This window comes from Ornithorhynchus anatinus, chromosome 2 (genome assembly GCF_004115215.2).
Source record: "Ornithorhynchus anatinus isolate Pmale09 chromosome 2, mOrnAna1.pri.v4, whole genome shotgun sequence".
NCBI classification, from domain to species: Eukaryota; Metazoa; Chordata; class Mammalia; order Monotremata; family Ornithorhynchidae; genus Ornithorhynchus; species Ornithorhynchus anatinus.
In genome coordinates, this window is record NC_041729.1 from 12,230,817 (window position 1) to 13,220,051 (window position 989,235).

The 989,235-nt window shown below is 45.2% G+C and overlaps 3 protein-coding genes, 1 long non-coding RNA gene and 5 other non-coding genes across 10 annotated transcripts; 5 read left to right on the top strand and 4 right to left on the bottom strand.

Annotated features, from left to right (window-relative positions):
- Window positions 1-137,751: 137,751 nt before the first annotated feature.
- Window positions 137,752-140,493, bottom strand: LOC114809159. The gene is made up of 2 exons (XR_003756920.1): window positions 140,389-140,493; window positions 137,752-138,021 (listed from the first exon to the last, which is right to left on the bottom strand). It is a non-coding gene; the product is annotated as an uncharacterized LOC114809159 (long non-coding RNA).
- Window positions 140,494-140,852: 359 nt separating this feature from the next.
- Window positions 140,853-686,379, top strand: TMEM132D (transmembrane protein 132D). Its single transcript, XM_007655786.3, has 9 exons — window positions 140,853-141,017; window positions 270,832-271,720; window positions 385,088-385,237; window positions 509,039-509,222; window positions 591,847-591,990; window positions 672,114-672,319; window positions 675,575-675,848; window positions 678,904-679,095; window positions 683,374-686,379. Exons 1-9 carry the CDS (start codon window positions 140,927-140,929, stop codon window positions 684,556-684,558), a joined length of 3,315 nt encoding a protein of 1,104 aa, XP_007653976.2. The 5' UTR covers window positions 140,853-140,926; the 3' UTR covers window positions 684,559-686,379.
- LOC114809933 lies at window positions 198,945-199,077 on the bottom strand. Its single transcript, XR_003757704.1, has one exon. It is a non-coding gene; the product is annotated as a small nucleolar RNA SNORA7 (small nucleolar RNA).
- Window positions 441,066-441,203, top strand: LOC114809288. Its single transcript, XR_003757075.1, has one exon. It is a non-coding gene; the product is annotated as a small nucleolar RNA SNORA7 (small nucleolar RNA).
- LOC114809855 lies at window positions 479,922-480,059 on the top strand. Its single transcript, XR_003757628.1, has one exon. It is a non-coding gene; the product is annotated as a small nucleolar RNA SNORA7 (small nucleolar RNA).
- On the bottom strand, window positions 606,996-607,106 carry LOC114809368. Its single transcript, XR_003757155.1, has one exon. It is a non-coding gene; the product is annotated as a U6 spliceosomal RNA (small nuclear RNA).
- Window positions 653,949-654,085, top strand: LOC114809841. Its single transcript, XR_003757615.1, has one exon. It is a non-coding gene; the product is annotated as a small nucleolar RNA SNORA7 (small nucleolar RNA).
- Window positions 686,380-740,510: 54,131 nt separating the features above from the next.
- GLT1D1 (glycosyltransferase 1 domain containing 1) lies at window positions 740,511-828,494 on the bottom strand. The gene is made up of 12 exons (XM_029058200.2): window positions 828,412-828,494; window positions 816,103-816,251; window positions 810,990-811,095; window positions 803,269-803,320; window positions 800,474-800,510; window positions 797,847-797,903; window positions 780,605-780,700; window positions 777,919-777,968; window positions 766,579-766,622; window positions 765,669-765,789; window positions 755,525-755,623; window positions 740,511-742,822 (listed from the first exon to the last, which is right to left on the bottom strand). Exons 1-12 carry the CDS (start codon window positions 828,477-828,479, stop codon window positions 742,676-742,678), a joined length of 1,026 nt encoding a protein of 341 aa, XP_028914033.1. The 5' UTR covers window positions 828,480-828,494; the 3' UTR covers window positions 740,511-742,675.
- Window positions 828,495-852,123: 23,629 nt separating this feature from the next.
- Window positions 852,124-897,313, top strand: SLC15A4 (solute carrier family 15 member 4). 2 transcript variants are annotated; one of them, XM_029057129.1, is made up of 8 exons: window positions 852,128-852,833; window positions 862,022-862,317; window positions 866,315-866,480; window positions 867,119-867,196; window positions 867,871-868,039; window positions 873,909-874,064; window positions 880,293-880,451; window positions 895,775-897,313. In XM_029057129.1, the coding sequence occupies exons 1-8, from the start codon at window positions 852,183-852,185 to the stop codon at window positions 895,921-895,923; spliced, it is 1,824 nt and encodes a 607-aa protein (XP_028912962.1). In that variant the 5' UTR covers window positions 852,128-852,182; the 3' UTR covers window positions 895,924-897,313. The 2 variants fall into 2 exon arrangements, with proteins under 2 accessions (XP_028912966.1, XP_028912962.1); XM_029057133.2 differs by lacking the exon at window positions 873,909-874,064 and having other exon boundaries at window positions 852,124-852,833.
- The last annotated feature ends 91,922 nt before the right edge of the window (window positions 897,314-989,235 follow it).

Here is a 989,235-nt window from a genome sequence, read left to right on the forward strand (position 1 = left end):
TCTTTCCACTAGGCCCCACTGCTTCTAGTGTCTGTCATTCATGCCTGTGTCAGTGGCCCTTGGCGTGGGCTTTATTATAGATGTATTAAAATTCTATTTAAGAAAACCCAAGCGTATGGGAATTTGTATTCAAGATAGAATTCTCTCTCAGTATTTTCTTAACTTTCTTTTGATTTTAACTTTTCAGAACCAAAGATTAAACAGACACAATACACGTGATACAATTCAGCTAGAAAAGTGCTTAATCAATCAGTGAGCTAAAGGGAACCGTCTCTTTCTCTTTCTCCCTTCCTATCACCCCAGGAAGGGGACATTTAAGTCCCATTTCTGATCCCTAAACTATTCCATCAATCAATCAGTCATGTTTCTTAAGCGATTCCTGGGTGCAGAGCACTGGGTGCAGAGCAATTGGGAGACTACAATAGAGGCAGCAGGTACGTTCCCTGCCCACAACGATTCCTTTTTTCAAAAATTAATAGTGTGTAAAATGGAATATTCTTTAGTAAAATTGGAGTAAAGTAAATTACTACTTTTCCCCATTTCCTTCAGCCTATGTTTGAGTTGTTATCCTTAAAATAAAGCACTCTAGACCGTAAGCTCACTGTAAGCAGGAAGTGTGACTGCTATGTTGTACTCTCCGAAGCACTTAATACAGTTCCCTTCACACAGTAAGAACTCAATAAATATGTTTGAATGATTGCAATAGCTTAGCTATAGTTAAAAAAGAAAAAATAACATCCTTGAACAACCAGTCCTCTTTTTGGAAATGATTTAAACTTAAGCACCGCTGACGTGAAAATTAATTTTTCCGAGTAGTGCTTTCCGGCTTAGCCGTATTAAACAAAATGAACGATATTAAAAATATTGTAGTATGCATTAATTTCCCAACCCAAACTTTAAGGTGGGGGCATTTTAGAACTCTAGGAAAGTTGCCTCACTGAAGAAGGTCATTTTTGTGTGTGGTCAAAGTAAAGGTATTACTGTATAAAGTCTTCAAAACCACATAGAAAGTTTCTTTTAATTCTTTTCCAATTCAGGAACGTGGTTCCCTCTGACAACTGACTGTTCAAGGAAATGAAAGGTAAAGCCACAAGCTTTTGAGAATAAAACTTTTATTAAATAGAAGCACTTTTAATCAGGGTGACTGACATAATTTACATTTAATATCCATCTTTACAGATGGTGCTAAAAAATGAGCAATGCATTTTTTATCTGTTTTTAAATATAGTATTTGAAAAGCAGCATGGCACAGTGGAAAGAGCACGGGCTTGGGAGTCGGAGGTCATGGGTTCTAATCCCGGCCCCACCGTTTGTCAGTTGTGTGACTTTGGGCAAGTCACTTCACTTCTCTGTGCCTCAGTTACCTCATCTGTAAAATGGGGACTAAGACTGTGAGCCCCACGTGGGACAACCTGATCACCTTGTATCCCCCCCCGAGCGCTTAGAACAGTGCTTTTGCTCATAGTAAGCGCTTAACCAATACCATCATTATTATTAAGCGGTTACTGTGCGCCGGCGCACTGTACTACATGCTGGGGTAGATGAAACTTTATGACCAACCTGTCTACTTTGTTTAGAGTTTAGAACAGTACCTGGGACATAGGTTTAACAAAGATCATTAAAAAAAAAAGATCAGGTTGTACACGGTCCTTATCCCAAATGGGGCTCACACTTTTTTTCTTCATTTTACAGATGAAGTAACTGAGGCACGGATAGGTTACGTGACTTCCGTAAAGTCACATAGCAGACAAGTGGTGGAACTAGGATTAGATTAAGGACTAGGTCCTTCTGACTCTCAGGCCTTTGCTCTTTCCACTAGGCCATGCTGCTTTTCAATTAAAAGGCAAGTTGTCTACATGAACTAGAAGAAACTGGGACTCTCTTAATGGAAAAATTGCTTCTTTTTATAAAAGGGATGCTGCAAAGTCGTTTATTTTTCCATCTGTTAAACACACGTGGTTGTCGATTACATTTGATAATCCATTTGGTTCCTAAAGATTAAACCAGTGAAATTTCTCTATGATTGTGATATTATGGAGAAATCAATCAGTGAATGATATTAATTGAGCGCTTACCGTGTGCAGAACACTGCATTAAGGGCTTGGGAGGGTACAGTACAACAGAATGAATAGATGTGATCCCTACCCTCAAGGAATTGTCTGTCTAGTGGAGAAATTCCATTATCTTAATCTGCTAGAAAATGGGATACAATTAGCGAGCTCATTTATATAGTTTTTAAATAGACTTTGCTGAATAGCAGCAACCTGGGACACAGTTTAAGTGGTCTATTAGTTTGCTTTAGATAAAGTTAAATATTTTATAAATTGAGTGAGAGCAGAACAGATTAGATTAATGGATTGAACATATTCTGTTTAATGCAGTTTATTATGCATTCTTAGTCGTCTATCTCCTCTGCCTTCGGGACATCTCTGCTCGGATGTCTGGCCGACACCTCAAACTTAACATGTCCAAAACAGAACTCATCGCCCGGTCCAAACCCCACCCTTCCCGTGTCTTTCCCATCACTGTAGACAGTACTACTATCCCCTGTCTCCCAAGCCCATAACCTTGGCATTTTCCTCAACTCCTCTCTCTCATTCAGCCCACGTATTTAATGTCATCAGATCCTGTCAGTTCTATCTTCACACCATCCTCCCCATCCAAACTGCCACTACACTGATCATATCCCACCTGAACTACTGCATCAGCCTCCTTGCTGATCTCCCTGCCCCTTATCTCTCCCCACTCCAGTCCTGACTTCACTCTGTGTCCCAGTTTATTTTTCTAAAAGAAGTTAAGTCCATGTTCCCCGATTCTTCAAGAACTTCCAGGGATTGCGCATCCACCTCGTCACATTCCTTGCTATTGGCTTTGAAGCGCTCGATTGCCTCACCCTCTCCTTTTTTTACTTTGCTGATTTTCCTATATCACACACTTAGCTCCTTTAACACAAACGTACTCTCTGTACCTCGTTCTTGTCCATCTCTCAACCGACCCCTCGCCCGAAACTCCCTCCCCCTTCATATCTGACAGGCCGTCACTCTCCCCACCTTTAAAGCCTTATTAAAATCTCATCTCCAAGAGGCCCTAACTGACTAAGCCCTAATTTCCTCTACTTCCTCTCCTTTCTGCATTGTCTTCACACGTGGATCTGTACCCTATAAGTACTTGATACGCATCCTATGCTTAATGCACAAATCTTTAATTAATTTAATGTCTGCCTTCCCTTGTAGACTGTAAGGTCCTCGTGGGCAGGGAACATGTCTATCGTTAGACAATTAGTCTATTAGAGAAGCAGCGTGGCTCAGTGGAGAGAGCGCGGGCTTGGGAGTCAGAGGTCATGGGTTCTAATCCCGGCTCCGCCGCTTGTCAGCTGTGTGACTTTGGGCAAGTCACTTCACTTCTCTGTCCCTCAGTTCCCTCATCTGTAAAATGGGGATGAAGACTGTGACCCCCACATGGGACAACCTGATTACCCTGTATCTCCCCCACCGATTAGAACAGTGCTCTGCACATAGCACGCGCTTAACAAATACCAACATTATTATTGTTATCTCGGTTACATCGTAATCTCTCAATCAACTGAACAGTGTAAACTCGTTTTGGGCAGGGAACATGTCTGTTAATTCTGTTGTAATGTACTCTCCCAAACATAATAGTAATGTTGGTATTTGTTAAGCACTTACTACGTGCAGAGCACTGTTCTAAGCGCTGGGGGAGATACAGGGTAATCAGGTTGTCCCACGTGAGGCTCACAGTCTTAATCCCCATTTGACAGATGAGGTAACTGAGGCCCAGAGAAGTGAAGTGACTTGCCCACAGTCACACAGCTGACAAGTGGCAGAGCTGGGATTCAAACTCATGACCTCTGACTCCCAAACCCATGCTCTTTCCACTGAGCCACTGTAGTACAGTGCTCTGCACATAATAATACCAGTGACTGATTGAGCCCTTACTGTGCACAGAGCACTCTACTAAGCACTTGGGCAAGTTCAACAGAAACACAAGATACATTCTAGGGGAGGACAGACGTGTGTATATAGCTACGATTCTACTTGTCTTGATGATATTTACGCCAGACTACTTGTTTTGTTCAGTTCTGTTTTGTTGTCTGTCTCCCCCGTTTAGACTGTGATCCCACTGTTGGGCAGGGATGGTATCTATCTGCTGCCGAACTGTACATTCCAAGCGCTTAGTACAGTGCTCTGCACATAGTAAGCGCTCAATAAATATGATTGAATGAATGAATGAAAGACATGAAAATTGTGAAATAATGAATAATTGAATACACAATTTGAATGTATATAGGGAGCCAAGTGCTGAGGATGGGTACAATAGGTAAAAGAAACACGAGTGATTTTGAGGTTGATTTAATCCAGGAGGTTGAGAATTAACTGGGAAAGACTTGTCTGTCTCCCCTGTAGACCATAAACTCCTTGTGGGCGGGGATTCCATCTATTAACTCTGTTGAATGTACTTTCCCAAGTGTTTAGTAACAGAGCTCTGCACACAGTAAACACTCAATAAATATGATTAATTGATTGTTTGATTGATTGATCGAAAGGCGTCCTGAAAGAGCAGAGATACTAGGATGGTTATGAAGGTGGCAAAGGTTGTGGTCTGCGGATTTGTAGAGGAAAGGGAATTCCAACTTTGGGGAACAGTGTATCAGAGGGACTGAGAATTGGGAATGAGGTACAGAAATAAGGTGAGTGGGACCTGGGACCCCTGGGAGCAGGACCTGGGATTGGGACCCCTGAAAATGGGAATGACGCGAGGTTAGAAGGGGAGAGTTGGCACAGAATTTTAAAACCAATTATGAAGAGTTTTTGCTTGAGGCAAAGGGAAAAGGCAAACGGTGATAGGTTTCTGAGGAGAGGCCAAGCAACAGTGTTAGCAGAGTGATGCACAGATTGAAGAGGGGAGAGCCTGGAGGCAGGGAGACCAGTGAAGTGGCTGATACAGTCAAAATGTGTCGGACCGGAGCTCGGACGTTGGTATTTGGGTGGAGAGCAAAGAGCCAGCCCGGGAATTATCGTGTAGAAAGAGCCAGCAGGATTTAGTGGAAGATTGGATGTGGAAACTGAAAGGAAGTCTGTGGATTTATGATGCAATTGATTCTTTAAAAGTGCAACATAAAGTCAGCGTAAATCAGAATCAATTTTGCCTTAGGAATGATATTGTACTTTGGAGATAGTCCACATACCCTATTTTTAACCAAATTACTCATAATGATGTTCTCAATCAATTACAGATGAGTAATATAGCTACACGAATGTATTTATATTGGCACTGACAATCATATTGACATCAAAATAAAATAAAAAGTCTAAAAAGAGCACGTAACATGACAGAGTATCGAACTGTCCACTGTGCATTACCTTAGCTAAAATTGCCTTAAAAAAATGGACACATTTTAAAGATATGTAGTTCAAAGATGTGACTGACAGTTCCTGCTCCACGAAACCTCTGTTGTAGCTGCTAGAAATGATCCAATGTGCCGGGAAATAAGGTACAGCGATAGTTGAGTCTGGTTGTAATACAAATCACTTCACTTCTCTGGGCCTCAGTGACCTCATCTGTATAATGGGGATTGAGACTGTGAGCCCCATGTGGAACAGGGACTGTGTCCAACCTGATAACCTTGTATCTACCCCTGTGCTTAGTACAGTGCCCGGTACATAGAAATGCTTAACCAATACCACAATTATTATTATTATTATTATTAGGCTACTGTGTGCAAAGCACTGTTTTAATGCTGGGATAGAATACACAGGTGAGAATTAGACACGGTTCCTGGCCCTTAAGGGGCTCATAATCTAAGAATAAAAGAGGGAAAGGAACTGGTAACACATGTGGAAAGAAAAAACATTGAAAGCACTCAAGCAATAAAAAAGACATGGATAAATAATAATAATGTTGGTATTTGTTAAGCGCTTACTATGTGCAGAGCACTGTTCTAAACGCTTGGGTAGACACAGGGGAATCAGGTTGTCCCACGTGGGGCTCACAGTCTTCATCCCCATTTTACAGATGAGGTAACTGAAGCACAGAGAAGTTAAGTGATTTGTCCACAATCACGCAGCTGCCAAGTGGCAGAGCTGGGATTCGAACTCATGACCTCTGACTGCAAAGCCCGTGCTCTTTCCACTGAGCCATGCTGCTTCTCGTTAAATTCATTAAAAAACAACAAAACCGCCCCCATAAATCAGAAAGGACTATCCCTTTGTGGTACATTGTGATCCATCTTTGGTAATAATAAAGACGGCGTGTAGATAGAAGAAAGTGAGTTTTCAAAACATCCAATCAGAAGTCGTTTTGACAGATGGCTATGGAATTGCAGAAAAGGAAAGGAGAAACTGTTTCCCGGAAAGTAAAGGGGCTGACTCATTATCTTTCATAATAGTAGGTAGGAGAAGGCCCTGTTCAAAGCCTAGTTCCCGCAGATTACTAGGTGGTGGTTATGGGGAAGAAGGGCAGGAGCGGAGGCAAAAATCTTTCTCTTCTCTCCTGGGCCTGGTATGGGAAGATGGCTTTGTCCAGCTCTGAGCGGGTCTACATGGATAAGAAGTCTGTCTCCCCAAATTAAGGTGATGGGAAATATCCAAGGAAGTAGGAGTTGGTGATTTATCTTGGCGTTTTCTGGTTTCAGTTTTAATGCCGTGTGGTCCTAAATCTCCATTTGGTTTTCGTTTCTGCATTCTTTTCAATCGTACCTCTGATGAATATATTATTCCTTAACAGACATGCGTAGGAAGAGCTTACAATTCTTCCAAGGGCTCAGGCAGAATTTTATTTCAGATTCTGGCCACCTTTGGCATGCCCTTTATTCCTTTTGAATGCCTGGATTGGAGAAGGGCACTTTTCGCTTCACGTCCTAAGGACTTAAGGAAGGTGGTTCCGTTTCACAGAATGAGTGAGTCTAATACCTTTTAAGCAGACCGAGGGAGCAGGTAAAAGGTAGAAACACCTGTTGAGGATAGTATGTTTTCATGTGAAATCCCTTTGGATCCAGGCCACTGAAGGCAGAAGAAGAAAATAGGGGAAGGCCCAGGAAAGCAGCAAGGGACCCGGTGTAGAGGAGTAGGAGGGAAGAAAAAGAGAGAGAGAGAGAGATGGAAAGAGATGGAGAGAGCTGGAAAGGGAGAGAGAGGTCTAACACCAGTGTGGGGTGGGAGGCTGCCCCAAGCAGTTCCAGTCTGGTCCTGGTTTCCCACTGGAGACCAGGTGAGTGTAGACCCTTGGACGGACTAGGTCATTCATTCGATTCATTCAATAGTATTTATTGAGCGCTTACTATGTGCAGAGCACGGTACTAAGCGCTTGGAATGAGCAAGTCGGCAACAGATAGAGACGGTCCCTGCCGTTTGACGGGCTTACGGTCTGATCGGGGGAGACGGTCAGACGAGAACGATGGCGATAAATATAATTGTGCGATAAATATAAATTGTGGGCAGCACTAACCTGGGACCGAAGGAGGCACTGAGAAGCTTCTGCAGCAGCAATTATTTCCTGCCTCCTCCCAGCCTCTGGAATGGAACATTCGTTCCCGGGTCAGATAAGTTTCCTGAGGCCACTTCTTATAGCACCTCTGTTTCAGCTCTGTGACTGTGGGCAAGTCACTTCTCTGTGCCTCAGTTCCCTCATCTGTAACATGGGGGTGAAGACTGTGAGCCTCGCGTGGGACAACTTCATTCCCCTGTATCTACCCCAGCGCTTAGAACAGTGCTCTGCACGTAGTAAGCGCTTAACGGATACCAACGTTATTATTATCTTCCCTCTTTGGCCTCCTTTTCCCCCTTTGGCCTCTGGCTCGTCCCGATTCCCAAAGCTGGGGGGGGGGGGGGGACCGGGGGCATCACCAAAGGGGTGGTGAGGGGAGAGGATGAGATGGAGGTTGCGTGGTTTCCCCTCAGTGGCTGCTGCTAAGACAACTGCTTCTGTCACTAGCACCAGAGCACCAACCCGGGGTAGGTTGGGTAGGATCAGGATCCGAGTTAGGCCCTGACTCGTTCCCTGGCTTCACAGGGCAGGCAAGGGAGGGGATGAGGAGGGAGCCTACGCCACCCATGAAGAGGCAGCGGGGAAGGACGGGAAGAGGCGTTGCCACCCTGCCCCTTCCCAACTCCAACCCGCTCTGCCCCTGGCCCCCCAGCCCCTCAGGTCTGTGACCCCAGGGGGTGGATCCATAACCCGCGGAGGTTGTCATCGGTAGCACCGGGACTGGCATTAAGGGGAAGCAGCGTGGCTCAGTGGAAAGAACCTGGGCTTCGGAGTCAGAGGTCACGAGTTGGACTCGCGGCTCTGCCACTCGTCAGCCGTGTGACTGTGGGCGAGTCACTTCACTTCTCTGAGCCTCAGTTACCTCATCTGTAAAATGGGGATTAACCGTGAGCCTCACGTGGGACCACCCGATTACCCCGTGTCTACCCCAGCGCTTAGAACAGCGCTCTGCACATAGCAAGCGCTTAATAAATCCCAACATTATTATTAAGGGAGGTGAGGGCCGGCTTATCCCCCTCTCAAGGTCGCCCCTGGAGATTTCCCAGGACTCTAGCAGTCTCCGCTAAAGGAGGGAGAGTGGAGCAGAGGCCTACCCATTCCGGCTAGGGGCCGGACATGCCTCGACAGCATGAGACAAGAGAAGTCAGGGACTCGCTTATGTAGTGCCGGACTTCCTCCAGGAGTCTGGGTCGTGAAGTCGTTCATACACCTGAAACAGAAAAGGAATGAGGGAGGTATTGATCTTCTAATCGAGGTCAACAACCTCGATTCAACAGCCTCTCTAACCTTTGTCTGATACTTTCTCCGTTGTTTAACGACCGACCTGTAGAGTTCTAACAATGCCTACAGAATTATCTCTTAAGTACTCATCACCCCGGGAGATGCCCGTGAACTTCTCATTTTCACCCTCTCCTAGTATAATTCAATCCCAAGAAAAATATCAACGGCCTCTGTGAAAGAAAACATCTTTTCATATTTACTCCTGCCCTTCCTCATTTTAGGTGTGTTGTGACTGGGGATTCTCAGCTGGAATCCCTATTGGAAAGAGCTCCTGGAGTCACTTTAGGAATGCCCAGAACCTGGTCAGCCTCCAGTAGGTCCTAAAGCCCATCTCCCCACCCCGCCCCCCCCAAACTCTCCCATTATTTACAGATTTGGAGACCTTTTCTGCTCAGTGCACCCCAAATTTCTGAATCCTTATCACTGACACCAACCTTCGACTGAAGTCCAGGTGCCTCCCTGAAGGTGAAGGGGTCATTTGGACATAGACTACCACCCCTTCGTGGGGCTGACTAGAGGAAGCTCACAGAGAAAGTGCTCCCTCCCCCTCTCATGGATCCCCAGTTCCTCACGTCTCCCCAGGATTTGAAGCTTCCCCTCCAGTCCCCACTGCAGGCAGGCAACAAGATCTGAGTTCTCAACAGTTTAATCATTTCTTAATACCCTAACAATGAAAGAAATTCTCGTTCAAACCACCTACAACTAATACTCTTCCCCAACAGGATGCCCTGTACATCCCCGTAGGTGTCCTCTGGCTGTTTTCCCCTCTTCCCTTCTGGGTGATCCCAGTTTCCAATCTCACCTCATTAGAAGTAGAGGCTCTCCATGTCCTCTTTTCCTCTCGGCGAGGGGCTTTCTCTGGAGTCCTGATTCTGGACCCCAAACCTCCAGATTGTCCTAACCCAAATTCAGGATCCTCTCCAATCCTTTCTTATTCTCTGTGTCATTCCAAAGTCCACAGCACGAGCCCTCCCTGTGTCCAGCTCTCCCAGACCCACGGCTTGTTACCTCCTCCCCTCCAAGATGGCCAAGGGTCTCCTTTTCCAACTCCCTGCCCTCCCTACTTCCTCCCCAAACCTTCTGTCTGATTGACTTGGTCAAGTAGTTGGACTTCTCTCAGGGAAGGGCACCACAGAATGATTTCTGGATTCCTCCTCCCTATCCTAAGTGGAGGGACCAGCCAGAACAGCCATCACATTGAGTGAGATTGGTGTCCATACAGTTCTCTTAACCACTCACCTCTTGTAGGACATTTGATCGTGAGGATTTTGTTTCCCATTAGGGGGAGGCTAGAGACCTCGGCAAAATGAAAATGTCCCCGCAAAATGATTAAAACCTAGTTAAGCAGCTTAAGAAGGTTTATTTTTACAACCACTTTAGATTTATTTAGAACTTCTCTTGCTCAGAGGACTTTAACGTCAATGATCTCATTTGATTTCCACCAGAATCCCAGGAGGCAAGGAGGACAGAGATTATTTACTTCCTTCTTCAAAAGGGGAACCAAACCAGAGAGGCTGGGAAATGCTTTGCCCACACTGAGCATATCCTCGGGGACTCTGACCGTATGAGACACTTTGCAAAAGAGGGATAGAGCAAACAGATCCTGCTTAATATTCCCATTATATTAGTAACATTATATCTGGAACTCCCTCCTCCTTCCCAAAGAGCCAGCGTGGCCTAATGGAAAGAGCACAGGCCTAGGAGACAGAGGACCTGGGTTCTAATACTGGCTCTGCCAACTGTCTGCTGGGTGACTTTAGGTCAGTCACTTAATTTCTCTGTGCCTCAGTTAACTCAGGGGAAAGAGCCTGGGCTTGGGAGTCAGAGGTCACGGGTTCGACTCCCGGCTCTGCCACTTGTCAGCTGTGTGACTGTGGGCAAGTCACTTCACTTCTCTGTGCCTCAGTTACCTCATCTGGAAAATGGGGATTAACTGTGAGCCCCACGTGGGACAACCCGATTACCCTGTATCTCCCCCAGCGCTTAGAACAGCGCTCTGCACATAGTAAGCGCTTAACAAATACCAACATTAATTAACTCATCTGTAAAATGGCTATTTAATACCTGCTCTCCCTCTTTTTTAGACTGCTTAGGCTGTGAGCCCTGTGCGAGACAAGGATTGTATCCTACCTAACCTATAGTGCTTGATACAGAGTAAGTGCTTAAATTGCTTAAGAGTAAATTACGCTATTTATTTTGTTAACGAGATGTACATCACCTTGATTCTATTTATTTGCTATTGTTTTAATGAGATGTTCATCTCCTTGATTCTATTTATTGCTATTGTTCTTGTCCGTCCGTCTCCCCCGATCAGACTGTAAGCCCATCAAAGGGCAGGGACTGTATCTGTTACCGATTTGAACAGTCCAAGCGCTTAGTACAGTGCTCTGCACATAGTGAGCGCTCAATAAATACTATTGAATGAATGAACGAAAAGGGCAGGGACTGTCTCTGTTACCGATTTGTACATTCCAAGCGCTTAGTACAGTGCTCTGCACATAGTAAGCGCTCACTAAATACTATTGAATGAAAAGCGTTTTACATATGGGACAGTTACAACCGGCATCAAGAAGCCGCGGGGCCTAGTGGAACGAGCCCCCAGTTCGTACCAACCAGGATCTTCCTGGACCAGGGGAGCCTCGGTGACACGCAGTAGAAGTCAAACCACACTTCTGATCACCAAGGTTACTGTGGAAAGTGTTTTTACTTAGTTCTGTGAGCGTGCAAGGGAATGACACGTACACACCCTCACTCCACACTACTCCACCAAGAGCCCGATACCAGTCTGTAGTCAAAGGAGCCCTTTCTGCCAATGCTTCTTCTTTCTGCTTTCCAGTGCTGCTGCCTTCGAGTGCTGCTCTCCTGCTGCTCTCGGAGTGTTTCCTTCTTGCTTCTCTGCCTACTGCTGCTGCGTACCTTGCGTGCTTCTTGCTCTTCCTCCTGCAAGCTGCGGCGTGCCTCCTCCCTACTAAAGCGACGACGGCCTTTTATCTGCCTCAGGGGATCACAGCCGTGGCTCTACGCCGCGGTCGTCGATTAGTCCAGGCCCATTACTGGGTGGAACAGGGAGAGAAAGCTCCGTCTCCCTCCATGCTCCGCCCCCACCGGCCAGCACTCACCTGTCTCGGGTAGAGTCTCTCAGTGCCTTCGCAAATTCTCTCCCTTGTCGTTGTTTGTGGGTTCGCAGACGGTCGCACATAAGGCAGCTTGTTGTGGGCTCCCCACGGCCTCGGAGTCAGAGGACCTGAGTGCTCATTCTAGCTCCCTCACTTATCCTCTCTGTGATCTTGGGCAAGTCACTTCACTTCTTTGTGCCTCAGTAGCCTCATCTGTAAAATGGGGATTAAGACGTGAACCTCACGTGGGACATGGACTGATTATCGGGTATCTAACCCAACGTTTAGTACAGTGCCCAGCACATGATAAGCACTTGATAAAAGCCATAAAAAGCTACTCTCCCCACCTTCAAAGTCCTACTAAAATCATCTCTTTTCCATGAAGTCTTCCCTGACTAATCTGCCATCTCTCTACCCTAATTGCCCTACTACAGTGTAACCTATGCACTTAAGTACTTACCCCATGTGGGCGGGGAATGTGTCTTTTTATTGTTGTATTGTACTCTCCCAAGTGCTTAATACAGGGCTCTGCACACAGTAAGCGCTCAAAAAATATGATTGAATGAATGAATGAATACCTGTAATAATAATAATAATAATAATAATAATAATGTTGGTATTTGTGAAGGACTTACTATGTGCACAGCACCGTTCTAAACGCCGGGGAAGATACAGGGTGATCAGGTTGTCCCACGTGGGGCTCACAGTTTTAATCTTCATTTTACAGATGAGGTAACTGAGGCACAGAGAAGTGAAGTAACTTGCCCACGGTCACACAGCTAACAAGTGGCAGATCCGGGATTCGAACCCATGACCTCTGACTCCCAAGTCCGGGCTCTTTCCACTGAACCACGCTGCTTCTCTTTTATGTACGTATCTTTGTATTTGGTTGCTTCCCCCACCTAAAGTTTATTTTAATCTCTTGTTTCTCCCTGTCCCGAGGTGAACCCACCACCTCAAGGTCAAATGGTATCCCGTGACGGCCCGAGCCGGCGAGGCGGAACTCGGAAGTGCAGGTGGGATACCGCCCCTGCAATCAGAACCGCTAGGTTGGTGACAGCCCAAGCTGGGAATGCGGGTGTCCCTCGCCCCCGTGACAAGCAAATCAGGTACGGAGGGGGTGGGCGGAGAGGCCGAAGATCGGATAAACTGAGGCCGGAAGCTGGAATGGCCTAGGAGCACAGGTAATAAAACCCTGTGGCCTCTGACCTTCTGGGCAGCGGATGGAGACTTGCAGCGGCCGGCTGAGGGTCACCTCTGCCCAGAGCCTGGAACGCCTGCTCTGCTTGCACCAAGTGAGGAGCCATGGGATAGGTGAGTGGCCCGCTGAACGCTTGTAGGACTGGAAGCTAGGCCACTCCGCCACCGGTGTATGACGCAAAAATGGATTCCTCGCAAATAGAAAGCTAGCCGCCTCACCACGAGCAGACAAAGCATAAGAGAATTCCATGTGGGTGGGACATACGTGTTTTGCCGTGCTCAGTAATAATAATAATGTTGGTATTTGTTAAGCGCTTGCTCTGTGCTGAGCACTGTTCTAAGTGCTGGGGTAGATACAGGGTAATCAGACTGTCCCACATGAGGGTCACGGTTTATCCCCATTTTACAGTTACGGATGAGGTAACTGAGGCACAGAGAAGTGAAATGACTTGCCCACAGTCACACAGCTGACAAGAGGCAGAGCCGGGAGTCGAACCCATGACCTCTGACTCTGAAGCCAAGGCTCTTTCCACTGAACCATGCTGCTTCTCAAGTAACACATAAGTATACTCCTCTCAATAGGGAAGCTCTAATATCATTAAATAATCATATTCCTCTCGAAGGAGACCTCCCAAAAGGGAGGTTCAATTCTCCGCATCCAAAACAATCAAATAATTCAATGTGCCTCGCAGAATAAATTTTTTATAAAACTCAGCCTTCCTGTCCCCTGCCTCTCTCTTTCTTGCCGCGTCGTTTAGCGAACGAACCCATCTCTTGGGAGACGGGTGACACGTCCCCACTAAGTGGTAAATTATTTGAGGGCATAGATAATAATAATAATAAAATAATGTTTGTTAAATGCTTAATCTATTCCAAATACTGTACTATGTCCTGGGCTAGATACAGGACAGTCAGGTTGGACGTGGTCTAATTCGGAAGGTGTCCCGTCTATTAACTTTGTATTTTCCCAAGCACTTAGGAGCGCGTTTCACGTGGAGAAACTGCTCAATAAACACCAGTGACTGATTGCCGAACGTTCGCCTCAAGAATGTACGCTCCTCTTCTAGACAGTAAGTTCTTTGTGGGCAGAGAACTCGTCAACCAACTCCGTTGTATTATACCCTTCCGAGAGCTTAATACGATGCTCTGCGTACAATAAGCTTTCAATAAAACCATTCATTGATCAATCTTCACCCTAATATAAGGGGTCTTGGCAATTAGTGGTTCAGGATAGCTTTCTTCCATTATATATACGGTATATAATGTATGAATATGCATGTATATTAATGTTAACTATCTCACAAATACATGTTGCCAGCAGCAGGAATACTACCATGTGTCTCCCTAATGGGTATTTTGTCAGCCAGGCTTTGAGACTGTTGTCATTAGATTGGGCCTGAAGGTTGGACTTACTTTTCAGAGAAATATGGCAGGAACAGTATTTTCAGTGGAAAAAACATTTCCCACCAAAGGAGCTTTCCCCGTTCCATTTATCGATGGCAGACATGGGCCTGTAACCCAGGTTCCCGACCCCGAGTCATCTTTCTCGTTACCCAAATGAGGTCGGCTGGGGCTCCGCGAGTCCCTGGGGATGCTTTAAGGAGCTGTAAGAGGCACGGCCATCCTGACGGACGGAGTGGGGAGAGAAAGAGAGACAGAGAGACACACATAAAGAGAAGAATAAAAGAAAAAAAAGCGTGGGGCCCTCTGAGAAGATGTGGCGATGCAGAGGCAGGTGATGAGCGAACCCACCAGCTCTCGAGCTTCCCGAACCGGGAGGAACCAGTTACTCACTGGGAGACGGCTGGAGAGGCCTGGCCTGCCCAGGGCATGGATTAAGCACCGATGGCACCCTTCCTATTATTATCTGCCCCTGGCAATCACCTGGCACTCCTGCCCCTTGCCGTGGCCCCGCCGAAACACTTCTGCCGTGACTCATGCTTTTCGCATGTGGAGTGGAGAGCTAGGTAGAGAAAGAAATGCTACGTCCAAGGTTGAGGAAGTAAATTTCCACAAGGGCAACGTCGTCTCACACCTCAGCGCCCTTCCGACGTGCTGAATTGCTCTTCAGCCCTTGAGTTGTAGGATTGAGGGCTGGAGTTCCTGGGGCAAGACATCCCACGAGGCCCTGCCCTGGAGCAGATTGGGTGAACACTCAGCTCCGCTTTACCCTCTTAAATTTAATCGGCTTGGATATCCCAGTCATTAGCTCTGTGCCATCTGATTGTGTCTGTCTTTTCTTTAGGTTTCAGGAAAACAAAGGAAATCCATCTCACGAGGAGAAGAGAAATCCTTCTGATTGCCAGTCAGTCATAAGCCCCATTGTTCCGGGTGCCCGGCCCTTAAAGAGCTTTTGTTGTAATGGAAGGGACGGAGACAACTGGCAAAAACACTTTCTGATGGGTAGGGTCACTTCCTCATGGTGAGGTAAAGGTAATTGAACCAAAGTGCGGTATTAGGGGTGAAGTGAGGATAGTAGACAGCCATGAGGCAGCTTGTTGCCTATCTGAGAGCTGTTTTGGAGCAGTGTGGACAGAAAAAATCAACAACAACAAAAAACCTTTCATGTGGTTTGGTCACTGCTCAGAATTCCAAAAAACCATACTAGTTTTGTATTGATCACCAGTGGTTGTGGCCAAAAGCCACAATAGGGAAGCTTTATAATCAATCAGTGGAATTTATTAAGGACTTGCTCTGTGCAGAACGCTGGACTAAGAGCTTGGGAGAGTACATTAACTAAGTAGATACAATTCTGGACCTCCGGGAGCTTACCATCTAACGAGAGAGACTGAATTTACAGATAGGAGAGGTAATTTAATATAATCATTATTATTATTGTTTTTATGGTATTTAAGCACTCAGAACGTGCCAAGCACTGTACTAAATGCTGGCAATGAGACAGTAGAATCGGATCGGACAGACTCTCTGTCCCACAGTCGAAAAGGAAGGGAGAACAGGTATTTTAACCCCATTTTACAGATGTGTTAGCTGAGGCACAAAGAAGTTAAGCGACTTGTCCAAGGTCATTCAGCAGGCAAGTGGTGGAGCTCGAATTAGAACCCAGGTGTTCTTCCTCCCAGGCCTGTGATCTTTCCACTGGGCCACGCCAAGTATAAGGATAGGTACGGAAGTGCAGAGGATGCAAGCCTAGATCACACACCAAGCAGCTTTCCTCTCAGGACAGAGTTCCCGGCCTTCTCTCCCGACAGGCAGTGGAAAGAGGTTTCCACATTTCCACATTTAGTTTTCCGCATTTAGTACTTTCCTAAGGTCGGTGGCTACTTGCGAGGCTCCCGAAGAGGCCCCAGACACTATGATGATTTGCAAAAATACATGACCCGCAATGGAATTCCCCTAGGATTGGTCGGGAGTTGGGTGGGAATTCTGCCAGAGATAATTAAGCCTTCGGCCCTACTCACTCAATACCAGGCTCTTCCTCAACTGCTCTATAATTACCTGCCTACCCGCAGTACTTTGCCAATCCCCACCGTGGTTAAGACACTTCTAACTCACCATTTAATGTATCTAATTACTTTTATTATCAGCCACAGCCTGTTTGATGTCTGGTTCTCTTGTGTCATGCGGCCTCCTCTGCCCGAGCTGACTTGGAGATTCTCTCTACCCCGTCAGACAGGATCTGTCAGGGCCGGGTACTCGGTGGCCCATTCTGTGGATTTGGGTTTTTTGGGTAGAAAAGCTAACGCGGTGTCTGCCAAGATCATTTCAGCTGCAGACTCCCGCAGCAAACACACATACACACGTCCCAGTTCTGGTGCTCGAGGAGAAATGAGGCATGACACCTACATAAAAATCCCTCCAGCGGGATGTAAGTGCCCTTATTAAGTTCCTGTATTATTTTAAAAACCATATTCATTGAGTCATGATTCCAGTGGTTAGTCTAATTCCCTCGCCTTTTATGGCAGGATTGAACCTGATCTAAAATAGATCGGCAGATCCAAGGAAAACAAACTTCTCTATTTTACAAGAGAGCGACATTATTTCACATCGCTTCGACATCAAGGAGCTGATTAATGACCCTGGCGTTTCTGAATTTAGCAATTCCACGCGACTCCAAATGTGAAGCATTGCGGAAGCTATGATAAGTGTCCCGAGCCCTTCCCATTTAATCCCCCTAAATTACTCCCCATTCATTTATCTTTCAGCTGCATTATTTAATGAAGGCTGTATTTTCTCCGCAGAAGGCTGAGCAATGACATCTAGAGGCTGGAAGGCTCTGAATAAGTTACGAAAGGTCTCTTACCACGTGTAATTCCAGAGAGAAAGTCACGTCAAGATCCAAAATACAGGCTGGATGTGTCTCTGCTCTGTCAGGCTCTGGCGCTCAAGACCGTGAAGCCGATAGAACTCGTCTGTCGATCTCGTCTAGTTCTCCTTTCCTGATGGCGTTCGTTTAGCACTTTCCGTGTGCCGGGGTAGATCCAAGTGAATCAGGGGTTGGACGCAGACCATGTCCCTCATGGGGCTCGCGGTATTAATCCCCATTTTAGAGATGAGGTAACTGAGTCACAGAGAAGTGAAGTGACTTGCCCAAGGTCACCCAGCAGCTAAGTGGTGGAGCTGGGATTGGAACCCAGGTCCTTCTGACACACGGGGCCGTGATCTATAGATTAGACCAGGCTGCGTCGCACGCCGCCAGCCCCTCGCCCATGTCCTACCTCTGCCCTGGAACTTCCTCCATCTTCGTGTCTGACAGACAGTCACTCTCCCCACCTTCAAAATCTTATTAAAAGCGTATCTCCTCCAAGAGGCCTTCCCCGACTGAGCCCTCGTTTTCCTCTTCTCCCACTTCCTTCTGTGTCGATCTTGCACTGGAATTTGCACCCTTTATTGATTTAATCCTCAGCTCCACAGCACTTATATACCTGTAACTTTATTTATTTATATTGTCTGCCTTCCCCTCTAGGCTGTAAGCTCTTGGGGGACAGGGAACATGTCTATCGACTCTATTATGTCTCAAGCGCACTCAGTAAGCACTCAATAAATTTGAGTGATCGAGAGAAGAAATTTTGGTTGCAAGCCCAGCCTGTTTCCCAGCTGACCAAGGTGTTTTTAATCTCAGAGGTGTCAAGCGGCGTGACGGCCGTTGTCTCAGTAGGCCCCGTTTGGTTCCGTAGGAGACCAGGCCCTGCGTAATGATGGTTTAGCTAGGAAGGGCTAAAATGACTTCATTTCTGCAGAGCATCTGCAGTGCTCACTACGGCTTTCTTGATTTCACTGGAATTTTCATTTCCAGGATTTCCAGTTCCTCTGGACAGAACCAAAGGGGTTAATCCCTTGGGGACGTCTTCGTGGTCAGGAGTCCCTCTTCTTTTTTAATGATATCTTTTCAGCGCTCACTGTGTGTCCGGCACTGTACTAAGCACAGCGTGGCCTGGTGGAAAGAGCACGGGCTTGGGCGTCAGAGGACGTGGGTTCGAATCCCGGCTCCGCCACTTGCCTGCTGGGTGACCTTGGACAAGCCACTTAACTTCTCTGAGCCTCAGTTACCTCATCTGTAAAACGGGGATTCAGACCGCGAGCCCCACGCGGGACAATCTGATTGCCTCGTATCTACCCCAGTGCTTAGAACAGTGCTCGGCACACGGGAAGCGCTTAATAAATACCACGATTATTAGAGCCAATCATATCGGACACAGTCTCTTTCCCACTCTGGGCTCACAGTTTTAATCCCCATGTCACAAGTCAGGCAACCGAGGCACAGAAGAGTGAAGTGACTTGCTCCAAGTCACACAGCAGACAAGTGGCAGAGGTGGGATAAGAATCCAGATGGTTCCGATTCCCGGGACCACGCTCTATCCTCCAGGCCTTGATTGACAGCTGCTGTCTGGGGACGCTGATGACTCTGCAATCCTTCTTTCGGCTTACGGCCTGGGCTCTAGGCTCTGCTCCGAGGCTCTCTCAGGTGACAGCGGAGGACAGGTGAGTGGAGGGAAGAATCCACCATATACCCTGTGAGTCGGGTGGATGTGTTGACAAGTGGGTGCCTGCGACTCCAAAATGTCAGCCCCTTCTGCCCTGCATAATGCCGCCAACCTCCGGTCACATAAATCATCACTAAATGTTTTGTTTACTCATGTAGACTCGTGGAACTTTCACCATGACTCCTCTGGTCTGTAAACTCACTGTGGGCGGGGAATGTGTCGACCAAGTCTATCGTGTGGTATTCTCCCAAGTGCTTAGAACAGTGTTCTGCACTCAGTAAAAACTTAATGAATAGAATTGATTGATTGACTGATTGACTTGACGCCTCCCCCCGGTCTCGGCCTTCGGTTATTCGATCTTTTTCAAGCGAGTGGCCAGGAGTGACTCTCTCTAAACACTCTATAAACCAACTTGCAACTTCCCATTAAAGCAGGCGGCAGAAAATGTTATGGGTGAGTGAGCGCCCTCCTGAAAGCTCACCTCCTCCAGGAGGGCTTCCCAGATCGAGCCCCCCTTTTCCTCCGCTTCTCCTCCCCTCCCCGTCACCCCTACTTCCTTCCTCTGCTCTACCCCCCCTCCCTGCCCCACAGGACTTGTGTCTATATATGTACATATTTATTATTCTATTTATTCTGTTAATGATGTGTAATGTGATCTATAATTCTATTGATTTATTTTGATGCTACTGATGCCCGTCTACTCATTTTGTTTCGTCGTCTGTCTCCCCGCTTCTAGACTGTGCACCCGTTGCTGGGTGGGGATTGTCTCTGTTACCGAATTGTACTTCCCAAGCGCTTAGTGCAGTGCTCTGCACATAGTAAGCGCTCAATAAATACCACTGAATGAGTGAATCAACGAGTCCCAGGCTGGCCCGGTGCCGGTTTCCTGTCCTTTTTCCTCCTCGAATGTCTTGGTTCAGTGGGAATCTTCCGTGATGCAAACACTTATATACCTTTAAATGTATTCCAGGGTCTGGTGGGAAACTCATATTCTAGCTCCCTCTTCTTCTGCTCTGCATTCATAATGCATTTGCATAATAACCGCAGAAAAGTTGAATTCCAAAAGCCGGAACAAAAAGGTCTCTTGACCGAGACACTGTTAGGCGGGGACATTTTTTGGAGTTTTAATAAAACCAGCCGACTGAACGATAATTTGAGAGGAACAGAATGGCTTTTCAAATGTTAAAAGGATGTTTCCATCACGGGAAAATATTGTAAGCGTACCCTCCGCCCCAGAAAGCGATAACATTCGGTTTCGTCCGTGTTCCGCGACTTCTGTCAAATACACCGTCTCCGTGGTGAATGATTCTTGAAAATATTCCGTGCTGTGAACTGGGAGGAGGAGCCGCACTCTGGGGAGCGTGGCTGCTGATGCCACCCCATGTCTTCCCTCTCGTACTTACTTTCTTCTCTTCTTTTCCCTGTACTCTGTTGCCCTCTATTCAATTAATCGGGAAATCAATCAATGGTATTTATAGAGCACTCATTATGTGCAGAGCACCGTACTAAGCCTTTGGGAGAGTACAATATAACAGAATCAGCAGACACGTTCCCTGCTCATAATGACCTTCTAGTCTAGAGGGAATAATTAAAGACGTTCAAACTTCCGTCTGCTAGTGTTTTAACGTAGGTTAATTTTTAGCAGGTTCAAGATCAGGGGAGTATATTTTAGATTTTTACCAGTAACGTGGGGAAATGCTCAGTTTTACCCTGAATCTTCAAGGTGCAATATTTACTATGGCTCAGTGGAAAGAGCCCGGGCTTCGGAGTCAGAGGTCATGGGTTCGACTCCCGGCTCTGCCACTTGTCAGCTGTGTGACTGTGGGCGAGTCACTTCACTTCTCTGTGCCTCAGTTCCCTCATCTGTAAAATGGAGATTAACTGTGAGCCCCACGTGGGACAGCCTGATTCCCTTGTGTCTACCCCAGCGCTTAGAACAGTGCTCTGCACAGAGTAAGCGCTTAACAAATACCAACGTTATTATTATTATTATTACTAGCTACCAAACTAATATGAGCGGAAAATTATTCCTTCCTCCCACATACTGAAAGTCCAGAGTGCAGACAGCTGATGACTCGACCCTAGTCTCCCTCAGCTTAGCTGGGCGCTCAGGTCCAAACCCTGTCAGCATTTTGATATTCACACCCCTCCTACACAGTACGTAATGTAATATTGGTCTTTGTTAAGCGCTTACTATGTGCCGAGCACCGTTCTAAGCGCTGGGGGAGATACAGGGTAATCAGGTCGTCCCACGTGAGGTTCACAGTTAATCCCCATTTTACGGATGAGGTAACCGAGGCACAGAGAAGTGAAGTGACCTGCCCCCAGTCACACAGCTGACGAGTGGCAGAGCCGGGAGTCGAACTCATGACCTCCGCCTCCGAAGCCCGGGCTCTTCCCACTGAGCCACGGATGGCCTTCTGTTGCTTCCCCCGATTCTAATTTACTCGGCTGTCTCTCCCCAACTGTAAACCTGTGGTGTTGTTTCCGTCAACTGTTTAGAACAGCGCTCTGCCCGCAACCAGTGCTTAATATTGGGGTACCTGAGGAAAGCACAGTAATAATAATGTTGGTATTTGTTAAGCACTTACTATGGGCCAAGCACTGTTCTAAGCCCTGGGATAGATACAAAGTTATTCGTCTTGATCCCCATTTTATAGATGAGGTAACTGAGGCACAGAGAAGTTAAGTGACTTGTCCAAAGTCACACAGCCGGCAGGTGGCAGAGCCGGCATTAGAACCCAGGACCGCTGACTCCCAAGCCCGGGTTCGTTCCACTAAGCCACGCTCCTTTATAGTTCGCCCTCAGTGCACGGCCATTTTTTATATGACAATCCAGTTCCAACCGGCTGGATGTTCACTGTCGAAAGAACAGTCCCCGTATTGGAGAAGCAGCGTGGCTCAGTGGAAAGAGCACGGGCTTAGGAGTCAGCGGTCCTCGGTTCTAATGCCGGCTCTGCCGCCTGCCGGCTGTGTGACTCTGGGCAGGTCACTTAACTTCTCTGTGCCTCAGTTCCCTCATCTGTAGAATGGCCATGAAGACTGTGAACCCCACGTGGGACAACCTGGTCACCTTGTATCCTTCCCAGCGCTTAGAACAATGCTTTGCACATAGGAAGCGCTTAACAAATACCGTCATTATTATTATTCTACCTAAAATATGTGCTATGGGAGGACAGGACACACATAATCACCCTCCACACCCAGTAACCATCCCAGAGAAAAAAAAAAGTAGGTGGGTCTAATCCAAATTAAATCTTTTACTTTTTAATAACATCAAAACCCACGTTAAAATGTAGAACTGAACAGATCCAGCCTCTTTCCCTTTTTTTAATTTGGATGTTCTCCATGGAAAACCAGTGTCTACCAACTCTATTATACTGTTCTCTCCAAAGTGCTTAGTATATTGTTCTGCACACAGTAAACATTCAAGACAAACCCTTCACTGATTGAGAACAGCTTGGTCCCTGCTCTAATTTAGAGGACTTTAGCAGTTATGGCTGGGAAGATCCTCAGATCCTGCATTGGCCCTCCCGGTCTCTTTGGAAACAACATCCCGTTCCTTGCTTAGCCTAGATTCCTCTCCTGAATATCCATGGGATCGCTTACTGCCTTAAGAGAGGGCCAAGCTCCCTAATGAAACCTCGGAGCACTAGCTAATTGGAGCTCTGATTACCCTCACCTTAAATGAGGGGATTTGAGGGTTATGCCTCAAATGCCACCCGGAAGAGTTACTCTTGAAGGTGTAACCGTTGAGCACTTGAAAGCACGCGTGAGAAAAGAAGACACTGGTTTAAGGGGAGGAGGCTTGCTTGTTGGCGCTGTTTTTTGAAATCTCTCTGCTGGCTACAATCTTGTTAATGGTAATGGAGTCAGCTTGAAATCCCTGCCTTTCATTTTTCGTCTAAAGCTGTCCATCATCATGGCACGAGCCCTGTAATCTATGGATAGCGCTCGGTAGTATTTCCTGGAAAACAATGGCCTTTGCAGGCCGTAATATTGTACTCTCCCAAGTGCCCAGGACAGTGCTCTGCACACAGTATGTGCTCAGTAAATATGATTGATTCTGAACTGGGGCTATGCCCATTTCTCTCTCCGAAACGCACCAGTTCAATGTCAGAAATTCACGTCGGTCCTTAGTTTGGTAGATTTTATTCCCAAACAGTGACTGTTTGTGTCGCAAGAGTTAATGCAGTCCTGCAAAGAGCATTCCTCCTTCCAGTAGCCATTGCTGTGTTAGGAAACCCAAGCAGGAAAACACCGGGGCCGTTTCCACGGAAGCGGATTCTTTTGAATGGTGTAGTGGCAGACCTAAATGGCAGCTGGGGTCAATATATCTGATTGATTGATTATTTGAATGGCCTTCTCTCCTCCTGCCCCACTGCCAGGGAGAAATTACCGCGAGTACATTTTTCCCTTAGTTGGGGCTGAAGGGATCTCCGGATACCGGCTGGTCGGGATCCTTCCCCAACACTGGACTTCCCTTCTGTAGGATCAGACCACAATAACCAAAAAAAAAAAAGGAACCAGAGTTGATCTTTCCATGGTGAATTTCCTGAGGTGGAAGAGGCAAACCCAATCCTAGAGGCTAGCAGACAACATCAAGGAAAAGGCCTGGACCATGCAGATGCTGTAAGGAATAATAATGTTGGTATTTGTAAAGCGCTTACTATGTGCAGAGCGCTGTTCTAAGCGCTGGGGGAGATACAGGGTAATCCGGTTGTCCCACGTGAGGCTCCCAGTCTTCATCCCCATTTTCCAGATGAGGTAACTGAGGCCCAGAGAAGTGAAGTGACTTGCCCCCAGTCACACAGCTGACAAGGGGCAGGGTCGGTATTCGAACCCACTGCCTCCGACTCCCACGCCCGGGCTCTTTCCACTGAGCCACGCTGCTTCCCTAAGGAAGGCAAAGAAGATGAACCGTCAACAAACCCCCTTGCTGAGAATGCCGATGTTCAGAGTGCTTACTCTGTGCAGAGCACTGTGCTAAACGGTGGGGAGAGTTGGTAGACATCTTCACAGTGCTCTCTGTCTTCCGGATCCAACTTGGCTGAGAGGAGGGAACTGGGGTACGAAGATTCCTCAATAATGTTGTCCTGAGACCAACTGGGTGGGGAAAGGGAACTCCGAATAGCTTTGGGGACTGAGGTAGAAGAGATCTCTGAGAGACCTTTTCCCAACGCTTCTCTACTAGGGTAGAGAAGCAGCGTGGCTGAGTGGAAAGAGCTCGGGCGTCGGAGGTCATGGGTTCGAATCCCGGCTCGGCCACTTGTCGGCTGTGTGACTGTGGGCAAGTCATTTAACTTCTCGTTGCCTCGGTTACCTCATCTATAAAACGGGGATAAAGACTGTGAGCCCCACGTGGGACAACCTGATTCCCCTGTGTCTACCCCAGCGCTTAGAACAGTGCTCGGCACAGAGTAAGCGCTTAACAAATACCAACCTTTCCTAAACCTAGGCGTTTATTCTTTTTTCATGGTATTTATTAAGTATTTACTATGTGTCAAGTACTGTTCTATGTGCTGGGGTCGATATAAGTTCATCGGGTTGTAAACAGTTCCTGTCCCACATGGGACTCACAGTTCAAGTAAGAGGGACTAGGATTTGATCCCCATTTTACAGCTGAGGAAACTGAGGCAGAGAGAAGTTAAGTGACGTGCCCAAGATTGCACAGCAAGCAATTGACAGAGTCGGTATCAGAACTCAGGTCCTCTGACTCTCAGGCCCCCACTTTTTCCACTGAGCCACACGCATTGCTGCTCATTTCCCATGTGTTATAATCATGTTGGTATTTGTTAAGCGCTTACTATGTGCGGAGCACTGTTCTAAGCGCCGGGGTAGATACAGGGTCATCAGGTTGTCCCACGTGAGGCTCACCGTCTTAATCCCCATTTGACAGATGAGGTAACTGAGGCACAGAGAAGTGAAGTGACTCGCCCCCGGTCACACAGCTGACAAGTGGCAGAGCCGGGAGTCGAACCCATGACCTCTGACTCCGAAGCCCGGGCTCTTTCCGCTGAGCCGCGCTGCTTCCCCGGGGAACCTTACCCATGGGTTCTGACAGCAAAAAACTTTTTCCAAGTATCGCTTATCTATTAAACAATTTCCTTTCACTTTCTCCACAGCCATCTACTCCCCAAACTAACCCCCTCCTGTAACTCAGAACCAAGTCATTTCCTGGGGCGTCTTTATGAACAAAGGACGCTTTGTGTGAGATTCATTTCAGGCCTCCCCGTTATTCGAGGGTTTGATTTCCTCCCTAAATTAATGAGATGAAGTGTTACATTTTAATAGGAAGCTGATGAATATTCCTTCTAATAAAGGGGCTGTAAGAGAGTTCTGCCAAATGGTTCAATATCCCATTGTTTCCCAAGGAGAGGGGCAAAGGAAAACGAAAGGCTTACGAGGTTGCGGTGGTGAGGAAATGTAGCTAGGACCCCACTTTTTGAGCACGTGGTTAATCGTTAAGGTTGAAGCGGTTCTGAGTTTGCTCTTCCTTCCTTCACCCCCTACGTCCCCATTTCTTCCTTCCCCTTCCTTCCGTCCCGGGCAATGTGGGTCTGTGACAAAGCTTTTGGAGAAACCAATGGAGAGGATCCATTTACAGCCTTTAAGATCAAACTAAAAAGGGTTAAGAAAAATCCACGCAGAGTCAGGAATATCCTAATTATAATAATTGTGATATTTGTTCAACACTCAGTATATGCCAAGCACCGTTTCAGGCGCTCGGGTGGACACGAGGTAGTCAGGTTGTCTCAACTCAACCCGCAGGTTAGATGCGTCTCTTGACCCGGACAGTGTCGGGTATTGGAATAAAAGCCCAGGGGAAGCTATGGAAGCTCCTTCTTCTGATCGGTCAATCAGTCAGTCCTATTTATTGAGTGCTTACTCTGTGCAGAGCACTATACCGTGCACTTAGGAGATGGAGAGCCGCCCGGGAGGTGAGGGAGAAGAGGCTAGCGGCTCTCAAGGGAGTCACGGAAGCTTTGCTTTCTCCGAAGCGGTTTCCATTCCGTTGTTGAAAGATGGAAGCACCGTGCTTCGGAATTCATAGATCCCCTAAGAGGTTGGTGGCGAGGAAGGGCAGTGAAGGTCTGAGAAGAGGTTACTATCAGTCAGTGGAGGTGGCAGAGAAACGGAAAGAGTTATAGATAGCACGCGTCCTCCGTCTTCATCCTTTACTCTCTTATTTGCTGCTCTTTCACCTTTAAATTCAAGGTTTGAAACTTAAAAGTTGATCGATCAATCAGTAGTAGTTATTGAGCACTTATTGTATACAGAGCACTGAACTGAACACTTAGGGGAGTACAATAAAACAGAGTTGGTAGATGCATACCCCGCCCGCAAGGAGTTTGCAGTCAAGAGGGAGAAGGTTTGAAGGGGTGAGATGTCAAACCTTACTCCCCCAAGGGTGTTCGATCCTAGTTTCATCCTAATGTTTGGAGCCTTATGTCAAAGATCTTGGAGAAGGAAAAAAAAAAGTACCAAAAATATAACTGGTTCATCTGAAGTAATTTATTGACGCGTCTTTGTTGGTCAGCACTTTGTGACAGGATTAATCTTCGGGCTTCCATGGGGATTCTGTACTTAGAGGAGTCATGAGATTCAGAGTCACCAACTTAAAAACTCATTTTGCTTCTTAATTGACATGTTCTAAATATGATTCAGTGGTGTCGCTTTAGATTATCATTTCTATTTTTTAACTAAGTTGGATTATAATGAACCACACATTTTATAATGGCGAAGAAAGACTGCCTAGACTGAGTATGGGTTTAAGAATATTAATAATAAATAATAATGTCATTTACTAAGTGCTTATTATGTACTTCGTTCTGGAGTAGGTACGAGGTTAATAGATCAGGCACACTTCCCATCCCACACCGTTTTCGCAACCTATCTTATCCCCATTTTACAGATAAAGAAACTGAGATCCAGCAAGGTTAAGTGACTTACTCAGAGACACACAGTAGTTCAGGGGCAGAGCTCGAACTCAGATCAGGTTTCCCGCCTCTCAGCCGGTGTTCTTTCTACTAAGCCATACTGCCTCCCCGTACATAATAATCACCGTGGTATTTGTTAAAGACTAATAAATGCCAATAACTCTACTAAGCACTGGACTAGGTACAACATAAGTAAATCAGTCACAGTCCCTGTCCCACATGGGGGTCACAGTCTAAGCCAGTGGTTGAAGAAATAATCGAATCCCCATTTTTACAGGTGAGGAAACCGAGGCACAGAGAAGTTAAGCGACTTGTCCAAAGTCACACAGCGGGCAAGTAGCAAAGACAGGATTACACCCCAGGTCCCTTGACGTCTAGGCCATACCCTTTCCTTTAGGCCGCAAGAACCTTTTCAAGGTGCCCGCGTAAAAGTGGGTGGGCCTAGGGAACGTCTCTGGGCTGAGTGGAACCGTCACATATAAAGATTTCCCTCGACTTTCCCGGGCTGCCTCGAGGGTTCCAGAGGCTTTAGGTTCTCATTAGACCCTAGGGTCTTTTTATGTCGTTTGCATAATACGTGTTTCATCTGGGTGATATTTCTGCCTATCAAAACTCCAAAGGCAAGTGCAGGGTAAAATCCTAAAGTGAAAATCATCCAGATGTTCAAACCAAGTGTTCCGGGGAATCTCCTGCAATAAAGCACCGCCACCCGTCCTACTTCGCTCCGGCTGATGCTGAGTGAATTATCTGTGAGGAAGTAGAACAGGTTCTAATAATAATGTTCATAATGAACACAGGAGGCCAGCAAATGATCGGCTCTTGGAAAACCTCTCAATTCCCTTTTTTCTATCTGGAATAACTTCCACTGCCCGGGGGAGTCTGAATAAGCAGCTCTGATCCTGTCGCTTGAAATACATCACGAAACGGCAAGACATCTTTTTAGAAACTAGTGTCTTGACAGGGGTCTGGGGGAATAGGAAGGTCCCGAAGACAATACTCTTTCCAAACTGGTGCTTTCCATTTCCAAACTGGTGCTTGCCGCGGTCGGGGCCTTTTAAGGGCGTGGCCTCCTGATCACCTCTATTCCCCACGCACACGCCTTACAAATTAGATTGGGGGTAGGCAGTCCTATTAGCAGTTCAAAAGTTCACCCACAAAGTAGCCAAAAGACACCGAAGGTCCGCGCGTACCGTGTCCATCTCTCTTTTCATGTCACTTAAAAGAGTGACGTACCTTTCTCGTTGGAGATATTTTTCCAACACAATAGTTCCCGCATCATTCGGGTTTCCAGGCCTAGTATAATGTCATTAAACACGACAATAATTCATAATTGTGGTATTTGTTAAGGGTTACGATGTGCCAAGCATTGGAGTAGATACAAGATAGGATGGATACAGTCCCTTTCCCACATGGGGCTCAAAGTCTAAGTGGGGGGCAAAATAGGTGTTGAATCCCCATTTTATAGACGAGGAAACTGAGGTCCAGAGAAGTTGATTGACTTGCCCAAGGTCACACAGCAAGCACGTGGCAGAATTGGAATAAGAACCTATGACCTCTGACTCCCTGGTTCACGCTCTTTCCACTAGGCCATCTTCTCAGCATCTACTTTATGAAAAACGCAACTGCTTAGCTTGCCTCGCTGAGCATTCTAGTACAGGAGTAATTTATTTTCCAGGGCTTGATTGCCACATCAACAATCAGGAATCCAGGTTTTGTGCTCCGGTGTAAGTCCAACTTATTAATGAACTACCCCCCAGAAGGATTCTCCCCTATCCGCTGATTGATTCATTCATTCCTCAGAAATCACTAGGCATCTACTACGTGTTGAGTATGGCCTAGGTGCTTGGAAGCGTACAATAAAAGCAGCAGCACGGTCCTTGCCTTCAAGGAGCTTACACTCTAATGGGACAGACAGGTAGAGATAGATAATATACTTATAATAAAAACAAGAAGAAAAGAAAGCAAAAAATCTTTAGCGTTCAGTCCTGCGGATTGTTTCTTCCCAAGCACTCAGTAGTCGGTCACTCATATTGTGCATTTACCGTGTGCAGAGCACTGTAGTAAGCGCTTGGGAGAGTACAGTACAACAATAAACAGTCACATGCCCTGTCCACAATGAGTCTAGATGGGGAGACAGACATTAATATGAATAAATAAATAACAGATTATGTAAATAATAATCATGTTGGTATTTGTTAGGCGCTTACTATGTGCAGAGCACTGTTCTAAGCGCTGGGGGAGATACAGGGGAATCAGGTTGTCCCACGTGGGGCTCACAGTCTTAATCCCCATTTTACAGATGAGGGAACTGAGGCGCAGAGAAGTTCAGTGACTTGCCCACAGTCACACAGCTGACAAGTGGCAGAGCAGGGATTCGAACCCGTGACCTCTGACTCCAAAGCCCGTGCTCTTTCCACTGAGCCACGCTGCTTCTCCAGCCACGCTGTAAATAAGGGCTGAGGGGCCGGGAGGGGGGACGGATAAAAGTAGCAAGTCGGGGAGACACGGAATGGAGTGGGAGAAGAGGAAAGGAGAGCTCAGTCAGGGAAGGCCTCCTTGAGAGGTGCTTTCACAGTGCTCTGCATGCAGTAAGCACTCAGTAAGTACCACTGATTGGTTAACTGGGAATAGAAAGCCACAGTTCTGGTTGGTGGACGTATGTTCGAACTAGCATTCAATGGAGTAGGATGAAAACGATCCAGTTGACCGAAGACAGGGATATAGTTGTCCTTCATATCGATCAATCAGTGGTATGTAGTGAACGCTTACTGTGTACGGAGCACTGTACTAAGCAGTTGGGAGAATACATACAACAGAGTTAGCAGATAGGTTGATAATACTAACTGCGGTATTTTTTGTGTTCCCCTTCATATTCGAAAAAGAGGTCACTGATGGGGAAGTTCACTTATGAGTACGCGTGTGGCTGAAATGGTCAATGGAGGACCCACAGTTCCAGTCAATTTTGCTCACAGAAGTTGTCCCTCGTGTCCTTAATGTTTGTAGCTCTTGGCATTGTTGTCTCTTTTGCCTCCTTGTCTCTCTTTCCTCCTTACGAACCTCGGTCTCAAAGAGAGTCGCTTTCTTCTTGATGGCAGTGCGTCAAGCAGGTCTATCATCAGCAACTGACCCTCAGTTTTCAGCGGGGATGCAGCATCGTCTGAACCTTCGCTTTTCCGTGTCCTTAAAGTGCTTCCTCTGGCCTCCTTGCTAGCTGCTGGTTTCTCCATTTCAGCTCTCCGTTCTGATATCCCGCTGTCACTCAATCTGAAGACAAGTAGGCCGGAGTACCATTTACTCAGAAGAATCCCAACTCAGCGCAGGCCACTTTAGGTAACGACCTCTGTGTCCGGGAGTTTTTCTTGTTGGAATCACCTTTTCCTCTTGAAGTCCCTGGCCAACGGAAGGACCGTATTCCATGTCCACTTTATTGTACTCGTCCAAGCACTTAGCACAGTGCTCTACACGCAGTAAGCGTTCAGTAAATATCGTTGATTGAGTCTCATCATTTTTTCACAAAGGAAGGCTGGGGCACTGAGTTTCAAGAAACCTGCCCCTTGTTTCTCAGCCCGCTGGGGTCAGAGTCTTTTTCTCTGTGACCTTCTGCCCAATGCTGGTTGGATCACTGGGTCTTGTCATCTCTCCCCCTACTTTGACCTCAATAACCTGGGCCCCATTTGACACTGACCCCCTTTTAAAAATCTCAGTGGCTTTAAATGGAAACTATTTTCAGTGAATAGAGGTGAATCTTTCTTTAGGAAAGTTTCTTTTGCTTTCTTCTGAAGTTCTCTAAGGTTTGAACAAGTATTTGTCTAGAAGGAAAATTCAGCCATTCAACTCTACCCACATTCTGCCTCTAGCGCATGCTGCTCTAAGGCTCTGATTGATAATTCAGTTGCTAAAAAGCCATTTGAATGTATTGTTGGAGAGGGGATGACAGCACCTAGCACAATGCTTTTGTAATTCTTCTCTATAATCTGGCATCCTCACATAACTGCCGCAAAAAAAAAAAATCTCTTTAGGACGGGTAGAAATTGAGGAGGATTCAGCTTTCATTATGGCGATGGAAGTCAGGTCTGAAAGCCTGAAAGAAATGTAAAACCAGAAGGAGGCTCGGAAAACTGGAGCATTCTGTCAGGTTATATCGGACTCGATCCTTACCACTGGCTTTGGGGAATCTGTTAAGTAGAAGCCCAATCCGGCAGTATTTACAGACTCGTTTTGTTTCTCTCTAATGGTTTCCAGAAAAAGATCTTAATTTTCTTTAGTGTAATCGCCAGCCGATTTACTTTCAAGTCCCATCATTTTCTCTTCACTCTCGTTCCTTTGGCTGCCAGTGACACAGAGCGGCAACCAGTGTTTTTTATTAAGTTCAGTCAGAATGTTCAGTTAAGCTTGTTTTACTTCCATTTTCCCCACTTTTTTTTTCTTTGGAGGGGAGGGCTGGAAGAAACCTCCATTGGCTGGCCTGAAAAGTCTTCATAGGGAGGGTGGTGAATATTGGTTTTGAGCCCATTTCTGCAAAGCCCTAATTAGCCCACACAGATGCAGGAAGTTAAATTTTGATGATGCTCTTATATTCAAAGGGAACGTGTTAAGAACTGATCTCCACTCCAGAGAATGAGGGAAAATGATGCGTTATTACCTCAAGAAAGGGATTTGATTGGGTTGCCTGTTGAAGTCAAGTGCTGAAGCCAAGTGATCCGCAGCCCAGTGTGAATGAATGTTAGAACATTTGCACTGGGAATCTGAGAGCGGGTGGGGCCATTTGGGGCCATCTGCATTTCACTCCCCATATCATCTTTCAACTCATTTTAGTGTCGAAGAATCAAGGGCAAATTCTTGAGAATCTGAATACTTGCTCGAGTACGTATTTTCGTCCTCGTCTCTCCCACTAGATTGTAAAGTCCTCTTTGGGAGGCATCAAATCTACTAACTCTATTGTACTTGGCTCCTGGGTATGCCGCTTTTCTGCTGTGTGGCCTCGGGCAAGTCACTTCACTACTCTGTGCCTCAGTTACCTCATCTGTAAAATTGGGTTTGAGACTGTGAGCCCCATGTGGGACAGACTTCAGTCCTCTAGTGTTAACCTTCTCACTGTGCCTCAACCTCACCTGTCCATTCATTCATTCATTCAATAGTATTTACTGAGCACTTTCTATGTGCAGAGCACTGTACCAAGCGCTTGGAATGAACAAGCCGGCAACAGATAGAGACGGTCCCTGCCCTTTGACGGGCTTACGGTCTAATCGGGGGAGACGGACAGATGAGAACAGTGGCAATAAATATAGTCGAGGGGAAAGAACATCTCGTAAAAACAGTGACACCTAAATAGAATCGAGGCGATGTACATTTCATTAACAAAATAAATAGGGTAATGAAAATATAATAATGTTGGTATTTGTTAAGCGCTTACTATGTGCCGAGCACTGTTCTAAGCGCTGGGGTAGACATAGGGGAATCAGGTTGTCCCACGTGGGGCTCACAGTCTTAATCCCCATTTTACAGATGAGGGAACTGAGGCACAGAGAAGTTAAGTGACTTGCCCACAGTCACACAGCCGACAAGTGGCAGAGCTGGGATTCGAACTCATGAGTCCTGATTCCAGGGCCCCTGCTCTTTCCACTGAGAAAATATATACTGTTGAGCAGACGAGTACAGTGCCGAGGGGATGGGAAGGGAGAGGGGGAGGAGCAGAGGGAGATGGGGGGAAAAGAGGGTTAAGCTGCGGAAAGGTGAAGGGGGGGCGGTAGAGGGAGTAGAGGGAGAGGGGAGCTCAGTCTGGGAAGGCCTCTCGGAGGAGGTGAGTTTTAAGTAGGGTTGAGTAGAGGGAGAGGGGAGCTCAGTCTGGGAAGGCCTCTCGGAGGAGGTGAGTTTTAAGTAGGGTTTTGAAGAGGGGAAGAGAATCAGTTCGGCAGAGGTGAGGAGGGAGGGCGTTCCGGGACCGCGGGAGGACGCGGCCCGGGGTCGACGGCGGGACGGGCGAGACCGAGGGACGGCGAGGAGGTGGGCGGCGGAGGAGCGGAGCGTGCGGGGTGGGCGGTAGAAAGAGAGAAGGGAGGAGAGTTAGGAAGGGGCAAGGGGATGGAGAGCCTCGAAGCCTAGAGTGAGGAGTTTCTGTTTGGAGCGGAGGTCGATAGGCAACCACTGGAGGTGTTTAAGAAGGGGAGTGACACGCCCAGATCGCTTCTGCAAGAAGATGAGCCGGGCAGCGGAGTGAAGAATAGACTGGAGCGGGGCGAGAGAGGAGGAAGGGAGATCGGAGAGCAGGCTGACACGGTAGTCTAGCCGAGATATAACGAGAGCCCGTAGAGGTAAGGTAGCCGTCTGGGTGGAGAGGAGAGGGCGGATCTTGGCGATATCGTAGAGGTGAGACCGGCAGGTCTCGGTGACGGATAGGATGCGTGGGGTGAACGAGAGAGAAGAGTCAAGGATGACACCGAGATCGCGGGGCCGAGAGACGGGAAGGACGTTCGCGCCATCCACGGTGATAGGGAAGTCTGGGAGAGGACCGGGCTCGGGAGGGAAGATGAGGAGCTCGGTCTCGCTCATGTTGAGTTTTAGGTGGCGGGCCGACATCCAGGTGGAGACGTTCTGGAGGCGGGAGGAGATGCGAGCTTGAAGGGAGGGGGAGAGGACAGGGGCAGAGATGTCTCTTCAACGACCCCTAGCCCACAGCCTGCCTCTGGCCTGAAATGCCCTCCCTCCTCATATCCTACAGATAATTGCTCTCCTTCAAAATCTTATTGAAGGCACATCTCTTCCCAGAGGCCTTCCAAGACTAAATCCCACTTTTCCTCATCTCCCACTCCTTTCTGTATCATTATGGCTTGCTCCCTTTGCTCTTCCCCCCTTCCAGCCCCACAGCACTTATGTACATATCTGTAACTTTATTAATTTGTCTCGAAGTCTGTCTCCCCCATTCTAGACTGTTAGCTCGTTGTGGCCAGGGGATTTGATTGTTTATTGTTGTATTGCGCTCTCCCAAATGCGTAGTACAGTGCTCTGCACACAGTGAGTGCTCAATAAAGGTGATTGAATGAATGACAGGGACTGTGTCCAACTTTATTTGCTTATATCCACCCCAGTGCTTAGTACGGTTCCAGGCACGTAGTAAGTGCTTAACAAATACCACAATCATTATTAGTATTACTCCACCAAGGACGTAATATAGAACTCTGCACAGGGTAGGCTCTAAATAAATGTGTTTGACTGAGACATGGAGGGAGGTAGAGGAGATGGTAGTGCTAAGGAATGTGTGCGTGTGTGCACGTGTTAAGAAATGTGTCTGTGTGTACATGTGTATGTGTGTATGCCTACACAAATGCTTAGGTGATGCAAAAGTGCCAAAGGGGCAGTTGTGAGGGATGTAAGGTGAGGAGGTGAGACATAAATCAGGGAAGGCCTCCTGGAGATGTGATTTCAGAAGGGCTTTAAAGATGGGGAGAGCAACGGTTTGCCGGTTGTGCATGGGGAGGGAGTTCCAGGAGGGATGGAGGGTGTGACGAGGGGACAGTGGTGAGAAAGACAAAAAGGAGGCTCAGTGAGTAGGTTGCCTTCAAGGGAATGAAGTGTGCGAGCTGAGGGATAGTGGGAGAAGCGTGGATAAATAACGGGAAGAGAGCTGATCGAGTGCCTCGAAGCCAGCGGTCAGGAGTTTCTGCTTGATTCCGAGACGAATGGGCGACCGTTAGAGGTTTCTGAGACATAGGAAGAGGTGCACTTAATGACATTTATTAAAAAATGATCCCGAGGACAGAGGGAAATACGGCCTGGAGAGAGGAGGCAAGGAACGCAGCCAGGAGACAGATGTAGGAGCCGAATCGGAGATGAAATACCTCCTCTGCCTCCCCCATAGACCGAGCCCCCTGTCGGGGCGGGACTGTGTCTATCTTTCATTCCTTCATTCAACTGTGTCGATTGTGCCCTACTGTGTGCGGAGCACGGTACTGAGCACTTGGGAGAGAATCATGTAACAATCAACAGAAACATTCCCCGCCCACAACGAGGTCTGTTTATTGTGTCTCTACCACAACATTTAGTAGAGTGCTTGGCACCTGGTAAGATATTTAACGAATACCGTAGCTCTGCATTATTATTGACACTTATTGTCAAGAATAACCCACCTCAGTGTTCTTCAAACAAGGATTCATGCAGTGCTAGGCACCTGGTAAGACATTTAACAAATACCATAGCTCTGCATTATTATTGACCCTTACTGTCAATAATAATCCACCTCAGTGTTCTTCAAATTTTCAGTTTTTCTCCAAACAAAAACTCCTCACTCTAGGCTTCAAGGCTCTCCATCACCTTGCCCCTTCCTACCTCTCCTCCCTTCTCTCTTTCTACCGCCCACCCCGCACGTTCCGCTCCTCCGCCGCCCACCTCCTCGCCGTCCCTCGGTCTCGCCTATCCCGCCGTCGACCCCCGGGTCACGTCCTCCCGCGGTCCCGGAACGCCCTCCCTCCTCACCTCCGCCAAACTGATTCTCTTTCCCTCTTCAAAACCTTACTTAAAAATCACCTCCTCCAAGAGGCCTTCCCAGACTGAGCTCCTCTTCCCCCTCTACTCCCTCTGCCAATCCCCCCTTTACCTCTCCGCAGCTAAAGCCTCATTTTCCCCTTTTCCCTCTGCTCCTCCACCTCTCCCTTCCCATCCCCACAGCACTGTACTCGTCCGCTCAACTGTATATATTTTCGTTACCCTATTTATTTTGTTAATGAATTGTACATCGCCTTGATTCTATTTAGTTGCCATTGTTTTTACGAGATGTTCTTCCCCTTGACGCTGTTTAGCGCCATTGTTCTTGTCTGTCCGTCTCCCCCGATTAGACTGTAAGCCCGTCAAATGGCAGGGACCGTCTCTATCTGTTGCCGACTTGTTCATCCCAAGCGCTTAGTACGGTGCTCTGCACATAGTAAGCGCTCAATAAATACTATTGAATGAATGAATGAATCAAATAGAGATTCGTGCAATGCTAGGCAATCGCATCATTACATTCCTTTAGCGTCTGGTGGGCGTATGCTAAATTCTAAGACTAGGAGCCATTTTTCCTTTTCTTCTGGGGATTTCGTCCACTCTGTCAGATCCAAATTTCAAGGGGCTCTCCGACAGCCCTCATGAGAAATCCCATCGTCCTCCTGTATCCCCCTAGCAGTGATGGCATTCTCAGTCTTCATGCTTCCTGCTCAGTGCCATCTCGCCACAGGCATATTGCTGTCTCTGACTTGGTTTGGCATTTTCTGTGCCTTCATTTGCTATCATGTTCCCAGAAAACTTGCCAGCAAAATATCTATATGTGTATATATGAGCCATTTATTTTAAAAGTGGATTCATTTAAAGTGAAATTGGTCAATTTCAGGTGATGAAGAGTCCTTGTAACAAGCCCCTTTTTCCCTGCAGATCTGTTAATTAATATTCTTGCTCTCTAAGCTATAGACAAGAGGATGCAAAAATCGCCATATCACATCGGTCCAATGGTCCAAACAGCCCACGATTCTATTTTCGCAGAGGCGGCCACAAAGGAGCAACGCGGCCTCGTGGAAAGAGCACAGACCTTGAAGTCAGAGGACCTGACTTCTAAACTCAGCTCCTCCATTTGCCTGCTGTAGGCCCTTGGACAAGTCATTTAATTTCTCTGTGCCTCAGTTTCCTCCGCTGTAAAATGGGTATTCAATATCTGTTCTCCCTTCTTCTTAGAGAACAGATAGGTCCTGGAGCACTTAGCACTTAGTACAGCAGTTAGTAAAACACTCAGTACAATCCTTAGCACATAGTAAGTGCTTGACAAATACCGTGATAATAATTATTACTATTATTATGATTCTCAACCAAGCAACGTGGCCTAGTGGGTAGGCATGGGCCTGGGAGTGAGAAGGACCTGGGTTCTAATCCCAGCTCCGCCACTAGTCTGCTGTGTGACCTTGGGCAAGTCACTTCACTACTCTGTGCCTCAGTTACCCCTTCTGTAACATAGGGATTGATACTGTGAGACCCATGTAGGACAGGGACTGTGTCCAACCTGATTTATCTGCTTAATACAGTGCCGGGCATATAATAAGACTTCAATAAATACCATTAAAAAGCCAACCAAACAAAAAAAAAAAATACTTGGAGGGATAGTGCAAAGGAGGACCCTTCTGAAATTACCTTTTTCTATCAGTCTTTAGATCTACTGTGCGTGAATCTTTTGAACTCTTTTCAGTTCTTTTAACAAGGCTTTTTCTCCTCTAGAGGCTAACTGTAAAACTCTCACACATTCATTCATTCAATTGTACTTACTGAGTGCTTACTGGGTGCTAAGCACTCTACTAAGCTCTAGAGAGTACAATAAAACAATAAACAGACACATTCCTTGCCTGCTATGAGCAAATGTACCCAAAACTTTCTAAGATCTGTTGGCTCATTCTGCCACCATAATTTCCCGTGGTAGTGAATTCCTTGTTTATCACCTGCATCCTTTCATTTGTTCTGATCCTACCTCCCAAGTCCCTTTGCCTATGGGTGTGAATTCCCTGTACAACTGAATATGTGCATATGCAAGTACTGAGGTTTGGTAGAATACATGCACGGTTGGTTTTATCAAGAAAGGAGTGGCTCTCTTCAAGCATTTACTTCATAGAGAAGCAGCGTGGCTCAGTGGAAAGAGCCCGGGTTTTGGAGTCAGAGATCATGGGTTCGAATTCCGGCTCTGTCACCTGTCAGTTGTGTGACTGTGGACAAGTCACTTAACTTCTCTGTGCCTCAGTTCCCTCATCTGTAAAATGGGGATGAAGACTGCGAGCCCCGTGTGGGACAACCTGATTCCCCTGTGTCTACCCCAGCGCTTAGAACAGTGCTCGGCACATAGTAAGCGCTTAACAAATACCAACATTATTATTATTAAGGAAGTAGAGTCAAGAAGGTAAAAGAGAAAACTGGGCCAGGCACTGCTAAGTTGAAGCGTGACAGCCCAAGGGGCTGCCTTTCTGTGGACACGATGTGGCCCGGACTGGGGACCCCCATATTGGCTTTTTCAGCCACATGCGCACTCAGAGGTGAACTTCACCATCAGTGGGGTCTTCTTTAAATATGAAAGACAGTTCTATTGAAATTAATGTTTGACCAACAAGGAGGTGTGCACATGAGTGTTGATGGGTTGACATTGCCAGGAAAGTGGAGGAATCATCAGGGAATGATTCAAGGAAGCCCGGTCTGTCTTCCTGTTCATTTCAGCTGCCCTTTTTGGTATCTTCCCCGGCTTTATGATGTTCTACCAGAGATTAATGAAGCCTATTCATCTTTGTCATCTCATTAAAATTCAAGGGGCTGCCAACCGAACCCGCGTAAAATGTCAGCACTGGGTGGAGATCATCCTTCCGAGGGAGAGGGTCAAAGGGAAGTTGACCGTGGTTGTCGGAGTATCCCCCTGGGCTGCATTTGGAGATATCATTCATAACTAGCGAAGTCAAAGGAAAAATTGCAGCTGAAATTATCAGCTCCATCTGGGTGTGTACTTGTTAGGAGGTTATCCAGCCAGGTGTCTTTTTCAGAGCAGAGGTTAAGGCGCACAGTATTAAGGGCCTTGGGGAAATTAACTGGGTTGTTCCGGGTCCCTAAAGTATGTGGCTATCAAGAAGGCTAATGATGACGGGGTGGGATGAGGGGGTGATATAATCATGCCCCAGAGCAAGGCACATATTCTTTTTTATTATCATCAGGAGCTACCTATGGATTGCATCGGGGATGGATGAAAAATAACTCATCCTGCTTGTCTATAACTTTGTATGTGAATCTCTGCCGTTTGTGTTCTTCGGTCACCTCGAGGCTGAGGCCTGTGAAAAATTCATGGGGCTTGCAGAAGATTCCCCTCCTTGTTTTTTATTTTTCTTGGCGCCTTCTCCCCGAGCCCCCACTTCTTTCTTTTTCCCTTTGTCCCATTCTTAGAATTTCTCCCTCTTTTCTCTTGTCAAGTGTGTGTGTGTGCGTGACAAGACCAATGTGGGACTCACAGTCCCAGCCGCATCTTGGCTTTGGTAAACGTTCTCTATGTGCCAAGCACTGTACTAAGCACTAGGGTAGACACAACATAAGTAGATAGAACGCATTTCCTCTCTCACATGGGGTTCACAGTTTAAGAGGGGGTGGGAAATAGGTATCACCCCATTTTTACAGATGAGGAAGCTAAGGTTCAGAGAACAATAATAATGGTGGTATTTGTTAAGCGCTTACTATGGACAAAGCACTTTTCTAAGCGCTGGGGGGGATACAAGGTGATCAAGTCGTCCCACGTGGGGCTCACGGTTTTAATCCCCGTTTTACAGATGAGGTAACTGAGGCACAGAGAAGTTAAGTGGCATACCCTAGGTCACCCAGCAGACCAGCAGACAAGTGACAGAGCAGCTGCGATGAGTATCTAGGTTTCCTGACTCCCAGGCCCGACCTCTTTCCACTAGACCACACTGGTTCCCATGAATACAAAAGACACCGTCAATCAGTAGTACTTATTGAACACTTTACAGAGTTCAAAGTACTGTACTCGGTGTTTGGGAGAGTTCAACAGAAGTAAGATACCTGTTCTCGGCCTTCAGAGAACTCACAGGGAGAGATCGATAAAAACGATTTGCAAACAGTAAGCCCGTAGGAGGGTATAACAGGAAGTGGTTCAGGATGAAGCCATTGACTATACAAATGAAAGTCTAAATAAAATGTATATACACAAATGACCAGAATATACATATATATTTATACACGTATTATATCTCTATATACGTATTTGTTAAGCACTTACTATGTGCCAACCACTGTACTAAGTGCTGGGGTAGATACAAGATAATCAGGTCTCCCTGACCCTCATCAGGTCCACAGTCTAAGAGGGAGAGAAGGTATTTAATCCCCATTTTACAGATGAGGAAACTGAGGCACAGAGAAATTAAGTGATTTACGCAAGATCGCACAATAGACAAGTAGTAGAGCCAGGCTTAGAACCCTGGTCCTTTGACCCTCAGGCCTGCGTTCTTCCTCGTAGGCAATCTAAATGTGGGGGCTAGGATTAAATGAACTATTCCAGGAAGGCTTCCTGAAGGAGATGGGATTTTAGGAGAGCTTTGAAGATGGGAAGAGCCTGGGGAATTCGGTGACCCAGGCCGGGGAAGAGGAGCGGACGAGGGAAGGAGCACCGAGTGCAAGGTACGGTTATAAGACAAGCCTGGGAGGTGAGTGAGTTGTCCCGCGACTCCCTCCCCTGCCTCTCTCCCTCTCCGTCATCAGTAGTTCCCCTTTCCACTGGCCAATTTCCCCATTCCCACCAGTTCGATTAGTCCCAGCCTATCCTGATGCCCCCGATGGAGCAGGCTGATCTAGAAGTCGCTGATCTACCCCTTCTCCTCTTCCTCGTAACTCCACTCCTGTGGCCCTGTTCAGCCGCCTTTTATATCCTTTTCCCGATCCACTGCCTTCACGGTCCACTTTGAGAAAGAAGCCTCCCAGAAGAAATCTGATAGAAAGGTCAACTGTGCAGGAACCTGGAGGGCTAAGGGCCGGCTCACCGTGTGAAACCGGGTAATTGCTTCATTGTTCTTGGCCTCCGTTTTCCTAACTGTCAAATGGGAATAATAACCCCACTCCTCCTCACCGTGCAGGAGCACCGCGTGGATAAAAGGAACGATCACGTACGGAGGTGCTTTGGAGTCTTCCCGAGGAATGCACTGTGGAAATATATCCCTTGTTCTTTAAAATGACTTGCTACCGGGATCAGCTTAAAGTAGGCCGATCTGAGATCGGAACCTCCGAGTTGTCTTTTGTTAACGTGGCAGATGTACCTGTAAAAATCTGTGCGCAATTTGAAAGTATGAGCACCTCTTTCAGGGCGTTAAGTTTTGAAAAGTAAATTGAAGTGTGGAAATTGAAGCCCTTCAAAACCGAGAAGGCCTCCACAACCTGAAATCACTGTGGGCTGCACGGACTGAGCAAAAGCCCTGACTCAAACCCTCAAATTCAGAAATTCCTGCTTGAAAAATAATCAGCACGATACAAGTGAAAATGACTGGAGCCGTTCCAACCCTTCTGTGAAAAAGACCAAATAAGTATTAAGCAACTCAAGAAAATGTTCTCCGGCAGATGTTTAAGCCCTGTAGGATACTTTGCTTTAATGGTTCAGTGCTTGCAAAGAGGCAGTAGTGAGCTTACAGAACGAGAATTTTAAGAACTTTAAAGATTTTTGAAAAAGCAATTATGTTCCAAAGACGGGGTCGAGACAAGTACTATATTCATCTCCCTATTTTACAGATGAGAACGCAGAGGCAGAAAGACGTTACGTGAAGTTAAGCTTGGTGATTTCCTAGTAAGTGCTTCGAATACCACGAGGATAATGATGATGATGGTATTTGTTAGGTACTTACTTGTGTGTCGAGCACTGTTCTAAGCGCTGGGGTAGATACAAGGGAATCAGGTTGGATTAGTATTCTTTTTATCCCACACCCTATCGGGAGGCCTTCGCACCTCAAATGCGTGACGGCAGGCATGTTAAGAAACGCTTTCTTATTTCGATGATCTTTCAGGCTTGGGGTCACATTTCCAAGCTGACCTCTGTTATTTCCGCTGTATTTTACCTTTTAGTTCTGGAAGGTAAAGCCCCGGCCCGGCACTGGTCCCCTATTTGGGTGGGCACCATCGGTCTATGGGGTCTTTGAGTACAGCTGTTGAGTTAGCACTGGATGAAAATAAACCCTAACCCTAAAGAGACGTGCTGGAATTGGAGCCACTCATTTTTGTCGCATGGCTGGTGGTTTGACTTTCCCCGCTACTCATTCATTCAATAGTATTTATTTATTTATTTACTCCAAGGGTGCAATCTCTCTCCTCATTCCCCTTCCCTCCACTCTCCACTTCTACTTTCTTTTCACCTTCCTCTCCTATTCACCCATCCCCTGTAGGCTCTTCTCATCCCTCCACCCGACTTATATTGCCAGGCAGCAAGCCAAATCACTACCGCGGTCCATTTGCTATTATTTCACATCACGCTGGCTTCCAGCTGCCTATTAGAACTCTGACCTCCTCGTCTCTCTTTCTGTCGAACCCTTGCTCGTCCTCCGGCCTGCCTGAAACTCTCTCTCCCTTCACACCTGGCAGATCACCGCTCCCTCCTATCTTCAAAATCCTTCTGAAATCCCTTCTCCTCCATGACGCTTCCCTGATTAATCTCTCATCTCCTTTACACTGGGAGCCCCGTGCGGGACAGAGATTGTGCCTAATCTCTGAGCATTGGTGGTTCAGTGGTAGAATTCTCGCCGGCCACGCGGGAGGCCCGGGTTCGATCTGCAGCCGACGCAAGCGTGTTTTGGCCGCGGAACCACCATCTATCCCGTCGCAGCCCGTGGGGATCGTTCACTCAATCACCCAACGAGCCCCCGAGTGCTACTGGAATCCAAATTTTGGCTGTGGGTTCGAATCCCAGCTCTGCCCCTTATCAGCTGTGTGACTTTGGGCAAGTCACTTAACTTCTTTGTGCCTCCTTTACCTCATCTGTAAAATGGGGATTAAGACTGTGAGCCCCATGTAGGACAACCTGATAGCCTTGTATCTATCTCAGCGCTTAGAACCATGCTTGGCACATAGAAAGTGCTTAACAAATGCCATTACTATTATTATTATTATCTTGTATCTACCCCAGCATTTTGCACAATGCTTGGCACGTAGCAAGTCCTTAAAATACCACTTTTATTATTAGTTAATAGTAGGATTACTACTGAGAGAAGCAGAACTAGTAGAATTATTAGTACTAAAAGAAATACTACCACGGAGAAGCGGTATGGCCTAGTGGATAGAGCACGAGCCCGGCAATCAGAAGACCCGGGTCCTATTTCCGGCTCCACCATTAGTCTGCTGAGTGACCTTGGACAAGTCACCTCACTTCTCTGCGCCTCAGACTGTGTCCAACCTGATTACCTTGTACCGACCCCAGCGCTTACTACAGTGTGTGGCAAACAGTAAGGGCTTGGCAAATACCATCAAAATAGGTTTAGGAATAATAATAACAATAATAATAATAATTCTGGATTTGTTAAGCACTTCATATGGGCCAGGCACTCTACTAAGCGCTGGGGTGGAGACCGACATACGGGGTTGGACGCAGTCCCTGTCGCAGATGGGTTAACACAATCCCCCTTTTACAGATGAGGTAACTGAGGCCCAGAAAAGTGAAGTGACTTGCCCTAGGTCACACAGCAGACAACTGGCAGAGCGGGGATTAGAACCCGTGACCTTCTGACTCCCAGGCCCGTGCTCTATTCAATGCACCATGCTGCTTCCATTATGTAGGAGTCCAGGAACAGGTCCACCAAAACAGATGGAAGGCCTTGAAACACCATCCAGCGTGGCTCAGTGGAAAGAGCACGGGCTTGGGAGTCAGAGGTCATGGGTTCGAATCCCGGCTCTGCCGCTTGTCAGCTGTGTGACTGTGGGCAAGTCACTTCACTTCTCTGTGCCTCAGTTACCTCATCTGTATAATGGGGATTAACACTGTGACCCTCATGTGGGACAACCCGATTACCCTGTAACTATCTCAGCGCTTAGTACAGTGCTCTGAACATAGAAAGCGCTTAACAAATACCAACATTATTAATATCATGACCATCCACGTTTGGTTGCCCTACATGCATCATGCAGGCGTAAATAATGGGCGGTCTTCAATAGATTTCAGGAAAGAACAGTGTTTAGCTCCAAGATGAAACCATAAGGTGACCTTGGTGTGATCCAACTTTTGACTAATGATCTCCAGCGTCCTCGAGAGAGCGCAAAATGCCCTTTGGCCATGGGTAGGAGTGGGGCATCACCATGGCCCCTTAATAGGGTTAACTTTTCATCACCCAGTGCTTCCTCTTTCTTCTTTTGAACAGCAATCAATCAATTTATTTATTAAATGCTTCATTAAATGCTTACTTCGTGCAGAGCACTGTAGCAAGCACTTGGGAGAGTTCAGTACGATAGGCAGATACAATCCCCGTCCTCAAGGATTTTACAATCTAGTGGAGGGAGGCAGATGAGTAAGAGAAGGAAGTGGGCATAAAGACATGTACATAAGTGTTGTGGGGTGATTCCAAAATGCTTAACGGGCTGGGACTCAGTGCCTGGTTGAGACAGTAGGAAGGGAAAGTAGCGTGACGGGGAGGGGGAGCGTTTAGGGAAGGCTTCCTGGAGGAGATATGATTTTGGTAAGGCTTTAATAAAAACAACTGTGATATTTGTTAAGAGCTTACTATGTAGCAGGAACTGTACTAAGCACTGGGGTGGATAAAGCAAATTGGATCGGACACAGTCCCTGCCCCATGTGAGGCTCACACTCTCCACCCCCATTTTACAGATGAGGTAACTGAGGCACGGAGAAGCGAAGTGACTTGTCCGAGGCCACACGGCAGACAAGTGGCAGAGCTGGCCTTAGAATCCGTGGCCTAGACTGTGCTCTGACCACTACGCCGTGCTAGAGATGGGGAGAGTGGTGGTCTGTTGTATCCGCTGAGGGAGGGAGAGCCGGGTAGGAGGGAGGGCGTGAGCAAGAGGTCTAGGGTAGGAGAGGTGAGAATAATGCACGGTTTGTAGATTGGGATTGGAGGAGCCGAGAGTGCAGATTTGGTCGTGAAGGGAGAGGCGGAAGGATAAGAAAGGGGGAGAAAGCTGAGAGAATATTCTGAGTCAGATACTGAGGAAGGAAATCCTAAATCCCCACAAAGACTCTGTTCTCATAAAATCACAGGCCGGTCTACAACTGGCTACTTTAAAGTAGCTGTAAATTGCCTTCTGATGGCTCATTGTTTTTCCTCTAGTGGAGGTTAAAGAGTATTCTCGGAGCCTGCAGTTATTTGTTCCAGTCAATCGCTTCGAATGAAGGTAGACTCTCCAGAACTCACTCTCCTTGTTCAATGGACCCCAGGCCCAGCCCTTAAGCTCAGCAGAAAGGAGAAAAGAGAACAGCTCAGCCCTCCCCTTGGAGACTGATGATGATCAAAGAAGCAGAAAGGTAAAACCTGGGAAGAAGGTCAATGAGAAGGAAACAGCGGGGGCTGATCTGAATCCCCTTCCCAAACACTGAATGAATTTGGCTTTTATCTGTCACAAATTCACCGCGTAGATTCTCCCCCCTCAGTGGTCTCACCCCCCCACCTCCAGGCAAGCCTTCTACTTCTGGAAAGCTGAGCCCTAATAAGATTAGAGAGAAGGAAGGTAGACCTCAGCCATTTTTATGTGCTTGCCACCGGAGCCCTGTGGAGACTGGGGGGAAAAGGAGGGGTGACAATCTAGCCTCTCTCCAATGGGAGGAAAAAAAAAATTATGATTCCAGCTTCTAGAGTGTCTGTATCCATCTAATAGCTCCTAAGAAAGCCAGAAACCTTTCTTTTTATTTGGAATCTATACAGCTTGGAGCAGAGCACGGTGGAGCATGAATTAAGGACCATTTTGCTTCTGATTATTGTTATTAATAATAATAATGATATTGGGATTTGTTAAATGTTTACTCTATGTCGAGCACTGTTCTAAAGCACTGGGGTAGATCCGAGCTAATCAAGTTAGACACAGTCCCTGTCCCACACGGGGCTCACGATCTTAATCCCCTTTTTAGAGATGGGGTAACTGAGGCACAGAGAAATCAAGTAACTTGATTATCGTAGCTGTCAACGCTTGGGCTTCATTTGTCCGTAAGCACAAGCAGGAGACACTTATACATAAGGTGGAATGAAAATTGCTCAAAGAAGCCACTGTCCCTCTAGCTTGCAGATTTTTCCTTCTATCGTTCCCTCTTCTGGTTGTCAGTTTTTTCAAGGTCGCGGGCACAAGGACCAGGGGACTGTGTGCCTTCCGCTGACCACAGAGGAAGGGTTGAGCTGACACCCCTTTTCTTTCTTCTAAACTTGGAAATCTGAGGGACATGCCAAAACCACTGAAAACTGGAACTCCGACAGAATCATCGAGATTCAAAAACAGTGGAAGGAAAAGGAGGAAACAATTTTTCTTCTGGGAATGTTCGCAGACTGAAAACATCACAGTGTTATTCTTTTCTTTGAGGAGATGAAGCACTGAATCAAAGAGAAACCTCTCAGGTCCCAGCCAAATATGCAGAGCAGACAGCAAGGTATGCTTGAAATGATTTGCTGCCTTAAATTTTCACAGACAGTCAGCTTACCCCAGATGATTAACCTCTCCCAAGGTTTAAAGAAACATGTTCTTCAGCTGGGGTGTGATCGCAGCTTGGCTGGACGTTTAAGGAAAGCAGGCATCGATTCTGAAATTCTCAGAAGCTATAGCTGTCTCAGGCCTATGGGAAACTGGAAATAGGAATGAACACGGAATCCTTTTGGAAAATTCAGTTTAAGAGAGTTTGGCAGCGAAAGCCGGAGTTCCGTCGAAGAAAGTGGCCAAGGACAGAAGAGGATTCCGAGGTAAGACGGCAGGCACGTAAGGTGGCCAGTGTGGATGAGCATTGAGAAGCGTTCAACAGACACTGATCTAGCAGAGATTTCCAGTACCTTTTTACCGCTATAAGTGGACAAAGCGTCTTCTCCCTCTCAGCCGTACAACTCCGGGAAAGAAATTTGGGTCACCTATAAATATAGAGAAGAGTAAAAAAAAAAAAAATGACAACCACTAGCGGTTGCAGTGATTTCATTTCGACTTGAAATTTTCCGGCGAGTAGGCCGCACGGACTTGCACGCAGACACGGATTATATCTCAACCAAATACAGCTATAGGCAAACCCACACTTGCTCCAAATAGTCAGAAAATTCAGGTGGAGGGCCTGTTTTAGGGGAACTGCCTAGCGTGAGGGAACAAAGAGCAAATTCTGGAAATTTAGTTGTTTCTGTGACTCATTCACAAGGTGCCTCTACCTCAGCGGGTCACAATCCCCTGAGTTCATCTCCCGCTTGGCCAGCCCAGTTCAACCTGCCATTACAGCTCATCGCCCCTCTCCATTCAGTTCAAGATCTCCTCCCTCACGCCTGCCTGTCTGTCCAGCCAGACTCCTCCCCAAGGTCAAGACATCAAGTATCTGCTGGGTGACCTCGACGATAATGGTATTTGTTAAGTACTTACTCCGTGTCAAGCGCTGGTCTGAGCACCGGAAGATACAAGGTCATCAGGTTGTCCCATCTGGCTGCTCCTGAAGATTCTGTCGCGTGACCTTCTGGACAGAGCCCGGACCCGGGAGTCGGAGGGCCTGGGTTCTAATCTTGGCTCCACCAAGTATCTGTTGGGTGACCTCGATGATGATGGTATTTGTTAAGTACTTACTCTGTGTCAAGCGCTGGTCTAAGCACTGGAAGATACAAGGTTATCAGGTTGTCCCGCCTGGAGCTCACAGTCTTAATCCCCATTTTACAGAGGAAATGACTGAGGCACAGACAAGTTAAATGACTTGCTCAAAGTCACACAGCTGACAAGTGGCGGAGGCAGGATTAGAGCTCATTACCTCTGACTCCCAGGCCCAGGCTCTTTCCACTAAGCCACTTCAATTCTCTGTGCCTCAGTTCCCTCATCTGTAAAATGGGGATTGAGACTGTGGGGCTCCATGTCGGACTGTGACCAGGCTGATTACCTTTTATTCATTCAATAGTATTTATTGAGTGCTTACTATGTGCAGAGCACTGTACTAAGCGCTTGCAGTGTACAAATCGGTAACAGAGACTGTCTCCCCCGATTAGACTGTGAGCCCGTCAAAGGGCAGGGACTGACGGACAAGAACAGTGGCAATAAATAGATGAGAACAGTGCATGGCACATAGTAGGCACTTAACAAATGCCCCAGTTATTATTATCATCATTATTTACCTTCTCCCCTCTCATTCCCTCATACTTATTGGCAACGAAAGCATTTCCCCACTATGTCTTTGAAAATAGCGACGTTAATTAAGAGTGGGAGGCATTTTCATAGACAGTGAGAAGCAGCATGACCTAGTGGGAAGAACATGGGTCTAGGAGCCAGAGGACCTGGGTCTTAATCCTGACTCTGCCACTTGCTTGCTGTGTGACCTTGGGTAAGTCCCTTAACTTCTCGGTGCCTAAATCTCATGTGTAAAACAGGGATTCGGTACCTTTTTTTAAATAACTGATTTTTACCCAATTGTTTACTGGGTGCCCAGCACTGTCCTCCCTCCCCCCCCACCCTCTGCTCTTCCCCCTTCCCCTCCCTTCAGCACTGTGCTCATTTGTATATATTATTTATTACCCTATTTATTTTGTTAATAAGTTGTTTATCTCCTTGATTCTATTTATCTTGATGATGTTGTCTTGTTTTTGTTTGGTTCTGTTTTGTTTTGCTGTCTCCCCCATTTAGACTGTGAGCCCGTCACTGGGCAGGGATTGTGTCTATCTGTAGCTGAATTGTATTCATTCATTCAATAGAATTTATTGAGCGCTTCCTTTGTGCAGAGCACTGTACTAAGCGCTTGGAATGAACAAGTCGGCAACAGATTAGAGACGGTCCCTGCCGTTTGACGGGCTTACGGTCTAATCGGACTGTACAGTCTAATGGGCCTGGAATTGTACATTCCAAGCGCTTAGTATAGTGCTCTGCACATAGTCAGCGCTCAATAAATGCTATCAAATGAATGAAAGAATGAATGAAAGAGTAGGCAGGTGGAATTTAGACACTATTCCTTTCTCTTGAGAGTCTCCCAGTTTCCCTCCTCAGACTGTGAGTCCCATGTGGGTAGGGACTGTGTCCAAACTACCTCAGTGCTTTCAATAGGTTTTGGCCCATATAAAGCACTTACTATATGCTAAAATCTATACAATTCACTGAGGTATGTGCATTTATATATGTATAAATATTTCCACACACGTCTATATGCATGTTTCCATCTCCTTACACATAAAATATAAATAATATTATTATTATTGTTCAGTTAAACGAAACAAGACGGGAACGTACTTAGCTGCTCTTTTCACCTACTGTCCCCCAACTGGTTCTCTTCATTCATTACTGCAGGGAGAAACAAATCACCGATGTGCATGCAGGGGTCTAAAGGGTAAATGCAGCTTCTGTACAGTAAAAGGAAAAATTCCTCAGATGGGCTTCTCGACTCTCCACCAACTTTCCCCATCTTTCATTTCTGGCTCCTTTACCTGTAACTCCCCAGCTCACTCTCTTTACTCCTCCCAAGCTGCCCTTCTAACTGTACCTCACTCCTGACTCTCCCACAACCATCCTCTCCCTCTCATGGTTCCCTTGGCTCGGAACACCCTCCCTCCCTAAATCTGTCACGCTACAACTTTCCTTATCGACAGAGTCCTCCTAAAATCCCACCTCCTCCAGTGAATCTTCCTCTTTCAATCCCCAGCACTCCAAGCCGTTCAAAAATCACCTGCCATTTCCAAGACCGACATGGTAATCGTACTCATCCTCAGCACTTTTAGATTTATCTATTCAGTTGTACATCGAATGATTTATTTTGATCACTTCATTTCTATCTCTATGTTTGTCTCTCCCATTTAAGTGTAAGCTCTTTGTGGGCGAGGAAAGTGTCACTTCATTGTTTGGAAGTTCCCAAGGACTCAGTGAAGTGCACTGCATCCAGCGATCAAATACTATTAGAGTTGCTTCTACTATTATTATTCATTCATTCATTCAATAGTATTTATTGAGCGCTTACTATGTGCAGAGCACTGTACCAAGCGCTTGGAATGGACAATTCGGCAACAGATAGAGACAATCCCTGCCCATCGAAGGGCTTACAGTCGAATCGGGAGAGGTAGACAGGCAAAACCAATAGCAATAAATAGAATCAAGGGGACGTACATCTCATTGAAACAGTAGCAGTAAGTAGAATCAAGGGGATGTACAGCTCATTAACAAAATAAATAGGGTAATAAAAATATATACAAATGAGCGGATGAGCACAGTGCTGAGGGGAGGGGAAGAGGGGGAGGAGCAGAGGGAAAGAGGGGGAAAGGGGGCTTAGCTGAGGAGAGGTGAAGGGGGGGTCAGAGAGGCAGCAGAGGGAAAAGGGGACGTTCAGTCTGGGAAGGCCTCTTGGAGGAGGTGAGCTCTCAGTAGGGCTTTGAAGAGGGGAATTGATCTATTCGTTCATTCAGTAGTATTTATTGAGCACTTACTATGTGCAGAGCACTGTACTGAGCGCTTGGAATGGACAATTTGGCAACTGATAGAGACAATCCCTGCCCAATAATGGGCTCACAGTCTAAAAGGGGGAGACAGACAGCAAAGCAAAACAGAACAAAACAAAACAAGTAACGTCTAGCACAGACATCATCAAGATGAATGGAATCATAGAGATGGACGCATTATTAGAGGGAAGCACCTAAAGAAAGGAGTCAGTGGAACCACAAAATAACTTTTCAGGACAAAGGGCCTGAGGTCATGATCTGAGGAGGTAAAACCACCTTAAGGGCTCAACTACAGACTAGAGGGAATGGACTTGTGTAGTTTGGTTAGGATTTTAACTAAATCAATTCTAGATCTCACCACTTCTAGACTCCCTGATACTCTTCGAGTCAGATGGTCACTCTCCCGCACTGATTCATTTGTTTTTAGAGTTTATGGTTACCACATGGAATACGAACTGAATGATTCCTTCTTTTGTGCCAGGAGATCCAAATGATTAAAGGCCCATGTTAAAAGAACACTACTATGTCATCTTATGAGCAGCATAATGGCAAACAGATTCACTAAAGCGTTAGGTTACTCAGAAACAGTTACAAGATGAAGCTAAGTCGCTAAGATGAACTGTTGCCAGATTTATATATACAGATGGATGCCCTCTTCAAATCACCTTTCTTTCCTAGAACTCTTTCTTGGATACGTTTAGAGAAGCAGCATGGCCTAGTGGCAAGAACACGGGTTTGGGAGTCAGAGGACACGGGTTCAAATCCCCGCTCTGCCACTTGTCTGCTGTGTGACCTTGGACACGCCACTTAACTTCTCTGTGCCTCAGTTACCTCATCTGTTAAATGGGGATTAAGACTGTGAGCCCCAAGTGGGACAACCTGATTACCTTGTATCTACCAGTGCTTAGAACAGTGCTTGGCCCGTAGTCAGCGCTTAACAAATATCATTATCGTTATTATTATAGGGTGATCCGTAACGCCATTCACGGATCCCAAGTGTTACAGATTTTGCTAAGAGGTAACGTTCAATATGAAAACTTCATTCTTTAGTTAACATATTAAAGAGTGTTTAGAATGCACTTCTAAATGGAAGGGCAGATATCTGCTGCGGAGTGGGGTAGGTTGGTGGTTTACAATTACTTAAAACCCAGGAAACTTGATTAGCGCTTTTATGCCAAATAAATGCAAGTTGGGCTGGATTTCCAAGTTTAAAAACAGTGTTCGACTAATTTGGTCCCCGGCTGGCATTTGGTAACCACAACAGAGCAAGTTCCACGTGAGTCCAGGCATAAAGAAGTAGGAATTATACTGAGAGAGTTATTCAGAAACTATGCAGGCTAAATAAATAAAAACTCCTAAAGTTGAATGGAATGTGTAGATTTCTAAGATGTCTGATTGACTATGACTTACTAGAAAAATTTTCATGAAGAGTTGTGAGGAATTCTTTTTACTAGGGTCATATCTTTTTTTTCAAATATCTGCTTCACCAGCTCCTTTAAGATTTCATGCCTTGAACTTAATTCAATTCTGCAAAATCTTTATAGGGTACTATCAGCTCTCACAGGGATAGTACTAATAATAATAATAATAATAACAATTAATAGTTGAATTTGTTAAGCGCTTCCCAAGTGGCAAATACTATACTAAGCACTGGGGCAGATACAAGATAATCAGGTCCCACATGGGGCTCACAGTCTAAGTAGGTGGGAAAACAGGTAGTGAATCCCCCTTTTGCAGATGAGGAAACTGAGGCACAGAGAAGTGAAATGACTTGCCCAAGGTCACGCAGAAGATAAGAGGCAGAGTGGGAAGTAGAACCCAAAACTCTGACTCCCAGGCCCATGCTTTTTCCACTAGGCCATACTCTTTCTAGTATATTATGGTATTTATAAAGTAACTAGCCGGAAAAAACACAAAGGTTTAATTGAAACAAAAACCCACGAAGAATATTATAGATCGATTATGCTAAGAAGATCCATTTTTTTCTTTCTTCTCCCAAGTTTGCTTTTTTTTTTCCTTTAGCGGGGAAAAAAAAGAAATATATTTTCAAAGATGTTCTGAGGTCAAAAAAATGCAGTGCTTCATACAGAGCTGTCAGGAACAGGCAGCGTAGGTCAGCTTGGATGGAGGGATCATTTGGCGACGCAAGACCATGTTGGAAATGATATCTGCTGCAACAAAATCCAGTTTCCCAGCTAAGAGCTGTTCATTCATCAGCTTCCAGATTGAAGATTGCAGTCATTTCAACAGATGTCTACCGATCCGTACATTCCAAGCGCTTAGTACAGTGCCCTGCACATAGTAAGCGCTCAATAAATACTATTGAATGAACTCTTGTTTCCTTTATTGGGTTCTCCTCTCACACCTCTGTTAACTACATCTGCAAGGGAAATCTTGGAAATGGTGGTTTAGCGGCAAGAGCCCAGGCGTGGGAGTCAGAGGTGGTGAGTTCTAATCCCGCCTCGGCCACTCGTCAGCCTTGTGACTTTGGGCAAGTCGCTTAACTTCTCTGGGCCTCTGTCACCTCATCTGTCAAATGGGGATTAAGACCGTGAGCCCCTTGGTGATAACCTTGTATCTACCCCAGTGCTTAGAACAGTGCTTGGCATATGGTAAGCGCTTAATAAATACCATCATCATCGTCACCGTCATCACGTGGGATCTTGACTTTATGAAGACTTTAAAGTCTAATAAGAAGGGAGAATGAGCGAAGAGTTGGTCAGGATTGATTCAGTCCACCCAATCAGATTGCCTTCATGGATCTGGGGCTGTCCATTAAAACAGTAGTAGGAACGGGGTTGTGATATAATAATAATGTATCTATTAATCTATTTATTTCAGACAGCCTGGTTTTTCAGCTGACCTATCCATTTTTTTTTTGGTGGTATTTGTTATGTGCATACTCTTAAGCACATATGAGTATGTGCTTGATACTGTGCTTGAGAAGCAGCGTGGCTCAATTGAAAGAGCCCGGGCTTGGGAGTCAGAGGTCGTGGGTTCTCATCCCGGCTCTGCCACTTATCGGCTGTGTGACTTTGGGCAAGTCACTTAACTTCTCTGTGCCTCAGTTACTCCGTCGGTAAAATGGGGTTGAAGACTGTGAGCCCCACGAGGGACAACCTAATGACTTTGTATCTACCCAGCGCTTAGAAGGGTGCTTGGCACATAGGAAGCGCTTAACGGATACCAACATTATTATTATTATTATACTCTGGGTCAAACCGTGTTCTAAAAGCGGGAGTAGGTACATGTTGATGAGTTCAGGCACAGTCCCCGCCCCTCATGGGGCTCAGTCTTAAGTAGCAGGGAGAACAGGTATTGAATCCCCATTTTACAGTTGAGGAATCTGAGGCACAGAGAAGTGAAGTGACTTGCCCAAGGTCATGCTCTGCCACTTGTCCGCTGTGGGACCTCGGACAGGTCACTTTACTTCTCTGCGCCTCGGTTTCCACATCTGTAAAATGGGGATTGAGACTGTGAGCCCCACATGGGACGGGGACCATGTCCTACCTCATTTGCCAGCACTTAGTACAGTGTCTGGTACATGGTAAGTGCTTAACAGGTACCATAATTATGATTATTGTTATTAAGTGATGGAGCCAAATTAGAATGTAGGTCTTCTGACTACCAGGCCCGTATCTCTTTCCACTGGGCCACGCCGCTTTCCCTCTCCATTGCGTGGTACTGATTTGGCACTGGACGCCTTTTTATGTCTAGCGTTTCTAGGCGCTGTTCTAAGCGCTGGGGTAGATACAAGCTAACGAGGTTGGACCCAGTCCCTGATCCCATGGGGCTCGCAGTCTTAATGCCCATTTTCCAGATGAGGGAACAGAGGCACAGAGTAGCGAAGTGAATTGCCCGAGGTCACACAGCAGACAGGTGGTGGAGTCAGGATTAAAATCCAGATCCTACTGGCTCCCAGGCCCATCCTCTATCCACTAGACAACGTTGCTTCAATATACCATATAACAACATAACGGAGTTGGTAGATATGTTCCCTGCCCACAAGGAGCTTACATTCTAGAGCGGGAGACCGACACTAATATCAATAAATAAATTACAGATAAGTTCGTAAGTGCTGTGGGGCCGAGGGAGGGGTGAAAAATCTAAATGCAAGAACGATGCAGAAAAGAATGGGAGAAGAGGAAAGTAATACAATGCCTGCCACATAGTAAGCACTTAACAAATACCTAAATGATTAGCATGATTATTATATGTATCATTATTATTATATGAAATTTAATACCCTGAATCTTTTGCTCCGAATTACCAACAATAGCGGAAGATGGTGTGCAGAGAATACAGATGATGGTACAAAACAAACAGGAGATTTGACTGAGCCCTAGTTAGAGGGCTTTCTGGGGGTTGCTGCGGTTCTGGTTAATACATTCATTCATTCAGCAGTATTTATTGAGCGCTTACTATGTGCGGAGCGCTGTACTAAGCGCTTGGAAGGTACAAATCGGTAACAGATAGAGACAGTCCCTGCCCTTTGACGGGCTCACGGTCTAATCGGGGGAGACGGACGGACCAGAACAATAGCAATAAACAGAGGGCAGCCGTCAGTAGACCGTGGGTGTCACAGTGTGTGAAATATTGAGAATTAGGTGCTTTTAAAATTACGGAACATGCTAAGTGTTTGCTATGTGCCGAGTGTTATTCTAAGCACGGGGGTAGATACGAATTAGAGTCCCTGTCTCCGAGGCTCAGGGGAAAGAGGACGGGCTTTGCAGTCAGAGATCATGGGTTCGAATCCCAGCTCTGCCACCTGTCAGCTGTGTGACTGTGGGCAAGTCACTTAACTTCCCTGTGCCTCAGTTACCTCATCTGGAAAATGGGGATTAAGACTGTGAGCCCCACTTGGGACAACTTGATTGCCCTGTGTCTACCCCAGCGCTTAGAACAGTGCTCTGCACCTAATAAGCGCTTAACAGATACCAACTTTATTATTATTATTATTACCTGGGCTTATAGTTTAAGCAGGAGAGTGGAGAAAGGCTCAGAGATGGTGAGAACTGAGGACTCAATCTTGGATAATCCACTTATGAATATTTGAAGGTTGATTGTCTTCCTCTGATAAGTTCCACGGAGCCTGGAGTGATTGTCGATGTTCTCACTATGTCACCGACCGGGGAGTCCCTCTCTGCTGACTCGGCTTGGGTCAACTCAGGGGGCTTCGCCGAGATGGAAACCCCCTGGGCACAGGGTGAACCGAACTGATCCCTGTGGGCACAGAATGTGTCTTGTTTATTATGTCGTGCTCTCTCAAGTGCTTAGTACAGTGCTCTGCACACAGTAAGCACGCGCTAAATACGACTGAATGAATGAATGAAACCCCGGATGTCCTTTGGAGTGACTGACCCTCCCACACTTTGTCCTTGAAAAGTCCTCCCGAGGTCAGCACTAAAGCTTCTCGCATCTCTGGAACGTTCCCTCTGCTATACCTCGAGAAATTCAGCTCCCGGAACGTTAATATTCTCACCTAAGGGGAAAAACCCCTTTAAGATTTCGACACGTCTTTTCAACTCTAAAAATAGGTTCAACGTGACGCTCGAACCTCGAAGCTTAATGTAATTTTAGTGTGAGTATGTTTGTTTACTGCCCCAAACTTCAGTATGTCTGAGAACTCTAGGATAATCAGCTCTCGACATCTGAACGTAGTGAATAGAAAGTGTCAGAGAGAAAGGCCAACATCTTAAGGGGAAAAAATAGAAAGCTTTGGGTCAATATAAGAATCACATTTTTTTCTGATTCAGCACGACCTTCTTTATCCATTTTATGAGTGTTGTTTATCAACTCAGATGCAGTTTTATGAGGCTAGATACAATATGAAAGTACTGGATGTATTTTACGAAACAAGCCATTATTGACATTCCCGTATATTAGATGCCGAGGGAGAAATGCATATTGATGATGGTGGAGCTGTTCGAAGAGAAAGGAGGGATAAGAATCCATTTAAGATTTTATTAGATATTTTCTACATGTCGGATTACCCGACTGGAAAGACGCTACCAGGAAAACATGTAACAGAAACGCACGATGAGGTGCTGAATAAAATATATGCGTAGCTTTGCCACGCTCTTCCTTGGTGCCTGACTCTTTCTCTTTCCCCATATAGAGACGCACGCACACGAACGAAGGACGCCGATCTCTGATATACCCACCGCGTGTCTGTATATAATAACTGTGGTATTGTTAAGCTCCTACTACGTGCCAGACACTTTGCTAAGCGCTGGATAGGAGCGAATCGGGTTGGACACAGTCCCTGTGCCACATGGGGCTCGCGGTCTCAATCCCCATTTTACAGATGAGGTAACCGGCTCAGAGAAGTGAAGTGACTTGCCCAGGGTCACCCAGCGGGCAAGTCGTGGAACCAGGATTAGAACCCGTGATCTTCTGACTCCCAGGCCCGTGCTCTTTCCACGATGCCATGTGCATATCTAGATGAAGTTTTATTTGAATCTGTTAGTCCCACTGCACTTTCTTGAGTTGGTTGATGTGGCCAGGGAGGTGTACTTAGTAACGCGGACACGTGCCCGCACACCCAAATACATGCGTGTACACACGCAAACATACACGCGTAGGTAGTTTTCCATTAATCCCCAATTGTTGCTTAACTCCCACAAAAAACACCTACCCGGTAGAGGGTTAGTCGACACCCTAAAGAGCGTGATTTAAGTAATCAATTCTATAAATATTTTTTAGACTACCCAGGGGATGCCTGACGCCCTTTTTTTTAGGTATCTGTTAAGCACTTTTTCTACACCAGGCACGGCTCTACGTCCCGGCGTAGTTACCAGCTACTCAGGTTGGACACAATCCGTGATCCACAGGGAGCTCCAAGTCTTAATCCCCATTTTACAGATGAGGGAACTGAGGCACAGAGAAGTGAAGTGACACGCCCAAGGTCACGTAGCAGACGGTCTACGCTTAGGGTCCATGTTGGCGAATATGTATGATCTTGGCGCCAGGGCATGCCAGGGGTCAGCCCCAAGACCTGGGAGGATCCTAGGACCCCGGGAACCCTCAGCCCTTGTTTGGCCAAACTCTAAGGTCCAGAAGGAGCATGGTCTAGTGGATAGAGCCCGGTCCTGGGAGTCTGAAGGTCATGGATTCTAATCCTGGCTCTGCCACCTGTCTGCTGGGAGACCTTGGGCAAATCACTTCACTTCTCTGTGCCTCAGTTACCTCATCTGTAAAATGGGGATTAATGCTGTGAACCCCAAGTGGGACATGGACTGTGTCCAACATAATTAGCTTGAGTCTACCCCAGCTCTCAGTACAGTGCCTGGCACATAGTAAGCGCTTAATACATACCATCATCATCATGTTAGGAGACAAGTGGGCCGCTGACAGCAATTCATGTTTCGCTCCTACCTGGGATTTTCATCTGCCTCCCCTTTCGAAAGATCAGAAGCTCCTTGAGGTCAGATGTTGTATCTGTCAACTCTATTTTACTCTTCCAAGCTTAGCACGGTGCTCTTCACACAGTAAGCACTCAATAAATACAGGTGATCGATTGATCGGTGATGGGGGAAGAAGCCATGAGCTGGATCGCGGAGTTGCTAGGAGGAATTGGGTGGGTGTGATGGTCTCCCGGTCCAGAAGAGAGGAGTTTCTGCTCCTAAACTTCCCCTTCCACTTTTTCCTCCCTCCTTCCCTTCCTCTCACCCACTGCTTTGAGCATTTGGTTCAACTTCTCTTCGCCTCAGTGACCCTATCTGTAAAATGGACATGGAGGTCTTGCCTCTTCAAATGCCTACTAAAAATGCTGAGGGACTAATGAAGCAATCAGTCATCAATCAATCATATTTACTGAGCACTTGGCATGGGCAGAGAACTGTACTAAGCATTTGGGAGAGTACGATATAATGGAGGTGGTGGACACATTCCCTGCCCACATGGAGCTCACAGTCTAGTGGGGGAGACAGGCATTAAAATAAATTCCAGATTAGTACTGAGAGATAAATGAGATAAATGAGGGTGGGATAAATGAGAGGTACAAATCCAAAGGGCCATCCACAAGGCACGGGGAATAGAAGCAAGCCTGGAAGGACTTTGAGTAGCATAAGAACTTATTGAGCTTTGAATATTGTCATGAAGGCCCTATTGATCATTTTTAAAGGACTGGCCAAATTGAACGAAAGCGCAGGGAAAACGTCAAATGTGGAAATCTTCCTAAGGGAGCAGTTGTGAAGCTGCATGGGGAAAGTTAGGTTTACCAAGGAAATCAACGGGAATACACTGTTAGAGAAGTCCTGAAGCTTAATCACACTGTCCTGCATTCGTTCATTCAGTCGTATTTATTGAGCGTTTAGCGTGCGCAAAGCACGTCCTAAGCACTTCGCGTGCCACCAACTTCAGGGCACCTCTTAGTTCAGCTTGGAGCCAGAGCTCACGTAGCCCTCCCGACTTCCTTCCGGCCAAGGAACGGACGCTGACGTCCGCGTCGGCTGGAAACCGACCCTCGATCTCTTCCTGCACTTGGCCACGCCCTAGGCCGGGATCCCAGATGTGTTCTCTGGAGCCCCTGGCCGGTGACCGATTGCAGGCCAGACAGGAGAGCCCGAGTGCCATCATTCAGTTAATTGTCCAAAATGCCAACAGGAAATAAAAACTGAAATTAAACCCATCTGATGGGAAAGCGATACTTCGGCTAACATATATGCCATGTAATTTCCTGTAAAGTCACCCAGTGGAGTTGGATATATATATATAATAGAAACCCATAAATTTCTTGGATATCTGTTCTTCTTGGAGCGGAGGGTTTTTATTTTATTATTTTTAATCGGGAGCAAAGTGTTTGGGTCCAACAGGGTCCAGGGACCGTGACAATCTAAATCCAACAGTGACAAATATCCCTGTAGTTCTATGGTCTAGAGCAGCTGTCAGGATGCCGTTAAATTTATTTCACGGCTGTGAGTATTAATCTTTCAGAGGAACAGCGATAATTCTAGGTTACGAATGATCAAAAGCGACGATTTTCTCCTCTGAATTGCCGTTTTATGACATGACAAACAAGGGCGCATGGCTGACTAATTTTTAAAAATAAACAAAACACAGAAGCTGCACCCGCAGCCTCTTCCATACTAGGCTTCAGTAGCAAAACGACTAACTTTCAGCCACTTAAGAGTCGCTCTGCTTTATCCCGGTTAAGGAAACCCAGATGGAAGAGCAGCTGGGAAGCCTGTGGTATGGAAACTTGTTCGGAGCGCAGCTGGACAAGGAGATGCAAATCTCCTAGGCTCGGTGGGCAGCTACGCCTCGTCCCTGGAAAAACTCTGGAATGCCACGACTGGGAGGGAGGAGACCTGGGTTCTATTCATTCATTCATTCAATAGTATTTATTGAGCGCTTACTATGTGCAGAGCACCGTACTAGGCGCTTGGGATGAACAAGTCGGCAACAGATAGAGACGGTCCCCGCCGTTTGACGGGCTCACGGTCCGATCGGGGGAGACGGACAGACGAGAACGATGGCGATAAATAGAGTCGAGGGGAAGAACATCTCGTAAAAACCGATGGCTACTAAATAGAATCGAGGCGATGTACGATTCATTAACAAAATAAATAGGGTAACGGAAATATATACAATCGAGCGGACGAGTACGGTGCTGCGGGGAGGGGAAGGGAGAGGTGGAGGAGCAGAGGGAAAAGGGGAAAAAGAGGGTTTAGCTGCGGAGAGGTAAAGGGGGGGTGGCAGAGGGAGTAGAGGGAGAAGAGGAGCTCAGTCTGGGAAGGCCTCTCGGAGGAGGTGAGTTTTAAGTAGGGTTTTGAAGAGGGGAAGAGAATCAGTCTGGCGGAGGTGAGGAGGGAGGGCGTTCCGGGACCGCGGGAGGACGCGGCCCGGGGGTCGACGGCGGGACGGGCGAGACCGAGGGACGGCGAGGAGGTGGGCGGCGGAGGAGCGGAGCGTGCGGGGTGGGCGGTAGAAAGAGAGAAGGGAGGAGAGGTAGGAAGGGGCGAGGTGACGGAGAGCCTCGAAGCCTAGAGTGAGGAGTTTTTGTTTGGAGCGGAGGTCGATAGGCAACCACTGGAGTTGTTTAAGAAGGGGAGTGACAGGCCCAGATCGTCTCTGCGGGAAGATGAGCCGGGCAGCGGAGTGAAGAATAGACCGGAGCGGGGCGAGAGAGGAGGAAGGGAGGTCAGAGAGAAGGCCGACACGGTAGTCTAGCCGGGATATGACGAGAGCCCGTAGCGGTAAGGTAGCCATTTGGGTGGAGAGGAAAGGGCGGATCTTGGCGATATCGTAGAGGTGAAACCGGCAGGTCTCGGTAACGGATAGGATGCGTGGGGTGAACGAGAGAGACGAGTCAAGGATGACACCGAGATTGCGGGCCTAATCCCAGCTGCACCACTTACCAGTGGTGGGGCCTTGGGCAGGTCATTGAACTTTTCTGTTCTCCAGCTTCCCCATCTGTAAAATGGACGTTAAACCTCTTCTCCTTCCCCATAAACTGGGAACCCCTTCTGGGTCAGAGACGGTGTCTGATCCGATTGTTTTGCATCTGCCCCACTGCTTGGCACATAGTAAGTGATTAACAATTATTATTATTACTTAAGGCCTGTGATAGGGAGGGGGAAGAAGAGGACAAAGTGTTAAGAGAGCATAACATTTTCTCTTTAGGAAAATCGATAACTGATAATCAACATTCCTCAATTTTCCTAATTATTCCTCATTATTTTCCTCACTCAATGCACCGTTATCAACGTAATCATTAGTAAAGGCCGCTCCAGATATTTTGCCTACCTCATCCTTGCTGTCTTTCACAAGGGCTGGAACTCTGCTGCGTCTGCCTTGATGCCTGACCAACTCCAAATGTTCAGAGTCCAGAATTCCAAAACTTTTAAAGGTTAGAATGTAAGTTCCCCGTAGGCAGGGATCATACCTCGTTGCGCTATTGTACTTTCTCAAAAGCTTAGAACAGTGCAATCCACTCATCGGGCCTTCAACAATTTCCATTCCTACTACTTCCATACATTCTCTAATATAGAACTGTCCCCAAATGTAAAATGAGTTAGATTTTTTGCTGCATCCATCCCCTCGTTCAGAGGAGAGATGGGGGGGGGGGGGGATAAACAATGAATTGTTACATTGAGTAGATTATTTATACTTCTCAATATCATTAACCCCACCATGGAAAATGCATCTAAGAAGTGGTGCTGAACAGGAAGGGCGACACGTAGGCCCATTGTTGGGCAGGGATTGTCTCTATCTGTTGTCGAATTGTACATTCCAAGTGCTTAGTACAGTAAGGGCTCAATAAATACGATTGAATGAATGTTAATGGAAATTGTGGTATTTGTAAGCATTTACTATGTGCCTGGCACTGTACTATGCGCTGAGGTGGATACAAGAAAACCGAGTTGGACACAGTCCCTGTTCCACATCGGGCTCACAGTCCTAACCCCCATTTTGTCGGTGAGGTCACTGAGGCATAGAGAATTTTAGTGACTTGCCCAAGGTCACCCAGCAGACAGGTGGTGGAGCCGGGATTAGGCTCCCCAGGGGAAGAGACGCTTTTCTCTCTCAGATACCTCCAGGTACACCTTTGCGCAGCTTGGTGGTGAGGGTCCCGCTCCCAAGAGCCCCACCCCTCAGTTTGGTACCTCTGGTCTAGTTTGTTGGCACGAACTTCCTTCTTAAATTCAAGCAGCTTTCCCTCGTCAGCCTCGGGGCAGAGTATTTCCAGAGTGTTGTCTTCACTAGAATAATCGTACGAAAGACCCCCCCCCCCCCCCCCCGCCTCCGATTTCAGTGAATTTGGCTCAGAGCTCCATCTTTGAAGGATCTGGGCTCGTTTTCGTGTTGCTTCTGCGGAAAGTGGGAGACACTTTGCAAATCCACAGGCAAGAGTTCAGGCAGTGCCCAGCCCCGAGGTTAACAGCCCCTCATTCAGCTGCATTCTCTACCTGCCATTACAAATCCCCAAACCTCTAGTTCATCCCCCCAACAAATATACTAGGTGGACGAGTCCGCAGCCTATCATTTATCTGTCCGATTCGGTCCTTCCCGGGGGAGCCGGCTGTTCCATTTGTTCTCACCGTGATAGATGCTCTAGAGGTCTAGCTGATTACCGTAGGGTTTCGATCTACCACTCTCTCCAATCTGTGAAGGTCGCACGGTGAGCTATCCTCTTAATATTCATTCTCCAGAAGATGCTTGGAACAAAGCTGGGTAAACAGAATTCATCCCAACTCTTACTGGGCCCCAGCAACAGAGCTCTCATCCTTGAGGGGGCAAATGGAGAGAGAAAAGAGGAGAACGAAGGGCTGGAAGTCGCAAGCCAACATGACTGCTGTCGGTGGCCGGGGCCAGTGGAAACCTCCTCCGAGTCTTTGCTTTTTCTGAACGCTGGTTGAGCAGCAACCGTAACGTGATGATGATGGTATTTGATAAAAGTTTACTACTGCCAGCGTCTGAGAGAGAAGCAATAAGGTAAGGCAGAGTCCCTGCCCCCCATAGGGCTCACAGCCTCAGAAATAGAGCAGAAGCTCAACTCCCCATTTTACAGATGAGGAAACTGAAGCACCCAGAAGTTATGTGACTTGACCAAGGTCATCAGGTAAGTGGGGAAGCAGGGTGGCGTAGGGGCTAAGAGCACAGAACTGGGAGCCAGAGGATCATGGGTTCTAAACCCAGATCTGCCACTTTTCTGCTGTACGACCTTGGGTACGTCACTTCCCTTCTCCGTGCCTCAGTGCCCTCATCTGTAAAATGGGGATTGAGACTGGGAGCCCAGTGCGGGACGGGGACTGTGTCCAACCCGATTTGCTTGTATCCAACCCGGTGCGCAGTACAGTGCCTGGCACACAGTAAGCGCTTAACGCACGCCATAATTATTATTATGATTATGTGAAGGAGCCAGGATTAGAACATGGCTCTCCCGACCCCCAGGCACGTGCTCTTTCCACTAGGCCACGCCGATAATTCAGACATGTCATACTGAGTTACTCGGCACGGGGAACTGTGGAAGGCCAGTGGTGAAGAGCGGGCATTTGTCCACCTTTCTCTGTGACCTTTCCCCCTGCCCGGGGCTGCTTGACCTCTTTGGATATGCCTGATGGGTTAATTGACTCCAGACCTGGTTATTTAATTAACCCAAACTAGCTGGCTACTTGACTTACTCAAAGTCAAGCCCAGTCATTCGATTGACTCAACTTAGCTATGCGATTGACTCGGTCACTTGGTTTGATGATCCACTCAGTCTGAGTAGCCAAGCTCCATCTCAGTCAAGCACATTATAATGTGGTAAAACCTCGCCCTTGAACCAATCAAGCGCCCTCACTTGTCACAGGCGGTCCAAGACTAAAACGAAAGCACCCCAGGGACTCACTGCTTTCTATCCTAAAGAATTTCTCCTATTATATTGTTCTGATCATTATGGATGCTGTATAAAGCAGTGTGGCTCAGTGGAAAGAGCCCGGGCTTGGGAGTCAGAGGTCACGGGTTCAAATCCCGGCTCTGCCACCTGTCAGCTGGGTGACTGTGGGCAAGTCACTTCACTTCTCTGTGCCTCAGTTCCCTCATCTGTAAAATGGGGATGAAGACTGTGAGCCTCACTTAACCCGATTACCCTGTATCTACCCCAGTGCTTAGAACAGTGCACATAGTAAGCGCTTAACAAATACCAACGTTATTATTATTATTATTATAAAAAGAATCTCTGTATTGCTTGAGGTGGAGCTGGCCTGGACTAGCAGGGGAATCTCTGCCGCTCAACGCCTCTTTCTACTAATGCCGGATGAAATGCTAGTAGTAGTGAAACTTGTCTTTGACGTACCTTTTTCTGAACATAATACAGAGTCTGTAAAGTTTTTCTTCCACAGAACGAAATGACAAGATAAATGAAGCGGATCCGGGAATAGAACCTACGACTTCTGATTCCCAAATACATGCTCTTTCCACTAAAAATGGTACGTAGTAAGTGCTTAACGAGTACAATAATATTCTACCTTTTACACTACGAACCTCATGTAGGACAAGGTCTGGGTCCGACATGGTTATCTTGTATCTACCTTAGTACCTAAGCGCTGTGCTTGGCACAGAGTTAGCACTTAATAAATGCTTGTCGTTATTATTATCATTGTTCTCATCATTAACATTCTCATCATCATTATTATTATCACATTATCTACACATGATGAAGTATCCAGGACAGTCATTGGCAAATTTCTTCTTGAGTTTTCTTCAATCTTTCTATTCCAGAATCCTCTTGTTTGTGAGCTCCTTGTGGGTAGGGAACGTATCTACCGACTCTGCTGTATTGCTCTTTCTCAAACTCTCAGTACCCTGCTCTGCACGTAGTAAGCACTCGATTAAAGCCCCGTTGATCGACGGATTGATTGAGGGACGAGAGATACAGAGACCATCGATAACGGCAGAGTCAAAAGTCCAGGTTTTCCTCCACGGGGACTCTATGGGATGCTTCAGCGGCTCAGGCCACACAAATGCTCACTCCGAGCAAGGTCGCTCCAACTTTCTCCCTCTCTCCTCCCCTCTCTTCAGGCAGTCGATCTACACTTACGGCCAAGCGCGTGGAGATCTGGAAGCCCACTGCAACTGAGAGCGCCCAAAGGCCCATCCCAAAAGGCAGGGTTAGAAAAATGACATAAAGCCATCCCCCAGAGGCTCATGAGCCCCGTGGGCTCATTAAAGTTCCTCACAGCCCTGTCCCGCTCGATTCTTTTGTTGCCCTTTTTCTATATCCCATTCCCTCGTCCCTCTGAAGAATGACGCGCTCCTTCCCACGATCCCCCTTTGCTGCCTTCACACCCTCTCTGATGCACACAGGCACTTTATATCTATAAAGCACCTGCAGCTTCTGAACAGGGAGACTTCATTGATTTTACAGCGTTGATGAAACAGGGATGAAAGAATCACTGGGACTCACTGGTGAGCACTGGACCCATCATGTCCCCATCTGACTCCCGCCCCAGAAGCGACTGCTAACTCCCCCACGCATCCAGGGTGACATCTATCACCGTTGACCTACAGAAGATGGATGGGAACACGTCTTTCGGCTCTGTTTCCTCCGCGAAGTTTTACAACGGGATATCTGAGAGCACCACACGCCACCGTCGGGTTGAGACGAAGTCGATCCGACGTTGTCAGTCAGCAAGTTTTTCTCTAGGCAGTTCTCTTAATGGGTTTGAGGACTTTCAAAGTAAATGCATTAACAAAGAGCATTCACTATTCGGAAAGCTCTTTTCCCACTGGTGATCAATAAAGTATTCCCGTTTGTTACTTCTCCAAAGAATTACCGTACTGGAATAGACAAGTGAGGCATAATTAAAGGTGGGAGCATCCAATCCACTAATACTCTGAAGTGTCTGCAAGCCCACTCTTCGTTATTCATAATTGAGTATGCAGTTAACGTTTTTTAGTCAATTTGTCTGACAGTACTTCAGCTCATTGACTTTATGGAGTCCCTTGGTTCAGTCATTAAATTACATAGGCCGTATACTTTTTTTTTATTCGCTCCATCGCGATTACTTGAAACGCAGAAGAAGCGTGGGGTGTTCTCTAGGTTTTTTTTATTTTGTCCGAAACAATGCAACGTGGCCTAGTGGAAATAGCAGGGGCCTGGGAATGGTAGGAGCCGGGTTTTAATCCCGGCTTCGGCCACCTGGCTGCCGTGTGACCTGGGGCCTCGGTTTCCTCAACTTTAAAATCCCAATCTTCGATACCCGCTCTCTCTCCTCGCTAGACTTTGAGCCCCCTGTGGGACGGGGACTGTGTCCGACCTATCTTTTATAGGCTACAGTGCTTGGCGCACAATAAACATTAAAAAATACCATTTAAAAATACCTCTTCTCCCTCCCGCTTAGACTGCCAACTCAATGTGGGACAGGGACGGTGTCCGTCCTGATTATCTCGTATCTACCCCAGCGTTTAATACTGTATTCGCTACATAGTCAACTCTTAGCAAATACTGCAATTGTCATTTATTAATCTTTCGTGGGGGATTCGGCCTGAGTCTGAAGGTTTCCATACCTTGTTGGAAGCTGGCGAGGTTCCAAGCAGAAATGGCCCTTTGCTTGGTGAGGGTATGCTTTCATTCATTCATTCAATAGTATTTATTGAGCGCTTACTATGTGCAGAGCACTGTACTTAGCGCTTGGAATGTACAAGTCGGTAACAGATAGAGACGGTCCCTGCCCTTTGACGGGCTCACGGTCTAATCGGGGGGGAGACGGACAGAGGAGAACGATGGCGATAAATAGAATCGAGGGGAAGAACATCTCATTAGAACAATAGCGAATAAATAGAATCAGGAGCAAACAAATAGAATCAGGAGCAAATAAATAGAATCAGGAATAGTATGCTCTCCCCTTCCCCCGACTCCTGTGAGCAGGAAAATAGTTGGTGGGGGATGGACTAAAATATGTGGATTTTAAAGGCAATTTATGAATGCTGACTTGGAGGGAGGCAGTTCGTTCCTTTCTACTAGACATAAGGCTACGCGCTTCTCAAGATTTTCAGATCTTCGTGTTTGTTTTCTCCCCTTCTCCTCTTCCCTATAGTGGCTAGAGCACGGGTCTGGGAGTCAGAAGGACCTGGGTTCTAATCCCGGCTCTACCCGTTGTCTGCCGTGTGATCTTGGGCAAGTCACTTCACTTCTCTGAGCCTTAGTTCCTTCATCTGTAAAATGAGATTAAAACTGTGAGCCCCAGGAGAAATGGAGGCTGTGTCCAAGTGAGTTATCTTGTATCTACCCCAGCGCTTAGAACAGTGCCTGGCACACAGTAAGTGCTTAACAAATGCCATATATTATTATTATTATTGCTTTATTAAATTTTTGTAGATAATTTTTGTTTTGGATAAACAAGCTAACGTAATAAACCCTGGATCTTATCTCTTTGGTAAATAGTCAGGGTCTTTTTGGTCAGACAATAATGACGGTTTTTGTTAAGTGCTCATTATGTGCAAAGCACTGTTCTCAATGCAGGGGGGGGGGGGATACAAGGTAATCAGGTTGTCCCACCTGGGGCTCACAGTCTTAATCTCCATTTTAATAACGTTGGTATTTGTTAAGCGCTTACTACGTGCGGAGCACTGTTCTAAGCGCTGGGGTAGACACAGGGGAATCAGGTTGTCTCACGTGGGGCTCACGGTCTTAATCCCCATTTTACAGATGAGGTCACTGAGGCACCGAGAAGTGAAGTGACTTGCCCTCAGTCACCCAGCTGACAAGTGGCCGAGCGGGGATTCGAACCCATGACCTCTGACTCCCAAGCCTGGGCTCTTTCCACTGAGCCACGCTGTGGATGTGAAGCAGTATTCTCTTCTGCTACAGGGCATGCCCAGAGATATGCCATCTCATGGGCAAAGACTGCACCCCTAACGCGAACGGGGCTCAGTGGAAAGAGCAGGGGCTTTGGAGTCAGAGGTCATGGGTTCGAATCGCCGCTCGGCCACTTGTCAGCCGGGTGACTGTGGGCAAGTCACTTCACTTCTCTGGGCCTCAGTGACCTCATCTGTAAAATGGGGATGAAGACTGTGAGCCCCACGTGGGACAACCTGATTCCCCTGTGTCTACCCCAGCGCTTAGAACAGTGCTCCGCACATAGTAAGCGCTTAACAAATACCAACATTGTTATTGAAATGCCCACTACTGGTGGTCAAAAGAGGTTTGACCAAGTGTGGTTGGCTTGGTGTAAACTGTAAGAAAAGCCCTGAGCTCATGTCGAACTTCTCTCTCCTTTATACAGGTCTTATGCAAACGGGTGATCCAGGATAATAATAATAATGGCATTTGCTAAGCGCTTCCTTTGTGTCAACCACTGTTCTAAGCAGTGTGCCTCAGTGGCAAGAGCCCGGCCTTGGGAGTCAGAGGTCATGGGTTCGAATCCCGGCTCTGCCACTTGGCAGCTGTGAGACTGTGGGCAAGTCACTTCTCTGGGCCTCAGTTCCCTCATCTGGAAAATGGGGATGAAGACTGTGAGCCTCATGGGGGACAATCCGATTACCCTGTATCTGCCCCTTGCTCTGCACCTGGTAAGCGCTTAACCAATACCAACATCTAAGTGCTGGGGTAGATACAAGCTGGTGGGACCCGCTCCCTGTGCCACATGGGGCTCACAGTCCTCCTTCCCACTTTATAGATGAGGTAACCGAGGCACAGGGAAGTAAAGTGACTTGCGCAAAGTCACACAGCGGACAAGTGGCAGAGCCAGGATTAGAACCCAAGCCCTTCTGACTCCCGGATCCGGGCTCTACCGACTAGGCCGCGCTGTGATTATACTGGATGCTCGATCGTTGATGAAGCGGCAGTGGGGTTCAGGGACATCTTAGCTGTGGAGGCAGCCCGAACTTAGGCGCGCTCTCCTCGTGTTCGGTGTAGGAGGTGCTTGAGGTGCCCTTGTTTTTTTTAAACGGTATTTGTTAAGTGCTTCCCACGTATCACTGGACTAAGCCCAAGATAAAAAAACGTTTTTAAAAGCAAGGAAGGGGGGGGGTGTCCCTGTCACACATAGAGCTCACAGTCTTAATCCCCAATTTACAGATGAGATAGCTGAGGCACAGGGAAGTTAATTGATTTACTCAAGGTAGCTCAGCAGACGAGGGACGGCTCTGCTTGAGAACCCAGGTCCTCTGACTCCCAGACCTGGGCTCTTTCCACTGAGCCACGCTGCCAAAGTTTGCTAAGCTCACGATGTGCAAAACTGAATAAGCGGATACATTCCCTGCCCACAACGAGCTTAAGGTCTAGAATCTAGGTCCTGATTCTATTTATTTGCTATTGTTTTATTGAGATGTTCATCCCCTTGATTCTATTTATTGCTATTGTTTTTGTCCGTCTCCCCCCGATTAGACCGTGAGCCCGTCAGAGGGCGGGGACTGTCTCTATCTGTTACCGATTTGTCCATTCCGAGCGCTTAGTACAGTGCTCTGCACATAGTAAGCGCTCAGTAAATACTATTGAATGAATGAAAACGGACTCAGAAGCCTGCAAGGAGAAAACTTTAAAACTGTCATCTCTACTCGCCTACATAGTTCGGCTCTCCCTATCAGTGACATCGTCTTCCAACGAAAAGGGAAGTGTATTATTATTATTATTATTATGCTATTTGTTAAGGGCTTCCTATGTGCCAAGCATTGTTTTAAGTGTCTGTACACATGCATCTTCAGTTACCTATACATGCATTTATATATATATATATATGTGTGCATATATATATATATATATATACACACACACACATACACATATATATATATGTATATATATGTTCTTATCCTTGCTCTCCCAAATTGCCCCGGGTAGCCTACATGCCATGTGTACCCAAAACAAGAATATACAACCTCCCGTTCCATCATTAGAGCTTTTCTGAAAGCCCCCCTCTTCTAGGAGGCATTTTCCGACTAATCTCCACCTTTGCAGTCATTTCGACCCCTCCGCCAACCTGAACGCTCTTGTGTTTATCATTTTAAAAATATCATTTCTTGGTTGTCTTTCTTTTTTTACAAATGATATTACATTTTCCCGCTTGTTCTCACTGCTTGGGTACAATTTGTGTCTGCCTGCATCTCCCAATAGGTTGCAAGATTTCCATGTGTCTTCTACTTTCACTGCGTGTTCTCAAGCTTTGCACGCAATGTCTGGATAATACTGAAGATACCATTATGGATAAAATTTGATCCTCTGCACAGAGGGGCAGTTCTTCCTTACTCACACTGAGAAGCAACGTGGTCTAGTGGTTAGAGCTTAGGCCCGGGAATCAGAAGGATCTGATTGTATATATTTTTATATATTGTCTATATTTTGATTGTATATATTGCACATTTTATTTATTTTAATTTATTTATTTTATTCTTTTATTCATTTTATTTTATAAATAGTTATTTTATAAATGTATTTATTTATGTTTTATTATATATAATATAATAGCATGTATTTTTATTACCCTATTTATTTTGTTAAGGAGATGTACATCACCTTGCTTCTATTTGTTGCTACTGTTTTAATGAGATGTACATCCCCTCGATTCTATTTATTGTTACTGTTTTTGTCTGTCCGTCTCCCCCGATGAGACCGTGAGCCCGTCAATGGACAGGGACCGTCTCTATCTGTTGCCGACTTGTACATTCCAAGCGCTCAGTACAGCGCTCTGCACATGGTAAGCGCTCAATAAATACTACTGAATCTGGGTTCTGATTCCGGCTCCGCCGTGTGTATGTTGTGTGACTTTGGGCAAGTGACTTAACTTCTCTGTGCCTCAGTTACCTTATCAGTAAAATGGGGATTGAGATTGTGAGCCCCATGTGGGGCAGGGACTGTGTCCAACCCAATTTGCTTATACCCACCCCAGTGCTTAGAACAGCGCCTGGCACACAGTAAGCGGCTTAAAAAACCCCACAGTCGCCAATATCACTCACGCGGCTCAAATCTGCCTCGTCACCCCTTTTCGGATTTTAGGTAGGGTGCCTACCCCTTCTTAGAGGACAGAATCGAGATCAGATAAGTGAAAATCAAATGAAATTATTTTAATACCCGAGAGTCAAATAGCCTATGTAGTAGAATTCACCCTTCCACCACTCAGGTACGTCTTTGAATTCCAGATGATCCCTCTATGAGAAAAGGACGTAGTCACCTGTTTAGTCATATCAGGTCTTATAGAAAAGGAATAATTTTACGCCTCAGTGTTTTCGCTGATACGCTCACCGAATCAATCCCCAAGCACTTTTCTATTCCTTTTAGATTTTCATAAATCCCCTTTGCAAAAAGGAAATGAATCAAGCTTAAGCCACGGAAAACTCAGTTCCCTCCAAGGCTTTAGAGGTTTTATACAACGGCTCTCATCCTGGATCTTTTTCCTCTCCCTCACACCGGTCCAGTCCAGCCGCTCTCCCTCTCGGCCTCCCAACTCTCCTCCTCCGTCGAACGATGACGACGACCCCGGGTCCCATTTAAGGTTTAGTGAAATCCTGCCCGATTTAAAGTTTTTTGACCAGGAATAAATATTACACTATTCTCTCCAGATCGGTAAGGGACTCGGGTTCATAGCTGAGATGGAACAACAGGCAAATTATTCCCCTTTTTTTGAATGGTATTTGTCAAGTGCCCCTGCGTGCCAGGCCCCGTACTGAGCACTGGGGTAGATATAAGATAAACAGGCTGGACGCACGGGATTCACAATCAAATCCCCATTTTACGATGAGGTAACTGAGGCCTAGAGAAGTGAAGTGACTTGTCACCCAGCAGACGAGCGGTGGATCCAGGATCAGAACCCACATCCTTCTGTCTGCCCGGCCTGTGTTCCATCCCTTGGACCCTATTACTTCTTCCTTTATGACTGTGAAAGCATTTTAAGCCACACAGAGCTAGATGGATCGACCCTTCTGAAGATTCAGGGGTGGGGTGTGGAAAGGGAGAGAAATTCCACACTGATCTAGGACAAGGAAGGTTTTCCCCAGACCCAGCAACTGGAGTACGTTGCCAAGACGGCTATTTCTCTTCCAACCTCTTCTGTAGAGGGCACTCGCTCCCTTTCGAATCTGGTCTGGAAGAGGTCTTTAATAGGAAAGAGACAAATCAGGCAGGACATGGAGGGCAGAACTTCTTTTTTGAAACTTTCACAACAATCTCTCGCCTTCATTTAACTAGAAACTCACTGAACTGTTCCAGGATATTTCCCGCCATTAAGCGTTTGAGATGTTGTTCTGATTCAGATTATTGGTTCAGGAGAGCTGCCCTTAATGCTTTCTGCCTCACTGCACACCTGTGAAAGATATATTTTTGCAAATTGCAGGAGAGTCGAGAAGCAGGGCCTCTACGGGGAGTTTTCCCATTGTCCGTGCTCTCACCACTTGGCTCATTTTTCCCCCTCCCTTCCTTGCTTTTAAAAACGTCTTTTTAGGGCGTCAGATCAGAGGACTTGGAGGCAGCTGAGGCCTATTTTACATTAGGAAGGCACACGAGTCAACCGAACAAAATGACTGTGACAGGAATATAGTCCTCCTTTGTAGAAACAAAGCGGAGATAGATCGTGGAGATCCGGGAGTATTGGCTTGGGGGGTGGGTTGGGAGGTGTGAGGGCGGGGAGGGGGTCCCATATTGTAGCAGGTGGAGGAAATAAGCCTCACCCACTGTGGGGGACTTCTCCAGACCCAGGAGTCATTTTTTCTCAGCAGCTGGGAGTCACTGTAATTAGCTGGACCGTGTTCAGGGGTGACCTCAATTTCACCTACCTGAGAAGATGAATCCTTTGCCAGCCCTGAGCTGATAGCTCACCACCCCTGAACCCTGTGCTTGCGATGCGGAGGGAGAGGCCAACTAATAGAGCCAAGAAGACCCAACCAGGCCCCGGATCCACTTTAATCACCGGAAAGGGATGCAAAACATTTTCCACTTTGTCCCTATCCCCCTGGCCGATTGAAGTAAGTACAAATTAAGGACCGAAACCCCGCTGCTGGTGATTAAAGAGTCTGATTTAAGAATGATAGGGGGTTTCTCTAGTGTCGGGAGTTGGGAGCAGGCGAAATTCACTTTTCCGGGTTGCCGGTGGAGACAACGCTTTTCTGAATCAGTCAAATCCCGGCAGAGATGTAGTTACAGGGAGTTAAAATACCCCTCCAATTAAAGACCGTATTGTGTAGCTGGAAGTTTACGTGGGAATGAGGGAAGCATTAAAGTAACCAGGGAGAAGATCGCTAAGAACTAATGATGAAGCAAATAAAGAAATGTATCAATTGGATAGGGTTAAACCCCGATATAAGGCTGGAAACTCTGACGGGTGCCCAATGGCGGAGCTGACTTCCGCTTTCCCGTTGGCCTGAAGCAGAGCCAACAAGAGTAGGCCCATCGGTCTCCCTGATTATCGTCACATCGTGCCGAATGCCCACCTCCGTGCGACGTTAACCTAGCGACGTCATATGCAACGTTTTTCAGGAATGCATTTCCTTGCCGTGACATCACTGCAATCCCTGCAGTGCCTGAGCAGCGTGGCTCAGTGGAAAGAGCACGGGCTTGGGAGTCAGAGGCCGTGGGTTCTAATCCCGGCTCCGGCACTTGTCTGCTGTGTGACCTCGGGCAAGTCACTTAACTTCTCTGGGCCTCAGTTACCGGGGGAAGCAGCCTGGCTGGGGGAAGCAGCGAGGCTCAGTGGAAAGAGCACGGGCTTTGGAGTCAGAGGTCATCGGGTCGAATCCCGGCTCTGCCACTTGTCAGCTGTGTGACTGTGGGCGAGTCACTTCACTTCTCCCTGCCTCAGTTACCTCATCTGTAAAATGGGGATTAAGACTGCGAGCCCCACGTGGGACAACCCGATTCCCCTGTGTCTACCCCAGCGCTTAGAACAGTGCTCTGCACGTAGTAAGCGCTCAACAAATACCAACATTAATTAATTAATTAAAAATCGGGATTAAAAAAATGTGAGCCCCACGGGGGACAATCTGATTACCTTGTATCTACTCCAGCGCTTAGAACAGTGCTCTGCGCATAGTAAGCGCTTAACAAATACCATAATAATAATAATAATAATATCCTCCTAGCTGTCTGGAAGCTCCCTTCTGCATCACCTCTGAACTCTCATTCAATTGTATTTAGTGAGCGCTTACTATGTGCCGAGCACTATACTAATTTGTGCCCTTTTTTCACCTCTCCCTCAGCCCCACTTACGTACATACCTGTAATTTATTTATTTATAGTAATGTCTGTTTCCGTCTCTAGACTGTGAGGTTGTTATGGGCAGGGGGAATGCTTACCAACTCTGTTATATTGTACTCTCCCAAGTGCTTAGCACAGTGCTCTCCACATACTAAGTGCTCGATAAATACGATTGACGATGAAGAATTGTTGTTGTTGTCCTATGCCGTCGAGTCGTTCCTGACCCATGGTGACGCCGTGGATACATCTCTCCCAGAAGGCCCCACCTCCCCCTGTAATTGTTCTGGTAGTGGATTCATAGAGTTTTCTTGGTACTGTGCTCCTTTGTATATATTATTTATTACCCTATTTATTTTGTTAATGAGGTGTATATCTCCTTAATTCTATTGATCTCGAGGATGTGGTCTTGTTTTGGTTTGTTCTGTTTTGCTTTGCTGCCCGTCTCCCCCGTTTAGACTGCGAGCCCATCACGGGGCAGGGATTGTCTCCATCTGTTGCCAAATTGTCCATTCCAAGCACTTACCACAGTGCTCTGCACATAGTAAGCGCTCAATAAATACCACTGAATGACGGAATAAAAATACAGCAGCGGTTTACCGTTGCCTCCTTCCACGCAGTAAACTTAAGTCTCTGCCCTCGACTCTCCCACGCTGCTGCTGCCCCGCCCAGGTGAGTTTTGACTTGTAGGAGATTGCCTTCCACTCGGTAGTCACTGCCCAAGCTAGGAAGGGAACGGGTAAGGCCTCTGTTTGACTCTCCCTCCCTTAGTCGAGACTGGTAGAGGACTGGAAACTCTCCAGGTGTGACCCTGAGAGGGGCATTCGTAACTACAGTGTGCAAACGATTTCACCTTAGGGGTCCACGCACAAGCAAACATGCTACACGAATGTCCTTTCCAGCTACATAATTCATAGAATCCTAGAGATGAGAGGGCTTATGCTCAGTTTCCTGCAATCGGGAAGGTGCTTGCACTTGGGGGATAATCCCTAATAGAATTTCTTTCAAATTGTTTTTTATTAATTGCTCTTAACGTATGTCTCCCCTGCTATCTTTTAAGATCCTTGAGGGCAGGGATTATTTCTACCAAGTCTCTTGTAATTTCCCAAACCCTTAGAATGGTGTTAGGCATCGGGTAGACACTTATCAAATACCCTCAGTTGATTGACTGAGAGAAGCAGCGTGGCTCAGTGGAAAGAGCACGGGCTTTGGAGTCAGGGCTCATGAGTTCGAATCCCAGCTCTGCCACTTGTCGGCTGTGTGACTGTGGGCAAGTCACTTAACTTCTCTGTGCCTCAGTTCCCTCATCTGTAAAATGGGGATTAAGACTGTGAGCCCCACGTGGGACAACCTGATTCCCCTATGTCTACCCCAGCGCTTAGAACAGTGCTCGGCACATAGTAAGCGCTTAACAAATACCAACATTATTATTATTATTATTATTATTGACTGAGTAGCTCAGAATAGAGAGCCGACACCTAAATCCCATTTGTTAACCCACCTTATTCGTTCACTCAATCTTATTTATTGAGCGCTTTCTGTGTGCAGGGCATGTACTAAGCACTTATCTTCCACGTGTTTATTCAATCAATCAATTGTAAGCATTGAGCACTTCCTGGGTACAGAACACCGAACCGAGGGCTTGCCGTGTTCAGAGCTTGGAAACACTTAGTCCTAATAATAATGATGATATTTTTAAGCACTTACTATGTGTCAAACACTGCTTTGAGCACTGGGGTAGATGCGAGCTTATCAGGTTGGACAAGGTCCGTCTCGTGTTCCTTGGTAGGTAGGAGCACAGGGCCAGTGGAGAAGTGAAACCTTCCGAGCCCGTCAGTGGTCAGGGACTGTCTCTATCCGTTGCCGATTTGTACATTCCAAGCGCTTAGTACAGTGCTCTGCACATAGTAAACGCTCGATAAATACTATCGAATGAATGAAATTCCAGCATGCTTTTTTGGGTTAGTTTTTTCTAATTTTTTATGCTATTTGTTAAATGCGTACTACGGTGCCAGGCATTGTACTAAATATTGGGGTGGATACAAGTCAATCAGTTTGAGGTCAGTCCGTGTCCCACATAATTATGGTATTTGTTAAGCGCTTACTATGTGCCGAGCACTGTTCTAGGTGCTGGGGTAGCTACAGGGTAATCGGATCGTCCCACGTGGGGCTCACATTTTTTAATCCCCATTTTTACAGATGAGGTCACTGAGGCCCAGAGAAGCGAAGTGACTTGCCCAAGGTCACGCAGCAGACAAGTGGGGGAGCCGGGTTTAGAACCCACGACCTCTGACTGCCCAGCCCGGGCTCTTTCCCCTGAGCCACGCGGTCTTAATCCTCATGTTACAGGTGTGGTAACTGAGGTCCCAAGAATTTAAGTGACTTGCCCAAGGTCATACACAGCAGACCAGTTGTCAATTCTCTTCATTTTTATGATTAATTGACTGAAGGGGGAGAGACGGAAGGGGATGATCATACTGCTTCGAGCCATCTTGACAAGTGACCTTTTAAAAATGAAAGTCTCATCGTTAACGATAAATTGGTTGTCGTTGCCCCAGATTATGAGTTCTTTAAAGGAAGAGGCTGTCTTTCACACCACTTTTCTGCGCATATCCCCGAGCACTTAGTACAGCATAGCGAACACCATAAGAGTGCAATGTAAATTATTGATAATGATAGAAATCCACCCAAAAAAGGGTGGATAGGAATTTAAAGGAAAATAGTAATGGAAGTAATCCCACACTCACTTTCTAAAGACAGTTTCCTTTTCAAGACCACCATCTAATTTTGATCAACACAGGCACCGTGACTCCACTAGAGTCAACTCCACTAGATTGTAAAAGCTCCTTGAGGGCAGAAGTCTGCCCTTTCTCAGCTGTGTGACTGTGGGCAAGTCACTTCACTTCTCTGTGCCTCAGTTCCCTCATCTGTAAAGTGGGGATGAAGACTGTGAGCCTCACGTGGGACAACCTCATTCCCCTCTATCTCCCCCAGCGCTTAGAACAGTGCTCTGCACGTAGTACGCGCTTAACAAATACCAACGTTAAGTCATGTCTACCAAGTCTGTCGTACTGTTGTACTTTCCAAAGCGCTTATTACAGGGCTCTGTACACAGTAAGTGCTCAATAAATACCACCGATTGGATGAGTGATTGGAATCTAAAAGTTAGTTTCATCAACAAAAGCAGAACAACAATATTAGGTATAATTTCACCCCCAAAACTCGTTATTTCATATTTTCGGGAAAACCTAGACATCATTTGCCGAAGATCTTGCAATCCCAAGTATGTCCAATTCACCTATTATTGACGCCATCTACATTTCAAACGGCAATTTATTGTTCTTCTGAGAGAAGGCCGATATTTGAGATTCAGTCATCCTGCCTTGAATAAAAATCAAGGTTTGGAAGCTCGTTTAACCTTTCAAATTATCTGTCATCCAGCCAGAACGATTAAGATGCGACATTCGAAGTTGAGTTTTGGCTAATCGAATTACTTTCCTTCCAGATTCCCCCGACGCGACGTCACCTCAGCGTCTCAGCTCCAATTCCGGGGACCCAGCTCCACTCTCGCTAGACCCGGAAGAGCAGTGGCAGGTTCCAGCGAGCGGCAGTGAGTTCTTTGGCGGGGTCCGGGGGGAGGCGGCGGGGTGCAATCGTGCCGGAGCCCCGGAACTGGTTGAATCTGGCCCCGCTCGCTGAACCCTCCCACCCCACAGGGACCCCGTCATCCCAGATCTGGAGCGCTCTCCTCATTGCGGGTTTACGCTGGGGCCAAGGGTGGGGGCGGCTGAGGCGGAAGCCCCGGTTTGGGTCAGAGGGGGCTAAGTGGTTGTTCAGAATCTCTCCCCTGGCACCTAGGCAGAACTGGTAGTCAATCAATGGATCAGCGGTCTTTACTGAGCACTTACTAGGTGCTGAGCGCTGTGCTAAGCGCTTCTTCTTCCAATGCCGTCGGGTCGATTCCGACCCATAGCGACTCCGTCCGAGCGTTCCGTCTTCTGTCACAAAGTCGTTGCGCTGTGTGTATCCAGAGGGTTTTCTTCGTAGAAAGCCGCGTGGCCTAATGGAGAGAGCGCTGGCTTGGGAGTCAGAGGTCGTGTGTTCTAATCTCGCTTCTGCCACTTGTCTGCTGGGTGACCTTGGGCAAGTCACTTCACTTCTCTGTGCCTCAGTGACCTCATCTGGAAAATGGGGATTAAAAGCGTGAGCCCCATGTGGGACAACCTGATTACCCAGTATTCTACCCCAGTGCTCGGCACACAGTAAGCGCTTAACGAATACCATCATCATCATCATCATTATCATTATTAGAGATATGGAAGTGGTTTACTATCGCCTTCTTCTGTGCTGTAAAAACTTGAGTCCCTGCCCTTGTCTTTGATCATCGTTTGGATCGTTCATCATTCAGTTCATTCAATCATATTTATTGAGCGCCTAATGCGTGCAGAGCACCGTACTAAGCGATTGGAAAGTACAATTCAGAGACAAAGAGAGGCAGTCCCTACCCTGCAACGGGCTCACAGTCTAGACGGGAGGGCGACAGACGTCAAAACGAGTGAGCAGGCATCAGTAGCATCGGTGTAAGTAAATACAATTATAGACATACACGCATCATTGATAAAATAAAGAGAATAATAAATATGTACAGATAGACACAAGTTCCGTGGGTAGAGCGGAGGGAGGGAGTCGGGGCGATGGAGAGGGGAGGGGGACCAGAGGAAAAGGGGGGCTTAATCTGGGAATCACTTGATCGTTCGCCTTTAACTCTTTTCGCTGCCACTGCCGCCCGGCACCGGTGAATTGACTTTGCCCGACCCTGTGGCTTAGACCTTTCCATTCTGGGCAACCCTATGTGGCAGAGCTTCTCCGCTTCATCAGCGGACACAAACTCACCTGCCGCCGTAAGGCATTGATTCATAGGAGGGGCTGAGTGCTTGGAAGACTACAGTGCAACAGAATTAGCCAATAATCAGCCCCTAATGAGCTCACAGTCTACGGGGGGGAGACGGACATTAATATGAATAAATAATCTATTATATGTGATTTAAAGACAGGTCCGCAAGTGCCGGGGGGCTGGGCGTAGGGCAGATTTCAAAAGTCCACAGATGATGCCGAAGGGTGAGCGAGCCCAGTGAAAGAGGGCTTAACTGAGAAAGACCTCTTGGGAAAAATGTGACCTTAATAATGCTGCCTTCCACAGATATATGATGTCGGTATTTGTTAAGCGCTGACTGTGTGCCGAGCACTGTTCTAAGCGCCGGGGGAGATACGGGATAATCGGGTTGTCCCACGTGGGGCTCACAGTCTTAATCCCCGTTTTACGGATGAGGTGACTGAGGCACCGAGAAGTCAAGTGACTTGCCCAAAGTCACACAGCTGACAGGTGGCGGAGCCGGGATTCGAACCCATGACCTCTGACTCCAAAGCCCGTGCGCTTTCCACTGAGCCACGCTGCTTCTCTAATATATATATACACACCCCCACACCAGAGCTCTGGCTCACTGGGGTGTCTTCTCCTACCGAGGTGCCCAGTAAGTCAATCGATAGTATTTCCCGACTACTCGCTGACTCGCAAGAGCCCGGGCTTGGGAGTCAGAGGTCGTGGATTCTAATCCCGGCTCCGCCGCTTAGCAGCAGTGCGACTTGGGGCAAATCACTTAACTTCTCTGTACCTCGGTTCCCTCATCTGTAAAATGAGGATTAAGACGGTGAGCCCCATGATGGACCACCTGATTGTCTTTTATCTCCCCCAGTGCTTAGAACAGTGCTTCGCACATAGTAAGCGCTTAACAGATGCCATTATTATTTATTTATTATCATTATACTAAGCACGTGGCAATCTACACTATAATAGGGTTGGAAGAAATGATCTCTGCCCACAGACAGCTTCAGAGAAGTGGCACGACTCAGTGGCAAGAGCACGGGCTTGGGAGTCAGAGGTCATGGGTTCAAATCCCGGCTCAGCCACTTGTCAGCTGTGTGACTTTGGGCAAGTCACTTCACTTCTCTGTGCCTCAGTTATCCCATCTGTAAAATGGGGATGAAGACTGTGAGCCCCATATGGGACAACCTGATCACCTTGTATCCTCCCCAGCGCTTAGAACAGTGCTTTGCACATAGTAAGCGCTTAACAAACGCCATCGTTATGATTACTCTTACAGTCTTGCCCCCGTTGGTCACTCAGATAACCCATTTAAACATTCTCCGTTGCCCTTCCGTACCCGCTCACCCCATCTAGCACTTTACTGTGTGCCAGACACTTTACTAAGCTCTGGGGTGGGTACAAGCAAATAAGGTTGGATGCAATCCCTGTCCCACGTGGGGCTCACGCTCTCAATTCCTATTTTACAGATGAGGTAACTGAGGCTCAGACAAGTGAAGTGACTTGCCCAAGGTCACACAGCTGACAAGTGGCAGAGTCGGAATTAGAGCCCATGACCTTCTGACTCCCAGGCCCGTGCCGGGCTGCTTCTCATAAACCTAAACTGTTTAAACTTAAACTGTTCCCACTGCCCCGGGTTGCGGAGCACAAGAAAACCCCAAAGTAGGACAAATTATGGGGTTGAGAGGGGAAGATGGGAGGAGGACAAAGTTGTTTTTTTTTAAAAAAGGCACTTGGACCAAGTTCCAGAGGAGGGGCTGACAGGGCTCAGAGACTACAGGGCACTGAGGAGCCTTTGAGAGCAATGATGATGATGAAAATAATAATAATATATGTGTTAAGTGCTTACTATGTATCAAGCACTCTTCTAAGCACTGGGATAAACACCAGTTAATCTGGCTGGACACGTTCCACATGGGGTGCACTCTCTATGTAGGAGAGAAGGTAAGGATTAAAAGGCATTTTTTCCTTCCCCCGTCCCTCATTCCACTCCCGCATGGTATGAGAGAAATCCAATCATAGGACTGATATTATTTGCCTTTATGAAAATTCGACCGTTCTTGAGGCAGTTTCCATGGAGTGAAGGGGGTGGAAGGCAGATTGGAAGTGGTCAAGGACAGAGCTGGAGGGGAGGAAGTCGAGGCAGTGGGTATAGACGACTCGCTCGAGAGTTTGGCTATACCAACGGGATATCTCTCGAGATACTCCTGGGAAAATTGGAAGGGTCAAAGAAGGCAGGAGGCAGGAGGGACTGGAGAGGAGCAGGGAGATTTTAGGAAAATCACACCTGATGCTTTCAATTTTATCTATCAAGTAAATGACCGAGTCGTGAGGTGCAAGAGATAGGGCAAGTGGGGGGACAGTGGGTTTGAGGAAGCAGTTGAAAGCCTACAATCAGTCAATCATCCCCATTTTTGAGCACTCGCTGTGTGCACCAAGCGCTCTAGAGACTACGAGGAGTACAGAAGGACCTGGGTTCTAATTCTGCCTCTGCCACTTGTCTGCTGTGGGACCTTTGGCAGGGCACTTAACTTCTCTGTGCCTCAGGTACCTCACCTGGAAAATGGGGATTAAGACTGTGAGCCTCATGTAGGACCTGGGCTCTGTCCAACCTGATCAGTTTGTTTCTACCCTAGTGTTTAGTACAGTGCCTGACACATATTAAGCCTTTAAGAAATACCATTAATAAAAAAAATATGGCAGAGTTGGTAGACTCATTCCCAGCCCACAAGGCGTTTTCAGTCTAGTGAGGACCTTGCACTCGAAAGGCAGTGGGCATAGAGGTCCATAAGGACATTGAAATAATGTTGCCAAGTGGTAGAGAAGACGAAGTTAATAATAATAATGTTAATAATAATGTTGGTATTTGTTAAGCGCTTACTATGTGCAGAGCACTGTTCTAAGCGCTGGGGGAGATACAGGGTCATCAGGTTGTCCCACGTGAGGCTCACAGGTAGTCCCCATTTTACAGATGAGGTCACTGAGGCCCAGAGAAGTGAAGTGACTTGCCCACAGTCACACAGCTGACAAGTGGCAGGGCCGGGAGTCGAACCCATGACCTCTGACTCCCAAGCCCAGGCTCTTTCCACTGAGCCGCGAAGTTAACGTAGGTGAGGATTAGTACAGTCCTCTGCACACGGGAAGCGCTCAATAAACGCTACTGATTGAGTGAGGAATCTGAGGTGGATGAGAAGGTAGCTGGATTTTCCTTCCAACAGTAATTTGCAACTCAGGTACAGGTGTTGGTGGAGGTGATCCAGGGCTGTGGATTAGTGGTATGAGAGTTGAGTTGAATTCAGTGGAAGTGGCCATTCTGAGAGCATCAGTTTGCGCATGGAGACCCAATGCGGCGATGACTTTAGAAAATCGGAGTGGGTCTAAAGATTGGAAGTCTCCGTGGGGAACAGGACAGCTTTTCAGGGAGGGAGTGTTCGGGAGAGAAGGCAGGTGAGAAGGTTGTGGACAGAGAGAGGAGTTTCAGAGTGGGTGGGGAGAGAGACTGAAGAATGACTAGAGGTGATGAGACTGAGTGTGTGTCAGATTTGGCGAATGGGTGAGGAGGGGTGGAGGAGGGAGTCAGTGGAGTTGAGGAGTGAGAGGAAGCAGGTAGGTGAACCTTAGTTCCTTACCTGCCCTCTAGGCTGCAAGCTCATTATGGGCAGGGAACGTCTGCTGATTTCGTCGTATTTACTCTCTCAAGCATTTAGTACCATGCTCTGCACATAATAATGACAATAATGTTGGTATTTAAGTGCTTACTATGTGCCGAGCACTGTTCTAAGCGCTGGGGTAGATAGAGGGTCATCAGGTGGTCCCACGTGAGGCTCACAGTTAATCCCCATTTTACAGATGAGGTAACTGAGGTACAGAGAAGTGAAGTGACTTGCCCACAGTCACCCAGCTGACAGGTGGCAGAGCCGGGATTCGAACCCATGGCCTCTGACTCTCAACCCCGGACTCTTTCCGCTGAGCCACGCTGCTTCTCTAATAATAAGCACTTGGTAAATACACTTGATTCCTCTAGTTGCACATGTGCAGAAGCTTTAATGATTCCTTTGAAATGTGCTAAATTTCAAATTGAATAAGACTGTAAGCTCATTGTGGACAGGGAATGGGTCTGTAGTCTCCCAAGTGCTTATTACAGTGCTCTGCACACAGTAAGCGCTCAAAAAATAGAATTGAATGAAGTGAGGATAGTCCTGACCAGGAAGTGCCTTAATTTCTCCTCAGATCTCAATACTGCATCCGAGCCATCTGTCTCTGACCTCAGCCTTCTTTTTTCTGGTATCTGTTAAGTGCTTACCATGCGATTAGCACTGGGGTAGTGACGAGTTAATCAGTTTGGACACAGTCCCGTCCTACACAGGGTTCACAGTCTTAATCCCCATTTTACAGATGAGGTAACGGACGCTCGGAGAAGTTCAGTGACTTGTCCAAGGTCTCACAAAAGACTAGTGGAGGAGCTGGGAACAGAACCCAGGTCGTTCTGATTCACGGGCCTTTATCTACTAGACACCACTGCTTCTCAGTGTTCATGCTGCTTCTCTCCTTTCCCCCCCCATCCCGCAACTTCCCACTCCGGGTCTTCACTGTAAAAATGGTCGATTCCCGCCTCAATTCCTGCCTCTTTCTCCCTGCCCTTTCCTCCTCCTTAGTCCTAATCCCGCAGCTCTCCCTTGAGGCCCCCTAAACAGGCAAGAGAAAACCCTCCATTCCATTCATTTCAGTGAATGAAGTGGAGGCTTTTCAGTGCTGGTCCTTTCCTAATGATTCCAAAACGCCGCTCCAGAGCACGGGAGTTCAGCTATTAAACTAGATTAGAGTTGATAGATCTGTTTGAATTGGGCTCATGTACGGCATGAGATATTAAATGGAAAAAAAAACCCCACACAAGCAGTGAAAGGAAGATGAATGTAAGCAACTAGCGAGGCAGATATTTTACATACTGGATGTCCATTCTGGGTGGGGAAATTATTTTCATCTAAGGGAAATGGAAACTCCTTTTGGTAGCAATTTGCTCGGCAACTGCTTTCAGTTCTAAAGTCGACTAATGACAGTGTGTCCCCTCTAAACCCCTTGATAAGTGAGATTTCACTCTCTTACTTTCTCGCAGAGGCTCAGGCGTCCAGAAATAGCAACCCCCTCTTTGAATTATTTTTCTCAAATCTTCTTCTGAGATGTTTCTCTTTCTACATTTTTCTTATGAAAATAACCATTTCAGCCTCTCGCCTTTATCTTCAGGACTGCCTTTGCCTCCCCGCCTCCCCACGGTCTCTGTGTAGAAAAGAGGAGCCGGAGATGCATTTTAAATTCCCTGAGCACTGCCACAAGGATACTAAAACGAAGCTTCAAACCAATTTGCCTCTTCCTTCTCTCCCCTTCCCTGCCCCAGTCTTCCTTGGCTCAGGTTTGATTAAGGTCTGGGTGGACTAAAAGAGATGTAAACACGGGTATGTTTAATCAGGGATTAATATGCAGGAGACTTTCTGCTGACGCTGCATTCCCGCTAAAGCATTTATTAGAATTGAAATCTCTGGGTTGTTCGCAGGTTGTCTTTGCTCGAAAGAGCATTTCGAACAGCTCCTGTCATCTGTGAAATAAGTTTGGGTTTTATAAATGAAGCGATGTATAAATCAATGACCCTAACTCTTAAACACAATAAGATAATTTATGGACTTACTATAAGGAAGCAAAATTCTTCCCCAAGCTTATCAATATATATGTAATTCTAGCTCTGAATTGAAAACAGGCACTCCATGATGGAGAGAAGCCCCATCAGATAGCATTTGGTTCAAAATCGCTTCCAGGGCCTTTCTTCAGGGTTAACTATTCTAAAGAAAGTCAGAGTGGAGGCAGTAATAGATGTCACAGAAGTGATTTTATCTAAGTAGAAAGATGTTGATCCATCTCATTTTTCTCGCCAGGGGGAAAAACCCTGCAACTTGAGCTCATAAACAATATAAAGGGGCTGAAATAGCTACTGCAGAGAAAAGGAAAATGGAAAAGTACCTTGGATGGGCCATTGTAGGTCAGGCCTGAGGCTCTGGATGAAAATCTGAAAATCTGCTATCTTCCTGGGTGGGACCAAGGTCACTGGATAAAACTTCAAAAAACTTGCATGCCATACTAACCAGGGCTGGGCCAGACTTGGTGTTACTATAATGGGGAATTGGCAGGGATTGTCTCTATCAGTTGTCAAATTGTACATTCCAGGCGCTTAGTACAGGGCTCTGCACACAGTAAGTGCTCAACAAATATGATTTATTTATTTATCAAGGTACCCGGATGGCTTCAGAGCTCTCCGTCACCTTGCCCCTTCCTACCTCACCTCCCTTCTCTCCTCCTACAGCCCACCCCGCCCACTCCGCTCCTCTGCCCCTAACCTCCTCACTGGGCCTCGTTCCCACCTGTCCCGAAATCGACCCCTGGCCCACGTCTTACCTCTGACCTGGAACGCCCTCCCTCCTCACCTCCGCCAAACTAACTCTCCCCCTCTTCAAAGCCCTACTGAGAGCTCACCTCCTCCAGGAGGCCTTCCCAGACTGAGCCCTCCCTTTCCCTCTACCCCTCCTTCCCTCCCCATCACCCCTACTCCCTCCCTCTGCTCTATTCCCTCCCCCTCCCCACAGCACTTGTTTATATCTGTACAGAATTATTTTTCTATTTATTTTATTAATGGTGTGCATTCATCTACATTTCTATTCATCTATTTTGATGGTAGTGATGCCTGTCTGGTTGTTTTTTTTGTTGTCTGTCTCCACCTTCTAGACTGTGAGCCCATTGTTGGGTAGGGATTGTCTCTATCTGTTGCCAAATTGTACTTTCCAAGCGCTTAGTACAGTGCTCTGCACACAGTAAGTGCTCAGTAAATACAATTGAATGAATGAATGAATGGAAACTGGGTTTTACCAACCTTCTATATGTCACAGATTCAGCTGAGAGTCTGTTGGTGCCCCTTGAACTTCACTTGTGTCCGTTAATGTTGAAGACAATATCTGCTGTGTTGTGTTGTGGTCTGAAGTCGTATTGTAATTCAGGGAAGGATACGGGGTGGCTCACAGTATTCACTCCTCTCTCAAATTCACCTAAATGTAGCATATTCTTCACTCTCCCACTTCTGACCCCAAGCTCACTGTATTTCCCCTCCCTGGATCAATGAGTGTTTATTTTTGAGTGCTTCAAATCCACCATGCCCCAGATTGTCCCTTTCTGCCCCCCACCCCGCCCATCTTCAAAGCGCTGATCAGATTAAATCTCACCTCCACCAGTCAGCCATTCCCGATTAACTCCCAACATCCCAAATACGCCAGTTCAAAAGTCAGCCTTTATCACTTAAATATTTACGCTATGCTCAGCACTTCCATGTTTACATATAGATTTATTCATGTAATTCACCTTGACATATTTGTGCCATTACCGTGTTGTTCCCTTTGTCTTTTATCTGCTCCCATTATTTGTAAATAATTTATGTGTGACTGACTCTTCCATTAGATCGATTGATTCCCCGGTAATTTTTCAGTAATTTGTCTAAAATGGACTCTGCCTTAGATCCTGTCCTCAATTGTTTTCCCAGCTGGCTCTCTCACCTTTCTTTATGGAAGCAATGATTTCAGTGCCATCTTTAAAATCTTGTGGCATTTTTTCGATGTCGAATGATAGCCCACGCAGATGTCTGAACATTAATCACCTTCCAAACTTACAGATTTCAGTAAGAAATGCCATCAGATGCCATCGGATCCAGTTATCTTACCATGTTTCATAAATAGTTCCATAGACACATACTTTTAGATACCTGTTCACATATAATAATAATGTTGGTATTCGTTAAGCGCTTACTACGTGCAGAGCACTGTTCTAAGCGCTGGGGTAGACACAGGGGAATCAGCTTGTCCCACGTGGGGCTCCCAGTCTTCATCCCCATTTTACAGATGAGGTAACTGAGGCACGGAGAAGTTAAGTGACTTGCCCACAGTCACAAGACTGTAAGCCCGGTGATTAGACCGTGAGCCCATCAGACGGCAGGGACCGTCTCTATCTGTTGCCGACTTGTTCATTCCAAGCGCTTAGTACGGTGCTCTGCACATAGTAAGCGCTCAATAAATACTATTGAATGAATGAACAAGTGGCAGAGCTGGGATTCGAACTCATGCCCTCTGACTCCAAAGCCCGTGCTCTTTCCACTGAGCCACGCTGCTTCTATATACTTCTCTACATGCATATACTCCTCTAGGTATATATGAGTACATATACTCCCACAGAAGCAGCAAGGGGGAGCGGACAGAGCACGGGCCTGGGAGTCAGAAGGGCTTGTGTTCTAATTCTGGCTTCGCCACTTGTCTGCTGTGTGACCTTGGGCAAGTCATTTCACTTCTCTGGGCCTCAGTTACCTCATCTGTCAAATGGGGATGGAAATTGTGAGCCCCATGTGGGACAGGGACGGTGTCCAACCCGATTTACTTGTACCCACCCCCAGCTCATAGTATGCTGCATGGCACATAGTAAGCGCTTAACGAATGCCATTATTATCATTATTATTACTTATATACATAGAGAAACTCTAACTGTGGGAGTCCCCCAAGGCTCAGTTCTGGGTCCCCTTCTATTCTCCATCTACACCTATTCCCTTGGAGAACTCATTTGTTTCCATGGTTTCCACAAACATCTTAATATGTGGACGATTCCTAAATTGACAATCACCAGCCCTGATCTCTCCCCTTTTCCGTAGTCTCGCATTTCTCCTGCCTTCAGGACATTTCTATTTGGTTGTCCTGCTGACACCTCAAACTTAACATTTCCAAAACAGAACTCTTCATCTTCCCAACTCCAACCCTATCCTCTCCCTGACTTCCCCTTCACGGTAGACTGAACCACCATCTTCCCTATAATAATCATAATAATAATGTTGGTATTTGTTAAGCACTTACTATGTGCAGAGCACTGTTCTAAGCGCGAGGGTGGATACAGGGTTATGAGGGTGGCCCACAAGAGCCTCACACTCTTAATCCCCATTTTACAGAGGAGGGAACTGAGGCACTGAGAAGTGAAGCGACTTGCCCACAGTCACCCAGCTGACAAGTGGCAGAGCGGGGATTCGAACCCATGACCTCTGGCTCCCAAGCCCGCGCTCTTTCCACTGAGCCACGCTGCTTCTCTCTCACATGCCCATAACTTTGACATTATACTTGAGATCTCTCTCATTCAACCCACATATTCAAACTGTCACCAAATCCTGTCAGTTCTACTTTCAGAGCATCTCTAAAATCTGCTCTTTCCTCTCCGTCTAAACCTCTGCTGTGCTGATCCGAGGACTTATCCGATCCCGCCTTGACGGCTACATCAGTCTCCTTGTGGACCTTCCTCCCTCCTGCCTCTTCCCACTCCAGTCTATACTTCATTTTTCTGCCTGGATCATTTTTCTAAAAAAAAAAAGTTTCGTTCATGTTTCCCCACTCCTCAGAAACCTCCATTGGTTGCCCATCTACTTGTATAACATGCAGAAACTTCTTATATTGGCTTTAAAGTTCTCAGTCACAGTGCCTTCTCCTACCTTACCTCACTGATCTCCTACTAGCGTGGCTCAGTGGAAAGAGCATGGGCTTTGGAGTCAGAGGTCATGGGTTCGAATCCCAGCTCGACCACCTGTCAGCTGTGTGACTTCGGGCAAGTCACTTAACTTCTCGGTACCTCATCTGTAAAATGGGGATGAAGACTGTGAGCCCCACATGGGACAACCTGATTCCCTCGTGTCTACCCCAGCGCTTAGAACAGTGCTTGGCACATAGTAAGCGCTTAACAAATACCAACGTTATCATTATTATTATTATCACTACAACCCAGCATGCTCATTTCACTCCTCTAAATAATAATAATAATAATGTTCATTCATTCAATAGTATTTATTGAGCGCTTACTATGTGCAGAGCACTGTACTAAGCGCTTGGAATGTACAAGTCGGCAACAGATAGAGACGGTCCCTGCCCTTGGACGGGCTTACGGTCTAATCGGGGGAGACGGACAGACGAGAACGATGGCAGTAAATAGAGTCGAGGGGAAGAACATCTCGTAAAAACAATGGCAACTAAATAGAATCAGGGTGATGTACATCCCATTAAACAAAATAAACAAAAGAAATAGGGTGATGAAGATATATACAGTCGAGCGGACGAGTACAGTGCTGAGGGGGTGGGCGGGGAGAGGGGGAGGAGGAGAGGGAAAGGGGGGAGAAGAGGATTTAGCTGCGGAGAGGTGAAGGGGGGTAGAGGGAGCAGAGGGAAAAAAGGGGGGAGCTCAGTCTGGGAAGGCCTCTTGGAGGAGGTGTTTTAAATAATGTTGGTATTTGTTAAGCGCTTACTAGGTGCCGAGCACTGTTCCAAGCGCTGGGGGAGATACAGGGTAATCAGGTTGTCCCACGTGGGGCTCACACACTTTTAATCCCCATTTTACAGATGAGGGAACTGAGGCACAGGAAAGTTAAGTGACTTGCCCACAGTCACACAGCTGACAAGTGGCAGAGCCGGGGAGTCGAACCCATGACCTCTGACGCCGAAGCCCAGGCTCTTTCCACTGAGCAAACCTACCCACCGTACCTCGATCTTATCTACCCTGCCAAGGAGTCCTCACCCACGTCCTGCCTCTGACCTGGATCTTCCTCCCCCTTCATATCTGACAGACCATCACCAGCCCCACCTTGAAAGCCTTATTAAACTGCATCTCCTACTAGAGGCCTCCCCCCCAAAAGCCTTCGTTTCCCCTTCTTGCTCTCCCTCCTGCATTCATCCTTGTAATTATTGGATTTGTACTCTAAACACTTGATATTCAACCTTCCTTCGGCCTCACATCACTTAAGTACATAGTTGTAATTTATTTTAATATCTGTCTCCTGCTCTAGACTGTAAACTCTCCATGAGCGGGGACCATATTTACCAACTCTTGTATTCTCCCGAACATTTAGTACAGGGCTCAGCACACAGTAAATGCCCAATAAATACAATTAATTGATTGGTTGATTCATGTAAGAGGCAGGGGACCCTGGAATCATGCATACTCACGCAGGGAAACAGAGAGAGGGGGAGGTCTAAACAAAAGTGGAATGAAAACACACAGATTCAGAAATATACTCAGCCACGAAGCTTCCACGAATACACGGTTAAGAGAGAAGCAGAGAAAAAGACTCAGGAAGCAGTGGCTAATAGAAGAGAGCAACTCAGAGAAAAACAGAGAGAGGAAAGCATAACACAAAACAAACAGAACGTGAAAATTGTGGCTTATCTAACTCGGGCAAAGACTGGACATTTCTTCTAGTCTTTGCCTGGTGACAACCGTACGACAGTATGTGTTAGATAGATGGTAATTCCAGAGTCGTTAGGCTCGGCTGCCTTTTTGAAAACCGAGACGCCAAAAAGTGCGTGAGACTGGGCTTTAAAATCCACCACTAGCTTCTGGAACTTTTACTTTCTAGGTGGGCTTTGACACATTTCTTTTCCAAACTAAAATAGACTGCCTGGAGGCTTTCATAAAATTTTCACTCAACCTAAACTGCCAAAATTCCCTATTGTAGATTGCACACTTAATGTCTGAGGCTGTGTATCGAACTTATTCCCTTGGAAAATCGCCCCAAGCGAAACGCAGGTTGCAGTCTGCCACGACGTTTGAGGATTCCGAAGCTGAGACAAGGTGCGATGGAGTTATGGTTTTCGTAGCCGGCTCGAACAGTGACGACCCTTACGATCCGAACGGCCGATCAGAAGGCGATCTGGTGACTGGATGAGGAGGACAACCCAGCGAGGAAATCATTCCGCCGCATCATTTACTCCTGTCGCTGGAATCTAGTCGAGCCGGGAAAAGATAGTCACCAGAGGTCTTGGATAATTCAGGCCTTTCTGGCAGTAGGCCACGTGAGTGATGCCAGCTAGCTACTTTAACCCAGCCACAATTATTGCAGCTTCAACTGAGCACTAAAAAATATTTAATATTTATGAAATATTTATCGACTTATGCATTATACAGAGCGAGGCTTGAAATAGTTGCCGGCGGATAAAGGCCGTTAGCTAAAAACAAAGTGCTCACGTTGGCTCCGCACAGGGGAATCGAAGGAATCGGTTATGTTTAATTTGTCTGCGATAATAAAATCAGAAAAGCGACGAGGGTGAGCCAGCCTCGGCTGGGAGCGTACCGCATCGTGGCGGACGCGCTTGAGAATTCAGTCCTTGCTTTAATCAATCAATAAATCAGTGATACTTATTGAGCACTCACTCTGTGCAGAACAGTGCGCTAAGCACTTGGAGGAGTAGAATAGTGTTGGTAGACGTGATTCCTGCCCTCAAGGAATTTACGATATGCTCATCATCTGTTCTCCAAAGTTTGGGGAAGTAGATAGTATTTTCTGGCTTCTGCTCAAAGGACTTTATCCCGCAAGAGCCGGAACATAGATTGGCATTTTTATTTTGTGAGAAGAGTGAGAGAAGGTAGTCTAAGAACTGAACTGAGCATTTGTGGGCCGGCGAGGTAGGAGCGGGTTCTGTCGTTGAACAGAAATGGAGACAATTATAATCACTGCTCTGTGAGGTAAATTGAAACAGTAACAGGTACATCTGTTGCTGTTGTCTCTGAAATGCAGGTGACGTGTTCGTAACGGTGACAAAAAAAAAAAGGACAGGTAGTAGGGAATCTATTTTGTAGCACAGAACAAATTATAAATAGAGTGTATCAAGAACACCGAGTGATTTTCTGCCTTTGAAATCCGAGCCTTTATTACATTTGAATGTGATTGAAATGAAAGCGCGAGGTGGTGAGTTGAGGAAATGAAAAATAGTCGTTCTTCTTTTATAAGCAAGGGCGGAACGGGGAGGTGAGATGCTCTGCCCTTAAGGGGAAAAGTGAAATGAGGTTAGATTGTGAGTGGGCCGAACCTGTTTCCTTAGTCGAGGAAAGTGAATCGGCATTTCTTTCCCAACTTCAAAATGTCTCTTTGTTAGAGAAGTAGAAAGGATAGAGCACGGGCCTGGGAGTCAGAAGGTCATGGGTTCTAATTCGGCTTTACCTCTAGTCTGCTGTGTGAATCGGGGCGAACCACTTCACTTCTCTAGGGCTCAGTTACCTCATCTGTAAAATGGGGATTAAGACTGGGAGCCCCATGTGGGACAGGGACTGTAGCCAACCCAATTTACTCGCGTCCACCCTAGTGTTTAGTAAAGTGCCTGGCACATAGTAAGTGCTTAACAAATACCACAGTTATTATTATTATTATTATTATTATTAACGAGCCCTCTGTAAGGCAGGGACCATGTCTCGTCTAATCGGCTTCTACCCACCCCAGTTTAGTTAGCACCTGATGAATACCATAACACACTATTTAAGGCTGTCCCTGAGAAAGAAACTGCAGAGAAAAATAATGATAATATCGACAATATTAAACAGGTACTACGTGCTGAGCGCTGCACTAAACACTGAGATAGATATAAGATAATCAGGTCATATACAGTCCCTATCCACATGGGGCTCACAGTTTAAGTGGGGGGGGGAGACTAGGTATTGAATACCTATTCTATAGCTGTGGAAACTGAGGCCCAGAGAAGTCGGGCCGCACGGACCAATGGCAAAAGCTTGGGAGTCAGGGGACATGGGTTCTAATCCCGGCTCTGCCACTTGTCTGCTATGTGTTCTTGGGCAAGTCACTTCACTTCTCTGGGCCTCAGTTACCCCATCTGTCAAACGGGGATTAAGACTGTGAGCCTCGCGTGGGACAACCTGATTACCTTGTATCTACTCCAGTGTTTAAAGCAGTGCTTGGCACATAGTGCTTAACAAATGCCATTATGATCATTATTATTATTATCATTATTATATGACTTGTCCAAGGTCACCCAACGGGAAAGCAGTAGAACCGGAATTAAGGCCCAGATCCTCTGACTCCCAGAATGTCTTTCCATTGTCATGTTGCTTCTAAGAAAGTCAACTTGGATGACATCCTTTTTTGGATGGTATGAAGAAAATATAATTTATGCTTCTCGCTTATTCCTGCGCAGTTACCTTCTGAGTTAGGCCCTAAAGTACTTTATTCATTAACATATAAATTGCCACTGAGTGCTACATTCCCAGAGAAAAAGTGAAATGGTGTCAAAAGAAAAGGGAAGCTACCCAAGAGCCAGTAGGCCTGCTCTTCCCAGTCCTTTGGGGAGATAATCAGCTGGGACTTACACCAACGCGCTTCCCTTTGGATCTGGAGCCCACTACTCATCTACTTGCTTTTTGTTGCAACTGTAATAATGTTTAACCTCAGAAAGTCAGCCCTGAAAAGCAAAGGCTAATTACTCAGGAGACCTGCAGTTGTGGGATTGGCTAACTGAAGATCAGACGAAGAGCAGTTAGGGTTTACCGGCTGTTCCCCATTTTGATGAAAGCTGAATGACCCAGAATGCGTGAGTATTCTGGATAACTGAGTTTCTTCTGACCTTTATGACAATAAAATTACATTTATAGTATCAACCCATCAATAAAAAATGGGGTAGACATTTCAATGAATGGAAATGGTTAGAGAGAATATTTATTTCCTTGCAAATTTTATTTGGAATTGAAGAAACCAAAGATTACGGCAAAGGGGAAGGCTTCTTGCTGACCCTCCCCCCATTGCCAGAAGTCACGTTTAATTTTAGTTAACTTCTTTCACTTGGGTACACTCCAGGATTCAATAAGAGACTTCCAAATTGGTATTTCTGGGAGACTCTTTAACTCAAAAAGCCACAGAGATCATGAAAAAGCCTCGAAACAGTCTCATGAACAGGAATTTCTACAGGCTGATGATGGAGCCCTGAAAGGACACACGTAAGAAATCCCATAATAGACTGGGTCATTATGCAGAATTACCTAAGGGCTACGGATTAACAAATCTCAAATGGCTTAACATTGTTGTAGACACAGTTGGGAGGCAGCAACCATTCATTCGTTCATTCAATCATATTTATTGAACACTTACTGTGTGCAGAGCACTGTACTAAGCGCTTGGGAGAGTACAATACAACAAGAAACAGACACATTCCCTGCCCCGAAGGAGCTTACGGTCTAGATGGGGGAATCACACCAGCCTGGGATGCAGCATTAGAAATGAACGACTCTCTTGGTGCCCTGGGCAGCCAGATCGCTTCACCATCCAGCAGAAATGAAGACAGCATCAGGCACTGTGGGTAGTAAATGCAACAGCTGAATTGTTGGCAAATTGTACATTCCAAGCGCTCGGTAGAGTGCTCTGCACATAGTAAGCACTCAATAAATACTACTGAATGAATGAATGAATGAATGAATGAATGAACAGCCCAGCAAGGCCAATCTTTACATGAATATCATGAGGAAGAGTGTTGGCTATATATAAGGCACTGATAAAATGCTCAATGGTTCCAAAACAGGAGAGCCTTGAATGAGCTGCAGTTAGGAGGTAACTTGGGAGGAGCGAGATCGCAAGCTGTGAAAGCGCAGCTGAAGGGAGTCAATACATAAATGGGCGAGACGGGTTAGAACCTTGAAGCCAATTAAACATGGCAAGAAAAGACGTTTCTTCCTCTTCCTCAAAATGCTATCACGGAAGAAACCAATGTGTTCTCAAACCACAGCTTACCTTATCAATCAACCAGTCATATTTATTGAGCACTTATCGTGTGCAGAGCACTCTGCTACGTGCTTGGGCGAGTACATTGTAACAGGGATGGTACATATTTTCCCTGCCCACAGATAGAGCAGAGCACATGTCAATTTGAAAAGAGAATCTTAACTAAAGTGACAGAAAACCAACAAAGGTCACAGGAAAAGCCAGTGGTAAAGCTGGGACTTGAACCAAAGTCCTGACTTCCAGGCTCTTGCTCTTTCCCTTAGGCTGCATTGGCTCCAAATTCTGGGGAGATTTCTTATGTTCTTTTTTTCTGTGTGTGTATTTTTGGTATTAAGCGCTAACTATGTGTCAGAAACTCAGTTAAGTGCTCCGGGAAATACAAGCTATTCAGGTTGGACACCATCCAAGTTCATCCATTCATTCTTTCAATCGGATTTATTGAGCACTTGCAGTGTGCAAAACACAATTCTAAGTGATTGGGAGAGTACATTACAATAACAAACAGATATGTTCCCTGCCCACAACAAACTCACAGTCTAGAGGGGAAAATAGATATTAATATAGAAAAAGAAATAAATGAATAATACATGTGTGTGAGTGCTGTGGGGATGGGAGAGAGGATGAGTGAAGAGAGCAAGTCAGGGCGACACAGAAGGGAGTGGGAAAAGAGAAGAGGAGGGTTTAGGGAAGGCATCTGGGAGGAGAGGTGCCTTCAAGAAGGTTTTGAAGTGGGGGAGAGTCATTGTCTGTCTGATTCCGGCCCAGAGGTAGGTTGTGGGCGAGAGGTCGGCAGCGAGGTAGATGAAATCGAGGTACGGTGAGAAGATTGGCATTAGAGGAACAAAATGCCCTGGCTGGATTATAGTAGAAGGGTAGCAAGGGGAGGTAGGAGGGGGCAAGGCGATTGAGTGCTTTAAAGTCAATGGTGAGGAGTTTTAGTTTGATGCGAAGGTAGATGGGCAACCCCTGGAGTTTCTTGAAGAGTGAGGGAACATGGTTTGAACGTTCTTTAAGGAAAATAAAATGATTGGGGCAACAGAATGGAGAACGGACTGGAGAGGGGAGAGACAGGAGGCGGGGAGGTGAGGAGGGAGGCTGATCCAATAATCAAGACAAGATAAAATAAGTGCTTATATTAATCTGGTAGTAGTTGGGATGGAGGGGAAGGGGTGGATTTTAGCAATGTCGTGAAGGTAGAACTGACAGTATTAATCCCCATTTTACAGATGAGATAAATGAGGCACAAAGAAGTGAAGTGACTTGCCCAAGATCACACTCACTGTTTACAATTTATTCCTATTTCTGTGTGTTTGACATTTAGGCCGTGAACTGTCTGAGGGACCAGGACTACGTCTGAACTGTTCATCTGTATCTTTCCCAATGTATAGCAAAGTGCTTAGCACATAATACATTCTTCTTCTTTGTGCCTCAATTACATCATCTGTAAAATGGGGACTAAGACTCTGAGACCCATATTCATTCATTCAATAGTATTTATTGAGCGCTTACTATGTGCAGAGCACTGTACTAAGCGCTTGGGATGAACAAGTCGGCAACAGATAGAGACGGTCCCTGCCGTTTGACGGGCTTACAGTCTAATCGGGGGAGACGGACAGACAAGAACGATGGCACTAAACAGCGTCAAGGGGAAGAACATCTCGTAAAAACAATGGCGACTAAATAGAATCAAGGCGATGTACAATTCATTAACAAAATAAATAGGGTAACGAAAATATATACAGTTGAGCGGACGGGTACAGTGCTGTGGGGATGGGAAGGGAGAGGTGGAGGAGCAGAGGGAAAAGGGGAAAATGAGGCTTTAGCTGCGGAGAGGTAAAGGGGGGATGGCAGAGGGAGTAGAGGGGGAAGAGGAGCTCAGTCTGGGAAGGCCTCTTGGAGGAGGTGATTTTTAAGTAAGGTTTTGAAGACGGAAAGAGAATCAGTTTGGCGGAGGTGAGGAGGGAGGGCGTTCCGGGACCGCGGGAGGACGTGACCCGGGGGTCGACGGCGGGATGGGCGAGACCGAGGGACGGCGAGGAGGTGGGCGGCGGAGGAGCGGAGCGTGCGGGGTGGGCGGTAGAAAGAGAGAAGGGAGGAGAGGTAGGAAGGGGCAAGGTGATGGAGAGCCTCGAAGCCTAGAGTGAGGAGTTTTTGTTTGGGGCGGAGGTCGATAGGCAACCACTGGAGTTGTTTAAGAAGGGGAGTGACATGCCCAGATCGTTTCTGCGGGAAGATGAGCCGGGCAGCGGAGTGAAGAATAGACCGGAGCGGGACACAGACTCTACCCCAGGATTTATATCTACCCCAGCACTTACTACAGTGCTTGGCACATAGTAAGCATTTAACAAATAGCATAAAAAAAGTGGGAGGGAGAACAAATATTGAACCCCCATTTTACAGGTGAAGAAACTGGGGTACAGAGAAGTGAAGTGATGTGTCCGAGGTCACCCAACAGGCGGGTGCCAGAGTTTGGATTAGAACCCAATTTCTCTGACTCCCAGGCCTGTGCTCTTTCCACTAGGCCAAACATTTTTCAATCTTACTATCTTTGATATTCCTCTAGCCACTGGCAAATATTTATAAATAAATAAATAAATAAATAAATAAATAAATAAATAAATAAATAAATATATGTGCTGTGGGGATGGGAGGGAGGATGAATGATGGTAGAAAGTCAGGGTGATGCAGAGCTGTTCCATCTGCCACTAGACAGTAAGCTCCTTGAGGGAAGAGATCATGTCTTCCAACCGTATGGCATTATACTCTCCCAAGCATTTAGTACAGTGCCCCGCACACAGAAGCACTCAATAAATCCTGTTGCTTGATTAACAATTAAAGCAGCCCTCTCTGTCTGGGATTCCCAAACAATCTCCAGAAACAGGGTGTCTCGGATCAGCCTAGAGTCCGCGATTGAGAGAAGGCATGACGTGTCTGCTTCCCGTTCTGTTTTCACCATTTGAAGGAATTTCTCCTTGGATACTTGGAGGTCGGATACCTTATGATAGATCCAGTTTAGCTACTGCTGAAATCCTCGGGAATGAAGGGGCCTTAGGAGGTTATTTAGTGTATTAACTGTCTCAGAAGAAGACCCTACTGAAAGTCTCCTTGTGGGATACCTTGCATTTCCTTAAAACCCCTGTTTTCTTTCACCCCTCCACAAAACAGAAACGATGACTAAAAAAACCAGTCAGCTTCAAAAGCAATCAGGCAATTGTTGTCTCCAGGAAATAGCCTGCAGGAAAACCTCCACCTGTGTGGAAATGTGTTGAATTCCAAGAAGATGTGACAGGGATCGTGCCCTTCCTCAAGCATTTCTCTTTCTCAAGCATTTAGTACAGTGCTCTGTACACCCTCAATAAATATCTGTGGAAGTGAAAAAAGAGAACATTTTCTGTATGAATGTGAGGGGCGATAAATACATACTACTAGACATTTGGAGTTTGTCATTCATTCATTCATTCAATCGTATTTATTGAGCTTTTACTGTGTGCAGAGCACTGTACTAAGCGCTTGGAAAGTACAGTTCAGCAACAGATAGAAACCAACCCTGCCCACAGTGAATTCACAGTCTAGAAGGGGGGAGGGAGACATCAAAGCAAGTAAACAGACATCAGTAGCATCATTATAAATATAAAGAATTATAGATATATGCACATCGCTGATAAAACTAATAGAATCATAATTATAACTATGTACATATATAATAATAATAATGATGGTATTTGTTAAGTGTTTACTATGTGCAAAGCACTATTCTAAGCATGAGGCGGCGGATACAAGGTGATCAGGTTGTCCCACGTAGGGCTCCCAGTCTTCATCCCCATTTTACAGACGAGGGAACCGAGGCACAGAGAAGTGAAGTGACTTGCCCAAAGTCACACAGCTGACAAGCGGAGGAGCCGGGATTAGAACCCATGACCTCTGACTCCCAAGCCCGGGCTCTTTCCACTGACCACGCTGCTTCTCTAATATACAAGTGCTGTAGGGCTGGGGGAGGAGTAGAGCAAAGGGAAGCGGCATGGCAAATCGGATACAGCCCGGGCATGGGAGTCAGAAGAACCTGGGTTCCAATCCTGGCTCCACCGCTTGTCTGCTGTGTGACTTTGGGCAAGTGACTTCATTTCTCTCTGCCTCAGTTACCTCATCTGCAAAATGGGCATTAAAACTATGAGCCCCACGTAGGACAGGAACTGTGTTCGACCTGATTAGTTTGTATTTACCCCAGTGCTTAGAAAAGTGCTTGACACATAGTAAACGCGTTACAAATAGTATCGGTTTCATCATTAATCGTATTTATTGAGCACTTACTATGTGCAGAGCACTGTACTAAGCTCTCGGGAGAGTACAGTGCGACAATAAACAGACACATTCCCTGTCCGCAACAAGTATGAGAGTCCTCACACGCCCACATACAAATACGTGCCATCCTGTGAGCACGAACGGGACACGGGCAGACAGGCTCACACATAATTCTCTCGTGCCCTCTAGAAAGAAGCGTTTCGTTGGGCACGAGAGGCTCTGAAGAGGTTTGGGAAGTTCCTTTTCTGGAGGTCAGGAAATGGTCACTTTTCCAAACAGTTTCCAAGGGACGGGGGCAGGAGGCGAGATCCGTGTTTCCGATTTTGGTTGAGGTTCGATGAGCAGAGAGTCAAGGACGGTTGTCTCTCCCATCATCTCACTTTAATGTGCTGCCCGCTCGACTGGGCACAAATACAGGCACCTGCCCCTCCTCCCGCCGAAGTGTTGAATTTATACGTTGGTAAATAGTGGAAGCAAAACATGGGGTGTCAAATGTTTTTTTGGCACACGATGGGACGGGCATGTGCCGTTCACTGGAACTGCTCCCATCTGGCTGAGAGATAGAGTTATCGATTTCTCTCCAGATGGTGCCGAGGCTTTCGGCTGATTGCTCTCTTTTGTCCTAATAAACAGCAAACCTATTCCACCTAAATGACGGAACCCTGTAAAGTTAACATCTGGATAAGCTCAAGGTGTCTTGTTAAGGGGTTGGTGAGCCCCACAGGTGGGAGGGACTCTGATGAACCGAGGGCTGGGTAATAGATGCTTCGGGAGCAGAATTAATTACCCGGCTCCGCTCGGAGGCACTTGGGCTCTGACGGGTCATTCTTAAACAATGACAACAACAGAAATTAGTCAAGACTCTCATTCTTCTTCACCACAATAAAGGAACGCTCCTTTCAAAGAGCAGAGAGGTTGAACCACTCACGCTCCCTGGGTAATTTGGAATTTATTCTCTTCCCCTCTTCAAAGCCCTACTGAGAGCTCACCTCCTCCAAGAGGCCTTCCCAGACTGAGCTTCCCCTTTTACCTCTGCTGCCTCTCTACCCCCCGCTTCACCTCCCCTCAACTAAGCCCCCTTGCCCCCCTCTTTCCCTCTGCCCCTCTCCCCTCTCCCTTCCCCTCCCCTCAGCACTGTGCTCGTCCGCTCATTTGTATATATTTTCATTACCCTATTTATTTTGTTAATGAGAGGTACATCCCCTTGATTCTATTTACTGCTATTGTTTTTGTCTGTCCGTCTCCCCCGATTAGACCGTAAGCCCGTCAATGGGCAGGGACTGTCTCTATCTGTTGCCGATTTGTACATTCCAAGCGCTTAGTACAGTGCTCTGCACATAGTAAGCGCTCAATAAATACTATTGAATTTATTCAATCCAATCAATCCTTCTATGCAATTTCAGAATCGATCGGTAGAATTTATTGAGCACCTCCTGTGAGCAGAGCACCGAGCTAGGTGCTTGGGAGAGTACAACTAAGAGAGAGAGGAACCAAGCCATTCACAAAAAAAATGAAGGAGAAATAAATTGCTCTATAATGCCGATAGCAGTAATATGGAAATCTACATAGGTTGTAATATCTATCATAATAATTATGATAATCTAACGCTTACTATGCATCAAACTCTATGCTAAGAACTATGGTAGATACAATACAATCAGATCAGGCACAGTCCCTGTCCCTCTGTTGATTTGACAACAAAGCACAGTAAGTTTTGAAGGAATAATAATAATAATAATGTTGGTATTTGTTAAGCGCTTATTCGGTGCCTAGCACTCTTCTAAGTGCTGGGGGAGATACAGGGTAATCAGGTTGTCCCACCTGGGGCTCACACACTTTTAATCCCCATTTTACAGATGAGGGAACTGAGGCACAGAGAAGTTAAGTGACTTGCCCACACTCACACAGCTGACAAGTGGCAGAGCCCGGGTTGAACTCATGACCTCTGACTCCGAAGCCCAGGCTCTTTCCACTGAGCCACGCTGCTTCTTCAGAGGGACAGAGTGTGAGCTGGGATGTGATGAGAGAAGAGAACTGAAAAGTGAGAAGGAAAAAGTTAATGGAGTGATTTGAAGTTAATAGTCAAGTGTTTCTCCTTGATGGGGAGAGAAACATATGATTCATCAGAGGCTTTTGAGTGGAGAGATGATGTGTTTAATAGATTTAGATGAGTGATCTGGGCAGCAGAGTGAAGTGTGGACTGGAGAGGGGAGAGTCTGGAGGCAGAGATACCAGAGAGGAGGTTGATACGGTAGTGGAGTCGGGATCTGACGAGAGCCAGGGGTCCACAGCCTGTTGGACAACATAAACAACAAAAAGAGTGAATTGGTGGGTTTCAATGCCCCTTGTTCTTAATTCCCTTTTGAGTTTGGTCAGATTAGATATTATCGAAACTCTATTCTTTACAGATCTATCTGAACACGTGTCCTCGGTGTCTGACATCTAAAACACTAGGGAGCTTTCTAGTTTGTGTCTTCTCACCTGGCAGCGAGTCTCGTAGACCCAAGTCTACCCTGCCTCCTGGACGTGTGTTTGTAAGGCTATATCTGTCCCATACAATGCGGCCTCTGTTCTCCGGCATCTACTCAAGTGCACAGGATTCAGTAGCTCGGAGTGTTTCTAACCCAAGGCTCTCGATCTTCATCGGGTTATTTTTTATATATACATGGCTACATATTTAAGCACAGAAGGACATCAGAAAGTATGATTTTAATCAGGCCACCTTCTACCACCCTTTTGTTTTACAAGTTAGTCCCCAGGCTCTTTAGTTCTAGGAATACTGCTCTGGCAAATAAAAGATCATGGTTATTTTCCCCTCTTAATAGAGAGACAAATCCATTTTACACTTTAATCATTTGGCATATTAAATGACCGCAGCCTTACTCATTCGGCTGTCTCCAGCGGAAATCCTCCTGTGTGTGCATGTGTGTATATGTGTGCATGTTTCTTCTTTCCTCCCTCTGGCACTCCCTCTCTCTCTCTCTTTCTCTCACTCAGAAATAGAAAGAAGAGAGTCCTCTGGATTTAAAGATGTCGTGGGCCCCCGGTGCGTACCAACCAGGACCTGCCCGACCCGGGGGAGCCTCAGTGACACAGAGTAGAAGTCAAACCACACCTCTTATCACTAAGTTTACTTTGCAAAGTTTTTTACTTAGTTTTACCAATGTGCAAGGAACATACACACACTCATTCACTCCACTCCATCAAGGGTCCAATAATAATAATAATATTGGTGTTGGTTAAGTGCTTACTATGTGCCAAGCACTGTTCTAAGCACTGAGGGAGATACAAGGTCATCAGGTTGTCCCACGTGGGACTCACAGTCTTAATCCCCATTTTGCAGATGAAGTAACAGGGGCACAGAGAAGTTAAGTGACTTGCCCAAAGTCACACAGCTGACAAGTGACAGATCTGGGATTAGAACTCAACACCTCTGACTCCCAAGCCCGTGCTCTTTCCACTAAGCCACGCTGCTTCTCAATACCAGTCTGCGGTCAAAGGGGCCCGTTCTGCCAGTCTCTTCCTGCTTCCAAGTGCTGCTGCCTTCTGGGGCTGTCGAGTGCCGCTCTCCTGTGCTCGCAGCGTCCTTCCTTCTTACTTCTCCGCGTGCTTCTGCCCCCACTCTGTGCTGCCTCCCGGGTGCCCCCGTGCTGCCTCCCGTGTGCCCGACTTGCGAAGCGACTGCCTTATATCTGCTACAGCTCTAAGTGCAGCCGTCGACTCGTTCGGTCCCGTTACCGGGTAGAACAGGGAGAAAAAGCCACGTCTCCCTCCACGCTCCACCCCCCCCCCCCCCCGACGGGCCAGCAATCCCCTGTCTCAGGTAGAGCCCAATGCCTTCTCAAGTCTCTTCCTTGTTGTTGTTCGCGGGATCGCAAACAGTCACTAAAGGCAGCAAGCTGTGGGCTCGCCGCAAAAGACAGTCCTACTTTTAGTAAGGTCCTAACTGCAAAGATGACGGGCTGAAAAGCGAAATGCACAACAGAGAATACCATCGTCCTGTCCACTCTCTTTGCAAGTGAAAATAGCCCCTGGTGACACTGTTACCTTTGCTATCTACAGCTCCTGTTACTTTCGGGTTTGACCCTATTGAGTTGTATGTCCTGTTGACCGGGCCTCGTCTGATGTGTTGCACGGTTTCATCAGGGTCACCAATAGCTATATTCGATATCAGATGACAAGACAAGATGATGATCATCGTCATCGTCATAACCATGGTACACCTGTGGGATTGGTTTAGTGATTACTATGTGCAAAGTACTGTACTAATCCCTGGGGTAGATACAAATTCATCAGATTGGGTGTAATCCAATATGGAACTCACAGTGTATGTGGGTGGGAGAACTGAATCCTCGTATGATAGATGAGGAAAGTGAGGCACAGAGAAATGATTTGCCAAGATCGGCCAGCAGGCAAGTGGCGGAGCCCAGATTAGAACCTGGGTCTTCAGACTCCCAGGTCTGTGGTCTTTAATGGGGTATTGCTACCCAGTCAACTGACGAGCATAGAGGGAATGGCCATTCCAACATAGCTTCCCTGGGCCAGGGTTAGCAAGGAGGCAGGCGGGGAAATCACCCAGAATCCCCACTCTGCAGCTGCGGGGGCCACCAGTTACCAGTGACTGCCGAATGGTTGATGGGGAGGAAGTATGGAGAACTCCTGGGAGGTGACTGATCTGGTTGGAATTGTTTAGAGAGCAGAATGGTTCACTCATTCAATTCATTCAGTAGTATTTATTGAGCGCTTACTATGTGCAGGGCACCGTACTAAGCGCTGGGAAGGTACAATTCGGCAACAGATAGAGACGATCCCTGTCCATCGACGGGCTTACAGTCTAATCGGGGGATACAGAAGGACAAAAACAAGACAACTTAATCACAATAACCCTACCAGTGCCATGTTGGAATGAGGCAGCCAGTACAGAGTCCAGCTGCCCTTGCTGGTAACTCGCGCCAGGCTCTCTCCCTCCCCCACTCCCACCACCGCGTCATCCTGGGGCCTCCAACTCCACCTACCTCGGTCCATCTCGGCAGGAAGAACAGAAGCTCGAGCACCATGCTGCCCCCAATCAATCAATCATATAGAGTGAGCACTTACTGGGTGCAGAGCACTATACTAAACACATAATAATGATAATAATAATAATTTCTGTCCCATACGGGCTCACTCACAGTCTACGTAGGAGGGAGTTCTACTGAATCCCCATTTTGCAGATGAGGTAACTGAGGCACAGACAAATGAAGTGACTTGTCCAAAGTCACACAGCAGATATATGGCAGATCCGGGATTAAAAAAATAAAATAATCGCATTTGTTAAGCGCTTACTATGTGCAAAGCACGGTTCTAAGCGCTGGGGGGATACAAGGTGATCCGGTCGCCCCACACAGGGCTCACAGTCTTCATCCCCATTTTACAGATGAGGGAACTGGGGCACAGAGAAGTTAAGTGACTTTCCCAAAATCACACAGCTGACAAGTGGCAGAGCTGGGATTAAAACCAATGAGCTCTGACTCCCAAGCCCGGGCTCTTTCCACTGAGCCACGCTGCTTCTCGACCCACGTTCTCTGACTCCCAGGCCTGTAGTCTTCCCACTAGGCAATGCTGTTTCTCGTTGAAGCTCCCAGTACTGCTAGCCAAGTGGCAACTTGCCAGTGAAATTGTTTGTATTTGACTGTCCTTACTCACTGCCATCAGGAAGCTCAACTGCCGGATTATCGAAGGACAATAAAGGATGGCAGGCGGCCTTGCCCCAGTGGATCTGAATGAGCGGACCACTGCTTCTTCCTTCCCTGGGCTTCCTCCCCTACTGTTTGCTCATGGGAACATTTTGTAGGGGTTGTCCAAACCCTGAGGATGGCATATTAATTAACTGATAATAATAGTATTTGTCAAGCACTGTTCTAAGTGCCGGGGTTGATAAAAGCTAATCAGGTTGGACACAATCTCTGTCATTCATTCGTTCATTCAATCATATTTATGGAGCACACAGAGCACTGTACTAAGCGCTTGGAATGTACAGTTTGGCAACAGATAGAGACAATCCCTGCCCATCAACGGGCTCACAATCTAAAAGAAGGAGACAGCAAAACTAAACAAGTAGACAGGCATCAATACCATCAAAATAGATGAATAGAATCATAGATATCTACGTATCATAAATAAGATCAATAGAGTAATAAGTAATAAATACAGATATACACAAGTGCTGTGGGGAGGGGAAGGGGGTAGAGCAGAGGAAGGGAGAAGGTGCAATGGGGAGGAAAGAGGGGCAGAGGGGAATGGAGAGCTCAGTCTGGGAAGGCCTTCTGGAGGAGTTGAGCTCTCAGTAGGGCTTTGAAGAGGGGAAGAGAGTTAGTTTGGCAGATGTGAGGAGGGAGGGCGTTCCGGGACAGCGGTAGGATGTGGGCGAGGGGTTGACGGCAGGACAGGAGGGAAGGAGGCACCGTGAGGAGGTTAGCGACAGAGGAGCGGAGTGCACGGTATAGGCTGTAGGAGGAGACAAGGGAGGTGAGGTAGGAGGGGGCAAGGTGATGGAGAGCTTTATAGTGAGGAGTTTTTGCCTCATGCGAAGGTTGATAGGCAATCACTGGAGGATTTTGAAGAGGGGAGTGACATGCCCAGAGCGTTTCTGTAGAAAGATAATCCAGGCAGCGGAATGAAGTAAAGATTGAAGCGGGGAGAGACGGGAGGATGGGAGATCAGAGAGGAGGCTGACGCAATAATCCGGTCGGGATATTATGAGAGCTTGTACCAGTACGATAGCCGTTTGGATGGAGAGGAAAGGGCGGATCTTGGCGATATTGTAAAAGCGGGACCGGCAGGCCTTGGTGACGGATTGGATGTGTGGGATGAATGAGAGAGCCAGAGTCAAGGATGACACCAAGGTTGTGGGCTCGTGAGACGGGAAGGATGGTAGTGCTGTTCACAGTGATGGGAAAGTCAAAGAGAGAACAGGGTTTGGGAGGGAAGATAAGGAGCTCGGTCTTGGACACGTTGAGTTTTGGGTGGCGGGTGGACATCCAGGTGGAGATGGGGCTCAAAGTCTTAATCCCCATTTTATAGATGAGGCACAGAGAAGTGAAGTGACTTGCCCAAGATCACACAGCAAACAAGTGACAGAGCCAGAATCAGCCTGTGTGCTCTCTTGTCCAGCAGGACAACATGCTGAACTCAGGACAGGCTCTCGACTGAAGTCCGTGATCTGTGTCTCTCTGAGGGTTGCTGCCTCTGACAAACCAGATCTCCTGATTGTTGGTTAGTGAAGGCCACCAGGTTCATTTTGTACACGATTATATTTAAAATGTATCTCCACAGAACAATTTGGCCACCCAAAATGCTCGTTTTTAATGCAAAGGCATTCCTTGGGTTGACTACAGCTATGCAACACACTGGTTTGAAGCAAGGATTTCTCAGTAATGGAGAGATTCATGCCAGGAATATTTGTTACCGTGACCCTGTTTTATCCCCTCAACGTCAAGATTTCCCCAACTGTTTGCTTCATTAAGCAGCCACTTTCTTAAATCAAATCAAGTTTTCACTTCCTTTTTTTTTGCAGGAGAATAAGATTTTCTCTTCTTTTGTCTTAGGACCCAATTGCCAAGTTGGCTGGAGCCCCGTTCAATCAGGCAGAATCTCTTCAGGAATGTTTCAAGTTAGATTCATGGACTGGCTAAGGAACTTCAGAATGCATTTTTTCCCACTCCTCCCTAGACATTTTCTGCAACCAGGATCAAACTTCTTTAACTCTCTGGGTGTCAGATTTCCATTAAAATGGGCACTATAATGCAGAGAGAACACACTGCTGTGGTAATCTGCAAAATCTGGACTCTTCTCCTGAATTGAAGGTGAAGTCAGTGGTTGTGGAAAAGCAGCCAATTCCATAGTATTATGAGCCCCTTATGGCGAGCTTTCAATTAGCTCTATCTGCACTTTGGAAGTTGAGAAAATTCAATTCAGCATCATGAAGAATGAATATAAAACATTCATTAGGTCATGAAATTGTGAAATTTCCTCATGCTCTTATTTCTTGTTCTTGTTACAAGTATTTCTTGTGATTTTTTAATAGGCTCTTCTTTAAATTTAAACAGCTGATTTGTCTAAGCCTTATCACTGAGATCCGTTCATTCAGTCGTATTTATTGAGTGCTTACTTTGTGCAGAGCACTGTACTAAGTGCTTGGGAGAGTACATTACAACAATAAACGGACACATTCCCTGCCTAGAGGGAGCTTACATTCTAGAGGAGTGGAGACAGGCATTAATAAAAAATGAATTACGGGTATGGACATAGGCGCTGTGGGGCTGGGAGGTGGGAGAACAGAAGGGGTAAGTCAGGGAGCGGGAGAAAAGGAAAATAAGTCAGGGAAGGCCTCTTGGAGGAGATGTGCTTTAAATAAGGCTTCGAAGGCGGGGAGAACGAATGTCTGTCAGATTTGAAGAGGGAAGCTGTTGCAGGCCAGAGGCAGGACGTGAGCGAGGGGTTTGTGGTGAGATAAGTGAGATCGAAGTCCAGTGAGAATGTTAGCAATAGAGGAGCAGAGTGTAGAGGCTGGATTTTAGTAGGAGAGAAGTGAAGTGAGGTAGGAGGGGGCAAGGTGATGGAGTGCTTTAAAGCCAAAGGTGAGGAGTTTCTGTTTGATGTGGAGGTTGATGGGCAACTACTGAAGTTTTTTGAGGAGTGGAGTGGCATGTCCTGAATGGTGTTATAATAATGTTGGTATTTGTTAAGCGCTTACTATGTGCCGAGCACTGTTCTAAGCGCTGGGGTAGATACAGGGTCATCGGGTTGTCCCACGTGAGGCTCACAGTTAATCCCCACTTTCCAGATGAGGTAACTGAGGCACAGAGAAGTGAAGTGACTTGCCCACAGTCACACAGCTGCCAAGTGGCCGAGCCAGGATTCAAACTCATGACCTCTGACTCCCAAGCCCGGGCTCTTTCCACAGAAAAATGATCCTTGCAGTAAAGCTAAGTTTGGACTGGAGTGGGGAGAGATAGGAGGCTGGAAAGTTAGCAAGGAGGCTAAAGCAATAATCCAGGTGGGATATAATGTTGGTATCTGTTAAGCGCTTACTACGTGCAGAGCACTGTTCTAAGCGCTGGGGTAGATACAGGGGAATGAACTTGTCCCACGTGAGGCTCACAGTCTTCATCCTCATTTCATAGATGAGAGAACTGAGGCACAGAGAAGTGAAGTGACTTGCCCACAGTCACACAGCTGACAAGGGGCAGAGTCGGGATAGGATGAGTGATTCTATTAACATGGTAACAGTTTGGATGGAGAGGAAAGGGTGGATTTTAGCGATGTCGTGAAGGTGGAACTGACAGGATTCAGTGATGAATTGAGTATGTGGGTTGAATGAGAGAGAGGAGTCAAGGATAACGCCAAGGTTACAGGCTTGAGAGACAGGAAGGTTGCTGGTGTCATCTACGGTGACGGGAAAATCAGGGGGAGGATAGGGTTTGGGTGGAAACATAAGGAGTTCTGTTTTGGGCATGTTAAGCTTAAGGTGACAGGAGGACAAAGGACATCCAAGTAGAGATGTCGAAGTCAAGAGGAAATGTGAGACCGCAGATGATAAGATCTTTGAGGAAAAGAACTCATTTTAATTGATTTTTCCATAACTTCTAAATCAACACAAGGTCCTGCTTGGAACAGGAGCTCAGTAAACAATTAAGGATGGACCACGCCTCCTACCTTAATATATTCACCTCCTTTCATTCATTCAATAGTATTTATTGAGCGCTGACTATGTGCAGAGCACTGTACTAAGCGCTTGGAATGTACAAGTCGGCAACAGATAGAGACGGTCCCTGCCCTTGGACGGGCTTACGGTCTAATCGGGAGAGACAGACGAGAACAATGGCAGTAAATAGAGTCAAGGGGAAGAACATCTCGTAAAAACAATGGCAACTAAATAGAATCAGGGTGATGTACATCCCATTAAACAAAATAAACAAAATAAATAGGGTGATGAAGATATATACAAGTCGGCAACAGATAGAGACAGTCCCTGCCCTTTGACGGGCTCACGGTCTAATCGGGGGAGACGGGCAGACGAGAACAATGGCAATAAATAGAGTCGAGGGGAAGAACATCTCATAGAAACAATGGCAACTAAATAGAATCAGGGTGATGTACATCTCATTAAACAAAATAAACAAAAATGAGCTATCTTCTAACATTCATTCATTCAATAGTATTTATTGAGCGCTTACTATGTGCAGAGCAGTGTACTAAGCACTTGGAATGTACAAGTCGGCAACAGCTAGAGACAGTCCCTGCCCTTTGATGGGCTTACAGTCTAATCGGGGAAGACAGACAGACAAGAGCAATAGCAATAAATAGAATCAAGGGGATGAACATCTCATTAAAACAACGGCAAATAAATAGAATCAAGGTGATGTACATCTCATTAACAAAATAAATAGGGTAATGAAAATTTGTACAGTTGAGCGGACGAGTACAGTGCTGGGGGGGGGGGGAAGGAGAGGGGGAGGAGCAGAGGGAAAGGGGGGAAAAGAGGGCTTAGCTGAGGAGAGGTGAAGTGGGGGTAGAGGGGGAGCAGAGGGAGCAGAGGGAAGAGGGGAGCTCAATCTGGGAAGGCCTCTTGGAGGAGGTGAGCTTTAAGTAGGGTTTTGAAGAGGGGAAGAGAATCAGTTTGGCAGAGGTGAGGAGGGAGGGAGTTCCGGGACCGCGGGAGGACGTGGCCCGGGGGTCGACGGCGGCATGGGCGAGAACGGGGGACGGCGAGGAGGTGGGCGGCGGAGGAGCGGAGGGTGCGGGGTGGGCGGTGGAAAGAGAGAAGGGAGGAGAGGTAAGAGGGGGCAAGGTGATGGAGAGCCTCAAAGCCTAGGGTGAGAAGTTTTTGTTTCGTGCGGAGGTCGATGGGCAACCACTGGAGGTTTTTAAGAAGGGGAGTGACGTGCCCAGAGCGTTTCTGCAGGAAGATGAGCCGGGCAGCGGAGTGAAGAATAGACCGGAGCGGGGAGAGAGAGGAGGAAGGGAGATCGGAGAGAAGGTTGACACAATAATGCAGCCGGGATATTATGAGAGCCTGTAACAGTAAGATGGCTGTTTGGGTGCTAACAGTGGTGACTAGTGTAAATTGTATGTAGTGACTAATCCAGTCCCATAAAAAGGTGGACATTGAAACAGCGTGGCTCAGTGGAAAGAGCACGGGCTTTGGAGTCAGAGGTCATGGGTTTAAATCCCGGCTCTGCCACTTGTCAGCTGTGTGACCGTGGGCAAGTCACTTCACTTCTCCGTGCCTCAGTTCCCGCCTCTGTAAAATGGGGATTAAGACTGTGAGCCCCACGTGGGACGACCCGATTCCCCAGCGCTTAGAACAGTGCTCTGCACATAGTAAGCGCTTAACAAATACCAACATTAGATTCCTAATGCTACATTGACATTTAATGACAATTAACCTATGGATTCTTCTGCCAATCTTTAGACACCGTGAAAGAGTTGACACCATCCGGCTGATATCATCTCTCAATAAGCAAGGGCTGTCAACCAGAATTCTATGACAATGAAAATTATTGCTTTTCGTGTTTCTCATCCTGTAGATCCGAACCCAGTCGTGACCTCTGGCTTTCTTTTCCTCCCGCTACGTGTTGCAGGTGCTAATCCTGCACTTTGTTTTCTCCTTGACAGGTGAGTTAGGAGAAGATGGTGAGGGCTTTTCTAACACAGCGGCTACAAAGCTAGTCTAGAGAATCCCGTTATGGATGTTTAGCCGGACGCTGGATTGCTCGAATTCTCGCCGCGTGCCACTCGGTACCTAAGGAACACTCTCACCTATGGACTGAAGTCATCACTTCCGAACATGCCTTGCAGAGAAATGCACACACCAGGCATCCACTAACGTCATTCAAATGTAATTTAAAAGCAGCTCTCAAACATAATGGGATGTTACAGCCAATATTTATTTTCTCCTTTTATTAGATAAATAGTATTAAATTGCAATCCTTGAGAAAATTGTACTGACAGGATTACATTTGAATGGGTCTGAGCTCGAGACTCACTCGGGCAAATTCTCATCATATGCAAATCACCATCATTATGCAAATAAGAACATCCTCGTTGCCGTGCAAGTTTAAAATGGATGTTTGTTTTTATGATGATGAATGCTCTTCCCCCGTAACAGTCTGCTACGTGCAGTTCAGAGAACCTCATGGGTCCTCTGTTTGCTTTTCATACTTTTTTGGTTCATTCCAACATAAATCTATCGCTAGCTTGGGCATTATGGGATTTCTTTCTTTCTTCTGCCCCGTAATCCAAGTTTACCCGTTGAAGCGTCATCGCGCTTCTTTGCTGCACTTTGAGCTCATTAGCGCTAGCAAACCGGGTCTGAACTAACCCTTTTCCTCCCCGGTGCTTTACAACAGCAACTCTAGAGTGGGACATTAAGTTGCACTGCTTAACTGGGGATTTACTGGCTAAGTGTTTGTGCAGAGCATCACCTGCCTGAGGCAGATAATCATTTCTAGCAAATAAATTCCTACGAATAGTGGCAGAGAGGGTTAGAAGGCATATTTTGCCTGGATTGGAGTTGGGAGACGAGACCCTTAAAGCTCGAGGGAGCTCTCTGGCAGAGTTGCGGGTGAGGCTTAGACCTAGATTCTTAGTCCCCCCCCCAAACTGTAAAGTTCTTGTACCACCTTGGCCTAGTGGATAGAGGCCAGGCCTGGGAGTCAGGAGGACCTGGATTCTAATCCTGGCGCCGCCACATGTCTCCTGTGTGACCTGGGGCAAGTCACAACTTCTCTGTGCCTCAGTTACCTCATCTGTAAAATGGAGATTAAGACTGTGAGGGCCCATGAGGGCTGTGTCCATCCTAATTATCACGCTTCTATCTCAGTGCTTGGTACGGTGCGCAGCACATAGTAGGTGCTTAACAAATGCCATAAAAAATGAACGAGGAAGGCAGAGAGGTCTGTCGCTGGGGGTTTCAGAAAGGGAAATAGCTGATATTGAGGCAAAGGAGGGCAAAAGACGTCGCCAAGGTCTCTTGACTCTAGACTGCGGGCTTTTTGAGGGTGGGGAACATGTTTACCAACTCTCTTTTACTGTACTCTCCCAACTGCTCTGTATCGTGCTCTCCACTCAGTAAAGGCTCAATAAATACCACTAATTGATTGATAATGCAGCTATGCAAATAAACAGAAGCCCACAGGTCTGAATCCTGAAAGACACCGGGTCAGACCTAAGAGAAATCAATCTCTAGGGGAAATGAGAATTTTCATCTGAATAAGAATGAAAAATAAATCTACCCCGCCACTAGAATTGTTTCTGTTTTGGTAACTTCTAAGGAGGGAAGTGGTGTGGCCTAGTGAAAAGAGCCTGTGGCTGGGATTCGGGAGACCTGGGTTCCGGTCCTAACTGCCCTATGCCTACTGTGTGACCTTGGTCAATTCACTTCTCTATGCCTCAGTTTCCTCATCTGTTAAATGGGGATAAAATGCCCAAGAAAGTCAGTGTGGTCAATTGGAAAGAGGATGGAACTGTGAGTTAGGAGACCCAGGTTCTAGGCCCAGCTCTGCCTCTTGCCCATTGTGTGACTTTGGGCAAGTCATTTAACTTCTTGGTGCCTTGGTTTCCTGTAAAATAGGGATAAAATACCCGGCCTCCTTCCTTCTCAGAATGCAAGTCCTATGTGGGACAGGGACTGTGTCTCATCTAATTATCTTGTATCTAACCCCTGTATTTAGCAAGTGCCTAACGCATATTAAGTTCTTAGTAAGTTCTGTCATTGCTATCGATAATGCCACTATTATTAATAACTGTGGGTGATGAGTATTATTGATAATAATGACAATTATGAGTGAGCAAACATTTAATAACCTGAATGGCTTTTAGCGAACTGTTAGTAGCAGTAATGGTTTTTACCGAGCACCTTCTTAGCACAGAACGCTGTCTCGAGCACTTGGGAAAGTACAACATACATAAAAAAAATAGCATTCCCTGCCCATGTGGAGCTTTCGGCCTAATCAGGGAAAGACAGACATGCAAGTTATTTACAAACTGTCAGAGCCCAAAGAAGAATGAGGAGCACAATGAAATATAAGAATAAATAATTGACTTTAGAGTTAAATATGCAAACACAGATATGTGCTGAAGAAGGGTATAAAAATATAATTGCTAGGGGTGATTTTTTGAGTTGATTTTTGAATGTAACTTTGAGAGTAACTATTGCGAAAATTGCGTGAGGAATTTCCCTAAGCCTGCATAGGCTAGAAAGAAACAGAAGATAACATTTACAGAGTCTAGTTTCCTAGGTGTGTTTCATATTTTGCGTTGGTGCGTCACAAATCTAAAATATTTGTAGATTAACGCTACAGACACATAGAATATGATAATTCAATAATTTTGGTGTTTGTTAAGCGCTTACTATGCGCAGAGCACTGTTCTAAGCGCTGGGGTAGACACGGGGTAATCAGGTTGTCCCACGTGAGGTTCACAGTTAATCCCCATTTTACAGATGAGGGAACTGAGGCACAGAGCAGTGAAGTGACTTGCCCACAGTCACACAGCTGACAAGTGGCAGAGCCGGGATTCGAACTCATGACCTCTGACTCCCAAGCCCAGGCTCTTTCCACTGAGCCACGCAATATGAAACCTGATTCCCCCAACATAACTGCAGCCAAGGGGCAGGCCACTGGGTTTGTGGCAAAGTTATCAATTTTCACCAAAATATTCTGCTTCCACTTACTGATGCCTTATAAGCTTTATAGTGAGGAAGCAAAAGATGCAATTTCCAATATTCTGTCTTTGAGGACAAAAGTTAAATTCAATCTTTACAGATATGGACCCCTTCTCTATTTTTTGATTCTGCCTTTTGTCTAAATAAGAAGATGTGGAACTAAGGAAAATGTGGGTATGTTTAAAAGATTTTTAAAAATGGCATTTTGTAAGCGCTAATTATGTGTCTCTGGATTGTACGCTGATCGTGAACAGGGAACGGGTTTACCAACTCTGGTGTATGGTACTCTCCCAAGAGCTTAGTACAGTGTTCTGCACTCAATAAGCACTCAATTAATACCACTGATTGATTGATTGATTGCCAAGCACCGTCCTAGGTGCTGGGTTAGATACAAGATAATCTTAAATCAAATAAAGTCCTTATCCTTCTTTGGGCTCGCAGACTAAGAGGGAGATTGTAAGTAATCTTTCATAGTGGAATGTTATATATGTAAGTAAAAACTGTATTCTCTTCAAGTTTACAGCCTCCACCAACAGCAGAACTCTCCAGTGGCTTGATTTATTTCTTTAAGAAGTGAGCATCATGGAGTTAAAAGTCGTGATTTACACACTTTGAAAGCTTGGCTAAAATCTAAAGTGTGCCGCATTTTTATGAAATAGAATTTTGAGGCCATTTCTGGGTAATTCCAGCAGAAGAAAAAACAACAACAGTGATTGGAAAATAAAAGTTGTCTTTTTCTTTAAAAAAAAATCAATGAATTAACCAGATTTGCTTATCTTTGAGCCCCAAATTAACTGGAAAATACTTCCTTCATTTTAAGTGACTTAGGATCACATAGCTATTGCCTTAATCAGTAGTATATAATGATCACCTACTTTGTGTGGAGCACTAATCTAAGCACTTGGGAAGAAACAACGGAATTAGTAGACATGATCGTACCCTCTAGTGTTTTCAGGTGAGGCAGACTTTAAAATAAATTGCAGATAGGAGAAAACAATGGAAAACATAGGAGTATGACTATAGATGCAGAAGTCTGTAGGGTCGGGATGGGGAGTGGCATACATAAATGCTTACTTGACAAGAAAGTGCTAAAGTAGCAGTAAGGAGAAAATAGGGTGGAGAGGCGAAGGATTAATGAGGATAGAGGAGATGCCATTGCAGATAGGCCTTAAAGATAATAGTGTAACTTCAAATATAATTTTAAATCTATAAGCAATAAATAAAATGTAATTACATGAAAACCGTGGGATTTCTCCAGTGAATTCTGATGGGTTCCAGCTATTCTCCCACTGAGGGATTTTATGCTCCTGGAAACTTGGCAGGAAAAACCTATTTTGGCTCCCAGAAAGGTCCTCTTTAGAAAAGATTGAGAAGAGCAGTCCAAAGATGGATCAAGGTGAATGCTCCAGCTAAAAAGTTCATATTTGCCATTATTTATCCCTTTTGTCTCTACCGTGGTGTAGTGCTTAATAAAGTGCTTACTATTCGTCAAGAACTGTACTGAATAATAAATACCAGATAATCAGATTGGATACAATTTTTACCCAACTGGAGGCTCACAGTCTAAAAGGAAGGAAGGAGAGGGATTTTTATCACTGAGAAACAGCATGGTCCAGTGGCAAGAGCACAGACCTTGGAGTCAGAGGACCTGGGTTCTAATCCTGACTCTGCCAACTGCTTGTTGGGTGTCCTTGGGCAAGTCACTTCACCGCTCTGTGCTTCAGTTTCTTCATCCGTAAAATGGGGATTAACCGTGAGCCCAGTCCCACACAGGGCCTGTGTCCAACCCGATTAAGTTTTATCCACCTCAGTGCTTAGAACAGTGCTTGATATGTAGTAAGTGCTTAACTAATACCATAATGATTATTTTATAGATGAGAAAACTGAACGACAACGAGGCTGTGCCTCGCCAGCGGTAAATCTGGAATTAGAATCGGATTCTCCTGACTCCCAGGCCTATGCTCTCTCTCCTAGGCTAAACTGCTTTCCCTCTTCTGATTGATGGATTGATTAATTGATTTCTCTCCCTCCAGTTCTGTATTCACACCCGGAGGCTTTTCTATCTGGGTAGAGTGGATAACTTCGTATAGTCAGTCTCGGGAGCCTAATAACTTCGGGAAACAGGTTACATCCTGGGAAATGTGACCCTGGTTGCCAACCCACCCTGAAGACACTCTACGTGGAAGGGTAAGGAATAATTAAAATTCTTTGGTTTCTAAACATTTTGACTAGATAATTATAAGCCAGAAGATAAACTGTCGTATTTTGTGGTCATACATTATTGAGAGGTAAAATGTGCTCCACGCAATCTGGGTTACTTTGTCTCTTGCTCTCAGTGGAGGGTTCTTACACTTGAGATGCAAATGTTGTTTATTCAATGCATTAGGCAAGGCAATTCAAATTATTTATTAATGACATATATTTAACTTGCTCTCATGGTGCTTTCTATACGTCTGCTGTCATTTGGACCTTTCTTAAATGACAAACCGTTCTTTATTTTCAATTTTGCAGCTAGTCAGATCAGAATTGCGGGTTAATTATTTATGTAATACTTTATTTTTAGGTAGGCTAACTATAACACTACTATGGCACTCTTCCTGCTTTCCTTTAGATTCTGGAAGTTCATCTTTTCCACACTAAACAAACTGATGGACTAAGACTGTGTGACTAAATATGGAATTGTTTATCCTCTGATTTCTATGTATATAAATCTGTGTTTTATATTCAAACCTGACTTTAATATGGGCATGGGGGCGCGAGTGATTCTCACTTCTTAGAGGTGAGAAGGGTTTCATCCCATGGAATTTATACTGTTGGCTCCTCTCGTCCCAATATCTTTTTGGGTAAAGCGGTAATCATACCCCACCCTTTGGAGTTAGAAGGAGCTGACGGGAGTAGAGCTAGCAAGATGGCGGTTCCAGTTCTCTAGCTGTTTGCGGAGTGTGGCACCTTATCAGCCTTGTTATCTCCTGCTCCAACCCCGTGCCCCACTTCATCACTTCCTCCCTTTTGCCGTTTCTCCATATCTCCCATGCAATCCTCCCAGACCCAACAAAATCCAGTCTTCAATCTCTGCGATTCACCCAGTGCTCCCCAGTCAATCGGTCAATCGTATTTATTGAGCGCTTACTGTGTGCAGACCACTGTACGAAGCGCTTGGGAGAGTACAATATAACAATAAGCAGACACATTCCCTGCCTACAATGAGCTCCAGTCTAGAGGGGGAGACAGACATTAATATAAATAAATAAAATATGTTCATATGTACTGTGGGCTGGGAGCGGGGGGTGAATAAAGGGAGTAAGTGAAGGTGACACAGAAGGGAGTAGGAGAAGAGGAAAGCAGGGTTTAGAAGCCCTGTTGGAGGAGATGTGCCTTCGCTAAGCCTTTGAAGGAGGGAAGACTAATTGTCTGTTAGGTAGGAGAAGGGGGTTAACTGAGGCACAGAGAAGTGATGTGAGTTGCTCAAGGCCGCACAGCAAACAAGAGGAGGAGGCAGAACTAGAACCCAGTTCCTTCTAACTCCCGGATTCACGCTCTGTCCACCAGGCCACGCTGCTTCCCACTAGACCACGCTACTTAGAAGCTTCTAAGAAGTTCAGGAGCTGCGGGAAAATGTGGAAACAATTATAAAAGATGGGAGGTGAGAGTGGAAGAAGGGCAGTTTGAAGACAGCAGAAGAGGTCAGTAAGTGGAGAGCAGGGGGATGACCTAACCACCAGAAAGAGTCATCAGGGAAGGTTGTCAGGTCCATTTTACTTCTGATGAAAGAACCTCTCTGGCAGAATTATAGCTATATAGTTCATCTACAACTAATCAAGCAACCAATCATGTTCCTTGAGTGCTTAATAATAATGTTGGTATTTGTTAAGCGCTTACTCTGTGCAGAGCACTGTTTTAAGCACTGGGGTAGATACAGGGTAATCAGGTTGTCCCATGGGAGGCTCACGGTTAATCCCCATTTTACGGACGAGGGAACTGAGGCACAGAGAAGTTAAGTGACTTGCCCACAGTCACACAGTTGACAAGAGGCAGAGCCGGGATTCGAACCCATGAACTCTGACTCCCAAGCCCGTGCTCTTTCCACTGAGCCACGCTGCTTCATAATGTTGGTATTTGTTAAGCACTTACTATGTGCAGAGCACTGTTCTAAACGCTGGGGCAGATACAGGGTAATCAGATCGTCCCACATGAGGCTCACAGTCTTAATCCCCATCTTACAGATGAGGGAACTCAGGCCCAGAGAAGTGAAGTGACTTGCCCACAGTCACACAGCTGACAAGTGCAGAGCGGGGATTTGAACCCGTGACCTCTGACTCCCAAGCCCGTCCAGGGCACTGTTCTAAGCGCTTGGGAGAGTACAATATAGTAACATAATTGACACATTCCCTGGCCTCAGCAAAGCAACTGCGAGTATGATTCCAATCCCCCCTTTATAATATTTTTCCTATAAGAAATTTGGTTCTGTCTTCCAATCTTCCTACTTTTAAGGTGCAGTTTTCAGGAGCCAGTTGTGTGGTCCAAGTCTGAGTAGTCATAATAGCACTTACTGAATGCCCACTGGATGTAATGTTCCTACACACTTAGGAATCAACCGGTGGCTTATTGAGTGTCCACCATATGCAGAGAACACTGGACCAACCACTTTGGTAGTCGTGATTCCTAACCCCAAGGAGCTCAGAGACCAGAAGGGGAGACAGAAATTAAAATAAATTAAGATGGTCACATACATTAGTGCTGTGAGGGTAGGGTGAACATCAAAGTGCTCAAGGGGTAGAGATCCAAGGGCGTAGGTAGAGCCGAAGGGAAGGTAATTAGGAGAAGTGTGGGCTTGGTCAGGGCAGGCCTCTTGGAGAAGATGTGATCTTAGTAAGGTTTCGAGGATGGGGAGAATGCTGGTCGGTCGGATATGAATGGAGAGGGAATTCCGGGCCGGGGGAGAATGTAGGCAAGAGGTTAATGGGGCAAGGGTTCATTCATTCACTCATTCAATAGTATTTATTGAGCGCTTACTATGTGCAGAGCACTGTACTAAGCCCTTGGAACGGACAAATCGGTAACAGGTCCCTGCCCTCTGACGGGCTCACGGTCTAATCGGGGGAGACGGACAGACGAGAACAATGGCCATAAGTAGAATCGAGGGGATGAACATCTCATTAAAACAATAGCAACTAAATAGAATCGAGGCGACGTACATTTCATTAACAAAATAAATAGGGTAACGCAACTATAGACAGTTGAGCGGACGAGTACGGTGCCGAGGGGATGGGAAGGGAGAGGGGGAGGAGCAGAGGGAGATGGGGGGGAGAAGAGGGTTCAGCTGCGGAGAGGTGAAGGGAGGGCTGTAGAGGGAGTAGAGGGAGAAGGGGAGCTCAGTCCGGGAAGGCCTCTTGGAGGAGGTGAGATGTAAGTAAGGTTAGAGAAGCAGCGTGGCTTAGGGGAAAGAGTAGTCAGAATTAACAAGATTGTAATAATATAACGTATAAGAGCATAGCAATGTGGTTATTTTTATCAGCTGTAATAATATTGATAGTGACATTTGTAAAGCACTTGACTATGTGTCAGGCACTGAATTAAACACTGAGGTGAGCAGTAGAAGCAGATTGGACATAGTTCCTGTCCCACGGAGTCCTCACAACTTGTGCAGGAGGGAGAACAGGTATCTTATTTCCATTGTACAGAAGAGGAACCAGGCACAGAGACATTAAGTAAGTTGTCCGAGGTCACACAGCAGGCAAGTGACAGAGCCAGGGTTAGAACCTAGTACTGAAGACGTCCAGCCAGCTCTCCTGACTTCCGAATAACCAGCAAATACCCTATTTCCATCAGTGGACATTCAGAGTATAGAAGAGGAAAAAAAAAGGAAACTAGGCCAAATTTTTCATCTCATACAGAAACCAGCCGGGTGGCTCAGTGGAAAGAGCCCGGGCTTGGGAGTTAGAAGTCATGGGTCCGAATCCCGGCTCTGCCGCTTGTCAGCTGTGTGACTGGGGGCAAGTGACTTCACTTCTCTGTGCCTCAGTTACCTCATCTGTTAAATGGGGATGAACTGTCAGCTTCACGTGGGACAACCTGATTGCCTTGTATCTGCACAGAGTAAGCGCTTAATACCAACATTATTCTTTTTATCAGATCAGGTGTTAGAGAAGTGGCCAACTCAGAGCAGCAGTGGAGAGACAAAATAAAACAAAAGCAAGTCCAAGTTATTCCTGTGCCCATGTTGGACATCCTATACATACATAGGATTTCATTAACTACTATCTCCAAAAAATCATTTCCCTTAGAAGATAATGATGATCTTGATAATAATAATGATTGTGGTTATGCACTTACTTTGTGCCAAGCACTGTACAAAACATTAGGATGGATACAAGATAAATTAGGTTGGGCACAGTTCATGTCCACCTGGGACTCACAGTTTAAGCAGGAGGGAGGAGAATTTAATCCCCATTTTACAGGTAGGAGATTGAGGGACAGAGTAACTTGCCCAAATGCACCCAACGGGCAAATGGCCGAGCTGGGATTAAAACCCAGGTCCTCTGACTCCCGGGGCAGTGTTCTTTCCCCTAGTCTGTGCAACCATGAGCTAACGTTACATTTTTCCAAAGGAAACGTTACACAGATCTCATTCAGTGAAGAAAATGGAATAAATACATGCTTTTGGAATCATAAATGTTCAATAAATAAAATAAAAATGGCAATAGGACATAGTTTACCTCATGAGTTACCTCCTTATTTTAATGAGATATTTTATTATACCACTTACAAGCCACGTGATCAATCAATATAAAAACCTTAATAATGCAACAAGATCCCACAGTGCTGCCTGATGACTAGTACTAAATTTTTTTGGATTACTACTTGTTAAACTAAGATTAAGTGTGGCTATTAAAATTCTGCAATGAGAATCTAGGAAAAACTTTATTTCTGCCCCTACACATGAAATGTCTCAATGAAAGCTTCGTGTAGTACAAAAAAGACTCTATGATTCATTGCCGAATCTCGGGTCACGTCCCTCCAAAATAGGGGAGGTATTCTGAGAAGTTATTTCTTGGTACAAACATCCCTATAAACCATCATCTCCTGGCTGATTTTTACCTGGCTGCCAGATATAAAAATCCTTTTCCTTTACGTGAGTGTAATTTCCAAAGAAACTCATACACATTTTGCATTAATCACAGCCTAATTGATATCTCATGAATAAATCCATATAAACCCCCAAAGCCGATTGTAACTTATAGTATAATAATAGCGCTAATCTAACAGATACAACTTTCAGCTTTCTGAATGTAAGGTGATTTAATGTGATCTGAAACATTTACACTCTGAGTTTGGGGTAGCAGAAAGGTGGAGAAAATAAATAAAAACAGAGATAGGAAAGAACAAGGAGACTTGAAATATAATTATAAAAATCAGCTAATAATGCAGGTTTTCTACCCTTTGTACTCCAAAAAGTCGGAATCCAATAAACACTGGGGACTAAATGAAAAAGCTTCCGATCCAAAAAAACTCGGTACTTTTCCGTCATGAAAGATTGGAGTTCTCCTGCTACTTTTCTATCTTATGAATTTTAAGAAACCTGTTAGCAGAACTGTAAATATTCTTCCTAGATTGTAGGGAAGAAAAATTAGATAGCAACCTTCTGGGGGACAGGGATGGTTTCTATAAAATTTGCTTTAAAAAGGGCGCACAGGGAGGTGATAATAATAATAATAATGTTGGCATTTGTTAAGTGCCTACTATGTGCACTGTTCTAAGCGCTGGGGTAGATACAGGATAATCAGGTTGTCCCACCTGAGGCTCACACTCTTACTCCCCATTTTACAGATGAGGTAACTGAGGCACAGAGGATCAAGAGACTTGCCCACAGTCACACCGCTGACAAGGGGCAGAGCTGGGATTCGAACCCACGACCTCCGACTCCCAAGCCCGGGCTCTTTCCACTGAGCCACGCTGCTGAAGAATATATACATCTTGAGGAGGAGGAAGAGGAAATGGATGCTACTGCAGAGGGGTGGCATCTAGACTGTCAGCTCGTTGTGGGCAGGGAACGTGTCTGTTTATTGTTTTGTTGTAGCCCTCCAAGTGCTTAATACAGTGCTCGGCACTGTAAATCTGTAATTAGGATTGACTGATTGAAGGGGTAATACACATTCTCACTAAGCGCTCAGTGCACAGCGTGGCTTAGTGGAAAGAGCCCGGGCTTGGGAGTCAGAGGACATGGGTTCGAATCCCAGCTCTGCCACTTGTCTGCTGTGTGACCTTGGGCAAGTTCTCTGAGCCTCGGTTACCTCATCTGTAAAATGGGGATTGAAACCGTGAGCCCCAAGTGGGACAACCTGATTACCATGTATCCACCCCAGACCTTAGAACATGGCTCGGCACGTAGTAAGCACTTAACAGAGATCATCATTATTATCTTTATAATTACTATTATTACAGTGCTCTGCACACAGTAAGTGCTCAATAAATACGATTGAATAAATGAATTCTCACCAAGGCCAGAAACGTGACTAGGTCATGAGAAGCAGCGCGGCTCAGTGGAAAGAGCACGGGCTTTGGAGTCAGGGGTCATGAGTTCAAATCCCAGCTCTGCCACTTGTCAGCTGGGTGACTGTGGGCAAGTCACTTCACTTCTCTGGGCCTCAGCTACCTCATCTGGAAAATGGGGATTAAGACTGGGAGCCCCACGTGGGACAACCTGATTCCCCTGCGTCTACCCCCGCGCTTAGAACAGTGCTCTGCACATAGTAAGCGCTTAACGAATACCAACATTATATCTTGACCGTCTATAAGGCTTGGCTTTCTTCGGTCATTTCCCCTACACCCTTTTCTTTCTGCATTTTCTAGACACTTGGATCTGTGTCCGTTAAGCATTTGATTTCCCCCCCCCCCCCCGGCCCCAGCCCCACAGCATTTACATACGTAGCCGTAATTTATTTTAACGTCTGTCTCCCACTCTAGATTGTAAATTCCTTGTGGGCGGGGAACGCGTCTACCTGATATACTGTACTCAACCAAACTCAGTACTGTGCTCTGCACATAGTAAGTGCTCAATAAATACCATTGATTGATCAACTGATTGAATGATCTCTCTCCATGAAGGTATCTTGCAGCTACCTTGACAATCGATAAAGGTCTCGGAGTAAACGAGTAAAAGATCTCTTTCCTTCTCAAAATGCCACCACTGATCTGAACGTCAATCAATAAATATTTACTGAGCACTGTACTGAGCACTTGAGAGAGCACAGTGGAGAAGGTTAGGGAAAGTCTTTACGATGACGATCTCTTGATAACTGTGTGCCGAGCACTGAGACAGCTGCAAAATATTCAGCTCAGACACAGTCCTTGTCCGTCATATACTTCACAGACTAAGATGGAGACAGAACAGTTACGTTATCCCCATTTTACAGTTGAAGAAGTTGAGGCATGGAGAATTTAAATGACATAATAATACTAATAATGTTGGTATCTGTTAAGCCCTTACTATGTGCAGAGCACTGTTCTAAGCGCTGGGGGAGATACAGGGGAATCAGGTTGTCCCACGTGAGGCTCACAGTCAATCCCCATTTTACAGATGAGGTAACTGAGGCACAGAGAAGTGAAGTGACTCGCCCACAGTCACACAGCTGACGAGCGCCGGAGCCGGGAGTCAAACCCATGACCCCTGACTCCGAAGCCCAGGCTCTTTCCACTTAGCCACGCTGCTTCATGCCCAAGGCCATGTAGTTTACAAGCGTTGGAGGTGGGATCGGAATTCAGGTCTCCTGACTTTGGATTCTGTGTTCTTTTCATGTTGCATCTCCAACTTCAGGGAATATTTACCGAACGATTAAGGTGGGTGGTACACTAAATAATCAAAATGCCCACTGCCCCCCAGGGATTTGCAATCAAATAGTGAAGGCAAGACAAACAAATATATATAATCTACATTAATAATAATTGAGGTATTTGTAAAGCACGTGCTATGTGCTAAGCACTGTACTAAGCGCTAGAATAGAAATAAGAATCAGATCAAGCACAGCCCTGTCCCCCACAGGGCTCACAGTCTAAGCAGGGAGAACAGGTGTTAGATCCACTTCTCTGTGCCTCGGTTACCTCATCTGTAAAATGGGGATTAAGACTGTTAGCCCCACGTGGGACAACCTGATTACCCTGTATCTACCCCAGCGCTTAGAACAGTGCTCTGCACATAGTAAGCACTTAACAGATACCAACATTATTATCCCTTTTTTTCAGATGAGGCAACTGAGGGCCAGAGAGGTTGAGTGATTTATATAAGGTCACACAGAAGGCAAGTGGGGGAGGCAGGATTAGAACCCAGGTCCTCTGACTCACAGGCATGTGGTGTTTCCCGACGCTTCCCGACGCGCACAGTAATTACAAGCATGAGTAAAGATAGTGCAATGAGCCATGAATGGTGCTACCAGGAGGGGCAATGTGTGGTTTTTATTGAGGAGATTTTCCTGAAAGAGCTCAGTTTGATTTCCTTAGGTCGGGGTGTTTCTTCCCAAAAGTGTGTCTTAAGGAGTCCAGGACTCTTTGGGGTAGAAGAGGCCGATCGGGTGGGAAAGGAGAATGTGAGCCCCATGTGGCACATTGGACTTGGTCCAATCTTGTATCCACCCCAGCACTTACTACAGTGCCTGGCACATAGTAAGCACTTAACAGATACCATAAAAAAAAGAAAAGAAAAAAACAGGGTCAATATAATTGCAAATAAATTGCAAAAAAGGCAATTTAAGCAAGGTTTAGTGGATAGACCAGAGGCCTGGGAGTCAGAAGGACCTGGTCTCTACTCCCGACTCCCCCACTTGTCTGCTGGGTGACCATGGGCAAGTCACTTTACTTCCCTGTGCCTCAGTTATCTCATCTGTAAAATGGGGATTAAGAGTGTGAGGGGGAGTGTGAGCCCCACATGGGATGGGTACTCTGTCCAACTTGATTACCTTGTATCTACCCCAGAGCTTAGAACAGTGCTTGACACATAGTAAGCACTTAACAAATACCATTATTATCATTATCATTATTATTATTATTGCCATCTTTTTGCGTTCATTGATCAGAAACAGGCCCAAAGGGGTGTCCTTGGGCGATGGAGCCACCTAGGTCACGCCAGACTGAAGAAAAATTTCTGTCACTTGGCAGTCTTTGCCATAATCGAGTGGATTCCTGAGGGAGTGAGGAGAGATTGAAAAAACCTCCTGTATGGAAGGATTGGGGATTTGCCGGGGAGTCAACAGCAGAGGGAAGTGATAGATCCTGGAGTCTGCAAGAAGGGAAAGTAATTCTGGCCATGCCGTACGTGGAGAAGGAAACTGTGGGCTAAAAATGAAAAAGGAGTTGGTGAAATTTGGCCAGCCAGTTAGACAGTCAGTTAATGGTATTTATTGAGTGTTTACCGTGTGCAGAGCACTGTATTAAGCTCTTGAGAGAGTACAGTACAACTATAAACAGACCCATTCCCTCCCCACGACAAGCTTACAGTATAGAGATTCCAGGTTCTCCTTCTATCACCCTCCAAATAGTTTTGAATATTTCCCTCCCTAATAAGGAATTCTAGAGCTGGTGTGTCACCCCAATTTGAAAACCAATCTTCTTTCCATTGTCTTATAGTGGAAAAGACGCTCTAGAATGACTTTTCTCCCTGTTCCTCCCCTCCATGTGGTGAGCCTCTGCTTTTAAGGGGATGTGGACACGGAAAGCTCAAAGTGCTAAATAACTTATTATCTTCCCCTCCTACACAAACACCTATCAAGTCAAGCCACGGGCAAGGAGTGCATTTAGTGGAAAGGAATGGCAAGATAGAGAAGTAGTTGAGTCTCAAAGCTGAAACCTACTGGGTATCTTATCTTACCTGCAGATTTACAATCTCTTCAGATATTTTAAAAATACAAACGGGAATCCACCCTTCCGAGTCCGTAAATTTGCCAGTTAACTAAGCAAATAAGTCCTCAACAGTATCTTAGCCTTCAGATACAGTTTGGCTAGAAGGGACTGGGCACTCGGGAATAATCACTTCCTTATGGGAGGGAAGGAGGATGTTTGCAGGTTCTTGGCCAGGCTCCTGGTATCCCACGGCTATCTACCTCCAGAAGCTTTAATTCCCCCCAAAGATTCTGGGATTTATGGGCCCTAACAAGGGACTGCCCAACTTGAGTTAGAGGGGATTAGGGAAATAAAAGACCTCCATGAAAGGGGCTTCCTGACCCGCACAATAATTGCAAGCATGAGTTGAGATAATGGAGTAGGCCACGAATGGTGCTAACACTAAGGTGAATGTGTTGTTTTTATTGAGATTTTCCTGGAGGAGCAGAATTCGATTTCCTCTGGCCAGGCTTTCTTTCCCCAGAATGCCGCCTTATGGAGTGCTTTTGGGTTAGAAGGGGCTGATTGTGTGGGAAAAGAGAATGTGAGCCCCATGTGGAAAACTGTCTGTGTCCAACCTTTTGTCTGTCCCAGAGCTTAGTACAGTGCCTAGCACACGGTAAAGAAACTTAACAGTTTTCAGTTACATTCTAATCTCAATAACTTTTCCCAGATTTTGAAGTCAGACAGGTGCACTTTTTATAGAGTTACCAGTATCGTAACAGAATGATCAGGACTGATTTTCTACAGTACACTTGAGTTTGTATTTGATCAACAGAGAGCACTGAATATTTCCTTCCTCCAGGGCTCTCTTTCATGACAACGCTGCCGCTCAAAACGTGGTTTTCATAAAATGCCTTCTAGACAAGGATCAGTGATGAGCATTGAAGACTTTCGGGTCTCCCGGAGTAAGAACTTCCACCTTCTTTCCATGAGATTACCTACCGCTACGTCATTAATCAGTGATATTTACTGAGCATCTTCTGTGTGCGGAATAAAGTACCATACATTTGGGGGAGTACCTAAGAAGTACGGACTCTGCACTCGAGGGGCAAATGAGAGAGACAGGCAGATGTACATCATTTACTAATAGACTGTAAGCTCATTTTGGGCGGGTAAAGTGTTCGCTAATTGTGGTGTATTGGATAACCTCTCCCAATCACTTAGTACAATGCTCTGCACATAGTAAGTGCTCAATAAACACCATTGCTTGGTTGATAGTGAAAGAAGGAGGAAGGACATCTATGCAATTATCCTGTAAATTTGAGGAAGACAGTGAAGTTCACCTAATGAATTTATGTGTGGCCGAAAAGGCAGGATCCAAAGTCCCAGGCACTGTGGATTTATAATTGAGAATTCAATATATTTGCATAACACTTAGATAACGATATATACTGATGCCTATAAGTATATGTAAGTAAAAGCTGAGAGTGGATATAAATACGTAAGTACTGTCGATGGCTGTAAGTTGACGTCCCAGTGAATACTGGAAATGATCGGGGAAGGCTTCCTGGAAGTGGTGGTATTTTAAAAGAGGATTTTGGAATCAGGGAGACCTGTGGCCTAGAATACTTGAAGGAGGAGGGAATTTAAGGTAGGGGGACTGGCGTAAGTAAGTAGTCAGATGCTAAGTGATGGGGGAACCTATTAGGGAGGCTTGAAAAGTATCACCCTGAATTGCTTTCTGGTTTCTGTTCCGATGCCATCAATCCTAACCACAGTAATGATAATTTTTAGAATATCTATCCATTAATAATTATGCTGTAGCAACAAATAGTCCAAAAGCACACAGAGGCAGTATGACTTAGTGGAAAGCGCATGGGCCTGGAAATCAGGGAACTTGGGTTCTAAACCTGGGTCTGCAACTTACCAGCTGTGTGACTTTGGGAAAGTCACTTAACTTCTCTGTGCCTCATTTTCCTCATCTGTAAAATGGGGGATTCAATACCAGTTTACCCTCCCCTTAGACGGTGAGCTCCGTATGGGACAAGGACTGCATCCAACCTGATCATCTTGTATCTAGAACAGTGCTTTGAAACACGGTAAGCACTTAACAAATACCATAGTTATCATTATCATTATCATTATTACTGCTATTTCTCCTCACGACCCAGTTAACATGTTGGACAAAGCATACGTAGGGTGGATTGTCCTGGTCTTAAAGGTCCTTGAAACTTCTATTGACACCGATAATGGCAAAGTGAAATTTGAAAAGTAGAAACATTTAATTTGGAACATTAGCTCATTCCATTCAAGCATAAGGCAGGTACTCCTTTCGCTTAAACTATTCAGGACGTCACCGAATCAGAATTAATGACTCCTTGACTTGTGAACCCTCCAGCCCCATTCAATCCTGCTCGGCACTTGATCTATACTCCTCAACATTTCATTTTTCATACTTGCAGCTCCTCCATTTTGCCCCCCAGTTTGGTGTCTACCTAACCCGGCATTATTTTTACGAGTTTTTCTCTCCCCTCTTGTTTACTGAGCTAATACAGTGCCTCTAACCACAACTGTGAGCGCATTCGAAGACAACATTTACAGCAAGCAGTCTATAACATAAAATGCCTTTGGTCCCTTTCCCCTCTGTGTCTAATTCCAGAATTTTGACGGGTTATCTGTTGCAGTGAGAAAGCTGTCCCGGGCAAGCGCTAAAGACTTTCTGCCATATGGGCATCCATCTGCCATAAGAAGTGAGGGTGACTGCATATATCTGGGTACATATATCCACGCTACCTGAAATGAAATATCTGTATTTGAATCCGGCTAGTTTGATTGACTGCGAATTTACCATGTCCAATATTTGTCTCGAAAACTGTTTTCTAGCCTGAAGTTGGTTCAAATCCCCCTGTGGCCAATTAAAATATACCAGACCCTACTATCAGTAATTTTCTAGGTGAAATAGATGTCAAACAATTGCGATTTGAAAGTCTACCCGTACCCGGTGTTTTCGCAAAATGTCATATACCCTCAGATTCCAACCACAGTCTCTCCCTTGTGGAATGGTTTATTTTACCATCCTTTGAAAGGGAGTTTGAACCTTGGGGATGGATACGGCTTGAAGCAGTTGCCCAAAATGAATCTGCTGGAATATCTCATGTTTGTGCAGAGCTGACAGCTGGCATCATAAAGAGGACCTCAGGAGTAGAAAACCGGGCAGCGGTAATTATGTCCGTACTGTACTAAGCACCTGGGGACCACAAAACGACAAAGGGGCGGATATCCTGCCCTCAAGGAGCTTACACGCTAATAAGGGAGACGAACATGAAAATACAATTTCAAAATCGAGGCTTTCACCCCCTGCCTCCCTAAAATGCTGTTCTATGTCTGCCAGCATTCACCTCGCTTTAGGCTTTCAAACACCCTGGCTAGATATAGTTGCTTTTGTCACAGCTGTGGTGTCTGCATGACAATCGGATTGCCTGCTTGGCAGAAGATCGTGAAACAGTACCATAGTCTGCCATCCCTATGTGCCAATAGGTTGCAGATCGGCATCTGACTCCAAAGGAAGGTGTCACCTCCCTCGTATCTTACTGCGCATTGCTAAAGCTATATAAACAGCTCAGCAACACTGTTTTAAAATGGGAAATCTGACACAGACCCACGCTAGCACGCAAGTGTTACACTCAAGTCAAAAACTCTGAAACTGTTAGGCAACAGAATGGTTTCCATCTCGGCATTTTCCTCCAGCAACATACGTTAAATGAAAAATCAACAAACAGTATTTCCTCCTGCAGGTGGGATGGCAAGTTGCCAGTGAAACAAGGTACTTATTTTCAAGCCACAGCCTATTTATGTAGATTGTCTGATTGCTTTATAGAGAAGCTCCTTATATTGAAACTAAAGGATTTGCTAGGTTGCTCATCTGGATGAACTTCATTTGCATTTTTAGTGCATATTTTCCATGTAAAAAAGGAAGATTAAGGGACTCCAGGATAAGTTGAATTTCTGCTTTGTAGGGTTAACTTTGGTTCAGTCACGATAGTGGTTTATGTCAGACACTTTACTAAATTCTCCGGACTTTGATAGATACAAGATAATCAGATTCATCAATGGTACTAAACGCTTACTTTGTGAACTTCGCTGTGCTAAGCACTTGGGAGAGGATGGCGCAACAGAGTAGGCTGACACATTCCCCACCCGCAGTGAGCTTACAGTCTAGAGGAGGAAACGGACATTCACATACATAAATCTATAGATTATAGATATATATATATATATATATATATATATTTGTAAGTGCTGTGGGGATGAGGGCAGGGTGAATACCAAAAGCTCAGAGGGTACTGAGCCAAGCGTATAGACAACTCAGAAGGGAGAGGGAGCTGGGGGAAAGGGGGTTAATTAGGAAAGGCACCTGGAAGAACTTGTGATCTTTAATAAGGATTTGAAGGTGGGGAGAATCACGGTCTGGAGTATATGGAGGGGGAGGGAATCCAGGCAGGGGAAGAGGAAGGAATCGGGGAAGTTCTCTTGGAGAAGATGTGACCTTAGTAATGCTTTGAAGGTGGAGAGAGTTGTGGTCTGGCGTATATGCAGGGTGGGGTTGGAGTTCTAAACTAGAGGGAGGATGTGGGAAAAGGGTCGGCAGCAACGCAGAGAAGATCACGGAACAGTGAGTCAAGGATGACACCAAGGTTGCGGGCCTGTGAGACGGGAAGGATGGTCCGGTCACCCACAGTGATGGGGAAGTCAAGGAGAGGACAGGGTTTGGGAGGGAAGATAAGGAGCTCAGTTTTAGACATGTTGAGTTTTAGGTGGCGGGCAGACATCCAGGTGGAGACGTCCTGGAGGCAGGAGAAGACACCAGCCTGGAGGGAGAAGGAGAGGACTGGAGCGGAGACGTAGGTTTGGGTGTCATCTGCATAGAGATGATAGTTGAAGCCGTGGGAGTGAATGAGTTCACCAAGGGAGTGAATGTAGATGGAGAACAGAAGAGGGCCAAGAACCTTGACCCTTGAGGAACCCCCACAGTTAATGGATTTCATTCACTCATTCAATAGTATTATTGAGCGCTTACTATGTGCAGAGTACTGTACTAAGCGCTTAGAATGTACATATCGGCAACAGATAGAGACAATCCCTGCCCACTGATGGGCTTACAGTCTAATCGGGGGAGACAGACAAAAACAATAGCGATTAATAGAATCAAGGGGATGTACATCTCATTAACAAAATAAATAGGGTAATAAAAAATATATACAAATGAGCGGACGAGCACAGTGCTGAGGGGAGGGGAAGGGAGAGGGGGAGGAGCAGAGGGAAGGTGGGGGGGAGGGGGTTTAGCTGAGGGGAGGTGAAGAGCGGGGCAGAGAGGCAGCAGAGGGAGCAGAGGGAAAAGGGGAAGTTCAGTCTGGGAAGGCCTCTTGGAGGAGGTGAGTTCTCAGTAGGGCTTTGCAGAGGGGAAGAGAATGACTTTGGCGGAGGTGAGGAGGGAGGGCGTTCCAGGGCAGCGGGAGGACGTGGCCCAGGGGTCGACGGCGGAATAGGCGAGAACGGGGGGCGGTGAGGAGGTGGACGGCAGAGGAGCGGAGCGAGAGGGGTGGGCGGTAGAAAGAGAGAAGGGAGGGGGAGGTGAAGCCCGCGAAGGAGACCGAGAGTGAACGGCCAGAAAGCTAAGAGACTGATTAGACTGTAAGCCCGTCAAACGGCAGGGACTGTCTCTGTCTGTTGCCGACTTGTTCATCCCAAGCGCTTAGTACAGTGCTCTGCACATAGTAAGCGCTCAATAAATACTATTGAATAAGAGGAGAGCCAGGAGAGGACGGAGTCCGTGAAGTCAAGGTGTGAGATAAGATGTGGAGACGGGGATGGTCGACAGTGTCAAAGGCAGCTGAGAGGTCGAGGAGGATTAGGATAGAGTAGGAGCCGTTGGATTTGGCAAGAAGGAGGTCATGGGTGACCTTCGAGAGAGGAGTCTCGGTGGAGTGGAGGGGCTGGAAGCCAGATTGGAGGGGGTCCGGGAAAGTCTCCTGATTTGAAGAACAATCACTGGGTTGTTTTCATTTAAAACTTCATTTTAGCTCTTTCTAAATGAATCCTATTTGTTGAGCGGTTTTCTAGGCATTTGGGAGATTACAATAAAACACAGTGGATAGACATGTTCTCCAAGCCAGGAATGCTTTTCCGGTTCAGGAACTCCCTCCAAAGGAATCCCGGGGAAGGGAATCTCACCTATCTGAGAAGGGGAGTGATGAGGGAGAAGTTGGTAGGGGGAGAATTGCGATGGTGTTGATGTGGAGTTGGCAGAAGGAGGTGCAGTAGCCGGGACGACCCCACAGATGAGCTGTGGTGTGTCAGGGAGGGAGGAAGGGGGGACAGGGGAAGATTAAGGGGCCCCGCCCTCCATAACAGACCCAGCATGTCTTTTTTTTCTCCTTCTTGCTTTCTTGTAACCCCCTACCATCCCTTTCAAGGCCAATCCTATTGCTTCAGCCTAAGATGGGAGGGGTGGCAGGGAAGCCACTAGGGAAAGGTGAGAAAAGGAGAGGGCAAGAGCTGTGCCACATGGAGGTTAAAGGGAGAAGGACCAGGGAGCGAGGAACTGAGAGCAGCAGGAAGAAACAGAAGCAGTCCAGTTGGAGTAGAGCTGTAGAGAACTCTGTGGCCCGAGATATAATTGAGTTTTCACAGTTTTAACCCGAATTTTTTTAAAAAAAGATAGAGTAGAAAAATCTGGGTAAAATCAGGCAAAAAGGAAAAATCCACTCCCAAACTCTAAGTCTTCAGAAAATGACTGTAAGTTCCATGGGGACAGGGGACTTAGATTTCCACTCTTTATTCAGCACTTATGCACATCTCCATAATTTATTTTAATGTCCGCCTCCCCCTCTAGACTGTATGCTCCTTTCGGCCAGGGAACCCGCCTACCAACTCTGTTATACGGTGGAAAGAGACCCGGCCTGGCAATCAATCCCAGCTCCGCCACTTTGCTGTGTGACCTTGGGCAAATCATTTAACTTCTCTGTGCCTCAGTTTCCTCATCCATAAAATACGGATTAAGATTGTGAACCCTCTGTGGGACAGGGGCTCTGTCCAACCTGATTATCTTGTATCTACCCTAGAGCTTAATACAGTGTCTGGCACATAGTAAGCGCTTAACGAATACCACAATTATTATTATTATTATTATGTTTTATTCTCCCAAATGCTTAATACAGTGTTCCGCAAGCAGTAAGTGCTCAATCAATATGATTGATCGATTGGCTGATTGATACCGACGATATTGTAACGAATTCTCCCAAGTGCTTAGAAAGGTGCTCTGCACACATTAAGCCTTCAGTAAATACCACTGCCTGAATGGTTGATTTTCAAACTCATTTGAGATGGGACACGCACAGATCCAGATTGAATAGGATTCCATGGGCATTCCCTTTTCTTAATGGAAGGCTGCACAAAAAGCAAGCGATGCCCAGAACGTTTGAAAACGGAGCCCGAGCGAGAGGCACTGACAGTTTGAATGCTCTTGAAACAGCTCTGAGTGCTGTGTTAAACTGCTGAAATGGATGTGGTGGATCAGTACTGCTCAAGTTAGAGGTCAGAAACCACAAGTACAGGGACCAAAATTGCGGGGGATCTGGGGAGAGAGAGAAATCAGCCTGGAGGAATTCCAAAGGGACTTGGAGGCTGGAGCGGCAGAATTCCATATGGCCGGTTGTCGGTGACAGCGAGCAAGTTATGAGCTATATGAACAGGAAGAATCGGCTTCCTCCACCGCTCTAGCTTTTCCCCTTCCTCCACGCCTCCTCACCATACTCCCTTCTTAGATCTACTGTGATGCCAAGAAAGAAATGACTAGTGCATTCACTTTGGGGTGGAGGGAAATGGGGCCTTTAATCCCTGCCACGGCCCACGGAAGCCAGGAGGGGATGGTCTCTGGGGAGCCCGAGGTTCCAAAAAGAGGGGTGAGAAATGGGCAGGGTGTCCCCTCTAGTACATTTGAAAGAGCATGCATTTGCTGAACACTCTCCCAAAATGGGCAATCCGCCCAAACGGGAGGGACCTCGATTTGCTTCTCTCTACCCCAGCGCAAATGCCAACATTTTTATTCTTATTATTACCTGAGGGATTTCCAGAGTTTCTCTTCTCCCCAGGAATTTGACAGTGGGCCCCAGAGAGGCAAGGAACCTCCCTTTCCTCCACCAGAGCCACCAACGGATGCCATTTGGGCTGATCTGGGGATGTGGGGAGCAAGAAGGGAATTGGGTGGAGAGGTTTCTGCTGTCCATTTACTGCTCTTAATATTAAACCCAGGGTAATCCTGATGTTCATTGATTCATTAGTTCAATAGTATTTACTGAGCACTTACTATGTACAGAGCACTGTACTAAGCGCTTGGAATGGACAACTCGGCAACAGATAGAGACAATCCCTGCCCATTGACGGGCTTACAGTCTAATCGGGGGAGACAGACAAACACAATAGCAATAAATAGAATCAAGGGGATCTACATCTCATTAACAAAATAAATAGGGTAATAAAAATATATACAAATGAGCGGACGAGCACAGTGCTGAGGGGAGGGGAAGGGAGAGGGGGAGGACCAGAGGGAAAGGGAGGAAAGGGGGCTTAGCTGAGGAGAGATGAAGAGCGGGGCAGAGAGGCAGCAGAGGGAGCAGAGGGAAAAGGGGAAGTTCAGTCTGGGAAGGCCTCTTGGAGGAGGTGAGCTCTCAGTAGGGCTTTGAAGAGGGGAAGAGAGTTGTGATAAGACACTAGGAAGGGAACAGTAGATTTAATTAAAAATGCCAAACAAAAAACCCTACTAAAACACAGCCAAAATATTCTTAAATGTCCATATGAATGAATGTTTAGGAGTTCAAATGGTAAACAAAAAAAACTCCGTCATTTACATTTGCCTTTCCCTCCTGGATTTCTAATAAGATTATAAAACCCTTCTCTTCCTTTTCCTTCTCTTGTTTCAGTTAAATGGTATCACTTTCTGCCTTAAAATGAAGAACTTTCACTAATTAATTTTTTTTCCGCATGTTCCCCTCAAGTACGGGTGAGTGGTTAGAGTGGGAGAAGCCAGTTCAGATTTATTCTTGGACTGAAAAAATGACTTCGGACGGCAAGGAGTAGGCTTTCACATACTGCGGAACCGAGTTTCTGCAAATCACCATAGCACTAGGGGTCACTACAACTCTATAGTTTCCTAAACTCATCTCCACCACTGTGGATTTCAATCCCACAACAGTCTATTGTATTACGATTTAAGGATATCTGCCCTGTAAGACAAACAACTGTTTATAACGGCTTCTAAAATGAGGATGGCTTCTAAAATGAGGATGTTTGTGAGACTCCTTCCTCCTGCAGGGTGGTGTCACTTTTTCGCTTCTGTTCCGTGGCTTCTTCTTGCCCAAACATCGCGACCGTTTTTCACGTTGTGTTCCTGTTGCCTCCTTTGTTTTTTAAAGATATTATCATAATGCTGTGTGACAATTTTAAATTATTTTTCCATCTTATCTCTCCAAATGTGAGGGAGGGAAAAAAAAAAGCTATCACCATCTGTCAGACCAACTAAACCTTGGGTAAAGTTTGAACTTAAAGTGTTCTTAACTTCAGTTATGAAATATCACTTTTTCTTTCGTGGAGTTAACTTTATCTCAGTGTTCAGCATAGAAGTAGGTTAGAAATTAATTAGGCCCAAGTCAATCAGTCAGTCGATAGAATTTATTGAGTGTTTTCGGTGTGCAGAGCGCAGTGCTAAGAGCTTGGAAGAGTACGGAGGGACAGAGTTGGTAGGCACGTTCCCCGCCCACGGTGAGCTTACAGCCTAAAGACGAGCCTAAAGGTGGTTTATTTATACTGAAATCAAGCAATAGCTGACTAGAAGGATGAAGAGCTAATAAACACCCATGGGAAATTTCTATTAATGACCTTTATCAGTTTGGGGGGATTTTGACAATCATTTCTAGCCTGGATATGGTTCAGCAGTATTGGGGCCTAAGTCCTCTTTCTAATGCTCTCCCAAAAATATGTCACACCATATTCAGTTGTTCAACAACGCTTATGCTCATGGATACGGTCTCGCTGTAAGCAACATCATCGTGAATATGGAGGGCAGCTTCCCGCGTGGAAGGTGAGAGGTTGCGATGGAGGAGGGCAGGTAGTGTACAGAGAAGGAAAAAGCATGTATCTTAACTTCTGTTTTACAAAAGACTCTAGCAAAGGACATTAAGAGCAGCAATAAGACAGTGTTTGTGGAAGAAATGGGAGCATGGCCCTTCTCTTGACAGAGTAGGAGGAAGAACAGGTATTCAATTTCCATTTTACGGATGAGAAAAATGAGACCCAGAGAAGTTAAGTGACTTGCACAAGGTCACACAACAAGTACGTGGCAGAGAGGGACCTCTGACTCTCATGGTGGTGCTCTTTCCACTAGACCGTGAAGCTTCTCTCCAATTCTATTATTCCATTTTGGTCACCCCCCAAGCCACTCTTATAATGGCCTCTAAATTAGACGGTTGAAAATAAACTCAAATTTTAGCTTTGAAGTTGTGATTTGTTGACAGGCCAAAACAACTAGCAACTCTTACATGTCTTTGATGTTGGATTAATGAAAAATCCCAGTTTATCGCATTTTCTCCCCATAGAGGTTAAGAGTCCCTAGGAGGACTGCTTTCCCATGAATCTGGAGAAAATAAACCCATTTCTTCTCTATTTCTGATGTTTTTTATAAAAGAGATGTACAATGCTCAACCTCATCCTAGAGCCAATAGTCCATTGCTTAAAATTCTGCCTTCTTGGTCCTGTGAGAAGCGGATCAATATCAAATCAAAGAAAGAAATCAAATCAAATGTTTGGGTGTATGATTCAAAGAGAAAGGGCTTTATGACATCTCTTGCTCATTACAGGGGTTGCTCTGTGCTCAAGATGAGTGCCAGGGCTTTTTTTTTTTTTGGTAAGTACAAGTTCTCCTGAAAAATTAGTACTCCTAAAATCATTCACGAAAAACAATGGTAAGATCTACGGACTGACATCCTCGTCTTTCCCAGCCATTGCGAACCGACAGAGAGCCTAGCCATATAAAGCAGACTGAGAGGGCTCCTCTTCAGCAGTAGAGGGTTAGCTTTTGATCATTACAGAGATAGGTGCTCCAGGGGGTATTACTACTGTCAGGAAAACTATGAGCTGTCAGATTTTTATTCCGGTCAGGACTACAATTCGAACTAACCCTACTCCCGGCTCCACCCCTTAACCGTCGAACAAAAAAAAAGGTGTCCTCTAACAAAAGAGAAAAAGTTGCAGTAAAAAAATAAATCATTTTTTGCAAGGGACCGTTAGCCAGGTAACATCCTTTGTTAGTGCTATCTACCTCTCCACAGCTCCTTCAATCAATCAATGGTATTTATGGAGTGGTCACGGTGTGCAGAACACTATTCTAAGCGCTTGGGAGAGTAGGGTACTACGGAGTTGGTAGTGATCCCGCCGACGATGAGTTTACAGACTAGAGGGGAAGACAGACATAAATATAAATAAATAATAACTGTGGTATCTGTTAAGCACCTCCTATGTGTCAAGCACTGTTCTAAGCGCTAGGGTAGATGCAAGATCATCAGGTCCCATGTGGGGCTCACAGTGTAAGTAGGAGGAGTATTGAATACCCATTTTATAGATTAGGGAACTGAGGCACAGAGAAGTGAACGAACTCAGCCAAGGTCACACCAGCAGGCAAGTGGCAGAGTCGGGATTAGAACCCAGGTGCTCCGACTCCCAGCCCGGGCTCTTTCCACTCGGCCACGTCGCTTCTCTGTCATTCATAATATTCTCATTTTCTGCCTATGCCGACTGGCTTGGAATTCTCTGCAGGATCACCAGAAAGCGCTTAGGAGAGCCACAACATCTCTGCCTAGCACCACGGCAGGGACAGAGACGAATACAGGTGGTGGAGAAAGAATAACGGTGTAGAAAAACAAAGCCTCAGATCGCTTACTCCAAGGCCCCGCTGGAGATCAATCTGTAAGAATTCAGAGGTTGTGTCCAGCGCTTAGTACGGTGCCTGGCACAGAATAAGCGCTTAAGAAACACCATTAAAAACAATCCCAGTGGAGAAAATTTGAGAAATTTCCTACTGTGACTCTCACAGAAAACCAGCACTTCGGAAAGCACAAGTGAGGCCTGACTGAATAAGTCCTGTATGGGTAAACCCTCCTTTCTCAGGCAGACTGAAAAGTCCTTCTGAAATTTTGGCTTCTGCACAAGATCCTACTTGTGGAATTTCCTTAGGGCCAGGGGTTTCTGAAATGCGCTGCCCGATTGATTAATAATCAACAGGGGAACCCTGACATCGAAAGGGGGAGGGCTCTGTTGGGGAAGGATGGAGCGTGATGGAGCTGGAGGGACGTGGAAGTGTGAAGGAGCTGGAGGGCCAAAAGTACAGGCAATAATAATTCCTCAAACTCGATCCCTTTTGTCTTTGTTTCTTGAAGGTATAGGGAGAAGAGAGTTGGCAGCCAAGAGGATGGGAAGGAACGAGCCCCTGTCTCTTTAACCCACTAAAATCCCAGCAGAATCAAAAGTCGTCTTTTCACCGCGGACTCGAGAACTTTCTGAAAGGAATCACGGGGAGAATTTTAAACTATGAAGAATGCTTCCACCTTTCAGGGAAAAAAAAAATCAAATCAGCACAGAGAGAACAATTAGTAGTGTTAATTATCTAAAGAAGATTAGACTTACACATTGATAAATGGCCCTGAAGATGAAACAAGAACTCTCAGATTAAGGCAGATTTCCATTTATTAATTTTGTCAGAGGGAGACGCTTCTGTCTCTGGAGCTCCCCGCGGACGAGGGCAGCGGCTGGCACTCGGGCAGACTTCAGCATCCTCCCCTGCGTTTTCCCCAGAAGCAGCCTCCTCCGCAATTAGTCGTGCTAATTATCCAAAGAAGATTAGGTGCATTAGCCAAAACAGCCTATCGGAGAGAAAGAGAAACTGTATCCTTCTTCTTCCGAGGGTCATCTGGGTGCCTTCAGAGGCCGTCTTCCACACTGGGAGCAGGAAAAAACTGTTCAGAAAGCAACTTGGATGACACGTCTCAGAGCGAGTCGAGGGCAGGCTGGGCTTAGGGAGTTAGATAGGGAAGCAGCAATCAATCAATCGATCAATATTCATTCATTCAATCGTATCGATTGAGCTCTTACCGTGTGCAGAGCACTGTACTAAGCGCTTGACTTTATCGAGTACTTCTTCTAGGAAGCACTTGAGAGAGAATAATAGATTCAGAAGAAACGATCCCTGCCCTCAGTGAGTTTGCAGTATAATCGTCTTCCTACAGGTCGACAGGGAGGTGCGGAGCCATGGATATTCGGCCCGCAGTTTTCCCAAAGGGTCAAGCCGGGTCACCCGGGTTTTCCTTCTCCATCTCTCCCGTTCTTCCTTCCCTGACCTCCCTCGGGCCATTCCTGGTGTCCCGGCCTCAGCGAGGGCCCGCACGCTTCCCGAAACAGTGAAACTGTGGGGAATCGGTGAGTTTTTACGGCTAAGAACTCAGGAAGGTTGGAAAGGAACCGTGGAGCCCCGAGATTACAGATGCTTTGGAACGTGAGCCCCAAGCGGGACGGTGATGATCCTGCACATACTCCAGTGCTTAGTACAATGTTTGGCACATACTATTACTAATAAGAATATAATAAGGGGACCCTTCCCTAACCCAAGATTCCCGCCATCCCGCGTCTCCTCATGAAATTTCCCAAGTCTTTGGGTGAACCCTGGAGGTCGGGCATTGACACCCGCTATTTAAAGAGGATCTATCTGTCTTTTAACAAGGCGGGCGGGAGGCTCTTCGACCCAATCACCACCTCAGGTCAAACAAAATCAGGTCAGCTTAATGCAGAACGTATTGAGGATTTAGTATCAAGCGCTGAACAAATACTATCATTATTATTATTCTCGGGGAATCTTGACCCCAGACTTTTCGCTGCAGGGCAAGCAGCGGGAGGAAGATTGGGTCGGACCTAATTAACACGTCATCCCGGTTCGACCGCTTGTCAGCCGCGTGACTTTGGGCAAGTCACTTAACATCCCTGGGCCTCAGTTCCCTCATCTGTAACATGGGGATTAAGACCGTGAGGCCCACGCGGGCCAACCTGATTATTCTGCATCCACACCAGAGTTTAGAACAGTGCTTTGTCCAGCGTAAACCCTTAACAGATGCCATAATCAACATGCACCTAACCCCAGCGTTTGGGACGGCGTTTGACCCAGAGGAAGCGCTTAACCAATACCATAAAAAGAATCTTTTTTTTTTTCTTAAAAAAGCAGTCGGCAGGTCTGCTCCTGGCTTGGTGGCCCTGTCCCTCTTGGTCCACTTAGCGCAGGGAAGGAGGATGGGGAAGCTTGACCCAGAGGACCCCTCATCCCCTCACACACATATGTATATATATGTACACATACATATACACCTATACCCACACACACAGATATAGATAGGTAGATGGATAGATAAATGGATAGATGGATGGATAGATAGATGATAGATAGATAGAGATAGATAGATAGATAGATAGATAGATAGATAGATAGATAGATAGATAGATAGATAGATAGATAGATAGATAGATAGATAGATAGATAGATTCTCCCCCGCCCCGCCTCGGCCAGGTCTGGAGGAGGGAAAGGGCGATGTCCCTCGTCCGGGGCAGGGGCAGGGGCAGGGGCAGGGGCAGGGGCAGGGGCAGGGGCAGGGGCAGGAGCAGGGGCAGGAGCGGCCAGTCACCTGTGGAGTGGGAGGGTCCCCGGGCGGGAGGGGTCCCGGCCGTTGGCTCCGGGAGGCAGGCGGGGGGCGGTCTGTCCGCCCCCATTGGACAACCACCACGTCGCTCGGGGGGAGGAGGGGGGCATTAAAAAAAAAAAGAATCACAGACCCCTCGCTCTTTTTAAAAGGGGGGAAAAAAAGGTCAGGCCACTGTCCATCGGGCTCTGTGAGGCCGCGGCCGCCGTCTGCTCCCGGAGCCGGGGAAGGAGGGGAGCAGAGGGAGGGGGGAGGAGGAGCGGGAGGCGGGGGGGGAGCAGAAAGAAGAAGCAGAGGAAGAAGAGGGGGGAGGAGGAAGAAGAAGAGGGGGGAGAAGGAAGAAGAGGAGGGGGAGGAGAAAGGAGAAGGGGGAGGAGGAAGAAGAAGGGGGAGGAGGAAGAAGAAGGTGGAGGAGGAAGAAGGGGAGGAGGAAGAAGAAGAAGAAGGGGAGGAGGAGGAGGAGGAAGAAGAAGGGGAGAAGAAGGAGGAGGGGGAGGAGGAGGAAGGAGAAGGGGAGGAGGAAGAAGAGGAGGAGGAAGAAGAAGAAGAAGGGGAGGAGGAAGAAGAAGAGGAGGCGGGGGAGGGCGGTCCGCATTGTGGTCCAGCAGTTCCCCCCGGGCCGCACATCTGTTCTTCATCAGGACCGGCCCCTTCTCCCGCCGGGGAGGCTGCTTCGCTCGGCTCCGCTCGGCTGGGCTCGGCTCCGCGCCCCGCTCTCCGCTCTCCGCTCTCCGCTTTGGGCTCCGCTGCTCCGTGCTGCGCTGCGCGCTGCGGTCCGCCGGGTGGGAGCATCCATCCCCCGCCCCCCCTCCCCTTCAGCTTTGGGCGGGGGCCGAGGGGGCTGACACAAAGTTTTGGGGCGGCCTCGGATCCCCCCGGAGCTCCCCCCGGGCCCGGGCATGTGCGGGCTGCCCCCGGCCGCCCGGGGCCCCTCCCCGGCCCCGCTCCCGCCCCCGAGGCTGCCCGGAGGAGGAGGAGGAGGAAGGGGAGGAGGAGGAGGAGGAGGAAGAGGCGGCGGGGGCCGCCTGTAGACGCCGCCGCTTGGTGGGCCCGGGCCGGAGCGGGGCGGGGGGTCCGGTCCTCCCGGGGCGCGGGCCATGGGGCCCGGCCGGGCGGCCTGAGCCCCCCGAGGCCCGGAGGGCTTCCGGGAGGAGGCGCCGAGGATGTGCCCCGGGATGGGCCCGGCCGGGACGCGGCCGCTTTGGCCGCGCTGGTCCCCGCTGCTCTTCGGCCTGACGGCCCTCTTCTCCAAAGGTGAGGGCGCGGGCACCGACTTTCGTGTGCATGGGCGCGCGTGGGCATCGTCGTGTACACTCCCACGCACCCCCCCCCCCCACCCGGGAAGAGGGGGATGCTCCAAAGTCCCGCCCCCCCCCCCCAAAGCAGAAAACCTCCGTTGGGAATAATCGTGACGGCGGTGTGTCTTAAGCGCTTACTGTGTGCCAAGCGCTGTTCTGAGCGCTGGGGTAGGTACACGGTCATCAGGTGGTCCCACGTGGGGCTCGCCGTCTTCACCCCCGTTTTCCAGACGGGGGGAACCGAGGCCCAGCGAAGTGAAGTGGCGGCGTCGGGATTAGAACCCACGACCTCCGACTCCCGAGCCCGGGTTCTTGCCACTGAGCCACGCTGCTTTTTGGAAGGACTCTCGGGGAGGCGGGAAAGGAAAAACCAATCCCCCCCCCCCCCAATTAAAAAAAAATCTCCCCCTCCCAACTAATCCTTTAGAGAAATAAGGGGGGAAACACTCCAGCCTTTCCCGGGGTGAAGCGCCTCTCTGCTGACGGGCTTGTGCGAGTCGGCTCGAGGGGAGGAGGGTTGAAACTGCCTTCCCCTAGAAGGTATGAAAGGTTTAATATCACGTCGGTTCATTATTAATTAACACTAATATAAGGCTGGAGAGGTTTAAGCTACCTTCCGGTGGAAGCCGGCCCGCCAGTGCTGCCGCTCGACCCTCGTGGGAGGATTGAAGGACCCTCGGATGGCAGGTTAGGGTTTTCCCGCTCACATGGCCAGGGCGTTGCCGTGCTCGTTGGAATGGGGATTAGGGAACTCCAGCAAAAGGGTCCTGGAAGAAGTGGTCCCGCAACCACTTCAGAAAAAGAAGATGATCCATCCATCGGTCCATAGATCGATCCCGCGATCTTCCGATTTGGAATCCGCCTTAGCTTCTTGGGGGGTCTGGGTTAGGATCCACCTCCCCACCCACGTCGGGGGGTGAAAAGCAGAGTTTGAGCTTTTCGCGCCCTATTCCCTGCCTCTAGTGACGCCCCAAAGGATGCTGAAATGGACATCCGGAGGGCTTCTCTTCCTTTCTTCGGTTTTTCAGTTTTCCCGTCTCCCTCTCCTCTCTTCCCTCTTGATTTCCCAGGCGATTTAGGAGGCGACCGACACTCTTGAAGGGGAAGCGGCACCTTATTCGTTCCGAATGCGGTACTGACGGATCGATGATAGCCGGGCAGTGAGATCCGAGTACCTACGCTGATATCCTGTAGTAGCGCCCCGTTTTTCCCTTGGGGATGTAGAGCCGGGAAAATGAGAGGGAGATTCGAAGACGGCGTGACTCGATTGGTGTTAACAGATGTTGTGTCGACAGTTCCTTGCAAACCGAGCTTTCTTGGAAAGGGAAAAGTCCACTCCCGGGTGGAGGGTTTTGGATTTACATGAATGTGATTCTGTTGACCGGCTATTCTAGAGTCTCCGGGGTTGCTTATTTTACCTTTAAACTGATAGGTTGTTGCTGTACCTTGATTGGGTCTTTATGTTCTTTTGTAGTTGAAGGCAGAGAAGGTGAGAATTCAGGCACGTTGTCTTTCGAAGTGCAACTGTGATAGACGCCCGGCTCGTATTTCTGAGTTAGACGCTAGGACGCACTAAGAGCCGAGAGCCTCCAGAGATTTACGATGTAAACCGGACGCGGTATGGATGGTTGATCGTTCCCACCCAAGGAACTCTAAAACACCAACCGGACTCACCGCAGACCTAGTCGATCTTCGCTATAGGGTGTAATTCTGTTTTCGTTATCTCGGTTGTAAATAGAAATAGGGTGTTTCCGTTTCATGCCGCAACAGCAGAGTTTTATTATGAAAGGACTAGAATATCTAATCGCACGGGACCAAAAAGTGCACTCTGATGTATCTCCCGTTCTGCTCCTGATTATTTTGTATGCGGCTTTGAAATACCGGAATGTATTTATCCCCACTGCCACTTTCTGACTCCTTCCACGTGGAAACACTGAAGATTCTTATAAAAAAATAAAAAGAGACCAAAAAACAAAAACCCGATCCTATTAGGAACCTTTTTGGAAGAATCAAAGTCTGCCTGTGAGAAAGCTGTGAAGGAATCTAGGCCAGGAGATAAGGCAACTGGGCAATCAATCCTATTTATTAAGCGCTTACTATATGCAGAACACTCTACTAAATGCTTGGAAGAGTATATTATCACCGTATAACGGAGTTGGAAGACACATTCCCTGCCCACAGTGAGCTTACAGTCTAGAGGGTATAGGTTTAGATTTTCCAGTGAACCCCCCAGAAGCGTTTTATGTGCGGGTTCTCATGCCAGACACGAAATAATTCAATGTGATTAGGTATAATGCATCAATGCCATGTCATCTGGTGCATATGCCAATGAATCGGAAAAAAAAAATCCACAGCTTGAGCCCCCTCATTCTAATTTTCCTTTGGTAGAATGTCTGCGATTTAAAATAGGACTTTTATAAAGTGACGTTCCGAGAATTTTCAAATATGTTCATTCATTTGGATATCTGAATACTCCAGAGACTCATAAAACACATACTTTGTACTCTAAGAGACTTTTCAGATGAATCTAAAGCAGCAGTCCAGAATATAGGGTAGTTATGTGAGTTTAGAGTTTTCGGCCAAACACCTCATTCATACACATTCCAAATGAGTTCCAAGTGTGGACTGACCCGTAAGTCTTTAACGTTGTAGTTAAAAAAAAAAAGCGAAAGTAGAGTTTGACCCAGATTCCCCGAGGGTTAAGTAAAACATCAGGTGTTTGGTCCGTCGCATGCAAATTTCTAGAGCATTAAATACCTGCTCTCTCCTGAGATGCATATTTTCAAAACAGGCTGAGTAGATAACTTTTCGAAAGTTTTTAGACATGCTGCAAATGGCAAATCAGTCATACTTATTCAGTGCTTAGCTGTGTGCAGAGAACTGTACCAAGTGCTTGGGAGAGAATAGTATAACAGAGTTGGCGGGCATGCTCCCTACCCAAAAGAAGTTAACAGTCTAGAGGAGTCTCTCAACCACATAATCTGCCATTATCCCTTTCTCCTCTCCCACTCCCCTTCATTAGGCTTTGCTCAGAAATATTCGCAGGAACCCGAAAGCAGTGTCATAAACAGTTTTTCTCACATCGCCTGAACCTTGTTCTTTAGATGTGTGACCTTGTGCTGATTTTCAGAGATACCAGAAAATGTCTTCAGTTCCTCTGAGGGGGCTGACTGTTAAAACTAGATTGAGTTTTACCTGGTCAGGAGTTCTTTACGTGCTGAATAAACAGCTAGAGTTTTATTTACACATACACACACATATATATTTGTACCGTCACTCTCGGTTTCATTAAAATAAGGAAAACAAAAGAGAAAGATGGGGATTAATGTGCAAGAACTGCTTTATTGAGATTTATCCCTGTCACCTTCTTCTTTCAAAGATCAGATGTAATTTCCCTACTCTGTCAGAAGGGAAGGGAATCGCAAGAACAGGAAACCTGCACAACCGAGGCAGCGGGTAACATACCACTGTAACTTTGTGATTTTTTTAGGCCGAGAGGTCTCTAGTCCTGAACTCTGCCATCCCAGCTGGGCATAGAGAGATTCCTGAAGAGAGATTTCCCAGGTCACCTTTCCCAGTGGGAGAGAGAGAGGGTTTCCCTCCCAATTTATGAACATGACCTCTTTTCCAGTCAGATTGGCCTTGGTGTGAAAGACCGTGACCTCGTATTTGGAGGAGCTCATTCCCTACTGGCCCCAGCTGGAAGGAACTTGGAGGTCTCCAGTGACTTCCATTTGTAGTCCTCAGAAGTAGAAAGAGATTCTCACGAAAAAGAAGTATTTCAAGGTGAATGTAGCAGAGTCTTTTGTATGTTTGACTGTATGTGTTTTGTGCCAACTCCAGAAAGCAAAGTCTCTTGAATGGAGGAAATAGGAAACGTTCTATAAATTGAACTCTCTCTCTTGATTAAAGAGATAAATGAACATAATGAAAAAGGCCTTCGATGATACTCCCGGAACGAGAAGGCAAGTTCTGGGCTTGAGGTCTTTACAGGGCCGAGAAAAAGATTCTTACTTTCTGGGCTCCGGTATTGCTTTAATAAGTTGTGGGCTGCGGATTGTAACTTCTGTCGTCGTAATTGAAACAAAAGAAAAGGCTTGCCTCACTAGCCTAAGCCCCAGAACCAGGTCTGTGCTTGGCATTTGTCTCCCCAAATGCTTTTTTAATGTCATCTGGCTTTTATTCTTCTTTCCAGTGTTTTTGCTCTACCTTTGCCTTTTTTTCATTCATTTATTTCATAGTGCTGCTCAGCTCAGTGACACCAGTCAGTGTTTTAGTCATTAATAAAAGCAGTTATAGTCAATAAAGATCAGTTTCATCTAATGAAAGAAGGTATCAGAAGGTAACCATTTTATATTTTTTTTTCTTTTGCATCCTGGATTCACATTAATTCAACTTCTCAAGGCAGTTGGGGAATCCAGATCTGGTTACAGGCTGGTCTTTGGGAACACATAACACAGGTAGCAGGTTGCATGCAGACTTGGGGGACAGGTGAGGCTCAGGCCAACTTAAGTTTGAAAAGTGGGGTCTTTATTTTTATCCTCTTGAGACGTTACTGGCGGTGATTCATAATAAGGGAGATTTTAAATAGTTTCATTGTGCTGAAATCACTAAGAATATCATACTGACTGGATTTGATGCCAAAATTGTGCTACTCCGTTTTAAGCAAAACAAATGGTGGGTGCCAGGGCAAAAATGTTTTTTGACGCAGGGGGTGAAAAGTGGCGTGAAGAAACCCGAAATGCTGGGCAGAGGCCTGGTTTCTGATTTCCGTTTCACCCCGGATTCAACAAGTGATCTCGGACGAATTACTTAAACGGTCTCAGCCTCCTTTCCCTTGAGAAGCAAGAGGGCCTAGTGTGAAGACCACAGGCCTGGGTTCTGATCCCAGCTCTGCCACTTGTCTGCTCTGTGACCTTGGGAAGGTCATTTCATTTCTCTGTGTCTGAGTTTCCTCGTCTGTAACACGGGGATTCAATACTTGTTCTCCTTCTAAGTAACACCGTGAGCTCTATATGGAACAGGTACTATATTTTGTTAATGAGATGTACATCACCTTGATTCTATTTATTTGCTGTTGTTTTAAGGAGATGTTCATCCCCTTGATCCTATTTATTGCCACTGTTCTCGTCTGTCCGTCTCCCTCGATTAGACTGTGAGCCCGTCAGAGGGCAGGGACTGTATCTGTTACCGATTTGTATATTCCAAGCGCTTAGTACAGTGCTCTGCACATAATAGGCACTCAATAAATACTATTGAATGAATGAATATATCTGACCTCATTGTCTTGTATCTCCCCCAGTGCTTAGTACAGTGTTGGCTCACAGTAAGTGCTTATCAAATTCCACAGTTGCCGTTCTTCTTCTTCACATTCTTCTTTCTTCTTCTTCACAGCCACAACACAGGAACACTATTTTCCCCAAGCTGAGGCCTAAGCTTGCTGATGCCAACTTAGAAGTTGGGTATAAGAAACAGTAAAAATGTGGAGCCTTTTGGCCCCGAAGAGCTGCAACAACAACATTAGTTAGGTTAAGAACACACAGGGCAAAGAGGGATTGAAATAGAATAATAAGCAACGAATACAGAGACTTGTGAAATTTGTTCTGTTGGAGGATCAAATATCTTCAGTGATTTATGTGATTAAAAAGGGGAAATGATCAGAAAGTCGCAGAGATTCCCCTGCTCTCTTTCTTTCTTTTGTTCGGGAGGGGCCGGCAAATCATTTGGGGCATTTGCTGAGCCAATGTCTAAGACCCTTTGGTTCATTGGTAAACAGCAAGTGGAGCATCTGCTCAACCCAAACGGCTGGGAATTGGAGAATGGGACATCGAAATCCTTGTTTCATTTCTCTGTGCTGCAGGGAGGATTTTCACTGGGCTCCTTTCATTCATTCATTCAATAGTATTTATTGAGCGCTTACTATGTGCAGAGCACCGTACTAAGCGCTTGGAATGAACAAGTCGGCAACAGAGAGAGACAGTCCCTGCCGTTTGACGGGCTTACGGTCTGATCGGGGGAGACGGACAGACGAGAACGATGGCGATAAATAGAGTCGAGGGGAAGAACATCTCGTAAAAACGATGGCAACTAAATAGAGTCGAGGCGATGTACATTTCATTAACAAAATAAATAGGGTAATGAAAATATATACAGTTGAGCGGACGAGTACGGTGCCGAGGGGATGGGAAGGGAGAGGGGGAGGAGCAGAGGGAGATGGGGGGAGAAGAGGGTTAAGCTGCGGAGAGGTGAAGGGGGGGGGCGGAAGAGGGAGTAGAGGGAGAAGGGGAGCTCAGTCTGGGAAGGCCTCTTGGAGGAGGTGAGTTTTAAGGCTCCTGATGATGTGTTAATAATAATGTTGGTATTTGTTAAGCGCTTACTATGTGCAGAGCACTGTTCTAAGCGCTGGGGTAGATACAGGGGAATCAGGTTGTCCCATGTGGGGTTCACGGTCTCAATCCCCATTTTACAGATGAGGTAACTGAGGCACAGAGAAGTGAAGTGACTTGCCCACAGTCACACAGCAGACAAGTAATAATAATAATGTTGGTATTTGTTAAGCGCTTACTATGTGCCGAGCACTGTTCTAAGCGCTGGGGTAGACACAAGGGAATCAGGTTGTCCCACGTGGGGCTCACGGTCTTAATCCCCATTTTACAGATGAGGTAACTGAGACACCGAGAAGTTAAGTGACTTGCCCAAAGTCACACAGCTGACAAGTGGCAGAGCTGGGATTCGAACTCATGACCTCTGACTCCAAAGCCCGTGCTCTTTCCACTGAGCCACATTGCTTCTTCTCTAATGGGTAGCCATGAAAGGCCCAATTCACATCTGGTCTGGCCGTTCCAGAATATAAGCATGTAAGACATAAAATAATATATATGTGGGCTTTGATTTTAGGTTGGTTTTTTTTGTCTGTAGCAAATGTTCAGGATTCTTTCCTAAATGTTGAAGAGAAGCATAACATTTTTTCTCTTTCATTTGTGTTCTGGAGATGATTACTTCTAACAACCTGTTCTGCAGATATTTACTCGTAACAATGGTGTCCAGTGTTTCTAGTTTTTACTTATAGAAATATGGAGTTTGAAACTTAACAAGCCTCTGCATTATTTTCAAAAAGTGATGAGGGGAATTACCGTGAATCCTATGGAAGGGAAAGGCCCATCAAAAATATTTGCTTACACTCTCAAGGGGAATGATGTCAACAGAAAGAAGTAAAACACAGTATTCTTGATGTATTACAGCAAAGAAACAAACAGTCTACAGATGCTCCCTGCATTATCTTCCGTAAGTTCTGCTTCTCTAAGTCCCAATGTAATAAGCGTCTTGCTTGATTTACTTTAATTAGGCAGTAAACATTAGTTTGTTTTTGTCGACAGCTTTGATAAATATGACCTTAAAACAACTTGGGGAGAATACCCCAAAGTATTTTGATTATACAGGGCACATCCTGATAAAAGCATTTGAGTTTGGGGAGGACTCTTATTTTGATCCAACGCGACAATTTCATGATCATAAAAAAAATGATCTGTGTTCTATGGAGAGATAGCTAAGCTCAGACAACCCTTGCCTCCCTGTAGCTGAAGATATAAAACAAACCGGGCAAGCAAACCTGAAAACACTAACAGGTAAAGTATTGAACAAGTACAACACTCGGAATAGAGAGAGGCTGACAGTCGAAAGAGGATTATGAGTAAATCTTCCAAAGACGGTGAGGAGGGGGAGTTCTCTCTTTTGAAAAATTCGGTATTTGCTTTCAGTCGTCAAGACCAATTTTGTTGTGTGAGACGATCCTATAAAAGGTGGATTCTCCTTTCAGTGTCAGTACTTTAGTCAAGGAAAACAACAAAGAAAGACAATCTCCTGATATTTAGGAGCGTTAGCTCGACATCCAGTCCTGCTTAGGGGTTTGTCGAGGTGAGGGGAGGGTGATCCCTGTTCAGCACCGACTTTGGACTTTTTTCATCCCTTATAGGTTTGGGCAAAAATTTCTGTCTCAGAGGCTCACATTTCGCAGGTGGCTAATAAGAAGGCATTACAGTAAGGGAACCAACAGAGCTCAGAGGCCAATAACAAACTGACACTCGCACCCAGCGGGCAAAGCCGAGAAACCGATTGAAGCTCCACTATAGCCGATCCATCGAATGCCCCAGCCCAGCCCACGGGGCACCGGCTTATAGCTGCCTGGGTCTTGTTAACAGGTCGGTCGAGGCTGCAGTTCTTAAAAAGCTGTATAGCCTGCTGGGTTGATCCGTGTCTCTTTGCAGTCTGACTGCGGGGACTAGGCAGGCGATCTGCTTTATGTGACCTTATCTTCCACTCGATGTCCTACAAATTTAAGGCTGTTTCTCAGACGAGTGAAGAAGATGCGTGCCTTCCTCTGCTTCAGCTTTTCTTGAAACTCGTCTCAAATTTAAGCTGCCAGACTCTTCAACAACAGTGTGTGTGTGAGAGAGAGACTTAGGAAAGGAAACTTGCCTCTGGAGTTCAATAAATGTGTCTGGCTGTGCGATCGTTACGTACTGAGCGCAAGTGAGGATTGCGAGACGGCTTCCTTCTGCTGACTTCAAACCCATCCGGACTAAAATATAATTTTAATGGGTTTCCACTGTGCTCACTACACCAGAGCCTGAAGGAGTCGATTTCTTTATAGCCGAAGGACTGCTGGGAGGCAGTATTAGCAAGCAGGCAAGCCTGGAATGCAATAGCGCTTTTCAAGGAGAAGCTCCGGAACCGTCACGTTAGCGGTCGGTAGAGTTGAAAACAGCATCAGGCACTACAGATAGCTGTTGCGGCCTCACGGCAACAAAGTAGATTTATGCAGGAATTAGAGGTCTTTTGGTTATGCCCCGGTCTTGTCAGCCTCTCTGACGCTTTTATTATTGTGGTGCTCCTAAGCACTTACTATGTGCCAAGCACTGCTCTTAACGCTGGGATAGATACAAGTTAACGAGTCTCCGTCCCACATGGGGCTCATAGTCTAAGTGGGAGGGAGGACAGGTATTTAACTTTCATTTTGCAGTTGAGGAAGCTGAGGCACAGAGAAGTTGTGATTTGCCCAAGGTCACCCAGCAGGCCAGGAGCAGAGCTGGGATTGGAACCCAGGTTCTCTGACTTCCAGGCCTGTGATCTTTCCAGGAGGCCATGAATAGCCTCTCTCAAGAATATTTCTAGGTAAAATGTGAAGTAGAAGAATGCATTCTCAAAACTCAAAAAAATTGCTCAAATATGGGTTGGTTTTTTTTTTAACATCTATTGAGTGAAGTGCAATATAGTAAGGGCTTGGGAGGTTACAGTGGAGTCAGGGGACATTATTCCTGCCTTCAAGGCACTTTTACCTTTTCAGGACAAACAGTGCTAACCAATCTATCAAAGAGAATTAAACCCTAATCCAAAACCTAAAAACATTCGTATGTCTATGTAAAGTACTTGATTTTCAGTGTTATCCTTTCCATTCAATGCATCAGAAGGCATATTGTTCTAGCATACTAGAAATCTGCCATTATGCTACATACATCTATCATCATCAATTTTTAAATTAAAATTGGCTTTAATAGTAATAATACTAGTAAGGGGATTTAAGTACTCCACTACCTCTTTGAGGGCAAGGATTGTTGTCTATCGGCTCTCTTGTACTCTCCAACGCTTCGACTACAGTGTTCTGCATACAGTGAGTACTCGATAAAAATATGACTGTCCCTTCCCCTCCCCTCAGCACTGTATATATTTTTATTACCCTATTTATTTTGTTAATGAGGTGTCCATCCCCTTGATTCTATTTATCGTGATGTTGTCGTTTTTGTCCGTCTGTCTCTCCCGATTAGACTGTGAGCCCGTCATTGGGCGGGGATTATCTCTATCTGTTGCCGAATCGTATAATCCAAGCGCTTAGTAAAGTGCTCTGCACATAGTAAGCGCTCAATAAATACTATTGAATATGACTATGTCCAAATCAATAAAAATACTATAATAACTGTGGTATTCGTAAAGCGCTCATCATGTGCCAAGCATAGTATAGAGCTGTGGGGTAGATACAAGGTTATTAATCCCACATGGGGCTCACAGTTTAAGGAGAGAAAACAGGTCTTGAACCCCCATTTTGCAGAGGAAGGAACTGAGGCCCAGAGAAGTGACTGTAAACTTCTTATGGGCAGGGAACATGCCCGCTAATTAGGTTGTATTGGACTCTTCCAAGCACTTAGTACAGTTCTCTGCACCTAGGAAGTGCTCAATAAATACTATTGATTGACTCGCTTAAGGTCACTCAGCAGGTAAATGGCAGAACTGAGATTATTATCCAGTCTGCTAACTCCCAGGCCCATATTCTTTTTACTAGACCACACTGCTTCTTTAATGTATTCCTTTGAAGGGAATACTTTAAACCAAGGTGAATTTCTTACCACAACCATACTAGAATTTATGTACATATTTTGTATACTCTTAGTCCAGCTCTCTGTAATTTAACTGCCTGTCTCGCGGCATAAGGCTGTAAACTCCTTGAGGGAAGGGATTGTGTCTTAATGTGCTCTGGGCATATACACACACAAACACATAACGCTCATTCATTCATTCATTCATTAGTATTTATTGAGCGCTTACTATGTGCAGAGCACTGTACTAAACGCTTGGAATGTACACATCGGCAACAGATAGAGACAGTCCCTGCCCTTTGACGGGCTTACAGTCTAATCGGGGGAGACGGACAGACAAGGACAATAGCAATAAATAGAGTCGAGGGGAAGAACATCTCATTAAAACGATGGCAAATAAATAGAATCAGGGTGATGTACATCTCATTAAACAAAATAAATAGGGTGATGAAGATATATACAGTTGAGCGGACGAGTACGGTGCTGAGGGGATGGGACGGGAGGGGGAGGAGCAGAGGGAAAGCGGGGACAAGAGGGTTTAGCTGCGGAGAGGTGAAGGGGGGGTAGAGGGAGCAGAGGGAAAAGGGGGGAGCTCAATCTGGGAAGGCCTCTTGGAGGAGGTGAGCTTTAAGTAGGGATTTGAAGAGGGGAAGAGAATTAGATTGTCGGAGGTGAGGAGGAAAGGCGTTCCGGGACCGCGGGAGGACGTGGCCCGGGGGTCGACGGCGGGACGGGCGAGACCGAGGGACGGTGAGGAGGTGGGCGGCCGAGGAGCGAAGCCTGCGGGGTGGCGGTAGAGAGAGAGAAGGGAGGAGAGGTAGGAAGGGGCAAGGGGATGGAGACCCTCGAAGCCTAGAGTGAGAAGTTTTTGTTTTGTGCGGAGGTTGATAGGCAACCACTGGAGGTTTTTAAGAAGGGGAGTGACATGCCCAGAGCGTTTCTGCAGGAAGATGAGTCATAGTAATGCTCAATAAATGCTACCACTGATCGACTGATTTATTGCTCACGGAAACATGACATCCTCAAAGTCCATGATGACACAACCCAACCTCCGTAAACAAAACATTCAAAGAGAATGGATCTTAGGAGAAATTTCATACAGCTGCCCCGAAGGGAGCTGAAATGGGAAGGAAGCCAGAAGGAGACTGAAATATAATACAACTACAGGTGCTGCTATTCGAAGCCCGATCTCAGTGATGAGGCACAGGTATGGACTTGGAGGACAGAAAGTCATTGGGAACATAGGGTAGAATGGACTCTGCCAGAGGTGAACGTAGAACACGAGGAACTGTGAATTGCACCTACCGAATGTAGTAGAGGATGATTATTACATCAGTGGATCAGTGGTATTTATTGAGTGCCTACTGTGCGCAGAGCACTGTTCTAAGCACTTGGGAGAGTACAGTACAACAGAGTTGGTAAACCCATTCCCTCATTCACAGGACCTTTAAGTCTAGTCTACATGTGCACAGTATGAAAGAGGAAAGGAAAGTTCCTTTCAGTCTGCTCCTCCTCCCCCCATCCATCCTCACTTCTTTGATCTTTCCCCTGCTGTAGTCCCACTCTGCTCTTTGTTCCTCCCAAGTTAACTGTCCCTTGCTCACCACACTCTTGCTTCAATCCATCAATAAATGACTGATTACCTCAATTAGTACAATTATATTGTACTCTCCCAAGCGCTTAGTACAGTGAGAAGCAGCGTGGCCAAAGTGGCAAGAGCCCGGGCTTGGGAGTCGGAGGTCGAGGGTTCTAATCCTGATTCCACCACTTGTCTGCTTTGTGACCTTGGACAAGGCACTTAACTTCTCTGCGCCTCAGTTACCTCATCTGTAAAATGGGAATTGAGACTGCGAGCTCCACGCGTCCAACTCGACTACCTTGTATCTATCCCAGCACTTAGAACAGTGCTTGACATATAGTAAGTGCTTAAAAATACCGTAATTATTACGGTGTTTTGCACGCAGTAAGCACTCAGTAAATACGATTGAATAATTGAATGAATCAATCAGTGGTTGTTATTAGCACTCACTTTATGAAGAGCATTGGGGAGAGTATAATGCAGGAGAGTTGGTAGATACCTTTTCTGCCTACAAGGAGTTTATAAACTAGTTTCCAATCCATTGTTCAAGTCTTTCCCACTCCCCAGAATTCCATCCCTCCTCAGCCTCACCAAACTACATAGCTCCCCTCTTTTAAAGCTTCCATAACATGTACCTCTTCTGGGAGCTTTTTCTGATTAATCCAGCTGGTTTTGTCATCCCATCCTCTGCCTCACTACTCATGCGTTTATATGTAGAGAAGCAGTATGGAGTAGTGGATAGTGCACGGGCCTGGGAGTCAGAAGGTCATGGGTTCTAATCTCAGCTCTGCCACTTGTCTGCTGGGTGACCTGGGGCAAGTCACTTCTCTGGGCCTCAGTTACCTCATCTGTAAAATGGAGTCGGTGAGCCCCACGTGGGACAGGGTCTGTGCCCAAACAAATTTACTTGTACCCACTCCAGCAATTAGTACAGTGCCTGGAACATAGTAATCACTTAACAAATATCATTATTATATGTTTATTCCTTTGTTTCTATAATCTGTATTATCTCAATCTCAGCTGCGTTATTTCTGTCAATACAGCTGCTGTCTTCCATGCTTCTTGAGGGCAGAGATCCTAGGTTTTTCTTGGTAAATTCCCTAAATGTCTGTTACCGTGCAATGGATGCTCCCTAAATATTGCTGAATGTGTTAACAAATAAGTAGCAAGATACCCAGACTTCAAAGTCAGGCACCTGCCTTCACTCGATATTGCAAAATAGATTGAAAAGATGGCCTTTTCAATCAATCAAATGGTCATATGACCCAAAATTTTCAAATGCCAATTATGGCGCACAGGTGGAAGAAATGTGTACACACTGAAGACATTTCTCAAAAATGAAGTCTCTAAATATCCAGCTACTTTGGATAGACTAGACTGTAAGTTCCTCCTCTAGAGAAGCAACGTGGCTCAGTGGAAAGAGCCCGGGCTTGGGAGTCAGAGGCCATGGGTTCGAATCCCGGCTCTGCCACTTGTCAGCTGCGTGACTGTGGGCAAGTCACTTCACTTCTCTGTGCCTCAGTTACCTCATCTGTAAAATGGGGATTAACTGTGAGCCTCCCGTGGGACAACCCGATTAACCTTTATCTACCCCAACGCTTAGAACAGTGCTCGGCACATAGTAAGCGCTAAACAAATACCACCATTATTATTATAGACTGTAAAGTCTTTGCGGGCAGAGAGTGTGTCTGTTTATTGTTACATTGTGCTCTCCCAAACACTTAGTACAGTGCTCTGACACAGTGAGTGCTCAATGAATACCACTGACTGGCTGATTAGACAAAGCAATGTCCTCGTGAAAGCTTCCAGTACTTCTCTTCAGGAGGGAACTGTAGGGTTTTTTAAATTTTTTTAACTCATAGGTGAGAGAACTCACCACACCTTCAATTTTGGGGTAGGAAGTGAGAACCTCCTGGGTTTGGCAGCTTTTGGATTGTGGCTCAGTGGAAAGAGCCCGGGCTTGGGAGTCAGAGGTCATGAGTTTGAATCCCGGCTCTGCCACTTGTCCGCTGTGTGACTATGGGCAAGTCACTTAACATCTCTGTGCCTCAGTTACCTCATCTGTAAAATGGGGATTAACTGCGAGCCTCACGTGGGACAACCTCGTTATCCTGCATCTCCCCCAGCGCTTAGAACAGTGCTCTGCACATAGTAAGCGCTTAACAAATACCAACACTATTTATTTATTTTTATTTTAAAGCCTATACACCACCTCTTTGAATTTCTTTCCCTCAGTTTTTAATGGAACGGGGAGTGAACGACGCCTGTGTTTGGGCATGTACTGGATAGAACCAAGGTGGCTGAAAGTTTCCCATCCAGAATTTGCATCTTAAAATTCAAAAAATCAGCTGAAATTCCCACTATTTGTTTTAAAATAATATAGGAGGCAGTGTCTCCCTCTCTTTTAATTGTCTTCATTTCTCCCAGTCAATCAATCAGTCATATTTATTGAATGCTTACTGTGTGCACGGCACCATTATTTGAATTACAGTAAATCGGGGTAATGATGTGATAATGATATCTAAACAGCTTTTTTTTTTTCCTTTTGGCATGTAGTTCTACTTTTCCATTCTGTTAATCATAATCAGAATAATGCTATTGCTTTGAAGCTCTCTTATATCAAGTGCTGGAATGTGAGACAAAGGAACTGGAGAACGCCATACAGTTTAGTGCATATGTTTTATGCTTTCCTTTACGGGATGGGATCCTGTAAATGAAAGAAGGAAAAAAACACGCCGGGTACCGTGGGTGGCCAGCTGTTCTTCATTTTGTAGGTGGGGAATATGAGGGTTAGGTGAGGAAAATGGTAACTGAGCCAACCTGAGAGAAAGGTTAACCGGGATGCTGTTGTAACCGATTAAAATGTATTTACTACTCTCCGCATCTTCGGAGTTTTCCTGAAATGACCTCTCCTCCAGGAAGCAGTGTGGTCTAGTGACTTGGGAGTCAGAGGTCATGGGTTGGAATCCCGGCTCTGCCTCTTATCAGCTGTGTGACTGTGGGCAAGTCACTTCACCTCTCTGTGCCTCGGTTCCCTCATCTGTAAAATGGGGATTAACTGCGAGCCTCATGTGGGACGACCTGATGACCCCGTATCTCCCCCAGCGCTTAGAACAGTGCTCGGCACGTGGTAAGCGCTTAACAAATACGACCATTATTATTATTAGTGGAAAAAGCCGGATCTGGGAGGACCTGGATTCTAATCCCGGCTCCGGCACTGGTCTGCTGTGTGACCTTCAGCCAGTCCCTTCACTCTGTGCCTCAGTTGCCTCATCTGTAAAATGGGGATTAGGACTGTGAGCTCCATGTGGGACAGGGACTGTGTCCAACCCTGTATTTATCCCAGTGATTAGTACAGTGCCTGGCACATAGTAAGTGCTCATATAAATATAGTTATTATCAAATGCTGTCGAGTCATTTCCGACTCATAGCGACTCTATGGATATATTTTCTCTAGAACGTCCTGTCTTCTGCCATGATCCATTACCTTGCTAACGGTTCTTCCGTTATCGTTGTTATGGTTTCTATCCATCTGGCTGCCGGGCTGCCTCTTCCATGTTTTCCCTGGACTTTTCCTAGCATTAGTGTCTTCTCCACAAAATGAGTCCTCCTGATTGTGTGTCCAAAACACGCTAATCTAAGTCGAGTCATTTGGCCTTCCAAAGACCACTTTGGCTTAATTTGCTCCAAAATCCTTTCATTTGCTTTTCAGTCAAATACCATTAAAAAAGAAAAAAGCTTCCTTTCATCCCCTTTCACTTCTATCTCCTTCTCATCTACTGAGAAGAAGAATGGCTTCGCGGAAAGAGCACGGGCTTGGGAGTCAGAAGTCACGGGTTCTAATCCCCGCTCGGCCACTTGTCAGCTTGGTGACTTTGGGCAAGTCACTTACTTTCCCTCTGCCTCAGTTACCTCATCTGTAAAATAGGGATTAAGAGTGTGATCCCCATGAGGGACAACCTGATTACCTTTATCTACCCCAGCGCTTAGAACAGTGCTTGACACATAGTAAGCGCTTAGCAAATACCATCATTATTATTATCTGTGCAACTGAGTCTTCTACCCTAAGTGCTTAGTTGCTAACCCAACCCAGGCTCCCCACAGCACCTAAGAACAAATATTTATATTCGACTGCTTCCCCTGACCTATAACTTGATTTAGGGTCCACTCCCCATTAGATTTTCTGCTTCTCAAGGGCTGGAATTTTTCTCCTAACTCCATTGTACACTTCTACATGTTTAATACAATGTTCAGCACAGTCATACTATTGATCGATTGTGATTAGAAAAGCAGGGTGGCCTAGTGGAAAGAGTTTGGACCTGGGTTCTAATCCTGGCTCTGCTTTTACCCGCTGTGGGACTGTGGGCAAGTCACTTAATTTCTCTGTGCCTCAGTTTCCTGATCTGCAAATAAGAACTCAATACCTTATCTCCCTCTTATTGAGACTGTAAGCCCCATGTGAGATCTGATTATCTTACATCTACTCCAGCACTTAAGACAGTGCTTGGACCGTAGTAAGTGCTTAACACACACCACGATTATTACTTTATAATTTATTATCCTCAGTGGAATGGAATTTTTGTTCATAGGATAAAATTGTCTTGACCGTCCTTTAAAACAGGGGAGTGCAGTTATTTCAACTAAGGGGGAGGATTGCTTAAATTATGACCCAGATCTGACCTGTGTGCTATGTTTCATTCCATAAGCCAGTGATATTTTGTTAAGCACTTATTGAGGGAAAAGCACTGTGCTAGGCACTTACCCTTGCTCTTAGTGAAGCAGCACGGTGTAGTGGATAGAGCTCGGGCCTGTGAGTCAGGAGGTCATGGGTTCTAATCCTGGCTCTGCCACTTGTCTACTGTGTGACCCCGGGCAAGTCATTCGCCTCACTTACCTCATTAGTAAAATGAGGAATGAGACTGTCAGCCCTACATGGGACAGGGACTCTGCCCAACCCAATTTGCTTGTGTCCACCTCAGCACTTAGTACAGTGCCTGGCACGTAGTAAGCGCTTAATAAATACCCCAATTACTCTTATTATTAGTGCTGTCTTCTCGCTCAATCAGTGCTATTTGGTGAGCACTGTAGAAATGGAGGACATGCTACTGGCAAAGCAACAGCGTGATACAAAAATCTTATTAAAAAAATGGAAAAGACCTAAAAACCTTATCCAGTAAGCCCTTTTGGGATTCCTGCATTTTACTTTTAGCCCGTTGCATATCCTCCTTTTGTCTTCTGGAAGATAAAAGCCACTAGTTATGTTTCAAAATGCAAAAATGCATTCACCATTTATTCCTTGGGAGGAACATATTTGACCTCTTAAACCTCTACCCTGGTGGGTGGAGTCTTTAGGTAGTTCGATGAAAAGTCATTTGAAAGAGCTCATGGGAGGCGGTGTAGATAATGCCACAGCCAGGGGGAGAGCAGCAGAAAGAAGTGCTAAAGGATATGATGAACCTACTGAAAAAAGTAAATTCAAGAAAGGTCTTTCTGTTTACCGGTTTTTAACCCTGATGTTAAACGACCTTCTGTTTCTCTACTGTTCAGGAAAATTCAGCATGCCCCTCTGAACTCACAGCTTTTACTTCTATGGAAGGGGATTTTGTAACCCAAATGGACAATCTATGGGAAAATGTTCCCTCGCATTGTGTCTTCTCCAGTTTATGAACTCTAAGCTTGCTGGGTTTCGCTGCTATGGCAACAGCATGGGAGCTCTGCTCCAATCCCTTTGGCTGTCAATGGGTCCTGCATATAAAAACCCAACAAAAACCAATTCTGGTGCACCCCTGCCCACCTCCACCCTCCTGCACCCCATGCCCCAGTGGGAATGTAACTGGTAGGGACGAGAGAGTGGTAGATTGCCACTATAATCAATTTCAAGCGCAAATTCTTGGACCTCAAGTCCCAGAACCAAGGCTCATCCTGGGCTCTCAAAGAGAAACTTCCACTGTCATCACCCTAGACCACCTCCGAATGGCTATAATCAAGTGGCACTTGAATCTGTGACCTTTGGACATCTGATACTCCTCCCAACCTCACAGCGTTAATGCACATATCTTTAAATTCTATACTATAAACTACTTATTCATATTAATGTCGGTCTCCCTCTCTAGACTGTAAACTCGTTATTGGCATGGAGAGTGACTGCTGATTCTGTTGTACGCCTCCCAAGGACTTAGGATAGTGCTCTGAACGTAGTTAGTGCTCAGTAAATACCACTGATTAATCCTGGGTGAGGCAGACATTGTTAGGATGCTGCTGAGTTGTGTTGATCTGGCTATTTTGGGGATGTTGTTAGAAAATGGGAGCTGCAGAACAGGTTGGGTTGTAGGCTTTGTTAGTGGTGGAGAACTGGATGTTCTAGAATGCTAATGGATGGTTTACTGGGATCCTCTGTGCCATGTGTGACAGTAACAGGAAGTCTGATGGTACCATTAACGATGCAGACGCCATTATTATGTTGAAGAGGAAGAGCATTTATTTTATTTCCATTATACAGATGAGGATACTGAGGCACAGACAAGTTCAGTGACTTGCCCACCCAGGCAGGTGATAGCCAGGCCTAGAACCTAATTCCCTTGCCCCCCCCCCCCCCCAGGCCCCTACTCTTTCCTTTAGGCCACACTGCCTCTGCTGTGGAACAGAACCCCAGAGAGCAGCTTAGGTGAAAGATTCCTCATCGGCTCAGTACCAGATCGAGGTTCGTGGAAGTCGACGGGATCTGGACCAGACCCAGAAGGCGGGGAGTGTTCCCAGAGTAAACCTACTCCACAGCTCTCTGGGTTACCGGGGTTCCCCTGGTTTAGAAATGAGCCCAGGCTACCCCAGGCCGCGCAAGATCATTCCAGAATGGAGCGGATCTCCCTGCCGTCTTAAAACCTACACTCATGTTTCCAATTTGGATTCTCCTCCGGGGATAATATTGTTTAATATGGGGAGTCAGAAACAGAGAGTCCCTTAATTTCCCTTTTGCAGCTACCCACGGTTTATTTTCGGTATCCTAGCATTCCATGGACAACTCCACGGATTCATAAATCAGCCAATTAAAACTTCTGGCTCAGACCGTTGTCGGATATTGTTCATCATTCTTTAGAAAATCCCAGGAAATGCTCTTAAAGCAGAGTAAAACCAGCATCTGCATGGACATTTCCTTTTTTTGATTTTTACTGTACTTAAACGGGCAGATGAAATTCGGATGAAAGAACCAGATCACTGCATCGGTGCTCAATTTCACCACTCATTTATTTATCATGAGTACAACTGTTCTCTGTGATGTCGATGGTACCTTGCAAAATGGCTAAATCCAGATAAAAGCATCTAGACGCGAGTGGTTGCTAGCGAGCCCCCGTATTTACGGCGATCGTTTTCCTCTTACGCCGCCTCCCCCGTTCTGCTCCTTGGCCTTTCTGATCGCAGCTCGGGGCGCTTCCGAACATCCCCTCCTGCTGAATGGCAGCCGCAACGTTGGGAGTGAGATCTCTGTCATTCCTTGACCAGCTGTCTAGAGGTGTTCTAGAAAGGATGGCAGTTTTCACCCATGGAAAGCAGACTCTGCAGGCCACACCGCAAAAGTTGCACCCCTCAACTGACCTGACTGACATAGGCAGGCTCTTGGAATCCCCAGGAGGAAGAGGAGAAGACTATTAATTACATCTGACACTGTGAATGACATTCAGCACATGCAGTATGGGGATGAATTGAACAACAATTAAAGAAAACCAAAAATGTAGCCCAAATCTTCTCATAGATTAAGGTTGGGGGGTTTTGCCTTCTTGAATTTGCTTTGATGACTCCCATTTGATTCTGGAAGCTTTTTATTGGGGCTTACATTGTCTTCATCCACTGAACAGGAGCGCGTGAGATATTGCATTTGTTTTGAGATGGGGTGATGTCAGTGAAAGCAGACATGAATCTTTATGGAGGGGGCAGCGATTTTGAACCCAGGCAATCCTGAGTAAACCATAAAGAGATCTAACTGTTGGACAATCCACTTCAGTGCGACACCCGCTAGCACTGGGAGAAGGCCTGATGATGAAATTGGGGGCTTGAAATACGCAGAGAGGTGACATGAGCGTCACTCTGCCTTGCTGATTAAAACTGTGGACCGTAAGTGCCTTTCGGGCAGGGAATGTGTTTACTACCTCTGTACTCTCCCAAGCACAGTGCTCTGCACTCAGTAAGTGCTCAATAAATACTACTGATTTGAAATATTTTAAGACCCACAGAATTAGCTTTGCTACTATTATTAACATCATCAATGATTGAAAAACAGCATGGACCTGGGAGTCAGAGGACCAGGGTTCTAATCCTGACTCCTCCACTTGTCTTGTTTGTGGCCCTGGGCGGGTCACTTTTCTGTGCCTCAGTTGCCTCATCTATTAAATGGGGAATCTCCCTCCTACTTAGACTCTGAGCCCCATGTGAGAACCAATTATCTACCCCAGCATACCTAAAGTGCTTGACACATAGCAAGCACCTATCAAATACATTATTACTATTACTATAGTTATTAATTTCCATTTGAAGAGCACTGTAATAAGCACTTGGGAGAGAACAAGACATTTGAATTGGGAGATACATTCCCTACCCTCAAGGGAACTTACCTCTTCCTTTGTCTCTCTCCTCCTTCCCACCTCTCCATAGCTATGTTTACCTTCTGCCTCCCTATCGCCAGACCAAGAGTGCACAAAATTCTGCCCTAAATTTGAGCCCCGTATGTAATGGAAGCAGAGAAGCGGCGTGGCTTAGTGGAAAGACCGCGGGCTTGGGAGTCAGAGGATGCGGGTTCTAAACCCGGCTCTGTCACTTGTCTGTAGTGTGACCTTGGGCAAGCCACTTAACTTCTCTATGCCTCAGTTACCTCATCTGTAAAATGGGAATTAGGACTGTAAGCCCCAAGTGGGGCAACCTGATTACCTTGTATCTACCCCAGTTCTTAGAACGGTGCCTGGCACCATAATTATTAAGACAAGCAGCATGGCTTAGTGGAAGGAGTCTGGGCTTGGGAGTCAGAGGTCACGGGTTCTAAACCTATCTCTGCCACTTATCAGCTGTGTGACCTTGGGCAAGTCACTTCACTTCCTCTGGACCTCAGTTACCTCATCTGTAAAATGGGGATTAAGACTGTGAGCCCCACGTGGGACAACCTGATTACCTTGTATCAACCCCCAGGGCTTAGAATAGTGCTTTGCACATAATAAGCGCTTAACAAATACCATCATTATTATCATTATCATTGGAAGTTCTGACTAGCTCAGGCCAGTCCCAGACCACCCATTAACCAGAGTCTGCCATGGAAATGAGTCCGAGTGGAAATGAGTTTGGCATAGCCCAAGGGGTGCTGTAATGCTCAAGGTCTTTCTTGTCTGGGAGCCCTCCAGATACGATGGCATGTTCTGGCCCTGGACTAGGTTCATCTTTGTGACTAGTGATCTGGCCACGTGGGAAGGGCTCGACCCCTGACGAACCCTCCCACAGGTGCTTATCCCAACTTGAATTTTCTTCTGTCCAGTCTGATTTCTTTTTGGCTTCGTACACATGCCATTCCGCCACGAATGGCTGGCTTAATCTGACCTGCTCTGCCTGAAGTAGTCCAAAAGCAAGCCCTCCTGCTTGGCTGCATTGCACGAGATGGAACGGAAGACTCAACAAGTCACCGGCGTGCCGTTTACCTCCCTTTGATTTGTGGGTCCAGAGTCTGCCCACGCCCCTTGGTATGTAATTGGGCAGACCGGATCAGAGCTCCCGTGGGGTGTTTGCTTTCGGGTCCAGAATGGGACCCAGAGATCCTAGCTGCGGAATCTCTGGGTGGGTTCGAACCTTTCAACTGGCCTCTCTGGGCTCTTGATCTGAAGACTGGTTCCCTAGGAGGGTGTCAGGGGCTACAGCCCCTCTTGATAGTAAGCTCGTTGTGGGCAGGGAATATGTCTGTTACACTCTACTGGCCCAGTACTTAGTATAGTCCTATGCACTAGGTAAGCGCTTAATTAATACCGTCGACTGACTGACTACTTTTCATTCCTTCGGTAGTATTTATTGAGCGCTTACTGTGCGCAAAGCACTCGGGAGAGTACAATATACCAACAAATAGACCCATTGCTGCCCACGGTGAGCTCACAGTCTAGAGGGGGAGACAGACATTAATATAAATAAATAGATAAGTAAATGATCTCAGAACCATTTTTCAGATTCACCAAGAATCCCAGTGATGTCCTAGATCCTTTTTTCCTCCTCCATTGGATGAGAGTTGTCCAATTTTTTTTTAAAAAAACAACAACTGGTAATGGCAGTGTAGCTGCGCTGCTGGGCTTACCGCGGTGTAGAGAGGACCACAGATTGCTTTAGCATCATACTTCCCTGCGGTGTTCGGGTCTGCCACAACAATTCCAAGGAAACAGAACAAAAGGCGGCATGGTCTTGGCAGGTGGGACCAAGGATGCGTGGAGGCTTTGAGAATTCCTTACCCAAAGCGTCTGTCTGAAACCGTGGAAGACGTATCATCGGTCACGTCGGTTTGAGGCCACACCTGCGTAAAAAATTTACCATCTCCACAAAGTTAAGCACCCCCTTTTAAATTCCGGTTGCTTCCTTAGCCGCAAGGACCCTGGGTGCAACTGTTTGCAATAACTCATACTTTTTGCCCTGGGGCGGTGGGGTGGGGAAATTACCAAGGCGTTGATTTGACACATCCCATCTTTGTCTGCCACCCAGACCATTTCCTATTCAAAGTTCGCACTACTTGTAATTTTCAGTGCATCGGTACCTTGAGTGAATTGATGAATGGCTTTAATTTCTCATTTAAGTCCGTCTTGGATTTCCTCACCTGCATCCGTTGTCAGGGAAGATGTAACCGCCTCAGTCTTAGCATCGGCTGGCTTGTGTACATCAAGATGCAAAGCAGGTGGAGAAGGTTCTGTTCTGTTTCCTGGCTACCGTGGTGTTTTATTTTTTTCCTCAGCTCATTTCACTGCTGCTTAAAGTATCAAGCTTTTAGCCTAGGCTGTGTCAACCTGCAATCGTGTTTTTATTTTATTAGGACAGTGAGATGGGTGATATCCAGCATAGGGGCACAAATAGCTTGCTAAGTGCTTTTGAGTCACAGGCCCATTCCTTGATTATACTTGTGTTCTCCCTTGATGGAATTCAAATAAACAATTTTGTTGTGGGAAAGGCGCACTATTAGATTTATTTCTAAATTCTTTTAAGGATGTCAGCGTGTAGCCCCCGGGATGTGAAAGAAAAGGTACAGCTCGTCAACCTCAGTGGTTGCTGTGAATTAGTCCAAACCTCTTGGAAATGAAAGGTTCAGAGAGCACAGATGGAATAGATTGAAGTAGCTGCTTCAAGTGAATTGAAAGGGCAGGTTTGCTGGGCTGTCTTTGGGTAGAAAGATACCTAATTGCATTGAAAGTGTCAGCAAATTTTGAGCCCTCTAAAGAATTGCCCACGGTCCTTAGCTTCCCAGCTCATGTCTTGGGTCCTGGAGCATTTTCCAGTGGGCAAAATCATTTGCAGTTGCCAAGCAAAATGAAACAACAAAATATCCCCCACACTAGAAATTGCCACTTTTTTTTTTTTAAATTCTGGTTCAGATAGTTTCCACAGTCTCATTAAGTCTGGACAGTTCTCCAATATCAGTGATGAAAGGTGGCACATTTCCTAATTTCATCCCATTAAGAATCTCTTAGCTGCTTTAAAGAGTGTTTTTACACAGTCATGGAGAAATAGTTGGTTCTGAATCATTGACGGCAAAACCCCTAGTGTGGTTTTCCATCATATGACCGGGGGCAGTTTTAATAATTTACTGCCCACAGGGATTAGGTTTATGGCTGTCTTTGGGGTTTTAATTATACTTTTGAAATTAATTATAAAAATGTTATTTCTTATAAAAATGCTTATTACTTTATGAACTTTGAAATTTGCATAGCCTTTTTTGCTTTCCTTTCTGCAAAAGAATTGATTTTGCTCTTGGTGATCCAGGGCCATACTTCCATGCAACACATATTTCTATATTACTTTTTACTCCAATATTTTACACTGAGCTTCATTCACTCCTTTCTATAGACAACCGATACAGGGGAGTGAGAAAAGTGCTGTGATCTGCATAGGTGGGCGTTTCTCCCCTGAGCAAATGCACTTCTGGATCACCGTGTTCTTATAGGAAGTCTGACTTAGTGTTTATTTTGCCACAGTGTGCTCATGTAGTTTGTGTGGCACAAATTGTCAGGGAAAAAAATTGCATCGGCGCCTTGTTGGGAAAGTCATTTAACTCTTCTGTGCCTCAGTTTCCTCATCTGTAAAATGGGGTTAAAATGTTTTCCCTCCATTATGGATTGTGAGGCTGTGTCTGATGAAGCAGTAATGGTATTTATGGAGCACTTACTATATGCAGAGCTCTGTACTAAGCCCTCGGGAGAGAATATGTTCCCTGTCCATAATAAGCTTACGGTCTAGAGGGGGAGACAGACATTAATATAAATAAATAAGCATCATTTATTATATACAGTTTAAAGATATGTGTACGTAAGTGCTCTGGGGTTGAGGGTGGGGTGAATATCAAATGTCCCAAGGTCACAGATCCAAGTGCATAGACGAAACGGAAGGAGAGCAAGCTGGAGCTGGGAAAAAGACGGCTTAATTGGAGAAGGCCTCTTGGAGATGTGACCTTATCAGATGTCTGTTCTGTTTTTTTTGTATCTTCCCCAACACTTAGCTTAGTGCTCATCACCACTAAGGACTTTGGAATAATCAATATTTTTATATTTAATAATAGTAAAAATGACAATGTAAAAGGTTTCGTGGCTCGTTTTATTTTCTGAACACTTGCTGCCTCCTTCCTCTTTTCTCCTTCTTCCCCAATTTTCCTACTCAGCTTGGGGCTCCAGGTGAAAAAAATCCACTGCTGAACAGAAGAGATGGCAGGAGATTTTGCTCCAAGTTGTTGAGATCACTATGCTACAAAAAACAGCAAGATGGGGTGGGATGTCCCAGGGGTAGACCTGAAAAGGTCAGTGGGCAGTGAGCTAGAGCTTTATAGAACACTCAGTGGCTTTCTCTAGGAAAAGATTCACTCGAGGCCCTAGAGATACCCCATGGTACTACTACTAATAATAATTATAGTATTTGTTAAGCGCTTACTATGTGCCAGGCACTGTACTAAGCGCTGGGATGGATACAAGCAAATCGGGTTGGACATAGTCCCTGCCCTGCATAGGGCTCACAGTCTGAATATCCATTTTTCAGATGAGGTAAAGGAGGCCCAGAGAGGTGAAGTGACTTGCCCAAGGCCATCCAGCAGACAAGTGGCGGAGCCGGGATTAGAACCCATGACTTTCTGGCTCCCAGGCCCGTGCTCAATCCACCATGCCATGCCACTTCTATGGTATTAATAATCGTGGCATTTATTGAACACCTTCTATGTGCTAAGGGCTGGGACGGATACAGAGTTATCGGATCGGACACAGTCCCTGCCCGACACGGGGTTTCCGCCATATCTCGTCCTCACTTTACAGATGAGGAAACCGAGACCCAGAGAGGTTCAGTAACTTGGGCAAGGCACACAGTGGGCCAGTGGTAGAGCTGGGATTAGAAACTGGATCTATCAATATCCGGTCCCCTGCTCTTTGCGATACGTTGTGGTGTGGAAAACCACACAGTAACTCAGGGTGGGCATGTTTGGTGGCCATTTGCCAGAAAAACCCCAAACCTCTGCTGGGGTTAAGTCACGGTGTTGTTTGTCATAACTGCATAAATGCACAGAGTGTCCCTTTTTTATTTTATGGAAGTATCAAGAGCTTTCCAAAGAGGACAGAAAAGTTAGGACCAATTTTTCAGCTACTCCTTTGAATGTCATAGCGTATATGAAGTTTAACTCAAGAATAGTGCAGACTGGCATATTTACTATTTGTAGGGAGGTAATAATTTCTCACTTAAACACCTAAAATTGCTGCCTTTGTGAAGAGAATTTTCATTGTAACTGGATGTAAAAGCCCTTGAGTCAGTAACTTTCTTTTGATTATCTTCTTAAATGCAAACATCACTCTCACATGGAAAAAAATTTATCACAGAGAGAATATAGCTATTCTTGCTATAGGCGTGAGTACATCATCTGCTACTTTATACCAATTTCTTCTGGAGTCAGTTTTCCTGATTGGCCCCCTCTTTCTCTTGAGAAAGTTTTAACAGAAACAGTCCAATGTTGGAAAAAATTGTAAATCCTCCTGATCAGAGCGTCAGGTATGTTGGGGGAAAAAAAGCAGTTAGGACGTTTGAAATCAAACATAAATTTAACTAGTAGCTCTGTGAAGTAAGACTTATTTTCCCTTTAATCAGTCAGTGGCATTTATCGAGCACTGTACTACGTGCCTGGGAGAATACAACGGAGTTGGTAGGCGTATTTATTGTCCACCAGGACCTGACAGTCTAGAAGGGAAGACAGGCGTGATTGTGAGGTACAGTGAATAGGTTGATTTTGAAGGAGTCGAGTGTGCAGGCCAGACTACAGTAGGACACTAGGTAGGTAAGAGAGGAGGGGTGAGCTAATTGAGGGTTTTAAAACCTCAGATAAGCAATTTCTCTCTGATGTGAACGTGGATGGGCAATGACTGGAGATATTTGAGGAGTGGGAAGATGAGCTGAACTTTTTTTTAGAAAACTGATATGGACAGAAATGTGGAGAGAGTCAGCAGTCAGGGAGGACAGCATGGAGGCTGATGCAAAAAATAAATTGTGGTATTTGTTAAGCGCTTACTATGTGCAAAGCACTGTTCTAAGCGCTGGGGGATACAAGGTGATCAGGATGTCCCATGTGGGGCTCACGGTTTTAACCCCCATTTTACGGATGAGGTAACTGAGGCACAGAGAAGTTAAGTGACTGGCCCAAAGTCACACAGCTGCTTTTTAGTGGTGTTGTGAAGGTAGAATTTGGAGATGGATGTGTGGTTTGACAGAGATGAGTCAAGGATAATGTAAAGTTTATGGGCTTGTGAGACAGGGAGGATGGTAGTGTTGTTTACAGTGATCAATCAATTCTATTTATTGAGCTCTTATTGTGTGCAGACCACTGTACTAAGCACTTGGGAGAGTACTCACCACTATATAACAGACACATTCCCTGCCCATAGTGAGCTTACAGTCTAGAGGGGGAGATGGACATTAATATAAATTAGTTATTAGATATGTACAGTGCAGTGCTGTGGAGCTGGAGGTGGGTGTGAATAAAGTGAGCAAATCAGGGCAACGCAGAAGGGAGTGGGAAAAGAGGAAATGGTATCTTCAGCCTCTCGGAGGAGATGTGCCTTAAATAAGGCTTTGAAGGTGGGGAGACTAATGCCCAGGCTAGAGCCAGGACATGGACGAGAGGTCAGTGGCGAGCTAGACAAGATTGAGATATATGAGAAGGTTTGCATTAGAGGAGTGATGTCTGCGGCTGAGTTGCAGTAGGAGAGTAGTGAGGTGAGGTAGGAAAGGGCAAAGGGATCGATTGCTTTGAAGCCGACTGTAAGGAGCTTTTGTTTAATGTGGAGGTGGATGCACAACCACTGGAGAGTCTTGAGGAGTGGGGAAACTTGGACTGAACGTTTTTGTAGAACAGTGATCTGGGCAGAAGAGTGAAGCATGGACTGGAGTGTGGTGGCTGAGAGGGCAGCAAGGAGGCCGATAGAGTAATCAAGGCGGGAGAGGACAAATCCTCGGAATAATGCCTGTAGCAACTTGGATGGAGAGGGAAGATGGGTGGGAAAGACAGAGGGGGACGAGGTTGGGGTGCAGATGAGGAGTTCTGCTGTGGATATGTAAAGTTTGAGGTGTTGGCGAGACATCCAATTCCCTCATCTGTAAAATGGGGATGAAGACTGTGAGCCCCACGTGGGACAACCTGATTCCCCTCTGTCTACCCCAGCGCTTAGAACAGTGCTCTGCACATAGTAAGCGCTTAACATATACCAACATTATTATTATCCAAGTAGAGATGTCCTGAAGGCAAGAAGAAATGCAAGACTGCAGAGAAGAGGTCAGGGCAGGAGAGGTAGATTTAGGAATCATCTGTGTAGAGAATGGACTTCAAATTCATCTTTTTTTCTCATCAGTGCCAGTGTTCGCATCAGTGCAAGTCAAACTGCTTATTAGGCTATAGTGGAATAGCAGACAATTTTGCTGCTTTAGTAGATTCTTCCTTGAAGGTTGTGCTTTTGGACATTGTAATTTGTTGCTTCAATCTCAAATACATTCTCTAGATGTCTGGCTCATTGAGAGCTCATTGTAAGTATCATTTGGTGTTGACAGCCCACATGATTTTTTTTTTTAAACTCATAGCTTCAAAAATATATGTGGCAAGAAAAAATCACATTTCTCTGTCTTCCCCTTCCTTTAAATTGGAACTCAAAGCTCGGTGAATCTAGGAGGCATTCTCTGATTAACGGTTGGCCTTTTCCATAATCTGATAGTTGAATCTGAGGACTATTCCCGCCCTTCGATATTTCACGTGCAGAAATTTGTGTTGATTATTTCCCTGCCTTCTCCCTGCTTTTAGGATGCAAGATTTCTGAGGGCAGAAAGTGTAATCTTTGTCAGGTTTTCCCCTTTCCCAGACTCTGCCCAACTCTCCTTTCACAGTGGAATCTGTGTAAATTTGTAGATTTTTCTGACTGTTGGGACTTCACCTCCAAACCCTTCAGATTACTTTTTGGCAGTTTAAGAAGCATCCCGGGCCCTCGAATTTATGAACTGCCTCTGGGTTGAAGCCCAGTTCCGTGTTTTGTATCTCACAAATGTTGTTACTTTGACTGCACTTACAGAGATTCCTCCACTGCAGCTCTAAATTGGCTGAGTCCTCTTATAAACCAGATGGTCTCAAGCCTTTGAGATAGTCAACTTCCTTTCCCTGGCAAAGGCAGAACTGTGCATGTTAGAAGGAAATTTACTAGAGCCTGGAAAGTTTAGCATGTTACTCAACTACCTTGTCATTTCTGGGCTGAGGAGTGTTTTTCCAAAATAAAGATATGGTAATGTTCTTTATCCTGAGACCATCTCCTCTACGTATCTTCTTCCCCAGTCCTCTTCGTCGGTATTTGAACTGAGTTTCTCTTCAGCGCATGTGGGACCTGTATGATCGATGGATGAAATAGAAGAGTTTTGTTCAGGAAATAGAACTGGATTTTCTAACTCTCTTTCAGTGGCAAGCAAAAGTAAGGGCCTTTGTTACAGGTCAGGGAGAATAATTAAAAAAAAATCCAAACCTTCTGACAAATGGACCCTTAATTATCCCATTGTTTATAGTCATTTGGTCAGTGAAGCTTGAAAGAACTTGGCTGTCTGAAGATCCTTTCCTATTATTCCTCTCTAACAATTTGTCCTGTAGATAAATCATGCGTTTTGCTGACACAAATTGTTCCATATAGCCTTCTTTCCATTAAGCCTGATACCTTAGCTTGGGTTTGTAATAAGGGCTCACAACATTCTTGTTTGCTTTTGGGGTAAAGATTTAATTCACTGTGCAAGATTACCATTTTGAAGTGAGAATTGGGAGTCCATAAATTTCTCATTACATTGTGAGCTCCTGTAGGGCGTTTGCTGCTTTCCTAAATTCCTGAGTAGAGTGATTGGCACGGTATGCAATTTAGAAATATTCTTGATTCATGGATCAAGATGGAAAATGAGGGAGTGTTCCTCTCTTTCCTACGCAACACTGCAGTTCTCAGCCTATCTCTTGTTCGCCATACTTTCTTTACATTTTCTGTTGGACTTTTAAAATCTAGAGTTTAGATGGAAAACTACTACTGACCTTTTAGAGCAGTGGGGTGGCCTAATCAATGATATTTATTGAGCACTTGCCATGTGCAGAACATTGTTTGGGAGAGTACAAGACAAACTTGGTAGATTCGATCGCTTTCCACAAGGATCTTACAGTGTAAAGGTCTAGTGGAAAGATCACAGGGCTGGGAGTCAGGACTAATCCTGGCTCTGCTGCTTTCCTGTTGTGTGTCCTTGAGCAAGTCACGGAATTGCTCTGTGCCTCAGTTTCCTCATCTGTAAAACATGTATTCAATACCTGTTCTCCCTGCCCCTTAAACTGGTGAGCCTCATATGAAGCAGGGACGATGCCCAATCTGATAATCTCCTATCTACCCCAGAGTTTATCACAGAGAGAGTTTGTCACTAAATCGAACCACTTACAATTGAACGTCTTACCAAAAAAAAAAAAAGAAAAAAACACTAGAAAGACAGTATCCATTGCAGAATCTCGAGCATGAGGCTGCAAAAAGCCTCCAGCAGAGTGAAAGTGGGCAGATGCAGCAGCTGTACTGAAGTAGAGAAGAGTGCTTAGTGTCATGATTTTCTCAGCTGGAGGGATCATAGGGGCAGGGCCAGTAAGCAAGAGATGCAGCCATCTCAGAGCACCTGGTCCAGGGGGCAGCAGCAAATAGCAACCTTCAACCTTTTGTTTTACGGCATTTGTTAAATGCTTACTAAGTGCCAGGCACTGCATTAATTACTGGTTACAAGATACAAGATAATCAAATTGGTCGCCGTCTACATGCCACGTGGGGCTCACAGCCTTCATCCCCACTTTACAGATGAGGTAACTGAAGCACAGAATAGTGAAGTGACTTCCTCAAGGTCACACAGCAGACAAGTGGTGGAGCTGGGATCAGAATTCAGGTCCTTCTGACTCCCAGGCCCATGGTCTATCCACCGGGCCATGACACCTCTCTCTGCTGCAACTTCCCTCTGCTGTGGCTTCTGCCACCGAGTTCTGTGGCCCAGAAGAAGCGATTGTGTCAACAGAAACCTCAGAGGGAAAGACAAGGACTCTTTGTAGTAAGGGGGCTGGGTCCAGGGATTCCTCAGGAAAAACACCCTAGGTTTGGGCGGACTCAGACAGACTTCTCTAATACATCTTTACTTCGCACTGCAGGAGTGGCATAATGTACCTAGCATTATGTGTGTCCCTTATGTATCAGCACTCATAATCATGATAGGGGAGATGAGGCAATGGTAATTTGCGTGGCTCAGTGGAAAGAGCACGGGCTTTGGAGTCAGAGGTCATGGGCTCGAATCCCGGCTCGGCCACTTGTCAGCCGTGTGACTGTGGGCAAGTCACTTGACTTCTCGGTGCCTCAGTCACCTCATCTGTAAAATGGGGATTAAGACCGTGAGCCCCACGTGGGACAACCTGATTCCCCTGTGTCTACCCCAGCGCTTAGAACAGTGCTCGGCACATAGTAAGTGCTTAACAAATACCAACATTGCTATTATTATTATAAGACAATCGTGGATCCTCTCTGGCGTCTCTGGGCCATAATAATCTCTTACTGGCATTGGCAAGAGGAATCAATCAATCAGTGGTATTGATTGATATTAGTGAAGCAGTAATAATAATAATAATAATAATAATGTTGCTATTTGTTAAGCGCTTACTATGTGCAGAGCACTGTTCTAAGCTCTGGGGGAGATACAAGGTGATCAGGCTGTCCCTCATGGGGCTCACAGTCTTCATCCCCATTTTACAGATGGATAGGGTAACTGAGGCCCAGAGAAGTGAAGTGACTTGCCCACAGTCACACAGCTGACAAGTGGCAGAGCTGGGATTCGAACTCATGACCTCTGACTCCAAAGCCGTGCTCTTTCCACTGAGCCATGCTGCTTCTCTAGTAGGGTCTAGTGGAAAGAACATAGGCCTAGGATACAGGGGACAGGTGATCTAATAGCGACTTTGCCACTTGCCTGCTGGGTGATCTTGGACGAGTCACTTACCTTACCTGTGTTTCAGTTTCCTCAACTAGAAAATGGGGATTCAACCCTGTTCTCCCTTCTACTTAGACTGTGAGCCTCATGTGGGACAGGCACTGAATCTGACCAGGTTATCTTGCATCTACCCCAGTGCTTAGAGCAATTTTTGGTTCACAGTAAGTGCCTAGTAAATCCCACTACTCTGGTGAGCCCACAGGAAGCTACTTTTTTAGTAACTGTTTGGGATCCCATGAGCAACAAGAAGTAAGAGACTGGCTAAGGTATTGATGTGCTCTACCTGAGACAGGTGATTCCTGGCCTGTGTGGGTGGAGCATGGAGGCAGACGTGGCCTTCTCTCCCTGTCCTACCCGGTGATGGACCTAGACCAATCAAAGACTGCCATGTAGAGCCCCAACCGTGATGCCTAAGGCAGGTAAAAAGGTGGTTGGTGGGAATCATGAAGAGACAAGCAAAGGGTATAGAAGAAGCAGCACAGAGGCACATAGGGGGTGTGTAGCAGAAGGCAGACCTACTTGGAAGTGGAAAGAAGAAGCATTGGCAGAATGGGCTCCCTAGGCCAGAGACCAGTATTGGACCCTTGATGGAGTGAGTAAATGTGTCACTCCCTTGCATGTTGGTAAAACTAAGTAAAAAAAAAAATTCCACAGTAATGTTGGTGATCAGAGGTGTGGCTTGATTGTACTAGATGTCACCAAGGCTTGCCTGGTCCAGGAAGGTCTTGGTTGTCATGAGCTGGGGGCTCGTGGCTACTACCAGTATTATTATTACTGAGTGCTTATTGTGTGCAGAGCATTGCACTTGGGAGAGTTCGGTAGAGGAGTCAGATGTGATACCTGTCTTCAAGGAGCTTACAGTCTTAAGAACCCAGTTTCTCCTATGAAACTGTACTAAAGTATCAGCAATCACTTTTCCTTTTGTGAGACTTACTTAAACCTGTGCTGATTAAGCATCTCCATTTCTATATGAAGCCACAAATCAGGGCATTGAGGTTTCCCAGGCAGTTCTCACTTGAGTGTGTTTTAAGGGGGTTGAAATTGAACCAATCAAAGCTCCTGGAATATAGCACGAAGAGCTTCCTCATCTTAAAAAAGTTTGCTTTGGGGGGTCACTTGAACTCTGAACTACTGGAACCAGACAGGCCCACTAGCAGCAAGAAAATCAAGCTCACAGACAACCAAAAAAAATTCTACAAAGTTCTGTCTTGTTTTAGGGGAAATGTCTACCAACGGCTTGAATCTCTGTTTCAACAACCCAGTAGGGAACACAGGTGGCTTGGTTATTAGCTACTGCAAGGATATTGTCCCCTAAGCAGCGTGATGGTGGTAGTTTTCTTAATTGGAGTAATTTCATGTTTTATTTCCCCTGTGTTGTTTTTTTTTTTTAATTCTCCTCTTTTATACCACAAATGAATATGCCAGTCTGCTCACCTCATATATACAATAGTGAATTTAGGGGGGTGAAGAAGGGAGTGTGAGAAGGATTCAGAGGTTTTTGTGCTTTGGGGTTTTTTTTAAATTTCTAAATTTAAAGTATCATCTTGAAAATATTCTCCATAGAACTGCTGACCCACAAGAACAAACCCCCGAAAGAAACCCTACATTTAGAATCAAATTGGAAAGACCCTACCAATCCTCCCACTGAATTTGGCATCTTTCTTGGAACCTAAAGAGTAGGTTCCTGCTCCCAGGGTGGTGATTTGTCAGGAATTCTTTGTGATGATATCAAAGCCAACCTTTTACTTGGGGAGAGTGGAGAAGGAGGCAACTCAGTCATTTGCTGAGTCGTTTGCCTGAGAGCTTTTATATACGAATGGATAAAGGAGGTAGAAAAAGTGTAAATTGTTTGGCTGTGAAGATTTTCTGGGAAGGAGGCTGAACGTATTGCTTCCCAATAACACTACGATCCCATTGACCTGATTGCCCCTTCTCTAGCCTAGATGGCCACCACTGAGAGTCTTCCAAATGAAATGTATTTAGCGGCCTCCACGCATTACTAATCTCCAAGTTCACAGGAAATTGCAATAGAACTTAAAGACCTATTGTTAGTAGAGCTGCAGTAAATAGTGGCTTAAGCCTGTATCAGCGGAAAGGATGAATACTGAAGTTAAGAAATGAAAAATGTAGTTTATAGATAGCATTCACAGCTTGAACCGACTCATTGTGCCTCGCTCTCATTTCTCTTGCTGTCGATCTCTTACTCCCTCTGTCCGGCCTCGATTCCTTCCCGCATTCACATCCACCAGACCTCCACTTTTCCCATCTTCAAAGTCCTTCTAAAACTATTTTATCATTACTGTTATTATGATATTTAAGTGCTTACTATGTTTCAAGTACTGTTCTAAGAGTTAGGGTAGATACAAGTTAATCTGGAGGGACACGGTCCCTGTCACAATGAAGCTCACAGTCTAAGAAAGAGGGAGACCAGGTGTTGTATCATCATTTAGCACATGATAAAGCTGAGACACAGTGAAGTAAGGTGATGTAGCAGACAAGTGACAGAGCCAGGATTATCCCTGCCATCAAGGAGCTTATAATTGAGAGGAGGAGCCAGACTCTAAAAATAAATTATAGTAGGGAGTTAAGCAGCGGGCTTAGTGAAAGGAATACTTGTTTGGGAATCAGAGGACCTGGGTTTTAATCATGGCTTTCCCACTTACCTTCTTTGTGACTTGGGCAAGTCATGTAACTGCTCTGTGCAGTTTCCTCATCTGTAAAGTGGGGATTCAACGTGTGTTCTTTCTCCTTCTTAGACATGAGGCCCATGTGGAACAGGGAGTGTGCCCATCTTAACTATCTTGAATCCACCCCAGTGCTTAGTACTTAATGAAAACTATTTTTTAATGATGGTCATTATTATTAAGTACTGATGTGGCAGTAAGAGGGGTAATAGGGTGAATGTACGAGAGATGGTTAGGTTAACCAGATAACCTAACCTGGGTCAGTGAGAATGCACGCAAGAGAATGCGTTGTCTCGGGTTTACTGTGCTTAATGGCTCAAAGTTTAGAAGCAAATCCTCTTACTGTTACATCAAGTACTATTGAAACTACGAGGACACCTGAGGATTCTGTTGGTACATTTCCTTTCGGTCCACCTGATGATTCTACCATTTTCTACTACAATCAAAGTGTGGAGACAATCTTCTCTTAAACCTCTTGCAAGCATTGAGCGCTTTGTGAGCAAGGAATATGTCTGTTAACTCTGTTGTACTCTCCCAAGCGTTTAATCCAGTGCTCTGCATATGGGAAGCGCTCAATAAATACTATTGATTGATGTTTTCTCAAGTGTGGCCCCTCTTTCTGCCTCAAATACATTTGGGGACTTATCTTGGAGTGGAAAAGTTGGAGTGAATGTTCTAGAAATATTTTTATGAAAATTACAAATGGCATAATATCAGTGCACTTTATTATTGCCAAAAAAAGAGAAAGAATAGAATGTAAAATTAAGGCAATCTTGGCTGAAGTTCACAGCTTTGGAGAAAAAAAGTTTTCTCTAAGGAGCTGAGGGACTTAGGCTTGATTAGATTGGGATTTCAGAAACTCTCAGTCCTGAATGAATGAAATAAAAAGGCATTTGATCTAATTAGACACAATTGCAGGGGGCTTGAAGCCCCTTGGTGATTGAAACTGTATCTGACAAAAGAATTATATAGCTTTTTAATATATCGGTGTCTATTATAAGGGAATGATCTTAAACTAAAGATGTTAACATTATTATTGTTATTACTGCTATTGACGAGTTAACCTCTTGGGAACTACTGATGACTGTTGGCTGGACTGTTTGGTGGTGGAATGGTACTGATAGAACTCAGAAATACTTTCCACTCCCTATTCTTCCTTTGGGATTCTCTGGAGAGTAATGAAAATTTGACAAATTCAACAAAATTTCCCTAAAATTTGGGGTCCCAAATCTAAACTGAATATGTGTTTGACTTTGTAGGTTTTATGCCATACTAGGCTTTAAGGAATCTCCTGTCAAGAAGATTAATATAAGTGGTCTTGTGGATTGGACTGAGAGTTCCACCTTATGTGCTTAGGTTTGTGGACCTAATAAGTCCATATAAGATTTATTTTGATGTTTTCGCTCTTTGCCGGATCCAGGGAATTCATTCATTCATCTATTTATTGAACACTTAGTATGTGCAAAGCACTGTACCAAGCGCATGGGAGAGTACAAGATAACATAACAGTGGAGGTGCTCTGCCTTGTGCAATGACTTGTTTTCATGTTTTCATTCCCTGCAGGATTTTTTGGGTCTGATATATCAAGAATGGCATGTTTAGACTCTTCCCACATTCCTCTCCGGGAAATGTTGAGGAGGAAACTTCCCGAACTCTGCGGCTCGAGAATGGATCGATTTTACTTTCTGTCAGGGGTCCTGGCAGAAGTGAGGAGTGGCGCTGACTAGTGGAAAGGAGCGTAGGAGGTGAAGTAGAGTTTTGGAGTAGAGAGATGGTTTCCCGGAAGCTCTTGAAGGAGTCCTTAGGGCAGAACAAAGAATTTAAAAAAAAGGACTCCAGTTTAGTTCTTCTTATTTACTTATTTCTACCCTGACTGATGACTGTGATTTAGAGGAGAAGGTATTGGCATTCCTGAGTTAATGGCAGTCCACCCATTGCTTTTAATGCTGATTTATGCTAGGGGTCTAAGCCCAGGAATCCACTGTAGCAATTTCTGTAATGGAGAAAGCAACTGTTCCTGAGAAGTGCATTGAATGATCAAATTTTATTGGTTCATAAAAACGTCAGAGGTTAATATCTTTGTTTTGTAGGACAGCTGTTTAATTCTAAGCCTGGTCAATTGCCTTATTTTTATCTAAAGAGAGGAAAAAAATAGATGTTTTGGATTACATTTTAGTGCGTAGTTGCAGATGACAGATGTATTAAATTAGCCTTACCAGGGTTTTTGGAGTTCTGCCTCCAAACTGTAAATTTCAGTTGACTTTCTCATTTGGAGGTGGCATGAGACCATTTCATGTATATTTCATAGGCTTCAAAGAGGCGAAGCAGTCCAAGAACTAATATGGTGTTGCAACCCATTCATTAGAGACTGGATGGGAACACGTGGTTGAGGATAAATTGTCTGCAATTATATTTTCAGTTAAATATATTAATGAAGGAACACAATTCCTGCAAGGTTTTGATTAGTTGGAAAATCACCATCAATAGGGTGTAAGTAGATTCTGCAAAGGATTTAATTTTCCTTCGCTCAACTTTTAGTAGAACCGGATCTTAACTTATCTTCTTCTCAATCGTCTCCCATCAATCAATAGTATTTATTGATTCTTATGGTAATACCCATTGTGGGGCCCAAGTAAATCCACCAGAGGCTGTTGGTTCAATTTTCTCTTCATTTACTGCATCTTCTGCTAAGCGGCCATCTTGTCTGTAGTGTAGATATGGTGTTCTATTTAGCATTACCCCTGTGGACATTCACTCAGTTGTATTTATTGAGCTCTTACTGTGTGCAGAGCACTGTATTAAGGGCTTGGAATACACAATTCGACAACAGAGACAATCCCTGCCCAACAACAACGGGCTCCCACTCTAAAAATCATACCTTCCTCACTGTGCTGCAGCTCTCTCCTTCTCATACCTCTTGGCATCTTGTCCTCCCTTTGCATCTTCTGCAGATGTTGACAATTTTGCTCCCTTTCCCCCCCCCACCACTGAATCAGCTCCCGCCTCCTCATTCTGGTCTCAACACCCGGGTAGTGATGGTGACAAGTGAAGGAATAAATATTGACAGGAGAGGCTGATCACCCAAAAGAAGTGCAGCGAGTGAAAGGCTAGGGACCCTGGATGTGTATTGCAGGATACCAAAACACAAACACTTGTCGTCTCCTCACCGGCAGCTGTGAACAGTGATCTAGGCCGAGCTGAGACTATAAAGTTTTCTAAGATTGCCGAAGCAAAACGTTTCAGATGATGGTATTGTTTTCCTTTCATTTCCTTCTGGCTACCTCCCATCCATCATCCATTCAGCCCCATCAAACCACCTCCTCATCAGCTTGTACTGCAGCTCCGTCTCGGTATCGTCTGTTCATTCTGCCGAACTCCTCTGATGAACCATCACGCATCAGTAGTATAATCAGCCTTATTTAAAGCACGTCTCCAAGAGGGCTTCCCCAAGTAAGCCCTCATTTCCTCTTCTCCCCACTCCCTTCTACCTCACCCCTGCATTTGGCTCACACCTTTTATTCATCCTTCCCCCAGCCCCAAAGCACGTATGTACCTATCTGTAATTTATTTATATTAATGTCTGTCTTCCACTCTACACTGCAAGCTCGTTATGGGCAAGGAACATGTTTGCCAACTGGACTCTCCCAAGCATTTACTTGACGAGAAGCAGCGTGGCTTAATAGAAAGAGCCCGGCCTTGGGAGTCAATGGACTTGGGTTCTAATCCTGGCTCCACCACTTGTCTGCTTTGTGGCCTTGGGCGAGCCACTTCAGTTCTCTGTGACTGTTACCTCGTCTGTGAAATGTGGATTAAGACTGTGAGCCCCACGTGGGACAACCTGATTGCTTTGTATCTACCCCAGCGCTTAGAACAGTGCTTGGCACATAGTAAGTGCTTAACAAATACCATAATTATTATAGTGCTCTGCACAAAGTAAGCACTCAATAAGGATGAATGATTGCCTACAAATCATGGCTTCCTCCTGACTTTTGGGCCCACTTGATGCAGATTGTCCTGGCTATTCTTTGACCCCATTCTCCATTCACAGCCACTGAGATTTTTTCATTCACCGATCTTCCGCAGTTTCTTGGTCTTATCACCTCTCCACCTAGGTATCCACCCATATCTGTTATGGCTTAGTGACCGGGCAGCAGGATCTCAGGGAAAGAACCTGGATTGAAACAGCGTGGGCATGGTGGAAAAAGTCAAGAGTCCTGGATTCTAAACCTGACTCTGCCACTTGCCTACTGTGTGAATCATGAGCAATTCACTTCTGTGCCTAGCTTCCTCATATGTAAAAATGGGGAGTCAGTTGTACTTGTTCTCCCTCTCCTCCTTAGACTCAGAGACCAGTGTGGGACTGAGAATGTGTCTGACCTGGCATATGTTAGAGGCTTAAGAAATACCATTTTTATTATTAATAAAATAGATGCACTCAAGGTGAGGATAGCCCTGACAAGGAAGTGCCTTGATGTCTCTTAAGATTACTGTACTGTATATGAGCCATTGGTCACTGACCTTGTCCTCCTACAATTATTATCCTGATTAATTTTATTCCCTACTGATATTTGTACAGGGAAATAGGAAAGACTTCAGGTGTAAGAAGGACATGATTTAGGGAACTAAATTTCTGGTGTAAAATCCTTTGTACACCATCACATTTGTTTTAAAATGACACTGATTTCTTTGTCCTTTAAACAGTGATTCTATTGGGATCCCACCTATATTTTCTGTCACAGAATTAAAACACAGACATTTTAATTTAGAGGACATTTTTCTTTTAGGAGAATGGAGTAAGACTGTTGCTTGTATGTACCTGAGATCATTTGTGAAGTCTCAGCTGAAAGTCTAGAATAGGTTTGACTTGGTGTGGAAATTTTGAGCTTAATATTCATAGGGTAGAAATCTCAAGCCTGTTGGTAACTCTTGGGAGCCTTAGTTTGCTTGTGTTTCTAACATTAGTAATTGTGCCCTTAAGGGCATTATATTAAGTGACCCCACATGGGGATCATAGTCTAAGTAGGAGGGAGAACAGGTATTAAATCCTCATTTTACAGATGAGGAAGGAAACTGAGGCCAAGTGAAGTGACTTGCCCAAGATCACCTAATAGGCAAGCAGCAGAGCCAGGAATAGAACGCAAGTCCTCTGACTCCCAGACCTTTTCTCTAGGCCATGCTGCTTTTCCGAAGAAACTCTGCAGAAGAAAACCCAGAGAGACTGGCTCTTCCTAAATGCAAAATCCAATAAGCAATTCTTAAAATTTTATGGGAGTGGCAGGGAACTTCAAATTGTTAGGGAAAGATTAATTCTTTCGTCAAGATGGCCCTTTGGTGGGTAAATTGCTTGTTTGCCCCTTGGAGACACTTCTTGAAGTTGAAGTGGTTAAACATTGTTGATTGCTGCCAATTAACAACAGGTGAAATCATACTTTCCTATTCCTCACTGAGGGCCTTTCAACCCAATTCCACTCTCTTCTGAGGTGAGAATAGATTTTTCTTTCTTCTGTTTTTGTTCTTTTTCTTGGCAAAAGTTGAATCAGTCAGATGAATAGATTTATTAATGGTTGCCTTAATTAGTCTGTTAATAGCTAGAGCTACAAGGTAATCTTGAGAAGCAGCTCAAATCTTGAAGTTTGTAGAATTAAGTGTAATAATGGTTGTCTTAAGGTTCTCTGTGTTTGGAAAAAACTGCAAAAATCAATAATCAGCAAAAGGAAAACTTCACAACAGCAGCTCAGCCTTTTGGGTCACTTTCACAGGGGATTTTTTGGACCTGGAATTTTGGGGACCTGTGTGGGTTATGCATAAAGGCTCTACAACAAAATCAGCTCATAAAATCACAGCTCATTTAAACAGAAATTAGGTTTTGGGTTTGTTTTTAATTTCAAATTTCTAAGACATACCAGTCAACCTATTATGCCCACATCGCCTCCATGAAAGAACCTTTTCTCCCACCCTCTGTTTTGAAAATTGTGGAAGCTCCTCTCCAAAAGCCATTCAGTTACTTGGGTCCCTATTTGCAGATGGTCATAAGTCCCAAAGAAATAAAATGATGATGACAGTGGAGCAGGAAGGGAAAGACAGGTAGATATCTGCCTTGAGAAATAGATAGAGCCCGGGCCTGGGAGTCAAGAAGGATCTGGGTTCTAATTCCATCTCAGCAACTTGTCTGCGGTGTGATCACACTTCGTTTCCCTGTACCTCAGTTACCTCATCTATAAAATGGGATGAAGGCCACGAGCCCCATGTGGGACATGGACTGTGTCCAGCCTGATTATCTTAGTACACTGCTTAATACAGTGCCTGGCACATAGTAAGCGCTCAAATACCATAAGTCTCACGGGTTGCCCTTCCCTAACCGAAACCTGCCTTTCACCAAGGAATCTCAACTGTTTTTCCCCTCACAAAAGGAAGTAGCTTTCCTCAATACATTACTTTTTCAGAGAGAATGGGTGGGCAAAGTGAACTGAAGAGGATGCAGAACCTGGAAACCTTCTCCTTCATCAATCAGTGGCAATTATTGAGTGTCTACTGTTGCAAAACACTGTACTAAGTGCTTGAGAGAGTATACTACAATGGAGGTGGTAGACAGGATCCCTGCCTTCAGGGAATTTATTAACTAGTGAAGAGCTGGTAGAGTATGAGGGGAAGGGATTAGGAAATGTCCTTTGGTGGCTCGGTGATGGGTGTGAAGATGAGGTATTTTGAAGAGCTGTGGAACTACCTTTGAGTTTAAAGGATGAGATCCACCTTTAGGAGCAATCAGTGATTTCCTGAGTGCTTGTTGTGTGCAGAGCACTATACTAAGCACTTGGGAGAGTACAGTAGAGTTAGCAGTCATGAGCTCTGCCCTCAGAGGCTTTACAGTCTAGTGCAAATCCTATCTTCAATTGCTACTGATGCTGGCTCCTAAGTGCCTTCATATCTGACAATTACTCTCCCCACCTTTAAAGCCTTAAGGAAGGCACATCTTCTCCAAGAGACCCAAGTCCTTATTTCCTTTTCTCCTACTCCCTTCTAGATAGCCCTTTTTTGCTCCCTTTATTCACGCTCAAACCCCAGCACTGAAGTGTATTTCTGTAATTTATTTATATCTATTAATAGCCACCTCCCCACCTAGACTGTAAGCTTGTTTGGGGCAGGGAATGTGTCTTCCAACTCTGTTGTATTCTCCCAAGTGCTTAGTATAGTGCTCTGTACATAGTAAACACTAAATAAATACGATTGATTCCTTTCGTACTGCCCCGAATGGAGTCACTGAAGAGTCCCGAGGCAGCTGCCGGTAAGTTTATTTACTCCCTCTTTGGGCGAACCTAGCATTTAGAGCCAGTGGACAGTTGTCGACTTCCCTTCCAAGGTAGTTTTGCCTTGCTGTGAAGATGCATTTTTATGAAATGAAGGAAGTTTAAAAAAAAAATACATGGAAAGACTTTAGGGCATTTTCAGTAAAGTTGGAGAGGATCCTGAAGGTGCTGAGCATAAATATAAAAATGATGGGAGCAAAGAGTCAAACCTGAGTTTTTAAGATTAAAGCTCTGAAAGCTGTATAAAAGAGCAGTCTTGCAGTTTCTAAGGGATATGTCACTGTAAAGGGCTTAACGTATCAGGGTGAATTATCGCTAATGCTCTGAAAGGAGGGAAAGTGGAACCAAAGCACTACAAAGTGCTGAATGCTTTTCACTAGCTCTCCTTAGGAGATCAAAGAGAGCTACCGATGCACACAAGTGGGAGTTGTATCATGGCTATTGCTGTGTTTGCTAGACTGGCAGCAATGTGGCAACCCAACAAGGAATGATAAAAAGGAGTTAAGTGTAGGTTGTCTTGGAGAGAGATGGTTAAGATCAGAACGATCTCCAACACAAGTGAAAGGCGGAAAGCAAAGTTAACAGTCGCTCACCTAATTATTAATGCATGGAAGATTCCCTGGGACTCCTTAGGAAAGGCTTTGGAGTCTTGAAAGACAAAATGCCAATACGAGGAAAGGAAGAAGAAAGGAGCCATGGGCAAAAGTTACAGATTCATTCATTCAATTCTATTTATTGAGCACTTACTATGTGCAGAGCACTGAACTAAGTGCTTGGGAGAGTACAATATAACACAGATAACTTTGGGCAGGGAATGTATCTTATACTTTATAGGGGACGACAGACATTAAATAAATGAATTACATATCTGTACGTAAGTGCTGTGGGGCTGGCTGGGAGGTGGACTGAATGAGAATAATAATAATGATGGCATTTGTTAAGCACTATGTGCAAAGCACTGTTCTAAGCGCTGGGGGGATACAAGGTGATCAAGTTGTCCCACGTGGGGCTCACAGTCTTCATCCCCATTTTACAGATGAGGTAACTGAGGCCCAGTGAAGTGACCTGCCCTAAATCACACAGCTGACTAGTGGCGGAGCTGGGATTTGAACCCATGACCTCTGACTCCCCAGCTTGTGCTCTTTCCACTGAGCCACGCTGAGAAGTAAGTCAGGAAGGGAGAAGAGAAGAGGGGTTAGGGAAAGCCTGGAGGAGATGTAACTTCAATGAGGCCCTGAAGGGGAAGAGAGTAATTGTCTGATTCCAGGAGGGAGGGCATTCTAGATGATAGGTAGGATGTGGGCAAGAGGTAGGTGGTGAGATAGATGAGATCAAGGTGCAGTGAGAAGGTTAGCATTAGAGGAGCAAAGTGTGCGGGCTGGATTATAGAAAAGTAGCAAGGCGAGGTAAGATGGAGCAAGGTGATAGAGTGCTTTAAAGCCAAAGGTGTGGAGTTTTTATTTGATGTCAAGGTGAATTGGCAACAGTTGGAGTTTTTTGAGGAGTGGGTAAACATGACCTGAATGATTTGGTAGCAGAACGATCCGGGCAGCAGAGTGAAATAATGACTGGAATGGGGAGAGATGGGCAGGAAGGTCAGCAAAGAGGCCGATTCAGTAATCAAGGTGGTATAATAATAATTGTGGTATTTGATATTGCTTACTATGTGCCTGGCACTGTACTAAGACCTGGGGTGGATGCGATCAAATCAGTTGGACACAGTCCCTGTCCCACGTGGGGCTGACAGTCTCAATCCCCATCTTCCAGATGAAGGAATTGAAGCACAGAGAAGTGAAGTGATTTGCCCAAGGTCACACAGCAGACAAGTGGTGGAGCTGGGATTAGAACTAATGACCCCCTGACTCACAGGCCCAGGCTCTTTCTGTTAACGCCATGGATGAGAACAAAGATAGGTGGGGATTGGATGTTTCAGGTACTCACCCGTTTGGAGTTGGCCAGATCCAGGTCTGTGGATTCCCTGCTGTTCTTCCAAGGATTCTGAGCCCTCTTGTCACACAATGTCACTTAAACCTGCGTTCACGGCGAGGCCAATTTTAACAGAAAACAGAAAATCAATTAATCAACTCAGCACTGTTAACTTTTTCAGGCTGAGCAGAGCTCTGGTTAGTAAGTTACTGCTGGGTACTTTTCTGGTTGGAAATGTAGTTTGGCTTTACCAATTACGACTCAAATATGGCTTTGCCAACCAGATTTGGGCTTTAGCAAAAGTTGGGGCTCAGGTTCTACCTGTAGGTGGAGAGTTCAGGGGCAAGATATTCAGATGGGATCCCCTAGCTCAGGCAGAACCTTCAGGTGAATTGGAATATGAAAGGAGGCACATTAAATTAACACTAGGGCTTTGCAATTGAAGGTGTTTGAAATGCAAAATATGCAGCCTTCCAGATCAGCTTCATCAGGTGTTTCTGCTCTGCCTGCCAGCTGAGCTTGGCACTTCTCAATTTTGTTTTTAAAAAGCGCTAGTTTAGAGGATTCGTTAGCAATCTGTATTAACATCTGAAGATTTGAATTGGCCGGAGGAGTGAGTCGGGGCTGTGAGAATGGTGTGGCGAGCTCATTTATTAATAATGATGGTATTTATTGAGTGGTTACTCTGTGCCAAACACCAGGGCAGACGGGAAGTAATCAGACTGGACACAGTTTGAATTTTGTTTGTTTGTTTTAGTGGTTTTGTTTTTAATGGTATTTGTGAAGTGCTTATTCTGTGCCAGGCACTGTTCCAAGCACTGGGGTATATACAAGCTAATTAGGTTGGACACAGTCCCTGTCCCACATGGGACTCACAATCAGTTCCAATTTTGCAGAAGAGGTCAACTGAGGCACGGAAGTGAAGTGACTTGTCCAAGGTCATGCAGCAGACAAGTGGCAGGCCTGGGATTAGAACCCAGGTCCTTTTGACACCCAGGCCTGTGCTCTATCCTCTAGGCCCCACAGTCCCTGCCCTCCAAAGGATTCATAGTTTAATAAATTCATAGTTTAATTATTAATCAATGAATGAATTATGAATTAATAATTCATAGTTTAAGATTCATAGTTTGAGAAGCAGCGTGGCTCAGTGGGAAGAGCCCAGGCCTGGGAGTCAGAAGTCATGGGTTCGAATCCCAGGTCGGCCACTTGTCAGCTGTGAGACTGTGGGCAAGTCACTTCACTTTTCTGTGCCTCAGTTACCTCATCTGTAAAATGAGGATTAACTGTGAGCCTCACGTGGGATAACCTGATCACCCTGTATCTCCCCCAGCGCTTAGAACAGTGCTTTGCACATAGTAAGCGCTTAACAAATACCAACATTATTATTATTAAGGGTGAGGCAGACGAAGTATCTTATTCCCATTTTACAGAGGAGGAAATAGGCATAGAGAGGTTAAGTGACTTGCCCAAGGTCACATAGCAGATAAAGGGCAGAACTGGGAAAAGAACCAGAGTGTCATTATTCCTAGTCCTGTCCTATTTCCTTTCACTGTAGAAATGGCAATACTTTTTGGGCCTACATGAACTATGGCAGATGGGCCACTCACAGTTTAATTGTGGAACTTGTGAAGTGCTTACTGTGTGCCATGAACTGTACTAAGCACAGGAGTACAAATGAGATAATTAGGTTAGATGTAATCCCTGTCCCAGTTGGGGCTCACAGTCTCAATGGGAGGGAGTAGGATTTAATCCCTGCTTTGCAGATGAGAAAGCTGAAGTATAGTAAAGTTAAGTGACTTGGCCAAGGTGATATAATAGTTGAGTAGGGAAGCCATGGCTAACGGTGGCACAGTGGAAAGAGCCCGGACTTGGGAGTCAGAGTTCGTGGGTTCGAATCCCGGCTCTGCCGCTTGCCAGCTGTGTGACTTTGGGAAAGTCACTTCACTTCTCTGTGCCTCAGTTACCTCATCTGTAAAATGGGGATTACAACTGTGAGCCCCACGTGGGACCACCTGATCTCCTTATATCCACCGGCTCTTAGAACAGTGCTTTGCATATAGTAAGCACTTAACAAATACCACCATTTTTTTTTTTAAACCAGGGCCTCTGACTCTCGGGCTTGTCCTCTTTCCAGTAGGCCACACTGCTTCTCTCTGACACACTGTGGTGCCCCAAACTTCTGATTCTCCCCTGACTCCCTGTGTCTTCTAGTTTACATAATAATAATAATGTTATTTGTTAAGCGCTTACTATGTGCAGAGCACTGTTCTAAGTGGGGTTGATGCAGGGTAATCAGGTAGTCCCACCTGGGCCTCAGAGTCTTCATCCCCATTTTACAGATGAGGGAACTGAGGCACACAAGTGAAGTGACTTGCCCACAGTCAGCTGACAAGTGGCAGATCCAGGATTCAAACCCGTGACCTCTGACTCCCAAGCCCGGGCTCGTTCCACTGAGCCCCGCTGCTTCTCTATTCCTAGCAGTGCTTGAAGGCAATGGAAGCAAGCCATTTCCATGCTTTCTTTTTTTAGGTTCTCTCCAACTGCTTCTTCAAATACCACATGGGAGAAATATCCACAGGTTTGGAAACAACCTGGAGCTGGGTACCGATCCTCTGGACCTGAGATTGAGCTCTAAATTTAAGCAATATGTTGGTTTGTGATTGTGGTATAGCCAAACCAACGTGGTAGGGTCTCCGAAATCCTGAAACACGGCCATGAGGCGGAGCTTCTTTGCAGACTTGCTGGTCATTTCGGCAACAGGAAGGGCAGGAAAAAGACTTCAGAGTTTTAAAGATCTCCAAGCACTTAAAGAATTGAGTGGGTTTTTTTGGTTTTAAGAGTAATAGCATGGCGTACTGGGTAGAGCACAGGCCTCGGACTCAGAAGGTCACGGGTTCTAATTTGGGCTTCACCAGTCTGCATTGTGACCTTGGGCAAACCACTTCACTTCCCTGTGCCTCAGTTACAGTCTCAATCACCATTTTACAGATGAAGAGAGGCCCACGTGGGACAGGGATGGTAACCAACCCGATTTGCTTGTATCCACTCCAGCGCTTAACAAATATTTATTCGTTCATTCAATAGTATTTTTTGAGCACTTACTATGTGCAGAGCACTGTACGACGCACTTGGAATGGACAAATCAGCAACAGATAGAGACAGTCCCTGCCCTTTGACGGGCTTACGGTCTAATCGGGAGAGACAGACGAGAACAATGGCAATAAATAGAGTCAAGGGGAAGAACATCTCATTAAAACAAAGCAATTAAATAGAATCAGGATGATGGACATCTCATTAAACAAAATAAATAGGGTGATGAAGATATACACAGTTGAGTGGACGAGTACAGTGCTGAGGGGATGGGACGGGAGAAGGGTAAGAGCAGAGGGAAAGAGGGGAGAAGAGGGTTTAGCTGCGTAGAGGTGAAGGGGGTTACAGGGAACAGAGGGAAAAGGGGAGCTCAGTCTGGGAAGGCCTCTTGGAGGAGGTGAGCTTTAAGTAGGGATTTGAAGAGGGGAAGAGAATCAGTTTGGCGGAGGTGAGGAGGGAGGGCGTTCCAGGACGGCGGGAGGATGTGGCCCGGGGGTCGACGGCGGGATGGGCGAGACCGAGGGACGGTGAGGAGGTGGGCGGCGGAGGAGCGGAGCGTGCGGGCTGGGCGGTAGAAAGAGAGAAGGGAGGAGAGGTAGGAAGGGGCAAGGTGATGGACAGTCTTGAAGCCTAGAGTGAGAAGATCTTGTTTTGTGTGGAGGTCGATAGACAACCACTGGAGATTTTTAAGAAGGGGAGTGACAGGCCCAGAACGTTTCTGCAGGAAGAAGAGCCGGGCAGCGGAGTGAAGAATAGACTGGAGAGGGGAGAGAGAGGAGGAAGGGAGATCAGAGAGCAGGCTGACAGTAATCTAGCCGGGATATTACGAGAGCCTGTAGCAGTAAGATAGCCGTTTGGATGGAGAAGAAAGGGCAGATCTTGGCGATATTATAAAGGTGAGATTGCAGGTCTCGGTAACGGATCGGATGCGTGGGGTGAACGAAAGAGACGAGTCAAAGATGACACCGAGGTTGCGGGCCCTAGAGACGGGAAGGACGGTCGTGCCATCCACGGTGATAGGGAAGTCTGGGAGAGGACTGGGCTTGGCAGGGAAGATGAGGAGCTCAGTTTTGGTCATGTTGAGTTTTAGGTGGCGGGCAGACATCCAGGTGGAGACGTCCCGGAGGCAGGAGGAGTTACGAGCCTGAAGGGAGGGGGAGAGGACGGGGCAGAGATGTAGATGTGTGTCATCTGTGTAGAGATGGTAGTCGAAGCCATGCGAGCGGATGATTTCACCAAGGGAGTGAGTGTAAATGGAGAACAGAAGAGGGCCGAGAACTGACCCTCGAGGAACTCCAACAGTTAGAGGATGGGAGAGGGAGGAGAAGCCTGCGAAGGAGACCGAGAATGACCGGCCGGAGAGAGAAGAGGACAACCGGGAGAGGACGGAGTCCGTGAAGCCGAGGTGAGAAAAGGTGTGGAGGAGAAGGGGATGGTCGACAGTGTCAAAGGCAGCTGAGAGATCAAGGAGGATTAGAATAGAGTAGGAGCCATTGGATTTGGCAAGAAGGAGGTCACGGGTGACCTTAGAGAGAGCAGTCTCGGTAGAGTGGAGGGGACGGAAGCCAGATCGGAGGGGGTCCAGGAGAGAATGAGAGTTAAGGAATTCTAAGCAGCGAGTGTAGACGACTCGTTCTAGGATTTTGGAAGGGAAGGGTAGTAGGGAGATAGGGCGATAACTGGAAGGGGAAGTGGGGTCGAGAGGGTTTTTTTTTTTTTTTTTTTTTAGGATGGGGGAGACGTGGGCATGTTTGAAGGCAGAGGGGAAGGAGTCATAGGAGAGTGAGTGGTTTAAAGACGGAAGTTAAGGAGGGGAGGAGGGCAGGGAGCCAAATACCACAGCTGTTATTATTTAGGACCTGAAAAATGGGACTGAGACTTGCTTTGTGATATCTCCTCCTATAAGCTCTGGTTCTATCAAAGGTTGGCTTTTGCTTCAGTCACCTTGGTGGTCTTCTGCCTCCAGCCTCTGCCGTCTACACACACCTCTCTCTCCATTGCGCAAAACCTCATTTGGCTCCTCATCCAGCATAAACTCCCAACCGGCTTCAAGTCTTTCTACCCACTTTCCTCATCTGCTCTCTTCACCCAGCTCAGCCTCTTTATTTACTCCAAGCAAACTTGTAACTGTACTTTACTCTTGACTCTCCTGCCTCCCTCTCCACATTCATGTTGTTCCTGGGCCTGGAAAGAATCTCCCCCAACCCTGGCCCCAAGTCGGTTAGATTGGAACCCTCCCTGTGTTTGAAGCCCTCCTAAAAGCTCATCTCCTTTTCCGATTAATTGCAAATCGGGATTACCCCTACGTCTAAGTCATCAGTCACCTGTAAGAGTTTTATCCTTCCTTAGTCCCACCTTTAACACTTTTACTGTATATCTTTATTTGTACACTCAATTATTTGCTTTTATTAGTTGTAAATATTTTTATGTCTGGATCTCCCATTACAGTGTAAGATTCTTGGGGCAGGGGCTGAGTCTCCTTATTCTGTTACGCTTTCCCTAGCACTCAGTAATAATCATAATGGTAATTATTGTGCAGTGGGTGGTCAATAAATACCACCACAATTGACTAGTACAGTGCTTTGCACACAGAAAGCACTCAATAAATACAACTGGGTAAACTATTACTCTAAAGCTGCAGAGCAAGTTCTCCTAACTCTGCCTTGCCTTTAAAGTTGTGAAATTTTCAGAGGTTAAAAAAAAAAGTCAGAATTCTTGCTAGAAGACACTGGTGGCACCCTTCTTTAACTTGATTTGGTTTCTGTGGGTACCTTGGCATATAATTTATATGCAATCATTTTCTCTGCAGTAAAGAAATACAGTTATTAATGTGTGTACTCAAAACCTGCATGAGCATAAGCTTTCATTTATATAGTCTGTCTTTAGGGCACACTTGGTTTCACTTAGAATAAATTATCATACATTTATCATTAGTTAGCAAGTTATTAACATTAATATAAACAAATATGTGGCACGTTCCTTCAAGAAGATTACCTTTTTAATCACTTAGTGAATGTAGCAGACAGTCTTTACATATTTTATATTTTAATAGATGTGCTTTCTCAGTTTCCACACACGTTAAAAAATTGCCAGGGACTTTGCATCACTTAGCTTGGATTCTAGTTTAATTGAGGTGAGAGGGGTTAAAAACAATTCTTCTCTTCCGATGTCCAGCATGAGGAGTTTCAACTTGTTAAACTTTTCATGCGTCAGTTGAGACTTGTTGCTAATCAATCCTTTGATATCTTAGGCAAAACTAAAAACCTGCTGGAGAACATCTGCCGTTGCATCTGATGAAGAAGAAACAACAAAAAAATCCCCAAAACAAGACATAAAATACAGGATGCAGGTGTGATATGGATGATCTGAAAAGTTAATGCCCCAAAGTGAACAACTAGCAGATCACAGGGAATCTTTAGATGTATGGGATACAATTCAGGCTCAATAATTGTTTTAGTTTTAGTATGGGTATGTGAAGAGAGCTCAAAGGCAAAGGTGGGTCTAACTCTTCCCTATCTTAATGCTTATCTATAACTAAGGTTTAAAAAGTCAGTAATAGCAATATCAGGTGTGAAAGGAATCAACACATTCTCTCCTTGTGTTGTTGACACAGCCCCTGTGTGTATTTGCTTGCTTAAGGACTTTGAGTGCACATATCTATATATGTATTTTATTCTCTCTGTTCTTTGGTTGTTTGCTGCCTTCTTTGTATATTTGCCTTCTTAGGTTTTCAAATAGCTTGAAGTGGTCAGAAAAAGAAATTCAGAAGATTTAACTTTAGGGTCTTGGGATATGAGATGAGCTATTGCAGTGTGAAGTTCAGGATCTTTTTTTCCATTTTATAGTTTATCCTTTTGTCTATAAACTTTTTTAAAGTAGAAAATAGGTATGCAAATACACTCTTGTTAAATCTTCCAGTTTGATGCATCCTGCAGGTTGTTTTTATATAGGATCGAGTTATATCGATTTGGTAATAAACTAACGAGCATGCTGGCTCTTCTTCCATGCCTATGGGACTGACATAGCCTCCTATGGTGGGAGAGAATCAAAATTGCAATCTTGGACATAAAATGTGACCAGTTTAAGGGACGTGGGGCTGGACATCAGGGGTCCTGGGTTCTAGTCTCGCCTCTGTCTTGGCTCTCAGTGTGATCTTGGACAAGTTACTTAATCTTTCCAGACTTCAGGAGGCTCATCTGTAAAACAGGAATAATAATATATGCCTTTTTCTAGTTTTCAGGGATGCTGTGAGGATTAAAGGAAATAAAGTACTATGGAAAATACAAGAGTATATGAGAACAAAATACTGATATTTGAAAATTCAAACTTTTGGTTAGGTTGCTGTACAAATGATTCTTCTAGGTCTTTTAAACATTTTAATAATAATTATAAAAATTATGGTATTGAAGCCCTTACTATGTGCTAAGCACTATTCTAAGTGCTGGGGTAGATACAATAGTAATAATGATGGTATTTAAGTGCTTGCTATGTGCCACGCACTGTTCTAAACTCAAGGTAATCAGCCTGTCTCTCATGGGGCTCACAGTCTTAATCCCCATTTTACAGATGTGGTAACCCGTTGTTGGGTAGGGATTGGTCTCTATCTGTGGCTGAATTGTACTTTCCAAGTGCCTAGTACAGTGCTCTGCACACAGTAAGCGCTCAATAAATACGATTGAATGAACAGAGAAGTTAAGTGACTTGGCCAAAACTGTGACTCCCAAGCCCATGCTCTTTCCACTGAGCCATGCTGATACAAGGTAACCAAGTTGTCCCACTTGGGGCTCACAGTCTTAATCCCCAGTAAGATGAGGTAACTGAGACTCAGAGAAGTTAAGTGACTTGCCTGGGGTCACACTGCAGACAAGTGGCAGAGCTGGGTTTAGAACCCATGACCTTGAGACTCCCTGGTCTGCACTCTATCCACTACACCATGCTGCTCCGTGGGAGCAGTTGTGAATTTAAATGTGAACCTGCATTTGTTTCAATTGAATAACAAATGGTACCATTTAAAATTATTCTCCTGCAATAATAGAGTTTTTCAAATAATCTGTTCCTATTCTCATTAAGGTGTGCTAGTTATTAAACTGACTCTCAACTAATTAAGCCAAGCCCTATTCTTAGATGAGATTTGAAAATTGTTGTATGAGCTGACTCATTCAAAGAGGAGGAAAACATGATATCTATTTTGGTGAATTTTGTGTCTGTTCCAGATTTTTAGTCTTAGATAAATCATCCCCGAGGCCAGAAAAAAATCATTCATGGATAAGAAGATAATATGATTTAGTTGTAACATATGTTATAATCAAAGACCTAATATCAGAGGATGAAAATATGTTAGGGAAAAATCTCTGTGCATAAGCTTGAAATTTTGTCTGCCAAATGAACCTTTGGAACAAAACTTGGGAAAAAAACACCATATTATGAAGTGTTTTTTCTGTTCTCACTTTGAATTGTTGTTTCATGATCTCTAGTTTCCATAGAGTGAGGCTAGCAGTGTTTACTTTCCAATTTGGTCTTTTCAATTGAGTTACATCTTAATTTTACTCCAGTTTTCCTGTAATTAAAATGTTGCTCTTCAGTGTCTTGCTTGTTTGTTTTCAAGCAGGAATGATAATGTTAGCACAGCAATGGGATTTTATTTGTTCATTACCTGGTACTGAAGATACTGTAGCTAGAGATCTCTCTCTTTCGCTCTCCCTTTTTCTCTCTTACTCTTTCTCGATCTGTGACTCTGAAAGGGATATAAGGTCTTTTTTGTTATTGCCTTTTGCTTTTGTCAAGTTTGGGAGAAAGATCTTAACTATGTTCACCGCTGGATTGCAAAAACTTTAGTGCCATTCATAGATACCTAAATGTGGAATACTGATAACAATTTTTTTCTCGGCCGAAATTTGTATTTAGTCCCTATATCGTATCAAAGTAGTCATTAGGGCCTTTAAGTGCTGGGGGAGGTACGAGGTTGGATCTAGTTCATGCATCCCATGGGTCTCATAGTCTTAATCCCAATTATTATTTTTTCTGTACATGAGGTAACTGAGGCATAGTGAAGTGATTTGCCCAAGGTCACACAGCATACAAGGAGAGGAGCTGGGATTAGAACCCAGGTCCTTTGGACTCCCAGGCCAGTGCTGTATTCACTAGGCCTCACTGTTTCTCTTGGTTAGTTCCTCTAATCTCCCAAATTGCCTTTTCAAACATCTCCATAAATGTGTGGTCCCTTCTAAGCTTCCAGAATCTGAGATCACCTTCCTTTTCCTTGAGTAAGTAGATGATATGAGGCAAAAATAATAGGTTAATGAGGTTTGGAAGTGAAATTATGCTGTGCGTAGTATTTATTTTTAAATCTATTGCATCATTAACGATAATAGTAAATAGTGGGAAGCAGCATGACATGGTGGATAGAGCATGGGCCCGGGAGTCAGAAGGTCATGGCCTCTAATCCCGGCTCCAACACTTGTCTACTATGTGGCCTTGTGCAAGTCACTTCACTTCTCTGGGCCTCATTTACCTCATCTGTAAAATGGGGATTAAGACTGTGAGCCCCATGCAGGACAGGGACTGTGTCCAACCCAATTTGCTTGTCCCCACCCCAGCGCTTAGTAATAATGTTGGTATTTGTTAAGCGCTTACTATGTGCAGAGCACTGTTCTAAGCGCTGGGGTAGACACAGGCGAATCAGGTTGTCCCACGTGGGGCTCACAGTCTTCATCCCCATTTTCCACATGAGGTCACTGAGACCCAGAGAAGTGAAGTGACTTGCCCACAGTCACACAGCTGACAAGTGGCAGAGCTGGGATTCGAACTCATGACCCCTGACTCCAAAGCCCGTGCTCTTTCCACTGAGCCACGCTGCCTGGCACACAGTAAATGTTTCACAAATGACACTATTATTATAATACATGTGTAGCTTCTTTGAACTGAGACTACAGAAATCATTGTTTCCCAGAGTCTTATGTTTTATAATGAAATCGTATTGAGAAGCAATTTAGGATTTGTCAAAGAATGTACATTCTTTAGATTTTTCTCACATTAATTCTCAAGGCTTGCTGTTCTAGCGCGTTGGTGATCTTTGAAGCTATTTAATACACAGCCCTTACGTAAACCAGGGTCCTACCTAAGAGATTATGGATGGCTTTTAAAATGCAATGATAATGGAATAAATGTAAGTTAAATATAAGCAGACCAGCCCGCTATTCACCTCCTTGTGCAGGATCCCAATCGGCTGCGACTATTCCTTTCATTTGGAAAATCCTAATCAGAAAAGAAACAGTCCTGTCTTTCTAACAGTGTAATTGCTTTTCAGTGAAAGGCAGAGTTAAGGATGTCAGCCCGAGTTCCATTACAGAAGCCTTCTCACATCTAACTTCTTTTTAAATTGTTACACTGCCTGAATGCCTACTGTTAGCCAATTATGTGAGTGATGGGTAATTGAGAGGAACTGCACGATACTGCGAGAGAGAGAGAGAGAGAAAATGTGGTTCAAATATTAAGTTGAGAATTAAGAAAAAGTCCGAGAGCGTCAGCACTGAGAGGCGTATTCAGTGGAAAAAGATTGCCGTGTTCAGATGTAAAGTGTTTCGACTTGGGAAATAAGTGTTTGTTTTGTAAGCTTAACGACACTATACTCTCCCAAGCGCTTAGTACAGTGGTCTGCGCAGAGTAAGCACTCGGTTAATACTAGTGATCGATTGGTTGACCTTATGCCGACCACTGATCTAAACACTGTGGTAGATATGAGGTAATCAGATCACACACAATCCTTGTCCCGTGTGGGGCTCAGAGTCTAAGGTGGAGAGAACAGAGAAGAAAACTGAGGCCGAGAGAAGACTAGTGACTTTCCTAAGTGGTGGACCTGGGATTAGAACCCAGGTCCTCTGACTCCCAGGCCAGTAGTCTTTCCACTAGGCAGTGCTACTTCTCTCTGTCATGGGGGAGAACGGTTGGTTATTCCAAATCAGATTCGAGGATGAACGTGGATGAACATTCTAGAAGAAATGCTGGAGCTCATTCATTGGTCTTCACACCGTGCAATGAAATGTTTTGTTAAAGAAAAAGAGTCAGGGAAACACTTCACAGTTCTGATGTGTCAATCCACTCTTGTGAAAGTAGAACTGAGAAGCAAAGAGAAACAGGATGACGTAGTGGAAAGAGTGTGGGCCTGAGAGTCGGAGGACCTAGGTTCTAATCCCAGTGTGTTGTGTGATCTTGGACAAGTCATTTTACTTTTCTGCCTCTGTTTCTTTATCTGTATAATGAGGAGTCAATAGGTGTTGACCTTCCCTCTTAGACTGAGAGCCCCATGTGCGACAGGGTCTATGTCCAACCTGATTATCTTTTATCTAATAATAATAATTAGCTCCTCCTTTCCTCTTCTCCCTCTCCCTTCTGCATTGCCCTGATTTGCTCCCTTTGTTCTCCTCTCCCAGCTCCACAGCTCTTATGTACCTGTCTGTCACTTATTTGTATTGATGTCTGTCTCCCTTCATCTAGACTGTAAACTCATTGTGGGCAGGAAACGTCTGTTTATCGTTGTATTGTACTCTCCCAAATGCTTAGAGCAATGCTCTGCACACAGTAAGTGCTCAGTAAATACAATCGAATGAATGAATATTTGTTAAGCACTTACTATGTGCCAGGCGCTGTAATAAGCGCTGGGTTGGAGACCGGCTTATCGGGTTGGACACAGTCCCTGTCGCAGATGGGTTAACAGTCTCAATCCCCATTTTACAGATGAGGTAACTGAGGCCCAGAGAAAAAGTGAAGTGATTTGCCCAAGGTCTCACAGCAGGCAAGCGGCAGAGCCGGGATGAGAAGCCATGACCTTCTGACTCCCAGGCCCGTGCTCAATCAACTACAGTGCGCGGCATGTAAAGCTTAACAAATATTATCGTTATCCTTTTCTTGAGGGCACAAAAGGGACAAGCCCTGATGTCTGATAGACTTCCATTAGCGTCTTGGACGTGATGAAATTTCAAGAAATTATAAAGCCCAGCTGCCACCTCAATTACGCTGATGGTATCCAAGGTAGATGAGAATCTGTCCTCTTTTAAAAGATTTCCACAAGAGATCCTCCACCTTACCTCTGTTGAGAGTCCCTTTTGACATTTAATAATGACATTTAATGTGCCTTTAAAAGCTGATTCTCCAATTTCCCACGATGTTTGATGGTTATGTAAGAAGGTTTGTTTCCTAAAATTGATTTTTTCATCATATCACATGCAGAGTCCTTGAAGCTTCTGTTGGAACTCAGAAATATGATTGGTTATTTTGCTTTGAAAAATCAGGACCATTGGTCTTGCTGAAGTCGAGACAAAATGAATATTGGATTGTTTAATTTGGTAGTTAATTCGGGCCATTGATTTCTATGGAGACTGTTAGGGGAGGATACTAAAAAAAAAATAAACTGTAAATATCTTGGCCTACCTAGTGGTACTGAGGATAATTTAGGATATCGTATCCTCCCAGGCATTTAATACAGTGCTCTGCACACAGTCAGTGCTCAATAAATACCCCTGTTTGATCACTAAATCAGGAGATTTGGGTCCTAGTCCTGGCTACGAGAACTGTTCTGTATCCGTGGACAAGTTACTTCCCTCCTGTGCCTTTTTTCCTCATCTAAAAAATGAGGATATAATACAAACACCTGCCTCCTTTTTAGAAGGCAAGCACCATGGGGGAAAAGGGCTGTGTGTGATCAATAGATCAGTTAATTAATGGTATTAATTGAGGGCTCACTGTGTGCAAAACACTACTCGGTGCTTGTGAAAGTACAGTATAATAGAGTTGGTAGGCGTGATCCCTGTCGACAAATCTACAGGGAGAGATCTTGTATCTGCTGTGCTAAGGCACAGTGCTTGGAACCTATTAAGTGCTAAAGAAGTACAATTATTCTTATTATTTTTATTTAGCTGCTCTTGTTGTTTGTTGCTAATCCTCTGGGAGATAGCATGACCTAGAGGAAAGAGTCTAGAAGTGGAGAGACCACATCCTAGTCCCACCTCTACATTTAGCCCACTAACGGACAATGGAAAAATCGTATTACCTGGGCCCCCGTTTCCTCATCTGTATAATGGGGATAAAGTTTCTTTTCTCCCTGATTCTTAGATTGAGGCTGCCATGTGGGAAAGGGTGTATCTGATTTTATATCTAGCCTGGTGCAAATGCAAAGGACTGTGGTATTTGTTAAGCACCTACTATGTGCCAGGCACTGTACGAAGCGCTGGGGTGGAGTAAAAGCAAATCGGGTTGGTCACAGTCCCTGTTCCACGCGGGGCTCACAGTCTTAATCCCCATTTTACAGATGAGGGAACTGAGGCCCAGAAAAGTGAATAATAATGATGATGGTATTTGTTAAGCGCTTACTATGTGCAAAGCACTGTTTAAAGCGCTGGGGGTGGATACAAGGTGATCAGGCTGTCCCACGTGGGGTTCACAGTCTTAATCCCCATTTTACAGATGAGGTAACTGAGGCACAGAGAAGTGAAGTGACTTGCCCCAAGTTACACAGCTGACAAGTGGCAGAGTTGGGATTAGAACCCATGGCCTCTGACTCCCAAGCCCCGGCTCTTTCCACTGGGCCACGCTGCTTCACGCAAGTGGAGTGACTTGCCCGAGGCCAGACAGCAGACAGGTGATGGAGCTGGGATTAGACCCATGGCCTTCCGACCCCCAGGCCCGTGCTCTAGCCACTAGGCCGTGCTGCTTCCAGATACTAGTAGTAAAAGATGGTAATCCTGCAGGCAGGTCCCCCGATTAGACCGTGCGCCCGTCAAAGGGCAGGGACTGTCTCTATCTGTTGCCGACTTGTTCATTCCAAGCACTTAGCACAGTGCTCTGCACATAGTAAGCGCTCAATAAATACTACTGAATGAATGAATGAACCCAAAAGGCCAGTGAAGAACTAACCACTTGTCCCATGCTCTTTGTGCACAAAGTAGTCCTTGTGCATGCTGATGAATTTCCTACTTATCTTACGCCGAGTCATCTGTGCCCCATAGCGAAACCGTGGACACATCTATCTCGGAACACCCCACCTCCATCTGCCATCATTCTGGTAGTGGATCCGTAGAGTTTTTTCTTGGTAAAAATAAGGAAGTGGTTTACCATCGCCTCCTTCCGCGCAGCAAATCCGAGTCTCCGCCCTCGGCTCCGTCCCATGCCGCCGCTGCCCAGCATCGGTGAGTTTTGACTTGTAGCAGACGGCCTTCCACTCACTAGCCGCTGCCCAAGCTAGGAATGGGAAGGTCTCTGCTTGACTCTCCCTCCCATAGTCGAGACTGGGAGAGTACTGGAAACTCTCCAGGTGCAACCTTGAGAGGTAATTTCCTATTTAGAGTTCCTCAGTCTTTTCAACTCAGCCTATTGGTGTCCTGGTCTTCTTGAAGTCTCTGCTCATGGAAAGCAAACCCTCTCTTGATTACTGCACATGAGATTGTTCTGTCTCTTGCTCTTGTCTTCCCAACAGTAGGTTATGTCCACCTCACTGAGAGATTGGCCTGCTTATTTCTAATAGACGCACAAATATCACCATGCCTACTGTTGGAAAGCAAAGAATGACTAGCTATATTTCCCCACTTATTTTTTTCTCCCTTCGCTGTCTTGCTTTGGAACCAGCTTTCGGGATATACGGAAATAACAACAAAATATAACTCTGTTCTGCAATCAAGATATTTAAAGGCTTCAAATAATTGTCAGATGCCAATATCTGAGTTGTCTTCAGCTCGTAAGGGTTATGCCAAGAGGTTTATTTTTGATCATTACTTCCTGAAGCAGAGTATACTGAAATTTTTGCTTTTATGATTCTAATGTGATTGTACCTGCTGATTACGCCACGTGGTTTGCAGCATCTCTTTTTAATAGACTCAGGTAATTTGATTATATCTTGCTGGGCCGAATTAAGTAGTCTATTGAAATTAAGGAAAAGTATAGGATGTATACTAAAGGAACAACACCTCCAATGGAGAGTGAAATAGGAATATGTTACCAGAATATAAACATTGGGAATTTAGTGGCAGAACAGGAAATCTAAAAGAGAATACACTTGGGAGTTCTTTATTTTTGAAAATGGACACTTTGGCAAGTTGTAGCAACTTTATCCTGCAAATTTGAAAAAGACCAGTCACACCTTGGCCCTATGAAGGACTGAGAGGTGGAAGGCAGGAGGGGGGTAAGATGGCATTTAAGTTTTATTTATGCTCATCTTCCTGAACAGTCCAAATGATCCAGGCAAAAGCCAGTGAGTTTTAGCTTTTGGCACTTTCTCAGTCTTTGGGTAATTAGGAGCCTTTGGCTTTGACTAGGGAGGCCCAACCAGGGCCATCTTAAGACATCTCGGTGCCTTAGACAAAGGAGGGACACGGGAGGCAGTTCATGCATTGTCATCTTTATTGAGTGCTTTCTCTGTGCAGAACACTGCACTAAGTGCTTGGGAGAATACAATGCAGAAATTGTCACATTCCCTGCCCACAGTGAGCGAGAAGTGGAAGTTGGACTGAGAAAGGAGTCACTCATAGTCTAACAGCTTTCCAGGCCACTGAATGAATTGTCTCTTCAGTAGAATCTTGTTTTTCCTCAAAAAGTCTAAAAGGGCGTTTCCTTTCTTTAGCTCTTCTTGTTGGCCTAAACAATCTAAGCGCTTACAGTGGACATATTGACTTCCTTTATATTCAAACTAGTGATCTGTCTCTTGCTGAAGGATATCGACTATTGAGCATTTTGGCACCTTCCCTGGGTGATGGAATGTTCAACATCATTGATTCCTTTTGGTGTGCATTATAATAGGATTAATTAGATGTATATAATCCAGATTGACGGAACGTATTTCCAAAAGGAATGTGATCTGTTTGACTGTCATGGGCATGGACGTGCATGAGTGTGCCAGGGTAGGAGGAAAGAACCCATAGTCTTAACGTCAATCAATTGTGATCTAGAACCATGTGTTCCTGGTAGATTCTTTAATTTTAATAACTACTTATTATTTACCTGGGAAGTATTCCAGTTCCCGGTCCAGTGTTTTAAAGCAGAGGCAGAACATACCAGTTTTGTGCCTGGAGGGGCTTGGTTTGTTCTCCCTTCTGCTTCTACGCTAATCCCGACCTGACTTTCTTTGTTTAAAAGAGGGTGTGGGGAGGCCAGGGTTCTGACTCTCTTCCTCTTCTCTTTTGCCACAGAAGGGAACTAAGGAGAGAATGGCTTCCACTCCCTTTTCCCCTGCCATCTCTGGGCTTGGGAAAAGGGTCCCAGAGAAGGATCTCGGGAGTCAAAAGTCAAGAGGCCTGTTCCTCGCTTAGTCTTCCGGACACTCTCCTAGGCGGTGGGAGCAGCAAGTGTCCCACCCCTTGGCAGCAGGCCTGGAGAGTGGTGAGGTGGGGATGAGCTACATGGCACTGGCTCAGTCATCCAGGTTCAGGAATTTGACTTTTTGTAGGGGATAGGGAATGTCCATTGGATCACTGACAGAGCTCATAGGTGAGGTAAGAAAATCAAGTGGAAACACAACGGCTGAACTTTTTTGCGATACTGCCAAACAGTTTGGAGGAAAGCAACTTTATGGTTTCTGCTCAGTTGGACCTCTCCCTGTCTCTCCCTTTCCATACATACGTGTACGCACACTCGTATAATAGGTAGTCCTTGCTGGTCTATGATTTTTGAGGAATCTGGCTGAAAAGGGAGACCAATGTTCATATTTGTGAAGCTTGGAGTTTCTGGTGGAAAATGTACACGAGGGAGAGAAGACGGATCCGTTCTAAAGGCACTCTGACCTCCGTCAGTCAATCAGTCATTCTTATTGAGCACTTACTGTGTGCATAGCACTGTATTAAGCACTTGGGAGAGTAAATAAATATAACAAAGTTGGTAGATATGTTCCCTGCCCAGAATGAGCTTACAGTCTTGAGTGGGAGACAGGCATTAATATAAATAAATGAATTACAGATAGGTACGTAAGTGCTGTGGAGCTGAGGGAGAGGTGAATAAAGGGTGCAAATCAACTACAAGGATGAAGGAGAAAGGAGTGGGAGAAGAGGAAATGGGAGAAAAGATTGGTATTAGAGAAGACTTCTTGGAGGAGATGTGTCTTCAATAAGGCTTTGAAAGTGGGAAGAGTGATAGTCTGTCAAATATGAAGAAGGAGGGTGTTCCAGGCCAGAGGCAGGATGTAGAAAAGAGGTCAGTGGTGAGAAAAAAGACTTTGGCTCTTGGGTCAACCAGAATTCTAAAAGCCACAGAGATTTCAATACTTTGACATCCCTTTTGAAATGTTGTTCCACCTGCTTTTCCATCATTCTGTCACCTGAAGCTGAAGCCTGCTTTGTCTTATTGTACCATAATTCATCTGTCTGACGCAAGTAGACCTTGACACTCATCCCTGATTTTCATTTTTCTCTTATGGTTTTTTTGTTTATTTTGTGACGAGGCAAACAAGTTTACACCAAGGTAAACTTGTTGTATGATCTGAATGAAATTCATCTTGTGCTTCCTCATTATAAGGTGCTGTTAAGTCCCCTTTGAGATTCACAAGGTTTCCTTCTGTTTGAAAGAAAATATCCAGATTTCTTAGAACCAGAAATTTCCATGCCTCAAGTTGAGTTGGTTTATTGCCTGCAGCTCTCTAACTTGAAAAGGTGCACGTGAATGGTAGAATGGGGTACACCGGCTTCTGATGTGAAGTTCTTTGTGTGCTGAGAATGCGTTTGTCAACTCTGTCGTGTTATACTTTTCCAAGTACCTAGTACAGTGCTCTGCCCAGAGTAAGGGCTCAATAAATACCATTAATGGATCGATTATCAAGACCTCGTGATAAACACAGTCTGTATAAATGTAGGTGAGCTGTCACTGGGCGTAGTGGAAATTAGTCTCATTTCTGATGGCAGAAGAGTCAAGACGACGCAAAATTGGATGGATTGGAATTAGACGAGGAATTGGTTTTTTTCCAACTTTGGAGGGACCCTGCACTGTTGATGTAAGGATTAATCCTGATTCCTTTGATTTTAGTCAATCAATCAGTGGTATTTGAGTGCTTACTATGTGGAGAACACTGTACTAAGCACTTTGGAAAGTACAGTACAACAGAATTAGCAGACATGTTTCCTGCTCATAATGAGGCTACAGTCTAGAGAGGGAGACAATATACAAGAAAATAAGTAACTTATGTAATTTAAAGATATAATAATGTTGGTATTTAAGCACTTACTATGTGCAGAGCACTGTTCTAAGCGCTGGGGTAGATACAGGGTAATCAGGTTATCCCAGATGAGGCTCACAGTCTTCATCCCCATTTTACAGATGAGGGAACTGAGGCCCAGAGAAGTGAAGTGACTTGCCCACAGTCACACAGCTGACAAGTGGCAGAGCCGGGATTTGAACCATCTACAAAGGTGTTGTGGGGTTGAGGATGGGGTAAAGATTAAATGCCCTAAGGTCACAGATCCGAGTGCATAGATGGGATAGCAAGCTGGGCAAAAAAGAAAAAGGCTTAACTCGGGAAGGCCTCTTTAGAGGAGATGGCATCTTAATGCTTTGAAGGAGGGGAGAGTGGTGATCTGGCATATAAAGTGGGGAAAGGAGTTGCAGGCTAAGGAAAAGGATGTGGGAAAGGGACGGGGATGAGGTAGACAAGATAAAGGCACAGTGAGCAATCTGGTGCTAGAGAAGCGGAGTTTGTTGGCTGGGCCGTAGTAGGAGATCAGTGAGGTGGGGTAGAACGGAACGTGCTGATTGAGTGCTTTAAAGCCAATGGTAAGAAGTTTCTGTTCGTTGAGGAGGTGGATGGGGAGCCATTGGAGGTTCTTAAGGAGTGGAGAGAGGTGAGCTGAATGGGTTTTTTTGGTGGTGGTTTGTTTTTTTGTTTGCTTTTAGAAAAATGATCCACGCAGCAGAGTGAAGTATGGACTGGAGTGGCGAGAGACAGGAGGCTTGGAGGCCAGCGAGGAGACAGATGCAGTAGTCAAAGCAGGATGGCATAAGTGCTGGGGTCAGCATGGTAGCAGTTTGAATGAAGAAGAGAGGGAAAATTTTGGTCATGTTGAGAGGGTAGAACCATTAGAATTTGGTGACAGATCAAATGTGTGGGTGGAATTAGAGATACCAACATTATTATTATTATGTCGAGGATGCCAAGGTTATGGGTTCATTCATCCAGTCGTATTCATTGAGCAGGTACTGTGTGCAGAGCACTGTGCTGAGCACTTGGAAAGTACAATGCAGCAATAGAAGAAACAATCCCTCCCCACAACAGGCTCACAGTCTGGGGGATAATGTTGGGATTTGTTAAGTGCTTACTAGGTGCAGAGCACTGTTCCAAGCGCTGGGGTAGATACAGGGTAATCGGGTTGTCCCACATGGGGCTCACAGTTAATCCCCATTTTACAGATGAGGTAACTGAGGCACAGAGAAGTTGAGTGACTCGCCCACAGTCACACAGCTGACAAGTGACAGAGCCGGGAGTCGAACCCATGACCTCTGACTCCGAAGCCCAGGCTCTTTCCACTGAGCCACGCTGCTTCCCAGCAGTGATGGGGGAGACAGACATCAACATAAGGAAACAGGCATCAATATAAATAAATAAAGGTATAGCTATATACATATATAAATAAGTTCTGTGGGGCAGGGAGGTGGGGGGGAGAGGAAAGGGAGCCAGCCAGGGTGACGTGGAAGGGAGTGGGAGATGAGGAAAAATGAGGCTTAGTCTGGGAAGGCCTCTTGGAGGAGGTGCGCCTTCAGTAGGACTTTGAAGAGGGGAAGATTGGTGGATTTGAGGATGGAGGGTGTTCCAGGCCAGAGGTAGGACGTGGGCCGGGGGTCTGCGGTGAGACAGGTGAGATTGAGGCACAGTGAGAAGTTTAGCACTAGAGGAGCAGAGTGTTTTGGGCTGGGATGTAGAAAGAGAGAAGGGAGGTGAGGTAAGAGGGTCAAGGTGATGGAGAGCTTTAAAGCCAAGAGTGAGGAGTTTTTCTTGATATGGATAGGCAGCCCCTGGAGATTTGAGGAGGGGGGTAGACATGCCCTGAATGTTTCTGTAGAAAGATAACCTGGGCAGCAGAGTGAGGTATGGACTGGAGTGGGGAGAGGCAGGAGGTTGGGAGGTCAGAAAGGAGGCTGCTGAAGCAATTTAGGCAGGATAGGATGAGTGATTTTACTAACGGGGTAGCGATTTGGATGGAGAGGAAAGGGCGGATTTTGATGTTGTGAAGGTGACACCGCCGGGATTTGGATATGTGGGTTGAATGAGAGAGCAGAGTCAAGGATGACACCAAGGTTACGGGCTTGTGAGACGGGAAGGATGGTAGTGCTGTCTACAGTGATGAGAAAGTTAAGGAGAGGGTTGGGTTTGGGAGGGGAGATGAGGCGCTCTGTTTTGGAGATGTTGAGTTTGAGGTGGAGGAAGGCCATCCAAGTAGGGATGTCCCGGAGGCGGGAGGGAGATGCAAACGTGGAGAAAGGGAGAGAAGAGGGGAGGATGTGTAGATTTGGGTATCATCCACATAGAGTTGATAGTTGAAGCCCTGGGATTGAATGAGTTTTCCAAGCGAGTGAGAGTAGGTGGAGAATAGAAGGGGATGAAGAACTGAATCTTGAAGGCGTTTGTAAGACAGAGAGGATAGAAGTATTGTCTGCAGTTATGTGAAGGACAGAGGAGGGCAGGATATGTGTGGGAAGATAAGGAGATCAGTTTGGGCACGTTTAGTTTGAGGTGTTGGGGGGATATACAGGGCGAGATGTTCTAAAGGCATCTAAAGGAAAGGAGAGATTGCAGGGAAGGAGAGAGGTTGGGGCTGGAGATGATGATTTGGGAATCACATTAATAGAGATGATAGTTCATTCAATCGTATTGAGCGCTTAATGTGTGCAGAGCACTGTACTAAGTCCTTGGAAAGTACAATTCAGCAACACGTTGAGACAATCCCTGCACAACAATGGGTTCACGGTGTAGAAGGGGGAGACACAACGAAACAAAACAAGTGGACAGGCATAGTTGAAGCCGTGGGAGTGAATGAGTTCTCCAAGGGAGTTATTGTAGATGGAGAATAGAAGGGGACCTAAAACTGAGCCTTGAGGAACCCCCCACTGTCAGTCGGTGGTATTTATTGAACACTTACTATGTTCACAGCACCGTACTAAGCACTTGGGGGTATATTTTTTATTCTTGTTAGAGGCTGATCTAAGGGGAAGGGAGACTAAGTATCTTAAGAGAAGCAGCGTGACTCAGTGGAAAGAGCTCGGGCTTGGGATTCAGAGGTCATGGGTTCGAATCCCGGATCTGCCACTTGTCAGCTGTGTGACTGTGGGCCAGTCACTTAACTTCTCTGTGTCTCAGTTCCCTCCTCTGCAAAATGGGGATTAAGACTGTGAGCCTCATGTGGGACAACCTGATGACCCTGTATCTCCTTCAGGTCTTAGAACAGTGCTCTGCACATAGTTAACACTTAACAAATACCACTATGACTATTATCCCCCCTTTATGATGAGGAAACTGAGGCACAGAGAGGTAAATGACTAGCCTACTGTCATATAACAGGCAGAACTACATTATTTATGGTAATGTCAAGGACTGTTCTAAACACTGGGGCAGAAACAAGGTAATCAGTTCAGACACAGTCCCCGTTCCATATAGGACTCATAATCTGTCAGAAAGAGGATGATTTAATCTCCATTTTAGAGATGAGGTAACTGAGACACAGACAAGCTCAACATGAGCAACATGCTCAACATGAGCAAGACTGAGCTCTTCATCTTCCCCCCCCAAACCCGGTCCTCTCCCAGACTACCCCATCACCGTGGATGGCACGACCGTCCTTCCCGTCTCTCGGGCCCGCGATCTCGGTGTCATCCTTGACTCGTCTCTCTCGTTCACCCCGCGCATCCTATCCGTCACCGAGACCTGCCGGTCTCACCTTTACGATATCGCCAAGATCCGCCCTCTCCTCTCCACCCAGACGGCTACCTTACCGCTACGGGCTCTCGTTATAGCCCGGCTAGACTACCGTGTCGGCCTTCTCTCCGATCTCCCTTCCTCCTCTCTCGCCCCGCTCCGGTCTATTCTTCACTCCGCTGCCCGGCTCATCTTCCCGCAGAAACGCTCTGGGCACGTCACTCCCCTTCTTAAACACCTCCAGTGGTTGCCTATCGACCTCCGCTCCAAACAGAAACTCCTCACTCTAGGCTTCGAGGCTCTCCATCACCTTGTCCCTTCCTACCTCTCCTCCCTTCTCTCTTTCTACCGCCCGCCCCGCACGCTCCGCTCCTCCGCCGCCCACCTCCTCGCCGTCCCTCGGTCTCGCCCATCCCGCGGTCGACCCCCGGGCCACGTCCTCCCACGGTCCCGGAACGCCCTCCCTCCTCACCTCCGCCAGGCTAATTCTCTTCCCCTCTTCAAATCCCTACTTAAAACTCACCTCCTCCAAGCGGCCTTCCCAGACTGAGCTCCCCTTCTCCCTCTACTCCCTCTACCGCCCCCCTTCACCTCTCCGCAGCTTAACCCTCTTTTCCCCCCATCTCCCTCTGCTCCTCCCCCTCTCCCTTCCCATCCCCTCGGCACTGTACTCGTCTGCTCATCTGTATATATTTTCATTACCCTATTTATTTTGTTAATGAAATGTACATCGCCTCGATTCTATTTAGTTGCCGTTGTTTTTACGAGATGTTCTTCCCCTCGACTCTATTTATCGCCATTTTTCTCGTCTGTCCGTCTCCCCCGATCAGACCTTAAACCCGTCAAATGGCAGGGACTGTCTCTATCTGTTGCCAACTTGTTCATTCCAAGCGCTTAGTTCATTCATTCTTTCATTCAATAGTATTTATTGAGCACTTACTATGTGCAGAGCACTGTACTAAGCGCTTGGGATGAACCAGTCGGCAACAGATAGAGACGGTCCCTGCCGTTTGACGGGCTTATGGCCTGATCGGGGGAGACGGACAGACGAGAACGATGGCGATAAATAGAGTCGAGGGGAAGAACATCTCGTAAAAACCGATGGCGACTAAATAGAATCGAGGCGATGTACGATTCATTAACAAAATAAATAGGGTAATGGAAATATATACAGTTGAGCGGACGAGTACGGTGCTGTGGGGAGGGGAAGGGAGAGGGGGAGGAGCAGAGGGAAAGGGGGAAAAGAGGGTTTAGCTGCGGAAAGGTGAAGGGGGGGTGGTAGAGGGAGTAGAGGGAGAAGGGAGCTCAGTCTGGGAAGGCCTCTCGGAGAAGGTGAGTTTTAAGTAGGGTTTTGAAGAGGGGAAGAGAATCAGTTTGGCGGAGGTGAGGAGGGAGGGCGTTCCGGGACCGCGGGAGGACGCGGCCCGGGGGTCGACGGCGGGACGGGCGAGACCGAGGGACGGCGAGGAGGTGGGCGGCGGAGGAGCGGAGCGTGCGGGGTGGGCGGTGGAAAGAGAGAAGGGAGGAGAGGTAGGAAGGGACGAGGTGATGTAGAGCCTCGAAGCCTAGAGTGAGGAGTTTTTGTTTGGAGCGGAGGTTGATAGGCAACCACTGGAGTTGTTTAAGAAGGGGAGTGACATGCCCAGATCGTTTCTGCAGTACGTTTCGTTTCGTTTCGATCGTTTCGTTAGTATGGTGCTCTGCACATACTAAGCACTCAATAAATACTATTGAATGAAATACTATGGAATGAACAAGCTAAGTGACTTGGTCAAGGTCCTAGAGCAGACAGCTGGCAGAGCTGGGATTAGAATCCAGGTCCTCTGACTCCCAAGTGCGTTCTCTTTCCACTAGGCTACACCGCTTCCCCCAAGTGTCCCCTAGAAGTGTTCCTTTTCAGGGATGGAAAGTTACAGAAATTGAAGAAATGCTGAAATAAAGTGAGGGGTATCTTACCTTGCTGCATTTCTGTCATCGTGATCTGTGCCTAGCTCAGGATAACTTAATCAAATTGTAGAGCCTTGGCAGGATGTGGGTGGAGAGGAAAAGGCAACGGAGGGAAGCAAGCATCAGTTCTCTGAGATCAGCGATTTGGTGCTGATCGTCGCAATTAATCCAAAGGATTTTTTTGTCTCTGACATTCACAGTGGTGTCCAGGAAAAGCAGCTCATTGGAATGTAAGAGAAGGATCTTGGAAATTAGAAATGGAAACATTCTGACAGGTTACTCCAGTGATCCTTGGGCAAGTGCCAGCATTCCTTAGAATACACCAAAAGTAGACCGAGTGCTTTTTAAAAAGAAACACATGTGTAAATATGAAATGAAATAAAGCCATAATGAATGGCAGAGATTTTCTGCTGTCCCTAATGGCTCACTTATTAGTGTGTGTGTGTGAGTGGGAGAGAGATGGGGTTGGGATTAAGTGCTAACTGAAGTCGGAAAGAAGATCGAACGAAGATTTTTGCTTTGAAATTGAGTATATGCTTCATGAATAAATTGTTTATTAAACCCAATTTTCACAAGGCTAAGATGCATGGAAAGAAACCAACTTGAAATTAAAAAAGAACTGCTGAGCGGTGTAGTATTTGAATGCAGTAAACTTTAAGAATTTAAGAAATTTGCCAACTGGAGTGCCCTTGTTTCCAAGGCTAAATAACCAATATGTGGAGTTAGAGTGTCTGAACAGCCCGACCACAAAGAACTTGAGTAGATTTGGGTATATTTGGTGTGCTCACCATCCATTTGTGTCCATAAATGGCTCCTCCCAGAGAGGGAAGACATCTTCTTCCTATATTCTGCTCTACCAAGTGCCTAGTGTAGACACTGCCCACAGTTGGTGTTCAATAAATCGTAAAGAATGAATAAATGTGGAGTTTAGAAAGTGTCCCCTAAAACTCTCCTATTCCTAGCACCACTTCACTTCTCTGTGCCTCAGTTACCTCATGTGTAAAATGAGGATTAACTGTGAGCCTCACGTGGGACAACCTGATTACCCTGTATCTCCCCCAGCGCTTAGAACAGTGCTCTGCACACAGTAAGCGCTTAACAAGTACCAACATTAGTGAAGCAGCATGGCCTAATGTCAAGAGCAGAGGCCTGGGAGTCAGAGGATTTGGGTTTTAAACCTGGCTCTGCTTCTTGTGTGTTGCGACCTTGGTCAAGTCACTCAACTTCTCTGTGCCTCAGTCCTCTATGGCAAAATGGGGATTCAATACCTGTTCTCCCTCCTACTCAGAATGAGAGCCCCATCTGGGATATGATTATCTTCATATTATTAATATTATTATGGTGTCACGCGCTTACTATGTGCCAAGGAATGTTCTAAGCCCTGGGGTAGATACCAGCTAAGTAGGTTGGACACGGTCCCTGTGCCACATGAGGCTCACACTCTTAATCCCCATTTTACAGATGAGTTAACTGAGTCACAGAGAAGTTAAGTGACTTGTCTAAGGTCACACAGCAGACAAGTAGTGTAGTTGGAATTAGAACCCATGACCTCCGACTCCCAAGCCCAGACTCTTGCTACTAGATCATGCTGCTCTCATTATCATGTATCTGCCCCAAAACTTAATAGGGTGTCTAACACATAGCAAGCAATTAACAAACATCACAATTTATTTTATTTATTTTTTATTTATCTCCTCTGGTGCAAATCAGCATGTCCTAATGAATAGAACCAGGCCTGGGAATCAGAAGATCTGGGTTCTAATCCCGGGTCCGCTGTTTTTCTGCTGCATCATTCACAGCAAATCAATTTTTCTGTGCCTCAGTCTCCTCATGTGTAAAATGGGAATTAAATATCTATTCTCCCTCCTAATTAGACTTTGAGTCCTACGTGGGACAGGGCCTATAGGCAACCTGGTTACCTTCTTATGTGCCCTCCTGCTTAGTACAGTACTTGGCACATAGTAAGTACCTAACGGATAACATTATTATTTATGGGTGCCATAAATTGGAGAAAACTTTAGAGGGCCCGAGATAAATCAACCCAAATGCATGGGAGCAAACCTACCCCCTGAACCTTGACTCACCTTGGCCTTCTTTTCCCATCTTCCCCCAACTCTCAGGATCTAGTGATGGATAGTGCTCCACACTGATGCAACTCCATCATTCTCCGGACCATGGGGATGGGAGTTCAGGCACCCCTCCATCCTCACCCCCAGCCCCCCACAATTAGCCCTTGTTCCCCTAGAACCTCCCTCTCCCATCACCCCCAGCCTGGCCCTCCCCATTCAACCAAGTCGGGTGGGACAGATGGCAGAGACAGCTTAAGAAACTCCTTGAGGGCAGGGATTGTGTAGACCAACTCTCTTGAATCGTATAGTCTCGAGCGTTGGGTACAGGGCTCTGATGAGACAAGCACTCAGTAAATACCACTGGTTGAGGCCATGATCAGAAGTCCACCCCTGGGGTGAGTTTGGAGAACAGAACTGGGTAAGGGGGGCAAGGAGGGCAAAACTGCCAGAGAGGCACATTCCTTCTACTTACACCCCCAGGATGCTCGCTCTGAACCCTAAAGTGCTCCCCCTGACCCGCTGCCTCACCCCCATGCCTCCTTACTTGTCTGATTCTCGGCTTGCCTTGTTGGCTTGCAAGGATTGGGGACAGGCACTTGGGGCACGTAATAAAGTATAAAAAGACAATCGACAAGTAACCGTAATGCAGATCTGATTGAGGTGGACAGCAGCCACTGTGTGAAGCGGTATGGCCTAGTGGAAAGAGCACTGGCCTGGGAGTCAGAGGACCTGGGTTCTATTTTGTTAATGAGGTGTCCATCCCCTCGATTCTATTTATCGTGATTGTTGTTTTGTTTTTGTCCATCTCCCCAGATTAGACTGTGAGCCCATCATTGGGCGGAGATTGTCTCTATCTGTATATTTCAAGTGCTCAGTACAGTGCTCTGCACATTCATTCATTCATTCAATAGTATTTATTGAGCACTTACTATGTGCAGAGCCCTGTACTAAGCGCTTGGAATGTACAAATCGGTAACAGAAAGAGACAGTCCCTGCCCTTTGACGGGCTCACAGTCTAATCGGGGGAGACAGACAAGAACATAAGCAATAAACATAGTAAGTGCTCAATAAATACTATTTAATGAATGAATAATCCCAATTCTGCCAATTCTAGGCCGTGTGACGTTTGGCAAGCTACTTAACTTCCCTGCGTCTCGGTTGCCTCAGCTGTTCAAATGGGGATTAAGACTGTGAGCCCCTTGTGTGCCACAGACTGTATGTATACCCCAGTGCTCAGTATAGTGCTTGGCACATAGTAAACCCTTAATAAATATCTTAAAAAATTAAGGGGTCCGATCTCCGGCATGTCCCCTTTTGAAAGGGAAGTGAGCAAAGGAAATGCACAGAGTTACTGAGGTCTTGCTCCACCAAGTAGCTCTGCCCTGGAAATTGTCCCATCACTCGGGACTAGACTTTATCGCTGATCCCCTGCCCTGTATAACGGGAGGCCTTCGGGGGCAGGAACTCTCCGGCCGCCATGTTTCGTTTGCCGCAAGCTCCACTGCCAGCAGGCCGATGTCAGAGGCCCCGAGGTTGAGCCGTTTAGAAGCTTTGAAAAAAGACGCTTGAATCTGATCTCCTCTCACAGCCCCTGTAAGGACTGAAAATCCAGTACTTCAAGGGTGCTTGAAATTGGGGTTGCTGAGTTGGAGGAGCAACATATCGTGTGATCTTCAAGACGTTGATTATATCAATTTAACTATAGTACTTGAAAAACTCCGGAAAACGCCTTGGCTGACAGGCAAGGAGAAAGGAGCTCTGCCCCCGAGCTAGTGTTTCACTGGGAATAGGAGAAGGATATGAGGGGAAGTGGAGATTTCTGGCCTTCCTTGGCTGCTCTGACATATTGGAAGATGCCTAGAAATTTGGCAGACATGAAAAGAGATTGGAAAGGGAGTATTCGGTGATTTCAACCTTTGGCAGATCCGTTGGGCAAGTTTGGGAAAATCCTTTTTCCTTATTTCTTTGCCTTTCCAGCTTGGGGGTGACTCCAGTTTCATACTTCCAGTCTCTTCTGTATGTTCGGATTTTCATTCCTTTGTTCTTTCACCCTACCGTTTCATCTTCAAAAATTATAGATTCTAGCTTCCTGCTAGTCTTCTTTTTTATGAGTTTCTTTTTTTTTTTCTTTTCTAAATCATTGTAACTCAAAAAGCTGCTCTACCAGACGGTACTGGAAAAATACTTTAAGAAGCAGGTGAAATCACTTCTATGCTACTCTATTTTCCCATCTGATAACAGCTGTGGTATTCGAGGGCTTACCAAGTGCCAAACAATGTACTAAGCGCTGGGATAAAATACCAGAAAATCAAGTTGGACCCAGTCCCTGTCCCACTTGGGACGCACAGCCTAAGCAGGCTGTAGTACAGGTACTAAGCCTTCGTTTTACTGATGAAGAAATTGAGGCCCAGAGAAGTCAAGTGACTTAAGGCCACACAGCAGGCAAGTGGTGGAGCCGATTAGAACCACGTCCTCCGATTCCCAGGCCTATGCTATTTCCACTAGGGCCCGGTGCTTCAGAGAGGGACCGTAACTTGTCAATACCGTATCCGATTCTCTTCCTTATGTCGCGGGAGAGTAGGTTGCCTAGGTCCACGTATGGAGCATTCTAGGGATCTGAATTGTGCTGCTGATCGGGCTTGGGCTCAAGAGCCCCTTCTCCAGCAAATATTTACTGCCATTTGGAGACGGGCCTGGGGCTGAGATGGTGGATATGCTTGGCAGCCAATTTGGCCATCGGCCTAGCTGATGTTTCTCCACTCGCTCCCAGAGCTGTGTGGGGAGCAAGCAGAACGGAAAGCAATGATTCTCTATTTGCAGCATGTGTATGCCTGTTTCAGCTGGAAGAATAAGGGAGGGAAATGATCTCACTTCTGCAGTTCACAAAGTTGTCTCGTTGTGCCTTTGAGTCCTGGGTGGGTGTATTGGACTTCCTGTTTTCTGGAAGGATCTTTTGTGTTGTTTGACCCCCACCATCGGTGTCCTAAGGTGTTTGGCGGAAATCAATGAGTGCGCCGTGCCGGAAGAGTCTGGTTTTTTCACTGGGGAGGTGGGATGGAGAGTTGAAGTCAGGAGAGAAAAATAGAGAAGTGGCCATTGGCATTGTATTATGGAGGGTGACATTTCTCTGTGGTGCTAAATCCTAAAGACCCCTCAGCACTGGTAGAGTCAAAGGGAAGGTTGTAAACTCCTTGAGAGCAGGATTGGATCTACTCAACGGTACTCTCCCCAGTGCTTAGTCCAGTGCTCTGCCCAAACTAAGCACCCAATAAATACCACTGATTGATTCTGCTTCCTTTCAGGATGATCGTTTCACATTTCAGGTTTTACGATTCCCTTCCAGGCGAAGCTGGAGATCCTGGGAGATTCTGGGGAGCGGCTAGGGAACGCCTTTGATATTCTTAGGTGTGGGAACGTGAATGCCGTGCATGCTGATTTCTGGTCTCTCAGCCTGTAAGGGCCTTTGGGGAATTCCTCCCTCATCTGTTAAAGGCAGATTTAGCTTAGACTATGGCTCTATTAAATGTTTGTCTTCTGGTTTGCACTCTGGAACCCGTGCGTGAATTCATGGAAAAATTTAATACTGGTATCCATCAGAATGGAAAGACAACCGAAGCCGCTCTCCAAATTCTGTATGCGCCAGTTCCTTGGAAATTCATTTAAGCTGAGCATATATGACAATGGCTATTAAATTAGGGCCAGAAAATTCCCCATTAATCAGCTGTCTCTACAGAAACATGGTTATTAACAACCCTTTGCTATAGATCAAAGGATATTCCAAGCACAGTTTCACTTTTCTCTTTAATTTAATGCTGATAAAAAGCTTAGAATTAACAGCCCCGGAGTCCTTTTTGACTATTTATTCACAGCGAGTGGCAGCACTGATTTTGTAACATCACGCTTCCTGAGAGATTGGGGAATCAGAGGGCGGAGAGAGCCCTGGGTCTGTGCCTGCTTTGCTAATTGGATGTCCACCTCGTGAAGGATTGGATAGAAGAGCGGAGATTGGGCCAACATGGTATTGACGGCTGCTTTGGGAAGTCTGAGCATTGCTCTGGGGACTCGAAGCGAGCCTGGAGAAATCCTGGGACGAGATATAATCTTGGGAGGTCGAGGCTGTATGTCATAGGAGAAGGAAACTGGGAGAAGACAGGCATCTGGCTTATTGTGGTTTGGGTTATTATTAATCACCAATGTTCTTGGTGCTCCTAAACAGATCTGTACATCTGAGTCCAGCCCTTATCTTCCATCACTGAGATGAAACGACCTAGCAATAAAAAATGTGTGTTTGGGTTTTTGTCTATTGTAGCCTCCTAAATCAATCGATCATATTTGGTGAGAACTTAACGTGCATTCGTTCGATCGTATTTATGGAGCGCTTACTATGTGCAGAGCACTGTACTAAGCACCTGGGAGAATACAATATAACAGAATTGGCAGACATAATAATGATGGTGGTATTTGTTAAGCGCTTACCACGTGCCAAGCAGTGTTCTAAGTGCTCTATATCCTCTGATCACAGTGACTAAATACTTAGTACGGTGTTTAGCTCACAGTAAGTGATCAATAAATGGCATCGATTGATTAAACGATACACTCAAATCATAATCGAGAGTGTGGTCTAGCGGATAGAATACAGGCCTAGGAGTCAGAAGGACCTGGATTCTAGTCCCGGCTCTGCAACTTGTCTGCTGTGTGACCTTGGGCAGGTCACTTCTCTGTGCCTTTTACCTCGTCTGTAAAATGGGGATTGAGACTGTGAGCCCCATGTGGGACAGGGACTCTGTCCAACCCAATTTACTTTAATCCACTCCAACACATAGTACAGTTCCCGCCACATAGCATTCATTCATTCAATAGTATTTATTGAGCGCTTACTATGTGCAGAGCACTGTACTAAGCGCTTGGGATGAACAAGTCGGCAACAGATAGAGACGGTCCCTGCCGTTTGACGGGCTTACAGTCTAATCCGGGGAGACGGACAGACGAGAACGATGGCGATAAATAGAGTCGAGGGGAAGAACATCTCGTAAAAACCGATGGCGACTAAATAGAATCAAGACGATGTACAATTCATTAACAAAATAAACAGGGTAACGGAAATATATACAGTTGAGCGGACGAGTACAGTGCTGTGGGGAGGGGAAGGGAGAGGTGGAGGAGCAGAGGGAAGGGTGCAGCGTGCCTTAGTGGAAAGAACATGGGCTTGGGAGTCAAAGGACGTGGGTTCCAATCCCAGCCCTGCCACTTACCTGCTGTGTGACCTTGGGCAAGCCACTTCTCTGTGCCTGTTACCTCGTCTGTAAAATGGGGATTGAGACTGTGAGCCCCATGTGGGACAGGGACTCTGTCCAACCCAATTTACTTTAATCCACTCCAACACTTAGTACAGTTCCCGCCACATAGCACTTACCGGTATGGGTGCAGCGTGGCTTAGTGGAAAGAACATGGGCTTGGGAGTCAAAGGACGTGGGTTCCAATCCCAGCCCTGCCACTTACCTGCTGTGTGACCTTGGGCAAGCCACTTCACTTCTCTGGGCCTCAGTTACCTCATCTGTAAAGTGGGGATTAAGATGGTGAGCCCCATGTGGGACAGCGACTGCATCCAAACTGATTACCATGTACGTAGCTCAATGCTTAGAGTGCCTGGTATGTAGTAATTGCTTAACAAATACCATAAAAAAAAGATAGTTTAAGGTCTTTTTATGGCATTGTTTTTTCCCCCCTAAAAATACTAGTATGCCTGGGGATGACTTACAGAGCTCAAGTGACTTAATAATAATAATGTTGGTATTTGTTAAGCGCTTACTACGTGCAGAGCACTGTTCTAAGCGCTGGGGTAGACATGGGGGAATCAGGTTGTCCCACGTGGGGCTCACAGTTAATCCCCATTTTCCAGATGAGGTAACTGAGGCCCAGAGAAGTGAAGTGACTCGCCCACAGTCACACAGCTGACAAGTGGCAGAGCAGGGAGTCGAACCCATGACCTCTGACTCCGAAGCCCAGGCTCTTTTCCACTGAGCCACGCTGCTTCCCAGCGTGCCGGCGGGCTGACCTCTCTCTCAGCCCGCCGGTTTCAAGTGTTTATTCAGCCCAGAGCCTCGAGTTGCATGAAATCATCCCAGTGCAACAGCAACCTGTAAACGATCTTCTAAAGCATCTTTTACGGACAACGTTACCACACTCGGCGGTGTCAGGGAGCGGTATTAATTCAAGCATGATGGTTCTGAGTGTTCTTATGAGTCCTCCAGGAATAATAAACAGCGCGAAGTAACAACCAACAAATTCTCCAGATGCTTTTTATCTATGTGTCGACGACCGTGTTGATTCCAGATCAATGTAGGGCATTAAGTGATTGAACTAAGCGGCTTAGCAGACTGGATGAGCGTCAGGTTTGAACAAAATAGGAGACCCAAGTAATGCCAAATGTGTTCTTGTCATAATTTCTTGAAATGTAAAAATGCCAGTCAACTAGAAATGGGTAGTTTCTGACTTAAGAAAGCGCAAGAAAGGAAATGAGCACAGGATGTAGAGCTGTTGTGCGGGTTTAGTCCAGCCTTCTTTAGGAATGTCCCTGATGTTTGTAAATAAATTTTGCTGCTGTGCTCTTAGTGAAAAGGGACCATGTGGGCTTAACTTGTGTTGACCCGTGTCTACCCTAAGTGTCATCCGTTAGTGGATCTTAAGTATTATTCGATGACAATGAGCTCATGAATAAGAGGAGTGCTGCTGTTGGCATCTTCTTCACCTTATATTTATTATAGCTTCATACTTTTTGTACTTTTTGTTGAAAGCGTTTTTGAAGGTAAGAATCACTTGAAAAAACAAGTGTACATAGTTTTCCCAAGCTTTTGGGACAGTGCTCTGCGCATAGCAGTAGGTGCTCAGTAAATAATAATGTTGGTATTTGTTAAGCGCTTACTATGTGCAAAGCACTGTTCTAAGCGCTGGGGGAGACACAGGGGAATCAGGTTGTCCCACGTGGGGCTCACAGTCTTAATCCCCATTTTACAAATGAGGTAACTGAGGCACCGAGAAGTCAAGTGACTTGCCCAAAGTCACACAGCTGACAAATGGCCGAGCAGGGATTCGAACCCGTGACCTCTGACTCCAAAGCCCGTGCTCTTTCCATTGAGCCACGCTATGTAATGCTGCCAGGGACTACCAAGGATAAAATGGTTGATAACGGTATGAATTCCAATCCCATTTTTGACCCTAAAGTGCTCTCCCGCTTTGGACAGGTTTTGGACGAGCCGTAGCCGCGTGCTATGGCTGCTAATGCGCGAGGTTAGGTTCTCACCGACAAAGGCTCAAATCCGGACTCCCTGAAAGCCGATCAAGTGATGATATGCATTTTTAAGAGGGCACCTAGTAGGTTGTCAAGCTATTCCACAGTGTGAACGTATAAAGACTATCAACTGCTCCCGGTCAGACGGTCATATTTATTGAGCACTGACTGTGTGCAGAGCCCATTACTAAGTTCTTAGGAGAGCACGGTAGAGGTAGAACACACGAGACCACCCGTCAAAGAGCTTATAAACTAGTGACAGAGATGAACACAAATTAGGAATAGGAGGAAGAGACTGGAAAGTGCTGTGGGACATTTGCTATTTGCCCCATAGCACTAATGTACTATTTATATCTTATATATCACACATGATTTATATCAATGTCTCTCCCTCTAGACTGTAAGCTCACCGTGGGCAGGGAATGTGTCCACCAACTCTGTTGTACTCTCCATAATAATAATAATAATTGGGGCGTTGGTTAAGCGTTTACTGTGTGCCAGGTACTGTACTAAGCGCTGGGGTGGATTCAAGCAAATCGGATTGGACACGATTCCTGTCCTACCTGGGGCTCATGGGCTCATTCTTCATTTTACAGATGAGGGAACTGAGTCACAGAGAAGTGAAATGACTTGCCCGTGGTCACACACAAGACGTGGTGGAGCTGACCCCACCCACCCCTCTTTGCCCCACAGCACTTGTGTATATATGTACATATTTATTGTTCTATTTTTATTAATGATGTGCATAACTAGAATTCTATTTATTTATATTGATGGTATTGATGCCTGTCTACCTGTTTTGTAATCTGTGAGCCTGTTGTTGGGTAGGAATCGTCTCTATTGTCGAATTGTACTTTCCAAGTGCTTAGTACAGTGCTTTGCACGCAGTAAACGCTCAATTAATACAATTGAATGAGTGAATGAATGAATGACCCAAGCCCTTCTGACTCCCAGGCCTTTGCTCTATCCACTAGGCCACGCTGCTTCTCGCCTGCTTAGTGCAGTGCTCTCCACACAGGAAGCACTCAAATACAACTGATGATGATGATAAATATTGGATTTATTGAGTGCTTCCTGTGTGTAGTGCACTGTACTAAGCAGGCGAGAAGCAGTGTGGCTTCAACTGCTTACTATGTGCCAGACCCTGAATTAAGCACCGAGGCAGATTCAAGATAATCAGGATGGACAAAGTCCATGACCCACGTGGGGCTCACAGTCTTAATTTCCAATTTACAGATGAGGCAACTGAGGCACAGAGAAGTGAAATGACTTGTCTAAGGACACACAGCAGGCAAATTGCACAGTTGGGATTAGAACCCAGGTTCTGTGACTCCCAGGCCCATGCTCTTTCCACTAGGCCATTCTTACTTCTCTGCTTGTCACGATCCTCCTTAGACCTCTGCTCAAAAGGCAAGTAAAGATTTGGAAGGGTAAAATACTGCTGCACGTGTCTTTCAATGACAAGAAGAGAATAATTCTCTCCAGCGAGTCACTTAAAAACATAGTTGCAGACCTTTGTGATTTTTTTTTTTCTTTTTCTGCTCAGGAGCAAACACTGTATGATAGATCATTAACTACGTACCCTTTTGTTTTCATTTGCTGAGGAACCGATTTGGACGCTGCTATCTCCAATCCATTCTATTTGGTAAAATAGATTGAGAAAGTTTAAAAAGCAAGAAACCATCCATGTTAATATGGACTGGAAGAAATTAGGTGTAAGCTGTCCTTTGTGATTCCCGATAGGAGCAAAAAGCCGCCAAGTGTTCAGAGTCTCCCTGATGTCATCAGCGACAAGGGTGCTCAGAGAAAGAAGTTAAATGAGGTCTGATAACTCTAGCTCCACTGGAAATGCAGTATGGACAGAGGCGGAGGGGAGAAAATCAATACTTGTCAAATGATCAAAGTACAAAAATTTTCAGTAGGGCAACGGGGACATTTGATGCCGAAGCTTCTGAAAAAGCCTCGGAAACAGTGGGGAGCAAAAGGATATGGGAAAGTGTTTTCTAAGAGTTGTCGTAGAACTATCCCCTCTTTTCTGTCAGAGTTTTTGTTCCAAGTTACATTGCTTGGTTTGGGAATGCGTTGAAAGCCAGAGAAATTCTCGTTTGACAACTCTTCTTGGGCTGTACCAGTCAAATCCCGGAGCATTGACGTAGACTTCATTACAACTCAATTATAAGGCTCATTAACTAGATGTTGGCATTTTGGTTATCTTACCAAGATGCATAACATTTTGATTTCTTATCTTCGGCATCACAGAAAGCAGGGCGGTAGAGCAGACGGACTCGACAGAGAACGCAAGCCTCTCTGAGCCCAAGAGTGTGGATATTTATATTGTGTTTTTATTTCTCTGGGTACTGCGTGATGAGGCATTAATGAAACGAGTGCCACGACACTGTCACTAGATGTCGTCTGCTTGCGGTTTTATCCTTTTTGGATTCTTGCTCTCTTGAATTTAACTCATTGTATTTAATCTGCGAATTCCCCCATCTGCATATGCCCCTTCTCTCGGGTCCCTTGTTTAATTGGCCTCAGTTTTCTGCACAGAATTGCTGGCAGCAGCAGAAATGTGACAGCTCCTCAAAGTCCATAGCAACGATAACAGCTACCAGGAAATTTGTCCCTTTCCAAGCAGCCTGACAGAGAAACCCTCCTATAAATTTTTCTTCCCAACAGACAGATTTTCCAGCTTATCGTTAACACGACAGTGGAACTTTGGGTTCATTGGGTTTGGCCAAAGTGGCTCAGGCAGAGGGTCATACACTTGCAGAGGTGAAATTTATGGAATCACATTTCATCAATAATACTGAATGAACTGAGCTTCCAAAAATTGTACCTCATCTATTATTCAGAGGTCAGTTTAAGCCTTTTCCTTTTTTTTTTTTTTTGGTAAAATCCAGGGTTATCTTTACTAGCAAGAAGGATGAAATCAGCAATTGTTTTTCAGTGCCTCCGTCTGTCTGAGACAGGGTGCTGCAGAGAACGCCACAATCCTTTCCCTGTTGCTGTTTTCTTCAGTTCTTTCTGTGGGTCTGGGGAAACCAAAGCCAAACTGGAATAAGAGATTTGGATTTCCAGCTAGGTAGGCAGGCCGGCGTATATGGTCAGAGCCCCCAAGGAAAAGCAGCCAGTGTATCTTCCCAGGGTTTCTCTGCCACCCTCTTACTCTTCTCCCCGTCTTTTTACTGAGGCGCGATGAAAAGAGTTTTGTTTTCTCCTGGGCCCTTCCTCAATGGTCCTAGCAATGAATCTTTTGCGCCCTGTCAGTGTTTGTGTCCTCTCCATTACTAAAAGACATTAAGCAAGATAAATGTGGCGGAGAGGACTCCAAGTCATGCTTTGCCTAAAAAGTAGAGGAGCTCCTGTAGTTTTTACACTGAGAAGGTTTTAGACATCATCCTCCAAGTGGTCTCTGAATTTGGCTTTTGAGGCATAAGCAGGAGACTTGCTCACACAAATCATGGGCTAAAGGCAGCCGTTAATGACCTTCTTTCACATTCAGACATTTCTTTTGGTTTCCTTTTATTGGGCTAAAAGGAAGAGGATACAAACGGAGAGCGCTATTAGATTCCCTCTTTCAGAAACGGAGGATCGCAGATTTCTAAAATGGAATCTTTCTGCAGCATAAGGCTGTATGGATGCTAACATTCAACTTTTCACTGTGCTTTTAACAGCGTTAAATTTTTTATAAATTTTTGTAGTACTGAGGCTGTTCTTTGCAAATGAATGTATTTCATAATATGACATTTTGTATGACATGCTTATGACATTTCATGCTTATGACTATGCATCGAATTGGATACATTAAAAAACCATTTGCATTCTGCATCATAGATTTTTGACACATACCAAGATCTGGCCATATATAGCAGTGTCCTTGAAATTGAGCATATATACATATATAATTCTAAATCAATACACATATATAATATGCATTATGCAAATATATATATATCTACATAGACTATGCTCATAGTCAACGAGCAACATAGACTAGAGGAAAGATTATGGGCCCAGGAGCTAGAGGACCTTGTTTTAATCCTGGCTCTTTCACTTGCTTTCTGTGTGACCTTAACTAAGTCACAATTTCTCTGGGCCTTAGTTCCCTCATCTGTAAAATGGGGATTCAGTACCCATTCTCTCTGCTCTGCCACTTGTCAGCTGTGTGACTGTGGGCAAGTCACTTTTCTGTGTCTGTTACCTCATCTGTAAAATGGGGATGAAGACTGTGAGCCCCACGTGGGACATCCTGATTCCCCTGTGTCTACCCCAGCGCTTAGAACAGTGCTCGGCACATAGTAAGCGCTTAACAAATACCAGCATTATTACATTATTATTACTGAGACTGTGAACCCCGTGTGGGACAGGGACTGCCTGACTAGATTATCTTGTTTATAACTGAGTGCTTAGAAAAGCTCCTGACACACAGTAACACCACAACAGTTCCATTGTGTTGGAGAGTTTGTGTAAATGTTGTCCAGTGGGGCTAGAAGATACTACTTGTTTGGATTTAGTATGTGGGCTGGTGTAGCTGATGATGATGGTATTTTTTAAGTGCTTACTATGTGCCAAGCAATGTACTACGCACTGGTGTAATTACAATCATATATCTGTGGTATTTGTTAAGTGCTTACTATGTACCAGGTACTGTACTAAGCGCTGGACTGGATACAAGCAAATAAGGTTGGATACAGTCCCTGTCCCATGTGGGGATCACAGTCTCAATACCCATTTTACAGATGAAGTAACTGAGGCACAGAGAAGTGAAGTGACTTGCCCTAGGTCACCGAGCAGACAAGTGGCAGAGCAGGGATTAGAACCCACGACCTTCTGACTGCCAGATCTGTCCTCTATCTACCACGCCATGCTGCTTCTCCCCCGAGAAGATAGAAGGTAATCAGATTGGACACAATTTCTGTCCCACTTGGGGCTCCCAATCTAATCGAAGGGAAATCAGATAGTTCCACTTTGCAGATGAGGAACCTGAAGCACAGAGAAGTTAAGTGACTTGCCCAAGGTGACATAGCAGGCAAATGGCAGATGCAGAATTAGAACCCAGGTCCTTTGACTCCTGGGCTCTTGCTCTTTCCTCTTTCCATAGAAAGACTGCTATGTGACTGACCTTTCCCCCTAAAGCAGGACCAAAGTTAGCCTTTCCTGGGCTGTAACATTTGAAATTCCTGAGCCTATTTCTTGGTGCTTCCACTTGTTTCCACATCTGGGTGTCTCTGTCCCAGAGCTATAACCTGAGTTTGCTGAAGGTTAATGCTTATTAGGATAATAAAATCCATCTTTGATTCTGAAAAGTAGTTCATTATCATTATCATTGGCTTTGATTGGCTGACATGTGTCCGGGGCACAATCCTGCCTGTTTTCCCGAACTTTCAGTAATTCACTTAGCCTGTAGAGACGGAAGAGTTTATGGTGGAATTGTATTCCTGTTGCCTCACATTTGAGACTAATGTGGGCTAGGTTGAACAAGACAGGACCGAATATACAATCCTGCTTGGCTTCAATGGTGAACAGAAGATCAGCAACGACCTTTCAATTCTGAGCAGTCAGCTAAATCATCCCGGGGTGATCTTAGGATTGTTCCGGAGTTTTCAGGAATGACTAATATTTGTAGAGGTTTTCAGAACTGGATCTGCCAATGATGTTAAATGCTTTTTTAGGGTGTGTGAATACCACGTATATGTACTGATGTTGTTCCCTGAGCTTCTCTCATGTCTCATGAGCAGCCTTGATCACGTCTGCTGTCTCCCGCTGTGGTCAGAAGCTTCACTGCGATTCTAAGTCAACAAAGTGATCTATGTTCTTCAAGAGCTGGTCTTTGGGAACTCTGGTCAGGATTTTTCCAGGAATGGAAACCAGAGAGACTTCATATCAGATTTTTTTTTTATGGTATTTAAGTGCTTACTATGTGCCTGGTACTGTACGAAGTGTAAGGGTAGATACAAGCTGATCAGGATGGACACAGTCCATATCCCACTTGGCACTCACCATCTTAATCCCTATTTTCCAGATGTGGTAACTGAGGCTTAGAGGAGTTAAGTGACTTGCCCAAGGTCAGACAGCAGACAAGTGGCAGAGCTGGGATTAGAACCCAGGTCCACTGACTTCCAGACTTGTCCTCTGTCTACTAGGTTATGCTTTTTTTCCCTGTTTATGCAGTCAGATTTCTTCTCCGTTTCCTTTAACACACCTAATTCTTCTGTAACATAAATTTACGTTACGTGATTTGATATAATGGAAGAATAAGGGAGCATTTTCCCCAAATGAAGATCTGTTCTGGGCACAACTTGATCCAGAAGGTGATACCAACTGATCAATCACTCAACTAATGGCATTTATTGAGTGCTTATTGTGTGCAGAGCCCTGTACTATGCATCTGGAAGAGTACAATATAGCAATATTACAGACATATTCCCTGCCCACAGGAGCATATAGTCTAGATGGAGAGACACATTAATATAAACAAATGAATTACAGATATGTACATAAATGATATGGGTGTGAGTGTAGAGTGAATATCCTGTGCATAAAGGGTATAGATCCAAGCACCTAGGCAGCACGATAAAGAGAGGGAGTAGGGGAAAGAGGGCTTAGCTGGGGGAGGCCTCTTTGAGAAGATGTGATTTTTAATAAATCTCTGAAGGTGGGGAGAGTGGTGGTCTGGCGTATGTGGAGGGAGAAGGAGGTCCAGGCCAGAGAGGGAAGACAGGGGAAAAGAGTTGGCCATGGGATAGACAAAATTATGGCACAGTGAGCCAGCTGCTTCTAGAGGAGTGAAGTATGTGAGCTGGGTGGTTGTAGGAAAGTAACACGGTAAAACAGGTGGAGGTGAAATGATTGAGTGCTTTAAAACTGATGCTAAGGCATTTCTGTTTGACGTGGAGGTGGGTGGGCAACCACTGGAGGTTCTTGAGGAATGGGGAAAAATGGATAGAATGTGTTTTTAGAGAAATGATACAGCCAGCAGAGTGAAAAGTGGACTGGAATGGGGAGAGCAGAAGGCAGGGAAGTTGAGGAGGCTGATATAGGAAAGGCAGGATAGAATAAGTGCTTGGATCAGCACAGTAGTAGTTTGGATGGAGGGATAAAGGTGCATTTTAGCAGTATTTTAAAGGTAGAACCAACAGGATTTGGTAACGGATTGACTACGTCAGTTGAATGAAACATGATTCTAGAATAATTTCAAGGTTATGGGCCTGTGAAATAGAAAACTGGTATTATCTACCGATTTGGTGTAGGAAGAAATGTTTGTATGCGGACCCATGATATGACTTTCCCATCAACCAGGGGTCTTCAAAACCTCCATTATAAGAGAACTCTCAGCAGTAATAATAATGACTTTTGAAGTCGCTACAGAGAGAAACATATCACTTGGTTTTGATGTATATACATTTTTAAACTAGGTTTTTAAAGCTTTTTGGCAGATTTATCTCTGTCTCATTTTAGTGAGAATCTTGTTTCAGCAATACTTCAGTTCTGAAGATAGAGACAATTTGGATAAAGGGAATTGCCTAAGAGGACACTGTTAGCAAAATGACAGTGTTAGGAAAATTGTAGCCTACTTAAGGCTTATAATTCCATTAGCAAATTAGTCTTGTTGGTTCCTGACAAAAGAATAAACATCCAGAGGAGCTGAAAGAACTTTACAAACGACTGGCTCAATCCTACCCTATGTTAAATGGTGTAGAAGTTCAAATACATGGCCTGTCATGGTGACTTGCCCATGTTCGAAACCACCTTTCTCATAAAACCCTGCTGGTCTGTACTGACACCATTCAAAATGAGTTTAGCTGGTCAGTTCTCGTCATTCTCCAACATGGATCTGAAACTAAATAAGGTATTTGTGTCACCATCTTGTGACAAGTGAGGACAAGGAGTGTCTGTTTAGTGTCATTCAGAGATCTGGTAAAGCTTGCATAAGGTCCTACTTCTACTCCTGAATCTGTGCGGGGGGCGGGGGCGGGTGGTGGAAAATCTGTTTATTGAAGTCTCACCATCAGGGACCTGCAGAAATATCATTAGAAAACATTTCTAATCTGATGAATATTGCTGGTGAAGTGCTGGAATTCATTATAGTTTGCTAGTGGAGACCTCTGAAACATTAATGAGATTTTTAATGATTTTATTTCTTCCCATATGTCCTTTCTTTCCTCCTCTGCATCCCCTAGTTTTCCCTGGTATTCTTGTGTATTGCTCTCTGGGTCTTTCCATCTTCCTGGTTACTTTTTCTTTCATCTTGGATCTTCTGGAAGTCATACACGTACCTGACTTCTTTGCCCTAGTGCACTCCAGCCTGTCTAGTTCTGCTGCCTCCTTTGAAATTTCTCCCTTCTTTCCAGGGTTTGTCAGTTTTGGTGGGGTCACTTGCCTTCTCTCTGCCTTGCGTCCTGACCCCATTTTATGGACTCTGATCAGCACACCTTAGTCTTCGTCAACTTTACTCCTACTCTAGTCCGGACACGGGCCATTCATCTCCTCTTCAGCTGGTCTGGGCCCTGTCCAGTACAGATGTGGTACCAGATGCCTTTATGCCTCAAATTTGTATTTTAAGAGTCCAGCTTCCTACTTCTTCGGCTCCTACCTCTGAGTCAAGGCTCAAGGGGGGAGGGTGGGGGGAGGGGTGTGTTTAGAAGCAACTGGGAACAAGAATAGGGCGTCGGGGCCTAACCTGAGAAAAACATTCCAAGTTCTGTGACCTTTCCATACGATGTCATTATTTTGGGAGGGAACGAGTCTAACAAATCTGGTGTACTGTACTCTCCCAAGTGCGTAGTGCAGTGTTCTGCACACAGTAAGTGCTCAAAATACGTCTGATTGACTGATTACCCTGGGGAATGCAACTTGGGCCTGTTAATTCCCAGTTGCAGAGGGGCATCAGGCTTAGCGACTCTGCGGCTCCCTCTCAGAGTTTTCTCCCTATTCGTCCTGCTCCTCTCGGCCGGCTCTGTTTTGGCCTTCTTCCTTCTAGTTCTAGAATTCGCTCGGCGCATTTGCGGAACATTTGGAAACAGATCCTCTAGGCCATTATTAGTTCAGACAGAGGCCTTTTTCTCATTCTTCATTTTCTTGTTATGGTTAAGGGGCGTTATTTTTCAATTTTCATTTTTCTTTGCCTCACCTCCATTATTTGGTAGATTTTTGCCCCATGGAGAGACCAGGGGGAAGGGCAAAGAGAACTATCATTTGTCTATTCTGCTTTCCAGTCCCGGGAGGTGTTAAGGGATTAATATGAGAGATCTTTAATTTTGGGGTATCCAAAAGAAGGGAACGATTGCCATTTTTCCCCATACAATTGAAGTTCCTATTTTGAGCCCAGCCAAAGAGGTGTAATGATTTAGAAACAACAACAAAAAATCCCAGCAACCCATAATTTAGAGACCAGGAGGCATGCTCCCCATTTTAAATGTAAATTGACTAAAAATGTTCCTTGGGAGATGAGCTCTTGGGCTGCAAATCACATCTACATAAAATATATCCCTTTGCAAGTATCAAGCAGGTGATAGATAAAATCCAACCCCGGGGGTTCTTCGGGAGATGAATTTCACATGTGTGGCACTGAACACATTGTGATGCTGAGCCAGCTACCTGATGCAGAGAGAGAGAGAAAGAGCAGTTACACAAGCAGAACAATAACCCCCATTCTGTCTCCCCAAACAGTGATAAACCAGTTGGTTTGCACAATAAATGACTAAGGGCTGCAAGAAGTGACGGCTTTGCTGTCCCGGGTGGGTCAGGGTTGTATGTCATAAGAAGTTATGCATGACATAAAGCTTCTAGAGTTTGTAACTTGGTTGACATATCCCCAGTCATTAGTTTTGTCTACTTCATCTGCTTTTCTCGAAGACGGAATGCTAATGCTGAACTTAGAATTCATTTTTCGGCCTACGACTTGTAAGGATTATAGAACATAGGCATTTAGAGGTTGTTTTCGACGTCTCTGGTCTCTGAATAGCGCCTGCAAGAATACCAAGACACCTGCAGGATCTAGGTCCGTATCTTTAAACTCTGTTGCTTGTCCCATCTGTAACTTTAGGGTCTCTCTCTCATTAAACTGTAAAGTCCTTAAGGGGAGGGATCATGTGCACTCTCCCAAGTGCTCTGCACAGAGTAAAGCGCTCAAATATTTTAAATCGAACTAATGATTCAGTATAATCTCCTCTTTGAGGCTCCAATGTTGCTTCCCCCTCAGCCCCCCCGACGAATTTAGCAGTTAAAACTCTGTTTTCTTGTGCTAACGCCCTCAATCCGACAAAAAAAGATAGGTTGATAAGTTTAGTGGCATGACTCATGGTGTCTGGACATATTTTTAAGCAATTGAAGATTACCAGTCCAATCCCTAAATGTTAAGAGCTAATTGCTTTTGAATAATGGCCAAAATGTTCACCAAACATTAATTTTATGCATATAGATAGATGTTACTAATGTATAATTCCCCTTTTTTTTGCAGGAGATGTAGGAGGCTGTAGAAGATAAGGCAAACTGCAGTCTTTGGGACCAAAGGATATATGGATTTTGAAATTTTGCAAATGTTTAACTTTTATGGACTCTAGATTGTGCATGAACATACAGTATAATAATCTTTGACTATTTTGAAAACTCAATGTAGGTTTTGAATCTCTTCTGTTTGGAATATATGTAAAGACTGAATATCCTGTATAGAATAAAGGAAAGTAGCCTCCAGTAAGATGCTAAAATTTCTGCCATCGAGTAGATTCAGCTTCCCAGTGCCCTTATCTTTAGAAAGCATGTTAAAAGTGAATACATATTTACCCTCTCCATCACCTTTCAACTCCCTTCTCATAGGCTCCCCCTTAACATTCCCATAGCAATATTTATTGAGCATACTGTGCACAAAGCACTGTACTGTACAACACAGAAGGATTTAGGAGATTTCAATACAATAAAGTTGGTAGACCTAATCCCTGCCCACAGGGTTCTTATACTCTAGAGGGGGAGATAATGATGGTAATTAAGTGTTTGCTATATGGCAAGGACAGTTCTTAGCACTGGTGTAGATACAAGTTAATCAGCTTGGACACGATCCCTGTCCCACAAGGGGCTCACAATCTATGTAGTGGGGAGTAGGATTTAATTGCTATTCTACAGATGAGGTAACTGAGGCACAGAGAAGTTAAGTGACTTGCTCAAGGTCAAACAGCAGACACATGATAGAGCCAGGATTAGAACCCAGGTCCTCTGACCCCCCAGGCCCACATTCTTTCCACTAGGGCATGCTGCTTCTCAGGGCATGCTGCTTTTAATATGCATTAAAATAAATTACAGATAGGTGAATGCATTACAGATGATTGCAGAACCATCTGTTTGAGGTCACCATTTTCAAGATAGATGCCTTTTGTAAGTTTTAGCGAAGTTGATTTCATGTTCCTCAAATAGGAGGCAGTGTGACCTAATGGAAAGGGCAAGGTACTTGCAGTCCCCAAGTCTGGGTTCTAATCCAGCCATATTGCTAACCTGCTGTATTCTCTTAGGCAAGCCACTATTCTGTGCCCCCCCGTTTCATTTTTCAAATGGAAATAAGATGCCTGTCTGTAGACACATCTTTTTGAGGCAACCCTCTAGACTGTAAACTCCTTGTGGGCAGGGAATGTGTTTATGAACTCTCTTAAATTTCACTCTCCCAAGCACTTAGTACAGGGTTCTGGACCCAGTAAATGCAGTAAATACCTTTTATTGATTGCTTGCCCATCCCTATCTCTTATATTGTGGGACAAAGACTGTGAGTAACCTGCTTATCTTCTACCTATTCCAGAATTTGGCACTGGGTTTTGGGCACTTGAAAAATATACCATTAGTGTTGTTTTCATAGATTGAGAAACCTTCACATTTGGCCCTTCTGATGGGCAGATGTTTGCCATTTTTGTTAGTAATTTGTTTAGAAAACTGGGCAATGTGGTCTTGTCATACCTTAAGTGGAATCAGGCTTGTTCTAATTCAAAGAGTATTAAAATAAGCCTTTTCTTTTCAAGTGCTAATTGTTTTATTTAGATTTTAGTCATTCTCATTTCCCATGATAGGTCATTCACATTCCTTCCTTTATTTAGGTTTGTCAAATGACCTCCATTTGGATAGAGCTCAAGGCTGGGAGTCAAAAAGACCCGGGTTCTAATTCCAGCTCTGCAATTTGTCTTCTGGGCAAGTCGAGTGCTCGGCAAGTCATTTAACTTCTCTGTGCCTCAATTACCTTACCTGTTAAATGGGGATTAAGAGCGTGAACCGCATGTGGGACAGGGGCTGTGTCTTATTCAATTATCTTTTAGCTACCCCAGCGCTTAGTACAGTGCCTGGCACATAGTAAATGATTAACAAATACCATTAAAAAACCTGAAATGAGCAAATACTCTTATTCCAACTTTTTGCCACCATAGTTATCCAAACCATTTAATTTGAATTATAGTTTCGGCCTGAATTCTTTACATAATCGAGAAATGCCCAGAAATAATTGTAGAATGGCTAATATACACAACTCAGATTAAATGTCTAAATGTTAATTCTTCATTTAACTGTTGTATAGACTTGCCTTTACCCACATCTGAGACACTTGGCATTCGTTGCACTGGCTATTTGCAATTATCAGTAGTACTTGAGGACCTTCTGAATGCAGAACACTGTACTAAGCTCTTAGGAGAGTAGAATAGAGTTAGTGATCATGATCCCTGCACTCAAAGACCTTACAATGTGGGGGAGGAGGGGAGTTGCAGAAACTAAAGAAAATTACAGAGAGGAAGAAGTAATAGAAATTATACACATAAGTGCTATGGAGGAGGGGGTGGAGAGTTGGAAAGCTTAAATGCACAAGAACCATTTCTAATTACTACCTGGGTATCATCTCCTAGAATCCAATACAGCTCAGTAAATGTTTAATAAATGCTATTACTACAACTACTAATAGTAATAATAATACTAGTTTTGGTTAAGTGCTTCCTCTGTACCAAGCAGTGTTCTAAACGCTGGGGGGGGGGGGGGCGGGGGGGAATACAAGGTAATCAGGTTGCCCCATGTGGGGCTTACAGTCTTTATTATTATTAATCCCCATTTTATAGATGAGGTAATGGAGGCACAGAGAAGTTAAGTGACTTGCCCAAAGTCACACAGCTGATAAGTGGCAGAGTGGGGATTAGAACCCATGACCTCTGACTCCCAAACCCGTGCTCTTTCCACTGAGCCATGCTGTTACTACCACCAATTGGGTGACTGGAAGTACTGTAATGGCAGTCGTGGGTTTATAAAAGGAGGGGATTAGAAAATAATCAGGAAAAGATTCTTGAAGATAGATTTACAGAAGGGATTTGAAGATGGGGAGACCTGTAGTCTATCCATTATGAAGGGAAAGGGATTTCAAGTCAAGAAAAAGAGAATGAATATGAGGTTGATGACATGATAGCAGGAGAGGTGAGAACGAGACTGAGGGAATAGGTTGTAAGGCTCTTGAGAGACCCTGTATGTGTGTTTGTTTTTTTCTGAAGGGCTTAATATAGGTCTTAGTACACACTAAATGGTCAATACACACTATTCTCGGATTGATTCCTCAGAGACTGGGTTGTAATTGCCTCCCCAAGATGGCGAGTTATTCCCGATCACCTCCCATAGATATCTGCCTTTCACAGCCCTCCCTTGTGGAAAAAACAGAGACGGGTCAGAAGCAGCTGAGGGGGAAATGTAGCATCATGACTGAAGACTAATACTATGATGAAGGCCTGTGAACTGTAATTCTGATTGCTCAGTCAATTGTGCAAATTCTATTTACTGATTGCATACTGTGTGCAGAGCACTGTACTAAATGCTTGGGCGAGCTCAACACAATATAATAGGCACATTCCCAAGTTTACAGTCTAGCTGGACGAGACATCCTTTTTGTCCTTTTTGTGCCTGTTTTGCTTGCCTATTAAATAGGAAGAATGATATTAAAAAATGAAGTAATATTTCATCTGACTGCCAAGTCCTGTGATAAAGGAAGAGGAGTTGCCTGACCAGAAAAACACCTGTGGATTTCCTCTCTTTTCCTGGTCCTATAGGTGCCTGAGAGATAATATTGTTACTACTATCTAAAGATCCAAGCCACTTAGAGGGTGTGAAGAATTTGAATGTGCTAGATAATGATTTGGTTCTGTAGGGCCAGGGAAATCCTTCACAAATGTAATTGACAGTAAATGTTCTGAAAACTGACACAGGGAATGCCAAGCACTGCAGAAAATTCCTCATCTGGGAGGCTTTTAGTCTTGTATTAACACAGCCAAAATTTTTAATAATGTTTAATGAAGCTGGTCCCATCCTTGATTCAGGTTTTTGATCAATTAGACTAATTGGCACCAGGCTTATTATGCATCACAATCATTTGTGTCTGCAAATTTTTTTTTGTCAGAATAAACAAACCAGAAAATCTTTTAATGACCCTCTGTAGTTCAGTAGTATGCATGTAGGTAGCTGCAAAACAAATTGTTAAATATATATAAATGTATATATGTGTGTATATTAAATGTGTATATATATATATATATACACATATATATATATATATATAAATAAACATATATTAATCCCTGTGGAAGCTCAGACTTCCAACTCAAAGAACAGATGGTCTAAATCTCAAAGTATGGCAGGGTAGCCCAGTTGATAGCGCAAAGATGTAGGTTTCTGCTCTTCTGTGACTTTCACATACTTTTATTTTTTATTTTTTGGTTTGGGGTAAGAAATGACAAGCTGGCTAATGAGGTGGTCACCCTCTTCAGCCCTTCTCTGTCGATCTTGTCTCCTCTCAGCTGAATCACTTTCTTGGGTTTATTTTTAATCAGCCGCTCATTGCAGTGAAGGGAGCTAATCTTGTTATAAAGGAGTCATTTGTTGCCTTTTGGCCAGGTGGCTGACAAGAAATGATGTTGAGGAAGAAGAGTAGGAAAAGGGTGGCGTATGGAGGAGATGGATGTGGGAGGGAAAGAAGAGGAAACAAAACAGTGACTTCCGGCACAGGAAAATATCAGAATTTGATCATTCCTCAGAAGGAAACAAGACAGAGGGCATTCATGACCCTTACAGAATGGATCTGAATGGGCAATGGTGAGGTGGAAAGAAAAAGGTGAAGAAACTCGGTTTTAATGATCTAAGTAAATTAAATGATCTTTGAAGAGCCAATTTGTGATCACTCCAAAACCCTGCAGTTATTTCAACTGTGCTCTATCCTCATAGATGATAATCTTCTGGCTTGCAGACTTATCCAGGGTTTACTCCTATGTCTCTAGGGATTCACTGGTGAGGGGGGTAATAATAATAATGTTGGTATTTGTTAGGCGCTTACTATGTGCCGAGCACTGTTCTAAGCGCTGGGGTAGACACAGGGGAATCAGGTTGTCCTCACAGTCTTAATCCCCATTTTACAGATGAGGTAACTGAGGCACCGAGAAGTTAAGTGACTTGCCCAAAGTCACACAGCTGACAAGTGGCCAAGCCGGGATTCGAACATGACCTCTGACTCCAAAGCCCGTGCTCTTTCCACTGAGCCACGGATACTAAAGTGGATGAGTTCTCTAACAAATGAGCAGATCACGAGCCACTATCAGAGGAGCTGCAAGATTTTCCTGGTATAAAACAGGATGTGAAGGGGATATCCAGGGTTCTCTAGTAATAATGGTAGTAATATAATTATTAGCATTTATTGAAGGCCCAGCTGGGTGCAATACACTCCAGTCATTGTGCAGAGCACTGTAGTAAGCGCTAGGAAGGTACAATTTGGCAACATAGACAATCCCTGCCCAATGATGGGCTCTGAATATGTGCACCTGTTCGGAATGGATCTGAATTAATGTCCAAGTACTTGAAATGGCTGCTGGATCGAAGAGACTGGAGATATTGGAAACTGATCAGGGGTGGCTGGGAGAGGTGGGGTTTTAAGAGGTCTGAGGGCTGGTGGCTTTGGGTGTGGCGCTGCGGGGAGGAGAAATGGATTTTTGATCTGAAACATCTTGTCATTTTCTGGCACCTATTCGTGTGTTCAAAGAGCCGGAACCTGGATCCTCGTCTAGTGTGAGAAGGAAGGGAATCCAGTATTTATGGAACTAGAACAGAAGCCTTGTCTAGAGTGAGCCTAGATTTTGTTCTCCATGTTCCCTCTTTCCATGGTGTCGCTATGGATCGGAAACAACTCGACAGTATAAGACAAGAAGGAAGATTTAACTTGAGAGGAACTACCTAAATCAACTCTGATGTGGTTACTGATGGAGAAATTAGGCTTCCCATGACCAGTCAGTCGATCAGTAGTATTAAGTTCAATCGTATTAAGCGCTTACTGTGTGCAGAGCACTATACTAAGCACTTGGGAAAGTACAATACAGCAGTAAAGAGGGGCAATCCCTGCTCAAGGTCTAGAGGGAGGAACTTAGGGTCTAGAGGGCTTTGTGAAGTACTTTGTGAAGCATGTTCTTAGCTACTCCGTGAGAGCACTTGAGGAGTAGTCCATCTAAGTTGTGGAATTAATGGTGTCCTTTCCAGCTTTTCACAAAAACCCCTTGTTTTCTGATTGCATTTTAAAGCTGGCATACTTTCCATTTTACACGTGGCCCTTCCATGAGGCTTATATAATTAGGGGAGGTGAAAAAAACGCACTTTCAGAAGTATGCTTCCTCTTGTTCTTCAGGGCTTCGTCTCAGGTGTTGTGTTCCCAGATACTTGCTGAAAATGGTGCAAATGGATTGTGTACATGTGCTTGTTAAAATGAACTTGGCAAACCTTTGTTGGGTAAAAAGTAGCACTTTTAATTATTTGCAAGTACTCGAAGAAGTTTGCAAATGAGTTTTTCTTAATAATTAGCGAAACCAAAGATCTCAGCTTTGAGCCTGTTTCCTAGAAGGATTTGCCATCATTTTATTATATTTGAGATGAGAAGACAGACTTGTGTGGTCTAATGAAGAAAAAATGGTTGAGAACACAATTTTGAATAAACATTCCTTTTGGAGGAATTGGATTTTATAAGTCCCCAGAAAAGTCAAAATAATTCAGGAGCTATAATTTGCAGTTTTGATCAGTCAGGTTGTAATGAAATTTCCAATGAGTATGGACTTAATGATACAATCACTAGTCAGCAAACATGTAGAATTCCACTTAGAATGATTTTGTGATTGCTTATGTCTTCTACTTTCCTTAAGTGGGATCATTACCTTTCTGTTTTGATAGGGTAGACCTAGGCAAAGAGAACACACAGATTTTATATGTTAAGCCAATATTCATACTTCCTAGTCCTGAATTTTTTTTTATTTCACATGTTGGAAAATGGCTACTAAAACACCCATGTTGTTCATCTTCAGGGAAAAAAGAGAAAACAAATCTATTTACAATTGAAAAATTGAGGGTTTTTTGTTCTATAAATTGATCTGTGGGAGCTGAAGGCACTTTATGGATTGTAAGCTTGATGTGGGCAGGGAATGTTTACCAACTCTGTTGTACTCTCCTAAGCACTTAGTACAGTGCTCAATAAATAATAATGTTGGTATTTGTTAAGCGCTTACGATGTGCAGACCACTGTTCTAAGCACTGGGGTAGATACAGGGTAATCAGGTTGTCCCACGTGAGGCTCACAGTTAATCCCCATTTTACAGATAAGGGAACTGAGGCACAGAGAAGTGAAGCGACTTTCCCACAGTCACACAGCTGACAAGTGGCAGAGCCGGGAGTCGAACTCATGACCTCTGACTCCGAAGCCCAGGCTCTTTCCACTGAGCCACGCTGCCCATTGCTTGACTGATGATCATTGCTCAAGCCTGAGGTTGATAAAATCCCTGTTGAATTTATAAGGAAGACCGTTATAAAGAGGAGAATTTCAAGGAGCAGGACAGCACAGGGAAGTGGGAGACTATCTACCAACTTTCTCTTATTGTACTTTCCCAAATGCTTAGTACACTCAGTAACACTTAACACTTAATAAGTACCGTTACTTGATTGATTGAAAGGATTGAGGCGGAAGAGCTTTCTGATTTTTTTTTTTTTTTTCTGGGGAAATCTTATTCTGTTCTACTTCCGTGGTAAATTCAGTGCCTCTAGATTTACTAGGAAGGACTTTTAATTCAGAGTGATCGGTAACTAATAAGAGGAGTTAAATCAAGTGGTGATGTGTATAGACACCAAAGTGACAGACAATGCAATTTTAGCATGCAAAAACAGAAACAGGATTAATTTTGGTATTCAAACCACAACAGTTTACAAAACAGAGATGTGTTACCCATGAAAAGCTTACTAAGACACGCTATTGCCTGTGAACAATCTTTTAAGTTTTCTTCTTCTTTTGACACACTTTCATGTCACATCTTCCACCCCCATCACTGACGTCTTAGAAGGTTAAGCTGCATTCTCCCCGGGCCCAGTTTTATTGCTATTCTCCTTGGATGAGAGGGATTTTATTCCTGCAAACATGTGGATTCTGTTATTTTCATTGTCATTCATTCAATTATAGTTGAGTGCCTACTATGTGTTCAGTGCACTATAAGCACTTGGGAGAGAACAATACAACATATAAACAGAAAGATTCCTTGCCCACAATGAGCTTTCAGTCTGAGAGGGAGACAGTCATTAATATAAACTACAGATACGTGCAGAAGTGCTGTGGGGAGGGATGAATAAAAGGAGCAAGTCAGGGTGACACAGAAGGGAGTGGGAGAAGAGGAAAGGAGGGCTTAGTCAGGGAAGGCCTATTAGAGGAGATGTGGCTTCAATAAGGCTTGGAAGAGGGGAGAATAATTACTGCTTTGTTCTTCCACATACCTGAACATACTGATAGACCTAGTTGTTCCTACGTGCTTTGTGGAACCACTTACACTAGCAGACTCCACTGACAATTGCATATGACCTTGCATAACCCTTTCTCATGAAAATAAGCTTGGAATGGATTATATTTGGCCCCCACACAGGGAGGTAAGCTTGGAAAGCGGCATGGTACAGTGGAAAGAGTAAGACCTGGGAGTCACGAGAACCAGGTTTTGATCCCAGCTCTGCCACTTGCCCGCTGTAGGACCTTGGACAAATCACTTATCTGTGCCTCAGGTTCCTCATCTGTAAAATGGGGATAAAATAACTGTCCTTCCTCCCTTTTAAACTGTGAATTCTGGGTGGAAAAGTGACTGTGCATGATTATCTGATCATCAGCTTGGCACATAATACATATTTAATTCACCTCATCATTTTTGTTGGGTTAGACCCCAGCTGATGCAAGTCTTGTTGCCCAAGAAATAATATACGATATAGTCTGCCATGTCCCTGAATAGTAGTAATAGCAACGTAGCGGCCCTAGACAGAAAAGATTACTCACTGGGAAAAACTAGCACTGCAATTGGGAAGTAATAATATAACAATAATAATCACGGTACTTCTTAAGTATTTACTATCTACCGATCACTGTGCTTAGTAAGATGGTAGATAATCAGATGAGACACCGTCGCTGATCCAAACAAGGCTCACAGTCGAAGAGGGAGGGAGAACAGTTATTTAATCCCCTATTCACAGTTGAGGAATCTCTGGCCCACAGAGGTAAAATTACTTATTCAAGGTCACCGAGTATACAAGTACAGAACTAGAACTTGAAGACCTGTGCTCTTTCCACTAGGTCATGCAGCTTTCATCTGCTTAGTAACTAAAATAAAGGATTAGTAAGAATCTTTGAATGTAGGATATGGTACATTAAACTTATGTACATTAAATTATTACTCCCTGCCTTCAAGGAAACTGCAGTTTGTGACAGCATAAACACAGAAAAAGAGCATATATTTGATTGGATTAGAAAGTACAATCCTGGCACATAAAAATCTAGGAATTCAAATAATAAATAGCATACAATTTCAAGGATATGTGCAAAAGTTCAAACCACTGAAATGCTCGCCCTCTAGACTGTCAGCTCAGTCTGGGCAGGGAATGTCTGTTGATTGTTAAATTGTACTCACCCAAATGCTTGGTATGGTGCTTTGCACACAGTAAGTGCTCAAAAATATGAATGAGTAAATGAATGATATGATCAGGTTAGCCCCTTGGCAGCTGTGTGACTGTGGGCAAGTCACTTAACTTCTCTGTGCCTCAGTTACCTCATCTATAAAATGGGGATTAAGACTGTGAGCCTCACGTGGGACAACCTGATTACCCTGTGACTACCCCAGTGCTTAGCACAGTGCTCTGCACATGGGAAGTGCTTAACAAATACCAACATTACTATTATTATCCCAGGGCTTAGAACAATGCTTTGCACATAGTAGGCGCTTAACAAATACCAACATTATTATTAGGGTACAAGGGTAAAATCTGGGTTGAATTTATGCTGGAGGTGGGTTAGAACAGAATTTCAAAGGAGGGGTTGGAGAAGGACAGGAATTCTGTCCTATCTGATTTTATATCTGCCCCAGTACTTATAGTGCTTGGCACATTGTAAGCACTTAACAAATTTAATTATTACTTTTCTAAGAGTTGGGAATGGATTGGGCACAAAGGAAAAGGTTGAATGTGATAGTCCATGGGTAGGTTTGCGAGTGGAGTAGAGAGTTTGAGGTGGATGTGATGGAACACAATTATAATACACTCAATTTGTAGCATATTCTTATTAAAAACGTTTTCACATTCCTTTTCTCATTTTATGCTCAAAAAAGGCCTGTGAGAAAGGGAGAGGTAGGAATTATTTCTGTTTTTCATATGAGGTAACTGGCTCGAAGAGCTTAAATGACTAAGGTCACATTCAGGCCAATGGTGAGGCTAGAATTAGAACCTCAGCTCCATCATCTTTCTACTAAACCACTTTAACCGGAGGTGCAGTTGCTGGAGAGATAGTAAACATTCTTTGCAGCCACAGAATTGTACTACAAGAATGCAAGATGAACTAGAAATTTGATTCTAGTGACACATCATTCTGAAAACATCAATTTAGCCAGTGGTTCTGCAGATTCAGGCCACAGAAACTCCAGACATTTTTGAACATTTTTAACTTTTAGCAGTCATTCTTCTGCAGCCTCTTTATTTTCTCTCTTCCTCTTCAGGATCTCCATTACTCATTTTTCTTCTTTACCTTCATGATCGGTTGGCTCTAGCCTGTTCCGAAGTGGGATTTATGCCACATAATTCAAATGATAATGATTTCTTCTCTCTGCGCTTAACTATAGAAAGGAGCTCTGGACTCAAGGTATTACCTCTAGAAATCTGTAAAACTTTGGTGGCCGAGGATAATGGTGTCTTCATTTTCCCCACTGGCAAGTCTTCTGAGTATGTAGCATCTTCTTACATCAGAAATAGAGCACTTGGCGTTCAGTACTATTGGAATTTTTATACAATACAAATAGAATAGCAAAGTTCCTTGAATTCATGTGCCTAGATACCCCTTCCCAGCTATAGAAAATTCATGCTATTAGAATATATTGCTAAAAGTGAAGGCATTACCCAACAATAGTGGGTGTATATGTATTTAAGAGTTTGGAATCAAAATCCTTGCTACTTTCTTTTTAATAATGAACCATTTTGCAGTCATTTCTTGAAACATTTTGGTACAGCATGGTATGTGATTTTCTAATTCCAGTTTGTGAACATTAGGTCAGACCATTTAGAGTGTATCTTAAACTCTCTGTCTGTAAATCTGAATAATTCCCTTATTCCTTTAGTATCAACCGGTGGGAAGGTGTTGGTGGTATACTAAAATCATATCTCCTCAAGAGGCCTTTCCCCAACTGATCTCATCTCTTCTCTTCCTTCTGCATTGCCTATGCAGATCACTTTAGCACTTCATATTCACCCCACTCTCAGCCCCACATTAGCTGCAATTTATTTTATAGGCTTTTTTAATGGTAATAATAATAACTGTGGCATTTGCTGAGTGCTTATTCTCTTCCAGGAACTATACTGAACACTGGGGTGGATACACGCGAATCGGGTTGGACACCGTCCCTGTCCACGTGGGGTTCAGAATCTCAATCTGCATTTTAAGGATGAGGTGACTGAGGGGAAGTGAAGTGACTTGCCCAAGGTCTCACAGCAGACAAAGTGGTGGAGCTGAGATTAGAGCCCATGGCCTCCTGGCTTCCAGTCTCGTGCTCTATCCACTATGCCATATGATTAAGAGTTTACGTGCTTCTACTGAGTACTGGGGATCTCCCAACCTCCTGTGTCTCCCCGCTTCAGTCTCTACTTCACTCTGCTGCCCGGATTATCTTTTTACAGAAACACTCTGTGCGTGTCACTCCTCTCCTCAAAAATCTCCAGCCGTTGCCTTTCAACCTTTGTAGGAAGCAAAAACTCCTCACTCTTGGCTTCAAAGCTCTCCATCACCTTGCCCCCTCCTACCTCACCTCCCTTCTCTCATTCTCCAGCTCAGTCTGCACACCCTACTCCTCTGCCACTAACTTCCTCACTGTGTCTCGTTCTCACCTGTCCTGCCGTCACCCCCTGACCCTCATCCTACCTCTGACCTGGAACGCCCTCCCTCCTCACATCCGCCAAATTAGCTCTTCCCCCCCTTCAAAACCCTACTGAAAGTTCACCTCCTCCAGGAGGCCTTCCCAGACTAAGCCCCCCTTTTCCTCTGCTCCCCTTCCCTCCCCATCGCCCCAATCCTTCCCTTTGCTCTGTCCCCCTCCCCGCCCCACAGCACTTGTGTATATTTGTACATATTTATGATTCTATTTCATTAATGATGTGTGAATATCTAGAATTCCATTTATCTATTTTGATGCTATCGATGCCTGTCTACTTGTTTTGATGTCTGTCTCTCCCTTTCAAGACCGTGAGCCCGTTGTTGGGTAGGGATTGTCTCTGTTGCCGGATTGTACTTTTCAAGCGCTTAGTGCAGTGCTCTGCACACGGCGCTCAATAAATACAATTGAATGATTAGAAGATAATGAAGGTGGACTCAGTCTGTGTCCCTTGTTGGAATCATAATCTATACCTCCAATGACCCCTTGCCCACATTTTCCTTAGGACCAGAAACTCTCTCCCCCTTCGTATCCGACTTTCCACCACTCTCCCCACCTTCGACCCTCCTAAAATTACATCTCCTCCAAGAGGTCTTCCCAAACTAACCCCTTCATTTTCTCTCCCTGACTTCTCCTCTGCTTTGACTGTGAACGTGGCTGCAAACCCCTTAATCATTTTGATAATCACCCCAGCCCCATAGTACTTATGTAAATATTCTTCCACTTTCCCATTTCCCTTACCCTTTGCTTTTTAATTCTCTGGGTCCCCCGAAGACTGTAATCCTCTTGTGGACAGAGATCACGTGTACTGACTCTGTTGTACTTTCTCAAGCACTTAGTATAATTCTCTGCACACGGTAAGCGCTCATTACTATTGACTGACTGATTATTACTAACTCCATAATTAGCTCAATCAATTGGTCATATTTTTCGAGTGCTTACTTTGTGCGGAGCACTGGCCTAAACACTTGGGGGAATACAGTGTAACAGAGTTGGTGGACACATTCCCTGCCCACGATGAGCTTACAGACTGGAGTTCACCTCACTTCAGCAGTCTTTAAAGCCCAGGACTATTCACGAGCAATATGGCCTGGTGGAAAGAGCACGGGCCTGGGAATCAGAGGACTTGAGTTGTTATCCCAGCTCTGCCACTTGTCTGCTGTGTGACCTTGGGCAAGTCTCATATCTTCCCTGCGCTTCAGTTACCGCGTCTGTAAAATGGGGATTAAGCCTGTGAGCCCCATGTGGGACATGGACTCTGTCAATCAATCATTTCTTGAGTAGTTATTGTGTGCAGAGCCCTGGATTAAGTCCTTGTGAGAATTCAGTATAGTAATGATATTTAAGTGCTTATTAAGAGTTTAGTATAATAATGATATTTAAGTGCTTACTGTGTGCAAAGCACTGTACTAGCACTGGAGTTGATAGACACTTTCCCTGCTATTAACGAGCAATCTGACTGCAGTAGGATTATTTTTACCCCAGTGTATAGTAGTACAGTGCCTGGCATATAGTAAGCCCTTAACAAATACCATAAATATATATATTATCTTTATAGTATAATATAATATAGTATATAATTATCTTTTTAATTATCTGGGTCCCCCTGAAGACTTTAGTCTTCTTGTGGGCAGAGATCACGTGTACCAACTCTGTTGAATTGTACTTTCTCAAGCACTTAGTGTAATTCTCTGCACACAGTAAGCGCTCATTACTATTACTAATATATATATGGATATTGAAAGAGAAGGCAGCAAAAGAAATTTATATGACGTTTGATAAGCTTATGTCAAAGGAGGTTGGACACAGTCCCTGTCCCACATGAATATCTGTTGCCGAATGGTACACTCCAAGCGCTTAGTACAGTGCTCTGCACACAGCGAGCGCTCAATAAATATGATTGAATGAATGAACATGAGGCCCACAGTCTTAAAAAGGAGAAAGAAAGGGTATTGTATCTCCGTTTTACAGAAGAGGAAACCAAAGCGTGGAGAAGGTAAGGATGCACAGTTAAACAAGTAGCATAAGTGGAAAATGTTCCAGTGCTTTGAGCGAACCTGACTTGAGTTAGATTTTCGCCTAACTTCTCTTCTGACTTGCAGGGAAGGGTAAATTTCAAACAGGTGCAGCTGTGTGTTCCTTTGTCAATATGTTTTCCTCTAGTAGTTGCAAAATTGCTTGGTTCAAGGCATCTCTGTAAAATCAGAAAGCAAGCACTTTTGAATCTGCTGCAGAGTGGAAAAGCTTTAAGTAGCCGGGATAATTGCCGCTATATCCTCAGTCCTGCCATTAAAGCTCACCAAGAGGATACATTTATCATTGGTTGAATTTCATCCTGTCTGATCTTGCCAGGAGTGAACAAGGCGGACAATAGAGGATTTTATTTGTATAGTTAAATAGCAGAGCTCCCTCAACCGTATGAGGTTCTTGATTAGGAACCCCGAAACACAAATGGTATTTTCTTTACCTGTTTCACGAAAGGAAGTGACATGGATGAAGATCGTCCTGACCTTTGAAAATCTGCAGTGGGAAAGTAAACACTCCTGATGCTTAAGTGACCTCCCTAAAGAGCAGTTGGGTGGGTTTTTTTGTTTTCTTTTTTCTAATAAAGGGGAAGAGTGTTTTGGGAGACTCTGTCTTGCATTTCTCTTGTTTTTTCTTCAACGGTGTAGTAAAGAGGTCATATCCCGGATCGGCCGCTCGTCGGCTGTGTGACTTTGGGCAAGTCACTTCACTTCTCGGTGCCTGTTACCTCATCTATAAAATGGGGATGAAGACTGTGAGCCCCACGTGGGACAACCCGATTCCCCTGTGTCTACCCCAGCGCTTAGAACAGTGCTCGGCACATAGTAAGCGCTTAACAAATACCAACGTTATATTTACCAAGTCTATTGTACTATACTCTCTCAAGCACTGAAGTACGGTGTTCTGCATACAGTAAGCACTCAGTACCATTCATTGAGAGTACAGGGTTCTATACACATTAGATCCTCAGTAAATGGTGATTATAATGTTGGTATTTATTAAGCGCTTACTATGTGCAGAGCTCTGTTCTAAGCACTGGGGTAGATACGGGGCAATCAGGTTGTCCCACGTGAGGCTCACAGTCTTAACCCCCATTTTACAGATGAGGTAACTGAGGCACAGAGAAGTGAAGTGACTTGCCCACAGTCACACAGCTGACAAGTGGCAGAGCCGGGATTCAAACCCATGACCTCCGACTCCCAAGCCCCGACTCTTTCCACTGAGCCACGATTATGACGATGACTGAGAGTTTGTACTTCAGAAGTGCTGGAAGCACAGAGGGTCCAGACTAATTTGTAGTAGTCAAGTTTGACCCCACATCCATCTCTTATGTAGCCATAGATCCTTCGTCATCCTCACTGCCCTATTCGTTCATCTCCTAGAGCACTCATCCCCGCTCTCCCAGAGCTGACTGGTCATGAATCCCACCCTCTCCTGGCCTCTAGAGAAGGATTTATAATCTTGAGTCCTGGAAAGAAATGTGCTGATAAAATGAAATTAGATCATCTGCCCTCCTTTCTATGCATCTGTTTGGCTTTCCACCTATCTGTCAATCAATCAGTACCGATTGTGTGCCTACTGTGTGCAAGACCACTCCCTCTGGGCAGGGAATGTGACTATTGCTGTATCGTGCTCTCCCGAGCGCATAGCACAGTGTTCTGCACACCCTAAGCACTCAGTAAATATGACTGACTGAATGAATAAATGTACTAAGTAAAGTGTACTTAGTACAATGGAATTAGTTGGCAGGATTCCTGCCTTCAAGGAGTTTACAGTCCAGTGGTTGAGGCAGACACTAAAAGGAACAAAAATGGGAGGAAGAAAAAGATAATATAAAGATTTGAATATAGAGAAGCAGCGGGGCCTAGTGGATAGAATATGGTCCGCGGAAGTCAGAAGGGCCTGCATTCTAAGTCTGGCTCCATCACGTCAGCTGTGTGACCTTGGGCAAGTCACTTAATTTCTCTGTGCCTTAATTCCCTCATCTGTAAAATGGGGATTAAGACGGTGAGCCCCGTGTGGGATACGGACCGCGTCCAATCTGATTATCTGTATCTTCCCCAGTGCTTAATATGGTATCTGGCACACAGTATACACTTAACAAATACCACAATTATTTGTAACTGCTACCAAGAGTTGGGGGTACTGGTGTGTTCAGGTGGTGTGGAAGTGTGGAAATGGCAGTTGTGGGGAACAAAATGGGGAAATGGAGATTAGAAATTAATCTGGGCGAGCCTTCCGGAGGAGATGTAATTTTAGAAGGGCCATGAAGATGGGGAGAGCAGTGGTCTGCCAGACCTGTCCCTACCCCAGAAAATCTGTTTGGCCATGAGATGTTGGATAAACTATCCAGAGTATCAGCTACTTTGGGCAAAGATGATACTGTGGTTTCAACTCATTTGTGGTGAATTTCTCTCACCAATCGCCCATGGATCCTGAGAAACTACTTTATATAATTAAACTGTATTTACTGAGTACTCACTGTATGCAGGGCACTATACTGAGCACTTAGGAGAGTAGAATAGAGAAAATGCACTCACTATCCTTGACCTCAGGGAGCTTACAGTCTGCTGAATAAGCAAGATATTTCAATATAGAATGCCAATTATCCCAGCACCGTTGGAAGCAACTTTAGAATTATTCACAGGCATTTGAGAACCTTATTTCTATCAGTTTTAAGTGGTTTGTGGTGAGTAAATTTCAGTAAACTCTCTTCAGAGGCTGTTCTCTGGTCTGGTCATCTCAAGGGACTCTTCTATTTTATTTACTATTAAGCCTACATTTTCCTTTTCTTAATTTATTGGGCTTGGAAGATCGGGCATTCTCATTTGGTTTTTTCCAGGAATTTCCAGTCCTCTGCACCAGCAGACAGTTGAAATGGATGAAAGTCCTGCATTCCAGTGCTTCAGAGAGAGGGACTTTCTCAACTCTATCAATCAGGATTGGAGCTGGTAGAGAGAGCAGCAGATATATATGAAGTGGTTCCCAGGTTTGCTCTTAAGACAGCCTGCACATTTTTCAATTATACTTGGCATAGTGCTATTACCGATGATAATATCTGTAGCATTTAAGTGCTTATTATGTTCTAAGGACAGGATAGATACAGTCCAATCAGAGCAGATCCCGACACTGTCCCTTATGGAGCGTACACACTAAGGTGGAAGGAGGAGAGGTATTTAATCCCATTTTTACAGATGAGGAAACTGAGGTACAGAGAAATTACTTGTTTGTTGCATGCTCACAGCATGCAGATGGCAGAGCTGGCTTAGAACCCGAAGTTCTCAATTCTCTTAGTTCTGGGCACTTTTTTCTTCAGGCCAGACTGCTTCTATAAACAAGTTTTAGGTCCACACACATTATTTTCACCGTGAAAAATTCGTGGCCCAATAATGCTTAGAGGTATCTCCTTTCTTCTGCCTACTTCCATGTTCGTCCATCACCTACAAATAAGTGGGTCACGTAAGCATTCTGGCTCCAGCATGGTGTCAAGGGGGATTTTGGTTTGGAGGATTGTGTTTGGGGTTGGGTCACCTCCCACAGCCCAGAGTAGAGGAGCCAAAATGACTCATAGTGTCTGATGACTTTCCCTCTTCCTCCCCCTAGCTTATAAACTCCTTGGGAGAAAAGATTGTGTCTATCAACTCTAATTCTATTGTACTTTTCCAAATGCCCATTAGGAAGCGGCACGGCATAGTGGATAGATCACAGGCCTGGGAGTTAAAAGCATCCTGGATCCACCTCTTGTCTGCTGTGTGGCCATGGGCAAGTTACCTCACTTCTCTGGGTCTGCTACCTCATCTGTAAAATGGGGATTAAGGCTGTGAGCCCCAAGAGGGACAGGGACAGTGTCCAACCCAATTTGCTTGCATTCACCCTAACACTTCCTACAGTGCTTGGCAAATAATAAGTGCTTAAAAAACCCACGATTATTATTATTGTGATTACAATGCCCTATAAACAATAGCACAAAAACTACCACTGATTGATCAATCTGCGCATGAAAATTTGTTAAATGGACGTAGGATTCATTTTTCTCACCGGTTATGATCTAGAAGCGTCCAGCCTAATTAGAATTCACTTTCAGTTTACTTTTTCTGACCAGAGAACTCTTTAATTTCTGTCTAAAGGCCGAGTGAAAAGGATTGGAGCATTTTGGGGGGTGATGGACACCTTTCCAAAAAACACAGACTGGTGTCAAATTTCAGAGGTTCGGAACATTTTTTTCCACAGCCTCAGTGTACCATGTACATCTCTGCTCGATAATAATAATGTTGGTATTTGTTAAGCGCTTACTATGTGCAGAGCACTGTTCTAAGCGCTGGGGTAGACACAAGGGAATCAGGTTGTCCCACGTGGGGCTCACAGTCTTCATCCCCATTTTCCAGATGAGGTAACTGAGGCCCAGAGAAGTGAAGTGACTTGCCCTCAGTCAAACAGCTGACAAGTGGCAGAGCCGGGATTCGAACCCATGACCTCTGGCTCCAAAGCCCGGGCTCTTTCCACTGAGCCACTACAGCTTTCTATAGCTGGAGATCTGTCAAGTCCCTTGGTTAATGCTTGGTAGAAATAGGAGGTGCTTTCATTGGGACAACCTAACAGTTGATCTGGAGAGGGTGGAGGAAATCATGATTTCAACCTTCTTAAGCCACACCAACAACATCAGATTTATCAGAAGGCAATGATAAGGTCATTTGCTTCCATTTTCCTAACGCTCGATAGTTGATTCAGCACTGTAGTGCAGAAAAGAAACATTTGATTGTATTTTGTCAATCATTGGTGTTTATTAAGCACTTACTGTGTGCAGAGCACTGTACTTAGCGCTTGGGAGAGTACAATACAACAGAGTTAGTAGGGGTGTGGCAGGATCATAAAGAGCTTACAGTCATGAGGGGGAACTTGGCCTAGTGATTAAAGCTTGGGCCTGGTAGTCAGAAGGACCTAGGTTCCAATCCCACCTCCCTCACTCGTCTACTGTGTGACCTTGGCAGTCAGGGCAGTCAGGGGGCCCTGGGGTCCCATCTGACTCCATTCCTGACCTCCAGACTGTGGGCAGGGATCCTATCACTTCTGTTGTACTGTTACTTTCTGTAATCCACAGTTCAGTGCTTTGCATACAGTAAATGGTCAGTAAAGGCCATTGACTGATGAACTCTCTAGAGTTAGGAGTCTTCTCAGCCACCCAAAAGAGCAGTGGGATGGAGGGATCAGAAGGCAGGAGGATAATCATGATACTGATGGTATTTGTAAAGGTTTACTATGTGTCAGGCACTGTTCTAAATTCTGGCGTAGATAGAAGCTAATGAGGTTGGACACCGTCCCTGTCCCACGTGAGGCTCACAGTCTTAATACCCATTTTACAGATGAGGTAACAGACACTGAGAAGTGAAGTGACTTGCCCACGGTCCCACAGCAGACAAGTGGCGGAGCCGGGATTAGAACCCGGGTCCTCCTGACTCCCAGGGCACGCTCTATCCGCTAAACCATTCTGCTTCCCCCAAGGAAAGGATTGAACTCCTTTTCTGTCAGTCAGTGGCATTTATTGAGAGCTTACTGTATGTGGAGCACTCGACTAAGCACTTGGGAGAGTACAATAGAGTTGATAGGCACGATCTGATCCCTTTTTCTCCTAGGAATTTTCAATCTAGTTGGATTAAATTAGATAAATTAGGTAAATAATTCTGACAAATGAGATTAGCTATTAAAATGAGTTACATGTAGTGGAAGCAGAAGCGTATAAGGATATGTACATAAGTGCTGTGGGTCTGGAGGTGGGGTGAGTTTTAAAATGCTTAAGGGGATATAGACCCTGGTGCATAAGTGATGAGAAGCAGGGTGGCCTGGTGGATGGAGCATGGGCCTGGGAGTCACAAAGACCTGGATGCTAATTCCAGCTCGGCCACTTGTCTCTGTGTGACCTTGGGGAAGTCGCTTAAATCCTCTGTGCGGCAGTTCTTTCATCTGTAAAATGGGGATTAAGACTGTGAGCCCGTGTGGGACATGGACTGTGTCCAACCGGATGATCTTGTACCTCCCCCAGTACTTAATACAGTGCCTGGCACACATTAAGAGCTTGGCAAATACCATAAACAAAGGGATAGGCGCTTGCCCACTGTATCTTGATCTCATCTATCTTGCTTCCTACCCCTTTCCCATGTCCTATCTCTGGCCTGGAACTTCTTTCCCTCCATATATGCCAGACCAAGTTTTTCCCCACCTTCCTAGGCTGATCTGATTGTCACAACTCCTCAAAGAGGCCTTCCCCATTTAGCTCTCTCTTCCCCTACTCCCTCTCCCTTCTGCGTCGTCTTTGCGCGTGGATCTGTGATATTTGGGCATTTGGTATTTGTTCTACTCTCTGCCCCACTCTATACAGCACTTTTGTACATTAGAGAAGGAGATGGCTTAGTGGAAACAGCATGGGCTTGGGAATCAGAGGATGTGGGTTCTAATCCCTGCTCCGCCATATGTCTGCTGTGTGACCTTGGGCAAGCTACTTAACTTCTATGTGCCTCAGTTACCTTATCTGTAAAATGGGGATTAAGACTGTGAGCCCTATGTGGGACAATCTGATTAATTTGTATCTACCCCAGCATTTAGAACTGTGCGTGGCATGTACTAAGTGCTTAACAAATACCATCATAATCATTATTATTTATAAATTTTATAGTATAAATAATTTATATTAATGTCTGTCTCCCCTTCTAAGCTATAGGCATCTTATGGGCAGAAACCGTGTTTGCCAACCCTGTCATATTGTACTCTCCCAAGCACTTAATACGGTACTCAGCAAACAATAACCACTCAGTAAATACCATTGATTGGAAGGTAAATAGGGCGGGGAGATGAGAGGTTAGGGGACACCTCTTGGAAGAAATATGATTTTAGGAGGGTTTGAAGATGGGGATCTATTGGAGGTGAAGGGGGAGGGAGTTACTGGCCAGAAGGAGGACATTTGGGTCGGTACACTGAGGTCAAGATTATGCCTCTGGACAGGCTTGGTGGCTCCACAAACGTATCTTTCCTGCAAAGACCAATTACTGTTAACTCTAGATCTTTGGCCCCTAGCCATTAGTTTTGTCCCATCTAGTTTAGGGCTCTAAATAGTTCAATTTCTTTTGAAAAATCCATTAATTCTTTTGTATTGCTCACCTGTTGTGTGCGAAGTCTTGTTCCAAGGGGCTGGGGAAGTATAGGAGAGTGATAATTTATACTCCTAGCCCACAGGAGCTTCACTGTTGAGGAATAAGCGGAATTAAGAGGACTGGCAAGAGACCATGAGGACAGAGAAGTGAAAAACACTGTATAGAAAACCATTTCTAAAGTAATAAAAAAAAACCAAACATAGGAGCTAGAGGATATTATGGCTAAAGAGTGGAATTTAACCCCCAAGATGGAGTGGGAAGAGGGTCTTCCCTGCTTCATGGACCCCAGGGCCCTGATAGATAATAATGATGAATAATTATGGTATTTAAGCGCTTACTATGTGCCAGGAACTTAAGCCATAGGAGTGAAGCTCTTGCTTCAGGGACTGCCAGTCCCATCCCAGTAAATCAGATTCCATCTCCAGGGTGGGGTGGGTGGAAAGGTACCATCTCAATCACACCAAATTCTCTTCTAACCATCTGCCTGGCCCGTGTTGCTCCCCTTCTGTGAAATTTAATTGTCTCTCTCCCCAACTGAATCGTAAGTGCCTTGAGAGGGAGAATCATGTCTACCAACTCTTGTCCTCTCCCAAGTGTTTAGTAGAGTGCTGTGCACACTGTAGGTGTTCAATAACTGCTATTAATTAATTGAGCGACATCACTGAATCTTTTCCATGAACCAAGTGGTAAAGTGTCCTTGTTGTGTATTCTCTTGGCTCAATTAGCAGCGGATGCTTCCAGAAGTGGACACAACCTGGTTTTGGCCAAAAGTTAATAATGCCTGAGGTGGTGATAGGCAGGATGGTTGGGCAGTGGAAGCTGTTGCTCGGATTGCAGGAAGAAGGTGGGCAGAGGGCGGGCGGGAGGGCAGGAGAGCAGTATGTTGGGGGAGGGGTCACCATCATACAAGGTTGGGGTGGTAAAACAGATATTTAGTTCACCTTGTAGCAATGATTCTTACTCTTCTCCTCAAGAAATTAAAGTTTCTGTTATTATAATCAACTCATTCTCATTCTCCATTCATTCATTCAATCGTGTCCTTATCTCCAGTCATTTTTTCCTTAACATCTGTGTCTTTTTTTTTTTCCTGACTTCCTGTGTCTGCAAAACTCTAGGGAGGAAAAAGGGTGGGCCTAGGCCCTGTGTTCTCTGGCTTAGCTGAAGATGGCTAATTTCATTTTTTTTTTCCCCCGGGAATTCAGTCAAATATAACTGCCAAGGCAATTTGAATAAAAAATATATTTTTTTAATGTGACTGAGAATGTTCTTTCTTTTTGTTAGCAGGTAGGGCCATAGCAGATCAATATTCCTTAGTAATAGCTGCGGGAGTGATGTAGACCTGTTGCAAGATGGTGGCCCATTAGAGATTAGCAACAGTTATTTACAAAACACTATTAGTTTCCTGTCGGTTACATTTTTTCAGAATGTTTCTTTATGAGATTGTTTTCTGGTTGCTGTCCACCATTCTAACAATAATAATAACTTTAAGATATTGTATTTTCTAGGCACTTACTATGTGCCAAGCCCTGTTCTGAGTACTGGGGTTGGGACGAGATAGAACACAATCCATGACCCACAAGGATCACAGTCTAAGAGGAAGAGATAGCAGGTATTTTATCCTCATTTTATCTGTGGAGAATCTCTGACGCAGAAAGCTCAAGTGACTTCTTCGAGGTCGTACAGCGGGTTAGTAGTGGAGCCCAGATGAGAACCCAAGTCTCCTAACTCCCAGCCCCGTTATTTCCCCTAAAACACACTATATCCCAATGTAACCAAGTATGCCTATATCCTGAACTTTTGTTCAAAAGTATTAAGTTATTATCGTAGTGATCTGCTCTCCTTATCTTCAAAACCCATCTAGGATCATATCTCTTCCAGGAAGTCTTCCCTGATTTTCTCATCTCCCCACCCCATTTCATTATTTCTTTGGCACCTTACCGCTGGGGTGCTCCAGCTTCATCCATCGCCCCGGCCTCCCCCGGACCCCACTAATATTCATTCATTAGTATTTATTGAGCGCTTACTATGTACGGAGCACTGTACTAAGCGCTTGGAATGTACAAATCGGTAACAGATAGAGACAGTCCCTGCCCTTTGAAGGGCTTACAGTCTAATATGCATTTCTTTAAACTGTTCCTTCCCATTCTTGGAATTTATTTCAGTAACGTCTCCTCTGCTAAAATGTAAGCTCCTTAAGGGTAAGACTCATGTCTGTTAACTCTGTTGAATGCTCCCAAGTGCTTAGTACAGAGCTCTGCACTATAAAAGTGTTCAGTATATCACCCTGATTGATCGTTCTTCCTCAAAGGTCTGATTCTGTACATGGCTTCTGTGAGATACATTGGCGACTAGCCAATGACAAGCAGCATGGCTCAGTGGAAAGAGCCTGGGCTTCGGAGTCAGAGGTCATGTGTTCGGCTCCCGGCTCTGCCACTTGTCAGCTGTGTAACTGTGGGCAAGTCACTTCACTTCTCTGTGCCTCAGTTACCTCATCTGTCAAATGGGGATTGACTGTGAGCATCACGTGGGACAACCTGATGACCCTGTATCTACCCCAGCGCTTAGAACAGTGCTCGGCACATAGTAAGCGCTCAACAAATACCAACATTATTATTATTATAGTGCATTCCAAGAACGGAATGGAGTTTCATTTTTTTTACTGTAATGATTTTACCCTGTAAGTCCAGTTATGGAAACCATTGCGCTCAGTTATCATACTCTGTTGTAGGTTATCCTACTGTTGTATTCTTTCAAGCTCTCTGCACACAGTAAGCACTCGATAAATACCACTGATCGACTGATTATTCATTCATTCAATAGTATTTATTGAGCGCTTACTATGTGCAGAGCACTGTACTAAGCGCTTGGAATGAACAAGTCGGCAACAGATACAGTCCCTGCCGTTTGACGGGCTTACGGTCTAATCGGGGGAGACGGACAGACGAGAACAATGGCAATAAATAGAGTCAAGGGGAAGAACGTCTCGTAAAAACAATGGCAACTAAATAGAATCGAGGCGATGTACATTTCATTAACAAAATAAATAGGGTAATGAAAATATATACAGTTGAGCGGACGAGTACAGTGTCGAGGGGATGGGAAGGGAGAGGGGGAGGAGCAGAGGGAAAGGGGGAGAAGAGGGTTTAGCTGCAGAGAGGTGAAGGGGGAGGGAGGGAGAAGAGGGAGCTCAGTCTGGGAGGGCCTCTTGGAGGAGGTGAGTTTTAAGTAGGGTTTTGAAGAGGGGAAGAGAATCAGTTTGGCGGACGTGAGGAGGGAGGGCGTTCCGGGACCGCGGGAGGACGTGGCCCGGGGGTCGACGGCGGGATGGGCGAGACCGAGGGGCGGTGAGGAGGTGGGCGGTAGAAGGAGAGAAGGGAGGAGAGGTAGGAAGGGGCATGCTAAGTACATTTCCGGTCACCTAAGTACTTTTTAAATACTGTTGACACTGATGGTTTTTTCTCACACTGACTCCAAGTAAGAAGAAATAAGCATAAGCATCAAAGATCGAAGACTTGGTTGTATATTTAGGGTGTGAAATATTTCTCATTTTCTTTTAATATTTTCAAAAAACCCACATTTTTCTATAGCTGTTTATATCATGCCTTATCAATGTTAGTATTTGTAATCCTTTTCAGCCATTCTATGGCCTTGAGATTTGTCTGAATTAAATTGTATTTTAGAGGGGAAGATTCATTTTATATTATGGTTGTTATTTAATCTTGAGGTACTCATCGTCTCGGATGCCACAGAATAGATTTTTAATGTTTATTCTGTCATCAGATTGCATGTGAAATATGTAATGTCCTTTTATTATCATAATACTTTTTCCTATAATTATTACATTGCTAGCTTTTCAGATGAAACTTTCCTTTGTTATGTGATCTTCTCTGATCACTGTTGAATCAGTTGGAAATACAAAGGGGTGTATGCTTACAGCTGCAAGCTTTTCTTATAGATGATGTTTCTGATCTATTTTTACCTCCCTATGAATAAAGTTACTAACTTCTGGGTCTTTCAAGTAACCTTCATTTATAAATGACAAACTTGTTTAAGTTCTTTAAAGTGGTCTTAAGTTAGATCTAATGAAAGGAAAACACTGATGATGAAAAATCTACAGTTCTGGAGACAAAGAAATGTAACAATTTTAGATTTTAGCCTATTTTTAGATTATGTTGGGAGCAGAATTTGGTCTGAACACATCAGAACAGGATGTTTTGAAGTTAATGGAGGCTCTGAACATTAGGTCTTAATATATGGAAATATAAATATACCGTTTTCAGGAAAACCAAGTTTCTCAGACACAGGCTCATAAAACTTGCTGAAGACGAAGTCCTCTTTCCCCTTACTCCCTCTCACTTTGTAATCTATGCACTTGGGTCTGTACTCTTTACACTTACAATTTGCACTTGATATTCACCTTACTCTTAGCTCCATAGCATTTATGTACATATCCATAATTTTCTTTTTTTTTTAATATTCTCTTCTCTCCCCCCACCCCAAATAGGCTCTAGGTGGTCAGGGGATGTGTCCACCAACTCTGTAGTATTGTACTCTCTGAATCACTTAATACAGTGCTCTGCACACAAGACTGTGAACCCCAGGTGAGGCAGGGACTGTGTCGACCTGACTTGCTTGTATCCACCCCAGGGCTTCGTACAGTGCCTGGCACAAAGTAAGTGCTTAACAAATACCGCAGTTATTATTATTATCATCATTATGGACTCAATAGATACCAATGATTGACTGAAGATACCAAAGTCTGTACACTAGTCAATCAATTTGTCCTGCCAGCTCAATTCTCCCTTCCTCTTTTGGGTGTAGGGAGGAATGGAGCAAACAAATGAGAACCACCGTTGACCAGTTAAAAATCTAAAAGAACTAGCCCTTTGGGGCACGCACAGTAGCTTGAATTTTGATTAAACTTCTCAGTCTGTGGTCACCATTTTTAGATTTCCCTATTTAGAAGAGATCCTCCAAGTCCTACATGAGTCGTCCAAATTTTCAAACACTGAAACCAATTTATTAACCCTATAAAGAGGAATTTTCCTAGCAAATCTCAAGAGTTTAAGAAGTATTTATCTTCAAGGTGAAATGTATTATTGTTGCAAGAACAAAATTAATTCAGAAGTTGTTAGAAAGCCAGGGAATCAAATCATTTCTCTGGATATGTCTTCCTATTATACAATGATATTTATTTGAACTCTATTTCTGAACAAACTCGAGTGCATTTTTTCTCAAGTGGTGGGTACTTTGCTATGCTGTCGTATAGCTCTGCACTATGTTATGAGGAAAGGAAGAAGCAGTTCATTTTTGAAAGGTGTCTCATCTTTCTCCTGTCTCTCTTCCCTTTTTGCTACCCTACCCCTCTTCTCTCTCCCCTTCTGCCCTCCTATCTCTTTTTCCTTTTCTTTCCTTTCCCTTCTTCCCATCTTTTTCTGCCTTCCCTCTCCTTCTTCCTCTCTCCCCACCTTCTTACCTATCTTCCTCTTTGACTTTTCCCTTCCTCCCTTTTTCCCCATCTCCTCTTCCTTCCTCTTTTTTTTTTCCATTCCCCTCTTCTTCCTCCCCTCCCTTCTTCCCTTTTTCTCTGTTTTCTCCCCCATCCTAGTGGGGAATGTCATTGTCCCCATTCTTTCCTTGAATGTAAACTTGTTACAGGGAGGCAATGTGTCCACCATTCTCTTATAGCGTACTCTTCCAAGAGCTTAGTACAGGACTCTGCACAGAGTAAGTGCTCAATAAATACCATTAATTGATTAAATTTGCTGCACAAAAGAGATGCCAAAATGGAGGCAAGATTATGGCCTAGGAAATATGATTCTGGCAATCTGGATGTGGAACAGCAAAGACTGAGAAGCAGCATGCAGAGTGGGTAGAGCACGGGCCTGGGAGTCAGAAGGTCGTGGTTTCTCATCCCGGCTCCATCACTTGTCTGCTGGGTGACCTTGGGCAAGCCACTTCACTTCTCTGGCCCTCAGTTACTTGATCTGTAAAATGAGGATTGAGACTGTTAGCCCCACTGGGACAAGGACTGTGTCCAACCCGATTTGCTTGTATTAATAATAATAATAATAATGTTATTTGTTAAGCGCTTACTATGTGCAGAGCACTGTTCTAAGTGCTGAGGCAGATACAGGATAATCAGGTTGTGCCACGTGAGGCTCACAGTTAATCCCCATTTTACAGATGAGGTAACTGAGGCACAGAGAAGTGAAGTGCTTGCCCACAGTCACACAGCTGACAAGTGGCAGAGCCGGGAGTCGAACCCATGACCTCTGACTCCGAAGCCCAGGCTCTTTCCACTGAGCCACGCTGCTTCATTGTATTCATTCCAGCGCTTAGTACAGTGCCTGGCACATAGTAAGCACTTAATAAATACCATAATTAATATTATTCTTATTAGAATAATTTATTTGGTTAAAAACTTAGAAAAAATATTATAAACTTAAAGAAAGTTAGCTTTTTGAAATATTAACAGTGTTTCTTTTTTTCCTTCCCTGGAAGCTGAAATTTATTTTCAGCAATACAAACTATATGTAAGGCTTTTAGGGTTTTGGGTTGCAAACTACTCTTTCAATGGAATTTCCACTTCTGTTCCATGTTAATTCTTCAATTTAATATGAGTGACATCATTTTTACATTTTATTGAAATGGTATTACTTTCTGGAAAGAGCACAGGCCTGGGAGTTAGAAACCCTTGGTTTTAATGCTGGCTCTGCTACTTGCGTGACCTTGGACGAGCTGCTTAACTTCTCTGTACCTAGGTTTCCTCATATGTAAAATTGGCTTTCAATACCTGTTTTTCTTCCTATTCAGATTGTGAGCCCCGTGTGGGAGAGGGGTTGTGTCTGACCTGATTATCTTGTAACTAACCCAGCGCGTAGTACAGCGCTTGTAAGATAGTTTGTGCTTAACAAATAACACAGTTGTTATTTAAAAATGTATCACTCTAGATAGCTGTACTTTTCTGATATATGAGTGGAAGCAGTACTCAGTGGCCCAGCAGGGTTAGGATCAGCCTGACTCTCAGTCCTATTATTGATCCATTGCGTAACATGCCAAATCTTTTCATTTTTCAAGGCCTCTGTTTATATCAGAAGGACCTGGGTCCTAATCCCAACTCTACCACTTGTCTGCTGAGTGACTTTGGGCAGAAGCAGCGTGGCCTAGTGGATAGAACGTGGGCCTGGGAGTCAGAAGGACCTGGGTTCTAATCCTGCCTCTGCCACTTGTGTGCTCTGTGACCTTGGGCAAGTCATTCCATTTCTTTGTGCCTCAGTGACCTCATCTGTAAAATAGGAATTAAGACTGTGTGGGCCCCATCTGGGACAGGGACTCTGTCCAACCTGATTAACTTCTATCTACCCGGGCACTCAGAACAGTGCCTGGCACATAGTAAGCGCTTAACAAATACCATAAAGCTTTTGGGGATCCCCCCACAATGCAATGTGTATGGTAAGGTGTATCCTCTGCATCAATCAGACAGGGGTAGTTATCGATCGCCTACCGTGTGAGCAGCACTTTCCGAAATTCTTGGGACAGTTCAATACAGTAGATTTGAGAGAGACAATCCCTGCTCTCAAGTAGCTTACAGTCTAGTTGTGGTCTCTTTTTGTTCGCTTTACTGTTTTGTCAGTGAGATTCTACAGTCTTTTCCCCAAGTTGTCTGTTATTTTATATTCCATAACGGCATGAAGTCCCTAATCCAAGCCATCCAGGGCTTCCGAATGGCTAAGTATGTTGAGGATTGGATATACGAGAACATAATGCAATCCATCAGCATATAAATCTGTGGCCCTAGATGGGTTTCTTGGCTGAGAGTTGTGGTATACAATTTATAGGACTAATACTTTTTATGGGGTGGATGTGTGAGTTACCGGGCACTTTGCTGAGTCATTTCAAATATTTTCCTTGCTCTTAGATCATCGTACAGATCGAACTGTTGTGTGAAAGGCAAGTGTGCAAATGCTTTTTCTCAAACCCTCCTTGGTGTTCTTTGACCGTACCGGGACCGGCAGCTGTGGGTTTCATTCATTGTCCCTTTGAAAACTCCAACCGTTTACTCTATGCCTCATGTATCTCCCACTGAGTGACTCGGTAAACTCTACACCCTCAACCATTAATTCCCTTTCTTCTCTGTTGGCATGCAGAACCCAAACCACTGGCTTAGGAGCAGTAACCGTAAATCGCATCTAGGAAACAGCTTTGATGCCTGGTGAAAAATAAGTCACACTGCCTTTGTAGTTCAGCTCCAAACACCTCGTTTGTCAGGGTGAAATAAACTTGTCATCAGTGGAATATAACATTTAATCAAAGTTTAAAGTACAGTGGTTACTGTTTTAAGCAAATGTCAAATAGTAGAATACCACACTATAAAATAAGCACTTTGGAGAAGAATGAGTTATTTACTGAGTCGTCTTCAAAGTGTTCCAGCTACCTGATGTTTACGGATTTCAGTGCTTAAACAAATAGGGACCACATGACACAGAACCGGGTATTTCTTGTGAAGTTTGAAGGCCTCTTCCTTATCCATTTCCCTCCAGCAGGACGGCCCCTCTCCCCCAGGGATTACCTCAATTTTTCAGAAGCCCTGAAGGAAGAGTCAAGCAGACTGCATTTTAACAAGTTTCTTTTTTAATAGTTTACTTTTTTATGATATTTGTTAAGCACTTACTAAGGCACAGTACTAAGCGCTGGAGTAGATACAAGCTATTTGGGTTGGACAGAGTCCATGTCCCCATAGGGGTCACGATTTTAATCCCCATTTTACAGATGAGATAACCGAAGCAGAGAGGAGTTAAGTGACTTGCTCAAAGTCACAAAGCAGATGGGTGGCGGAGCTGAAATTATAACCCAGCTCCTTCTGACTACCAGGCCTGTATTCTATCTACTAGGCCACACTGCATGTTAAGGGTGGCTGGTTTGAGACTCCTGGTCATTTCTTTCTTAATGAGAAGTCAGGTAGTGACAGCATATTAAAAAAAAAATATCCAAACCACTTTAAAGTAATGTCATGGTGGACCAGGAGAGGGAAAATACCTAGTACAGTGCTCTGCAAACAGTAAGGGCTCAAGAAATAAAATTGAATGAAAATGAAACACCCCCATCCTCCTCGAGAAGCTTCCTGCTGATTCATTACAACTCCCACTCCCTTAAAGCCCCCGTACAAAAAGCACCTGTCACCCAGAAGGCATGGAGAAGCAAGAGGAAATAAAAGCAATATAATGGTTCTCATGAGTGTCCTACATTTATAGTTCTATTAGCGTTCCAGTCTGAGCTCCTTGAAAGAAATGCCTGAGAGGAAAAATGCCTCACCTTCAAGCTAAACTCAACATCTCATGACGCTTTTCTTTTAAACCCACTGGAAATTGTCATTCCAAATCGTGATAACCAAATCAAATACTTAGTCAAATAGTCATCAAGAGTGAAGTAACCAGGGGTGAAATTGCCTTGGAATCAAAATTTGGGGAGTTGAATGACTTAGAGCCTCATAAAAGATCCCAAACGTTTACTATATTTCTTGGAAAATGTCAGCAGGACCTTGAGGAAAGACCATGTGAATTCCCCACAAGTTGTTTTCTTGATCTAGTGGTTTTGAAGGTCAAGGACGTTTTTATGATGAGGCTTCCCTTCCCTATTGCCACTAGAGCTAAGAGAGATGGATTGTCCAGTTTAGTTGGAACTGCAAAACCCGAGACATCCGCTGACCTCCATGCACCGGAGATATGAGAAGATGCCATCGTATGAGCCCCATGTGGGACAGGGACCGTGCCCAACCTGATTAGATAACCTTGTATCTTCCCCAGCGTTCGATACATTGTAAGTGCTTGACAAATATAATAATATGGATTGCAGGTTGGACCATTTTTCCTCCCAAATCCTTCAATACCCAGTGAGACAATGAAAACTTCATTCACTTTTGAGATAATGGAGTCAGAACATTGGTTTGGAGTTTGCTCATATCATCAGGTATTTCTTTATAATGGAGAATGAGGTAAGTTTGTCAGCTGCCTCATTTTTCCTATTCGTCCAGGTTCTGTATTGCTAATTAAATTTAAGTCACACATTTGACGGATGTCATGAGGCTGTCTTATCTAAAGAAGCTCTGCCATAGACTGGACTAGTGATCCACAAATCAGCCCTGCAGGGCCAATTTGCAAGGTTATTTTCTTGTTCCTTTTTCAGGAAATGTTTCTGACGGGGGCCAGGTCAAGTGACGGGGCGTATGACAGTGGTGCTGGTGAAGAGAGGATATGTACCAGTAGAGGAAGTGGGAGAAAGCTAGTTCAGGGCTGCTAACTCTGGCTCTCTTCCCCTCGGGCTGGATTCCCTGCTCTCCTCCCATTCTTTCCTCATGCCCCCGGACTGGATTTCTCCCTTTTTGCTATTCCTCAGAGAGAGCGACAGGTTTAATCTGGTTGGTCGGAAACTCCTGATGGATGTCACTTTCGGTGTGCAGATCATTGTACTCAGCACTGGGAAAGTATACAGAGGTGAGAATTAGACATGGTCCTTTGACTCATTGATTTGACTGGGCTCCCAATCTAGGAATATAAGAGAGAGAAGCAGGGTGGCCTAGTTGAAAGAGCACGGGCCTAGGAGTCAGAGGAACTGGATTCTATACCTGGCTCCACCACTTGTCTGCTGGGTGACCTTGGACAAGTCTCTTAACTTCTCTGTGCCTCAGTTGCCTCATCTGTAAAATAGGGATTAAGATTGTAAGTATCCTCTGGAACAAGGATTGCATCCACTCTGATTATCGTGGAGAAGCAGCGTGGCTCAGTGGAAAGAGCACGGGCTTTGGAGTCAGAGATCATGGGTTCGAATCCCGGCTCTGCCGCTTGGCAGCTGTGTGACTGTGGGCGAGTCACTTCACTTCTCTGGGCCTCAGTTACCTCATCTGTAAAATGGAGATGAAGACTGTGAGCCGCACGTGGGACGACCTGATTCCCCTGTGTCTACCCCAGCGCTTAGTACAGTGCTCTGCACATAGTAAGCGCTTAGCAAATACCGACCAACATTATCGTGTATTTACTCCAGCATTTAGTACAGTGCCTGGCACATAGGAAGCACTTAACAAATACCCTTCGGGAAAAAGAGGAGGACTGGTGACAGGCATATAATAAATCAATCATATTTATCAAGTGCTTTCTGTGTGCAGAGTAGACTGTAAAATGTAGCAAATGAATGCAGAGCACCGTACTAAGTGCTTGGGAGAGTACAATACCGGGAGGAATGAAACATTAAAACACTAAAGCAGCATACAAAAGGCCAATGGACAGAATAAAAAGAAATAAGTAGGGTGTTGGGGCCAGAGGAGTAGAAATTCAGTCTCTTGTGATTCCTCTAAGCCACACCACACCCAAAAACCACAGCAGTCACCATTCTTCCCAAGGTTTTGTGGAGGCCTCATTCTGTACCTGCTTTTCTCTTTCCTGCTAGGGTAATAATAATAACAATAATACTAATAATTATGGTTCTTGTTAAGCACTTACTACGTGCCAAACACTTCTAAACTCTTGGGTAGATAAATGTTAATCAGATTGGACACAATCCCTGTCCCACAAGGAGCTCACACTCTTAATCCCCATTGTAGAGGTGAGGTAACTGAGGCCCACAGAAGTGAAGTGACTTGCCCAAGGTCACACAACAGATATGTGGTGGAGCTGGGATTAGAACCCAGGTCCTTCTGACTCCCAGGTCCATGCTCTATCTGGAGGCTTCTCGATGGTGTGGAGGAGAGCTGGTGCTGGTTCTCAGGGAGGCAGTGTGGTTGTCCCGTTGGGGGTGGACAGTGGGAGGGTTTAGCTGCCGCTAAAATCGCCGTGGCCCATTGTGCAGGGAGCAATTCAGGAGCAGAGGCCTTGGCTGGTACAGAGAAAGGGCGGCCGTGTTCCCGATGGATTTGCATTATATAGATAATAGATATAGATAATAGAGCAGGACTGGAGGCAATAAATGGGGAAGAATCCAAGAGGAATAAACTCGATCCTATCCATTTATGCATATAGTTGCTATAGATATGTTCAAGGGCTTTCACTTTCTGAGTGAGTGTGTGTGTGTGTGGGGGGGAGTTTTCCCATTTGTGCCATCTCTTCCATGCATCTAATGTGGTTCAATAGCCCCTGGCCTGGGGCAGCTCTTCAGCGTAGGTCCACATAACTGGGTCTAATTCCGGGAATTCTGGTTTGGTTTTTTAAAAGCTGCCATTGTCTCTCAGTGTTGGAATCCAGATTGTGTTGTACAGGTCAGTTTTGTTGGGTATGTGTTTTTGTCTCTGCTGAATACAAGTCTTCCCCAGATAAAGTATAAAACTATTGGAGTTTTTGGCCTTTGGCTGTTTGTAAAGCTGTCTCTGGCTTGCAGCATCTGTTCATTCAAATTCAATACACAGTTACAGCTCACTGGTAGAGAGAAGCACTGAGGTCTACTGCTCTCTAACAACTTGAAAAAACAGCGGCCCTAATGCTCATACATGTTTGTTTTCTTTTTTATAACCTTGCTTCCATTCTTTCTCTCTCTCCCCGTAGCCTCTTTCCACCAACATAACCTTCGATTGCAAGAACCTTTTGAATTGGCTTTGCCCACTCATGGAGGGGAAGAAAGAAAGGGGGTGGGGGGGAAAAAAAGTAATTTCATTCATGGGTTAGTTAAATATTAATGTAAACAATTAAAAAAAATTACAAGGTGTGACCCACTGCTAGTTTGAATATAAAATAACTTATGAAGTTCTCTGGCTGCATCGTGAGGGGTGGTTGTGATGAGTGAGAAATAGCAACTGAACGTTGCATCCCGTGTACTCGGTTGTGCACTGACAACCCGGGGCAGAGAGTAAGCTCTTAACAAATACCATTTCAAAAACAAAACTGTTCTGGGGTTGCCTCAGGAAAATACAGATGAGGATGGGATTTCCAAATGGAAGCTAAGTGGAAAATCCAATATGACTGTCTAAGCCCTGGGAGGTTGTCCTGCTCACGGGTTTGCCCGTGAACAGTGAACCTTGGATTAAGAAATAAATACAAACCAGATACATCCCACCCCTCCCCACCCCAGATCATCTGCACAGTGTATCCTATTTACCCACTTAGTTTACTTCCTTTGACACTTAAAGAAAAATTTTCCATGTAGCATTATGAATCACTTCATGTAATTTGCAGGGGGAGCAAGAGGAAAAGGAAATTATATTAATAAAAATGAATACTTCTCCTCTGCTAGACTGTAAGGTTGTTGTGGGTGGGAATGTCTGTATATTGCTATATTGTTCTCTCCCAAGCACTTAGTACAGTGCTCTGCACATAGTAAGTGCTCAATAAATACGACTGACTGGAAGGAACTCCCTGAAGTAAGATATTTTTACACTGAGGCACATATACCTTGAAAAATTTTGTCATTTAACTGTAGTTTTTCATTTCTTTCTGGTATTTGCTAAGCTCTTATTATGTGCCAGCTACTGTTCTAAGCACTGGAGTAGATACAACCTAATCAGGTTGGACATAGTCCATGTCCCACATGCGACTCACAATCTTTATCCCTGTTTTGCAGATGAGGTAACTGAGGAAACAGAGAAGTTAAGTTGCCTTGTCCAAAGTCACACAGCAGACCAGTGGCAGAACTGGGATTAGAACCCAGGTCCTTCGGACACCTAGACCCATGCTCCATCCACTAGGCCGGCCTCTTCCCGTTTGAAAATAGTACATGTTTTCCCTGTCTCTATATGCATTATATTATTGTGTAAAGTCTCATACACACACACACACACGAAATGTAACTGACCTACCATTTAAATTTCCCAAATACTTTTCTTATAATTAAATGAGCTTTAAAAACTTAAATGTCTTTCGCATTTTAATCGTTAAAGAGACACCTCTCCTATGCCCCAGACTCAGTTAAATTGTCATGACCCTGCTGAGAAACTACAGAATGAAGTCAGCTCCCTGTGAAATGCCTCATACTGTTCACAGTTGTGAAAATCTGCTTGAGAACCAAATGCAAATTTTCCTCTGAAATATAGCCACTTAATGGTGAGGAATACTGACTGGATGTTGTAGAAGCAAAAATTAAGAAACAGGATTTTTTCTGCAATTGTTCTCATAGAAATCTGCCTGTATTTAAAACATCCTTGTTGCTGAAGAGGAGACTCTTAAAACAGACTTTTTAAAGGGCTGAGGAAATGTTCACTTATGAATTTAGTTTCTTCATAACTAAGTTCATAAATGGAAATTCTCTTAGGGGTCAAATTATTTTGCTCTCATTCTGGTCGATGTTTAAAAATTAAACCAAATTTAATCAGAAGCTATTGGCAAGCATAAGTTTTTTTTTTTTAGCAAAACTATCATTTTCCTTAAAACCAAAGTGCAAAGAAAAGGTTCCCACATCAAATGTGTATTTTTTTTCCAAATAGTTTACTCGCTAAGATTTTCTAGCAATTGCTTCTCTTTCCTTTGACACCATGCGCCTTTCTGTGTCAAATTTTTATTCTTAGGTTAGCCCTTTCTCCTGGGGGGCCTAAAAATAATGATCTTGCTTTTTAGCGTCACGGTGAATTGTGGGACACAAATGGCATTTTTTTGTGTTTGGTAGTAAGATAAATGAATTTTAAAGCAACGCAGAGCTCTTCTAGACAATAATCATTTAGGTCAGTTACCAGACAAAAAGACTAATACATCATTTGTAAAATAAAGCTTCGGAAATTAGTTGCCTTAGAATGACGTCCACAGTGACCTCTTGCTGCTTTCCTTAAAGAGGCAAAGGATCTGAGGTGTTTGCTACCGAATATGCAATTTATCACACAATTAGGGTTTGTGTCCTGGAGTACAGAGGTCCCGTGTTCAAACAGAAAAGGTCATACAGTATGGGCCACTGGTATTAATGTTTAACAATGTGTCTCTTGGTTGCTCAGTTCCTACAGTTCCTAATAAGAATGAAAAGCTTGTCTGCTAATGGGCCCAAAGCAATTAATTCATTCATTCTTTCAATAGTATTTACTGAGCGCTTACTATGTGCAGAGCACTGTACTAAGCGCTTGGAATGTACAAATCGGCAACAGAGACAGTCCCTGCCCTTTGATGGGCGTACAGTCTAATCAGGGGAGACAGGCAGACAAGAATAATGGCAATAAATAGAGTCAAGGGGAAGAACATCTCATAAAAACATTGGCAAATAGAATCAGGGTGATGTACATCTCATTAAACAAAATAAATAGGATGATGAAGATATATACAGTCGAGCGGACGAGAACAGTGCTGAGGGGGTGAGACGGGAGAGGGGGAGGAGGAGAGGGAAAGGGGGGAGAAGAGGGTTTAGCTGCGGAGAGGTGAAGGGGGGTAGAGGGAGCAGAGGGAAAAAGGGGGGAGCTCAGTCTGGAAGGCCTCTTGGAGGAGGTGAGCTTTAAGTAGGGATTTGAAGAGGGGAAGAGAATTAGATTGACGAAGGTGAGGAGGGAGGGCGTTCCGGGACGGCGGGAGGACGTGGTCCAGGGGTCGACGGTGGGGTAGGGGAGACCGAGGGACGGCGAGGAGGTGGGCGGCAGAGGAGCGGAGTGTGTGGGATGGGCGGTAGAAAGAGAGAAGGGAGGAGAGGTAGGAAGGGGCAAGGTGATGGACAGCCTCGAAGCCTAGAGTGAGGAGTTTCTGTTTGGAGCGGAGGTCGATAGGCAACCACTGGAGGTGTTTAAGAAGGGGCGTGACTTGCCCAGAACGTTTCTGCAGGAAGATGAGCCGGGCAGCGGAGTGAAGAATAGACTGGAGCGGGGCGAGAGAGGAGGAAGGGAGATCGGAGAGAAGGCTGACGCGGTAGTCTAGCCGGGATATAACGAGAGTCATTGCTCAACAGCTCATCTGAGAGAGAGATCGGGCAATAAGGGAAGCCCAGTGTCTCTGGAATTGGTCTTTCAGTACCTCTGCTATATTCCTAGTTGGGTGGAGCAGTAACTCTGAAGTGGTTTTTATGAGAGAAAGGGGTAAAATGGTGTGATCATAAAAACATTCCCCAGCCAACCTTCTAGCAGTACCTCCCCCTCAACTCTCCCTCTCCACCCTTCGACTCGCATTGTTCCACCGACTTGGAACTCCCTTTCCTCCACTTCTAATCTCACAGAACCCCTCTTTTGCCTCCTTCGAAAGCTTTCCTAAAATCCTTCTTCCTCCAACAAGTCCTCCATGATTAATCCCAACCCCTCAATTTATAAGCTACCTCTAGCCCTTACATATTTACTTTTACCCTCCCTCGGTACCCTGTATGTACCCCAGCACTTAGAACAGTGCTCTGCACATAGTAAGCGCTTAACAAATACCGACATCATTATTGTGGGAAGCAGCATGGCTCAGTGGAAAGAGCCCGGGCTTCAGAGTCAGAGGTCATGGGTTCGACTCCCGGCTCTGCCACTCGTCAGCTGTGACTGTGGGCAAGTCACGTAACCTCTCTGTGCCTCAGTTACCCCATCTGTAAAATGGGGATGAAGACCGTGAGCCTCACGTGGGACAACCTAATTACCCTGTATCTACCCCAGTGCTTAGAACAGTGCTCTGCACATAGTAAACGCTTAACAAATACCAATATTGTTATTATTATTACTTATTTGCACAACTGTCTTGTCAGTTTATTGATTCTGATTATCCATTAAAAAATATTTTTATATCAGTCTTCCCAATTACAATATGTTGTGGGCAGGAAATGTGTCTTGTGCTTGTATTGTACTTTCCTAAGTATCTGGCATAGTGCGACGAATTCAAAGGATAATCAATAAATACCTGTATTACTTTACTACATCATTCTACCTTGTCTCTTCCAGAGAACATTTATCGGGCACATACTGTGCGTATAAGAGTATGAGGTATTTGCTGGAAAACATACTGCTCTGGGAATAAGGAGACCTGGGTTTTAGTCCTGTTTCTGCTGCCAGCTGATGTACTGGGGTGAAGACTGTACATTTACCTTGGAATCTGCTGCATCCCTTCCCAACTGTTCACTCACTGCATCACATTCCCTAGCGGAAATGAAAATGGCAAGGATGAGCGAGTGGGATTAGCACTGTACAAGTCACTAGCACTGTAATCAATTCCCCTGTGTGAGTCTTAGTGAGCAGGGATTGTGAATGTGTCTGTTTATCATTATCTCGTCCTCTCCCAACCTCTTAGTACAATATGCTGCACCCAGTAAATACAGTTGAATGAATGAAGTATGAGGAATGAGACTGGTCTCTTGTTCCATTCCCAAACTTTTCACATTTCTCCCCTCATCAGTCGTCATTGCTTAAGTGGCAATTTCTGTTTCATTATTTGTTTGAAATGGAAAGATCACTTTTCCTATTTTGCATATTAAGGAATTTAAAAAAAATGCATGTTATTGCATACGGGTAACAAAATTGTCCATGTGGATGAAGCTTAAATGAAGGTAAACTGAAAAAGTCATCAGAAAGTGCCAAAGCTTGACGCAACAAAATAGAAATGTACCCCTCTCTATACCTTATTAAGAACTCAAAAATTTACTCTCTATGTGAAGGGACGTCTACAGATTCTGTTCCCCTAACGGAGGTCGGCTAACTAAGTATTTTAATTGCTCGCCATCATCCTTAACCTCATTCCCTTTGTCCCTTTTGTAATGCAACTGATTAGGGACAAGTTTTTAATGAAGGGGGAGAATTTCTACTTCTTCCAGATGTTCAGCACATTATCACATTATAGATAACAGTTATCAAAGGGAAGCAGAGTGGCTTAGTGGAAAAAGCACTGGCTTGGGAGTCAGAAGGTCATGGGTTCTAATCCCAGCTCCGCCACTTGTCTGCTGTGGGACCTTGGGCAAGCCATTTAACTTCTCTGTTCCCTCATCTGTAAAATGGGGATTGAGACCATGAGCCCCACATGGGACAACCTGATTACCTTGTATCTACTTCAGCACTTAGAAAAGTGCTTGGCACATAGTAAGTGCTTAACAAATACCATTTTTATTATCATTATTATTATCAGTGAGTCTTTAATCTGCAAACGAATGGATTAATTTGTGCATTAGGGTTGCCACTGGGCATTTAATTGTGTGGGTTTTGGAAAAAAAAATAAACATTGCTCAAATGATGTTTGACAGTAGATCAAGAATAGACGGAACAGTCTAAAGAACTTAACAGAAAGGTTTCAGTACAGTTGTTGAATTTTTTTTTAATTAGGAAAACTTTATTCATTGTGCAAGATTTTCTTGTTTCATTAAGCAGTTAGTCCATGCATTCTCTCTACAATTTGTGATTCTAAACTCTATAGGTCTCAATTCTAATAACAAATCAACCAGAAAGTCTTAACAAGACTAATATAAGACTAGAACATTTTGAAGAAAAGCAATAGAGTGAAATCCTGCCTTGTGCTTGAGAAGTCTATCAATCAATCAATAATATGTGTTGGGTGCCGACTGAATGCAGACCATTATACTAAATCCTTGGAAGAGTACAATAGAGTGATAAGACTGGATCTCTCTTCTCAATGAGCTTACAATTTAACTGGGGAGACAGGCACCAGAGTAAAACCTAGCATATGGATTTTGTCCCCTACTAGTTTAGTATCATTACTTCCCTGCCGATCTCACGGTCTTAAGAGTGGATTCGAGAAGGATCACTCAACTACTGGAGAAGCAGCATGGCTTAGTGGAAACGTCGTGGGTTTGGGAGTCAGAGGACATGGGTCCTAATTCTGGCGCCGCCACTTGTCTGCTGTGTGACCTTGGGCTCTGTGTCCCAGTTACCTCATCTGTAAAATAGGGATTAAGACTGTGAGACCCTCACGGGACAACCTGATTACCTTGTGCCTATCCCAGCACTTAGAACAGTGCTTGGCGTATAAGTACTTAAATACCGTTATTATTATTTTTATTACTTTAGAAAATGTAGACGGCTGGCTAGAAATAAAGTTAATTTTATATTGCATATTGGGTAATAGCATAACATCTAATTATTTTTTGCCCCCTGGGGATGGATGCCTAAGAGAGGTTACTTTATGTCCAATTTATTTCTTTATAAAAGTCATAGCTATGAGTTAGATCAGGTAATCTCATATATTTGATTCTTGAAGTCGAAAAAAGTTGCAAGCACAATGAATCTACCAACAGATAATTGCTAAGTACTCACTGAGTCCCCTTAAAATAATAGGTTGGCTTTACTCAATAAATCAATCATATTTACTGAGTGCTTACTGTGTGCAGAGGACTATACTAAACGCATGGGAGAACATAATACAACTGAGTTGGTAGACACATTCCCTTCCCATAGTGAGCTCACAGTCTGGAGAGGGAAACTGACATTAATATAAATTAATAAATTAGAGATATATAGATAAGTGCTGTGGGGCTGAGAGAGGGGTGAATAAAGGGAGAAAATGAAGGTGATGCAGAAGGGAGAGAGAAAAGATTCATTCATTCAATAGTATTTATTGAGCGCTTACTATGTGCAGAGCACTGTACTAAGCGCTTGGGATGAACAAGTCGGCAACAGATAGAGACAGTCCCTGCCGTTTGACGGGCTTACAGTCTAATCGGGGGAGACGGACAGACAAGAACGATGGCACCAAACAGCGTCAAGGGGAAGAACGTCTCGTAAAAACAGTGGCAACTAAATAGAATCAAGGCGATGTACAATTCAGATTGTACATGTACAAAAGAGGAAATGAAGGCTTAGTCAGAGAAGGCCTCTTGGAGGAAATGTGGCTTCGCTAAGGATTTGAAGTGAGGGGAGAGTAATTATCTGTCGGATATGAAGAGGGAGGGTTTTCCAGGCCAGAGACAGGTCGTGAGCGAGAGGTCGGTGGCGAGATAGACGAGATCAAGGTACAGTGAGTAGGTTGGCAATAGAGAAGTGAAGTGTTCAGGCTGAGTTGTAATAGCAGTGCAGCAAGATGAGGTAGGAGGAGGCAAGGTGATGGAGAGCTCACATGGCATTTCAAATTTTCTAAACCCCACTCGTGTTATTTCCTTGGTCATCACAATATTTTTGTAAGCGAGGGACAGATGTTATTCCCATTCCCACCTGAAGTTCAAAATGGCCAGGTGATTTCTCCATGGAAGCTAAGTGGAAGTAATAATGTTGGTATTTGTTAAGCGCTTACTATGTGCAGAGCACTGTTCTAAGCGCTGGGGTAGACACAGGGGAATCGGGTTGTCCCACGTGGGGCTCACAGTCTTAATCCCCATTTTACAGATGAGGTAACTGAGGCACAGAGAAGTGAAGTGACTTGCCCACAGTCACACAGCTGACAAGTGGCAGAGCTGGGATTCGAACTCAGGACCTCTGACTCCAAAGCCCGGGCTCTTTGCACTGAGCCACGCTGCTTCTCTAAGTCATAAGAACCTAGGCATCCTGGTTCCCAGGCTTTCACGCTTGCCTTACAATCAGTTAGTAGTATTTATTTGGTACAGAGCAAAGCACTTAGGAGGGTACACTAGAGATAATATACATGATCTCTGACCTCAAGGAATTTATAATCTACATTGAGCCACAACTCTTATAATTTTTATTAGTATTATGATATGCTTCCTATGTGCCAAGCACTGTACTAAGTGCTGGGGTAGGTACAAGTAAATCAGATCGGACACAGCTCCTGCCCCACATGGGGCTCAGACTCTGTATTGGGCGCAACAGATTTTTAATTCTTATTTTACAGTTGAGGGAACTGAGGCTCAGAGAAGTTGTGGCCTGCCCAAAGTTACACAGAAAGCACTTGGCAGAGTGGGAATTAGAACTCAGGTCCTCTGTCTCTCAGGCCTGGATTCTTTCAATTAGGTCACGCTGCTTCTTCCAGTAATAGAAGTATATATCTCTCAAAGTTCCAGTTGTATGGCTTGGGGAGACTTTTCACAGTATGTTTAGCCTTCCCTGGAATGATTTCTCCAGAAAGGCTTTAGAGTCCTTTTCATTCCCCTCCTTCGCTTTCCTTCTTCACGCTCAGCATAGTCCCGAGAAATGGCACAAGCTCCAATCAATCTATCCGTAATATTCACTGAGAACTTAGTGTTCAGAGCACTGTACTAAGCACTTGGGAGAGTACAATACTCCAGAGTTGGTAGATAAGTTCCCTGCCCAAAAGGACTTATGGTCTAAAGGGGGAGACAGTAAAATAAATTATGGATATGTACATAAGTGCTGCGAGGCTAAGGGTAGGGAGAATATCAAGGGCTTGACAGGTACAGACCCAAATGCATAGGCGACGCGGAAGGGGTCTGCCGCAAATTACAAGGGAACTGGGTAAATTCACCACATTAAATGCTTGATTATTTTCCAAGTGATTCTCGGTGTCTAAACTGTCATTTCCTTTCAACAGCAACAGAGAGCCGAGGCATTCTGGAGAGCATTCAGAGGTTTTCTCTGCTGCCCACCTATCTACCAGTGAGTTATCATATCAACAATGCAGACGTTTCCTTTTTTCTTAAAGAAGCCAACCAGGACATCATGAGGAACTCCAGTTTGCAGTCCAGGGTGGAGTCTTTCCTCATCTACAAAGCCAAGAGGCCCCCCATGTTGAACGCTAGCTATGGACCTTTTTCTATTGAACAGGTAATACCCCAGGACCTAATGTTGCCTTCAAATCCATTTGGATCCACCAATAAGTTTCCCCTCAACTGGAAGCTGAAGGCATACATCCTGAGTGAGAAGATTTACCCGAACAGGCCCAAAGTCCAGATCTTGTTCTACATCGCGGGCAGGGATTGGGACGACTACAGCACGGCGGAAAGACTGCCTTGCCTGAGGGTGTTCGCTTTTCGGGAGACCCGGGAGGTGAGAGGCAGCTGCAGGCTGGCCGGGGACCTCGGCCTGTGCGTCGCGGAGCTGGAGCTCCTGTCCGGCTGGTTCAGCCCCCCGACGGTCGTCGCCGGGCGGAAGAAGGCCCCGGGCCAATCGGAAGGGAGTCCTGTGGAACTTTACTACACCATCCAACCGGGGGACGAGAAGGGAGAGTGCATCAAGGAGGATACAAGGAAAAGCAATGGAATCCGATCGGGCCACAATGACGTTGATGAATCAGGTCCACCTTTACGGAGGATTGGGAGCGTTTTTCTTTACCAGACGCACAGTCGCCCTTCTCTAAGTGAAATCCGATTAGATAACAATGTTGCCATCCATTACGTACCAAAGACGGTCAAGCAAGGGGATACGCTGACTTTTCCCGTTTCGGTTTCCAAAAATTCAACGGAGGATCACTTCACACTCAGGTAAGTTTGTTGTCAATGACTACGGTACCCTGCAAGTTTGGACATTCTTTTAACCCTGTGCTGTGCCAGCAGAGTAATTGGTTCCGGAGAGAGCTCAGCCGGTTTTCTTATCTCTAAAAGATTTCCATTTCTCGATGGTCTACTCAAATAGTTTGCTTATATACCTAGTCTTTTATAGATTAGTTTAGGAAAGACTGACCACTATGAGGAATGAATGGGATTCTTGGCCACAACTTCAGTTATTTGTAGCAGGTTTTTGGAATACCTCAGTGATTCTGAATAGCACCACTTGCATACTAGTCTTAAACACCATAGAGGACAAATTAGCTTTCCAGTTGGGCTTTCAGAACGCAGGGGTAAAATAGAGAAATTGGTTTAGCAAAATTGAAGATCATTTCTAGCTTTAAAAGTATGAACATGGCACTTCACACTAGAATTTCGTTTGCCCCTGGGTTTAACTTCAAAAAAGGGTTTTAGGAGGGTTTTGATTTTATATCAGTATAAAATCATTTTACTAAGTCGTGTCATTCTGAAAGGACTGGGGTGGATTGCCCTTGAACTACTCTGTCGTGATAAAATAATTTTCAGGGCCATCATCCATGCCTCACGTTGGCATTATCCTCCACTCATCTCCCTTATTCAACGCACACATTCAATCTGTTACAAAATTCCACTGGGTCTACTTCCACAACATCTCTACAATCCACCCTTTCCTCTCCATCCAAAATGCTAACATGTCGAGCCAAGTACTCATCGCTTCCCACCTTGACTTTTGCATCAGCCTCCTCGCTGACCGCCTTGCATTCTGTCCTTCCTCAATCCAGTCCATACTTCATTCTGATGCTCAGATCATTTTTCTGAAAAACTGTATCTCGAAAACCTCCAATAGTTGCTCCTCTAATTTCCCATTGAACAGAAACTCTTTGCCATTGGCTCTAAGCACTTAATCAGCTCTCTCCCTCAATCAATGGTATTTATTGAGCACTTACTTACAGAACCCTGTACTAAGCGCTTGGGAGAATGCAACAGAATTGGCACACGTGTTCCCTACCCATAATAAGCTTACAATCTCCCTCCTATCCAACCTCGCTGATCTCCTAGTACAACCCAACATGCATACTTTTCTCCTCTAAATACCAACCTACTTCTCCGTACCTTGATCTCATCTACTCCACCACTGTCTCCTTACCCTTGATCTCCCTTGGGCCTGGAATGCCCTCCACCTTCATATCTAACGGTCCACCATTCATTCATTCATCCTTTCAATCGTATTTATTGAGCGCTTACTGTGTGCAGAGCACTGAACTAAGCACTTGGAAAGTACAGTTTGGCAGCAGAGACAGTCCCTATCCACCAATGTGCTCACAGTCTAGAAGGGGGAAGAGACAGCAGAGCAAAAATACAAAACTCTCCCCACCTTCAAAACCCACCTAAAATCACATCTCCTCTAGTCTAATCCCATTATTTCCTCTATCCCCTCTCCCCTCTCTGTCAACTATGAACTTGACGGTGTTCCCCTTAAACACTCTGATGCTTATTCAGCCCCACAATACTTAGATAAATATGCACTACTGTACTACTTTCCCTATCCCTAATCTATTGTAATGTCTTTCTCCCCATATAGACTGAAAGCTTCTTGTGGGCAGGGATCACATCTACCAACTCTGTTGTATTGTACTTTCCCAACCACTTAATACAGTGTTCTGCATACAGTAACCTTTCCTTAAATAACATTAATCGATTGAAGACCCTGTATGATTACCGGTCTCGGCTAAGGGGCGGAGGGTCAAACGGAGGCCTACCCATTCCATTCCTAGCTTGGGTGGTGGCTAGGGAGTGAAAGGCAATCTGCTACAAGTCAAAACTCCCCCATACTGGGCAGCAGCGGCATGGGAGAGAGTTGAGGGAGGAGACTCTAGTTTACTGCGTGGAAGATGGCAATGGTAAACTGCATCCATATTTTTACCAAGAAAACTCGTTGGATACACTACCAGAATGATTGCAAATGGAGAGCGGAGCATTCCGGGAGAGATGTCTGTGGTGTCACTGTGGTCGGAAACGACTCGACGGCATAGGGCAAGAATGATTTTTGAAGAACCTGAAGTGTTTCAAAAATGGTTGACTGTTTTATGAGCTTTCCAAACACTCATTTTTTCTCATCTTCATCATATAAGTTAAATTTGTTCTTTCAAAGCAAATCCTGCCTTATTACTGGCTCTTCCTCAATGACAATGGCTTTTTATTACACAGGTGAGAGACACAGTCCCTAGTTCTCCAGGGGTTCATTTCCACCATTCATACCTGAAATTTAAAATCATAATCTTTAATTTGATGTAAACCTATAGTATGTCTGGTACTTGGCATCCTACGCGTATACATTGTAGAAAGCATATCGCTGATATTGCATCTGGGGACGTTAGTCACATGGACCCTATGGATATAAATATGTCCACTGGACACCCTCATTAGCGTTCCCTTCCTTTGGAAATCAGTCCTAGATTTAAACAGATCAGTCTCTCCGCTTGGACTGCTTGCTATCTTTGACTTTATGTTCCCATTGCTTCACCAAGTTAATTTAAAACTTCTCACAGGAGAACTCGCTTTCCAGATGGTGAAGTTGCTCTAACTCAGCAAATAAATCCTGGGAGTAAGCCAGAAACTCTAGCTTGACGATACTACGTTTAGCACATTATGCTTCCTGTTTCCTTCTAGAACTACCAACTTTTGATACTGTGTTCCAAGAAACCTTCCGGAGGCCATGGTTAAAGGAGCTAATCAAATATACTGAACACTTACTGTGTGCAGAGCGCTCTGCTAAGCACTTGGGAGAGTACAATATAACTAGAAAGTAGCATGGTGTAGTGGATATAAGCACAGGTCTGGAAGTCAAAGGGTCATGGGTTCTAATTCTGGCTCTGCCACTTGTCTGCTTTTGTGACATTGGGCAAGCCATTTACCTTTTCTTTGCCTAACCTGTAACATGGGGATTGAGACTATGAACCTCACCTGGAATAGGGACTGTGTCCAACCCGATTTGCTTGTATTCCACCCCAGTGATTAGTACAGTGCCAGGCAATAGTAAATTCTCAACAGATATCACAATTCTATTATTAGTATTGTAACAGAGTTGGTAGACACTGTAATGCAGGGTCATTCCCCTTTGTGATGGCAGAACCTGGTTCCTGAAACGATTTTTGATCTCCATGTGACTGCCATATTGCCCCCAAGGGCCCACAAAGAGAATCCCCAGAAAGCTATATTTATTGTACTCTCCCAAGTACTTAGTACAGTATGCTGCACAGAGTAAGAACTCAATAAATACTATTATATGAATTAGAGGATGAAAGAAAATCCAGACTCAAGTCTACTTGGCTTTCTACATAGATCCAAATGCACCATCAAAATTCTTGAAGACCCATTTGTAAAACAAATGGAGGAAACTTTCTGGAACTAGTACCAAACGATCCTGATTTTTGTGGGGCATAGAACCAAGTAAAATATACCCAAATAATTTCCTTTTTTTTTTTTTTTTAAGGAATTGGACTCTAATAGATCACTTCAAATTGGCCCTAAGAATGAAGCCTGCACATGAGCTGGTGCTTAGGAGCACCTGAGGGCAAAGAATATGTCTGTTAATTCTGTGTATTGCACTCTCCTTACCACCTAATACATTGCTCTGCATATAATAAGTGCTCAACAAATATAAATGATTGACTGATCACAAGAGAGAGCTAGTCCTCACTAGACTGTGAGCCTGTTGTTGAGTAGGGATTGTCAGTATCTGTTGCTGAATTGTACTTTCCATGTGCTTAGTACAGTGCTCTGCACACAAGTGCTCAATAAATGCGATTGAATGAATGAACATAAGAGCTTGCTAAATTCTATGTTGGGCTAACCAATAGTCTATGCATTTCAATATTCTGTGTCAATAAAGAATGCTTAGAGGAGTAATATGATTACCCTCTTTGACATCCATCCTTATGGCTAAGTAATGTACCTAAACCTTTTCTCTTTCCCCAGTAACCCTCCCCCCGCCCCCGGTAATCTTACATTTGTTGTTTAATATGGTCACTGGTCTGACTAAATATACAGTTCAGGCTTAAGAAAATGAATCTGAATGGGGTCTGTTTTGCCACATACCGTGAGGAAGATTTTTATTTATCAGCTTGAGGTATTACTAGGAAACCTGAACATTTATGAGATTTCTTTTTTTAGTGACAACTTCAAATCTACTCTAAGTAGAATTTTATATAGACCTTGTCCTTCTGAAGAGATTTTCTGTTCTCTCCCTCGTTGTTTCCTTCACAGATGAGAGTACACAGTGGCCTGAGGAGGGGTTAGTTGTCTGGGTGGTCTTTGCTGGGCTGGGTAACCCGCTGTTGGCTGCATTTGCACTGATGGGTCTTTTATGGTTCCAGTAAAGGGAGAGTACTCTCTACCCCCTAAGGGCAATGATTATGGAAAGGAGATAAACAATTTATTTGAGCAGAAAGGATGAAAGTGAATTTTTGAGTGTGTTTTAGCTGATGTGATGGCCTATACCACAAAATCATTTGAATTCTTTGCAGATAGTAATTCATCACCTACTATACACCTCTCTGGTTATTTGTGTACTTGTGATCTTAGGATGTTACGATTTCAAACCCACACAGGGAAATTGCTTCTGTACTGGAAACTAGGTTATGCAGTGCATACTACAAAAGGCTCTAGCTTAAAGGGAGAAAACAGCCTCCACTTCTTTGCAGAGAGTTGCAAATGATCGTTGTCATTTTCTGAATTCAGAAATGTCCTGCTGGCATCATTGTAAAGGAGAATTTCACCAATAAAAATGTTCATAAGCTTTCATCTCCCTCACATCTGAGAATCTCTTTTAATTTTTGTTAAAAAAAAAAAAAATCATTCAAGTGAGCAACCAACACCCCCTGGGCAGATAGGCCCACTAGTCTTTTCTCTTTGCCATTGAGGTGAACCCAATTCAGATAAAGTACTGTGCTCAGTGAATGCTATAAAAGTTCTGGAGGAATTTGAGATCCTGACTCTAGCTTTGCTTGCTAATATAATAAATAGATGGAGGGCGCTAGGAGGGAGTGAATATTTAGAGACCTGAATTATGTGAGCTAATTGATATGGAATGGATGACCTTTTTTCTCCCTCTTAATTAGATTATGAGCCCCATGTGGACTCCTCTATCTACTCCACTACCTAGGATAGTGCTTGGCACAGAGTAAGCCCTTAACAAATGCCACAAGTATTATTATTATTATTATTATTAGTGAGGTGGACACTAGTTTGATAACCTTTCCCCCCGACAGTGAATCCTAACAGATTCCTGATTAGAGCTCCCTGCCAGAGGGAAAAGGTTATTAAACAGAGTCCTGATTGGTGTTCACCGGTACAGAAAATGTATCCTTTCCTCTTACCAATCATCTTCAGGCATATTTTGCTAAGCAAGAAGTAGAACAAAATAAAAAAACAACAAAACCAAAAACCTATGTTCTCTACTTCTGTAGGTTTCTGTCTAATATATTCTTGAAGGCAGAGATCGGGTCTTCTGCTTCCTTTGGTCTGTCCCAAGTGCTTATTTCAGTGCTTTGGGCAGAATAATAATTACGCTATTTGTGAAGCACTTCCTGGAACTGCCCTCTCTCGATGATCTTCCTGTCTCATTCTCAGTTTCTTTCGTGGCTCCAATTCTGTCTCCCAGCCCTTCACTGTGGGTTTCCCTCAATGTTCGGCTCTGGGTCACCTTCTATTCTCCAGCTACACCCACTGCCTTGGAGAACTTATTCACTCACCTGGCTTCAAGTACCACCTCAATATGGATGATTCCCAAATCTACATCTACATGTTATACTCTCCCAGCTGCTTTGTTCAGTGCTCTGCACACAGCAAGCACTCAATAAATATGACTGATCCTGTGTGTTAAGCACTGTACTAAGTGTTGGGTAGGTACAAGATGATCAGATTCCACATAAGGGTCACAGTCGAAGTAAGTACAGGGGAGAATAGATATTGAATTCTCATTTTGCAGATGTGGGAACAGAGAGGGAGAAGTTAAATGACTTCCCCAAGGTCATTCAGCAGACAAGAGGCAGAGCTAGAATTGGAACCCAGGTCCTCTGACTCCCAGGTCCATGCTTTTTGGGCTGGTCCACATTGCTTCTCACATTAAGTCCTTAATAAATACTATTTAAAAAATGGTATTTGTCAAGTGCTTACTATGTGCCAAACACTGTTCCAAGTGCTGAGATCGATGCAAGGTAATCAGGTTGTCCCAGGTGGGGCTCACAGTCTTAACCCCCCTTTTACAAATGAGATAACAGACACAGACAAATGAAGCGACTTGCCCAAGGTCACTCACCAGACAAGTGGCAGAGACAGAATTAGAACCCATGACCACCTGACTTCCAGGCCCATGCTCTATCCACTGGGCTATGCTGGTCCAGGGTGACTAGTTGCAATTGGTTGAGGGGTAGGCTGAACTTTCCAGTCACTTTGTACAGTGCTCTGCACACAGTGAGCGCTCAATAAATACGATTGAATGGAATGAATTAAAATTTTGTGGTGTGGGGTGAAATATATTTCCGTCTGCCTCACTGAAGAGCCATGAAGACTAAAGCAAATTTGTGTTACCCTGAGAAAAAGGGGCCATCTAGTGACAAGGCCAGTAGCATGATTTCTTTGAAAACCAGCCTCTTACCCTTATAACAGAGTAGTGTCATAGGGGTTAAAACTATTACTGTAATGAATTGCCTTGCTTTCCGAGAAAACACAAAAAGCTTCCCCTTCTAAATTAGGATTAGCACTACCAGTCTGCAGCTTTCATTCTCCTGCACGGACTTTGGCTGCCATCTCAAAAGAAACTGTCCGCAGTTTCCTGTCTCACAGTGCAGTTGAGCCCTGGAACTCAGTACAGTGAGAATCCTAGAAAGACAGGCTCTCCCTGGGGAAGTAAAAAAAAAAAGACATGGTAAAGTCTTCTTGAAATTGGGCATTTTTCCTTCCTGGCTGGCAGGGAATAAAACACCTGGAACTCAAGGCATTTTTGCTCCATCATCTAGGCACTTAGTAAAATCTGGCAGTAAAAATCTCCATATCTGGGAGAAAAGGGAGTTTCAGAGAAATGGATTCTTCATCCTTTTTTATTTCCTGATGTGGTTAAACAGGGAAAGGGGACAGGAGGAGGGAACCTCATGACACCCAATGCTTCCAAATACTTGGCTCCAGATACTTTCTGGAATGACAGCAGGAGTAAAAAATCCAATAATGGAAATAGCGTGTTTGCCAACTCTGTTATAGTGAATTCTCTATGTGTACTCTGCCACATTAATTGCTCAATAAATACAAATGATTAATTGAAATAAAAAAATACTTTCTCCTACAACAAACTTCAATGAAACCTCTTGGGTTAGAGTGGGATGAAGGGTGAGTTTCTAATGTTTCCCATTAAATGATGGTTAATATCCTTCAGTTTGACTGGATCGTGGGATCTGGCTTGATGCTAGGAGTTTGTCAATGTGGGAGGAAGAGTTTCGACCCTAAATTGCTCCTTTTACAACCTGTGGAGTCGGGTACTAGGATCTGCGGCTTCCACTCTGTAACCTTGAACTAACACACATAATCCTAGATGATATAATTTCTCTGATATCATTCTTCCAAGGATCACAAGGTGCTTCTAAGTGGATATTTATTCACTGCTTCACAAGTGTTCATTTATCCTCTTTAAGGTTTCATAGGAACACACCAGGTTAGAATTATCTTCTCATTACAGCCAGTCATCAGCAAATCATAGCTAAGGGCTGGAAATATGCCCACAGTTCTCAAAATCCCAAATCCCAAATCCTCTTCTTCAATAAGACTTTGATTGTGGAAGGGTGATCGCCTTTCAGATATGAAGAAGGAGGTGTATTTCAGGCCAAAGTAGGCATGTGGGTGAGAGTTCAAGTGGTGAGGTAGACTTGATCGAGGCACGGTGACAGACTGTGTTAAAGGGAGTGAAGTGTCAGGGCTAGGCTGCAGTAGGAAAACAGCGAGGTAACGAGGGGTAAGTGATTGAGTGTTTGAAAGCTGATGGTGAGGAGTTTCAGTTTGATGTGGAAGTGGATGAGCAACCGCTGAAGGTTCCTGAGGGTGGAGGAAACATGGCCTGAACATTCTTTAGAAAAATGATCCTGGCAACAGAGTTGAAGTATGGACTCAAGTGGGGAGAAGTAGGAGACAGAGAGGTCAGTAAGAACGATGATCCAGTCCTCCAGACAGGGATAGGACCAGTACATGGACTAACGTGATAGCAGTTTGGATGGAGAGGAATGGGTGGATTTTAATGACATTTTCTATCTTGAATCGACAGGATTTAGTGACCGATCGGATATGTGGGTTGAATGAGAGACGAATCGAAGATAACACCAAGATTGTGGGCTTGTGAGACAAGGACGGTGGTGCTTTCTATAGTGATGACAAAGTCAGAGCTTCCCCTCTAGACTGTGAGCTCATTGCAGGCAAGAATGTGTCTGTTTTTGTGTTGTACTCTCCCAAGCGCTTAGTACAGTGCTTTGCACACAGTAAGTGCTCAATAAATACATTTGGATGAAGGACAGGATTCAGGTGGGTAGGTAAAGAGTTCTGATTTGGACATGTTAGGTTTGAAGTGTCGACAGAATACCCAGGCAGAGGTGTCCTGAAGGCAACAGAAAATGTGAGACTGTAAAGGAGGAGCAAAATCAGGGCTGAAGAAATAGATTTGGGAAGGATCTGCCGAGGGATGGCAGTTGAAGCCATGGGAGTAAATGAGTTCTACAAGAGAGTGAGTGTGAGTGAAGAATAGAAGGGGACCCAGGACTGCTCACAACAAGCTTACAGTCTAGAAATGCTAAAAAGTGGAAGGATTGAAGTTTACCTGATACAACATGCCTAGATGGTATTTTGTTGATGGATTGGTTGATTTTGCACAACGCTGTCTACACGACAAGAAAACGACTGGGGTTATTCCATACTTTCTTCCCCAAGAGAAAGAAACTCTGTTGGTTAGCTGGGTGTCTTTTACTTTTGCCTCTGAAAATCTCCTTAACCTCTAAAGGCAACTGGGCTCAATAAGTAATAATAATTATGGTATTTATTAGGTATTGACTATGTGCCAAGCACTCTTCTAAGCACTGGGGTGAGATGCAAGGTAATCAGGTTGTCCCCCATCGGGCTCACAGCTTTAATCCCCATTTTACAGATGAGGTAACTGAGGGCACAGAGACGTTAAGTGGCCTGTCCAAGGTCACACAGCAGAGAAGTGGCGGAAACTAGAGATTAGAACCCATGTCCTCTGACTCCCAAGCCTGTGCGCTTGCCACGGCTGCTTCTCTAGTGAGTTATTGACTTAGTGAAGGTTCAACTTATGGAGAATAGATACATTCAATAGTATTTATTGAGCGCTTACTATGTGCAGAGCACTGTACTAAGCGCTTGGGATGAACAAGTCGGCAACAGATAGAGACAGTCCCTGCCGTTTGACGGGCTTACAGTCTAATCGGGGGGAGACAGACAGACAAGAACCAATGGCACTAAACAGCGTCAAGGGGAAGAAACATCTCGTAAAAAACAATGGCAACTAAATAGAATCAAGGCGATGTACAATTCATTAACAAAATAAATAGGGTAACGAAAAATATATACAGTTGAGCGGACGGGTACAGTGCTGTGGGATGGGAGGAGAGGTGGAGGAGCAGAGGGAAAAGGGGAAAATGAGGCTTTAGCTGCGGAGAGGTAAAGGGGGATGGCAGAGGGAGTAGAGGGGAAGAGGAGCTCAGTCTGGGGAAGGCCTCTTGGAGGAGCGTGATTTTTAAGTAAGGTTTTGAAGAGGAAAGAGAATCAGTTTGGGCAGAGGTGAGGAGGGAGGGCGTTCCGGGACCCGGCTGGGAGCGGAACGTGACCAGGGTCGACGCGGGATAGGCGAGACCGAGGGACGGCGAGGAGGGGGCGGCGGAGGAGCGGAGCGTGCGGGGTGGGCGGTAGAAAGAGAGAAGGGAGGAGAAGGTAGGAAGGGGCGAGGTGATGGAGAGCCTCGAAGCCTAGAGTGAGGAGTTTTTGTTTGGAGCGGAGGTCGATAGGCAACCCACTGGAGTTGTTAAGAAGGGCGAGTGACATGCCCAGATCGTTTCTGCAGGAAGATGAAGCCGGGCAGCGGAGTGAAAATAGACCGGAGCGGGGCGAGAGAGGAAGGAAAGCGGAGGTCAGAAGAAGGCTGACACAGTAGTCTAGCCGGGATATAACGAGAGCCGTATAGTAAGGTGCGTTTGGGTGGAGGAGGAAAGGGCGGATCTTGGCGATATTGTAGAGGTGAAACCGGCAGGTCTCGGTAACGGATAGGATGTGTGGGGTGAACGAGAGGGACGAGTCAAGGATGACCACCAGATTGCGGGCCTGGGGACGGGGAAGGGATGGTCGTGCCATCCACGGTGATTGGAGAAGTCTGGGGAGCGGACCGGCTTGGAGGGAAGATGAGGAGCTCCCCAGTTCGCTCATGTTGAGTTTTAGGTGGCGGGGCAGACATCCCAGGTGGAGACGGTCCGGAGGCAGGAGGAGATGCGAGCCTGAAGGGAGGGGGAGAGGACAGGTGGCGGAGATGTAGATTCTGCGTGTCATCTGCGTAGAGATGGTAGTCAAAGCCGTGAGAGCGAATGAATTCACCGAGGGAGTGAGTGTAAATGGAGAACAGAAGAGGGCCAAGAACTGACCCTTGAGGAACTCCAACAGTTAAAGGATGGGAGGGGAGGAGGCTCCAGCGTAGGAGACCGAGAATGATCGGCCAGAGAGGTAAGAGGAGAACCAGGGAGAGGACAGAGTCCGTGAAGCCAAGGTGGCGATAAGGTACGGAGGAGGAGGGATGGTCGACAGTGTCAAAGGCAGCCAGAGAGGTCAAGGAGGATCAGAATGGAGTAGGAGCCATTGGATTTGCAAGAGGAGGTCATGGGTGACCTTAGAGAGAGCAGTCTCGGTAGAGTGGAGGGGACGAAGCCAATGGAGGGGGTCTAGGAGAGAATGGGAGTTAAGGAATTCTAGGCATACATTCAAGCCTTTCTAGTTTGGGCACTGAGCTATAAGCGTGAAGTAGAGTTATCACAAGAAATGAAGTTGTCACTTTCTCTAAGCAATGAAATGTGAGAGCTTGGAAAGCCAGGGTTTTCTGAGTGTGTATTTAAGCCCCACCCACTATAGAGGAGGGTTACTGTGCAGTATTGTACTTTTTCCAGTTAGCTGCACCGAAAATGTATTCTTTTCAGATCTCATTTTACCCTTCAGTGCACAAAAACTAGCAGTTGATGCTCTTTAACCTGTTTGAGAAAGATTTACTTTAATTTTGCTATCCGAGCTAGAGTTTGGCCCTGGAGAAGAAGCAATAGGAGACCTTGGAGTCTAGGGGAAGTCAGTGAGAGGTGACCGTAGGTGAGCAATTCTAACCTATGGGTGACCGCTGCCGTCAGCAAGAGTCACGACTCTGTGTAGATTGGGAACGTAATTAGAGAAGCCACATGCTCTAGGGGAAAGCGCACGGGCCTGGAAATTAGGAAACCTGGGTTCTAATCCCGGCTCTGCCATTTGCCTGTTGTATGACTTTGAGCAAGCCATTTAACTTCTCTGTGCCTCACTTTCCTTCTTAGTTAAGAGGGGATTATTCCTGTCCTTCCTCCCACTTAGATTGGGAGTCCCAGTGGAACAGGGACTGTGTCTGAATCTGATGATCCTGTCTCAGCCAGCATATAGCACAGTACTGGGCCCATAGTAAGCACTTAACAAATATTATTATTGCTACTATCATTTTTAAGAAGATAGTCTATACTATCAGTCAGGAGAAGTATACGCTATTGTCCCAAGTTTAGAAGAGGTTAGCTGGCATCAAAGGTCACATCTAATTCCTAGTTTATTTCAGAAACTTGGTAAAATTAAGAGGGTTCATTATTCCAGCTTTCTCTCTGGTTAACATCATCTGTTGTTTTCTAAGTGCAAACTGTTCAAATCATAAATTTTGTTTCTATACCTTCCTAGCCCGCAGGACTGACTTTTTACATGATTGTCTTGATTCCGGTAAATTGTTTCCTCATCATTAGTTCTGTTTTCTTTAAAAAAAAAATTCCCTGCTTTCTACTTATAAACAATTAACAGTCACCCAAAGAGATGAAAAAATGGGAAATGTGGGCAATCCTTCTTAATTACAGAATCCAAATAGATTTTTTTCCTTATCTCCACTGAAGAGAAAAAATGTATAAGGAGCTAAAGGCCATATCTGAATATTCATCCGTGTCTTTGCATCAGACCTTTATCTTTTCACCTTTCACCACACCTGCCAGTTTATGCAGCCTGACCCTAGGTTCAGGCTTTTTGGAGTTTTCCGTGTATCTTTGGGGTCAGGTTTTCAGAGCAAGGCCCTAGCTTTGCACATGGTTTTCTCTTTTGAAGAGCTGACTGTATAACCTAGAAAGCTTTGCACATATTTTTCTCTTTTTATTACCTAGAAAGGTAGAGGGATTGACAGTTCCAGGAAGGTCTTCAGGCTAGGCACCAGGAACTGGCTCAATTTCTACCTCCTCTTCTCTATCCCCTCCATCAGATTGGGGAGCCCTGGAGAGTTTGGCTACTATTTTTTACAGTCAACGGTACTATTTTGTGAAGATTTTCCAGTTTACAGATTATCTGTGCTGTCTGCCCACCTTTTGGATGTGTCACCCTCATTAGTATGAGAAGTCCATGGGAGCGCAGAGAAAAGGTGAAACTCAAATCAGTCCATTAATCTATTTCTTGCGATACTGGTAAGCATTCCGGTGGTTAAAACCAGTAAGTGACATTTCTAGATTAGCTCTAAATTTCTTTTGTCCAGAATAGCCTGGTTCCTCCTTTCTGAAGTCACAAGGAGTTGATAGTAACCAAAAATAGTCAGCTGTTGGCTCCTGGATTCCAATCAACTAACTGCCTTTTATGTGACTTTAGGCAAATAACTTTATTTGTCTGTGCTTCAGTTTCCTCAGTTCTAAAATGGGATGCAGTACATGTTGTCCCTCCTCCTTTTCTTCAAGGTCCATGTGAGACAGGAACTGCATCCTCCTTGATTAACCAGTACATATCCCAGCACTGAATCAATCAATCAATCTTAGCCTAGTGGGTAGAGCATGGGGCTGGGAGTCAGAAGGACCTGGGTTCTAATACCCGCTCTGCCACTTGTCTTCTGTGTGACCTTGGCCAAGTCACTTTGCTTTTCATGTCCCAGTTACTTCATCTGTAAAATGGGAATTAAGACCGTGAGCCTCATTTGGGACATGGCTGGTGTCCAACTTGATTAGCTTGTATCTACCCCAGCACTTAGTACAATGCCTGACACATAGTAAGCACTCAGCAAATACCATTAAAAAAATGAGTGGTATTTACTGAGCACTTACTGTCTGAAGGGCACTTAGCAAGTGCTTGGGGAGAGTACAACACAACAGAATTGGTAGATATGTTCCCTGCTCACAACAAATTTAGAATAGTGCTGGACACTCCACAGCTCCCTCCAGTTATCACCCAACCTCCTTCCTACCTTTCCTCTCCAGATGCCTTGAGTGAATTGTCTACACCTGCTGCCTCCACTTTATCTCCTCCAATTCCCTTCCTAGATCCCCTCCAATCTGGTTTCCGGCCCCCGCGCTCCACGGAAAACTATCCTCTCAAAGGTCACCAATGATCACCTTCTTGCCAAATCCAAAGCCCCTTACTCCACCCTAAATCCTTCTTAACCTCTCAGTTGCCTTTGACAATGTCCACCACTCCGTACTCCTTGAAACTTTATCTAACCTTGACTTTGCTGACTACTGTCCTCTCCCGGTTCGCCTCCTATCTCTCTGGCTGCTTCATCTCAGTCTTGTTCTCAGGCGTGTCCTCTATCCTCCACCCACTAACTATGGGAATCCCTTAAGGCTTAATTCTGGATCCTCTTCTTCTCTCTGTCTATACCCATCCCTTGAAGAACTTATACACTCCTATGGTTTTAACTATCATTTCTATATTTATGATTTCCAAATCTACCTCTCCAGCCTGACCTTTCTTCTTTTCATCAATCTCATTCATTCATTCATTCAATAGTATTTATTGAGCGCTTACTATGTGCAGAGCACTGTACTAAGCGCTTGGGATGAACAAGTCGGCAACAGATAGAGACAGTCCCTGCCGTTTGACGGGCTTACAGTCTAATCGGGGGAGACGGACAGACAAGAACAATGGCACTAAACAGCGTCAAGGGGAAGAACGTCTCGTAAAAACAATGGCAACTAAATAGAATCAAGGCGATGTACAATTCATTAACAAAATAAATAGGGTAACGAAAATATATACAGTTGAGCGGACGGGTACAGTGCTGTGGGGATGGGAAGGGAGAGGTGGAGGAGCAGAGGGAAAAGGGGAAAAATGAGGCTTTAGCTGCGGAGAGGTAAAGGGGGGATGGCAGAGGGAGTAGAGGGGGAAGAGGAGCTCAGTCTGGGAAGGCCTCTTGGAGGAGGTGATTTTTAAGTAAGGTTTTGAAGAGGGAAAGAGAATCAGTTTGGCGGAGGTGAGGAGGGAGGGCGTTCCAGGACCGCGGGAGGACGTGACCCGGGGGTCGACGGCGGGATAGGCGAGACCTGAGGGACGGCGAGGAGGTGGGCAGCAGAGGAGCGGAGCGTGCGGGGTGGGCGTAGAAAGAGAGAAGGGAGGAGAGGTAGGAAGGGGCGAGGTGATGGAGAGCCTTGAAGCCTAGAGTGAGGAGTTTTTGTTTGGAGCGGAGGTCGATAGGCAACCACTGGAGTTGTTTAAGAAGGGGAGTGACATGCCCAGATCGTTTCTGCAGGAAGATGAGCCGGGCAGCGGAGTGAAGAATAGACCGGAGCGGGGCGAGAGAGGAGGAAGGGGGTCAGAGAGAAGGCTGACACAGTAGTCTAGCCGGGATATAAACGAGAGCCCGTAATAGTAAGGTAGCCGTTTGGGTGGAGAGGAAAGGGCGGATCTTGGGCGATATTGTAGAGGTGAAACCGGCAGGTCTTGGTAACGGATAGGATGTGTGGGGTGAACGAGAGGGACGAGTCAAGGATGACACCGAGATTGCGGGCCTGCGGGACGGGAAGGATGGTCGTGCCATCCACGGTGATGGAGAAGTCTGGGAGCGGACCGGGCTTGGGAGGGAAGATGAGGAGCTCAGTCTCGCTCATGTTGAGTTTTAGGTGGCGGGCAGACATCCAGGTGGAGACGTCCCGGAGGCAGGAGGAGATGCGAGCCTGAAGGGAGGGGGAGAGGACAGGGGCGGAGATGTAGATCTGCGTGTCATCTGCGTAGAGATGGTAGTCAAAGCCGTGAGAGCGAATTTCCTCTCGTATTCCCTCCTGCTCTCAGGACATCTCTACTTGAATGTCCCACCAACAACTCAAACTGAACATGTCCAAAACAGCTCCTCAATCCATATATATCTGTAATTTATTTTAATGTCTCTCTCGTGCGGGGAACATGTCTACCAACTGTGTGTATTGTACTCTCCCAAGCATTTAGTACTGTGCTCCGCACGTAGTAATTGCCCAATAAATGCCACTGATTCTTTAGACACCCCTGCAATCATTCATCTTTTATTCTCTATTTTTGCCGTCTTTGACCTCAGCGACTACTTTATTACAAAGCTATGTATCTATTCCACTGACTTGAGCTTCTTGAACCACATCCAGAATTCTTCAGATTTTGAAAGATGCTAAGGAGTCCCTGACCCAGATAGAACATTCCATTTTAGGTGCCTATTCAGAGACTGTCAGCCCCACTAGAGTTTTTTTACTGGCCTTCAAAGGTAAGTTAAGGTAACGTGACCTAATGGAAAGAATATAGAGCTGGGAGCCAGAAGATGTGGGTTCTAATCCTGGCTCGGCCATTTACTTGCTATCTTGGGAAAGTCACTAAACTGCTCTGTGTCTGTTTCCTCATCTGGAAAATAGGGATTAAGTACATACACTCCCTCCGCCATAGTCTGTGGGCGCCACGTAGGACAAATAATCTCTGATATGTTTGTAATAATAATGACAGTAATAATAATTGTAACATTTATGAAGTACTTACTATGTGCTAAGCACTGAACTCAGCACTGGGCTAGATACAAGATAATCAGGTCCCACAGAGGACTCACAGTCTGAGTTGGAGGGAGAACAGGTACTGAATCTCCATTTTGCTGTTGAGCGAACTGAGGTCCAGAGAAGTTAAGTGACTTGCTCAAGGTCACATAACAGGCAAGTGGCAGAGTCAGGATTAGAACCCAGGTCTGCTGACTTCCAGGCCTGTGCTCTTTCCATTAGGCCACATCTCTACCCCAGAGGAACTACATCTATCCCACTACCTAGCATGTAATACTTAACAAATACCACAATTAGCATTTCTATCATTGAGGGAATTGCTGATTTCTCCGGTAAGAATTCAGCTAAAGGTGCACTGAGGATTTGTGGCAGGGAATGGCTGGGTGAAGGAATTGAAAGATGTTCCCAGATTTTTTTATTCTTTTGCTCTGTTGTAGCTCCATGACCCTGGCCATCAGCTTTTAACTAGCAAGTGTGTATGGCCATTCCACTCAGTATTTGTGTAAAAGGTTGTTTAATAAGGCATGTAGCAAATTGTGTTCACACACTGTGTCTGAGATAAGTGTCAGAACCTTGGAGCTGCTTTTCACAAGGTTTAAGTGAAGATAACATTTCTGGAGTTACTATAAAGTGCCAATATCTAATAGAATAGAGTGAAGGTCAGTTCTCCTGTCTGCTAGGAATTGTTTCTGATGGGAATGAATGGACCAACGGTTCAGCATATTAGTGAAACATTGTATTTTGAGAAAACTCAAATGACCTTCTTGGTGTTTCTCCATCTTGAAATGTCTTCTACAATCTGTGGAAATTAGGTTTTCAATAACTCCTTTTCTGTTCTAGAAGAGGCTGGGGAGAAAGTGGTAACAGTGATAGCTTTATTTCCATTCAAACGCGGTGGGGCCAAAATAGCTGCCGGGGTACATTCATTGATGTGGTTATGAAAATACCAAATGGGAAATTAAGAGCTATTCTATACTCAGCAACTGGGAGGGTTGGTTCCAAGCCACTATAGATTGAAAACACTCTGTAAGATACTTGAAATGCATTATTTCAGTTGGGTGCTGCTCATTTACTTTCCCCAATGTTGATTTTCAATTCAGTAATCAAAGGAGGGCTGGAAAGGATGTCTCAGCAGCCTGCGGGGAAACAATGGAATGGGTAAAGGTGATGTGCAAAAGGTGGGATAGGTGAACCCTCGAGGGCAAAGGATTCCTCTTCAATCAATCTGTCTATAAGAGTTGCTCAGTTACTTTCTCACTCGTGTCCCAGTGGGGGAAAAAAAGGCAAACTTATTAGCAAGTCTTGATAAAGAGGAAGTTCATGTGAATATTCAAGAGAGAAGCTGCATTTGTTGACTGCCATTTCCTCAAATTTCCCAAAACTCTGCTTCATTTTTCCTATATTAAACTAGGGAACAATAGGTCTGGGCATAATTAGAGGCTCTCTCTTGCCCTCCTAGTGAAAACAGTTTAAATTCTCAAGTCTGAATGAGACTGATATTATTTAAGAATTACTTGAGCCAGATCTGTGGAATTGTTTAATAATGTTAGTATTTGTTAAGCACTTACTATGTGCAGAGCACTGTTCTAAGCACTGGGGTAGATACAGGGTAATCAGGTTGTCCCACATGAGGCTCACAGTCTTAATCCCCATTTTACAGATGAGGGAACTGAGGCACAGAGAAGTGAAGTGACCTGCCCACAGTCACACAGCTGACAAGTGGCAGAGCCAGGATTCAAACCCATGACCTCTGACTCCCAAGCCCAAGTTTTTTCCACTGAGCCACGCTACTTCTCCATTGGCACTGTACACCCTTCAGAGTGCTCCAAATATGAAAACTGAAAAGTTGTTTTGCACCCTCGTTTATAATGAACAGCAGCAGTTTGCTACAAACAGAACTCAGAATAGGGAATTATAAAAGAGTTGCCCAAAATCTCATCAGTTTCACCATCAACTTCTCACCCAAGTCCTGTCTCGGGCCTTGAAGGCCCTCCTTCCTCATATCCCACAGATGATTACTCTCCCCCTTTCTTCAAAGCCGTAGTGTAGGCACACCTCCTCCAAGAGACCTTCCCTGACTAAGCCCTCCTTTCCTCGTGTCCCGCTCCCTTCTGTACCACCCTGATTTGCTCCCCTTATTCCACCACCCTCTCAGTCCGACGGCACTTAAGCACATATCTTCAGTTTGTATTAATATCTGTCTCCCCCTCTAGCCTGTAAGCTTGTTGTAGGCAGGGAATCTCTCTGTTATATGTTATATCGTATCCTCCCAAGTACTTAGTACAGTGCTCTGCACCCAGTAAGAGCTTAATAAATATGATTGACTTCTGACAGATTCACACTAAATGTATCGATGCCGAACATATCTGTTTCTGGGAAGAAAATGTACTCTTCAGTTAGCAGAATGACAAGTTATCTTTAAGTCTGTCAACTGCTTCACATCTGAAGGAAGACGTGAGAAACACCGGCTTGTTTTTCTGAAGTTGAAAACACTTGAAATACGAAGCAATGACCTTTCTTATCTTTTCCCCACTTGTTTTTGTGTTTTGAGAAATCTCCTTTTGAATGACAAGGGAGAGTTGGCATGGATCTTTGCAATACAAGAGAAAGAATTGTTGGTAACCTTGCATATGCTGTAAAGGAGTGTAAATCACTGTTTGAACATATACAATATATAGGACACACAGGTCAGACAGGTGAAAAACGATTAAGGAATAAAGGCAAGAAAATTAAGGATCAATGCTGATTAAGAATAAACGATGGGTACGTGACTGAGGATGACAACCACGGGAGCTTGGTCGAAGATGAAGGTTTTTCAGAGGGAGTCTCTGCACTGGGTCTATGTGACCATCAGAGGATATTAGTAGTATTTAGTAATAATTAGAATTAGTAGTAGTAGTTAATTCAGTCTAATATGATTGCAGTGTCTATTCCCCAGCTTTTACAGGACTTGTTAATGCATAACAATTATTGTAATAGTTACTCGATATTTGAATGACTCCTCTGAACTGTAAGCTCATTTTGAGTGTCTCTTGATTCTGTTGTATTCACCCAAGCACTTAGTTCAGTGTTCTGCACATAGTATGTACTCATGAAGCAGCATGGCCCAGTAGATAAGAGCATGGGCCTGGAAATCAGAAGGATGCGGGTTCTAATCCTGACTCTGCCACTTGTCTATTGTGTGACCATGGGCAAGTTACTTAACTTCTCTGTGCCTCAGTTACTTCATTTGGAAAATGGGGATTAATTCTGTGAGCCCCACGAGGGGGCAACATGATTGCCTCGTAACTACCCCAGAGCTTAGAATAGTGTTTGGCACATTTCTATGTGCTTAACAAGTACCATAATTATTATTTTTATTATTAATAAATACTATTGATATTGTGTGCAGAGCACTGTAGTAAACACTTGGGAGAGTGGAGTAGAGTTGGTATAGTATTCTCCTCTGCTCTTTTTTCTCGGGAGAGGTGTGTTCGTTGTGTCTATGTGTAGACATCCTGCTAAAGAGTCATTCAGTCATATCAATCAGATCATATTTATTGAGCGTAAAGATGTTTTATCATAAATCCAGGGTGGCCAGTGGCTAGCAATCCCTTCCACAGCATATGCATTTAAAGACTGTCCTCGAAGGAGAGTAACGTTTGCTCCTCTCAACGAATGATACTATTTTCCCTTCTCAAAATCTCTGCCCTGAGAGACTCCCCTATTCTCATTCTGACTTCCAGACTTGTTTGTTGGGGCTGGGCTCAGATGGACCTCATAATCTGAGGTTTTGTTTCACTGGCTCCTTAAATTAGGCTTTATTAATGGTCCCCTCAGTTACTGTAGCTGTTGGGGTGTCCAGCTATTATCCATTCTACTTGCTTGCCCCACCCAATGGAGGTGTGGTGTATTTTGCCTTGCCTCAGATCCAAGTGAACTGAATGCGCTCCAGGATCTCTTGGCTATTGAGTCCATCTTAACTGTGGTATTTGTTAAGCACTTACTATGCGCCAAGCACTCTTCTAAGTGCTGGGGTATGTACAAGTTAATCAGGCTGAATACCGTCCCTGTACGACATGGAGCTCACACTCTTAATCGCCATTATACAGATGCGGTAACTGAGGCCCAGAGAAGTTAAGTGACTTGCCCAAGGTCACACAGCAGACATGTGGCAGATCTGGGATTAGGACCCACGTCCTCTGACTCTCGGGCCCTTGTTCTTTCCTCTAGAGCATTTGACATTTAAGTAGGGCATGTAGGTAACACTGATGAAATAGCTGAAGAAGCTGGATTATTTATGCCTGTTATTCCTCTAGGCCGCACAACCATGTAATAGGTTAGACCCTTCAATTGCTTTGTTAACCTTCAATTTGTTCTGAAATGTGATGCCATGTCGGCACCACATTCTGTCTGTCATTGTCCCAGTGGACATGCTGTTCCTCTTAATTCAGTTTTCTTTAGCCTTGCATCACTGGACTTCCTCTTTAATAGAATTTACTGTCAGCAGTCACTTATGTCAGTGGGGCTTCTTTGTCCCAAGCTTTGCTGGTCTTTAGGTTCATTTTGGTCCCCGGGGTTTTGCCAATTTTACAAGTACCCCTATTTTGGATTGAGTGTGTGCTTGTAAAAGATAATGACCAACATGCCACTACTTCTGTGGGATTCTAAAACCTTTCAGGATATTCCCTTCTGCATCACCCTAGCCCTTGGATTTGCACCGTTTATTCACCCGTCGCTAACCTCCACAGCATTTATGTAGAACAGTGCGTGACACATAGTAAGTAGCGTGGCTTAGTGGATAGAGCACGGGCTTGGGAGTCAGAAGGTTCTGGATTCTAATCCCAGATCTGCCCATGTCAGCTGTGTGACCTTGGGTAAGTCACTTGACTTCTCTGGGCCTCAGTTACCTCATCTGTAAAATGGGGATTAAGAGTGTGAGCCCTTTGTGGGACAGGGACTGCGTCCGAGCTGTCTTGTATCTACCCCAATGCTAAGAATAGTGCTTCGCACATAGTAACAAGTGCTTAACAATGACCATAGTGACAATTATTATAGTTATTACTATGATCATATTTGTAATTTATGTATTTATATTAATGGCTATCTCCCCCTCTAGACGGTAAATTCACTGTGGGCAGGGAACGTGCCTACCAACTCTACTATATACTCTCCCAAGTGCCCAATGCAGTGCTCTGTACATGGTAAGCACTCAATAAATATTACTGATTGTTACTTTTAGGCTGTTTAATTGGAGGAGTTTCCTCAGAGGACTATACTTAACCAGCAGGCTTACAAAAGGAGAGTATTTCCTTGCCACCTAATGACCACAATTAGGCATCACCTCATTTGTAGGTTTTAGAGATTTTTCAGACGCACTAATTGCATAGCAGCCTTGAGGTAACAGAGTTGAAGCTAATGTACTTCACTGAGAGGTTAGGAGGGGCACACAGTGTGAGGTCTTGCCCAGAGATCACTCCTGCCCAGAAGGAAAAGGAAGGCTTCTGGAAAAGGAAGACCCAGGGAACTTTATAGTAGGAAGAACAAAAGACAAGAAGGCAAAAGAGAGAAGAGCACCAGGACTTGCAAACATTAAGCCTTACAGCACAAGGGATAGCCTTAGTATAGTGTCCTGTACACAGTAAGTGCTCAATAAATACGATTGACTCCCTGTCTGACTTTTTGTGTGTTCAGTGTGGTGGAGACTGTCTCTCCCGCGTTGTCCTTTTCAGCTGTTGTGCACTTAAGTGAACGTCACCATCAGCAATTTCGATGAATTTAAAGGATAACAATGTAAAGGTAGAAGGAGGGAAAGAAAGTCAACCCAAGTGCGCTGGAACACGTTGGGAAGAACTCACTGGAAAAGACGTGGGATAAGGTTGGGCTGGGAATGTTGAAACAGTGGTCAGCATGACCATTATGAAGGGGATCACATTCAAACAATTTAGAGAGTTACTCTTGCCTGGGGAGTCAAGTAGGCTGGTCCCCAAGGACTGCCTTGGTATTTAGGATCCACATCAGTTGCTGGAGTGTTTTTGCATCTCCAATCAGACAATCGTATTTATCACGCCAAGCACTGTACTAAAGACTTGGGAGGAGAGTACGCTAGACTTCACAGGCAAATCTCCAGCCTTGAACCTACATCGCCTGGGGAAGAGATCCTGCACCTGTGATCTTGAACCCAAATCACTCAGAGAGAAGTTGCAGCTCTGACTGAATCTGCACCATCCAGCAGAGGCCCTCTTCATCTACAACCTAAACCCGGTCGGTTAGTCGGGCAGTGAGTTATATTTATTGAGTGCTTACCGGGAGAAAAACACTGTACTAAGCAATTGAGAGAGTACGATATAACAGACACATCACCTAGCCACACAGATCTTACGGTCTAGAGGGGGAGATGGACGTTAATATAAATAAATGAACTACAGATATGTGCATAAATTCTGTGGGGTTGGGAGGGGGGATGAATAAAAGGAGCAAGTCAGGGTGACTCAGAGGGGAGAGGGAGAAGAGGAAAGGAGGGTTTAGTCAGGGAAAGCCTCTGGGAGGAGATGTGCCTTCAGTAAGGCTTTGAACGAGGGAAGAGGAACTGTCGGATGGGGTCCACGTCAGGGTGCCCGGAGTCTCCTGCAGGGTCTGGAGATAGAATTAAGATCTGTTCCACCAGCACAGGGTTACAGTTTCCAGTCTCGGCCTCTCCGGGGCCTCTTTCCTCTGAGGTTTCAGCTGCTGGACCGTGAACTCCCAGGGTATCCAACCCCTAATCTGGGACCCCCTTGATGCCCTCTGGTCTTGGGTCTGTCCAGGGTCACAACATAAGCTCTTCCTGTATCCTGCTGTCTAAGGCACACAGCTCTCTATACCTTTCACGTCAAGATGGCTGAGGGTGGTCATCTCCAACTACCTGGCCCCTCGGCTTCTTCCCCAATCCTTCTCTCTGATCGGCTTGGTAAGATATTTCCGCTTGCCTTCTGGGGAGAGGGGGTGGAGGTTGACTCTCCTGGTTTCTCCCTCTCCTAATTGTGGGGACCTGTGGAAGTGGTCATCCCTGTCACCATAACTCTGTCTCCCCACTCAGGGCAGTGCTTTCCACACAGTAAACGCTCAATAAATACGAATAAATGGGTGAACGAATGCTTCATTCCACTGTTGACAGGGGTCTGGGACTATAATAGCTGTCCGCTGAGAGTGATTTATTAAAGCCGAACTTCCCCAAAACTAGGCTCTTGATTTGGTTTTCCCCAGGAAATCACAGTACACCTCCAATCGTCCAGTGCAGGAGTTAATGCCATTTAGGCTCCCCGATGGTCTGTTTGGGTTAAAGTTTTATGAGAGGCGGGGTTTGTTGTAACTATTTTCCTACAAGCAAATTTTCTTGCAAATGATTTCAGAAAGAAAGACAAATGGTTTACCCAATTTGCATGTATTTGTCCATGCAACCTTGTAGAAGGGTAAAGTTGCCTGCTCCAAAGAGTTGCTGCCCTTTAAATCTGTGACCTTCGGTATTTATTTAAATTGCAAAATAAGTTGGTGTGTTGGTGATTAGCTTTGGAGATTCTATTATTTCCCTGTTGGTTGAGGAAGTGAAAAATCAACTCAAGTTGTATCCCTTGGTTACCTTCAAGTAATCAGTCAAGGCTCTCTTTTCTTCCACCTGGATCAGGCAGAGCCCCTTCCTTTGGGAGATACCAGATGCTCAGTGTAATGGGATTCCATTTTAGTTAGGAAAGAAATACCTACTCTCTCCCTCTGGAACATTCACTCGGTAAAAAAAAAAAGCCATCCTGATCTAGTCCAGGGTGAGTCTTTATTGCCATTGTTCTCGTCTGTCCGTCTCCCCCGATTAGACCGTAAGCCCGTCAAACGGCAGGGACTGTCTCTGTCTGTTGCCGACTTGTTCATTCCAAGCGCTTAGTACACTGCTCTGCACATAGTAAGCGCTCAATAAACACTATTGAATGAATGAATGAATGCAGTGCATCACTACATCTTGAAAATCCGAGGTGCAAATCGGAGTATCACAGAACCCCGAGATGGATCTTTCTGCTCACGCAATTCCTGGGTGTGCAGTTACGGAATATGAAATTGTATTACGAAGTGATTATGCTATGGCTTCCAGAACAACTGTAGGTGTCCTAACTTTGACACCTGGCAGTAGTGATGAGAGCCAAGCCATGAAGGCGTGGTAGTTAAAAATGCAATTTTTGCAGGGTTTGTTGGGAAAGGCCCAGAAAACAAAAGGGTAAAAAACCCCCAAAAAACAGAAAAGACAATGTTACACAGGAAAATCCCCTGGCTTAGCAGTTGCTCTTTTAAGATGATGCTGTTTAGATGATGCTGTTTTCCTTTTCTGTTCACCAAAGATGGTTTATTGGTGTTGTGAGAGCCCTGAAATATCATTTGCATTATGATAAAACAAACGATGCATTTTCCTCACTGAATGAATGAAAAAGCTCCGTCCTAGCTATCTCTGAATGTTTTGACCTGAAAAAAGAAAGCATGAGTGAGAGAAAGGTGACCTAGTAAGGAGCCTGGGAAATAGGAAGGAATTGAAAGGGAGTAAAAAAGAGAAGCACACTTCTGAAGGAAAAGAATATAAAAGCTCTTTGGAAGATTGCTTGAAGATCCAAAAGGGAATTAGATTTATTTCTCTATTGTTTCCTAACTTTAAGATGGTCCTTTTTTAAGATTACATGAAATTTAAGTAATTTAAAGAAGTGCTTTAAATGTTCAGCCATGTGTATGAGTTAATTTGGATTTGTCCAAGCCATTCTGTGCTTTGGCCAGAATCAGAGAGATGTCGGAATTCCATCCTTGACCTGCCATTTTGTTCTCTCTCACCTGGAGCGGAGCATGCCACTTCTTGGTATTCTCACTGATTCCCCATTCACAGCACAGAAAGCACAGTATTTAATGGTCCACACTGCTGGATGAAGGAGGGGTGGGGAGGAGGAACAGTTGATTCCCATATCCTTTGTGGTATTTTCGTCCTCTTTGTGTCTCAGTTCTATTTTTATGTAATTCTGCTCAAGAATGGTATGGGATCATGCGAGGCTGATAAGACTGCGTTTTTTTCCCCGTAACTGCCACCTCCCCTCCCTTCACTGAGCGGCTCTGCTCCCTGTTTACTCCTACACTTCCAATCATTCAAACATGTTATCGAGCGCTGACTGTGTGCAGAGCACTGTATTAAGCATGCTCTCGGACTCCTCCATCGCCACTGAGACTTTGAGTCTATTTGGTCTAATTGCGTATGAATGTTTCATCATTCCTGATCCATGTGACTCCAATCCCTCTCCCCTAAAACTTTTATTCATAATGAGGATAATAATAATAAAGGCATTTGTTAAGCACTTACTATGTGCCAAGCACTGTTCTAAGCACTGGGGTAGATACAAGGTAATGAGGTTGTTCCACCTGGGGCTCACAGTCTTAATCCCCATTTTACAGATGAGGTAACTGAGGCACGGAGAAGTTAAGTGACTTGTCCAAAATCACACAGCTGATAAGCGCCAGATTAGAACTCATGACCTCTGACTCCCAAGCCCATGTTCTCTCCACTAAGCCACGCTGCTTCTCTAAGATGGTAAACCCCATGAAGGACATAGACTGGGTTTAATTCCCACCTTTGTATTCTCTCCCGGCATCTAGTACAGTGCTCTGCGAGCAGTAAGCTCTCTATAAATAATATTATCGCTACTATTACTCCTATCGCTACTATTACACATGGAGAAAGGACTATTTACTTAAGTCCAGGGCGATGGAAGGGCAGGTAAACCCAATTGCCACCCTCGCTCTGTGTCGACAAGCATCACTAGACAATCACAGCTTGTGTAGACCCCGTGCCAGTTCCAGCAATCATTCTGTGGGGGGAAATTTCAAGAAATTCTAGGTGTGTCTGGTCCTGCAATATTTAGGTACTCAGTGATCGAGGTTAAAGCTACCCCAGTGAATTAGTGGTAGGCTTTGGGAATCATTAAAACGCTTCTCTTAAATCCCCACGGGCTTTAGGAAATGCTGACTGCTTTTATTTTCCATGTCACCACCCAGCCGATCAATAGTCGGGAAAAGCCGAAAGAAGTAGGAAAAATATGAAAGAGTAGCAGCATTAAAATCATTAGCAGTTGATTTATGATGCAAGAAAATGTCAACATAAGTGACACTTTTGTAAGAGTGATGGTCTGTGCTGTTTTTCTAGTAAATGGGAAATAAACAGTTTAGGTAACTTAGCACTAAATCTGATTCCTTGGTAAAGACTATTTAGTAATGGAATGAAAGAGGGTCCCCGGTCTGGTAATTGGGAGGTCGTCTATTTGGGTCTTAAGTTATGCAGTTATTTTCTCTTTTGTCTGCTTTCAGTTCTTCTTGGATTTCTCTCGAAGTCAACTGGGACTTTCACTCTTGGGATGCTCTTTGATTTTGACAAGCAATTGCTTAATGACTTTATTGTTGAATGTCCCATCATCGGTTAACCTAAGTTGGGCTGCTCCTAATTTTCTCCCCATCTCTCACCTTCCCCACTGCTTTGGCCTGGATGAGCAAATTTAAAACGTGACTGCCTGCTGATTCCAGAATTCAAACTATCTTGACTTCAACATCTGTTACGGCTGTGATGATAAGCAGAATGACCTGGGAGTTAAGGACCTAACTTCTCTGTGCCTCAATTACCTCATCTGCACAATGGGTATTAAGACCGTGTGCGCCATGTGGGACAAACTGAATACCTGGTATCTACCCCATCGCTTAGAACAGTGCTTTACATATAGTAAGTGCTTAACAAATACCCTAATAATAATCATTATTATTATCGTTCTAACCCTGGCCCTGCCACTTACCTGCTGTGTGGCTTCAGTCAAGTCATTCAAGTTCTCTGTGCCTCAGTTCCCTCATCTGTAATATGGGGATTCAATACTTGTTCTCCCTCATACTTAGACTGTAAGTCCCATATGGGACAGGAACAATATTCTCACTTGATTATCTTGTATCTACCCCAGCTATTAGCATAGGTCTTGGCGCATAGTAAGTGCTTAACCAATATACAATTATTATTTTTAGCTGCAAAACATTTACCATTCAGTACCCCTAATGCATCTGCCCACTTTGTTGTTTTGAAATGGTTGTTGTCTGTATTGAAAAGACCTTAGGAAAATTGAAACAGTCTAATAACAGCATTTCGAGCAATAGTTGTAGTTTCATAACAAACATAATTGCAGCCTGAGACCTGGCTTCAGATGTCAGAATTTTGCTTCTGCTAGTCTGAGAAATGTTTCCTTTTCAGTACACTGGGAACATCATCCAGGGTCCTAGAGGAATTGTTCTATGCAGAAGATTGTGCTCTAGAGGCACTACCTCAACAAGACATGCAAATGTCTGTAAATTACTTCACCAAATCAGTCAAGTATTATTGGTTTACAACAAGTCTAAAGAATATTTTAGAAGAAGCAGAAGAGAGGCAGAGTGGTTTAAGTGGAAAGCGTGGGGCTTGGGAGTCAGAGTTAGTGGGTTCTACAAGGTAATGAGGTTGTCCCACGTGGGGCTCACAGTCTTAATCCCCATTTTACAGATGATGTTTACTGATTACCTTGTATCTATCCCAGCCCTTAGAACAATGCTTGGCACATAGAAAATGCTTAACAAATGCCATCATCAGTACTGAAGGGCTGTGTTAGTCTGCCCAGGGAAGCCATGTATACAACCAAAAGTCCGTAACAACAATATGGAACTAAACACGTTCCCAGAATTCTGTTATCTAGGCAGCACACTGACCAGCTAGGACGTACTGTAGTATTAGTATTTGTTGAGCACTCAACTGATGCAGTACAATATATGAGATTTTGGAAAGGGCAGAATAAAGAAGTGACATGTTCCCTGCTAACAAGGAGCTCACGTTATAAGTGGGGACTACTGCAGAGAAGCCAACCAGATAGAAACCATTCTTGAGCACAGACTGCACTTATACCAACCATTTCCCGCACTGATCATTCATTCAATAGTATTTGTTGAGCGCTTACTATGTGCAGACCACTGTACTAAGTGCTTGGAATGTACAAATCGGTAACAGATAGAGACACTCCCTGCCCTTTGATGGGCTTACAGTCTAATTTGGGGAGAGAGACAGACAAGAACAATAGCAATAAATAGAATCAGGGGATGAACATCTCATTAAAACAATAGCAAATAAATGGAACCAAGGTGATGTTCATGTCATTAACAAAATAAATAGGGTAATGACAAAATAAATAGGGTAATGGGGTAAATAATAGGTTAAATAATTCATCGTCATGCCAACGACACTTATAGTCTGTTCCTGCCCCTATCTATAATATATTTAATTGTCTGTCTTCCCCAGGAAACTGTAAGTTTCTTGTGGACAGGGATCCTGTCTACCAACTCAATTGTACTGACCTCTTCCAAGACCTTAGTACAGTGCTCTGCACCCGGGAAGTGCTCAATAAATGCCATTGGTCGATTCAACTTGATGTTGACCACAAGAGGAGTGGGCCAGGGAATGTAGATGACTCAGGACAAACCATCACCACTGTGGAAAAACAAATCAAGCCCATGTCCTACGGTTGGTGGGGTATGACATAGTTGGCCCTTGAAGTCCAGTGCAAGTAGGTGTCACAATATGGAGACTAGAAAGAATGTCCTTAAAAATTTCCCACTCCAATTCTAAACTGGGCTCACTGGGAGAGTGCGGCTGGTGACTTTTTTTCACTTTTAGTGCAATTCCTTCTGTGCCTTGTTCATGCAAAAGTATTCCCTGTGGGACTTTTGCTTTTGAAACCTGCACTGCATTTGTAGTAGAGGTGATGGATGGTGTTGACTTTTCAGGCCGCCAGAATACAGAGACAGATCGCGTGCATTACAGCACACGGTGAGTAGCCTCGGCCTTAAATCCGAAAGACCTTTATATATGATCCGGTATGAAACTTGCACAACTCCATGGCCTACCGACCTTTATGACTCTGGGTGACGTCAGCATTCAGTTCTAGGATCTCAGTACTACTTGCCCTTCTCCTTGATGGAATGTAGGTAGTAATGAGAGCCATCCCCTTGAAGACAAATTCAGTTTGGAACTGGAGAGCTCCCATGATAAAACAAAGTTCAGCAAGCTGCAAAATAAGCAGCAGTGAGAAGTTTACAGCATTAAAAAATATGGCAGTGGTATGAGAAGGTATTTAAATGAAACACCTGTTCTTCTAAAAAAGGTTCTAGAAGCTAGAAAAACTCAGAAGGCAGATAAAAAATGTAACTTCTGGTATAAGTCCATTTCCACCTTTACGATTTGGAAACCGCAGCCTCTGCTCAGCAGTTTCGGTGATGCGTCTCGTTTTATATCTCTTGCGCCATGATGAAGTAGATGCTGTTTTACATTGGGTATTTGAATATAATGGAAGATATTACTTTGGCTTTTACTCTGCCCTTGGGCAAGACTGCAATCTTGGGCAAAATTGGCGTGTGACATTGTTTAATATTGGTACCAATGGTTTTAAAGTCATTTGGCAACCTAAGAGGAAATACTTGTGAGGATGAGAGGGGAGGGAGAAAATGAGAGAGGGGGAGAATACTCTTGGGATATCATGCTCTTCCTGACACTTTTCATGCTTATATTTACAGGAAATCCCTTTTCAAGACTCTCTAGGGGTCAGAATAGAGAATGCCTTATCGGTGTCATATTTAGCCGTTACATAAATGTGCCTTCCTTCATAGTTTATTTCCCCTCAGGTGTTTCAAAAATAATATCTCCTAGACTGAGATACTGTTATAGTTTTTCAATAATTTGAGCGTTGTAAGGAAGTCTTTCTTGAGCACAGTCACAGCCAGAAACACAAGGCTTAAAGTATATTAATATACGTTTCTACAATTTCCAATACATTCCCATTCTTTCCACATGATAATGGAAAAAGCGTGGACACCTTTGGAGCTAATTATCTTTCGTTCATTAAATTGGAGAGGCTGTTCATCACGTAAGGCTTCTTTGTGTGTTGTGTTCAAAAGTACTGCACCTGTGCAGTGTCAATGGATTCTCAACCACGGCAGAGCAAATATTATAGGAAAGACTACAAATGATATCCACAACCAGTTAAGTAGTTTAATAGCTCCCTAGTTACATTTCATTTTTCATGTGTCCTCAATTAAAATAAAAGTACCATTTGGCTTCAATTCCCCAGGTACCAACTGGCACTAGATTGTTGTATTCTCAGTTACTTATAGGAGCCCCCAAATAAATGCAACCTAACTATCTGACATGAATCAATCAATGGTATTTATTGATCACAATATGGAAGACACGATTCTTGCTATCTAGGAGCTTACACTCTGGTTGCGGAGAGAAATACTGGAATGAATTATAGGGGATGTGGCAGAGTATAAAGAAAAGTGTAAAGTATAAAGCCGTGAGTTAGGTATCAAAGTGCTTAAGGGTAATGGGCTGGTGTGGGGTGAGAAGTAAAGTGTTTGATGGGTACAGACCCAAGTGCATGGATGATGCAGAAGGGAGAGTGAGTAGTTTGTGAAAGCAGTGGTTAGGGAAGGCCAACATGTGATTTTGGAAAGAGTTCGAAGATGAGGAGAGTAGTGGTTTTGGGATATGATGTCAGAGGAGTTTCCAGGCCAGTGGAAGGAAATGGGCAAGGGGTCTTTGGAGAGACCACTGAGAATGAGGTACAGTGAGCAAGCTGACCCTGGAGAGGCAAAATGTGTGGGCTGGGTTGGAGTGGGAGATTAGCAAGAAGAGATGATTGCATGCCTAAAGTCAATCAACTAATCAATCCATTGTATTGAGGATTTACTATGTGCTGAGTACCGTACTAAGTGCTTGGGAGAGTACAATGCAGCAGAGTTAGTGAATAGGAGAAGAGGAAATGAGGGCTTAGGGAAGGCCTCTTGAAGGAGATTTGCTTTTAATAAGGCTTTGAAGGTGGGGACAATGATCGTCTGTCAGATGTGAAGGGGGAGGGAGTTCCAGGACAGAGGCAAGACTTGGGTGAGAGATCAGTGTCGAATAGATGAGATGGAGGAACAGTGAGCAGACTGGTACTAGAGGATTGAAGTATGTGGGCTGGGCTGCAGTAGGAAAACAGCGAGGTGAGGTAGGAGGGGGCAAGGTGATTGATGGCTTTAATGCCTATGGTAAGGAGATTCTCTTTGATGCAGAGGTGGATGGTCAATCATTAGAGGTTCTTGAGGAATGGGGAATCATGGACTAAACAGTTTTATATATATAAAAAAAAAAATGATCCAGACAGCAGAGTGAAGTATGGCCTCAAGGAGTTTCTGTTTGATGTGGAGACAGATGGGTTACCATAGTCGGTTTTTGGGGAGTGGGGAGACTTTGACTGAAAGGTGGAAGAATGATCCAGGCAGAAGAGTGAAGTATGGTTTATAGGTGGGAGGCAAGTAAGGAGGCTGGTGTTGTAGTCGAGGTAGGATAGGATAAGTACCTGAATCAGCATGGTAACAGCTTGGATGGATAGGAAAGGGAGGATTCTAGATATATTACGAAGGGAGAAGGAACAGAATTTGGTGACAGAATGACCAACTTTCAGCTCCGGAGAGCAGGATGTATCTGAGATGCAAAAGAGGAAATAATTAGGTTGCATTTATTGGCAGTCTTATGCATTACCACAAAGCAAACCTTGCCGAGTAGAAGTGTGTCTAACAATCAGTCAGTCATATTTATTGTGTGCTTACTGTGTGGAGGGCACCATACTAAGCATTTAGGAGAGTGCAAACAATGATAAAACGGACACATTCCCTGCCCAGCCAGTAAAATAAGCCAGAAAGAAAGTCATTGCAAACGGCATCAGATTTCATGAACTACCTCTTTTGCCAACTGCCGTGTCTCTCCCTGTCACATGGTCATAATTTGTAAAGAATGGTGAGAATGAACCACCCCACTGCCATGGATGCAATTATTTTGAGAGATCTTCTGAGAAAATTTCCTCTAGGACAGTATTTAGACTTTTATAGGGTTATAGGGTTCGTGGATTATTTTCCAGGTAGCCTTTCAAGTACAAATTATGGTGAGAAATGAATCCGTCACCTTGATTTTTTAGAAAGGGCTATGCCTTGTGACTGGACAATCGAGTTGAAAAGGAAGGACTTCTGCGTGAACTGGTAGCCTAATGAACTAGAGTGGAAGTGAGCAAAATACTGTATGATTTGACAAGAGGTGTTCTCCGGGCCCAAGGGCAGATCAGTGTGGGTTCCTGTGTGTCTTCAAGTCAGCTGTGGAGGCATGTAGGAATTGTTTCACCCGCCAGCCCCGAGAAGAGCTGTGGATGGGGCAGGGGTGGTGGTCATTCATTTTTTCCTTGCTCTCTGGGAAGACAGGTAGGAGCTATTGCAGAAGAAAGGGCCTCCACGTCCACCAAATTAACCCTTTCCCTTTGCTTTTCAGTCAATCAGTCATCTATATTGAGCACTTACTGCATGTGGATCACTACGCGAAGAACGTGGGAGAGTACAACGTAACAATATGACAGAATAGATAAGTTCCCTGCCCACAATGAATTTATACAGTCTACAGTATAAGCTTCCTGTCTAGAGCTTACAGTTTTTTGGGGGGTTTTTTGCCATCAGTACTTAGAAGGTTAATCAAAGTCAGTTATATTTATTCATTCATTCATTCAATAGTATTTATTGAGCGCTTACTATGTGCAGAGCACTGTGCTAAGCGCTTGGAATGTACAAATCGGTAACAGATAGAGACAGTCCCTGCCCTCTGACGGGCTTATATTTATAATAATGATTGTATTTACTAACCACTGGGAAAGAGACAGGATAATCTGCTCTAGACGCAGGCCCAGTCCCACAGTGGACTCATCATTTCTAGACTGTGAACCTGGTGTGGGCAGCGGTTGTCTCTCTTTGTTGCTGAATTGTACTTTCCAAGTGTTTGGTGCAGTGCTTTGCACACACTAAGCACTCAATAAATACAATTGAATGAATGAATGAATCTGCGAGGAAGGGTGAGCAAATATTTGATGCCCATTTTAGAGGTAAGAAAATGGAGGCCCAAGGAAATTAAGTGACCTGCCCAGGATCGCACAGAAGACAAGTGATGGAACCAGTACTAAAATGCAGGTGTCCTGCCTCATAGTTTTATGCTGGGGGAAGTCTATGAGAAGTGGCATAGTATAATGGACAGAGCACGGACCTGGTAGTCAGGAGGTCGTGGGTTCTAATCCCGGCTCCACCACTTGTCTGCTGTGTGATCCTGGGCAGGTCACGTAATTTCTTTGGGCCTCGGTTGCCTGCTCTGTAAAATGGGGATTAAGACTGTGATTTGTTTGTATCAACCCTAGTGCTTAGTACAGTACCTGGCAAATATTAAGCGCTTAACAAATACCACAGTTATTATTACTGCTTTCTTTCCAGCAAACCACACTGCTCCACACTAAATGGCCAGTGAGCAAAAATGATTACCCACCCTTGAAAAGAATGTTTAAGGAGATGGTAGAGTTTTAAGAGAAGTGGGTTACCCATACTCTCTGTCTCGTGAACTAAAAAGTTTGAGATATTGTTATAATTTCATCCTGTTAGTGCTGCCAAAAACTGCATGGAGCTGTGATTGAAAATCCCACTAATGAATGGTTTGGTTGTGTACAGAATGTAACACTGATTTTTTATTGTTCTGTTCTCTGCTGAAGTGACTTTCTGTTGTCTGATGTCATTTTCTTTATCCTGTCGGTTGTTCTGAAAGGGAAATTAGGTTGGGAAATGGCTGGCTACTTTGTGTTGGATCACTTTTGGGATCTGGAGAGCTTCACCTTGTACTTTTATAGGTAACAATGCATTGTAATCACCGAATCACCTAAATGGCATCTCCAGCCTTTTGCCTTTACAGTGAGGGCATCCCATTCAGAAAGCTATCAAAGCAGAAAGAGAAATATAATTTGAGATATTATTTATATATATATATATCCATTTTTGCAACAAACAAAAACTCCTCGCCATTAATTTTAAAGGATTCAATCACCTTGCCCCCTCCTACCTTATCTCGCTACAACCCAGGCCGCACACTTCAGTCCTCTAACGCTAACGTTCTCACTGCACCTTGATCTCGTCTATCTCAACACCAACCTCACTTGTCCTTTCCCCTTAGAGTGTGAGACCAATATAAGACAGTGACTTGGTCCAATCTGATTATCCTGTATCTACCCCATCACATGGCATGGTGCTTGGCCCTTAGTAAGTCCTTGCCAACCACCATAGTTATTTATTACTATTAATTGGGTCTGTTGGCCAACTTATAGGAAAGAACTCTTTCTGCAAGACTTCACTTTATCACATTTCGTTCCATTCGTATTGAATTGTAACAGAAATACGCAAATTCATATCCTCGTAACTTTATCTGTCAGTTATCGCGAGGGCCATTAAAAATCAGAGCATCTTCTACAGAATGTTTTTCACTGGGCCTTGATGTCACAAGGATTTCGTCTAAGTCAGAGAGAAGCAGGGCCCACCACTCTTTTCTTGACTTCTACCCCTCAGCTATTTCCACCACAGATATAACTCCTTCTGGCTACTGGGGGTGATTTTCCCCTAGCTCCAGAGTTTGAGAGGATCAATTTACCCTATCTTCCTACCTTGTCTTCGTGTTCTTTTGCATGCCAAAACTTACCTTTCAGTCAATCAAGCAATCAAGAGTGTTGACTATATGCTCTGTGCAGAGTACTTAGCTAAGTAAGTGATTGGGTAGGTACAATTGAATAAGTAGATATTGCTCCCTCCCCTGAAGGAGTTTAATAATAATAATAATAATGTTGGTATTTGTTAAGCGCTTACTATGTGCAGAGCACTGTTCTAAGCGCTGGGGTAGATACAGGGTCATCAGGTTGTCCCACGTGAGGCTCACAGTTAATCCCCATTTTACAGATGAGGGAACTGAGGCACAGAGAAGTGAAGTGACTTGCCCACAGTCACACAGCTGACAAGTGGCAGAGCCGGGAGTCGAACTCATGACCTCTGACTCCGAAGCCCAGGCTCTTTTCCACAGAGCCACACTGCTTCCCATAGTTTACAGTCTCATGGAGATTAGTAGTAATTTTGGAATGTTAGCTGCTTTCTCAAAGACTATAAACCCTTTGGGGAACAGATACGTGTCTAATTCTCACCTGTATAATCTTTCCCAGAACTTATAACAGTGCTCTGTCCCTAGTAATTGCATAATAAATGCTATTACTATCACTACCCTACCCTGGTACCCAGCAGTATTTTAAAGTGTTAACTAGTTGTAATCCAGAAAAGAACATATTATGCTACTGATGAAGAGACTGTATTTTGGCATGTCCATAGACTTACTTAGTACAAGGTTGAGGAAGGAGGCGGTAATGGGGATGAATCACTGGGGTCCATCCCTTCCTCTCTGTTTCCTTTCCTCACTCCCTACTCCTCTTCCTCCTTTCCCCTTAACCCTTCCCTGCTTCCTCCTTTTCTCTTCTTCCTTACCCCCTTTCCCTTCCCCTTTTCCTCCTCACCCCTTCTCCTCCTTTCCCCTTTGCTCTTCTTCCTTACCCCCTTTCTCTTCCCCTTTTTCTCCTCATCCCTTCCCCTCCTTTCCCCTTGCTCTCTTCCTCCTTTCCCTCTGCCCTCTTCCTCTTTCCCTTTGTCCTCCTCCTCCTTTCCCTCTCCCTCTTCCGTTTTGCCCTCTTTCTCCTTTCCCCTTTTCCCTTGCCCTCTTCCTCCTTTCCTTCTCCCTCTTTCCCCTTGCCCTCTTTTCCCTTTCCCTCTTCCTCCTTTCCTCTTTTCTCCCTTGCCCTCTTCCTCCTTTCCCCTTTTCCCCTTGCCCTCTTCCTCCTTTCCTCTTTTCTCCCTTGCCCTCTTCCTCCTTTTCCCTTTCCCCCCTGCCCTCTTCCTCCTTTTCCCTTTCCCCCTTGCCCTCTTCCTCCTTTTCCCTTTCCTCTCTTCCTCCTCTCCTCTTTCTCCCTTTTTTCTTCCCTCTTCCTCCTGCTCTTCCTCCCTCCTCTTGCCTCTTCCTCTAAGCAGCAGGGGAGAAGGTGCCCTCAGCTGTTTCAGCTTCATCAGGAGCCAAAGAAGCAGAACTGTCCTGGGAGCAGCACAGAAGCTGTGCTTTCTTGGTTGAGGAAGAATTTAAGGCAAAGGATGACTGTAAAAGTAGCTGCAGCTGTCAGTAGCCATGGAACTTCTTTACTGCCTGATATTCACTGAAGAAATGGAGCCCAAGAAAGATAACATTTAGGATTTCTACATGTAGATTTTTCTAGGCTCAGAATGGTAGTGAAGTTGTGAGACAAGCACAGGGATTTGAAATTGGAGCCGGTACTCATTGAGGATTGAATTTTGGTTGAATTGGTAATTTGCATGAGGAAATTCTTTTTCTTCAGTGATTTGTCTCACTCTCTAAGAGCAGAACCTGCAATGCAATTTTACTTCTAAGAAGAAGTTGCTTGGGTCGTGGAAATGAAGTCAATGATTCAGGGATTCCTCCCCCTCCCATCCTTTAACTGTTGGAGTTCCTCAAGGGTCAGTTCTTTGCCCTCTTCTGTTCTCCATTTACACTCACTCCCTCGGTGAACGCATTCGCTCTCACGGTTTCGACTACCATCTCTACGCAGATGACACGCAGATCTACATCTCCGCCCCTGTCCTCTCCCCCTCCCTTCAGGCTCGCATCTCCTCTTGCCTCCGGGACGTCTCCACCTGGATGTCGGCCCGCCACCTAAAACTCAACATGAGCGAGACTGAGCTCCTCATCTTCCCTCCCAAACCCGGTCCTCTCCCAGACTTCTCTATCACCGTCGATGGCACGACCGTCCTTCCCGTCTCTCGGGCCCGCGATCTCGGTGTCATCCTTGACTCGTCTCTCTCGTTCACCCCACACATCCTATCCGTTACCGAGACCTGCCGGTTTCACCTCTACGATATCGCCAAGATCCGCCCTTTCCTCTCCACCCAAACGGCTACCTTACTGTTACGGGCTCTCGTTATATCCCGGCTAGACTACTGTGTCAGCCTTCTCTCCGACCTCCCTTCCTCCTCTCTCGCCCCGCTCCGGTCTATTCTTCACTCCGCTGCCCGGCTCATCTTCCTGCAGAAACGATCTGGGCATGTCACTCCCCTTCTTAAACAACTCCAGTGGTTGCCTATCGACCTCTGCTCCAAACAAAAACTCCTCACTCTAGACTTCGAGGCTCTCCACCACCTCGCCCCTTCCTACCTCTCCTCCCTTCTCTCTTTCTACCGCCCACCCCGCACGCTCCGCTCCTCCGCCGCCCACCTCCTCGCCGTCCCTCGGTCTCGCCCATCCCGCTGTCGACCCCTGGGTCACGTCCTCCCGCGGTCCTGGAACGCCCTCCCTCCTCACCTCCGCCAAACTGATTCTCTTTCCCTCTTCAAAACCCTACTTAAAAATCACCTCCTCCAAGAGGCGTTCCCAGACTGAGCTCCTCTTCTCCCTCTACTCCCTCTGCCATCCCCCCTTCACCTCTCCGCAGCTAAACCCTCATTTTCCCCTTTTCCCTCTGCTCCTCCACCTCTCCCTTCCCATCCCCACAGCACCGTACTCATCCGCTCGACTGTATATATTTTCGTTACCCTATTTATTTTGTTAATGAATTGTACATCGCCTTGATTCTATTTAGTTGCCATTGTTTTTACGAGATGTTCTTCCCCTTGACGCTGTTTATTGCCATTGTTCTTGTCTGTCCATCTCCCCCGATCAGACTGTAAGCCCGTCAAATGGCAGGGACCGTCTCTATCTGTTGCCGACTTGTTCATCCCAAGCGCTTAGTACAGTGCTCTGCACATAGTAAACGCTCAATAAATACTATTGAAAGGGATCCTTGCTGAGAAGAATATATAGGGCTATTCCATGATCTGATCCAGCTGTTACCCTACATTCCAGACATGATCAGTATTCAGCAGGAGGGGAAGTGATGTCATTTGTATGATTTGTGGAAAGACCGGATCATTCTTCACTAAGAGTATTCTAGAAATGTACATTTTTAATGATGTGATTCTTCTGTTGCCCTCTACTTTGACATGGTCTTCTATTTTACTACAAAAGTGGTTTTCAGTTTTGAGCAAAGCACAACGTGAATCATATTCCCAGGAATTTGAACAGTGAAGAATACAACTTGCCATAGGCCCAGGCCTGTCACTAAAGGCAGGGATGATCAGGGAAGAAGAGAAACATGGGAAAATGACCCATCAATTTGGACACATTATTTTCCCCAGCGATCTCATCTCTGTTGTCTGCAATTGCTCTGGGTGATGGTGTAATGGCAGCGAGGTCTCTGGCCAGTGAACTCACAGCATTAAGAATGAAATCATGCCTGGATGGAATTTCCCAGATTCTAAATATGGGAATTTCTTTCCTTCCTTCTCTGTTGTCCCAGCCCTTCTTATCTGTCCCTGATATTCCATATATCTCTGTCGGGTTTTATTCAGAGGAAGAGAGTGACAGTGGAAAAATTAAACTTCTTCTCAAGAATCTCCAAAGTGGTGGGAAGTCACAAATCTTACCAATAACATTACTTCCTCTCCTGCTTAATACTGATCACATCTGGAATGTAGCGTAACAGCTGGATCAGATGATGGAGTAGCCCTGTGCATTCTTCTCGGCTAGGATCCCAGAATCATTGATCTTATTTCCACACCCCAAGCAACTTCTTTGTAGAAGTCAAATCGCACCGTGGGTTCTGCCCTCAGAGAGTGGGAAAAATAGGAAAAATAAAATGAATCTTAACCACCAGTAAGTATAACTCAAATTATATTACCTAAAACTTTGGAAAAAATGCTATTTTCATGAATAAATGAATGTATTAGTGTTTTTCTGCCTACAGGCAGAGAGAGGTCTTTGTGGTCTAGTAGGAAGAGCGTGGGCCTGGGAGACAGAAAGCCAGAGTTCTAAACCCAGCTCCACCACTTGTCCCCTGTGTGTCATTGGATAAGTCACTAAACTTCTCTATGTCTTAGTTACCTCATTTGTAAAATAAGGATTAAAGCTGAGAGTCTCATGTGGGACATGGACTATATCCCACCAGATCATCTTTTTTTTTTTTTTTGATATTTTTTGAAGTAGATCCAAGCTAATCAGACTGGATGCATTCCATGTTCCACATTCATTCATTCAATCATATGAGATGTACATCATCCTGATTCTATTTAGTTGCCATTGTTTCTATGAGATGTTCTTCCCCTTGACTCTATTTATTGCCCTTGTTCTCGTCTGCCTGTCTCCCCCGATTAGACTGTAAGCCTCTCAAACGGCAGGGACTGTCTCTATCTGTTGCCGACTTGTTCATTCCAAGCACTTAGTACAGTGCTCTGCACATAGTAAGCGCTCAATAAATACTATTGAATGAATGAATTGAGCGTTTACTGTTTGCAGAGCACTGTCCTAAGTGCTTGGAATGTACAATTCGGCAACAGATAGAGACAATGCCTGCCCAACAACGGGCTCACAGACTAAAAGGGGGAGACCAGCAGCAAAACAAAACCAGTAGTCAGGTATCAATACCACAATCTTAATCACAATTTTAAGATGCAGAAACTGAAGCACAGAAATGCTAAGTGACTTACACAAGGCAAAGCAGCAGAGAAGTGGCGGAGCCGGAATTAGAACCCAAGTCCTTAGAACTGGGTCCCGTGACCCAGTAGGTCATGCTGCTTCCCTAAGTGCTTAGTTACAGTGCCTGGAACATAGTAAACACTTGAAAAAATCCTTAAAAAAAGACAACAACAGGCGTCCTGTCAAGACAAATGGAGAGATGAACTCAAGTTAATGAAACAGCATTAGAGTGGAATAAGAAAACTAGAAAGTAAAGGTGCTATGAGGCAAAAGAAATGAAGAAGTCTAGTTTTAGCGGGCAAGCATAGAAGTAGAAGCAACATTTTAAACTTACTTTATTTTTCATGACCTCTCTGATGCCAATTAGACACAAGTGAAAAACATTCTTTTTAATTTGGCTTTAAAATGATTGGACAGGAAAAAAACATAGGCTAAAAGGTACCGATGCATAATTTAGAAATTCCCTTGACACAGTAAAGATGTAAAGCATTTAAACTCTGACATGAGCAACAGGAACATATTTTCCTTGTCTCCTGGGCATGTTATTTCAGCCTTGAGATGATGGATGACAGGAATTCCTTAGTATATCCCAGGTAATATATGTAAAAGCTGAAGATTTACTCTTGATTTTTAGATTGCATTGACTAAAAGGGCTTTAAAACTAATCCAGTAAACCGGGAATTATTTTTCAGTGTTTCATCTACGACCCAGAGACACTTAGAGTGTAAAAAAAAAAATGTTTTTCAAGATTACTGTCATTACCTTAGATGGAAGGAAAGTTTCAGCAGGTAGTGACTTAACTGGTTTTCTCCTGACAGAAGCTTTTTAGGGGATTTTGGAATTTAAAAAAAAACCCTCTAAAATCAACATATTTGGTTTTCTATTGTTCCTGACTTCTCTGTGGAGAAAATATTAGAAGTTCCTCAGTGATAAGAAAATGAAACAATATGAGAGAAGGCCATCAGATCTGGGCTGGATAAATACAAGATGGATGGTAAGTATGATCGACACTGACAACCTGGGAGAAGCCTTGTTTGCAGGTGGTGCTCGTATCATCCATCAAGCTTTCACCTAATAGTGAGGAATGTAGCTCTGATCTACTGAAATTGCCCATGAACCATTAAAGTGGAGCCAAAAGGATGTGTTAAGGCCCTGGGAAGAGGGAACGAGCTAGTGGTCTCCTGTCTGCAAGGTGAAGAAATGTCAGTGGGGCAAAATACTCAATATTAACTATCGTTGGGTTTTTTTAGGGCACTTATTTTCCATCTTTGATTGTCCAGATAATAAGGATAATAATGGTGATACTTAATAAGCAGTTATAATGTGCCAAGCACTGCATTAGCGACTGCTGTTGATAGAAAATAAAATTACAACTTGGCCCCTTTCCACAAAGGGTCATCGTCTGAGAGGGAGGTTGAACATGTATTACATCCCCAGAGTACATATGAGACTAAGGCCCAGAGAGGTTAAGTGTCTTGCCCAAGGTCACACAGCAGGCAGGAGTAGAACTCCCGATTTCCATTGCCGTATATATTCTACTAAGCCATAAAATGCAGCTACATCATTTCCTTTAGTAAGAGGGGGATTTTTGTATTATTCCTGCCAGAAACCACTCTTGAGCTGATCTTTTATTCACTGGCTTGCCTGTCCCCCATCTTGCATCCAGTGTTCAAAAATACATGGATCAGCATGACACCATTTAGTTTCATATAGATTTTTTTGAAGGCTCGCAAACCAAGTACTATGTCGAACGAAGCAAATTTGTATCTCCTCTTCTGTATGAGTGACCTCCCAACACCCTAGAGCATTGACAGTTTGTTTGCCCAATGGGCAAAGACCAGGAAAAAGCAGCAAGTTGCAAAAGCTCACTGGGGAAATCATTCTTCTTAATAAACATTTTGGAAAAGGAGCTCTTTGAAAACAGTGGGACCTAGAGGCCAGATTGTGGATCTGAGAGTCACAAGACCTAGGTTCTAGGTCTGCCATATGGCCTTGGACAAGTCATATAACTTCCATGTGCCTCAGTTTCCTCATCTGCAAAATGATTCAATACCTGTTCTCCCTCCCACTTATACTCAGTCTCGTATGAAATAGAGACTGCATCTGACTTGATTATCTTGTTACTACCTCAGTGTTTAGTATGGTGCTTGTCACGTAGTAAGCACTTAAACAACATTATTATTATTATTATTAACATGAGCATTAGTATTTGAAGTACCAAGAGGAAAGTGAGTCATCCATCTTAGTTTGGTGATTCATGGTGATTCTACTTCTCTATAGTTAGAATCAAATGGAAAACAGAGTAATTCAGCTCAACTGCATCTTTGGGGGCATGTCTAAATCTGCAGATTCCCATACGTTTGATTCAGCCCCTGAATTTTCAATTGCCCATCCAATTCGGATGTCTTCTTAAATAGATTGGCAGAAAACGAAAATGAATAGTCCCAATTGCTTAATGGGCACTCTAGTATCTTTCTGCCCATGAGACATCATTTTTTACTGAAGCCTAACATTTTTGTCTTCCAAATGGCCTTTTCCCAGATGAGGATCTCTCAGAAGCGTTAGAAGATGGGATGGAGGGAGGAAAGCAGGGAGCTCAGGTGTGCTCACTTCTCCTTGACTTGTTGCAGCTCAAGCAGTGTGCAAGCGACTCCTGTAGGTCTTAGTTGCCAGGTCTACTTACTGGAATTCTTGCCTGGGTCTCCAGAAAGCCTCCAATTGGTTCCTGTTGAGGCTCTTATATGTGAGGCCCAGCAACTAGGTAAAATGGCCTCTGGTTGGGGAGTATTAGGCTTTGAAGTTCCCCTGCTTTATGAAGAATGTGTTATCCAATCAATTAAAACTAAAGCCCTTCACAGCTGATTCCCACGCTTAGCAGTTAATAATTTTGCTCATTAAATTTTCTGTTAGGTTCTTTCCCCTAAACGCCCAAACATCTCCTGAAAGCACCCGTGGCAAACAAACACACACACACACACTTTACTTTTGATCTGTCTCTTCGTCTTCCTCCGGCATTACTCCCCCAACTTCCATCTGTCCTTTGCTAACTAAGCCAGTTTTCCGATGAGTTCTTGTTGGCGTCTCTTCTGCGCACTCTTTCTCCCTCCCCTCTGCCCCACCCCTCCCTTCCCCCTTCCCAATTCCCTCTTATATTTGAAAGCTTTTCATACAGACTGTTCATAAAAATTTCTTTATAATGTCTGTTGTCTTCTTGGGTAGTATGGGAAACAGTTTACCTGTTCCTATGGGGGTTGGTTTCTTACTTTTCTCCTTTTCTTTTTTGGAAAGGAATTCTCTTTCTACCTTGAGTTGCTGCTCATACTCTGTGTTGTGGTCTCCTTTTCAACAGTGGGATCAAAAGACAAAGCTAAACAATGGGGAAATGTATATGTCAATAAATTAGTCAATTGCATTTACTGAGCAGCGTGGCTCAGTGGAAAGAGCCCGGGCTTGGGAGTCAGAGGTCATGGGTTCTAATCCCGGTCCTGCCACTTGTCACTTTGGGCAAGTCACTTCACTTCTCTGTGCCTCAGTTACCTCATCTGTAAAATGGAGATTAAGACTGTGAGCCCCATGTGGGACAACCTGATCACCTTGTATCTCTCCCCTCCGCCCCAGTGATTCGAACAGTACTTCGCACATAGTAAGCGCTTAACAAATGCCATCATTATTATTAGGGTACTGAGAGCTTGGGAGAATACAACAGTATCAGGGTACGTGTTTGCTGCCCTCACATTTCCAATCTACTCGGGGGAAACAAACAAACAAAAATATAGCTGGAGGAAGAATAAGCCTAGAGCAGGAGAGTAGAAGAAACACAGCAGGACTAAAGTAGTCGAATGAAAGAGATAAATACATCATATATAAATTAGTGGAAAATGTACAAAACTGCTGAGGATTAAAGTCCACAGGTCCCAAAGTTACTACTGGTTTACCATGACTAGGTGAAAGGGCCCCTGGAACAGATGGACTTTTAGGAGGTTTTTAAAGATGGAGAGAGCTGTGATCTGGAAGACTTGGTGAGGGAGAGAATTCCAGATACATAACCTGAGTTATACCTACTGGTGTTTAAGACTCTAGTCTAGGAATAGTCTAGTCTTGCCCTACTGAGAGCTCACCTCCTTCAAGAGGCCTTCCCAGACTGAGCTTCCCCTTTTCCCTCTGCTCCCTCTGCTCCCTCTCTGTTCCCCCTTCACCTCCCCTCACCTCAGCCCCCTTTCTCCCCTTTCCCTCTGCTCCTCCTCCTCTTCCTTCCCCTCCCCTCAGCACTGTGCTCATTTGTCTAGATTTTTATTACCCTATTTATTTTGTTAATGAGGTGTCCATCCCCTTTAATTCTATTTATCGTGATTAAGTAGTCTTGTTTTTTGTCCGTCTGTCTCCCCCGATTAGACTGTAAGCCCGTCAATGGGCAGGGATGTCTCTATCTGTTGCCCAATTGTACATTCCAAGTGCTTAGTACAGTGCTCTGCACATAGTAAGCGCTCAATAAATATTATTGAATGAATGAATGGTCTAAGGAAATGTACCCTAAAACAGACAGCACATTCTTGCCACCTTAACCCACCCAGAGTGATAGAGACCGTGTCTGATACCTGTGTATTCTCTCCCGATATTTAGTACAATGCTCTGCCCACAGTAAGCACTGAATGAATGTTATTACTACTTCTACGACCCTAATAATATAATAATAATGATGGTATTTGTTAAGGGCTTGCTATGTGCCAAGCAGTGTTCTAAGCACTGGGTAGATATAAGGTAATCAGATTGTCCCACGTGGGGCTCCCAGTCTTAACCCCCATTTTACAGATGAGGTAACTGAGCCCTAGAGAAGTGAGGTGACTTGCCCAAAGTCACACGGCTGATAAATGGCGGAGCCGGGTTTAGAACCCATGACCTCTGGCTCCCAACCCCGTGCTCTTTCCATTAAGCCACACCCTAACAAAGAAGGGAATTAATGCAATGACAGTCTCTCAAATGAAGCCTAAACAGGTGCTGCTGTTCTGCTTCCCATATGGAATATTTCCCAAGAGAATTATAGCAACTAGACATTAGGCAACTTTTGAGACAAATTTTTAGGTTTTTCTAGTAAAATGATCCTGGAAAACAAATTAGAGCATTGAATTCCTGAAATCTAAGCCTATGCATTAGGTAAGTAACACTACATGTATATTTATTGCCACCATTAATCATAAAAACCTCAACCAAGATTTGAGCAGCCCGTTGAAAAATATTTCCAGGTCTGGGACTCTAAATGTCGATTTCCCCCTCTGTTATTTACTGCTATTGTTATCAATTCCATAAACTTCGAATCTCAAGAATAAGCTTTGAAGTCTTCTCTCGTGAATGAGTATTTTGGAAACGAAGAAGCGCTGGTGATGGAAACCCAGACTACTTCCAGTAAATGGAAGCTAACTGAATTATTCATAATAAATCCTGCTGTGAAATTATAATAATGATGGTATTTGTTAAGCGCTTACTGTGTGCCAGGCACTGTACTATGCGTGGGGTGGACACAAACAAATCGGGTTGGACACAGTCCCTGTCCCACATGGGGCTCGCAATCTCGATCCCCATTTTACAGATGAGGTAACTGAGGCACAGAGTAGTGAAGTGACGTGCCCAAGGTCACACAACAGAGAAGTGGCAGAGCTGGAATTAGCACCCGTGACCTTCTGAATCCCAGTCCCATGCTCTATCCTCTACACCATGCTGTTCATACTCATCAGTGGTATTCACTGAGTGCTCACCGTGTGCAGAGCACTGTGCTAAGTGTTTGGGAGAGTACAATACAACAGAGTTGATAGTCACATTTCCTGCCCACTGCAAGCTTAGAGTCTAGAGGGAGAGGCAGACATTAATATAAATAAATTAGAATTAATATGAGCACTCAAAATGTTCCTTTATTAGACTAGGCTGTGAAAAGCGTTGTTGATTTTGTTCATTTCTCTGGCTACTGGAGACATTAAAATGACTTGCCAGTCTGTGAGCTGAAACAATCAGAAAGACTCATGAGAATATTGTCAATCTCTAAGCACTAAGGTGTCATCTGTGGGCCCACTCAAAGCCGCAAAAATAGTGCTGGTTCTGAGAAGCCACATGGCTGGCTGTGGATACGTTTTTTTAACCAGCCTCTCCGAGTGCTTAAATGAAAAGATAAATCTTCGGTTTCAATTGTTTCACGGCTCTAAGAGGAGCAGTAAGGCGGGAAGCCAAAGTGAAAGCAGGTTAAAGGATAAATATCACTTTCTAACCACATTTGGACAAAACATAGTGTGTTTTCCCTTTTTCTCATATGTTCCCAGCATGCTTTCCCCTCACAACTTTGCCTCCGTAAGAAATCTCTCTCTGCTGCTGCTCATATCGAGGCTGCTGATTGATATTGGTGGCCAGCTTTTCTTTTGAAAGGAGATGCATGCAAGGTTCATTTCAGTCCTTAGTTATGTGCCTAAACTTTTAAAGACTGACTATGCACCGTGTACAAAAGCAGAAATAGTAGTAGAACTCACTGTTCCTCACGGTTTCTTACAGTGCCTTGTTCTAATTCTCTGTACCTCATTCTTATGCCGTCAACTTCTTATTCAAGACTTCCCTCCTTTCCAGAACTTTCTCCCGCTTCACATTCAGCAGACCACCCCTCTCCCTATCAGACTACCTGTGGATATGTGTTAAATGCTTACTCTGTGCCAAGCACCATACTGAGCACTGGGATAGATACGACATTATCAGGTCCCATATGGGACTCACAGTCTGAGTAGGAGGGAGAACAGGTTCTGAATCCCCGTTTTGCGGATGAGGGAACTGAGGCACAGAGAGGTTAAGTGACTTGCCCAAGGACATGCAGCAGACAAATGGCGGAGCCAAGATTAGAACCCAGTTCCTCTGATTCCCAAGCCTGTGCTCTCTCCATTAGGCCACCCTGCTTCCCTCTAGGCATTTCCTGATTAATTCAGAAGGTATTCACTGATTAATCTCTCATGTCCCCAACCTATTTCCCCACTAACTGCCACTTCTGGACTTGGGCAACAACTAAACATTCATTCATTCATTCAATAGTATTTATTGAGCGCTTACTATGTGCAGAGCACTGCACTAAGCGCTTGGAATGAACAAGTCGGCAACAGATAGAGACAGTCCCTGCCGTTTGACGGGCTTACGGTCTAATCGGGGGAGACGGACAGACGAGAACGATAGCGATAAATAGAGTCAAGGGGAAGAACATCTCGTAAAACTAAACACTCGGAGACTCTCCATTCCCTCCTATGGAATACACAAACGCCCGGGCTTGGGAGTCAGAGGTCACGGGTTCTAATCCCGGCTCCGCTGCCAGTCAGCTGTGTGACCTTGAGCAAGTCACTTAACTTCTCTGTGCCTCAGTTACCTCATCTGTCAAATGGGGATTAGAAAACTGTGAGCCCCATGTGGGCCAACCTGATCGCCATGTATCCCCCAGCGCTTAGAACAGTGATTTGCACATAGTAAGCACTTAACAAATACCACAATTTATTATATCCTTTAAATCGGTAGCTGCCTGTAATTTCTTTTAGTGTCTTCATTCAATCATATTTATTGAGTGCTTACTGTGTGCAGAACACTGTAGTAAGCGCTTGGAAACTACAGTATGGGAACTAGACAATCCCTGCCCACAACGGGCTCACAGTAGTGTCTGCCTCACCCACTGCCCCACAATTAGATTGTAAACTCCTTGAGGGCGAGGATTGTGTCTAACTCGTACTTTCCCAAATGCTTAGTATAATGCTGTGTCTGGGGAGAATGCTCAACAGATGCTATCGATTAATTCATTAGTAATATTAACTGAGTCTCCACTGAGTGCAACACATTATATTAAGGTCTTAGGAAGTATAAAATAAGCGAGGGACAGACACATTCCTGCCAATTAAGAACCTACCCCTTTATGGGAGAAATAGGCATAAGAGGTTTTTTTGCAGATCAAATTAATCAAACTAATCAGCTGTACAGTTTAATAAACAAATACACACAAATGCAAATTATAATTAGCAGGTACATAAGAGCTGAGACTGGCTGATGGTTTTATATGACTTGGAATGGAAGGAATTAACTGGAGAAATCATATTGGAGGGGTTTTTAATGAGGGTTGTGAATTCGGAGAAAACTGTGGTCTGTCAGATTTCTATGAGAAATAGTGCGGTCTGGTGGAAGGAGTACCTGCCTGGGAATCAAAGGACCTGCATTCTAATCACAGCTCCTCCATCGGTCTTTTGCGTGACCTTCTCCAGGTTCCCCTGCGCCATTTAATTTCACCCCTGGGAGATCTCTGTCCCCACAAGCTTCATCCATAGAGAATGCATTGGTCCAACTTTGGTCTTAGGGGAAATTAAGGAGTGCTCATTTTACCTAAGAGAATCAATCAAGCAATCCTATTTATGTGTGCCAAGCACAGTTCTAAGCACCTTGGCTGAGTACAATATAAAAGAGTTGGTATCACAGTCCCTGCCCAGTCACTGAATCTTGCTTATTGAGCATTTACTGTGTGCAGAGGACTGTGCTAAGCAATTGGGAGAGTTGGTGGACACATTCTACCAAGCAGCATGGCGCAGTGGATAGACCATACCCCTGGGAGTCAGAAGGTCATGGGTTCTAATGCCGACTCTTCCACTTATTCAAGAGTATTTATTGAGCGCTTACTAAGGGCAGAGCACTGAACTAAGTGCTTGGAATGTACAAATCGGCAACAGATAGAGACAGTCCCTGCCCTCTGATGGGCTTACAGTCTAATGGGGGGAGTCAGGCAGACAAGAACAAGGGCAATAAATAGAGTCAAGGGGAAGAACATCTCATAAAAACAATGGCAAATAAATAGAATCAGGGTGATGTACATCTCATTAAACAAACTTATCTTCAGTGTGACCTTGGACAAGTCACTTCACTTCTCCTTGCCTCAGTTACCTCATCTGTATAATGGGGATTGATTCTGTGAATCCCACATGGGACAGGGACGGTTTCCAAGTAGATTTGCTTTTGTCCACCCCAGGGCTAAGTACAGTGCTTGGCACATAGTAAGTGCTTAACAAATACCATCATTATTATTCCCTGTCCTAAATGAGCTCACACCCTAGAGTGGGAGACTGACATTGATATGAATAAATAAATTAGGTATAGGGGAGCAAATCAGGGCAATGCAGAAGGTAATGGGAAAAGAGGAAATGAGGGCTTACTTAGGGAAGGCGTCTTGGAGGAGACGTGACTTCCATAAGGCTTTGAAGATGGGGAGAGTAATTGTCAGATACGAAGAGGGAGGGTGTTCCAGGTCAAAGGTAGAATGTGGGCTAGAGGTCAGTGATGAGATAGACAAGATCGAAGTACAAGTGAGTAGTTTGGCATTTGAACAGTGAAGTGTGTGGGCTGGACTGCAGCGAGGTGAGGTAGGAGGGGGCAAAGGGATTGAGTGCTTTAAAGCCAATTGTAAGGAGTTTTTGTTTGATGTGGACGTGAATGGATGACCACTGGAGGTTCATGAGGAGTGGGGAAATGTGGGCTGAATGTTTTTGTAGAAAAATCATCCCACTAGGAGTTTACACTCCATAGAGAATGTCCCTTTATAGATGGCAGACCCTCATTTTAAAAGAATTGGACCACTTTTGAAGTCTGAATTTTGACCCCTAGCCATGATTTTTGGGTGATTGAAGTTATTTTTATTGTGATTGTAGTTCTGTAAATTCGGTTGAAAATATCTTTGTAAAGAGAAACTCTACTGTTTGCATAGAGAAAGCTTCCATGTGGCTAGAAAAATTGCCTTCAATTTTTAAATGCCGTGTCCTTCAGAAATAAAACCAAGCACAAATAGAGATTTAAAATGAGAAACAAAAGTTAACTCTTAGTCAGAATACTTGTTTAACAGGTTTCATTAACACTGTCGGTTGAGACCCTTAATCTATATGTCAGATTATAATCATATTTTAACCCCAGCAAACAGGGATTTTACTGGAAACATTAAAAGAGCCTCAGCGTCAGTTCAGCAAATGACACTGTGGTGATACCTTTTCTTTCAAAAGTTAATTGAGTTTAAATGAAGGCAATTTGGCTGCAGTTTAAAGAGAAAAAAAACCGGTGGGGAGATCTGCCCAAGACAAATGAATGCTTTAGGAATAGGAACACATTTAAATATAGTGAAATTGGCTAAATGTTTCCATATTTAATTAAGCAATAAATCCTGCATTGGCAGGAATATCCCCAAACATTCATTTTGTTAAGGGTGAGTCCATTTCCAAAGCAGAAGCTTGTAATAATCTGAGGACATTATGATTAGTTGTTTCACCTGTGAAGAAGTTACCTGTTCATAAGCAATTTTAACAGGAATTTAATTATTGCCAAACTCATTTCTCCTATATAATAATTATGAAAATACAAGCCAAGAATTTCTAAGAAACAGAAACCCGTGACAAAGATGTATGTCCTCTGGGAATATGACACAATGGGCTACCAGTGGCCCACTCGTGGCTAAAACTTTACATTTGCACCTGTACTGAATGTTGGATTGATTCTTAACCTGTTTTTTTATGTGATCTTTTTCTGACACTAATATGAAACTATGTATTGCATTTAGAATTCCCCTCAACCTGTCCCTTTTGCAAACTTTTGCAAACACAGAGGCAAACTGGAGTCTCTCTCTTCCTGGGTCCAATCTCTTGAACTGGGACCTAGATAGTGAGTCCCGTGTGGGACAGGGACTATGTCCGACCTGATTGTTTTGTATCTATCCCAGTATTTGGTACAATGCTTAGCACAACAGTATGTGCTGAAGAAATATTATTATTTCTACTATTATTTGGCTCAGGAACAGAATAATCCCGATGTCAACCTTAAGGGGTTTTCTTATGTGGAATCCCAAAGGGATCAGTTCTAGCCTTAACTCTAATTAGTATTCAGTTTTTTTTTCCCAAGGCTAATTAGGGTCTGCTCCTTTATCGATGGTCCAAATGAAGGCATTGAACCCATTCTCAACAAATAAGCAGATGGTGCTAAATCAGATGGGTGGGAATGACATCCCCTTCAGATTGCAAGCTCTTTCTGAGCAGTGATTGCGTTTATCACCTCTGTTTTATTGTACTATCTGAGTGACATTTGGGGAGACAGACATACAATGCAGAAGGACCTGGACCCTACTAAAACGAAGTGGAAAACAAAAAGGACAAGGGAAAGATCCAGCACTCAGTGACATGTGAATGTTAATTGTTGTATTGTACTCTCCCAAGCGCTTAGTACAGTTCTGGGCACATAGTAAGTTCTCAATAAATAAAATTGAATGAATAAATGAAAAATTACTAAGAACACTAATGCATGATGGGGAAAACCCTGGCTCAGCCCTGGTTCATCAAAAAAAGACCCAGAGGATGTGGTCAACATCAATTAGTGTTGCCTAGTGGAAAGAGGAGAGGCCTTGGAGTCAGAGGAGCTGGGTTCTAATTCCAGGTCTGCCGCTTGTCTGCTGTGCAAGGTTTGGGCATTTTTAAAAAAGATACGGAAGTTGTAGAAGTAATGATAATAATTATGGTACTTGTTAAGTGCTTACTTTGTGTCAAAAACTATTCAAAGGGCTAGGGTAGATGCAAGTTAATCAGGTTGGACTTAGTCCCTGTCCCACATGGGGCACACACTCTTGATCCCCATTTTACAAATGAGGGAACTGAAGCCTAGAGAAGTTAAGTGACTTGTCCAAAGTCACACAGCAGACACGTGGCACAGCTGGGATTAAAACCCAGGTCCTTCTGATTCCCAAGCCTGTGCTTCATCCACTCCTTCTCACTATCACTAGTAGTAATGATAGTAGTAATATAGTTGTCTTTCATATTTGAAGTCCTCTCATTCTGGACAGATTTGTCCAGAAGTCCTATGGGGCTGAGAGTGGGGTGAATATCAAGCGTCCAAATGGTGCAGATCCAAGGGCATAGAAGATGCAGAAGGGAGCGGGAGTTGGGAGGTGAGAGAGCTTAATCAGGGAAGACCTCTTGGAAGAGGTCTTGGCCTTCTGAGGAAGCTGCCTTTGGATGGAAATGTATGCAACAGCTAAGCATCCCTTCTTAGGGAGATTCTAGTCTTTTGGCCAACAGTTCTAGAGACCGAAAAGCTTGTTTATTGAAACCTCCTCCTCAAAGTGATAGTCTGGAGCTAGGGGCTTCACTATCTCTTCAGTAGTAGTTAGCAGTATTAATAGTAGAGAAGCAGCGTGGCTCAGTGGAAGGAGGTTGGGCTTCGGAGTCAGAGGTCATGGGTTCGAATCCCGGCTCCGCCACTTGTCAGCTGTGTGACTGTGGGCAAGTCACTTAACTTCTCTGTGCCTCAGTTCCCTCATCTGGAAAATGGGGATTAACTGTGAGCCTCACGTGGGACAACCTGATTACCCTGTATCTACCCCAGCGCTTAGAACAGTGCTCTGCACATAGTAAGCGCTTAACAAATACCAACATTATTAATAACATTTATTGAGCACCCCCCTGGTACAGCTTACTATAGTAGGTGCTTGGGAAGTGATACATTCCCTGCCCACAAACAGCATTTCTCAGCGTCATCTTTTCACCTCCTAGCTGCCTCCTGTTCAGTATGAAGACTGATTTAGAGCAATCTACAAGCACCGCTCTCTCAACCCATAGGGAGTTGTTGTTAGAAATGTAAGAAACAATTTTAATGGGACCAATTGATTTTCATGTCTACTGAAGAATGAATGAGGAAATAGGTTTTAAAATGAAGCAGAAGAGGTTTTGGTGGGTCACAGGAGGTAGTCCTTGACTAGCTGAGTGATGGGTCACTTGTCCGGTTAGGACCAGGAAGAGCGCGGCTATTACCATCGTCACCCTCTTCATTATCCAAGCGTTTCAAGCCTTCTTTGTGCAGAACCCTATTCCCAGTGCCTGAAAACATAAAATACCGTAGAAAGCCCAGGCCCTGCTGATTGAGTTTACAATCTAATAGGGGAACAAGCAAACACAAATTGTAAATGTACGGCAGGAATACGAATGGAAACATACATGTTACTGATTTTTTTTAAAGTAGGCAAAAATGAATAAATGGAATCAACAGAAGTATATAAAAGTGCTAACGGGGGCTCTGGGGTCACATGGCAGTGAGGTGGGATTAGTCGGGGAATGAATAGGCAGTTTTTTAGGTGGGCTTTTCTCAAAGTATTTAAGTGCTTACTATGTTCCAGACACTATATTAAGTACAGTGGGATAGATACAAGCTAATCAGGTTGGACACAGTCCTTGACCCACATAATAATAATGATAATAATAATGATGGTATTTTTTAGGTGCTTACTGTGTGCCAAGCATTGTTCTAAAAGCTGGGGTGGGACTCAGTCTTAATCCCCATTTAACAGATGAGGTAACTGAGACACAGAGAAGTGAAGAGACTTGCCCAACATCACACAATAGGTGGGGCGATCAGGCATTGGAACCCATGTCCTCTTACTTCCAGGCCTGTGGTCTATCCACTAAACCACTCAGCTTCTCATTTTGATGATGGTGATGATGGCATTTGGTAAGCGCTTACTATGTGCAGAGCACTGCTTTGGAGGTGATGGAGGAGGGAGTTTTATTAGCGACGAAGGGACTTTAAAATGCATACCCTTCACATTAAGCAAAAACTCTTTACATTTGGCTTCAAGACTCTCCATCAGCTCTCCCATTTTAAAAATCATCTCTCTTTAGCCATACCTCACCCTCTTAACTCCTCCCAATTTCAACTCCAACTCCATTGGCTCTTGACCTTTATATCACCAACCTCTTTTTCTGACATCAATCAGTAGTATTTGTTGAGCTCTTTCTGCAGAGTATTGTACTAAATAATAATGATAATAATCATGGCACTTGTTAAGCTTTTACTATGTGCCAGTCAAAATACTAAGCGATTGGGTGGATACAAGCAAATCGGGTTGGACAAAGTCCCATTCAACATGGGTTCACAGTCTCAATCCCTGTTCTGCATATGAGGGAACTGAGGTCCAGAGAAGTGAAGTAACTTGCACAAGGTCACACAGCAGACGAGTGGCGGAGCTGGAATTAGAACTCGTGACCTTCTGACTCCCAGGCCTGTTCTCTATCTGCTAAACCATGCTGCTTCCCAAGCATTTGGGAAAGTACAGTAGCATTAATAGACGTGATCTCTACCCTCAAGATATTTACAGTCTAGCAGGTGTGATGCGAAGAGTTTTACGGTCATCTCCCAAGAATATAGTAAGAAGGTAGTTTATAAATACCACCATTTGATTAGTATTCCATGTTAAATGACAGGTTCCCCATCTCTCCGCCATCTCATCTGGAATGAAAGCATGTTCTCTGCTTGTCTTTCTATCCCTCAGTCCTACAAAGAGATATCTGAAAATTGCTCTCAATTTGACAATTCTTTTTACTTTGTGTTTTATTTTTTTGTCGCAGCAACATTTCCTAATAGCCTTGTCAATGTATTTAAACCTAAACAGCTGTTCAGATTGCTTTTTCTGTAGCTTAGCAGTCATTCTCCACTCTGGATCCTTTCTGTTGAAGCTCGGAAGAACCAGCCTTAAATATAGCATGTGTGTATTAGTGAGTCATCACGAAGCTATTGGGGGGATGATAGGCACCTCATGGGCTTGTAAGAGCTTTCAGTCATTCACAAAAGAGCCCAAATGCCCTATAGGGTGTGGTGAGAGAACAGTGCAGACAGACCAAAACATGCCACAATTCTATTACTGGGTAGCAAGTCTTCAAACCACCTCAATCAATCAGTCAAGAAATGGTATTTATTCATTTAATTGTATTTATTGAGTGCTTACTGTATGCAGAGCACTGTACCATTTGTTGAGCACTTTCTCTGTGCAGAGCACTGTACTAAGCACTTGATGATGATGATGGTATTTGCTAAGCCCTTACTATGTGCCAGGCACTCTTCTAATCACTGGGGTAGATACAAGATAATTGGGTTGGACACAATTCCTGTCCCACATGGGGCTCACCGTCTTAATACCATTTTACAGATGAGGAAACTGAGACACAGAGAAGTTAAGTGACTCACCCAGAGTTACACACCAGAGAAGTGGCAGAGCCAAGATCAATAATAATGATGGTATTTAAATGCTTACTGTGTGCAACACACTGTTCTAAGCACCGGGGTAGATACAAGGTCATCAGGTTGTCCCACATGGGGCTCACAGTTCTTAATCCCCATTTTACAGATGAGGTAACTGAGGCACAGCCAAGTTAAGTGACTTGCCCAAGGTCACACAGCAGACAGGTGGCGGAGCCGGGATTAGATCCCACGTCCTCTGACTCCCAGCCCCGGCCTCTTGCCACTAGGCCACACTGATCAGAACCCAAAGCCTTCTGACTCCCAGGAAGATAGAATAATTCTATTTATCGTGATTAAGTTGTCTTGTTTTTTGTCCATCTGTCTCCCCCGATTAGACTGTAAGCCCGTCAATGGGCAGGGACGGTCTCTATCTGATGCCGAATTGTACATTCCAAGCGCTCTGCACATAGTAAGCGCTCAGTAAATATTAATGAATGAATACACTAGAACAGAGTTGGTAGACATGTTCCCTGCCCCCCGTGAGCTTACAGTCTAGAGCAGGAGACAATATGATGAGTAAATACATTATGGGTATATACACAGGTGCCTTGGAACTAAGGAAGGGTGATGCAGAAGGGAGTAGGGAAAGAGGGCATAATAAAGGAAGGTACCTTGGAAGAGATATGCCTTTAATAAGGCATGGATGATGGGGAGAGTGATCTGTCGGATATGAAGAGGGAGAGAGTTCCAGGACAGAAGTAAGGCAACATAAGCGAGAGGAGATTGAGGTACAGTGAGTAGGTTGGCATTAATAATAATAATAATAATAATAACCTTGATATTTGTAAAGTGCTTACTATGTCCTGAGCACTGTTCTGAGCTCTGGGGTAGATACAGGATAATCAGGTTGTCCCACGTGAGGCTCACAGTCTTGATCCCCATTTTCCCGATGAGGTAACTGAGGCACCGAGAAGTTAAGTGACTTGCCCAAAGTCACCCAGCTGACAGGTGGCGGAGCCGGGATTAGAACGCATGACCTCTGACTCCTAAGCCCGGGCTCTTTCCACTGAGCCACGCATTAGAAGAGAGAGGTGTGTGGGCTGGATTGAAGTAGGAATCAGGGAGATAAGGTAGGAGGGGGCAGGGTCAGTGAGTGCTTTAAAGCCTATAGTAAGGAGTTTCTGTCTGATGTGGAGACCCATTTCCAGTACCGCTCGTGTCTCCTCTAAGAGGCCTTGTTGACTAACCCCTCATTTCCTCTTCTCCCACTCCCTTCTGCATCACCCTTACACTTTAGATTTGCACCTTTTATTCACCTCGTCCTCAGCCCCGCAGTATTTATGTGCATATCCATAATTTATTTATATTAAAAGTCCTGTCTCACCTTCTAAACTGTAAACTTATGGCCAGGGAACCTGTCTACCACAACTCTGTTATGCCGTACTCTCCCAAATGTTTAGTACAGTGCTCAGCACACAGTAAGCACTTAATAAGTACAATTGATTGACTGACTTGGAGGTGTATGGACAACCCCTGGAGGTTCTGGAGGAGTGAGGAAACATGGACGGAATGGTTCTGTAGAAAAAAGATCCAGGCAGCAGAATGAAGTATGGTCTGATGTGGGGAGAGACAGTAGGTTGGGAGGTCAGCAAGGAGGCTAATACAGTAATCAAGGCAGGATAGGATGAGGGCTTGGATTAAGGCGGAGGCAGTTTGGTTGGAGAGGAAAGGGTGGATTTTAGCAATTTTATGAAGGCAGAATGGACAAGATTTGTGACAGATTGAATATGTGAGTTAAATGAGATGAGAAGCACCACGATCTAGTTGATAGAGCACGGACCTGAGAATCAGGAGGACCTGTGTTCTCATTCTGGCTTGGCCATATGTCTGCTGTGTGATCTTGGGCAAGTCATTTAATTTCTCTGTACCTCAGTTACCTCAACTGTAAAATGAAGATTGACGGTGAGCGCCGTGTGGGACAAGAGCTGGGACCCCCCTGATTAGCTTGTAACTACCCCAGAGCTCAGTACTCTGCCTGGCCCACAGAAAGCACTTAACAGACACCATAAAAAAGAGATAAGTCAAGAATAATGCCAAGGATGAAGGTTTTTGATACAGGTAGGGTGTGGTATTGTCTACAGTGAAGGGAAAATGGAGGAGAAGATAGGGTTTTGGTGGAAATCTGAGGAATTCTGTTTTGGGCATGTTAAATTTGAGGTGTCAGTGCAACACACCTCAAGAAAGTCGGGTTTAGACGGATGTCGGAAAACATTTATTCTAATATGTTATCAGGGATCAGAGAGAGGGGAGATTTCCCTTTGAAGCCTGGTAAGTCCGGTTGAGGTTCGAGCTTTGGGGATGGAACCATGTCGTTCATGATGCTAATGCTGGCTTCTGATCCCTGCTGAGGATCATGCTCACACCACTTAGTGTTTCTTCAGTGGCTGTGGAGGTTTGCATCGCAGCTCAGTAGGGTATGGCCGAGATGAGCAGGGTGGTGGAATAATGGACCCGGTGTGTCTGATTGGATCCTAGTATCTGTCATGGTCGCCCTAGGTAGTAATTGGAATCAACATCCAGTCCTGTTCTGCTATAGGAACACCAGAGCGATGCCAAAATAGTGTACTGTTGTGATTATTAAACCAATTGGCCTGTGACTGCTTCTGTTTATGAGTTGTCTCCCAGGTCTTCACGGTAACAACTGTATATTTTGGCTCCAACGCATTATGAAGGCTTCGTAGGTTTCGATGGAACATCGCAATCCCTTAGGATGCTTGTCTGTCTTAAGGATGGATTTTGCTGCAATTCCGGAATTCAGAAGAGTTTATGATCCCATGAACGCTTACAAGCGCTCGGATCGTAAGCCTTGCATTTGACCCACTCACCTGATGAGACCACAGTTTTCAGAGCATGAACCTCTTCAGCTTCTAGCTAAGATTTGAATGCATTTGGAGATTTTGTCAGAGTTTCCCAGAGCCTCAATGAGCAAGGCAGCGTCACAAAACCAGAAACATAGCTTTCCAAAGTTGATTTAATGCCACACTTGACAACAACGATAAAGAGAAAACGAGAAGTTAAGAAAGAGCAATGGAGCATGTGGTTGCTCCAAATAGTATTAGTATGTTATCTAAAGCCTTTTAGAGAGATTACATTGCAAGGTTGGCAATGGTCCTAGCAAATGGATATATCATCGTAATAATACTAACATTGTTTGATTTTTTTTTCCCTTCCTAGCTTTCTTTCTCAGTTCTCAAAGTCATTCCCAGGCAAGGGACTAGTATGGTTTGCAGTCAAGACCTGGAATGAATTACATTGTCTCAAGAATTAAACCCCAAGTCCCATCCATAGGCTACACATAACCCAGATGGTGGTACCTACCCCCTGCCCTCTGCAGCTATGAAATACACAGGTCCTGCAAACAAGAAGCCTGTCAACACAATAATAGATAGTTCATATGTACACAATTCATTCATTTCATTCATTCAATCTTATTTGAGAGCTTACTGTGTGCAGAGCCCTGTACTAACCATGTTGGAAAATACAGTGCAACAATAAACAGACATATTCCCTGTCCACAATAAGCTTACAATCTAGAGAGGGGGAATGTGGCCAGGACTGAGGGTTCTGTATTGATCTTTTAACCTCCACACAAGCACCCCTGAGGGTCATCGGTGGCACGTGGTTTACGTTCTCCCTCGTACTTAGATTGAGAGTCCGTGTGGGTCAGGGCCTGTGTCCGACCCGATTATCTTGTATCTGCTCCAGCTCTTAGTACAAGGCTCGGTGCAGAATAAGTGCTTGGCAAATACCACAATTATTATGTGAAGTCAGGCACTCCACAGGCCAATTTTCTGAACTTAAGTTGATTGTTAAAATGGGTGGTCCTTTTCAACAGTAGATGTGAAACTATTTTTGTGTTGGACGGACTATAATGAGAATAATAACACTTCTCAAACTTAGGCAAATATATCTATACATACCAACATGCATATTTATGTATATACATGGGTGGATCTATGTGTATGTATATTTTCATTTTTTAAGGTGGCAGATCTCGATCATGCGTGTATGTTTTTGAAAAGATTGATGCATGACAAAGTCCATTTTTTACCGTTTGCACATAAAATTAGATCACTGTTGAAGTAAGGCATTTGTCCCATATTTAGGGCTTGTATTTGTTTTTAAGCCTTTCTCTCAGTATCAGTCAATCAGTCAATCATATTTATTGAACACTTAGTTTATGCAGAGCACTCTGCTACAACTTACAGTCTAGAGGGGGAGACAGATATGAATTTAAATAAATAAATTACAGGTTTGTATGTAAGAGCTGTAGGGGAGCTGAATAAAGGGAGTATCCCAAACATCCCTTAGCTATTGCTCAAGGAGAACAAACCTTCTCCCTACTGCCGCCCACCTGGCTGATCTGCCAGCTGCACTGGTATCCCGGAAGTTGATTCATTCAGTCATTCATTCATATTTATTGAGCGCTTACTGCGTGCAGCACACTGTACCAAGCGTTTGGAAAGTACAATTTGGCAACAGAGACAATCCCTACCCACTGATATATGTCCTTTGAGACTTTGCTTCACTATATCTTTGCCTCTGTCATCTATCCAGCCCTCCTAGCTTGCATGAGTCCCCTTTCAGCTCACTAAGCTATCGATCAATCATATTTATTGCGCTCCTACTGAGAGCCTTCAGATTCCAGCTTCCACCTCCTTCTTTGCAACCTCAACTATAGGAGCAAAGAAGAGGCTTAACCAGACTGATCAAAGATTTGAGATGAGAAGGAATTTGGAAAGGAAGTGACAGGGTTGATCGAGAACATGTGAGAAAGAAAGAATTCCAAACCTTCTAGGTCACTAGAGTTAGGGGAATACTTCTCCAGGGCAGTGGGAGTAGGAATGGGAGTGACCGAAAAAAGCAATGTGGGTCAACTGTACATTGACCCTGTTTTGGGGCAGATTCCTAGTGGACAAAGCACAGGTCTGATAGAGAATCTGGGTTCTAATCTAAGTTCCCACATGACTATGTGACCTTGGTCCAGTCATTTAACTTCTCTGTGCCTCAGTTACTTCATTTGTAAAATTATTATCATCATTATGGAATTTGTTAGGTGTTCAATGTGTCAAGCACTGTTCTAAGTGCTGGTGAGATAGGTACAAGTTAATCAGATTGGACACAGCCCCTTTTGCACATGGGGTTCACAGTCTAAGTAGGCGGGAGAATGGATTTTTAATCCTCATTTTACAGATGAGGAAACTGAGGCCCAAAAAAGTTGAGTGACTTGCCCAAAGTCACACAGCAGGCGATAGGGAAGGCCAGGATTAGAACCCACGTCCTCTGAATCCCAGGCTCATACTCTTTCCATTAAGTTATGCTTCTTGTAATGGGGATAAAATACCTGTTCTCTATCCTTAGACTGTGGATCCCATATGAGACAGGGATGATTCCTTGTCTGCCGATATTTTACCTTTCCCAGTGTCTAGTGAGTGATCTGCACATAGTAAGTGCTTAACAAATCCTATTATTGTTATTAGTAATAATGGTAGTAATAATTAGCAAAGTCTTCTCCATCGTTTTCTCTTCCACATCCCTTTTCTACATCCATCTTTGTCAGTTTTTCCTCTTGACCTTTACATCCATCCCCTCATCATCCACTTCCCTTTTTTGTACATTCCCAAAGCCGGGAAAAGGGACTTTTGGACAAAGCATACTGAAAGGCAGGGACAGAAGTGGAAGAGACACATCAACGTGACAAGGAAATGGAGTGTAATCTTGGCATTGTGCCTGGAATCCTGAAAGACCAAAATATGAAGGAAATATGGAAGAGGGAAGAAAAATACTGGTGCTCACCGGACCCAGGATATTTTTAAGATTCTTTGCTTATATCTTAGATCCCTTCCAGGTGACAGAAAATTAATTTTTTAGGTAGTGTGATCCGAGTGGATTTACAGTTTTGAGATACCGCACAGAAAGACATGTTCTATCAGAGAAAATGGAGCACGTCTGCTTACTCTATTGTACATTCCTAATTGCTTGATACGGTGATCCGCACCGAGTAAGAACTCAGTAAATACATTGATTTGATTGCCGGTAGATCATTGACCATTTCTGCATCATTCCATTTAGATAAATACACCTGCCAGTCTCTGTCTGGTATCATTGCATTTGAACCATGTATGTGTGTAGGGCGGGAGGAATGTGTTTGTGTTTGTGTGTGTTTCCAATCATGGAGTCAAATTTCACACATATACATGGAAATGACACCAGGCTAGGTCCCATATGAATCCTTCTCTTCCCTTTTCAACATTTAGGTTAGTGTAAGTGTGACCTAAAGCAGTATGACTTTAGGTTGACATAGATGAGAAGCCATGTGGCTCAGTGGAAAGAGCACAGACTTGGAAGTCAGAGGTCATGGGTTCCAATCCCGGCTCCGCTGCTTGTCAGCTGTGTGACTGCGGGAAAGTCACTTAACTTCTCTGTGCCTCAGGTCCCTCATCTGTAAAATGGGGATGAAGACTGTGAGCCTCACATGGGACAGCCTGATTACCCTGTATCTACCCCAGTGCTTAGAACAGTGCTCTGCACATAGTAAGTGCTTAACAAATACCAACATTATTATATTCCTGTTACTCTCCTTGATACCACTTGCAGTTATATTCAGGCCCCTCAGACGGAACTGGTTAATTTCGGTGAGATTTGTGACTGGGTGTTGGAGGGCAGACTGTTACCTGTTAACGTAGAAGATCAGCATATTCTAGAATGCATAACTTCCAGGAAAAAATATAATTCTCACTACAGCCTGTCAACCTCTATCACTATCCTTTGTCACATGTCTGCCCTTCATTGCTTTGCCAAGGTGCCTCTCAAACGTCTGGCTCTCAGTTGATGACAAGTCTTATGCCATAGTCCCCTGAAAGAGAAAATGGGGATATGGGAGAAAAGGAGAAGATCCCGGCATGGTGACAAGGTGGCTCAATGGATCTTTAATTTTACCTTTCAGTCAATAGTGTTTTAGTGAATGTTTACTCTCTGCAGAATGCTGTACTAAATGTTTGGGAGAATACAGTAGAGTTAATAGAGACTATCCCTCCTCTCAAGGAGCTTACCAAAATAAAAATAGCAGGAATTCTTGCAAAATCATGTTGAAATGTAGAATTTTCACTAGCTTTTCTTAATTCGATTTTACTTTTTTTTTTTTTGACAATACCCTCCCTCCTTTTAGCATAGCAGCATTTTAAAAGGTGCTGTAAACTCAAAAGTTCTTTCAGCTTATAAAATCATTATGCGGAAATAAACAAACTTCTTCCAACCTCTTTGAAAAGACTCAAGTGTGAAATCTCCACCCATTCTCAAATTGATCTGTTATTAGTTTCCAAGGAGAGAAGCCAGAAAATGCCAGATCCCGATTTTAGTAATCCAGGATCAACCAAGATATAGCATTTTCTTCTATTTTCAAGCGACCCTACCTTTATCCGTCACGTCTGCAATTCCATAAGCTATTTTCCAGAGAAATCATAATTTATAGTTTATACTGTTGAAGATTAGTACCGTGGCTTTTATAGTGGAGTGTCTATTCCCACTTTGCAGGATATTCCAGCCTACACAATGTCTGAAAGTTAGTGCTTTATTACTCTTGGTCATCTCACTTGAACTGGTAAGTGAAAATCCAGTGGATTTCAGGAGAATAACTGTTCAGGTTCTTATCTGACTGGTTAAAGGGTGAAGAAGGCTGAATTCAAACCCCGTAAGGAGCACTTTACTGTTCCTTTTCAGTGATTATAGTTTAAAAGCATGGGATTTGCAGGCGATTGTTCTGCTCTCCTTTCAGTGAGATATCTATTTTTTTTTTTCAGGAATCAATATTTCACAGGGAAATGCAGAAACAAGCTGTTCAGCTGCTGGACTGCTCTTTCAGCACAGTCAGCATATAAACTGGGGGCTGGGTAGAGCAATCCAGCGCAACACTCTTGGGAAGTAATGATTTAATCTTTGAAGAGCAAGTTAAAAGTTGATTGGTGGAATTAAACACTGGCCTAGTGCCAAGCAAAAGCCAGCAAGCGACATCTTAATCTTTGAGGATTGTAGGGAAAGAGCTGGCATGAATTCAGGGACTGCTGATAAACAGTGAGGATTGACATTAGCGGTGTATATTGCATTTCTTGTAAAATGGCCTGGATTGCAGATGCTTGTCATGAGCGTGGTGTTTTTCTTTCAGGCTGTAAACCTAAGCTATTAAACCAAAAAGGAGTGATTTCTTCCTACTTTAGTCTTGCCATAAAAAGAGGGAAAATCATTTTGTGCCAGAATAGAAGTAGATACAACACTCTCTTCCCGGCTGCACGAAGTAAACTCACTGGAGCCAAATGCCGGTGAGAAGGGGAAAGAGATGTGACAAGTGTTTGGCTCTGGAATCTATTTTGTTTACTCTGCCTTAAAATAATTCAGAGACCTTAGCTAGGCAATCTGTATGTATACCTGCTGCACTTTAATGTCCCAGGCAAACATTTCTATCAGAGAGAGGCCGTCTTTATAGGCGGTGCCTTTATAGACTTTGTCCAGTATGCTTTATGTGGTCAGATCCATTCTCAAGGTTGCATTTTAGATTATTTTTATTGACTACCTAGAAACAGAGTTGGCATATCTGAGTGTTCGATGTTTGGATCTTCCTAACTCAAGCAGAATTGCTAAGCAGAATCAATGGATCTAATAAGTACTTCCAACTTGGAAGCCCCATCTAATCCTCCAGCTTCTGGAAAGTTAAGGCCCTGTCTCATAATTCCTCTTGCTTCCAGATCTGTTCCTCATGGATGTCCCATCAGAACCTCAAACTCAAACATGGCTTAAACAACCTCTCTCTTGGCTCACAAACCAACTCCTCCTAAGTCTCCCCACGCTGAGGATAACACCGCCATCACTACTGTCTAAGAAACCCAAAGACTTGGCCTCCTCTTCAACTCTTCAATAGTTTTTAGCTCTTATCTCCAGTCATTCACTAATTGTTACTGTCTTTCTCCACAACCTTTCCCCTCTGGACCGTAAGCTCCTTGTGGGCGGGGAACGTATCTAACATCTCTCTTGTACTGTCCCAAGTGCTTAGTAGAGTGCTCTGCACCCAGGAAATGCTGAATAAATACCACTGAGTGACTGATTGATTTCCTACATCCATCCTTTTCTCTTCACCCAAATGGCATTCACACTACTTCAGCCTCTCATCATCTCACAGATAAACTACTAAATCAGCCTCAATCATATTTATCAAGCATTAATTATGTGCAGAGCACCATAATAATGGCTTGGGAGAGTACAATACCTTCTCTCTGGTCTTCCAACATACATCCTACAGGCTAGATCAACTATATAGTTCTTCCATCGGCACTTGCCTGTGCACTCCTCAAAATCCTTCAGTGGCTACCTATTTCTCTCTGCATCAAGCAGTGACCTATTATTAGATTCAAGACTCCCCACCAGTTTTACTTTTCCGGTCTAAATCGTACCTCAGTCATGTCTCTCTTGCCTCTGCCCTTTTTTGTTTTTCCATTATCCCTGGGTGGAACTCTTTTTCCAGGATAAAACTCTCCCTACTTTCAGAGCCCTTTTAAAAGTCCAACTCATCCAGGCCTCCTTTTCTGATTAATCAATCAATCAGTGATACTTATTGAGAAACAGCATTATGTAGTGGATAGAGCATGAGCCTGGGAGTCAGAAGTCATGGGTTCTAATCCTAGCTCCTCCACATGTCTGCTCTGTGGCCTCACTTCTCTGTACCTTCTCTGTAAAATGGGGATTAAGACTGTGAGCCTTATGTGGGACAGAGACTATGTCCAACTCAGTTTGCTAATATCCACCCCAGCGCTTAGTAGAGTGCCTGGCACATAGTAAGTGCTTAACAAATACTATAATTATTATTATTATCGAGGCCTCCCCTCCCCATCACTCCCTTCCCCATCGCCCCGACTCACTCCCTTTGCTCTACCAGCTCCCCGCCCACAGCACTTGTGTATATTTGTACGTATTTATAATTCTATATATTTTTATTAATGTTGTGAATATATCTATAATTCTTTTTATTTATAATGATGCTACTGATGCCTGTTTACTTGTTTTAATGTCTGTCTCCCCCATTCTAGACTGTGAGCCCACTGTGGGCAGGGATTGTCTCGATCTGTTGCTAAATTGTACTTCCCAAGTGCTTAGTACAGCGCTCTGAGCACAGTAAGCGCTCAATAAATATGATTGAATGAATGAGTAAATGTCTGTAGAGACCTGTACTAAGTGCTTGGGAGAGTCCAGAATAGTGGAGTTGGTAGACACAGTCTCTTCCCAGTATGAGTTTAAAATCTAGAGGGGGAGGCAGACATTGAAATCAATTAGAGAATAGGGAAATGAGAGAGAATGAGGATATGTACATAACTGCTGATTGAGCATGAGGTGAATATCAAATATTTAAAGAGCACAGTTTCAAGTACTTACGTGATGCAGAAGGGAGGGTGATTAGGGGAAATGAGGGTCTGGTCACAGAAGGCGGCTTGGAGGGGATAGGTTTTCAGTAGCTGGGGACGGTGGTGGTCTGTCCAATTTGAGGGGGAAAAAGTTCCAGCTGAGAGGGTAGAAGTGGGCAAAGAGTGGGAGCTGAGACAGATGAGATAATGATGCAGCGAGTAGGTTGGTGTTAAAGGAAAGAAATGTGCAGGTTGGGCTGTGGTAGCAGACGAGCAAGGTAAGGTAGGAGGGGAAGATCTGATTGAGTGCCTTAAAGCCAACGGTAAGGCGTTTCTCTTTGATGTGGAGTTGGATGGGAATCCATTGGTGGATTTTGGGGGAAACTTGGATTGGGTGGGGCATTTTGGAAAAATGATCCAGACAGCAGAGTGAAGAGTGACAGAAGCCAGGAACCAGGGAGGTCAATGAGGAGGCTGATGCAGTACTCAAGGTGGGGTATAACAAGTGTTTGGACCAGCACAATAGTTTGGATGGAGAGGAAAGAGGGGATTCTAGAGATGTGAAAGTAGAAATGGCAGGATTTGGAGACAGATAACTTCCTACTACACTAAATTAGGCCATTCAAACAACCACCTTTCGCAGTTATATATTTACATCCATCCCAATAACATATATTTATATAGATAGGTGTAGATTATCTATTTATGCTCTTTATTTATTCACTTATTCCCCTATTTTATGCTGCACATTCCTGCTACTCCCAGTTTTATCCTCGCTTTTCTCCTGCTCCCCATACTTGAGCATAATTTGACTCCACCCATCTCATTCATTAGATTGAAAATTCCTTAGAGGAAGGGATCATGTCCTTTGGATTCTATCTTGCTTCCCTAATTGTTGTCCAGTTCCCAGCCCCGGGTAGGTGCTCAATAAATAATATTGATTGGTTGACTGATTGCTTATGAATCTTCTAGTAGCTTGAGAGGTTAAATATACTCCCTAAAAGTGATTGATTTCCTCATTATCTTTTGGGATAGGGCCCACGATCTTTAAAAATCTTTGATTAATGATAAAGATGATGTCCAAATTGAACATCAGAAATCTGTTACTATGTGCTAAACATGTACAGTAACATAAGATCAATTGATTGTGACATTATTCAAATGTTCCTTCTTTCAGAGAAGCATCGTTTTGTAGGTGATCACTGAATGTTTAAAGAACTATCGCATCCAGTAAAGCCAGTCCTCATTTTAATCATTTTCCAGTAATGCCTTAGAAGAGATTTAATGAAGATTTTTAAGATGTAGTCCCGTTAACACTTAAACCAAGATCTACATCATTACCTCCACTATTCTAACCAAAAAGCTAACTGAAAAGGTCTTGAAGATAATGAAGCGTCAAGATGGGCACTGTCAGTCACTTAGCCAGATTAAAAATTTGGATTTGGTGCTTTTTATAGTCAAGGGAAAGGTTTTGGAATTTTACATCCCAGTGCCTATGCTGTCCTTTCAGAACTGGCTTTTGTGGAAATATTTCTGGCAGGGTTGTATACAAAGGAGTCTCCCAGAAGGGTCACACCCATTTGGGCTTTACCCAGTGGGCACCAGGAATTGCAGGATTTCTTGGACTTTTGGAAAGCCTTTTTCCGGGAAGCTGTGTCTCCCATCATTAGCGATGCATTCGTGGCTCAGAGAATCCAGCCATCAGCTTAAATTCCACCGTTGTTTAGAACAAATTGAAATAACGTGAGAAAAGATTCTATTCTGCATCTACCCCAGCATTTAGTATAGTGCTTGACACATAGTGAACACTTTACAAATACCACTCTCATTATTATTAATTTTATAAAGTGCTCCCAAGACCATAGGAATACTAATCTTTTACCATTCTGACAAACTGCGGCCTAAAGATTGACAGAGTAAATGGCTCAATTTTCTGTCCCAGTGTGGGTCTCGCTCCATATCCATGATGATAACGGCGTCCCTTGACGGGAACGACAGATTAGTTTTGGTCCTGAAACATGAGGATCGAAGACTCTGCATGAAGGAATTCATTAGAGTGCAAGTGGTTTGCCCAACCCTAGGTGCACTCTCTCATCCCTGCCAAGATATTAGGATCATTACAGCATTCACATGAGAAGCTATTTGTTAAGGATTCTTTGTAGCGGAGTCTTAATTTTGTTCCTTGACAGGATATTTGGAACTTTGAATTCATTCGTAGCTATTCAAGCTAAGATAATAATAATTAAATCTCCTGTTTCAGTATCTAAGCATGTTAATGCTTTCCAGCATGTGGAGGGATTATATTTTTTCCTCGTATGTCATTTCGATTGGCTAGGTGCGTTTTGTTGATTTGAATCCTTGCATTTCTTTCTGAAGACCCTGTAGTAAGCTTTTGCCAGAGGGGAAATAGCCAACTTAATAATAAAATGCGATGCAAACTGTGTTACTATTCGTTGTGTAAAATCTGCCCCGATCTCTATGTCAGTGAACTAAAATAAATGGGATAAATTCTAATTTATTGTCAGTTGCCTGAACCAACTTCATAAAGCATGGCTCAGTGGAAAGAGCCCAGGCTTGGGAGTCAGAGGTCGTGGGTTCTAATCCCGGCTCTGCCGCTTGCCAGCTCTGTGACTTTGGGCAAGTCACTTAATTTATCTGTGCCTTAATTCCCTCATCTGTAAAATGGGGATTAAAAGTGTGAACTCCACATGGGACAACCTGATCACCTTGTATCTCCCAGTGCTTAGAACAGTGTTTTGCACATAGCAAGCGCTTAACAAATACCACCATTATTATTATTATAAACACATACTCTGCTCCATTTTAAGCTCCTTGAGGACAGGGATCATTTCTAACTTAGTCTATTATTAGTACAATGTGTGCACCCAATGAGGTCTTAATAAATATCATTGTTGATTTTTTGATGTGACTAGTGAACAATAAATAGTGTGTGTATCTGCCCATAGGCTAATAATAATAATGATAATAATGGTATTTATTAAATGCATACTATGTGCCAAGCACTGTTCTAAGCACTGGGGTAGATATAAGATATTCAGGTTCTCCCACGTAGGGCTCACAGTCTCAATCCCCATTTTACAGAGGAGGTAACTAGGGCACTGAGAAGTTAAATGGCTTGCCCAAGGACACACAGCAGATGAGTGGCACGGCCGAGATTAGAACCCACGTCCTCTGACCCCCCCAAGCCCGTGCTCTTTCCACTAAGCTACGCTGTTTCTACAATTGGCATGAGCTACTTCTCATGTTTTCTTGAATACTAGAGGGAGTAGGTGCAAGACAAGGACCTGGCCAGGAAAGGACCTTGAAAGGTGATGTAGACTAGAATGGGCAAGTGAAAATTTTGACAGGGCCAAAGATTTCTTTTAACATTTCTGGAGGACGGCTCAATTTCTGGAAATCACTTCTTGAATATATACATTCAGGGTTTGATGTTTGTGTTATTCCTCAGAATTTTCAGGACCCCAGAAAAACAAATTGTGGACTATGTTAACAAGATTTGGAATGCACTTAAAACAATGTTCTACAGCAGCAGCACCAAGGAGATAAACTAAGGACTCTTTCTTGGCCCCATGATTCCCACAGTCACTAGTTATCCTTAAACTTCTACAAGTCTAGAAACCTCTCCTAAGATTAAAATAAACTAATTCAACAGTTCCAAAAGAGCCCAAAACTGTATCCATAAAATTGTGTCTGTAAGCTTTGTGGATACCTAATTTCTTCTATAGTCGCTTAAAAGTTGAGAAAAGAATCTGTTGAGACATTACTTTCTCACCATTTGGAAGAATATCGGCATAAGCTTAGGTGAATAGTAAGAGGACGTTCTGAGCTTTGAAGTGATTGTTTTTTGAAGATTCTCTTCTCAACATTTCAGTCCCAAATGCATTGGATGATCAGAAAGCAATCCAACGAGACCTTCCGTGGTCGATTGGATCTGTGACAAAATCTAGCATTGCCCTCTTCCCATCGCCACTAACATGGTGATGATAGATTTAATTGCATGAACAGCTTGAAGACAAACAAGATCACTGTAATGAAAAAAGCCAATTTACGTGAATGCCTTTTTTGGGCGCACGACTTTGCTTACAAGATGAACAGTCCCTTCTACAACACCGTAGATGCTTTCTTGAAGAACCCTGGTTAAGGAAAACTAGCAATTAAATAAAAACTAGCATTTGAATACTCCGCCTACATCCGATGCCCCATGCATTCAACTAACCATTTTTCCAACTCCCCAGTATATTCCGTCCGTGCTCAAAAAATGTTCTTGCACTCAAAGCCAATATATGATAATTGAAATGATGCTGAAAGTGAAATGTGAATTCAGACATGTTGAAATGCTGCCAGAGCTTCAAGCTTGTAACAAAATCACTGACCCGCATCATTTTCATTAGGTTATTCATGATAATTTTGCAGGGTGATTTCATAATGCCCCTCAGTTTTTTCCATTGTCTGAAGAATGTTCCCTGATCCTGTTGTGTTCCATTTACTTCATGTTGTAAAGACACATGCTCTGCGAGAACTGGTTATATTTGCAACCTCACTCATTAGTCCCCAGCAAACGTCAGTCAATCATATTTATTGAGTGTTAACTGTGTGCAGAGCACTGTACTAAGCGCTTAGAAATAGACACGTTCCATGCCCACAGTGAGCAGTATTTTCCTGGATATATTTTAGAATGGTCATTAATTTTGACTTAAATGATTGCTGCAAATCGTTATTGTATATGAATGTTTTTCATTTTCTGGGTCTAAAGGAGGAATGTATTCATCTACTTTTTTATGAGATGTAATCATTGAATTCTCTTTATCATCGCAAAGCAGTGCCTGTTTGGTGTATGCTCTATCTCATTATCTCCTTGCCCAGGTTCAGAAGAGAGGCAACTTTCTACAGTTAGAGATATTTTTAGACACTTCTCTGCCAGATAGTTATGGAATCAGCAAATTAATTCCCAAATCCCTTTATGTAACATGATTAATGTTCATTTAGCATGGATTCTATTTGACAACTGTCAAGAAAATCGCTTATCGAGTCTTATGGGTACCAACCCGGCCCTTCCATTGGGGATTCATATCGGCAAATGTTTTTAGTAAGTAGTACCATGTGAACTATGCATAGCTAAAATGGGCTCTGCACCTTACCAGTTGTCTACATTGTTAGGAAGCTATTAAATATAATTTACATTTAGCCACTTTAATAGCTAAGATGTGTCATATTGCTATTTTCAGTATATTTTTTTCTCAAATCCCCTTGTTTTACTTAGATTTTTAATTTGAACATGCCCGTATGGTCGGGATTTTGAGGAGATCAGGCAGTGAACCTGACAAATTGAATTGTGAGCTTCACTTTTATATTATCCTTTTGTGGATATGCATGATTTGGGGTAAACCTGAGTGATTGCTGTATGTGGGTTCGGAGTTGGTTTGCCCTAGTGGTTTGGTAAACAGAATCGGCATATTTGAAGATATAAGGCTAAAGAAAGTTATATATGAATATAGTATGCCTTGTATGTATGAGACAGGAAATGGGTGGGGTGATGGCAGGGGTAAATAGGTTCTGGGACAAATGCACATTTTTTGTGGACCAGTAAATGGTTATGAGTCAAATGAGTTTCGAACCTGTTTGAGTTTGGGTTAACTGCTCTTAAATTAGTTTGTAAGTCCTCATTAAATAAAATAAATAAATGGTGGTATTTGTTAAGCACTTACTATGTGCAAAGCACTGTTCTAAACGCTGGGGGATACAAGGTGATCAGGTTGACCCATGTGGGGCTCACAGTTTTAATCGCTATTTTACAGATGAGGTAACTGAGGCACAGAGAAGTGAAGTGACTTGCCCAAAGTCACCTAGCTGGCAAGCGGCGTAGCCGGGATTCGAACCCATGAACTCTGACTCCCAAACCCGCGCTCTTTCCACTGTACCACGCTGCTTATTATCATTTGCTAGAATTAAGGCTATGCTGTTTTTCACCTCTGAGGTTTTAAAAATTCTTTGATTGCCATGTATACTGTAATTACTTTTTAATTAGGAGTATTGTTTAATGGGGAACCAGAGGATAGGAAAATACCATTTTTTCCCCTGAAGTCTTCTTTTATAACTGTGAAAAATGTTTTCTCACTCTTTCTCTCTCTCTCTCTATTTGTGTGTGTGTGTGTGTGTATATATGTATGTATGTGTGTATACATATATAGATAGACACATAATAATAATCATAGCATTTGCTAAACACTTACTATGTGCCAAGCACTGTTCTAAGCACAGGGATAGATACAAAGTGAGGAGGTGTCCTACGTGGGGCTCACAGTCTCAATCCCCATTTTACAGATTAGGTAACTGAGGCCCAGAGAAGCTAAATGATTTGCCCAAGGTCACACAGCAGACAAGTGGCGGAGGCAGGATTAGAACCCACGACCTCTGTCTTCCAAGCCCATGCTCCTGCCACTAGGCCATGACATATGTGTGTATGCATATACACACTTATTTCTCTGGAGTTAGGTGGGATTATTCTCTGGCTTGGCATCTGATGGAGTCCCAAAGTATTTTACTGGTGTTTTAAAGTACTTCTGGTCTCCACTGGTATATGGTGACCAACTTTGCATTTTCCTCTCCCATGCCAGTATCAGGATTTTATGGCATCATAAAATATGAGGGATCTCATAGTTCTCTTTTTCCTCATCTTTTGTTCCCATATGGGAGAAATGCTTTTCCAGATTTCCATTACAGAAAGCTTACTCCACCATGACTCTGCAGTAAAGGGGTTTCAGGATAATTGCCCACTTCCACACATGCAATTATACGAGGCTCTACCTATCCATTTAATTTCCCTAACCTTTTATATACCCGTGGTTGTAGACTGTTAACCTTTCTTCATAGTGATTGGTCTAATGAAACCTGCATTTTGACTTTTGGAAGAAAGTTCAGAAGTACTGCATCTTAACTGGGCTCCTGGTTTCCTTGCTGTAGTACTTCAATTTGGAAATGCCTGAATGTACCAGAATGTGGGAATTATTCTCTTGAGTCTAGTAGAATGCCCATTGAATGGGAGAGTTTTAAGAGTAAAAATAACTTCCTATTACTTGGGATTGTTGAGCATATGATTTCAACCGTCTTATGTGGATTCCATCCTACTCCTCTGATCGCATCTTGTTGTACCTCTTGAACTGGTCAGTAAGGATTTAGGCAGAACGTTTTCCACGAGACATAGCAAAATGGAAATAGGATCCCTTCATCTCTGTACTATAACCAGTTCAAAAGTATTGTGCTTTAAAATTGTTGTTAAGAAACTACTACTATCCTCACTTTTCATACCTGCTATTCAGAAGGATTGCAAGCCTTCTGAAGTACAACTTCTCCAAAGTAGTGTTTTGTGGGAATAGTGGGAAAATGCGGCACCTATTAGAAGGAGCGTGGGCCTGGAAGTCGGGAGACCTGAGTTCAAATCCTATCTTTGTCACGTACCTCTGTGTGACTTCGGGCAAGTAGCAACTTGCTTCAGTTTCCTCGTCTATAAAATGAAGAAAACATACCTGTTCTCCATCCCACTTAGACTGTGAGCCCCGTGAGACACTGGGACTAGGCCCAACCCGATAATCTTGCCTCTACCTACCCCAGGGCTTAGCACAATGCTTTACGCATAGTAAGTGCTCAAAAAATACCACACTCATTACTGTTATCATTATTATGATGGTTAGTGTTTGGGGTTTCCAAAAATGTGGTATCTTTGCTCCCAGGACTTTGCTGTGAATTTACCTGCAATATAATGTCATGGCTTACTTTACTGCATTTAATTGTCCATTGGTTTTAATTAACAGCACATAATGTTGCACCACAAAAGCACATGACATTTATTTTTCATTTTACTCAAATTTCGCTCACTGAATACGCATCTGAAAGCCAAATTATAATGAGGCTTAAGAAGATGACTAAAGGGAGGCCTCAGGGACTATTTGGCCTGTTCTTATCACACATCTTCATTAGTGATTTGGAAGTGGGGATAAGGAGTAGATAAATTAAATTAGCATTTGAGAGCTGTTGCAAACGTTAGTGAGGGCTAAATATCTAGGCGTGTGAAAAATATGGGCAGAAAATGGGATTCAGCTTTGCAAATGCTGAAAGTTAATATATTTGGGAGAAAATGATCTGTAATGTGGATTTTCAGTGGAGCCCAGAAAGATTTAAAGGCTGACAGTAAATGGAAAATTAGATGAAAAACCAGATCAAATTTATTTTGGACAAGGACACATTAGTACCCGTAGGGCAAAAAAGTGAGCAGTACAACTCCCAGGAGACAAGTCAGGACAAGAACAGCAGAAGACAACCAAAGGTTTCAAGTACTTGAAAGATGAATACCAACGAATCAATTTTAATTTATTGAGCAGTTACTATACGCAGAGCACTGTACTAACTGCTTTGGAGAATAAAATATATCAGAGTTAGCAGACCTGTTCCCTGCCCACAGCAAATTTATAGTCTAGAAGGGGAAACAGACATTACTATAAGAAATATATAATTTAAAGATATGTACCTAAGTGCTGTGGGGTTGAGGGTGGGGAGTATAACAAATGCCCAGAGCTCACAGATAATAATAATAATGATACTAATAATCGTATTTGGTAAGTACTTACTATGTGCCAAGCACTGTTCTAAGCGCTGGGGGGTATGCAAGGTAATCAGGTTGTCCTACATGGGGCTCACAGTCTTAATCCCCATTTTTCATATGAGGTAACTGAGGCATAGAGAAGTAAAGTGACTTCCCCAAAGTCACACACCTGACAAGTGGCAGAGGTGGGATTAGAACTCATGACCTCTGACTCCCAAGCCCGCGCTCTTTCCACTGAGTCATGCTGCTTCTCAAGATCCAAGTGTATAGAAGACACAGAAGGGAGGAGATGAGGAAAAGAGGGCTTAATTGAGGAAAGCATCTTAGAGGAGATTAGACTGTAAGCCTGTCGATGGGCAGGGATTGTCTCTACCTGTTGCCGAATTGAACATTCCAAGCACTTAGTACAGTGTTCTGCACATAGTAAGCGCTCAATAAATACTATTGAATGAATGAATGAGATACATCCTTAATAATACTTTGAAGCTGGGGATAGCGGTGGTCTGGCATAGATGCAGGGGGAGGGAGTTTCAGGTTACGGGGAGGATGTGGGAAAGGGGTCAGTGGTGAGATAGGCAAGATCGGGGCACAGTAAGTAAGCTGATAGAGGAGCAGAATGTGTGGTCTGGGCTGTAGTAGATCAGTGAGGCAAATAGGATGGGGAAAGCTGATTGAGTGCTCTAAAACCAATGGTCAGAAGTTTTTCTTTGATGTGGAGGTAGGTGGGCAGCCATTTCAGGTTATTGAGGAGTGGGGAGATGGAATGGAATAGACTGATTTTTTTTTTTATGAAAAATCATCAATGCATCTGAGTGAAGCATGGACTGGAGCAGAGGCAGATGAGGAGTCAAGATAGACTAAGTGCTTGGATCAGCAGCGTACTAGTTTCGATGTAGAGGAACGGGTGGAGTTTAGCAATGTTTAGAAGGTAAAGCCTATAGAATTTGGTGACATGGAAATTGAGGGTGGATTGAGAGAGGTGAGTCGAGGACAATGCCAAGGTCATGGGCTTGTGAGAGAGGAAGGGTAGTGGTGTTGTCTACAGTGAGGGGAAAGACAGTGGGAAGACAGGGTTTGAGTGGGAAGATATGGAGTTCAGTTTGGGATATATTTAGTTTGAGGAGTTGGCGGGATATCCACGTAGAGGTGTCCTTAAATCAGGAGGAAATGCGAGATTACAGGGAAGGTAGTCAGGGCTAGAGATGTAGATTAAGGAATCGTCTGCATAGAGACTGCAGCTGAAGCTGTTTTTTTAAAAGTTATTTATTAAGAACTTAGTATGTACCAGGCATTTTACAAAGTTCTGAGGGTAGAGGACCAGCATGGCGCTGTGGATTTTTCATTCATTCATTCATTCATTGTATTTACTGAGTGCTTACTCTGTGCAGAGCTCTGTACTAAGTACTTGGAAAGTACAATTCGGCAAGAGATAGAGACAATCCCTACCCAACAATGGGCTCACGGCCTAGAAGGGGGAGACAGGCAACAAAGCAAGTAGATAGGCATTAGTAGCATCAAAATAGATAAATGAAGTTATAGATATATGCACATCATTAATAAAATAAGTAAAACAATAAATATGTACAAATATGCACAAGTGCTGTGGGGCAGGGAAGGGGATAGAGTAGAGGGAGGAAGAAGGGGCGATGGGGAGGGGAGGAGGAGCAGAGGAAAAGGAGGGTTCAGTCTGGGAAGGCCTCCTGGAGGAGGTGAGCTCTCAGGAGGGCTTCGAAGCGAGGAAGAGATCTAGTTTGGCAGATGTGAGGAGGGAGGGCATTCCAGGCCAGAGGTAGGACGTGGGCCAGGGGTCGACGGCGGGACATAGAACGTGGGCCTGGAAGTCAGGTCATGGGCTAGAATCTCAGCTCTGCCACTTGTCTGCTGTGTGGCCTTGGGCAAGTCACTTCACTTCTCTGTGCCTCAGTTACTTCATCTGTAAAGTGGGGCTGAAAACTGTGAGTCCTATGCGGGACAGGGACTGTGTCCAACTCGATTTGCTTGTATCCACCCCAGCTCTTAGTACAGTGCCAGACACATAGTAAGCACTTAAATACCATAATCATTACTAATTGTTATTATACAAGGTGTACAGGTTGGATACAGTCCATGTCCCATGTAGGACTCACAAGCTTAATTTGCATTTTACAAATGAGGTAACTGAGGTACAGAGAATTTACATGACAATAATAATAATGATAATGGTGGTATTTAAGTGCTTACTAAGTTGTACTAGTGCATTGTACTAGGCACTCGGGTATATACAAGCAAATCAAGTTGTACACTGTCCCTGTCCCTCATGGGGCTCACAATCTCAATCCCCATTTTACAGATAAGGTAACTGAGGCCCAGAGAAATGAAGTGATTGCCCAAGGTCAACAAGCAGACAAGCAGCAGAGCTGGGGTCAGAGCCCACAATCTTCTTATTCCCAGGCCTGTGCTTTATCCACTATGCTACGCTACCCCCTTCTAACTCCCAAACACGGTAGCAAATAAGTTCGCCAAGGGAGTGGGTGTAGATGGTTAATAGAAGGTTTCCCAGAATGGAGTCTTGAGGGATGTGAGGCATTGACAGGGGATGTGAGGCAGAAGAGGAGCCAGTAAAAGAAACTGAGAAGGAGCAGTCAGAAAGCTCGGAGGATAACCGAGAGAGGTCAGTGTCAACGAGGCTAAGGTTAGATAAAGTTTTAAGGAGAAAGGGGTGGTCTTCAGTGTTGAAGGCCTCTGAGAGGTCTAGCAGGATAGGATAGAGTAGAGGCTCTCATATCTGGTGAGAAGAAGGTCATTGGTTACCTTAGAGAGGGTTGTTTCTGTGGAGTGAAGGAGCAGAAGCCAGACTGGAGGGGGTCAAGGAAAGGAAGTGGAGACATCGGGTGTAAACATTTCTCTCAAAAAATTTGAAGAGGCGTCTTTCCATCCAAACCCTGTAAATCCATCTGTAAAATAGGGATTGAGATCGTGAGCCCCACGTGGGACGGGGATTGTGTCCAGCCCGATTTGCTTATATACACCCCAGCACTTAGTACAGTGCATAACACGTAGTAAGCACTTAACAAATGGCATAATAATCATTATTATTGTTAAGTGATCAGGGTTGTGGATTAGTGGTACAAGATCAGCAGAGAATCAGAAGAACAAGTGAGTTAAATTCAGTGGAAAGGGTGGGGTTGAGGACATCTATTTGTGGACCAAGAGACGGTAGTCTGGAGACAAAATGAGGAAGATGGCTGTAAAATATTGGAGGGGGGTAAAAAGAACAGAGATCTCTGTGGGGAAACAGTACGGATTTTCTAGGGGGGTATATGATAAAGATAGCAGGTGAGGAGGTTGTGGTCGGAGAGAGGAGTTTCAGAATTGGTGAAGGCAGAGATTTTACAGTGTCTAGAGCAGAAGGTCATAGGAGTAGGGGAGTCAGTGGAAGTGGATAGTGGAAGGATGGTCAGGGACATCCACATGGGATATTGAAGTCCCCAAGGATTAAGGTGGGGATGGAGAATGAGAGAAGGAATGTGAGAAAGGGATCAAAATGGTTAAAAAAGTTGGAGGAGGGCCCTGGGGTTGAGGGTTGAGGGATGGTAGATGACATCAACTAATAATTGGAGAGGAAGGGAGAGGAATGGGGTAGGTGGAATGGTGTCAAAGCAGCACTGGGAAGCGAGAAGGCAGCCGACTCCTCCCCCTTTCTCAGTGAGTCTGGGAGAGTGGATGAAGATTCTATTTTATTTTATTTACTCCTGATTCTATTTATTTGTTGTTGTTTTAATGAGATGTTCTTCCCCTTGACTCTATTCATTGCCATTGTTCTCGTCTGTCCGTCTCCCCCGATTAGACTGTAAGCCCGTCAAAGGGCAGGGACTGTCTCTATCTGTTGCCGATTTGTACATTCCAAGCGTTTAGTACAGTGCTCTGCACATAGTAAGCGCTCAATAAATACTATTGAATGAAAGGTGAGGCCCCTTCTAGAGAGAGTGGCAGGGGAGATGGTGTAACTGGGGAGAGCCAAGTTTCAGTGATGGCGAGGAGCAGTGATTGGGTCTAGAACAGGTCAGTTATGAAGGGAGGCTTCCCCAAGATGGAGCAGGGGTTCCACAGGCTGCACTTGGCAGAGGGTGCAGGGCGTGGGGATGGCGTGAGGGGTAGGAAGGGGTTGATTGGGGGTGAGCTGGTAGCAGCCAGTGCTGAGGGAGGGGGTTGATACAGAGATGGGGTTGGGGAGGAGAAAGGGGTGAGCTGGGGGTGAATGGAAGTAAACGGAGGAGAGCCAGCCAGTGGAAAGGGGAATGGGGAGGTCTGCTGGGCTTGGGGTGCAAGGGTGGAAGAACTGAGTGCTTAGTGAGGTGCTCAAGCACATAGTACAGTGCTCTGCAAACAGTAAGTGCTTCACAGATACGATTGAATGAATGCGTGGTGGTGGGGTTAGGGAGCAAGAGAACAAAGTCCAAAGCTGCAGAAGTTGATTTGTATGACCCAGTGGCCAATGCGGGTTCCTCTAGTAGGTGGAGGCTTGGGGGGCGTGACTTGACAGGTCCCAGCTGGGGACAATCTACAAGTTGTGAGCTGTGTTTAGGTGACATTTAAGCGTCTGCTCGGAGTGTCTGGGCGAGAGCTAGCAAGTCCTTAGTTGTTGTGCATGATTTTTGACACTTATGACCTTGGTGAGTGGCCCTCTGACTTGTTGGATCCCGGTGTGCCCGTGGTGGGGCGGGAATTGGCCCTTTCTTTCATTCATTCGATAATATTTATTGAGAGCTTACTGTGTGCAGAGCATTGCACTGAAAGCTTGGGAGAGTGCAATATAACAATAAACAAACACATTCCCGGCCCACAACCAGCTGAAGTCCCAAGCCTCTGGTGCAGTGATGGAAGGGAGGGGGGGATGAGGGTGCCAGTGTCCTCTCCAGGGGTGCACGGCCCGGCCCCCCCAGCAATTATGTATATATTCTAATTTTATTTATTTGCACTGATGTTTGTTTATTTGTATTGATGTCTGCCTCTCCCCAGCCAGACTGTGAACTCATTGTGGGCAGGGATTGTCACTACTGTTGCATTGCACTTTCCCAAGTGCTTAGTACAGTGCTCTGCACACAGCAAGCACTTAATAAATACGATTAAATTGAATTGAATTCTAGCCCCGGAGTGATCCTAGGTACCCTATGGTGCAGGGTGGGGGCGTGGGTTGGGGAGGCAGAGACCCTCCTCTTGGCTCAATTTTTGGCCCCTGGCTTGCCGAGGAATAGAATCTTCTAAATTTATTAAGAGCAACAAAAAGTCAATATTCTAGGATTAACCAGAGTTCTAAATTGGGTGCACTTTTGCTTCCCACTTTCTTACAAGGATGTAGAAAAACTGTTGCTTCCACGATTGAAATAAATAATTAAAGGGATGGCAAACAGGTTCTCTGAGGAAAAGAAATGGGGTTGTTTAGTAGAAGAGTAAGGTAGGTACTGAGTTAATAATGAAAAACTAATCAGTATTATATATTGAGCACCTACAGTGTTTAGAGCCCTAATACTAACCATTTCGAAGAGTACAGTGGAAGTGATAGATGATTCCTCTTAAAAGAGCTTAGAGTCAGTCAGTTGATCAGAGGTATTTATTGAGCACTTAATGTGTGCAGAGCACACTATATTAGGCATTTAGGAAAGTACTTGGTAGATTGGATCCCTTCCCACAAGGAGTTTATAGTCTGTAAGGGGAGATAAACATTGAAATAAATATTTACAGGGGAAATGCCAGGGTATAAGGATAGTAGCCAGGTGTGGTGAGATATTCACTAAAATAAAAAGAAGGAAATATATAGAAAGAAGTACAGAAATATTTAGGCAGAAGTGCACTGCAGTGGTGGAATAAATGTTCAGGTGTTTAGATGGCATGGAAATGCTGAGGTCAGAGTTGGGGGAGGTAAGATGGAGAGATGATAGGTTTTTCAGGAAGGTTTCTTGGAGGAGATATGATTTCAAAAAGCCTTTAAGGATGGAGAGAACAGTGGTATGTCAGAGGTTAAATGCGAGGAGCTCTGGGAAGGAGTAAGGCTGTGAGCAGGTGGCCAACAGCAGGGAAGATTCATTCATGAGAACGAGGCATGGTGTAATGTACAGGCCAACAGGCCTGGGAGTCAGAAGGCCATGGGTTCTAATCCCGGCTCCACCACTTTTTTGCTGTGTGACCTTGGGAAAGTCACTTCACTTGCTGGGCTTCAGTTACCTCATCTGTAAAATAGGGATCGAGACTGTGAGCTCCTCGTGGGAAAGGGACTGTGTCCAAACCAATTTGCTTGTTCCATTCCAGTGTTTAGAGTACCTGGCACAGAGGAAGCACTTAAATGCCACAGTTATTATTATTCTTAGAGGACTGGAGAGTGCAAGCTGGGACACAGTGGGAAAAGACAGTGGATAGGTAGGAGGGAGAGAACTGAACGAATGTCTTAAGGCCATTGGGGAGGAGTTTCTGCTTGATATGGAGAGGAACTGGACACCCAGTGGAGGATTTTGAGAAATAGGGAGATATTTTAAGAAAGTGATCTGGGCTGTATTGTATATACATTTGCAATGGCGATTTTGAGGAGGAAGCTGACTGGTTATCCTACATGTCCACAGAAGAACAAGAAGAAATATGTTTAAATTGAAGCAGTAGGCGAAAATTCAGATCCTGCCTATAAGAGTAATAAAAGACTAGGACAGCCCAAATTATAGAACAAGCAACCCAGGAAATACATTTTTTTTTTTTTTTAATCTATCTTAGTGGGCTTAAGCAGGAATCTGACTTAGAAGCAGACATCCCAACCAAATGACCTCTTGGCACCCTTTCAGTTCTGTATTTCCATAAGCCTATCCTGGACATGGCTACAAAAAAATCTCATCTAAATCATCAAGGTGGTCAGTAGTATTAATTGAGCATTCAGAGGATACACAACATTGTGGAGTATGAAGAAGTTGGGGCATGTGTTAAAGAATGAATACAATTTTGTTCTCAAGTTGGTGATAGTCTAATAGGGGATTCAAGACAAAAAAATAAAGGTTTATGTATTTAAGCATTCTGAAAATACGATTGATTGATTGATTGATCAATCAAGAAGCAGCGTGGCTCAGTGGAAAAAGCACGGGCTTTGGAGTCAGAGGTCATGGGTTCGAATCCCGGCTCGGCCACTTGTCAGCTGTGTGACTCTGGGCAAGTCACTTAACTTCTCGGTGCCTCAGTTACCTCATCTGTAAAATGGGGATTAAGACTGTGAGCCCCACGTGGGACAGCCTGATTCCCCTGTGTCTACCCCAGTGCTTAGAACAGTGCTCGGCACATAGTAAGCGCTTAACAAATACCAACATTATTATTATTAATGAAACGGGAGGAAGCGGAAAGGAGGAGATTGGTGCTTCCATATATGTGGGCCTGTTTGGTTGAAAGATTTAGAATCAGAAGAGGGAGAACTGAGTGCAAGACACTCTTGGCTAAATGGAATACAGCCTGGAACATAAGCTAAATGGAATACAGATTGGAGTATAGCGGGCGAGATGAGGGCATGGGAAAGGAGGAATGTGAAGGCTACTGTCAGACACTGATGCAAGGTCGTACTTTACTGGTTGTTTGCATTATAGATAGCCATTTCTGGTCAAACTACACAAATGAGGTTGTTCTCGAGTACTGCGTTTTATTCCGGACAGTTTATTATCAGGAAGATGTAGACAAATTAGAGGGAGTTGAGGAAAAAAACCCTCAACAACGCATTAGCTAAGAGGTTGACGGAATTGATTTATGAGGAAAGATTAAAAGAACTAAATGTGTAAACCTTAGCTAAATGATAACTAAAAGAGAACATAATAGAGCATAACGAAGACAAAGGAATTATTCAGTGATGGCATTAGGAGGGTACCCCTGAGAAAGGTAAAACTTTAAAAGGGGAAAACTGTTTCTATTCAACAGGAAAAGATCATAGTCATGGAATCCATTTGATCTCACTAGTCTTTCAGCAGAAGATACATTGTTTAATGGGCCTGATGTTATGGGTGAGATAGGATTAAATGACTCTTGTTTTGAACAGGAAGTAATTTTTTCTGCCCACTTGGATTCCATTAGGAGTCATTTTCAGTCCAACCATGAAAATAAGTGTGAGCCCATGTGAATGAATTAGAGATCTAATGAAAATTCATTAAGAAATATTTATTGAATCCCTACTATGTGCACTCTACTAGATGCCTGGGAGAGTACAATAAAAGTCAAAGACAAGGTCCCTGCCCTGGATGGCTTACAGTCTAATAGATCTTTCACTGGGCCTCATCAAAATCAGAACACTGGTCTCGTCTCAAACCGGATCAGATGTTCCTCTTTTTTTGCCACTGCTGATGAATGGCTTATGTTCTACTATTACTCTTTTCAAGGAAATGCCCCATTTAGAAGATCTCCTGATGGAAGATGTAAAAGTCCAGAGGGACTACTACTTGCCACGGCCCGAGGCCTTCCCCGACTAAGCACTCAATTCCTTTTTTCCCCTCTCCCTTCTGTGTTACCCTTGAACTTTCCTCAACCCCTCAGAACTTATATACACATCCATAATTCATTCATTTATAATATCGGTCTCCCCCTCTATACTTTAGGCTCTTTGTGGGCAGGGGACATGTCTACCAACTCTGTTACATTGAGCTCTCCCAATTGCTTAGTACAATAGTCTGCACACACTAAGCACTCAATAAGCATGATTGATTGATCATCTGAATGAATTTATTATTTGGATGAATCCAGATCCTAAATTTACACACATTAGAAAAGCAGCGTGGCTCAGTGGAAAGAGCACGGGCTTTGGAGTCGGAGGTCATGAGTTCGAATCCTGGCTCGGCCACTTGTCAGCTGTGTGTCTGTGGGCGAGTCACTTCACTTCTCTGTGCCCCAGTTACCTCATCTGTAAAATGGGGGTGAAGACTGTGAGCCCCACGTGGGACCACCTGATTCCCCTGTGTCTACCCCAGCGCTTAGAACGGTGCTCTGCACATAGTAAGCGCTTAACAAATACCAACATTATTAGTTGGTATTAGATATTAGATACCTGCTTAGATGGGTAAACTATGCCACCATTTGACACTTAGTGGTACTTTTTAGTACAATTCTAGATTGTGGAGTTAGGGAAATTAATGAGTATATGGATTTGTGTATTCAAGTACATTTAGGATTATGGGTCAGGCAGAATGGTCAAAAATCCTTTATTTCTCAAAGTGAAGTTTCATAAATAAACTTCCAGTAATGATCTGACAGTAGATTGGGTTAGGTTTTTGTTTTTTACCCGTTTTTACCCTTGATTACAATTTAGTTCCGCCAGTGACAATTACCCACTGATTTGAATGTCTTCAGGGATTATGGAAAGTTTTTGGGGAAAAAATCATTTGTTTCTCAGAATCAATGAATCAATCATATTTATTGAGCACTTACACTGTAGAACACTGTACTACTGTACTAAGCCCTTGGGAGAGTATAGTACAACAGTGTTGGTAGACGAGTTCCTTGCCCACAAGGAGTTTGCAGTTGAGGTGTTTATCTAAAGGATGTTGCTTCATAATTTTTAGCCCAGCGTTTCTGGCAAAATTTCCACTCAAAATTGCAAAATTTTCATTTCGAGTGTTTTTCAACCTTTTGGAACCATGTTCATGATGGTGCAAAGCAATATCTCACAACTTTGAGCTCCTCCCATTGAAATTAGCTTGATGGATTCAGTCATTTGCACAGATGTTACATGAGTCTAGATAATAAAATGGTCTGAGTGAGCTTACTGTGGCATTTGCTCAAATGTGATACCATTGAATTGCAGGGCTTCACACAAATTGAATAAACTCTTGCTGAATGATAAATCCTTATATTAAGTTGGAATTGCTTCAACATTTATTCCTAGACCTCATTTCTTATCCATTTACTTTATGTATGAGATGGGAAAGCAGTGGCAGCCCCCAAAAGAAAGATATCTTTCATCTATTTACAATGAGCAACCAACTTCTCATCTAATAGCAAAGCTTTTCACAATAACCTGAATTCTGTTCCCGCTACCTTCATTTTGTCTTCTCTCCTACCTCTAGGATGACATTCTCCACACCACATAGCAGAGATTGTTACTTGGCAAAGAGTCAAATAAGAGAGAGAATCTTTAGAAATGCCTAGGTAGGGCAAAATAGTGATTTATTTTCATTTCATAATTTTTTAAAGGGAGATCATTATCATTTTGCATTAAGGAAAGCTTTGAATTAAAGATTGAGTTTACCAACTGGAGAAGCAGTGGCTTTTTGGAGTATCCAAAACAGGGGCAATCTAAGTTTCCCAAACATTCAGACTTAATACCCTTGGTTGTTTTTTTTGCAGGGGGGAGGCACACAGTCTGGGCATCCAAGGAAGTCTCATTTGGTTTCAAATTTTCCATTTTGTGGATGTTGTGCGAGGAAAGTTGCTTTAAGGCTAAGGGTTGGGAAGTCCATATTTCACTTCTCGACTGAGTCTCAGAAAACTTGTCTCGGTACATGGATTTTTTCCCTAGCAACTGAACTCTGATGCTGTTCCCATTGTTAGCATTCCATCCTTTCCTTAAAGAGAGAGAATCTGCATTTAGATCAATCAGGATCCATCCTCTGTCTATTGAGGTCCAAGAGTATCCTTGGGAAGGACATAACACTAAGCCCAGAAGAGGACCGACCCACTGCAGCATTGTGAATCAGCTAAATCTTTTCGTTTTAAAAATAAGAAACAAATTGGAGGACCTTCTCTTACATAATATTAGAATTCTATGGGAATCCTTAAAAGGTAATAAATTACACAGTTTGTTGGACCCCAGGATTCCTGACAAAAGTTTTGTTTTATATGAAGGTTTTATTTTAGAGTAATTTTATTCTCTCTCCCCCTCCAGTTTTACCTCACCAATCTCCTACTACAACCCGATCCACATACTTCATTCCTTTAATGCCCAACTACTCTTTGTACCTTAATCTCATCTCTGCTGCTGCTTACCCTTTGCCCATGTCCTCCCTCTGGCCTGGAACTCCCTCCCCCTTCATATCTGGTAGTCCAATACTCTCTCCACTATCAAAGCCCTTGTAAAATCACATATTCTCCAAGAGACTTTCCCAACAAAACTGTCCTTCCCCCATACACCCTCCCTCTGGATTTCCTATACACTTGGTTGTGTACCCATTAAGCACTTTGAGACTGAAATCTCCTTGAAGGCAAGGGATTGTCTCTACCAATTCCGCTGCATTGTACTTTCCCGAGTGCTCAGTACAATACTCTGAACTCACTAAGCATTTAATAAATGCCATTGATTCATTGAAAATTTATATTGTATTCATGAAGGAATCAGAAACCTGGAACCCAACACCATCTAGGCTACATTCTTTATTTTCTGTATTACATTTACTTTTCTAAACCAGTCCTCTAGCCATTAGAAGAAAAACATTTCCAGGGCAGGACCTGGGGTTCATTCATACTTTGTGGCACTCTATAAAACTGAACTCTGGACTGCCCAATATTGCATTCCAGGCATTCCATAATATTGTTGCCTGACTCTAGCTGTTCTAAAACAAGCTTGCAGGTAAATATAAGACATGTTCCAGCCCACACTTTTTTTTTAACTAGCCTGTACTCTCTGCAGGAAGAACTCAATTAAAATAAATGAAATTAGATTCCTTATGTACTCACCAAACATCAAATTTCACCCTGTGAGCTGAGGTTTGATTTAAAGATTGTGGATTTAGACTTGGCAGTTCCACATATTTGAACAACTGAAATAGAACCAGCAATTATTTCATCTTAAAATACAATCGAAACCCACTGAATATAGAAATGCCAGATGTTAAAAATGAAGTGATTTTTTCCCCCCTAAATTTGGATTCTAATCCCTCTGGTTCCTTATATGATACAAACAACATTTAGATTATTAACTTGGATTTCCTATCCATAGTTATCTCACAGTAGAGTCAAAGCGGTCAGGTCGGGCACTTGATTATTACAGAGCCCCAAGTTGTATGGCTTGATGGGTGCTATAAAAATCGGTATGTGGTACTCTGCAACTTATATGACCACTTTCCCTTCCTAATAGGAATTATTCTCTGTTGAATCAAAAGCCAGAGAAGGCCGACCAGAACATCACTGGTACTGATGAGGAGATAAATTAAGTCCAAAGTGGAAAATACTACAAATGCCCTGGGCTTCAGTAGTGGTCATGGCTGAGACTATTACGAATAGACGTTTGAGACCCGTTCAAAATCAGTTCTGATCTTACGGTTTTCTGCAGCCTTTGCACTTTTCATGTCTCAGGCATGTCTGCTGCCACTGCCTATTAAATCGCGAAGTTCTAAATCTTTCATTCGACAAAGTAACTCTCTTCAGATGCATTTCACCAAGTTGTAGAATTGAGACGACTTTGTGATTTCAATTTTCACATCTCATTAGAGTGCCCAAGTGTGACAGGCTTGATCAGACCATCAGGGGTCTATTGTGATGGACAAGAACGTGGAAGTCTGTAATAGAACTTTATCCAGATTGGGCTCAGCTCCCTGGGACACAGACATTTAGAACTTGATCCAGTTGACATTAAATTGAATGCTCTCAGGTTTGAATAGGACTTGACTTCTCCTGTTTTTAATGCACTAGGCAGTGGGAGTTGTAGAGGAATAATTTCATATTTAAATGTTGCCCATTGTTGCCCAGTGTTTGTCAGTGTGAAGTAAAATCCATCTAAAAAAGGAACCTTCTGTGCTGAGATGGAATTGAGCTGAGAGTAGCCAGGCCTCCTTGTTTTTTTTATGGTATTTGTCAAATGCTTCTGTGTTCCAGGAATTGAACTAAGCACTGGAGTAGATACAAGCTAGTTAGGTTGGACACGGTCAGTGTCCCACATGGGGCTCATAGTCTTTGTCTCCATTTTACAGATGAGGTAACTGAGGCGCAGAGAAGTTAAGTGACTTGCTCAAGATCACAGAGCAGATAAGTGGCAGAGCTGAGACTGGAACCCAGTCCTTCTAACTATAATTGCGGGAAGGCTGTTATATTTTTATGTTACCGGGTAAACTGCGCTATTTAAGTGCTTTCTGTGTGGCAATTATTTTAGTAAACACTGTGAGAGATACAGGATAATCAGATTGGATACAATCTCTGACTTAATAGGGCTCAGAGTCCAGGTAGGAGAGAGTACAGGTATTTACACCCAATTTTACAAATGAGAAAACTGAGGCACCAAGAAGTTAAGTGACTTGCACTGTGTCACAGCAGGAAAGTCAGAGAGCTGGAATTGAAACTCGGGTCTACTGACACCCAGCCCTCTGCTCTACCCACTAGGCCATGCTGGTTCTGTAATGCCTCCCCGCCTTACTTCCCCAAACCCTGCTTTGTCCACTGGACTCTGATTTTACACATAGAGTTGGTATTTGTTAAGCACTTACTATGTGCAGAGCACTGTTCTAAGCGCTGGGGGAGATACAGGGTCATCAGGTGGACCCACGTGAGGCTCACAGTCTTCATCCCCATTTTGCAGATGAGGGAACTGAAGCCCAGAGAAGTTAAGTGACTTGCTCACAGTCACACAGCTGACAAGTGGCAGAGCTGGGATTTGAACCCATGACCTCTGGCTCCCAAGCCCGGGCTCTTTCCAATGAGCCACGTTGCTTCTCTATCATAGACATGATGAACCCTCCTGGAGAGGAAACTTCTGTCATTCAATGAGGTCATCAGTACCTCTTCCCTTCTGATTATTTAAATTCCGCTGAATTGAATTTAAAGGAGATGAAACTTCACATAAAATGGCCACAAGAGGCAAATAAAAAAAACCCCACCAAAAACAAAACAAATGAAGTGTCTACTGGAGGTTGTTTGCTCTCGATGAGTCTTCGACTACTGCATCTGCCTTCTCACTGACCTTACTGCCTCTTATTTCTCTCCAATCCAATCCATATGAGAAGCAGTGAGGCTTAGTGGAAAGAGTACAGGCTTGGGAGTCAGAGGTTGTGGGTTCTAATCCTGCCTCTGCCAGTTATCAGTTATGTGACTTTGGGTAAGTCAGTTCACTTCTCTGTGCCTCAGTTACCTCATCTGTAAAATGGGGATTAAGACTGTGAGCCCCACGTAGGACAATCTGATTACCTAGTATCAGTCCCAGTGCTTGAAGAATGCTTTGCACATAGTACGCTCTTAACAAATACCATCATTATTAGAGAAGCAGCATGGATCAGTGGATAGAACCCAGGCTTGGGAGTCAGAAGTCATGGGTTCTAATCCCGGCTCCGCTACTTTTGTGCTGCGTGACTCTGGGCAAGTCACTTAAGTTCTCTGTGCCTCAGTTACCTCATCTGTAAAATGGGGACTAAGACTGTGAGCCCCACTGGGACAACCTGATCAACTTGTATCCTCCTCAGTGCTTAGAACAGTCCTTGGCATATAGTAAGCGCTTAAGAAATACCATCAGTATTATCATTATTATTCTGCTGACCAGATCATTTTTGTAAAAAAAAAATATAAATAAAACTGTTCAGTCCACATCTCCCCACTTTCAAGAACCTCCAGTGGTTGCCTATCCACCTCTGCATCAAACAGACATTCCTTGGCATTGGCTTTAAAGCACTCAATCAGATGGTCCCCTCCTATTTTACCTCGCAGATTTGGAGGTAGGACAAATATCAACTGTCCAAAGGTCACAGATAGAAGTGCACAGACGATGCAGAAAGGAGAACAAGCTGGGGAATAGAGGGATTAATGGGGGGAGGCCTCATGCAGAAGATTTGACCTTAATAATGATTTGAAGGTGGAGAGAGTGGTGGTCTGGCATATGTGGAGGAGGAGGGTGTAGGGAAGGGGTTGGCAGCCAGGTGAATATTCGATAGTAGTATTTATTGAGCGCTTACTATGTGCAGAGCACTGTACTAAGCGCTTGGGATGAACAAGTCGGCAACAGATAGAGACAGTCCCTGCCGTTTGACGGGCTTACGGTCTAATCGGGGGAGACGGACAGACAAGAGCAATGGCAATAAACAGCGTCAAGGGGAAGAACATCTCGTAAAAACCGATGGCAACTAAATAGAATCGAGGCGATGTACGATTCATTAACAAAATAAATAGGGTAACGAAAATATATACAGTTGAGCGGACGAGTACAGTGCTGTGGGGATGGGAAGGGAGAGGTGGAGGAGCAGAGGGAAAAGGGGAAAATGAGGGTTTAGCTGCGGAGAGGTGAAGGGGGGATGGCAGAGGGAGTAGAGGGGGAAGAGGAGCTCAGTCTGGGAAGGACTCTCGGAGGAGGTGATTTTTAAGTAGGGTTTTGAAGAGGGAAAGAGAATCGGTTTGGTGGAGGTGAGGAGGGAGGGCGTTCCAGGACCGCGGGAGGACGTGACCCGGGGGTCGACGGCGGGACGGGCGAGACCGAGGGACGGCGAGGAGGTGGGCGGCGGAGGAGCGGAGCGTGCGGGGTGGGCGGTAGAAAGAGAGAAGGGAGGAGAGGTAGGAAGGGGCAAGGTGATGGAGAGCCTCGAAGCCTAGAGTGAGGAGTTTTTGTTTGGGGCGGAGGTCGATAGGCAACCACCGGAGTTGTTTAAGAAGGGGAGTGACATGCCCAGATCGTTTCTGCGGGAAGATGAGCCGGGCAGCGGAGTGAAGAATAGACCGGAGCGGGGCGAGAGAGGAGGAAGGGAGGTCAGAGAGAAGGCTGACACAGTAGTCTAGCCGGGATATAACGAGAGCCCGTAACAGTAAGGTAGCCGTTTGGGTGGAGAGGAAAGGGCGGATCTTGGCGATATTGTAGAGGTGAAACCGGCAGGTCTCGGTAACGGATAGGATGTGTGGGGTGAACGAGAGGGACGAGTCAAGGATGACACCGAGATTGCGGGCCTGAGAGACGGGAAGGATGGTCGTGCCATCCACGGTGATAGAGAAGTCTGGGAGAGGACCGGGTTTGGGAGAGAAGATGAGGAGCTCAGTCTCGCTCATGTCGAGTTTTAGGTGGCGGGCCGACATCCAGGTGGAGACGTCCCGGAGGCGGGAGGAGATGCGAGCCCGAAGGGAGGGGGAGAGGACAGGGGCGGAGATGTAGATCTGCGTGTCATCTGCGTAGAGATGGTAGTCAAAGCCGTGAGAGCGGATGAGTTCACCGAGGGAGTGAGTGTAAATGGAGAACAGAAGAGGGCCAAGAACTGACCCTTGAGGAACTCCAACAGTTAAAGGATACCACCTCTGTAGTAGTATACTCTCCCAAGTACTTAGTACAGTGCTCCGCATATGGTAAGCACTCTCTAAATACCACTGCACATAGTAAGCGCTCAATAAATACGATTGAATGATTGACTGATTTCTGAGAAAGAAATACTTTGGAGTATTTGGACCTGCGTTCTGTACTTCAGTGTTTTGTAATAGTGTGGGATTTGAAAAGTAGATAAATTAATCAAAAAAACAAAAGGCCAAGACCAAACTCAGCAAAACAACATTTCCCCTCATTCACTCACTCAATCACATTTATTGAGCACTTACTGTGTGCAGACTACTAGACTAAGCACTTGGGAGAGGACAGTATAAAAGAGTTGGTAGACATGTTCCCTTTCCACAATGAGCTTACAGTCTCGGAGGGGTGGGGTGACAGATATTAATATAAATAAAAATACTGATATGTACTTAAGTGCAGTGGGGCTGAGGGAGGAGTGAATATGGAGCAAATTCACGTTCAAGGACCCTCTTCTGTCACCTCTGTGCAATATTTTTGTTATTAGATATTAGTTAATGGCATAGCATAGCTCCAGTCCAAAAGAATCTTTGCCTGTTAAGGCTTAAGCTACTCATTCATTTGTCCTCAGGACTTGTGGTTTCCTACGGTCAGAAATTGTGTCAAACACTGAATGAGTGAACTTTGCTATTTGGATAAGAATTATCTAACCCTTTTATCTCTGTATTTCTCTCTGAGTCATTCTGAAAGAAAATTCAGTTCCATGATTGGACACAGGCACTGATATGTGACACATCTCTCTCCTTCCTAGAACATGGATACTATGTAAAACTCAAGTTGTATAAGAAATGTAGTCACGTTGCCATCCGTGTACCACGTTAGTATAATCACTCATCCTATCCTAACTGGATTACTGCATCAGCTTCCTTTCTGACCTCCCAACCTTCTGTCTCTCCCCACTTGGGTCCATACTTCACTCTGTTGCCCGGATTATCTTTCTACAGAAACCTTCTGGGCATGTCACCCCCCTCCTCAAAAATCTCCAGTGCTTGACTGTCAACTTCCGTATCAAACAAAAACTCCTCACTCTCCTGCCTTGCCCGTCTTACCTCACCTCCCTTCTCTCCTTCTACATTCCATCCCTCATACTCTGCTCCTCTGGTGCTAACCTTCTCACTGTGTCTTGTTCTCACCTGTTTTGCTGTCCTACCTCTGGCCTGGATTGCTCTCCCTCCTAAAATCCACCAATCACTCTTCCCCGCTTCAAAGCCGTACTGAAGGCTCACCTCCTCCAAGAGGCCTTCCCAGGCTAAGTCCCCTTTCCTCAGCTCCCCCTCCCCTCCACATCGCTCTGATTCGCTCCCTTCACTCTACCCTTCTCTCTCTGCCCCACAGCACTTGTTTGTATATAAATATATATATATATGTATATAAAACATATCTATAGTTCTATTCATTCATTCATTCAATGGCATTTATTGAGCATTTACTGTGTGCAGAGCACTGTACTAAGCACTTGGAATGTACAGTTTGGCAACGGATGGAGACAATCCCTGCCCAACAACGGGCTCACAGTCTAAAAGGGGAAGACAGACAGTAAAACAAAACAAGTAGTCAGACATCAATACCATCCAAGTAGATAAATAGAATCATAGATATATACACATTATTAATAAAATAGAGTATTAATAATGTATATATTATTTATATTGCTGCCTGTTTAGTTGTTTTGATGTGCATACATCTATAGTTCTATTCATTTATATTGATGCCTGATTACTTGTTTTGATGTCTATCTTCCCCCTTCTAGACTGTAAGCCCGGAGTGGGCAGAGATTGTCTCTATTGCTGAATTGTATTTTCTAAGAGCTTAGTACAGTGCTCGGCACACAGTAAGCACTCAATAAATACCATTGAATGAATGAGTGAATGAATGAATGAGTGGTTTTCTTGAGAAGTCAGGAAAACCTAATGCAGAATTCATTCTTGCTGTTTGGGATAAGAATCCCCACTACTGGGAGCAGAAAAAAGAATTTTCACTGCAGATGAGAAGTTGGATACTATTAAAGGGAGATTACATGCATTATGAGATACATATTTATATAGATCACATAAACATGGAACGGTAATCTAAGATGCAGGTCATTTAGCAAATGGAAAACTTGTTGCAATCAAACCCTTATAAAGAAGTTTATCAAGTGCTGGGAGCCCTGGCTTGATGATAAGCACTTTCATTTACTTTTCCACCCAAGAATTAATTCTCAAGGTATGTCACGTTTTCTCAAGAGGTGCTTGCTGTTTGGTATGTAGTAAGGATTTCTTCTGCCTCTGGGCAGTGGAGCCTTTGAAGCTTTTGGCATGTGAGGAAAGTAAAGCGCTAAACCCAGGATCAGGAACTTGTTAGAATCCTGGAAAAGGAAAATTGGAATAAACTTCAGGTTCACTGAGTCCTGATCCAGTGTTGGAGCAGCTTAAACTCTCCAAACCAATCAACGGGAGGTAGGAAGAGTCATATTCCACCATACTTTCTCTTAGAAGGATGTTTGCTTCTTTTTCATCTTTGCACGTTTCCTTCTTTTTCAGCTTTTTCCTTCATCCAAGTTTGTTTACTGAATGTTTTCTTTGACCCTTCCCAAACCATCTCAGAACAACATCATCAACCCCATTTGATGAATGAGGCCAACTGAAATTACTTTCTTTAGGGGAGACAGACCTCTTGGGTCATGCCCTCTCTACCTTATCCTGCAGCTTGGCTCACTAATTTTACTGCATATCCCCTAATTATCTTGTTAGCAAAGACTTGCTTAATCAGTGGCTCACCATCACAGCCACCCTCATAATCCCACTATTTACTAGGAAGGCTTGGCAGCCAGGAATCACAGGAACAGCCCTCGCACTTAGGATTGCAAACTGATTCAGGGAAGCATCTTGGCTTAGTGGATAAAGTGGGAGTCAGAAGGACCTGGGTTCTAATTCTGGCTGTGGTGGAGCCACATGCCGTCTGTGTGACCTTGGACAAATCACTTAATTTTGCAGAGCCTCAGTTACCTCATCTATAAAAAGTGAGGATAAGAGGAAAGAGTCGCTGTCCCACATGATTAACTTGTAAAAATCCCAGTCTTAGAGCAGTGCTTGGCACATAGTAAGTGTTTTACAAGTGCCGTAATTATTATTACTATTATTATTCAGACTATAAGATCTTGTGGGCAGAGAGTGTATCTACCAACTCTGTTGAATTGTACTCTTCCAAACACTTCACTTGGAAGTGCTCTCCCTTCTGTGTCATCTGTGTATTTCAATGCATGACCTTTGGCCATTTGATATTCACCCCACCCCCAACCCCACAGGGCTTGCACACATATCTTTAAATTATATATTATAAATTATTTATTCTATGTCGGTCTCCCCCTCTAGACAATGAACTTGTTGCAAGCAGGGAACATTTCTGCTAATTCTGTTGTATTGTTTTCTCCCAAGCACTTAGTACTGTGGTCTGTTCACAGTAAGGACTCAGGAAATACAACGGATTGAGGAGATGCTCAATAAATATCACGAACTGATTTTTGATTCAGCTTTCACGCTTCCAAGTTTGGTACTGGGGAGCTCTCAGAAATTATTTCATGCACAACCTTCCCGGGAATCCGAAGTTTGCCCATGCTGCTTTGATGATAAATGTTCCTCAGCATAAAGGACTTGTGTAAGACCCAATTTGGATTCTGGCTTCTCTTTAGTAGACATTTGTATACTGTATTTGGCTCCATGAATATCTACCGCTCAGGCAGTATGTGAATGCAATGCCACCACATTTTTAATTATAAAATATTTCACGAGGGTTTTCTTTGCCTGCCTGACCAGAGAAGTAATACAATCACTTTTCCCTTCCTAAAGCAGAACCAGTCATACCACCATTGAGCGTAAATAGTAATTTTCAGCTTTGCCTAACATAAGAGCATCCGAAAGCCTCAACATCCACTTCATTTAACTGTTAGGACACACAGCTCATATTCTGAATTCTGTATTGGTCCTCTGGCCTTTCGGCTAATTAAATTTACTTCTGAAACCTCTTGAGACTTATATTTTTAATATCTCCATTTGAATGAGGATGTCCTAGTGTCTGAATGGAATAGTTTTCCTCCTGAAATGTTAATTAGAGAGAGAACCCAGAGATAAACAGATTGATTTAATTTTAATCTGCTTTCATGGTGATGCATAATGATAACTGGTTTCTGTCTCATAGGGCTGAAAAACCACAGACCTTAATAAGAGTTTGTGGGTATATTATACAGCTTTAAATAGCTTATGTTGTGCTAGACCGCTCTCCATAAATTATTCTAACTCCAGCAGTATCTCAGGGACTCCTGGTTCTCATCTGCTGTGGATTTTCAATCAGTGAAACTATTAGTGGAACACGAAGAAACTTGGAGACGTCTTTCCTTTAAAAGCGGTTTACATCACTGATGTCTGCACCCAGTGTTCCAGAAGACTTTAGCTTAAGATACACGAGCTTTGCCCTTTGATTCTCAAAATTCAAATTCACTTTCTAGAAGATCCAGGGCTAATCTGAAATGGAGGTGGCTTCATGCATCTTTGGATAGGGTGGGACTTCCTCTGAGATTTATTCCTCTCGTTATTAATCAACAATCATTCATCACTGCAGCAGTTTGTCAGGCACAGAACTTGTTCAGCTACTATTACCTGTACTACGTTTCTTTATCACGTTCTCAAATTTGTTTGCGATTGCAAGGAATAATCCAACAAAGAAGAGTAGGCAGACCTTGAGTAAGAATTGTACTCCACCCCAGATGTCATGCCGGTTGGATTTGTACTGTGCTTACCTTAGAGATTTCAGTCAATCGATTAATTGCATTTATTGAGCACTTACTATGTGCAGAGCACTGTACTATGCACTTTGGAGAGTACAACAATAGAGCAGACACATTCCTTGCCTACAGCGAGCTTACTGTCTAGAGGGGGCTTACACTTAGGAGTTTTGTGGGGCAGTGTACCCCTAAGAAAGCTCTGATTCGATTAGTGGGGACGTTACGATTTCATCAAGTAATGGACGTATCATGATGCTTAAATAATGACTAAAAACAATATGTTAATTCCCATGTACCTAGTTACTATGGAAATATTGTGAAAATGATAGTCTACTTTTTCCTCTAACTCAGATTTGGAAAGGTTTATTTTTCAGTGCCCAAGGTTGACCCTAACCTTCCCTGACTAACGGCTCATTTCACTGTGGGTGGGGAATGTGTTTGTTTATTGTTATATTGTACTCTCCCAAGGGCTTAGTACAATGCTCTGCACACGATAAGCACTATGGTTGAATCAATGAGTGAATATTCACCCTCCTGTCTGTGTGTTTGGCCTTTTGTGTCTCTACCCCTTAAGCATTCTGGTCTTTCCCCCATGCCCCCCCTCCCAAGTTGTTCTACAGCACTTCTATATAAATCTTTATATTATAGCTGCTGCTTGTCCTGTCTATAATTTATTTCAATGTCAGTCTCTTTCAATAGATTGCCAATTCTTTGAGGACAGGGATCCCATCTATCAACTCTATTGCATTCTACTTTCCCAAGCGCTTACTACAGTGCTCTGCACAGAGTACACCCTGAATAAATGCCATTATTTGAGTGACCGATACCTCTTTTTTATCCCCCTGAAGGCACATGTTAGGTTTTGCTGTATAAAACTGATTTGAGATATTACGTCACACGTGTAGAAAAGGCCCAAATCAAACAGCTGAATCTTCTCAAACCAATTAGGATTTTGCAGAGGGTCTGGGGAAGGAGAAGCGGGAAGGGGAGACGAGGAATGTTTCCGCTCACACTCGACTTGGATTAAACTCGCTGTTAATTCCCCAGGGGCAGATCCAGTCCTAAACCAAACTGCAGAAGCTTGTCACTGATGCAGAGCGAGAGTGATGTAGAACTACATTTTCTTTACGAGTGTTCTCAAAAAAAACAGCCTTGTTCACTAGCAGGTTAAATGTATTTTAATGCATTTTAATACAGCTAATATACAGTCCGTTCTGTGTAAATGTCCCCAGGCAGTTACACATCAAGTACAAGATAAGAAATAGCTTAGTGCCATGTAATCAACTCCAACCTCCCTAGGGGCTAGAGGGAAAGTGAAAAAAGCTGTTTTGATGTCATCTCTTTCCTGGAGATTTAATGAGGCAGAATTGTTTCTATGATTGTTACTGTTTTCTGTTTATGAGTTCTGGTGTGATTTTGGTCCATCAGACAGGACAGGGACATGGCCCAAGAAACATAGTAAGAATTTGTTGCATATCCCTTTTGCGTCACCCTTATACTTGGATCTTTATCCTTTAAGTACTTGGTATTCACCCCACTCTCAGCCCCACAGCAGATATGTACACGTCCAAAATATATTTTAATGTCTGTCTCTCCCTCTAGACCATAAGGGCCTTCATTCAGTAGTATTTATTGAGTGCTTACTATGTGCAGAGCACTGTACTAAGCACTTGGAATGTACAATTTGGCAACAGATAGAGACAATCCTGACCACTGACAGGCGTACAGTCTAATCGGGGGAATAATAATAATGTTGGTATTTGTTAAGTGCTTACTATATGCACCGCACTGTTCTAAGCGCTGGGGGAGATTTACAGGTAATCAGGTTGTCCCACGTGAGGCCTTGTGGGCAGAGAACTTGTCTACCAACTTGGATGTTTTGTACTCTCCCCAGTGCTTAGTACAGGGCTCTGCACACAGAAAATGCTCAATAAATACCACTGAAGGTTTTTTGAAGCAAACTCTGAGCTGAGGTTATCTGCCAAGATGAGAGCTGGAATCCCGGGGGGGACTACGAGTGGAGGAGAAAGACCAATTCAGACTCCATTGATCAGCCTGAATTGGAAAAGTAGTAGCCTTGGCCTGGATTCTATAAAGCATCTGTTCTAGTTCTGATTTTGGTGATTTTTATGAGGAGCAGGAGATCTTAGCATAGGACTATCCCTGCTTGGCCTATACACTGTATCCATTCTTACAATTCTAGTTTTGAGGAAGATTCCACTGGTGTCATGTGAAGATGACTTTATTCATCCAATCATTATTCAGTAGTATTTATTGAGCGCTCACTATGTACAGAGCACTGTACTAAGTGCTTGGAATGGACAATTCAGCAACAGATAGAGACATTCCCTGCCCAGTGACGGGCTCACAGTCTAGCTCCTACTAAGTGCTGAGAGTTGGTATTAAGCCCTTGGGAGAAGACAAGAGAAATAGTAGACCTGATCCTTTCCCTTAAGAGCACACGGTCTAATAAGAGAGACAGACATATAGTTGTCCAATAGATAGAGCGATGGAGAATGCAACACATGCACACAAGTGCTAGGGGGTTGTGGTAACTTAAGGGTTTAGGTGATGTGGAAGGGTTAAAGTAGCAGCTGAGTCACAAGGTGCCGATAATAGCGATTATTCAGAGGAGGCCTCCTGGAGGAGATGTGATCCTGGAGGAAGTGATGAAAGCCAACTGCTGGTTAAGCAGTCAGGTTGATTTATTCTTTTTCACTTCTGTTTCTTCTCTTTCACCTCAGTTCCCACTACACTGTAAGCTTTTTGAGGTCTGCAGTCTTGTCTGCTAACTCTACTGGCTTGTGCTTGCCCAAGCACTTAGTACAGGAAGTAAGTACACACAGTAAGAGCACAATAAATAATAATGTTGGTATTTGTTAAGCGCTTACTATGTGCCGAGCACTGTTCTAAATAAATACCATCGATTGATTGATTGTAACAGAATCCCTGGGATATAGCCACAGACTTCCATTTTACTTTCTCCGCCATCACCCTTTCATTCAAAATATCATCTCGTTGACTGACTGTGATCTCAGCTCTGTTCTCTCCCTGCTGCCCAGGGGATCCATCACTACTGGTGATTAAGTTGTCTTTATCGTGATTGTTGTCTTGTTTTTGTCCATCTGCCTCCCCCGATTAGACTGTAAGCCCATCAGTGGGCAGGGATTGTCTCTATCTGTTGCCGAATTGTACATTCCAAGCGCTTAGTACAGTGCTCTGCACATAATAAGCACTCAGTAAATACTATCGAATGAATACTGGTGGGATTTCAAATTCTGCAGGTTAGAGGCAGTCAGTCAGGGGTCTCTGGCTCTGAAACAGTAACCAACAGGAGGCATGAAGTCTGGGGGTGTTTAATCACTACATTTGATTTCTCAAAGCTGCATCCTGGCCCATATCGAACCATTGACTGGTTAGGCTGACCCCTCTGGGCATAAAAATCAGTCGCTATGCTGAATTATTGAGGTTCAGATTTGTCCATCCCTTCCAACAAGTCTCCTAAAGAAGCAAAGAACCGCATTCCCCTTCTTTTCCTTCCCTCCATGCTCCCTCCCCCCACCCAACCATTACCCAACCTCTCCCCCTCAAACCTATTTCTCTTCTAAGGGAGTCTGGGACTGACATGCATGTAAAGCACAGGACCCTTTTTTCATGTCTTTGCCTTGAGCAAAGTTGCTGATGGAAAACTAGAATTGATTTCATGGATCAGAAGCCTCTTTATCTTTAAAGATTTTCTGGAATGGCTGGGGGCTTGGGCAGTGGCATCTGAGTCAGATGCAAGGAATTCAGCGGTCAGGTCTGGGCAGATGAGACGGCTCTCGACAGGCTGGGCTGTGTATCCGGCCAAGAAGCGTCACTTGCCTTTGATCATCTTCAAATGTTCCTCTGATTAGAATTTTCTTTCCCACTCTTTATCTCCACCCGACCCTCACGGTGTCACTGACCAGACACCCTTTGACACTTTGCCCCGGCACTTAGCAGAACTCATACTGTAATGCTGTTATTTTTCAGAAGCCAGCTGTTCCACTTTATACAACACTTAAGTAACAATTTCACAGACATTACCAGCCTGCAGCAGTGACATTGGCTGAAAGCTAAGTGCTAACTGGTGGTAAACTACAAAGAAAACTGGGCGATTCTAAAGCAGATTCTTCGATAAATGAAAAGGGACAACTCTTGCATTTGAATCGGTTGTTTTAAACCCCTGTCCAACATTTCTTTTCACACTGGAGGAAACATGGTGTTTAGTGAGTCATGAGTTGGAAATTGGGAAATCACGATCTTTATGTTCTTGGGAAATACATGTGGTGGATTTGTAGGAGTGATCTATAGATTTGGAGAAATTGGCTTCTCCCTCCCTTGCCTCAAGAAGAACTTTAGAAAGTAAGAAAAACTTCAGGATTCACGCCGTGTGATTCATTTATCAAATTCCCCCAGAAAGAGCCACCACCGAGACTGCTCCAACCTGAGGATCAAGAGGAAGGACGTGAGAATGTAGACTGGGGAAAGAAAGAATGAAGGAAGCAGAGCGGGAGTGGAGAAGGCCACACTGATTCCAAGTCGTTAGTGAGTGCTGAAAAATAGGGAGTAGAAGATCAGTGAGGTAGACATAATCCATCCATCATATTTACTGGGTGCTTACACAATCACACCTTCACGTCTTTAGTGGTGCGAAGTCTATCCTATGAGCCTCTCTTGGGAGAGTGTTCACCGACTCTGCTATAATGTACTCTCCTGAGTGCTTAGTACAGTGCTCTGCACACAGCAAGTGCTCAATAAATGCCATCGATTGATCGTGAGGAAAATTTTTGCAGAAGGCTACAAGCAGAGAATTCTGCAAGTATCAACATCACAACTTGAGCTTTTCTGTGGTACTTGGGAGAGTACAATACAATGCTGTTGATAGGCGTGCTCCCAGCCCACCAGAAGCTAGTGGGATTTGCGGAAAAGATGTGGATGGGAGGACTATAAGACCGACTTACCTCTGAGTCGCGGCTTGTGTGAGTAATGCCCAAGCAGAATTGCTGAATCAGTCAATGAATCAGTGGTATTAACTGAGCGCTTACAGTGTGCAAAGCTCTGTACTATCTGCTTGTGAAAGTACAGTACAACAGAATTGATAGAATTGGTGGTCTCTGCCCACAAGAAGCTAAGTGTCTGCAGGTTCTACTGAAGAAGAAGAAATAATTTATTGGCAGGGTAGCAGGCTCTGTGATGAATCTGAACCACGGGATTCGTGCGACCATAAAGACGTTCTCAGTGTGAGCCTAAAAGTCTTCTGGATCTGCCATGAAATAAAAGAGACTTAGCCAACCCTATACACTCTGGAAAGATTTTGATTTATCAAATCAAGCAGATAAACTAATTCACTGGAACTGCAATCTGAACTGCATTAGCCTGAATAGAAAAATCATTAATATATAGTCTTTTTTATGGTACTCGTTAAGCGTTTACTCTGTGCCAGGCACTGTACTACGCCCTGGAATAGATTCAAGCTAATTGGGATGGACACAGTCCACGTATTGGACACGGTCCATGTCCTACATTGAGCTCACAGTCTTAATCCCCATTTTACAGATGAGGTAACAGCCTCAGAGAAGTGGAGTGACTTGACCAAGGTCATACAGCAGGCAAGTGGCAGAGTCGGGATTAGAGCTCAGGTCCTTCTGAATCCTAGGCCCTTGCTCTCTCCACTAAACCATGCTGCTTCTCATGAGTAACATGTTACTTAAGCCGAAATCATGAACCAAAGCACTGACCTCTAAGGCACCAGGTGACTGGTCTTCACACCCACCTTCTTCCCCAGTGAAATGAAATAAGGGTGGGAAAGAAGAGTAAAATTTCCTAGGCTGCTAAATGTTTTTGCAGGATGTGGAATGATTTTAAGACCTACGCAAGACGGATACATTTTAATTGGTATTTGTGTATGTGTGTATTCACACACATATGTATGTATATATGCACACACAAATAGATGTATACACATATATATATATTTGAATTATAAACTCAATATGTGCACTGTGCATTCACTTACACCTCTGGACCTGCTACTCTAGCAGAATTCATCCAGATTCATGAGGAATTCATTCTCTCCTTTTACCTGTCAGGTGCCTTTCAGTACAGCTGACTTGGGCTTCAGTTTTGTTTGTTAACGGGCCATCCAAGAGTACCCATCACCGCTCTTCCAGATCATCCTTTGATTATTCTGAGGGATTATCTTCCTAAGTGGTGAAACATCTTCATTTCCAAATAAGACATTCGGAAAGTACCTGAAAAACTGAATTTATGAAAGCCAGACACTGCCCTCCATTTGAATTTTAAAAGATACTGTTATTAGAAAAGTATGTGTAATCAATTCTGTAAAATACCCATTACCTCAGATGTGGGGGGAAATGGCAATCTGGTTTTATTATCATTTTCAGCATAATTAGAGGGTCAGGCCTTTTAATAGTTGATTAAATCAAAAAGCTATCAAAAACCTAGAAAAACTAACAAATCCCAATCTTGATGCCTAGAGAACTCCAGAAGAACATCAGCATCTCTGTCCATTTTCAAATGAAAGCCAAAGGCCTCCTATGAGAAGGGAAGGAGCATGGCATAGTGGAAAGAGCCCGGGCTTGGGAGTCAGAGGTCATGGGTTCTAATCCTGCCTCTGCCACTTATCAGCTGTGTGACTTTGAGCAAGTCACTTAAGTTCTCTGTGCCTCAGTTGCCTCATCTGGAAAATGGGGATTAAGACCGTGAGCCCCACGTGGAGCAACCTGATAACCTTGTATCTACCCCAGCACTTAGAATAGTGCTTTGCACATAGTAAGTGCTTAACAAATGCCATCGCTACTACTATTATTGAGAAGTAGCATGGCTTAGTGGAAAGAGCACGGGCTTGGGAGTCAGAGACTGTGGGTTCTAATCCCAGCTCCGCCACTTGTCAGTTGTGTGACTTTGGGACATAGGTGGGATAACCTGATGCATAATGTTGATATTTGTTGAGAGCTTACTACGTGCAGAGCACTGTTCTAAGCACTGGGGGAGATACAGGGTAATTAGGTTGTTCCACGTGAGGCTCACAATCTCAATCCCCATTTTCCAGATGAGGTAACTGAGGCACAGAGAAGTGAAGTCACTTGTAACAGTCACACGGCTGACAAGTGGCAGGGACAGAATTCAAACCCATGACCTCTGACTCCCAAGCCCGTGATCTTTCCACTGAGCCACGCTGCTTCATGACATCTTAACTTCATTTTACAGTGGAGGAAACTGGACCACAGAGAAGTTTTGCGTTTTGCCCCAGGTCACTTGTGACTTGGTTTGAAGTCCCATGTCATGTTGAAGCCACACTGGTCATTTCCCCAATTATACGGTTCCCTTCTTGATTCAGTTTTCTACATTTTAATTGCTCAGTACGTCTAGACCATGTCCTGACTATGACTAGAAATCACAATTCAGTGAAAGCATATAATCTGGGGCGATCATTCAACTGAGTAGGGGGCTTGCCAAGTATTAGTAGCTGCAAATTCTGCCCTCCCACTGGCCTCTACAGAAGCTAAGCCTGCCCACTTGCCCTCTCCCCTAATGATAATAATGTTGGTCTTTGTTAAGTGCTTACTATGTACAGAGCACTGTTCTAAGAGCTCGGGTAGATACAGGGTAATCAGGTTGTCCCACGTGAGGCTCACAGTCTTAATCCCCATTTTCCAGATGAGGTAACTGAGGCCCAGAGAAGTTAAGTGACTTGCCCACAGTCACACAGCTGGCAGGTGGAGGAGCCGGGATTCGAGCCCATGACCTCTGACTCCCAAGCCCGTGCTCTTTCCACTGAGCCACGTTGCTTCTCATCTTATAGTAAGTCTAGATCTTGGGTGATGCTCAGTTGAGTGGAAGAGATTCCAGAGGCTTTAATAATAATAGTAATAATGATGATGGTATTTGTTAAGTGCTTACTATGTGCCAAGCACTGTTCTAAGCACTGGAGTAGATATAGGGTAATGAGGTTGTCCACATGGGGCTCAGTCTTCCCCATTTTACACATTGAGTAACTGAGGCACAGAGAAGTTAAATCACCTGCTTAGGCCTCCTGTTCAGGCCTCAATCATTCAATCATCTTGATTGAGTGCTTACTTTGTGCAGAGCACTGTACTAAGCACTTGGGAGAGTACAATATAAGAGAGTTGGTAGACACGTCCCCGCCCACCACGAATTTACAGTCTAGAGTGAAAGCATAGAACCTGGCTGCAAAAATCTGATAGTCTTATGAATTCCATTAGTGATGAATGGGGAAAGGATCAGATACATCATTTTCCAGTCCATCCTGACTAGTTATTAAGTAGTGTAGTAACCCTAGGATCTTGATCAACTTTTCGAGGTCAAACTTAGGCCCTTACAAAATCTCTCCAAGCATCACAAGACCATGTTCTGTTTAGAAAACCGAATTGAGGGGCAGGGTTTCGTCAGTGGGGTACATCCAGTTGAATGAATGGCTTGCCGAGTATTACTGACCGTAATTTTTAATATTTCCTGCCACCTCCACCCTTCTGTAGGATCCTGGCAACAGCCGGGCTTTGTACCTACCAGGAGAGATGGTGAGTTGAAGTCTGCCTAACTATTGAAAGGACTTTGGACACTGCTGAAAAAGTCAGCATGTTGTTTCCTTCCTTTCTCCTTTATGAACCTGTAGCGGATATCTTGTTTATGGTGCCACATTGTGGCCCTAGATGTGATTCTGCAAGTTCAAAGCATACAGACCATAATAGTAATTAATAATGATGGTATTTAAGTGCTTACTTTGTGTCAGGCTCTGTACTAAGGGCTGGGGGGAGATACAAGCAAATTGAGTTGGACATAGTCCTTATCCCATGTGGGACTCACAGTGTCGCTCCCCATTTTAGAGATGAGGTAACTGAGTCACGGAGACGTGAAGTGACTTGCCCAAGGTCACACAGCAGAAACAGTGGTAGAGCTGGGCCTGGATCCCATGACCGTCCAACTCCCAGGCCCGTGCTCTATCCATCATGCTATGTTGCTTCTCTAACGCTCAGTAAATACCAATGATTGAATGGTTGGTGAATGAAATTCTTGGAACTTGGTTTTTGACCTCATATGTTGTATTAGATAAATGAGAGCAAAAAGGCAGTAAATTCCTTACTGAACCACTCAGAGTTAAAATTTTTGATATGGTCCCTGTCCTCAAGGTGCCATCTGGCAGAGACTGACTGAACATCACAGAAGTGAGTAGGTCTTTGGAGGTTAGGAATAAACCTGAGTGTTAATCTTTGGTTCCCTTTGCTCCATACAATGTTATTCTTATGCTGCCCAGTTTTATCCCCATTTTAGGTATGTTTTCCCTTGCCTCACCTCACTTATGCAATGTGATGTCATCACAGGAAACCCAGCAGTCAGCCAGGGTGGGCTTAATAACTGAATGTGATACTACCATTGGGCCTAAAATATTGAAACGTTAAGATACCGACGACCGAGGGAGGAAAGGGACGGGGGAGAGGCACATGAACTAGAAATCTTTTAGGACTTATTTTTAGCCAAAATCATGTTCAACTGACAGAAAGTGGGTCTCTTTTATGCAGGTGTGATCACTAATGGAATTACAGCTGTTACAATTTTTGAAATAATTAGTCTACCCTAAAGGACATGGGTGGATTGGGTGAGTTGTCTGGGTCATCTCACCTTGGTGGCCCTGAGAGGGCTAATAATGATAATTAGCAATATTTACAGTATTTGTTAAACACTTACTATGTACCAGTCACTGTACTAAGCACTATGGTAGGTATGGGATTATCAGATTGGACACAGTCCCTGTCCCGCATGGGGCTCACAGTGTAAATAGGAGGGAGAAGAGGCACTGAATCCCTATTGGACAGATTCATTCAATAGTATTTATTGAGCGCTTACTATGTGCAGAGCACTGTACTAAGCGCTTGGGATGAACAAGTCGGCAACAGATAGAGACAGTCCCTGCCGTTTGACGGGCTTACGGTCTAATCGGGGGAGACGGACAGACGAGAGCAATGGCACTAAACAGCGTCAAGGGGAAGAACATCTCGTAAAAACAATGGCAACTAAATAGAATCGAGGCGATGTACAATTCATTAACAAAATAAATAGGGTAACGAAAATATATACAGTTGAGCGGACGAGTACAGTGCTGTGGGGATGGGAAGGGAGAGGTGGAGGAGCAGAGGGAAAAGGGGAAAATGAGGCTTTAGCTGCGGAGAGGTAAAGGGGGGATGGCAGAGGGAGTAGAGGGGGAAGAGGAGCTCAGTCTGGGAACGCCTCTTGGAGGAGGTGATTTTTAAGTAGGGTTTTGAAGAGGGAAAGAGAATCAGTTTGGCGGAGGTGAGGAGGGAGGGCGTTCCAGGACCGTGGGAGGACGTGACCCGGGGGTCGACGGCGGGATAGGCGAGACCGAGGGACGGCGAGGAGGTGGGCGGCAGAGGAGCGGAGCGTGCGGGGTGGGCGGTGGAAAGAGAGAAGGGAGGAGAGGTAGGAAGGGGCAAGGTGATGGAGAGCCTTGAAGCCTAGAGTGAGGAGTTTTTGTTTGGAGCGGAGGTCGATAGGCAACCACTGGAGTTGTTTAAGAAGGGGAGTGACATGCCCAGATCGTTCCTGCGGGAAGATGAGCCGGGCAGCGGAGTGAAGAATAGACCGGAGCGGGGCGAGAGAGGAGGAAGGGAGGTCAGAGAGAAGGCTGACACAGTAGTCTAGCCGGGATATAACGAGAACTGTAGCACAGAGAAGTTAGGTGTCTTGCCCTAGGTCACACAGTAGGCAAGTGGGAGATTGATTGATTGAAATGGCAGAACCAAATTAAACCCCAAGTCCTCTGAATCCCCGGGCTATGCTGTTTCCACTAGGCTAAGCTGCTGATTTACAACCACTCAATCAGTGATATTTATTGAGCACTCGGTATGTAAACTTATGGAATGTTTGAAAAATGGAATTCTGACAAGTAGAGAGGATGTTCCTACAAAAACATTCAGGCCATGTTTCCCCAGTCTTCAAGGACCACCGGGGTTACCCACCAACCTACACATCAAAAAAAACCTCCTCACCATTGGCTTTAAAGCAGTCAATCACCTTCCCCCTCCTACCCATCTGTATAATGGGGAGTAAGACTGTGAGCCTCACGTGGGACAACCCGTTGACCTTGTATCCCCCAGTACTTAGAACAGTGCTTTGCACATAGTAAGCGCTTAACAAATGCCATCATTATTATTCATTTATTATCCCACCTCTCTTCTCTCCTACTACAACCCAGCCCGCACACTTCGTTCCTCTACTACTAACCTTCTCACTGTACCTCAATCTCGTTTATCTCACTGCCGACCTCCTGCCCACATCCTGCCTTTGGCCTGGAACTCCCTCCTCATATCTGAAAAAACAATTACTCTCCCTGTCTTCAAAGCCTTATTGAAGGCACATCTCCTCCAAGAGGCCTTCCCTAAGTCCCTTTCATCTTCTCCCACTCCATTTCTGCGTCACCCTGACTTGCTCCCTTTATTCATGCCCCCTCCCAGCCCCACAGCACTTATGTATGTATTTGTAATTTATTTATGTTACTGTCTCCCCCTCGAGACTGTAAGCTCATTGTAGGCAGGGAATGTGTCTGTTTATTGCTATACTTTACTCTCCCAAGCACTTAATACAGTACTTTGCACACAGTAAGTCACCAATAAATACGAATGAATGAATGTTACTGGTGCCTCCCTGAAAGGCCCTGTGTCCATGAAATGTTCTATATGTTTATTTTGGTTTCAAATTGTTAGCTCTTTGAGGACAGGATTTGTTTAAAGCCATTCCACTGTAACTCTATCCAGGTACCCAGAACAAGCACTCTTCACAAAGTGGACGCTTAAGAAAGTAATTGATGATGGAGTATTGACTAGGTCCTCCAAAATATTGAATTTATAATTGCCTGTCTCTCTTCTCGTTGAACAGTACACGTGTCTCTAGGACATTTATTGCCTCTCCCTCTTCAGCCAGATGGTTAATCAGTGCAAGACTTCACTATTAGCAGTGTGTACTTCTGGAAGTTGAAGACTTGACAGTGCAGATTTCTAACACCAGTTCCCAAAACATTTTACTTTCTTCTAGTATTATAGGAAAACTGATATTTAAGCTAGTGCTCTAGTCTCTCCTTAAAATAAAACAAACCCTCAAAGTGGTCAGGTTTGATATAAATGAATTCATTGTGGATAGACAACTATAGGGAAATTACTGTTAAGGTGTTTTTTTTCCCCCACCACGGAGGATACATTATTAAGTATAAATATACGGTAAAATATCTTCAGGTTTCAAGTGCTATGTTTATCTCTGAGTAATGAAGCTGTCAGTATAAACTGTATTTATTATACCACAAGTAGGTTATAAAGCTACCCTTAATGAATGGAAGTAACTCACTTGTCATAAACAGAAAGAAATTAGCATTTGCTTTATTCCCAAACTGCTCGTGTTATAGGATGTACCCAAACAGTTCACAGTTACTGCCACCTTCAGATTGCCGTTCATTAGTGCATGAGTATTAATGTCTGTCAACAATTAATTTTGTTTTTCATTAAACCGTAGTGTGCCTGAGTGGAAAGGATCCTTCGGTGTGAGATAATAATGTTGGTATTTGTTAAGCGCTTACTATGTGCCCAGCACTGTTCTAAGCGCTGGGGTAGATAGAGGGTAATCAGGTTGTCCCACATGAGGCTCACAGTCTTAATTCCCCATTTTACAGCTGACGTAACTGAGGCACCGAGAAGTTAAGTGACTTGCCCAAAGTCACACAGCTGACAGGTGGCGGAGACGGGATTAGAACCTATGACCCCTGACTTCTAAGCCCAGGCTCTTTCCACTGAGCCATGCTGCTTAGTGGCATCCCTTCCTTTCCCTCCCTCAAGACTTTACCTAACCCGCCTCACAGACCTGCAGAGAGATATCTCCGGTTTTTGCCACTATCCTGTCTAGGGGTACCGTGGCCTTTTCACTTATTAACTTTTGTTGACCACCCAAGAATGGCTTTTCTTTCTCAGTAGCCATTCGTCTTTATGGTCAGAGAGTGTTTCTCTTAAACAGAGGAGCAAGGATCCTCACTTTTATATCTGTTGATCTCTAGTGCTCTTTCTCTCTCTCTCTCTACACAAACAGAGAGAGAGAGAGCTGTAGATATATAGATATATCTACTTACTTTCATTAGCTCTTCCTACCAACAGGGAGAAGAGAGAATAAATGAGTGACATATGATTTTGATTTACCAGAGTATTTCCTTCAATTGGTTTTCCAACATATGTTGCCTTGGTAATTGTATTTAGAGAAGATCTCTTTACATTTTCCCCAAAAGCATTTTTCCTGCACACTTGAGCCAAGCCCTTGAAAAGATAAACTGAAGTGGATTGGAAACCAGACCACCATAAGCAACTCAATTAATTGTATTAATTAATAATACAATTAATTGTATTCTTTTACCACAGTATCAACAATTGAGTTGGCGAGGCTAAGAGATGGGGAGGAATAAACTATGATTTAAGGGTTTTTTTAATTGGTATTTAAGCACTTTCTATGTGCCACGCACTACACTAAATGCTTGGGAAGGTACAAGATAATCAGGTCAGACACAGCCTCTATCACACATGGGGCTCACAGTCTTAATCCCTATTTTACAGATAAGATAACTGAGGCACAGAGAAGTAAAGTGTCTTGCCCAAGGTCACACAGCAAACAAGTGTAGAGCTGGGATTAGAACCCAGGTCCTCTGGCTTCCGGGCCTGTGATCTTTCCACTAGTTCATGCTGCTTCTTGATTTTTACAATGAAGGTAGCCCAGTTGTATTGCTGTGACCCAAAGAGGGTCTTTATGCAACTAAATATCCAGCTGGGCTCTTGACATAAAACAAAATAGCTAGTATTTATTGAGAGCTTACTGTGTGCAAAGCACTAGCCTGAGTGCTGTGCAAAGCACTATCCTGAGTGCTTGGAAGAGTAAATACGACAGAATTGGTAGACACAATCCCTGCTCACAGAGGGTTTACAGTCTAGATGGGGAGGCAGACATTCAAAAAAATTTTGGATGGGGGAAATAGGAGATAATAAGAATATGCACTTAGGTATGATGGGGCTGAGACTGGAGTGAATTCATTCATTTATTCAATAGTATTCATTGAGCGCTTACTATGTGCAGAGCACCGTACTAAGCACTTGGAATGTACAGTTCGGCAACAGATAGAGACAATCCCTGCCCATTGATGGGCTTACTGTCTAATCGGGGGAGACAGACAGACAAAAACAATAGCCATAAATAGAATCAAGGGGATATACATCTCATTAACAAAATAAATAGGGTAATAAAAATATATACAAATGAACAGATGAGCACAATGCGGATGGGAGGGGAAGGGAAAGGGGGGGAAAGAGGGCTTAGCTGAGGGGAGGTGAAGGGGGAGTAGAGAGGCAGCAGAGGGAGCAGAGGGAAAAGGGGAAGCTCAGTCTGGGAAGGCCTCTTGGAGGAGGTGAATATCAAATGAGTATCAGATGGGGTGAATAACAAGTACACATTCTCAGAAGGAAGGGCAAATAATAGGGGAAATGAGGGCTTAGTCGAGAAGGCCTCAGGAAGGAGATGGGATTTTAGTAGGACTTTAAATGTGGGAAGAGCAGTGGTCTGTCAGATATGAAGGGGGAGGGAGCTTCCAACCAGAGAGACGTTGTGGGCCAGGGGTTGGCATTGATAGACATGATCAAGGAACAAGAAGTAGGGTGGTGTTAGAGGGGGAGATTGAGTGAGCTGAGTTGCAGTAGAGCAGTAAGGTAAAGTGGGGTGGGGAGAGTGCCTTCAAGCCATTGGTAGGGAAGGAATTTCTGTTTGAGGTGGAGATGAATGGACAACCACCGGAGGTTTTTGAGGACTGGGCAGGTAAGGACTCGATGTTAATTTAGAAAAATGGTCTGGGCAGCAGAGTGAAGTATGGGCTGGAGAAGGGAGAGACAGGATGTAGGGAGGTCAGCGAGGAGTCTGAAGTCAGGGTGAGTGACGACAAGTGTTTGGATCAGCATAGTAGCAATTTGGATGGAGAGGATTACGCTGTCCTCATCTATATTTTAACTAGGCAGACCTAGCAGAAGCAGCGTGGCGCAGAGAAGCAGCGTGGCGCAGTGGAAAGAGCACGGGCTTTGGAGTCAGGGCTCATGAGTTCGAATCCCAGCTCTGCCACTTGTCAGCTGTGTGACTGTGGGCAAGTCACTTAACTTCTCTGTGCCTCAGTTCCCTCATCTGTAAAATGGGGATTAAGACGGTGAGCCCCACGTGGGACAACCTGATTCCCCTGTGTTTACCCCAGCGCTTAGAGCAGTGCTCTGCACATAGTAAGCGCTTAACAAATACCAACATTATTATTAACATTATTAGCCAGTGTTTCTAGCTCATAATTAGAATGCCAAATAGATAATTAGCCAATGACACTTGAATGAAGACCCTCTGTTTGTGGAAGATGATTCCAGGCATCCTGAGAAGTTGCAAAAAGTAGAATACACTTTTCGTGTATTTCCACTCCCCTCTTTTTAGTGGGAACAAATGCAGAATTAAATATAAACCTTTATTTTGTCCACTGACTTTGTTTTGCTTGATTTCTAACCAAAAGAATTCTTAATCCATTCACCTCCAAAACGCAGAACCTCTGTGAATAAAGGACACTGAGGTTTGAAAACTAAACTGGGACTTGTTTTCTGACTTTCCTGATTTTTCTGTCACTGTAGACAGAACCACCAGCCTTTCTAACAAGCCCATAACCTCGGCGCTATCCTCAACTCATCTCTCGCGTTCAATCCACATATTCAGTCTGTCCCTAAATCCTGTCATTCAACCTTCACAGCATCACTAAAATCTGCCCTTTCCTCTCTACCCAAACTATCTTGATTATTACATCAGCCTCCTTGCTGACCTTTCTTCTTCCTGTCTCTCCCCACTCCGGTCCATACTTCATTCTGCTGCCTACATCATTTTTCAACATAAATGTCCAGTCAATGTGTCTCTTCTCAAGAACCACCAGTGGTTGCCCATCTACTTCTGCATCAAACAGAAACTCCTTACCTTTGACTTTAAAGCACTCAGTCACCTTTCCCACTTCTACTTTTTCTCCCCGCTTTCCTACTACAACCTAATGCACACACTTTAGTCTTCTAGTGCCAACTACTGACTCCAACTCCTCTTCCCCTCTTCAAAGCCCTACTGAGAGCTCACCTCCTCCAAGAGGCCTTCCCAGACTGAGCCCCCCTTTTCCCTCTGCTCCCCCTCCACCTTCTGCTCCTCCCTCTTCCCCTTTCCCCTCCCCCATCACTGTGCTCATTTGAATATATTATTTATTACCCTATTTATTTTGCTAATGAGATTTTCATCCCCTTGACTCTATCTGTCATGATAATGTTGTCTTGTTTTTGTTTTATTCTGTTTTGCTTTGCTGTCTGTCTCCCCCGATTAGACTGTGAGCCTGTCACTGGCAGGGATTGTCTCTATTTTTTGCCGAATTGTCCATTCCAAGCACTTAGTACAGTGCTCTGCACATAGTAAGCGCTCAATAAATACTATTGAATGAATACTAACTGTACAGTGATCTCTTCTGTCTCACTGCCACCTCTTGCCCACGTCCTGCCTCTGGCCTGGAGCGCCCTCCCCCTTCTTATCTGATCCCCCTTCCCACCTTCAAAGTCCTATTGAAGACACAATTCCTACAAGAGGCCTTTCCCAACTAAACTGTCATTTCCTCTTCTCCCACTCCCTTCTGTGTCACCCGTGCCTTTGGATTTTCCCCCTTTATTCATCCCTCCTTCAGGCCCATAGCAGTTATGTAAATAAACACAATTTATTTATATTAATGTCCGTCTCCCCTTCATTTGGGGCAGGGAATATGTCTACCAACTCTGTTTTATTGTGGTATCCCAAGGGCTTAGTACTGTTCCCTACGCACAGTAAGCACTCAATAAATGAGATTGGTTTGGGGCATAAACAGATCCCCATGCTCAGATTAGAAATTCATTCAGTAAACTACAGTAGTATAGTCAACTCATGGTATTTATTGAGCACTTATTCTTTGGAGAGTACTGTACTAATTTCTTAAGAGAGTACAATTCAACAGAGTTGGTATAGTCCCTTCTTCCAGTGAGCTTACAGTCTATGACTATCAGTTTGCATGGCCAATTTTTTAAATAGACCAATTTGAATCCAAACATCTCCGAGACATCTGAACTTTAATGTCATCTGGTTTTGAAAGGACTCCCTAAGGAAATGTCTTTGGAGGTGGATTTCTAGCTGGTGTTGACATTCCTGCCTAATTTAGGGCTGTTTGTGTTTTTAAAATGGCACATAGATTTTCATGGTTTTCATGATTAAGGATTTTATCTGAAGGATGATTATGCCTGAGACTTCGGTAACATAAACAGACTGTCACAATCTTCCAGGCTTCATATGTGATATTTGGTCGTTTGGTAAAAAGAACAAATTTATAGCTTAAGAGAATGGGAAGCCCTAAATTCTTTAGCCCTCAAAAAGCCACAAGAAAGTTTCTTTATGTAGGGCTTTACCTAATTCTGTCCTACCCCCAATGAATGTCCCATATGATCTTGGAAACAATCACTAGCCAACATGAGTGAAGTGGGAAGACGAAACCAATACTCTTTCAATTGAAAAAGGTTTTGATTTTGATTAAATCATTGGTATTAACGATTTACAGCAGCAACCTAGGAGACTTTTGCTTTGTGGAATTCAACTGAGATGTGCTTTAATTAGTCATGTAAATTATCCAGAGTCCATGGGACCAGGAACTGAAAGAAATGTCAATGAGTGAGTAATATTTTTAACAAAATCGAGACATGGGAACCACTATCCTAGTTCTGAATTTCTCTGGGCTACTATTGATGTTCGCTGGCCTTGAGTCCATCATTATTCAGGCACAGCTTAGCTGGGAAATAATGAACAGAAGTATGGCGTAGTGAGAAGCAATATGGTGCCGTGGAAAGCAATAGGGTTCTTATCCCAGCTCCACCATATGTCTTCTGTGTGACCTTGAGCAAGTCACTTAACTTCTCGGTGCCTCACCTCATCTGTAAAATGGGGATTTAAGCGTGTGAGCCCCATGTGGGACAGAGACTGTGTCCAACCTGCTTAACCTGTATCTGCCCCAGAGTTTAGAACAAGGCTTGGCACATGGCAAGTGCTAAAGAAGTACAATAATAATAATAATGATGTGGTGTAATGGATAGGGCACAGGCCTAGGAGTCAGAAAATCATAGGTCCCAAGATCGGCTCGGCTACTTGTCTGCTGTGTGTCCTTGGGCAAGTTACTTCAGTTCTCTGGGCCTCATTTACCTCATCTATAAAAGGGGGAGCGAGACTGTGAACTCCACGTGGGACAGGGATTGTGTCCAACCCGATTTTCTTGTATCCACCCCAGTGTTTAAAACAGGGCCAGGGACCTAGTAAGCGCTTAGAAAACCCCCCATAATTATTATTATTAAAATACGTGGTTCTTGTCCTCCAGGATCTTTCTTGGGTTTAAAACAAAACTGCCTCTTATTTTGAATCTAATTAATGTTGCTTTAAATATGTGGCACACCTCTAATGAGTTTCAACCTTAATGTCATGATTAAACAGCTGCTACCTGCTCAAGATGCGTAATCTCAGAAAAATTCAATTTTGTTTCCTACAGAGCAAAAGTGAAGAAAGGAGTTAATATTATTGGTGTAAGAGCCACCAACCCATACTTATGGGATGTTAAAGAGAGCATGGATTATCCTGGGAAATATGCACCAGCAGTTATCATCTGCCAGAGGAAAGCTGCTACGGCTCCTGAAAATAGGTAGGTTCTGATTAGCTTTCCGAACTAAAATTAGACACATCGTGGTTCACTTTCCTCTGAACTTTGCTCATTAACCTGCATATAGTCATGGTTTGAACCTACCGAAAGCAGGTAGCGTAAAAACATTTTCACCGAGTTGGTGGGTATTTTTTGTCCAGAAGTTAAACAATTGAAAATAGGTCTCTTTAAAACCATATGCATCTTTGAGTCTAGGGAAGTGGACTGTGTATCTCCTGAAGAATGCACAGTTGGACTTTATACGCTCAGGAGGTTTCTCTTCATTGTAAACATATTTAAAACCACATTACGGGAAGTTTTAAAGATTTGAAATAGCCTACCCTGTACCCAGCAATCAAAGCATGACCATCTGAACTGCCCAATGCGAAATCAGAAAGATGTGAAATGTTTATTTTACCACAGGCTACAAAGGGAAAAGTAGGATCCTTGAGCTCCCCCTTGTCCTTTTTTATGCCAACCCTCTTCATTCTTTACACTGACTGATAACATAAAATGAATTTCCAAACAAGTCAAACCTTGGCTTCTCAAGTAATGCGTGGTTGAGTGTGAAGTAAGTAGCCGGTCCATGGAATCAATCAGTCAATTAATTGTATTTATTGAGGACTTACTGTGTGCAGAGCCCTGTACTGAGCACTTGGGAGAGTACAGTATAACAAAGTTGGTAGACACGTTCCCTGCCCACGATAAGCAGCGTAGCTCAGTGGAAAGAGCCCGGGCTTGGGAGTCGGAGGTCATGAGTTTGAATCCCAGCTCTGCCACTTGTCAGCTGTGTGACTGTGGGCAAGTCACTTAACTTCTCTGTGCCTCAGTTACCTCATCTGTAAAATGGGGATTAACTGCGAGCCTCACGTGGGGCAACCTGATTACCCTGTATCTACCCCAACGCTTAGAACAGTGCTCGGCACATAGTAAGCGCTTAACAAATACCAACATTATTATTATTATTAGAGGAACTGAAACCTTTTTTGTGTGCGTACAGTTTCTTTATACATGTTTAATTTACATTTGGAGGATAGTTTTCTATCCCAGTGCCCCTCATGTGACTCTCTGGGTAAAACGCTGCTTCAACCAGTGACTGTTAATTATTGTAGTTCCCCATCACTGAGAGGTGTTTAAGGCTAAGTAGGAGATGATGTGTGGATTCAACTTCATTTGGAGCCTTCATGAAGGCTCATTCATTCCAAACTGCTTTCAAGAGACTTCCTCTTCTGAACTACTTTTTAACAAACACACAGATTATGAAGACAGACTGTTGGAAATATCCTTATCATTGAATGCTAAAAATGCAGAGCGGAGACAAGGTAATAATGAATAATCGTGGTATTTGTTTAATGCTTACTGTGAGGTAGGCCCTATTCTGCTGTTTTCCCCAACTCCCCCTTCTTTCTGCATCACCTCTGTACTTGGATCTGTACTCTTGGAGCTCCTGATATTCCCCCAACCTTCCGCCCCACATCACCAATGTGAATATCCATAACTTATTTAGATCTGTCTTTCCCTCTATAATTATAATAACAATGTTGGTATTTGTTAAGCGCTTACTATGTGCAGAGCACTGTTCTAAGATCTGGGGTAGATACAGGGTCATCAGGTTGTCCCACGTGAGGCTCGCAGTTAATCCCCATTTTCCAGATGAGGGAACTGAGGCCCAGAGAAGTGAAGTGACTTGCCCACAGTCACACAGCTGCCAAGTGGCAGAGCCGGGATTCGAACCCATGACTTCTGACTCCCAAGCCCGGGCTCTTGCCACTGAGCCATGCTGCTTCTCTAGACAGTAAGCTCCTTGTGGGCAGGGAACTTGTCTACCAATTCTGGTGCATTGCACTCTTCCAGTTACTTAGAGAAGCGGCATGGTGTAGCAGATGGAGCACCGGCCTGGGAGTCAGAAGGTTATGATTCTAATCCCAGCCCCCCCACTTGTCTGCTGTGTGACCTCGGGCAACTCACTTCACTTCTCTGAGCCTCAGTTACCTCATCTGTAAAATGGGGACTGAGACTGAGAGCCCCACTTGGGACAAAGACCATGTCCAACCTAATTTGCTTGTATCCACCCCAGAGGATGGATGTGTATATATGTACGTATTCAGTACTTTATTTTATTAATGATGGGTATATATCTATAATTCTGTTTATACTGATGCTATTGATGCCTGTTTACTTGTTTTGCTGTCTGTCTCCCCCCTTCTAGACTGTGAGCCCGTTGTTGGGCAGGGATTGTCTCTATTTGTTGCTGAATTGTACTTTCCAAGTGCTTAGTACAGTGCCTGGCACATAGTAAGCACTTAACAAATATCACAATTAGTATTAATATTTTTATTTAGTATTCATTCATTCAATCATATTCATTCAGTTGTATTTATTGAGCACCTACTGTGTGCAGAGCACTGTACTAAGCGCTTGGAAGGTACAATCCAGCAACAAATATAGACAATCTCTGCCCAACAATGGGCTTACAGTCTAGAAGGGAGGAGACAGCAAAAGAAGTAAACGGGCATCAATAGCATCAATATAGATAAATAGAATTATAGATATATACTCATCATTAATATAATAAATAGAATGATAAATACGTACACATATACACAGGTGCTATGGGGTGGGGAGGGGAGTAGAGCAAAGGAAGGGTGTCGGGACGATGGGGAGGGGAAGAGGAGCAGAGGAAAAGGGGGGCTTAATCTGGGAAGGCCTCCTGGAGGAGGTGAGCTTTCAGAAGGGCTTTGAAGGGGGGAAGTGTGCTAGTTTGGAGGATGTGAGGAGGGAGGGCATTCTAGGCCAGAGGTAGGACGTGGGCCAGGGGTCGACAGCTGGACAGGTGAGAACGAGGCACTTTGAGAAGATTAGCCCCAGAGGAGTGGAGTGTGTGGGCTGGGCTGTAGAAGGTGAGAAAGGAGGTGAGGTAGGAGGGAGCAAGGGGATGGAGGTTTTAGAAGCCAATAGTGAAGAGTTTTTGCTTGATACAGAGGTTGATAACCACTGCAGATTTTTGAGGAAGGGGGTGACGTGCCCACAGCGTTTTTGTAGAAAGATAATCCGGGCAGCAGAGTCAAGTATAGACTGAAGTAGGAAGAGACAGGAGTTTGGGAGATCAGAAAGGATGATGATGCAGTCATCTAGTCAGGATACGACGAGTGACTGTAGTAACAAGGTGGCGGTTTGGATGGAGTGAAAAGGGTGGATCTTGGCAAAGTTGTGAAGGTGAGACCGGCAGGTTTTGGTGATGGATTGGATATGCGGGGTGAACAGGAGAGCGGAGACAAGGTTGACACCAAGGTTGCGGGCTTGTTAGATGAGAAGGATGGTAGTGCCGTCCACCGTGACGGGAAAGTCGGGGGAATGATAGGATTTGGTTAGTACTGTGCTCTGCCTACAGTAAGTACTCAATAAATCGCGATTGATTCTAAGCACTGCTCAGGAAAGTACAAGATAAGCAGGTCAGACTCGCTGTCCCATATGGCGTTCACAATTTAAAGGGGAGGGAGAACAGGTATTTAAACCCTATTTTTCAGATGAGGAAGCTGCGACACAGAAAAATTAAGTGATTTTTACCAGGTCACACAGCAGGGATTAGTACCCAGGACGTCTGACTCTCAGGCCTGTGTTCTTTTCACTAGGCCACAGTCGCAAAATATTTCATGTCAATGACCTCTACAGGAGTTTAATTGAGGCAACCCTCCAGTCACAAATATTCATTTAGTTTTGCTATGAGGTGATTAAATACTTTCTTAGAAATGGTTGAATGTGATGCACTACATTTTCAAACAGACACACGCACATTTACAGGCATTCACATACAAGCATCAGTAAAATGTTTCCAAATTTAGGCTTCTTTTTACGAGTATGAGGCATTTTTGATACAGATGGCAAAGAAGGGGTAGGTCCATTTTGTTTCTCACTAGAATATTAGTACCCAATTCAGGGAAATTTAGAATGCTATTGAGCTCCTTTCATTCATTCTTCAATCATATTTATTGAGTGCTTACTATGTGCAGAGCACATCCCCTTGATTCTATTACATCCCCTTGATTCTATTACATCCCCTTGATTCTATTTATCGTGACTAAGTTATCTTGTTTTTGTCCATCTGTCTCCCCCGATTAGACTGTGAGCCCGTCAGTGGGCAGGGATTGTCTCTATCTGTTGCCGAATTATACATTCCAAGCTCTTAGTCCAGGGCTCTGCACATAGTAAGCGCTCAATAAATACTATTGAATGAATGAATGAAAGTACAACTCAGCAACAAATAGATACAGTCCCCACCCAACAACAGGTGCCCCTGACTTTTCACAGTTGAACAAAATGTGTGTAAAGGTAAGGCTTTTGCGATATCCAGTGACATTTGTGTTAGATTTTTTTTCTACAGTGAATTCCTGTCCAAGAACATTTTCCCTCTATTTCTGGCAGGGAAGGGAAGTGAAAAAGGTAGCATGTCTCCATTAAGGTAACAGTTGCTTTTACAGGCTCGAGAGGTTTGGGTGTTTCCCATGAGCTTTGACACGTATTTGAATTTAACTTTAGCTCTATATCTTTGGAACTTTCCCAGACCTACATTTTTTCTGTTGCTAAGATGTGTCTCTTACCACTTGGTTCATTTCACTTCTTGTCAGAATTTCCCTTTAATGGAGTAAAATCCTGTATGGACAATCATGTTATTGCTTTAAAAGCCCTAATCTCATAATACTTTGCTCACTTTTGAAAATTAAAAAAAAAAAAAAGGAAAGCTTCCCTGTTCTCAGTAAGCTGGAGAAGTCTGACCTCGATTTCCTACTGCCCTTTCAGAAGATTTGTGTTTCTTTTTCTCTTGAAAAATTATTTTCACTCTCTGGACCTAATTCCTACATTAACACGACAAAAGTTTTTCTTTGGGAAAAAGGCTTAGAATTATGCCGTAGTAATGTCAAAATGGAAATACGATACTTAAAAATAGAAAGGCATTTGGCTCTGTTTGCTGGCATCATTCATTCCATTCCACTCTGATTCGGGGTGATTTCTTCTTCAGCCTATTTTCATTAGGGAATAAGATCAAGCGCTTCAACGCTAACTTCTTTGGAGGAAATTATTCCTCTGTATCTTTGTTTTCTTAATGGCAGTAATTGTCTATGCCAGATATGACATCTGTTCATAAATTTTAGGCTTCAGAAGTGCAATCCTGGTGTAAAAATTCTCCCTGTTCTATTTGCATAATGTTTAATTATTTTAAAAATTAGAATTTGATCATATGAACGTAAAGGTGGCAACGTTAATTAACTTGAGATTCATTGCTTTTCTATTTCTAATAGTTTAACATGGATCAGGAAGTAGAGTTAATAAAGTTAAGTTACTGTGACAGGTGTAATTTCATGGATTAAGGAGGCATTTGTAACAGCAACAAATTAAACTGCAATGTCTATAAGATTACTTTATCTAAATTTGAAATATATCACTCAGTTTTGTGAGGTTTGGGTGCTAAAAGCTTATCATAACAGGATTAACATATCAATATTATCACAGCCAGCAGAGTGTTTTCGAATGAATATTACCAGCAACTATTATAAAACAGAAATAATGAATGTGTTGCCGTTACCATCCTCCCTCGAACTTCTGTGGTAATTTAATGTACTTAAAACTGGCATCTGGATAACCCTCACACCACATGGCCCCAGGAACCCCTTCTGGAATTTATCCTAGAATCTTTCTCCCCAAGAGCTTCAGTAAAATTTTATAGAAATGAGATGTTCTTCCATTAGCCAAGATTGATTTAGAAACCCTTAAACTGAAGAAGCACTAAAATAAGCAAACATATCGGCTCCAAATTGTCTGCAGTTCGGATTTCTGTTTGCTTGTTAAATGATGTCTTCTTCTCTGGCCAAAGGGGAAAACAAAACAGATGTCAGAGGTTTTTTAGATGTTTACGTCTCCAGAAGCCCATCTTCTTTCCTTGGTCCCCTGTGACGGCAGTCTTTGCATCCTGGCACTCTAAAGACCCTTGAGGCAATACAGCTGATTTCTCAAGAAAAGTGATGGGGATGACACGCGCATGTGAGAATCTCGAAGAGAAAATAAAGTAGAAATTTTAAAAAGATGTTTTAGAAAGCTCCACTGAGGTAGGAGGGAAAAAAAAGGTTTTAAAATGATCAAAAATTTCATCCATTAGCTATTGCTGGAGCCTAAATGAGCAGATAGAATATTAGGGATGCCACGTCTCATGCCCTCACTGAATCCACCTTCCAAAATGTTGGGCTCATAACTCCAGGTTTGGTTGGACCCAGCAGCTTCTAAGTGTGAATGCAGCCGTGAACTGGGGTGAAGAAAAAATATTCCCACCTATATTTAGTCTAAGTTGAAATTTGAAGGTTTGTTTGGAATCCATGGCAGAAATATGGATGGAAAAAGTGGTAGAGATACCTCAGGAAGGCATAACTGCTAAAGGAGAATTATAAGCCCAATTTTCTGCAAAATGGTACCCCAGATTGACTCGGTTAGTTTTCCCTGACACTCATCCAAGCCCATTATGAAATAGTCTCTTCAGAGTGGAGAAAAAATACAACTTTTGCTTATATTTACCCTCATGTTACTTAAGTTTTATTATATCCATATATTTAGTATTGAATATTTCCTCTTTTCAGAATGGTATAAAGTTTTGAATTAAATTATTTAACATCTACTTTTGGTGTACAACTTCAGTGATTTACTGCCTTAGTCCCGTACTTGTTGCAGCTGCCATTATTTTTGATGGGATCTCCAGAGTACTATAATCCTAAAATAGAGGGCTGCTTTCTCTGCTAGAGCCAGGAAAGTAACAAATGACGTATAAATAACAATCTAATAGCAACAATAATTATATCACGCTGCTTGCTGGTGTTCATCAAAATGCTTCATAAATGCAGTGCCGTGCTGTAGATCATCGCTAATGCCAGTTGTTGTGGCTTGTGATTTCACCGAGCCCTACTAACCGACTATATATATTACCTCGAGGAAAGATAAAAACGCTTCATTCAGTGGAATTACCAAAAATGCGTGCAGCAGCAGAAATTCCTAATGGGATGCGTAATATCGCATCTTGAATAACATGTGCTACCCTTTATCTTAATGTAAATGGCTAAACGTGAAATTGCAAGAAAGAAAGAGGTGTGTAGTCTGTACATATATACCGCTTCATCACTGCAGTAGTTCTTCAGGCGATGTGTTTGTTCTTTTCCTGGAACACGGTTTTATGAAAGCCAAAGATCGCTTTGTCATTTACAAAGGGTAATATATTCACATACTTTTGTTAGGGTTGATTTAGTTTTATGTTCTTCAGAAAGAAACTCAAGCCTTTTGAAATTTTTCCTCCAAAATTTCTAATAATCATTAGGTATTTGCCCTGTCCTGGTCTCCAGTGACTTTTCTTTCCCCTTGGGCTCTCTTTGAGCCAGGCCTTGGTCTCTGTTCCATTACCTCTCCTCTTTTTCAGAGAAGAGTGCTCCTTGACTGTTCTGGAGATTATTTTTGCTTAAGAACTAGATTAGCCAGGTATCCATTTTTATGCCAGGGAGTTTGGTTTCCATCTGACTTGCCCCAGTCCAGAATAGATTCAGCACTGGGCACCTTTATGTCCAGTTTAATATTTTCATCTCTGAGCTTCTTGCCCCCATGTTCAGTCATGTTCTGTGGCCCAGAAGTGTCAGTCACGGTCAGGGAAACCCAGGAGGCAAATGCAGTAATGCTTGAGTAATGGAGCAGAATCTAATTCATTCAATTGTATTTATTGAGCTCAGAGCACTCTATTAAGCACTTGGAAAGTATAATTCAGTAACAGATAGAGACAATCCCTGCCCACAATGGGCTCACTATCTAGAAGGGGAAAGGCAGACATCAAAACAAGTAAACAGCCATCAATAATCTTCCACAAAATGATAACCATCCGGCATCTTGTTAGGCTATGACTTGGTGAAATACTTGTGAGGTCAAATGTGTCACAGGGTCTGTTTTTGTGGAGGGCCAGTGTTGGCCACTGTTAGGAAATTCAAATTAATCTCTTTTATTACATTCATTCATATAATCTGTTTTTTTTGTTGTTTTGTTGTGTTTTGCTTTGGATTTTAAGACTGCCTCTGTTTCTCCAGTGCAATTCTATAATTTGTTTTGGAGTTTATGAAAGAATGGATCACTCTTCCTGTATCTAGTGGACTTAGTAATGCAATATTGAGAAAGACTATACTTACAAATTCACCATCTTTTTAGAGGGGCTGAGTTCTTTCTTGCCTGAGTTTTCCATGATTTGTATTTGAGTTCATTTCCTCTAACCAGTATGGATAAGTATTTATAATAATAATAATAATGTTCGTATTTGTCAAGCGCTTACTATGTGCAGAGCACTGTTCTAAGCCCTGGGGAAGACACAGGGTAATCAGATTGTCCCACGTGGGACTCCCAGTCTTAATCCCCATTTTACAGATGAGGGAACTGAGGCACAGAGAAGTTAAGTGACTTGCCCACAGTCACACAGCTGTGTGACTGACAAGTGGCAGAGCTGGGATTCGAACTCATGAGCCCGGACTCCAAAGCCCATGCTCTTTCCACTGAGCCACGCTGCTTCTCCTTATCACAAAAGTGCCCACGAGTGCTTAGAAGTACTCACCCAAACCAGAAAATCATCAATGTAAGCGATTTTGAGTCGTTTCATCTATCCATCATTCCTTAGGTAACTTAGATGCAAACTTTGATTTTTCTTAAATGCATCAATATTTTCAACTGGGTGGTAACAACAGAATTTCTGCACTTTTAATCTGCACCTTCCCCCCCCAATTTTTCTTTGTTACTACATTCTTCAAGGCAGCCCTTAGCTAGAAGAGATGTTGTAGCTGAATGTATTTGTCTCTTTACGTCCCTATAGAGCAGCAGTTAAGAAAAATAAATGATTCTTAGTGTAGTATAGAGGCATCACCCCAAGTAACTTCATTTACAATCCTGCTGTGCAGAGCGTCTTACTGCTTTTGTTCTGAAAATACAGTTTTGTTCTATTTGTTCTAAAGAAACTGTGTTAAAAAGTATACGTTTTGACTTTTTCATGCATTCTAATAGTGACTTCCTCTGATGATGTAGGATTTCCATACTGCTTGTCAATTAAGTTTAAAAACTTCTCCCAGGGTATTTCAGAATTTTTGACCTTTTTGATTAGATGCTGTGCCACCCAATAAGCCTGGGGTACATTCTCTAGTCAAAACTAACCTTTTTTTGTGGTATTTAGGTCCTGACAATGTGCCAGGCACTCTACTAAGCTGGGGACACAAACCATGAACCACATGGTACTCACAGTATTAAGCCCCAATTTACAGATGAGATAAATGAAGCCCAGAGATGTTGAATGACTTTTCCAAGGTCATTTATTCATTCAGTCGTATTTATTGAATGCTTGCTGCGTGCAGAGACCTGTACTAAGCGCTCCGAAGAGTACAATACAGCAATAAACAGACATATTCCCTGCCCACAACGAGTTTACAGTCAGCAGAAAAGTGGTGGAGTGAAGATTAGAACTCAGGTCCTTCTGACTCCCAAACCTACGTTCTAATAATAATGTTGGTATTTGTTAAGCGCTTACTATGTGCCGAGCACTGTTCTAAGCGCTGGGGTAGACATAGGGGAATCAGGTTGTCCCACGTGGGGCTCACAGTCTTAATCCCCATTTTACAGATGAGGGAACTGAGGCACAGAGAAGTTAAGTGACTTGCCCACAGTCACACAGCCGACAAGCGGCAGAGCTGGGATTTGAACTCATGAGCCCTGACTCCAAAGCCCGTGCTCTTTCCACTGAGCCACGCTGCTTCTCATGGCCTAATGACTAGGCCATGCTGTATCTCAAATGAAACATAATTATTGGAAGATAAACTAGTAGTGAGAAACAAAGCTCTTATGTCCACTTTAAGCCTCCTTTTTGAATTTCAAACTATCAACAATCAGCTTTTCAGTGAAGTCCATTAAGATGTTAAACAACTTCAATTCTATGCTTTAGGGCACTTTACTCCCTTTAATTTGTCTGTCCAAAGACTTCTCTGTTTTCCAACAAAAAATCATGACTTTTTCCTCAGGTCACCCAAGTCTAGGCTTAACCTTCTGGGAAATGGTCGTCATTCACTTTCCAAACAATCAAGAGGAGATAAATGAAATATTAACTAACAGCTGCTAAATAAAAACATTATTAAGGACCCGTTCACTTGATTTTTCAAGGCAGCTTATTCATTTAAACAAAAGATTCCAGTCAAAAACTTCAAAGGTGTGTAGATCCTCCCTCGGCTTCTTAAAGGTGGATCCAATTTCTATGCCATGACATTTAGCTAGAGAAGGCACCACAGGGCCTCTGAGCTATTATTACAGAGACGAAGCTTTCTTTTAATCTGAGTTGAACTTTAAGGTATTCCAGAGTTTTAAAAAAGAGTTTCTCCACTCATGAACAGAGTATTATTTTGAGCATGAAACCAACGGGTATGCATTTTGAAATGGAGTCCTGAAAACATACCGGAACATTTACTTTTTAAATTTTGAAATCCTCAAGTGAAAATTCAAACTCTGCTAGGGATTATGGAAGACACTGGAAAATTGAAATACCCTAAGATGGTGTGGAGGTCTGCAATGAGAGTGCCAGCCTTGAGGAGAGTTGGATTTGTAATTGTTGACAGTGACCGCTGCCTGGATTATAAAGATTTGTACCAGAAAGAGGGAGTAGACTAAGTATTTTTTCCCTAACTGGGAATACAAAGAAGCAGCTTGGCCTAGTGGAAAGAGCATAGAACTGGGACTCAAGAGACCTGGGTTCTATTTTCAACTCTGCCACTTGCCTGTTGTGAGACCTTAGGCAAGTCGTTTAATCTTTCTGTGCCTCAGTTTCCTCTTCTGTCAAATGGAGATTAACCACCTGAGGCTCATGTGGGATTGGTTCTGTATCTGATCTGATCGTATCTTCCCCAGCCCTTAGCACAGTGCTTTGCACATTGTAAGCATTAAGCAAATAATGTTATTATCATTATTATCATCAGTGAGTCACAAACTATTGAGAAGCATAATATTTTACAACTGAGTTTGGAGAGTAGACTGCCGAAACTCCTGAAGCCTTAAGGCACAAAGGTTGCCACGTATGGCAACGTAGGTATTTTCGTATTATTCAATACTTCACAAGAATTGATTCTGTATGTAGTTTGTGCTTTTCCAGGATCTGATTAGAGGGAAAAGGGATACATTTGAGAGAAACTAAGTTGGAGAAGAGTGCTGATTTCATCAGTTGTCTCTGGTGGTATCTACTGAGGACTCCAGAGTTCTCTAATTCAAGTTTAATAAAGTGTTTTGGTGGGAGATGACGTTTTATGTAATGGGGAAAATTGCATATATTGGTATATTTCACAGATGCTCTTTTGTTTGCTTTTTCCCTTTTTAAAACGTGTATTGTATTTGATTAAAAATGATGGGCAGAGCAATACCGCATGAATTTCAGGAAGAATTTTAAAGGCAAGTTTTTCTTTGCAAGTTTAGACAGTTTTCTGTCCTTTATGTAAGAGTCTAATGTTATCAAAACGGAGAAATTTTTATCTAAATGTTGACAGCCGGGTGACAGAGGTAACTATTTTCACTGAATATATATTATGTATCTGTTAAAGAACCCAGTCTTTAGTTGGTTAATCCAATTCTGTCTGAAGTGGAAGGCCAGTGTGTACTTTCGCTGTGGGACGCAAAAAAAGAAATCAATTAAGACATCCAAGGATATGTAGATATAAAGTATGTCAACCATATTGACCCTGGCTGGGGATTATAGGACTATAGATTTAACTCATCTTTCTTAATTGGTGGTGAATCTGAAGCATAAACCTCATCAGAATACAGACACAGTTTTTTTTTTCTTATTCCATATTCAACTATGTTAGCGCCAGAGAGATTTCCTTCAATTTCATTTCACAGTGACCTTGTGATGGGGTTGTGAGCCTTTGGAATTGGGGCAGAAGCTTCAGACAGGACTTATGAAAAGATGTGAATTGAATTTTTCATGGAGAAAGAAAATTTCATTTTATGTTTACGGTAGAACGGTCTTTTAACTTCGGGTTATGAAATAGCTTGGCATGTGGGAAGATATCCTGCCCTGTTACTCTCTCCCCTTGGTATGACAGTTATGCTGTCTGTCGGGGAACAAGCTTTGCCTTTTTCACTTTTTGTTAAGAATGTTTAAATATGGGAGATTAGCTTTTTCAGGGGACTTTAAAGACCTTGACTGGTTACAACTTCTCCCTGCCCATTGTCCTTAAGTCATCCGGCAAAAAACATTTACCCAAAGAATTGGCTCCTTCTCAATCACTTAGTATTCCACATCTGTGTTTAATTAAAATGCGTATCTGACAATTTCGATTCCTCTTCAGGAATCTCCAAGTCTCACTAGAATTAGTTACCTCCTAATGAGCCAGCCTCCTGTACTAAAGTTTCTCTTGGGCGCTGTCAAGCACGAGGGTGTCAATTAGTAAATTCCTGTTACAGAATCCCAAATTTGCTCTGTATTGTCTTTTGTCTCTTATTTAAAAACCTATCCCTATCCTTTTAATTAGCGCGTAAGTATGAAGAACAAAAATCTTTCATTACTGTTTTTGCCCATGATACCGTCAACATTAGTGGTATTCATCGAGAGCCAACTGGGAGCTGAGTCGAGGGCTGTATCCTGAGAGATATTATACCATAAACTAAAAAGATGTGATCCTTGACTTGGAGTAGTCAATCAGTCCATCAGTGGTATTTATTGAACTTTTATTGAGGACAGAGCATTATTTCAAATGTTAGGGAGAGTAAAATCCAAAAGGGTTGGTAGACACAAGTATGCCCTCAATGAGTTTACCATCTAGTGGGGGAAAGAGACATTAGGAGTAGACCTAGGAGAAGACCGTGTCAATGAAGCCAAAGTCGGATAACGTATCCAGGAGAAGGAGATTGTCCACGGTGCCGAAGGCAGCCGAGAGGTCGAGGAGGATTAGGATGGAGTAGAGGCCGTTGGCTTTGACTAGAAGGAAGTAATCGATGACCTTACCTGCCTTAGAGAGGACAGTTTCTGAGAAGTGAAGGGGCAGAAGCCAGATTGCAAGGCATCAAGGAGAGAAGTGGAGGTAAAGGGTGTAAACAATTTGCTGGAGGAGTTCGAAATGGTAGGAGGAGGGTAGGAAGGTGGCGGTGCGATAACTGGAGGGTGCCATGGAGTCGAAGGAGGAATATCTTTAGGCCAGTGGCAGCACTGAACAATACTGGACTCTGAGATGCATGTGACTGCACGCGGTAGGCTGGATTTACAGCATAGCACAGTGACATCTTATGCAACATTTTGTGAAAATTCAGCTGAACCCAAATTTCTCTCTAGGCTTTGAAGAAGTGGAGGATGGAGTTTGAAGAAGCTATAAGGAGAGGCCTTTTCAGGCAGAGAACAAGTATATTTTGGAAATAAGCATATTATTGGGAACTGATTTCTAGAAACCTTTAGGTGCTTCTCCATGAGAGGACAGTCAATAGCATTTCTTGAGCTCACACTGTGTACAGAACATTGCATGAAGCATTTGGGAGAGCTCAGTAAAATTAGTAGATATGATTCCTGCCCTCGAGTACTCTAAGTTCCAGTATGACAGATAGATAGACGCTACAGTATATTAGAGAGAGGAGAAAGTGACACAGTATATGATATGTACATAAATGCTTCCACTCTTTGTGAGTACTGAAGTGATTAGGTGGTACGAAAGTGCTGATGTGGGAGTTAGGACAGAAATTAATCAAAGAAAGCCTCCTGGAGGAAATGTGCTTTCAGAAGGATTTTGAAGAGGGTCTGTTGCATATGAAAGGAGAGGGAATTCCAGGAGAGGTGGACAGCATGGCAGTTGGAGAGATGGGAACAAAGGACAATAAATGGTTTAGCTGGAGAGGAATGAAGTGTGAACTGGGTGTAGTGGGAGAATAGTGAGGATAAATATGAGAGGTGAGGAGTTTCCGATCTACGCACGGAGGAATGGACAAATTGGGTGTTTTTTAAGGAGTGGGAAGATGTGCACAGGACCTTTCAGAAAGTGATCTAGGTCTCAGAGAGAAGTATCGATGGGAGAGGGGAGAGATGGATCCAGGGGATCGGTGAGGGAGAGTCAAATATCAGTGGAGTGAAGAGGAGTCACTGAGAGAGCTGTCCTTGATTGCATTAGGAATATGGAAGGCTGAACTGTCAGCCTGTAAGGAAACTCCTGAGAAAAAAAATCGTTCCATAGAGAAAATCCACCCAAATAAAGCATGGAATGACGTGATGTCCTGCCCAAACCTCATAAGATCTGGGTTTTCCATTCCTTGGGAATGGCAGTATGTGACCCATCAATCCTTATAGGGACTATTCCCTCCCTCTGCTCTACTCCCCTCCCCACCCCTCAGCACTTGTGAATATAGGTACATGTTTATTATTCTATTTATTAATGATGTCTATATATCTATAATTCTATTTATATTGATGCTATTGATGCCGGTCTATTTGTTTTGCTTTGTTTTGTTGTCTGTCTCCCCCCGTCTAGACTGTGAGCCCGTTGTTGGGTAGGGATTGTCTCTATTTTTTGCCAAATTGTACTTTCCAAGCACTTAGTACAGGGCTCTGCACATAGTAAGTGCTTAATAAATACGATTGAATGAATGAATGAATGAATGAATGAATGGGTGAAGAGCAAAGGAGGGGGCCATTATTGCTCTGGAGAAAAAGAGGAAGATCAGGAGTCCCCCTGAACAAAAAAGCATTTAGGTGTGAGGGTTCAAATTGACTTCCACAAGCAGCGTGGCTCAGTGGAAAAAGCATGGGCCTGAGTGTCAGAAGTCATGGGTTCTAATCCTGGCTGCACCACTTGTCAGCTGTGTGATTTGGGGCTAGTCACTTCCCTTCTCTGTGCCTCAGTTACCTCATCTGTAAAATGGGGATTAAGACTGTGAGCCCCATGTGGGACAACCTGATTACCTTGTATCCCTCCCAGTGTTTAGAACAGTGCTTGGAACATAGTAAGCACTTAACAAATGCCATCATTATTATTATTATCATTGTCATTACTGTGTGTAATTACAGTAATTGTAATTACAGTGTAATGAAATGAGTGTTCAATCGATAGTATTTATTGTGCACCTACTGTGTGCAGAGAGTGGCCTAACGTGGTTGGCAGAGTACAACAGAGTTATTAGGCATGACAACTCTCAGTTTAGTGAGGAGACAGACATTACAACAATTGACTGAAAGGAGGAAGACAGAAAGATTTTAGTAGTAGATTTTAGTGCTAAATAGTTGGGTATGCAGGTTGTAAGCAGGTGCTTCAGATGGTTCCAAGTCAAAGCTAAAGTGGTAACTGAAGCGATATAACCTGCGGGGAAGTGAAATTCATCACCGCAGGCTTCCTGGAGATGTCATTTAAACAACAACAAAAAAGTTTTGAAGATGAGAGGGAGCTCTGGACTGCAGGGAGGTCAGTGGAGGGAGAGTTGAGAACGAGGCACAGCGAGTGGGTTAGCTTGAGAGGAACAAAGAGGATGGCCTAGAGTGTAGAGTGATTGAATCCGAAAGAGGAAGAGAGCTGATGGAGTGCCTCAAAGCCAAATGATGTATGCGAAATGCTGCCTTCGCACACAGCATGCCATCATGATGTCATAAGGGAGTGGCAGATTTTTCCATCTCCAGGAGCCGAAATGTCCGAAGTGTGCCCTGTCCAAAAAACATCAGGATATGGACAATAAATGTGGTTAATATCGCACCATGAAGTAAAGGTTTGCTTGAGTAGAAACAAATAGTAATTATGGAGTGCTTACAGTTTGCAGAGCACTGTGCTAAGGGTTTGGGATAGTACAATACAACAGAATTGATAGACACGTTCCTTGCCCACAAAGTGTTTAGAATCTAGAGTTTAATATGCAATCTGCTAGCTTGTGTGCTCTTTAAGTGGGTGGAATCATGCCCATTTACACCTATGTACGCTACCAAGCCTTTAGTACAGTGCTCTGCGCAGAGTAAAAGCTCAATAAATACAATACATTGATTGTTTGAATTCCTTTAGGGGTTTTTTTCGGTTTGGAGATTTAAAAATTGGGCACAGAAGTTACTAGATGAACTTTAAAACACAGAAATTTAGACAAACTAATAAGCTTTCCCGAAAACATCAACATTTCTGCCCGAGGCACATTGCTCTAGTCCCTGCCCAAGCTTGTACTTTTAAGCAACCTCTTAGCCTTTAGGGAATTTTGAATTTAGATTAGACAACACAGAGTCCTCTTCTTCCCTCTTGTTTAATTTTCTACTCATCCTGGCAGACTTTGGTCATCCCCTTCTCTCTGTGAATGAATTTCAACTTTCAATGTTATTTTAAATATATATTTTCCCCTGCTCCATGAGGGCTTTTTTCAATTTGCACCTTTCCTCATGCCTGGACCTTTATATTGAGTTTTTTCTCCAGTGAATTCTGTTATTTATATATGCTGTGGAGATGTGGAATATATTGAAATCGTATTTTCATTTCTACATTAGTATATTTACTAAATAAAAGGAACAAAAAATAAAAGGATGGGAATGGAAAAACATTGAAAACAGGCCTTTTCTCCTAATCCTGTTGAGATCGCCTTTAATATCCAGGCGGTGAACCGTGTAACCAAGCAATAAAATCAAAGATATGGTGGGAGCAGGTGACAAGAGTCTACTATAACCAAGTACCTAAATATACTAAAACTGGCATTAAGTCATTTGAACTATTCAAAACCAGCTCAAAAGTCATCCTGAGAACGCAAGATTAGTTTTTAATACAGCCATTTCTGCTGTAATCTGGTATCTATGCTCTCAAAGATCCTCCTGTTATCAGAAAATTGCCTTGCAATAACCAGTGGTTTGATGGGATTCACTGGGTTAGGAGATAATTGGTTTGAAGGGCCCACCATGACATGTTTTCGAGTACAAATTCCAATATTCGTGTTAAGTCTACCATTAGCAGCATGTTAACGTCCTTGCTGCTCATTGTTATTTTAATGTATTAAACACTGTAAAGTCGCAGATCAATTAATCGATCGATAGCAGTTATTTAATGCTTGAGTGCTTAGTTTATTTAATGCTTGAGTGCTTAGTTTGGGGAAGAGTAGAACAGTAGCAAGATACAATAGCTGTGTCCTCAAAGAACTTACAATCTAATGCAGGTGGAAATTCAAAAACATTAAAAAACGCACAAAGAACTGTATAGTTCAGTACAGTAAGGATGAAGCAGAGGCTGGGAAATGTAACAGCATTACGCTGCTAACAACTCAACGTTCAGGACCTTAATCGTTTGATCCATCACTGAATCCACTTGCACGAATTTATGGATCATGGACTACCCGGAAGAGATATGCGTTTAGGGAAAACTGCTTCCTGATGGTTCCATCAGAGAAGCAGTGTGGCTCAGTGGCGAGAGCCCGTGCTTGGGAGTCAGAGGTCATGGGTTCGAATCCCGGCTCTGCCACTTGTCAGCTGTGTGACTGTGGGCAAGTCGCTTCACTTCTCTGGTCCTCAGTTACCTCATCTGGAAAATGGGGATTAAGATTGGAGTCTCATGTGATTACCTGATTACCCTGTGCCTACCCCAGCGCTTAGAACAGTGCTCTGCACCTAGTAAGCACTTTACAAATACCAACATTATTATTATTATTACCCCTTGTGTAAGGTAAACATATAACATAGCTGAAATTATTGTACAGAGTTGGGGCAGATTCTCAAAGGAAACTCTACTGTCAGTGAAATAATAATTATGGTGTTTGTTAAGCACTTACTATATGCCAAACATTATGCTAGGCATACCGGGATAGATACAATCATGTTGGATTCAATCCCTGTCTCACCTGCTGCTCACATTCTAAGTGGAAGGGAGTAGGATTTAATCCCCATTTTACAGATGAGATAACTGAGGGACAGATGTTGCGATGCCCAAGGTCATATGGAAGCAAGTGACAGAGTCAGGATTAGAACCCAGGTCCTCTGACTCCCAAGTCTGTGCTCTTTCCATTAAGGCACTCTGCCAAAAATCCTTGGCTGGACCCACATCTTGTAAACACAAAGGTTGCCTTTCATCGTGCTACCGTGTTTCTCGATTCCAATCCCTGGGGCTTGGTTGCGGGTTACCTCCTTGTCTCATCAATCAATTAATCATATTTATTACATGCTTGCTGTGTGCCGAGCACTGTACTAAGTACCTGGGAGAGTACAATGTAACAGAATTAGTAGATATGTTCTCTACCCACCGTGATTCTCATGAACCTTTCAAAGTGTCTGCTCATACAGAGCGGTTCCTTTCTTATTTAATATTCTTTATTCTTATCGACAGTAGGTTGAGAAACAGAATCTAAAAATAAGTTATATGGTAATACATTAAAGCTAGTACTTGGGTCATCTTGCTTATTTACTGAAAGTTGCCAGCACATTTTTTTTAATGGTATTTGATAGAGCTTTAAATGTGCCAGGCATTGTTCTACTTACTGGAGAAGATACAGGGTAGGTTGGACACAATCCGGAACCCACATAGGACTCACAGTTTTAATCCCCATTTTACAGATGAGGTAACTGAAACCCCGAGAAGGTAAATGACTAGCCCAAGGTCACGCAGCAAACATGTGGCAGGCTTGAGGCAGAGCTGGGATTAGAATCCAGGTCCTCTGGCTCCCAAACCTGTGGTCTTCCCACTAGGCCGGGTGCTTCCCATGCTTGGAACGTCACTCCCACAAACAATACTTAAAGGATGGATTTTAGCGATGTTGTGAAGACTGAACCGACAAAATCTAGTGATAGATTGACTACGTGAGTCGAATGAGAGAGCGGAGTCAAGGATAATGCCAAGGTTATGGGCCTGTGCCACAGGAAGAATGATGGCGTTGTCTGTAGTGATGGAAAAGTCAGGGAGAGGACAGGGTTTGGGTGGGAAGATAAGGAGTTCTGTTTTAGACATGTTAAATTTGGGATGGCGGCGGGACATCCAAGTAGAGATGTCTCGAAGGCAGGAGGAAATGCAAGACTGCAGAGAAGGAGAGAGACCGGGGCTGGAGATGTAGCTTTGGGAATCATTCACATACAGATGGTAGTTAAAGTCATTTGAGCGAATGAGTCCCTCAAGGGAGGGGGTGGAGATGGAGAATAGAAGTTAGGGGATGGGAAGCAGAGGAAGAGCTCATGAAAGACCTCGAGAACGAGCGGCCAGAGAGGCAAGAGGAGAACCAGGAGAGGACAGTGTCAGTGAGGCTGAGGTTGGATAATATTTCCAAGAGGTGGTGGTGATCGGCAGTGTCGAAGGCAGTTGGGAGGTCGAGGAGGATTAGGATGGAGTAGAGGCCATTGGATTGGGCAAGAAGGACATCATTTGTGACTTTTGAGAGGGAAGTTTCTGTAGAAGGAAGGGGATAGAAACCAAATCGGAGAGGGTCAAGGAGAGAATTGGAGGAGAGGAACTTGAGACTGCAGGTGTAGACAACTGGCTCAAGGAATTTAGAGCTCCATGTGGGACATGAACTATGCCCAATTTGAATAGTTTTTATCTATCCCAGTGCTTAGTACACTGCCTAGCACATATTAGGCACTTAACAAATCTCATAAAAAACAAAACCAAAAAAACCTCTCCTCTCCATGCATTCTCACTGATTGGCAAAATCTTCAACCTATTTTAATTTTCCTTCCTATTTTATTGTCTTTCCCCTTGTGGTCAGGGATCAGGTTTACCAACTCTACTGCATTCCTCCAAGCACTTACTACAGTGCTCTGCATCCAGTAAGCATGCAATAAATACCAGTAATTGATTAATAAGGATTGGAAAAGCGATTGAATGACATGACTAATCAAGAGAGATCTTTAAAATGAGATGCTTTCCTTTGTACTTGTAATCTCCAAAAGCTGGCTAATAAGTTTGTGTAACTGATAATTTCAGGGTGGTTTTTAAACCCTGAATGACCACCGATGACCTAACTGTGAATCAATAGGGTGCCCTAGAAGGAGACAGGAGATGTGGGTTCCAGTCCTGGTGCTGCCTCTTGCCTGCTGTATGACCTTGGACAAGCCTTTTAACTTCTCTGTGTGTCCGTTTCTTCATAGAAAATGGACGCTAAATACCTGCTCTCCCTGTCCCTTAGGCTTTGAACCTACAGAGACTGTATCCAATCTGATAATCTTGTAATTGCCCAATTCCTTAATGCAGTGCTTGCTACATAGTAAGTGCTTAACAAATACTATAATTATTATTGTTATTATTATTGTTGTTGTTGTTGTTAGGATTCTTGCACACCCAGACCTAATGATTTTGGTAGACATTTTCCTCTCCTGTAGAATTATCTCAGTATTTTTCCACATAGCAAGTCAAATTTCCACATTCACCTCTCATACCTCTTCTTCCAGTGTTTGAGCACATCAAGTGATCAATCAATAGCCTTTATTTATGGAGTGACTACTATGTACAGACTAGTGTATTCAGTTCGGAAGAATATAAAGTAATTAGAACATACAGTCGTTACCCTTGATAACGCTTTCAGTCTAGCATAGGCAACGGATACTTAAATTACAAATAGGGGAAGTAATAAAATATATGTCTTGTATATAAGTGCCGAGAGGATTTGGGAATTTAAATGTTTGGTTGGGGTGGAAGGGGTGAAGTGGTAAGTGGGGACAAGGTAATCTTTGAAATCCTTTAAAGATAAGGATATCTGTGGTCTTTCATACTTGAAAAGAGAAGGAGTACCAGGCAGGGGGAGGGTGTGAACAAGAGGTCAGCAGTAGCACAGACAGGAATGAAGGACTGTAAGTGACTTTGAGAGGAATGGAGAGTGGATAAGTAGGAGCTAGAGAGCTGATTGCTTTTAAGCAGGAATTTCTGCTGGGTGTGCAGTTGAATGGGCACCTACTGAAGGAATGGGGAGATGTAAAGTACAATAATTTAGAAAATTGATCTAGGCAGCAGAGTAAAGTAAGGACTAGTGAAGGGAAAAATTAGAGGCAGAGAGATCAGTGAGGAGGCCGGTGCAGTAGTCCAGCCAGAATATGACAAGTTGCTGAACTGATGTGGGTGGCTTTTGGGTTGGAGAGGAATGGATTGATTTCTGATATGTTGTGGAGAAAAATCCAACAGGGTTTGATGACCGGAGAACTACGTGGGTGGTAAAAGAGCTGAAGAGTAGAGAATAAAGTTGGAGTTGGGGCTTGAGAGTCGAGGAGCAAGGGGGGTTGTCAGTTGTTGTGGCAAAGTTGGGCAGAGCAGAAGATTTGGATGGGCAGTCGAGGAGTCCATTTTAGATATGGAATTTGAGGTGCCAATGAGATATCTGCCTAGAGATGCCCTGGTGGTGGAAGGAAATGTGTGATTGCAGAAAATGAGAGGGGTCAGGGTTAGCGGGATAGATTCGGGAGTCAGCACAGAGAGAGGGCAACACATTGATTTTTCAACAAACTAGGGTAAGAAAATATATAGTAATACTGTTAATCCTAAATCCCATATTTTTCTTTCCTTCCATATGAATATTTCTTGTTCATGAGTTGCCCATTTCCATCTCTGGAGCATTTCCAGAATTTATCCATTCGTTGGTCATTATTCATGCTTGAGTCACTTTCCGCCTCAACTACTGTAATTTCTGCTTTTATAGTCTTCTTAAATCCTTGCTCTTTAAACTTGAGGAGATCTAGATTGCAGGAGCTAAAGCCATCTCCTGTGACATTCCGCACTTCCCTGAATCCAGTGCAGAATTGTCCTCTTGACTGTTAGTATGGTCAGTCTTCTAAAAATGATAAGAATAACAATGATAATAATAATAAAAATGGTACTTCTTAGGCCTCGGCACATAGTAAGTGCCTAAGAAGTACTATTTTTATTATTATTATCATTATTATTACTATGTGTCAAGCACCGTACCAAACACTGGGGTAGATGCAAGGTAATCAGGTTGAACACAGCCCCTCTCCCTCATGTAACTCACTGTCTAAGTAGTAGAGAGTAAGATTTAATCCGCTTTATAAAGATGGGAACACTGAGGCACAGAGAAATTAAGCGACTTGCCCGAGGTCACACAGTTGGCAAGTGGTAAAGTGAGAATTAGAACCCAGGTCCTCTGATTCTTCCCACTAGACCACAGTCTTCTAATGTGTGTTTTCATTGCACATTTTGCATAGAACATGGTTGGGAAAATTGGGAATGTTCTTCTAACTTACCTCTGTCTGGAGAGAACGTAATGCAGTGACAAAAAGAAACAATTGCTTTTGATGTCTGTCTTGCTACCGATGCCTGCCTCTTTTGTTTTGTTGTCTGTCTCCCCCCTTCTAGACTGTGAGCCGGTTGGTGGGTAAGGATTGTCTCTGCACACAGTAAGCGCTCAATAAATACGATTGAATGAATATGTGTTCTGCATGGTAAAAGTGTGCTTATGTTAACGTGACTTTTCCATAAAAGGGGATTCTTCAATAATGTGACTCCCGAGTGGTGGAAGAAATAACTATCGTCCATGAATGCTTTTCACTCTGCATCACAAATTCATTCAGTAGTACTTACTGAGCACTTCCTATGTGCGGAGCACTGTACTGAGCGCTTGGAATGTACAATTTAGCACCAGACAGAGACAATCCCCGCCCATTGACGGCTTCCAGTCTAATCTCAAATCCTCTCGCCACCCAGTCTTCTCACTCTCAACCAGCTCCCATGGCTGTTTGTGCCTCTATAGCAAGTGATGGTGGGGGAGGGCGAGGGGGTGGTAAGTGATGGGAATTTGGAGCCTTTATAATGTCGATTATAAGTTGAACTTTTTTCTCTGTCGTGAGCAAATATTAATCATTGCGTGACAAACTTTATATTTAGCATTGGTGATTAAATATTAAGAACCTGTATTGCAAATGCGTAGTCTGTGTATTTCTAAACACTTCTTCTTAAATGGAAATGTGTCGGGAGTGTAAGAGGCATAAAATATGCATGGCTCATAATGTTGAGTACCTAGAAGCAGAAATCAGGGAGCAAAAAGTATTTATACGAGTGTGTATGTGTTTTGTGCTCCACCAAATTTATTATAATGTATTGGATCATATAATATATAGTGATATGTTCTTTATTATACATTTATGGAATTTTTTTCCTACTGCTTTTCCAGACCCTTTTCCCCTTGGTGTCTTTGCTCTGCCCAGTAAAGCTCTGAAGATTTCTTAAAATAAAAAATGAATTTATTTTTAGAGAAATCTATGAAAGAGATGATGCTTCTCACTGAAAGCATTTCCTGTCAGTCTCCATGTACAGTGTTCCTTATGAAACCATTCTTCAATTGGCTAGAATGAACACTTGTAAAAAGTTTTTGTATTTCCCCCTCAAAAAAAGAATACAAGTGCTAGAAAGTTTCTAGCTCTCGTCATTCTTTTGCTTATAGGTAGCATACTTTGGGACCCACTTATTATGTAATTGAGTGTCGTGAGTCAGTATGTTAGGTTGGGAGTCATTTTGGTGTCTACTAAGAAAGCATAAAAAACAGTGTTTCGTTTGATTAATCTCACTCTCTCCCCTCTATTTTTCCTTACTCCTCTTCCACTCTAGCTGAGCCTGCGTGCTCTGCTACTCCAGCCTAATGTCGACCTATTCAGAGGGCATTGCTTTCTCCTCTCACCATCAGTTCCCTGCTCAAGCCTTCCCTCTCGCCTGGAACTCCTTCCCCCATCGCATCCAGCTGAACTCTCTCCCTGTCTTCGAAGCCCTACTGAAATCATGTCTCTATCTAATCACTCATCTCTCTATCCTTTTTCCCCTGCTACTGCATCATTTATGCAACTGAGTTCTTACCCTCTAAGTACTTATGTACTCCCTCCCCTTTCATCCATTCATTCAATAGTATTTATTGAGCGCTTACTATGTGCAGAGCACTGTACTAAACGCTTGGAATGAACAAGTCGGCAACAGATAGAGACAGTCCCGGCCGTTTGACGGGCTTACGGTCTAATCGGCGGAGACGGACAGACGAGAACAATGGCAATAAATAGAGTCGAGGGGTAGAACATTTCGTAAAAACAATGGCAACTAAATAGAATCGAGGCGATGTACATTTCATTAACAAAATAAATAGGGTAATGTAAATATATACAGTTGAGCAGACGAGTACAGTGCTGAGGGGATGGGAAGGGAGAGGGGGAGGAGCAGAGGGAGATGGGGGGAATAATAATAATTATGGTATTTGTTTAGCATTTACTATGTGCCAAGAGCTGTTCTAAGCGCTGGGATAGGTACAAGATAATCAGGTTGTCCCACGTGGGGCTCACAGTCTTAATCCCCATTTTACAGATGAGGCACAGAGAAGTGAAGGGGCTTGCCCAAGTTCACACAGCAGACAGGTGTCGGGGACCGGATCAGAACCGACATCCTTTGACTCCCAAACCCGCAGTCTTGCCACTAAGCCACGCTGCTTTTCTCCAGAATATGTACAGGACTTAGGTACATATTCTTGAAACGTGTTACTTCTCGTTGGGCAGGGATTGTCTCTCTCTGTTGCTGAATTGTATATTCCAAGCGCTTAGTACAGTGCTCTGCACACAGTAAGCGCTCAATAAATACGAATGAATGAATGAATAAATCTGTCTTCCCAGCTAGATTGTAAATTTCTTGAGAGCAGGGATCTGGTCTGATAACTCTATTGTACCTCCTCAAGCACCTAGCACCATGCTCTGCCCGGAGTAAACATTCAGTAGACACAAACGATTGATTCGGGAAGAAAGTCTGCCTCATATATGTTTGGTTTTCAAGGAATCCAAGGGAGGGACCTAGAGAGCTATTTATATTAGTCTGTTTTTCCTTATTCTTTCTCTGTTTCTCCATCCTTTCTTTTATAGTGTTTCCCCATCTTATATAAAATTGTGTTTTCCTTCTATGTTTTCGTCAGGAGGACCACATTAAGGATGCTGTTGTCATGGAAAGGTGATACACACGTTGCTATTTCAGCTCGGCACCCATCTCTGGATATGTATGAGGCTCATTTCCTCGGGTCCTGAGTCTGTTCACTGTATGGCTTTTGATTTGTTATCACGGATGATGCATGTGCATCTTTCACTTTTAAATTTCTCTGGCCCTCGGGCTGTCATCTATCAACCTGCACTTTTTAATCAAATCTCCGGTTCCCCCCTCCCCAAAATGCCATTCTGAAAATAGAGAGGCATGACTACGCTGAGCAACATTAAACAGGAGGGCAGAACAGCATGAGAACGTTAGGGCGTTTGTAGCAGAAGATGAGCATTTAAATCAGATTGATGTCAATACGGCACGTGGCGTTGCCCGTGCACGGGCTCTGATTGAGAGATGCAGTCGCTGGCCAGAGGAGACGAGCACGGATCTGGTTTGTCTGTCAGTCTGTAGAATGTGAAATTAGAGGGGAACGTGACGGCCAAGAAATAGAAACTTCTCCTAGCATCAGCGTAAAGGCGGAACTGAGTGACTGACAGCTCTCAGGAAAACGGCTGTTGGTCTAGCACTGATAGAAATCACTTGGAGTACAGGGTGGGGGTTAAAAATAATAATAATAATTGTGGTATTTGTTAAGCAGTTACTGTATGCCCGACACTGGACTGAACTCCACGGTAGATGCAAGCAAATGAGGTTGGACACAGTCCCTGTCCCACTTGGGGCTCACAGTCTCCCTCCCCATTTTACAGATGAGGTCATGGAGGCGCAGGGAGTGAAATGACCTGCCCAAGGTCACACAGCAGACAAGCGGGGGAGCCGGGATTAGAAAGCGTGACCTTCTGACTCCCGGCCCCAAGCTCTGTCCACTAAGAAATCACATGACCCTCTTGTCATCTGGTTCATCCCAGAGTGACCTTCTAGGAAAGTAGAAAAATAGTTTCCGGTGAATTCAGTGGAATTAAGAATGAATCCCTTGATTTTTAGCTTTGAAAAAGATATCATGGGAAAGTGAGGAGGATCCTACAACTCAAACGTGTGGAGGCGTGTGGGGGGGGGGGGGGCGGGTTGTGTGAAGGCAATTGCGGGACCCAGAATCCCAACTGCACCGTGTCACCACAAAGATCTTCCTTTGTATTCTTGCAATTCTTCGTACTCTTTTTGCTTTTGCCTCCAACTCATAAACCTCTTGGAATGTCTGTCTGAACATCTGTCCTTTGCAGTATTCCCCCCTGTTCCGTGACCTGTGGTTCTGACCTCTGGTGCCATTTAATCAATCAGTGGTATTTATTGAGCGCTTACTAAGGTCAGAGCACTGTACTAAGCAATCTTAGCTTGAGGCTATAGAGCCTGTGTAAAGCTTGAGGTTTCCTTTATTGCATCTTAAATGCATTCAGAGACGCAGCGTGGCTCAATGGAAAGAGCCCCGGCTTGGGAGTCGGAGGTCATGGGTTCGAATCTCCGCTCCGCCACTTGTCAGCTGTGCGACTGTGGGCGAGTCACTTCACTTCTCTGTGCCTCAGTTCCCTCATCTGTGAAATGGGGGTTAAAACTGTGAGCCCCACGTGGAACAACCTGATCAGCCTGTATCTACCCCAGCGCTTAGAACAGTGCTCGGCACATAGTAAGCACTTAACAAATACCAACATTATTATTATTATCTTTGAAGCATTTTCTCTGGCCCCCTTGTTTTGGGTTACAGTTCGAGTAAGTGGTAAGAACATGGGCCTGGCAGTCAGAGGAACTGGTCTAATTCTGACTCAATCAGTTGTCTGCTGTGTGACCTCAGATAAGTCACTTGGAGAAGCACCATGGCCTAGTAGATAAAACGCAGGCCCGAGAGTCAGAAGGACTTGGGTTCTAACCCAGCTCCACCATTGACTTCTGGGTGACCTTAGTCAAGTCACTTAACTTCTCTGTGCCTCAGTTACCTCATCAGTAAAATGGGAATTAAGACTGAGAGCCCCATGTGGGACAAGAACCGTGTCCAACCTGATCAGCTTGTATCTACCCCAACGCTTAATGCAGATCCTGGTGCACAGTAAGTGCTTGACAAATACCATAATAATAATAATGTTGGTATCTGTTAATCGCTTACTATGTGCAGAGCACTGTTCTAAGCCCTAGGGTAGATACAGGGTAATCAGGTTGTCCCACGTGAGGCTCACAGTCTTAATCCCCATTTTCCAGATGAGGTAACTGAGGCACAGAGAAGTGAAGTGACTTGCCCACAGTCACACAGCTGACAAACGGCAGAGCCAGGATTCAAACCTATGCCCTCTGAGTCCCAAGCCCGTGCTCTTTCCACTGAGCCACGCTGCTTCCTCTGTGCCTCACTTCCCTCATCTGAAAATTGGGCATTCAGTACCTGTTCTCCCTCCTAATTAGACTGTGAGCCCCATGTGTGACCTGATTATCTTGTATCTACCCCAGCACTTAGTACATGATATGTGTGCTTGGCACAAAGTAAGTGCTTAACAAATACCGTATTATTATTATTGTTACATCCTACTGCCATCCGATCATTTCTTTTCTTTAAAGCAATGATAAAGAGAGAGATGAAGAAACAAGGTAAGGAGAAACTGTATCTCCTGTACCTTTCTTACCCAAAAAGCGTACCGAGAAGCCTAAGACCGTTTTACATCGAGCCAGCAAAGGAAACGGAAGGAAATTCTGTGAAATACGATTCTTTTTCCTCCAAATGAAAGAATATTTTTAAAACTTCCAAATAATGTGCTGGTGATTCTCCAGCTGATCCATGTACCTTCAGGGGAGAGTCCCACATGCTCCAGATTTTTGTAAATATTAAAACACACTATATCTTGCCTGCGTAAAGACAGATATAAAGATGAATGAACTGCTGTAAATTGATCCCAGTGTGATATCTGAACATAGAATTTCACTGTCTTATTTGATGGGTCGCTTTAGAGCAAAAGAAAACTATCGCCAAATTACATCTAGCTGGAACACCCTCCCTTTTTGTATCTGACAGATAATTATTCTCCCCATCTTCAAAGCCTTATTAAAAGCACATTTCCTCCAAGAGGCCTTTTCCAACTAAACGCTCACTTCCTCTCATCCCACTTGCGTCACCTTTCCACTTGGATTTATATCCTTTATTCATCCCTACTTCTGCCCCACAGCACTTGAGTACATACTCGTAATTCATTTATATTCTTGTTTGTCTCCCCCTCTAGACTGTAAACTCCGTATGGACAAGGAATGTGTCTACCAACTCTGTTATATTGTACTCTCCTAAGTGCTTAGTACAGGGCTCTGCACACAGCAAGTGCTCAATGAAGCAGCGTGGCTCAGTGGAAAGAGCCCGGGCTTGAGAGTCAGAGATCATGGGTTCAAATCCCGGCTCGGCCGCTTGTCAGCTGTGTGACTTTGGGCAAGTCACTTTACTTCTCTGGGCCTCAGTTACCTCATCTGTAAAATGGGGATGAAGACTGTGAGCCCCTCGTGGGGCAACCTGATCACGTTGTATCCTCCCCAGCGCTTAGAACAGTGCTTTGCACATAGTAAGCGCTTAACAAATGCCAATGTCGTTATTATAAATATGATCGATTTAATTTATTTATTGTAAATAAAGATCACTTGACAAGGGACGTGCATCTTGCTTTTATTGTATTTCCTTTTGATCCAAAAAGAGAACACACGGAAAGATTCTATTCTAGAATTAAAACCCTTTATGACTGTTAAATGAGGAGGATGAGAACACTCCCTGCTCTTGGAAATTAACAAGATGAAGCGTGATCTAGTGGGAAGAGCACAGGAGCAAATCCCAGAGGATTTGGGTTCTAATCCCAACTCTACCATTTCCCTGCTGTCTGACCTTGAGCAAGTGACTTAATTTCTCTGTCCCTCAGTTTCCTCAACCTGTAAAATGTGGATTCAATACCTGTTCCCCCTCCTACTTAGACTGTGTCCCATGGAGGTCAGGGGAATGGGTCTGACTTGATTAAGTTATATCTAGTAATATAATAATAATGTTGATATTTGTTAAGCGCTTACTATGCGCAGAGCACTGTTATACAGGGTAATCAGGTTGTCCCATGTGAGGTTCACAGTTAATCCCCATTTTACAGATGAGGTAACAGGCACGGAGAAGTGAAGTGACTTGCCCACGGTCACACAGCTGACAAGTGGCAGAGCCGGGATTCGAACCCATGACCCCTGACTCCCAGGCCCGGGCTCTTTCTACTGGGCCACGCTGTTTCTCCATCTACTCCGGCATTTAGAACGGCGCTTGACATATGATAAGCTTTTAAAAAATACCATTAAAAATACCATTAAACAAGGCATGCTGAACACATCTTCTGTTTCCATCTCCAGACAGTGGCTGGAACTAAGAAAATATTCCTTTAACCTGCCAGGATTTACTCAGAAAGAGAGGACGAGAAGAAACACATTTAGGCCTGATTCTTAAATGAAATAACTGGCTGCACTTTTTAAACTGTCCAGAAGATTAAAGACTACTTCAAACAGCCAAGCTTGGCAGTTTTTAATTTATTCTCCTGAACACTTTGCCCAATTTTCTCCCTATCAAGACATTAAAGCGAAATCAGCAAACTAGGAGATGTTAAGAGTTGAGGTTGTTGAAAAGGGGATTCCTTTTGGAAAAAACAAAGAGTGGGAAAGTGGAAAGTTGCAGGTGGAAAATGCAAGATGAACTCAGTGGTAATTTTAATGTACAGCTCTATCCGTTGGGCAATGTTCAAATTTGGTGTTGGCATGCTGAAGAAAGCAACACAGTATTATAGTGTATGATCTGTGAGTGAAAGTGAAGCAGCGTGGCTCAGTGGAAAGAGCACGGGCTTGGGAGTCAGGGGTCCTGGGTTCGAATCCCAGCTCTGCCACTTGTCAGCTGGGTGACTGGGGGCAAGTCACTTGACTTCTCTGGGCCTCAGTTACCTCATCTGTAAAATGGGGATTAACTGTGAGCCTCACATAGAACAACCTGATTACCCTCTATCTACCCCAGCTCTTAGAACAGTGCTCTGCACATAGTAAGCGCTTAGCAGCGTGGCTTGGTGGAAGGAGCACGGGCTTTGAAGTCAGAGGTCATGGGTTCGAATGCCGGCTCTGCCCCTTGTCAGCTGTGTGACTGTGGGCAACTCACTTCACCTCTCTGGGCCTCAGTTACCTCATCTGTCAAATGGGGATTAAGACTGTGAGCCCCACGTGGGACAACCTGATTCCCCTGTGTCTACCCCAGCGCTTAGAACAGTGCTCTGCACATAGTAAGCGCTTAACAAATACCAACATTATTATTATAATCCTCTAGGCAGTAAGCTTATTGTAGGCAGGGAATGTGTCCATCTCTGTTGTATTGTACTCTCCCAAGCACTTAATACAGTGGTCTTGCACACAGTAAGTGCTCAATAAATACGACTGAATGAATGAATAATAATCCCAGCTCCATCACTCGTGTGTAAAATGGGAATTAAATCCTACTCCCTTCTACTTAAGACAGGGAATGGGCCCATCTTGAATATCTTATATTTACCTCAGTGCTTGGAACAGTTCTTGACATACAGTAAGCACTTTACAGATATCATAATTGTTTATTATTATTTAATTATTTTAAATTGCCCCTTTTAGGAGTGCAGAACACTTTGTAGTCCACTGGCTAACTAGAGATATAATAGAAAACCACTGCATTTAGTGTATTACTTCTTGAGGCCTAGTAATCAGTCATATTTATTGGGCACTTACTTTGTACAGAGCACTGTACTGAGTGCTTGGGACAGAAGAATATAACGATATAATAGAGTTGATAGCCACATTCCCAGCCCACAGTGAGCTTACAGTCTAGAGGGGGAAGCAGACATTAATATAAATGAATAAATTACAGATGCATACAATAAGTGCTGTAGGCAGAGGAAGGTATGTTTAAAGGGAGCAAATCAGGGTGACGCAGAAGTGGGAGAAGACCTTAGCAAAGACCATATTCCTAAAATCATTGATTACTGTAGTATTTATCTCTCGAGATACAAAATAATGCGACACTGCTTTGGGAGCTCTTCAAAGAAACCACTCTTCAAGGGTAAAATTGCACCTATTAACTAATTACCCAGAAGAGTTCTCTTTGAAGTTAGTAACCTCTTACGGTCATTTTCTCCATTTCTTCCCCCAAAAACAAGTGACTCTATAATAAAAACTACAAATTTAGGCCGATGATCAATACTACCATTTTATGAGCTGTCTATAAAGTGACCTGAAGATGCTGCATTGCTTGATTGCCTAGAAATAAAGATTGATCAGTCCGATGTCTTTCCCTCTATAGATTCCTGGTGAATTCACACACCATATGGAAGCTGAGCATCTACGATCTATCGCTCTTCAAATTATTATATTTTCCTCTCAGCATTTCTGTGAAAGCTGAAGAGGATGATAATAACCCCAATTTCAGGATTAGGAGGGGATAGGGAATACCAAGAATTTGACTTCGTAGCAGAGAGAAAATTGAATATTTTACTTTCAAGCATCTTGCATCCCTTTGGAAAGCAGGTGCTCTTTAAATGTTTCCACTTTGAAGACGTTTCCACCTATTTGTTATTTTCGGGGACAGTGGAGGCAAAAGAAGCAGCGTGGCTTAGTGTAAAGAGCACAGGCTTGGGTGTCAGAGGTCGTGGGTTCTAATCCCGGCTCCTCCATCTGTCAGTTGTGTGACTTTGGGCAAGTCACTTAAGTTCTCTGTGCCTCAGTTACCTCATCTGTAAAATGGGGATTAAGACTGTGAGCTCCTTGTGGGACAACCTGATTACCTTATATCTACCCCAGCACTTAGAACAGGGCCTGGCACACAGTAAGCGTTTAGCAGATATCATCATCATCATTATTATTATTATAAGAGCAAGCAATAGAGAAAAGAAATTGCTGATGTTTGAGCTGTTTGGAAAGTGTCCAGTACAATAAAGGCAGAAACCAAGTGCTGCAGATGCATTTGGGGACTTTCCCCAAAGATCCATGGGAAAATCTATACTTTTTCATCAAGGACAGAAGCCCTAAGTAGCTGGTTCCTGAGGGTGGAGTCTCATTCATTCATTCAATAGTATTTATTGAGCGCTTACTATGTGCAGAGCACTGTACTAAGCACTTGGAATGAACAAGTCGGCAACAGATAGAGACGGTCCCTGCCGTTTGACGGGCTTACGGTCTAATCGGGGGAGACGGACAGACGAGAACGATGGCAATAAATAGAGTCGAGGGGAAGAACATCTCGTAAAAACCGATGGCAACTAAACAGAATCAAGGCGATGTACATCTCATTAACAAAATAAATAGGGTAATGAAAATATATGCAGTTGAGCAGACGAGTACGGTGCCGAGGGGATGGGAAGGGAGGGGGGAGGAGCAGAGGGAGATGGGGGGAAAAGAGGTTAAGCTGCGGAGAGGTGAAGCGGGGGCGGTAGAGGGAGTAGAGGGAGAAGGGGAGCTCAGTCTGGGAAGGCCTCTTGGAGGAGGTGAGTTTTAAGTAGGGTTTTGAAGAGGGGAAGAGAATCAGTTTGGCGGAGATGAGGAGGGAGGGCATTCCGGGACCGCGGGAGGACGCGGCCCGGGGGTCGACGGCGGGACGGGCGAGACCGAGGGACGGCGAGGAGGTGGGCGGCGGAGGAGCGGAGCGTGCGGGGTGGGCGGTGGAAAGAGAGAAGGGAGGAGAGGTAGGAAGGGGCGAGGTGATGGACAGCCTCGAAGCCTAGAGTGAGAGTTTTTGTTTGGAGCAGAGGTTGATAGGCAACCACTGGAGGTGTTTAAGAAGGGGAGTGACAGGCCCAGAGCGTTTCTGCAGGAAGATGAGCCGGGCAGCGGAGTGAAGAATAGACAGGAGCGGGGCGAGAGAAGAGGAAGGGAGATCAGAGAGAAGGCTGACACGGTAGTCTAGCCGGGATATAACAAGAGCCTGTAGCAGTCTCATTTTCTCTCTCCTGCCCTTTGCCTCGTCCCTCTTCCCAATAAAGTGCTTCTGGACCAAAGATTTTCTCCTTAATTCCCTTTGACCTACTCAAGGGGACCAACGTATCTGGGGAAGAAGGGGATAGCTCCTTTCTAAGACTGGCTCCAGCGTGGAAGCCCGAAGCCTACAAAGCAGGATTGAGCTGGCAATGAGTCAGTCATCTGGGTCCGGGTGACTCTTGGCTCCATTAAACCTCCACTGCCTCCAGTTTTAGAGAGTCTGGTCTAGAGGAATGGGTCTGGTAGTGGGTGGGGGTGGTCTCCTACCACCCTTGTGTTGGGGAACAGGAAGCTCTCACTCAGGTGGATTTTTGGCCACTCAGTGACCAAAATGACCAAAGTGAGCTGGTGGTTACAAAAAGACCACATTTGGACAATCTTCGTTACACCCTTAGAGAAGCAGCGTGGCTCGGTGGAAAGAGCCCGGGCTTGGGAGTCAGAGGTCATGGGTTTGAATCCCGGCTCTGCCGCTTGTCAGCTGTGTGACTGTGGGCAAGTCACTTAACTTCTCTGTGCCTCAGTGACCTCATTTGGAAAATGGGGATTAAGACTGTGCGCCTCACGTGGGACAACCTCATTACCCTGTAAGTCTACCCCAGCACTTAGAACAGAGCTCTACACATAGTAAGCGCTTAACAGATACCAACATCATCATCATTATTATTATTATTAAGACTCTACAGGAAAGAGGGCTCCCTGGTCATAAAGGATGATCTGCTGAGGTGAAGGGGAATCATCTAACCCCAGATCATGGCCTCATAAATGTGAGAGGGGATGCTTTTATCTGGGTTCTAATCCCGACTCTGCCAATTGCTTGCCGTGAAGCCTGGAGCAACTCACTTAATGCCTCTGTGCCTCCGGTCTCCTGTTCTCCCAACTACCTGGACTGTGAGCCTCGTGTGAGACAGGAACTGTCTCAAACCTAATTAACTTATATCTGCCCCTGAGGTGAGAACAGTGTTTGTCTTATAGTAAGAGCTTACCAAATACCATAAAGGAAGGAAACAAAAGGTCACTGGAAGTGAACAAAGAGATAACTAAGAGGGGCCAATAAGAACACCAACAACGAGAATAGAATAGAGAACTGGATAATGCAGCTCCATGAGATTTCACAAAGAAGGGTATTATGAAGCTCAGGCCAAAGTTCTGATCGGGCTTGACATCTAGGCTCAGCTCTCTGGGGACCCAAAGAGCAACGGCACACCTCTTGATTTCAGGAAGAGAGTTGAGCTTTGAGGGATTCCCTTACGGACCCCGAATAAACTACAGCTGGAACACAGCCTATCCCTTTCCGGGAAAAAGAACCTGTCGGCACCTTCTTTATGGATGCCGCTGGCACCCATCATCAAAGCTCTCGATAAACTCAGGACCAGTGTCACCTTCAGGAGAACTGCTGCTATTTCTCAGGGTCAGCATTCAGCCCTTAAGTGAACCGCAGTGTTCCATCTTGCTGGATACTTGGAGTATCCAGGGAATGGAACTGTCTCTTGTGTGGTATTATCTGCGGAATGGGGGCGTACGGGCTAACGTATTTGCTAAGCCAGAATACATTATATTTAATGCTTGAAAATCAGTTTGTCTATTTGTGGCTTCAACAATTATCCTGGGTTTCTAGGGGAAGATTTGACTAGCCCTTCCTGCTAGAGGGGGGAAGCGTTAAGGTTACCTGTGTTAGGTCTTCAGGGACTCTGTTGACTCCAGTGTTGGGCAGCTTTGGAAGTAGCTTTGGCCCAGTTCCAGTGTGACCTGGGGAATATCAAATACATGCTTTTATTCGTTATCAAGCAAAAACTTGTTACAATTGGCTTTAAGGTTCTAAATCAACTTCCCCATCTGGCCTTACCTCAATAAGCTCCTACTACACCCCAACCTGCATGCTTCACTCCTCTAGTGCTAACTTATTCATTGTCCCTCAATCTCATATTTCTTGCTTCCGACCCTTCACCCACATCCTGCCTCTGCCCTAGAACTGCCTTCCCCTTCATATCTGGCAAACAATTACTCTCCCCATCTTCAACATCCTCTGAGGGGACTTTTCCAACTAACCTCTTAATTCCCTACTCCATCTGTTGCTCCTCTGTCTTAAGCATGTTCTTGAGGTGTACTTCTTAAACATTTTGATACTCACCCCCTCTCCATCCCCAAAGCACTTCTGTACATATTCTTACATTCTATCATTTCCTATCTCGAATTTATTTTGAAATCTGGCTCTCCCTCTAGGCTGTAAACTCCTTGTGGGTGGGGATCGTGTCTAGCAATTCTATTGAACTGTACTTCCGAACACTTGGTACAGTGCTCTGCAAACAGTAACAATAAATTAGCTTGATTGATTGAAAATAGGAGAGGGGAGGGGAATTGAGAAGGTGGGGGTTGGCAAAGAGGTGTCCCAAATTATTTAGTACCATCATTACTATCCTCACCCGGGTCAGGGAAGTTTGGAAACACAGAGCATCTCTCCTGGGTGTCTTTGGCAATCTCTAGGAATAGTTGGCTCAACTTTTCCTAGAAGCTCCGACACCCACAGAGTCCCATACCTTGAACCTGTGCTCAATCAATTAATCGTATTTATGGAGCACTTACTGTGTGAAAAACATTATACTAAGTGCTTGGGAAAGTACAGTACAGGCACTTTCCCAACCCACAGAGAGTTTATAATCTACTTGGGGAGATAAACATTTATGTAAATAAATAAATTATGGGTGTGTACATAAATGCTGTGGGGCTGGGAGGGAGGATGAATAAAGGGAGCAAGTCAGGGTGACATTGAAGGGAGTGGAAGAGAAGGGAAAAGAGAGCTTAGTCAGGGAAGACCATTTGGGGGAGATTTGCCTTCCATAAGGCTTTGAAGCAGGGGAGAGTAATTTTCTGTCAGATATGAAGAGGGAGGGATGTCCAGGCTAGAGGCAGGAAGTGGGTGAGAGGTTGGTGGTGAGATGGAAGCGATAGAGATACTGCGAGTATGTTGGCACTTGAGGAGTGAAGTGTAAGGGCTGGGTTGTAGTAGGAGTGTAGTGAGGTGAGGTAGGAGGAGGCAAGATGATTGAGTGCTTTAAAACCTACTGTAAGGCATTTCTATTTGATACGGAGGTGGATGGGCAACGACTGGAGGTTCTTGAAGAGTGGGGAAAGATGGACTGAATGTTTTTGGACAAAAACTATCTGGATAGCAGTGGGAAGTATGGACTGGAGTGGGGAGAGACAGGAGGCGGGGAGGTCAGCAAGAAGGTTGATGCAGTCATCCAGGTGAGAGAGGATAAATGATTGGATTAATTGGGTACAGTTTAGATGGAGAGGAAAGGCCAGATTTTAATGATGTTGTGGAGGTTGAAAAGACAAGATTAAGTGATAGATGGAGCACGCGGATTGAACGAGGGAGAGGAGTCAAGGATAACACCAAGTTTACGGGCTTGTGAGACAGGAAGGATGGTAGTGGAGTCAGTGAGGGAAAGTCAGGGGAAGGACAGAGTTTGGGTGGGAATATGACACATCAAAACCAGAACTCCTTACCTTTGAGGTTACGGGAGGACATCCAAGGAGAGATGTCAAGCTCAGTGTCCTAGCATGATGGGAATTTTGCCGGATGCTGAATAAAGGGCTTTTGCCCTGTTGATTTGTTTTCAGGGGAATCAGCAAATATCATCCCTGTGTGCATTACTTTCAAAGCAAAGAGATGCATTAATATGCCCAATTTAAATAAAGGGATAGAAGAGTCAATCAATCAATGGTATTTATTGAGCACTCACTGTGTGTAAACAACTGTACTAAGCGCTTGGGTGAGTACAATAAATCAGAGTTGGTAGACCCATGCCCTGGCCACAACAGGAAGAAAATTCCCAAAGCATTAAAACTGGAAAATAAGATGTGGCTGAGGCCTCTTTGGGACCTCTTCACTTGTTCATAAGATTAAGCGACCTCATTATCTCTAGAAAATCCTGTATAACACAATCAGTTTCCTCACAAATAATCTTATGACTTTGGTAGTCCAAAGAGGGACCGAAGGAGAAAAGACTTTATCGCTACTCTCTTTAGCTTTATATTAAGTGGCTGAGAAATAGTGTTGCTCTTTATTAGAGCAACTTGAGCGCCTTCAGGAAATTAAAGGAGGCAGGAAGGGCAGTCTTGAGGTGCCGTCACTTGTCACTCACTTCAGTAGAGACACACGAGGGTAAATACTTTCCTCTGTGTCCCAGCAAAACAGAGCTGGCGGGAACAAGAGAGTGAAAGTCGGATCCTTGATCCTTTAGCGTTATGACCGAGGCTCCTCTTCAGCCATTTCTGATGGGGGGGGGGGGGGGGCTCCATCATTACCTGCCATTCAGCTGCTGCTGCCTACCCCCATGCCGTCTGTATCTGGTAATGCAGTGCATTATAGCACTGTCTTCTATCTCTAGGCACTGTTAGTAGTTGTGGCCTGGATCTGTATCTTATCCCTTGGATAGATTTCTACCCGAGAGCAGTGTTTTGTGTCTGGTCATGCCGGACTAGGAATAAATCAGTGATATTTATAATAATGTTGGTATTTGTTAAGCGCTTACTATGTGCCGAGCACTGTTCTAAGCCCTGGGGTAGATACAGGGTAATCAGGTTGTCCCACATGAGGCTCACAGTCTTAATCCCCATTTTACAGATGAGGTAACTGAGGCACAGAGAAGTAATAATAATAATAATGTTGGTATTTGTTAAGCGCTTACTATGTGCAGAGCACTGTTCTAAGCGCTGGGGTATACAGGGTAATCAGGTTGTCCCACATGAGGCTCACAGTTAATCCCCATTTTACAGATGAGGTAACTGAGGCACAGAGAAGTGAAGTGACTTGCCCACAGTCACACAGCTGACAAGTGGCAGAGCCGGGATTTGAATCCATGACCTCTGACTCCCAAGCCCGGGCTCTTTCCACTGAGCCACGCTGCTTCTCTATTGAGTGCTCGCTCCGTGCAGACCACAGTAGTTAGGGCTTTAAAGAGTACAGTATAAGAAAGTTGATAGATTTGTTCCCTGCTCACAAGAAGCCTTCAGTCTAGAGGAAATGAGGCCTTCCGGATCTCGTCCTGTCCGTTACGTGCTAGCGGATGGAGGAATAGTCAGGACGTCACTTCTGTGAAAACTTAGCCAACTCACTTCATCACATTGGGTCTCCTCCAACTCTTAGGTAAAATCATAACAATTACCAACTACTCCCCTCCTCTCTTCCCTGAAAGAAAAGATCTGAGGATATGAGAGAGGCTCGTTCAAGCAATATTAAAACTTGGCATTACAGAATATTCCCTGTTCCCCTAGGCCCTTAATCTACCTAGGTTTAAATAGGTAAACCTAACTCTGAGGGACAGTTGGGTTTTTAATTAGCAGTTGTAAAGTGTTCTGACACTGTTAGAAAATATATTCTGGAAGGGGAAATTTAGTATTCATTAATATGATATGCTAGCAGAAATACCCAAGTTAATTTACCGATTCATTCATTTTTTTCATTCATTTTTTTCATTCGGTCATCGCCTAGATTGGGGAGATACATTTCTCCTCCTCCAAAACCCTGAATGGCAATTCATTTTCCCTCCCCCTGGATCTGCCTTACTTGTAGTGTCTTTTTCCCTGTTGCTCTTCTCTTCCCTTAAGTCCTTTGTTTTCTCTCCTGATCTCTCAGTGTATCCCTTCCTTTCCCCCCGTTCCCTGTGTTTCTACTCTTTGGTACAACGTGATAAGTACAGGAAAGGTGAATTCATTATTACTGAGACATACCCTGCTAATAGGCTGCCAGTAGGGTGAACTATGTGATGCTAACATTGATATGTTATTTTTCAAAAGAGTAAACTATCATGTATCTTAGATCATGCTTAGACTGTAAACCAACCCGGACAGGGATTGGGTCCAACCTGATGAACTTGTACTTATTCCAGCTCTTAGAACAGTGTTTGATGCATAGTGAGTATATAACAAAGGCCATAATAATAATATTGTAACATGTTATAAAATAATAGCTTGCATTTCTCCAGGAGACATTTAAATTTAAGTGACTGGGAAGTAAAAATCTAAAACTTCCCAGCTTGCATTAAAAGTGAGAGGAAAGAGTTTTAAGCTCTTGCTTTGAAGCGTTGAATGAACGGTTGTGGTGTTAATTGAAGATAAAAAGTAACAGTCCTCTCATCTCCTCTGTGACTAAGTGTGTTGAAGAGTGGCTAGGACATAAATCTGTTTGATCTAAAGGACTCCAATCCAACTTCTAATATTGCTTATTAGACAAGGGGGGATATTTTTCAAGCGAAGAGGACCATCTAGAAAGTTCTGGTGGTTTTTCAGAGAGTTGCCCAATTTGGAAAACTAGGAGGAGAGGACCCTGTATTTAGTGTGGGCAAGTCACTTAACTTCTCTGTGCTTCAGTTCCCTCATCTGTAAAATAGGAATTAAGACTGTGAGCCCCACGTGGGACAACCTGATACCCTGTGTCTACCCCAGCGCTTAGAACAGTGCTCTGCACATAGTAAGCGCTTAACAAATGCCAACATTACTATTATTAGTAGTAACTTGCTATTTACAACTGAACTTTTCTTAAAGAATATCCATTGAAAACTAACACAGTCTAAAAGGCAAATCATCTGTTTCCATCCTGAGGAAGCCAGATTTTAAAGGCATAACATTAACATTGATTTATCTAATCATAAAGATTAAGCAAAATAAAATGCAGCCAGGGACCCTTACTTTGGAGTGATTAGGATATGTGACTGTCAGTGAGATAGCAGTTTGCAAAGCATCTGATATAAAATGTTGATTTATAAAGTGTAAAAAGAATGAGAAGTGCCAAAGGAGGTTTGGGAAAAAAACTGTAATCACCAGTTTAATATTGTTGAAATGTCTATAGTTCTGAGTGAATTTCTGATTAATGTTTTTCAATAATTTTCACTTAAGAAGGAAAACAAAAAGTAAACCAAAAAACAAAACCCTCTAGCTGCTGAAGATCTCTGGGGAATATAACTGGTCCACCTAGCATCTCTGAGGGCAGAGGAAAGGAAGGCCTCTATTTTACAATTGTTCTCTGATGAATGCAGAAATGATATATGGTTGACATTTGAATCAGCATCTTTTGCATCTCTTTTGCAAGAATGAATTCTAATGTGAGTATCAGGATAGAAAATCATTAAATGTGATTTTCTGTCGTCTTCTATCTCCAAGCATCTCAGGGTGCAGAGGTGTGAAGTTGTGGGGCTGTCTTGGGGTCAGAGGGTGAAAGATCGATGGCATTTTCTTTCTTTGGTTTTTAATATTTTTCCTCAATAAAAAGGACAACAAAAAATAGACTGAAAAGAAATCCGAAGAACTAGGAAGCTTCACCCTCTGTATTGTGCACGTGTATTGTCTATTGGCTTCTGATGGGAAGCCTGGATAATGATACTTTTTGAACTTGCTATGGTTATGTGGGCCAGATTAAGTGAAGTCTAGGGAAAGAGGCGGGAGGAGTGAATAGTAAATTAGCCAGCCTTTTCCCCAGGAAGAAGGGAAGTTTCTATGGGAAATTTAAATTCCCAGTCTTCCCAGACTTGTATGTCAATGGCTGCTCAGATGATTGAACAACCATAGCAGATGAACAACTAGGTGCTTCAAAGATAGTTTGGGGAGGCAGAGTAAAGGACAGTATAAATACGATTGATAGGATGAATGAATATAAAAACAATAAAGGAAGGGGAATAGAACAATAAATGTGATCATTGTTAAGCTCTTACTAGGCACCAAATCATTATGTTGGACACAGTCCCTGTCCCTCATGGAGCTCACGGTTCAAGGGGGAGGGAGAATAAGTATTGAATCCCCGTTATACAACTGAGGGAAAGGAGACAGTGAGCAGATGAATGACTTGCCCTAGGTCCCATAGAGTTAGTAGGCATGATTCCAATCCTCAAGAAATTTGCAATTTGGTGGGGAGACAGTCACTAAAATAATTTACAGATAAGAGGAAGAAAGAGAAGTGGATATGTACATGAATTAGTGCTTAAATAGTAGGGTATGCAGGCTGTACACAAGTGGTTCAGATGGTTATGAGTAGAAGCTGAAGTGGTAGTTAAGGAGATATAACCTGAGAGAAAGAGAAATTAATCACGACAGGCTTCCTGGAGATGTGATTTCAAAAGGGCTTTGAAGATAAGAGAGTCCTCTAGGGTGTGGAGAGCTTGGTAGTAGGACAGTTGAGGACAAGGCAAAATCAGTCAATTGCATTTATTGAGCACTTACTACGTGCAGGACACTGTATTAAGTGCTTGGGAGAGTACAATAGTGCCCAGAGTAAAAGCTCAATGAGTGGCTCAGTGGAAAGAGCCCGGGCTTGGGAGTCAGAGGACCTGGGTTCGAATCCCGGCTCTGCCACTTGTCATCTGTGTGACTGTGGGCGAGTCACTTAACTTCTCTGTGCCTCTGTTCCCTCATCTGGAAAATGGGGATTAACTGTGAGCCTCACGTGGGATAACCTAATTGCCCTGTATCTACCTCAGCGCTTAGAACAGTGCTCTGCACATAGTAAGCGCTTAACAAATAGCAACATCATTGTTATTATTATTATTACAATTGATTGATTGAATTCCTTTTGCTTAGTTTGGAGAAGATTGAAAAGTGAGCCACAGGCATTACTAGATGAAATTTAAAATGTGTAAAATTTGCTTTGCAAATTCCCTTTGCAGGGAGCTTCCTAGATTGATAGACCTCTAAATTGACTCTAATTCTAAAAATGAAGGGTTCATTTTCAACTCTTTAACCTTTTAATTATTAAGCCTGCCAATAAGGTACATGGCACCTGTGCTATTTAAAGATACAATAGTTCTCTGCCCTTCAGTACTTGACAAGAGCGGGAAATAGGTGGACAATCTGGGGCCACTGTTTCCATCTTTCTGGGGTTGAGAATGGGTGGAGAGAAGGTTTGGTCTAATCTGACCCTAAGGACCCACAGTCGGCCCTTGGTCATAGTCTTTTATGATCAGGGTGACCAAGGAAGTCCTAGACTGTGAGCCTGTTGTTGGGCAAGGATAATCTCTATCTGTTGGCGAATTGTACATGCCAAGTGCTTAGTACAATGCTCTGCACATAGTAAACACTCAAGAAATACGATTGAATGAATGAATGAATGGTAGAATCAGATCTTTAGGTCAACACAATTGTGAAATGCACCCCTGAGCAAGAGCCCAGAATGTCTCCTAGACCTGTGAGTTTCAGTGGCCTTGGGCAGGTAATGACCCGAGTCATATAGGGCTCATAGCCTCCTTAACTGTGGTAACTCTTTACCACAGTCTACCTGCCCCCCGTAGAATGTAAGCTCACTGTGGGCAGGGATTGTATCTGTTTATTGTTGTGTTGCACTCTCGCAAGTGCTTAGTACAATTCCCGGCACACAGTAAGCACTCAGTACATTGAATTGAATGGAACTGAGGCATTTGTTAAGTGCTTACTATGTACCAGACACTGTTCTAAGCACTGGGGTAGATGCAAGATAATCCAATTGGACAGAGTCCCTGTCCCACATAGGGCTCACAGTTAACCCCATTTCAGGGTTAAGTCACTTGTCCAAGGTCACATAGACAAGTGGCGGAGCGGTGATTAGAACCCAGGTCCTCTTGACTCCCAGGCCCTTGTCCTACCCATTAGGCCATGCTGCTCCCAAGGCCCGGGATCCGCCGCTGTTCCAAGCCTGAAGCAGTGTCCATCAGTACCACTTGACTCAGTGCACCGGAAGACTTCCTGAACAGTCTTCACCGCTAGAACTAAATCTACCACCCATCTGTAAAAGCAAGTGAAGATTGGTCACGTTCATGAAGCCTATAAAAAATATTTTGATGCTCCTAAATATGGGTGGCTGCCATACGAGGGTAGTGACAGGAGGAAACCCATGGAGGTCAGAGCCACCGCCTCTTAATTTAAGCCAGAGATGCTTGGATGTGGAGTTTGTCCTGAGTCCAACCTGCTGCTTCCACATGAACAGCCGATACCCCTTCCCTTGGACCACCTGCTCTCCTCCCCTTTTGATCAGCCCATAACAAAGTTTATTCTTCCTGTTGGCAAAAAACCCCATAAACAAACAAAAAAAACAAACAAACGTTTTCAGCGGTGGTCCATCCTGCTTAGAATGTTGGGAAATCGGAAGCAATTTGCAATAAAGGACAGTTTGTCTGGGAAGTGAAGAGCTTGAGGTTTGCTTCCTTCAAGAACTATTTCTTTAGTTCTCTTAAAATTGTAATCTGGGTTTTCTGACTCTGCCAGTTATGGTTGTTTGCAATTGATCCTTGTTTTTCTTGGTGTTAGCCTGACCCTAAATGGATTCTGAGCCCGGAATTTGAAATCTTTATCGTCTCTACCTCAATGCTTAGCCCATTGCAAAGGCACCTCATAGGCATTTAAAAAGTATCCAACCATTTACCTCTTGTATAATCCTTTCTTTCTCCACTTTATCTGAGCACTGGGAGGGAAGCAGCTGACGTGGACCAGTGAGGTAATTATATTCTCACTGTAACACAGCCAACTTTAAGAAAACACAATACTTTTACACTGGAGAACTGGCAGCTAATGTAGACCATGGAGACCCTCCCCCTACCATAGCTGTTTGAAATTCTTCAGAATATGTCTGCTAATTCTGTTTTACTGTAGTCTCCCACATGCTCAGTACACTGTTCTACACTTAGTAAGCATTCAGTAATAAATATGATTGATTGATTCCTACTCACGGGAACAGCTGACTGTTCCATCTCTTTCTCTCCCCTCCTTTCATTCCTGGGTAGTGGTTAACATGGTGGAGAACATGGTTTTTCCACGTTATTTTTGTAAACAAAAGGTTGGTTCTTGGAAATCTCTCCCTCGGATTTCCCACTTCTATGACAAAAATCCCCCAAAAGGAGCTTTAACTTTATTAATAAGACCACTGTGGCAAGCCATATCCCATCTCTAATTCTGTCACCATTCAAGGACCAAAGGGAGCAAGTTGTTGCTTTCGGGGAGAAATTGTCTGTGAGTCACGTGATAGCGCAGAACAAATTAATTCTTTTCTATCTCGACCCCTCACCTCACTAAGTTCCTGTTTTGTAATCAATTTGAAATCATTAAATCACACAAAAGAATTTTTTATTACTGCTTCCTGGGGGTAGCAAAAATGTAATTGCCAGAGACTTGTTTACGCAGGCAATTTCTGTTTAACAAAGAGGAATATTTAGTGCCGTTGTAAAATTAATTGGCTGTGTTATGCTTCGACCTCTACAGTAGTTTGAGGGCTGTGAGAATGGTAACAAGACTGTTTTTTATTAACTATATAGTCTTAATAATAATGTCTTTCCCAAGGACTGTGGTGTTTCCATTTTCCAATATGGAAATTAAGCAATAATAATCTTGAGTGATTGTTCTCCTTTCTCTAACTATTGGACTAGGCTCTCCTGTTTCAGATGTGTTATTTAGTTTTGTAGCACAGGAGAACTGAGGATTGAAGAGTGACACTTGGAAGATATTCTGTGCTAATTTTTAAGAAAAAATATCCTTCTTACACAGTCAAATCAATCATTTCTTCTCTCTTAGACTCTTTTTTATCTATGATGGTATTTCTTAAGCCCCTAATCTGAGTCAAAGTGCTGTTCTAAATGCTATACTTGATGTATACTTGATGTACACCTCCTCCAAGAGGCGTTCCCAGACTGAGCTCCTCTTCTCCCTCTACTCCCTCTGCCAGCCCCCCTTTACCTCTCCGCAGCTTAACCCTCTTTTTCCCCTTTTCCCTCTGCTCCTCCACCTCTCCCTTCCCATCCCCACAGCACTGTACTCGTCCGCTCAACTGTATATATTTTCGTTACCCTATTTATTTTGTTAATGAATTGTACATCGCCTCGATTCTATTTAGTTGCCATTGTTTTTACGAGATGTCCTTCCCCTCGACTCTATTTATTGCCGTTGTTCTTGTCTGTCCGTCTCCCCCGATTAGACTGTAAGCCCGTCAAACGGCAGGAACTGTCCCTATCTGTTGCCGACTTGTTCATCCCAAGCGCTTAGTACAGTGCTCTGCACATAGTAAGCGCTCAATAAATACTATTGAATGAATGAATGAATGAATGTAAGACTATCGGATCGGTCACAAATTCCCATTATTCATTACATATGCATTCACTCTCTAAACCCTCTTCCCAAGCAGAACTAAACAGTCAATTCTTTCCCAGCACAATAAACAATGCTTTGCACATAGTAAGTGCTTAATAATAAATAATTGATATTAAATAATATTAAATAATATTGAGTAATGAGTCAGGTGTATTTATTGGGCATCCAATGGGACCAGAACAGTGTTGAGATACTGCTTCCAGCCATAAAAGCCCTTGGTAGTTTCTTGCTGCCTCTCGAAGGAAATTAAATTTGATAATGGACTTCCAGGCTTTTCAACCAACTGATTCTCTGTTTCTCCTATTACCCACCAGCTCTTTTTGTGTGTTTTTTAAGCGCTTACTATATGCCAGGCACTGTACTGAACCCTGGGGTATGTATAAGATAATCAGGTTGGACATGGTCCATGTCCCACATGGGGCTCAAAATCTTAGTCTCCATTTTACAGATGAGACAGAGTGAAGTGAAGTGACTTGCCCAGGGTCACATGGCAGACAAGTGGCGAAGTTGAATTAGCAATCAGGTCTTTCTGACTCCAAAATCCATTGCTGCCCATGACTTTTGCATACTCCAGTTCCCGCCTAACATCTCCACCAAGAGGTCTCCCCTGACTACATCCCCCTTCCTCTTCTCCCACTCCCTTCTACGTCGCCCTGACTTGCTCTCCTTTTTCATCACCCGCTCCAAGCCCCACAACACTTTTATATATATCTGTAATTTATTTAATTTATTTATGTATATTAATGTCTGTCTCCCCCTCTCCCCCTTACCCTGTTCATTATGGGCAGAGAATATGTCTGTTTGTTGTTATATTGTACTCTCCCAAGTGCTTAGTACAGTGCTCTGCACACAGTAAGCACTCAATAAATGCGAATGAATGAATGGATGAACAAACAATGAATGCCTGGAATTGCGTCACATCATTTTTCCCGTCCTCTAGGTCCCCAAACCACGTTCTTTTCCTCCTTCAGGAGACTCTTCCATTCCAGGTTAATTCCACCTTGGCCTTGGCCTTGGTCACACATTCAAATCAACCTATGTCAGGTCTTGTGTATGTTTTTGTAAACCTTGCAAACACATTTCTATTTTTTTTTTGACTGTTGTGTTATATGGCACTTTACTTTTTAATCCAACTGTGTGGTTGTGTTTTGTATTTGTCCTTTCTTCCTCATTAGATTGAAAATTCTTCAAGGACAAGGGCAATTTCTTATTCTTCTTTTGAAATTCCTTCTAGCGTACTAAGTGTAAAGTGGGTGCTCAAAATTATTGTTGATGCCGCTTGATGCTGGAAACCGATTGAGCAAAATGGACTTCAACTCTCAAGCAAAAAAACATCATCACTGGTGCAAATGTTTAGATACAGAGAATGCCTTGCCCACTTCCTGTTTGCGTGATGTTGTTGAAGCAAGGTCATGTCAATCAAGGGTATTTATTGAGCGTGTACTGTGTGAAAAGAACTGTACTAAGCACTGGAGAAAGTACAGTACATTTAGAGTTAGGAGACACTACTGTGACCCATAAGGAGCTTACAGTGTAGAGGGGGAGACACTGAGGTAAATTACAGACAGGGGTTTTGTTGATACACCTTAAAAGCAGTTCTTATGTTCAGGATTTCCATCCTTGTACCAAATGACTCGACTTAGACTAGCATATTTTGGACACATAATCTGGAGGACTAATTCTCTGGAGAAGACACTAAAGCTAGGAAAGGTCCAGGGAAAACGTGGAAGAGGCAGACCGGCAGCCAGATGGAGAGAGACTATAACGACGGGAACGGAAGAACCCTTAGAAAGTTTGCGGATTATGGCAGAGAACAGGACATTCTGGAGAAAGCGTAATCCATGGAGTTGCTTTGAATTGGAAATGACTCGATGGCACTTAATAATAACACTAATGATATCTCCCCTAAAAACCGCAAATCTCCATCATCAGAACTTCAGAAGAGTTCCTTCCCCTGACTTACAAGCTTTGCTATGTTATTTGTGACAATTGCCAATGGGTTGCCAGTCCAGCACAGTGCTTGGCACATAGTAAGTGCTTAACAAATACCATCATTATTATTATGATAAGTAATTAACATTTCCTTGCTTCGTACCAGTGAATGAAACCTGGCTCTAGACAAGTTTGTCACAGTAAACAGAGAAACACTGCCTGTTGGTGTTTTAATGCACATTTTTTGAAAATGGTCTAAGTGCACCATTTTAACCGTATACGGATCCAATCAATCAATGGTATTTACTGACTGCCTACTATGTGCAGAACACTTTTCTAAGAGAATTAACAGACATGTTCCCCTGCCCATCCTGAGCTTACGGTCTAGAGGGGGAGACAGGCACGAATATGAATAAATAAGTTATTTACAATAATTTAAAGCTATATGCATAAGTGCTGTGGGGTTGGAAGTGGGAACAAATATCAATTGTCTAAAGGTCACAGATCCAAATATAACACACACAACTCCTGGTTCTTGTTGAAGACTGCAGGATACAAATGACCCAAATTGAGTTCCTGAACTAAGGTACTGATTCGTTCCTTCATTACATTTCTCTGAGAGGCTTTTTGAGAGGCTTCTTGTGACTTTCAGGGGTGAGATAGGTTTTCTTATAGGAAATTTGGCACCTCCCAGGGAACATTCCTATTCAATTGCAAAATCACTAGTCTCTTGACTCTGATGCTTGATATCCTTGGAAATTTATGGGTTCAAATTCTTTGGGAACCAAATTTCTCCTGCGTTTTTCCTCAATTTATTTCTCTCACTCTGGAGGATGTCTGAAATCTCACCATGTAATTATCTTTATCAGATGTATCCGATTAACGCACTTCACTGACTTTTTTTGGTTGAAGAAGCAAACGGCAGTGAATTCATTCTAAGTCAGATTACATCATCTTAGCTTTCACTCCATGCCCTTTCTTTCCTCCATCCCAAATCACAGGCATCCAGGCCACTGCACCTGAAACACTAACACAGATGTTCTTTGTGTCACAGGCCTCTGTATGTGGGAGATCTATTACTAACAGACCAGCTTGTACAGCCTGAAGTTGTCCTCATTTTCCTTCCTTTGGCAAGGAAGGCAGATGATACAAATTCAGTTACAATATAATGTCCATACATACAGCTTGAAGAGAACGTTGCTCTGTTTGGATGCATCTGTCAGTTCAGCTTTCAGGAGATCACACTCGGATAATTGTAGCTGCATGAGTCAATAGCTCTTCTTTTGCACCTTAGCAACAAGAACAGATGTGCAGTAGGGAGACAGAGCAACCTTGCTACTGTAGGTGAATAACGGCCTTTATGAAGGGCTAATAACTCAGTGATTGCCCTGGATGTTTGGGAGACTCGATATTTGGAGCTGAGAGCCATTTTGTGTTTTTCTAGAAGCAGAAATCCTAGAGATGTAATTATCCTTCTCAGGATCTGGAAAACCTGATTCAGATGCTTGGCCATTCCAAACACTGAGAAGCAGCTTGGCCTAGCGGATGGCGCACGGGCCTGGGTTCTATTCCCAGCTCCGCTACTTGTCTGCTCTGTATCCTTGAACAAGTCACTTAACCTCTCTGTGCTCAGTTACCTCACCGGTAAAATGGGGATTAATCCTGGGAGCCTCCTGTGGGACATGGTGCTTAGTACAGTTCTTGGCACTTTGAAAGCACTTAAATATCATTGCGAAAATAGTTCAGATTTTACAAGACTCTGTGGGTTGCATGTCCACAGAAGTAGTGTGGCACTGTGGAAAGAGCACAGCCCAGGAGTCAGAGGACCTGGGTTCTAATCCCAGTTCTACCACTTGTCTGCAGTGTGACTTCGGGGAAGTCACGTAACTTCTCTGTGCCTCAGATACCCCATCTGTAAAATGGGGATTAAGACTGCGAGACCGATGTCGGGATTAATTCATCTATCCCAGTACTTAGCAGAGTTCCTGGCACATAGTGAGTGCTTAAAAAAAATAATAGTAACCATGGTATTGTTTAAGCGCTTGTGAGTGCCCACCAATGTCCTGAGTACTGGAATAGGTACTAGATCATCAGAAATCCAATACAGAGTCCCTGTCCCTCTTGGACTCACATAGAGGATTATTCATATTTATTCATTCATCCATTCAATCATATTTACTGAGCGCTTATTGTGTGCAGAACACTGTGTTAAGCACTTGGAAAGTACAGTTGGGCAACAGATATAGACAATCCCTGCCCAACAACGGGCTCGCAGTCATTCAGGTGCAACTAGGGCTCCAGATATGGAAGTGATATGCCTGGGTAGCCCTGCTACATGCTGGGTTCTTTCCAATCAGCAGTCGTCTTTTTTATGGTATTTGTTAACTGCTCACTATGTGCCAGACACTGTACTAAGCACTGAATAAACTGGAGTAGATACAAGCTACAAGTTGGACACAGTCGCTGTCCTGCATAATACTGGTTATTAATCAGTTGCTTTTAAGCTACTGGTTTTCTCACACCGGTACTAATGCCGTGATCAACTGGAGATAATATTTTCTGTCACCTATAAAGCAGTTTCTCCAAATTATTTCACAAGTAGTGATATTTGCAGACACACACAGTTCTGTTTGGAAAACAGGGAAGCACAGACAGGGCGGAGCTGACTTCTCGGTGGCTTTAATTTTATGAGGAATTGCAGAAGGCAACTTAGGGGTGCGTGGGAAGCAGTGGGGCAGAGAGAGCCTCTGGAAGCCAACACGGTAAGATTGCACCTGCACAGCTCTTGCCAGATGGATCCTGATGCCCCAATTTAGCATGTTTTCCAGTCCTGGGGTCTGGAAGAGACCTTTAAGGAACCTTAAAGAGTCATTTGGGTTTTGCCTATTTGCCAAAGAATGGCCCTGATGATCTTGAGCTCCAAGTTGAAGCTCCTTTAACCCCTATCCCAAATCAAAAGAAAAAGGAAATAACTTTTTTAGCGTTCTGTAAGCTCTTTTTGGACTAGTGGAATGAGTTCGTACCTGCCCCGACCCCACCTCTAATGATTGTGGTATTTGTTAAGGTTTACTATATGCCAAGCACTATATAATGCAGTCAGGTCAGATGCAGACACATCCCCAATGAGGCTTACAGACTAAGTGGTTGGGAGAGCAGACACTTGATCCCCATTCTAATGACAGTACCTGTGGTACTGAAGTGCTTACTATTTGCCAAATGCTGTACTAAGCGCTGGGCTTAATGTAGAATGATCAGTGTGTACACAGTCCGTGTTCCACATGACACTCACAGTCTAAATAGGAAGACCGGGTTTTTGATGTCCATTTGTCACACGAGGGATTTGAGACACAGGGAAGTTAAGTGACTTGCCCAAGGTCACAGAACAGGCAAGAGGCAGAGATGGTATTAGAAACCAGGTCCCGTGTTTACCGGGTCTATCCTCTTTCCAGTAGGCCTCATTTTTCCTCTTTCATTGACCTGTTGTGTGACCTTAGGCAAGTCACTTAACTTTTCTGGGCCTCAGAAAACAATATTATAAGATAATACAGATAGATTGGGAATCCTCATGATGGATGGGAACTATTTCCAGCGTTATAAACTCATATCTAACCAAACTCTTAGCACATAGTAAGGGCTTAATAATTAGATGTTAGAGTGAGTCAGTGGACTGAGGGGAAGAAGAATTTGGAATTCTCCCCCCAAATATGGAATTTCTCACAAAATCAGTCAAATTTATTGAATGCTTACTGCCTACAGAGCACTGTACTAAGCTCTTGGGGAGTACAATATTCCAGAATGTGAAGGGTGTTTCCTGCTTCTAAAGAGGAACCAGAAATAGTAAAACCTTCTTGGATCAATCAATCAGTGATATTTATTGAGTGCTTACTGGGCACAGAGCATGGTACTCAGCACTTCAGAAAGTAGACCTTCCAGAAGACGCTTCCTTATACTCCCTGCCTACTCAAGTATCTTGGGAATGGAATTATTAAAAGGTAAATGAGAGTCGTTGGCTTTCCGACTCCCTCTAGTTGGTGGAGGGTGGTGAGCCATCCCATTTGTCACCTGATTCGATTTAGACAAGAAGACTGGAAACTTGGACATTTATGTTTGTTTTCCCCTTTTCTGTTCATTTTCTGTGTGTGTATATATACGGATGTGTGGGTGTGTGAATATTGACCCCTTATAATAATGTTGGTGTTTGTTAAGCCCTTACTATGTGCTGAGCACTGTTCTAAGCACTGGGGTAGATACAGGGTCATCAGGTTGTCCCACGTGAGGCTCACAGTCTGAATCCCCATTTTACAGATGAGGTAACTGAGGCACAGAGAAGTGAAGTGATTTGCCCACAGTCACACAGCTGACAAGCGGCGGAGCCGGGATTTGAACCCATGACCTCTGACTCCCAAGTCCGGGCTCTTTCCACTGAGCCACGCTGCTTCTCTTTATGTATACCGATGTCCTCATTGTCTCTACAAAGCTGTTGAGGTACCTCTCAGTGGCCAGCTATTGCTTCAGTTCGTCTACTGCTATACCCCCGACCTTTCTCCTTCTCTGCAATCTCCCATTTCCTCTTGCCTTCAGTACATTCCTCTAGTCTGTAAGCTCCTTGTGGACGGGGATCATATCTGTCTATTCTCTCATATCATACTCCCCAACGCATTTAGTACCTTGCTCTGCACACAGAAAGCCCTCAATAAATACCTTTGACTAACCTGTGCTGGGCAGCAGCGGCCCAGGATGAGCATCGAGGGTGGAGACTCAAATTTACTGCGTGGAAGGAGGCAGTGGTAAACTGCTTCCATATTTTTTACCAAAAAACTCAATGGATACACTACCAGGATGAATGCAGATGGAGGTGGAGCATTCTGAGAGAGATATGTCTGTGGCGACACTATGGGTCGGACACGACTCGACAACATAAGGAAACCACAATTGATTTGAATCTATCTTTTGGAAGAGTGGGATCTTCTTGGCTCATCCAGTGTAGCATTACAAATATATCAGCTAATACATATCTCACCAGAGAGAGTGTGTTTGATACCCCCTCATTGGAGGTGTTAACAAGGCCAGGACCGGATGTTACTATACTTTAGAGAAACAGCATGGCGTAGTGGATAGAGCACGGACCTGGGAGTCAGCATATCATGGTTTCTAATCCCGGTTCTGCCACTTGTCTGCTGTGTGACCTTGGGTAAGTCACTTCACTTCTCTGGACCTCAGTTATCTCATCTGTGAGCCCCATGGGGGACATGGACTGTGTCCACCTTGATTTGCTTGTATCCAACCCAGTACTTAGTACAGTGCCTGGCACATGTTAAGTGTTTTAAGACGTACCATATTTTTTTTTTTTATGTTGGACTCACTCCTACTGGGGTAGAAACTTGAAGTCTTAAAAAGTCTTATGGTAAATGGCCTTATTTAAGCATCTTCTTAAGGATGAAAAGAGATCTCACTGAGTCACAGGCAGAAATTTACCATGAAAATAGTGAAAATGTGCGGCAGTCATGATATCGAAATAATTTGGATCTCAACACGCTAAGGACAGAGACCCTAAATGTACAGTTAAGTCTCAGGATTACTGAGAGGTTTTGAGCACCACTATCAGAGCATTGCAGAATTCCTACCATCTGGGAAAGCCTATAAGAGTCCCTAGATGGTAACTAGAAATCTATAAAACAAAACCTTCAGATCTCCTTGTCTCCTGGTCAGGGGAGAAGTTGGGTTGGATCCCCAAAAATGAGATTTAGAGGTAATTGAGAGTAATGTACCTCATAAAAATTAAGCCATCGAGCTCTAAAAACAGGAGGAAGCGGGTGGATCCAGAACGATGAGGTAAACATGGAAAATGAAAATAACCTTTACCTCTTTGGAGCTGCTCATCAGGGATTTATCGATTACTGGGGAAGCAAGCTTGAAACATTTTTTTCATCAACCCGTCAAATGCATGTCACCTTAGCAGTTTTCCTCACAATTAACAGATAGGTGCTTTTCTTCCCCTCCTCAGCATGTTATTTATTTTTTCTAAAATGAGGGTTATTACATGCTGTGTCTTTTTCAGGCAAAATCCAATAAATTCTCCTAGCCGTTCAGGAAAAAAACGGGCCAAATGGATGGTGCCAGAGGTATCATCTATCATGATTCCTGCTTAGTGTCTCAGAGGAAATGAGTAGCTGAGGAGAATTTACTAAGGCTAAAAGGTAGCGCTTCATCTTTTTAAATTGACCTCAAGGAACCCCAACTCGAACGGCCCTGTTTATCCCAGTCTGTCCGCCATCTTTGGCGAAAGTTTAGTCTCCCTCTTTCCCTTTATATCCTCCTTTTCACTGGTCGTAATCTCTCTTTTCCACGGGTTAATGTTTTCTTGGCATTTAAAGAGGAAATCTGTATTATTGCCCTCAGCCCCAGTGTGGCATTTCCAGCATTTATTTATCATGTTTCATTAAGATTTACATAATTAATCTCCCCATGGTTTGCCTCGCCACCTACAGCCCTGAAAAAAGAAGCAGCAAGTGTAACTAATGTTCACTTTGTAGGCAGAAGATAAAGTGGAAGAGGGCAGAGAAAAAGTCACAATAAGTCAACCAGTAGAAATGGTACAGCTGGCCGACAATGGAGATCTGATTTTTATGGGAACTTTGGAAGTGTTTACTGAATGTTCGTCAGAGTTTCCAAGTGACTTACTGCATAAGACGTAGTATTTCGAATGCATATTTATGGAAGCTACTTCATGTGGTTCTTTGGAAGTTTATTCACATATCTTTGCACTGTGTTGAAACTTTAGTTCCCTTGAAACCTCTTGACCCATGAAGAAAGTATTCATTTAGAATCATTTTTGTGCTGCATTTTTAATGGAACATTTTGGCACATCAATAAAAGTCAGGTAATCCTGCCGGAACCCGGGAGAATATGGAAAGCGGTGGCAGAGAGAATCGTCCGATTTTGAAAAGACTCTCCGATCTCCCCAGCTCTCTTTCCTCGAAACATACTTCCAGGCACTTCCAGCTGTCTTGGCCAGGTTTGGGTCTGCCAGTTGCTGAGGTTTTTGATGGTTTTACATTAATGTAAATACATTTTCTTATGATTCCTTTCCCTTCATGCAAACACTGGACTTGCTGACCGAAGCAGCATGGCTAGCGGGCAGGGCGTGCAACACGGGGAAAGCCGACCTCAGTTTTTGGGCTAGTCACTTAATTCACTGTGACTCAGTTCCCTCACCTATAAAATGGGAGTAAATACAATAATTATAATAATAATAATGGCATTTGGTAAGCCCTGTACTAAGCACTGGTGGTTACAAGTAAATCGGGTTACATACATTCCACGGGGCTCCCGGTTTTAATCCCCATTTTACAGATGAGGTAACTGAGGCACAGAGAAGTTAAGTGACTTGCCCAAGATCACACAGCAGACCAGAAGCAGAGGTGGGATTAGAACGCAGGTCCTTCTGACTCCCAGGCCCATGCTCTCTCCCCTAGGCCATTCTGCTTCTAAGTCTCCCTACCTACCTTGGTAGAACAGGGACTATGCCTGGTCAGATTGCCTTATACCTAATAATTACCATAATTATGATTGGTAAATTGGTAAATCATAATTTACCGATCCCTAAATAGTCAGTGTTTGAGGGTTGCCATTCATAAACCTTCAGGGAACCACTCCCCTTCAAAACGTGGTTTTCTCAGAGGGGAATATATCTGAATTTCAGAAGAAAGAGATTATACCAGCTTTATTTCTGAATGTGAGTACAGTAGGTAAAAGGAAAACCACATAGGAGAAATGATAGAACCTTATCAACAGAAGGGAAAAACAAGAAGGAGGAGCTGGGTCATCCATGAGGTTAACATACTCCTAGAAGTGAACCTGCTGGAGCGCAAAGATAAAGTCTTGCCTCTTAGGCTGATCCAACAAGAGTTGGTCTTTAAAATTTATTTTCTGCCTTCTTTTGGGGTGTTCCTGAATGTGCAGCTTAATCTGTGGCAATATAAACCGGTCAATCAATCACTGGTAATTACCGAGTTCTTGACTATATGCAGACACTGTTCTGAGCACTTGGGAAATATAAATCACCTCTGACTAAAAATTGGTGCCTTGGGGGTGAGGGAATGTACTGAGCACCTGGGAAATATAAATGAACTCTGACATAAGAAATGGTGCTTTGGGGGTGAAGGAATGAAACAGAAAATTGAATTGCACATGGTAAGCTCTCAATAAATACTACTTAACGAATGAATGAATTGAACACTGAGGATCGACAGGCTTCTTAGATTCTAACAGTTGAAGTTTTTTTATTAATAAGTGATGAAGCTCTGACTGTACAAATCTAAAGAATTCTCTTCCATTGTAAGATGTACCTTTTATTTTGTGTTTTTAAAAGGAAACGAGAGGAAAGAGTTTTCTCTGTGAAGGTCATGCCTAGAGACTAGAATGCCTGTCAGCAAAAGTTTTCCATCACCATGGATTAGCATATTTTAGATTCAGAGTGATAGTTAAATAATGTTGTATTCAAGCCACCGGAGGAATTTGCAGGGTTTTAATGGTAAGCTCAATAACTGAGACATTTGTTTCATAAAGGAAGATGATGCCAGTCTGGTCTAGCAGTCAGGGAGGTTGATTAAAGCTTGGCAGACGCGATTGCAATTTTTAATAAAGAAATCAGCACCGTAGCATTTTTCTGGCTTTAAGTAACATAAATAGAGTTGGTGAAAAACAGAAGCCTAAACTATATGTTTGATAGTAGCTTTTAATTTCCTATATTTAATCGGGCACAACATTTGCTGCTGCTGGAGCAGTGATGCAATCGTGTTGCTCATATTTTCATTGTTCATCATTTATTTGAATTTCAGGGGAGATCTTAAAAGAAGAGGGATGTACAAATTGTTACCATGGGAAGAGGACAATTGTAAAACTGAATTTTATGCTGTGGGAGAATTTTATTCCCTGAGTAGAGGGGTCTTCCCCTCTCAGAATGGCACCCGGAGAGTTTCCGGTACTCTACCAGTTTCGGCAATGAGAGGGAGAGACAAGCAGAGGTATATCCATTCCATTCCTAGCTTGGGCAGTTCCTAGCCAGTGGAAGGCAATCTGCTACAAACTCACCTGTGCTGGGCCGCAACGACATTCATTCAATAATATTTATTGAGCGCTTACTATGTGCAGAGCGCTGTACTAAGCGCTTGGAATGGACAAGTCGGCAACAGATAGAGACAGTCCCTGCCCTTTGACGGGCTTACGGTCTAATCGCTATGGGTCGGACAGCAAAACAAGACAAGAAGGATCTGAAGCCATAATCAGGGCAGGAATTAGAGATGGTAAGCACCAGGCTGGGTGTCTTTGAGGATTTTTTCGTAGTCCCATACTATCCAGTTTTAAATGAATGCTAAACAGAGGCAGCTGTAGGGATATATATATAATGCATATGTATGTATATATATATTTTTTTCCCTTGGTATTTGAAGCAGACACCACTGATGATTAAATTCATCTCTAAGTGTCCATGTGGAAGCTGTATGGCCTAATGTAAAGAACTCGGGCCTGCGAGTCAGAGACCGTGGGTTCTAATCCCAGCTCTGCCAATTGCTTGCTGTGTGACCTTGGGCAAGTCACTTAACTTCCTTGTGCCTCAGTTTCCTCAACTGTGAAATGAGGATCAAATACCCACCACAGCAAGTAGGTGCTCAATAAATGTTTCTACCTTGCTGGACTGTTGTGCTTGTCATTTACAGGTTTTAAGCTTCGTTTTGGCTTCTTCTATTCATAATCCTTAAGAAGCTTCAGCTCCAAAGAGGGGCTTGATTTTGATTCTTGATTTCAGTGCTCCTTACTGATCTCTGCCATGACTGAGTCTCCACTTTCAGCTGGGGTTTGGCATTGCCTGAGGCTTTATTTTATCATATCCTTAAAAAAATTTCCTCCATCCTCCCAATTTGACTTCCCAATTACAGTTCTCTACAGAGCAGCTGCAAAATTATCCTGCTGCTGTCCATTTTTTTTTTTCCATTTTTTTCACCCAGGGAAGTTTTTTTGAGTTTAGCCCCTCAACCCATCCTCTCACAATGATTTCTGGAAATGCACCAAGCTGTTGGCTGTCGTGTTGTGGCGGCTCTAGGTCCCAAAACTACCAAGAAGATCGAGCTGATATGCTAGTCTTTTGGAGTCATTTTTCTACCTCCTTGTCTATCCTATCAAAAGGTAGCATATTGCCTAAGATAAGAGAATTCCGTCAGCATGTAGTTCCATGTTGCCAATTAAGGCATGTGGTTATAGTTGGGAGCTCCTCGATGCAGACAGCTACATTATTTTGGTTGGCTTTCAGTGTTCTCATCGGTCCCTAGTGCCTGGTTGACTCGACATGGTGATTTGTAGTCTGTTGTGAGCATCTTCATTTAGCAACACTTTAATAGCTGAGAAAGACTGTGGCCTAGAGGAAGAAGAATGGGCCTGGGATTCAGGGGCTCTGTGCTATAAACCCACCTCTGCCACTCTCTGTGACCTCGGGCACGTCACTCAACTTCTCTATGCCTCAGTTTCCTCATCTGTAAAATGAGGATTCAATACCTCTTCTCCCACCCACTTAGACTGTGAATCCCAAGTGGGATGGGGACGTGTCCAACCTCATTATCTTGAATCTGTCTCAGTGCTTTTACGGTGCTTGGCATGTGGTCAGCGCCTAACAAACACCATCCATTAATAACTTCCTTTAGTGATGCACATAGTCTATCGAGTTGGAAGAATTTCCAGGAAAATCAAAAGCACGCTATGAAGCTAATTTCCAGGTCTCCCATTGTATTCCCCGGCACGAAGCTTAAAATAAATGGAACAGCCGTTTTAGGGCTGCTGACTCTTGTCAAATCAAAGATGGCAGTGCATCAAGCAAGGAGCTGTTTATGAACTCACAGAATACTCCTCGTCATGTTGGTGTCACTCCCACTCAAATATCAGAAGGCACCAGAGTAGCAATTTTAACCTAGTTGGTGGTTGCCAATAACCAATCATCGATCATATTTACTGATCTCTTACCGTGTGCAGAACACTGTACCACTTGCTTGGGAGAGTAAAATACAACCCCACAGTGAGCTTACAGTCAAGAGGTCACCAGCATTCACTGCCCTTTAGCCCACCTAGGAGGCTTATGAATGCCATTGGCCTGAGTCCAGTATCAGTAAATCAATCAGTCGTGTTTATTGAGCCCTTACAGTGTGCAGAGCACTCTACCTTGGGAGTCTACAACAGAGTTGGCAGACATGTTCTCTGCTGACAAGGAGAGTACATTATGTGGGGGAGGCAGATATTAAAATAAAATATGGATCTGTACAATATGTACGTAAGTGCCGTGGTTGCCTAGGGGCCATATGGTAGGATGGTGTGGACCGAGCCAACATAGGCTAACTGTGAGTCATAAAATAACTTAAAGCGCCCCATGAGTCCTTTAGTGTTTCCGTTGGTTATGAATAATGGCAGAACTGAAGTCTTCATAGGTCTGTTCCTCTTTCTACCAGCTGGAACCAATTTTTTAGATACTTTGGAATTGACAGCTGTAAATATAAATGGTCTTTTGATTATAATACATAGGATGATCTCTTTATTTCTTCTCCCATCCCCTTATTCACATGAAAGAAAAATCTTCATGTATGGAAGGTCCTGGTGGTTCAGAGCCAAACATGAAACAGGATTTTCTTCTTTGTTCCTGGGGAGAGGGCTAGTTCAGAAGAAGCTCTTCCGTATTAACTCTTTTTTCCTGGAGTTGGTTTGTAGCCATTTTTGAGGAGAGAAAGGAAAGATGTGGTGCAAAAGCATGCTGAAAAAAACGGGTATCCTGGCACTGGACATCACTCTACACATTTAGCCGTTCTTTTCCTTCATATTTATGATCGGTTCAGGTAATAGTATATGCTCAGGAATCTTTTTATGACACCATAATGTTGGGGGTGGGGAGAAGAAGAGGGAAGGCAACCAAATCCTGTGGATTTATGACCACTCTCAGGAATGTACAGGAACTAGAGTGGAAAATAACTTTTAGAATGCGAGAATTAAAATATGTAACGCCTGGCCAACATCTTTGGCTTTGAAAATTGTGGAGCCGGCGGCTTTGGTTTAGCATCAGGCTCTGCTTCCCCCCTAGGTTTCTAGCCAATATCTATTACCCAGTGGCAGCGTAACCAAGGCCATTCTTCTGGGAAGAGTTGGCAGTCATTGCCAAGGATGAATAATGGATGGGAAGGCGTGTCTCAGAAGAAGGGGCACTGGTACTGAGTAATATAAAAATGATTGGGATATTTGTTAACAATTTATTCTGTGCCAGATGTGCTTCGGAGCACTGGGGTAAATTCAGGATAATCAGGCTGGACACGGTTCTAGACCCACAAAAATCTCACAGGCTAAATTGGAGGGAGAATAATTATTTCCCCCACTTTACATATGAGGGAGCTAAGGCACAAAACGGGGAAGTGACTTGTCCCAGTTCATACAGCAGGCAAATGCCAGAGCTGGGATTAAAACCCAGGGCTTCTCACTCCAAGGCCCGTCATCTTTTCCCTAGGTCATGCTGCTTCTCTACTGAACCGAGAATATAGAGCATGTATGTGTGTGTATATGCACGCTGGCCTGCTTGCACGTGATTGCTCAGGTAAACAAAATACATTGAGCCAGTTTCCTGTTGAAGATTAGACAATCAAAGCTCAAGCTACCATATGTCAATGTAGACAGGTACTCTTGATTGGACTGACAGCTGGTGAAGCATTGTTCTTTCTCTAAGAAAGAATGATCTGTGGATAGCTCTCTTGGATAAATGCGGAATTGACAGATACCTTCAGCAGCAGGAATTACCAGTCTAGGAAAAAATATGTGATGCCTAAGCAGTAGTTGGGGTAAAAAGAGCTTTCTAGAAGTCACCTAGTACCTCCAGTCTGGTTGTATGCCAAAGAGCTCAGACAAGATTATCTTAGAGAGAAACTCCTTCAAGCCTGTCACTCAGGCTTCAATTAGTTTAGCCTGTTTTACACACCGAATATTTGCAGTGCAAGGTGGGTTTTCAGCCATAATTAAGACTAAATGAAGTGGTCACTTAGAACGGAATGGGTTGTCTACATATGCACTGGACCAGCCTATATCTGTTTTTTTGCATTGGAATGCAACTTAGAATGTGAACTTCAGACCCCACGATATCCCTAAAATAGATAAGCTAATTTGAAAATGTGCTAGGGCTCAAACAAATCAATCAATCACTGGTATTTATTAAGTGTTATGCTTGATAATGGGCCTTGGGTTGACTCTCAAATTATGTCAATCAATTAATGGTATTTTTAAATGATATTTGTTAAATACTAGGTACCAGGCACTGTATTAAGGGTGGAGTAGATACCAGTTTATCAGGTTAGATACAGTCCTTGTCCCATATGGGGCTCACAGTCAGATGAGGTAACGAGTCACAGAGAAGTGAAGTGATTTGTCCAAGATCACACAGCAGACAAGTGACAGAACCCTTGGATTAGAACCCAGATCCTTCTGACTCCCAGGCCCGTGATCTATCAGCGTGGCTTAGTGGAAAGAGCACAGCCTGGGGAGTCAGAGGACCTGGGTTCTAACCCCACCTCCGCCACTTGTCTGCCATGTAATGCTGGGCAAGCCACTTAACTTCAGTGTGCCTCAGTCACCTCATTTGTAAATCAGCTGGGACAACCCTATTACCTTGAAACTACCCCAGTGCTTAGAACAGTGCTTGACACATAGTAAGTGCTTATCAAATGCCATCATCACCATTATTATAGTAAGCACTTAAAAATACCATAATTATTATTAGTATCATCTGCTAGGCAGTGTTGCTTCTGCCATGCTGGTACTGAGTGCTTCCTCTGTGCAGAGCACTGTACTAAATGCTTGGGTGAATACTAAAATTAGTAGACAATCCTTACCTTCAAAGAGATTACAGTCTTCCATTCCAAATTCCAGAATGATTGCTCTGCCTTGTTCCCAGAACAGGTTTAACCATAAAGTGAAAGCTTCAGACAGATTGGGAGCCCTTGGATTCTGAGCAGGTGATCCCTGGCTGGATCCTTGCCCATCCCCAAACTCAAAGCAAAAATAGGGCAATGGATCATCCTGAAAAAGGATGTTGAACTGGGTTGATTTGGGGCTGTTGCAGGACAGGTGATTTGGGATTGATCTCCATTCATTCAGCAATTTCAAAGCCAAGAATCCTGCTGTGGTATTCCCCGCCCTCAACCTAACCTACACCACTGCATGTGGTAGGAAGGGAAAGGACTTTATTCTATGAGTCCTGACTTCCACTAGTTTTTATTTCTTTTGACTTTTGAGGATAGTCACCTGCAGGAGGGGGAAGTTGCAGATTAACAGCTATCGAAAAGGAAGATTCACCGAGCCTCAGATCCTCAAACCGGATGCTGACACTCATGCTCCAAAATTTTAGATTTCTCATAACCCTATCACCATATAACCAGTTTCAATAATAGAAATATAAAAATGCTCAAGCTCAAGTTTTTCTCAGGGCCAGGCAACTTCACTGCTGTTCAGGTACAAACCTTGTGTGACATCTACCACATAATGCAGAGGGAAAATGGATGGGATGGTTTTCTTACCCGGTTTAGTTCTCTAAATTGTTAGAATAAGTCAAATAATTGCTCAAATTCAACTCCTCTTCATGCCGAGTAGTCAAAGACAGAGTTCCCAAAAGCAGATCTACAGTAAAATTTAAGGGCCAAGTTAGCATCTCTGTCTTGGATGACAGAGATGTTGCCATTTTAAACTTTTCTATTGTATTGCAAACTTCTTTTCAGAACAGCATCCTTGGTAATGGCTGCCAATCTATATAATGTGGATCTGCAAGTTTTACACAAAATAATCTAGCGCCTCAGGAGCCCCTTTTAGGAGACTCAAATAAAAAAGTAGATTTCTTTTTAAAAGTTTAAAAAAATGAATTGGGACTTATGTCAATACTTGAATTTGGTCTAACACATAAGGGCATGTGGGTCTCTCAGCTGCCACTTAATCACGAAGTGAAAAATGGCTATAAAGAGCAGGAAATGAATTATATTTCCAGACTCATTTCCAGACTCATTCCAGACTCATACATCCTCCATCCCATCCATTTTCCCTCTGCGTTATGTGGTAGACGTCACATAAGGTTTGTTCCTCAATGGCGGTGACGTTGCCTGGCCCTGAGAAAAACTTGAGCTTGAGTATTTTTATATTTTTATTATTGAAATTGGTTATTTGGTGATAGGGTTATAAGAAGTCTCAAATTTTGGAACATAAGAGTGTCAGCATGAAAGCATTTCCAATTGTTATGAGCAGATTTCACAATGTCTGCACTTCGATTGTACCTAGGCACAAGTCCAGGTGTAAAATTTGGAGGTAAATTAGTCTATTCCACCTTGATTACTATCTCAGACTCCTTGCTGTCCTTCCTGCCTCCCGTCTTCACTTTGCTGCCTGGATAATTTTTCGACAAAAGCGATCACTCCATGTTTCCCTACTCCTCACGAACCTCCGGTGGCTCCCCCTTCACCTCCATATCAAACAGAAATTCCTTAACAACAGCTTTAAAGCACTCGATCCCCTTGCCCCCTCCTATCTTACCTCACTGCTCTTCTACGACAACCCAAACCGGACGTTTCGCTCCTCTAAAGCCAACCTAGTCACTATACCTTAATCTCATCTTTCTCACTGCCAGTATCTTACTCACTTTCTGTCTCTAGCCTGGAACACCCTCCCTTTTCATATCCATCAGATAATTAGGCTGTAAGCCCCCTCTAGAGTGTAAATTCACTGTGTGAAGGAAATGTTTTGTTATATTGTTATATTGTTCTCTCCCAAGCAGTTAGTACAGTGTTCTGCACATAGAAAGAGCTCACTACGTTTAATTGACTATTAGTCTCTCCACTTTCAGAGCTTTACTGAAGGCACATCTTCTCCACGAGCCCTTTAATAATAATGTTGGCATTTGTTAAGTGCTTACTATGTGCAGGGCACTGTTCTAAGTGCTGGGGGAGATACAGGGTAATCAGGTTGTCCCGCGTGAGGCTCACGGTCTTAATCCCCATTTTACAGCTGAGGTCACTGAGGCACAGAGAAGTTAAGTGACTTGCACACAGCTGACAAGTGGCAGAGCCGGAATTTGAACCCATGACCTCTGACTCCCAAGCCCGGGCTCTTTCCACTGAACCACGCTGCTTCTAATTTACTTTACTGCTTTACTGATTAAGCCCTCGTTTCCTCTTCTCCCCTCCCTTCTGCCGTAGCCCTTTCACTTGGATTTGCTCCCTTTATTCAGCAGTCCCTCAGCCCTAAGCCCTTTTGTATATATCCACAATTTATTTATTTATATTGTCTGCCTTCCCTTCTAGACTGTTTGCTCGTGGTGGGCGGGGTACATGTCTACCAACTCTATGCTGCTATATTGTACTCTCCCAAGTGCTTAGTACAATGCTCTGCACACTGTAGGCACTCAATGAATATGATCAATTGATCGCAACAAACTGCATTTGTGGGGGAGGGGTTGGAGGGAGAAAGAGAAGAAAGGGCATCTATCTCTCCTTCACATATATTCGGAAATAATCCCACGTCTGAAATAAATTGGAGGCATCTAGAACACTATCTATTTTTTCTCCAAGAGAACCACAGAGACTGAAATAACCCACAGTCACCACAAAAATGACACATCAGGAAATGCAATCAGGAATTCAGTAGTGAAGACTTTGATTTTCTTTTCAACCTCCATTGTGTGAATGTCATATCTGTGAGCTACAGATTTGTTTTTGGAAAAGTCAAGCTGTTTAGAAATATTTTATTAATGTGACTCAATTTTTATTTTGATACTTTTCTAATGCACACCTTGGTGCTGAATCATGGAATTTAAACAGAAATTAATCGACCCAGAAAAAGTTTCCATATGACGATGAATTCAAATTAGGACCATCCATCTCATTTTCTCAATCTTTCTCCACTATTTTCTTCAAGGTTATTGCCTTAATTTTTATTTCATCAGTCTATTTCCAGATCCTTATTAGAAACAACATTTTTCTGAAAGGTAATAACCTACCAGTATATCTTTATTAATCTTAGAGCAGATTGAAATCGGTGAGAAAGCTGTTAAGGAGCAGCTCAGAAGACCAGGTACTCACTACCATTGAAATCGGTTAGGACAGCCAATTAAAATTAAAAATACCCCTTCAGGTTCAATTATCAACCACCACCTGCTGGCTTTTCTAATCAGATTTCTTGTTCTTTGTACTTTTCTCTTTGGTCTTTCAATAAATCTGCAAAAAAAAAAAAAAGAATTAAGGAAAGGAATCTTAAAATAGATATTTGAATGGGAAAGTTGAGAAGATAAAGGTATGGTTCCTTCCTTCTGTATCATCTTGGGATCTTTGCCTCTAGGTTGGGCCTTCTACTCCTAAATGAGAGAGGCCCAAAGTCGACTGACTTCATACCTTCCAGGGGGCTTTGCCTTCTCCTTTTCTCTTCCTTTCCCCCACTCTCCCACCCGGTTTAACATCACATGTCCATTTCCTTGCTGACTGTTGTGCAAAATACTGATCCAAGTGTATGGGAGGGTAGAGTAGAAGTAAAACATTCATTAGTCTTCTCCACCCACTGTCTCCACTTGATCTCCGCCAAGTCTCTCCTTGACCCCCTCCGATAAGACTTTCCCTGCCTTCCCGCCACAAAACCTGTCCCCTCAGAGGTCACGAATGATCTCCTTCTCGCTAAATTCAACAGCTTCTACTCCATATTAATCGTCCTTAACCTCTCATCTGCCTTCAACACTGTCAACCACCCCCTTCTCCTGGAAACACTGTCCAACCTTGGCTTCACTGACGCTGTCCTCTCCTGGTTCTCCTCCTAGCTTTCTGGCCACTCAGTATCCGTCTCTTTCGTGGGCTCCTCCTCTGCCTCTCATCCCTTAACTGTACGAGTCCCTCAGAGCTCAGTTTTGGGTCCCCTTCCATTCTCCATCTACACCCTCTCCCTTGGAGAACTCATTCACTCCCATGGCTCTAACTACCATCGGTAAGTGACCTTTCGCCTTCTCTGCAGCCTCACATTTCTTCCAGCCTTCAAAACATCTCTACTTGGATGTCCTGCTAACCCCTCAAACTTAAGATTTCCAGAAGAGAACTCATCTTCCCACCCAAAACCTGTCCTCCCCATCACTTTCCCATCACTGTAGACAGCACCACTATTAGCCATCACACAAGCCTGTAACTTTGGCGTTACTCTTGACTCATCTCTCTCATTCAACCCACATTTTCAAACTGTCATCAGATCCTGTAGATTCACCCATTTCAACATTGCTAAAATCCACCATCCGAACTGCTACCATGTTAGAGAAGCAGCGTGGCTCAATGGAAAGAGCCCGGGCTTGGGAGTCAGAGGTCATGGGTTCTAATCCCGGCTCCGCCGCTTGCCAGCTGTGTGACTTTGGGAAAGTCACTGAACGTCTCTGTGCCTCAGTTACCTCATCTGGAAAATGGGGATTAAAACTGTGAGCCCCACGTGGGGCAACCTGATCACCTTATATCCCCCAGCGCTTAGAACAGTGCTTTGCACGTAATAAGCACTTAACAAATACCACCATTTTAATGGGTTCGAATCCCGGCTCTGCCACTTGTCAGCTGTGTGACTGTGGGTAAGTCACTTAACTTCTCTGTGCCTCAGTGACCTCATCTGGAAAATGGGGATTAACTGTGAGCTTCACGTGGGACAACCTGATTACCCTGTACCTACCCCAGTGCTTAGAACGGTGCTCTGCACATAGGAAGCGTTTAACAAATACCAACATTATTATTATTATTATTATTATTAATCCAAGCACTCATTTTATCTCACCGTGATTACTGTATCAGCCTCCTTGCTGACCTGCTTGCCTTTTGTCTTCCCCCTCCACAGTCCATATTTCATTCTGTTGCCTGGAACATTTTGCTACGCAACCATTCAGTCCATGTTTCTCCACTCCTCAAGGACCTCCAGGAGTTCTCCATCCACCTCCACATCAAACTGAAACTCCTTGCGATCAACTTTAAAGCACTCAATCACCTTGCCCTCTTATACCTTACTTCCCTGATTTCCCACTACAGATCAGCCTGTACACTTCGTTCCTCTAATGCCAACCTACTCACTATTCCTTGATCTCTGTTTTGCTGCCCACCTCTCTCCCACATCCTGCCTCTGACCTGGAATGCCCTCTCTCTTCCTACCCGACAGACGATCCCTCTCCCCACTTTCAAAGTCTTGTTGAAGGCATACCTCCTCCAAGAGGCCGTCCCCAACTAGGCCCTCCTTTCCTCTTCTCCCACTCCCTTCTGAGTCACCCTTCCATTTGGATCTGCTGCCTTTATTCATTCCTCTCTCAGCCCCACAACACTTACGTACGTATTGAAAATTTATTTACGCTGTCTAGCTCTCCTTCTCTAGACTGTAAGCTCATTGTGGGCCGAGAACGTGCCTAACCACTCTGCTATATTGCACCCCCCTAGGTGCTTAGTACACTGCTCTGCACATAGAAAGCACTCAATAAATATGATTGACTTATTGATTGATTACTCTTCTTACTGTGTGCAAAGTGCCGTTCTAGACACTGGGGTAAAAATGAAAATATGAAAATTAGACACAGTCCTTGGCCCACAAGGAGCTATCTGCCTTCAGATGGCTTTCAAGATAAAACTACCACCTTTCTTAGCCTCTAAATTAAATTGTAACTCCTTATTGGTCCAGATTTTGCCATTGTGTTAGGCATTCTATCCAGGAGTCTGTGCACACGGGATGAATCACTGTATTTGCTCACGTAATTTCTCCACCCCAAATTTTGTGGAGGAACTAAAGAATGTGTTTTTGCACCACATAACTGTGGGCAATGAGAGTGGAGGGCACAGGGTTGGAAGAGGAAAAGGGATAGAAAGTGACCATGATTCAGCATGAACAAGCATTGGGGGATTGAAGTCTAAAATGAGCCGTGATCCGGAGGAGGAGTGCGGGGGTAATTCATGAAATGCCTATTGGATGCAGGACGTGGTAAAGTTCAGTGGAGGGTAGAGATACTGTCTCAAGTGTCCCCTTACCTTTCTCTTCCATCTCCAATCTGTTCCTCCTCCTTCTAATCTTCTCTTTGTACTCCTGTTCTGTCCCATGCCTGCTTTGTGACCTTGGGCAAGTCACCTAACTTCTCTGCACCTCAATTTCCTCATCTGTAAAACGGGGATAAAATACCTGCTCTTTCTCTTAAACTCTGATCCCCATGGGGAAAAAGGGCTTTATGGAGTAGAGAATAGAGCGTGGGCCTGGGAGTCAGACGGTCGTGGGTTCTAATGCCGCTTCCGCCATTTGTCTCCTATGTGACCTTGTGCGAGTCACTTCACTTGTCTAGGCCTCAGTTTCCTCATGGGACTCTGTCCAATCCGATTTGCCTAAATCTACCCCAAGCCTTAGTACAGAGTCTGCCACACAGTGAGTGCTTAACAAATACCAGAATTATTATTATTGTCTTTATTATTATTGTTATTATTATTATCTGACCTGACTAACTTGTATCTACACTTCAGTTCTCAGTACAATTTTTGGCATATAGTCAATTCTTAACAAATATGAGTTATCATTATTAGGCAGCACGATGAGAATGTAATTTAGGTCTATGTGATTTCCCAAATTGCTGTCAGTGATTTTCATTGGTAACACTCTGATAGCAGGATTAACAATGTGTACTTTCTAGTCTCCACATTCTGCTTTTCTCCCATATAAAGGTATTGAGAAATCCTGCTCATGAAGGGGAAAACTGGCCTGAAAATTCAGAAAAAGAAAAATATATCCATTTTAATCATTTTTGTGTTGTCATTACGTTTTGTTCTTTCCTGGTTTTTCTCATCCATCTGATGTTTTCTTAGATGGATGTGTTCTTTTGGGTGATTGCTTTTTGTGAATTCAGTTTACAGGGATTATCTAGGTTGTTGAAAGTTCACCAAAATGGTCTTTCAAAGGCATGTACAATTTGCCTTGTGGGAGAGAGAAAAAGAAAACAAATAATCCACTGTGTAAAACTTGCCCTCTAGAGTTATTTGTTTCCAGGAGGCACTGGGTAATGGAATTCCCCCTGCACCCTTAGTCAGGAGCAAATACTTTCCAAAAAAATTAGAAATGAACCATGGAGTCATTTGTACTTTGAACACCCAAACCTCCTTGTGGGAACTAATTGTCCCTTGGGATTTCAGCTGCTGTTTCTCCCTTTGTATTAAAATTGTTCCTGAAGGTCGTCTAACAGAAAATGTCTGGCCCAAGATGTCAGATTGCTCCATCAGGTCAGAGGCAACAGAATACCTGTTGTTCTAGTGGGAGTCAGGGTCCCTGACTTCTAATCCTGGCTCCCGCATTTATGTGCTGTGTGATCTCAGGCAAGTCACTTAAAGTTTCTGTGCTTCAGTTTCCTCATCTACACAATGGGGATTCAATACCTGTTCTCCCTCCTACTTATTCTGTAAGCTCCATGTGGGACCTGATTATCCTTTACTACAGCGCTGGGTAGAGTGTTTGGCATATAGTAAGTGCTTAACGAATGCCACAATTATTATTATTATTATTATTACTGCCAAAAAGAAAGGAGAGAGCAAGTGACGGGCTGCATGTTGAATCCTCAGAATGAGGAAAGAGTTTGCACTTTGAAGGAGCTTCACCAGATAACCTGGAGAGGATTCAGTCGGTGGGTCACCTGATATTATCCTTTAGTTAAGAAGTGGCTTTGCTTTTTGACAGAACATTCTTTGATACCCATCTCGCCACTCATCTTTGTTCCATCTACTGGACAGCTTTCAAACTGGAGGGATAAAGCACTTTTACCTTGATTTCTCCCTATTGAAGCCTGTTAAAAACATTCCTGGTGTCAAATCAGACATTTCTATAGCAGAGAGAGTGAGTGACTTCTGAGCAGAACTCTGTAAATAGAGAACATCACAGGCAGGAATCAGAAGATTTTACTTTGGCTCTCAGTGAGTAAAAAAATCTCCTGCATTTTTTTCGTTCAATTCCAGCATCTTAAAATTCTTGTCACCTATAAGCCATTTAAAGGTGCTTTTTGACTGACAGCACAGACAGATAACACCTGTACAGCAGACAAGGGCATTTTTCACTGAGGTATTCTAGGAACAATGAATCTGGGGAGGATCTGGAAGAAATGCTTTATTCACAGCTAACTACAGAGTTATGGATATGTCCTCAGTTCTTCTGATAATAATTCTCCTCCTCCTCCTTCTTCTAATAAGAGTGGTATTAAGCAGATGGCTATAATTCTATTTATTTATATTGATACCTGGTAATTCATTTTGATGTCTGTCTCCCCCACTCTAGTCTGTAAGCCCACTGTGGGCAGGGATTGTCTCTCTTTATTGCTGTATTGTACTTTCCAAGTTCTTAGCACAGTGCTCTGCACACAGTAAGCGCTCAAAAAAATGCTCATAAAATGTAAGCATTATATAAATAATGATTAAATATGATTGAATGAAAGTTCTGTACTAAGATCTGGGGTAGATGCAAGATAACTAGGTTGGACACATCCTCTATCTCACATGGGGAGGGAAAACAGATATTTAATTCCCATTTTACGGATGAGGTAAGTGGGGCACAAGGAATTTAAGTGACTTGTCCAAGGGTACACAGCAGACAAGTGGTGAAGCTGGGTTTTGAATCCAGCTTCCTTGATTCCCAAGCCTGTATTCTCTTTCCACCAGAACATATTGCTTTTACCCCACTGTAGAGAATATTTCCACCATCATCATTATATCTAAATAATGTTTACTGGAACTCTTCCACAAGCAAGGTTCTGGACTGGGAACTTTATTAAAAAATTCAGTAAAACACTGCCTCTGGATTCTTATAAGGTAAAAGTAAACGTAGTTGAACCAACAAGTTGAAGGAAATACAGAAAATGAGACCCATCCATCAAAATGAGAGAAAAGGATCAGTGACCACCAGGAATGTGGAAAAAAGAACTTATACCATATTCAGAGCCCTCCAAGTGGTTTTATAGAAGGATGAACTGGGATTACTGCATTAGTAATGATGGAGTGGATGACGATAGAAGTCCAAGGTTTCTGAGAATTACCGTATTGAACTGAGTCTACCGTACTGAGCTGACACTACCCAACAGAATCGAAAAGAAATGATGGTCCAAGTATGTGATGAAATTAAAACCAGTGCAGGCAATGTAAAAAAAAAGAAAAATCCCTCCCAGCCTAACTCCTGGCAGTAACATGGCCTAGTGGAAAGAACACAGGCCTGGGAGTCAGAGGACCTGGGTTCTAAGCCCAGCTCTGCCAACTACTTAGTGTGTGAATTTGGACAAGTCTCTTAAGTTCTCTGTGCTTCACTTCTCCTGTTCTCCTTCCTACATAGACCGTGAACCCAATGTGGGGAAAGGGACTATGTCCAACCTAATTGACTGGTATCTATCCCAGCACTTAGAATAGTGTTTGACACATAGTAAGCGCTCAACAAGTACCATTAAAAAAATCCTAAATTGACCTGAATCATCAGAGTAATCAGTCATCATTGCAATGTACAATCATTAACATAATAAACTAATTATTATTGTGCATCTAAACACACAGAGTCCTGTGCTAGGGGACTCTGAGAGCATATAAAAATAGTCAAAATATGTGCATCCTACTCTAGAGAAGCTTACAGTCGAAAGGGAAATAAAAGTAATAATTATCAAATACATAAGAATGAGACAATAGATTTAAATAATGCGCAAATATCAATAAACCAATCAATAGCAAATCATCATTTAAATGCGTGAGCACTGGAGTGGTTGATGGGATGTACCTGAGGAAAAAGAGGGTTCTCTGTGTCAGCAGACTGTAGCTGGGAAAGTCAAGACTCAGGGTCATTACCCTCATCACCCTGCCAAAAAAGCACCAGGCTTTACTTAGGCTTACCAGGGAAGCAGCGTGGCTAAGTGGAAAGAGCCTGGGCTTCGGAGTCAGGGGTCATGGGTTCGACTCCCGGCTCTGCCACTTGTCAGCTGTGTGACTGTGGGCAAGTCACTTCACTTCCCTGTGCCTCAGTTACCTCATCTGTAAAATGGGGATTAACTGTGAGCCTCACGTGGGACAACCTGATTACCCTGTATCTACCCCAGCGCTTAGAACAGTGCTCTGCACATAGTAAGCGCTTAACAAATACCAACTTATGCCTTTGTCTGTCTCTCTCAATTTCTTGTTCTCTTTCCCTCTTTGACTCTCTCTGACACTCTCTTCTCCCTCTGTTTCTTTCTCTCTCTCACACCCATACACAATCTTTGTGCTAAATCTCATCCATAAATTTTTCCAGGGCTTACTACAATGTTTTGCAAACAGCACACACTTAAATAATATTACTAATATCCAACACACGCATCTATATATATATATGTACACGTGTGTGAGAGAGATACAGACATAATATCTGTGCTATATCACACCCATATAATTATCCAGTGAAGCTTTGCATACAATATTCACTTAAATACTATTAATACTACCCAGAACACACACAAAATTATTACACTCATCATTATTCATTGTTGATGGATCCCAAAGATATACCAGGCCCTCTGCAGAATATAAAGTAAAGCCAGATCCTGATAGACACTTTTCTATTATCCTTAGATTCACACTGAATATAGCATGTGTTTCTACACTGTAAGTATAAAGGAATACATTTGTTTACCTTATAAAAGTAGAACATTACAGAATGGTCTCATGATGTTAGTGATAATTTAGCTTTCCAGATTACTGAAAGTGATAATTCATACGATGATTCATCTGGTCTACACTCTGCATTCTGAGAATGAAAATGTCTCCCTTATGATATTTTACTGCTGGCACAAAATGACTAACAATTGTCAAAAGGAATTTGTTTCACTCTCGGTGTATCTCCTCCACGAGATACATATACAGTTCCTGAAAATTCGAAGGACATTACTTCTCCTTGTGCCTTATGGTCTGTCTGGTGCTTCTTCTCTTTCTAATTTTCAAGAAACACAGAGAACATACAAGTCAGAATACCAGTGCATGATTCAAGTAAGTGAGCCTTATTGCCTATAGGTGACCACCCTCTGTTTGAAAAGAGGTTAGATCAATCGATTAATCGTAGTTACTGAATACTTACTGTGCGTAGGAAACCGTACTAAGCGACTGGGAGAGTGCGACAAAGCAGTATGACAGACACATTCCCTACCCACAACGAGCTTACAGTCCAGAGGGGGAGACCGAGGTTCATATAAATGAATAAATTACAGATCTCTATATAAATACTGTGGGGCTGGGTTGAGGAGCTTGTGCAAAAAGGGAGTGCAATGCGAAAGGGAGTGGAAAAGCAGGAATGAGGACTTAGATGGAACTGTTGTCATTTTCACTTTATGGAACTGTCAATCAATCAGTGTTGTAGATGAGGATCTATTTAGACCGTACTCAACAATTAGGAAAATATAACGATAGTAATTACATATGTTTCCTGCTCTCAAGGAGACTACAAATTCGTAAAAACAGACAGACCAGAAAATTCCTCCCGTCATTAAACCTACTCTTTGTCCAGGGAGTCCAAGTGATGGGCCAATGTTAAAACTGCTTGGGTCAAGTATTTTCTTCACGCATGAGAGCTGTCCCTCCTGCTTCTGAGCCCAGCCTACAAGCTGTTGGACCTGTAATATCCTCTTCACCCGACCGCCACCGTGATATGGCCTGCATGGACGCTATATCACCCTTGTACCTGAATGTTTCTTTTTTCTGGTATTTGTTTAAACACTTATTATTGTGCCAGGCACTATACTAGGTACTAGGGAAGTGACAAACTAAGAAGGTTGGGCGCAGTTTGTGTCCCACACTGGGCTCACAGTCTTAATCCCCGTTTTGCAGATGAGGTAACTGAAAGACAGAGAGGTGAAGCGACTTGCCCAGGGTCACACAGCAGACAAGTGGCAGAGCCAGGATCTGAACCTCAGACTTATGCTATTACTATGCTATTAATAATAATAATAATAATAATGTTGGTATTTGTTAAGCGCTTACTATGTGCCGAGCACTGTTCTAAGCGCTGGGGTAGATACAGGGGAATCAGGTTGTCCCACGAGGGGCTCACAGTCTTAATCCCCATTTTACAGATGAGGTAACTGAGGCACCGAGAAGTTAAGTGACTTGCCCAGAGTCACACAGCTGACAAGTGGCCGAGCCGGGATTCGAACCCATGACCTCTGACTCCAAAGCCCGTGCTCTTTCCACTGAGCCACGCTGCTTCTCTAAGTATGCCTGTCTCCTTGTTTTGTTTCGTTGTCTGTCTCTCCTTGTTTTGTTTTCTGTCTCCCCCTTCTAGACTGCGAGCCTGTTGTTGGGTAGGGATTGTGTTGCCAACTTGAACTTTCCAAGTGCTTAGTAGAGAGCTGTGCACACAGTAAGCGCTCAATAAATACGATTGAATGAATGAATGACTTCTGACTCCCAGGCCAGTGCCCCATCCACTATGTCACGCTGCTTAATTTGAGTGCTTACTGTCTCTAAGCTCTTGCGAGAGGACAATAGACTTCATAGACAAGGAGCTTAAACTCTCCCAAGGAGCTTAAACTCTCCCAAGCACTTAGCACAGTGCTGTGCGCAGAGTAAGCCCTCAATAACCACTGTTCCCTAAAGTATCGATAAACAGGCCCTGAGCCGCATAACACCATCCGCGGTGCTGCATAACACCGTCCTCGGTGTCTGCGGGTAGGTTTTACCTGTGCCTGCAAGACCAGAAGGTGATTTTCCTTTGGGAAATTCCTTTTAACGAAATCTTCGCATGGTGTAGACAGCCCATGCTTTATTTAGGAACATAGTTCTTCGTCGTGTGACATGTATACCGCTTTTCATTTCTTTTCCTTTTCAAACGTCTTGACAGATTTGCCACCACCTCCATTAGAAACAATGTGGCCAGGTTAAACAATTCAATTCTTATGCCAGCGAATGCTAAGCCTCAAATCATAGCTACCAGTCTATTTTCTCACTGGTAGTTTCTGGGGGGGAGTATAAAAATAATAATAGGATGGAATGAGAGGAGTTCTCTGTTGAGGCTGTAGCCAAGGAGCCGTGTGAAACCCGCTGCCGTCAAGATATAACCCGAGACTTCCTCTCTTCCCCTCTTCCCCTCTGTGATTTTGTTTGCTGGTTGTTTTTCCAAGTAGTCTAGGGAAATTTTAAAGAACTATTCCAAAGTCTCAGAAATTAAGCTGCCTTAAATTGGTTAAGCCAATCTGGCTTTAAATTCTAGAACATCCATATCCGGAATAAGGCTTGCTCAGTGCATACTCAGTGAAAGTCCCACTGAATTCCAGAGCTTGGAGCACAGGTATCCTAGCATCTTGGGGAGTTTTAACCTTACATTTCTCCCCCATACCACTCTTAAGGTCACTTACAGGGAAATAGATGGCACAGCAACTCGTCCCTGTGTTCTAGTTAGGAGAATCAGCGTGGCTTAGTGGAGGGAGCACGGGCTTGGTAGTCAGAGGTCGTGAGTTCTAATTCCGGCTCCTCCACTTATCAGCTGTGTGACTTTGGACAGTCACCTAATTTCTCTGTGCCTCAGTTACCTCTTCTACAAAATGGGGATTATAACTGTGAGCCCCACGTGGGACACCCTGATTACCTTGTATCTAGCCCAGCGCTTAGAACAGTGCTTGGCACATAGTAAGCGCTTAACAAATACCACCATTATCATTATTATTATTAGTTCTCCACAAAAATGTTAGGATTGTGCTTTTCTCTAGCCCTGTGTGACTTCGTAGAAGGTCACAACATTCTCATTAGAGTCTAAGCTCCTCGTTGGCAAAGACTGTGTCATTTGCTTATTTTAGACTTCCTAGGTCCTTAGTACAGATCATTGTCTGTTGTGGGTGCTCAATAAATATTATTAGCACTATTGCAATTTTTACCAATACCCAAAGAATTCATATATTGCTCTGCACAGAGTAAGTGATCAGTAAATACCATTGACGGGCTAATACCCATTGGTCGTGTTTGCAAGGGACAAACCCAAGGGGCGGATTTCACCAATTTTATCACCCTCTGACATTTCACCTTGAAGGCTGGAAATTTTCAATCTGTAATGGTAATATAATAATTGTACTTCTTAAATTCCCCCCTGCTAGACTGTGAGCCCGCTGTGGGCGGGGACTGTCTCTATTTGTTGCCGAACCGTGCTTCCCAAGCGGTTAGTACAGTGCTCTGCGCACAGGAAGCACTCACTAAATACAATTGAATGAATGAATAAATGCTTCCTATGTGCCAAACACTGTTCTAAGCACTGGGGTAGATACAAGTTCATCACACTGGACACAATCCTTGTCCCGTAATCATGGTTAAGTATCAGGGAGTAGGATTTAATCCCCATTTTACAGATGGGTTAAGTGAGGCACAGAGAAGACAAGTGACTTTCCCGAGATCACACAACAGAAAAGTGGCAGAGCCAGGATTAGAACCCAGATTCTCTGACTCTCTGGCTAATGGTCCTTCCACTAGGTCACACTGTGGCCAATATAAAGGGCTGGGTGGCACCTTGCTACCCCCACCGTATTCCTGGTCTATCCCGGGGCTAGGAACAGCGGGATGGAAGGGCCAAATGTGTGGGGAAAGGGAAGGCAAAGTCTGAAAGGAATCTGTCAGTCAGGAGGATGAGGAAATATCACAGTTCCTAGGACAGTCTCAGAGGTGAAATTGGTGTTATCTGGTTCCAAAACCTTTGATATCCGTGTGCCTGGTGCATCCCTACTTATATTAAAATGGAGCTAAACAGGTTTCCCTCTATGGAAACCTAACCTCTGGGAGTTAAGACCTGATACAGTTTATTTTTTTTTTTACTGTGAAATTATTTTCCCAAAATGTTCTTGTCCTGGTGGACTCAGCTCTATTCTGCTAATTGGTGATGTGCAGGTTACACTGAAAGCACTCATCAGTTTACTGAGATTTTGCCTTCCAAGAATCGATGTGGCCAAGTTATTTGCTTTGCTTTTGGAAAGCAGGAAGAGTGGCCAACCTAGCTGCTTAGCATGACTTTTTAAGTCTGAAAACTTTGTTGTTGTTTTTTAATGGTGCTTTTTAAGCACTCACTAGGTGTCAGACACAATATTAAGCACTGGGGAAGATACAAGATAATCGGGTTGGATACGGTTCCTTTCCTACATGTGGCTCACAATCCAAGAAAGGGAATAATATTCGATTCCCATTTTTCAGATGAGGTAACAGGAATGCTATGCGATTTGCCCGAAGTCACGTAGCAGACAAGTGATGGAGTTGGGATTAGAATCCAGTTTCTCTGACTCCCAGGCTCATGTCCTTTCCACTAGGCCAGACTGCTTCATTTACCTTGAGCTGTTATTTTGTATCCTTTTTTCAGGCTACCTCTAGTGTAAATACCTCATCCACAAAATCCTATTCTGGAAAACTCTCAGCTGTAATTATATTCTGAGCTGACTTTGGAATTAATACATTTATATTAATGTCCATCTCCCTCTCTAGACCCCAAGCTCCTGGTGGGCAGGAAATGAGTCGATCAGCTCTGTGTATTGTGCTCTCCCAAGCGCTTAGTACAGAGCTCCGCACAAAGTAAGCAGTCAATAAATAGCATTGATGATCATGATGGAATGGTCATCGTCGAGGCGGTTCTCCTGCAAGGCAAAAAGAAGACGACTCATGTTCTCCACTGGCCTGGACGCTGAAGTGAGGATGGTAATTCATGGAAACTGCTCCAAAATATTCAGTTGGTGTTCCTTGCGAAATGGTATCTGGAAGTTTTAAAACTGTGCTCAGAAAACTGACTCTGTGGTAGGATAAATGTTGAGGAAAAAGCTCAAAGAGAGTAGATTTAATAATAAAATAATAATAATAATGACAATTATTAAGTGCTCACTGTGTGCCAAACAGAGTGCTGTGGAAAATATCAGATAATCAGATCAGATGCAGTCCCTGCCCTACATGGGACACTCAGAACATGTTATATATACTGCTTTCGAGCAGGAGTTAAATTATAAAAGGTCCTGAAAGACAAGTGAAGATGAAGGGGAAGTACTCAAGAAACTGTCTGGATTGTGGATGAAGAAATAAGGTTGTCTCACTCAAAAGTCGGCTCCTCCTCACATTTGCTTGAAGATGCCTTTTCTATCCTCTGCTGAGATATTTGATGCATTTGAATTTGATAGCTCAACTCCCTGGACCCATCTCTAAATCTCAGGGCAGTCCCAAATCAGCTCCAGCCCTCTGGACTACTTCTGTGTTCCCTAGTTATTAGAAGTAGGGTTGACTGATGGGTTTCTTAAAATTCATCCATCAGCCACAGAGCTAGGGTTGAGCTGATGTTACAAAAAGGAGCTGTCTTTAAGACAGTGACTGTCTGTGAAGTACCCAGAAGTATTTTTGACATGAATTTTCTAGTGGAAAATTCATTTATTAACTCCAATCTTCAAGGGGAAAACCCGATTTTACATGAGCAGGGAATGCGGCAAGCACTCAAGGACAAGATTTTTTGAGGTTTTACCGACAAATAATAATAATAATGATAACAACACATATCGTCATCATAATAGGTATAAAACACTGTGCTAACAGATTAGATATATAGAAACAAGATAATCAGATGGAAAGCAGTATCACCCCACATGGAGCTTACAGTCTAAGGAGGAAGGAGAACAGGTATTTTTCCCCGTTTTAAAATGTGGAAACTGAGGACAGGGAAGTTGTGACTTCCCAAGGTCACACAACGGGCAAGCAATGGAGCCACTGTGACTCTTTAGAGCTCTTCCTGGGCACTCTGAAACCAATTAGTTCTACCAGATGGGCCATTTTCCAGCCTTGCTTCGCCCTTTCCTCTCCTCATCCCCTTCAAACTCTCCCCCCGCCTCAGGAGGCCTTCGGGATATTTCCATAGCTTTTGACCAGACCAGTCAGAAAGATCGTATAAAGACGTACTCTTACTCCAATTCCCAGAATGTTAAAGCGTTAACCTCAGTTCTGTGGTTTTCGGCCCTTTAGTGCTGAATTAGGCTAAAAAGAGTCAGTAGCAGACGCCCGTGATAGCTGGCTATCAACGTGACTTCAGATGGGATTGATAGGAAATGTGCTATACTTTCCTATAGTGGCTGCTCTCATTATGCATCTGGAACAGGATGCCGTTGGGGTGTTAGGGAATGTTTTTGCCACATCGTGCAGCTGTTTGGATAGAATACAGCTTCATGAGGAAGCAGTGGGTCCTATCAGATGGAGCAAGGGTCTGGCAGTCAGAAGGACCTGGGTTCTAGTCCCAGTTCTGCCATTTGTCTTCAGTGGCACCTTGGGCAAGTCACTTCACTGTGTCTCAGTTACCTCATCTGCAAAATGGAGATTAAGACCGTGAGCACATGTGGACATGTACTGTGTCCAACCTAATTACCTCATATCTGCTCTAATGCTTAGTATCGTGCCTGGCACATAGTAAGCACTTAATAATAATAATAATAATGTTGCTGTTTGTTAAGCACTTACTATGTGCAGAGCACTCTTCTAAGCACTGGGGTAGATAGAGGGTAATCAGGTTGTCCCACGTGAGGCTCACAGTTAATCCCCATTTTACAGATGAGGTAACTGAGGCACAGAGAAGTGACTTGCCCACAGTCACACAGCTGACAAGTGGCAGAGCCGGGAGTCGAACCCATGACCTCTGACTCCGAAGCCCAGGCTCTTTCCACTGAGCCACGCTGCTTCCCTTAACAAATCCCCCACAAAAAAAACGTCGGAAGAAAGTTGTGCTCGTGACACACAGCCAAGAACACAACTATGTCATCAGAGAACTGACTACGTCTGACTACATTAGGGAAGCAGCGTGGCTCAGTGGAAAGAGCACGGGCTTTGGAGTCAGAGGTCATGAGTTCGAATCCCAGCTCTGCCACTTGGCAGCTGGGTGACTGTGGGCAAGTCACTTCACTTCTCTGTGCCTCAGTTACCTCATCTGTAAAATGGGGATTAAGACTGTGAGCCCTACGTGGGACAACCTGATTCCCCTGTGTCTACTCCAGCACTTAGAACAGTGCTCTGCACATAGTAAGCGCTTAACAAATACCAACATTATACATGTCAATTCTACCAAAAATTGCAGAAGAAAATATATGGTTTGCAAACTAATGAAACATCTGATCTCCGAAACCATCCCACTACTTTTTAGGGTAAAACCTGAATCTGTGGACATAACAATAACAATAATAATAATAACAATAATTATGATACTTAGACATCACTTCTTGTTTCTACATTTTTCCACTTTAAACTACCTAAACCAACCCTCTTGGTTTTTACCCCCTTCCTCCAAACAATGACAGTGATACTAGGTGTAGCACAGTCAGATTCTGCAATGAGTCTGACACACTTTTTCTTAGACAGGGTAGTTTAGTGTTTCAAACTCTGATCTGGGACTCAGAAGACCAGATCTGAGCTGATGGGAATTGCTTCCTATTCAAACTTCATTCGGGTGTACCAGTAGCTTAGATTTCAAGGCTTTTTAAAACTTGCTTGAAGAGTGGTCTTTCTTTCTTTCCAAATCACTCTCAGTGGAAGAACTAGGAACAGCGTAGACAGTACCATGGATTGAAAACACCTACGTAGAGTGAAAATGCTTCGTAATAACTGGCCTTCCGGGGCCACTGATGATGTACCCGCACTGCGTAACCTGGAAAAAGAACAGGACCTGACCGTCTAATACCTGAAATGTGGGGATTTGGCGAGTGGTGATAGTAATGGCCAAGCCTATCTTAAAACATACAGTTTCCTCTTTTCATGTCTGTACACTTTTCCACGGAACTAGCAAATGAACTTTTTGAAAGGGAGTTTTATTTTAGAAATCAGTTCAGCTAAGCTAACCACCGACAAATGAATGAATCCATTTGGAGTGTCCTCACCTTCAGGCCAAAATTGCTCCGAGATTAATGAGGAGAAATGTGTGTCCTTTCTGTGAAATTGCTTTTTAAGGAAAAGGATGGTCCAAAGACCAGCTGGAAACAAACACACAAAAAAGGATAAGTGTTGTGTGCCCCTGTTTGAGGGAAAAAGAAAAAGCTGGAGGTAGGGGAGGTGGGAAAGGTGGAAAATGGCAGTTGCTTCTCTCAGGATGAAATCTAGATCTCTTTCAAGATCAGCAAAATGTTCAGAAGAGATGCTTGATAGTGTCAGCCTTTCCTATTAGTTTTAATTTTGCTTGTGCATTTAATGCACAATGAAACAGAGATGGGCCAAAAGCATCTTCTAGAGCCAGGCACTGCCCATGCTTCTGTGTCTAACCTTGCTCAGTACTGCTTACCCTGGGACTTGGAGGTCTTTAAGTCTTTTCTCTGTATTACCAAACAATAGAAAATAACATCACAATGGAACTTGATTCTCCTGTGCCTCTACAAAGGGCTGAATGAATTTCAGTGGCTGTACTTTTCTGCTTGTGAGGGTTAACGTCCCACGTCTGTTGTTCCTAATCAATACTAATCTATTGTGGGCTTTGCATTTTCAAGTTGCGGAACGAACGGGGCCTTGTTAGGTTGAATAATAGAGTTCTTCCCCATTTTGGGGTAAGGCCAGCCTCAGAGAGATTGGTCATTCGATCAGTCAATCAGTGATATTTACTTAGCACTCACTGGGGGCAGAACACCATACTAAGCACTGGAGGATAAGCACGTAATACAGGTCTGCACACAGTAAGCGCTCAATGAGTACGATGGATTGATTGATTGGGGGAGCACAGTAGAGTTAGCAGACACAAGCCCTGACCTCCAATAGTTTACTCTCTAGCAAGCTGTGCCAGGATCTCTGGGAAGACGGGCCTGGGGCAAGATTCCGTGAATCCTGGAGTTAAGGGGCTTCAGGTTCAGGACTTGAGCAAGCAAGCAGCTTCCACTTAGTCCCTGTCCCCTGCAGGAGATTTTCTGTTAGACGGCAAGTACCCACTCCTCCAGCTATCCTGAGGGCATACCTTCTGCTCACTCCTCCCAATCATTTTTGTGCCATAGAAAAAGGTTCTTGGTATTAGTATTCAAGAGCTCAATCTTCCTGTGAAACAGGAACTTATTTACATCTTCCTCAGCACTCACATATGCTCAGTTATGTACTTTGATCCTTCTAGTTGAAGATATTTTTATATTTGTGTCACCTGTTAGAGTGTCAGCTCTTTGTGGGCAGGGAATGTGTCACTTCGTTATTCTTCCCCAATGCCTAGTTCAGTGTACCAGCCAAAATGGTCCTTAAAAAATGCTATTACTACTTCGACTGCTTCTGGCCATGATAAACTGAAAGGTATTTAATAATAATAATGATGATGGCATTTGTTAAGCACTTATTATGTACCAAGTACTGTTCTAAGCACTGGGGGGGGGGGATACCAGGTGATCAGGTTGTCCCACGTGGAGCTCACAGTCTTCATTCCCATTTTACAGATGAGGTAACAGGATCAGAGAAGTTAAGTGACTTGCCCAAAGTCACACAGCTGACAAGTGGTGGAGCCCGCATCAGAACCCATGACCTCTGACTCCCAAGCCCATGCTCTTTCCACTGAGCCACGCTGCTTCTCTATTTGACCCTGGGAATTTGACTATTTGACTTATTCCTCCGTAAATTCAATATGATATTTGAATTCCTTTTTTGAGAGAAAGGTTAGTGCCAAAAGGCTCCTCACCTCTTGAAGCTTTTTTGAGTACTTATAATTTCCCTCCAAGAGGTTTTTGGCATTTTTACCAGTGCATTTTTTGTGGCATTTTCATCTGTGGCAACTGCTTACAGGAATTCCCTGATTGGCGCTCTTAACGCTTCCTTAGCACTCTATTTTCTATAAAGAGTCAAGTGAAAGAATGGTAGGCAAAATATAGTTCCTCCTTAGGAAGGAATATGAAGTGCATTGATTCATTCCCCAAGGCCCGAAAACCTGACTAAAGAAATTGAAATATATTCGGGAACAGTGATAAGAGCAATAAATGTAATTATATAATCAAATAGTCACATCAACCTTTACCAATAGTAAAATACTCTGAATCAGATTTTAAAGTTTACATATGCTTACGTTTGAAAGAGGCATTTACTTTACAAAGGGTTAGCGTTCAGATCCTTCACAGCAAAAATGAATTCAAGATAAGCAGGTTGCACACAGTCCCTGTTCCACATGGGGCTCACAGTCTTAATCCCCCTCATACAGATGAGGTAAATGAGGCACAGAGAAGTGAAATGACTTGCCCAAGGCCACACAGCAGACAAGCCACGGAGCCGGGATTAGAACCCATGATCGTCTGACTTCCAGACCCATGTTTTATCCACAACGCCATGCTTACCGTGTGCAGAGCATGTACTAAGCCCCTGGGAGAAAAGTATAGCACAGTTGGTGAACACTTTCCCTGCCCACAGTGAATTTACATTCTAGAGGCTAAATATAATAAAAAAGTATAATAATAGTACTTTCTATCTGATAAACATGATTTGTACATTCCAAGCGCTTAGTACAGTGCTCTGCACATAGTAAGCGCTCAATAAATACTATTGAATGAATGAATACTAAGCACTGAGGTAGACCTAAGCTAATGGAGTTGGACCTAGTCCTCGTCCCCCATGGGACTCACAGTCTTAACCCCCATTTTACAGATGAGGTACCTGAGCCACAGGGAAGTGAAGTGACTTGTCCAAGGTCATCCAGCAGTCAGGTGGCACAGCTGGGATTAAAACCCAGGTCCTCTAACTCTCAGATCCATGCTCTTTCCACTAGCTCACGCTGCTCCTCAATTGAATTTGGTGAGTGCTTCCTGCTTTGCAGAGTGAGTTTGTCCAGGGGCCATTAGTTAAGGTTGCAGACAAAAATTTTACAGGGATTGCCCCCACCCCGCCCCCATGTCTCACACTAAGCGCTCAATAAATAAATCGAATGAATGACTGTAACACTTTTCTCTTAGCACTCTCTCACGGTAATGCTACTGAATATTAAAGTTGGTATTTTTTAACACCTTCTCCCCAACAAGTTAACAGCTCATACAAAGCTTAAACTTGGCTCAAACACTTCCTTCCCCACCTCTGTAGCATCTACAGCATGGCCTAGTGGAAGAGTCAGAGGCCGTGGGTTCCTGTCCCAGCTCTGCCACATGTCTGCTGTGTGACCTCGGGCAAGTCGCTTAACTTCTCTGTGGCTCAGTTACCTCATGTGTAAAATGGGGATCGAGACTGTGAGACCCATGAGGGACAGGGAATCTGTCCAACACGATTTGCCCCTATCCTCCCTAATAGTGCAGTGCCAGGCACATAGTAAGCACTAAATAAAACAATTATTAGTAGCAGTAGTAGAATTAATAAGTGCTCAATAAATCTGATCAACTGATTAACAAATATTATAAAAAGATTGATTGAAAAGAGATGACAGGCTGTTACTACAATGAGTTTTCAATCAGATGGGAAAGATAGGCATAGAAGTAGCCTGGCTCAGTGGAAAGAGCCCGGGCCTGGGAGTCAGAGGTCATGGGTTCGAATCCCGGCTCGGCCACTTGTCAGCTGTGTGACTGTGGGCAAGTCATTTCACTTCTCTGTGCCTCAGTTACCTCATCTGTAAAATGGGGATGAAGACTGTGAGCCTCACGTGGGACAACCTGATTACCCTGTATCTACCCCAGCGTTTAGAGCCGTGCTCGGCACGTAGTAAGCACTTAACAAATACCAATGTTATTATTATTATAATAATCAATCAGTGGTATTTTTTGAGTGTTCACTGTGTTCAGAGCATTGTAAAATGATTTCATCAGGAAGAAAAAGAGATGCACTTGACTACATCAATGGAGGGAAAGATGAATAAGTGAATGAATGGATAAAAATTAGAGTGCACAAGTCAACCTACGCGCCGCCAGCGGCTGTGAATTCATACGGGCTGAGATGACTCTTGGTATGGTAAGAGCTAGGGAGGAGGACCTTAATCAGGGAATACATCCTGGAGCAAGTGAGGTTTCAAGGGGACTTTGACATTGAGGAGAGTTTTGGTCGGGAGGTCTGCTGTCTGACCTTGGGTGAGTCACTTCACTTCTCTGGGCCTCAGTTCCCTCCTCTGTAAAATGAGAATTGAGATTGTGAGCTCCAAGTGGGACAGGGACTGTGTCCAATCCATTTTGCCTGTTAAACACACACAGAGCATTTAGTACAGTGCCTGACACATAGTATGTGCTTAATAAATACCATTATTATTATTATTATGAAGGGAAGAGGCATCCCAGTAAAGGGGAGAACAAGGGGCAAGGGGATCGGCCGAGAAGTAGGTGGGAACGGAGAGCAATTATGTAAGGAGAGAGCTGGTAGAGAACTTTGCAACCTGTGGCCGTACGTTTTTGGGTGAGGCAATGGGAAACCTCTGGAGGTTTGTGAAGAGGGAAAGCACATGTCCTGAATGACAGTTTAGAACGACGTGGAGTATGGAGAGTGTATTATGCACCCAAGAGGGTGGAGACAGGGACATCAGCAAGGAGGCTGCTACAGTAGTCTAGTCAGGAGATGAGGAGCCCGGAAACAAGACCGGTGATCATTTGTAAGGAAAGGAAGGGGCAGATCTGAAAATTATTGTGGAGAAAAACTGTGAGGAGTAGGCAACGCACAAAATATGTGGGTCAAAAGATGTCAAGAGACCGTGAGAACATCAAGGTTGTGAGCTTCAAGGCTATGAAGATGGTAAAAAGTAAGCTCAGTCAATCATATTCATTGAGTACTTACTGTGTGCAGAGCACTGTTACCAAGCAATTGGGAGAGTACATGATCATGGCGTTGGTAGACATGTTTCCTGTCCACGGGGAGCATGCGGTCTATAAGAAAGCTTTTAGTCTAAAGAGAGTCTACAGTCTAGCTCTTTGAGGGAAAGGATGGCGTCACCAAACTAACTCTCTTCCCCTCTTCAAAGCCCTACTGAGAGCTCACCTCCTCCAGGAGGCCTTCTCGGGCTGAACCCCCCTTTCCCTCTGCTCCCTCTCCCCTTCCCGCCCCCCCCCCCACCCCACCATCTGCTCTTCCCCCTTCCCCTCCCCTCAGCACTGTGCTCATCTGTATATAATATTACCCTATTTATTTCAATAAGATGTATATCTCCCTGATTCTATTTATCTTGATGCTGTCTTGTTTTTGTTTTGTTCTGTTTTGCTTTGCTCTCTGTCTCCCCTGTTTGGACTGCGAGCCCGTCATTGGGCAGGGATTGTCTCTATCTGTTGCCGAATTGTGCATTCCAAGCGGTTAGTACAGTGCTCTGCACATAGGAAGTGCTCAGTAAATACTATTGAATCAATGAATGAATACCACCTCCATTGTACTTGCCTAAGCGCTTAGTAGTGCTCTGCACACAGTAAGTGCTCAATAAATAACACTGGTTGAAAGGAGGACGGTAGGACTATTGTCGACTGGGACGGGAAAGTTAAGAGGAGAAAGAAGAGGAGTTCAGATTAAACCACGATGAGAATAAGGTCTCAGGAGGGCATCGATGGGGAGGTGTCCTTGGAGGTGAAAGGAAGTGTGACATTGTAAAACAGGTGAGAGGTTGGGCTCTTTTATCCACAGCGGGGAAACACCATCATCTCAACTGAAATTTACTAAAGAGCAAACATGGACAGTTAGATACACTGATCCAAAGTCTTCCTTGGAGTCAGTTTCTTACATTAGTTCAAGATACTGTTTCTAGTTGTTGCTTTTTTCAGGCTCTTTTCATGTGCAACCCCAGTTCTTAAAGAAACAGAGAAAGGGCCAAATCATTTTGTTTCTATTAATAATAATAATAATATTAATTAACTTCTCTATGCTTCAGTTACCTCATCTGTAAAACTGGGATTAAGACTGTGAGCCCCACGGGGCCAAGCTGACTACCTTGTATCTACCTCAGTACTTAGAGCAGTGCTTGGCACATAGTAAGCGTTTAGCAAATACCATAATTATTATTTTTAATTGTGGTACTTGCTAAGCACATACTATGTGCCAGGCACTGTATTAAGCACTGGGGTGGATACAAGCAAATTGGGTTGGGCACAGTCCCTGTCCCATGTGGGGTTCACAGCCTCAATCCCCATTTTACAGGTGAGGTAATTAAGGCAAAGAGAAGTGAAGTGACTTTCCCGTAGTCTCACAGCAGACAAGCCGCAGAGCCAGGATTAGAACCCAGATCCCCCCGACTCCCAGGCCCTGCTTACACACTATGCCGACGTAAACAGTGTCACCACCTTATTTTACTCCGGCTTCAGCCTAGGGAGGATGTGTTCTCTCTCACCTTCGTATAATTATGGTTCCCTAAATGAGAAGAAGCACAAATTCAGCAGGTCATCCTTAGAGCTAATGTACTTCCAGTCGGCAGAGAAGCAGCGTGGCTCAGTGGCAAGACCCCGGGCTTGGGAGTCAGAGGTCGTGGGTTCGAATCCCAGTTCTGCCACTTGTCAGCTGGGTGACTGTGGGCGAGTCACTTCACTTCTCTATGCCTCAGTTACCTCATTTGTAAAATGGGGATTAAGCCCGTGAGCCTCACGTGGGACAACCTGATTACCCTGTATCTACCCCAGAGCTTAGAACAGTGCTCTGCACATAGTAAGTGCTTAACAAATACCAACATTATCATTATTATCATCTCCTCACGATCACTTCTTAGCGCTGACTTGCGCCTTTACGGTCAGTGAGCCAGTTGAACACATCCAGCCTCTGCGCTTTCGGTTAGGAAATGGGACCTTGCCCCTCGACTAGACCTCCGTCATTTCCAAAGACAGTCCAGGGACTGACCCGCTTGTTTCTTTCGTTCATTGAATTTATTGAATGCTTACAGAGTGCAGAGCACCGTACTAAGCGCGTGGGAAAGTACAACACAACAGTAAACAGTGATATCCCCTGCCCACAACGAGTTTACAGTCTCGGAAGCAGCTCGCCCGCAGCATCGTTGGGAAATTCTCTTGGGAGCGGGACAGACCAGGTGGAATTCAAGAGCAGTTTCCTTTAAGGAAATCTATTCCGTCATTCCACGTCATTCCATTTATCTCCCCTCATAAAAATATTTTCCATCAATCGGATTTGATCATCTGTTTCTACCTGAGAGCGTAGTAGACTGTATGGGCACATAGGAAAAACTTATGAATAAATAACATAATTGATAATAATGTTATCATCGTGATATTTATTAAACACCTTATGCTAAGCACTCTTCTAAATTCTGGGTTACATGCAAGGTAAACAACTGAGGCATAAGTCCTGTCCCACAAAATGCTCACGCTCTTAAGGGAGATGGCTGAGAATAAGAAAATGAGAATAAATTAAATTAAAAGCAAGAGCAAATGAAAAAATTCAACCATCTGAAATTAAAAAGGGAGAAGGTTAAGCCTCCTCACCAGACCGGACAAGAAGCAACGTGTTCTAATGGAAAAAGTACAGGCTGGGAGTCAGGAGACCTGGGTTCTGATTCTGGCCCCACCATTTGCCTGTCCTGTGACCTTGAAAGAGTCACCTAACTTCTCTGTGCCTCAGTTTTCTCATCTGTAAATGGGGATTAAATACCTGTCCTCCCTCCCGATTAGACTGTGAGCCCCATGTGGGACAGGGACTATGATAGTATTTGTTAAGTGATAATAATAATAATGTTGGTATTTGTTAAGCGCTTACTATGTGCCGAGCACTGTTCTAAGCGCTGGGGTAGACATAGGGGAATCAGGTTGTCCCACGTGGGGCTCACGGTCTTAATCCCCATTTTACAGATGAGGTAACTGAGGCACCGAGAAGTGAAGTGACTCGCCCACAGTCACACAGCTGACAAGTGGCCCAGCCAGGATTCGAACCCATGACCTCTGACTCCAAAGCCCGGGCTCTTTCCACTGAGCCACGCTGCTTCTCGTAATCACTGGGGCTCAGTACAGTGTCTAACAAGATCATCGGATTGGACGCAGACCCCGTTCCATATGTAGCTCACAGTCTAGGCCCACAGACTCACTATGCCTAGTCTGATTATCCTGTGTCTACCCCAGTGCTTAGCACAGTGCTTGTCCCATTGTCAGCATTTAATCATTTTAGTAGGCTTGCATTAGTTCTGTGAGCTATACCACAACTATTATTATTATTGAGGTAAGCAGTTCTGAGTTACAGTTAAGACAGCGGATCTCGCTACATTTTGCATTTTGTACATTGGTGCATGGGCAGAGGGCTATAGCAGATTGTTCTCACCTTTGGAAATCCCGTGATTTGGGGTGAAATGGAAATTGTCAGGATGATTGTCAGAGAAGCAGCAAGATCTCGTGTGCAGAACATGGGCCTGGGAGTCATAGGACCTGGGTTCTAATCGCGGCTCTGCCATGTGTCCACTGTGTGACCTGAGGGCAAGTTACTTAACTTCTCTATGCCCCTCTCGTCTCATCAGTGAAATGGGGATTAAGTCCTACTCCCTCCTATTCAGACCGTGACCCTCATATGGGACAGGGACTGTGTCCAGATTGATTATCTTACTTCTTTCCCAGTACTTAGAACAATTTTTGGCATAGAGAAAGCACTGAAATATTATTATCATCATTATTATTATTATTATTATTTCAGTGGGATATGTTTCCTATGACCACCCTGACACGGAAATTGAAATATTTCAGTTAGTTGATTGGGCCGTACAGTTGAGTCTTAAACACGGGGTAACTTTGCAAACAAGGGAAGCGATATTGCCTAGTCGATAGAGCCTGGGCCTGGGAGTCAGAATAATAATGTTGGTATTTGTTAAGCGCTTACTCTGTGCAGAGCACTGTTCTAAGCGCTGGGTAGATACAGGGTAATCAGGTTGTCCCACGTGAGGCTCACGGTTAATCCCCATTTTACAGATGAGGTAACTGAGGCACAGAGAAGTGAAGTGACTTGCCCACAGTCACACAGCTGACAAGGGGCAGAGCCGGAAGTCGAACCCATGACCTCTGACTCCGAAGCCCGGGCTCTTTCCACTGAGCCATGCTGCTTCAGAAGGATCTGTGTTCTAATCCTTACTCTACCATTTGTCTACTACGTGATCTTGGGCAAACTACTTATCTTCTTTGTGCCTCAGTTACCTCATCTGTAAAATAGGGAATAAAGCCTGTATGGGACGGGGATTGTACCCAACCAGGTAAACTTTTAATTACCCCAGGGCTTAGTACAGTGCCTGGAACATAGTAAGTGCTTAACAAATATCGTAAAAAAAGACAATTTGAGCAAATCTCCCAATGTGACCTGATGCGTTCACGATGACCTTTTGTGAAGTTTGAGGCCACTAGCTACCATATTTTATCCAGTTTCCAATTGAACCTATCTTTTTTCATTGCATGAATGACCTAGATGACACTACTAAGATCCCTTTTACTCTGTTACCTGACAATTTTACCATCCATGTAGAAGCTGATGCTATGTAATTCTTAAGATGTGAAAAATAAATAAAAACAGAGGAACCTGACATAAGAAGCCCTGGTTGCTGCCTGTGAATTTTTCAGCAGTGGAGTGCAAATTGGTTAGACACCTTTGCATCACATTACTTAACACTGATGCTTTTGAATCAAATTGGATGCTGAGGTCTTCTTCGATCTGCCCTGTGGAGAATGGGTAATTCTTCCTCGTAAAGCCTCCAAGTATAGCTGTTGGCAGAAATTGAGAGTTTGGAATGAGTGAGCACAAAGCCAGGGCATAATAAGAACGATGCTCAGTCGAGGCCTCAGAGTTGAGACTTCAGTGTTTAAATTGTTGGGACCTGTTTTTAACTAAGTTTTTCGGTATCAGTAGCAAATTGAAAAGCCTATTCCGAGTGCAAGACATAGAATCAAGAAGGTTGGGAAGTTCTAAAAATCTACCAATCCCAAGGCACTGATAGAACACAAATAATTTCTCCAAGGCATTTTGAAAAATAGTGCTTCTTCATAGATTCCTCTCATAAGGGTAGTTTTATGAAGAATAAATATATTCCTAATGCCCATTTCAGTGAAGGTAGCTTTTGGAGATTAAGAAAAAGAGAACTCCCTCTGAGGCAAAATGACTGAACCATCAGATTTCTCCTTTTGGAGGGATTGTAGGCAGCAGGGATGCCTAAAGCACAGTAAATATGTAATAGGAAAGTCTTTGATTTGTAATAGAGGGTTGTTCTGTGAGAACCCAGGGTGAGCGAAGAGAGAAGAAGATGAAATGAGAGATTAAGTTGAAGAGTGCTGGAGGAAACCAAAAAGAAGGAGTTTCTGTTTGATGCAGATGTATTAGCACGGGAGGTTCATAAAGGCCGGAATGATGTGTGCAAAACAACTCTTCAACAGGATGATCTGTGGAGACTGAATCAGGGAGATGAAAGGAGGTCAGTGAGGACCCAGATGGAATAGTTGGACCATGATTTGACTAGAGCATGGGTCAGTTTTTATTCCGGTCACTGGTTTGGTTGAATGGGTGTTAGTTCCATAAAAATTGTCTCTCTGTCTCTGACTCAGTCCTCTGATTCCCTTTTCTTTCCCCTTTCCTGCCTGCCCCCCCCCCTCCCCTCTTCTTCTCTCCCTTCTCCTTCTTCCCTTCCCTTTCCCTTTCCCCCCCCACTCCCTCCCCTGTTTTTTCTCTCTCCTCCATCTTGTCCTAGCTCTCCCCTTAGTCCACCTCCCCATTTCTGCCTGGTCGCGCCCCTCCTCCCCCTTGCCCTCTTCCCCTTGCTAGCATTCTTATCCCAGCATTACAGTCTGGGGAGAGGATTACGGAATGCGGAAAGAGTAAGTAGGAAGCTTTTAACAATTAGAAGGAAGATGTGGAATAAGAAAGGAAAGTTATCTAAAATGCAAATTAGCGATTAGCCAGCTTTTCCAAATCAGAAGGCCCCTACCTTTTTCCCTCCCTCCGCCCCCCCGCCCGCAAGCAGTGCTTGACTTGAAACTTAATACCTTAATTTTTAATTGCTTTATTCTCATTGATCTTTGGATAAAGAGGCTTAGAGCAACAAAATAGTTACATACCGAAATAAAACTCAAGCAGTCACATTTTAAATCTGGCAACATTAATTTCCTAAAGAGGGAAGGAAGGCTGGAAAGGAGAGTTGTGAAGTGGTGACCAGATGCCATCTTTGAGGGTACCATCATCCCGCTTCAAAGGAGCCTCAAACAAATGGCTTGTCATCAATCCCAGGAATTAGTTGGCAGCTGGATTGAAAACAGAGCGGACCCTTAAGAAATGAAGACTGGGAATTTTGTTCTCCTATGAACACTAGTTTTGCTGTGTGCTGACTTTGGGGCACTACTTCTTAATCTTTCCTTTGTAGTTTCCCACCATGGCTCCCACAGTGCTCCGCACTCACGGACAGCCCTCAAGGGCACTCAACAAATCTTATGAGCCGACTTGAAAGCTGTTCAGTTCTCCCAGAGGTCCTCTAACTGTGGGAGCCCTTTGGGGCTCAGTTTAGGTCCCCTTCTATTCTCCATATAACCCACTCCCTTGAAGAACTCATTTGGTCCCATGGCTTCAGCTGCCATCCCTTTGGGGATGGTTCTCAAGTCTATCTCTCAGTCCTGCAGGCTCCCATTTCCTCCTACCTTTAGAGCATCTCCACTTGGATGTCCCACTTCACACTCAACATGTCTGAAACAGAACTTCTCATCTTCCCAGCCGAGCCCTGTCTTCCTCCTGTCTTCCTCATCACTGTACACATCACCGCTCTCCCCCACTGTCTCACAAGTCCATCACCTTGACATTTTTCTTGACTCATCTCTTCCTTTCAACCCAATATTCAATCTCTTACCAAATCCTGTTGGTGCTACCTTCACATCACTAAAATCCAGCCTGTACTCTCCATTAAAACCGTTCATGTGCTGATCCAAGAACTTATCATCCATCAGCCTCCTCACTGACCTTCCTGCCTCCAGTTTCTCCCTACTAAAGTCCATACTTCACTCTGCTGCCCAGATCATTTTTTTGAAAAAAGAAAAAAAAATCAGTCCATTTTTCCCCACCCCTCAAGAAACTGCAATGAATGCCCATCCTCCTCCATATTTAACAATAAACCCTTGCCATCATCTTTAAAGCACTTAATCACATTTCTCCCTCTTACCTTACCCCTCTGATTTCCTATTACAAACCAGTCCTCAATACTCCGTTCCTCACTGTACCTCAATCTTGTCTGTCTCACTGCCGACCCTTGTGCAGGTCCTTCCCCTGGCCTGAAACTCCCCCTCTCCTGCTCGATATATGACAGATTAATACTCTCACCACTTTCAAAGCCTTGTTAAACATCACGTTTCCTCCAAGATGCCTTCCTTGACTAAGCCCTCATTTCCCCTATTTCCTCTCTCTACTGTGTCACTCTTACACTTGGATCTCTACCCTTTAAGCACTTGATGTTCACCCCACCTTCAGCTCCACAACAATTATGTACATATCTACAGTTTATTTTAATGTCTGTCTCCTTTTCTGTATTTCGAGCTCCTGCGGGCAGGCAGCGAGTCTATAACTCTGTTGTGATCTATGCTCCCATGTTTTCTGCATATAATAAGCACTCAATAAATACCACCGGTTGAAGTATAGAATAAGATCTCCAGTCCTGACTCCTAAACCCTCTTCCTAATTATGTAGTGATCATTCTAAAAGAAAGAACTTCACATGAGGAAGCAGCGTGGCTCAGTGGAAAGAGCCTGGGCTTCGGAGTTAGAGGTCATGGGTGTGACTCCCGGCTCTGCCACTTGTCAGCTGTGTGACTGTGGGCAAGTCACTTAACTTCTCTGTACCTCAGTTACCTCATCTGTAAAATGGGGATTAACTGTGAGCCTCACATGGGACAACCTGATGACCCTGTGTCTACCCCAGCGCTTAGAACAGTGCTCTGCACATAGTAAGCACTTAACAAATACCAACATTATTATGACCCCTATTTAAATGACTGCTGATTCAGTCATTGACTTGATATGGTACCAAATTCTGGCACCAGTGTTTCACCCGGTTCAGGGGGATAGTCTTTAGTTAGAGTGACCATTCATAGTAATAATAATAATTGTGGTATTTGTAAAATACTATTTGCCAATCAATTTGATTTTATAATAGCGAGATCATCATCTGTCCCCTGTCTGTTTCATCAACGCAATCGACAAATGAACAACCCAGCTTCCAGTGATTCTGTGCTGGATGTCTTTATATCCAGTATTTCAATTTTAGGTGTCAAACATCTCCCTACTCTAGCTCCTTCCACTGAGTCCTCCTGCTCAAAAATGGCCCCTCTGTTTACAGTCCCCTGGGAGGTGAACGCATTGGCTCAGGAGTCATGCTGGGGTTCAGGTGACCCCTAGAGAAATGTTCTACATTCTAGAGACTTTTTCAGAAAGTCCCATGTAACATAATTACTTATGTGTGACTAGCATAATGCCCAGAACATGCGTCTGTCAGTAGTGGTTTTAAGTGTTTACCTGCTTACTATGAGCCAGGCATGTGCTAAGCACTGGGGTGGATACGAGACCATCAGGTTGGATGCAATCCCTCTCCCTTATAGGTCTCACAGCCTAAGAGAGAAGGAGGACAGGTATTTTCAGGCCATTTGACCCAAAATGAAGCTGGGGCACAAAGAAGTTTATTGACTTCCCCAAGGTCACAGCACATAAGTGACAGGGCCAGGACTAGAACCTGGTTTCTTATAGCCAGGTCTGGGTGAACAAAGGGGAATCAGTATTATCCAGGGGCATTATTGATCACTCTAGTCATTATGGAAATTCCAGGAAGCATTAAATGGATTTAGCCACCCACCTAGCCATTTCTTACTATAACTTCTCCTTCTTCACCCTGCAGAGAGGGACAAAATGTAATCAGAATGAAGGAAAATGAAAACCTTAAGAGTCAGAAGTTTTTGTCGATTCCCTTCTGGTTGGCTGCCAGAACTATATGTCATTTAGTTTTATGGGGTTGGTTAAAAAGGTTAAACTATAGCAACACACAGCATGATTAAGGATAGGTTTGACTGGAAAGACCATCGTTCCTCAAGACCACAAATAAATTTGAATGCTGCCCCTGAGTGACAACTGCACAGCCATAATGAGTGATTGAGAGAACTCTTATCAGGCAGATAAGTGAGTCCTTCTTCTAGATGTCAATGAGGAAAATAGGAATTTAAAAATGGGAAGATCCGAGTGTTTTTTCCTCATTTTTGAAGTTTTCTGGGAGACAGGAGGAGGCAAGGTTGGAGGAGGAAAAATTGAATGGGAATAATTGAAGTATTTGTTAAGTACTTACTATGAGCCTGTCACTGGGCAGGGATTGTGTCTATTTGTTGCCAAATTGTACATTCCAAAAGCTTAGTACTGTGTTCTGCACATAGTAAGCACACAATAAATACTGTTGAATGAATGTGCCAAGCACTGAAATAATGCTGGGGTAATATTAATAATAATGATGATGGTATTTGTTAAGTGCTTACTATGTGCCAAATACTGTTCTAAGCGCTGGGGTTGATACGGGATTATCAGGTTGTCCCTCATGGAGCTCACGGTCTTAATTGTCATTTTACAGATGAAGTAACTGAGGTCCAGAGAAGTGAAGTGGCTTCCCCAAGGTCACACAGCAGACAAGTGGTGGAGCTGGGATTAGAGCCCATGACCTCTGACTCCCAAGCCCGGGCTCGTGCCACTATTCATTCATCCAGTAGTATTTATTGAGCGCTTACAATGCGCAGAGCACTGTACTAAGCGCTTGGAATGAACGAGTCGGCAACAGATAGAGACAGTCCCTGCCGTTTGACGGGCTTACACTAAGCCACACTGCTTGCAGAGCAATCTTATATATCCTGCTCTTCTTCATTAAATTGTAAGAGCTTGAGAGCAGGGTCTATTTTATGTTCCTGTGTAACCCCAACCCCTCTCATGGTCGCTTCTGGAGAGTTTCCAGTACTCTACCAGTCTTGACTATGGAAGGAAGAGCGAAGCAGAGGCCTATCCATTCCATTCCTAGCTTGGGCAGCGGCTGGAGAATGGAAGGCAATCTACTACAAATCAAAACTCACCTGGGTTGGGCAGCAGCGACATGGGAGAGAGTCGAGGGTGGAGACTCAAATTTACTGTGCAGAAGGAGGCAGTGGTAAACCACTGCCATATTTTTACCAAGAAAACTCTTTGGATACACTACAAGAACGATTGCAGATGGAGGTGGGGCATTCTGGGAGAGACGTGTCCATGGTGTTGCCATGAGTTGGAGATGACGCGACACCATAAGACATGATATGATACAATTAGGTTGGACGTAGTCTCTGTCCCACATGGGGCTCACAGTCTCAGTGGGAAGAATAGCAGGTTTTTGAACCTCATTTTACAGATGAGGGAACCGAGGCACAGAGAGGTGAAGCGACTTACCCTTGACGTAGTGGAAAGAGCCTGGGCTTGGGAGTCAGAGGTCGTGGGTTCTAATCACCGCTCCATCACTCGTCTGCTGTGTGACCTTGGGTAAGTCACTTAGCTTCTAAGTGCCTCAGTTCCCTCCTCTGTAAAATGGGAATTAAGACTGTGAGCCCCATGTGGGACAGCCTGATTACCTTGTATCTACCGAAGTGCTTAGAAAAGTGCTTGGCACATAGTAAGTGCTCAATAAATGCCATCATCAAATACCTCCACCCCCTAGGCCCTGGTCTTTTCTACCAGGCCACGTGGGAACCTTTAAAGAATTGGCAGAATTTTCTAAGACCTCTTATTTCGGGATGGGATCTTTCATCAGAAACTTTGACTCATCAGTCTTGCAATTGTAGTTTAAGATTGCTGCTCTGATTTGCTCGTGTTGAAATCTGTAGTTATTTTAGAAACGAGGAAGAGTGTAAACCAACTCTGCTCACCCTCTTCTTCATCATCCCCTGCATGAAGAATAAAGATTTGATAAATGGAAGCATCCCCGAACATATTACCATGAAGGCCAAAGTGATTGATGGGACAATGAAGTAAATTTCTTTAGGGCCCAATGTTGAGTATATGAATTAGAGAATTTAGGAGGGCAGGAGAGGTTGGGGGGAAGAATTCAAGTACTTAGTAGATCGCACCGAACGTAGTAAGTGCTCGGTAATTACTATTGATCTATTTACTGAGCGAGAGGACCGATGTGGATTTGAGGCGTACAGATTCAGCGAAAGCATAATGGTTTGTTCCTTATGAGCCTCCCTACCTCTTCCCTGATTTCCTGCCTTCTTCCTAGTTGCACCTTTCCCAAGCTGGATAGTTAGTTTCAGTACTAAAGTCTGTATAACACTAGAAATGATTTGAAGTCCCAAATGTGAAACTGATCTATCCAATCGTGGTAGAAGTTATGAAATTCGACTCATTCTGTTCGTTTTTCTATTCCTATCGTAGATGGTAAGTTCCTTGAGGACAGGGGTTGCATCTTTTACTTCTTTTTTACATTCCCCACATGCTCTGCCATGACTGACAGGAAGAAAGAGTGTGAGTAGTGCTGCATATATCACAACCATTATAATCAATTCCTAAGGGTAGATCCTCCATCTGGAAGTCTCAGGACCCAATCTGGAATGTTCTTACCCAGTAGAAAAGTCCACCACCATCATCATCATCATCATCAACAGTTCCCCAAGTGCTAGTTGGCACTCAGTGCTGTTCATTAAGATACTGGTTCTAATGGGGATCCCAGGAAATTCATTCCTCTCCACCACCTAAACAACCCGTCAAAGGATCCTATCTGGTTTTCCAGGACTTAAAATGAAAATATTAATTTGTCCATCTGAGCTAACTAATTTTAACCCTTTTAAAGCCTGACCAAGTCAGTCACTTCAACTCTAGGGTAATGATAATAATGACAATAATAAAGCATTTACTATGCGCCTTAGAGAAAGTTACAAGGTGGCCCGATCCTCTGCACTGTAAACTCACTGTGGTCAGGGAATGTGTCTGTTTATTGTTATACTGTACTCTCTCAAGTGCTGATACTGTGATCTGCATACAGTAAGTACTCAATAAATACAATTGAGTGACTGACAGATGGGTTGGACACTCTCATTGTTTCTCAAAGGGCTCACCATCAAAGAGGGAGGGAAATATACATATATATTATACAAATATACTGTCCTCTATTTTACAGATGAGAAAACTGAAGTATAGAGCAGTTAAGTGAGTTGCCCAAGGTCACCCAGCTGGCAAGTAGCAGACCGGGGACCTAGGACCCAGGTCTCTTGACACCCAGCCCCACCCTCTGTCTTTTTTTCATGTTCAGGTTTCCAACCCCCACTTTTTCAGATGTCTTGCAAGAGGAAGTGAGGCGAGCATGGATGAAACTTTCCAGGACCTTGCAGTGAGCAATAAAAAAGTAATGGATGCCAAATCTTCCGTTCAGTAGGCAGCCATCACTCTGGAGATTGCACAGCTTGATTGATGGTTTAGTACTTCCGGCTTCTTATTAATAAGGGCACAGTTCTAAAGATCCACTTTTGAGGAGGCAGCCATTTAATTCCTTAGTGTTAAACAATGATAATAAAAGCAAATTGCCCCCAATTTAAATATTAATCTTAAATGGTAAACTCCTCCCAAATAAATATTTCCATTTGGGGCCATGGGATGATTTTACTGAAATATCTGTCAGAGCAGTGGCAACTCCCAGTTTGGGATTTGTTTTCCAGGGAGGAACTAAAATACTTTCGGGCAGCATTTCCTTTCTCCTTCTCCTCTATATGTGTCACTGCACATTACAATATGTGGCTGTGAGTGATGTATGCTAAAGGAAGCAACATCAATTTGCCATGGGCTGCTTATTGGAGTGTTTGAGTGGGGTTGAGATGATATATCTTTATGAAGGGAAGGTACTTATGAAAGTTTTCATAGAGGGGGTTTGAAAATTTGATATGGCAAAGTGAAGCTAAGTGGCTCTATATTTAGCTAGGTCCCATAAAGAGTCACCCTGAGATAGTGGGGTATATGGTCCACTCACCTTAAAAAAGAAAATTACTCTATGATAGTGCCCTTGATATTAAGCACTCGAGTTGGTCTGAAAATAATACATTTTCCCAAACTCTCTTCCAGGCTGAAAACAAATCTCTCTAAACTATAAGCTCAGTGTGGGCAGGGAATGGGCCTGGTGGTCGTTATATTGTACCCTCCCAAGGGCTTAGTACGGTGCTCTGCACACCATAAGCATTCAATAAATACAATTGACTGAATGAATGAAATCTGCATTGACATCCAAACGTATACAGTTTGGGCTCATTCCTCTAAACACATACAAGGTTAAAAAGGCTAGGATAGTAGAGAAAGTGCTTGAATGTATCCAAATACTATCATCTTCCCGTTGGGAGTGACAAGCTGGGGACCCTTTTTGCAATCAGCCTACTGCTCTTCTCAGTTTCTGTTTCTGATCTCACTAATGAGAAGTTTTCTTTCTGTAAAGCTTATTGATTGCATGAAGTACCAGGCCTTTCTTGTCCAATGCTCTATTCTTGTGAAAAGTGTTAATAATCTGTTTAGTTGCACAAACTGTGAAGGGTTTATGTATTAGCAGCATTTATTGAGCACCCATTTGGTTCAGTGCACTGAGTTCAGGGCTTCGGAAGTACAGAAAAACAAAGTGATATACTTCCTGACCACAAGAGACTTAGTCATTTGGGAGAGACACATAAAAATATTTACAGGAGTTGTCAAAATGCGTAATTGAATATTCATATGTACAAAGGTGCGGAGATTGGATATAAATATGTTCATGAGTGCTAGAGGTAGCTAATGGGTTTACATGGCATAAGGATGCTGGAAAACCAGTCATAGAAGGCTTGTTGGAAGAGGTAAGATGTGGAAAAGGTGGAAAAGGTTGGAAAAGGTGAGGGCTTTGAACATAGGAGAAGCTGTGGTCTGTTGAGTTTGTTTCGGTGTGGGAACACAGTGAGCTAGGGGATGGAGGTGGAAAAGTCAAAAGCAAGGATGCTGATGATGGTATTTGTTAAGCGCTTACTATTTATGGGGTGCTGTCTAAGTGCTGGGGTAGAGCCAAGGTAATCATGTTGGGCACAGTCCCTGTCCCATATGGGGCTCACAATCTTAATCTCCATTTTATAGAAGAGGGAACTGAGGCTCAAAGAGGTGAAGTGACGTGACCTAGCTCGCACAGCAAAGTGGCAGATTTGGGATTAGAACCCAGGTCCTTCTAACCCCCAGGACCATGCTTCATCTATTAGGAGCCACTTGAAGGTTGGCTTGGGAGGAGCAAAGAGAGCGAGATGAAGAGAGAGCAGATAGCTAAAATGAAATGAGTTGGTGGAACAAATTGTGAGGACTTTTTGTTTGACACAGAGAGACAAAGAAAGACAATAGATAGTTTTGAGAAATTGAGTTATGGACTAAGTGACTCTTGGGTCATGTGTTTATATGGGACAAAAGGTCATAAATTAGTACCTAGTGAGTTTTGAAATCTGCATATAATTCCTTTGCCCATTGAAGTCCCACAGATACATTTTTAAAATGCTTCAAAATTTAGGAACATTGATTTCAATATGAATAAATGTTCTGTAGGAATTTTATGTGTCTATATATTCCATTCATTGTTAATATTACACCCGGGTGTTTCCATCTTGTCAACCCACTAAATTTAGAGTATGGACTGCAAAGAGCTATCGCTATATAAATCTGACTGTGCTTTGAGAAACTGTAAAGGTTAAGATTCTTCTGCCAGAAACAGTGAAGACTAAGGGGAGGCATGATTGAAGTTTACAAATCTAGGAAATGGGAGGACAGAGTGAACATAAAATTGTTGTTCACCAAACCTGCATCATGGAGGTGGGGCGTTCTGGGAGAAATGCGTTCATGGCTTCGCTGTGGGTTGGAGAAGACTCGACGCCATAAGACAAGATGAACCTGAAACATAAGGACCAGAGTAGAACTGCTGAGGCTTAGAGAAGGCCTGCGTCTGATCCAATTATCTTGTATCTACCTCAGCAAATAGCACAGTGTGTGCACATAGTAAACCCTTGATAAATATCATCATTATTGAAGGCAGGAGATTCAAAGCAAACAAAACTTTTTTGTTTTTTCACACGGGGGATAATAAGCTATCACAAAAAAGTTTTTAAGAAAGAAATTATCAATATATTCAAGAAGGGTATGGAGGAATTAACAGAGGGGAAGGTGAGGTGGGTTAGAATATCTTACAAGGGTTTACATGGATTAAAGAACTAGAGGGGGAAAAGGAGGAGAATATGGGGCAATAAGAAGAGTGATGAAGGTAAGGAATTGTCCACAAAGCTTTTATTTCGTTTAACTTGGTGTTGACAGTTTCCACATAATTTCTAAATATAGTATAGATCTCTCCATTAACTAGAAATCAGCTTTTATATTTGCATAATGCTGTATGAAGCAATTTGCACATGCTCCCCAATTTCAAGAATCTTATACTCCCATTTTCAGGCACATTTCATTATTATTATAATGATTATTATGTTATGCAATGAATGGAAATGATTAACCGTGAACACATTTGAATGTAACAGTCAAATTACATTTATCCCATTAAACTGCGAAAACTGGACAAAGCTCTGCAGTTTCCGATCTTCCTTCTGTCCAATGTTGGGTGAGTCGCATTTTTTAAATAAGCAAGAAATACGGGAAGAATTTTCTCTAGCTGTATTTCCGGGTGTCAAAAGGCCTGACATGAATAGGGAGATGTAATGGCTTTATTTGCCTTAAAACTATCTGTGACACATAATTGTGTAAGAGCCAACAGTTGCAATCCCTGGTTTGAGTGAGAAAAGATTGTCAGAGGTAAATGGAATAATCTGGACTTCTTGGAGCCAGCTTGACTTCACTAGTGAAAGTCAGCTGAGCTTTTCTTTACGTTGTGTTTGGTGTATCCTGTTTGAGTCCACTATGTAAAGCTGTCAGTATCAATCCTCGGTCTTCTTCATAATCATGTACTTTCACTCAGGAGAATTGGTTAAGTATGTGCTAGTGATTTGGATGTTAGTTTGTTGCTCTTTGCATTCCGCACCCATAAAATATGCAGTAGAAGATATTGTTTGCCTTCTGAACAAATAATCAAGCTCTAAATTATTAACTCAGAGGTAAGATGTAGAGACATTTTTAGCAGTTAATCTTGTCATCCTTCCCCGTTGTGAGAACACAGTAGGTCTGAATTGTATGTTTTCTTTTACTGGTTCTCTCTGTGCTTTCAAAGGAAGGGGGAAAAACAGGCTTGTATTATGATTTGAGATGTGCAGCTAGCAGTTGCTGATCCAGCGTAGTGAGCGGTGTGTGGGCTAGAGAAAAATAACAGCTCTTCCATTTTAGGTCATTAGGAAAAAACACGTTGTAAGGCTGCTTAATCCAAAATGTTGCCGTGATAGTAATAGCATTTTTGAAGGCCTACGCAGTGACTTGCCCTCTATTTCTGAGCATTTGGGAAGTACAATCAGATGACACACTCCCTGCCCACGAGGAGCTTACATTCCACTGGGTAAAACAGACATGGGTGTATTTAATACATTTTCATTACCTATTTATTTTGTTAATGAGGTATACATCACCTTGATTCTATTTGTCATGTTTATGTTGTTTTGTTTTTGTCTGTCTTTCTCCCCCGATTAGACTGTGAGACCATCATTGGGCAGGGATTGTCTCTATCTGTTGCCGAATTGTATATTTCAAGAGCTTAGTACAGTGTTCTGCACATAGTAAGCGCTCAGTAAATTTTTATAAATAGAATAATCGGAATGAATAATAGAGAATGCCTACATCAATGTATAAATGTGCATAAATAAATAGATAAATAAATAAATAAATAAATGTGCATAGAAGCAGCATGGCTCAGTGGAAAGAGCACGGGCTTGGAAGTCAGAGGTAATGGGTTCGAATCCCTGCTCTGCCACTTGTCAGCTGTGTGACTGTGGGCAAGTCACTGAACTTCTCTGTGCTGAGGCTCTGTAAAATGGGGATTAAGACGGTGAGCCTCACGTAGGACAACCTGATGACCCTCTATCTCCCCCAGTGCTTAGAACAGTGCTCTGCACATAGTAAGCGCTTAACAAATACCAACATTATAAATGCCAAGGATATGTGCATGCTAAAGATGACTCAGGAGTTTCTGTGACTTGGAATGCTGGGACCTAATCAGGGAAGGCAGGTTGGAGAAAATGGGCTTTCAGGTCTTTGAATATGGTGGGTGAGGTGCTGTGTGGTCTGACTGACTCGGACAGGTAAACGGGAAGTTCCAAGCCGAGGAAACCATGTGTCCAAGTGGACGGAAGCTGGAGAGTCATATCTGACAGACCACCAAGCTCCCACCTTCAAAGATTTAAAAAAATCTCCTCCAAAACGCCTTCCCTGACTAAGCCCTCATTTCTCATACTCCTCCCTTCTGTGCACTTGATCTCTTCCCAGATTTACTCTGACAGATATCTATCTTCCATGGCATGGTTAAAGGGATTCAACATCTGAAAGAAATTAGGAGGAGGTTAAAGAGAATCAAATTCCACTCTGGTAACAGTTGTTCTATAACTTGGAAATATAATCCACATTATGGGTTGAAAATTTTAAGGCTAAAGATAGATACTTAGTGCCATCCAAAGCACCATCACGGTAAGGTTGGAAAATGGAGGAAAGCCTTATCCTTATCTTTGCACTTTCCCATTTTCTTGGTGTGTTGCCACATGTATTTGTTTTGTACCTCTCTTTCTTTTGAATCCTTGTACTAGAGTTGACTGAAAGGTGCTCTTGCTCGGTGTGGTAGGAAATTAATCAGTCGAAACGTATTAGAGGAAGTAGAATTTGAATGTGGAGAATGCTATGTGGGGAGGGCGGGAGTTTCAAGCGAGGGGAATAGCGTGAGTAAGGGAACGGGAGAGACTGAGGTACAGCTACAACATTGGCATGGAAGGAACAGAGACAGGGAGTCAGGGAGTAGTGGATGGAGGGCAGGGGTGGGAGTGGATGTGAAGACCTGGCACCCCCTTGCTCCTCCCACTGCCCCTTGATACAGAAATATTCATTCATCCATTCAATCGTATTTATTGAGCACTTACCATGTGCAAAGAAATGTACTAAACATTCAGGAGAGTACAATATAATAACAAACAGACACGTTCCCTAGCCACAGTGAGCTCACAATATAGAGGGGGAGACAGAAATTAAAATGAAAAAATAGATAAATTACAGATATATACAGATGTCTAGTTATGTTCTGTGGGGATGGGAGGGAGGATGAATGAAGGACAAGTAAGTGCGGCGCGGAAGGGAGTGGGAGAAGAGGAGAGGAGGGCTTCATCAGGGAAGGCTTCTTGGAGGAGATGTGTTTTTAAAAAGGTTTTGAAGTGCGGGAGAGCAATTATCCATTTGATATGAGGAGGGAGGGCGCTCCAGGCCAGAGGTAGGATGAGGGCAAGAGGTCGGTGGCCAGATAGACGAGATCAAGGTACAGTGAGGTACCTTGAGGTTAGCAACAGCAAATTCCCATTCATTGGAAGATAGAAGAATGTGCATACATACTTTTCCATAGTTTATTTTGTCTTTCTCCCCCTCTAGACTGTAAGCACCTAGTGGGCAGGGAACTTGTCTACCAACTCTGTTGTATAGTTTTGCACTTAATAAATACCATTGCTTGACAGGCTGCTTTCTCTCTTCCCTTCCCTCCCCACGTAAAGTTAAAACTCTGCACCAAGGATAGACATCCCATGATTGACACGCCATTAATGATAGTACAGAGAAGCAGGCTTTGAGGGTTGCCTGGGACTTTGAGGAGTTATTCTGAAGTGATAACATAGATATTTATATCTCTATTCCTCTTCTTACAAAGAAAGAAATTACAGATTCTATGAACACTCTATGCAGCGGTGGAAAGTGAAGACACAGACACATAGGCATCAAACAAAAACAAGTCATCTGTCCCCCGTCTTCTAACACTTGGCAGTCAGGAGAACTGCTTGTGATTTGAAACAGCATTTCACCCCAAGTCTAGCTGTTGGTGTCATTTCAAGAAAGGAGTTGAAGTTTTAAAATTCCAGGCAGGAAAAGTTTGAGATGGCTTGGAGTAAAAAAGTGACTTTGGTTAGGACTTTTTCTAAGTAAATTATTGATAAACCCGGTGAAAATAGCAGTGATTTCTAGCATTACTACTAATAAACAGGGTCTCCCGCATGCATCTCCTTCCCAATTAAATGGAATCAATCATTCATTTAGCATTTATGTTTTCAGACGTCTTTATGTTACTTGTTAAGCATTTAATATGTGCCAAGAACCATTCTAAGCAATGGAGTAGATACAAGATAATCAATTTGGACACAGTCCCTGCCCCGTAAGGGGCTAACAGCCTTAGTAAGCAGGAGGAGGATTTAATCCCCATTGTACAGTTAAGGAAACTGAGGCACAGAGAAGTTAAATGACATGCCCAAGGTCACACAGCAGACAAGTAGCAGAGCCAGGATTAAAACCCAGGTCCTCTTACTCGGCCTGTGCTCTCTCCACTAGGCTAACCTGCTTCTCTTAGAGAAGCAGCGTGACTCAGTGGAAAGAGACCGGACTTGGGAGTCAGAGGTAATGGGTTCAAATGCCGGCCCTGCCACTTGTCAGCTGTGTGACCGTGGGCAAGTCACTTCACTTCACTGTGCCTCGGTTACCTCACCTGTAAAATGGGGATTAGACTGTGAGCCCCATGTGGGACAACCTGATTACCCTGTATCTCCCCCAGCGCTTAGAACAGTGCTCTGCACATAGTAAGCACTTAACAAATACCAACATCATTATTATTGTTATTATTCTCTTCTTACTGTCTACTGTCAAATAGGCAGACTGAAACAGCCTGTTTTTAATCAGTGTCTGGACTTAATAATTATTATAGTTTGTGTTAAGCACTTACTATGTGCCAAGCACTGTTCTGAGGTTCACTAGAACTGGATTACCCTGTATCTACCGCAGAGTTTAAAACAGGGCTTGGCACATAGTAATAAGCGCTTAACACGTATCATAATTATTGTTATGAAGTGCAAACATTGATTAAAATAAGCTGCTTCAATACGCTTATTTGACAGTAGACAGATACAGGGTAATCACGTTGCCCCACTTGGGGCTCACACTTTTCATCCCCAGTTTACAGATGAGGTAACTGAGGCACAGAGAAGTTAAGTGACTTGCCCAAGGTCACACAGCAGACAAGGGGCAGAGCTGGGATTAGAACCCACATCCTCTGACCCCCAAGCTCGGTCTCTATCCACTAAGCCACGCTGCTTCTTTGTATCATTGATTTTTCTGGGAACTCAGGCTAATACTGCCAAAGGGAAAGAAGGAATTATTGATGAGAGAGTATTATAAGAAAGCCTCTGGATAGACAGAAACAGACCATGCAAGCAAGGTTGGGAATTTGAGGTTTCCTGAACTCTCAGACTTCCTTTGTGCTTCATGGAGATCTTCATTAACCCTGATGGAAGACATGTGTTAGTGACCACATTGTAGAAAAGAGCAAATCTGCTTTGGTCAGGAACCAGTGAAATGAATACACATTTCTAAGAAATTGGGACTGAAGCCTGCCATTTCTCACTCTTTTTTTTTTCTCTTTTCTCCTTTGAGAGAGTGGAGAATCCTGAGGGTCTGAGACTGATAATCAAAGACAGAATCTTGTGTGGAGAATAATAATAATAATTATGGTAGTTGTTAAGCACCTATGTGCCAGACACTGAACTAATCACTGGGCTGGATACAAGCAAATCCAGTGGGACACAGTCTCTGTCCTTCATGAGGCTCAATCCCCATTTTACAGATGAGGAAACTGAGGCCCAGAGAAGTGATATGATATGTCCAGGGTCACACAGCAGACAAGTGGTGAAGCCAGGATTATAACCCTTGACCTTCAGACTCCCAGGCCCGTGCTGTATCCACTACCCCATGCTGTGGGTGGATGGAGAGGAGGAAATTTGGATCCTAGAGATTGTGTTTGTAAAAGGCAAAAAATGGAATTATTATCTCAGTAGTATTTCTGATGGTTATACAGATGCTCGGCATTTACTGGGTTTTCCACCATCTTTGTCCCTACTCTATCCCATTTTCTCTACATCATCTCCCTCGTCTTCTCTTTCCCCAGCCATATCGTTCGTCGTTCTCATGGAACAGAAAGGGATGATGATGGGATATTTATCGTGGTACACTTAGAATCCCTACTACCTGTGAAAACTTGAATTCAGGATTGCCTCTGGATATGATATACCATCAAAATGTACTTAGTGGTTTCCCTGGAGCAAGTATCCAAATACCAAAACCAAATCCAATGCAGTCTTTTTGATAATAGTCATTCTTTGTCATTATTTGACTTTTTCAATAAAGAATTTCAAACTACCTTAGGAACTCAAAAACCCTATTAACAAATGCCCCAGTCTTGATGAAAAACAGTCCTGTTACAATGTGGTAAGGTCAAAATGAGAAATCTGTGAACCATCTTCTAACTAGATATTTCATAATTGGAAAGGAACACTAGTGGTTAATATTTAAGTAGCGTATTGAATTTTTAAAACTTAAAACTCTTTTTGTGAATTTTAAACAAAGATCCCAGCAGAATGGAGATTTTGCAGACTCGTAAATTCCCATAAGGCTGGTGTCACAAGCGATAGCTTTCTTTCACAAAATAACTGCTACTAGCCCGGCTTCTTTGTAATTAAAAGCTTTATTTTCAAATATGTTGGATAGTCTAAAAGTCTCTTCTATTAACTGAGATTAACAAATGAGTTAAGCTCACTTTCAAATTTTGTACTTGTACTCATCATTTTGTTAGGGGAAAGAGAGGCTTTGATCTTAATCTTTATAACATTTTCAATATTAAAAACCAAATATGCATTTTATAAAGTAGGTAGGTTGGTCGCTATTTCCAACCATTTTTTTAGAGTTGATTTCCTTGTAGGGATAGATTTGGGGATGATAAGGAAGGCAGCATGTGGGAAGGTAACATGTCTACTAACTGTTGTATTGTACTTTTCCAAGCACTTAATACAGTGCTCTGTACTCAGTAAGCACTCAATACATACCACTGATAGAATGATTGGATATGCAGGAGGACAACTGTCATATCCTACTGACAGGATTATTTGGTGTCCTTATCGGAGACAGAACATTGGGTCGGAAAGACATCAGAGCATAATTAATCAACTGCTTTTATTGAGCACTGACTTCAGAAATGACATTAGAGTTTCCCTGCCACTACTCTGCTTCCGATAATGCAAACCGGAGGCCAGCATAACATCACTCATCTTCTTCCATTTTTATGACTTGAAAAATAAACATGATATTCTGGCAGTGGGGCAGAAGCTTTAAGCTTTCAAGGGATAAGTGCAGATCTTTTGATGGTATTCCAATTTATAGCCTTGGGCATTTCATAGAAATTGGGATTTTAGGGTGTATGTGGTCAGATGTCCAGGATGCCTTTGCTCCTGTTATATCTGACAAAAATTGTGACAAATAAGGAAATGCAATAATTTTATGTCTGTTTCCTCCATGAGATTATAAACTCTTTGAGGGCAGGGATCGAGACATTCATTACTATAGTGCATTTAAAAATACTCAATACAATATTTTTACACACAGTAAGCAGTCAAATTCTCATAAATGTTCAATCCCCTGATACAAATCAAGGCCCAGTCAAATCTTGATTTTGGTGGGGGATGGGGATTGATGATCATTGTTCAAGCATCTAATGATTTTTCCAGGCTCCTGATGACTTCTTTTCCTTGACTATCACCTAGGTTTTCAAAAATTTGCTTCACAAATCTGACTATATCAATATTGTTATTATTATCAATGTTATTATTGTTATCGCTATTACATTTGTTAAACACAGTGTGCAAAACACTGTTCTAAATGCTTTGATAGATGCTAGCTAATCAGGGCTGGCCTAGACCCTGGTCCCCATGGAGCTCTCAGTCTAACTAGGAAGGAGATCTGCATTAAATCCCCATTTTATAGATGAGGAAACTGAGGCCCAGAGAAGTCAAGTGTCTTACACAAACTCACACAGCAGGCTGCCGGCAGAGCTGGGGTAAGTATCCATTTCCTCGGACTTTCAGGCCCATACTCTTTCCAGTTAGACCACACGGCTTTGGTGTGGATCTTACAGACTAGGGAGGGAAACAGGCTATAAATCAAACATTATCATATATAATATAATATAAAATATTATAGCCTTTGTGGGTAGTAGGGAGAGGAGGGTGGGTTCTAATCCCCTTTCTTCTCTCTTCCCTCCTTCCTAGCTTTCTTACAAGAGCAAGTCTACCACTACTTGGGAACATTCCTCTTCCTTGTCTTTCCTGAAAACCGGTGCCTAGTAATATTTTTCCAAATAACCAAAAGGAAGCACCAAACATTGTGCTGGCCACATGCTAAGCTTTTTGAAATATTTTAACCTTAAGGTCCAAGACAAAGGAGGAGGGGGAGTAGCATGGGGGCGCTTTCAGGAGTTGAGGTATTTTTTTTTGTGAGCTTCTATCCAGGCGATGGGAGGTGCCTCATTTAGGTAGGTACAGCTACTAGAAAGTTTGCAGGTGTGACCTGTAACATATGTTCATCTGGTTTAAATAGAGAAAAATAAAAATAGCTGCTGAATTTGAATGATCCTGTCGGCTTGGACGCAAACGTACCGTGTTCCGATTGAAATTGAGAAATTACTTTTTGCATTTTTCTGGTCAGCTAAGAACCAGATCACAACTTTTGGTTTTCACATGTTGAGAATTTCCTTTCTTGAGCAGGATATCAGTTTCATTCAACAACAACCAAAGTGTGGCCTTTGACTTTATGTAAAATCATTTTTAAGTTGAAATATTTGTGTGAGCTTTTAGAGTTTGAGAAAGTAATTTGTTTCTATTTCTGACCTTGTAATCCAGAAGATTATCAACTGTACCTAGATTTAGTCACACATTGAAATAAGAATTTAGAATCTTGGCATTACTCATTCATGTAAGTGTGTTAATGTGGGCGGGGTAGAGCGGGGTGTAGGGAAGAAGGCCCTGGGACTGTCTTATATTAGGAAAACTTGAACCTTCAAAGTGACTAGGATTCCCAAGAAAACAAAGAGGTGAATTGCTTCAAAACACTTCCTAAAATAAGGCTATTTAAACTGACCTTTCACCATAAACAGATTCTGTAAATGTAGCCAGTCATTGACTATAAAACATGACATCGCTTACGCTCTTTCTGACTGACTGAAATACCCTTTAGTGCTTTCCTCCCGCCAGCGTTTTACAAAACCTCACAATTGAAATGGTCTTGTGATAGTACCCGCTGTATCCCTCTTGGAAGAGATGTAAGGAATTTCTTTCGGGATATACTCTGTCAAGCTCTGTCATTTGGGTTGTCTGGATTTTCCGTCAGCATCGAACTTCCTTTAGAAAAAATACAGCATGAGCTAATGGCACTGATGGCTACATTTTCAAGTACACCGTTACGCCACATTTCACTGAGTCTGTACAGCAAGTAAATGGAATTCAGCAAGTAGCTGAATGGAAAATGAGTGGCAGTTTTCCATTTAGAACTAACACTAAGCCGCTATTGGTTTCGCCAAAGGGCAGACTGTCCTGAGGACGAGATGGTAAAGCATGCCGAGACCCCGGTTATTTAATTTTCAATTTTCGGTAACATCTCGTCAGTATTCTACTACCTTTGAAATAATCTTTCTCAGTTTTACCCCGAACTACTGAGGAATCAACTTCAAGGTTCTGAGAACTCTAAAAGTTTCTGCTCTCAGAACACAGCTGAACCACAGGTTTCAATTAGTCTGGGCTGTGATGGGTGACAGAACTGCTCCTGGGAAGTGCATTCCCTTAAAATGACTTTGCTTGGATCAAGTTTATAGTCTCCTATGTATAAATGAGAAATAGGCTCAAAGCCTAAGCGTAGTTTGGATCCAGAGTTTCTGAGTCTTTGTTTGCATGGGGTCGCCCCTGAAATAATTATAAGGGGTTTAAATTATATGTTCAATTTCCTCTAAGATGCATTGCACCTTATGCTTCCATAAAAGATTTTCCGAGTTTCTCTATAAGATGACTAGAGCAACAGGCAGCCCTTAGACTAGGAATTCTGGGGACTAAGATTCTTCTAAAGAAAGGACTGATGCTTCAGAAGCTTTTGCAAAATGTCTTAGACTTAATGCATTTTTGCAAAATGTCTTAGAAGGTCTGAGACTCCTAGCCCTTATTAAATGATGGTATTTATTAAGCACTGATTATGTACTGGTGTAGAAATAAGATGACTACCTTGGGCTCGCAGTCTAAGGGGGAGAGGGGAAAGAACAAGAAGGATCAACTAGCGAAGAGAGCAAAGGCCTGGAATCTGGGGACCTGGATCCTAAACCTGGTTCCACAGCTTGCCTGCAGTGTGTCCTTGGACAAGTCACTTAACTGTGAGTCCTGTGTGGAACAATGTTTGTGTCTCATTCGAATATCTTGTATCTACCCTAATGTGCTACCTGTGCTTGGCACATGGTAAGCGCTTTACAAAAAACAAGATTACCATTAATCATTTTATCCACATTCTACAAATCAGGAAACTGAGACACAGAGGGATTAAGTAATATGCCCAAGGTCACAGCTGATAAATGGCAGAACCAGGACTAGAACCCAGGTTCCCTGACTCCCATTCTGATGTTCTTTCTATTAATGAAATGTTAGATATCAGTGGGATTCTCTTTGAGAATCTATGGATAATGATCCAAATAATCGAGACTTACCCACCCCCTTTCTTTTTCACATCCTCTCCACAGCCCCTTTGACTATTTCTGGCCCTGGTCGTTCTTGGGATCTTTAATACTGGCCACTCCTACAGAGAAGCCTCAGGCCACGAGGAAATATTTCTTCCTCCACTCTTGTTTAACAGATGGGGACAGTGAGAGCCAAGGAGTCTTAGTCCAAGCTAAGGAGCTGTTTACTTAAGGCTGGATCCTTCCATCCTCCTGAAATTTTGCTATGTTAAAAAGTGACCCTTTCAGTCTATTTTTCCCTGTGACTGAAACATCCCGATTCTCTTAACTGTTTTTCTTTCTCTTTATTTCTGGATCTGGCCGTTCTCTAGGCCTGTTTTGTAGTATGGCACCGAATCTGGCTAATCAGTCCATCAGTTGTATGTACTGAATGCTTACGGTGTGCAGAGCACTGTACTAAGAAATTGGGAAAGTACAGTATAACAAGAGTTGGTTGACAATCCCTTGCCCACAGTGAGCTTACAGCCTAAAGGAGTAGACAGTAATATGAATAAATGATGGATATAGCAAATTCTGGATATAATAATGGCTAATCACTTAGTAAATCCTCAGGAAGATGAGAATCCTGAAAGATAAGAGTCCAGCCTCCTAGCCCAATCCTCCTTATGGACTGGATCTCCATCCCCATTCATATCTGACAAACACTCTCCACCCCTTTGAAGCCCTACCTACTAAAATCTTATCTCCTCCCAGAGGTCTTCCCTGACTAACCCCTCAATTCCCCATTTGTCCTACTTTCTACATCACCTATATACTTGGGTTTGTACCCCTTAAGTATTTTTATTTCCACCTACCCCCGTAGCGCATTTACCTATCCATCTGTACTTTATTTTAATGTACAGACTGTATTCTGGTCTGTAATCTCCTTGTGGACAAGGATCAAGTCTACCAACTCTACTGTAGTGTATTCATTCATTCGAAGATATTTATCAGGTGCTTACTGTGCGCAGAGCACAGTATTAAGTGCTTTGGAAAGTACAATACAACAGTAAAGAGTGACAATCCCTGCCCACAACGAGCTCACAGTCTGGGAGCGGGGTGACATACATCAATACAAATTGTATTCTTCCAAGTGCTCAGAATTCTGTGCACAGTAAACACTCATTAAATACCATTGATTGATTGAAAAAGACAAAGTAAAAACATATTCATGGGCTGTTAATCAGAAAAACTCTGAAAACATAATATATGAAAGTCAGTTCTGAAAATGAGTCATCCTTTGGCTCAAGGAAGTCATGCTTTGGCAAATCAGGTATCATTTCTACAATTCATTCTACAATACCAGAACTGGGATTCTCAAGAGGGCTTCTGGTATATGTGAATCAAGCTGCAGCACATTTGTGCCAAGGATTTATTTTTTTCTGGAAAGGTGTTAGACTGCTTTCCTGATTACTCCATGACTTAAAGTGGGAAATGTCCAACCTTGCCGTGGGATCCCCTAGCTTCCAGCTCTCTTTCTCACGGTCCCCAAACTCTACCCACTTCATCTCCAAGCTGCTCAGCCAACAATGGAAAAATCCCATAATGGTTCTATAGTGGAGGATTTGGGGCATTGGGTGCAATTAATCGGCTTCATTTAGCTGAGCAGTTTGTTGCTCTAAAATTGGGCTTCGGTTTGTGAAGTTGATTTTCCACTGGAGTGTGAATCACTGCATTTCATGATTGGGCTATTTCTAAATTGCTCACTGTTTACTGACTGTTGTACTGAATAATTTACTGAATTATTATTAGGTTGGGCATAATAAATGGGATGTTGATTTATCACTTCCTTTACATAATGTGGCGAATGACTACTGAATTTGTGGTGTCGGAGATGTTCTGAAGAATAGCAGACTTGACTGTCTCTACTGATGCTGCTCTTTAACTTGGAGCTGGTAACTCAGATTTATGCAGCCTTAAGTGCTTTCTTAATTTGGCTTGATTTGGGGTGACAAATCTGAATGACATGGTTTGTGGATCGGGAAAAGCTGACAGAGAATTCCAGTAATGAATAGGGTCTGGGTTTGAAAGGTGCCTCAGTCCACATATTGCCTGTTTTACACTGCTATTTTTTGCAGGTTTTTGTTTCTTGCTACTTGGCTCATATTTTACACCCTGTGTTTTCTAAAGAGAAATGATCCTTTGTTTGTCTGATGCTATATACCTGTTGCCCTGCTGACATTAGTTGAAATTAAGACGTAACTGCTGCTCAGTGCATTTTTTCATTGGCCTGGAATCTTGCCTGACCCTTTCAAAACTGTAGCAGCCATAGCAAAACGCTGGGCTCTGCAGTGGGTATTCGTGTGACCCAGTGTTAAATCACTGGAGCCCTTGGAAACATGAAATGAACCAAATATGAGTTTGTTTCAGGGAAGGAAATGGAAAAGTCTTACTCTGGAAACCCAATGAGATTAGCGACACTGGTGACACAGGGTGAAAACTGATATTCCATCTTCTTGTGCATAATTATGGGATTGGGAAGACCAAGATTTCTTTCCTTTCCCTACTGGCTTATGAAGAGTAGATATTAGCAGTTATGCAAGTGACTGGATCTCAACTGATCCCTGTCCCCTGTCTGTTTGTGTAATTTGATAATGGTTCAAGCCTTAAGCTCACTTCACTGCCTGCAGGAAAGATTAAATTTTAATGTCTCTAGTTGCTCTCATACTAATGCATTCTGTACACATTAACCCCGTGGCAGTTATACTCCAATCTTTTTAGACTCTCCCCACTGGAGAAACTGGTCAACAGATGGGTGAGAAGTTTAAATAATAGAAGGCACAGAGACACTTCTAGAGGTAGGGATGGGCTTTACTCTGTTCTCTAACAGCCTTCTCTCATTCCTGGCCCAACTTTAGATTTCCATGCTTGGTTAGCTAAAGTTGCTGGCTCCAGTGAAATATTTCATGATCTGAAGTCGGTCATTTTCCTGCCTAATCCACCAGACTCAGACAGCTAACTGTTAACATGGCAGGGATGAATTTTGAATCAAATAAAGCCGTAGGGGGAACAAGTCCATTTTATCCAACTTCATTTTGTAGTGGTAGGTTATTGATTAGTGACGTAGTTCCTTCCACCCAACTTACCAAATGTGTTTCTTTGCAGATCTGCTTACCTCTGCCTGGTGAATGAGATGTGCCCTCTCATTATTTCATCTCATTTTCCGTGAAATGCACATGAGTGTATCAGTTTGGCCTCACAGTCTTCAGAGCCAGCAAACACAGAGACATGTACACAATACACAATAATCATGCTGCAAATGCACACACACAAATAGACACACACATCTAGTCATACCGTACGATTGCATATTTGTTCCATTTCTTTATGACAACTTGTTGTCCCCCTAAGCCTCACTGCTCTTCCAACTTCATTCATTTCTATCCTGCCCCAACAGCTTCTTGTCTGAACAGATGATGACTCAACAACTGACCTAAGCTCAACTTCACAATCAGATGTTTGGAGGATGGGGAGTTGAAGTGAAGGGCCAAGGAGAGAGAGAGGATTTTTCTTTTTTAATTTTTTGGGCCTAGGTGCAATCTGGATGGAGTTGCCCATCAGAATAGACGGTTGTGCATCAGTTCAGACACTTCAGGACCGAGAATCGGCACGGAGAATTAATTATAGGGCTGGTGGCTGGTACAGTACCATTCACCCACTAGCCTCAACCCCTGTTGCTTCTGCAGTGGCTTGGAGTGTAGAGAGCAAATAGGCAGAAGTCCAACACGCTGTGAATGCCATTTGTGCTCCAACTCTTTTCCCCTCACCTCCTCCAAGAGGTCTTCCCAGACTGCGCTTGCCCCTTCTCCCTCTGCTCCCCCTCCACCCTCTGCTCCTCACCCTTCCACTCCCCTCAGCTGAGCCCCCTTCCCCTCTGCTCCCCCTCCCCACACCACTGTCTTTTCTTCCCCCTCCCCCCCTCCCCTCCCCTCAGCACTGTCCTCATTTGTATATATTGTTTATTACCTTATTTATTCTATTAATGAGATGTATGGCCCCTTGATTCTATTTATCATGAAAATGTTGTCTCCTTTTTTTGTTCTGTTTTGCTTTGCTGTCTCTGCCGATTAGACTGTGAGCCCGTCAGTGGGCAGGGATTGTCTCTATCTGTTGCCAAATTGTACATTCCAGGCGCTTAGTACAGTGCTCTGCACATAGTAAGCGCTCAATAAATACTATTGAACGAATGAAAGTGGGACTAGAATCCAAGTCTTCGGATACCCAGAGCAGCGTTCTTTCTGCTGGTCGTTCTTTGCCAACAGTTAGTAGCTTTCTCCTCTAGTAACTCCCAGAGGGCTTAGCAAATAGTCATCACAACCAAAATGACAAAGGCAAAATTGACTTGAAGTTTATCTTTAATTATATTTAAATCAGAAGGCTTAACTGAATGTATTGACATTTACACGAAGAAATTAATTGACATTCTATTAACCTCAGCCAACAAATTAATTCTTCAACATTGGACTTTCAACATTGGGTGGCTGCAACACAATTATGTATTGATCACAAGAGGCATCACGCCTTTATGTATGTGACTTTCAGAGCAGAGGACAAAAGACAGAAAATCTTAATATTAGGAATAGACCAGATACTCACCTGGAGATTTTGTTGTAATCACTGAGAGAAACCATTTGCATATCATCACTGTCTTCGTTATTATTATCACACTAAAGTGCCTACTCTGTGTCAAGCACCATTCTAAGCGTTGGAGTAGATGCAAGTTAATCAGTTTGGATACAGTCCCTGTCCCACATGAGAGTCATAGTCTAAGTAGGAGAGAAAATAGGCATTGAATTCCCATTTTACAGATGAGGAAACTGAGGCACAGAGAAGTTAAGTGACTGGCCTAAAGCCCCACAACAGGCAACGGGCAGAGCTGGGATTAGAACCCAGCTTCTCTGACTCCCAGGTCCGTGCTCTTTCCACTAGGCCACACTGCTCTTTGAGTCCGCCAGCAGTTTTCATTCATTAAATTAGGTAAGATCTAGGAAATCATTGTCTTCTCTGTTAATTGTCATTACTACCCATTAATAGTTTTGTTCGTACATCCGGTTCTGCCACGACTTGTGTTTCCCGACTGCATTTTGTCTAAAACACTGTTAGGGAATTAGGGGGTGTTCTTCCAACAGTATGAGCCAGTTGGGATACTGCTTAATGCAATGTTAAAAGTGACAAGTTTCGCATGAACATAACCCCTGCGTTGTAGGATATTTCCAAATGGTTGTATTGTCGGGCAATTCTTGCGGTTCCAGAAATCTAATTAAATATTTAAAAGTAGAATGTCAGCTGTGCTAGAGTTAAAATGATTAGATCATATTTTGGATTTTTAAAATTTATTTTAATCATGTTATTTGTTAAGGGCTTATTATGTGCCAAGCACTGTACTAAGTGTTGTGGCCCTTAAGTCCCTGACTAGTTATTTGGAATCCCAACCAACTCCAAGCCTGACTGACTTGAAAGATGTAACTCATTTCTCCATCATCTGAGTGCGAAACCATGCAATTCACTGCTTCTTCTAATGTTCTCTGTTTCAGACTTCGCTATATCAGCTGATTTTCTAAAATCTATTCCTGCTTGAAAAATGGCCTTCTGGTATAGACAGCAACTCAGAAGCATCCCAAAATGCCAGGGAAAGTAAAAGAGTTCTCAAATGCCAAAGACTTTTTTCAGATCCTCACGCGAAGTGTCACAAAGTCAACTACTGTTCGGGAATGTGGAATTGGTCTATCTTAAGAGGGCCTTTGAAGGACAGCCCCTTTTATTGGAAAATGGCGATTTGGATATTGCTAGGTGTATTTGCAAATATTCGTTGCACCCATTTCCCCATCAAACACCACTCTGATTCAATTTTGCACTCATAACTAAGACAGTAACTCAAGTACTGCTGAAGGAATTTATTACCTTACAAATACCTGTTGTGTAGAAAAGGAGACAAAGTACCTGTTCTGTTATTTGATTTCTCGGTGAGGATGCTAGTATGGCTCTGTGGAAAATTTTGTTTTTAGGAAAATTTTGTTTTTAGGAAAATAGTTCCAAGACAAAGGAACTGTTTCTTTATCTGAAATTTTAAATTTTTCTGTAAATGCCGTTAACTAAAAGATAAGGAGTTTGCATTTTTGGTTTCCCTTTGTTCAGGGGATATATCACAAACACACACACGCACACGCACGTTCATTCATTCCATTGTATTTATTGAGCACTTACTTTGTGCAGAGCACTGTACTAAGCACTTGAAAAGTACAATTTGACAACAGATAGAGACAATCCCTGCCCAACAAAGGCACATGCGCACAATGTTTTTAAAGGGAGCGTTCCAAGATTTTGAGTGTTTTGGAGTTCATAATTTTGGTTTTCCATCCTTAGCAGCAGCACTTTTCAGGGGTACCTTGACTCTCACATTCCATTTTTGTGAACTCCTCTCCCCAGTTGCTATTCCCACGTATTTACCCTGATCCCGTATTTCTCCAATTTCTTCATTCCATTATGGAGTTCCTTATCACTTCTGTTGCATCTCCTGGGCTATCTGTATTTAGGCATCTGTAAGAATCTCAAGATGCTTTGTGTTTGAGATTCCACATCAAGCAGAAACTTCTGATCATCAGCTTGAGGGCACTCGGTCAGCTTTCTCCTCATATCCATCTTTGTTATTCCCCATCACTTCAGTTCACACTCTTTGTTCCTCTCAAGAGTATCTACTCATTGTACCTCCTTCTCAGATCTCCCTTCCCTCCACCAAACTCTTGTTCACCCCCTCCTTCCTGCTTGGAACTCCCTCCTCGTTCACATCCGCAGACCCCATCTCCCCATCTTCAAATCTTTGGAAGAAGCTTGGCACCGTAGAAAGACCATGAGCCTGGGAGTCCTTCTGAAATCACTTCTACTCTAAGAGACCTTCCTGTGCAAATTTCTCTTGTCTCCACCATATGTCCCTCCAACTTCAGCACTTTTACGTTGTCTAAGCATTTGGATACTCGTACACCCTCCGAACACTTACCTACTTATCATTAAACCCGATTGCCTCCCCCTTCTTGTAATTTATTTTAAATTGTGAGCTCCTTGGGGGCACAGATCACATCAACTAATTCCACTGTACTCCCCCAAATGCTAGTTCGTTATCGTGCACACAGTAACTCTTCAGCAAATACTATCGATTGATTCTGATCTCTCAGGCTGCCAATCCCTAGGTTCCTCTCTGATTCCCCCTCTGCCGGTCCTCGTTGGTGGGAGATGGAATTTTCAAGCGATATTGCGTGGGAAAGTTCTTGAACCAGTGCGCCCAGGTTTCTCCCCTTCATCTCTTTATCTAAGTGTTAGGAGTAGAGTTTACTCTTGCCTTTTTGTGCCCTTTTTTATGACAGATTTTCCATACCTAAACTTAGTCATCTGATCCCAGCATAACCCTTCAGAAGTGCTCAACTGTTTAGAACATGCCTCAAGCTGCTTACAAAGATGAGTTCTACTGCAAACGCCGCTGTGGTTGACTCCAGGACTTTTGTTCCTCTCTTTCCCTCAGTGACTTTCACCACTTACATTTTGAGTTACAATTTGGAGCACTTCTTTTCCAAATGTATTCCCCTGGCAGATTCAAGAACTTTAAAGCTCCCCATCCCATTTAGGGGATTGGCCATATGACTCTTGTACAACGGCTTTGGAATCCGTAGGTTCATTCAGTCGTATTTATTGAGCGCTTATTATGTGCAGAGCACTGTACTAAGTGCTTGGAATGTACAGTTTGGCAACAGATAGAGACAATCCCTGCCCAACGGCGGGCTCACAGAATAAACGGGGGAGACAGACGACAAAACGAAACAAGTAGTCTGGCATCAATATCATCGAGATAAATAGAATCATAGATATATACACATCATTAACAAATTAGAGTAACTAATAATATATACAAATGTGTACAGTGCCGTGGCGAGGGGAAGGGGAAAGAGCAGAGGGAGGGAGGAGGGGGAATGGGGAGGGGAGGAGGAACAGAGGGAAAGGGATGCTTAGTCTGGGAAGGCCTCCTGGAGGAGGTGAGCTCTCAGTAGGGCTTTGAAGAGAGGAAGAGGCTTAGTTTGGCAGATGTGAGGAAGGAGGGCATTCCAGGTCAGTGGTAGGCCGTGGGCCAGGGGTCGATGGCGGGACAGGCACGAACGAGAGACCGTGAAGAGGTTAGCGGTAGAGGAGTGGAGTGTACGGGGTGGGCTGTAGAAGGAGAGAAGGGAGGTGAGGTAGGAGGGGGTGGTCTTATGGGGTGAGCAAAACTGGCTTCTGACAGTCTCCAGGCCAAATAACTTGGCTGATTTTTAGGCTTCTATCCTAGACTCTTCTACTCCAAGTTCACAGGATTTTTTTTTTCCTCTTTGGAAATGTAGATTAGGTTTCTGTGTCCCATGGGCCTAAGGATTTTCTCTGTCTGGCAACCAGACTTGCCTAGTCCCAAAATAAAGAGGTTAAATAATAATTTATTCAAGGCATCTAATTAAAGAAATGTTTATCCCTTGGCAGAGCCCACTAGTGTGGCATTCATTTTAAAGCTTTTAGCCCCTCTGGGTTTTTGGATTTTCTGGTTTCATTATTGATTGCTTGATAGGTAGACTGTGAGGTCCATGTGTCTGACCTGATTGATTTGTGTATGTCCTGGCACTTAGAACACATTAGCACTTACAGGTTATGTCAACTAATGTGTGAGAATAGGAAACACTTTGAGTGAAGCCAATTCAAAATGGGTCTGGACACCATTTCATTTTAATCGTATAGACACTGTGACCGATTCCCAGCCAGGTCTGGTGCAGTGGGAAAGGCAAGTGAATTCCAAAATGGGAAATGCTGCCAACTTGAAGTCATTTTGCTCCCCTTTCAGAGTGAAGACCATTTTTTTATTCATTTGCCTCTGCTACCTTTTATGTCTAATGCATCTGTCACTTTTATTTTGATTCTCGTGTATTTGTGTTGGTCCTGTCTCCGTTAATTGAGGGCAAGATCATGTCTTTGTCTTGTTTATGCGTTCTTCTGCCTAGCTAGAGTTGATTGACATACTAGTGTAACCATATTCATTCAATAGTATTTATTGAGCGTTTACTATGTGCAGAGCACTGTACTAAGTGCTTGGAATGTACAATTCGGCAACAGATCGAGACAATCCCTGCCCAATGACGGGTTTAGAGTCTAACTGGGGGAGACGGACAAGAACAATAGCAATAAATAGAATCAAGGGGATGGACATCTCATTAACAAAATAAATAGGGTAATAAAAATATATACAATGTTTGGACATGATCACCTAGGGAGTGGAACATGTTCCCTAAATTTTTTTTCTGTACCCCACATAAAGCACCCTAAACCATGTAAAGATGATATTGTTGTTATTATGGTATCTGTTAAGCACTTATTATGTGCCAAGCACTGTTCTAAGCACTGGGATAGATACAAGGTAATCAGGTTGTCCCACGGGGGGTTCACAGTCTTAATCCCCATTTTACAGATGAGGTAACTGAGGCCCAGAGAAGTGAAGTGACTTCCCCGAGGTCACACGGCAGACAAGTGGCGGAGCTGGGATTAGAACCCACGATCTTTGACTCCCAAGCCTGTGTTCTTGCCACTGGCCCACGCTGCTTCTCCGTTGCCCAGTGCCAGTCAGCGGACAAGTGGTGGAGTTGGGATGAGAATCCATGACGTTCCGAGTCCCGGGCCCGTGCTCTGTGTACTTTGCCAAATCACTTGGAGGAGGGGACGTATCATTCATTCAATAGTGCGCTTACTATGTGCAGCGCACTGTACTAAGCGCTTGGAATGTACCAGTCCCGGGCCCCCTGACCTTTGAGGAAAACTGACCTCTGAATTTGTCTGAAGGGCAAAGTTCAGGCTCCCAGAGGGAGTAAGCAAAGATGAGTCTGAGATGTGTGTACATGGAAACTGTAAAGGCCGGTGAGAGTACAGAGCAGTAGATGGGGCGCACAGAGGGTAGGTACAAACACCAGAAGGGTAAATTGGCTATGGGAGAGAAAAAGAATAAGGGCAAAGACCTTAAAAAGAAATGGAGATCAAAATGGGGTGTTTCAAAGCAAACTACTGTTCACAAGCTGTGGTTGAAATTAATCAAAGATCTCAGCATGGAGCACAGTATTAGTGCAGACAAGAGTAAATGTGAATTAACCTTTGGGAGCCGTCCAGACACCAACGCTATTTCTCTGAAATAGCAAAATTCCCAGATAAGGCTGTAAAAAATGTCTTCCTGGTCCAATTATTGTGAAAATGAGCTCTAAATGTGCTTTTTCCCCCTAGTTTCAAAAAAGAGCAACAAATGAGAAACAGCGGGACCTAGTAGAAAAAGCAAAAAACAGGGAGTCCAAATACCTGGGTTCTAATCCCGGCTTTGCCATTCACCAATGTGTGACCTTGGGAAAGTTACTTAACCTCTCTGTGCCTCAGTTTCCTCATCTGTTATAATGGGGTTGAAATACCTGTTTTCTTCCCCTGTAGATAGCGAGCCCCGTGTGGGATAGGGACTGTGTCCTGTCTGATTGTGTCTATTCCCTGGTGCTTAACGCAGAGTTTGGACTATAGTAAGCACTTAAAAAAGTACCACAATTTTCTATTATTATTATTATTACTATTATTATAGCAGGGTAATGGCCCAGGATAACAGCATCACCACAGCCTAGTCCAATCCCCTAAACCTACTTCACGATGGTCTCAGACATGGGTGGGGAGGAAGAAGAGGTGGGCTTCAGCTCTATGACGTGCTCCACCCCTTAGGCAAGCCCCCAAATTATAACAAACCTTCCAGGCACCACTTTTATCTTTTTTCCAAAAAGACTAAATTACACGGTTTCAAGAACAGTAAACGTTGCAAGGAACCACACGGGAACTCCAAGGTCAAGAATAATGTAGCATTCAATGCTGCTTTGCAAATTTTCCCTTTTATGTGTTTGACGTGAGGCAGTGAAGAGCGAATGCAAGGTGAATCATCCGGTGACATTAATTCAATGAATGGGAAGCGGAGGCAAAAAAAGCTTTTTTTTTCCATTCTAAACAGGCTAGAGTCCACTCGCTATAATTAGTCCAAATGTTCCTCAAGCTTCAGACCAAGATCTCCAAGCTCTTGAGAGCTATTTGCCCGTATGCAAAATGATAAAAAAAAAATTCCTGGGTATCCAGGGAGTGGTTTTGAAGCAGGCTCCTGTCACAATCTCTGCTAATCAAAGAATTGAGCGGTCCAACTCCTTTTCTTCAAGAGCCAAGAAAGAGTCCTGCAAGGTTTCAGAATGTTTTTTGTCATCTCCTCTCAACAGATGCAGGCTATTATTTCTATCTCTCCCAATTCATCTGAGATAGCAGTCCTTATGCGGGTTGTGATCCCCTGTAATTGTGACTTTCATCTCTGGCCGTCAGAACTTAGAGACTCACGTGTATCTCCCTTGCGTGGGCTTCTTTCAGTCAAATACCCAAACTCCTCCATCTCATCACCCCCACCCCTGTAATAGAGATTATGGAAAATCTTTCCATTGGCCCTGAGAGGGCCTCCATGGGAAATCAGTGAGATGTGCTGGGGTTGGCTTTTGCTTGTGATAGAGAGACTGTTCAGTATTTCTGCCACATAACACAAAGCCTGCTTATCACTCTATAAATGCTGGGCCCTTGCGCTCCTTTCCCAAGATGTGAAATTAGAATTTTTATAGAAAGATTTCAGAAGCTGTTACTGCTTTTGCTCTGTGCTATACCAAGATCCTCCCTGAGCCACGTCTTCTATTTATTTCCACATCCTTTAGCTTCCTCCCCACAGTTTCAGGATCAAGAATGGTCGACTTCAAGGAGCTTGTCTCACTGACCACGTAAGGTCGATTTCTTTCTACTATCATTATGTTGATGACTAAAGGATCGCCAGCTGTTTAGCCTAAAGCCATAGCTGGAATATTCTCCCTAGGTTCACCAAAACTGAATTTTTCCTGAAGTTTTAATCGGCCCAAGTTTATTTTTTAAGCATCAGGTTTCCACTCTGTGGGAAGGGGTAAATGGCGTTCTCACTTGCCTATCTGAAAGCTCTGCTTCCATCTTTCCTCTCATTGAAACCCACATCCATCCTATAATGCTTTACTTTTTCATTGTGGTATTTGTTAAGCATTTACTATTTGCCATCTACTATACTATAAGAACTGGGGTAGATGCAAGATGATTCATTCATTCATTCAATCGTATTTATTGAGCGTGTACTATGTGCAGAACACTGTACTAAGTGCTTGGAAAGTACAATTCAGCAATAGAGACGATCCCTGACCATATTGGGTTTACAGATTAGAACACCGGATAATCAGATCAGAAACAGTCCCCATAATAATAGTAATAATAGTAACGATGGTATTTGTTAAGCACTTACTATGTGCCAAGCACTTGTCTAAACACTGGAGGGGATACAAGGTGATCAGGTTGTCCCTCGTGGGGGCTTACAGTCTTATTCCCCATTTTAAAGATGAGGTAACTGAGGCACAAAGAAGTAAAGTGACTTGCCCAAAGTCACCCAGCTGACAAGCGGCGGAACCGGGATTAGAACCCATGACCTCTGACTCCCAAGCCCATTCTCTTTTCACTGAGCAACGCTGCTTCTCCCCATCCCCCATAAGCCCCTCAATCTAAGGAAAAGGGAGAAGAGATACTTCATTATCATTTTAAAGATGAGGAAACTAAAATACAAAATTAAATAACATGCTCAAAGGTCACAGAGCAAGTAAGCACCTTAGCTGGAATTAGAACCCAGATCTCCTGACTTTCAGGCCTGGGCTGATTACTCTTGACCATGCTGCTTACCCAAATGAGTGGACACCATCTGATCCTTATTTCACTTCATGATTTCTTACAACCCGTTTTCCTCAATTTTGGTTGTATTAGCTTATATGCTTCAGAGTAATCTCTTTACATGATTTGATATTTCTTTGCAGGAATTTTTGAGGGAGGGAGATAAGGAGAAATTTTCATTTGCCGATGTGGGGAGGCAAAGTTTCGATTAATTCGAACAAGTATGTTTTCCTAAAAATGGTAGGGGCAGGGCTCTGCACACAGCAGGCGCTCAATAAATACGATTGAATGAATTGGAACGACCTGGAGATGCCTAGGAGTCCAGCATAGTCTAGGCTTGTTGGAGGGTACATATTGTTGCCATATCCGATTCCTAATGATGCTTTATTTCTTCAATAATTGTCTGGGCTTCCTTCTCCTCAGCTAATGGCCATCCATGTACACATGTGGTCGTGTGGTGGCAAAATGGCTCCCTGCCCTGTCACACTGAGCGTGTCCATCCACTTACTCAGTTTTTCCTTCCCCTCCAGCGCAAATGGTCCTTCCTATGAAGTTATGCAGATTGACATAGAAATCGAAGATGTGAGTGACCTGCCGGCAACCCAGCTGATCACGTGGCAGGTCGAATATCCCGGAGAGATTTCCTCTGACCTGGGGGTGTCAAAGATATACGTGAGCCAGAAGGATTTGGTTGGAATCATCCCGTTGGCCATGGTGAGATTATCTCCATTGCTTTGACAACAGCGGGGGTGGATTTAAGACTGTGGGTAGCTTCCTTTGATATTGGGAAAGGGGAGAGGAAGGGAGGCCACTGAGGTGGGAAGGACAGAGGTATTTCCAGAGCCCAAGCGAAGTGGACATTGAGTCATAAACTTCTGGTGGCAGGAGTGTCAATCGGTGTTGGGAGATGAGTGGGAGATTGCCAAGATGATGCAATTAAGCGCAGTCTAGGAAGACCAAGACATTTTTTAATTTGTGAAAGAAATTCTCACCTGTGATCAGAGAGTTGGGCAGGGAAGACCAGCTGTGTAACTCTCTACCTCCATTTTCCTCTTTGTAAAAGGTCTTTTGCAGCGCTTATCGGAAGATTGCACTGAAAACTTCCGTAGCTCTGTGATTCCCCTTGCCAGAGCAAGACTCAGCCCCTTTCGGCCTACAGAGACTAGAATGGAAAAAGAAAACTTGAATTTCTTCTGAACAGACTGGATATGGCCAGATTTTGACTGGAGACAATATCTTGAGTTTTCTCCCCTTTCTAAATTACCTTACTGTCAGAAGTGAAGTATGAGTTGACCTATCAGTTGACTGCCTAGTGCCTACTCCATGCCCATCCATTAGAAAATATTGACAGCTGCTATTATGTAGTGGTGAAAGAAAACCAAAAATCAATCTTCCAATAAAAAAGTAACATGGACAGTTGCCTAGTGACAGCGAGTTAGTTATTATGCCATTATCAGAGGTGGGGGTGTTACTGTGGGATTCAAAAGAACAGTGAAGCGATTAAGACCTTTGTATCTATTTGCCTCGTAAAAAACTTTAAATTTCCGTTGGTACATTACTACTGTACTACTACTACATTACTTCTCCTTTTAGGGTTATGGCTGCTTCCAATGCTGAGAAAGGCAGCACATTTTGTCTTGTTAAGTAATCCTTTGAATTGGGTCTTTTCCACGAGAAGCAGTGTGGCTTAGTGGAAAAAGCCCGGGCTTGGGTGTCAGAGGTCATGGGTTCTAATCCTGCCTCTGCCAGTTATCAACTATGTGACTTTGGGAGAGTCACTTCACTTCTCTGTGCCTCAGTTACCAAATCTGTACAATGGGGATTAAGACTGCGAGCCCCACGTGGGCCAACCTGATTACCTAGTATCAATCCCAGTGCTTGAAGAGTGCTTGGCACATAGTACGCGCTCAACAAATGCCATCATCATTATTATTATTATCATAGCTTGGTTGACCTTTGAGCAGATTACCAAATGGGTCTGTGAACACAGAGAGAAAGGAAAAGCTGCCGACCACTCAGATCTGCCTTGGGAAACAAGGACCTGCAAGTTTTAACGCCCAGTTTCCCCATCCACTGTGGAATCATTCTCAGCCCCTTTACCTTTAGAGTTGTCTGTTGAAATCCAGGTTTGAAGCTGCCTTCTACCACTTTTGAATATTTAAGGGAGGGGCTTTGAAGAAGTATTTATCATATCATTCCATGATAAACTTTGCTCCTGTAATAACAACCTATTCACTGTGCTTCGCTCTCATCTGTCTCAAAATCAGCTTTTTCCTCACGAGTGACCTCCCCCTTCACATCTGATGTTTCTCTCCCTATCTTTAAAATCCTACTGAGAGGATATCTCCTCCAGGAAGTGCTCCCTGACTAATCTCTCCCCACTGTAATTTCCTCCTGTCTTCATCACCAAGGCACTCTAGTCTTCACCTACTAAGCAGGTAAGAACTCACCCCTCATTTGTTCACTCATTGTATTTATTGAGTCCTTACTGTGTGCAAAGCACCGTCCCCAAATGCAGCACCTATGTTCTTATCCTTTAAAACTCTGCTGCTTTACCGATCTTAATATATCTTAATGTCGGTCTCACCCACTGTATTGTAAACACCTTGAGGGCAGGGGTCATGGCTATTCACTCTGCTACATTCTCCCAAGCATTTAGCATAGCGCTCTGCAGACTGGAAAAGCTCAATAAATGGCATTGATTGATTGACTGTAAGCTCTTAAAGGATCAGTGAACAAACTGGAGTTATTTGCTTGGAAATTTCTGAGTTTTGCCAGGAGTTTCCAACCAACGTTCCTCAATGTGTATCATTTATTAGGGCAACAAAATCCCTCTGGGTCTTTAATAAATGGAGTCAGGCCCCATAGATTTATTTTACCAACTGAAATCATTGTCGGTAAATTCAGAGCTGCAAAATCAGAGGTCATTATGTGAAGTCCACTTCTGCCGTTGGTAATGTTGCAAAGTTTCTTTTTTTCTTTGTGGCATTTAAGTGCTAACTATGTGCCGGGCACTATACCAAGCACTTAGATACAAGCAAATCAGGTTGGACACAGTTCCTGTCCTACGTAGGGCTCACAGTCTTAATCCCCATTTTACAGATGAGGTAACTGAGGCACAGAGAAGTTAAGTGACTTGCCCAAGGTCACACAAGTGATAAGTGGTAGAGCGGGATTAGAACCCAGGTCCTTCTGACTCCCAGTTCTGTGCTCTGTCGATCAAGCCGCAGTGTTTCTCCACAGGAAAAGAATGAGAGTAATCATAATAGAGAAGCAGCTCATAGAGAAGCAGTGTGGCTCAGTGGAAAGAACCCGGGCTTGGGAGTCAGAGTTGTGAGTTCTAATCCCGCCTCCGCCGCTTGCCAGCTATGAGACTTTGGGCAAGTCACTTAACTTCTCTGTGCCTCAGGGACCTCATCTGTAAAATGGGGATTAAAGCTGTGAGCCCCACGTGGGACAACCTGATCACCTTATATCCCCCAGCGCTTGGAACAGTGCTTTGCACATAGTAAGCGCTTAACAAATACCACCATTTATTTGTTTTTATTTTAATTTCCGATGAATCTGGAGTGACTGTGACCTCTGCAAACTGACTAGGATAGCAACAAAGAGAAACACCAAAGCATCAGGCATTTCAAAATCTCTGCAACATTTTACCTTACAGTTTTGGTCCTCCAGGTGAAGACTCTTCAGTCCCTCCAAGTTCTTTGCTGTCAAGGATTAGAGGTCTCACTTTCTCAGCTTTAAAGAAATGAAAACATTTACAGAAATGTTTGAAAACAAACACCTCCCCCAGATGAACAGTAGTTATCACCCAGAAAAACAGAAGTGAAAAACAGAACTCTTTACTGATTTTGCTTCCTGAAGAATTGAGTTTGTTTTATATTAGACACTGTTGATCCTCGTTGGTTGTAGAACACATTATTTCATGTAAGAAAAAGCTCTGCCTCATAGTTAATTTTCACAAGGATTTTTTCTCTCTTCTAATGTACTGTAGATTTTTCCCAGGATAAAACATAACAAAGCATTCTGTCCCATCCTTTCCAACCCAATAATGTAATATCAAAGGTTTTATTGCATACTGTGTTCAGGAATAATGATTTACTCATTCCACCATACAGGTAAACTTGGTTGAATGGAATTGGTAGAGTCAGAAAACACCCCAAGAGAAAAAAAGATCGTTAAATTCTGATTAACACTCATCTAATCGTTTCATATTCAGAGCCATACATTATATCCGGATGCAGAGAAATGTTCTTGCTTCCATTAAGGGTGGAAGTAATTAGGATTTGTGTTATAATGATTACATTTTCCTGGTGGTCGGTACAGATTTCCTGTAGCAGCCCTATGTCTTTCTTTCTCCTTCTCCGGCCCCTGCTGAGCCCAGTCTGAGCGATGATACCCGAGCTAACTCAGGAACCTGGAGGAGTGGGACGATGTTCCACATGTTATGAATGTGAATGCCATTCTCAGTGGCCCCTTGTGATGCCTGGATACACATAGGTTTTCTTAATATTCAAATGGATCCCTCTCCAATTGGTTTAATCACCTCCTGAGACTCAAATGTGTTTTTGGCAGGGAAATCAATGCAGGGTGGCCACTGTTTTGCTAACTTGTTTCATCTGGCATCTCTCTCTCAAGCTTGGCTTGCCATGGAATACCCATTTAGTCGGAGCCCGGTTAACCAAAGTGATTGTGATTTTGTCGTTTAAATGAACTTGGGGCTGGAGAAAAGGGATGAAGTGTGTCTGTTCATGTACAGCAGAGTTATGGCAGCATCTGTGATCAAAACTGCCCCTTTTTTTGCCTATACTAAGGGCTTACTATATCAGAGCACTGTGGTAGATACCTGATAATCAAATGAGTCATGGAGGGCTCATGATCTAAGAAGGGATACATAACAGGGGTGAGATTTGCGTAAGAGGCATTTGATTGTAGTACAAATGTGCCTGGGCAGCCTGTCAGATTTACCAATCCCTAGTAGAAAGGGTTGAATTACCACCCAACAGGGAGCCACGTCCTGGTGATTGACGTTTGCCAGGAGCCTGGCCTGACCTGCTCTGCTCCCTGACTCCACGATCCACATTCGGGAAGCAGCGTGGCTTAGTAAACAGAGCATGGACCTGGGAGTTGGGAGGACCTGTGTTCTAATCCCAAATCTGCCCCTAGTCTCCTGTGAAACCTTGGGTAAGCTCCTTCCCCTCTCTGTGCCTCAGTTACCTCATCTGTAAAAGGGGGATTGAGAGTGTAAGCCCCATGTGGGACAGGGACTGTGTCCAACCTGATTAGCTTGTATCTTCCCCAGTGCTTAGAATATGGCACATGGTAAGCCCTTAACAAGTGCCATAATTATTATGATTTTTTTTACATGCATCCCAATGGAGGAAACCGTTCATTCAGTCGTACCTGTAGAGCGCTTTCTGTGTGCAGATCACTGTACTAAGCGCTTGGAGAGAACAATTCAGGAATAGAGACAATCCCCTCCCACATCATCCTTATAGTCCACACATCGGAGACTCTGTCCGCCAGCCTCTCTCATGGATCCTTTCCCCTAAACCTCCACCTCGGGTGTCAGCTCCAGAGGAAGGGCCTGGCTAGCCTCTGCACCCTGCTGTCGCCGAGGGGGTCACCTCAGGTTTGCTGGGGAGAATGATGAGCACTAGCTAGTATTTCGCTGTAGAAAAAAACTGCAGATAAAAGGGAAAGAAATAATAGAGAGCTTTGAGGACAATAGGCGTTTTTATTTCAAGCAATGAGGAAAGGATATTCATTCATTCATTCAATAGTATTTATTGAGCGCTTACTATGTGCAGAGCACTGTACTAAGCGCTTGGGATGAACAAGTCGGCAACAGATAGAGACAGTCCCTGCCGTTTGACGGGCTTACAGTCTAATCGGGGGAGACGGATAGACAAGAACAATGGCACTAAACAGCGTCAAGGGGAAGAACATCTCGTAAAAACAATGGCAACTAAATAGAATCAAGGCGATGTACAATTCATTAACAAAATAAATAGGGTAACGAAAATATATACAGTTGAGCGGACGAGTACGGTGCTGTGGGGATGGGAAGGGAGAGGTGGAGGAGCAGAGGGAAAAGGGGAAAATGAGGCTTTAGCTGCGGAGAGGTGAAGGGGGGATGGCAGAGGGAGTAGAGGGGGAAGAGGAGCTCAGTCTGGGAAGGCCTCTTGGAGGAGGTGATTTTTAAGTAAGGTTTTGAAGAGGGAAAGAGAATCAGTTTGGCGGAGGTGAGGAGGGAGGGCGTTCCAGGACCGCGGGAGGACGTGACCCAGGGGTCGACGGCGGGATAGGCGAGACCGAGGGACGGCGAGGAGGTGGGCGGCAGAGGAGCGGAGCGTGCGGGGTGGGCGGTAGAAAGAGAGAAGGGAGGAGAGGTAGGAAGGGGCAAGGTGATGGAGAGCCTTGAAGCCTAGAGTGAGGAGTTTTTGTTTGGAGTGGAGGTCGATAGGCAACCACTGGAGTTGTTTAAGAAGGGGAGTGACATGCCCAGATCGTTTCTGCAGGAAGATGAGCCGGGCAGCGGAGTGAAGAATAGACCGGAGCGGGGCGAGAGAGGAGGAAGGGAGGTCAGAGAGAAGGCTGACACGGTAGTCTAGCCGGGATATGACGAGAGCCCGTAATAGTAAGGTAGCCGTTTGGGTGGAGAGGAAAGGGCGGATCTTGGCGATATTGTAGAGGTGAAACCGGCAGGTCTTGGTAACGGATAGGATGTGTGGGGTGAACGAGAGGGACGAGTCAAGGATGACACCGAGATTGCGGGCCTGCGGGACGGGAAGGATGGTCGTGCCATCCACGGTGATGGAGAAGTCTGGGAGCGGACCGGGCTTGGGAGGGAAGATGAGGAGCTCAGTCTTGCTCATGTTGAGTTTTAGGTGGCGGGCAGACATCCAGGTGGAGACGTCCCGGAGGCAGGAGGAGATGCGAGCCTGAAGGGAGGGGGAGAGGACAGGGGCGGAGATGTAGATCTGCGTGTCATCTGCGTAGAGATGGTAGTCAAAGCCATCTCTACGCAGGATAGCCACTGGTGGTTTCTGAGGGGAGTCGTGTATTCTATTATCAGTCTGCCTAGAACAGGGACCCGATGGAGAAAAAAACAGCCTCGTAGACTTGGAATCAGGTTTTATGTTCCCACTCTAGTAGTGGGGAGGGCTCCTGTAAGAATGATACGTATTCCTTTTACGCGATTCCTCGTCCCGACTCACGCTCCGTGTCCAGTTCCTCCCTCCGTACTCATCCTTTCCCCTGTACCTGCCTCTCTGACTGTAAGCTTGTTGCGGGCAGGGTGTGTGTCTGTATTTTCCCAAGTGCTTAGTACGGTGCTCTGCACCCAGTTTGCCCACGATTAACTGACCGACTGATTCCGAATGGCTATCTTTGCTTAGTTATCCATTATTCATTGGTATTTATCGAGCACCTGCTGTGTGCCGAGGACTGTACTAAGGGCTCGGGAGAATATAAAGAGATAGAGCTGCTAGGCACAGTTCCTTCCCCCAAGGAGCTTACGGTCTAAAGGGGAGTATAATTCTGGCAACACCTTTCGACCAGTTTTGTTGGGTTGATCACAATTCAATATATAGACAGCCCCATCTAGCACTGACTGAAGGGGAGGGAAGTTTCTTTGTCCTTTTTTTTCCCCTTGCAAATGAAAATGTAAGTGGTTTCCAGAGAGCCACTTATTTCTCAGAATGTTTTCCTGGGATGGAGATTTTACAGGAAAAAAATGCCAAGAATTAGTTTGCATTTAGAAGTGAACTGCAAGTTACCCCTTCAGCCGTCCTCCTGGGGAGGACGGAGTGTAGTGATTTCCCCGGACAAGAGTTTACTAGAGATTTGAACACAAGCTAATATCTCTGAGGTTTGAACACTAACTAACGTCTCTTGAGTTCATAACTCAGTTCAGTTCTTGCCTGAGGCAGACTTGATAATTAAGCTCACTAGCAAACAATGCAGTGAGACCTACACTAGACTGAAATGAGCAATTTTCACCTTTTCAGAGGCGGTGCAGAACACCCATTCTTCTGTTGTTTATTCATCTCCAATGCCAACTTGGAAAAAATGAATATCACCCACGTCTGTAATTAACATTTTTTTTCTTGCCTTTCACTGAGTCCACTGGACAGTGTCAGAGTTTGTTTGTGGTAAAGGCAGCAATAACCTTTAAATTAACCTCGCTCTAGCTGAATTGAAATTAGGACAGGCAAGGGACCTAGAAACTAATTTAGCAGAGAGCTTTCCTTTACCTTCCAGCCTCCTGCTTTGGCCCAGAAAGGAGATGCCGGGGAGATTCCCCCATCTCCAAGCCTCCCAGATAAGGAGGTGGAAAAGTGGAGCAAGAGCGGAAAGGGAATTGAGGACTAGAAACTGGAGGATGGGGACATTATGAGGGCTTTATGGGCACAAGACCTGAGTGACACAGAGTCAACAAATTCCTTGCTGCTTCCCACAGTCCCCAGTCCTCTTTGCTTTGCAGAAAGGACCACTTATCCACTCTTCTAGCCGGTTTCGGGATTTCTGCCTCCTCACACCACTCCTTTTCTGGGCTATGATGTAGACAACTAAAGAAACTAAAGGGAGAAATATCAGAGACGTCAAAAAGCCATTTTTTCAGTGGTACCTGTTAAGCATTTACTGTGTGCCAGACATTGTACTAAATGCTGGGGAAAATACAAATCTCTGTCCCACATGGGCTCAAAGTCTAAATTGAAGGGAGGAGGATTTTATCCCTATTTCACAGGTGAATTATCTGAGGCACAGAGAGGTTAAGTGACTTGCCCGAGGTCACAGAGCCGACAAGTGATAGAGCCAGGATTAGAACCCAGGACCTCCAACTCCCAGGCTCATGCTCCTCCCGAAGGCCACATTGCTTCCCTTATCTTGGCCCTTCTGCCTGTCCATTTGCCTGTGCAATCAAGTCTTTAGGTATATGGCATTTTGTAAAGATCCATAGGTAGTCAAATATATAGCTATAAGCACAAAGATATTACAATCAGTAACTCTTTGGAGAGTTGAGGGTTTGCGGGGGGAAAAAGCATGGTGTAGTGGATTGAGCACAGGCCTGGGAGTCAGAAGGTCATGGATTCAAATTCTGATTCTGCCACTTGTCTGTTGTGTGGCCTAATTATATTGATTGATATATGTATATATATATATATATATATATATACACTTTTAGACTAATACAATATTTTGTATGTATTTGAACCATTTGTAGGTCACCTTGATCTAAAAGTATCTATGAAGAGTTTCCCTCAGGAAGAGGGAGTTTAAATTAGTAACTTTTAAAAAGGTTTGAAATTTCCTGTGCTTTCGAGATTCCCCCATTAAGACAGGCAGGATTGCTGCATTTTTCGCTCCTTTTTCCTTGTAGTAATTAGGTCATGAAATGCAATACATACCTAATTAACATAAAATCAGTGGTGATTATTCTCACTGCTTGTTGCTCTTATCTAGACTATAAAAGGAGATGAGGAAAAGGAGAACTTAGAATTTTCCACCTGAGGAAAAGCGCATCCTTAAAATTTTTCAGAAAGTAAGTATTAAGTGAGAGCGACTCCTCTGCTGACCTGTGTTTTGGACAATGAAATGGCAAGCCGAACAAGTGGGAGACAGTGGAGCCTCGTGGAAGAGCATGGGCCGGAGTCCAGAGATCTGGGTTCCAATCCTAACTTTACCACTTGCCCGTTGTGTCTCCTTGGATAAGTCACCTAACTTTTCTAGGCTTCAGTCTCCTTATCTGTAAAATGTGGACTAAATACCTATTCTCCCTCACCCTAAGAATCTGAGTTTCCAGTCTGATTCATTCACTGATTCATTGAGTAGTATTTATTGAGCGCTTACTATGTGCAGAGCACTGTATTAAGCGCTTGGAATGAACAAGTCTGAATGAAAGATCTGATTATCCTTCATCTACCCCAGGTCTAGCACAGTGCTTAACACATAATAAGTTCTTAACAAATATCACTATTATTATCATTATTTGCATTATTTTTATTATGGCCATCACTTTTATTGTTGTTCTTATGCCACTTCTTACCAGCAAGCATTTAGAACATTAGATCCCAGATAGGAAAAAAGCAAGGCATTTGTTATCTTACCAATTCAATAACATTCCTTTTGTCTCTGTTTTCGATAATATCGTGGAAGGGTTTTCCATATTTAGGGTGGAACGTCTGAGTTTACTTAATTTTGAGAGGGTTTCTTTTTCCTTGAAATCTTCAGCTGCCATCTGACTAATCCCATAATAACTAGTAAGGATACAAGGCAGCAGACAGGACACCTAGTTTGTGTTTGAATTGGAGACTGAGTGACAGGAACGCACACTGGCTCCTGGCAAAACGGCTGTCAGCAGAGCAACTTGTTTGGAGCTCCAGAAAGCCAGTCCCCTTGGAACAGGAAGCAAGAATGCACTTAGCTTGCTTATAAATTAAAGTCGAAGAAAAATGTATTTTCGGGACGACTGTGATATTTTTTCCAAAGTGAAAATTACATTGAGTTTGCCCCATAAAAATGTGCATTTGAACAGTGTTGAAACAGACTTTTTCCTTCAAATCTTGGACCTACCATGTACTTTCTAGGATGAAAGTGATTAGGCAAGCTAGAAGATTAAAAGATGCTGGCCTAGCAGAGTGTAGAGAAACTCCACAGAGATGGTCTCTTAATCAGTCAATCATCTGAATTGAGTGTCCTATGAGCTGACTCTTGGGTTCAGAGTGAGGTTTACCCTGAGTATAAGTGGGTGGCTGGAAAAGACTGGTGTGTGATTAATTATCTTACCACAATGGATGCATTTCAAGATGATCCCTTAATGCGGTACTGGGGATCCCCCGGGCCCCATTTTCATTTCTACCGCAATGTGTCACATATCTTTCCAAATCCTCTGCCTAAGACCTCAATCCAATCCTCTGCCCACCAGATCACTCTGTCTGCTCTTGTAGGCTTCCAGCTGCCCACAGCTCTGCCAGATTTTTCCGAGGTTTTATTCATCATCTCTTTAAAATGTTTCTTCTGTCCTACTTAATATTTTATGGTCCCCAATCCCCACTTCAGTTTATCATACAGCAGCTGTTCTCCTCACATAGCCAGCAAGCCTTGCTCTAATGATGATGGCATGATTTGAGCCAAGATCTTGCTTTTGGAGATCTGCAAGTCAGATGGTATGTAGGTGACTCTTAGGTACATGTCCGTACTTGATTTAAGTGACTCCTCATCTAGATTGTAAGCTTCCTGTGGGCAGGGAATACATCTACCAACTCCGCTGCATTGTACTCTCCCGTGTGTTTAATACAGTGCTTTGCACACAATAAATGCTCAGTAATTACCACGGATTGATTGATTATTATTGCGGTATTTATTAAGCGCTTACTGTTTGCCAGGAACTGTGTTAAACACTGGGGTGGAAACAAGCAAATTAGGTTGAACACAGTCCCTGTCTCGCATGGGGCTCACAGTCTTAAGCCCCATTTTACAGATCAAGTAACTGAGGCCCAGAGAAGTGAAGTGATTTGCCCAAGGTCACGGAGCAGACAAGTGGCAGAGCCGGGATTAGAACCCGTGACCTTCTGACTCCCAGGCCCACGCTCCATCCACTATGCCGTACTGCTTCTCTTGATTGATTGATGGAGGATAGACTGGCATGGCATATTGCAATCAAGAAAGAAGTCGCTCGTGTTGAGCCCAAAGCCTTGCAAAGATTTGGAGACAAGGAGGTAAAAGTGAAAACAGGCATTTACAAAAAAAAATCAAACATCATAATACAGCAAGGGATAGGCAGCATTTTGGTGTGCACAGTGCTCCAGATCCGTAGGATCCACGGTGGTCTTTTCTACAACAGCTTGACTCAGAGATAAATTTCTCCATCAGCGGCATCTTCAAGGACAAAGGACAACTTACATATACAAGGTCCTCACTAAATGACATCACTACTCGTAGTAGTTTTTCTCGCTGGTAGTGAAGAGCAGAGTCTCATCCTTCTTCTAGAAGCTTTTTTCACAGTTTATTACTTACGTGTACTTCCTATAGGTCTTCTAGTAATATGTAACAAAGGCTGCCATTTGTATGTGATTACCTTGTAAGCTTTTCCTTTGCTGGAAAGCTTTATTGCAGGCTTATTATTCAATAACAATAATAATAATAATAATATTCAATTTCCTTATTCAATAAGGAAAGCCTTATTGAAGGCATCTCCTCCACGACTCCTTTCCTGACTGTCCTGATCTCTTCTTCTCCCTCTCCCTTCTGTGTTGCCCTAATTTGCTCCCTTTTATCACCCCTCCCTCAGCCCCATGGCACTTACATAAATCTCCATAATGTATTTATCATATTAACGTCCATCTCCCCATCTAGACTCCCTTGCTGTGGGTAGGGAATGTGTCTACCAACTTGGTTATATTGTACTCTTCCAAGTGCTTAGTCCAGTTCTCTACACACATTAAGTGCCCAAAAGATATGATTGATTGATCCAAATTCTCAAATTTTGGGGAAAGATGACTTTTTTTTTTGATAATCCTTAAGAAACAGGTGAGGTGTGAACACCCACAATCAAGAGAGCAAGCATCATTTTAGGTGAAAGAGCTTCCGTTTCTACTTGGACACGCAACTGATATATTCAGAATGTTTTCCAGTCGAGACTCTGTTGGAAAACATCATTAAGTGTAGACAGAATTTATAAGGAGGGATCTAGGCATGATCCTTCATTATCTGAAATTGTTTCCCACCTGGGCTACCACCACTTGCACTGAGATCTTAGCTTGTTCTGGGCAGGAGACATGTCTACAAATGTTGTTATGTTGTACTCTCCCAAGTTCTTAGCACAGTGCTCTGCGCAGAGTAAGCACTCAATAAATATGACATTGATTGATAGATTAAGGAAGTACACTGACTGATCCATTGCGGCATATCTGAATTTAAATTTGGAGTTGGTGATTTGTATGTTTGGAATAGGCTTTTGAAAACTTCCAAGTGTGCTCATTTGCAAGCTGTGAAATTATTATCGAAATAAATTGTAGTGAGTGTAAAATCAGGTAATTTGACAACTTGTATACCAGAGCCCAAGAGATCTTGAATTTCATTTCTCCGTAGAATAGTCATTCTTCGGATGGAATTAATTGGATTTTTCCTAAATTACGGAAGTGTGGTGTGATGCTTTGAAGTCTGTATATGAATTGGAGGAAACCCCTCAGCTGAGAGCTATCCCTGTCAAATTACTTTTTTTTTTGCATTTAATCTCTTTCTGAGTAAATGAACTAAATTATCTAAAAGACAGGGGAGCCCGTTCTTTCTCATGGGTGGATGAAAGGCAAGCTGGTCAATAGGGGAGTGTTTGGGGCAAATGTATTGGAGTGATATTAATTATTTTTAGCAATTATCTGAAGTAACCAATTGCACATGTGAAACTCACTTCTTCCCTGCCCTTGTAAGTCAATCAATTAGAGTTTATCAAGTGCCTATTAGAGGGAGAACACTGTACCACCAACTTTATAACTACTAGAGAAGAACCTACCCTCCAGGAGATTCCCTCCTACCTGTCACACAAAACAAATATATCATATTAATAACATACAAATACATGAAGCATAATTGAGGGGTGCAATGTGGAAGTTTAAAATTGGGGCCCCACTGGCATGCATATGAGGGGTAGGGGACGGTGATGATTATCATTCTCTCCTGATCCTGCCTCCCATAATGCTCCCACTGATAGCCTAAAACATATTAGACTGTAAGCCCCCCGTTTAGACTGTAAGCCCATCAACCGGCAGGGATTGTCTCTATCTGTTGCTGAATTGTACATTGCAAGTGCTTAGTTCAGTGCTCTGCACATAGTAAGCGCTCAATAAATACTATTGAACGAATGAATGAGTATTAAAAACATGGAAGGTGAAAAGGGAGGAAAATTTGGCCCTCTTCTTTTTTGGATTCCTCCGCTCACTTCAGAAGCTGCCTGGGTAGAACGTCTGTTCTTGGACCAAGGCACAGACAGCAGAGGAACAGTGGAACTCAAGCTGGAGAAACATATTCACATCATTTGCAGAGGTATACGACTGGGAATAGCCTGGGTGATTGGACTAATAAATCAGATGGGATTCATGTGGCTCATTTTGCAGCTGCTATTTCCTGGGAAAGAAAGAATAGAATTCACTATTGAGAGAAGTCGCATGACCTAGTGGAAGAAATATGGGCCTGGGAGTCAGAGGACCTGGGTTCTAATCCCAGCTCTGCCAGTTGCCTAGAGAGTGACCTTGGGTGAGTCATTCTCTGTTCCTCAGTCATTCTCAGTTTCCTCATCTGTAAAATGGGGATTCAATGCCAGTTGTCCTTCCTTCTTCTGAAAGCTCCATGCGGGATGGGGACTGTGTCTGATATGCATATACTGTCTTTACCCCAGGGCTTAGTACAGTCTTTGACACGTAGTAAGTAATTAACAAATGCCATGATTATTATCATTAGCTTCCTATGATTGCCTTACATTTCCATATATCTATATAACGTTTTAAAATGGCTATGAGGCTAGGAGGACTAAGGCAAGAAAATAGCCTGGTTTAGTGGATAGAGCCTATACTTGGGACTCAGAAGGACCTGAGTTCTAGTCTCGGCTCTGCCATTTGTCTGTTGTATGACCTTGGGTAAGTCACTTCACTTCTCTGGGCCTCAGTTACCTCATCTATAAAATGAAGATTGAGACTGTGAGCCCCATATGGGATTCATTTATTCACTCAATAATATTTATTGAGCACTTACTATGTGCAGAGCACTGTACTAAGCGCTTGGAATGTACAATTCGGCAACAGATAGAGACAATCCCTGCCCAATGACGGGCTCACGGTCTAATCGGGGGATGTGGACTGTGTCCAACCTGATGAATTTGTGTCTACCTCAGTACTTAGAAATGGTACCTGGCTCATAGCAAGTGCTTAACAAAATGCCATAATAAAAAAAAAATTATCTGGTTTGGTCTTGGTGGAGCCAGAAAACCTCTAACTCTTGCTACAGTTGAGTAATGTAATAATAATTGTGGTATTTGTGCCAAGCACTGAGGGGAAAATTGAAGATAATCAAGCCAGACTTTGTCCTTGTCCCACACGGCGTTTTCGTGGGGAAGGGAAGTTGACTAGGAATTTTCCACGTACTACTTTTTAAACAACGGATCTCCTAGCCAACAGGAAGTGCTCTGTACTTAGTAGGAGAAGATGACCAGGACAACGGTCCTGCTCCTTGAAGATAAGAGAGTACAAAATCCATCATTCAGTGTGTGGAAGCCTACCTCATTGTAAAGGGGGATTTCAGGGCTTAAGGCATAGAGAGCCCGTGAGTAAAGGCTTTAAAGGAAGGAGTGTTCTCAAAGGTGAAGCCAAGAACTGAAGAAGAGAGTGAAAATTTCAATATGATAACCTCTTTGATATTGGCTATATTCATGTGCCACCCCTACTGTGTTGGGCTTTGAAAAATTACAGGTACTACAGACGCTGTGAAGATGGCAAGAATAAGGAGACTGAAAAAATTGGGTGTAAGCATTCTAAATGGTTAGACATGTAAGATATGTAAATGGGAAAAACACACTCCGGATCCTTTTCGTACCTCATACAAATAGCTGTATCATAAAAAATCAGGATGACTGCCCTGAAGGAGAATTATTCAAAATTGCTACCCTGGAGATAGACTAGTTACAGTTCAAAGCGACTTTTTACGGAACTTATTTTTCCTAAACCTGTCAGCCAAAAAACCCTGTGAAAGGAAGTATTTAAACCACTCTGTATGTTAGATGCAAATCCGTTTTCCTGACAATTTGAAAATGGAAATGTTAGACTGTCAAATGATACAAATTTGCAATGAAATACAAGTGGCATAAAAAAGCAACATATGGAAAAGCAATGGAATGATTAAGGAAGAGATTCTGCTGTGCAAGTTACAAGAGTTGAGAACCTTAATTCTACACATAAATCCTCCATTTCCATTAAGAATATGTGTATGAATAGCTGTTTTATTTGCCCAAGTAATGCTCCATATACACTGCATAACATGTGCAGTCTTTGAAATTCATGATTGTGAGACATGATTGAATACACTTCAGACGTATAAAAGCAGGTGGTGAATTTAACCTTGCAATAGACTATGTGGGATAAAGATACTGAAACACAGACACTGGGAGAATCCTCGATTGGAGAAAGCCTTTGACAATCCATAAACGCCATTCTTCTTATCCGGCTAAGCAAATTCAAGGAGCAAAACTACATTTAAAACACATGCCTGGTAGCGGAGATTGGGAGAGCGATCTGAAATGGAGAATGCGACCAGGAAATCCACTGATTCAGCATTTGAACTGAGAGACGGGATTCCCGGTCCCAGCTGTCACTGGCTACGTGTTCTTAACTTCTCTGGGCCTCAGCATCTCCATGGTATCTCCCAGGATGGACCTGGGTGACGGAGAACCTGGGATATAATTCCAGCCTTGACACTTTCAAGGCCCTTAACTTCTGTGTGCCTCAGTTTCCAATCTGTAATGTGGGGATTAAATGCACTGTTCCCGTCTCCTACCTAGACTGTGGGACAGACTGCCAGGGCTGATTATCTCGTATCTAACCCAGTGCTTAGTAAAGTGATGACAAATACTAAACGCTTAAATACCATCATTATTATGCATCTTTGAAAAAGATCCACAAGTGCTCTTCTCACTACCTTTTTAAGGGATCATTTAGATGCTTCAAAACACATTCAATCAATCAATAGAATTTATTTAGCACCTGCGTAGTGTAAATGGATGGAGGGAGGTCACTTGCAGCCAGATATATGTTCCCGGCCCTCAAGAAATATACTATCTGACTGCACTTTCGTGCTGATGAAATCTTCCCGGTGCAGAGAATGTTTGTTCCTGTGCTAACTCCCGGCTTTTTCCTCTTAGTCTTCTGAGATTTTCGGGTTGCTTTCTTGATTATCTGATTTGACTGCCTATTAAACTTCGATGAGTCTGTAATGATCTGTACTTCTGTTTTTTCAAAAGGAACTTAATTGCTCAATCTTTAAGACTCCTTGCGACCTGATTTTTTCAGACAAATTAGTAAATACGAATTTTACAAAAAGGAAGATCAAAGACTAATCGCACTCGGGGTGGAATTCGTTTCCTCTCCAGCTGGCCAGAGCAGTGAAGCGTGCTATTTTGCATTTGGATACATTAGAGCATTACACCTTGAGGAAAAGACTGAGATGTCCTTACTCAACCCCAAACTCTTTTTTTTTAATGTTTTTCTTAAGCGCTTACTATGTTCCAAGCCCTGAACTGAGCCCTGGGGTAGATACAAGATGACCAAGTTGGAAACAGTCCCTGTCCCACATAAGGCTCACAGTTTTAAGCCCCACTTTACTGATGAGGTCACTTGGGGATAGAGAAGTGAGGTGACTTGCCAAAAGTCACTCAGCAGACAAGTAATAATAATAATAATAATAATGTTGGTATTTGTTAAGCGCTTACTATGTGCCGAGCACTGTTCTAAGCGCTGGGGTAGACATAGGGGAATCAGGTTGTCCCACGTGGGGCTCACAGTCTTAATCCCCATTTTACAGATGAGGGATCTGAGGCACAGAGAAGTTAAGTGACTTGCCCACAGTCACACAGCCGACAAGTGGCAGAGCTGGGATTCGAACTCATGAGCCCTGACTCCAAAGCCCATGCTCTTTCCACTGAGCCACGCTGCTTCTCAGTGAAACAAGGATTAGAACTCAGGGCTTCTGACTCTTTTATAGATGGCATATTTTAAGCATGTATGTGATAAGCACTGAGATAGAGTCAAGACTATCAGATTGGACACAGTCCCTTCCATATAAAATGTTATTCTTAGAAGCATAATTAGTGCTCTAGAGAAATTAATTTATTGCCAGATGAAGACTGTTGAGTACCTACTTATACTCATCCTCGGCACTTATGTATGTTTTTAACTGTACATTTAATTATTCATTTTGATTAGTCTGTAAATATTTTGTTTGTCTTTTCCATTAGCATGAAAGCCCCCTATATGCACGGGATGTATCGCTTCCTCATTTTATTCTTTCCAAGTGCTAGGTAGAGTACATTGCAAACAGAAGGCCTTCCATAAATGCTGCTAATTCATCCCATAAGGTCGGGGAATCCGAACTGTCCTACATGGCCGCCTCATCCTAGCCTAAGTGTCCCCAAGAAGTAGTATTTATTGAGTGCTTCCTGTGTCCAGAGCACTGCATTAAACCCTTGGAAGTCAGAGGACGTGGGTTCTAATCCCAGCTCTGCCCCTTGTCAGCTTTGTGACTTTGGACAAGTCACCTAACTTCTCTACGCCTCAGTTACCCTATCCGTAAAATGGGGATTAAGACTGTGAGCCCCACATGGGACAACCTGATTACCTTCTGCCTACCCCAGCGCTTAGAACAGTGCTTGGCACAAAGTAAGTCCTTAACCATTACGATTATTATTCTAATACCCCTGTCCATAAGAGGCTTACCGGTCTAGAGGGGGAGACTTATTAAAATAAATCATGGATCTGTACAGAAGTGCTGTGGGGCTGAAGATTGGGGGGAATATCAAGTGCATAAAGAGTACAAGTCCTAGTGCATAGGTAACCCAGAAGGGGGTGGGGCGGGGATAGGGGTAATGAGGACCCTCATTGGAGGAGAGAAAGCGCTTAGGAGAGTACAGTGAAGTTAGTAGTCGTGGTCCCTTGCCCTCAAGGAGTTTACAGTGTAACTAGGGAGACACACTAAAATAAAACGCACTAGATAAGTTACAGTGTGAGGATGGGTACATAAGTCCTATTGAGAGCTCACCTCCTCCAGGAGGCCTTCCCAGGCTGAACCCCTCTTTCCCTCTGCTCCTCCTCCCCTCCTCCCACCCTCTGCTCTTCCCCCTTCCCCTCCTGTCAGCACTGTGCTCATTTGTATATATTATTTATTACCCAATTTACTTTGATAATTAGGTGTATAGCTCCTTGATTCTATTTATCAAGATCGTGTTGTCTCGTCTCGTTTCGTTCTATTTTGCTCTGCTGTCTGTCTCCCCCGTTTAGACTGTGAGCCCATCATTGGGCAGGGATTGTCTCTATCTGTTGCCAAATCGTACCTTCCAAGCACTTAGTACAGTGCCCTGCACGTAGTGAGCGCTCAATAAATACTATTGAATGAATGAATAAGTACCCGGGCGGTGGAGTGGGTACTGAAGTGCTTAGGTAGTGTGGATTCAGTCCATCAGTGGCATTTACTGAGTGCTTGCTTTGTGCAGAGCTCTGTACTTGGGAAAGTACAGTACAACAAAGTTGGTAAACACGATCCTTGCCCACGAGCAACTACAGGGAGAGACATACTTTAAAATAAATTAAGGTTAGGGGAAATAGTAAAGTATAAAGATATTTGACTAAGGATTGTGGGGCTGGGGTAAGCCCTTAAAGGGTACACAGCCAAGTGTGTAGTTAACACAGAAAGGAGGGAAACACTGTGGGGGAGATGAGAGATTAGTCATAGTTGGCTTCCTGGGTAATATCCCTGCTGGATTATTGTGTCAACCTTCTCTCTGATCTCCCTTTCTCCTGTCTCTCCCCGCTCCGGTCTATTCTTCATTCCACTGCCTGGATCATCTTCCTGAAGAAACGCTCTGGGCCTGTCACTCCCCTCCTTAAAAACCTCCAGTGGTTGCCTATCGACCTCCACACGAAACAAAAACTTCTCACTCTAGGCTTCGAGGCTGTCCATCACCTTGCCCCCTCTTACCTCTCCGCCCTTCTCTCTTTTTACTGCCCACCCCATAGGCTCCGCTCCTCTGCCGCCCACCTCCTCACCGTCCCCCATTCTCGCCTATGCTGCCGTCAACCCCTGGCCCACGTCCTCCCGCTGTCCTGGAATGCCCTCCCTCCTCACCTCTGCCAAACTCACTCTCTTCCCCTCTTCAAAGCCCTACTGAGAGCTCACCTCCTTCAAGAGGCCTTCCCAGACTGAGCTTTCCCTTTTCCCTCTGCTCCCTCTGCTCCCTCTCTGCCTCCCCTTCACCTCCCTTCAGCTAAGCCCCCTTTCCCCTCATTCCCTCTTTCCCTCTGCTCCTCCCCTTCTCCCTTCCCCTCCCCTCAGCACTGTGCTCATTTGCTTATCTGTATATATTTTTATTACCCTATTTATTTTGTTAATGAGGTCTCCATCCCCTTGATTCTATTTATTGCTATTGTTTTTGCCTCTCTCCCCCGATTAGACTGTAAGCCCGTCAATTGGCAGGGATTGTCTCTATCCACTGCCCAATTGTACATTCCAAGCACTTAGTACAGTGCTCTGCACATAGTAAGCACTCAATAAGTACTATTGAATGAATGAATGAATGTGATTTTATTTGAATTTGGCTTGGACCCGCTTTCATATGAGTATTAAATTGTCACTTCTTTGGGTGCCCATAATGCTTCCCACCCCCTAACTGTGGGAGTCCCTCAAAGCTCATCTCTGGGTCCCCTTTTATTCTCCATCTACACCCACTCCCTTAGAGAAGCCCTTTGCTCACATGGCTTCAAACACCACCTCTGTGTGGATGAGTCACATCTCCAGCCCTGATCTCACTGTCTCTGCAGTCTCGCATTTCCTCCTGCCTTCAAGACATTTCTACTTGGATGTCCTACTGACACCTCAAACTTGATGTGTCCAAAACATAACTCCTTAGCTTCCCACTCAAAACCTGTCCTCCCCCCTGATTTTCCCATCATGATAGATAGCACCACCATCCTTCCTGTCTCACAAGCTAGTAACTTTGGTGATATTCTTGACTCATCTCTCATTCAACCCACATATTCAATCTAGCACTAAATCCTGTCGGTTCGACCGTCACGACTCCGCTAAAATCAGCCCTTGACTCTCCATCCAAACTGCTGCAACCTTGATCCGAGTCCTTATCCTATCCCATCTTGATTAATGATAATGATTATTATTAGTATTATTATTGTGGCATTTAAGTGCTTACTGTGTGCCTGGTTCTGTACTAAACACTGGGGTGGATACAAGCAAATTGGGCTGGACAAGTGTCCCTGTCCCACATGGAGCTCACAGTCTCATCCCCATTTTACAGATTAGACAACTGAGGCCCAGAGAAGTGAGGTGATTTGCCCAAGGTCACACAGCAGTAAAGTGGTGAAGCTGGAATCGGAACCCATGTCCTTCTGACTCCAAGCCCACTTTGCCGGGCTGATTACTTTATCAGCCTCTTTGCTGGACACCCTACCTCCTGTCTCACACCACTCCAGTCCATACTTCACTCTGCTGCCTCGATCATCATTCCATGAAAACTTTCCATTAATGTTTCCCCTGCCCTCAAGACCCTTCAGTGGTTGTTCATCCACCTCTGCATCAAAGAGAAACTCCTTACCATCAGTTGTAAAGCACTCAATCACCTTGCCTCCTCCTACCTCACCCTGGTACTCTCCTACGGCAATGCAACCGGCACATTTTGCTTCTCTGATGCCAACGCACTCGCTCTCCCTCGATCTTTTCTACTTCACTGCCAGTGTCTCGCCCACATCCTGCCTCTGGCCTGGAATGCCCTCCCTCTTTATATCCAAGAAAGTCTTCCTATCTTCAAAGCCTCATTGAAGGCATCTCCTCCATGAGTCCTTTCCTGACTGTCCTGATTTCCTCTTCTCCCACTCCCTCTGTATTGCCCTAATTTGCTCCCTTTTATCACCCCTCTCTCAGCCCCATGGCACTTACATAAATATCCATAATGTATTGATCATATTAATGTAAGAGAAGCAGCGTGGCGCAGTGGAAAGAGCACGGGCTTTGGAGTCAGGGCTCATGAGTTCGAATCCCAGCTCTGCCACTTGTCAGCTGTGTGACTGTGGGCAAGTCACTTAACTTCTCTGTGCCTCAGTTCCCTCATCTGTAAAATGGGGATTAAGACTGTGAGCCCCACGTGGGACAACCTGATTCCCCTGTGTTTACCCCAGCGCTTAGAACAGTGCTCTGCACATAGTAAGCGCTTAACAAATACCAACATTATTATTATTATCTCCCCATCTAGACTCCCTTGCTGTGGGTAGGGAATGTGTCTACCAACTTGGTTATATTGTACTCTTCCAAGTGCTTAGTCCACTTCTCTACACACAAAAAGTGCCCAATAAATACGATTGATTGATAATCCTTTAAAATGCAAATGAGTCCTTGATTTGCCAGGGGATTTTCAAGCTGAGAGCAGCTGACCTAGAAGGAAACACGTAAGTGAATGAGGCTCCCAGCAAAACTCTGTGGAAAGCCAGAGAAGGAGCCACATTTTTCAAAAGTCAAAATTTTTAAAAAATAAGTAAAAAGGACACTGAGAACAAATCCAGGAGATATGAGCTGAAAAATCCCCTGGCAAAAGCTATTTGGGTAATTTGGTACTTAACTAGTGATTAGGTAATTACCTGACTTAATTAGGCAAACTGATAAAGAGGTAATTGGACAACTTATTTTCTGCAATATACAAACAAAAATGTCAAAAACACTGAATATCAACTAACTTTCCATTTCCATTCCAATCTATGAGTAGCTGAAGAAAAGAGCTAGACTATAAAATAATTATAGTTTTATTTTTTTTCCTACAAAGACTGTACCATTTTCACAACCAGTATGAAGTGGAGGACTGAGCAATTATGCAGTCAGCTTGCTCAAGGTAAAATCCCCAAATGAATCAGTTATTCGGGGCAAAAAAGGTTTCCCTCTGGGATCTGAGTTATACAGTCGAGCTGCTTACGTGAAGTAAATCAATTGGATAATTCTTCAATCTTCCTCTGTGCTTGGGTTGTGCTGATATGACTGCATTCTGATTTTTAAATCTATTTTCCAACAAAACCTCAACTTTCTATCTCGTACTTGTCATTTTTTGATGGTAAACTAAGTAGCATTTTTAACACAATTCTCTTTCTAAGGGAATATTTTACAACCCAAAGAAATGGAATTGGTCATGATTTCTGAACAATTGATTGTGGCAGGTCATATGTTTAGAGGACAGATGCTGAGAGACTGAGAGCTTTATATACCAACAGAATGGCCCAGGTGAATTTATCGTGGAGTAAGACTGCAAGATAATTTGTGATTCAGAGATTCTTTGCTGTTCAAAACACTGTCACAGCTCTCCGTAGATTCGAGTCTCATCTCCTCTTGCAAAATGACTTCTATGGAGAAATTTCATTTCATTTTCAAAAACAGGTATGCAGAGCTGAATAGCAAAGCATTGAATCATATATGTTATTTGGGTCATGGAGAGAGCAAGACAATATGCATAATTCAGCAACCGAGCTCTTTATTCCACTTGCATAAGTAATGCATGCGTAAGCAAATAAAATGCTAACTCCAAATGCACATTTTACTGCATAATTTCCAGCATATTTACCAGACCTACTGTGAGCGTTCCCCTAAGTTCTGTTGCTGCCATCTCTATAATGGCTGACATTGTCACTAGCCAAATGTTGGACTTTTTAGAGTAGTTTAAAATACAACTGCAGCATCAGATTTGGAGGCATTGAGTATGTCACTACAACCTCTAGAAATGTCAGCAAAATCAGCTAGGCCGTTAATGAGACCTTATTGATTTTATTAAAGCAAGAATATATCCCAGAGTAACCCGTGGATGTGTTTATTATTTCACCATATCACCGTGCTTCAACAATATGAGACAGAGTCTTTTAAAGATCTTATAAAAAGTATTTTATTTAATAAGCACTTACGATGCAGCAGACGCTGTACTGAGCGGATAAGACACAGTCCCTATCCCACGTGGAATTCACAGTTCAAGAAGGAGGTATTTTATCCCTAGTTTACAGATGAGGTAACTGAGACACAGAGAAGTGACGGTCCCTAGAGCACAGAGCAAGAAAGGGGTAGAGCCAGGATTAGAACCCAGGTCCTCTCCTAGGCCTGTGCGCATTCTACTAAGTCCACACGGTTCCTTATTTTGCATTAATTGCTGAAATAGGTATAGATCAGTTGCAAAGTTTCATTTTCCAAGCAGCGATCTATCTATTTTTTTAATATATCAGCTCAACTCACATCACCATTTTGGAGGAGGGGTTTTAAAAAAAAAACTCATTACAAAATTTTCTAGACCATTTCCACTTCACTGACCCAACAGTTTATAGTTGGAGAAAAGGAATCAAACATCTTGCGTTTGGTGCCTTGATCTGTCCTCCACTGGTTTATCAACTGGGACTTAAACCTATGGGCCTGCCGCACTATGTAATAAGGATAACATGCTTCAGTTCTCCCCCTTGTGTGTAGATTCCTCAAGGAAGCTTAGTTGGGTTTAAAAATGAGAAGGGGAAGGAAAAATGTGTCTGTACCATCTTTTCCCATTCTCCCTCTCTCCTCAGATGCACCAAGTGCAAAGAAACTATACTATTTTCTGGTGAGGGGACTTTAGAAACAGGATTTATTACCATTTTGGGGCCAGAATTGAGGAGATGGTGGATTGACGTCCCAGTGATTTGGGTGTCAGCAAAGTTACTGTCACTCACTCTCCAACAACTTAGCCCAAGAGAAGCACAATGGGATGCAATTGTCAGGCAGATGTTGCCTGCTTCCAGGGGTGTCTAAGGGAGGCAGATTGCGGTTGTTTCTCCCCCGTACCTTCCTAAATGTCCTTCGGAACTTCATGTGGAAGAATCCAACACATTACCACCATTAAATTCGTGGATACTCTTGAATCTAATAAGTTTGGTAAGAGGTGCGTTGTATCCACCCCAGCGCTTGGTACAGAACCTGGCACATAGTAAGTGCTTAACAAATGCTTAACAAGTGCTTTTCGTTAATGATAATGAAAAGGAAGGATTATCCCTACAGTTGTTACTAGGCACTTTCAGGTAGCTCTTTTCATTAATGATAATGAAAAGGAAGGATTATCCCTACAGTTGTTACTAGGCACTTTCAGGTAGCTCATCACCAATCTTTTCTACTGGAAACTGGAGTCAGTATACTTGAATACGAGATGTTTGCGATTCCGGTAGAGGTTCAGATCTCAGCATGATGAAGGGACTTAGTCTAGGCAACTGTGGTTATCATTATTATTATTATTACTATTATTAAGTGCCATCGAGTCATTTCCGATTCACAGCGACTCCATACCTATACTTTCTGCAAAATGTCCCATCCTCTGCCATAATCCGCAAATTTATCCAGCTGCTGGTCTGCCTCTTCCATGTTTTCCCTGGACTTTTCCTAGCATTACTGTCTTCTCCAGATTATTCCTAGCATTAGTGTCTTCTCCAGAGAATTAGTCCTCTTGATTATGTGTCCAAAATATGCTGATCCAAGTCAAGTCATTTGGCCTTCCAAAGGCCACCTTGGTTTAATTTGCTCTAAAATCCATTGTAGTAACTGTGGTTACTACACAGAAAAGCCATACTAGAACTTGAGGGCTCCTGACTCTCTCCCCAATTTTCTATCAGTTCAACTGCACCGTTTTAGTTCCTAGGAAAGTGTGCCCAGAGGCAGATAGAGCGAGAGAAATCTTCTTTGATCAAGGGAGCCAACCTGGCCTGACATTAGGGACCAGCAACACTGCCACCATAGAGGCTTCCAGCCCAACAGCACCAACTTCAGGGTGGGAGGAGGTATTTCTCTTGAGACTAATATCAAAAGTTCCTTCCAGCCCCAGTGACCATGGGGCATATTGCGGTGAGAACAGTTGCCTAGGAAGTGACGCTTCCCACCCTCTTCTCCAATTTTCATAGGCCAGCGAACAGCCCTCGACGATGCTTTTTCATGCCTGCAGATCATTGACTCTTCTATTTTTACGACTATCCGAATTCTCTCCTTTTATAGGGTGACCGTTTGGCATGGTGCCTTGTTCTGGAGGTTAATGGCTTCTGTGTGAGTTCGCTGGCCTTGGGAGTATTGGATATAGGCTGTTCACTCCTGCATCTTTATTGAGTTGCTGGTTATAAGACTCATCATCTCCTATAAGGTTACTTGGCTTCCAACTTCATTTTAAAAGGCTCATTATAATCGCCATTGTCCTGTGAATCTTTATGAAGCTGTTCCAGATCTGCGCAGGTTTCCAGGGAAAGTGAGGGGCGGGGGAGTATTTTTTAGTTTATGCAGCAATTGAGAACCCTGCAAAAAATTAGATTTGGGTTTGTGTGTTTGCCATCGAACTTTTAAAGCACAAGGAAAATCCTGAAGGTTTGGAATTGTCTGAAGAAATTATAAGAGTCAGAATTGTATCTGGCCAGAGCATTTCAATCAGTCACTTGTGTTTACTGAATGCTTACTGTGTGTATAGCACTGTTCTAAGGGCTTGGGAGAGTACAATATAACGATAGACACATTTCAACAAGCATTTGCATGAATTATCATTTTGAGAGGTCTGGGTAACTTCCCTGTACATCCATCTTGTAGATTTTTGACTATTCATCATTAATCAACACTGCAGAAAGTAATTTTGAAGGACACCTGGACAAGGTGTAATGACCAACTGCTCTTTGTCCAAGTTTCTTACCAGTTCGTAAGATGTGTTTCAGTTGCCTGAACACTGGTTTAAATTGATTTGAGCTAGGAGCGCATCTCAAGAAGAGTGAGATTCATTCATGACCTTCCAAAAACCTCTGGAGAAAAAGGGTGTTTTCAGGTGGCAGCTGAATCTGAAGCATAACAGGAGGCTCCAGTCCTTGGCTGAGAGCATTCCTCATCTCATAGCTGTGTGCCTTGCTTAGCCGCTAAACCGGCCATTGCGGACTATAACAGCGCTCTCTCAGTCCATAGGAAGACGGCCGAGGTGGAACCTTTTAGTGTATTCTTTGAAGAGGACTCTCACATTCACTTGTGATTTCTTCTGAATAGTCTGGCAACTCTTATATCCATCACTGGACTCACCCTTTCAACGCTCTATATGGAGCAGGTTTCATGGAGTGCATTTTGACAATGAAATGGTCTATTCTGGACCAGAATCTGTCCAGAGCAAAACAAATTGCCAGAGCCAAGCAAACAAAATGCCTGCAAGATATTGCTCTGGAGGACCAAAGCTAGGATCATCTCTGAGTCTTTTCCTCAGGAGCCCCGGAGACAGAATGCCTGTGAGGTGTTCCTACCCTTCTCCAGCCCTAACCTTATGCCCATCAGAAGCAACAAATTATGGATAAGGAACAATTAGTCCTTTAATAGAAGCACCTGACCAAAGGGCAAAAGAACACAGAAGAAAAGACAAATCAGACTTGTCAATTTCACCACTGAGAGGGGATGAACTCTGCCTCCCTTCTATCTTGCCCTTGGATCTGTGCCCTTTATTTACCCAACTCTCAGCACTACAGTACTTATGTACATATCCATAATTTATTTGAGTGTCTGTCTCCCCCTCTAGACTGTAAACCCCTTGTGGGCAGGGAACAAGCCTACCAACTCGGTTATATTGTACTCCCCCAAGGGCTTACTTAATACAGTGCTCTGTACACAGTAACCACTTAATCAATACAATTTATTGATTAATTGATGACATTAGTAACAGAGGCCTTAATTCGAATCATGTAGATTACAGGAAAAAGAAATAGTAACAAGTCCCTTTTACAACTGAAGGACAATGCGGCTGATTTCTTTTGTGCCATTAAGAAATATGGAGTCAGGAGTACTTTATTCCTCAAATAAGCAGGAATATTTGGGCGATACATCACAGAAGTTGAGAGGAGAGGATCCACTCCCCATTTGGTTCAAGCTCAGTAGTTCATCCAAAGACATACACTGTCCAGTGGTGAAGGCAGGCTGGCATCCCGAATGCATTCACATTTGTCTCCAGGCCAGGCGATCTGTCACCGAGAAGAGCAAGGGGAAGAGGTAACTCTGAATATGTTCACTATTTCTAACTAAACCTGAAAAATACTTGGACACTGGTCCCCTTCCAGGTTCTTCTCCTTATCTGTTCCATAATGTCCTTCAATCAATCAATCACATTTATAAGCGCTTTCTTTCTGCAGAGCACTGTACTGAATGGGAGAGTACCATATAACAGAGTCTGTAGACACGTTCCCTGCCCACACAGAGTTTAGAGTTCAAAGGGAGAGCCAGACATTAAAATGAATTCCAGATATGGACATAAGTGCTGTGGGGATGATGGTTGGGTGAATGAAGAGAACAAATCTAAGTGTAAGATTTGTTACCCGGTCCTTTGTATTCTTCCAGCCTTTAGCTTGTATGGTGAAGTCTGATGTTAATGGTTTGATCTCAGCTCTTCCTTTCTTCATTTTCTTGTCATCATTCATTCAGTCAATCAATCCTATCTATTGAGCTCTTACTGTGTGCAGAGCACTGTACTAAGCGCTTGGAAAGTACAGAGGGACGATCCCTACCCAAAATGGGTTTGCAGTCTAGAAGACTCATCACACCTCCACTCCAGAAAAAAAAACAAAAAAAAAACCAACCCCCAAAAACCATCAGTGGCTGAATATAGAGAACAACGGTGTCATTTTGCACATATTCCTAGAATCAGTCTGCCTTCCATTTTTAGAATCGCTTCACCCCTCTTCTGATATCTCGCTCTGTCTTTTAGCCGTACTTTGCACACTCAATTAGGTAGTCTAATTTAGTGAAGTTTAAACTGAAGTCACCATGCAGAAACCAGTGTTCCACTTTCTTTCAAAAGAATAAAGGTAAAGATGGAACAGGATGGTAATAATTGAATGGAAAACAGCCTGGAGGAACCTATATCTTGTATCAGTCAGTCAATTGTATTTATTAATCACTTTGTTCATGTAGAACACTGTATGAAGTGCTTGAGAAATAAAAAGTAACAGAGTTGGTAGACATTCCCTGCCGGTAACAAGCTTAAAGTTTAGAGGGGGAGATGGGTGGTAATGTAAATAAATTAAGAATAAGGGATGCAGTAAACAGAAGATGAGTTGGTAGAGTCCATGGCATATAAACTCCTTGTGGTCAGGGATCATGTCTACCAACTCTTTTTTGTTGTACTCTCCTGAGCACTCAGTACAGTGCTCTGCACATCATAAGCACTCACTAAAGATTGTTTGAGTGAACTAGCCTTTTCTTCTGTGCCCAAGCTTTCCTTCCTGTTTATGCCAAGGCTATTTTAGCCCCAACAAGTGCTAAAGTGATGGTAAACAATACTAATAACTGTGGGATTTTTAAGTGCTCAGTATGTGCCGGGCACATGCTAAGCCTTGGGGTAGTTACAATCAGATAAAACACAGTTCCTGTCCCATGTGGGGCCCAAGGTCTAAGAGGGAAGGAAAATAAGACTTAACAGATTCAATGCCTATTTTATCGATGAGGAAACTGAGGCATAGAGCAGGTAAGTAACTTATCCGAGATTACACATCCCACAAGTGGCAGAGCTAGGATTAGAACTTGACTCTCCATTCTGTGCTCTTTCTACTAGGCCAGGAAGTTTCTACTAGGTGAAGGGAGGTTGTAGGACTTTCCTGTTAGGACAACTGTGCAGGATGCCGGTCCCTGTATCAGCCAAACTCTGCTTTCATCCAAGCCATCCATGCCCCTGTGGAGAGCAAGCCTGCTTCCCTCATCTTCAGCAGTTGACAAGAAATCATGGCTACTCTGAAATACTCAGCTCAGTTTCCTGGACTTCCTGTCTGAGTCCCTCGAAACCACTTCCCCTGTCTAATGGCTGAGCTTTCAGGTAGGCAGCGAAGGGAATTTGAGAATTTTTTTTTCCCCTCATTTTGATTTCTGATATTTGCCCATCATTGTTCTAACTTCTTCCCTTAGTGGCACAAAAATAGGAAGGAACCTTTTTTTTTCAGAATTGCACTTTCAGGAGCTTGGTTGTTATTGCAGCTTATAAACTGTTCAATTAAAGTATCCCTATTCCTGGCAAGAGAAAAACCACACATTTTAAAGAACCCAATTTTGAAAAACATCTTCACTGAATATCCGGAGTAAAACATGCATTAAGCAATTGCTGCAACTTCATCACTTATTCACCAAGATCAAATGTTGGCGACTATGTGATCTTTAAATTGCTTTAAAAATACTGATTCAGGACTCATTGCCGAAATATGTCCTCTGAGAATTTGAAAAAAAAAGGATCCTGCTTGATTCTCTAATGAAGTAGAAAGAAGAACCCAGGTGAAGCTACAGGAGAAAGACAGAAAAATAAATTTCCATACTTTACCAGAAGTGGGATATAGAAAGGGAGAGAGACAGAGAGGTTACCTTCAACACCTGAATTTAATTACAAATGTCCACTGACCTGTGTCAAAACAGAAATCATTTCTGGGAAAATAAGATGTGAGTAGATTTTATAATGTGATCTGTTTCAACAGTCAAAAAGTCCAGTGACAAAATTTGCCATCGTTTGTTCATTTGGTTCTCAGGGAGATGAGCAGCCTTTTCTGCATGGGAGTTCTTCTAAGAGAGTCTGAATCAAACCATTAGACAGCAGAGTTCCCTCTTAGTTAAACTACCATACTAGTGGAAATAGTTACAAATCAATGACTCGAAAAGAAACTGTTTTGAATTTCGGCAGAAACACCTCTGGGACACCTTAGTTTCATGTCATAAAAGAGTCAAGATTATTTGCTGGCAGCTAATGAGAAATTCCTTCAAATCGGTTTTCGTATAGGCTAGAGCAGTATCACCCACGCCTTCTCTCATATCACATCATATTCCAAGCATCCGTAAAGACTGGAACGGCGTGGTGGCGCCCAAGAAGTTGGCAGTAAAGAAATTTGAATTTCTGAAACTCCACCAGAAGCGTTGCCCGCTACCTCAGTTCTTTGTTGTGAGAAATGAGGCCAAGGTCGCCCACTTGCCAGGTGTGATGCCCCTCTCTCATCCCCATAGTTTTCTGAGCCGGACTACCAGATTTGCTTATCCCAGTTCTCTGACAAGACCTGAGAGTTTCCAGTCTGGGCCAAAAAGATGCCAAGTGATGGCTAATTGGAGCCTCCGATCAATCAATCACTGATATTTATTGAGCACTTACTGTGTACAGATCACTGTACTAAGTGGTTGGGAGAATCCAATACAACAGAATTAGTGGACATGTTCCCTGCCCTTAAGGAATTTACAGTCTAGAGGGGGAGGCAGATGTTAACATAAATAAATAATTTATACAGTAGAATTTAAAGATAGGTACATAAGTACCGAGGGGTTGGGGATGGGGCGAACATCAAATGCACCCTCCGAATCCTCACTCCCTAAGATCCCTGCTCCCTTTTCTTCCCCCTTGGTCAAAATGAAAGGCTGGCAGCCCTAAATGAGAAGCAGCACGGCCCAGTGGATAGAGCACAGGCCTGGGAGTCAGAAGAACCTGGGTTCTAATCCCGGCTCTGCCACATGTCTGCTGTGTGGCCTTGAGCAAATCACCTCACTTCTCTGGGCCCCAGTTACCTCCTCTGTAAAATGGGGATTTAGATTGGGAGCCCCAGGTGGGACGGGGACTGTGTCCAACCCAGTTAACTTGTGCCTCAATGCTTAGAACAGTGCCTGGCACATAGTAAGTGCTTAAGAAGCACCATTATTATTATTATTACTAGTGTTATCATTGAATGAGCTCAATAAAATCTGCAAAGTGCCACTTTCTGGGGATTATGCTGTATTCCAATTAAAAGTATTTTGTTTTAAGAATAAATCAAACATCTGGTCAGAGAAACAATTTGAAGGACAAGCTAATATGAACTACATTCCATAGTTTTCCAATAGATGAACCCCATATCCACTCATTCAATCGTATTCATTGAGCACTTACTATGTGCAGAGCACTGTACTAAGATGGAACACTCATGCGAGATGAAGAAAATCAAGAGCCAACTGCTTCAGTTGACAGAGCATTCCTTAAGCCGTTGGCTGAGAAATCACAGGGCAAATAAAACCTTCTTCTGCCAAAAAAAAAAAAGAGAGCTAAGGATTTTAGCCTCTTTTTCAATACAGTGAAGTGGGCATTTTCACTGGTTGCTTCTACTGTAAGTTGACCTTTGCCTAGTCGCAGCATGGCTCAGTGGAAAGAGCCCGGGCTTGGGAGTCAGAGGTCATGGGTTCGAATTCTGGCTCTGCCACTTGTCTGCTGTGTGACTGTGGGCAAGTCACTTCACTTCTCTGGGCCTCACTTACCTCATCTGTAAAATGGGGATTAACCGTGAGCCTCACGTGGGACGACCTGATTACCCTGTATCTACCCCAGCGCTTAGAACAGTGCTCTGCACAGAGTCAGCGCTTAACAAATTCCAAGATAATTATGGAGATAATTATCAACATTAATGGAGATATTAATATCATCCAGATTCTTTTGCTGGGAAATTGCTCCCAATCTTGGTCAACTCACCATGATTCTATGTGCCATCCCAAATGCCCCCTCCTTCCAGGGGTGCAGAGTACTCGCTCACCTCGCCCAGATGGCACTCCTCCTGCCTGATAGTCCTCAGGGCAGCAGTTGGGTGAGGCACAGGTCAGGATTGGAGAATCTGGAATTGCTTATGACGGCCATTTGGCTCCGGCCTAAGGTATCCAGGAAGTGGGTGACAGATCTGATGGTTCATTTGTCTCCTTTTCTGTGTAATGCAATCCCTCTAAACCGAAAACACCCTCTAGACTGTAAACTCCCCGTGGGCAGGGACTATGTCTACCAATTCTGTTGTACTCACCCAAGTGCTTAATACAGTACTCTGCACACAGTAAATGCTCAATAAGTGCCATTGATTGATTGCAAAATGTTTATAGGGTCTGTGGTTTGCCATGCCTCGTGCAAATTCATTTCAGAAGTAGATTTTAACAGTAAAAATATCTGTTCCCAAAAGGCACTTTTCCTCTGCAGAAGTAATTATTGCATGTGGGTCTTCCAGCAAAAGTGAAATGGGATTGGACAACTGTCCGATAGATTTTCAATCATTCATTCATCTATTCGATCATATTTATTGAGCACCTACTGTGTGAAAAGCACTGTACTAAGCATTTGAGAAAGTACAGTACAACAACAAACTGACACATTTCCTGCCCACAGTGAGCTCACAGTCAAGAGGGGTTGATTTGATTCATATAGGCAGTCTGAATGCGTCATTCAATTTCCAATCCGGGAGACAGACATTAAGATAAATTACAGCAACCGGGTGTATGAAATAACAGCTCCTAACTGTGCTGAAGGGATGATCAGCCCAATCCTGGACTCCCCAATGCTCCAAGAAGGGCCATCCTTGTTCCCAATCACCATAACCTGCTTCCATTCTACCTTCTGTGACACTGGGGGCTTCTGTCTGCCCTATTCTCCTGCTAAAGTTGTGGAGGAGGAATTTATTTCCCATTAAATCCCATGAGAGGATGGATGGAGCCTGTCAGCCCTGCGTTATGGGGAAAGTTTAGAGCTTCCCCATAGACAAAACATGTACCACAAAACTGAAGCACGCATTTCTTTTTGTACCATGTTCACAAACAAACAACTGTACAGTGAAAGGGTGGGAATTTGCTCCAGTAGGTTGAGGCTGGGAATAGAGTAAAATGGTCATTTATTGGTCTAGGGAAAGTGCCTTCAATCTATAAAGAGATTTGTGGAAAAACTATAGTGGGGTTGTAAAAAAAAAATTGTGTGGAATCTAGAATTTGGCAACCTGGGTGGTAATTATATTTGTTTAAATGGTGTCTGCAATTAGAGTCAGTTTTACGGCGTCCCATGGAGAATATGTGTGATAAGCAAAGGGCCTTTATTATACCGGGGGTTTCGATCTTCATTTCAAGGAGAATCATTCTCCTCTCTAATTTTTTATAAAATACGAAGACCTCTTTTTCAAATTGGGATAATAAAACATTCTACCAGATGACTATCTGAATGTGTGTCTATAATACATTCAAAGCATTTTTGTTTCTTCCTCTTGTATATAGAGTAAGCTGTTCCAAGTTTAATTAGAACATTAAATACAATAGTTTCCCTTTATGAAGCCAGCAGGGTTTGCTTTGCAGTGAAAATGAGTGGTTCAATTACCCTCCTACTAATGGATAAAGTGTAATTAACATTGTCTTGAGGCTAATTTTCATTTATGCTGCCATTCCTCATAAGCTGAACATCATTCTTTGGAAAAAGTCAATGTGTCACTTTTATTAGCCCAGTTTGCACTTTAACTCCAAGAAAATTAATTCAGGCTACATTAACGTACTTAGCTTCAAATACAGTCAAATTACCTGATGACTGAAGTTATCTTTGCTCTGTCCTTTAGAAGTGGTTTGCACTGGTCGTTTTGCAAATTATGAGCATTGTTAGATGCTGGTGCTGGATACTAATCTTTGAATGGCCCCTGAACACTGAAAGTAGAGGTGGGCAGAACATTTGGTAAGATTGACAATGTTCACTTTAGAAAACAAAGTCAAAGATCAACGTGTTGCTTGATTTCATCTTTTCAGGGTGCGTTCCCCTAGAATTTAATCTGCCCCATTATTTTTCTGATCTTACAGGCTTCAGTTGTGTCTGGTTCTTGCTGTAAAATGATGAAAGCCAGGTAGAGGACATCTGCAGTTGGGGTGTTCTTGGGTGATTCACGTGGCCGTCGAGTGCCGGTCACTCAGCCAGTTCTGGGGGTACTTCAACCTGCTAAGTTCCCGTTTCAGGGGAACTTACTCCTGTTGCTTCATTTTAGCACTAAGGCTCCATCCCTTTCCTCTGGGGAATTTTTCACGGTCTGGTAGAACAATTCTTTTCTCTCCTCAGTGAGTTACAAATCCCTGCTTGCAAACAATCCCTCCATCAGCGAGAGAAGGTAAAAGAATGATCTCTGTTGCAAAACAGTCTCTTGTCTTTATATTGATTTGACATTTTATCCACCTGCAGCATCTTGGCAGCATCTCAGGTACCGTATTTAATTACAAAAGACCCAAGCCAATCACCTATTGTACCTCATTCTTGACTCTCCCCACTCTGCCCTCTTGCTCACGCTCTTCCCCTGTTCGAAGCACCTTCCCCCCACCCCACCCGACTGTCCACAGCTCTTCCCTCATTCAAATGTGCCCCCAAACTCCACTTCCTCCAGAAAGCTTCCAGTCAATTTCCCAGCCTGTTGAGTCCTATCGTCCCCATATTTTCATCCTCTGGCACTCACATCTGTATTTCTGCTCATTTCCTTTATTTTGACCACTATTATTGTAATTATTTTTATGTTTGTCTTCCTCAATCAACCCATCAGTGGAATCGCTAAGCACCTTTTGGACAGGAACCAGGTGACTCAGTCTATACTCCCCAAATGTCTCGAACAGTGCGCTGTAGAACTGGACACTCAAAAAATGTTAATTCTACTGCCTCAGTACCACTTCCTTTTGGCTGAGCTGCTTTGAGATTTGGGTGGGTAGCGTGCTGTGCCTGTCCCTACTATATACTCCCTCCCTCCTCCTCCTTTCTCCCCTTCTCTCGTCACTCACTCCCTCGCCACACTGACATGCACGTGACATCTTCGGCATTAAGCCAGTCTCGCAGCATCTAATGTGATTATAGTAACAATGACAAGTGTGGAATTTATTCAGTGCTTACTATATGCCAAGCACTATAGAAGATACAAGATAAACAGATTGGATCCCTGAGCTCACAAGTTAAGCAGGAGAGTGAACAGGTATTTAATCCTCTTTTTACAGCTGAGGTAACTGAGGCAGAGAGGGTTAAGTGACTTGCCCAAAGAAGTCACACCACAAACGAGTGCCATGGCCACTGAGCTTGCCTAATCAACCAGTCGGTTGTATTTATTGAGCTTCTACTGGGTGCAGATCACTGTACAGAGCATTTGGGAGAGTAAGCTCGTTGTGGGCCGGGATTCTGTCTGTTTATCGTTGTATTGTACTCTCCCAAGCGTTTAGTGCAGGGCTGCGCATACAATACATGCTCATTAAATACGATCGAATGAATACAATATAACAGAGTTGGTAGGCATATTTTCTGCCCACAGTTTTGTTCTGCTAAAGTGGAACTCATTTTTTAAAAGGCAGGTGGGGCTTGGGCTTCATTCCCAGGAAAGGCACGAAGTATATCGATGGGTGGAGTCTCCTAAAGTCATGAGTTAATAAAGGAAAAAAAAAATAGCTAAATGACTTTTGGTATCTTCTCAGGGAGCGTGAGCGAGTATGCCCAAGTGACACTTGAGTCACTCGTGCCCTCCTCCTTCTGGCCCTGCTCGTTAGAGTTTCCTTCTCACTGCTTTGGTTATAGACCAACAACTTCCCAGGGGCAGAAGGAGGCATGTGACACCACATGAAATGACCACAACGAATGGCACTTTTCCAGTTTCTCAAGCAATTTGCCGTGTATTTCCTTGAACTCTCTCAACATGTTTCCTCACATTTTGCAGAGTTAGGGCACATAGTTGATTTGAGTAAAAATCAATTATCTTCGGCACTTTGGCTTCTGGAAGTACCCAGATTGCAGTTTCTTTGTCCCTCCGGAAGGCAAGATGCAGAACGCTACAGGGAAGGCCCCTTTTGGAAACCCTCTGAGGCTCAGAGAATCACCTGACTTTATAAATCACAGTAGCCCACTGTGTTCCAGAAGTTTACCTGAAGTACAGTAGCTCACACATTGTTCGAACCTCGGAGCTCTGACTTGTGCTCCAGGATGCCGGACGATTTAGAGCACAATCAAAGGGTAGGTTCCGAAGGAGGGAGCCTGGGATCTCCCAAATACGTAGAAATTTCCGTTGGACTACACAAGCCTAGTAATACCTAATGGCAGATGTTTGTGGGGGAACAGTTTGGGGGGAGCCCACTCTGAAGCAGCTGGCCTTGCGTGACATCCTCGGGGAGGGAAAATCTTCAAAATTGGACCCCCTGCCCCAAGGTCAGGGAACATGATTAAAGCTTCTATTCCCTTCTCTCCATGCACTGACTTCACTACCAAACTACAATTCCCCATTTTTGTCTTTCTCAGTTGCCTTTCATTTTAGAAGCATTATCTTTTCATATGTTTTCCTGGCTTTTGGTAGCCAGCCCTGCAGCACAGACTGTGAGAGCTTTAGGAGAGGTTAACTTTCGTCCACTGAGAGAGGTCTTTGCTGTGGTCCAGGTGATGACTGGCTCCAATCAGGAAATCTGAACTGTGGCCCTGCTTTCTCCAGCAGTGAGCTATGGGGCATCAGAAATTAATCAGCACTGACAGTGATTTGTAGCTGAATTCAATGGGAAAAAAGCCAGGCAAGAACCCCTGGAAGTGCCCGGGAGGAATTTTCTTTATTTATCATTCATTCATTCAATAGTATTTATTGAGTGCTTACTATGGGCAGAGCACTGTACTAAGCGCTTGAAATGTACATATTGGCAACAGGTATCAGGTTTCCTTAGGTTATTGGGATATGTTGGAACAGTAGAGTGTCTCTTAAGTAGGGGCAGAGACTGTGAATACTAATTCTGTTGTATTGTCCTTTCCCAGTCACTAGGTACAGTGCTCTGCACTTAGTAAGCACTCAATAAATATCATTTATTGAGTGATTAGGATGGGTCTCTGGGCCCGCTGAGTTGAACTTTTTTCTGTAGCTTAGCTGCAGCATGAGACAAAATTAGGGGCCTATTTCTGCAACCATCCCCCATTCCAAAATGTGACCTTAAGGAAACTAAGTTGAGTTGTTCACTGAAAGTCTTGGACTTGTTGAAAGAGTTTGGTCCAGCCTAAATATTTTGGATAGGCCTGGTTTAAAGAACCCATAACATTTCACAGTTTTCTGTTAACGCACTCAGTAAGAAGCACTCAAACTTGTCGGCGGAAAGAAGTCGGAAAAGAACATTTTCGGGGGAGTTATGTGGCCACTAGAAGAAGCAGGAGATTGTGGTGGGGCAACCCCATTTCTCACTGGGCCACTCCCTGGGACAGATGGTCCAAGCAGACACAGCTGCCCCCCTCACACGTACCCCAACACCCGCTTGAATGTGTTCTACATCACCTGGAAGCCGCACGGCCTATTTGTAAGTCAGAAGACCCACGTTCTAGTTCCAGCTTCAAACATCTGACTGCTGCATTACCTTGGACAAGTCCCTTAACCTTTCTGTGCCTCCATTTCTTCATCTGTCAAATGGGGATAAAATACCTGCTCTCCCTACTTTCCTCTTAGACTGTGAGTCCCATATAGAGGTAGCGGCTAAATGCAAACTAATCCTGTATCTACCCCTGCAGTTAGCACAGTGTTTAGCATGTAACAAGAGATTAATAAATGGCATCATTTGCAAAGGAGTGGGGCATAATTATAATAATGTTGGTGTTTGTTAAGCGCTTACTATGTGCAGCGCACTGTTCTAAGCACTGGGGGAGATACAGGGTGATCAGGTTGTCCCGCATGGGGCTCACAGTTTTTTAATCCCCATTTTAGAGATGAGGTAACTGAGGGACAGAGAAGTTAAGTGACTTGCCCACAGTCACACAGCTGCCGAGTGGCAGAGCCGGGATTCGAACCCATGACCTCTGACTCCCAAGCCCGGGCTCTTTCCACTGAGCCACGCTGCTTCTCTTCTGCATCATTTGTGTAGTACCCTGGAGGGAGGCGAATGTGGTTTGGGTTTTTTTTTTTTAATTAAAAACTTTTTTTAAAAAAGAAATTTCCACTTGGAGCACCTGATGCCTTCTGGTGATAACATATTTTGCCTCCAGTGAGATGGATGAATTTCAGCAGAGATAGGAGTCCTCGCCCCCGTTTGGACCTACACTGCTCTGAGGAGCAATTAGGAGCTGGAGCTTGTATAACAGAAACCCATACACTTGCTGAATAAAGGAGCAGCAATTTCTAGACCACCTCTGCACTAAAATCCACTCAGAGACTTGAAATCTGCCCAGCAGGAGCATACCGTGGAAATGTTTCTTTCTTAGAATTCCGGGAGGAAAGGCAAGAAGGCAAAGCAAGTTTCCCCGTGTAGAAGTTTAATACCCATCTTTCTCCTCCTCCTCCTCATTCCCCTTACAGCAGAAACACCTGCATGGCACCGGAGTTCACGGAGCTCTGGTCACTGAAGCTTCCTGCCTCTAACCTATCCAGTTTCATTCAGCTGAATAGTAATGGAATAGATTGTGTATAATGAGGCATGATCTATCCAGAGTATTTTGCATAATGGAAGAACAATAAATCATTCCGGCCCTGTCAGTATAATTCTCAGTGCTTTGCATTAGGTAAATAAATTGTGTGTCATTAAGTTATAAAGTGTGCCAGAAATCAGGAGGCAGGGATTGTGTTATTGTATTTTCAAACAATAAGCAGTTGGTAATTATTTTAAACTATTGGTGTAAATGGATTGTAATTCATTTGTATCCCCCTCTCTTTGTCTGATGCCGAAAGAAGACTTGAAAAATAACCACACTTGTAAGCGTTGCTGTGTGCCGGTCACTGATAAATGTATCAAACTCCTGCATGACTTTATCGGAGAAGCAGGTTTTGATAGCTTGCTAGGATTTAGGTCAGTGGATAATTCAGTGCAAACTGCAAATCTTAATGCTATTGACAAAAGACAGAACACAAATAGGCAGCACATTCTATAAATCCCCGGCCTCTAAGTAGCTGTCTTTTCACAGATTTATAGTAAGTGTCCTTGAAAGCTAACAGAGAAAAAATAATTACCATACTGGGTACAGACTGATGGGGAAACCTTAAATTCTTGGGTCCAGCCATGCCCCGTAAGGACTGTAGTGAAAGGGATAATGCCTCCGTTGTCATGTAATTTAATGATGCCTGAAATATCTAGCAATCATCTCTTGGGGAAAAATCCCAGGAAGGATTGAATGTGAGCGAATGATCTCCGGGCCAGGATGTGCTGTGCTTATGTCTGTGTGGATGTGTCTTTTCGGCTGCCTTAGATGGACTGAGGTAGGTGGGATCTCCGGGGTGGAGATTTTGGGGAGAAAAGTGGAAGCGATGAGGAAGAGGAAGACAGGAATGGGTTGTGCTTCCTCAGAATGGCACACAGAATGGAATGCCGGTACCTAGCCCAGGTTTCAACAATTTTTCAAGGAAGAGCAATCCTCTAGATCGTAAACTCATTATGGGCAGGGAACGTTTCTACCAACCCTCTTCTATTATGCTCTCCCAAGCGCTTAGGACACTGCTCTGCACTCGGGAAGCGCTCAATAAATGCGATTCATTGATCAATAAGGGAGAGCCAGCCACTCTTTTGAAGAAAGAAAATGTCTGGGAGTCAACAGTTAACAACCCTTTCGATTTGGACATATGGAGTTCCTTGAAATCTCCTGGTAGAGACAGCTGCTTCTCTCCAAAGAGACTGGCAGTATCCTAAGTCTCCAGTCTTTCAGGAAAGTTTGCTAACCTTAATTAAAAGCTGAGGATTTCCAAGAATTTCTTTCTACTGAGGAGCACGTTTGAAGGAATACATTTTCTGTAATTCCGGTCAAGTGTAAATGCAGATTGAGTCTAAATGACTACTGATATTAGCAAGACGGGCCTCCTAATTGGCTAAATGGGAATATTCTGCCTCTTGAATTTAGAAGAGGGGCTTATGCAAATGCTCTTAATGACAGCATTGTGTCCAAACAATAAAAACACCAATTAGCAGAAGGCCATAAGGAACCTGCTTTTAAAGCATCTCGGAATTCTCCATCCAGAGAACCTAATAACTAGTCATGATTATACTTTATTAATATAATGGTCTTGAAAAAATGGCCCTGTCAATCACATTGTCCTGGGAAATTAATATCTGTTCACATATTTGCAAGATCGTTTGGATAGCCCATTTTTTTCTGTTCCTTATTTTGCTCCTAAGAAGTTCTTGCAATTCATATAATGTTACTGAGAGAGTCTCCATGACTTTCTCAACTCTAGAATGTAGTCTCCCATGCTCATAATGAGGACATTCTATGTAAGGGCTTTTTCTGCTTTGGAGTTCAGAAATGAGAATCAAAGCGCTGGGTGGAAATGTCCTAAATGAAATAAATATCTAAAATTTCTCTGTGACTCTGGTAGCCAGCTGCTTGCTAATTCCTGCTATTTTTCTCCAAAAGAATCAGTCAACAAGCCCAAGAAAGCATGGCTTGCTCTCTTATGTCTGTTTCTCAAAACAACATTTAAAAGCTGATGCTTTGGGGTAAATGTGTTCCAAGAATTCCCTTTTTTTTTTTTGACATTCAATAACACCAACATTTTTCCACTTTTACAAAGAAGGCTGTCAGCGAATTGCCAAAGCTCAGAAGCATCCGTTTCCTATCAGCTAATGAACTCAGTGGTGTGTGTGTATTCAATCCTGACTATAATTATCTGGCTAATGCTCAAAACGTGTTCTAATATTTTCACACATGATGACATTTGTGATTTAAGCATTGGCATTAAGCAGCTCAACCCTTTTTAAGTGGAACACTGTAGAATCCCACTTGAACAGTGCTCTAAAAATGTGACTTGCTTGGAGATGTTATCAGGCCTATTCAGTTGACCGAAAAGAAACCCCCGCTGCCCCAGGAAGCCATTAACAATTTAATGGGCATATTGTCTGTATTACCAGAATTCGGAGAGATCACAGGCAGAACTATGAATATGCAGTTTCATTTAATGATGTCACCGTGGTGGACAGTTGGCTGGAATCCAGTGCAGCTTAATTAGGGAAAACAATCATCATGTCTTGAGATTTTTGCGAGGCTATTAGGTTTTGGGTTGTTTTCATTCACAACAGTATGCTCTGATTTATCCATTGGTCACTCATTCCCTCCAATATCTCAGAAGTTGAATACAGGTGTTCCCCTTTGTTCCCAATGTTTCTATGGTAACAAGCTTAGAATTGGGGGCTGTGGTCTTGCAGCTGGTATCTTGACTAAGGTTAATAATGAACTTGCTCTTGACAGCACTTACTCTCCAGCGCAATCTCTGATGATAAATCATCACTGAAAATGAGAAAAGCAGGAGAGTGAAGAAGCTGCATCTCCCAATGGGACACGGGGAACCGTGTCAGCAGTAGCGCCCTACCAATCGCTCTCGTGTTAACTCTTATTAGTCCGAAGGATACTCGCTCACCTAACCAACAATGAGCAGTTGTGGTTTCATGTTTCTTTTTCGTAAAAATCTAAGTTAATGTCAAAAGATTATGGTGTTGGAAGGGATCTCAGTAGGTCGTCATCATGCATCCTGTCTCTAGGCAAGCCAGTGCTATAAGACCATACAAAATGACAGATTATGGTATTTAGTCCATTCCTCTCATTTGCCAAAAGCACTCTGCTAGATTGTAAGCTCGACGTGGGCAGGGAATGTGTCTCTTTAGTGATATATTGTACTCTCCCAAGTGCTTAATACAATGCTCTGCCCACAGTAAGTTCCCAATAAATGCGATTGAGTGAATGATACTATACAAAGTAATCACACCAGACTCAGGCCCCATCCCACATAGGGCCCGCAATCTAAGAGGTAGGGAAAAATAGATATTCATTCATTCAATAGTATTTATTGAGCGCTTACTATGTGCAGAGCACCGTACTAAGCACTTGGAATGTACAAATCGGTAACAGATAGACAGTCCCTGCCCTTTGACAGGCGCCCAGTCTAATCGGGGGAGACAGACAGACAAGAACAATGGCAATAAATAGAATCAAGGGGAAGAACATCTCATTAAAACAATAGCAAATAAATAGAATCAGGGTGATGTACATCTCATTAACAAAATAAATGGGGTAATCTTATCCCCATTTTACAGATAAGGAAACTGAGGCATAATGACATGTCTAAAGTCACACAGCAACTCAGTGGTAGAACTGGAACCAGAAGCTGGGTATCCCGACTCGGTCATAAACATGATTGAGCCTGATCTCGAGGGTTTCATTCCGTCTCAACCTTATGTAATTTCACTTACATTTTCTCTTGGCTTTTTCTGCTTTCAGCAGAGGACAGTGCCACCGCAGTGATTATTCGGATGCACTGAACGATCGGTGCTGCTCAGGGCATAAAATTAAATTTAGTCCCTAAAACTCTGAGCTCCATGTGGGACATGGACTGATTTTCTTGTATCTACCCCAGTGTTTAGAATAATGCCTGGTACAGAGTAAGTGCTTAACAAATACCATTATATAGGTACATGTATTGAGTGCCTACTAGTGCAGAACACTGGACTGGGTTTAAGGGTTATGAACTATAAATTTGGCAGACGAACAAGAGACGGAAGGTACACGGGGAAGGGCAAGAAGGGGAAGGAGACTGCTTTCAAGGCTGAAGGGTTGCAAATCGGTAGGATTTGCAGGGCAGGAACTAAGGGGACTTTCTGTGGAGATTAAACCCCTCTGGACTCAGTTCCGTCATCTGAAAATGGAGAGAACAATATGCAACCCTCTACTATTCAAACTATGGTACAGATCAAAGGAAATAGGGATTTGGAAATAATAAGCATTTGAGAGGTACAACCAGTTACTAGGAATGTGGAGGATTTCTAAGTGGTTTTATCTCTGTGGGTTGAGTTTCTCTACAATGTACTGTTCAAGGATTCCCATCCAGAGAAGCATATTTAAAATGTCACAGCTTTAATTATGGTATTTAAGGACTGGGGTAGATACAAGTCAATCAGGTTGGACATAGCCCCTGTCCCATATGGGCCTCAGAGGCTAAGTAGGAGGGAGGAGGATTTAATCCCCATTTTACAGTTGAGGTAACTGAGGCACCTGGAAGTTAACTGACTTTCCCAAAGTCACACAGCAGACATGTTGTACAGTGTCTGACTCCCAAGCCTGCCTCTTTCCACTAGCTTACACTATTTCCCTTCTTGGACTCTGGCTGCTTCTTCAGCTCGGTTTTAGCCCTGACAATAATAATAGTCCATTTGTGGTAAAGGATCGTCTCTCTTCATTGCTGTATTGTACTTTCCAAGCACTTAGGACAGTGCTCTGCACATAGTAAGCGCTCAGTAAATGTTCGAATGAATGAATAACAACCCCATCTTTGCCTCACTTTATTCCCCAAGGTGAAGTCTTCCCCCATCCACCTTGACCATCGCTGGTAGGATTGGCCAGTGGGCATCCTGAGCTCAGGTAGACTAAGAAGGGAAGAGGCTAAAATTGACGGAGAAAATCCAGGTACCTGGAGAGGCTCAATAGTAAAATGAAAATGGACATAGCAGTAGTGGAAGCTACTCTACTTTTAGGCTATTTCTCATGCCCTCTTGCCTCTTCCACTCTGAGGCACTTCTTTCCGCTTGTGGTACACCTCTCTTTGAGCATGAATTCTAAACCTGGTAATATCTACCAGTCCTCAGCTCTCCCCACTTCTAAAGCTCTTCTGAAATCACAACTCAACCAGGAGGCTTGATCTGATTCATTTTTCTTCTCTCAATTATCTTCTCTGCCCCTTTGTACGCGCAACCCGTCCTCTCACTTTTGTACAGATTGATTTACTCTATTTAGGCACTTCCTCCGTAGATTATTGTCCGTCTGTCTCCCCCATTAGAATAGAAACTCCTTGGGAGCGGGGATCGTGTCTGCCTCCGTGGAATTCTCCCAAGAACTCTGTTTAGTGGGAGTTCGATTGATACTACTGATTGATCCATTGATTGACCACCTCATTCGGGAGACTTATAGTCATTAGTCTTCGACCCAACTTTAGGCAGGAAAAAAATCTAAACCATCTGAGCCTTGGCATTCAAACACAAACCAGAAGCTACTGGGGGATAGAAACTTCAATGACATTTCACTTCTCTGACTAAGCAGTTGTTCAGTGAATTCTAGGTACAGTCCAAGGCTGGAATGCTTTGGAGCATTGCCTAGTTCCATAGCAGCCAGGCAGAAATCACTTCCAAATGGCTTTTCCTGTGCATGAATTTGCCCATACCCCTCTTCCACTGTATTGATTTACCTACCTACACTCCAAACTCGCCTCTGACCCTCCCCCCATCCCGCACCCCAGTTTCCCTGTTCTCCCTTCTCATGTGGCTTCTCCCTTTTTTTTTTTTACTTAACACAGCCTCCACAATCCCTAAGTTAAACATTGTTTTTAAGCTTTATTTTAAGCTGGGCTGGACAAGAGTGCTAAGGTGGTCTAGTTGGGGACCACCAGAAGCTTTGCTGAGTTTTTAAAAGATAAAAAGAAATAAAAGAAAAAAGAAGAAAGAAAAGCCACTGGGGCTGGGGGATTGGAGAAGGGGGATAGGAGGGGGAATGGGAAGAAGAGTAAGGGGGTGGCTGGACAGCCGGGCCGGGAACCACTGAAGGGGAGAGAAGCCATGATGGATAGAGGGGCGGAGGGTAAGTGACAGTGCTTACATCCTTAGGAAATGCCACAAATGCGGGTGTCACCCAGCAGAGCAACAAAAGTTGCCGTGTCGGGGACTGACCATTTGTCCCTAGGAATTAATCGATCAAAGGTATTTATTGAGACTTGCTGTGCGCAAAGCATTGTACAGAGCATTTGGGAAAGTACAATAGAAAAGAGTTGTAGACATCCTCTGGCCATAGAAGAACCTCGTGTCCATTATAGGTCATAGGTTATGACTGGCTATCCTGCAGGAAGGAAAGCGTATTTAAATTACAAAAGGATCACTGGGTGGCTGTGTGCGGGTGTTCAGGGGTGACGATGGCAGTCTCCTCTGTGACCCCGACCCATCATATCCGGGTGAGCTGTGGTCTGCCGGAGGCGAAATGGACCCCAGTTTTCTCTTTCCCAGAAACATCCATTCCCACCAAATGGCTCCCTTCTCGTGCACATTAAGAGCAAATTGACTGTCACTCTGCTCTGGTTCAGGGGGCCTGTCAGGATGACACAGGCACTGCTGGGCCGTAAATACCGTGACCTGCTGACTCAATTATAGGAGATTACATCAGGGGCTAGCTTATTGTAAATGCACTCATGACACTGACCGTCGCTGCCGTCGGTTTGGTTTGGGGCCCCTCTGGGTTCTGACTAGCCTTGTTCTTGTAACTAATATAATTTGCAGAGCCGTTTGTCATTATTTCCTTCTTAGAGATTCAGTGAGAAAAATGCAGGTTTTGAACTTGACTCTTTAATATTTCATTCTCACTGGGAATTTGGACCCCAAAATAGAACCAGAAAATGAAGCTTTCAGAAATGAAGCGCAGTGGGACCTGAGTTCTAATCTTCACTCTACCACATGTCTGCTGTTTGATTTTGGGCAAGTCATTTTACTTCCTCTATGCCTCAGTTTCCTCATCTGTAAAATGGGGATTAAGACTGTGACTCCCACGTGGGACATTCATTCATTCAATAGTATTTATTGAATGCTTACTATGTGCAGAGCACTGGACTAAGCGCTTGGAATGTACAAATCGGTAACAGATAGGGACAGTCCCTGCCCTTTGACGGGCTTACGGTCTAATCGGGGGAGACAGGCAGACAAGAACAGTAGCGATAAATAGAATCAAGGGGAAGAACATCTCATAAAAACAATAGCAAATGAGTAGAATCAAGGTGATGTACATCTCATTAACAAAAATAAATAGGGTAATGAAGATATATACAGTTGAGCGGACAGGTACAGTGCTGAGGGGATGGGATGGCAGAGGAGGAGGAGCAGAGGGAAAGGGAGGAGAAGAGGGTTTAGCTGCGGAGAGGTGAAGGGAGGGTAGAGGGAGCAGAGGGAAAAGGGGAGCTCAGTCTGGGAAGGCCTCTTGGAGGAGGTGAGCTGTAATAGGGTTTTGAAGAGGGGAAGAGAATTAGTTTGGCGGAGGTGAAGAGGGAGGACGTTCCGGGACCGCGGGAGGACGTGCCCCGGGGGTCGACGGCGGGATAGGCGAGAACGGTGGATGGTGAGGAGGTGGGCGGCAGAGGAGTGGAGCGTGCGGGGTGGGCGGTAGAAAGAGAGAAGGGAGGAGAGGTAGGAGGGGCAAGATGATGAAGAGCCTTGAAGCCTAGAGTGACACATGGACATGGATTGTGTCCACCTGATTATCTTTTATCTACCCCAGCTCTTAGAATCGTGCCTGGCGCAGAGTAAGCGCTTAACAAATATCATAAAAAAGTGAGTGAGAGAGTGGCACCATAACTAAGAAGTGTCCCTTCAACTGTGATTTCCTTAAAGCTTGCCTGAAAGAGCATATTTGATTTCATTTCTTCCCAATCTGTCCAAATAGTATTGGGTTTAATAATGATAATTATGATCAATCAATAGTATTTACTGAGGGCTTCTGTGTACAGAGCACTATACTAAGCACTTGGTATTTGTGATATTTATTAAGCACTTGCTATGTTCCAGGAACTAGGATAGATACAATACAATCAGGTTAGACATAGTCCCTGTCCCACATGGATCTCACATTGTAAAAGGGAGGCAGAGCAGGTGTTTTGTCCTTATTTTTACAAGAGGAATCAGATATAGAGAAGTAAAGTGACTCACCCAAGGTCACACAGAAGGCAGGTGGGAGAGTTGGGGTTCCAAATTTGACCTCCTCACCCTCATTCCTATATTCTTCCCACCCTAGGCCTAGGCACGTGCAAGACTCTACCTCCGAAAAGGACAGCTTGGTAGAGCCAGAGTGCCTAGGCGCAAAGTCAGACGCTAGGCCCATGGCATGCGTTTGATCAAACAGATCAATGAGGGGAAAGACATGGGTGACAGGATCAGTGGCTCCTTTTTCCGTCTAATACAGAGGGGCAGAACCAATCTGGGCATTCTTCAGTGTAAGAAGAGGTAAAAAGAGGGGTGGGAATGCAGCAGCTGTTTACTAAAATGGAAGCTGAGGAGGTACTCGCTTTGCTAGTTGAACCCAATTCTCCCAGACATCAAGTCCTTCAGCCCCAGTGGTTCAATTTAATGTCGGAAGGATGACCGAAGAAAGTCATTGAGGCTCCCATATTGTCAAGCATATCAGTCAGTCCATCGGTGGTATTTATTGAGTGCTTACCATCCTCAGAGCACTGTATAAAGCATTTGGGAAAGTACAAAACAATAGTGATAGACATGGTCCCTGCCCACCACAGAACTTAGAGTTTTGAGGGGGACTAACAACCAGAGCGTGAGCTGTGTTTACTGTTTTTTCCTTGGTTCTCACCGGTTGTCCCCTTGAGACTTTGGATGTTCCCTTTCTATCATTTAATCAACTGATCAGTTCTATTTATTGAGCATATATTGTGTGGCAAATTAAGTGCTTGGGAAAGTACATGATTGAGTTGGTGGATTAAATCCCTGCCTACAAGGAGCTTACAGTCTAGGGAGGAGACAGAAAGAAAGGAAGGAAAGGAAAGAAAGGAAAGGAAAGAAAAGAAAGGGAAGAAAGTAAAGAAAGGAAGGAAAGAAAGGAAAGAAGGAAAGAAATGTATAGAAGTGCTCTGTGTTTGAGGGTCCAGCCCCAGAAAGTGAGCATGGACTTGTGAGCCTGAATGGCAGGATCTTATGAGAACTTCTTAACCCAACACCCTGAAGTCAAATACCAAAGTTTCAAAGTTCCTCCCCACCCCCTAACTCCTCGTCTCCCCCCGTCCCCCCCACCCATTTGTTTGGAAGATGGAAGTTATGTCACCTCATTTATCATTTTAATATCAACCTCTGGACATCAACAGGAGGAAGATGCTTGCACCTGAGCATTGTAAGGTCCCCAAATAGTCTGTTGGATGCACCCTTGGTTACAATGCCTTGTTCTGTTAACATCATGATTTTTCCTAATTATGCCTGACGCTTGATTTTGTATTCCTGGCAGTTTCATTTGAGCAATTTACATACATAATACAGTGCCTCTGTGGAAACAGAATGTGAAATCACAATTTCTTGGGGGTGAAGTATTATACTCTGGAGAAGGGGGAAAGTCAAAATTGAGGCCATTCAGATATTTGAAAACAGTACTCTGACGCCATCCCCCAGAGCAATCTATTTTAGTCATATTGTTCTATGCTTGGAAAGCATCGCGTGCTGAGAATTCTAAGGCAAGAGCAAAGGGAAGGTGCTGACATTTGGTCTAGACGTATTTAAACAAATGCTGTCATGCTCTTTAAAGTCTATTCTGACACCTGCCATCTGCAAACATGAGCTGTGCCCATTCTTGTCTGGTGCAGGTGGAAACCAGAAAGTTTTCTCCTCACACTAAAAAAGAAATCAGCTAATGCACGTCAGTAGTCTCAAACATAGTCTGCTTCTGAAGTGAATCCAGCCTCCTACACCTAGCAATTAGCTGAAACATTTTAAAGATTCTCAAGCAAGTTCTTCAAAAAGCTTTGGAAAAAAATCCTTCTAAAGAAAGCCGGATCAAAGAGAACACCCCTAACAGTGATGCCACTTCACGCTGAGCTAGTGATTTAAAAAATAAAATTAGTAAGAATAATTGTGGTATTTACTAAGCACTCACTCTGGGCCCAACATCGTGCCAAGTTCAGGGAGTAGGTACAGGTAGTAAACTATGAGGCCAAGATCTCTTTCCTGAGTCGTTTCTAGGAGCTGTAAGCCTATCGTTCTGGAGTTGTAATTTCTGTTCTTTGTGTCTAACTGTACTACCGTGCACTTGTTCGCTGTAAAACCTATTTGCCATTATTTAATCCACTTAGCTTCATGAGTACTTCTTGGAGTTTACTCCCAACTTTGTGGCTTTTTCCATGCAGAAAAATTAAATATCACCAGTGAATGCGAATATGATTCCTTTTCTAATCTCTTTTCTAGATCATTTACAAGGATGCCAAGCAAAGCCAGTCCTAGCTCAGTTCTTTGGGATCAACACTGTTTAAACTTCTCCACTGAGGAAAGAAGTTGTTTGTTCCCTCTCTTTTGTTTTCTCCAACCAGTTTTCTATCTATGACCAAACATTCTCTGCAACACCATGTTTACCAGTTTTATAAAAAGCCATTACTGGGGCACCTTGACAAAGGCCTTAGAAAATCTAAATACATTATGTCTACTGATTCTTATCTCCATGCCTATTAATCATTTCCAAGGATACACCCGGATTAGAAGAAGCAGTATGAAAGTGGAAAGAGTCTAGAACAGGTTCAGGAGACCTGGGTTCTAGTCCTGGCTCTGCCGCTTGCCTGCCGGGAGACTTGGAGGATGTCATTTAGCCTCTCTGAACCTCGGTTTCATCCTCTGTGAATTGGGGATAAAATGCCTGCCATAATCATGGCTACTTACCCTGCTGTGGTCTCCCAATAAATACTGTGATCTCACAGTAAGTGCCCAATAAATACCGTACCATTGATTAGCCTGTGAGCCTAGTGTGGCTCAGGGAAAATGTCCAATTTGATTATTTTGTATTTACCACAGATATTAGCACACGGTAAGCACTTAGTAAATACCATCGTCATTATTATTGATAAACACCAGTCCTCTCATACAGTAGCTGACTGGTAAAGATTTGTTGCAAATTCTCACTAAGAGTTCTGCAAATTCCCCTCCAACTTCCTCCAGAGGTGAGGTGCCATCTGATTCTGATCATTTTCTTTCAATCTAGTCTATCGATTTGATCGAAAATACCCTGTGTGGCCACTACAGTGTCTTCCGGTTCCTCCTTTAAAAACCAATTCTGTTGCGCGAATCTCTCTAGCCTTTTTCTCCGTAATGACCAAAGTAAAGAAAGTGCCTGTTACAATCTGAATAATGCAGTTTTCTTCCCTTCGCATTTCAGCTTTAATGAGCAGATAAAATTGGAAGGACGAGGCTATAGTGAAACATCTATTTGAAAATTATGTTCTGTTTTTTAAAAGAGTCCTTATTAAGGTCTGAAACAGCGAAATTAACTCAAATCTTTTCTCAGTAATAATTTACATAGTAAATGTTGTTATATGAAACTGGAGATGTCAACAATTAATAGAGAATGCTCTAGAGCAAAGACTTTCAGTCAGATTCTTTCCATTTTTGACAAGCCCTTTTCTACCTCAAACTGCCTTCTGTGACTTGCCTGTCAAAGGTAAATATACTCCAAATTATCAACCTATACGATAGTGGCTTTATGCAGAGATTCACGCTGTATTTCCTTCTCCCTCTCAACAGAAGAAGTAGCATGGCCTAGTGAAAAGAACATGAGCCTGCGAGTCAGAGGACCTGGACTCTAATCCTGGCTCTGCCCATTGTTTGCTGTGTGACCTTTTCAAATCACTTAAACTTCTCTGTGCCTCAGTTACCTCATCTGTAAAATGGGGTTAAATCCTTTCTCTCTTTCTCAGATTTTGAGTCCCATGTGGGATATGGACTCTGTCCAACCTGATAAACTTTTATCTACCCCAGCGCTTAGAAAAGTGCTTGACGTATTAAGTACTTAACAAATACCATTGAAAATAGAAAATAAAATAGTCCTATTTAGTGTCCCAAGGACCTGACTGTACCCATAAATTGGCCCTCAGAGATCATCCAGGACCATGTATTAAAAGTGACCCAGTGAGCAAAACTCCAAGAGGAAACTTAAAACCAGACTCCCACTGTGTTTAAGCAAGGGAAAAAGTAAGTCAGGTTGAAGAATTTCAAACTACCGATTAAGAATCAAAGACGGGGTAATAATAGAAGTAATTATCTAAAAGGTAGCCAATATTGTAAGAATAACCCATAAAATAGTTAAGGCTAATTTGCTATTGGGTATTAGCGTTTTGACATTTCTCAGTTCCACCAGATGCCAGCTCATTAAAGTATAAATAATTTTGCATTAAATTCACCTATAAAAGAATTAATTTTCAATGGCCCTGCCAAGAGAACATTTAGAAAAGAATCTTAGTTTTACGAACCAAATAAAATAAAAGGCAAAGCAATTTCCACCACTGTAATCGTGTGAATTAAAAAGGTTTTGTCAAATGACCGACACTGTTCAGATGGTAGGCCCGGGGTATGATCTCTGTCCTCTAGAATTTTGCAGCCAAAAACAAATAAAATCTATGGAAGATATCATATCTATGCCTATGTCACGCAGATGAAAAGGAACTTTGGTAATAGTCTGGTTTACTAATCAATGTATAAGATAACCTTGATCATTCCGAGCCCATAGTTGTGTTTTTGAATTATCTGGTGTCTAATAATAATAGCAATAATAATAATTTGTAAGAGGTTGCTCTGTGCCAAGCACTGTCTTAAGCACTGGGGTCGATACACTTTGATCAGAGCAAGCAGTTGTTTGTCGCACAAGGGAATAATAGTCTAAATTGGGAAGGAGAACTGGTTTTTAATCCCAATTTTGCAGGTGAGAAACCTGAGACCCAGAGAAGTGAAGTGATTTGCTCACAGTCACAAAGCAGACAAGTGGTAGAGTCAGGACTAAACTCCAATCTGTATTGACTGAGTTGATTGTCTGTATTGACCAAATTAGCCAGATAACTACTAAATCTCAACTTTACTTCATCCCAAACATATATGACCACAGACATGCTTTTAGATTTCTGAGGGTGATTATGAATTACATTGTGGGCCGTACATTTTGAATCTAGTATGCTTGTAAAAGAGGTGCAATTCCTCAGGTAAAACTTGGACACTTCATTGCTCTCTCTCTTCAGCCTCTCCTTTATCTTCCCCAAACTCTTCACGCTTTCAAATCCTACCAAATTTCTGTGCATCGAGGTGAGGTCAGAGCCAAAGAACCAGTAAAGTGGAAATATCAACTCTAAGCTGAAGACTAAGGAAGCAGTTTGACAAGAGAGGAGGAAAATGAGCGGGAAGGGTGTTCATTAGCCGGGGAGAAACCGAACGGTGCCATGACAGACTAAACAGTGGTGGATTTCTGTGAGGTTATGAAACGTTGCTTTCAATGCCATCATCTGTTTGACCTTTTTTCCCAGCCCCACTCATCCCAGGTCTCTCACAAGACCTGAGGTTCCAACCCATCCCCTGAGTCTTTCTGATCATTTAGCTCTAAAATCAATGGTATATAGTGAATATACTGAGAGCAGAGCACTGTACTAAACAGTTGCAAAATAGAGAAAATAGGCAACAATACCTGTCTTCAAAGAGTTTGTTATAATCCAGTGAACTCTTCCTGACACTCCCAAGCTCTTTCAACCCTGCTCTCGGTCTTTTCCTCAAAATACCTCTTGCTCCTTTCACCCCCACACTGAAAATGAAAGGTGGACCCTTTGTGAGTGCTACACTACTCGTTTGAAACCAACAAACAAGATTCTGTATCTTTTCAAGATCCAGGCTGTCAAGGTCTTAAAGGATTCTAGGAAGAGTAGTGCATTTGCATCAGGAGAAAACTGCAGCTCTTAATAGGATTTAAGGAAAAATCCCATAAATGTCTTATGAATCCCAAATTCAAGGCTGACCAATCCATGGTCATCGTCAAGGAGAACAAAGCCTTTTATTGCCAGCGAATACATTTCTTTTAATGCAATAAATAAGCTTGTCACATATCTCCAATATCATGCCCAGTACGATCATCTGTCACCCTGACTGCAGAATGAGGAAATGTCTAAGGGCAGTCGCTATCACCAGTAACGAGAAGATAGATGGCCGAATGGGGGCCGCTATCGAGGTTGCCATGGCAACCTTATTTATTGGGTTAGCATCATCACAAAGATTTTGTGTTCCCCCAAAGATGGCATGGATTTACCTTTAGTTAGTGATGCTAAAAATCCTTATAATTTTAAACTTTTCAGTAGTACTATTCAATCTGTGCATCATTTTACTTTAGTCAACTTTTCTCATTGGCAACCATTGACTCATGTGCCTCTCTTTTGTCCAATAAATAAGATCTTGTAGAGAACCTATCAAACCTAGAGTTTGTCCAATCTTTGCTTACTTTACAATAACTTTGTGACTTTTCTCATCCCCTGATTTCTTTCAAGCCTTGGACCTATGAGCCTCAACCAACACGCATAATAAATAAACACAACTAGCATTTGTCAGAAAGTATTCATTTCGAGCCGATCGATCTAAATTGAATCTGTGGGTTAGGCCCTCTGTGATGGCCATATTCATGAAAACACTGATGAATGAAAAAGCTAAAAGCTTGTAGAATCTGCGCATCATATTCAAGTGATGTCAATTCTGGATCATTCCATTAGAAAGAGAGATCTAAGTAATCATCAACTAAATGTAAATGGCAGAGCACCAGAGTGTTTTTATCGAATGGTAAAAGCTAAATATATAAGTTCCATTTTAGAAGGCTTGCCGCAAGCCGACAAAAATCAATGCCTTGTTCACCTGGTCTCCGGGTTATCTCAGATTTTCTTGGTGTTTTGACTCTAGGACCTTTCTAAAATGCCCATTTGATGGCAAACTCTTCGAGAACGAAGACCATGTCATTTTTGTTGAATGCTTCCAAGTATTTAGGTTAGTGCTCTGCATGCAGTAGGTGTTCAGTAAATTTTACTGCTGCTGACAAAGTGAAGGAGATAGTTGAGAAATTGCCAACAGCTTAAAGCTATTATTTTACTTTCTTCTTAAGTATCAGCAAGTATTCCAATTGTTCTATGAGGATCCACTGTTCAAATATCCTATGCCAATAACGTAGCTCTTAAAAAATGTGACATGAAATTTTAATTACAGTGTTCTTTTCAAACTCAGGGTCCTATTGTCTTAGCTTATTTTCATGAGAACAATATTCATCAAGGTTCTACCAGATCGGAGAGACTATTGTTCTGGCCCGATAATAGCATTGTTGATATTCTTATGCTCATTCAATCCTGAAAATGTCCATATTTATTTTTAGATATTTTCTTAACTCTTTCTGCCCCCATTTTAAGTTTGTCTTGGATCAGATATTTTAAGTAGGATTTATTCTGATCTTCGTACACAATTGATTAGTTTTAGAAAGACGCTAATTTTTTTTTTTGAATGCAGTTTTTTCACATTATCTGTTATTAAGCTTTCTTTTCTATCCACCAAGGGGATGATATCTGCTTTGGTCGCCTTCTATCTAGTATAACTCAATAGTGATTTTTGTTGTCCTTTATGACTCATGCCAATGTATCTCCTTTTCAAATTAAACTTTTCTAAACTTGTCCCTTCAGAGCCATGCTGTTTCTTCTACCCTTTTTAATGCTCTCACCTAATTTCCCCTTGTTTCGTAATATTTTCATTTCCGTTTTAGATGTCAGTTTTCAGAGACCTAAAAAGGTCTGAATATCACCAATTGGACCTCATGTGTACCACTTTTGCTTTTCCCTCTAGAACGTTCCGGAACCTGTTTAACTCATTTTTTGGCCGCATTTGCTTTTTTCCACTGGCTCCTTCCCACCAGCATTATTAAACACTGTAACAGTCTACCAAGCAAAACTGTGGAATCCCCTTTACTAGAAATACTAAAAAATAGGAGTACAAATACTCTAGACTTCATGAAGCCAAGAGCTAGACCGGAAAATCCTACTTGCACTTCATTTTAGGATCTTTCTCACGATACAGCGATAGAAACTCCTTGAGGGTGGGAATTGTATCTACCAATTATGGGGTATTTTCTATGGGAGTGCTCTCCCAAGGTTCTTCGGCACACAGGTACTCAATAAATAGCAATGTTTGGTATCCCTTCCAGCTTTGGGGTTTTTTTCAAACATGAAAACATTCAGGGACCAATCGATCAGATTGATGGAGCACTTACTGTGTGCGGAACACTCTACCGAGCACTTGGGAGAGTACAATAAAACAGACACATTCTCTGCCCACAGTGAGCTTACAGTCTGTCATACAAAGGCCTTCACCATATTCTAGTTTACTGGCATGCAGCTTTAGTGAATTAGTCTTTCTCTCTGGAGTCCCTTCAGAGTTCTGATATTGCTGATGGAAAATTCTAATACATTTCATCAAGCTCCTCTGATTTCTTTACTGATTAAATTGAATTTATATAGCTAAAACACATTGCAAAGGATGACTTTGAAAGTTGAAAGGTGGAGATTATTCAGCAAGAAGTTGAGAGATTATTCAATAGGTTGATCCAAATAACATGCTTTATTCTTGGGTTTCATATTATTAAGCCTTGGGAAAAATGTTATTTTTTTTTCTCTTTGGACCATTGTAGTTGGTCATTCTGATGCAAAAATTCTTTAATACTATGTCCACTTATGCACATATAAAGAAATGAAAAATGTACTCAAAAAAGTGCCGCACAAAAAACAAATATACCAATTCTCTGCATACAAAAAAAGAAAGAGGAAACCTATGTAGAGAGAAATGATCTGACGAGGCAATCAGGATTACATTTACAATCAAATAACCACATAGGAATAAACCTGCTAGTTCATATTATTTTTGTTGAAATCAGAGCATTGGAACATCAAGCTAGCTCACGTTATTATTATTATTATTATTGTTATGAAGTTACTATGTGTCAAGCACAGTTCTAAGTGCTAGGGTAGATACAAGTTAATCAGGTAGAACATAGTCCATCCCACAAGGTGCACTAAGTGAAGGGAGAACAATAATAATAATAATTACGGTATTTAAGTGCTGACTATGTGCCGAACACTGTTATAAGTGCTGGGTTAGTTACAGGGCCATCAGGTTGTCCCACATGGGGCTCAGACTTTAAATTCCCATTTTACAGATGCGGTAACTGAGGCAGAGAGAAGTTAAATGACTTGCCCAAGGTCACACAGCAGAGACGTGGCGGAGGTGGGATTAGAACCCACGTCCTCTGACTCCACTAAGCCACGCTGTTTCTCAAGCACTGAATCCCCATTTTGCAGATGAGGAAACTGAGGTAGAGAGAAGGAACAAGGTCGTACAGCAGGGAACTGGCAGATCTGGGATTAGAAGTTTCTCTGACTCTCAGGCCCATGATCTTTCCCATAGGCCACACTGCTCCTCTTTATAATTATGGCATTTATTAAGTGCTTACTATGTGCCAAGCACTGTACGAAACCATGGGAGTTATGCTAGATACCAGGTGATTGGATTGGACAAAGTCCCTGACCCTCAAAGAGCTCACAGTCCAAGTATCCTTTTCCTTTAGAGGACAACAAGAGGGAAGATGGTGATGTGTTGAGTGAAATTTCCTCAATATTCTGGGACGCCTAGAGGGTATAACCCAGAAAGCTGCCGGTCCTAGACTGAAAGTATATTTAGTGCAAACATAAGTTTAGTTGTGGAAGTGCAAGGATTTACAGAAAGCAAGAACAACTGGAAGCTGGTGCAAAATAAGGTGTCCAGGTGAGTTAGGGCAGCCCCAATTCCAGGACAGTGTTTGATTTAAATTGCCGAGGGAAGTCTCTGGAAGCCCATGACTATCCCAGATCGATATGGACACATGGTCAGACTAACTAAATCTTATTAATGAAGATCTCCATTATTTTTAAAAGAGCCACCTGCCTGGCTAGTTTATAAACAATTCAGCTCGGTATTATGGGGATGAATCTCATAATCTCTACAGGACCCTTCTTGGCCTAAGGATTGTTTGATGCTATGAATCTTCAGCTGCTAAGAAAGTGAAAACTTAAAAGGCACTCAAATTTCAATCCGAGTGGAATTTGGAATAAAGCTATACAGTAAAAATGGCTCTATAGACTTAATGAAATGCCTCAATTATGCCTAAATACACATCTAATGGGATTTCTTGGCCAACTAATTATTAAGCGTGTTTAATGAGGTTTAACAACTACATAAGAAATACATGACCCTTGTACCTATAGATTTATCTTTATCAAAATACACTTTAATAAAATCAGTGGAGTTCACATAAAGAAAGTGATTTTTTAAAAACCTTGAGTGTATATAACATTTACAGTTCTAGCCACTAGCAATCAATTGTATTTATGGATTTATTGTATTTATTTAACGAATGAAATTAATAACTTTTTCTTGAACTTTAGTTATATAATAATGAAAAATCAGTGGAGTTCACATCAAGAAAGTGATTTTTTAAAAACCTTGAGTGTATATATCGTTTACATTTCTAGCCACTGGCAATCAATTGAATTTATTGATTATTATTAAAAACTTATTTAAAGAATGAAATTAATAGCTTCTTCTTGAACTTTAGTTATACAATAATGAAAAATCAGTGGAGTTCACATAAAGAAAGTGATTTTTTAAAAACCTTGAGTGTATATATCGTTTACATTTCTAGCCACTGGCAATCAATTGTATTTATTGATTATTATTAAAAACTTATTTAAAGAATGAAATTAATAGCTTCTTCTTGAACTTTAGTTATACAATAATGAAAAATCAGTGGAGTTCACATAAAGAAAGTGATTTTTTAAAAACCTTGAGTGTATATATCGTTTACATTTCTAGCCACTGGCAATCAATTGAATTTATTGATTATTATTAAAAACTTATTTATAGAATGAAATTAATAGCTTTTTCTTGAACTTTAGCTATATAATAATGAAAAATCAGTGGAATTCACACAAAGTAAGTGATTTTTTTAAAAACCTTGAGTGTATATAACGTTTACGGTTCTAGCCTCTGGCAATCAATTGTATATATTGATTATTATTAAAAACTTATTTAAAGAATGAAATTAATAGCTTTTTCTTGAACTTTAGTTATATAATAATGAAACACTTGTAGCAAGCGTATACCCCGTGATACTTCCTGTAAAATGTTTTATTATGGAGAAGGGAAAGAGTAGAGAAAAGACCAATAAAAAAAAGTCACTAGTTCAGTTCTGTTATTAGGTAGGACAAAATTGATAGTGACCTTTAAATCAGATTATGGAAATGTGTAGGATGATCAAGTTATTCAATCCAAATCAATCCAAGCACACGAAATTGACGTTAACATAACTTCTATTGTAATCAATTCAGGAGGAGTAGATAGTAACCAGTTGTTGAGGAATACACACTTTAGTCTGAAGGGTGTTGAATCTGTTGTTTGAATGTTCAAAAATTCCTTAATGGATTCAGTATGTTCAAATCTCAGTTTTGCAAGCATCCAATAAGTCTTGCTTTATTAGATGTATTGTTTTAGTGAACTTTTCTCCATTCAGCTTCTCTTTTTAGTGTGCTTGTTTCAGAGATGGTACTAAGATGTATGCCTTATGTAATATGTCCTATGGGCAGTGTAGTGAAAGCATGATTTGCTATTTTTTCTTGAGTTCTTGTGTTTCAAAAAGTTTCTGGGAAATCGTGTCTAAGACTGTTAGTGCACCTGAACGCACCAGATGACAAGGGATAAATTGATCTGTGTAGTAAACCGGAATGAACTATTTTCCCCAATTCTCTGTTTTGATATTTATAGTAAAACGGTGATTGTAACGTGTGATTCTAAAGGTTTTTTTTGCTCTTCTACTGCTACTGGAGACACCATTAGCCTTGACTCCCACTATTGTGGCTTTCCTCCACAATATGGCTCAGCACACGAGCCCTTCGTTGCATGTCAATTAAAATAGTGTGGAAACCCACATTCATTCATTCAGTCATATTTAATGAGCACTTACTGTGTGCAGAGCACTGTACTAGCCACTTGGAAAGTACGATTTGGCAACAAATAGAGACAATCCCTACCCAACGGGCTCAATGATATCTAAAAACTAAAAAACAAAAACATTTTACACCAACACTAGACTTGAGTTCTCATATGAGCCTATTGGGATAGAGTAGAGCCCTGTTAATGCAGTTTGCATCCCCTTGATTCGATTTATCATGTTTATTTTGTTTTGTTTTTGTTCATCTGTCTCCCCCGATTAGACTGTGAGCCCATTATTGGGCAGGGATTGTCTCTGTTGCCGAATTGCATATTCCAAGCGCTTAGTACAGTGCTCTGCACATAGTAAACACTTAATAAATAGAGAAGCAGCATAGCTCAGTGGAAAGAGCCCGGGCTTGGGTCATGGTTCATATCCCAACTTTGCCACTTGTCAGCTCTGTGACTGTGGGCAAGTCACTTAACATCTCTGTGCCTCAGTTACCTCATCTGTAAAATGGGGATTAAGACTGTGAGCCCCACGTGGGACAACCTGATTACCCTGTATCTACTCCAGCGCTTAGAACAGTGCTCTGCACATAGTAAGTGCTTAAAAAATACCAACATTATTATTATTATTATGAATTAATACTATTGAATGAATGAATCAATCAATTAGTCATATTTATTGAGTGGTTACTACATAGAGAGCCCTTGGGAAAGTACAATGCAACAGAGTTGGTAGTCGCTATCCCTACCCACAAAGGAGATTACAATATGCAGGGATATGCAGACATTAACGTGGATTAAAAATCAGGGGAATAGTTGAGTCTACAGAGTTATACAAGGAGAATGCCGATTCAGAGTAGGGAAGAGGGAGGCAAAGAGACTACAGCGGGTCAAGAAGGGAATTGGAGGAGAGGAAATGGAGTCAGTGGAGGGACGTAACTCTTTGAGGAGTTTAGACAGAAATGAAAACTGGGAGATGGAGCGATAGCTAGAGGTTGCAGTGGATTGTACAGATAAAAAGCAGGGAAACCTGCACCGATCCCAGAAAGCCTATCTAGCTTGTTGATCATTTTCATCAGCATCATCCACAAGCCGTATTAAACGCCCAGTGATGGGGCCGAAATGATAACAAACAACCTTATTTATGGAACATCTCCCATTAGTAAATGCTCTCCTAAGTCTTGGAAACTGCACAGTCTCTAATAGTGCGGTCTTCCACTCTGCACACGGTAGGCGCTCAATAAATCTGATTGATTGACTAATCTACCTGTTGACATTGAAGTGCCGCCCTATAGCTCCTCAGGACAAGATATGTGAAAAGAAGAGATGAAAGCAGGATTCTCAAGCAGCTGCTAAATAGTGAGGCGAAAGAAAGCTGTAAGAAAGATAGAAGATTAATTTATAGAATGCAGAGAAGCAGCAGTGTAGCTCAGTGGATTTTTAATTATGATTTAGTCGTGATTTCTTATCCCTCCCCCGCCACTTGTCAGCTGTGTAACTTTGGGCAGCTCACTTAACTTCTCTGTGCCTCAGTTACCTCATCTGTAAAATGGGGATTAAGACTGTGAGCCCCACGTGGGACAACCTTGTATCTACCCCAGTGCATAGAACAGTGCTTGGCACGTAGTAATCGCTTAAATACCGTAAGCTGCTCTTAGTAGGGTTCTTAGTAAAAGAGTTCACTAAAATGAGAATTTGCTCTTCTTAAAATCTCACTTCCAGCAGTTATTTTTCAGTGTAGTTTTCAGATAGCCAGAAGTAGACTGAAAGCTACTTGCTTAAACAGAATAACATTTTACCCCAGATGAGTGCAGGTGTTCTCCAAGTTGCAACCAACATAAAATGTGTCCGCCCTAGGGATAATATCCTACACTGATTACTGATTTACCCCGGGATAAGTAATTCACTTCCTCAATGAAACATCCAGTCTCCGCAGGTAAATCAGTTCCCTCTCCATTCCCTCCATGTCCTCCCCCATTTCCGGCTGCTTTCTTGCCCACCATAAATGCGAACCACTCCAACCCCCCATTTTAGTCTCTCCAGATAGTACTTGCTATAATATTTTATTCTTAAACTGATCAGTGATGCTAATGGCCACTGTCTCAGTATGTTTTCTCCACTTAATTCCATCTCCCCTAATTAGTCTGCAAGATCCTTGGCGGTTACCACCATGCCCGGTCCTCCAAAAGCACTTGACCTGCCCAATACGGCTCATCTGGGCTTTCAATAAATGCAAAAATCGGTCTATGTAATTTCTGGTGGATTAGAAATTTGTTTGGCACTGATTTGCAAGGTTTGTGCAATCTCCCATCACTAAACACTATGGTACTCCTTCTGGTCTTGGCTCCTTCAGGGGTTTTTATGCCCTCTTTCCAGGTCCCTTAGCAGCCACAGTATATTCTGTGTTCCATTCCATCCTCCGCTCCATCATCCCTGAGAAGAAAGTGGTGTATATGGTGGGAAGAGATCTAAAAGCTGCAGTATCTGACCTCTTACACTCTTTCCAACTCCCCGCCCTCAACCAAGTGTGTTGTTATACCAGAAAAGAGGGTGGAAGTGGCCACTCCCTAGACCACAGTATGTCACGATCACATCGAGCACTTCTGTCAGTGTACTTTCCCAAGCGTTTAGTACTCTGCACACAGTGAGCACTCAGTAAATATCATTGATTGAGCTACTTTTGGAATATGTAAGATCTACCCCGGACCTCCTCAAACCAGAAAGTGGGGCTCACCAGCCTTAGTTAAAAAAAAATTGCATCTAGGGTTTTTTTGGGAGTTTATGCAGGCTGCACTATTTAATGAAGTCAGTAGCACCGGATGATAGTGAGGAAATTACTTTGTTTTAGCCTACATAAAAGTGTGCTGCCTCTTACTCTTGGGCATTTTTGGTAATGGTATATAGGTTAGCAACTTGTTTAGTTAAAGGCTAAAAGGAAAACCTCCCCCCACTTTTAAAGAGCGAATACTCTTGGTTATCAGTAAAAAGTATACTACCAAGGGACATAAATATTCATGCAGCGTTTCATGGAATTACAGTTTTGAGGCTGTAAATTAATTAGGGATTTCTCAGAAGAGCCATTGCCTGACAGCGCCCAGACTTCTAAAGTTGCCTAGTTGTCAATCGATAAGCATACAGTGCACTTCACAAGATCTTAATAGTATCATCATAGTTTCATTATCACTAACAACCACAACTCCTTGCTTTAACATTCCAGATAAGAAGACTTGCATGTTGGTGGGGTTTAAAGTTAACCCCTGTCTTAAAGTCTTTGGTGAGATCTACCTTTAACCTTTGGATTATTTTATCTTCAGCTACCCAACTTTTTTAAGACTGACAACGTTGAGATTCGGTCAGTCTATATGTACCTTTTACCTATTACAAGCTAAGGAATCAGTCATAATGATTGCCCTGAATAATAATAATCATATTATTAATATTCTGGTAAGCGCTTGCTATGTGCCAGGCACTGTTCTAAGCGCTGGGGTGGTTACAAGCAGAATGGGTTGGACACAGTCCCTGTCCCAAGTAGGGTTCACAGTCTTGATCCCCATTTTACAGATGAGGTAACTGAGGCACTGAGAGGTTGAGTGTCTTGCCCACGGTCACACAGCCAAGTGCTGAAGCCGGGATTAGAACCCACGACCTTTTGCTTCCCAGACCCAAGCTCTGTCCACTATGCCGTGCTGTTGAATTCTTTAAGGAGGTTAGGAGAGGGTTGGAGGTCATTTTTGCTCCACCAGTCCTGAATGCAACCCACAGCTGGAAACAAGCGTTTCTTTTTAGCCTTGAGAAATTGTCACCAAAGTGCTTTCCTAAACCAGAGTATAAAAGAATAATTTTTTTAAATTTTTTTTAAAAAAAGAGATTTACCCCACAAGTCCAGTCTCTGAGCAATATTAAGGAACTGACTCTTCCAGCGATTTTCCTGCAGTTGCTTTCTAGCTCATTGTTGTATTGTATTCTCCCAAGTGCTGAGTACAGTGCTCTGCACACAAGTAGTGCTCAATAAATACCATTGATTGATTGATTCCCTGGACTGGAAGCTCCTTCTGGGTAGGGAACATATCTGCCTACAAACTCTATTGTAGTGTACTCTCCCAAGTGTAACAGTGTTAGGCACACAGTAAGCACTCAGTAAATGCCACCCATTGTGTGATCCCCTTCAGTTCAGTCCACCTATTGCTAACCTTCTGTTTTAAATGGAATATTAGATGGTAGATATTGAATATTGCCCACTGTATTGAACATTCAGGCAGCTGCCAACTTCCGATTCCACTTCCCAAAAGTTCCCTTCAAGTCAGGGGGGCGGGTGGTGTATGTGTGTGAGAGATGTATATTGAAAGGGGAGATGTTGTCTATTTTGTGATTGATTTATTGATTGCTTATAATTTGTGATTTTGTTGGGTTAATCTTAGAACTGGTTTTGCCTTTAATTTTTAATGCCGATGAATACATCTTTGTCTTGCCAACAAGATCTGGGTTGTGGCAAGATGACATAGCCCTTTTAGGTGTTTACTAAAGTTTAACCTAAGATACTCTCTTGAGGCATTATAATGAAATACATGAGATTTATGGAATTAACAACTAGGCCTTTCAGAGGAAATTTCCATTTGATTTGATTTCCCCCTCTCCACTTTCTGCTAAGTTGGTTCTAGATTCAAACTCAACAAAACTCACAGAAGCACCATTCACTCAATAGCCTGGTTGATTTGTGTCTGGCCTATCCTAAAACTCTTCAGGAAATCTGTTATAATTATCATTGCTATTACTGTAATGATTTTGTAGCACTCTGGATGTAAAGAAATAAAAATCCCAATATTGCCGCATCCTTGAGGCTGTTGAGCATTTCTAATTTATTGACTTAGAAGTTTACCAACCTCATCAAGCAGAAGCATTGACGTGGCTTAAGTTCTCTCAACATTTTTTTAAAGTTCTCCTTAGTGGGATTTTGGTAATGCCATCTAATTATCTTAAGGAGTTAAACAGCTGACATTTAGCTTCTTAATTCTAAAACTTGATGCTAAATAAGACTTGGAATCAGTTCTGCTTCCAGGGAGTAGTTTTCAAGATGTAATTAAGATGGCTGCTAGCTGGACCTAAAGAGAGAGTCCACACATCCATCATCACCTTGGGTGATGTCTTAGTGAACAATCGATTAACCGATGGTATTTATTAAGCTTTTTTATATCCAGAGCGGTTAAGTGCTAGGGAAAGTACAATTCAAGTCACATTCCCTGCCCGTAAGGAGGTTGCAATCTAGAAGATTGTGATTGCTCTGGAGGGTCTGATTAAGATCTTTGTTGAAACAAAAGTTGATCATTCCTTCCTGTGTGATGGGTAGGAGGAGAATGGTCACATCATAACTAGGAACATAATTTATGTCGAATTATATTGCTTTACACCCTTTGACCTACTAACAAACCAGCAGTTTTTCCTCTCTAACCTTGAAATCCCTGGCTGAGTCACCTAAACATCTTTCTCTTCCTCAGTTTTTTCTGTTTGTTAAATGGAGTTCCACTTATATGTCTCATAAGTGACCTACTAATCAAATGTGTTTCTTCTGACATTGTTCTCCTCTTCCATCTACGGCCAAGCTTTCCCAGTCTTTTTCACCAACTCTTCCTTTTCTTTCTACCTCCTAATTGTTGGTGTCCCTCAGAGCTCTGTCCTGAGATTCCATCTCTTCTCAGTTTACACTCACTCCCTTTAGGGAGCTTCAGCTACTCACCTGGATGCAGATGACTTTTTTAAAATGGTACTTTTTAAGCATTTACTATGTGTACTAAATGCTGGGGTAGATACAAGATAATAAAGTTGGACACGGTCCCTGTCCCACATGAGGCTCACAGTCTAAAGATTTAATCTCCATTTTACAGGCGAGATACCTGAAGTTCAGAGAAGTGAAATAACTTGCCTGAAGTCACCCAGCAGACAGGTGGTGGACCCAGGATTAGAACGCTGGTCCTCTGACTCCAAAGCAGATGTTCTTCCCATTAGGTCTTGGTGCTTCAAATCCACTCAGCTAGCTTTGACCTTTCTGCAATCTCTACAATTTCACATTTCCTCCTGACTCCAAGATATCAATACATGGGTGTCCTATCAGCCCATTAAACTTTATACATCCAAAACTGCAATCCCCATCTTCCCTCCCAAATTCTTCTGTCTTCCTAACTTTCCCCTCACGATAAACAAAATCACCCATCAGTCATTTAGTCATATGTATTGAGCTCTTACTGTATGCAGAACACTGGATTAAGCATTTGGGAGAATACAATATAATGATAAAGCAGACATAATCCATGCCCATAACAAGTTTACAGTCCAGAAGGGCAGACAGACAATAATACAGGTAAATAATGATGTTATGGGTTTTTCATTTATCTTACTGTCACAAGTCCCCCGTTCATATCAACCAAGACCTTCCTGGATCAGGGGAGCCTCAGTGACACATAGTAGAAGTCAAACCACACCTCAGATCACCAAGTTTAATGTGTAAAGTTTTTTACTTAGTTTTACCAATATGCAAGAGAGTGACACCTGCACACACTCACTCACTCCACCACCCAAGGGTCCAATACCAGTCTATGGTGTAAGGAGCCCTTTCTATCAACGCTTCTTCTTTCTGCTTCAGCTCTTAGTGTGCTTCCTTCTTGCTCTTCCGTATGTTACCTTCAGGTACACCTAGGTGGGCCTCAAAGCAACCACTTTTCATCTGCCTTAGACGTGGAATCTGTGGCTCTACATTGCAGTCATTGATTGGCCCAGGCCCATAACTAGGTAGAACAGGGAGAGAAAGCCACGCCTCCTTCCATGCTCCACCCTCACAGGCCAGCAATCCCCTGTCCTCAAGTAAAGCCCATCAGTGTCTCTGCAAAGTCTCTTCCTGTTGTCCACCGGTTCACAGTCGGTCACTAAAAAGGCTCACCACGATTACATTAACCAGAAGAGCTATTAGCTGGCCATAGAAACGCTATATATCATCTCACCGTCTCTCAAGTCTGTAACCTTGGCATTACCCTTGACTCTTTCCCTCGTAACCCCATATCCATATGGGTTCTTCCTCCCCAACAATCAACCCCCTTCTTCTCCATCCAAAAGCCCACCAAGCTAGTCCAGATACTCGTCATATTCCTGCTTGACTATTGAATCACCCTCCTTATTGGCATCCCTGTTTTCTGTCTCTTCCCATTCTAACCCATGCTTCATACTGCTGTCCGGCTCAATCTTTTTAAACGTCACTTTGCCCGTGTCTTCCCAGTCCTCCAAAAGGCTCCAAGTGTGTTGTCTGCTCCTTTCCAGAAGAAACTTCTGATCATTGGCTTTCAGTCATCGTCGACTCTCTCCCTCCTACTTATCCACCCTCTTATCCCGCTATACCCCAGCTCCCGCACTTCGTTATTCTCAAACTCACCTACTCACTGTGTCCCTCTCTCACTTCTCCCACTGCTGGCCACTTTCTCACTTTCCCGACATGACACTCTTGAGTAGCTTTTTGCAGTTGGTGATAGATGTAGAGGCTTCAGAGATTCCATGTATACCGCATATGAAGTGCTCCTTCTTGAGGATACATAATGAACCATGGGCCCCATAAAATGAATATCTGGAGAGTCATGGTTGCTTGGTCAGAATCCCCTGCCCATCAATTTACATTCTTGCCGCGTGGATAATGTTTGCGTGAGTGGGTGGGTGTCTGTGGGTATAATTAGCTGTATCTACACAAAGTCTGTTATACCCAGAGGCTAAGGTCCTTTAAAAATGGATGATATATAAATCTAGCTGTAACACCAGTGCCAAAGTGACTGATACTCTCCACTCCTTAAATGAAGCACATACCTTATTTCACAGACGTTCAGCATTATTGCTAATGAGATATAGTATTTCTATGGTCAGCTAATAGCTCTTCTGGTTAATGTAGTATAAATGAAAAACCCGCAACCAATCATTATTATTCAGTATTTATTATTAAAGGTTATAATAATGAAGCTTTGCAAAACAAGCAAAAGACAAGGACAAGATGATTTGACATTCCTCTGTGTATTTGTTCATTGATTTTCTTTGTCAAATCAACGGGGAAGTTTCTTGAAATGACCCACTGTTAAGGAAGGGCAGGCAAAGGGAGCTTTATTGCAGACAGATTTAAGGAAATCTGATCCAATGGAACTGTCATTATATTTTGACTTTGCTGCTTGTTTTGTGCTTCCCAAACACACTTACTACTGTGCCTTGTTCTCGTCTCTCTTGCCATTGACCTTTTGCTCATGTTCTCCCTCCTGCCTGGAACTCCCTACCACTTCATCATCCAACAGATCACTATTCTCCCCATCTTCAGAACTGTACTAAAACTGTACCTTCTCCAGGAAGCCTTTCCTGACTGAACTCTCGTCTCCCCTCCCTAATCTCCCAAATCTCTACGCAGTTGAGTCTATATCCCTTAAAATACTTTGATGCTCATGCCACCTCTAGCCCGACAGAACACTAATGTACATAATCAATCAATGCTATTTATTAAGCACTTTCTGTGGGAGACTTTAACCCAGTTGGTCAACCCATTCCTTGCCCACAGTGAGCTTAGATTCTAAAGGGGGACATTTATATGACTAAATAAATTAGAGTTTTATAAGGTAAATGTTGTGGGGCTGAGGGTGGAGTGAATATCAAAGGCTTGAACGGTACAGATCCAAGCACGTAGGCGACAGAGAAGGAGTTGGGGAAATGAGGACTTAATCGGAGGAGGCCTCTTGGAGGAGATGTGATGCTAATGAGGATTTAAAGGTGGGGAGAGTGGTGATCTGGCATTCATGGAGGGAGAAGGAGGTCCAAACCAGAGGGAGGAAATGGAAAAGGGGTTGGCAACGAGACTGACAAGACTAAGGTACAGTAAGCAGGCTGGCACTATAGGAGTGAAGTGTGCAGTCTAGGCTCTAGTAGGAAGTCAGTCAGGTGAAGTAGGGGGATGTGAGTTGATTGAGTACTTTAAAGTCTACGGTAAGGAGTTTCTCTTTGATGTGGAATTGGTTGGGCAACCACTGGAGGATTTTGAGGAGTGGGGACATGTGGACTGAACTTTTTTTTTTTTACAAACATATTCTTATATTCTGTCTCTTCCTCTATAATTTATTTTCACATCTGTCTTCCCCACTAGACTGTAAACTCCAAGAGCTCAGGGATAGTGTCCGTCACTTCGATCGTACTCTCCCAGGCGCTTAATACCATGCTCTGTTCACAGGAAATGCTCCGTAAATATCATTGATTGATAGTGCATCGCACCCTTTGAAGACTTAATAAATACTATTATTGCCACTGGTATTACTGACTAGTCTGTGTCTTTATTATCCTAGCAAAAAAATGGAGATGCTTGATGAGTGGATGAAATCCCTATGATCTCAAGTTGAAGTTCAGGTCAAGAAAATCCCAGTCATCTTAGATGATCCATATGAACTTTGTGGATGGAAGACAATGACTAAATAACTGTGCCAACCTTGATCCCTAACATCATCTTCGAAAATAAAGGATACCTCACACACTCTCTCACATGTTCTCTCGCTCTCTATGTATGTGTGTGTGTGAGAGAGAGGGAGAGACAGACGGGAGAGGGAGTCGGGGAAAGGAGAGCTATATTGATGAAGGCCTCTTGAAGGAGATGTGTTGTGTGTGTGTGCTATACATAGGTGCCACAGCCTTTTTATGTGACTTTTTTGTGTCTTCACTTTCCACTATGTCTCTTTCTGTGATTTAGGAGGAGTTTCCACTTGCCTTATGAAGTGCTGAGAGATCCCCATATGAAAAGCATCAGCCTGTTTCAAGGAACAGTAGACCCTCCTGTCATTATCACAATTATTTAGAGAACCTCGGCCTTTTTGTGTGTCAGTTTTAAGCTTTCTCCTCTTTATCTACTTGTTCCTGTCTTTGCTGATGGCAATGAACGGTGAATCACTTCAAGTTATTTTGAAGGAAAATGCCTCTGGGTCCCCTTTGAATACAAAGCAGAGCCTTGTTCTCTCTTACTTATTGGTGCTGTGTGGTTTCCAAGGACAGGGGTCGGCAGCGCTAAAATGCATCTTTAATCCGACTGAAGTACTTTTTGAAGGAAATACTGAGGATCTTCAATAAACTTCCCTTTGTCCTATCGAATCAGTTCCCCTTTATGATAAAACAAACTGGCCCTGTGGGAAATATACCGCATTATGCAAAAGCCTCAGTTGTTGAACACAACTCGGTGGACTCTGTGTTTTTGGTAAAAACTGCTTGGGAGGAAGATGGCGAAGATGAGGAAATAACTATAGAGAAAGTGTAATTTCAAAAAAAAAGATCCTGAAGATGCACCAAAGAGATGATTAAGTTCCTTTCTTTCACACCGGGAATTACAGGCCAGAGGCTCCTCAGGGAAATTAAAATTGTGGAGGTCCTACCAATTAAAGTTGGGAAACTAAAAGGGGCTCAGCTCTGCCTCTCTAGTTTTTTTAAAAAAAAAAACCCACTTGCTGTGGAAATCTTCAGAATTTGGTCTGTGGGAAAACTACATCATGTCCAGTGTTTCAAAGTGATTTTTTTTTTGGTCTGAAGGATTCAGACCCTTGAGGCTACATGTGGATTTTTTTTTAAGTATCTGAGAAGGAGAATGGATGGAAATGGATCTTTTTCTGTAACTGGGAGCAGTTTTTAAGCACAGGCCTTAGCATTGTCTGCAGGGAGCAAACCTAATGGTGACTGAAAAAAATATCTTGGAATCCTCTAGGATCTTAACTACCCTAATGATATTTCTCCCATCAGCCAGCATGCCAGGTGGACATACTAATGAGAGAATTACCAGCACCTGTTTGGAGGCAGTTCAACGTTCCAAATACATTTGAGTTGTCTGAATGTTATAAACCCTGTTAACAGTAGGTTGGTGCTTATTGTTGTTCTTGGCATCACCATCATCATCTCCTTAATCAATCAGTTGCATTTCTTTGCGGCAGAACACTGCCCCAAATTCTTGGGAGGGTAAGAGATACTCTCCCACTAGATTGTATCTCTTAGTAAAATATTGATATTGAGAGTATCTCTAACTCTCTCTGACCTTAATTTACATAGATTTACTCACATATTTATCTGTCCATAGTCCTGCTATCATCTGCCATAGCTTTTCGTCAATGGTTTTGGTGATTGTCAGTTTCCCCCATTAAATCGGTGGGGGTTGATCAGGGAAATGCTCCTGGATGAGGATGAATTTCAGGAGGGTTTTAAAAATGGGAATTTCTGTGGTCTGATGAGACAGGAACAAGACAAAATGAATGGGAAGGTAAACTCGGAAGCTGTGACGGGAACAAGTTGGGGTGTAATGAGAGAAGAGACGTGATAAATAAGAGGGATAGAGAACTGATGGAGTGCCTGAAAACCAAGGAAGGGCCAGAAGTTTAATGCTGAGTTGAATGGGTGACTATTAGTGATTTTGGGATTTTGGATGAGTGAAGAGGTTTGTAACAAGCACTATGGACCCAAAAGTGTTAGGTGGAGCCAGTGCTATCTGTATTTTTTTCCTTAGAATTGGGGTCTTGGTCAACTTTCTATGTTTCCTTGTGGACTGGTGGTTCTCGAATGACCCACCTCCCCATTTCTCAGATGCATCTTCGTTGCCCAGAGGGTATTATTCTTGACTTCTGAGTAAGAGGGACGGCTGTGTCGCCTAATAGCATGAGCACAGAACTAGAAATTAGGAGGCCCAGGTTCTAGTTCTGGTTCCACCACCAGCTCCCTGGGTGACCTTGTGCAAGTCACCTAACCTATAATTCTATAGTCCTATTTATCTATTTCGATGCAGTTGATGCCTACTTGTTTTGTTTTGTTGTCTGTCTCTCCCTTCTAGAAAATGAGCCCGTTGTTGGGTAGGGATTGTCTCTATGTTGCCGAATTGTACTTTCCAAGCACTTAGTACAGTGCCCTGAACAAAGTAAACGCTCAACAAATATGAATGAATGAACCTAACCTCTCTGTTCCTCAATTTCTCATCTGTAAACTGGAGATAAAATGCCGGTGAGCCCCATGTGGGTCAGGGGCTGTCCTATTTGATTATCTTGTACCTGTCCCTCTCGACTCTAAGCTTGTTGGGGACAGGAAAGGTGTCTCTTTTATGGTTATATTGTACTCTCCCAAGTGCTTAGCACCGTGCTCTACACACAGGAAGTACTCAACAAATGCAGTTGATTGATTGATTGTCCCAGTACTCGATACAGTGGTCAATACATAGTGAGAGTCCAATAAATACGATTGATGGATTGATTGTTCCATCTTCATGCCATGTGTTATTTCAGCTGCCCAAGTAATTGGTTTCCCCACCAGAGGAATACTCCAGCTAGGCTGTAGAAAGTCGCCTGGCTCAGTGGAAAGAGCACGGGCTTTGGAGTCAGAGGACATGGGTTCGAATGCCGACTCTGCCACTTGTCATCTGTGTGACTGTGGGCAAGTCACTTCACTTGTCTGGGCCTCAGTTACCTCATCTGTAAAATGGGGACAACCTGATGACCCTGTATCTACCCCAGCGCTTAGAACAGTGCTCTGCACATAGTAAGCGCTTAACAAATACCAACATTATTATTAAAGTCCTTCGTGAGCTAAGCCTTCCCAATTATGTGGGTAGTAATAATATTAATACTTGTGGTTTTTTAGCTCTAAGTACATATCCGATACTGTACTAAGTGCCAGGGCAGACCCAAGATACTCAGTTTGGCCTCAGTCCTTGTCCTATATAGGGCTCTTAGTCTGAGGAGTGGGGGGGAACAGGAATTGAATCCCCATTTTACGGATGAGATAACTGTGGCCTAGAGAGGTTCTGACTTGTCCCAGGTCATAGAGCAGGCGAGTGGCAGAGTCTGGATTAGAACTCATGTCCCTTGACTCCCATCCTATGCCCTTTCTAGCGGGCTACTTCCTCTACCTTCACCAGATTGAGGAGACCACTTTAGAGGCAATTTTATTCTCTGATCCTGCCATTAAGACAGAAGTCTTCCTACATGATTATGCCTTCTGGTCTTGATTTATAGCAATTGCTATTAGGGTGGAATATATTATCGTTGTAAAAGATCAGCACTTTTTAATAACTGGTTTGGGAGTTGACTTTAACTACACAGAATATTTAGTTAGGATATATCATAAATTCTTCCCCTTTCCCTCTGGCCACTGAGTTCCCATAAACCAGATTAGGTTCAGTCCGAGAACCAAAGTCTTCTTCACGAGCCCAGGGTTGTCAGTACATCCTGCTTCACAGTGACTGGTGTTCTCAGCATCGGTTGAGCTTGTACTCTACATTCTCCTGCCTCTTCGGCCCAACAGGTTCTGTATGCGTGATTCTACTTGTCCTGATGAAACCGGTGACTTTTCAGTGATAGCATGGCCAATTTGGGCTAGAATACTAATACTAATAATGTTGCTATTTGTTAAGCGCTTTCTATGTGCAGAGCACTCTTCTAAGAGCTGGGGTAGATACAGGATGATCAGGTTGTCCCACGGGAGGCTCGCAGTTAATCCCCATTTTACAGATGAGGTAACTGAGGCACAGAGAAGTGAAGTGACTTGCCCACAGCTGCCGGGATTCGAACCCATGATCTCTGACTCTCAAGCCTGGTCTCTTTCCCCTGAGCCAGGCTGCTTCTCTGCACATAATTGAGCATAAGAGTAAGAGCAGGGTGGACTCCTTATTTATTCTTCATTTCCATGCCAAGTAGGACATTCAATTAGGCCTTAGTTCAACATACATAGAAAGGTGCTCTTTGTTCCACAAGTTTCAGTATAACCCCTCACTGCTCAAGTGTCTTAGGAAGAGCATCAGCGTGGCTGAGTGGAAAGAGCACGGGCTTGGGAGTCAGAGGTCGTGGGTTCTAATCCTGGCTCTGTCACTTGTTTGTTGTGAGACCTTGGGCAAGCCACTTAACTTCTCTGTGCTTCAGTTATCTCATCTGGAAAATGGGGATTAAGACTGTGAGCCCCACGTGGAACAACCTGATTAGCTTGCATCTACTCCAGAGCTTAGAATGGTGTTGGGCTCATAGTAAGTGCTTAAAACATACCATGATTATTATTATTATTACAGTTTTCTTCTACTTCCTGATCGTTAGCCAGCGGGAAGCCTTTCGTCGCCTGCTTTTGTCCTGTGAGGGACCATCTCACTTTGTCCCTTCTCCTTCTGTTCCCGCTCAGAGTTCAGGTGATATCTCCCTACCTGCCTTCTATCTGACCACAACCTCCTCAGCTGCCTTCTCTCCCACAGATCTGTTGTGGTCCCAGAAACCTCTGATCTTTTGACCACGCTAATTTTCTCAAGTCATCATGTCCCATTTAGTTTCCATACCCAAACCTCCTCCCCTTGATGACCAAAATGATGCCCTCAACACCACCTTCTCCACTGAAACTCACTGCCTTATCCCTTATCCTGATCTGGTACCACTAACCCATGGCCTTGGATCATCTCCACAGTGTCCTTTGCTCCTGTGCACGAGCCACAGAGCACTGCTGTTGAAATCCAGATCTCAGTCCTTCTTCATCCATCTCATATTATCATTGCCTAAGTGTTTCCCTCTCCTCTGCCCTACAACTTTATTTCTCTATCCTCATTGACGCCCATGCCCATTGCCTTAACCAGTTGCTTCAGACATTTAGCTCCCTCCTCAAACCCCCTGTCCCCATCTCTTGCCCCTAATGACCTGGCCACATAGTATACTGATAAAAATGGAACCATCAGGCGTATTCTCTGTAAAATCTCCCCTACTGGTCTCCATTTCCTCTTTTCTCCTGCCCCTTCAACTCTCATATCTTTCCCAGCAGCATCTCAAGAGGAGATCTCCTGCCTCTTCTCAAAATCCACCCCCTCCATCTGCACCTATGACCCCATCACTTTGCACCTTATCCAAATTCTTGCCCCCTCCCTTCTTACCTCCCTGACCAACATCTTCAAATATTCACTCTACAATGGCTTCTTCTTCTCCATTACTTTCAAACCTGCTCATTACTTTCAAACATGCTCATGTCCCATATTCTCTTGATCCTGTGCCTCCTTCCAGTTATCATCCCATCCCTCTCCTAAAATTCCTTTCCATTCTCTTTGGGTAAGTTATCTACTTCTGCTGCCTTCCCTTTGTCTCATTCAAATCTCTCCTTGCCCCCCTCCAATCTGGCTTCCACCACCTTCACTACTCTGAAACTGCCCTTTCAAAGTTCATCGGTGATCTCCTTCGTGGAAATTCTTACAGCCTCTACTCCAACCTAAGCCTCCTCAACCTATCAGCTGCCTTATACACTTTGATCACCTCCTTCTCCTGGAGATCTTATCCAACATTGGCTCGACTGACCCTGTTCTCTCCTAGTTCTCCTCCTATCTCTCTGGCCACGCAGTTGCAGTCTCTTTCACAGCTCCTCCTCTGCCTCCCACCCCTTAATTGTGGGTGTCCCTCAAGCCTTAATCCCCTTCTATTCTTCATTTACACCCCCTCCCTTGGAAAACTCATAAGCTCTAATAGCTTCAACTGTCATCTCTTTGTGGATGACTCCCAAATCTAGATCTCCAGCCCTGATCTCTTCTTCCCTTCCCTGCTAACTTGTATTTCCTCCTCCTTCAGGACATCTCTACTTGGATGACCCGCCGACTCCTCAAACTTACCATGTCCAAAACGCCTTATCTTACCACCCAGACCTTATCCTCTCCATGACTTTCCCATCACCATAGACACGACTACCATCCTCTCTGTCTCACAAGCCTGCAGCCTTGGTGTTATCCTCAACTCATCTCTCTCATTTAACTCTGTCACTAAATCCTGTCGTTTCAACCTTCACAGCATCACTCAAATCCACCCTTTCCTTCCCAGCCAAACTGCTATCACATTAATCCAAAGACTTATCCTATCCCACTGTAATTACTGCGTCAGCCTCCTTGCTAACGTCCCTGCCTCCTGCCACTCCTTACTCCACTCCACTCCTTACTCCACTCCCTACTTCACATGGCTACCTAGATCATTTTTCTACAAAAATATTCAGTCCATATTTCCCAACTATGTTGGAGGTTCGAGAACCTCCAACGGTTGCCCATCCACTTCTGCATCAAACAGAAACACCTTACCATACCTTACCATAAGCTTTAGAGCACTCAATCAACTTACCCCCTCCTACCCTACCTCCATGATTTTCTCCCTGATTTCCCACTACAGCCCAACCCACACACTTCACTGCTCTAATGCCACCCTATTCACTATATTGCGTTCTTGTCTATCTTGATGTCAACCTCTTGCCCACTTCCTGCCTCTGCCCTGGAACACCCTCCCTCTTCATATCTGAGAGGCGATTACACTCCCCACCTTCAAAGCTTTATTGACGGCACATCTCCTCCAAGAGGCTTTCCCTAAATAAGTCCTCATTTCTTCTTCCATTCCCATCTGCTTCACCCTTGCACTTAGATTTGCACATTTTCTCCTACCCTCAGCCCTCCAGCATTTAGGTACATGTCCAAAATGTATTCATTTATATTAGTGTCTCTCTCCCCATCTAGACTGTAAATTCAATGAAGGCAGGAAATGTATCTACCAACTCTTTTATAGTGTATTCACCAAGCGCCTAGTATGGTGCTCTGCCCACAGTAAGGGCTCAATAAATATGATTGATTGATTAAGCTGCTTGTAGGCAGGGAACATGTCTATTATCTCTGTTATATCGTACTCTCCCAAGTGCTTAGTATAGTTTTCTGCAAACAGTAAACAATAAATACAACTGATTGATTGATTAATCTCTCCCTATTGCCACCCTTACAGGGTTAGGTGTTTGGTGATATTTACTGCGAGAACTCACTAAACATCTATCAGTGATGACACTGCAGCCATATATATCTTATTTCAACTAGGAACTATTTCCATGAAGAATCTTTATGGGAGTCATCAGGTCTCTAAGGTCCTGAGACTATCATTGCTTACCTGTCCTTAGAGCAGTAACATACTCTCAGCAATGGAATATTCACTTTTCTTGAGCATTAACCACATGCTTAGAGAGTCCATCCATGGTAATTATTGAGCACTTACTGTGTGCTGAGAACTGTACTAAGCATTTGAGAAAACACTATATAACAGAGTTGGTAGACATGTTCCCTGCCTACGACGAGCTTACAGTCTAGAAGAAAGCAACACCATATCTCTCCGGCGTGCCCGTAATTTCCAGTGTGTAAATGTTCATTGTCTCTATACAAATGAGAAATGCTGTCCAGGTGAATATGTCTAAAAGCTAAATGAAATAAAAATATCACTGCATGCGCAGGTGCTATTAGCTGAAAATTTTGCTTCAAGGTGAATTTGGGGTCCCTAGGCAGATGTCCTTTAAAATATATGATATTTCATGGAAATCAAATCATTTAGTCATCAAAAGCGAAATGGGTGTTATTCGCCTTTAGCAGATAAATTAGTGAAGGCCAGAGGAATGATCCTGAGTGGGAAGCCCTGAGGTGATTCAGATGATCAGGAGCGGAACTCAGCATAAAATGTCCAGTCTTCACTCCATTTTCTCAACATGCCTTCTTTAAACTTTAATCACTGTGTCAAGATCTATTTTACTCTCCTTTGAAATGAGCAGGATGAGTGACTGATAGATTCAAGAGATGAAGAGAAGGCAATAGATATGACCTATTTTAACTTGAGCAAATTACATTTAATTATGTCCTGCAGGGCATCCTTAACAACCAAGACTTGAAAATAGAAATCGAGGTCTTTGTTTTTCCTTGTTTTTAAAATCCTACTCAAATGGTGCCCGACTCTCAGTTCTGCATCACTAGGGGAAAGTACTTAGACTATGAGCCCTGTGTGGGGCGGGGACTGTGTCTGACCTGATTATCTCCTTTCCGCCTTAGTACTTAGTACAGTGCTTGGTACATAGAAAGCACTTGACTGATGCTACAGTCATTATTGTTATTATTACAGTTATTATTATTCATTATTACCGCAGTCTCCAACTCTCTCCCTCTTAGCCTTGAGGAGTCTGAAGTAGGATGAGGAACAGCTGATTGATCCAGCATGAAATTACTAGAACATAACAATAAACAGGCCCTTTTAGCGCAAACAAAGAAATAAACAAATGCTAAGTATTCCTCTTTCTCCTTTGTATATTAAAGCATAAAAAAAGATAGTATTTGTCAAGCGCTTAATATGTGCCAAGCACTGTTCTAAGCGCTGGGGTAGATACAAGGTAATCAGGTTGTCCCAAATGGGGCTCATAGTCTTAATCCCCATTTTATAGATGAAGTAGCTGAGGCACAGAGAAGTTAAGTAAGTTGACCAAAGTCACACAGCTGACAAGTGGCGGAGCGGGATTAGAACCCATGACCCTGACTCCCAAGCCCGTGCTCTTTCTACTAAGCCACACTAATACAGAGAATGAATAAAAACCCCAGGTCTAGACCATTCAATCAATCAGTCGTATTTATTGAGCGCTCACTGTACTAACTACTTGGGGGAGTTCAATATAGCAGAGTTGGTTCCCTGCCCACAAGGAGCTTACAGTCTAGAGGGGGAGTTATTCAGCAGAAAGTTACCCAACGAGTTGTAAACAATGGATCGCTATCTACACGCTGCATTTTCATTACTGACCTTGTTGTTGGAAGAGTCGGTTTTTAGATGACACCAAGTTGGGAGAAGCATAACTAATAGTTTGGAGAGATCTGAGAATATCTTCAGTGTTTTAAAGCCTCCAGGGAAAAGTCTTTAAACCATCCTGGAGCAAACATTCCAGTATTTAGCAAGCCTCACGGTCAGGAAATTCCTTTCAATGTCTAACCTAAGTCTCTCGTGCTGTTATTTAATCCTCTTTCCCTTTGTTCTGGTCGGGAGGGCCCCCCCTTGCTGCTTAGAGCTGATTTCCTACAAATTCCCCAGATCAAAACAAGCTGAGGATGCCAGTTAATTTTGATCTCTCACTTTCCCCAAATGGCCATTTCTCACATCTCACTCACAGAGAATTAAATGATGTGAAACAGCTTATTTGCGAGCAAGTTGAGATGATGGGCCCTGGTCCTGCCAAAAAAACCCTCCTCTTGGCCTAGAGCTAGTGCCAAAAGCATTCATATCACTTTAGCTCACCGCAGAGAGGATGAATACTTAATTGGGTGCTCGGTTGTATTTGTTTTATATTATGTTTATCCTCCACTCATTGGCCAGAAGGAAATTCCAGATTTTTAATTCTGTGGCTTTTAGTTGGGAAAAGCAGCTGATTCAGGTGAAGTTAAAAGCTTTTTCATTCTCTTTTTATTATTGTCTCGTGCGATGGTTCATTTATCAGAATGGTTCTTAGAGTATTTATAGATTATTTCGGAAAAGTATATGAAAATTGTGAGGAAGTAGAAGATGGATACATGCCAGCAAAACAACCTCGTAAGAAAAAGAAAAGTGGAATTCCCTCTGTGACCGTCATTTTCCCAATAGGATACTGGGGAGAGCTTTCCAAATTCTAGGTACAGAGCTGAGCAGTTCCTGGAAGGTATTTAGTGAGCACTTACTCTGTGCAGAGTGCTGTGTGCACTCTTCTGCAAAGACTAAATAATAATAATAATGACGTTGGTGTTTGTTAAGAACTTACTATGTGCCAAGCACTGGGGTAGATACAAGAGAATCAGGCTGTCCCATGTGGGGGGTCACAGTCTTCATCCCCATTTTACAGATGAGGTAACTGAGGCCCAGAGACGTTAAGTGACTTGCCCAACGTCACACAGTTGACAAGTGGCGAGCTGGGATTAGAACCCACGACCTCTGACTCCCAAGCCCGGGATCTTTCCTCTAAGCCTCACTAATGCTCAATAAATCCCGTTTATTGCTTGTGCAATGATTTAGTTATTGAGGCGTCCTTGTAATGCCTTTATTATAACTATTATATTATAATAACAATATATGTGCCAAGCACTGTACTCAGCATTAGGGTGATACGGTATTATCCGGTCAGACACTGTCCCAGTCCCTCATTCATTCATCCAATCGCATTTATTGAGCGTTTACTGTGTGCAGAGCACTGTACTAAGCACTCGGAAAGTACAATACAGCAAGGGAGACATTCCCCGCCCTCAACAGGTTCACGGTCTAGGAGGGCGGGAGAATGGGTATTTTATCCTCATTTTACAGGTGAGGAAACTGAGGCACAGAGAAGTGAAGTGACTTGCCCAGGGCCCTGCAGCAGGCAGGCGGTGAAGGCCAGATTAGAACATAGGTCCTCTGATCCCTGGTCTGTGCCCTTTCCACTGGACTACACTGCTTCAACTTTGATCCTCACCCATGACCCTTGGCAGAAGAATGACTGCCGTTACTTCAGCCGTACAAGGTCGCACCTGGAGAGTGTCCAGTCCTCTACCAGTCTCGACTACAGGAGGGAGAATCAAGCAGAGGCCTGTCCATTCCATTCCTAGCTTGGATAGTGGGAAGGCCATCTGCTACAAGTCAAAACTCACCCGTGCCGGGCAGCAGCGGCACGGGAGAGAGTCGAGGGCAGGAACTCGAGTTTACGGCATGGAAGGAGGCATCGGTCAGCAACTTCTGTATTTTTACCAAGAAGACTCTACGGATAGACTCCACTGCGGATCGATTGCATATGGAGGGGGACGTTCTGGGAGAAGCTCGTGGTGTTGCTTTGGGTCGGAGACGACTCGACGGCGTAAGACAAGACAGTGGGAGCAGAATAATGGACCATCTGCTGGTCGCACGAGGATGTGGTGAGGAGCGAATGAGGAGAGAGGGCCAGGGGTAACACCTGAGGTCCATTTAGCCCTCAGCGCTTCAAGCATGCTTCTCCCCGATGGGGTAACTTACCTGACGGAACTGAGGGTGGAGCCTGGCTGCAGATGACAAGTGTAACACTGGGATTCTCAGAAGCCCGTACACCTGGAGAAATGTGCTGCTGCCATACCTGAATTAATGATAATAATCACTATGTTCCAAGCACTGTGCCAAACTCTGGGGTAGATAAAATTTAATAAGATCTGACACTGTCTCTGGCCCACCAGAGGCTCACTGCCTAAGGGAGAGGGAGAACAGAGCGTTAATCTTCATTTTACAGGTGAGGAAACTGAGGCACAGAGGGATCAAGAGAAGAGCCTGGTTTAGTGGAAAGTGTACGGTCTTGGGAGTCAGAGTTCGTGGGTTCTAATCCCTGTTCCACCATTTTGCTGTGTGAACTTGAGCAAGCCACTTTACTTCTCTGTGGCTCAATTACCTCATCTGGAAAATGGGGATGAAGACTGTGAGCCCCATGTGGGACAACCTGATGACCCTGTATCTACCCCAGTGCTTAGAGCAGTGCTTGGCACATGTTAAGCGCTTAACAAATGCCATCATTATCAAGAAACTTGCCCAAGGTCACATAGCGAAGCATAGAGAAGCAGCGTGGCTCAGTGGAAAGAGCACGGGCTTTGGAGTCAGGGCTCATGAGTTCGAATCCCAGCTCTGCCACTTGTCGGCTGTGTGACTGTGGGCAAGTCACTTAACTTCTCTGTGCCTCAGTTCCCTCATCTGTAAAATGGGGATGAAGACTGTGAGCCCCACGTGGGACGACCTGATTCCCCTATGTCTACCCCAGCGCTTAGAACAGTGCTCGGCACATAGTAAGCGCTTAACAAATACCAACATTAGTGGCTCAGTGGAAAGAGCACGGGCTTTGGAGTCAAGGCTCATGAGTTCGAATCCCAGCTCTGCCACTTGTCGGCTGTGTGACTGTGGGCAAGTCACTTAACTTCTCTGTGCCTCAGTTCCCTCATCTGTAAAATGGGGATGAAGACTGTGAGCCCCACGTGGGACGACCTGATTCCCCTATGTCTACCCCAGCGCTTAGAACAGTGCTCGGCACATAGTAAGCGCTTAACAAATACCAACATTATTATTATTATTATTATTATAGCGGGGAAGAGACAGAGCTGGGATTAGAACCCAGACATCTGAAACCCAGTCCTGAGTTCTTTCCACCAGATTACCATGTCTGAGTTTTACTCTGTATAACAGAAAGAAAGGAACTAAATGAAAGGAAGGGGTGGTTGTTCTGTGAAGTCACCTTGGGAAGTGTCTCCGGAGGAGTTTAAAAGCACCTTCAGCCTGTAGAATAGCAGAACTATTTTCCAGACCAACAACTGCGTTTCCAATGTTTCAGCCGGGACAAATCTTTGAGGCCCCGCAGATCAAGGCCCAATAGCCGAAGGCCAAAAGGGATATTCCCATTTAAATGGTATTCCTCATGGGCTTTTCTAGTGTCACGCTGCATCTGTCTCCTCGCTCTGACTCCCACCTGGACCTCGTAGAATGAGTCTGGTGGAGAGAGAGAACCCAGCCAGCTTTGATGGAATCATTGTGGATCGCTCAAGGATGCCTCAAATCCGTCAGTTAAACCTAAAAACTCACTTACAAACACCTCAAGTGCCCTGGTTTGCCAGAACAATGCATTCTGTTTTGAAAACTAGAATTTACCCAAGGCAGATGGGCTTTCTGTTGCCGCTTTCTGCCCATTCCAAAGCCATTTATTTCCCTCCGTGTTAGCTGTAATTCAGAATATTTAAAACGACCATTTTTTTATTTTATTCCGGAAGAGAAAAAAGTCTCTATCCATCCAGTGGTCTAAAAAGTGATTTCACTTCTTTCCCTCAGAAACTGTAGGGGAAAAGTAACAACTCTGCTGTCAGGATTCTAACTTTACACTGCAAAGGCAAAAAAAGAGTGTCTCTTTCTTTAAAGGATGTGTCCATTTTCTAGCAGTAGGGCATAAAGGATAGAGCCTGGGCTTGGGATTCAGAGAGTCATGGGTTCTAATCCTGGATCCGCCACTTATCTGCTGTGTGATCTTGGGCAAGTCACTGAACTTCTCTGTGCCTCAGTTACCTCATTGTAAAATGGGGATGGAGACTCTGAGCCCCACATGAGACAGGGACTGTGTTTATCTCAATTTGCTTGCATCCACCCCAGTACTTAGTACAGTGGCTGGCATGTAGTAAGCGCTTAACCAATACCATTATTATTATCATTTTTATCCCCGTTCTTGAGATTATAGAAATCTGTGTCTCTCCCATCTCCTACCCAAAAGGCAGCAGAAAGCACCATCTCCTTCTGGCTAGGCCAATTTAATCTCTTATGTTTCCTTTCCCAACTGGGAACCATTTAGAAAATGAGATGTTAGTATGTTGAGGGACCATTGGAACCTTGAAGATAATTCCTCTAGTCAAGGAATGTGTTTCTGTTTTGGGGATCTTTTTTTAGTTTAAAGAGACTATATGTTCTGAAGCTACTATTATACTCTAGTGATTTCACTCATTCCATTCATCTTCCAAAATGATTCGTTTACCGGCTGAATTATGACCACCACTGGGGAACTAACATCAACTTTCAAGGCATAATCAATTAATGATATTTATTTTCTGTACACTTTGTGAAGAGCACTATACTAAGCTTGTGGGGAGGTACATTCCATTCAACATGCATTCATTCAGTCAGTCAGATTTATTGAGTGCTTACTGTGTGCAGAACATTGTACTAACTGCTTGGGAGAGCACAATATAACTATAAACAGATGCCCTGTGCACAATTCAGTTATTAGACATGATTCCTGCCCTTAAAGAGTTTATGGTCTAGTGGGAGGATCTTCCTGTCTAAGCAGCACTGAAAAGTCTAACCATGGTTCCAGGTTGGGTTCCACGTTATTCAAAAAAAATATAATAGTATCTTCAGAATTTATATTCTCTCATATCCGCTGAATGTATTATGCATCTACCTTTTGCCAACCACTGTGTGAAGCACTGGGGTAGAAACCGCCAGGCTCATACAATCAGATCAAAGGCAGTCCCCGTCCCACCTGCAATTCGCAACTGAGGTGAAGCAGCAAGGGAGAGCAGTTGTGAGGCGAGAGGGAGGTAGGAGAAGTTTGGGTAGAAATGAGACGCAATTCGTTCGCAGAGACACTTTTACTGGCCTGGAGAATTTTCGAGTCTGTCGGCCTGGCTGAGAGTGACATTACGCATGCTGGATCTCTGCATCTCTGTCTTACGTCTGACTCTGTCTTGTGTCACGTTGGACTAATTTGGTGCCTTCACTTCTCGGCTCTTCTGCAACGGCACCTCTTTCCTCCTCATGTTCTATCTCCTGATAAGCTCCGGTGGGAGCGCTGAATAATTACCAGTAATGATAGCTGTGCTTGTCACATTAATCCCACTGCTGCTGAGGGTCAGGATTTCCCCAAGTTGATGTGAATTTAACTTTCTACAGAGGGAAGGCTGGGAAGAGAGAAATGGGCACAAGTCAGAAGCAAAATAGTAAACATGAAGTTTTGTTTGGCCTTTCAGGAAGCAGAAATCTTGAATACGGCCATCCTCACGGGGAAGACAGTGGCGGTGCCTGTGAAGGTGGTCTCTGTGGAGGAGGATGGAACAGTGACAGATCTGGTGGAGTCCGTGGAGTGCAGATCGTCTGATGAGGACGTAATTAAGGCGAGTCCATATCTTTCCTGTCCCCGTGGAAAAAGGTCCTGTCATGTCAGCTTCATTGATCCTCTACCCGATGGGGCATTCATTCCGTCCCTTGGGCTTAGTTTCATTCCATTCTGCTGCCTAGCTGTTTAAAATCGAGATACCATATCTCCAGACCGTAGAGTAGAAATGGAAGAACTGGCTGTGTTTCCTTTGTTCTTTCTCTTTAAAGTGCTTTCTCATGGAATTTTCTACTTGGTAAGTGTTTGCCAATCATCTTTACTCCCCATTACAGCCCTGAGTGGTTGAGCTTTCTGATCTGTGGTTGAAGGGATCGACACGCACACACAGAAATGTCCTTTCGCATTAACTCTCTAGCTAAGTGCATCCTCTAGTTTGGTTCAGGGTTGCGGGGAGGTTGCGGTCCTGAAGTTCAATCTGGTAGCCTGATTGTAATGGATTTTTTGTAGCCTCTCTCTGGAATGGTTTTCTAGCACAAACTATTCTTAAAAGATCAATTGCAGCCGAGAGTGTACAATTATTTATAGCTTTGATTTATGGTGTGTGCCAACTTAGCGAGCGGAAGAGAAATCCTATCCTGTTTCTTGCCGGGGATGTGTGTGTGGGGGTGGAGGGGGATTCAGCCACTGCCTCTCATCTCTCATTTAAATATGGTCGACTCCTTCGTTCCTCCTGTCTCCTTCTTACTCATCTTAAAGTGAATGAAAAACTGATTCAAAGCAAAGAGGCAATGGGAAACGGGTTGGGTGATGGCACTGAGAATCTCACTCTGCCAGGAACCACATAATAAACTTCATGCCACAGGAGGAAAATTGGTTTGTGATTCCAAGTGGCACCCACTCAGGCCTGGTGGAATCCCGATGACAAATCAAACCCAGGACCTACATTCATCCTTTTTTTAAAAAAAACAAAAAACTGTTACATGTTTGCAAAACAACCTTGACAAAGAAATTCTATTTCTTCCGCTGCTGCTATCTCTGGAGCTTTCAAGAATCTAGTCTCTGTCTTCATTCTGAATGTGATTAGCTTCAGAAACACCAGACCTATTTGCATCATAAACAGTAAAACCTCACTAGAATGTGCACAGTCATTAGCCAAGAGATTAGACAGTGGGTAAGCAGTTCTGAGGAAGCGGATGGTGTCTCACTCCGTAGACGCTAAGCTTCTCGTGGAAAGGGACTGTGTCTACCAACTCTATTGTATTTTCCCAAATGCTTAGTGGAATGCTCTGCACACAGTAAGTGCTCAATAAATACCCCTGATTGGTTGATCGATCGAATGACTTGAAAATCTGGACGGTAAAATGGTAGGTGTTCTTATAAGACGTATTACTTGGAAAAGTTTATTTGATGCGGCAAACTCTGACCACAGTCCTTAAAGCCCAGGCAGCTCTGACTCTGCTTTGGTAAATTTGTAAATCACAGTTTGGAAGATGGCATTTCACCTCTGTCATGATTTCTGCTGCATTTATTCCGAAAGGAAAATTGGCATGATCAATCCATTTTAAGAAGAATGACAAGACAATGTTCCCTTGCTGTTTGATTTTACTCATTGGAAAATAGCAGGGATTCCTCCTCCTCCATCCAAATGCCAGGTACATTTAATGCACGGAATCCCCTGAATCCTAACTACTTAATCATTGGAAGGCAGAAGAACTGCCTTACCATTTTAGATGAAGCTGAAAAAAACCTAGGGCATTAAAAAGCGTGGTGCATCAGCTTTAAGTGATGTGAGTGAATTTTGCTTACTGTGATAGCTAATAATAGTTGTGCTATTTGTTAAGTTCTTACACTGTGCCAAGCACTGTGTTTATGGCCTAGTGGCAAGAGCAGAGGCTGAGGAGTCAGAGGACATGGGTTCTAATCCTGGCTCCACCACTTCACTTGTGTGCTGTGTGACCTTGGGCAGTTAACTTCTCTAGGCTTCAGTTACTTCATCTTTAAAATGGGGATTAAGACTGTGAGCCCCTGCGGGATGGGGACTGTGTCCAACACGATTACTTTGTATCTACCCCAGGGCTTAGTGGAGTTCTTGGTACAGAGTAAAAGTGCTTAACAAATACCACAATTATTATCATTGTTGGATACAACACAATTACACATTGTGTAACACATTCCCTTTTCACCTGAAGCCCACAGTTCAAGGGCGAGGGAAAACAGGTATTGATGCCCATTCTGCAAATGAGGAAACTGAACCACAGAGTAGTTAATAATAATAATAATAATAATAATAATAATGGTATTTGTTAAGCACTTACTATGTGCCAAGCACTGTTCTAAGTGCTGGGATAGATACAGGGTAATCAGGTTGTCCCACGTGAGGTTCATAGTCTTCATCCCCATTTTACAGATGAGGTAGCTGAGGCACAGAGAAGTGACATGCCCAAGGTTAGCCAGCAGACAAGTGGCGGAGCCGGGATTAGAACCCAAGTCCTCTGACTGGCCCAAGATCACCCAGCAGACAAGTTCATTCATTCATTCAATAGTATTTATTGAGCGCTTACTATGTGCAGAGCACTGTATTAAGTAAGAGCTTGGAATGGACAATTCGGCAACAGATAGAGACAATCCCTGCCCAATGACGGGCTCACGGTCTAAACGGGGGAAACCGACAGCAAAGCAAAAGAGAACAAAACAAAAACAAGACGACATCATCAAGATAAATAGAATCAAGGGGATGTGCACATCATTAACAGAATAAATAGGGTAATAAATAATATATACAAATGAGCACAGTGCTGAGGGGAGGGGAAGGAGGAGGAGCAGAGGGTGGAGGGGGAGCAGAGGGAAAAGGGGGGGCTCAGTCTCGGAAGGCCTCCTGGAGGAGGTGAGTTCTCAGTAGGGCTTTAAAGAGGGGAAGAGAGTTAGTTTGTGTTAGCAAACTAGTTAATTTGCTAACACAAACTAGAGTTAGTTTGTTTTAGAGAGTTAGAGTTAGCAAGTGACAGAGCTTTGATTAGAACCCAGTTTACCACCTCCCAGTTCTGTGATCTCTCCACAAGGCCAGGCTGCTCCGTACACGATTATCATTAGCGGTATGGAAGGCTTTTGTTGCTGGTTTTCAGCTGTCGTATGTAAAGAAGAGTATCAAAGCAACTTCCTTAATGTGGAAGTAAAGCAAATTAGGATCCTTTGAAAATACCATAAATACACAATGTTATAAAAATGAGTGACAGGCAGTAGAACAATCTTGTTCATTTTGTCAATTTACTGACTGTGTAGTCAGTGCTTTAGAGGTTCTTAAAGATCTCTAAGAGTGTGTGTGTGTGTGTTGTTGATTTATCCCTCTGGCGATTAGCCCGAAAGATCCCGGCGTTTGGATATAGAGTCCTGAGGCTTTTCTAAACCTAAATGATTCGTAGGGCTAGATTTACCTAGCTTATTGTAAATTTAAATAAAATAGTAATAGCAATAGAAATGGCAGCAGTGGGAAGCAATGTAGCCCAGCGAACAGAACGCGGGCTCGAGAGGCAGGATATCTGGATTTCAATCCCGGCTCCACGGCTTGCCTTCTGTGTGACCCTGGGGAAGTCACTTAATTTCTCTGTCCCTCAGTTTCCTCATAAATACTAAATACCTGCTCACCCTCTCTGTTTGACTGTGAAACCAAATGGGGGACAGGGAAAACAGAGGACCTTGCATTGTCCTCGGTGCTTAGTATGGAGTTTGTCACACAGGAAGTGCTGAACAGATACAACTATCAATAGTAGTGGTAATAGAACTGAAGATTAAATTTGCCCTCGCCGGCCTTGCGGACTTTACGGACAATTCTTCTAATATCACAGGTACTTCTAGGGAGGTGAGATTCCCCAAGATACCAGCTCCTTAGGAGTAGAACTCACAGGGCATTGTGGGGAAAATGACCCCAAATTACCAACCCTGGTAAAATGCAGTAGTCCAGCTGATGAAATGATTTTAGTTGCTCCCAAATTTTGCCGAGTAAATTTTTGCCACTTCTATATTCTCTGAGGCCACCCCAAAAACTTATAATGGGCAGATCTCTGGACCCCTCAACACCCACCTCAGCCCCTTTCGCCAACAAAGAAGAAAGAACTTACCTCACCAATGATCTCTGCACGGCCTTGTCGCTCTTGTGTCAGCCTCCCGGACCCCTTTTAATAGTCCCGAGGGCTTGGGGGTTGTCCTGACCTTGCAGTCAGAGCTGCTCACCATCTGCAGATTTGGCTTTACAGACCTGCACGGAGTCTCTTAAGGCCAATACAGTCACGGAGATTTACAGTCAGAGCGGCAAACTGGCGCCCAGTGGAAGTTTACCTCTGAGTTAGGGGATGCAGTTCTGTGGAGAGAAATAAGAAACCGTAGCGAGTAAATAAACAACTGGAAATGCCTAGAACTGAGGAAAATGAAAGCAACCCCTTTGGAACTGTTTGTAAGAGCACGCATTGGTGGAGGTGTGGACGGCTTTGTATCCATTCAACTTTGTCCTTATCATATTTGTCTTGTGTGAAGTGGAGGAAAGCAGCCAGATATTCCAGCATGCCCCAGGTTTTCTTTCAGGAATCCATGCAGGTTTCCATTTATCGGAACAATGGCGGGTGCAACCTTGAGGTAGGATGTTTCTAATGGATTCTTTTTCTTCAGTATGACTCTCCTTTACTCTTGATCAACTCTTTGTTCCCGCCCCTTGGGTTAGGCAAATTGTTCGTTCAGAAGGAGGATCCGAGGCTCCAAATGTCTCACAGTGCCAAGTTCATGGCTGAACTTCACCATCAATGTTGCGATGTTTCCCAAGCTAAGTGTAACAAACTTGTTGACTGTTATGAAGAGGGTATGAGCCATATAATGAAATAGTGAGTTGCTTCTTAAGAGGGCTAAGGAAACAAGGAAAGCGAATAATGCTCCTGTCCCTAGAGTTACATAAAAATTGAGTTTTGAGGAAGCACCAGATGCTTTTAATCTCATTTTTCCTAGGGTACTGTTTCATTCCTCCTACCACCAGCAGTGGGATTTCCTTTGCTGGGCTTGCTATTGCCGGAAGGAGCTTTTTTCTGAATAGGGTTAAGTGTGGGCCTCTGTCTCCAGGGAGTTTAGACTCTAACAGGAGAGACAGACACAAAATAATTTATAGATAGCAGGAAGAAGGCCCTAAAGAGAATGTAATGATAATGATAATAATGATGGTATTTGTTCAGCGCTTACTATGTGCCAGGCACTGAATTAAGCACTGGGGTGGATATAAGCAAATCGAGTTAGGCACAGTCCCTGTCCCACGTGGGACTCACAGTCTCAATCCCCCTCTTACAGATGAGGTAACTGAGGCACAGAGAAGTGATTTGCCCGAGGTCACAGAGCAGACGAGTGGTGGAGCCAGGATTAGAATGGGGGGTAAATTAACAAGGAGGCCGAAAATGTAGAGGGAGTGGAAGATTGCAGAGATGATAGTTGAGACGCTGAAACTTAGGAAGAAGAAAAGTTAATTGGGAAATCTTCCTGGAGGAAGTAGAATTTTAAAAGGGCTTTAAAGATGGGGAGAGCTGGAATCCATTGAATTTGAAGGGGCTGGGGAGTTCCAGGAAGAAAGAAGGGCATTATCCTGGAGCTATAGTTAGGAAGTGAGAGGGTTGAAAATGAGTCTTGGTGAGAAGGTAAACTTGAAAGGAAGAGAGAGTGCAAACTGGGATGTAATGGGATAAGAGAGAGGAGTAAGGGGCAGAGAACTGATGGAGTGCCTTAAGGCCAATGGGCAGGAGTTTCTAACTGATTCTGAGAGAAATAGGTAACATTGAAGGTTTTTTGAGGAGGGGCGATACATCTGCAGAATGAGATTTTAGTGAGATGATCTGAACGGCAGTGCATCGAGCTGGAGATAGGGAGGGAGTTGAGGAGACTGATAAAGAAGCTTAACCCAGAATACGATGAGCGTCTGTCCCTAAGTGGTGACTGTTTAGGTGGAAAGGAAGGAGCAGGTAGGAAAAATGTTGGGGTTGGAGAGGAAGGGGCAGATACGAGAAATATTGTGGAGGAAGCCACCAGGATTTAGCAACAGACAGAACATCACTGCTGAAAGAGAGCCAAGAGTAATGGGTAATACCAAGATTGTGGACTCTGGAGACAGCGATGATGGTGGTGTTATAAACTGTGATGGGAAAGTTAAGCAGAAGAGAGAATTGGAGAGGAAAGGAGAGGTGTTCAATTTTCCACATAGTAAACTTAATTCCTTTTCCCATCTCCCAGGCCAGACCAAACATAGCACTCTGAAGACTGTAACTTTCTCTCTTCTTGGCAATGGGGAAAGTTACAGGGATGAGCACACACTCCCAACCCTCTTTTTAAATTGCTTTCCATGCCAGGAGTCAAAAAATGGGGACAGGCTCCAGGATTTGGATAAAAGAGTAGGGAGTTGGGCACAGAAATCCAAGTAAAGAAACACCAAATGGCATGGCAAGTTGTGGTAAGGATGGTTAATTCCACATCAACCTTTTCAGCTAAACTGGCATACAGGACTAAATTTACTTAGAACCAGTATAACTGATGGTGATTATAACCCCCACTATTCCACTATGCTCATCCAAATAAAATGTCCTGAGTTAAAACGATTTCCCTTTGGTACTCTTCCTCGTATTCCTCTACAAAGTTCGTATTCACTGTCCTTTGCAAATCAAGAGCCAAAAGTCATCCAGATAAACTGGACATCTATGACAGATGGGCATCAGCAAAGCAATGTTGTACCGAACTGAAGTCTGCTAAGTCTATACAGGGATTACATGTTTCATGTACTTCTGCTTTTTTAAAAAAAAAAATTTAACAGCAGCTAAATCCTAACCCACTGAAATGTTTTGTGGAATGTATTGGATTCGTGTTCTGCGCAGAAAGTTAAAGGTTTTTTTTCCATTCAAAGTTAAAATGTTAGCGTTCTCCCTGATGATTTACGGAAGAAGAACTTCCTTCCATTGGCTCTAATGTGTCATGGAGCTCTGTACTCACACAACACATTGTAAATATATCCGAGACCTTCATGTACCTACCGCATGTGCTTCAAGCATAACTTTGTATCTGGAAATATTGTTAATGAAGATAGAGGTAGATAATTAGTACCCAGCCTGCAGCATGATCATATCATTAGAGACCTTGCCCCCGATACTGTAGACTGAAATAATTAAGGAAAAAGAATTTGCAAAAATGTTCCTGTATATCACAAAGCTAAAGGTTAGGCTAATCTAGGGAAAATGTTTTTCATTTTATCTCTACTTTTTACTGTTTCCTAGAGATTTTCTGTATTTCTGAAGTACTTTCTACCTGAGGATGTTTATTTGAATTACAGAGGTTAGTCAGGAAAGTTTCCCCCAAGCCTTCCTCTGGGAAATGGGATTCACTCAGGAGGAAACAGAAGTTCAGAAAGAGAAAATGGCTTACCCAGGGAATCAGAGAGCTCAGAGTGAAGCAAACTGCCCTGGTGAAAAGAGTACAGACTGGGTTTCTAATCCCAGCTCTGTCCTTTGGCCGTTATGGTCTTGGGCGAGTCACTTAAATCCTCTGTGCCTCAATTCCCTCATCTGTAAATTAGGGATACAATACTCGTTCTCCCTCCCTCAGACTGTGAACCCCATGTGAATCAGGGTCTGTGTCCAATATGATTGCCTACCCCAGTGCTTAGCATATAGTGAGCACTTCAATACCACAGTTGTTGTTATCATACCAAAGTGCTTAGTACAGCACTTTGCACACAGTAAGTGTTCAATAAATACAATTGAATGAAAGTAGAGCCTTAGGCTCATGACCTCTTGCTTCTGCAGTGTCATCGTTGAGTCCAAGTTCCTTGCTAAGAAACAATGATCGTATAGGAGAGGTCTTGAAACGGTCACGCACATAATTGGTGTGATCTTCAAATTCCTTGATTGTGCAAAAAGCAACCTGACCCATGAAAAACAGCCACCAATTAAATGGGACCCATACCCACCTGCAGTCATAAACCCATCAACTCGGGCTGAAACAGCTCAAGCAGCATGAAGAACGGCAAGGACGGCCTGGCCCCTTTGCTCATTCCTCAATAATAACCTATGCGCCGAGCATTTCATCCCCAAAAAAGCAGCAGGCGGATATGGATTATTGGCCACGGAGAGAGGATTTCTGGTCGAGACTGCGCTGCGTGGAGCAGAGGAGAGCTAATGGATCTGACATTTTGGAAAATTTCTGTGCCCAGAAATAAATCAAACCCTGAGCATTTGTGGTGCTTTGGGTGCTGAGAGATCCAGCTTAGCGCAACGAAGCAGTTAACCTATTGACGAATAGCCTAGTGGCCTGTAAGAGTAAATGCTGCTTCCAGCAGTGCCACCCTAGAAGTAGGTCATTATTTAAGTTTGCAGAAAAACTGGTTCCCAGAACGCAAAGCAATTATATCTTTTGCTGAATTTTGCTGCAATTCCTCCGTAAACATCTCACTATGTAAAATTCCCACTTAGAGCTTTCGAGTTTCAAAATTGACAAACCTCACTAAGCAAAACAATGTAAAACTCCCCCAGTGTTTCCTGTAGAGGACTGAAGAGACGGAGGGAGTCAGGGCTGGAGAGGTGGGTTTGAGAATCATCCATGTCAAGATGGTAGTTGAAGGCATGGGAGCGAATGAGTTCTCCGAGGGAGAGGGTGAAGATGGAGAATAGAAGGGGACTCAGAACTGAGCCTTGTTGGGCTCCTCCAGTTAGAGGATGGGAGGAAGAGGAGGAGCCAGTGAAAGAGACTGAGAAAGAGTAGCCATGATTCAGGCGACAAAACGATGGCCCCGGATTTGAATTTCAGAAGCAGCTCTGTGGAAGTACTCCTCCAAGGTGCGTGCGGTAAAATTCCCCAGTGGGACTTCAAGGAACTAGGTTGCCCAGGCAACAGGTGAAGGACTTTCTAAGGGAACACCACGGCCCAATAACGAAGTGCTCCCCTGTAGAGGAGCATCGTGGCTTAGTGGATAAACCACGGGCCTGGGAGCCAGAAAATAATGGGTCCCAATCCCGGCTCTATCACTCGTCTGCTGGGTGGCCTTGGGCAAGCCACTTTACTTCTCTGTGCCTCGGTTACCTCATCTGTAAAACGGGGATGAAGAACGTGAGCTCTGTGTGGGACATGGACTGTGTCCAACTTGGTTTGCTGGTATCCACCCCAGCACGTAGTACAGTCCCTGGCACATAGTAAGTGCTTAACAAATACCATTATTAGTATTATTATTATTAGAAATGGCCTAAGGAAATGCTGCTGGAAGGACTCTAAGGCAGAGGCCATCTGTCTCGTGGACTGAAAGGAAAGAAAAAAAGATTCTCGCACTTTAAGCAAATGGAACGGATACCTGAAAAACCCGAGCTGCTGTTTAATCTCTACTCACTTCTCAGTTGAAGTGACTTAGAAAGGAAGTGCCTGGCACCCTTCCCTGATCAGGGTGTACTCGAGGGAGTTAAAGCAGCCTCAAAGCTCTCCTACCAAAGGACTCAGAAAGCTTAGTGCTGTGTTATTACTCTTCAGCAAAGTGCTACAATATGTCAGATGAATTACTGTCATCTCAACCCAATTCGGAGTTTTTCTGGACTCTTCTCAGGGCAAAATAACTTCATTATGGGTGAGGTTTTTCTCTGCCTTCTCGATTATTTCAGGTACTTTATGCACTAAATTGCACAGCAAGATTTCTTAAAATCATTGACGGGGTACTTCATTTTAAATAAGGTGTATGGCTATGCATGCTAGTAGGGAACAGTTGAATTCATTTGTAAAAAAACAGAAGAATTTGGCCACCTAAAGCTGCCTAGGGTGGATGGGTTTTGAAACTAGAAAAGGATTTCTCTTTGAATAGTCAAATTAAACAAGATCTGTCCCGATCTAACTTGGTTTCTGCTTTCTCTGTTTTCACAAAACAATTCAATCTAAAAGGCAGTTGTTTTTTACCTGACTTTGTGTGACATTTTCTTACTTGCTGCTTTTGACACCTCTGCTTCAGGTGTGGAAATATTTCCTCAGGCCTGAAACACACCCTGTTTATTTCCGTCAGATTTTTATTTACTTTCTCAGAGATTATGTAATCAGATTCAGGCCCTCTTTATCCCTGGCAGCCAATTTGCGTTTAGCCCTTGCTTTGATATTAGCATCTCTTTCCAAGCTAATCTGTGAGTTAGAAATCTGGACAACTGTACATCCGTTCTCTCTTCCCCCACGTTCAGCTAATCACATTTCCTAATGATCACACCACAGATGATTTTACAAAGCAAGGTGGTGAAAGGAACTGCGTGAAGCAGGAACTATGAGATCATAGAAACAGATAGATTTATGACCCAACAAAGAATGAGAAAGTCACCATGGAACTGCAAAACCCTTAGACCTAAGGCCCAGGTGGTTTATACTTTTTGACACTGTGCATGCAGACTGACGGGGAATGACTTGCACTTCTGTTCACCCAGATCATTAAATTCTGTTTAATCAACGCTTTCCAACCAAAAGACTTTTTTATGATATTTGTTTAAACGCTTACTATGTTCCAGGCACTGTACTAAGTTCTGGAATAGATACAAGCTAATCAGGTTGGACACAGTCCCTGTCCCACATAGGGCTCACAGTCTTAATCCCTGTTTTACAGATGAGGTAACTGAGGTGCAGGGAAGTTAAGTGACTTCCCCAAGGTCACACAGCAGACAAGTGATAGAGCCAGGATTAGAACCCATTACTTTCTGACTCCCAGGCCCATGCTCTTTCCACTTAGCCATGTTGCTTCACATTCTTCCAGACATTCTTCCAGGACCATGCCTACCCCATCGTCAGTGGTATTTATTGAGGGATTATTGTGTGTAGGGCACTGTACTAAATGTGTGAAAGAGTACAAGTATTTAATTTGTGTGCCAAATCTCCAGATTGCTTGGTGCTACCCAATTCCCAGCAGTGGCCATTTTGAAAGCGTTTGGATCAGGATTAGGATATTCCAGTAGAAGTCCTCTTGAAAGGAATTGGGGAGGGTAGGACAATGCCAATAGGCAGATTTGCGTATTGAGAGTAAAATGTTGACAGTCACATCTGGGTTTTCATTGTGGTCATTGCTGCTTGAAAGGATGTGGATCAGAATTGTTCCACCTGATTTTTTTGTTGTTGTTGTTGGTATTTGTTAAGTGCTTACTATGTGCAGAGCGCTGTTCTAAGCGCTGGGGTAGGCACAGGGTAATCGGGTTGTCCCACGTGGGGCTCACATTCTTCATCCCCATTTTACAGAGGAGGTAACTGAGGCACAGAGAAGTGAAATGACTTGCCCACAGTCACACAGCTGACAAGTGGCAGAGCCGGGATTTGAACCCATGACCTCTGACTCCCAAGCCTGGGCTCTTTCCACTGAGCTATGCTGCTTCTCTATTTACCTCTTGAATCCCGGCTTCCAGGGAGAGCAGCCACTGACCCCTGGCCCATGGCTAGCACTTGTGATGAACCAGAGTCGCTCTCCACGGGAATCCAATGGGCTAGGAACAATCTGACTGCCCAGCAAGTGTTTATTCATTCAATAGTATTTATTGAGCGCTTACTATGTGCAGAGCACTGTACTAAGCGCTTGGAATGAACAAGTCGGCAACAGATAGAGACGGTCCCTGCCGTTTGACGGGCTTACGGTCTAATCGGGGGAGACGGACAGACGAGAACAATGGCAATAACCTTCATACGCTAGAAAAGCAGGCCCAGCCGATCTCTGAAGACCAGAGGCAGGGAAATATTTCAGGAAAGCGTAAAAGACACTGCAATGAGTAGCTCATGCTGAGTGTATAATTCATGTCTTTAAACCTCATATCCAGTTGCCTTTGGACAAATGAACCGCTAACCAGTTCAATGGGGGTAATTATTAAATCCCATCCTGTGTAGCAATCAGGATAGTACAGGCAGCCTTACAATCAGGTGGGGATGGGAAATACAATTCTGTCCAATTTAGTAGAGTGTGCTGCACAAAGTGATTAATAAATTCTACTGATCTATTACTTGATTTATTGATGAAAAGTCCTTTTACCTAAGAATCTGAACAAAGCCTAGGAAGAGCTCACTAGACCGTAAGCTCCTTTAGGGCATAGGGACAGGGATTGTGTCCACATTGTACCTTACTAAGCGCTTAGTATAGTGCTCTGCAAACTATAAGTGCTTAATAAATGCCACCGATGACTGATTGATTTGTCATGTTGTTTTTTCAGTAGGAAAACTGAGGCACGGAACTCCAAAGGCATTTCCTCGGGGAATTCTGTGCTTTTGACCAAGTTAGCGATGGATAGAAAGCACTGACCTCACTCCACTGGAGTGTCGACTCAGGGTAAACAGGGAACGTGTCACTTCTCTGATTTGGACATTCAGTCAATCCCATTTAAAGAGTATTTATGGTGTACAGAGCACTGTACTGAATGCTTGGGAAAGTATAACAGAGTTGGTAGGCATTTAACGAACGCTTACGGTGTGCAGAGCACTGTACTGAACGCTTGGGAAGTATCACAGAGTTGATAGGCGTGTTCCCTGCCCGCAATGAGCTTACAGTCTAGAGGAGGGGATAGACATCGATATGAATAAATAAATTATGGAGAAGTACATAAGTGCTATGGGATAAGATCTAGACCTAATGGGGTAGCAGATTGGATGGAGAGGAAAGAGCAGATTTTCGTGACGTTTTGGAGGTTGAATTGACAGGATTTGGTGACAGATGAAAAATGTGGGTTTAATGAGTCGAAGATAATGCCATGATTACGGACTTGTGAGACCGGAAGGATGGTAGTGCTATCTACAGTGATGGGAAAGTGATGGGGAGGACAGGGTTTGGAATGGAAGGTAAGTTTGAGGGGTCAGTGAGACATCCAAGCAGAGATGTAATAAAGGCAGGAGGAAATGCAAGGCTGCGGAGAGGGAGAGAGATCAGGGCTGGAGATTTAGATCTGGGAATGGTAGTTGAAGGCTTGGGAGTAAATGAGTTCTCCAAGGGAGTGGATGGAGATGGAGAATATAGAAGGGAACCATAACTGAATAATAATTATGGTATTTGTAAAGCGCTTACAATGTGCAGAGCACTGTTCTAAGCGCTGGGGTAGACACAGGGTAATCAGATTGTCCCACGAGGGGCTCACATTCTTTTTTAATCCCCATTTTTACAGATGAGGTAACTGAGGCACAGAGAAGTTAAGTGACTTGCCCAAGGTCACACAGCAGACAAGCGGCAGAGCCGGGATTAGAACCCATGACCTCTGACTCCCAAGCCCGAGCTCTTTCCACTGAGCCACGCTGCTTCTCAGCTGAATCAACTGACTCTTGAGGGACCCCCAAGGTCAGAGGATATGAGGCAGAGGAGGTGCCCCTGAAGGAGCCTGAGGATGGGCAGCCGGAGAGAATAGTGTCAATGTCAGTGAAGTAATAATATTTCCAGGAGAAGGGGGCGGTCGATAGTGTCAGAGGCAGCTGAGAGATCAAGGAGGATTAGGATGGAGTAGTGGCTGGTGGATTTAGCCTGAAGGAGATCATCCGTGACCTTTTTTCCAAGCACTTAGTACGGTCCATTGCAGCCAGTGGGTGGTCAATAAATACTATTACTACTTATCATCCTCCTACTATTACTATTGCCCCTGTTGATGAGGAGGAGTTGGAGGTCTTGGGCAGGGAACGAAATATCCAAGTTTGATGAGTATTTCTTACTTTCTGAATATAATAACGTTGGTATTTGTTAAGCGCTTACTATGTACAGAGCAATGTTCTAAGCGCTGGGGTAGATACAAGGTAATCAGATTGCCCCACGTGAGGCTCACAGTCTTAATCCCCAGTGAATATGGCGATGGAGCAGCCAGTCTTCGATGCAGGATGCCGTCGATCAGTCAGTGGGATTTACAGAGCGCTCACTGTGTGCCGCACACTATTCCAATGCCTTGGGAGAGTGCGGCGCCCCCCCAAGACCACACGTACCTCGTCCTGTCAAACACCACTCTTTGTAAAATGAACGATTTCTCGCATCCCTTTCTTACGCATCATCACTGGCCATGTTTTCTGCCACTGAGGTTGGTTACACTGATGTTCCAGCTGCAGGTCCATTACTGAACAGGAGAGTTAATTGTCCCCGAACCTGCTTGCCAATAGCATTAGCATGTCACCTCTCATTAGTAGCAGACGGTTTAGGCCGGATCTAAGCTCTTTATTAATAGGTGTCTTTCTGTAGCAGCTGGTAGTTTAATTATACTACTTATTCATACCGCTCTACGGGAAGTCACTGGTTCCTTCAGTTTGGGAAGTTTGTTGTGGCCTAACAAAGCTCAGGGCCCTTGGCATGACCTAGTGGATAGAGCATGAACCTGGGAGTCAGAAGGTCATAGGTTCTACTCCTGCCTCTGCCACCTGCCCGCTGTGTGACCTTGGGCAAGTCACTTTACTTCTCTGTGCCCAATTACCTCATCTGTAAATGGACTGTGTCCAACCTGATTCGCTTGTATCCACCCCAGTGCTCAGTACAGTGCCTGGCATATACTAAGTGCTTAACGAATACCTTCATTAATATTATCATTTACTGGCCGGTGACTAGAGGCAGCCACTTCTACAGTGTAGGCAGTTTCTAATTAATCAATATTTTTATAAATGGATTCCTTTATAAATATGATCCTGAAAAAGCTACTGGCCAGATTGAATTTGGATATTTTTATAGGTGGCTTTGACCACTGAGCCCCACTTTGATAAAGAAGCAGCCTGCCTTAACAAATACCATTATCATTATTATTATTATTATCATCATCATCATCATTATTATTATAAAACCAGATTCTCTGTCAAGGGTTAGAGTTCTTAGTGTCCTACTCCCATCCTCCTCATCCTCTTTATTTTCAATCAATTAATTAGAGATTGTCTGTGGTGTGACCTTGGACGAGTCACTTGACTTCTTTATTCTTCGGTAACCTCATCTGTAAAATGAGAACTAAAACTGTGAGATCCATGAGGGACATGGACTATGCCTGACCTGATTACTTTGTATAATAATAATGATGGCATTTGTTAAGTGCTTACAATGTGCAAAACACTGTTCCAAGTGATGGAAAAAAAATTATGGAACGCTTGACGAATTTGTATGTCATCCTTGCGCGGAGGCCGTGCTCATCTTCTCTGTATCGTTCCAATTTTAGTATATGTGCTACGTATCTACTCCAGCTCTTAGAATTGGCACGTAGTAAGAGCTTAAAGAAAAACCTCTAAAACAAAGTTCTAGCGCACTTATTGTGTGCAGAGCACGGTACTAAACGCCTGGGAGAGTACAGGACAACAAAGTTGGTAGATACGTACCCTGCTCACAGCGATCTTACGTTCTAGACGGGAGCTTACAGTCTAGAGTTTGCCACACATGGGTTCGGTGGAGCTGGGCTGTCCGGCAGTGGTCCCGCATTTCTCGTGTTGTGTGCCGACCGTCACTAGGGGCCACAGATGGTTAGCCATTTTGCCATCCTTAGCCTCCTTGAGAGACATAATGTTGGTATTTGGTATTTGTTAAGCGCTTACTACATACTTCCAAACACTTCCAAACACATATGTGCCCTAACTGAGAAGCCATGGTATTCTCCATGGAAGAATTTTGAAGTGGGGCGGTGGGGATTATCTTCTTCGTTCTGTACCCCAAGGGATGTAATGATAATAATAATAATGTTGGTATTTGTTAAGCGCTTACTATGTGCAGAGCACTGTTCTAAGCGCTGGGGTAGATACAGGATCATCAGGTTGTCCCACATGAGGCTCACAGTCTTCATCCCCATTTTCCAGATGAGGTCACTGAGGCACAGAGAAGTGAAGTGACTTGCCCACAGTCATACAGCTGACGAGTGGGGGAGCTGGGATTCGAACCCATGACCTCCGGCTCCCAAGCCCGGGCTCTTTCCACTGAGCCACGCTGCTTCTCTAAAAGCCTACAGCACCCGGTGTTCCCAGGCGGTCTCTCATCCGAGTACTAAGCAGGCCCGACCCTGCTTGGTTTCCGAGATCAGACGAGATCGGGCGCGTTCAGGATGTGGCTGGTGACTTCTGTGGCCGGCTCTGCAAGACCATGGGTATTTTAGGGGGAAATGTATTCACTTGCACTATCCCTTTCTCATCCAAATCTCCCTGGAACAATCCAAGTGCTTAGCATAGTGCCCAAGTGCTTAGTACAGTGCTCTGCACACAGTAAATGCTCAACAAATAGGACTGAATGAAATCTAATAGGGAAAAGTGCCAATTTAAGAGAGTTCAAGTTAAAACAGACCACACTTACAATATTTTAAAATTTTAAACTCTGTTTTAGTTTTATAAAATGCCGCTTTCAACTTTGCCACGCTAGACTCCTTTATAACACTTGCTCCAGGGCCAGGACAGAGGAGGTAGGGGGTGGGATAGGGGATGTTGATGGTGGTCCTTGGAAGCCACAAACAAATAGAGAAGCAGCTTTAAATGGTGGGAAGTTGAAAGGGGACAGAAGTGACAGAGTGGGAGAAGTGGGGGGACAAGGTTTGAGTAGGGTGGGAAATGTGACTTAAACACCAGATGGAGTCATCAGGATGGATGGAGTATGTAGTTCTAGGTTATTTTGGTTAAATTAAGGTATACAATCTTTCCCATTTGCAGCATCGTTCCTGTGAGAAAACTGGTTTTCTGTTAGCTGTTTTCAGGAACCGACTGGGTCGCAGTCACGGAGACTACCTGTGCTCAGGTTTAGTTCACTAATGAGGTGCTTTAACCAACATTTAATGTTGGTATTTGTTAAGCCCTTACTACGTGCAGAGCACTGTTCTAAGTGCTGGGGAAGACGCGGGATAATCAGGTTGTCCCATGCGAGGCTCACAGTCTTCATCCCCATTTTACAGATGAGGTAACTGAGGCACAGAGAAGTTAAGTGACTTGCCCACAGTCACCCAGCTGACAAGCGGCAGAGCCGGGATTCGAACCCATGACCTCTGACTCCCAAGCCCAAGCTCTTTCCACTGAGCCACGCTACATTTGAGGAGAGAGGGCTAGGCTGATAGCTGTGGCAGCCAGGAAAGGCTCTCGTTATATCCCGGCTAGACTACTTTGTCAGCCTTCTCTCTGACCTCCCTTCCTCCTGTCTCGCCCCGCTCCAGTCTATTCTTCACTCCGCTGCCCGGCTCATCTTCCTGCAGAAACGCTCTGGGCACGTCACTCCCCTTCTTAAACACCTCCAGTGGTTGCCTATCGACCTCCGCTCCAAACAAAAACTCCTCACTCTAGGCTTCAAGACTGTCCATCACTTGCCCCTTCCTACCTCTCCTCCCTTCTCTCTTTCTACTGCCCACCCCGCACGGTCCACTCCTCTGCCGCCCAGCTCCTCACTGTCCCTCGGTCTCACCTATCCCGCCGCCGACCCCCGGGCCACGTCCTCCCGCGGTCCTGGAACGCCCTCCCTCCTCACCTGAGACAATCTAATTCTCTTCCCCTCTTCAAATCCCTACTTAAAACTCACCTCCTCCAAGAGGCCTTCCCAGACTGAGCTGCCCTCTTTCTCCCTCTGCTCCCTCTACCCCCCCTTCACCTCTCCACAGCTAAACCCTCTTCTCCCTCCTTTCCCTCTCCTCCTCCCTCTCTCCCATCCCCACCCCTCAGCACTGTATTCGTCCGCTGGACTGTATATATCTTCATCACCCTATTTATTTTGTTTATTTTGTTTAATGAGATGTACATCACCCTGATTCTATTTAGTTGCCATTGTTTTTATGAGATGATCTTCCCCTCGACTCTATTTATCGCCATTGTTCTCGTCTGCCCGTCTCCCCCGATTAGACCGTAAGCCCGTCGGAGGGCAGGGAATGTCTCTATCTGTTGCCGATTTGTACATTCCAAGCGCTTAGTACGGTGCTCTACACATAGTAAGCACTCAATAAATACTATTGAATGAATGAATGAATGAAGGGTGTCAGCTCTGAGGCAAGGACCCAGAAAGCCTCCCCCATCGTCACCAGCTGACATCACGCGCCAAGCACCATGTGACTTAATCCCAAGGGTCACCCATGTGCTCAAGCGGGGCTCAGTCTTTGAGACCACTGATAGTTCACTCTGGCCACTCAATCATATTTTTTGAGCACTTACTATGTATGGAGCACTGTACTAAGCACTTGGGAGAGTACGATATAACCGAACTATCAGCCACGGTCCACTCATTCCCATCCTGGGCAGCCCTGGGGTTTCCACTGGGTCCTGGGAGGATGGGGTAGATAAGCCAACCTATCTCCCATGTCCTGCCTCTGGCCTAGATGCCCTCCCTCCCCGAACCCATCAGACAATTACTCTCCCCCCGCTTCAGACACTTACTGAAGACACATCTCCTCCAAGAGGCCTTCCCTGACTAAGCCCTCCTTTCCTCTTCTCCCACTCCCTTCTCTGTCAACCTAACTCGCCCCTTTATTTATCTCCCTTCCCGGCCCCACAACACTTCTGTACGTGTCGATAATGTATTTATTTATATTAATGCCTGTCTCCCCAGTCTAGACTGTAAGCTCGCTGTGACTGCTGAAGCAGCATGGCGAAGTGAATAGAGAATGGGCCCGGGCGTCAGAAGGTCATGGGTTCTAATCCGGGTTCTGAAACCTGTCCGCTGTGTGACTCTGGGCAAGTCATTTCACTTCTCTGTGCCTCAGTTACCTCATCTGTAAAATGAGGTTTAAGACTGTGAGCCCCATGTGAACCAGGGGCTGGGTCCAACCTAATTTGCTTGTATCCACCCCAGCAGTTAGTACAGTGCTTGGCACATAGCAAGCGCTTAACAAATACCATAATTATCATTATTATCATTATTATGGGTAGTGAATGTGTCAGTTTATTGCTATATTGCACTCTCCCAAGCGCTTAGTACAGTGCTCTGCACACAGTAAGTGCTCAGTAAATATAATTGCCCGACTGTACTGAGCACTTCATTTTACCCTCTGATCCTGGGCCGGGGAACACCCCAGCGTCTATCCAGCCCCCAAGCTCGTCACGTCGGGCAATCCTGCAGCCATAAGCAGGTTGCTGGCAGAGGGGCAAGGGGAACACAGACCCCGACACTCCCAGGGAGACCTCGCTGATCACCTGGCTCAGCACCCCATGGAAAACCACTGCCAAAAACACGTCTACCCGGGCTCAGAACGGATGGAGTTTCGCCAATCTGGAAAGATTACAATAACAAGATCTGGTTGCCAATCCCCTTTTCACTGGATTGAAAGCATTTGTGCACTTAAGTAATGTGTAGGTTTTGCTGTAGACTCAGGCTTCAGATTCAGAACGAGGAGCACATCCAAAATTATTTTTACCCTGCGGAGACAAAGGCTACAGCAGTTAAGCCGTTAGCCCTTGGAAAGGAGAGGAGATAGGACACAGATAATACAAGCCGAGGTGACATTTCGATGCCCATTCACATGGAGGGTAGAGTCTAGAGAGCCGTTTTCGGGGGGGATGTGGTGACCACAGTGTAAAGGAAGTTCCAGGGCTCCTCAGGAGCAGAGCGCAGACCTTCTACTCTTATTCAGATTTACCAAGACCCTCGGAAGGCTCTAGATGTTCAGTCAGTGCTACTGAGTGAAAGCGAGACAGGGAGGCTCAGGATCGATGAGCACTTAGAAAGCAAACGCAGCCGGTTTACTGACGGTTACCCAGGATTTGACCAGAGTTGTTATTATTATATTTGTCAAGCACTGTTTTAAATTCTGGGGTAGATACAAGTTAATCAGGTTAGACATGGTCCCTGTCCCGCACGAAGCTCCCATTGTAAGTAATAATAATAATAACAATTATGGTACTTGTTAAGCGCTTACTATATAAAATAATAATAATGCCATTTGTTAAGCGCTTACTATGTGCCAAGCACTGTTCTAAGCACTGCGGTCTACTTATTGCCATTGTTCTTGTCTGTCCGTCTCCCCCGATTAGACCGTAAACCCGTCAAACGGCAGGGACCGTCTCTGTCTGTTGCCGACTTGTTCATTCCAAGCGCTTAGTACAGTGCTCTGCACGTAGTAAGCGCTCAATAAATACTATTGAATGAATGAATGAATGAATACAAAGTAATCAGGTTGTCCCACGTGGAGCTCACAGTCTTCATCCCCCTATTACTGATGAGGTAACTGAGGCCCAGAGAAGTTAAGTGACTTGCCCAAAGTCACACAACTGACAAGTGGCTCTTTTCACTGAGCCACGCTGCTTCTGCCAAGCACTGTTCTAAACGCTGGGGTAGAAACAAGTTAATCGGGTTGGACGTAGTCCCTGTCCCACTTGGGGCTCACACTCTTACTCCCCCTTTTACAGATGAGGGAACTGAGGGACAGAGAGTGAAGTGACTTGCCCAAGGTCACCGGGCAGATAAGTGGCGGGGCTGGGATTAGAATCCAGGTCCTTCTGACTCCCGTGCATAGGCTCTATCCAATAAGTCAAGCTTTGCGGCTGACCAGTGCTAAAGAGGGACTTCTTGGGAGAATCCAGCGCTGTTCAGAAGTCGTAATCAGTGGACCCTTCCTCACATCTGGCTTGTGTAGTGCCAGTCTGTCAGTTATTTGTTGCCCGTAAACAAAGCTAATTACCACCTTGGGGATGAGGCGAAAAGAAACTCAAAGGCTCAAAATGCAAAATGGAATGCCATAAACTGTGACTTGCACAAACATGAAAAAAACAGACCCACAGGATTAAAAAAAAAAAAAATGCTCAAATTTTAATAGAGACCAAACATGAATCTCAGAGTTGAGGTGGCTTAGTCAGAAAGAGGATTTCCGTTCTTTACAGGAAGGGAAAAGAGAAAAGACAAAGGGGAAGAAAGTGATAAGGCAGTATTAGGTGCTCTGCTTCCAGGACGATTCTCCTGAGTCGGAAATTCATTAAATCAGTTAATAAATCGTATTTATTCAGTGCTCGCTGCGTGCAGGGCACTGTACTAAGCGTTTGGGAGAGTACAATATAACAGAGTTGGCAGACACACTCCTTGCCCACAATGAGCTTTACAGTCATTGATATAAATAAATGAATTATAGATACGCATTTAAGTGTTGTGCTGCTGAGGGAGGGGTGAATAAAGTGTGCAAATCAAGTGCAAGGGCTACTCAGAAGGGAATGGGAGAAGAGGAAATGAGGGCCCAACTGGGGAAGATTTCTTGGAGGACATGCGCTTTCAGTCGGGCTTTGAAGGTGAGGAGAGTGATCATCTATCACATATGAAGAGGGAGGACATTCCAGACCAGAGGCAGTGACTGGGTTGGCATTAGAGGAGCGAAGTGTGCGGGCCGGTTTGTAGTAGGAAATCAGAGAGGTGAGGTAGGAGGCGGCTAGATGATTGAGTGCTTTAGAGTCAGTGGTAAGAAGATTGTCTTTGATATGGAGGTGGATGGGGATTCTTGAGGAATGGTGAAACGTAGACTGAACGTTTTTGTAGAAAAGTGATCCAGGCAGCAGAGTTAAATACGGACTGGAGTGGGGGAAGAAAGGAGGCGGGGAGGACAGCAAGGAGGCTGATACAATAATCAAGGCTAGATGGGATAAGTCCTTGGATTTATATTGTAGCAGTTTGGATGGAGAGAAAAGGGTGTCTTTAGCAACTTTGTGGGTGTTCAACTGACAGAATTTGGTGACAGGTGTAATATTCATTCATTCATTCAATAGTATTTATTGAGCACTTAGTATGTGCAGAGCACTGTACTAAGTGCTTGGAAAGGACAGTTTGGCAACAGATAGAGACAATCCCTGCCGAGTGACGGGCTCACAGTCTAATCGGGGGAGACAGACGGACAAAAACAAGACAACATAATCCCGATAAATAAAATCAAAGGGATGTACACCTTATTAGCAAAATTAATAGGGTAATAAAATATATACAATGAACACAGTGCTGGGGGGGGGGAGGAGCAGAGGGAAAGGGGGCTTAGCTGAGGGGAGGTGAAGGGGGAAGGGGGAGGAGCAGAGGGCAGAGGGGGAGCAGAGAGGGAGCAGGGAGCAGAGGGAGCAGAGGAAAAAGGAGTAGCTCAGTCTGGGAAGGCCTCTCGGAGGAGGTGAGCTCTCAGTAGGGCTTTGAAGAGGAGAATATGTGGCTCATTCAGTGGGGAGAGAGATGAGGCGAGGATAAAGCCACGGTATGGGCCTGTGGGACGGGGAGGATGGTGGTGCTGTCTACAGTGATGGGAAACTCAGGGGAAGGACAGGGTTTGGGTGGGAAGATAAGGAGTTCTGTTTTAGACATGTTAAGTTTGTGGTGCTGTCCAGACATTCACTCAGTTGTATTTATTGAACACTAACTGTGTGCAAAGCATGTACTAAGCGCTTGACATCCAAGTAGAGATGTCCCAAAGGCAGGAGGAAATGTGCGACTGCAGAGAAGGGGAGAGTTCAGACCTGGAGATGTGGATTTGGGGATCATCTGCATAGAGATGGTAGTTGAAGCCATGGGAGCAAATGAGTTCTCCAAGGGAGTTGATGTAGATGGGGAACAGGAAGGGACCCCAAATTGAGCCTTGAGGAACTCCCACAGATAGGGGATGGGAGGCAGAAAAAGGAGCTCTCAAAAGAGACTGGGAAGGAGCAGCCTGAGAGATTGGAGGAGAACGAGGAGAGGGCATAGTTAGTGAAGCCAAAGTTGGATAAGCCTTCCAGAAAGGCGGTCAACTATGTTGAAAGCAGCTGAGAGGTCAAGGAGAATTAGGATGGAGCAGATAGAGGCCACCGTATTTGGCAAGAAGATCATTGTGACCTGTGAGAGGACAGTTTTGGTGGAGCGAAGCGAGCGGAAGCCAGATTGAGGGCAGTCAAGGAGATAATTGGAAGAGGGGAAGTGGAGGCAGCTGGTGTAGAAAACTAGGCCAAAGAGTTTGGGGAGGAATGATAGGAAGGAGATGGGACAATAACTGGAGGGAGCCATGGGGTCAAGGGAGGGGTTTTTTTAGGTTAGGTGAGGCATGGACATGTTTGAAATCAGTGGGGAAGAAGTCACTGGAGAGTGAATAGTTGAAAACAGCATTCAGGGAGGAAAGAAGGGAGGGGACAAGAGTTTTTGATAAGGTGTGAAGTGATGGGATCATAGGCATAGGTGGAGTGGGTGAATTTTGAGAGGAGGGAGATCCCCTCGAGGTATTTCTGGGAAAGATGGGGAAGTTGAAGAAGGGGCCTAGAGGAGGGAGGAGCTTTAGAGAGCTCTCACCTGATGGTTTCAATTTTCTCAATAAAGTATGTTGCCAAGTCATTAGGGGCGAGCGATGGGAGTGGCAGGGGTTTGAGGAGAGAGTTAAACATCTGAAACAACTGGCAAGGACAATTTGTTAAACGCTTACTATATCCCAGGTACCGTACTGGGATAATCAAGATAATCAGGTTGGATAGGCCGTGTCCCACATGGGGCTCACAACTTTAGTCCCCATTTTACAGATGAGTTAACAGAGTCTCAGCGAAGTTGCCATGTGCCCAAGAGCGCACAGCAGACAAGTAGAGAAGTAGCATGGCTTAGTGGAAAGAGCATGGGCCCGGGAGGCAGAGGACCTGGCTTCTAATCCTGGCTCTGCCCATTGCTTGCTATGTGACGTTGGGCAAGTTACTTAACTTCTCTGTGCCTCACTTCTACTCTTCTCAGGGCACACTTAGTATACTAAACTCCCCTCTAGATTCTTAGCGCGTTGCGCACGTGGAGGTTGTACTGTTATGTTCGACTCTCCCGAGCCCTTACCTAGTACAGTGCTCTGCACCTAATAAGTGCTCAATAAATACGATTGACGGACTGACTCCCTCCTACTTAGACTGTGAGCGCCCTATGATTCGGGGACTATGTCTAACCCAATTCATTTTTATCTACCACAGCACTTAAAACAGTGTTTGTCGCATAGTAAGCACTTACAAATACCATAAAAAAAGAGAGTGGTGGAGGTCTTCTGACTCCCAGGCCCATGCGCCATGATGTTAGATTGTCTAGCACCAGGTCCCCATCAGCAGGATGGACATACTCATTCAGTCGTACTTATTGAGCGCTGACTGTGTGCAGAGCACTGTACAATTCGGCAAGAAATAGAGACAATCCCTACCCCCCAACGGGCTCGCAGTCTAGATCTCTGTACTTACATCCATCTTAGTGGAGGTCACCTTGTGATGATAGTGTAAGCGTCGTGGCCTAGTGGAAGGAACACCAGCCTGGAAGCCCCAGGACCTGGATTCTAATTCTCTCTCTGCAAAATGTATGCTGTGTGACCTTGGGCAAGTCACTTAGCTTCTCTGTGCCTCAGCACCCTCATCTACAAAATGCGGACTGTCCTCCCTCCTACTTAGACTGTGAGCCCCATTATTTGGTATCTACCCCAGTGCTTAGTACTCAGCGCATAGTAAACCCTTTACAAATGCCACAATTACTATTATTAGTGAAAGCTGGTTATGAAACTACTGCTCTTCCCGCGGGTGTAAGAGTAATTGAGGTGGAATTCATGTGAACTTTGCACTTCTCTAGAGGAATGGGTCAAATAAAAGGAATTATTATTGTTTCCTTACTTGATTATCATTTTTGTAGAAATCACAGAGCCGGTCTGCAACTCTTTCCATTTTTGATTAATATTGATCCGTGTTTTTCCCCTTTTCCCCTGAACTGGAGATTAAAACAACAAGGAAGTATTAAGCCATCTGAAATTACCATCTGGCCCTGCCTCATAATCATGTTTAAAATTCCTGAAAAAGAATTAAGAATGATCAAAACCTCTTTGACACATAAAGGTGGTTTAAAAAAAGAAAGAAAAAGCCATGAAGTTGAAGTTAAAGCTTCTTCCTAGATATTCAATCCCTGCATTAGTAATTATGGACTTTCATAAAAATGAAGTAATAGTCCACATTTATGTTTCAGTTCATAAATGTGAAGTGACAGCCTATGACTTAGCTACTGAAATGGGATTATTGAGCCAAAAAGAATAATAGAGGAAATTGAGAAAGCAGGAGGGAGAGTTGTAATAGAATTGAACATTGGCATAAATATAAATCATAGAGGGAGATTGGTTTAATGCGAGATATGAGTGTCAGAAACTGAAGGTGTTAAAAAGATCATCTGCTCATCTGGTAGAGAATCCCTTGGGCTAAGCCACTTAGAATGGGAAGAGCCAATTTTCCTCAAACTGGATAAACGCTGTTTAAAATTGTATGAGAAATAACCTATCGTTGGGGCTCACCCTATTTTTGAAACTTTTTAGTTCACTGTATAAAAATGTCCAAGAGCTAAAGAATTCATGTTCTTCATCTGAAGAATAACCTCAGTGAAAATGCAGTGTGGCGATTTTAGGGGGTGAGAGTGGAGATCCAGCAAGTATCCTGCAAGGGGGGGGGAAAATCCAATCTGGATAGTTGCATTTGTTTCTTTCCTAATTTTAACTGAATGAGTTGTCTAATCAAAGCCACTTAGCTACCAGAATGAAACCCCTGGTTTATAACGTAGCCACGGATTGCGTACGTCCCAAGAGGAAGAATATGTTTCCCCATCTTCGCTTTACCACTGTCCTGGAGGCAGCATCTCTTATTGGGTTTGGAGTTGCTATAATGATTTACCCCTGGACCTGCCCCATCCAGGGCCCAATTAGCACGAGTCGTACTGGAGGGTTCAGTGATGGGAGCTTCTCTCTGCCCACTGGGTCCTGAATTGGAACTATTAATTTACTTCAATTATTTGACAACCTTTGGGCTGTGCTGGCCAAATCTAAATGTGAACTTGGAACCTGTTGGTGAAGGATTTACAAAAAGCTCCCTGTGGGCAAGAAATGTGTCTTCCAACTCTGTTTTATTGATCTCTCCAAAGCTCCTAGCACAGTGCTCCGCACACACAGTAAGTGCTCTGTAATACCATTGATGGATTGATTGATTGAAATGAGTTTCCGGGCAAGGATGCTTGAAAGTGGAGAGGCAGTAAATTTGACAGATAAGAAGGGACCAGGTTTTCCTGACATATACCGTGGCTCAGTGGAAAGAGCCCGGGCTTGGGAGTCAGAGGTCATGGGTTCTAATCCCGGCTCTGCCGCTTGTCAGCTGTGTGACCTCGGCCAAGTCACTTAACTTCTCTGTGCCTCAGTTACCTCATCTGTAAAATGGGGATGAAGACTGTGAGCCCTACACGGGACAACCTGATTACCTTGTATCTACCCCAGCGCTTCGAACAGTGCTGGACACATAGTAAGCGCTTAACAAATACCAACATTATTATATACCTGACATACATATATGCCTCAGATGAGAAAGAATGGGAAGAGCCGATGGAGGAAAAGAGTAAATGAAAGTATGTTCAGGATGCAAATCAAAGAACTTAAGATGTTTCATGCTGGACTTCTCCAATAGTAACTCTTCTGACCACCCCGTCTCCTTGTTATCTATGAAAAAATTGGGAAAAAATAATCAAAACCCTTAAATTGGTCTTTCTTAGGAGCAGCCATAGAAAGATGGAAAAAGCCTAAGGGGTTGAGCTTTCCATCTTTTTTTTTTTTTAATGATATCTGTTTAGCGCTCACTATGAGCAAGACAATGAACTAAACAATGGAGTAAACACAAGATAATCGAATTGGACATGGTTCCTGTACGACGTGGGGCTCACAATCTTAATCCCCATTTTACAGATGAGGTAACCGAGATACAGAGCTGTGAAGTGACTTGCCTGAGGTCACACAGTAGACAAGTGACAGAGGCGAGATTAAAACCCAGATCCTCTGATTCCCAAGCCCATGCTCTTTCCACTAGGCCACTCTGCTTCTCTGGCTAGAATCATCCAGACATTCGATCGTAGTTTTTGAGCGCGGACTGTGTGCGGAGCACTGTATCAAGCACTTGGGAGAGTACAATATGACAATAAACAGACACATTCCCTGCCCACAGCATGAGTTACCCAGTGCAGTGGATCCTTAATAATCCATCGGCAGGGTGTGGTGACTGGGATTCCTGAAGTTTGGAGGAAGGAAGGAATGAGGGTTTTATTGTACTTTAAAGTTGCTTCCCAGGGAATTGCTAATCACTCAACCACTTTGCCCCCTCCTATTTTACCTTCCTGATTTCCTTCTACAACCCAGCAGGCTCACTTCACTCCTCTCACCTGCTCACTGTACCTCAATCTTGTCTTATCTCACCACTCATCCCTTTTCCACATCCTTCCTGCCTCTGGCCTGGAACTCCCTCCTCCTTCATTTTCCACAGGCCTTCACACTCTTCACCTTCAAAGTTTTATTAAAATCACACCTCCTCCAAGAGGCCTTCCCTAAATCCTAATTTCCCCTCTTCCCCTTTCCCTCTGTGTCACCCTTGCACTTAATAATAATAATAATAATAGTATTTGTTAAGCACTTACTATGTGCCAAGCACTGTTCTACGCACTAAGATACAAGGTTATCAGGTTGTCCCACTTGGGGCTCACAGTCTTAATCCCCATTTTACAGATGAGGTAACTGAGGCACAGAGACGTTAAGCGACTTGCCCAGGGTCACACAGCAGACAAGTTGTGGAGCCGGGATTAGAACCCACGACCTCTGACTCCCAAGCCCGGGCTCTTTCTATTGAGCCATGCTGCTTCTCTAGGATTTCCCCCCTTAATTCACCCCACTCTCAGCCCCACAGCACTTATGTATATATCTTTATTTTAATGTCATCTCCCCCTCTAGACCATTAGCTCCTTGTGGATAGGGAATATGTCTACCAACTTGGTCATAGTCTCCCAAGCACTTAGTACAGTGCTCTTCATATAGTAAGTGCTCAATAAATACCACTGATTAATTGATTCATTCGTAGCAGTGGCTCAGTCGGGGGAGTAAGTGAAGGACAAATTTACCACCTTTGCTCCATAAACCGCACAAAATCTCTTCCACCTTCTCTCCACCCTCCCCTCCCTCCCCGCCCTGGATCATTCGCATTCCAGGTCTGCCACTTGTCAGCTGTGTGATTGTGGGCAAGTCACTTCTCTGTGCCTCAGTTACCTCATCTGTAAAAATGGGGATTAAGACTGTGAGCCTCACGCGGGACAACCTGATTACCCTGTATCTACCCCAGCACCGCACATAGTAAGCGTTTAACGAACACCAACATTATTATACCCTACAATTGGCCCTGACTGCCCCATTTTTTTTTTTCTTCTGGAACCTCCAAAGTCATCAGAAGGTGGGCATTTCTCTCAGGCAGCAGAGGCCAGAGCCAAAGGATGTGCCCAGCTTCCATCCTGGTTCCATCTCCTTGAGGACAGGGATCATGTTGATTATCCCTAATGTACTCACCCAAATCCTTAGTACAGTGCTCTGCCCAGGCCAACCGCTCAATAAATACTATCGATCTGCTCCTCTTTAGAACATCTTTTAATATGTCCTTTGGGATTGCCCATGGAGGCTTGAGGCGGGCCGTTCTCCATACAGGGATTATTCTACTTTAAATCGGGCAATGTTTTACAGATGTCTTGTTCCAGAATTCACGTTTCCCTGAAATGAGAACAGAAAATTAATCCACTTTCCTGCAGCAGGTCGGGTAGATGAAGGAGTCGTGTCTGGTGAAGTGGTGGGGGGAAAACTGTTTTGAAGGGAAACAGAGGAACTTCTTGTGATAGAATTTGAGGTATTTGGTGAATGTTAAGGGGACAGGGCTCTGCCCGCCACTTCCCTGTGAGTGCCAGGCTCCCCCTGAGGCTTTGGAACATATTTTTTTCTCCAAGAAACGAGGCCCCTATAATGCATCGCTACATGTCCCAGCAGTTTTTCAATATCCCCTATTCATCAAATCAGAGGCAACTTGGAGTAACGGGGAAATGCATTTTAGGGAATAGATTCCAAGTTCCCTGGGGTTCTGCTTTAGGGCAGCATTATCGGATCAGCCACTGGTTACAGATTGCAAGATTTAGTACGCATCGTCTCAGTGGGAAAAGGCACCCGGAATGGAGATTGATTTCAGAATATTGACCCCTTCCCGTGATCATGGGCTTGCCATGTGACACCTATATGCCTAAGCCTCCTTAGCGGGTGTCAGGGTTTGGGGAAGTTAGGAGGATCTTTGAGGGAGGGCTCAGGGAGGGAAGGTCTATTTACCATAGACGAGGGCAGTGTTGTGGACCCAGGAACATTAATACTTGCCTGAGCTCAGGGTAAATGCAGTCATATTCAGCCCTTGTCAGCAGCTGTCTGGGGAGTTTGCTGATGATGAGCGTGAAGCCTAGAGCTGTTGTGAGCTCTTGCCAGCTTCCCTGGGCTGAGGACTTGGCATATCTATGTGCATCCCTTCCCGGGAACTTTGCCTATAAATAGAGCTGTCCAGTGGACGGCTTATTAAAAATGCTAAAGGAGATCACGTGAGCCAGAGACCCAGTTCTAGAGGGGGATGGCTGAAGGAATCTACTCGGTAGCTCAGAGGTCTCAGGCATGAGCGGAACAAAAATGGTGAAAGAAGGAATAATGACACCTTGACTAGAAATCACACCGGAGGAACTGACGCTCACTTAATATACTCCAATCCGTGGTTAGGCAGGAGCTGGGTTAGTAAATGGTGCTTAGAAAAAAGTGCCTGGAACAGAGTGAGTGCCCGGGCTTGGGAGTCAGAGGTCATGGGTTCAAATCCCCGCTCAGACACTTGTCAGCTGTGTGACTTTGGGCAAGTCACTTAACTTCTCTGGGCCTCAGTTACCCCATCTGTAATATGGGGATTAAGACTGTGAGTCCCACATGGGAACAACCTGATCACCTTGTATCTACCCAGCGCTTAGGACAGTGCTTTGCACCTAGTAAGCGCTTAACAAATGCCATCATTATTACTATTATTATTAATAAATATTGTTTAAAAAAATTACACCAAAATACTAAGGAAATGGTCATTGCTGTGTTGACCGCTGCAGCAGTTCAATAGTATTTATTTTATTTATTGAGCGCTTACTATGTGCAGAGCATTGTACTAAGCGCTTGGAATGAACAAGTCGGCAACAGATAGAGACGGTCCCTGCCGTTTGACGGGCTTACGGTCTGATCGGGGGAGACGGACAGACGAGAACGATGGCGATAAATAGAGTCGAGGGGAAGAACGTCTCGTAAGAACAAAGGCAACTAAATAGAATCGAGGCGATGTACAATTCATTAACAAAATAAATAGGGTAATGGAAATATATACAGTTGAGCAGACGAGTACGGTGCTGAGGGGATGGGAAGGGAGAGGGAAAGGAGCAGAGGGAGATGGGGGGAAAGAGGGTTAAGCTGCGGAGAGGTGAAGGGGGGCGGTAGAGGGAGTAGAGGGAGAAGGGGGGCTCAGTCTGGGAAGGCCTCTTGGAGGAGGTGAGTTTTAAGCAGTTAGTATTAGTCCACAATAAACTAGGCCCTTTAATAATAAGAGAAGCAGCATGGCCTAGTGGATAGAGCACAGGTCTAGGAGTCATAAGTACCTGAGTTCTAATCCACCATTCGTCTCCTGTGTGGCCTTGGGTAAGTCACTTAACTTCTCTTTGCCTCAGTTACCTCATCTGTGAAAAGGGGATTAACTTTGAGCCCCACGTGGAACATGAACTATGTCCAACCTGGTTAGCTTGTATCTACCACAGTACTGATTACAGTGCCTGGCACCTAGCGAACATTTAACAAAAACCATAAAAAATTAGCCATAATAATGTTAAAGGCTCACAATGTGCCAAGCACTGTGCTAAGCTCCCGCTTATACACAAGATAATTAGTCAGAAAAGGAGCTCACGGTCTGAAAGAGTGAGAACACGTAATGTAGCCCCATTTTACAGATGACGAAAGTTAAGTAGGAAAGTTAAGTAAGAAAAAAGGAAAGTACCCATGGTCACACAGCCCTCGAGTAATCGAATGGGACTAGAAACTTATATTGTACGCTCCCAACCACTTAGTACAGTGCTCGGCAAACCGTAAGCGCTGAATAAATATAATTTATTCATCTCCTGACTCATAGTTTGTTTCTGTTTCCACTTGGGCACACTGCCTTCCATTTCCAATTTCCGTAAAGTTATGCTCTTCACAATAGATCGCATGAAATTCTCTCATATTTTACATTTTTAATATTTTCCCGTAAATCAGATAATTGTAGAGAAGTTTTTTATTCCTATTTTGATGAAATCAGAATAGGCTTCTTGGAGGAGGTTGTTTTTATCAAAAACGTTAATAAAGGGAAGAAACCTTGGAGAAGAGCAAGTACCTTCGTTAGAGGAGTTAAAACGCAAATTGGGAATGATGAATTGCACCATTTGGGAGTTAACTTCACATCACAAACGGTTGCAGGGGCCACTGTTTCAACTTCAACTTGACTATTCTCAAAGGAGACACACAAGTCTACCCAGAGATAGGACCCATTTAAGGGCAGAGGATGGGCAAGGGAAGGGAAAAAGGGAGGACTTGTTTCTACAGTCCAAACCTGGCAGGAACGCAGACCGATGCCTCCATAATAATGGGGCTCAGAAGCGTCAAGTTGAGCAGTGTATTATCAATCAAGGGTAATTTTTGAGCACTCACTATGGGCAGAACCCTGAACTAAGCCCTTGGGAAAGTGCAGAACATCAGAATTAGCGGACACGTTCCCTGTCTATAGAGAGCCGGGAGGCCATGAGGGGTATTCCTGTCTTTAAAAATTCACCTGTCACCAGGTTGTAACTCAGGTCAAAACAAGAATTTCCAACAGGTTTCTAGCCTTCGTGAACTGTCATGACTCTCTCCTTCTCCCTGGATTTCCCAGTTTACAGTGGTACGATGTTTAAATATTGCGGCACATTGTATTATTTCACCTCTGATCCTCCTGCTGGACTTTTTTTTAATGGTACTTGCTAAATGCTTACTATGTATCAGGCACTGTGCTAAGCACTGGAGTGGGTAAAAGATAATCAGGTTGGACACAGCCCCTGTCCCACATAGGGCTCACAGTCCCTATTTTACAGATGAGGTAACTGAGGCACAGCGCAACTGTAACTGCCCCAAAACCCACAGAGGACAAGTGGCAAAGCCAGGATTCGAATCCAGGTCCTCTGACTCCAAGACCCATGCTCTTTCCATTAGGCCATGCTGCTTTATATCTGATGAAATAGCTCTGAAGCCATCTGCTTTTCACATGGGCAGAGTTGTATTCTACTCTCCCTAGTTCTTAGGACAGTGTTCTGCACACAGTGAGCACTCAACAAATACGATTGATTAACTGCTCTGTACCCTGTAAGGGCTCAATAGATAGGATAGATTGATTGATTGATTGACAGGATCAGGTGGCTTTGGGGTCATAGAAGAAGAAATGTGTAACCGTGTACCTCGTAAGGACTGGATGACTATGCAGTAATAGTTTACTGAAAGATGAAATGGAGGCATAGTTTATTGTAGGAAGTTTTATTGTAGGAAAATATATTGCCTTGAGGCATTGTAAAAACTTCACAAATTCATATTACCCTTTGATGTGTTTGCTGCTTTGAGGAGAGCACTTGTATTTCAGAAGCAGATTGGTGCCAACCGATGTAGGAGTCGCAATAGCAATTACTCTTTTTTAGTAAGTAGGATAGATTTGAAATTTGCATAAGCGGTTTGGAAGCCAGGCATCTCTACTTCCTATCGACTCTCAATTATACGCTCACTCTGCAGGGGCGTTTTCTAGAAGTTTGTGGGTCTTGACCAGGTTATCTTGCTTTGAATGATAAAGACTGGTTTTTCAGGCCTTCCTGTAAATTGGTTCAAATCAAGACAGACCCCAAGCCTAGCCACTTGAATTTCCCTTTCGTTAATTGTAAAATAAGAGGTTTGGATGTTTTTGCATTTTTTTCTGGCATCTGATTTAGTCTCCATAAAAATATAGCTGCCATGGAAAATTCAAGGGCGCTATCATAAATTCAACAATAACAATCTGCTGTTTGTAATTTGTAGTTCCTTTTATCTGAGGATTTCTGAGTGCTTTGCTGTTCGTAATTACACCTGACAATTCCCTAGGAAGCCGAGAAATATAATTATTGCCATTGTATATAGGGGTAAACTGAGATGTAGAAGGATGAAATGTATTTCTCAAGGTTAAAGAAAGTCAGACTCTAATAAGTCCAGTAATAAAAAAGAGGACTACTGACCTCTACAACACTCTGTACTGCCCAGGTTACAATCACCCCGTGATACGCCTTGTTTTGCTTAACGCCTCGTCTCATGCGTATTTCCCTAGGGCTCCGATATTTCATACCGATTGCTATCATCCTAATCAGATCCCCCCTGCCCCCTCCCCAGACGTAGGCTAAATTAAGCAATCAGTGCTGAATGGATCTTGGAGGTAAATGTCCCAAGAGCGTAGATGTCATGTTCTCGGGACATAGACAAGACTGCAGAAGAGATTCATTCATTCCTTCAGTCGTATTTATTGAGCGCTTACTGTGTGCAGAGCACCGTACTGAGCACTTGACGCCCGAAGAAGTTGAACTGAAGAGCCAGCTTCATTTAGCGATGGATGATGCAGTCGTCCAGGAAGTTGCTTTAGTTCAGGGGAATTGTTGCCCAACAAGGACCTCATCAAACTTCAACAATGCAAAGCCTCATCGTAGGCTCCCCTAAACCTGGGGAAGATGATGTAGATTTGATCTTCCCACCACCGTCGCCTAAAACCGTGGGATTGAAAAGTCTTCCATCGGTTTTCAAAAAGCAGATAATAATAATAATGTTGATATTTGTTAAGCGCTTATTATGTGGAGAGCACTGTTCTAAGCGCTGGGGTAGACACAGGGTAATCAGGTTATCCCACGTGAGGCTCGCAGTTAATCCCCATTTTCCAGATGAGGTAACGGAGGCACAGAGAAGTTAAGTGACTGGCCCACAGTCCCACAGCCGACAAGTGGCAGAGCCGGGAGTCGAACCCATGACCTCTGACTCCGAAGCCCAGGCTCTTTCTACTGAGCCACGCTGCAAACAACTGAAGAAGCTGCTCGTGGAGAGATGAGTTCAAAGCAACGCGGAGGTGATCAGGAGTTTTCCTGCTTCAAGAGGCTTTATGTAAAGAAGGAGGCTGCTGTTCAGCCTAAATTGGACAGATTTTTCACTGAAGTTGAAAAGTCACTACCTCAGTCAGCAGAAGGAGCTGCTTCTCTGGCAGTCTCTGGCAAAGACTCAATCTTATTACAACACCTCATTTATTTAAAATGTTATACTGTGTTATGCTGTGAAGATATACCTTGAATTGCCTCAATAAAGATTAAACGGTAGTTTAGAGATGTGTATAATTACAATATAATTGCACATAAAGGAATTTCATACTGCTTTTCCAGAAGTTCTGGAATGAATCCTAATTTATAATAACGTAAGCCTAAGAGGAAATATACCTCACAATATAACTGTTCACAATACAATCTCATTTACTAGGCAAATAACCCAGTCGTATCATGAATTATACATACGGACTAGTCTTTTCTTCTTATATTGTGATATTTATCTAAGAGGGTGTGAGAGGGTAGGAAGTGCTGATACAGTACTGGCAAATTACCGCCGCAATAACTACCATTTATTACAAAATACTCTCTACAATAAAATATTTCCGTAGTCCCCGCTGACTTCCCTTAACTCCAGTACATTTTTGATCCAATTAAAATGAACCGTGAAACTAGTATAATAAAATATTTTATCGAGTTCCATGGTTCAGTACGCTGAGCCGTCCTGGCGTCTGAAATGTATTGTTCGAGGTTGTCAAGAGCAGTGGGCACTTCAAAGAGTTTCCCCTGAAGTCACTGAGGGCATATAGAATAAGGCGATAGGGCATCCTTAGGATCGTCACTGCATTTCTAGCGCTTCTGTTAGAGTGTCAGCTCCTCGTGAGCAGGGTAAAGGCCTTCAACCAGTCAATCAGTGGTACTTATTGAGTGTTTACATTATAAGCAGAACAGTCTACTAACTGCTTGGGAAAGGACAATGCAACCTAGTCGGTAATAATAATAGTAATCGTTGTATCTGTTTAGTACTTACTGTGTGTCAAGCACTGTACTAAGCCCTGGGGTAGATACAAGCTAATCAGGTCGACGCGGTCCCTGTCCTACACAGGGCTCATTGTCTTAATCCCCGTTTGACAGATGAGGTAACCGAGGCACCGAGAAGTTAAGGGACTTGAACATGGGCCTAAAGTCACACGGCAGACAAGTGGTGGGGCCAGGATTAGAACCCAGGTCCTCTTGACTCCAGGCCCATACTCTATCCACTAGGCCACGCTCCTTGCCCACAACGACCTTCGTAAGGGCATTGGACCCATTGGGAAATCAATAATACATTTCCCTCAACTGTTACTTTCACTTGACCTTAGCTTCTTTTCCTGTGTGGATGAGAAAATCAGTGTTTACCCACCCCTGCCAGGGTCAGCCTGGTCTGGCACTTGCCTAAACATGGGAGTGGGGACTCTGTTAAGCCAGGAGCATGTGAAATCAAACAGGAATTGTCCTAAAAACAGGCTCTAGGCACGTTTTAGGTGTCCTGTCTCATCCCACCCATTCCTTGGTTCAGCTGCCCGCTCACTGCAGTTCCAAACTGGGAGGTCTTGGGCCTAAGATGGCCAGATTGGAGGGACAGTAGGAGGGTCCTCAAAGAGGAGAGTCTGAAATGGCAGGAAAGGCAGAGCCAGAGGTCTAGGGAGGGGTTAAGCAAGGGAGGAAGGGACAGTCGAGTAACAAGCATTAGGGCTGGCGGGAACAGAGGACAGGCTGGAAATACACATACACAAAAGGACATAGACATTCACCTACACAGTCAGCCTCACACACACACACGGACACAGATACATAAGCCTGATTGTAGTGTAAGGTCCGAGCGTGTTTTACCTCTATTATATTTTCCCGAGATCCTGCTGTGCACACAGCAGGTGCTCAATAAATACTACCGATTTATGATGATGACCGGGTCTCCCACAGGTAAAATTCAGAGAGCGGGGAAAGTCAGTGGCAGTAATAATAATGCTGGTATTTGTTAAGCGATTTCTATGTGCGAAGCACTGTTCTCAGCCCTGGGGTAGATGCAGCTAATCAGGTTGGATGCAGTCCCTGTCCCACATGGGGCTCACAGTCTTAATCCCCATTTAACAGATGAGGTAACTGAGGCATGGAGAAGTGAAATGACTTTCCCAAGGTCACACAGTAGAGAAGGGGCAGTGATGGGAGGCGAACCTTCTGGCTTTGCCACAACTATGGACGGTTTCAAGAGGAAGCCAGGTGATGTGTTTCTGCCCTCCCAGAGAGTTCCATCCGTGGCCTAAAAAAGCCAGTTTAGACCCAGTAGTGATGAGAATGGCAATAGTGACTATCCCACCATCGTTGACCATAGGTCTTGTGAGCCATAGGACAGGTAAATGGTGGTATTTGTTAAGCGCTTACTATGTGCAAAGCACTGTTCTAAGCGCTGGGAGATACAAGGTGATCAGGTTGTCCCACGTGGGGCTCACAGTTTTTTAATCCCCATTTTACAGATGAGGTAACTGAGGCACAGAGAAGTTAAGCGACTTGCCCAAAGTCACACAACTGGCAAGCGGCGGAGCCGGGATTCAAACCCATGAACTCTGACTCCCAGGTCCGGGCTCTTTCCACTGTACCACGCTGACGGGTAGTGTACAGGGGACCACCCCCCCCCCCCCCCCGATTACATCCTCAGTCCAGCCAAGGATATTTTGGTCAATAATAATCATAATTGTGGCATTAGTTAATTGCTTACTATGTGGCCGGCCCTGTTTTAAGTGTTGGGGTGGATACAAACAAATCGGTTTGGACACAGTTCCTGTCCCACGTAGGGCTCACAGTCTTAATCCCCATTTTACTGCTGAGGTAACTGAGGAACAGAGAAGTTAGGTGACTCACCCAAGGTCACACAGCAGACACGTGGCAGATCTGGGATTAGAACCCAGGTCCTTCTAACTCCCAGACCCGTGCTCTAGCCACTAGTCCACACTGCTTCCCGTCAATCAGTCAATCGCATTTATTGGGCATTTACTGTGTGTAGAGCACTGTACGAGCGCTTGAGAAAGTACAGTACAAGAGGGTTGGTAGACCTGTCCCTGCCCACAGTGAACTTACTGTCTAGAAAGGCAGACAAACATTAATATAAATAAATAACAGATGTGGACGTAAATGTTGTGAGCCTGAGGGAGGGGTGATTAAAGGGTGCAAATCCGAGTGCGAAGGTGACCAGAAGGGAGAGGGAGAAAAGGAAATGAGGGCTAAGTTGGGGAAGGCCTCTTGGAAGAGATGTACTTTCAATAAGGCTTTGAAGATGGCTTTGCAAAGAGCCCGGGCTTGGGAGTCAGAGGTCATGGGTTCGAATCCTGCCTCTGCCGCTTGTCAGCTGGGTGACCGTGGGCAAATCACTTCTCTGTGCCTCAGTTACCTCATCTGTAAAATGGGGATTAACTGTGAGCCTCCCGTGGGACAACCCGGTGACCCTGTATCTACCCCAGCGCTTAGAACAGCGCTCTGCACATAGTAAGCGCTTAACACATGCCAACATTATTAAGATGGGGAGAGACCGTGTGTTGGCTGTGAAGAGGGAGGGCATTCCAGACCAGAGGCAGGTGACGGCGGCAAGATAGACGAGGTCAAGATCCGATGAGTACCTTGGCTTTAGAGGAGTGGAGTGGGCAGGCCGGGTCGTAGTAGGAAATCAGGGAGGTAAGGTAAGAGGGGGCAAGGTGGCTGAGTGCTTTAAAATATACGGTAAGGAGTTTTTGTTTGATACAGAGGTGAATGGTCAACAATTAGAGGTTCTTGAGGAGTGGGGAAATGTGGATTGAATGTTTCTGAAGAAAAATCATCCAGGCAGCAGAGTGAAATGGGGAAAAACAGGAGGCAGGGAGGTCAACTAGAAAGCTAGCAAGTTGGTGCGGTAATCAAAGTGGAATAGGATGAGTGGTAAGCATTTTGGATGGAGAGGAAAGGATGGATTTTTGCAATATTGTGGAGGTTAAGCCCGCAGGATTTTAGTGTTGTAGGACTGAAAATGTGGGTTGAATGAGAGGGATGAGTTGAGGATATCACCAAGGTTCATTCATTCATTCACTCCATCATTTATTGAGCGCTTACTGTGTGCAAAGCACTGTGCTGAGCACTTGGGAGGGCACAGTACAACAATGAACAGGCACATTCCCGGCCCACCACACCCTCACAGACCAGAGGGGGAGACAGACGTTAGTATACATCCATCCATACATAAATAAATAAATAACAGATCTATTCAGACATATACATACGCGCGTGCTGTGGGGATGGGAGGGAGGTTGCATGAAGGAAGCAAATCAGGTTGGGACCGAAGGGAGCGGGAAGAGAGGACAGATTAAGGTTTTTGAGACAGGGAGGGAGGTCGCATCAGTTTTGGTACCCGTTCAACCCAGGTCTACCAGGTCTACACGCGGCTCTATCGAGTGGCCTCCGGAGTTCAGTGAAATAGGAGGCAACAGCAATGAACGGTTGTGTGGACGCCGGTGGTCAATTATTTTGTTGCTCTAATGAATTTAGTTGTAAATCGTGTTCGTGAAGAGATGACTTTTTAGGCAATGAAGCATTTAAAGTTGATGAATCATTCTGATGTGCAAGTGAACAAGAAAAATTAAGTATTATTATTCATGCTTCTGTGATGTTGATTTAAGATATGCCGACCGAGCTACCCAAATGATCAGTCTTGGGTATTTCGAGTCCGCGAGGATACTGCTTCATACTCGAGAGGGCAGACTGCTTAATTATTTACAAAGTGAAATGAATCTTACGCATCGATTCAGTTCAAAGATTGTGCATTTTTCAGGACATCTACAAAATCAGATCTTTGTTTCTGGGTTTTTTAAGCAGAACTTCCTAAATATGTGTTTTCCATCTCCATCCTCAGAGCAACAAAGGGAGGGATTATCGATGGGAGGGAGCATCTGTGGGAAGAAGCATCCGTTGGAGGAAACGTTGCACCCTTCCGAGCGTGCCAGGTTGAATTGCAAGAGCAATCTGGTTTAATGAAAAGGGCACAGGACTGGGCGTCGGAGATCTGGGTATTTGCCCTGGCCTGTTGTGTGACCTCGGGCAAGTCACTTCATCTGTCTGTGCCTCAGTTTCCTCAGCTATCAAATGGGGATGAAGCGACCGTTCTCCCTCCCCTTTAGAATGTGAGCTCTGTGAAGGACGCAGCGTGGCTCAGCGGAAGGAGCCCGGGCTTTGGAGCCAGAGGTCATGGGTTCGAATTCCAGCTCGGCCACTTGTCAGCTGTGTGACTTTGGGCAAGTCACTTTACTTCTCGGTGCCTCAGTTCCCTCATCTGTAAAATGGGGATTAAGACTGTGAGCCCCACGTGGGACAACCTGATTCCCCTGTGCCTACCCCAGCGCTTAGAACAGTGCTCGGCACATAGTAAGCGCTTAACAAATACCAACGTTATTATTATTATCTGATTTGATTCTACTGAAGGAACCCCAGTGTTTGGCATAGAATAAGTGCTTAACAACATAGTAAGCGCTTAACAAATACCAACATTATTAAATACCCCAATTGTTATGATTAGTATTCTTTTTGAGGAAGCTGGGACGGCCCAGCTCAACCCACTAGGTCTTCAGGCTCGATCTTGATTTCCCACCGCTTCTCTGTAATTTCCAGACTGAAATGAGCAGGTGATGGATCAGCCAGGATTGCTTAATCAGCTGTGCCTAGCTGCAAGTAGCATTTCTGAATTGCTGGAGTGTCAGGTTTTTGAAGGGCTGCCTTTAAATCTTAGCCTCGAGTTTTTAAAGAGCAAATTGATCCATACTTATTTGTCAAGCAGATGGTTTTTTTTTTTTTTTCCTGAATCATGACAGCATTGCACAGAACTTTAATTCAGGTTCACTCTCGGAACTGTTCATTTAGGGAGCTAGTTGAAATGAGTGTGCTGTGGAACTCTCATTCATTTCCCAGCTGTACAGGATGCAATCTCATGACGTATCACGGTGAACTAACTGCATCAGACCCCAAACTAACTTGTTCCCATCTCTCCCTCTCGCTCAGAAGCAGTGAGGCCTATTAAAAAGAGCACAGGTCTGGGAATTAGAGGACTTGGGTTCTGATCCCAGCTTTGCCACATACCTGTTGTTTGACCTTGGTCAAGTCACTTCATTTTTCCGTGCTTCTGTTGTTTTCTATCTCTGGAAAATGAGAATTAAATACGTGTTCTTCCTCCCCCTAGGACAGGGAGCCCCCTGTGGGGACAGGACTGACTCTGATCTGATTATCTTGCATCTACCCCAGTGCTGAATATAGTGCTTGACACATAGTAAACATTTAACAAATACCACAAATATCATTATTTTTATTAGTATTACTCCTGTTCATCTCTTGCTGGAACTCCTCCCCTCATATCTGGCAGATCACAGCTCCTCTCATCTTCAAAGCCCCTCTAAGATTGCATGTCCTCCAGGAGGCCTTCTTTGACGAATCGCTAATTTCCCCGCTTTATAGCTCCCAAATGTCCCTTCAATCAGTAGTGTTTGTTAAGTGCTTCATCTTGGCAGATGCTGTAGTAAGTGCTTGGGAAGGTGAAATAAACTTAATAGTCATGATCCCTGCTTTCAGGAAGCTTACCATCAGTCTCTTTAGCCTTTCTGCATGACCCAAGCATTTGGGTACATATATATCCTCAGCACCCTAATACTCCGTGATGTGTGATTTAAATTTCTCCCCTGCTGGATTGTAAGTTCTTTATGGAAGGGATCATGTCTTCTCTTTGGGAACGCTCTCGAGTGCTTGGTTCAACAGCGGGCACACAGTAGACACTGGGTTAATGCTATTGATTGACTGACTGATTGATCCAGTGTGAACATTAGAGAACAGTGAAAGAGATGAAAAAAAACCGTGAAATCCCGAAGGTTCCTTCACAATTGTAGAAAAGACCTTGACCCTCACAATATTGAAGGTTGGTTTGGTTATCCTCTTTTGGTCCTCCCCTGTACCAGTTAGGAGGTGAGTGGAGATGAGGCTTGAGTCCATGGCCTGGGGTTTGCTAAATCTTGGGATCGTGGAATTCTTTAGTTATAAGAGGCCTTAAATGGGTCAACATACCCAGCCTCCTGCCTCGGAGAAGGAGAATTTCAGGATGGGGAAGAACGTGCAAAAGAGCACACAGGCTGGCCCACTGAGTATAAAATATAGATCCAGGTTAATGTTTAAATGTTAATCTTCTATTGCCCAAGGATTTTAATAATATTGGTGGCATTTGTTAAGCGCTTACTATGTGCAAAGCACTGTTCTGAGCTCTGGGGGTAGATACAGGGTAATCAGGTTGTCCCCCGTGAGGCTCACAGTCTTAATCCCCATTTTACAGATGAGGGAACTGAGGCACAGAGAATAATAATAATAATGTTGGTATTTGTTAAGCGCTTACTATGTGCAGAGCACTGTTCTAAGCGCTGGGGTAGATACAGGGTAATCAGGCTGTCCCACGTGAGGCTCACAGTTAATCCCCATTTTACAGATGAGGTCACTGAGGCACAGAGAAGTGAAGTGACTTGCCCACAGTCACACAGGTGACAAGTGGCAGAGCCGGGATTCAAACCCATGACCTCTGACTCCCAAGCCCAGGCTCTTTCCACTGAGCCAAACTGCTTAAAGCCCAAATAGCCAGCAGTGATAGCATGTTTCACATGAGGGATTTGATTCATTGAGCGGACACAATTGTGGTTCAGTGGAAAGAGCCCGGGCTTGGGAGCCGGTGGTCATGGGTTCTAATCCCGGCTCTGCCACTTGTCAGCTGTGTGATTTTGGTCAAGTCACTTCACTTCTCTGAGCCTCAGTTACCTCATCTGTAAAATGGGGACTGAGACTATGAGCCCCACATGAGGCAACCTGATCACCTTGTTTCACCCCCAGCATTTAGAACAGTGCTTTGCACGTAGTAAGCACTTAACAAATGCCGTCATTATTATGATTTTATTAAATAAATATAGTCTCTTAAAATCTAGTAGGTGCTAGCGACTTATAGGAAGCTGTGTACAGGAGTGAGGAGAAGAGGCTCACTTTCTGTAGCTTTTATATGGGCTGGTGCCTACGTCAGTCAGTCGTATTTACTGAGTGCTTACTGTATACAGAGCACTGTACTAAATGCTTGCCAGAGTACAATACAACATAGAAACAGACACATTACCTGCCCACAGTGAGCTTAAATTCTAGAGGGGGAGACGGACATTAATATTAATAAATAAAATTACAGATATGTACATGAGTGTTGTGGGACTGGGAGGGGGGTTGAATAAAGGGCACAGGTCAGGGCAACACAAGTTACCTATGCTAATCAAGCTACCCAAGTTAGTAAATCAAGGCTATAGCTGGCTTATCGAAAGCATATGGTCAGGGACTGGTTTTAACTGGTTTTAACTGGTTTTACTATAAGTGTGGACCTACTTGTCCTGTCTTATCCATTAGTGAGTGAGCAATGCTTAGACCATGGGCTACTGGCTTCCGGGTAATTCACCGTGTCGTCTTCGAATAGCAGTTAATCAGTGGAATTTATTGAATGCCTACTATGTGCAGAGCACTGTACCAAGCACTTGGGAGAGTGCAATACAGGAAAATATGAAGGACAACACTCTCTCTCGCTCAGTATATATGTGTGTGTGTGTGTGTGTACCGAGAAAGAGAGGGATGGTGTGTTATTTATTTACATATGTTATAGATAGATAGATGTCACTCAGAAGTCTTTGAATCAAAGACTCTCTAGACTGTAAGCTCCTTGTGGGCAGGGAACGTGTCTACGAACTTTGTTGTATTGTCTTATGCCGTCGAGTCTTTTCCGACCCAGAACCACTCCACGGACACACCTCTCCCAGAACACCCCACCTCCATCTGCAATCGTTCTGGTAGTGGATCCATAGAGTTTTCTTGGGAAAAATATGGAAGTAGCTTACCATTGCCTTTTTCCGTGAAGGAAACTAGAGTCTCTGCCCTCAACTCTCTCCCATGCTGCTGCTGCCCAGCACAGGTGAATTTTGGCGGGTTGCAGATGATTTTCCACTCGCTAGCCATTGGCCGAGCTAGGAATGGAATGGATATGCCTGTGCTTGACTCTCCCTCCCATAGCTGAGACTGGTAGAGTACCGGAAACTCTCCCGGTGGGATCCTGAGGGGCTGTTCTACTCTCCCAAGTTTTTAGTACAGTGTTCTTTCCACAGTAAATGACCAATAAATATCATCGATGATGTGATGAATATATTACAGTATTGGGTGTCTTCAAATAGTACGGTGGTCTGCGTAAAGTAAGCGCTCGATAAATGCCATTGGTTGATTGATTCCAATAAAATTTCTGAAAAATCTATCTCCTCTCCCACCCAGGGGAGCGAGCTGTAAATCCATTCCCTGCTAATATGGAATGCTTGTTTTTTCCCAACTCTCCTCATCCTCAAAATACTCTCCCTCACTCTCCTATGCCAAAGAAGCTCTTGATAACCTGTAAGGAGGATGCTTTGGTTCCAGAACGCTGCCTACACATTTTTGTCACCTCTCCTTTACTGACTGCCCAGCTACGGTGACCTATTTTATGGGAAATAATCCAGCAGATTTCAGTGATGTTCCTTAGGTGATCAGCAATAGAAATAGAAACTGTGCAGATTTCTTTAATGGGTAGTAATGAAATCACCCTCAAATATAAATGTTGCCTCTCAGGCTCCTCCTTGGAACAGGGGACTGATGGATTCTTAATAATTCAGGGTTGCTGTTGCAGAACAAGTTAGATTTTGCTAATTTGTCAAAATAATGACCTTTATTCTCGAATTAGGACAAATGGCTTTCAATTTTTTTTTCCTCTCCTGGGAACTGATGAAGCAGTCTCGGCTCAGCTAAGCATTACCTTCAGGTGCTTGTTTTGGAATTTAAAAATGAGGTATGGGCAGTTTCCACTCTGGAAACACATTTGCTACAGTGCATGTAAATGGAACCAACCGTGTTGATGGATTATTGATGCCTTTCTCTCTTTAGGACATAGTCATCCTTACGATGATCAGAAGGGCATTAGGGGACCTTAATGTAGTCAACAGGAGGATATAAAGAGCTGTCCTGTGGCTACCACAGGTCTCGGAGCCCAGACCTCAGAGTGGGCTAAAAATCATAAGGGAAGGCAGGAGTGATGGGGTTGGGAGAGGGAAAGCTGTGAGGAGAAAGGCAGGGCTCAGTCGTCAGAAATCTGGACATAGCAAATGAGACAGGTGAAGCCAGAAAGGGCCAAGGCTTGGGCTGGGGAAACCCGAAAGTAGAGAAAGGGAATAAGGGGAGGGAGCCAATGGAGAGAGAGGGAAATAAAGACGAGTGAGGGGAAATGGGAGGGGCCAGGAAACGAAGAAGAGATGAAATGGAAAAGAGATGCAATTGGAGAAAGAGAGAGAGACCTTGTTGACATACACCTCCAAGAAGCCTTCCCAGCCAAATTCCCAACACCCCATATTGTGTCAACCCAATACCCACCAATCACTGTCATTTATTTCCTTCCTCGACATGCGTTTGTATTTGATGTTGATAATTGAACAAGTATATGTACAATTGAACAGATATTTATCTAGATCTTGAGGGAAGACACATATATATTTGCCCAATCATTTATTTAGCTACTTCATTTTCAGATATTTAACCTTATCCTTGTTCCTTCTCCTGTTCCCATTATTTATATAGAATTTGTCAGTCTCCCCTACTAGATCATACGCCCCCTAGCGGGACAGGACTGTGTCTTCGGGAAAGCAGCATGGCGTAGTGGATAGAATGCAGGCCTGGGGTCAGGAGGTCATGGGTTCTAATCCTGCCTCGGCCACTTGTCCGCTGTGTGACCTTGGGCAAATCACTTAACTTCTCTGGGCCTCAGTTACCTTATCTGGAAAAGTGAGATTGAGACTCTGAGCCCTATGTGGGACGGGAACTGGGTCCCACCCGATTTGCTTGTATCCACCCCCGTGCTTAGTACAGTGCCCAGCACATAGTAAGGGCTTAACAAATACCATAATTATTATTAGTATTATTCTGCTGCTGACGTGATTTCCTAAGTGCTTAATAAAGTATTCTGCTCATGAAAAACACCCAATACAACTGAAAGAGAACGAAGGAAAGGAAGTAGGAAATGAGAGGGGACAAGAAAGAAGCAAGACAGCATCCATCTCCTCCCTGTGTCACTGCCTCCTCCTCTCCTCTTCCTGGTATTCCCAGCAGAGATCCCATTCAGAGCAGGCTAATTATCTGGGGCCAGTACTCTACTTGTATTGCAGGCTTAGGCCTGGGGTGGATTATCCCATTCTGGGCTTTGCATTCTCCTGATCCAGGCCACTGGAGTCTAAAACCACCCTGCAAGCTTACAACTGCTCACTCTTAAGACAATCAGTCAATCAGTGACATTCATTTATTGAACCCTTACCATGTGCAGAGCACCATGCTAAGCACTTGGGAATGTTACAGTGAAATAAAGTAGGTAGATATGATACTTGCCCACAAGGAACTTCATTCTTCGGTAGGCTACAGAGAGTAAAATCAATTGCAAATAGGGGGAAAAAAGTAGAGTTAAGGATATGGACATAAATTCTATGGGGCCCGGGTTGAATACCAAAGTGCTTAAGGGCTATTAAGCCAAGGTGATGCAGAAGGCGGGGAAGGTAGGGGAAATGAGAGCTTAATCCTTTTGGAGAAGATGTAATTTTAGGAGGGTTTTGAAGATGGGGAGAGTCGTGGAATTTCAGATACGAAATGGGAGGGAGTTCCAGGCCCGAGAGAGGACGTGGGCAAAGGGTCAGCAGTGAAATGAATGAGATTGAGGTTCAGTGAGTAAGTGGATATTAAAGGAGTGGAGTGTGTGGACTGGATTGTAGTAGGAGATCAGTGAGGTAAGAAAGGAAGGGGAGAGTTGATGGAGTAGAAAATGGAGCATCTCCATGTCGGGAGCACAAGTTTGTAGCTTTTCCATCTGCGAGAACTCTTTAAAGTAGACACAAGAAACTTGTAGGATAGGCCGGCCCACCATGAAGGAGTCTGCCAACTGCTGAGCTACTCAGCAGTGCCACCAATTTGGTCAGACTCACGGGCACAAGGAGTGTGACCTCTTGCCTGTCAAGGGATTGGAAACTGGTCTCATCCCCTCAATATGTTCATTCATTCAATTGTACTTATTGAGCATTTGCTGTGCGCAGAGCACTATATTAAGTGCTTGTGAAAGTACAGTACAACAATAAACAGACACATTTCCTGCCCACAATGAGTTTATAATCTAGAGGATGGGATACAGACATTAATATAAAAAAATAGATTACAGATACGTATATAAATGCTGTAGGGCTGGGTCGGGGGGAAGATCAGAGGGAGCAAGTCAGGGTGACTCAGAGAGCGTGGGAGAAGAGGAAAGGAGGGGCTTAGTCAGGGAAGGCCTCCTGGAGGAGATGGGCCTTCAATAAGGCTTTAAAGTAGGGGAGAATTGCTGTCTGTGGGATTTGAGGAGGGAGGAGGTTCCAAGCCAGGGGCAGGACAGGGGCGAGGGCTTGGTGGCAAGATAGGCCAGATCGTGGCATAGTGAAAAGGTTAACGTTAGAGGAGTGAAGTGTGGGGGCTGGGTTGTAGTAGGAGAGTAGCGAAGGTGAGGAAGCAGGAGGCACGGTGATGGCAGCAAGACCATCAGCCTCCCAATTCCCACAATATTCCTGCCTCCCCAACCCTCCCTCCCCCACCTACCCCCAGCAACACATACCCATTCGTAATAGACTGTGAGCTCTTTGTGGACAGGGATCTCGTCTGCCAACTCAGTTGAACTGTACTTGCCCAAAGTCTTAGTACAGTGCTCGGCACACTGTAAGCCCTCGATAAATACCACTGATACTCATTGACTGACCCAGAACTGAGCCTTGATGGACTCCCAGAGTCAGGGGGTAGAAGTCAGAGAAAGAGCCTGTCAAATAGATTGAGAAACAGCATGGCCAAGTGGGCAGAGCATGGGCCTAGGAGTCAGGAGGATCTGGGTTCTAATCCCAGCTGAGCTACATATCTGCTGGGTGACTTTGGGCAAGTCACTAAACTTCTCTGTGCTTCAGTTACCTTTTCTGTAAAATAGGGATTAAGACTGTAAACCCCATGTGGAAAATGGGCTGTGTCCTACCAGATTAGCTTGTCTCTACCTTGTCTGTACCTTAGTATAGTGCCTGACACATAGTAAGCACTTCACAAATGTAAAAAAAGTCTACCAACTCCGTGGTATTCTCCCAAGTGCTTAGTACAGTGCTCTGCACCCAGTAAGTGCTCAATAAATGCCACTGATTGATTGATGAAGCTATTACTACTCGACTGAGAAGCTGCTACTCCCCAGGGGACTTCTCTTCCTGTGGGTTTACCACGTACACTTTCCGCCAGATGAAAAATCAGAGTGTGACCCCCAGCATTTTTTCCCTAGTGTAGCTGGAGATGCGTTTGGTCTAAGAACGAAGAAATAGGTTTCGCCCACGAAAGAAGACGCCAACCTCGGGTGTCGTAAATCATAGGGAAAGTAATGAAATACAAAGCTAACTTTCAAAATTATGGCTAGCGATCATGATCCTGGCCTCATTTCCTTGCTTATTAGTGCAATCTACCATCTCACCATTAGCGCGACTTACTGAAATAGTCTTATCAACCCCCTTTCCATTCATTGCTTCTCCTACTCCTGGGTGGCACAGTGCATTATTTCTGATTTGGTTGACGTGGAGCCTGAAAATGGCGAGCAATTCTAAATGGAGCTACAGGGCCAAGTTCGACTTGTGTTTGTACCCCTGTTTTGCTAGGATGGCTCACTAAGGGATCCATTAATTTTGATCATTTGATGATTAGAAAGCTAGCTGAAGAAGAGAATAAAATGCAAATGGCCTTTTCTACTACCTCTCCACTATTTGGGTTTTCTTCAAACCTAAGATTTTCCCGAAATCTTGAGGCAGCATCTCGCCACTTTGGCCTCAAGTCACTTAAAGAGCTACACTGGCTTCCAGCTGTAGAGACTCATCGATCGGTGGTTTTTATTGAGTGTCTTACTGTGTGCAGAGGGCTGTACTAAGCACTTGGGAAAGTAATAATAATAATTATGGTATTTGTTAAGCATTTACTATATGCAGAACACTATTCTAAGTGCTGGGGTAGAAACAGGGTCGTCAGATTGTCCCACGTGGGGCTCACATTTTTTAATCCCCATTTTTACAGGTGGGGGAACTGAGGCACAGAGAAGTTGAGTGGCTTGCCCAAGGTCACACAGCAGACAAGTGGTGGGGTCGGGATTGGAACCCACGACCTCTGACTCCTAAGCCCGGGCTCTTTCCACTAAGCCACGCTGCTTCCCAAAACAAGTACAAAGTACACTCTCTCTGCTCACAAAGAACTTACATTCTACAAGACTTTTTTCTTTTAATGGTATTTTTTAAGCGCTAACTCTGTGCCAGCCACTGTTCTAAGCACTGGGGTAGATACAAGGTAATCAGGTTGGTCACAGCCCGTTGTGGGCGGGGATTGTCTCTATTGGTACAGTTCTCTGCCCACAGTAAGCACTCAATAAATATGATTGAATGAATAAATGAATAATAAACTCCTTCCCTGCCCACAGCAAGTTTACCGTCTATCACAACTTATTCTTTCACACTGAGAAGCAGCATGGCCTTAGGGAAGGAGCTTGAGTCTGGAAGTCAGAGGAGCTGGGTTCTAATTCCGGCTCTGCCACTTACCTGCTGCGTGAATTTGGGCAAATGACTTAATTTCTCTGTGCCTCAATTTCCTCATCTGACAAAGAGGTTTAAATACCTGTTCTCTTTCTCCGCTAAACTGTGAGCCCCAAGTTGGACGGGGACTGTGTCCGACCTGATTAACTTATATCTACCTCTGTTCTCAATCCAGGGCTTGGCTCTTAGCAAGAGAAGCAGCGTGGCTCAGTGGAAAGAGCACGGGCTTTGGAGTCAGAGGTCATGGGTTCGAACCCCGGCTCGGCCACATGTCAGCTGTGTGACTTTGGGCAAGTCACTTAAGTTCTCGGTGCCTCAGTTACCTCATCTGTAAAATGAGGATTAAGACTGTGAGGCCCACGTGGGACAACCTGATTCCCCTGTGTCTACCCCAGCGCTTAGAACAGTGCTCGGCACATAGTAAGCGCTTAACAAATACCAACATTATTATTAAATGCCATAATTATAATAATAATGCAAGATAATAGTCATATAGTAAGGCTCAAGCTCTGAGCCTGGTTCTTGAGGCTGTTTTAGTTTTCTCAGAGTGTCTATAGTTCCTTCCGTGAAGGGAAAATGCTTAAAACTGACCACCTCGTGGCCCAGGGCGATCTCCCTTGTTGTCCAAACCAGAGAACCTCAAGATTTAGAAGAAAGGTGCCCTGGGGCTCCTGTTTTCACTTTCTGACACTGGGGAGAATCAATACAGCTTCTGAGCTGGGATTTGTTGACTATTTTCTGTTTGGACAACTTCCTGGCTTCACCCTGAAATAATCCTCTCTGTGTGAAGGATCCCAGATTAAAACCTGGATAAAATGTAAGATCATTCACAGTTCAAGATGAAAGTTACTTAATAAGCTTAGAAAATTCTGTTTTCTAGAAGTACAAACAGCCATAGGCAGGAAATCCTTGACCTCAGGTGGTTCAACTTATAACAAACAGCATTTATAGCATTTTGGAATTTATACTCTATTTTGATTTTACAACTAAACCTCCCTTAAGGCACTGTTGGGTTGGAGAGGATAGGAACCACAGGAAATGAGGAAACAATTTCTTAAAGTTATAGTGGAAAGGGAACAGGGTGTGGGGAGGTGTTTAAAGACAGGTGGTGGCGGAATGAGAGGACAGAAGTGGGAAGATTGTCGAATAGGGGAGATTATATCAAAAATCTGAAGGTTATCTGTATTTACGTTGTCTTTTACTGGTCTTAATGGAAAAAGAAATCAGACACTTGAAATCAAAATTATAGGAAGAACCTGAGTTTGCAAAAAAGGAAATATTAGCAGTATCAACTGATGAATTTTTTAGGAGTCCCAATTTTTTCTAATACAAGCATCATCTGGTCTGTACTACTTAGTAGTAAATGACTAGCTTTCCACTTGGTCTGGGTTTTTTTTTTTTCTTTCCCCACTAGAGCCTAATAAATCAATATTGACTTAAAAAGCATGAATAATGATTTGGGTGGAAGGTGCATCCCTCATGTTGGAGCATGTGAGGATATATTTCCAAACATATTGGAAGAGGCCTTCTTTCTACACACTGTGGGTATACACTGGTGACCCTATCTTCCAGCAGTATCGTCCCTTGCAAGGAATCAGTCTCTCAGTGGACTTTGAAAGATCCTACAGATGATGCCATTCATGATTCTGCGATACTCTTTTGTCTCGTAATTTTCTGTAAAGACATTGCTTTGCTAACTCACGGTTCCTTTTCCGTAATTTCTCTTTTGGGTAGAAGTATATTTTTATATAAACCTATTTCGATATTTTGGGATCTGTCAGAATTTAGGTTTATTGTTATGTTGTATTGTCCCAAGCATTTAGTACAGCGCTCTGCACACAGTAAGCACTCGATAAATACGATTGAATTTAGGTTGTATTGTACTATAGGGAAGGAACTGCTGATGTGTTGTCAGTACTCTTTAAGGCTCTCCTGAAATCAGATCTTGAGGAAGCCTCCCCTCTGCGGCGTGGCTCAGTGGAAAGAGCCTGGGCTTCGGAGTCAGAGGTCACGAGTTCGACTCCCGGCTCTGCCTACTTGTCAGCTGTGGGACTGTGGGCAAGTCACTTCACTTCTCTGTGCCTCAGTTCCCTCATCTGTAAAATGGGGTTTAAAAGTGTGTGAGCCCCACGTGGGACAACCTGATTACCCTGTATCTCCCCCAGCGCTTACAACAGTGCTCGGCACGTAGTAAGCGCTTAACAAATACCAACATTATTATTATTTATGCTCTCATTGCTCCATCCTGTATCCCCGACTGCTACATCAGAATTTTTGCATCACCCGAGCATTGGATATTCACCTCCCCGACCCACTGTAACATTTAACGTACATATCCTTCGACTCTATTGCTTCACCTACCTATAATTTACTTTAGTGCTTGCCGCCCGAACTAAATTGTAAGACCTTTGAGAGGAGAGACCCTGTCTGCTAACTCTATTGTACTCTACCCAAGCACTAAATAAGTACTGATTGATTGATTAATCCCCAGTTTTGTTACTTCAGGTGGATGGAAATGCCTGCTAGCTGAAGCGGCTGAAGGAGTAGGCATGACCACCTTAAATTTGTCCCAGTTGAACTCAGAAGCTAGATGATGAATAAAATGGGGAGTGGTCCATTAGACTATAAACTCTCCGAGAGCAGAGATTGTTCCCAAGAACCCAGTACAGTGTTCTGTTAAAAGTAGGCACTCAATAAATACTGATGATGCTACAATATTATAGAATGGCCATAAGGGAGAGCAGATAAAACCAGGAATTCTCTTCATCTTCTGTACACTGATTCCATTTTCTTAAAATGGTACTTGACAAGCGCTTATTATGTGCCAGGCACCTTATTTAGTGCTGTAATAGGTTCAAGCTAATCAGGTTGAACACAGTACATGTCCCACACCGGACTCACAGTCTTAATCCCCATTTTACAGATGAGGTAACTGAGGCAAAGAGAAATTACGTGACTTGCAATTAGTCTATTCTCTCTGTATTCCATGTGGAAAGTTCCCTCTAGAGAACAGAACCCTAGAAGGACAGTTGAGAGTTCAAGATGGGGGACCTTACATAGTACAAAATGGCTATGTGCCTCAGTTTTCCCTTTTGTGAAATGAAGAGGAGGAAGCAGGGGGACATGAAAGAGGTGAGGAAAAGTACCTGTTTCTTTACACCTTCCAAGAATGTTGAGAAGAGATGGGAGTTGTGAAATAGCTTTGAACACTTGGGAGTGATTAGTATGGTGATAGTGATGATGATGCTTTTCTGCCAAATAGGTTTTTTTGTTGTTTTTTTTTCCCTCAAATTAAATAGCTTCTTATTCTGTCTCTGGAAATTAAAACATCACTTATGAGTCTCAAGTAGCCACCTGTCAGTAGAATGAGGGTGGGATAATTAGAGCTGACACTCCAAGTCTAGAGATTTCTTGGAAGCTGAAGAAATAAGCAACCTGTCACAATATTGTAGAGCTTCCAGGATTTGGCACGGTCACAGAGCCGAAAAGACGAGTGAGACCAACGTGAAGAGACATGCTCTATCAGCTGGTTTTTTGTTGCCTGTTTCTAAAATTGCCCGTTCAGAAAACAGAAAAAAACAACTAAAAATCCAACCTACTTTGCAACATCCCTCCTCCCTGCGAACCCTGAGATAAATTAATTTTACGGCAAATTTCTCTGCTTATTTTCGGCTGTCATTCATCAAGCGGCACTAACGCACGCGTGTATGTGTGTTTGTGAGTGTGTGGCCCAAGGTTGATTTTGCATTGGGCCACACGGAATGCTGTGGCTTTCTTACTTCATCGTCATATGGGCTATTTTAAACATGGTGAGATTGAAAAGAGTTCTGAAGAGAAAGAAATCCTAGTGCTACATTTCTGGGGTCTTTAGTACAGAATGGAAAGCCTGTGGTGTTACCACTGCCCCTTTAGTGTCCTGTTGAAATTGCTTTCCAGATGAAAGTCAGAAAGATCTCTCCGTGTCTCTCGGGATAAGGAAATGAATAAGCAAAATTTTAAAAGGTGTTTCTGTTGACCTTGCGGTATAAAAATAGTCTAGTTTCAAAGCCAGAGTGTGAAATCGTGTACACAAACTCAGGTGTAGGCATTTACCACACAGTTTTCTACCCAGGCTAACCAGTCAGTGAAAAAAAAAAGGGAGTTTAATTAATAAAATGTGCCGTCAATCAATCAATATATTATTGAGGGCTTACTGCATGCAGAACACTGTGCTAAGCACTTGGGAGAGTACAACAGGGTTGTACAGACACGTTCTCTGCCACAATGAGCTTACCGTCTAGAGGGGGAGACAAAAATAAATATAAATAAATCACAGATATCCCATCTTTATTCCTGGCCACGAGCATACAGAAAACTGGTTTATTAACAAGAATAATGATAATAATATTTAAGTGCCAAGCACTGTGGTAGGTACAATGTAATGGGGTTGGATAGAATTCCTGTCCCACATGGGGCTCGCAGTCTAAATAGGAGGGAGAACATGTGTTGAATCCTCATTTTACAGATAATGAAACTGAGGCCGAGCAAAGTTATTTAATGATCTACCCGGGGACACACAGAGCAGGGAAGTGGCAGAGCTGAGCTGAGAATTCAGATTCTCTGACGGCCGGGCCCATTTTCTTTCCACTAAGCCCCACTGCGTCCTACCAAGCTGGACACCCTGAAGTCAGTTACCCATTGTGACATCTTTAGAAACTACCCCACCTTTGGCGTGTATGTCGGGGGGATTGTGGGGGTGTGTAGTCTTCCCCACAGCATTCTGTTTCTATTGTCGCAGAGCTTCCTCCACTTCCATTTCCAAGAACTTCCGGTTGTTCCAAGAAATTTCTCCCGGGATGGTCCTGTGTGTCTGTGTGTGTGTGTTTGTGAAGTTGTGTGTGTTCGATGATGCCAGTTGGTGAAGCATTCCATATTTTTTATGCCTGTTTACTTGCTTTGATGCGTACATATCTACGTGCTTGAATTAGAGACGCAGCGTGGCTCAGTGGAAAGAGTGCCGGCTTGAGCGTCCGAGGTCAAGGGTTCGCATCCCGGCTCTGCCACTTGTCAGCTGTGTGACCTGGGGCAAGTCACTTCACTTCTCTGTTCCCTCCTCTGTAAAATGGGGATTAAGACTGTGAGCCTCACGTGGGACAACCTGATTACCCTGTAACTACCCCAGCGCCTAGAACAGTGCTCTGCACATAATAAGCGCTTCACAAATACCGACATTATTATTATTAATTCTATTTATTTATACTGATGCCTGTTTACTTGTTTTGCTGTCTGTCTCCCCCTTCTAGACAGTAGGCCCGGCGTGGGCGGGGATTGTCTCTCTTTATTGCTGAATTGTACATTGTACTTTCCAAGCACTTAAAACAGTGCTCTGCACACAGTAAGCGCTCAATAAATACGAGTGTACGAATAGATGAATGAACGTATACATGCACTTGCTGACTAACTACCACTCTCAGAACTCAATACCCAAGCCCGCCCTTGGAGCCGTCCAGCACGGGGAGTAGGAGTAGGGGGCAGTGGAAACCTGGAGAGTTAAGAAGTGGGAGAAAAAGAAGAAAAGGAAGAAGCCCTCCATTAGGGGAGAGGCAGGAGAAGGAAGGAATAATTAGCAGGGAGAGGTCAAATAACCGCTGAGAACAATGGCTCTTCAGCGAAATAAACCTCTCTGCATAAGACTGCAACAAGGAGAGAAGCAGCGTGGCTCAGTGGAAAGAGCCCGGGCTTGGGAGTCAGAAGTCATGGGTCCGAATCCCGGCTCTGCCACTTGTCAGCTGTGTGCAAGTCACTTAACTTCTCTGTGACTCAGTGACCTCATCTGTAAAATGGGGGATTAACCATGAGCCTCGCAGGGGACAACCTGATTACCCTGTATCTACCCCAGCGATTAGAACAGTGCTCTGCACATAGTAAGCGCTTAACGGATACCAACATTATTATTCTTAACAACCCTCCAGAATCACCTCATCCAGTCCTCCCCCTGAATCCGTTTATGGTATTTATGGAGCTCTTACTGTGTGCGGAGCACTGGACTGAGGTTGGAAGAGTACAACACAATAGAATTGGTAGATTCGTTCCCTGCCCACGATGAGTTTACAGTCTGGAGGGCCACCGGTTCTTCCTCTGGCAATCATGTAAAACACCTTAGAGAAGCAGCGTGGCTCAGTGGAAAAGAGCCTGGGCTTCGGAGTCAGAGGTCATGAGTTCGAATCCCAGCTCTGCCACTTGTCAGCTGTGTGACTGTGGGCGAGTCACTTCATCTGTAAAATGGGGATTAACTGTGAACCTCCCGTGGGACAACCCGATTACCCTGGATCTACCCCAGCGCTTAGAACAGTGCTCTGCACGTAGTAAGCGCTTAACAAATACCAACATTATTATTATCACCTTTGATAGGCTGATTCTTTCAGTCCTTTGTATTCTACCCTCCCTGGTGTCAGAATAGGCCTCTTTCTACAACCACACCAACAAACGGCAACGATGGATAATTCGACCCCTCGCTTTTTCTGCAGACAGCTGACTTTTTCAAGATAGCGATTATTATAGCGGTGTGGAATTTCCTAGCATTCCCTAAATGTTGAGGATGGTAAACTTTTCCATTCCTGGTTATTGACAGTGATGATGACTCGCTCCAAAGCTGATGGCAAGTTCTCCGTTCTCTTCCTTAAGTTTTCATCCTCAGAAGGTATGTGAAGACGAACCCTGAAATATTGTTGCGTCGCTTAAAGATTCAACCCTTGCCCAGATGAAGGTGGAATGTCCCATACTGAACTATGCAAATAGTCAAATATGAGGCACGTTGAAGTCAGAATATCTGTAAGAAGAGCCTAACCAGATTTGATCTTCTTTTAAGATTCTGTCAGATATGGTTTAAAATATCATTTTGAGACGGAATAGATCTGAATTTTAGAGTGGTAGTTTGAATTATGAATCGTAATAATTAGCCATTCTTCATGGAAACTCTAAGCTTATGCAGTCCTGACCTTGAGGTGGCAATATTAAATGAATTCAAGTGAAATCTCGCTAGCAGCTTGTCATTTTGCTTCCTAGATTAGTTTTTTAATATAACAAAGTTCATTTTTAATTTTGCTTATTGCACTTAATAAAGACTACCTACCATGCCCTTGGAAAAAAAAAAGATCAGCTAAAATGAACTAAGTTGGTTCAACAAACATATTTTCTAAATGAATTTTAGGTAAGTATTGCTTCAGCCTATACTTTGGAAACAAGATACTAATACTAGCGTTTAAGACTGTCTTTCAGCTTCCACATTAGCTCCTTTTTCCACGAGTTTTCTCTTTACACTCAGACCTTGGCGTGCTTTTTTAGTCCTGGAGGGTCAAAAATAGTCATGGAAGGCTTGAGTTTCGATTGGACCGAATACCTTTTCCAAAAGGAAACACATCTACTGATAAAGTGCTCGTGCTTTTGATTCTAATTTCAGAAATTAATATCTTGTTTCCTTTTGCTGCATATTCACTTCAGAACACTAGCATTCTCTTAGTTTAATATTCCTTGAGGTCATTTCTTCAGCACTGAAACACTGTAGCAGTCAGTTACCGTGACCCTGGTGTAATTCTGATGGTGGGCTTGGAATTGTGTAATATTTCTCGGCTGGCCAAGCGTTGATCTCCAGACAATAATAATAATGTTGGTATTTGTTAAGCGCTTACTATGTGCAGAGCACTGTTCTAAGCGCTGGGGGAGATACAGGGTAATCAGGTCGTCCCACGTGAGGCTCACAGTCTTCATCCCCATTTTACAGATGAGGGAACTGAGGCACAGAGAAGTTAGTGACTTGCTTACAGTCACACAGCTGACAAGTGGCCGAGCCGTTCGAACCCATGACCTCTGACTCCCAGGTCCAGGCTCTTTCCACTGAGCCACGCTGCTTCTCCTGTGTGTTAGCTCTTCTTCACATGCTGTGTGACTCACGGTGCAAAACTAGGTGACGTGTGCTTTATTGTTTATTTTTGTGCAGCCATGGGGCGTTGCAGTGGGCCACTTTTCTATGCCTTTCAGCAGCAACGGTGCCCCCCGGCCCCCGCCCAAGTAGACCCAGGCTGAGAAGGGTTGCAGTGCCAGTTTTTGCCCCAGTCCCTCCAACTGCCCCAGCCCCTTTTTTAAAAAAACTGGTATTTGTTTAGCACTTACTATGTACAAGGCACTGTACTGAGAGTGGGCATAGATATAAGATAATCAGGTTAGCCACAGTTCCTGTCCCACATGGGGCTCTCACAGCATGGCTCAGGGAGAAGCGCATGGGCATAGGAGTCAGCGGTCATGGGTTCTAATCCCGCTTCCACCCCTTGTCTGCTCTGTGACTTTGGGCAAGTCACTTAACGTCTCTGTGCCTCAGTGGCCTCATCTGTCAAATGGGGATTAAGACTGTGAGCCTCATGAAGGACAACCTGATTAGCCTGTATCTACCCCCAGCGCTTAGAACAGTGCTCGGTGCCTAGTAAGCACTTAACAAATACCGACATTATAATTATTAATAATCTCCATTTTAATAATTATAGTAATTATGGTATTTGTTAAGCACTTACTGTGTGCCAGGCACTGTACTAAGCCCTGGGTGGTTACAAGCAAACTGGGTTGGACAGTCTTTGGCCCGCACAGAGCTCACAGTCTTTGCTATTGTTTTAATGAGACGTTCTTCCCCTTGATTCTATTTATTGCCATTGTTCTTGTCTGTCTGTCTCCCCCCGATCAGACCGTGCGCCCGTCAAAGGGCAGGGACTGTCTCTATCTGTTACCGATTTGTCCATTCCAAGCGCTTAGTACAGTGTTCTGCACATAGTAAACGCTCAGTAAATACTAGTGAATGAATGAATGAATTCCCCATTTTACAGATGAGGTAACTGAGGCACAGAGAAGTGAAGTGACTTGTCCAAGGTCACAGAGCAGACAAGTGGTGGAGCCAGGATTAGAAGCCAGGTCCTCTGGGTCCCAGGCCTGTGTTCTTTCCACTTGGCCACACTGCCCCTGCTCCAGCCCTTCCTGCTGCCACGGCCCCTGCTTCAGCTTCCTACCACAGCCCCTATCCTGGCTGTCTCTTCCTCACAGTGCCGTCCCTCTCACCGGAGCGCCTGCTCACCCTCCGTTTGAAGGAATTCTTTTTATCCGCAGCTCTCAGCCATATTATTCATTCATTCATTCAATAGTATTTATTGAGCGCTTACTATGTGCAGAGCACCGTACTAAGCGCTTGGAATGTACAGATCGGTAACAGATAGAGACAGTCCCTGCCCTTTGACGGGCTCACGGTCTAATCGGGGGAGACGGTCAGACGAGAACAATAGCAATAAATAGAATCAAAGGGTTTTGGTTTGCAGCTCTTCAGTTATTGAGGCTTGGCCACCCCTGTAATATTATCACAACAAAGACCAAGAATGTCCAAGCTGTAGGCCGGAGGGACATGGAGCCTCTGAGAGCTATATCACTATAAGAACTATAAAATTCAAGTATTCCCAAATGATTTCAGGAAGAACTATTTGTCATGTTACTGATCAATACTCACTTATTCTTCTTTTAAAAAGCCTAGGGCGTATAAACCCTAAGTCAGTCAGTCAGTCACCACTGTGTTGGAAAACAAGTCATCTTTAATTCTTTTGCTAAATAACTGCCTACTTGGGTAGATCATAATTCCCTTCCTCTCAGTTAAATTTTTTTTGCAAATTTGCAAAGTCTGTAAAATGTACAAACTGTACAAAAGTGTTATATAATAATAATAATGTTGGTATTTGTTAAGCGCTTACTATGTGCAGAGCACTGTTCTAAGCGCTGGGGGAGATACAGGGTAATCGGGTTGTCCCACGTGAGGCTCACAGTTAATCCCCATTTTACAGATGAGGGAATTGAGGCACAGAGAAGTTAAGTGACTTGCCCACAGTCACACAGCTGAAAAGTGGCAGAGCCGGGAGTCGAACTCATGACCTCTGACTCCGAAGCCCAGGCTCTTTTCCACTGAGCCACGCTGCTTCCAAGCCACGCTGCTTTGTGAGTGCTTTTGGAATTCTCTATACATAACAGTTTTTCCTTAGGGCTTTTCTGTTTCTTTTTTTTAATATTTGTTGGCCAAAAGGGAAAACCCAAAAAATGATTCTTGGAAGATATTCTTAAAATGCCAGAATATATCATGTTGTTGCTGTGCCATTTGCTAAATAATTATGAAATGATTTATAAAATCATCAAACTAATCTGTCATTTGGATTGTCTTTCTTTATATTTGAATACTTGGCCAGGAAGAAATTTGGTATGAATATGTTTGGGATTTTAGGGAGCTGAACATTTTCATATTCAATTCTGTAGTTTTGAGCTATTGAGGTGCATGGAAAAGTTTCTGCTGTGATTTAATTGAGTGGAAAGACAGAATCAGGAAAATGTGTGTACTTTGGTAGATTTAATATGACTATGAGGGTGACTTCCTTGAGAAAAAATGTGTTCATCCATTTTATGACTGTCTCTCTTCATGATTTTTGTTCTTTTCAAGCTCTTAGTATGGTGCTCTGCACACAGTAAGTGCTCAATAAATATGATTGAATGAATGAATGAACAATTTCATTGATCCATGGATTAAATTATTTTTCAGAGGCTTCTATGAAACAAACAACTTAGTTTGGTTTTCAGATTGTCCCCAAACACACTACATACTTACTATATCAAAAGAAATGTGACATTGTTTCCCCCACTCCTGCTCTACTTCCAACTGATGGATTTGTGAATATTACTGGTAAATCCCTTCATATAAGAAATGATGGTTTTATTTGTAATCGTGAAGCTTTCGTAATAAAGATAGAAAGCCTTTAATTCTTGATTTTAAAGTCTGAGGTCTTATTTGGATGAATGGAAGCATCGTTTTGTAAAATGTGATTTATTTAAGGTATTATGAAGTGGGATGATATGAAAGATATGTCAAAGATGTATACCCGAGAGGATTCTGAATCATTACCTAATATAAGATAAACTTCTGCCAAATGGATTTTTAATACAGTATGATTATTTCAAAAGCATCCCCCACCATCCTGACAATTTGTGCCTATTTTTATACTGTAATTAGCCATACCCCCCGGTCCAGATGGAATGCTTCTAGCCTGAGAGTGTTCAGGAACTGTAGTTTGCGTTAATTAAATCAAGATTGGGGAAACCTAAAGTGACAGTTGTCTCTGACAAACCAATGCATATCCACATTTCTAATATACACAGATTTAATACAATTGTCATTACCACGTACATGACGATACACGTTACCATTTCTTTGTGCATATGTATTGGGGCACACTGTGTCCTTTTTCCAGATTTGCTCGTTGGTACGTTCTCGAACTGTACATTTCCTTTTGGCAGTTAGTCCTTATAACTTACCACTGCATTCATTTCTTTTTCTCTTGGAAATTAGGATATGCTTTTTTTCATTGTTTGGCAGAAGCACAGCCAGATATGTGCCTACTTTTCCTTTTCACTCATAGAAACCTGGTTGAGGATTTTTTTTAGTAATTTACAGTGATATCCTTCTTTTTATACTGCACGTGGGACCGAAGGTTGAGACAGGGAGGGGAAAAGATCTTATTTTAGGATTAAAAGTTTCAGGTGCTGAAGGAAACGATTGTCGTCAATAACTTTTAACTCCTCCCTAATCCTCCCAAGGAATTTAATAGTACAAGACAGAAACCAAAACATCCTGCTAGCCGAGTCACAGAGCAGGAGGAAGCTGTTTAATATTCATGGAGTGTATCATTAACACAACTAGAAATTGCAATTTTCAAAGCCGTTCCATAGTAGGTTTAATCGATCAATTAATGTTACTTATTGTGCGCTTACTGTGTGCGTAGTAAGCATTTGGGAGAGTACAATACAACAACAGAACTGGTAGGAACATTTCCTGTACCCAGTGAGCTTACAGTCTAGAGGGGGAGACAGATATCAATATTGCTAAAGTATTTGTAGATTTATATCCTCTTGACTGTAACTCGTTGTGGGCAGGGAATGTGTCTGTTTATTGCTGTACTGGAGTCTTCCAAGCGCTTAGTACAGTGCTGTGCACACAGTAAGTGCTCAATGAAAGCAATTGAATATGTGGGTGGGTGGGTGTGCGCGGGCGCAGTGTGCGGCTGAAGTTGGGGTAAATTCCCAATGTCCGAAGTCACAAATCCAAGAGCGAGGTTTAAGCATAAGGATGCAATTCCCTGATTCCTCTTTTGGAAGTGCTTGACTCCCAACAGCCCAGTTAATAGAGAGACTCTGGATGCTAATAATAATAATGATAATTATGTTGGTATTTGTTAAGCGCTTACTATGTGCAGAGCACTGTTCTAAGCGCTGGGGTAGACACAGGGGAATCAGGTTGTCCCTCGTGGGGCTCACAGTCTTAATCCCCATTTTACAGATGAGGTAACTGAGGCACAGAGAAGTGAAGTGACTTGCCCACAGTCACCCAGCTGCCAAGTGGCAGAGCTGGGATTCGAACTCATGACTTCTGACTCCAAAGCCCGTGCTCTTTCCACTGTCTTCCCAGTTTGAAGGAACTGAATTCCCAAACAGGTCTATTGTTCTGCTCTGTTGTACTGGCAGAATGCCCTTCTCATATGGCACTGGGAACGCAGTCAACCTGAGAGAAGCTTGGACATCTCTGCATGGCAAACGCAGGCACCAGAATGTTTCCTGCTGCTTTGGAGAGGGGGAGGCTAAGTAAGACGTTTATGGTTAATTCCAGGTCATGTCTTTCGGGAATACAATATCCTCTCACACCTCATTCATAGAACATTAGTAGTGATAGTATTTAGTGATCACCCACTATGAACGATACACTGTGAGAAGCCCTTGGGGAGGGCGGAGAGGGGGTGCAAAGCTTTCCAAGTATACAAAACAAAGAAGTCCTGCATTTTCTGCTCACAGGAGCTTATATTCTTATTGGGTAGACAGAGGAGCACATAAATAAGTTCTAAGTGCTAGTGATGGTTAGCACTTGTGTGTATTTTTATAGTGTCGTAAATACTTCTGTGGCGCTCTTCCCCATTAGAAGGTAAACTCCTTGTGGGCGGGGACCATTTCACCTCATTCATCCTTTGTGCTATTTACTGAGCCCTTACTGTGTGCAGAGCACTCTACTAAGCGCTTGGGAGACTACAATATGGCAATAAACAGTCACTTTCCCTCCCCATAACGAGCTTACAGTCTAGAGTGGGGGAGACAGACGTCGATACAAATAAATAAAATTACAGGTGTGTACATTATTCTCTACCTCCAAAAGTCCCTGTATGGTACACCCCATCAATGGGCCCTAGATAAATTTATATATAATAATAATATGTTCGTTAAGCACTTACTATGTGCCAGGCACTGTACTAAATGCTGGGGTGGGCACGGTCCCTGCCCCACGTGAGGCTCGAGGTCTCAATCCCCATTTTATAGATGAGGTAATTGAGGACTACTTCTCTGATTAACATTACTACTTATGAGTTTCCCCTCTCAGGGTCGCACCTGGAGAGTTTCCAGTCTTCTACCAGTCATGGCTACTGGGGGAGAGTCAAGCAGAGGCCTACCTATTCCATTCCTAGCTTGGCCAGTGGCTAGTGAGTGGAAGGCCATCTGCTACAAGTCAAAACTCACCCATGCCGGGCAGCAGCGGCATGGGAGAGAGTCGAGGGAGGAGGCTCGAGTTTACCGTGGGGAAGAAGGCAATGGTACACCACTGCTATATTTTTACAAGAAAACTCTATGGATCCACTACCAGAACGATTGCAGATGGAGAGCGGGGCGTTCTGGGAGAGATGTGTCCGGGGTGTCGCTGTGGGTCAGAAACGACTCGGTGGTATAAGGCAAGACTTAGGACTTGAAGTTCTAGAAATCATCTACCTTATCTTCAAAGGGGACTGCAGAGAGGATTCAGAGAAGGACTTAGTGCCTACAAGTGAATAGGAAAGAGTCATCGAACAGAGGAGAGATATCAACAATAATAATGGCATTCGTTAAGCGCTTGCTCTGTGCAAAGCACTGTTCTAAGCGGCTGGGGAGGATACAAGGTGATCATTTTGTCCCACGTGGGGCTCCCGGTCTTAGTGCCCATTTTACAGATGAGGTAACTGAGGCCCAGAGAAGTGAAGTGACTTGCCCAAAGTCACACAGCTGACAAGCGGCAGAGCCGGGATTTGAACTCATGATTTCTGACTCCCCAGCCCGTGCTCTTTCCACTGAGCCACGCTGATACCTTGCAGAGGATATTTTCTGCCAATCAGTTACAAGAGCTAAACAGGAGCTAAGGGATACCTTGTCCCCTGCATCCTTAAATAAGGTCCAGGTTTGACACACGTGCTTTTCATCTGAATGCGCAGTTTCTAATCATCTCAAAACTCAAAAAACAGCTTCTGAAACTGGAGCCGCAAGGTGGTAAAACGTGATGAATGCCTTCACAATTTTCAAACCCGTCCATATGATCTGAAGTTCTTGAAATGATTTCTGAATGCACTCTGGAGAGTTGAATGGATTATATTCCCATTAAAATTTAACAAAGAGGATTTGGGGGTTTGGTTAAGTTTACATCATTTTGCTTTCTAAAAATGTGAACGGTACCATTTAGGGAGAGGGTGAGGCTTATTTTATATTATGCTATAGGCAGTTCCTCAAAAATGTATATTCACTAACCATCCTATTTCTTCCTCTCTACTGAATACAATTATTTTAGAACGATGCCTCACTCAGGTCTTTTTTTAAGCTTGACTATATTTCATGGCCCGTGGGAAATACAGTTGCTTAATATCTAGGCTGGGTATTTATTGGCATTAATGAGTTTCCAACCTGCTTATCTAGTGTCTACTCCGGTGCTTGGCATATATAAGCATTTAGCAAGTACCATAATTATTACCAGTTATTAAAAGCACATCTCCTGCAATAGGCCTTCCTTGACTAAGCCCTCATTTCCTCTTCTCCCACTCTCTTCCGGGTCACCCTTGCACTTGAATTTGCCCCTTCTATTCACACCTCCCTCAGTCCCAGAGCAGTTACTATAGTTTTAAAATTTAAGATATAATTTAAGATATAATTCAAGACTGTAAGCTCACTGGGGGGCTTGTCTACAAACTCTGTTATATTGTGCTCTCCCAAGCACTTGGTATAATGCTCTGCTCGTTAGCTCTCAATAAACAGGACTGATTAATTAATTGTGAGCTCTGAATGGAACAGGGACAATGTCAAACACCTGGATTCTAACCTGCCTGCTCTGTGACGCGGGCAAGTCCCCTGACTTTTTTGTGTCCTCATCTGTAAAATGGGGATGTTACCTATTCTCCCACCCCTCAGACTGTGAGCCCTGGATGGGACAGGATTTGTGTTTGGTCTGATTGTGTTTGATCCCCACTCCTAGTCCCACAACACTTAGATCTGTATCTGTAATTTTTTCTTTATATTAATGTCAGTCTCCCCCTCTAGACCGTGAGCTCATTGTGGACAGGGAATGTGTCTGTTTATCGTCATATTGTACTCTCCGAAGCTCTAAATACAATTGACGGACTGACTGAAGTCAAGGCTTGGCCTATAGTAAACACTTAGCAGATATTATCATTAATATCTGATACATCATTAGCATTACTAAGTGGAGAGTAGAGAATACAATGACTTCACCCCCTTAATTCACACCCAGAGGTAGAAGTGCCTTCTCAAACTCTTTAAAACCCAACCGTGTCCCTTAAATCTCAGTTGCATCTGTCTGTGTTCCTCTGCCAGTGTGGAGATGCGTGAAAGGCCTGTGCTCTACCTCCGACAGTATCGATTTGGGCAGCCCTTATTAATATAATTTCCCTTCCTAAATAATACACTTTTGCTTGTGGCAAAGAAATGCATTTAACGCATATTGCTAAATCGGCAAATACCTTGTAAGCCTGCCAAGACCGTGGGGCTGTATTTGAAATATGCATTATGATTGGAGAAAGTTTATGCCAAGCCAAGGCAGGATTACTGTCCTTCATCGCTATGTATTAAACTCAGAATCCCCAAGCTTAGAACCTGCCTATAATACAGAAAAAGTGGCGGTTATTAATCCTCAAGCTTCTGAACTGTTCTATGTGCTTTTTGTTTCCAAATTTTCCTTCCATTCCAGCCTGTCTCTTAGGGATTGGGGGTAAGTAAAGCATCGCGTTGCCTCTCCGAACCCAAACTCCATGAAACAGAAGTAGCGGGAGAGGCCGGGTCAGGACGTCTCCGCAGGAAAAGAGTCTCAAGGATCTCGGTTTCAGAGGGACATTTGCATCATCATCAAAATGCCTTCTTGACAGGCCAAAATAATCAGTTAATTCTGATTATTCAAGCTCCCTGTCTCTGCACACGTGCAGGCATGACCAATGGTTGGAATAGAAATCTCCATACTCTTTTCCTGGATCTCTGGTGAAGTTTGGATGGGAAAAGAGAGATGCCTCTGGAACTTTCTTCAGGAACCTAAACCAGGTCAATATTAGCAGAGCCAAGTTAGCCCGGTGCCCAGGACTGAGCATCCTCTCTTTGCTGGGAGGCACAACAGCCGTCTGAAACTGGCTGAGATTATGGCAACACAGAGAAGCAGCACGGCCAAGTGGATAGAGCATGGACCTGGGAGTCAGTAGGATCTGGGTTCTAATCCCGACTCTGACATTTGTCTGCTGTGTGACCTTGGGCAAGTCACTTAGTTTCTCTGTGCCTCACTTACCTCATTGGTAAAATGGGGATTAAGACTGTGAATCCCACTTGGGACTGGGGCTGTGTCCAACCTGATAAGCTTGTATCTACTCCAGTGCTTAATACAGTGCCTGGCATGTAGTAAGCACTTAGCAAATACCATATTTTTAAAAAAAGTATCCAAAGACTTGGTGCTACAATTTATTCGGATGACTCTGCTTGTAAATATGTCTACATCTGCTTCCCCCATTCAAGTGTAAATTTCTTGTGGGCAGGGACTGCATTTCATTTAGCCACCATTCTTTCCAAGAGTTTAGCGCAGTGCACTGTACCCACTGAATACTCAATGAATGCCATTATTATTATTCATTCCGAAGGCTGGGTCAGCCTTGTGAAATCACCAATATGAATCTAACAAAATCAGTAAAGAAACACTTCTTCCCCCAGAAGAAAATAGGCAAGGAATTTGATACCACAGGAATTGTGAGGAAAGCTATTCTCAGGCAACGTGGGGCAACGATAAACTGCTTTTTATGAAGGAGCCGTTTCTGAATGCGTCGGCCCGATTCGTGAAGGTGCAATAATAATCATTGTAGCATCCGTTAAGCGCTTACTATGTGCCAAACACTGTACAAAGCGCTAGGGTAGGTACAAGATAATCGTGTTGAACACGGTCCCTGCCCCACATAGGGCTCATAGTCTTATCCCCATGTTACTGGTGAGATAACTGAGACACAGAAAAGTGAAGTGACTTGCCAAAGTCACACGGCAGCCAAGTGGCAGAGCCGGGATTAGAACCCAGGGCCTTTGGACTCCCAGGCCCGGGCTCTTTCCATTAGGCCACGCTGCCTTTAGCAGCCCCACTAGTGGGAGTGAACAGTACCCCCTCTCATTCCGGGTACCCCTTGCTCCTCTGACTTTTCCCTCCCAGTCTCATTGGGAACCTTACTGAAGGCAGGACCCGTGAGCCATTTTTTCTTTTTCCTGGAAGGAAAACATTATGGACTTCAGTGTCACTTTCTGATGGCCCATTGCAATCCGTCGGATTATGAATAATTGCCCCAAGAAGCCTGGCTCAGAACATTCTTTTTATCGTCGCATTCTTTTTTAACTCAAATTAATCTTCAGAAACTTGCTAGAGAACTGTATTTCCTGGCCTGAACAGTAATAATAGTGACAGTCTCTGAGGGGGGCGATGATCTCAGAGCACTCTGAGGGAGAGCAACTTTGACAGCAGGAACCAACCATAAACCCCTTTCGGGCAGAAGAGAAATCAACTCCATTAAGTTTCCCTTATTAATTTCCCTCAAGTTTTACCTCCATTAATTTTCCAATACTCTGAGCCATAGGGATCCCTCAGGCCACTCAGTCAATCAGTGGCATTTACTGAGTGCTTACTATGTGCAGAACACTATACTAAGCGCATGGGAGAGTAGAGAAGCAGTGTGGCTCAGTGGAAAGAGCACGGTCTTCGGAGTCAGAGGTCATGGGTTTGAATCCCAGCTCTGCCACTTGTCAGCTGTGTGACTGTGGGCAAGTCACTTCACTTCTCTGGGCCTCACTTCCCTCATCTGTAAAATGGGGATGAAGACTGTGAGCCTCACGTAGGACAACCTGATTCCCCTGTATCTACCCCAGCGCTTAGAACAGTGCTCTGCACATAGTAAGCGCTTAACAAATGCCAACATTATTATTATTATTACAATAGAGCAGAGTTGGGAAACACCCCCTGCCACAAGGAGCGGAGACTAGAGCTTACACGCTAGCGCTTGTGAATTTATTCATTCATTCATTCAATTGTATTTACTGAGCGCTTACCGTGTGCAGGGCACTGTTCTAAGCACTTGGGAAAGTACAATACAGCAATAAAGAGTGACCTTCCCTGCCCACAACCAGCTCACAGTCTGGGGGTGGAGGGGCGGAAGACAGACATCAATCCACATAAACAGATATAAATAAATAAAATTACAGATATATACATAAGGGCTGTGGGGTGGGGAGAAGGGGAAAGAGCAAAGGGAGAAAGTCGGGGTGATGCAGAGAGAGTGGAAGATGGGGAAAAGTGGGGCTTAGTCTCGGAAGGCCTCTTGGAGGAGATGTGCCTTCAGTAACGCTTTGAACGACGAGGGGGGAGGGAGGGGGAGTAATTGTCTGTTACATCCTCCTTAGCATTCAGATTTACAAGTCTACTCTATTTATTTGAACCACTCCCATTGTAAATATCTTTATCTTCAACTCCCAAGACTGTAAGCTCTGTGTAAAAGCAGTATTATTATTTATTAAGTGCTTACAAAGTGCTGGAAAGGAGTATGCAGGTGGGAATTAGACCTTATGAGCAGGGGGTGGTGTCATTTCATTATTCAATACTTCCCAAGGGCCTTGGTCGGTGCACTGCACCAAGCAGCCCTGCCCAGTGGGTAGAACACATGCATGGGAGTCAAAAGGATCTGCGTTCTAATCCCAGCTCCGTCACTCGTCCTGTGTGACCTTGGACAAGTCACTTCACTTCTCTGTGCTCCAGTCACCTCATCTGTTAAATGGGGATTAAGACTGGAGCTCCATGAGGGACAGGGACTGGGACCAAACTGACAACCTTGGATCTCCCTTGTATCTACCCCAGTAAGCACTTAAACAGATACTATAAAAGAGTAGATGCTCAGTAAATGCCACTATTACAAAGACAACTATTTTGTATTCTCCCAAGGGTTTAGTATAGTGCTCTGCCCACAGAAGAAGAATAATAGCATTTATTACTACGTGCCAGGCACTGTTGGGGTAGATACAGAAGTGCCTCAGTAAATCAATCATGTTGAGTGCTTACTCTGTGCAGATCAATAAATGCTATTTTTTTTTTGTACTTAAGCACTTACTATGTGCCAGGCACTGTCCTCCTAGAGTAGATACAAGCTAATGAGGTTTGACATCGTTCCATGTCCTACTTGAGACTTACAGTCTTAATCCCCATTTTATAGATGAGAAAACTGAGGCATGAAGAAGTGAAGTGTCTCACCCAAGTTCACACAGCAGACAAGTGGCGGAGCTGGGATTAGAACCCAGGTCCTTCTGACTCCCAGGCTAGTTCTCTAAGCTGCTTCTCTAGGTCGATGGCAGAGCTGTCACTAAATCCAGGTCTCCTGACCTCCGATCTGACGTCCCCCATCTCCAGTTCCCCATGACCTCGTCAACAAATAGACATCAGCACTGTTACTATCAATAATATTAGTTCTTTCCAAAATAATCTTGAGAACTCAGCTCCAGTTTGATTTTTCCCTTTTCTACCATCCACTGCCGTGTTCAGTTTAATAGAAATTTCTGTAGTGAAAGTCCTCCGGAGGTAAGGTGGGAGTGAAGTCAGCCAAGTGGAAGCACATACAATTGTTAAGGCATAGCAGGGAGAGGGCTTTTGCAAAGGGCAAAAAGTTGTAAGTACAAGCTATTGTATTTCCAAAACACTTGGTCCGCGATCTTTATAGAGCCAAAGGAATGTGCCCAAAAACCTGTGCTGATCCAGGTGTTCCAGCATAGCCAGAATGGGTCCAAGGTGATGGAAGGGCCTTAAGCTCGAGACGGAACAATGTCCTGGGCTCGGAAATCTTGTGTTTTGCAAACAGCGGCAACTCCGTCTGCCCCACACCGAGCTGAGTAGCCTCCTCCAAGAACCCGGCAGCAAGCTTCCTCTGTTCGGGCTACAATCTGCCTTCAATCACGTTTACTCTAACGCCCCTCGCCTTGAACTTTAAAAGGGTACATTTGAGTAAAAGAACAAAGGCTTGGGGCTTTTCCTTCTCTCTAACCTCAATTTCTTTTCTTTTATTAAAGAGAGATTTAAAGTAGCTTTCACCCACATGTTTGGTGTGCACGCACGCACACACAGATACTGGAGGGTAGATTAATCCAGTGGCCCTAAACCCAGCAGGGCTGCTGTATTTTCCTACAAAATTGCCCCACTTTTTTACATAGAGGTGAGGCTATTACACAGGTCATGTAAGAACTAACTCTTAACAATTAGGGGAGAGCAAAGAGGAAATAAAGGAGGAGGAAAGGAGGGGAGGATGAAGGTGAGAAGGTTCCTGGAAATTGTGTCTCTTCATTCTATCTCAGTGAATTAACTCCAACTCTGTGATGTTGTGGCCTCACCACCCCCTCTGCACCCCCCCTCCCTTGGCTTTTGTGGGGAAGGGTAATAAAGAATCAGTGAACTTCTTTCCCCTTCCATCACCTTGCCCCCTCCTACCTCTCCTCCCTTCTCTCTTTCTACTGCCCACCCCGCACGCTCTGCTCCTCTGCCACCCAGCTCCTCACCGTCCCCCGTTCTCGCCTATCCCGCCGTCGAACCCCGACCCACGTCCTCGACCCCCTGGCCCACGTCCTCCCGCTGTCCTGGAATGCCCTCCCTCCTCACCTCTACCAAACTCTCTTCCGCTCTTCAAAGCCCTACTGAGAGCTCACCTCCTCCAAGAGGCCTTCCCAGACTGAGCTTCCCCTTTTTCCTCTGCTCCCTCTGCTGCCTCTCTGCCCCCCCCAACCTCCCCTCAGCTAAGCCCCCTTTCCCCTCTTTTCCCTCTGCTCCTCCCCCTCTCCCTTCCCCTCCTCTCAGCACTGTGCTCATCTGCTCATTTGTATATATTTTTATTACCCTATATATTTTGTAAATGAGGTGTACATCCCCTTGATTCTATTTATGGCTATTGTTTTTGTCTGTCTGTCTCCCCCGATTAGACTGTAAGCCCGTCAATGGGCAGGGATTGTCTCTATCTGTTGCCGAATTGTACATTCCGAGCGCTTAATACAGTGCTCTGCACATAGGAAGCGCTCAATAAATACTATTCAATGAATGAATGAATTTTGTCACCCACCAGAATCGCCTCTACCAACTCTTTTATACTGTACTCTCCCAAGTACTTAGTACAATGCTCTGCACACAGTAACTCAGCACATACTAACCTTCTCACTGCACCTCATCTCATCTATCTCACCCCCGACCTCTCACCCACATGCTACCTCTGGCCTGGAATGCCCCCGGTCCTCATAGCAGACAGATAATTGCTCTCCCCAACTTCAAAGCCTTATTGAAGGCACATCACCTCCAAGAAGCCTTCCCTGACTGAAGCCCTCCTCTCCTCTTCTCCAACTTGCTTTAGCATCGCCTGACTCGCTCCCTTCATTCATCCTATCTCCCATCCCCACGGCACACATGTATATATCTGTCATTTATTTATAATAATAATGGTGGTATTTGTTGAGTGCTTACTATGTGCAAAGCACCGTTCTAAGCGCTGGGGGGATACTTGTAGAAGTGCCTGGAGCTAATCCCGTCCCAACTCCACCTAGTCCCAGCATTCTGCTCTTACCATAGCCGCCCCCGCGGAATCCCTCCTTGCATTCAATAAACTCCCCACCCCAGACCCCCAAACGGCCTAGGAAGGGGAAGAGACAACGACTTCTCTGTCAAATGGTTGAAGTGGAGATCCAAACTTCAGAAGAAACAACTCCTGCCTTCCCTAACTTAAAATAAAACCATCATGAAACGAGGACAGTGATGGGGGAAAATAAGTCATTTCCACTGGAAGTTTAATAGAGATAAAAGGGAAGAGAGAGAAATCTCTGCTTAGATTATTGTATTATCTTGATCTGCCCACCATCCAAAAAAAAAAATGAGAGGGCTTTAAACGTATTTTCTTTATTTACATAAGAGTTCCCTAGTAAGCTGGTAATCGTAACTGGCAAGGGAAAAAGGAGTATACCACAACCATAGTCATAATATTATTAAGTGCTTACGGTGTGCAGAGCATTGTACCCAGGGTGGTATTTTCCATGACACAGTTAGAACATGTATTAAAAGGTCCCTTTAGCAAGTATTCTGACCTTCAGAAAACTACTAATAACAGTAATCATTTTCTAAGCACTTAGCACAGGCCAGGCATGGGTAAACAAACACAAGACAGACACAGTCCCTGTCCCACATGGAATTCACAGTCTGAAGGAGGAAGGATGGATATTTTATTCCCATTTTACAGATAAGGAAACTGAGGCACAGAGAAATCAAGTGGCTTGGTCAAAAATCACTCAGCTGTCAAATGCCAGAAGCAAGATTAGAACCCGATTCTCCTGGCTCCAAATCCTGGGCTGTTTTCACTAGGCCACAAAAACCAGCTCTCACTGAGTTCCAGGGTCATGTACAAGGGTAGAATTTAGGCTTGAATTTGAGAATTCCTTTAACACAAATTTAGAATGTTGTTCTTTATGGGGGTTAAGCCCCATTGACTTTCAGAGGGTCTGCACAAGGGCTCCAAGTTCACGGATCACTTTGTCTTTATGAGTGAGTTTAATTGGTCTCCAGGTAGGGATATTTCCTCTTTCCTTCCTTCCTTCCCTCCCTCCCCATCCATCCTCAAATCCTTTTTTTCCAGAAGCTTGGTCCAGAATTCAGTTCTTTCTTTTCAAGGTGTTCCATGCGTCACCTAGATTCAGTATACAGAGTCAAAACTATTATTGTTATTCATAATAAATAGAATTTATATCGTCTGTCTCCCCCCCCCAGACTATAAACTCCTGATGGGCAGGGAGCGTGTCAACCAATTTCATTCTACTGTACTCTCCCAAGCACTTAGGACAGTGCTGTGCATGCAATAAGGGCTCAATAAAAAAATTAAAAAGAAAGAAAACCCTCTTCCAAGAGAATCAATTCATGGTGTTTCTCATTTGTTACCAGAGTGGACTGATTCCTAAGGAGGTTTTGCCCCAGCACGGGGTAATATATGCCTAGAGTCTGGGGCTGGAGATCTGGGTTGATATAATTGTTCACTTCTGCCAAGTCTGAGCAAAGAGTCAAGACAGCTTCTCAACCTTCTCAGATCTGTCTTTCCTAAAAGAAAATACCAGGAACATAAATCGTACCACAAAAGCCAGTGATATTTAAATAAGATTTAAATTCATTCGGCTTTTAAAAAGAAAAGTAGGAAATGGTATTAAATTCAAATAAGTGCAGGATTATGCATACCGGAGTCAGAAATATTAAATATATCCACATAATGGAATAGAGGGGCTGGCTGGTAATGGATTGTGAAAAGGTTCAGAGTTTTAATAGATCATTCCAATCACCAGCCCTGTAAAGTAGTAGTGAATAAATTATTTGACACGTGCATTACCCATGGATTTCAACTAACGGTCGTGAACGGGTCTCGTCAACTCACCCAGACACTTACATTATTCCCCAATACATCTCTCAAGGAACCAGAGTCAAGGTTGGTATGTTCATTCCATCGTATTTATTGAGCATTCACTGTGTGCAGAGCACTGTACTTCAGGAGAGGACTATGGGCTGGCAATGCAGGAATGTCAAAATAATTAAAAGGGCCTCGGCACCCCTGTGGATTCGCACACCAGTGGTCGAGGCGTGCTTTTACCGATGAATAGCATTTGATGAGAGTTTTTTCTGAACACTGAACTAAGCCCTTGGAGACTCCCAATCCCTACCTTACGGTCCAATAGTAGAGACAGACACCAAAATACGTTACAGGTAGGAAGGGGCAACGGAGTTTAAAGAGCTCTACAGAAGTTGCACCGGAGGGAGTACTTGAGTCCTTAGAGGGTGACTGCATGATGCAGAAATGCTGAAGTGGCAATAGGAGGTGGGAATTGAGAGTTAAACAGGGAAGGCCTGATTGCAAGTGATATCGGTTGCTCTTTTTCAGTCCGCCCTGCCTTCCTTAAGGCGTAGGCACGCAGACTTCCTTCTCAGGCCTCTGAGCCTCAGCCCAAGTAAGCCCAGAGCCATGGGTCCCCTTGTTCCTGCCCCTGTTCATCACACCAGCTTTTCCCACGCCGTCTTTCAAAATGAGCATTTAAGACCCACCTCCTCCAGGAAGCATCTCTGATTTACAGTGGCGATTTAGTCCGGCTAAATCCCGTAGGAACTAAGAGCCCGCCCTAGTTTGAGGACACTCATGGACTACTCACTCTAGATAGCCCATCCTCCAAGCAGCCAGCACAATCCTTGACTGAGTGTTCTCCTTTCAGTGCATATTGCTAATTTTTGTATTAATTTCCATATGTATTTCATTCATTCATTCAGCCGTGTTTATTATTAATAATAATAATAATGTTGGTATTTGTTAAGCGCTTACTATGTGCCGAGCACTGTTCTAAGCACTGGGGTAGACACAGGGGAATCAGGTCGTCCCACGTGGGGCTCACAGTCTTAATCCCCATTTTGCAGATGAGGTCACTGAGGCACCGAGAAGTGAAGTGACTTGCCCAAAGTCACCCAGCTGACAAGTGGCCGAGCCGGGATTCGAACCCATGACCTCTGACTCCAAAGCCCGTACTCTTTCCACTGAGCCACGCAGGGCACTGTACTAAGTGCTTGGAAAGTACAATTTGGCAACACATAGAGACAATCCCTATCCAACAACGGGCTCACAGTCTAGAAGGGGGAGACAGCAAAACAAAACAAGTAGACAGGCAGCAATACCATCAAAATAAATAGCATTATAGATATATACACATCATTAATAAAATACATTAATAAATATGTTCATAGATACACAAGTACTGTGGGGCGGGGAGGGGGGTAGAGCAGAGGGAGGGAGTAGGGGCGAAGGGGAGGGGAGGAGGACAGGAAAAGGGAGGCTCACTTTGGGAAGGCCTCCTGGAGGAGGTGAGATTTCAGTAGGTCTTTGAAAGGGGGAAGTGAGCTAGTTTGGCGGATGTGAGGAAGGAGGGCACTCCAGGATAGAGGTACGAAGTGGGCCAGGGGTCGATGACGAGACAGGCCAGAGCTAGGCCCGGTGAGGGGGAGAGCGGTAGAAGAGCGGAGTGTGCGGGCTGAGCTGCAGGAGGAGAGAAGGGAGGTGAGGTAGGAGGGGGCAAGGGGTTGGAGAGCTTTGAAACCAGTAGTGAGGAGTTTTCGCTTCACTTCAGCGGAGGCTGATGCAATGATCTAGTCAGGATATGATGAGTGACTGTACTAACAAGGTAGCTGTTTGGTTGGAGAGGAAAGGGCGGATCTTGGTGATGTTGTGAAGGTAAGACCAGCAGGTTTGGGTAACGGATTGGATTGTGGGGTGAATGAGAGAGCAGAATTAAGGATGACACCGAGATCAGCGAAGGAGATTGAGAATGAACAGCCAGAGAGATAAGAGGAGAACCGGGAGAGGACGGAGTCCGTGAAGCCAAGGTTGGATGGCGTGTTGAGGAGAAGGGGATGGTCGAAAGTGTCAAGTGAGACACAGTCCCTGTCCCACATGGGGATCACAGTTTAAGAATAAGGGAGAACAGGCATTGAATCCCCATTTTACAGAAGAGGAAACAGAGGCAAAGAGAAGTTTGTGGCTTGCCCAAAGTCACACAGCAGACAACTGGCAGAACTGGGGTTAGAACCCAGATCCTCTGACTCCCAGGCTCCTGGTCTTTCCACTAGACCAAGCCGATTCTCAGTTTTGCCCCATCTACGTATTACAGAAGCAGCATGGTCTAGTGGAAAGAGCATAGGATTGGAAGTCAGGAGAACTGGGTTCTAATCTCTACTTAAGCCCCTTGCCTGCTGTGTGACCTTGAGCAATTCACTTCACTTCGCAGTGCCTCAGCTTCCTCGTCTGTAAATTGGAAATAAAATACTCAGTTCTCTCTCTCACTTAGACGATGAAACCTGTATGGGATAAGCACCAAGTTTGACCTGATTATCTTGTATCTCCCCCAGTGTTTAGTACAGTGTTTGGCACATAATGAGCACTTAAGAAATATCACAGTGATTATTATTACTGTTATATTGTTACATCAGAGCTTTAGCATGGATAAGTGTAGAAAGAACTGGAATGGGGAAGCAGTGTGGCTCAGTGGAAAGAGCCTGGGCTTCGGAGTCAGAGGTCATGGGTTCGACTCCCGGTCTGCCACTTGGCAGCTGTGTGACTGTGGGCAAGTCACTTAACTTCTCTGGGCCTCAGTTACCTCATCTGTAAAATGGGGATTAACTGTGAGCCTCACGTGGGACAACCTGATGACCCTGTATCTCCCCCAGCGCTTAGAACAGTGCTCGGCGCATAGTAAGCGCTTAACAAATACCAACATTATTATTATTATGAAAAAGTACACGTGAATTGTTCGATCCTAATACTCAGACTTTCAAAAAATGTAATTACAGTAAATCTTTCCAGGAGGAGGAGTTCTCTTCAGCCTTCCAGCTCTAGGATGAGCTTTTAGTTACCAGGACTTTTAGCCAGATTATAACTTAGCTACATTTGTCAGAAATCAGGTGATCAGGATCAAAATCCTTGACTCTATTTATCTTGACTCTATTTATCTTGACTCTATTTATTGCCATTGTTCTCGTCTGTCCGTCTCCCCCGATTAGACTGTAAACCCGTCAAACGGCAGGGACCGTCTCTATCTGTTGCCGACTTGTTCATTCCAAGCGCTTAGTACAGTGCTCTTCACATAGTAAGCGCTCAATAAATACTATTGAAAAAATCAACCATACTTACTGAAGAACTAGAGAAGCAGCCTGGCATAATGGTTAGACAACGGGCCTGGGAGTCAGTAAGTCATGGGTTCTAATCCCAGCTCCACCACTGGTCTGCTCTGTGACCTTGGGCAAGTCACTTTACTTCTCTGTACCTCCATTACCTCATCTGTAAAATGGTGATTGAGACTGTGAGCCCCTCGTGGGACGGGGCTTTGTCCGATCTGATTTGCTTGAATCCACCCCAGTGCTTAGTACAGTGCCTGGCACAGAGTTAGCGCTTAATACCATAAAAAAAAAAAGAACACTCTACCGTAGCACTCACCTGGGCATTTGAGAAGTATGCAAAAGTCTAAAATGTGATCCCTGACCTCGAGGAAATTTCACTCAGTGACAGGGATGAGTAAGTAGAAAAGTCTTTCCCTGGGGGAAAAAAAAATCTGAATTAATCAGTGGTATTGAGTGCTCACTGTGTGCAAAGCACTGTACTTTAGGAGACTACAACACTACAGAAATGGTAGACACTCTCCCTGCCCACAGCGAGCTTACAGTCTCGAGGAATGCAAGTTATGTACTGCTAAGAGGAGGCTGAATAGTCTGTCCTGATTTCAAGATGGTTTCAAAACTTCCTTACATGTCACCCAAAGCAGAGCAACCATGTGAAATGAAATCATTTTTTCCCATGACAGAAGTACTTCGGAGTCCACGTGGTAGGTCACTCGTCTACGCCGGGCAGTTTCGGCTCATTCTGTCCGGCCGCTTGAAAACCACTTAGTTTAGAAAGCTGGATATGACACTTGGATGGAATGATAATAGTTACAATCAACCGTATTCACTGGGCGCTGTCTTGAGTGCTAGGGAGAGTACAATATTCTGGGTTGATAGAAATGTTCCCTACCCTCAGTGAGCTTGCATTCTCAAGGATAAGGATGCTACCTGACTGTGCCAAGCATTGTTCTAAGCACTGGGGCCTTGTCTTATGCTGTGGAGTCATCTCCGACCCATAGCGATGCCAAGGACACATCTCTCCCAGAATGCCCCACCTCCATCTGCCATAGTTCTGGTAGTGTACCCAGAGAGTTTTCTTTGGAAAAATCCAGAAGGGTTTTACCATTGCCTCCTTCCATGCAGTAAACTTCAGTCTTCCCCCTCAACTCTCTCCCATGCCGCTGCTGTCCAGCACAGGTGAGTTTCCACTTGCAGCCGATTGCCTTTCGCTCGCTAACCACTGCCCTAGTTAGGAATGGAACGAGTGTGCTTCTGCTTGACTCTCCCTCTCATAGTCAGGATTGATAAAGTACTGGAAACTCTCCAGGTGTGACCGTGAGAGATTAGTACTGGGGTAGATACAAGATAATGAGATTGGGGCATAGTCACTGTCCCACCTGGTTCACAGTCTTAGTAGGAGAGAGTAGGATTTAGTCCCCATTTTCCAGATGAGGAGACCGAGGCACAGAGACAGAAGTGACTTACTCAAGGTTACTCAGCAGGTAAGGGGCAGAGCCAGGATTAGAACCAGATCCTGTTACTCCCAGCTCTGTGTTCTTTCCACTAGACTATGTTGTGTCTCTTCCTGCTGTATTTGTGAAGTGCCTTCTGTGGGCCACCTCTAATGCAATTTAATCAGATCAGACTCAATCTGTTCCACTTGAGCCTCACAGCTTGAGTTGGAGGGAGAGCAAGTAATTTATCCCCATTTTACAGATGGGAAACCTGAGGTCCACACAAGTCAAGTGGCTTGCTGAAGGTCACACAAGTCACACAAGGCAGCCGAGCCAAGATTAGAACCCACGTCACCCGACTTCCAGCCCCGAGCTTTTTCTACTAGATCATACTGCCAACTCCACCTCAGGGATTTCATTCCCGACCACCCACTCTCTGATTACATCAATGGAGTGATTTTGCAGAAGCTTCCCATAAGGAAAGATCAAATATTCCCGGTCAGAAAAGGGTAGATTAACCCCCGGGGCTGCTTGGACTGGGCAGTGAGGAACGATCTGGCCATGCGATAAATTATTATAGAGGTGTCCAAGCTTGTTTCATTAAAACTTTTTCAATCAGGTTTGAGTACTTTTTCTATTGATAGATATGGAAGACCACAAACATCTCAAATTGATAAATGGATCTGTGTCTAGAATATTATTACATTTCTCTTAAAAAATGTATATTGATTTTTCTCCCGGTATGTTAAGCTACATAGTCCCTCCTGTGCATTTGTATTGTGCGGCGCTGCCCTAATTTTGAAAAAGGAGGCTTCTATTAAATTGCTTTTTATAATGTTTGAACCCAGCCATTTTTGCCTTGTGATTCTTCCAAGTCTTCCAAGGGCTGAATAGCCATTTTGATCACTGATACAGTGCAAAGAGCAGGGACCTAGAGGATGGACAAGCTAGTCATTTATGGGATTCGTGCCATCGTGGGATTTCTCCCACAGCCATCCACCTCGAAGAGGAGAGTAAAATGTCTGCTTTCCCTCACTCAGGGAATGGGGAGGGTGGGTGCTTTACTTTTTCCTGATTTCAGGTTCTTGCCCCAAGTGCACAGGATGAATAGAATTCGACCCAAGTCTGAACAATATCAGGAAGGGAGACCAAAAAACAATGTGCTGTATTCTACGTTCAGTTCTGCATTTTAGAAGCATTTTTCTCCAGTGGATAGAACACGAGCCTTGGAGTCAGGACTTGGGTTCTAATGTCACCTTGACCACTTGTCTGCAGTGTGATCTTGGGCAAGTCACTTAACTTCTCTGTGCCTCACTTATCTCAACTCTGAAATGGGATTAAGACTGTGAGCCCCATGTGGGAAAGGGACTGTGTCCATCCCAATTTGCTTGTATCCACCATAGCGCTTAGTAGAGTACCTGGCACAAAGTAAGTGCTTTGCAAATACCACAATTATTATTTTTATTATTATTAAGGTTTCTTAAGACTCCGTTAGTGCAGTGGGAAATCTCTGAACGCAGGCTCCGGCCAAGCATTTCTCAACATTTTTGTCATATCAACTCACCAGTGACCCTTAGCATTTAAATATTTTATTCCTATTCTCATCACTTAGGTACATACATTCATTTTGATTTTGATTCTCATTTGTATATTCAATTGTTCTGCTGTTTCTTCCTGTTATAGTTGAGCTCTTTCTAGTTTTAGCTTCCTACACTCCCTAAGCGTAAATCTTTTTTTGCCTGTCTCCCCCCATTAGATTGTGTGCTCTTGGAAGGCAGGGAATGAATGCCTTGCTCCTGTGTTATGCTCTTCTAGGTGTTCAGTGTTTGGCACTCAGGGGGTGTTCAATAAAAACCACCAATCGAATGATTGCAGATACACCTTCACTGGGAGCAGAAAGTGGTCTGAGAACAGTGGAAACTTGGGGCACTGGATAGAACTTAAAGATCAATCAGTGGTATTTATTGAGCACTTTGTGTGTGCAGAGCACTGTACTGAGCTTTTGAGAGAGTTCAATATGACAAAATTAGTGGACCCATCGCCTGCCCAAAAGGAGTTTACAGTCTAGAGGGGAGCTAACTGAAACACTTCAGCTTTGAGAAAGTCTAAAACCCTGCTGCTGAAGTCAAAGATTGTTAATTGATCTTTTGAGGAGCACCAGGTTCTCCCTTAGGCTTCACAGGGTCCCTGGCAGGTCCCTGATCCTTGGGATTCCCCTTTTTTCCCTCTCCCCACAGGGAAGCTCCATTTCACTGACTCCTGGTGCTCCTGTCTTCAAATGGATCACAACCTCACGTCAACGATCCCCCTTAGGTCCCCTAGGTCAGATTAGGAGCTGTTACTTTCAGAGGGAAGCAGCTCAGCCTAATGGATAAAGCATGGTCCTGGAAGCCAGAGAAGCTGGGTTCTAATCCTGCCTCTGCCACTTGCCTCCTGTGTGAACTTGGGCAAGTCACTTAATTTCTCTTTGTCTCAGTTTCCTCAGCTGAAAATGGGGATTCAATACCACTTCTCCCTCCTATTTTTGAATGTGAGCCGCTTGTGGCCTGATTAACTTGCATCTACCGCACAGCTTAGAACTGGGCTTGACGCATAGTGAGCACTTAACAATTAACCTTTTTTTAAAAAAAAGAGAGGAGGGGGAAATGTCCTTCTGAGGTCCAAAGCCCAGGGGGAAGGGCGAGAAGGCAGCAGGATGATGGATTAAGTATGATGCTTCGTGCTTTAACTGAACCCCCGGATGCAATGCCAGGGGTCCAATGAGCCCTTGTCAATCAATCAATCGGTGGTATTTACCGAGAGTTTACTGTGCAGAGCACTGTTCTAAGTGCTTGGAAGTGTACAGTATAATAGAGTAGGTAGATAGGATCCCCAACCACGAGGAACTTCCAGATTAGCAAAGAAAGAGTTATTAGCGAAAGCAACGGTTTCTTTTTCAACTTCAGTGGTTCTCCATTACAGGGACAGTTTCAACCAGCGTCCACTGCTTTTTCCCTCCTCCCACTCCCTCAGCGTGAGGTGCTCTTTCTTCTTTGGAGAAGATTCATTGGTTCTGTTTTTTTTCTTCTTCCCCCTCCTTTGCAGGTTTCCGACAGGTGTGACTATGTCTTTGTCAATGGGAAGGAAATGAAAGGCAAAGTGAACGTCATTGTTCATTTTACCTACCAGCATCTGAGCGCCCCGCTGGAGGTGACAGTCTGGGTTCCTCGGCTCCCTCTGCAGATAGAGGTGTCTGACACGGAGCTAAATCAGATCAAGGGATGGAGAGTCCCCATCATCTCTAATAAGAGGTAGGTTTCCGTAGGAGAGAGTGTTTGCTCGGGCTGGGAAGTTTCCAAACAGAACGGAACACCAAAATACAGTTGCTCTTCCTTATTGGACTTCAAGTGTATGCGGGACGGTCTTCAGATGCGTAACTCTGACTATCTAGATAGTGCTTGCGTGGGACCTCAGATGGGATGAATTCCTCCCTATCAATCGATCGGTGGTATCTATCGATAGTGGTAGCTATCTGTGTTCAGAACGTCGTATTAAGTGCTTGAGAGAGAGCAATGCCGTCGATAAAGCTGCTGCCTATCCACAAGGAGCTTAACCACCAAGTGGGGAGACAGACAGTAAAGTTGATTACCACTAAGGGAAGCAACAGGGTGTTAGGATGCAATACTTTTGGGATTTGTTAAGCGCTTACTATGTGCCGAGCCCCGTTCTAGGTGCCGGAGTAGATAAAAGGTGATCAGGTTGGACACGGTCCCTGTCCCAAATGGGGCTCACAATCTTAATCCCCATTTTACGGATAAGGAAACTGAGGCACAGAGAAGTAACGTGACTTGCCCAAGGCCACCCATGCACCTAAGTGTTCTAGGAATGGGAGGTGGGATGAATATCAAGAGTACTGGGGGGGTTGAATGCAAGAAGATTTCCATTTACAACTAATAATTCTGGTATTTGTTAAGCACTCACTCTGCACTAAGTACCGTACTAAGTTCTGGGGTAGAAATAATAATTATGGTATTTGTTAAGCACTTACTATGTGCCAAGCACTCTTCTAAGCGCTGGGGTAGATACAAGGTAGTCAGGTTGTCCCATGTGGGGCTCACAGTCTTAATCCCCATTTCACAGATGAGATAACTGAGGCCCAGAGAAATGAAGGGACTTGCCCAAGGTCACAGATCAGACAAGTGGCAGAGCCCGGATTAGAACCCGTGACCTTCTGACTCTCAGGCCCATGCTCTATCCACTACGCCATGCTGCTTCTCTTGAAGACACAAGATAATCAGGTCCGACCCAATCCTTGTCTCACTCGGGGCTCTCGGTCTAAGTAGGAGGGAGAACAGGTATGGAGTCCCCATTTTACAGATGATCAAACTGAGGCCAAGAGAAGTTTAGTGATTTACCCAAGGTCCCACAGCAGGCAAGTGGCAGAGCCGGGATCGGAACCCCCCTCCTCCTGGCTCTCAGGCCAGCGCTCTTTCCACTGGGACACACTGCCTCTCCTTTGGTAATTCAGGGACCTCCGCAGTTAGGGCTTGTTGGCCCTGTCATCCGGACCGGTGTTCTCCCTTGGGATTGGGACAGGTAAATCATCCGTGGGCCGTCTGGCTTGGATCTGGGCTCGAGGCACGTGGCAGCACATCACGGAGCAGGCTGCCGAATGAACAAAACAAGGTCAGCGGGAGCAGATTGGAAAAAGCAGCAGCCGTGTAGCAGGGCAGGTTCCGGTGGCTTGACCATTGGTAGTGTTGAATCAAGGTCCGGAGGATTGGTGATGTGGAAAAAACAAATTTTGAAATCCCCCCAAAACACCAAGAACCATATGAGCACAAAAATCCTAGCAGGGTAAAGGAGACAGACTAGGGGAGGAAGGATGTTCGGAGCAGCCTCAAAGCTCTAACTAATCCAAAGCAGCTCAAGCAATGCCCGCAGCGGTTGCGTGTACAGCTGGGGTCGTTTAGTCATGACTTTGATGTGGTTCACTGGCCTGGGGACTGTGAGCCTGTTGTTGAGTAGGGATTGTCTCTATCCATTGCCGAATTGTACTTTCTAAACGCTTAGTACAGGGCTCTGCACACAGTAATCGCTCAATAAATATGAATGAATGAATAAGGAGCCTCTCCAAGCAGCAGCTCCCAGAGTTGTTTGTGGACAAATGGGCAGGCTTGCGGGAAAGTTTAGGTTGTGTCATTGATTCCTGATTAAAGGAGAAAGGAGCCCATTACTGTCCACTGAACTGTGGAGCCCGAGGGCACAAGGAACTGTGGAATATGTTCTTTAATTGAGAAGAAGGAAACAGTCTCGGGACAAAGGAGAACCAGACCGTTGAGCTGACCTGGGTGGCCTTACTTTTAGAGCTTTCTACTATCCAACCTTAAATAAGGCATCGATCCCCGACTAAAATGGGGAGCGAACGGTCTGGAAGTGTAAAGGGTTAGTCTGTGCTTTGCTTCCCATTCCCAGAAAGCATCTGTATACAATCTGCATCTGCCTGTCTTCCCCATTAGATTGTAAACTACTCAAGGGCAAGTGATTTCTATTTTAAGCTCCCAAGAGGTGAGAACAAGGCTCTGAACACAGTAGGGCTCAAAAAATACCGATGATTGATTGGGAGCCATTCCTCACAGTGATTCTTTTATGTCTTTTCCTTTGGGCCTCCTGTTAAGGTTTGTGCTTGAGTAGAACCCTGCCCACCACTGCAGGAGCGGGAAGCGACAGGTCGAAAGATTCCTGAGAAAACTCACGCTGGCCCAGTATGTTCCTCCTGTCGATTCCCTGTAGAGGTTGAGGCTTATAAGAGAGCCCACTGATGGGTAGGGATTGTCTCTCTCTGTTGCCGAATTGTACTTTCCAAGCGCTCAGTACAGTTGTCTGCACAGAGTAAGCGCTCAATAAATACGATCGAATGAAGGAAGGAAGGAGAGTTGGCATTATAGGCATGGATTGTCCTGGCTCCTGCTGTTGTTAGTGGACAGGTGACAGATTATACTTTGATCTAAGGGAACTGGCCAGTGTAGAACGGAGATCTCCCCACTAATGATGGTATTTGTTAAGCGCTTATTAGGTGCAAAGCACTGTTCTAAGCGCCGGGGGGATACAAGGTGATCAGGTTGTCCCACGTGGGGCTCACAGTCTTCATCCCTATTTGACAGATGAGGTAACTGAGGCACAGAGAAGTGAAGTGACTTGCCCAAAGTCACACAACTCCTCGAGGGCAGGGATCATGTCTACCAACTTTACTGTATTTCCTCCCCAGGCACTTCGTACAGCGCTCTGCACCCAGTAAGCACTCAATAAATCCCACCGATTGACGGATCGATTGTCAGTCCACTAGGCCGTAAGGTCGTTGAGGGCAGGGTGTGTATCTGTTATATCGTTATGTTGAACTCTCCCAAGCACTTAGCATTGTGCCCTGCACCCAGTAAGTGCTCGATAAATCCCTTGAAGTTACGGATTGACCGTGATTCGTTCAACCTTTCGCCACGTTTAGACTCACGTGGCCTCGGGTGATTGGGAAAATCTACACAAGGGTTTCCATTCCTCTCCGTTGCCAGGCCTGCCCGAGACAGCGATGACGAAGAAGAGGATGAGAGGAGAGGCAGGGGCTGTGCTCTCCAGTACCAGCGTGCGATGGTGAGGGTGCTGACCCAGTTCGTGGCTGAACCTCTGGACCCCGGGGGACAGCTGGCCCACTTGCTGGGCTCCGACTGGCAGGTGGACATCACGGACCTGGTGAATGACTTCATGCAAGTGGAAGAGCCAAGAATAGCACAGCTGCAAGGAGGACAGGTTTTGATTGGGCAGGAGCTTGGAATGACAACCATCCAGGTAGGAATCCACTGCACCTCGTATCGACTCGGCCTCTTCGTTCATTCAGTAGTATTTATTGAGCGCTTACTGTGTGCAGAGCACTGTACTAAGCGCTTGGAATGGACAATTCGGCAACAGATAGAGACAGTCCCTGCCCAGTGACGGGCTTACAGTCTAATCGGGGGAGACGGACGGACAAAAACAAGACAACTTAATCACGATAAATAGAATCAAGGGGATGGACACCTCATTAACAAAATAAATAGGGTAATAAAATATAGACAAATGAGCACCGTGCTGAGGGGAGGGGAAGGGAGAGGGCGAGGAGCAGAGGGAAAGGGGGGGAAGGGGGCTTAGCTGAGGGGAGATGAAGCGGGGGAAGGGGGAGGGAGCAGAGGGTGGAGAGGGAGCAGAGAGGGAGCAGAGGGAAAAGGGGAAGCTCAGTGTGGGAAGGCCTCTTGGAGGAAGTGAGCTCTCAGTAGGGCTTTGAAGAGGGGAAGAGAGTTAGTTTGGTGGAGGAGAGGAGGGAGGGCATTTCAGAACAGCGGGAGGACCCGGGCCAGAGGTCGACGGCAGGATAGGCGTGAACGGGGGATGGTTAGGAGGTGAGTGGCAGAGAGGAGCGTGTGCGGTGGGCAGTAGAAAGAGAGAAGGGAGGAGAGGTAGGAGGGGGCAAGGTGATGGACAGCCTTGAAGCCGAGAGTGAGAAGTTTTTGTTTCATGCGGAGGTTGATAGACAACCACTGGAGGTTTTTAAGGAGGGGAATTATATGCCCAGAGCGTTTCTGCAGGAAGATAATCCGGGCAGCGGAATGAAGAATAGACTGGAGCAGGGAGAGACGGAAGGGAGATCAGAGAGAAGGCTGATACAGTAATCCAGCCAGGATATTATGAGAGCCTGTACCAGTAAGATAGCCGTTTGGGTGGAGAGGAAAAGGTGGATCTTGGCGATATTGTAAAGGTGAGACAGGCAGGCATTGGTGATGGATTGGATGTGTGGGGTGAATGAGAGAGCTGAGTCAAAGATGACACCAAGGTTGTGGGCTTGAGAGACGGGAAGGATGGTCGTACCATTGACAGTGACAGGAAAGTCAGGAAGAGGACAGGGCTTGGGAGGAAAGATAAAGAGCTCAGTTTTGGACTCTGTGGGACATTTTTCCCAAGTGGGAACTTGGCGCATAACTAGGAATCACGGTCTAGTGGATAGAGCCCGGGCCTGGGAGTCAGAAGGTCATGGGTTCTAATCCCAACTCTGCCACTGTGTCTGCTGTGTGACCTTGAGCAAGTCACTTCACTTCTTTGTGCCTCAGTTACCTCATCTTTAAAATGGGGATTGAGACTGTGAGCCCCATGTGGGACAAGGACTGCGTCCAAACCAATTTGCTTGTATCCACCCCAGTGCTTGGCACAGTGCCTGGTCCATAGTAAGTGCTTAACAAATACCATAATGATAATAATAATTATTATTATTACTTTGTAATAAAGCCACCTCGCCAAATGGGGAAATTTGTCATCTCTAGTTAGGTAAAGAAAGCTCTGATTATCCTTTCTACAGAGAGATCTTTTAAGTTATAATAATTGTGGCATTTGTAAAGCACTTACTGTGTGCCAAGCACTCTTCTAAGTGCTAGGGTAGATCCAACGTAATCAGGTTGGACGCATTCCCTGTCCCTCATGGGACTCACAGTCTTCACCCCCATTTTACAGATGAGGTAACAGAGTGCAAAGAATTAGAGTGACTTGCCCAAGGTCACACAGCAGACATCCAACAAAGCAGGGATCAGAACCCACATCCTGTGACTCCCAGACCCGCTTTTTCCACTAAGCCACTGTATTCAGTAACATCGCATAGTTCTCTACTCACATGGTGAGCTGAGATCATCAGCTGGAAGTTAGAATGGGAACTCCCCAGTTTTCAGTGATTATTAAAGGGAGATGATGCGGCTATCCAGGCTTTAAGATTCCAAGCCTAGGGAAATAGCCCCCCCTTCCTTTGTATTTCACTGTAAGGCCTTTGAGGACGAAGAGCGTATCTACCACCTCTGTTTTAAGGAAGTCTCCCAAGCAGTTGGTACGTGCTCTGCACAAAGTAAGCACTCAGTAAATACCATTGATTGATTGATTGACTGCCAGCACACCGTAAGAGATCAAGAAATACTACTGATTGATTATACTAGTCTTTCACTGAATGAGTCCCTTGTGCCACTGTGATTTTGTCCTTAACGACCATGTGTATTTACAATTTATTAGTCTTCGGATCATCCATATCCTTGGAACTCTGTCGGGCCCAAACTAGAAGGAGGATCTTTTACTGTAATAATAATAATGACTATTTTCACATGTGTAGGAGTCGTTTGAATTTCAGCCCATCAGTATCTTCAGCAATTCCAAAATGGGAATTATTCAAAGAAGAGTGAGATAGGTTGGCTTTTCAATAAACTTGGTTATGACACATATAGACCATTACCACCTATTTCCTCCAGAAGATGTCTTCAGAGATCAGTATTTCATTCTGCTGACCTTTCTTTTTCATTTTATGGAACTGTTCTTCATCACAGACAACCTTCTTTTCAAATTTCTTCCTTCACAGTGATATCTGTTTCCTTTGGCACTTATTTTACTTGTCTTCTAGAGACCCAGATTAATATGACTCCATGATAAGAATCCAGCAGGTAATAACAAGTGGGATCATTATAGGCTCTTTAGGGAGATGAGGAAGGCAATTTTATTCCAAGTTTTCTAAGGAACAATGGAAAACACTCCAAGATTTATGAGACCGTCCTCATTCATCTTAAAAGTAAAATGCACACAACGTTAAAGACAGGTTGATGCCAGTTGATTCCTCGTCTCTAAAGCTTGTTGTGGGCAGGGAATGAGTCTGTTATATTGATTTTTTGTACCCCCCCAAGCCCTCAATACAGTGCTCTGCACACAGTAAGCGCTCAATAAATATGATGGATTGATTCCAAAGAGGACAGACGGGTTGATTGAAGTAACTCTGACTCATTGACTTTTCTCTTAGTTGCATTTCATGTGGAACTAAAAGTCTTTGATTTCTGCTTGTCTCGTTCAGATCCTGTCTCCCTTGTCGGACGCCATCCTGGCCGAGAAGACCGTGACCGTGTTAGATGAGAAGGTGACAATTACAGACCTCGGGGTCCAGTTGGTCACGGGGCTGTCCCTCTCTTTGCAGCTGAGCACAGGAAGCAATAAGGCTATCTTCGCCACTGCAGTAGCACAGGAGCTTCTCCAAACTCCCAAACAGGTATGAAATGTGTTCCACCGTTGCTATCACTGTGCTGTCTCCGGTACCGTAGACGAGACCTCGGATAACAATCTTCACTGCAGACGCGGCAATTTGCTCCGCCACTAAAAATAATAATGGCATTTGTTAAGTGCTTATTAAGTGCTGGGGTGGATGCAAGGTAATCAGGTTGCACGCAGTCCCTGTCCCACATAGGGCTTACAGTCTTAATCCCCATTTTACAGATGAGGAAACTGAGGCACAGAGAAGTGAAGTGACTTGCCCAAGGTCACACAGCAGACCGCCGGAGGAGCCGGGATTAAAATGCATGTCCTCTGACTCCCAGGCCTGTGCTCTTTCTATTAGATTCTCTGGGATTCTCTAGGGAAGAGCCAGTTCTCTCAGAATGTGTCTTTTCAGTACGTATTTTGGATTTATCCCATCAGGAGAATTAGGGAACTTTCTTCCGATAGTGGGCATCTCTCTGGATTAAACCCGATGTGGTGTCAGAAGAAACGGATCCTCCTTGACCTCTCTGCTGCCTTTGACACTGTCGACCATCCCCTCCTCCTCCATACCTTATCTCACCTCGGCTTCACGGACTCCGTCCTCTCCCGGTTCTCCTCTCACCTCTCTGGCCGGTCATTCTCGGTCTCCTTCGCTGGAGCCTCCTCCCCCTCCCATCCTTTAACTGTCGGAGTTCCTCGAGGGTCAGTTCTCGGCCCTCTCCTGTTCTCCATTTACACTCACTCCCTCGGTGAACTCATCCGCTCTCACGGCTTCGACTACCACCTCTACGCAGATGACACGCAGATCTACATCTCCGCCCCCGTCCTCTACCCCTCCCTTCGGGCTCGCGTCTCCTCCCGCCTCCGGGACGTCTCCGCCTGGATGTCGGCCCGCCACCTAAAACTCAACGTGAGCGAGACCGAGCTCCTCGTCTTCCCTCCCAAACCCGGTCCTCTCCCAGACTTCTCTATCACCGTCGATGGCACGACCATCCTTCCCGTCTCTCGGGCCCGAGATCTCGGTGTCATCCTCGACTCGTCTCTCTCGTTCACCCCACGCATCCTATCCGTCACCGAGACCTGCCGGTTTCACCTCTACGATATCGCCAAGATCCGCCCTCTCCTCTCCACCCAGACGGCTACCTTACTGTTACGGGCTCTCGTTATATCCCGGCTAGACTACTGTGTCAGCCTTCTCTCTGACCTCCCTTCCTCCTCTCTCGCCCCGCTCCGGTCTATTCTTCACTCCGCCGCCCGGCTCATCTTCCCGCAGAAACGATCTGGGCCTGTCACTCCCCTTCTTAAACAACTCCGGTGGTTGCCTATCGACCTCCGCTCCAAACAGAAACTCCTCACTCTAGGCTTCGAGGCTCTCCGTCACCTCGCCCCTTCCTACCTCTCCTCCCTTCTCTCTTTCTACCGCCCACCCCGCACGCTCCGCTCCTCCGCCGCCCACCTCCTCGCCGTCCCTCGGTCTCGCCCATCCCGCCGTCGACCGCCGGGTCGCGTCCTCCCGCGGTCCCGGAACGCCCTCCCTCCTCACCTCCGCCAAACTGATTCTCTTCCCCTCTTCAAAACCCTACTTAAAACTCACCTCCTCCATGAGGCCTTTCCAGACTGAGCTCCTCTTCTCCCTCTACTCCCTCTGCCACCCCCCCCTTACCTCTCCGCAGCTTAACCCTCATTTTCCCCTTTTCCCTCTGCTCCTCCACCTCTCCCTCCCCATCCCCACAGCACTGTACTCGTCCGCTCAACTGTATATATTTTCATTACCCTATTTATTTTGTTAATGAATTGTACATCGCCTTGATTCTATTTAGTTCTATTTAGTTGCCATTGTTTTTACGAGATGTTCTTCCCCTCGACTCTATTTACTGCCATTGTTCTCGTCTGTCCGTCTCCCCCGATCAGACTGTAAGCCCATCAAACGGCAGGGACTGTCTCTATCTGTTGCCGACTTGTTCATCCCAAGCGCTTAGTACAGTGCTCTGCACATAGTAAGCGCTCAATAAATACTATTGAATGAATGAATGAATGTTGGTTGAGCAAGGTGCATTTCCTAATTATTTGGGGTATAAATTAAGTGCTTAACAGTTGCTAAGCGCTGTGGTAGATATAAAGTGATCAGATCAAACACTGTCCTCGTCCCACCCAGGGCTCGCAGTGTAAAGAGGTAGAGAGAGCAGATGCCCTAAGCCCCATTTTACAGATGAGGCAAGTGAGGCTAAAAGAGCTGAAGCGACCTGCAACAGTTTCACAACAGTCAAGTGGCTGAACTGGGATTAGAACCCCGGTTTCCTGACTACCGGTCCGAAGCTCTTACCTCGAGTAAGCGCTCGATCGATACGAGTGAATAAATGAACGAATGAGACCACGCCGCCTCCCTACTAAGGGAAGAAACGTGCTTTCTCCTAAACGTGGGTGGGTCCAGAATGCAACCCTGGGTTATAAAGAGCTGATGTAGCTTCATCAGAGATGGCAGCCCAGGTTGGTAGCAGACAAAATGCAGACAGTTGTCGCCACCTTTCCACAAACCCTTCCTAGCCAACAGGCAGCAGATCGGATGCCTGACTCGTATGGGCTCCAAGCTCCTGCGTCCGCGTGATGGCTCCGGCCATCCCTAGAGCACGTCACAATTGGTGACTTTAGGGCCGTCTGGGAGCCCTCTCACAGCTTGCCGATTCTGCCAATATCCGCTCATTTAGCGAGGAGTTGGCCAATCCCATTTTGTTGCAGCTGTGTGCTGTGGTCGTGGGGTGCGATTGGTTTGAATTGGCAAACTCTTGAAGGTAAATGATCTCGGGACACAGATCTGAATTCCGGCCGAGGGCAAACCTCATTCATCATCGGTTACGAGTAACGCACGCTGGCTGAGAAATAACACTGAGGCTGTTGTCCTCGAAGGCGATAAAAATCAAGTACACCGTGTCCGTTAAGAGTTAAGAAATCGATGAGGCACGGCTAGAAATAAGGCCGGTGAGCTAATCCATTTCTGACATGGGGAGCTAAACGCACTCCCTGGAAGTTGGCTCCCGAGCCAGTTTTGATGGCATTCAGTCCCAGCATGCTGAACGGCTATGACATTTTGGCTCTCGAGAATCAAGAGTGCCGTTGAATTCCTTTCCTGATTTTTTTGCATTTTACTCAGATTTCTGACATAACGTGGAAAAATCCTGGGAGAAAAGGCACATTTGTCCCAGGAAGCCTGTGCCATTTCCAGAGTCTATCTAATCGTTCTCCCAGGTTAAAGAAATACCTATCACATCTGATACAAACATACAGCATCTATATAGGTATGTGCTACACATTTGAAATTTCAGAGCAAATCTCTTGCACAGCAATGCTTAATTACTATGCTTCAGCCAGTAGCTGAGGCCAGAGGTTGAGGACTTCTGTGTATATTTGGTGTGGCCTCTTCCAAACTTCTAGAGACTAATAAACACCCACAGAGAGGATTTATGTCAGACTCAGCAGACTCTTAGTTAAAACTGTAGAATCCCATTAAATCGTAGACTCTTATCTTCCCTAACTGACCTGACGGAGTGAACTCCAGCTAGCTGAGGGAGATTTTCAAAGACAAAGGAAAAAGATTGCTGCTCCAGACGGGGTTTGAGTGAGAATTCAGATCGGCAGAATTCTGCTGCGATACTAGAGCAAGGATGGCAGCTTTTCAGATGAGATCAAGTCGTTATCTCACCATTTAATTGTGGGCTTTTGTGAAAATTCCCTTTGGCGGTCCCGCTCAGACCTGGCAGGTACCAAACCTATTTTTGCAAACATAAAGCAACAGAAATACAAAAAAAACCAACAAACCCACCCCAAATGTGCTGGTACCAGGGCGGTTTTCTTTGCTAGATTAGAGGCTTTAAGTTTGTTATCAGTAATAAGTGGATACTCCGTATTAGAGCAGCTTAAAAATAATGTAATACATTTTTTTTTCATTTAAATATATAACATTGCTAAATGATCCCAGTAACCTGTAATGTCTTTTGACATGCAATTTATTAATTGTGCTAAAGTAGACTCTGCCTAGCCCAGGGGATGCATCTTTCTTTTCGCAGCTTCAGGAAAAACAAATCTTATTACCAAGTGTTTAAAACTGGTAGGGCTTTTTTTATGACTCCACGAGGAAATAATTTTCTGTCTTAACCATAATAGCACCTGCTTTTTATTTCTTTCCCATTCGAAAGATTTTCCTTCATTAAGAGCTGTCTTTCAGTGGGGAGCTGATCTTCCAGGCACCAGCTTCTCGATGAGTGTATTTTGACCAATTTTTTTTCCTTTAAAACAGGAAGCGGCCATCAGCTGCTGGATCCAGTTCAGTGATGGTTCAGTCATGCCCTTGGATATTTATGATGGGAACGACTTCTTCCTGATGGTGACATCCCTGGATGAGAAAGTGGTCTCCACCCGCCCGGATCCCAAGTTCAAGTGGCCTGGGGTTGTTGCTGAAACAGAAGGACAAGGGGCACTGGTGAAGGTGGAAATGGTGATCAGTGAGTCGTGCCAGAAGTCGAAGAGGAAGAGTGTCTTAGCTGTAGGGACGGGCAACATCAAGGTGAAATTTGGCCAAAATGAGGCCAACCCCAACGTCAGTGAGAGCGGTCACGGCGGGGCCGGGGTTCACTTGGAAAATCACGCCAGCGACAGGAAGCAAAAAACCTTCCATGAGAGAGTAAGGCAAGACGGGCAGTACTACAGCAGCAGTTCCATGGACCGCGTGGAAGGCAGTCAGATCTACCCGACAGACAGATCCACCCTGCAGAAGAAGGAAGACCAGGAGAGCCTTCTAGATGATGACAGCCATCTGCAGACCATCCCCATCGACTTCACCAGCTTCCCGGCCCAGGTTGATCTGCCGAGGAGCAATGGGGACATGGAGGAGAACGACCTCGGGCAGGCATCCAGGGGGCTGAGCGACTTAGAGATCGGGATGTACGCTTTGTTGGGGGTGTTCTGCTTGGCCATCTTGGTCTTCCTGATTAACTGTGTGACCTTCGCTTTGAAATATAGGCACAAGCAGGTTCCCTTGGAAGAGCAAGAGGGCATGAATCACTCGCATGACTGGGTTGGGTTGAGTAATCGGACGGAACTCTTGGAGAATCACATCAGTCTCTCGTCCCCTCAAGACGAACAGATTACCGCCATTGACAGGGGGGTGGACTTCGAGGAGAGTAAATTTCTCCTCAGTACAGCCTCTCAGAAGAACGTCAACGGCCAGGTTTTCAGGTCCTCGGAGTCCACCGTCGCCGAAGGGGAGGACCAGAAAAGCGTGCCCACCGCCTCCCCGACCTCGAAACGGAAACGAGTTAAGTTCACCACCTTCACCACCATTTCATCAGACGACGGGTGCCCCACTGTTAACTCCATCCTAATGAGTAGCGAGGATGATATTAAATGGGTTTGCCAAGACATGGATCTAGGGGAATGCAAAGAACTCAGAAACTACATGGAAAGGTTACATGAAAATGTGTAACTGTACTCTCCAGAACAATTTTTTTCCACTCACCTTTCTGCCTTTAATTTTGGGTAGTGGGGCCAAAAAGTATCCCGATGGAAAGTGAGGTGACAGTAAAAAAGGAGGGCTGGTGTCTTCTTCAGAGCCCCAGAAAACCACCCAAAATCAGTTGGGAACGCCAAGAGCCTTGGCCGGTACATGCATTCCAATGTGCAAACTCTTGCTCAAAGTTAAGTGCATGTAAAGGCTTAGCGGGCAAGGCGCGATTTTGAAAACTTGGGATAAAGAAGAATTCTCTTTCATGGAGCTTTTCCAGAAAAGAAAGCTGTTCTCCTGATTTTCTTTTTAAATCAAAACAATTTGGATATCATCCAATCCACCTGCCTCCAGTGTTCGACACTGCAGTCGGTGGAGAAAAGTTAAAACAAGGTGCAGAATTAAGGGTTCCCTGCGAGTAAGTGTATCATTTCAAAAAGGAGCAGAGGATCTGCCTGCAACCGTTACTAGGAGCTGTGGAGGCCGGTCCCTCACCAACAGCCAAGAAGTGACTTTGCACTGATAGGATTTCCCCAAGAACCAAGCGAAAACGGCCCGGGGGTGGGGGTGAGCCGCCGATGAGAACTGAAAGGGACCAACTGTACAAATCAGGGGAAACTATCTTTTTAACTAAATGCTGAACAATAAATGTGGCTGGATGATCTTGAATGTTCCTGAATTTGTAAACTTAGGAGGAGATCTACTCCCGACATCCGTATACTGGACCTGGAATTTCCAGAAGGCTCAAAGAACATAGCTCTTTTTAGCGAGTTCCTCTGGTCTGACTCTCAAGTTGGAATTTGTACCCCCCGATAGCATCCCTGACACTCTGTAAGCGTCTTGCCATTGTCACTGTGGGTATTTTTAAATGTTCATCGGGTTTGCTGGGTGCTTGGCATTCCCTGCTCCCTTTCTTCCCTCCCCACCCCCCACCAAAACCTCTCAGCTCCGCTTTGGCTCACAGGTCTGTCCAACCGAACAGAGGCCTCTGGGCTCATTTGGAACTACCGCTTCTTGTGTTGTAATTTTCCTAAAGTAGCCGGTCTTTTGGGGGTAAGTGATATTCAAGCTGAACTCAACACCAACTGGTTGTCTTGTTCCCCTCCCCTTCCACAAAAAGAATTGCCATATTTTTGATGGTGCTTCTTGGCCCCGTGCCCGAGGGCTTCCATTAGAGGGTGGGAAGAGGCAGGAAGTGAGGTCCCTTCGTGCCCAAGGTCGAATGAAACCCCAAGAGCAAACCATCTGGGAAACGTTTCTTCCTAGGGGGCAGGGGAATCCCCACTAGATTGTAAGCTCCTTGAGGACGGGTATCGTGTCTACCAGCCCTATTGTACTCTCCCAAGCTCTTAGTACAGTGCTCTGCACACGGTAAGTGCTCTATAAATGTAATTGATTGATTGATTGGGGCCTAGCATTTCTCATTCACTGAAGGTAGTGGATATCCCGTGCGTGTCGATGATATTTTTCTCTGAACGTAAGTGTCCTCCACCCTCCAATCGTGACGATGTCGGTTTGGACCCATGTAAGTGCGCCAAGTCGTGGAGCCGTGTGCTAGGACTTTGGGGTTGACTTCAGGGGCTTTTCCTCTTTTGTTTTGAATAATTAGATATTTTCCATGATGATGTGTTGCATCCCGATGCTCCCTTTCGGTCACTCTCTCTGGGTCTTTCCACTCCAACACCCCGAACCACTGCCTCAATCAAAATCCATCTCTATTTAGAATGTATTGTAGATTATAAGAATGTAATATATATTTATAAACATGCCAAGTGTAAATAAAATTTGCATTCAGTGGCTTCATTTCTTTCCTCTGCGTTTCTCCACTTTGGCCCCGAGGAACTCGGCATCCAATGCAAGTGGTTAGACAACTGCCTCGGCTATTGCTAAATGAAAATACAGATCGACGATCTCATTACCCACTCTAACATCGTATAATGCCGCTCTTCCTATTGAGGAGTGCGCTGACATACGGTGACGAAGTGCATTTTGCTCCAAGTCTCTCTTTCAGGTCCTGAAAGTATTTGCAAAATAAATCGCACAGGTGTTTCTCCACTAAAAGCCTGCTGAGTAGGTCTGGGAAATCAGAAATGGAATGGAGTGGAAATAGTAATACCCAGTTTCCTGGTCTGGACTGGTGAAACTGAGAATGTGGTTCTTCGGCCTTGAGCTTTCCCATCTGTTATATTCTTTGTTGTTCACTGTACTATGAATAGCCAGGGATTTGTCCATTCCAAGCACTTAGTACAGTGCTCTGCACATGGTAAGTGCTCAATAAATACTAATGAATGAATGAATTTGATGCAGGGCCTATTATTATTGTTATCACTGCATTTAATGATAATAATTAATGATAATTTTAGTACTTAAGTGTTTACTATGTGCCAAACACTGTTCCACGCACTAGATACTAGTTAATCAGGTTGACACGGTCCCCATCCCACATTCGTTCATTCATTCAATAGTATTCATTGAGCGCTGACTATGTGCAGAGCACTGTACTAAGCGCTTGGAATGTTCAGTTCGGCAACAGATAGAGACAATCCTTGCTCAGTGACGGGCACATGGGGCTCACACTCTTAATCCCCATTATACAGATGAGGTAACTGAGGCCCAGAGAACTAAAGTGACTTGCCCAAGGTCACACAGCAGACACGTGGCAGAGCCGGGATTAGAACCCAAGTCCTTCTGACTCCCAGGTCCTTGCTCTATCCTCTAAGCCATGCTGTTTCCATTTACTCTTACAGTTGCCTCTGCTGAATAGTTTCAGAGCCCCTGCCCCGATTTTTGAGGAAGAAAAGAAAGACTATTTTTCTAAGCAGCGATTGCACCAGGGTAGAAAGAAGAGTCAGAATGGACAAATGCCATGGATCCAGGCTCAAGAGGGCAAGGTTCTTCATTGGAAAGGGTGGCCTCCAGGTAGAAAGAGGAGAGGGACTAAGAGGAGAGGGAGAAATTTGTTGAGAGCCTTTTGCGTGCGGCATTTGGAAGAGTGCAACAGAAAGAGAGACAATCTCTCCCCTCCTACCTTTTTTCCTCTCCCCTCCCTCTTTTTTCCTATTCTCTTTTCTCTTACTTCCCTTATTGCTAGACTTAATTCCCTGTGTAATAGTCTTCTTTCCTCTCCCCTCCCTTTTCTTTCCTTTTCTCTTTTCTCTTACTTATTGCTAGACTTAATTCCCTGCGTAATAGTCACCCTTCCTACTTTACGGTTACAAAAATGATGCAAAAAGTTGGGGGAATTATGCAAGTAAACAAGGCAATTACCATTGTAATAAAATGACTGTTTAAGGACTGTGCTAATAGATGGAAGATTAACAAATCATACATAAGTGGGCCTCACAACCTAAGAGGTAGGGAGCCAAGCATCCTATCCCCATTTTACAGATGAGGAATCAGAGGCCCAGAGAGGCTGTATGACTTGCCCAAGATCACACAGGGGGCCAGTGGAAGATCTGGAATTAGAAGATGTTTCTTTTGACTTCCAGTCCTCAGCCCCAGAAGCATTTACGTATATATCTTAATTTTTTAATGGTATTTGTTAAGCACCTACAATGTGTCAGGGACTGTCCTAAGAGCTAGGGTAGAGGCAAAGGAAATCAGGTTGGACACAGTCCATGTCCCCTATGGGGTTCACAGTGTTAATCCCCATTTTACAGATGAGGTAAGGAGAAGTAAATTGACTTGCCCTGAGGTCACTCAGCAGACAAGGGGCAGAGCCCGGATCAGGATTCAAGTCCTTCTGACTCTCAGGGCCATGCTCTACCCACTAGACCATGCTGCTTCTCTACTCTATTACTCCACTTAAGTGAAATTTATTCAAGTGACTGTTTGCCCCACTAGATCAAAAGCCCGTAAAGGCCAAGATTATGACCTCTAACTCTTCTGTACTCCCCAAAGTGCTTACTTCAGTACTCTACCCACATCAGGTGCTCAATAAATGCTGTTGATCTTGACGATGATGTGTGCAACTGAAAATGCGAAGTCTGTAAAACATTAAGGCTGTAAAATCTTCTTTCACATTATAACACTGTAGAGGTTACACTGATGTTACAGTAACCTGATATACTAGATGTCGTTGCCTCCCCGCTGATTTCCGGTGCTGAAATGTTATGAAAATTGGGGTTCAGCAAAAGCCCCCCTCTCCGGTGTAAACTCCTTGAGGACAGGAATGGTGTCTACCAACATTAACAACAATGTTGGTATTTGTTAAGCGCTTACTACGTGCCGAGCACTGTTCTAAGCGCTGGGGTAGATACGGGGTAATCAGGTTGTCCCCCGTGAGGCTCGCAGTTAATCCCCATTTTACAGATGAGGTAACTGAGGCACAGAGAAGTTAAGTGACTCGCCCACAGTCGCACAGCTGACAAGTGGCAGAGCCGGGAGTCGAACCCATGGCCTCTGACTCTGAAGCCCAGGCTCTTTCCACTGAGCCACGCTGCTTCTCTACATTATTATACTGTACTTTCCCAAGTGCTGTACACGCAGAAGGTGCTCAATAATTACCATCAATGCATTGAATGATTCCCGTTTCAGATCCTAATTAGCAAATGGGAGATAATTGCACACACTGTGTCCTTAGCATGGATTGAAAGCGGAATCACTGAGTACTTCAAGTGTGTACCAAGTGGAACATTTGGCTGAAGAGGCGTGGCAAGAAGGACTTGCTCATTCCCACACAATCCTTCCAGAAAGTGCTTTTTGTTTTGTTACGTTTTTTACTTCCTACCCTTTCCCAGCACTCCCACCTTGCATTTTCAGAAAAAACAGCAGTGGAAAACTGGGGGGGGGCAAGAACAAGGCTCTTTGGACTATTTGTCATTTTGTTCCTTTCCTAATTATCATAGTTGTTAATTAATTAGGCTGTTAGCTCTTCACTAGATAGTCATTATCGCCTCATCTCTTTACAGTGTCCACCTTTATTAAAGTGACAGCAACGTGATGCTTTGGCAGAAGCATTCTGCCCGAAAGTAAAGCTTGTCTAGATGAGAACTTTAAATAGCTGTAGAAAGGCAAAGCTGTTCTAGCCAGGGATAGAACTGGCCAAGATGAGCATCCCGGATGAGATCTCATATTCGCAGCGCAGGATTGAACTGCTTCCTTCTGGCAAGCTGGAAAATTCTTAAAATGTTACATCCGCTGGGTGTGTGTTCCAAGGCTCATGGCTCCAGGGAGTAATGACATCCATGGCCAGTAGAGAGAAAGGGGGCCTGGTAGTCCAGGGACCTGGGTTCTAACCTCCATTCGAATTGGTTTGCTCGGTGACCTGAGACAAACCACTCAACTTCTCCGGACCTCAGTATCCTCATCTGTAAAATGGGGATTCAGTACTTTTTCTCCCTCCCCCTTATCATCTGACCTTCACGTGGGACAGTCTGCAACTAACTTAATTTTCTTGAATCTACCCCAAAGCTTAGAATGAGAAGCAACATGGTCTAGTGGAAAGAGCATGGGTCTGGGAATCGGAGGACCTGGGTACTGATCGGCCTCTGCCAATTGATTGCTATGTGACCTTGGGCAAGTCACTTAACCTCTCTGGGCCTCAGTTCTCCGGGTGTCCCTCCCACCTAGACTGTGAGCCCCATATGGGACAGGGACTGCGTCCTACCAAATTAGCTTGTATCTCTCTCAGGACCTAAGGCAGTGTTTGAAACACAGTAAGTGCTTAACAAATGCCATTCAAAAACTAGCGCTTGGCACATAGTAAGCACCTGATGAATTCCCGTGGCGATGAGATTAGGAGCAAGGCCTGGACACTGTTTCTATTTCTCCCCATGCCTTTTTGGAAAAGTGCAAAACATGCTTGGATGCCCCTTGGGGATCATATAACCCTGAGAAAAGGAACAGGGAATGTTTCTCACCAACCCTGGGGAAAGAGAAAAGGGGCTCACTACATCAGAAAAAAATTAGATATTTAGTATCAATATCAACAGTCTTTATTGAGTTCCTACTGAGCAGAGAGCACTGGGCTAGGTCTTTGGGGAATATACAAATGAATTTAAAGATGATCCTTGTCTTAAAATTGAGTAGGGGAGGCAGTAGACATAATAAGAAATCCAAGATTTCCAGGCAAACAGTACCCTGAGGAGAAGCAGCGTGGCTCAGTGGAAAGAGCACGGGCTTTGGAGTCAGGGCTCATGAGTTCGAATCCCAGCTCTGCCACTTGTCGGCTGTGTGACTGTGGGCAAGTCACTTAACTTCTCTGTGCCTCAGTTCCCTCATCTGTAAAAATGGGGATTAAGACTGTGAGCCCCACGTGGGACGACCTGATTCCCCTATGTCTACCCCAGCGCTTAGAACAGTGCTCGGCACATAGTAAGCGCTTAACAAATACCAACATTATTATTAAAAGCCCAAGAGCATGTAGGCGCCAGTCGCGTCAATAGGTGACTGATTGTCTTATCTACCACCCTAGGGGTGATCTCCAATTCCTCCCCTCTATTTTGCCCCCACTTCTAACACACACTCAAATCCACCATCCACAGTCTGCTGAATTCTTCGCCGGTCCTGTTATAACTTTCTCCTGCCTCTGCTGTCAATCCGTGTGGCGTGAGCCCAGCCATTTTGCTCCCCCCCTCCACCTTGCTGCCCTCCTCTTCCTCCACATGAGTCCCTTTGTCTCTAAATGAGTCTCTGTATCCCCAGTTTCAAATCTGACGAGCTCCTAATTTCTTTTGTCTTCCCCTCCTTGCCACTCCTGATCTCTCATCTCCTTCATTTCTTCCCATTCCTCCCACTTGCCATTACTGTCATCCCCGCCACTCCTTTGGCTCATCTCACCCCCTCCCAACATCATTCAGTCACAGGCTGCCGACCACATCCCTCTCACTTTCTCCCTAAGCTATATTTTCCAACTAAATGCAATTGAAGCCTGAGTATCCTGCTCAGGTTAGGCTTTGGTAAGCACTTTCTAGGTGCTAAGCACTGTACTAATAATCGCTGGGGTAATTATACGATATGCAGCTGGGACACAGTCCCTGTCCCACATGGGACTCCCAGTCTAAAAGGGAAAAGAAGCAGGTATTTAACCCCCATCTTAATAATGATAATAATTATGGCATTTGTTAAACGCTTACTATGTGCCAGACACTGTACTAAAACCTGGGGTGGATACCGGCAAATCAGGGTGGACCCATACGGGGCTCACAGTCTTAATCCCCATTTTAGAGATGAGGTAACTGAGGCGCAGGGAAGTTAAGTTCACTCATTCGTTCATTCAATAGTATTTATTGAGCGCTTACTATGTGCAGAGCACTGTACTAAGCGCTTGGAATGAACAAGTCGGCAACAGATAGAGACGGTCCCTGCCCTTTGACGGGCTTACGGTCCAATCGGGGGAGACGGACAGACAAGAACAGTGACTTGCCCAGGGCCACACAGCAGACAAGTGGCAGAGCCAGGATTAGAACCCACGACTACGCCGTGCTGCTTCAGGAGGGACAGAGAAGTTCAGAGAATTACCCAAGGGCGCAGAGCAGGTAAGTAGCAGACTAGGGATGAAAACCCAATTCTCCAGACTCCCAGGTCTGTATTCTTTCCATTTAGACCACCCGGCTCCATCACTGCTATCAAAATTAAATCCAGTGTATGCCGGAAAGTATTCCCGTTTCAGTCCCTGCATTTTCTGCATATAGTGTTTACTGAACGTTCCTATTTGTTTATTGTTTATTGTTCTTTTTCCAAGTCGTTTAGTGTGTCAGTTCCCAGGGGACGCGTCTAATTACTTTGTAATAGAGCACAGAACCGCGTGTGGGCGTTTCTCAGTACATGCTATTTGATTATGACTTTCCCAAAGCCATGGGATGATTGAGAAAAGGAAGCCTGGGGCAGAGTAAAAAGTCTCACTCCCTTCTACGCCCACCTCCCACCCCCAGCCACAAAAGGATGAGACAAGGAAGGGTGGTGCCCAGGATGAGGTGCAGTTAATCGTGGCTCAGTGGAAAGAGCCCGGGCTTGGGAGTCGGAGGACATGGGTTCGAATCCCGGCTCTGCCCCTTGTCAGCTGTCTGACTGTGGGCAAGTCACTTCACTTCTCTGTGCCTCAGTTACCTCATCTGCAAAATGGGGATTAAGACTGTGAGCCTCACGTGGGACGATCCGATTACCCTGTTTCTACCCCAGCGCTTAGAACAGTGCTCTGCACATAGTAAGTGCTTAACAAATACCACCGTTATTATTAGACTGTGCGCCCGTCAAAGGGCAGGGACCGTCTCTATCTGTTGCCGCTTCGTACATTCCAAGGGCTTAGTACAGTGCTCTGCACGTAGTAAGCGCTCAATAAATACTACCGAATGAATGAATGAACGGAATAAGGTGATCAAGCAACCCCTCCTGCCCGATCTGACGGCCTGGGGAGTAAGTTTCTTTGGAGTCCCGTTATGCGGTGACTGGGTTTGAATTCTTGAACTGGGGAAATATAATAATAATAATGGTGGTATTTGTTAAGCACTTACTATGTCCAAAGCACTGATCTAAGTGCTAGGGGGATACGAGGTGATCAGGTTGTCCTACGTGGGGCTCACAGGTGGTTTTTTTTTAATCCCCATTTTACAGGTGAGGTCACTGAGGCACAGAGAAGTGAAGAGACTTGCCCAAAGTCACACGGCTGGCAAGTGGCAGAGCCAAGATTCAAACCCATGACCTCTGACTCCCAAGCCCAGGCTCTTTTCACCGAGCCACGCCGCTTCTCTCCGAGTTCTGCATTTCAAAGCTGGGTAGGGAAGAGAGAGAAGGGTCAAGGACTCTGTTTCTAAGGCCTCCTGAATGTAATTACTCCTCCAGAAATTGCAGTTTCGAGGATTAATTGCGTTTTTTTCCAGGTTCCCCGTCCTGCCGCCTGTTCATTCATTCCTCCAGGGATCTAGCCGACCCTATTTGCCGATCGGTGACCCCTTGTGCCTCACGGACCAAGTCTCAGCAGCAGAGACGGGCAAGCGGGCGGGAGGAGGTAGATCCCGGCATTCCCGATATTGACGTATACTTCGATTTGGGGCCTGAAATTGGGCGGTTTCAGCAACTACGCTTATATGCGGTTCATAAAATCGGAAGATTTAATAAGAAGAAGACAGCAACGGAAGATGCCTATCTCCTCCCAGTCGTTCCCTCATACGGACCTCTCCGGGACAACGGGACAAGACAAGGCTACGAAATACGTTTCTGCCCGGACGGCTGGCAACTGTAGCGTAGGATGCCGGTGGAGGCTGCTGCCCGAGTATAGAAACCTTTGTTGCCCTGTTGTAGGTAACAGGGAGAGGTAAATTAAAGGCTGAGGGAACGAACTCCGCGGAGGCACTTCCGTTTAGCACAGTGGGTGCGATGATTTCCTCCGTCTCTGCGTCGATTCTCTTGTGCTCTCCACAGGGTTTTGCTTCTCAAAGCAACCTAGTAGTCGGCCTGTTCTTTAAAGAGTCCTAATGAAATCAAAGGACTAAAAAGGTGTTTAGGCAGAAGCGTCGGGGTAAAATGGCTCAAGAAGTCCGGTCTCAGTGCTAAGCACCCAGTGGGAGCACCTGCCTGGCCACGTTTCTGGGAGGGGATCTATGTTGATGTGGGCTTATCGTGGGCTTGCTTGTGACCAGGGTGAACCCTGGACTGAGCCCCAGGGTCAGGTTAGTCAGAAAGGCAATGGTATTTATTGAGCGCTTAATAATGATGTTGGTATTTGTTAGGCGCTTCCTATGTGCAGAGCACTGTTCTAAGCGCTGGGGTTGTCCCCCATGAGGCTCACAGTCTTAATCCCCATTTTACAGATGAGGGGACTGAGGCCCAGAGAAGCGAAGTGACTTGCCCACAGTCGCACAGCTGCCAAGGGGCAGAGCTGGGATTTGAACCCATGAGCTCTGATCCTAAGCCCGGGCTCTTTCCACTGAGCCATGCTGCTTAATGTGTGCAGAGCGCTGTACTAAGCTCTTGGGAGAGTACAACATAACAATCTAACACACACATTCCCTGCCCACAGCGAGCTTACAGTTTAGAGGCTAGACTGCCCGGGCTAGCTCAATCCCCTCTTGGGTAGGTTTCCGTCAGCTGCAGTAGAGCTTGGGAGTCAGGAGGACCTGGATTCTAATCCCGGCTCCGCCACACGTCTGCTGTGTGACCTTGGGCAAGTCACTTCACTTCTCTGGGCCTCAGTTACCTCATCTGTAAAATGGGGGTGAAGAGCGTGAGCCCCATGTGAGACCCGCACTATGTCCAACCTGATTAACTCGTAACTACCCCAGCGCTTAGAGCGGTGCTTGGCACATGGTAAGCCCTTAACAAGTACCATCATTATTAATTATTATTATTAGAATAGTGATGCTATTTATTCAGCTCCTTCTGTGTGCAATGCACTGCGCCAAGCGTTCGGGAAAGAGCCCGCTCCTGGCCTGCAAAGAGCTTACATTCTGGCTCCTTTGATGACAGTCAATTAAAACTACTCCCTCTGCCATCCCCCCTTTACCTCTCCGCAGCTAAAGCCTCATTTTCCCCTTTTCCCTCTGCTCCTCCACCTCTCCCTTCCCATCCCCACAGCACTGTACCCGTCCGCTCAACTGTATATATTTTTGTTACCCTATTTATTTTGTTAATGAATTGTACATCGCCTCGATTCTATTTAGTTGCCATCGGTTTTTATGAGATGTTCTTCCCCTTGACGCTGTTTAGTGCCATTGTTCTTGTCTGTCCGTCTCCCCCGATTAGACTGTAAGCCCGTCAAACGGCAGGGACTGTCTCTATCTGTTGCCGACTTGTTCATCCCAAGCGCTTAGTACAGTGCTCTGCACATAGTAAGCGCTCAATAAATACTATTGAATGAATAAAAGTATTACCTGAGGAAGGAAGGTGTGTCGAGCACGCGCTTGGGAGAGCGCGACAGAATTAACAAACGTGATCCCTGCCCTCAAGGGAGCTTACGATTTAGTGGGGAAGGCAGATATTGAAATAAATTCCGGATAGACCGCAGGCATCTCACTGGATATAACTGCATATTAGTGGTGACCATACAAAGTGCTAGCAATATAGGGAGTAAGTATAAGTCAGGGACCTTGGCTTCCCACTAGGCTCCAGAAAAAGTCCTCTGGGATGTCTTGGCATTAGTGAACTCTAAGGAGCCAACATCATCAGTGTTCAGTGAGCACTGTCCTACATGCTCGTAAGCGTACCCTGGCTCCGAGAATGTGCATAGCCTGTTCCTCCAGATACCGTCAGGTCAAGCCTACATTTTAATACTCAATTCGACGAGAAGAAAAAAGTGCATTCTGTCATTTTAAAATCATTCATTCATTCAATAGTATTTATTGAGCGCTTACCACGTGCAGAGCACTGTACTGAGCCCTTGGGATGTACAAATCGGTAACAGATAGAGACGGTCCCTGCCCTTTGACGGGCGCACGGTCTAATCAGGGTCTGTGCTTCTAAGGGGGTTGCCTAGAGGCCACTTCGGGGTCAAAACTATGACCGAGGCCAAAGATCAGGGTGGTTTCTGAGCCCTTTTTCCAAATCTGGGATTAGCTCAGGGCCTTTAGTTTGCAAAACCAAAATTTAACAAAACACTGTGGGGCGGGGGGGGGGGGGGAATGGCGAAATCAATGTGAACTACATAGAGGAAGCATTTTAATGACCTGATCAAACAAAGCTTCAAACAATGTCGTGTCTCAGCTGAAAACTGGAAGTCAGCTGCCAAAGATAGGTCAGGGACAAGGAGACAGAAGAAAAACCATTAAATAAAACACGAGAGAACCTCTATAGATTAACAGTGAGAACTGCATGGGCATGCATACAATCCTTCAGGGTTCAAAGATGACACCCCTCTCTAGACTGTAAGCTTGATGAGGGTAGGGAATGTGTCCGTTTAATGTCATATTTTACTCTCCCAAATGCTTAGGACAGTGCTATGCATATAGCAGTCACCACGGAAAGTGAAATTTTATAATAATAATAATGTTGGTATTTGTTAAGCGCTTACTATGTGCAGAGCACTGTCCTAAGCGCTGGGGTAGATACAGGGTAATCAGGTTGTCCCACGTGAGGCTCACAGTTAATCCGCATTTTACCGATGAGGTAACAGGCACAGAGAAGTGAAGTGACTCGCCCACGGTCACACAGCTGACAAGTGGCAGAGCCGGGAGTCGAACCCATGACCATGACCTCTGAGTCCAAAGCCCAGGCTCTTTCCACTGAGCCACGCTTTATCTGTGGTGACAAATATTCTAGAAAATACTAGGTTGTGCTCGTTCCTTTCTGCCTGTCTGACTGTTTCTCCACCATTCCCAGAGCCATATAGTAACAGCACGGCTCAGTGGAAAAAAGAGCACGGGTTTGGGAATGGGAGGTCATGGGTTCTAATCCCGGCTGTGCCACTTGTCAGCTGTGTGACTTTGGGCGAGTCACTTAACTTCTCTGTGCCTCCATTACCTCATATGTAAAATGGGGATTAAGATTGTGAGCCCCACGTGGGACAACCTGATTACCTTGTATTCGCCCCCCCCCCCCCACCAGCGCTTAGAACAGTGCTTGGTACATAGTAAGCGATTAACAAATACCATTATGAGAAGTGGCATGGCTCAGTGGAAAAAGCCTGGGTTTAGGAGCCAGAGAACATGGGTTCTAATCCTGGCTCCCGCCATTTGTCTGCTGTATGAGCTTGGGCAAGTCACTTCACTTCACTTCTCTGTGTCTCAGTTACCTCTGTAAAATGGGGATTAAGGCTGTGAGCCCCCATGTGGGGCAACCTGATCACCTTGTATCTACCTTGGACCAAGCTAAAGTCGTTGGCAAACTATGGATGTCATATTTGGCTTGACATCAAAATTTTTTAATTGGCATTTAAGCGCTTACTATGTTCCAGGGACTGTACTGAGCTCTGGGGTAAATACAAGCTAATCAGGTTGGACACAGTTCTTATCCTGCATTCATTCATTCATTCGTATTTATTGAGCACTTTCTGTGTACAGAGCACTGTACTAAGCGCTTTGGAGAGTACAATATAACAATAAAGAGATGCATACCCTGCCCACAGTGAGCTTACAGTCTAGAGGGGGAGACAGGCATTACTATGGATCAATAAATTAGAGATATGTACCTAAGTGCTGTCGGGTCTTGGATTTTACACATGGATCTTAGAATCTTAACCCCCTTTTACAAATGAGGTAACTGTAGCACAGAGAAGTGAAGTGACTTGGCCCACGTCACACAGCAGACCAGTAGCAGAGCTGGGATTAAAACCCAGGCCCTTTTGACTCCCAGACCCATGTTCTTCTGTCCGCTAGGAAACACTGCTTCTCTTAAGAACACCTGATGCTTTAGTGCCAATTCTTGCCAAAAGTCCCAGAAAGCCTGTGCCCCCCCCCACCCCCATCCTATTCTGCTCATGGGGCAGACCAGATCTCCCTAGCCTTTTTCCCAGCCCTGAAGCACTCACTGATCTGTTATTCTATGCAGGAAGTCAAACCAAGACTATTTCCCTTGAGCAAGATCCTGCTGTTTTTCCCAATCTCTGCAGACTACCCGTCCCATCTTCATCAGGCTTGCGGAATTGGCGGAGATGCGTTGAGAGGGGAAAGAAGCAGTTAGGTTTTCCTGCACTGGCTAGACTCTGCCCAAGGTATAGGATTAGCCTCGTATGGGGCTTGGCACCATTTGACTCTTGAGTTAATTATGCTTCTGCAAGCTTCTTCTTTTTGATCTCTGACAAAAATCCAGCCTGGTTTGACCCCTTTAGACATGACTGGAAGGAGTACAAAGGGTAATAGTGTTTATTGAGCACTCAGTAGTTACAGCACACTATATTGCTCTCTCATTCAACCCGCACATAATAATGTTGGTATTTGTTAAGCGCTTACTATGTGCAGAGCACTGTTCTAAGCGCTGGGGTAGGTACAGGGTCATCAGGTTGTCCCCCATGGGGCTCACAGTTCATCCCCATTTTACAGATGAGGTAACTGAAGCACAGAGAAGTTAAGTGACTTGCCCACAGTCACACAGCTGACAAGTGGCAGAGTCGGGAGTCAAACTCATGACCTGTGACTCCGAAGCCCGGGATCTTTCCACTGAGCCACGCTGCTCCAACACCCGCCGGTCTCACCTTCACAATATCGCCAAGATCTGCCCCTTTTGCTCCATCCAAACAGCTACCTTGCTGGTACAAGCTCTCATAATATCCCGACTGGATTATTGCATCAGCTTCCTCTCTGATCTCCCTTCCTCCTGTCTCTCCCCGCTCCAGTCTAGTCTTCATTCCGCTGCCCGGATCATCTTCCTACCGAAATGCTCTGGGCATGTCACTCCTCTCCTCAACAAGGTCCAGTGGTTACCTATCAACCTTTGCATGAAACAAAAACTCCTCACTATTGGCTTCAAAGCTCTCCATCCCCTTTCCCCCCTCCTACCTCACCTCCCTTCTCTCCTTCTTCTGCCCACCCCGTACACTCCGCTCCTCTGCCGCTCACCTCCTCGTGGTCCTTCATTCGTGGCCTGACCCGCCGTCGACCCCTGGCCCATGTCCTACCGCTCCCTCCTCATGTCTGCCAAACTCTTCCCCTCTTCAAAGCCCTACTGAGCGCTCACCTCCTCCAGGAGGCCTTCCCAGACTGGGCCCCCCTTTCCCTCTGCTCCTCCTCCCCAAGCCCCCTTCTCCCACCCTCTGCTCTTCCCCTTCCCACAGCACTTTCACATATTTGTATATATCATTTATTACTCTATTTTGTTAATGATGTGTATATATCTATGATTCTATTTATCTCGATGATATTTACTCCAGACTACTTGTTTAGTTTTGCTGTCTCCCCCATTTAGACTGTGAGCCCGTTGTTGAGCAGGGATTGTCTCTGTTGCCGAATTGTCCATTTCAAGTGCTTAGTACAGTGCTCTGCACATAGTAAACACTCAATAAATACGATTGAATGAATGGATGAATGAATGAATGAACATTAAGCACTTGGGAAGGCCGAACGAGAAAAGTGACACTCCTGCACCCACGAGGAGAGTGGTGCTCTCTAATGGGAGAGTTAGATATAAAAATATGTATAAGTAGAGGAATCAAAATAAGTAACTGATAAATTTTGTGACATACATAGAAAAGGGCCGTGAGTGGATATAAACACTGGGCAGGGAACATGTCTACCATCTCTGTTATTTGTACTCTTCTAAGTGTTTTGTACAGTGTGGTACACACAGCAAGTGCTCAATAAATACAGTGGACTGATTGATTAATTCTGGAGATTGCTGATGGGTTTGTTGGATTTGGGGAGTCAGGATTTTAGAAGAGCACTGAATGGGGGGAGCATTATGATCTGTCAGATTTGGAGAGACAGGGTGCTCCAGGTGGTCTGTACTTTTCCAACAAACCAACCATGTTCCATCTGACTAAGGTTTAACAGAGCCTTTAAGCTGAGAGAAGAATTTGAATGTAATCCTGAGAACCTCCAGTACATTCAAACTGCAAATCCTAGACCTTTAATGGAGCAGCAGAACAACCAGCTGTGACTTGTTGGCAATTACACCCCGTGGTTAATTGGCTGCAGGAGGGAGACCTAGAGAAATGGTGCTAATTGGAGAGGGGATAGAAATCTGCCCTGACTCCAGGAAGCTGATTGGTTGATGATTCCATTTAAGGTACTTGAGTTAGCCCCACCCCCCACCTGGGAAGGTAGTTTCAAGGAGCCTGAACAGGGTCTCTTTAGAAGTGTGGTGAAAGGATGTTGAATTTTGTTTTGTGGGATGACATAGGACAGAAAAGGCCTAGCAGAGTGGAAAAGAAGAAGCCGTTGTGTGCTTGGTGGCAGAGACAGTTTTAGGCAGTATGTGAGATGGTTGTTACTTCAGTGATCTTCTCCAAGATGGCGGCCATGCACCTTCTCTCAAAGATTGTAGGAGGAGCCTTTCTTGAGTTCCCACTTGTGTCTGTGCTCTACTAGGGCACTTGGGAAGTATAGAATAATGAAATGTAGTGCTCCCAATTTATACTCTAATGTTGGAAACCCGTAGGAAAATATTTATTCAAGGGATTAAAATAAGTGACAGCTAAGGAGGGTGTAATTAAGTTCATAAGTGAGAAGCATCATGGCCTAGTGGAAAGAGCGTGGGCCTGGGAAGCGAAAGAACCGGGGTTCTAATTCTCGTTCTGCTGTGGGACCTTGAGTAAGTCACTTAACTTGTTTTTTTAATAGTCCTTAAGCACTTACTGTACTAGGCCCACCACAAAGAGCCAGGGTAGCTGTGAGATAATCCAAACAACTGTTACTACTTAATTAGAAATGTAAATAGGTTAGAAAGTTTGAATCTTTTCAGTTATATTTGAGTTCTACCAGTTGCATATGCGAGACTATTTTAGGTCTCCTAGAGTTATATTTATTTTAAGTATAAGATTCGACGGAGTGCCTTGCAGATATTTGGCTTTAAGCCCGTGATCAGACTGTAAGCCCGTCAAAAGGCAGGGTGTACATTCCAAGTGCTTAGTACAGTGCTCTGTACATAGTAAGCGCTCAATAAATACTATTGAATGAATAATCCAGTTGGATCCACTCCATGTCCCACATAGGACTCACGGTCTTAATCCCCATTTCTCAGATGTGATAACAGAGGCACCGAAAAGTCAGGTGAGGCTGGGAGGACACAAAGACACCAGTTTATTAGCTGGAAACTGGGAGTCACAGAGACAAGCTGTCCAAGGTCCTCGACGGAAGGGCAATCACGGGGGGCGGGGAGCGGTGCCGAAACGTTCTTCCACATACAGTTACTTCTCCACATTTGTTTCCCCTATTGGGCCGTGACCTTTTTGAGAGTGTGCGGTGTGTCTATCAACTGTATTCTACCAATCGCTTAATACAGTGCTCTATACCAAGTACTAAAATATGACTGTCTCGATGTTCGTGTGTTATACCATGATATTGCAGTGCTTTTTTTCCTGCCTCAGGGCGGTGGAGCGTCTCAAGTCAAGCTGGTCGGACACGGACTCAACCTCCCCAATCCCTACTCGGACAGCGTGACCAGATGCTCAGCGGATTGGCCAGCTGTCCCCGGCAGTCACCTTGTCACCTCTGTGAGGGCCCCGGTGCCCAGCCAGAGCCAGTCGTCGAAATCAACAGGTCCCGACATCACAAAGCCAAGACCGGGTCACTGCGGCCTGGAGAGGTGAGGAAACGAGCACTGAGCCCCGGGGGCCGATGATCGCTAAATGATATTTCCTTTTGGGTGGCGCCCTTCTATCAGGATGCGTTATTAATTATAAGTAAAGTTCATGATATTTTCTAAATGCTTACTATGTGCCAACTCCCATCTTAAACAAGGGGGTGGCCAAGTAGTGTGGCCTAGTGGACAGAGCACAGGCCCAGGAGTCATAAGGACCTGAGTGCTAATCCCGGCTCTGCCACTTGTCTGCTGTGTGACTTTGGGCAAGCCTCTTAACTTCTCTTCCTCAGTTGACTCATCTGTAGAGTGAGGAGTAAGATGGCGATCTCCATGCGGGACAGGGACTGCATCCAAACCCAATTTGCTTATATCCATCCCAACGCTTAGTACAGTGCCTGGCACATAGTAAACGCTTAAGAAATACCACGTTTATTATTAATATGAGCAGCTTAGTCACGGTCTCTGTCCCAAATGGGGCTCACAGACCAAGGGCAAGGAAGGGCAGGTATCATCCCCAGATTAAAAGATGAGGAAACTGAGGCTCAGAGAAGTTAAAAAAAAAAAAAAACACTTGATCTCTACCTCCCTCCCCACCCAATCCCCCAACATTTTCCTTTCTATCTCCCTTCTCTCATCCAAATATCACCTTCCAAATTGTTGAGTCAGTGACTGGCATTCTCACTCAGTATCCAAAATCTTCTGCTCCATCTGGGTGTTTATAAATGTTGCAACATTCAATTACGCTCTTTCCAGTTCGCTGGATGCCATCTATCCACAGGGAGCTCTCTGGAATGCTCATCTTGTAGCTGTTTTCCATGGTACCTCAGATTGTGATGTGACCCACTCATTGGAAAGCGCTTGCTGGAAGCAGCCGTGCCAGCCCACGGCTTCTGAGATTGGGCAAAGCCTCAGGAAGAAACAGCGGGGCCTAGTGGAAAGAGCACGGACCTGGGAGTCGGAGGACCTGGGTTCTAATCCCGGCTCTGCCGCTTCTTTGCTACGTGACGTCGAGCAAATCATTTGACTTCCCTGTGCCTCACGTCCCCTCCCCATCTGTAAAATGGGGATTCAATACCTATTTTCCCTCTTACTTGGACTGTGAGCCCCGTGTGGGGCAGGGACTGTCCGATTAGCTTGTATCTACCCCAGTGCTTATTGTGGTGGCTGGCACATAGTAAGCACTTAATAAATTCCATAAAAATAAAAGAAATCAGGGTTTAGGAAGTGAGGAATTAAACTCTCACCCACATACTTTACTTCTATAGGCTCCTGTTGTCCCTGCACATCAGATCAAACAGTGCTTGAGGTACTGAGTCAGGATGGGGAGGATTAGGAAAGCTAGCAGCTTCAAAGGATTTTAAAAAACAAACACACAGACCTCTATGGGACCCGGGGAGACTCTGACCCCCGAAGTCCAAATCCTCTGTGGCGAACATTCAGCTCTTGGGTCTCTGGAATTTGGATATTCTGGTTCTGGCAAGAAGAACCAGAATCTCTTAGGATTCTACACGGACTGTAATAGAAACAGCATGGCCTAGCAGAAGGAGCCTGGGAGCGGGAGTCAGAGGTTGTGGGTTCTAACCCTGGCTCTGCCACGTGTCTGCTGTGTGACCTTGGGCAAGCCACTTAACTTCTCTGTGCCCGTTACGCAAACTGTAAAATGGGGATTAAGACTGAGCCCCTCGTGGGACAACCTGATTACCTCGTACCTACTCCAGCGCTTCGAACAGTACTTGGCGCATAGTACGCACTTAAATACCATAATAATTATGATTAGCTCATATAATAATAGGGTTGGTATTTGTTAAGCGCTTACTATTTGCAGAGCACTGTTCTAAGCACTAGGGTAGATACTGGGTAATCAGATTGTCCCTCGTGGGGCTCACGGTCTTAATCCCCATTTTACAGATGAGGTAACTGAGGCACAGAGATGTTAAGTGACTTGCCCACAGTCACACAGCTGACAAATGGCGGAGCTGGGATTCGAACCCATGACCACATCTACCCCCAGCACAGAGTACGGTATCTGGCATATAATAAGTGCTTAAAAAATACCATTTTTTAACAAAAGTAGGTAGAACACAGGGTGGGCTGAAGACCTCCGTGCCCCAGTGCAGTTGACAGCTCTGCAGCTGACTCTGCCTCACCCTCCTACTTCTATTACTTTTTCAACAAGCTGCCCAGGGCAGAGCTCACCCTCTTCTGTTTTTCAATCAAATTATTCTTTTGATTAATTCAACTCTACAGAGGGGACTGAAAACAAGGCCAAGTTCTGATTTTAGGCTCTTGCATAAATAAGCAATGATCACTGGTGAGAAATTAAAATTTTTTCTCTTCATGCACTGAATTATTTTTAAACCCTGAGCAATCCACTCCTGGGAACTCAGTGTATCAATATAGAGCTCTTCACAATCAATCAATGGTACTTATTGAGCACTTGCTGTGTGCAGAGCACTGTACTAAGTGATTGGGAGAGTACAATAGAGCTGGATGACCCAAGCCCTGCCCTCAGGGAGCTTAAAATATAGTGGGGTTGACATTAAAATGAATGACAGGTGGGGGAAGAAGCAGAGTACTAGGCTATGTACAGAAGTGCGGTGGGTGGGGGATGAGAATCAAAGTACATAAGAGGTGCGGCCGGAAGGGCTTAGGTGACACAGATGGAAAGAATAGCATGGGGAAAAGGGAGATTAGTCCCGGAAGACTTCCTGGATCAGGTATGATTTTAGAGGTAAGTTTGTTGTGGGTAGGGATCATGTCCCCTAACTCTATTTTATTATGCTCCGCATACTGTAAGAGCTCAATAAATGGATTGATTTGAAGATGCGGAGAGTGGCAGTGTGTAGGGTAAGGAGGAGGGGTGAGGGAAGAGAATGAGTTAGCTGGTTTGCATTAGAGAAGTCAGAGTCAGAAGGACCTGCTGTGTGACCTTGAGCAAGTCACTTCACTTCTCTGAGCCGATTACCTCATTTGTAAAATGGGGATTAAAAGTGCGAGCCCCATGTTGGACAGGGACTAGGTCCAATATGATTAACTTTTATCTACCCCGGCACTTAGAAAAGTGCTTGGCACATAGTAAGGGCTTAATAAGTACCATAATTATTATTAGTATAATGTTGTTATTAACACAGATAAGTATGAGCCGACTGAGGGCCTTAGAGCCGATAGCGAGGCTTACAGGCTCGCTAGCCAATTGGTGACATATTGACTGTGACCCACCTGTTGCCCTCTCCGTAACTGTGCATCTCTCTGGTGGGGTCAATTATTCTATTCCCAAAATGACTTTTCCAGCTGGCGCTCATCTTCTGGGACATCAAGATTCAGGGCACAGTGAAGATGACCCCCCTCTCTCTTTGTCCTCCTTTCTTTTTTGCCTCAATCCAGGACACTAAGTACTTCTACAGTCTGTCCCCACAGCGTGCCAGAGCCCCTACCCGCTGGCCTCCTTAACCTCACTAATTAAAGTTAACACCTCTCCGGTACCATGTATCTCCCCTAAAGCTAATCAATAGCCTTCCTCTTAGCATTTGGCATTCCCTCCCATCTGCCGATCAGGCAGCCGGGGTCAGAACCCTCTCGTCCTATCCCCTCTTTAAGCAACGGTATTGGCCGCCGCAGCCTGCCTTGAAATATTTGGAGATGTAGAAAGGTCCTGGATGTCGACCTGATTTAGGGAAGAGGTCTAGTGGCGAGACCGTGGGCCTGAAAGTCAGAGAGACCTGGGTTCTAACCCCGGCTCTGCCAGTTGTCGGCTGAGTGACTTTGGACAAGTCACTTAACTTCTCTGTGCCTCAGTTACCTCATCTGTAAAATGAGGATTAAGGCTGTGAGCCCCCTGTGGGACAGGGACTGTGACAACCTGATTAACTTGTACTGAGAACAGTGCTTGACACATAGTAAATGCTTAACAAATTCCATTATTATTTCCTCACACTGGGTTTTGTTTTCTGCACACTGTGTAATAAACCTTTGGAGAGGTACTTGATCATCTGGCATTTGTAAGACTGATGTCCAGGAGTTGCTGAGTCCATTTGGTCTCCGCTCGGATGGATCTTGCACAGACTGTGGCTGCCCTGCCTAGGACCCCCCACCCCCCGACCCCCAAGGCCTTCTGAAGGAACGAGCCTGAAATTGCTGGCTTTACCTGAACAGCCTGGTCTTTGGGCTCCTGAAGAGGAGGACGCTCTGCTGCGGAGTCGAAAAGGCCAAGGAATGGGAGAGTCAGAGTCTCAGGCGAGGTCCAGGAGTCCAAAGGTGGGAGGTGGGACTCGAAGACCCTAAATTATTGGCTTGACCCCCTGATAAGGACAAAGAATGTGAAAAGATACTGAAAGCAGATGTTTAAACCCCGCAGTGAAAGTTTCCTTGAAAAACCCATTTCTTTCTTGTTTGGTTTTTCCCTTTGATTTTGAGGCTATTACAGGGGAGGTAATTTTCTGGAATCTTTCCTATCTCCTTGGGACAAAAGTAGAAACCTCTCTTGGAAGCAGAACTCACCTGCAGAATCTGAGCCAGCTGTCTGGGCAGCAGCTCAAGAGGAGGTCTCTACGAGGAGTAATTTTGGAGCAGGGGTTGGCTTTGGTTTTTCAACTGGAACCCTGGGTTTTTTGTTCTGACAAGGCATGCTTTGGAGGGGAAACATTGTGACACCACCCCCACCCCCCTGCCAGAGAGGGAAAGGTATAATGGTGTGTCCTTAAATCAGCTTTCTACTCAATCGATGGAATTTGAGTACGTACTGTGTGCAGCTCATCTTATGAAACCCTTGGGGGAATGCAGTACAACAGAGCTGGTAGAAATGATTCCTGCCCTCTAGGAGCTTACAATGTAGCAGAGAAGCAGGTTTGTCTAGTGAAAAGAGCACAGGCCTGGGAGTCAGAGGCCCTAAGTTCTAAACCCAACTTGGCCAATGGTGTGTATGACCTTGGGTGAGTCATTTAACTTCTCTGTGCCTCATTTGTAAAATGAGGATTAAATACCTGTACTCCCTCCTGTTTTTGACTGTCAGCATTGTGTGAGACAGAACGTGAGCCCAACCTAATGGGCTTGAAACTACCCCAGCACTTGGAACAGTCCTTGACACACAGTAAATACTTAACGTATACCATATTTATATTACAAATAGGGGAAGAAGCAAAGTAGGAGGATATGTACGTAAGGGCTGTGGGGGTGGGGTGAGTATCAAATTGCTTAGTGGGAAGAGACCCAAGCAAAGAGACGATAGGGTGGGGAGAAAGGAAATGAGTGAGAGAAGGCTTTCTGGATGAGTTATGAATTTAATAGAGCTTTGAAGATGGGGAGAGAGGTAGTCAAGTCTACCTACTTTGTTCTATTGTACTCTCCCAAGTGTTTAGTGCTCCGCCCAAAGTCAGCACTCAGTAAATATCATGGATTGATGTGGAGGGGGAGAGTTCCAGGCAGGAAGGAGGATGCTGGTAGATGTTCACAGTGAGAGAGAAGATAGTGATGCACAACAAGTAGGTTGGTGTTCCAGGAACAATCCGTGGGGGTTAGATTGTCCTGGGAGAGGGAAGTACATTAGAAGCGGGGAAAAGCCAATCGAGTGCCTTGAAGCTGATGGTGAAGAGTTTCTGATTGATCTGGGGGTGGGTGAGGCAACCACCCCATTTCCCTCTGCTCCTCCTCCTCCTCTCCCTTCCCATCCCCTCAGCACTGTACTCGTCTGCTCAACTGTATATATTTATTACCCTATTTATTTTGTTAATGAAATGTACATCGCCTCGATTCTATTTAGTTGCCATTGTTTTTCCGAGATGTTCTTCCCCTCGACTCGATTTATCGCCATCGTTCTCGTCTGCCCGTCTCCCCCGATCAGACCGTAAGCCCGTCAAACGGCAGGGACCGTCTCTATCTGTTGCCGACTTGTTCATTCCAAGCGCTTAGTACAGTGCTCTGCACATAGTAAGCGCTCAATAAATAAATACTATTGAATGAACCACTGGAGGTTTGTAGGGAATAGTCATCTAGAAGGGGATTTTCAGGTGATGCTGGGTATCCTTCTCCGGATTAGAAATATGTTATCATTCGGCTGAAGTACCCAACAGTAACTGAGGGTGCACTTTGTGGTGGGAAGACTTTTATTAGTCTTAATCCCTCATCTCTTCTGACCGAAACTCCTGCTTAGGGGCTGAGGATATATGTGGCTTCTGTATGTATTTCTGTTTGATGCCAAGCATTCTACTATGTGCTGCAGTAAATACAAGATAAACCCGTCTAATTCAGCGTGGCTCAGTGGAAAGAGCCCGGGCTTTGGAGTCAGAGGTCATGGGTTCGAATCCCAGCTCTGCCACTTGTCAGCTGGGTGACCGTGGGCAAGTCGCTTCACTTCTCTGTGCCTCGGTTCCCTCATCTGGAAAATGGGGATTAAGACTGTGAGCCCCACGTGGGACAACCTGATTCCCCTGTGTCTACCCCAGCGCTTAGAACAGTGCTCTGCACATAGTAAGCGCTTAACAAATACCAACATTATTAATGCAGTCCCTGGCCCACGCGGTGCTCCCAGTCTGTCGGAGAGAGAACAGATATAGAATCCCCATTTTGAGGTAACTGGGGCTTAGAGAGGTTATGTGATGTGCTCAAGGTAACCCGGCAGGCAGGCGGGGTGTCCGAAGTGGAACTCAGCTCTTACTCCTAGGTCCTTGGTCTTTTCCACTAGGCCGTGTTGCTTCTCTTTCAGGTTTAGTTGTGTATGTGACCCACCCAAGAATTCAAGCTTTGACCGTGCTGTTGACCAACAGTGGCAGGGTTTTGTTGTTTATTTATTTATCTTTTCATTCCATGAAGCCTAAGGGATCTAAGGGTCTCACCTGGCCGGGGAATAACACTGCCAGGGAAACCCAAAGCCGACCACTGGATGGCAGTGACTGTCTGCTACATTGCAATGTAGCGTCCTTGGTAGCCATTCTGCCTGGCATCCAGGTCTCCAAAAAATCCAGATTAGAACGAGGCAATTTAGCGCTCGTTAGCTGGGGGCCCAATCTACATCGTCGCCCGCACTTCTCACGAGGAACATGGAACACTACAGTTCTGCTGCCGGAGTGTTAAGAGGCCTTGGCCCTGGGGTCTGTCAAAGCCAGTGACTAATAGAACCAAGTCTTGATTATTCAGGCACAGATTGACTCTTTCTCCTCCTTTTCCTCTTCCTTCCTTTGGGTGCTTTCTTAGCATCTTCCACCAGACGGTGGGTACGTGCAGTGGCGGGGGGGGGGGGGGGTAAATTCGGATCAATCGATTTGATTCATCTGATTGATTGCTAGTAGCTCAGCATTATCCCCACTTTCCAAGATTATTGAAAGCAGACTGTACCCACAGGAGCAATAACAGTAGTCACTGGGTGCCTCCTAGGGCAGAGAACTGGACTAGACACTTGATGAAAACTCCAAAAGAACCACTGGCTTATGGTTCAATGAAGCAAGTGGACATGGAATTCCAAATAACCAATCCGTGGTATTCATGCAGCACTTACTGTGTGCAGAGCACTGTTCTAAGCACTTGGTAAAGTGCAACAGAATTGGGAGATGCCCTTCCCACTAAGAGCTTACAGTCTACAGCGGGAGAAAGACGATAAAATAGGTTAGGATTAGGGGAAATAAGCATAAGAGAAGGGCATATGTGAATAACTAAATAACAAATAATGAATCCGGGTATTCATAAGTGCTAAAATGCCTGCCGGAGTGTTATGATGAAGGTGGAGGAGTCCTGGAATGCTTCCTGGAGGTGTTGACGTGTTAGAAGGTCTTGGAAGAGAACCTGGGCAAAGCTGAGTGGGTGGGGGTTGGAATTCCAGACAGAAAAAATGAGTGAATGATGGTTTGAAAGTCAGGTTCTGTTTAGTTAGGGTTGCTTGCCCAGGGCAGACCATATTAGACCAAATCTGGAGAAAGATAAGATACATGAGAGGGAGTGATTTAAAACCAGTGGCGGAGAACTTTGATTCTTTTTGAGTAGAAATAGGTGATGCGGGTGATGTTTGAGGAGGGGGATGAAGTGATCCATTCAGCATTTTATAAAGATTGGAGGAGGAGGATTCCAAAGGCAGGGAGAATTATAATAATAATTTTTAAAAAGCTGCTGCACTTGTCCTGGATCCCATTTTCTCCAGGGTTCCTTCACAGAATCCACTTCAGGCTAATGAGAGGGTCATATCTTGAAGAAATGGTACAATCTGGGATTTAGAAAAAGGAATCGAATCATATGATAATTCCGAAATTCAGCACCATACACCCGGTACCAAAGTAACAAGTACAAGAAAGCAAGTTTCATTCAACGTGGTGATTGGGAGATTTTTATAAGTGCATGTAAATGTGACCAATTAAACCAAAGGGAGATCTATGACCTTTTCCACATGGTGTTCACGTAAATATTGCTTCCCATGTCCCACTAGATTGTGAGAACCCCCTTCTAGACTGTGAGCTTGTTGTGGGCAGGAAACGTCACTGCTTATTGTTATACTTTTCCAAGCACTTAGTACAGTGTTCTGCACACAGTAAGTGCTTAATAAATACGATTGAACGAATGAATGAAGATATAATAAGGTGAACATCGTTTCAAAAGTGTTCTAGGTCCTTACTGTGTGTGATTCTGCCTTGCCGTTTGTTGTTAAGAATGCTACTGGTAAAACAGCCTTAGTTGTTGGACGTGGTCGTTGTTGGGCAGGGATTGTCTCTATCTGTTGCCGAATTGTGCATTCCAAGCGCTTAATACTGTGCTTTCCACATAGTAAGCGTTCTATAAATACGATTGATTGAATGAATGAATGAGGTCTTGTACCACAAAGAGAACTGGATACTAGAGTTTCCCAGAATGTTTTGGTCTGAATCTTGATGTACTGTTGTTGCCCTCTTGGAGCAGATAGAGAACCAGAATGGTATTGAGTTTTTCTCAGAGCACCAGAATTGTTCTCTGACATCAGCTTCTAGATTCCTTGACATATTCTAAAATTTGTCTGCCTATTCTAGGATAAACAACGCTGGATGCAGCGTACAGTCCTGTATTACTCTGTTGGCAATGGGCAGAGAATAACCCAATCTGCTCCAGTTCCGATGCCACCGGACACTACGTGACGGAGTTACTTTTGGATCTAGTTAACCCATTTAGGATTTGCTCACTATGGCCAACTCAAAGGTTCTTCACCTCCCAGCCTAGGAAAGTGAAAAATGAGCGTATAAAGCATTGTTGTTCCCTCTCTAGTTGTGGTTTAAAATGCACACCCCCAAATGACCTCCATCGTATCACCACCTTTCTAGCTAATGCAACCCTGGTCCCAAACAGTTTGGTTTGCGTTTGTTCGTTTTATATTTTACTCTGAAACAATGCTACTGTTGCAATAGGTTTTTGCCCCCTGGCTGGGTCTACTGAGTTTATGTCTGCATGGAACAATGACTTCTCCTGGTGATTTATATTTAAAATACCAATGTCCTGTGTAAGAAGTAACTGCCTCAATCATGCCTCACAATCTGTTGTTTTGGCGATCTTGCGTCATAACACTGAGGTGAAGCAGCGTGGCTCAGTGGATAAAGCACAGGCCTGGGAGTCAGAAGGTCATGGGTTCTGATCCTAGCTCTACCACACGTCTGCTGTGTGACCTTGGGCAAGTCATTTCACTTTTCTGGGCCTCAGTTACCTCATCTGTAAAATGGGGGTCAAGAGTGTGAGCCCTACATGGGACAGGGACTATGTCCAACCTGACCAACTTGCAGCCACCCCAGCTCTTAGAACAGTGCTTGGCACATAGTAAGCGCTTAATAAGTAAGCTAAACAAGTAAGCTTTGCAGACTGAGCCCCCCCCCCCTTTTCCCTCTGCTCCTCCTCCCCTCCCCTTCCCCACCTCTCCCAATCTCTGCAGACAATCCTGCCTCTAAACTGAAAGCGGGGAGTCAATTCGTTGAGGCTAGACCACCATGATTTTGAGTTCTTTGGCTCAGTGGAAAGAGCACGGGCTTTGGAGTCAGAGATCGTGGGTTCGAATCCCGGCTCGGCCACTTGTCAGCTGTGTGACTTTGGGCGAGTCACTTCACTTCTCGGTGCCTCAGTTACCTCATCTGTAAAATGAGGATTAAGACTGTGAGCCCCACGTGGGACAACCTGATTCCCCCTGTGTCTTCCCCAGCGCTTAGAACGGTGCTCGGCACATAGTAAGCGCTTAACAAATACCAACATTATTATTATTATTAGTTCTTGCTTTTTTGTGAGGGAAGACATTAAATGGTATTTAAGTGCTTACTATGTTCCAGGCACTGTACTAAGCACTGGGATAGACACAAGTGAATCAGGATGGAGACCGCCCCTGTCCCACATGGGGCTCCTAGTCCAACTAGAAGGAAGAACAGCTACTGAAGCTCAATTTTTACAGCTGAGGAAACAGCCAGAAAAGTGAAGTGACTGACCCAAGGAAATCACTTGCCAAGGGCTAGAGCTGAGATTAGAATCCAAGTCCTCTGATTCCCAGGCCCAAGCCCTTTCCACTAGACCACACCGCTTCCTCTTCCTTTGGGAGGCTAGCAGTGGCTTTGGGGGTTGAGAGATTTGGAGCCACATATTTATCCTAATATAGTTTAGAAACCTCCATCCAAACTTACAGGAAAGGTAAGTTCCTTAACAGGGTCTGAAGAGAGGAGAGGAATTTGTTAGCAAGGCAGCAGGGCGAAATGCAGTTAGATTAGGTTGTGTTTGACCGGAGGAGGAATAGGGGAGATAAACTGGGCTCGTGATCCCAAAACCTCCTGCTGCTCATATTTTGCTTTCTTGTTCCTCTCAGCTGTTGATGGTAGATACAGGTGGTTGGTGGTAGCCTAGTGGGAGATAATCACATAAAAAAAAACTTAATGCCTGGTGGAAATAAAATCCAATATCTTTCTGAATCCCGTATTTCACTAAATTTCGCAACAATCCTAGATGAGCTGCACGCCTCTGCCTCTAGGTCTGCTGCCTGCTCTCATGTACGGAAAGTCCGTATTCAGGTGCTCGGAACGCACTGGAAAGAGCAAGGGCCTGGGAGGCAGAGGACCTGGCTTCTAATTCCCAGATCCACCATTTTTCTCCTGTGTGACCTTGGGCAAGTCACTTAACTTCTCAGGGCCTCAGCTCCCTCTTCTGCAAAATGCAGATTCAGGACCTGTCTCCCCTCTTATTCAGACTGTGAGCCCCATGTGGAACCTGATTATCTTATATCTACCCCAGCGCCAAGTACAGTGTTTGGCAACAGTCTGCACTTAAACGATAATGATGGAATTTGTTAAGCGTTTACTATGTGCCAAGTACTGTTCTAAGCGCTGGGATAGATACAAGGTTATCAAGTTGTCCCACTTGGGGCTCACAGTCTTGATCCCCATTTTACAGATGAGGTAACTGAGGCACAGAGAAGTTAAGCGACTTGCCCAAAGTCACACAGTTGACAAGTGGCGGAGTCGGGATTAGAACCCCTGACTCCCGAGCCCGGGCTCTTTCCACTAAACTACGCCGCTTCTCTGCACAATAATTATTGGGATCTGAGCTGATGGAAGCTGGTGGTAAAACATTTGTGCAGAGTTGGTTCTAATAATATCTGTGGTATTCAGTGCTCGATATGTCCCAAGCACTGTGCTAAGAATAGATGCAATATAAGGATAGATATAGATAGGTGCAATATAAGCAGATCAATCAATGGTATTTATTAAGCACTTGCTGTGTGTAGAGCACTGTACTAAGCCCTTGGGAGAATAGAGAGGCACAGCTCAAGGAGTTTACATCACATAACATAGTCTCTGTCCCACATGGGACTCTCAGTGTAAGGGAGAGGGAGAAGAGGTATTCAATCCCCATTTTACAGATGAGGAAACTGAGGCCCAGAGAACTTAAAGTGAGTGGTGGAACTAAGATTGGGATTTGAAGTCTCCTACCTCCCAGTCGTCATGCTCTTTCCACCAGGCCACGCTAACCCAAGCGGATTTCTTAGCAGAACTCGAAGAACACCCGACACTCTGATTTTTCCCTATTCCAAAATGGAAAAACCATGTCAGGTAGCTATCCAAAGGAGCCAATGACTCCCTTCCCAGCAGCAACATTAAGAACTCCATTTCGAGCCACTCTTCAGACTGCAGGATGGCACGTTTATGAGAGAGTTAAAAGCCAATAGCAGACACCGTGCTAATCCCACTCCTCTCCGATGAAGTCACAAGCAAAGCAGGCCGTTTAGATTGGAAAGGATCGTCACTTTTGTCCCCCCCACCCTTTCACTCCCCAGTTTCTCCCCACCCCTGGACTTTGGATAATTACCAAAATGAAATAGAGCAATTGCCTCTCCATTGTTTCCATCCCTTTAATGCGTTGAAGTGTTACCTCCATATTCACCCATCCATCTCCATCGCCTCCGGTGTGGGCTAACACAATGGTTATTGTTGTAGCAAAGAGCAGGAATGTGCTTCTACTTTATTCACTTCATTTATTTTGATACAATATTTGGAGCCACTTCATTAAATTCTTTCAGAATGTTCTGTCACATCCCCTTTCTCTGCCTGGGCCTGGCTCGCACAGATAATCTACCACTTGGTGGAAAAACTCTGGTTCCTAGAAGAAGGGACAAGAATTGCTTTGCTTGGTTTGTCCACGGATGCAGTGTCTCTTGTCCTCTTTGAAGGGCTTACTGTAGTCAGCACTTGGGAGAATAAAGAATAACCGAGTCGGTAAACGCATTCCCTGCCCACAAGGAAGTCACATTCTATTTCTATGCATTAATACACTAAACAGCTAAGCCGTGAAGTTGTTGCGTGGATGTGGGGGTTTGTTCTGGAATTTTCCCTGCGGCTAAAGCAAAACCTGAGGCAAGAATGCAAAACAGCAACCACGTTGGGGTTCTTTTCTGCTCATCAGTGTGCAAGGTTACCAGAATAAAAAAGGGCATAAATTCTAGTGCTGGCAGAGATTGGTTCTTCCAACCAAGGAATAAGAAGAAGAATTGAGGTATTTAAGTGCTTACTATGTACCAGGCACCGTTCTAAACACTGGGGTAGGTACAAGATAATCGGGTTGGACACAGTCCCTGTCCCACAGGAGGCTCGTAGTCTTAATTCCGATTTTACAGATGAGGTAGGTAACTGAGGCCCAGGGAAGCTAAGCGACTTACCTGAGATCACACAGCAGACAAGTGGCAGAGATGGGATTAGAACCCAGGTCCTGTGGACTCCCAGGCCCATGCTTTTACCACTAGGTCACGCCGGAGCTGAATGGCCAAGGTAAAGCCAATCCAAAGCACGAGGCTTGTTTAGCCTTTCTTCTCTGTTGAATCTGTCTGTTCTCCTTGTAACAGGTGTTCCCCACCTCCAAGGGAATGAGAGTTAATCACCGTGGCCCTCTGATTAGAGAGGGCAACATCGGGGCTTTTTGGTGCTACTGGGGCAAAAACCCTGTTAAATATTCTGAGCTCCAACAGGTAAACGTTTTGAGCTCTTATTCGCTTCCTCCATCTGGGGCCTCATTTCTTGCTAGAACGTAACGCTCTTCTACGGCAGAGAACGGGTCTTTTAACTCTACTATACTCTCCCAAACACTTAGAACAGTGTTCTGCACAGAAGACAAAATCAGTACCATTGATTTCACCGGAGAAGACTTCTCTGATGACTCTTATTCTGAGATCCTTTTGGAGAGGGTAACGGGACTGGCTTTATCTCCACCGTTCTTGGGGCTCAAATGTGATGAAGGAGCAAGGCTCCGGTCCTCTCCCTGCTGTCCAGGACCACATCTCCCTGGCAGTGAATCAGAAATTGGTCAATATTATTAAAAGCTTGCTCTTTGCAGAGCACTGTATTACATATGCGAGTGTAGACAGAGATACTAAATGTACAGTAGAGATAGGAGACGTGATCTCTGTCCTCAAGGAGCTTATAATGACTCTTTTCACCCCGTGCAAAAGTGTATATACCTTATACGGAAGACAGATTCAAGGTAAGGTTTCCGAAGCACAGAAACGTATCTGGATCAGTCCACACTTGATTTTCTTTCTCCCCCTTCCCACCCCATCTGCCTGATTACTCCACAAACCTCCAGACCAAAAAGGGACCGGAAAGAGAGACCGAATCAATTTCCTTATTAGCTCACCCTGGTTTCTTTCAGGCCCTGGGCCCATCAGCCAGCTTATTTTCTTGGTTGGATGAAAATGCTTATTTTTCAAATGATAGCAAAGTGCCTTCATGCATATGGTGCTGTGGGAGATTAATCCTCATGAATGCAGCCCCACAGTCAGGATTAATTCCAGAAAGGTCAAAGTCCCTACTCTCTCCAAGTTTACACTCTGAGAGAGTTAGTATAATCAGGATAGGGTAAAACATTTGATCAAAAGCAATGCCCAAAGCAGACATTTACATTTTTGATATCCGTTAAGGTCATTTAAAATAATTAATGATAATTATAGTATTTAAGCCATTTCTATACGTCAGGCACTGGGACAGAAACGAGGTCATCAGGTCAGACCCAGCCCCTGTCCTACATGACACTCACAATTTAAGTAGGAGGAAAAACTGGTTTTGAATCCTCATTTAACAGTTGAGGAAACAGACCCAGAGAAGTCAAGTGAAGAAGCAGAGTGGCTTAGTGGATAGAGAGCAGGCCTGGGTGGCAGAAGGACCTGGGTTCTGATCCCAGTTTTGCCACTTGTCTGATGTGTGACTTTGGGCAAGTCACTTCACTTCCCTGTGCCTCAGTTACCTTATCTGTAAAATGAGGATTAAGACTGTGAGCTCCATGTGGGACAGGGAGTATATCTAACCGAAGCTTGTATCTACCCCAGCACTTAGTACGGAGCCTGGCACAGACTAAGTGCTTAATGCCATATAAAAAAGAATTTTCCCAAGGTCCCATAATAGACAATGGTAGGAGTAGAACCCAGGTCCTCTGACGGCCAGGACACTGCTCTGTCCATTAGGCCACGCTGCTTCCCACTTTCACACTTCTTTTTAGTTTTTCATTCATTTTCCCGATGTGGTGAGCATTCCCTCAGCTCCCCATTTGCCCATTTGTCCTCATTAAGCACTCTTCCCTGCACCTGACGATTCTATGCCCACTAAGCACTTTGGTACCAACCCCTGTGGAAGCAAAAGATCCACCATCTTGAGGCTGAGTGGTGACTGAACTCTAACCCAGATTTATTGACTCCGTAACTGCACCCACTGATTTCAAATTCCTTAGCAGAGATCCTTTGGTGCTAAAGACTCCCTACCTTATTTGGAAATGTGTAACGCTCTTCCTACTCCCTGCCTTATAGGGAAATATATACCCATTTTCCTTGTTTCTGCCTTGGCTAGGAATGCAGGAGCCAACTGTATATATTATCTCTGTAACTCCTGTAGGGAGGGCTCCTTGGTCTAGGAGGAGAAACTCCTAGACCAACAAGTCCTCCAGGCAAACTGCTAGTACATTAAGCGATTTAAATTAAAGTAGCTATCTGGGCAAACCCTGAAACAAGCGAGCCGAGTGCTGATTCGTTATTTCCGTGACACCCCACACAGCACTAAAGTATACATCCGGCTCCGCCACTTGTCTGCTGTGTGACCTCGGGCAGGTTACGCGACGTCTCTGTGCCTCATTTACCACATCTGTAAAATGGGGGCTGAGACTGTGAGCCCCGCGTGGGACAGGGACTGTGTCCAACCCGATTTGCTTGTATCCACCCCAGCGCTCAGTACAGTGCCTGGCACATAGTAAGTGCTTAACAAATACCAAAATTATCATTATTATTATTATTATATCCTTCTACTCAGTTGCTTTTCCTACTTGTCACTTATTTTACTATCTCCTGCAAGGCATAAGCTTCTTGAGGGCAGGGATCCCGTCTACCAGCTCTGTTGTTACGCTTTTAAGTGCACAGCATAGTGACCCAATAAGTGACGAATAAATACTATTAAGTGCCTGGGCTAGAGGAATAGAAGTTGCACTGCGATGGGGAGGAGGGAGAGGAGAAGTATATGGGAGAAAACCCTTCTCCACCTCCACTTCTTTCCAAACACTGGGAGGGAAGCAGGCCTGGGCCAGTGTCCCTATTGGTTTTTGATTATTAAAACTCTGCAACCCAAAGGACCAGAATTTGTGTGGGTTGAGTTAAAATTCATCCTGGTGCCCCTTAATACAATCAGTTTTTCATATATGACGTATTTATTGTGGGTCCTGTGCAAGAGAAATGCAAGGTTGCCCACCCATAGGTAAAACCCAGCCTCCTTTCTCCCCTGACCCCCATTTGCCGCATAGAATCGCTGGCTAGGGGAATGGTTCTGGGAAAGATGAGTTCTGTAGACTGACGGTGGAAGGGAAAAAGCCTGCTTTCCAAGGCTCTATGACCATTCCAGAAGTGATTCATAACAATTAGCCGTTAATAAAAGAACTGGTAACAGGAATGCCTGTTTATGTTCTCCCCTTGCCTAAGCGAAGTAGAAGCGCGGAAAAAAAAACCCCTCTCGTTTGACCACTGCACCATCCAGAGAGCTCTAGGGCAAACTCCCTTGTTCCAGCCCTTTTAATGCAGCCTTCTGCAGCATTATAAATTTTCCTATGTGACAGATTAGAGAGCGGCTGAGCCAAAGGCAGCCAAAACGCTTTTTCATTCTAATTGCTCTGCGGATCGTTCCTCCTTCAAAAAGTGCCTTGGCTGAAATATTGCAATGACCATAAATTTTATGTGCATTGAAAGGCCAGCGTGATTATTTGACTGTTTAGGCTACATTTGCCCCTAAGTGCCCAGAACTGTTGTTTCTAGAGCCCTGCGTGTTGATTCATCAGTTTCATTTAGTCTGCAGCCTGGTTTGCATCTGATCCCGAAGAGCATCTCCCTTTAAAAGCAGGTTATTAGCGATGATCCCAAGCCGTTGCGGCATTTCGCTTTGCGGGTCGGCGAGAATCTTTTGGTTGCCACCCTCGCCCATAATCACTTAGAGCTAGATGACACTGTAGGGTTTTGTCTCCGCCACCGCTGGCGATGTGACTTCCAGGTGTTGGGAGAGCTGGAAGTGGATCCCGTTTCACAGGAAAAATGAAATCACTCTCACAGATCATCAGTCGATGGTATTTAATGAGCGCTTCTAACGTGCAGAGCAGTGCACTGTGGGAAGCAGCGTGGCTCAGTGGAAAAGAGCCTGGGCTTAGGAGTCAGAGGTCATGAGTTCGACTCCCGGCTCTGCCACTCGTCAGCTGTGTGACTGTGGGCGAGTCACTTCACTTCTCTGTGCCTCAGTTACCTCATCTGTAACATGGGGATTAACTGTGAGCCTCACGTGGGACCACCTGATTACCCTGTATCTACCCCAGGGCTTACAACAGTGTTCTGCACATAGTAAGCGCTTAACAAATACCAACATCATTAAGCACTCGGGAGAGTACGATACAACGGAGTTGGTAGCTATGTTCCCTGCCCACCAGAAATTACAGTCTAGAAGGGAAGACAGACATTAAATTATGGATAGGTATATAAGTGCTGGGAGGATGAGGGTTGGGAGAATATTAAGTGCTTACGGTGTAGAGCCAAGTACATAAGTGGTGCAGAAGGGAGAGGGAGTAGAGAAACTGAGTCAGGGAAGGCCTCTTGGGAAGGTGTTGTCATTTTTTATTAAGGCTGGGAGACAGATGGGGCCTTTTGAACCCAATCAGTTACTTAATCATTGGTATTTATGGAGCATTTACTGTGTGGGAAATCGAATGGAAAATACTTGCAGTAGGGAAACGTAGAACCAGAAGATTGTCCTCTGACCGGTGGCTGTCTGGATTCAAGTCCAGCAGGTCCTCCCATCCAGAACATGGATTGGCTTGATTTGCGGAGTGAGAGGAAATCTGATTCTGGGTTGGCAGGGATATCTGCCTTCTCTAGAGACTTGGATTCCCCATGAGGAATCACATAGTCATATGGAGATAAAAAGACAATGTGTAGGGAATTGAGTTTCTGTGTGTTTGATGCTCACGACTTCAGCACCTTGATGTACAGGTATTCTTATAACTAGAACTTTCCAAGGCAGACTGTGAAAAGATAGTTCCCGATAGCTATATGCTTTTGATTTGGGATAGAATTATTGCACCCTATCTTAACAGAGGAGTCTATGTAATCCCTTGAGTTTGATTAGTCAACTGCGTAGTATTCACTGTGGGGAGAATCGACGGTTCAAGCAGGAGAACTTGTGGCTTTGCGGTGAAAGTTAAATAACTCAGATACCACATGGGGCATGCCAACTATATCCTCAGGGCTTCCTTCCAAAACTAGATGTTTCTCTAGAAGTCTCACGGACAATCTCGTTCAAGGACACGGTTTTTGTATTTGCTTAATTTTGTATGTTTTGAAGACAGTTTCTTTCTTGAGGATAATGCCATGCTGGGATTTAAAGAATGGAATTCAGAGGGTATAAGCTCTGATAATAAGACAGTATCTTTGGGTTTGGGACTCATTCTCTTTTGAGAACAACGGTTTTTGATATATGTACTTATACATATGCACGCTTCTCTATATATTCTATAGCAAGAAAGACCATTATTACCAAATCTGCCTTAATAATAAATACCCAAAATTTACTGCTTGCTCTCCCACTGGGAGCACAGAAATAAATGAAATCTGCATCCTATACTACTTGCCTGGATAAGTAGCAATTTGCAAGACAGAATTCTAAAAGAATACCATGAATATGAAATATAATGGAAATGGCGACATTGCTCTGGGCTCGTAATCTGAGGACAAGCATCCAGATGGGGGCAGCTCTCGATTCCCTAAATTAGTTTCAAGTGAGCAGTAGTTTTCGTCACAGAAGTCCTTGATTTCAAAATCCCATCGATCCACCTTATGCCCCAGCTCTCCAGGGAGCTTTCCACAATCATCCCTGACTCCCAGCACGCTCCGAGTGACTGCAACACTTACCCATCAGAATGTAGCTCTGAAGTTCCAGCTTCCTTCCCCCGCCCCTCCAACCCTTTTTGCCTCTCTCACACCTCACTATTTTTTTCTTCTTCCCAGAACGTATTTAAATCGGAATATCAGTCCAGGAGATGAGTGATCAGTCACTGGTATTAATTGAATCCTTACTGTGTAAAAAGAACTAGTCTAGGCACTTGGGAACATACTGTACGACAGAGGCGACAGACATGTTCCCTGCCCACTAGGAGCTCACAATATAGATGGACCTTAGAATAAATCGTGGATATGTACGTAAGTGCTGAGAGGACGAGGGTAGGGTGAATATCAAGTGTATAGGTGCGGCAGAAGGGAGAGGGAGTAAGGGAAATGAAGGCTTAGTCAGAAAAGGCCTTTTCGTGATGTGATTTTTAGTAAGGCGTTGAAGGTAGAGTGGTGATTTGTGGTATGTTAAGAGTGAGAGATCTCCAGGTCGGAAGGAAGAAACAGGCGAGGGATCAGCAGCAAAATAGACAAAATCAAGTGAGTAGGTTGGCATTGGAAGCGTGAAATGTGCGGGCTGGGTTGTACCAGTAAATCAGAGGGGGTAAGATTTGGGGGGAGGGGGGGAGTTGATTGAGTGCCTTAAAGGCAATGGTAAGGAGTCTCTGATGCAGAAGTGGATTCATTCAGTAGTAAACCACTGGAGAATCTTGAGGAGTGGAGGGACTTGGACTGAATGGCTTTTTAGAAAAATTATCTGGGCGGCAGAGTGAAGTTTGGACCGGAGTGGAGAGAGGCAGGGAGGTCAGCAAGGAGATGATGTGGTACTCAAGGTGGAGTATAAGTGCTTAGATCAGCAGAGTAGCGGTTGGATCATTTGGATGGCAAACAAAGAAGTCTTCACCCCATCCTGCTTTTCACTGTAGGTGCAGTAGACGATCTTGATTGGCCATGCCATTTTCTATAAATAGGTAAGCATTGCACTGTCGAGATGACCGGAAGATTAGAGCTGGTTTCTTTTTTTTTTAGTTCAGGGAGAAATTGCTTGCCGTTAGCTGGTACCAAGAAAATTTAGGGTCTTCTCAGTATAATGAGTCCCGTTATTCCTTCCTTCATGTCTCAAAGTCCTTTTTGGATCAGTGTGGCCTAGTGGAAAGAGCCCAGGCCTGGAAGTCAGAAGATTTGGCTCCTAATCCCAGATGTCTCGCTTGCTTGCTGCATAACCTCGGGGAAGTCACTAAACCTCTCTACCTCAGTTACCTCATCTGTAAAATGGGGATTCAATACCTTATCTCCTTTTACTTAAACTGTGAGCCCCATGTGGGACGGGGATTATGCCCCATTAATTTTTATCTGCCCTAGCTCTTACAGTAGTGCTTGGCACATGCTTAACAAATAAGCGGTTAGTACAGTGCTCTGCACCTAGAAAGTGCTCAATAAATACGATTGAATGAAATACAATCATCACTCTTACCATTATCATTATACTGCTCAATGATATTAAACAAAGCATTCTACATGGTGTAGGTCTCCTTGTTTGCTTATTGCTCTAGTGACTTTATTCCACTGGCAGGTGGCTTTTTAACTCTCTCCCTGTAAGTTTCGGCTGCTTAGCATTTATATAGAGCTTTATATTTCCAGACTATAACAGGCATTCACCAGACAGGGTGAGGGGACGGAGTAGAGGAGATTCTCATAAAAGGTTCGGCCTCGTTCCCTGACTAAAGGGAACCTATCAGAGAATGGAAGAAAGAGGCTAATTTGGGGTCTGGCTCCATAGCATCTTCAAACTGACTCTTTAGACTGAAGTCTCTTTGAGGGCAGAGATTGTATCTAGCCCCTAATATAAACCTCAAGCTCCCTGAATAGCGTATAAGCCCCACGGGAGTTCAGAGAACCTGCTGAATGCCTGGCCTACTGGTTCTCAGAATTATAATAATAATATTCAATAGTATTTATTGAGCGCTTACTAATGATAGACAATAATAGACTGTAAGCTCGTTGTGGGCAGGGAATATGTCCGTTTACTGTCATATCGTACTCTCCTAAGCACTCAGTGTGTAGTTAGTAGACCACTATACTAAGTGCTCAATAAATACAACTGACTGACTAATATCTGTTAAGCACTTACTATGTGCCAACCGCTATACTAAGCATCGAGGTAGATACAAAACAATCAGGTCAGAAAAAAGTCTCTATATGGAGCTCAGAGTCTAAGGGGGAGGGAGAACAGGTTTCCCCATTTTCCAGATAAGGGAACTGAGACACAGAAGTTAAGTGACTTGCTCAAGGTCACACAACAGGTAAGTGGTGAAGCGGGGATTAAAACCCAGGTCCTCTGATTCCTACTAGTTGACACTGCTTCTCCGAGAGTGCCCCGGGTTTATCCAATACCCACGCACCCGTTAGGTCTACGTCCAGACACATCATTCATCCCTGTGACCCCCATCATGTCTATCAGGTGAGGAAGCTGAGGAATAGGAAAAACAAAGTGAAAATGCCCTCTCTCAATGAATTGTGATGGATGTCGAGTTGTGAGGAAGTTTTGGGTGGAGAATATGCAGATGAATGCCTCTGACTGAGAGTGCGGATAGCCAGGGATCGTGTTGGGAATGGCCTTTTGAGTGCCCAGCGTGGTCTGTGCGGGCACATGACCAATAGCGAATAGCAACTTAATTTTCCAATTGGTTTCCCTGCAAGAGCCCAAATCCCAGTAAAAAGAGTGTTCAATATCCTGAGGTAATCTGATCATTTTTTTACAGCTGTTTGCATTACATGAGCACTCAGGGGGCCTCAGCCTCATCAGCACCCAGGTGCTAATGAGTGGTGATTTCAGCAAAATGCTGACTTATTTGGTACCCTCCTAAGATGTGAATCGTGTGGGGCAGAATAACTTACTCTGTTCTGCAGTAGAGAAATTATCCATATGGTTCCCAGTAGGACAATAGAATCTCCCAATCCATATGTAAAAGCAGCACGCAGTTACTTTCTGTTCAGCAACAATAAAATGTACCTTATTAGCATGTTTGCGACAGGCAGGATCCTTCTTTAACTATAAGCTCTCTTGACGTCTCCAGCTGAGATAATTATGGCGCTTCAGGGAACTTTTGGCCTCGCTAAAACTACTTAGCAACAGTTTGCTGTGCTGAGGAATGTGCATTTAACAGGTGATGCTATAAAAGGCCAGCTCCGGCACTTCACATGACACTCAGCGGAGCGCTCCCCATCGTCTCTTTCTCCGATGTGTGCCTTCCGTTTCCCCAAGTCACCTCTGTCCTCTTTCTTGCCACACTTTCTTCAGGGGTCTGGAAGTGTCCGGCAAATACAAGCGACGGCCTTATGTCCCTTTCTCTGGGGTACAAAGGAATTCCCAGAAAAGAACATCCGCTTAAACGGCATCGACCTCTCGTAGCAGCCATTATAGCGGCCTTTCGATACTGGGACAAGAGTCTCTTCAGTCTCTGCCCCGGGTCAGCTTTGGCAGCCGTTCCTCTTACCTTCTTAGATTGTGATTCCCATGACGGGCAGGACCGTATCTAATTCCCGCCTGTGTATTCTCTCCCAATGCTTAGTACATTGAACTGCAGATAGGAACTGTGTGATCCTGACAACCCCGTTCTCTTCAGGAGCTGCATAGCTTCCAATCTTGTCATTTTTTAACTACTCTCGTGTCCAGTGCTTTTCCTTCTGAGAGGAATCTGCCATCCCAGGAAATGCTTGGAAAACATCTTTGGATAGCACCTTTTTATGGTATTGGGGCTCTTTGGTTTGTTTGTTTTTCTAAATGGTATCTGGAAAGGCCTTACTGTGTGCCAGGCACTACACTAAGCACTGGGGAAGATACAAGCTAAAGAGACTGGACGTAGCCCATGCCCCATGTGGGGCTCGCAGTCTTAACCCCATTTTACAGATGAGGTAACTGAGGCTCAGAGAAGTTAAGCCTCTTGCCCAAGGTCACCCAGCAGACAAGTGATGAAACCAGGACTCAACTCAGGCCCGTGCTCTATTCACGAGGCCACACTGTTTCTCATCTCTTCCATCGTCCCCCACCCAGTTTGGCTCCTGAAGTTTGGTCAGGCATGCCGGCAGTTGGCTTTATTACCACTGTCTCCAGGTAGAGTTGACTTCATCCCAGTTATCTGTTGTCTGTTCCCAAACGCTCTCTGCAATGCTTGACTTCTTCAGCCTTGCAAATAATGATAATTGTCCTATTTTTAAATGCTTACTGTGAACCAAGCTTGTGCTAAGCACTGATTCAGTCACAATCCCTGTCCCATATGGGGCTCATAGACACTGTGGGGATGGAAGATGTGAAAACAGGGAGGGGGTGCAGGAAGCCACATGATATTCTTCATCTCTTTACTAGGGCCAGCTGTGACTGAGGAGCATTTATCCAGCAAGGCCCTGGTGAAAATGGATATGCCCTATCTTCATCTTTCAGGAAATGATGAAGCTATGGGTGCACTGTCTTCCCTGTTAGTTGAGAGCGGCATGGCCTAGTGAATAGACCACAGTCCTAGGAGTCGCAAGGACCTGGGTTCTAATCCTGATTCTGCCCCCTGTTTGTTGTGTGACCTGGGACAAGGCACTACACTTCTCTGTGCTTGTTACCTCATCTGTAAAATAATAATAATAATAATGTCGGTATCTGTTAAGCACTTACTATGTGCAGAGCACTGTTCTAAGCGCTGGGGTAGGCACAGGGTAATCAGGTTGTCCCACCTGAGGCTCACAGTCTTCATCCCCATTTTACAGATGAGGTAACTGAGGCACAGAGAAGTGAAGTGACTTGCCCACAGTCACACAGCTGCCAAGTGGCAGAGCCAGGATTCGAACCCAAATGGGGATTAAGACTGTGAGCCCCATGGGGGACAGGGACTGGGTCCAACCTGATTAGCTTTTCTCTACCCCAGCGCTTAGAACAGTGCTTGACCCAGAGTAAACAAATATCATTATTTTTTTTATTATTATTTTAGAGGTTCTAGGACGGGGATCCAGTCTGCTAATTCTATTCTTTTCTCCCAGGTGCTCATTACCCTGCTCTGTACACAGACTCACACTACTGATTGATCTATTGATTACCCAGAGACCATGCTTCTCTTTTCCGCTTGCTGTCCAACTTTTTTGAGCAGTCCCTGTTCACTCCACCTCCCCCAGAGGAAAAGCAGGGAGTTTTCAAGAAGGAGATCAAATTAAACCATTCAATGTAGGTTCTCATTAGCAATTTCATTAAAGGTTTTTGATGAAAGATTGAGATTTGGATCTGCAATTGGGCTTTTGCTAATGAGGAATGAGTGGTAGAAGACCCCATATGTCTCCAGGCCTGGGCCACCAATGAAGACGTTCGCATCCTTTGGAAAACACCGGGGTAACCACTGGAGAAATAGAAATTTCACTGAGGCGTAGGAAATGGACGGCTGCCATGAATCTCTTGATAAATCCCAATCGGCCTATCACTGCTTATTTCACAGTCATACCAGAAAATCCCCTGCTTGGAACGTGTCTTTACACCTTTATTGATTTCAATAACAGCAGACGCATTGAGATTAACAATCACACTTTAGGAATGTTGAAGAGTTCCTGGGTGAACACTTCTATTAGCACCAAATATTGTCTCCCTGCCACAGGGCCCTTCCGTTGCTGACATTCTCCAACTGTTAAATTTGGTCTGCATTACTACGGGAACCAGACTGAGCTTCAGTCGGATGCCAGATGAGATGGGGATTACCATTTTACGTGTCTTGCCTCAGAAGCAGCGTGGCCTACTAGAAAGAGCACGAGCCTGGGAGTCAGAGGACCTGGGTTCTAATTCTTGCTCCTCCACTTGTCCGCTGTGTGACGTTGGGCAAATCATTTAACTTCTCCGTACCTCAGTGACCTCATCTGTAAATTCGACTCTGAATCCTCCCTCTTAGACTGTGAGCTCCATGTGGGACAGGGACCGGGTCTAACCTGATTAATTTGCATCTACCCTAGTGTTTAGAAAAGGGCTGGGCATATAGTAAGTGCTTAACAAGTAATACCGTAATTACTGAAGTGTGAGTACTCACATGGCACAGATTGAACCCAAAGAGTCAAATGATTCCAGTAAAATAAAAATGCAGCAATTCGTAGATAAAGTAGCAATCTTATTTACTGAGTGTTCACTGGATACTAAGCACTTAATACAACAGACAAATAGTAATAACTGTAGTATTTGAGAAATGCTTAGTATGTACAAAGAACTGTCAGATACAAGATAATCAGGTCTCATGTGGGACTCACAGTCTCAGTAGAGGGGAGAGCAGATATCGAATCCCCATTCTGTACCTGAGGGAACTGAGGCACGGAAAACTAAAGTGACTTGTCCAAGGTCACACAGTGCGTACGTGGTGGAGCTGGGGTTGTAACCCAGGTCCTCTGACTCTCAAGTCCATGCAGCTAGGCCCTGCTGCTTCTTCATGAAACACCTTCCCTTCTATGTGATAGAAATGACATGCTCCCTACCAGTAAGAAATACTCTGAAGGGGACCCAGACCAAAAAAAAAAGTACAAATAGAGTAATCAGAATAAATAGAATGTATAATTGAATAAGTATGTAGCCACAAATTATATAATCCCCAGAAAATGCAAAAGAGAACGAGGGAGGTCCTGAATGCTGTCTCCCTTTTTCAAAAAATGGTATTTAAGGGCTTACCATGTACCAGGCACAGGACTAAGAGCTGGGATACACACAAGCTAATGAGGGTGGACACAGTCCATGTCCCAGATGGGGCTCACGGTCTTAATCCCCATTTTACAGACGAGGTAACTGAAACACACAGAAGTTAAGTGACTTGCCCAAGGTTACACAGCAGGCAAGAGGTGGAGCAGTGATTAGAACCCAGGTCCTTCTGACTCCCGGGCCCGTGCTCTATCCATTCAGTCATGCTGCCCAGAACGCCTCAGCATGCTAATCGATCAACAGAATTTATTGAGTACCTACTGTTTACCAAGTGCTGTACTGCAACTGTGAAAGGACAATATAATTAGTATTTATATTCCTTTTCTTTGAGGAGTTAACCACCTAATGGGGAAAAAGACACTAAAATATATTACAAATGTGAGGAAGTAATGCAAGATATGACATATACATAAATATTATGGGGCACTGTGAATATTTAAGTGCTCAGGTGGTAAGAAAATGCTTACGTGAGAATCGCCAGGGTGGGGAATATTTTCGGAAATGGCCTCCTGGAGGAGATGTGATCTCAGAACTGCTTTGAAAATGGAGAGAGAAGTGTGGTCTGTTGAAAAGGAAGGGGAAGGGCGTTCCAGGAAGCGGGGAGAGTGTGCAAGGATTGGCAGTGAAAGATAAGAGCACAGGGCACAGTGAATAGACTTGTTTGTGAGAAAAGGAGAGTGGGTGCCGGCTGGGGGCATAGAGGGAGAAGAATGAATCTGTGTAAGTTCCTGGACGGCAAGGGTGATATCTATCAAGTCTATCGTATTGCACTTTCCCAAGATCTCAGTATTGTGCTCGGCACAGTATGTGCTCTATATATCTCGTCCATCGGCTATCTTAAAGCCGATGGTCAGGACTTCCCGATGTGGGGCGGAATGGGCGACCCCTGCAGCGACTGCAGCATTTGAAGACTGGATAGAGCCGGAGCGACTGATGACACTCCTGTCACATGGCAGCTCCTCTGATTCATTTCTGGGATGTACTGGGCTCAGAGGGCCAGAGCTACAGGGGGGCTCAATTCAGTGGTGGTCCTTGGGTTGGCATGGGGATTCTGGTTCCCCCCCAAAATGATGAATCCTATGCCTGCAAGCTCCACAGGCTCCTCCCCCTGCCCAAGGAGGTCTAATAATAATAATGATGGTATTTTTCAAGTACTTACTATGTTCCAAACAGTGTTCTAAACATTGGCGTAGATACAAGTTAATCGGGCCCCACAGGCGGATCACAGTCTAAGTGGAAGGGAGAATAGGTATCGAACCCCCATTTTACAGAAGAGGGAACTGAGGCAGAAGGAGGTTAAATGACTTGCTTAAGGTCCCACAGCAGGTAAATAGCAGAGCATGCAGTAGAAGCCAGGTCCTCCAACTCCTTCTCTTCTCATTTCTTCTCATTATTGACAAGCACGTGCAATTGTGAAACCAGCTAGTCTGTCTTACAAGGAAGCTGAGTGTCACTGGGAGCTCATTAATGCTCCTGGAAGATCTGAGACCAGCAGTATTGTGAAAGATATGCCGAAGATGTCTCCAGAAAAAATGGAAAGTGACCTCATTGGGAAGTCTTGGGTCCACCCAGTACTGTGATATTGACTCTGTACCTGGTGAGTTCATAAGCAACATTTATGAGCAGGGAACATCTCCACCAACTCGGTGATATTATGTCCTCCCAAGCACTTAATACACCATTCTGCACAAAGTAAGCACTCAATGAAAATGATTGATTGAAAAATTGCCATTCTCTGCAAATGAAAGGTTTTTGATTCATTCATTCCGTCGTATTTATTGAGCGCTTACTGTGTGCAGAGCACTGTACTAAGCGCTTGGAAAGTACAATTTGGCAACAGATAGAGACAATAATAATGTTGGTATTTGTTAAGCGCTTACTATGTGCGGAGCACTGTTCTAAGCGCTGGGGTAGATACAGGGTAGTCAGGTTGCCCCACGTGAGGCTCACAGTTAATCCCCATTTTACAGATGAGGTAACTGAGGCACAGAGAAGTGAAGTGACTCGCCCACAGTCACACAGCTGACAAGTGGCAGAGCCTGGAGTGGAACTCACGACCTCTGACTCCAAAGCCCAGGCTCTTTCCACTGAGCCACGAGACAATCCCTGTCCAACAACAGGCTCACAGTCTAGGAGGGGGGAAACAGACAACAAAACATAACAAGTAGACAGGCATCAATAGCATCAATATAAATAAATTGAATTATTGATATAATTAATCATTAATAACATAAATGGAATAATAAATATGTACATGTATGCACCAGTGCTGTGGGGCGGGGAGGGAGTAGAGCAGAGGGAGGGAGTCGGGGGCTCAATCTGGGAAGACCTCCTGAAGGAGGTGAGCTTTCAGTCGGGCTTTGAAGGGGGAAGTGTGCTAGTAACTCAGTCTGCAACTGGAGGGATTTCTTAGAGGATCAGAAGCATATTCTACAATAGCTTCAGGACCCTTATTTTCATGGTTGAAAAAAGGCTATTTGTTACCCGGCCATACTTCATGCTAATGGTGCTGGAGAAAGGGTCCAGAAAGAACCATCAATTCATTGGCTAATGGCCACCATGACATTGGATCCCGATAAATTTATCAGTTAATAACAACTTGGTATTTGTGAAGTGCTTACTATGTGCCGAGCACTGGGCTGAGCTCTGGGGTAGATTCAAGATCATCAGATTGGTTTTGATTCCCGTTCTACATGGGCTTTAGAGGGAGGAAGGACATGTATTTAATCACCATTTTACAGATAAGGAGACCGAGTCACAGAGAGGTTCATGCATTCATTCAATAGTATTTATTGAGCGCTTACTATGTGCAGAGCACTGTTCTAAGCACTTGGAATGTACAAATCGGTAACAGATAGAGACGGTCCCTGCCCTTTGATGGGCTTACAGTCTAATCGGGGGAGATGGACAGAGAAGAACAGTAGCAATAAATAGCAATAAATGAAGAGATTAAATGGCTTCCCCAAGATCATGCAACAGAAAACTTGAAGAGCCTGGATTAGAACCCAGGATCCCATATACCCAGTCCTATGCCCTTTTCACTAGACCACATTGATTCACAAATTAATCAGTGGTGTTTATTGATCACTTAGCACTGTAGTAAGTGGTGGGGAGATACAGTCCTGTCAAATGTCCTTTAGAAACTGCTAGAATCTCCACCTGTTTTATGGTACTAAATGCTTTTGAGTGGACAAAAAGCACCTGTGGAGGATTTTCACTAGCTTTCCACATTTTTCCCACAATTGTCATACAGAGAAAACCTTGCCTTCTGTGCCACGTTGCCATCTAAACTCCCATTGCAATCCTAAGGGCACTCGATTTAAGGTATTTTTCACTCGCTGGTCTAGGAGGACTCTGGCTAGGATTATGCCAGTAACGGAGTGCGGTAATATTGCAGTGAAATACCCTCCAACTCTTCTTTCATTTTGAAGATGGTGATAGTGGTAGTCTTGGGGAAATATCCTTGGGGTCCTAGAGGAAAAGCAATACATTCCGCCCTGGCTCGTTGATCTCAGTATGTATACCACCTGATCCAAGATCTTACCGGTATTCCAAGTTCGGGCTGTGGTGATGACTTCAAAAGTTGACATGGTCCTTTGTGTTGGCAAGTCCTCTAGTATTTGAAAGGTCTTACCGTGAGGCTGGAAGTTTTGTGAAGATGACTGAAAGTTATCAATTCTACTCGATTTTTTATCTTGTCTGATTGGGATGGAGCCCATTCTACCTCTTTAGCTGAATTGCAGGAGTGTGGTCCTTTATAGTACTCTTTGAAGTTCTTGCTTTGCTTTCAATCCCTAGAGTTTTGAATTTCTTTAGCTGCCATTTTATCACTTAGACCTGTTCCTTAAATGGATATGTAGGTCAGAGTCAAAGTTTAAAGATAAACTGAATCCCCCTGCTTGGAATTACGAGGAGCTGCAAGCCACACATATCCCTTTGACCACAGATACCATCAAAACAGCATCCGGTGTTTTCATGGCTGTCCGAATCATCGTACCTCTGAAGAATACCCGTTGGCTCTTCATTTGGTAGCAGCAGAAGTCGTTCTAGACTCTTATAGGGTTTCTTTCCAGAAGATATAAAACCTAGTCTCCCATCTCTTGCAGCATGCATGTGGAGAAAAAGAAAACAAAAGCCTCTGTGAGGGGAATAGAAAATGGACACTGTTCCCCTCCATTCCATGGTGCTTCTAAACCACCTATCATAGGAGGCGTGACGCGAAGATACGGCTTGCTCTCTAGGAAAGGAAGATTACTGTCAGTGTAGAAGTGAGACTAAGTTGGAGGGAGAAGGTGACTCCCCGGAAGTCTATTGAAGAGCTAAGAGCAGAGTTGTAGGTTAGGAATCGTTAAGAACCGAAAACGGCTGGTTGTGGGCAGGGAATGTGTCTGTTTATTGTTATACTGTACTCTCCCCCAAACTTGCTCTGCACACAGTAAGAGCTCAATAAATATGACTGAGTGAATTGAATGAATAGAAGCAGCAGGCCTTAATGGAAAGAGCCCGGGCTTGGAAGTCAGAGGTCGTGGGTTTGAATCCCAGCTCTGCCACTTGTCAGCTGTGTGACTTTGGGCAAGTCACTTCACTTCTCCGGGCCTCAGTTACCTCATCTGTCAAATGGGGATTAAGACTGTGAGCCCCTTGGTGATAACCTTGCATCTACCCCGGGGCTTACAGAAGTGCTTGGCACATAGCAAGTGCTTAACGGATACCATCGTTATTATTGAGGGCAGTAAACAACCCGACTAAACACAGCCTGGGTTAGGGATTGGTACTCATGATCTGATTTAGCTGTTGGCTCTCTAGCAAATGGGCTCTCACCAACCACAGAGAGCAGCAGACAGACAAGGAATACATTCCAGGATGATGAAATTAGTCTGGACAACTTAATGAAAAATAAAATACTCAGTTCCTACTGACGCAGTAGATGATTGATTCCCACATGGAAGCACTCATCACTCTTGATGAGCGTTCGACAAAGAGATTTTTAATTTTTCCGAGTAACTCTTCTTGACTAACAGAGCAGCCGAAGACCCACCCAGGGCACAAAAACTGGCTCTACGCTTTGCTGCATAAGAAGGAAGCGACAGTGGGATGATATCTGAACAAGAAAAAGGGTTAACATAGATTTATCTTTCACACTCAATTACCAGAAAATGCTGGCAACCTTAATCAGTCATATTAAGCGCTTACCTCATGCAGAGTATTGTACTGAGTTCTTGGGGGAGTACAATTTAACGGAAGGGGTAGATGTTTTTCTTGCCCACAGAGCGCTTACAGTCTCTTGGGTTCATCCGATGTACAGATTAAGGGGATCGTCTAGCAACCCATCGATGACGTTTATTGTGCAGTGCAACAGAGTTGGTGGATCTGTTCCCTGCCCAGAATGAGTTGACATTCTACAGGACTGGAAAATGTAATTTTAACTGTACGATTACATTTAAAATATAATTTAAATGTAAGTTGCCACCAACGGCATCCCGTCCCACTCAGAGTCATCTATCTCCCTGATGACCTTTTGCAAGCTCTGGTGTTAAAACTCATTACACAACGAAGGAAAAGCTCATCTTCCTGAGCTCAGAAAGTAACTGCCTTTGGCTAATTTGGTCCCACTGATATGTCCACTAACGCTTTAAATCATTCTGATCAATTTGGGATTGAAGCCGGCATACCAAAGTGCTTTGATTAATCCACTAAGCCATCTAGCCTTCTATAAACTGTCAGGATTTAACATGTTGGACTCATAGAATCACTTGACATGCCCGAAAAACTGACAACCACCCAGTAAAGCAACTAACTTCCAATGTTAGGAAGCTAAATCTTCCGTATTGACTCTTTAAGCGCTAGCTTGGCTTGGAAACCGATAGAACTCTGTTTAAACCCTTAAGATTACAGTGACATGGATGAATCTTCCAACTTTTAATACTGAGGGTCTTCTATTCATATGCCTAAACTCATTTTCCCGCTCCATTGTAATTTTAGTAAAAATAATAATAATTTGGTTGTGTGCTTTCTATTGTGTCAAATACTGTTTTAACCTCTGGGGTACATACAAGGTTATCAGACTGGACTGTCACTGTCCTTTCATTCATTCATTCATTCAATAGTATTTATTGAGCGCTTACTATGTGCAGAGCACTGTACTAAGCGCTTGGGATGAACAAGTCGGCAACAGATAGAGACAGTCCCTGCCGTTTGACGGGCTTACGGTCTAATCGGGGGAGACGGACAGACAAGAACAATGGCAATAAACAGCGTCAAGGGGAAGAACAAATGGAGGAAGAACTGTCCTAAATGGGGCTTTCAGTCTAGAAAGGAGGGAGTAGGATTTAATCCCCCATTTACAGGTGAGGAAACTGAGGCAAGGATAAGTTAAGTGACTTGCCAAAGACCACACAGCGGACAAGTAGTGGAGCTGGGATTAGAACCCAAGTCCTCTGACTCCCAGGCCGGTTGTTCTTTCCACTAGACCACACTGCTTCTCTGACTGCTTCCTGCATGACAGCAGAATTAAGGCTCATAAACCAAAAACTCACTAACCTCTGAAAAATACTTCATGTTAGCTCAGAGCCAATCCGCCAAAATGTTTCCAAGCTCAAATTTATTTGCAGATGTCACTTTAGATGAGACTCCGATTCTCAGGGGCAAATAACCCTATCAAGCCACCAAACTTGGGACCACTGCCTGATCAAATCTGCTCTCTAATGCCTACTATTTGTTCAGCTCATTACAGGGCCCAGAAGAGTGCCAGGTTCTAGGGGATTTGAGAAATATGCAGGATGGCCTCTTGGAAAGAGCACAGGCCTGGGAGTCAGAGGACCTGGGTTCTAATCCAGGCTCTGCCAATTGCTGGCTGTGTCACCTTGGGCAAGTCACTGAACTTCTCTATGCCTCAGTTTCCTGATCTATAAAATGGGGATTCGATGCCTGCTCTCCCTCCTAGTTAAACTGTGAGCTCCTATGTGGGGCAAGGACTGTGTTTGACCTAATTAACTTGTATCTACCCCATAACTTAGAACAGTGCTTGAAATATAGTAAGAACATAACCAATTGCAAAATTAGTATTATTACTGTAATTGTTAATTGAGAGGGTGGAAAAGGAAAAATGAGGTTGCTAACCCACAGATCTGAAACCTCTCACTTCTGCCTAAATGGTTATCTCTGGGGTTATCTGGCCACGATATATTTGAAAAGATAAAATTTTAACTCTTTGTTAAAAGTTGGCCAGGATTTCCTATACCAAACAAATCAGTGGAGAATATCAATGTTCTTTACAATGGAAGAGAAGCATATTCTGAAATATTGAACTAGAACTGGCCTATCATAACTTGCCATTAATACTGATCATTAATAGTTGTCATTAATAGCCTACATCTTCCTGAAGTATATTTGAGCTACATTAACCAACAAGCTCTGAGCTTGTTTTGTGTATTTTTAAACCCATTCACAACTCATCTCTCTACCCTAGTTCCCCGCCCTTCTGTCACTTCAGCACTTTGTCCTCACCTAAGCACTTGTCCTCACCCATCCCCTCCTTATAGCACTTACATACTCATATTTAAACTTTGTTGCTTCCCACTACCTGTAACTTATTTTAATGTCTGGCCCCTGCTAGACTGTAAACTCCTTGAAGACAAGGAGCATGTACTGTACTCTTTGCATAGAATAAGCACTCAATATAATTAGCTGATGACTGAATAAAGGTACCGCTATTAAATAGATACTTGTGTTTCATGGAGGTGGGAAGATTTCCCTTGCTAACACTTAATACTACAACTGACTACTAGATTTCACATTCCTGCCAGGAGTAAAATAATTCTCTTTGGATTCAGCTTAGAGAAAAGCACCTTGGCTGATTTAAACAGGTCACAGTGAAACTGGTTTTCATGTTAGGAAACCAGAAGCTTTCCTGACAGCGTAGTCAAACTATGGTTTGTTTAAATGGCCGGTTATTTTGTGGGAGGGTTCTGCTCAAGGGACGAAGTGGTGTGGAGAGATGTTTGTCAGATAATCGATCAGTGGCTCCCTGGAGAGGAAAGCTGTCTTCTCAAGTCATTCTGAACCTGTTGGGTTGCCACTAATATAGGTCATCGAACAGGTTGTCTTATACCCATTCCTCTTGTTTCCTTTTTTTTTTTTCCTTTCCTAACACTGGAATTACCTGACCTGGTTTAAGAGCATACTTATCAGGTGTCATTTCCAGATGGAAAAGGAAGAAAAAAAAGTGCAGCTAGACAACGTGGAAGGCAGTTAAAAGTTAAAATAATTTAAACAACAGGCTGGTTATCCTTACGGCTCTCTCTGAGACCTGAGTTGCTGAGAAGATACAGCTGATTTTGTTTTGTATTTGTTTTTTGAAAGATTTTTCTAAAGAAAGCTGTGTGACTGAAGAGGATTAGTTTGAGCCTTGCCAGAAGAGGCATTTGAAGGGGCATTACTTTCAAGTGTGAGGTTGTTGGAATAGACGGACTTGCTTTATCAACCCGACTGCAGTGATAGATATGGTTAAGGCCCTCCCATGAGCACATCTATGTTATAATGGTTCCCTCCGTTGCCTTTATGGCACTCCATCTAGAATAGGTGCCCTGGGAAGAAGGATAGTTGGAGCCCCTCTAGGAGATGAAGAATCCACCCAGACAAGCCTTACAGCTTTTGCCAGGGCTCAGGGAGCCAGCCCACATGAGATACGAGAGTTGTCAGCAGCGATGAGACAGCTGGCATAAAATATTAAAGGCCTGTTTTCCAGTTGACTGCACGTTCTATTTCAGCTCAACCAATTCACTCAATCCCGATTCCGAAATAATCCACGTGCGGAAAAATTATACTTTCGATGTTTCCTATATGCTTTGTCAAGAGCATCCAATAATGTGCATATTGCTTTTGTACTGTTCATAAAGTCCCCGTTATTACCAAAGCTGTCTAAAATAGAACCATTAATAAAAGTTCAATTTGACAGTGTTTTTCCATGTTATGAGTCACTTACTCGATGAAATGTTCTGGAAAAATCAGGTAGAAACCACATATTCTTTGGGTCTGTGCCTTTGATTCGGGAGAATCAAATCTTGAGGAACTGAGTGGAAAACCGCAACGGATGAGAGCTTCTATTGCGGTAGAGGACCCTGGGGCGGGCAGGGTGAGTGAGGGCACTTAAAAGCTAAATTAAAATCTTGAGAAAATGCATTCAGCATTGTAAACCATTCAGTGTCTTTTGGGAGAAAGGCATTTGTCTTTGACAAAGAAGAAAGGCAGAGGAGATTGCATTAAAAAAAAAATCAGATTTTAAAAAGTTTAAAAACCGTTGAAATAAACATATTTTTTTTGTAAGAAAAGAACTGAAAGCACAATAGTAAATGTGCAAAGAATTTGGAATGAAAAGCACCTCATAAATGCGCGTAATATTGTTCTCCTTGCCTATTTTCATGGCTTAGGACCAGAAGGAAGGGTAGTTTGGTAAGGTATGGGGAGAGAGCCTGGGAGGAAGGTGGGGGCATGCAATATATTTCCAGATCCTCCACCAACTTCCCAGGGAAGTTCTCAGTGGAAATGAAAAGCGGAAGACTGGAGGAATGTATTTTCCAAGGGTCTTTCCTGCCTACCTCTAAAACTAGGTCAATCTAGCTACTCACCACCAATTTCTGCAATTAAGAAAGATGATAGTGGCTTAGTGTGTCAATTTCATTGCAGAAAAGGCAGAACACACAGGCACGCATGCACGTGCATATCTAAAATGCTAATATTACTATTTATTATTCCTGGGATTGCGCTGGGGAGGGAATTCAGTGAATGGATAAACAGAAAAATGCAAAACCAAGTTGGAATGCAGGTCTTCCCTGTGTGTAAAATGACTTGTTTTTCACACCAACCAGGTAGCTGTATGCAAAAGCCCTCCCTTTCCACTGGGTTCATTAGATACACCGACAGATGGACACCCAAGTCCGTATTCATAATGAGGCCCTCTTTGTTTTATCTTTTTTTAAAGGGGTCATTACCATATTTTCAGAGAGCTAACTTATGCCTCATTTGAACTGAAGGAGTCTAGAGTCTTATTGAAGCACCTTCCTCAACTCACCAAAGTAATCTCGTTTGAAGGACACTGCGAAAACAAAGTGGTAAGCTTGGCCTCTTATCATGGAGGCTGATTCTGCTGCCCTGGTTTTACTGGGAGCTGTGGAATAGGAAACAGTCTCCCTTATGCAGGAGGCAAACATACGGCCACTGCGATTGGAAAATTTCCTCCTGGCTAGCTGCTGATGGTGGGTGGTCCTGGTCCACTATTCCCAAAGATCTCTCTACGCGGCCTTTAGGAGATCTTGCAGAGATACCTTTGCTGGGGGGCAATATTGCCCAAAGCAAAACCCCTCATCCCACCCTGGCTGATTTCCCAACAGTGCCATGTTCTACCTGCAGGACTTAGGGTACGTGCAACGTGCAGAGGGGATGCATTCTTCCTTCCACCCAGCTTCAGTCCATGGAGGGCAGAGTTGGGATTTCTGGCCTTAAGACACGGTAAGGATTACTAGGCAACCCAGTGGCTCTGACGATCACGAGCATCGAGTATCTACCTACTGGGAACTGAGCACTGCACTCAACGTTTGGGAGAGTACAACGGATTTAGTAGATGGGGTCCCTGCCCTCGAGAAATTTGCAGTCTAGCAGGGGAGACATTACTAAAATAAGTTACAGGTAGGGGACTGTGGGAGTATAAAGACCATGAGCATGGGTGCTCTGGGTCAGAGGAGCTAGTGCCTGAGTGCTTAGGTGGAATGGAAATGGCATTTGCGGCGGGGCCACGGATCGGCGAGGGATGAGACTGGAAACGGTAGTCAAGTTGGGATATGACAAGTGCCTGGATGAGAGTGGTGGAAGGTTTGAAAGGGTGGACCCTGTAAAATTGATACGGAATAAGAACCGACAGGATTTTCAACAGACTCGAACGGGGGCACTGAAGGAATCAAAGATATTACGAAGTTTACGAGGCAGAGACATGGGGAGGAGGGTAGTCTTCATCGTCAACTGTGATGGGAAAGCTAGATGGATGAGGGGAAATTGGAGGGAAGATAAGAACTTCAGCTTTGGATATGTTAAGCTTGAAGTGCTAGCAGGACATCAAAGTAGAGGTGACCTAGAGGCAGGAAGAAATGAGACTGCAGAGATGGAGACTGAAAACTCCTTGTGGGCAGGAATCGTGTCTACCAACTCTGCTGTACCTTCCCTAGCACTTAGTACAGGGCTTTGCACACAGTAAGAGCTCAATACCATTGATCGGTTGGCCAGAAAGATAGGAGAGTCAAGAATGGACTGTCAGAAAAATCAGGGTTAGGTAGACTTCAGGGAGAAGGGAGTGAACCAGTGTCAAGGGCAGCTGAGAGGTCGTGGAAGATTAGATTTACAAAGTTAGTCATTGACTTTGAAGAGAATGCTTTCAGTTGAGTGAAGTTGGAGAAAGCTTGCTTATAGAGGGTTGAGACATAGCTGGAGGAGAGGAAGTGGATAATAATAATGGTGGTATTTGTTAAGCGCTTGCTATGTGCTAAGCACTGTTCTAAGCGCTGGGGTAGATACAAGGTAATCAGGGTGTCCCTTGTGGGGCTCACAGTCATAATCCCCATTTTACAGATGAGGTAACTGAGGCCCAGAGAAGTTAAGTGACTTGCCCAAAGTCACACAGCTAAGTGGGGGAGCTGGGAGTAGAACCCATGACCTCTGACTCCCAAGCCCGGGCTCTTTCCACTAAGCCACGCTGCTTCTCTTACAACCCATTTGAGTTTGGCAGAAATGGAAGGAGGGGGATTGGGGTACTAGCTGCATGGTACAGTAGGGTCAGAAGGTTTTTCTTAGGATTGGAGAGATGTGGGCATCTTTGAAGAACCATCAGGGCATGAGTAATTGAAGATGGTGGTCAGGGGAGGATGAAGAGGAGGCACGAGAGGTTTTTATAAGGCAGAATGCGTGGAGTTGGAGTCATAGGTGGAGGGGGTAGATTCTTGAAAGCAGGAGGAATATTTTCTCCTGAGAGATGGCCAGGGAGGATGGGAGAGTGGATAAATGAGTAAGAGGAATCTGGGAGGTGAGAGTGGGGATTTGAGGAGTCCATGCTTGACGGTATAAATTTTTGTGAGCAAAGTAGTTATCAAGGTCTTCAGGGATGAGAGACATGGGGTGTGGGGGCACTGGGGTTTAAAGGAGGGAGTTAAAGGTATTTCGGAAGTGTCAGTGAGGGCAATGGACAGTCAGGTTGGAAAAGAAGTAACACTTCTGAGCGGGGAAGAGGGCACGGATTTACCAGAGAGGGCAAATTTAATGGCTTAAGTAGGCCTCGTGCTTGGATCATCACCAACAACTGTTCTTATCCCGGAGACTGAGCCCTTTATGGGACACGGACAATATCCAACCTGCTTAACCTCTATCAACCCCAGATCTTAGAACTGTGCTTTGCACATAGAAAGCATTATTTAACACAATAGTAATAAAAGCATTCCACAGCATGAGTGTAGGAAGAGTACAATAAAGGTGACTCAGGTTGATGGGGAGAGATCAATAGAGAAACAGGGGACAAGGGAGTTGATTTTGAGGGAGTTGAGGGTCAGGATGTGTGCATCAAGCAGGAAGGATGGATAGGGAGTCCAGGTGGGGTAAGATGGCCTGGGATAAGTGGAGGGAGTTGAGAACAGAGGTGTCTGAGGGGAGAGGACTGTTTTGTGGGGAGGGTGTGTGTGGGAAAGAAGGCAGGTTAGGAGGTTGTCGTTCGAGGATGTGATTTCAGAGGTGGTGAGGTGAAAGAAATTTTTTTTTCCAGTTACTTGACTTACGTATCCCCGTTTAATCTGGAAATATTGCAATCAGATCAAGAGTTAAAGATCTGTTTAGCCTAGCGTGTATATTAGTCTATTGAAAGCTATAAATGGAATATTTAAACAGAAACTTCACTTAGTGAAACTATACTACATAGTTTAATGCAAGGTGAAATTCATTTTATATAGATAAATATCTACAATATATAAAATTGTATTTTGCATAATCAGTATTGGCCCAAGTATAAACTTCATAAGCAAAAATCTTTCCTAGTTTTGTGCCCAATTTATTGTTAGTTTTTTGCCGAATTTATTGCTGAATTGTACTTTCCAAACGCTTAGTACAGTGTTCTGCACACAGTAAGCACTCAATAATTACGAGCGAATGAATGAATGCTGATTTGCAGGAAATTTAACTAGGGTCAGCACCAGTGACATCAAGTCATATCACTCGGCGGGAAAAATTCACAGTGAAGAAACAAGCCTTTTTTCTGAGCAACTGATGGTGAAATTCTTTATTTTTTTTTTTAAAAGACTCCCAATTTCTCAAGAGAGTCTAAACATACACACGAATTAAATAGACATAAATTAGTGATGCGAAGGTACAATGGAGACCAGCCATCTACAGTACAATTCAGTGAGAAAAGAGAATCAACTCTCCAAACAATCAGCATTTGAAACTTAGCAGCAATGTTTGACAGTAGACTTCTTATTCTTAGATACAGTAGTCCCCTATTAAATCAGTGTCGCTAAAATCAGAATCGGATAAATTGCAGATCAATGTGACCTTGATTCTCTACATCCTTTAACGCTACCATGATTGCATGACGAGCTGGCTGGTAAGCCCCGGCGCGCAGATCACAAGGGACCACTGAAATAGCATTCCCTCGATTTCTGAAGTCAGGGCCTTCGTTAGTCCTACCTACTCTTTCATAATCACCTCTCTGGAATGTGGACGCGATAACTTATTCGATAAAAACTCCTGAGAGTCAGACGGCGGGACGCTGAACCTTTAAGAAAAATCCATGTAAACTTGTTTCTCCCTCTTCTGCAACTAAAAAGGTTGCACTGAGGTATATTTTAAGAAGAAACTAACATCCAAGAATTTTAAAAATAGAGAATGCTGGAAACCCGGAGGGTCCCAGATTTTTCTCATCTACATCTTAAAACGGCCCTGATCCTCCAGAGTGTCGGCACCCCTGGATGAGCCCATCTTGTCAAAGCGCTTCCTTAAATGTGCTTTTGGGTCGTCCATGTTACTAGATAAAAAAGCGTTTTATCTGCCCATAACAACACTGCTGCAAAGTACTTGGAAGATGACCTCACAAAATCCAAAAGTGTGACTTTCTCCCGACTCTCCGTGAGATGTTCAGTGAAACGAGCCAGTTGGACAGTCAGCTCCCAAGTACCGCCTTAGTGGAGGGCAGCGGGGAGGGGGGTCAGGGCAGTGGAGGGAGGCTACCCCAGCTTAGTGGAGTCTGATGGCTGGAGGGTGCGAGCCATGAAAATTATTGAGTAAAATCTGCGGAGTACCTAAACTTGCAAAACCGTTGAAAGCAGGACGTAGGAGGAATGGGGGTTTTCCCAAGCACGCTTGCCTCTGCTTGAAAAGTGCCTTTCTCTCTAGTTTAGCCCCCACTTGCCGGGCCATCAAACCACGGAGATTGGAAGAGGGACGGGGATGGGCAGTGGCCATCCTCTCCGCAGCTCCTCTTCCACCGGGTCTCATCCCCACAGTTTAGGCAGGTGCAGGAGACGGGGCTCATAGGGCAGCAACGAGAGCAGCATCTTAACTCTGTGCAGTGGTGGCTGAGATTTAGCTTCCGCCACTGCCCTCTTTCCCCGCTGACAGCCAGCACCTCTCCCGGACCAACGGAGCCACGGGCGTTAACGAACTATTTTAGAGCGCTACGGAGACAGGTCACAGGGAGGGCTGTGGATCTGGGGTGCAGGAGAATGGGAATTTAAGAGTTTGAGGTGGAGGACGTGAGGCTTACCCGTTAGCCGGTAGGGATTGGGGATGGGTCGCAGAAGGGGGTGCCATAATAATGTGTTTGTGAAAAAGGTTAATGCTCCAAGCTGTCATCAAACCCAATTACTTTCTATTGAAACAGGAGTCTTGAATTTTGATGCTAGGATAAAAATAGATAATGGAACATGATCTTCCTGACTAAAATACTCTGTTGGGGTAAGTTCTCTTCCCCTGGCCCTCTAATGCCACTGGGTCACTAATCAGTCAGGAGGTAAGGGGGTGATCTTTTTTACGCATTGGTAGTCGGGCTGACATCTAGCCGAGAATGTATTTTTTTTTTTTTTTACCAACACCAACAGGCATATTTTCTGTTTTCACCCTCCTAAAATTAGCCAATCCCCTTGGTTAGTTTACGGGCCGCTCTCTATATTTGCGGTGCCCAAAATCTAGGATATTCCGGGTCAGCACGATTGGATACGTGGATGAATTCATTGCCACATGGGGTTTGGATGAGCACACGACGGCTGAGCACTAGACCAAAATGAAATCTGTTTGATTTTACTGACATGGACACAACCGACTGGAACCGTGTCTTGTACCGCATCCCTCTTTTGGGTAGAGTTAATAGAAAGTGACATACGATGAAGCCCATGCACATTTTCCTTATAGTCAATGATTCACTGAAGTTTCCGCACGAGGTTCTGATAGGCCTGTCGTTCCAATTTCCACGAGTGATGTGTCCTCACGTACTCCCTTCCTTTGGCCACCATTTTTTTCTCTAATGCAGGGTCATTCACCAGCCTTTTGGCCAGCTGCACAAACCCCTAAGGAAAAGTCAGAAAGAAAAGAAGGGAAGCAATCAGAAATAACTCTAAATTCATTGCCATTTATTTTATAAATAACTATTCCTTTGCCCAAGACAGATTAGAGCCGTAAAACCGCATAATAATGATGGTATTTGAAATCCATCCTTTACCGTTGTTTATTTAAATGGTATTTGTTATTATGTGCCAAACACTGTACTAAGTACTGGGGCAGACAGAAGAGAATCAGGTTAGATCTAACTCTGTTCCACATGGGGTTCACAGTCTAAATAGGAGGGAATAGGATTTAATCTCTATTTTATAGGTGAGGTAACTGAGGCACAGAAGTTAAGTGATTCCCTAAGGACCCAAAGAAGACAAGTGGCAGAGCCGGGGTTAGAACCCAGGACCTCCGGCTCCCGGGCCCTTGTTCTTTCCACTAGGTCATGCTGGTTTAAAAAGTCTGACTGTTCTTTTATTTGTTTCTGTTTTGGCAATGAAAAGTGAAGTCAACTGTACTGTAAGCAAGTAGTTATCCTCAAAGAAGTTTGGGGCGACCTCACAGCAGCCCCGTAGGAATCAGGAAGCTTAGTTTTAGGGGGACAAAAACCAACAGCGGACGGCTGCTGCTCAGAGAAAAAGACCAGCAGGCAATCACCAATACCCTTCCCTCGGTCTTTTCAGTCGTATCCATGTGCCAAACGTCAATGGTATATGTGTGTTTACTGTGTGGAGAGCACTGTGACAGGCACTTGGGAGAGTTCTGTCCACTGGAGTTGGTGTACATGATCCCTGCCCCGAAGGAGCTTACAGTCTAGAAGAGGAGATAAGCGTTAAAATAAATAACATATAAGGGAAATGGTAGGGTAATAAGGGTGTGTGCCTGAGTTTGTGGGGCTAGGGATGGGGTGAATATCAAATGTTTAGAGTATACAGAGGCTCTTGATGTCAGTTGCAACATCCTTGAGCTCTAGATTTCCATATATATCTCATCAAAGATGCTATTAATTGGTGGATATATCCACATATATAGAGACTCAAATTTATAGATATACAGGGAGCAGCGGCGTGGTTTAGTGGCAAGAGCACGGGTTTGGGAGGCGGTGGTTGTGGGTTCTAATTCTGACTCTGCCACCTATCAGCAGTGTGACTTTGGGCAAGGAACTTCACTTCTCTGTGTCTCAGTTACCTCATCTGTAAAATGGGGATTAAGACTGTGAGCCCCCCCGTGGGACAACCTGATTACCCTATATCTACCGCAGTGCTTAGAACAGTGCGTGGCACATAGTAAGCGCTTAACAAACACTATCGTTATTATCATTATTACATATCTGCAGAGGCAGGTACTGAATTCAGTGGTAAGACTCATCAAATTGAATGATCTTTCAAGGAAAACTTAGATGTTCCCTCACTTACCCTCTCAAACTGCTAGAAAGAAATCAAATGATTAGCATACTGGCAGGAGTAATTCGGAAATGAAAAGTGAGGGTCAAAATCATCACCTCTCCTATCTCATGCATTTGAATCTGAAATGGAAACAAAACTTGAGCTAACATTGCAACTTTCAAGGTTAAAAAAACAACACAACAAACACAACAAAACTCAGGAAATCATAGCATTTTTTTTGAGAGAGTTGGAAACTTCTGTCCAGCCTCCATCAATCACATCTTAAATTTTAAAGACTGCCTCTAAAATGCTACAGTCGCTCAAAACATGGAAAACTAATTAATACTAACAGTATTTAAGCACTGAGGTAGATATAAGATAATCACGTCGGCTACAGTCTCTGTCCCACGGTCTAAGCAGGAGGGAGAACGGGGTGGCAAATCCCCATTTTACAGATGAGGCAACTGAGGCCCAGAGAAGTTAAGTGACTTGCCCAACTGGAGGAGCCAGGATTAGAACTTAGGTCCTGTGACTCCCAGGCCCATCCTCTGTCCACTAGGCCGGGCTGCTTTCGACGATGAGGATAAAAGTGATAGTCCGGCAATTTTCGGTCATTTGTGATTGTGGTTGTGATGGGTGGATCCGTGATGGCGGGGGGATTTGAAGGCTGGTACCCGACACTTTGATCCCGGTGTGCAACCGGCATATGTCACCTGGCTAATGGAGCATCTGAAGCGAATTGCTTATGTCTAACAAGGCTGATGAATGTACGTTCATGAAATAAAGGAGACATATGAGTTTGTCATCCAAGTGTGTCAGGAGCTACAGAGCAAAAAGCAGTCACGCTCCTGTGGCGGAAGTGCCCCGACCGCTCCTGCAGTTTCGGTTGGCTCGAGCAACGGGCCAACCGGTATGTTTGACCACGGGTTTAAAAAGGGCCGTTCCTAACATTTCTTGCTGCACCGACTGCCCAAAACCAGCACTCCTCCCTTGCCATTTCCGTAGGGAAATAGCTTCCACTGATGCAGTTAAGATACAAATAACTCACAGAATTGTCGTAATAGGCAGAGCCAAAGAGGTTCAAGAGGGAAATGGAGGGGTAGATGGAGGAATTGCAGCCCCTGGGAGAATTCACAAAAGAGCATTAGCCTGGGAAAGAAGTGTAACCAACCGAGTTCCTATTGAAAGAGGGATGAACCATTCTCAATCAAATAATCAATGACATTTTGGAAGAGTCGCTTCAGGCCCGAATGCTGTATGTCAGGCTGTCGGCTCCCAGTTGCCACTCATTCAGGGATATCACCTGAACTTACGCTTCCTTATACCTTTAAAGCTTCTTCCTTTCTTTTTCTTGGCAATCCTCCCCTCTGCGGTCAACCCTCAGCAGTTGACGATTCCCCCGCTTTTATAATAGTAATAATTGTTTCATTACGTGCTTAAGCACTGTTCTACTCTTCACCTGTTCTCGCAACGAAGCACTGCCGTTATGCTGGCCGACTGTTTCTAAGGACCTCGTGATCTGTGCTTCTGCCATCCGAAGTTAGGTATGGTATCGAGATGGCTGTGACCTCTGAGACAGAAGGTAGGACACTATAAATCATCTGTAGTGCCGCATCTCTTTCCGCTATACTTGGCAGTGGTGTCACCCAAAGGACGGCTATATCTCTGTCCATAATGGGGCTACATTGCTTTTCCCGGTCATAAACATATTCAGAGGCTTCATATTTTCCGGGAATGCCGCATGAGGGTTGCTCTTTATTGAGCCCTTCTGGTTGAAGTTTCATCTAAGTTTAATGCATTTAGATGGTCCTCTGTTCATCCTGAAGATGTTAAGTGTGAAACCTGGACCAAATTTGATAAAAATCAAGGCACCTCGAACAAAAGTGTATGATCTGAAGCACAGCCTCTCTCAGGCTCCTGCCATTTTCATGTCCTTGGCTCTGATTTTCGCTGCCATTTTAGGTTTTTACCATCCTTCTCCCTATCGCCTACCGCTTGAACACACTAAAGGAGTCTGTAAAAAAAAAATATATATTCTTGAAGCTGGCATGATGATACTGCCAGGTGTGAGGTGCAGGAAGTTATAGCATCTTAATTTTGGGGGAACCTCATGCTTTTTCAGCTTCCCACTTTGGGAAGAGTTAACTTATGAGCTGCTTTTAAACCCTTGCTGCTGAAGTCTGCTTTGGCAACCGAGTCTAGGCGAGGAGGCCTCAGAAGCCAGGGAGTGGGGTCATAGCCAGGGAGTGGGGTCATCCAAAAGAAAGCACCTCCCTCCAATGTCTACGTGAGCGGCCTCTGCAGAGTCATCAAGGAGATGGATAGAATGAAAACAGCACGTGCACTTTAAAAATAGGAAAGTCAATCTGCAATTTCATCACTTCAAATTTGCCTCTGGGAGTTAAAAAATAAACATGAAGCTAAATGGCAGAGTGCCACCTAAGGGAAGACAAACTCTAGTTAGACAATTAAATGAACAATTAAGGACAGCAACACCTCCCTGTCTCCGCAGAGGACGGCGGCTGCAGGCAACATACATGCATTTTTGTAGAGCACTGGGGGATGGCATTTATTTTCCTGCCATTTACACCAACCCCGCTGGCACAACTCTACCTCCTACACAGAGGCCGGTCTCACTGTACAATAAATGCAAAACGAGGGTGGGGAAAGCCAGATACGTTACAACTTCAACTGCAGCTTGCTCTTCTCTTCTGGCATTTTTTTTTTTTTTGTCTTCCCTGTTTATGGCCTGGAGCAAGACGGCTGCTACTTCACTTCTTAGCCATCCATTTTCCCTTGAGGTCACATTAACTCAGTGTCACACATTCCATAAACTTGCAAATCCAAGTAATGGCCGAAATAAAACATTACCTTTTAAACAGTAAACAACCCGGCTGCTATCAAGGTCAATGGGGATTGTTTGCTCTTCTAGATTAACAGCTGTGTCTTGCTGGGCCCATCCTTTCTTTGGACAAGTAAATGTCAAGTAACAAGTTACAAGGTCTCAGTCTGCACAGGAAATGGAAGGTGTGGGGAAAAAGGGGACCAAGAGGGTTTGGTTCCAGGTCAAAAATGAATGGTTAATTTACATCTCAGCTACTACGAATGGGATCCTAAGGGCTAGGGAGGCAATTTAGATAAATGATCGGGCAGGGAATGTCTGCTTATTTTTATAGTGTATTCTCCTAAGCTCTTAGTACAGTGTTTTGCACACTGTAAGTGCTCAAATACGATTGATCAGGGTCCAAAAGCACATGCGCATGCGTGTTTTGTCTGCCTCTCTCTCTCTCTGTTCTCCTTCCCTCACTCCTCCCTCTCATTTCATGTGGGCAAGGGCAACACATTTTCCTGAAGAAAACTCCAGTGTAGGTCCAAATCTGCCTTGGTGAACCCTCTTGCTTAGCTCAAGGGTGTTAAGCGTGCTAAAAGCAGTCCCAGTCTTATTAATAATATTTGTTATTATTATTTTGCATTTGTTAAGCACTTACTTTGTGGCAAGCACGTACTAAGCACTGGAGTAATAATAACAATAATAATAATAGTGGTATTTGTTAAGTGCTTACTATGTGCAAAGTACTGTCCTAAGCGCTGGGGGGGATACAAGGTGATCAGGTTGTCCCACGTGGGGCTCACAGTCTTAATCCCCATTTTACAGATGAGGTAGCCGAGGTCCAGAGAAGCTAAGTGACTTGCCCAAAGTCACACAGCTGACAAGCGGCGGAGCCGGGATTAGAACCCATGACCTCTGACTCCCAAGCCCGGGGCTCTTTCCACTGAGCCACGCAGCTTCTGAGTACAGACAAGATCATCAGGATTCACATGGGGCTCGCATGATAAGTAGGAGAGTGGACAGGGATTGAACCCCCATTTTACAGATGAGAAAACTGAGGCCCACAGGAGTTAAGTGACTTGCTCAAGGTCACACAGCAGACAAGGGGCAGAAGTGGGATCAGAACCTAGATCTTGACTCCCAGGCCTGTGCTCTTTCCCCTAGGCCACGGTGCCTCTCAGTCTTTTGGCGGGGCATCCCGGAGATATGCTTCTGGCTTTCCTTCTTTCCCTACGTCTGTGGTTAGCCACAGTCGGTTATACAAGAGAGCTAAGGTGCAGGGGGAGTAAGTAACAGTAAACGTTACCGTTACCTCACCAGCTCCAGCCCGTCAACCTTCCCCCTCCTCCCAGGGACACGCGGTCAAAGATACCACATCCTCGTCCCTTGCTCTGAGTTCAGAAACTCCACGTTCCCCTATCTTCTTTTTAGATTTAAATTTCACGGACCGGACATTCATGGAGCAGGCTGACTCTTGTCTAGTGACGCTGTAAGCTCCTACCCAGCAGGGATTGTATCTTTGGTATATATCGTACGACGACTAGTAGACCGAGAATCTCAAATAGCAAGTCATTCAACCGCTGCTCTCTTCTCCCGTCCATTCATTCATTCAATAGTATTTCTTGAGCGCTTACTATGTGCACAGCACTGTACTAAGCACTTGGAGTGTACAATTTGGCAACAGATAGAGACAATCCCTGCCCAATGACAGTCTAAATGGGGGAGACAGCAAAGCCAAACAGAACGAAACAAAACAAAAACAAGACAACATCATCAAGATAAATAGAATCAAGGAGATATACACCTTATTAACAAAATAAATAGGGTGATAAATAATATATACAAATGAGCACAGTGCTGAGGGGAGGGGAAGGGGGAAGAGCAGAAGGTGGGGGGGAGATGTGTCACAGGAAATGTGACACACATTCTCTGTATTGGACCAACACCACTGTACCGCTCTGAAACAAAATGGCAGCTGCGTTTTGTGTTCAAGTGTGTTATCCAGCCAAAGGAATAATGTTTCTTTACGAGTTAAACAATAATCTCTTCTAGAAAGGACCTGCTAAGTGACTGCATTCCCTCTGAGGTGGGTCCAGTCTCCGTGCCTAAGGCCAAGGGTCCCCAAACTAAAACCGGAGCCTGCATACTGTGGAATGACCTGAGCTGACCCCTAGCCAATGGTCGGATGGAGAGCCGGCATCTGGAGCGAAAATACAGACTGGGAGGCTTTAGAGACTAGTTGGCCAAGTCAAAGGAGAAAGAGGGGTTCGCTTCCCCCCCCCCCCAAATCGAAGTGGGGATTGAGTTCACTAAGGAGAGAAAATGATGACAGGAAAAGAACTTTCACCTCTTCCCCATATTTTAAGGAGACATCAGATACGGGCAGGGGAAAGAGAATTTTCATTGCTCTGCAGGGAGTGACACACACACACAAAAAAAAGAACTGCTGTTGCTGGGAACAGTGGTTGCATTATAACTCCCTAATGAAATCTTGGCAGGGACACAGAACCCAATTTGTCTCCTCCCAGGCCGTTGCTTTTTCCAAGGAGTGAGCCCCATCTTGTGGCTTCAGCCACACAACAACCCTTACCTTGAACCAGACCCCCATTCCTCCCCCACATCCCAGCACAAAGCCCGATCCCGGGTGCTGGAGGATTCAAGCTCACAACACACGCTCCGTCGGGATCCCTCCACTAGTAACTGGCTTGAATTCCTAAGCCGAAGGAATCGGGCCACTCAGACCCAGAGAGAGAAGCCGTGCGATCTCGTGGACAGGGCACCGGCCTGGGAGTTGGAAGATCCCGGGTTCTGATCCCGGCTCTGCCACTTGTCTGCTGTGTGACCTTGGGCGGATCACTTAACTTCTCTATGCTTCAGGTACCTCATCTGTAAAATGGGGATTAAGACTGGGAGCCCCGTGTGGGACAGGGGCCATGTCCAACCTGATTATCTTGCATCTACCCCAGCGCTTAGAACAGTGCTTCGCATATAGGAAGCGCTTAACAAATGTCGTCATTATTCATTCATTCATTCAATAGTATTTATTGAGCGCTTACTATGTGCAGAGCACTGTACTAGGCGCTTGGAATGTACAAGTCGGCAACAGATAGAGACAGTCCCTGCCCTTTGACGGGCGCACGGTCTAATCGGGGGAGACGGGCGGACATGAACGATGGCAATGAACAGCGTCAAGGGGAAGAACGTCTCATAAAAACAAGGGCAAATAAATAGAATCAGGGTGATGTACATCTCATTAAACAAAATAAACAAAATAAATAGGGTGATGAAGATATATACAGTTGAGCGGACGAGTACAGTGCTGAGTACGGTATTATCTACCTCACTGTTTAGTACAGTGCCTGACAGGTAGTAAGCACTTAATAGATACCATTAAAAAAATAGAGGAACGAGAGTGGCCTTGAAGAAGGATTCTCTGCCCATCATCCAGAAAATACCGTTCCACTAGAGAGCAGTGAATAAAAGGGGGAGAACAATCTCTCGATCTAATTTCTAAAGGAAATTATCTGTATGGTTTTAGACTGGGTAGAGAGATCGGAAAGAGAGTGAAAAAGATAATAGCAATAACTCTGAGTCATTCAAGCTACTAAGGCAGATAGAGTCTCTTTGAGTGCTTGTGAGATTTCCATTTGGGTTTAAAATTGAAACTTGGTGGTACTTTGAGCTCTCCTAACATTACAATTTTAACTATGCTCAAATCTGAAATAGACTACAAGAAGAAATGACTATTAATAACCAAAATTAATTGGAATCTGGAGCTGAAGAAATTCCAAATGGACAAAGTAAAGCTACTGTTGAAAAGTCTAATTTTGCCAGAGACATATTCTCTCTTTAAGGGCTGTCAAGTGAATTTTATTTTTGATATGATTAAATCTTTCTCTAAAACCCATGTATTACTGATCTAAGAGAAGGACTAGGATTGTCTCTGGTTAGGAAAAGCAGTGTGGCCTAGCGGATAGAGCATGGGCCTGGGAGTCGGAGGGAACTGGATTCTAATCCTGGCTTCGCCCTCTGTCTGCTGTGTTACTTTGGGCAAGTCACTTGACTTCTCTGTGCCTCAGTTACTTCATCTGTAAAATGGGAGATTAATACTGTAAGCCCCATGTGGGACAGGAATTGTGTCTAACCTGATTTGCTTGTGTCCACCCATCGCTTAGTACAGTGCCTGGCACACAGTAAGTGCTTAACAAATAACCCAATTATTATTATTATTATTAATACGATAAAAAAATAAAATCAGTGTTATACAGGTGAGCAAAACTCAGCTTAGTGTAAAATTTTCCACTGATGAGAGAAATGCAGCCAAGAAACTCAGGAATCAGAGAGGAAAAGCCTAATCTGTGCTTACCCAAACCCTTAATTTTTCTGAGTTTCTTTCCACTGTTATTTTAATACTCAAATGCTTATCTCTCACTTTTACAAAGGACTCCAAATTGGCTCCGGGTTGCTTTGGGGAAAGAATGTACCTCACCTCGTCCATTTAGTCCCAATCTTCTCCATAGAACAATGTCAATTCATAACTGCTTTACCTTGAACTGTTCTTGTCCTGGTCACTTCCTGATTCATATCCCCACTTTTGTGTCTCTTGAAATATGCGCTATCAAATGTCCCTCCACAGTCCTGCTAGAGGGAGCAGATCAGTGGGCCTGAGGAATGACGGAGAAGGCTCTCCCGGACTCTCCGCTACCTTTGACACTTTAGCCACTCTATCCTCCTTGAAATACCACCAGTGGTACAATCCCGGTCGTTCTCCTACCACTCTGGCCTTTTCGTTTTTTAACGGTATATGTTAAGTGCTTACTATGTGTCAAATTATATGTTCTAAGCACTGGAAGGTACAAGTTAGTTGGGTCAGACACAGTCCCTGTCCCACATGGGGATCACAGTCTAAGCAGGAGGGAGAACAGGTAACCCCATTTTACAGTTGAGGAAACTGAGGAACAGAGAAGTTAAGTGACTTACCCAAGGTCATAGAGCAAACACTTGGCAGAGTCAGGATTAGAACCTAGATCCTTCTGACTCTCAGGCCCACGGTCTCTCCACTAAGTCATGCTGCTTCATGGTATCATTCATTGGCTCCTACTCCGCCTCTCATCCCCTAAAACTCTGATCTGGGTCCTCTAATCTTCTTACTCCACCCTCAATCTCAGAGCGTTACATTTGCTCACCGGGCTTCAGCTCTTATTCATTCAATAGTATTAGTGAGCGCTTACGATGTGCAGAGCACTGTACTAAGTGCTTTGAGTGTACAATTGGGCAACAGATAGAGACACTCCCTGCCCAATAATGGGCTCACAGTCTAAACAGTCTTATCTCTATGCGCATTCCCAAATCTATCTGGCAAAAAGAATAATTCTGGTATTTACTTTGTGCTTCGGAGGCGCTAACTGGCAGGGAAGAAGACACATGACATGGAGAGTGGACACAGCTGTGGTCCCAACCCAGGATTACAGTTTAAGAGGGAGGGAGAAGAGACGTTTTAGCTCCACTTTACCGATGAGGAAAGTGAAGCCCAGTAGGTCTCTGGCAGAGCTAGGACTGGAATCTGGATAACGATAATGTTGGTATTTGTTAAGCGCTTACTATGTTAGAGCACTGTTCTAAGCGCTCTTCGGACTCCCTCTCATGCTCCCGTAACCTTTCCACCGGGCCATGCTGCTTCTCCATCCCTGATCCCTCAACCGACCCACAACCCTGCACTTCCTCCTTTCTCCAAGGCAGCCTCATGTGGAACCTCAAAGCCAGCCTATCTAAAACTGAACCACTCCTCTTTCCTCATAACTTTCAACCAATTAGGGTTATTGAGTGCTTACTGTGTGCAGAGCACTGAGCTAAGTGGGAAAGTAGAACAGAACAGAGTTGGTAGACACATTCCCTGCCCACCACAAACCTAACTTTCCCAACTCCCCTGGTAAATCCAACATCTCCCCTGTGTCAGAACCCCAGAGATTTAATATCATCTTCGACTCCTTAACGTCTTTCAGCCCTCAAAAGTAATATCCCGCTAAATACGCTGGTTCTTCCCTACCCTTTCCTCGCCAATCGAAAAACTTCGATCCCGGTCAAGTTCATGCCATATCCATTAGACTGCTGTTTCAACCCCCTCAATGGCCTCCTCACCTCTAGTTTCTCTTCTCTCAAATCTATACCATACACTGCTGCTCTGCTCATCTCTTTGAAGCATCAGTTGGTTCCTACTTTACCAGTCCTTAACAACTTCCATTGGCTTCCCATTTCCCTCCTCATGAAGCAAAAATTCCTGATCAGCTTCGTGGTTTGCCACCACTTTCTCCCATCTTACTTAATGGCCCTCTGAGTTCCTCTCTGGCTCATTCTCCTTCTCCCCAGCTAACCTTTTGACCTTCCTATCTCCTTTCCCTCCTCGCTCAAGCTGTTTCCCCAGCCTGGAACTTCCACACCTCCAAATCCTCCAGACCACATTTCTCCTCAAGTTCAAAGCCCTCCTCAATTCTCATGGAATGGACTCTCTGTCAGGAAGCTCTCTCCTGTATGTTGAGAGAAGAATTCTCTAGCAAAGGGAAAACAGCTCCAGCTGAACACACACCAAAGATTTGCCTGGATTCATCCAGCTTGGGTAAGGGAAAGTTGAAAATATCTAGTTATCAAAAAGATTTAATTATTCACCCAACACTGCCTATATTCTCCAGAGGAAGAAGTTCATTCCTTATCTGATTAAAAAGGCTCACGAACTAAAGAAGAGCACTTTCTAGCTTTCTTCTGCTCTCATCATTATACCGCAGGATGGAGATGTAAATAATACACGGGGACATGTGGCAAATCAAAAAGAACGCATTCCGTTATATAACTGATATTTAATACTTTATAAATTTGGCTTCTTGAATAAATTAGATGATAGGAGCAGAACTACCATAACTGATGGAATAACAAAATGTATCATCTGAAACAGAAAAACAGCACAGCCTAGAGCATAAGCCTGGGAGTCGGAAGGACCTGGGTTCTAATCCTGCCTCCGGCACTTGTCTGCTGTGTGACGTGCGGCAAGTCACTTCACTTCTCTGTATCTCAGAAACTACATCTGTAAAATGGGGATTAAGACTGTGAGCCCCCCGTAGGACAGGAACTGGGCCCAGTCAGATTTACCTGAATCCACCCCATTGTTTACTTCAGTGCCTGGCACACTGTAAGTACTTAAATACCATAAAAAAAATTTCAAAAAGTTTTCAATGGGAATAAAACTAATCATAAAGGTAAATCTCCCAGAATTTCCACTTCCTCACTGGTTTAAAGCAATCTAAACACATTTTGAAGGCTTGAGGAGCAAAAAGCAAGTATATTTCTTTATTCATTACCTGAGTTTCTTATTTTAGTTTTAATACATCCTTAGCCACTGACTTCATTAAAAGGCTTATTTGCTTTTAAAGTAACAGATGCGACCTTGCAAGAGACAAAGTAGATTCTTGTCTACTGCACAAAAAAGGTGTTGTTAGACACCCACCGTCTAGCACGGCCTTTTTCAAAAGTATGTTAAAAATGCAAAAAGGGCATCAGTGAGATACTCAAGTTGATGCTTGATCTGCTTTGCAAAAGTCACATTATCCTTTAGAAACCAGAATCTGCTTTGAACTCTTGACAAGGCAAGACCTCAGACGCACACCTCAACACCATCCCAGAAACTTGCGAGCCTCAAACCTCTAACAATGACCACCGATTCTGATAAGGTCATTCCCAGAAAACTCCCAGCAAATCAGGGGAATTAATCTTAATTCCCGGGTCCCATACAACCTGCTTTATGGCTTCTCTTTGTGAGAGTGAAATGGGATGGGAACCTCAAATAAAATGGGGGAAATGAGGTGACAGCTTTGCCGGGATGGGTTCTGTTGGCTGGCTTAGAAAGATGATCGCCTGCATACAATTTACCATATTTGGTAAGATGCAGACATGCTAATTTTATGGGGTAAAAAATGACAATATTTCACTGAGAGCATCCGAACTAGCTAAGTGAAATGGCTATAACCCCTGATTGTTAAATATCAATTTTCATTCTGTATTTCTTGTATATGAGGGCCCTTGCAACAGGATTGAGTAAGCAAAAACTCTACTAAAGCTGATTAAAAAACAAACAGAAAACGAATCTGGAATACCAATTTAAGATCTGGGACACGAGAGATGTTTGAGGGAGAGAGGAAGAGAGAGTGGGAGGAGAGAGAAACAAAAACCGAAGAACAGGCATATTACTTCATTTAATGATTAATAGACTAGGTCCACTGACAGGAAAGAGAAAAATAATCAAATTAGGAATTTCCTTTCCTAACCTCATGGCTTTAATTAGATAAGGGGACTTATTGAGTACCTACTGGGTGCAGACTATTGCAGGAAGTGTTTGGAAGCATACAATAAAATAAGAAGAACCATTTAGGAAAAACCAAGTTGAGGGAATTTTTTTTCAGTCAAAGAGAAATATGATTTGTACATTTGAGGTGAATTTGGAGTAGGGATATACTTATTACCTGGGGATCTGAAAACAATAATCCTGTAACTTCGTGTTGGATGACAGCAGCATTTCCAGGAATATTCCTTGCTAACACAGGGACTTCCAAATCCATTGCCTACATTGGTGGAGAAGGAAAAAAAACAGGTAGCATTGCAGTAATTGAAATAGGATTGGCCTGAAGTGACCACATCATGCTCACCTGGCTTTAGAACCTCCCCCCAAATAGTCTGAGCAATGTGAATATGACATTTCCAAATATTTGAGCATTTACTACAGTTTTTGGATTTGGAAATGTGAAACCCATATACTATAATACCCCAAATGGTATAATTACTTTAGTCACTGTGAAAATCCCCCATTTGCAGGATTCACTTTATACTTACTGACAGTTTGGAGAGTACATTTCTGATCATTCTCATTATTTTCACAGAGCCATGATTCTCCTCTGGCATAAATGGTATGAATGCTATGAGAATAAAAAATTGGAGGGGCGGGGAGGGGAATTCAGACAAAACCTGATCATTCTGATCACCCAGTGAAGAAGCATTCCATTTCTGACCTTTAAGGATGTTCGTGTATATAAACTCCACTCTATTATGGGCAGGAGGGGCATGATGTGAAAGATGGGAGTTTTAATTTGAAAACCATCAAACTCAGAGGCCGGGACAGGCCCAGGAAGCCAGGAGGAATTTCCTCCATGAGTTATTTTGAGTGGGAGAGGAGGGGATGGGGGTACAGGGACGTCCCTCTGTACCTTGGGGGTCTCTGCTTGACGGGGATGCCTACATCTCACGGACAGACTTTCTCCAGGTCTCTCTCTTCACTCCCACCCCCAGCTCCTTTGTTTCAACACTAATCGCAGGGGACAGCCACTTGAATAATAATAATCGTAGCATTTGTTAATTGCTTCCTAGCATGTCAAGTGTTGGGGAAGATGCAAGATAAACAGGGCAGACACAGTCTCAGCACCACATGGAGCTCTAATGTCTATTTTTCGGTACGACCGGCCACCTTTCGGCAAATCTTTCCAGATGTGGTGAACACTTTTCCGATTCTTAAGTTTCCACTGGCGGATGATTGACATGACTAAAATTTGCCTTTCGAACCACTGAACAATAAGTGAATTCATGGTACTTTTGTGGGCTGAAATCATGACTACCATTTCTAGAGGGTCCAAGTGAAACACCGGGGGAGGGGGTCCGTACCCCCTGGAAGAATCCCGTTGATCGTTCCGTAAATTTACGTACAACAACAGTCTCCAAACTGGGAATGCTCTGTGGCTCTGAGATTCCCTCGCCTCTGTGAACAAATCTAGTTTACGGGATTGAAGATCAGGGACCATTCCTGCTCTTTGCCAGGTCGATATGGATCTATAACTATTTGAAAAGCTGAAACACTGACAAGACCGTTAATCGCGGTGGTCCAAAAATGAAACTAGCAATAATGGCAGAAAATGAGGAACAGAAAGCCAGGCTAATGATTAACAAAAGGTTCTTAATTATGAGGTCTATTGAGCTGCAGTATATTTTAGCAGTGAGAGTGGGAAAAACTGAATTACTTACTTTAAAGGAAGAATCAACCCGGTGTTGGAAAATCTCTCTTTAGGGGCTCTGCTCGCTCAGAAGGATACAGTGTCCCCTCCCTAGGGACAGGGACCGTGTCTAATTTCCACTCCAAGGGCTTAGTAGAGTTCTCGGCACACAGTGGCCAATTTATAAATACCACTTCTACTTTTCCGCATCTAACTGCTACAGTTTACGATGACTTCACGTTAATCAATCAGTGGTATTTATTGAGCGCTTACTAGGTGCACAGCACCGTACTACACACTTGGGAGAGTACAGTGCAAGTGAATTAGCAGGCGCGTTCCCTGTCCATAATGAACTTACGTTTGTCCCAATAACACTATGGGCGCCCAATATCCCAACAACTCAATATGAGGAACTTTGCAGAAGAGCAACCTGCTAAAGGTCGATTTACGGATTCTACATCGCAAATCGAGGCTTACTACTGAGATGAGGGGTGCCGATTTAGCATCCTCTTGCTCCTCCTCTCGGTTTCTTGTCTTTCTCTCTGCCTTTCCCTAAAAGTGATCTCTTCTAAATCCCTCTGTTGCCTACATGCTTCGTTTCAGACTCTTCTGCTGAAGCGGGAAGTGGGACCAGAAAGCTGCTCCCAAGAATCACGGTGGTTTCATTGGTTGGCCTCAGGATGGTTCTCTGGGGACGCAAAGGACAACTTAACGGAGAGGTTGACATCCAAGCGGTCCCCATACCCCTCTCAGAGCCCCAAGGCTCACCGCAGGAGCTGAATGTACTGCTGGATGCCGCAGCTCAGAGCCACGCGGCGGCCTCGGGCAGGAGCTGGCGGGTGCTTCCTTCCTGGTACAACTGCCAGGGAGGGGCAGTCCACGTCCCACAACGCAAACCCCGATCCAGGGTGTTTGGCTTGGCATCGAAAAAGTAAAATAAAAAGTATCTGCTTTGAAACAATTCCAAGAGGAACAGACATCTAGCACATAATCTTTTATCGGTGCTCTGTTCCGGATCACTCTGCCTTACTTCCACGCCGGCTATTAAACCTGCGCATGAGAAGCAGCGTGGCTCAGTGGAAAGAGCCTGGGCGTGGGAGTCAGAGGTCGTGGGTTCTAATCCTGGCTCCGCCGCTTGTCAGCTGTGTGACTTTGGGCAAGTCACTTAACTTCTCTGGGCCTCAGTTACCTCATCAGGAAAATGGGGATGAAGACTGTAAGCCCCACGTGGGACAACCTGATCACCTTGTATCCCCCCAGGATTTAGAACAGTGCTTTGCATATAGTAAGCGCTTAACAAATACCATCATTTTTATTATTATTAGAGAAGCAGAATGGCAGAACGATCGAGCACGGGCCTGAGAGTCAGAAGGTCATGGGTCCTAAGCCCGGCTCTGCCACAGCACAGGCCTGGGAGTCAGAAGGTCGTGGGTTCTAAGCCCAGCTCTGCCACTTGTCTGCCGTGGGGTGACCTTGGGCAAGTCACTTTACTTCTCTGTGCCTCTGTTACCTCATCTGTTAAATGGGAATCGAGACTGTGAGCCCCACATCGGACAGGGACTGTGTCCAACCCGATTTGCTTGTATCCACCCCAACACTTAGTATAGTGCCTAGCACATAGTAAGCACTTAACAAATAGCATTATTATTATTATTATTATTATTACTACGTCCTAGACTATTTCAGAAGGAACACTATTTTTTTTTTTTTTTTACAAGCTATGGTCAATGTCCTCGTCTCCAACTAGTGATCCATCTTGGAAATCCAGATAACATGGAGGAAGCGTACAAGTTTTAAGGCCAAACAGGTGGCCATTATTTCTTGATTAACCACTTTTGTTTTTTGAGCCTTGAATTTCAACAAAATATCCCCTAGAGTGTGTTCTAGAACCAATTTCATTTAAAGCTTTAGTCTGAAGCCATTTTTAAAGCTTTAAAAAATGTATAAGATTTTACAGCTTCAAGATTTTTAAGTCAGAATCGATAGTGTCCACCTCTCCCTTCAAATAAATGAGATTTGACAGTTAATGCTTCTCCACTAAAATGACAGAAACTAGATGGCCATGTGCTGATGAAATCTCTCAATGGATTCCTCCTTGCTTTGCTTAACACAGCTATTTTTTTTTAAAAAAGGAAACATGTTTACATATAAAAGATCCATCGACTAAAAGCCCAGCAAGAAACCAATTTTCAGTCTAGTGTGAGGATTAATAGGTTTTACTTAGTCATCTAGAGAAGGGAATTTCAAAACAAAGTGTGGACTAATAAATGGCAGAGTAGGGATTTTGAAATATTTGGATTCTTAACATCTGAATGCGCCTGAAAACAATAAAGGTCCTATTCTGAGCTTTGAAATTATCCCATCATCGCCGTGATGGAAGGGGGAGGACTGGTTCTACCACTTTCTGTTTTGTGAAATGGCATCGCAAACAAAGAAAGTATCCGGCAGACAATATAGGTCAATTCTTGCACTTAGGCAAGGAGAGCGGTGTTATTTCCGCTTCAACTAATTTACCGTTTTTCAGAACACTGCGCTACAACAAAATAAGAACAGGTCTTTTGGGTTACAACGGTAAATATCAAGGCTAGACAACAGAATAAATCAAGGGGTGTTACAACTACCTGTGAAAAAATGATAACCTATTAAGGTTAGATATAGGGGCAATGGGAAGATTTAAGAAAATTGGCGATTCAAGTCGAGGTAAATCTATCTGGTGAAACTAGAGTGAAAACCTAACATTTAAAATAGAGAGGGAAAGAGAGAGATGAGAGAGACATTTCACATCTCTGTTAAGTTGTTCTTTGTGTCCGCAGAGGGCCATCCTGAGGACATCCAGTGAAATCTGGATGAAACAATCCGAGTGGTCCACCAAAGAGCTGTCTCCCAACAGACACTCTAATATGAATCCATTTATTGCAAAACCTACAAATATATATATTTGTATATATATACATATACACAAGATGTAAGAGCAGTGAGTAGGTAATCTATTTTTGGAAGTCATCTGTTAGTGTGACCAAATAATTATGTAATTTTTTGTTTATCTATTTATTACTTTGTATATACTGATGTGGAACATTCTGAAGAATGAAATTGGTACTGAGAACTACATTTGATTGCTTTAGGAGGATGCTGAGATGATTCTAAGGTGGTTATTTAGCTAAGAACTAGAAGAAAGAGGTTGGTGATTTGGTAGAGTTGATTAAATGGGTTATCGCCTAAGGAGATTTCCCCTCCTGGAATTCCCAATTCTCTGTGTTAAGTAAAGGCTGTTATTCATGTCGGGCAATTGGGAGCAGAGTAACTGACTGGATTCTAGTTGAAAGTGCATGCCCGGGTGAATTCCCAATGAGAACAAGAAACTTTGACATTCTAAGATCCCAAGCTAGAAATGAAGCTGAATATCTTCTCCCAGATAAAGGACTATTTCACTGAAGTCACATCTGGAGAATGGTGCAATGCATGTGATCTTTTTTCAGAAATCCTGGTGGGTGAATTGTATACAACACAGTAATTCCAAACATCAATAATAGGAATCAATCAATCAATGATGTTTACTGAGCACTTACTATGTGCAGAGCACTGTACTAGGCACTTGGAAGAGTATAATACCACAGAGTGGGCAGACAAGTTCCCTGCCCACAATGAATTTACAGTTGAGAGGGGCAGAAGGTATTAAAATATAAATCTATATGAATATAGATATATAGACATTGTTTATATATGTTACATATATATGTACACACACAAAACTCCCTCTCCCTCCATGCTCGCATCTCCTCCTGCCTTCAGGACATCTTTACGTGGATGTCCTCTCACCACTTCAAGCTCAACATGTCCAAGACAGAGCTCCTTATCTTCCCTCCCATACCCTGTCCTCTCCCAGAGTTTCCCATCACTGTAGACAGCACTACCATCCTTCCCGTCTCATGAGCCCGTAACCTTGGTGACATCTTTGACCCTTTATCATTCAACCCACATAACCAATCCGTCACCGGAATCCGCCGCTCTCCCCTTCACAGAAGTTCAGCCCTTTCCTCTCCATCCAAACCTCGACCACGTTAGTACGACGACTCGTCCTATCCCGACTGGATGACTGCATCAGCCTCCTTTCTGAACTCCCAACCTCCTGCCTCTGCCCACTTCAGTCCATACTTCACTCCGCTGCCTGGATTATCGTTCTACGGAAACATTCGTGACATGTCACCACCTCCGTCAAAAAACTTTAGCGGTTGCCTATCCATCTCTGTATCGAACAAAAACTCTTAACTCTTGGCTTTAAAGCTCTCCATCACCTAGACCCCTCCCGCCTCACCTCCCTTCTCTCCTTCTGCAGCCCAGCCCACACACTCCACTCTTCTGGTGCTTTCTTACTGGGCCTCGATCTCGCCTCCAACCCCTGGTCTCCATCCTACCTCTGACCTGTGGAACGCCCTTCCTCCTCCAATCCCCCAGACACTCTTCCCCCTTCAAAGTCCTACTGAAGGCACACCTCCTCCAAGAGGCCCTCCCAGAATAAACTCCACTTTTCCTCAGCTCCCCCTCTCTTTCGTGTCACCACGACTCGCTCCCTTTGCACTCCCCCCCCCCCCCGCCCCACAGCACTTATGCATTCATTCATTCAATAGTATTTATTCAGCGCTTACTATGTGCAGAGCACTGTACTAAGCGCTTGGAATGAACAAGTCGGCAACAGACTGTGCATTCGTGTATAGATCTATAATTCTATTTATTTATATTGAAGCCTGTTTATCTGTATTGATGTCCTTCTCCCCCACTCTACACCGTGAGCCTGTTGTGGGCAGGGAGTATCTCTTTATTGCTGTATTGTACTTTCAAGCGCTTAGTACAGTGCTCTGCACACAGTAAGTGCTCAATAAATACGACTGAATGAATGAATGTGGGTGTATAAATAATTGATATGTAATTTAAGTACATAAGAGCTGCGGGGTTAAGAGTGGGATAAGTATCAAATACCGAAAGGTCCCAGATCCAACTGCCCTAGATGGTGCAAAGGGACTAGGAGCCAGGGGAAAGAGATTAATCACGGGAGGCCTCTTGGAAGAAAAGCAGTGTGGCTTACTGGAAAGACCAAGGGTCTGGGAGAATTTTAATCCCAGCTTGGCCACTTGTCAGCTGTGGGACCTTGGGCAAGTCACTTCACTTCTCTGCGTCTCAGTTACCTCATCTGTAATATGGAGATGAAGACTGTGAGCCCCATGTGGGTTACTTTGTCCAACCTGATTAGCTTGTATCTACCCCAGCACTTAGTACAGGGCCTGGCACATAGTAAGCACTTAAGTACCATAAAAATAGATGTGATCTTCATAATGCTTTGAAGGTGAGGAAAGTGGTGGGTGGGCACACCTGAAGAAAGAGGGGAAGATGTGGGAAAGGAATTGGAGATGAGATAAATGAGATTGGGGGACAGTGAGGAAACTGGCACTAGAGTAGAGGAGTGCGTGGGCTGGGCTGTAGTTGGAGAGTAGTAAGGTGGGGCGGGATGGGGTGAGCTCACTGACTGCTTTAAAGCTGATGGTAATGAGTTTCTCTTTGATGCGGAAATGGACGGGCAACCATTAGAGGTTCTTGAGGAGTGGGGAAACATGGACTGAACGTTTTTTTAGAAAGAATTATCCGTGCAGTAGAGTGAAGTATGGGCTGGAATGGGGAGAGACGGGAAGGCAGATGCAGTAGTCAGGACGGGATGGAACAAGTGCTTGGATCACGTGGTAGCCGTTTAGGTGGACAGAAATGGGCGGATTTTAGCAATGTTGTGAAGGTAGAACTGACGGGTTTTGGTGACAGATTGAATACGTCCGTGGAACGAGAGAGATGAGTCAAGGACAACATCAAGGATATGGGCTCGTCAGATAGAGGATATTGGTATCGTCTGCGGTAATTGGAAAGTCAGGGGGAGGACAAGGTTTGGGTGCGAATATAAATTCAGTTTTGGACATGTTTAGATGAGGTCTTGGTGGTGCATTTGACAATCTGGGGAAAGGTATGGCTAAAACAGATGCACCCTACGAATCAAACTATATTTGACACCTACTATTTACTCAAGAGGACTGTGTATGTCCTCTAAACTGTAAGCTCCATCTGGGCAAGGAATTTGCCTACCAACTCTGTAGTCATCCTAGCACCAGCCTCCTTGTTGACCTCCCTGCCTCCTGTCTCTCCCCATTCCAGTCCATACTTCATGCCTCTGACCAGATCATCCTTCTAAACAAATGTTCAGCACATGTCACCCCGCTCCTCAAAACACTCTAATGGTTGCCCATCCACCTCCGTATCAAAGAAAAGCTCCTCACCATTGGCTTCAGAGCTCTCCATCACCTTGCCCCTTCCTAGCTCACGTCGCTTCTCTCCTTGTACAACCCAGCGCACACACTTCACTCCTCTAGTGCTAACCTTCTCACTGGGCCTCGATCTCACCTGTCTCACCGCCGACCCCTAGCTCACGCCCTGCCTCTGGTCTCAACTGCAACAGACAATTCCTGTCCCCCCCCTCTTCAAAGGCTTACTGAAGGCACATCTCCTTCAAGAAGCCTTCCAGACTAAGCCCCTCTTTTCTTCATCTCCCACTCCCTTCCATGTCACCCAGACATGCTTCCTTTGCCCTCTCCCCCTCCCAGCCCCACAGCACTTACTTAACTTTATTTGTGTTGATGTCTGTCTCCCTGCATCTAGACGGTAAGCTTGTTGTGGGCAGGGTATGTCACAGTTTATTGTTGTATCATATTTTCCCAAGTGCATAGTACAGTGCTCTGCACACAGTAAGTGTTCAATAAATATCATTGAATAATAATAATGATGTATTTGTTAAGCGCTTACAATGTGCAGAGCACTGTTCTAAGCCCTGGGGTAGATACAGGGTGATCAGGTTGTCCCACGTGAGGCTCACAGTTAATCCCCATATTACAGATGAGGTAACTGAGGCACAGAGAAGTGAAGTGACTTGCCCACAGTCACACAGTTGACAAGTGGCAGAGCCAGGATTCAAACCCATGACCTCTGACTCCCAAGCCCAGGCTCTTTCCACTGAGCCACGCTCACTGAATGAATGAAAGAATGAATTGTACTGTATTCTTCCAAGCACTTGGTACAGTGCTCTGCACACAGTAAGAACTCGATAAATACGATTGATTAACACACCTTCCCAGGGTATATTTCTGAAAAACCTTCTCTTTCCAAAACACCAATCAGGTTCCAGAAAACTCCATAAGGTGTCATGAACCTTCAGTCTAACGCACAGGGGTTGAAGTAATAGTGACAATCTGCTGTGTTTGGAGTTAATGGGTATATAAAATCTTGTCATCTAAGGTATATTTTTATTTGTCTTTTTTTATTCATTTATCCATTTGTGATGTGTTTGTACTACTCCCTGATTGAAGCTTCTTCCTCCAGTTTTTACTACCTATAACCATTTTTGGTCTGTTTCCCTCCCTCATTAAATTATAAGATTCTCAGTGGCAAGGAACAGAGGTCTTACTACTGATTTTCTCTCCAAGGTATTTAGCACAGTGCTTAGCACTCAAGAGGCACCACTGATTGATTGCCTGATTGGTTGACTGACTGATTGGACATCAATGTGACTAGTGGTCAGGTCTCTCTAAGGGGCCTGCTAGTATTCATCCATACATTCAATTATTTATTAAGCGTTTACTGTGTGCAGAGCACTGTACTAAGCACTTGGGAGAGGACAATCCAACAATAAACAGTGACACACCCAGCCCATAACGAGCTACAGGCAGGGAGAGAGACATCAATATAAATTAAATTACAGATATATACATAAGTGCCGTGGGGCTGTGGAGACCGTGGGGGTGGGGGGAGAGCAAAGGGTGCAAGTCGGGGCGAAGAAGAGGCGAGTAGGAGGTGAGGAAAAATGGAGCTTAGTCAGATCTGATCAGTATTCACAGGAAACAAAAGCAGTTTGGTTTAAGAAGTGCTGCAGTCCTTGGTTGTCCCTTCCCGCTGTGCCCTCCCATAGATACAGAGCCAATTGGGCACTTCCTTCTAGAATGCAGAGCAGGGCAGAATAAAAATGCTGCTACCAAGCAATCCTCCTCGCACCTCCCCTCTGACCCAACATGATTTACTCCTCCAAAAGGGAGAGGCAGAAAGGACCGTAGATTTCTGGTTTTAGTTGATTTCTTTGCTGAAAAGGGAAGGAGCAACAAGTTACAGAATTCCTAAGGATAGCGAGTTCAGGAGGAAAACTTCTTTAACTCTTTCTAAAGTTTAAGATGTTCAGCTTTGAAAGCTGGGAAGAGGTGTGGCCTAGGGGAAAGAGCAAAGGTCTGGGAGTCAAGAGACCAGGTTTCTAATTCCGGCTCCACCATTTGCCTACCGTGTAAGGCTGGGAAAGTCACTTTAGTTCTCATTGCCTCAGTTACCTCATCTGTAAAATGGGGGTTAAGACTGTGAGCTCTATTTGAGACAGGGACTTTGTCCAACCTGATTAGTGCTTAGTACAGTGCCCGGCACAAAGTAAATGCTTAACGAGTACCATTTGAAAAAAGAAAAAAAAAAAATCAGATAACTGCTGAAAAAGATCTCGAAATAAACCAGGGTTGAAAAACTTGTTTCCCACTTTCAGAACCTAAGTTATATATAGTCTTACCTCTAGAATTGCAGCTGACATTCCTTCAGAAACAGAACTATTCACAACGGCAAAGCAATTTTTCACAACGGCATGGAGATCTTCTCGAGGTATCTCCCCCATCAGCTGCACCCCGGCTGACCTGGAAAGAAAGTGGGTCATTCAGAACACTTTGACTCTAAAGATTCACAGAGGTAGTAACCTGGGAGAAAGAAAGACATTGTGGATTTGTAACTCTGCATGAACTAAGCGGCGTGGCCAGGAGAAGCAGCGTGGCTCAGTGGAAAGAGCCCGGGCTTGGGAGTCCGAGATTTTGGGTTCAAATCCTGGCTCTGCCACTTGGCAGCTGTGTGACTGTGGGCAAGTCACTTCACTTCTCTGTGCCTCAGTTATCTCATCTGTAAAATGGGGATTAACTGTGAGCCTCACGTCGGACAACCTGATTACCCTGTATCTACCCCGGCGCTTAGAACAGTGCTCTGCACATAGTAAGTGCTTAACAAATACCAACATTATTATTATTATTATTATTAGCTTCGTTTCCCCAGGAAAGAGTTAAAATCAGGAGTGAGATTTATTGAGTTTTCAGAGCTCCTCAAGAAGACCCTTTTTTGTGTGCCTCCCCCTTTGAAGTGGATAGGATAACATGGATATCATGGGAGAAGAGAACAGAAAAACTATAAAATAGCCAAATTGTGTCAAAAATTCCATTTCTATAACTGTAGAAACTCTGTCATACTTTACTCTCCCAAGCACTTAGTACAGTGGTCCACACACCGCAAGTGCTCCATAAGTACGATTGATAATTAGTATTCAATGATAGTGATTTCCAGAAGGGTGGCTTTTTAAAAAATCATATCTGGTCTGAGTGCTTGGAATCTATAAGAGAGGAATTCCGATTTTGTTAGTTTTCTTCTCATAAATCACTTACCTGTTCACTTTACCTTTAACTTCACTTGTAAACACCGGATCAACCTAGGAAGAATGACAGACATACAACTGAATAAGCCTTAGAGAGTTCTGAAGACTATTTTATGGCAGTTGTGTAGCCACAATAAACCCAGCCATAATGACAGCAATCGGGGCGCAAGGATTTACCATACCAAACCAAAAGAAAAAAATACTCTCTTACAGTACTGCCAGTGGAAAGGGGAGGTGAACATGAAACTACTCTAATAAAATGGTTATTTGCCAACTAAGGAATCAGTGACAAAAGCCTTTTCACCTGGAAGAGGAATTCACCGGGAACCTCTTACAGATTAAAAGAAAACATAGCTTGGGACCAAATCTGCATAGACAAGTTGAGCATTAAGGGATAATCTGATGAGAGTGAGGAAGGCACCAGGAAGGCAACCCAGATATCTTCCAAGCTCCAGAGCACTAGCCTTGTTCTGAAGTCATCTCAAGGAATCTGGACCTCTACCCATAACAGCATATTCCCGACTTTCCCGTCCACCCAGTCCGTCCACTCCCAAGCTCTTATGGAATCTCAGATCAAATCCCAGGGCAAGAAGGCTGGGAGCGATGGGAAGGGAGTGCAGGGCTCTATACCTGCCTAGCAGCTGTCAATCAAGCCAACTCTCAGGACAATTAAGACGCCATATTTGTGAGCACAACCTGTTGTTTTTCAGTTCTAAGAAGCTCAATTTTTACTATTTTTACTGTATCATTTTAATTTATTAAAATATTTTTATTTTATTTTTTACTTTATTTTTATTTTTACTATTGGTACTTTTTGTTGCCATTCAGTTTTAAGAAGCTGAATGGCACCAAAAAGTACCAAGAGTAAAAATTTCCCTATCATCAGCAGGATGCTAGACAGATTTCATTCTGTTCGTTCCGCTGAGACCCAGGAAGATCTCACTCTGTAAAATTATGTTGGTCCTAATGCGGTTCTAGCTTAAATTACAACTCTCGGGAGTTCTACACTCAGAGATCGGACAGGACTAATGTTATTTTCTAATATGGCTCAATCTTTCCGTGACCCAAGTTTAAATACAAGTTTATACACATTTGATTAACCACTCTTTGATGGCTACCGCTCCAGGTTCGGGTTCCATTTCACAGCTGGAACTAAATGCTATTGATTTTCTTAATGTTTTCAAATGGATCTACAGGCATAATGACTTTTGCTTTTCACACCAGATTAGCCAGCCACCTGGAATGAAACCCGGGAGAAATCTGTGTGCAACACACCCAGTGGCTACACGTGCTGCAGCCCAAGTGGTGCTTCACTCCTGTTGGTGTCCTAGTTCACAGCAAGAGCACAGTAGTGCTAAACTGCAAATACTTTGCAAATCTAGGGCCATGTTGGAGCTGAGTGTCAAATAAATATATTGAGGAAAGGCAACGGGGGACAGTGGAAAGAACATGGGGCCGGCAGTCAGTAAACCACGGTTCTGGCACTGGCCTGCCGTGTGAACTTGGGGAAGTTACTCAATCGCTCTGGGCTTCAGTTTCCTCATCTGTAAAATACGGATTATACACCTGCTCTTTCTTCCACTTGAACTGCAAACTCCAAGTGGAATTGATTATTTTTGTAGCTACCCCAGTGCTTAGTACAGTATTTGTCTCGTAAACAGTGCTTAGCAGATACCATAATTATAATTTAACAAGGCTCAATAACTGCAATTCACCTTTGAGAATTCTCATAAAAATACTTAATATGAAGGACAACTTTTTTTAAGTAACCATGCCATCTTTTTCATTGCCACGTAATCATAAATGGAAATGATCAATTTGAACAATTACTTCTACTCACTTGTATTCATTACATCTAATTTGTTCGAGTACAACTGGATAATCCACAGAAATTCACTCCATAGAGGCAACAGATCAGCTGTAAACCCGTTTCACTTAACATTATCCTTGCAATCTCGACTTTTATTTTTACAAGCAATGAGGTGGTAACAAAATCAGACTGAAAGATTCTCATTTACACTTTAAAAAAAGTATGTGCAACTCCGACAGTACGTGTTTTTCAAAGGAAATCACAGCACCCCAATAATGAAAAAAAAAATGCCAGACAAAACGAATCTGAGCACCTCAAACACATTAATATACAGTTTATTCGTGCAAGGATGAACTTTTCCACAGTGCTGATGTGACTAAATAAATATAGGGTTCTTTAAGTGACTGCTGCTATAAATCTTTTGTATTTACAACAGCCCAACGTGTAAGAAAATATGGTAAAATTTGGATGTGTATCGTATAAGCATCCGCTTCTTCCATAAACTGTAATATGATTAAACTTTTTCAGTAGAATAAAATGGTTTTAGGGAATTAGGGATTATTCTTCCAACAATATGCACCCATCTGGATAAATCCAATATGTTGGGATGAAACAGTTTTACACCTATGCTACGCACAGACCAAGACACACATATAATACAAGTTGACCTTAATGCAGAGTCGATTGGGAAATTGACCTGAATGTTACAGGAGAACGAAGTGTGTAGGGATGTGTTTGTATATGTAGCTAAATTCAGTCAGTCGATGGTATGACTACTTATTGTGTGCAGAGCACTGTATTAAACACTCGGGAAAATACAATGCAACAGAGTTGGAGATACAAGCCATGTCCACAGTGAGTTAACAGTCGACAGGTGAATAAACATTCATCTTTAGAGACTGTTTATTCTGCTCTTCCTGCTTGAAGTTACCTTATTTGGGCTTTTATGTAAGTAAAGTGATTCATTGGTTCAATCGCATTTATTGAGCACTTACTATGTGCAGGTCACTGTACTAAGCGCTTGAAAAGTATAAATTAAGACTCCCACATCGGGTAAGCCTGGAATACAATTTGAACCCTCTCCTCTCCCCCACAAAGGACAGGTGGTAAGATCCCCAAAAGGAAAACAGTGAGACCTAGCGGAAAGAGCTCTGGGAGTCAGCGGACCCGGCTTCTAATCCCGGCTCCGCCACTTGCCAGCTGTGTGACTTTGGGCAACTCACTTAAGGTTCCTGGGCCTCTGTTTCCTCACCTGCGAAAACGGGGAATCAATACCTGTTCTCTCTCCGACTTAGCCTGTGAGCTCTCTGTGGGGACAGGGATTGGGTCTGATGTGATTTTCTAGACCGTGAGCCGGTCCTTGGGTAGGGATTGTCTCTATTTGTTGCCAAACTGTACTTTCCAAGCGCTCAGTACAGTGTTGTGCACACAGTAAGAAGCAGCATGGCTTAGTGGAAAGAGGACGGGCTTGGGAGTCAGAGGTTGTGGGTTCTAATCCCGGCTCCGCCACTTGTCAGCTGTGCGACTTTGGACAAGTCTCTTAACTTCTCTGTGCCTCAGGTAACTCGTCTGTCAAATGGGGATTAGGACTGTTAGCCTCATGTGGGACAACCTGATTACCCTGTATCTACCCCAGCGCTTAGAACAGGGCTTGGCACATAGTAAATGCTTAACAAAAACCACAAAAAACAAAACAAAAAATCCAGTAAGCGCTCAATGAATACGATTGAATCAATTTTCTTGTATCTACCCCAGTTCCTCGTACAGGGTGGGCATATTTGCAACTGATTGCCAAATACCACAGTAATTATTATTAGATATTATTATTAAGTCCCTCTTTTCACTCCAGTGGTAACCATGGTGAGGAAGAGCTCCGAGACTGGCAGGCAGAACTGGACATGACTAAGTGCAGAAAAACTGTGGCCAACAAAGCATTCTTTTTCTTTCTGTCCGTCTCTCTCCCCACCCCGTCCTCCATCTCGCCCTGCCATCGTGCTCCTTGCAGTTGCTGGTAGATGTCGCACCCCGGGATTCCCATGTCCTTCAGACCCTTCAGGCCACCAGCAGCAGCAACGGGAGAATGAGCTCTGCTGACTGCCATTTCTCTGCTGCTAAACACGTGAGCTAATGTGGGTGAAGGTTTACGTGAGTATTTTTGAATGTTCGTTTTATATTTTGATAATCTGTCAATGTTGGTCTACTGCCCCCAGTGTGTTTCTGGCGTCCCAGTATCCCGATATCTTGACAGAGAAGCAGCGTGGCTCAGTGGAAAGAGGGCGGGCTTTGGAGTCAGAGGTCATGGGTTCGAATCCCCGCTCTGCCACTTGTCAGCTGTGTGACTTTGGGCAAGTCACTTAGCTTCTCTGGACCTCGGCTACCTCATCTGTAAAATGGGGATTAAGACTGTGAGCCCCACGTGGGACAACCTGATTCCCCTGTGTCTACCCCAGCGCTTAGAACAGTGCTCGGCACATAGTAAGCGCTTAACAGATACCAACATTATTATTATCTTTGCTGGCCTTCTTAATTCGGCTTTCTACTTCTTTTACTATCGGCTCACCCGTAGTCAGTCCTGCCCAGAAGGAGAGCTCAGCCTTCATTCCGTGTCGCACGGGAAAATCTTTGGCTGGGTAGTTTCTCTGGTTCACTTCATAATCATTTGCGTAGCATTTTGAACGTGTGTCTCCACAGCACAGTAGCTCAGAGATTTTCGTTAGTGTTCATAAAACTTTGGGTCGGAATTAAAAGTGAATTCTGACACTAACTTCCCAGGTTCCTTTTCATATCCTCAATAGGTCTGGAGCTACAACACACTCTTGCTTTACTCCAAAAGTCAATGGGAAAGAAGCCTACAAGGGCCCCCTAGATCTAGCTGTCTGAATCAAACATTTTTGATGCTGCCTTAAGCCTCAAGTTGGAAGAATGTCCCAGAGGATCCAAAGTGTTTTATAACTCTAGCTTTCAGGACATACATTTTAGCAGCTAGAAAAACAAAACTAGAATAGCCTTTTTTTCCCCTTTTGATCTTCTTACACTCTCGCGACACCAACGTTTTAGCAATGTGAATCTTTCCTTCGCTTTTATAGGTATCTTAAATGTTCTCCGAGGTTATTACGCGAGAACAAGAAATGCTACAGAATTTATGGAATTTAAAGTCTGGGCAGGGAAGTTGAAAGGATGACTTGCCACTGTCATTCCAAAGCTAAAGCTTGCCTCGCAGTTAATTTTTTATAACTCTGAAAGGCAAGGCAATGTATTTTATTAGAAAATAAATACACAGAGAATGGGGAAATATGAATTTAGTTTATAGCGTATATGCTTAGCCCTTTAAAATTTCATAACATATGTTTTCATTACATAAAAACACCTACCCTTCTTTTATCTGTGATTTTTTTTCCACTCTACTTCACAAAAAAATTTGAAAATGTACTGGTGTGGAAGATAAATTTAGACCAAGTATAATGCAGTTTGCACTTTAGATGGGAAAGATGGCATTTCTCTAAGTTTAGATGTTAGGCATTTCAGTTGTCTTTTAAAACTTAAAAAAACAACAACTATTGAATGAATGGTGATTTAAATAAATGTTCGTGAGAGTCGAAGTCCATTATGGATATCTAAAAAGAAAGGGGAAATGGACATTTCCTGAAATTTCCATGGAGAAAATTTTCATGAATAGATCAGTGAGTATAGTTCTGTGTATGAATAAGTGAGCAGTCACGTATCCTTTAAATAGATATGTCATACTTGTTACTATAACTGTGCCCTTGCAAAACAGAGGAGTAGCAAATTACTCATAAATTATGTGTAAAAAGCATCACGATATGCTTTTCTTAAATAGAGCAAAAAAGGAATGAAATGAGTGAAGAGAACGCCATTCACTTCTTTGAAGATGCTGTATTAGTGGATAGGCCCAGTGGAGCAAGATTATAGGAGAGAAGAGATTAGGAAAGGATGAGGGAGGGGACAGTAGTAATATCAATGAATCAATCGTTCTCAATTATTGAGCACTTACTGTGTGCCAAGCCCTGTACTGAGCACTTAGGAGAGTACAATATAACAGAGTTGGTATACGTGTTCCCTGCCCACCAGGAACTTACCATCTAGAGGGGGAGGCAGATATTAATATAAATGAAAACATTACGGATACGTACATAAGTACCTTGGGGCTGAGGGAGGAGTGAATAAAGGTGGAAAATCTAAGTGCAAGGGCTAAGCAGACGGGAGTAGGAGGGAAAGAAATGAGGGCTTAATCCGGGAAGGCCTTTCAGAGGAGATGTGATTTTGATAAGGCTTTGAAGGCGGGGAGAGGGATCAGATACGTCGGATATGGAGGGGGGCAGGGGGATATTTCCAGGCCAGGGGCAGGATGTGGGTGAGGGGTCGGCAGCAAGGTAGACGAGATTGAAGTTCAGTGACTAGATCGGCATTAGAGTAGTGAAGTGTGTGGGCTGGGTTGTAGTAGAAAATCAGAGAGGAAAGTTGGAGGGGGCAAGGTGACTGAGTGTTTTAAAGCAACATAGTAAGAGTGCTTAATAAGCACTGCGTACAGAGCACTGTGCAGAGCACCGGGAAAGAGTATAGGAGGGAGGGACATAAGCCCGCCTTTCCACACTCATACATTCTCATTCAGATAATAGAGAGAAGGGAGAGAGAGCTTAGGTTCATTGAACTATACTTCTGCTGGAAGGAATATACGAGGAGAAGGGATGGTAGCTGGGTATCAAAGGAAGTACTGCATTTTGTGAACAAATTTTCTGGAATTCAAAGCAGCACAAAAAATGGGGCTTTTTGAGGTGAGGCTCCTAAGGGGTGCTGCCAGTCATTCAATTATAGGGCCAGAAAAAAGGAATCAAAAGAGGGAGAGAGAGACAGAAATTGTGTGTGCCTGTGTCAGTGTGTTTATGGAGAGACTGGGAAAAAAAAATACGTGTAAAAACAGGGAAAGATGGGGAAAGACAAAAATCTGGAGGCAGAGAGACTCGTTCTGATGACTCACTGACCACTACGGAGTAAAGGGGAGAAGCCGCGTAGCCTAGTGGATAGAGCACGGGCCCGGGAGTCAGAAGGACCTGGGTTCTAATCCTGACTCCGCCATTAGTCTGCTGTGTGATCTTAGGCAAGTCACTTAACTTCTCTATGCCTCAGTTAGCTCATCTGCAAAATGGGAATTAAGACTGTGAATCCCATTCGGGACATGGACTGTGTCCAACCTGATTAGCTCGACTCTAGCCCGGCGCTTAGTACGGTGCCTGCCACGGAGTACGTGCTTAGTAAGTACCATTAAAAAAAGCTGCCTTATTTACTCTCTGCAACAGTTTTCCCTCTCATACTTCACCTTCCTGTTTTACTTCCTCCAGTCATTGGCATATTTTAATACTTTTTGAAAGTTCTCTTTATCACCCTGAACTTTCTGGCAAAGATAGTGCTCTAAAGTTCAAAATATAAATCAAATGAAAAATATTGCCAGTTAAGGCATGTAAATTCCCATTTTTCCTATCGGTAAAGTATTAAAACTACTTTTATTCATATGATTTTTAACTTGAGTATGTCTCGGTAAATTTCAGAACACTCTTAGCTATTCAATCATCATCGCGGATTACAGCTGGCAAACAACAGAGCTGTGAGAGAATGAAGAAAAGGCTAGTCCGAAAAGGCAGCTTTGCATCATCAGTATGTGAATGTCATCTAAACTTAGGTTTATCTGTAAGACACCAATTCTGTGGAAGGATTTACAACAGAGAACCGAAACTCTGGGACACCAAAGTAAAGTGATTCAATAAAGCAGTTGAAGCTGCGTGCGATCAGATAGGGGTATATACGCAAAGAACTTATTTCGGTGACTAGCAATGTCATCCAGATTTTTTTTTAAGAAGGATAAAAATAAAGCATCTTCCACCAATGACAATATCTGCTGTGCTTCATTCTGCCACCTCCCCCCTAAAATATAATTAACATCTGAAGATCCTCGAGGCGCTGATTGTTTCAGAGCAGCTTTGGTTTCCAAAAGGGGTCTTATCATTAGTCTTTTGCAGAAGGCTGACAAAGAAAATCAATGTCAGTGAAAAACTGCCGAAGTGTTGAAGCAGGCAGTTAGCAGAGAGGAATATGGGAACTGTCTAGCACCCAGCTAGGCTGGAATCCTAGAAAAATGGGAAGTTGTGACTCTCATCATTGAGAGCTTCGCTTGGAGTGCTATCTTTGAAATTGTTGTGATTTAACCAATTCTGTCATTCTTCAGACCCTGGGAGAGTTTAAGGAAAAAGTTAGAAGTCCTGGTAGCGGTAGAACAGTGGTATTTACCGGGCATTTGTGCGCACTGTACTGGATTAAGTGATTTGGAAAGGACGATACAAAAGAGCTGTCGGACACGATCCCTGCCCCAAAGATGCTTACGGTCTAGAGGGGAATTTAAATCTCGCGGTCTTGGCTAGGTGGAAAGAGCATGGGCTTTGGAGTCAGAGATCATGGGTTCGATTCCCGGCTCTGCCACTTGTCAGTTGTGTGACTTTGGGCAAGTCACTTAACTTCTCTGTGCCTCAGTTACCTCATCTGTAAAATAGAGATTACGACTGTGAGCCCCACGTGGGACAACCTGATTCTCTTGTGTCTACCCCAGCGCTTAGAACAGTGCTCTGCACATAGTAAGCGCTTAACCGATACTAACATTATTATTATTACATAAGTGCTTTAGGGCTGAGGATGAATATCAAGCACTTAGGTGATGCAAAAGGGAATGGAGTAGGAGAAATGAAGCCTTAGCAGGGAGGGCCTCTTGGAGGAGATGAGATTTTAGGAGGGGTTTGAAGATAATAATAATAATAATAATATTGGTATTTGTTAAGCGCTTACTATGTGCAGAACACTGTTCTAAGCGCTGGGGTAGATACAGGGTCATCAGGTTGTCCCACGTGAGGCTCACAGTTAATCCTCATTTTACAGATGAGGTAACTGAGGCACAGAGAAGTGAAGTGACTTGCCCACAGTCACACAGCTGCCAAGTGGCGGGGCCGGGATTGGAACCCATGACCTGACTCCCAAGCTCAGGCTCTTTCAACTGAGACACGCTGCTTCTATGGAGATTGTGGTGGTCTATCGGAAAAGAAGCGGAAGGGAGATCCAAGCTGGAGGGTGGACGCGGACAAGGGGTTGACGGAGAGATACAAGAGAATGAGGAATCGTGGGTAGTTTGGCATTAGAGGAGTGAAGCGTGTGGGCTGGGTTGCGTAGAGGGAGATTAGTAAGGTAAGATATGAGGGGGAATAGTTGAGAGTGTGCCTTATAACCAGTGGTAAGGTGTTTCTGATGGACGCAGGTGGGCAACTCATGAAGGTTTTTGAGGAGTGGGGAGACCTGAACTGAACTGAAACAAACCAAAAAAAAGATCTAGCATCAGAGAGAAGTAAGGACTTGAGTTGGGAGAGACAGACAGCAGGGAGGTCACTGAGTGGCTGAAGCCTTGGTCAAAGCAGGATATAATAATGTTGGTATTTGTTAAGCGCTTACTATGTGCGGAGCACTGTTCTAAGCGCAGGGTCATCAGGTTGTCCCACACGAGGCTCACAGTCTTCATCCCCATTTTACAGATGAGGTAACTGAGGCACAGAGAAGTCAAGTGACTTGCCCACAGTCACACAGCTGACAAGCGGCGGAGCCAGGATTCGAACCCATGAGCGGTGACTCCCAAGCCCAGGCTCTTTCCACTGAGCCACGCTGCTTCTCTATGATATGACATGATCGGATACGATAAGTACTTAGCACTGGGGCAGAGCTGCAGTTTAGAAGGAGAGGACAAGGTAGATATTCGCAGCGTTTGAAGGTGGAACCAACAGGATTTGGTGACTGGTCTAATATTTGGATCGAGTGAGAGAGAAGAATCGAGGAAAATGCCAGGGTCATATGGACCTGCGAGATCGGGAGGATGGTGGTGTTTGCTTACTGTGATGGAAAAGTTAGTTGGACGAACAGGGTTTGACTGGGAAGATGAGGAATTCTGTTTTAGAGGAGTATGCCCGAGAGCCGCTCTCGGAAACCTGGGGCATTAAAGGGATGATTGATCAATGAAAACCAAGCAGCAAAAAGAGTTATCATGTCAATACCCGATTTATATACAGGGAGTTGATTCTCCCAGCAAGATCTGACCCTGTTGCTACAAAAAATGGACTAAAAAAAGACTTTGCTTTAATTTTTCATTTGCAGTGAAAACTAACTCAATACACGTGTCAGACATAATTTCAATCTTCAAGTTCTACACTCTGTTCTAAAAGATGCAGTTAGAAACATGAATTTTAATGCGATTAGAGGAATTGACCTCTTAACCACTTTTTAAGTCCAAAACAAACTTTATGCATATTAACCCAGGAATAGTCGTAAATTTTCAAACTCAAATGTAAAACTGTTTTACTTCTTTCCTGGTCCAATAGTCAGAAGGAGTACTAAATTGAATACCTATCTCCAGAAATTAAGACATTTGGGTTTTAAGACTGCATTTACTCAACGTAAATATTGAGATATTATTAATACTCCTGGATTTGGCCGTATTCAGCTATGAAAAAATCCAAATCTGTTGGATCAGAACTGCATAGGGAATCTAGATCGAAATTAATGTTTCCCCCCAGATCAATTAATCAAGCGATGACATTTATTGAGCGCCTTCTCTGGCAAGAGCACTATACTAAACACTTGGAAAAGTACATTACAGTTTGTAGACACGCTTCCTGCCCTCTTGGAATTTACAATCTAGTGGATATAGGCAATGTTTAAAGAGGTCAAATGTTGTTGAACTTCACGTGCACCTCTTAGGTGGACCAATATTTTGCCGCTTACCAACCTAGAAGTAGGTTTAGTTAGCAAACTTGGTGGAGGAAGAAACGCAAAGCCAAGGACCGTCTCCTGGTGAGAAATGATCTGGGGAATTAAGAGTTCAAAGGTTGATTTTGGATTTTACTGAGGAGGCTGGATGGAACAAAGGGCAAGACATCCAGCTCCCCGTTCTTCCATAAGGGAAATATCCATTAATATATCTCTGGGTTGATGGAGTGATGAACGCTTCCTTGTAGCTCATCTAGGGGTTTGAGAACCTGATGTTTTAGAAAGCCCACGGCAGCGGGCTTGCAAACTGAGAAACATGAACGTATTGAAGAAATTGCATTTTTCCATGCTTTGAAATGAAATTTCACTGATCGTCTCAAGTTAGATCAAGTGGATATGTTACAGTAAAGACCCAAATCCATTACCGCCAGTTGTTACTAGCTGTGACCAGTGCATATTATAGCCTGTCTGTGAGCTAGCGGAAATCCTCTATCGCATTCAAATGTTCTTTCTGAAGAACAGGAACTATTCTCATTTTCTTTTGGTATAGTTTTCAAAACTCTGGATTTGAATGAATGGCAATTAAGACCGCTTTGCTACAAACCACATACGATTCATTTTACGATTCTTTGTGGAAGGTCAACAGTAATAAAAAGCGGTTTTACTTTAATAAAACACATTTCATTTATCCAGGCAAGAGGATGGACTTTAGGAACAAAAATACCAACTTACTTCAGGCCCGACTATGACCATGTAAACATTGGGTTCTTCTCTGTGCCATTCTAAAAAAGAAAAGGAAAATCTTTAAGACTGGTCTTAAGTTTCACATCATTGTATGCACATGCATAATGTAAGTTAAAAGTTAATAGAAGAAATCTTTTTGCATAGCGCTGTTTAAAATTCCATTGATTTTAAATTTTTTGAATTAATGATTTTTTCATCTAATGTGATAGGAATGAGATGGCATTGCTAAGTGATTAAATTTTTATAAAGGCTTTAAATAATTAAGCAATGAAATGCATTACACCATCCTGGTAAACTCTGTCACGGTGCCAAAGTTTTGAATTTCTGATTTAATAGAGAAAGTTCATCTTAACCCTCTCCTCCAAAATCTGGCATATATTTCAAGTACAGAAAAGTATATAATTTAAAAAAAAAGACATCTAGAGCATCAGAAGAACCCGTTATTCATTTTCTCAAAAAAGACAAAAGGCTCATTCGCAAAGCAGTTAATGAAACAGTTTTACAGAAACATTCAAACTCCGATAATTAAACATTAATGAGTCTCCGAAAATGAGAGAACACAGGATGCATGAAAATAGATTTTTGTTGGATCAGTCCGTCAATGGTACTTTTTGAGGGCTGACTGTGTGCACAGCACTCTGTTAGGAGCTTGGGAGCGCACAATACAATAGACCTGTTCCCTGCCTACAAGAAACTACCAGACTAGAGGGGGAGATGGACTCGAAAATAAATTACAGGTATGTTCCCAAGTGCACTGGATTGAAGGTGCAGCGTGACTCGGTGGAAAGAGCCTGGGCTTCGGAGTCAGAGGTCATGGGTTCGACTCCCAGCTCTGCCACTTGTCAGCTGTGTGACTGTGGGCGAGTCACTTCACTTCTCTGTGCCTCATCTGTAAATTGGGGATTAACTGTGAGCATCACGAGGGACAACCTGATTACCCTGCATCTACCCTGGCACTTACAACAGTGCTCTGCACATAGTAAGTGCTTAACAAACGCCAACATTATTAAGGTGGAGTGAATACCAAGTGCATAGGCAACACAGAAGGGAGAGGGAGTAGGAGAAAGGAGGGCAGAGATGTGATTTTAATGAGATTTTGGAGGTGGGGAGAGTATGGTCTGTTGTATATGAAGCAGGGAGGAGTTCCAAGCCAGAGGAAGGATACGGGCAAGGGGTCAAGCGGCAAGATAGATGAGATCGAGGAAACGTGGGTAGTGAGACATTAGCAGTGAAGTTTGCGGGCTGGGTTGTAGTAGGATATCAGTGAGGTAAGGTAGGAGGGAGAGAGAGGAAAATGACTTGACTATATCTGCACTGACAGGGCACACCTCAAAGATTTTGACAAAAATGTTCCTATCAAATACCATCTGGGGCTTGAATTTGAACTGGGCAAATAATGCATCGTTAAGGGACCGCACACCCAGGCAGGACCCATTCTGGGGGGAGCCTCCCTCGGAGGCCACCTCGAGAATCATGCCGTAAAGCGTGTCCGACTGACGAGCTGATTTTTAGGCTTTTCCGTGACCTACGCCCTCCTCTCCCCCGACCCCGCTGCTAACGGGGCACAGGATAATCCCACAGTTAGGCAGGCTGCTACTAGCTGGAGGAATGGGGAGAGTAGAGCCAGTAATTCCCACAGTAGTAGCCTTACAATTCCCTTCCACACAGTAGGACGCGCTCTCGTGATAAAAATAGCCTATCAACACAGTTTCATTCTAATGCTTTTCACGTCTGCCTGTGCGCCATTCTGACACATCGTCTTAGTAGTAAATTCCCCTAACGCTGGACGGTAGGAAGTCAGCTATGGTTTCTCTCAGGGAAATTTCATAAATATTATTAACCTATTGAGAGGTTTGATTTATGCGGCCAAGTCTAATGGAAGTCGATGCTGGTGGTTGCCTCTACTTTATTTTTTTGTTGCGGTAGGAGTCACGGAAATATAAAGTCCTTATTTTTTATTATTTTATTGGACTCTTATGATACCTAATATTTCCTGGAGCTCACTGAGTCGGCCATTCTTTAGATAAGACGAAACAACTCTACCCCCAGATGAAATTATTTGGCCAATGGTATTTAAAGGAACAGTTCCACTTACATTAATGGGCCGAAAATTTCAACCAGTAAATGAGGAGAAAGTAGGGTTGTGAAATGCCCAGATGTTTATCATCCAAACGATAGTATTTACTGAGCTTCTACTGTGTGAAGAGCCATGTACTGAGCACTTAGGGGAATAGAATTAGTAGAGACAATCCCTGCCCTCAATCAGTTTACAATCTAGTGTGGGAAATAGACATTAAGTGAAATTACAAATTGAATAAAGCTATCGAGTCCATAAAATAATACGAGTACACAGGGGCACGGGTGGCACGGAAGTGCTGAAGTGGCGGTTGGAACGGGGAGAGGAGACATTAATCGTGGAAGACCTGAACTTTTGAAGCCATCGGTGTAAACTTGGGCAAGTCACTGTGCCTCGATTGCCTCATCTGCATAATGGAGATTAAATCCCCGTTCTCTTACCTACTTAGACTGTAAGCCCCATGTAGGACAGGGACATTGTCCAACCTGATTAGCTAGAACTTACCCCAGCACTTAAAACAGTGCTTGGCACATACTAAGCGCTTAACAAATATCACACTAGTCTTTCTGTACTGCAGTTTTGTCACCGAGAACCTACCTGAAATCGCATCCACGAGGTAAAGAGGATCTTTTACTTGTCTGAGTCCACATATCAGAAGAAATATGTGCAAATTATCTGCATTTTGGTGAATACCTGCAATAGAATATGATAGTTTAAAATTCGGCTCTATTGTATCCTGCAAAAAAGAAACATCAGCACTCTTCTAGTCACTTCCTCAATACCGATAAATACTTCTGTTCAGGAACAATTATATCACAGTGGTTTGACTGAATCCCTCCCCCACAGTTTCAATGACCCTGGCCTTCATGCCAGAGGGTCGCATGCCAAGGCATTCTGACTGGCACAGCCAGGAGCGCTAATGTCCTCTTCTGGATGGCTGCAGCACTTCCAGAAATAGGAAACCATTTGCAGTTTGGCACATTTGGCGGAGAATCCCGCACCTTTGCCCAGAGGCTCTCCAACGTGCTCTCCCATCTGCCCTTTGCCTTCATCATTCCAAATGTTGGGAGTCTATGAGAGTGATGCAAGTCTTCGAAGCGGCTGCTTCGGCCACGGTAGCCCCCGGTGCCAGTGTGTGCAGCTCCCCTGCAGAGTTAAGGACGTACCGTGCCGACTGCCCCGGACCCATTTCCATAGCAACCATTTTCCATTACCAATCTCGGAGATGAGGCGCTGAAGAAATGATATACGCAGCACACTATCCTGAATCTCGCGCAATAGACGAAGGGTTGACGTGACTTTAAACGGGGAAAAAAAAGCGCTACAGAGAAATCCCACTTTTCTCGATTCGCTCCAACCTTCAAGCTCCATTTAACATTCCTAGCTTACTGCCCTTATAGATGGCAGAAATCACTTATTCCTTATAGCCAAAGCAAACTACTTGAAGTGTTACTGAACAACCGTATCTGATGAGTCGCTAGAAGCATAGATCTGGCTATTTCGAAGCTTCAGAGATTTCTTCTTATCGGTTCTGAATACTGCCTGAGAGACCAGATAACTCTGGCCTCCCACGTATAAGCATCGCAAGACCAGTGATCTTATAGGAAACAACCCAACTTTCTAACCCAAGAGTAAATCACTCACCAAATGGAGATTATTTTCCCAATATGACCATCTGGCAAAATCTAATTCATTATTTAAAACTACATTAACATTCCCTTTTCGGGGTACTGAATGGCTGGTGCCAGGACACTGACTCATATTGAACTGACTCTCCTCAGTTGTCTACATTCAGAGTTATAACGGGAAGAATTTCACAGAATCTTGGGTGCTCAACCTATTTTTATAACGAAGGCCTTTTTCATGGGACATGGGAAATGTATTCTTAGTCTGAGGGGAGGGAAATCTGAAATTCTACTTATTTTTTGACCTTACGCTTCTATTTCCGTCATTTCGTTCATTCAAGCGATCGTATTTATTGAGCGCTTACTGTGCGCAGAGCACTGTACTAGGCGCTTGGAATGTACAATTCGGCAACAGATAGAGACAATCCCTGCCCAACAAAAGGGAGGGCTCAGTCCGGGAAGGGCTCCTGGAGGAGGTGAGCTCTCAGTAGGACTTTGAAGAGGGGAGGAGAGTTAGTTTGGCGGATGTGAGGAGGATGGGCGTTCCGGGTCAGCGGGAGGACGTGGGCCAGGGGTCGACGGCGGGACAGAGGAGAACGAGGAATCGTGAGGAGGTGAGCGGCAGAGGAGCGGAGTGTACAGGGTGGGCTGTAGAAGGAGAGAAGGGAGGTGAGGAAGGAGGGGGCAAGGGGATGGAGAGCTCTGAAACCAAGAGTGAGGAGTTTTTGCCTCATGCGAAGGTTGACAGGCAACCACTGGAGACTTTTGAGGAGGGGAGTGACAGGCCCAGAGCGTTTCTGTAGAAAGATGATCCGGGCAGCGGAGTGAAGTATAGGCTGAAGCGGGGAGAGACGGGAGGATGGGAGATCGGAGAGGAGGCTGATGCAATAATCCAGTCAGGATACTATGAGAGACTGTACCAGAAAGGTAGCGGTTTGGATGGAGAGGAAAGGGCAGATCTTGGCGACGCTGTGAAGGTGAGACCGGCAGGTCTGGTGACAGATTGGATGTGTGGGGTGAAGGAGAGATTTAGTTTAAGAACTTTACCTTTCCTCAGTTGGGAAAATGAATACGCTTCCTTCCTTTTTTCAGAACACCTAACCAAAGTCGAGCAAGCCCGACTAAACTTTTGGGGGCAAAAAATGCTGAGTGTACACATAATATTACTTGTTTCATATTTTTAATCCTTTGTTCACAGATGCAGATAGCTTTATAAAACTCTAGGCTTTCAAGTTTGCCACATAAAAATATTCCTCTGAAACATTAAAACACCCAGCTAACTTTTTTTCAACATTCTTAAGAATGTTCCTTAGAAAAAAAGCACCTTCACTTTATTTTTGTAATGACTGTCTTAAAATTAATCCATCAAAGCAAGTCTTTCAAAGAGATTCTTTGGTACATTTCAATATACGTTGAACAAGAAATGCAAATGAAACAATCTCACAGTCTTAACAATGAAAATGGCAAGCTCACAAAAGAAGAGCTGGAAGCATACTAAACCAAACTACTTCCAGCTTCCAAAATCATCTGACTTGAAAATATTCAATGAAACTAAATAAAATATGAAATCATACTGCCTATTCTCCTGTACAGAAGAGTATTCTCTCAAATGGTGTCTGGCTTTAAGCATCATTTCTATGACAGATCTTATCGAATATGCTTAAAATTTAATACAATCCTTAGAAAAGTGAGCCACACAACTAATAACCTCCATCGATCTTAGGAAACTTTTTAATTCATTTATTCAATCTTTTCTTGCAAATCTGATATTTTCAGAGTGTTTTGGAACTGGGATCACTGGTGGTTTCCAAACATTTTTTTGTCCGGGCGGAACCTAAATCTAGATTCCATATTATCACAAAAGCCCTTCCTCCAGCAAATGGGGAAGATTGGTCCAAGTATTTTCCAGGGTGACATTTTGAATGCATGATTTATTTCTGATCAAAACTTTCAATTTTTTTTTTATGTTAGTGGACAGACCTGTACAAGGCAAAGCCAATGTCACTTCCAAATTTAAGGAAAAAAAATTCTAAAATCTGAATTTTTTTTTTTTTTTACAGCAAGAAGATGGCTTCTCCCCTGTTAACTAAAATGACAAGGAAAGTCACCCCAGTAATCTGTGGTAGACACATCTTTCCTGTCCACAAGGAGAGGGAAATTAATATAAATAAATTACAGATACGTACACAAATGCTGTAGCCCGGGTTTGGGAGTCAGAGGTCGTGGGTTCAAATTCCGGCTCCGCCACGTGGCAGCTGTGTGACTGTGGGCAAGTCACTTAACCTCTCTGTGCCTCAGTTCCCTCATCTGTAAAATGGGGATGATGAGCCTCACGTGGGACAACCTGATGACCCTGTATCTCCCCCAGCGCTTAGAACAGTGCTCCAACGTTATTATTATTAAAGGGGACAGATATAGAAGGCAGGCAGAAAAGAGAGGGAGTGAGGGAAAAGAGTTAATCTGAGGAATTCCCTTGGAGGAGATGTGATTTTATAAAGGTTTAAAGGTGGAGAGAGTGGTGGTCTACAACATCTGGAGGGGAGAGGAAGTTCCAGGCCGGAAGGAGGACGTGGGAGAGGAGGCAGTGGTGAGATAGAGAAGATCGGGGCATAGTGAGCAAGCTGGTCCTAGAGGAGCAAGACGTGCGAGCTGAGATGACGGGGGAAAGCACCGTGGTAAGATAGGAGGGCTGAGCTGACTGAGTAATAATAATAATATAATAATGTAAATAATAACAGCGGGATTTGTTAAGCACTTATTATGTGCCAGGAACCATACTGAGCACTGGATAATTATGGTATCTGTTAAGTGCTTACTCTGTGCCAAGCACGTTTCTCAGCACTGGGGTAGATATGGAGAAGCAGCGAGGCTCAGTGGAAAGAGGGCGGGCTTAGGAGTCAGAGGTCATCGGTTCTAATCCCGGCTCCGCCACCTGTCAGCTGTGTGACTTTGGGCAAGTCACTGAACTTCTCTGGGCCTCAGTTACCTCACCTGGAAAATGGGGATGAAGACTGTGAGCCCCACTTGGGACAACCTGATTCCCCTGTATCTACCCCAGCGCTTAGAACAGTGCTCGGCATATAGGAAGCGCTTAACAAATACCAACATTCTTATTATTATTACAGGGTAATCAGGCTGTCCCACATTACAGATGAGGTCACTGAGGCCCAGAGAAGTGAAGAGGCTTGCCCAAGGTCACACAGCGGACAAGTGGCGGAGCCGGCATTAGAACCCATGTCCTCTGACTCCCAAGCCAGGGCTCTTTTCACTAAGCCACGCTGCTTCTTTGGGTTGGATGGGTAACATGTCCCAAGGCGGGGCACAGAGTCTTCATTCCCATTTCCCAGATGGGGTAACTGAGGCCCAGAGAAGTGAAGTGACTGTTCCCAGGTCACACAGCCTATGGTACAGAGTTTGTTTGATATGGAGGTGGATGGGCAACCATTGGAAGTTCCTGAGGAGGGGGGAGAGGTGGACTCAATGGTTTTAGAAAATGGATCCGGGCAAGAAGGAGAAGTATGGACTGGAGTGGGGAGAGACGGGAGGCGGGTGGGTCACCTAGGAGGCTGATGTATTCATCAAGGTGGGATATATGGATACTTGCGAAGAAAAGGCAATGCAAACGGAATCAAGGTAAAATGAACTCGGCGAACATAGCATAGGTGGGGTTAGATTCTGGATCTACGGGGCTCGTTTAGCAGAAAGATGATCTATAAAAGAATCCATTACTTATGGTATGGGTTTAATTCCTCACTATATGCCAACCCACATAGTAGGTGCTCATAAAGAACCAAAAACGGAATTTCCTAAGATCTTTGCAGGCATGGACCACGTATTTACTCTATTTTACTCTCCCAGCACTTAGTACAGCACTCTGTATTCATTCGATCATATTTATTGAGCGCTTACCGTGTGCAAAACACTGTACTAGACGCTTGGGAGACTTCAATATAACACTGAACGGACACATTCCCTGCCCACAGTGAACTTACACGGTAGGTGCTCAATAAATACCACTGACTGACTGATTGGCCCTCAGAGGGGAGGCAGAGTGGCCTAGTGGAAAGAGGATTGGATGTGGAATCAGCGGACCAGCTGACCTTGGTCAAGTCACTTTAGTTCTCTGGGTCTCTTTCCTCATTTTAAAATGAAAATAACGCACCTGAGCTCTTTACCAGTGAGCCCCAGGTAGAACATGAACTGTGTCTGATTGATTAATTGGATAAACTCCAGTGTTTAGACATACAGTAAGCACTTACTAAATACTCTAATTATTGTTAAATGTCTAACCTTTTCCCCCCTCACGTGAAGTTGTAATGACAAAATAACACCCAGTTGAATTAATGGGCCAGAATTACATCAGGGTCCCTAATTTTACACTGCGAGTGCAGCCTGAGTAAAGGCAGAATCTGTATAGAGAATTCCGTTTTTAAAGAGGAATTGGTTAGACTGTGAGCCGTCACTGGGCAGGGATTGTCTCTCTCTGTTGCCCAACTGTCCATTCCAAGCGCTCAGTACAGTGCTCTGCACCTAGTAAGCTCTTAATAAATACTATTGAATGAATGAATGGATTAAAAAAACACATCGAAATGCAAATCTGTATAAAATACGTAGTTTGGGTTGCTACATCAGTTCATGGTGCAATATCTGTCATTTACAAAACACCACACATTTGTTACGTTCCTGAAGCGCATCATTAGCTGAGTCACTTTTAAATGCAAACCTTGGGGGGGGGGAGCCCCCAAAACATTTAGGTAAGCAAATTACAAAAGATTTGGGTACGGCAGGTCTATTCATTTGGAGAATGATCAAAAACGAAACGTTTTATTCCTTAATCTGCTATTGTCACGGTCCCGTCGTGCGTCAATACCAGGACAGACGGCAAATACATCAATCCTTTGTGTGACTGAGCAGTTGATTTCACGAACTGAAACTCAAAGGATTTGGGCCCAGGCCAGTTATCCTACATCTGCTCCCTAACTTGTTTCCAGTAAGAGGCTGATTTGGTATATTAGGAATACGTCATTCGTTCCATCATATTTATTGAGCGCTTACTGCGTTCAGAGCTCTGTACTAAATGCTTGGGAGAGAATAATACAATAAGAGACACATCCCCTGCCCACAACGAGCTTACGGTCTAGCGGGCGGTGCGGGGGGGATGACGGAGGGAGATCCAGACATTAATATAAATAAATCAATTATAGATATGTGCTGTGGGGCTGGGAGAGGGGGAGAACAGAGGGAGCGAGTCAGGGTGACGCAGAAGGGAGTGGGAGAAGAGGAAAGGGGGATTTAGTCAGGGAAGGCCTCTTGGAGGAGATGGGCCTTCAGTAAGGTTTCGTCTACAAAGTCTACATGTCTACAGTGGATGTGTGTGTCTATTGAGCGCTCACTGTGTGCAGAGGACTGTACGAAGCGCTTGGGAAAGTACAATTCAACAGAGTTGGGAGATGCGATCCCTGCCTCAAGGAGCTTATCTCTTTCATGATTTCATCCTGCCATATTAGCTCTACTATTATCGGTGACATTGAGCACTTACCGTGTCCTCGGCATCTGGGCGAGGACGCTACCTATCTGATCTTTGTTCTTCCAGTCTCTCCCCATATCTGTAGATGATTGCTTCCTCCGTTAGACTGTAGACCGGGAACGTGTGCCTTGCTACCGCTGTTCTTTCCCAAACGCTTAGGGGAATGTATTGCATACGATAAATACCATTAGTATTATTACTATTTTCTGGCCAACACTGGTTTGGGAAAAATCAGGTCTGAAAAGTGTGTTCCTCGTGCTACCTGATTGGCCCAGGGTTCCGGGTCTTAACAACTGCGGAGCAGAGACGCTAGTGATCGCGTCTCCGTAGCTCACCTCACCCAGTCTCCGGCCTACCTGAACTTCAGGTGTTCTTTAAGGTCACTCAGGACTGGAGGATTGTGAGAAGAAGAGAAATGGGAGAAGGGGAAGGAGGGGAAAAAAGCCAGAGAAGCTGTTAATTGGGTCAATTTACTGACATCAGGGATCCCGGAAGATGCTTGAACAGCTGGGGATAATGGCTCCAACATGAATTATCACGGGTGGGTTGGGGATAAACCTCCTGCCGAAGTAGCCGGCGATGCCAGTTGGAATGCTGTTTGTTTGCGGGGGTTTTTTCTTTTTAAATGGTATCTGTGAAGCACTTACTACGTGCCAGACACTACTGCTAGGGTCGATGCAGGATAAGCAGCGTGGCTCAGTGGGAAGAGCCCGGGCTTGGGAGTCAGAGTTCACGGGTTCGAATCCCGGCTCTGCCACTTGTCAGTTGGGTGACTGTGGGCGAGTCACTTCGCTTCTCTGGGCCTCAGTTACCTCATCTGGAAAATGGGGGTGGAAGGCTGGGAGCCTCACGTGGGACAACCTGATGACCCTGTATCTTCCCCAGCGCTTGGAACAGTGCTCTGCACATAGTAAGCGCTTAACAAATACCAACATTATTATTATTATAATTAGTTTGGACACAGCCAAGGTTCCACACGGAACACACAATCGCTATTTCACAGGTGACTGAGGTACAGACATGTGGCGGAGCTGGGAGAAGGACCAGGTCCACTGACTCCCAGGCCCACGCTCTTTCCACTAGGCCGCACTGCCTGTCTCGTGATGGGATCGGGCAAACTGCAAGGCAGGTGGAAAAGAAAAATAAAAAGAAAGCTAGAATTCATCTGGTGTAGCAGAGAAATGTGGCCAAAAGTAAGGATTCTTCTTTAGGTACCTTTTTAGAGCGTGAGCCTCCCAGAGGGACAGGGATTGGGCCTAATTCCAAATCGGTATTCTTTCCCAGCACTTAGTACAGTACTCTGAACACGGTGAGCTCGCGATAAATACTATTCCTATCATTACTAACTCCACCATTACTATTATTACTGTAACAACACAAGGAGAAAGGAAGGCTACACAATCAGGAAACCAGTACTAAATCAACAGCAAACGAGTGGGCCCTATTAAGCCGTTAGATCCCACAGTAAGAATAAATTGCAGATCTTACCTGAGCCGCAGAAACGTTCTGCGGCAGGAGAAGGTGCTTCGTTTTTGTGATAATGATGATGGTATTTGTTAAGCGCTTACTATGCGCCAAGCACTCTTCTAAGCGCTGGGGTAGTCACAAGGTAGATCTCCTCCCCTTCTAGACTGTGAGCCCATAGGGATTGTCTCTATCTGCCGCCCAGTTGTCCTTCCCAAGCGTTTAGTTCAGTGCTCTGCACACCGTAAGCGCCCAGTCAAGACGGTTGAATGAATGAATAGAAGGTGAGCAGGTTGTCCCAGGTGGGGCTCACGGTCTTAATCCCCAATTACAGATGAGGTAACTGAGGCACAGAGAAGTTGAGTAAATAATAAATAATAATTATTTTGGTATTTGTTAAGCGCTTACTATGTGCCAAGCACTGTTCTAAGCACTGGGTAGATACAAGGTAATTAGGTTGTCCCACGAGGGGCTCACAGTCTTAATCCCCAATTACAGATGAGGTAACCGAGGCACACAGGGAAGTGACTTGCCCAGAGTCACACGGCTGACAAGTGGCGGAGCCGGGATTAGAATCCACGACCTCTGACTCCCACGCCCGTGCTATTTCCACTAAGCCCCGCTGCTTCTCTTGGAGAATTTTGATGTGCAAGATTGGATTTGGGTTTGCGACTTTCAAGTCGATCAATGGCATTTATGGAGTGCTAACCGTGTGCGGGGCACTGTACTAGGCCCTCGGGAAAGTCCGCTACAGCAGAGTTGGCAGATGTGATCCCTGCCCACAGAGAACTTAGGGTTTACATTCCTTGCCATTTCATCCTGTAACGATGAATCAGAAACGACTAACGTACCCTTAACATCTGGGAAAATGCAGGTCTGATTTAGAAAGAAATAACCGAGAGCTGCAGTGGCCTCTTCAGAAAAGCTGGCCTGAATTGCAGATGAAAATATCGCCCTGGAGAATTAAGCCCATCGCAGTCCTTTAACTCCCTGCCCACAGAGAACTTACGGTTAACATTACTTGCCACTTCGTCCTGCAACGATGAATCAGAAACGACTAACGTACCCTTCGCATCTGGGGAAACGAAGGTTTGATTTAGAAAGAAATAAGAGAGAGCTGCAGTGGCCTCTTTAGAAAAGCTGCCCTGAATTGCAGATGAAAATATCGCCCTGGAGAATTAAGCCCATCGCAGACCTTTAACTCCCTGCCCACAGAGAACTTACGGTTCACATTACTTGCCATTTCGTCCTGTAACGAGGAATCAGAAACGACTAACGTACCCTTAACTACTGGGGAAACGAAGGTTTGATTTAGAAAGAAATAAGCGAGAGCTGCAGTGGCCTCTTTAGAAAAGCTGGCCTGAATTGCAGATGAAAATATCGCCCTGGGGAATTAAGCCCATCTCAGTCCTTTAACTCTCTGCCCACAGCTTCAGAGGGTGCCTCACTGCCAGAGACGCGGAGCTCACGACACCCTCCCCCTCTATCTCCACCCAGATTTTCCCCTTCGACCAGAATTATACTTTAATTGGAGTGGACGGTAGCTCCCCGACGCCAGTGACAAAACCGCCAAATGCCTCTGAGAGAGATACGTCCGGTCGCGCAGAATGCAGCTTCCGACGGCGCTTATATTCTTGGATGATTCACTGAGAGGGCTCCACTCCCAAACCGGCTATAGCCGGAGACGGCATCGCCATTCTCATCTAGAATGTAAGCTCCTTGTGGGCGGGGAATGGGTCAGATTATTGTTATATTAGACTGTCCCAAGTGCTTAGTGCAGTGCTCTGCACGCAGTAAGTGCTCGCTAAATATGACTGAATGAATAATCTACATCACTCTAGAAAAATGAAACGGGATGAAATCATAAGGAGATGCTTTCACCCTTAAGCAACTACTGAGAGAATCTAATAGAAACAGCATGGCCCTGGGAGTCAGAGGACCTGGGTTTTAATCCCAGTTCTGCCACGTGTCAGCTATGAGACCTTGGGTGAGTCATTTAACTTCTCTGGGCCTCAGTTCCCTCATCTGGAAAATGGAGATTAAGACTGTAAACCCCACATGGGACACAGACCGTGGCCAACCTGGTTAGCTTTTATCCACCCTGGTGCTTACTACAGTGCCCGGCACAGAGTAAGCACTTTACAAATACCGTTTGTTTGTTTGATTAGTTACTGGAGTCCTATTAGCTTATTTAAATGTCCACGAATATGCAAGACAAACTACATATATAACTGTAATATAGATGTGTATACACACATAGTTTAAAGACAATGGACTTGTAGCATTTTAACAAGTTTAGAGCATCACAAAATTGGGAATAAATGTTTAAGGTACAACCTGCACACTGTGAGTCAGTGTATAATCGACGATTAGTATCAATTAATGATTAGTATTTTATTTAGCACTCTTTGCAGGGCATTTTACTAAACGCTTGAACGGGTACAATAGGCTTAGGCAACATGATCCCTGGTTTCATGGAGTTTATAATCTAGCGGGCGAGGCAGATGCTACAGTAAATTACCCAAAGCAGCGTAAATAGATACCAAGAGATACTCGCATACCAAGTGGGATTTTTTGTTCCCTAAATTTGATTTCCGATTCGATACTGATTTTCTAGAATGAGGAGCAGTACGGCTAGTGGAAAGAGTACAGTCCTGGAAGTCAGAGGACCCAGGTTCTAACCCCCACTTCATCGGCAGTGTGGCTCATTGGAAAGAGCCCGGGCTTGGGAGTCAGAGGTCATGGGTTCTAATCCCGGCTCCGCCGCTTGCCAGCTGTGTGACTTTGGGCGAGTCACTTCACTTCTCTGGGCCTCAGTTCCCTCAACTGTAAAATGGGGATTAAGACTGTGAGTCCCACGTGGGACAACGCTGTCACCTTGTATATCTCCCCCGGCGCTTAGAACAGTGCTGCACATAGTAAGCGCTTAACAAATGCCATCAGTATTATTATTATATGCCTGTTGTGTGACCTTGGGCAAGTCACTTGACTTCTGTGTGACTCAGCAATCTCATCTGTAAAATGGGGGTTCAATACCTGTTCTTTCTCCTGCTTAGACTGCGGACCCCACGTGGGCCTAGGGACTACAGCTAACCCGACTATCCTGTATCTTCCTCAACGCTTAGAACAGTGCATGACACATAATGAGCGCTTAACAAATACCACGATTCTTACTCATATTATTATCAGAATTCTGAACGTGAGTGGTTAACATACTGCACCAAATGCATTCTCTGATCTCACCATCTGAAGCACAGAATGGAAGCACCAAATCACAACCCTAAAGGATGTGTTAGAATAAGAAAATTTCTCCAAGTTTCACAGGGTTAGTATTTTGGAGAGAACGGATGATAAGTACAGACCATCTCTGGGGTCTAAAATGAGATGAGAAGTAATGACAAGACAAATGAGATGAAACACCCAGTTACCAAAACAATAGACAGGGAGTAATTTTTTTTTTTTTTTTTACCTTTTTTCCAGCTATTATCTAACAGCCACAGTTATCACAGTCAAATTGATTGTTCTCCCTTTGTCTACAAATGTTGAATACTTTGGCAACTTCCTATTAACATATATTAAGATAAAACATCACCCAATACATCAACTGCGAAAATATTTTCTAGGGAAGCCTTTTCAATCATCTGACTGTATTTTTATTCACCCCAGATTGGAGAGCGATGAAAAAATCAACATGGAGGCTTGTGGATCTAATGACAGATCACTTTACTTTGGGAAATTATTAATCTCAGTTGTGCGGCATTTGTGAGCTATGATGTGCTGAAGATGAAATAACCTCACAATGCTCGATTTAAAATGGGGACACCAGTTCTGAGTAATGACCCACTTACTGACATGATAAAGCAATTGAATAGCGCGGGTCCATTTGTAATCCCCAAAACAACTAGAGTCTACTAAACTTGGTTTTGATGAATGTGGCAAGCAAACTTATTTCTAATAAAATGCCTGGCGATTTTTCTGGTTGAGGCAAAGTAACATTAAAGGATAGTATGTGGCGTAGATCATTTTAAGATAATATCTTAGGGATGAAACCTTTTTCATTCTGGGTGAGGTCATGGCTTTTGAAGACTTTTATTTTGGTTCTCCTCTCTGTGACTCCCAGTAGAGCCTCAAGCCTCTGCTCACACACGAAACGAAAACTTCTCACTCGTATATATTTTCATTACCCTATTTATTTTGTTAGTGAGATGTACATCACTTTGATTCTATTTATTTGCTATGGTTTTAATGAGATGTTCATCCCCTCCATTCTATTTATTGCTATTGTTTTTGTCTGTCTCCCCCGATTAGACCGTAAGCCCGTCAAAGGGCAGGGACTGTCTCTGTTACCGATTTGTCCATTCCAAGCGCTTAGTACAGTGCTCTGCACATAGTAAGCGCTCAATAAATACTATTGAATGAATGAACTGCCCATCTGGCAGTCTGGCCACCAGTCCTAGTTGACCCTCTGCGCGGAGGGGAGCTCCCAGGCATGGGGTCAGTCAGTCCGTCCCATTTATTGAGCGCTTATTGTGACAGAACACCGCACTATGAGCTTGGGAGAGTACGCTATAACAATGAACGGACGCGTTCCCTGCCGTGACTGTGGGCAAGTCACTTCACTTCTCTGTGCCTCAGTTCCCTCATCTGTAAAATGGGGATTAAGACTGTGAGCCTCACCCGGGGCAGTCTGTTTACCCTGAATCTCCCCCAGTGCTTAGAACAGTGCTCGGCACATAGTAAGCGCTTAACAAATACCAACATTATTATTATCACAATGAGCTTAGAATCTAGAAGGGAAGACAGACGTAAAGGGAGGTATCGACTGACTGAAATTGCCCGGGGTAAATCCAACGGTCTCCTGAACAAACTATCCCCGAACTCATTCCTCTTAACCATGGGGTGGCCTGTAGTCCTGTTTTCAACATAACAGAATGGGAACTTTAAAACGAGACTTCTTTCCCCGTTCAGACACGTCAACCGATAGGTGTCTAGTTTCACCTCTGAGGGGTTTTGTCGGTGTGTCTCCCACTGATGCCCTTTGATTAGTCTAAGAAATGCCAGCTTGGATACTTCCTTCTCTAAAAAAGAAAGTGTAGCAATATCAGAGACGCGTTACCTTCGTTCTTTTTTTGGATTTCAACTCTAACTACTTTGTTGGGTGCCATTTCAAAAAAAACTGGCTTAGTCCAGTCGTATGCGGTCCAATCAGTTCTGCCGTAACGTGTAGTTTGGAGTGGGTGCTTTGGCTAGAAGACAAGTGGGGCTTTAGGGAACATTTTTATGATGTGATCCTGTTTAGGCTCGATGGGTCCCGTTATCGAAGAGACGGTTTCCGTGTGGGGGTGAGCACCTACGTGTGCCTATGCGCAGATGGGTACCTGCGGTCACAGTGGGAGATTTCCGTAACGCGAGGTTTCGCAAAAATGCAAACCGCGGGGAAGTGGAGAAACCAGGCTTATTCCGTCCGCAGCCGGGCATCGTGTCTGTTTCGGCCGCCGAAAGAGGAAGGGGGCAGGGCGAGACGGGGCTACCCCGGGGCTCTACGGAACGGAACCAAGTGGGAACTTTCTTAGAGCTGATCGGGATGAACGGCAAGATGATGCTGGTATCTATTAAGTACTTGCTCCAAAACAGGAAGCTGGGACTCCTTTACTACCTGTAAACGGGAAGTAACCCGGAACAATTTCAAGACAACCCTGCAGGGAGAGTCTTCTGGAATACAAATTTCCATTTGCTGAATGCCGCCTAAATTTGGAATCGCTCGGGAAATTGGACCTTTATTGTCTTCCTGATTCCTTACGTTGGTTCGGTGCTAAATGAGGAGCAGTGTGGCCTAATGGATAAAGCACGGGCCTGGGGGCGGTCAGGAGGACCTGGGTTCTAATCCCGACTCTGCCATCTGTAGGCTGTATGCACTTGGGCAAATCACTTAACGTCTCTGTGCCTCAGTTTCCTCATCTGAAAAGTGAGGATTAAGACCGTGAGCCCCGTGTGGGACATGGACTGTGTCCAACCTGATTAGCCTGTATCTACCTCAGTGTTTAGTACATACAGTGCCTTGCGCATAGTCAGCGCTTAACAAATATCATAAAAAAATGTAAAAAGTAAGAGAAGAGTTGCTCTGAGCATGACCGTAAAAGTGTAGGGTCTTTCTGAGTGAGAAAAATGGATTCAGCTCAGCTTTGCCACCAATCACTGACAATTTAATTGGTTTTTCTGCTCTTTTTTTACCCCTGGGATTTGCATTTTGTCACTTGGGAAGAGCAGTTAAGACCTCCGATGAAATCCTGCCCTTTCCCTTGAGCTAACGGATATAAAGAAAGGAAGGAAATTGTCCACAAAAGACAATGCAGCTGGATAAGGTACATCTATTAGATCCACAATTATGGGAAGGACACTGACTGGTAGTACAGTAAGGGCTGCCCCTGGGGTTCCCTGTGGTGGGAAGCAGCGTGGCTCAGTGGAAAGAGCCCGGGATTGGGAGTCAGAGGTCGTGGGTTCTAATCCCGGCTCGCCGCTTGTCAGCTGTGTGACTTTGGGCAAGTCACTTCATTTCCCTGGGCCTCAGCAACCTCATCTGTAAAATGAGGATTAACACTGGGAGCCCCACGTGGGACAACCTGATCACCTTGTATCCTCTCCAGCGCTTAGAACAGTGCTTGGCACATAGTAAGCGCTTAACAAATACCACCATTAATTAATTAATTACTAGTAGCCAGTGCCTCCAAAACCATTCCCTCTGCCCATCCCAGGCAAAGCCTTTACACATTTATGTGGCATCAAGGTTAATCTACCCTGGCTTTTCCCTTGGCTTTTGCAAGAAAATGGCAAAGACCCTTTCGAACCCTCACGAAACCGATTTGCTTAATAACAATACTAATGTTGGCATTTGTAAAGCGCTTACTATGTGCAAAGCACCGTTCTAAGCGCTGGGGGAGATACAGGGTGATCAGGTTGTCCCACGTGGGGCTCACAGTTTTAATCCCCATTTTCCAGATGAGGGAACTGAGGCCCAGAGAAGTGAAGTGACTTGCCCACAGTCACACAGCTGACAAGGGGCAGAGCAGGGATTCGAACCCATGACCTCCGACTCCAAAGCCCGGGCTCTTTCCACTGAGGTTCAGTAATGGCTTACGGAATCGGTGAGGGCACAAGGGTGCTGCTGCTGTAGGGGGTCTCAGAGATCTATGTTCCGTGAACCCAGTCCGCACCAGAGAAGCAGCGTGGCTCAGTGGAAAGAGCACGGGCTTTGGAGTCAGAGGTCATGAGTTCGAATCCCAGCTCTGCCACTTGTCAGCTGTGTGACTGGGGGCAAGTCACTTCACTTCTCTGGGCCTCAGTTACCTCATCTGTAAAATGGGGATGAAGACTGTGAGCCCCATGTGGGACAACCTGATTCCCCTATGTCTACCCCAGCGCTTAGAACAGTGCTCTGCACATAGTAAGCGCTTAACAAATACCAACATTATTATTATTATTATTATTATTACCTCGCCTTCCAACCAGTTATTTTGCACTGCGGGCCCGTGGACACGGGGGAACTGGGTGATCGAGTGCGGACGGCTCGGTGCACACCATCACCGCTACTAAGCGACTCGAGTGCCTATCCTGGTGACAGTAGGGCCTACCTTTCCCCTCTTAAAAATGCTCCCCCCGAGTGGAAAGGGACTGGGAGAGGGGCACTACTTTATTTTCGTGCCCTCAAATGTACGGGCGTTTATCTTTCAAAGGCCTTCGCTTTGCCTCGGGGATCGATCAGTCACTGGTATTTACTGAGCGCTTACTATGTGCAGAGCCCTGTACTAAGCGCTTGGGAGACTTCAACAGAATTAGCCGACAGGTTCCCTGCCCGTAACGAGGTTACGGCCCAGAGGATACACTATTGGCAGCTTCATTTTCAAACTGAAGGACGTCTAGCGTGGCTCAGTGGAAAGAGCCTGGGCTTTTCATTCATTCAATAGTATTTATTGAGCGCTTACTATGTGCAGAGCACGGTGCTAAGCGCTTGGAATGAACAAGTCGGCGACAGATAGAGACGGTCCCTGCCGTCTGACGGGCTTACGGTCTAATCGGGGGAGACGGACGGACGAGAGCGATGGCGATAAATAGAGTCGAGGGGAAGAACATCTCGTAAAAACAATGGCAACTAAATAGAATCAAGGGCTTGGGAGTCAGAGGTCGTGGGTTCCACTCCCGGCTCTGCCACTTGTCAGCTGTGTGACTGTGGGCAAGTCACTTAACTTCCCTGTGCCTCAGTTATCTCATCTGTAAAACGGGGATTAACTGTGAGCCTCACGTGGGACAACCTGATTCCCTGATCACCCTGTATCTACCCCAGCGCTTAGAACAGTGCTCTGCACATAGTAAGCGCTTAACAAATACCAACATCTACGACTACTTCCCCCCCCCCCCAATATAGTTTTAGAATGGTAATGCATATCACCTAGAGAAACCACAAGTGCACTAACACAATCGCTCCCAGTAGCCTTGGCCGTGACAACTTACTTATTACTCTAGACAATTCAACTCAAAATCAAAGATTCCTCCGTTTCCGTAGCGTTGCAATTCCCTCGTAATCAGAATTAAAAAAACCCCTGAGGCTTTGTCAGTGGAAAGATCTACTCTGTTTGTTTCAAGCTCTGAAGCTATGTCCTTGAAAGAACAAAGAAAGTGATCTGATCATGATGAATATATTTTCTTGCATTGTGCACTGAATTACAGAGTTCAAAGTACTGTTTGAAAAGGACCGGAGAATTAAAAGGGATGAGTCAAAATGGTCCCTGTCAGAAGAACACAGGGCCACGAGAGGGCTTTTCAAAGTGGCGGGAATGTTTCCTAGAGGGTAGGATCAGAGCAAGATCTTGTCTCTTTCTCCTCTCACATCCTGATCTCCGAATGTGTCACTCCCCAGGGGCACCGAGCCACTCGCAAAATATTGAAAATAAATAAACAGAGATTGGCGGCTTCCTCGGTCCCGACCCAGCCTACTTCGACCGGCGGACAGGTCTCGATTCCAAAGAACAGCTTCCATGTCACCCGCCGGGCCGGGTACTCCATTCCCTAACCTATTATCTCCTGCATTTTTTCACTCCGCGTAGATCTCGGAGCCAGGCTCGATCACGTACCCCCGTGTTCTCTTCCGAACCAACCTGACGGGTTTGATGCACGGATAAAGGTTGATCATATCAGTTCAGATTAAAGCAAACAAAAAATCATCTTTTACCTGCCCTTTGAAGGAATGTAGTCCAGTTAAAGGTGGCATTTGGCTTCGTTGAAATCCCTAGGTTCGGAGGGGAAAAAAAGAAGGCAACGTATTTCATAAATCGGATTGCTGACACGAGTAAATAATTTCAGCTCGAGAACACAATGATAACGCTTGGCTCTTTCACGGGATCAACAAGCTCATAATGCTACAGAGAATTCTGTTAAATCTCTAACCCAGCAAGAGAAACAAGCAGCGTCTCATTTCAAACTGTAGAAATCGAAATAGCATCCTCGGCTTTTGTGTCAATCTGGGACTCAACTGTCATCTATACTATCTCCGGTGAACGCCTTAAAAATAGAGTCGCGGGGTTCACGTCTAAAGGTTAGTATTATTATTACATGCATTTCCTACTAGTTTAAAACAAGTCACCACCTACGCCACCTTACTGCTTGGATCTATAGATAGAAGTTACCCAGATAACTAAGAAGCTCATTACAGGCAGAGAATGTGTCGGCTAATTCATTCATTCACTCATTCAATAGTATTTACTGAGCGCTTAGAACGGACAATTGGGCAACAGATAGGGGCCATCCCTGCCCGATGACGGGCTCACAGTCTAAACGGGGAAGACAGACGGCAGGGCAACTCAGAACGAAACAAACACAAGACATCATCGTCAAGATGAATAGAATCAAGGGGATGGACACCTCATTAGGAAAATAAATAAGGTAATAAATAATATATACAAATGAGCACAGTGCTGAGGAAAAGGGAAGGGGGGAGAGCAGACGGTGGAGGTTGGGGGGGAGCAGAGGGAAAGGTGGGGCTCAGTCTGGGAAGGTCTCTTGGAGGAGGTGAGCTCTCCTTCTGTTGTATTGTACTCTCCCGAGTGAAGAGCCCTCTGCCTATTGTAAGCACTCAGTAAATACCACTGATCGATTAATCGATTGGAATGAATTACCAAGAAATACAGCTTTCCTTAATATTTGAAGCTGATATGGCGCACGTGGGGCTGAATTGATTCCCAATCGCACACCGCGCACCCATTTTTTTATGCCATTAGAGTGGAAGTTGTCCGGGCCAAGTGCTATCTTCACTTTTATCTCTGACTCATGATCATCTCAAAGCATCTTAGAAAAAAGCCCACTTCTTTCTTGATTGCAGTTCCCCGTGTTTTCTGTGCGCCTCGGTTGCCTCCCAGTTTTCAGGCGTGATACTGTATAATCTGAGGTTTCGCTTTACTGCATCCTAAAAACGTTTCCTCCGTCGCCCTTGTTTTTTGCAGCTCCTTCTACACTCACCTAAAGCATGTTTGGCTCTTTTACTGTCATCCAGTTCCTTCATGTGTCCCTCCCAGTGAAGTTGTGTTGAGGTGAGCGTAATTTCATTGTCAGTAGACTGAATTCTCGTATAACTTTGATGTTCAAGATCCTGTCGCACCGCCTGAATTATTTGCAGATCAGTTCAGACTTAAACCCCCTAATATGCCTGAAATGGGCAGTTGCCTCTAGACCGTGAGCTTCCTGTGGGCAGGAAACTCATCTACCACTTCTGTCGTATTCTCCCAAACGCTTAGTAGGAGTGCTGTGCGCACGGTATTTGCTCAATAAATATCACCGATCGATTAATGTACGCAAAAATACGTTAGGGAGATTTTGAATATCCACATAATTTGCACGTGCAACACAGCCTGAGTGGGAAAACTCCTTTCATAGAGGCTTGTATAGCTTCATCTGGCATTTGAGACATTTCTAAAAATGTGTAGTGTTTCAGGTTAATTTTACGCTTTCTCTACCCCTGATCTGTCTTGTGATATTTAGCCGCTGCCACTGATAGATCAAAGTTGGCTGAACTTTTTGACAGAATCGTTGTACGAGGATACACTTGTTTTCAAATTGTGAGTTAAGAATTTGAGCATCTGCCTCATCGAAACCGGTTTGAAAAAGTTAGAAAAATAATGAAAATTGAAGCAGGGTAGTAGATATGCAGCTGGGCTCGTTTCTAGAATGGGAACCCTATGAAAACTAGCAGGGATAGAGTTGGGGGCAGAAATACGTTCATTCGTTCATTCGATAGTATTTATTGAGCGCTTACTACGTGCAGAGCGCTGTACTAAGCGCTTGGCATGAACAAGTCGGCAGCAGATAGAGACGGTCCCTGCCGTTTGACGGGCTTACGGTCTGATCGGGACAGACGAGAACAATGGCCATAAATAGAGTCGAGGGGAAGAACATCTCGTAAAGACAATGGCAACTAAATAGAATCGAGGCGATGTACATTTCACTAACAAAATAAATCGGGTAATGAAGATATAGACAGCTGAGCGGACGAGTACGGTGCCGAGGGGATGGGAAGGGAGAGGGGGAGGAGCAGAGGGAGATGGGGGGGAAAGAGGGTTAAGCTGCGGAAAGGTGAAGGGGGGGTGGTAGAGGGAGTAGAGGGAGAAGGGGAGCTCAGTCTGGGAAGGCCTCTTGGAGGAGGTGAGTTTTAAGTAGGGTATGTCCCTTCTACATCTTTTCTTTACAATAGTGAAAGGTAACTGGATTTAAAGATCTCCAACGTGCAATAAACAGCAAGACAAAAAGGAGTCATAACATAGCCAAGTCACAGGAAGAACAAACTCTTGGATTCCTACAGATTCTTACCTTGATTTTGGACGTGAATCTTACCCTTGGCGTACGGCTTTTGAAAAGACAGGAAAAAGAGAAATAAATTTTGCTACTTCATTATAACCGTACCGACGAATACGTCACCCAGTGTCCTCGGCACACACTTCAAACTCCACGTCCACGCCCCCTAACCGGGAGTGGAAGTAGAATCTATCTCCGCTCGAGGAGGCGGGTGGCATCTGCCTTCCAAATGCCTAGAGTTAATCGAAGGTTGGCTCCAACCATCCAGTCCACAACTTCCCGGGGAACGGCAAGGCACCGCCGGGGATCACACGGCTAGGAGAACCTGCCGAACCTGTTCCCTCTCCTTCCTTACCTCCCTCAGCCCTGCGATAATTAAAGAACCACCAGCCGGGCGGTCGCCCGGTCCCACTCCGATCCCTCAAAATGTCGATCGGAATCACACCGCTTGGGTCCGCGGAGAAGCGCAAGCCCAGACGCTGCGCCGACGGCAAATCCTGATGCCAAGACGTGCCGGTTGCCACCCTACCGCAATGCAGGTGCAACTGGGGGCTGCCGGGATATGGCAGTTGACATCGGTACGGGACGTAGGGATCGATTAGGCCGTGCGCCCGTCGAAGGGCGGGGACCGTCTCTATCCGTTACCGATTGGTCCATTCCAAGCGCTTAGTACAGTGCTCTGCACATAGTAAGCGCTCAATAAACACTATTGAATGAATGTAGGGGAGAGATCCATTCTCCTTACTGCCACGGAAATGTGTGGACGCATCTTTGCCAACGGCTAAGAGGGGGCACCTCTCTTCCGGGAAGCGTTTCCCTCTGTGACTGAGGCAAAGGCACTGAGGTTTTAGAATATGAAAAATGGGAATGCTATTTTCCGACGGCAAGCCGCAGCACTCTCCCCCCTCCACCTTCAAAGCCCTTCTAAAATCCCAATCTCCTCCACCCGGCCTTCCCCAATTCATTCCCCGAGCCCAAATCTGATCGGCCACTTCTACCCCTTACGTGTTGATTAATACCCTCCCTGAGCATCGACTGATCAGCACGGCTCAGTGGAAAGAGCCCGGGCTTGGGAGTCAGAAGCGGTGGGTTCTAATCCCGCCACTTGTCGGCCGGGCGACTCTGGACAAGTCACTTAATTTCTCTCTGCCTCAGTTCCCTCCTCTGTAAAATGGGGATTAAGACTGTGAGCCCCACGTGGGACAACATGATTACCTTGTATCTACTCTTGCGCTTAGAACAGTGCTTGACACATAGTAAGCGCTTAACAAACGCCATCATCATCATTATTATTATCATCAAACAACCGTTATTGGCTGAGTGCAAGCTCAGCAATCTGAGCGACTGGGAGAGAGCACGTAAACACCAGCCCTGCCCACGGGGAGTTTACAATATAGTGGAGGAGCTTATAGGTATGATTATCTGTACGGTCAATTCATTCTGACTCCTCCGTCTGAAAGTATTTTCGTCTCTCACTCCCTCCTTATGGCCGGCGAACACGGCTCATGTTTCTGTTGTACGTTCCCTTGGAACGGTGCATTATGCTCAGTGGATGCGCCGTAATTCCCTTTACTACAGCTGCTACTGATGCACAGATTTTTGAAACCCACACGTGAAAAGTGCTGGAAAATGGGACTGTGGAATAATATGACATAGCGGTAACGGAGTAGGCAGGACAGACTGACAGGTAGCAATCAGGAAAAGAGTTAAGCGTGAAGAAGCTGCGGTGGAATCTGACTCCAAGTGGGAAACACGCTCGCCCCAGCTGAATCCGAGAGAAGCAGCGTGGCTCGGTGGAAAAGAGCCCGGGCTTGGGAGTCAGAGGTCATGGGTTCTGATCCCCGTTCCGCCGCTTGCCCGCTGTGTGACCTTGGGCAGGTCACTTTAACTTCTCTGGGCCTCACTTCCCTCATCTGTAAAATGAGGATTAAGACTGGGAGCCCCCCGTGGGACAGCCTGATCACCTCGTATCCCCCCAGCGCTTAGAACAGTGCTTCGCACATAGTAAGCGCTTAAATACCGTCATCATCATTGGCAGAACCTATGTAGATCCGGCCGAAGGAGAGGTGCTTCCAGAGGCAATTCCTGTTTAAAAAGCAAGAGCTCAGCAGGGGGGTTAATTCTTTTAATGATTCTCTTAGAGTGAAAACGGATATGTTTAATCCCTACCAAAGAGAAAACGGATTTAGGTGCTTGTTTGTTTTTCAACACCTATTCTATTGTGCCTTGGGCACTATTAGAAAACCTCTTAATATCTGTCCCATCCCGAATACTGTTTTCGTTCAATTATGTACCCAGTGAGGATTAAGTTAATACTACCAACTCATTTCACTTGCCACCTAGGTAATATTGAACCCAAAAGTCAATAAGCAAGTTCACTGAGAGAGGTGCCAAAGTCCCTACCCTGTTAAGATGTTAAATTCCAACTTGGAAAAGTGCATCCATCAATCGGATGGACCGTAACTTTTCAGAAAAGGCTGCCGATCTACGCACGACTGAGAATTGACTGCGTATCGTGTCTCTGCCAACTACTCTGAACGCTTCGGCAAAGCATACAAAATGTTTGCCTCTAATGTTTTGCTACTCTGCAACCTTTTCTTTTATTTACTTCCTTCTAAAACTAAGTTTTAGAGCATCTAGCGGAATGAAACACCGACAGAAAGGAAACCCAAAGCATTTCAGGGGCTCTAATGGACAGGATCAGTGGAAAATTTTCCATCTCCAAATGAGAAACTTCCCCCACCGAATGATTTCCCATTTTCCTCTAAATTGTGACTCGATTTCTATAATGGTAGAAAATAAAAACATACCCACTGTGTAAGTGCCATTTCCTTCATTGCATCTGTAAAAGCCACTGCAAACCTAATAAACGAAAATGATCGAAACCATTAGCATAAAGATAATTTACCGTCATTTGTGCGCATACGGCTCTTCGGAACAAGGTATTTAAGAACAGGGTACGAGTTGCCCAAGACGTTTCAAGTGAAGTTAGAGATATGGCGGGCTTTATTTTCTCGGTCATTCCTTCCCTCAGCAAATCTTTTATGAGGGCTGCTAAGAGCAAAATTAGCAGGCGGAGGACCCGATGAACTACGGCCTGGACGAAGGAAACAGTAAGGCAAAAATAGGAGAATGATGATGATAATAAGGATGGCATTTGTTAAGCGCTTACTATGTGTGAGGCACTGTTCTAAGCGCTGGGGGGGATTCAAGGGGGTCAGGTTGTCCCACGAGGGGCTCAGTCTTCATCCCCATTTTACAGATGAGGGAACTGAGGCACAGAGAAGTCAAGTGGCTCGCCCAAAGTCACAGAGCTGACCAGCGGCGGAGCCGGGATTAGAACCCATGACCTCTGACTCCCAGGCCCTTGCTCTCTCCACTGAGCCACGCTGTCAGTCTTCAGATGTGATAACGTAGCCCTGCATATTTGAGTCAGATACTAACGACGAAGACTCCACATATTTTACCAGTTCTCTCCTTAGTTCTCCTCCTACCTCTTTGGCAACTCCTTCTCTGTCTCTTTAAAAAAAAAATGGTATTTGTTAAGCACTTACTATATGACCGGCACTGTTCGGAGCACTGGGGTAGGTCCAGGATAAATCAGGTTGGAGATGATCTGTGTCCCACTGGGGCTCACAATCTTAATCCCCATTTTGCAGAGGAGGAAAGTAGGGCACAGAGAAGTTAAGTGATTTGCCCAAGATCACCCAGCCGGCGAGTGGCCGAGGCAGGACTAGAACCCAGTTCCTCCTGATTTCCAGGCCTGTGCTCTATCCACTAAGACATGCTGCTTCTCATCAGGTACGCTGCTCTGTCGCTGACTCTCCCTCTGCTTCTTACCACCTAAATGTGGATAATAATAATAATTACGTTGGTATTTAAGCACTTAGTATGTGCAGAACACTGTTCTAGGCACTGGGGTAGATACAGGGTCATCAGGTGGTCCCATGTGAGGCTCACAGTCTTCATCCCCATTTTCCAGATGAGGGAACTGAGGCCCAGCGAAGTGAAGTGACTTGCCCACAGTCCCACAGCTGACAAGTGGCAGAGCTAGGATTCGAACCCATGACCTCTGACTCCCAAGCCCGGGCTCTTTCCACTGAGCCAGGCTGCTTCTCTAGTGAATCTCAGGGTCCTCCTCTGGGTCCTCTGTTTTTCTGCCTTTACACTCACTTCCTCTGAGAACTCATCTGCTCCCATCACTGTTATTAATATTATGATGATTATCGTGTTCTGTTAAGCGTTTACTATCAGTCAAGCACTCTTCTAAGCAGTAAATAGCCGCTGTCCCACCTGGGGCTCCGCAATCTAAGTAGGAACAGACGTGGAATCTTCATTTTGCAACTGAGGAAACCGAGGCACAGAGAAGTTACATGATTTGCCCAACGTCAAACAGCAAGCAGTTGGCAGAGCTGGGATTAGAACCCAGATCCTTACCCGTACTCTTTCTACTAGGCCGTGCTGCTTCTCCCATGGCTTCAAGTACCACCTTGGATGATTCCCACTTTCACCTCCCTATCCTCCTCTCGACCTCCCTCCTTCTCTGCAGTATCACATTTCTTCCCGCCTCACGGATACTCCGCCGGCACCTCACGTTGACTGGGCTCAGAACGGAACTCGTCTTCCCTCCCAGATACTCTTCCACAGAACTTTCTTATTACAGTTGACGGCTTCACCATCCATTCTGTCTCTCAAGTCCATGCCCGATGGCGTTACCCTCGATTCCTCTTCTTTCCACTCCCGGATTCCGCTGCTTGTCAAATTCCGCAACGTTTCCGGGATCTGTCCTCTCCTCTCCGTCCAAACGGCCATCATTCTGGTCCAGGCGCTCGTCAAATCCTGGTTTGGATTAACGTATCGGCTTCCTCACGGGTCTCCCTGACTCCAGGCTCTTCCCTCTGCAATCCGCTCAGCTGCTCGTATCATTTTCCACGCTGCACACCTCTCGCCGGTCCTCAAAAACCTCAGACCGTTTTCCATTCCCCTCCGCATCAAGCAGAAACTCCCGACCGTGGGTTTTCAAGTACTCCGTCGGCTCTCTCCCCGTTACCTACCCACTCGCTTCTCCTACGACACGCCGGACTGCCTTGATCGCCGTGAACGTCTGCCGTCTCTCCCAAGCCTCTGAACGTTTGCTCGCGTCTTTCCTCCCGCCAGAAGCTCCCTGCCCCCTCAGAAGGGAAGATCGCTGGAGTTTGCATCCTCAAAACTTTTCTGAAATCACCTTTCTAGTTGACCTTCCCCAGTTAATTAATCCTTCCCGGCTTCAACCCCAACTGTCACTTTAGCACGTAAGTACTCTAAAACCTCCTACGGGACTTACGTTTGCATCTTACCACCCCTATTAAGGCTTAACTCATGTACCTACCCCTTTCTCTCCACCTACTGCCCATCTCTAACTCGTTTTAGGATCTTTCTCTCCTGCTGGATCGGAAGCTTTTTAAGGAAGATGATCGTGTCTTCTAATTCTACCGCATTTCTCCCAGGAGAAGTGCTTAGTACTCTTACTACTCCCAAGTGTTTAATTCATTGCTTTGCACCCAGTAGGAGCTACATGATACCTATTGCTTCATTAATTGAAAGTAAAAATGATGCTCTAGGTCAACCAGGCACACCTGGAGGGCTTCCGGTGCTTAGAAGAGTGCTTGGCACATAGGAAACGCTCAGAAATTCTGTAAAATGGGGATTCGTAATAATAACGTTGGTATTTGTTAAGCGCTTGCTGTGCGCGGAGCACTGTTCTAACCGCTGGGGGAGATACAGGGTCGTCAGGTTGTCCCACGTGAGGCTCACGGTCTTAATCCCCATTTTACAGATGAGGAAACTGCGGCACAGAGAAGTGACTTGCCCACAGTCGCCCCGCTGACGTGGCAGAGCCGGGATTCGAACCCACGGCCTCTGACTGTGAGCCCTGTCTCTACCCCAGTGCTTAGAACAGTGCTTGGCACATAGTAAGCGCTTGACAGATACCATGATTAAATTATTAACAAATGCCATCACTATTGTTTACGACCGCTACTCAAGTCTACGAAGGCATGTCGAGACAGACCTGACTCTCAGCAGGATTAATTCGCTGACTGATCTCTCCAGAAAACGGACTCAGAGGAACCACAGATGTAAACTGCAGAGTCAAGCATTTAGGGGCCACGTCGGCACGGGGCAAGATATTTTGGGAAAATTCCACTTGGGGCCCAGATCTTCACGAGTCAAATCAAATTCTGCTGCCGAGCTACGTACTGGGAAACTGGACTGTGCACCCCGGATAAATCTCTGGGGCGCTACTCTAATTTTGCCACCCAGCCCAGTCTGTTACATTAATAGCCATTTGATCGACATAGTTTCCTTTCCCTTATAATAATAATGTCGGTATTTGTTAAGCGCTTACTATGTGCAGAGCACTGTTCTAAGCGCTGGGGGAGATACAGGGTCATCAGGTTGTCCCATGTGGGGCTCACAGTCTTAATCCCCATTTTCCAGATGAGGGAACTGAGGCCCAGAGAAGTGACTTGCCCACAGTCCCACAGCTGACGAGTGGCAGAGCCGCGATTCGAACCCATGACCTCTGACTCCCAAGCCCAAGTTCTTTCCACTGAGCCACGCTGCTTCTCCTGATGATGATGATGATTGATGATGATGATGGGATCTGTTAAGCGCTTACTATTCATTCAATAGTATTTATTGAGCGCTTGCTATGTGCACAGCACTGCACTAAGCGCTCGGAATGTACAAATCGGCATCACTATGTGCGAAGCCCTGGTCTGAGCGCCGGGGGCGGGGGATACAAGGTGATCATCCGGTTGCCCCACGTGGGGGGTCACAGTCTTCATCCCCATTTTCCAGATGAGGTGACTGAGGCCCAGAGAAGCGAAGTGACTCGCCCAAGGTCACACAGCAGACCAGTGGCGGAGCCGGGATTAGAACCCGCGACCTTCTGACTCCCAAGCCCGGGCTCTTTCCACTGAGCCACGCACCTAATCTTGTTGCCAGTTTAGAGAACCCTCAGGGTAGAACCCAAGTCCACGTAGGCCGAGGTGGAATGAGGAGAATACCCCTGAGATGCGAGTATTTCCAACCAACGCCTCCAAGCGCTTAGTACAGTGCTCTGCACGCAGAAGGCGCTCAATAAATACTACCGAATGAATGAACACCTGCCAGTTGTCTGCCCTAGCTCAGGCTTACCCTCTTGAGCACGGCTTAGTGGACAGAGCACGGGCCTGGGAGTCAGAAGGTCACGGGTTCTAATCCCCGCTCTGCCACTGGTCTGCTGTGTGACCTTGGGAGAGTCACTTCCACGGCTCCAGGCACCAGTTCCCTCATCTGCAAAATGGGGATTGAGACTGTGAGCCCTACGTGGGACGGGGACTTTGTCCAACCTGATTTGTCTGGATCCACCCCAGCGCTTAGTACAGTGCCTGGGACATAGCAAGTGCTTAACAGATACCGTCACTACTACGATTAGTAAGCAGAGAAGCAGCGTGGCTCGGTGGAAAGAGCCCGGGCTGGGGAGTCAGAGGTCACGGGTTCGAATTCCGAACCGCCACTTGGCAGCTGTGTGACTGTGGGCAGGTCACTTAGCTTCTCTGTGCCGCAGTTACCTCACCTGTAAAATGGGGATTAACGGTGAGCCTCACGTGGGACAACCTGATGACCCTGTATCTCCCCCAGCGCTTAGAACAGTGCCTGGCACCGAGTAAGCGCTTAACAAATACCGACATTATTATCATCGATTGGACTGTGAGCCCGTCAGTGGGCAGGGATGGTCTCTGTTACCGAATTGTCCATTCCAAGCGCTCAGTACATTGCTCTGCACATAGTAAGCGCTCAATAAATACTACTGAATGAATGATTATTGAATGATGACAGAAGGCACTAATGTTACATCCTCTTCATGCCTGCTAGTGAACATGCAAGAAATCATTAGGGTCGTTAAGAAGCAGGAAGATTCTTGTTGGAAAGGTTTGCAATTTGCCACTGGTTTTGCAGTGAACAGAGACAACCAGTAAAAAAGGGTTGGCAGAATCATTCATTCATTCAATAGTATTTAGTGAGCGCTTACTATGTGCAGAGCACTGTACTAAGCACTTGGAATGGACAAATCGGCAACAGATAGAGACAGTCCCTGCCCACTGACGGGCTCACAGTCTAATCGGGGGGAGGGGGGGGAATCACCTTGAAAAGCTTTAAAATCGGGCCTGGGATAGTTTAGAGAGAGTGACGGGATCCTGGAATAATTAAAGAGGCTAAGAACCCATTTTTAGGAAACATAAGATGGATCTTATTTTCTTCCTGCCTCTCAAATGGAATGCGATTTCTGCCGGGCTGGGCGACAAATCAACTGAGGAGGTTTCTCCTCGTCGAAGGTATTGCAGTCCTGTGAGTTTTGCTCTCTAAAGTATTAATTTCATTTTCTACATAGCTAAATATTGCCAATTTTTCCTCGATGCACTTTTCGCACACAATCCACTCAAGCTTTTGTACTCCCAACTACTGAATTTTATGTATTATATATATATATATACCTATATATGCATATACATATATAGGTATATATATATATAATTTAGATTACATAGCACTTTGATAGTTCTAAAGAAATTACACTTGGCACCAGTTTTCCATAAATTTCATGTACTTGCCGTACAGTTTATGCAATTTACTTCAAGCACTTTACATTAATAAGAAGAAATATTGTTGCTCCAAAGTTCACCAAAAACTGGAGAGATGAAAACATGCCCCGCAGGAATACAGCCACCATTTAAGGGAATTTGATTAAAAATGAAACACTCATTATAAAGCTAGACACAGTTCGATATTTTGTTTTTATAGAATACGGTGGTATATCATGCTGGACAAGTAATCTATGATTCATGCAACTTTTCTGCCCGCTATCTCGCAATCAATAGTAAAAAAAAAATAATCAATGTTCGTTTTAATAACTATGCAATGAATAATACTAGCGATAATACTCCGGGAGGGATTCATTCGATATTGCTTTAAGAAAGCGGAATTATTTTTCTTTTATAAGATGATACATTATATGCCCACTGAATGCAACTAAAGATAACATGTTTGAGGCGTAAAATCAAAATCTATATTAGTACAGCACTTAGAGTTGTGAACTGATTATCCTAAAATTTACCTGGCCCTACCTACGTGTGACTCAAAATTACCCACACTTATAAGGGCACAATCCAAAGGTCCAGAGACTTCCCAAAATGTTATAATTAAACTGGTTGCCTAAACTGTTACCAAGTGAATGACGTTTTCCCAATTTTTCAAGATTCCCAGTAGCACTGGCATTTACTGAGTGCCCAACGTGTGCGGTTCTTTAGAGTAGGCACTTGGGAAGAAATACAGAATAAAGAAGTCACGTGTTCCCTGCCCACCGAGAGCTTACACTCTGATGGGAGAGACAAACGTAAAAATACGTGCAACTGAAGTGGGTCAAAATGAAGCATAATGAGCGAGTCCACAGAGAATAATGAACTATATCCAATGACTAGATTTACTTGCATAACTTCCCCGCTCCAATTTTCGAGGAGGAAAGAAAATACTGTTTTTGAACCATATCATTGCAATTAACGATAGCGGTGCTAGCAGGGAAAGAGGGAGTAGGAGGAGGATGAGGAGATGGGTGAGAACAGGACACTAGAGCAGGAAGGGGAAGTTAATTCACTGAGTTCCTATTTTATGAAGTAAGCTAGACTATAAACTCATTGTGGGCGGGGAACGTGCCTACCAACTCTGTTCTAATAATAATAATAATAATGGTGTTTGTTAAGCGCTTATTATGTACCAAGCACTGCTCTAAGGCTAGGGTAGACACAAGGTAATCGGGTTGTCCCACGTGGGGCTCACAGTCTTCATCCCCATTTTACAGATGAGGTCACTGAGGCACAGAGAAGTTAAGTGGTTTGCCCAAAGTCACACAGCAGACAAGTAATCATAATAATATTGGTATTTGTTAAGCGCTTACGACGAGCAGAGCACTGTTCTAAACGCTGGGATAGATGCAGGGTAATCAGGTAGTCCCACGTGAGGCTCACAGTCTTCATCCCCATTTTACGGATGAGGGAACTGAGGCACCGAGAAGTGAAGTGACTTGCCCAAAGTCACACAACTGACAGGTGGCAGAACCAGGACCCATGACCTCTGGCTCCCAAGCCCGTGCTCTTTCCACTGAGCCAGGCTGCTTCTCAAGTGGCGGACAGAAGAGTTCTATTGTACTCTCCCAAGTGCTTAGCACAGTGCTCTGCCCCGTAAGCACTCAATAAATATCACTGATTGAGTGCAAATGAAAAGACGCAGTCTCAATTGTACTCCTATTACCTTCCTTTTCCCTCACCCCTACTCTGCCCCTCCTTTTCTTCCTCCTCCCTTTATAGCTAGACTGATTCATAAATGTGACCCACAGAAATACCCCACCCATGTTTCAATATAATCAAAACTGTGAAAAGTGAAGCAATTATTAAATGTAACATTTATTGATTATAATAATACATTTGTTAGAGAATTACTTCTAGATAATTACCTGGCTTCTTCAAGAACAGACCCCATCACCTGATTCTTTTCGCCATGGTAAATATCTTCATTTATATCCGTGCCACCAAAGATGATTCCAAAAGGAATTCCGTGACCTGCAAAATAAAGATAATCACGGTCTAGGACCCAGTGTTGAATCCGAGAAGCAAGGGAACAGAGAGCTAAGCCACTGGAACTGTCTTCCCAGTGACCTGAAACATCTCTCCTCAACTCCACGAAACAAAACCTTCTCCCTCTAGACTTCAAGGCTGTCCATCCCCTCGCCCCCTCCTACCTCTCCTCCCTTCTCTCTTTCCACCGCCCACCCCGCACGCTCCGCTCCTCCGCCGCCCACCTCCTCGCCGTCCCCCGGTCTCGCCCGTCCCACCGTCGACCCCCGGGCCGCGTCCTCCCGCGGTCCCGGAACGCCCTCCCTCCTCACCTCCGCCAAACTCATTCTCTTCCCCTCTTCAAAGCCCTACTGAGAGCTCACCTCCTCCGAGAGGCCTTCCCACACTGAGCTCCCCTTTTCCCTCTGCTCCCCCTCTACCCCCCCTTCACATCCCCTCAGCTAAACCCTCTTTTCCCCCCTTTCCCTCTGCTCCTCCCCCTCTCCCTTCCCCTCCCCTCAGCACTGTGCTCGTCCGCTCGACTGTATATATTTTCATTACCCTATTTATTTTGTTAATGAGATGTACATCGCCTTGATTCTATTATTTTGTAAATGAGACGTTCATCCCCTTGATTCTATTTATTGCTATTGTTTTTGTCTGTCTCCCCCGATTAGACTGTAAGCCCGTCAAAGGGCAGGGACTGTCTCTATCTGTTAAATAATATTAATGCTGGCATTTAAGCGCTTACTATGTGCAGAGCACTGTTCTAAGCGCTGGGGTAGACACAGGGGAATCAGGTTGTCCCACGTGGGGCTCACAGTCTTCATCCCCATTTTACAGATGAGGTAACTGAGGCCCAGAGAAGTGAAGTGACTTGCCCAGAGCCACACAGCTGACAAGTGGCAGAGCCGGGATTCGAACCCATGACCTCTGACTCCAAAGCCCGTGCTCTTTCCACTGAGCCACGCTGTTTCTCGATTACCGATTTGTTACCGATTTGTCCATTCCAAGCGCTTAGTAAAGTGCTCTGCAAATAGTAAGCGCTCAATAAATACTATCGAATGAATGAACTCCAACAGACTGATCACTACAATCTGTCAGATCCTAATTTTGACATTTTTCTCGTCCTAAATTAACTTAAATGTCTCTCGACCAATAACCGCTGCCTGTCTATCCTCTGACTGCACAATTTCAGTTTGTGGATTATGGAATTTCCTCACTGAGGAATAAGAACCTAAAGGTCATATATTTCTCAAGAGGAGTAGACGTAGGTCCTCTTGTCTCGGCCTGCTGTTGTTTCAGGGGAAAGAGGGAATCAGGAAACCGGGATTCTAGTCCCAGATCTATAAGAAGAAAGATATCTACTGGGAAGAACTGCGGCCCATTGGAAATAGCACAGGATCGGGGGTCAGAGGAACTGAGTTCTAATCCCGGCTTCGCCCCTTACCTGCCGTGTGACCTCGGGAAGTTACTTTAATGTCTCCGTGCCTCGTTTTCCTCACCTGTAAAACGGGTATTAAACACCTGTTCTCCCTTCTGCTTTGTTAGTGGGCCCCATGTGGGACCAGGACTGTGTCCAATCTGATTACCTTGTCTCTACCCCAGCACTTAGCCCGGTGTTTGGCACGTAGAAAGCACTCAGCACATGTTATTATTGCTAGTATTACTGCTAATATTACTATTATCGTCATTAGTATAGTTACTGTTAGGGTTATGTCATCGATGGTGAAATTTTCTGACCAAAAAGCCACCACCCAGCCGAAGAGGATCAGCAGGAATCCTGAAAAATATCTAACAAGGGCGACAGAGACCACAGCTTTGGCCTAGGGAACCATCTGCCGGCCGATGGCACTTTGGCACAGGATCGACATTATATTGAGGTCACTGTCCGTAAATGGGATGTGCGTGTAAAAAAAAAAAAATAAAATCCGTGCACGCCCTCTGCAATGGGACATACCGCTGACCATTTATTCCTTCATTTCCTTCCATACCCTAGTGGTAACAACATCAATGTCAAGGAGGGGCTGAGTGGAATTGAGCAAAACAGAAGCAGCGTGGCTCAGTGGAAAGAGCCCGGGCTTGGGAGTCAGAGGTCGTGGGTTTGAATCCCAGCTCGGCCACTTGTCGGCTGTGTGACTGTGGGCAAGTCACTTCACTTCTCTGGGCCTCAGTTCCCTCATCTGTCAAATGGGGATGAAGACTGTGAGCCTCATGTGGCACCACCTGATTACCCTGTATCTGCCCCAGCGCTTAGAACAGTGCTCTACACATAGTAACCGCTTAACAAATACCAACATTATTATTATTATATTACCATATACATTTTTTCTTAATGCACAGGTTCTCGGTCTTGAAGTGCCAGAACCGAAGCTAATCCATCATTCCCGATTGGAAACTCCATTTTCAACATCATCTCCTCATCCTCATCATCACTTGATTTACATAAATTAATGAGTGGTTAGGCAGAGACGGTAATCCCAGGCAAAATCCCCATTGTGTAGCCTTGACCTTTAGAAGGATAAAGTTCACGACCCAAAGAGAAGACTCCAAATCAACCACCTCCACGTGACGTGTGGAGGTTCTTTGCGATGTGGAATCTCTAGCCATCTCCCTCGAGAGGAAGTCAAAAGGGAGAGCATGCAGATGAAATCAATGAATCAGACACGTTTATTGAGCGCTTACTTTGTGCAGGGCACTGTACTAAGCTCTTGGGAGAATTTAAAAAAACTCTTCGAAATTCTTCTGAAAATAAGAGTGTAGGACAGAGCATCAGCTAGGCAAATGAGAGCCTGCAGAGCAGAAATTCACACCGGCTACGTCTAAAACAACCGTGTCTTTATCAGCAGTTAATTTTCGGTTTGTTTTAGTAACCCTTCCCTTTCAGTAGCACTTGGATCGTTCTTCTGTAATGAAGATTGGCTTAGGCCATCGTTTTCCACTCCAACAGCTAGATTTGGGTATTGACTGTAAGCTCCTTTTGGGCAGTGATTGTATCAGCCAACTCTATTATACTGTAAGTGCTCAATAAATATCACTAATTGATTGAGTGAAAAAAAATGTGATGAGCACTGTACTCACTAAGGAGGTTTATTGCTTAGGAACTGCTTCTGACCACAAGGAACTTAAAGTTTAGAAGAGGATCTTACATCCCAACTACGCTCCTTATTTTTCTCACCATCACAAACAAAGCAGGGGTCTTTCCAGTAGTGAAATAATAGATGTCCGCCCCTTATTAATAACTTATTGCCAAGTCTGTGTTAGCTCTAGCAACGAGATGGATTATTTTTTCAAAAATTTCACAGAGTATTGACGAGGACTGCCGTAAGAGTTAAATCTACTGAAAGGTAAACGGGTATAAAATGACGCTTCCAGATTTTTAGTGGTTTTTCACCATTTCTCGATGGTTCCTTGGTTCCCTTTAAGTCCCATTTCCCTGGAAATTAGAGTAGAGATCACAGATAGTCTGTGTTCTCATGGTGGTGTACGTTCCTTTTCATTTATTCCAGAAAGGACCCAGGAGCTTCCTGCTTATTTTGACCACTTAGTTTATTCGCTTTCATTTCCACACCAAATCAGTATGGATATTGCTACTCCAGGTAGTCTCCAGGTTTCCATTTCTCAAGGACAAAAGCTAGACTGAGAAAAGGAAAAAGGAAGCTGAAACAGGTGTTTATGCAATCAATGGGGTGCTCAATTATGACAGAGTTACTGTTCTGTCTCGTAGTTTCAGCACGGGTATACAACATTTCATACATTTTGACATCAGACCTTTGGAGAACTCTCTGAGACTTTTGTTCCTTTCAAATTTGGGGGTGAGGCACTGAATCCTATGTACTTTGGCTCTAAATTATATGCACAATAATAGAACTTCAGGTCAAGGAGTGGTTTATTTGACCACATCTGCACTAACAGGAAATAGCACGCCCTGAAGCGTTACCCTCCCTCACAAAACACTAAAATGGACTCGAGCCAAAGGACAAGTCTACATGCCTTCTTCTAGTACTGACGACGGAGTTTTTCGCTGAAAACAATGGATTAATAATGACGGTTTTTTCTGCTGAAAACAATGGACAAAATGGCGGGGGGGGAACCCGTAGGATTTTTACACGCACAACCCATTCACGGCCAAAATGGCCACAGCCTGGAACCTAAGTGGTGCCGCACTGCCATAATCAATGGGGAAGGTTTTGGTCCATGTTTCCAACTACTCTGCAGGATTCCCTCGAGGCAGGTCACCCACAAGCAATGTTTTAGGCGGTTCTTGGTGTTTTAGGTGGTTGGTAACACCCACGGCCCTATTCGTAGACCCGAATTCGAACCCAGGTCTCCTGATTTCCATAACCGTACTCTATCCTGCAGGTCCAGGGGAAAGCAAGGGGGCCAGAGTTTGATGGTTGAGAATCTTTTGGAGAAGGGTGCTTCTAAATCCCAGCAAGGATCTTCCCAGTGATGGACAAGACCCTCTGCAGGCTGGGAACTTGAATATTGTCTTTCGTGGAAAAACGCCTACAGGAAATTAAACCATCCGCAGGTTCTAGCCTCAAGAATGAAATCTGAATTACCAGCATCCAGGGTCGTTCAATTAACTACAGTTTGGATGGTCAACGATCTATATAAATGCATGATTTCATTTGCCAAATGATTTGCTGCCTCTTTAAATGACAACCCTACATTATTTCATGTCTTGAAAGAGAAGCGTACTTTACATCAGAAAACAACTGCATTTTTTCTTCCTTTTTTCTACTGGGACTATGTCGGTCTTTAGTCTAATTATGCTTGGCCTGGGAAAAATGTCCAGCTTAGTGGAGTAAAAGAGCTTCGTCATAAAAAATATTTTAGCCCTACTAAATGTAATTCCTTAGTCACCCTCCTTTGATTTGTCTTCAATAAGAAAATACGGTCATATAGATTTGCAATTAGATTTTACAGAGGTGCCACTTGCCACTAGTTTGTATGCATTTCCGGGTTTCGGGTTACCATTTCTGCTGTTAAACTGAATGAGGATTTTACCCTGCAGAAGTCGGCCTCCTCTGTAAAGATGAAGGGCCAGGGCTGCTTCGAACTTCTCGGCGGAGATTAGTTTTGCGATTTCGGATGGGCTTTCAAAGCTGAAAGCATCTTTCAGAATGCATCTGTGACCCGCGGCTTCTAGATGATCCCTTCGTGAAGAAAATAAACAGAAGAAAAAGGCAGTAAACACACATTAACATGCCACGGGCATTTGCGGTGATTAATGCATCAATCAAAATAATTTTTCCTTAATAGTAGCTTTTCCTGAATTGACCTTGCTTCGGCAATTTGGCCTAAAAGATGTGCTCTCCCAGGACTGTGGAATCACCACGGTGGGCGGGGGGCAACTCCCTGCCATTCAGTTCCCCTAGGAGCAATGAACGGATCAGAGTAGTCGAAAGAGCGACCGTGCTGGAAGTAAACAATATCTACGGCAGATTAGTTACTGAAATCATTTGAACGAACTGTTCCGTTCCACCTGTATCAATCTGTTGCTGGGTTTGAATGCTCAATTACCCGGGAGTCTGAAATGGCTAGTAATTGGTGGCACTGAAGAAGACAGTTGCCCCAGAACCCAAGCGAACCAAATTCAGAGTCAGGCCCACAGAGTCAGGACTCCCCGGAGCGATTGATTGATTTGACGATCTGCCTTCAAGCTCCCACAGTCATTCTTCCTCTCTCCTTCCATTGGATATTCCTCCATCCCATCTTCGGTAGAAAGACCGGGTGTGAGTTGAGTGGAAAGAGGGGTGAAAGCGGCCTTGGGGGTGGTTTGCGTCTTTGACTGAGAAACCCAACCATCCCCAGAGCATCAATCTCACCATCATAAACTCTGCCACAAGGGCGATTCCAACACCGTCATTTCGCAGATGTGGCAACTGAGGCAAGAGGTCTTGTACAATATTTACGGTAACTGGTAAATGTGTATCTATGGAGTCCTGAAGAAGAAATCTACGCTCGGCCTTTATCCACCTATTAAAATGCTTATAGAGAAGCAGTGCGGCGCAGTGGAAAGAGCCCGGGCTTGGGAGTCAGAGGTCGTGGGTTCTAATCCCCGCTCCGCCGCTTGTCAGCTGTGTGCCTTTGGGCAAGTCACTTCACTTCTCTGGGCCTCAGTGACCTCATCTGGAAAACGGGGATGAAGACTGTAAGCCCCACGGGGGACAACCTGATTACCTTGTATCTTCCCCAGCGCTTAGAACAGTGCTTGGCACACAGTAAGCGCTTAACAAAGACCATAATTATTATAGACGAAAGCACAAACTCAGGGGCTGTGGGTGATACTTTTTTATTACTATTACTGTTGGGCTTTGGTTCCTTCCAGTTTCTTTAGAACAGCAATATTATGTAAGCATTTTTACTGTTAAAAGGGAATGAAAACTTGGATGACTTTTTATGATGCTCTTTTTTTTATTCTTTCCTGCCACTATTGATTTTTGTTTGTTTCTTTTGGTGACCTGAAATGCCTGAAATTCAAATGAAAACTGCTTTAAATGTATCAAGTGCATTTAAACAGTGCTGCCTAGTTGTTTCTTCTGAAAAATGAAGCCCTAGGAAAAAAAAAAAAAGTCATGGTATCTAACTCTTTATGGGCATTAGAGCCTCATTAAATAGAAGGGTCCTTGGAGTTACAATCGATTCCTGAGAACGATATTTTCCATTCATTCATTCATTCAATCGTATTTATTGAGCGCTTACTGTGTGCAGAGCACTGTACTAAGCGCTTGGAAAGTACAATTCGGTTACAGATAGAATGATGTACGTCTTTACCAGTTTTCTCATAGGACAGTGTTTTATAAACGGGGGATTCATTAATCAGTCCGTGGTACTTATTAAATGCTTATTATGTACAGAGCAGTGTGCTGAGCGCTTAAGAGAATACAGAACAACAGAGTCGGCAGTCACGCTCCGAGCTCAGAGCAAGCTTACAGTCTAGAGGGGGCAGACGGTCGTTGATATAAATAATGTACAATATATAATTTAAAAATATGTATATAAGTTTGGTGGGGTTGAGGGAGGGTTGACTATCAAATGACCAAAGGTCACAGATTAGTTCTTGAGACGGAGTCAGATAGTAATAATAATAATAATGTTGGTATTTGTTAAGCACTTACTATGTGCCGAGCACCGTTCTAAGCGCTGGGGTAGATACAGGGTCATCAGGGTGTCCCACGTGAGGCTCACAGTCTTAATCCCCATTTTAGAGATGAGGGAACTGAGGCACGGAGAAGTGAAGTGACTCGCCCACAGTCACACGGCTGCCAAGCGGCAGAGCCGGGATTCGAACCCATGACCTCTGGACTCCCTAGCCCGGCTCTTTCCACTGAGCCACGCTGCTTCTCTAAAATCATAATAATCGTGAGGGTACCTATTAAGCACTTCCTATGAGCTAAGCACCGTGGCAAACCCTAAGGTAGGCACAAGATAACCAGACTGAACACAGTCCCCGTCTCCCATGGGACTCAGCCTGACAGGCAGCGAGAACAGATATTTTGTCCCCATTTTCCCGCTGAGGAAACTGTGGCACAGAGAGGTGAAGTGACTGGCCTTAGATCTCCCAGCATACGTGTAGCAGAAAAGACACCCAATATTGTGTCCGGGGGAGACCAAAAGGTAGAACTATTAATCCATCGAGTAGGAGGATTTTTAAAGTAGCACTGCATATCATCATCGTCTGCCCTCTCAGGGCCATATTTTAAATTCATTACTTAAGCCTATTTTTGGAAGGTGGCAAATAAATACTAAGAACAGAAACTCTTGATTTTTTTTTTTTTGGGGGACATGAGAAATTAACCAATGACAAAGTACATTTTTATTGAATCCTAAAAACCGGGAAGAGCAACCTATAAATAAATACGGGCTTATCTTCCTACAACTATGCTACCGAACTTGAAATGCTAAGTGTTATTTGTGAATGAAAACAGGCCGATTATATTACAAGGAAATCTGAAGGGACATAAAAGGAAGCCTCATTGTCCCGATTAATAAATGTGTGTTTAAGACCCCGGCTAATTTACTTTGCTTATTTATTTGAAACGTAATGCGGGCCGAAGCTCGGAAGTCCAAGTGAATAACAATTTGCTACTTGGAGTTCATTCTGAATTCCTAAACAAGTGGAGAGCTTGATTACATTCTGCAACGAGCAATGAAGGACTATTTCAGTCCTTACAGTGAACCTCTCTGATTACGTCGTCCATTAGAGGTAAACTTTAAATATCTCAACTGCAAATTCTTATCTAAAAGATGATTGTATTTCCATTCGCTATTTCTTGATGATTATTTGTATGCGTAAATTCTTAATTTTTGGCATTAACTCACCATTATCTCCAACCTCACCAATTAAGATTTGGGAACTATAATTATGAGTCAGGCTTTCCTCCAGGAAAGATTTACCGTGCCAGGTACCGCGTTCCGTATATTACAATCTCTTTCCCAAATCACTACTCACTATGAGCATAGCAACTTTAGAGGTTAAAGGGTCCATTTAACTAAATCTTTTAGGATCTCTTCTACCTTTTTCTTCTGGAAAACAAACTTTCCTCCTCCTCCCTCAAATAACCCTCTCCTAGCTAAGGTGAGTCACTTCGTTCTGCTCTCAAACCAACTGCTGTGGGTGTTCAGAAATTGCAAAGTAAACAATTACTTTGTACTTAGAGCATATGTTCACTGAGAATCAATCAATTCTTCCCAAGGCAAAACCCAAACTGGTTGAGGGGAAAAAAAAAAAAAGGCCAAATCATAACAGCTCCTAATGGTTTCTTAGTGGTGCAGCGAAATCCACTCGTCATTCCACTCCAACACGAAGAGCAACATGGAAAGAGATCGGGCCTGGGAGTCTGAGAATCTGGGTTCTAATTCCCGCTCAGTCATTTGTCTGCTCCGTGTCCCTGGGCAAATCACTTAACTGCTTTGGGGCTCAGTTTTCTCAATCAAGAAGAAATAATTCTTCTTTGTATTCAAGAGAAGCGCCACGCCTTAGTGGATAGAGCAGGGGCCTGGGGTCAGAAGGTCACGAGTCTAATCCCAGCTCTACCACTTATCTGCTGTGTGACCTCAGGCAAGTCACTTCACTTCTCTGGGCCTCTGTTACCTCACCTCTAAAATGGGGATTGAGACTGTGAGCCCCACGTGGGACAGGGACCGTGTCCAACCCAATTGGCTTGTATCCACCCCAGCGCTTAGTATAGCGCCTGGCACAAAGTAAGCGCTTTAACAAATACCATAATTATTCTTATTATTGAACTCTTACTGTGGACAAAGTGCTACACTAAGCACTTGGAAGCATAGAATATATCAGGGTTGATTTTTCTCAACTGTAAATTACGGATCCAATATCCGTGAGCCCAGTGCTGTGAGTCCAGTGAGTAACGGGGGCTGCGTCTGACAGTCCGCTCCTCAAAAACCTCCAGTGGTTGCCTATCAACCTCCGCACGAAACAAAAACTCCTCACTCTAGGCTTCGAGGCTCTCCATCCCCTTGCCCCCCTCCTACCTCTCCTCCCGTCTCTCTTTCCACCGCCCAGCCCGCACGCTCCGCTCCTCCGCCGCCCACCTCCTCACCGTCCCCCGTTCACGTCTATCCCGCCGTCGACCCCCGGCCCGCGTCCTCCCGCCGTCCTGGAACGCCCTCCCTCCTCGCCTCCGCCAAACTCACTCTCTTCCCCTCTTCAAAGCCCTACTGCGACATCTCGGACTAAGACTGAGCCCCCCCTTTTCCTCTGCTCCCCTCCCCGTCACCCCAACTGGCTCCCTTTGCTCTACCCCCCTCCCCGCCCCACAGCACTATAATTCTATTCATTTATATTAATGCCCGTTTACTCGTCGTGATGTGTATAGACCTATAATTCTATTTATTTCTATTGATGCTATCGATGCCTGTTTACTTGTGTTGATGTCTGTCTCCCCCCTTCTAGACCGTAAGCCCACCGTAGGCAGGGATCGTCTCTCTTGAATAATGATGATGATGGTATTTGTTAAGTGATTACTATGTGCAGAGCACCGTTCTAAGTGCTGGGGTAGATACAGGGTCATCTGGTTGTCCCACATGGGGCTCACATTTTTTAATCCCCATTTTTACAGATGAGGGAACTGAGGCACAGAGGAGTGAAGTGACTTGCCCAGGGTCACACAGCAGACAAGCGGCCGAGCCGGGATCAGAACCCACGACCTCTGCCTCCCGAGCCCGGGCTCTTTCTCTCTTTACTGTTGAACTGTACTGTCCAAGCGCTCAGTGCAGTGCTCTGCACACAGTAAGCGCTCCGTAAATACGACCGAATGAATGAAAGTGTACTAACTACAGGGGTAGATTCAAGATAATAGGGGGTGGGCACAGTCCCCGTATCCCACGGGACTCACAGTCTAGGTTGGATGGAGGGAGGGTATTTAATCCCCATTTTACAGACGAGAAAACCGAGGCCCCGAGAAGCTAGGCGACTCGTCCAAGGTCACAGAGCGGGCAAAATGGTGGAGCCCAGATTAGAACCCAGGTTCCCTGAATACCAGACCTTCCGCTATGAGCCTCTTGGGATCACGGAGACGTGCGGCATTCATCCTTCAAAATCCGCTCTAGCGCTGAAAGATCACAAGGATCTTATACGACCTCTTGTCCACATCCTCTCCCTGGCCCGCAACTCCCTCCCCCTCCGTATACGACAGTCGGCTACCCTCCCCGCCTTCAAAGCCTTATTAAAATCACGTCTCCAGGAGGCCTTTCGCAATTAAACTCTCATATCCCCCGTCCTCCCTCTCCCTTTCGCGTCATCTACGCACTTGAACACGTCCCTTTTAAGGACCGGTCCTCGCCCCATCCTCGGCCCCACAGCTCTTTTGCACATATCCATCATTTATTTATATTAACGTCTTTCTCCCCCTCTCCTGTTGGGCAGGGATCATGTCTCCTAACTCTGTTGCACTGCACTCCCCCACACGCTTAAGTCTAACGCTCTGGACACAGTAAATGTTCAACAAATACCACTGATTAATATCTGTGGTATTTATTAAGTACTTACTATGTGCCAAATATTAGAATAAGCACTGGGGTAGATAGAAGAAAATCAGGTCAGATAAAGTCCCTGTCCCACCTGGGCTCGCAGGCCGGGCGGGGGGGGGAGGGAGAGTAAGTATTTAACCCCCATTTTACAGATGAGGAAACTAAGGCGCAGAGAAGTTAACTGCCTTTCTCGAGATCACACAGCAGGCAAATGGTCGAACCAGGATTGGAATCCAGGTCTCCGGAAACCCAGGCCCACGCTCTTTCCCCTTGACCCTCCCCTTCCACGATTTTTCACTAGAAAATTGCTTTGTTCCATGCAGATCCACCCGCTGACCAGATTCTTTGGAAATATAACCCGGGGAACTCAGATTTTGACAAATTACTTTCAGATTCGATTTTAGCAAATTACCGTTGAAATGTAGTTAATAACAGTTGCATCTTAGAGTTAGTGGTTTTTTAATCTCCCGTGAGGCCCCGGATCCTTTCACAAACATTTCATTTATCCTCACAGATGTCTATGAGGTCAATAGGAATATCAGTATCAGCCTCATCTTTGGAAAACGGAAAGTAAGGTTAAATAACTTGCTCAAGGGAGCCTCAAATGTCTTCTCCCTAAGTCAGCGGCCTGAAAGACTTCACACTGACCCCAAAATGCCTCACTCCCGCCACATCGTATCACAAAAAGTAAAAAATTAAACACTTAAGCACCGACTCTGGGAACAGCTCTCTTCTAGGTTCTGCGGGACCAAAACGATGGCCCAAGGCAGAGTTCCTATCCTCAAATAACTCCCGATCTGAATGGGAAGCAGCGAGGCTCAGTGGAAAGAGGACGGGCTTGGGAGTCCGAGGCCATGGGTTCGAATCCCCGCTCTGCCCCTCGTCAGCTGGGTGACTGTGGGCCGGTCACTTCACTTCTCTGGGCCTCAGCGACCTCATCTGTAAAACGGGGATTAAAAAACGCGAGCCCCACGTGGGACAATCTGATCACCCTGTATCTACCCCAGCGCTCGGCACCCGGCAAGCCCTTAACAAATACCGACGTCGTTGCCACCATTAAGGAAAAAGACAAATCGACAGAACCGAGGTCTTACAAAGGTGTCGGCGGTACGCCGACATCCAGCTTCGATCAAGGGAAGCCTCCCAAGCAGGTGAGTCGTCGTGAAAGACGGAACGGAACCGAGAGGGAGCAGGCTAGGGACGACTCAAGCATCGGTTCGGAGGTTCGGGAGCGGCAAAGGGCGAGAGGTGTACAGCCGAGCCGGCGGCACCGCCCACGGTCGAGTGGGAAGCGAGAGCGGGGTGGAGGGACCCGTCGCCCAAAGAGGACAAGGACCGGGATCAGAAGACAGTATCAGACAGTTTGTCTAGAAAACAGAGGATGGAAAAAGGAGTTTAGCTCTGGCTGCGAGGGACGGTAGCCGGAGGCCTCGGAGAGGGAATTTTAAATGGGACGAATGAAACGGAACCGATATTTTAAACGAAACGAAGCGCCGGAGAGCCGGCTGCCGGAGCCCGGGGGGGGGGGGGGGACAGCGGGAGCGGACCGTCGATCTCTCTTCACGGTATTCGTCGAGCCTACGTGCCAGGCGCTGTCCTAAGTGCCGAGGTAGACACGAGATTGGTCACGGGCCAGGTCCCGCCGGGGGCCCACGGCCTTAGTCCCCATTTTAGAGGTGGCCTAACTGAGGCAAAAAGAAGGGACTTCCCCGACGTCACCCAGCAAACGAGAGGCAGCGCTGGGAGGAGAATCTAGGTCCGCTAACTCCCGGGCCCGGGCCCTTTCCACTAGATCCCGCTGCTTTCCTGCTATCTAAAGAAGTTCACGTGAGGTGAGATCAAGGATGACAGCTAAAGAATGCAACAGGATTAAGCGGGAGCTTGGAAGGCTAGCGGAGGTCAAGGAGCCCATTTTCCCCACCCAGCCTGTAAAACTGCCTCGGCCACTGACCTGCTGCGAGACCCTGGACAAGTCACTTTGCGCGTCCGCGCCTCAGTTTCCTCAGCTATAAAAGGGATATTAGGGGAAGCAGCGTGGCTCAGCGGAAAGAGCCCGGGCTTCGGAGTCGGGGGTCACGGGTTCGACTCCCGGCTCTGCCACTCGTCAGCTGCGTGACTGTGGGCGCGTCGCTTTGCTTCTCTGGGCCTCGGTGACCTCATCTGGAAAATGGGGATTCACCGTGAGGCTCCCGTGGGACGACCCGATTACCCTGTATCTCCCCCAGAGCTCAGAACGGTGCTCTGCCCATAGTAAGCGCTTAACAGATACCAACATTATTATATCAAATACCGGCTCTCCCTCCCCCCGATCTCCCATGTGGGACGGGGATTCTGTCCGATCTGATATCCTGTATCCACCCCAGTTCTTAGGACAATGTCTGGAACGCTGTAAGTGCTTAACAAAGACCCAAGTTGCTATTATTACTATTATTATTATTCTTATCGCTGTTGTTGAGAAGCAGCGTGGCTCAGTGGAAAGAGCCCGGGCTGGGGAGTCAGGAGTTGTGGGTTCTAATCCCGGCTCTGCCGCTCGCCAGCCGTGTGACTCTCGGCGAGTCACTTCGCTTCTCTGGGCCTCAGTTACCTCATCCGTGGCTCAGTGGAGAGAGCACGGGCTTTGGGGTCAGAGGTCATGGGTTCGAGTCCCGGCTCTGCCACTCGTCAGCCGGGTGACTGTGGGCGAGTCACTTCACTTCTCTGGGCCTCAGTGACCTCATCTGGAAAATGGGGATTAAGACTGCGAGCCTCACGTGGGACAGCCTGATTCCCCCGCGTCTACCCCAGCGCTTAGAACGGTGCTCGGCACATAGTGAGCGCTTAACAGATACCAACATTATTAGTAAATCAAGGTGGGAAATAAGTGCTTCAGTCAGCGGTTTGGTCGGAGAGGGAAGGGCGATTCTAGAGACTCGGTCATTCGATGGTATTTGTTGAGCGCCTGCTATGTGCAGAGCACTGTACTGAGCGCTTGGAACGCCCAAGTCGGCAACAGAGGGAGACAATCCCTGCCCACTGACGGGCTCACGGTCTAACCGGAAAAAAAAGTCGGTATTCGTTCAGCGCTCACTATGTGCGGAGCACCGTTCTAAGCGCTGGGGCAGACACAGGGTCATCGGGCTGCCCCACCCGAGGCTCACGGTCAATCCCCATTTTCCAGATGAGGTCACTGAGGCCCAGAGAAGTCAAGCGACTTGCCCGCAGTCACCGAGCCGGGATTCGAACCCACGACCTCCGACTCCCCAGCCGGGGCTCTTTCCACTGAGCCACGCCGCTGTGAAGGCGGAACCGGCAGGATTTCCGCAATCGGTCATATTTATTGAGCGCTCACTGGGTGCAGAGCACTGTACTAAGCGCTTGGGAGAGGCCAGTGCAACAATAGGCAGGCACGACCCACTGCCCACGCCGAGCTGGAGGGGGAGTCTGGGCGTGAATGCAAATAAATCAGTTACGGTTAAGTACGTTATTCATTCACTCGATAGTATTTATTGAGCGCTTACTATGTGCAGAGCACTGTACTGAGCGCTTGCAACGGACAGATGGGTAACAGATAGAGACGGTCTGTCGTTGAGTGCCGAGGGGCTGGGGGCGGGTGGCGATGAATAAAGGGGACCGGTCAGGGCGCCGCAGAAGGGAGTGGGAGAAGAGGAAAGGAGAACTTCAGCAGGGAAGGCCTCTATTTTGTTAATGAGACGCCCGTCGCCTCGATTCTATTTAGTCGCCACTGTTTTTACGAGAGGTTCTTCCCCTCGACTCTATTCACCGCCATAGTTCTCGTCAGTCCGTCTGCCCCGATCAGACCGGACGCCCGTCAAACGGCAGGGACCGTCTCCATCTGTCGCCGACTTGTTCATCCCAAGCGCTTAGTACGGTGCTCTGCACCGAGTAAGCGCTCAATAAATACTACTGAATGAACGAATGAATGAACAGAATGGGAGCCTAGGCTCCGAGACAGAGCAGAAGAGAGCGGAGAAGGGGATGGAGTCGAGGGGGCTCGGAGGCCCGACGCTTTCCGGGGAGGAGGTTTTAATAATAATAATAATAATAATAATGACGATGATGACGTCGGTATTTGTTAAGCGCTCACTATGTGCACAGCACCGTTCTAAGCGCTGGGTAGATTAAAGGTCATCGGGTTGTCCCAGGTGAGGCTCGCAGGCGATCCCCGTCTTCCAGATGAGGTAACTGAGGCCCAGAGAAGCGAAGTGCCTCGCCCGCGGTCACCCAGCTGCCAAGCGGCAGAGCCGGCATTCGAACCCATGACTTCTGCCTGCCCAGCCCGGGCTCCTTCCACCGAGCGACGCCGCTGACCGGGAGGGGCGTCGGGGTCGACGTCGTCCGGCGCGGAGCCGGGGCGCCCGAGCCTCCCATTTAGAGGCGGGGAGGACCCGGCCGGAAACGAGGAGCAGCACGGACGGGGGGACCCCACCGGAAAGAGTCGGGAGACTTGGGTTCGGATCCTGCTCCGCCGAATGCTTGCTGGGAGGGGCCTCGTGCCGGTCACTTGATAACAACAGCGATAACGACGACGGTGTCCGGTAAGCGTTCGCTACGCGGCCGGCAGTCTACTAAACGCCGGGGTGGATACAAGCCAATCGAGCCGGACGCGGTCCCCGTCCCGGGCGGGGTTCGCGGTCTCCATCCCCGGGTAAGCGGCGTGGCCTAGTGGCAACAGCCCGGGCTCGGGCGTCGGAGGTGGTGGGTTCCGATCCCCCCGCCTCCGCCGCCCGTCCGCCGTGTGACTCCGGGCAAGCCACTTCCCTCCTCGGTGCCTCGGTTGACCTCATCCGGAGAACGGGGCTCGAGACCGCGAGCCCGACACGGGGCCGTCTCGTCACCTTCTATCTCCCCCGGCGCTTAGAAGGGTGCTCGGCGCACGGGAAGCGCTTAAGAAACACCGGAATTATCGGCACCGACCGTCGGCGCAGACGAGGCCGCCGGGGTCCGGAGCAGGGAGGCGACTCGCCCGAGGTCACGCGCGGCAGACGAGCGCAGCCGTGCGAAGCGAAGACGAGCGACGCGGCCCCCGGCGAGGGCCCACGCCCGGCGGTCAGGGGCCGCGGGTTCCGACCCCGCGACCCCGGGCGGGTCCCGACCCCGGGCGGGTCGCTTCGCTTCCGTCGGCCTCGGCGACCTCGTCCGTAAAACGGGGACGGGGACGGGGAGCCCCGCGGGGGACGGCCCGATGACCTCGCGTCCGCCCCGGCGCTCGGGACGGACGGCGTCGTCACTCTGGTCGTCGTCCTCGTCCGAGGCGGCGGCGGCATTCGGCCCTCCGGACCGCGTTCATTCGCTCGGCGACCCTGGTTGAGCGCCCGCTACGCGCGGCGCACCGGACCGAGCGCTCGGAAGGCCCCACCGGGCAACGGACGGAGACGACGGCTGCCCGGGCGGGGGGTCGCGACGGGGGGAGCCTCACTCGTCCTTCCCGCATAGGCCGCGGACGCCGGGAGGGCCGAGGGACGAGGGGACCGGGTCCAACCCAAGTCGCGTCTGTGTGTGGCGGGAACCACGGAGAGGCGGCGCGGCGGAAAGGGCCCGGGCTAGGGGGTCGGTCGGAGGCCGCGGGTTCGAATCCCGACCCCGCCCCTCGGCGGCCGGGCGACCGTGGGCAAGTCGCTTCCCTGGGCCTCGGCGACCTCGTCCGGGAGATGGGGATGAAGACCGGGAGCCGCACGGGGGGCCGCCCGGCGACCCCGTATCTCCCCCAGCGCGTAGAGCGGCGCTCCGCACCTAGTGAGCGCTTAAATACCAGCATCACTCTGTCGGCTGTGTGACCGTGGGCAAGTCACTTGCCTTCCCTGGGCCTCGGCGACCTCGTCCGGAAGATGGGGATGAAGACCGGGAGCCGCACGGGGGGCCGCCCGGCGAGCCCGTATCTCCCCCAACGCTTCGAGCGGCGCTTCGCACCTAGTGAGCGCTTAACCAATACCCACATTATCGTTATTACTATTATTATTATTAAAAGGCGGGGGGGCTCGTCCGGGGGTGTGTGTGCGTGCGCGGTGTCCGGCTCGGCCCCCTCGGCCTCCCCGGCGGCTCGAGGAGCGGCGGGGCTCGGGGCCCGGGGAGGCAGAGGTCCCGGGTGCGAATCCGGCCGTGGCTCCCCTCCCTCCGGGCCGCGGGTCCGTCCCCTGGGGAAAGGGGGACGGGAGCAGATGGGGGCCCCACCTGCCGCCACGCCCTGGCCCCGTCCGCCCCCGCCCGCGGCGCTGACGGCGGGACGACGACGACGAGGAGGACGAGGAGGACGAGGAGGACGACGAGGAGGACGACGAGGAGGACGAGGGCCCCCGGGCCGGGCCGGGCCGGTCCCGCACCTACCGGATCCTGTGTGCGGTGACGGCGTTGCCGGTGTGGGCGCGCAGGGCCGCCACGAAGAGGAGCCGCATGCTGCCGCCGCCGCCGCCGCCGCCGCCCGTCTCCTCCTCCTCCTCCTCCTCCTCCTGCTTCTGCTCCTCCTGCTCCTCCTGCTTCTGCTGCTCCTCCTCCTCCTCCTCTTCCTCCTCCTCCTCCTCCCCGGGCCCCGCCCCCTCGGTAAGCCCCGCCCCCTCCCGCCTCCCTCCCGCCCCCTCCCCTAGGCCCCGCCCCCTCCCGCCGGGCCCCGCCCCTCCGCCTAGGCCCCGCCCCTCGGTCTTCCCTCCGGGCCCCGCCCCCTCCTCAGGCCCCGCCCCTGTAAGCCCCGCCCCTCTCTGGCCCCTTATCTAGGCCCCGCCCCCTCCCTCTGGACCCGCCCCCAGACCCGCCCCTCTCCCCGGGCCCCGCCCCCTCTAGGCCCCGCCCCTCGGTCCTCTCTCCCGGCCCCGCCCCCTCGGTAAGCCCCGCCCCTCCCTCTCGCCTCCCCCCAGGGCCCCACCCCCCCCACCCCCCCCCCCAGGACAACTGAGGCTCAAATCGGCAGCAGGGGCAGCAGCTGCAGCGCCTTCGTTCGTTCGTTCGATGGTGTTTATTGAGCGCTTACTCTGTGCAGAGCACTGTGTACTCGAAAAGGGAATGGAACCGAAAGGCAGGGAGGATTCGAACCCAAGGTGGTGACGCAAGCAAGGAAAGCAACACTCCGAGACAGTGCTGGGTAGATAGATCAGAAAAGGGAGGAAGGTGACCCAGCGCCCGCTCGCCTCCGGAGAGGCACGAGTGACGCAACAGCGTGGCTCAGTGGAAAGAGCACGGGTTTTGGAGTCGGAGGCCATGAGTTCGAATCCCGGCTCCGCCACTTGTCCGCTGTGCGACTGCGGGCGAGTCATTTCACTTCTCTGTGCCTCGGTTCCCTCATCTGGAAAATGGGGATGAAGACCGTGAGCCCCACGTGGGACGACCCGATTCCCTTGTGTCTACCCCAGCGCTTAGAACAGTGCACGGCACATAATAAGCGCTTAACAAATACCAACGTTATTATTACAACGGCCCCCCTCTCCTGTTTGGCCGGGCCTTTATTGGCGACGCGGAGGAAAGTAGCCAATCACACGAGAACTCGGACGAGTGTGTTTTCTTCAACGACAAAAGAGACTCTTCAAGCGGGCCTCATCTGTTTTGGGTAAGAATAATTATAATCATAATAATAATGTCGGTACCTGTTAAGCGCTTACCAGGTGCCCAGCGCTGTTCTAAGCGCTGGGGTAGACACAGGGGAATCGGGTGGTCCCCCGTGGGGCTCACGGTCCTCATCCCCATTTGACAGATGAGGGAACTGAGGCCCGGAGAAGTGAAGTGACTTGCCCACGGCCACACGGCTGCCGAGTGGCGGAGCTGGGATTCGAACTCAGGACCTCTGACGCAATCTCCCGTCCAAGCAGGCCTTATCTGTTTCGGGGAGAGAAGCAGTCTCCCGTCCCCCGGAATTTGGAGTTTGCAGATGTGATATACATCCCACCCGAGATGGGGGACTTCCTGAGACGAGAACGGAGTCGTTTAGATCAAGGGCTGCTACGCTCGGAGTGCTGTTTTTAGCGCACTGGACTGAGCGCTTGGGATGGACAGATGGGCGACAGCTAGAGACGGTCCCTGCCCTTCGACGGCACTTCCTACTACCGCCACTACTACCGATAACAATAATTGTACTTCTTTTGAGCGCTCGGCTGCGCGTCAGGCACCGTCATCACAACGGTAGCGTGGGTTTAAGCGCTTACTCTGTGCGGAGCGCCTGTTCTCAGCGCCGGGGTCAGCGGGCGGTCCCGCGTGAGGCTCCCACTCTTCATCCCCATTTTGCAGATGAGGTGACCGAGGCCCAGGGAGGCGAAGTGATAATGTTGGTCTTTGTTAAGCGCTTACTCTGGGCAGAGCGCCGTTCTAAGCGCTGGGGGAGATGCAGGGTCGTCGGGTCGCCCCCGCGGGAGGCTCGCGGTCCGTCCCCGTTTGACAGAGGAGGGAACTGAGGCCCAGAGAAGCGAAGTGACTCGCCCGAAGTCACGCAGCCGGCACGCGGTGGAGCCGGGATTCGAACCCGTGACCTCCGACTCCCCAGCCCGGGCTCTTCCCACCGAGCCCCGCTGAGCGGTGGGGTGGAGACGAGCCGATGGAGTTGGTACCCGATCCCTGTCCCGCGTGAGGCTCCCGGTCTCCGTCCCCGTTTTCCAGATGAGAGAGCTGAGGCTCAGAGGAGCGAAGTAATAATAATGATGATAATGTTGGTATCTGTTAAGCGCTTACTAGGTGCAGAGCACTGTTCTAAGCGCTGGGGGAGGTACAGGGTCGTCGGGTGGTCCCACGTGAGGCTCCCGGTCTTCGTCCCCATTTTCCAGATGAGGTCACTGAGGCACAGCGACGTGAAGTGACTTGCCCACGGTCACACGGCTGACAAGCGGCGGAGATGGGATTCGAACCCATGACCGGGCCCGAGCCCGGGCTCTTTCCACCGAGGCGCACTGCTTCAGAAAAGGTAGGACAAGAGGGAAGCGGCATTGCCTGGTGGAAAGAGTCGGGATCCGGGACTCAGAAGACCTGGGTTCTAATCGCAGCCCCCTCATTCGCCGCTGGGTCATCTGGAGCGAGTCACGGAACTTTTCTGTGCCCCGGTTCCCTCGTCTGCGCCGGATACCTGTTCTCCTTCCTACTTAGAGCTGTGTGACTGTGGGCAAGTCACTTCGCTTCTCTGGGCCTCGGTGACCTCATCTGGAAAATGGGAATTAAGACTGTGAGCCTCACGTGGGACAATCTGATGACCCTGCATCTACCCCGGCGCTTAGAACGGTGCTCCGCACCTAGTAAGCGCTTAACAGATACCAACATATATATATATATATATATATATATTTAGACCTTGAGCCCCCCGTGGGCCCTGCTTATCTCGTATCTACCCCGGGATTTAGTACGGGGCTTGGCACGTAGCAAACGCTTAACAAATACCAAAATAAAGAGCAAGGAGACGCGCGAAATGGACATTCCGGGAAATGTGACCGAGGGGCAGTGTGTTTCCGTCCCTGTTCTCCTGTACTGTCCCGCCTGCTTGATCCAGGGCTCCAGAGGAGCGGCCCGACCTAGTAGAGCAGCAGAATCGCCCAGGAGAACGGGCCTGGGAGTCGGAAGGACCTGGGTTCTAATTCCGCTCCACCGCTTGTCTGCTGTTTACCTGCCCCTTAATGTCGCTGGGCCTCGGTGACCTCATCTGCAAAATGGGGATTAGGACTGGGAGCCCCACGTGGGACGGAGACGGCTGTGTACCTACCCCGGCGCTTAGCCCGGTCCCTGGCAGCCAGTAAGCATTTCACAAACACCAGGCCAAAAAAAAACCGATATATGGATCGATCGATCGATCGATCGATCGATCGGTTGATGGTCAGAGCCGGTACCGGGGTCGTTGCGGTTTGGGGTGCGGGGGTGGGTGAAAGGACTTTTGCCCGAATGTAAAGCTGAATGATAGCAGAGAGGCAAGGGCGAGCCCGAGGTTAGGGGCTTCTGGGGCAGAGAGGATGGTGTTCGTTCATTCGTTCAGTAGTATTTATTGAGCGCTTACTATGTGCGGAGCACTGGCCTAAGCGCTTGGAACGGACGATTCGGCAACAGATAGAGACCGTCCCCGCCCACTGACGGACTCACGGTCTAGTCGGGGGAGACAGACGGCGTGGCTAGGGAAGCAGCGTGGCTCAGTGGAAAGAGCCCGGGCTTGGGAGTCAGAGGTCATGAGTTCGAATCCCAGCTCCGCCGCTTGTCAGCTGGGTGACTGCGGGCGAGTCACTTCACTTCTCTGAGCCTCAGTTCCCTCATCTGTCAAATGGGGATGAACGGTGAGCCTCAAGTGGGACCACCTGATTCCCCTGTGTCTCCCCCAGCGCTCGGCACAGTGCTCTGCACCTAGTAAGCGCTTAACAAATACCGACATTATCATCGTTATTATAGTAAGCGCTCAAAAAATACTTCCGATTGATTGATAGATACGGGCAGGACGTCCAGGCGGAGATGTCCTGGATGAAAGAGAAGATGCAAGGTGAGATGAGAGGGCAGGGTTAGAGGGGTAGAATCGGGGCTCGTCCGGCCCCGAGGTGATGGGGCCACGTGAGCCGATGGGTCCGTCGAGGGAGCGGACGTAGGGCAAGAGGAGGAGAAGACCAGACGGTCTTGGGGGGCACCCGGAGGAAGAAGACGAGAAGCGGCCGGCGGAGAGGCAGCGTGGCGGGGTGGTCTGGCGGATAGAGCCTGAGCCGGGGAGTCGGGCTGGCCCGGCACTCGCGCGTCTGCGGCGTGACCTTGGCCAAGGCGCGACTTCTCTGCGCCTCATCCTCCAAATGCGGGGACCCCCCCCGAGGGACGAGGACGGCATCCGACCGGCGACTCTCCCCCAGCCTTTAGTACGGTGCGCGCCGTCGGCGCTCAACAGATACCATTTCCACAAAATAAAAAAAAGGCAGGCGAACGCAATGGAGGAGAGATCGGGGAAACTGGAGGAGAACCGGGTTAGTTCCGCCTCCGCGAAAGCGAGTCCTTACAAGTGAGGAGGGGGTGGTGCGTGCTGTCAGAAGCAGGCCGGAGACGGAGGAGTAGGAGGAGGTTTGAGCAGGGTTCCCCTTCCGTGACCACACGCCCGTTCCTCCTACCACCCGGCAGCGTGTGCCCTTCGTCGTCCCTAAGGGGACCGATGAGCTCCGCGCACCCTGTCACCCTGATTGCCAGAACAATTCGAGGGCACGTTCGCCTGCCGGTTCCACACCCTTCTCCCCCCCTCTTCGCCACCCGTGTCTGAGCGAAGTTCACCCGAGTGACAGTGGGCCAGAAAAAGCGCGTGTATGGGGGGAATTGGTTCATTCGATCGTATTCATTGAGCGCTTACTATGCGCAGAGCACTGGACCGGGCGCTTGGAACGGACAATTCGGCGACAGATGGAGACGATCCCCGCCCAGAGGCGGGCTCACGGTCTGAACGGGGGAGACGGGCGGCAAAGCCAAAGAGAACAAAACAAGATGACGTCGTCGTGATGACTAGAATCGTGGAGATGTACGCCTCATTAACAGAATACGTAGGGTGATAAATGATATATACAAATGAGCACAGTGCCCAGGGGAGGGGAAGAGCGGAGGGTTGGTGGGGGGGGGCACCCACATTCGAGGAGACCGTCTGACCTCGGACAAGCCATTTAATGTCGCCGTGCCTCAGTGACACCATCTCACCACCTCCCCATCTCCCCGTTAACCTTGACTGAACGACAGTTCAACCCCCATTTCCAAAAGCTACGACGACTACTGCGCACTGTCTAAGGATTTGGTTTCGCCTTGTCCCGATTTTCTCACCCCGAACGTCCATCCTGTCCCTGCTAAATTTAAATTATCGCCTCTCGAGAGGACAGACGAGGGGAGTGTTTTTATGGCGTTTGTTGTGTGCCGGGCACTGTACTAAGCGCTGGGGTAGATACAAGCTAATCAGCTTGGACACAGCCCATCTCCCACACTGGACTCGCAACCTTAATCTCCATTTTACAGATGAGGTAATTGAGGCCCAGAAAAGTTAAGTGACTTGCTCAGCGTCACCCAACAGAGAAGCGGTGTGGTCCGCGTTAGCATCTACGTCCTTCTGACCTCCAGGCCCAGGCTCTATCCACTAGGCCACACTGCTTCTCGACTCTTTTCCTGACATTTGTCCGCGGGGGCGGGCAGGGAGTCTTACGCTTTCCAAGATGTTTGAGCTTTTCCAGTGTCACTGTGCAAAATTATGAATGTTTAAAATATGAGCAAATTGGCTCCACTGCCCGATAGTTCTGGCTTTAATAATAATAATAATAATAATAATGTTGGTATTTGTTAAGCGCTTACTAGGTGCAGAGCACTGTTCTAAGCGCTGGGGTAGATACGGGGTCATCAGGTTGTCCCACGTGAGGCTCACAGTTAATCCCCATTTTACAGATGAGGTAACTGAGGCACAGAGAAGTGAAGTGACTTGCCCACGGTCACACAGCTGACAAGTGGCAGAGTGGGGATTCGAACCCATGACCTCTGACTCCCAAGCCCGGGCTCTTTCCACTGAGCTACACTGCTTCTCATCTCTGCCTGCTTGCGCATGGGGAAAGTGCATTTTGGAAGGGGAATTTTCCAAATTTTCCAGTTAATCCCCACTTTGTACTAATCAATCAAGCAATGGATGGTATTTATTGAGCGCTTACTCTATATAGAGCACCGTATTAAGCGCTTGGAAAAGTTGTGAGCCCCTCGAGGGACAGGGACAGTGTCCAACCCGATTTGCTTGAATCCGCCGCAGCGCTCAGTAGAGGGCCCGGCACATAGTAAACGCTTAACAGATAGCGGAATTATTATCATCACTACGATATAATAGAACTGGTAGACACGATCCATGCCCCCAAGGAGCTTCCAGTCCACAGAGAGAGACCGACGGTAAAATACCTTTCACATACGGCAGATAGTAGACTATAAGTATACATATAGTAGAATATAAGTATATATGTAGTAGAATATAAGGATATATGTAGTAGAATATAAGGATATATAAGGAATATAAGGATATAGAATGTAAGTGCGGTGGGAAAGTGAAACAACTAATTATTATGGCATTTATTAAGTGCTCGCGACATGTTAAGTGCCAGGGTAGATGTTATGTGATCAGGCACCGTCCCCGTTCTTCACGGGGTCCCAGTCGCTCGTATCCCCGATTGATAGGTGAGGAAATTAAAGCCCTGAGAGGTTAAGTGACTTGCTCAAGGTCACCTGGTGCTCCTGCGGCAGAGCTGGATCACAAACCAGGATCTCCTGACTCACCGCTTTTGCCCTCTTCACTAGGCCGCCCTATGTAGACAAGCTAACGTTTTTGTTTCCACACACCGTTAGATTTAACTCGGCGCTATTCCTGGGAGCTCTGATATCAGCCACACCACCCGATGGACTGCATTTTGGAATTTCACATTCACTTTCCCTCGTCTTACTGCCGCGTTGGGAAATTCTGAATAAACAGAGACTCCACTAAATTGACAGTGCTACGGGTAGGAAAAAATGAAGGAGAGCTGTAGAGAGGATGAATTAACCTAAGAGAAAATGGAAAATCGCTTCTTAAAAAAAAAAAAAAAGAGGTGGTTTGTTCCCACTTTGGTTCCCAGTTTGGTTTAGCAACTTAAATAAGAAAGGGGAAATAAGACTAGTGTAGATAGGTAAAGTTAAGACACTGACAGTTTGAAAAGTAAAACGGGTCCAGAAAAAAAAAACCTCACGCGTTGCAATCTGTATTCTCTAAGGATTTTGATACTCTCCCACCCCCACAGCACTTACGTACAAATCCTTATTTTTTTATGATTTTTGTTAAGCGCTTACTGTTTGGCACTGTTTTTAAGTGCTGGGGTAGATACCAGCTAATTAGGTCGGACCTCATCACCGTCCCACCCGGGGCTCGTAGTGTAGGTGGGAGGGAGAACAGGTATCCCATTTTAAAGTTAAGGAAACTGAGGCACAGAGAGGTTGAGAGACTTGCCCCAGGTCACACGGGGAGTAATTGGCAGAGCCAGGATGAGAATGACCCGTGTTCTCTCCGCTAGGCCATGCCAACGATTCCCACTATTAGGAATTGATTTTACACCCCCACCTAGGTTCTGAAGTACCCTGAGGGTAGGATCGCGCCCCCCGCCGCCCCGTCGACATCCGCCAGACTAGCACACGTCCCCCGTTCAAAGCCCCACTGAAAGCTCACCTCCTCCTCCGGGAGGCCTTCCAGAGTAGACCCCTCCTTTTCTCCGCTCCTCCTCCCCTCCCCGTCGCCCCACCTCCCTTCCTCTGCGCTACCTCCTCCCCACCCCACAGCACTTGTGTATATATGCACGTATTTATCATTCTATCGATTTTATTAGTGATGCTTATATATCTATAATTCTATTTATTTCCATCGATGCTATCGATGCCTGTTTACTTGTACCTGTTTTGCTTCCTGTCTCCCCCTTCTAGACTGTGAGGCCGTTGTTGGGCCGGGATTGTCTCTATTCGGTGCCGAATCGTACTTTCCAAGCGCTTAGTACAGTGCTCTGCACACAGTAAGAGCTCAGTAAATATGACTGACCGAATGAGTGAACGTCTACTTAATGTACTGTAGTTTCTCCGGCACTTACTACAGGACCCTAAACACAGTGAGCTCTCAATAAATGCCACTGATCGTAAGAACTTGCAATCGGTGATACAGGAGACCCCAGACCAATCAGGTGCTGCTTATTAGGGTTTCAAACGTTGGCGTAAATTTTATTTTGTTAATGAAACGTACATCGCCTTGATTCTATTTACTGCTACTGTTTTAATGAGATGTTCATCCCCTCGATTCTATTTATCGCTATTGTTCTCGTCTATCCGTCTCCCCCGATTAGACCGTGAGCCCGTCAAAGGGCAGGGACTGTCTCTATCTGTTACCGATTTGTCCATTCCAAGCGCTTAGTACAGTGCTCTGCACATAGTAAGCGCTCAATAGATACTATTGAATGAATGAATGAACATAAAAAGCAAGCGGTAATCACCCTTTTCATTTGAACGAGAAAAAGGCTACTTCTGTTTGCCCTGTGAAGCACTTGGGTTTGAATTATGAGTTCACTTTGCCCCAAGCAAGACTTGTTTTACCCCGTGGAGACAGAGCTGTTTGGTAGCTTTCTCACTGCCGCTTTACAAAATTATAGATTTTTTTTGTTTGTTTTAATTTAGCCAAGAAGAAACTTGGAGGTCAGTTCCGAAAGGCAATTAAAAATTCTCGCCAAAGAACTGTGTTCTTTCCTTTTCAACCAGTCGAATTTATTGAGTGCTTACTGGGGGCAGAGCACTGTTCTAGGCACATGGGAGAGTATGATTTACTAGAGCAGGTAGACACGCTCCCACCCCACAGAGAGCTTACACTTTAGAGGAGAGACAAAACAGTAATAAGTAAATAAATCACAGGTAGGTACAGAAGTGATGTGTAGCCCAGGAAGGGGTAAATAAGGGGTGGAAGTCCAAGTGAAAGAGCCACACCAGGGGGTGGGAGAAGAGGAAATGAGGGAAAGGAAGGCCGTTTGGAGGAGGTGTGCTTTTATATGGCTTTGAATCGATCGATCACATTTATGGAGCGCTTTACCGTGTGCAGACCACTGTACTGAGCCTTTGGGAAAGTACAACACAACAATATAACAGACACAGTCCATGCCCACAACGAGCTCACAGTCTAGAGGGAGATTAAATTGGAGAGAGTGATCATCTGTCAGATACGGAGAGGGAGAGAGTTCCATCCATTCATTCATTCGTTCAATCGTATTTATTGAGCACTTAGTCAATAAGCGCTTGGGAAAACACGGCAATAAAGGTCAGAGGTAGGATGTGGGCCGGGGTCGGCGGCAAGATAGACGAGATTAAGGTGGGGTGTGTCGGTTGGCGTTAGAGGAGTGAGGTTGGGTTGTGATAGGAAATCAGGGAGGGTAAGGTAGGATGGGGCAGGGTGGTTGAGTGCTTTAAAAAAATATGATGTGGAATTTCGGTTTGACGCGGAGGTGGATGGACAAGCACCGGAGGGTCTTGAGGAGTGGGGAAACGTGGACCGAATGTTCTGGCAGAAACACGATCCAGGCAGCAGAGTGAAGTACGGACTTGGGTGGGGAGAGACCGGAGGCCGGGGGGGTCAGCAAGGAGGCCGATGCAGTGACAAAGGCAGGATAAGATAAGGACTTGGATTAACGTGATAGCAGTTCGGATAGAGAGGAAAGGGCAGATCTTAGTGACGCGGTAAAGGTTGAACTGTCGGGATTCGGTGATTGAATACGTGGGGTGAATGAGAGAGCGCCTTGATTCTATTTAGTTGCCATTGTTTTTACGAGACGTTCTTCCCCTCGACTCTATTTATCGCCATCGTTCTCGTCTGTCCGTCTCCCCCGATTAGACCGTGAGCCCGTCAAACGGCAGGGACTGTCTCTATCTGTCGCCGACTTGTTCATTCCAAGCGCTTAGTACAGTGCTCTGCCCATAGTAAGCGCTCAATAAATACTAATGAGTGAATGAATGAAAGATAACACCCTGGCTACAGGCTTGTGAGACAGGCAGGATGGTGGTGTCGTCTACAGTGATGGGAAAGTCAGGGGGAGCACAGGGTTTGGTTGGGAATAGGAGTTCTGGTTTCCGTTTTCATCTTCATGGATCCAGAAGGAATTTCCCGAGCTTGAAAATATTTGGCTGAGGATAAGAGAATAGAATGCTAACATTTAAATAAATGGAAGAAGACGTATATTTTCCTTTTGGTAAAAGTCAACAACCCTGATTTTCAGGCTCAGTGGAATTTTTGAACTGTGATATAATCGAGCAGATTTCTCCTCCCAGAGACAAGGCCCAGACACGTCCTTGCTCCCAGCCTGTGAGCTCCAAGCCCGGGAGCTCTCCAGGAGTCGGGGAGTACGGTTTTTCACTCAAATAATTTTGCAGCTGGTAGCTACAGAATTGAAGTTCAAGAAGTTCACCCTTACCTTGAACAGCAGAATTTGGATCTTGCAACACATGAAATGAAGGTGACTCGGGCAGTCTACCTGAGTTTCTGCGGTTACTTGAGAGGCCGTTACCTCAGTTTCTGCATTTGTTTTCCGCTCAGGCTCCGTTTTATTTGGGCGGGGTGGGAGGAGGGGGATAAAAGAAAAGCAGCGTGGCTTAGTTGCAAGAGGACGGGCTTGGGGGGGGTCAGAGGATGTGGGTCCTAATCCCGGCTCCGACGCCTGTCTGCTGTGTGACCTTAGGTAAGCCACTTCACTTCTCTGTGCCTCAGTGACCTCATCTGTAAAATGGGGATGAAGACTGTAAGCCCCACGTGGTACAACCTGATTATCTCGTATCTCGGCACTTAGAAGAGAGCTCGGCACACAGTGAGCAGGCCGTACAACGTGATTACTTTGTATCTCAGCGCTTAGAACAGAGCTTGACGCGTAGGAAGAGCTTAACAGATACGATGATTATCATTATTATTGTAATTGAGATTTACTAGGAACCTAAGGGGGTGGGACTTGAGGCATTTAAGGGAATTCCATCCTTAAGTTCCCCACTCCGGGCCCTCCAGGCACTTGCCATATAACCACCAGACAAGTCACTTAACTTCTCTGTGCCTCAGTTACCTCATCTGTAAAATGGGGATTAAGACTGTGAGCCCCACGTGGGACAACCTCATTCCCCTGTGTCTACCCCAGCGCTTAGAACAGTGCCCTGCACGTAGTAAGCGCTTAACAAATACCAACATTATTATTAGTCAGCCAAGCAATCATATTTATTGAGCACTTACCATGTGCAGAGCATCGCACTAAGCACTTGGGAGAGTACGACACCACAATAGAAGAGAAACATTCCCTGCCCACAATAAGCTTACACTCTAGAGGGGGAGACAGACGTTAATAGAAATAAATAAATTACAGATAGGTACATGAGTGCTGTAGGCCTGGAAAGAGGGATGAATAAAAGAAGCAAGTCAGGGCGATGCAGAAGGGAGTGGGAGAAGAGGAACTTCATTCAGTCATTCAACAGTATTTATTGAGCGCTTAATACGTGCAGAGCACTGTACTAAGCACTTGGAATGGACAATTCGGCAACAGGTAGAGACAATCCCTGCCCAGTGACGGGCTCACAGTCTAATCGGGGGAGACGGCAGAGCAAAACAGAGCCAAACGAAAACAAGACGACATCATCGCGATAAATAGAATCAAGGGGCTGCACACCTCATTAACAAAATAAATAGGGTCATAAAAAAGATATCCAAATGAGCACAGGGCTGAGGGGAGGGGAAGGGGAAGGAGCAGAGGGAAAGGGGGGTCAGCTGAGGGGAGGTTAGGGGGGAAGGGGAGGAGCAGAGGGCAGAGGGGGAGCCGAGGGGGAGCGGAGGGAGCGGAGGAAAAAGGGGAGTAGCTCAGTCTGGGAAGGCCTCTTGGAGGAGGTGAGCTCTCAGTAGGGCTTTGAAGAGGGGAAGAGAGTCAGTTTGGCGGAGGTGAGGAGGGAGGGCGTTCCGGGACAGCGGCAGGACGTGGCCCGGGGGTCGACGGCGGGATGGGGTGAACGGGGGACGGTGAGGAGGTGGGCGGTAGAGGAGGGGAGTGTATGGGGTGGCTAGTTGAAAGAGAGAAGGGAGGAGAGGTAGGAGGGGGCAAGGGGATGGACAGCCTCCAAGCCAAGAGTGAGGAGTTTATGTTTTGTGCGGAGGTTGTCAGGCAGCCACTGGAGGTTTTTAAGGAAGGGAGTGACGGGCCCGGAGCGTCTCTGTAGGAACGGAGGGCTTAGTCCGAGAAGTCCTCTTGGAGGAGATGTGCCTTCATGCGGGCAGCTTCGTGCTTTGGCGGGCAGCAAAGCGACGTAGGGATTGGAGTGGAGAGAGGCAGAAGGCTGGGAGGCTTTGTAGTGGGGGGAGAGTCGTCGTCTGTCAGGTATGAGGAGGGACGGCATTCCAGGCCAGAGGCGGACGTGGGCGAGAGGTGGGCCGAGAGACAGGCCGGGATAAGGTAGAGCGAGAAGGTCAGCATTCGGGGAGCCAGGCGTGCGGGCCGGGCTGTGGTAGGAGAGTGGCGGGGTGAGGTAGGAGGGGGAGAGGGGATAGAGCGCTTTAAAGCTGATGTGGTGGTGGATGGGCAACCACTGGAATTTCCTGAGTAGTGGGGAAATATGGCCTGAACTCTTTTTTGGAGAAAAACGATCGGGGCAGCAAAGCGAAGTAGGGACTGGAGTGGGGAGAGACAGAAGGCTGGGAGGGCAGCAAGGAGGCTGCTTTTCCCTCTGTTCCCCTGCCACCTTCTGCTCCCTCTCCCTTCCCCCCTTCACCTCCCCTCAGCTAAGCCCCCTTTCCCTCTGCTCCTCCCCCTTTTTCTCCCCCTCCCTTCGGCACTCTGCTCATTTGGCTAGATTTTCATTACCCTATTTATTTTGTGTGTGTCCATCCCCTCGATTCTATTTACCGTGATGATGCCGTCTTGTTTCCGTCCGTCCGTCTCCCCCGACTAGACTCTGAGCCCGTCATTGGGCAGGGACGGTCTCTGTCTGTTGCCGAATCGTCCATTGCAAGCGCTTAGTCCAGTGCCCTGCACATGGTAAGCCCTCAATAAATACGTTTGACTGAATGAATGATACAGTAATCAAGGCGGGATAGGATAAGTGACGGGATCAGTGTGGTAGCAAGGGTAAGAATTCAGCGGCCGGAGACACGAAGGTGCAGCGGAAGGAGACGAACGGAGTTGCTGTTGTTCTCGTCTGTCCGTCTCCCCCGATTAGACCGTGCGCCCGTCAGAGGGCAGGGACCGTCCCTATCCGTTACCGATTTGTCCATTCCAAGCGCCTAGTACCGTGCTCCGCACCTAGTAAGCGCTCAATAAATACTATCGAACGAATGAATGAGTAAATGAAAGCGATATTTCACTGAGTTGCAACCGGCAACTCCCCGAGAGCTCTGCCTCCGCTCGCCCCGTCTCCAGTGCACACTTCACTCGGGGGGTAGGATCTTTTGACGTCACTTTGCCCGCATCTCCCCCCCTCCTCAAAATCCCCCAGGGGCCACCCCTCAAAAACTCCCACCGGTCACCCATTCCTCACCGCATCAAGCAGAAACTCTTGACCCCCCCCCAAACTCAAGACACTCAAGCAGCTCCGGCGCGCCGCTCCACTCTCTTCTCCCACCACGGCTCGGCTGGCATCCTTCCTATCTCTCGAGCTATTCTTCCTTCGTTCTTCTCGTTGTTCTCCTCATGTCTCCGGCCGCTGAATTCCTGCTCTTGCTCTTTCCCCTGCCTCGAGCTCCCTCCCCGGAGCTGCAGGATCCTGGGGACCGCGCCTTCTCCCGCACGCGGGGCAGCAGGACAGGGTGTTTAGAGTCCTGCTCTTCGAGAGGGTCGGAAATACCCAGGGGCATGGGGCAACTGCTTAGCTTCAAGCGCTTAGTACAGTGCTCTGCACCTAGTAAGCGCTCAGTAAATACTACTGAATGAAAGAGGGAATCACCCATCTACAGCCCATCGGTCGACCTACTGCCTGTTTCTTTCGGGGTGATTTCTTTTTTTTTTTTTATCGCTGTCTCCATCTAATAACTACCTTTATGATGCTTCATTTTGATGTGAAAAATAGATACTGCAAACTAGGAAGATTTCAGTCTTTGCGATTTTGGAAATAAATACACAGCGACCAGTCGATGGATGGTATTTATTACGCATCGCGTGTCCTCGGAGCTTAGGATAGTACAGTGTGCCCGAGCGAGTAAAGACGTTCCCTGCCTCCGAAGCTCTGCCACTTGTCAGCTGTGTGACTGTGGGCGAGTCACTTCACTTCTCTGTGCCTCACTTCCCGCCTCTGGAAAATGGGGATTAAAACTGTGAGCCCCACGTGGGACAACCTGATCACCCTGTATCTCCCCCAGCGCTTAGAACAGTGCTCTGCACGTAGTAAGCGCTTAACAGATACCAACATTATTATTATTACGAAGAGCTAATTGTCTTGTGGGAGCGCGGTGGTCTAGATCCCTTCTCATCCAGCCATTCCCTCTGAGCTTTTCGCCTTCTAGGCCCGTTTGATCGTCTTCTCACCATCTTCTCTGAGTGAACGAGAGTAGCTCCGGCGACTAGAGTCCCCCGGAGTTGCAGAATACCAAGAGACGGACTGCGTCGGACCTTCGGGCCTGGCCTCCATCTTGTCCGGTCAAGCTGTCATTTACTCGAAGGGGACACGTCGCCTCTCCTCCTCTCTCCTTTCTTTCATTTTATCTGTCTTATCAGGAGGTTTGGTGTGTAGAGATACAGCACTGGGTGGTGCATAGAGTCCGGGCCTGGAGTCAGAAGGTCATGGGTTCTATTCTCTGTCTGCTGTGTGATCTTGGGCAAGTTACTTCACTTCTCTGGGCCTCAGTTACCTCATCTGTAAAACGGGGATTGAGACCGTGAGCCCCTTGTGGGACAGGAACCGGGTCCAACCCGGTTTGCGCGTATCCACCCCGGCGCTTAATGCAGTGCTTTGCGCACCAAGCGCCTAACAAACACCAGAACTGTTATTATTATCAACGTCTTGAAGCAGGACGACGGGATTTTTACCTGCTTGTTGATAGTGTTTGCCCACCAGATCCTTATCACTGGGCAGTGTGATGTATAATCCTTATACGTTGGGAAGCAGCGTGGCTCAGCGGAAAGAGCCCGGGCTTGGGAGTCAGAGATCGTGAGTTCGAATCCTGGGTCTGCCACCTGGCCGCTGTGGGACTGTGGGCAAGTCACCTCACTTCTCTGTGCCTCAATTACCTCATCCGGAAAATGGGCATTAAGACTGTGAGCCCCCGTGGGACAACCTCTTTACCCTATATAATAATAACGTTGGTATCTGTTAAGCGGTTACTAGGTGCAGAGCACTGTTCTAAGCGCTGGGGTAGATGCAGGGTAACCAGGTTGCCCCACGTGAGGCTCACAGTCTGTATCTGCCCCAGCGCTTAGAACAGTGCTCTGCCCATCGTTTGAGAAGCAGCGTGGCTCGGGGGGAAGAGCCCGGGCTTGGGAGTCAGAGGTCATGGGTTCGAATCCCGGCTCCACCGCTTGTCAGCTGTGTGACTGTGGGCAAGTCACCTGACCTCTCTGGGCCTCAGTTCCCTCATCTGGAAGATGGGGCTTAAGACTGTGAGCCTCACGCGAGACAACCTGATTACCCTTTCTCTACCCCAGCGCTTAGAACGGTGCTCCGCACAGAGGAAGCGCTTAACAAGTACCAACGTTGTTACTGTTATCATTATAATGGAGAGAACCAGGCGGGGCCTGATAATCACCCCAAGTCGAACTTACTGCCGTTCGTATTAAGGCATATACTTGGATTTGCCATCTTCCGTCCCTTGTGAAGCTAGGACGCTGCACCGCCTGTACGTACGGAGGCCGCGTATTGCATGACGTTGAGCTGGCCTTGACCGGCAGAGGAAACTCTGCCCCTCAGCCGCCACTCCGTGCGGCAATGATAACTTCCGTACGACGTGCTGGAAATAATGAACCTGGGTCTGACGTGACCTTACGAACACAACGCAGGGTCCGGGAAGTTCCCTTCCACAGTCTCCAGCCCCGATTCTCTGACGGTTAGTTCCGTTTCCCTCTCGCCAGGTTGAAAAATCTTTGACGACTCCCCCGTCGTTGGGCCGGAGCCAGTAAGAGAGATCAAAAAGGGGATGGGTGTCGGGCACAGTTTAGGACGAAGGAATGGAAAGCCTTAGGCTTTGGTCACGCAGTTTTATCCGCGACTCGGCCGAGGCTTCAGCTCTCACAGTCAGTCTGTTGCTAAACTTAGGGAAGCGGCGTGGCACGGTGGAAAGAGGCCGGGCTTGGGAGTCAGGGGTCATGGGTTCGAATCCCGGCTCTGCCGCTTGGCAGCGGCTGTCCGACTGTGGGCAAGTCACTTCACTTCTCTGTGCCTCGGTTCCCTCATCTGTAAAATGGGGATTAAGACTGTGAGCCTCGCGTGGGACAATCTGATTGCCCTGTGTCTACCCCAGCGCTCAGAACAGTGCTCTGCACACAGGAAGCGCTTAACAAATCCCAACATCATTATTATTATTATTATTATTATTATTAAACCATGTCTCATTTTCCTTTACAATAATCCCTGGCTCCACCCCTTCCTCTTCAACCCAAAGGCCTTGTTCACGGTCCCATTTCCACGATGGTTAGATTACCGCCTCTGCCTCCCCGCTGGTTTTCCTCCTCCAGCCTTCGCCCTTTTCGCCCTCTCCTGCCCTCCGTTTACCAGATCGTATTTCCTAAAATGTCATCCAGAAACGTTTCTCCTCTCCTCAGAATCCTATCCATCTCTCCCCTGGTCTAGTAGAAACTCCCGACCACCGGTCACGGGGTTTGAGACTAATTCTCTCCCTCTTACTTTATCCCGCTGTCTTCTCCGGCCAAGCCTCGCACTCCACCCAGACTAACCTCCTCTCGGGGCTTGGCTTTTTTGTCTTGCCCCCGCTGAGAACTCGCGCCGCCTTCAGATCCTCCGAGACCGTAGCTGTCCCCATTTTCAAATGCCACTCCCCGCTTAAACTCCATTTTTCTTTCTTTTTCTTAATGGTCTTTGTCAAGGGTTTACGACGTGCCCTTAACGTGCCTAAGTGCTGGGGTAGGTACAAGATGATCATTTCGGGTAGAGTCCGTGTCCCACGTGGGGCTCGTGTTCTTAATCCCCATTTTACAGATGAGGTAACTGAGGCACAGAGAAGTCAAGTGACTCCTCAAGCAGACCGGTTGGTGGAGCTGGGATTAGAATTTCCGACTCCCAGACCCGTCTTTATCCACCGGGCCACGCTGCTTATCCATTGCTCAGGTTGTCCTCGGGAATACGTTTACACACCTTACCTTAGCGATCGCCTAGAGTCTCAATTTACTCTCCAGTTTGTTTTTTAATCCCATCACATTGCTGCTGCCGATAACCGTAGTAATATTTCCTTCTCCTCCCCTAATAGCTCGGGTTCTGTCAGCCTCCCCCGTTAGACGATAAAACTTCTGGAGGGCAAAAATGGAATCTGCAGCTTCTGTTGCAGTCTTTCGAGCACTCGGTATGGTTTTCCACAGCTAGGAGATGCTCAGGAAATGTTATCGGCTGATAGGTGTGGATGGTGTCTTTACTTGTACATATTTATTGCTCTCTTTGATTACTGATGTGTGCATATCTATGATTCTGTTCATCTATTTTGACGGTATCGACGCCTGTCTACCTGTTTTGTTGTCTGTCTCCCCCTTCTAGACCGTGAGCCCGTTGTGAGGTTTCTGAGGAGAGGAGAAACGTTTCCGAATGACATTTTAGGAAATACGATCTGGAAAACGGAGGGCAGGATAGGTGGAGAAGGGCAAAGACTGGAGGAGGAAGACCAGCGGGGAGGCAGGGGCGGTAATCTAACCCTCGTGGAAATGGCACCGTGAACGAGGCCTTTTGGATGAAGAGGAAGGGGTGGAGCCAGGGGTTATTGTAAAGGAAAATGTGACATGGTTTAATAATAATAATAATAATAATAATAATAACAATGTTGGTATTTGTTAAGCGCTTACTGTATGCAGAGCACCGTTCCGAGCGCTGGGGTAGACGCAGGATAATCAGAGCCGTTGTCTCTATCTGTTGCCGAATTGGACTTTCCCAGCGCTTAGTCCAGGGCTCTGCACGCAGTGAGTGCTCAATAAATACGACCGAATGGATGAATGGTGTCCTTCCCTGTAAGATTATACAGTAGCATATTTATTAAGCACTTAATGTGTACAAAGCACTGTTCTGAGGCCTAGGAGAGAGAACAAGGGTTGGAATTAGATACAGTCCCCGACGCTCAGGAGGTTCAAAATCTAGGAAGAAAAGGTGAGGAGAGAGGACTGGTGACAGACAGGCGAGGAGAAATGAAACAATACAAACACCGAGACAATTAGACACAAGGGAAAAACGAATGGAAGAAAACAAATCCCAAGCCGCAGGGCGACGTGGCTGAAGGAGCAGGCCTTGGGGAAACAATGTGACCTAGTGGAAAGAGCTCAGAGGCCCCGGGTTCTAATCGCGGCTCTGCCGCTTAACTCTTGGGTGACCTTGGGCAAGTCACTTAACTTTGCTGCCATCTGCCAAAGGAGGATTCGATACCCGTTCTCCTTCCTTCTTAGGCTGTGAGCCCCACGTGCCACCTGATCGTCTCGTCTCTCCCCCCCAGCGCTTAGTACAGTGCTCAGCATAGAGTAGGAACTTAACAAATACCACAATCATTATCATCATTATCTTCAAGACTCAAAGTCAAACGGTTCTTGCGCGGGAGAAATAGTAATGGATAATAATGTTGGTATTTGTTAAGCGCTTACTCTGTGCCGAGCACTGTTCTAAGCGCTGGGGTAGACACAGAGGAATCGGGTTGTCCCACGTGGGGCTCACAGTCTTCAGCCCCATTTTGCAGATGAGGTCGCTGAGGCACAGAGAAGTGAAGTGACTTGCCCACAGTCACACAGCTGACGAGTGGCGGAGCTGGGATTCGAACTCATGACCTCTGAGTCCAAAGCCCATGGTCTTTCCACTGAGCCATGCTGCTTCTCAACCTAATTGAGAATGGATCGTACTGCATCACTCGCCTGGGTCTCCTGATTGGCCCAGGAGCTGACGAGGCAAGGAGGGAGGCTGGAAAAATCCCAAATCCCATCCACGATTTAGGTGGAAATGACTCCTCTGGCCGACTCCCAGGTGAGCCTAGCTATATTATTCCCAACTCCTTAATCTCGTCGGCAATCCCTGCCACCGTCGGCTAAGTGTTGAAAATTCAGCCTGTCCCCAGCAGTTGAGGTTTAAGAATAACTGGATTATCTTTCGAATATCTCCACCAGCCTCCACTTTAATGAGGGGGACCTAGGAGAGTGGGTGTGTTCTCGTAATCCTGGTGGCACCGGGGTACCAGTTACAGAAAGGAAGGACAACCGTCCCAAAAAAATCGAAAAACGGGGAGCTTAGTTTCCCGCCGGGATAAAGATCGCCGTAGGTCGAACGGACCTCGGTGTGAGTGTTCTCTGCTCGTACACGTAAACGCCAGCTCTCATTATTAGTACGAAGAGTCGGCCTACCTCTGTGCTGATATTTGCATCCCGCTTTCACACATTACCCTATTTTTAACATCTCCCATTAGATTCACATTACGAGATCTCCCTTTTATCTCTGCGGGCCGGTTAAGGTTCAAACCCTAAAGGCAGACCCCTCTTGAGTCTTACCCGCCGACTGGAAAGACCCCCCCCCCCCCCAACCTTAAAAGGAATACATTTTTAGAAGGACCATCTGCTTTTTTATCAAAAGATAGTTCGAGATGTGCGTCGGAAGTTATAAAAATCAGAGTCGTGGCCAGCTGGTTAGGTGTGGTTGCCCCATGGTTATCTCAACTTCTTCAAATGGGAACGAAAGCAGTATTTCATTTTCTACTTTTTTATGATCAACATCCTATTTCACCAGCTGCCCGATGGTTTTGCAAACCGACGTGAAAGGAAAAAAAAAAATTAAAACGAGTTAGATGTTGGGGGTTTTTGGAGGCTCTTCTGATTACAGCGCATTTAAAATGCACGGATAACGACAGGAGCCACGTCAAACCGAAACCAGACTTCCTGATCACCGGTCTTTCACATCCTCTACCCAGATCAATCGATTTATTGAGTGCTTACTGTGTGCAGAACTCTGTACTGAGCTCCCGGACGAGTGTGATACAATAGAGTTGGGAGACGCCGTCCCTGCCTGGTACAAGAGCTTACAGTCTCCTGTCTAGTTGTCTAAACTGTAAACTCACTAAACTCGGGAAGCAGCGTGGCTCGGTGGAAAGAGCCCGGGCTTCGGAGCCCGAGGTCATGGGTTCGACTCCCGGCTGTGCCACTCGTCAGCTGCGTGACTGCGGGCAAGTCGCTTCGCTTCTCTGTGCCTCAGTTCCCTCATCTGGAAAATGGGGATTATCTGGGAGCCTCACGGGGGACGACCCGATGACCCCGTATCTACCCCAGCGCTTAGAACAGCGCTGTGCACGTAGTAAGCGCTCAACAAATACCAACATTATTATTATTGTTATTACTGTGGGCAGGAAATAGGTCTGCTGATTCTGCTCTCCTGTACTCTCCCAACGCTTAGTACAGCGTTCTGCACACAGTCGGCACTCAATAAATACCGTCGATTGACGACCGATAGCGGGGAAGACATCGAAATGGACTGCCGATAGGGGAAACGGTAGAAAAAACCCGAGGGGCATATACACGTAAGGGTTCCGGAGCGGAGGGTGAGACGGATATGGAGTCTTGACCTTAAACTCTACCTTCCCCGGGAGCCTGGAAATGGTCACAACCAGGGGCCGCCATTAGCGACCTCCCTTTTTAGTCAATGCCGCTTAATATTCATTCATTCATTCAATAGTATTTATTGAGCGCTTACTATGTGCAGAGCACTGTACTAAGCGCTTGGGATGAACAAGTCGGCAACAGATAGAGACAGTCCCTGCCGTTTGACGGGCTTACAGTCTAATCGGGGGAGACGGACAGACAAGAACGATGGCACTAAACAGCGTCAAGGGGAAGAACATCTCGTAAAAACCGATGGCAACTAAATAGAATCGAGGCGATGTACGATTCATTAACAAAATAAATAGGGTAACGAAAATATATACAGTTGAGCGGACGGGTACAGTGCTGTGGGGATGGGAAGGGAGAGGTGGAGGAGCAGAGGGAAAAGGGGAAAATGAGGCTTTAGCTGCGGAGAGGTAAAGGGGGGATGGCAGAGGGAGTTGAGGGGGAAGAGGAGCTCAGTCTGGGAAGGCCTCTTGGAGGAGGTGATTTTTAAGTAAGGTTTTGAAGAGGGAAAGAGAATCAGTTTGGCGGAGGTGAGGAGGGAGGGCGTTCCAGGACCGCGGGAGGACGTGGCCCAGGGGTCGACGGCGGGATAGGCGAGACCGAGGGACGGCGAGGAGGTGGGCGGCAGAAGAGCGGAGCGTGCGGGGTGGGCGGTAGAAAGAAGGGAGGAGAGGTAGGAAGGGGCAAGGTGATGGAGAGCCTTGAAGCCTAGAGTGAGGAGTTTTTGTTTGGAGCGGAGGTCGATAGGCAACCACTGGAGTTGTTTAAGAAGGGGAGTGACATGCCCAGATCGTTTCTGCAGGAAGATGAGCCGGGCAGCGGAGTGAAGAATAGACCGGAGGGGGGCGAGAGAGGAGGAAGGGAGGTCAGAGAGAAGGCTGACACAGTAGTCTAGCCGGGATATAACGAGAGCCCGTAATAGTAAGGTAGCCGTTTGGGTGGAGAGGAAAGGGCGGATCTTGGCGATATTGTAGAGGTGAAACCGGCAGGTCTTGGTAACGGATAGGATGTGTGGGGTGAACGAGAGGGACGAGTCAAGGATGACACCGAGATTGCGGGCCTGCGGGACGGGAAGGATGGTCGTGCCATCCACGGTGATGCAGAAGTCTGGGAGCGGACCGGGCTTGGGAGGGAAGATGAGGAGCTCAGTCTTGCTCATGTTGAGTTTTAGGTGGCGGGCAGACATCCAGGTGGAGACGTCCCGGAGGCAGGAGGAGATGCGAGCCTGAAGGGAGGGGGAGAGGACAGGGGCGGAGATGTAGATCTGCGTGTCATCTGCGTAGAGATGGTAGTCAAAGCCGTGAGAGCGAATGAGTTCACCGAGGGAGTGAGTGTAAATGGAGAACAGAAGAGGGCCAAGAACTGACCCTTGAGGAACTCCAACAGTTAAAGGATGGGGGGGGGAGGAGGCTCCAGCGTAGGAGACCGAGAATGATCGGCCAGAGAGGTAAGAGGAGAACCAGGAGAGGACAGAGTCCGTGAAGCCAAGGTGAGATAAGGTACGGAGGAGGAGGGGATGGTCGACAGTGTCAAAGGCAGCAGAGAGGTCAAGGAGGATCAGAATGGAGTAGGAGCCATTGGATTTGGCAAGAAGGAGGTCATGGGTGACCTTAGAGAGAGCAGTCTCGGTAGAGTGGAGGGGACGGAAGCCAGATTGGAGGGGGTCTAGGAGAGAATGGGATCTCTCCCTTAATATCAACCTTGGAATCGAGAGGTTCTTTCTCCTTCTGCGATTTAAGTCCATCTCTCTGGAGAGGAAGAATCGGCGAACTTCCTCCTCGTAAGAATCTCAACTATGTCTGAGGACGTCAAGATTTTACCATGAGACGAAATAACCGAGGCCATGCGAGATGCGCATCGCCTCGATTCTATTTATCGCCTCTGTTTTAATGAGAGGTCCGTCCATCCCCTCGATTCTATTTATCGCCACCGTTCTTGTCCGTCCGTCCGTCCGTCCGTCGGTCCCCCCGATTAGACCGTGAGCCCGTCAGCGGGCAGCGACCGTCTCTAGCTGTTGCCGACTTGTCCATTCCGGGCGCTTAGTCCAGCGGTCCGCACGTCGTGAGCGCTCAGTGAATACTTTCGAACGAATGAATGAATCTTTATCTTTAAAGAGAAGCAGCATGGCCTAGTGGATAGAGCTCGGGTCTGGGAGTCAGCAGGTCATGGGTTTGGTTAGCATGATGATTAGTTAGGGATCGGTCTCTGTTGCCGAATTGTACATTTCAAGCGCTTAGCACAGGGCTCTGCACATGGTAGGTGCTCATTAAATACGATGGAATGAATGAACGCACGAATGAACGAACCGATGGGTGAATGAATAAACGAACGAACGAGCGAGTGAATGAATGAGCGAGGGCCTGCCTGCATGCATGCATGAACGAACGAAGGAATGAGCGAGCGCATGAATGAATGAATGAACGAGGGAACGAGCGAGTGAATGAATGAGCGAGGGCCTGCCTGCGTGAATGAATGAACGAACGAAGGAATGAGCGAGCGCATGAATGAATGAATGAACGAGGGAATGAGCGAGCGAATGAATGAATGAACGATCGAAGGAATGAGCGAGTGAACGAATGGATGAAGGAGGGGATGAGCGAGTGAACGAATGAATGAACGAGGGGATGAGCGAGCGAGTGAACGAATGAGCGAGTGAATGAATGAATGAATGAGCGAACGAATGAACGAGCGAGGGGCTGAGGGAGTGAGGGGCGGGGCGGGCAGCGGAAGTGAGGTGACGAGTGGCGGCGGGCCGGGCCAATGAGCGCGCGGAGGGGGCGGGCCCTGCCCGGCCGGCCGCCGGAAGTGGGCCCAGGCGGCGCCTCAGGCCGGGCGGAGGAGGAGGAGGAGGCGGCCGAGGACAGGGCGGCGGCGGCCCGGTCCCCGTCCGCGATGGCAGGGCAGAGCGGGGCGGAGGAGGCGGAGGAGGCGGAGGCGGGCGAGCGGACCCCGCTCCTGGGCGTCGGGCCGCCGGCGCCGCCGTCGCGGCCGTGGCGGTCGTGGTCGAGGAGGAGGCGGCCGTGGCGGCGGAGTCCGGCGGGCCCGGCGGGCTTGTCGGGGCGGCGCCTGGCGTGCGGCGCCGTGCTGCTGTCGGAGCTGCTGGAGCGGGCGGCCTTCTACGGCCTCACCTCCGACCTGGTGCTCTTCCTCAACGGGCCGCCCTACGACTGGGAGGGCGCGCAGGCCAGCCAGGCGCCGCTGCTCTTCGTGGGCCTCACCTACCTGGCGGCGCCGTTCGGGGGCTGGCTGGCCGACGCGCGTCTGGGCCGCCGGGCCGCCGTCCTGCTGGGCCTGGGGCTCTGCCTGCTGGGCCTGCTGGCCTTCCCGCTGCTGGCCCTGCCCGCCTCCCGCGCCGCCCTGTGCGGGGCCCGGCCCCTCCGGCCCCTCCGCAACGCCTCCCGCCCCCAGCCCGACCCCGACCCCGACCCCGACCCCGGGCCCGGGCCCCCCTACTGCGCCCCCGCCGCCTACCTGGGCCTGGCGCTGCTGGGGCTCGGGGTGGGCACCGTCAAGGCCAACATCACCCCCTTCGGCGCCGACCAGGTGAGCCCCCCCCGCCCCCCCTCGCCACGACTCGAAGGGCGGCGGGGCTCCGAGGCCCGGCTCCGCCGCCTGTCTGCCGGGTGACCGCGGGCGAGGCGCTTGGCCTCCCTCTCGGGGCCTCGCTTGCCTCCTCGGGAAAACGGGTTGGAGCGGGAGCCTCCCGTGGGACCCTCCCCGGCTCTGCCCCGGCGCTCGGGACGGTGCGCGGCCCAGAGGAAGCGCCCAACGAGTACCGGGAGGAGGAAACCCTCCAGGGAAAGGGCACGGATCGGGGGCCGTCAGAGGGCGTGGGGCTTGAGCCCTTGGGGCCGTCCGGTCGGCTGGATTTACCGAACGCCCGCAGGCTCCGTGCCCGGAGCCCGGGCTGGGGCGGTCGGAGGTCGTGAGTTCGAATCCCCCGCGCCGCCACCTGTCAGCTGCGGGCCTCGGGGCGAGTCGCTTGGCCGCTCCGGGCCTGGGTTCAGCTCCTCTGGAAGGCGGGGACGAAGACCGGGAGCCCCACGGGGGACGGCCCGATCGCCTCGGAGCCCCCTCCCCGCGCTTAGTACGGCGCCGCGCACATCGTGGGCGCTTAACGGGTGCCGCGATCATCGCAACGATGGTTATGCGATGAGAACCGGTGTTAGCGCCAAGCGCCGGGTAAGTGCAGCGCGGCAGCGGGTAGAGACCGTCATCCCTGGCCACCCACGGGCTCCCGGTCCGGAAGCGGGGAGACGGGCCGAAGGCGATGACAGGCGCCCTTCTCCACCGGGAGCCCGGCGGGGGGTAGGGATGGGCGCGCTCTGTTGCCGGACTAGACTTCCCAAGCGCTTGGCACGGTGCCGCGCACTCAGTAAGCGCCCAGTCGAAACGGGCGAACGACGGGCCGAACCCCGCCGCCTGTCAGCCGTGGGACCCCGGGCGAGCCGCTTCGCCAGTCCGGGCCTCGGTCGCTTCGTCCGGGAAACGGGGGTTGGGCCGGTGAGCCCCGCGTGGGCCAGGGACCGTGTCCAACCGCGTCGCCCCCAGCGCTCAGTACGGAGTCTGGAACGCAGGGAGCGCTTAACCGATACCGTCGTCGTCGTCGTCATCTGCCCCGGCGGCTTAGTAGCGGAGGGAGCACGGGCCTACGGCGCAGAAGGATGCGGGTTCCGATCCCCGCTCCGCCGCATGGCTGCTGGTGACCTTGGGCGAGTCATCTAACTCCTGGACCTCAGTTGCCTCATCTGTAAAATGGGGACTGGGCGCCCGAGCCCCAGGCGGGACAGGGACCGTGTCCGACCTGCTTAACTGGTGTCTACCCCGCTGCTTAGAAGGGGAAGGGTGTTTGGCGTATAGCAAGCACCCGACAGGTGCCGTAATTATTAGTTGTAGTAATTCGGCGCTTGGCACACGATAAACGCCTCTCCCCAGCGTTTGGTACAGCACGCGACACCCGGTAGACCCTCATTTAAATACTCTTTTGTCCCCCTTCCCCCTCTCACCGCAAATCCCTCCGCCTCCCTCTCGGCCCCAGCCCGTGGGCAAGTGTCTAGACTCCACGAGCCGACCGGGGCACGTGAGATGACACGGAGGGGACAGCCGGACGTCGTCGTCGTCGTCCCCCACCCCCCCGCCCCGGATCGGGCCAGGAGTGCCGAGCGAAGAGCCGCCGAGATCTTTTTCGTAGCACACCGATGTGGAAATGTTACGTCTCGTGTGCAGTTAGTAAGAAGTCGCTCGATCTTGACGCATCTGTTAAGTGCTTGGCATCTTTTCGCGTCTAGCACTGCTTTGGTCGAAGAAGATAGGAAATGACTGTACTAGAGTTCTGCCAAAGTGCTTTGCAATTTAGGGGTAAAACTGAGTTTGTCGACACGGCACACATTTGTAGGTAAATACACGTTTTGGCTTCTTGTGGGTCCCGGGCCGTCGATGTTCAACAGCTTCCTGAGGTATTTGGCCGTATTTTCCCTCTTTCATTTATAATCCGAAAAACGTACAGTGCCCTAACAGTTGCGTGCTCCATGCTTGTGCATCTGAGAAATTTCAACGTGCTTTGCGGGGAAAAAATGTAGAGGACGTTCACTTTGAACCTAAGACCCAGGGAGTTTTTAGTCTGGGAAGCGAAGCTAATGCGGTATACGACTTTGATCTTTAGGGCCTGCCTTTTGTGACGTTAGAAAACTAAAGGTGAAAAGTTGAAGGATCCCAAGATTGGATTGTGAGTCCTACGTATTGTGAAGTAGGTGGCGTGAGATGTTGAGTAAGTTGCTCTGCCTCCAAAACAGTGCTCCGCTTCGGACATCTTCCTTATGGGGTTCTGAAAGCCCGACTCCTGAATCCGGAGGGCCCTCTGGAAGATCAGTGACGTGACTTTAGGAGATCGGATTCTGTGGTACTTATGGGACGCTTATTGAATGCACTGTATTAGGATCTTGGGAAATGCAGCAGAAGCATCAGACGTGACCCATGACCAGGAGGAAGGTCGCAGTCTGATGGGGAAGAGGCAGATACAGAAATATGCGAGAGCAGAGGAACCAAAATGGGTATGTACGCGAGTGCCGAGTGTGGACTTGAGTGAACGCTCAGGTGCCAGAGGTGGCCGGAGGGTTAAAACTCGGGGTCCCGGTAATTAGCGGGGAACGAAGCTCCTCGTGGGCAGGGATCGTCCGCCCTCTCTCGTGGTTTGTATTTTAAATCGTCAGTCCGGTGCCCTACGCCCAGTGAGCGCTCGATAAATATTAGGTGGGCAGGGCCGAGATCCGCAGATTTGGTGAGCAGGAAAAGTTCCAGGCCTCGGGGAAGAAAGGGAGCCAGGGATCAGAGGCGGCCGAGACGGGAGCCGCAAATAACGGTCACCGCGTCGCCGAGATCCCCCCCTTTCCTCTCCATCCAAACCGCTACCTTGCTGGTCCAGCCTCTCCTCACATCCCCCACTGGATGACTGCCTCAGCCTCCTCTCCGATCTCCCATCCTCCCGTCCCTCCCCGCTTCAGTCCGTACTTCACGCGGCTGCCCGGATCATCTTTCAACAGAAACGCTCTGGCCGTGTCACTCGCCTCCTCAGAAACCTCCAGCGGTTTGCCTGTCAACCTTCGCACGAGGCTGAAACTCCTCACTCTGGGCTTCAGAGCCCTCCATCCCCTCGCCCCCTCCCACCTCACCTCCCTTCTCTCCTTCCCCAGCCCGGCCCGCAGGCTCCGCTCCTCTGCCGCTCACCTCCTCACCGTCCCCCCCGTTCACGCCTCTCCCGCCGTCCGCCCCCGGCCCGCGTCCTCCCGCTGTCCCGGAAGCCCCTCCCTCCTCACCTCCCCCCTTCAGAGCCCTACTGACAGCTCACCTCCTCCAGGAGGCCTTCCCGGACCGAACCCCCTTCTTTTCCTCTGCTCCTCCTCCCATTCCCCTCACCCCCACTCCCTCCCTCCGCTCTGCCCCCGCGCCCCACAGACCTTGTGTGTGTATCTGTACGTATCATTCTATTCGTTGTATTAATGATGTGTATATATCTATAATTCCATTTATCTGTTTCGATGCTATTGATGCCCGTCTACTTTGTTGTGTTGTCCGTCTCCCCCTTCTAGACTGCGAGCCCGTTGTTGGGTAGGGATCGTCTCTATCTCTAGCCCAAATTGTACTGTCCAAGTGCTCAGTACGGTGCTCCGCACACCGTGAGCGCTCAGTACGGTCGAATGAATGAACCAGTCGGGTTGGGGGGTAGCTTGCAAGGTGATCGGGTAAATAATGTCGGTACCTGTTAAGCGCTTACGGTGGGCAGAGCACTGTTCTAAGCGCGGGGGTAGATACGGGGTCATCGGGGGGTCCCACGGGAGGCTCACAGTCTTCATCCCCCTTTTACAGATGAGGGAACTGAGGCCCGGAGAAGTGCAGTGACTTGCCCACAGTCACACAGCTGACAAGCGGCGGAGCCGGGATGCGAACCCGTGATCTCTGACTCCCAAACCCGGGCTCTTGTCTTGGTGCTAAAGATAAAGCGCGCTTCAGGGGGAGATGGTCAGTCTTTGGAAGGTTTTGAGGATAGGGTAGAGGGAGTGTTGGGCGATTTTTTTTTTTATTTTTTTTTTTAAGGAACCTGATCCAACAGCGGTGCGGAGTTTGGACTGAAGAGGAGGGAGGCGAGGGGCAGAGAGATCCACGAGAAGGACTATAAAAAAGTCCGCTAGTGCTAGCAATTGATCCGGTGGAGAGGAAGGGCCAGGTCTGCAAGATCTTCCCGAGAAAAGATCGGCGGGAGTTAGCGGTGGATTGAACGAGGGAGCAGAGCGACAGAAGTCGAGGACGAAACCAGGCTTGTAGAATTCGGTCACAGGGAAGATGGTGATGTTGTCCAAGGAGCGGGGGGACATTAGGAGGAGGGAGTGTTTGAAGGAAATACGGAAAGATGGTTAGAACGTGATCTTAAAGAGCACCTAGGAGAGCTTTTAGGTAGGTGCTTTTTCTGCCCGAGAGACCTCAGGCCACTATCTGATCCGTGGTCTTGGCGACACCGAGGACGGTCTCGATCCGGAAAGGGTGGTGTCACGCGGAGCAAGTGGATGGCTGTGTGCGGAGACTCGATCTCTCCGACCCTAGGCAGTGTCGTATTCCGCCCGAGGAGGAATGGCTCACGAAAATCTCTGTTGGGTACGCCCTGTCGTTTCGAGATGGCTTTCCTCATTTGTCGGGGGTGGTTTCACAGTCAGAAAATTGCGGGGGACAGTCCTTTCATTTCTGCCCAGAGAAGGAAGTGATCGTCTGGTGACAGTATGCCGTCCTCTGAAACAGTCACCCTTGCTTGCTTGTGCCCGCTTCGGATGCTTCAGGAAGCCGGCAGCACTGGCGCTTGGGAAACAGGAGTGGCGGGTTCCGTCTGTACACTCCTTGTGAATAGGAAGAGCGTCTCCCCACCCTCGTTCTTTCCCAGGTGTGTAGTACGGCGCTGTGCACGGTAAGCTCTCCGTAAATGCCGCCGAATGATCGATCGGTTAACCTTGAGCAGATGACTTCACTCTGTGCTTCGCTTTCTTCATCTGTAAAATTGAGGATTCGATACTGGTTCTCCCGGCCCCTTAGATTGCGAGACCTAATGGGGGGGCCCTCTGATCTGATTATCTTGTTTCTATCTCAGAGCTTGACACAAAGACAGCATTTGATGTCTGAGTTAGTTAGGAGGCAGACACCTGGGCCTTTGGGTTCTCTGTTTTGTGTTTTCGGGTACTCTTCAGTGCTTTTCACTGGGTTTCTGAGAGTGGAAAAGACTCCCCTCGCCCTTACTAAGGAAATCTGAGTATCGCACTTAGAGGTGGCTTCATAAATGGTCCCTCTGGGTTGAGGTTTTGGACGTCTTCATTCATTCATTCAATAGTATTTATTGAGTGCTTACTATGTGCAGAGCACTGTACTAAGCACTTGGAATGGACAATTTGGAACAGATTGAGACAATCCCTGCCCAATGACGGGCTCACAGTCTAATTGGGGGAGACAGATGGACAGAAACAAGACAACATAATCGCGATAAGTAGAATCGAGGGGATGGACACCTCATTGACAAAATAAATAGGGTAATGAAAATCTAGACAAATGAGCACAGTGCCGAGGGGAGGGGAAGGGAGGGGGGAGGAGCAGAGGGAAAGGGGGCTTAGCTGAGGGGAGGTGAAGGGGGGAAAAGGGGAGGGAGCAGAGGGTGGAGGGGGAGCAGAGGGGGAGCAGAGGGAAAAGGGGAAGCTCAGTCTGGGAGGCCCACTTGGAGGAGGTGAGCTCTCAGTAGGGCCTTGAAGAGGGGAAGAGAGTTAGTTTGGCAGAGGTGAGGAGGGAGGGCGTTCCGGGACAGCGGGAGGACGTGGGCCTGGGGTCGGCGGCGGGATGGGCGAGAACGGGGGACGGCGAGGAGGTGGGCGGCGGAGGAGCGGAGCGTGCGGGCTGGGCGGTGGAAAGAGAGAAGGGAGGAGAGGTAGGAGGGGGCGAGGTGATGGACAGCCTCGAAGCCTAGAGTGAGAAGGTTTTGTTTCGTGCGGAGGTCGACGGGCAACCACTGGAGGTTTTTAGGAAGGGGAGTGACAGGCCCAGAGCGTTTCTGCGGGAAGATGAGCCGGGCAGCGGAGTGAAGAATAGACCGGAGCGGGGAGAGACGGGAGGAAGGGAGATCGGAGAGAAGGCCGACACGATAGTCCAGTCGGGATATTACGAGAGCCCGTACCGGTAAGATAGCCGCTTGGGTGGAGAGGAGAGGGCGGATCTTGGCGATATCGTAAAGGTGAGACCGGCAGGTCTCGGTGACGGATCGGATGCGTGGGGTGAACGAGAGAGCCGAGTCGAGGATGACACCGGGGTCGCGGGCCCGAGAGACGGGAAGGACGGTCGTACCGTCCACGGTGAGAGGGAAGTCAGGGAGAGGACCGGGCTCGGGAGGGAAGACGAGGAGCTCGGTCTCGCTCACGTTGAGTTTTAGGCGGCGGGCCGACATCCAGGCGGAGACGTCCCGGAGGCGGGAGGAGACGCGAGCCCGAAGGGAGGGGGAGAGGACGGGGGCGGAGATGTAGATCTGCGTGTCATCTGCGTAGAGGTGGTAGTCGAAGCCGTGAGAGCGGATGAGTTCGCCGAGGGAGTGAGTGTAGATGGAGAACAGGAGAGGGCCGAGATCTGACCCTCGAGGAACCCCTACGGTTAGAGGATGGGAGGGGGAGGAGGAGCCCGCGAAGGAGACCGAGAATTAACGGCCAGAAAGCTAAGAGGAGAACCGGGAGAGGACGGAGTCCGTGACGCCAAGGTGAGATAAGGTGTGGAGGAGAAAGGGATGGTCTACAGTGTCAAAGGCAGCTGAGAGGTCAGGGAGGATTAAGATAGAGTAGGAGCCATTGGATTTGACAAGAAGGAGGTCATGGGTGACCTTCGAGAGAGCAGTCTCGGTAGAGTCTCATCATCAGCAACGTCATCACTGAGCTGAAGCGGAGCCCTACGGGTTTTTGGACTTTAAACAGCACTGTTATTTCCTTTGACGTGAAGTAATAACATACTAATCGTAGTGATTGAGCGTTTACTCCGTGCAGAGCACCGTACTGAATGCTCGGGAGAGGAGTACAGTATCACAGATCTGATGGACATGTTCCCGGCCCACGGGGAGCTTTGTAAAGTCACTGTCAAAGTTTCCTACGAAGTGGGACGTATTTGAAATGAATGGCGATAAAACTCTCTGTATTGAGAGTTCATACTGTAATCTATTTTTCATCCATAAATGAGAGTTCTCGTGCAAAAGTTCTAAAAGGTTCTCCCTTAAAATAGTTGGCAACTGGGCACCAAATAATTTTTGCTCTCGAGTCTGGCTTCTGTGCATTTCGGTGTCACCTTCCGGTCACCTGTCGAACATCTAAAATCAGAGTTGAAATATCTACCGCAAGAATTGAATCTATCGGAGGCAAATAGTTCTAAAAGTGTTTGAAAATATGTGGTTTGCTAGTGGCACTTGGCAATTTCCCATTCGTTTAATGGCGTTCTGTGACGCAGTTGAAGTAATTGGCTTTCATTACTGGAAATTTCAGTGTCTTAAATTGCACGATTAGAGGATCGCATTGTCATCCTGGTTGAGACTGCGTATTTGAAACGACTGTATTTAATTGTCCGCTCTACTGGGCCCCGGGGTTAACGCAAGATAAGCGGGTTAGACGCGTGCTCCCTGCCCCAAGAGGTCCGTCAGAGAGGCCGGGCAGACCATCCGCGAGGGAAGGCAGAACCCCAGTGAATCAATCGATGGCATTTATTGAGTGCTTAGACTGTGCAGAGCACTGTGCTCAGTGCTTAGAAGGGTACAACAGAATTGGTAGACACTTTCCCTGCCCACAGTGAGCTTACAGGCCAGAGGGGGAGACAGACATTAATAGAAATTACGAATGTGGACCGAAGTGCTGCGGGGTTGAGGGTCGGGTGAACGAAGGGGTCACATCCAAGTCCGAGGGCGAAAAAAACACACAGAATCAGCGATCCAAGATGAGGTGGAGCAGGCTGAACCCGAGGATCCCGGCGGGAGGCGGCAGGCGGCCACAGGGACTGAGCCTCTGAAACCCTGAGCCGTGTGATTCTCTGCCAGTGTCCAGATGAGGCTTCGGCCTGGCCGCCTCTGACCAAACCAACGTGGACCAGCAGCCCCGTTGCCCTCCAGGAGCGGGGTGGGGCTTAACGGAGACCCACTTGGCCTGGCAGCCCAAGCGGTCCGTGATAATAATAGCGATGATGACGACGATGGTATTTGTTAAGCGCTGACTATGGGCCGAGCACTGCTCCGTGATCCCCGAACCCGCCCGGTGCCGATACCTGTGCTGGAACAGTTCTCTGTCATTAGCGGAGGGGAGTCACGGATCCCTTGCTTTTTGCCTTTAAATCCACTCCAAAGGCCCTTTCACCCGGGAGGTGTAAAAAATTGAGAGCGGGAAGCAAAACTCTCACAAGAAACGACCAGTGCGTGACCAGAGTGCAACAGAAGCGAGAAATAGGTCCCCGTCCCGCCGGGAGCATACTAACCGGCGAGACCAACGTAAAATTGGTTACAAATGGAGTAATCAGAGTAAGAGTATAAATACATATGTAAATGCCAGAGGTGATTGATGGGGGCCCTTCTCAGATTTTGCTGTGTCATCTGCAAACAGTAATTCATCCCCCCCCCCCACCAACCTCCGGCCCCAGCTCCATTAATCTCTCTCTTTTCCTGAAAACTCAAAATCCTGTTGGAGGGTGATTGTCAGCCTGTCAATCAGTGGCATTTATTGGCCAGTCAATCACTGGTGTTTATGGAGCCCCCACTAAGAAGAGCAAAATGCACAGTCCCCGTCCTCAAGGGGCTGACGATCTAACTGCAGAGAGGCGCAGACATATTATCAATATGGGGAGCGGGAGGAAGAACAAGTATAAGCTGAGCAGTGTGGCTGAATAAATAACCGAATGTCCAGTTGAGCGTACGTAAGCCTGAGGTTCAGACCAGTTTTAACGGTGGCCGTCGCGTTGGTGCGATTTCGGATGTTGGGAATTAGTCAGGGAAGATGTGAAGGAGGTGGGGTTTCAGGAGGGCAGTGAAGTTGGGGAGTTCTGGTCTGGCAGTTTGGAAAAGTGGGAGGGGAGTTCCAGGCAAGGACTGCATTAAAGCTTGTGGCATCTGAATTTCAGGAGCGGTGTTTTGAGTAATTTCTCCATTATGAAGTCGTCTTCCGGGCTAATAACTTGTTTTTTTTCTTTTTCTGTTTTAGGTGAAAGATCGCGGTCCAGAAGCCACGAGGAGGTTTTTTAACTGGTTTTATTGGAGCATTAATTTGGGAGCAATCTTTTCCCTAGGAGGCATTGCCTATATTCAGCAGAATGTGAGCTTTGTTATCGGCTACATCATCCCCACAGTTTGCATTGGGATTTCATTTATGGTATTTCTCTGTGGTCAGAGCGTCTTCATCTCCAAACCTCCGGATGGGAGTGCTTTCACCGACATGTTCAAAATTTTGGCTTATTCTTGTTGCTCACAGAAGCGGTTCAGGGAAGCCCAGAGTAGTGGGTATGTTCCTTTTCATTGCGTGCTTAATTGAAAATATGAATAAATAACAGATAGTGTGATTTGCTCGTTCCGTGTAAAGGAAAAATGAAAATTTTCAAACACCTGCCGTCCAAGGCCTATGACTGTGGTCCGTTTTGATCCCGGTGCTTGTCGAAATCGTTTCTGGCGAGTATTAGGCTGGCCTTTGCCGGTAATAAGGAAGTGCATTTCACGTGGTTGTTCTTTGAGCCAGGGTAACTAGAGTAACTCTTAGCTCAACTCAGTGGACCGAGACCGACTGGCCGTCGCTCTGCCGCACAATTTCGGCACAACCGGAAATCCGTGAGCGTGTCCGGGAGTCGGAATCAGAGGTAGTGCCGGAATTTGGCACCGGACCAGGTTGTGTATGTGAGGAACGGCTGTTGCTAGTTCCCCGTGCCACCGTGCGCACGTTCAGAAAAGACCTCTGGGCAGCTATAGATGGCTCTGATCGATCTCTTGGTGTGCGGGCACCCCCCCCCCACCCCCCTTTCCCCCCCAAAGGACAGGGACCATGTCTGAATTCCTACCTGTGTATTCTTTGGCAGTGCTTTCACAGTGTTCAGCACCCAGCAAGCCCTTAAGTCCCCAATTAGTGTGAGTTGCGTTTTTGGCCACAAAGGAGACCGTCCCTAAAAGATTGCCGATGTACAGTTTAGCGAATCGCTTTTTCCAGGAAGTAAGGCAGGACGGATCTTTTCGCCGTGACGGGGAATCCGGAAGAACGAGGGGCCGCGGAGGCGTCAGTCAGACAGTCGTATTTATTGAGTACTTACTGTGTGCGGTGTACTCTGCTAAGCTCTTGGGAGTGTACAGACTAACAATATAACAGACACGTTCACTGCCTGCAAGCATATGGTCTGGGGGGGGGGGGGGGAACGCAGTAATATAAATAAATTACAGATATGTGTATAAGTGCTGTGGGACTGGGAGGGGTGTGGATAAAAGGAGTGAGTCAGGACGTTGCAGAGGGGAGTGAAGATAAGGAAAAGAGGACTTAGGGAAGGCCTCTTGGAGGACACGGGCCTTCAAGATACCATAATTATTCATAAGACTTTGAGGATGGGGCGGAGTCACTGTCAGTTCTAGAGAGGGAGGGCTTAGTACCGTGCCAAGCGCTCAGTACAGTGTTCTGCGCGTAGTAAGCGCTCAGTAAATACTATCGAATGAAAATGAATGAGGGCGTTCCAGGCCACCCCTCCTGGGCCACTCCTTCAGGTCTGTCAGTAGCCGCTTCCCTGAGCTGCTTCTCTTCGGGGCTCCGTTCGGTCAGTGAATAGCAGTTATTCCCTGTGTGCAGAGCGCCTGGGTTCTAATCCCGGTTCCGCCATGAGTCTGCTGGGTGACGTTCGTTGGGCAAGTCGCTTTACTTCTCTGTGCCTCAGTTATCTGTAGAATGGGGTTTAAGACCGTGAGCCCATCGTGGGACAGGGACTGTGTCCAACCCGGTTGCCTTATATCTACCACTGTGCTTAATATAGAGCCTGGCCCGTAGTAAACACTTAACAAATTCCATAATTCTTATGGTGGTTACTGTTGTTAGTGCAGAGAGCACAGGGCTGGGAGTGAGAGGGCCTGGGTTCTAATCCCAGCTCTGCCAATTGCTTGCTGCGACCTTGGGCAAGTCACTTAACTTCTGGGTGTCTCAGTTTCCTCATGCGTGAAAGGGGGATTCGGTATCTGTTCTACCGTCTACTTAGACTCTGAGCCCCACGTGGGATGGAACTGTGTCTGCCCTGATGATCTTGTATGCGCCCCAGTGCTTGAAACAGTGCTAGACACAGTTATTATTACAATATTACAATATACAGTTGTTATTACAATACAATAATGTAGGTGGACACAATCCCTGCCCACGAAAAACACTGAAATCAGTTACAGATTGGGGAGATGATGGAGTGCGAGGATTTATGGAGAAATGCTGAGGCGAGGGTGAGTCTCAAGTGTGTTTTGGGGGACCTCTTTTCTACACACGGAAAGTAGGAGAGCAGCAATAACCCATCCAGTCCAAACCAAGGGTCTGAGTTTCTCGGCGTTGACCGGGACCAATCTCTAGCTTACTAGGAGGGGAAGAGAAGTCTCTCAGTGTGTCTGCGTTCATCTCATTCGTCTCCCGTTTGGCTGTTTTCTCCCCCCAGCCCCTCCATCTCCCACTCCCCTAATCTTAGTTCCTGGAAGCCCAGTCCACCTACCAGTGTATAACCGCACGTGACCCGTCCGCAGAAACGGATCTGTCGTGGCTTGAGTTGGATGGACCGAAGAGCTGACTCATTTCCAGGAGGTGGACAGTTGAATTTGTCAGCTGTGTGACTGTGGGCAAGTCACTTAACTTCTCTGTGCCTCAGTTACCTCAGCTGTAAAATGGGGGTTACGACTGTGAGCCTCATGTGGGACAACCTGATTGGCCTGTATCTACCCCAGCGCTTAGAACAGTGCTCTGCACATAGTAAGCGCTTAACAAATGCCAACATGATTATTAATTTCTCCGGTGACAGGATCCACTCCCCGGTTTGAATAAGTGCCCGTTAATGTCTCGGTCCAAAATCTCAAAACCCCCAGGGTGCGTTAACTCGGTGTTGTAAATAGTCACCAATGCCGGAAGACCAGTGGTTTGGGACGATGACGAAGAATAATAATTTGTCAAATTTACGTCTTGGGCGTTTCATCAGGGGAGATTTTGATTAGAATTTATTCGTATTTTAGGCCATTCTTGGAAATGTACTCCTTTTCCCTTTAACTCTGGAACTGCATCTACAATTGAAATCAAAAAGATTATTTTGTAACCTTAAACCCAGAGGCCTGTTTTAGACCGTAAGATTTCAGGACTTTTTAGCAGTTTGTATCACCTTCCATTAAATTGATTCGTCCCAGGAAATGAAAATGCAGAACGGCAGTCTGCCGGAATTTAGGGCTTTATCATCTTTGGAAGGCTTACGTATTCTTGTAGTCTTGTAATGCTATGCCCTTTTACCGGTCTGGTTCTTTTATACGCCGGGGTTTTTCGAGAAGCCATTGTGCTCATTTTGGAGAACCATAAATTGTCGATTCAGAGAAGCAGCGTGGCCTAGTGGAAAGAGCCCGGGCCGGGGAGTCAGAGGACATGGGTTCTAATCCCGCCTCCGCCACTTGTCTGCTTTGTGACCTTAGGCAAGTCACTTCACTTCTCTGTGCCTCAGTTACCTCATCTGGAAAATGGGGATCGAGACTGTGAGCCCCACGTGGGGCGACCCGATTACACCGTATCTACCCCGGCGCTTAAGAACAGCGCCTGGCACATAGGAAGCGCTTAAATACCGTAATTATTATTATTATTAAATCTTCAACTGGAACTCGTATTTTCGTTTGGGTTTTTGAATGTTAGTTTTCTGACCCATTATAATTGGTGTTGACAAATTAAATAATTCTGGAAGAACGGTATCTTAATGATGCAAAGATAATTTATTGGGTGATGCAGACATTTTAATCAGCAGGTGAAAGTTTAAACCGAGTTAAAACATTGGTTTTAAATAACCCAGCCTTTTGTTTTATTTTCATAGTTTTAGTGTTTTCTTCTGGTGTGGTATTTATAGCTTTTTCTAGAATACAGAGGTAAAAGTGAATAAGATATTTTCCAGCTTGCATAAAATATGTTGCCCACAAAATTTTTACCACCCCCTGAGGGCAGAGATCATGTGTAGGAATTCTGTTGTGCTCTCCATGCACTTAATACAGTGCTCTGAACACAGTAGGTGCTCAATAAATAATAATGATTGATGCCCCCAATTACCGGTGGTGTTCCCTATTGAATTCGATGACAGCGAGCATCCCAAGTGTGAAGAAATCCCAGCAAGTCCCATTCGGGGCCTTATTTGAGGAACTAAAGAGAGGGAACGTTTTTAGATTATTTCTCACTCGGGGACTTGAGGAGGCCTGTGTCGATTTGATTGCCGAGTTAGTGCATTTCTTTTTAAGGACTTAATTTCCGTATTCTGTTCCGAAGGGAAAACAGCGGAGTACAGCAGTCATACAGACAGAGTCTCTTTGACTCCTCAAAGATCTCAAGAGGAGGGCCGTTCACAGAAGATAAAGTCGAAGACGTAAAAGCTCTCATCAAGATCATTCCCGTATTTTTAGCCCTGATACCTTACTGGACAGTTTATTTTCAAGTGAGTGGACCGGATTTTTTTTTTTTTTTTTTTAAATCTAAGAATCGCAGCTGTAAATCGAGCTGACACTGAAACCTTTTCGGAAGTATTTGGCTCACAAGGTGGTGAATTCAGATGTGATTTAGGATGGTGGGTTCCAGGTAGCGGGGATTCATTTTGCTAGTTACTTAAATTTCCAAGAGATTTCTTAGAGCTTAAAGTGCCTTCTCTGGTTGTGCCCCACAGCCTTCCTGCTAACTTCAGACCCATGCTTTGTCTTCCTGTTGTCTCCCATAAATAATTTCCAGATCTTATTTCCCGACTAGAATATAATTTTCTGAATGTACATGACTTTTCAACTCGGGTCATTTGATGTATAAATACAGTTATTATCTTTGGATCCTTCCAATAACTTTTGGTCTGGACCACTACCGGTGATGCGCGAGCGTTTTCCAGACCCCCACATTAGTTTGTAAACTCCTCGAGGGGAGGGGCCCCATCTCTTACTCCCATTTTGTGATCACTGAGCATCTCGTACAAGGCACCGCGCCCAGTGAATGCGCGATAAATGGTGTCCGACAACGATCGGATTTGACAGAAGCGGGAAATGGCGTCGTGAGCTTCGATTTATGTAGAATCTCGATTTTTTTCATGTCCAGATGCAGACAACATATGTTCTGCAGAGTCTTCACCTGAAAATCCCAGAAATTTCGAGCGTTACGACTACTCCCCATACGGTAAGTTGAACAACAGAACTAAATAAAAAGATTTGTTTAAATGAGGGTTTCTCCGTGATACCGAATATCCTGTAAAATACTGACCTCTTGAATTCTGAACGCAAGTCCCTCTTGGAGAAGTGAAAAACGAATGACCTTAGAGGTTCATTTTGCACACTCCATGCTAACGGTGTAACGTGGTTAAGATTAACTGATGAGGTGATGGCTATTAATATCGATCATGATTTTATATTCTGAAAGAGGTGTTGTGTTTCCAAAGACTGTAACGGCCTCAGTTTTAGGCGTGCCATCGTTGAATTTTTTTTAACCTGAATTTCATGTTTGTCTCTGTTCCAGTACTAAGAATGTCCTTTAATTTTAAGTTTTCCTATTGTTAATCTGTCTCCAGTTTTTCATGTTCTAAGTATTGATACATGACCAGAATCTCTAGCTATGTGGCTTGCAAATCGTTCTGTTTCTCTGTCAAAATAAATAGAAGCAGAAAAATGGAAATCAAGATGTACCTTGAAAGAATTTACCTACGAGAGAGGAAAATAGTATTTGAAAATAGCCTCGTGCTGTCCCTTTGAGGTTACGTCGCCTAGATAAAATAGATCTCCCTCTTCCCTGAAAAGCAGGTACAGGCCTGTGGATTATTCTTCCTTGATGCTGTGATTTGGTACTTTAATTTGTAGTTTCCAGCAGCCTGGCTCACTATGTTCGACGCGGTGCTCATCCTGATCCTGATCCCCTTAAAGGACAAACTGGTAGATCCCATTCTGAAAAGAAATGGCCTGCTCCCGTCGTCTCTAAAAAGGATTGCGGTTGGAATGTTCTTTGTCATGTGCTCGGCTTTCGCTGCAGGTGAGAACGTCATTTTATAACGTTGACATAATCACTCTGTACCCCGAGGAAAACCTTCCGTGACTTACCAGAGTGGGTCCATCGAGTTAAACTCTTTCCGCTTCAGAGTGTTATCCGGGGCAAGAGTTTTGAAAAATTCTTTCTTAGCAACAATTTGGTCGGCATACATTTGAAGAAAATGAGCGTGGATTATTTGGGTTCCCTTTCAGAGTAATGTATATGCCGTTTTTCCCAAGCGTTGCTTAGTGACCCTCCTCATTTTCCCGCTAAAACAATCTCTGGAAGTGATATTGTGGTTGAACGATAAAGGGTACAAGCAGGGTCATGAAAGTGTCCAGAAAGGGAGCCTACCCCTCACCGAGCTTACTCCTTAGTGGCTGACGTCCTGAGGGGGTATTTAAAATTGAGTGCGGTAATTCGGCAAATTACCATCATGCCCTTTTGGGGGTATATGACATCCCCCTGCTCCCCTCAAACCTAGCTTTGACTTAACGGTAGTGAATGGAGGAGACTCTGGATTCTTATTTTTGATTCCAGGTTGGGGCCTGAGGCACAAAGAGAGAGGGAGAAGAGAGAATAGAGGAGAGAGCCTTGTAATATGGGCAGCGGGGTGGCTCAGTGGAAAGAGCCCGGGCTTGGGAGTCGGAAGTCACGGGTTCTAACCCTGGCTCTGCCGCTTGTCAGCTGTGTGACTTTGGACAAGTCGCTTAACTTCTCTGGGCCTCAGTTACCTCGTCTGTAAAATGGGGATCGAGCCTGCGAGCCCCACGTGGGACATGGTGATCGCCTTGCGTCTACCCCAGCGCTTAGAACAGTGCTTGGCATATAGAAAACACTTAACAAATACCATCGTCATTATCATCATTGTTAATGTGCTTGCATCCGGGGTCCTGCCAGGGCCTTACCCAGTTCCATCCAGGGATAGAAATGCAACCGGGAGCCTTCGGGTCCAACTCACAAATCCCCAGAAATCTGCCACTCGTCCATGCCCTCCCTCCGGTCTGGACCTCCATCCCCCTTCCCGGACGGGGGACCACCACTCTCCCACCTTCAGAGTCTTGCAAAACTCACGTCTTCTCCAAGAGGCCTTTGCCCGCCAGGTCCTCATTCCCCCCTGCTCTCTGTGAAATGGGGATTACCTGTGAGCCTCACGGGGGACAACCCGATTACCCTGTATCTACCCCAGCGCTTAGAACAGTGCTCTGCACATAGTAAGCGCTTAACAAATACCAACATCATTATTATTATTACCCTTGAGTGATTGCTACAACTGCAGCCCTCCACCTGAACCCAGGTGCCAATCCCCTCGGGATCAGAGAAGCAGCGTGGCTCAGCGGCAAGAGCCCGGGCTTGGGAGTCAGAGATCGTGGGTTCGGATCCCAGCCCCGCCACTTGTCAGCTGTGCGACTGTGGCCAAGTCACTTCTTTTCGCTGTGCTTCAGTTACCTCATCTATAAAATAGGGATGAAGACTAAGCCTCCCGTGGGACAACCTGATTACTCTGTATCTACCCCGGCGCTTAAAACAGTGCTCTGCACATAGTAAGCGCTTAGCAAATACCAACGCTACTCTCCCAAGTGCTTAGAACATTGTTCTGCACACAGTAAACAAGTACCACTGATAGCCTGATAAAAAGCTTGTCTCAATCAAGGTCCTTTTTTGTGTGTGGGGGCAAAGTAAAGGTATTATAGTACAGACTCTGTAAAACAATATAGAAAGTGTATTTTCATTCCTTTTCAATTCGGGCTGTAGTTTCCCCTGCCCGTCGACTATCTGAGGAAGCGATGAGCAAAGCCCTAAGTTTTGGTGAACTAAAATCCTTCATTCAGTAGAATGACTTTTAAACTAAGGTGACTGTGACAGAACTCGCAGTAAATGCCCATCTTTTATAGATGGTACTAAGAAAATGAGCTATGTCTTTTTAATCTGAAAAGTCCAGTGAAAGATCACTGAGGGCGGTGAGCTCAGTTCAAAGGCAAGTAGCCTCTAGGAACCGTAAGAAAATAATCTGAAATTCACTTAATGGAGACATGTTCTTTTTTTAAAGGGATAGCGGGAAGCCATTTATTTTTCCCGTGTTTTAAGCGCGTGGGGTTGTTGATGACATTTGTTAATTTCTTTTGATGCTTAAAAAATCATTAATCCGTTTACATTTCTATATGACTGTGATATTATGGAGAAATCCCACTAATCTGCCTGAAAATGGGAAACAGTCAGTGAGCTCATTTATATAGTTTTAAATCAGCTTTACCGAATGATATACTCTTGTGACACATTTTAACTGGTCTGTTAGTTTGTTTCAGATTATTTAAAATATTTTATAAATTGAGAGTGGAACGGATTAGGTTAATTGAACATGTGCCGTTTAATGCCATTTATTATAACTTCATAGTAATATTTAAAGTTATCCATCTGGAAAATTAATTACGACAAAAAACGTAATCTTAGTATTTCAGTAGAACAGTATTTTCTATTGCTTTGAACTTACTACATGTGTACATATACGCTGAGAGTCAGCGTGGCTCCGTGGAAAGAGCCCGGGCTTGGGAGTCAGAGGTAGCGGGTTCTAATCCCGGCTCTGCCACCTGTCAGCTCAGTGACTTTGGGTGAGTCGCCGAACTTCTCTGTGCCTCAGTTACCTCATCTGGAAAATGGGGATGAAGACTGTGAGCCCCATGTGAGACAATCTGATCACCTTGTATCTTCCCCAGTGCTTAGAGTGCTTGGCACACAGTAAGGGCTTAACAAATATCATCATTATTATATATATGTATATATGTGTGTGTGTGTGTATAATATATATTTTAATATAATAATACCTGTGCCTCAGTTACCTCATCTGTAAGATGGGGATGAAGACTGTGAGCCCTATGTGGGACAACCTGATTACCTTGTATCTACCCCAGCGCTTAGAACAGTGTTTGGCACATAGTAGTCACTTAACAAAGCCAACATTATTATTATTATTATCGTGTATATATATATATATAGTTGTGATATTATGTGTGTGTATGTGTGTGTATATATATATATATATCCCAACTAGAAAAAGAAAGGATATCCTCAAGTGTTTCAAATGGCTATACATTTTCTCTTCAATCTCAGAACTGATCCACTGGTAGAAATATAGTTTTTCACAGTAGGCGTGCCAACTTTTCATTTTGGGCACGGGGCGAACTTGAGACGGCGGGTTACGGATAGAGAGGAAAGGGGAAAGGGTGATCCCATCTCCCCCTACAAAGGAAAACAAGTCCAACTCTCTCTGTCTCTCAAATTTTGCAAATACTGGAAGCTCCTTGTGGGCAGGGAACCTGTCACTTCTTGGTTTTGATCTTCCCGCGTGAATAGTAGAGTGGATTGCAGCCGGGACGTGTTCAAAGGCGGTTGCTGTTATTTTATGTTGCAGTTCTTTTGCAGTTATAATCGCAGATGAGGCCGTGACCGATGTAGTGTTTTGCGCAGGCCGTGCCTGGCCAGCACGCCGAGCCAGGCCAAGTCGCTGAGAGTCGGGGCTGGGCTGGAGATGATCCGTATTTTAGGCCTGGGGTTATTGGCTCCTGGCAGAATGCTTTATCCGTGGGTGTGTGTGTCACACTGAGAAGCCCTTGCACGTTTTGCCCATCGGAATGGAGTAGTTCGCCGTTTCTGCCCTCTCGCTATTGTGGGTGAACTTCGGTCCGGTGCCCACGCTGAAGAGGGGGATAAAACGTGCCCTACTGCCAGCGGGATGCGGTCCTGCTTCGGTTTTGCCACGGAAATTCAGCACCAGCCTCGTCTCTGCACCCCTGCCACTGATCCAGATGTGATCACCTTTGCTCGGTGACGCAGAGCAGTTGAAGCTTTTCCGCCCGGCTGGTTCCGTCCCTTCCTCTCACTGCCAAATCGGGAGGCTCCGGACGATCCCCAGAGGGCGAACGAGCCGGTGGTGAGGCCTGGGGAGGAAGCCGAGGCAGGCAGAGATCCCGGTTAGCAGCTCCAAATGATGTCACCCATCAGGAGGCCACTCCAGAGTCGTCATCTGAAGGGGAGAGGATCCTTGGCATCGTGAGCTCAGCCTTCCAGACCCTGGACTGCAACCAGACGTATTATTCATTGCTTTCACGGTTTTATTAGCTTGAAAGCAAAGTTGCGTAGGTTTGCGCGGTAGGACGTGTGGGGAATCTGTTCAACTTTATTCAGACTGCCACGCGGTTTGCTATTTGTCGCCCCACTCTATTTCTGGATTGTGAATTCCTGCAATCAGGAGTCCTCACTTATTGATTTTTTTTTTTTTACCAGCCTTTTGTAAAGTGCCCTTCAAGCGGTAGGCACTTAATAAATATTTTTATTTCTATTTCTACTCCACATCTATTAGAGAAGCAGCTTGGCTCAGTGGAAAGAGCCCGGGGCTTGGGAGTCAGAGATCATGGGACCTAATCCCGGCTCCGCCGCTCGTCAGCTGTGTGACTTCGGGCAAGTCGCTTGACTTCTCTGAGCCTCAGTCACCTCATCTGTAAAACGGGGATGAAGACCGTGAGCCCCACGAGGGCCAACCTGATCACTCCATATCCCCCGCCAGAGCTTAGAACAGTGCTTGGCAGATTGTGAGCGCTTAACAGATGCCATCATTTATTATTATTATTATTACTCAGCGTCCTCCTTAAAACAGGAGACACCTTAATTCTCTATTCTTAAGGGAGGATCGAAGGTGAGACGGAGGAGCAGAGTGCAGAACAGTGGAGGGAGATTGCAGAGGGAGGGAAAAGTTAGAAACGTGAAAGAAAAGAGAAGCTTAGGGAGCGAATAGAGATTAAGTGGAAGGGAGGTAGGACGGATGGATGGGCAGCCCAGATAAATCCCTGACCCAAAAGGGAGCGTCTTTCGATCTTCCAGATGACAGAGTTCCCCATGAAATAAGAATGGAATGCTGGAGGCGTTACCCAGTCAGCTCTTCCGCTGGGGCAGCTTCTCTCTCACTTCTTTTCGGCATGCAAAGAAACGTGACCCCGGGCCTCTCCCTCTCCCACGTTTTCTGGGAGACTGAAAATACCGATAGGGCCGTGAAACTGATTTCACTCCGAATGGCACTCTGTCTGCCTTCCAAGCTAAAACACCCTCACTCTCATTTCCCTCTTCGATTGTTTCCTCCTGCAAGGAATTCCTTTCCTAGCGTCACTCTGCCAAAACACATCCTTCCCCACTTTCAAAGCCCTCTCCAAAGGTTACCACCTCCTGAAGGCATTCTCTGATGAATTCCCCATCTCTCTGTCTAAGTCACCCCGTCAGCCATCCTTAGCGCTTGTGTATATATGTTCCGTTTATTCATTATTCTTTATGCTAAATATTGTTTTACCCGTTGTCTCTACGCTCCTACTTTTGTTCTTTTGGGGAATAATAATGTTGGTATTTGTTAAGCGCTTACTATGTGCAGAGCACTGTTCTAAGCCCTGGGGGAGATACAGGGTGTCATCGGGTTGTCCCACGTGAGGCTCACAGTCTTCATCCCCATTTTACAGATGAGCTAACTGAGGCACAGAGAAGTGAAGTGACTTGCCCACAGTCACACAGCTGACAAGTGGCAGAGCCGGCGGAATACTTCCGTTCCTTTCGGTCTGCCTGTCTCCCTCGATTGGACTGCAAGCTCCTCAAGGGCACGAACTGTTTTGTATGTTTTTTTACACTCTCCCAAGTACCTAATACAGTGCATTGCGTACAGGAATCGCGCCGTCACGATCCAAAATGCCACTTGCGTCTTCGGTATCTTACATTATCTATGCTTGCCCTGCTTCTTGTTTAGAAATAATTGGAAGCGGTGTAGCGTTTATTTCTTGGGTCTGGCAAAGGGCTGGCTCAGTTAATTTTTTTCACCAATCAACTCTCTCTACTCCAGGAATTTTAGAAAGTAAAAGACTGGACATTGTGAAAGAGAAAACAATCAATCAGACGATTGGAAATGTGGTGTACCATGCTGCTGATTTGCCAATATGGTGGCAGGTGCCACAGTATGTACTAATTGGGATCAGTGAGATATTTGCAAGTATATCAGGTGAGTGGTAAAATTGTATATTTAAATCCCGGCTCTACTAGTGATGCCCGGCTACTTGTTTGGTTTTGTTGTCCCTCTCCCCCTTCTAGACCGTGAGCCCGATGTTGGGTAGGGATCGTCTCTATGCGATGCCGAATTGTACTTTCCGAGCGTTTAGAACAGTGTTCCGCACGCAGTTAAGTGCTCAATGAATGCGATTGCCTGAGCGAGTGAACTAGTCATAATGCATCACATCGGAGAATACGTGAGCATAGACTGAGGTCGTTGTGAGCAAGGAATGTATCTGTGTATTGTCCCGTCGTTCTCTCCCAAGCACTTAGCGCTGCCGCTTTGCACGCAGTAAGCACTCAATAAATACGATCGGATGAGTGAGTGAAAACTCTAGCTGAGAGCAATCGCCCAAAGCCACGGTCCACTTTTCGGCATTTCCAAAAATAAGCAATCTGTAAGCGTTCAGTGAAGAACCTCACTCAACGAAGGGCAGGATAAGATAAGGATCAGCGTTAGGTTGGACCACGTTTAAGCTGGACTTGGTAGGGGTGTCCCTAGCTATGGGAACGCACGGTTTTGGATTTGCGTTCTGTTGAAAGACGGGCTACGATTAAGAAGTTGAGGGTCATCCAAAGTCGTTGCCTGGTGGCGCGGCGGCCCGGATGCGTGGAAGCATCCCGAACCAACGTACGGCGTCGGCGTGCCGTGCCCTTGAACCGCCTAGCCGGAAGAAGCCTGAGGTCACGTACTAAAGACACGCGAGCCGGAGAGTGTTTTCCTCTGCCACACGCGTCCGTCACTTGGTGACAGTGAATTCTGGGTCTGGAGACAAGCACCTCCGTCACCGTATTGATAGGCCAAAAAAAGTAGAAAAGCGATTCCCTGTGCCTCCTCAGTTTAGCGTATTGAGAAGCGAGGTGTGGAGCCGGTAGGCGTGTAAGCTCGTCCGAAGCGGGAGCCTATACGGACTTAAGAAAGTGTCCAAGTTCTAACCCGGCTGAGGTTTAGCGCCGAACCACTAAAGGAGACAAAATGAGCTTTCTCGAGCTGGCTTACATGTGCTACCTACACACCGCTATGGATGGTAAACCTCGCTCACCAACCAGGTGGGGGTCCTATGGCAGTCTCTGTACTACGCAAGTTTAGACACGTAGAGAAAAAGGTGATGGCCGTCAGGTATACGCAAAGAGGCGGCCGATTGTGAAGTGCGTGCGTAAACACAGCAGGGTGGAACGGACATGAACGTTTTTAAAAGCAGTGAAAGTTGAAAAGTGATGCGAACCCCACGGCGGTCAGGAACTAGCCGATCTAATTATCTCTTACCACCCTAGGCCCATTACCCAGGGTTGGGCACATAGTACGTAACAAATACCACAATTAATGAATTACGATTAGATTACTCCAAGGGACAGGTGAGTCTGGTGAAGGGCCTCACCGGGCCCGGTTAATCTCGAGCAGCGGATCCAGGAAGATTTGCGGACCAGAGCGGTAGCTAGGTCTCGTACAGTCTCTTACGGCATCGGGAACTGTAAGTGGCCAGTGGGCCGGCACAGCAAAGAATAATCTGTACACGTCCGCAGCTGGAATAGATTGTCAGTCGTACATAGTTTTCTTTTGGGGGTTTTTTGTTTCTTTTTTTTTTTTTAATCTAAACTCGCACAGATAAGATCTGGCCAAAAATATTTCTTAGTGGCGAAGGAAAACCACACATTGTCATTCATATATTGTATACATGTCAAATCGGATGAGAGCGTGAAAAAGAAAATTCTTCTAAGAAATGGAAAATTAAAATCCAGGGAAGTGAACAGAGTTTTTCCGTAAGGTTCTCTCGTCGAATGCAGGTGTTTCCTGTAAAATGTTAACGTTCATATACCATCTTTTCTTTTTCCCCTTGGTTTATTTTTTTTGTCAATCAGTACACAGATGCGTTATTTCCACCCCCCCCCCCCATTTTATCTTGGATTTAATTTAATCTTTTCTACCCTCTTTCTTTAGTATAGTTTGTCTAGTAAAGAGGTTTTTGAAAGTGATACTTCATATCTCATGAAAACTTTGGAGTCTTTGCAGGAAGAAATTCTAAGCTCCTCTTTTGCATGGGGAAAGCAATTCAGTCATTCATGCTTGGGAGAGTACAATATAACAGAATGGTAGTTATGTTCCCTGCCCACAACAAGCAAGAGTCTAGAGGAGAAAAATGAAACTGATGGCAGAAACTGAACTCACATAAGGGGATTCAAATTCTGAAGTTGGCAGAAAGTAGTACTGTTCTCTACGTTTACAGAAGATGAACTTTGACTATAAAGTGCTTCTACGAAAACCGAAAGCGGTTCCCTTCAGACACTTTGTTAAAAGTTCTGGAATAAGAGCTTCTTCTGTATCTAGTCACATTAGGCTTTCAAACCAAGGGTATTTAGTGGAGAAAAGCATGTCATTTTTTTTTGGCAGATCATGAATGAGCAAAAATCACACAGCTGATGGCGAAACATTGCGAAGAATTCATCCTTTTTAAAAATGAGAGTTCCAACCACAGGCAAAATGAATTCCTGAAAAATTGCTTTATGATTAAGATCACAGTCAAAGTTAGGGGTAGGTTTGATTTTCGGGTTGGTCAGTAATTGTCATTTCAGTGATTACAGGCTTATTGTTTGGCTGTGTCAATTCTTAAACCGTTAGCTGCAAGATTATCATTGATTTGCTACAATTGCGTTTTTTTAATGAAGACTGAAATAGGTTTCCAATGCCAGGTGGACAACAGAATGAAAAGTTGGGGCGGGGATTTGTCAAGCGTGATCTCCACGTGCTCTTTCTATCACCGGTACCTCTAATGAGCGACAGACCCACATGAAAGCCCCGATCGTCCATGGACAGGAGAAACTAAAGGCCCCCTGACCCCAAAGGTTATGCTTTCCCCAGAGCACTTATTGCCTTCTTTCCCCATCCGTGCTTAAACTGACATTTGTAGTAGAGGCAGGAAAGGGGCCCAAGGGGGAGGTGTGTCCTTTCGATCGATGGCCTGGGGAATCCCTATGAACGATGTGGTGTCCCATCCCCATAATGGCTCCCCTGGAAGCACCGAACCAGGGAGGAGGCCTGTGGGCAGTTGTACTTTTGGGCCATTGGTCAGAGCAGTCCCGCCAGAATATAAAATAAGGCTCTTTGTAGACATCGAATAACCTACAGAGTCACGAAGGAAGTGGACATGCACACTTGGCATTTCCCAGCACTCGGATGAGGGGACGCCCAGTGGTGTCTTTTGATTCGTTTTTAATGGCATTAAAGGACTTCTGGTTGAAGCACAGGACTAAATTCAGGGGTGCAAGGATAATGAATCAGGCTTGGTGCCTGGCCTTCAGGGGCTCAGAACCTGTAAAACCAGGGAGCTTGGTCAGAGACACTGGGGATGGGCCCAAGAGGAAAGAGAGCAAAAAACAAATGAGCGGGAGCTGTAGTACGCGACTGCCCGTTGCTCCTTGGGCATCCCTAAGTTAAGATCTTCTCGATATTCCAACGGTTGGAAAAGCAGGCCGTGGCTTCTGCCTGTCCCTCTCCCGGGAACGGGTGGATTTCTTCCCGTTTAAAACGGGAGGGAGAAGATGGCAGCCCCAGGAAGCCACCATGCCTCTGGGAGGAGGAGCCCAGGGATGGCTTCTAAATAAAAGGAAACGTCTTCCCGTGGCAATTCGGTCAGTGTAGCTGCAGGGAGGTTGTGCAAGGAGAAGACGTCGGCAGCATAGGAGAGGTTTGGATAAATTCCTGGGTGAACAGAGGGAAAGTTCAGAATTTAGGGTGGGGGTAAAGCTAAGGATTTGGCTGCCTGAACGATTATGGCAGGCACGGGGGGAGCCTGGTTTTATATTATGTGTTTTCTCTCACCTTCCCCTTGATGCCCAGCATTAGGTTGTCTTCGCCGACTACGCTACCTTTAGGGTGTTTAATCAGGAAAGATAGTATGACTTCTGAGGTCCCTTTCTTTAGACACAACCTCAAGCGCTTAGTGCAGCGCGGTGCACACAGTACGTGCTCAGTAAATACGCTGGATCGATTGCCGTTCCGAGCCCGACATCACGTGTTTGTAGTTTGGATTTTTCTCTGGGAACATTTCGGTCCACCTGGCCGCCTAGGAAGTTTATCGGCTCGTCCATTCTCTACGAGGTCTTTAGGCCACTTTATCCCCGTGGCGTTTCACCAACCGGAAGAAACTTTCTTATGTAAATTGGAGAGGATTTGCTGCCCCTCCTTTCATATAATTGTGGAGCTGTTAAAACAAAATTGGCTCTATCCCTTTCCCTTGGGAGGCCCTCCTGTGTCTTGACGCGTCTCCATCCTGGAAAATGTCTGTTTAGCCCTACTGTGTGTTTCCTATCTTTTAACTAGCGCTCTGTCCTTTACTAAGCAGTTCCTCAAATCCTCTGGAATTATTTGTTTTTTGTTCTTCTAACCTTTTTGCCCGAATCCGGTCAAAGGCCTTTTGAAAATTCCAAAGGACTTTGGAGATTTCGGGTAAACAGAAAGTTATAAGGGGTATCCGTATCGTGCCGCCCCAGGCAAGCAGTAGAATTTTTATCGTACGTTTTGTAATCTGGCTTCGTGAATGAGGGACTAATCCCCCTGCCTCCAAGCGAGACTGCATCCGAAGTTTGCAACCTGAACTCTACCCCCTGCGGTGGAAATATAGAAAATTTGGTAATCTTATATTTACTCTGAGCATGCCTTCCTTCAGGGTAGATCATTCCAGCTCCTCTAACCTTTCTGCCTTCTTCAGCCCAAATCTACAAGTGCTTGCTTAGCTAGTTGGGGTTGTGGAAATAAGGACGTGCTTCAGCTTTGAACAGTGATGCCAGTGTGGTTTTTTTTTTTCCTTTTAGTGATTATTGCCATAGCCTTTTTAAACCCTTTTTCCGTTCTTCTGATTAAATATAAATTACTAACTTTTATAGCTTCTGGTTAAAATTTAAAATGAGATGAAAGTTACTTTGGAGTCATTGTTTTAGAGAAAAATAGGCTTTTGACTGATTTAGCAAAATCTTATTTCTATTATAATTACCTTCAGTAAGGTGAACGTGTCTGTAAGAAACCTAATGCTTGGTTCCGTGGGCAAGAAGTGGATGAAATTGTTACCAGTAGCTGCCAGCAAGCAATAATATATGAGTCGACTTTATATTCCGTGCTCAAGATGAAATATTTGTAACACCTTTGTGTTAAAACATGAATAATTTCATGGCAAAGTCTCTTTACCTTTTTCCCCTTCGGTGATATCATTCGAGCCTGACTAATGAATTAACGAAGGGAATAAATCGGGATGAAATTGTCTCTCCGTCGGTATTTTCAGATTAAATTATGGAACTTGTTTTCCTGGTCTAGTTATGAGAATGTTAAGTGATTTTGAGAAGTGATAGCTTATCTGATTCAATAAGCAGCGATCACTCCGCTCTTCAAGTTTGCTTCCTGAACGCTCCCAAAAGTGCTGCTGTTTGTTGCAGGTGTTGGGTGAACAACCCACCAAATGTTCTAAACTCGAAATCAGACAGACGGGAGCGGGCCATGAGCAGATCCCCCAGTGCAAGTCTGTTGGTAATCGTTTGCGTTCCGAAGGGTCTCATCAAAATACAGTACTCTGGTTTGGCGGTACCCGACTGTGCTAGAAAGCGGACGCTTATGCTGATGCTTTGCAGATGAGCACGTTTCTCCAGTTTAAAGAGAGAACCCTCAGGAAATTGAATGCAAATAACCGTTAATTTAACACTGTCCTGTCCATTTCTGGTAAAGAAGCCAAGAAAATTTGATGCAAACGACTGTTACTACTTAATTACAAATGTAAATAGGTGAGAAAATTTAAATCTTTTCAGTTATATTTGAGTTCTACCAGTTGCGTACGTGAGACTATTTTAGGTCTTCTAGAGTTATATTTATTTTAAGTATAGGATTCGACAGAGTGCCTTGCAGATATTTGGCTAAAATGATGTTCACCTTTTTTTTTTTTTTTTTAAAAGTACCGAAATAATAAAGGGGTTTACGTTGGCGGAATCTTGTTTACCATCCGACTTGTTGGTAAAAATTAATAACGTTGCCTTGTAGTAGAAATATTGCCTCGTTTTTGAAAAGCTTGTAAAACCATTGTTCTTTGAAGATCTTTTTCTTTCAACGAAATGATTCGAAATCTATACAACTGTATTTTTTTCTGCTCGTTCGTGCCTTGTGTGACAAGTTTTAAATTTAATATCAATTCTTTTACTCTAGGTCTAGAATTTGCGTATTCAGCTGCTCCTAAATCTATGCAGAGTGCCATTATGGGCTTGTTCTTCTTCTTCTCCGGAATTGGGTCGTTCGTTGGCTCTGGGTTGCTGGCTCTGGTGTCTATTAAAGCAATTGGATGGATGAGTAATCATACAGACTTTGGTAAGTTATCTTAAGATCCAGAGAATTGGGGCGTCCTGAGGCTTATCAGGAGTCAATAATTTCTCCTCAGAGATTTAACCACGTTAAATTAAGTGTACACTTGAAAATCACACCGCCAAGAAGCACAAGAAATTTACCAGCTCACCAATTTTTCCGACAGATCCTAAAACTGAAATAGCCACTCAGTGGTCATGTAGCCCAGTCCCTGTTTTCGCTCTCCCGCTCCCTCCCTCTCTTCCCCACCCTCCTCTCTTTTCCTCAAGGGACAGTGGTTTGGCCAAGGGGAAAGCATTCCAAGTCAAGGGAAAGGCCAAGCAAACGGCCTCAAAGGCGGCAAGGTCATGGGTTCAAATTCCGGCTCCGCCACTTGTCAGCTGTGTGACTTTGGGCAATTCACTTAACTTCTCTGTGCCTCAGTTACCCCATCTGTCAAATGGAGATGAAGACTGTGAGCCCCACGTGGGACAAGCTGATCACCTTGTGTCCTCCCCAGCACTTAGAACAGTGCTTTGCACATAATGCCATTATTATCATTATTATTATTATTATTAAAGGCGGTAGCGGCGGGATGAAGTTTACTTGATGTAAATTTCTATTTTGTATTATTTCCATTTCAAAACCTAATCTTTCTTTGTAAAAATCTGGTTTTTTGGCCTCCTCATCCAGCATTGTATTTGTGTTTTAATTTAAAAGTAGATTCTCCTTAATTATCTCCCAAGAAGCAGAGGACAGGCTCGGGAGTCAGAAGGTTGTGGGTTCTAATCCCGGCTCAGCCACTTGTGCGCTGTGTGACCTTGGGCGAATCAGTTCACATCTCTGTGCCTCAGTTCCCTCATCTGTCAAATAGGGATTAAGACTGTGAGCCCCATGCGGGGCAGGGACCGTGTCCAACACGATTTGCTTCTTTTGATCCCAGCGCTTAGTACAGTGCCTGGCACCTAGTAAGTGCCTACCAGAAACCACCATTACTATTATTTTATTACTTTGTGTTTTCTATATGTCTTCCTTCCTCCACCCTCTTAATGATTGTGTGTTGAAGTTGCTAACGTGAAACTCTTCTGATATCCCTCTGCCCCCAACTCTCAGCTGACTGCTCCGCGACGGCACCTCATGGACTTTTTAGCTTTATTTATCTAAAGTAGCGGACTGCAACCGAGAAACGTGTTTTTGGCAAACTTTAGGACAGCTGGGAGATATAATTAAGTAGGTGGCCCAGTCTATCCTCCTTTTCCTGGTTTTCCATTATTATTGGATCTGATTAGGAGGACTAGTAGGTGGCACCTTGAGAATTTTATTGAATCTCTCAGAGTCTCTTCTAACCCCAGTTATAGGAGGAACTCCATACTGAAAGTTGCAAATATATATCTATATATATATACTTATATATAGATATGTATATATCTATATATATGTATTCCTTTGGTTCGAGGAGCTAATTTAGTGGATTGAAACTCAATTACATTATAGTAAACTTATAAATAAAATAGTAAATCAAGGGTGGCACCTTGATAATTTTATTGAATCTTTCAGAGTCACTTCTAACCCCAGTTATAGGAGGAACCCCATACTGAAAGTTGCAAATATGTATATATATATATATACTTATATATATATACACATATATATATATGTATTCCTTTGGTTCGAGGAGCTAATTTAGTGGATAGAAACTCAATTACATTATAGTAAACTTATAAGTAAAATAGTAAATCAAGGGTGTCACCTTGAGAATTTTATTGAATCTTTCAGAGTCACTTCTAACCCCAGTTACAGGAGGAACCCCATACTGAAAGTTGCAAATATATATATATACCTTTGGTTCGAGGAGCTAATTTAGTGGATTGAAACTCAGTTGCATTATAATAAACTTATAAATAAAATAGGAAATCAGGGGTTTTGCAGTAAGTCTCTCTGCAGTCCGTTAATTTGGAAAGCTGCTTTATTTTGTTTTAGTTGTGGTACTTAAACAGGTACTAATATTTACCACTTTCAAAAATGATTACACTTAGTCCTTCTGTATTTCTTCTTTGGTGAAAAGTCGGGATACAGGGCTTGAAAGTTTAGCCGTAATTTTTCTGTGTACCTAATATTTTCAGAGCCATAATCGTAAATTGTGCCCGGACCGTGCATTTTGTCCAGGTCGGCGTTAGCAAGTGCGAGTGGAGAAGGGAGAAGTGGAGAAGTGGAAACCCACTTGTTGATTCTCACTGGATTTTTCAGAAAAATGTTTCTATTCGCTTAAATTACACGAATATTTGCCTCTCTTCTCCACCCTTGGCGTGATGTCAGCATCTAATTCTTTAGGAATGGCCTGTGACATGTTTTACAGCTATGTTTTCACACATTGTATAATTCTTAAAAATGTAAGCTACTGAGTTGAGCTAGTTTTCATAGATAGTAAGGGTTTTATTATCCAACATGCTTGAGGAACGGGTGTTGTAGCTTTGTCAGAAATTCTACGTATCCTTTAGTGGTTTGAAAGACTGATAAGACTGGTAAAATAACTCCTGTTTTCCTAACTCATTTGCCACTTGAGCGGCCCAGGACCATTTTGTTAGGATTTCTCTGGAACACTTTATGCAGACTCAAGCGGATAATTCCTTAGGTTGTTTTTGTTTAATGTCATATTGTAGGGATGGATACACCCATTACAATTTGGAAGTTAAGGGCACAAAATTTGAAACAGTGTATCTCTAGATACAGCGTATTCTTTGTGTATTTTTCAAACCCCAAATAAAAAATCCGGTCTAGAATGGTGGCCACAAACATCTTGTTTAAAGCGTTATTTTAAAAAGTAAAATGGTTGCCTATGTCCAGGAAAATAGTATTTATATACATTTATAACTTCATGTTCAAAGTGTGCAGCCTAGAGAGCCTATGCATAAGTGGTTAGACAGAACAGGCCAGTGAGAGACTAATAATGAAACCCATTATGTTCTGATAAATACATTGTTTATGCAGTAATATTTTTTGAAAACCCGAGTTTGAATGCACCACAGTAAGTCAGTTTTCACTTCAGGTGTTTCACTTGGTCTAGGCTATTTTCCCCCTTCTCTAGAAGAATAAAACTCATGGAGTGTTCTATGATTTGACTTTTAAAGGAATGTATAGTAGTTTACCACAATATCCCTATCTAAAGTTGGTGTTCAGAGACAGCGACAGAATGCTTTCATTTGAATTGATGTTGCCGTTTCTTCTACTTGAATTTGGGAGGCTTCCTTATAAAATACGGATTTAGTGGCCTCCGAATCTCTTAAGAAAAGAGTGGCCGAAAAGTTGGTCGTCCACCGGCTAGTGTAGATTAGTTGAATTTCTTATGGTGAGGTGACTTGCATCATCAGGCATCATTTTTATTATAGCCAGATAATAATAATAATTATGATTATTGTTAATAATCATAATCCTGGATTTAAAAGAGCAGGAAAGGAGAATGATATATAATGATAGACGCAGCACTAAAATCAGGTGACCTGGAGAGTTCTGCCCAGCTTGCATGTTAAATTCCTCACCTGCCGATTGCTTTCCTCATCTGTAAATGAAAATTATTTCCTCTGTATCAAACTGCTGTGATGTAAAGATTAATGAGATAATGTTTGAAGAGCCATTTGAGATCCTGGGAATAAAAGCGTCGCTTATTTTTTCACTACTTAATTCCTGGAAATGGGTCACATCTTTCATGGCATTCAGGTGCCTTCCTATAAAGAAAAAATAGTGCTTTTTAAAGACTCAGACCCTTAAGAGCCCATTGTGGTTTAACTAACAGAGGGAAAATTGATTTTCCTTTGATTGTATACTAGAAATTCATTGAATCACATCTTTAATTTCAGTAATTAAGAATAATGTTGGTATTTGTTAAGCGCTTACTATGTGCAGAGCACTGTTCTAAGCGCTGGGGTAGACACAGGGGAATCAGGTTGTCCCCCGTGGGGCTCACAGTCTTAAGCCCCATTTTACAGATGAGGGAACTGAGGCCCCGAGAAGTGAAGTGACTTGCCCACAGTCACACAGCTGACGAGTGGCAGAGCCGGGATTCGAACTCATGACCCCTGACTCCAAAGCCCGTGCTCTTTCCACTGAGCCACGCTGCTTCTCGATACCAAGTGATTCGCTACCAAGACTTACTGGGCAAGCAGTACCTCTAAGGATTGATGTGCGTTTGGCTATCTTCCCGTCCTTGCTCCTCGTACCGTGTCGTGTATACGCTAATACATTGGCTTGGAGCGTTTAGAACAGTGCTTGGCACATAGTAAGGGCTTAATTATTATTATTATAATAATTATAATAATTATAATTAGAAATATTATAATAATGCCATCATTATTATTATCAGAGGGCTTTTAGAATTTTGGCGGCACGCCACAAGGTATTGTTTTCGGGAGTGCAACGGTAGCCGAAGCCCGGTCAATGGGCAGGGATCGTCTCTATCCGTTTCCAAATTGTACATTCCAAGCGCTTAGTACAGTGCTCTGCACCAAGTAGGTCCTCAGTAAATACTGTTGAATGAATTGAATGAATACTAGATAACGTTTAACCCGTGAGTTCTTAATTACCAATTTTATCACATCGTGTTATAACACTTTCGTTTTAAGGGGGAAAAGGGGGCGGAAAGACTCTTACTAGAGAGACGAAAGCAGTTGTGTATACATAACATTGTAGAAGTGAAAAAAATGAAAACTGGGCCCAGTCCTCGTGGAAATGTCGATAGGCCTGATGCCTCCTTTCAGAGACCCTAAATTATTACAATTACTTTGAGAACTGGGAGGATTAGGCTCACTACTTTTGGTTGGTTTATGGAATCAGCGTCACTAGAAATTCAATTTCCTTACACCGTACAATGGCAGAAACGGTCCAGGAGAAGCAGAGTGGCCTAGTGGAAGGGCCTGGAAGTCGCAGGACCCGGGTTCTAATCCTGGCTCCGCCACTTGTCTGCTGTGAGACTGTGGGCAAGTCATTTCACTTTCCTATGCCTCAGTTACCTCATTTGTAAAAAGGACATTAAGACTGTGAGCCCCATGTGGGACACGGACTATGTCCATCCCGATTAACCTGTATCTACCCCAGTGTTTAGTACAGGGCCTGGCGGATAGTGAGTTTAGAACAGTGCTTGGCACACAGTAAGCACTTAAATACCATTTTCATCATTATTAACAAATACTATTTAAAAAAAAAAAAAAATCTGATCTCACTGTGTTTCTCCAGCCAAAGATGGTGTCTTCAGTTCTCCTGATTATCCCAATACTTTTCCCCATGTGCCTCGGTCTGAATCCTGCCCCCGAATTGCTATGGGAAGGCAAGAGGGGGGAGAAAAAAGAATTCCAGTTTTAGTAAACACCTTACCACTTTAAATACCCGCCCTCCTCCTCCTCTTCCCTACCATAGCTGTAATTGAGTATGTTCTAAAATAAGCTCAGCCCTGCTATTGTTCCAGTAGAAAGAGAGCGTTGTTCTGCTCTAGGTGGACAAGCTCACGAAGAATCCTGAAAAAGCAGCTAGCCGATGCTGTCAGGGAAGACTTCGGTGGCTCTCAATAATAATAATAATGTATTTGTTAAGCGCTTACTACGGGCAAAGCACCGTTCTAAGCGCCGGACGGGATCCAAGGGGATCGGGTTGGCCCACGTGGGGCTCCCAGTCTTCATCCCCATTTTCCAGATGAAGTAACTGAGGCCCAGAGACGTTAGGTGACGTGCCCAGGGTCACACAGCCGACACGTGGTGGAGCCGGGATTAGAACCCATGACGAGGCAAGGGACGGCGAGGGTAGCCCGGCCCCTCCTGCCTAGACCTGAGGTCTCCCCCCCCCCCCCCCCCTTCCGCCCGCCCCGCTTCTCATCCCAAACACCCCCGGTGATGGAGACATGGCGGGAGCAAGCCAGCTGGTACCGTCACCTCCTTCGCCCAGAAAAATTGGAGAAACTGGATCGACTGGCCACGGTCTTATCGAGGGCTAGATATGCTAGCGTAACAGCTTATGCCTCGGCCAACTCTGTTTTAACAACTGTAGAGCGTATGGGACTTGATTAGCTCCGAACCGCATCAGGCATTGGAATCCTTCAGTACGTCGTGTGGCACCATTTTAGTAGTTGGGGTAGACCAACGTAGCTTGCATGTCAATAAAAGTAATAAAGTCATTCAGTATTTGTCCAAAAATTCGTATGACAGTTCAGAGATAAAGGCAGAGCTCTGTAAATAGGAAGGAATGTAAGAATTTACTGAATAAACCGATATTCCTTACCCGCCACACAAATATATTTAGGTCTGCCCTCTAAAGTATTTGAAAAGAATTCATCGTGGAAATGCCTTCTAATTGAGACTTAATTAGAAGAGAACACGAGGAACTGTTCTTTTGGAAATAATGTGTACTAGTTCATCTTCAGTCGTACAATATAAAAGGTAGTTTTTAGAATCAAATTAAAATTTGCCGAAAGGAAATTTTTGAATCTCTAAGGCTTCTGCGTGTATTTAATGTTGCTGTATTAAGCGGCGGATTTCACAGATGCAGTGAAAAGCGAAAGAGCACGAGGGGTTTATTTTTAATGGCGTTTCAGTACTTACCCTGGGCCCGGCACTCTACTAAATGCCGGTTAACGGTTCATCGGGTTGGACGCGGTCCCTGTCCCACAAGGGGCTCACAGTCTTAATCCCCATTTTACAGATGAGGTAAATGAGGCCCAGAGACGTCGAGTGACTTGTTTATGGTCACACAGCAGACGAGTGGCAGAGTCACAGTTAGAGCCCAGGTCCTCCGACTCCCAGGCTCGTGCTCTTCCCGCTAGGCCACACTGCTTCTCCGCAGAACCCGTCGCCGCCGTCCTCCCGACCGCTGAAATCCGCAGAGTGCGCCACGATCCCTGGCTGTCCTACTTTTCAACCCCTACGTTCAGTCTCTTGCCAAATCCTGTTGACGTTTCGTCCGGGATCTTTCCGGGATCTGCTGCTGCTTTTTCATCCCAGCCCCCCCCCACTCAGCCAGGTCATATTCAGTCATATTTATTGAGCGCTTACTATGTGCAGAGCACTGTACTAAGCGCTTGGCATGGACAGTTCGGCAACAGATAGTGACCATCCCTGCCCAGTGATGGGCTTACGGTCATATTCATTCATTCAGTAGTATTTATCGAGCGCCAACTATGTGCAGAGCACTGTACTAAGCGCTTGGCAGGGACAGTTCGGCAACGGATAGAGACCATCCCCGCCCAGTGACGGGCTCACAGTCTAATCGGGGGAGACGGACGGACGAAAACAAGACAACATCGCGATAAATAGAATCGAGGGGACGGACACCTCATTAACAAAATAAATAGGGTAATAAAAATATAGACAAATGGGCAGAGTGCTGAGGGGAGGGGGAGGAGCAGAGGGAGAGGGGGCTTAGCTGAGGGGAGGTGAAGGGGGAACTATAATAATAGTAATAATGTTGGTGTCTGTTAAGCGCTTACTATGTGCAGAGCACTGTTCTGAGCGCTGGGGTAGACACAGGGAAATCAGGTTGTCCCCCGCGGGGCTCCCAGGCTTCATCCCCATTTTACAGATGAGGGAACTGAGGCCCAGTGAAGTGACTTGCCCACAGTCACACAGCTGACGCGTGGCAGGGCCGGGATTCGAACCCATGACCCCTGACTCCAAAGCCCGGGCTCTTTCCCCTGGGCCACGAACGAAGCGCTGGGGGATACAGGCGATCGGGTTCCCGGCATCCTGACTCCTTCCAGTCCCTGTCTCATCCGGCGCCTGCCTCACCCTGCTGCCCGGCGCGTTTTTTCTGAAATATACCTTACCCTTCTCCCCCCTCCTCGCAAACCCTAAGCGGTGACCCTGTCCTCTCCTCGGCCGGAAACCCCTGACTGTCGGCTTTAAGAACCTCAGCGGCTCTTTCCCTCCCGTTCGTCCACCCTCTTGTCCTACCGCGCTCCTGCTCGCGCTCTCCGTTCTTCCCGAAGCAAACCTACTTAATTACGGTGCCGGGTCTTAGCTGCTTCGCACCTCCTCTTCACGCCCTCTCTCCCTCCTTCCTGCGAGTCCCTTCCCCTTCAAATCTGGCAGACCCCTGCCCTCCCCACTCTCAGGGCTTTTCTGAATCCCATCTCCTCCAGGAGGTCGTCTTCGGTTAACTTCTAACAATAATAATGATAACGACGCGGGTATTAAGCGCTTACAACGTGCAGAGCACTGTCGTAAGCGCCGGGGGAGATACGGGGGTCATCGGGTCGTCCCACGTTTTGCAGACGAGGTCACCGAGGCCCGGAGAAGTCAAGCGACCCGCCCAGAGTCACACAGCTGCCAGGTGGCAGAGCCGGGATTCGAACCCGTGACCCCCGACTCCCCATGACCTCTGGTGTCCCCACTTTATCTCCCACCCCTAAATGCCATTTCAGCACTTTGACACCACTTAAATTACAATTAGAAGAAAGAAGGAAAAGGATAATAGTAATAATCGAATCAATCAGTTGTATTGAGCACCTGCTAGGGGCGGAGCACCGTACTAAGCAATCGGGAGAGAACGGTGCGACCGGATTAATAATGTCGGTATTTGTTAAGCGCTTACTATGTGCAGAGCACTGTTCTGAGCGCTGGGGGAGACGCAGGGGAATCAGGTCGTCCCACGTGAGGCTCACGGTTAATCCTCATTTTCCAGATGAGGGAACTGAGGCACCGAGAAGCAAAGTGACTCGCCCACGGTCACCCCGCTGCCAAGCGGCAGAGCCGGGAGTCGAACCCATGACCTCTGACTCCCAAGCCCGGGCTCTTCCCACTGAGCCTCGCTGCTTCTCTGTTAAAGTAAATTAGGGAAGCGGCGTGGCCTAGTGCAAAGACCAGGGGCTCGGGAGTCGGGCCTCCCCAAATGATCATCTCCCTAATAATAACAATAAGAAGAAGAAGAACTGCGGTATTTGTTAAGCGCTTACCGTGTGAGGCGGCACGGCACAGTGGATGGAGCACGGGCCTGGGAGTCGCAAGGTCATGGCTTCGAATCCCGGCTCCACCACTTCTCTGCTCTGCGACCTTGGGCGAGTCGCTTCACAGAAGCAGCGGGGCTCGGGGGAAAAAGAGCCCGGGGTTAGGAGTCGGAGGTCATGGGTTTCGAATCCCAGCTCCGCCACCTGTCAGCTGTGTGACTTCACTTCTCTGGTGCCGCGGGTCTCTCATCTGGAGAGTGGGGATGAAGACCGTGAGCCTCACGTGGGACGACCTGATGACCCTGTATCCCCCCCAGCGCTTAGAACGGTGCTCTGCACAGAGTAAGCGCTTAACAGACGCCAACATTCTTCTTCTTCTTCCTTCTTCCTTCTTCCTTCTTCCTCCTTCCTCCTTCCTCCTTCCTCCTTCCTCCTTCCTCCTTCCTCCTTCCTCCTCCTTCCTCCTCCTTCCTCCTCCTTCCTCCTCCTTCCTCTTCTTCTTCCTCTTCTCCTTCTTCCTTCTTCCTCCTTCCTTCTTCCTCCTTCCTCCTTCCTCCTTCCTCCTTCTTCCTTCCTCCTTCTTCCTTCTTCCTTCTTCCTTCTTCCTTCTTCTTCCTTCTTCTTCCTTCTTCTTCCTTCTTCTTCCTTCTTCTTCCTTCTTCTTTCTTCTTCTTTCTTCTTCTTTCTTCTTCTTTCTTCTTCTTTCTTCTTCTTCCTTCTTCTTTCTTCTTCTTTCTTCTTCTTTCTTCTTCTTTCTTCTTCTTTCTTCTTCTTCTTTCTTCTTCTTTCTTCTTCTTTCTTCTTCTTCTTTCTTCTTCTTTCTTCTTCTTTCTTCTTCTTTCTTCTTCTTTCTTCTTCTTTCTTCTTCTTTCTTCTTCTTTCTTCTTTCTTCTTTCTTCTTCTCCTTCTCCTTCTCCTTCTCCTTCTCCTTCTCCTTCTCCTTCTCCTTCTCCTTCTCCTTCTCCTTCTCCTTCTCCTTCTCCTTCTCCTTCTCCTTCTCCTTCTCCTTCTCCTTCTTCTTCTTCTTTTCTCCAGGCGTCAGTCCTCTCATCTGTAAAGTGGGGACTGAGACTGTGAGCCCCACGAGGGACGGGGACTGTGCCCAACCCGATTTGCTTGTATCCACCCCAGCGCTTAATACAGTGCCCGGCACATGATAAGCACTTAATAAATGCCACAATATGTGCCAGGCACTGTTGTAAGAGGTGGGGTGGGTACGAGTAAATCATTCATTCAGTAGTATATATAATAATGTCGGTATTTGTCAAGCGCTTACCGTGTGCCGAGCACTGTTCTAAGCGCTGGGGTAGACACAGGGGAATCAGGTCGTCCCACGTGGGGCTCACAGTCTTAATCCCCATTTTACGGATGAGGGAACCGAGGCGCAGAGGAGTCAAGTGGCTTGCCCACAGTCACACAGCTGAGTGGCAGAGTCGGAATTCGAACCCGTGACCTCTGACTCCAGAGCCCGGGCTCTTTCCACCGAGCCCCGCCGCTTCTGCGAAGCGACTCTGCCAAGGTCACCAAGCAGATAAGTGGTGGGGCCGGGATTCGAAGCCGTGACCTTCTGACGCCCAGGCTCGTGCTCCGTTCCCACATTTGGAGAGTTTACTCTGTGCGGAGCACCGTACTGAGCGCTTGGAATGGACAGTTCGGCAACAGATAGGGACCGTCCCTGCCCGAGCACGGACTCGCAGCCCGATCGGGGGGGAGACGGACAAAGACAAGGCAGCGTCGACACGATAAATAGAACCGAGGGGACGGACGCCTCATTAACAAAATAAATAGGGTAATAAATAATATGTCCAAACGTGTACAGCGCCGAGGGGAGGGGGAAGCAGAGGGAAAGGGGGAGCTCAGTCTGGGAAGGCCTCCCGGAGGAGGTGAGCCCTCGGGACCGGACCCAGTCCGTGGGGCTCGCGGTCTCCATCGCGATTTTACAGATGAGGTGACTGCGGCACAGAGAAGTGAAGTGACTGGCCCGAGGTCACACAGTGGACGAGTGGCAGAGCTCATCCCCACCCCGTCTCCCCCTCCGCTGCCTCTGCAGCATTTCCGTGCTCCGACACTTTCGGTCTCCCCCCCGCCCCCCACTCTTAGCATTTCTGCGTCCGGCTCTGCTTCTCCTCTCCACCGGAGCTTTGTTTTAGCGCCCGTCTCCGCTAGATCGTCAGATCCTTGAAATCGGGGCCGATTCCCAGATTAACCGACGAAGATAAAAAGTAAAAAGAGTCAAAAATCCCCAGCCCGGCAGAATCGTGGGATGGCGTTCTTGTAATTTAAGCGAAGCGACGGACCGCTTTGCCCATCCGGAATTAGAAGACGTGCCGGGCTGCTTTTTTTTTCTCTTAGCAGATTACATCCGGGAAGACACGCGACACCGTTGGCTATTTTTAAATCCGGACGGTGAAATAGCGTGGTCGCGGGGAGCCGGTTTTGCGTATCGCAAATAAATAATTTAAAGGATTTCAGCTGTTCTAAGCGTGGCTCCTCTGATGTCTTGTTCTCCCAGAAGAAATTTTTCTTTCCACCGTTCCTGTGTTTTCCTAATTAAAGGATAAATCGGTCGTGTACCCTTCTGCGGCAGACTCCCGGGGAGAGGTCCGATCCTGCTTGTCTGCGAACGCTCCCCCGTTGCAGTTAATGGCGCGGCAGGCAATTTCCCTCTCTCTTTACAGATACGGTTCACAGTATCCCAGCCCGTTCTCCGAAAGGATCGTAAACTTCGGTCCTAAGTTTGGAGGCGTTTTGATTTTTTTTTTTTCCCCCCATCCTGCCATTTATTCGAAAGACGCTTTTAGGTCTTCTCATTTTTTCCGTCTACAGGCGCCACCTTGATAGTACGGCGGTTTTAAGCAGTCTCTTCTAAGCGCTCGATACTCACCCCGCCCTCAGCCCCGCGGCTCTTCTGCACGCGTCCGTACATCCTGCCTCGATCGCATTTCTCTCCCCCTGACCCTTCGCCCACATCCTTCCTCTGACCTTGAACTTCTTCTCCCTTTCTATCTGTCAAACCACCCCTCTCCCCCACTTTTTTTTTTTTTTAAAAAGAAATGGTATTTGTTAATCACTTCCTGTGTACCGCTCGCTGTTCTAAGCCCCGGGGGTAGATACAGAGTAATAAGGTTGATCACCGTCCGGGTCCCACGTGGGGCTCACGGTCTTAATCCCCGTTTTACGGGTGAGGTAACCGAGGCACGGAGAACTTGCCCCGGGTCACTCAGCAGACGGGTTGGTTAGGACCCAGGTCCTTCTCCCTCCCCGGCCTACGCTCTATCTACTGGAAGCAGCGCGGCTGAGTGGAAAGCGCTGGGGCTTGGGAGTCGGAGGTCATGGGTTCGAATTCTGGCTCCGCCGCTTGCCAGCTGTGTGACCGTGGGCAAGTCACTTCACTTCTCTGGGCCTCAGTTACCTCATCTGGAAAACGGGGATCAAAACCGTGAGCCCCACGTGGGACAACCCGATCACGTTGTATCCCCCAGCGCTTCGTACAGTGCCTTGCACGTAGTTCCCCCTTCCCCACCCCTCAGCTAAGCCCCCTTTCCCTCCGCTCCTCCCCCTCTCCCTTCCCCTCCCCTCAGCACTCTGCTCATTTGTCTAGATTTTTATTACCCTACTTATTTTGTTACTGAGGTGTCCATCCCCTCGATTCTATTTAGCGCGTTTCTGTTGTCTTGTTTTTGTCCGTCCGTCTCCCCCGATTAGACTGTGAGCCCGTCATTGGGCGGGGATCGTCTCTATCTGTTGCCGAATCGTCCATTCCAAGCGCTTAGTACAGCGCTCTGCACATGGTAAGCGCTCTATAAATACTACTGAGTGAATGAATGCATACTAGGCCTCGCTGCTTCTCCAGAGACCTCCTAAAACGACATCTCTAAGAGCTCCCCATCTCCTATTCCCCCTATTTGCCTGTGCACTTAGATTTGTACCTCTTAAGCAGTTTTTATTCACCCTATCCAAGCTCCACAGCACTTACGCCTATATCCTCCTGACATTTCCCCTATCTGTAACATATTCTGTCTAATAATAATAATAACATAATGTTGGTATTTGTTAAGCGCTCACTATGTGCCCAGCACCGTTCTAAGCGCTGGACGAGTTACGGGGTCATCAGGTTGTCCCTCTTGAGGCTCCCGGTCTTAATCCCCATTTTACAGGTGAGGTCACTGAGGCACCGAGAAGTCAAGCGACTTGCCCCGAGTCCCACAGCTGCCAGGTGGCAGAGCCGGGATTAGAACCCACGACCTCCGACTCCTAAGCCCGGGCTCTTTCCACCGAACCACGCCGCTTCAGGCAGCCGCCCCCCCGTAGCCTCTAAGCTCCTTTTGGCCAGGAATGATGTCTACCAATTCATTCAGTAGTATCTATTGAGCGCTTACTCTGTGCAGAGCACTGTACCGAGCACTCGGAACGGACGCTTCGGCAACGGATAGAGACCATCCCTGCCCGACGACGGGCTCACAGTCTGATGGGGGGAGAAAGACGGACACGGACAAGACAGCCCCGTCACGATAAATAGAATCGAGGGGCTGGGCACCTTATTAACCAAATAAATAGGGGAATAAAAATCTAGACAAATGGGCACAGTGCTGAGGAGAGGGGGAGGAGCGGAGGGAAAGGGGGCTTGGCCGAGGTGAAGGGGGAACTGTGTGCGAGGCGCCGTGCCAAGCGCCGGGGGATACGAGGTGATCGGCTTGTCCCACGGGGGGCTCCCGGTTTCAACTCCCCGGCACCTACTCTCCCAAGCAGTGAGCGCAGTGCTCGGCACGCAGTGAGCGCTCCCCAGATCCCGTCGATGGGTGGGGCCGCTCCCGCGGGCTCACCGACAGCGTCTGGGACGGTCTGAGGCAGAGCGAGGGGTTCCTAGGAGGCGGCCTTCCTCGGGACGCGGGGCCGAGGCTCTGGCGTCTTGCGGGGGAGGCGGAGGGGACGGCGAAGAGAGGAGGAGGCGGCGGCGACTCAGTCCTTCCGTCCGACGGGTGCGGAGCAGCTGGGGCCTCCCGGACTCCCAGAGGGAGATCGGGCCCCGCGCAACCCGTCGCCCCCAGCGCGGTCGTGTCCGTCGTGCCCTTTCCTCGCCCTCGGCCACGGCGGGGACTTCAAGCGGGTGCCGCGAGCCTAGGTACCCACCCCGCCCGCACCCTTCGACGTCGTATCACTGGCTCCGGAGATGAATGTTCCCGAGCGTCGCAAGGTCGCGGTGTGTTTTTATGAACGGTGTTTAATTCTCTGGGTCGCATTTATCGAGCGGGCAGAGCGTTGTGGTGAGCGCCTGGGGGAGTACGGTTCGACGGTCAACGGTTGGGAAACGCTTCCCGGGTGCCGGGCCCCGTTCCGAGCACCGGGGTGGATCGTGGAAATCGGGTTGGACGGAGCGCGTGGCCCACTTGGGGCTCGCCGTCTTAGTCACGGTTTACAGACGAGGGAACCGAGGCACACGAAAGGTGAACGCGAGGCCCCGCGGCGGACGAGGGGCGGAGCCGGGATTAGAACCCAGGTCCTTGGGACTTCCGGGCCTGCGCGCTGATCACCAGGCCACCCTGCTTTCCTTCTGGCGGCCCGTGGTGTAGTCCCTTCTGAAACTTTGTGGCATTCGGGTGGTTGCCGTTTCTCCTTCGAATATGGCCCAGACGCGGTCGTGCCGTGCGGGCGTCTTCTTTGCCTCGCTGTACGCGTCTGTCCTTGAGGTGGAAAGCACTTCCCTTGACCGGCCTTAAAATACGTAACGTAGCGACGGAAGCTTCAGCGCCCCCGGGAGCGGCCGTCAGTGTGGAGCACGAGACTCCTCGGGAAGGAGGAGGAGGCCGGAGAGCGGCAGCTTGGTTCGGTTGAAAGAGCCCGGGCTTGGGAGTCAGAGGTCATGGGTTCAGATCCCGGCTCCGCCACCTGGCAGCTGGGTGACTGTGGGCGAGTCACTTCTCTGGGCCTCAGTTCCCTCATCGGCGAAGTGGGGACGAAGACTGGGAGCCTCACGTGGGACAACCTGATGACCCTGTATCCACCCCGGCGCTTAGAACAGTGCTCTGCACATAGTGAGCGCTTAGCGGATACCTCGGCTTCCCTGCCCCAGCCCCCCAACAGGCAGCGGTTGAACCTCGGCCCCAGAAACGCCCTCACACTTCCTTTCTCCAGCCTGGAATCGGCCACTTGAAGTCACAGGCACGATCGGTCATTTGAGACGGTCGAGGCGCACGGCGTGGTCCGTCCTTCCGAGGTACGACCGCTTCCTTCCAGGTTGTGCGTGAATGCGTACGGGACCGAAACGCCGACGTATTTTGCGTCGTCGAGACGGGAGGCGGGCTTCCGTTTGGTCGGCGCTGTCGTGAAGTGAATCCGAGCTCTGAAAGTAGCCGAGTCAGATGGCGGGTCTTTAAAATATCAGAGGGTGCGCCGCTTTATACGCACGTGTTTTTCTTTTCATCCTCTCCAGGTAACATTAATGGCTGCTATTTGAACTATTACTTTTTCCTGCTGGCTGCTATCCAGGGAGCGACCCTCCTGCTCTTCCTTATCGTTTCTGTGAAATACGACCGGCAGAGATCGAGGGCCGACGGAATGTCTGCCGGTGGGAGGACCTGACGCCTCCCGAAATCGAAGTCGAGTTCACTCGATCGACACGTCGACAGATTAACCGGCAGTGCACTGGAAGGTCTGCAAGATTTTAAGTTACCGTGAAATGTAGGACTTCGTCTTAAAACTTGCATGTTATGTGAAACCGTTTCTTTTTTCCCTCTCTTCCTCAACGACGTAAGTGCCTTATTTTTGTTGCCGTCGTATTGCACTGTTCCCTGATTTGTAGGGAAAAGGCAGAGTTTTAGATGCGTTACTTTCAAGTGAGAGAGGTTCTCTCTGGGAATTCTGCCGGTTTGTTTCCTTTGGGGTTTTTTTTTTAAAACTGCTGTGATTTTTAAGAGTTCCAGAAATGGTTACACCCAAGTTCGACACACGGACTTCAGCGATCGTTTCTAAAGGGCGTCGATACGAATCCGACCCCTGGAAATGCAGCCAATTTATAAAAGCGATATGTAGATCACAGGTATTATTAAAGACGAAAGTATTCCCCCCCCCCCCACCCCTTGAAATGGGATTGGTTCATTTCCTTGAAGTTCATATTATAAGCCAAGATCACCTCGGGTAAGATTTCCTTTGATCTTTATTAAAATCCAAATGTACGCTTACCCTACCTGGCACGGCATCACCGAGCGGTAGAATTAGAAACAGAATTTGCCCCTTCACCTCAGCGGTGTCGTGAAATTTTAGCCTCGCTTTGTTTGTCCCGGGCCTGTTTTATCAAACACCTATTTAGCCGACGTTAGGGTTGTGGCACAGGTTTTCTGCAGTAGCTGGAGCTAGGATTGGGCCTGTATTATCTTTTCACCCCAGAAAGGCTGCTGGTTTATGTCAGAATATTGGTGGAATCGTGTTTCCTCCCCAGTGTTACCAATTCCTTCGACTTCACTTTCAGGTAACTGGAATGCGGGTGTGGGCTTAGTTTAAGACATCTGAGGCCTTGTGTTCTGAAATATCTCCGTCACCTAGATGAACGCGCACTACCGCGTAGAGGATGTTTATTTAACCATCGTTTCTTCGGGCCTCGTGGGTCCTTTCTCCCGCGTGACCGGACCGGTCATTCGCAGCCACGCAATCCTGATAAGAATAAATGCTTCAGGATTTTTCTATCTTTGAGACCTTTATCAAATTTCTCTATCTCTTATTTAAGCCTAATGGGGGAGGGGGAGGAAAAGCGTTACTTTGCACAGAATTATTCAGAAAGGAAGCTGAGAAGTAGCAACCCGTCTTTTGAAAGTGTTAAACTTGTACCATGGCCTTCTTAGCTAACCTGAACTCGAACCGTTACATGAGTCTCTTTGTTTGTTTGAAGGAATAGACAGAAGCCGCCGTTTGTGCTGTAACATTAGTCCATTTTTTGTGACTAGTTTTTTAAAAAATAAACTATTCTACCGGCGTCCTTTGTCTTTGGGTCTAAATTAATCCCTTCCAAATTAGAATTTAAAACTTTTTTAAAAAATCGGCAAGTAAGGCCGGTAACCAGGCATTTACCTCACAGGGATGCCGTGAATTGGCGTAAGGATTGTTTCGACTGGTATTTAAATAGCGTTTTTATATCACTAATAAGTCTTAGTGCTACCACGGGGTGTTTTTGATATGGGCAAATTTTGGATCAACAGCAGTCGAAGACATTTCGTGTGGGGGATCGATTGTGATCACGAAGATTGTAAATCTAGAGCTTCAGAATGTAAGTTCTCAAAACCTTGGGGGATAGAGGCAGAAGCGGGGAAGCACAGCTTACAAATCTGTTGCTTATCAGAGTTGGAGAAGGACTCCGAAGAGTGGACGTATATTTGAAAGTCTGAATTAAAATGGATAATTTTATGAGATGACTCGAAGGCGACTAGGAACGTTTTTCCTCACCTCTAAGGAGGAAGTTAGCGGCGAGCTCGGAGAGAGCGTTACCGTTCCTGCAGCCAAGAAACTTCACTCAAAATCACGGAGCACATCTTCCCAATAACTCTGAGGGCCCAGCCCGGTACAACCTCGGGCGGTAGGTGATGTTCCCCGTAAGTAAGGACCGTGATTTTAGACGCGCACGTTTAAAAATGAGTTTTCTTTACGTTGCTCAGCTAGAACGGTGAATAAAAACAGCCCAAATCACATGAGCGGCCGTGTAAAGTTCCTCGGTCCCTGGAGAATTAAAACAAGTATCAATCAGTCGTATCTATTGAGCGCTTACCGTGTAGAGCCCTGTACTAAGCGCTTGGGAGAGTACGATACGAAAGAGTTGGTAAACGCATTCCCGGCCCCCGAGGATCTTGCAGTGTAGTATTTCTATAAATGTCTTCAAGAAAGTGAAAGGTCATTTAGAAAGTGGGCTCAGTCTGCTGAAAGTGGGCAAAACTAGAAGGAAAAAATGTTAGGCAAACATAACAACTTTGAGAGTTTGGTGAAAGCTCCCTTCTGGATTTTGAGAAATGGGATTTTTCTTTCAAATCGTGCGACGGAGGCCCAAGTCATATTGCTACATAAGTAAAGCACTTGGCATCCTTTTCTGCGCCAGGACAGGTCTTCACTACCTTTAGAGTTTGGGGAAACCCAGATATCGGTACCGATACGTTAGCCTGCCTTTCCGAAAACGGTTCCGGCTCAGGTCTACGGGAAGTATTTGGGCTACGAATTGGAAAATGCGAATGGTCCCTGCCCTCGAAGAGCTTGACATCCAGTTGGTTGATCATCTGCACCGGTTTTATCTGCGGGAAATAGAGCGAGGTGTGAAATCGAATGCTTTTAGGGAAGAGACTTAGCTTGTCAAGTTCTAGCCAGCGGTAGGTGGAGTCATTTTTTCCCGTCGTGAAAATAACCCTTTCTTTAGGGTTAAAAGCGTAGCTCCAGGTTTTAGCTTTTTAGAATTACCTCTCTCTCTATAATAAGGGATTTAATCAAATAGGTTTGGGATGGAACATTACAGCTACCCCTAGGAATTCTTCAGAAATGCATTTTGTGTTTATTTGATATATTACTAGGGGAGGAGGTTCTTGGGACTAGCGTGTACTAGCCATTTTTAATCTGGCTCCAGTACATACAAACGTTCCATTCTTCTCGCTGAAATCCGTATATTTTCTGTGCCTTTTCTAAGGGTGTGATCTGTTTTAGGCCGGTGATAGTTTCAGTAGAGGGGCTCTACATCTTCTCAGCCCTGTGTTCTACTACTTGGGAGCACAAACTGTAGAGAAGCGGCGCGGCTCAGCGGAAAGAGCCCGGGCTTGGGAGTCAGAGGTCGCGGGTTCGAATGCCGGCTCCGCCACTTGGCAGCTGGGTGACTGCGGGCGAGTCACTTCACTTCTGGGCCTCAGTGACCTCATCTGGAAAATGGGGGTGAAGACCGTGAGCCTCACGTGGGACGACCTGATGACCCTGTATCCCCCCCCAGCGCTTAGAACAGTGCTCTGCACAGAGTAAGCGCTTAACAGATACCAACATTGTTATTATCATCCTCCTCTGAGTATTTAGTACAGTGTCCTGCACAGAGTAAACCCTCAGGAAGCGGAAGCAGCCCGTCAGCCAGAAGCGGCATTGCCTAGTGGGTAGAGCCCGGGCCTGGGACTCAGGTGGTCGTGGGTTCTAATCCCAGCTCTGCCGCTTGTCTGCTCTGTGACCTCGGGCAAGTCGTTTCACTTCCTCTGCGCCTCAGTGACCTCATCTGTAAAATGGGGATCGAGACTGTGAGCCGCCCGTGGGACAGGGACTCCGCCCAACTCGATCTGTCCCCTTCTAGGCTGCGAGCCTGTTGTCGGGCAGGGACTGTCTCTGTCGGTTGCCGAATCGTACTTTCCAAGCGCTTGGCCCAGCGCTCGGCACACAGTAAGCGCTCAGTAAAGAGATGAGGGCCCCTGTAACTTCCATCTTCCATCTGCAGCTTCTCCTACGTTGTAATTTAATAAAATGCCCCACCGAAAGTTCAAAGCCCAACTGAGAGCTCACCTCCTCCGGGTGGTCTTCCCAGACTGAGCCCCCCTCTGCTCCTCCCGTCCCTATCGCCCCGACTCCCTCCCTCCCGCTCTACCCCTCTCCCCATCCCCACAGCACTTGTGTGTGTGTATATATACAGCCATATTTATTATTCTGTCTATTTTATTAATGATGTGTATAGAGATCTATAATTCTATTTATTTTGATGCCGTTGGTGCCTGCCTCCTTGTTCTGCTTTGTTACGCGTCTCCCCCTTCTAGACTTTGAGCCCATCGTTGGGTAGGGATGGTCTCTCTCTGTTGCCGAACTGTACTTTCCAAGCGGTTAGTACGGTGCTCTGCACACAGTAAGCGCTCAATAAATACGATTGAGTGAATGGATGAAGGAAAGTGCTGTTGGCTGGCAAGCATCTAATGTGAAGGAACTCAGCACAGCCCAGTCTTTACTGCCCGGGCCCCTGTAGGGCTCCAAACTTCAATTCCTCCAAAGCAGGAGGCAGGTTCAGGTTTGGGGCCGGCTGGGGGATTGGAGATGCCCCTGCAGTGCAAGACCCCAGTGCAGTGTGGTCTTGAAGTTGGACCTCCTAAATAATAATAAGAATGATGGCATTTGTTAAGCGCTTACTCTGTGCAGAGCACTGTTCTAAGAACCGGGGGAGATACAGGGTCATCAGGTCGTCCCACGTGAGGCTCACGGTCTTCACCCCCACTTTAATAATAATAATGTTGGTATCTCTTAAGCGCTTTCTCTGTGCAGAGCACTGTTCTAAGCGCTGGGGTAGATACAGGGTCATCAGGTCGTCCCACGTGAGGCTCACGGTTTTAATCCCCATTTTCCAGGTGAGGGAACCGTGGCACAGAGAAGTGAAGCGACTTGCCCACGGTCACCCAGCTGACAAGTGGCAGAGGTTGTCCCGCGGGGGGCTCACGGTTTTCATCCCCATTTTACAGATGAGGTCACTGAGGCACAGCGAAGTGACTTGCCCAGAGTCTGGGATTCGAACCCACGACCTCTGACTCCCAAGCCCGGGCTCTTTCCACTGAGCCACGTCGCTTCCCTAACAACATTCCCCCCACCCTCCGGTGCCCTCTCTTCTCTGGGCAGGCTTCAGCTCCCTCCCCACCAGGCTTCCACCGTGGCTCAGTGGAAAGAGCATGGGCTTTGGAGTCACAGGTCATGGGTTCGAATCCCGGCTCGGCCACTCGTCGGCTGGGTGACCGTGGGCAGGTCACTTCACTTCTCTGGGCCTCAGTTCCCTCATCTGGAAAATGGGGATGAAGACTGTGAGCCCCACGCGGGACAACCCGATTCCCCTGTGTCTACCCCAGCGCTCAGAACAGTGCTCGGCACATAGTAAGCGCTTAACAAATACCAACATTCATTGTATTTTTATTTTCCACCGATCTCGGCTCTGGGGGGTGACCGAGCCGTTGAGGTGACCGAGGAGAGTTGGAGCACTTCTCTGTTAGAAGTGTCACTTTCCCGGCTGTTGAAGGTTGTGACTTAGCCAGACTTCCGGTACTGTGTGCCGATCCGGAGGGGTGTTGGGGATCGCGACTGAGTCGATGCTTCCCGTCTAAGGTAGGGTTCCGTGACGGCCAGGGTAGTTGAAGTAAGAACAGTTATATTCTTATCTGCCGCTTTCTAGGGCTCTCGCTTCTCGCTCACCGACGCTAACTGCCCCGCTACACTGTTGCCCCGATTCTATACCCGTTCCCGGGTAAATGAGGCTTATCCCGCTGAGGGCGGGGGCAAGTTTTTCCATTTGTCCCTTTTCAAACGAGGGACTTCCGGGAAAACAGCCAATGGCGGTACATCACTTGAATTCTTCCGGCAGTGCCCGGTTGGGGCAGGGATCACTAAGGGGGAAAAGGTCCGGATAGAGCGAGCGCCTGGGGCTCATTGGCCGAGACGGGAGCGATTTCCTGAAATAGGACTCGTTCCTTTCGGGAAGAGTCAATCGACGGGGAGTGCCCCGGGGTCATCAGCGCGACACCGGGATCCAACCGGAGCCTTTCCTGAAATACGTTCGCCTTTTGCAGCTGAGCGATCTCGGTGAGAGCGCGGAAGTGATTGGGATTATTGAATGAGTTGGCGGAGAGGTCCCTCCCTGGTCAACAGAGGTCACGGGGGCTCAAGAGGAGGCCCGGCGGGATTGGGAAATGTTCACTTCAGTCCAGCAGTCGAGCGGGCTTTCTTTCCACCGGCTCTTTGACCCGCTCCAACGTGGTCTCCGCCCACTCCGTCCCCCCCCCCGAGACGGCCCTCTCCAAGGTAACCGATGACCTCCTCCTGGAAATGCTACCAGACCTCGCTTTTGACGGGACGGGGCTTACCTGGTTCTCCTCTTTTGCGACTACGCTTTCTCCGTTTCATTCGCTAGCTCTTCCGCCTCTGGCCCTCTGAGTGTGGGGGCCCGCAAGGCTCCGTTCTTGGTCCTCCTGTCCCTTTCCATTCATCCGCTCACGTGGCGTCAGCTACTCCCTTTATGAAAATCGTTAGCGAAATCTACGGGCCCGGCCCCGTCCTTCTCCCACGAGACAAGCTCATACTTTCCGGTCAATCATTGAGTATTGATTATTGAGCTCTCACTGCGTACAGAGCGCACAGTGCTTGGGAAAGTAAGGTGCAACAGATCGGTAGACGCCCTCCCTGCCACGTAGAGCTCATTGGGAAGCAGCATGGCTCAGTGGAAAGAGCCCGGGCTTCGGAGTCAGAGGTCATGGGTTCGACTCCCGGCTCCGCCTCTTGGCAGCCGTGTGACTGTGGGCGAGTCGCTTCACCTCTCTGGGCCTCAGTCACCTCCTCTGGAAAATGGGGATTAACCGTGAGCCTCACGTGGGACGACCTGATGACCCTGTATCTCCCCCAGCGCTTAGAACAGTGCTCTGCACATAGCTTAACAAATACCAACAGTAGTACCAACAGTAGTAGTAGACCCCAGGACATTTTATGCCTTCAGGACATCATCGCGATCCTCCTTGAAGCGTCCGTGACTACTCGCTCTATTTCAGCTCTCGTTTTCGTTCAGCCGCCAAATCCCGCTGTTTCTTCCTGCAGAGCAGTTCTCAGATCCTCCCCCGCCCTCGCTACTCTGGTTCGAGCTCGTCGTCTCCCGATTATATTCCTGGATCGACCTCGTCTGTCTCCCACCCCACAGTCTCTCCTCTCTTCAGACCGAGCTACCCGCGGCTACCTTGGTCATAATAATGTTGGTATTTGCTAAGCGCTTACCATGTGCGGACCACTGTTCTAAGCGCTGGGTAGATACAGGGTCATCAGGTTGTCCCCCGTGGGGCTCACAGTCTTCATCCCCGTTTTCCAGATGAGGGAACTGAGGCCCAGAGAAGTGAAGTGACTCGCCCACGGTCACCCAGCTGACGAGTGGCGGAGCCGGGATTCGAACTCGTGACCTCCGACTCCCAAGCCCAGGCTCTTTCCGCTGAGCCATGCCGCTTCCCTTAAAGTTGGCATTTGTTAAGCGCTGACTAGGTGCAGAGCGCTGTTCTAAGCACTGGGGTAGATACGGGGTAGTCAGGTTGAGGTAACTGAGGCCCAGAGGAATTGAAGTGACTTGCCCACGGTCACACAGCTGACAGGTGGCGGAGCCGGGATTCGATCCCATGACCTCTGACTCCCAAGCCCGTGCTCTCTCCATTGAGCTTCTTGAAAGGTTGCTTCTCCACTTCAAGATCGTCTCTTTTTTTCCGTTCGTTTTTGACGGTATTTGTTAACTATCGTACAATGTACCCGGCACTATAGTGAGTCCTGGGGTAGATCTGAGATCATCAGGTGGGACACAGTCCCACGGAGGCCGGTCAGTCTCGATCCCCATTTTGCAGATGAGGTAACCGAGGCCCAGGGAAGTGAACTGACTTGCCCGAGGTCACAGACGACAAGTGGCGCCGCCGGGATTCGACACCAGTTGGCCTTTTCTCCCCTCAGCAGGCAGAAACTTCTTATCTTCCGCTACCCTTCACACACCGCTACCCAGTCTGTACCGTGTTCCCTTCCCAAGCTAAATTTCTCTCACTCTTGACTCTCCGGCCCTCCCGTCCCTTGCTCGTGTCAATCCCCCTGCCTGGAACTCCTTAGCTCTCCCGTCTTCGAAGCCCTTTTTATTCTGTCCCCTTCAGAAAGCCTTTCACGGACTAATCTTTCCTACCCCAACTCACACAGAACCAATACAAACCCGTTACTCGCGTATAGGTAAATGGGACCGTGTAGAGATGATAAAGAATTGCCCCAAGTTACAGTCACGCCGGCGATACAGATAGTGTAGGTCATAGGTTCGAATCCCGGCTCTGCCACTTGTCAGCTGGGTGACTGTGGGAGAGTCGCTTAACTTCTCTGTGCCTCAGTTCCCTCATCTGGAAAATGGGGATTAACTGTGAGCCTCAAGTGGGACAACCCAATACCCCGGCGCTTAGAACGGTGCTCTGCACATAGTAAGCGCTTCACGAATACCAACATTATCACTGCTGGGGATACCGACTATTTGGGAAGTGTGCGACCCTCTGACGATCCCTGCTAGATCTCCAAACGGATGAAGGAGTTTGGATGTGTCCACCACCCAAGGGTTTTGGACTTAGAAACTCTTCAGCAGTTTTAAAGACGGCAGGTGAATTTGCAAAAATGATCGAAGACCAGGGTGAAGAAAAGAGTTCAAAAATTCATTCGTTCAATAGTATTTATGGAGCGCTTACTATGTGCAGAGCGCCGTACTAAGCGCTTGGAAGGTACAAATCGGTAACAGAGAGAGACGGTCCCTGCCCTTTGACGGGCTCACGGTCTGATCGGGGGAGACGGACAGACGAGAACGATGGCCGTAAATAGAATCGAGGGGATGAACATCTCATTAAGACAATTGCAACTAAATAGAATCGAGGCGATGTACATCTCATTAACAAAATAAATAGGGTAACGGAAATATAGACAGTTGAGCGGACGAGTACGGTGCCGAGGGGATGGGAAGGGAGAGGGGGAGGAGCAGAGGGAAAGAGGGCAAAGAGGGTTTAGCTGCGGAGAGGTGAAGGGGGGCGGTGGTAGAGGGAGTAGAGAGAGAAGAGGAGCTCGGTCTGGGAAGGCCTCTCGGAGGAGGTGAGCTGTAAGTAGGGTTTTGAAGAGGGGAAGAGAATGAGTTTGGCGGAGGTGAGGAGGGAGGGCGTTCCGGGACCGCGGGAGGACGCGGCCCGGGGGTCGACGGCGGGACGGGCGAGAACGGGGGACGGCGAGGAGGTGGGCGGCGGAGGAGCGGAGCGTGCGGGGTGGGCGGTGGAAAGAGAGAAGGGAGGAGAGGTAGGAAGGGGCGAGGGGATGGACAGCTTCGAAACCTAGAGTGAGAAGATTTTTTTTTCGCAGAGGTTGATAGGCACCCACTGGAGGTGTTTAAGAAGGGGAGTGACAGGCCCAGAGCGTTTCTGCGGGAAGATGAGCCGGGCAGCGGAGTGAAGAATAGACCGGAGCGGGGCGAGAGAGGAGGAAGGGAGGTCGGAGAGCAGGCCGACACGGTAGTCTAGCCGAGATATGACGAGAGCCCGTAGCGGTAAGGTAGCCGTCTGGGTGGAGAGGAGAGGGCGGATCTCGGCGATATCGTAAAGGTGAGACCGGCGGGTCTCGGTGACGGATAGGATGCGCGGGGTGAACGAGAGAGACGAGTCAAGGATGACACCGAGGTGGCGGGCCCGAGAGACGGGAAGGACGGTCGTACCGTCCACGGTGAGAGGGAAGTCAGGGAGAGGACCGGGCTCGGGAGGGAAGATGAGGAGCTCGGTTTTGTTCATGTTGAGGTGTAGGTGGCGAGCAGACATCCAGGCGGAGACGTCTTGGAGGCGGGAGGAGATACGAGCCCGAAGGGAGGCGGAGAGGACAGGGGCGGAGATGTAGATCTGCGTGTCACCTGCGTAGAGGTGATAGTCGAAGCCGTGAGAGCGGATGAGCGCACCGAGGGAGTGAGTGTAGATGGAGAACAGGAGAGGGCCGAGAACTGACCCTCGGGGAACCCCAACGGTTAGAGGATGGGAGGGGGAGGAGGAGCCCGCGAAGGAGACCGAGAATGACCGGCCAGAGAGATGAGAGGAGAACCGGGAGAAGTGTTCGGGAGTTGGCCTGCTACAAGTTATTTTTTGAGCCTAAGAAGGTGGCTGCTGTTTGATCTAAGACGGATTCCTCCTTTAATTTGGACACACCACCATCAGTAGATCATGCTTCTAATTTTGAAATGTCCTGCAAACACGGTCATACAAATCTTTCATTTAATGACGTGATGCTATACTTTGAATTACGTTAACAAGGATTGAACAATCATTTAAGAATGCTTAATTAACCGCATTAAAGCCCGAAGGAATTTCATACTTTGCCAGACCTTTGGAAATGGATTCCTATTAATAGCTATAAGTCTGTGGGAAAAACGTACCCCACGTAATAATAAATAAGTATGGTATTTGTTACGCGCTTACTGTGTGCCGAGCACTGTTCCGAGCGCTGGGGGAGATACACGGTTGTCCCACGTGGGGCTCCCAGGCTTAATCCCCGTTTTACAGATGAGGGAACTGAGGCACAGAGAAGTTAGGTGACTTGCCCAAAGTCACACAGCCGACACGCGGCGGAGTCACTGTTCTGTATACGATAAAATGCATCTTCACTGAGGCGGGGAAGGAGGGGGCAGAGTTTGGCTTGCCCGGACAGCAGGAGAGCACCTAGGAGGAAGGGAGGGGGAAAAACCAAGGAGGGAATGAACAGGGTAACTTTTACTTACCTGTAGGGCAGGTTACGCCGAAGCCGGTGCTGGAACGGATTCTAAAAAGAAACGGCCGCAAGTCCGTGAAAAAACGTTCCCCGTGATACAGCCTTTCACCATCAGCCACAGTTGTAAGGAACACACGGGCTGTATTGTGGAGTTATTCTGGAACATACCGTTTATTCAGTATATTTGAAAATGATTTCTGTCTCCTTGTATCCCTTGTTAGATTGCAGGGACCGTATCTTTGGCTTGGGACGTACTTTCCCAAATGTGCGACAGATACCGGTGATTAGTTGAGCGTTGAGTCACTGTAGATTGCAGCGAAGCCGTCGACCGATGGGTGGAGGTTCTCGGGGCTAAACGGGAGAATTTCCTGAAGTGCCAGATGGCCCCTTCAATCAAAGCTAATTCAATGAAAGACAGAGGTCTTTCAGTTCTTAAATGGAGCGAGGGGTCAGGGATAGGTCATCGATTGTGTTAAGAGCTTCGCGGTGTCACTAAGGCACTATTAAGATGAGGGAGCTTTTCCAGAAGCTAGATTACTACAGCGTGACTCAGTGGGAAGAGCCCGGGCTTGGGAGTCAGAGGTCATGGGTTCTGATCCCGGCACCGCCGCTTGTCAGCTGCGTGACTTTGGGCAAGTCACTTCACTTCTCTGAGCCCCAGTGACCTCATCTGGAAAATGGGGATGAAGACTGTGAGCCCCACGCGGGACAACCTTGTATCCCCCCCAGCGCTTAGAACGGTGCTTTGCACATAGTAAGCGCTTAACAAATGCCATCATCATCAAATAATGGAGTTGAGAGCAGACGGGGCTCTCAACCAGATTTAGGACAAGGGGCCCATCCAGACCGATATGTAGGGTCACGGAGGGCTCACTGGTGGGTCAGTCAAAACCACCACGATTTAACAAGCTTTTTGTAAATGCGTCACCTTCTCCATCTATTTCGGTGAAGCCGCATAATAACGATGTTGGTATTTGTTAAGCGCTTACTAGGTGCAGAGCACTGTTCTAAGGGCTGGGGTAGATACAGGGTAATCGGGGGGGGGTCCCACATGAGGCTCACAGTTAATCCCCATTTTACAGACGAGGGAACTGAGGCCCAGAGAAGTGAAGTGACTTGCCCAGAGAAGTGAAGTGACTCGCCCACGGTCACACAGCTGACAGGTGGCAGAGCTGGGAGTCGAACTCATGACCTCTGACTCCCAAGCCCAGGCTCTTTTCCACCGAGCCACGCTGCTTCCCACCGTCACCTAGGATTCACCTAGAGAAGGGGCCGGGAAGTGAATCGACAGAGGTCGATGTAACTAAACAGAAACGTTTTCTGCAAGCGCGTGGTCTCGTTGCAGAGAAAGATCGGGGTCACTCGGGGCTCGTGCTTCAGATTTTGGTGAGTCAATGGATTGGAATTTTGGGTATAAACTGATGGCACTCCAGAAACTTCTGATCTGTGATTCTCTTATTCCATCAACTCATTCATTCACTCATTCAGTAGTATTTTATTGAGCGCTTACTATGTGCAGAGCACTGTACTAAGCGCTTCGAATGTACAAATCGGCAACAGATAGAGACAGTCCCCGCCCGTTGCCGGGCTTACAGTCTTAACTCAATAATTGCAACCGCGATGTTCTGATTTTTTATGAACAACTGTGCTTTGCCATAAACGTCGGTAGGGTCTGACAGATTCATTCAGTCGGATTTAGTGAGCGCTTACTATGTGCAGAGCACTGTACAAATCAGCGTGTACTACTGCTTCCCCTTAGAAATAGCAGTTCAAGTTCTACTGACATTGATGTGTGTTGTCCGCTAAATTGAAATTTAGCGGTCGACAATGACCGTTCCGTGTGGCGCAAAAAGAGTGCTTGGAGTAGACCCAATATGCGGAGATATAAATAGTAATAATAATGTTGGTATTTGTTAAGCGCTTACTATGTGCGGAGCAGTGTTGTAAGTGCTGGGGTAGATAGAGGGTCATCCGGTTGTCCCACGTCTTCATCCCCAGTTTACAGATGAGGGAACCGAGGCACGGTGAAGTGAAGTGACTTGCCCACAGTCACACGGCTGCCAGGTGGCAGAGCTGGGATTCGAACCCATGACCTCTGACTCCCAAGTCCGGGCTCTTTCCGCTGCTCCTCTAAGCTATGGCAGTAAGAGTTTTGATTAAGCTGGTTCTGGGTTCAGAACACTGTGCTAAAGGCTAGGCGATACGAAGATTTAGCAAGTTTGGAAAAATGCTACGAAAAGCTAATTGGCTGACTGAACCTCTCCCTAGCCAATTACGTGCAGAGTAATAGAGTGAACCCTTGATATTCTTCTTTAATGAGAGACGGGGAGATCCTAGATAATTGAAATCTACAAAACCCTGATCACTTCTAAAATCCAGCTCGTAAAAATCTGATGATCTGCAGTATTATTAAATCGCTCCACCTGGGTGCAGAACGGTTCTTCGCCTATTACTCGCAAACCAAATCACATAAAAAATACGGGCCGTGCTGCCGTAACTGGAAATTGTCACGTGTACTGCAGGGTGATAGGATACTATAGGAGCAATCTCGGTGTTTTTCTACAGGATTTCCAAGTGCAGTGGAGTCAAACCGTTCCACTGGAAAAGGTTGGGGGGCGCGAGGAGGGCAGCTCGATCCACGGTGTCTGAGAGCCCGGGTACGTCACCCTCAGAAACGGTTGCCAAATCCAACCATCACCTGGGAAGTAAAGACCTGAACTTGAAGGGCCTGAGCGGCAGTGGGCAATTCAAGACAGGGGGCGGGGGACCTGGCTTGCTGTTATATATCTTCTAATTTGAGAGAGGACCCTTCCCCACAAAACCTTGTCCCCTCCGCCACTTGTCAGCTGTGTGACTGTGGGCAAGTCACTTAACTTCTCTGTGCCTCAGTGACCTCATCTGTAAAATGGGGATTAAGACCGTGAGCCTCACGAGGGACAACTTGATCACCCTGTTTCTACCCCGGCGCTTAGAACAGTGCTCTGCACATAGTAAGCGGTTAAATACCAACATTATCATTATTTTCCTCCCTACCCACATTGGGAAAGTTCCCAAGCACAGGATTGCCCTATGAGGAAAATCCTCGATGATAATATTTAAACGGATAAAACTTTCCTTAGAAATTGCTCTCTTAGCCCTTCATTCGATCGAATTTATTGAGCGCTGACTGGGTACAGAGCACTGTACTAATCCTTTCTTTTCCCACTGCGTTTGCCGTTCCCCCAAAGACAGAGGAATCTGCCTACCAGTTTCCGGACTACACCTTGTCACAATCCTGGTGAGATTCGGCTAGATTTTACCCGGATTAAGCCGGAAAGACGCAGTGGAGCTATCCAGTGGGAGCACTGGGAGAGAAGACAGACGAAAGAGCTCAGGGGTAAGAGGTGACATTCAACAGAAGCAGCGTGGCTCAGTGGAAAGAGCACAGGCTTGGGAGTCAGAGATCATGGGTTCTAATCCCGGCTCCGCCGCTAGTCAGCCGTGTGACCTTGGGCAAGTCACTTAACTTCTCTGTGCCTCAGTTACCTCATCTGTCAAATGGGGATTAAAACTGTGAGCCCCACGTGGGACAAACTGATCACCTTGTATCCCCCGGCGCTTAGAACAGTGCTTTGCCCATAGTAAGCGCTTAACAAATACCACAATTCGTTTTATTTAGAAGGCCCAAAAACCGTCATCCAAGTCTCTTAATTGGATTATACCGGTTGTGGTTTCCGAGTCGTCTCCGTTAGACTTCGTTTTGGGAGCCATAGAACTTGTCTTACGGTGGACTGTAGTGAATCCTCCTGCATCTAGTGTTGGCGGGACGACAAGGGAGCAAGGAAATTCAGTGGAGAGTGTGCTGATTGGCGCATCAGGAAAAGATAGTTTGGGTATTCAATAGTATTTATTGAGCGCTTACTATAATAACGTGGTATTTGTTAAGCACTTACTATGTGCAAAGCACCGTTCGAAGCCCTGGGGGGATACAAGGCGATCAGGTTGTCCCCGTGTGGGGCTCCCAGTTTTTAATCCCCATTTTACAGATGAGGGAACTGAGGCACAGACAAGTTAAGTGACCTGCCCAAAGTCACACAGCTGGCAAAGGGCAGAGCTGGGATTCGAGCCCGCGACCTCTGACTCCCAAGCCCGAGCTCTTTCCACTGAGCCACGCTGCTTACTGCGTGCGGAGCACTGTACTAAGCGCTTGGAATGGAGACCAAAAGGGGTAGGATGGCTGTAGAATACTGCAAGAGCGGGGGGGGGGGGGGGTGTCAAAAGAATGGATGTCTCTGCTGGGGAAAAGACAGATTTGTAGCGTGTGTTGGGGGGGAGCGTATGGGAAAGAGATCAGGTGAGGAGGTTGTGGGAGTTGAAATTTCAGACTTGGTGAGGGTAGACATGGATTATAAAATCAAGTGTGTGTCCACGTTGGTGACTGTGTGAAGTGGGGTGAACCAGGAGGGAATTGTACATTCCGAGTTGCCGAATTGTACGTTCCAAGCACTTTGTACGGTGCTCTGCGCATAATAAGCGCTCAATAAATATGATTGAATGAATGAATGAGGGCAGTGGAGTAGAGGAGTGAGAGGAGGTGGACAGTGGATGGAAGGATCACCGGGAACATCCCCGTGAATATTGAAGTCCCCAAGGATCAAAGGGGCTGGAGGATGAGAGAAGGAATGCGAGAAAAGGATCGAAATGGTTCAGAGAGTTGGAGGTGGGGCCTGTCTGTTGCCGAATTGTACTTTCCAAGCGCTCGGTACAGCGCTCTGCACACGGTAATCGCTCAGTAAATGCGACTGAATGACCGAATGACCGTGACTAGTGATTGGAGTGGGTGGCAAAGGCAGATGATATGGGCTTCTTCAAAGGAAGGGAAAGAGAGGGCTGGGGGAGGTGGGATGGTGTGAAAGAGGAAGCCCACTCCTTTCCTGGGGAGTGGGAGAAGACGAGGGCCCCTCCAGAGAGACCGGGTCATCTGGGGAGAGCCAGATGTCAGTGATGGCGAGGAGGAGGAATCTTTGGGGCAGAAACGGGTCAGTACGAAAGGAAGCTTTCCCACGACGGAGCGGGGGTTTCATAGTCTGCAATGGGCTGAGGCTATAGGAAGGAGGCGAGGGGTAGGAAGGAGTGGAACGGGGGTGGACTTGGCGGGGGGTCGGATGACAGGGATCGGGGGTGGGCGCAGGGGCGAGGCAGCTCCAAAGGTGGGAGGGGTTGGATGGGAGTGCACCGAGGAGGGCCAGCCCGTGGCGGAGAAGCAGCGTGGCCCAGTGGCTAGAGCACGGGCCTGGGAGTAAGACGGTCTTGGGTTCTAATCCCGGCTCAGCCACCTGTCTGCTGGGTGACCTTGGGCAAGACCCTTCACGTCTCTGTGCCTCAGTTCCCTCGTCCGTAAAGTGGGCATTGAGACCGCGATCCCTCTGTGGGTCAGGGACCGTGTCCAACCCGATGATCGTGTATCTATCCCAGCTCTTGGCGTATAGTAAGCACTTAACAAAAATCATCGTTATTATATTATTGATTGGAAAGTGGGGATGAGGTGGGGTCCTGGGGGCAGGGAGGCAGGGATGGAGGGACTACGGGCACCTGGGGAGGGTTAGGCGCAAGAGAAAAATAGTCCCGGGTTGCAGCAGCTGAACTGTAGACCCAGTGGCCAACGCGGCTTCCCCTAGAAGGTGGTGGGCGACTCTGCAGCTCCCAGCTCGGGGGAATCCCCAAGTTCTGACCTGCAGTTATTGAGTCTGTCCAAAAGCGAGAGCGCCAGCGAATCCTTAGTTGTTGACGGGTGACTGACAGCACCTTGTCATCTTCTCGGTGAGTTGCCGTCCTGCTTCTGGGGTGGGCGGCAGGGTCCCGGTTCGTCCGTCCATTCGGTCGTCTTTCCTGAGCGCTTACTGTGGGCAGAGCACTGTATTAAGCGCTTGGAAAGTCCAATTGGGCAACAGATAATAATAATAATGTTGGTATTTGTTAAGCGCTTACTATGTGCAGAGCACTGTTCTAAGTGCTGGGGGAGATACAGGGTAATCAGGTTGTCTCACGTGAGGCTCACAGTTAATCCCCATTTTCCAGACGAGGGAACTGAGGCACAGAGAAGTGAAGTGACTCGCCCCCAGGCCCACAGCTGACAAGTGGCAGAGCCGGGAGTCGAACTCATGACCTCTGACTCCGAAGTCCAGGCTCCTTCCACTGAGCCACGCCGCTTCCCGGTAAGAGACAATCCCTGCCCAACGACAAGCTCACGGTCTAAACCCGGGGAGACAGAGAGCAAAACAAGTAGACAGGCAAGGAGATTGGGGATTCCTTCCTCATGTAGCCCCAAGTCCTCGGTGCACGGGTGGAGGTGGGGGGGGGCGAGGGGAGATAAGGCTGGTGGTGTCTCCTCCTCCTCCTCTATAGCACATTCGTTCATTCAGATGTATTTATCGAGTGCTTACTGTGCAGAGCACCGTTCTAAGCTCTTGGGAGCGTCCTATACGACAATAAACAGACACATTCCCTGTCTACAAGGAGCTTATAGTCTAGAAGGGGGGAGACAGACATCAGTATTTATTGCTACTGTTCTTGTCCGTCTCCCCCGATCAGACAGTAAGCCCGTCAAAGGGCAGGGACCGTCTCTATTGTTACCGATTCGTCCATTCCAAGCGCTTAGTCCAGTGCTCCGCACATAGTAAGCGCTCAATAAATACTGTCGAATGAATGAACGACTCTAATTACAGGTAGGTACACGGGACATTAGCGCTGCGGGGCCGGGAGTGGTGAAGAACGAAAGGAGCAAGTCGGGGCGACGCGGACCGGAGAAGGAGAAGAGGAGAGTTGGGGGCTTAGTCTGGGAAGGCCTCTTGGAAGAGATGCACCTTCAGTAAGGTTTTGACGGGGGCGGGAGAGTAATCGTCAGATTTGAGGAGGGAGGTCGTTCCGGGCAAGAGGCGGGACGTGGGCTAGGGGTCAGGGGCGACCCCGTCCAATTTGCCCAACTCGTCGCGCCCCACTTAGCCTCCGTACCCAAGCCCCCCTCTCGATTCACTCATTCAATCGTATTTACCGAGTGCCTACTGTGTGCAGAGCACCGTACCAAGCGCCCGGAAAGTACGATTCGGCAACGGAGAGAGACGATCCCTACCCGGTGACGGGCTCACAGCCTAGAAGGGGGAGACAGACAACGAAACAAGTAGACAGGCATCAATAGCATCAAAACAGATCAGTAGAATTATAGATATACACATCATTAATAAAATCAATAGAATAATAAATGTATGTGTGTGTGTGTATATATATATATATGTACAAGCGCTGTGGGCGGGAAGAGGGGTAGAGCAGAGGGAGAGAGTCGGGGCGATGGCGAGGGGAGGAGGAGCATCTCTATTGAACTCAACTCTCTCGCTCCCCTAACCCTTCACCCATCTGGATGACCTGCACGGCCCACCTCCTTCGCTCGTGTGCTCGAGTCACAGAGCGCTGCTGGTGGAAATCTAAATATTAAGCCGACTATGCCCCCTTCAAGCTTATCCTCGCGTGCTTTAACTCCGCCCTCTCCTCTGCCCGGCGAAACGATTTATTCCCCCCTTATGGTCACCCGTGCCCAGCCCCCTCGCTAGTTGTTCCAGACATCTAACTCCCTCCTCAGGCCTTCTGTCCCCCCACCTCCCCCATCCCTTGCCCCCAGTGACCTGGCCACCTACTTTAGTCAGGAAATTGATACCATCAGGTGTGAGCTCCCTAAAATCGCCCCTGCCCCTCCTCAGTTCCCCCCCCAGTTCCAACCCCCTTCTCGACCCTCCCATCCTTCCTCAGCAATATAGAGGAGATGGGCTTCCTCTCAAAAGCCACCCCCTCCGCCTGTGCGTCCAACCCCATTCCTTCGCCCCTCATGGAAAGTCTCACCCCCTCCCTTCTTCCCTCCCTAACAGCCATCTTCAACCGTTCTCCGGTGGCTTCTTCCCCACTACCTTCAAACATGCCCGTGACTCCCCTAGCCTAAATAACCCTCCCTTTACCCCATGACTCCCTAAAGTTATCGCCCCATCTCCCTCTTACCTATTCCTCTCCCGACTCCTTGAGTGAGTTGTCTGCACCCGCTGTCTCAAAATTCTCTCCTCCGATTCTCCCCTCAACCCCCTCCGATCGGGCTTCCGATCTTTTCACTCCACAGAAACCGCCCTCTCACGGGACATCCGCGCTCCACTAACCCACAGCCCCGGATCACCTCCTCCGTCCACCTCCTACGCTCCTACGCTCGAGCTGCCGAGCGCTGCTGGCGAAAGTCCAAGCACCGAGCCGACCTCGCACGCTTCAAATTTATCCTTTCCTGCCTTAACTCTGCCCTCTCCTCCGCCAGGCAAAGCTTCTTCTCCTCCCTCATCGACACCCATGCCCGTCACCCCCGCCGATTGTTCCGGACCTTTAACTCTCTCCTTAGTCCCCCTGTGCCTCCCCCTCCCCCATCTCTCACCCCCGATGATCTGGCCACCTATTTCCTCACGAAAATCAACACGATCAGGTCTGAGCTCCCCAAAGTCACCCCTCCGCCTCTCCCCTGCCCCCCACCGACCCTCTCCCCTACTTTCCCATCCTTCCCCGCAGTATCCTCAGAGGAGAACTCCTCCCTCCTGGCAGGCGCCACCCCCTCCGCCTGCGCCTCGGACCCCATTCCCTCTCACCTTATTAAAACCGTCGCCCCTGCCCTCCTCCCTTCCTTAACTTCTATTTTTAACCACTCAATCTCCAAGGGCTCCTTCCCCTCTGCCTTCAAACATGTCCACGTCTCCGCCATCCTAAAAAAACCCGCTCTCGACCCCACTTCCCCCTCCAGTTATCGCCCTATCTCCCTTCTACCCTTCCTTTCCAAAATCCTAGAACGAGTCGTCTACGATCGATGCTTAGAATTCCTTAACTCCCATTCTCTCCCGGACCCCCTCCGATCTGGCTTCCGTCCCCTCCGCTCTACCGAGACCGCTCTCTCTAAGGTCACCCGTGACCTCCTTCTTGCCAAATCCAATGGCTCCTACTCCATTCCGATCCTCCTTGACCTCTCTGCTGCCTTTGACACCGTCGACCATCCCCTCCTCCTCCGTACCTTATCTCACCTCGGCTTCACGGACTCCGTCCTCTCCCGGTTCTCCTCTCACCTCTCTGGCCGGTCATTCTCGGTCTCCTTCGCTGGCGCCTCCTCCCCCTCCCATCCTTTAACTGTCGGAGTTCCTCGAGGGTCAGTTCTCGGCCCTCTCCTGTTCTCCATTTACACTCACTCCCTCGGTGAACTCATCCGCTCTCATGGCTTCGACTACCACCTCTACGCAGATGACACGCAGATCTACATCTCCGCCCCCGTCCTCTCCCCCTCCCTTCGGGCTCGCATCTCCTCCCGCCTCCGGGACGTCTCCGCCTGGATGTCGGCCCGCCACCTAAAACTCAAGGTGAGCGAGACCGAGCTCCTCGTCTTCCCTCCCAAACCCGGTCCTCTCCCAGACTTCCCTATCACCGTGGATGGCACGTCCATCCTTCCCGTCTCTCGGGCCCGCGATCTCGGTGTCATCCTTGACTCGTCTCTCTCGTTCACCCCGCGCATCCTATCCGTCACCGAGACCTGCCGGTCTCACCTCTGCGATATCGCCAAGATCCGCCCTCTCCTCTCCACCCAGACGGCTACCTCACCGCTACGGGCTCTCGTTATATCCCGGCTAGACTACCGTGTCGGCCTTCTCTCTGACCTCCCTTCCTCCTCTCTCGCCCCGCTCCGGTCTATTCTTCACTCCGCCGCCCGGCTCATCTTCCCGCAGAAACGATCTGGGCACGTCACTCCCCTTCTTAAACAACTCCGGTGGTTGCCTATCGACCTCCGCTCCAAACAAAAACTCCTCACTCTAGGCTTCGAGGCTCTCCATCACCTTGCCCCTTCCTACCTCTCCTCCCTTCTCTCTTTCTACCGCCCACCCCGCACGCTCCGCTCCTCCGCCGCCCACCCCCTCGCCGTCCCCCGGTCTCGCCCGTCCCGCCGTCGACCCCCGGGCCACGTCCTCCCGCGGTCCCGGAACGCCCTCCCTCCTCACCTCCGCCGAACTGATTCTCTTTCCCTCTTCAAAACCCTACTTAAAACTCACCTCCTCCAAGAGGCGTTCCCAGACTGAGCTCCTCTTCTCCCTCTACTCCCTCTGCCATCCCCCCTTTACCTCTCCGCAGCTAAACCCTCATTTTCCCCTTCTCCCTCTGCTCCTCCACCTCTCCCTTCCCATCCCCACAGCACCGTACTCGTCTGCTCAACTGTATATATTTCCATTACCCTATTTATTTTGTTAATGAATCGTACATCGCCTCGATTCTGTTTAGTCGCCATCGGTTTTTACGAGATGTTCTTCCCCTCGACTCTATTTATCGCCATCGTTCTCGTCTGTCCGTCTCCCCCGATCGGACCGTAAGCCCGTCCAACGGCAGGGACCGTCTCTATCTGTCGCCGACTTGTTCATTCCAAGCGCTTAGTACAGTGCTCTGCACCTAGTAAGCGCTCAATAAATACTATTGAATGAATGAATGAATCTCCTCCTTGCCAAATCCAACGGCCCCTACTCCATCCCGATCCTCCTCGGCCTCTCGGCTGCCTTCGACACCGTGGACAACCCCCTTCTCCTGGAAACGTCATCCGACTTTGGCTTCGCTGACTCCGTCCTTTCCCGGTTCTCCTCTTAACTCTCTAGCAGTTCATTCTCGGTGTCCTCGCGGGCTCCTCCTCTGCCTCCCACCCCGTTCCCTTCCGGCTCCCCTTCTGCTTATTCTCCGTCTCAACCCACTCCCTTGGAGAACTCATTTGCTCCCTTGACTTCAACTATCACTTCCACGTGGATGATGCCCAAATCTCTGTCTCTCCCTGATCTCTCTCCCGCTCTCCAGTCTCTCATCTCCTCCTTCCTTCAAGGTATCTCCACGTGGATATCCTCCCATCACCTCAAATTTAACACATCCAAAACAAAACTCCTCATCTTCCCTCCTGAACCCTCGCTCTCCCGTCACTGTAGATGATTGAGAAGCAGAGTGGCTCGGTGGAAAGAGCCCAGATTTGGGAGTCAGGGGTCGTGGGTTCTAATCCCGGCTCCTCCACGTGTCGGCTGTGTGACTTTGGGCAAGTCACTTCCCTGTGCCTCAGTTACCTCATCTGGAAAACGGGAATTAAGACTGTGAGCCCCCCGTGGGAGGACCTGATTACCTTGTATCTACCCAGCGTTTAGAACGGTGCTTGGCACATAGTAAGCGCTTAAATACCAAAATTATTATTACGATGGTCTCACAAGCCCGTAACTTTGGCGTTGTCCTTGACTCCTCTCTGTCATTCAACCCACGTATCCAGTCCGTCGCTGAATCCCGTCGGTCTCACCTTCACATCGCTAAAATCTGCGCTTTCCTCTCCAAGTTGTTACCACTTTCATACCATCACTCATCCTGTCCCGCCTCGTTTACTGCATCGGCCTCCTCGCTGACCTCCCGGCCTCCAATCTCTCTCCACTCCGGTCCCTACTTCACACTGCTGCCCGGATCATTTTTCTGCAGACTATTCAGGGCACGTCACGCCAGTCCTCAAAAGGCTCCAGCGGTCGCCCCTCCACCTCTGCGGCAACCCAAAACCCCTCACCGTCGGCTTTGATGGAGTCCACCGCCTTGCCCTCTCTTACCTCGCCTCGCTTCTCTCCTCCTCTAACCCAGCCTGCACGCTGCGCTCCGCTGGCGGTCACCTGCTCGCCGTGCCTCGGTCTTGCGTGTCTCGCCGTCGACCCCCGGCCCACATCCTGCCTCTCCCTCCTCGAATCCAACAGACCGATGACTCTCCCTCCTTCAAAGTCTCCGTGAAGGCCCATCTCCTCCGAGAGGCCTTCCCAGACTAAGCCCCACCTTTCCTCAACTCCCGCTCCCTTCTGCATCGCCCTGACTCGTTCCTTAGCTCTTCCCCCCTCCCCGCCCCACAGCACTTAGGCTCAGTGGAGAGAGCCTTGGTTTGGGAGGTCATGGGCTCTAATCCCACCTCCACCACTTATCTGCTCGGTGACCTTGGGCAAGTCACTTAATAATGTTGGTATTTGTTAAGCGCCTACTATGTGCAGAGCACTGTTCTAAGCGCTGGGGTAGATACAGGGTAATCGGGTTGTCCCACGTGAGGCTCGTGGTTAATCCCCATTTTACAGATGAGGTCACTGAGGCACAGAGAAGCGAAGTGACTCACCCACAGTCACAAAGCTGACGAGTGGCAGAGCCGGGAGTCGAACCCATGACGCCTGACTCCGAAGCCCGGGCTCTTTCCACTGAGCCACGCTGCTCTGTGCCTCAGTTCCTTCATCTGAAAAAGAGGGATGAAGACTGTGAGCCCCACGTGGGACAACCTGATTACCTTGTACCTACCCTGGCGTTTAGAACAGTGCTTGGCACATAGTAAGCGCTTTATAAATACCGTCGTTATTATTACTACATATCTGTCATATCTGTATTGAAGCAGCGTGGCCCAGTGGAAAGAGCCCGGGCTTGGGAGCCAGAGGTCATGGGTTGGAATCCTGGCTCTGCCACTCGTCAGCTGTGTGACCGTGGGCGAGTCACTTCACTTCTCTGTGCCTCAGTTACCTCATCTGTAAATTGGGGATTAACTGTGAGCCTCACGTGGGACAACCCGATTACCCTGTATCTCCCCCAGTGCTTAGAACAGTGCTCTACACATAGTGAGCGCTTAACAAATACCGACATTATTATTATATCTGTCTCGCTCCCCCCCACTCTAGGCTGTAAGCTCATTGTGGACAGGGAATGGGTCCGTTTACTGTTGCGTTGTACTCTCCCAAACGCTTAGTACAGTGCTCTGCACACAGTCAGTGCTCAATAAATAAGATTGGATAAATGAATGAATGCAAGACATAGGCGAGATGGAGGCACAGTGAGAAGGTTAGCATTAGAGGAGCGAAGCGTGAGGTCTGGGTTATAGTAGGAGAGTAGAGAGGTGAGGTAGGAGGGGACGAGGTGGTGGACTGCTTCATAGCCAATGTTAAGAAGTTTCTGTTTGACGTGGCGGCGGATTGGCAACCGCTAGGCGTTCTCGAGGCGTGGGGAAACGTGGACTGAGCGGTTCTGTAATAATAATAATTAGTATGATACTTGTTGAGCGCTCTTGCCAAGCACTTTTCTAAGAACTGAGGTAGATACAAGATAGTCGGGTTGGACACAATCCCTTTCCCACCTAGGGCTCACGGTCTTGATCCCCATTTTACAGATGAGGTAACCGAGGCCCAGAGAAGTGAAGTGACCGGCCCAAGGTCACCCGGCAGAGGTGGCTCAGCCAGAATTAGAACCCATGACCTTCCGACTCCCAGACCCTCACGCTCTAGCCACTAAGCCGTGCTGTTTCTCCTAGAAAAATGATCCGGGGAGCAGAGTGAAGTTAAAATTATTCATTCAATAATATTTATCGAGCGCTTACTATGTGCACAGCACTGTACTAAGCACTTGGAATGGACAATTCGGCAACAGATAGAGACAGTCCCTGCCCTATGACGGGCTTACAGTGTATTCAGCAGGTAGAGTTGTGGAAAACAGCAGAGGAGTCATCTTTCTAATCAACTAGACTCCGCACGGCTTCTGTCAGGCTATTTCATCAAGAGAATAATGCATTATCAACTAGGATCACATAGAATACCTACCAGAAAACACATAAATAACAGCCTCTCAATTACCTTTTTCATTTTTGGTACTCTGCGTCAGTTTTTCTACATCCTGAACATGGGACCAATACGTTCCTAAAGTTAATAAAATTACAGTAGATCATTTGTATTAATAGAAACTTAAACATCTGCTCTGCCTATTATAGCTTATTAAACAATACTTTATTACTCACATTCCTCTAACCAGAATCACGTCTCCAGTAGACAGAAAACCCATCTGCAGCCCCTCATCATGTGCACGCCGCCATTTAAGACCCATCAGGAAAATTAACATGAAGAGATTCAGGGATTATCACTAAGCAGTGATTTAAAAGTTAAAAGTCAAAATTTCATGGACAAAGACAAATAATAATAATGTGGGTATTTGTTAAGCGCTTACTATGTGCCGAGCACTGTTCTAAGCACTGGGGTAGACACAGGGGAATCAGGTGGCTCACACTCTTAATCCTCATTTTACAGATGAGGTAACTGAGGCACCGAGAAGTGAAGTGACTTGCCCAAAGTCACACAGCTGACAAGTGGCCGAGCCCATGCCCCATGTGGACCCCTGGTCTTTGCCAGCTAGTTTCCACGAATTCAGACGCAGAGACTGAATTGTGCCATTATAACTTTTTACCCGGTCCTGGGGATCAACTCTATGCGGCATGGCCTAGCGGATAGAGCACAAGTCTAGGAGTCAGAAGGACCCGGGTTCTGCTTCCGCTTGGCCACGTGCCTGCTGTGCGACCACGAGCAAGTCGCTTCACTTCTCTGGGCCTCGGTTAACTCATCTGTAAGATGGGGATTAAGACTCAGAGCACCGTGTAGGATATGGACCCCGTCCAACCTGATTATCTCGTATCTCCCCCCAGTGCTTAGTACGGTGCCTGGCACAATAGTAAGAGCTTAACAAATACCATAACAAAAAAAAAACCACCCTGGTTCACTGACAAAGTCGGGTTAAGACTTCATACACAGCACGAGCAACCACCAGAGGTATAAACCAACTTGCCGCTTCATTAAGAAAACCCAAGCCATTAAATCTGCATCTCCGTGACTCCCGCCACGCTGCTCTGTGGCCACCCGTTCGTTCACTCCGTCATGTTTTTAAGAGCTTACGGCGTGCAGAGCACTGTACTAAGCGCTTGGAAAGTACAATTCGGCAACAGATAGAGACAATCCCTGCCCACAACGGGCTCACGGTCTAGCAGCGGGGAGGCAGACAGCAAAACAAGTAAACAGGCATCAATAGCATGCATATATAGAGAGTAACAGATATATACACATCATTAATAAAAATAAATGGAATTATAAATACGGACATATATACACACGAGTGCTGTGGGGCGGGGAGCGAGTGAGGGAGACGGGGAGGGGGAGCCGAGGAAAAGGGGGGCTCAGTCTGGGAAGGCCTCCTGGAGGAGGTGAGCTCTCAGTAGGGCTCTGAACGGGGGGAAGCGTGCTAGTTTGGCGGAGGTGAGGAGGGAGGGCGGGCGTTCCAGGCCAGAGGTAGGACGCGGGCCGGGGGTCGACGGCGGGACAGGCGAGGACGAGGCCCAGTGAGGAGGTGAGCGGCGGAGGAGCGGAGCGGGCTGTAGGAGGAGACAAGGGAGGTGAGGCAGGAGGGGGCAAGGGGACGGAGAGCTCCGAAGCCAAGAGTGAGGAGTCTTTGCTGATACGGAGGTTGACGGGCAACCACCGGAGGTTTTTGAGAAGGGGGGGGTGACACGCCCAGACCGGTTCCGTAGAAAGAGAATCCGGGCGGCGGAGTGAAGTACAGACCGAAGTGGGGAGAGACAGGAGGTTGGGAGATCAGAAAAGAGGCTGATGCAGTCATCCAGTGGGGATATGTTGAGTGACTCTAATGACGTGGTAGCCGTTCGGATGGAGAGGAAAGGGTGGATCTTAGCGATCCTGCGGAGGTGAGACCGGCGACCCACATCTCTGATGATGAAACTGAGAGGAGTGACGGTAATTGATCACCCCACGTGGACAATCAGCAGGATTTATTGAACGCGCTTCGTCGGCATTCATCTACTAAGTACTTGGCAGAGTGGAGAAGACGGAGAAGTCACGACTCAGAAGCTTACGATCTAAGCGGGGAGACGAGCGTAAAGTAATTTTGGTACGGTGGCAAGCAGGTTTTTTGAAATGGATAAAAAACGGAACAACCCGAAGGAGCCGTGGACAGTGTGGAATGAACATGGGACTGGGACTGACTGAGCTTCCCCTTTTCCCCCTGCTCCCTCTCTGCTCCCCCTCCGCCCTCTGCTCCCTCCCCCTTCCCCCCTTCACCTCCCCTCAGCTAAGCCCCCTTTCCCTCTGCTCCTCCCCCCCTCCCTTCCCCTCCCCTCGGCACTCTGCTCATTTGTCTAGATTTTCATTCCCCTATTTATTTTGTTTATGAGGTATCCATCCCCTCGATTCTATTTATCGTGATTATGTTGTCTTGTTTCTCGTCCGTCCGTCTCCCCCGATTAGACTGTGAGCCCGTCAGTGGGCAGGGATGGTCTCTATCTGTTGCCGAATTGTATATTCCAAGCGCTTAGTACGGTGTTCTGCACATAGTAAGCGCTCAGTGAATACTCTTGAATGAATGAATGGGAGTTTGGAAAGCCAGATTCTGGTCCCAGTTCTGCCACTTACCCAGTGGGAGACTTTGGGCAAGTCATTTAGCATCTCTGGGCCTCAGCTCTCTCACGTTTAAAATGGAGCTACAATGGGACCGTGAGCCCCACGTAGGATGGGATCTGTGTCCTCCCCGATTACTTGTATCTACCCTAGCGCGGGGCTGAATTCAGCTACGTAGGTAGCTTGCTATTCAACGTTCACTGGAGGACAGGACGGAATATCGAGTTTAAAAAGTCCTCGTGTTGTGAAGAGATCGAGTGTAGTTACAACGAGACATCAAATGTAATAAAAAGCGAATAGTTGGACCTGCCACAGAGGATCGATTCAGTTTCTTGAGCAATTTCATCCCGGAGCCAGGCTCCACATCGAAAGGCAGGACAAGATTATCAGCGATCCGCTTCCCCACTCCTCACAAACATCCAGTGTTTGCCTAACCATTTCCACATCAAACAGAAAGTCCTCACCGTCGGTTTTAAGGTATTCCATCAGCTCTCACCCTGTCACCTTACCTCGCTGATCAACTCCAACCCAGTCTGCACACCGTTCCCCTAACGTCAACCTAAATTTATGCCTCGATCTCGTCCGTCCCACTGCCGGACCATTTTCCTATGTCCTCCTCCTGGCCTGGAAGTCCCTCCCGCTTCATAGACAGCAAATGATGACTTTCCCCACCCTCGAAGCCTTATTGAAATCACATCTACAAGAGGCCTTTCCGGTCTAAACTCTCTTCTTCCCTATTTGCCCTCCTTTCTGCATCGCCCACGCACTTAGATCGGCATCCCCTAATCACTCCACCTTCATTCATTCATTCAATAGTATTTATCGAGCGCTTACCCTGCGCAAAGCGCTGTACTGAGCACTTGGGAAAGAACAGTATAAGCACAGACTCATTCCTGCCTATAACGAGCTCACGGTCTAGAGGGAGAGACAGACGTGAGAAGCAGCGTGGCTCAGTGGAAAGAGCCCGGTCTTGGGAGTCAGAGGTCATGGGCTCGAATCCCCGCTCTGCCACCTGTCAGCTGGGTGACTGTGGGCAAGTCACTTCACTTCTCTGGGCCTCAGTTCCCTCGTCTGTAAAATGGGGATGAAGACCGTGAGCCCCACGTGGGACAACCCGATGACCCTGTATCTCCCCCGGCGCTTAGAACAGTGCTCTGCACCTAGTAAGCGCTTAACAGATACCAACATTCTTATTGGGAAGCGGCGTGGCTCAGTGGAAAGAGCCCGGGCTTCGGAGTCAGAGGTCATGGGTTGGACTCCCGGCTCTGCCACTCGTCAGCCGTGTGACTGTGGGCGAGTCACTTCACTTCTCTGGGCCTCAGTGACCTCGTCTGGAAAATGGGGATTAAAACTGAGCCTCACGTGGGACAGCCTGATTAACAGAGCACTGTTCTGCACATGATAAGTGCTTAAATACCAACATTCTTATTGTCGTTAATATAAACAAATAGATTAAATAATTAAATATATTACAGATCTATACATATGTGCTGTGGGGAGGGGAGGGAGGATGAAGGAGCAAATAAGAGCAGCAGAGAAGGGAGTGGGAGAAGAGGTAGAGGAGGGTTTAGTCAGGGGAGGCTTCTTGAAGGAGATGGGCCTTCAATAAGGTTTTGAAATGGGGAAGAGCAATTATCTGTCTATGAGGAGGGAGGGCGTTCCAGGCCAGAGGTCGGATGTGGGCGAGAGGTCGACCGCGAGGTGGATGAAATCGGGCTACGGTGAGAGGGTCAGCAATCAAATCCGATTTCCGGTGTGTTCTATCCCCAGTTTTACACCAGGTCTGTCTTCGGGTCAAAGGATGTAATCGGAGGCCAGGGGTGTAAGAGAAGCAGCGGGGCGCAGTGGATAGAGCGCAGGCCTGGCGGTCAGAAGGTCGTGGGTTCGAATCCCATATCGGCAACTTGTCTGCTGTGTGGCCTCGGGGAGAGAGGATCGAGACTGTGGGCCCCCCGTGAGACAGGGACGGCGTCCAACCCTATTTGCTTGTATCCACCCCAGCGCTTAGTATAGTGCCTGGCCCATTTTAGGCACTTAAAATATATCATTATCATTATTCTTATTAAGCATAGAGATGTGGGCTCCTTCTGTTGAAGCTGCCTGCTCTGGTCCTGAGAACAGTGTGCTTGGTTGACCGTCCAACACCGACGACTGCGTTCTCTCATCAGATCCCATACTGACCCCTGAATCGACTCCTTGCCTGTCTCCCCGTCTCAGCCTCCCCCTTCTCCAATCTATAATGATAATCATTATAACGACGGTATCTTTTAAGCACTTGCTATGTGCCAACACTCTTCTAAGCGCTGCTGATCAGGTTGTCCCACGTGGGGCTCACAGTCTTCCTCCCCATTTTCCAGATGAGGTCACTGAGGCACAGAGAAGGAAAGCGACTTGCCCAAAGTCACAGAGGTGACAAGTGGCGGAGCGGGGATTAGAACCCGCGACCTCTGACTCCCAAGCCCGGGGTCTTGCCACTGAGCCACGCTGCTTCTCCGCTCCCCGAATCATTTTGCCCGTGACCCCCCGCTTCTCAAAAACCTCCAATGTTTTCCCCATCCACTTGGCCACGGTCAGAATTTGTTTCTCTCCCCTCCCTCATCTCTCTCCCTCCCACTTATCCCCTCTCTTTTCCTATACCCAAGCTCAGATACTTCACTCATCTCAAGCCAATCTACTCACTACATTCATTCTCCCACTGCCGATCTCTTAATGATAATGATGATAATGATAGCTGCGGTATTTATTAAGCACATATCACGTGACAGACACTGTGCTCGGCACTGGGTTCATGCAGTACAGTCATAACGGTCAGTCCATATCCCGTAGGGGGCTCGCCTCTAATGGGGAGGGCGAACAGGTATTTAATAATAATCACGGTACTTGCTGAGCACTCACTCTGGGCCAAGCACTGTTCTAAGCACTGGGGTAGATACGAGGTGATCAAGTTGGACACAGTCCCTATCCCACAAGGGGCTCCCAGTCTCAATCCCCATTTTACAGATGCGGTAACTGAGGCACGGGGAAGTTAAGTGACTTGCCCGAGGTCACACAGCGGACAAGTGGCGGAGCCGGGATGATGAACCCCCAACCTCGGACTCCCGAGCTTGTGCTCCTGCTTCTTTAATCCCCACTTTGCAGTTGAGGAAAAAATGTTACAGAGAAATCAAGTGACCTTCCAAGACCACAGGACAGGCAAGACGAGGAATCAGGATTCCGGCCCCTGGCTCCCGATCCTCTGCTTTTTCCCCTAGGACATGTTCACTTTCCTGCCTAGAAGTTTCTCCCACTTCATATCTGACAGTCCACTCCTCGCCCCACCTTCAAAGTCCTTTTGAAATCCCATTTCATCCAGGGGGGACTTCCTCGATTAGTTTCTAATCTCCCCACCTTATAGCCCCGAATTTCCTATTGGCCTCAGCACCTGAGCATTGAAATCATTTCAGCCCCTCGCATCACCTATCCGCACATCACCTTTATTCTCCCTTACTTCCGCTAGCGTGGCTCAGTGGAAAGAGCCCGGGCTGGGGAGTCAGAGGTCACGGGTTCGAATCCCGGCTCCGCCACTTGTCAGCTGTGTGACTGTGGGCAGGTCACTTCGCTTCTCCGGCCCTCAGTTCCCTCATCTGTCAAATGGGGATTAAGACTTTGAGCTTCACGGGGGACAGCCCGATTACCCTTTATCTCCCCCAGCGCTTAGAACGGTGCTCTGCACATAGTAAGCGCTTAACGAATGCCAACATTATTATTAGTTGAGAAGCAGCGTGGCTCAGTGGAAAGAGCACGGGCTAGGGAGTCAGAGATCGTGGGTTCGAATCCCGGCTCCGCCGCTTGTCAGCTGTGTGGCTTTGAGCAAGCCGCTTAACTTCTCTGTGCCTCTGTTACCTCATCTGCAAAATGGGGATTAAAACTGTGAGCCCCACGTGGGACAACCTGATCGCCTTGTATCCCCCAGAGCTTAGAACAGTGCTTTGCACATAGTAAGGGCTTAACAAATGCCAACGTTATTATTAGTTGCCCACTCTGAAAGGCCGAGGGGTGTGACTGCCTCCCACAGTTGTATGAGCCAGATTTTTTTTTTTTGTATGGAATCTGTGAAGCACTTACTATGTGTCAAACACTGTTCTGAATGCTGGAGTAGGTACAAGGTCAGACACAGTCCTGTCACCCATGGCCTCACAGTCTAAATGAGAGAGAGGACAGCTATTTTAATTCCCATTTTACAGTTGAGGGAACTGAGGCACAGAAAAGTTAAGCGAATTGCCCACGGTCACAGCAAAAAATCGGCAGATCTCAGGTCCTCTGACTCCCAGACCCGCGCTCTTTCCACTACGCCACGCCGCTTCTCTGACAAGATCTTAGCAGTTCCAGTTGGGACTGGTTAGGCTCAAAACGGTGGCTTTTCGTCTCTTAGTAATTTGAAACCTGTCTCTTCCATTTCCTCATGACCCCCCACTAACATCCCCGCCCCTGTATTAGAAGTTGGCACCGCTAATTCCGTCTGAAAATTATTTTAATGCCCGTCTCCCTGACTGGGTTATAAATTCCTCGAGGGCAGGGAATATGTCCACCGATTCTATCACGTGTTCCCAAGTCCTTAGTACAGTGCTCTGCATGAAAGGAATATACTGATTGCTTTCTGCTCGGTAGGCGGTCAGTAAATACCATTAATTGACTGATTAATCTTCGGATATCCGGCAGGGTTGCGAGTCAGAGGAAGACGCTGCCGCACGAAGCCTCCCCTCTCCAGCTGCCCGCAGTCTGTCACGGACACGGGCTCTTGCTCCGTTCTTTGCACTCAAATTTCTAAAAGATAAACAGAAAACGGGGTAAAGAACCCGTGCTGAGTGGGGCATCTGCAAGCTTCGTGAGGATCAGTGAGAAAAACTAATCAGGAGGATTTTCTGGGAAATGAGGACAAAACCGAGGGGAATATTTTCAGTCCCAAGTCCCTTTTTCCGTAATAAAGTCGAGAAGCGGAGGGGTGGTATCGGACGCTTTCACACTCCGCATCTCCGACAGCCAGAAGCACCGTGCCATCGTTGCTACGGTATCAAATCATTTTTCATGGCTAGCCCACCGGTTTCTCATCAGATCCCCGTTTGTTGTCGGTGGCGGTTGCCGGAGATGTGAAGACTCAGGCTGATCACTTTCCCAAATGTCTCCAAGTGGGTTCTGTGCTAAAAACTTTCCCCATCCACCTGCATTCTCCGGGAGTCACGAGAGGCAGGGCCTCTGGAGAAGAGGAGGGGTACGTGGAATTCCCCACCCAAGACTGGAATAATTGCATCATCCAAACCAGCAGACCTGGACCTTCAGAGATTGGAGTTCAAATTCAACTACAGCGTAGAGTTGTATATCTTTCTCAGCTTCTTTTCAAGAAAATGTTCCACATCAAGAAGGAATCCCTTGGGAGGCCCGCACGATACCAAAATGATTCCTTTTTGGTTTTTTAAATGGTATTCGTCCCGCTCTTACTACGTGCCGGGCACCGTACGAAGCGCTGGGATGGATAGAAGCTGATCAGTTTGGGCCGCAGTCCATGCCCCACGTGGGGCGTGGCTCAGTGGAAAGAGCCCGGGCTTGGGAGTCAGAGGTCACGGGTTCCAATCCCCGCTCTGCCACTTGTCAGCTGGGTGACTGTGGGCAAGTCACTTCGCTGCTCTGGGCCTCAGTTCCCTCATCTGGAAAATGGGGATTAAGACTGTGAGCCTCACGTGGGGCAACCCGATGACCCTGTACCTACCGCAGCGCCTGGAACAGTGCTCTGCCCATAGTAAGGGCTTAACAAATACCAACGTTATTATTAATCCCCATTGTACAGATGAGGTAACTGAGGCACGTTGAAAGGAAGTGACTTGGCCAAGATCACACAGCAGACAAGGGGAGGAGCTGGGATTAGAACCCAGGTTGTCCTGGCTCCCAGGCCGGGCTCTATCCACTAAGCCGTGCTGCAGAGAAGTGACCGCTCGGTATTATTCAGTGTCCACTTGGTAAATTGCACTGTACTAAGCATTTACCAAGTTCTAAACCCAAAGACACATTCTCTGCACACAAGGCGCTTACAAGGGGAGACAAACAACGGGGCTTAGTGGAAAGAGCAGGGGTTTGGGAGTAATAATAATAATAATAATGTTGGTATTTGTTAAGCGCTTACTATGTGCCGAGCACTGTTCTAAGCGCTGGGGTAGACACAGGGGAATCGGGTTGTCCCACGTGGGGCTCACGGTCTTAATCCCCATTTTACAGATGAGGTCACTGAGGCACAGAGAAGTGAAGTGACTTGCCCACAGTCACACAGTTGACGAGTGGCCGAGCCGGGATCAGAGGATGTGGGTTCTAATCCCTGCTCCGTCACTTGTGTGCTCCGCTGGCTGGCCTTGCCCCTTCCCCTTCCTTAGTGTTCAGCTAAGTTGGCAGCGTGGCTCAGTGGAAAGAGCCCGGGCTTGGGAGTCGGAGGTCACGGGTTCTAATCCCCGCTCCGCCGCTTGTCAGCTGCGTGACTTCGGCCACGTCACTTCAGTTCGATGTGCCTCAGTTGCCTCATCTGTGAAATGGGGATTAAGACCGTGAGGCCCACTTGGGACAACCTGATCACCTTGTATCTACCGCAGTGCTTAGAACAGTGCTTGGCACAGAGGAAGTGCTTAACAAATACCATTATTATCATTAATAAAGGGAATAAAATAAACATAAAACATCTATGGAGTAGTCACCATAAATAATTGAATGTACAAACTGAATGAATGGGGGAACAGCAGAGGTGGAGGAAACGGAGTGGGCCCAGTCAAAAGTGAGGCCCAGTTAGAAGGTTAACTTTACTTTTTTGTGCCTCAGTTTCTTCTTCTGTAAAATGAGGATTAAATAGCTGTTCCCCATCGTCCTAAGACTGTGAGCCTCAGGTGGGACTGGTGCTGTGTGGGACCTGTTGATCTTGTATCTACGCCAGGCCTCAGTACAGTCCTTGCCACAGAGTAGGTGCTTAACAAATACCACAGTTATATTAGACTGAGAAACAATCTAGTTTCCCTTGAGAGAAGGGAACGGTCCGTGCTTCTGGAAACTGACTGTAGTAGACAGACTCTATTGTTGCACAACATCAGGATTGAAAATAAAGTGAAGTCCTTCGGGCGCCAGCACAGGCCTGCTGACCCTGACCAGGTGACCCAGCTCTCTTTCCTTCATTCAAGTGTCTGTTCTGGAGATCTCTCAATCTAAGACGGTATCTACCATGCATTTCCAAAACTCCGTATCAAACAGAACTCCTCACTATTGGCTTCCAAGCTGTCCATCACCTTGCCCCTTCTGACCTCACCTCCCTTCTCTCCTTTTACATCCCAGCCTGCACAGTCCGCTCCTCTGGCGCCTCTAACCTTCTCACTGTGCCTCGTTCGCGCCGTCGACCCCGGCCCCCGTCCTGCCTCTGGCCTGGGACGCCCTCCCTCCTCGAATCTGCCGAACAATCACACTTCTCCCCTTCAAAGCCCTACTGAAGGCTCACCTCCTCCAAGAGGCCTTCCCAGACCCCGCCCCCCTTTTCCTCAGCTCCCCCTTCCCTCCGCATCGCACCGACTCGCCCCCTTTGCTCTACCTCCCTCTTCCCTCCCACAGCACTCGTGTATAAATGTGCAGATCCATAACTCTACTTACATTGATGCCTATTTACTTGTTTTGATGTGTAGATAGCTATAATTCTATTTATTTAGATACCTATTTGCTTGTTTTGATTACTGTCCCCCCCCCCCCCTTCTAGACTGTAAACCCAGTGTGGGCAGGAATCGTCTCTCTCTATTGCGGAATTGTGCTTTCCAACCGCTTAGTACAGTGCTCTGCACACAGTAAGCACTCAAGAGATACGATCGAACGAATGGATGAGTTTCCCACAACCGGTGCGTGCTGCCTGGGAAACTCCCCACCTCCGCCTCCCCCAACCCAGACTGAAAGAATGAAAGAACTGTGTAGGAAAAAGGGGATGGGGAAGGGTGAGTGCAGAAAAGAAAGAGGAACATTTCCAGTAGAGTTGGAACCTTTGAAGCGGCTCAGTCCCTCGGGGACAGAGTTTCAGAGGCGGGAAGCAGGAGGGCTACCGTTTCTGCCCTATCGGAATCGACCGCATTTACTAAGCGCCCGCCCGGTGCCCGGCCCAGGACTAGGTGCTTCGGAGATCTTCAAAGGAGAATTAAAATCATCCCTGCCCCCGAGGGGCTAATTCTGGCCCGTGAACCCGAGCCTCCTCTAATGTCTCCGGAGAGCATTCACCCCCTGCCGCGGGTGGTGCGTAGGGGCTGGATGCCCTTCATTCCAGTTGCTCCCAGCAATGGGCTCCGGGGATAATCCAGCTCAGCGTGTCCACCGGCAGGCGCATACCCGGGCCTGGTCCCGCTCGTCTCCCTTAGAGACCATTGAGCCCGCCCGAGCGGGTTGCCGGTCGCCCCCGTCCCCGCCCGGCCCCCTGCCCCAGCTGGGAAGGCACGGCCTGTCGGCGGCAGCCGGGGCGGCCTCTGCCGCGGCAGCTGTCGGGGACTTTGAAATCAAGTCGCCCTTTGTCTGGCCGGCGGGCTCCTAGGCCCGCCTGCCGTTCTCGGCGCTTGGCAACAGCAGATCCCTGGGAGAAATATTGATAAACAAACGATCGTTCCCGTGCCGCCGCTCAGAGCGGCCTTTTCTCCGGTGGGCTCCGGCGACAGAGCTTCCTAAAGACCGGAGGGAGGCGGAGGGGGGCCGTTCTTTTCCGGGTGACGCCTTGAGGGCCCCGTTACCGGTAGTGCCGAATGGCGAGGCCAGCGAGGAGAGCGACTTGAGTTATGGGAGCCGGTCCCTGCGTGACAGATCCATGGATCCACTGGAATACAGAGATGGGGGGAGGGCACTGAGTCAGTCAGTCGCTCAGTTGTATTTATTGAGCGTTCACCATGTGCGGAGCGCGGTACTGAGCGTTTAGGAGAGTACAATTCAACGTTGTGTCGGTTGATTGCTACATTATATGAATGCTTACCGTGTGCAGAGCGTGGCACTAGGCATTTGGGAGAGTACGATTCAACATTGTGTCTGTTTATTGTTATATTGCACTCTCCCAAGTGCTTAGTACAGTGCTTTGCACACGCTAAGTGCCCATTGTACATCCCAAGCGCTTAGTACAGTGCTCTGCGCATAGAGAAGCAGCGTGGCTCAGTGGAAAGAGCACAGGCTTGGGAGTCAGAGGTCATGGGTTCTAATCCCGGCTCCGCCGCTTGTCAGCTGTGTGACTTTGGGCAAGTCAGTTAACTTCTCTGAGCCTCAGTTCCCTCATCCGGAAAATGGGGATGAAGACTGTGAGCCCCACGTGGGACAACCTGATCACCTTGTATCCCCCCAGCGCTTAGAACAGTGCTTTGCACATAGTAAGCGCTTAACAAATGCCATTATCATTATTAAAGTAGGAGCTCAATAAATACTATTGAATGAATGAATACGATTGAATGAACGATAAAGAGAAATATTTCCGGCCCACGATGAGCTTGTAGTCTAGAGGGTATTTGGGTATTTCCTGCCCCATCCTATCACACTGCCCTGCTCTCTCTTTAGAGTATAAGCATCTCCAGGGAAGGAACAGGTCACTTCTTTCCTAATACTTACCAAGTGCTTAATACAAGTGTACACAGAGGATACTCGATAAATGCCTCTACTACTATTCATTCATTCAACCGTACTTATTGAGCGCTTTCTGTGTGCAGAGCACTGTATTACCACGAATATTGATGTAACAATTGCCACAGAAATACAAATTGTCAACTCTACGGTGTTTCCAGTGACAACGTATGGACCCGAAAGCTGGACAGTGATAAAACAGGATAGAAAGAACATCGATTCTTTTGAAATGTGGTGTTGGAGAAGACTTTTTTCGAAAACCGTGGACTGCCCCAAAAACCAACGAATGGATTTTAGAACAAGTTAAACCAAGGTGGTCTTTGGAAGGCCAAATGACTCGACTTGGATGAGCATATTTTGGTCACATAATCAGGAGGAATAATTCTCTGGAGAAGACACAGGTGCTAGGAAAAGTCCAGGGAAAACGTGGCAGAGCTGACCGGCGGTTAGGTGGATAGCGACCATAACAACGATAACGGAAGAACCGTTAGAAGGGTTGTGGATTATGGCAGAGGACGGGACGTTCTGGAGAAAGTAGATCCGTGGAGTCGCTACGAATCGGAAATGACTCGACGGCACTTTATAATAATAATTAAAAAAACCTACTGCTTTTACCACTGCGTACTTTTTTATACGGTATTTGTTAATCGCTTACTGTAATAATAATAATAATGTTGGTATTTCTTAAGCGCTTACTATGTGCACAGCACTGTATGTGCACAGCACTGCACGTGGGTTGTCCCACGTGAGGCTCACAGTCTTCATCCCCATTTTACAGATGAGGGAACTGAGGCCCAGAGAAGTGAAGTGACTTGCCCACAGTCACACAGCTGACAAGTGGCAGGGCCGGGATTCGAACCCATGACCTCTGACTCCCAAGCCCGGGCTCTTTCCACTGAGCCACGCTGCTTATCTGTGCCAGGCACTGTTCTAGGCACTGTGGTAGATACACGCTAATCGGGTTGGATCCGATCCATGTCTCACATGGGGCTCAGAGTCTTAATCCCCATTTTACAGATGAGGTAACTGAGGCACGGGGAAGTTAAGTCACGCTTTCCCAAAGTCACACAGCAGTCAAGTGTCCAGTCTGTGGCTGGGAGTGGCTCTCCCCCACCAATCCGGCTCTGCAGGGCTCTGAAGAAAACCCCTTTCGGTTGCGCCAAGGGAACGGATTCCCGGGGCTCCGCTGACTGGCCTTGCCCCTTCCCCTTCCTTAGTGCTCAGCTATTGGCAGGGTGGCCGGGTGGAAAGAGCCCGGGCTTGGGAGTCGGAGGTCACGGGTTCTAATCCCCGCTCCGCCGCTTGTCAGCTGTGTGATTTTGGCCACGTCACTTCGGTTCAATGTGCCTCAGTTCCCTCATCTGTCAAATGGGGATGAAGACTGCGAGCCCCACATGGGGCAACCTGATCACCTTGTATCCTCCCCGGGGTTTAGAACAGTGCTTCACACATAATAAGAGCTTAACAAATGCCAATATTATTATTATTATTAAACCTAAACCAGTTCCCAGCTGCAGCTTGCAGGTGCAGGAATAGCTGTGGCTGTTAGAGACACCCCTTTGTGGGGTCTGGAGATCAAGAACGGAAATGGTTGTGGCCCTCCCCCAGCCCAGCCCTGCCCTTCTGTTACTTCCTGGCGCGCAGAGCCATCCCCAACGCTTTCCCCGCGGCTGTGGACCCCATATGGGACAGGGACACTGAGCAATCTCTTTGTATTTTACCTACCCCAGCACTCAGAACAGTGCCTGGCACATACTAAGCGCTTAACAAATGCCACATTAGTTTTATTTTCACACTTTGGCCTGTAACCGTCGTTACACGGCTACTAACAGCAGATTGATTCTGACTTGGAAGACTTTGATTTATTTCAGGTACCAGTTGTTTCAGAAAATCGAGGTCCTACTTCAACGGCAACCTAAGCCAAATTTGAACCAGTCGCAGGTCGAAATCCTCCGTCTCCCGTTGTGAACGCGGGACCTTTCCGCAGGCAGGCAAATCCAGCAGGTGGGCACGGAGGCTCTTTTCAACCTCCTGTTCCCTCGCTCCCTGCCCACTCGCCAACTTGGGCACACCCTGGATTTACTATCACTAGTCTCTATCTCTAGCCTGACCAACTCCGAATTACCTGCCGTGCAGAACTTCCTATCCTGCTTTCTCTCCCACACGCCATCTTTACCACAGAACCGCTCTCGGTCCGCACGCGGAGACCTCCAATCTCTAGGCCCCCTCCGCTCCTCCCAGCCTCCCGTGCCCCTTTTGGATTCTGTACCCAATCGCCCCCCTCTCGATGTGCAAATAAATCCACATCCTCAAATCTACCCTTTCCGCCGAACTCTGCTCACTTGTCCCCTGGTCCCTCAGTCGGTTTCACATCACGAAATCCAGGCTTGGGTCACCGCCACAGTTAGCGTCCACCGCCCCTATGCTCAGCCGTGTCGTACTTCTGGTTGACTTCAGCCACTTCAAATTCATCTTGATTTTTTAAAACTCCACCCTCTCTTCTGCTCAGCGATACTACTTCTCCTTCCACGGTGATTCCCGTGCCCCAGATACATCTCTAACCTCACCTGCTATGACAGAATTCAATCTTACTTAGGATGATGATGATGTTGATATTCGTAAAGCGTCTTCTATGCGTCAAGCAGTGTACTAAACACTGGGGTAAATACAAGCTAATCAGGTTGAATACAGTCCCTGTCCCACATGGGGCTCACAGGCTTGATCCCCATTTACAGATGGAGGGAACGGAAGTACAGAGAAGTGAAGCGACTTGTCCAAGGTCGCACAGCTGACAAACGGTGGAGTCGGGATTAGAACTCAGGTCCTTCTGACTCCCAGGCCCGTGCTCATCCCACTAGGCCATGCTGCTTCCCTAAACCCTCCTGAAACTCTCCTTCCCCCAGCACCCTCAACTTCCCTGTCTTTAATCCTGAGTTTGTTGCCAAATAATTCGTTGACAAGAGTCAAAACCATCAGCCGAGAGCTTTTCGAAATCTGCAACCACGTTCTCATCCTTCTTGGACAGCTCTCAAGAGATCTTTCTCCTTTCAGAATCTACCCCCTCCACCTGTGCCTCTAACCCCACCCCTTCCCACATTATGAAAACACTTGCATTCACTCCACTTCACTTCCTTCATCTTCAATCACTCACTCTCTAATGTCTCCGTTCCCTCTGTTTTCAAAAATCCGCACATCTCACTTGTCCTAGCAACAAAAGCGAGCCACACCTTAGGACCCCCTGTACCATCTAGTTTTCACCTCTTCTCTCTCCTCCCGTTCCTCTCCGAATGTCTTGAATGGGTGGTGCACACCTGCCGCCTCCCCTTCCTCATCTCCAACTCCCTCCTTGACCCTCCACCATCTGATTTTCGTTCCCTTTATTCCACTGAGACCTCTCACTCCAAAGCCATCAAAACCAAACTTGACTCTCGTCTCGCCTTATGCCGGCGAGTCGTTTCCGACCCACAGCGACACCAAGGCCGCGTCTCTCCCGGAACGCCCCGCTCTCCGTCTGCGATCGTGCCCGTAGTGTAATCGGAGAATTTTCTCGGTAAAAATAAGGCAGTGGTTCACCACCGCCGCCTTCCGCACGGCAAACTTGAGCCTCCACCCCCGACTCTATCCCGTGCCGCTGCTGCCCAGCACGGGTGAGTTTTGACTCTCAACGGATCGCCTTCCACTCGCTAGCCACTGCCCAAGCGAGGAATGGAATGGGGTGGCCACTGCTTGCCTCTCCCTCCCGTAGCCGAGACTGGTAGAGGACCGGAAACTCTCCAGGTGCCACCCTGAGAGGGGAAATTGACTCTACTCTGTACTAATCCTCCTTGACCTCTCAGTTGACTTGGACACGGAGGCCCCCGCTATCTACCATAGCATTTCTCACACAGTCCTGTCCTCTTTCCTCTCTGGTATCTCTTTCGGTCCATTTCTCTGGCTCTTCCTCTATCTCCTAACCCCTCCCTCTCATCCTCCCCTCAATCTACATTCAGTCCTTTGCGAGTTCAGCCACTCCCGGGGCTTCCACTAGGTTGTAAACTCTTTGAGGACGGGGGTCATATCTACCGACTCTGTCGATATGACAAGCAGTTGGTACAGTTCTCTGCACACGGTGTTCAATAAATACCACCCACTGATTCAACTACTACTTCTAATAATAACTATGGCATTTGTTAAGCGCCTATTATGTGCCAAGCACTGGGGTGGATACAGGGTCATCAGGTTGTCCCATGTGGGGCTCACAGTCTTAATCCCCATTTTCCAGATGAGGTCACTGAGGCACAGAGAAGTTCAGTGACTTGCTCTCCAAAGTCTCCGAGCCGTCAAGAGGCGGAGCCGGGATTAGAACCCACGACCTCTGACTCCCGAGCCCGTGCTCTCTCCACCGAGCCACGCTGAGATGACTCCCCAATCTATCGCTCTTCTTCTCTGAAATGTTGCATTTCCTCCTGCTTCCGGGACAATTACCAACACCCAGAAACATTGCATCAGTAAAGATCGGGGAAGGCCAGCCGAAGGTAGAAATGGGGTGGGTGGTGAGAATGGGGTGGGAGTGGGAGGAACTGAGGCCAGCAATTTTTTCGGTCCTAAATTCCATCCAGGCAACAGGTTGTCTCGTTTGGGTAGGTGTATCCATCCCGGGGAATAGTGTGGTGTGGTGGATGGAGCATGATGGGCCTGGCAATTGGAGGCTCCGGGTTCTAATCCCACTGATGCCACCAGCCTGCTGAGTGACCTAGGTCAGGTCGTTTAACCTCTCCGTGCCTCAGTTCCTTCATTTGCAACACGGGGATAAGAAAGCCTAGTTCGACTGATTCTCTATCTCATACAGATGATGGGAGGACAAAAGTAAGATAAGTAATGTGAGAGCCCTCTGGGAATTAAGAAAGAAGCGTGGCTCAGTGGAAAGAGCCCGGGCTGGGGAGTCAGAGATCATGGGTTCGAATCCCGGCTCAGCCACCTGTCAGCTGTGTGCCTTGGGGAAGTCACTTCACTTCTCTGTGCCTCAGTACCTCATCGGGAAAATGGGGATCAAGACTGTGAGCCCCACGTGGGGCAACCTGATCACCTTGTTTCCTCCCCAGTGCTTAGAACAGTAAGCGCTTAACAAATGTCAACATTATTATTATTAATTTATTTGTATGACAGTCAAAACCATGGGGCCGTCTTTTCCATCTCCACCACCTCATCTCTTTTCCCTTTTTTCCCCCCTTTCCTTCTCCCCTCCCAGAAGGTTGAGAACCCACATCCTCTTCCATTTGGAGTCAGAGTTTCTTTACAAAGAATGAGTGAATGAAGGGAAAGGAGGTCGGCAGATTGGAGCAGAAGCTCTAGTCCGATTTCCTCGGCCACGAGGGAATTGGAAACTTCCTATCAGGGATAGGGGGCCGTATTTAATTCTCCTAAGGAATGATCCAGTGGGAGTTAGGTCTCCCAGATCCTAGGCTGGGTTCCACTCCTACACGGCACATCGGCGGGTTTGTCCCGCCGCTTGTTGCGGGGGGCGGGGAGTGGGGGGTCTCTGGCTAAGACAACCCTCTTTCCCTTGGTGCTGTCTAAATATTGACTCTCTTGGAACCACACACACACAGACACAAAAAGCAGAGTTTTCACAATCACTTCAGGCTAAGGAGGCCCCTAGAAGGAGAGAGAGTAAATACGTTGTTGAAGTGCTTTGAAAAAAATGTACTTCAAGTGAAGAGTTCCATTGTCTTGCTGTCAATCAGAGTGGTTTCCAAAGCTGTAAAAAAAGAAAGGCAGTGTGGGGATAGAGCTCTCATGAATAAACATGAGGTGACAGTATGGTTAGGCCCGATAATACAGCCCACACCACCGAGGCAGCTCTGGATGCCTATGACACTGGGAAAAAGGGAAGACGGGTTATTCACACACCTGTATTAAACCTGGGCAAAGCCTTCTCTACTACTACTGATAATAATGTTGGTATTTGTTAAGCGCTTACTAGGTGCAGAGCACTGTTCTAAGAGCTGGGGTATACAGGGTAATCAGGTTGTCCCACATGAGGCTCACAGTCTTCATCCCCATTTTCCAGATGAGGTAACTGAGGCCCAGAGAAGCGAAGTGACTTGCCCCACAGTCACACAGCTGCCAAGTGGCAGAGCCGGGATTTGAACCCATGACCTCCGACTCCCAAGCCCGGGCTCTTTCCACTGAGCCACGCTGCTTCTCTGTCTGTGAGTGTGCAAAGACGAAGACAACCAATTGGTTGAAGAGCACCTACTGTGTGCAAAGAGATCCATACTAAGTCCCTGGGAGAGTCCAAGTGCTTCGAAAGTTCTCACTGAATAATAAGAACAATTGTATCATTTGTGAAGCATGAACTATACGCTGAGCACTTCCCCTCTTCAAAACCCTACTTAGAGCTCACCTCCTCCAAGAGGCCTTCCCAGACTGAGCTCCCCTTTTCCCTCTGCTCCCTCTACCTCCCCCTTCACCTCTCTGCAGCTAAACCCTCTCTCCTCCCTTTCCCTCTGCTCCTCCCCCTCTCCCTTCCCATCCCCTCAGCACTGTACTCGTCCGCTCAACTGTATATATTTTCATTACCCTATTTATTTTGTTAATGAGATGTACATCGCCTCGATTCTATTTTTTTGCTATTGTTTTAATGCGATGTTCATCCCCCTCGATTCTATTTATTGCTATTGTTCTTGTCTGTCCGTCTCCCCCGATTAGACCGTAAGCCCGTCAGAGGGCAGGGACTGTCTCTGTTACCGATTTGTACATTCCAAGCGCTTAGTACAGTGCTCTGCACATAGTAAGCGCTCAATAAATACTATTGAATTAATGAATGGGATAGATGTGAGATAGTCACATCAGACACAGTCCCTGTGCCATAGTATTGAGTGGTTTGCAGAAAGTGAAGGATTTGTTCATTCATTCATTCAATCGTATTTAATGAGCGCTTACTGTGGGCAGAACGCTGTACTAAGCGCTTGGAAAGTACAATTCAGCCACAGAGACCATCCCTGCCCACCACAGGCTCACAGTCTAGAAGAGGGGAGACAGACATCAAAACAAGTCAACGCTCAACCGCTACACCTTGATGCTGATCGGCTACTTCAGCTTTCTACATGCAGGACCCGAATCATTCTTCCTGCACGCTCAGAAAGGGAGACTACCCGAAAGGTCATTTTAATGGCGGTTAACGGCTGAACTCCTCCTCGGGAGACTGCCCCGCAGAACGCGAGGGGTCGGAATGAAGATTTAAGAGCTGCAGACTTGGGATGCGTCGCTGGGAAATCGTCATCATTAGTGTTTGTCGCTTGCCCACGCCGTCCACGGCACTGGGCTAAACTAGGCTCCGGAGGACGGATTCTAAGCGGAAGATTTGGTCCCTGAAGAGCTTACAATAAACGAGAAGACAGGCAGACACAAATCGTCATCATATAAAAACAGCGAGAGTAAAATTTACTACCGGTAAAAACAAAAGGAAAAAGAATAAATGGAATAAACAGCTATACACCGGAGAAGTAAAGGTGGCTGATAGGAAATGGGAATCGGTTTCCTGGAGGAAGTGGTTTTGTAGGAAGGCTTTGAAAATGGGGAGGGGTTGGCTTGTTGTATCCGAGAGCGTTCCGTGTGGGGCGAGGGGGAGGATAGGTGAGCGTGCAGTGGGTTAGAGAAAAGGTTGTAGAGAAAGAAGGAGACGAGGAGACAATCGGTGGAGACCCTCAAAGTCCGTGGTTAGGCGTATATGCCTGATAGGGTGAGAACTAGTGATTTGCCTGGCAATGGGCCAGGGAGGGCCAGAAACTCCGCACTCGCTTTTTCATCCTCTGTTCTCTTCCTGGAGAACTCCGTAGAGCTGGAAGTTTGAGCCGCTACTTAGTCCTGGGAATGAATTTTCCACAGTGCTACAGCACAGTCTATTTTACTCACTTCAAACGGAGCAGGCAATGGTCTCTGAGGAAAGGCTTGGGCCTCACCCCCTGTCAGCGACATCTAGCCGTCCACAAAATTTAGAATCTTGATGAAGGCCGTGGAGCCGCACAAGTGGCCACTGTGGGTGTGACTGTTGGATTCTGAGCCTTGAGGAGCCTGATATTCTGCTCCTCTAATCACAGTACCCGACTGCTTTCTGTTTTCACCTTCGTAATTCTCTTTGTCTTTTTTCGTTCCTTCAGTGTTTTATCGTTTCATCTTTCCCCGTGGGTCATTTCACCACTACCTTCTCTCCCTGGGAGACTCTTGAGGGCTAGGAGTGTCTCCGATTCCCACTTGCATTTTCTTTCCTAACAGCTTAATATAGTGTGCTTACCAGTGAACCCGGGATTGTTTCTGTTACCGAATTGTATTTTCCAAGCGCTCAGTACAGTGCTCTGCACACCGTAAGCGCTCAATAAATACGATTGAATGAATGAATAAAGCTATTACTACTATTACTAACTGCTCACGTCAGCCAACTGCTATTAATACTATTGCTAATCTTACTGGGCAGGTATGGGGGCGGGGATTCCGGGCCTCGGGGATGACGGGAACGAGGGGTTGGAGGCAGGCGAGGCGAGAGCCGGACTTCGGGGGGCTGAGGAGGAGACCGTGTGGCCTGGCGGACAGACGCCTGGCCTTGGGAGTGAGGGAATCTGGGTTCTGGTCCCAGCTCTGCCACTTGCCTGCTGAGCGACCTCGGGTAAGTCACTTTAGCTCTTCTGGGCCTCAGTTCCCTCGTCTATAAAATGGAGATTTGATTCCTCCTCTGCCTCCTCCCTAGACTGTGTGCGCCATGTGGGGCAGGAACTGTGTCTAATCTGATTACCTTGTATCTGCCCCGGTGCTTAGTACGGTGCTTGACATATTATTAGTGCTTAATAAATGCCACGATTATTATTTTTATTATTGGGCAGTTTAAAGGAGAAGGGAGACGTGAATGGCATTGGGGTAGAATCTGGTGATCGGATCAAACACGGTCCCCTAGAGGATAGACCCAGGACCTGGGTTCTAATGCCGCTCCACCACTTGTCTGCTGCGTGACCTTGAGCAAGTCACTTCACTTCCTTGTGCCTCAGTTGCCTCATCTGTAAAATGGGGATTGAGACTGTGAGCCCCATGTGGAACAGGGACTGTGTCCAACCTGATTAGCTCGTATCTCTCCCAGTGCTTAGAACAGCGCTTGATACGTACTAAGTGCTTAACAAATACTATTATCATAACGATTATTATTTAAGCCAACTGGAGAGATCTCGCTTGTCTTCTATACCTAATCTTGTCAGGCAACTAAAGAGCCAGTGTGGTCACGTTTCCTCTTCTTGTCACCTCCCGGATGCCATTTATGGGAAAAAACAGGAGAGGAAATATAACCCTAGTGGTGTTGCTTTGGGAATAACACAGTGGAATCAGGGACTGTGCTCCCTGCTGGCTCAGATGTGAGCTATCTTTAAATCAAAATAAAAAAAAGAAAACATTAATAAATTGGAGCATCACTTCGGATTACTCAGAACAAACCAACCCAGGCTTTGGAGAGAGTTTGATGGATTTGAACACGGCCTTAGAGTTGTTTTCATGCTAATTATCTTTACTACCTATTTGAGCAGCTTGGTGAAGTTTTTAATTTAAATGAATTCAATAAATTGTATGAAAAATCATCTTGTCTTCTCTCTGTCAACTCCACCCAAGATTTCCAAGTCTGAAAAACCACTCTGAAGCAAGCCTCTGAATGCTAATGCAAAACCCCTGTCCAGAAAAATAGCTCCACCATTTCATTTTCTTTAGGAATTTGGCAGCTTTTTACTGCACGTCTCATTTGAAATAAACTCAGATTCAATCTGCACATCTATCATCCCTCCTCTCCTTCCCTCTCAACATACTTTTAGCTGGAACAGGTGATCACAGTTTCTCTTCAACCCATTTTCTGGATGGTTAAAATGAAAGCCCCCAAATAATGTTATTCCCTAGATCCCTCTACAACACCAGCAGCGGCAGAGATGAGAAAAGATCTAGGATTCAATCGTGGGCTGAGCACTCACTCTACCGTATTCTTATGGCATGGGAAAAGCTTTCTGTCTGTTAAAATCCTCTCCCTGTTAAGACTGCTCGGTTTAATTGGGTAGGCCGGAACCTGAGTTATTTTTGTTACCTGTATAAATAGATGCTGTAAAAAGAATTCACTCACTGAGGTATGTGTTTCTTCATAAACTAAAATCGTGTCTCACCATATCGAATACAGTGATGCATTAAAGATGAATTTGATTTTTCTGCTGAAAACTTAGCTGGTCATTTCCGTATTTCCCAGTTGGGTAAAGAGTATGTTGCTTCTTTATTCTGTACTTCCCAACTGCTTAGTACAGTGCAGGGCATCAAGTGAGAACTCAATAAATAGGTCTACTACTATGCCTCTTTCAGTCCCGGAGGATCTTTATAAAATCGATGACAAAATTTCTCTAAAGTCCACACTTTCCCCGAACTTAGAGACCAACTAAAATACTGTTACAGGACTAGTAATACTGGGTAATATCAGTAATCAGAACATTTCTTTCTTCCACCGATGACCTTGTGTGGCATAAAAACACAATAGAAGACAACAAAAGCGAGAGTCCTGGTTCTCAAGCTGTGGCTATTCCAGCTTTGCCCCAGATTTAGACCTTTGCCAGCAATCAGAATAATGCTCGGTATTGAAACACAAAACATGACTTAGAAGTCTTGATTAAAGACTGTAGGAAAAAACATGATTAGGAATTGGGGCCAGAGTCTTCAGCCCCCAACAGTCACCTTTGTCTGGTGGTTGTGCACTTTCATTTTTGTCAGGTTTGTCCTATGTTCTAAAACGAATCTCAACTTTCTTCAAGTTGTCTTCTGAAATCCAGGTAGATCACTCCTAGTCAGATTTGTTGAGCACTTACTGTGTACAGAGCACTATATTAAGCACTTGGGAGAGCACAACAACAAACACACACATTCCCTGTCCACAATGATCTTACAGTCTAGAGGGGGAGACAGATATTAATCTGAATAAATGAATAAATAAATAAATATCAGAAGATAGCCTGCAAAACACTCAGAAATTCCCTGTCTGCAACAATCTTACAGTCTAGAGGGGGAGACAGACATTAATATGAATAAACAAAATCAGAAGATAGGAAGCAGCGTGGCTTAGTGGAAAGAGCCCGGGCTTGGGAGCCAGAGGTCATGGGTTTGAATCCCGGCTCTGCCACCTGTCAGCTGTGTGACTGTGGGCATGTCACTTCACTTCTCTGTGCCTCAGTTACCTCATCTGTAAAATGGGGAGCCTCACGTGGGACAACCTGATGACCCTTTTTCTCCCCCAGAACTTAGAAGAGTGCTCTGCACGTAGTAAGCGCTTAACAAATACCAACATTATTATTATTAAAACATACTCAAATACGGCATACAACAACAGGGAATGGGCAAACCATGCTTTTTCTTGGGTTATTTGGAGTGGAGAAAAGAAGGCTTGACTGTATTAACTTGACTTTATAAATTGCTAGGTTAAGACTGCAACTGTTGGGTTGTTTTTATTCCCCCAAACAGCTTTCTTCTTCACTGAAGTCTGAATTAATCGATCAATGATGTTTATTGAGCACTATGTGCAGAGCACTGAATTAAGCACTTGGGAGAGTACAATAGAAAGCCAAATCACAAAAAACAGGCAGGGCAGACAACAACTGATTAGTACACAGTCTGCATTTTTTTTCCCAATCTGATGTAAGCACCTTTTGTTCCAACGGTGTTTCAGTCAACAAATCATATATTTCATAGTTAAATAATAGCTGGAATCAGTAGAGATGGATTGGAACTCCATTCCATTCTTTTCCACTGCTTGCTAACACTGCTTGCTATTGTCTACAGGACCTCTTTCTTTGACAATTGAAAGAGACCCACGTAAGACTGAAACCAGCAGTTAATTTGTTCCGGGACATGGAGCCGAGAAATCCGTAAACTGGTTCTTCACTCATTGCTAAGGACTTGCACAAGGGGTAAATACGTGGGAGGAGGGTAGGGTTTCAGGAACAAAAACCAATGAAGGAGCTCCTGATTGTTCTCGGAAAATGTTCTCTTGCAATATAGTTGTCCTTTGTATTCAAAGACATCACGGATGGTGTAATTCTCCTCAGTGCATGTGTGACTTACAGTCCCAACTATATTTTTTTTAATGGCCTTTGTTAAGCACCTACTATGTGCCCGGAATGGTACGAAACACTGGGGTAGATGCAAGCTAATCAGGTTGGACACAGTCCCGGTCCTACATGGGACTCGCGGTCTTAATCCCCATTTTATAGATGGGATAACTGAGGCACAGATAAGTGAAGTGATTTGCCCAAGGTCACAAAACAAAGTGACAGAGCTGGGATTAGAACCCAGGTCCTGTGACTCCCAGGCCCGGGCTCTTTCCGCTAAGCCACGTTGCCTCCCCTTTGAGCACATGAAAATGCTGTCCCTTTGCTGTGTTGTCACGTTTGCTGTACCTTGTGCTGTTTTAGCAGTTGCCTCCTGATCTCTCTTCATTTCCATTTTGCACAAAGAGAGCCACTCCTTTCTTGAGAAGAGGTATGCCAAGGTGGTCTATCTTCAGCATTTGACTGTTTTCAGCCGGGATCCAGCATCGCCTGATGCTTTCTTTTACCGTGTCCTTCCTCTGCTCACTTTACTTTTGGTTTCCCAATTTCAGGTCTCCACTCGGCTGTTCATTCCCCTCATGTGTTCCGCCCAGCCTAGCTGTGTTGAGATGAGCTTCACCGCTAGGAGACGGGCTTCATTCCAGAATTTAAGCGTTTGGGATCCTGGCTTGCAATTTGATGTTGAATATAGCCCACAGATTACCTTGCAATAGTCCAAATGACTTGGGTGCGCCATGCCGTGGGGGCTATGGTATCTATCTACTGCTACAAAAACAAGGAAGTCTGAAAAATCTGGCCCCAATCAACACTTCCTCCTTTCCCGTTACACCCCAACTTCCAAGCTTTGCTCATCTCAAGACGACTCACTGTGCCTCTTCCTCTCTCTTGTCGCTGACCTTTTGCTCGCAACAACCTTTGTGTCTCGAACGCCCTCCTTTGCATCTGGTGGATCCTATAGATTGTCAGCTCCCTGTGGGCAGGGAACCTGTAGTTTTGTACTCTCCCAAGCAGTTAGTACAGTGATTTGCACACAGTGCTCAATAAATAGCATTAATCAATTGACTGATCGCTGCTCTCCTTATCTTCAGGACTCTCCTGAAATCACAGTGCCAAGAAGTCTTTCCCCATTAATCTCTCATCTTCTTTCCTATTTCCCCTTCCAATTACCACTTCTACACTTGAATGTCACCTAAGCACTTTAAATATTCAGTCTCCCGCCCTTGTAGTGCTTCTGTATGTATCTTTAAATCCTATTGCTTCCCCCAACCTGTAGTTTATATCGGTGTCCGACACGCCCACTAGATTGCAAGCATCTTGTCTACTCATCTATTATATTTTCCCAAGTGCTTAGTACGGTGCTCTGACAGAACAATCGATAAATAATATTGATTCGTTCCCCGCTCTTCCCTGTGTACCCCGTGCCCTTCCCTCATCGTGATTCTCCTTGATTTTCTCCACAGGAGCTGGTGTCGAATCGATCAATCGTATTTATCGAGTGCTTATACTGTGTGCAGAGCATGGAACTAGGCACTTGGAAAAGTACAATATAACAGAGTTGGTAGGCAACATTTTCCCTGCCCATAAAGAGTTTACGGTCTGGAGGAACTCTGCTAAATCCTAGAGCAAATTAAGCCCCGCAGAAAGATGTGTGACTTTCTCACTAACCATAACTTTGGGCAGCTCACTTCACCTCCCTGGATCTCAGTTTCCCCCACTGCGAAATGCAAATAGCAGTTTCAGTCTCTCATAGAGAGCAAACCAACTTAAAGGACGCGAAAGGGTTCTTGGACTCTCGGCAAACACTCAGTAGTAACGTTATTTCACAACACTGTGAAAAGCTAAACCACTTATTTACGCTCACATTAACCCAAATTTGGACATGGGCCCAAAATGCAAAGTTAGGGAGTTGGATTTAGGATCTTCAAAATTTCAAGGAAAATACGCAAACCGATAGAGAAATGAGCTCAAAAGTGTGTTTTGACAATAGGAAATCGAACTTAATGATATCAAACAGTAAAATACAGCAAAAAGTGAAAAAGCAGCACCAACTTTTGGGGAAATTCATGAGGTTTGTCATCCGGATTCTGACAATCTAGTTGAACTTGTCTCTCCGGCTAACTGACTCCGCAAATCAAGTTCCATTTATCTCTTTTAGTTTCCTTCCAGTTGAAGGAAGTCATTATGTAAAGACAATGGCTGTTAGCAACAAACTCTCCATCTTAGGCAGACAACATAACTTAGGAGAGAAGGCTCCAATTGACGAGAGAGGCCACTCTGGGAATGTTTTTGTTATAGTTTACCGTGTGACTGCGTCCTGTATTTGAGCGGAATTAATCTCTCTTCATTACGGATGATGATGCGTGTTCCGATGCTCATACCTTGATTGGTCCCGAGGGGCGACTGGACTTGAATGTCAGCAAAATTCAGGGCTTTACCTAGGGGCTAGGCCAGGTGTTATGTTTACGGTGAGGATAGGCCTTCCCAAGGGAAGCAGAAATCATTTCTATCTGGAGGAAAGCCACTCTTTCTTCTTTTTCAATGGTATTTGTCAAGCCCTGACTAAGTGATAAGAACTATTCTAAGTACTGGGGTAGATACACGTTAATCGAGTTGGACACAATCCCTGTCCCACATGGGACTCACAGTCTAAGTCAGAGAGAATAGGATCCCGATTTTATAGATGAGGAAACTGAGGCACAGAGAAGTGAAGTGACTGGCTCACGGTCACTCGACAGACAAGTGGCGGAGCTGGGATAAGAACCCAGGTCCTTTGCCTTCCAGGTCTGTGCTCTGTTCAAGAGGCCTTGCTGTTTCTCTGTTACTCATGACATCTTGCTTTGGGTTAAATCCACAATCTCTTGAGTGAGTTTGGAGTTAGGGTGATGATAATAATAAATAAGAAGAAGAAGAACTGCGGTATTTGTTAGGCACTTACTATCTGTCAAGCACTGTACTAAGTGATGGGGTAGATTATCTTAGGTCACGTTCTAAGTAGGAGGAAGCACGGGTATTGAATCCCCATTTGGCAGATGAAGGAACTGAGGCAGAGAAAAGTGAAGTAGCTGCTGCGTTACCTTGCCAAGTTAAGTGGCAGAACCAGGATTAGAACCCAGAGCCTCAGAGTCCCAAGATGCTGCCATTTCCACGAGGCCACACCGCTTCCCAATAGCACCTATACAAAAGAGAACGGATCTGCTGCAGAGGCAGCTCCTTGCCGACGATGTTGAGGAATCCTGAGGACCACATCAGTGGTGAGTTGACTCTTCCAACTGACTTCCACACCTCAGTAGGAGAGAGGCCCTACTTTGGGCCACTGCAGATGGCTGGTTTAGTTTAACCTCTCACAGGTCAAGTTCCTTCAGACCAACGGGCTCTTTCTCAGACTGTCCGTGAGGTACATCTCCCCCAGGAGACCTTCCCTGATGAATCATTCCCCATCCTATCTCCCCCATGTTTCCACTCCAACACTTCTACTTCACCTATACACATGAATCCTCACAGTCATTCAGTGGCATTTATCGAGCGTTTACCGTGTGCATAGCACTGTGGTAAATATCCACTCTCTCCTTCCGCAGGGCACAAACGGGCATATCAGCCTCATGGAAGGATCGCAGGCCTAGGAGTCGGAGGACCTGGTTTTTAATTCTGGCTCTGCCACTTGTCTGAGGCGACACCTTGGATAAGTCACTTAACTTCTCTGGGTCTCAGTTTTCTCATCTGTTAAATTTGTTCTTCCTTCCTCCTAGACGGTCGGGCCCTGAGTGGAACTGAAACTGGGTCTGATCTGATTATCCTATAGCTACCCCAGTGTTGGTCACAGTGCTCAGCACATAGGAAGCTCTTGATGATTATGACCATGATTATTGGGTTAAACAAAATGCTAAATGGTCGTGCATAACACTCCAGTGTGCACACACATCATTTTTCTCTCCCATTTTCTCTGACGCTTCCCCCAGGCTTTTTTTTTCTAAAAAAGAAAAGAAAACCTGGAAAATGGAATAACATATACTCAGCCCAAGTTTCAGAAAGAATGTGCACTCCCTGTTATATGGGCAGCGTTCATTTGGCGGTAGTGAAGGTGAGCACTGTTCTGTTTTTGATATGGCATTTACCCCCAGGGATTTAAGATAATCTTGTGCGTGGTAATGCTTTATCTTCCTCACAATCCCCTTAAAGATCTCTCTTCCACTCGACAGAGGAGGAGACGGAGGTACAGAAACGATGAGAGATTTGACCCCAGTGACGTTGGCAGAATCGCTACATTCGTGCCTCTTTGGTAAAGAAACGCTCTCCGCTCCTGGAGGGATTTTCTCAAGAAGCTAGTGTGAAACCCCATAGTGGTAACTTCTTCTTCCTGGGGAAAGAAAACTTTTTGAAACACCAAACTTGAAGCCTAGTGAAAAGGGGACGGGCCTGGGTGTCAGGGACCTTGGGTTCTAATCCCGATTCCGTCACTTGTCCGCTGTGTGACTTGGGAAGTACTTTACTTCTCTGAGCCTCGGTTCCCTCGTCTGCAAAATGGGAGTTCGATACTTGTGCTCCCTCCTGCTTTGAGCTCCATGTGGGACCTGATCATCTTGTGTCTACCCCAGTGCTTAACAGTTCTTGGCATCTAGAAAGCATCTAACAAATGCCACAATTATTGACAGCGAATGTGCCAAAATGGCTAATCATCATAATAATAATAATAAGTAGGGTACCTGTTAAGCACTTATATGGCAAGCACTGTTCTAAACACTGGGTTAGATACAAGTTAATCAGGTTGGGCACAGCACCTGGCCCACATAGGGTTGACAGTCTTGATCCCCATTTTACAGATGAGGTAACTGAGGCACAAAGAACTGAAGTGACTTTCCCAAAGGTCACACAGCAAACAAGTGGTGTAGCCAGGATTAGAACCTAGGTCTTTAGACACCCAGGTCTGTGCTCTATCCTCTACACCTAGCAGAACTCCCAGAGAGAGGACAGGGAGATCCTTAGTGTGCCCCGGTCAGGGAAACTAGAACTTCGGGAAGGACAGTTCAAATACTTCCAATTCTGGCAATTCTCAGCATGGGGTAAGAGCTGAATTGGTATGTTTTTATCTGACAAAAAAGGAAACACAACAAGGAAGGCCCAAGTGTCCATTCTACAGTCCATTCTAAGCATCTAGTGCTGGGGTAGGTACAAGATAATCTAATTAGACACAATCCCTGTCCCTCAAGAGGCTCACGCTCTAAGCGGGAGAACAGGCACTCTATCCCCATTTTATGGCTGATGAGGCTGAGGCACAGAATCGTCAAGTGTCTTGCCCAGCAGGCAAGTCGGGGAATTGGAGCTAGAACCCAGTTTCCTGACTCCTAGGCTACTCTGCTTCTCATAATCACATTTTAATTTCCCAACAGTCTGGGGACGGAGGGGCTGGGATTATTCTTTCCATCTTTCAGACGGAAAACTGAGACCCAGAGAGGCTACTAACTTGCTGAAAGCCACCCAGCACATCAGGGGCAGAGCCAGGACCGGAACCCCATCTCCTGACTCTCAGCTCAGAACTCTTTTCAGAAGCCCAGGCCGATTCTATGGCCTAAAGTGCCACTGAGCTTCTAGGTAGGCGGATAAAGAGGGAGGAGGAATGGGAGAGACCCACCCCCGCCAATTCTGATCTTTGCCTTAATCTTTTCTGGTCTTCTGTGAGAGCTCAGAATCACATTTCTCCATTGCCCTTGTGCACGGGCTGCTCAGCTCTGCCGGGCTATCTTCCCCAAATGAAATTTCAAAAACTTCAAATGCTTCAAACCTGTGTCCATTCTCCAGGGAATGACTCCAGAATATCCTTGAAATTGAGATGTTTCCATCTAAATCAGATTATCAAGACCAGTTGTAAACACGGGACCCGCAAACTAGTTCGGCGAAAAATCAGGAAAGATTGGAACAATCACTCAAGCTGCAACTGAACCTCATTCTTGGTTAAAAATCATTTAGGTATCATTCTCTCTTCCTCTCTCCCTCTCTCTCACCTCACTTTCCCTGTCCTTCACTTCTAATTTCCTGGAAGCTTTTGTATGGGACCATCTTGACTGAGGCCAAGCCACTAAAACTGGCCTTTGAAAACGACTTGGGGGACAAACCCCATGTAGTCCTCCTAGGAGAGGGAAAAAAAAAAACCCTTTGGAAATCTCGTGAGTTTCACATACACAGACTCATCCAGAAACTTCGGCGGTTTTATAAATCCGTACAAAAGTTTAAATGAGAATCCAACTCATTGTCCAGGATTTCAGATTTTGTCCCTTCCCAACTTTCACCCCTCTATGAAATAAAGACCCAGTTACCGTGGGTGGGGAGGGAAAATGGAAGCCAAGAAACTCACCCACCACTCGGCACGGCCTAGTGGAAAGAAAAGAGGACTGGGGGCCAGGGGACCTGGGTTCCAAGCAATTAATCAATCAGTGATATTCCTTGAGCGCTTATCGTGTGCAGAGCACTGTACTAAGCGCTTGGGAAAGCAAACTGCAATAGAGTTGGTAGAAATGATCCCTGCCTCCAAGGAATTTACAGTCCGCTCTCAGCTCTGCCACTGGCCTGCCGTGGGACTTGGCCAAGTTCCTGAAGGCCTGAGTTTCCTCATCCGTAAAACTGGTCTTAGATTGTGAGTTTTATAGGGAAGAAGGATTTTGACGAAGCCGATAACCCTGTATCTATCCCAGAGTTAATCTGTAAAATGGGGATTAAAACTGCGAGCCCCATGTGGGACCATCTGATAACCTTGTATCTACCCCGGCACTTAGAACAGTGCTCGGCACATGGTAAGCGCTCAACAAATACCGTCGTTATTGAATTGTACTTTCCAAGCGCTTAGTAATAATAATGTTGGTATTTGTTAAGCGCTTACTCTGTGCCGAGCACTGTTCTAAGCGCTGGGGGAGATACAGGGTCATCAGATTGTCCCCCGTGAGGCTCACAGTCTTAATCCCCATTTCCCAGATGAGGTAACTGAGGTACAGAGAAGCGAAGTGACTTGCCCAAAGTCACACAGCTGACAAGTGGCTGAGCTGGGATTCGAACCCATGACCTCTGACTCCCAAGCCCGGGTTCTTTCCACTGAGCCACGCTGCTTCTTAGTACAGCACTGTGCACACAGAAAGCGCTCAATAAATACAATTGAACATAACGAGTGTTTAATAAATGCCACCTTCATAAGGGAACGAGACACCTAATGCCCTTTAATTCGATCCTTTCTCCCCAGTATTTTCTCCCAAAGCGTGTTTCATTAGATTGATATTGCTCCCTCTGTCTAGGTAAATCTGAACCTCAGTAGAGAAACAATATGAGCTCTTTGTCCTATCAGCCAAAGAAGATGATAGCCACCAAGATGAAGATTGTATAATCAGTCAATCGGTATTATTGAGCATTTGCTGTGCCCAAAGTATGATACAGCGTGCCTCAGTGGAAAGAGCCCGGGCTTGGGAGTCAGAGGTCATGGGCTCGAATCCCGGCTCAGCCACTTGTCAGCTGTGTGACTGTGGGCAAGTCACTTCACTTCTCTGTGCCTCATTGACCTCATCTGTAAAATGGGGATTAACTGTGAGCCTCACGTGGGACAACCTGATGACCCTGCATCTCCCCCAGCATTTAGAACAGTGCTCTGCACATAGTAAGCGTTTAACAAATACCAACATTATTATTATATAATAGAGTTGAAAGACACATTCCCCACCCACAAGAGGCCTACAGTCCAGAAGAAGCAGCGTGGCTCAGTGAAAAGAGCGTGGGCTTCGGAATCAGAGGTCATGGGTTCGACTCCCGGCTCTGCCACTCGTCAGCTGTGTGACTGTGGGCGAGTCACTTCACTTCTCTGTGCTTCATTGACCTCATCTGTAAAATGGGGATTAACTGTGAGCCTCACGTGGGACAACCTGATGACCCTGTATCTGCCCCAGAGCTTAGAACAGTGCTCTGCACATAGTAAGCGCTTAACAAATACCAACATTAAGAGACACTTAACAGTCTAGCGATCTATATATCGTCTACGTAGCGCTTCCTGGCAGCAGAGCTTAACAGTGTCCAGGAATTCTGGTGTGGAAAGTTCACTATCAATCATTTCTTTTTCCCCTAAGTACACTTCTGGTGAGGGATAATCCTCTTGTATAGAAGACTCCTTAAAATAAAGCCCTGAAACTTCAGATCTTTAAGACCGCTAGTTCCCTAATGCTTTTTTCCCCCTTCCAATAAAGAGTCTGTCAGGTATTTGTTTACAGATGGATTACCCAGGAATGGTACCTTCAGAGATCTATTGTTTTGGTTTCTTCCACAGTCATAATTATTTTCCCTATACTACATGATCTTTAATTACCTTCTCATCGATTTCCTCCAGGGTGGGCTAGGCGCAGCTCAGTCTGAGCTAGTGGCTGATTGAAAATTCAATTCAATTTACGTCCTCTCCTCCCCCATTAAGGATTTCAATAAGTAAGAAAGTGTCACTGTTTGGATAATTAAAGTGAAACCATTTTTAGAATGCTGGAATCTTGGGCAAATAATCACTGTAATGAACTGCAGGAAATGCTTTTGAAAATCCTGACTTGCCTGAGCAGTGAAAGTTTGGTGTCCAGAGATATATAACAGGGAGGGTTTGTCCCCGGGGATTTATACCGACCACCCCGACCCCTCAAATAGCCTAAGTCTCAGAAACACCCCCTCATACCTTCATCAAGAAGTCGATTCCCACACATACCCATTCTCCAAGGGCCGGAGCCAAGCAGGTAAGGTAGCCATTTTACGCACCCAAACTTCTCCCTTCGCGGAGGGTTCAAGATGAAGGAAAGAGAAGCAGGAAGGTCATCGGTCAATAAATCAATCCACCTGGGTTGTCTCCTGAGGGCAAATCACTGTACTAAGCACCTGAGAAAATACAACATAAGTTAAGACACAATCACCGTCCTCTAAGAGTCACGATATTAAGGGGGAGACGGATCAAAAAGATTTACAAATTATGGGCAGGGAAGGATATGGCATGGAGTAGTTCAAGTGTATCAGAATGAAATAGTAATTATTAATAGTAACTATGTGATTGAAAATCCGCATTAAAAAACTATGTCTACGTAAGAAGAGAGGATAGGAATAGAACAAAGTAAAATACATAATAATAATGTTGGTATTTGTTAAGCGCTTACTACGTGCAGAGCACTGTTCTAAGTGCTGGGGGAGATACAGGGCAATGAGGTTGTCCCACGTGAGGCTCACAGTCTTCACTCCCATTTTACAGATGAGGGAACTGAGGCACAGAGAAGTGAAGTGACGTGCCCACAGTCACACAGCTGAGAAGGGGCAGCGCCGGGATCTGCAGCCCTGTATTTTCTCTTCTCTGTGGGACATCTCATGGTTGTCCCAACCTCATTACAAGCTTAAAATGTCCTGGAAGGTGGCCAGGCCCAAGGACCTTGTGGACACTGGTCAGTCTGGGGCTACTCCTAAAGGGTCGATGGCTTTGTGGAAAAAACACGGGCCTGGGAGTCAGGTGATCTGGGTTCTTCTAATCCCACCTCTGCTCTGCTACTTGCCTGCTAGGTGACTTTGGGCAATTCTCTGGGCCTCAGTTATCTCATCTGTAAAATGGGGATTCATTCATTCAATCCTATTAAATCCTTCCCCATCCTCTTTAGCCTGTGAGCCCCAGGTGGAGCACGGACTGTGTCCAAACTATTTGTCTTGTACCTACTCCAGGGCTTGATGCATAGCAGCACTTAACAAATACCACTATTATTATTAGCTGATCTCTCATTCCAGCTCTGCTCCTGGCAGGGCCTGGGACCTTGGGCAAATCACTTAACCTCTCTGTGCCTCAATTTCCTCTTCTGAAAAATGGGAATAAGATACCCGCTCACTTTAACCCTCTGATTGGGAGCACCACCTGAGACAGTTAATATGGCTAATTACATTATAGGTGCAGCCTGGCCTAATGGCAAGAGCGCAGGCTTGGGAGTCAGAGGTCATGGGTTCTGATGCTGCTCTGCCACTTGTCTGCTGTGTGACCATGGGCAAGTCACTGAACTTCTCTGGGCATCAGTTACCTCATCTGTAAAATGGGGATTAAAACTGTGAGCTCCACGTGGGACAAGTCATGGGTTCGAATCCCAACTCTGCCGCTTGCCAGCTTTGTGACTTTGGGCAAGTCACTTAACTTCTCTGTGCCTCATTTCCCTCATCTGTAAAATGGGGATTAAAACTGTGAGCCCCACATGGGGCAACCTGATCACCTTGTATTCCCCAGCGCTTAGAACAGTGCTTTGCACATAGTAAGCGCTTACCAAACATCAACATTATTATTATCAGCTACCTCATCTGTAAAATGGGGATTTGGACTGTGAGCCCCACTTGGGACAACCTGAAGCAGCATGGCTCAGTGGAAAGAGCACGGGCTTTGGAGTCAGGGCTCATGAGTTCGAATCCCAGCTCTGCCACTTGTCGGCTGTGTGACTATGGGCAAGTCACTTAACTTCTCTGTGCCTCGGTTCCCTCATCTGTAAAATGGGGATTAAGACTGTGAGCCCCACGTGGGACAACCTGATTCCCCTATGTCTACCCCAGCGCTTAGAACAGTGCTCGGCACATAGTAAGCGCTTAACAAATACCAACATTATTATTATTATTATGATAACCTGTATTTCCCCCAGCGTTTAAAACAGTGCTTGGCACATAGTAAGCACTTAACAAATACCATAATTATTGTTATTATCTTGTATGTACTCTACTAAAGAAGCAGCATGGCCCAGTGGATAAAGCAAGGACCTGGGAGTCAGAAGGTTCTAATTCCAGCTCTGCCACTCGTCTGCTGGGTGACCTTGGGCAAGTCACTAAAATTCTCTCTGCTTCAGTTCTCTTATCTGTAAAATGAGGATTAAGACTGGGAGCCCCAAGTGGAACAAGGACTGGGTCCAACCCAATCAGCTTGTATCTACCCCAGTGCTTAGAAAGCACCTGGCACATAACAAGTGCTTAACAAATACTATTTATTATTTTTATGATTAATAATGTTGGTATTTGTTAAGCGCTAACTATGTGCACGGCACTGTTCTAAGCACTGGGATAGATACAGGGTAATCAGGTTGTCCCTCGTGGGGCTCACGGTCTTCATCCCCATTTTACAGATGAGGGAACTGAGGCCCAGAGAAGTGAAGTGACTTGCCCACAGTCACCCAGCTGACGAGTGGCAGAGCCGGGAGTCGAACTCACGACCCCTGACTCCCAAGCCCGCGCTCTTTCCACTGAGCCACGCTGCTTCTCTACTGCCGCTTCTATTACTCCTTGGCATAGAGGAGACATTCAATTAATACCCTCGTTATCATTCAACTTCTTCCCCATCATCCCCTACACTTTATGCAACCCTTCTGCCAAAGTGGGTTAGTCTACCCCGGAAAATCTCCCAGTTACCTTCTTCCTGCGTTGCAACGACTCAACGGCAACGCTCCGGGCAGAAGGCTAGAAAGCAGTACCATACTAGATCAAACAAGTGGTCCAACCAGATCATTATTTTTTCTCCAAAAGTGACAAAGAGATGCTTGCCGGAAGTGTGATAATTACATCGTTGGCAGTAATCCCCTCGGTTATGGAGGCATAACATCTCTGGCAATTTCCGCATCTTTTGACTGCTCTCGTCTGCCTGAAGTAAAATAGATTTGAAGTGAGCAGCAATCTTGCCCGCTGATTGGTCCTTCCCCTCATCGGGTCATTCGCCTTCAGTCTGCTCAGAAAGGGAGTTCTCCCCTAAAGGGGATCCTTCTTTCAGCCAAACTCAAATGCTGAATAGTTAAGCTCTCATTTTACCCAGATCAATCAAGCGATCAATCAATCAGTTGTATCCGCGACCACCTGCTGTGTTCAGAGCGCTGTTCTAAACCTCTGGGAGAAAACAACGGAGTCGGTAGACATGTTCCCAGCCAACAGGGACTTCCAAGGACCCTAAAATTTGTGTGTGCTAATCTGAAAGTTTATGTTGAAACCAGCTCATTTTAACTCAGGAACCTTCTATAGACATATGGACATCTAAAGATGTAAAGCTGGGGGTTTTGGCATGTGGTTAGTGAAAGTTTTGGAGGGTATTTGAAGTGCGCAGAGCAACTCTTTAGAATCCTAGAATTTAAATATCGACAAGCTGAGATTTTGACGGTCTTCCACCCCGGCCGGAAAAATCTAGAAATCGTTTGACGGGAGAAAGAAAAGAGCTTTGGAAAATGCATGCCTCCGTGAAGCCTCATAAAATCGAGACGGTACAAACTGTATAAAAGCTCCCCGTCCTTACGTCAAAGGCGGGTAAAGTCTGCAGCTTGGTCGAATGGATGATCTCCCCTCCGTTTATTACTATGCAAATCCTTTCTGAATGGCATTCCGGACGGTGCCGCTATAGAAGGTGGATTAACTTTTGTGTTTTTTTGGTCTCCAGCTGTCCCTCTTGGAGCAGCAGGTAATGGAAGCGACAGACGAGGCACCGGGACGGAGGAGGCGAGCGTTTTCCAAAATCTGCAGCCTGCGGGCTTCGGTGTTGGTGTCTTGGGAGCGGGAAGCTCAGGTTTTCCAAAGTCCTGGTTCTTTAGGGAGGGAGGCGGAGGGCGATGGAGCAGCAGGGAGGGGGCGAGGGGTGGAACATGGCAGGGAGGAGGAAGGCTGATGGTTTGGAAGTGGGCAATCTGGGCCTGCTACAACGCCACTCGGTTCCCGGCAGTTCCCGGCAGGGGGAGCTTTAGCAGCGTTGCCGGGAGGAAAGGAAAAAGGAGGGCAAACAGGGAGGAAAAAAGCCCAAACTAGATTTCCAAATTAAGCCACGGGGCGAAAAGGTGGACCGATCTCTGACCGTCAAGAAAACGCAGATCACGACACCCGGAAGTCTCAACACATCTGTAGTGGATGGAGCGAAGATCGAAAGAGTCGACCGTTTTTTCTCTCCCGGCACCGATAGTCGATAATAAAGGAAACAGTAGCCAAGAAAGACGCCGAAGAGTAATGTTAGGAAGGCCTGGGAGAAGGCATTAAAAGGCGCCGAGGTAACGGTTGCCCCGAAAATACAGACGGTCAACTCCGTGGGCTTTCCGGGGACAACGTACGGTTCCGAAAGCCGGACCGTGAGAAAACAGGATGGAAGGAACGGCGATCCTTTTGAAACGGGGTGTCGGAGAAGGCTTTTGTGAATATCGTGAACTAAGCACTTGGGAAAGTACAATATAACACTAAACAGACCCATTCCCTGCCCACCACGAGCTTGCAGTCTCGATGGGAAGACAGACCTTAATGTAAATAAAGCGATGAATATGAGATAATCGAGTCACACGCGGTTCTTGTCCCACGTGGGCTTAGAGTCTAAAGTGGAGGGAGAACGGCTATTTTATCCCCATTTTTACAGATGAGGGAACTGAGGCATAGAGAAGTGACAGGGACCTGCCCAAGGTCGCACAGCCGCAAGTGGAAGAGCCTGGATTACAGCCCGGCTCTGTGCTCTTTCTACTAGGCCACGCCGAACCAGTCCTTGGCCTGCTCCAAAACTGTCTGTAAATCTCGAGCCCCCTCGTCTTCCCTACGTGGATATGACGGGGCTGGAAGCCAGGGATTCTTTCCCCCATTCCTTGTTCACAGATCCAGGCCTTTCCCTTGATCCAGTCAGGTGCTCAGAGTTGGGGAAGGCAGAAGCAGCCTAAGAATTTTGACCATTTTATTTCCCCCTAAGTGGACCAAAGCACCCTAGAGGGATCCCTGGTTTGGCATGGGCCCTTGCCTTCTCCCTTCCATATTTTTCCCATTTCACCGTGCAGCAGGTGGGCTTAGCACTGGGGGAATTGGGGGATGGGGTTGTCTTCTGTCACCACCAATCCCCACCCCTCACCCTGAGTACGCCGTCACCGCGGGGCCAGCGCTGAGAGCGGAACGGGTGTGGGGAGCCAGAGGGGCTCACGGCAGGATAGAGGGAAAGGCTCACCATCAGGAGCCTGCGATGGTTGAATTCCAAGTTCTGTTTTTGATTCTGGCCATTTGAGGGCTTCGGGCTCTAAACCAAAATCACCTCCTGGAAGCACTGCCTCTCCTTCCTCTCAAGAGGTGCCGAGGTTAAGATTGGACAAGGGATCGCTCCAGGGCAATAAAAGTGATGAAAGCAGCGACTGTTGAAAGCCAAGCCAGTATTTTCACTAAAGTTATAGCATCCTCAACAAAAACCATTCCTCCAAGGGTCATATTTTGAATCATTCATTCACTCATTCATTCAATCAATCGTAGTTATAATAATAATAATAGTAATGGTATTTGTTAAGCACTTACTATGTGCAAAGCACTGTTCTAAGCGTTGGGGGGGGGTTACAAAGTAATCAGGTTGTCCCACGTGGGGCTCATAGACTTCACATTTTACAGATGAGGGAGCTGAGGTCCAGAGAAGTTAAGTGACTTGCCCACAGTCACACAGCTGCCAGCTTCCAACCCATGACCTCTGACTCCCAAGCCCGGGCTCTTTCCACTGAGCCACGCTGCTTCTCTAATTACAGCTTCATATTTTCCTCACCTCTGGGTTCCCATAAGTAATCTTTCATAATTTATTGGACATATCCTTCCTTCAAATGCACAGAAAACATTGGTTTGTTAAAGGCAGTGGTTTGACCAGACAGGCCCTTGGGTCATTCTCATATCCTGAACGGACACGTACGCTGGTAAGGTTGGTATTTGTTAAGCGCTTACTATGTGCAGAGCACTGTTCTAAGTGCTAGGATCATCAGGGTCATCAGGGTCATCAGGTTGTCCCACGTGAGGCTCACAGTCTTAATCCCCATTTGGCAGATGAGGGAACTGAGGCGCAGAGAAGTGAAGTGACTTGCCCACAGTCACACAGCTGACGAGTGGCAGAGCCGGTATTGGAACCCATGACCTCTGACTCCCAAGCCCGGGCTCTTTCCACTGAGCCACGCTGCTTCTCAGTGGTAGCATGGATATCCCCTTAGTTACAGTTTTGTGCTTGTCAATCACGGTTTGCTGGAAACAGTGGGTTCAGGATTCTTTTATCCCCAATGTAGGGTTCCGATTATTTGGACAACCACAAGCCAACACCAGCCACAGAGGTTCGTTTCCAGGCTCCCTTGGCCAGCATACGAGAGAGGTCGGCCTCTTTCCAATGTCATCATCAATAGTGCTCAGTGAGTGTCTACTGGGTACAGGGCACTGTGCCAAGTACTTGAAAAAGTACAATAAAAGTAAAGGAAACTCTGCCTACAAAGTGTAAACACCTTGAGGGCAGGAATTGTAAGTGCTCAATAAATATCACTGTTTGATTGATTGGCAGTCAATACTCACAGATCTTTAGCTCCGGAAGGGATTCTCATTAAACTCTTCCTCAGCAGCGTGGCTCACTGGAAAGAGCCGGGGCTTGGGAGTCAGAGGTCATGGGTTCAAATCCTGGCTCCGCCACTTAGCTGTGTGACTTTGGGCAAGTCACTTCACTTCTCTGGGCCTCAGTTACCCCAACTGTAAAATGGGGATTAAGACTGTGAGCCCCACGTGGGACAACCCGGTCACCTTGTATCCTCCCCGGCACTTAGAAAAGTGCTTGGCACATAGTAAGCGCTTAACAAATGCCATCATTATTATTATTATTATTATTATTCCCTCTATAGAGAAGAGCAACTGTAATACTAATTCATTCATTCATTCAATAGTATTTATTGAGCGCTTACTATGTGCAGAGCACTGTACTAAGCGCTTGGAATGAACAAGTCGGCAACAGATAGAGACAGTCCCTGCCCTTTGACGGGTTTACGGTCTAATCGGGGGAGACGGACAGACAAGAACGATGGCAATAAATAGAGTCGAGGGGAAGAACATCTCGTAAAAACAATGGCAAATAATAATGCCATCTGTTGAGCACTTACTATGTGCCAAGCACTCGGCTAAGCGCTGGAGTAGATAAAAGATAATCTTGTCGGACAGAATCTCTGCCTCTCATAGGGATCACTGCCTAAAGAAGAGGGAGAATGGATATTCAATCCTCCTTTAGCAGATGGGGAAAAGAAAAGTCAAATGACTTGCCCAGAGTCACACACTAAGCATTTTGGCGGAGCCAGAGTTAGAACCCAAGCCCTCTTTCCACTCGACCACACTGGTTAGTATGCGAATTCTCAGCCACACCATTTTCTGCCTCCAAAAGTTGCCTAGGCTGTTAGACAGACAAGAAGAAGGGAGCAGGAAGGAAGTCGGGGAAGAGGTTTCTCAATTTTGAGCTTAAGGAGTTGCTCTCTGTCAATTTTCACCTTTGGCGGGAGGGGGGCTCGCCCTCTTTCTGCCTGGGTTTCCCTCAGGCCCCCGGACCTCACTCATCTCCAGCAGGAAAACATTAAATTCCATCCCTCCCCACTTCAGACACATTCTTTCACTGCTGACCAACGGAAAGTGGGGCCTTTTTTACTCAATAAAAATGTTTTGTTCTTTTCCTTCCTCCTTCCTTCTGGCAAAATTGACAAAACTGAGAGAGGAAGAAAAGGGAAATTTTCCCACCTGGTAATGAAAATAGTTTTGCCTGAGGTGCAAAATGTTCACACAACTCTATTTATCACTTTCCATCTACAGATGTATTAACGGGGATGATTGGAGGCGAGGCTCACGCTGCCTGCCCAAGCATTTACTTTAATTCCAGGGCCCTCTGTTGGAATGAATTGCAAGCTTATTTAAACTCACTTCCTATAACGCTTGACAAAGTCTTTCATTTAAAGAAAAAGAATGTGCTTCATTTTCGAAACTTGTTGTTTGCTCTGGTAGCTGCAGTGCGTAATCTGTCTCTGATGTTGCGGGGCCTATTTCCCCTCAGTGTGATTTGAGGAGCCTTTATGGGCACCATTTTTTACCGGCTGCTAAAAGAGAGGAGCCGGGCAACAAATCACCTTGATTTTCTGGGATAAATGACACAATTAGGTCAATTTAGGGTTGAGCGAAATGGGTTTGGATACAATTAAAATCCCACCCAGACACTGGCCTCTAGTTTGAACTAAACCTTGGGAGGAATTTTAAATTACTGAGCCAGAGCCTGCCAGGTTGAATAAGGAACTAATGAGTGAGAAGATGATAGACACTCTGGGAGTTGTAGGTATTATTATAGGTGAAAAGGGGCAATGCTTTTCAACCAGTGTGTCTTCAAACCATCTTTAGTGTACCCTGAGATGCCCGTATGCCTCCACATTGGATTATTTGCCCCGGTGCGCATGCATACGACCCTTTCATTCTAGGCCCCTCTCCTTCCCAAACATTTCTTTCCTCCATTGCCTTCGCGGACTTGGGGTCAAGATAAGAGGAGATGGGTGTGGGGTGTTCAACGACCCGTTTGGAGTCCTTAAGATAAAAAGATTTGGAGCTCTGCAAAGGTCCAGAAGTTCATATCTTCCAGATGGCCTCATTTATTTTCGGAGTAGAGATCGGAGTAATTAAGCCTAGAAATTTTTCAGAGACCACAAAGTCTACGTTGACAGGCAGCCAAATGTTGGAATTTACCTGTTTATAATCCTTAAGGGGAAATAGAGCACATTCCTTTTCATTCATTCATTCATTCATTCATTCATTCATTCATTCATTCATTCGTATTTACTGAGCACTTACTGTGTGCAGAGCATTGTACTAAGCGCTTGGAAAGTACAGTTCAGCAACAGAGAGAGACAATCCCTACTCAACAAGGGGCTCAAAGTCTAGAAGGGGGAGAAAAACGATGAAACAAAACGAGTAGACAGGCATCACTACCATCAAAATAGATAAATAGAACCTTAGATAAATGTACATCATTAATAAAATAGAGCAATAAATACGTGCAGATGTATGCAAATCCTGTGGGGAGGGAAAGTGGGTAGAGCAGAGGGAGGGAGTAGGGGCAACGGGGAGGGGAGGAGGAGCAGAGGGAAAGAGGGGCTCAGTGTGGGAAGGCCTCCTGGAGGAGGTGAGCTCTCAGAAGGACTTCGAAGAGGGGAAGAGAGGTAGTTGGAGCCGGGGAACCGTCGCCGCCCCGCCACCCCCACCCCACCCCACAACCCCACCTCACAGAAAAGGATTGCGGGGGAAAGTGGGGGGCCTTGTTTTAAACTTTTTAGTTTAGGGCAGAACCAAGTTGTTTGTAACACCTCAGGCAACTAAAATATTTGGCTAAGATATTTTAGTTTACTCTCAACCGGTAGGATTCCGTAGGGGTGAAATGGCCAAATACGTGCAAGGCAAGACACGCTTCTCTAAATCATTCCCAACCCACCTGTTTCTTAATGAAATAACAGTTTCCAGTCCCGCTTGCTATTCACCTTACTGGAAATTGGCCACCAGTAAAATAAATAAAATTGTGGTATTTGTTAAGCGCTTACTATGTGCAAAGCAGTGTTCTAAGCACTGGGGGATGAAAGGTGAACAGATTGTCCCACGTGGGGCTCACAGTTTTAATCCCCATTTGACAGATGAGGTAACCGAAGCACAGAGGAGTCAAGTGATTTGCCCAAGGTCACACAGCTGACTAGCGGCAGAGCCGGGATTAGAACCCGTGACCGCTGACTCCCAAACCCGCGCTCTTTCCACTGAGTCACGCTGCTTCTCATTAGTGGCATATAGTTTAGGGATGGACTGAAAAATCAATCATTCAGTGGTATTTACTGAACAATTACTGTGTGCAGAGCAGCGTATTCGGAACTTGGGAGAGTATGCGTCACGGAGTTGGTATACGCCTTTCCTGCCCACAAGAGCGCTGTCTAGAGGGACTATCATTTGATTCGAACCAGACAGGGAGACCCGTTCACGTCTGCCTCCTGATTAGTTTAGAAGGTCGACTTATTGACAGCTGCTGCCTAGGATGCTGGGATCCTGCTCCCTTTGCCCTCCTGCACTCTGGGGATTACCAGGAGGCTTGAGGCTCTCAGGGTGCCAGAAAGATGTTGGAATGGTCACCCAAAGCATTCCATCAAGCAGGAGGATCCACTGATGTCAAGGAAACTCTGATGAGAGGCCGGTATGAAGAACCGGTTTAGTGCTCCAGGAACGTTAATCTTGTCATCTTAGGCCAATCCTTGCTTATGTGAGTTTGAAGCTTAAAGTAGCTTCGCTTTTAGCCACAGATTCATACCCGAAAGGACATTTTTCAAAATAATCCTTTCCCCCAAGGTACATCTTTCTCAGTAGAAGCTGGGCCCGATCTAATTTTAACTGAGGTTTATATAAACAGGAGTTAAGTTGTTTTGTTGCTCATCTTCCTCAGGTGTGAACCAGAGGGTGAGCTGTATGTGTGTGGGTATTTAACAACAACAACAATAATAATAGTAATAAAATGGTATTTTAAGTGCTTAATATATACCAAGCACTCTACTAAGCACTGTGGTAGATCCAAGATAATCAGGTCCCTCATGGGGCTCACAGTCCAAGTCTAAGTAGGAGGGAGAACAGGTATCGAATCCCCCCTGTGAAGATGAGGGAAGTGAGACACAGAGAAGTTAAGTGACTTACCCAAGGGCACACTGCAGGTAACTGGAGAAATGGGGATTAGAACCCAGGACCTCTGACTCCCAGGCCCTTGTTCTTTCCACTAGACCTCACTGCTTCCTTGGGTATTTATATGCACATGTATAAAGAGCTATACATTCAGAATATCTCTGCCACTCGCATTCAGAGATGATGACTACATTGTCCAGTGAAGGAGTGCTTGACCGAGAAGATCAGGGAAGGAGCCACATTGCCAGTCTCATTGTGAACCCAAAATAGCTCTATAATAATAATGTTGGTATTTGTTAAGGGCTTACTATGTGCAGAGCACCGCTCTAAGCGCTGGGGTAGATACAAGGTCATCAGGTTGTCCCACGTGAGGCTCACGGTTAATCCCCATTTTACAGATGAGGTAACTGAGGCACAGAGAAGTGAAGTGACTTGCCCACAGTCACACAGCTGCCAAGTGGCAGAGCCTGGATTCGAACCCATGACCTCTGACTTCCAAGCCTGGGCTCTTTCCACTGAGCCATGCTGCTTCGCTATCCTATTTGATGTTGCAATATGCCATTGTGTTTGAATCCCAGCTCTGTCACTTGTTAGCTGTGTGATTGTGGGCAAGTCACTTCACTTCTCTGTGTCTCAGTTTCCTCAACTGTAAAATGGGGATTAAGACTGTAAACCTCACGTGGGACAACCTGATTCCCCTGTGTCTACCCCAGCGCTTAGAACAGTGCTCTGCACACAGTAAGAGCTAAACAAATACCAACATTATTATTAAGTTACTGATCCTCGAAGACGGTGCCACCGTTAGACGTGCTCACCTGAAAATGCCTGTGGGGTTGAAAGGATCAATGCCAGACCCTTAGTTCCCACCTCACTGCCTACACACAAAGATCGTGTTTGGTTTGGCCGCACTGTTTGTGCTTCTTGCGTCGGCCTCAAGATCCTTTCCGAGTTTCAGCTCAAAATGAGCTCCTTCATTTCTGAGGAGGGCGCATCATATCTGCCCCGGCCTTCCGCTATAAATGTGAGGGAGTGAACCGTTGGACCCTCCCAAGTGCTGTCTCCCCAGCTCTAGACTGTATACTCTCGTTGTGGGCAGGACATGTGTCTGTTTATTGTTGCGTTGTACTCTCCCAAGAGATTGATACAGTGCTCTGCACACAGTAAGCACTCAATGGGTACCGCTGACTGAAAATAAAGATGGTCCTTGCCAAAAATTCCCAGATCTTGTTTCAACTAGCACATACTCCTTCTTTCACCCAGCTTTCCTCTCCTAGATGTTAGCCTTTTTTTTTTTTCTAAATGTTTTTGTCTTGAATGTCACTGTCATATCTTGAAGGGTCATTCCATTAGGGATCATCAGGCCAAGTTTTTTTAAAAAAGGAACCGCACAACACCTATCGTTCCATTGGACTGTAAAATCTCGAGGGCAGGGAGCCGATCTTTTACTGCTTTTGTATATTTCCCCATCACCTAATAGAGTGTACCGTGCGCAAAAACTGCCCTATAACTGCAGTTGGGAAGCAGGTCAGGGAGTAGACTTCTGAAGCTATTTGCAAGCTCCTTTAGCTTCAGAAGGATGGGTGAAGAAAGAGAAAGAGACAGGGCAACTAGAGGGAGAGGGAAAAGGAGAGGGAGTGGGGGTTGGGTAGGGGAAACATCCAGGCTGGAGCTAGTGATATTTTCATGAGCTAAAAATGACTGCTTTGTGTACTTTCCCAAATACTTAGTACAGTGTTCTGCCTACAGTAACCACTCGATAAACAGCACTGATTTAGAGCATAATGGTTCACTTGTATCACCCGAGTTTGAGAGCAAAATATAGCACAGGTGATCCATGATGAAATAAATATCCAAGAGGAGTAAGTGCACCATCAGATGGAACATACGCCACGTGAATGGATGGCAATTTTCTTTCAAGAGTGAATGGAACAAAAAAGGGAGGGGGTTATTCATGGAAATCCATTAAGTTATTGAATTATTCCTTCCCCTGGTGGAAAGAACTGTAAGTAATGAGTTCAGTAATGTTGAGTTGGATGGGACATGCAGCCTACTATAAATATTTAAAAGTAGAGATGCTGAAGACAGATGCTTCTATATTTTGAGATTAACAAATTGAAGCTCCCATCTTTCAACATCTTCAACAGGTAGTGCCAACTAGAAGAGAACGTGTCCGGTTTTTGTTTTGCAGATGGGCAGTGGTGTGGCACTCTAACATGATGATGATGATGAAGGTATCTGTTAAGCTCTATGTGCCAAGCACTCTTCTAAACTCTGGATTAGATACAAGGTAATTAGGTTGACCCTCATGGGGCTCAGAGTCTTTGTTTTACAGATGAGGTAACTGAAGCACAGAGAAGTTAAGGGACTTGCCCAGAGTTACATGACTGACAAGTGGCAGAGCTGGGATTAGAACCCACAACCCCTGACTCCCAAGCCCATGCTGTTGCCATTAAGCCACAGTGCTTCTCACGCTGCTTCTCATGTCGTTTCATTTTCAACATAATTAGTCTAATAATTATGTACCCTAATTTAGTCAACACATAGCTCACATAATTATGGTTTGGATAAAAGCAATGTAGGGTTCTTCATTTCCGACCAATCAAATTACTGAGTTGATTCATTTTGGAGATAATTTTGTATATTGGAGAAGAAGAGGAAATGTGTTTAGTCTGTTAGTAAAAGTAGATATTTTTAATGAACTTTTTTGTGGTGGCTTTGGAATGAAAGTTTGACACATGGGCCACTTTCCTTCCCACTGGTGATTCCTCAGCTAAATCTCTGAAAAGTCTCGGAAACGTGTCAGCTTTGCGGGCAAGGAGATGTAGGGAAGAGGATGTGTGGAGTAGAACATCATTAACATTTTCAAGCTCCAAATCCGTAAAATCTGTCCTTCACCTGTAATGGATTTTCTTTCAGTTCGAACAGGTTGTTCCTCTCACGAAAGCAAAGGCGCCAATTCAGTTCTTGCAGTTGCACAGATGTGAGATGAGGTAGAACATCTCAAGTGTGGATTTTCCTTTAAACAAAATCTGGTATCTTTTTCAAAAGAACAAAACAGATGAAAATTATTATCAGAGCCCTGTCTCTCCAAAAGAGTGGATTTTAATAACTGGCCAGAGGGTATAAGAAAAATAAAGGAACAAAGACAGAGGAAGGAAAGCCTAGATTTTGTCTGTCATATTCATCCACCGTTCCCTGGTGTCCCTCTTCCCCTCCCCCTGACACACAAACCCACACACACATACTCAGATTCCCTTTTTTCTGGTGCCCCCCTCCTCCTGAGACACAAACACACACACACTCCTCCCTCTTTTCTGGAAGTCCCCTCTCATTTCCTCTGCTATTCCCATGACAGTTTGCCTATTTTCAACTAACCTTGGAGATCTTAGCAGCGTTATCATCTTGCCATAATGGCTGAATAAGGCTTTCACATCCTAAATGCCATTAAAATGATGAAAAACCTGGATTAAAGTCGGGGACAGGCAGCATGTGGTCCATAGGTACTTTACAGAGAGCCAAAGCAGCCTTGATTTTTAGTTCTGAGCTCTTTCTTTTCCTCCCAGACAATTGCTAATCATACTTAGGTTCAGAGGTGTTGGTCTCAGGACCGAGGTTTGACGGGAGAATCCACCATCACTTTCATCAGCAGTGGACTAAAGCATGCTCCCTGACACCGTGGTGACAGGGGTGTGCTCTCTGGGGCTATGCCTAATCAATCAGTCAATCGATGCTATTTATTGAACGCTTACAGTAGCTTAATACTCTGCTCGGAGCACTTGGGGGAGTAAATCCAATAGAGTTGTCAGAAACAATCCCTTCCCACGTAGAGCTTACAGTCTACGGAGGGAGACAGGCATTAAAATAAATTACAGGTAAGGGAAATTGAAGAATATCAGGTTATGGGTATAAGTACCGTAGGGCTGGGTGGCTATCAAAGTGCTTAGGGGGTACATAGCCAGGTGTCCGGTTGACCCCAAAGGAGGAGGGTGGGAGGGGACGTTTAGTCAGGGAGGAGAAGAGATGATTTTAATAGAGCTTTGAAGATGGGGAGAATGGTGGTCTGTCGGGTGTGAAGAGGGAAGTAGTTCCAGACCTGAAAGAGAGTGTGGTCAAGGGGCCAGTAGCAGGATAGATGAGATCGACACGCAGAGAGTGGTTCGGCGTGAGGAACCAAGTTTGCCCATCATCTTATCTGGTTACGAGGCCTGAAGAGTCAGGGACATATGTCTTCGGAGGGTCGTGGAACTAAAAAATACCGGGTTTACTCTGGGCACGTGTGAGCCCGTTCAGAAGTGGCCTTTCCCAGGCAGACTAAGCCAAACGGGAGGCAACTAGGGGAAGTTGCCAAGTCACATTTTGTGCCAAAGAACAAATGTGGAGAGCAACCGTATGAAAACCGTGTCATGAGCATTCACTGGTTTTCAATGTGCAATGCTTTAGAACTTCAGTTGGCCTGCTGGAGATGGATGCCCTCTTCATTTTGGAATGAGTTGCCTGGAGTTAAACACCCTTCTTCCCAGAACCCCTTTTCATCATGTTGAAGGCTTGATGATTTTGAGGCGCAAGCTCCATTTCTAACTCAAGACCAGAGATCTGGGGGGGAAAATCTATCTGTGGAAATAATCCCAAATTAATGGACGGCTATTCTTTGCTAGGAAACTACCACGCTGCCCAGTTTGTTCAGTTTCCATTAACTAGGCCTCGTCATTTTCAAGAACATTCATGGGAGTTTCATTCGGGAATCACCTCGGGCCCTAGGCTCGACGGGTTATCGTTGGGGAAGAAGTTTAAGAATATAATTGTAACTATAAGGCTCCTCTCTCTAGACTGTAAGCTCCTTGTGGCGGGGTAACGTTTCTACTTCCTTGCATTGTACTCTCCCAGACGTTTAGTACAGTGCTCTGCAGACGGCCAACACTCAATAAATACCATCAATTGATTGTAACTCGTTTTTAAAAAATCTGCTTAATGTATTATTTTTTAAAGGCACGGAGTCCAGAATAAGGAACAAACTGGGTTACTACAGCAACACTCTTTTACTCTTAGTGCTGTTAGTAATAAAATGGAGAGAAACTCTTTGAATCCAAATATGCTGCTTTATTCAAGATATTTTTTATGCTTTGCCACTGAATAAAGTAAAACCTAATTCAGCATTTCAAATAGGCCTACAACAACTCTAATTTTTGACCCCAGGGAGTTGAAAATATTGTACTGACTTTTCTTTGTGTTCCTATTACAGATTTTTGGCCAATGATGTTTATCTGAGCCCAGAATAATGGTCTCCAACCTTGACCTGTTTATCCATCTCCTAAAGATGATACATCAGATGACAGTAAACAGCAGTAGCCCAAAGAGTCAGGAGAGCTGTGCTAGGGTTTGTTTTTTTTTAAAATTTCAATTTGAATTTGCTCACAATCTGAGTTTAAGACTTAGCTTCAGCCCTTGAAGGATCCTTGGCCCTGAAGACTTAGACTGTGTTTCACGATAATGCTGTTTACTAATTCTAAGCTCCTTGAGGACAGGGATCGTATCTACTAACTTCCATACACTCCCAAATGCTTACACCAGTGCTCTGCACAGAGGAAATGTTGGGTAAAGAATAGCAATCGATTCTCTTTCAAAATAAACGCAATCGTTAATCAAAGATGTCCATTGTCCTTAGCAAGTGCAAAGCTTTTTTTAAATGCACAGACTGTCTTTCCTCAAAGACTCACTTCATTTGCTGAAAAGATGAATACTAATATGTAATTTCCATATATGTATGTATATATATACATACTTGCAGCTCAATAATTCTACTGAACAGATGAAGTCTAGTTGCTGCTGAAAGCTTAGGGAAGCTCTTAGGTCCCTGGATTCCACTGGATGATTCCATTCTAATCTGAGAGAAGGGAAATCTGATGGCTGGGAAAGGAAGTTCTCCAGGAGTTTGCTAGGGGAATAAAATGCCTTTTGAGTTTCTCATAATGAAAATTAGAGAGAAAGAAAAAAAGCCATACTATTTGGATCAAAAAAACTTACTGAATGATCCAAATGATAAAAGCTTACCTTTTTGGGGTGGGGATGGGAGGACCGTGAACTCTATTAAAAACTACTTTCCCCGATCCAGTAAACCCTTTTCTCCCCCTTTTCCCTCTGCTCCTCCCCCTCTCCCATCCCATCCCCTCAGCACTGTACTCGTCCGCTCAACTGTATATATCTTCATCACCCTATTTATTTTGTTTAATGAGATGTACATCACCCTGATTCTATTTATTTGGTATTGTTTTAATGAGATGTTCTTCCCTTTGACTCTATCTATTACCGTTGTTCTTATCTGCTTGTCTCTCCCGATTAGACCGTAAGCCCGTCAAAGGGCAGGGACTGTCTCTATCTTTTGCTGATTTGTACATTCCAAGCGCTTAGTACAGTGCTCTGCACATAGTAAGTGCTCAATAAATACTATTGAATGAATAAGACTTCTCAAGGTGCCCTCCTTAACCAAGGGAAATGCTATTTTTCCAATATTAGCAGCAAATTAGATTTTACAGTGTATGTCACTAATAAGAAGAAGAATATTTGATAAGTTCTTATTTATGTTATTTATATTGATGCTACTGATGCCTGTCTACTTGTTTTGTTTTGTTGTCTGTCTCCCCGCTTCTAGACCGTGAGCCTGTTGTTGGGTACGGATTGTCTCAATTTGTTGCCTAATTGTACTTTCCAAGAGCTTAGTACAGTGCTCTGCACACAATAATTGCTCAATAAATATGATTGAATGAATGAATCAATCAATCAACTACCCCAAACATTGGATTAAATACAAGATAATCAGATTGGTCACAGTCCCTGTCCCCCATGGGGCTCACAGTCTAGGTAAAAGCGTGGCTCAGTGGAAAAAGCACCGGCTTGGGAGTCAGAGGTCATGGGTTCAAATCCCAGGGCCACTGCTTGTCAGCTGTGTGACTTCGGGCAAGTCACTTAACTTCTCTATGCCTCAGTTACCTCATCTGTAAAATGGGGATTAAGACTGTGAGCCCCACGTGGGACAACCTGATCACCTCGTATCCACCCCAGCACTTAGAACAGTGCTTTGCACATAGAAAGCACTTAATAAATGCCATCATCGTTATGATTATTAGAAAGGAGTAAGATTTAATCCCCATTTTCCCAATGAGGAAACTGAGTCATAGGGAAGTTAAGTGACTTACTCGAGGTCCCACAGCAGACAAGTGGCAGAACTGATCTTAGAAGTCAGGTCTTCTGACTCTCTGGGGCTCTTCATAATTGCACTGAGCTAATTAAGGCCTTGGACTTCTTGGGCAAATCGTTGGCAGCGCAATGGCCAAGGCCGACTATGATGAAATAGAATCGAACACAGATGCAGCACTGCTATGCCCAGGGACAGGGAATTGAGCTGCAAGCTGATTGGATCCCAGCAGGCAGCATCTTCATTTCAGCTAAAGTCAACCCTTCCTTGAAGACTTAAGAGTACTTTTGTTTAAATTTCTAATTAAGTACCTACTTGACTGAGGTTTAGAGTAGTTCAACTCCAAAATGGGAAGTGATAGCTTGATTCAGGCCTAAAAGGTTCTTACATGGCTCAGCCCCTGTACCGCAGATAAGCACTTAGCAGCTTGGATGCTTATCTGAGCCGTGGTGGAAGGTTAAATGATAGATCAGGGCTGCCAATCAGCCCTGGACAATTTTCAAGTCCTCTGCAAAGAGTAGTGGGATTTCGTAGGAAATAGTCCCAGCATTTCCTGTTCTGGTTAACTGGAGCCTAAAGGGAGACCGACGTCATACGCACATAATAGTAATAATAATAGTAATACAGTCTACAGTGATAGAGTAAAAATAGTAATAGTAATACAGTCTAATCCCCTGATTAGACTGTAAGCCCATCATTGGGCAGGGATTGTCTCTATCTGTTGCCGAATTGTCCATTCCAAGCGCTTAGTACAGTGCTCTGCACATAGCGCTCAATAAATACTATTGAATGAATGAATAAACATAATTTTTATGGTACTTATTAAGCGCTTACTGTGTGCCAAGCACTGTTCTAAGTACTAGGGTAGCTACAAATGAATCAGATTGGACATAGTCCCTGTCCCAAATTGGACTCCCACCTTTAATCCCCAATTTTTACAGATGAGGTAAGTGAGGCCCAGAGAAGTGAAGTGACTTGCCCAAGGCCACACAGCGGACAAGTGGCGGAGCCAAAATTAGAACCCATGACCTTCTGACTCCCAGGCCTGTGCCCTATCCCCTACACCATGCTGCTTCTCAATGATCATGTTATGATAATAATAATAATTGAGGTATTTGTTAAGCACTTACTATGCGCCAGGCACTCTTTTAAGCAAATGAGGTTGGACACAGTCCCTTTTCCACTTGAGGTTTACAGTCTTAATCCCCATTTTACAGATGAGGAAACTGAAGTACAAGGAAGGTAAGGGACTCCCTCAAGGTCACACAGCAGACAGGTGGCAGAGTTGGCATTAGGATTTCAGGTCCTTCCGACTCCTAGGCCTGTGCTCTGTCCATCGGACCATGCTAGTTGTTACCGTAGTACCTTAAGCACTTACTATGTGTCAAGAATTCTAATAAACCCTGGGGTAGATCCCTACCCCAGTGCTTAGAACAGTGTTTTACATACAGTAAGTGTTTGACAAATACCATAAAAAAAAAAGATAATCAGGTCAGACACAGTCCGCGTCCCACCTGTGGCTCACAATCTAAAATGGAAGGAGAAGAGGTATTGGTTTCCATTTTAAGTTAAGGAAACTCAGGCCCAGAGAAGTTAAGTGAGTTGCCCAAGGTTACCCAGGAGGCAAGTGGCAAAGCCAAGATTAGAAACCAGGTCCCCTGACTCCCTCATCCCTGCTTTTTCCACTAGGCCAGACTTGCACGCTTTGGGAGCTGTCTGAGCAAATGAACCTCTGAAGAATTCCAAATGCTCCCTTGATTTCCCATCAGTGTGTAATAGTCACAGTTAATTAATTTAATTAATTATGGCATTCATTAAATGCTTAACTATGTGCCTGACACTGTACTAAGCGCTGGGGTGGATACAAGCAGATCGGTTTGGACAAAGTCCCTGTCCCACATGGGGCTCACAGTCTCAATCCCCATTTTACAGATGAGGTAACAGGCCCAGAGAAGTGAAGTGACTTTCCCAAGGTCACACAGCAGATAAGTGGCGGAGCCGGGATTAGAACCCATGACCTTCTGACTCCCAGGCCCGTGCTCTATCCATTACGCCATGCTGCTCCTCTTCAGTAATAATAACATTTGTTAAGTCAGTCAGTCAGACGTATTTATTGAGCACTTAATGTATGCAGAGCACTTGGGAGATTATAATATAGCAATTTAATAGACACAATTGCTGCCCACAATTATTCATTCATTCAATAGTATTTATTGAGCACTTTCTATATGCAGAGCACTGTACTAAGCACTTGGAATGTACAATTCGGCAGCAGATAGAGACAATCCCTGCCCAATGACGGGCTCACAGTCTAATCGGGGAAGACAGACGGTCAAAAACAAGACAACATAAACACGATAAGTAGAATCGAGGGGATGGACACCTCATTAACAAAATAAATAGGGTAATAAAAATCTAGACAAATGAGCACAGCGCTGAGGGGAGGGGAAGAGAGAGAGGGAGGAGCAGAGGGAAAGGGGGCTTAGCTGAGGGGAGGTGAAGAGGGGAAAGGGGAGGGAGCAGAGGGTGGAGGGGGAGCAGAGAGGGAGCAGAGGGAGCAGAGGGAAAAGGGGAAGCTCAGTCTGGGAAGGCCTCTTGGAGGAGGTGAGCTCTCAGTAGGGCTTATCTTACAGTTTACAATCTTACTCTGTTCTAAGCACTGTGTTAAGAATTAGGAGAGATACAAAGTAATGAGGTTAGATGCAATCCCTGTCCCACTTGTGAGAGTCATAGTTTAAGAGGGTGAGAGAACAGGTATCACGCTCCCGTTTTACAGATGAACAAACCCAGACCCAGATGTCCAACTAGCCTAAGATTGCAGATTCTTGTCCACCTTAGTATTACCAATAACCTACTAACTTCTCCACCTACAACAACACAGTGTCTGAAGTGAAGAAGACATGACTTTTGGAGAAAACAAAGTGGAGGCTGGCCCAGTAGACCCAGTGGCCATGAACAGAACTGACTGGGCCAGTGCTTACCTGTCCTTAGGACCCACTCACAATAGGGCCTTAGTCTCCCCAGGGAGGCGAAGTCGTGCGTGGCCTAGTGGAAAGGACACAGGCCTGGGAGTCAGGAGATCTGGGTTCTAATTCTGGTTCCTTCACGTGCCTGATGTGTGACCTTAGATTAGTCCCTTCGTTTCTCTGTACCTCAGTTTCCTCATCTGTAAAATGGGGATTCAATACCTGTTTTCCCTCTCCCTTAGACTGTGAGCCCCAACTGGGACAGGGGCTCTGTCTGCTCTCATGATCTTCTATTTACACCAGTACTAACTAAACACAGTGCTTGGCACATAATGAACAATTAACAAATTCCATTATTATTATTGTTGAAACAACATGGCTCAGTGGAAAGAGCCTGGGCTTGGGAGTCAGAAGTCATGGGTGCAAATCCCAACTCTGCCACTTGTTAGCTGTGTGACTGTGGGCAAGTCACTTAACTTCTCTGTGCCTCAGTTACCTCAGCTGTAAAATGGGGATTAACTGTGAGCCTCACTTGGGACAACCTGATTACCCTGTATTTCCCCCAGTGCTTAGAACAGTGCTTTAGAACATAGTAAGCACTTAACAAATACCAACATTATTATTATTATTATTGTTATTAACTCAGAAGGGATCAAGCCATTTCCAAAAAAGGAATATCATTGCCCTTCCAGAACAAGAGAGAAAGAATAACAACATTGAACGGTTTACTTTCCCAGTAGATGTTTGGAATGCAGATGTTGGGAATATTCTACTTTTTTTCCACCAAAAAGTGGCCAAAATCCGAGGTTCGCAAATCAGCCAGGAACTAACTTTAGAGCAGATGAAAGAGATGCTTTAGAAGTAAGCGAGCCATTCTAAAAATGCATAAAGAATTCAAAACTGGGTGCCGTCCCTTGATTTGGGGCTGCAGCAAATGGGATGTGAATGCACAATCTCTAACTCAGTTATTTCACATCCCAGGCATATTCAGGGCATTTCACTGGGGATTAAAAAAAAAAAGACACCTGGCACTCAGCTACCTCCTCCTGCTTCCTTTCTCTTGGGAAAAAATCCAGGCTTTGCACATTTCAGGAAGACAGTGACAGGCATATAGTGACCCGGCTTGCCAAAAAAGCACGTGGGCTTCTCTGCGAGGTAGCCCCGAGCCAGATCTGGTTCCGCCCGGGACTGGCCCACTTCCCCTGGCCCTGGAAAAGAGCTAGTCATTCTGCCTGCCCAAACCCAGGGTTGCTGGCTGAGGAACTCGTCGGCCAGACAACTCTGGCGTCCTAGACTTGAAGCATGTTTCAGATTAGGTTAGAGAACTGCGTGGTTTAGTGGAAAGAGCACAGACTTGGGAGTCAGTGGGCATGGGTTCTAATCCTGGCTCTGCCACTTGTCAGCTGTGTGACTCTGGGCAAGACCTTTAACTTGTCTGTGACTCAGTTACCTCATCTGTAAAAATGGGGATTAAGTCTGTGAGCCCCACGTGGGGCAATCTGATAACCTTGTACCTCCCCCAGCGCTTAGAACAGGGCTTGACACGTAGTAAGTGCTTAACAAATACCATCATTATTATCATTAGCCAACACAAAGCAGAGATGAGATGAAAGGGAGAGAGGCAGGAGAGAAACCCAACCCAGGTTGGCTTTTTGGCCGAGTTGGAGAAGGGATTCATTCATTCAATAGTATTTATTGAGCGCTTACTATGTGCAGAGCACTGTACTAAGCGCTTGGAATGAACAAGTCGGCAACAGATAGAGACAGTCCCTGCCGTTTGACGGGCTTACGGTCTAATCGGACAGAGAGGGAAGATGGTTTCGGCCTTATTCCTTCCCGCTAGGATTTGGCTCTCGCCTCGGCAGGAGTTCTAACTAAAGTGATGGTCTCCAGAACAACAGAAGGAAAGATGGGATCCAAACTGTAGTTGATTATGAAGATATCTAACGTACTGCAAACCATGACTGGATCTGCAGCCCTCTTCTTCCCTTCATGATGAACACGGACAGAGCACGGCCTGGGAGTCAGAAGAACCTGGGTTCTAATTCCAGCTCCGCCACTTATCTGCTGGTGTGACCTTGGGCAAGTCACTTAACTTCTCCGTGGCTCAGTTCCCTCATCTGTAAAATGGGGATTAAGACTACGAACCCCTTGTGGGACGGGATTATGTCCAATCTGATTAGCTTTTATCTATTCCAGTGCTTAGTACAGTGTCTGGCATGTAGGAAGTGCTTAGGAAATACCACGGTTATTATTAGCATCATCAATATTATTATGAAAACTCCTGGGTCAGGCCATTACTGGCTCAGCCAAAGGTCTCTCCAATCCAATGTTCTGTCTGTAATGTGGGCAACAGAATGCCTGAAGAAACTGGGTGACCATCATCCTTCCGGTAATTCATCCTGAAATTTGGGGATTTATCATCTACCATCCCTAATTTTTTCCTCTGGTCAATTATTATTATTATTCTCTGTTATGGACCACTCATCCATAGACTATCTAAACCGCTCCTGACCCTGTGGATGTTTTCTGTCTGTACTTCCTGTGGTAGAGAAGCAGTGTGGCTCAGTGGAAAGAGCCCGGTCTTGGGAGTCAGAGGTCATGGGTTCAAATCCCGGCTCTGCCACTTGTCAGCTGTGTGACTTTGGGCCAGTCACTTAACTTCTCTGTGCCTCAGTTCTCTCATCTGTAAAATGGGGATGAAGACTGTGAGCCTCACGTGGGACAACCTGATTACCCTGGATCTCCCCCAGCTCTTAGAACTCTGCACATAGTAAGCGCTGAACAAATACCAACATTATTATTATTGAATTCAAACCCTTCTCCCATACTTGGGTCTTCTGGTTAGTCCCCAGGGTCCAGGCAGACTGGCGGTGGATGAAGGGGAAGATGTAGAGCTGCCCACATCTCTGGGGAAAGAGCTGAAAATGGGCAGACAGGCCCATCAGAGTCCACAGGATGCCGTCTTTCAAGAAAAGCACTCTTGATAATCTGTCCCACCATAATCTAGTGCTCTAAGATCATTCTGTCCTAAACAATGTGGTCTAGAGGAAAAGAGTACAGATCTGGGAGTCAGAGGACCTGGGTTTTTTTTTTTTTAATGGTACTTGTTAAGGGCTTACTATGTGCCAGGCACTCTACTAAGCGCTGGGGTGATACAAGGTTGTCAGATTGGACAGTCCCTGTCCAGCACGGGGCTCACAATCTTAACTTCCATTTTACAGATGAGGTAACTGAGGCCCAGAGAAGTGAAGTGATTTGCCCAAGGTCACACAGCAGACAAGCGGCAGACCCAGGATTAGAACCTAGATACTTCTGATTCCCAGGCTCATGCCTATCTACCGGGCCGCACTGCTTCTCTAATCCCAGCTCTGCCGCTAGTCTGCTGGGTGCTTGTGGGCAAGTCACTTTCTATACTTCAGTTTCAGCTGAAAAATCTCCTCCAAGAGGCCTTCCATGACTAAGCCCTCTTTTCCTATTTTCCACTCCCTTCTGCATCACTCTGACTTGCTTCCTTTATTCATTCCCCCTCCGAGCCCCACAGCACCTCTATATACATATCTGCAATTGATTTATTTATATTAATGTCCGTCTCCCTCTCTAGACTGTAAACTCCTTGTGGGCAGGGAGCCTGTTATATTGTTATACTGAACTCTTCCAAGTGCTTAACAGCATGGCTCAGTGGAAAGAGCAGGGGCTTGGGAGTCAGATGTCATGGGTTCTAATCTCAACTCCGCCACTTGTCAGCTGTGTGACTTTGGGCAAGTCACTTCACTTCTCTGTGCCTCGGTTATCTCATCTGTAAAATGGGGATTAAGACTGTGAGCCCCATGTGGGACTACCTGATTACCTCGTATCCACCCCCGGCGCTTGGAACAGTGCTTGGCACATAGTAAGCGCTTAATAAATGGCATCATCATTATTATTATTACAATGCTCTACACACAGTAAGTTCTCAATAAATACGATTGATTGATTGATTGAAGTGGCAATTAACTCCTACTCCTTCCTTCTTAGACTATGAGCTCCATGTGGGACAGGGATGGGATGGTGTCCAGCCTGATTATCTTGTACCTACCCCGGGGCTTAGAACCATGCTTGCCATATAGTAAGTGCTTAATAACTATCATAATAATTAACAATAAACAACTCTAATCAGAAGTCACCTATCAGCTGGCTAACAGGGTGGGTATCATTAGGACCGGTAAAACATTTGGGGATTCTGCAACCTCCTGAATTTGTTTCATGCAGATGCGGCTTCAAGTTCACACGAAGACAGTTTCTTTTTTCAGAGATTTTCTCCAAAACCAAGGCCACAGAAAATAACTGAGTGCCTTACCATCCTCTGAAAAGTCACAGCGCAGTATCTTTGCTTGAAGTTCAGGAACCAGTGACATTTCCTCTTTGGAGAAGCAGCATGGCCTAATGAATGCAACATGGACTGAGGAGTCAGAAGGACCTGGGTTCTAATTCCAGCTCTGCCACTGTGTGACCTTGAGGAAGTCACTTCACTTCTCTGTGCCTCAGTTACCTCATCTGTAAAATGGGGATTGAGACTGTGAACCCCATGTAACACAGGGACAGTCCAACCTGATTTTCTTGCATCCATCCCAGCACTTAGTACAGTGCCTGGCACAAGCTAAGTGCTTAACAAATACTACAGTTACTATTATTATTATTATTATTGTTCAGGTCTCAGAAAACCATTTAAATTGCTGTAACTTCTCCTCTACACCTCTCAGGGTCTCACCTGGAGAGCTTCCAGGACTCTACCAGTCTCGACTACGGAAGGGAGAGTCAAGCAGAGGCCTGTTCATTCCATTCCTCAGTTGGGCAGCGGCTAGTGAGTGGAAGACCATCTGCCGCAAGTCAAAACTCACCTGTGCTGGGCAGCAGTGGTATGGGAGAGAGTCGAGGGCGGAGACTCAGTTTTATGGCGCGGAGGGAGGCAGTGGTAAATTGCTTCCGTATTTTTACCAAGAAAACTCTATGGATCTACTACCAGAACGATTGCAGATGGAGGTGGGGCGTTCTGGGAGAGATGTGTCCATGGCATCGCAGTGGGTCGGTGACAACTTGGCAGCATAAGACAACAACAACTTCTTCCCTGGAGGAAGAACCAAAACAGACCATGGAGATAAGAGCAGCTTACTCTGCTTTAGTCTTTTAAGTGATAAAAGGTCATATTATTTTAACCTCTTGGTCTCCATCCTTCCCCCTCATCCCCCTCATCACCTTCAGAAAGTCACTCTTATGCAGATACACCTGCAAATTGTCCAGAGAATTGCTCTCCAATAATGCATTTTTTTCAGCAAGATCTAGGTATTTTGGGCAAAACCACAATTTTAGTCACTAAAGTAGGCAGGCAATCGAGGCTCCTTTGGCCTCAATTATCCAGATTTTTTTGTCTTAGACTCAAACGAGTATAGAGCATAGGTTTTTGTCCTTTTCCTAATACCTTCCCTTTGGTTCTTCACGACAAGTTATTAGTTGTTCTTAGAGCATCACCTGTGCCTAATTTTCCAGCCCATTTCCAGGGCCCTGGAAAATTGTTATGCAAGTGCTGATATGGGCAGTCAAAAGTTTTAAATTTTGGAGAAACAGCAAAAAAAAAACCAAACCAAAAACCAGAGGGGGCAATACTGGAGAAAATACCTTTCTATCATAACCCACACAACACACACAAAACCCTGCATGAATAAGCAAGAAATGCCCTCTGAGAGGCAGCAGGGGAATTGGCCTAGAGGGGCTTTTCAAAGATGAACAAGCTGGTGGCTTGTTAACCAGATGGCAGCGTCTACCTTTTTATTTTTTTAATGGTATTTACTAAGCACTACCTTTCCCTCAGCTGTTATGTCTTGGGGCTCCTCATCAGATGGGCCAAGCTTTTACCCTGTGGACAAGTGTTTATAGGTTCTAAGCCGACTGACTCCTTGTGCTTTCTTCCCACGGAGAGCTGGAAAACAAACACGCTTTTAAGTGGCCCAAACCACTTAAAGTGGCATCACATTTTCCATAAAATTAGATCTCTTTCATTCAAAAATTCAAGTGGGATGTGCAAGGATGGAGGAAGAAGGGGAATTAAGGGACGGAAGGGGGGAAGAAGAGGAAAAGGGGGAGGGTGAGGGGAGGAAGGAAGGGAATGAAGAGGGGAAAGGAGTGAGGAAGGGGTCAAAGGGGGGAAGTGGGAAAAAGGGGAGAAGGAAGGAGTAAGGGGAAATTGGGGTACTGGGGGGATGTCGGGGAGAAGGGAAAAAGAATCAGCACCATATAGTGGGGCTAAGCTGCCAAGGCCTAGAGTCAACTGAAATTTTAATCAGGCTTGGTCCTCTTGCACAGCAAACTCCTCATTGCCGACATCTTGTTTTCAGAACTGAAATGAAGCTTAAGATCCTTTCTAAACCACTGGAACCATTTCCTTCATTTATTTCTCCTAACATTGTTCTGCGGCTGCTGTTGCTAAGACCTCATTCGCCAGCAGCGCATACTTGACCCACTGTCTCTGATCATCTGATTTTCAAACCTGCAAGGAATGTTAAGTATTTAAGAAGGAGAGGCTCTAAATTTGTAGACATTTTCTTTTGCTGCGGCTATGTTGCCATAAAACCCGTTGTTGGGTAGGGATCGTCTCTATCTGTTGCCGAATTGTACTTCCTAAGTGCTTTTAGTACAGTGCTCTGCACAGAGTAAGTGTGCAATAAATGCGATTGAATGAATGAATGAAAACATCTCTAATAATGAGAAACTTCTGAAGAGCCAAATCATTGTCATGTACCTTTAAGAGTGAAATGCTCTCTTCCGAACCTAGCTGTGCCTTAGGACTGGATTGTCACACTCTAAGTGACTTTCTGTAAACAAATCTCTGATCTGAGCCAAATATTTCAAGGCAAAAGAGCCATCAGATGGCTTAAATTGCCTCAGTCAATTACATGGCGGACCTCAAACTGCCTTAATTCAGCGGGGAGATTTTAATATCTCTAATTCCAAAGCCCAACGCCACACATACACTAAAAACTCAAAATTGTATCCAAGGTCGCTCCAACTCGCTGGGGAGGAAATAAAAAATGTTTTCAAGAACATACCACAGAAACGTTCAGCTCAATCTTACTCATTAATAAAGGAAGAGGTTAGGAGATAAATGTGTTTAATAACAGAGGAAAAAGAAGATTCATTGTATGAGTGTCATACCTCTGTGCACAAACACCAATTTGCATTTTATTTTTATTTCATGTGTTCAGACTCCGCCCTGCACCCAACAAGAATCCCCATGTGGCTGCAAACTAGAATGAGAGAAAATCATATTCCAAAACAGGCTATCCTGCTATTCCTACCACCTTTCAATTAACGTGGAGAAGCAGCTTGAGCTTCATAGGGCTTTTAATATTTTTTTTAATTCCCCCCCATGTAGCCACCAGCTACATGGTTTATATCAATGGAGTTACTGCAGACAGGGTCTCACATGATCTCTGATGTGGTGCTTTCAAAATTTTTCACCTGGCATCTTTTTTGGAGAAAATTTTTTGTCAATTTCATCTTTAAAATCCTGAAGTCCCTGGCCACAGCTACCCAAGTAACACCTCTCCTTCCATTTGTGTAGGTACGCCTACGTGAACTTAGATTGACGAAGTTTCAGTAGGGATCATCTGATGCCAGTGCTTGCTAAATTGGCCTAAAGAGAATTAATTAAAGGCCCTAGGAGAGAGAGCCCAAAACCCAACGTAAATCATGACCACAAAGGTACCATTTAAATACTCTTCTTACGTATTTTAAGTGTTCTTCAAAACAATTTGATAGAAGTGAGTTTCCTTCACTAGGATGGCAGCTCATTCCTAAGTATTACTTCTCCCCTTGAGCTATCTGCTAAATCGATTAGCATGGCCTAGTGGAAAGAACTCGGACCTGGGAGTCATAGGATCTGGGTTTGAATCCTCGCTTTGTCAACTGCTTGCTGCATGACCTTAGGCAAGTCACTTAACGATTCTGTGCCTCAGATTCCTCAACTGTAAAATGTGGACATGCTCTCCCTCTTACTTAAACTGAAAGCCCTTGTGGGACAAGGACTGGGTCCAACCTAATGAGCTTGGATCTACCCCAGCATGTAGAAGAATCTTTGACACATTCATTCATTCTTTCAATCGTATTTATTGAGCGCTTACTGTGTGCAGAGCACTCTACTTAGCACTATACTAAGTTCTTGGTGTTTTACAAATGCCATGAAAAAAATCTATCGATGGTATTGATTGTTTATGATGTGCAGAATATTGTATTAAGCACTTGGTCTTGGGACCTTCCAGTTCGGGACAATTCTGAGGAAGGGGTCCACTCACTAGAATTCACAATCTGCTTTTTGAGGAAAATTTAGGATACCACCTCAGCTCTTCATCAGGGACTCAATTGCCTCCCTCCTCTTCCTCAAATTCAGGGGAAAACTAAGTTTCTTTCAAGGATGATTGATAGGTTAGTAATGGCAATACTTAGTAAGCAGTCTGTGGATGGTAGAACAGGGCACTAATCTCTGAGAGAGAATACACAGTTGGGACTCAGACACGGTCCTTTTTTTTTTTTCCAGCCTGATTTATAAATATGGTAACTGAAATAGATTTCACTGCTAGATACCTGCCACCAAGGAGCTCACAATCTAGTGGGGAGATCTTTAACCCATTGTTTTTTTCAGTCTTGTTTACAAAAATGGTAACTGAGATAGATTTCACTCTAGCGTATTATACCTGAGTTAGGCCAAGATCCTGCCTTTATTCATCCCAACAGCATTGTTTCCAGGAAAGGGGAAGCAGGTGTTTCCATTATTTATCCAGAACTATGGGCAGGGAAGCAGCCAGAGAGTGGGAAACCTGAATCTTTCTTTCCTCTCTTCCCCTCTCTCTCTTTCTTACCTCCCCACTATTAAGCACTCTTTCCCTCTAACTAGTAAAAGTGTTGATTAAGCACTGACCATGTGCAGAGCAAACTACCAAGTTACGGGAAAGAATGCACAAGTGGGAATAAGACCTGGACTTGTCCTCCAAATGGCTCACGATCTATCATTCTCTTTATCTCTCTTTTCTCTAGGTAAGTGAGAGGAGCTTACCTTGGAATTATGCACCGACTGATGCTTGGAGGTGAATAGATGAATATAGCCATAAACAAGTGAGAAACTCCAGCCTCTGCTGTCCGAGACCAGAAAACCACTGCTCTACATTGAACCTATCAATCAATCAGTGTTTTTTTTTTACTGAGAGCTCACGGTATTCAGAGCACTCTACTTAGCAATACATTTGGTAGACACAATATCTACCACCAAGGAGCTCACAGTCTACTGGGGTCAAATCCTAAGGATTTGAGAAGCAGTGTGGCTCAGTGGAAAGAGCCTGGGCCTGGGAGTCAGAGGTCATGGGTCCTAATCCCGGCTCTGCCACTTGTCAGCTGTGTGACTTTGGGCCAGTCACTTAACTTCTCTGGGCCTCAGTTACCTCATCTGTAAAGTGGGGATTGAGACTGTGAGCCCCATGTGGGACAGGGACTGTGTCCAAACCGATCTGCTTGTATCCACCCCAGTGCTTAGTTCAGTGCCTGGCATTTAACAAATACCATAATTATTATTATTAAGAAAAAAATGCACTGGGTAAAGGGGCAGGCAGGCTGGATGTACGGAGACTGATGAATCTCCTTGGGTTTCTTTTGACTTATCTCAGTCCCTAAAATCCGACTGATTTGGTGCAGTCGTCTACCATCATTTACATGTTCATTCATTCTTTACTGAGCTCTTACTGTGTGCAGAGCACTGCACCAAGCACTTGGGAAGTACAATTCAGCAGCAAACAGAGACGATCCCTGCCCACAATGGGCTCACAGTCTAGAAGGGGGGAGACAGACATCAAAACAAGTACACAGGCATCAGTAGCACTGTTATAAATAAAATGAATTATAGATACACATCATTAATAAAAATAAATAGAATTATAAATATGTACAAATGTACACAAGTGCCGTGGGGCGGGGAGGGGGTAGAGCAAAGGGACTGAGTCGGGGTGATGGGAAAAGAAGGGGGAACAGAGGAAAATGGGCGCTTAGTCTGGGAAAAGGGGGGGTTAGTTTGGGCCTGAGTGCCTGAGGGCAAAGTCATCTGTCTTCAAGAATCCTGGAATGATTGCCTTTAGGACTTTGGATGCTGCTCAAAAGTTTATTGAGTGGGAAGAACTTTCCGGAGGAAAGGCAATTTATTCCAACACCTGCATCCGCGTCCCTTGTTGCATCTTCCAGCATGATTGCACGGATGCAATTGAACAAGACTGGACCCGCTACCTTTATCAGCTTTACTCCGTCGGTGATGGGGAATGGAGTGGGTTTTCAAAGACCTTTGAAAGCCTTGGACACAATCAGTAGATCTGGACTTTGGTAATTGCTTAATAAATTTATTTTCCCTGAATTGTTGATTATGATTCTGACACTACTTAGTGAGGATATTCATTCATTCATTCATTCATTCAATAGTATTTATTGAGTGCTTACTATGTGTAGAGCACTGTACTAAGCTCTTGGAATGTACAATTCAATAACAGACAGAGACAATCCCTGCCCAATAATGGGCTCACAGTCTAAACGGGGGAAAGAGACAGCAAAACAAAACAGAACAAAACAAAATAACATCATCAAGATAAATAGAATCATAGAGATATACACGTTAACAAATTAAAAAGGATAATAAATAATATACACAAATATCCACAGTGCTGAGGGGAGGGGAAGGGGGAAGAGCAGAGGGTGGGGGGGGGAATGAGGAGGGGAGGAGGAGCAGAGGGAAGGGGGGCTCAGTCTGGTAAGACCTCCTGGAGGAGGTGAGCACTCAGTAGGGCTTTGAAGGGGGGAAGAGAGTTAATTTGGTGGATGTGAGGAGGGAGGGCATTCCAGGACAGCAGTAGGACTTGGGCCAGGGGTCGACGGCGGGACAGGCGCAAACGGGGGACCGTGAGGAGGTGAGTGGCAGAGGACTGGAGTGTACAGGGTGGGCAGTTGAAGGAGAGAAGGGAGGTGAGGATTGGATGTGTTGGGTGAATGAGAGAGCTGAGTCAAGGATGACACCGAGTTTGCGGGCCTATGAGATGGGAAGGATGGTTGTGCCGTCCACAGTGATGGGAAAGTCGGGGAGAGGACAGGGTTTGGGAGCGAAGATAAGGAGCTCAGTTTTAGACATGTTGAGTTTTAGGTGGCGGGCAGACAACCAGGTGGAGACGTCCTGGAGGCAGGAGGAGCTACGCGCCCTGGGGGAAGAGGAGAGAACAGCGGAGGAGATGTAGATATGGGTATCATCTGCATAGAGATGATAGTTGAAGCCATGGGAGCAAATGAGTTCACCAAAGGAGTGAGTATAGATGGAGAACAGAAGAGGGCCAAGAACTGACCCTTGAGGAACCCCTACTGTTAGTAGATGGGTGGGGGAGGAGGAGCCCGCGAAGGAGACCGAGAGTGAACGGCCAGAGAGATAAGAGGAGAGGATATGCCTGGCTGAGTCAGAGTTTGGTGTGACCCGTCCGATCCACTCCCCTTCACCAGTAGGTAAAGCAAGATGTGTAATGGGTGGAGCCCTGTTTGATTTATTCTATGTGGCCAATTAAATGGTAACTGTTTAAACACTGTCTCAGATCTGAGCAATTTTCTTACTTGCTATTATATTTAATTGCAGGTTCTGCTGAAATCCGAGGCTTCCATGCTTCCAACAGACAGTAAGTCAAGGCTTTGGTTTTTTTTAATAACATTTTTCTACAGTAAAATGAAAACTCATTACAGTTGCTCCTGAACCATCCACAGTTCAAACTTCACAACTAAATTGATTCATACAGTGCTCTGCACACAGTAACTGTTCAGTGAATATCATTGATTGATTGATTTGGCCAGTGATTGCCATAAATGAATGCCCAACAAGATCTAACTCCTCATATGTGAGGGATTTTCTCTCACTATGCCTTCCCATCCAGCTCCCATCCAGCTTCCCCTCGCCTCCCTCTTTTCACCTCAAATGGATGTACAGATTTTCCTGGCATGGGATGAGAAACATTCTGAGAAATATCCAGTCTATTCTCTCAATCCTAATTAGAGTACAAGGAGGAAAAAATGTTAATCTCAACCTTTGACTTCACATGGATTTATCATATCAATGCCATTTCACAACCTGGCAATTTTCTCTCCATGCTGACCCGCTCACTGACTGAAATGGGCTTTTGGATAGACTATCTGGACAGTGGAAGAAAAATTGAAAGAAATAAATCGATTCTTTCAGCCTTTAAAACAAACAAACAAAAACCCCAACCTTTTCTTCTATTTCCACCTCTCTTCTCCAGCCAGTTTTCAAATTAATGCCTCTCATCTTATACACATTTTTTGTAATAATAACAGTAATGGTTATTATTAATTATTGTTATTGTATTTGTTAAGCAAGTACGTGCCAGGCACGGTACTCATTGCTGGAGTAGATGCAAGATAGGTCAGACACATGCAACTCAGAATCTAAGAAGGAGGGAGAATAAGTATTGAATCCCCCATTTTACATATGAGGAAATTGACACAGAGACATTAAGTGATTTACCAAATGTCACACCGCAGGCAAGTGGCAGAGCTGGGGTTAGATCCCAGGCAGGTCCTCTGACTTTCGAGCCCATGGTCTTTACACTAGGCCATACTGCAAGATAATTCAAAACTCTGAGGGAAGATTAAAGGGATTAGGGATATTAAACCTGGAAAAGAGAATGAGTTAATAACTACCTCTAAGCATGCAAGGTTTTTTTTTGTTTTTGAGGAGGATTTTGATGACTTGTTTTCTATAACCACAGGAGACTTAAATTGCACAAGAAAAGGCTTAGTTATTCATAAGGAAGACTTTCTTGATTTCACGGGGGAATTGAATATTGGACCAGAATACCGAGGGTGTCATATAGTTCCTATGTTGGTGAATTTTTTGAAAAGAATATCTGACCTCTCCTCAATCTCCTTTCCAGGTTCCTCCTCTGCCTCTCACCCTCTGATAGTAAGGGTCTCTTGAGGCTCAGTTCTAGGTCCCCTTCTATTCTCCACCTACCACTCCCTTGGAGAACTCATTCGTTCTCGTGACTTCAACTACTATCTCTACGTAGATCATTCCCAAACTACCTCTCCAGCCCTGCCCTCTCTCTTTCTCTGCAGGCTTGCATTTCCTCCTGCTTTCAGGACATCTCTACCTGGATATCCCACCCAAACCTCAAACTTAACCTGTCCATAACAGAACTTATCTTCACATCCAAATCCCGCCTTCCCCTGGTCCTTCCCATCACTTTAGACAATACTACTATACTCCCTATCCCACAGGCCCATAACCTTGGCTCTGCCCTTGACTCATCTCTCTCATTCAACCCAAATATTCCATATCACCAAATCCTTTTGGCTACATTTTCACAACGTTGCTAAAATCTGTCCTTTCCGCTCCATCTGGCTTCCATTCCTCAAGAATGTCTTCGAGGGAATCATCCCTTCTCAGAGTGGGGAAGGGTGGCCCCCACCAAACTACACTCCTGGTACACTTTAAGCTCATGCTAAACTCCTTGAGGGCAGAGATCATAATGTATTGTAGTGTATTCTCCCAAAGATTTATACAGTGGTCTGCACAGAGGAGGTGCTCAAAAAATTTCATTGACTGACTGATTGATCCTAATGCCATCATTGCAGGAGCATCCTAGCCAGAGAGGAATCTGGTCAAAGACCCTTTCACTTTGAATCTGATCACCTTGTATCCCCCAGCGCTTAGTACAGGGCCTTGCACACAGTTCTCCCTTGTCCGCTTCACCTCCCCTCAGCTAAGCCCCCTTTCCCTCTGCTCCTCCCCCTCTCCTTTCCCCTCCCCTCATCACTGTGCTCATTTGTATATATTATTTATTACCCTATGTATTTTGTTAATGAGGTGTCCAATCCCTCGATTCTATTTATCCTGATTATGTTGTCTTGTTTTTGTCCGTCTCCCCTGATTAGACTGTGAGCCCGTCATTGGGCAGGAATCATCTCTATCTGTTGCCAAATTGTACATTCCAAGCGCATACTACAGTGCTGTGCACATAGTAAGTGCTCAATAAATACTATTGAATGAATGAATGAATGGCTTTCTGGGTTGCAGTCTTTTCAGGGCCAAGGAAATGATGAGGGTTTTTTTTTTAAGGATTATATAGGATTGCCTTTCTGTGCCAATTTCCACCTGCACAGTGGGGAAGAGGTGTGTCCTGGTCTGGGTTGTCAGGGATTTTTAAATTTCATTCAACTGAGTTTGCACTTGGATGACCTGAATCCAGGCAGTAAAGACTCTGCTAAAACTCACAGCGAAAACCCCATCTGTGCGGGTGAGCCACCACCCCAGTCTAAGCCAAGAGACTGAAAATTCACATTCACCCCCGTGGAACACTGAAATCAGGAGGGAACACTTCATTTTCTAGGAGTATCCCCCACTCACCATAAAACCGAACTCATGAAAACACAGAAAGCAAAATAGTGTGCAATGATTTTGACGCCCCCCCCCCGCAACCATGCTCAAAACAAACAAAACCCTTTGGATGTATAATGATTTTTCAGTGTCTGAAATGAGCCGCTCATTTCGGGATAGATCTGGGGACATTCAGTTCTCACAATTGCCTGGCCGATGCTGTAATGTGACCAGGTGTTGTGGGAGCTCCTTGGCTCCTACTCTGCCTGGGTCTCAAACCTGACCCGCCTCTCTCCTTTTATCTTAGCCTACCAAATGTCCTCAGAGTCTAGTGAAGTGTGCTAGCTTTGGGGTTTACAGTTCAACACCTTTGAGCCCGCCTCCACCCTAATCCAGTTCACCGGAAGGGGCTGGGATCCATCGTCCAGTCAGGAAAAGGAATGATTTTTCAGGATTTACAGGCTAGAGGCTTCCCTGTTCATCGGTATTCCAATCACACGATGCCAAATTTAGGACATCGGCCCTTGCAAAATTCAGCTCCCTGACAGCAAGTGCCAGTTTACTGGAAATAACCAGAGTTGGTTGTTTTCAGAATGCCTCTTCCAATGTTCCATTCTGAATTAAAAAGAGAAAAAAGGGGAGAGAT

Coding starts and splice junctions, on each gene's coding strand:
- SLC15A4 (XM_029057129.1), top strand. CDS start 852,183: ATGGCAGGGCAGAGCGGGGCGGAGGAGGCGGAGGAGGCGGAGGCGGGC. Junction 867,197..867,870: donor TTACGACTACTCCCCATACG/GTAAGTTGAACA, acceptor TTTAATTTGTAG/TTTCCAGCAGCCTGGCTCAC. Junction 874,065..880,292: donor GATATTTGCAAGTATATCAG/GTGAGTGGTAAA, acceptor CTTTTACTCTAG/GTCTAGAATTTGCGTATTCA.
- TMEM132D (XM_007655786.3), top strand. CDS start 140,927: ATGTGCCCCGGGATGGGCCCGGCCGGGACGCGGCCGCTTTGGCCGCGC. Junction 591,991..672,113: donor CTGATGAGGACGTAATTAAG/GCGAGTCCATAT, acceptor CCTCCTTTGCAG/GTTTCCGACAGGTGTGACTA. Junction 679,096..683,373: donor TTCTCCAAACTCCCAAACAG/GTATGAAATGTG, acceptor CCTTTAAAACAG/GAAGCGGCCATCAGCTGCTG.
- GLT1D1 (XM_029058200.2), bottom strand. CDS start 828,479: ATGCGGCTCCTCTTCGTGGCGGCCCTGCGCGCCCACACCGGCAACGCC. Junction 803,321..810,989: donor TCTGTTCTTGAAGAAGCCAG/GTAATTATCTAG, acceptor TTCGTTTATTAG/GTTTGCAGTGGCTTTTACAG. Junction 765,790..766,578: donor GTTAAAGGTAAAGTGAACAG/GTAAGTGATTTA, acceptor CTTTCTTTCCAG/GTCAGCCGGGGTGCAGCTGA.